Source organism: Cygnus atratus, chromosome 2 (genome assembly GCF_013377495.2).
Source record: "Cygnus atratus isolate AKBS03 ecotype Queensland, Australia chromosome 2, CAtr_DNAZoo_HiC_assembly, whole genome shotgun sequence".
In the NCBI taxonomy this organism is placed as follows: domain Eukaryota; kingdom Metazoa; phylum Chordata; class Aves; order Anseriformes; family Anatidae; genus Cygnus; species Cygnus atratus.
This window is the reverse complement of record NC_066363.1, coordinates 143,498,641-144,652,073: the sequence shown is the minus strand read 5'-3', so window position 1 is coordinate 144,652,073 and position 1,153,433 is coordinate 143,498,641. Positions and strand designations below refer to the sequence as shown.

General features: G+C 36.9%; 1 protein-coding gene across 3 annotated transcripts; it reads left to right on the top strand.

Moving 5' to 3' along the window:
* The first annotated feature begins 281,228 nt into the window (after nt 1-281,228).
* On the top strand, nt 281,229-991,446 carry CSMD3 (CUB and Sushi multiple domains 3). 3 transcript variants are annotated; one of them, XM_035546235.1, is made up of 71 exons: nt 281,229-281,406; nt 371,544-371,766; nt 398,755-398,867; nt 445,220-445,414; nt 487,891-488,098; nt 523,629-523,741; nt 545,215-545,511; nt 560,397-560,474; nt 565,469-565,556; nt 578,969-579,093; nt 603,745-603,866; nt 623,098-623,201; nt 627,844-627,956; nt 669,733-669,915; nt 670,936-671,262; nt 681,759-681,953; nt 687,887-688,025; nt 692,511-692,698; nt 695,048-695,236; nt 712,836-712,952; nt 722,536-722,751; nt 723,315-723,503; nt 744,016-744,185; nt 754,811-754,967; nt 759,552-759,743; nt 763,279-763,405; nt 764,030-764,232; nt 781,799-781,990; nt 785,530-785,668; nt 788,431-788,618; nt 795,230-795,424; nt 821,530-821,646; nt 860,239-860,352; nt 861,031-861,126; nt 862,022-862,225; nt 865,995-866,119; nt 874,820-874,916; nt 876,023-876,127; nt 879,191-879,309; nt 881,245-881,314; nt 883,033-883,149; nt 887,945-888,154; nt 894,933-895,121; nt 899,789-899,966; nt 902,044-902,189; nt 904,913-904,993; nt 906,351-906,464; nt 911,388-911,576; nt 912,052-912,198; nt 914,763-914,951; nt 921,254-921,439; nt 922,782-922,976; nt 923,364-923,537; nt 928,099-928,272; nt 931,300-931,473; nt 933,313-933,498; nt 936,213-936,386; nt 941,105-941,287; nt 943,113-943,289; nt 950,549-950,728; nt 957,910-958,083; nt 961,414-961,587; nt 962,449-962,522; nt 976,850-976,961; nt 978,354-978,533; nt 982,741-982,806; nt 985,101-985,259; nt 986,662-986,774; nt 987,931-988,018; nt 989,763-989,898; nt 991,287-991,446. In XM_035546235.1, the coding sequence occupies exons 1-71, from the start codon at nt 281,229-281,231 to the stop codon at nt 991,444-991,446; spliced, it is 11,109 nt and encodes a 3,702-aa protein (XP_035402128.1). The 3 variants fall into 3 exon arrangements, with proteins under 3 accessions (XP_035402128.1, XP_035402129.1, XP_035402130.1); XM_035546236.1 differs by lacking the exons at nt 545,215-545,511; nt 922,782-922,976; XM_035546237.1 differs by lacking the exons at nt 545,215-545,511; nt 560,397-560,474; nt 860,239-860,352; nt 861,031-861,126.
* Nucleotides 991,447-1,153,433: the final 161,987 nt, after the last annotated feature.

The following is a 1,153,433-nucleotide window of genomic DNA, read 5'->3' as shown; positions in this document are numbered from 1 at the left end:
GGATCCTTCAGAACACTATGAGGAAGGGATGTGACAAGACTGAGCTGCCCTTTTCGATTTATTCTTGAAATCAAATAAGAAACAGGAGTTGGAGTTTTGCAGGACATGCAGAGATAGATAATGATCCATAAACTAGCTGCAGTCCGAAGAGGCAGTGGAGATATCTTTGATTTTTTTTTTTTCCTTGAATGTATGCACAATGCTCTACAGGATTTGGCCAGAGGTAGGAAGGAGAATGGATCAACTATCTGTCCCTCTGAAGAGGTTTGAGAAGTGTATACTCCTTGAGCAGTTCCTACTGAAGGAACAGCCTGAAGGTGGGTGTCTCAGCCAAACTTTATAATTAATAAATCAAAAGGCACTGAAAATGCTATCAGTGGCCCTAGGGAATGTAACACAATACTTATTATTTATTTTTATTTTTTTTTCCTGTACCAAGCAGCAAACTCCCATTTACCAAGTAAAGGAAGAAGGCTGTAGTAACTCTCCAGATGCCTTTGCTTCAGCCAGACCTTCCTTGCTCAGTCACTTCCCCATGTCCCTTGCCTATTACCCATTCATCTTGTGCCTTAACTTTGCATTTTTACTTTGAATTTGAATCAGATTTTTCTTTTACTGTTTCCTGAAAGAATGTTTTCTTATCACTTTATTAGGGATATAGTATATAAACAAATGTTATATATAAGGGCTTCTTTTGTTTTGCAAAACAAGTTTTAATATATTTGTATTAGCAGAGGTTCAAAAACTAGATGTGGGTTCCTTTTGCATATTGCAGTAACTCTTCAGAAAGCTTGAGTGAAAATCCTCAATTATAAAATACAATAGATTACTAGTTACATTAAATGTTCATAAGTATTATAAACATAATTAAGCTGAGATATAAACATGCATTATATCCAATTCTTGATCATTCACAAAATTTATCAACAGTTTCTATAAATATGCAGGCTTCAGAGTGGTTTTGTAACAGACCCTTGATAGTGTGTTCACAGTATGAGGCAGAAAAAAACTTAGTTCTGTAATAAAAGTTGCAATATGTTATTGTAAAGTTATGAAGTAATATCTAGGTACTGTCTGGAATATTTTGTTACTTTTAATGTACTAACCTTACAGTCTCATACACAGTAGACTATATCCAGTGGTAACTGTAGAATATATTAATTAATTACTGTCAGCCCTCTCTTGGTCATCTTCTGGTGTCTTTACTTAAGTCAGAATTCATCATTGTAGGAAATTCAACCTTGTACTTTGATAGATTTATAATTAGATCAATTCAGTATCTTCATGTCAATTCTCTGCAAGAAGGTGATATATATGAGATATAGAATATATTGAGGCATGGTGTATTAATTATAGCAAGAAAAAAAAATATATATATTTAGGTCAGATCAAGTTTAGCAGGTGGTACCTTAAGCCTTTCCATCAAGCCTAGTTCAGGTAAAAGAGAAGTTGCAAACTGTAAAGTTAAACAGAATTAAGAAATAAAATTAATTTGGCAGGAAAGACTTGCTGTATACGTGTGGAGAAAACTAAGGGTGTGTGTGTGGGAACTCTACACACACTGATGTGACAATACAAAGTTCTGGAATGTACAGTCAGCTTGAAAGGGTGAGTTACAAGCCAGATTCAGCTTGGAAGAAACATACTTTTGCTACGCAACCATGCAGCAAAATAATAAATCTTTCCTCCCCAGACTGCAGTGGTTACGCAGCTATACTGGCTCTGATCTTTGAAAGCCTTGGAAGCTCTGTGGTATACATTTACCCTAAGTGTTTGACTATCAGACAATTATATGTACCTGCACTTTCAGTACAGTTCAAAGACAATTTATATGTATATTCTTTACTGCATCAGAGACGTTTCCTGATAAAGACAAAATAAGGCAAAAGTACTTTTCAGATTTGACTGTAATCATTTTGACTTCATTTATTTTCATAAACCTGAATTTTAATGAACTCAACTTTTGTGTCGCACCACAAGATACCACCTAGAAACTGTAAATCTGTATTAATGAAGGACTGGTACATTTCATTTCCAGTTAATTTCCTTAGGGATTTTTGTTTGACTTTTTATTGCATTGAGACTTTTATTTTTATTTATTTATTTATTTATTTATTGCTAGGCAATGATAGTTGTTTACATAGTTACCATTATTAGCTAGGCAGAAGCTGATATACAGCCACAGCAATATGATTTCTAAGCATTTTTCCTCTTACTTGAACACATTTGTATAAAAAAGAACATGTTAGGCTTATGATAGAAATCACTGCTTCTATTTCTGTTACTTACTGATGTAGTGCAAAGAGGAAAGGATCAGGGTTATATTCGTTATGACCTGTTATCTCTCCAAGACTTTATTTCTACATTGTATGTTTAGACACAATGGAGTTTGCACCAGGTGTTGTTTCTAGAAATGCATAGCACATGCAGAAAGCCAACTGCTGGAGGCCCTTGGGTCCATTTTGCCAGGGGTTGCTCTGGATAGTGCCCCGGTGAGTGACTTTCAGTCAGGATATTAAGTTCATTGCTGATGTTTCTGAGTGTGTACCACAGGACTCCCAAGGATAAACAAAAGGCATATTCACAATAAAAAGGACCCCTCCAGACCACCAAACTGATAATGCAGATCCACCTATGAAGTTTAATTTCTAGACCAAATTAATGGCAGTGGTTAGATAAATAATGCATATGTGTGGAGATATGTATGTATGTTTCTTTCTTCATTTCTCCATTCCTGCAAAATTGATGTTTGTCAACATTTTCAATTTATTCTAGATTTATTTATTTTGTTGACACAGGAGGTCAACAGCATTAAAAAAAATAATTAAAAAAAAAAAGTCTATGAATTGTTGCTCTTTGCTGCATTACACCCTCTGCTGCCCTAGAGTTTTATTACAGACAGGAGCATGCTACAAGACTGCATAGATCTTAGAATCATCTAGACTTCCCTTTATGAGTATAACCCATTTGGAGTCTCTGACTGCTTCAGCCAGACATTCTGAACCGAGCTTATTTACTCAGTCCCTCTGTTGATTTCTTACCCATTCCTCCACTTCTCAGAGGAATTACGTGTGCTTTAGCTTTGCATTTAACATTTAGATATTTCAAGTTTTTGATGACTTTGGACTGAGTTTGTGGCTTTTCAGAGGCACAGAGTACTTCAGAGCCTCTCTAAATGGTAGCCTTCTGCAAGCTTTACTTCCACAGTTTGAGAGGAGAGGAAAAGACGCTCTCTGGAACTCTCTAGAACCCACAAGTAAATCTCACTTGTGAGACATTAGGGAAAAGCAGTTTAGCTGTAGCCAGGGAGTCCATTTTATCCCTCACACAGATCTTTTGGTTTCTGCTTACCTAAACCATCTGAATCTTTCATTCTGTTTCATGTTAATAACAACAACAACAACAAAAATAAATGAATAAAGAGTGACCAAAACACACTGAGATAACTGTGCTGTGACAAGGATTTGTGGACCAGATGGTGACGTGGCCTGAATGGGCAAAATCAATCGCTTTTGATCTTCAGAAGTACTTTATTTCCAGAGTGCTGTTTTGGATAATTAATATTATATTATTCATGAAATATAGCAAATTTAAATGAATTCCAAATTTAAGAAATGGTTATTACTATAGTAGAGATTTTAACAAGATTTTCAGCTCAATTAAATCATCCCAGAGACATTAAGGCAGTTTGAAACCATAAGTCTGAGTAGTCTGACAACCTCTGTGCTCCTGGCATACTCTGAGTAGGTCCATTTGCTTCTTACACACACATACACACACACACACACACACAAAAAGAGAAAAGTTCAAATTCCTAACAAATTGGAAAGAAACCTCTTTTGCAAAGGGTTTATATACCTTCCAGTTTCCCTTGGTCTGCTGCATTCCTCACCCCCTATTCCTGACCCCAGAAGTCAGTTCTGGGAGAAGACTGTAGGAATAAGGCTTCCTTTGAATTCCTGGAAAAGGCTGGCTTTGCTTTACACTATGCACAGAGAAAGCAAAAGGAATACTGCATACTCCCTTAAGGTACCTAACATTTATTTACAAATGGTAGGATTTTTGATGTTTAAAATATAATTTCTCTGCAATTCAGTCTATCCATACACAATATAATCCACCTGGTCTGTAAGACTTACATGTGCACACAAGACAGTCTAGGTTTTTCAAGGCTATTATTTTAAAGTCCACTTTCTCAGAAAAAATAGTGGTGCTTTGTAAAAGCCACTGGGATCTGAAATCAAATAGATTTAGTCTATGGTTTAAAGAAGAATCTACTGACCTTTACAAAATTGCTTATTTTTCTCTTCCCAGATTCCTTTACTTCAATAAGCTTTTTCCTAGATTTACACTACTGAATCTGTGTACTCTAACTTTCAAAACAATCCAACCAAATGTCTATGCTTTTGAGCATTAGTCAACCTTGATGATGAAAGCACTGAGTCCTCACTGTAGGAGACTGATATGCTTCTGTCTCAGGGGGAGAGAGAGAGGGACATAGACAACACAAATATAGGAAGATTGAGACGGCTGAAGTGGTCGAAGAACAATCAGTACTAGATAAATTTCCTAATAATTCGACTTGCAAATGTACCCGACCGAAACGTGCAGAGAAGACCTCCAAAACTCCACTAGGTGGAGCTAAAAAACTAGCCCTAGCGTCGGTGACCTTCATGGGGTTCTGCTCTTGCCAGCTATAGGTCTACAAGAGCTTTGTCCTGCTGAACCCATTTCAAGGACTCCAAAGCAGCTTCTTGGCTAACCCAGCTCAGCTGCTTGAGACACGGCACATGCAGCTTGGGGATTTTTCATAGATCTAGTAACTGGTCAGAAAGCTTGAAACCTGTTTTGGTTTTGCTTGTTTTATTTTGATGTTTTTGTTTTTATTTCATTAAAAAAAAAAAAAAAACACAATTTACTTTGGTAAATAGCATGGACTGAACTTTTATACAAAATGGAGGATAATTTCTAGAGGAAATTCCCAGAAAAACTGTATCTAAAAATTCGTAAAGCTTAGGTCCACTGAGTTTGTCTATAGACAAAGTTATGTTGTCTGTTTTGAATATTGTAACATCTGCAGAATTACTTGCTGGGATTGGGGCCTCACTGTACAAACACTGTATAGACAAGAATTGATTGGTATTTGCTTTGGGAAAATAATTAATAATAATAATAATAATAATAACTTTTCTTTTTCAGGTTGCAAGCATTAGAAAAGACTAAGAAGAGAGTGATATGTTGTTTAAGGATGACAGCAGGTTTTGAATAACAACTATCATTGACATGGGACACATCACCTCTGAGAAGCCATTGGTGCTATTTTACCATCTACTGATTGTGCTGCTACTTCAGAAAACAATGCATGAAGGCTGGCTAAATTATTTTTGAAATATCATCTTAGAGGTAGTTTTCCTTTGTTAAGACCCCAAGTGGCAAAAGCAATTGAAGGAAAAATAACACAGTCAAATAGATGTAATTTAAAGGCAAATAGGCGGGAAAACTGATAGCTTTCTCTCTGAAACAACACCAGATGCTAAGAGATTACAGAAAAGGAAGAAAAGTAAGTGAAATAAGGGTGTAATAAAAAGTACTAAATCCAGTGACATAACATGTAATTGCAAATCATAGATCAGTGAGATAAAATCAGACATGAATTTTCTAGAAACTAAGTGCTGAAATTATTCTTTCTTTCACAAATATTTTGTCATTTTGCAATATCCTTTTGTAAAACTAAAACACGAAGTTAAAAAATGAAATGGGTGAAATTTTCAGAAGTTCATAACTCATTCATAACCACAATTTTTGCTGCAAATTACTGTGATATATGCTACCAAATTGTTACGAATGTTGAAAATTCAAATATTTTTAATGCTGAAGTCTATTTGTTATGTAAGAAATGTTAATTTTCCCACATATCTTCTTTTCCTTTTATGTATTTTTATCCTTTTTTTTTTTTTTTTTTGCCTTCTACCAGTCATCTTTTGGAGATTTTATCATTATTTCATTATTACTTCTTTGCAGACTTTATTTGAATGCATTTAGAAAATGCATTTTCTTTAGGAAAAAAAAAAAAAGAATATTTGGGGAGTTCTTAAAAGTTTCATGTCCTCTTAAGATGATTATAATGATGATGATGATGATAATAATAAGAAGATGTACAGTGCTGATTTTGACATCCTATGTGCCACTGTCTTACCAAAACACTGACTACAGCACATAGTGGGTAGAGGCTCAGTCCTTTGGAAAGAGTACAAGTTTTATATGCAACAGAATTTTAAAGAATTTAGTATAGCTGGACATAAAACTACTGCTCCAAAATCAGAAAGACCCACAAGTTTGATAGCCAGAGTGGGTCAACATTCTCTCTAGTTCTTCCTTCTGAAACATCTCTATAAAAATGTGGAATTTGATCATAAAAAGTAGCATTTTAAAAATTAATTTCCTTTTTCAGAAACACTACATGTAGCATTTCTATTAGTAAATTAGAGACCTGATCGGTTTTCTTTGAAATCAGTGGGAAGAATGATTTTAATGACAACAAAAATCTCTTGAGAATGAGATGCTCTTCCAGTGCTTGACTGAAGTCTTTAGGAAATGGGTGAACATCTGTAGAAATAAAAATTAAATCAGAAGAAAATTCACAGGACATTCTAAATAAATATAATAAAGTAAAATGCTTTTGTGGTATAGGTTAAAAGCTGCTTTTACTACCTTGTGTCAAGTCAAAAAAGAAAATATACTTGCATTAACAAGTGTTCTATACCATACTTATGATCCTTTGACTTGTAGAGGAAGGGATTATTTGGGATTCAACTTATTTATTTCACTTCTACCCAGATTCCCATAGCACAACAGAGATATCAGCTCATAATTACCTAATAACAGTCTAGATTAACAGTCTAGATTTCTTTTTTCTGATTGCTCAGATCCCATTGTGTTTTGCTGTGATAGTGTAAGTATAGAGCAATAGTATTCTTAGCTTGTAGTGATAAAGCTGCAGGCAGTGTAAGGGTGAAAAGTTAAAGAATACTAAGGTGAAAGCCAAACATTACTACTAGTGCCTTGCATTCTTGTGTTTTAATGACAAGAGGTATGGAGTTATTGACAATTTTGCTAAATGAAATAAGAAAGAAGAGAAAGCAGCCTGTGAAGTCAAGAATACTACAGACAACCTGTTGAGCTCTGGAAAATAATGTGACAAATACAAGGTCTGTGGAAAAATGACTTTGCCAGACACTGTGATCACAGCTTCTACCCAGGGAAGCTTGAAAGTTACATCGCTAACTAGGCAAGAAATTGTATTGACCTTTTCACTGTATTACAAGCAGACCGCTCTAATGTAAGTGATTGCTATTGAAATTGATTTTGGTAGCATCACAGAAGACTTGTTTTTGTTGTTCATTGTGCGTTTGTCTTTTTAACAGTTTGAACTCATCTTAGTGTTGTGTAACAATATACCTTTGCTAAAACTGATTAAACTATATTGATTAATCATGACCTTAAACCTATATACAGAAAAGCAAACCAAAATAATCCCTCCTGAAAAAATAGCACCAGGTTTATATGCTCACTTCTGCTTGCACTGTTTTCTCACTTCAGCACTCTTACATTCCACAACATGCTTTCAGAAAAAAAAAAAAAAGATGGGAAAATACCTCAGTGTAAAATTTATAACATCATGCTTTTAATATGATCATGAAGCAATTCTTTAAAAAAAAAAATAAATAAATAAAAAATAAAATAAAATAAAATAAAATAAATAAAATATAAAATAAAATAAAAATTAAATTAAATTAAATTAAATTAAAAATAAAGGTATTATGCCCTTAAAACTTTTAAAAGAAGGTCTAAAACTATTTTTTACTGCAAATTATGCACACAAGGCTAGCTTACCATAGTAGGAAGTAGCAGCAGAACTGGGAAACTTGGTTGATGTTAAATGTACTTATTGCACGTGGTTCTACTATATTAAGTAGTATGAGAGCCCAATGACATATTTATATGAATTGCATTTTCATTTAAAAAGAATGAATCAGAACAGTTTTATAATATATTTTTCTTGCTTTTAATATGGCAACAAAGTACAAATGATGATGAAATTTAATTGGACAACTGCCTTGCATCTATGCTTTCATATTTTATGTGTAACAGGATGAAAAAGAAAAATACAGCAGGGAAACCCTATGAAAGCTCTACAGTTTAGAGCCTTCTTGTGAGATTATTCATATCTCACAATTAAAAAATATCTCAGATGCAGATCTCCTGTATAGCACAGTTATTTAAGCTGCTTTTCTCAAGGGTACCTACAGCAGTTTGAGAACTAAAGGAAGGTTCTAACCTTTTTTTGCATTATTAAGACATGAGGTGTAACACGATATTGAATGAGTATTTCTAAGACTGTTGCTATTCAACTAGTGTAATTATGCCAGATTATGATGTGGAATCATCTATTATCATATATGTAATTCATAATGTTACATCCAGAAAGAAAAATAATTCAGCTTAAAAAAACCTACGGTGTGGCATAGCAGTGATAAAACCTGTATGTGGACTTTGCCATTAGCAGAAGAGAGAAATTCTTGTACTATGTTCTAGTAGTGACTTAGTGGTAGTACTTCACCAAATGAATAATATTATCTGATGGCTAGTAAGTTTTACTAAATGTTACAATGCTGTAGGATTTGTTAAGACAGTCTCATATCAGAGGATACTTGGTATACTTCCACAGTGAAATACATGCCTCTGCAAACACAGCTACGTGGCAAGAAAAGGCAATAGTATTGAGAGGAAAAAGAAAGGAAGTATTTTGTGTTGTGGTTTAGCCCGGCTGGCAGCCAAACACCACACAGCCGTTCGCTCACCCTCCCCCCTCCCTCTCTGGGATAGGGGAGAGAAACGGGAAAGTGAAGCCTGTGAGTTGAGATAAAGACAGTTTATTAAGACAGGGAAAATAATAATAATAATAATAATAATAATAATAATAATAATAATAATAGTATTATTAATAATAATGTGTACGAAATAAGTGATGCACAATGCAATTGCTCAACACCCGTTGACCAATGCCCAGCCTATCCCCGAGTAGGCGGCCCCCCCTCCACCCCGGACATTTTGTCATCTTGAAAAAAAAGTTATACAGCGATGTTAGTTTTTACTGTTGGTTTCCACTGAGATCTTGCCTGCTCCTGTCCCTAAAACTATTTGATTTGACAAGGAAAGTTATCATAGCCCTAAATTGCAATAACGGAATAGGCACATTGGGCATTAGTGACAGAATAATTTATAAATCTGCTGCAGTAAGAGCTTATAAACAACTACTGCCAACATTACTTAATTTTCAGTGATGGAAACTAAGAGATGATGACAACTGCTGCATCAGCTACAGGGTGAAATTCCCTACAGCATTCTTTTCAGAAGCACTGGAAGGAAAAAAAAAATCCATGTCAATGGCAAATAAAAAAGAGTTGATACTTCCCTCCACTGAAAAAAATAAATAATAATAATAATGTTCTCATTAATTGCAGCACAAATCATAAATGGGCTCTTCAAGTTTGCTTTTGCTGATATTTCAGCAGAAGATAGAGAATTCAAAATCAGTTTATAAATAGGCAAAAAGTGGGTGTAATACTGACTCTATTAAGTCAAATGACTCCATGGGGCTTACATTATATCTTATATATTTTATATATTTTTACCTGTACCAAGCAGTTGGCTTATGCTAAGCAAACTTAAAAAATATAATACAGAAATACAGAAATACAGAACACAGTATACAAATACAGTAATACAGAAAAAAAAATATATATATATTCTTTGTCTTGGCAAACTAGTAAAACTGTCAGATGAGATCAGGGTAATACTGAATATATTCTAGTAAAATGATTGTCTGCCTAAGGTAATACATAGATGAATTAGATAGTTACAGGAGTCAGAAATCTCAAATTGTCACCAAAACACAGGAGAACTGTGCCTTCCCTTGAAAACAACCTTTTATGAGTTATTGTGATTTCTTTTTAACTCTTTAAGCAAAACAAAACAAAACAAAACAAAACGTTTTTGTTTGGACACCAGGAAAAACATCCAAATCATTATAATTCATCTGTAGTAGGACAGAAGACTCAAATTCTATTAAGTTTCACATTGCAACAGTAAGTGAAGGCTAGAGTTCTTGCCATGTTCAACTAAGAATAGCAGCGCTTTCATAAATGACTCTAAAATAAATATTCAATTAGCTCTAATCTAGAAATGAGGTAGATATGGACAACTTTATGCAAGTTCACATTGGATTATATTTATTCTGATCTAGACACCAAAAAAAAATCCCATATTTTCTTGTTAAATATAACATGTTGAGCACTTGAGGATGTCATGTACAACACGAGAAGAATAAACGATTTGAAAAAAACATTGGTGTACATGAGTTAGCTTTCATATCCAAAGATTAAGCAGTAGCTAACAAAAATTGACGTTGCTTCGTTGTTTTGTTGTTCAGCTCTTGTTGTTGATCAGGATAGTAGGAAAGTAGTATAATTCATCTAAGAACAAAAGTAGTAAGAACACCATGGGCTTCTCTTGATTCATCAGCAAAATGGTTAGTATCCATATACAGAATGTGGAAAACTGATGCTTTTCTTTTATGTCCAAAGGGATTTAAAACAATGCATATCACTTCTCTGACGTGTGTTGTGCATCTGGCTAGTGTTCTTTTGAGATCTGATTCTCTCAGTTCCTCTTGACAGAGTGATTAATTTGGTTTGTAATATTTAAATATTCAGGTAGAAAACAAAAATAAAGAACCATAAGCCTGTAGTTTCAGGCAGTTACTTGATCCAATGGGAACTTTAAACTGAAAATCACTGATAGAAAGGTATATTTTCTGTGACTAGGCTAATGGACAACTCAATGACAAAAAAAATAATAATTAATTTTTAGTTAAACAAAATTTTGTTCAATAGCTTTTTCGTACTGTTTTCTTCTTTCTTCCTTTTTCTTTCTTTTTCTCTTTCTCTTTCTTTCTCTTTCCTTCCTTCCTTCCTTCCTTCCTTCCTTCTTCCTTCCTTCTTTAACCTTGCAATTAAAAATCAGAAGTATATTCAAAGATCCATCTCCTAGATAAAGAATATTTTTGTCTCATACATCTTTTTAAAAACAAAAACAAAAACAAAAACAAACAAAAATCTATTATTGCTTCTGAAAATGGGGTAGGACTCCTACCAATGGAAGGTAGGGAAGTAAGTCAGTTGTCAATTTCCTCTTTTTGTTCCTTGTTTTGAATAATTAAAAGGCATTCTATCAATTTCAATACTTAAAAAGAAAATAATTGATTGAAAGTCCTCTGCCTGAGAAAAAATTCCACTGAGTATGATAACATCATGATAAGAATTCCTGATGTCTACAACTGTCTGTGAATGACAGTTCAGCATAATACTTACATTCTTTGCTTGTTTCCAGTGAATTAGAAAGGTAACACTGTAGCTGAAATAGGACTCTTGACGGTTGAAACCTACAAGAGGTTTCCCTTGATCAGTATTGAGGATGGTATTTCTTAAATAAAATTTAAGATCATCTTAGCATGTAATAAATTCGGGTGTCTGAAAAAAAAAAAAAAAAAAAGTGAAATGAAAGATTTTGTTTCTGGTGTTCAATGGATGGAATGCACTGCTAGTAAAACCTTGGGAAGTGTTAGCACACTTTTAAACAAAGCATCCCAGTAGTAATATGCTCTGAAGCTCTGACACAGCATTACACACAGTTTGTTCCTGCTCTTTGCAGGGTGCATTCCTCTGGTATGCAGAAGAAATAACACTTCATGGTATGGGCCCAAAATGCGTTCCTGGTATACATTCCCCAGTACATGCTCCAATTACTTACTGACATTTCTCAGACTAAGAGAGTGACAGAAAAGTGATACAGTAATGAAACGAGGCTTTTATTGCTCTCATTCAAATACGCATCTACTGTCACTGATGTAAATGAGTTGAGTAAGCCCAAGTGGAAATATTCAGGCTCGGTGCAGTGTTAAATATGAACAATAAAAATTCCTCTTTGCACATCCCTCATTTTCAGACTAGTGCTGGCTCTTTTACTTTTTTCCTACCCTGTTCAGAAACACTTCATTAAGTTAGAGTTCAAATGGTAAACACATTTCAATTGAATCAAAACCAAAAGTATATAAAAGTACCTGAAAGCTAGGACATTTGACAATCCACATCACTTATTATTTTCCTGGTTTCTGCCAGACATCTTCACGGGGGAATTCAACCACCCCAGTACCAGCTGGAGGGAGTTCACAGCAGGGCATGATCTAGGAGATTCTGAAGATCATTGATAACTTCTTGACACAAGTGTTAGAGGAACAAATGAGGAGAGAGGCTCTCCTGGACCTCATACTCACAAACAAGACAAGACTCAATGGGGATGTAAAGGCTGAAGGCAGTCTTGGCTGCAGTGACCATTAGGGAGTGGAGTTCAGGATCCTTATAGGAGGGAAAAAAAAAAAAAAAAAGAAAAGAAAAGAAAAAAAGCAAGATGAGCACAGTTGTCTTCAGGAGAGCAGACTTCGGTCTCTTCAAAGATGTGTTTGGAGATGTCTGCTTGGGATAAGGCCACGGAGGGAAGCAGGGCCCAAGAAAGCTGGTTGATATTGAAGGGTCAGCTCCTCCAAGCTCAAGAGCTGTACATCCCACTGAGTTGGAAGTCAGGCAGAAGTGCCATGAGGCCTGCATGGATGAACAAAGAACTCCTGGACCAACTCAAACACAAAAAGGAAGCATACTGAAAGGTGAAAGCTGTGACAGGAAATGTGGCAAGAGCAAAGAGGCATTGTCCAAGCATGCAGGGATGAAGTTAAGGAAGCCAAAGATCAAATGGAATTGCATCTGGATGTGAATGGATGTGAAGGTCAGGAAGGGTTTCCATAGGGTGACAAAGGGAAGACCAGGAAAAATGTAGGCCAGCTGACAAATGGGATAAGGGATCTAGCAACACAGGAAATGAAAAAGGCTGAGGTACTGATGCATTCTTCACCTCAGTCTTTGCAAGCAAAACCATCCTTCAAGAATCCTGGGTCCAAGAGACCAGGCAGAAAGGCTGGAACAAGGATGGTAGATGAAGATTAGTTTAAGAATACTTAAGCAAACTGGACACAAGTAAGTCCTTGGGCCCTAATGTGATGCACCGTTGAGTGCTGAGGGAGCTGTCAGATGTCATTGTAAGGCCACTCTCAATAATCTTTGAATGATCATGATGATTGGGAGAGATGTTTGAAGACTGGAGGAAAGCAAATGTCACTCCTACCTTCAAAATGGCAGGAAGAAGGACCCAGGGAACAACAGGCTGGTCAGCCTCACCTTGATTACTGGGAAGGTGATGTAGCATGTTTATAGCTGTCACTTGTGTAATGCTTTGGTGCTGGAGAATCTAGTGGCGAACCAGAAACTTAGAGGCTAAAGAGAGCACTACGATTTATTTTATTTTATTTATTTTATTTTATTTTATTTTATTTTATTTTATTTTATTTTACTTACCCTGAGGCACAGAACATCTTTCAGTGACCTGTCACCACTTGTGCTCTGCCCGTGATGATATTCCCAGTTTTATCTACTAGCAATACAGAACAGGGTGTTTAGTTGGAGAACAGAGGTTGGTCTGCTAGCATAGAATAGCTGAGGATAGTAGATAGCTTTAGAGTTAGTAGACTCCAGCCCCTGCTCAAAGCACGAGCAACTAGAGTAGGTTACTCAGGGCTGTGTCCACATTGTTTTTGAATATCTTCAAGAATGGAGACTCCACAGCCTTTTTGGGCAAACTATTCCAGTGTTCAATCACCCTAACAGTAAAATATGTTTAAGTGTAATTTCCCTTATTTTAGAAATCTATGTAATTCGAGATGATGTATTTCAATTTACACACTTTGAATATCTCACCATAAGAAGAACTCAAGACATCCTGAATAATTTGAGCAACATTAGGAGAGAGAATTGAATAAAATGAATAATTAATAGGTTATAAAACCTGTTATTTGGAGTGTAAGCAAGACCATTTGAGGCATCAGGTACTTCTGATTTGGATCTATTTTCCCTCCAGTCATTCTTCCTACCCTGGAACCACCTTTCTTTTTACCAGTTTCTTCCAAGGACCAGCAAAAATAAATCCTCTTCTTGTTCAGAAGCTACACCAATGTCAGCAGTTCCACTGCTTACTGGACACATTCAGTGACCCTCTTCCCCTTACCCTCACTATATATCTGTTTTTAAACCTCTGAAACTCTGGTTTTCATTCACTGGATGTCTACCTCTTTTAGCCAAAGAAGAGGTTTTGGAAGACCATGTTCAGCCGATGATCTATCATTATCCCCACATCCTCTGAAAATCTTTCACCTTGTGAATGGTCCCATACAATTTGTTCTTATATAAGTGAACTATATGTGCCCACAATAAAATATGCATTAGCTGTTGTTTTTACAAAGCAATGCAAAACAGCTATGTTGGTGAATTGTAATGTTTACTGCTTATCAGTTCCCACACTTTGCAGCATCTGAATCACTAGAACCAAAAGTAATTCTGGGATACCACCAGAAATGACATTCAATAAGTGACAATTCTGTATTTATTTATTATATTATTTATTATTTTTGAGAATTTAACAAATCTTTCATATTGTTTTCTGTTCCTTTAATTTAATAACAATTTATGTATGTGTCTTGGAGTTTTGGTGAGAATTCCATTGTTGCATCAGTACTGGAATATAAAATCCTCTACATCCATTTAAATCTGGACAAATTATTTAATTGAGGAAACAAAGGTAGTTTCTTGTGTCCTTTGCATATACAGCAATTACTGAAAGAAATGTGAAACTGTGAAACTTGTTTTTTCTACTTTAAGAATGGATAAAGAGAAGAGAGTCAGTTCTACTTCTGTCTTTGGCACCCTTTCTTGTAAAAGAGCAATCTGGCTTTCATCCATATTTATAATACAGGTTGTTACAAAGTAAGACCTTGGCACCAGTTCTTTCTCTCATAAGTGCAGTCTGATTGCAGCACAACCTTTTAAAATAAATCCATTCCTTAATTAAACAAGCAAACAAACGAATCTTTCTCATTTTCCTTCTTGACATTATGTTCTGTACAACTCCCCCGCCCCCCCCATCTTTCCTCAATCAGGAAAGTAAAAGGTACTCTCACGGAAAAATCTAGGAGACAGAAAGCAACATGATTACAGAGCTTAATGTCATTCATCAGTGTTATTCACACTTCACAACTATTTTGTTGCTCTTTTAAAAGGTTCTTGAACTTCTATGTGTTAGTCAGTTGATATGTGAAAGCTTATTAGTGGGCACAGTTTGGATCTCTATACAAGATGCAGATGGTTGGCCAGATGCTATGGGCAGTCCTCAAGATATAAAAAGTACAAAGGTAGATTAAACAAAAGCAGGAGACAACATACAAACAGAAGTTAAATTGCAGTCACCTATTTTTTAGTCTGCTTTATCATGAATCCACATATGCTCTGAAGTATAAGCTGTGACCGAGGTTCTGCAGAGAACTTAACTATCTGCTTAACTTTCAGCACTCAAGTTGGCACACTGACTAAAAAAAATACTGAAGTTCTTACATTTAAAGAGATGTTTTAGTATTTTATGACTGAGCTCTACAGTGTTTTTCAGATGTCATAATCTCTGTGCTGTTGAAACTCTCTGTGCTGTTGAAACTTCAACTGGCTTTACGGTAGAAAATAGTTTTTGACATACATTATAGACCACAAAAGAAAAAAGGAAAAAAAAAAGAAAACATTTTTTTTTGGTATAATGTGTTCAGTCAGGCTGACACTGATTGACTGGGGAAATAATTATTCACCTTGCTGCGCTTATTTAGGTGTCTACATGTTTTATGAAGAACGATATACATAGCTTTTATTCAGATTTTGGCAGATTATTTAATTGCCAGAATTCAATGGAAGGCGTGTATAGATAGATGATCAGCTTCTAGATGGAAAAACTGTGATTCATGTACATACTAAAATACCTACAACAAGTGAGTACACATGTAGTGAATGTCTAAAATCCTGTTATTTTCTATTTATTTGGACAGTACATTCAGAAGAGCATGGAGATCAATTTAGCTGAACTTACAGGTTGGCCAGATGAGTAGACTTACAAGTGCTGTTGAATTCATTGTATAAAAACAGGATTTGGGGAATCTTAGCTTACTTATAGACACCTACATATGCACACATTAAATTTAAGGTTCCTCATCTCAAACTGAAAATTTTAAATTTTCACCTTTAAATTTAGGAGAGATGAATCCCACTCTAAATCTCTGTGTCAACAATACAATACTGACTCAACAAAACAATACTGACTCAACAATATGCTTTATCTGCCCCCGCCCCCCCCCCCCAAAATAAAATAAAAATAAAAATCACAATGCCTAGAAATCAAAGCTAAGCAAATTAATTCCAGTAACAAGATAATCATTATTTTTTAAATTATGAGATAATTATCTACTAGGATAGCTTACAGAAAATTCTGACTGTGCATCGAAGGCAATACTAAAACCTAGATTGATTGTTTCTCTAGTTCACCCTGTCAATTCAGAATGCAAATCCTAGTTTTTACTAGAGATCACATTTGATATCCCTTCTGGTATTATAATCTACGATATGTGATTTATCATTGGCTTCACAGGTTTGTCTCAGCAGAATTTAAGTAACAGCACTGACCCGTTTAAACCCAGTTTTTAAAATGGGGTTACTTGTTTTGCTTTACTTTTATATTTAAATACATTAGATGATACTGTGAGCTTAAAATGCAGATTTCTTATTGGCTTTAAGGAATAACCCATGATAACTATATCTATTTCAAGAAATCCACCAAGCACTTTCTCATAGTATATGGAACAACACAGCTTTAATTTTAAGTATAGATCAGAGCCATTAGTGCAGTTCCAAGATAGAACTTAACGTTAATTAAGCAATCAATTGCAAAAGCTTTTAGCAGTCATATAATAAATCCATTAAGTCAAAATCAACTCTGTATCTGTCCCTGAACTTTTTGTTCAGCTGGGTAGTGTTTTTTGTTTTTTGTTTTTTTGTTTTTTTTTTTGTTTTTTAATTCCCCTTTTTAGAGATGACTGATGCTCTGAAGGAGGAATTAGTAAAGGCTATCAAATTGTCTGTCAGGAAAATTAGAAAGGTCAAAGAGTTTATAGTTTGTACCAATCACTCCCAGACTATATGGAACATTATAACTGGACTACTGAACTCTCTCATTTTTATAATTAATGTGTCAAGCACAATGTAAATCACAGGCCTATGATAAGGAGCGCCAAAAATACACATGCATGAGAATTTTCATGAATTTTTCAAAATGTGTAGATTTTTTTCCGAGCTCTGTATGATTTCATAGTGTGTTTTTTCTTCTACACTTTCCACATAAATCTTTTTTTTCTATTTTCTTATGTAAATAAAGATCACTACAGACCATGACTGTCTTCTCTGACTTTGAGAAATATGGTCATTTTCTTGACTCTGTGCCCCCTAACTACAACAAGTAAGAAAGGACACGTTTTTTTTTGGGCAGTGATCTGTTACGAAGAATTCAATAGTCCCCCCCAGTGATACCACTGAAACCTGTTCCATCTCCTTGCCTTTTCATCTATTGAAGATCAATCCCCTGTCTCGCTCTAGCATATGCATTATGGTGATCATAGATATAGCAACAACTCACATAAAAAGATACTTAGGAGTGTCAGGTCAGCTCTGGACAATGGATTTAATTACCAAATCTAGTACCCAAAAGTTTGATTCTTTGGTAAAAGACTAAAAGAATCCAAACATAGAGCATTAGTTCAAATGCATTAATAATTTAGCTCACGTGCATACACTAGACATGGTTATTATTACTATCAAATCCTACTGCAATCTGACATCTGACAAGTAGACAGAATTATGTTTTATTTTAATAATGATGCTATTTTTACAAAAATTTTATTCAACGCTTTCCTTACACACTCATAGAATTCATACTGTATGAAATAGTGCAAAATGCTTTGTTCATGGTTTAGAGAAAGAGTCACATAACAGAATATTTAGTTTGGTTTGTATCTCCTTTTTACTACTGAAAACTCAGAGGAAAATGTTAACACTGACCACTGTTTTTTATATTTAATCAACACTATTATACATCCCCTTCTCTAGCTGCTGTAGAAAAGAAATGTATGGATATCTCTAATTTGAGTATGTTGCAAGGTTATTTTTTCTAAAACAGAGCAGAGGGAGAGATTTTTCTGATTTTTACTGAAACAGAAAATTTTAAGAAACTTTATTTTGCAGTAGAAACTACTACTATGTTGGCTACGCTTTGTATATGTATTAGCCATCTATCTTGCTGTAGTGAGCACTACCTGTAATAGAAGAAAATTAATTTTAAAATTATTCCTAAGACAAGAATGACTGTTAGTGTCAGTTTTAATGGTAATGAATGCATTAGCAATGCGAGAATAGCTTATAAAATTTGCAACTTCTTAGAATTTGTTGCTTTAGTTTAAAATGTAATTGCATTGTTATTGAAGTCATAAATTTAAAGGCTCTGGACCAATTTTCTCAAATCCATTGCACAAAACTTCACATTCCTTTAATGAAAATTATTCCAAAATTAGGCCAAATGCTGTTTTATTCTCCAACAAAATTTCTTTATATCCATCTTGAAAATACTAGTTCTAGTTCAGTGTTACCAATGATTTGAAGGGGGTTACACTGTCATAAATTTGGTTGATAGGAGAAAGAAACATGTTTTATTTATATTTTAAAATGTGTTATTTCCTATCAAAATTGTTTGTGACAGTAAAGAAAGACCAGATTGTACCATTAACATGCATACTACAGGAAAATGGTACAGATATACCGACAGCAGTTATCAATGTTTCAAATCTAAGCAAACACAGACTCCCATCACTGTAAGACACCCTTTGGGACTCACAACCATGAGTACTTCTTGCCAATTACAATGCCAGTAACGGCTGAAACAGAAACATACATTCCCCACTTAAAAACTGAATTTTACATAAATGTAGTGTGAAACTTTCAAGGAAAAAAAAAAAAATGGACCTAAGTCTCCTAATGGCTGCAACATAACATTAGACATGTGTGAAACGTCTGCATAAGCTGAAATTATGTGAATTCAAACACACTTCAGTGGAGCTAGGAATGATTCTCTGTTGGTTCCTGTATTTATCATATTTTGCTTACATGAATGATACTACCAAAATGTATTCACAGTACAGTGAGACACCAGATGAAAGATGATATTGTAGAATTGTACTTTCTGCAGTACTTGTAACAGGAAAGTAGACAAATAAATAAGGTTCAGGGAAAGCCTGAATATAATAATGCTTCTCTCTTTCTAAGAACATATTTTTCTAACACAAGGCATTTTATTCTGAAGAATTGTTTTCCATTATGGAAAAGTACTAGGTTTTGATATTTTTAACTCCTTAGGGTTCATACTCTCTACTTTGGCTTTTCTGGTAAAGTTTATCTTAATCTTTTTTTGTTACTGCTCTTTATTTGAATATTTTTCTAACTCTCTTTTTTTTTTGTTCATTTTGTTGTTTGTTGTTGTTTCATTTTTTGTTTTTAATATCATGGAGCATATCTTAACCTTACACTAACTGCTCCTAGCCTCTAAAACTGTTTCTTTACCACAGAAAAAGATGCCTACAGAGAAAGACAAAGCCAACCTTTCTGTTATTTTCCCAGTTATTCCCACTTATATGAGATGTGAAGAGGTAACAGAGACTAACTGTCCCATAAACGTAGAGCACAACATAGATGATCTAAGATAACTTAAGTACAAACTTATCCATTGCCTTACGTAGCCATTTTCAGTAAGGAAAAAGACAATAAAACCAACTGTTGGAGCTAGAATGTCAGTATGTGGCATTATTTGTGTGTGTGATAATTGAGATGCAAGCTGAAGAACAGTGGGTGGACTAAGCCCCAGCAATGGTAAAATTCTAATGAGCTTAAAGATTGATCTCACCAAGGGTGCGTTAGTCCTGAATGCTACTCTCCTGATTAGATGTTACTTTTTTATTCATCCAGGCATGTGCAAGTGGTTTTGAGCACTGAATTCACTCTGCCCTGAAGAGGTAACAAGAACATCAACTTAGAATTTTTTTAGAGCACACAGAAATTGACAGCAGGAAAATCATCTGATGTAGTTTTTCCTACTATTTAGATCTGTTCGTTTTTTCTCTCAAAATTTTGTTTCACATTTTTACTCCTGAGTATTGGAATTACTGTTCTGTCTCTAAACATAAGGATGCCTGGAATAGTGTTAAGTCTAAGAAGTTTTTTTCTTTCGATTTTTCTAACTAAAGAACTCCAAATATTAAAAGCCCAGATGTAATGAGAATGGTTTAACACACACACATTTATCATCCTCCTCATAAAAATCGTGGTCACAAAGCCTGATCCATCCTGTGCTGTTTCCTGTTCTCAGTTACAATCTTTGTCATTGAATGAGACATCAGAGATTTTAATACCATGTACAATCTCTTGAAAAGACAGTAATATACTGTATAACTAACTGACCTTTTCAGTGTTTCTATAATTTGATTGGCAGGAAGCCATTCTGGTTCTCTGTTACATTTCTGGCAATCTGAAATCTCAGGAAAAGAGAGGCTGTATGGCTAGCCAGTCAAAATGCTGAGTATGTCAGACATAATGAGTAAGTCCTCTGTAATATAATGCCTCAGATTATATAGGGGAGACACACCCACTGAGAAATGAAATTCCTGTGACCAGTGCCTTTGCTGCTTGTCCCTGTGTGTAATAACTGTATTGGATAAAAACAGCCAAATGAATAAAATAATTCACTTTATAAGAGCTAGGTAGGGGTCAAAAATGTTTTTTCTCCTTTGGATGCTGAATGACAAAGGTATTACTGGATCATGAGGAGAGTGGTAGTAATGCCCAAACAGAGAAAAGATATCATAGAATGCACCTATATAATCCTGCAATATTTTGATAAATACTTTCCCAAACCCTTTGGTTGCAATTTTGATCATTCTTTCCCCTGGAATAAAAAGTGAAAAGAGTTGTATGAAAGTGAGTATGCAATCAAACTAAGGAAAGTAACTATTTTCTTGGTCCTAACAATCTATTACAGGAAACAACAAGGCCTCAGTAACCTCTCTAAGAATGTAAGACTTTCATATATTCCCTGATCAGCATATCAAAGTTGGTATCCAGAACTCGTGCATCGCAGTCAGATGCATTTTATTCTAAAGTGAGCCTATTTCTACCCATTGATAACAAATGGGAAGCCCAGAGAAAGGGCTTTGGTCCTTCTCTAGGTCATGGTAAGTATCCTTCAAGAACTGCTCCAACATGGGTTTTCCAGGGTCTGTAGTTCTTATTATGACAGAAGATAAACCTGCTCTCAAAATTAATCCTTCACAGGTCACATCCTGTCAGGAGAACCTACTTCAGCATGAGCTCCACAGGCTGCATCTTCTTCTTTCAGGGAAATATCCACCTCCTCTGTCTTTGTCCTCTCCATGGTGGCTGCAGGCAAAAACCTGCTCCACCATGGTAACCTTCACAGACTTAGGGGACTTTCTGTGCTTGGGTGCCTGAAGCACTGCCTCCCGCTCCTTCTTCTCCTGACTTTGGTGGTCTGCAGGGCTTTCTTACATTTTTTTTTGCTTCATTTTCCTTCATTCTTGTCTCTTACACAGCTACTGCAAAGTATTTTTGACTTTTTTATTATTTCTGTTTTATGTGATGGAAGAATCACATTAAACTTTTATACATTGAGTTGTACCTACAGTAAAGATGAAGATCCTTCCAGACTTTCTAGATACAAAGAGCTGGAAGGCAGATTTGTTTTGCTTATGAAGAAATGTTAGAATACCTTAAATATTCCCCTTCTTCTTCTCTATACCTCCTTAAGCAGTATTAAGTGCATAGCCCCACTGCATTCATGTTACTTTTTATAGTATTAGAATCTGGCGATATTAATGCTGGAGAAAGCAATGCTAATGGTGGAGAAAGCTGAAAGCTGCCTTTACTAAATGGGCAAGGAGGGAGGGAGGGAGGGAGGGAGGGAGGGAAGGAAGGAAGGAAGGAAGGAAGGAAGGAAAGAAAGAAAAAGAAAGAAAGAAAGAAAGAAAAAGAAAGAAAGAAAGAAAGAAAGAAAGAAAGAAAGAAAGAAAAAGAGAGAGAGAAAGAGAGAAAGAAAGAGAGAAAGAAAGAAAGAGAAAAAAGAAAAAGAAAAAGAAAAAGAAAAAGAAAAAGAAAAAGAAAAAGAAAAAGAAAAAGAAAAAGAAGAAAAAGAAAAAGAAAAAGAAAAAGAAAAAGAAAAAGAAAAAGAAAAAGAAAAAGAAAAAGAAAAAGAAAAAGAAAAAGAAAAAGAAAAAGAGAAAGAAAAAGAGAAAGAAAGAGAAAGAGAAAGAAAGAAAAAGAAAAAAAAGAAAAAGAAAAAGAAAAAGAAAAAGAAAAAGAAAGAGAAAAAGAAAAAGAAAAAGAAAGAAAAAGAAAGAGAAAGAAAGAAAGAAAAAGAAAGAAAAGAGAGAAAGAAAAGAGGTTTTCTTTGCAAAACTTCTTTTCAATATGTGTTGTACAGATAAAAAGCTGTGCCCTTTCTTCAAAATGCTGCTTTCTCCATCAATAAAAATTCCATGCTGCTGCAATTACTGCTATATATACCTTTTCCTCACCTTCACCCTGAAAATCTGTCTGCTCTAATCCGGAAAAAAAAAAAAAAAAAAAAAAAAAAAAACTCTCCCAGAGGGGTTTCTTTTTCAAAGGGGTTTCTTTTTCAAAGAAAATTTGTCTTGCTAATAGTCTGGAAGGGGAAGAGGCTGTTTCTAAACAAAAATAGCTCAAAAATCTAAAATATTGGAATTAATCTGACTTTGAAATTAACATTATAATGAGAGTGGGTTAATCCTGATTTGCTTAAATTCATTTCGTCGTATCAATCGGCTAGGAAATACTTTCCAGTTCTTTCCAACACACAAAATAGGAATCATGAATATATCTGAAGCATTGAGAAATGCTAAAGAATCTGTAAAAACCTTCCTTTAAGTAATACCAACAGCATAGCTGTCATCCTTCTCACTCAAAGGGAGTCTTCTTCACCGTCTGAATTTATAAAATATTGTTAAGTTGTACTTAATGGGAGATGTTTAAAAGGCCACAATGCTGTTTCTGTGTTTCTTTCACTGCATTAAAAAAAAAAAAAAAAAAAAAAAAAAGGAATAGTAGCTTCTGAGATCAGTTTTTGACCATCTTTCCATTTTTTTTTCCTTTTTTTTTTTTTTTCTTCCCTTCCCTTTATTCTGTTACATTATTTGTTTTTCTCATCTGTTACAAAAAGACTATTCATGGGCTCTCCTCACCTTTGGCACTGTTGACTTCTTCACCTAGATAGTTTTCAATACGTCAGGTAGCAACTCTTACTCATGGTTTCTGCAACTTCTATGTTAATGAAACCACAGTGACAGTATGTGCCCGTGCTCAAAGGCTCTGTGGCCTCTTGAAATGAGGTAAGTGTTAGCAAACACCAAAGCATATAATTATTCATCAGGAATAAAAAATGTGGATAACATGGATTTGCCATTTTTAATATTATAAATATTCAAAAAGAAGAGATTTTAATGAAAGTATAAGGACTTAGGAAAGTAGACAGTTAGTAACAGCTCTCAACTTGCTTTATCAAAGGATCTGTCTTCTCTCCCAGAGTCAGGGTTTTAAGACTTTTTGTCTCCATTGATGATAACCCTTATTAAAAGTACAGGAAATATTTCTTTTCCTCCTTAGTCTTTTCCTCCTTTCTTTTCCTCCTTTTTGAGTACTGTATCCAGTTCTGGGCTCCCCAGTACAAAAACAAACAAACAAACAAATAAAAAACAAAAAACAGGGATCTCCTGGAAAGAGTGCAGCAGAGGGCCACAAAGATGATACGGGGCCTGGAGCATCTCCCCTATGAGGAAAGGTTGAGAGACCTGGGTCTGTTCAGCCTGGAGAAAAGAAGACTGGGAGGGGATCTCATCAATGTTTATAAATACCTGAAGTGTGGGAGACAGAGGGATCTGGCCAACCTCTTTTCAGTGGCTTGTGGGGACAGGACATGGGGTCATGGCCACAAAATGGAGAACAGGAAGTTCCGCACCAACATGCGAAAGAACTTCTTCATGGTGAGGGTGACGGAGCACTGGAACAGGCTGCCCAGGGAGGTTGTGGAGTCTCCTTCTCTGGAGATGTTCAAGACCCCTCTGGACACCTACCTATGCAACTTGCTGTAGGGAACCTGCCTTGGCAGGGGGGTTGGACCTGATGATTTCTTGAGGTCCATTCCAACCCCTACAATTCTGTGATTCTGTGATTTATCTGATATGTTCTTTTTATTACTATCACTGCTCTGGGCTGACAGGCAGAAAATTAGGAAAAAACCTCTCTCTCTCCCTCTCTATTTTTTTATTTTTATTTTTAATAATAAAGAACAATGTGTTTGAGGCTGAGTATGAGACTGAAAGATGGGAAATGCCGTGTCATATGGGGAGTCTGACAGCTGTTTGATTTATATTATTTACCTTTTAATTTTTATTTTCCTTATATTTATCCATTGTTCAGTAATCAAATGTTTTAGACTATTTTCTCTCCTTTACCTCTATTGTAATTACACAGAAAATGTTTATTATATTCCCAGTTACAAATACCTGTTGACTTTCACTTACAACCAGTGTGGTTACATTTACTTCAAAGTTCATTGTATTTTTGTACAATATCTATGTATTTCAATACTGAGAGTAAGAAACCATTTTTTTTTATTATTATTTTTTATTTTTATCAGTTTCTAGAGGGGAATGCCTGAAAGATCACACTGCTGGAGAATGCAATAAAAGAACCAGAAAAATCTCTTATAGTGGAGGCGTAGTGATACGTATGGAGTCATCATACATTTTCATGTCAGAATATTTGCACTCTTCACTGACACAAAGACCTCTCCATTAGCTAAGAGCCCCTTACTCACTGAATCCATTTGAAGTCATTCTTTCACCCTTGAAAAAACTCAGTATTTGACATATTAATGCTATCCTGGCTCCAGGAGAATATCATAAACAAAACCTTTTGTTTTGAGAAAAAAAATGGATTATGACACTATTCTAGAGACAAGAGCAAAATGACCTATTTTCTGTGATTTTCTACAGATGGAATTAGACAGTAAATATTATGAGAGAGAGAGAGAGAGAGAGAGAGAGGGAGGGAAGGAGGGAGGAAGAGGGAGAGAGAGATGCTGCTGGCAGTATAAAGAGATTAGGAAACAAATCTGTAGCCCAGCAGTAATCTCTTCAGAGGAGTTCAGCGAACCTTTTAAAGTCTGAGACATTTTGTAGGATAAAAAGCCCTTGATAGTTGCATATTCCACATAGATATCAACAACTTTCAAATCAACAGTTGATTTTTAAAAAGAAAAAAATATTCCAAGAGTTTCTGGGATACTTTAATACAGTGATCAGCTCTGGTCCTGCACCTAGGGAGGAATAACCCCAAGCACCAGTACAGGTTGAGGGCTGACCTGCTGGAGTGCAACTCTGCAGACAGGGACCTGGTAGTCCTGGTGGACAGCAGGATGACCATGAGTCAGCAATGTGCCCTTGTGGCCAAGAAGGCCTACTGTATCCTGCGCTGCATTCCGAAAAGTGTTGCTAGCAGGTTGAGGGATGTGATGCCCCCCCTCCCCCCCCCTCCCCCCCAGCCCTGGTGAGGCCACACCTGGAGTATTGTGTCTGGTTCTAGGCTCCCCAGTACAAGAGGGACATACAACTACTGGAGTGAGTCCAGAGGAGGGCTACGAATATGATTAGAGGACTGGAGCACCTGTTGTACAGGGACAGGCTGAGAGAGCTGGGTCTGTTTAGCCTGGAAAAGAGAAGACTGAGGGGAGACCTCATTAATGTATATAAATATCTGAGGGGAGGGTGTCAAGAGGATGGAGCTGGTCTCTTTTCACTTGTGCCTAGTGACAGGACGAGATGCAATGGGCACAAACTGAAGAACAGGAGGTTCCAGCTGCATATGACGGAAGACTTTACTGTGAGGGTGACAGAGCACTCAGACAGGTTGCTCAGAGAGGTCGTGGAGTCTCCTTCTCTGGAGATACTCAAAACCCAACTGGATGCCATCCTGTGCAATGTGCTCTAGGTGATCCTGTTTGGCACAGGGTTGGATTAGATGATCTTCAGGGGTCCTTTCCAACCTTGGCCATCTGTGATTCTGTGATTCAAGTTACAATATTTTGGAAAATTTATATAATTCATTTCGTGTCATCTCTGACTGTTTTAAGCTTATAGGTCCCACAGGTTCATTTAGGAATAAGAAAGCCCATAAGTATTAGGCTTTTATATGCCCTCTCAAAGATGGTACAGTAAGTAATATTAGTATTGAAATTTAGTGTTAATATGAAGGGTGGATAACCAAACTAAATTAAATTGAAGACAGATGAAAGATAGGTTGAGGAACTGAATTTAAGAAACACATCAAGAAGTTTATGGTTGAAACCATTTGTACCTGTGAAGGAGTACCTCCTTTTGAGATACTTTAACAAACACAGAAAATGGTTCAGGAAAACAGACTTCTACCTGAAATGAAGGGTCCCAACATCATACAAGAAACTATGGATCAAAGCCTTTTTGGGAGCTGAGTTATTTCATGCTTTTTCAAGGAACCGTATTCTCTGTTTCCATGCTACTTAATGGTTTTCTTTCCTAGCAAACACCTCTGCTTTGCCATTTTGTGATCTGATTTACTAATCAAATATACAGAGAAATCACTGTAATTAAAAAGTAAGTAAAAGCACCAAACAAGACAAAATATGAAACATGCTGGGTGCTCTGCAAGGTTGTTATCCTACAGAGAAACTATGTTCATTATGAAGGTCCTGTCAAATACCATAGTGAATTGAAAAATTTGTCATATAGTATGTAGTTACACTAGCTCTTTAGAATTGTTGGGCTAATATTCAGTTTTAAAATATTTAGATTGTTTTGTACTCTTTCCTACATAATGTTTTGATAACTTTAAATTATTTTTAATTGGGTAACTGGATGGGGGGAAGATATGAATACTAAAAGAAATAAAATAAAAAGGAGAGTGAGAGAGAGAGACAAAGGGAAAAAAAAAAAAGATCAAGCGCTGAATTTAAAACATTAAAGGTGAGAAATTCAGGAACAAGAAAAATGCTGAGTAGATTTTTGGGACTGATTCTAGTTTTCCTCATGTCTGTCACAAACCTGACAATGGATTTAGCAGGAATCAGATTGGACCCTAAATCAGGTAATTGACTGGTTCTGAGTTCACTGGGATTTTTTAAATTCTCTGTAGGCACTAACAACCTGGGGCTGTCAAATTGCTGTAGCTCCATATGTTTCAAAAACCTCAAAACTACTTACTATCCTCTGAGGAGTTGACCTATTGTTTTGAAATTCCACAGTAGCAGAATTAGATATGATGGAAAAACAAACAGAAAAACCTGAATCACTCTGAGTTTCCACTATGTCACAGAGGTGTCACTTTGAAAATCCCAGCCAGAGAGAGACAAACAAGCTTAGCAAGGGATCCCAGTGGAGTGCTCTCCCTAGCAACAACAGCCGTGTAAAATGAGCTTCTGAATCCTCTTCTTCGTGTAACTATCCCTGGTTTAGAAACATGCAAGTACTACAGCCAGAGTAATTTTTGAGACAATTGGTACATATAAAGATTCAAATGAGAAAAAAAAAAGTTGTGCAATACTGAGTTTTCTAATAAAGCAGACTTTGAAAGCTAGTTCACGTCACCCTATAAATTGGAATTGTCTCTGTTTTTGAATGATTCTGTCACAATAGCTTATGTTTTTATGTTCTCTTACAAGCCTTGAAGATTAGAAAACTGATGTCTATTGTTATGGCTGTTTAGGGGCAGTTTCAGGTCAAGCTTCTGACCAGCTGAGGTCCCACCTACATTTCTTACAAACACGTGTTTTCTTTAACACTGATATTTTTCAGTGTATTTGGTTCCCCTTATTTCTTATATATATAAAAAAATATATATAATTCTCTACTCATATGTACATATCATTCATGAATTTATATTGAGCAAATTTTTTTCAAATTTAAAATGTTATTTGATCTTCTATGCCTTTGATCTCTCATAGCCTACCCCTGAAAGTCTTCTGTTTCCACTATTGTTTCATCTTTTTGAAATGGTTTGACCTCAACTATGAAAAACATTCAAACAACACCATGGATTTATGTACTGGTATAATCACATTTTCTTGTTTGTTTTCATTTCCATTCCTGGTGTTTCCTAGCATATATATATATTTTTTTTTTAATTTGTTTGTTTGCTGTTTGGCACATTGGCAGACTTTATCTCCCTATCTCCTTTTCCACAGAGCTATGCCATTTCAGATATATTCAAGAAAGTATTCATTGCCCAGAATATCTAAAACACAAGCATCTTTATGGGGTAGGAGCTTATTTTCACATCATAACACTCAGGTCTCAGTAACATCTGCTGTACACACTTGGTTGCACTCAGCTGTGGCTTCTTTATGATGCTTTTTAATGAGTTGTGATCTGCCTGAACAGCTATCCTGCACCCAAATGTAATCAAAGTAGAACTGTTTCATTTTGTAGAATGCTGCCATGATATACTTTCCTGAACATTTCTGTCCTTGCTTGTGTCTAGAAAATGCTATCAGCTTTATTTTTTTTCCCAAATGCTGCCCTTCATAATCCTTAAAAAACAGCATAATACGATTACATTCTAGGCTACTGCATTGGATTATAGTACTTCAGGATCAGTGACTCAACTATGTATTTCATCGCTTTATGAAAGATTAGTTCCTGATTTACAATTATTTCTGTGCTGTATTCTTTTTGTGCTACTTGTCTGGAATACTCTCAGGCTTCTGATTGATTCTGTAAAGTAAATTGCTGTCCTTCCTTCATTTTCTACAGCCTAGTTATGCTTGTAATGTCTTTCTGGCTCTCAGTATCAGAGTTTGAGAGTCAAAAGATATCTGAAGAAGGAAGCAGTAGGTCTTTTTACCTTCTATTTGACCTACAATGTTTTCTGAAATGTTGCTTAATACAATTGCATCTCCATGCCATTTTTATGAATTGTCTCTTCTTTAATTTAAGTAAGAACATAGTCTATTATAATCAAGTTGCTTGTACTTCCCTTCAAATACTAGTTTACTTTACATCAGCAATGACTTGAAATCTCTGTTCATACTCACAGCTCTTGTTACCCAACAACACTTGCCAAGAGGCGTGTGAAACAGTGCCAGCCTGTTCCAATGGCAGTGATATTTTGCATTTAAAAATATATGTAGTAAAAGCAATTTAATCTGATAAATCATGTAGCAAGTCCTCAATAGCTGGCAAAGATGAGTGGTTCTTTCATTGCTTTGTTGAGTGGTTTTGTGTGAATTAATTTGAACATTTTCTCACATGGCTGGATTTCTAGTTTTCTCAATGCTAGCTGCATAAAGGATATTGAAGTATTATTTTTTTGCAATTTTCTCAGTTCATTTTGCATGATAAAAATCCTCATGCCGGGTATGCCATTAAACGTGTGAATGCTCTATATTTTCTGCAGTTTTGTCTACAATCCATATTGAGAGGATAGGTTTAACTTGACCTGTGGTCATATCTATGTATTGCACTGCTTTGTTGCCCAGGAACTATATAACTCAGAGTAAAACATTCTTATGTGTGCATAGTGGACATCATATATTTGTCCACTGTTCTCAAGATTAATTAGGAGATATAATATATATATATATATTTCATCCGTTAGGCTGAAAATAATATTGTTATTTTGCAATATTGCTTGGATTAGAAGTATAACTGAATTAACCTCCAGTCTGTTAGCCTAGTTGCAAATATGGGATTTGACTCGTCTTTGCAATATGTGTTCATTAAGAATATCTGGAAACACTGTACATAGGCTACACTCTTTTCACCACTGGAACTCTTAATCTATTCAGGCAATATCTGGACTGCAGGTGATATAGTGACAGTGGACATAGTTAAGGCTGAGGTAATTCAATGTCTTCTTTGCCTCAGTCATTACCAATAAGGTCTTCAAGGCCCCAGTGATCAGTGAAAGTGTTCAAGTCTGAGAACCACCAGCAGTGGATAAGTCAGGGACTGCATGAGAGAACTCAATTTATACAATTACCTGGTGCTCAACATTCAGTGGTATTGGGAGATCTGGCGCTGCTATTGTCTTTGACAGGTCACGAAGATAGAAGCAGAACTCTCAAGAAAGGCAAATATTGCACCCATCTTAAAAAAAACAAAATGCCAAAAGAACAATGTAGGAAATTACATGCCAACCTCACTATTCTCACCATGAATATTATGGAGCATGTCATCTTGGAACAAACTTATGACCCTAAGAAGAAGATAACTGGAAATGTCAGCATTGACTTCTAAAGGCTATATAACTATACAGCTATATGTAACTATATATAACAATATGTATGTATATATTTGACCAACCTGATTGCCTCCTATGATAAACAAGTGTACAAATGGAGGAAGAATAGTGGATATCAACTACTTTGACCAGTAAGGCTTTCAACATTGCCTTGCACAACATTCTCGTATCCAAATTGGGACATTCTGGTCTAGATTGTTAAATAACTAGTTGTATGTTCAGGTTCAGAATTTAATGGTTAGGGGGTCATATTCTGCCTCAAGTTGGGCAACAGGTAGAATAACAAAAGTATCTGTACTGGATCCTGTCTTGTTTGGCAGTGACCAGGAGAAGGCTATGTAGTGCACTCTCAAGTTTGCAAATGACACCAAGCTGGGGGAACCATTCAATACCACTCAAGGACAGGGCTGCCTTCCGGAGGGACCTGGAGGAACAGACCAGCAAGAATCTCATGACATTCAACAAAGACAGGGTCCCACACTTGGGAAATAACAAGCCTTTGCAACAAAGTATGAGCACTAACTGGCTGCTCTACTGAAATGGCCTGGGGTTCTTGGCAGACAGAAGGATCAACAGTAGCCAGCTGTGTGCTGTGGCAGCAAAGAATGCCAGTGCATCCTGAGCTGTATTAACAGGAGCATTCATAGTAGACTAGGCCCCTCTACTCAGCATCAGACCAAACCTGGACTACTGAGACCAGTTCGGGACGCCCAGTACAAGAGCGTTTGTAACAAGTTCAGCAGAGACACAGTGGGTTGACCGGGAGGCAGAGTTCTTGTCCTGTGAGGAAAGACTGAGGCAACAGGTCTTGTTCAACCTGAAGAAGATTTAGCTTTGGGACAACATTCCCATATTAATAAGGAAGTCATCAAGAAGATAGAGTTAGGCTTTTGAAGTCCCCTCCAACCTGCATTTTGCTATGATGAATCAGACTTTTGCTTTTTCCTAGTCTCTAAATCTGGTATCTACTCTTACAGTGTAGACACCGAATCAGAAATTTCTCATGTTCTTTGTCCTTTCTGTAGTGTTCTTTTGCCTGAGCCTGTATATGCTCTTACAATTGTAACTGTTTCCTTAAACACAACTGCTGACTTTACAGGTTGAATGACTTCCTATGTGGAATTGTTACATTAACATCAGAGTTCACATTCTGCTTCCAGAATTGCCCACAAACATACCTTTATCTTTAGTTCTTCAGTTGTATCTCTTTGCCCAGTCACCAGGTGTTCCTTTTATTCCCACCTTCTCAATATATATTTTTTCCTTTCTGTGGGTCCTGGTTGTCTAAGTGCTACCCCTACTTTTCATTAATCTTGTGAGATTCCATGAACACATCCACAAGTTACAAGCTGGCTCCAAATATTCAGCTATCTCTACATGAAATAAAGTAGTAGCTACAGAAGTACTAGTTCAGATTATCATTTATCCCAAGCCAGTTGCCTAGTTTCTCAGCAAGATTATGGTTTACTGAGCTGAAGCAGAACATTGCACTGACTCAGCTGTAGCATATATAGTTATGGAACTATATAGAACTCATTTAGATGTCTCTGAATACCACTGTACTACCTCGAGCAGATATATTTTGACTTGCTAAAAGTAGCAGCTTTTCTTCAAATAAATAAATAATTAAATAAATAAATCTTAAGGTGATAGTGTATGTCATGCAGTTAATGTCAAAGCCACAGTTGCATAAATAGTTCTAGAAAAGTAAAGTGAGAAGTGAAATAACCACACACTTTCACTACTTGTAAAGAAATATCAGCATATCACTTGGGGCTATGTTATGATCATAAAAATTCATCTCAAGCTATGATTTCTGGGAAATTGTTGATTTGTTATCACACTATCTAAAAAGAACTATAAGTCCTTATTTGAACATGAACTTTCATTAGATATATGACTAGGATTTTTGAAATCATATTATTTAAAGCAAATTAATTAAAATACCATGAAAGTAAACCACTATTCAGTGAGAAAAGCATTAAAAATTATGATCCATTCTGTCCCCTATTCCATGTCTTTATTCTCACGTTAGATCCATTTTACTGTTTTCCAGTGAATTCACAAGTCTTAATTTTTGTATTCTGGAAACAATGAGCAGAGTCTTGTATACAAAAAAAAAAAAAAATGTGTAAGTTGCAATATACAGTAATTTAGAAGAACAGAATAGCAAGAAAGTTTCAAAAATTTACAAAACCTTGCAACTCCTGCTGCACTTAGTCTGGGAGTTATGATGATTCCCTGCTCCAGTCACAGATGTGGCACTGACTGACTTTGGACAACTTTGCTGACTTTCTCTCCCTGTTCCTTATTCAGCTCAGCTGCACAGTTCAGTAAAAAGCAAGTCACAGTGACAGCCAGCTGCTAACCCATACTCTCCAGGGAAATAAATTGCAAAGGAATGGGGAGAGATCAGAACACATAACCACCTACCATTTCAAAATAGTCAATTGCAGGTAGCAAAGAAGTGTCTAAATAATGTGCACAGTCTGAAAGTTGTTAGTGGGTATCACCAAGATTTTTCTTGTTGAACATTATTAGTTGTTTTTTGTTTGTTTGTTTGTTTGTTTTTTAATCTTAAGAAAAAGTACTGTTGCTGATATTTTCTTGTGACAAAGCACTATTTATTACCCGGTACTTAGATTCTACCTTCTGCACATCCTGCTTTCCGCTTATGATAATAATCAGCTTTTATTTAAAATCTTTTCAAGGGCAACATTAAACACTGCTAGTCAAACACAGACTTGGCAGTCTGTTGTCAAAGAGCTATGGGCAGTAAAGAGTCTGTAACAATGTAAAACCTTGCTAAAGTTCCCATTGTCTTTCTGATTGCAATGGATTTAAACATTGTGAGGGACAGGAGTTCCAATGTTCCATCACTGGGCAATGTCAGGATTGAAACATAGTGGCACAGTGTGGAGAGCATGGCACTGCTGATACCCGTTATATAGTAGACACCACTTCAACTCTGGTAACATATTTATCATTAGATTGGCCTCTAGTACAGTGATAGGTGATGTGTTTGCAAAAGGGATTAATACTGCCAGTTCTAGTTTTTGTGCAGAATGAAGAGGAAGTGTAGCTTGGTGATAGAGATTTTGTAAATACATATGACTTCAAGAAAATAAATCATTTTAGAGCTAGGTCCCTAAAATCAGGTAACTGAGTTAGTTTGTGCCCGTTGCCTCTCGTCCTGTCACTGGGCACAACTGAAAAGAGACCAGCTCCATCCTCTTGACACTCTCCCCTCAGATATTTATATACATTAATGAGGTCTCCCCTCAGTCTTCTCTTTTCCAGGCTAAACAGACCCAGCTCTCTCAGCCTGTCCCTGTACAACAGGTGCTCCAGTCCTCTAATCATATTCGTAGCCCTCCTCTGGACTCACTCCAGTAGTTGTATGTCCCTCTTGTACTGGGGAGCCTAGAACCAGACACAATACTCCAGGTGTGGCCTCACCAGGGCAGAGGTGGGGGATCATCATTACTATGATGATCTCTCATCATAGTAATCATCACTTTTTTTGTTTTATTGGAAGTATTGTACCACATAGGTCTCACTTTACTGGTGATAGCAGTCTCATTAGACTTAACTGACTAATTTAACATTTAAATCACTTGAGCTATATTAATGTAAAACAGGCAGGAAAATATTAATTTTGATAGGGTAGTTATATGAACGAACAACAAAAGATTTTACCCATTCATAAATTCATAATAATAATATTCAAATGAATTTTAAAGGGACAACTGCAACAAGATAAATGTCCTTGGTATTAAACACAGATGTCCAACTACTTTATGAGAAAAACATTGTTAGGTTTAGATCCGTCTGAAAATGTAAATTTTATTGTCACTCTTTTTCACTATATTAATTTTTTATCACTCAAATATTTATCAAATATTTTCTTTGATAATAGGTAGCATATTCCACTGAAACAATACTCTGGTTCTCTTGTTCAAAATTAGTAGATATGTTCTCCATGCATAATTCATTTGCTTCCAGCTCATAATCTTGATGAGTAAGACACTATTCAACAAAGGATACCAGAGCATATCTCCAAGTATTCATGTCCTGGTAGTCCTGTGGACAGCAGGCTGACCAAGAGTCAGCAATGTGCCCTTGTGGCCAAGAAGGCCTACTGTGCCTTCAGCCTACTTGCCAGCAGGTTGAGGGAGGTGATCCCCCCGGCTCTACTCAGCTCTGGTGAGGCCACACCTGGAGTATTGTGTCTGGTTCTGGGTTCCCTAGTACAAGAGGGACATAGAACTACTGGAGCGAGTCCAGAGGAGGGCTATGAAAATGATTAGAGGACTGGAGCACCCCTCGTATGAGGACAGGCTGAGAGAGCTGAGAGCCTCATTTATATATATACATCTGAGGGGAGAGTGTCGAGAGGATGGAGCTGGTCTCTTTTCACTTGTGCCTAGTGACAGGACGAGAGGCAATGGGCAAAAACTGAAGAACAGGAGGTTCCAGCTGAATATGACGGGAGACTTCTTTACTGTGAGGGTGACAGAGCATTGGAACAGGTTACCCAGAGAGGTTGTGGAGTCTCCTTCTCTGGAGATACTCAGAACCTGCCTGGATGCCATCCTGCACAACGTGCTCTAGATGATTCTGCTCAGGGTGTTGGACTAGATGATCTTCAGAGGTCCCTTCCAACCTCGGCCATTCTGTGATTCTATGATTCTGTGATTCTGTAATTGGGCCTTTGGTTAGGTTTAGCAGAAAACACTTTAAAAAAGATACTAAATGGTCGTTACATTTTAAACTGTTTTAATTATCTCAGATGAAGAAAATTATTCTGAGAGTGGGGAATGAATAGCAGATGACTTTCATTATGGTAATGAAAAAAATCACCCACCTACAAAGATGAATATCATTAGGCTTAGAGTAATGAATAAACAATACCTGCCTTTTAATTCAACCTTTTTAATTCAACCTATAAATGTTTAATAGAGATTATCAGGAAGGTATGTAGAGGTAATGTGGTAACAAAATGAAGAGGAAATATAGGTGATGAACTGCATGGATGAGCAGAGAATATGTTTTTGATGGCAGTAGCATGTGAATGTTTGACTTTGTTTTGATTTTTTTCAGAGGAAAATAGATCCAAAACACTTTTATATGACTTTCTATATCAATATCATTAATACTTCTTTCTGAAGCTTGTTTCCAATTTTATATAAATCATAGATCAAGAATTATTCTAGTAAAATTGCTGAGGTTATATTGTTATCAATCAGATCAAATCAACATTATGGTCAGAATTAGTCTCATAAGTACAGTAAATGTTCAAGGTAATATAAGCACTCTTTTATACTTAGTGCAGTTAACATTACAGAATTGTCTGTTCTCATGTTCACATTTCTATTATACACTGAAGATGTTTTGGTAAGACCGTTATTAAACACAAGCATCATTTCTCAATGGCTCTGACAGAAATAAAATCAAGTAGTTTGTGGAAAAAAAATAATAAAACCCTTCCTTCTGCTGTCTCCAAAATACAGAAAATAACCTATATTTTCAGAAATATTGAAGATGTTAAAAAAAAAAAAAAACTCATGTAGGATGCCGTGTAAGGGGGACAATTAAATAAGGATGTTCAAAGAATATTGAGAAAACAATGAAAAAAGATTTGGGAATTGAATCAATATAGGAGAGTTGCTACAGAGAGGAAAACGTTAGGAAAAAAAATTTCAACAGGAAATTATTTGCACCAAGAAGTCAGACAAAATTCTGTGACAAAAATCTTAACTGCCTTTCTACCCTATATTCAGGATATTCATAGGGAAGGGAAAAAATCAAAATCCAGCAAACAAAATAAATTTTGAAAGCATATGCAAGAAAAATGATAAGCATTACATAATAATTTTAAATACACAAACTACAAAGTTCAAATTGAGCATATAACAGAAGTATAAGTGCATCTGGGAATCAATACATTATAATTACATAAGCATCATCTTACTTTCCACATTATTTACTTATTCATTTATTTATTTAAATATTCTCATATTTAGGACCTTAGCTGCTGTCATATATGCTGTAATCATAATGCTAGAGATACCCAAGTGATCAACATTAAAAGCTTGTTAAAATATGTGGGTTCTTTTCCCCCTCATCTTTTATATCTGTGTGCACCTTTTTAGAAATTACAAATCAGAATATAAAAGTAGAAATAACAAAGATTTATGAGAAAAATAAACATTAAATAGGTTTGGAAAGAGGTCAACTACATTCAAAATTAAAGACTGAAAGAGATGAAAGTGATAGCTGGATCCTCATGAGGCTCTTTTTGCTTTGACGAAAATATGATCCCTCAGTCCCTTGCAGCTTTAGCAGTTTTCAGTGAAGAATGATCATATTTTGTTCTGTACCCCACTGTAAGTTTTATAATCTCCTGGGTTTGTCTCTAACGTAACATCTATAATAAGATGCAAGTGGAATATTGTTGTGTTGATTGCCTAAATAAATACATATGAAAAGAGCATGGCTGATATCATGCTAGTGTATCACAACAAAATTATTATACCATGGATAAATGTGACCTATTGCATTCAGGAACCCCCATCATTTATGATGGAGCTTTCTGTTAAGTGATCATTCATCCAGAACAGCACATTCATGTTTTCATAGAATTGTAGAATCATAGAGTGGTTTGGATTGGAAGAAACCTTAAAGATCATCTAGTTCCACCCCGCCCCTGCCATGGGAAGTGACACCTTCCATGAGACTAGTTTGCTCAAAAACCCATTCACCAACACTGCCAGGGACGGGGATCCTCAGCTTCTCTGGGTAACCTGTTCCAGTGTCTCACCACCCTCTGAATAAAGAATTTCCTCCTTATATCTAATCTAAATCTCCCCTCTTTTAGTTAAAAACCTTTACTCCTTGTCTTATCACCACATTCCCTGACAGAGTCCTTCCCCAGCTTTTCTGTAGGCCCCTTTTAGGTATTGGAAGACTGTTATAAAGTCTCCCTGAAGCCTTCCTTTCTCCAGGCTGAACAATCCCAACTCTTTCAGCCCATCTTCATAAGAGAGGTGCTCCAGAACCTTGATCATCTTTGTGGCCCTCCTCTGGACTTGTTCTAATACTTGCATGTCCTTCTTGTGCTGGGGGCACCAGAGCTGAGTGCAGTACTCCAAGTGGCACCATATGGGAGCAGAGCAGTTGGAGAGAATCACCCCCCTTGACCTACTGGACACACTAATTTTGATGCAGCCCAGGATACATTTGGCTTTCTGGGCTGCAAGCGCACGTTGCTGGCTCATGCTGAGCTTGTTGTCAACCAACACCCCCAGGTCCTTCTCATCAGGGCTGCTCTCAATCCATTCTCCACCCAGCCTGTAGCTGTGCTTGGGATTTCCCTGGCCCAGGCACAGGACCTTGCGCTCAGCCTCGTTGAACCTCATGAAGTTCGTGCCTTGCTGTTAAAGAGAATGTTCAAATTTTGTATGTTCATCTGTGAAGACACATATTTAAACTGTTCCTTTTACTCCCATGCAGATATTATTAGTAGAAAATATTTTCTAAAGAGTCATCTCATCACTGTTCATCTTTGCCATTACAGTATGAACTTAGAAATAGTTCCCTTTATGCTATACAGAAAGGGAACATTTTTTGTACATGGAAACTGCCATTGAATCAAAGTTTCAAGGTTCATACTGTTTACACTGGGAAAGTATTAAAAAGAGATACACTGCACTGATTTGTTGTTCAACACAAACAACTATGAATCTATCAGACTTTCTTGATGGACAAATTGAGCAAAGGAATGAATGAGAAATCAGTGTTAATAGTGACATCTCTGATGTCATAGAATTATAGAATCACGGAATCATAGAATCATGGAATCACAGAATCATAGAATGGTTTGGGTTGGAAGAGACATCAAAGATCACCAAGTTCCAACCTCCCTGCCATGAGCAGGGATGCCACCCACTAGATCATGATGCTCAAAGCCCCGTCCAAACTGACCTTGAACACAGACAGGGATGGGGCATCTACAACATCTCTGGACAACCTGTTCCAGCACTTCACCACCCTCTGAGTGAAGAATTTCCTGCTATCATGTAATGTAAATCTCTCCTCTTTTAGCTTAAGATCATTGCCCTTGTCTTATCACTATCTGCCCAAGTAAAAAGTTGAATTCCATCTTTTTAATAAGCCCCTTTTAAATACTGAAAGTCCACAATGAGGTCTTCCCAGAGCCTTCTCTTCTCCAGTCTGGACATCCCCAGTTCTCTCAGCCTTTCTTCACATGAGAGGTGCTCCAGTCCTCTGAGCATCTTTGTGGTCCTCCTCTGCACCTGTTGTAGCAGTTCCACATCCTTCTTATGCTGGAGTGCTCCAGACCTGGATGCAGTACTCCAAGTAGGACCTCATGAGGGCAGAGCAAAGGGACGATGACCTCCCTTGACCTGCTGGGCACACTGCTTTTGATGGAGCCCAGGATACAGTTGGCCTTTAGACTGCAAGCACATGCTGCTAGCTTGTGTTGAGCTTTTCATCTACCAGAACCCCCAAGTTCTTCTCCGCAGGGCTGCTCTCAATGAGTTATTCTACCATTCTGTGCTCATGTCTGGGTGAGCTTTAAGGTCCCTTCCAACCCATGCCGTTCTATGATTGCCCCAATCCAGGTGCAGCACCTTGCACGTGGACTTGCTGAACCTTCTCAAGCTTGTCCAGGTCCCTTTGGATGGCATCCATTCCTTCTGCAGCATTAACTGCACAACTCAGTTTTGTGTCATCATTCCCACTGGTTATGTCATTGATAGAGGTATTAAACAGTATTGGTTGCAAGATGGACCCTTGAGACACCACTCATCAGTGGCCTCCACCTGGACATAGAGCCATTGACCACAACTCTCTGCAACCATCCAGCCAATATGAAAGGTTTGTCTGTTTTTTGGATCTCTTACTACTAATTTCCTCATCCTTCTTTTACTGGACAATATAGTGGCAAAAGTTTCAGGATTTAAGCTACAACTGTGGTCTAGTAGGGTATCAGGGCTGTGCTTTTGTGTATGTGCAGTAAAATTATTTATTAATTCTCTGGATGGTTTAGGAGTTCCCCACCTTGTCTACTTAGAAGAGCCAATGAACTGACCTGAGACAAAGGACTCAGCTACAACAAAGTGAGATTCAGTCATTTCCAAAAATATCTCAGGCAGATTCTGTTGCACCTGTTGCACCTGTTCAATGACTATTTGTGTGTTTGATGTGTTGATTCTCCACTCAGGGGAGTGGAGAATCTAACCATCCTGGGGACTCCCAAAGGCAGTTCCTTCTGTAAAACTGATGAAATTGCACATAAATAAAATCCCAATAAATAATCAGTAGAATGTCTTCTTCTTGCAGAATTGGTCACATAAGGCAATCTTTCTGAGCATAAATGAGATAGCTTAGATATGTTTTGTACCTAGGTTAACCCAATCCAGCTGAATGCCATTGCAAAGACACTTGCAACATACTCCTATCACCCTGTGGACTGTGACCAACCATCCTATTATCCTGTTACAGAGATTCAATTCCCTAAGCAAGCATTATCTTCTTCAAAAGATTTCAACAAATTAGATTTTTGTTTGATCATTTGTTTTTAAGAGATATTCTGTTCATAAGAACAACAGACTTCAACTGTGTATGTGTGGAAAATGCAAAACGAAACCAAAACAACAACAACAAAAATGTCAGAGATGCAATACACACAAACAGTAGAGACATGGAAATTCTTGTATGACCTTTTTTATGCCAGAACATTTTCCACTTCACTTCTCACCTGTGCTCAGCAGAGAAACTAGTGTTAAAGTAAATGGGAAACAGTCAACAACAGATGAAAAAAAGTGTGAAATTAGGCTCAGTCATCCTTAAAATATAAGATTTAAGAAAAAAGAGCTGCCCTTCTCTTTTATTTTTTATTTTTTAAATTATTATTATTATTTTAATGAAGGAAGAATTAGCGACCGTTTGTGGATTAGAATTAGCAGGTTTTTTTTGTTTGTTTGTTTGTTTTGTTTGTTTTTGTAGTGAAATATGTATAAATAGTTATCTTACAGTAGCTAATAGTTAGGTCTCTGTGATTATTCCTTTAGAAATATAATATGGATAAAAAAAATAAAATACAGCAGATGTCAAGGTAGGGTAATTGGCAGTCTCCTCTAAGAGCCATTTCAAACAAAATATAAGTAAGACAACAAGCAGAAATAATAAGCAGTAGTTGAGGAAAACTATCCATACATTTCTGGAATAAGCTATGATCTTTATTCAAGATCTCGTTACATTTTGATGTGAATACGAAAAATCACTCTGCAGTCTTATGCAGCAAGGATATCTTTCTTGCAGAAATAGTCTGATAAAATCACCCTGTCACAAAGTTATCCACTGGTAAATTCATTGCATCTTTTTCTCATTCTTTCTGTTTGTTTTTTGTTTGTTTGTTTGTTTGTTTCTTTATAAAACTCAGGGGTGTATATATGAATGAAAGTAATATCAAAACTGGCCCCCTCCCACTTTATTTAATATAATATTGTGAGGTAGATTGTACTTTTTTTCACTCAGAAAATTTCACTAAATCTAATTGATTTGAATGGATACAGTAAGCTCAGAACATGGTCTTGTCTACTATATGTTGCTGTTTTAGATAAGCAGTGCAAGAGCTGTAAAATTTCCCTTTTCCTCTAGGAAATTTTCAGTCTGGAGAGCTACCTGAAGCAAAACTTAGAATACATTCCTCTTGTAGGACATCTGGAATTTTTTGGTCCTGGTACAGTATAACCCACAGAAAAGGCTTCCAGATGTCAAAACTTTTTTTTCCTAAGATTTCTGTGTTGAATTTGAAAAGTACTTTCCGTTTTCCAAGTGCAGCTGTGGGCAAAGAGAATCAAAAACTTCTGTGATTTGTAAAAATTTTACCCTTACATCACAAAGAGAGAAAATGAAAGCTATTGAGACCCAAAGTGAATTACTGATAGAAAAAAAAAAAACGGCATTTTTTGTTTGTTTGTCTTTTCCCAGTACAATATGCTGATTTTAAAATGAATGGGAGTGCTTGAGGGATGAAAATGCTTGAACATGCACATAGGTGACAAATATGAATTTATGCTCACATTTTTACTTAAGTAAATTACTCACACTTGAAAGATTAATCTCTTTTGCTTTCTAAGTACCAATGAGAGACATGATAGGTTAGTCAAAGAAGCTTAAGATTACCATATATATGAAATTTCTTGTCCAGCTCTTGTTGGCATCTATGTGATCATTCTCATAACAGCTTGGTGTGCAACAGATAAGTGTATTTCTACATCACTGTATTACATCAACAGGGTATCTTTAATTTTTGGCTTTTCTGTATGTCCATTACTTCAGTGAATTGTTTTACTTTACTGAATGTGTGTAAGTATTTGGCACAAATACCAAGTATTTGGTACAACGTCTGGATCAATTTGCCATTTTCTGTCATTCAGGCCAGTTACTGTCTCCCCTCACCTCTCCCTCCCTCTGTTTCTTATTAACCACTTCGAGTATGTTAGTGTCAGTGTGTTTGTTTCTTTTGAAATCTTATTTCCCCATCTACAAGATCTTTGCTTAGACTTCTATTTTCTAAACTAACCAGGCAAATCTTTCTTTGTAATTCAGACCTGCAGAACCTGAATAATTTTGTTTGCCCTCTGCTGTAGCTTTTCAATGTCAACAATGTACATCTTATACTGAAAAGAATAAAACTGAATGCGATTAAAAAAAAATCTATTCAATTTTTAAACCATTATCTGGGGAGCAGTGTAAAGTACATTATTAGCACTGCATTTTTTTTTCTTTGAAACCAGAATCAGTTGTGAGCTGCATTCAGATCTCTCTGACTGCAATAAAAGTAAATGGAGTATAATGGGCCAAGGTTTTATATTGTACAGGGCTTTTCAAGCTAAATTTTGTCTCACAGTCAAGTGCACTTGCCATGTTACCATGAGAGTTAGTATATTTGAGATTTACAGTCAATGCAAGCTCTAATAAAACATCAGACATCAAGCCAAGTGCAAAACTGAAGTAATTCATTAGATATCTATTGTAGGCACCAGCTGGAGCCATATGTCATCATTAATAGTCGTCTTTAAAGGTGCCACATTTACAAAATCCACAGAACAAATTAAGTCTGGAAAGTTAAAATTCTAGGATTATCCCGTATCTTCAATTACATACATCCTTGCAGCTGAATTTAAGTTTGTGCTTAATACTAAACTCTTTGCTGCATTAAAGTCAACAACCAGAATTACTGTAAATGCTAATAACCCAAAAGAGAAGAGAAAAGGAGGATGAAAGAAAAGACACTGAGATTATCCTACCACTGTTCTTATTTCACTTTCATCCTTTCCTAAATATTGTGATCTAATTGTTTCACTAAAGTAGAATTTGTGTTGTTGACAAACAAACCCATGAGAAAATACTACAGAGATTGGATCACTACAGCTTGACCTGTTCTACTAGCTGAACAAATCAATGGCTGCATTCAAACACACAGTGATGTAATTTATTTGTATATTGAAATCTTCAATATAAACTTTTTTTTCTTTTTCTTTTTTTTTTTTTTTTTCCCTCCATTTGAGACAACAGTACCATTAGATGGCACTCTGGGTAAAGTTGAAAAATTACTTTGTAAGGCTATTGCAACTCAAGTATTTAATCAAAGCGCACTAAAAGAAAAACCATCAAATATGTCATCAAATAAAAATATTTTTGTATTTATTATACTTTTAACAGTCTATAATGAATGTTAAAAATATTAAGATACTGCATTTGAGAGCAACTTTTTAAACCACTTTTCACTTTATTTTGTTCAGATAATTTGAAATAATGCATGCTCCTTCTAAAGAAAATACACTATTATGTTGATTTTTAGTCTTTGATTCACTGTTTGAAATAAACAAGCCACCTCTTAGGCATGTGTAATCATCTCATACATATTTTATCTAAAAGTAAAAGCCTGAAACAATTCTGATGAATAGGAAGCTTGGCGCTTCTTTACTTTGTATGTGTAAGTATTAGGGTGCAAGAAAAAAGCTGTTTTTGAAAGAATGTTACAAATTATTATTATTTTTTTGTCTAGGCAGAGGAAATCACCATGTAAAAACAAACAAACAAACAAATAACAACAACAACAGCAAAGGCAAAAACAACTGAAACTTGAATAGTCAGTTATTTTAAGGAAAAAAACTGCTCCTAGAACTTCTAGGTCAGTATATCTTTCATTTATTTCTTCCTCTACACTATTCCTGCATCTTGATTAACACTTTTATGGAACAATTAAGTAAATATACACAAAAGAAGTCTTAAAAAAAATTGTCCTTTGAATCCAAAATTACCCTCAGTTAAATTCAGGCAACCATGAACACAGTGGAGCCTTGTGCAGTTGCAAGGTACACTTATGTAGAACTGGTTGACAGCCTTAACAGTTAAATTATTTTCTGACTTGTTTCATATGCAAATTTAGATTGCCACAGTAAGAAAACCCTACACTTTGGAGCCTTAGTTCTACTTTTGAGCTGTACTTAATAACTTGTTTTCACCCAGTATTCCAAAATGTTCCAACAGCTGTAGATTTAATCTCTAGACACCTCTATCCTGACTAAAGCATCAAACATATTGCAAGTTAATGCTGTGAATCCTAAATTAGGCTTTTTATCATGAACACTAGCTAATATGCTTCTCTCTGCTCTATGATGTGAAGAAGAGCAAATGAAAGTTAAAGGGATGGAAATGTCCTCTGGTATGCATTGGGGGAATAAAATATTCTCAGTATTCTCCTGCTACTTCAACTGTGTGAATCTAAGTTACTATAAAATCATATTTTGGCAGCTCTCCAAATTTCTAGGGTTGGATTGTCAAATAATTTGTGTCACATGGACTTTTCTGCATTTAGGAGATCCTTAGAAAACCTTTACTAAATCTCCTAAACATAAGATAAGGAAATATTTCCCGTGAATATAGTATTAGTATCCACTGGCAATATGACATACAAGTCAATGTATGACATACCAGTAAATAGTCAATATTTCAAAAGTGGTCTCTGCATTTTATACCATGTTTCTATCACCACTGCTGGTAAACATTCATTTCTTCTCTTTCCCACCCCCGGAACTTTGGACAAGAACTCTTGTTCTAAAGGATTGATGGTGTTATTCAGCCACAGGTTTTAAGCTGCCTTTCTTTCTGTGTGCAGCCTTCAGAAGTTATTCTTCACTCTGTTATCTGTGGTACTGGAAATTTCATGATTCTGTCACCACTAGGGCACTACAGGCTAGAACCAAGTCTTCAGTTATTCTGAGATGATCCAGCTGAGCTCTGGGAGCATTCCCTTTGTTAAAGGAAGGAACACATTCCCTTTGGTAAAGGAAGTCAGTTTTAAGCAAGTTAGGTAGCAAAGTAATTTAATTAATAAAAGGAAAAATATTTCTTCTTTTTTTTTAATTTAGAATTTTAATTTCATTGAATATTCATTCATCATTTTGAATTGTTTTATACCTAATAATTTAGTAAAAAGGATCTTCTCAGAGACTTTTTCTATTTGCACTAGTCCCTTTAATGTCATTTGTGCAAATCTCATCTTATCTTACCCTTGACTGTTATCAACACTAGAAGAATTGCTTAGAGGTAGTTCTTCTTCAACAATGGTTGTTTGTTTGCTTGTTTGTTTGTTTTTCTTTTTTTTCCCTGATCATTCAGTTAAACAAAATATTGTCAAATCAGTAGATATTTCAACAACCAGATCCATAAAGAACTTTTGACTTACTTTCTTTTATATGAAATTCCAGAGTTTCTTTTGCAATAGGAACCATAGTCTCCAAATATATTATGTTATATATTTGATGTTTCAGTATTTCATCAACAAGTGACTAACTAATTGAAATGTTATCCATCTAAAGCCCTCTGTCTATTGTTTGGCTGCAAAAGAAAACTCCACGAAATATCAGTATTTTTAAAGATTAAAAAAAAAAAAAAAAAAGAACATCACAACAGCTTTTGTTTCTTTGTTTTTCAAAACCACTTTTTGTGGTGTAGAAGAAATATGAATACAAAGAGAAAATGGAGAAAAATTTTTTATCTGTGCATCAGAACACAAAATGACAAATACCAACTTCAGATAGAAAATTCACAGTTGTTTTCCATTTCAATTCATCTCAGTGGGATAACACAGAAAGTTAGAATGCTACATTCACTACAGAAGATCCCAGTCCTGCTGATTATGTGAAGAAGGTGAGAAGAAGGAAGTCAGCTTACTTCCATGAAAGCATAATAGAAAACAACGCTGACTTTCCTTCTCTGAAGATATTCAAACCCCACCTGCATGTCATCCTGCGCAATGTGCTCTAGGTGATCCTGTTCAGCGGGGGGGGGTGGACTAGATGATCTTCAGAGGACCCTTCCAGCCTCAGCCATTCTGTGATTCTGTGATTCTGTGATAAGTAGTTGTTATTGAGTACCAAAAAAAAGTCCGCTTATCTGTGAAATCCTCCAAAGGTCTTTCACCTTTTCATGGATCTGATACAACTGCAGATCCAGATTTCTTGAGAGAATAATGATGAGGATTATTATATTTGTACCTTTCCCTTATCCAGCAGAATTAAATGGTCATGCAGGAAGAGCTGAAAGAGTTGTAACACCAAGGCTTCCAGTGCCCTTGGCATTTCTGTACCATCTCCCACAGCCCACTGAGCAAACCAGTGATGAGATCATGTATGCTTTTCTACAAAACCTGAGATATGTGTTGGTATAAAGACCAATTGGATGCTCCTAATACTTTGCATAAAATAAAATTCAGAGACACAGTACTTAACCCCAGACTAAAAGGAGTTTAAAATGACAAATAGGACTACCTGGGTACCCTGCCTTTGTGTTCAGAGTATGGAGCTCCATTATGTATTTAGTTTACTAGGCACAGCAAAGTATTTTTCAGTACATACACTTTTAACTACTGTTAGATGCTTCATTTTTTTTTTCTTCTTGTCTTCTTTCTTTAGTTTTAACCTCTTCACTGCTCTTTTTCCATGTTGATGGGTATATTAAAAGAGGTCATTAATATGTTAAACAATCTCTTCCACTGTCTTGGGAAAAAAAAAAAGAAAAAGAGGAAAAAAAACAATATTTTGTTATATCTAATCATATGAAGTAAACTGCAAACTGAAAAAAGTGTCTGGGGATGTCACAAATCTTTACATCTTCACTACACAGGAATTCAAATAGAGATTTTTGCTGTGTACTTTTAAAAACAGTGACTGTAGCAATGAGTTATCAGCACTTATTAAAGTAATTATATCTAATTTTCTTTGTCAGAATCCTCAATGGAACTATAAGACAATTGTCAAGATTTAATGGGTGTTTACTGCTTAAAAGTTCTCTCTTGGGCGGGTATTATTATTAACGATTGTTATTGTATTGGGTCTGGCTGGGATGGAGTTAACTTTCCCTGCAGCAGCCCATACAGTGCTGTGCTCTGCACTTGTAGCTGGAACAGCAGTGGTATCACACTAGTGTTGTGTCTACTGCTGAGCAGTGCTGGCACAACATCAGGACTCCCTCTGACATCACCAGGGCAGCTGACCTAAACCGATCAAAGGGATATTCCATATCATATGATGTCACACTCAGCAATAAAAGGTGGAAAAAGGAAGGGGGGGGGGGGGGGGGGGGGGCTTTCATTGTGAAAATGTCTGTCCTCTCCTTCTGAGCAATGGCTACGTGTCTGGAGGCCCCGCTTCAAGGATGTGGTCAAGCATTGCTCATTGGTGGGAAGCAGAGAGAAATTTCTTTCCTTTGCACTTCCACACGGTCTTTGTTTGTTTTTCGTTTGTTTGTTTGTTTGTTTTTCCCCTTTCCCCTTTCCCTTTTACCTTTAGTTAAATTATTTAATTACTAATAATTTTCCCTTAATAATTATTTTTCCTTTAATTAAATTATCCTTATCTCAACCCATGAGTTGTTTCTTTCCTTTTCTTCTTCCCCTCCTCTTCTGAGGAGGGGGACTGAAAGAGCAGTTGTGGTGGAGTTCAGCTGCCTAGCAAGGTAAAACCACTACATGTTATTATGTAATACTAGTTATTATTACATAACAATAGGTATATTAGATAATAAACAGCATTTCTGTAGTACCTGTGAATATATAATACCTGCGAATGCAAAAGCAAGAATTTCATTCCACGCCAAAAAATCAAGGTTTACATGTACTTTTGTTTTATATCAAACAAACAAACAAACAACAACAAAATCAACAGCAAAATAGACCCTCTACAAAACAAAACATGAGATAAATGAAGATAGAGTCCAGAATAACAAAAAGTCTGAGGAAAGAATATACACTCAAATGAGCAAACGGGATACTACTGGCCTTGCTTAGCATATCTGAAAACATCCCATTGAACTCCTAGTGCTCCATAGTACCCCTTTCTTTTTCTTATATTGCCACAGATAGGACAAGTTGTGGAAGTGGTAACAGTGGCATGAGTTTCATAACAACATTATTAGAAAAGAACACAGATGCTGCTTTCTTCTGCTGCTAATCCTCCTCAAAATAGCATCAGTGTATGCTGATTATCCAGCCATCTGTGAAGAACACGGTTTATATTTGGTTGGTGAACAAAGAGTTACACACGCTGGATGGACCAGCCAGTAGGACTACAGTGCATGGGTTGATGGACTAGCCAACTAACAGGTGCTTCAAAGCTGCTAAATACTGCGAGCAGCACATACAACCTCTTAGCCATCAGTGAGCCCAAAAATTTCTTTATGCATGGATACAGTTTAAAAATCATGTAACACAGAGACTGTACCTCTATCTAATACGTGGAATGATGAAACAGATGTTAAGGGACTGGGCCAAAGGAACAGAGGGAGAAGAAAACAAAAATCTTAGAATATGTCTATATTAAAATTTAGTCTGGCCCTGGAGAAAAAGTTCTACAGAGCAAGACAGATGGTGCTGAATATCCAGTGTTCAACATCTGCATTTTGGAGGGGGGGTCTGCAGATTAGCTCGTCTGATCCTAAGAGATGAATGTTCAGTAATGCCAACAGTGCATTAGGTGTCCTTCTGAGATGCATCATCTGGTTTAGTTTCATCTAAGAGGAACATACTTTGTGATCTCCAAGCCTTCTCCGTGATTCAATCTGAAGTCCAATAACTGAGAACAATCAGTAGACTGGTTTTGAACTACTAGTCTACACAAATTGCAGACATGGACTTAGACATCACTGTTTATTCATTTTTCTCTGTTTTGTCTAGTGCTCGTAGGCTGCATCGTGTATTGAATGCTGCTGCTCAGTGCATTAAATATCTGAGTATTTGGATATTAATAGGGACTAATGGAAATATTTTGTTTTGGATTAAATCCATTAAGAGTTAGGCTAGCCATAAGACAAAAAAATAAAAAAAAGAAAAAGAAAAAAGAAAGAAACACGTAGGTCATAAAATTCTATTTCTTGCTTTGTGCAGCTACTATAGATCAAGGTTGTGGAAAGAATGACTGAAATTTTTCATTTAGCATCACGACCGTTTGTCTTCTCATGATGCACAAAGTAATGTGAAGGATGTCTAGATATCCCCTAAACTTGCTGATTTTTTTTTTTTTTTTTTAATGTGGGCATTTATTCCCACATAGACTAAGAATGTGGTCAGCTTATTCAAGCTATCTGAAATGATCTGAAGAGAGTTCGACAGCAAACTCATTGAAATACTGTAACAGTTCAGAATAAAGCAGATGAGTATGGCATGAACTGGCAGTCAACCATGTTTTAAAATGGCAGAATCAAGATTTTATTTCATCTTATTAAAGAAAACAAATTTATATTAGCATGTTTAGAACTTAGACTGAATCACCTCTGTCATGAATGCCACAACCATTGTAAGTTAGTGTTGTGGAACTATACTTTGCAATATTTTGGAAGAGGAGTGATAGAAAGCTCCAAGAGAGTCTACAAGGCCACAAGCAAAGAATTCATAAAAAAGCCCAAAGATTTCAAAGATGAGCAGTGAGAACTTCTCAAATATTTGTGGTAAGAATGGTTTGCTTGTTTTTAATTTAACAACATAAAGTATACAGCTTCAGAATTTTTAAGTAGGCAATACTCAAAAACGTTTAATGCTTTTTTACAAAGAGACTTAAAAATATGTCATCTGATCTTTCTTGATATTCAACATTTCTTTTGACTTTGATAAAAATGAAGTTAACCAGCAAGAAGGAATATACTCCTATGAGCATTTTATTGCACAAAAAATTACCCCCCATGTTAAAAGTACATGAATATATACAGAGAACTTAACTTAGTCCTTTTTGTGTGAAATGAAAAGACAGATGAAGAAAGATCTTATTAAAATTCATTCTTACTCTGTCAACTATACTATGACTTTTGGTATTATAGTGCTAGGTTGAGTTGTACAAAATTAACAATTTTTTTTTGCTTCAGAAGGCACTAAATAGGACTGAAGCTTTGAGCCCTAAGAAACATAATGTATCATATTCAATATCTCCTTGCTGTAAAATTCTCTTTTCTCCCACACAAGAACTATTAGTAAAGGACAGCCGGTAACAAAATTCCAATCTGACATTTTTTAATGGTTCCCTTTTGGGGAGCATGGTCTAGGAATTGCATTTGATAAATGTGTTTTTAAAATATCAACCTAAACCATTTTGATCAATTCATCCCGTCATGTTCTTTGGATAGTCTTCTCCTTGTAAGGACAATATAATAACCAGATGAGAAAATATTCTGAATAGTTCATGAAAGAGTTGGGAGGAAAGGAAATAGTGCAAAAGAATGTGGAAAAAAGCAAAGGAGGTAAGGAGAGCGTATATCTCTCTTACCTGAAAAAAAAAGAAGAAAAAATAAAAGTTTTTACTCAATTATTGTTCAACATTTTCCTCTAGTACAGTTATTTACCTGAGACACACATGAGCAAAATATGACACCGACAGCAACTTGCAGCCCCTTGCAAGGTAAAATTATGCATTAAAGGATGATGGTCCTTCTTCTGTAACCACAATTAATTGTTCTTAAAATATCTCAATATATGCTAGAGTTTAGCAAGGAAAGAACACAGAACTAATATTTTCAAGCAAATGAATCAGGCAGAAAATAGATGACATAGGATGCCTGAGGTTGCAGATGAATTGTACATGAAGATCTTTGTTAGCCACATCCCCTATTGCCCTTCCCCCTAACTTTGTAAATCAGATTTTACTTTTGAGAGTTTCAGTTTCCAGCAGAAGCTCTGTACACTCTCTAGGCATTCTCCTCAACTAAAAATTCTCATTAAGAATCTTAACTTAAAGCTAATGGAATGAGCATATGCACACACTATACGTTCTAAGTTAAGCATACCTGAAATAACTCTAAGTAGTTAGCTCAGTGTAAGAATTATTCTAGATGTGTTAGTGTAGTAGGTATGAACTGAGATCACTCTCACAACTAAGCATAACTGTTATTTATTTTTTATTTTTTACCTATTTAGATTCATTTACATTGAATCCTAATATCTCTACAGTACATTGCATATTACCTTATGAACATAGCACTCAAGTCCTGGACACAGAGGCACAGACATTTTTTTCACAGAATCACAGAATCGTCTAGGTTGGAAGAGACCTCCAAGATCATCTAGTCCAACCTCTGTCCTAACACTAACAAGACCTTCACTAAACCATATCACTAAGGGCTACATCTAAACGTCTTTTAAAGACCTTCAGGGATGGCGACTCAACCACTTCCCTGGGCAGCCCATTCCAATGCCTAACAACCCTTTCAGTAAAGAAGTTCTTCCTAATATCCAACCTAAACCTCCCCTGGCACAACTTTAGCCCATTCCCCCTCGTCCTGTCACCAGGCACGTGGGAGAATAGACCAACCCCCACCTCTCTACAGCCTCCTTTATGGTACCTATAGAGAGTGATGAGGTCTCCCCTGAGCCTCCTCTTCTCCAGGCTAAACAACCCCAGCTCCCTCAGCCGCTCCTCGTAAGACTTGTTCTCCAGACCCCTCACCAGCTTCGTCGCCCTTCTCTGGACTCTCTCGAGCACCTCCATGTCCTTCTTGTAGCGAGGGGCCCAAAAATGAACACCGTACTCGAGGTGCGGCCTCACCAGAGCCGAGTACAGGGGGACAATCACTTCTCTAGACCTGCTGGCCACGCTGCTTCTTATACAAGCCAGGATGCTGTTGGCCTTCTTGGCCACCTGAGCACACTGCTGGCTCATATTCAGCCGACTATCAACCAGTATTCCCAGGTCCTTCTCGGCCAGACAGCTTTCCAACCACTCATCTCGCAGCCTGTAGCGCTGCTTGGGGTTGTTGCGCCCCAGGTGCAGGACCCGGCACTTGGCCTTGTTCAACTTCATACAGTTGACCTCAGCCTATCGGTCCAGCCTATCCAGATCCTCCTGCAGAGCCTTCCTTCCCTCGAGCAGATCAACACACGCACCTAACTTGGTGTCATCTGCAAACTTACTGAGGGTGCACTCGATTCCCTCATCCAGGTCATCGATAAAGATATTAAAGAGGACTTGCCCCAGCACTGAGCCCTGGGGGACTCCACTAGTAACCGGCCTCCAACTGGATTTGGCTCCATTCACCACAACTCTTTGGGCCCAGCCATCCAGCCAGTTTTTAACCCAACTGAAGCATACGCCAGTCCAAGCCACGAGCAGCCAGTTTCTTGAGGAGAATGTGTGGGAAACGGTGTCAAAAGCCTTACTGAAGTCAAGGTAGATCACATCCACAGCCTTCCCCTCATCCACCTAGGCGCGTCACTTGGTCGTAGAAGGAGATCAGGTTCGTCAAGCAGGACCTACCTTTCATAAACCCATGCTGACTGGGCCTGATCGCCTGGTTGCCCTTCAAGTGCCTGCGTGATGACACTCAAGATAATCTGCTCCATGAGCTTTCCCTGGCACTGAGGTCAAACTAACAGGCCTATAGTTCCCCGGGTCTACCCTCCGGCCCTTCTTGTAGATGGGCGTCACATTTGCTAGCCGCCAGTCGACTGGGACCTCTCCTGATAGCCAGGACTGCCAATAAATGATGGAAAGCGGCTTGGCCAGCTCCTCCGCCAGTTCGCTCAGTACCCTCGGGTGGATCCCATCCGGCCCCATCGACTTGCGTACATCCAAGTGCTGTAGCAGGTCGCCAACCATTTCCTCGTGGATAGTGAGGGCCACATCCTGCTCCCCATCCCCTTCCACCAGCTCAGGGTACCGGGTATCCAGAGAACAACTGGTCTTGCCGCTAAAGACTGAGGCAAAGAAGGCATTGAGCACCTCAGCCTTTTCCTCATCTTTTGTAACTAAGTTTCCCCCCGCATCCAGTAAAGGATGGAGATTCTCCTTAGTCCTCCTTTTGGTGTTGACATATTTGTAAAAACGTTTTTTGTTATCTTTAACGGCAGTAGCCAGATTGAGCTCCAGATGAGCTTTGGCCTTTCTAATTTTGTCCCTGCACAGCCTCGCAACATCCTTATAGTCCTCTTGAGTAGCCCGCCCTCTTTTCCAAAGATTATAAACCCTCCTTTTTCTCCTAAGCTCGAGCCACAACTCTCTGTTCAGCCAGGCCGGTCTAGTTCCGCGCCGGCTCGTCTTTGGGCACGTGGGGACAGACCACTCCTGAGCCATTAAGATTTCCTTCTTGAAGAGTGCCCAGCCTTCCTGGACTCCTTTGCCCTTCAGAACCTCCTCCCAAGGGACTCTGCCAACCAGTGTCCTGAACAGCTCAAAGTCAGCCCTCCGGAAGTCCAATACAGCAGGTTTTACTGGTCCCCTTCCTGGCTTCGCCAAGAATAGAGAACTGAACCATTTCGTGGTCACTCTGCCCAAGACAGCTCTCGACCACCACATCTCCCACCAGTCCGTCACTGTTTGTGAACAGAAGGTCTAGCTGGGGCACCTCCCCTGGTAGGCTCTCTAACCAGCTGCGTCAGGAAGCTATCTTCCACGCTCTCCCAGAAACCTCTTAGACTGCTTTCTCTGGGCTGTGTTGTGCTTCCAGGATACGTCTGGGAAGTTGAAGTCCCCCACGAGAACAAGTGCTGACGATTTTGCGGCTTCTGCCAGCTGCCTGTAGAACTCCTCATCCGTCTCCTCATCCTGGTTCGGCGGTCTATAACAGACCCCCACCAGGATGCTTGCCTTGTTGGCCTTCCCTCTGATCCTAACCCATAGAGCCTCAACGTTATCATTCCCAGCCTCAAGTTCCTCAACATCAAAACACTCTCTAATATAGAGAGCCACACCACCACCCCTTCTGTGATGCCTGTCCCTTCTGAAGAGCCTATACCCAGACATTGCAAGCACTCCAGTCATGAGAGTGGTCCCACCACGTTTCCGTGATGGCAACCAAGTCATAGCCCTCCTGCTGCACGATGGCTTCCAGCTCCTCTTGTTTGTTACCCACTGCTGCGTGCATTAGTGTAGATGCACTTCAGTTGGGCCATTGCCTTCATTGTTCCCCCTGGTACAGCTCCAACAAGCCTTATTTCAGCCCCGTCCCTCTCCTTTCCTAGTTTAAAAGCCCTCTCAACGAGCCCTGCCAGCTCCTGGGCTAGGATCCGTTTTCCCCTTGGAGATAGGGACCCGTCTGCGGTCACCAGGCCGGGTGCCGAGTAAAGCGCCCCATGGTCAAAAACCCCAAATTTTCTGTGTTGGCACCAGCCTCTGAGCCACGTGTTAATCAGGTGGGCTTTCCGTGTCCTCTCGGTACCCCTCCCTGCTACTGCAGGGATGGACGAAAACACCACCTGTACTCCCGCTCCATCCACTAACCGTCCCAGTCCCCTAAAGTCCCGTTTGATAGCCTTCAGGCTTCTCTCTTCAATATCATCACTGCCAGCCTGGACTATCAAAAGAGGGTAGTAGTCAGAGGGGCGAACCAGGTTGGGAAGCTTTTCTGGCAACATCCCTGACCCTGGCCCCAGGGAGGCAGCAGACTTCCCTATGGGTAGGGTCAGGTCGACAAATAGGGCCCTCTGTTCCCCTGAGAAGGGAGTCGCCTACAACGATCACCCTTCTGTCTTTCTTGGTGGAGGCAGTCTTGAGGCGTGGAGTCGGCTTCCTCGCCCTAGGCATCCTCCTGGGTAGACTTTCTACCTCGTCCTCACCCACCGGTCTCTCAAGCTCCAGGGCCGCAAATCTGTTATGTAAGGGCACCTGGGAAGGTGGGGCCGGTAGGGGGGGGCATTGCCTGCGAGGTCGAGCAGGGACCTGTCTCCATTCCTCCTCAAGCTCCTAGGTCGCCTCCCTCTGCCCTACAGCGGACAGGGCAGGGGGTCCACCCCCATTTGGGGTGTCTCAGCCCCGGTACCTCTCCTTCAGGCCCTGCAGGGAGTCGCTCCACCAGTCTATCTCCCGCTCACACTCCCTGATAGCCCTCAACCTATCCACCTCCTCCCTGAGCTCTGCCACCAGGCGGACCAGGTCATCCACCTGCTCGCACCTCACACACACAGTGCCTCTGCCTCCCTCAGATGGCAGCAACAGGCTCAGGCACTCCCTGCACCCAGAGACCTGAACTGCTGCATTGTTGAGCAGGCAGTCAGTCTGGGTGGTTACAGACTTTCTAGAGAGAGCGCTCTGCCTGGTGTAGACCATTGCAGCCTAGCTAGTGGTCGACAGCCGTTAAAGGTGTTGTTCATATGGGCGGGGGGGAAACTCTGCCCTCTCCGCCCTCACCTTGCGCGAACTGCTGTGCAAACTACTGCGCCCCCGCCCTTCTGATGCGCCACGCCCTGTTTGCCCGCCCTGGTCGCCACGCTCCTGGTCGCTTGCGCTCCCTAGGGGCTGCTTTTGAACGGCCGGGGAGGGGGCGCTGCTGGCTCCGCCTACGCCTCGTCAGCCTCCCTGGCGAGGGCTGCCGGGTCCTGGCGGCTCCCTCGAGCGGCCTCAGATGTCGGAAAAAAGGCCCTGCCTGTCCCGATCCCCCACTCCGCTGCAGAACGCGCTTGCCCCGGAGCCGATCGCCTCGGCAAGATGCGATTTCTTGGCAAGGATGTCCAAAATCAGTCACAGGCAGGAACTGATTATTGAAATAGTGCTTCTAAGACACACTTTCAATTCTGGTTATATAAAATTACCCATCTATGTTCATATTTTAGAGAGGATGAAATGTGATCTCATTTTCAATATCCCAACAAGGAACTTAAATTTCCAGTGATACAGTTATATTAAGTAATAATTTCTAGATAGACACACAGAGATACCTGGTGTTAAAACTTATTTCTACTATGTGTGATACTTTTCTTTTTTTTCTGAATAATTTTCATGCACAGAACTATACACACATTGTTATGACCATTCATATTCATACATGATGTTATAAATCAAACTTCATTCAAAATTAGAAAACTCTTGAATAAAAAAATAACAGATATACAAGAAACATTCTCACTTTTATTCATGAAAAGATAATTGGAAATGGAGATGACCTCTTCTGCTCTGTTCTAGCAAAGGCGTAGTCCCAAAGCTGGGGGAAAAAACAAAACAAAACAACAAAAAAAACAACAACAAAGAAACCTTGAAGAAATAAAGAGGTCTGTAGCTTGTGTAGTCTTTTAGCTGAGAAACTAAGGAAACAGAGAGATGGGTAGCCTTGAGCTAGCAGAAAGCAATGAAGATAAGGGATAAAAGATAAAAAAAAAAAAAAAAAAAACAAGGAGAAAAACAGCTCCAGACTGACCTATAGTAGTCTTTGCTCATTAAAGGTCATTAACATATTAAAAATCACACCCACCAAAATGCTAGTGTATGCTAATGTGGGATTTGACCCCCCCAAGCTGATCCTCTGTAATGAGCAAACTCAGGAGAGAGAAGTTAGGTGAGCTGTAATAGACAAAAGTAGCCAAAGAGATGTTTTTCACAAGCTTGCTATGTATAAATAACGGTGATTCAAGTCAGAGGTGTGCTTGCTTGTGAAAGATCACCAAGGACCTGACTCTGGAGAGTTATATAATTAATTATTTAATTAAAAGATGTGTGTGGATTCTGGGTCTGTGAGCTTATTGGCACAGCGTACTGGGCATGAACCTATGGACAACAAGGGGACAGATCTAATGACCCAACTGATCTTACTAACAGAGCAGAAATAATTCAGTGCTTTTAACAGAAAGGGAGGAACTTTATGAAAAACAAGACATCAGTTCCAGTTTTTTTACTTGTCTTCTTGATGTTTCCTATAGTGTCACTGAACAGAGTTGAGGAGGTTTGTATTTTACCAAATAAATGTTTTAGATTTAATATTTTTAAAAGGGCTTTAACAAAAAAACTCCACGTTTCACTTTTTTTTTTTTTTTCCCCCCCACAGAGAATGAAACTACAGTTATCCAATCTGGCTTTTTTTTTTTTTCTTTACAGTAATTTTAAACAAATATTTAAATGTCTAGACACTGCTAAAGATAATATATCCAGTCTTTTTATCCAGGATAACATTTGAAAGCCCAATACAATTAACTTAATCAAAGTTTAATCAAATTTCATTAGACTTTGGCACTTTAGTGCCTACAATAAGGATAGAACAAAACATACATATTTCAAAAGTGTTTGATAAAGAAGTCTAGAGAAGATATTAATATATCAGTATTCTATGATTCTATACCATATATAATATCACAAAATTCAATACAATAAAATCATAGAATGGATTAGGTTGGAAGAGACCTTAAAAATTATTCAGATCCACCCCCCCAGTTGCCCAGAAAAGTTGTGGATGCCCCATTCCTGGAAGTGCTCAAGGTCAGTTTAGATGGGGTTTTGAGCAACCTGAAGCTAGTGGGTGTCACCCTGTCTACGGCAGGGGGGTTGGAATGAGATGATCTTTAAAGGTCACTTCCAAACCAAGCCATTCCATGATTCTACAGCTACATATTGCCCTTCTATTTTTTGTTTTGTTTTTACCTCTTAACTATATCAGTGTTAAAAGACTTTAAAATATGTTAATTAAAATAACTAAGAAAATACACATTTACAGAGAGTCATTTATGACATCTAAAATATGACGCCTTTTTAATTATCTTTAAACTACTTAATGAAAAAGAAACTGGTAATTTCTGCTCTTTATCTGATGCATAGTACAATGGTTTTACTTTGACAGTGGGTGGCTTGCTGTGGGAAAATATATGATCCAGCATTTACCACACCACATTTAGAAAATCTGCCGATCGGTTCTGCTTTGGCATGAATTTCCACTATAACTAATTATGAACTGTCATAAAAATGTTTTTTTTTTTTTTTTTTTTAAATCTTGCTCATCTGACCTTCTCATAATTCAAATACGAATAAGTATCCTGCACAAACTCAAAAGGACTATGAAGAAGAAATAGAGTTCTTGCTTGAAGATTTCCAATTATTTGCATTTATCAGCACTTCACACCTCCCATTTTCTTGTTTATTCAACAGTTCCATTAGTTCAACATTGATAGAGCATTGTTATTCCATACTATACTGCTATGTGTGCTTAAAGTCCAGTCTGTTGTTATTGAGGTTGCTGACTTTAAAACAAATGACCAACCAACTGATGCATAGTACTAATATCTCTGCCTTAACAGAAGAAATCAGTCTATACTACTTCTGGTTTCAAAGGATACCAGCTGGTTTACAATAGGTGTTTCATGGGTTTTATGCCATGTGTTACACAATGTGCTTCTCATCACTCCATCATCTTAATTAGCTTTTCAGTTTGCAGTTTTGTTTGTACAAGATTAGAAGCAGCTGAATCAAATTCACTTTGCTCATTACTGCAACCTTTGCAATGACTTTTGCTACTAACTGACATAAATATAAACAGAGAAATAGGCTTTTGGAAACTAAAGTTCAGCTATCTTTTCATTCAAGTTTAAGTCAATGTCTTAAACATCTTTGTTGTTTTAATTAATTCTACATATGCTAAACAGAGGTAAACTTGACAAAAAAAAAAGAAAAAAACAAAAAACACCTCTATGTTCCTGTATGCATATGAAATATTTTTATGTTAATTAAAATTAAGACATAAAAAAAAATATCTAAATTTAAAAGTAGAATTTAAAGTAATCTGATTTGAAATCTGTGAATTCTTTAGTCTGTAGACTGGTAATATTATTTTCAATGTAGGTGTCATATCCAAAATTAAAATCTTTGCCAAGCAATGCTGAACATAAATTGTAATAATAACAAATAGTAAAAAAAAAAAAAAAAAAAAAAAAAGCTAATAGTTTTAATTAAGCTTTACTTTTCTTCTCCTGTGAATTTTACTTTTATTAGCTATCTACTGTCTAGAACCAAACATAAAAGTGTTTTAAATAGAAGTAGTATTTTATAGGATAAATCTAGTAATGAGAGCTTATCACATAGTCCAAATCTTCATCAGAATACATTTCAAGGGACCTTTAAAGAAGATCAAATCCAACTGCCTGATCACTTCAGGGCTAACCAAAAGTTAAAGTATATTAATGAAGGCATTATCCAAATGCCTCTTGAATACTGACAGGCATGGGGCAACAATCACTTCTCTAGGAAGCCTGTTCCAGTGTTTGACCACCCTCACAGTAAAGAAATTTTTCCTAATGTTCAACCTGAATCTCCCCTTGTATTGTCCCCACGTATCCTGATATCTGTTACCAGGGAGAATAAACTGGCACCTTCCTCTCCATTTGCCCTCGTCACCCGTGGTTGTAGAGAGCAATAAGGTTGCCTCTTTGTCTTCTTTACTCCAAACTAAACAGCCCAATTCTCCTCAACCTCTCCACATAGGACAAGCCTTCCAGGCCTTTTATCAGCTTTGATATCCTCCTCTGAAAGTATCTTAATTTCCTTTTTATATTGCAGAGCCCAGAACTGCATACAATATTCAAGGTGAGGCCACACCAATGTTAAATATAGTGTGAAAATCACCTCTTTTGGCTAGATGGCAACTTAAATTATTTAACAAATGAATGAATGTTGGGGTTTACTCGGTGAGCAGCTGAGCTCCTCCACAACTGCTCTCTCATTCCACGTCCTCAAAGGGAAAGGGGGAGAAAATACGATGCAAAGGGCTCAAGGGTTGAGATAAGGATGGAGAGAGATCGCTCAACAATTATCATGATTCACAAAACAGACTAAGAGTAGGGAGATTCATTGCCTATTACTAACAAGCTAAAGTGAGAAACAAAGGAAAGAAACAAAAACCACCTTCCTCCCATCCACCCTCTTCCACCCCCTCCCCCCTAGTGGTGCAAAGGAACAGGGAAATGGGGGTTGTGGTCAGTCTATATAGCACTTCGTCTCCACTGCTCCTTCACAGTCACTCTCTGCCCTGCTCCAATGTGGGGTTCCTCCCATGGGATGCCATCTTTCCTGAACTGATCCTGCGTGGGGTTCCCACAGGCAGCAACTCTTCAAGAACTGCTCCAGATATGGGTCCGTACCACGGGGTCCATCTATCAGGAGCAAACTGCTCCAACCTGGGCCCCCACAGGCAGCAGCTCCTGCCAGGTTACCTGCTCCACCATGGTCCCCTCTCCATGGGCTGCAGCTCCGGCCTGGAATCTGCCCCAGCATGGTTTCCCCACAGGTCACAGCCTCCATCAGGGCAGATCCACCTGCTCCACCGTGGTACACCATGGAGTGCAGGGGGGATAGCCTGCTTCACCATGGTCCTCACCACAGGCCACAGGGGAACTTCTGCTCCAGTGCCTGGAGCACCTCTTTCCCTTCTTCTTCCCTGACCTTGGTGTCTGCAGGGCTATTTTTCTCATATTTTCTCACTCCTCTCTCTCCCAGTTGCTGTTCTGCCCCTGTCTTTGTTTGTTTGTTTTGTTTTGTTTTGTTTTTCTCCCTTTCTTAAATATACTCTCACAGAGGCACAAACAACATCGCTTATTGGCTCAGCTCTGGCCAGCGGTGGGCCCCTTATCTAACATGGGGCATCTACTAGATTCTTCTCACAAAAGCCACCCCTATAGTTCCCTGCTACCCAAACCTTGCCGCGTAAACCCACTATAGTGAATTTTATCACAGGCTCATTTAATTGACCAGTAATTAATTGAAAGCCAGGCAAGTAATAAGTTACTGGGACAGTGGTGCCCGAAGCAAAAATATATGCAAACTGGCAGTGAATACCTTTAAGAAGAAAATGAAGAAAGGAGATTTCTAATCAGTGGCATTCTGAAACAGTCTGTCAATAATAGGACAAAATAAATATATACATACATACATACATGCACACATACATAAAAGAAAACCAAACAGCCAAAAACACCACACGGAGGACAAGGCTGTATAAAAACATACTGGAATTTCATCCAGAGCCATTCTTATTATAGTTTCCATGTCTTTATTTAATATAGTGTTTAGAAACAAAGGACTCAGACATATTCCCACAGTTAGTAAACAGATTTAAACTGTGCTCTGTCAGAGTCTGTTCCCCCCAAAAAGGAAGTTATTCTTGAATAACAGCAGCCCTAAAAGTATAAATTCTTCCCAAAATTGGAAAAAAAAATCTGAAAAGTGATTTAGAAGCTGACTCATGTTGTATTACCAGGATTACCATTTTTCAAATTTTATTTTTATTTTTATTTCCCAAAATATCCAGTTTATTACTGTTACCTGAAAATAATGACCTTGGATGAGTATGTAAGAGGTTGTAGTCAGCCAACTGCTAGTAACCAATTCAACAATAGTATTATAACATAACATCTAAATTAAAGCTGAGTGGTGGATGCCACATTAAGTTTCCTTTGGAAGATATCTTTCATAGGACAATTATTTATTTAATGTTTGTAACATTCTCCAACCCGGTTGTACTTCATTTCAGGGACTAGAAGTCCTCCAGCTAAGAAGGAGTTTGTGTCTGCTTCATCTCCAGAGCAGGTCAGTTATTGAATAAGGCAACAATTGAACTCGAGGTTTCCAATTGCCCTGTCACTTCTGAGGATGTATTTGCTGTAAGCAATTATGGTCATCACAGATTACAAATTTCCCTTTGTTTTTCATAAGTATGTACAATATTGCTGTTTTCCAAAGGTAGTTTCTGAATATTGAATGAGAAATTCTCAGTATTTACAATTTTGTTATTTGGCACTGGTAGTACATGGTAATCTCAAAGAAAAAAAGGTGAAAATTCAATTATAAATAAAACTATGAAATTGTATCTTACATTTTTTCTCAGATGTCAAGTGTTCATAATTGTTCTTTATCCCTCATTGCTTTTGCACATTACTAGATCGTATCATTTTGTAGGCCTTAAAAAGATATAGGTAGAAGCATTTCCTATTCTTGTATTTGGTGAAAGTAACAGAATTTTTGTGAAAAAAAAAAAAAGAGTTTTTATACTAATTGTCAATTACAGTGTGTAAGGAATGGGATAGAATACAACAATCAGTACGTCAGGCAAAGGTTTGTTGTGTAATTAATCCAAAGGAGAACTAATTATCTTCTAACATGAATAATTTTCCTGATGCTAGCAACACTAGCAAGAATCAGCTGAGGTTATGTACATGTTCCACTCTCTCATATTGATGTTTAATTCTACTTCTGGGACATATGAAGCCTACTGGCACATCATACTTTCCAGGAAAATATCACACCGTTGCAAGATCAGGTATAATTGACTGAGTAGCTCTTTACTGATCTCTAGCCTACCCAGGATTAAAGCTAGGGAAGAAGAAATAGCATTTTTGCAACATGTGTGTTATATTTTTGAAATGGCAGTGAAGTTCATGACAACTAGGATGGGTTGTGTGAATTAGCAGCGGTTTCTCTGAGGAAATCCCAGCATGTGCTATAGGGCAAAACTAGAGTCTGAGGAAGCCTGGTTTGATGCCAGTGCATGAAGCATGATCCTGGGCTTTGAAAAGCAATTAGAAAGAACTGAGTCAATAGAACTCATTTCTGAAACAACCTCATAGACACCTGGACCAAAGAGCTTGGTATTGAATGGATATATCACATTCCTTACCATGCATGAACCTCTGGGAAAAATGAATGATGTAATGGACTGTTAAAGACTACGCTGAGAGCAATAGATGCTGGGACAGGTAAACATTGGGATACATATTTAGCAAAAGCCAACTTGTTAGTCAACACTAGGGGATTTGAGCTGGCCCTGCCCAATCAAAACTCTTACATACTGTACAATGGGATAAAGTTCTGTAGTGCATATAAAGAACATGCTGAGGAAGACAGTTAGGGTTATTCTTGGCTCGGGCAAAGACAAATCCCTTTGTGGGATTACTTTTGCTTGAGGACCTGGCTGAACTTGCTGGATAATGAGAGAAATGGGGAAGTCCAATGTATACCACAAGGGGATTTGATTTTGGGAAAGAATAGCCAATGATTTGAATTACATTATGTTAATTATTATATAATCCTGTGTGCTATCACTAATGGTTGCTATATGCCATATAAATGGTATAACAGTAAGAGTCACCCAGATTAATGAAGAATGAATTTTGATGGAACTGAATAAAGTGCAGCAGTGATAGAACTGGACAAGTGCAGCGGTGATGAAACCATGATTCTGCTTGTGTACCATTGAGCACATCAACTTTGTCCTACCCAAATTTCTAATTAATATTAGAAATGTACAAGTCAGTCATTACTGACTGTGATTCACATTACTTTTAAGTATTTGCCCTGTTTTAATTTTACATATTTCATTTTGATTAAATCTCTGCAAAAATAATATGAAGCAATGAGTAACAGAAATGTTTCTAATTAACAAAAGCCAGCCACAGGAAGGACAAACACTAGGAGTTAATAGAGTTTTGATAATTTTAATTGATTGGAAATTTCTCCCAAGTAATGCTTTTACAGACTCAATCTGGGTGGTGAGAGCATACTTTCCGAACAATAGACACTGGTTTTGTGTTGTTCTGTCATTATGAACTCATTTTGTATTGGAAATTGTATTTGTATTTTATTAAACAAGGACAGACTTGGTAAGTGCAACATGTGCCTTCTTTCATTGCTAAAATGTTTTAAGTAGCAAGTGTAATGGAAGTCTAACAAAATAGACAGGTGTACAGACAAGAGTGTACAGACAAATTCATGGTATTGATGAAGAATGCTAATAAAATGAGGAGAGTCTGAAATACAGTTATGAAAATGCAATTACAAACAAATAATAATGTTTAAAGAAAATTCTATTCAAATCTGTTTCTGCTTTTTCATCATATGTTTCCTTGGACAAAAGCATCTCATATCTCCAATTTTACACATATATTACAGGATTTTACTTTCGTACTGCTAGTGTTAAAACAAAAAAACAAACAAAAAATCCTAAAATGACTCACTATCTGTAGAGACACTAGCTTAATTTCTAGATTATCAGGGAGATGCACATAGGCAGCTTACGTCTGTCTCAGCCACCAAGTCATCCAAAGTTCAAATCAGATCTGATGTTATCTATGGATCGCTATTCAGTTTATTTATAAAATAAACAATAAAAAAATATTGTCACATTATTCAAATAAATAGATTTGGGAATATTCAACTCCAGGAATAAAAATTAACCCTCACAACAACACTTGAAATTCAGTAGTCTCTTCCACATTTTCAGATTAAGATAATATGTTTGCTATTCATAGTGTAAAAAGGTTTAATTTTCCACTGGGCTCAGTCTAAGACTCTGTGTTTGGGTAAACGTTAACACAAAGCCAGAATTCAAGGACTGTGAAATGACATAAATCAAACACTAGTAAAGTCACAAAATTTCATATGTCTCACAGAATCACAGAATCGTCTAGGTTGGAAGAGACCTCCAAGATCACCTAGTCCAACCTCTGACCTAACACTAACAAGTCCTCCACTAAACCATATCACTAAGGGCTACATCTAAACGTCTTTTAAAGACCTCCAGGGATGGCGACTCAACCACTTCCCTGGGCAGCCCATTCCAATGCCTAACAACCCTTTCAAGTTCTTCCTAATATCCAACCTAAACCTCCCCTGGCGTAACTTTAGCCCATTCCCCCTTGTCCTGTCACCAGGCACATGGTAGAATAGACCAATCTCCACCCTGCTACAGCCTCCTTTAAGGTATCTATAGAGTGCGATAAGGTCGCCCGTGTGCCTCCTCTTCTCCAGGCTGAACAATCCCAGCTCCCTCAGCCGCTCCTTGTAAGACTTGTTCTCCAGGCCCCTCACCAGCTTCTCTCATGTGGTATTCAACATTTTAAACTATTATTGTCATTTGCAAAGGTGACCAATTATATTCATTGTAATTGGTGATCAGTAATAGTGGATCAGATGGTAATAATTAGGAAAGGGCCAAGATGAAAGAGACACTAAAACCATTTTGTTGTGCATTAAATCAGATGATGATTACAGTATAGCCACAAGGAAGTACTATGATAAAGGTGATAGATTCTGATCTCTCATGCTACACAGATCTAGAATCATTCCATTTTTGTTAATGCAGACCTTTATATTCTCATCAGAATGGAAGAAAGAAAGATGCTGGTGAAGAAAAAATAACTGAAAGAAGGAATATGAAGTAAATACGCTGCAGAGTGGGAGCCGACTATTATAAAAGACAGTGAAATACTAACTGGGCAATGAAATGAAAAATGGTTCATCTAACTCAAGGTTCAGAAGATAAAACAGAGAGTAGGAACTGACAAAGTGAAAAAAACAATTTAATAATCAGGTGCTTTAAAATTCTTAGCAGATGAAAAAGATTTGAGGTGGCAAAATCTGAAATGTTTCAAATATTAAGTAAAAAGTAATACAGATCATACACTGAATGCAAATTAGAGGAGATATAGCACTCAAATAATTTGCAAGGTGAAGTATGCCTTGAGAAAATCTGGTTATTTATTTTAGAAAGAGTATCATAGAAACAGGGAAGCCAAAAGAAAGGGCAGTGTGAAAAATACTGGAAATTAATTATATTCAGAAAGACTGGAGAAAGTAGGTTTTGTTCCCTACAACAGAAGCAGTTCAACAGAAGACCGCACTGAGAGAGACAGTATAGTGGAAAAGATGGATTCCATATGGCAATCTATGTAAGTACAGTACCCAAAACTAGAACAGAAGGGGAATAACATATGTCAACAATAAACAAATACTTTAGAATATGGGTGGATTATATATATATATTTTTTAATTAAAACCCCTATAATTTTGTATTTCTATAAATATAACTGGTGTCTATAACAGTGTTCATAAATTCACGAGTTTGTTGTTATTTATTCTTTCAGTCAAACTAGAATTATTAATAAGTAGCACTGTAAGAGAAAGTTCTTTACTGAAACACTCCTTATGGAGAAGGGAGAAAGATTCCTGGGAAGGAAGAGGATAATATAAATTATGAAAGAATAAAAAGAGCAGTAGAAGGTTTCACAAGAAAAGACCCAACTTTTTGCTTCAAGAAAGATATATATATTTGTTTGGAGTATAAGAATAGAATAACTTCCTTTATCATCCATCCATGAACTGGAAAGGAAAAGGAAACAAATAAATGTTGATTCTCCAGTGACTCACTCTTTGTGCACCTGATTAATCTATGCACAATCAGAGCACAGGGACAGTGAAATCATCCAAATAAAAATGACAGTTTTACACCTTTTCTGAACATCCTTTGCAGGTTTTGAATAAAATTGTTTTGATTTGTCCTTGTAAGTGATTTGGGTACCTCAACTTGGGTCATTACATCATTTGGGTACTTAATTCCAAGAATGAATAACTAATTCTATATTCAGCATTTAAATCTACTTTTTTATTATTATTTTTATTTTTGTGTGTGTGTGACAAAATGATGCAACAAATCATGAGCTGAGCAAAACAATGTGTTGTAAAGTTGGTCAAAGCCTGTAGCTGGTTGCCCAGTGAGGCAACCCATTCTTTGGAGATACTCAAAATTTGGTCAAAGCCTGTAGCTGGTTGCCCAGTGAGGCAACCCATTCTTTGGAGATACTCAAAATTTGACTGCCCAGGGCCCCAAACAACTTTTTCTGACTTGGTTCTGATGAGCAGACATTTGGACTACCTGACTTCGAGAGATACTTTTCAACCTGTGTTTTTCTATGACTTCGTGGAACTGAGAAAAGGGATCATGTGTTCAGTTTCTTGTAAAATGTAACATTTGTTTCAGATTTTTGAAAGATAGTGTGAGGGACTAAATAGACACAAACAAATGTGTCTGATGTTGGACAGTGATGTACAAGAGAAAAATTCTGGTGAAATTCTATATTTCTAATCACACCAAGCATAGACAAGAAAGTCAAGGCAGTTTATACTCATTCCAAGTACAGACTGGTAGCTTTTTGTAGTTAAAATACACAATAGATAACAGAGTACCATGACTGACAATGGATCTTACAGGTATTTGAGACACTCCAGGTCAAATTTTCAAAAAATGTGGTCCATTGTGTCCATAGGGTGTTTTGAGATGTTTAGAATTAGGGTTGCATGTCAGTTCTGAAAATTATGTCGGGCCAATTGAGTGAAACTTGTCTCTTAAGCATAACTCTTCTAATAACCTGCCAAAAGTGAGAGGAAAGCTGGTGGAGTCCAAAGTTTCAAAGCTCTAAACTCTGAAATCCAAGACTGCACCTCAAATTAGAAAACATGATTAAAGATCTTGTTGCATGTGTGGGAAATTGACAACATTAAATGTTTCTCGTGATGACTTGGAAATGTCTGGGTTAATTTTTGACTCTGAACACTCTTCTTAAAGAGACTTAAATGCTTAAATGAGGCTTAAATGAGCCAATACAACAATATTTTGTCAGTTAACTGAATTTTTCTATAGTAAAAAGAAAAACATTTTTCATATTTGAATAACTTAATAACAGTTGCTGTTTTCCTGATACAAAAGAAAATGCATTATTATTAACACTAGCTTGAACATAATGAAAGTTTACAGTTGCCCACATAACATCAATAATATTTGACCTGAAAACAAAAATAGAAAATGAGACAGAGTATGTTCCAGCAGACAGGGTTATATTTCTGGCTTTCTCATTATCCTGTTGTGTAAACGGTTTAGGTTTTTCTCTGAGAATTTGATTTTTTAACATTTTGTTCATCTTATCTTAATCAACTATACAGTGTTCTGAATAATGACACCACATCCTTTCTTGTTTGTGTTGTTCCTAGTATAATAAAGCTTCTTTAGTTGGAACATCTATATAGTGCTGTAATCCAAATTGACAAACAATAACATCAAAATCTCAGACTTTATAAGTATTTACACACACTCAAGTCCACAAGTAAATATAGCATATTAGAATTACATTCTGTGGTAAGAACCCCTGATTTATGTTGCTGTATTAACTGACAAATTCAGATAAATAAAATAAATAACTGAAAGAACTAACTTAAAATAACTTAAAATATTCTGAAAAAATTATTAAACCACCATTTTTCAGTAATAATGTTTCTAACTAATATACTTGATCAGCCCAGAAGGGCATCTGAATGGGTGGAAATATCTGTCTAAAAATTCTTGCCTTAAAAGAGCTCTTCTGTTAGGGTAAGATTACTCTGTGAGACTGTCTAAGAGTATGTAGTGATTCAAGGAAATCCTTAATGCTCTTTCTTCAGAAATGGTCACCTTCTTTTGTCTCTGAGCCCTGCCCAGCTAGATTTTTATTTTATTTTATTTTATTTTATTTTATTTATTTATTTTTATTTTACTTTCTTATTATTAATATTATTTTATTTTATTTTAAACCTTGTCACAGAAGAGACTGATGTGGTTTGTTTGGAACACCTTTAAGGTTTAGGTGTGGAAGCAGGAATGGAACAGGTGAAAAGCAGATAGCAATAAAAAAATTATACATTTTTTAAAGTTGTTTGGGTTAAGAATTATGTATGATGGGCCCTGGATTCTAACCAAAGAAATTCAGAGACCATATTTTCTGGTAAGTTTTTCATCCTCAGTCACTTTCAACCTATCAAGAGAAAGCTGGCAGTAGATAGTTTCTGAAAAGTAACTTTTTTTAGCTTGCTTATCAGTCTACACAAGCAAGTTTCTGTAACTAACTTATTTCAGTGACAGACAGTTACCATGTTAATTAGGAAACCTCTGTAACACTTAAGTGAAAAAATGAAAATAAAATATTTTTTCTTTGACTTGCGTATACATGTATTTGAAGAGGAGAAAACTGAACTGAATTACAGTCATTTCATGCTCAGTTGTGCAGTGTGATACACTACAGATTCACTCAATTTTAGACATGATGGACAGACAAGAAAGTTTTTTTCTTGAAACATGTCTTTCTTAATATAGTTTCTTAATAGGTTGTGGCAGATCCAGTTAACGAATCATAGAATCATACAATAAATAAATGTGACCTATTGCGTTCAGGAACCCCCATCAATTATGATGGAACTTTCTGTTAAGTGATCATTCATCCAGAACAGCACATTCATGTTTTCATAGAATTGTAGAATCATAGAGTGGTTTGGATTGGAAGAAACCTTAAAGATCATCTAGTTCCACCCTGCCCCTGCCATGGGAAGTGACACCTTCCATGAGACTAGTTTGCTCAAAAACCCATTCACCAACACTGCCAGGGACGGGGATCCTCAGCTTCTCTGGGTAACCTGTTCCAGTGTCTCACCACCCTCTGAATAAAGAATTTCCTCCTTATATCTAATCTAAATCTCCCCTCTTTTAGTTAAAAACCTTTACTCCTTGTCTTATCACCACATTCCCTGACAGAGTCCTTCCCCAGCTTTTCTGTAGGCCCCTTTTAGGTATTGGAAGACTGTTATAAAGTCTCCCTGAAGCCTTACTTTCTCCAGGCTGAACAATCCCAACTCTTTCAGCCCATCTTCATAAGAGAGGTGCTCCAGAACCTTGATCATCTTTGTGGCCCTCCTCTGGACTTGTTCTAATACTTGCATGTCCTTCTTGTGCTGGGGGCACCAGAGCTGAGTGCAGTACTCCAAGTGGCACCATATGGGAGCAGAGCAGTTGGAGAGAATCACCCCCCTTGACCTACTGGACACACTAATTTTGATGCAGCCCAGGATACATTTGGCTTTCTGGGCTGCAAGCGCACGTTGCTGGCTCATGCTGAGCTTGTTGTCAACCAACACCCCCAGGTCCTTCTCATCAGGGCTGCTCTCAATCCATTCTCCACCCAGCCTGTAGTTGTGTTTGGGATTGTCCCAATGCCATGCTTCTTCAATGCCATGTTTCTTTTGGTGCAGCCCAGGATATATTTGGATCTGTGTTTTTTATGAAATATATGATTTGAACAGTTGGTCTTCATGTTATTCCTTACTTACACGTATTCAAGTCAATCACACTATGTAGCTTCAATGACCAGGGTTTCTCTTCTCCAGACTGAATAGTCCCATCTCTCTCAGCATCTACTGAAAGGAAGAAGCATCAGATCCTTAATGATCTTTGTGACACTTCACTGTTTGCATTCCAGTATGTCCATGTCTCCCTTATACTGGGGAACCCAGTACTCACAACAGAACCTGGATGTGTCTCACAGTGGCTGAGACACTGGTAATCCTTTCTCACAGAGAGGAAGGATTACCTTCCTTGGCCTGTTGGCAACGTTCTGTCTAACGCATGCCAGGAGATTTTTGGTCGTCTTTGCTTCAAGGATACATTGATGGCTCATGGTCAGCTTGGTGTCCACCAGGACCCCAAGGTTGTTCTCTACTAAGCTGTTTTCCAAATGATTGTGTATGAGTGCATGCTGTTTTTCTTCCCTAGGTGCAGGATTTTACACTTCTCTTTGTTGAATTTCAAGAGGTCCCTAATAGCCCATTTCTCCAACCTGTCTAGATCTGTCTGAATGGCAGCACAACCTTCTGGTGTATCAGCCATTTTTAAATTTATTTTTGCTTTTGACTTTTTTTTTTTTTTTTCCATCCGCAAACCTGCTGAGGATGCACTTGGTCCCACTATCCAGGTCATTAATGATTTTAAACAGTACTGGCCCCAGTATGGTGTGATGTTGACTTGCCGAGGCGATCGGCTCCGGGGCAAGCACGTTCTGCAGCGGAGTGGGGGATCGGGACAGGCAGGGCCTTTTTTCCGACATCGAGGCCGCTCGAGGGAGCCGCCAGGACCCGGCAGCCCTCGCCAGGGAGGCTGACGAGGCGTAGGCGGAGCCAGCAGCGCCCCCTCCCCGGCCGTTCAAAAGCAGCCCCTAGGGAGCGCAAGCGACCAGGAGCGTGGCGACCAGGGCGGGCAAACAGGGCGTGGCGCATCAGAAGGGCGGGGCGCAGTAGTTTGCACAGCAGTTCGCGCAGGGAGGGCGGAGAGGGCAGAGTTTCCCCCCCGCCCATATGAACAACACCTTTAACGGCTGTCGACCACTAGCTAGGCTGCAATGGTCTACACCAGGCAGAGCGCTCTCTCTAGAAAGTCTGTAACCACCCAGACTGACTGCCTGCTCAACAATGCAGCAGTTCAGGTCTCTGGGTGCAGGGAGTGCCTGAGCCTGTTGCTGCCATCTGAGGGAGGCAGAGGCACTGTGTGTGTGAGGTGCGAGCAGGTGGATGACCTGGTCCGCCTGGTGGCAGAGCTCAGGGAGGAGGTGGATAGGTTGAGGGCTATCAGGGAGTGTGAGCGGGAGATAGACTGGTGGAGCGACTCCCTGCAGGGCCTGAAGGAGAGGTACCGGGGCGAGACACCCCAAATGGGGGTGGACCCCCTGCCCTGTCGCTGTAGGGCAGAGGGAGGCGACCTAGGAGTTGAGGAGGAATGGAGACAGGTCCCTGCTCGACCTCGCAGGCAATGCCCCCCCCTACCGGCCCCACCTTCCCAGGTGCCCTTACATAACAGATTTGCGGCCCTGGAGCTTGAGAGACCGGTGGGTGAGGACGAGGTAGAAAGTCTACCCAGGAGGATGCCTAGGGCGAGGAAGCCGACTCCACGCCTCAAGACTGCCTCCACCAAGAAAGACAGAAGGGTGATCGTTGTAGGCGACTCCCTTCTCAGGGGAACAGAGGGCCCTATTTGTCGACCTGACCCTACCCATAGGGAAGTCTGCTGCCTCCCTGGGGCCAGGGTCAGGGATGTTGCCAGAAAGCTTCCCAACCTGGTTCGCCCCTCTGACTACTACCCTCTTTTGATAGTCCAGGCTGGCAGTGATGATATTGAAGAGAGAAGCCTGAAGGCTATCAAACGGGACTTTAGGGGACTGGGACGGTTAGTGGATGGAGCGGGAGTACAGGTGGTGTTTTCGTCCATCCCTGCAGTAGCAGGGAGGGGTACCGAGAGGACACGGAAAGCCCACCTGATTAACACGTGGCTCAGAGGCTGGTGCCAACACAGAAAATTTGGGGTTTTTGACCATGGGGCGCTTTACTCGGCACCCGGCCTGGTGACCGCAGACGGGTCCCTATCTCCAAGGGGAAAACGGATCCTAGCCCAGGAGCTGGCAGGGCTCGTTGAGAGGGCTTTAAACTAGGAAAGGAGAGGGACGGGGCTGAAATAAGGCTTGTTGGAGCTGTACCAGGGGGAACAATGAAGGCAATGGCCCAACTGAAGTGCATCTACACTAATGCACGCAGCGTGGGTAACAAACAAGAGGAGCTGGAAGCCATCGTGCAGCAGGAGGGCTATGACTTGGTTGCCATCACGGAAACGTGGTGGGACCACTCTCATGACTGGAGTGCTGCAATGTCTGGGTATAGGCTCTTCAGAAGGGACAGGCATCACAGAAGGGGTGGTGGTGTGGCTCTCTATATTAGAGAGTGTTTTGATGTTGAGGAACTTGAGGCTGGGAATGATAACGTTGAGGCTCTATGGGTTAGGATCAGAGGGAAGGCCAACAAGGCAAGCATCCTGGTGGGGGTCTGTTATAGACCACCGAACCAGGATGAGGAGACGGATGAGGAGTTCTACAGGCAGCTGGCAGAAGCCGCAAAATCGTCAGCACTTGTTCTCGTGGGGGACTTCAACTTCCCAGACGTATCCTGGAAGCACAACACAGCCCAGAGAAAGCAGTCTAAGAGGTTTCTGGAGAGCGTGGAAGATAGCTTCCTGACGCAGCTGGTTAGAGAGCCTACCAGGGGAGGTGCCCCGCTAGACCTTCTGTTCACAAACAGTGACGGACTGGTGGGAGATGTGGTGGTCGAGAGCTGTCTTGGGCAGAGTGACCACGAAATGGTTCAGTTCTCTATTCTTGGCGAAGCCAGGAAGGGGACCAGTAAAACCGCTGTATTGGACTTCCGGAGGGCTGACTTTGAGCTGTTCAGGACACTGGTTGGCAGAGTCCCTTGGGAGGAGGTTCTGAAGGGCAAAGGAGTCCAGGAAGGCTGGGCACTCTTCAAGAAGGAAATCTTAATGGCTCAGGAGTGGTCTGTCCCCACGTGCCCAAAGACGAGCCGGCGCGGAACTAGACCGGCCTGGCTGAACAGAGAGTTGTGGCTCGAGCTTAGGAGAAAAAGGAGGGTTTATAATCTTTGGAAAAGAGGGCGGGCTACTCAAGAGGACTATAAGGATGTTGCGAGGCTGTGCAGGGACAAAATTAGAAAGGCCAAAGCTCATCTGGAGCTCAATCTGGCTACTGCCGTTAAAGATAACAAAAAACGTTTTTACAAATATGTCAACACCAAAAGGAGGACTAAGGAGAATCTCCATCCTTTACTGGATGCGGGGGGAAACTTAGTTACAAAAGATGAGGAAAAGGCTGAGGTGCTCAATGCCTTCTTTGCCTCAGTCTTTAGCGGCAAGACCAGTTGTTCTCTGGATACCCGGTACCCTGAGCTGGTGGAAGGGGATGGGGAGCAGGATGTGGCCCTCACTATCCACGAGGAAATGGTTGGCGACCTGCTACAGCACTTGGATGTACGCAAGTCGATGGGGCCGGATGGGATCCACCCGAGGGTACTGAGCGAACTGGCGGAGGAGCTGGCCAAGCCGCTTTCCATCATTTATTGGCAGTCCTGGCTATCAGGAGAGGTCCCAGTCGACTGGCGGCTAGCAAATGTGACGCCCATCTACAAGAAGGGCCGGAGGGTAGACCCGGGGAACTATAGGCCTGTTAGTTTGACCTCAGTGCCAGGAAAGCTCATGGAGCAGATTATCTTGAGTGTCATCACGCGGCACTTGAAGGGCAACCAGGCGATCAGGCCCAGTCAGCATGGGTTTATGAAAGGTAGGTCCTGCTTGACGAACCTGATCTCCTTCTACGACCAAGTGACGCGCCTGGTGGATGAGGGGAAGGCTGTGGATGTGATCTACCTTGACTTCAGTAAGGCTTTTGACACCGTTTCCCACAACATTCTCCTCAAGAAACTGGCTGCTCGTGGCTTGGACTGGCGTATGCTTCGTTGGGTTAAAAACTGGCTGGATGGCTGGGCCCAAAGAGTTGTGGTGAATGGAGCCAAATCCAGTTGGAGGCCGGTTACTAGTGGAGTCCCCCAGGGCTCAGTGCTGGGGCAAGTCCTCTTTAATATCTTTATCGATGACCTGGATGAGGGAATCGAGTGCACCCTCAGTAAGTTTGCAGATGACACCAAGTTAGGTGCGTGTGTTGATCTGCTCGAGGGAAGGAAGGCTCTGCAGGAGGATCTGGATAGGCTGGACCGATAGGCTGAGGTCAACTGTATGAAGTTGAACAAGGCCAAGTGCCGGGTCCTGCACCTGGGGCGCAACAACCCCAAGCAGCGCTACAGGCTGCGAGATGAGTGGTTGGAAAGCTGTCTGGCCGAGAAGGACCTGGGAATACTGGTTGATAGTCGGCTGAATATGAGCCAGCAGTGTGCTCAGGTGGCCAAGAAGGCCAACAGCATCCTGGCTTGTATAAGAAGCAGCGTGGCCAGCAGGTCTAGAGAAGTGATTGTCCCCCTGTACTCGGCTCTGGTGAGGCCGCACCTCGAGTACGGTGTTCATTTTTGGGCCCCTCGCTACAAGAAGGACATGGAGGTGCTCGAGAGAGTCCAGAGAAGGGCGACGAAGCTGGTGAGGGGTCTGGAGAACAAGTCTTACGAGGAGCGGCTGAGGGAGCTGGGGTTGTTTAGCCTGGAGAAGAGGAGGCTCAGGGGAGACCTCATCACTCTCTATAGGTACCATAAAGGAGGCTGTAGAGAGGTGGGGGTTGGTCTATTCTCCCACGTGCCTGGTGACAGGACGAGGGGGAATGGGCTCAAGTTGTGCCAGGGGAGGTTTAGGTTGGATATTAGGAAGAACTTCTTTACTGAAAGGGTTGTTAGGCATTGGAATGGGCTGCCCAGGGAAGTGGTTGAGTCGCCATCCCTGAAGGTCTTTAAGAGACGTTTAGATGTAGCCCTTAGTGATATGGTTTAGTGAAGGTCTTGTTAGTGTTAGGACAGAGGTTGGACTAGATGATCTTGGAGGTCTCTTCCAACCTAGACGATTCTGTGATTGTGTTGTGCTCCCCCTACAACACACCCACCCATCTTTGTTACCTTTATTTCCCATAACATTGCTTAAGTGGTAGCCACCAGTGGCGGTTAAGATGGCTGCATCTGACTTAATCAGATAACCATCAGTGGAGGTTGTGATGGATGTCTTCTGGTCACGGTGGTTGCATCCATCCCATCATGGACTTGAGAGCGACAGATAACAATACAATGGCCAAATTTGGGATTATCCAATTCAAGACAAATTTGAAAGAAACTAATAGCTTCATTTGGTTTGCAAACATGACTATAAGTCAATTATCGTACCCCACAAATAGTGAGCAGCCCAAGAGCCCTTTGAGCTCTCTTGTATTGCACTGGGCTGCATGACTGTATCTCTCCTTGAGTAGGGACACCTCTCAAGGTTACATCTGCTGCAGAGATCCCTTACACATTGAAGAGATTCCTTGACACTACAGATACTTGGTAAGTGACTAATAGCTTGCTAAACTTTGCAAGCTTCACTGAGATTATATCTTAGATTGATTGTGCACATGTAATCCTTTAGATATAAACCATTTACCAAATCATAGAATCATAGAGTGGTGTGGGTTGGAAGAAACCTAAAAAGATCAGCTAGTTCCAAACCCCCCTTACCATGGGCAGGGATGTCGCCCACTAGACCAGGCTGCACAGGGCCTTGTCCAACCTGGTCTTGAACACCTTCAGGGCTGAGATATCCACAAGTCTGAATTTAGGAGTGGATTCAGAGGCACCTAGGCTCCTTACCTTTTTGGTTCAAGGAGTTAAGAAAGCAAGGGGGTCCAGTCTGAACCTCATGACTTAATGAGGAGTGTCTCCTCAACCTTTAGACATAAACTGTTGACCAAGTGTCTGGTACTAAGTTTGGATCCAGCCACACCTAGGCTCTTCTCTCAGAAGGAGTTTAGAATGCAAGGGGTTCCACTCTGAACCTTATGACTCTAAGGGAGAATCTCCTGGATATGTGTGTTTAACCCTATCCTCTATGTGGTAAATAATCAAATGTACCTTTAAATCTTGTTAAGTCACCGACTAATTTACAATCAAACTTTATTAAATTACTCTATTATATCAATAAAACATACTGCTGTTTCTCTCTTATGAGTGAAGTGAATGACTCCTTCCATGGTATATTGATCTGGCATATCTGACTACTGTATGTCTTTTATCTGGAATTCATGCTGCTGTTCAGAACCCTTTGAACACAGCAGTAGTCAGTTTTAATTCCACCTTATTGTTCGTTTATAGTGCCTGTATTTCTTCAGTAGGTCTATGAGAATGTTATGGAACACAGTGTCAAAAACTTAAGGTCAAGATAAACAACATCCACTTAAGTTAACATAAAGTGATAAAAGAGATAAATATTTTTATTTTTAAATCATATCCTCAGCTGGGTTTGCTTGTTTTTCAGAAACTGATACTTTCAATATACTGTCACTGAAACTTCTAGATTTATAACAGATAAATTATCCATGTTGTTGGTTGAAGACATGAAGAAATTTAAAAATATATATAATAGCACATTTCCATAGTAAGGGAGATAAAATGTCAGTTATCTTTAAATATAGCTGTTCAAATCACGACAAATCATTCTGAGTGTCTAAGTAAATTCATTTATTAGTTTTAGGGCATTATTTTAATTATATGATAGCTACTAATGCCAATATGTCAGCATTTCCACAGAAGCAAATACATATCTCCTTTTAAAGACAGAAAAGGGTAGGTTTGAAGCATGCTTATTTCCCTTCTGTTATGTATCTAAATATAAAGATTTAGGAACAGACATAATATAGGAACTGAGATAACCTTACTCTCTAAAGCTAACAACGTTTAAAGTTTATCTTTTTAAATAATGATAGTGGCCCAACAGTGACAAAACTGTTCTTGTTAATACTTGGAACTAAAATCAAGCACTCCACAGAATGAGACCTTTTTAAAGTAAACAGCTGAAACCAAGAAGCTTCATTACTTTTAAATCCTGTTTTCTCATTAGGATTACAACTCCTTGCCAGTTGGAAGTGATAAGGGTCTAAGAAAGGAATTTTCTCTGCTGCTACTTTAATTTTTAGTTGTCAGGTTTCCAAAGTTTACCTCTTATTGCAGCCATGTATCTGAAAATGGATAGGACTTGTCACTGGTTACTGTACTAGAGAATGCCTTGTCAAGCCTTTTTGAAAAAAATGTAGTGCCAGACCAGTTTGCCAGGAAGCAGTCTTTGCCCTTTTCTTGTTTGTCTGTTTAGATTTCCTATTATTTTCATCCTAGGAAAAAAAAATGTAGAAAATAAATCTTTTCTTTGGATGAGAAATCCAAGAGGTTAGCAAATACAACAAACAACTTGAGAAAACTACCCAGTTGATTAGAGGATAAGAATCCTATTATATAGGCAACTCTGAAGTATTGACATTTGTTTTTATGTCACTTGGAATAAAGTAGATAAATTTATCCTTTTCTCCAAGTAATAGGAAAGAAAAATTAAGGATCATAGGGTGCACATCAACATAGCAGATCTCAAACCAGAATACCAAAAAGCCCGGTATTTCTCCAACTTTATTTTGAAATTTGGATCTCTTACTTCCCATCGAAGTACACAGATTTCAGAACCGTAAGAAGCTCTTGGTCTTCCTGGAGATATTTAACCCTATAAAACAATTAAATGGCTACTGGAGGAGAAAGACTGACTATTTATCCTCATTTTTTTCATCATGCATGTTGGCTACATTGTATGTTTTACCAGCTGCAATCTTGATGGTTACCCATAAAGACAAAAACAGATGAGGACTAAACCCAGAAAGGCTACTATTTTCATTTCTAGTATTACCACTTTCAGTCAGTTTGGGTTTTTTATTTTGGCCTTTTGTTGGAAATAATATTGAGCAATAGATGCACTGGCTTAACTGTCATAAGTTACCTTACACCTCTCCCTACAGAAAGAGAACTAAGCCACAATTAATGTGCTTAGTTCAGTTTCCCAATACAACTATTTGTCTCTTTCAGCTATAAAAACTACTAGGGCTGCTTTAGCTGCTTTACCAATTCTTTCTGCCAAGGCACAGGATGCATGGCAACAGATAAAGATGTGTGGAAAATACCCTGACAAATAAGGTTGTACTCCACTGTCAGAATAAGCATTTGGTTTAGAAACACATAGGATAATGCACCAGAATTCCAATATCCAGCTCTAAGACAGAAAATTCAGAAGCAAGAAAAAGGTAAACTAATTTTTGTGAACAGTTTGTCTGTCACATAGATTAGCTGGCCCTGAAAAACTAGCTTTTGTTTCCATTGCAAATATATTGCTCCCAGCTTCATTGTCAGTTTTTTCAATTCCCTTGGCAACAGCATTCTATTCATGATTTTTTTTTCATATCTTAATCAGGAACGTATAATTGTTGGTTTTGTTAGCTAACATGGTATATTATGACAGATAACATCTGAAGATTCCTAGTAGCTATAGTGAAGATCAGCTTGAGGTCTTCACATGCTCTTCACATGCAACTTGTTGTTAACCTATATATACATAGCACCTAATAAATAAGGAGTAGATATAAAATAATAAAAGTCCTTGGGTAAATTATATGCACAAAAGAAACATCCTTTGTTAGATCAGCTGACATAGGTGAAAAAAAAATGTCAAAATTTAAAGCACAAAAGACCTTCTACTTTAAATGCATTTGTAAAAATGTCAGTGTTGTTAGCACATACAAAAGTGATTATAGTGCATTTAGAAAAAGGGTAAGGTATCCTGAAAAACAAAACTTTCCAATTTTACTAGACTGACTGTCTGGGTACTTTAAGCCTTACCTGACATGCCCTTTATATTACAGATCCATCTCAGGGACAAGGTCTGACAGCTTTGATGGAAATATAACATACATCTTATTCCAAACATCTAGTATATCATATATCAAATCTCTCTAAAAATGGCAGTCAGCCAAACTACTATATAATGTCCAGCTTTATGAATTCTGTACTTGAAGGCAGAAGTTGCTGAAGGCACAACAAAATAGATAGGAAAAGAAATGTATCTACTAAGTACCTACTGAGAAGAGAACAGACTGTCCAGAAAATTTGGGAATGCACTTCTGAAATGCTGTTTGATCTTCACCATGGCTAGGACAGCTTGGTGAAAACTTTGCTTCTACAACGCAAAAATACCGAGTGAATTTCAGAGTGAATTGTTAACTTGAATAACTGGGACAACTAACTGAGAGATTTGAAACTTAATAAAGAATGAAACTTAATACAGAAAGAAAAATAATGTAAAAATGATAAAATATTTCAGATTGTATGTCTCAATAAAATTAGATAAATTATTTTCAAATTGTAATAATGGATAAGTCTAAGAAAAATTTGGAAGAAATTTTGGAAATATAGCAAAAGACTATTCTTGTTAAAAGATGAGCTGAATATACATCTCAATCACAAAAGAGAAAATATATCAAAGAGTTGAATAAAGATGTTTACTGAAAGCTCTGAGAGACAAAATCAAATGAGGCAGAAAGATTTATCAGTAGCCAGAAGCCAATTAGTATCAAGAGGGAAAACTAGGCTGATGTGCCACTCAGTGGAGGAAAGCTGCTGTTCCACAGGAGCAGAAAGCCACAAAGCTACAGGAAAATTGTTGCCAAAGATATGAACTCATTTTTTACTTTATTTTATTTTATTTTATTTTATTTTATTTATTTATTTATTTTTTAAGGTAAGTGAACTCAGACAGTCATGACAATTATTATCAGTGACAGAAGGACAAAATTTCAGTTTGGTACAAATAGAGCAGGTTAGAGGTTATCTAGATAAATTCAATGTATTAAAATTGACTAGGCTTTAAGGATTTCATTTTACAAGATTTAAGCATCTGGCTGATAAAAATTCCTTTTATCAGTAAATATCTTTGAAAACTTGTAGAGCTTTTCCAGAGGACTGGAAAACTAGCAAACATAATGAAATGTTTAAAAAATAATATTTGGGGAATTAATGCTGTAGTACTTTTTATTGTTAATGGAACTCATAGTTTCTTTCCCTCCCACTTCCCCCGCTCCCTCCCCCTGGAAATGATAAGTCTTTTTTTTTATCTGGACACAGTGTAAGAAAGGTTTCAAAATCTCCAGAGGCTTTGAAGGATTCCAAGGATTCCTCAAGTTATTCTTTTCCAGTATGAAAACTCTTTTTTTTTTTTTTTAGTGCTATAAATGCATCACTGTGGTTTTCCATTACATAATAATAGGAAATGGACTCCATGATACTTGATTCCCTTCCAAATCCTGTTATTCTGAGTATATCTAGGCTCTTTTGCTTTATTTTTGCAGTTTTACCTTCCTCCACTTTCTAACAATGATGGTTGTTTTTCATTCATAAACAATATGTAAGCAGATAATTCTTAATATAATATAGAAATCGAATTTCCTGCAAAGTGAACAAAATATTAGAGTTTAGCAAATTTTCATCTATAAGGCACTTAATAAGTTGTTTCTGGCTTGTGTATGATTAAATTGTTACTGTAAATCTGAAGTTACCATTACTGTCCTCCACCTTCAGATAAAGTGAAGACGTGGGAGCGTGGCCATGGGGGTCGACAAGCCCCATGGTTGGTGATAACATCAGACTCTTAACGATGAGGCCATCAGAAATGTAAAGAGTTTAGAGGGAACAAAGAATGGTGATTCAGGAGACGCCTTGCCGTCTCGGGTTGCTTGTTTTCCAGCCGGTAAGGTATGGAAGTTGCTGGGTGTTTGCGGTTGCCGGGCAAAGTTGTTGACCAATGAAGAGTTAGTGGAAAAGTACTGCTGCGGGGCGAATAGTATAAGAAGGGAGGCTGTCCTCATTATGGGGAGGCAACAAGGATAATGAAATTATGCCCTCAATATGAGAGATGAAGTTAGGCCCTCAATAAGATATATAATGAAGTTATGTCATCAATAAAGTAGCAGCAGTTACCGATCCTGCTAGAAGCCTGGTGTCCGTGTGGTCATTACGCCACAAAGACACAGGATAAACTGGAATTATTTAATATTAAAGGGGTGCATATAACAAAAGATTTTTCCCTCTTGTAGAAAGTGTTACCTAGCTAAAACATGTAATATGTTTTAACAGACTTGACTTTATCAAACTGGGTGAAAAGTAGTGATTACAAACATGCACATTTTTTTCAATCTGTTGTACTTTATATCCACTTTTTTTGTATGTCATCTGGATAATAATTGCTAATAATTGCGAAATCAAACTTGAAATTCATCTTAAATGTAAGAAGCAAACCTTTATTGAACTTTGCTTAGAAGAAGATACAAGATACTACATGAATCAATATAAAATTATGTTTTAGACTGTAACAAAAAAGATATTTCTCAAACATCTAAATATAAGATCATAACAGAGAAATATACATAAGACTTCCTTCCAGGAGTTTCTAAGTGCTTTCCACCTAAATTCAAGCAAGTGTGTGATGCACAATTCAATATTGTGCTTATCTTTATATACCAGTAGTGGTGGCATATAGTTAAAATAAAGTTTATGTTTATGTTCTTTACTGCACTAACCTAAACAACCAATATATCAATAGACCTTTTTTTTTTTTACTAAATTATTTCTCAGAGGGTGGGAGGTTGGAGGACAGGTGCTTATAATGATGGAAGTTTAATCAACAATTCATACCTTTGTCGATATTATTATTCTTAGTGGAGAAAAAAATAAAAAAATCAAAGTGTAACTTTAGTTTACAGAGACAAGTCCTAGGCCTTTTATAGTCTTTAGAGAGAGATTCCCTCAGAGAAGAATTCAAAGGACCCACAGTGGTTTTGGATTCTGAACCACTCAAATAACAGACTCTTTCTCTCTGTATTGTCTAATTCCTCAACTTTTTTAGGCTAAACTTAGTTTCATTGGACACACTAACCCCAGCCTATGTGTCTCTAGCTACTAGGATAAAATTACTACATTTTGCAACTGTTGAGGGTTAAAAAAAATAAAAAATAAGAAGTATTAGAAATTAGTAATATAAAATACTTCTCTTTTTGGATTAAGAACATTTAAGTGCTAGTTTCTTCTGAATACTGAAATTCAAGATCATCACAAGTACTGTTTTCTTGGTCTTTCTTAATACAGTTTGATCCCACTCTATTTCTCTGCATTAGTTAATCAATGTGTTTGTCTAACCTTTCAGTAGGTCGGTGGTTTACAATCTGATTTGCATTGTGCTTTTTCTTCCTTTTAAAAAGACAAAAAATTTTTTTTTTTTAAACATAGTTTTATATTTTATTCTCTGTGTTATACCATTGATTCTCTACAGGATCTTAAGAATTCTTTCTTTCATTCAATCCTTCTTAAAATTCTTTTAACTAGAATCCTGAGAAATTAGTAGGAAATATGCAGACTCTAGTCTGATGCTCTTCAGTTGAGCGTTGACCTTCAGTAAAAGATTGCTTAGCAGTTTTTGAAAAACAAGCAAACAAAAGAGAAAAAGAAAAAAAAAAAAAAAGATTAACCCCAGGTGCCCATCTAAGAGTAGAGGCATCCAAAATCATTAGTCACTTAAAAATCTTGGTAGGGGTATCTTATCTGAGTTATAGAGTAGATTGAGTCTACTACTATGTGAGAAACACTAAGCAAGATAAACATCTTCTATTCTAAAAACCTATTCTTTGGCAATCAGCAGAATCACCATCAGTTTGCAAGTCTGTCCTCAGAATGCACAAAAACCGTCTTGAAAGAATGTTTAGCTGTCAGGCAAGGACTATAGAGATAAAAATTGTATCTTCATGAAAAACAGATGGACACAGTGACATTATGATTTTAGTTCTGAAATTGGTGCAGCCATAGCATAATATAGATAAAGTGACAGATATATTAACAAATATTTTTAACTTCGTATGTTTGTCTTTAGGGTACTTGACATTGAGAAGACAACAAAATTTTAATCACAGTGCTATTTGATGGCTTTAGTTTGCAAATTGTTTTATCCAAGTCATTGGCTTTCAGAAGCCATTTAGAATCTTGCAGTATTTGTTAGGAATATTTCTACATTTTCCACTAACTTAGCAACACAATCTAAAAAATAAACTATCAAACAAAAACAACAGTAACAACAAACACTGAAAAGTCTTGAGGACAATTGTTGCAATTGTGAGGAACAGTTCCACTTCAGTTAGTTTATGTGTTCATCAAGAACACTTCAGACTGATCTCTTGCTAAATAAGACATTGGTTGCATAGGCCCCTTTATGAAACATAAGAAATTTCATCTAGTAGTTTGGTAGAAAAGCATTATTTTGAACAAAGATATTTTTACATTGGAAAAATAGCACTGAATTTTCACAACGTACAAGAAAAGGTGCAGGGAAGATCAGAAGGGCATTATATAACAAAGCAAATGACTAGCACCCTTGATTTTAATATTAGTTTCTATTACTCATTAGTACTTAATAATTCTTATGAAGGCATATTCACCTAAGTAAATTAATAATGCAGAGAGGAAATTACTATTTCTTATCAATTCTGACATTCTTAAACAAGCATAAAAATGATCTCATGTCTACATAGTGCTTTTCATTCAAAATATTCCTGAAGCTTTCATACAGACTTTTCAAAGAATAACTAAAAATTGAAATTTTCTACTGAACGCAAATTGAAAGCTCAAAACATTTCCTGAATCATAGTAATATAATGCAACTATTCATAGAGAAAGAAGAGATCAGAGCAACCTATATAATTTTGTCATATAAAGAACTGTTTGAATAGTAGACACATGATAGGATTTAGAGGACTGCATTTCCTTGAAAGTTTCCTTTACAGCAGTCCACTGAAAAACTGGCAGAGCCAGCCTATCAATAACTATCAAAATGTCTCTCCCTCCAGAAATGAAGGGTCTACAACACCTATCTATGTCTCTGCTACTAAATGCTACAGGGACTTGGGCAGCTGTCTGTCCCTAGTGCTGAGTGGCATATGAATGGCCCTGGGCCACCACCGAATCATCAGTGACACAGCTTTAACTCTTGTTACGTTTGTTAGGATAACGTTGGACACTAAATAGCCAAACCAAGAGCAGTCTTAACCCTATATCCTTCTGGAAATAGTTTATGATAGGATTTCCCAAACCCTTCCTGGATACCATCACTGAACATTCTTGTTAAAAGTAGTCAAGATTCTGCTGGAGAATGGACAACAATGTTTAACAACATGGAATTGCCATCAGTCCCAAAATTAAATGCATTCTCTAGATCACAATGTAATATTGTTTTTGTGGATAACAATTGCTGTTACTGATATACGTACAGTAATTATACTGGTGACAATGTTGATAGATGTTTATAGGCATTTTAAGAAGCCTCTAAACTTTCTGAGGTATTCTCAGTTAGAACATTATAGGGCTTGTAAGTTCTTTAGATAAAGTTAGACCAAATATGGAAAGATGACAAAAGGAGTCAAAGGAAATGTTCTTGGGTGAAAGTCTTACATTCCCCACCTGGGAGGATAATCAACACATCAAAAATACAGATAATGTCTGTTACTCACCTGCAAGAACAGGCAAAGGCTGTGCTGTGAGGATACCTGGCAGTTCAGGCAATTACTTTGTTTCAAGTGAGTCCTCTGTCTGAAATCGGTTCATTGTTGAATCTATTAGACACAAGGTGAGGAGCTCCTAGACAGTCCACAGAATCAATAACTGAGTGCAGTGTGTGTGCACTCAAATGATGGCCATGATGCCGTTATACTCAATGATATCATAATTATAGGACAAATTTAAATTTTTCCTTATATCACATTTATGACTTGCATATCATAGTTTTTTTTTGCCACATGAGAGCAAAGCGATTAATTAAGTACAGCAGTCTGATACAGTTGCAAGAATTCAAAAATATGTTAGTGATAAGAAAATAAAAGAAGGGCTCTGTCCCCAAATTTTCCTAACATTGAAGTCATGCTGAGATTCCCAATTGCAAGTTGAAGGTGACTCTGGCTGCCTTACTATGTGATACATTGCTCAGGAAACATTTATATTACAAATATTAGCTAAGAAAAAGAAGCCTTTCCTAGCAGTCTTTTTTTTTTTTTTTATGTTTATTTTTGGCAGTGCTTGGCAGTTGGACGTGATGATCTTAGAGGTCTTTTACAATCTAAATGATTCTATGCTTCCATGAAATCAGGATTAAGAATCTAATATTTCTCTGAAATTTATAAAAATATATTATTCATATAGTCTTTTCAGGTAATATCTTTGTTTTTTAAATTAATCTGAGAAGTTCTATCTATATGTTTTGGTAAAGTGTTTTTAGACTTAGTATTATGGATTCCTTTCTTTTTCTGCAGCAGGCTCCTCACATTGGGATTCACATTGGGGTTTCAGATAAATATCATTCTACCAGACTACAATACTACAATAGCTATCATAAAGGAATATTGCAGGAATACTCTCAAAAAAAAAAAAAAAAAAAAAAAAAAACTTAATTTCTTGTATTTTAAGAGAACCTTTACACCATAATGTACAATTTGATTTGATGTATGTAATGCGCATCATTTTCCTACCTTCAGATCCCCAAGACCTTATTTGCCTTCCCTAATGAGACAAGTGTTTAAGTGGAAGAGGAGAGCACAGTTGATGTTACTTATTCTGACTTTAGCAAGGGTTTTGACCGAGTATCACACAATATCCTTGCAGTCAACTATAGAGATATGATTTTGACAGGTAAACTAAAGATGGTGTGTGGAAAACTGACTGCATATCGTAGCTCAAAAGATTGTGATCAGCAGCAAGAAGATCAACCAATCTTCAGTTATAATTGGTACTGCTCGGAGTACTGACACTCTTAAGCCTTTTCAATAACATGGATGGTGGGACAGAAGGCACATTTTGAAAGTTGAAAAGGAGTAGGCTGTAAGCTCTTGTGATAATGGGTCAGTACAGTAAATTGAAATATTTTTCAGAGATATGCTATGCCACCAAGGAGAAATACATAATCAGAACTAGATGTGTATTAGTCCTCAAATAAGACTATTGTGCTTTCTGTGTTTAAGTGCATGTGAAGATACATGGAAAAGAGAATCTCCAGATATGCATTTGATTCTGGAACAAATGCTGTAGGAACTGCCTGAAAAAGGTGTGCCTAGGTGAAGGACCTCCTGCAGCAGGTGGCCAAGCTGAAGGAGGCAGTGAGAAGGCTGGGTAGCATCAGAGAGGCTGAGGAGAAGTTAAACAGTTGAATCCTAGGACAGTCTGTAGGGGACCCACAGCCCATGGCCAAACAGCTTGCAGCTCCCTCACTGACACTCACAGAAGGGAGGGGGGCCAACAAAACTGGAGGGTGGAAGCTGGTAATGACAAGGACCATCAGGGGAAGAGTTTTCCCCCAAAGCCTGAGGTGCTCTCACAGAACTGCTTCACCCCTCTGCAGACAGGAAAGGAAAGACCCATTGCAAGGAGGGTGGAGCTGAGTAAGACAGCCTGGTCTGCTCCCCACATGATTATTAGTCCAATTAATAAAAGGTGATCGGTTATTGTAGTAGGAGACTCTCTTCTGAGAGGTGCAGAGGCACCTATCTGTTGACCCAATCCACTCTTGAAGGATGTCTGCTGCTTACCAACCAGGGACTATATCAGGGATGTTACCAAGAGCCTTCTACAGTCTAAGTACTATTATCCACTGCTGCTGTTTCATGTGGGCACCAATCAAGTAGCCAGAGGCAGACTGAGGAATGTCAAGAGGGATTACAGAGCCCAGGGAGCAGCAGTAAAGGACTCATGAGTGCGGGTTGTTTTTCATCCGTACTCCCAGTAAGGGAAGGGGATTGAAAGGGCCCGTTGAATCTGGCAAATCAACAGATGGTTACAGGACTGGTGCCACAGAAAGGGGTGTGACTACCTAGATCATGGGACTCACTTTGTGAAACCCAGTCTGATGAGGGCTGATAGGGTCCACCCGTCAGAGAAGAGAAGGTCATCTTTGGTCATAGACTTGCCAAGCTGGTGAAGAGGACTTTAAACTGAAGTTGTTTGGGGAGGGGAACCTCAATCTATTCCGCTCTTCCTAGCTTGATGCTAATGTCAGTGACAGATGCCCAGAGACTGGAGAAAGGTCACAGGTCAACAATAGAACACCTGAAGAGCTGCACAAAGCAAGTCTAGCCACTCTAGCCAGTCAGTCAGCTTCATCAGGGGCCCAACTTAAATGTCTCTATTCTAATGCATGTAGCATGGGGAATAAACAAGAGGCGTTAGAGAACAGAGAGGGCAAACAGGGCGTGGTGCAGCAGTCAGGGAACAGTGCAGCAGTCAGGGCGTGGTGCAGCAGTTGGCGCAGCAGTGTGCACAGGGAGGGAACAGGGTCGGTCATTTTGTGTTCTGGGGTCAGCAGAGGAAGGGCCTTCTACTGCAACAGAAAGGGTGTCCACCTGCCAACCCTGCTAGTCTGAGGTTGAAACCCAGACAAGGGGACCACAAATTCCCCAGGCAGATTCCTACACCCAGACAGACCTCCTGAGGATTTCAGAGCTACCCAGACCCTCAGTTCCAGGGAACTCCAGTCTCTGGAAGTCCCCCTAGGTCCTGAAGGCAGACGTGGGTGTCATGGGTGCAAATGTGCCCAGCTGGATGAGCTTTTCAAAGAGGTGGCTCTGTTGTGTGAGGAGCTCACCAGACAGCATAACATTCAGGAATCTGAGTGGGAGATTGAAAAATGGTATTATACGTTGATGTGGTCCGAGCAACAGCCCTGCCTTAAGTCCAGGCAAGGGGCAGGTAAATAAGCTTGCAGCCCAGAACGACCACATTTGAAAGACTCACAGGACCAAGGAGAGTGGACTCTTGTCTCTGATCGTAGCTGGAGAAAGAGTCACCCCCTTGCCCCTGAAGTGCTCCTGCACAACAGATATGATGTTCTAGTGCAGGAGAGAGGAGACTCCGGGAGAAGTAGCAAAGGCCTCTGAAAGGCCACACACAGGGAACTCAGAAAGACCAAAACCTTGGCTCAAAAGTTGGCTCAGTCTCCCACCTGCATCAGAACCAGTGCCACAAAGAAGGCATGAAGGGTGTTAGTCATTGGAGACTCCTCTCGACTCCTCTCTGAGAGGCACTGAGGCTCCCATTTGCCCTTCAGACAACCTCTCCAGAGAGGTTTGCTGGCTGCCTGGTGCCCATATTTGTGATATTCAAAGAGGCCACCGAGTCTGGTGGGTCCCAAAGAGTACCACACCTTCCTACTTTTTCAAGTAGGATCAAAAAATGCTGCAACAAGGAAACTTCAAAGAATATCAAAAAGGATTTTATGTCCCTTGGAGAGATGTTGAAGGGATTGGGAGTGCAATTACTGTTCTTCTCTGTCCTTCCAGTTGGTGACTGGGACCCAGGAAAAGGAGATGAACGGACCATGTGGATTATTGGCTGCGAGGCTGGTGCCATGCCCAAGTTCTTACATTCTTGGACACACTTTTGAGAGACTGGTTATGCTGACGCTGGATGGGATGCAGCTGACCAGGTGGGACAAGAGTGTTACGCAGGTTCTGGTTCTGGAAATGTGATAGGACTGATGGCCCAGCTGAAATGCCTCCACACCAATGCATGCAGAGTGGGGAAAAAATCCGGACGAGTTGAAAACCATGGCACATAAGATAAATATGACCTGATTGCTATCACAGAAATGTGGTGGGATGGATCACATAACTGCAACACTGGAATAGAGGGCTACAAGCTCTTCAGGAGAGATAGGCAGGAAGGGAAGGGAGGGGGTATTGTCCTCTACATACGGGAAGGGATTAATTGTGAAGAGATGCCTCTGAGAAACAGTCATGGACAGGTTGGGAGCTTGTGGGTGAAAGTTAAGGACCACACCAATAAAGGACAGCTTGTGGTTGGGGTCTACTACAGGCCACATGACCAAGAGGAGACTGTGGATGAGGCCTTCTTGCTTCAACTACAAGAAGCATTGCACTCACATTCTCTCATCCTGATGGGGGGGCTTCAACCACCTGGATGTCTTCTAAGAAAACTTCACAGCAGGCTGTAAGCAATCCAGAAGATTCCTAGAGTATCATTATCTTCTGTTATCGTAGATCATAGAATGGAAAGATTGTAAGGGACCTCAGGGATCATCTAGTTCCAACCACCCCGCAGGGACGTCACCCACTAGATCAGGTCACTCAGGGCCTCATCTAACCTGGTCTTGAACACCTCCAGGGATGAAGCATCCACAACCTCTCTGGGCAACCTGTTTCAGTGCCTCACCACCCTCTGAATGAAGAATTTCCCTCAAACGTCTAATCTAAATCTCCTCTCTTTTGGCTTAAAACCATTCCCCCTTGTCCTGTCATTATCTACCCAAGTAAAAAGCCCTCCATCCTTTTTATAAGACCCTTTTAAGTACTGAAAGTCTGCCATGAGATCACCTGGGAGCCTTCTCTTCTTTAGGCTGAACAGCCCCAGCTCTCTCAGCCTTTCTTTGTAGGAGAGGTGCTCCAGCCCCTTGATCACCTTTGTAGCCCTCCTCTGGATCCACTCTAACAGCTCCACATCCTTCTTGGGCTGGGGATTCCAGACCTGGATGCAGTACTCCAAGTGAGGCCTCACCAGGGCTGAGTAGAGGGGGACAATCACCTCCCTCAACCTGCTGGCCACTCCTCTTTTGATGCAGCCCAGGATGCAGTTGACCTTCTGGGCTGCAGGCGTGCACTGTCAACTCATGTCATGCTTTTCATCCATCAGAACCCGAAGTCCTTCATTACAGGGCTGCTCTCAATGAGTTCCTACCCTAGTCTGTACTCCTGTCTGGGATTGCCCTGGCCCAGGTGCAGAACCCTGCATTTAGACTTGTTGAACCTACCTCATTAGGTTCACATGGGTCCACTTCTCAAGCCTGTCCCAGTCCTTTTGGATGGTATCCCTTCCTTCTATTGTATCAACCGCACCAGTTTGCTGTCATCTGCAAACTTGCTGAGGGTTACTCAATCCCACTGTCTATGTCGCTGATGATTTTAATCAGTACTGGACCAAGGACAGACCCCTGAGGTACACCACTTGTCACCGGCCTTCATTTGGACATAAATCCATTGATCACCACTCTCTGGGTGCGACCTTCAAGCCAACTCCTTATAGACAGAATGGTACACCCATCAAATCCATCTCTCTCCAGTTTGGAGACCAGGATGTCATGTGGGACCGTGTCAAAGGCCTTGCAGAAGTCCAAGTAGATGACATCAATTGGTCTTCCTTTGTCAACTGATGCAGTCACTCCATCGTAGAAGGCCACCAGATTGCTTAGGCACAATTTACCATTGGTGAACCCATGCTGTTTGTCTCGGATCACCTCTTTGTCTTGCATGTGCCTCAACACTACTTCCAGGAGGATTTGTTCCATGATCTTGCCAGGCACAGAGGTGAGGCTCACCGGTCTGTAGATCCTTGGGAACTCCTTTCTACCCTTTTTAAAAAGGGGAGTGATATTTCCCTTTTTCCAGTCACCAGGGACTTCACCTGACTGCCAGGACTTCTCAAATATGATAGAGAGAGGTTTGCCAACTACATAAGCCAATTCCTTCAGGACACTGGGATGCATGTTATTAGGCCCCATAGAAGTGTATTCATTTCCATTGAGGTGGTCTCAAACCTGCTCTTCACTTACAGTGGGTGGCACTTTGCTCCCCCAGCGTCCATACTGGTTCAAGGAAACAAAAGACTTGTGAAGCCTAACTGGCAGTGAAGACTGAGGCAAAGAATTTGTTGAGCACCTCAGCCTTATCCATGTCTGTCGTTACCAGTTCACCCTTCTCATCCATCAGTGGGGGTACACTCTCCTTGGTCTTTCTTTTTTGAGCAATGCATTTATAGAATCTCTTTCTGTTATTCTTTGCATCCCTTGCCAAGCTCAATTCCATCTGTGCCTTGGCTTTCCTTATCCCATCCCTGCACATCCGGACTGCATCCCTGTACTCTTCCCAGGCCATGTGTCCCTGCTTCCACTGCCTGTGCATTTCCTTCTTGCACCTGAGTTTGACCAGCAGGTCCTTGCTCATCCATCCCAGTTGTCTGCACTCCCTGCCTGCTTTATTACACAGGGGGATGGAGAACTATGTGCTCTAAGGAAAACATCCTTAAAGAGTCTGCAGCTCTGCTCAGCTCCTTTGTCCTTAAGGACAGTGTTCAAGGGGACCTCAGCTACTAGATCTTTAAATAGCTTGAAGTTTGCTCTTTGAAAGTTCAAGGTCCTGACTTTGCTCTTTGCCAGGCCCATATTCCTTGAGATCACAAACTCAACCAGGGCATGGTTGCTGCAGCCCAGACTGCCTCCAATCTTGTCCTCTTTAGCTGTGTTGGTGAGCGCCAGGTCCAGTAACACTTCTCCTCTGGTTGGTTTGTATAGTACCTGGACCAGGAAGAGGGTGGTGAGACACTGGAGCAGGTTGCCCAGAGAAGTTGTGGATGCCCCATCCCTGGAGGTGTATCCCTGAGTGACGTGATCTATTGGGTGGCATCCCTGCCTATGGCAGATGGGTTGGAACTAGATGATCTTTAAGGTCCTTTCCATTCTATGATTCTTTGATTCTATGATCCTTTGATTCTATAATTCTTTGATTCTAAAAAGAGAAAATAACAGAAAAATTAAAATGTTCTAGGTAATTTCTACATCAGTTCTTTTATCACCCTCTTGAGAGAAGGCAATCAAATTATTTAGTTGCATTGCTTTTCTGCACCAGAAATAATCTGTGTTGACTGACTTCTTTTCACAAAACAATAACCTCAAGTTTTCTACCGTCTAGGTACAAAATCTTATACTTTATCTGTTTCTCTTAAACAAGATGTGCCATGACTGAAAGTAGGGTTCAGCTCTTGGTATTTTTGGTGATATTAAAAAAATAAAATAAAAAAAATAGAGAAATAAATACGTAAAAATAAGAAAATAAAATTAATTGTTTTACTGTACATGGAATAGTTATCTTTAAGAATCATCAAGGTTTTTCCTTGATCCTTCACTTCAAAACCTCTTAATTAAAATATTGCTTCCTAATGGTGGATGGGATGATCTGAATAGTTTTATTCTAAAAGAAGTAACCAGTATTACCTGTTATGAATACATATGGACAAACCAATATCTTTTTCACCAACTTCTCCTGGAAACAGCTTAATTTTATTATTATTATTATTATTATTATTATTATTATTATTATTATTATTATTTTATCTGAAAGATCTCCAATAATATCCTGAGGGAAACATTCACCACATAAAACATTAGCCAAGTAGTTAGACAATGGCAAAACTACAAGTAATTAATGGGTTTTGTTGTAAAATGAACTGTTAAGAGTGATGGAATAGGAAAAAAAAAATCTGTTTTGGGGAGGATCTTTATAAAATAGGATTAGAGAGTCAACATATAGTTTCTTGCTAAAGCTAGGGCCGAAATTTGAAAATCCACTTAGATTTGGCCAGATATGAAGTCAGATCTCACAGTGTAGTTACTGAAAGTACTTGACAATCATAGACACAGATGACAATAACCAGCTCCTTTCTTAATTATAAAATACCAGTGTTCTCATATGAATATATGGGGTTATGAGGGAATACTTAAAGGAAATTAAAAGGTCTTTGAGGCTATCTTGTTATTTCAAATTTTGATGGCTGCCAAAACTAAAATCATGGCCTGTCATTTGTTTGTCAAAAAGCATTAAGCAACAGATGGAGAGCCTTGCTTGATTCCTATTGTTCCATACTCTTTGAAAGTCTTTGGTTTACATCTTTTAACTTCTTCAGTATTTTGAATTGTAAGAGACCTAGATACACCAGCAAAATCCCAGTTTATTTCTGAAACCAGTTGTTCATTGTATTTTACATTCTGAAATAATCCTAGCAACTATTAATAATTTTAATGAGGTCTTTCCTCAGAAAACATTGGAATATTAAGACTTTTTAAAGTGCTAGCTAAAGTAGTAGTATAATAATTTTCTTCCTAGGTCCTCTTTACCAAATTCTAAAGCATTTAAGAGATTCTATGACAGCAAAATATTCCATTCATCCTTTTGAATTTTCTACCTTTAGCCTGGTTCTGAGGCAAATAAATACAAAACTATAAAATCCAGCATATAACCATGGGAAAAAAAAAGAAAAAAGAAAAAAAAAAAGAGGAAAGGAAAGGAAAGGAAAGGAAAGGAAAGGAAAGGAAAGGAAAGGAAAGGAAAGGAAAGGAAAGGAAAGGAAAGGAAAGGAAAGGAAAGGAAAGGAAAGGAAAGGAAAGGAAAAAGGGAAGGGAAGGGAAGGGAAGGGAAGGGAAGGGAAGGGAAGGGAAGGGAAGGGAAGGGAAGGGAAGGGAAGGGAAGGGAAGGGAAGGGAAGGGAAGGGAAGGGAAGGGAAGGGAAGGGAAGGGAAGGGAAGGGAAGGGAAGGGAAGGGAAGGGAAGGGAAGGGAAGGGAAGGGAAGGGAAGGGAAGGGAAGGGAGAAGAGAAGAGAAGAGAAGAGAAGAGAAGAGAAGAGAAGAGAAGAGAAGAGAAGAGAAGAGAAGAGAAGAGAAGAGAAGAGAAGAGAAGAGAAGAGAAGAAAAAAAGAAGAGAAAAGAAAAGAAAAGAAAAAAAGAAGAGAAACGAAAAAAGAAATAAAATAAAATAAAAGAAAAGAAAAGAAAAGAAAAGAAAAGAAAAGAAAAGAAAAGAAAAGAAAAGAAAAGAAAAGAAAAAAGAAAAAAAGAAAAGAAAAGGAGAAAAGATGTATATATTTGAAGTTTTAAAGCAAGCCTGAATATATATTCAAATTACATTCTAATCTGAAAATGATGCAAAAATTTACAGTTTTTTTACTGCTCAAATGAATGAAATCTTTCAGCCTAATACTTAGGGATTGCTGCTAGATAGTATTGTCTACCTTTATTATTTCTTTTGGTTAAATGTGAGTACTGTGCATATTAACTTGAGACATAATTTAAGAGAGTAGCTGAAAACTTGGCACTGCTGATCTTGAAAAGAATACATATTAGCAATATTGTTACTATTCGCAATTAACACTATTGCCATTGCATATTGTCACAGCACTTTATATGTATTTCCTCACATTTTCCAGTATTTAAGAAGTTATTTGTACGTTGTTGTATAATAGCTTTTCCTTTTCCTCTTTGTCAACAGGTTACTATTCTTTAAGTTTATACCTGGGAAGAGAGTCCAACTACAATCTACAATGAGTTTGTACAACTCCAACTACATTGAGAAAGGGCTGGCTTACCTGATAACACTGCAGTTACTGACCTGTATACAGTCCTGACTAGCACAGCAGCAGCATCAGTGTAAGAATCCGGTAGTAATTATAGCTTGCTATTCTAGATCCAAATAAATAATTACGTTTCCTTGTCATTTTGAGATAATAATTTCATATATGTGATCTTATAAAAAATTGTTTACCGAGCAGGATTTGTTTAATAGAAATATAAAATGCCTTACTTCTTTTATATGTAAACTAGAACAACAGATTTGAAGTACTTAATAAACAAGTAAATTATTAAATTAACAAAAGCTGCATGCATTCTTTTAAATTTAGATGATGTTAAAGGCATGCTGTTTTCCATCCCTCTGCTGCCCCCGCTTCTTCCCTCCACAAAAAAGGAGACTTTCAGAAGTATTTCTGGCATCAAGCAAATACAATTTCTCCCCTCACAAACTTTAAAAGGGATCTAATATTTCCATATTGATATTTTCCTTTATCGTTCTTCCTGTGCCTTGTTATAATTTTTCCCTGCAATAGGTAATTCTCCTTGCAGTTGGTATTCTCCAGTAGTTCTGTCTGAAATTCTTGCCCTCCTACTTAATGATGTTTGTTTAGTATAACCAGCTATTAACCAGGACCATTAAATTGGTATATGTAAATGGTTGTGCGTTGTTCCTGTTTTGACCAGAATTTTGAACAGAAAAACTAAAGTTGGCATATTGGATTTCTCTATTATTTTAGAGACAAATAATAAGTCAAAGCTGTTATTCTGGAAAATGGTGCCTTAGACAATGGTAAAACTCTAGCTACTCCATGGTTTGGTTTCCAGTCGAATGAGTGGCAGTTCTGTCAGTGTAGTAATTAAAGCCCTGAAAAGTTCTTACGGTGAAATATATATATATATAATAATAATAATAAAAAAAAAATCTCAGGTTGGGACAAAAGACCCACTTGCCAACAAAGCTTTTTTAACAAACATGCTATGAATTGAAAGACTGATAAATTTCTCAGGTTAAGTTTACACCAAAATGTAGATCTACTTCATTAAAAGAATGCTAGTAGTGTAACTTGCCAAAAAAAAACCAAACTGAAACCATTGTATGTTTGATGCTACAGGGTACTGACATATTCATATAGGACCTGAATGACTTAAATTCAAGTGAACAGCTTGCAAAGGCAGTTCAGAAAACTGTAATTGGAGATACTTATGAAATAATCATCAGTTATCTAAATTTTTAGTCAGAATCAGATAGAAGTATACTCTGTATTCTGATCTAATCCATAAAACATACAAGATAATGATATTTATTCATTCTCACACTGTGACAGTAATTTCTTATATAACCATAATATGGGACTTAAGAAAACAACTAATTTTCAACCAGGATCAGTTTTAAATCAGTTTCACATAATGAAAAGTCCTCTAGATCCCTAGGTACATTTTCCAAAGGTCAGTAGTAATCTTTGTTATAACTATACACTGTATTTCAAGTGAATTTGGTTCTCTTCCATTGCTACTCATTCATCCTATTCTGCTGTTGTATATGTTCAAAGAGATTAATATTCATTCATTTTCTGTCAATTTTATGTTTGGCTTATATATATGTACTTATGACTATATTTGATGGCATCATATGAAATACCATCTTAAGAATATCTGGTTGGATACCACATCCAAAATGACACATTTTTAATTAAGAACTAGTCAACCATTTTTTTCTTTGTATACAGAAGGAAAAAAAATAAATTCTCACTATTCAGAAGGTAAGAATATAAGAAGATGACATTATTTCCTCACTCACACTTTTTTATATATCTGTTAAAATACTATGTGGTTATGTTATAGAAGTGTTTTCCCTCAGCTCTCCATGAGCATAACCAAATTTTATATACTTACTAAATAAAAAATATCTTGCAAGTTAGTGTATTCCCCTCAGCTTGTAAATTAAAACTGTGGATGTGGACTGTGTGATTACTTTTTCTGCATAAAGGACAGAAGGAAGATATTTTTTGCACATTTCATTTCCTTATATAATAATAGAAAAAAAATCTATAGAATTTTATTTCTCATTTTTTATGGAACCAAGTATCATTCCATTTTCAGGCATGCTAACATCCAACTAATCAGTAGAAAAAAAAGCTGCAACAAATTTGCTGCTTGATGCTAGGATTGCTAGCATTAGTCTGTAGTCCACTAGTTCCTTTCTCTTCCCATATCTTTTTTTTCCCCTTAAAAAAATAGAGTGATATATTTCCACGAATAAGGTAAGAGGCAGCTGAGAAAGCAGAAGACAAAGAATGAACTGGAGGAATTGGCTGGAAACAGCAATATGAGCTTGCTGTCCAGAGAAAGAAGGACAACTGTTCAATTGCCACTGCCAACTGAAAAATTGTAGTGAGTGAAGAACCAAATATTAGCACTACCAGTCAGATTCCTCCTGCGAAAGGTAGAGAAGGAAAATGGGGTATGTCTGAAAAATGAAGCCTATCTGTTAAGGTTTTTCTTCTCTTTAAAGGAAAATATTTATATATATATGTCTAAAAATAAACATCTCCAAATAAATTAGAGTACATCTCAATCTGAGCTTAGTCCAACTAACACCTAGCCTATCAAATTCATAACAGAAAAAAAAAAAAAGCAGATATGTAATCTCTCTTTTTTAAGCAAAACCTTCCCCCCCCCCAAAAAAAAAAAAAAAAAAAAAAAACTTTAACTGTTATTCCAAGAACACAGATAGGAAAAGAATGGCACATTTTATTCAGCAATATTTTTGCTAGTTTTAAATTGTTTAAAAGAAAGAGAAAAGGAGAGAGATATTTTTTTTCATTTTATAGAAAATGAATTTTCATTTAAATGTAACATTCTTACCTACTTCTACTGTCAATACTTAATTTCTTTTTAAATGCTAATGTTTTCCATTTCTGTTTAGCAGAAATATTTTAGTTGTACTTTTGCAATCTACTCATCAATCACATAGGATTTGCACTGTGACACTGAAGCGTACATTTCTGAAGTATAACATGTAAGTTTCAGCAAGTAAGACCTTGAAACTTAAAGACTTATTCAACTAATAAAAATTATTTTAAACAGCTTTACTGTATCTTAATAAATTAATTTCAATTTTCATACTAATGAGGCTTGACACAAACAATGACTGAAGATGTAATGTTTCTAATTACATGCTTCCAACAAATGCTTTCCTTTCCATATGCTAACTGTGCATTGGGAGTTTTCTCACAAACTCTCTCTCAAAAAAACAATGCTTTTATTTTAATCTTTTTTCCAGGTCTTTTCTCTGGAGTGTAATTCATAAATAGAAGCATAAAAAACAACACAACCCTTTTCCCTAGTGCACCATTAGATAGAGTGCTAGAAGGTTTCATCTTTACTTCACTGAGAAAGAGTTTACTACATGACATACCTTTCTCAGATCCCATTGCAAAAGTGCATCTTCTTTCTACGTCTTCTTTCCTGCTAATATCTAAACTGTTAATAGGAATCACCTAATTCCTTCCCAGCTTTCGGCAAGAAACCAGATGTGTTTCAAAGAGGGTAGACCGGTCACTGTCTTATTACATGTATTTCTAAAGTACATAATAATAATATGATCTAATGTATGTTCCTTCTTCACAGTTCCTTTTTATCTTCTTTATTTAAGCAAATTCTTGTGTTGTATTTTTCAGACTACTAAAAGAAATTCTAAGTCTACTGCAATGGGTATGTTTGGTTTAATGTTTCTGCCAATGAATGAGACTGAGACTATCTTTGGGAAGAAGATAAATGAAACTTACAGTTAAAATTAATTACCTTAATTATAATTAAAATAATAGATTTAAGTCATTATTAAAATAATTTATTTAAATGAATCTACCATAGGAAAAAAATAATTTTAGACTGGCAGTGAATAGGTCACCACATGACAACTATGGTCCACAGTGAGATCACTCTTTGATGACCTCAAAATTAAGTTAAAATTAATGGAACTAGAAAACTTGTCCTCAAAGACACATAAATCTAACCAACCAAACAAACAAAAAGCAAACTAACCAAACAAGCAAACAAACCAAACCAAGCAAAACAAACCAACCAACCAACCAACCAAAAAATAAATATAAGTAAATATAAATAAATATAAATAAAAAATCCCAACAAACATGGAATTATGAAAAAAGGAGCAAAGAAGAAAAAAAAAATTGTGGTGGGATATGGAAGGAAGAAGGCTTTGTGATCTCTTCACTAACCTCTTCTTCAGTCTTGCATCAAAAGAAGCTGTCTTCTCCTTTTAAATACAGAGGTGAAATTTATGAATGTTAGAGCTGAATGAAATCTCATTGCCTTTCATCACAGATATTTCAAACATAGAACACTGGTCAAAAAATATATCCAGTTGCTGAATGTAGTAGAGAGCTTGATGACATTATATCTTTGAATGTTTTTCAGCTTTGAAATGCGGAATATCTTTGAATTTTTGTGTCAATAAGCAACCTATAAGAAAATGTCAGGTTCTTTTAACCAGTTCCTGTTTATCAGTTTCATCTTTTGGGTAGTTGTTACTTTATAATTGGGTGAAGACTACCCAGAATCAGTACACAGATTGGTGTTACTTTGGCACTGTCTGCCCGTCCCTAACTTATTACATGGTTCAAGTATTTGCAGGGGAAAAAAACAAACCAAACCAACCAGCCAAATGAACAACAACAACAACAAAGCACAGATAATAGTTATAGGGAGGTTTGATCAAAACCATATCTGCTCTGATGTAGTGGTTTAGCTTTATGTGAGAAAGAACCAAAGGGGCAGAGATGGATGCTTAACAAGTTTACTGCTTTATAACACATTTATAGCAGGAAGCCAGAAGCTAGTAATAGAGTCATAGAACCATAGAATGCCCTGGGTTGAAAAGGGCCTTAAAAATCATCTAGTTTCAACCCCCCGCCCTGCTCTGGGCAGGATTGCCAACCACTAAAACAGGCTGCCCAGAGCAACAGATAATAATCCAGGCAAAACCAACTAGCTGGCCAAGGGAAACATTGGAAGGTCTATTACCCATTAAAATTAGAAAGAAAGAAATAGTGAAAACAATAACCCCTTTGCGGGGGAACACATTTAAAAAACAACCAACATTTAAAACCCAACATGCTGAAAGCTAAGCCTAACGTGGAACTACAACAGTTTACAATCTGTAACTCAGACATGTTGACCAACTGCAGTGAGTGCCTTCTTCCCTTGAGTCCGTGGTCACATGGTCACAGGTGGACCAAAAGCCTTGACTGATGTTTGTTCTGTACAGCGAGTGTAATTTTGTCTGAGTATGTGTGCACACATGCATGTGAAATCTCAAACCACTCAGGATACCCACATCCATTCAGGAAGCAAATTTTATATTTTTTGTCAATTGAAAAGTGCTTCTGTTACTGTGGTTACCTCACCCCTAACCTGCCCCATGGCAAATAACCTTTTTTTTTTTTTTTTTTTTTTTCCCCACTATGAAGGGAACAAACCAGCAGAATTTCTTTAGCAAAGCCCAGTATACTTCAAAGTGCACACCTTCTCATATCTCTTGATGGCACAGAAGGACACGTATAGCTCACTTTAATTAAACTGTCCCCTTCACTGCCCAGTTCAGATGTGTGGTAAAAGAAAAAAGTGCATATGTTATCTTAAACATGTATATAATTACTTTGGGATTTTTATCTATGTCCTTTTAAAAAATGTATGAGTTGGACTAGAATGTGTCAAATTTATGGTAGCAAGAACACAGCAGGATACTTCAAGAACATAGGAAAAAGAATTAAACAAAAATGCTTGAGACAGAATCAAAAGCTAAAATCTCCTTAACGAGAGGCTATAAAAGATTGTTTCTTATTTTAAAGGTCAGTCTGTTCATCAGGAAAATAAATATATATATATTTTTTTTTCATTGGTGGGTGATTGTCTAAATTATTAAATACTTGGTTAAATTGGTGGAATTTATGTTTCCTCTGAAATTAAATCAGTGTTCCTATAAATAGTCCTTACATTGATGCATAGCAATGTGACTCTTCTAAGGATGCTCTAGTACTTGAATGATTAATGTGCCTTTTACCTATTAAAAATGTAGTTATGCTTTGCATAAATTTTAACACCCTCATTTAAGTGCAAGTGTGCCAAGGAAATTTTGTATAGCTTAAGTTTTATTTTCAAATTATTGAATCTAAGTATACAACTAACGAAGTTCAAATATCTTTTTCAGCCTTACACAGACATTTGTTCTGAACTAGCAAAGCTGTTTGTGTCCTAAGCCTAACATTTTTTTTAATGGAATATATTCACCAAAATGATTCACTTCATACTTTATTCATTTGAATTTTAAAAATCTCATTACCTTCTAAATAATAAATTCAAATGTGTTCTTGGCCTTTCAAAGAAGCCTGGACTGACATATATTGTTTCTGTTACTCTCTTTATTTAGACTTGATTAAAGCCAATTTTGCATGCATAAGTTTAAAGACAAAGTAACAGGCACACTTTGAGGTCTCAGTACTCACATATATTTGTGACATTGGGATTATTGATACCTGATTGTAGAACTGTAGCAATAAAATACAAAATTATGATTAACTATCTTTACATTTCAGTCCGAATCACACCAAAATCAACACAAGTTTGAAGGTTCCTTTGAATATAGATGAGTACCTGAACAGTATGAGTTAAAGACTAAAACAAAACAAAATAAAAGCAAACAAGCAAATAAACAAAAACAGCCTATAATAATTTCTGGAAAACTGAAACATTTTTCTGTTTTACAGAATGTTACTTATTCCCTGTCTGGGATTTGTGGTGGTTAAATGGTCATCAGAGTAATTTGAGATAAGCTTTCATAATCATCTCATCATAAAAATGTATTTTAGTTCTGAACTCTTTTTGACTGAATTTCCAAGGGATGTCACTAAACCTCTCCATACAACTTGTCTTCCATTCTTTTCTTTTTCTTTCTTCTGACACAAAACATAGAAAAGTCTTCTTCCATGCTACATGTTGGATGAAAATGTAGGTTTTCTAACTACTAGTCACAAAACTCCATTTAAAAGGAATTAGATTGTATCTGAGAAGCAAGGATATATAAGATATATTGAAATGTAGTATGCTGAAAATGATGAGGGAGTTATCATAGAATGTGAATCATAAAAACAGCCAGAGTGGTAAAGAATCAAGAAATAACTATCATTGTTTGCATAATTTTAGCTCTGGTCCTGGACAATGGACTTCAGGTTATGGGGTTAGACAACAGATTGAATAATTTATCAATCTGACAAGAGAACATACTCTTCAGGAACAACCTGAACATAATGACCCTGCTCAATACAGAGCATTTTGATATAAGAAAAGAGATATGAAACTTCTATATCCAAGATCTTCCCACAGAGTAAGAAAGGACAGTTATATATTGTTGTTTGTTTAGAGAAGAGAAATAGATCCACAGTGACTGTGGCTTCAAAGGATATCTCAATAGATAAACTGCTGCACAATGGTATCACTGCTTCCTCTAATTTCTGTACTCCTTCTACCAAATGTAGCAGAAATTAACAAGTGAAAGACAATCAGTCTGGACAGCTACAAAAATAGAAGCCTCAAGAATCCACTTTCCCAGGAAGGACTACCCCTGTTCCTAATTCACCAAATCTGCAGCGGTACCTAGTGATGATCAAACTGGTTTTGCTTCTTTTTGAGCTCTGCTTGCCTTGTATTTTTGGCAGTAAGTATTTTTGTCATCCTACTCCCTCCTAGTTAAAAAATGAATTTTGGGATGAGATAAGATATGGTCAGTGTATGAACAGCTGTGATATCTACAAAATTTCACATCTGCTTACACACTAAGTCTACTGCCAGTATACCCAGCTGATATTGTCTCATTGTTTCCCTTTTCCTCAACATCAGCTGTTTCATTCCTTACACCTAGGTTATCAGATCTTTAGTGTCAAGTTTGCAAATTTTGTGTAGATGTTAATTTACTTCAATCATTTCTAAAGTGCTGTAATGCACAGCATTGCAGGTGCAGATGGCATTTAATTTTTAATAGTTTATTTGGTTTTACTGCTTGTAAATACAAATGCTTTTATCCCAGTGAATTTTAGAAACAAAATTACATCTTTCAAACTGTCTATAACAAATGTATCTGACTATATCACAATATAATTATCAGCCTAAAATATCTTCAGAGTCCAGAGAGAGACACAGACAATTCTTCTCATTTTAAAATAGTTGTCTAAAATATAGCACATAAATGTACTCTAAAAGTTCATATATTTCTCTCTGTTGATTGTAAAGGGACCCTAGAAAGAATACATTAGCTATAGACTTTGTCAAGGTCTGAGGGTAAGTGGAACAATGATCATAGAATCAGGTAATATTCCAAGTTGGAAGGGACCCACAAGGATCATTGAGTCCAACTCCTGGCACCACTCAGGTCTACCCAAAAATTCAGACCATATGACTAAGAGCAAAGTCCAAATGCTTCATAAACTCCAACAGGCTTGGTGCCATGACTATGTCCCTTGGGAGCCTGTTTCACTGCATGACCACTCTCTCAGTGAAGAACCTTTTCATGATATCCAGTCTGAACCTCCCCTGTTGCAGCTTGTCTCCATTCCTTTGAGTCCTTTATCTGGTTACTAAAGAGAATAGATTGACTCCCCTCCTGGGAGTCCAGGACTCCCCTCCACTGGTTAGTAAAGAGAATAAATTGACTCCCCGCCACTCCCCCTCGTGAGGAAGCTGTAGACTGTGATGAGGTCTCCCCTCAGCCTCCTCTTTTCCAGACTGAACAGGCCAAATGACCTCAGCCACTCCTTGTATGTCTTCCCCTCTAGGCCCTTCACCATCTTTGTAGCCCTTCTCTGGACACTCTCATGATGCTGAAGACTGTAGTATGGAATAGTATAGAATTTCTCCTTTGCTGTCATTAGCTTTTTTATAGGACACTGATCGTATTTAGTTATGAAAAGTAACATCACTTGTGTGTGTGTGTTGGGGGGGGAGTCAATTAAAGCTCATTACTGTGAAAGTTAATTTATTAATTTATTTATTTATTCTCCGTATTTTCTTAGTAATTTCTTTTCTAAATCCTATTTCTTGTCTCTTCTCCCTGTACATACACACACAAAGAATCTTCTTTTCAAAAAAGAAATAAAGAATGGAGTAGACTTGTTTTAGTAGAATTTTTTATTCAGAAGTATCTTACATTTTATTATTGAGCTTACTGTATGAAACCATTTCATGATAATAGATAATGCAAAGTCATATTGATTTCAGCATTTTATTTGTTTTCAGAAAGGGAGTTAATATTACACAATGCTGGATATTGAAGCATGTAGGTATATAACATACATGCTTCAAACAAACAAGAATAGTGTATATAACCATTTTAAACTCCCTAATAAATGGAGCATATGAGTTTATTTCTATTGTTGTTGATTCTATCAAGTTGATGATGCATAATTTATCAGAAAATTTGTTAAGAATTTTTTTTTCTATTTATGAGAGCATTTTAGACAGATCTCTTATTGACTTTTGTTCACATGAAGATGACCTAAATTTATTACACAAGCCTTAAGTGTCTATGTGTTCTCCAACTGAATTCATCGCTTCTACTTCATCCTTTTGGAAAATGGACAAAAGAAGATGAAAATAGACAGGATTGCTTAACTATTATTAACTATTAAATCTTATAATTTATCTCAGACACGTTCAAATCCTCTTACAGAGCAGCTCAAATGGGTCATACAAGGGAAACATTAGAAATTCGTGAAATTTCATTACGACTTTTCTTACTGGTTGACTTCAGCTACCAACTGTGAAATAAATCTAGTATAACTTTGAATTCAAAATCAGCTCAGTAATAACCGTAGCAACTGTAGAAATTTAATACAGTAATATTTGGAAACTTTATTTCAGACTAAATTTCAGAGTAGTCCAAAAAGTGATTAAAATATTTCAAATCTTGTTATATTTGGTTGCTCTTCAGAGCCAACACAGTCCATTTTAATTTGAACATGACTACAGTGCTTTTTCACTGGGATACTAAAATCAAGTCTATTCCTGAGATTAAAAATAATAAAATAAAATAAATTAATAAAAAAATAAAATAAAATAAATAAAATAAATAAAATAAAATAAAATAAAATAAAATAAAAATCAGAGACTGATGGTTAAAATGTTTCTTATCTAAATATCAGGAGATGGGCAGGTCATATGAAACACACAAAACCCTACACTGCAGTCCAAAATGTCCCATTCTGTAGTAGAGAAGTCTGATTTTTGTGGACTATTGAATCCAGCACACCCTTTTTCATCTGCATTACCGCTACTGTTCCTGGAAGCAAATGATGCAACTCCTCTTCCTAATAAATGATCACCTGAAGAAATTATATTTTTTATTACCTAATTACCTTAATTCAACAGGTCAGGCACATTCTGCAAGTAAGTTTTCTACTTTATATTACACTGGGAAATATCACCTTAAACATGGCATTATCTCAGCTCAGTGTTAATTTAGGCTGAATCAGCTCCTTCAGCATTCAAGACGCATGTATACTGATGTTTTAAATGTTACAAGATAATGGAAGAATTAAAACACAAACAGGATCCTATGATGGAAATTCTACTGCTTTTTGTTTTGTGTTACAACATTAAAAATATTATGTTGCAAAGAATGTTAATATCAATTCAACATATATGTTGTTGCATTCAATTTATTTAGCAAACAAATTCTGTTGCACAAATATTCAACCTATAACACCAGACAAAAGCATGTAAAATCCATAAAAAATAATCTTGTGTCTCCAATGTAATGTTTAGAAATTTTGCCCTCAAGGTCTGCTAGAGATGTTAATAGAAATGTTTTATTTGAGGTCTGTGAGGGACAAGACTTTAAAAAAGACAAATGTAAAACGTATTTCTTAACCACTGAAGGAATACTTTAAAAATATTTAATGTGTAACTGAGATCTCAAATATTCAAACATATTTTGTGTATGAATATGTATATGTGAAGATGCTTAACTGTTTTAACATTTATCACTTGAAATAGGAGTCTTAATAAGTATAGAATGTGAAAAATAATAACTAAATAATAAATAAATAACAGAAAGATATGCCATAAGAATAATTTTCTTCAGCCCAGGAATGATGCATTAGTCATCAAAACTGCTATGGGGCAAGTGAAATCTCGTAACTAAAATATTAATAATAGAAACTTGTTTAAAATGGCTTTGCTATTTTGAAAGCAGTAAGGCACAGACAGGATGTATGATCCACCCTGGGAACATGGCTCAGGAAGGGGATCTCCAGAACTGTCAGTTACTAAAAGTAAATTTTTAGTTCTTAAGAACTCTAGATCAAAAATTTGTCGTTGAGTCAGTGCATCTTGCATCCTAGTTAAATTATATATATATGTATCTAAAGGAAAATAGAAAAGAAACTATAAGAAAGAATCAATTTCTTATATTACATAGTGAAAAGCAGTACAGATTAGATCATTTCCTGAAAATAAAATGGACTGCAATAATAATTCTAAAAAAAATTTCCTCTTCCCAGGTGACAGTATGCAAGTTAAAATAAACACACAGAACATAATTACAGCTATAAACTACCTGAAGGAGATCTCACAATTTGATTCATGAGTCTTGTCACACATAATCAAGGCAGGGCCAGATGCAGTTGCAGTAACCATATTGAAAGTATACAACAACAATACCATTGGCCCAGGAAGTGAAAGCTGGTGCTCACTGAAGGACCCCATTGTCCATCCAGGTAAATAACTTCCTTTTGTACAAACACTGAACATCCCACAAACACAAATTTCATTTAATTAGGTGAAAAGCATACAAGTCCTATAATTGAAGGTACTGTAATTCAAGATCACTATGAGCAGTATGATGGTATAGGCAACACAGAAAAATTGATCTGAGATCTCCTTATTCCCCAGTGTGCTGTCTGATCCCAAGCAGATTGCTCCCTTTGTTTAGCAATTTTCCTTCCTTTCTTCCACCATAGGCTGCTCCTTTTATCCAAGTAGTTGAATAAACAATTAAGAAAAATGTTTACAATAGCACCAAGAAGTCATTTGCTGGTATTATCTTACCTGTATATCAGCTGGCCATCAGCTTCTTTCCTTCACTTTCTTTTTTCAGTTTTTCGTTTCTCTCCTCCTTCACTCCCAGCATCTCTTTCTTTGATTTTATGACAGTTTAGTGCAGGTTTCCTGAAGCTTCAGGTTTTCTGGTAATTTTTAAATTACCAGAATGATTGAAGTCCAATTTATGTATACAGTTGTCATTTCTCAAACAGACAGAAATTTTCATGTGACTAGTTAGTATTATCAACTGCTGACGCTTGATAAGGACCCATATTTCAGTACATCAGTAGGCTCAGCATAGTGTTATTCCCTCACGTTTCCCTTTTCTTCACCTTTGTTGTTCATGTGCTACAGGGATTAAAATTCCTAACTGGAAATTGTGAGACATGTGCAGGACACTGGTCTTTTTCATTTATTCCTTCCCTACTACAAACACAATTGAGGATTCATTATAAACAAGTGTAATAATTTTAAATTCCATTTTTTTGTTGTTGTTTATGTTGTTTGTTTCTTAACCCTCTTTTAACAGGGAGTAAACAGGTTATTATAAATAAAACACTATAAACAGAGGATATATAAACAAAATGCTGGGATGCTGGGAGGAGATAGTTACTGTGAGTTCATAAGGCCATAGCTGAGTCAAACACTAGCAAAGACAAGGCATTAAAAAAACAACAACAACAACAACAACAAAAAAAAAACACTTCCACAAATTGTAGGAAATGGAATTTCTTTCAGAAAAGGAAAAAAATGAATGCAATTAATTCTTTCAGCTCTGTTTTTGAAGCTCATTTACTTTCTATTTCCCTGTGTAACTTATGCATTTATAAAATGTACCAAATCGCTGACTTTATTATGAAATTATTATTTTCATTTTCTCAGAATGCAGGTTTCTTCCATTATCCTAATTTGCCTTGGATTTGTTGGTGTATTCTTAGCAGGACAAGCAACATGTGGTAGACATTGAACAAGTGGATTGACATTGGAAGAGTGGTGGGAAATGATGTCCAGAGCTCACTCCATAAGTATCCAAGTCTTTCCTACAGCAACTATGTGTATGCTCTTAAGTCTTAAAACTCTCACCTTAAAATTGTTGATACCTTAGCAATTCTCTCTGAATCTCTCATGTAACTTGGGCATTACTCTGCAAAGACTTGAAACTGTCAGCCAAATTCCTAGAGTGGTTTGTAAAAAGAACCACAGAGAATCTTGCATTACTGCAAACAAAGCACTAGAGAGAGAATTGTGCAAGGCCAAATTTGCAGAGTTTCCACATGACTGTGAGAATGAGCTACTCTGGAGCTGGTTGTTGCATTTCTCAGTCATCTAGTATGGAGCTAGAAAATGTTCCTTTAGCAAATGTTTTGTAATGCAAAATTCAAATTTCTCAAAAAACAGCTCCTGTGGAACAACAAGAAATCTTCTTGAAATATGGAGCGCTAAATAACTCTTTATTTCCAGACTGGGTGTTTTTGTTATTTTCTGATCTTTTATTTCCATCCAGTATACAATGAAATGTTTGCACTATGAGAGATGGTAAAAACAGAGATAAATACAATAAATACATATGTGACTGTTAGAATGCAGGAGATATTTGTGTACATGTGAGCCCAAGAGTATTTATGGAGAGCCCTCCATTTTAAAAGGAGCAAAAAAGATAGAAGAAAATTGATGTAGTGCATTATAAATCATATTCAATATTTTTAAAAAAAAAAAAAAAGAAAAAAAAAGAGAGAGTAGTTTCTAGCTATAATTTTTAGATTTACTTGTGGAAGTAAAAATCAGAAAAGATGAACTTTCTTAACCACATATTTCTAATGTTAGTGGTTAAATGTTCCTAATTATTATTTAATGTAGAAACTTTTTGTTCTGGGTTTACATGGCAAGAGTTTGTTAGTAGGGGTTACAGGAACAGCCCCTGCTACCAAAGCCCAGAAACTGCACCATGTCAGTAAAGAGCCAGCTCCAGTTAGCTCCAAAAGCACCACTATCCAGAGCTGTGCCCATGAGTGTACTGGGTTTACATGGCAAAGTTTGGTAGAGGGGGGCCCTAGGGGTGTCTTCTGTGAGAAGAATCCAGAAGCTGCCCCATGTTAGATAAGGGGCCCACCGCTGGCCAGAGCTGAGCCAATAAGCAATGTTGTTTGCACCTCTGTGAGAATATATTTAAGAAAGGGAGAGGGAAAAAAAAAAAAAACAAAAAAAAAAAAAAAAAAAAAACAGAGACAGAACAGCAACTGGGAGAGAGAGGAGTGAGAAAATGTGAGAGAAACAGCCCTGCAGACAGCCCTGTAGACACCGAGGTCAGGGAAGAAGGATGGGAAAGAGGTGCTCCAGGCAATGGAGCAGAAGTTCCCCTGCGGCCTGTGGTGAGGACCATGGTGAACCAGGCTGTCCCCCTGCAGGCTATGGTGTACCATGGTGGAGCAGGTTTCCACGCTGCAGCCCACAAGGAGACCATGGTAGAACAGGTGGAGGAGACCACGGTGGAGCAGGTGGGTCTGCACTGAAGGAGGATGTGGCCTCTGGAGAACCCCTGCTGGAGCACATTCCGGGCTGGAGCTGCAGCCCATGGAGAGGGGACCACAGTGGTGCAGGTAACCTAGCAGGAGCTGCTGCCTGTGGGGGCCCAGGTTGGAGCAGTTTGCTCCTGATAGATGGACCCAGTGGTACAGACCCATGTGGGAGTAGTTCTTGAAGAGCTGCTGCCTGTGGGAACCCCACGCAGGATCAGTTCAGGAAGGACGGCATCCTGTGGGAGGGACTCCACGTGGAGCAGGGGCAGAGAGTGACTGTGAAGGAGCAGCAGAGATGAAGTGCTATAGACTGACCGCAGCCCCCATTCCCCTGTTCCCCTGCACTGCTTGGGGGGAGGAGGTGGAAGAGGGCGAATGGGGGGGAAGGTGTTTTTGGTTTCTTTCCTTTCTTTGTTTCTCACTTCTCAAGCTTGTCAATAAATTTTACTGTCTCCTGTCCTGGTTTCAGCTAGGATAAAGTTAATTTTCCTCCTAATAGCTGGTAGGGTGCTATGTTTTGGATTAGGATGAGAAGAGCGCTGATAACATGCTGATGTTTTAATTGTTGTAGAGCAGTGCTTACACCAAGCCAAGGACTTTTCAGCTTCTCGCTCTGTCCTGCCAGCCTGCAGGCTAGGGGTACAGCAGGATCTGGGAAGGGACAGACCCAGGACAGCTGACCCAAACTGGCCAAAGGGGTATTCCATACCATCTGATGTCATGCTAAACAATATATAGGGGTGGCTAGCCAGGGTGGGGGGGCAGGCTGCTCGGGGATAGGCTGGGCATCAGTCAGCGGGTGGTGAGCAATTGCATTGTGCATCACTTGTTTCATTATTATTATTATTATTATTATTATTATTATCCTGTCTTAATAAACTGTCTTTATCTCAACCCACAGGCTTCATTTTCCTGTTTCTCTCCCCATCCCAGAGAGGGAGGGGGGAGGGTGAGCGAACGGCTGTGTGGTGCTTAGCTGCTGGCTGGGTTAAACCACAACACTCCCTATGCTGTTTTGCCCATCACAATAGTTGTTGAGAGATCTCCCCATCCTTATCTCAACCCTTGAGCCCTTTGCATCATATACTTTCCCCTTTTCCCTTTGAGGAGGATGATTAAGAGAATGACTGTGGTGAAGCTCGGCTGCCCACCTGAGTAAAACCACCACAATGTGTGATGCTGGTTGCACCTCTGTGAGAGCAGATTTAAGAGAGGGGGGAAAAAAAAAAAGCTGCTCTGCAACAAGAGCTGGCGGGAGAAAGGAGTGAGAAATGAGAGAGAGACAACCTTGCAGACACCAAGTTTAGTGCAGAAGGAGGGCAGGATTTGCTCCAGGTGCCAGAGCAGAAGCTCTCCTGTGGCCTGCGGTGAGGGTCATGGTGGAGCAAGCTGTCACCCTGCAGCTACAGCGGAGCAGATCTCAATGCTGCAGCCCATGGAGAAGCCCCTGGTGGAGCAGGTGGATATGGCCTGGAGTAGGCTGCAGCCCACGGACAGCCCCCGCAAGAGCAGGCCCTGGGCCAGAGCTGCAGTCCATGGAAAGGGGACCACGCAGGAGCAGGTGACCTAGCAGGAGCTGCTGCCCGTGGAGGACCCAGGTTGGAGCAGTTTGCTTCTGAAGGACAGACCCTGTGGTACAGTCCCATACTGAAGCAGTTCTTGAAGAACTGCTGCCTGTGGGAAGCCCACTCAGGATCAGTTCGGGAAGGATGACATCCCGTGGGAGGGACTCCACGTGGAGCAGGGGCAGAGTGACTGTGAAGGAGCAGTGCAGACAAGGCGTCATGGACTGACCACAACAACAACAACAACGACAACAAAACAGAAAAAAAAGACAGTCATTCCATTTCAAGGACAATGACAGAAGAAGGATATTTGAGTTTGCGGTGACTTTTGTCAACATATCTCTCCTGGCTTTAAACTTGGAGTCTGATTATCTAAAGTGATTTAATCAGAGCAGGTTACTACCACTATAGCTTATGTGAAAAGCTGAATAAACAACTATGACTTGACCTACTGCTACTACCATTATATTTTGCAGTTCTATAGATAAGTACTAAGTATACATATTCCCCATGTGGAGCAGGGGCAGAGAGTGACCGTGAAGGACCGTTGGAGACAAAGTATCAGGGATTGACCGCAGCCCCATTCCCCCGTTCCCCTGCGCTGCTCGAGGGGAGGAGGTGGAAGAGAGTGGGTGAGGGGAAGGTGTTTTTGGTTTCTTTTCTTTGTTCTCACTTCTCTAGCTTCTTAGTAATAGTCAATAAATCTTACTATCTTCCAACTCTGAATCTGTTTTGCCTGTCACGATAATTGTTGAGCGATCTCTCCCCATCCTTATCTCAACCCTTGAGCCCTTTGCATCATTTTTTCTCCCACTTCCCCTTTGATGAGGGGGAGTAAGAGAGTGGCTGTGGTGGACCTGAGCTGCCCACCTAAGTAAAACCACTACACTTGTATAGAAAATTGATTAGTTGACAGAATATATATATTTAAATGAAAAGAATGAAAGAGTGAGGTTTTAGGGAAGGATTCAGGAGAATAGATCTCTTCAAATCGAAGATGCTCAATTTTAAAAAATAGATACTAACTTTGATAAAGGAACATATAATATAAAGGACTTACTGGGCTCCTAAAGGGTTAACTGTCATTAAAATTACATGTTTTTTAGAGTTTTAAGATATTCTGTGTAACACATTACTTTTATATATATATTTATATATTTTTTGTGAGACTTCATTTTTAATTATTTTTTTCTTGTAATAATAAAATAGTAATTAAAATAAAATAAAATAATAGTGATATAAAGGCCATTCATGCAAATTTGCAGTCTGTTCCTCAAACATCACAAAAACTCATTCTTACCCTTGATGACAGATTTCCTGCAACATATTTTCTCATCAGAAATTTCTCATTTGGACAGACTTTGAACTAATAGTGTGAAAGCATTTGAATCTCACATTCTAACATTTTTTTTAAAGGAAAATTTCTTCCTTCTTGATTTACAAGTGGCATTCTATTTTGAAATTGCACTCATTTTTACTTCTCATGTTTGGGAACTTGTGGAAGTTTTACATTAAAAAAAAAAAAAGCTGAAAATATTTTCACCTTCTGTGCTTCTTTCACAGTATTGATTTATGGCTGAAATAAAAGAGATTTAGTCTTCCTTTTCAAGCTGAAGAAAAAAAAAGTAAAGCACAGAAAAATATTTATTCATACACAGTATAAGGAGTCAAAATGGTGCAAGTAGTACTATGAACTAAAAGTTTATCAAATGCACCATATAATGATGCATCCACACTCAGGATGTTTTCTAGTCTTTTGCTGGTAAAGCAAAAGTTGTTGGTAAGCTTTTCTCTGTTAAATTTTTCTCTGATAATTTTTTTCTCTTTATTTTTTTTTAAATCTTTTTGACATCTTTAATGCATTAGAATTCCTTTACTGTTTTTTAAGCCTTTTCACATTTCAGTAAGTCTTTTTATAAATTAGTACTTGTTCTGCTTGTTCCTGCTAGTCTTGCATACTACTTTGATCTATTTAACATATTTGTTTATTAAAAGCATTTTTACTTATCAAAGTCAATGAGTTTTCTTTTGTATTGTATCCTTATACTCTGTAAAGCTTTTTTTTTTGTATGTTATTGCTAATTCTCCTTTTCTTTTTCCTTATGCATTGCTTGTTTCATTCTTAAATAACTTTCCTTGACTACTGTTTTGTAAGAGGAATTTATACTCACCATGTTCTTCCTAATTGCTTAGTCATGCAGTTTAACCTGTTCAGTTTTTGGTTATTCACGTATACATCTATGGAGTACACACTGTCAGAATTCAAAGTACTTTGCAAGGTGACCGGTATCCATCAGAGAAGTTTGTTGCAAGCAGGCATAATATCACGACCACTTAATACACACTGACAATTTTCCTAAAGTGCTCTCTACAGTATGAGTTTGCTGGTGAAACTCATACAGAAAAGTCTGTAGCTGGCAGGAGATGTGATCTCTTAAATACCCCACAGACACCGGCTCTTAGACCAGGCACTGCTTAATAAAGTGAAAATGAATCACAGAAATTGCGTGGATATTAAATGTAAAAGGTTTTGTTGTTGTTGTTTGTTTGTTTGTTTCAGAGAAGTGTTTAAGAATGCAAACCAAAATGAATATGAATAGTGAACTGGCATCACTACATAAAGTATTTAATACATTTTCGGGGGGGGGGGGAAGGGAAAGGAGAGGGAGAGGGAAAAGAGGGGAAAGTAGAGGGGAAAGGAGGGGGGAAAGGAGAGGGGAAAGGAGAGGGGAAAGGAGAGGGAAACTGAGAGGGGAAAGGAGGGGGGAAAGGAGAGGGGAAAGGAGGGGGGAAAGGAGAGGGGGAAGGAGAGGGGGAAGGGAAGGGAAGGGAAGGGAAGGGAAGGGAAGGGAAGGAAAGGGAAGGGAAGGGAAGGGAAGACATATTTATGTCTGAAAGGAGCACATGAAATATGTCACTAACTCACTTCCTCTACTGTTAAATATAATAGATCATACCTTCATGGAAACACTGATGAATCACTGGACATGAAATTCAAACTTTTAGAACAAAATCAAAAGTGACTAATGTTCTGCAAAATAGTGTTTATACAGTTGTCAAAACAAAGTACAGTAAGAAAAAATAGTCCAGCAGACTGATTATCATTAATCAAGTAAAAGTTTGAAAATTTGTTTTTGCATGAAACAGAACAAACACGGTATGAAGTACTGTTCACGTGCCTTTTTGATTGCTGGCTGTGTGTTACCACATCTCTGGCAGTCCTCCTTCAAATTCAAATGCTGACAAGGCAGAAATCTGTTGCTCTGTCCAGCCAATTCAGTAAGCCGGAATCACTAATGGTGGATGAATGCATATGTTATGCTATTCTTAAGCCAAGATTTCCAAAGCTATCTGCCTATGGTTTTGCTTAGAGATCTCTTTTCAGGTGCTGTTTAACCCAATTCACATTAGCATTAGTGAGGATTTAGGAGATTGATTTTGTGCATTCTATTTGTAAAAATGTTGTCTCTCATTTTCAATCCTTTTTGTTGATGCTGGTATATGAAAACTGTATGCTTTTCGTTTAACAAACTTGCAAATTTGTTTCCTATGCAGCATAAGAATAGTTTGGAGCTTTGCAGATGTGTTTCTTCTATACTTTTCTAACATAAACTTAAGCTCTCTTCACAGTTAGTCAAAATCATCATGTTTTATCCAATAAAATAGCAAAACACATAAAAGAAAACATTAATGGGCACATATGTAATCACTATATGGGCAAGGTTAGGTAGGAATATTGAATGAATAACAATTCTGTTTTCACTGTTCTGAATCTAGAAGGGAACTGACTAATTTTCCTCTTTTGGTCCAGAGGCTTCAGATTTCCCTCTCCACCTTTGGGCTTGCCAAGACTCATTCGTCTGGCAGCTCTGCTGTGCATCCTTCTGCCCAGCCAAGGTATCACATGTCCTGCTGGCAAAGCAGTGATCACAGCTGCAGATTGTCAGGGCCTTCAGCACCTGCTGAACTGTCAGCACCTGCTGCACTGTCAGCACCTGCTCAACCTGCAGCCATCTGACCTCCTTTACCACCATCCCTCCTGACCTTCTCCTTCCACCCTCATGCAGGCTCAGAGTGGGTTTAAGATTGTGCAAACTCCTGCTCCCACCATTTCTGCCTTGTTCCCAGGCAGCAAGTTAGGTGTCAGCTAGCCAGCGTTACAGCAACGCTGTGAACCCCGCTTTTTCCTAGCAGTCCTTTTTTTTTGCCCACAGCTTTCAGTTTACCTGAACCAAAGAGCTGAAAAGAAAAAAAAAAACAATTTTTTTTGAAAAAAAACAAATGCTGAAAGAGCAGTGTATGCGTGAGGTGCCCAGACCTGTTTTCAGCCCAGTTTTAGTCTGGAAAGTCAGTTTTAGTGTGGAAAACAACCACATAACAGCTTCAGATCCTAGTTGTCAGTAGCAATTAAGCGTTTTTTGTTTGTTTGTTTGTTTGTTTTTGTTTCTTTGTTTGTTTTTTTAACACAGAGATTTTGTATTTATTTGATTTTGGCTTTCTAGATGTCCAATCCTGATTTCTTAGTTTGATCTTATTTTAACCAGAATTATCAGATAATGTCTAATCCAAACTCTTACCTACTTAATAGCAAGAGAATTCACTCTTTCAATATACTGTAGGAAAATAGAAGTACGTTTAAACTACTACCAATCATTTCTTCATGAAGACACAGAATTTAAAACAAAACAAAACAAAACAAAATAGAACAAAGCCTTCTTCCCTGTAAACAAATATGAAGTAGCTGACCAACACAGTATTTTTACAGGATTTTTTGTCTCCTTTCCTTTTTTTTTTTTTTTTCCCTAATCTTATGAAGGAGGGTTTTGATTACAAAAACAGAAATCTGTGTGGAAATACAGCCACATGCCTGCCACTAGTCATACAATGCAGAAGGAACATGTATTACCCTGGCTGAGGGATGGGGGCCCCCTTAGCAACTTAGTAAATCTGAGTCTGATTGATGGCATGTTGAGGCATTCTTCTGCATGTGATCTGAAGCCATTGTAAATGCACTGATCATTTCTACAGCTAGCTCCAGCTCCTTTTGTCATCAAACAGACATCACTAAAATCCTTCTACAGTACCTGCATTTACAGCTTTTCATTCACTTTTATAGTAAAGTAAATGAAGAATGAGAGAGGGTTAAGGACTGGTTTAAATTGCCTTAATATTTAACATGTAAATAATTGTCAATTAACCAAAACTCCATTAGGAAGCCAATAATGGACAATTATTTTTAATGGAAACATTCTCACTACTTTGTGGCTTTATCAAGTGGTTCAGTACAGGCAGCATGTCAAATCACCGTGTTTTTCCAATAAGCTATTTGAAATCTGTGGCAGACAGATTTGATTGATGCAGGGTACCAGAGAGCAGAAAATGCTATTTCAGAGTTCAAAGCAGTAGAAAAATTGCTGTTTAATAATTCAGCAGTGAAATGAAAATAATGTAAAGAAGATTAGCCATGCTCTTTTATTGGGTGATATTCATAGCAACATTCTCATTTCTAGACCACTTTTTGCAATTAATATTTTTACTCACATGCTTTGAATGCAAACTTTGAGGTTTTGTTTGTTTGTTGCTTCATTTTGTTTGCTTGTTTGTTTGTGTTTTTTGTTTGTTTGTTTTTTATTTTTGTTTGGGGATAGTGAGACCTGGAGGTGGATTTCTCCTGAAAAAAAATAAATTTTTTTTTTCAGCATTATGGCATATCTAAAATTTTTTCTGTGTATCATACTTTCCTTTTGTTCGTATCGCACTGATACACAAATAATTAAGCAGAAATCTAGGTCCCTCTGGAAGCTATTGTTTTCATTGTGTGAAATATTCAAAAGCAGTTGGAAACACATAGCTGCATCCCATTTTAATGCAGGTCAGATGAGAGTGGAGTAGTAGGATAATTGATTCTCATCCAGTTCATCCATCTCTTTTTCGTATTTCCAGAGCTTCCTTTATACTCAAGATGAGCTGCCTGGCCAGCATACACAGTGTATCTTTGTTGTACTCATTCCCACTCAGTTGCCCTTCACATTCCAGAAAACCAGAAGAGCGGGAATGCCTGGACAGTTGAAATCTGCTAAGCTGATGTTCTGAAGACCCCTTTATTGAACATCTGGAGTCATAGACACCTGCTTCAATAGCAATCCATGTCTCATTCTTCCAGGAAAATCTGAAAATTACTTAAATGCATGCCTTTGAAAAAGCAAAAAATGTTTTTCTCTGATGAAAATCGCTACAACCACATTCACCAAAATGAATATTCAAAGCCATTCAAGCATGTTTATCAGGCAGTTGGACAATCTGTTGAATTCTCATCTCTAAGAATTACATTTCCACAATTGTTCTGCAAAATGCAGTCTCATATGTTGATTGTCTGGTTTAATATCTTAGCTATTGGAAGTCCAGTTTACAATCAAGCTTATTAGCTAAATCATCTCTATGTTTGAGAATACAAACACAGGCTGTAAAGAATCTGGGGGAATTGACTCATCCCAGACACTTTCTAGTGTTCAGCATATGTGACCTGAGCCTTTTGCTTGCTATTAAAACATGAAAGAACAGTTACCATAAGAGTAATAATTCACATCAATCTGTTTCTAAATATCAGCTCATGAAAGCATACGGTAAATTAATTCAACCATTATTTTATTTGACAACATGTTTATTAATGAAACTGGTATGGATTGCTGGAATTCCAAACACAGTTTTAACAATGGAGATTTCCACTGCAGGGTACATTCCCTACTGTGCAAAACATCCCCTAAGCCATAATGAGATTAAACCAGTCTAGAGCTGTTATTTAAAGAAAAGCATCAAAAGCCACCATTCCGTTTATCAGTCTGGAACAACATTATTTAGCAGCTTCTATTCTAATACTTCAGAACTGCACAAAGATTCAAAGGCCCAATTCATTACATCAGTCATCATGAATACAACTTTCTTGTTCACTGCATTCTCTGATTCCAAGATATCACAATTTCAAACCAGTATTTTCTTTTAAAAAGAAAGGAAAGGGAAAAAAAAAAAAAAAGACATCCCCAAACGTGAAATATAATGAGAGACTTCTATTATCTGCTGTTTCAATGGTATTTGGAAGTGAGTTACGAGACCTTTTCCTGAGCATTTACATCCTTCTGAGACTTCTTATATTCTGCAGATCAAGGGTTCCCTTTCAGCCAATATATTTGTGTAAAAACAAAATTAAGAAAACAATTTTTTATATGGATGGTTTACGTATAGGATTGGATGATTCAACAAAACTGTTTTTCTTTTTTTATGTGGTAAAAACAGTTTTCTCAGTTCTGCAAAAAGCAATATATACAGGTAAAGCAGCACATGGACAAAGATCTGAAAATATCACACTGCAGACTACCTCATATTTTAATAAAACAAAGTCAAGCAGTGTACTGCAGATACTTGTTCTTATCACAGATGTACCATATCTTGCAGTTGTTAACAAATAACTTATATTATGGTGTAAAATAAATTACTAGAAATTTACTAGAAAAAACATGCTTCCTGTTTTAACAGGTAATCAGATCACTTTCTAGTGGGAATATTCGCACATTTGAACTTATCCAGTTGTTTAGCTGTTGTGCTGGAACCAAACCATAGTTTCCAATATCAGGCTCATCACAAACACTGCCATTGCAATTATATAAGACAGTGCTTTCAGCAGTTTGTGCCCTTAATAAATTTCAATAGAGATGGGGAGAAAAAAAAAAAAGGAAAAAAAGAAAGAAAAAAAAACTACTTAAGAAAATTTAAATGTGTTTTGCCAAATAGTATGTTACCTTCTTATTCTTAGTCATGTATGATAAACCATTGAGAGAAAAGACTGGTGACCACAGATCACGTGTTAAAAGAATTACTGATTTAGATTAACAAGAAAAAAAAAAAAAAAAAAAAAAAAAAGGAAAGTCCACAGTGTTATCCATCTGTGGTGGTTTTCCCATGCTAGGCAGCTGAACACCACAGCCGCTCTCTCACTCCCCCTCCTTAGATGAGGAGGGGAAGGAGTAAAGGATAGAACAACTCACGGGTTGAGATAAGGATGATTTAATTAAAGGGAAAAAAAAATAATTCTTAAGGAAAGATTATTATTAATTAAACAATTTAACTAAACAGTTTAACTAAACAATTAACAATTTAACTAAAGGGGAAAAAAAAGGAAAGGGGAAAAGGGAGGAGGAAAGGGAAAACTAAACAAAACAGGTAAAGGCTATGTGGAAGTGCAGAGGAAAGAAATTACTCTCTACTTCCCACAAATGAGCAATGCTTGACCACGTCCTTGAAGCAGGGCCTCAACACACGTAGCCGGTGTTCGGGAAGAGGACAGAAGTTTCCACAACGAGAGCCCACCCCTCCCCTCTTCCTCCTTTTTCCACCTTTTATTGCTGAGTGTGGCATCATATGGTATGGAATATCCCTTTGGTTGGTTTAGGTCAGCTGCCCTGGTGATGTTTCTTTTCTCACATCTTTGCCCAGCCCTAGGGGGGTTAGAGAGAGTCCTGATGCTGTGCCAGCAGTGCTCAGCAGCAGACACAACACTGGTGTGATACCGTTGCTGTTTTAGCTCCAAGTGCAGAGCACAGCACTGTATGGGCTGCTGCAGGGAAAGTTAACATCCCAGCCCGACCCAGTACACCATCAAAGAAAATTATTCAAGACTTTAATTAGGAATAAGCCTTAAAGGAAATGAAACAAAGGATAGAAACAGCTGTACGTAGATCATAGATTTTTTTCATTGAATTTGTTAAAGAATCACATATTTTATTTATTTATTTATTGTACCAACCCTTGGAATCCCACAGTAGTAATAAAGCTCATTTTCTAAAAAATCCATTTATTATTTTTCCTATATGAACTCTGCAAGGCATTTCTGTAATTCAGACTACTTAGTATTTAATGGATATCCATGTAAATCAAAAGGAATTGCTACCTGGGGAGTTGGGTAGAAATCTAAAAAAAATAATAAAAAAATGATTGTTTGAACAAATAGAGATAAATGCACTGTGTACAAAGCAGATTGCTTTTTTTTTTTTTTCTTTCTTATTTTTATTAAGGCAATATATAAGGATTTCATAAACCTATGCTTACTGAATGAACATTCCAAACTTGAGTTTAGTTAGAATCACCGTGCCAGGAATCAGAAAGTGTGAATTTAATCTCTGCTGTTGTATACACAGGAACATGCTCTTCATAACAATATTTTACATGCCTCAGTTTCTCCTTCTTTAGAAATCAGTGTTGATATTCTAAATTACTGATATTTACAGCATATTCAAATAATAGAAGATGCAGTGGAATTACAAAATAACTTTGGAATTACAGAATCATTTGGGTTGCAAAGAACTCCTCAGATTACTTAGTCCAATCTACTTGCTCATGCAGGAAAAACTAAAACAGGTTTCCTTGGTTTATGTCCAAACAGTTTTTTAATATTTCCACAGATGAAGACTGAATAACACCTCTGGGCAACCTGTTCCAATGTTTTGCAACCATCACACTATATAAAGTATTTTCTTGTATTTGGATTGAATTTTCTATGTTTTGATTTTTGCCTACTCCTTTTTCTATCTACGGAACTCCTGAGAATAGTCTGCCTGCCACATCTTTATCCCCCTCCCCATGCAATATATGCAGGACCATTGGGGAATCAGGCCCAGTCAGCATGGGTTCATGAAAGGCAAGTCCTGCCTGACCAACCTCTCTCCTTCCATGACCAGGTGACCCACCTGGTGGATGAGGGAAAGCCTTTTTACACAGTCTACCTAGACTTCATCAAGGCCTTTGACACGGTCTTCCATAATATTCTCCTGGAGGAACTGGCAGCACATGGCTTGGACAGGTACACTCTTTGCTGGGTTAAAAACTGTCTGGACGGCTGGGCCCAGAGAGTGGTGGTGAACAGAGTGAAATCCAGCTGGAGACCGGTTACCAGTGGTGTTCCCCAGGAGTCGGTGTTGGGTCTCATCGTCTTTAATATCTTTAATAATGACTTGGATGAGGGAATTGAGTGCACCCTCAGTAAGTCTGCAGATGACACCAAGTTGGGGGAAGTGTTGCTCTACCAGAGGGTAGGAAGGCCTTGCAGAGGGACCTGGACAGGATAGGTCGATGGGCAGAGGCCAATGGTTCAACATGACTAAGTGCCGGGTCCTGCACTTTGGCCACAACAACCCCATGCAGTGCTAAAGGCTTGGGAGAGAGTGCCTAGAAAGCTGAGCAGAGGAAAATGATATGGGGGTGCTGATTAATGCTTGCCTGAACATGAGCCGGCAGTGTGCCTGGGTGGCTAAGTAGGCCAACGGCATCCTGGTTTGTATCAGGAATAGTGTAGCCAGCAGGACCAGAGGGGTGATTGTCTCCCTGTACTCTGCTCTGGTGAGGCTGCACCTCGAGTACTGTGTTCAGCTTTGGGCCCCTCAGTACAAGAAGGACATTTAGGCCCTGGAACCTGTCCAGATAAGGGCTACGCAGCTGGTGAAGGACCTGGAACACAAGTGGTGGCTGAGTGTGGCCTATGAGGAGTGGCTGAGGGAACTGGGATTGTTTAGTCTGGAGAAGAGGAGGCTCAGGGGAGACCTTATTGCTCTCTACAACTACCTGAAAGAAAGTTGTGGGGAGTCAGGGATCAGCCTCTTTTCGCAGATAACTAGTGATAGGACTAGAGCGAATGGCCTCAATTTGCACAAGGGGAGGTTTAGGTTAGAAATTAGGAGACATTTCTTCTCAGAAGGACTAGTCAGGCATTGGAATGGATTGCCAAGGGAAGTGGTGGCATAACCGTCCCTGGGGGTGTTCAAGGAAAGGTTGGACTTGGTGCTTAGGGACATGGTTTAGTGGGTGACATTTCTAGTAGGGTGGTGGTTGGACCAGATGATCTTGAAGGTCTCTTCCAACCTTAATAATTCTGTGATTCTATGATTCTATGAGTAAGAATGGTCTTGAGCCTTCTCTTCTCCAAACTGAACAGTTCTGGCTCTCTTAGGCTCTTCTATACTGTAAGATACTACAGGTCATGATTCATCTTTATGGATCTTCACTGGATATCTTCTTGTACAGTCCCAGTACTGGACACAGCACCCAGTTGTGTCTCACAACTGAGCAGAGCAGAGGGGAAGGATCACCTCCCCTGACATGCTGACAATGTTGTGACTAACGCACCCCAAGAAGGTGTTGGCTTTCTTTGCTCAAAGAGGGTATTACTGGCTCATGGTCAGCTTGTCCACCAGGACCCACATCTCTCTAGTACCTGAACCTCTAGGTGGGGACTGTGGGAGCAGAGTCCCTCCCAGTGTAAGCAAAGATCAAATTCAAGACCTCCTGACGCTACTTAACAAGTACAAGTCTATGGGTCTATCGACCTTAATGACATGCATCCCAGGGTCCTGTGGGAATTGGCTGACATAGTCACCCAGACACTCTCTATCATATTTGAAAAATCATGGCAGTTAGGTGAAGTCCCCAGTGACTGGAAAAAGGGAAGCATCACTCCCATTTTTAAAAAGGGTAGAAAGGAAGACCCAGGAAACTACAGACCTGTGAGCCTCACTTCTGTGCCTGGCAAGATCATGGAATGGTTTCTCCTGGAAGCAGTGTTAAGGCACATGCAAGACAAGGGGTTGATCCAGGACAGCCCACATGGCTTCAGCAAGGGTCAGTCCTGCCTGACTAATCTGGTGGCCTTCTATGATGGAGTGACTGCATTAGTCGACAAGGGAAGACTGACTAATATTATCTGCTTGGACTTTGACACAGACCCACATAACATCCTAACCTCCAAATTGGAAAAAATATGGACTTGAAGGACGGGCCATTCAGTGGATAAGGAATTGGCTAGATGTCTGTACCCAGAGAGTAGTGGTCAATGGATCTATGTCCAAGTGGAGACGTGATGAGCGGTGTCCCTCAGGGGTCTGTCTTGGGACCAGTGCTTTTCAATATCTTCATCAATGACATAGATGATGGGATTGAGTGCACCCTTAGCAAGTTTGCAGATGACACTAAGCTGAGTGATACAGCTGATACCAAAGAAGGAAGGGACGCCATCCAAAGGGACCTGGACAGGCTGGAGAAGTGGGCCCGTGTGAACCGCATGAGGTTCAACAAGCCCAAGTGCAAGGTGCTGCACCTGGGCCTGGAGGCCCAGTGTCTCCTTACTATTCCAGTAAGGGGTACAGACTGGGAGAAGTCACTGAGAGCAGCTCTGCAGGGAAGGACTTGGGGGTTCTGGTGAATGAAAGGCTCACCATGAGACAGCAGTGCACACTTACAGCCCAAAAGGCCAACTGCATCCTGGGCTGCATCAAAAGAAGTATGACCAGCAGGTGAATGTAGGTGATTGTGCTCCTCTACTCTGCCCTCATGAGGTCCCACCTGGAGTACTGCATCCAGGTCTGTGCCCCCCCTGCAAAGGGAAGATGTTGACCTGTTAGAGTGAGTCCAGAGGAGGGCTACGAAGATGATCAGAGGGCTGGAGCACCTCTTCTATGAAGAAAGGCTGAGAAAGCTGGGTCTGTTCAGCATGGAGAAGAGAAGGCTCTGGGGAGACCTCATGGCAGCCTTTCAATACCTATAGGGGTCTTATAAAAAAGATGCAGAAGGACTTGTTACTCAGGTAGACAAAGATAGTACAAGGGACAATGGTCTTAAACTAAAAAGGCGGAGATTTAGATTAGACATTAGGAGGAAATTGTTCCTTGTAATAGTAGTAAGGCACGGGCACAGGTTGCCCAGAGAAGTTGTGGATGCTCCATCCCTTGAGATGTTCAAGGCCAGGCATAATGGGGCCTTGGCCAACCTGATCTATTGGATGGCATCCCTGTCTATGTCAGGGGGATTGAATTTAGGTGATCTCTATGGCCCTTTCCAACCTTTCCATTCTATGATTCCATGACTTCAGGATTCTTCTCTACAAAGCTGCTTTGTAGGTCTGTAAAGGTACGTGGCATTATTCCTTCCGAGATGCAGGATTTTACATTTCCTCTTGTTGAATTTTGTGAGATTCTTGTTGGCCAATTTCTCCAGCCTGTCCAGGTCCATCTGAATAGCAGCACAACCCTCTGGTCTATCAGCCACCATATATATTCATATGACCGTTTGAATATGGTCAGACTATTTGCCTAACCTGGGAGTTAGCCAAGTTTTAGGACACTTGAATCCAAGTTAATAAAGAAAATATATGTCCCAGAAATTAAAATTATATTATTTTCATGTTCTTCTATGTCCATGCCTGTGTGCAGAAGCACTGAGCCTAGCATAATGCTTAGCTTCACCTCTGTTGGAGGGTGGGAGGAGCAGGCAGAGGGGTGAGGTGAAGAGGGATGTAAGAACAATTTCAGACAAATAGGAAAACAGCTGAGTTTTGTATTAATGTATGAGGGTTACAGTAATCAACCAGGAAATTGAGAGATCTGATCTCTTGCCTTCTTCAACCCAAACTGATAACAGTATTTCTCCCTCTTCTGACAATCTCATGTTTTCTATTATAAACACTGGCTACACAAATCCAGAAACTTCAGAGCAGAACTCAGGTCACTCCTTATTTTTTTGAGTTTGAAAAAGATTTTAAAATATTTTTTAAAAGATATTTAAAAATATAACCTGCCTGGATATTTTTTTTCTGTCCCCATGAGAAATTCACTTTCAGTAGTTCAAATCACTCAGTAACCTGTTAGTTAGTGAATGCCCTGGGAAATGGTTTTATTCTTTTCAAACTGAGAGAGCCCAGAACCAAGTCTTTGTTAAATGACAAGTGGGTACTACAGAAGTGATACTTTCTGAAAACAACACCTTAGCTTTGCTCAGCATATGTATTTGCTGAGAATGTCTTAGGCAGTTTGTTCCAAGGGGATGAGTATATTCATTTTAAAGAACCATATGCTTTTGATGAAGCCAGCCTTTAAGTTCCAGAAGCAACAGTATTGATATAGATAGCCCTGCACTTGGCCTTTCATACTAATTAATGCTAGGTCAGCCCTTTCAAGGTACAGTCATGGTTTTGGGTTGTACTTTGGAAGCAACTGGTTCTTCTCACTGACTGTTGGAAGAGCCAGTTGGGATAACTCTGCTGGGATACTTACTCAGATAAGAATGTTATATTAGCTTCCGTGGATCTCACCTGAAGTTTGTATTTATCAGTTGTTTCTCTTTTCATTCCTGCCTCTGGAAAAATTCCACTGTCAATATTTAATATTAATTTTGAGTGGAAAAAAAAAATCAATATATGAACCACAGAACAAGCAGATGAGAAATGACCAGAATACCAAAACACTAATCTATTTTCTGATTCAGTATGTAGCCATGAAATACTTCATAATTTTGATCCTTATCAGGCTAATTTCATATCACTACATATATTTTTTTTCTAACCAAAACTTTCAGTGTCAATTTTTGTGTCTGTTTTTCTTCCATCATGGATTTATATTAATTTTATTAATTAATTTTATATTAAGTTTGCTATTAGGTTAAAGCAACCCATATGAAAATGCATATTAAAGAATAAAATGAGGGAAAGAAAGGAAATTGTAAAATGAATGTAAAATCAAGAAGTCTGTGATATAAGTATGTGTAAATAACCAGACCTTCCCTTCATAAACAAGCACACTCAGGAACAGTAATAGTCCTGCAGCAGTAACACTGCAAGTATATTATATACCTGAAGGGCTCCAGAATTATTTTGGATGTCTGTTTGATCACCGTGATAGGTTATATTTATACATCTTTACAATTGTGTTATCTGCCTTTAGAGGTACATGAAAACTGTGGGAAGGTATGTCTTTGCCTTGTGCAATCAACCAAGAGCTACCAAGAACTACGAAAGCTCTTGAGACAGCAGAGTGTAGTAGGCAAAGGAGAGTCCTAGCATACTGTTGAAGCAGATCTCTGAAATGATGGAAGATCTTCTATGTGCCTGTGGGACATTAACAGATTTTGCTGCTACTCAAGAAGATTACTAAAGCTGAACTGACTTGGAGATGAAATACCCACCTGGAAGGACATTTCAGTATGTTCTTTGTTGCCACACATTTCTGAGTTTTTGTTCCTGCAGACCCTGATGTATGGAATGAGCTGCCAGCTCATGGTTTGTCTACACCAAAAAATCTCACAGCTTGACCTGTGAGATAAGAGCTATCACCTTCTGGTAATAGTGGAGCTTATTCTTTTATTTCTTAATAATATATATTTAAAAAAAAATGCTTTAAATTATATGTAAATAAAAAGTAGACATAGTTAATCACTGGAAATATTAGTATTATTGTTAGTATTATTGTAACTGTCATCTGCCCTTTCCTTCCTGTCTGCTGTGTTCACTGGTCACATTTTAGATTAGATGGTAATTTTGCATGGTATCTTTGCTTCATACACACTTCTTGAGTACAGGATGACACTGCAGATAAGGAATTTCATAAAATTATTAAATACATTTATAAGAGGTCACTCACAGGTTTGCTGGTGAAGTAAATAGCTAATAGTCATTAACCTCCTAGTGCATCGAGACTTCACAGACCTTCTAGTTCTACAGAATTTAGCTCTATTCCCCCAGGATTAAGAAGGCAAGAAGAAAAGTGACATGGGATAAACCAGGAGATAGGGAGCAGAACATTAACATTAAGAACAGCCTAAAGAGTTCAGAATATCAGACAAGATATTCAAAGAATGGAACACTGGTGGAACAGTTCATTATAATGGAAAGATTTTGGAACTTTTGCATCATAATATTAATTCCCAGTACATGGCTGCAGTACATAAAACTTAAGTAGAACTCTTCATTTCCAGAAGGTTGATAGGTGCTTATAAATACAAGCTATTATTAAGAAATGGAGAAGATACTCCTGTGGAGTGCCAGAGCAAAAAAGAGCAAAGAAGACATTTATGAAAATATTTGTGTGTGTGTAATCCTCATTCCGTGGTGATTCTAGAATAATACAATATGTGCATATCTGGATATTATCTACTTTGCCCATTAGCAAAGGTTTTATTTTAGCATTGACATTTGAAATTATTGTAAATGTGATTTGGGCTCTATATATTTATGCTGTGGAAAAAAAATCTACATTGCTAAGATCATGGTCATAATTAACATTGATTACTAACTTCGATAACAGTCTCAAAAGTATATACAGAGAGCCTCAATGCATAGGAGCCTCACCTCTTTTTCCTTCTATCAATTACAGAAAGATGCTAAAGAGAAATATTTTTGCTTGTACCTTTTTTTCCTTTCCTCAAAGTGACTAATCTTTTTTTTTTTTTTTTTTTTTTTTTTTTTGTGACAAGGTCCTATTCACATTTATCTATCTTCAAACAGTCCTTCCCACCAGACAATTGTATTGTTTACTGCAACAGCAAAACAATGCATATGTAACTTATGGCAGTCTCTATTCCATATTTCCAGTAATTTAGTTTACCTATAAACACTCTTTCTAAAACCCCTTGGATTTTTATTACTGTAACAATAAATTCACATCCTAGCATCTATATAAGGAACTAAGCTCAGAATATATACTTAAGCTGTAACACAGTGGATTCAATATTTTCCGTGCCTAAAAGAAATCAAACTCATTTCTTTTCAATAAATACATTTGAAATAGGCGTTCTCCTAACTGACCAAAAAAACACCAGCACCTAAGACCCAAATAATAATACAAAATAGGCTATATAGAATTGTAGAATCATATAAAGGTTGGAAAAAAACACTAAGATCATCTAGTCCAACCTTTAGTCTGTGAGATTTACAACGTACCATATATGTTGATATAAATGAATCATAAAAAGCAGGAATAAAAGTTAAATAACAATAAAATAATTGAAAACGTCTTTCTTCCATTTTTAAGTCATTACTGAAAGAAGTAAATATATGCCACATAGAGGCAGCTGTCCCTGACACTACCATATGCAGAAAAATCCTTGGATCTTTGGTATTTAAAGACATCAGCCAGCCATGGGGTATTGATTCATTAAGGTGGATTGTTTTTAAAAAAATAAAAAAATAAAAAAGTAAAGTGATAATAAGAATCATGCTTTATGTCAAAAGCTTGGCTTGACTTCTCACTAATACACAGAGAAGAGAAATATGTTGAAATATGAGCATAGTTTGTAATGTTCATGATAGTTCATGACAGATGGAAGCCATTATTTTACTCTTTGTTATCTGATTCCTATATGCAGTTAAAAATGCACATACAAGTTTATGTGTTCATGTGCTTCATGCTGGAGGGAAGTGATGCCGTCCAGAGGGAACTCGACAGGCTTGTGAGGTAGGCATGTGCAAACCTCATGAAGTTCAACAAGACCAAGTGCAAGGTCCTGCATCTGGGCCAGGGCAATCCCAAGCACAAATATTGATTGGACAGAGAACGGATTGAGAGCAGCCCTAAGGAGAAAGACCTGGCAGTGTTTGTTGATTAAAAATTCAACATGAGCAGGCAATGTGCACTTGCAGTCCTGAAAGCCAACTGCATCCTGGGCTACACCAGAAGAAGCATGGCCAGCTGGCTGCGGGGGGTGATTCTCTCCCTCCACTTCACCCTCATGAGTCCCCAGCTGGACTACTATGTCCAGGATTGCCCTCCCCAGCACAAGAAGGATTTTGATCTATTAGAATGGGTCCAGAGGAGGGCCAAAAGATGGTCAGAGGGCTGGAGAACCTCTCCTACAAAGACAGTGTGAGGGAGCTGGAGTTTTTCAGCCTAAAGAAGAGAAGGCTCTGGGGAGACCTCACAGTGGCCTTCCAGTACCTAAAGAGGGCCTACAGGAAAGGTGGGGTGGTAGTCTTTGTCAGGCAGTGTAGTGATAGGACAAGGAGTAAAGGTTTTAAACTAAAAGTGGATAGGTTTAGATTAGATACAAGGAGGAAATTCTTTACTCAGTGGGTGGTGAGGGACTGGAATAGTTTTCTCAGAGCAGTTGGCTGAAGATGACCCATTCCTGGAAGTGTTCAAGGACGGGGCCTTGGCCAACCTGATCTAGTGGGTGACATCCCTGTCTATGGAAGAGGGGTTGGATTTAGATGATCTTTAAGATCCCTTCGAATCCAAACCGTTTTATGATTCTCTTTTTCCAAGAATCAAAATATTGTTATTCTTACAAGAGATGCAATTCTCTTCCTGGGTTATTCTGGTCTATTCTTGGCTATTTTTCCTTGATTGTTTTTAATTATTTTTTTTTTTTATAAAACTTCACAGCTCTTTTAGTGTGAAAAGTCAAGAATATGTGGCCTATTAGAACATTTTCAACTGAATATTATAATTTAACAAAATTAAACAAAAAATATTCAACATGATTTTTTTTTTTTAAATTAAAAGTTTGAAAAAAAAATTAACAAAGTAGTGATAATTTTTTTTGATATTGAGTTTGAGTTCTGTGTATTTCCAAGTAACACTGTGGGTTTCTTTAATGTCTTTTATAAGATTTGGATAGGAAAAGAAATTGTAGTTAAATCAAAAACAATTGTAGAAATATTGGTGCAATGTTATGTATCTCAAACTTGATTGACAAGGAAACCAAACTCATTAGCAACAACAGAGATTCCAGATTCAAACAGCTACCAAAAACCACAAGGGAAATCAGTTGCTGACTTATGAACAGAGGGTTTTCCAAAGGAGTTTTGAGTTGGAGTCTGTGGTGTCTTGATCCCTATGATTCCTACCAACAACAGATGCAGAGACTGAGAGTGAGTTAGCTCTTCCTGTCTGTGTCGGCATACCAAAAACACTAAAATGTAGACAAAGTAGTCAGAAAAATAACAAGAGAACTTGGCTTGGAGCATGGGTGCAAGCACTGAACTTGCCTAACACTATAACTGTAATCAGGCTCCTGTAAAAGAGGAATCCTGTAAGTCTTCTTATTCAGCTCTGGCCTTTTTGATTTCATCATCCTATTAATGGTCAAATATTCCTAACAAACATTTGTTTTTGTGCTATGTAAGGCAAGCAGACAGTACGATACTGGAGTGTCAGTGAAACAATTTGAATTAGAGTTCTCGTACTGGAGAGAATTTTTTTTTTGGTTGTGGTCTGAACTAACAAGGTTGGTGTAGTCACAGTAGACATCTGTGACACCTAGAAACAATAACTGTACGTAAGGACATAATTAATATTAATGTCTTGAACCCAAGTATAAGTGTATTTAAATATTATAATCAATGACATAACATATGTAACATACATATACACATACCAACATACCAACATACCAGCATACATATAACTAGTTTTAAGACTTCAATGGGATGAGTACATTTATGTATATGTATATTTATGTATACATATATGTATTTATGTTTTACATAAATATGCAAGTATTGTGACCACCAGAGTGATAAACAAAGATGTGTCATTCGATAGAGAATGCAGCCAAATAATGAAATTGCAAAGAAAAAGAACAAGATATAGACAAAATATTGCAAATAGCTGTTCTGTGTAATGAATGACTGCCTAAACCAAAAAAAAAAAAAAAAAAAAAAAAGGCAAGAAAAGAGAGTATCAGGAGGAGCTTTAGGAGAGGGGCAAAAGGCATAAAACATCAAGCATTAAGACAGAGAATGTGATCTGATTTAGTTCTACCTTTACTTATCAAAGACCTCCCACATGTGACCAACTTGACTTGCTTGACTAAGGGCCACCAATGACTGCAGTCATCAGTGCTCACTGTATGGCATCAGCTGTGGGATATTGTATATTCCCAACTAAAACAGCTTATGAATCCTAAAGAGTAACAGTTTTGTATAGGTAGAACAAGCTAATAACATGCAAGTACTAAACATTAGCTCAAAGTGTACCAGTTAATTTAGGAAAGTTCATTTGGAAACTGGCCTGGTTTGTCAGTCTTCTCAACATCATCATCACAGTAATCTCTAATTACTTAACTGGTGCATATAAATGTGTATACACGCACACACTTTGCAATACACTTGCAAAGTACCATAGTATCAGTACCATAGTGTTTGGTGAGAAATACATTGGTATAGTGTGTAATTTTATTTTTTTTTCCTTTTTCCATGCCACTTCATATTCTTGGAATAGTTCCTAAACTAATTCCTAACTCCCTTTTTAAATATTATTAAGAAATTATTAAAGAATATAAGCCTAATTCACCTGAACTAAATTCTATAATGTTTAATTCCTGTGTTCATAAAGACGATCAGAAGTGATATATGCAAGAAAAAACAACCAACAAACAGAAGTAGAATCTCCTGTGTAGATTCCCATTCAGTACAAGTGACTGTCTGCTAAAAGTTCAACTCATTCCCTCACATTCTGCACTGCATTTGTTGGTTACAAATCCTGTACAACTGTATAAGTGACTGTTGATTCTTGATCCTACTACAGTATCTATTCCACTGTGAGAAAATTTAACTCAATTCTGAATTATTTTCAAGCACTTTTCAACTGAGTTAGCTTTATGTGTTCTGTTCCAGATAGTTGTGTTCGTCTCTTTATAAGTGTGTTCCAACCCTAAATAAATAAATAAATAATCCTGAATCTAGATGAATGTCCTTCATTTGTTAGATTTATACTGTTATCAGATTTATATAGCACCATTAGCACCATTCTTTTTAAATCATTCTATAAAATTGTGAAGTTAAGAACTAAATACCTATATACTTTTTTTTTTACAGATCCTTAAGATTAACACACTCTTTTATATAAAGTTGGAAATATATAATTTTTTTTAAATGTATATTAAATTATCCCCTTATCACTTTTTCCTATGACTTCTCATTTTTTGTTCTCCAAAATTTTTGTCTCTTTTTAGTAGAAGTCTTGTCATCCAAAGACAACGTATGCACTGTCATATGGCCTTTGCAACCCCATTAAATATGGCCTCAGTAAATCTAAATTGAGACTGCTTCATATTTATTCTCTGCTTTTGAATTAAACTGTATTTTTTTTCTACTGAAAAACAAAAACAAAAACAAAAACAAAAACAGTATATATATCTTCTAGTATTTCATTGAAGGATGGTGTCAAAAGCTGACTAAATAATTGTGAATCCTAATTAACTTAAAAAGCACTACCATAATTTCCAATTGCAAACCCAGTAAACTAGTGAGGACTTCAGTTCTAACTTCAGTGCTGTTCAATGGAGAGAATTTCCAGTGTAGAAGTGAAAGCAGAGTTTACTATGACAAAGTCTTCTGGATTTTGGAAAGAAACTTAAATGCTTTTAACTTGTATTTTGCGACATGAAATTTGTAGGTATATGCTTCCTAAGTGGAATTCAGTACCTGAATTATACACACTAGGTCCACACGTAATGACCAGAATTAAGAAAAATAAATGTCCTATCAAAACAGAATTCCCAGAAAGGTACATGCTGAATGAGAGATCCCTGAAGTAGCCAGAAAAAAAATGTTAAGGACAGAGCTGTATCTTAAATTTTGTTTCTTCTCAGTGTGTGTGATAGAGAAATAGCCCTTTCCAGTTTTGTTTTTCATAATGCTTAACGCCTTTCTGGAAGCAGAGGATCTTATTTTACGGTGGACAGAAGGCAAAATTAGCACTATTTTCTTTGCTGTCCCTTTATATCCCATAAATTCAGTATCTGAACACTTACCTAAGACCTGGATTCATGTGCCAACAGCTGCTCAGTGAAAATCACATCCACTATCTCTCAGACACCTGACCTAACTACAATAGTGCAGGTTACTGCTTGGGAAGTGCAGAGTACTGCTTGGGAAGATGATCCATCTTCCATTACATAATTAATTAGAGAAGGGACAGAGGGAGAGTCTGTTAAAACATACATTACTCAATGACTTGATCCTCAAATGGGCTGCAGCATCACTAAGGGTTTTTTGGCTGAATTTTAGTCATGAGGGCCTAAATATACAAAGGTCAAATATCCCTTTTGAATAACGAAGAGCTTTTTATTGAGAAGATCCTTACTGTTTCGTATCTGACTTTTAGATGTTAAACAACCTTCCAAAACTCTAAAAGTTATTGTGCTGGTGAACTAAATGCATATATATATATATATATATATTTAACTAGCTTTTAAAATAAAGCTATTAAGTTTCGGAATATTTCAACAGTTGTTCATTTACAATAGAATCACAAAAGGCAAGGAAGTATCATTCTTAAATTTAAAATTTTTAAAGCCTAAACAAGCAGGCTGTGATGGATGGACATTCAGCGAAGTACACGTGTGCATTGACTTCTCTGTAGTATGCTTCATGTATATTAAAAGAACACAATTTCCCAGTGCAACAGATTAAAGGCAAGTCCATGCACTCGTATTTTTTGTCCATAGTTAGTTGCCACTGAACGGTGAAGATAATTCATTAGGTAAGATGTTCAAAGTTGTTAGGCCCCAAGTGGTGGATGACAGGTAAAATTTTGTAAAAGATAAGACATATATAAAACTATAGTTATGTTAGGTAAACTTGAGACAGTTTTGTGTAGATGGGTATGTTAATTTCTTTCACGAAAAAAAATGCAGAATGAAAATAATTGACTTTTTTTGATTTGCTAGGCCTGCCTAATGAACAAAAATGCAGAGAAAAAAAAGAAAAAATTAGTAAGACTTGTAGGATCTTATATCCCTCCTTTTTTTTAGCTTCTTTATTGTGATGATTGTGTGAGCAACAAACCATATGAACAGTGTTTACACGGATCTGTATTGATTAATGATTATATTCCACAGTTTCCAAATTAATAAAAGAAAATCAAAAACCACCAACAAAATAGAAAGCCTCTTGTACCTCCTTTTTTTTTTTTATATTTGTTCTTTGCTTTAAACTTTTCTAAAAAGTGTGTTTTCTGAATCATTCAGTCCCAAATGTAATGCAAAACTAATGAATACATTAAGAGCGAGTGGGCATTTAATCTGTCAGAAGCCTGGTACACTGGTTTGAAATTATGAAAGCTCACCTGGCAAATGAGTTCTCTTTTAAACAGTTAGAACAGCATAAGCTATCCAAAATATCAAGCCAATAGAGAGATTAACAATCTTTTTGGCTGTTCTTTTCTGCTATTCATTGAATATATTAAAAGCTTTTTATTCTTATTCACTATCAGTGTGTTGTTTTCCTCTAGATGATGCAAATGATGTCTTGCCATAGTACTTGAAAGAAAATAATATATTTGACATGCCACCTTTTATTGTAAAATTTTGAAGGTTCCTTCAGTACCAAAATTTTGATATGAAACACCTAATGCACATCTATCTATTAGGCCATTTGAAACAGACAAAGTGGTTGTCAATCTTTTAATTTTTTTTCCCCTTCTTAGAAATTTCAAATTATTCCCGGGAGGATAAAACAACAACAACAAAACACAAAAGCACACCAAACTCAGATCTTTAGCATCAGCAAGATTAAGGTTTTATTTTGCGCAAACATTTATAGGATGCTTTTGAAGAAGAAAAACTGAGTAGGAAAATTAATGGTAGAAAAAAATGACACTGTATTACAAGCATTGTGTGTGTGTGTGTGTGTGTGTAAAACAAACGAACAAACAAACCGGTAATTGCTATGCAGAAAATCATATCACAGTTATTTCTTAAACTGAGTAAAGAATTCAGTTCATTTTGACCAGTTTTGACCAAAGATGTGTGGGAAAAAATAGCCAGGATGAAGAAAACCACTACATAAACTTTTAAGGACAAATGGCTAAAGGATTGAAATTATAATGGCTGAAAGCAAGTAAAAGATTTGAACTGTAAATTTATGAACCAAAGAAATAGCTCACAGATCAGGACTGGAAATTAAAAACAACAACAACTACAACAACAACAACAACAAAGCAAACAAAAACAAAAACAAAACAAAACAAACTGTTGTGGTTTAACCTGGAAGACAGCTAAGCAACATGCAGTCATTCGTTCACTCCCCTGTGAGGGTGATGGGGGAAATAATCAGAAAAAATAAGGAAAAACTCATGGGCTCAGATAAGGACAGTTAGGAAAGAAAGGGGGGAAAAGGAGAAACACAAGGAAGAGGAAATGGGAAAGGGAAAGGGAAAGGGAAAGGGAAAGGGAAAGGGAAAGGGAAAGGGAAAGGGAAAGGGAAAGGGAAAGGGAAAGGGAAAGGGAAAGGGAAAGGGAAAGGGAAAAGGAAAGGGAAAGGAAAGGAAAGGAAGAGGGAAAGGGAAAGGGAAATAAGGAAAATGAAAATAAATAAGGAAAAGGAAAATAAGGAAAAATGAAAATAAGGAAAAAGGAAAAGGAAAAGAAAAATAAGGAAAATATATAAGGAAAAGGAAAATAAGGAAAATAAAGGAAAAGGAAAATATAAGGAAAAAGAAAATAAGGGAAAGGAAAGGGAAAGGGAAGAGGAAGAGGAAAAGGAAGAAGAAGAGGAAGAGGAAAAGGAAAAGGAGAAGGAAAAGGAAAAGGAAAAGGAAAAAAAGGAAAAAGGAAAAAAAAAGGAAAAGGAAAAGGATAGATACTTTGTACAGGTACTAAGGGAGCCAACTAGGAAAGATGCCCTCCTGGATTTGTTGCTTATAAACAGAGAAGGTCCTCTGGTTGAAGTGGCGGTTGGTGGCCATCTTGGCCATAGTGACCATGAAGTAGTTGAGCTTAAAATCTTTGGTGACAGAAGGAAACCTGCCACCAAAACTTCAACCCTGAATATGGGGACAAGACTTCAGGCTATTCAGGGAATTAGTGAGCAAGGTCCCCTGGGAAACTGCGTTTCAAGATATCAGGGTCCATCAATGCTCTTCACTTTTTAAGAGCCATCTCTTAAGAGCACAGGAACAGGTAATTCCAAAGTGTGAGAATTCAAGTAAGTGGGTCAGAAGGATAGTTTGGCTGAGCAGGGATCTTCTTCTAGAACTTGGGTGGAAAAGGAAAAGTGTATGAACACCGGAAACAAGGTCAAGAGGCATGGTAGGTCTACAGAGATGCTGTTTGCCTTTGTAGGGAGAAAATCTGTGCAGCCAAAGCTCAATTAAAATTGAAGCTGACCAGTACTGTGGGGGACAAAATAAATGTCTTTTTAAAATATGATAACAGCAAAAGGAAGACCAAAGAACATATTGTTTCATTACGTGATGATTTAGTCACCTCCTAAATAAAGATATAGATAAAGCAGAGACATTTAATTCCTTCTTCACCTCTGTCTTCAACACTGATGATGGGCACTGTAACCCCTGGAGCCCTGGGTTGGAGGACCATGGCTGTGAGAATGGTAAACTCTTTGCCAACTCTGAAGTTATGTTGGATTTGCTGCTTCAGCTGAAAGTCTGTTAGTGGGGCCCGATGGGATTCTTTCCATATCGAATGAACTGGCTGATGTTATTGCAAGATGTCTCTCAAATATTTTTCTGGATTTCAGCAAAGCTTTCAGTACTGTTTCTCACAGTATCCTTCTAGACAAAACATTCTGCATACAGCTAAACAAATAAAAAATATCATATCATATATGAAAAATTGGCTGACAGGGCAGGCTCAAAGGGTTATAGTAAATAGGATTTAACTACTGGGGTTTAATCAGGCTGGTGGTCAGTCACTAGCGGGGTTCCACAGGGCTCCACTTTAGGGCCAGTTCTCTTTAATGTTTTCATAAATAATCTGGATGCAGGATTCAAATGCATACTTAGTAAATTTGTGGACAATACTAAATTATGAGGAACTGTTGACTCCATCAAGCATGGTGAGGTTTGACAGAGAGATCTTGACAAATTAGAGTGCTGGGCAAACACCAACCATATGAAAGTTATCAAGAGGAAGTCCCAGATTCTCTACCTGGGACAGTGTAATCCTGGATATATGTACTGAGCAGAGAATGAGAGGCTGGAGAGCAGCCCCTCAGAAAGGGATCTGGAAGTGCTAGTTGAAGGAAAGTTGAATATGAGTCAACGGTGTTCCCTTGCAGCCAAAAGGACCAACTGTATCTTGGGGCTCATTAAGCACAGCATAGCTAGCTGCTTGAGGGAAGTGATTATCCTGTTCTACTTTGCACTAGCGTGGTCTCGAGTACTGTGAACAGTTTTGGGTACCACAATAAAAGAAGGACATTTTTAAAAAGGGTAGAAAGGAGGACCAAGGGAACTACAGACCGGTGAGCCTCACTTCTGTGCCTGGCAAGATCATGGAATGGATTCTCCTGGAAGCAATATTAAGGCACATGAAGGACAAGGAGGTGATCTGGGACTGTCAGCTTGGCTTCACCAAGGGTAAATCCTGCCTGACCAATGTGGTGGCCTTCTATGATGGAGTGACTGCATCAGTTGACAAGGGAAGACTGACCAATGTCATCTACTTGGACTACTGTAAGGCCTTTGACACAGTCCCACATGATTTCCTAATCTCTAAATTGGAAAAAATATGGATTTGAAGGGTGGACCATCTGGTGGATACGGAATTGGCTAGATGGCTGTACCCAGAGAGTAGTGGTCAATGGATCTATGTCCAAGTGGAGACTGGTGATGAGCAGTGTCCATCAGGGACTGTCCCTCAGGTGTCCCTCAGGGACTGGTCCCATCTTGGGACCAGTGCTTTTCAATATCTTCATCGATGACATAGAAGATGGGATTGAGTGCACCCTCAACAAGTTTGTAAATGGCACCAAGCTGAGTGGTACAGTTGTTACCAAAGAAGGAAGAGATGCCATCCAAAGGGACCTGGACAGGCTGGAGAAGTGGGCCCGTGTGAACCACATGAGGTTCAACAAGTCCAAGTGCAAGTCCAATTGCCCCCCTGGGTTGGGCAATCCCAGACAGGAGTACAGACTGAGTGAAGAAGTCATTAAGAGCAAGCCTGCAGGGAAGGACTTTGGGGTTCTGGTGGATCACCATGAGGCAGCTGTGTGCGCCTGCAGCCGAGAAGACCAACTGCATCCTGGGCTGCATCAAGAGAGGAGTTGCCATTAGGTCGATGGAGGTGATTGTGCTCCTCTACTCTGCCCTCATGAGGCTCCACCTGGAGTACTGTATCCAGGTCTGGGCCCCCCAGCACAAGAAAGATGTGGACCTGTTAGGGAGAGTCCAGAGTAGGGCTACCAAGATGATCAGAGGGCTGGAGCCCCTCTCCTATGAAGAAAGAGAGAGTTGGGGATGTTCAGACTGGAGAAGTCCCTGGGGAGACCTCATGGCAGCCTCTTAATACTTAAAGGGGACTTTCACAAAAAAAAAAAAAAAAAAAAAAAAAAAAAGATGAAGGACTCGTTACTCAGGTAGATAATGATTGGACAAGGGACAAACTAAAAGAGTAGAGATTTAGAGTAGACATTGGCATAGATTGCCCAGAGAAGTTTTGGATGTCCCATCCCTGGAGGTGTTCAAGGCCAGGCAGGATGGGGCCTTAGCCAACCTGATCTTTTGGGTGGCATCTCTGCCTATGGCAGAGGGGTTATAACTAGTTGATCATTAAGGTCCTTCCTAACCCGAGCCATTCTATGATTTTACGATTCCTCTTGAACTATTGTAGAAGGAATAATGTAAATAAACTAGATTTCTGTCACAAGTCAATGACACTTTTTTTCTAATTAAATGACTAAACAGAGATGTTTAGTTTTAGATTACCATATGTCCAATGTCAAAATGCTGTTCTATTCACTAATTTTTCTATTTATCAAATAATTAATGATGTTGGCACTGCTATAAGTCATATAGGTTCATATTGATGAATTTCTGAGAGCTACTAATAGTTCTTATATGCTTTGGCATTTTTACATGACTGTGACAGGCACTGTATACTTACTTTGATACATAGATTACATAATAGTTGGTTTACGCTGACTCGTCTGTGACTGAAAGGAAGGTTTATTCTGCACTTCGGTGCTATAAAAAAAAATCTATCCAAGGATCAGAAACCAAATGCTTAGAAACCATTTATTTTGAGTATAGATTGAAAAAGCATGTTGTGCTATTATATGACTCAGGTGTATCTCAATTTCCTTTTTATGGATCTCAGTTCTGTAATTAAATTGGAGGCTGAAGCACTTTCAGTGATAGTGGTATATTCTGTATTCCTCTTTCTAGACTAGAGTAAGGACAGCCCTTGGTTCCAGAGATGCACAAATGGGAGGACATAAAAAATAAGGACAGATAAAGAATATGAGTGAAACAATACTTGAAATACGGATGTATATGTGACCTTAGTAGTTGTCTAACAGGGGATGACACAGACAAGAAGATACAGTATTAAACTACATGAAATTACTATCGCTTTCCCACTCTCTTGTGTTCTGTTTGGGACAGTTAGAAATGAACATGATCTAATTGTAAGGCTTATGGAAAACAAAATAATTTAAAGAGCTTTCCTTGATTAGTTCTAGCCATTCCATACCCATGTAATTACAATGGGATCCATGGGACTTCTGAACTGTTAGGCAGAGACAATCTTGGTATTTCTCTTGATATTCTCGCAAATTCGTTAATTTGTATTGAGTTTCCTGGGGGGGGTGGGGGGTGGGGGTGGGAAGAGGAAGAGGAAGAGGAAGAGGAAGAGGAAGAAGAAGAAGAAGAAGAAGAAGAAGAAGAAGAAGAAGAAGAAGAAGAAGAAGAAGAAGAAGAAGAAGAAGAAGAGGAAGAAGAAGAAAGATTCGATATTTGCCTGAGCATTAGAAACATAGAGTGGCTTGGGTTGGAAGGGACCTTAAAGATCATCTAATTACATCCCCCCCCCCCCCCCACCATGGGCAGGGACACCTCCTACTAAACCAGGTTTCTCAAAGACCCATCCAACCTGGCCTTGAACACTTCCACAACTGCTCTGGGAAACCTGTTCCAGTGCCTCACCACCCTCTGAGTAAAGAATTTCCTCCTTGTATCCAATCTAAACCTACCCCTTTTAATTTAAAGACATAACCCCTTGTCCTATCACTACCCTCCCTGACAAAGAGTCCCTCCCCAGCTTTCCTGTAGGCCCCCTTTAGGTACTGGAAGGTCGCTAGAAGGTTACCCTGGAGCCTTATCTTCTCCAGGCTGAACAACCTCAGCTCCCTCAGACTGTCTTCATAGGGGAGGTGCTCCAGGCCCTTGATCAGCTTTGTAGCCCTCCTCTGGACTCGTTTTAATAGTTCCATGTTCTTCTTGTGCAGGGGTCCACAGAGCTGAACACAGCACTCCAGGTTGGGGCTCACAAAAGCATAGTAGATGGGGAGAATCACCTCCCTTGGACATGCTTCTTTTGTTGCAGCCCAGGATATGGGTGGCTTCCCTGGCTGCAAATACACATTTCTGGCTCATGTTGAGCTTGTCATCAACCAACACCCCCAGGCCCTTCCTATCAGTGCTGCTTTCAATCCATTCTCCACCCAGCCTGTAGTTGTGCTTGGGATTGCCCTAGGCCAGATGCAGGACCTTGCACTTGTTGAACTTCATGAGGTTCACATAGATCCACCTCTCAAGTTTGTCAAGGTCTCTCTGAATGGCATCCCTCCCCTCCAGCATGTTAACTGCACCACACAGCTTGGTGTCCTCAGTAAACTTCCTGAGGGTGGACTCAATGCCACTGTCCACGTCACCAACAAAGATGTTAAATAACACTGGTCCTGGTACTGAACCCTGAGAAACAGCACTTGTTATTGATCTCCACCTGGACATCAAGCCATTGACCACAACTTTTTGAGTGAATGTTTATGAATATGGTTACAGTTGATATAACACACATATATATATATATGTATATATGAGTATATAATGGTACCCTTTCTTCAAAAAAAAAAAACAAAAAACAAAAAAAAATAAACCCACAAATAGGACAAGTTAGTGCTCAACACAATGTCTACAGAATGAATCATGGAAATAATTTGGCATTTTTGCTTATACTTTTTCTTTTACTAGGAAATAGACTTTAAACAAAACCATTTTCCAGTGATTCCCATAAATTATTCATTTAAGAAAATCAATGAAGCTGTAACTTGTTTTGCCTATACAATAAAATATTAATCCTAAGCAACAGTTCAAATATGTCATTCCTAAATCTATCTACAGACAGTTATATTTCCTCAAAAACAGCTCTAAAAAATTGTTTCAGGAATGATCTGAGCACCTCAGTATTTCTTCTTGCAAAATCTGGGAAGAGCATTCAGACTTACCACAATACAGCAAATGATATTAGAGTAAGATACGTAGACATGCAGAAACTTGCTGAATGTCAAAATACTCAAGATTTCATGCTACAACGTGTAGGTTCAGTTGTTAACTGATGTAGAATAAAATGTTGCTGCTTGTCATGAAGCTGATAGAATAAAGTTTTTTAAGATCATGATCTGATCAGCCTTCTAGCAATACTAAAAAATTGTGAAAATGTGTGTGTTGCTCAGGTTTCTTAGAAACATGATAACTGATAAAAAGTTTCTATTCTCAGTATTTTCCGTGCAGGTTTAAATAGAAGAGAAGGGTATATATGAACATACCTTAGTAGAATAAAAGATAGTTCTTAATAATGTAACCATGCACACATACCGACTTCTTTGGTTATGGATTTATTATGTATTAAAATTCCAGTAAGCCGAACTATTGGCAGTTTGACCATAAAAACACATATCAGAATGGAACTGTGTGTATATATAATATATATGTAATAATACATATATATAATGGAAATAGACTGAAAAACATTTCTGTCATAGTTACATGTTGCACTTTGATGATCAGTGAAAATTTCAAAGAATTCATGAATTCAGCCAACGACCAAAACATTTGTTTAGAAAAGAAGGGGTGGTGGTGGTCGTGGTGGTGAAGGGATGGAAGAGTGATAATGAAATATAGGGAAATGAATTGACTCTTTCATTCTATGAAGTTACATTCATTCAAAAAAAACAATCACAGAAAAATATCAGCATCATTTAAGAGTCTGCATCCTAATGCACAGCTGTGATGACAAGCAAAAGTAGGAGCCAGGCACACCTATGCATAGTTTGACATTAGGATTCTCATACAAACATCAAGATTGTCTTTAGGACATTTAACAACCAAATATGCAGTCTTGCTTTCATTGTACTTTACCTAATTCTTTGGGTAAATACACAGTCTGTACTTTGATGAATACAGTTCTATGAATGAACAGAGAGGCAAAACTAAAGGTGTTAGAATACTTTGTGTCTCAGTGTGGCTGAGAATCATTTGACAGTGAAAAAGACACATGATAGCAAGAATGGGAATAAATTCCAAATATATTTGTTTATATTTGCTGGTTTAACAGGCCTTATAGTTTCCATTCTGTGCAGTGCATTCACATATATGTTAAATTCTTCAGTGTAAGTGTAGTGAGGCACTGGAACAGGTTGCCAAGAGATGTTGTGGATGCCTCTTCCCTGGGGGTGTTTAAGGCCAGGCTAGATGGGACCTTGGCCAACCCAATCTAGTGGATGTCATCCCTGTCTATGGCAGGGGGCGTGGAGTTAGATGATCTTTAAGGTCTTTTCCAACCCAAGCCATTCTATGATTCTATGATATGATTCTATGTATGTTTCTATGTATGTTTCTTCTTTCCAAAGCTGGCTTTTGATATTTTGGATATTTGGATATTTTTTATGAGACATAAGAATTATATATGTATATATATGTAAATATTTATAAATAAATGGTTGTTCCAACCAGTTCATCTGACAGAAAACTGTGAGCACAGCCATCCCTGACTGCCCTTACCCAGGCTCCCCCAGGCCTCCCCTGAACTGGGACCAGACCCAAGACCCCATTGCAGCCTCTGGGCTGTTAGCCCCTTCCCCAGGAAGGCCACAGCTGAGCTGGTCTCCAGCTCTCCACAGCCAGGCGAATGTACATGCCTGTCCTCATCCCTGTCCCCATCCCCAAGGAGGTGCCTGATGCCCAGGGCTGGAGCTGTCCCTAGTGCCCCTGGCTGCCCTGCTCCTGGGTGAGGCAATGGGAAGGGCCTGGCCCCTAGCAGCCGCCAGCAATCAGGGACCTCTGAGTCCATGGGAGCAATCATACATTGGCATCTGCTCAGAGTGAAGGCAGTATTTCACAGTTCAAATATTTAAACTTATATAAGTCAAGTATAAAATGTTTATTATTATTAATTTACATTGCTCCCATAAATGCCATGTAGGCTTTATAGGATAGATAAAAAGACATGGCCCATGAAATGAAGAGCTCACATCTAATTTCAGAGGAGAGAGAACAAGACTAATCAGATAAATCTTATCATGACTGGATGATTCGTCAGGAAATGTGTCCAATGGAGCACTGGTGTGCTGTTGTGAAGCACTAAGCTGGCGTCAGAGGAGGGAACACAGCCAGACAGAGATATCCAGCAGAGCTAGAAGGATGAAGGGAAATTGATTAAAAAACAGGGACACAGACATAGGCTGGGACAATGACAACACGAATTTTCTTGTGATAAAAAAGTATACTTGCTATGGCTCAATAGGAATAATATATATATATATATTATGGTGCTGGCATTGAGATCAAACAAATGACTGTCTGCATGTGAATAGCATCCATAAAAATAGGATTAAAAAAATATTTATTTTCTCACTATGACTTCATTAATGTGCAGATTGGATGATGAAAAATAACAATTTAATTTTACCAGAGAATACATATTGAGGCCAAGAGTTCATTTCAATCAAATTCATTGGAGGAAATATAAAAATCCTACACTAGTGGCTCTCACTAAGCACATACATAATACTGGATTTTTCATATCCCATGTTAAATACATTTTGGCAGCTCATACTAGGCAGTATTATTAATGAGAAGACCCTTTTAAATAATTGGCAGATTTTCTGTGAAAGTGAAACTAATCAAAATGCTATGATGTGGGAATTATTGCAAGGTTGGCAGATTTACATTTGCTTCATTAGCCGGGAATCATTTTAAAGGGGAAAATACACAATAAATATTTATTGAAATAAACTAATACAGTAGCTAATTAGATATGATAACAAAATCTTGTAAATTTGTATATTTATAGACACTTCATACTGACCAACATATAAGAATATGACTTGGATTAAACCAGTTGTCTGATTTCCAATTCCTATTCCAATTTTACAAACTTCTCTTTATGTGGACAGTCTCTTGTTCAGACTGTCTCAGATTTCATTTGGACATCATGTAATCATCAAGCTCAGTTTATCCTTCAGGATAGATACGTAAACTTCTAATTCTGCAAAAACTTATGTCCTTGCTTGTATTTATGTGATGAGAATAGTTCCTCTGTTGTCTATAGTTAGTACTTGTAGTGCATAGGAAGAGAAGAACTTACATTTACAATAGTGCAAAATACACTACCAAGGAGTGATGGGAGTTGAGATGTTCAAGATGAGAAGGGCCTTTTTTTGTCATCCATTCTATCACTTTGGCAGCAGACCTTCCCCACTCTTGCCATTTCCTTGAGATTTTTTCCAGTTGGTTTTTTAACAGACAATTGTGGTGTTTATGTCTTTCTTTGGAAGATCAGGTTCCAGTATAAGAAAATCCATTCTTCTAGAGCCTGTCCACATTGCACATGTTGAAAATAGTGCATTCCTCCTCTTCTTGTTAGGGGACTGTGTTGCAGTAGAATATCTTCTTCAGCCTTCTTCTAGGAGGGACCTAAATTTGATCATCCATGTGTGTTCTAATAAAACTTTCTGCATTCAATATTGTTCTGTTCTTTGTATGTTAACTATCACATTACTGTTACCATATTTCTGTCAGTATGTCAATAGCTGCAAGTGGAAGCAGTTTATTCTCATTGACAAGCAGTGAGGAGTGAGGAAAAAAAAAAAGTGTGAGAAACAAGCCTTCAAAGACCAAGGTCAGAGAAGGAGAAGGGTGAGGAGGTGCTCCAGGTATCAGGTTTCCCTCTGTGCTCCAGGGCAAAAAGAATCCCGTGCAGCCCATGGAGGACTCCATGCTGGAGCAAGTGGATATGTCCTGAAGGATGCTGCAGCCTGTGGAAAAGGCTCATGTTAGAGCAGGGAAAAAGTGGGAAGAGGAAGTAGGAGCAAAGTAGAGACAAAGTGTTATGAAGCAACAGTAACGCCCTATTCCCCATCCCTTGTGCCATGCAGGGTAGATAGAGGTAGAGAACCTGGGAATGCAGGACTGAAGTTGAGTGTGAGAAAAAGGGAATGGGTGGGGGCAGGTGCCTTAGCTTTCGTGTTTGTTTCACACCATGCTCTTTTAATTGGGAGAAAATTAATTGGAGAATTAATTAATTGGGAGAAAAAAAATTAATTATTCCCATGGTGATCTTTTCCTGTTTTGTCCAGGAAGTTAAGTGATGTACCATTCTTTCACCACTTGCTTTCTTTCTAGGTATTCTCATTTCCTTTAATATAATTATTTCTAATTATTTCAATATGTAAAAATTCATGCAAGAGACATTTATCACTATGAAGATATTTTTGGAATTATCATACATGGGGTAATGTTTCTTTATTTTAAGCTAATGAAGATTTAATGATATTTTATTAAAATATATATCTCTGCTAATTGAAGCAAAAGACAATATCTATTTGATGCTTATTGATGAATTATTGAGCAGATATATTATTGTGCTATCAATAGATCTAGACCATCACATGAAATGTGAAATTTTCCTTTCTTTTCTCAATGCTGCTACATAGGGTAATAACTGTGGTTTTCATGAACAGATCACTGATAACTTTCATAATTAACTTGTAACTTGTTTGTCCATAGTTAAGGGATTTGGCAGGGTTCAGTTAATGATTTTTAAGTTGCCTCTAACACCATTTTGATGGTGCTTCAGGCCAAATATTGTCCCAGTGAGATCCCAATGAGAGTTACAGCAAACAGAACAGTATATGGAGATAGAATACACACAGAAGTATTGACCACTGAAAGCAAGTTGAATTAATATAGTTTCTGTTTTATAGTGAGTGTTGTTTCTCATGTACGTGTTTAATACACATTTTTCATAGGGAACAAATCTTTCCCAAATCCAAGTATTACTATGATAATAAATGGATGGTATCTCTTTTGAAAACATGCTCCCTTGGGACAAAAATTTCAATTTAAATATACTTAACAGCTGCCTGTTGTCTTAGACTCAGAAAAGGTAAAACTGCATATTTTTTTTTATTTTTTTATTTTTTTTAAGAGTCTCTGTTTCTGCTAGGTCACAAGAAATCAAATCCACCCAGAATGTGATAGATGATTTAATGTTTCTGATGAAAACTAGACTCCTAAGGACCTTTAGCATCCTTATCAAACTACAATTAATTTAAATTGAACAAATATTTAATATTGCCAAAATGATCTTGTATATGGAACAGAGAATATGGTTCCCACATGTACATGTATACAGTAGCTTTTAAAATTGATTATTCAGAAATGTATCTGTCATCTAAATCAGAACTTCAATACGCTTCCTCATGTTACGGTGAAACCCACATTTACTCTGTGTAGTTCCAACTATATTGCCCTGAGATAAAGTTAAAACCTAATGGTTTTTAACATACAACAGAAGGACTCACTTCTTCCTTGTCTATTATCTATTTCATTATCTATTGCCCTGGGAGGGGTATCAGGGCGGGGAGGGGGGCAGAAATTCAACCCCCTGAATATTAAATAGAAAGAAGAAAGAAGAAAGAAGAAAGAAGAGAGAAGAGAGAAGAGAGAAGAGAGAAGAAAGAAGAAAAGAAAGAAGAAAGAAGAAAAGAAAGAAGAAAGAAGAAAGAAGAAGGAAGAAAGAAGAAAGAAGAAAGAAGAAAGAAGAAGGAAGAAGAAGAAAGAAGAAAGAAGAAAGAAGAAAGAAGAAAGAAGAAAGAAGAAAGAAGAAAGAAGAAAGAAGAAAGAAGAAAGAAGAAAGAAGAAAGAAGAAAGAAGAAAGAAGAAAGAAGAAGAAGAAAGAAGAAGAAGTGGTAATCAAGAGCCACTATGTCCTAAAAACCTAAAAGCTTGAGAAACTATTGTAAATCAAGGAATAAGAATCTGAAGCTCAAATTTAGTCGTGTCAAATATCATTTTACTTAAGATACTGCACACTGTTTTGGAACAGATTGGCTATTCCATGTAGAGAGTAATTCATGCTCCTGCAAATCCTTTAGCTTTCCAGTTGTTAAATAATATCAATTATTTGATATCGCAGTCTACAACTTCCTCGCGAAGGGGAGTGGAGAGGCAGGTGACCTATTCACTGTAAACACCAGTGATAGGACCCGCAGGAATGGTGTTAAGCTGAGGCAGGGGAAGTTTAGGCTGGACATCAGGAAGAGGTTCTTCACTGAGAGGGTGGTCGCACACTGGAACAGGCTCCCCAGGAACATACTCACTGCACCAAGCCTGTCTGAATTTAAAAAGCGATTGGACTGTGCACTTAGTCACATGGTCTAAACTTTGGGCAGACCTGTGCGGTGCCAAGAGTTGGACTTGATGATCCTTATGGGTCCCTTCCAACTCGGGATATTCTATGATTCTATGATTCTATGAATTAATTATTATCAATGTTACAAACATTTATGTATATTTAGTTTTGATTTTTCTATCTTTAACCTTGGGTTTTGTGCTAGATTAAACTGACACTTCACAACAAATTATCTCCTTTTTTATATGCATTAGATGATCAGGTTACTGCATAAATTTCTGTTTAATATAATAAATAGATTGATTTCTTATATTTGTATTAAAAATTATGTTTCCACAACTCAAATACTTGATGTTATAGTTTTTGTGACTTCACCAGTTTTAAAAATCTTATCAAATATGGACATCAGTATCAGATTGCTCTCACACAAGAATTGCTCTTCCTGTAATAATTTTTATCTATTTAAAAAACAAAATATGGAAAGTTTTCGTAAACCATCTATATTTCCTAAATTGGATATCAGTAGTAGAAATGACAAATTTTCCAGTTCATTTACAGGCTACGAGGTAGTTTTTATCTGCTACTTTTCAAATTATTACAAGGTTTCTTGTGTCACGCTTTTTTCTGAGAGAAAAATGGGTTTGCACATGTACAGTAACCTGATAGAAAAAAAAATACCCCTTGGAACTTTGCTTTGAACTAAAATAATAATAATAATAAAAATGTATATGTCAGTTCAATTTTTGTCATGAGTGTTTTTTTTTTTCAGATACTAAAATCATGTTCAATGCATTCTTGCTACTATAAATTGTAATTACGGTTGTGTAATGTCACATTCAGTTCTTATTTCTTTTTCCTTATTCTATATTTTAAATGCCATTCATTTAACTGGAAGTTTCACCATATATATATATATATATCAAAACTTATTCTTTACCAAATTATAGTGCACATTTCAGAAAAGGGATGAAGGAACATTCATCAGAAAGTTTAAAAATGAAAGGCAGGGTCTCCAATCTCTTCCAAACATGCGAAACAAAGATCTTAGAAAAAGAAAGTGTGTACACATCGATATTTTATTTGTATAATCTTACTTAAGTTTTCAATTATTTTGCAAAAAAAAAATTGACATTGTAGATAATATAATGTATTTTTTCCATCATTTTTAAAAATAAATCCTTTTTATTATTTTTTATTTAAAAATATACTTTATTATCCTTTTTATTATTATTATTTTTATTTTAAAAATAAAATACATTCATTCCCATATTTTGGACTGAAGAGGAAAGAAAAATATTGACAAAATGCAATTAAGTCAATTTGAAGGTGTGGTTTTACCCTGCTGGGCAGGTGAGCTCCAACACAACTGCTCTCTCACTCCCCCTCCTCAAAGGGAAAGGGGGAGAAATGATGATGAAAAGAGCTCACTCAAGGGTTGATATAAGTACAGGGAGGTCATTCAACACTTATAATCATGGGTAAAACCGACTCAGCATAAGGAGATTAATAAAATTTATTACTTATTGCTAGCAAGCTAGAGCAGTGAGAAACTAAAAACAAACTAAAAATACCTTCCCCCCATCCACCCTCTTCTACCTCCTCCCCCCAGGTAGTGCAGGGGAATGGGGGAATGGAACTTGTGGTTAGACCCTAACACTTCATCTCTTCCACTCCTTTACAGTCACTCTCTGCCCCGGCAGCAACTCTTCAAGCACTGCTCCAAATACGGGTCCATACCACAGGGTCCATCCATCAGGAGCAAACTGCTCCAAATGGGTCCCCAGTAGCATCTCCCACCAGATCACCTGCTCCTGCGTGTGCTCCTCTCTACAGGTTACGTCTCCGGCTCGGAGTGTGTTCCTGTGGGTGTCTCTCCACAGGCCGCAGCCTCCTTCAGGTCAGATCCACGTACTCCACCATGGGCTCCTCTCCACAGGCTGCATCATGGAGATCTGCTCTACCAGGGGACCCCATGGACTGCAGGGGGACATCCTGCTCTACTTGCCATGGGCCACTCTGCAGGCCACAGGGGAACTTCTGCTCTGTGTCTGGAGCACCTCCTGTCCTCCTGCACTAATCTTGGTGTCTGCAGGGCTGTTTCCTCACTCCCCGCTCTCCCAGCTGCTGTTACGCAGGAGGTGTTTTTGTTTGTTTGTTTGTTTGTTTTCCCTTTTCTTAAATATCCTCTCTCAGAGGCACGAACAACATCACTTAGTTGTTCAGCTCTGGCCAGCGGTTGGTCCCTTTGGAGCTGGCTGAAAGTGGCCCTTATTTAATATGGGGCAACTTCCGGATTCTTCTCACAGAAGCCACCCCTGCAGCCCCCCGCTACCAAAACCTTGCCACATAAACTGAATACAGGAGAAAAAGTTTAAAGCAGGTTTTAATATTAGTAAATATGAGAAACCACAAATATAGTGAACTCTCTTACCATATCTCTCCCACAATTCTGCCAGCATGAAACATTCATTTTAATTACGTTCAGAGTAAATATACAGCATAGTTTATTAGATTCACTTTTATCCTTCCTCATCTATATCTATAATCGTCATTGGCTGGTAAACTTGGCTATTTAATGATACTTTATTGTAAGTAAATTCAAATGAAACTAAACCCAGCACAGCAAACTTGGTATGGTACTCTCCTCCCAGGCCTTATCAGCTATAAACATCCAAATATGAAAAGTAACTCTACAAAGTAAAACAAAGGATGATTTATAGGATAGGAATAGAAGCACTAGCAAGGGAATTGAAATCATGTTTCTCTTACTGGTATTTTCATTTGATTTTTTTTTTCATTATTATCATTATTTTCAGTGTTGTTATTTTGAGGATTAGGATATGATTCAGTTACATGCTAAATGCATGACATAAGGAAATGGGAGACTGTAATAAAAGCTATGGAAAAGAAGAAGAAGAGTAAAGAAGATGTGCAAGTTTGGAAGTGTAAGGCTAAGGTGAAGAAACTGTATTGGGAAGAATGATCAGGGACTATATCCATTACATTCTTCATGTTATAAACTTTTTACCTTTGACTAAAAGGCAAACCTAATCAAAACTGTTGGAAACAATTATTTAAATAGGGAAGAGGAAATTTTTTATGAGCATAGGTCCAAGTAACTCTGTGCTTGTTCTAATTTGAACCTGGGACAGTCTCACCCCTTAATTTTATTTGGATTTTTAAGGAAAAAAAAAAAAAAAGACAAGAATTTACAACAGAAAATAATATAAAATCAGAAGATTGTGAGTCTGTCCCAGCTTTCAGGGGCTATTTAATTGTTGAAGCAGTGTATCAAAGAATTTAATGTGTTTACAAGATAAGTTTTGATCTATGGAAAAATAATGAAAAAATTATGCAGTTGTTGAAACTACATACAGAAATACTGAAAAATAGTTGATAATTTCAATGCTAAACAACTGAAATTATTTTCTTTTTCTTTAATATGCTTAAGGTTTCAATACGAGAATCATACAAATGTATGAAATTTAAGTGTTTTTTTTTTTTTTAACCATTTTGAAATCTAACACTGATTGTGCTAATAATGGAAAATCTCATAACAGTAGCTTCAGTAGCTTGCAACATTCTACAAAAAAAATAGATGTAAAGGTATTGAATGTCACTGAACCTCACTAATAAATCATTCAGGCTCCAAGTATAACTGTAGGTGTAGAATCCAAGCTCTTTGCCTGAATATTAAATACTTGTTAAACAGACATTTACAGACAATGGAAATTCACTATGTGTTTCAGAATTACCAAGCATGATATTAATATTCAATTGGTGAGCTGCTGTGTAAAAAGAAAGTTCTGCTAGAGGCTTAAAAAGCAAAATACATGTCTCCATTTACAGTAACTGCATACTAAAAGCATTGCTCTGTCATACATTAGAAAGAAACGTTCAAGAACCATTATAATGTAGGAAAAGACCAAATGCAAGCTACTTGGTTTGAGTTCTTAGAATTAATTGAAGTCATAAGCACATTCAAGTAAGGAGAAAAAATTATTTGCCTACATGAATCTATAGTACCTTGCTTAATAGAATTTTATCTCTCTTTGGCGTTTGTGTTAGTCAGTACTTGAAAGGTTTTCTGTCAGAGATAGCTAACCTGCTCTGGTTAAATTAAAAGCTCATTCAAACCTTTTGCCATCAGTTGCACTTTTTGTACCAAATTTAGCAGCATTCAGGGAAGTTTGGCTACAGTTTTCTTCTTACTCTAGCCCAGAAAAACAGAAGGAAATGATAGTCTTCCTACTATCCTGAATCCATTCAGCTGAGTTCATCAGCGATCACAGTACTACATTTTATAATTTCAGAAGAAGTTCAGAGCTCAGATGTCCCAGCTGAATACAAGCATAGACCATGAAAGTAATTCTTTATCTTATGTAGGTAGACAGTTTGGAGACAGGGCCAAAGATATATATCAGCCAACATAAAGACAGGCGGAATCTTCCAAAAGTACTGCACCTGTCTCTTCCCTGCTCTTTTCTCACAGAGTATGAAGTATACAAGGAAGTTCTATACTAAACAGTATATCAGTGTTGCAGTTTCTATCGTGAACTACCTATTACATCAAAGAACATCACAGTACTGCAGATTGCAAAGAAAAGCCTATCACTGAAGTCAGCTCAGGTAGTTGCTTGGAGTAGTCAACATAATGCCAGATTTAAGTAAGGATTAGTACAGATTAAGTACAGGTTAGGAGATGAGTGGCTGTAGAAAGGAATCTGGGGTTGCTGGTTGACACCAGGCTCAACATGAGCCATCAGTGCACCCTGGCAGTCAAGAGGGTAAACAATATTCTGACATGCATTAAACAAAACATAGCCAGTCAGTCAAAAGAGGTGATTATTGCACTGTATTTAACATCGGTGCAGCCTCACCTTCAATATTCTATGCAGTTCTGTTCTCTACAATTTTTTAAAGGATATTAGGATACTAGAATGCATACAGCAGAGGGCAACAAAGCTGATAAAGGGGCTGGAAGGCATTTCCTCAAGGCAGCTGAGGACACTGGGACTGTTAAAGTTGAAGAAAAGGATGTTGAGGGGTGATGCTCTCTACAGCTTCTTGAAGAGGGGAATTAGAGAGGGAGCAGTGTCAAGAGGGATTGCAGAGCTCTAGGAGCAGCAGTAAAGGACTCAGGAGTGCAAGTAGTTTTTTCATCAGTCCTCCCAATAAGGGAAGGGGATTGAAAGGGCCAATTGAATCGGGCAAATCAACAGATGGTTATGGACTGGTGCCACAGAAAAGGGTTCTGTTACTTAGACCATGTGACTCATTTTGATAAACCTGGTCTGCTGGGGACTGATGGAGTCCACCTGTCAGAGAAGGGGAAGAACATCTTCAGTAGTAGGCTTGCCAAGCTGGCAAAGAGGGCTTTAAACTAAAGTTTTGCTGGGGGAAGGGTACCTCAATCCATCCTAGTACTTCCAGTTTGATGACAGTATCAGTGATAGATACCCAGAGACTACAGAAGGCCATGGATCATCAGGAGAGCACCTAAAGAGCAGCACAAAGGAATTCCAGACAGCAAGTCACCTTCATTAGGGGCCCATCTTAAATGTCTCTTAAATGAACCTAAAATGTACCTTTAATGAAGACGGTAATTCAGAAGGTACTTCAGAAGGTAAATGGCACAGGTGACCAAAATGGAGTGAAGCATGGATCACATCCAAAGGTTCTGACTTGGCCTATGCACAATGGTAGACCTATCAGATGTCTTTCAAAAATCTGTCTATTTGTAGCCTGTAGTCAGTCAGTCAAGCTGAATTTCGTTCAGTGTATCTCCAAACACTAAATGTTCTATGCAGAATTTAGTCAACAATCGTGATGATGATATGGCCAGAATAGACTACAATTAACTTTTCTACAAATATTTTGATGCCACTGACACAACAAACAGAATGATGATTTGAAGTTGCTCACTAAGCTAGCAGCTATAAAGCTGAATACACAAAGGGATCAGACAAACCACAGGGAAGGCATTACCATTTTTATTTTTCCAATCATACTAGTTAATCTTCTTTGTTCTTAAATATGTTATTTGGGAACAAATCCAAATAGTTATCACACTAAGTATTTCTGAGTGTGACATCTCTGAAGTCAAACCTAACCTTCCTCTATCACAACAGAAGTGTACAAAATCATGAGACTATTCTCAGGATAGAAAAGTATAGGGCTGTACTTTAGACTTCATAAATATTTCAGTAGTACAGTGCTGTAAATTTATAGTATGGACTTCAGTAAGCAGTGATTGAGTTTTGAAAAAAATATATATCCTTCCAGCATTGCATGGAAACGTATTATTCTTTATGATTAATACTGTGAAGCATGTGCTGTTAAATGACTGATTCAGTTGTATCGCATTCAGTAAACTATCATTATTCCAATATATTAAAAGATCCAGGCTGCAATTGGATAATGGGTCTGACTTAGAGAGGCTCTGACTTAGAACTCTTGGAAGTCATTTATGCAAACAGGAGAACTAAACACTAGTTGTGAAAGATATTCCTCTGAACCATACTAAACATAAGTTTATGCATCATGGTATATCATGCAGAACTTCTACAGACAAGCAGCTGTGGCAGCAGACTTCAGAGGAATCCAGTTTCCTTTTTCAATGCAGCTGCAATGTCAATGAGCTTATCAACTTAAAAACTTTTCAAGTGCTACAAATGTTGTAATACCAATAATTAAAGAACACGTGGAGATTTTATTTTAGTCCATATGATATTCTTATACTCTCACCAGTATAAGTGAACCAACCCATCAGCCTCAAAACAGAATTGTTTTACAATAAGGAATTACAAATAATTTTAAGGTAGTTAGTATTTTAAAGACTTTGATATAAGTCAGAGTACTTAAATCTCACTCCCTTTGTTATAGAGGAAAAAAAATCACAAAAAAATCACACTTTCATACTGAAAGGACACAGCCTTTAAACAAGTTAATCTTATGTAACCCTCAAAGTATTGCTGAACTTCATGGTATGTAGGTCTCGAAACAGTCATAAATTGATCAATTTAATTTTCTAAGCTTAAACTTTTATTGAAAAGATTTACCATGGAAAAATAAAAATTCTGTATTTTCCATTAAATATCTGATGATGGGATCTGACCTCTAAGCTGGACCAAGATCAAGATCTTTTATTTTCTGTGAGGTCCTAAAAAGGATTGTTAGGGAGGTTGTTCATTCTTTTCCTTGCCCCCTCTATGGTGTCCCCTTATCAATGTATGGGAAAAACTCCAAGTGCCCTAACAGCAAAAATCAAGTCAGACACCTGTATTTTGATCAGAACATGTTTAATGTTCTGCTCCAGGCTGTGCTGGTCAGGCCAGGGCTCCTTGACAGGAACCTCCAAACAGCCCCAGTCAGATCCTTTGCTCTACCTTGTAGTCAGTACCCATTTTCTCCCTTTTTCCTCCTCCTGTATACATAATCCTTGGCCATTAAACATTTTCACCACTACAGTTTTACTGATTTGACACTTTTGCTCTTTAAACGTTTTAACTTAATTTTTAGAGAGCAACCCCTTGAAAAAAATGGTGTTACTTTTTTTTTTTTGGCATCTTTTGCTTAGACACAGATCTTGATATTCCCTTCCCACAACTTCTGTAGTTTTTGTCTTTCTTGTCATAGTAGCTTAGGCCCAGGTCATGTTGCCTCAGTTACTTCTCCACTTCCATTTTTTGCAGGGTCCAGAAATTTCTAATCTTGATAACTTGTTAGTTTGACCATGGGACAAGGCTAGCTCACCCTAGAATCATAGAATCATCTAGCTTAGAAAAGACCTTCAAGATCATCAAGTCTCCAAACATCAACTTGACGTACCAAGTCCCATCATGAAACCATGTGCCTTAGTTTCATGTCCACACGTTTCTTAAGTACCTCTGGGGATAGGGTCTCCACCATTTCCCTGGGAAGCCCAGAGCAACTAAACCTCCCTCTCTGTGAAGAAACCTCCCTCTCTCACCCTCTCTGTGAAGAAATGTTTCCTCATATCCATTCTAAACCTCTCTGGTGCAGCCTGAGATGATTTCCTCACATCCTATTATTTGTCACCTGAGAAAATAGACCATAAGACCTAAATTGGTTTTCAAGCTCTAAGGAAGGTTTGCAAATAGAAGCTGGGAAAAATAATGTTTACAAAACAGAGAAAATACAGTACAATTTGGTGGGACAAAATATAAATAATTACCCCACTGTCTGTTCTGCCTTTCAGGCTCTCTGAATGGTATGTATGTTTGTCTGCCTCTGCTTCACCTCACTGTTTGTAAACTCATCTTTCTTAAGTGTGATTCAAACTTCAGAAGTAACATCTCACTTTCTCCAAAAGGTACCTGTGATTCATGTAAATTTCAACCAACTGAGAATGGGTAAATTAAGCTCCCTTGATTATCAGTCTATTGCACATACATACTTTTTTTTTTTTTTTTTAACTTTCCCTGCAGCAGCCCATACAGTTCTGTGCTCTGCACTTCTAGCTTGAACAACGTTGATATCACACCAGTGTTTTGTCTATTGCTGAGCAGTCCTGGCACAGCATCAAGACTCTCTCTAAAGCCCCAGAGCCAGTGGGCTGGGTGTGGGCTAGAGAGGAGGAGACGTCACCAGGGCAGCTGACCAACCAAAGGGATATCCCTTACCATATGGTGTCACACTCAGCAATAAAAGGTGGGAAAGGAAAAGGAGAGGGCAGGATCTCATTATGAAGACGACTGTCCTCCCAAGCAACCCCTACACATACTGAAGCCCTGCTTCCCAGGATGTGGCCAAACTTTGCTCATTTATGGGAAGTAGAGAATTTTTCTTCCTCTCTCTGTGCTTCTATGCCAACTTTGATTGCTTTTTTTTTTTTTCCTTTTTTCCCCTCTTCATTTTCCCTTTAAGTAAATTATCCTTACCTCAACACATGAGCATATTATAAATTTTTTTTTTTTCCAACATATTTTCTTCTCCCCCTCTTCTTCTGAGGAAGGGGAGTAAGAGAGTTGTTGTGGTGGAGTTTGCCCAGCAAGGTAAAACCACCACACCTGCCCAACATATTTTGTTTAGGGCGTCTTATATTTAATTCACTCCTTATTGATGACCCCTTTAAGTAGTGAATGTCTATCTTTTAATATTTGTCTGTAAAGTCACATATATACCAGGGATATACTTATCAGCAAAAATACGGGGAATAGAAGACAAACAAACACCTACATCTTTAAATATAAGTTATGTTCAATTTTCACAGAAAAACAGGGTGGTTTAGGTTGGAAGGGAACTTTGGAAGCCATCTGGCCCAACCCCTTGTCAAGCAGGGCCACCTAGAGAAGGCTGCTCTGGACCATCTCCAGATGGCTTTTGAAGATCTCCAAGGAAGAAGAATCTACAACCATTAAACCTATTTAAGAGATTTTAAGTCATGAAATAATAAAAGGCTTTAAATTTAATTATACAATGTTTGTATGATGTATGTACAGGAAACCAATAAAAATGTTTATTATAATTAAGAGAAGCATGAATATTGAAAAAAAAAATCTATGGGTTTCATAGGCAATTATTTTATTTTTGGTGAAAAACTTTAAGCTAAGTTCTGCACTAAATAATATGAAAATAAAGTAATTTAAGAAAATTTTAGTAGGATATCTGCAAACCACTAGCATGTATTAGCTTAGCCAAGCTCCAGGCTTCATCTTCATTAATGGGAAAATAAATAAATAAATAAATCCATACATTATCAAAATATTGGCATACTTTACTTAAGCATTACATACAATGCCTAAATCTCACAAGAGTCTACTGATGATTTTCCCGCAATATTACTGTGATTTACTTATAAAGATCCCCAAAACGTTCCTATCTCCAGGTCCAGAAACGAGCTGTTAGACCCTGCATAACTGGTTCAGGTATCAGAAAATAGGATTCAATTACATGTTGATCTAGTAAATACGGAGATAAGACTTATTTGTACTGCTCTGTAACATTGAACACTCAGTTTTCGTAGTACACCATTGATAGCAGGAGGGAAATAACAAGAAGTACTGAAAACCTGACTCTAATTTCATCCATATGTAAAAAAATGTGAACAGTATCATGTACCTCCCTTCAAAGTATTGCAGTCTACAGACCAGGGAGTGTTACTGATTGCTAGTCTTTCTGTTGCACTAACATTTTTCTACTTTATGTAAAACAATGACATTGTTATTAACAATGGAAACCTACCTCTCCCTTTTTCTAGCTGAAATGACAAGATGAAGTTCACGTAGTGTCTTTCTCTCTCCCTCTAATCAGGTTAGAGTTTGTTTGTTTGTTTGTTTTGTCTGTTTTTGTTTGGCTTGGTTTGTGTGTGTGGCTTGTTTTGCTTTTTTTCCAGGCAAGTTTTGTGATCTTTATGATATATGTCTCTGAAAGTGCTGTAACCTGATAGCAGGGAACTCTCCAAGAAAGGAGAGATGACAATCAAATCTCACTACAAAAAGATTTTAACCTAGCTCTTGTACATTTTGTATGACTGGTTTTGTGTGAAGTAGAACAGTCAGCACATTGTAGTGCTTTGCTGGAAGATATCTCCAGATAACATTTCCCATAGTTGTAGTGTGTTCCCAGAATCTTCCAGGTCTGGCTCCCTACAGAGTGCATTGCCTTTTACGTGGATGTACTACAAATGAGGCTTGATAGAGATGAGCCTGGGGGAGCAGTCCCAGGGTTGAGGGTGAGTGCAATGGTGCAACTCAAGTGCAGCTACACCAATGCACGCAGCATGCACAACAAACAGGAGGAGCTGGAAGCCATTGTGTGGCAGGCAAACTATGATCATCACCGAAGCGTGGTAGGACCACTCCCATGACTGGAGTGCTGCAATGGATGGCGACAAGCTCTTCAGAAGGGACAGGCAACTAAGGAGTGGTGGTGGCATGGATCTCTATATTAGAGAATGCTTTGATGCTGTCGAGCTCAGGGTTGGGAATGATAAGGTAGAATCCCTGTGGATAAGGATCAGGGGGTTGCCCAACAAGGTGGACATCCTGGTGGTGGTCTGTTATAGACCGCCAAACCAGGATGAAGAGACGGATGAGGCGTTTCACAAGCAGCTGGTGAAAGTCTCTCAATCACCAGCACTTATCCTCATGGGGGACTTTAACTTCCTGGACAAGTGCTGGAAATACAATACAACCCTGAGGAAGCAGTCTAGAAGGTTCCTGGAGCGCATGGAAGACAGCTTCCTGACTCAGCTGCTTAGTGAGCCTACCAGAGGGGGTGCCCCACTAGACCTGCTGTTCATGAATAGAGAAGGACTGGTGGGAGATGTGGTGGTAGGGAGTTGTCTTGGGCAAAGTGACCATGACAAGGTGGAGTTCTCTATTCTTGGGGAAGTTAGGAGGGGTGTCAGTAAAACTGCTACCTTGGACTTCCGGAGAGCAGTCTTTGAATTGTTGAGGACACTGGTAGGGAGGGTCCCTTGGGAGTCAGTCCTGAAGGAAGAGGGATCCAGGAAGGCTGGATGCTCCTCAAGAAGGAAGTCTTAAAGGTGCAGGAGCAGGCTGTCCCCATGTACCATAAGATGAGCTGGCGGGGAAGAAGACCGGCATGGCTGAACAGGGAACTTTTGCTGAGCGTCCAGGAGAAAAAAAAGAGTTTATGTCTGGTGGAAGAAGGGGCAGGCAACTTGGGGAGAGAACAAGGATGTTGACAGTATATGCAGAGAAAAAAATCAGGAAGGCCAAAGCCCAGTAAAAGCTCAACCTGGCCACTAAGTTTAAGGATAACAAAAAATGTTTTTATAAACATATTAACAGCAAGAGGAGGGCCAAAGAGAACCTCCATTCTTTACTGGACAAAGAGGGGAACATGACTACTGAGGATAAGGAAAAGGCTGAGGTTCTTAATGTCTTCTTTGCATCTGTCTTTACTAGCCAGACCACTTATCCTCAGGGTACTAACCCTTCTGATATGGAAGTCTGGCACAAGGAGCAGAACACCCCCACACACACACAGTTCAGGTGGAAACAGTTAGACCTGTTGCTCCGCCTGGACTATCACAGGGCCATGGGGCCAGATGGGATCCACCTGAGGGTGCTGAGGGAGTTGGTAGGTGTGATTGCTGGGCCACTTTCCATCATCTATCAGCAATCATGGTCACCTGGAGAGGTCCCAGATGACTGGAGACTTGCTAACTTGATGCCCATCTATAAGAAGGGTTGCAAGGAGGACCCAAGGAACTATAGGCTTGTCAGCCTGACCTTGGTGCTGGAAAAGGTGATGGAACAGGTCATCTTGAATGCATTCACACATCACATGCCGGACAACCGTGGGATCAGGCCCAGTCAGTATGGGTTCATGAAAGGCAAGTCCTGCCTGACCAACCTCATCTCCTTCTATGACTGGGTGACAAGTCTGGTGGATGAGGAAAAGGCTGCTTATGTACTCTACCTAGATTTCAGAAAGGCCTTTGACATGGTCTTCCATAGTATTCTCCTGGAGAAGCTGGCAGCCCATGGCTTGGACAGGTGCACTCTTTGTTGTGTTAAAAACTGTCTGGACAGCTGGGCCCAGAGAGTAGTGGTGAACAGAATGAAATCCAGCCGGTGACCAGTCACCAGTGGTGTTCCCCAGGAGTCGGTGTTGGGGTTCATCCTCTTTAATATCTTTAATAATGACTTGGATGAGGGAATTGATTGAATCCTTAGTAAATTGCAGATGACACCAAGCTGGGGGGAAGTGTTAATCTGCCGGAGGGTAGGAATACCCTGCAGAGGGACCTGGACAGGTTGGGTTGATGGGCAGAGGCCAATGGGATGAGGTTCAACATTGACAATTGCTGAGTCCTGCACTTTGGCCACAACAACCCCATGCAGTGCTACAGACTTGCAGGAGAGTGCCTCAAGTTGCACCAGGGGAGGTTTAGGTTGGAAACTAGGAGACACTTCTTCTCAGAAAGAGTAGTCAGGCATTGGAATGGATTGCCCAGGGAAGTGGTGGAGTCACCATCTATGGGGATGTTTAAAGAAAAGTTTGATGTGGTGCTTAAGAACATGGTTTAGTGGGTGGCATTGGCAGTAGGGTGATGGTTGGACCAGATGATCTTGAAGGTCTGTGGGAGTGTGGCCATGGTGGTCAACAAGCCCCATGGTTGGTGATAGCATTGGACTCGTAATGATGGAGCCATGAGGAATGTAAAGAGTTTAGAAGGAACAAAGAAGGGTGATTCAGGAGAAGCCTTGCTGACTGGTTGTTCTCCAGCCATTAAGACATGGAAGTTGCTAGGTGTTTGCTGTTGCCGGGCAAAGTTGTTAACCAATGAATAGTTAGTGGAAAAGTACTGCTGTAGAGCGAATGGTATAAGAATCACAGAATTGTAGAGGTTGGAAGGGACCTCGAGAGATCATCGGGTCCAACCCCCCTGCCAAAGCAGGTTCCTTAGAGCAGGCTGCCCAGGTAGGCATCCAGACAGGCCTTGAATATCTCCAGAGAAGGAAACTCTGCAACCTCCCTGCGCAGCCTGTTCCAGTGCTCCATCACCCTCACCATGAAGAAGTTCTTTCGCATGTTGATGCAGAACTTCCTGTGCTCTATCTTGTGGCCATTACCCCTTGTCCTGTCCTCACAAACCACTGAAAAGAGGTTGGCAAATCCCTCTGTCTCCCACACTTCAGGTATTTATAAACATTGATAAGATCCCCTCTCAGTCTTCTTTTCTCCAGACTGAACAGACCCAGGTCTGTCAGCCTTTCCTCATAAAAGAAGAGCCTGTCCTCAGTAAAGTTAATTGAAGTTATTTTCCTCAGTAAGGAGAGTGGAAGTTATGCCCTCAATAAAGAACTAGAAGTTATCCATCCTTAAAGAACCCTGGTGTTCGTGTGATTGTTACGCCACAAAGGTCTTTTCCAACATTAATGATTCTATGATTAAACAAGAAGTACCTACTATCACTTTTAAATTGTGTAACATTGGTGTAAAACAGCCGTACAGACTATAAGGTACTAAAGAAAAAGTCCTGAAAGTCTTCTGTTGTAGAGGTTTAAATTTATTCCCTTTATTTGTATTGGTAGAAGTTCGTAATTTAAACTTCATTACAGAATTCTTCTGCTCACTGGTTACCATATAAATATATGTTTCTTTTTTTTTTTTTCCTGAGAACAGTGTTCACTTTTAGAAACAACAAAAGACATCTAGTATGTCATTCACATAAAGAAATACTGAGTTTGAATGAGGTTAGAATATTAAGACAGAGGTAGAATATTAAGACATGAGGTTAGAATATTAAGACAGAATAATAAGAAAGGAAAGGGCTGAGAAGCAGCCAAAGCTCTAGATAGAAGAGCAGAGATTTCCTTGTTTGAGGAAGCTGTTTATGTGGAACATTACAAACTCTCCGTGGAGGACAAATATGTGAGAAAATACAACTATAAGAAATATCTGAACTATTGCTCAAATTGAGCAGTGACAGTGATGCAAGTGTCCTTTTTTTTTTTTTTTCTTTTCCTAATTAAAGGAAAAATTAACTCTACAGCTGAGAGTTTATGTAAAATATAAATAGCAATTTTTCTCCTTAATGATTGAAATTACAAAGGTAGCCAAGGGAGAATGCTCATAAGGTAAGAAAGTGGTGTATGAGTTTTATGTTACGCAACTCGGTAGATGTCAAGGAGTTTATTAAAATATTACTCAAGAAGACATATTAATTAAAATAAGTATTAAGCCAAGGTCTTGGTGGGGCTGGATGAAACTGCTCATTTTTGCATCCTAGACTGGAACCAAAATATGAAATGTCAATATTTTTGTGAAACAACAATAACAACAACAAAGTATTACATTTTGACTTGTCAAACCTTTTTGTTTGATAAGGTCAAAACATTTTGTACAGAGAAGATGAAAAGAAAATAGTACTTCAGTACTATTATTTAGAATATATATATAATAGTTAAAATGAAAATGTCAGTATGAAGTGTTTTGTTACTTGTAAAGTTATGTTTCAATAAATTCTAAAAATTCTGTCGATTTGTTCTGTAGGCTTGGAGGTGTGGGAGAAAATCTGTCAGAGTACAATATAATAGGGAGAAAATAACTTTCGTGTTAACTAACAAATGCTTTTATCAAACACATCAAAGAGTGACAGTGATAACTTTATCAAAGTTACCAAAAAAGAAGTTCTAATTTTCAGCAAGATAAAATGATGATACTAAAAACTAGCAACAACCTTTTAAGGCATCAAATAAACACTTCTGTAGTAATTAAGGAGAGGAAACTTGGGCAAATTTGGGAAAGAAAAGGTGTATTGTATTTTAATAGTGAATGCTAGTTTTAACAGTCAAACATGAGTTCTTTATTGACTTGATCCAGACTGATTTGATCCAATTTACTAATGAAGCTTTAAATAAGGGAGCAAATAAATATGTCTGTCCTGCTTCAAAAATTATGTTATTGAAATGCATTGCACATGAACTAGGCATCATTTAATTTCCGTTTTTAAATTTAAATATGACAGTCAAGGTGATGGTAATGGAGAGTAAAAGGAAGCATTGCTTGTTTTAGTCATATCTGACCAGGCAAACCAAACCTTACAAATCTAGATCAGTGAAACCATTCAATCTAACTTTAAAAAAATTGAGTCACTAGTGCTCAGATGAGTCATCACTGTGCTGTATTCATAGATGTGTATAACACAGTATCCATCTAGAAAAATACCATTTCATTTGTAACATTTTGTTATTCAAAGACAATACTCTTAGGCTCACAACACCGAAAGTGTCTGCACTGCTGCAAACCTTTGCCCAGACACTTGTACAGACAAATTTATAGTATGATTCTCAGAAGTGTTTAGAAAACACTATTCTTCTTAGTTACAACAAAAACTTTGGTTGTTTGGTATATCTAATATTCAGGTTTTAGATTGCTATTAACAATCATTTATTACAAGCTTTTTTTCAAACTCACAGAAAAAGTAGTAGTATAAACATATATCACCAATATATTTCTGAAAAATTAAAAAAAATAAAGAAAGAAAAAAGAAAGGCAAAAATACAAAAAGAAAAACTTTGCAACCAAGGTACTTGATGTTATTCTAAGAGAAGAAAGAAAGAGTCTATTGTTGTCAGATGTGGCACTGTATACATCATTTTCATGTTTTTTTGTTTGTTTGTTTGTTTTCTCATAGTCAACAGTTCTTTGTGGATGAATTTCATGTTATCGAATTTCATGTTACTGAATTTCAGTTAAAGAAATTAAAGGAAAAAAATGAGAAGAACAATAATTTCAGTTAAAAAATGCAGATGAGAAAGTTGCAGATTTATACGGTTGAAAAAGTACCTTACATCCCAGATGAGAAGACAATAGGAAGCATTAAAAAAAAAAAAGTGTACCTATTATTAACACACTCTATAATAATAATAATAATTAAAAAAAACTACCTGACCTGTCTCTTTTTCAGGGACAGGTTACAAGATAACTAAGACTGCTGTTGGTTTGGTGGATAGCTAACATTCCTCTAAGTGGAACAGAATTAACTGCAATCTCAAAAAATGCTCTTAGTGGAAAATATTATACCAAACTGTATTTACACTAAATAAATAGATTTCTTAAAAAGTACCAGTGAAAAAAAACAGATTTCTTAAAAAGTACCACTGAAAAAATACAAAACTTCGATTACAATACTTACTGTGTTCATGGCTAAAGTAAAAATAAATAAATAAGTAGATAAATGAAAGTAACGTCTATGAGAACTTTATATGAAGTGTGTAATGATGTTCCTCAAAAGATACAAAATTGTGTACAAATGGACATGGATACTGAGAGCTGTCTCAGAGTGGTATCAAATCACTAGTAATAGCGATGACATGAGTGATTCTGTTGGTACTTTTATTAATTTTCTGGTACATGGAGTAAATAAAATGTTTATGAATTTCATGAAAGGAATAGGACAGGATAGGATAGTTCATTTGGAATGGACCTACAAAGATGATCAAATCCTACTGCCCAACCACTTAAGGGCTAACCAAATGTTAAAGCATATTATTGAGGGCATTATCCAAGTGCCTCTTGAATGCTGACAGGCATGCGTATTGGGTTTGCAAGGTTTTGGTAGAGAGGGGCTGCAAGGGTGGCCTCTGTGAGAAGAATCCAGAAGCTGCTCCATGTTAGATAAGGGTCAGTTTCAGCCAGCTCCAAAGGGACCAATCGTTGCTAGCCATAGCCGAGCCAATAAGCAATGTTGTTTGTGCCTCTGTGAGAGCATATTTAAGAAAAGGAGAAAAAAATGGGAGAGTGGGGAGTGAGGAAACAGCCCCGAAGACACCAAAGTTACTGAAGAAGGAGGTGCTCCAGGCATGGAGAAGTTCCTCTATGGCCTGTGGAGAGGCCCTTGGTGAAACAGGCTGTCCCCCTGCAGCCCATGGGATATTAAGGTGGAACAGATTTCCACGCTGCAGCCAGTGGAGAGAAACCCATGCAGGAGCAGGTTATCCGGCAGAAGTTGCCCCCAGGTGGGGGACCCATGTTGGAGAAATTTTCTCCTGAAGGATGGACCCCCTGGTATGGACCTATACGTGGATCAGTTTTTGAAGGGTGGCTACCTGTGGGAAGCCCACGTAAGATCAGTTTGGGAAGAACTGTATCCAGTGAATTAGAAAGGCCAAAGCTCATCTGGAGCTCAGTCTGGCTACTGCCGTTAAAGATAACAAAAAACGTTTTTACAAATATGTCAACACCAAAAGGAGGACTAAGGAGAATCTCCATCCTTTACTGGATGCGGGGGGAAACTTAGTTACAAAAGATGAGGAAAAGGCTGAGGTGCTCAGTGCCTTCTTTGCCTCAGTCTTTAGCGGCAAAACCAGTTGTTCTCTGGATACCCGGTACCCTGAGCTGGTGGAAGGGGATGGGGAGCAGGATGTGGCCCTCACTATCCACAAGGAAAAGGTTGGCGACCTGCTACAGCACTTGGATGTACGCAAGTCGATGGGGCCGGATGGGATCCACCCGAGGGTACTGAGCGAACTGGCGGAGGAGCTGGCCAAGCCGCTTTCCATCGTTTATTGGCAGTCCTGGCTATCAGGAGAGGTCCCAGTCGACTGGCGGCTAGCAAATGTGACGCCCATCTACAAGAAGGGCCGGAGGGTAGACCCAGGGAAATATAGGCCTGTTAGTTTGACCTCAGTGCCAGGGAAGCTCATGGAGCAGATTATCTTGAGTGTCATCACGCGGCACTTGAAGGGCAACCAGGCGATCAGGCCCAGTCAGCATGGGTTTATGAAAGGTAGGTCCTGCTTGATGAACCTGATCTCCTTCTATGACCAAGTGACATGCTTAGTGGATGAGGGAAAGGCTGTGGATGTGGTCTACCTTGACTTCAGTAAGGCTTTTGACACCGTTTCCCACAACATTCTCCTCAAGAAACTGGCTGCTCATGGCTTGGACTGGTGTACGCTTCGTTGGGTTAAAAACTGGCTGGATAGCCGGGCCCAAAGAGTTGTGGTGAATGGAGTCAAATCTGGTTGGAGGCCGGTTACTAGTGGAGTCCCCCAGGGCTCAGTACTGGGGCCAGTCCTCTTTAATATTTTTATCAGTGGTCTGGATGGGGGGATCGAGTGCACCCTCAGTAAGTTTGCAGATGACACCAAGTTAGGTGCGTGTGTTGATCTGCTCGAGGGTAGGAAGGCTCTGCAGGAGGATCTGGATAGGCTGGACCGATGGGCTGAGGTCAACTGTATGAAGTTGAACAAGGCCAAGTGCCGGGTCCTGCACCTGGGGCACAACAACCCCAAGCAGAGCTACAGGCTGCGAGATGAGTGGTTGGAAAGCTGTCTGGCCGAGAAGGACCTGGGAGTACTGGTTGATAGTTGGTTGAATATGAGCCAGCAGTGTGCTCAGGTGGCCAAGAAGGCCAACAGCATCCTGGCCTGTATAAGAAGCAGCGTGGCCAGCAGGGCTAGGGAAGTGATTGTCCCCCTGTACGCGGCTCTGGTGAGGCCGCACCTCGAGTACTGTGTTCAGTTTTGGGCCCCTCGCTACAAGAAGGACATGGAGGTGCTCGAGGGAGTCCAGAGAAGGGCAACGAAGCTGGTGAGGGGTCTGGAGAACAAGCCTGACGAGGAGCGGCTGAGGGAGCTGGGATTGTTCAGTCTGGAGAAGAGGAGGCACAGGGGCGACCTTATCGCTCTCTATAGGTACCTTAAGGGAGGTTGTAGCGAGGTAGGGGTTGGTCTATTCTCCCATGTGCCTGGTGACAGGACGAGGGGGAATGGGCTCAAGTTGCGCCAGGGGAGGTTTAGGTTGGATATTAGGAAGAACTTCTTTACTGAAAGGGTTGTTAGGCATTGGAATGGGCTGCCCAGGGAAGTGGTTGAGTCACCATCCCTGGAGGTCTTTAAGAGACATTTAGATGTAGAGCTTAGTGATATGGTTTAGTGGAGGGCTTGTTAGTTTTAGGTCAGAGGTTGGACTAGGGATCTTGGAGGTCTCTTCCAACCTAGACGATTCTGTGACTGATTCTGTGATTCAGTGGGAGGGACCCCACATGGAGCAGGGGAAGAGAGTGCCTCTGAAGGAGTGACAGAGGTGAAACATTACAGACTGACCACAGCTCCAATTCCGCTGTTTCCCTGCACCGCTCAGGGCAGGAGGTGGAAGAGGGTGGATGGGGGGAAGGTTTTTTTTAGTTTATTTTCTTTGTTTCTCACTTCTCTATCTTGTTAGTAATAGGTAAGAAATTTCTTTAATCTGCTGAGCCTGGTTTTCCTGTGACAATAATTGTTGCGTTATCTCCCTGTCCTTATCTCAACTCTTGAGCCCTTTTCATCGCATTTTCTCCCCCTTTCCCTTTGAGGAGGGGGAATAGGAGAGTGGTTGTGGTGGACCCCAGATGGGTAAAACCACCACAGCGTGGGGCATCAACCACCTCTTTAGGAATCTTATTCCAGTGTTTGACCACCCTCATGGTAAAGAAACTTTTCTTAATATATGGTCTGAACCTCTCCTGGTGTAGCTTTGTGTCATTCCCACATGTCCTGTCATTTCCCTTCCTCAGGAAGTTGCAGAGAGCAATGAGGTCACCTCTCAGACTTCTTTTGTCCAAACTGGACAGACCAAGTATCCTCAGTCTGTTCTCATAAGACATGCCTTCATGCATTTTTATTAACTTTGTTGCTCTACTCTGAATGCATTCAAGTACCTTAATATCTTCGTATAGTGTGGAGAATATTAGAAAATACTCTAATTTTTAATCCCATGTGGGAGTGTGGCCATGGGGATTGACAAACCCCATGGTTGGTGATAACATCAGACTCTTAACGATGAGGCCATGAGGAATGTAAAGAGTTTAGAAGGAAAAAAGAAGGGTGATTCAGGAGATGCCTTGCTGTCTCGGACTGCTTGTTCTCCAGCCGTTAAGACATGGAAGTTGCTGGGTGTTTGCATTTGCTGGGCAAAGTTGTCTGACCAATGAATAGTTAGTGGAAAAATACTGATGTAGAGCGAATGGTATAAGAAGGGAGCCTGTCCTCAATAAGAGAGTTGAGTTGAAGTTATGTCATCAGTAAAGTAGTAGCAGTTACTGATCCTGAAAGAACCCTGGTGTCCGTGTGGTCTTTACGCCAGAATCCCAGATTATGAAAAAGAAAGAATAAAGATGAGGTTATAGTAACACCAATATCAGTGCTCAATCGTTCTCTCAATAGTTATCACTCCAATCATATCTTTGCAATATCACTATCAATTTGACACTTTATGTACAATGAAAGCTCTCTGTGAGTATTGGCAAATATTGATATACTAATGAGATCTACAATAATGACATTATAAATATGGACAGGTAGGTGAAATTCCACTTAGAAATATGCAAGCTGATACATGTGATTGGAAAAAAAAAAAAAAAGGCAATAAATGTACCCTCTCTACATGCAACATGCAACATAAGATTTTCTTTTCCTTCAGAGATGCCTTAAATCACTCCAGTGTTCAGGAGGAGCTTTCCCACTAGCTGTATTCTTGGTTCTGCTGACTGATGCAAGTTTGACAGGACATTGATTCTGGTAATTTCTTCCAACCCCATAGGCAGCCATAGAGAGATGTCCCTGTACTCGAAAATTTGAGAGACTGAGGTTTCCATTTAAGAATTCAGTAAGATACCACTCTGACAGTGAGAGCTGAGGCACACACCTTGTGGAGAAGGAAGGGAGAGCCATTTAAAAACTAATTTATTCTCACTTCCTGACTGGGTTTCTCTATTTAGAAAACAAATTGTTCTACTTTATGTTCAAATAAAATATAGACTTTAAAACTTTAGACTTTTGTTGTTTTGGGAGACAGTGTTAAAGAAAATGCGAAGGAAGCTCCAGCTAAAAATCCTGACTGACTTGCAACCCAGTTCCAGAAGTGGGAATGGCAGATTGGATGTAAGCTTGAAAGTACTGTTGCAGCAAAGAAGGTTTACTACACAAACAAAAAACACAAAGTGTTTACTACACTATTTATCTATGAGAAAGTGAAAATAACTTTTTGTCTTTTTGCATGAAGATACTCTTCTGGGAAGAATTAAACTATTTGTACATCCTCACAACAAATGATGATAGCAGTACTGTAATGGAGATATATGGCCTCCCAGAAATATTCCTTTTCACTATTTTGAAGTGTACTATGCCATGTCTTAATTTCAAAATGAAGTCTTCATTGTCAAATTTACCTAAATTGAATTTACCTAATGAATTGAAATTTCCTAAACTTAAAAAAAAAGAAAAAGGAAGCATAGGGTTTTTTTTCGTTGTTTGTTTGTTTTTAATAACAAATGAAGTATTTAAATTGAATTAAGCTAATTTTAAGAGGACAGAAATATGAATATATATATATTTTTTTTTCCAAAGAAAGGAAATGGGAGTATCTGCTTCAAAATGCACCTTACTCATTTTATCTATTTTTTTTTCACCTATTATTTTGGCAAACAACCCATTATACACTTAGGTTTTAACAATGTTACAAGGTACAAGAAAACTAAAAGTAGGTACTAATGTGTTTGAGGTGTTGCTGTTTGTTTCACTGAAGTGCTTTTCATTCTGTTTAGAACTGGTGAAGCAGGTTGTCCCCCTGCAGCCCATGGTGTACCACGGTGGAGCAGGGTTCCACGCTGCAGCCTGTGGAGGAGACCACAGTGGAGCAGGTGGACCTGCACTGACGGAGGCTGCAGCCTGTGGAGAACCCCTGCTGGAGCAGATTCCAGGCTGGACCTGCAGCCCATGGAGAGAAGCCAATGCAGGAGCAGGTGACCTGGCAAGAGCTGCTGCCCATGGGGGACCCATGTTGGAGCAGTTTAATCCTGACGGATGGACCCCATGGTACGGACCCATATTTGGAGCTGTTCTTGAAAAGCTGCTGCCTGTGGGAAGCCCACGCAGGATCAGTTCAGGAAGGACAGCATCCTGTGGGAGGGACCCCACTTTGGAGCAGGGGAAGAGAGTGACCATGAAGGAGCGGCAGAGACAAAGTACTATAGACTGACTGAAACCCTCATTCCCCCGTTCCCCTGCGCCCCTCTGGAGGAGGAGGTGGAAGAGGGTGGATGGGGGGAAAGCATTCTGGTTTCTTTCCTTTGTTTCTCACTTCTCTAGCTTCTTAGTAATAGTCAATAAATCCTACTTATCTCCTTACTCTGAGTCTGTTTTGCCCATCACAATTTTGAGTGATCTCCCCATCCTTATCTCAACCCTTGAGCTCTTTGCATTGTGTTTCCTCCCCCTTTCCCTTTGAGGAGGGGGAGTGAGAGAGCAGCTGTGGTGGAGCTTTGCTGCCCACCTGAGTAAAACCACCACAATGAGGTGCAAAACTATTTTTCAACATACTAAAAAAATAAATCCTATGTTACATCAGGAAAACAGAACAGAACAAAACAAGAGTTTCTTTTCAAAACAAGAACTTCAAAGTCTTTTTCTTTCCTTTAATGAAAAACAAGAATTTCAGGCTGGATATCAGGAAAATCTTCTCCACTGAGAGGGTGGTTGGGCACTGGAACAGGCTCCCCAGGGCAGTGGTCATGGCCATGAACCTGCTGGAATTCAAGAAGCATTTGCACACCTCTTAGACAAGTGGTCTGATTGGGGACCCTGGAGTTGGACTCAGAAATATATATATTTTTTTGATTATAACAGATTAAATATATCTTAAGCAGAAATGAAGTGAGTGCACTAACTATACAAATAATTCAGATGTTTTCTGTTCTGACCATGTATTCTCCTCTGTGTCCATAACACATCTCAGAACAGCAAGTTACATCAGAACAGATATCTTCTGACTAAAATGTTAGATTTAGTTGGTCATGATTGTCAGAGATTGTCAAAGAGAAAATATCTTTATCTGGCTATAATTACAAGTATTCTCAGTGTTTATTGATTTTCTCTATTTTTATTTTTTTTTTACAAATCAGCTTACCTCTAAATCACTTTGCAGTCAGTATATCAAATCCATTCTAAAAAAAAAAAAAAAAAAAAGTAAAATTCACATATATATGTCTATATATATGTCTATTATTACTCAGTGCAGTTGTGCTATTCATTGTAAATTTTCCAATTTTAAGCTCAACCAATTTTCTGAAGACCTCATGGGTAACAAGTTAAGCAAAAGACTTCCTGTGATACAACATTTGAATCGCAGCCCATTTTGTGATTATATTATTCAGAGTCCAGAGATTTTGTGGTTCACAGACTATAGATTTCTTGCTCTTTTTGCTAACAATATGAACAAGGCTGTGAACCTGCTATTAAGGGCAGAAATATCTGACCACTAAGAATTTAATGAACTCATTTTCTGTTAGGCTAGAAATTGACCAGTCTGATGGGTTGTTTGCTATCTGACCTGATGCAGATGTGAATGAAAGGAAAAGACTCCAGACCACATTTGCAGGGTTCTGTCCCAAAAGAGTTTTCTTGTGATTCCCAGTGCGTCAGAAGTGTAACATATCACCAACCATTTTGTCCCTTTAAAACTGAGAAATAAAATATTATATTAATCATCTAATCTATATATAAAATAATTGAAATAAATTCCAGCTTTCAGAAAAAAATATTAATTAAAGAAAATTAGATGACATTGCTCATACTTCAGTTTAGTAAAGGTAAATCAATATTATTTCAGTATATTTTGGATGAAGAGGGAAGAGGAGGGAAGGGCAGGGAAGAGGAGAGGGGAGGAAAGGACAGGACAGGACAGGACAGGAAAGAGGGAATGGCATGAAGCTGTGACAGGAAAGGTTCAGGCTGGATGTGGAAAAGATTCTTCATTGCGAAGGTGATCTGGCACTTGAACAGGCTCCGCAGGGAAGTGGTCACAGCACTAAGCCTGCTGGAGTTCAAGAAGCATTTGGACAGTGCTTTCAGATATGTAGTTTGATTTTGGGGTGGTCCTGTGTGGAGCCGGGAATTAGACTCAATGATCCTTTTGGGTCCCTTCCAACTCAAGATATTCTATGATTCTATGATTCTAAGTTGTATTCAATAGCACCATTCAAATTCAATATTTTTAATGACAAATCATAGTGGGTAAGGTATTAAGCACATTATGTCATCAGCTAATATGTTTAATTTCAAATAGCTTCAGTTTGCAATCTGTCAATTGAGGCTTTAGATGGCTTCTCTGCAGAGCGAGAGTTTGACAGTGAGTAATACATTGCATAGGAATATAAAATCTTCAGAGTATTTTCATCCATTTCAGTCAACTGGCCATGATAGATCTATTGATACTCATGTTCTAATACAGCTCATTCCTGTCAGACTCATCCTATCTGTCTGGATTGAAATACCATTTAAGAAAAAATATTCATCTTTATGCTGACTCATGCTGCAATTATTATGAGGGTGAAGAACTATAACAATGTACTGCAGCTTAAGTGTTATGTGTTAGTCATCATCTCTGATCAATGTTTTTAAGCTTCACTGCTGATGGAAGGGATGGAAAGCAATTATATAGCATTACCATTGAGGTGTTATTCAAAGTCCATCATGTTTCTCATTCTTCTTCCTTTGTCCTAGAAAAAGGCCAAGTTTTATTATGTCTGATATCCTTTTAAGTTGTGAAAATTGCTTTTTACTTTTAATTAAAAAAATGGCTATCAACAAAAATGTCTTTGTTACTCATTGCACAATATAAGTTGCATGTATAATGTATACAAGGTTGTATGTTTTTGATACAGATAAATTATGCCCTCCCAAACCAACGCAATAAATTCAAGAGTGAGTGAAACATAGGCATGGCTTCTGTGATAAAAAACGATAAAAGAACTGCAAAGGAGAAATATTGTTAGGTGTCTGAGGCCAAAAATGACCATTACTGAAGACTCATCTGTCAATGTTCTGCGCCATTAGAAAGATATTTTAGTTCTGAGCACCAGATCTTCTTGCCATTACCTAAGCCAACATAATTCCTCAGACAGTTTGATAAATTTCTCCAATTTTTTTGACAGTAAGAACATATTTCTAAGAGCTTTGAGATTTAATTTTTGTTCAGAATTAGATGTGGGGCTTTTCCCAGTACTCTAGAGACTCTATATCTTCTCCATGCTATGTCCCTCAGAGCTGAGAGAAGTCTCATAAGACAGAGTCAGTCATAAAGAGAGTTTAGAAGAAATTACCACTTCCAATATTTAGGCAGTCTTACTAACTCAGCAGTATCATCACATGTTTTCCTCTTTGGACACTAAGGAAGAAGGAAGGTGATTGTATTGTGAGTAGAGAAACCTATTTACTACTTGTTGTAAAAGACAGTTATTCTGATAAAAAAAGAAGCATTGGACTTTTTTCCATTAAGGATCACATGCAGATTCACTTAATTTCCGTCTGATATAGTGACTACTTCTACATTTTTCCTGTTTTTTTTTTTTTTTTTTTTTTCCCCTTTAATATAGTGATATATAAAGTTACAAGGAATCCTTGTTGGAGAAATTGCAAAAGCTATTTTTGAAACCACTGTGAAATCTAATCTGGTAGTCCTACAAAATTATGAAAAAACTGTAAAAAATATATATTTCAAGAATATAGCACAGTCATCTAAGTACTATAACTAGAGGACAATAACTCTTAGTAAACTGTCGCCACTTGTTTTGCAAAGATAAGAATCTTGATTATTTGCCAACAGAGAAGAGTAAAACATTTCAGTCACTAGTGGGGTTCTGCAGGGCTCCGTTTTAGGGACAGATCTCTTTAAAATTTTCATCCTGAATTGGATGAAGGACTTGAAGATATACTAAGTTTGCAGATAACACTGAGTTGGGAGGAGTGGTTAACTTCCTTGAGGTTAGGGAGGCCTTGCAGAGAGATCTTGACAAATTAGAGTGCTGGGCAATCACCAACAACATGAATTCTAAGAGCAAGTCTAACAATTCTGCACCTGGGAAGGGGCAACCCTGTTTAAACTGGGGGATGAGAAGGACGAGAGCAGCCCCACAGAAAGGGATCTGGGGGTTCTGGTTGATGGCAAGTTGCATATGAGGTTCAGGCTGGATGTTAAGAAAAGGTTCTTCACTAAGAGGGTGGTCAGGCACTGGAACAGGCTCTACTCAGAAGTGGTCATGGAACCAGGCCTGCTGGAGTTCAGGAAGCATTTGGACAATGTTTTAAGAAAAATTGTTTGATTTTTGGGTGTCCCTGTCTGAAACCAGGAGCTGGACTCCATGATCTGTGTGGGTGCCTTCCACCTCAGGATATTCCATGATTCTATGATTCTATTTCCTGTCACTCTGCTCATACCACAAGATGACTTTGTTACAAATTTTTGTTTGTCTGAGTGTTCAAAACTGCATGCATTGATGTATAGGCACTTCAGCTGGGCCATGGGCCATGTCATCATTTTAGAGGAGTCCTTTCTAATTCCTATGGGATGATTCACTGATGTTTCCTTGCTTTTTTAAAAGTATTGGCATTCACTGGTTGAGTAATTTACTCCATGGTGGCAGACAAACTAACTTTAAAAATAAATAAATAAATGAAAGATACATACATTTTATGATAATTTCTATAAATGCTTGAAAAGGAAACAGTCAAATAAGGACAAAAAAAACTTTGAAATAAATTTAACAATTGCCATACTGTACAGATAGTTGAGTTAGCTTTAGTTGAGAAAGTCTGGGTAATAGAAAAAAAATAGTCTACCTGAAGCCCATATTTCTAGTGTTTCTTACCTCATTGTAAGATATTGATTCTCAGACTGGATCTATTCCTTTTGCCATTCCATCCCTGGGCAGGTGATAGCCTGCTCTTCATCGCATGCCCAGCCCTATCCCACTTCTCTCCTATTAGCGTCACGTCTGGCAACATTTCCATATCTGGGTTCACTGTGTGAGGCCTACCAGGTTAAGAATTTATTTCATAAAATATGAAGAAAAAAAAGAACATAATAGATGAGGGGAAATTTAATTAATTTAATCAATAATTATATATGTAACAACAAACAATTTTTCATATTAACTGAAAACTGATAAATGCCATTGTTTCCCAAACTGATGGCATATTTATGAAGAAAAATAATGCCTGTACAAAAATGGACAGAACTCAAGTTTTTTCTTACAGCAAAAATGTCAGACACATTTTGATTACTGTTTTCCTAGATGCCATTTCAACTTGCATCACTGAAAGCAACACTGTTCACCCTAAGAAAGAAATAAATCACTTTCGCTAAATGGAGTTCTGACCCATTCAAGAATAGCATAAATTTTCCGTCAGAACAAAATATGAGCATTAGGTAGGATAAATTTAGCATATGAAATCCCCTTGTTTGGCCAAAAATATTATGAGATGTCATCTTTTTTTAAGTAACCACACTAAGAGCTGATTCATGAATTTTAATTAATAGCTAATTGGTTTTCTCATCCCAATACTCTCTGTAGTTATATACATGAAAACATGCCAAATAAGACTATCATTGAACTAAAGATGATACATGATATTCAAATACTTTGACAAAAGTTAATTTTAAAAATTTCAGTAATCTTTATTAGGTTAAAAAAAAAAAAAGTTTTTCATATATTTTTAATTGATTAATTTACTTTCATCACTGTCAAATAGACGAGGAGTATGACTAGATTGTCTTCCAAATATTAACATTTTATACAACTTTCATTAAAACTCTAGATTTTGGATAACTTTTAATAATAATTTAAACTATATTTCATTATTGTTAAAATAATCATAGAATATCATAGAATCATAGAATATCCCGAGTTGGAAGGGACCCATAAGGATCATCAAGTCCAACTCCTGGCATCGCACAGGTCTGCCCAAAAGTTTAGAACATGTGACTAAGTGCACAGTCCAATCTCTTCTTAAATTCAGACAGGCTTGGTGCAGTGACTACTTCACTGGGGAGCCTGTTCCAGTGTGTGACCACCCTCTCGGTGAAGAACCTCCTCCTGATGTCCAGCCTAAACTTCCCCTGCCGCAGCTTGACACCGTTCCCACGGGTCCTGTCACTGGTAATAACAGAGAATAGGTCACCTGCCTCTCCACTCCCTCTCGTGAGGAAGTTGTCAACTGCGATGAGGTCCCCCCTCAGCCTCCTCTTCTCCAGGCTGAACAGGCCCAGTGACCTCAGCCGCTCCTCATATGTCTTCCCCTCTAGGCCCTTCACCATCTTCGTCGCCCTCCTCTGGACACTCTCCAACAGTTTAATGTCCTTTTTGTCCTGTGATGCCCAGAACTGCACACAGTACTCGAGGTGAGGCTGCACCAGCACAGAGTAGAGCGGGACAATTGCTTCCCTCGACCGACTAGCAATGCCGTGCTTGATGCATCCCAGGATACGGTTGGCCCTCCTGGCTGCCAGGGCACACTGCTGGCTCATATTCAACTTACTGTCAACCACAACCCCCAGATCCCTGCCTGCAGGGCTGCTCTCCAGCGTTTTGTCACCCAGTCTGTACATATAGCCAGGGTTGCCCCGTGCCAGGTGCAGGACCCGGCACTTGCTTTTGTTAAACTTCATATGGTTGGTGATCGCCCAGCCGTCTAGTCTGTCCAGATCTCTCTGCAAGGCCTTTCCACCCTCATCCAAGTCCGCAACTCCTCCAAGTTTGGTGTCGTCAGCAAATTTGCTCAAAACACCTTCTAGTCCTACATCCAAATCATTTATAAAAACATTGGAGAGGACTGGCCCTAAAATGGAGCCTTGAGGGACCCCACTAGTGACCATCCGCCAGCCAGATATGGCCCCATTTACCACAATCCTTTGAGCCCTGCCCGTCAGCCAATTGCTCACCCAAAATAAATAATGAACTTCCATTAAAATGTTTTGTAAATGCATCTTATCAATACATTTTTTTAACTTACCTTCTGGTAATTTATACATTTTCTAATTCTCAGTCAATTAAAATATCATTTTAAATGGTTTTGTTCAAAAGAAGAAAGGTAGCTAGTAACTGCTTTGTGAGATATCAGTTACTAACTTCAAAAATTGAGCTTTATCACTAAGTATATTAACGTCAACAGCATCTACATAGAGCCACCTGGAATAAACATCTTCATGACTGTTTGAAAACAAAATGGGTTAGTTTTTGTATGTGTGAAATGTCACTTCTTTTTAATTTGTGAAGATGCAAAACTTTTTTTTTTTTTTTTTTTTAAATCTCATCTCTTTTTAATACTTGTACCAGAATGTCTATGTAAGTTAAGATTAGCAGAGAAAGCACTTGGAAAAAAAGCACCTGGATGCCTCTCAGAGGGGAATGGCAAATGAAAGTAAATATGTCCAAGTTCTACCAGCTGCTGTTGGTGCATGGCTAGACTGCTGCTGTCCTAGGGAAGAGGTGTCATCAACTCTATCTGGAAAAGGCTAAAAGAGCTGAGAATATCCTCTCCAGCATTTTGCATTAAATATCTTTTACTAATCAATATATACTATTTCTATAACATCTACTTTTTAAATGTAAATAGTAAAATAAATAAATATGTCATCTGTTTATGCAAAGACCATTCATCAATGAAAACCTCCATTTTCTCTGCAGTACAGTTGAGAAAGTGCTGTCATACAAGACCAGCTACATAACCTCCTAAAAGTAAATTCCAGTTAGAATATAGCTGAGAAATGTTGTAGGTGACAAATTGCAGTCAACCCCACAAAGCAAACTGCAGTTCTGAATCTAAGGATAAATATCCAACCTTTGAGTTTATTGACCTTACATTGAATATAAGATTTTAGGGAAGCCAAACAATATCAATCCATTTTTAAAAGAAAGATTTCAGAGGAATGAAATGAGTTTTTTTTTTTTCATTTGTTTGTTTGTTTGTTTTTATGGGGAAACATTGTACTGGAAATCTATTAATTTCTTACTTTAATCATAGAATCATTAAGGTTAGAAAAGACCTCCAAGATCATATAGTCCAACCATCAAAGATGATGGTTGGAAACATCAAATGCTTTAAATCTCTAGTTTGTTGAATCTAACTCTCACTACTCCACAACTGCCAGAATTATAAACATATTAATGTCCTAGATGAACCAGAAAATTAATGAAGAGTTCTGGGCCCCCACAGAAAGTAAGTTTAATTTCCATGTTTTTATCTAAAGAAAGCTTTTTTAGACTCCAAAGGACTATTCCAACTCCTGCAGATTGTACAGTGAACATTAATAAGGCCGAATATATAAGTATTTTCCTACTGGAGATTTTATAAGTGGGTGTTGTGGCTTCTTTTTATTTTAGGCCAACATCTTTAAATAATAGCAGTTTTTTTATTAATTATTTGCATTTTGAGTGCTCAAACAGAATTTTTTGAGATAAATTTGTTGTTCTCTTATCTTCAAAAAAGATGATAAATAATTACTTAAACATAAGTGAGAAGTTCCAAAACAAGAGGTCATATAAAAGGAGCTATTATCAATTAATTAATCCACTCATTTATTATTTTTAAACCTTCTCATAAACATAGTTTTGATTCATACTGCTCTAATTTTTGAAATACGAAATAGCTTAACCCTTTCAAAACACTGGACATACGTTCTTTTCCTGAATTTTAGTTAAGAAAGCCTTATTCTGGGATGTGACATTAGTTTTTGGCCCAAATGCTTGATATGTCTTAATTCATCAGTTGTGCACCTTCTGACCTATGATAGGGTCCACAAGCTAAGGCAGGTATTATTGAGGGAAGTACAAGTTAACAAATAATCTTCCCAAGCAGCCTGAATTTTCTTTAAGGGACTTTTATGCAGACAAATATCTTCCACACACTTGTGAAATGTTGCTGTCTGGAATTTTGTGGATCAAGGTCCTTTAGATCACAATGGCTTTGAACCTGTGCTGGGCTGCATCACAGTAACTGTGTTCCTTAATGGTTCCTTGCAGCAGGATAGTTTGCATTTTCTGAGAAACTCTTCTTAGTAACAATCCTTTTTGCTGTACATAACTGTTGCAGTAGATTAGTCTGTTGATAAAATTTTCTAATGTCTTAAAAACAATTATAGAACTTAGGTTTTCTTTATACTATAAAAGACAAGCATCAAATCTTACAGACTTAGAGAAAGTGCTTTAATGAATATAATGAATACTCCTGTATAATCTAGTTTTTTACACATCAACTCTGAGTCAAGTTTAAAAAAAAAAAATGATTTGTTTATAATTTTTTGTTGCTTTTGTTTGTTTTTTAGTCTCCCTATATGTTCCTGCCAAACTGCAGCCTTGATTTACACCTCATTTTCCCTGATAAAGTCTTTTTAATATTCGAGGATGTGTGGTCCCACAGATTTTTTTAATTTTATTTAATTTTTATTTTTACATCATTGAAAGTTGCCAGTTGAAATTCTCATTTTTCATTGTATTCTGCCTTTAAACACTTGCTTCTTGGATACTTTTAAGCAAAATTCATCACATAAAAGAAATTTGTAGTAAAAAGAGTGACTTCTCTCAGCAGGAAATGCAATTTTCAAAGACATCAAGCAAAGGAGATGCCTATATTCAACGATGTATTATGACTACAAATTTGGTTTCTAGCAGCAGGAATATCTCTGAGCTATAAGCAATCATAAGGCTCTTTGAAACTGGAGAATATGCAATCTATCCTTTGCTGGAAATATATTTAAGAAGTGATTAGACTTCTTTGTAAAATAGGATAGATGAAACAATTGCTGTAATGACAAAAGGGAACAGAGTGCAAAGCTAGTCAAAAACTACATATAAAGAAAAAAAAGCTTTCAGCAGAATGTGGCATTATAAGTAACAGAGCCAGATATCTCTGAGCAATGCAATGCAAAAAGCAGGAAGAGAAATATGGAGAAAACTGAAAGAGAAAAGTAAGACAAGAAAGCCCACAGTGTTCTTCTGGGAAACAAAACAAAACAAAACAAAAGAAGAAGACGAAGAAGAAGAAAGAAGAAGAAGAAGGAGAAGGAGGAGGAGGACGAGGACGAGGAGGAGGAGGCGGCGGAGGAGGAGGATTTGGATTACAGTTCATTAAGATGATTCTGGCTTGCTTTATGCTACATGTTCTGAATAACTGAATACCAAATATTGTACTTAATTTCTTCCTTGATTCGAAGGGAGTTTCAAGGTGACATATATACTAATGAAACAAACAGAACCAGGTGCTGTACTACATCAAAGACTGGTGAAAAAACACTCATACCATTTAATTGTTAGATTTCTCAGTAACATGATTTATCTCATGCCAAATCTCAGTCTCCTAGACAATGCTTGACCCTGGTTCAGGAGAATGATGAACCAGAAAGTAGGCAGCTTGAATGAACCTACCTTGTTTTGAAGGTGGCTTAACCATATGGAGGTGAATGATGCAGAATCACTTGATTTCTAACAAGCAAAAAAGGCTTGACACCTTCTCCTCACTAGAATATAAAGTATATGAGTCTTTACAGGAAGCAACAGAAATTGGACATTATGTTAGGTAAATGGTTGATACTTCAGACTGCCAACCATCATCATCAACTTAGAAGCAGTTTTGTCCCATACTGTCGATTCTGATTATTTACCAAGTGGAAAACAACCTTAAGGCTTCAAATATAAGTTAGTTGACTAAGTAAAATTTTTAATGCACATTTCTGTAATTCACCTACTTTTTTAGCAAGCTCTATTAAACTGGTATTTTATTTAGAGATTTACAAAGATTTTAGACAAATGATTGGATACTGTAGTACAGGTAGTTCCAGAATTATTAAAAAAAAAAAAAAAGTTTGTTTTTTTTCCTCTTAATTCAGTTGTTCTGTACACATTGAGATCTTTAGTTTAAGGCTGTTTATGCTACATTATTCCTGAAACAAATCAATTCAATCTTCATTTATAGCAAGCAATGTGTATGGTCAAAAATGATATGCAGAATACAGCCATTTTTGTTCCAAAGTGACCTCAGATAAATGCGTGTCATTGTTATGTGCACGTCCTACAGGAAGTCTTTAATCCTACTTTACAGTATTAATCATTTTTCTTGTCTTTTCCCTGATGTGAGAGTCTAAAGACCATTTTCACATCTTATTCTAACCTGTTTTTACTAATATTTATCATGATATAAACATTAAATACTCTGACAACCAAAACATTTTGACTGGCCATTTTCCAGTCACAAAACGTATAGGTCCAGTCCTGAAGAATGTAGAGAAAAGAATTATATCACAGAAGAACCAACTTAAAAATGCAAGAAGCTGTTGCCTAACTAGATAAACAGCATTCTTAAATTTTCTCTAAATTTCTAACTTCATAATTTTTCTCTATATGTCCTTTCTTACATTCATCACTCTGCTATATATAGAGCTGTCTTACAATGAGATTTTCTTAGTTGGGTGACCAGAAGAGGTCACTTGTCCCTAATAAAACTGTGTATATCAAAAAATCTGGTGACAACTGCAGTAAAACTTGGAAATCTGGTTGAATACATTTTATGCGTATACCATGCTGTGAGAGCCAAAGCTCATAAAAGTGTTGATATAAATCCAGAGTTCTCAAAAGCATGGTTATCTAGTCTTTAAGCCAAACAGCCATTGCCTGTCCTCACAGTAAATCCATTGTTTACCAGAAATCCTCAATGGAATTTCCACATATGCATTGTCCATTGTTTTATGCACAGAATTAACTCTGAATTTTCTGAAGAAGATTGGATTTACTGATCACATGTAGAACACATGTAAAGCATATTCACATATATCCCCACAAGAAGCAGGGAATAGCGATATTTGTATCAACCTCTTGTCCATCCTGTTATCCTCGTTTCAAGTCCACTTTTACATACATCTCTCTCAATTTTATCATAGAATCACAGCATATCCCGAGTTGGAAGGGACACACAAGGATCATTGTGCTCAAACCATATTTTTAAGAGCATTGCCCAAATGCTTCTTGAGCTCTGTGAGCCTTGGTGCCATGACAACTTCGCAAGGGAATCTGTTCCAGTGCCAGACCACTCTCTCAGTGAAGAACCTGTTCTTAATATCCAATCTGACCCTCCCCTGACAGCTTCATGTTATTCCCTTGGGCTCTCTCTATATAATAATAATATATAATATAATTGATTGACATGATATGACATGCCATGACATGACATGACGTGATATATAATTGTGTGCATATATATATGTGATATATATATTATATCCTTCTATTCTTTATTGATGAATTATGGAAATAGTAAGTTAGCAAAAAGACACTAGCAAATGTCTAGAAGCCAAATAAAAACACACACACACACAAAAAAAAAAAAACTTAGAAAATGTCTAAAAGCCAAACAAGATATTAGAGATACTAATTTTTCATCCACATTCTTCATTAGATTACTAGGTAGCATTTAATCAGAAAGCACAGAATTATTATAGAGTTCAGTCCAAGCTTTCCAATTTTTATTTTTTTTCCCTCTGGCAATGAAGCACAAAAGTGCTTCACATTAAGTGACACATTCCTGACCATACAGTAAGATGGGAGGTGAGAGAAGCAACAGAAGGCAAACTATGACCTTAGCAAGATGAGCTTTTTCGACTGTAGAGCAGAAGCTCTGTTAAACTGGAACACAAGACTGTTACTTTTATGCATATTCTTAGTTTGCACATCTGTCCTTTAAATAATTGAAAAACAACCCTTAAATTTGTATAATAAGGGAATGCACAGAAGCAGGATGTACTGTGTTGGAAATTAATAGAAATATCATGCAGTTCAATGTCTTATGTGGAACAAGTGACAAGCTGAAAATTCTTGCAGCTTGGCACACAGGTCAGGCAATAAGATTTAAATTAATAACACTTATTTGACATCAAATATGATGTCACACTGTGTTTATTGTTTGATGGTTGAGGTCTCGAGTAACTGATTAAGGTGTCTAAAATAAGTCAATGGAATCTAAATACCTAGATCTCAGGATAAAAAAGAATTTCAACTTTACACTAATGTTTTAATCAAAAAGGTCTGTAATTCAGTCAGCATTACCAGTTGAGAACAGCAAGAGTTGTAGGCAGCTAGGATAATATATTTTTTTAAACATGAATAGATTCACTAAATGTTTAGATGTTTCTGTTCTGCTGCTACCTTCAGATACAGCTTAGAGAAAAATTTAAAATCCTGAGAGTTCTGAGCCTGCCAAAAATATATATTAACAAAAATTTAAAAAAGCATATTAGGTACGTCTATCTTCATCAACATTACAGTCTAGAGAAACTTTGCCTAAATGAGTATAAATCAAGCCCACCTTTCACTTCTTATATGTCTCTTAACTACATATTCCTTCCTATTCCCTCTCTTGCGCAAGAAACAATGAAGATGCAAGCAAAAGATAGACTAGCTCTATGACTGTTCCTGAATTAGTTTTGGTGTGGCTAAGCACATAATTGTTTTTGGCTCTGACAGTTTACTGTCTCAAATGTATGCTTAGTTCTGGACTTGGGACCAGAAGAGAAATATTTGGTGCTAGAAAAATACCCCAAATATTACTATATATCCATGCATTTCTATTTCTTTACTATTCACACCAGTAGGTATTTTAGCAAAACCACACTGCTCTCTTACTTTCCCTGCTCAACTGAACAGAGGAGAAAATACCATTTAAATAAATAAAATAATAATAATAATTAAAAAAAAAACCACCTTGTGCCTTGAGACAAGGACATGAAGGTCACTCACCGATGATCATCATAGGCAACATAGACTCAGTATAAGGGAGATTGTTATAATTTATTGCCTATTACTAATAGACTAGACTAGTGTAAACTAAAAGTGAACTAAAAACACCTTCCCTCCACCCTATCCACCCTCTTCTACATCCATGACCCTCTCACCTCCTGTGGGGGCTCTCCATGGGCTGCAGCCTCCTTCAGGCCACATCTAACTCTTCTGATGTGGGCTCCTCCGTGGGCTGCAGCATGGTTATCTGCTCCATCATAGTACACCAGCCTATTCCACCATGGGCCTCTCCAAGGTCCACGGAGGAACATCTCTGTGCCCAGAGCACCTCCTCCTCCTCCTTCTTCACTGAGTTTGGTGTCTGCAGTATTGTTGTTCTCTGCATTTCCTCATTCCTCTCTCCCAGTTGCTGTTGCACAACATTTTTTACCCTTTCTTAAATATGTTCTCACAGAGGTCACCCCTGCAGCTCTCTCACTACCAGAACCCTGCCATGTCAATGTAATACAGGTTTACTGCCTCTGACTATCACATCTTTAGGTATTTGCTATCCCAGGTGAAATCCAACAGACCTTTTTGTCCTTATTCTTTCATTTGCTATATCCTGTTGAGAAAAGGGATTCTTCTGGCAAAAACCTCAGGCAGAGTAAGCAATCAGACTCACAGCTACCATTTCTGATGGCTAACTGGGGCAAACTCCACTGATCAGTCTTGCTAGAACAATGAATCACTCTTCCAAGGTACCTCTCTCCACCCAACTGCTTTCATAATCTAAACACCTGACATAAACCCTCTGAATCACTCAGACATCGGTAAATATGCATTTTAGGATTATCTAAATTTGTGTTTCTTATGCAGCAATAGCATAATAGTAATAGTTTCATTTCAGAAACACAGTCATGACCAAATATATCAATGAGATTGCATGGATATAGCTGAATATAACATTTCAATAAAATCAAGATAGTAAGACCAAGACAGTATAAAATTAATCTGTATTTAAAGGCTAAGAGGAAACATGTCAGATAAACAAGACAAGTGACAGGGATCTTTACTAAGACTTCTGTTTAAGAATAAATTCTGATAATCATTTGGAAGAAGTCAAAATTTTTCCTGGTATAGTATACAGAGCAAGTAAAAACATAAGAGAGTAAAAATGCAAATGCAACTTTTTAACTGTATATTTAGGCACAAATCAGCCATATGTTTCTGTCATAAATTAGCATTTACTACCAAAAATATGCCTGTGGATACCTTAAAAGGAAAAAAGAAAAACAATGGAAGGAATATCTGAAATTCAAACATAGAGAATTAAAGGCATAGAGAATTAAAGGCATATGCAATATGAACTGTGCATGACCTGGATTATGATTAAATTTTGCTTAACATAAAATACAGACACTTTGTACTTGCACTACAAGGTGTAGAAGTATTCACTAAGAACTTCTCAACCATCGCCATTCTTTGTAATTATGCTAAGATCATTCGTTAGAAAAAAAAAAAAAAAGAAGAAAAAAAAAAAGGACATGGAACATCACTATGAATTGCAGACATTAATAGAGTGTCTTATCCAACAAATAATTGTGAATATGTATTATAAAGTCAGAGTATCATGATTACAATGGTACTGTGCCTTCTGGTGGTCTTGTGTATCTGTTTTACTTTTATGTTTTTCAAAGTCAAAAGAAACACATGAAATTTCTGTATTGTCTCACCTGAGTTGCTGAGGAATTTCACTTGGCTGAGAAAATTGTTATTCCAATTTAAAGGTTTCATTTTCACATTTCAGTGAAAGCTTTTGCATTTATCTATTGTGTGATCAATAAGATAGGGAAGAAGACATTACCATTTTTAAGCTAAATTGATTCCATACAATAGCATTTAAAAACTAGTTTAATTTTCATCTGAAAGTAGTGCAATGGTATACATTTGCAGTACAGTTAATGGTATAAAGGCTATGTATATGAAAAAAAAAAGAAGAAAAACAACAACAACAACCAAAACACTAAGTATCAGTGCCCATTCTGGTTGAGTTACAATACCAATATCATGCTAAGATATTGAAGTGGTGGAGAACCACTTCACACCTTGTCACAATCCTAAGGGACATTAACAGCCTCACCTATGATCCACCCCACACTCTTGACCATGGATGTATGACTTCATTTCATCTTAGCCTTATGTTTTCAGTCCCTGTCCCAGAGACACTGTAAAAGTGCCAGTATCCAGTCCTGTCCCTGCCCCTGAATGGACCTTTCAGCCATACATTTTGACTTGTCCCTGTCTCTGTCCCTGACCCCATTGTCCCCCTGTACTCTGCTCTGGTGAGGCTGCACCTTTAGTACTGTGTTCAGTTTTGGACCCCTCAGTACAAGAAGGACATTGAGGCCCTGGAACATGTCCAGAGAAGGTCTACGAAGCTGGTGAAGGACCTGGGACACAAGTCCTATGAGGAGCAGCTGAGGGAACTGGGATTGTTTAGTTTGGAGAAGACAAGACTCACGGGAGACCTTATTGCTCTCTACAGCAACCTGAAAGGAAGTTGTGTGGGGCTGGGGGTCAGCCTCTTCTCACAGATAACTAATGATATGACTATATGGAATGGCCTCACGTTGCACCAGGGGAGGTTTAGGTTGGAAACTAGGAGACATTTCTTCTCAGAAAGAGTAGTCAGTCATTGGAACGGGTTGCCCATGGAGGTGGTGGAGTCACCGTCCCTGGGGGTGTTTAAGGAAAGGTTGGAGGTGGTACTTAAGAACATGGTTTAGTGGGTGATAGTGGTGGTAGGGGGATGGTTGGACCAGATGATCTTGGAATTCTTTTCCAACCTTAATGATTCTATAATTCCATGCAGAATCTCTCACTTTTCAGGACAAATGAGATTAGGAATATGAAACAAATCTCCTTTTGCTCTCAGCTGCTCACTGGAGAGACCCTGGACCTGGTTCATGTGTTGTTATGTAGGTGGACCCTGTTACCAGTCCTCAGCTCTGCCCCTGTGTTCAGCCCCATGAGCAAGGGTACAGCCTGCACAGGGTTACCCTTGTCTCTTGGATCACTGTAGCTGTCCTTCATTGGCCTGGCTCTCTTCTCTTCTGTTATAAGCAAGTACAGACTGCTTATAATTTATAACTGCTCGAGTTACTGCTTAACTTCCTTCATATAAAATATTAGCAGGGTTCCTGGGACTTGAGTAACTTTTCTGTTTCTTGAAGACTTTTTATCATCCTGATATCATTCTACATAAACATACTGTAAAGTAATATTTTTTTAATTTTTACTTTTTTTTTTTGCCTATAAATCAACTCCCCTTTTTATATAAGATTATAATCTTAGACTGTTTTGAGCCTGTGCAAGCCCTAAATATAGGCTAAATAGACACAGAAATCTTTCAAATACGTGGGTTATGGCCACTGCACTGCTGAAGACTATCCCATCTAAGCACAATGAGCAGCATATACAGAGCTATTGTATGGTTCTTCTGTCTGCTTTCCACAGTACTGTTTCATGGCTTCCCAGAAAATTTCATAGATATGACTTTGTTCTCCTAGGTGAGGTCTGCTCCAATCAGGACATTAGGTCTTTTACCTGGCATTAATAACCACAAAAAGGAAGAAACTCATTTGCTGTCTCTCTTGTCTGGCTATAAAATATAGCATATATTTAAGTAATATGATGCATATAAAAATAATAGACACACTCTTAATCCTAGAACATAGAAGGAAATAAAGGAATATAAAAGTGATAGGGAAATATGATAGGATGTGACTGTATGACTAGTATTTCATACAGAAATGCCAACAGCTATAAAAAAAAACATAATGGAGGGAAAGGGTATACAATGGTCATATTATCTCAAACACTGATTGATGAGCTGGAAAAAAAAAAAATCATACCGCTTCTCTGGCTTGTTTAAAGGATGAATTATTGGTCACACACACTTAACAAAAACACCAAGGTGGGAAGGTGGGAAGGCAGCTCTGGAGATCAAGACCAAGTTGGATGGGAGTTTGAGCAATGTGTTTTAGTGGAAGTGGAAGCCCATTGGGGTGTGGGGGGGTGGGGGTTGGGGGGCAGGGGGCAGGGCTGCGATTCAATAATCTTTAAGGTCCCTTCTGTTCCAAACTGTTCTAAGATTCTCTGATTCCATGGTTGTCTAGTACATTCCTGTGCTCAGAGCAGGAAGAATCAGCTAAAGTGGGTTGCTCAAGGCTGTGTTGTCACATTTTGAGTATCTTCAAGGATGGAGATTCCACAGACTCTTTGGTAAACCAGCTCCAGTGTTTGTTACTACTGTTTGCTTTAAGCAATAAGGCAAAGGTAGGTAGAAAACAAAAGCTAGTTTTTTGTTTGTTTTTGTTCTGTTTTGTTTTGTTTTGTTTTGCTTTTGTTGTTCTTGTAGGCTGATACAACCTGATACAAAGTTTTAAGGATGTTCTTAAGGACTTAATTTTGTTTGTGGCTATAGATGTCTGAGCAAGATTGTTGGAGAACTTTGTTAGTAGTAATAATAATAATAATAATAATAATAATAATAATAATAATAATAATAATAATAATAATAATAACTTCTTATATCAGAAATATCCATTTTCATATTTTTGATGGGTTTCTGGAATACTGGAGTGTTCAGATGACATCACTTGTTAACTGAAATTATGAAACTCCAGCTATGCTGGAGTAATGTCTGTGGCTCAGACAGCACAGAAGGGTGACAGGATAAAGGAAAAAGCTGATGATAAATAATAGTTTCACATTACCTTAAAAAATGGAAAAGAAGAAAAATCATTGGTCTTCCCTGTCATTATCTGTAACTAGCATATCTATTATGTATAATTGCCACCATTGTGAACATAACTACTTAAAAAAGTCAAGAAAAAGGGAGCAGAGAACTGACAACGGCAAGGTATTATAACACACGCTAATCAGTCCAGTGATCACTATTGTGTGATGCCTGGTGTCTTTATGGTTTCTGATCATTCAAACAACTTAAATTGCATTATCAGTTTCATAAAAGAGAATCTGTGGATATCATTTAATGAAATAATTTCTAAAAATTTCTTTAATTTTCTCCAGTAAATACAGACCACTTCTCTGTTTGTAGCTACTAATGGCAGGAATGAAAGTGACGATCCATTCTAACTGGAGACATTAGTCTGATCCACAGCTCAGTAAAATCAATAGATAGAGTCTCATTAATTTAAATGAATAAATAATAATAATAATAATAATAATAATAAAGCAAATATGCACTGGCAGCATCTGTAAACTACAAGACAAAGGCCCAAGCTTACATGTGATATTATTTGGTATGTTTCCCCTGAAATGATCTGGTTTCTGAAGAGGCTGTTAGGCAGGCCCTTCTTGGTATATTTTCCAAAACATAAGTAATAATTCAACTGAAAGTTGGGGTTAGTTGACATAAAGCTGTTATTTGTTGCTCCACAATTTTCTCAATAAACTGAGAAATATAAAGAAATTTTCTTTTTTCCTCCCTCCCATTCTTAACATCCTCCTTTATTCTGTAAGTTCCAGTCACCTTTTTCTTTATCTTATCTAACTCATTAACATAATTCATTCAAATTTACAGTGATTTTTGGCAAGAAGTTTCTTCTCCTTGACTTTATACATTAGGAAAGACTTATTTGCTCAAGCTTTTTGTTTGTTTATTTTGTTTTGTTTTGTTTCTCCTAGCTTCTACAAAATCCGTCTTATGTTTATCCATAAAACTTAATGACTTTTACAAAAGCGGTGTCTAAAATTAGAGCATTGGCTGTAGATCAGGTGAAAAAATTCAGTGTACATGTGTCAATGACATTAGTACTATCCTGCTGATCAAACCATTATCCATTTTTGTCTGCATTTTTGCTCCCCATGTATCTTCCGTGCATGTCTTTAAAATACTAACAATGACAGAAATAAACTTTTTAAAATTTTGAACATAATGACAGAAATAAACTTTTTAAATTTTTGAAATTTAATTATGATTTCAGCATGATTTCACTTCGTTAATTATTTTTGTAGACAAAGAAAGTATATAATGTGGTGGAAAGCTAATCACCAAACTGTATTAAAAATGAATGTCAGAAACCCATTCTCCAATACATTCCTTATATTAATTCTGTAGGAATAATACTTATTTTCTTGCCAATATTGTGGATGTTATGCATTTCCTGTAAACAGTGAAATGATAAGTGAGAACTAATTAGATCTGCTACTATGTCTTCAACTTTTTTTTTTCATTTAAAGAATCACAGAATCACAGAATTGTCTAAGCTGGAAGAGACCTCCAAGATCACTGAGTCCAACCTCTGACCTAACACTAACAAGTCCTCCACTAAACCATATCACTAAGTTCAACACCTAAACGTCTTTTGAAGACCTCCAGGGATGGTGACTCAACCACTTCCCTGGGCAGTCCATTCCAATGTGTCCTGGTTTCAGGTAGGACAGAGTTAATTTTCCTCCTAGTAGCTGGCAGGGTGCTATGTTTTGGATTAGAATGAGAAGAGCGCTGATAACATGCTGATGTTTTAATTGTTGTAGAGCAATGCTTACACCAAGCCAAGGACTTTTCAGCTTCTCGCTCTGTCCTGCTAGCGAGCAGGCTGGGGGTGCAGCAGGAGCTGGGAGGGGACAGACCCAGGACAGCTGACCCAAACTGGCCAAAGGGGTATTCCATACCATCTGACGTCATGCTGAACAATATATAGGGGTGGCTAGCCGGGGTGGGGGGCCGGCTGCTTGGGGATAGGCTGGGCATCGGTCAACGGGTGGTGAGCAATTGCATTGTGCATCACTTATTTCGTACACATTATTACTATTAATACTATTATTATTATTATTATTATTATTATTATTGTTATTCTTTTCCCTGTCTTAATAAACTGTCTTTATCTCAACTCACAGGCTTCACTTTCCCGTTTCTCTCCCCCATCCCGGAGAGGGAGGGGGAAGGGTGAGCGAATGGCTGTGTGGTGTTTGACTGCCAGCCAGGCTAAACCACAACACAATGCCTAACAACCCTTTCAGTAAAGAAGTTCTTCCTAACATCCAACCTAAACCTCCCCTGGCGCAACTTTAGCCCATTCCCCCTTGTCCTGTCACCAGGCACGTGGGAGAATAGACCAACCCCTACCTCGCTACAGCCTCCTTTAAAGTACCTATAGAGAGCGATGAGGTCTCCCCTGAGCCTCCTCTTCTCCAGGCTAAACAACCCCAGCTCCCTCAGCCGCTCCTCGTAAGACTTGTTCTCCAGACCCCTCACCAGCTTCGTCGCCCTTCTCTGGACTCTCTCGAGCACCTCCATGTCCTTCTTGTAGCGAGGGGCCCAAAAATGAACACTGTACTTGAGGTGCGGCCTCACCAGAGCCGCATACAGGGGGACAATCACTTCCCTAGCCCTGCTGGCCACGCTGCTTCTTATACAGGCCAGGATGCTGTTGGCCTTCTTGGCCACCTGAGCACACTGCTGGCTCATATTCAACCAACTATCAACCAGTACTCCCAGGTCCTTCTCGGCCAGACAGCTTTCCAACCAGTCATCTCGCAGCCTGTAGCTCTGCTTGGGGTTGTTGCGCCCCAGGTGCAAGACCCGGCACTTGGCCTTGTTCAACTTCATACAGTTGACCTCAGCCCATAGGTCGAGCCTATCCAGATCCTCCTGCAGAGCCTTCCTACCCTCGAGCAGATCGACACACGCACCTAACTTGGTGTCATCTGCAAACTTACTGAGGGTGCACTCGATCCCCTCATCCAGATCATCGATAACGATATTAAAGAGGACTGGCCCCAGTACTGAGCCCTGGGGGACTCCACTAGTGACCGGCCTCCAACTGGATTTGACTCCATTCACCACAACTCTTTGGGCCCGGCTATCCAGCCAGTTTTTAACCCAACGAAGCGTACGCCAGTCCAAGCCATGAGCAGCCAGTTTCTTGAGGAGAATGTTGTGGGAAACGGTGTAAAAAACCTTACTGAAGTCAAGGTAGACCACATCCACAGTGGTTTATTTCATTACTGTCATGATTTGACTATAATTATAAAAGAAAAAAAAGAACCAAATTTAGCAGTGTAAATAAAAAGAGGAATTTACCTAATGCTTCAGGTAGATGAAATTTAAAAGACTGAAAAATAATGCAACAAAATTTCATGTATTGCAAAAAAAAAAAGAAAAGGAATATGTAAAAAATAGACAAAAATGTAAAAAAATAAATCACAATAACTTTGCAGATGTTTTCTTTAAACATATCAGAAATTATTTGATTTCTAACATAAAATGCACTGTTATTTAGATAAGAGTAATATAATCCTTTATTGCTCTCAGCATTGAGTGGAATTCATCAGGAAATAATTATTTCATTTAAGAAAATACATAAATATATAATATATTTTGATATAAAAGTATTCATTTTGATATTCATTATGATAAAAAATCATTCTGATAAGTTGTATCATAATGTACAGTTCTGTAAGGATAAATCTACATAAATAAAGACATTTATGTATGGACAACATTAATGTGAAGGGAAATTAAGGTATGGATGTCTCATATATTTTTTAAATATATATTTTAAATTCTTAATCTGAATCCTAAAACTGTTACTTGCAGTTTTTATTATGGAATTTCTTTTCCTTCCCTCCTTAAACATATAGCTTTTCGGGAGTGGATGCTTCACTGCTATCATAGTTACAGCTAAGCAATTACTATAAGAACCCTAGCTATTTCACTGAAAATTGAAGCCAAGATTTACATTCCAGAAGACCAAACAGACCTTTCAGAGATCAGTACTATGAACCCTGATGTCACAATTTACATTTAAAGATTTGGATTTGGTTTTGAGGGTTTTGACATTTCTGACATCCAGTGACATTCAGCACAGCTGTACTGAATTATAGCAGAAACTGATCTGGAACTGAAACTAAGAGCACATGTCAATCATTTTTACCTTTTTACCAGTCCACCTTTAAATGGACTTTGACACAAAAGCAGAAGTACTGATTGAATATGACCACTAATACGTATACGATGTATTAAAAAAATGTTATTTTTTGAGAAGTTAAACATGACAGTAACATCTGACTATCTCAGTAAAGACAAGATAAACTCAGTAAAAATGTTCAGCAACATTCGAATACCCTCAATAAAGACAATTTGGTTTAGTGAATTACTCCATGAAACTGGAGGGATTCTGTTATTGGTGAGAGTGCCTCTTCTTTCCTCTTGAATGCTCCATTTAATAAAAATATCCACTGGAACAGAAATGGTGCCTAGATTCCTCACTTACTTTTTCTCACCTTGCCTGAGATTGGAGACTCATTCTTACATAGTTTGTGCCAAAAAACATTCACAGTGGCTCTGTCTCAGCAGGAAGATGGAAGAACACGTATCATTTTTATAAAGGTGGCCATAATTCTTTGAACAGTAGGAAATAAAACAGTGGTAATACTGGGGTATAACTTGCATTTATTTATAGAGCTTCATTATAAATAGGTTTTGCTGGTTAGTGTAACACCTAGTCCAGTTCAAAGGACAAAATAATTACAATTCATTGTTTTACAGAAATCTGGTTCCAGGCTTATATTGTTGATTCTTACTATCCTCCATTATCCTTCACTTCCACATAAATGCAGAAGTTTTACACTTTGGAACTTAGTAGACAAATAATTCTTGTTAAAACTTGAGTCAGATACATATGGAAAATCGGTCTAATTTTCTATCAAAAATGCCTGGTTCAGAGTTTTTCACAATGGACCGAAGGTGGATGAAGCCAATGAAACAGAGATAAAACTGAGATTTTGTGGTTGTTGTTGTTTTACTGTTTTCAGGAGGAAATATGAGAGAAAAAGAACAAATGAACCAGAATGAAACAGAAATTGTCCATAGGCATGCAAGACCCATGTCACACAGAGAGAAGAAAATGTCTTCATCCTCACTCTTCATTTTAAGCTAGTAGAATTTATGGCTGATTCCCAAATAACATGTTTATAGAAATACTCTGCAAGGTCAGTCTCAAGAAGTCTGTTGGCCATATTTGTTTTACTTTAACAGAACAATCTTAGTCATAATATCCAAGAATCTGCTGATTTAGAAACTAATTATTTCAGGTCATATTAACCTGGAAAAAATAAGAAAAATAAACTTTATACATTGTTAGAAAATAACTTTATTATTAATAAGCTTACTAATCTGGAAAGCAAGTTCTTCCTTGCTTAGAAAGGAACATAACTCCATATGTGTGCATAAAATACACATACATACACACACACAAACACACGCACACATCTGGTTTTGTAAATTTGCATCACAGAAGCTCCTTCTAGGCAACTATTCTAATTCATTCTTTGTAAAAACTGAAATAGTTAGAAAAATGCTGATGAAATCAAAGAAATAGAAAAATTAAGTTAAACTCCTAAAGTTAAATTCCTTACAAGTTCTCTAATTGTAAGTATTTGGTTTAGGATTTCCAAGATGCTGACCTCCAAAAGAAATGTTTTGTATTCTGTCAGTAATAACACTAATAACAGAAATACAATATTTCAAAGAGAGTGTGCATATAAATATTAATTATTCAGTGCAAAACCTTTAACACTGGAAACAGAAGAGATTAGCATTTAGTGCAGCCATCTTTAATCCAAATGGTTAAAAAGTCAGTAAGCCTAGTATTACTTTATTCTGTCTGGAGAACATGTTGAAAATCACTCGCCAGATTATGATAAAAAATGTAAAAGCAGAAACAATTCAAACATGTTAAAAGATTTGCTGTGAAATTACACCAGTTTACCAGATAAATTTACTCATTTGTATTCCCTCTTTCAGTAATTTGGATGCTTTATTAATTCTAAATGATTTGTACAAGATTTTGACATTTATGATATTTAGTTTGAGATCTCTGATCCTGAAGGTACTCAGACTAATAGGTGTAACTCTTATGCCACTGAGGACATGAGTGGCACAGAGATGAATGGGGCTCCAGTCTACAAGAGACAGTCTTGTAGACAGTCACAGCTGCACCATTTCACAGTCTGTAGTGTTAGGTCTGACCTTCTTCCCAAGGTAGTTGTTGCTACTAATGGTAGTTGTTGTTACTAATGGTAGTTGTAGTTAATATAGTACAGCTGAAATGTGGACTGTCATTGTAGCTTTCCTGATGGTAGCTGCAACAGAAATTCAGGACGGACTCCTTGGACAATATTTTCAGGGGCCCGTCTTACAGGCACTAATTCTTTAGTCAGCTAGGGCAGGAAAGAATAAAAAAGAAAAATATAGTGCTTATGTGTTTAACTAAACAACAGAAGCAGTGGTATTGATCTTCTACAGATGTTATCAATATGGTTGATTAATATTCTTGTCTTGTCAGAGAATTATTATAAAAAAAAAAAAAAAAGAAAGAAAGAAAGCTGTACCTTGCTTCTGACTTACTTGTTAATGGAAATGATTTAAAATTTTGTGGAATAAGAATAAACAGTGTTACACAAACTAGAATTATGGACAAGGTTCTTGAAATAACTGTATTTGGGACTTCAAACAAAGATATATATATATATTTATATTGGAATCATTTGTTGTTTTCACTTTAATGTTTTTACATGTTTCTAGTCAGGCTGAATCAGATTTATGTGTATAAATTTTGGAGAAGACTCTTAAAATAACTTTTTTTACTGAAGATTTAGATAACAAATACATAATAAAAAAATCCAGTCCAAGATTCTTTAAAATGTACCAACAATTTACAATCTGTTTTGGAAGATAGAAATGAAATCGACTTGCAGGTGCTAATCACTGAAAAATAATGAACAGCAGAGGGAAAAAAATCAACTACAAAAATAATTAATTCCAAGATATCTTATTTTAAACATTATTTGAACGAACATTTTGAACACTGCTGATAGAATGATTGTTTTGTTTTACAAAAGTATGAACTTTATTAGTACAACCTAAACTATATAATACATATTTTTTAATATGCAGTTATTGCTTTTTATTTGGCATAATGACCAAACATTATCCAATTGGCAGAGGCAAGATTATCTATGCCTCAGAATACCTGAACAGTATTTTTATCTTCTTTTATCTTTTATCTTTTTGTCATATGTTTCTGGTAAGCAGTTTAAAAGTCTACTGAGTTTGATTAAATCCTTAAGTTCAGAGTCTTTGGGAAGTAGATTCTGGCAATTTTTTTCAAATATTTAAGAGAACAGTCTACCAAAATGTGAGCTACAAAATATACCAGTCACGATTTTTTCTACAGAAGAACTTGAAAGGAACTCTGCACATACCAAAACAGGAAGGGCTTAACAAGATCCCCTCTGTGAATTGCTTGGGTTCTTGTCAAAGGTACCTCAGAAAAAAGCTAAAGAAGTGCATGTCCTGGAGTTTTCAGTAACACTGCCTTTTCACTATATTTACACCGTATTTTTCAACACTATTATTTTTTAATATTAGAATAAATGAAACAATTTATTTTTGATGGTGTCCCCCACCTTCTACCTGTTTCTTAAAAAAGAAATGACAGAGGAACATTGAAAACCATATGAAATATATTCAAAGTTAACCAACAAATTCTTATAAGCAGAAATTTAAAAATGTTTTATAAGAAGCTCTGAAAAAGTTACACTTGTACAGACATCTTGCACATCAAATTGCTTGCATATTAATTTTTACCCTGAAGATACATTGAACAACAAGGATATCAAAACCCAGAGAAATAATCTATAATGTAAATTAAAGAATTGCAACTATAAAAGCATTAATGGTATTGCTGAAATAAATTAATTACTCAAAATATTTCTCAAAATATTTTATAAAGATATGACTATCTTCATTTTCTACATCCATCCATTTTTGACTTATATCTTATTATATGTTATTTTTTTGTCTGAGCTAAAAAATATTGAACTTAAAATCTTTGCAAAGATTGACAAGTGTTAAGTAGTAGCAATAAGCATTTCAGAGATGAATTGACCATTGTGTTCAATAGCCAGCTATCAAAACTACATTATACTTGATAGACCTGATTTGTCTTCTTACACTATTAAAAACCCACCTCATTTCCTTCAGCACAATGATTAATACATCTCCTTTCTAACAAAAGCATCTAAATAATGACACAGGCCTATAAATGAGGTACTGTGAGAAAAGTCAGAGTAAACCTTAAAGATGTCTTCTACCTTATATTCATGTTTGCCTGTTAGTTAACAGTGAACAGAAGACAGATTGCTCTTAAGGAAAAGTTGCTAGTGTGAGCTTACAAATAATAATGTATATCTGATATATATACTGTGTTTGTGCAAGTATGTGTTTGTGTTTTTATTAAGTCAGTTCAGAAGACATCTCCATATCAAGTATTCCTTTAAATAACAGTTTTTCTTAAGAGCTCTATGTTACTGTGTATTGGAAGTATGACTGTACAGGAAAAAAGAAAAACATAGATGGACGTTGAATTGAACTTTGGTAATGAAGACTCACAATCTAATCTGCCTTGCTCAAGTCATGCAACAAAGCAGTGGATACATTCCTTTCTTTTGTTTACCCATAGAATGTTTTAATCTATAGTTCATTACTTTCATACTCAGAAGCTCAGTTAAATTAATTAATTTAAATGCCATTTTAAGAGGCTATGTTCTTGTCTTATTCTTTTGTATTTATAGTGGTTCTCCTTTGTCTTATTCTTTTGTATTTATAGTGGTTCTCCTTTTTTAAATACGACATTCTGCCATCTCTTTCTCTCTCTTTCTCTCAAAAAAAAAAAAATAATAAAAAATAATAATATCAAATTCAGCATCCAAGTTGATAGATTTAAATATTAGATACATAATTTTAAATGACAAAAGATATTTTACTCATTAGAAGTCATCTCAGTGACCATGTAAAAATATTTCATTTAAACTATTTTGGAGAAACATATACATGTTCTCATACAGTCTATAAATGCTATCAAATATTTATAGATATTCTGCGAAATAAATGGAGCATTATAAATTTATTCATTTTGCAGATGTTAGCATTCCAACAAAGGACTAGTAATATTTAGGAAAAACAAACAAAGAAACAAAAAACACAACTTCTTGAGGAAGGATAAATAGCTAGAAATTTCCATTTTGTTTTTAAGAATTCATACGATGAAAAAAATTACAAGGCAGTTGTCTAGTCATACATTTAGATTAATACATCCACATCCACATAGATTTCATTATTTTATTTTTTTATAAAATTATCTGTATTTTTTGAAATGTTGCGATATCTGTCTGAATTCTCATCCTTATCAACAGTACATGACTCACTGCAAATTATGTAGTGCCAGGAATGCTTTTCATATGTTAGGTAGATTAAATTCTTAGCTTCTGAAAGCAGAATTACTTCCAAAGTACTAGAAAATATGAAATGAAAAGCTATCAGATCTACAACAAATTATAATAAATGGTGAGATCTTCTGCAGCTACAGGTGTTGCCTTAAAGGGGACTTATCAGAGTCAAATGTATGCTTGCTTCAGAGCCCTGCTAAGGACTTTCACTGAGACAGTTTCACAGAGTTAAAAGTATATAATAAGGTGACATATATGACAGATTTATAATTGTCATTGATAAATACGCTTACTACAATAGCACTAATATATGATAATAGTGCAAGCAAAATGCTTTCTTAGGTAAAGGTGCAGAGCTTACCAAAGAGGGGTCCCTGTCTTGATGGAGGAGAAAGGAGCACAGCCCATTGACTGCCTCTTCTAGGTATCCAGTTTCTTCTCTTTGTCTGCCCTCTCCTCTCTTCCTCTCCCCTGCTCTTCTCTTTCTCTTTTCTTTTTTTTTTTTTTCTCATAACACTAACTTAAAACTAACTCTTTTTTAATATTCTAACCTAGTCTGTTCCCCTTGGGGTAATGTTTAGCATGATTTGGGTGGAGAGTTGAGTACTATAGTCATATATGGCTAGCATGTACTTCATTAATCTCATTATCATATCCAGGGATGTTGACTTTCATTTCATGTTGACTATTCATTTCATAAATAATGAAGCAAAAGATTTCACTCTGGGCACTGTGGCCTTCAAGATTCTGTTCTGTCATCAAATCAAGGTTGTCCAGCCACTGCAAGACTCCCTCCTTTGGCGACCTCTCACAACAAGCTTGCGGACCTCCATTCACAAAATTCGTATAAATAATAAGCAGGAACAAGCTGCTTAACTGTTTTTCTCCCAAGTCTGGTGCTTATTAGTGACACTAACACGTCTGACTATTCTCCACAATAGGTTATCTTGGTTAGAAGACCATCATTTAAACACTTTTCACTTTTTTGCTACTCAGTTGAGTAGAACTCCACTGCATATTTCCCCAGGTTCAACCACCAAAGTTCATCTGCAAAGCACTTTGGCTGGAAAGAGTATTGTTCTGTTGGATAATTAGCTATCATGTAGAGATCTGTGTGTGTGTCAGCTGCTACTAGCATTACTATGCCTTTTATCTTATGCATTTCTTAATAAAGCTGTATGTCTATTTCTAGTGTCCTCACTGAGAAATAGTGGTTTGATACATAGTTTACAAACAGTTCTGCAATAATAGCCCTATATCTTGTCCTTGATCTGCCTGATATTATAAACCGTATCAACATGATATATATATACCTATGTTCCTTTGTAAGCACACAACAAACAAATTAAGAAGGCTTCTACAACAAACCTTTCATATAAGCCAAGTGACACAATGGTAGTCAGAAAAGGTTGACTGTAGTTTTTTGTGGACATAAATCTCAGACTTTTTTTTTTTTTTTCAAGATTATATTTAACATTTTACATAAAATATTAAACTCTCGTAATAGCTGGTGATAATACTGTTGTAATCACTAATCAATAATCTGTTGTAACAGAACTTCACTGAATAATTTACACCAGTTAACTGTACTGATTTTTTCCATATTTTTCCACCTTTATTCTCGTATTCTCTTCCCTCATTTTTTATCCTAAAATCACTGACTTGTGTTTTATGGTGTCTGTGAAAGTCATTCATCTTTATTTACTTTCCTCCCACCCTTTTCTTTCTCACCTTTATTTCTTTACCTTCCAAATTTTACCTCCCACTTTTCTATTCATGCTGTGTGTCGTTTATCAGCAGCAAAATAACAAAAGCATTATTGTACAGAGATTCATGTAGAAGTCCATGACTTGCTATTGTACAAGCTTATGTTTCCAGTTCTAGCATAAAATAATGTTTCTGAAGATTTATACAGTTTATACATCACAAGAGAAATCTGATTCAGCTGGCTGGTGATGTCAAGCTCAATTACAGATATCCTCTCATATAGATTGCTCTTCATAGACACTATATACGCCTAATGATGTCTACACTGTCATGAATAATATGCTTAATCTCAATTTAAAGGATGCTTGACCTCTGCTTTGCCCAAATTGCATTACATTACATTTTACAGGTTTATATAGCACTTAGAGATTGTTCTACCATCAAGCTACATTACTTCTTGCTTTGCTTGATTAGTGATACTTTCTACATGAGGTATGATCTTTTGTCTTCAGTTATTAAATACACTATTTTGAATAGGAACACAGGTATTACTTATAAATTACTTCTATAAGTAACATATATATATATATGGAAATATATGAATTCATGTGGAACTATATGAATACTTTTGTATTTAAAGTTTTATGGTAAAATCTTATTAACAACAAGTGGTAGCATATATGGACAAGCTTGGAAATAGGTTGGGGCACAATATAGAATGAAATAAGGGAGCATATACCATCCCCTCTAACTTTGAAAGTCCATTTACTTGTCTAATGCGTAATATTTTTTCCTGGATAGTTATCCAAACTCCAGACTACTTTGGACAGGGACATTTTTTACATTCAAACACTGATTAGCACAATGGCACTTTATGACATCCCTGTAATCCAATTAATTGGTAAAGACAAAAAGAGATTCCTAAAAATTTCCTCAATCTTTCAAAAACATATTATCATCATGAAGTTAATTACTTCTTGTAAAAAGAAATCATTGCAGTAAAAATTATTTATTTGCCTATTACTAGAAATAGTTTCACCATTTCACTAAAAATAAAGACTATAAATAATAAGAAAATGTGCATAATTTACATGCAACTGGAAAGCACGAGGTATTTGAAATCTGTAAGAACAGAGTAAATCAGCCAAATATTCTGTCAGAACTTTAAGGTATATTTCGAATCATATCCTCAGAAAAGGAGCTAGGATTCTCAATGCAAGAATCTGGCAAGAAATTAGATGTGAAATAGGGTGGACAATAAAGACATTACAAGCAAAAAAGAAGCAAAGGCAACGTTAAATATATTTAAAATCATAAGTTAATATAATTGTAATCACAATGAAAGTTAAATATAATAACAAGTTAAGAGAAAAAAGTGATGGAAGTCATATCAATCAGATCTGTACAACTTATAAATATTTATAGTAAAGGATTGTAATATTGCCTTCATAATGCAGTATTTGCTTTTCTTAGAAGAAACTCATCTTTCAGTAAAGAATATAAAAGACTGGAAAACACTGAGACAGACAAAAAAGGAATGGAAAAAGTATTATCAAATAGGAAATTTGGACATGAGTATAAAAGTAAAGTTATTAATGCAAGGAAGTATTATAATCTAGAAGTAGATTTTACTCTTTTGCTTATATTCCTGCAATTCTTAACTACGTATACAGACAAGGGAAGAAAACTCAGGCATGAAGCCTGAGAAGAAACCATGATGTGCTACAGCTGGTTTTCAGGCAACTCCTAAAAGACTGGTCTTCTGGAAAAAGTTACAGTGCAGGGAACCTGACACTGCCAATTTTAAGACAGCTTTTGAGACTGTGGTTGGCACTATTTTTGCTTTTCCTTTGAATAATGCTTTTTTTTCTTTTTTTTTTTTTCCTTATTTTTATGAGGAACTTATTTGGCCATGGGATAATAACACTTTCCGTTCAGTTTACCTCTTAAACAAATTTGGATAGGAAGGCATTTCCTGCAAAAAATATTTTTTACTAATATAGACCACAAAAATATTAATGGAACTAAGGTCTATTGTAAGATATATTTTTATCTATTTTGAAGTACAGTGCAAAAAAATATAAAAATTAAATTTGCTGACTCCAGAAAAAAATAAAATGTATGGAGAAAGAGTTTCCGTCATACTTACATAATAATTGTCTTGCTGAATCATATGAAATAATTGCTATGAGAAAACTTAACAAAAATTATAAATAATACTAAAGAGCTAGATTGCTCTTAAAGCATAAAGGGAAACAAGGCTATCCTGCAAAACTAATAAAAGTGAGATTATGGAATTGATCAGGTCAACATAAATTTATTTTGAATTTTTTAAATTCATTTATGTCATTTTTCTATAACCATCTGCTGATAACTCTGGATGAGATCTTCAAAGGTATTAAAATGTTGGAGGCAAACAGATCACTTCACTAATTTTCACAAACTAATTTTCACCAAAATAAAATCTCACTTGGCAACTCAATATCCTCTGCAAAACACTGCTCTTTTCCTTTCCTGAAAGCTATTACAAAACATAATACCAGAACTTCCCTTCCTTGAGCTGTCACATGGTGACTGAGATCCTATTTTGACAAAAATAATGGTACCTCATCTAAATTTTTACATGAAGCTTATAACAGAAATGATATATAGGGAAATATTTTCTTACCAGTTTTAAAAATGGAAAACAGAAAACTTGAAAACTGAGCCACAGTACCTCCAAGTCATACATACATCAAAGAGATGTGAGTCAATATCTAAATGGGGATTAAGATAAAATCAAACCTGTTCTATAAACAAAAATATTATGTGGGCTAATATATACAGTTTTATCCACTTTGTTTATATGGATAGCATAATGTGCATGTCATTATTTGCATAACTGGCATTTCTTTTTATTTAAATATTCTCAAACTTTAAAAATCTAGCAATTTTAAAAATAGGCAAGTCCCAGTTATATTACAACAAGTACACACCATAAACTTTCTATGGTGAGAAAAAATCTTAGTAGGCAGAATTCCTTCTTGTCTGTCTTATAAATGTCATTTTTTTCATTTCTGAAGAGAGTTCTGAATAGAGCTTGTTCTATTTAATTACAAGCAAGCCTTTCTGAAATGTTTATTTGTACAGTACATTTAATTGACTGGCTAGTTTGATACATACGTGCACACAGGGGGGAAAAAAAAAAAGTGAATTCTGAAAACAGTCTGGATCTCTTGACTATTAAGTTGACCTAATGTTACGATCTTTCACTGTTTCCAACTAAACTCCTTGAGTTCACACTGTCTTGTGATGACCAGAGGGGCTACTAACTTTTAGTCACCTTTAAACTTATTTAAGTCCCACTGTCATTGTTATTTTATGTTCATGACTAGTAAAACACCTGGACAATAAGACAGACAAATAAGACAACTAAACACTTGTTAGTAAGATTGAAAAGAAGCAGACTGCTAAATAAGCTACTGACATTAGTAGCTACATCTTCAGTATTTGGATATATAAGAACACATCTTTCCTCAGCACTTCCATATGACCTAAGCACCCCCACTTCATCACACATGAGTGTGTGAATAGCTTCACAAAATGAAATTGGATAGGAAGCTAACTTGAAAAATAACATAGCAAAATACAGTTTGACTCTGCAGAATTTTTCCTGCTTTTTGGTTTGTGCAATATAGTTAGATCTATGCTATAAAGCCTGAAAAACACCAAAATACCACACAGTCTGTGTATTAGAGAATATATGTGACATGAGGCCATGCTTCCTCAGAAAAAAAATAGATGATTTGAGCTTTTGTTCTCCATACTCCATGTAAGTACTCCTTTCTTTCTTCAAGTGGGTGATAACAGGTATGAATTTATCCCAGAAGCTTCTATGTTGTCTCTTATCTTTGTTCCGTTTAATGAAAACCTGATTCTTAACAGGAAGATCCTTCTCTACCTCTAAATGGGTAGTGTTGAAGGCTACCCCAAACTAAGCTACTAACAATAACAATAACCTAATAACAATAACAATAGCAACAGCATTTTCAAGCTAACAAACAAGCAAACAAGAAGCAACTATCCTATTTAGATCTCCTATAATCTTGTTGTCGGTGGTAGTGGTGTAATTAATTGCTATATGTAGTCACATTGAAGCAATTATGTTGAAATGATCTGGCCACCCAGATTTGCTCTCTGTGATAAATGTAAAGATGTACTGTACTTCTTTTCTGTACTGTACTTACTATTTTGTGATTCAGAGTATTTTAGTGTATTATAGGGAAGAAAAAAAAAAAGAAAAAAAAAAAGTTTGCTGAAATCTATATTCCTGTTCCCAGATCACAATGGAAAGTTAAACTTCACACATTCAAATGTTTATTCCGCTGAAGTGGTGTCTGTATAAAGTAAACAAGCTTTCAGTCCCACAGTATTTTAAATAGTTCTATCTCCATAGAAAGATAAGCCAGTCCAATCAGCTTTAAATAGATTACCTTGTCTTTAAGTAAATGAAAATAGCAGCAACACAAAAATGTAGACAGGGAAAATTATTATTATTATTATTATTATTATTATATATTATATATAATTATATAAAATATATAATATATAAATATATATATAATATATAAATATATAAATATATATATTTAATATAAATATATAAATATAAATATATATATATATAAATATATATAAATATATATAATATATAAATATATAATTATATATATTATATATTATTAAATAATAATAATAATAATAATAATAATAATAATAATAGACCAAAAATTCATTCCTCAATGACCAGATACACATCCACTCCCACTTCATGTTGGGTTCACCTGCAGTAGAAAATATGTCCTTTTCCTTACCAGTAATATGTATATAATCAATTTGAAGTTTCATATATCCCAAGTTAAAAGTTTCTAAATCAGGAGGTAAGGCAAGTAGTTCTTTATTTCCAGAATTCAGGCAGTAACCAAGCTAAGCATGTGCTCCTATATAGGAACGCACACACAACATACACACAGTAGGATGCATAGTTAACATGAACACAAAGCAGTGCTTTATCACACACCACTCACACAAACATGAGCAGCACAGATGGCCTGATCCTGTTCCTCCACCACAACTGAACAGAGTTGAAGTCTGCCAGAAACTTATACATATACTACAGATCTCCCACATAACTGTGTCTTTGTTCTTATAGCCAGCATTTAACAGCACAGCACGATAGACCAAACTGCTATTTCATTATTTCTAAACAAGTATCACTTTTCACTGAAGAGGCCTGTGATGATGGACAGGTAAGTTTTGTGGGGTGAACCACAGCTAATTCTAAATGGAAATCCCATAAGATGGTAGGGTAACACTTGAGAGATGCAGTTTCTATTGGAAGGGTGTATAAGGGGGGAACAAGTATTAAGACAATCCATCTGACTAGTGTTATACTCCAGTACAGAGTGCTTTCTTCTCTCTGAGAAGAGACAGAAGAAGGAATAAATGTTAATGCCAACTGGTCCTCTCAGCAACCTCTACTGACACAGCTAACATGGACAGAAAACAGTGCTTTATCACACACCACTGATACAAATACGAGCAGCACAGATGGCCTGATCCTGGACACCACAGTGAAGGCTCCCAGAGTCAAAAGAAAGCATCCTTTGATTTAGTGGTAATTCTTTCCCTTCTACTAATTGTGCTTGTGAAATACATTTTCAACCAGATGTTGATTTCAAATATCTTTTAATATGTCTGAACTGTGAATTTCCCAAATGTGGTACAGCTATTGAAATGTCTTATTAATGTCATGATTTTACTGAGATTATAGACTATATATACAGCAGAAGAACTAAGATTCAGTCTTATTACAATTATAATGCACACAGATCACCAGGTATATGAATTTTCCATATAAAATATCAAATTCTTACTGTATTGCTCTGCTACAAAAAATTAAATCTACCCACATAATTCAACGGTTAGCTTCTTTCAGCTATTACCGTCTGTACTCTGGGACAGAACTGCTGATGATGCATGTAAATTCTAGTCAACATCCATGTATTTTGTTCTCTATATTAACAGAAACTCATGTTTAAAACTTCACAAATATCAATAATAATGTACCCATTACTCATCCCACTATATCAACCACAATACATAATATTAAGGCAAGAAAGAATGTTGGATTTTGATCCAATTTCTGCAAGTTTGGTTCAACATTTTAGATAAGAGCTCACTGAAAGTGGCAAGAATACAGAATATTTGGAGATTACATTTTCTTTTTGAAAGATACAAATTTTACAATGCTCTCCAGAGCCCTAAATCTATTTCTCAAAATTACTTTATTGAACTGCTCTTTGCTAGCAATAATTTTATCAAAAATTTGAGTAAGGAATTTTCACGTACTGTTCTCAAAATTTTCAGTATCAAAATTCTTGAAAAAGCAATAGTAAAATATGTAAGAAACAGAAAACATTTACAATGGTAAAATTTCTGTATGAAAGTATATATCTTGAAAAAACTTTATATTGCTTGAAAGACTTTTAATCATATCAGAAAATTAATTATGTTTATTCAATGGTATATATCATATAACATTTAACTGTATTTTAATCTTGCTGTTTTTAATTATCATAGCTGCAAAAATGTATATATATTAAAACATTTTCAAATTTCTGAAGAAAAGAGTTGCTTACTAATTGGAATATAGCCCTCTGCTCTAATCAGCTTGAACGGTACCATATTATGATATCAATTTGATTTAAATATCATATCAACTTCTGACTGGAATTACTAAGTAAGCTCAAGATTCATGAGTTCTTGCTTTATGAAAAACTTTCTGAGAACTAACTGCGGAATAATTGCCCGAGGTGACTTGGAAAGTAAACTAATATTCACATTTTAAAGGAAAGGTACAGCAGTGAAGCTTCCAGGTTGGAGTGTACTACATAGAAGTTCCATAGGCCTCCAACCTTAGATGTTAATCACACTGGGGGAACCTGGTGTGCTGACTCTAAGAGGAACAGTATGGAGTATGGAGCAGAGTGGAGACACCGTGGCTAGGCTCTGTGATAAGATGGGAACTTGATTGTTCGTGTTCATACTGAGACCGATAAGCTGCACATTTGCTGCCCTGAGTCAACAGCCTGTCATGTTTTTGACAAAATACTGCACTTCAGTGAATTTTGCTCATTATAATATCATTATAATACTAAAATACATCTCCATCCCCAAAGCTACCCACCTCCAAGGTGCAACCATTTCTCACTGAGCATGCATTCTGAACTTCTCTGAGCCTTTACCTTCAAACAAAAACAAGAAAATTTTGCACCAATCATAACCAAGATATGCATGACTAGAGTCACTCAAATTCCACCTAAGGATAGAAAATAATATAAATTGGCTTAAGAGAGAGGGGTTGTTAGGAAAGACACCATTGCGACTTCTGGGATCAGTTGACAGGTTAAGCCTCTTTCCCCCCACCACTGGGACACCTTTGGGTAAGATTTGAACACTTGGTTATACCAGGTGTCTCCACGGAAAACTTAGAAATCTCTATAGAGTCTTTATACCCTTTAGTGCATTTATAGCCAGGCTATGTTACTCATTCTTTTGGTATTTGAATGTGCTTTGCAGACAGTGAATTTATTGCCAGCAAACCAAAGAACCTGTGTACCTGTTTCTTTAATAAATTGCACTAGATTTCAAGTCTAAACATGATAGTTCTCACTGAACACAACCAAACTCTTTAAGTGTGGCCCTGGTAGTTCATGGAACATGACTAGATTGAGGGTTTATTACGTTACGTGTGAATACGTGATCGTGATAGTTCAGTACCCTGGACATGATCAGACTTATAACGGCTAATTGGGATACCCTTAATGCAACACTAACAAAAACAACATAACTTTAATGTATTACAGAAATATGAGAATTTCTGCATCATCTTTCCAAGGGTTCATTTGTTGCTAATAAAAATTGAGGTGAATGAATCATAGAATCATAAAAAAGAATCAAAGAATCATTCCAGAGCTGGAAGGGATCCACAAGAATCAATGAGTCCAACTCTGACTCCACACAGAACCACCAAAAAATCAAACCATATGTCTGAGGGTGTTGTCCAAACTCCTCTTGAACTCTAGCAGGCTTGGTGCTGTGATCACTTTCCTGGGGAGTCTGTTCCAGTGCCTGGCCACAGTCTCAGTGAAGAACCTTTTCCTAACATCCAGCCTTAACCTCACCCATCACATCTTCAAGCCGTTAACCTGGGTTCTATCACTGGTCACCAGAGAGAAGAGATCAGCGCCTGCCCCTCTGCTCCCCTCATGAGGAAGCTGCAGGCACCATGAGGCCTCCCCTCAGTCTCCGCTTCTCTAGACTGAACAAACCAAGTGACTTCAGCCTCTCATACATCTTGCCCTCTAGATCCTTCACCATCGTAGTTGTCCTCCTTTAAATGTTCTCTAACAGTTTTATGTCCTTCTTATATTGTGGCATGCAGCACTGCATACAATACTCAAAGTGAGGCCACACCAGCACAGAGTAGGATGATCACTTCCCTTGACTGGCTACCAATGCTGTGCTTAACCCCAGGACATGATTGGCCATTTTGGCTGTCACGGCACACTGTTGACTCATATTCAACTCGCTGTCAACCAGGAACCCCAGATCCCTTCCTGCTGGGCTGCTCTCCAGCCTCTCATTCACCAGTCAGTACATATATCTAGGATCATCCTGTCCCAGGAGGTGGAAAAAGGTGGACTCGGGGAAGTTGTTTATAGTTTGTTCTTTTCTCTCACTTCTCTAGCTTCTTAGTAATAGGTAATAAATTATATTAATCTCCCTATGCTGAGTTTGTTTTGCCTGTGACAACAACTGTTGGGTGATCTCCCTGTCCTTATCTCAACCCTTGAGTCTTTTTCATCATATTTTCTCCCCCATTCCCTTTGAGAAGGTGGAGTGAGAGAGTGGTTGTGGTAGAGCTCAGCTGGGTAAAACAATCACACCTGCTTATCCCTTCTGTAAAGCTTATAACTATCTATCATAACACAGTACTCACTGAACTTTTTCCATCAAATTTAATTTATGACAATATATAATTATTTCCCATCTTTCTGAAGAACTTCTAGTGAAATTAAAATTGAAAGAAACCTGAGTCTTTGACATTCCCATACACATATTTGTCTGATGTTTTAGCCAGTGGATTGTTAGGACATGAAAGATCTAGAAATATACTTAATATGTGGAAAAATAATACAAAGCATTCAAAAAACAAAAGTATTTATTCTCATTAACCATTTAGTCTAAGTCTTACTCTGTAGGCACAGGAAGGAGCTGGGATCCTAGAGGTCAGCTTAGTATAGCTATCCAAATCTGTCTTGATAGTAGTTATTGTAAGCTTAACAGTTTTGTTGAATAGTGTTTGATTAATACCTCAGTGCTCCCTGTCCATGCTAGGTCAGTCTGGGTTGCCCTGAGCCTGAAAAAATGTATGTCTGGGTATGGTGACAGTAAAGGAGCCAGCACATCCCCTGAGGGGAGTGAAATGTAGGAAGTTCTGTCTGAATATCAGGAAATGCTTCTTTACTGTGCAGGTGATACAGCACTGGTATAGAGGGGCTCTCCCTCCTTGGAGAAGCCAAGCCCTCCCTCAGAAGCCATCTGGACACGGTCCTGGGCAACCTGTTCTACAGAGCCCTGCCTGAGCAACAGGGTTGGACCAGATGACCTACAGAGGTCCTTTCCAACCTAAACCATTGTGTGATGCCATCTTTATGCTAAAGCATTGCAAAACATTTAAAGACAAGCTTTCTTTAGAAGCTGAACTTTATACAGATGCATTCTTGAGATGCTTGGAGTCCTCTGCAGTTGATTGTCCCAAGTTTCTGGGTCTGCAGAGATCCATCAATATTAAATCATACCAGTGATATTCATCAAAAGACTAAGAGGCTCTGAGGAAAGAAATTATCATATTTACTATTTAACAGCTATTGCATATGTATTATGTAATATATAACTATTCTGGATTAATATACAACATTGCAGTAAGCTCAGCTACCCAGTGAGAAGCAATAACAACAGATGTAGAGAATGAATTTAGTCACTGAACTGCAGAACATGAGAATTTTAATTCAGCTTTAACTGAAAGATCTCAAAAAACCTTAAGGACCTATTAACTGGGGAGATAATATGTAGGCCTACATAATATATTTCTCTAAGTAGGACATTCTTTCCCTGTGTAAAGCATAACTTGATATTGACGGAACATTGTGGTTTTACTCAACATATGAAATTTTAATGATGAAAACATGATTCAAAAATCAGACATCATGCAGATGTACATGATTTATGCATTGAATTAATTCTGAGCAACGTGAAAAGGACAAGCAGGTCCTTTTGACCCAAATTTGACTTTGATTTTGCTGTTTTAGCCATGACCTACTTCAGAGCTGTCTGGGGCATATTTATAAAATACTCAGCATTTAGACCATATGGTGCAGTTAGAGGCACAGAACAACATATGAACCTTCCCTAGAATTAGACTTCAGAGTCTTGGTAGCCTTTAAATTTAAACCTAATTTTTTAACTTAATGAATATCATACAACATACGTGTGGTCCAGAAATCTCTTCTGCCTTTGAAATAGGAATTGCTTGCAAGGATTGAATCATAGATCTATATTGTCTTCAACAACAATTAGATGTATTTACAAAAATTTGACCTGTGTAATTCTGGATGTACCTAACTACAACTAATCCTGCTGATGCTAAAACTGTTAGCAACATAACAGAACAGACAAAACTTGGAAGTCAAAAAATGACCACATATTCTTACATAAATTTTTAATGCAGGAAGAAATAAAGAATTATGGGCTGGGCAGGAATATCAGGGAATTATTTATTCTATTCACCTGCCTAAATCATGATATTCTATAATATGTATATTATATATTAACTATATATATTTATAACTTGTGACACATTTTAATCCATTCTTGAAGACCCAGTGAGAAGAATCTAACTTTTTTCCTAAGCAGGACTTCTTAGTGCCTTGTTAAACTTACTGATACTTGCAAAACTCCATAATTTTAGCAGTGAAACATTAAGAACTTCTACACAGGTGCAATTTTCTTGTCAGATTTGCTGAAAATCTACCCTTAAGCCTTAAGCCTTTTCATTCAAACATTTTTTTCTCAGTTTTCTTATAGTACAGTACAAAGGCACAAAGTCAAAAATCTTTAAAAGTCAAGTTATAGGAATCTAATACTTCCATTTTGCCTAGAAGTCCTATTAGCCTATTGTAGTAGATCAGGTTGTTTTCAAGCTATTCGTCTTGACAAGTTCCTTTTGGCTATTACTCGCCTTTTTTTTTTTTTTTTAATCTTGAGATGCTTGAAGTTTGGCTGTTTGATTATTTATTTCAGTTATTATTTGGAAATAGAAGTAAAGCTGACATACATAATTCCCTGGACCCTCCTTTTCCTATTTTTTTAAAGTGTGGCACTGCAATTGCCCTTTTCATCTTTGCTCCACAAATTCTCAGAATAATTAACACTGATGCTTAAACTTAACCAGTGTATTCTTTAACTACATATGAAGAAATTCAGACTTAAAATATGAGAACTTTTAACTTACATAAGTACTCTCTAGCCTACTCTTTACTTATTCAAGGCTGAAATCTTCTGTTTTAGGTTTTAATTATGTTGACTTTTAGGTTTCCTTTGTCATTTTAGCCAAGCATTATACATAAAATTACTAAACATTTTGACTTTCTTAGCATTGTCTGCCAATGGTTTCCTACTTTGATAATGGCAGACCCATTATTAGCAAACTGAGTTATTCACTCTCTGTATATCTTCTTATTTTTGAGGTCCATAAAAATCATCCCAGTGATCCATTATTATATTTGGGGAGCTATTTATTCATTTGATCACATGTGAATATCTACTCTGTCTATACTAAGCTGTATAATTAATAGTGAATTGAATACTCCTGCTGCAGCGGACAGTAAATACGGGTTTATTTCTACTGCCAAGGAGAGAGTTTATGATATTATTTCCATGTACCATGCTATTATTACATTTTATGTGAATACATCAAATAAAAAGGGTAAAAAATATTGTCTCAAACAGAATGTGGTTTTGGAGAAGTAATCTGGTCCTTTATAAATTAATTGTTTCTGCAAACACTGATTACAACTGAATCTAAGACCTCCTCACTGCATTGGTGATTGCTCATCTCAGAGTGATTATTCCTGCAAGTACGTTCTTTGCCAGTATGCACAGGAGTGGCACAATAACCTTTACTGTTCCTATGTGAATAAGTTTTTCAAATAAAGATAGTGGTTGCAACCAGCAGTTAAGATCCTCAGCTTCATAAGTTATATTGCTTTGTATATCGTTTGTCAGGTGTCACTGGCAGCAAGAAAAGTCAGGTTTAAGTACAAGGTTACTCTTAAAATAAATTAATAATCATCACCAGCTCCAAATACAAACAAAAGTGTATTTTAAACTAAGAAAATCCTAACAGAAGAAGAAAGAAAGAATATTAATAAATAGCAAAAAAAAAAAAAGGAAGGAAGGAAAAAGAAAATAAAATTGATTAAAAATAGTAATAAACATAATAAAAAAAATCCCAATAACCTTAAAACAATAACGTTAACTAAATTATATATTGATTGGAATAGTAAGCAAATGATTTACAGTATCTTGTTTTTTCCCTTGGCCTCTCCTCTGTTACTGTAAGTGTTTTATAAGAAATATACCTTCCAAACTTTATTCTCCCCTACTATTTGCCCTCTCCTCCTTCATGAATTGCTGAATGGTTACTGTCAAAGTTGTGAATGGTTAGTTGTCATAGAAATAAGGAATACATTTAGGCAGAATTATCCTCAGACTCTACGGAAAACTGAAGCCAGGAAGAAAAAAAATCTTATTTTATTGCTTCATAAAAAGCAACCCATCTAAAGATTTTTCAGTGCCTGCACAAAATTTTACTAGTTTAATTCTTAAAGCTGTTTCGTAAAGTAAATTTTTATTTGAATTTATTCGGATATATTTCCATCACTTGTGACTTTTGTGAAAAGCTTCTGCATCACCTTATTTGGATAACAGATACATTATTTATTTATTTATTTTACTGGAAAAACAAACTGAGAAAATTGGTTTCTTGAGAAAAGTCTTGATATAAGTTAGTCTGTTGTCTCAAGAAAGTAAGAGTTCTAAACTCCTCCCAACAGTCCATATATGTACTTTCATATGCATTCAGGTAAGCAAAAGGTGCATAACTAATGTTTTGATTGTAAATAATTCCTTATCCATTGTATATTAAGTACCACATTTCTCTTTATTCATATCACACAAATTATTTTATAGTGTTCTATACCTTGAACCTAAGAATTCTGGTGCCAAGATTGTTTGCACTGGCACAAATGACTACTAATCATAGATCTTGTCTTTTTCCAGTTAACCTAAGTTTTCAGAGTTTCTGCCCTTCAAAATCATACTAGAGTTAAATAAAATAAATAAAATACTAAATTAAATGAAATAATAAAATGTTGACACATCTCAGTGGAAAGTAGTGGATGTAGAGTTCAAAATTCTTTGAAATAACAGAAAACTCCTATTTAGTTTGGTTTTACCCTGAACTCTCTTTAAAATGCAATTTAAAAAAACATTGCCAAGCACAGTTTTACCTTTTGAAATGATTTATTACTGTCAACTTCCAATAAACAAAATTTTGATCGTGTATATTGGTTCAATCAGTGTCAGATGTATGAATTTATACATTTCTTTCTTTTCTGTATTAAGCTTGGTACACTGTGTTGAGTTTCTACAGAGAGATAAATGTTCATTAATTTATTCCAAATATATTTTAACAAACTCTTTGAGACATCTGATAGTAAGTAAACCTAATATGGCACAAGAGACTGAAAAGACTGCTGAAAAGTTCCTTACACTTCACCCTAAAGTAATCATTAGGCAGACATTTGGTATGTTTATACAGGAAACTTATGTAAGAAATTTTATACAAGAATGTTTCAACTGTTGCAGCATGTTAATCTTTTTGTTCTTTGTATTGAGAGCCGAAATCTTTCACAGCATTTGATAACATTTTTGTATCATTTCACTTTCTCCTTAATAGAAATGTGTCATGTGAGCCAATGTAGCTAAGTATCTTTATGCACTACAAGTGTCACTCCTTATGAAATTATTTCAATAGATCTACTCTTCTCTGGTCTGTAAAACAGGTCTCCATGTACAGAAAACAAAGAGTATAAAAAGATTTAACTTGTACTGCAAAATTACCTACACATTCACATATTCTAATACTTAAAATTTCTAATTCATCCCGGCCCTCCTATTTTTCTGATCTTTCTTAGGAAAACATAGCGTGTATTTTGGTATTTTGACTGTGGTAGAGCAGGGAACCAAATGAAATGGTAATGTTTATTTTCTTGGAGAACAACAGAACAAGAGATGCCGAATAATATGAATGTCTATGTGATAGCAATGGAAGATGTTAAAAACAGTTTCTTCCCTGACTCCAAGCAGGCACTGCTAGATTGCTTCTGAAAGAAAGGTCTATCCAGGAACAAAAAGTAGAGTACTTTTCTTTGGTGTTTTTTAAATGTGTTAAAGTCAAAGACTGGAACAAATATCAATATCCTAATGCATCTTCTGGTTCTCCAATTAATTTTAGGCACCAACTTGCTACACTTTTCATTATCCCAATTGACATTTTATTCACTTAGTTAAAATTACACTGCAGGAAAATTGCAACTGTGTTAACATAACTTAGAATGAAAAGACATAGAACATCAAACATTTCCGTCTATTAGTGATCAACAGATATTTGTGTGGTTTTGTTTGTTTATTTGTTTGTTTTTCCCCATAAATGTTAAATGCAAAGTCTTTAATTCCTAAATTGCATAATATGCTTGGTCTTTGCAACATGGCATATTTGCATATTGAAATGGATGAAAAATAAGAATAATGAACCATGCTGTGAAATAAGAATATATAGATATATGTTTACATTTTTTGCTTTCTTACTCATTTCAGGATGTAATTTGTTAATAAAATCCAGTGAAAATCTATTTACATAGGTTTAAGTAGACATTGACATATTTCTAGATAATTTTCTACATTTTTTCCATTATTAATGTTAAGCCTCTCTCCTGATTTCAGCTGGGATGGAGTTAATTTACTTCCTAGTAGCTGATATAGTTCTGTGGTTTGGATTTAGGATGAGAATAATTTTGATAACAAACTGTTGTTTTAGTTGTTACACAGCAGTGCTTACACTATGCAAAGGACTTTTCAGCTCTGCAGTTTTTGTAGCAAAAACAAAAAAAAAAACAAAAGCAGACTTTTCTGCAGAAGATATACAAATATTTGAATAAAGACATAAAAATGCATCAGTATTTAGCACAGGCATGGAGGAAAATAATAAAAAAAAAAACAGTCTGATGTGGATATTTGGTGGCTTCCTTTAAGACATCACAGAAATACAGAAATTATCAAATATTACATTTAAATACAATCATCTTTATTACATTTTGTCCTGGTTTCTGCCAAGATGGAGTTAATTTTCTTCCTAGTAGCTGGCACGGTGCTGTGTCTTGAATTTAGGATGAGGATAACGTTGATAACATGCTAATGATGTTTTAATTGTTGCAGAGCAGTGCTTACACTAAGTCACAGACTTTTCAGCTTCTCATACCACCCTGCCAGCAAGCATGCTGGAGGTGCACAAGAAGCTGGGAGGGGACAGCCAGGACAGTTGACCCAAACTGGCCAAAGGGATATCCCATACCATATGACAACATGCTGAAAAATAAAACTGGGAGTTAGCCAGGGGAGTGGCCACTGCTCAGGGAGTGGCTGGGTGGTGAGCAACTGCATTGTGCATCTGTGCATCACCAGCTTTTTATTATTTTTACTATCGTTATTGTTATTATTATTATTATGCCTGCCTCCCTTCCTCCCTCCCTCCCTTCATTCCTTCCTTCCTTCCTTCCTTCCTTCCTTCCTTCCTTCCTTCCTTCCTTTTTCTGTCCTATTAAACTATCCGTATCTCAACACACAAGTTCTTGCATTTTTCAATTTTCCCTGCTGTGGGGGGGTGGGAGAGAATGACTGTGAGGTGCTTAGCTGTCTTCCAGGTTAAACAAGGGCATACTCTGTTCATGCTTTGATTGCTTTTTTTCTTGGCACTTTTGCACAGTTTTAGCCCTTTTCCGGCTGTTTCAGGGTACCTTTTCTCTGTGGGTTCCAAGATTGGGTTCCAGTTTAATTTCTAAAGTTTTCTGCATACCATTACCCATGTTCCAGAACTCAGAGGCAACAGAGTACTGTTTGTCTACTCTTGATCTAAAACTACATCTGAAGTAAAAGTACTGTTAGATTGGGAATAAATAAATAAATAAATAAAATAAATAAATAAATAAATAAACATGAAGAGGTTTTGTTCAGCTAAGATATCCAGACAGTTTTCCCTTCTTTATTTAGACCGCCACCACTTATGCCTTCTGACAGTTTGATAGTATGTCAAGTACCTTGTCGGTGCAAACCTTTAGATGACCTTTTCACAATCCATAAAATGATAGTGATGTTTAAGAACGAGGACTCTTTTCTCCTCCCCCATGCATCAGATATGTACTTAGTACCAAAACCATACTTTCAACACTTCAGTAAGTGACTTGGTTGCTGAGCTCCCACAGCTCCTATTGAAATCAGGATTAGTTACCTGTTACGCTGTCTTATTCGTTTATCTGATACATTTACATCACAAAGCTACAATTCTATGATCATTAATAGCAGTTACAACTATGCAAACTCAGACAATTACAACAAAAATTGTATGCTTCATGGCATAAATTGATAATCTGTGGGAGTCCAGAAAGAAGTTTTCTTCTCTGATTACAACATTAAACAACGGACAGGTGTTTTATGGTGCCTTCTGTTTTTATTCGAAGTATCAAGTACAGACAGCTGCTTGTGGAAGCAGAAAGCCATAGTAGGTTGAATAATGGCACTAATCCAACATTACCTCTTTTATATTCTCATAAGATCTCACCCGTTATGTCTTTTATTTTGACAAATATACTGATATTATGAAGAACACACAGGTCATTTTTCTTTATTAGTTCCTCTGATAGTGAAGTACTCCTTCATGTTTACACAAGTCTTTTGCAAATAACTTTCTGTTTTTATAAACAGAAGTCCTGTGATTAATGCTAGTAACAAAACTTAAAATGGAAAGTGAAAAGTTGCTACGAACTAATTAAAATAGGAGTGTTAACTAGCTGCACGTGATTTCAAACTGACCCCCAAAAATGTGCTCCAAAGCCATGTGTTCCTATATTCAATCTCCCTTAGTACAAAGAAGCAAGAAAGAAAATCCAATAAATCCAATAAAACAGTCCAATAAAAATATTATAAAATAAACTTCAGAAATCTTGACAAAATGAAAGACCAATACAATAAATCCCCCCCTAGATCAGGTTCTTCAGTACTCTGGATAATCTGTTTCCAATGAGGAATGGTTATTTATTCATTTTTATTATAATTATTTAAATAATAATAATAAATCAGACTAAACTATGGATACTGAAAAAAATGTTATCAAATTTTTATTGAGAAATTGATTGATTTGTATTCTTTCTAAATTCATTATTCTGCAATATTACTCCACAGTTTTACCAGTCTGTGAAATCAAGAACTAAGTTCAAATACATAGATTTAACTCTTAAAACTAATATTATTGAATCACATACCTAGCCAGAATTTTTTGAATCACTAATTACAGTCTCCTGGTATCCTTATATTTAAACCTCCCTGCTTCTCACCCCAGGATAAATGCCTAATTGTCTCCATCAATTACAGAGGGATCACAGGGAGATTTAAATCACTAGACTACAGTTAGCCTTTAGGAATATTCCTTTAGTTTTTTTAATTTTTATGTTACAGCTAGGTGAAGTGAATTCTGATTCTGTATATGAAACAAGGAAACGAGGAATACATCATTATTAAAAAAAAAAAAAAAAAAGCAACACCTCATTATTGCAAGTTACTCCAAAATAAATAAAACTGTTGTAGTATCTTGACAGGATACTCTTACCTTGGTTTCTCAGCAGGGGCATGAATAGTAGAGTCCAGCACCACATACTTTATCTCCCTTCCATCTAGAAAATTGTCCTAATATTGCAGTTTGGTTTTCAATTCCCAAATGAGAAGCGTATTCAGTCAACCTGTCTCAGGTCTCTTGGGAAATGTTACCTAGTACTATCCTCATTCTCTGTCATGAAATTGTTATAATTTCAGTTTCATGTAATGCTTGAAAGAAAAGATATAATGATAGTTTGCTTAATTTTACTGAGCTATTGAAGCATACAGATCCCAAATTTCTATGCTACATTAGCTATGTCATTTTTATCAAGGTTATCTGTAATAGTCCTTGCCACTCCTTTTCTTTCACATCATGCTTCTTCCATTGAAAAATCTAAGTTTGTAAAAAGTAATAGTGCTTGAAAAATTGGAACAGTTCTGGTCAAAAACCCACACAACCTCTTCATAACTATATTTTATGTTCGTCTTTCATGACAGAGGATAGGGGTTTCCTTCTCTCTGAATTACTGTCCATCTGCATTTTTTGCTAAATTAATTAGGCAAATAAAACCATCTGAGTGTCCACTGTTCCAGTGGACCCACAAATGGAAATAGAGTCCTTCTTATTCTTTAAAAATTAAGAATATAGATATAGTTAATTCAAAAGCTTGTACATTCAAATATCCATACCAGAAATTACCAGATTCATTAAGATGCTTACAGATTTGTTATTACATTCACATATTTTTTACAACATTTATTGGAATATAGGTATCTAATCTGTGTTGCAGTCCCAAGGAACACTGATAGCATCTTAGGTCTGGAGGGAAGGAAAGGGGAGGGAAGGGGAGGGGAGGGCAGGGAAGGGCAGGGAAGGGAAGGCAAGGCAAGGCAAGGCAAGGCAAGGCAAGGCAAGGCAACGGAATAAAGAAACATTTTTGTGCCAAAGACAATGAGAGCTAGAAAACAGTAATTGTTATAGAAGTTAAGATACATTTAAATGAAGATACAAGTAAAGGGTTTGGATATGACTACTCAAAGAACTGAAAATTGACTGAAAGGTAATCAAATCTTTGCAATGAGAAATCATATTAGAAGGAAGTTTCTAAGGAACAGACATTAAGTCTCTTTCATTCAGAGAAAGAAAAAAAAAGAGGGAAAAGAAAATTTAAGGACATGTAGAAAAAAATATAATGAGCTTGGAAAAGTGCAAATGAAAATGCATGCATAAAAACTATTCAGAAGAAAGATAACCCTATCCATCTGAAGTTAAAAAATGCAAATGTTACTTCCAAAATAACAGGGCTGCACTAAAGCATACAGCAAATATTCTAAAGAAACATATTTTAAATTCAAAACAGTTGTTCATATGTGTATTGCAATCTATTGCTAGTTGGAATGACCCATGCCAAGGTTGCCTGGGAGCTGATCCACTGAGTTTCCATGTATTAGTACTCTATCAACAGTAGAATGAAATACAATTTTCCGAATTTATCATACTAGACTAGGGAACACGGAGGGACCCATCTGTCAGTGTAATATTAATCATCTTTTCTTCTTGCTTTTACGCTGATGTATCTTATAAAAAATTACAATTTTGTAACTGTTCTTTCTATTTTGTAAGAGTCATATTGTCACGTAATAGACATAAAGCATACATTTAATAGGAAAGAGGCTAGATTGTTATTCAGTCGTTCTAATTTTATTGTTCTTGTTCTCTCTTTTCTGTATGTACTGCAGGGGGAAAGATTAGAAGAATAAATAGTTCTTCTTCTGTATAGATTCCTCTGGAATGGAAAAAGGTTCCTCAATGTTACAAATGAATATTATTATTCTTAAATGTAAATTTTACTTCTTCTCAGATCTCTTTTTGAACATATATCTTATGAAAACAAAACATAACAAAAACAGATTTTTTAGATCATTGAACTGCTATCATTCATACGTGTTGTGGTTTAACCCAGCAGGCAGCTAAATACAACATAGCCATTCACTCGCACCTGCACCACCACCTAAAGGGTTAGGGATTAAAATTGAAAAGTCCAAGAACTCATGGGTTGAGGAAAGGGTAGTGTAATAAGAAATAATAAAAAAAAAAAGAAAAAGAAAAAAAAAAGAGAGAGAGAGAGAGAGAGAAAGGGGAAAAAATAAAACAACAACAAAGTCAAACAAAAAAAACTAATGATAAAAAGAATTAAAAAAAAAAAAAAGTGATGCACAGTGCCTGCCAACTGATGCCCAACCACTCCCTGAGCAGTGGCCACTCCCCTGGCTAACTCCCAGTTTTATTTTTCAGCATGTTGTCATATGGTATGGGATATCCCTTTGGCCAGTTTGGGTCAACTGTCCTGGCTGTCCCCTCCCAGCTTCTTGTGCACCTCCAGCATGCTTGCTGGCAGGGTGGTATGAGAAGCTGAAAAGTCTGTGACTTAGTGTAAGCACTGCTCTGCAACAATTAAAACATCATTAGCATGTTATCAACGTTATCCTCATCCTAAATTCAAGACACAGCACCGTGCCAGCTACTAGGAAGAAAATTAACTCCATCTTGGCAGAAACCAGGACAAAATGTAATAAAGATGATTGTATTTAAATGTAATATTTGATAATTTCTGTATTTCTGTGATGTCTTAAAGGAAGCCACCAAATATCCACATCAGACTGTTTTTTTTTTTATTATTTTCCTCCATGCCTGTGCTAAATACTGATGCATTTTTATGTCTTTATTCAAATATTTGTATATCTTCTGCAGAAAAGTCTGCTTTTGTTTAACTACAGAAACTTTGTATCTTTTACTAAGGAAATTTAAAGTAGAGCTGGTATGCAGTTCAACAAGGTCAAGCGCAAGGTGCTTCACGTGGGTAAGGGCAATCCTAAACATGAATGCAGGAAGGGCATTAAATGGCTAGAGAGCAGCCCTGTGGAGAAGGACTTGGGGTACTGGTGGATGAAAAGCTCAAACTTGAGGGAGGCAACTCTCTCTCTTCCTACTCCACTCTTATGAGGCCACACCAGGAGTACTGTTTTTAGCTCTTGGGCCTCTAGCAAAAGACATAGACCTGTTAGAGCAGGTCTGAAGGAAGGCCACAAGGATGAACAGAGGGCGGGAGCACTTCTCCTATGAAGAAAGTCTGAAAGAGTTGTGTTTGTCTAGACTGGAGAAGAAAAGACTCCGGCGAGACCTTATAGGAGCCTTCCATTACCTAAAGGGGGTCTACAAGAAAGACGACTTTATCAAAGAGTGTAATGATAGTGTAGTGATAGGACAAGGGGTAATGGCTTTAAACTAAAAGAGGATAGGTTTAGATTAAATATAAGGAAGAAGTTATTCACTATGAAGTTCGTGAGGCACTGGAACATGTTGCTCAGAGAAGTTGTGGATGTTCCATCCTTGGAGGTGTTCAAAGTCAGGTTGGATGGGACTTTTGGCACACTGTTCTAGTGCCTGAGGTTGGAATTATGTGATCTTTAAGGCCCCTTCCAACCCAAGTCATTCTATGATTCTATGATTCTGTGATTCTGTACACATATTTTTGTCCTCTTAAAATTAGCTCTGTTTAATTTTAAATGCTTCATTTGTTATTAAAAAAAAAAAAAAAAAAGTGACTATGCTTTTTTTTTTTTTAAGTTTAGGAAATTTCAATTCATTAGGTAAATTCAGTTTAAGTAAATTTGTCAATGCAGACTTCAGTTTTAAATTAAGACATGGCATATCACACTTCAAAATAGTGAAAAGGAATTTTAAAGTAAAATATTCTACACTCTAGCATCACCTTTCTGTGAGTGGGTATCTATAACAGACATATTGAAATAACCTGAAGTCAATAAAGGACTCTCATTTTCTTTAGTGACTTTGGATCAAGCTCAAAAACATTTGTTTCTACCATTTCATTTTTTCTGCCTTTTTATATATCCAGTTTAACTTCAGAATATTATTGATTTTGCTTAATATTAGCCTTAAAATGTATTTAGGATACTTCCGTAGTCAATTAAAAATTTTGTCTGGAACAATAACAGGTGCTTGTCTTTCACACTAACTGTTGATGAAGCCTAGACAGGCATACACTGTAAGATCTGTGATAGGTAAAGTTGAATTAGGTGAATCCCAATCTACCTGTGACTTTTAAGGCTTTTTGTGTGAAAATGTAGAAATTACGTATTTGGATCCTCTAAACATGCACCCCACATTTTATATCTCCTTAGTAAATTGTACGTTGATGATAGCACTGACCTACTGAGTGGGTAATTTAGTGTACGTGTTAAAAAAGTACCCTATTATTTCCAAGGATGGTCTTTTGATTAACATGCTGGACAGACTCAAGCTATCCTTACATTCACAGTCAGCCCCGGTGAACAGTAAGTCTTTTATTGGTCTTCTGTTTTTAAAGCAGAGTGTTTTAAACGAATTTCCTGTACCTCTTTCCATTTATTTTTTAACACAAAGCTCCTTACACATCCAAATCCTGTTGCTTTCCACAATTTTATTAGTGCCTATTAAATTAGAGCTAATCACACTTGCACTTATGTTATCATGAATGGTTGTGTTGACATATTCTGTGCTCTTTCAGATACAATTTCAAAATTATGTTAAAATATCTACATATATTTATTAAAATTAAGATAAAGTCTTCCTTTATGCAATATATTTTCTGTTATTAAAGCACATATCTCATGTACCTCAATTCTGTAACAACGTCTTCTCTCTCTCTTTTTTTTTTCTTTTTTTCTCTTTTTTTCCCCAAAACCATTAACTTTTATTTTTTTTTCTGGAATCACAGCAGCAAATTACAAGTGATGTCTGAAATGAAAAAAATCCCAGTCCAATGTGTAGACAGAATATTGATAATGTTAGGCATTCTTAGAAAAGACACCCCCCATCCCCACCCCCACCCCCCCAAATTCAATAAGTTGAAACACTTAAGGGTACATCCAAAGCTGATTGTTATAATAAAAAAAATCTTACTGACATTTTAATCTAATGATTCTAGTGGGTTTCTTTAAATCTTCAAAGTTCCTTGTAACCATACAGCTCTAACACTGTTATTTCCTCAGACCATATATTTCAAATCCCCTGCATATACTTGAAATATATAAACAATACCATTTCATAGAAAATCACAGAATCATACAAAATTCCATGTTAGAAGGGAACTCTGGATATCACATGTGAATATTTCTATTGAAAACAGGCATTAAATTGGGTTATCTGTGGCTCTGTCAAAACAGTTTTGAATATTTCCAGTGGAGGAAATTCAACCACTCCTCTGGGCAAATTATTGTAAGGTTTCAGTATTTTCATAGGAATAATATAATATAATAATATATTAATATAATATAATATAAATATAAATATAAAAATATCATATATTGTATATTATATATTATATAACATATGTATATATAATATATATAAATATATAACATATAAAATATAATATATTATAATAATATAATAATATATTTCTTATGTCTAGATGAAAATTGCCCTGAAGAAATGTGTGTTTTCCCTCTTGGCCTGCTATCACGCATTCTTGTGAAGGAATTACCTCTATCTTCTCTGTAATGACTTTTTATGTACTAGAAGACTATGATTAGAGAAAAACACACACACAGTCTTCTCCTCTCCATGTCGGATGAACCTGATTTCTTCAATCTTTTTTCATTTATCACATTCTCCAGTCTTTTAGTTATCAGAATCGTGGCTCTCCACTGGACCCTTTCATTTTTTTCAGTTTTTCCCTCACTTGAACTCCGGAAACCACACGGTATTCCAGGTGTGGTTTAATGAGTAACAAATAGAGTAGAATAATTATACTCCTTTATCCACTTTATCCACAGATGAAGCCCAGGACATGATTTGTCTTCTTTGCTGCACTGAGACACCGCTAACTGGTGTTCATTTTCCTGCCCACCACAATCCCCAGAGGCATTTCAGAAGAGCTATATCTCAGCCTGTATTGCCACTGGGGATTATTCCATCCAGTGTAGTATTTTTTACTTATCTATGCTAATTTGATGGCAGAGGATGTGCAGTCCTGTAAACAAAATTGACCACAACAAATCAAATGTTTGTCCTTCCTTCTTTGCTTTGTCAATAATGTAGATGCATCCAGTAAAGATTGTGGTTGGATTCACTCTGATTTGAATGAGCTACAAACATATAGAGTAATCCTGAATAATAATCTGGAAATCTGGATTCACCCTCACAAAATATCTACTTTTTTGCACGGGTAGATGGAAGCCATTTGACGATGTTCTATTGCAGCCCAGTAAACATGGCATTGCTGGCCACAGTATGTATTAACTCTCCAGGGCCACAGGGGTCAAAATCATCTCTGCTGATCCTAACATGCCTAGAGCTTTGTTTTATCTTGTTTCACCCTAACAACTGTCTAAGAATCAGGTGAATACTACCTTACTGAATCTAGCTACAGCTGAGTTTTATGGAATTACTACACCTCTTTTTATGATAATTTTGAAAAAAATACTGTAATAAATGGAGCTTTCTAGCAAGGCTTTTGTTTGTTTGTTTGTTTTAATGATCCTAGAATAAAAAATGCCATGTAAAGAAGTACAAGTGTAGGATGGTGGCATAGGCCTTGAAAGTGTAGGCATAACAGGTTACATGAGGCTCCAAACTATAAACATCTAAAAATGATCCTGGGCATTAATGGAATATAGTCCTCTGAGCTGCATAAAACTAGTTTTATGCATAACAAAGTTATCAAAAAAAAAAAAAAGCCCAATAGAAGTAAAGCATATATATATATATAATTAAGATATAAAGGGAAATTGCATATGAATGATGAAAGACAAAATCATGATCCTTTGTAAAAAGAAAAGAAAACAAACAAACAAAAACTACAACAACAAAGTTGCACCAGGTAATTCTCAGAGACGGCAGTAAAAAACTCCCATTAAAAATGTCATACCCTTTTTGGAAAAAAAAAAAATCAGTCAGCTGCTGACTCACCTCAAACTCACCCATTCTTGTGGAAGACTAGTCCTGCTGACCTTAGGATTCCAGAGGCACTTCTAAGGCAAACATAAAAACATAAAAGGTAAAGAATACTAGGAAGTGTGTGTATAATGATTTTAACCATATTAGCACTGAAAGATTTCATTTTTTTTCTGTAAAGATTTAGACTGTAAATGTTAGTATCATTGTTAGACTCTAAACGCCAATATTGTAACTGAATTAATAATAACTCTTTGATTTGTCTATTGAAACTTTAATTAGACTAAATTTAAATTCGAGTTTTGCACATAAGGTATGTTTCTTACCACACATTAATTTAATAAAGTGCAACACTTAAAATTGTTTTAGTGTAGTAGAGAGAATGTAATTCTTTGGGCTAGATCTATAAGGAGAGATTTATTAAACAAATAGTTCCTCTAGGGTTTACCTGAATACACTGACATCTTTGCATTCACATAATTCCTACCTAGCTGTAATATAAACCTGTAGGAGCCCAAGGCCCTATGGTCATAAAAATAATCATGTTGAAATACTCTAGACATCGATAATTCTATTCCTGGGCAGTTACACACATATAGAAGTATCTAGGATTATAAATGCATGGATACAGAATCTTTAGGAAGAACATCCCAAGAAGTCAAGGAGGGAGAGTTGTTCTTGATGTGAGGGAGCAACAGCAATTGAGGCTGGAATGGATGATGAGCAAGCTGAGTGTTCATGGGTCAAAATTAGCAAACAGACCAACCTGAGTGCCATGCTGGTGGGTGTCTGCTACAGACTGTCTGTCCAGAAAGAAGCAGATGACAACTGGAAGAAGGTTGATGTTCACAGATTGTGATCCTCATGCAAGAAATTGAACCCCGCTGAAACTTGGTGGCACAATAACATAGTAAATAAATAATAAATAATAATAAATCCAGAAGGTTTTGGGGGTCCATTGATGGCAACTTCCTAAAGCAGGTAATCAAGAAGACAGTCAGGAGAGACACTCTTCTGGACCATATACTTATAAATAAGGAAGAACTAATTAGAGACGTGAAGACCAGGGGCAACCTTGGCTCCGGTGAATGTGAGATAGGGGAGTTCTGGATCCTAAGAGGTAGAAGCCAGAAAAAAAGTAGGATAATGTCTTTGGACTTCAGAAGAGAAAAATAGCCTGTTGGGAAAATCCCATGGTAAACAGTTCTGGAGAAAACAGAGATCCAGGAGAACTGGATGACTTTTAAGGATCACCTTCTCCAAACTAAAGAATGGTTCATCTTGATGAGAAGGAAGTCAAGAAAGGGTGACAGAAGACCTGCATGGATAAATAAGAAGCTCCTGGTAAAATTCATATATCAGAAGGAAGCATAAAAGAGGTGGAAGAAGGGACAGGTGGCATGGGAGCAATATAGAGATACTGAGCATGCATGGATGTATCTAGGAAAACCAAAGCCCATCTGGAGCTGAAGCTGGCAAAGAACTTGTAGAGGTCATTTCCAAACATATGAAGGACAAGAAGGAGACTGAGACTAGTTAGCATGGACTCATGAATGGAATATCATGCTGGACCAACCGGGTAGTTTTTACTGCTAGATGGCTGGCTCAGTAGATGAGAGAAGTTGTTTATGACTTCAGTAAGGCTTTCAGCACTGACTTCCATCATGTCTTCATAGACAAGCTAATGAAATAAAGACTAGATATTAGGTATTAGATATTAGATATTAGGTATTAGATGTTAGATATTTACCTATTAGTGAAGTGAATGGAAAATCAGAACATCCAGGCTCAAATAATGTGGACAGCAGCAAAAAGTTCAGCTGGGGGCCAGTCTCTAGTGTTGTACCCCAAGCGTCCAGGCTTGGGCCAATACAGTTTGACATCCCAATTTTCAATATGGGCAAGAAAGAAGATCCTGATCATTACAGACCTGTCAGTCTCACTTCAGTGCCTGGTAAAACTATGGAGATTATGCTGGGAGTTGCTGAAAAACACCTGAAGGACAATGCAGTCATTCGTAACAGCCAACATGAGTTCCAAAGGGGAAGGTCATGTTTAACAAACTTGATTTCATTTTACGCAATCACCCAGCTAGTTGACCAAAGGAAGACAGTTGATGTAATCTTTCTGGATTTCAGAGAAGCTTTTAATACTGTCTCTCACAGTATCCTTCTGGACAAAATGAACAGAATACAGTTAGATAAAAGCATAATAAGATGGGTGAACAATTGGCTGACTGGTTGGGCCCAGAGGGTTCTTGTAAATGAGGTTATATCAGGATGGTGACCTGTCACTAGCGGGGTTCCCCAGGGCTCCATTTTAGGACCAGTCCTCTTCAATGTTTTCATAAATAATTTGGATGTAGGACTTTAAGGTTTTCTGAGCAAGTTTGTGGATGATACCAAATTAGGTGGAGATGTTGACCCCATCAAGGGTGGTGAGGTCTTGCAGAGAGACCTAAACAGGTTAGAGAGTTGGGCAACAATATGAAGTTTAACAAGAGCAAGTGCTGTATTCTGTACCTGTGAAGGGGCAACCCTAGTTATACAAACAAACTGAGGAATGAGAGGCTGGAGGGTAGCCCTGCAAAAAGGGATCTGGGGGTTTTGATCGACAGCAAGCTGAACATGAGCCAGCAGTGTGCCTTGAAAGCCAGAAGGGCCAACCATTTCCTGGGGTACATCAAGAACAGCATTGCTAGCTGGTCAAGGGAAGTGACTGTCCCACTCTCCTCTGCACTGGTGTGGCTTCACCTTGAGTACTGTGTGCAGTTTTGGGCACCACAGTATAAGAAAGATATTACTTTCTTATTTAGTTAGATAATATTTAGTTAGATAGATATTTAGTTAGATAGATAGAGTTAGTAAGATATAACAAACTGTTAGAAAGTGTCCAAAGGAGGGCTATAAAGATGGTGAAGGGTCTGGAGGGGAAGACATATGAAGAGTGGCTGAAGTCACTTGGATTATTCAGCCCAGACAAGAGCAGACTGAGGGAGACTTCATCGCAGTCTACAGCTTCCTCACGAGGGGGAGTGGAGGGGCAGGCGCTGATCTCTTCTCTCTGGTGACCTGCGATAGGACCTGAGGAAATAGCTTGAAGCTGCTACAGGGGCGGTTCAGGCTGGATATGAGGAAAAGATTCTTCACTGAGAGTATGGTCGGGCACTGGAACAGGCTCTGCAGGGAAGTGGTCATGACACCAAGCCTGCTGGAGTTCAAGAAGCATTTGGATAATGCTCTTAGACACATGGTCTGATTTTTGGGGTGATCCTTTTGGGACCTAGGAGTTGGAATCAACGATCCTTGTGGGTCCCTTCCAACTCATCATATTCTATGATTCTGTGATTCTATGATCTTCATTAATGACCTGGATAATGGGACAGAGAACACCTTCAGCAAGTCTCTAGACGATACAAGACTGGTATAAGTGACTGACACAACAGATGGTCAAGCCAACTTTCTGAGGAAGCTTGACATGCTGCAGAAATAAGCTGACAAGAACTTCATGAAATTCAACAAAAAGGGAAGCCAAGTCCTGCTCCTAAGGAGGAATAAGCCCATACACTAGTACACACTGGGGTGCAGCTGTCTGGAAAGAAGCTTTGTAGAAAAGGAGCTGGTGGTTCTGGTGGACAACAGGCTGACCATGAGCCAACAGTTTGCCCTTGCAGCAAAAACAGTGTGATGTCATACTCCCCCCTCCCTCCCTCCCTTCCCAACCACCCCCCGCCCCACCCCCCAGTAGACAATCCAGCCTAAGCAGATAACCATCAAGGGCAGTTATGATGAATGTGTCTGATTGTGATTGATTCAGGGGAGACAGAAGACAAATAAATTAGGGCTAATTTGAGCAATGAACACCTTGCTACCTACCCCAACGAATCCCCTCCCAAACCACAGGGCTGGCCAAATTTGGAAAAAAAAAAAAGTAACATCTGTATGCAAACATGACCATAAATTAACCATCTTACACCATAAATAGTGAGTAGTCCAAGAGCTCTTTGAGCTTTCCCAACACAACAGTGGGATGCATGCCAGGACCTCTCCTTGGACAGGAAGACCTCCCAAATTTATTTCTGTAGGTTGAGAGGAACCTTATCACTACAGATAGTTAGTAAGTGGAATGGGAAATTAACAGTGTTCCAACACACTGTAATGGTGCTTTGTGATCGCACTTTATAATCTAAGCTAAGTAGCAAAAAGGATTTGCATAATGCATATAATCCTTTAGACATAAACTGTTGACCAAGTCCGGGCCTAGGAGTAGATTCAGCTGCACCTAGGATCCTTCTAGGCTACTTTCTTCCTCAGTACCAGGAATTTAGAAAGCAAGGGGATGCGCTTTGAACCTTGTGACCCAATGGGAGGGTTTCCTTAATGTAATGTTGCCTAAACCAGTTCCTTATGCAGTCCCTATGCAGTATATAATGTCTTTAATTTAGTGTCTTTGAGTAATATATAGGATCTTTTATACAGTGTGTAATTAAGTGTATCTTCCAATTATAACCAGCTGTACGTTGTCATCATCAAATCTTTTTTTAATTCACATAAGTTTTGTTTTCAATAAATCATAGTGCTGTTTCTCTCTTCTGAGTTAAGTGCATATCATTTTCTACCCATGATAAACAGTCAACAGCCTCCTGGGCTCCACTAGGCAGAACACTGCCAGCAGGCAGAGGGTCTTTTCCCTCTGCTTAACCCTGGTGAGACATATCTGGGTGTTGTGTCCAGTGCTGGGCTCCCCAGGATAAGAGAGACATGGACATATTGGACAGAGTCCAGAGAAGGGCCACAATGATGATTAGGGGACTGGGGTATATGAAATAAGGGAAAGACTAGGAGAACTGTCACCTTTCAATCTGGAGAAGAAAAGGCTCAGGGGGATCTTATCCATGTGTGTAAATATTTGATAGAGGGGACTAAAGAAGATGAAACCAGGCTCTTCTCATTGGCGCTAAATGACAGCACAAGAGGTAATGGGCAAAACTGAAAATATAGAAAATTTTGTTTAAACATAAGCAAATACATAGACACTGTTATTTACCAGGGTTATCAGAAGCTTAAGTTTAATTCTGTCTTCTTTTAAGCTTTTAAAACACACTCATTTATATTTCATGACAGTATCCTTGGACAGGATTACTGAATACTCTGATGTGCTGTTTCCTTTAAATCCTTTGCAGACACTCTTTAACTTCCACATGTAATTAAAACCTAGTAAGGGTTTCCCAGAAGGGATAGGTAAACTACCTCTAGTGCTAGTAACTATAGCATCCTCACAGACAAATTATACGCAAGATTAAATGCTATCAATGTACATTTATTACTTCCCTTGTAAGCCCATGTAGGATCAGTTCAGGAAGGACTGTATCCCATGGGAGGGACCCCATGTTGGAGCAGTGGAGACAAAGCGTTACAGGCTGTCCACAACCCCCGTTCCACTGCACTGCTTAGGGAGAGGAGGTAGAAGAAGGTGGATGGAGGGAAGGTGTTTATAGTTTGTTTTCTTTGTCTCTCACTTCTCTAGCTTCTTAGTAATAGGTAATAAACTATATTAATCTCCCTATGTTGAGTCTGTTTTGCCTGTGACAATAATTGTTGTGATCTCCCTGTCCTTATCTCAACCCTTGAGTCCTTTTCATCATATTTTCTCCCCCTTTCCCTTTGAGGAGGTGGAGTCAGAGAGTGGCTGTGGTGGAGCTCAGCTGCCCAGCTGGGTAAAACCACCACAGGAATTCAAGATCTAAACCAAAATAGTGGATCTTTGAAATAAAATCTGGCTAACAAAAGGACAGGACCAAATGAATTTTGGGGTGATCAGTTGTGAAAATATTAAAGAGATAGAAGGCTATATAGTTTCAGAGGGACATATTAAGGCTGTCCTTCATTTACTTAGAACACTGTCACTTTGATTTTATGTAGTATAATTTGAAACATTCTGAACAAAATCTCACAACATTTAGTAAAATAGGTAGAAAAAGAAAAAGAACAAAAAAAAAAGAGAAAAATAAAAAAGAAAAGAAAAAAAAAAGGAAGACAGTAATTTGATGCAACCCAAACCACAACAAGATAGTATTAAAGTAGAAAAGTGTACTGTAAGTTCTATTGTGTAAAATGAAAAAGATGAGTCTCATCCCTGAGGTTGTAATGCTGTGGATAGAAGCTTCATGTTCTTATCCTGCCTTCTTTCTTCTTATCAAGATACAGATTTTTATTTTTAGAAAAAAATGATTTTTTTTTCTGTATGTTTTATTGCAGTATGCATATATGATATAGTGCTCCCATAAGTGTTTTACTGATACCATTATTTCATGGCAGATTAAGTGAGATTCACTTCCAAATTTAAACATTTATATTTTTCTATCTAAATATAGGTGTCCCCATATGAGCTGAGTGTCTAAACTCCCATGACAGTCAATATAGAGCTAGCAACAGAATCTACAGAAATACTCATCTTAGAATAGACACCTATATTTGCTCAACCAAATTGCTCTCCAAGATCCATTGACTGTCCTGATTAGATTTCCGTTGACATAATGGAGACATATAGCTCACATGTGAATAACTAATTTAGCAGATTGGACGTAAAACATCCAAAAAACATGGGATGAATGCCTCCTGTGTGGATGCAAAAAGTGTTTTCATCATTTCTCCATTTCTGAATTTTTAGTAAGACTTTGTACTAGGCATAGAAAACTGTCAAATTGAAACTTCTTTTACTGAAAACTTCATTTTTTAATCTGAATTCTTTCTGAAGATAGTTTTTGCTTTGAAGCCAATATGTAAAAATGTGTGTGTTTGTTTTAAACTTACTCTCATACTCTGAATTTAGATAGCAATATTTCCTACTTAATGTTTTGTTTTGAACTTGGAGATTTGTATCTTTCTAAATACAGCCCAGGAAACATATTTTCTTGATATAGTTGTCTTCTTCAGTCCAGTTTATTTTTGTTGCACTTCCATTACAGAAGATTCACTATGCTCTTCCCCTGGAAAAAATAAACTCCTACTGTGTACATACCTAACTCTTGCCTGAAAGTAGAAGCAAATGATCTAGTCAGGTTAGGCGTGGGGAGTAGAAAGAAGGGGGGGAGAAGGAGGTTGGTGGGGAAGGAAGAATCTCTTTTATTTATCCATGAATCAAACTAAACTTTTATATAAAATCATTCTGTATCTTTAATACAAAAGACTGTTTTGCAACAATTCAGCTATGCGAATCTAAGAGCCAGCTGGGTGAAAAATAGGTTGGTATTTGTATTATTAAAGAGGTGGAGAAAGAAAAGTCTCTCTTAAAGTAAATGGATTTCAATTTGAGGGTGAGATTAGTTACTGGAAAGTCCTGGGCAGTGTTACAAACAGGAGTGGCAAATGGATATCATCATTAAAAGGCTGTAAAAAAAAGGTATGTAATTTCAATACTCAGCCACTCGCCAGGTGGTCGGCTCCAAGGCAGTCACGTTCTGCAGCGGAATGGGGGATCGTGGCGGGCAGGTAGTTATCTGCATCAAGGCCACTCGAGGCAGTTGAAGGAGCCGCCAGGATCCGGCAGCCTTCACGAGGGTGGCTGACGAGGCTTCAGCGGAGCCAGAAGCCCACCACCACCACCATACAAAGGCAGCCCCTAGGGAGTGCGGTGAACAGGGTGGGCAAACAGGGTGTGGTGTGTCAGTCAGGGGGTGGCATGGCACTTGGCACAGCAGCTGGCGCAGCAGTTTATGCAGGGAGGGTGGAGTATCCCTCCCCACTCTGGAGACCAGCTCACCTACCAGATACCTCCTGGACAGCAAACCCAGCCATGGTCATGACCAGGCAGCAAGCGCTCACCAAAGTGCTTGCCAAAAATACTGTGGCAACCCAGACCGAGTGCCTGCTCAAAGATGTGGCTGTTCAGGTCCCTGGCTTCAGGGAGTGCCTGAGCCTGTTGCTACCAATGGAGGGTGACAGAGATACTGCCTGCATGAGGTACAAGTGGGTGGAGGATCTGATCAGCCTGGTGGCAGAGCTCAAGGAACAGGTAGAGATTAAGGACTGTCAGGGAGAGTGAGCAGGAGTTAGACCAATGGAGTCACTCCTTGCCATGCCTGAGAGAAAGGCACCGGGGCGGCATACCCCAAATAGTGGTGGGCCCCCTGCCCTGTTGCTGTCAGGCAGAGGGAGGGAACCTGACAGATGGAGAGGAATGGAAACAGGTCCCTGCTTGGTATCACAGGTAAGCCCCCTCCCTACCCACCTTGCCTCCCCAGGTGCCCTTACACAATAGGTATGAGGCCCTGGAGCTCGAGGGACAGGGTGATGAGGATGTGGGGCAAAGTCCACCCAGGAGGCTGTCTAGAGCAAGGAAGTCGACTCCACACCTCCAGACTTCCTCCAAAAAGAAGGAAAGAAGGGTAATGGTCGTAGGTGACTCCCTTCTGAGGGGAACAGAGGACCCCATACATTGGCTGGAGCCTACCCATAGGGAAGTCTGCTTCCTACCTGGAGCCCAGGTCAGGGACATTACCGGGAAACTTCCTGACCTTGTTTTTCCCTCTGATTATTACCCCTCAGTGATAATTCAGGCTGGCAGCGATGAAATTACTGAGAGAAGCCTGAAGGCTATCAAAAGGGACTTCAGGGGATTGGGGCAGTTACTGGATGGAGTGGGTGCACATGTGGTCTCTTCCTCTAAACCTTCAGTGGTGGGGAGGGATACTGAGCAGACCTGGAAGGCCCAGCTGATTAATACATGGCTGAGACGCTGGTGTCATCACAGGAATTTTGTGGGTTTTTATCATGGGGAGGTTTACTCAGGACCTGCCCTGATGACTGCCGATGGGTCCCACCTGTCTCAAGGAGGGAAATGGATTCTAGACCAGGGGCTGGCAGGGCTCATGGAGAGGGCTTTAAACTAAGTATGAAGGGGGACCAGGAGGAAATGATGCTCGACAGAGTTGAGCCTGGGGGAGTAGTCTCAGGGTTGGGGGTGAGGGCAATGGCACAACTGAAGTGCATCTACACCATGTACATGCATAACAAACAGGAGGAGCTGGAAGCCATTGTGCAGCAGGCAAACTATGACCTAGTCACCATCACCGAGACATAGTGGGACCACTCCCATGACTGGAGTGCTGCAATGGATGGCTACAAGCTCTTCAGAAGGGACAGGCAACTGAGGGGTGGTGGCATGGATCTCTATATTAGAGAATGCTTTGATGCTGTTGAGCTCAGGGTTGGGAATGATAAGGTAGAATCCCTGTGGATAAGGATCAGGGGGTTGCCCAACAAGGTGGACATCCTGGTGGTGGTCTGTTATAGACCGCCAAACCAGGATGAAGAGACGGATGAGGCGTTTCACAAGCAGCTGGTGAAAGTCTCTCAATCACCAGCACTTATCCTCATGGGGGACTTTAACTTCCTGGACAAGTGCTGGAAATACAATACAACCCTGAGGAAGCAGTCTAGAAGGTTCCTGGAGCGCATGGAAGACAGCTTCCTGACTCAGCTGCTTAGTGAGCCTACCAGAGGGGGTGCCCCACTAGACCTGCTGTTCATGAATAGAGAAGGACTGGTGGGAGATGTGGTGGTAGGGAGTTGTCTTGGGCAAAGTGACCATGACATGGTAGAGTTCTCTATTCTTGGGGAAGTCAGGAGGGGTGTCAGTAAAACTGCTACCTTGGACTTCCAGAGGGCAGACTTTGAATTGTTGAGGACACTGGTAGGGAGGGTCCCTTGGGAGTCAGTCCTGAAGGAAGAGCGATCCAGAATGCTAGATGCTCCTCAAGAAGGAAGTCTTAAAGGTGCAGGAACAGGCTGTCCCCATGTACCATAAGATGAGCTGGCGGGGAAGAAGACCAGCATGGCTGAACAGGGAACTTTTGCTGAGCGTCCAGGAGAAAAAAAAGAGTTTATGTCTGGTGGAAGAAGGGTCAGGTAACTCGGGAAGAGCACAAGGAAGTTGACAGCATATGCAGAGAAGAAAACAGGAAGGCCAAAGCCCAGTACGAGTTCAACCTGGACACTACGGTGAAGGATAACAAAAAATGTTTCTATAAATATATTAACGGCAAGAGGAGGGCCAAGGAGAATCTGCATCCTTTACTGGACGCAGGGGGGAACATGACTACTGAGGTTAAGGAAAAGGCTGAGGTTCTTAATGCCTTCTTTACTAGATGTTTTTGTCCTTCTTCACTAGTGGTCTTTGTTAGCCAGACCACTTATCCTCAGGGTACTCACCCTCCTGACCTGGAAGTCTGGCACAAGGAGCAGAAGAACACCCCCCACACACACAGTTCAGGTGGAAACAGTTAGAGACCTGTTGCTCCGCCTGGACTGCCACAAGTCCATGGGGCCAGATGGGATCCACCCAAGGGTGCTTAGGGAGTTGGTGGATGTGATCGCTAGGCCGCTTTTCATCGTCTGTCAGCAGTCATGGTAATCCAGAGAGGTCCCAGATGACTGGAGACTTGCTAATATGACACCCATCTATAACAAGGGTCATAAGGAGGACCCAGGGAACTACAGGCCTGACCTCAGTGCCTGGAAAGGTGATGAAGCAGGTCACCTTTAATGCAATCACGTAGCATATGTGAGACAAATGGGGGATCAGGCCCAGTCAGCATGGGTGCATGAAAGGCCAGTCCTGCCTGATGAACCACATCTCCTTCTGTGATCAGGTGACCCACCTGGTGTATGAGGAAAAGGCTGTTGATGTAGTCTACTTAGACTTCAGCAAGGCCTTTGACATGGTCCCCCATAGTGTTCTCCTGGAGAAGCTGGCAGCCCATGGCTTGGACAGGTACGCTGTTTGCTCGCTTAAAAACTAGGTGGATGGCCAGGCCCAGAGAGTAGTGGTGAATGGAGAGCTGGTGACCAGTCACCAGTGGTGTTCCCCAGGGGTCAGTGTTCATGGAATCATAGAATCATTAAGGTTGGAAAAGACCTTCAAGATCATCTCGTCCAACCATCACCCTCCTACCAAAGTCACCCACTGAACCACGTCCCTAAGCACCAGGCACAACCTTTCCTTAAACATCCCCAAAAGAGCCATGCGAGACAGGCAGGAGTCAAACCTACAATCTTCTGATCTGTAGTCAGATGCGTTATCCATTGCGCCACTGGCCCCAGTGTTGGGGCCTATCCTCTGTAATATCTTTATTGATGATTTGGATGAGGGAATTGATTTTCAGTCAATTCCTCCTCAGTAAGTTTGCAGATGACACCAAGTTTGAAGGAAATGTCGATCTGCAGGAGGGTAGGATGGCCCTGCAGAGGGACCTGGACAGGATGGGACAATGGACAGAGGCCAATGGGATGAGGTTTAGCATTGATAAGTGACAGTTCCCATGTTTTGGTCACAACAACCCCATGCAACACTAAAGGTTTAGGGGAGAGTGGCTAGAAAGCTGTGCAGAGGAAAAGGATCTGGGGGAACTGATTGATGCTCGCCTAAACATGACCCAGTAGTGTGCCCAGGTGTTCAAGCAGGCCAATGGCATCCTAGCTTGTATCAGGAATAGTGTAGCCAGAAAAAACAGGGAGGTGATCATCCACCTGTACTTTGCTCTGGTGAGGCTGCACTTAAAGTATGTGTTCAGTTTTGGGCCCCTCAGTACAAGGACATTGAGGCCCTGGAGCATGTCCAGAGAAGGGTTATGAAGCTGGTGAAGGGTCCAGAATACAAGTTCTATGCGGAGCAGCTGAGAGAACTGGGGTTGTTTAGTCTGGAGAAGAGGAAGCTCAGGGGAGACCTTATTGCTCTCTACAGCTAACTGAAAGGAAGTTTGGGGGAGCAGGGGATTATCCTCTTCTCAAAGAAAACTAGCAATAGGACTAGAGGGAATGGCCTCAAGTTGTGCCAGGGGAGGTTTAGGTTGGAAATTAGGAGACATTTCTCCTCAGAAAGAGTAGTCAGGCATCGGAACGGGTTGCCCAGGAAAGTGGTGGAGTCACCGTCCCTGGGGGTGTTCAAGGAAAGGTTGGACTTGGTGCTTAGGGACATGGTTTAGTGGGTGACATTGGTAGTTAGGCGATGCTTGGACCAGATGATCTTGGAGGTCTTTTCCAACCATAATGATTCTATGATTCTATGATACTACTGTATTCTGGTGGTTTGCTAAAAAGATTCAGTAACACTCTTTAGGTTGAGTCAAAGTTTCTGATTCTAGCATCTGTGCATGGTTACTTATAAAATTTTGAGTTTTTGCTATTTTCCTATTAGGCACTTCATAACTCATGCATTTTATATTTATTGTTAAGCTACAATTCTTATGGACTTATGTACTTTGTGAATGCCTCCCTACTGAATAATAAGAGGCAAATGGATGTAAGTGTATTTTATTTTCTCGCTGACTATATTTTTGAAGCAAGCTGCCTCTGGACTCTCATCCATTTGTGCATAAACTGCTCAGTCAGATTAAACTTTTGGATTATAAATGCCTCTGGATCTCATGGCTTTCTTATGTTTTCACTTACCAAACACATTCAAATAGATACATCCGAGACAAACAAATTTAAAAGAAAATGTGAAAAAAACAGTGAGTCATTCACTTTACACTGTCAGCAGCACTGGAAATAATAAGCATTAGTATTAAAAGTCAATAACGCTAGGAGTCATCAAGATGTATATAGACATTTCCTTATTTTAAATAATACATTACCTTCAGAGTGCTCCACTCAAAAGGAAGGAGAATACTCATGTAGGGATTCTCCAGAATCATATAATAATAAGAAAAAACATGATAAACTTCATTTTGTTCATGAAATAACTTATAATTCTGAGTTATCTATCGCAGCAGATGACTGAAAGAGTAGGGGGTCTTTCCCATTTAAACATACTGATTTAATTAGTACACAAGAAAATATGCATGAACGAAATCTGAATGGAAAATCAAAGGTTCTATGACCAACTTTGAAACACGTACGTGTCTTATTATGCAAACAGTCGTATTGCACCAGATCTTCTGTAACTGTACAAACATGAAAATTATTAGACTAGATGAAAGAGAACATTGTCACTTCGTTTTCTTTCCTATATTAATGCAACTTAAATGATGAAAGAAAAAAAAAAAAAGTCAAATTACAGTTCAAGTTTTAACCGAAGAGAATATATATCTTTGAATAGGTTGTAAATAATTTTGGGAATCACAAAAGTTCAAAAGGAATAGGAGAAAAAATGCACTGAATTTAATATGTTTTTAGGAAGATTCTGAAAAATGTTAGATTATCACTTCTGGCACATTTACAGTAAGCTTTTATCATTTTATTTTACTACTATGTATAATATATTTTATTTTTCTTTTTAATTCATGCTGTTCTTTAAAGTAGCACAAATTTTTAGATAGTGGATAGAAGTCCGTATGTTCAAGAGATCAAAACTACTTGCTGTTTAAAGCCTGACTTCTTGAGTTTGGAGACAAAGATGTAACTCTTACACATAGCTGTCAGCAACCTCTCTGTCACATTTCCATAGATTCCTTTCCTTTCATTTCAATTTACAACCAGTTTGCTCTGAGAACTAGCTAAAAATTTTAATTTCATTTCAAACTAGGTTTAAAACTATTTAGAATTCAGTCTAATCAGAATAATTAAAATAAAATTAATTATTTGTTTATGACATCTAATAAAGGGAATTATGTGTCCTCTTTTTTTTCCACAGGAAATATCTATCAAGCTTTGAAAAACAAACAAACAAAAAATGCTATTGAACAGAAAGATTATATAAAGTCTTCAGAATGGAACATTTCTAAATTGTTCCAAGTTGTGGATTTTGTTTCCCAAATGCCCATTTTCCTCTCCGGGCTGACTCTCTTATTTGCACAATTTTTTCCATTATGTACTATTGCCACGGGCTTGCAGTGACATAAGATTTCTATGGTAAACACTGGAAATGTCTGGTGAACGATTTCTAAGTTGTTTTTTGTTTGTTTGCTTGTTTGTTTTTAAGTAGAAGATTTTTCATTTTATTTCTCCTCACTGAAAGATATATATATATTTTCATTTGCTTGCTTGTTTTAGGAAAAGTGTATCTGTCTGCTTCTGATATACACATAAATCATGTGTTTCTCATTAAAAGTATCAACAACAGAACATAAGATTCAACTGCTGCAGTCAATTCATTCCACCTGGAAAACAGCAGAATTTCTTTTGCTTTCTTCTAAGCATCAGGTGCCAGGACAAGTTGATTTTACTCAACTTTTTTAAGAGGATACTCACAGTTTCCATTTGTCCTGGGTCATAACAATCAGGCTGATTCTCTAACCTGAGTCTGATCCAGACCTTCCAAGGACTGTTACAGAACACAAAGGGACTTAAGCTAAACCAGAGAGATGAGGCACAAGTATGAGGGAAGCAGAAAAAGAAAACCAGGCTAGCTCTCAGATGTATTAGTTAATTAAGGAAGTGGTAAGATTTCACTGAGCCCCTGCATTTGTGCAGCCAGAGCAACCTAAGGCTCCAGCACAGAAATGCACTAGGACAGGCAGAAGGGAAGAGTTTTGCTGCTCTCTGGTCTCATTGCATGCACTGTATTGTCATTAGTGCCTCAGTAAGTCCTCTCAGCAGTGTTCCTACTAAGGATCACCTCACTAAGATGGGATCTCTACTAGTTCTTCTTCATAAGGATGCAAAGAACAGTGATCTATAATTCACCAATTTCCCTTTTGTCACCTATAGTTTTTTGATTCTTCAGGGAGCCTGCCATGGTACTGAGGAGACCAATTACTTCAAATTCAGTGTAGGTCTGTTATGTCTGCAGGTGTTATTTTGGATGAACACTGTTAACAACAATGAAATGTTTGCAAGAGTATTGTTACAATACTTTTTGCATTCAGAGAGAAAGTTAGGATTTGGCTCATTTTTAGCTCTTCAGAAATAAACTCAGCTGAACTAAAGAGAAATTTGAATTAAAAAAAAATAAAAAAAAGTATCAGTATGGAAAATATGGGAGACCTTTCTCTCTCTAAAGCATCATAGGAAAAAAATGACAGATGAAATTAAATAAGTTCCTATCAGCAGTCACTAGGGAAAGGAAGAGAAGGCTTCAGAAATGTAAACAATATGTTTCTAACAAACATAAATAAATTTCATTACAAAGTGATTAAAATAGAGAATCTAAGTGACTTCAAGATATTTTAGTTTGTTTATGTGTAGCATGTGAACAATTAGAAGAATATGATTCCCATATAATTGAAGAAGACAAGTGTGGTGAGACAGAGAGGCTTTTTAATCTTTTAATCTTTTCTCTGTTTAAATATACTGAAATATATAGTGAAATTATGAAACTGATAAGATAGGTTATCCAAATGACTCACCACTTTGTATCATTTTTCTTTCCATTATAAGACTGAAAATTTGGTAGAATTTATTGATAGATTTAATCTGATTAATTTATATAAATTTATTATCAAAGACCATATGGATTCATTAAAAAAAAAACTTTTTCAACATAGAAGTCCTCAGTGCTTGACATCAGCACGTCATGCCAGTGCTGGGAATAGGAGATATGAAGCTTCTGATAAACTACTCTGCAGTCATTGGTTGTACTTTTATAAAGTGAACACAATTTACCTGCAGTGCTAAGATTGTTGAATTATTTACTTAGTTCTTTTGATGATCAAAATTGCTTGCAGTTATTGTTGCTTATATACAAAGTTAAAACCTGTTTAAACCTGCTTAAACCAAAGTTTAAACCTGAAAAATTAAACACTATATTTCTGATCCAAAAAAATTTTACTATATTTGTGAGTTCCTCTGTACTGAATTTGTGCATGTGTCTCCTTGTTCGTTTATTTTTTAATGAATGAAGTTCAATTCTGAGGGAAGGCATTCAAAGATTCTAGATTAGAAAAGATGCTTCATTAGATTTTGAAATGGAACAATTGAGTAAATGAATAAGACTTTGATTCAGTATTAATCTTGATCATATATAAACAAGAAACGTACAACAATGTAGGTGTTGAGGACTTTTTTTTCTTTTTTTTTTTCTATTTGTATATGCCAGAATTATGCAGAGCCCACAGGAGTTTGGGGGTCTTAAAAATATTCAGTGGTTGTATAACATGTTAGTGCTGTGTTTTAGAAAATGACTAAGGTCCTGAATACAAAAAATAATGTCATTCAAGATCCACCAGAGAGAAAAGAACATAATTAGTCAAATTAAATGAAAAATTATGATATAGAAAATACTAGGCATCTTCCTCCCTATTCTCTTTCCTCTCCAAATACATAATTCCACATACTTTATTTCATTTAGATGGGACTTAATAACATGTTCCTACACCTTTCACAACATTCCCTGTATCATCACAGCCATACTACATAGTGGATGTACTATTCATCATATTCAGCTATATCCAGTTTGGAAACAAATAAATGAATAGACATAAATGATTAATGGAAGGTCAGAAAATATGTGAATGACAAATAGGGCTTTGAAATTCAGTCTCCCAAGTGCTATATTTTTATTAGTTGATACTGTATACATAGAAAGTAAAACTTTCATCCTGTTGTCTAATCATGTTTTTACAATTCAATGGTAGACTCAGAAACACAGAAATTATACTAAACATTATTTTGCTTATTTACCAATAAGCTAAATGCACCAAGACTAGTACTTTAAGTTTAAAGGTAAAACTATTTCTGTCTTTCATTCATTTTAAAAATAATATCTTTAATATTTTTTCTATTAATGATTGAAGATTTTTTTTAGGTTGCTTGAGGAATTAATAAAGATTCTTGAAATCTCTGTGGTTTGAGAAAGACATACAAACATTTTTGCTAGGAACTGGTAAATAAGTATTGCAACTACAGTACAAAAAAAAAAAGAGAGAGAGAGAAGAAATAAAAAGAAATGCTGCTATATGGGAAAAAGTAAAATGAAGAAAAACTGTTTAAATTATGAAATAGCCAATATACTTATCAAAAAGAGGAAAAATTATCAACAAAGATAGAACTGAGTATGTGGATGTTTTAAAAGGACTCCACTTGGTGGAATTTGCCATCACGAAAATCAATATAGGATACAAACCAAGTCTTTTTCAGTTGCATTTAACATTGAATAACCATTGAAAAGCAGATGTGAAAACACAATCTGGAAACAAAACCACCTGCCAAACACAAAATAACCTGTCATAGTACCATCATCAAAAATTATAACAACCTTACAGATAAAAAGAAAAGAAACATAAAGGTGTTAATAGATACAAACGTGGGATAAGGCAATCTGAAGATGTTATTAACAATCAGACACTGTAGTACGTAGAAAGTCAGTACACCACTCTGGAAGTAAGAGTCAAAGGCAAAATGAAGCATTTCCAAAATCATAGAATCATAGAACAGCTTAGGTTGGAATGGACTTTAACAATCGTCTAATTCCACACACCCCTGCTATGGGCAGAGGTACCACCCATTAGATCAAGTTGCCCAGGGCCTCATCCAACCTGGCCTTGAACACCACCAGGGATGGGGCATCCACAACTTCTCTGGGCAACATGTTCCAGTGCCTCAACATCCTCTGAGTGAGGTATTTCCTTCTAATCTCTCATTTAAATCTCCATTCTTTTAGTTTAAAATCATTTCTCCTTGTCCTATTACTATCTGGAATAAATAAATAAATAAATAAATAGATAGATAGATAAATAAATAAAATATAGTTCTTCTGTATAAGCGCCCTTTAAGTATCGAAAAGCTGCAATGAGGTCTCCCTGGAGCCTTCTCTTCTCCAGGCTGAACATCCCCAGCTCTCTCAGCCTTTCTTCATAGCAGAGGTACTCCAGCCATCTGATCAACTTTGTGGTCCTCCTCTGGACCTGCTCTAACAGGTCAAAATCTTTCTTGTTCTGGGGACCCCAGACCTGGACACAGTACTCCAAGTGGGGCATCATGAGTGCAGAGTAGAGGTGCACAATCATCTCCACTGACCTGCTGGCCACTCCTCTTTTAATGGAGGCCAGGATGCAGTTGGCTTTCTAGGCTGGAAGCATGCACTGCTGGCTCATGTCAAGCTTTTCATCCACCAGAAACCCCAGCTCCCTCTCTGCAGGGGTGCCTTCAATAAGTTCTTCTCCCAGTCTGTATTCGTGTCTGGGATTGCCCCAACCCAGGTTCAGCACCTTGTACTTAGGCTTTTTGAACTTCATTAAGTTCACTTGGGCCCACTTCTCAAGCTTGTCCAGGTCCCTTTGGATGGCTTCCCTTCCTTCTGCAGTATCAACTGCACCACTTAGCTTAGCATCATCTGCAAACTTGCTGAGGGCGCACTCGATCCCTATGTCTATATCGTTGATAAAGATATTAAACAGTATCGGTCCAAGGACAGACCCTTGAGGGACACCACTTATCACTGTCCTCCACCTGGACGTAGAGCCATTGACCATCACTGTCTAGCTGCGGCCTTCAAGAGAATTCCTTATCTACTGAATGGCCCACCCTTCAAATCCACATCTCCCTAATTTTGACCTCAGGATGTCATGTGGAACTGTGTCAAAGGCCTTGCAAAATTCTAGGTAGATGACATTGGTTGCTCCTCCCTTGTCAACTGATGCAGTCAGTCCATCATAGAAGGCCACGAGATTGGTCAGGCATGATTTGCTCTTGATGAAGCCATGTTGGCTGTCTCAGATCACCTCTTTATCTTGCATGTGCCTTGACATTGCTTCCAAAAGGATCTGTTCCATGACCTTTCCAAATGAAAAAGAGAAAGTTTTTATGTGTTACACATACAACATTGTTTATAAATAACAATGTCTGCAATACATAGTCATATCAACAAGGCTTAGTCCAGTTCAAGTCATTTCCTTTTCTCCTTTTTGCCCGTTAAAGCTTATAATTATTCAAAATCCAAGTTTTGAATGCTAGGCCATTTTAGATAGGGCATAGCTGAACTCAGATATGCAGGCAGACATACCTTAATCAGTGTTCCAACTGTTGTATATCGTGTAACCTCCTTGTAGATAAGAAAAGATGGTATATGAGAGCCATCTATCTGGCACTCAGCGTGAAAGCTGAACAAGAAAAAAATCACTAAAAAGTAACCACAGAGCAAGCGACCCCTGCAAAATAAACATTACAGAAAATAAAATCTTATGAAGCCATAAAACCATTATTTATCCTTTTCCTAGTAAAACTCCCTGGTTATGTATTTTTTTATAGTTTTGTCTTAGCATGATGTTGAACTTCTTTTTTGATTTTGATATACCTGACCTTTTAGAGACTTCACAGCTGCTATATTTTACTCATGTTCCTTAGGGTGCTCTGATTTGCTTAGTGAAGTAATTACTTCTTTCTTCATCCATAAAAGAAATAGGCTTTTAAGATGCTTGGATCTACACCTTACTTAAATGCCTCAACAAGAGATGTTATAAATCACTTAGCAGTCATTTAAGATCTGCTTAACAGTGTAAATTGTATTAACCATATTGCTTGTAACATTCCCTGCAGTTTAGACTCATGAAACTAGGAGATTTGCAAATACAAATAGCAACAGGCAGACACTCCAGGCTTCAAAGAGTCCACAGACTGAATTAATATATCAAGGACAGGCTAAAAGAGAGCCACCAAACATTAAGCAACTGGCTGTGTGGTGACACAGTGACTGCACCCAGTTCTCCCTTTGAGCCCATGAACCTCCAGCATCATTCCTACTAGGGCTGGAAGGGACCTGTGGAGGTCTCCAGCTCAACCTACTGCTGAGGGCAGGGCCAGCCACAAGGTCATATCAGACTGCCCAAGCCTGGCCCAGAAAATTTCCAAGGAGTAAAAATCTACCACCTGTGAGAAATAAAGTTGTGTTTTTGCAATAAAAGTTGTTTTTGCAGTGGAAAATCCACTAACCTTGCATATTCAAAAGTGATTGTGCAGGCATGACAGTAGCGTAGCAGTGGGGAGTATATTAAGCAGATAAGGGGAAGGTCCCACTGTCCAAAAATAAGGAGGATAGCCAAGAAAAACAGGATGAGCAGTATGAGATCAGTAAAAACAAAAATCACGGGCCCTCTAGTCATGAGAGAAGAAGGAAAGAAAAAAAAAAAAGAGGAAAAGGAGAAATTAATGGTTGGTCAAATAAAATTGTACATATATGGTATGGAAAGGTTGTGAACCTGCAGTACTCAGCCAGTGAGGAAACAGGTGTTGGGTAATAGGGAATATAAGATTATGATAAACTTTTTCTGTGTGCTCCTGCTTGCAGAATACACACCATCGCAACCATGAATAAAATAGCTTCACAGAAGACCCTGTCTGAAAAAAAAAATTTAATAATATTGAGATATTTTGAGATATTGAGATATTGGGCATATATTGAGATATGCTCCACAGGTTGTATTCTATCTTAATTTTTCATTCCTTTATGTTTCTCTTTTCCGTATGTAAGATAATTTTATAGAAAGAGAAGGAGAGTGATGATAAAAATTAAGGCAAATGTAACAACCAGTACTGTTTCTTCTTATTGTAATTGTGTCTTACTAGAGTTATTCTGTGTCCGCTAATACCCGCATTTCACCTTCCCTGCTTTAGTCTTTCAAGCCATAAGAACATTTGTTGCTTGATTGCACAACTAAAAAAAACTAACTTGCTGATTTTGCTTTTTCTTTTGAAGGCAAATATGACAAAACCAACTGACAAGAATTTCTTAAGAAGATGTCATTTCTGACTTTCAAGTCATACAGTAGGATACACATAAGACAATTTATTTATAATAAGGCAGAACATGAATGCAGAGCCAAAATCAGAGGTTAGTTTGGTTTTGTAGATGTTTGATTTCAAAGTTTCGAAAACTAAGTCCCAACAGCTGATGAATACTAATTTCTTCATTGGAAGTAGTAAATTCAGACTAAATATTGTTTATTATTTTAGACTTAGAAAGACATTGAGAAAGGTTTTCAATGCATTAAAAACTGAAAATAACAGAATAATCACTGAAAATTTCTAGTCAAATAAATGATCAATATTTTATTTTTCTTGTTTGAAAAAACTGCGTTGCATTCAAACTGTCATTAAGTGCATGAAAATAACACACTTTATGTGAGAAGCCAAGAATTTATTCTTAGTGCAATTATAATATCTAATCAGAATACAACAGTTATAAACAGTTATAAATATACAACATGGCATCACCACAAGTCATCAGGATCCCAAACTGTCTGCCAGCAGTTTGACTCTCTCTGTGGGGTTCTCCTAGGTTGGTTTATGTGTCCTTTTGCTCAATGTTTTTAGTTTTTCTATCCCCTTTATTAACTTTAGAGTTGATTTTACCTTGAATACTACCAGGTGTGTTTTGTGGTTTATGTTTGCAGACTATGACTTTTTAGCTCTGTAACCCAGTAACACACTGCAGACATACAATGACTTTGCAGATCCTTAGCTCTGGAGTTTGCAAGGTTTACTTCATCTCAACGTACTTCAACCTGCCTGAAAATTTGCTTTTGTTTTATTGTCTGTAACAGCCACTTTTACAGTGACTGTTGTTACGTTTACTCAATCTGACTCTCAGTTTTACTTTTGCTTACGCTTGTATAGTGTACCTGTGGTTACAAGCAGAAGTACAAGCATGGGAGACAGGGCACGTGGCCCAGGCTTCAGGGCTATAAATAGCTTAGAAATGCAGACATGAGAGCTGGACAAAGCTGTTTTTAACATTTGTCCCTAGAGAGAACAAAAAATATAATCAGTACACATAAAATGCACCATATGTATAACATGGTTGCAGACCAATAAAGAAAGATCAAATTGCAAAGTGAGTTCAGCAAAGACATGAAATAGTACTAGGTAAATCTTGGAGAGAGGAAAAGAAAGAAACCATCATCATTACCATCATACTCCTTATTATGTATTTACTATCATGTATTTACTATTCTGATGACTTGCCATACCCCCCTCCAGACTAAGGACATTTACCTCAGATCAGAGGAGCAGGGAAAAGATGCGAGTAACTCCAGAAAAAGGGGTAGGTACTAGGATGTGTGTACAACAATTTGAACTGTACTATAATTAATTTTTTAATGGTATGATGTAATGATTAAATGTGAAATAATGAAAATTCTTTAATTCAACTGCTAAGATTTTCAACGTATTAATAATATATATTTTTGGTTGCATATATGAGCTGTGCCAATAATAATATTAAATACTAGGAAATAGCTTCTGCTATCATTCTGTGTCCACTTGCCTGTATAAATTTTTATTTAGAATATTTAAGCTGAATAATTACACATTATCATTATAAACTGAAATGTAATTAAAAAAAAAAAAAAAAGTTACCTGATTGTTAGACTTGTGCTAACAACAGCTTAAATGTGATAAAATATCCAAGACCAATACAAGCACAAAGAAATTCTGTGTCTGCAGACCTGGGGCCCTCTACTAGTAACAGCAATTACTATATTTAAAATTACTTTATTGGGCTACAGAAGATGGTTGGATAAAGCATAAAGATGCAGAAGGGGAGATGTAATAGTAAAAGTAACTGATAAGGGGAAGAGAATAGACGGGATGAAAGCCACACCTGGGCTGAGCTCTTAGCCTTCCTGAGAAGAGGGGATGCTTTTGAGTAAACAAATTCAGCATTAAGGCAGAGAATAATACAGAGAACAAGCAAAAGCCTGATTGCTGTATAAGGCTTCTGCTGGGCATTGAGACCCTTCTTCATTTCTGGTCACATTCCCAACAGCAATCTTACATTTTATCTAATTAATTTTAAATGTAAAATGCATAAATAGTCCTTGACATGCAGTTCAGACACACAGTCCATCCCACCCCCACTCTCTCTCCAATTAAACATGACAAGGCACCCATTTTGTGAAGTGCAAAATTAAGTTTTCTGGTTTTAATTGGATATATAATTAATAACATGTAAATGTTAAATTCTAGATATAATAATTAAACAGAAAGAATAACACAATCAAGGGCAACTCCTACATAGCCAATTCCATGACTTGTTCCATCTTACACTATTCATTGGATTTGTCCTAAATTCACAAATAATATTAGTTAACACTGCTTTTTTTTTTTTTTTTCCTAATTGAGAACATTGTTTATCTTTTTTTTGGGGGGGAGGGGGGGTATTGGCTGTAATAATAATATATGTATATATAAATAAAAATTACAAGAATGACATATATATTTAAAATTTTGTTTGGATTTTAATATCATCTTTTTTACAATAATATTGTGAAATATCATACCAATTTGTTTTAAAATATAATACACAGTATTTTATATTTGGATGTATGTGAGTATATTTATAAAATGTCATATTTTTATAGAGAGATTTTAGATTAAAGAGTAGGCAACAATGTGAAAAGGGAAACTTCATTTTTTCAGTATACTTATTAATTAAATATGTTCTACTGATGAAGTGTATTGCACTTATGCAGGGGTGGCCTTTGTGAGAAAAGCCCATAAGCAACCCCATGTTAGCTAAGACCCAGCTCCAGCTGGCTCTAAAAGGGACCCGCCACTGGTTAGAGCTCAGCCAAGGAATGATACTGGTTGTGCCTCTGGAAGAGCAAATTTAAGAAAAGGGGAAAAAAATGCTGCACAACATCAGTTGGAAGAGAGGAGTGGGAAAATGTAGAGAAAACCAGCCCTGCAGAAACCAAGGTTAGTGAAGAAGGGCAGGAGATTTTCCAGGCACTGGAGCAGTAGTTCCTTTGTGGCCTGTGGAGAGGCCCCTGGTAGAGCAGGCTGTCCCCCTGCAGCCCACGGGTCCCACATGGAGCAGATCTCCACGCTGCAGCCCGTGGAGGAGCCCCCGGTGGAGCAGGTGGATGTGGCCTGGAGGAGGCTGCAGCCCATGGAGAGTCCCCACAGGAGCAGGCCCCGGGCCGGAGCTGCAGCCCGTGGAGAGGAGCCCACGCAGGAGCAGGGGGCCTGGGGGGAGCTGCCACCTGTGGGACCCATTCTGGAGCAGTCTGGTCCTGATGAATGCACCCTGTGATACAGATCCGTACTGGAACTGTTCTTGAGGAACTGCTGTCTGTAGCAAGCCCACATAGGATCATCTTGGTAAGGATGGCATCCCATAGGAGGGACCCCACGCTGGAGCAGGGGAATAGGGTGAAGATGAAGGAGCAGCAAGTGACAAAGTGTTCAGGACTGACCACAACCCCATTCCCTTCTGCCATTCGGGGTGAGCAGGTAGAAGTGTGGGTGGGGGGAAGGTGTTTTTAGTTTGCTTTTAGTTCTTACTGTTCAAATCTGTTAGCAACAGGCAATAAATTACATTAATACCTATTCTGCTGAGACTTTTTTGCCCATGATGGTAATTGGTCAGTGATCTCCTTGTCCTTATCTGTACCACTGAGCTCTTTCTCTACATATCATCTCCCCTTCTTCCACTGAGGACAGGGAGTGAGAGAGCAGTACTGTGGAGTTTAGCTAGCCATCAGTGTAAAACCACCACAGATGCTTATATTCCAATAGCCTTCTCTTAATTTAACATTTTAATAAACTTGTCCATGTTATGTCATGAAGTCAATGAACAGTAAGTGCATTATATATATTCAAAATATGTCTCCCTTTTCACAAAACTGGAACATGCATAATGCATTAAATTATTTTTTGTATTCCTTGAACTTCTTTAGTGCACAAGGCCATAAATTTAATTATCCTGTATTCCTGCTGTGGAAATTACACTGAACATCCCAAACACATTAGTTAGGGTAGAGGATTTTGCATTTTTGAGGTGGTTTCTTGGTGACCTCAAGACTATCTAGTTCTGTTCCTATTAGAACTGATTTATAGTTCTGAATCAGTACTATCTTACAAAGCTACAAGGAACCCTAGAAATAAATCTTTCTGGAAAGTGTATCACTGCATTAAAATCTTGATTGAAGAAAGTGTTTATTAGGTAGATAAGTACATCTGCAGGTGTGTATGTCTATGTGTATATATAAATATGTTTGTATATATACGTATGCATATATACATATATATGTATAAATATATGTTTGTATACATGTATATGTATGTGCATGTATAAAAACAGAGAAATAGTTTAACAATTTTACAGAGGAAAATAAATTGCATGTGTATGGTGAAGATGTACCATATATCTTAACACCATAAACTAGAGTAAAAGAAAATCTTTAAGTCATGACTCTATTGGGCCTGAACATTGAAAGACATATGCCACGTTTTTCCTTATCCCTTTGTGTTACTGGAGGAGGTAAAAGAATAATCTCAGTGCTGTTTCTGTGGAGCTTTTTCAATTAGTGGGAACTAAATCATCTAAGAGTAATGATTTGTTAGATTGGATTTTTCTCTCTCTTCATCAGCAGTTCACATTCGGAATGGCATGGGCAATGAAAGTGAGGTACACACTACTAGAAGTGGATTCCTCTGAACAGAAATAGACCTCTGAAAAGAGCATATGGGAGGGTTAATTGCTGTTGTCTATCTACACTGTGACTAAATGCTGGACTTCAGTCTCTCCGTCTGATAACACATGAACTTTTATCAACATTAACGTAGTTAGAATGTCCTGAGAAAAAGCCTTAGTGTGAAAATAAAGATGTGGATATATTACTGAAGCTTATTTTTATTTTACCCAATTCTTGGGCTGTGCGTGATCCAGATACTTAGCAAACGTTGGAATAATCTCATGCTTCTCTGTTACACAAGCTTGTAGCTATGGAGTTATTCATATCTCTGGTTTTCCTGATTAGAATAAGGAGCCTCAAATCTCAGCCTTTCACACCTTTGTGCTATATAGCAGGCATTATTTAAAATTCTTACTTTGCCCCATTCAGATCAGTAATATATATACCAGATATATAAAATATATATTCAGATCAGTAATATATATAAAAATGCCTTCCCAAATCCCATAGCTCAGGCTTTAACCAATGAACCAATATGAGTCTCTTTCCTCTGTCTAGTGATAAAGTTCTACAGAATGGTACACTGTTAGAAGTAGACAAAAGACAAACAAGTATCCAAAGGGTCAAAGCAATCAAAAGGTATTAATAAACTGATCATGTTGATTTTATTAATATGAGAAGGCAAAGTAATGGAAAGACTTGATCTAGAGGTTTTCAGTTATTCCAAGGTTTTCTTAAGCTTCTCTGTTTTACCAGCTTGAAATTTTTCATTCTGAAATGAAAAACGTCTCAATGACATTTTGCTAAAAGACAATCTGCTTCTCTGAAGAGCTCCAATATTCACAAATTTGTATAATCTAATAAAATATATGTTCTTATGATGCTTATGTCTACTAACTGATTCTATATGCAATACTGAAAGCTTTAGCAAGTTTTGGCTTGAAGCATCTTCTTTATCGGGATGATGTTATTCTTCAAGAAACAGGTTCTGAAATGAACAGAGCTAAAAGAAATAACCATATTTTAAGGATAAAAACAATAAAGAATCTTTAGTGTAAAATATTAATTACTTAGTCAACAAAGGAGACTCTTAAAGGAAAATAACAACCCCAAAAAAAGGCAAATTAAAACTGAATCTAAAATATTGTTTTATATACAATATGACAAAGTTAGTCTTGCAACCCTAGCATAATATACTTCAGCACTTCAACACCATTTTATTAGACTTTATGTTAGTATTCTGTGTGCAGAAAGACCATGTATCTAACATGAATTCCCCGTTCCAATGAAACTGCATTTAACACTTCAAAAGAAATCTAAAGATTCGCTTTTGCAAGGGCACCAACAGCAAAAGTTATTCTGATTTCAGCAGAAGCTCCATGGATTGAATATTTTAGGATTGTATCTTAAAAGCCAGGATTAAATATTCAATAACTTTTACTTACTCCAGTAGCTTTTTCAGGCTAACATTTTTATCAAACTGTATATAATGCTGAGCAGCTCTTTTCATGGTGGTCTGTAAAAACAGATTGTTTCCTCTTCTAATTAGATTTTCATTTGCATGAAGAGAGTATCTTTGATTAGTTGCATTTACAGCTTATTTTTTACCACAGCCTTCTGTGAAATCATAATCATTTTCATAGCAATAATTTGTGATATCACAAACAGAATATTATTAATTCAAGTAGAGATGATGAGCTGTTAAGATCCTGTTTTCATTCAAGATTCTTGGCCATATGGAAAATAAGAAAATGGGTTATATAAAACTGCACGGCATCAGTAGATACTGTCTTAAGAGCACTGAAAAATGACATTTGCCAGTGCTCTGTCAGAGCAGGTGTCATTACTTTTAGCTTCTCACAGACATACGAGGAGGTGTTTCAGCCTTGTTTTGGAAGAAGCATACCTGAGAAAGGGTGAGAAGGTTGTTGATTTTCTTTGTTCACCAAGTAAGGGTGACACAGAGGCCAGTTATTATGCAAGAATGACATAGCTTCTTCTAAAACTCATTTGATGAATCACTGATGAATCATTTTAGAAAAGAGAAGCTAATATAATGTATTGGGAGAGGGATATCAAAACACTTGTATTTAGAAATTCCAATTTGCTACAGTACAGGTGCATTTGAGCACTCTTTAGAGAATGCTTTGTTTGTAAACAGTATAAACATTTTATTTAATCTGTTCAAAAAAAAAAATAATCTTCTTTCACACACGAGTCACCTTAAATGTAAATGGGATTTTTATTTTTTAACAGCTCATCTCTTCAGCTCAAATTTGTAATCATGTCTGTGGTAATGTTTATTGCTGCTATGGCCTTTAATTTTGAAATAATATATACATTTTCTACTATTGAAAGGTATTTTCATTGTAGTATTTAGATTCTGGAATTTTGGCCCCTTTTTGGTCAAATATTTTGATTCATTTTGTTTACCCTTTATGGTCACCTTGTTAGACTTAAAGATGCTTCCAGCAGCCCTCAATGAGTAGAACAGTGGGTTTAAAGGAATTATGTTAGCCAAGGTCTCAAAGTCTATCATATTGTGTCAAATATCTAATATTATTATCAGTATGAAGCACATCATGCTTTTCACAAAAATAAATAACCAAACAAACAAATAAATAAATACATAAATAGATCCTGTAACTGATTAAATAAGGGTCAGCACTCTGCAGCTTGTTCATCTGTACCATGATTTTAAAAAGTACTTATTCCCATCAGAATTATAGATCCGCCACATTTCATGAAAGTGCTACTACCCATGTAGAGCCAAGCTATAAATGCACAAGTAGAGAATATTTCCTATTCATAGAAGTGTATGGGCACAAAATCAAAAGCAATCAGTTTATGACAGCTCTACAAGTTGCTGTTCATCAGGTTACTTACAAAGGACCATATGTGTACACTTAACTCACCCTAACTTTCGAGGTAGAATGCAACTAATTTTATGAGGATATAAATTTTATGGCAAGGTTAAGAAGATATAGTCCTTTGTAGTGATAAGGCAGCTGAATGGTATCTTGTTAGAAGGTGGTAATTCAGCCCAGATTGATTAAAAAAAAAAAAAAAAAAAGCTCCTCTCTTATACTATAAAGTTTGACTTTTGTTAAAGGTAATTTTTATTGATCCCAGTGATTGAATATGATAAATAATATCTTTCAAAAATTGATGTTATTCAGGAAATAAGAAAGTGGAAGCTTTACCACTTGCTATCTTCATTGATTTAATTGCATCCTTCCTTTATCAAAAGTGTGTTTGTTATTTCTAACTTCACTTGACTTTATAATTTCAAGCAATTATTCATTTTAAACATTTCTCTATCAGATTTAAAATCCCAAAAATTCACTGGAATTTTCTTCCCATTAAAATACTTATACATCTTTTTTAGTGTCTGAAGACTACATTGTAATACATGTAGTTTCTACAACAGTATCAGACTTAGAAAAGGAAATCTCTTTTAGAAATATTTTTTATTTTATCCTTCAAATATTAATTTGAGGTGCATGTCTTCAGCTCTATTTCACCATTAAGTATTTTTGATATGTTACTAGATATTGGCTATAAACTTCAACTTACTTCAAAAGTAAAGAAAATTGAAGATAATAAGAATGCACATAACACATATAAATTTGGTTCTAATTATAACCAAATTATGTTTGAGCACAAAGAGCTGCCTGCCTGAGGACTGTAACCAAAGAACAACTGTTATTCTCCGCCTTTATTACAATGACTGTGCCTTCCCTCAGAATGATAGTAACTAAGTGAGTACGCAAAAATGTCATGTTACTTCCTTTCCATTGTACATCATATAATTACATCCAGCTCAATAAATGTTCACATATTTAATAAAAGTGTACTTGGGCACATACCTAAGAAAAAGCACGCTACAAGAGAGACCTGTTCTTACCATAAAAGAGCATGCATGCACGATAAAAAGAACAACTTTTTCTTGCTTTATTGGGATATAATTAAGTCTAACATCCAATATTTCAATATAAGTTCACTAATTCACTGATTATAATATGTTAGGTTTTTATGCTGGACAATGACCAATAAACAAAACCGTGGCAGCAGAGTACAATTTTATTGATTTTTGAGCTTTTGGAGCTCTAGCAAGTATTGGAAATGTAGATTTTTTAATATACTTTAGATATTTCTTGTATTCTTGAATTGCTTTATAATAAAGTAAATTATTTAGCAGAGTGTCTAGAGTTTTGAAAACAAATTTTTGAAAACAGCCTTGCCTTCCAGTGTCAAGAGACTTACATACAGTGTCACTAGAGAGAGATTTGTAAACAGATGTTTTGTTGATTTTTTTTCTTTTTTTCTGGCATCACACTGCAAAAACGAACAACAACAACAAATCAATGTTAGCTCTTCCCCTTAACAAATCCTGTGGTATTCTCAGGAAATGTGAAAAAAATACCTAATTCTGTGATTATGTAAAACATCTGAAAGCCTAAATGTGAATGTCATCATACATCTTTCTATTATATACTAAAATAACAGACCTCTAAGTATTTTACAGAGATTGATGACTTACAAGTAGCTATGAGCTATATAATATTGTAGGGTGGTGGTGTTTATGTTTTTTTCAGAAAGTGAGAGTTATGTGTTGAATTTTTTTCTGAAACTGAACTTAAAAAGTAGTGAACGTCTGTTTCAGATGACATTCATGATATGCACTAGCTTTAGCTGAAAGGCAAATACAGAGAGAGTTCAACAAGACAACTCAGCACAACACATATAACAATTTACACATCACAGAATTTATCTTTCTGTAACAGAGAGGATAGCTACAATACCAGAGTGTTGGCAGTCATGTTAACTGAAAACAATTTACAGATATTCTCTGAGGAACAGATTATGGAAGTTACATAAGAGATCTTGTTTCAGGTTTCTGCAAACCACGTAAGCCTCAGAAAAAGGATCGTTAGGAATAAGAAAATAGAATCAATAGTACAGTAAGCCCTGCAACAAGGTCAAATTTTATATTTGTAAGAAATGACTCAGAAATCAAAAATAAAATGAAAACTCAAAGATAATATTTTCTAAACAAAAAATGAATGCCATCTCAAATATTTTATAAATATTTCTGTGTTTAGAGATCCTACCATTTTTTAGTATTCCAAAATTTTCCCAGTCTAGTGGGTCCTGATAAGAAAAAAATAAATAACTCCTTTTATTAATAACAATAAAAACATGGATTTTGGTTCCTTTACATTGAAACCTGTACCTTTTATTATTTGTATGAATTAATAACCTTTCGTAAAAGTTTCAGTCACTCATTTGCAGTCCCTGCACACATTACAAATTGATTAACCAAACTACCCACAAATGGAGTAATAACAATGAACAGAGAATAATTTATGACAGTATATGAAGTAGCAACTTGTTCATCTGAACTGTTCAGGGAGGGGAGGGGAGTGGAGGGGAGGAGAAAAGGAAAAAAAGGAAAAAAGGAAAAAATGAAAAGAAGAAAGGAGATTCAGTGACATTTGGCTATTTAAGCAAACAATCCACAAACACAGTTTACATGACACTTTATCTGTGCAATTAATAATTCATCCTGTCTTACTTAACAAATATATATATTTTATATTTTTTTAACAGAACTATTAAGTTTTAAAAAAAGAGCAAACAATAAACACACAGAAAGGTCTCTGGAGTGTATATTGATTCGATTCACAGAACATGCTGCTAGCAAACAGGCACTCCAAAGGCAGCTGATTCCATGCTTACATTTTTAATGTTCTTAGAGCTACTGGAGGTTACCAGCTGTGACCTTAGATTATGGTACTTCTGCTTTGATTTCTGAAAAAAAGCAGTTATTTATTTAAAAGGTTGTCCCTACAATTACACTGTCTTGCATCACACATTAGCTGTATGCAGCATTTCCTCATGCAATAGAAGGCCTCCTTTTAATTCAAACTTGCCAGTTAGTTTGAAACAAAATTATATTATTTTTTATGCGTGTTGGACTATTGATTTCATAAATTACTCTCTGAGGACTGGCTAGGCATTCCTTCAATGAAGCAGGAAGGGTGTCTATTTCTGTAGTCTTTTAGAGAGATGTTGAATTAAATGTGCTTCAGCAGTAAAGAAGTAGATAATATGATGGTTTTTCAAGAAAGAAAAGTTAATCTTCCTCTTGACTTTTATGAAGTCACTTTTTATTTTATTGGATTGCATGTATGCATATACTTGTATACAATTTAGTGTATCTGATAACAAACCACACTTGACCTATATGAATTATAGATGCAAGAAGAAAAATAAGCAATCAGTTGATTAATTTCATGTGTGATGCATGCAAAGAAATCAGATGTATCTCAGATCTCTGTTTCATCTAAAGACTGAAAATATTTATTTCAGTGAAATTTCTATCATATTCACTAAATGGGGGGAGGGGGGGGGGTGCAAGAATGTATTATATATACTTCTTCAGTTAAGCAAACCTTAATAAAAAGAGACGCCAATTTGATAAAAAGTCATCATATTAGTAGTTTTATTATTTATGTCTGGTACTATTAAAGACTGTAATCTATGCTTTTCTTACAATTATTGTGCCATGCTTCAGCTAACAGCATCGTGAGCTCAGAATATAACTTTATTATGTAACCATCTAGAATTATTTCCATCTAAAACTTATTGATCCATCAAAAATGTACTCCTGGAACATACACTGTTTACTGAGTTGGCCGTACTTAGTATGATAATTTTTTTCCACTACCTTTGTGAATCTCTGTGTTTGTACTCTCCAGATAAGGAAAAAAATAAGGGGAAAAGGTCAATTGACTTTAAATCCGAATCGGAAAAGTAAACCCAGTGGATGTCAGAAATATTCAAAAGGCGTCTTGAAACTACTCAAAAAGACCATTTCATATTCTAGATTTTTTATAAGTGTTTCATATTTTCAAGTTAAGCAACAGAAATTCATCATCTTTGCAACATGAAGTCTTTGAGCTCCTACTTCAAATTTCTCACTGAGAAAATATTTTGTTGTTAAAGAACTTGGGAATGTTAGATGTTACTCATTTCTAATACTTTCCAAAATGAAATTATGGGCTTTACTATCATCTACTTACAGGAAAATAAATTCACATGAGAAATGTATCATATCAAAGAAAGTACATTGGCTGCCCCACAAAAATCTTTTACATCTCCTGTATTTGATAAGACACAAGAAATTACTAAAGAGACAGATGATATTTATAGGACAAATACAATTGTTGAGTCTTCAAATAAAATCTGAAGAAATGTAGGTATTATTGAACATAATAATATAACCTATTAGCTCAGGACTGACAATGTACTTACATGGACCTGAAAATTAATTCACTTCATAGGCCTAACACAAGGTAAATCCATCTTAATAAGGAAAGTGAATGTGGAGATGATGGTTCTTGTTAAGCAATCTTTCTTATCTCTCCATTTTCTGCCTATTTTTCATGATCTTTCAAAGTTTTTACTTTCCTTTGTTTTTCTTTTCTGTCATGATTCTGGCTGGGATAGAGTTAATTTTCTTTGCAGAAGATCACACAATGCTGTGTTTTGGATTTTCTATGAAAATAACCATGAAAACACAATGTTTTTAGTTGTTGCAGAGCAGTGCTTACACAGGGCCAAGGACTTTCCTGCTTCTCATGCTGCCCTGCCAAGAAGGAGGCTAGGGGTCCACCAGGTGCTGGGAGGGGGCACAGCCGGTACAGCTGACCCAGAGTGACCAAAGGGATATTCTGTACTATATGGCATTATGCTCAGCAATCAAAGATGGAGTAAAGAATGAGGAAGAGTAGGTGGGGACGTTCAGAGTGATGTCATTTGTCTTCCAAAGGAACTGTTACAAATGATGAGCCCTGCTTTCCTGGAAGTGGCTGAACACCTGTATGCCAATGGGAAGCAGTGAATGAATTTGTTGTTTTGCTTTCCTTGCACATGCAGCTTTTGCTTTACCTACTAAACTGTCTGTTTTATCTCAACCCATGAGTTCTCGCACTTTTACCTTTCCAGTTCTGTCCCTCTTCCCAGCTGGGGAGAGTAAGTTGTGTGATGCTTAGCTGCCTGCCAGGGTTAAACTACAAGATTTTCTTTAACTAATCCTGAAGAGTATTATGTTGTTCTTACCTTCTTGTATTTTTAAAAGTTAAACCAACTAGGTATTCATCAGCCTACACCTTCATTACTTTTTGTGTATGCGGCACACATTTCTTTGAGTTACCTTCTCCAATTTCACACTAAATTTTGAAAAGAGAAACAGTATTTTTCCTGTATTGTTTTATGACAAAGAACGTTTGAATGATTTTGGCCTTTAAGTATAACCATAACATTAATATAATTTGCAATAAGAAAAAGATATTAAGAATATGACCATAGTTCCTCCTTAAACCTTTTCCTCTGCTTCCTGTTTGTAAGCTTCATATATTGTGTCAAGCAAAATTTATACTATATTCTGCAAGACAAAGATTTACTTACATGAGTAAGATGATGGCAAAGTAAACTACTTCAGTCATTAGAACAGTTGAAAAGAAAGGAGCTATTGCTCTGCATTTTAGATGGCATGGTATGATGTGTTTAAAAAAATGTAAATAGATGGCCTTCATTATTGCTAGCATACTAAAATGAAGTTGATGGAAATAAATAAATAAATAAAACCCTTGGGCTTAAATAGTAATTCATTATGAGTGACTAAATGTATCTTGAATAAATGTCTTCTAACAAGCATATGCATAACTACAGCTAGGTATTTACATATATACATACATAGAAACATTAACAGATAGACCAATACCTACACACTGCCTCGTAGTAGCAATCTTTTTGCTATTCAAGACTATAAAATTCTGTTGGCATATTTCAGTGAATGTAGGGAAAAAGCTGCTAAAATTTATGGAAAAGCCCATACATACTCTGAAAACTTCAGAACAGAATTCCAGTTCCATTCTAGAAATAACACTGGTCTGTTTAGTGAGTGATATTTTTAGGAAAGGAGGGAGGATGGTTCTTCCCTTGAGGAGTCATTGATGAAAAGAGCTGTAGAATGCCTAGGCATTATTATCACTTTAGATTCAGCAGGTAGAATGCATCCCACATAGATAAAATGTACAAAAGTATTAATTTACTTCTGTGGTTATCTGGGATGTACTGAAAGAGTTTTTCAACATTGCTCTGTTTCTGCATAGAAATTTGCACATTTCATTAGATTATTACTGTAAATATCCCACTAAAAACCTCAGCTATTGCAAAGGATAGAACAGCTTAAATAACAGATATTCTACCTTTAGCTCAGTATCCCCTGTATTATTTCTTATTTGCTTCAGCCTTAGCTCCCAGCAAGTAACACGCCTTTATTCTATTAATGTTACATTGGTCCCTAGTTTAATCTCATAAAGAAAATTATACAATCTATATACAATGGATTCAAGCATCTTCTGCATTTTAGGTATTGTTTCTTACTTTCTACAAAAGTTCACGCTTAGCTGACATTCATTACATGGTATAACATTATGTTTCTGTTTAATTACAAAGCAATAGTACTACAAACTGCTATTCACTCTGGAAAGTAGTAGCTTTATCTGAATTCTAAGTCCTGACTTCTGTGAATTCAAGACAAAAGAACATATCAAATTTCAAATTCTGTTCAAGAAGCAGAGTAAAGAGGTCTCATGAAATATACATTTAAAGAAAGCCCTGTTGAATGAAGAGGGGGGAGATAATATGTTGGAAAAAAGAAAAGTTTCACTGGTTGAGATAAGGTAATTTAATTAAGGGGAGAAGAAAAACAGTCGAACAGACAAACAAACAGAAAAAAAAAAAAAAAAAAAAAAAGAAGCAAGGGCCAAGTGGAAACAGAGAGAGAGAAAACTACTATTCTCTATTTCCCATCAGCAAGTAACATTTAGCCATGTCTTGGCAAACAGGGCTTCAATACACAGTGGATGTTCAGGAGGACAGATGTTCATATCGATAGCCACCCCCAACTCCCCCCAACCCCCAACCTTCTACCCCCTTCTCCTTCCACCTTCCCAGCTTTTATTGCTAAGTATTACATCACACAACCATAAAAGGGAATATCCCTTCGGTCAGTTTAGGTCAGCTGCCCTGGCAATGTCCCCTCCCCACCTCTAGCACAGTTCCAGGCTACTGGTTTTGGAGAGTGGTTGGAGAGAGTCTTGATGCTGTGTCAGCACTGCTCAGCAAAAGACAAAATATCAGTGTGTGTGATATCCACTCTGTTCTAGCCACAAGTGCAGAGTGCAATACTATATGGGTTACTGAAGGGAAAGTTAAATCTATCTCAACCCAGTACAACCTCCACCCCTTATTCCATATCATTTGTGTCACCCTCAGGTTCCACATACTTCAGTATATTTGTATCCTCTGATCACTGTCACATCCAACACATATATGCATACATTCTCATCACCACTATTCCCTGCCCCTTAACAGATATATAGATACTACCTTCCCATTCCATGAGCCTCTTCCAAAATGTCAATAAGAACTGGCAATGACTTAGGTCTTATCTGCCAAGGTGGTCGCACAGGTCAGGAAAAGCAGCATGTTGAATTTTTGGATGCCAACAACAGCTTATCCTGAGTCATTACTGCACTCACCTGGTTCCTTGAGAAGCTGACCTGTTGTTTGTTCTGCAGTGTCTTCCTACAACATACAACTCAGATTACAGGTTAGTTTCTCACAACGTTAAATCTCCTTGAGGCACACACCAAATATCCCCATCCTTTCGCATCACCCACCAAGTGCACACAGGTCCTGGGGAGAAGACAATCCCAGAAATGCATTCGCTTTTTCCCAAGGTACAAGCAACCCACAGTGCCTTCCCCAGCTACTTCCCTGCGTGCACTGCCAGGGACTTCATCTCCGCTGACACTGTGTAGCAGTTTTGTTTCAGCAGGACCAGGATGGTTGTCATATTCCCTGGCATTAACTAGCCAAGTGGCTTCAGCTAAATTTACATCCCAGTGTTTCCATGCCCCTATGGGCATGTACACAATGCCCATAGCATAGTCTTTAATAGTCCATTGTATCTCTCAGCCTTTCCAGAGGCTTGTGTGTGATAGGGGATGTGATACACCCAGTCAATGCCATGCCTATTGGCCAAGGAGGTCACAAGGTTATTTTAGAAGTGACTTGGATTGTTTGACTCGATTCTCTCTGGGGTACCATGATGACATAGAACTTGCCTTTCTAAGCCCAAGATGCTGTTTTGGGCAGTAGCATGGTTTACCAGGTATGTTTTCAGCCACCCAGTAGCTGCTTCTACCATGGTGAGTAACACATGCCCTGGTAGGTTTGTGGTAATGGTCCAGTATAGCCAATTTGCCAGGCCTCACCTTATGGAAATCCTAGCCACTACCCCCTGTTCCAGGGAGACTTTATTCGCATGGATCACATGATCACAGCATGTTTCACACTCATGGATGATCTGTGTTCTATCCTTATTGGTCAGGTCCCCTCTTTGACCAAAAGCCCATTTGCATATGGACTTTCTCCACAGATATCCCGATGTCTCATGGGCTCATTGAGCTACAAACAAATCACCCTTATGTTCCCAGTCCAGGTCCACCTGAGCCATTTCAATTTTTGAAGCCCAGTCCACCCACTAATTATTCTGATGTTCTTCAGTGGCACAATTCATGGGCACATGAGCACCTACATGACATACTTTTACATCAATGTTTTCCACTTGGGTAGAGAAGTCTTGCCACAATGCAGCAGTCCAGATGGTTTTTCCTCTGTGCTGCCAGTTGCTCTGCTTCCATTGCTGTGGTCACTGCCACAGGGTGTTTACCACCATCCATGAATCAGTACAATTATGAGTACTGGCCATTTTTCTCTTTCAGCCACTTTTAGGGCTAGTTGGATGGCTTTCAACTCTGCAAACTGATTCAACTCGCCTTCCTCTTCAGAGGTTCCATGACTCAAGTGGGACTCAATGCAGCAGCTTTACACTTTTGATGGTTTCCTACAACATGACAGGATTCATCAGTGAACAGAACATTATACTTTTCAGTTTCTGATAATTCATTATATGGTGGTGCCTCTTGGGTACAAGTTACCTCCTCACATACACCAAAATCTCTGCCTTCTGGCCTGTCTGTGATCTCTTCCAGGATTCCTGGGCTTCCCCGCTTGGATTGGAAACCCAACCCCAGTTGATTTTCCCCATTTGAGCTCATTGAGTAATTAATGCTACCCACTTACTCCATGGCTTTTCCATAAAGGTATGTGCTTTTAAAACACGTTTGCTTGTGCTAGATTAGTAACATTTCTCGTAGTTATCATTTCTATATAAGATGCCATCTGAATCCTGACCTACTGAAAGTAGTCTCTTGAGTAAATGCAATGTGTTACAGCATTTTAATAGGGATAACACAGAGGAGCAGAAAAACTTTAAAAAATATACAGATAAATACAGATTGTAGTACAAACACTCTTAGACCACATGCAATAACAGTAAACCTCTTTAGCCAATGCTGCTATGTAAAAATGTAGGAGCAATTTAAGGATATAAAACATGCCTGATTGAAAACTTTGATGGGGAATAAAATAGCTGCTTGTTAATTATATCCCCTTGAAAATATTACTATTTTTAATATCATTTTTATATTGTACTGAAAGAGTTCAGAAGACTTTCTCACTTGAATTACATTTCTACTAGCATTAACAATATCTATAGTAAGAACTTTATTTGAGAGACAAATCGTGTTTGTACTTGTGTCTTCCTTCATAAATTTTTCAGTGCTTTGTCAAGCCATTATAAATCATGCTGAAATTCTGTTTTCTGCTGCAGTCTCTGAGGACAAAACTAGTGAGAAACAGACCTATCATCAAGCCCAAGAAGCAGCAGGTGAAGACACATTTTTCACCATTTTATTTGAGTTCTAGAAACCTTCTTTGTGTTGTTGAAGGAAAAATGCACACTCATCCCCTCTAGAGCTTGATACACAGAAAACTTAATGATTCAGCAACAGTTGCTGCTTTTTGGCAAATGTTGTTTTTGTACTCAGTAGAGGTGTTAGACAGGAGATTTTTAAAACTACACTCCACAATGAAACAAAACCACATCATTCAAAAATGTGTGTGGCAATGAGAAACTCCAACATATATTGAACTCTGTGGCATCCAGTAGTTCAGCAATTAAAAAGCTGGTGGGTTACTCAGAGGTTCAAAAGCCAGCCCTGCTTTCATGCAGGAGCTGGGAGCAAAGACCCACGTATCACATCTTTTTTGATAATGATAAGAAAACATAATTATCCACCACTGGATTTTTTTTCTCTGATTTTCGTTTCATTTCTGACTTCCCATGAGTTCTTTCCCAAATACAATACAATTGAAAGCCTGTCATTATACATACATTTTTACTTACTGTTGACCATCATTTTCTGTTGGAAATGTTTCTCATTCATTCCTCTTCATGGTAAAAGAGAACTGAATGATCTTTCATTACAGATAAGTATGGCTGTTATCTAATACAAGTATACAACTATTACCTTACTCAGTATATACAGCATTGTTGCAGAAAGAAATTAAGAAAAATGGATTGTCATGGTCAAGCTGAGTCAGAGTAACATGACTGACAAAGGCTTTTCAATGCAGTGTTCATCTTTCTGATGTGCGAGATATGACTTTCTGATGTACTAGATATAGAACTTCAAATTGTTGTACCCTATCTGGCAAAATGAGTTTATGATTGATGTTTTGGTGCTTACTTCGGTAAACAGAAAAATGCATTAAAAGGTTCAATGAGTTTATAAACACTCTTCAGACTGAGATGATAGGTTGGAAGAGTCCTAAATTTTTCCTTAGATGAATATTTGGCCATAAGAATATACTGTCCACTCAAATGTAATAGTTAGGACTCTAACTAGCATCTATATGTTAGTGTTAAAACACTGTCGCACATGGTTGGTGCTTTATGCAACAATGTGTATATTTAAAACAGGAGGACTTTTATTTTTTTTTGTAATTTGATTTATTAATCACATACTACATATTTCCAATGTATTAATTTGTATTCTATTTAAGACAAGAATGCTATAACCGATTATAAATAAAAAAAAATTTTTGAACATTTTTAAAATACTTATTAAAGAACTTTTTATTTTATTTTTAAAAAAGGCTTATTTATATATAATATGGAAAATATCAGCCAGTTACAGCCTAGCTTCTTTGGCCACCTTGCAGGGATCATGTTGATTTATACTAGTTAACTTATCTAGCAAATTTAAATATTTAACTAGCATAAATCAGTATGACACCATTTTACCTTAAGGACCTATATTACTTTCTATCTTATGAAACTTTCCAGTAAGTAGTAATTAACAATCTACTACTGAAAAGATAGATTTTGATGCACTTGATATGATGATGCTACAGGCCGAACCTATGTACCTATGGTAAAATAAAACTTATTAGTGTCATTTTAGATGGCAAAGTCTGTCAATTAAGACAGAATAAAAACACGCTTACACAAAACAAACAAACAAAAACACAAATGAAAACAAGGTAATAGTATTTTCTTTTAGTTACTGCAGAATAACTTTGTATTGAACAAGTGAATTGTGAAATCCCATTTACACAGAGTAAACATTTATATGAAAAATACTCATCTGTACAACACATTGTAGAAATTCTATATTATCAAAGACAGCTTGAGCATAACTAGCTAGTTCTTTTTCTAGCACTTTTAATTTTCTACATATTCTGCTCCATTAAATTTTCATCTCATGTGTAATACATCTTCATTCTGACATTCTTGCATCGAAAGGTCATTCTCCTTTCATTTTTAGTCATAACTGGGTTATGGTACACAAAAATGTATGCAGTTCCCCTGTCATTTTTTTTTTCTTTTCCCCATTTTTGGAAGTAAAAAGATCACTGCTTATTTGGATTCCATTTACACATCTAGTGTTATCAGCTTCAAATTCATTGAGGAATTTATGGTCGCCTTGAATTTGGAACATCCTTTCAATTTTCTACTATCAACCATCATAAATGTTAGATTTGCACCAGTAGAACCTTCAGAAATACTAATATTCATAACAAAATATCCAAAACTTCATGAAAATGCATGCTTTTTTTTTTTTTTCCTAAACCAGGAAAAAAAAAAAAAAGGAGAGAGAGAATTCTGCATTTTTCTTGCAGTGGTCATTCTATCTCCTGCTGAGCCACACAATCAAATACAAAAGACTTTATATGGATTCAACAAGGTTCAGAAGAGATGTTCCAGTATCAAATTGGAGGGCAAGAAAGCATTGTGGAAGAATATAATAGAGGAGTCAATCGTTCTTCATTCTACAGAGTGATAACAGAGCTGGTCCATGACTACCATTTGTTGCCCTAAAGTTAAAACAGAAGCAACTTCTTTGCATCAGTCTTTATTAGTAAGACTAATTGTTCTTGGGGTACCCAGCCCATTGAGTTTTAAGAGAAAGACAGGGAGCAGAATGAAGCTAACTGGAAATGGTTAGTGACCTACTATACCACCTGAACACACACAAATCTATGGGACTGGATGGATCTTATCCAAGGGTACTAAAGGAGCTGGCAGAAATGGTCATCAAGACACTTTCAATAATTTACCAGCAGTCCTGGTTAACTGGGGAGGTCCCGGTAGACTGGAGGTTGTCAAATGTAACACCCATCTGTAAGAAGAGCAGGAAGGAGAATTCAGTGAATTACAGGCCTGACAGTCTGACCTTGGTGCCAGAGAAGGTCATGGAACAGATCATCTTGAGTACCATCACACAGCACCTCAGGACAACCAGGTGATCAGACCCAGTCAGCATGGGTTTATGAAAGGCAAGTCCTACTTGACTAACCCAATCTCCTTCTACGATAAGACAACCTGCTTAGTGGATGAGGGAAAGGCTGTGAATGTTGTTTACCCAGACTTCAGGAAAACATTTGATACTGTTGCCCAAATCATTCTCCTGGAGAAGCTAGCTGCTCATAGCTTGGATTAATGTACTGTTTGCTGCGTAAAAAAAAAAAAAAAAAAAAAAAAAAAAAAAGGCTGGATTGCTAACCCCAAAGGGTCACTGTGAATGGAGTTAAATCTGATTGGTGGCCAGCCATAAGTGATGTTTCCCAAGGATTAGTATTGGGGCCAGTTTTATTTAACATTTTTATCAGTGATCTTGATGAGGGGATTGAGTGCACCCTCAGTAAGCTTACAGATGGCACCACATTGGACAGGAGTGTTGATCTGCTTGGGGGTAGGAAGTCTGTGCAGAGGGATCTGGATAGGCTGGATCAATGGGCCTCATCCAACTGTATGGCATTCAACAAGGCTAAATGTCAGGTACTGCACTTGGGTCGTAACAACCCCATGCAGCAGTATAGGCTTGGGGAAAAATAGCTGGAAGGTTGCCCAGCAGAAAAGAACATGGGGATGCTCGTCAACAGCCAGATGAACTTGAGCCAGCAGTGTGCGCTGGTGGCCAGGAAGGCCAATGGCATCATGGACTGCATCAGAAATAGTGTGACCAGCAGGGCTCGGGAAGTGATTGTCCCTCTGTATTAAGCACTGGTGAGACTGCAGCTGGAGTACAGTGTTCAGTTTTGGACCTCTCAAACAAGAATTATATTGAGTTGCTGGAAGATGTTCAGAGAAGAGCAATGAGGCCAGTGAAAGAACTACTAAAGAAGACATTTCAGGAGAAGCTGATGGAACTGAGGTTGTTTAGTCTGGAGAAAAGAAAGCTAAGGGGAGACTTCATAGCTTTCTACAACCATCTGAAAGGAGGTTGTAGCAAGAAGGGTGTGACTCTCTTTTCTCAGCTGATAAGCAACAGGACAGGAGGAAACAGCCTCAAGTTGTGTCTGGGGAGGATTAGATTACATATCAGAAAGAATTTATTTCATGGACAGGGTTGTTAAGCATTGGATAGGTTGTCTAGGGAAGTGGTAGTGTCATCATCCCTGGAGGTATTTAAGAGATGTGTGGATGCAGTACTTAGGGACATGGTTACTGGTGGACTTGGCAGTGTTAGGTGATGGTTGGACTTGATGATCTTACGGGTCTTTGCCAACCAAAATGAGAATATGATTCTATGATATACCCTAAACTGCATCCCTAACATTACCTCTTCAACACTGTTCCTGTGATCATGGAAAAAGCCAATTAATTTCTTGCTCAAAGGCAAACAAGGATCAAATCAAAGAAAGAAAGCATTAACAAATCAAAACCTTCCTCTGTAATTTAATCTCATCTTCAGATTTTTTTTTCTGGAAAATAGTACAATTAGCCAGAAGCACATGTGCTGTTCAGTGAGGACTGTAACAAGTTACTTTAATTTTTCTGTGATTCAGATCTCTTATTTTCATCACATGAATTTATACGAGTAAAATCTTTGTCCTACTAGTGTCCCCCAATTAGTTAAATTAGTTATACATTAATACATCCAAACCAAATTTCAACTTTTTACACCAAACACAGAACTCTCTACTCCACTTTTCTTTATTTCTTCTTCTACCAGAATTTTACCTGAGGAGAGTAAAATAAAAATAAAAATCCCTAAACCTGGTTCTTTATAACAACTGATCTTACACCAACTCAGTTTGATAAACAAAACACTCAGGTGCTATGTTGTAAATACCTATAACATATATTCCTGAGCTCGCTCTTATTAAATGTTTTTATTACTATTTTTTTCTGTGCTGTCTCACTGTCTATTCTATTTATGAGTGCTGCACAGCATGTGCTAATATTTGAGGGATCATTGGCTGTGGAGGTATAAGATCAGTGTGAGATGAGTGTGCAAGTGCATGCATCTGTTTGGTAATAAACTTCAAACTGGACTGGCCAGCAAGTAGGGGGAGACTTGCACAGCAGGTAAGGTGCCTAGGGTCTGGCCATGGCTGGACTGAGAGGACAAACTGATGTGCAAGGGATTTGTGACTCTGTGTGTTTGTGAATCTACAGACTGTGTGACTTTTCACTTCAGTCTTGATCACCGAATTACAGAATGGTACAGGTTGGAAGGGACTTCTTGAGGTCATCTGATCCATTCCCCCCACTCAAGCAACTTTGAGTAGGTTGCCCAGGACCATGTCCAGGCAGCTTTTGAATATCTTTCAGGATGCGGACTCCATAGTCTCTCTGGGCAACCTCTTCCAGTGCTCGGTCACCCACACAGTAAAGTGCTTTCTGATGCTTAGACAGAATCTTGTGTTACAGTTTGTGCCCACTGCCTCTTGTCCTGGTACCAATGAAAAGACCCTAGCTCCATCCTCCTTGTGCCCTGCATTCAGGTACTTAAACACATTTATAAGACCCCCCCGAGCCTTCTCTAGGCCTGATCAGCCAGAAAAAAAGAACACGACTGGGCTATTTTATGTGAGTGCTGTTGGTGTTCATGAGGCTGCTGTTAAAGGCAGTATCCTGTCTGTGTTAGTCTGCATGGCTGTCTGTGTTAACGTTTTCTGTGTGTGTATGTGCTCAAAACATTTTCATTTTTACTACCTTTGAATTAGATATGTTAGTTTTGCTTTAATTTGCTTTGAATAGCTTTTGCATACATCCATTAAAAATACAACACAACATTATTTTCAGCTGTTTGACTCATTATGTTCAGCTCTTTGATTAATCTTTTTTCATGGGAACACAGTATCTGATGGATCAGAGACATATCTGATGGATCAGAGATCCATTTTATCTAATTTTCAAACACTGTTCAATGCTAGGTGTTTCAGTGGCATGCTATGAAAGCTGTCAGACTGAATAGCTTTGTTAACAAAATCATTTTTTTGAAAAGTATTTAGTTATGGATCTAGGATTCTCTAAGGACTGGTGAGAATAGAGATATCAGCTTTGAGCATAGGACAAGAAGAGCGCCCTTCTGAGAAAGCAAGTATGCACAAGCTGAACAGCTACTGCTTCAGTAAATGTTACCAGCAAGAAAGTGTTTCTAGGTTCTTGCTGACAGCACAGGGGAGAGGTGATAGCAGCAATGAGGAGTCCACTTGTCTGGAATAGAGGAAGAGAAGGGGACACCTTCACAACTGAAAGGATCCAGAGATGGAAGTAATATCTGTGGAAGAGGAAGTGGCTGAAGGGATAAAACACTGTTCCTTCTCTGATGGCCAGTGCTTTAAAATTCAACTTAAAGGCAAGTATGTGTGTGTGTGTGTGGATGTCTGGAAGGAATGGTTCTTAGTAAAAATCTCAGAAGCAGAGTGCTTGTCAGAATTTGAGCGAGTCATGTGAATGCTCAATACAAGAGACAAACTACATGAAAAGTATGGACACCAATCAAAGGAGATAAACATGCTTCTTTACCTTGAGAGAGCCTTATGAATGAATAACCATCCAATGATTTAACAGATTCTCTTAGGAGAATAGAAACCTGTGTCTAATCCTAGTCAGTAAAACATAAAAATATTACTAAACAGATATTAGAGAAAGAAACATTTAATATGTCCCAACTTTTTTGTTATATTCAGAAATATGTCCTCTTCTCTAATCATTTTTTTCTATTCTGTATTCAGAACCTGTTTCCACTAAATTGTATATGCAATGAGAAGAAATGGACATAAGCACCAATATAATCAGTTAATGTGAAATTGCATCATTCTACCTATGTCATTTAAGTAACATCTATATTCAGCAGCTGAGAAAAATTTTAAACAAGGTGTATTTGCCTTTATATGCACTTGATTTTGATAAATTTTTCAGGTTAAATAAATATTTATTATACTATGAATTAATTACATTGAAAAATTATATGGAGTTTATATAGCATTTTTTTTTAATTTATTTTCCATCTTATTCCAGACTTATTCCAACATTTTACTGTGATGAAAGCAAATGAACTATTTTGACTACCCTTTCAAATATTCTACCTAATTTCCAACATATTTTCTTGAAATAACTCTGAAATATCTACACTTAAATTGAACCTGCTCCATTTAACGATTGTACAGCTAGTAAAGGTTCTTTTATACTCAGGTGAGTTCCTTCTCATTTTCTCAACATAATCAATACTTAAAGATCTCATTTTTTTTTTGCTTGTAGCCCTTTAGTGTTTCTAGTGCAAATCTGGTTTCTCATTTACTACAAAATACTTTGATGGAACTTATTGTCTCTATATATACTTTTGCCATAGACTATTAGGATTCAGAGAAGAAACTGCTTGCTTATAAATGTAACAACTTTCTTTAAAAGGCAAATAGACAGAGATGTATCCACTCACACATTCAGTAAGACAATAAACTACTCATTTTTCCTTGTTTTTATAATAATGACAAAGACATACATGGATATACACTATGCCTGAAATTAAAAAAAAAAAATGTAACTGGTGACTGTTTAGGAAAGATAGCTTACACCTTTTTAGGAAACTGGAAATCTTAAAACTGTAAAAATACATCAGAAGAAAAATAAAACAACATAAGTTGATAATAAAGATTTTTTATACGTAAGAAATTGTTAGAGTATGGAAAATTTTAAAAATAGTGTCTATGGATATTAATACTATACTTATCTTTTTTTTTTAATTATTATTCTTAATAAGTGAAATTGGAGGAATCAAGACAACAGTTCATCTGGTGTATTCAACAGTTCATCTAGCGCATTCCTGAGAATGGGTAATGTTACACGTTTTACATTTTCAAAGAATCATAGAGTCATAGAATGGTTTGGGTCAGAAGGGACCTTAAAGATCATCTAGTTCCAACCCCCATGCCATGGGCGGGGGGGGGTCCACCACACCTTCCACTAAACCAGGTTTCTCACAGCTCCTTCCAACCTAGCCATGAACACTTCAAGGGATGGGGCATCCACAACTTCTCTGGGTAACCTGTTCCAGTGCCTCATCACCCTCTGAGTAAAGAATTTCTTCCTTATATCTCACCTAAATCTACCCTTTTTTAGTTTAAAGCCATTCTCCCTTGTCCTGACACTACATTCCCAGATAGAGAGTCCCTCTCTAGGTTTCTAACAGGCCCCATTTAGGTACTGGAATGCTGTTATAAGATCTCTCTAGAAAGAGATTAAAAAACTAGATTTAAAAAAAAATCATCAAAGAATAGTTCTACAATCAAATGTAGTGTACATACCATGCCAACAAATTCTGCTACTTTCGTGTTGCTAAAGTACCCATCAAAACAATAAATAAGAAGCAGCTTATCTGAGAGTATCACGCTAAGTAAACAATAGATGAATAGTGGTTCAAAACAGCCCACCATCTCGTCTTCATTCATCTTCATCACATTTACGAGTAAAAAAGGACCAAGACCAACAGCTTTTGGAGAAAAAGAATAAAAGCATATAGCACCAGCCACATGAACCTAATTCTCACCCTAGAAAATCTGCCTAATCTAGAAGCAGAAGAAAAACACTAGAAATCAGGGACTACCTCATAAATAGAGTGGAAAACACAAATTAGTAGTTCTAGTTTATGAAAAAATCTTAAGCACCAAAGTAACACCTGGAGGTAACAATGTTTGCCCATCACTATAGTTACACTAGGGCGAGTATTTTTACTGCAGATATTTGCACCGTTAGGACAATTAAATGTGACAGGTTTGCCACCCTCAGTTTCGTTGTGGTTTTATTCCATATGCTTCACAATCAAAACACTCCAACCCACTTAACTAAATGGCAAATGATATGACAGGTTGCTCCAACAGATTTGTTTTTTCCCCCATGCAGTATGGACATATACAGTATATGCAATGTGCATAACTGGAGGCCAAATCTTACTGTGATGGTGGTAAAGCTGCTGCAGCTGCATGCCCCCAGGTCCAACCAGTAGTGAAGCTAGACACAAACAAGCCTATATGTGTATGGTCAGTCACACACATTAGAGTCAGAATCAGAGCACTCTCATAAACACACAGAGCACCAGTGGCCTCTACCTGCTCCTCACTCTGGCTGAGCAGGATGGAGGTCCTCTAGTGAGAATATATATATGCTTAAGTACAAGGTGGATCCCTGGGCAGCTGTGTTCAGATGCTCAGTGTGCCTAGTTGCTGCCTCTGGATCCCAGTTTTCCCAAGTGCTGAAGTCTGGACATATAATCCCTGAGGCCACAGCCCCACTCCAGCTGCTGGAATAGACATGTTTCCCCCCTCCCCTCCTCTCCTCTCCCTATAAAGAGATGCAGCGACAGGGCACAGGGCATGGCCAGAAAAGTATACCAACCAGCAAACTGTTGACAAGTGAATGGCTCCTTTCTGGATGAACAAGGAGCTCCTGGCCAAACTCAAGCAGGGTTACAGAGGTTGTAAGCAAGGACAGATAGCCTGGGAGAAATATAGAGAAATCATCCAAGCAGCCAGGGATCAGGCTAGGAAAGACTAAGCCCTTTTAGAATTAAATTTGGCCAGGGACATCAACAGCAACAAGAAAGGCTTCTGTAGATACATCAGGGATAAAAGGAAGACTAGGGAAATTGTGGGCCCTCTCCAGAAGGTAACAGGAGACCTGGTCACCTGGGATACAGAGAAGGCTGAGGTACACCATGACTTTATTGCCCCAGTTTCCATCGGCAAGAGCCCTAGCCACATAGCTCAGGCCACAGAAGGCAATGTCAGGAACTGGGAGAATGAAGAACTGCCCACTGTAGGAGAAGATCAGGTTCAAGACCATCTAAGGAACCTGAAGGGGTGCAGAAGTCCATGGGACCTGATGAGATGCATCCATGCATCCTGAGGGAACTAGTAGATGTATTTGCTAAGCCACTGTCCATCTTATCTGAGAAGTCATGGAAGTCCAGTGAAGTTCCCACTGACTGGAAGAGGGGAAGCATAACCCCCATTTTTAAAAAGGGAATAAAGGAAGACCTGGTGAACTACAGAACAGTCAGCCTCTCCTCTGTTCCTGACAAGATCATGGAGCAGATCCTCCTGGAAACTATGCTAAGTCACATGGAAAGTAAGCAGGTGACTGGTGACAGCCATCATGGCTTCACTAAGGGCAGATCATGCTTCACAAATCTGGTGGCTTTCTATGACAGGGTTACAGCACTGATGGATAGGGGAAGAGCAACTGACATCATCTGACTTGTGCCTCTTGACGCTGTCCCCCATGATATCCTTGTCTCTAAGTTGGAGAGACATGGATTCATGGATGGACACTCAATGGGAGTTGGCTGGATGGTTGCACTCAAGGAGTTGTAGTCAACAGCTCAATGTCCAAGTGAAGAGTGGTGTTGGTGACAAGTGGTGTTCCTCATGGGTCAGTAGTAGGACTGGTGCTGTTTAATATCTGTGTCAGCAATGTGGAGAGTGGGATCGAGTGTACCCTCAGCAGGTTTGTCAATGACACCAAGCTGTGTGGTGCAGCCAACATGCTGGAGGGAAGGGATACCATCCAAAGGGACCTGGACAGGCTTGAGAGGTGGGCCTGTGAGAACCTCATGAAGTTCAAAAAGGCCAAGCGCAAGGTCCTGCACCGGGGCCAGGGCAATCCCAAGCACAAATACAGGCTGGGTGGAGAATGGATTGAGACCAGCTCTGAGGAGAAGGACCTGGGGGCGCTGGTGGATGAGAAGCTTAACATGAGCTGGCAATGTGCACTTGCAGCCCAGAAAGCCAAACGTATCTTGGGCTATATCAAAAGAAGTGTGGACATCAGGTCAAGGGAGGTGATTTTCCCCCTCTACAGTGCTCTCTTGAGACCCCACCTGAAGTACTGCATTCAGCTCTGGGGCCCCCAGCACAAGAAGGAAATGGACGTATTAAAACAAGTCCAGAGGATGTCCATGAAGATAACCAAAGGGCTGGAACACCTCTCCTATGAAGACAGGCTGAGGGAGTTGGATTTGTTCAGCCTAGAGAAAAAAAGGCTCTGGGGAGACCTTATAGCAGCCTTCCAGTACTTAAAGGGGGCCTGCAGGAAAGCCAGAGGGGGACTCTTTGTCAGTGAGTGTAGTGACAGGACAAGGAGTAATGGTTTTAAACTAAAAAAGGGTAGATTTAGATTAGATATAAGAAGGAAATTATTTACTCAGAGGCACTGGAATGGATTGGCCAGAAAAACTGTGGATGCCCCATCCATGGAAGTGTTCGAGGCCAGGTTGGTTGGGTCTTTGAGCAACCTGGTTTAGTGGAAGGTGTCCCTTCCTATGGCGTGGTGGTGCAATTAGTTGATCTTTAAGGTCCCTTCCAATGCAGCATTTTATGATTCTATGATTCTTTCCTTTTATATCTCCATTTTTGCACATTTTTTCCTCCCCAAACCACCTCAGCCCATCCCTTTCCCTATCATTGGTTTCCCCCTTAAACACCTCATACTAAATGTCTCACACAATCCCAGGATGCTTTTCAGCAGCATCCCATAATGTGCCACATCACTCAGGGCAGGGACCACTCAGTCTGTGCGGTACCCTGTAGAGCTCCCCACATGAACACATAGTGTTGAGTCTCACCTGGCCTGTATGGCTGATGCTCTCCTGTGACAGTGCTGGGGAGGCCAGGCAGGGACTCATGTCTCTGACTGGGGCACTGGGGATCCCCTTCTGCCTCTGTAATCTTCTCTGTGCGTGGGAGAGAAGGAGTGTTCAACATATACTCTAACACAGGTCAGCTCAGATCTCTTTTTCAGGCTGCACAAAAATTATAGCATCATCACGTCACTATTCATCACTTTTAGATCATCATTCTCCAAGTAATATGTGATGCCCCTACAGAAAAAGAAGTCAGGGACAGAGCTGGTTGTGAAATGCTCTTCAAAATCAGCACCGACATACTCTTTCTGTAATACTGCACTTGGCTAAACAGACAAAGGGATTCAAACACGATAAATCATTTGAAAATGGAGTACAGAGTGAAACAGATAGGAAAAGGGTCTAGCTATGTTCATGCATACCAAATATCTAGCTGAAACAAAATAGCCTGAAACTAGTTCAATAATATTTCCACCCACTTTCTTTAACCTCCCCCACTCACACCCTCCCTCAGCCTTTGATCAGTGTCTGACAGTAAATGCTATGACCAAAAGTCTGAAATATCTTATTAGGATACCTTGAACACTGATACACATTAATAATAGAGTCATGAATCAAAAATAAGTATCTGAGTTGTGATACCTGTTTATCAGATACATTTAAGTTCCATTTTTGCCTTTCTTTTCTTCACAATTAAAAAATGCAAACACTTGCCACCGAAATCTCCCAACCTATCTATGCCTTTATAACTTTAACATACAACATATAAAAGCCACCAGTATACTTCTTTAGTTTAGTATCCAGAAATATTTCTCCAAATCTGATTATCAAATCTTTCTGCAATGTGAACTGCTTCTGAACTCATAACTGTTTATTAAGGAATATATGACAGGTAGATAGAATGACAGTCTTTTTCCTAGGTATGAATGAGTTATAAAATATGTTAATTACATAATTTTCAATCTGAGATTGTAGCCAAGATTACTGATATTTTAGAGGTTTACTTTTTCTACAGCTTAGTGCATAGAATTCCTGCTCAAGCCAAGGAAAATCCTTCATAAAAAATAAGAACAAACAGAGGTCCTCGAGATTTGCCCTCATGGAGATGTTGGAGGATTTATGTATGTAACTCCTGTAAGTATCATCAAGAATAATTAATTATTAATTTTATCTTTGTAGTGCTTATCTTCCCTGCCATTCCAAGAACCACATGATGTCATTAACACATTAAACATTAAACAATGCAACATATAATACGGATTAAAAGTAATATAAATTGTTCATATTAAAAGGTCATATAAAACAAAATCTGATATGCAATAGAAACCTCATTCCCATAAAGTATTATTTTCATCTCCAGGCTGATAGGTAGATGTTTAAGATGATACGTAGATGTGAAAATCTGCATTCACCAGTGAGGATGCAGTTCAGATTTGCTCAGTGAAGAACCACAGTATATACATTGCATCTGATTATCACCGACTTACAGTTAAGTAACTGAAATGCTTAATGTACCTCTGCTATGTCTCAATCTAGTGCAAACAGGAAAACAAAGTTCAGAAGGATGTTTCAATCTTCCCTAAAGTTATCTTCCTCACCAGCTCACCAACTTTTCTACCCACACAATCCACTAAAAAACAAAACAACAACAAAAAACATTGTTTTTCTTCTTACTTTAGCACCTAACTACCCCTTCCTGATTTCTTTTCTTTGCATACTGCAGTAGTACTATTACGACTGAAGGATAATACTTTATGCATCTCTAGACAATTCTCTTTTGTTTATTACTTCAGTGACTTCAGCAGCAATTTCCTACCACACTTTTTTTTTTTCCCCATTATTTACCTCTTCTCTCTTTTATTCTACTGATACTATGCACTGCTATTTGCTGTTAGGGAATTTGGGACTTTAAGTCTATGGAGTCCTGAATGCCAGGTGGAAATCTCTCTTTAAGTATTAACTAAATAATTGTATTTGGTGCAACAATCACAATAAATATCTCTTCTAAACTTTAACCATTCTACAGTCTCTTGGTAAACTTTCACTGTACAATGTTGCACTGGATCACTTGCATGCACGAGCTTGTTTGGAGCTACTTATGTGTCTCAACAAAGCAGTGCACTGAACAGAATAAAAAATGTCATCTCTGGTCTTGTACCACAGGTCCTCAACTGCCAGATCTAAGGGGTAATACAACTAGCGTTCAGATTTTGAATGTACATTTGAATGTATACCACTGGATTTCTAAGGAGAGGGGAATTGAGATCTAAATTCGCCTTGACTGTACCACATCTTACTGAGCCTGGTCTCACTGAACTTACCATGTAAAAAGTCATTCCACTTGAGTAAACAAGTCGGACACTTCTGAATTTCACATACCTTATAGTATTTCCAAATCAACAAATTCAAACTCTGCTGACCAGACAGAAGAACAGTAAAGCAATGACAGCTTTTGCTGAGAATGTCAGTTATCTAAGTCCCAAACAAACACAACTACACACCAAGATCATCTTGACTGATCATGACTGACACAATAAAAATTAATTTAGTCAGTAAGATATGCAAAGTCTTATAGAGGTAGATCAAAGTTGATTCCTTGAATTTCACTTGAAAACTAAGTGTTACATAGCACTATATCTAAGTCAGGAAATGTTGCATAAAATAGAATTGCATTCTCTATCATGTCTACAAACAGATTTCAGATGTGGTCTCTAGTAAAATCTAAGGAATATTTAATAGAAAGACAAAATAACAGTTAATTGTGATAATGAAACATGATCTCTATCTCCCTGTGAACATTGTATCTGAGATTTTTTTTATTACTATTATTATTGTTATTATTAATTTATGAGTGTAAGTGGATATTCTTGAATATTGTTAGTATCCAGTTATCTTGAATAGAGCTATTTTGTTCCAGAGCCAGCTTAGAACCTGATTTATGAAAACTTAAGCTAAAAAGCAATCAGGAGGAGATAGGTATTATGACCCTTTTTTCTCTCCAGCTATTTCCATCAGTGTATGTGCTTTACTGCATCTTTGTTTGGGCTGCATTACACTTGATCTTTATCCTATGGCTATACCACATACTGTGAATGTGTCTGTAACATCAGTACACCACATTATCCCAACATTTGTGGAATGATCCTTGCCTCCCTCACTCCTATCCAAACCTCATTCTCAGTTTCACCTGTAAAACTTTTATCCTCTGATTAAGCAGAAGTAAGGAGTGAAGAAGTGCCACCTACCTGGTGACAGCACAATGTCCTCCTCCTCTTTGCGAATTCCTTTACAGGACTCCCAACATGTTGAAAAGCACATGTGAGAAAAAATGGAAGTTTGGGAGTATATTTATAATACCCTCCTACTATTTCAAGGTAAGAGAAGAATGTTAGGACTTACAGACAGACTAGCAGGCTGATCAGGGTCATAGTTAGGTCTAGCAGAATCATATCTGGATATACAACCACCTAACCTAAGGTATAGGAATTTAGAAAATTCTGTGTTCTGTGTTAGATCAGGATGTTAAAAATGCTTGTGTAATATGAGTGAATGAGATTTATATTCTAAATCAAATAAACACTTTTAAATATCACTGCCTATGTGCTTTAAACATGCATACATATGGTGTCTGTGCTTGCAAGCGTTTGTGTATCATATTATTCATAGTGTTATTTGTCACAGAAGACCCCAGTGCATTTCTAAAAGCAAAGCAATCAATCTACCTACAATTAGAGTGAAGTTACTTGGGAGTAAAATGTAGGAGTTATTTAACAAAATACAGCTACCTTACACAAAAGTATATGGCAGGGAATGAAGAAAAACAAATCCAGTTGAAAATGTGGGAGGAATTTGTAATGTAATTATCTAAACTTAAAATTCATCTGCTTTGGCAAAGTGAACAGGGAGCTGTAAAAGGGGGAAATGTGAATAACAATTGTAGTATACTCTTTCATGAAACTATTTTGGTGCATTTATTTCTTAGAGATTCTGAGATGAGTGCCTGCTTACAGATATCATAACTAAGGCATCACAGCATCGTTTAGCTTACTAAGCATCCAGCAATAACAGCACAAAGGAACACCAACACTGTAAGGACTCCAATGCACATTTTCCACTAGTGGTACTGATATTCATGTGCCTGACAGGTCAGAAATTTAAGTATCTGCCCATTTCTGATTTCAGCACATTTTATAATTCCTGGGAGTATTTAATCATAGTGATTGACTTAATGGTCTTTGCCAAGTCACTTTCATCCTTGACTGGTACCCAAATGATCAATAAACTTGACCATGCCAAAAGAGGGGGGGAAAAGAGGAGAGAGAAGAAAGAGAAAGAAAGCAGGAGAGAAAGGGAGAAGAGGGAGAAAGGAAGGAAAGGGAGGAAGGAGGAAGGGGATGGGGAAGGGGAAGGGCAGTAGGGTGAAGGAGAGGAACACTATACAAATGTGAAACATAGTATAATCCACAGCCTTAAACCAGAATCACTCAAGAGGTTATGGGAGGCTAGCATTTAAAAACAAAACAACCAAAATAAGAATGCAATGCTACAATGCTCAAAGGTTTTTTTGTTTGTTTGTTTGTTTGTTTCCTACAAAGAAATTCAAATCAATCCCTAGCATTATTATATCAAATATGACTTTGCCTTAGGAGCTTAACTCCTATTTTTTTAAATGCACCCAACTTACCTGGAAACCTAAGGGTCTTTCAAGTTAGTAGGAATTTAGCTACAAAAATCTCCTGGGAATCCTATTTTTAACTAGATGGGTTTCTTTGTTCATTCTTAACATGTAACTGACTAGCCAAAATTTCTTTTTCAGAAGTAATGAAGATATCTCAGAGCTTAAATCTTACTGGAAGTCAAATAGACATAAGCTCTAACAGTATGTCTCCTAAATAAGTTAGGTATTGAAATACTGAGCTATGCAATGCCTGCATTAAAAATATCAATATCTATTTATTCAATATCTATTCAATATCTATTTCTTATCCCCTACAACTGACAAAGCATTTACCTCAAACAGATTTGATCTGGAAAGTGTTCCTGGGGAAATAAAGACAGAATTTTATTGAAAGCATATACAAAAGCTCAATACTGGAAGTCAGCTTATCTGGGCTATTCTGAAAGCACAATTCTCTCTTCAGTTTTGAAACACTTGGAAAATGGCTTCCAGTTACATGTATACATACATACACAAATGTACATATATCTATATAGTAAAGAGTGATACACTGGAATTTCTTTAAAGAACACAGTGGTTTTTACCCATCCTACATTACCTAACGCACAAACTATTGAAATTTTGTCATGAAGTTGGAAGTGTTGTTGGGTCCTAATGTGGCGATGCCCCTAAGAGCAGCACAGGGCTTATACCATTTGTGAAATCACTTTTCTGAGCTGCTGCAGAGGAAGGAAACAGGCCCACCAAGTTTCAATTTCATTAGTCACTCTCCAAAACATAATGTGTCTACAAGAGCAAGCTGTAGATAGTACACAAGGTCAGAAAATACATATCTTTGCTTCTCCCTAGTAAACAAACCTGTATGGATCCAGTGGGGCTGATTAGTGTCAGCATTTGTAGCTAAAGGTATTCTTTCCTCATGCCAGCTACACACAGCCTTACAGTTACAGAGATGAGTTCAGCCAGCCATATGTAAGGCCAGACTCCATTAAATGCTGTTGGCCTCACTGAAACAGAGCATGGACCTGAGACACGAGAGGGTGGTCGCACACTGGAACAGGCTCCCCAGTGAAGTAGTCACTGCACCAAGCCTGTCTGAATTTAAGAAGAGATTGGACTGTACTTAGTCACATGGTCTAAACTTTTGGGCAGACCTGTGCAGTGCCAGGAGTTGGACTTGATGATCCTTATGTGTCCCTTCCAACTCGGTATATTCTATGATTCTATGATTCTATGACATAAATAAAGGTGGAAGATATGTACTGTTCCCCCCAATACCCAAAAGTGAACAGACACACTGCTATGCAAATTTCCTCTTTCACTTCTGTGCTTTGAGAGTAAGGGATGAATCATGACCCTTCCAGATTCCTCCAATCCTATTTTATGTGGTCCTGTTGCACTACTGCATATATATAAAATCCTTATACAGATATGTTCATACAAATTCACATCTGCACCTACCAATACATAAAGCCTCAAACAAGACCCATGTGCCTGTTGACAACTCCTAATCAGGGCATACCTTTCACACACACACACACAGTCCATGTACATACAAAAAATACACACTGTGCAATATGGGGAAATGCAAACCCCAGTATGGTCACACACAAATATCCACACTTCATGACTGTCTGCCAAACTTCCAAGTTCATACGTATGAGCTGGCACTTCACTTTAGGTATCTGTGCACTCATTTGCATGCATATGTACACATATGCACATACACACATAAATACTACACACATGCACACAGGTGCAAGACAAAGCATATGTGTACACAAAGGTACAAACATGTTGGCATGCATAAGACATGCACTCACACATAAACATACACAAAAAAATAAATGTATGCACAGATGCATGCACACATACACACGGATGTACGTAGACGCATACTGGCATGCACATGCACATACAAAACATGCTCGCACTCATGCATACAGAAACACACAAGGACACAAGTGCACATTCAAACGCAGTCATACATACACATGCGCACAAATACAGATGCACACAGGTGCACGCAGAAATACAAATGCACGCACTCACATACACACACGCACTGACAGGCACACGCGCACCCCCACACACACTCAGCACGACAGCACATACATCACACAAACACACCCACACAGGAACACATGCAAACACTCACAGGCGCATATGCAGGCACCCAAACACACACTCACCCCCACGAAAAAAAAAAAAAAAAGGCTTTCACAGAAGCACACGCAGACACACGACAATACACATGCACACACACACCATGTACGCCCACGCACCTGGAACACCTCCGCACAGCCACCCGCATGCACCCCCCCCGCACCGCGGGCTTGGCTTGCCCGCCCCCTCCGCCCGATCCCCACCGCGGAGGGCACCGCTGCCCCGCGCACTTTGCGTGGCATTTGCGCCCGGCAGCCGAGGGAAGCCGAACTCCCGCAGCCCCCCCGCCCTTCCCCGGGGCTCTACCCCCCCAAAACCCGCCGCGCATCGCCGCGGCCCCCCCACGCAGCGCCGCTAGGTGGCACCATCGCTCTTCCTGGCAGAGTCGCGGCCGCACCGCCCCCGGCCCCCCGCTCCCGCCCGGCCCGGCCTGGCTCGGCTCCGCTCGGCTCGGCCCCCGCAGAGCTGCCGCCCCGCCCGCTCCGCCTGCGGTGGCGAAGGGTGTCCCCCCCCTCCGGGCTGCAACCCCATCCTTCGGGGAGCGGGGCTGGGCCCGCCGCCTCCCCCCGGAGACCCGCCTGTAATTAATGCGGAGCAATTAGTCCGCAAATCCCCTCGGAGCAGCACATGCTCCCGGGCGAGGTGTGTGCCCAAAGGCGTGCGTGTGGCGGTGAGAGCGGGTGGGTGGCGGTCACAGCCCCGAGCACCGCACGGGTAATAATGGTAATAACGAGACGCTGATTGCTTTTCCGAGCCGCGGCGGAAGGGATGAGCCCCGCCGGTTCGGCTGCGGAGTCTGTAGAAACCTCGCCACTGTGTTATTTCCCGAGCCGTTTTCCTAGGCAGAATTGATCCTCTTGGGGGAACGGGGGAGCGGGGGAAAGAATCTCAATTGCAAATATTGTTTAGAGTTTATTCTAGAGAGCGTCTGTGCTTTAAGATGCCCTTCCGTGGCTCCTGGTGGATGCTGTAAGGAGCCAGGATTGTGGTGGGTTTCGGCTGTGCAGGGAGTTGGGTTAGCGGGGGGGTGGGGGGAAGGAAAAGACACGATCGAGAGTAGCTGAGACTTTGTGCCCCCGTTGGAGAGATGGTTGAGTCCTCGTCAAGGTTGCTGTGGTATCCCAGAAACACCATTCACTCCGAGCTGTGACCGCGCACCATCAACAGCAACAACTCCGCTGCGCCTGGCCAAGGAATAGGAATTAGGAGCTCTCAAGAATAATATGAAAGGGATCTGCAGAGGGGAAATCCGTGCAAAGGAATCGAAATTAGCAGACTTTTGGGAAAGGGGGTGTACTAAATGTGGCCGGCTGGACTTCATCCTGGTGAAGAAAATGGAGATTAAAAGTGGATTTACATTTTGGAACCTCGTCTTTTTATTGATGGTTTCGTGTGTGAAAGGTAGGGTAGAATTTGAGGGGTATATTTTTAGGGGTCCCTTTGCTTTTGGTCAGGGCGTTGCAAGCTCTCGCCTAATACAAACGTATATTTAAAAATGTGTTAATATGTTATTTTATATTTTTACCCTGGGTACTTTGCAATGGGAAGATATAAATGATCATGAAAGCGGGGAGGAAAGAAGGAGTTGAATCAGAGCTCTCTTCGGAGATAGGAAATGTATTTGCTTTGCCAGGCTTGGCGTTCAATGCAGTGACTGAGCTCGGGCTCAATAAATATTCTTGCAGTTTGCTCAAACGGAGACGTGAGTTGGTTCATATAGCCTCTAACTAGTGTATATTCACGCAAATCCCGTCGGGTGACTTTTTTAAGGTGATGATGTTGGTACTGTGGGGGGATTACCTACATTTCTCTTTTTTCTGTCGAGCAACTGGGCTCTTTGCGGGAATGCCTGTATCGATGCACTTATTAGTTTAACCCGTTGCGTGGGGAAAGTTACGGAGGACCCAGCGTGTGCGTAGCCCTCTCGCAGCCCGAAATGCGCTTCACGCTCAGCTGTTTGTATGCATGCAGGGCTCCCTGACTGTCGAAGAGGTATGTTAGCAATTCAGCCTTGAAGGCATGATCTGCCGCTGTGTGCAAAGATCGACACCTCTTCTCAGCCCTCCCTTGGTCCCCTTTCCCTGTTAAGGTCTCCTGTGGTCTTTTTTTTTTTTTTTTTTTTTTTTTCCGTCCCTTTTTCGGGCCGGGGATATTTTGCTTCATTCCTGATTCTGTCTTCATGAAAGGAGGGCAGAAAGGAAACCGCTAGTTAGCGGTATGAATACCTCGACTAAGTCTGTGCTTATCGACAGTTAAGGGAAATGATACGCACAGAGAAGAGAAGAAATACGTGGCTTGAATAACGTGCACCTCCAATATTACACAGGCATCGCTAAACGGTGAAGTGCTGATCCCATAACGCGTGCCTTCAGTAAAGGGATCTATTCTGCAACTCCCCACAGTCGGCTGCCTACCCGAAATAATCTTCTCTTGTTTGTGGCCAGTAATTAATATCTGATTAATCACCCTTTTATCCTACTCCTCATCCTCATCCCTCTTCCCCGCCACACTCGCATTCTCCCAGAATATTTGATAGATATTAACGATCATCTCCGAGTTTTTAGACTTGCTTATCGCCTACAGAGATTGCCTGCACGGGTGGGAGGGAGGTGTGCATGGGGCGGGTGGGGGGGCATTCAAAGGCGTGCCTTCCCAAGCTGGCTCTGCCTTGGATGAAACAGTTTATTGTACGGCTTTGCAGCTGCTTGTCCTCCCCATTTGCATCTCATGGAAAAGATAATTCGTTTTTCACGTTGGGTGGGGGGTGGGTGGGTGGGGGGGAGCTCGAGAGGTTTTACGTTATCCTGACACGAGAGCCGAGGCGAAGGGGCTTGCCTGCGATGTTAATGAACATTTTAATTACAGGTAGCTTTCGCCTGTTTGTGTCTATTGAAGCAGTATGCACTCTGCGCTTGCCCCGCTCTTGAGGTCTAGCGATCTAGCCCAGCCCTGGGTTGTGGGGGGCATTTCTCTTCCTGGCTCCCCCTTGCCTTTAAGGCTTTCTCCGCGCCGGGTGCGATCATTTGCAAGTCATGGACTCGGCGCCTGCGAGGCGCGCAGTGCCGCTCCGCGGCACACAGCGGGTGCGGTGCGGAGGCGCTGGGGTAATGGGTGGCTCCAGAGCTGCTGCCGAAGCAGCTGCTTTGTGAGCACGAGTCGCGGGGCGGCAGCATCCTACAGAATTAAAGGCTCGGGCGGTTCTCCTCGTGCTGCGATGGCCGCGGGAGCCGTGCAAGTTTCCACAGCACCTGTTGAGAAGCCGCTTCCCTTGCCCTTGGAGGAAAGGAAAAAACTGGGGGTACCGAGGACAAAAGCTGGAATGAAGCACCTAAAACAGCACACACACACACAAAAAAAAAAAAAAAAAAAAAAAAGGAATTTGCAAAAATGGCCTTTTTTCTTCCTGCCCATACACAGTCCCAGAGAGACGCTGTGAAGCAATCTCCTCCCTAGTGTCAGGACTTCAGTTTCCTAGTTGCTGAGCCTCACAGTTTCCAAAGGTTTCCCTCATACTGGGGGTCCTCTCAGCAACTGGGGGACTGCTAAGTAAGATTTTTCATCCTGGACATGAGCTCCGCTAAGCTGCCAGGCTTCATAGAGCTGGCTTAGATTCACTGCAGCACTGCATCTATTTTAGGCATTTATATTTAGTTCTCTCCCCACTCCAGTGAATGAATACATTTTACCTTGATTTACATTCCCATTGTGTCAGCACGCACACCAGCTCCCAGAAACCTTGGCAGAGGCACACAATGAATGAATACTTGCTTATTTAAAGCACTCCAGATGTGGGGAGCAAGGTGACTGCCTGGGTCCTACATCTGCCCTACCATTGTCTGGCAAGGCCCTTTCACCACACCCTACCAAAGCATGCTCTAGCACTTATCTTGGTTGCTTGATCACCTCTATTTCATAGTCCATCACCACACTGTAATACCTAAACTGTTGCTCTTCCAGGCTACTTGCACAGCTTTACTTGGTATTTGCATCTCAGGTCCTTCCTAATTCTATCATCTTCCTGTCACCATTTCTATAGTTTTGATCCACAGCTTTTCCACTGTTCTGTGTTCCAGATGTTAAACTATACCTGGGAGATTATGCAGCCACGTTCACATCTTCCTTGTGTGTGTTCATTTAGACACAGAATTTCTTCACATTTATCTGAAAATTCATGCCTTTCTGGAATACTGCAACAGCACTCGTGAGGGATTAGAAAAGGAAGAAGCAAGAAAGAGAAAATGGGAGGAAAGAAATCACCAGCTGCTGGAGAAGGGGCGATAATAAGAGATAATAAGGAATTATACCTCCTTAATTATACCTCTTTAATGAAAACCTTTAACTGCTTACACAATATCCCATTATGCCTTGGATCAACCTCCAACATAATCTTACTTGGAGAGACATGCAGTAAAAAAGCAAAGAAATGGCCCCTTTGAAAAATGAGAGAAGGCATGAAAACAACCAACCAAACAAACAAAACAACCCCTTAGCAAGTGCCAACCAGAGTCATTCGTGGCCAGTTGCAGGGAAAGATGGATGCTGCGCTCTTCCCAGCAGACACCTAGGAGAGCTCCTTCCCCTTCCCTTTCCCCTATCCCCCTTCCCCCAGAAGAAATAAAGAGTATTGTTTAGGCATAGGAGATACAAATCAAGCTTGGAGCAGCAGCAAACAAAAACCTTCACTGTCCAGGACAGTTCTTTTATTTGCAAAAATGAAACAAGCTGCTTTAGTGAGCTTTGCCTCTTGGGATTTAGGAGAGAAATCACTGATATCTGCACCCCTTCAGTTTGGCATCTCTCTTCACCAAATGAAATTTAAAAAATTCTTGTGACCTGTTTGCAGAAGCAAAACAGAAAGGAAACCAGGCAAAATGACCGCAAGACTCCTCAATCTCTTCTGTGTAGTTGTCACTCCAAGACAGAGCAGAGAGATCTGCTCTTTTGTCTGTCTGGCTAAAATGAAGCTTTGCTTCTGCTGTTGTTTTTCCGTTCCCCTGTTGCAGTTGTGACAAGTGAAACAAAGGCAGCTTTCAAAATAAAAGGGAGATGAAGCAGTGAAATTTTAAACGGCTCATTGACAGAAGACGTGATGAGAAAATGGACAGGATTTCCGAGTGATAGGTACCTGGCATGTGGGAATATTTAGCAAAGAGTATACCCTACTTGTTTCAACCACCTTTGCGGTCCCCCTTGTCCCCCATTCCCACCTCAACCCCGCTCTCTCAGAGATCATGTCAAGATCTGCCAACCACTCCCCACTGCTTCCTTGACAGCCGCTTGACTTCTGGGGTTATTGGTGGTTGGCCTTTCTCAGTGGGGCACGGGCGAGGTGCCTGCCGTGTCCCCGAGGCGAATAACAGTAGGTTAATGCTGTCTGCTTTCCAGATGGTCGCTGCTGCATCTCCGTGCGTGTGTGTCTGCGTGTGTGTACAAGCACGCAGGGGAGCTGGGAGTCGCTGACAGGAGAAGAGGCAACGTCCCCCTTCCTTTCAACTCCTCAGCACACCCTCATCTCCTCTGCGGTGCCTCTTTCCCACAAGCTCACGCACATCACACAGGTCTTCTGCTCAGAGGGCTGGGGGCAGCACCTCAGCGAGGATTTTTTTTTTCTATGCTGCACAGTTCCGCAGGGTTGCAGACAAAGTTAACCCCCCCCTCAGCCGCCGCCTTCCCCTTAATTCAGGGCTAAAACAAGGCACCGCTCTACCCTCCGCCTAGCGCACGGCTCCTCCTCCCCTTCCCCGCGGTGGCAGCGAGGCTCACGCAGCCCCCCGCAGCAGCAGGGACCGCCTGTCCCTCCCCTGCCCGCTGCCGTTAGGGACCGGCAAAGGCCACCGGAGGAACGTCGCCTGCAGTCGCCGCTTTTTCTCCGAGAGCAGCAGCAGTCGCAAGGCAGAGCAGGCAGCGAGCGGCGGCAGCTCCACCCGCGCCGCCACCGGCAGCAGCTCCGGCGGCGGCAGCAGCAGCGACACCGGCGGCGACAGCGACAGCGACACCGGCAGCGGCCTCCGTTGTCGCCCGGGGAGACCGTCCCTCCAGGGAGTCCGCTCCCTGACACTTCTCTGTCGGAAAATGCCGCTTGGCTTTGCTCTCTTTCGCTCGGTGACTGCCGCAAGCCTGTTGTTTGCAACTCTGAGACAGCATTAGGGTTTCGTTTCTTTTTGTTTGCTTTTGGTATTGACACACAAAAACAACCCCTCCCTCCCTGAGCTCAGTGAGCCCTTTTTTCGTGGGAGCAGGGTGGGAGCTCAATGCAATCAATCAGGCTGAAGAGTTACGTGCTGTACCTTCAACTCAGTTATGAGCATTCCAACTTGGAAGCACCAGCCCACAAGACCCAAGGAACCGAGTGAATGTGCTTTCAAATCCTTCCTTTTCCAAAACACAGCAGAAGCTTATAGTCTGTCTGGTTTTGTTTGCTTGTTTTAAGTAGGAACAAACCAAGAAGGATGAATTACCCACGTACCTTAGCGTTCTTTACCTCCGACAGTGAATATTAGCAGCAGTTCAGGGAAAGATGGGAAGTACAGAGAGACTGGTACATCATCCCAGATATCAGCAGTCTACAGTTTGGGGTCCACCCGAGCTACAGGGTGCTTTTGGAACGTGAGGAAGAGACGTGAATTAACCTGTGCTCCACTCATTTACCTATTCTCTCTCTCCTTCATCCACTTTTTTTTTTTTTTTTAAATTAGCATTTGTACTTTCGTCCTTCACAAAGTTCTGTAACATAGTTCCATACTATTGCATTCCTATGCATCCTCCATCTTATACACTGTGTATCTGACTGAAAGCACTTGATAGTATAGAAGGTTACATTAAACTTGGCTGTATTATACCTAGTGTTTTTTATGGGTTAGATAGATCAATACCCCAGATTTAAGATTTGTGATTATTGAATGCACATGGATCTAGTAAAAAGAGATAAAAGTGTAATGTTATTTAGAGATATTTTAAAAGATTTTGAAGCATCCTGTGAGGATGTTTCAGTTTGAGTGATTACAACACCCTTTCAGAGAAAAGGTTATGAAGAATAATGTAGCCTCGTATCCCTTACCCCCACCTTAAAAAAAAATAAAAAATAAATGCCTTCGACACAATCTATCTTATTTTCAGAGGTATTGAATATTTCCAACTCCACCTGGCTCCAGTAATAGCCTGGGGAGCTAGTTAGTACTTCTGAAGCAAGGCCAAGTGAGTCCGATGTTATAATGCTGTGACAGAGAGGCAGAATGAATCAAAGGAAAATGTCTATAAAAAAACCTTACTGTTATATGTAAAATGTTAAATCTATAGAACCTCATAAATGACATAGGAAAGGCTTTATGATTTGCTGCAAAAACTATTTTGACTTGTCTCCTAACAGAAAACTTCCATTCTAACTCTGCAGGGTTGTGAAGTCTCAAACAATTTCTTAATTATGAGTATCATTCTGCTTGTATTTCTAGATGTAATGATCAAGGTTGAAATGATAGAACAAAGTCTTTGTGAAAAATTAGTTTACCAGATCACTCTAACACAATTTCACAGGAAAGAAACATCAGGGAACAGACACTTTGGTACAAGGTGTTGTTTTTTCTTAGAACCCTGTAATTTAAGTCAGTTTTTACTACATGAGATATTTGAAGAAAGAATATTTAAGTAACAAATCAGACAGACATACATTAAAAGTTGTTATTGTAAGACTATAAAAATTATCATTATGACTGTATAATTTCATGCAAAGGTTTACTGCAAAATTCTCATTCTTTTATAAGCCTTTCAAACATTGCCTTTCAAACAACTTCTCTGAGGAGCATTTCCTTCCTGGTGAAATTGTACAGTTTTTGTACAGGATGTCATCTGTCTCTTTATATATATATATATATATATATATACATATATATGTATACTATTAGAAAATGTTGAATATGTGCTTCCTAACATCCAGTTTTCTTTTGGGCAATGGAATGGACAAGGATATTAGACTGTGAGGAAGACTATTTAAAATAAACATGCACTCATAGAGACATGTCCCATTTTTGTAGATGTTTACATTTAGTTGTTTACTTTTGGGGAGAAGAGCATATGTATACTCTCACTGCCTAGTTTTTACAGATCACATAAGATTTACTATATCTCCATAAGCCTGGCATTAGAACTGCTGAATAACATGTAAATGTCAAAGAAGGAAATAGTGGAAATTCAATCATCTCCTTCACAGGGTTTGAAATATTAGGATGGTTATGATTATATGTTTAGGCACATTGTTACTCATAGAGAGAGAGCCTCAAAATCTTGGGGAGAGTCATGCAAGGGATTCCAGCGCAACTGCTGCTCTCATAGAATTGTCAAAGAGAAAGGAGGCAACCAGCACAGATGTATAAAGACAGACATTCCATTTTCCCTCGTGTTCCACAAAATGCTTCATATCATCATGTGTCATATTCATATTGTATCATAGAAATAAGGTACAGAATAGTAAGGGTAGTTAACCAAAGAAAGATTTCACAGGGTGATGAATTCTCAGCTCCTGAAGCCTGTAAATAACACAGATTATTTTTGCTATAGGACTAAAGGAATCTGGATGCTTAAGGCAGAAATGACTAAGTAATTGCTTGGATTATACATATAATGAATCATCACTTCTGACCTTGAATTGTATTTTATGTTTCACATATCTTCATCTCTTCTTAGTTTTATACCTATATGTATTGTGGCTTGTTGGATTTAATTCTCATGTAATTGTGTATACATGCAGATGTTCACATATATGCACATATGGAAATTATACCCATATATTTGTTTATCTTATGAATCAATTCAACAAAAACTAAAACATTGTTAGTTTACAAAAGTGCAGGTAACAACTTGAAGTGTATGTGCTTCCTAAGTAATCCATTACCTCTTAGAACCACAGAATATTAAAGTATCCTGAGATGGAAGGGACCCACAAGGATCATTGAGTCCAGCTCCCGGCTCCACACAGGATCACCCAAATATCAGACCATATTCTGAGAGTGTTGTCCAAATGCTTCTTGAACTCCATTAGGCTTGGTTCTGTGCTCACTTCCCTGAGGAGCCTGTTCCAGTGCCCAACCACCCTCTCAGTTAAGAACCTTTTCCTGGTACCCTACCTGAACCTCCCCTGCCACAGATTCATGCCATTTCCTTGGGTCCTATCACTACCAGCAGAGAGCAGAGATCAGTGCCTGCCCCTCTGCTCCCCTTATGAGGAAGCTGTAGGCTGCGATGAGGTCACCCCTCAGTCTCTTCTTCTCTAGGCTGAACAAACCAAGTGACTTCGGCTGCTCCTCTACATCTTGCCCTCTAGATCCTTCACTGTCTTCCTAACCCTTCTTTGAGCACTAGTAAGTTTATGTCCTTTTTATACAGTGGTGCCCAAAACTTCACACAGTACTCAAGGTGAGGTTGCACCAGTGCAAAGTAGAGTGGGACAATAACCTTCCTCGACCAGCTAGCTATGCCATACCTGATGCACCTCAGGATATTGTTGGCCCTTTTGGCTGTCATGGCACACTGTGGACTCATATGCAACTTACTCTTCACCAGAAACCCCAGATCCATTTCTGGGAGGCTGCTCTCCAGACTCTCATTCCCCAGTCAGTACATATATCTAGGATTACCCTTTCCCAGGTGCAGAATTAAGGACTTGCTCTTGGTAACTTTCATATGGTTGGTGTTTGCCCAGCACTCTAATTTGTCAAGACCTCGCTGCAAAGCTTCTCAGTGTTTGAGGGAGTCAACAGCTTCTCCTAATTTAGTATCATCTGCAAATTTACTAGGTATGTATTTGAGTCTTGCATCCAGATTATTTATGAAAACATTAAAGAGAACTGGCCCTAAAAGGGAGCCCTGTGGAACTCAACTAGTGACTGGCCACCAGCCTGATGTAACCCCATTTACTATAACCTTTTTAGCCTGCCCCATCAGACAGTTGTTCTTCCATTATGTTATGTTTTTGTCTAGCTGTATGCTGTACATTTTGTCCAGAAGGATATTGTGAGAAACAGTATACTAAATCTTACTTTTTTGTGTATTCCCAGTCTCAGAAGTAAGTTATATCTGGTTGCACTAACAAAATGAAAGTGCAAGTAGTGATATCTAGCAAATGTTAGGAGAAAAGCTTGATTAAAAGATTATTAGTGCTTTTGGTAACACTAGTTGCCAACCCTAGCACTGACAATTGTAATTAACTGACAATTATATATGGAAACAGATTTAGGAATGTTTTACCAAAATATAGTTGTTGTTATTGTTGTTGTTTATAAAACCGTTTTTAGTAGAACCTTCAAAATCAACTTTCAAATATAGAAAAAAAAATCTTTGCTATTTTCTTTTATTTTAATACTGTTATTATCATTTAAAGAGACAGACATCACATCTCAAAGGTGGCTGTATTTCAGTAACTTAAAATGATACCTCTATGATCGTTATTTTCGTATTGAACTGTTGTCAAACACAGCTAGTGGATATGTGCAAGTGCAGTTTGGAGTCCTTGGTTAAAATGAACTACATAAATGCAGAGTACTTTTCTTGTTACAAGGTACTTTTGAGATATAACTCTCAAATTACAAGACCTTTCCTCCACTACTTCAATCTGACCTACGAGAAATTCATACTCTACTATATTTAGTTTCCTTGATTTCTGTGTAATTTTCTTTGAGAATTGAAGCTTGATCTAATTTAAACTATTTTTTTTTCAGAAGTGTAAACTGAAAGTTGCATTTTTGTTTATATATAGTAGTTTTGATGCAAAGGTGAATGAAAGTTATAAAATAGGTATAAAAGTAGTTTCTAAACTGCCTATTATTGAGCCCATTGAAACCATAGAATGGCTCAGGTTGGAAGGGACCTTAAAGATCATCTATTTTCAACCCCCCTGCCATGGGCAGGGACACCACCCACTAGATTAGGTTGCTCAAAGTCTCATCTAACCTGGTCTTGAACACCTCCAGGGAAATCAACAAGAGAGCCCAGAATATGAACTTTGAAAATAGATTTGCTTCTGCTTCTTTTCGTACTGTTTTGAATTACATTTTTCTGTACATATACTTCATTTGACTTAGAAATACAAATTATAGTGGAGGTCAGGTTCTTCACAATGCATTAGAAATTTACAATAGAAATGTACTTTGGAAAACTCACATTGCATTATAAATATAAAGTTGCAAAAGTAAATTGTTTATTATTCTGTTTAAAGGAAATAGGTTATATATATATGCATACTGTCAGAAAATGTTTTCTTTTTCTATATTTTATTGATCATCATGTCAGCACTTCTGGGGATCAGTTCACCAGATTCAATGTAATAGTACTGTGCTGACAAAGTGTCAGCTGTAGTCCTTGAAGCCACAAAATACTCATGGTTTTTTGTCACGAGACGAGCTGAATTACAGCCATTTTGCAACCTGTTTTCAGCATTCCTGACTACATTTTTGTTCTCCAGTAAAACATTTCTGAATCTGCAGAAGGCTGCTAATAGCTGCTGAGGAATAGGTAGGAACTGAAAAAAAATAGATTTTGGTTTAGAATGCTTTCAAATTTAATTATTAATGCAATTTGTTTTTACTTTTATTGGATTATCACATACACTAGATATGCAGTTACATTTGAAAATGCTAAATAAGCTAGCAAAATCAAGTAAGAAAACCAGGGAATAATTTCCTCATTTATTTTGTTGTATTTATCTACTGCTAGAATGTTCTTTTTAGTTTCCACCATCTCAGAGTCTAAAAACATGTAACATATTGAACTGAAATTACAAGAACTAAAATAGCCTGGGGAAGAAAAAAAAAAAAAAGTCCAAATCCTGACTGTTGCAAGGGCCACTTGATTAAACAAAGCTTGAGGAAAGAAAAAGGAGACTAGGTCTTCAGTCACCATACATACTCTGAAGTAAAAACTGCCTTTTTCATGGACCTCCAGATATGTGTGAATTAAACGGGAGCATGTGGGAGCACAGACACACACAAGCATACATGCAAATGTGTACACACCAGCAATTTTGATAGCCAGCATCTGTAGCTGTGTATGCTATGAAGAAGAACCTATGCTTAATTCATGACTATGTTCATCCTGTGTATTTTCCCTTAAGCACACCTGTGCTCACCAATATTTCTTTGATGAATTTAATCTACTTCAATCATATGACTACTGCTACCAATCTTAGCAATGCTTTGTGCATGACATGGGATTTTTAATGAGCACAGTAAAAGAAGTAAGTATAATTCATAATGTGGAACTGAAAGGACAGGATGAAGATATTTTCACCAAAATATTTACATCAGTATAGTGCATATCTAAATAGAGAATTTTCATCATTCTGTAGTGAAGTAGCACAATACAAGTTGTACTTTACCAAGTGAATGTTTTTGCAATACTCACAGCAATTATCCTTCCCTGTTATAGGAGGACTATTGCTAAAATTACTAAGATTTTTACAGCATTCACTTTATTTACAAAAAATATCTCTTTGGAAAATTGTCCTCTTACAACCAAAAGGAGTTCTCCAATAAGGAGAACTGACTGCTTATTGTTCAGTTTCTTGGAGTGATATTTCATTTGAAAACTAACAAAAACATCATCACTTTCCCCTTTCCACATCACTATTCAGTGTATCTGCCACTTTTATTCAGAATTCTTCTTCTTGAATGCTGCTCCTCTCTGTGACTGTGAGCTCTTTTAAAGGGGGGCAATCATTTCCCTCACACAATTCACATAGTTATTAGCTTCAGAGATTTTGATAATATCACCACTTTACCCTTTATTTCAATCTTGGCAACTCCTTCCTGGTAAAATGAAATATGTCTGACATTTGGGAGAACATTTCTTTAGAGGTTTTTATATATTCTATTTAATGAACTTTCATATATCATAAATTCAACCATGTTCTCCATACAGCAATTATAGACATCTTGTAAGAATGTGAATGTTATTATACTTCTTCAGAGGCCAAATATTCTACCCAAGTAGAGAAATTCTTGAGAAAGTTTAATTTTCAACCACTTTATGTGAAAAGAAAAATATAATTGACACTAGATTAAAGTAGCATTATTATGTTTTTCATAGATACAGTGCTAGCAGTCTCATAGCCTCTCATGCAAGGAAAAGTTTCCTGTGACAAATAGGTGAGATATATTTTATTAGTATTTTCATTGTTGGCAGTGGAAAGTTGCAACAATCAACCATATAAGACACAGTGATTTTTATAAACATCCTGACAACCTTATTCTTCTCCAAGCTATTTATCTGAAAGAGCAATGAGCATCAGAATCAATGTTTAATGTAGTACAAGTTCAACAACCTTAGTGACTCCTGCATTCCTGCCTAAATCATTTTCATAAGTATATACTTCTAAAATTCCTAAATCTCTTTACTACTACAACTGCAAATGTTTGAAATTTGTGTGAGTTTCTGAACTAATTTCAGCTAACTTTATATTGTTACCCACCAGAAAATATAAAAAAATCCCCAACCCCCACTCCCAATCCACCTAATCTCTATCTGTATATTTTCCACTACACTCATATTGTAGCTTATCAGTTAGCTCCTGGAATTTTTCCCAGTTTATCTATCTTCCCCTGCACTTCTGGGCTCCCTTTTCAAACTCTTCCCACTCCACAAGCATTACTGGAGAAGTTCCAAAAGATAAAGCCTGCAGTAGAATATATAAAGTTCCCTTCAGTTTATATGTCATTTGTTAAGTCCTTTTGTGGCCCAAAGTAATAACAATCTAAGGTCAATCTGTTAGGAAATTGAATATCCTCCCAGCCTTACAGTCATAGATTATTAACTTTTTTAGCATGTTCTTTGGAATTTAAATTGTCTGCAGGAAGGCAAGATTGGAAAAGTAGAGTATCGGTTTCATTTTTTTTCACATTCTTTAGTTTATTCTCTTTGTACATGACTATTTCTTCATAAACAAAATAATGTAAGGGGTAAACCCTTTTACCTCAAATTAAAGGACCTTTGTATAACATGAATACAGTCATCAAAACCTAACAGTAACTTAAAGATAAAAACCTTGCTTGCATTGAAATAAACACCATAAAATCAGATGGTTAAAACTTGGATAGTTCTTAGTAAATTTTGGAAATCTAGAATGCATCTTCTCTATTTTTCAAGCTCTAATGTATGTAATGAAACTGTTTCTGTAACATGATAAGGGAAATTTTTCATATCTAACATTGCTCTTACATTCTTTATTGATGTTATTGTTCTGGGATGATCAGACTCTAGAGTGTATCTTAGCTAAGTAAATATGTAAATAAATAGAAAAGGCAAAAAATCACATATTGTGACACAGGGCCAGAATTCTAGGGATTCTGTTACTTGCTTGTTTCAAGATTAATTCTGAACATTTCAGTGAAATCAGGAGAGTCTGCTATATATCTGACTTGTGGAAGTTACTCTTCCAAATTGCTCTCTTTGGGGCCTCTTGTACCCGTCATCTTAAAATGCATTGGCAGCTGAGTTAACACAAAAGTCTGATGTAAAGAGACAGAGAATCCCACTGATATCAGCTATGGAGAGAATCTTTTTAGTAGAAACTCTGTCATTATTAAGAAGTCATGCTTGTTAGAATTTCAGGTAAATTTAAGGTAACTATATGGAAATGGATCGTTTATTTTAAAATGTAGTGCACATCACAATTAACACTGGATCATCACTGAGGAATCTGCAGAGTTACTTCTGAATGTATAGCTGTACTTTAATGTTATCTGGGGTATGTTGTGTGAAGTACTTTTTCTTCATGGTAACGACTGAATATTCTTTGAGAAAACCTGTTTGGATATATTTAGCTGATCAATCTTTTTCTCCTTATCTGTTTCTTCCATGCTTCATTTGCACAAAGTTTATTTGCACCATGTCTTTTATACCACACATTCTTGTGCTTTTATTTCACAGGTTGCTTGGGGCTATGTTCCCATTCTTTGTCAGGCACATTTGGATCACTGCACGTTTTTTTAGGAGCTGTGTCATTTTTCGTGATTGCTCATCTCTTATCAGTATCTTAAATATGCCCATTATCATTCATATTTTGCAAACTTGGTTTGTTATTTCCTACTAAATTAATAATATTTTTCTACTTCATGTTTCTGTTAGTGGTTCAATTTCTCCTTTTAGCTGAACAGAGCTCATAGTTATAACACACAAACCCTCCTTTCAATACAGAGGAGTTTATTTAGGATATGACAACTACATAATTTCTGGTACCATACATGGGACTAAATTTATGAAACTGAAAATCTGTATCAGTTGATCTGTAACAGTAACTCCATCGGATTCTTTTCGGCCATACACTCATGGAACTAGAGTCAGTGGATTAAGCTACTGACCCTCTTCAAAACCTTACAGGCTTTGGTCCTTTCCTGCTCACTGTCATATGATGGGAGTTTAAGTGAATTCTAAAACAAATTGTTTCAGATTTTAAGATTACAATCAGGTTTTATTATGGTGTTGGAATACTATTGTAACTCCTTATTAATTTATAAAGATGGCAGGAGAAAGACCAGAGCTGCAAAATGAGCAGAAATTCTAAATTCCATTTTACAACCTAAAGTAAATAATTTCAAAACTTTAGAAGACGAGTCTACATTTTATTAAGAAATTCCTTTATTTATTTATTTATTTATTTATCTAACTATGATCTGTTCTAGAAGTTGGCAGAAACATAGGAGAAACCCTCAGAGTTTAAAGTTTCTGGCTGATCTCTAAATCAAAAGCAGCTGAGCAGATTTAAATATTTTGTATAAACAAATTTGCATCCAGGCAGCTAATCTGCATACCAGCTTTCAGTTTGACATTTTCTAAAATGATGGAAAAATGCTAAGCCCTTAATGCTAAGTGGATTTCATAATGGAAATGCTGACAGACCCGTAATTACCTGTATTGTGATTCTGCTGAAAGCTTCTTTATCTGTCTAATCTTTCACAGTGGAGTTAAATATACATATTCTTGAAAGGAGGAAAAAAGGAATTTTATGTTGGAAATGCTAAACTGTACCAATTCTGTATTCTCTTCTAGACATTCACTTATGGTGGCAGAAGTGACAAGAAATTATAAAAAAAAAAAAAAAAAAAAAAAAAGCAGCCCTCTCCGTAGCACTGTAAAATCAACTAGTTGTGTTTAAAAGTTTAACTTAACATCAAATTTTCAATCTTTTTGATTCACCTTTCTGATAAGGTATGGGTAAACAGATCCATGTAGATCATTTTTAATGTAGCAATAAAGAATTAATTATTGAATAAATTTCTTACTGACATGGAATGGCAAAGCAAAACAAAACAAAACAACAACAACAAAAAAGCAAAACCCACTCAACACCAAATATATAAAATAATATTTCTCTGCCAAAATACTAAATACTAGGTGTAAATACTAAATACAAAATACTAGGTGCTCCAGGCATGCAGCAGAAGTTCCCCTGAGGCCTGTGGAGAGGCCCCTGGTGGAGCAAGCTGTCCCCCTGCAGCCCATGGGTCCCACACAGAGCAGATCTCCACGCTGCAGCCTGTGGAGGAGCCCCCGGTGGAGCAGGTGGATGTGGCCTGGAAGAGGCTGCAGCCCATGGAGAGCCCCCGCAGGAGCAGGCCCTGGGCCAGAGCTGCAGCCCATGGAGAGGAGCCCACGCAGGAGCAGGGGGTCTGGGGGGAGCTGCCACCCATGGGGGACCCGTGCTGGAGCAGTGTGCTCCTGATGGATGGACCCCGTGGGACGGAGTCGTGTGGAGCAGTTCTCAAAGAGCTGCTGCCTGTGGGAAGCCCATGCAGGATCAGTTCAGGAAGGATGGCATCCTGTGGGAGGGACCCCATGTTGGAGCAGGAGAGTAATCTTGAAGGAGCGGCGGACACAAAGTATTACAGACTGACCACAATCACCATTGTGCCCTTATTCCCCTGCGCTGCCTGGGGGAAGTACATAGAAGAGTGTGGATAGGGGGAGAAGAAATTTTTAGTTTGCTTTTAGTTTCTCACTGTTCTAGTCACAGAATCACAGAATCAATCACAGAGTCATAGAAACATAGAATCATAGAATGGCTCGGGTTGGAAGGGACCTTAAAGATCATGTGGTTCCATTCTCCCTGCCATAGGTAGGGATGCCACCCACTAGATCAGGTTGCCCATTGCCTCATCCAACCTGGTCTTGAACACCTCCAGGGGTGGGTTATCCACTGTTTCTCTGGGCAACCTTTTCCAGTGCCTCACCACCCTCTGAGTGAAGAATTTCCTCCTAACCTCTAATCTAAATATCCTCTCTTTTAGTTTAAAACCATTCCCCCTTGTCTTATCTTTATCTAACTGAGCAAAAAGTTGCTCTCCATCTTTTTTGTAAGCCCCCTTTAAATACTGAAAAGCTGCAATATGATCACACCAGAGCCTTTTATTCTGTAGGCTGAACAGCCCCAGCTCTCTCAGGCTTTCTTCACAGGAGAGGTATTCCAGCCTTCTGATCATCTTCGTGGCCCTCCTCTGGACCCATTCTAACAGGTCAACATCCTTCTTGTGCTGGGGATCCTAGACCTGGATGTAGTACTCCAAATGAGGCCTCACAAGGGCGGAGTAGAGGGTGACAAACACCTCCCTTGACAGGCTGGCCACTCCTCTTTTGATGCAACCCAGAATGCAGTTGGCCTTGTAGGCTTCAAACACATACAGCTGGCTCATGTTAGGCTTTTCATCCACTAGAACTCCCAAGTCCTTCTCTGCAGGGCTGCTCTCAAATGAGTTCTTCTCCTGGTCTGTACTTGTGTCTGGGATTGCCCCAAACCAGTTGCATCACCTTGCACTTAGACTTGTTGAACCTCATTAGGTTTATGCGGACCCACTTATCAAGCTTGTCCAGGTCCCTTTGGATGGCTTCCCTTCCTTCTGCAGTATCAACTGCACCACTCAGCTTGGTGTCATCTGCAAACTTGCTGAGGGTGCACTAGTCTGCTAGTAATAGGCAATAAATTATATTAACCTCCCTATGTTGAGTCTATTTTGCCCATGATGATAATCATTGAGTGATCTTCCTGTCTTTACCTCAGCCTTTGAGCCCTTTCCATCATATTTGCTCCTCCTGTTCCTTTGAGCAAGTTGAGTGAGAGAGCAGTTGTAGTGCCTGCTGCCCATCAGGGTAAAACCACCACAACCATCCTTGGAGTAGAGGTTTGCAGATTCTTTGGAAGTGTTTTTGTTTGGTTGGTTGTTAGGTTGTTTTGTTTGTTTGTTTGTTTTCAGCATCTCTTTCCTTCCTCTGTGAAAATCTTCCAAAACTTGGCCAGGTTTTAACCACTAGATAACTTTTACTTTGCAGAGACTGATTAGATAGACAATCCTTGTCCCATAGCCAAACAATCTCTGTTTGCTGGTCAGGGCACACACCTGGCCCTGCAGAAAAAAAAAAAAAAAAATCACACAGCACAGTAGCCCCTCATGAAAACAGAATGTCCTCTAGGATTTTTGGCCTCTGTGGTTTGCTGTGAGGATTAAATCTGTATTCTCCAGAGCTTCCACATCAAGGACTGACAAAGCTCAAAAAAAGTATCCAGAGGCAAAACAGAGGAATATAATCCTCCAATACCTTCTTTCCAAATTGCCATGTTCTGCAAAAACACTCCTGGACTTTTACTTTCTCTTCATAAAGCAGTTGCTTCAGTTACAAGCTCAGCTACTTGCCTATCTCTGTATCTTCTTCAGTCTTTATCTCTGCATCTTCTCTTTGCCCTTCTTGAGATGTAGAGATTAGTACTCCAGGCAGTACTCAAGATATGGGTGCCTCAGGGTTTTCTGTAGGGGATAAATGACACCTTTTCACTACTCTTTCTGATCATGCCTAATATGCTGTGTGGGGGATGTAAGGGGATATCAGGTTCCATTGATGACATTAAGTTAGTGATTTCAGAGAAGTACAAATGGTGACTCTGGAACTGAAACTTTAAGTTCTAAATTCAGTGTTGTGCAGGTATTATTTAGATTTATATATATATATATGCATATTAATCTACTCTAAAACTGACTTACCCACTTACACATTTTCACACTCTTTTGCCCTTTTGTGAGGGCATTCTGGAGTTCCTCAACATTGATATGTCATTTGACTACTCAAAGGACCTTAGCTTCATCCCTAGTCTTGCAAATTTCATTTCTTACTCATTAATCTATTGCAGATGAAGATATGGAGAAAAACTTATCCCATCATTGATACTGGGACAACCCCCCCTTTGTCTTCATTGTCCAAGCAATTAAGCCCTACTCCCATTCTTATCCTTTAATCAACTTTAAGTACATAAAATCATCTTTCTGCCTATCCTGTGGTAACTCATTTTCTTCAATAACATTTGGTAGAGAGCTTTGTTAAAGGCTGTTGTATGCTTACAATGACGAAATTTTTTAAAAGATTAGTTATCCTGATTAGTGGTTTTGCAACCAGAATTTCCTTTTGCTGGATGAGAGCTTTAACCAGATATTTTGTGAGAGTAATACTCACACCTCCTTTCATAAAGTTTAATACAAAAACTATAGATCTATAAAAAGACACTGAGCAAGAGCTATAGTCACCATGCAATATGGAGAAGATTAGTTCAGTCACTTACAGTGCTTGGAAGAAACACGAAGGCCCAAGCATGACGGACCAGTACAAAGAGTTAGGCTTGTAATCAAAATTTCAGAGGTTCCTAATTGAAGTAATAGTGTAAGCCTATGGATCGAGTTTCCCATGTGTCTCTTTCCTGAGGGCTCTCTTTGGCAGCCCACAGAAATCCCAGCCCATAGCACATTAGCTGTAGTCAATGCTAGTGGAATTTAATTCTCTTCTGTATGAAGTATGTGGAACATGGGACCTAGCCTATATTTCTGAACTCCTGTTTTGGACCTGATATCTTATTATTTATCCCTTGAAAGAAGGGTCAGAGGAACAGCAATAAGTTCATCTCAGCTCTGCAACGTCTGACTTACAAGCACTCAACCTCACAAGGTCAAACACCTAAATCATGGGAGAAGAGGCCTGTATATGTTGCCTTCTCCATTACACAGAAGAGTCATAAATACTTTGTGGGATTAATCAGAACACTTTTTATGATGCTTCTGAAGTAGGAGAAGATTACTTAGTACATTAATAAGAGACTTCTAAAAAAAATCTGGAGTTGCAGGAAATAGAGCTGATTTATTTGGAAGCATTTATTTTTCTTAGAATTCGAACTGAACTACTATTGTAGATAAAGTGTTAAAGACATTGAACTGTTGAAGTTGCCATATTTCAGATGATATGTTGCTGGTCTCTCTGGTCCTGAAAGATTGCATGGTGTTTTTCACAGACTATTGTTATTAGCCTTCATCTCCTGGCTAAATTCCAATTTGGATAATTACAGTCTGCTATCTAAATTCTCTAAGCAGAGTATGTTAAATAACCTTCTACACCTCCCTTCCTAATCTTCTGAGGGACATTTCTGTGATTTATTAAATAATAGTTCTGCTTAATCTCAAAGGTAGCTGCTTCTAATGTTAGGGTAAAGTGACTCTTTTAGAAGGTGTGTTGACTACTCAGTGCTGAATGACAAATTACACAGCTGTGCTGGTGGTGCTTGCCATGTATAAAGACTTCCTTAGTGCTGTACAAAAGGAAACTACCTCCTTATCAAGATAGCTGCAATTTAATTTAGAGCTGATGGAAACATTTTAGATAAACAATATAACACTTTCGACAGAAGAATACAAATATGAGTCTGGAGAAATTTAAATGGAAAGTTTCATAAATGTTGCAAAATTTTGTAGTTTTAAATAAAGATTCTTTATTCAAGAGAAGAGATAAATACACAAAACTACAGTACGCAAGAGAACGTAGAGGTGTAAAGCTGTGCAAAAGCTTTGAATTTGTTTCTTGTATGAAAAAAAAAAATAAAATCAAAGGGACAAAAATTGGTCATTTGGATCTGTTATGAAATCGGATACTATCGGTACTGCAATAAATGGATGAAAAGGAAACATTTCAGATGCTGTTGAGTGGAAAATTTTCTTATGTATATGATTCATTCAGTACTTTGTTTTTATATAAAAAGAAAATAAGAAAATAAGAACATAATTTCATAATTAATCACATTATTGTTCAAAGTGCTTTTGAACAGTCCTAATTATTGGACTAGAAGGATTTAGAGATAATTTTTTGAGCTTCAACACATCATTCCATCAAAACCTGGTGTTTGTTCCTCCAGTAAGAGAGATACAAACTAAAGGGAGTCCACAGAAATGTTCTGCCTCAACAGACGTTCTAATGTTCTCTGTGCCTGGGGACACAATTGTGTTAAACCAGAAGAAACCCTCTCCTGTATAACTTCTTCCAATCTTATTTAACTCGCATACAATACCCTCTATGAAGCCAGAGAAGATTTTTGCTCTCCATGAAGAAAGGACGACAATGTTAACAATTTTGTTCATGATTATCCCACCACATATTTTGCAAACTCTGTATAGGTTCATGGGAAATTTTTATTTTTGTGGGTTTTATACAAAACAATTTAATGTGTTTAACACAAGTTCATAGCAATTCTAAGACTTCTGGTACTGTTTGGCATTAGTTTAGTTCAAGACAGATCTATCATAATAAAACTCACATATGTTCATCCTTAAACTGTATCTCTAAGTTTAGTCATATGTGTTAAAACAAACAAACAAACAAACAAAAAACAATCCCAAATGCATTTTACATAATGTTATGTGTAAATTAGGTATTCGTAAGTTCGATACATGCCTGGATTGAATGGAAGTAGGGTTTATATTTATCACTCTTTCATTTAGATCTGATTTAAGAAAAGAGTGTTCCTACAGTGCAGATAATGTTTTGATTGTAATCTCAAAGCTTGAGAATTTCTCTGATGTTACAGAAGCATAGAGACCTTTTTGACCTGGTTATTGTTGTAATTTACTGTTGCCAAAAGCTACATTAACAGCTATTCCAGTCTTCTCCATACAGAATTTTCATTAGTTTAGTGTCATCTTTGAATACAAAATTAATACATATTAGTATAACACAATATGCACAGTTCCAAACAAAAAATAACTGGCTTCTTACAGGGGAAAGAAAAAGAGAATTTATCTTTTAAACAACTTCATTATTGCTAAGTCAGCAAAACCTCAGCTACTTTGATTTGTAATTTACTTATAGATTGCTGAAAAATCAAGTTATACATTCTAGTTTGAAATGTACTTCAAAGTCTTCAGTTTTTTAGTTATATAAGACATTGGGTTCAAGGGAACTGCAGCTGTCCTTTGCTAAAGAAATTACAAAAATAATAACTTGCAGTCAAATATCATCTGCTTTAATTACTTTAAACAGATGGAAATCATGAATAATTATTCATAAAAAATATTTATATGCCCTTTCTAGGGTTATTATTGTAGGATTTATTTTTCTCAGTCACATAAGTAAAGTAAAAGAGACTATCATCTACTATCATCTAGCATCTGCACATTGAGAAATAGCAGTGGTTTTTATTATAACTGTTCTGAGAATCCAATTCCAGTGCAGACTGTGCAAAAAACCTGAAGTTTAAGATCAAACTATATTGAAGGATTTATTCCCATAGTTCCAACTATTTGTTCATTTTTATTTTTGTGTTTCACTAATACAAGTTGTAAAGCTAAATTTCTGGGAACTAGATTTTACACTAGGACAAAAAAAAAAAAAGAAAGAAAGAAAAAAAAAAGCTCTCTTTAGATAAACTGTTAGGAAACGCTTGGTTTCTCTCTACTTTGAGGGGATTTAAGCAGACATCTTACTGATTTTTCAGTAGTGGAGCTATTAATATGTTACTGTACTATTTGGGAACTGACAGAACAACATTGCCAAAATTGTCAGAACTAGAGTTTTTTCATACCTGAAAGAGCTACTTTTTCTGAGAATTATTCCACGTTCATATTTTCCTTATTTTTCCCTTTGCATGTATATACATTATTTCTAACTTTCAGCTCAATAATACATTTTGTATCTGAAACCAAACATTTCCCTGCTGTTTAGTGGAGTGAATAATCTTATTTAAAACACTGAAATACACACAATTAAAACCATAGATGAGTAGCCATATCAACTTCACCATTTAGACCCACGCATTCGCTCAATGTTTCATCCTTCTGAGCTTGATGAACATTTGTGTTAGCTTCTGAAACTCTCTGTGTCTATTCATGCAACCATGGAATATCATAATATGACCAAACTTACAGAGATACAAAAGCTAAAATAATTTAATTTACTTCCCACAACACATCATCGCATCTCAACTGAGAGACAGCATGTCCTTGAATTGCTGTTGTCCTTGAACAATCACAGAATAAGTCCATGAACGTTTCCTTTCCTCTTTCCCTTATTCCCTACTGTGAACTCAGTCCTTTGTAATGACATATTTTCTCTCTCTTTTTTTTTTTGTTATTTCTCTCAATTCCTAAAAAAAAAAAAAATTAAAAAAAAAAAGTTTCACATTTGAAAAATCATGTAGGAGCAAATGAAGAACCTCTATTCCTCTCACTCTATGAATTTCAAAGATTCAGGTACAAACTTGAGATAAAGTTCTATATTTGCAAAAAATAAGAAATGAAGAAAAAGTAATTGTGGCATATTTCTTTGTATGGAAAACAAAATAGTGTAAGTTTCTAATTATTTCTAACTAAGTTAAGGAGATTAGTTTTGCCTTTCATATATTACTTCTCCTCCTCAATACATTTCAAAAATCTATGTGTAGGAACAGCTTATGGAACCTCACCAGAACCAATTTCTGTTACTGTTTGCATTTTATTTTTTTATTTTTTTCTTGTTTGGTTGGTTTGTTCCTTCTTGAGAAGAGGGTTGGGGATTCTCTTCATCTGAGCATAGTTCTGAGCTTTCAAAAGCAATGGATGGCTATTGAGAGTGAGAAAGGAAGAAAAAGCCCAATTATCCTTGTTTATGTATTTAAGACAACATGTTCTTCCATGACTCCAGAGACACTGATTTGAAGACACATGTAAAGGACAGTTTGAATTTCAGTTTGCAGCATATTTGGTGATCCTTTGGGTGTTGTGTTGTAACCCTGGCAGACAGCTAAGTACCATGCAGCTGCCTACTCACTCTCCCTTGGTGGGACGGGGGAGAGAATCAGAAAAGTAATAGTGCAAGAACTCGTGGGTTGAGATAAAGACATTTAACTAGGTAAAGTAAAAAACAACGCATGCACAAGCAAAGCAAAGCAAGGAATTCATTCACTACTTCCCATTAGCAGGCAGATGTTCAGCCAAGCAGGGCTCATCATGTGCAACAGTTTCTTAGGAAGACAAATGTCATCACTTCAAATGTGCCTCCCTCCACCCCGTTTACCCCAGCCTTTATTGCTGAGCCTGACACCATATGGCATAGGACATCCCTTTGGTCAGTTTGGGTCAGTAGTCCCAGTTGCGTTCCCTCCCAGCTCGTGGTGCACCTGATGCACCCCCAGCCTCCTCACTGGCAAGGCAACATGGGAAGCAGAAAAGTCCTTGGTTCCGTGTAAGCACTGCTCTTCAAAAACTAAAAATGCTGGTGTGATATCACCACTATTTTCATCAAAAATCCAAAACACACCTTCATATGAACCTCTATGAAGAAAATTAACTTTATCCCAGCCAAAACCATGGTATTGGGTTAAAAGTCAATGCTTCCATGCTAAGGTTATTTCTATTACAAGTGATATAATTCTTTTGTGTCTCCCTGTCATTTTCTTCCCTCAGTTGGGAGGCTTATCTGATGGTGAGCCAGCCTAGCTGCTCACCTGCACAGGCAAGCAGACCTGCAGGGAACACCAACTGCTCCTCTGCAGAATACAAAGCAGCCATGCAGAGTGAAGTATCCTCTGTGCTAAGTAAGCCATTTCCCACCATATTATAACAATTTCACACTATGTTATATTGTGAGCCTTAAATGATTGAATGTCCCCTTTGAACATTCAAAGGTTTCCTACTCTGCTAGTTCACTGTTATTGCTTTCTACATTGCCTTGTGGCAAATTAGTGGAATATATTGTAAGAAACAGAAGATCATCAGCAACTCATTTCTATACAAACATCATATTATTTTCAAATTATCCTCTATGCTTCTCTTTTTTTTTGTGATGTTTTCCGCAGCCTGTATGAAGTCTGCCCATTCTATCTGCATTTTTCTATTAATGTTTTGTTGCATAACATAACAAATATTTTTGCTACTTTTATTCCCTCCTTGAATATAAGAACTAAATTACACTATGGTAAGAACATTAGCAACCATTCACTATTGTTTTACCAGCTTATACCAAGCTAGTCAGAAAAGTTAAGACAAAAGTGATAAAAACTATCAACAGAAATGCAACTCTTCACTTTCTTACCACATACAAAATATTTGAGGATGGCTTCAATATTCCTATACATGTCACTTCACCTAAAAAATTATAGCAAATTTCTGAGGCTCATAATGCTTTTGGCAACTGTTCTTGTGCATTCCCCTCTGCTAGAGAACAAGAAAATATAGTCATGATGAAGGCCAGTTTCCCTAGCAGCTGTTTTCTTTACTCTAGTATGTTCATGGGGTCTCCTTGGCTTATGCCCCTTACTCTATTCTGCTTGCATTGTATGAAGTCACTTGTACATCAAGCGGCTTGTGAATAAGTGATTTTTCTAAGATGAACTTCAAGATAGAAAGCTAAACTATGTACAGATACAAGTGTCTTCATTATTGACAATGTCTGAACTGCAGACATGCTGAGACATAATGGGGAATTGCAGCTTCAGGGAGCCATCTCTAGATCTCGATGCAAAATCATTCAACCCAGCAACGTTAAAGCAGAAGGAGGTCTCTTTTAACTTTTCCAGCTCGAAAAAAAAAATAGAATAAAAATTCTAAGGAAGTTTACAGTAGAAAAAATAGATTTCCATTGTACCTTAAATCTATCTTATCTTGGACAATTTTCTTTAGGCTTTCATGTCATGTATGATATTAATATTATACTTCTGATATGGAAAATGTTAACTTATATACTGAAGAGCATTTCACTCCAAAACCTAAAAATAGGAAAATATGCAATTATGGCACTTTTTATGTTTGTATTGTTGAGTTTACTGTCTGAAAAAATATCTCACGTAGTCTGTGATATTAGTATTTATAATGGGAAGTGTTGGAACCTTACTGTTAGCAGTGAGAAAAAGCTTAAGCCATCCTTGAAATAGACTGAATTGTCCATTGCTCCATATCAGCAAATGTAAGATTAGTGTGTGCAAGTAAAAGGGCCTAAAATATGCAAAGAAACAAAATCAAATTGGATATATATATATTTATGGAACTGGTAATTGTCTCATATATTCTTCAAAAATTAAGCATTCTAAAGGGTGTTGTTAAAGAAATTAGTAAAAAAATCATCTGTGTTAATGTAATTCAGTTGCCATTTGCTCAGCCATAGCAATAGGCAGGAAATAGAGAACAAAATATTTAAATAAAAAATGATCCCATAGCAAGTCTTTTAAACACAGAAAGTCACAGAGATTACCGTACTTACCACACTGTTTCAGGATTATATACCCTGCCTAATGCTGATACAAACATCACAATACTACTGATTCATGCTAAAATTCACAGGGTTTCAGGTTTTTGCAGTAGCTAAAATCAAGAAAAATAAATATCAAAGATATAAGTAGTGAAACATCCGTAAATACAGCACTAAGTGTTTAGAACTATAAAACACAGAAATATTTCTTTTTCATTGTTATAAAGAAATTACAATATTAAAAATAAATTTCAGTGGGAATAATCATAGTTTCACATTAAAAATAAGCTACAAATATCTAGTGTTTGAACTGGTGGAAAGGGACAGAGGTGTGTAGGGAAGAAGGTGACACCCAGGCAGATGATCTGCTCAGCGTTTTGGTTTATTTTTATTATAAAAGACAATTTTCACTTCTCTCTGTCACTGATCTGCACCAGCAGTTTCCTCAGGCATGTTTAAAAGCTGCATTTCATGTGGTGTCAACTAGTAAACATTGGCCCTGTTTCTAGGTGGAACTGTGTTAGACTGTAGAAACAGTATCTTTCGCAGAACAGTAGTTTCCTAATAATCTCTGGCACAGCTAACTTTTTCTTAAAGGATTTTCACAATGCTGCTTAGACAAAAAATGTGGTAGTTCTTTCTGGTTATTAAATGTGTGTATGTGAATGTATCAAAAGTACAAAGCTTGCATGTTTATTATGGTGATTTTAACTGCTCATCTTTTCAGTCATTGTCAATATGTTAGATCTCATATGCATTTACATTACTAGTGGAATGTGAAATGTTTTGTAGTAACTAAGAATCAGGCTCATTTTTCCTGGTGGTTTCTCTTCATCATATTATCTGTTTTAAAGTGATTTATTAGAAACATTATTTGGTAGATTCACTCTATTTCCTAATAATAGCTGCCTTACCTTACACATTTCTAATTGTACTGTTTTACAAACATTCAAAATGTGTTTTTCTCCACTTTGGGATAACAGCCTTACATTCAAATACAGAGAATGCAAGAATGACACAAACATGATATTGTAGAAAATCCTGGTCCAAAAATCCACTGGGAGAGTAGAGAGATATATCAGTTAAAAATTAGTATACATAAAGTAAAAATGGTATGAAGAAAAAATAAGAAAAATGTTCCTAGAAGAGGTTCTAGAAGCAGCTGGACAAGAACAGATAGACCAGACAAAATCTGTGATTCTGTGATTCTGAGTACTACCTATATATTTTTTTAACTCTATCATGCACTGCCATTTGGATTATCTTCTGTCACAAAATTTATTACCAGTTGTTATTTTGTCAGTATATTAAGTCCACAAAAATCTTCAGTTATTAGCAGTACTGCTTTTTAAATTCCTGCTACATGTCTCTCAGTGTCACATATAGACACACTGCGGTCTGCTAGTCCTCCCCCATAGACGTTTTGGGCAGCCTTTGTTAATTTATAGATATGCTATGAACATTCTGCTTAACAATCTGTAACCTATTGTTTAGCAGTATTGTACTTAAAACTCTTTATACCTCTGTAAACAATTATAATTTTTTATTATTACTATTTTTCAGTCATTCAAAGCATTGCTTTGATCTATCAGTTGCCAGAGAAAAAAGAGGATAGCCAATCCAGGACAAAACAGCAAAAGCAGACTCATTGAAATTATGCACATCCATATATTGGCTTTCTAATATAAAATATCTTTATTACTTACAAAATATCTGACATACGTAATTCATTAAAAAGAAGAAAATGAAAATATCAAGAGCTAAAAATATTAATTTTATACATGAATGCATACAGATTGATACAGGGGTTCTATTACAGTGAACAGACAGCTCATGTGACAGAAGTTCATGCTGACAAGTTTGGCTTCTTCTTCTTCTTCTTCTTCTTCTTCTTCTTCTTCTTCTTCTTCTTCTTCTTCTTCTTCTTCTTTTCTCTTTCTTCTCCTTCTCCTTTTTTTTTTTTTTAATTCTTTAAATTCTTTTCTGCCTCCGTCAAATCAGTTTTTCCATGTACTTAATCCTTTTTGTCGTAGTTTTTGAACCACCTTTAATTCTACAGTGTCTTCTCTGGTGTCTTATGCATTGACATACCACACCATGCTTTAATATTTATAGCAGTGTTATAATCTTTCGTGCATGCTTCCTTACATCAATGTCATCAGGCAATAGTATTGCCTGTTACCTTATCTGCAGATAGACAGTCTTCCTGCAAGTCAGTTGTGGACCAGTTTTTTTAAAGATAGTTAGGCACCTGATGACCCAGGCAAGTTCCAAGGGGAATTGATGAAAGCCTAAATGTATAAGTCCCGTTATTTTAATAGGTAGTAGGTACTTCTTCAGAATTGTACCATGGCCTATATGGATTTCCAGATCCTAAATACCTTTTAAAAACCCTAAAGAATTTTTAAAATGACCCAAGTGACTTCCCAAGGATACAGAAGTCCAAGAGTTTCTATTTTTTTTCTAGTAGGTTAGTATATTGCACACCACTTTTCAGTACTGATCTGCCCACTATCAGAAATAATCAGACAACTGCAATAATTCATAAAATAGAAGTGGAACAAACCTCTAATTTTTAGTTTAGTTTATTTTTTGTTTGTTTGTTTTTGTAAACTTAAAAATCATTCTTTTTACTATGTTAAAATATTAAATGAAGCTAATTATCAGTGATAGGTATGTATATTCAAAACCATTGGAAAAAATCTTTGATTGGAGAAAGGAATATATATGAGAGTCATTAGTATTGACTAAAATGTACAAATAATAATTACAAAACTTATGTGCAAGATCTGCTAAATGTGTCTAGTAAAAAGCAATTAATATTGCTCTTTTGTTTCTTTTTCTTTTTCTTTTTCTTTTTCTTTCTCTTTTTCTTTTCCTTTTTCTTTTTTTTTTCTTTCTTCTTTTTCTTTTTCTTTTTTTCTTTTTCTTTTTCTTTTTCTTTTTCTTTTTTCTTTTTCTTTTTCTTTTTCTTTTTCTTTTTCTTTTTCTTTTTCTTTTTCTTTTTCTTTTTCTTTTTCTTTCTTTTTTTTTTTTCTAACATTCTATCAGAATTCTATCAGCTATCAGAATTATTGCTTATCTTAGTCTACCCTGTCTCTGTGCAGTGCACGGCACAATTTACACCTTGTATATGTCAATGCTTCAGGAGTATAGTCATATAATAATGGTGGAAGCTATGCACATAGTTAATTTACAGGGTCTGAAAAGCACAGTTGCTATTAAGTGATACCAAATTATAATTTTGCATTTCCAATGACAACAGCAATTTATGTCCATTTCTTGTAGATATTCATGACAAAAGGAGATTCACAGAGAAGAATCAAACATCATATCTGTGGAGTTCTTGGCCTGGAAACAAACTGAACTTTAAATGTTTTAAATCTCATAAGCATATTTCAATAAACTGGCTAAAGATTAATCAAAGCACACACAACCATAGTTTACATAATTAACTTCAAAACTTTTTTTTTTTTAAGTCTGTAGTGGAAAATATTTCTCTTGAACATCACAAACAAAATGAGGAACTTTGTCATCTCTTAATCAGTTACAAATTCATAATGAAGAGAAATTTAGCATTTCTTGAAGGATATTTTTTCTAGCATGAAATAATGAACAACGAATTTTAATATTATATATAGGATATTCTGTAAAAATATGCCTACAAATCTGTAAATATACTGATCTTTTTCAAGTGTGCACTGGGAAGGTTTGTATTTCTGTCCACATTTCATTTAATACATGTGGAACATACATCTCTGGCAAACATTATTAATTTTGATATTTGCATCCAAAACTCCCTTCCTTGGGCTGCAGAAAAATACAACTACAGAATACACTGATTTCTACTCATGCAGAAATCCCAGAAAAAAATGGGCCAACCCTCCCACTCCACTCCCCCTGCTCTCCTTGGAATACATTCAAATCCATATATAAAGAAGCCAGCTGTAGCAAACAGCCAGTATGAAATGATCACCATCATAACAGAGAACAGTAAAACAGAGCTAAAGTACTTATAATTATTATGTTTTGCCATTACATTACTATCATTTAGTCATAAATAGGTGTGTAAGATACTATTTTTTAGCTCACTTTTTAAATTTTTCTTACAGTCATTTTGCAGTCATAAAAGGGACTGCAAAATAGAAGAAAATCAAACCAGATGCAGAGTAATGGAGTCTTAGGATTAATTATTTGTCTTGCACTTTCACATTACAGTGTCTTGGCTGTGTGCAGATATTCTGTCCTGATATGTAGTGGCTATCCCATTAGAAGTTCAAATTAATGTACACTTTACATTATTCCCCCCACACACACACACTTTTTTTTTTTTTCCTGAGGTTTGGAGGTTTTTGTCCTTATTTGCCATAGTTGTATTGGCTAACAACAATCATAATATTAAATGCAGGGAATTCTACTCATAGCATTACATCCATATTTTGTTTTGATGTATAAATCAAGAAACCAGGGGAGAAAAAACATTTAAGTGATTGTTGGTGACTGAACAAAAGATATTTTATGACTTGCATTCTTGATCTCCCTTTCTGTTCCAGTAAATATATTTTTCCCTCTTCTTTTTGCTAGACAGCAATAGAATGATTACAAATGGACAACTGGAAGATGTCCAAGAACCATACTTTGGTGTTTAGGGAAATCTAAAAGACAATTGAATTCCCTCAGGCAGAATTGAGAATTTCTGAAGCAGGAAGAATGTTATAATTATAAGCTTCATTGTAGTGTTTCTGCTTTCTGTTGTTGTTGTTATCTGGGAGAACAGAAAGAGGAACTGAGCATTATGTTCACTTGGTATATTTAGCATAAAGTTGTGACCTTCACAGAATTTTATAAGAGACCTAATCTATTAGATATATTTTGAGAATGCCTACTAGTTCATGAAGACATGAGCAAATGGATGGCCTTGATCCTCTCTAGGGTTCTCAATCACAGGAATATGGAAGCACAGCAAAGAATGTTCAGAGTGAATTTTAGGCAACTGAGGAACTTTTACGCAAAATAAAATATTGATAAAATCTAAATAAAATACCTTTGAGTGTATTCCCCCCCCGGCAATTTTTATAGAGGTCAAATTTAGCTATCCAAATATCCAAATCCCATATTATGTAGTGGTGAGGAACACACTGGATGAAGAAATATCTTACAACATAAAAATACACAATTTAGTGTGTACAGATAATTCAGATACCCAATCCATCTCTTCCTAACATTGCTGGGGTCCTATCTTAAAATGTTGTTTATATGACTTGTTCTGGTGTACATAAATAGCTCACTTGACAACTTCAAAAGTATTAAGCAAGAATAAAGAAACAAAAACCAAAAACACAGAACTGTGTCATGAATTATGCTGATTCACATCAGATGATAATTTGCCTATCCTGGAGCTCCATACAAATTTTTTATATCTAATCTTTATTCCTGTTGGCTAAAGGAGTCCAGGCATTTAAGGTTATGTCAGATGTCAGACCATGTTTTTTGTTTGTTTGTTTGTTTGTTTGTTTTTTGTTTTTTGTTTTGTTTTATGATGGCCAAGCAGACTTCATAGAATCATAGAATGCCTTGGATTGGAGAGGACCTTAAAAATCATGTATTTCCAACCCCCATGCCATGGGCATGAATGCCACCCACTAGATTAGGTTGCTCTCACCCACCTGTTCCAGTGTCTCACCACCCTCTGAATGAAGATTTTCCTCCTAAAATCTAATCTAAACCTCCCTTCTTTAGTTTAAAACCAGCCCTCTTTGTCTTATCTTTATCTGTCTCAGCAAAAAGTTATTCTCCATCCGTTTTACAAGCCACCTTTAAGTACTGAAATGCTGCAATGAAGTCTCTCTGGAGCCTTCTATTCTTCAGGCTGAACATCCCCAGCTCTCTCAGACCTTCTTAATAGGAAAGACTTAGGAGGTTATACCTCACAGTTAAGAGACTCAGTTCTTCAGAGGTATTTCAATTACAGTTGCAGCAGTGGTTTTACAAGTAATTTACTTCAACTCCAGCTTAGTCTAACATTTTTAATTCCCCAATTCTTTGTAAAAACAACTGTAGGTAAAAAGAATATTTGGATAATATCAACACTTGACACAAAGCACATCATGGGCATATCTAGATGCTACATATCTATTTTATCCACCACTGTAAGTTTTGGAGGTTTGTAGGTTGGAGAACTGGAAAAGAGTTAACTTTTTCTATAAGGGAATAGGTTTTTAATTAAGTCAAAAGAGTATCTTAACAACTACAAAAAATGTTTGAATTAAAATACCTTCTCTTAAAATTCTTACATAGTGAATTATTTGAGTAACAAGGATTAAATGATTATTGCTGAATAATGTATGGCTTGTTCCAGGAATTATATTTGCTTTGCTGGGTGGATATTTAATGGAGTGTGCAGATCTTATTTTCATGTTGGTGTCTATCCTTCCTCCCCCTGGCTCTGTAAATTCCCAAAGTATGAATGCATCAGCAGTAATTCATTGGCCCTGCATGAAACGGCTACATGCGAAAAACAGTAACTGCTCTGTTTCTCATAGCTGAGTTCAAGCCAAAGCAACTCTTTGTGCTATTAGGGATTAAACCTTCTCTATTCTGTGCTACAATGTCTACAGAAAAACTTGGCATACACATGGACTTTCTTTATCATCTATATTGCTGAGAGAGAGAGCTGCTTTCATTTACTGTATACAACTGCTGAAACTAAACCAGCTGGACCTTGTGTGTGTGTTTTGTTTTGTTTTGTTTGTTAAAAAAAGAAGAAATGTTCACAATAATAATAATAAACTGTAATATTTCAGTGCTCAAGAAAATAATTGTATGCAGTAACTTTATTTTTAGTGCATTTTGATAATTGGAAGTCAGTCACAACTTTTAGTCATTTACTCTTAGCAGACTTGTTATTTATTTATGTTATTATTTATCTTGTATTTGCTAATTCATTGTCATAAACCTGATGAGTCTAAAAATCTTTGTTTATGGGATGTATGAGATGAACAGAGGATGTGAATTCTGAATTGCATCATTTTCATCTTATATAAAATTCTTTTTACAAGTTACATATAGTTTTTCTAGTTGCATAATGGTTCTAATGCACAAAATAAAGCACAAAATAAATGTTCAGATGTTTATTTCAGATACAATAATTTCTTGCTACAGCTTCACCTTTACTGAAAAATATTTTGCAAGCAGAAAAACTCTTTTTCAATCCCCAAAGTTATATCCTAGAGACCAACTAATATTTGCAAGAGATTCTACAATCTTGAGCTGAAATACTAGGGAAAATTAAGTAGCTGTACTTTATGGTTCATAATACCTATCTATGAATTCTTGCTTCTGTGTTGGATCCTGCACACACAAGTTTAATTTCATTAAATAATAAATTAACTCATTCCTGTTCTTTTTCCATCAAACTGAATGGCAAAACTCCCCCAGGACTGGAAGGACAAGACAAAATTCTCAGCATGTAAGGTTAATTGGCTGGCTAGATCCAATTATGTGTGTAACAGAGAACAAACATCATTCACTTGCTTCCCTGGTAGTGTTGTCTTCCTCTCTTATTTCCAGAGGCCATCTAAAAAAAAACATCAGCTGGACCAGAGCTGTGTTTAGCTTAGGTAAAAGCTTAGGTTGCCCCCAGTGCCTCTTTTTTTTTTTTTTTTTTTAACAATTCTGAAGTCATTTCAGCCAGATTTTTTAGATGTCATTGAGATCAACTTGCAGCCTGTGCATCGCTTTTATTAAGCACTTATTTAAAAAAGCTAGAGAAATGTGCATGCAATGAATTTCTATGTAAGGAAGGATTGGTTTTGCATTCAGAAATTAACTAAGGAGATAATAAGAAAAAGTGCTGGTGAAATGAACAGGGAGCTATATTTTTCCATACATCCACCAATTATAGAATTTTACACTTGGATTGATGCTTCCATTATTATACCGAAGATCTATTCAGTGTTATATGCTATAACATATTTCCCAGAGAATACCTCCCAGAATATTTTAGAGCTAAAACAATTCCATCTGAAGAAGAAACACAGTTTCTTTTCTTGCTGATATTTTAGAAGATTATTTTTGAAGTTTGTTTGGTAAAGTAGAGATATTTGACTTGAAAGTACAAGAAAATGAACAGAAATGAGAAAAACAAAATTAATAAAAAAAAAGGAAATTAAAAGAAAACAAATATTAACTCTATCTATATTAATCCTATAATTTGTTCCTATGTGGCAGCAGAAAGTGTCTTTAGGAGTCTTATGCATAAAGTTGATGTTACATTAAAGTCAGTGATAGCTCAGCACATACTTTAAATTAGTCAATTAAATTTAAGTACTTTCGTGAATTAGAGTGTTTGTTGTGTTTGTTGTTTTATTTTGTTTCGTTTTTCCTAGATGTTTCTTGGATTTTAACATATGAAACTTCCCTGGGCAACAGATAGCTGTTATTCCTTTTTCTATTCATGCTGTAAAAACCAAACAACAACAACAAAAAGCAAAGAAATACAAGAATTTGGCCAGAGCTGGCATTTGTGTGATAGTTGATGTGAGTTGATGTTGAATTAATTTTCAGAATAGATAGTTACCTTCTGATTAAACTACTGGGCAAGAGATTTTTCCTGTATCATATATATATATTTGGTATATATATATATATATATGTATTTATTTAATTTGAAGGAGATAAACTTTTGAATCTCTTTAGACTAAAGTTGTTTGTTTCCTACATTTCTGGGAAATGAGTGTATATTTACAAGCCTATCTTGTGTGATTTGCAATCTGTCAATGACAAGGTTTTCCTATCCTAGTTCCATATCAATCCTCTTAAATATCCAACATATTATTTTTTACTGGGAAATTTGCAATGAATATATCAAGATTCCCAGCTTTTTCTCTAACATTTCAACACTTCACTTATTTCTCAAGAGATCCATTACCTTTTGGTTGTAAACAGCCTATAGGCCATAATGCATTTTTAATTCTCCAACACTGTTCATCACTACTCAGAACTGACCCATCAAAACTATTTTGAAAACCAGAGTGCACTTTCAGGCATAGCATATTGGATTTTTTTTTTTTCTCTCTCACTCATGACCTGTTCCTGTGTGACTCATACTTTATTTAAATATGCCTTTGGCTTTCATAGCATCTCAGTGTCTTCCATTGTTGGAAATCAAACTCAGTAATTATAGCAAAATCTAACCATTCATTTCACTGAAAACTGAGCTAGAAAAGATGACTGCAAAATGCAGGCTATTGCTTATTAGAACAAGCTATTTTATAAACTATAGAGTTTTAATTGCTTAATAATGGATGCAAAGTGAATAACTAGGTAGTGTGCTGAATTTTTAAAATATTTATATTTTCACTTGGCAAAATTTAGTATTGTAGGCCCGAAGTATTGACCTAGTCTTGTTCTTATGTCAGACATTTCTAGTGTATGCAAAAGAAAGGAACTCTGTCAGTGCTAGGTGCTGCTGAAGATCCTATCCATTCTGATTAGTAGTACTTATTCATTTCTATTATATTTTATGGATGGAAAGCCTCATATAAACAACTTAAGGGGAAAAGCCATGACTTCATAGTAATGTTAAGCATTTAATTAGTGCCAACAACGAGTGACAAATAAAACTGCAGCTTCAGACAAAGCCTTGTAGTCCCAAAAGCACTGCAATACATTTAAGTTAAAACTGAACTGAATGAGGATGAATAAATTAACATGTCTTTGAGAGGAAAAAACAACAGAAAAAACACTTGAGTGTCACAAATATGTATCTATTTTGATCACTGCTTTTATAATCAACAACTTTTTTTTTTTTTCAGTAAACACTCTATGCTTTAATTTCAACAAATTAAGTGAAAGGTATAAAATCAGACCTAGGCCGCCACATTTCCCTCATGTATTTTTGTGTTGTGCTCTATAATCTACATTTTGAATTAATTAATTAGAAAGTATGTTACACAGTTTGAATTTGAAAACCCTTTAACTGCACAAAAAATACACAGTGCTAATTTGAGATTGCCTGGATTTCTCTCTCTAGCTTAACTTTCATACCACTCTCCACTGGCCTGTCAGTCAGACTTACTTTCCTCTTACCCCTCCCAGTGAATGTACTTGAACAGCATGACTGACAGGTAACTTGGTCTTCTTTTGATAAAAAGATTGTTCTGATTTTATGAATTTTATTTTTTGGTTGGGGGAGGGGGGAGATAAATATCTTTAAATCAAGAAATCCAAAGAGCGCACCTGAAAGTAAGTCTTGGGACTTGAAGTGTGTGTCTTGGGACTATTTGTGTGTAGTTCTGTTTCTCATTGTTTCTGAAAAAAATTAAACAAGAATCTTTATGGGAACAAATAAACAAACAAAGACAAACCTTAGAATTAATTCCTACTTATCTTAGCGGATAAGATCCCGTGGGAAACTATATTTAGGGACAGAAGAACTGATTAGAGCTGACAACTCTTTAAGGACACTTAGAGCACGAGCTCTTCATCCCCATGTGTAAGAAATCAAGCAAGGAAAGCATGGCTGAGCAAGAACCTGTTGGTCAAACTGAGGTGTAAGAAGGAAATGTACAGGCAGTGGAAGCAGGGACACATAGCCTGGGAGGGGACGCTGTCTGGATGTGCAGGGATGGGATCAGGAAAGCCAAGGCGCAGGTGGAACTGAACTTGGCAAGAGATGCAAAGAATAACAAGAAGGGATTCTATAGGTATATTGCTCAGAAAAGGAAGGCCACAGAGAGTGTACATGCTCTGATGGATGAGAAGGGTGAACTGGCAACAACAGACATGGAGAAGGCCGATGTACTCAACAACTTCTTTGCCTCAGTCTTCACTGGCATTCGGGCTCCCCACATCTCTCGAGTGGGAACCTCTAGGCAGGGGTTAGACATGCCAGTATTGATTCTGCTGGCAGGTATGGCATAAAGAAAGAGAATGGTTTGAGAAGTGGCTACTCCAGGTCACACTGATGTGGATAAGATGGATAAATCTGAATTGCTTCTTTTGTGTGGAAAACCAGAGTCATGTAGTTTCCATAAAAGTCAGTGTCTTTAAAGCTGTGGCATTCACTTCAAAACTGTTCCTGTTTTTCTTTGTTTTTCTTCTTTCTTTTCTGTTTTTTTTTTTTTTTTTCTTTTCTCTTTGTGCTGTTCCTAACCCCCTCTTCCTCTGACTAATTTCAAAAGATAGCAAATGTATTTCTCAACTTTCTTCAACAAGTTTCAGCCACAGCAGCCCGATCTATTTCAGCATGTTTATACAGTCTTTCAGAAGTGAAGATAACTTAGCTTTGGCTTAAATCTCTATTGCAAATGTGACCCTGACAAAGAATGCTGTGGAGTAACTGCAAGCAGAGCTGCCTATATGTATGCCAGGGCAAACTGTCAAGGGAAGAAAAGGAAAGCTGCAGAAAATGGGGAGAGAAAGCTCAGTGTTGTCTAAAATGGAGATTTCAGATATACTCTGTGTGACAAAACCTTACCTCTTCTAATTTAGCACTGTTATCTATTATTTATTTATTCTTACTTGGAAATGAAGTAAATAAGAAAATGCATTCAAAAATGTCATTTGAGTAGTCCAATACATACCAAAATATTGTTACCAATATCAAGTTAGAAATCTAGGTAATATGATTGAAAAACTAGGATAATTTTATTCCTCTTTATTCCTTTTTATTATTATTATTCCTCTTCTTTTTCTGACATTTACAAAATAATCCCTTGGACAGAAATCAAAACCAAAATGATCTGCAAAGTCTGAGCCAGTTATAGTGCAAGAATAAGGAAAGAAAACCACAAGAAGGAGGAAATCAGGTAGAGTGGGCCCTGCATTAAATTCACACTTTCCACCTGTGGAACTGGTTATTAATCTTTCTGTCTCAGGAAAGAAAAAGGTTCTTCACATTCCAGTAATCCCCCAACTGTGCTTTATGAACCAGACATTTGTCCTGCTATTTTGTCATGTGTGCAACAGCACTGGAAGCAGCTCACAAATTACTTGCTAAGGTCAATGACATTGTTAATTTCTTCTTAGGGAATCCAACAGTGACCAGCTTAATTAAGTGCAAGTTGGATTCTACTTCTATGCAAATATTGCTGATAGTTATACAAACTGTAGCAACAGAAAGAAGAGAAATAGTCTGCTAAAAGCTATATGTGCTATTTTACACTCTTTGCCTCTGGTAATATAGTTGGAAGAGACATTTTGGTCATTAAAGATAGGACTTGTCCAAGGGCTATTCAGTATACATGAAGCATAACTTTAGTGGCCTATTTCCTTTTTTTTTTTTTAATATAGATTTTATTTTGGTTTGCTTGATTGCTATTTTTTTTTTTTCGGACAGGTGTAGCTAAGACTGAAGTTTGAGCCAAAGGGATTATTTATGAACATCTCTAAAATGTTGCACTTGGGATGGCATTGAATCCACTTTCCTCAATCTAAGTCTTCAGGGTGTGTTCAAGCATGCTGTAAGAAAATGAAATCCACCTGCTAAGCTAATTTCTATTATTTAGGTATTAGGAAGGCAGGTTTTTTCATTTATACCGATTTATAAATTTATAATTTATAATTTATAATATAAATTTATAATTTATATAAATTTATACCTATTTATAAATACAGATTCAATCCATATTTATTTCCAATAAATGGGATCTGCCAAAGAGACGGAAAGGAGGGTGCTCAAGCATGCCTACAGAAGTGGCTACATTCCTGCTAGAGTTGAGGTGGTGGATAGTCTATGTCCTGATTTGCCAGTGAGTTGTACAAAAGTTTCAGTGGGGAAATGTGACAGGTTCTTAGAACCATAGAATGGTTTGGGTTAGAAGGGACCTTAAAGATCACATAGTTCCAACCCCCATGCCATGGGCAGGGACACCTCCCACTAGAACAGGTTGCTCAAAGTTCCATCCAACCTGGCTTTGAACACTTGCAGGGACTAGGCATTCACAACTCCTCTGGGCAACCTGTACCAGTGCCTTACCACCCACTGAGTAAAGAATTTCTTCCTAGTATCATATCTAACCCTCTGTTAATTTAAAACTATTACTCCTTGTCCTATTACCACAATTCCTGATAAAGATTCTCTCTCCAGCTTTCTTGTAGGCCTCATTTAGGGAATACTGAAAGGCCCCTGTCAGTTCTCCCTGGAGCCTTCTTCTCCAAGCTGAACAAACCCAACTCCCTCACCTGTCTTCATAGGTTCCCTATGCTTTCTTACTCAGAAAGCAGGGTCTCACATTTGAATCCAGTTTTCAATGACAATGTCTGCACAGTTCTGTTGCTTGCTTTTGTCCCACTTCAATCAATTCTACTCTTCTTGTACCAAATGTCTTCTTGTACCAAATGTCAGCATATTACTGGAGGTTATAGAGCTTTCCATTTCTCTGTCTTATGTGAAAATAAATAAAAAATCCTAAACAGTGCTTCTCCCTCATGCCATAGAAAGGTTGAAGAGGAATCAGCTAGACAACCAGACAATAGAAAACCCACCTAAATGATTAAACAACTTGGCTTTAGAAGAAAACAAACAAACAAACAAACAAACAAATAAAAAAAACATGCAATCAATACTTAGAGTTTGCCAGATGATACAAAATACAAAATCCAGTAATGAAAGACCAGACTTTATGAATCTGCTGCTCATGCAATTGTTAGGTCTCATGTCATTCTTCACTGGTTACATTTTTTTTTCTGGTTTTGAAATATTTGCATTTGTAGTATAGAATTAGCATCTTTTACAGTACCTATTTCATTTGCCCTTAAAAAACAATAATGACATAAAACCTCTTAAATACCTGTGAGTTCTTGTACTTCTGAAAATTAGCGGTTGATTTATACACTTTTTCTGAGCCATCCTATTTGAAAATATTGCCTGTGTAGCTACTTTTAAGAGCAAAATTTCAATAGCTTAACTGAGTAATATAGTAAAATACTGAAATGACATTTTTTTAAATGGATGGAAAAATACTAAATTATACAATTTATATGCACTTATAATAATAAGTAATATTTGCTTAACAACAAAGTTTTATATAAACTAAAATAATCAGTTCTAATTTTTCCATCTTTTCTGATACTGATTCACTAATAACATAAATTATTTCCTTGAAATTTCTAATATTTTAAAATCATAATGGGATAAAAAGGTTCCTTTCAATGGCAGAATGGCTTCATATTCATGCAGGTAGTGTTTATGTTTCTGATTGCCAGTGTATACTGTATCAGCATCAAAGTGACTAGGATATATATTTAGAAAGATCATTGCTTATGCTTTTATATTAAAATTAATTTTGCCTCTATTATGGAAACTTAGTGCTCTTAAGCAGCCTTTAGCAGCTTTATAAGTAGCAGTATCCTTGACATCACTATAGAGCTGATATAAGTTAATGTAATTGTGTGCAAGACCCCTGGTACTGACCTCAGAGACATCAAATTCACACCTTAGTAACATTTGTATAAATCAGGAGTAGGTCTGTTGATTTCAACTACTCGGTGTTTACAGTGAGATGAAACTGAGAGTATAATTTGCTCTATATATCTAAGTTTAACTTTGACGCAAACACGAGTAGAACCTGCTTACTTGAACGAAGCTGTCAAGGAATTCAAAGATCATATTGGTAATGTATTTAAGAGTCCAGTTTCTTCTACTTGACTAAACAAAAACAGAAGAATTAGGCCTGTAGTCTCTTAGGACAGACTGAAAATTTATCTGAGCCAAAAAGCAGTTATTCTTATCATGGGATTTTGGTATTCAAGGTGAATTGTAGAATCCTAGAATCATTTAGGTCAGAAAAGACCTTTAAGTTCATCAAGTCCTACCACCTCATAACACTACAAGTATACTGCTAAACCATGTCCCTAAGCACCATATCCATACCTCTCATATACCTCCAAGGATGGTAACTCCACCACCTCTCTGTGCAGCCTGTTCCAATGCCTAACTATTTTTCCACAAAGAAATTCTTCCTGATGACCAATCTACACCTCTTCTGGTGCAACTTGAGGCTGTTACCTCATGTTCTATCACTTATTACATGAGAAATTACCTGAAATCACCCTCCTTGCTGCAACCTCCTTTCAGGTAGTTATAGAGAGTAATGAGGCTCAGCCTCCTTTTCTCCAGACTTAACAGCCTCAGTTCCTTCAGCCACTCCTCGTATGTCTTGTTTTCTAGTTCCTTCAAGAGTTTAGTTTCTCTTCTCTGCATACACTAGAGTAACTCAATATTATTCCTGTACTAAGGGGCCCCAAACTGAATGTAGTACTCAAGGTGTGATCTCACCAGTGCTGAGACAATCATTTCTCTTGTCCTGCTGGCCACACTATTTCTGACTCAAGCCAGGGTGTCATTGGCCTTCTTGGCCACCTGGATGCACTGCCGGCTCATGTTCATCTGGCTGTCAACCAGCTCCCCCAGGTCCTTCTTCCGCCAGGCAACTTTCCAGCCACTCTTCCCCAAGCCTATACTACAGTATGCAGTTGTTATGACCCAAGTGCAGCACTCAGCATTTAGCTTTCTTGAATCTCACGTGAGTGGATCCATCCCAACAGTGGTTAATCTAAACCTGAAATAATATCTAGCAAAAAAGGGTTATGAAGAGACGGTTAAAATGCAGCTTCAGATATATATGTGATGTATAGTGTGGTGGTACTGTGGACAACTGATGCTGTCACCCAGTTATGTGGATTGAAGAGAAATCTTTACTAGGTTTTTATAGTTTATGAAATTATGATAACTTGTGCTATAAAGCATTAATCTTCTTCCAGAAAAAGAATCCGTATCTTTGTTTATACTTGCAAAGCAGCATGTTTATAGTGCTTTATAAATGATGATACAGAATGTTCTTTCAGTCTCAACCTTGAATGTTCATCTGGCAAACACTGGAAGTTTATAATAAAGTCTACATCATTCTCCATAGATATGATTTTTTTGCCTCTTACTCTCCAAATACCTTTTATTCTCTGTTCCATAAATAACAATTCCTTGTGATTTGTATATAATGATGTTTGCTAAAATTTCCTATGGGTGGTAAATATTTTCCCATTTTCCGTAGCTGTCATTAAACTGTACTCCCTGTCCAGAAAATAACAAAAGATGATAACATGAAGTACCTATCTAGGTCATCACAATTAAATTGTATAGAAATAGATAAAAGAAAACTTAAAAGAAGATTGGTTCCTTTCCTCTGCAGAGACTTGTTCCTCCAGGGTTTCCTGAGGATGGGCATCTTTAATCTTTAAAAGCAGACAGTGCTGAAACAGTGTCCCAGAATAAAAATATTTTTGTACAGTAAATAAGTTTTTCAAAACTGAGTATTGCAGCTGCTGTATTCATCAGGAAAACCTCAGCATGGAAAGTTATTTTTTTTGGTATTGAGACTGTTTATAATATGCATTAGGCCACACTGGTATGCACACACATTTGTGTTTGGGAGATATGAACTTGTGCTTGGGTTGTGGGTTGTTTTTTTTTCTCCTCATTCATAATCTTTTCCTTATAGCCTTATATCACCCTGACACTGAATGAGTATTTCATAATCATTAATGTATCTAGCCTTGTAATAATCCTATTTAAATTAAAAACATCACAAACAGGAGGAATGGGCTCAAGTTGCGCCAGGGGAGGTTTAGGTTGGATATTAGGAAGAACTTCTTTACTGAAAGGGTTGTTAGGCATTGGAATGGACTGCCCAGGGAAGTGGTTGAGTCACCATCCCTGGAGGTCTTTAAGAGACTGTTGTGGTTTAGCCCGGCTGGCAGCCAAACACCACACAGCCGTTCGCTCACCCTCCCCCCTCCCTCTCCAGGATGGGGGAGAGAAACGGGAAAGTGAAGCCTGTGAGTTGAGATAACGACAGTTTATTAAGACAGGAAAAATAATAACAATAATAATAATGATAATAATAATAATAATAGTAATAATGTGTACAAAATAAGTGATGCACAATGCAATTGCTCACCACCCGTTGACCGATGCCCAGCCTATCCCCGAGCAGCCGCCCCCCCACCCCGGCTAGCCACCCCTATATATTGTTCAGCATGACGTCAGATGGTATGGAATACCCCTTTGGCCAGTTTGGGTCAGCTGTCCTGGGTCTGTCCCCTCCCAGCTCCTGCTGCACCCCCAGCCTGCTCGCTAGCAGGACAGAGCGAGAAGCTGAAAAGTCCTTGGCTTGGTGTAAGCATTGCTCTACAACAATTAAAACATCAGCATGTTATCAGCGCTCTTCTCATCCTAATCCAAAACATAACACCCTGCCAGCTACTAGGAGGAAAATTAACTCTGTCCTACCTGAAACCAGGACAGAGACATTTAGATGTTGAACTTAGTGATATGGTTTAGTGGAGGACTTGTTAGTGTTAGGTCAGAGGTTGGACTAGGTGATCTTGGAGGTCTCTTCCAACCTAGACGATTCTGTGATTCTGTGAACATTGTAAGCTTTTAAATGATAAAGAGGCATCAAAATATACAGTTATGCATCTATCGGTATTTTCAACAGTGCACAAAAAATTAATTTGCAGCTATATCTGCAGATGTAGATGCCTAGATCTTAATTCAAAAGTCTGCTAAATTTTAAGTAGGACATAAGAAACTAGTGGTAGAAAACTCCAATTTAATTCCCACTTTCAAGATGTATGTCCTGTTTTTTATTCAGGATATCAAAATCATTGAGGTATTTCTCTGAGTTTCATAAGGTTATGTTCTGATAAACATTTTCACTGGTATTAATGCTCCAGTCTGTATTGTATACCCATACAATGCAGAGAAGTGCTTCCAGTTTTAGAGCTTGTCATTTAATCTTGAAGAAATACATTCTGTACATCCCGATGTTGGGACCTATGGCCTTATAGAAGCATGCTAAATTAAGATTAATTACATTTGCATTTTTATATTTACCCAGTCCCTTAGAATTTTAAAATAATCCATTCTGCCTCCTTCAGATTTTACCATCTCTGCATGCCTGTGGAAAGCAAGATACAGTGAACAGAACTAATATTTTGCATGGCTTCTTGAATATGGAGGGGCTGAAAACCCAGAACAAGAAAATGATACAGCACATTAGATGACATTAGATTGATTTCTTGTACAAATAATTTTACTTGCAGAATATTGTTTTCAGGTATTGTAAAAATTAGAATATTAGAATATAATATTGTAAAGATTACAGGCAAGACTGTGTTTCTCTTCTAGTTCATAGGGGATATGTTGATAACAATTAGCCGATACCACATACATATATGTACTAACCTAATAATAACTTATTTTGTAAGTTATTTTATTGGTTTTTACCAGCTAACCTTGGGGATGAAATACAGAGCTGACTTAAAATGCATTGATTTCATCCTCTGTGTGAAGTAATGCAATATCAGAACTCTAATGACAGTCATGTCTCCTGGTGCAAATCATCAAGAAAATTAATTCAGGATATGCTCATTTCTCTTCCAAATTACTTGAATTTTAATGGCACAAGAAAAATGGCATATTAGAACAGAGTAGACTTTTGGCCCACCACTGAATCTGGGAAGTAACAAAACCCTGAGAGGCAACCTGAGAAACAATACTGGACACACATATAGTTGCTGTGGAAAAGATTTGTCTTCAGAGTTGCAGAGCAAGGTTATATACTAAACATAGTTTTCATTATTCATCCACAAGGCCAATGATTAGAGGTTAGTAGCCTTCACACCACTATTCAATCTGCAGGTACCATTACAAAGAGGTTTCCCATGAGGTTTCCCCATTTTTCGTCATTTATTTCCCCTACTAAATAAATGACGGATAGATCTATTGTACATAAAGTCTTGAAGCTACAATTTAGGCATTTAATTACTGGAGAGTTAAAAAAGAAGGAAGTCAGTGGAGAAGGAATACATTGTTCAAAGAACTACACCACAAGGTACCTATACATCTCTTTCATAACCATAGATTTTGCCAGTTAAGTTTTTCAGCTGCTGTAGTGATTTATTTCTCAGACTGATAAGAACTCAGAACAACTCTTGTGACATCACTTCTCCTTTGAGATCCTGCCTGAAGTACTGCATTCAGCTCTGGGGCCCCAAACATAAGGACATGGACCTATTAGAGCGAATCCAGAAGAGGGCCACAAAGTTGATCGAGGGGCTGGAACAGATCTCCTGTGAGGGCGATCCAGGCTGAGGGACTCCAGGCTGAGGGGGTTTGGGTTGTTCAGCCTTCTCTTGAAGGCTCCTGGAAGACTCAAGGCCTTCCAGTACTTAAAGGCAGCTTTCAGGAAAGCTGGAGAGGGACTTTTTATCAGGGACTGTAGTGATAGGACAAGTAATGGCTTTAAACTAAAAGAAGGGAGATATAGATTAGATGTTAGGAGGAAATTCTCAGAGGATGGTGAGACACTGGAACACGTTGTCCAGAGAATCTGTGGATGCCCCATCCCTGGAAGTGTTCAAGGCCAGATTGGTTGGGCCTTTGAGCAACCTGGTCTGGTGAGAGGTGTCCCTGCACATGGGGGGTTGGAACTACATGATCTTTAAGGCCCAAACAATTTTATGATTCTATGAACACTTCCCTGATGTTTCCCCCACTGATTTTAATGTCAACTCTCATTCAAGCACATACTGTAATCCCATGTAAAGAAGAACTTGTTTATAAACTAGTGATGAATGTAGCCAAGGACTGTAGGATACAGTGATGTTCCACTGTTTACACTAGTGTCCTAACAGCATGTTAGGTATAGGCAAGGAAAATTAATCTTAACTAGACAAAATATTTAAAAATAGTACTATGCTCTTATACCTACTGGTTTTAATTGGAAAATGTATGATTTTTTTTTTTTTTCAGAATGAAAATTACATGAGCAAAATACCGTATTAGGTCATCATCTATTAATGAAATAAAGGGGAAAATGTCTGTGTAATTCATGTAATGTTGAACCAACTTTGTGTTTTAGTGTTTCTACCTTAACTTGGACTCCATTACATTATTTTTGTATTTCTTCTTGACTGTTTTTAGTGCAGTAGATGTTTTTAACATAAAGCAATGCTTTCACTCCAACTAATTTGGACTATTAGATACAGAAGATCAGAGTCAATATGGAACAAATTTGAACTTTTAAATCATTTTAGTTTATTATGGTTCTACTTAAAAGATCTCAATTCAGCAGTACCTAGCAAAAGAATTGCTTATTAAGGACAGTAATTATAGTGATCTATAAAAAGAACATGATCATTTCATAAAAATAAATGATTTATACAAACATATAATTATTTTAGTCATACAGCTTCTTTAAGATTTTTTTTTCAAACAACACAAGGTCTTTATTTTGTTTTTCTTACAGATTTTCAAAACCAGCTTTTCATAATATTAAGGGAAGCAAGTTCATACATGGTATCTTCATTGAATGTCTCATTTAAATTGCCTCAGTCCCACCCCATACTTCCTTTCCTGACAAATAATGGAAATAATGGTAAATAAAAATCTTTGAGAAATGTTAGACACAAAGAGATATATCTTATTTTCATAAATTTACAAAGACTTTGACTGCAAGGAAGTTTTGTTGCATGATTACCTTGTTTCATATTTTTCTCCACTGATTTAATTTACTGACAAAGGTAGGAGGCAGGCAGTTGGCCAGTCTAACTGTTACTATGCTTCATTATTAAAGCTGCAATAAAGATGTGAAGAAAGTAGTATTTTTTAACAATGTGCATGATTTCCAAACAACAAAAATCGAATATATAATTTCATTCATACCCCAGACTGTGTTTATGATGGCAAGAAAAAAAAATTTCCCATGATAAAAACAAAAGCAAACACTAAAACATAAAAAATAAAAAACACTTAATATTCTAAATTACCATTTCTTAAGTAAATAATTACTCTAATATGTATTTTTGTAAAGTAACCCATGCAAGGCCTGTTAAAATAAATTAATGTAGATCACAGAATCATAGAATCATTAAGGTTGGAAAAGAATTCCGAGATCATCTGGTCCAACCATCACCCTCCTACCAACGTTACCCACTAAATCATGTCCCTAAGCACAATGTCCAACCTTTCCTTAAACACCGCCAGGGACGGTGACTCCACCACCTCCCTGGGCAACCCGTTCCAATGCCTGACTGCTCTTTCTGAGAAGAAATGTCTCCTAGTTTCCAACCTGAACCTCCCCTAGTGCAACTTGAGGCCATTCCCTCTAATTCTAGTTATCTGCGAGAAGAAGCCAACACCCAGCTCCCCACAACTTCCTTTCAGTTAGTTGTAGAGAGCAATAAGGTCTCCCCTGAACCTCCTCTTCTGTAGACTAAATAACCCCAGTTCCCTCAGCTGCGCCTCATAGGACTTGTGTTCCAGGCACTTCACGAGCTTCGTAGCTCTTCTCTGGTCAATGTCCTTCTTGTACTGAGGGGTCCAAAACTGAACACAGTATTCGAGGTGTGGCCTTACCAGAGATGAATTAAATTAGCATATTTATGCAAACTTATTATGCAAAATATTTGCTTTTGAACAATGTGTTGCTAAAGAGAATTCATAAATCTAGGAAATATATTTGGCAGCCATTTTGTCTTCTGTCCTGCAATTGGTGAAAGACTGATATTACAGGTTTTAGTTCTTTCTGATTTCTTTGTTGTTGTTGTTGTGGTGGTTGTTTTCAGAAAAGATTCTGATGTACAAGCATCCAGACATAATAAGTCTGTGTGTGTTTCCGTATGTTTCTGTGTGGACGATACGAATTTACATGAACTGATATGCAGACATTTCTTCTGCATTCTTTAGTACTTTAACTTGACAAAGATAATGAAGACAAATACTTTCACCCAGCAGCTCTGCATGTGTTGTTGTACTTTTACTTATTCATTTGGGCATCTTTATGGTCTTGTTTCACATTAGAATGCTGGCTGAAATACTATGTGCATAGTGTTATTTCCTTCATATTCTTTATTTTATGAAAAGCTTCCCATTTCTTCTTTGTCTTTCCTCTTCACAGTTTTATTGGGTTATGTAGGAAGGAAGACAAATAGTAACACTGCTACTGGCATGAATTTAAAAAAAAAAAAAAAAAAAAAGTACTCTTGATATCTGTGGAGTTATACATATTGCTATCTAATTCTTTGGTTTCACATTTAGTTTGTTTTGGTTCTATGTACTAGAAGTCTTGTAATTAAAAGAAAAAAAAAGACATTTAAAGTTAAAAAACAATAGTAAGATACATTGGATGCCATTTAAATGTTTAAAAGTCATGGCTTAGCCTTAATCAGTCAGATTTTTATACTCAGTATGTGGAAACAAATAGTAGCAGAGGACACAGCTCACATGACTCTCCTTAGATGTTAATCTGAAGACAAGATGAACAGGTATGTAGAGGTGCCCACGCTTAAAAGTACAGCTTTAGATGCTTAAACCAGGTAAGAAAAATTCCACCCAGCATATTCAGCAGAAAATATATTATTGCTATTTAGTCTAATTTTGCAGAGAAGAGATTTCAGTTCCTTTCTGAGGTGTTTATATTTTCTTCAAAATATAAATAAGAAAAGAATCAATAAGATAACAGTTCCTACTGAACAATGTAATTTAAAATATCAAATAGATTGAAGTTACTAAGACAAAAGAACTTTGAGAGCGGTATCCAAAATCCTTCTTGACCTCCAGCAATCTTGGTACCACGACTTGACTTGCCGAGGTAATCGTCTCTTGGGCAGTCACATGCTGCAGCTGAAGCGGGAATTGCAGTATTAAGGGGAGGGTTCTGCATTGAGGACCCTCGAGGCAGCACAGGGAGCTGCCAGGACCCGGCAGACCTCGAGATGGTGGCTGATGGGGCAGAGTCAAGAGTGTCCCTCCTCTGTTATACAAAGGCAGCCCCTAGGGAGTGCAAGCAACCAGGAGCATGGCGAACAGAGTGGACAAACAGTGCATGGGACGTCAGTCAGGTGTGGTGTGGCAGTTTGCACAGCAGTGCGCACAGGCAGGGTGCAAGGTGGGTCATTTTGTATTCTGGGAGCAGTAGAAGAAGAGCATTTTACTGCAACAGAAATGGTGTCCACCCGCTGAGCCTACTGGTCTGAGGCTGAAACCCAGATGTAGAGGCCACAACCTCTCCAGGCAGATGCCTACCCCCAGACAAACCTCCCAAGGATTGAAAGAGCTACCCAGACCCTCAGACCAAGCAATTCCGGTCTCTGGAAGTTCCCATAGGTCCTGAAGGCAGAGGTGGGTGTCATGGGTGTAAGTGTGCTCAGCTGGGTGAACTTTTCAAACAGGTGTCTCTGTTGTGAGAGGTGCTCATCCGGCAACGTAGCATACAGGAATCTGAGCAGGAGATTGACAAATGGTATTATGCACTGACATGGACTGAGCAACAGCCCTGCCTTAAGTCCTGGCAAGGAGAAGGTAAACAAGCTTCCAGCCCAGAACGAGAACATTTGAAAGACTCACAGGACAAGGGAGAGTGAACCCTTCTCTGCTCAGATCCAGAGGAGGAGTCTTCCCCTTACCCCTGAAGTGCCTCTGCATAACAGATAATGATGTTCTAGGGCAGGAGAGAGGAAACTCTGGGAGAACTAGTACAAACCTCAGAAAGGCCAACCATACAAAGCTGACTCAGTCTCTGACCTGCATCAGAACCAATGCCATAAAAAAGGCAGGAAGGGTGTTAGGCATTGGAGACTCTTCTCTGAGAGGCACTGAGGCATCCATTTGCCATCCAGATAATCTCTCTAATCTCTGCCTGGGGCCCACATTCACGATATAACAAAGAGGCTACCAAGTCTGGTGGGTCCCAAAGACTACCACCCTTTCCTACTTTTTCACATAGGATCAAACGAGGATGCAACAAGGAGCTCCAAAATATCAAAAGGGACTTTATGTCCTTTGGAAAGATATTAAAGGGATCAGTAGTGCCAGTAACGTTCTCCTCTGTTCTTCCAGCTGATGACTGGGACCCAAGAAGGAAGCAAAGGGACCAAATGAATGATTGGTTGTTAGGCTGGTGCCATGCTCAAGGTTTTGGGTTCTATGACCTTGGATAAACTTTTGATAAACTGGGTATGCTGAAACCAGATGGGGCACACCTGGCCAGGTGGGGCAAGAGTGTTCTGGGCAGTGAGCTGGCTGGGCTTATCATGAGGGCTTTAAACTAGATGTGGTAGGGGAAGGGGATGTACCTCTGAGTGAAGGAAGCAAACCTGAGAACATTGTCACTCTAAGAAACAATAGAGAAATACTTGTGAACTGTCCAAAAGCAATCAGGAAGGGTTCTTCTGGAAAAGTGATATGACCGATAGCCCAGCTGAAGTGCCTCTACAGGAATGCACACACGGAAAACAAGCAGGAGGAGTTGGAAACCATGGTGCAATTATACAAATAGGACCTGATTGCTATCATGGAAACATGGTGGGACATACAACTGGAACACTGGAATAGAGGCCCACAGGCTCTTCAGAAGAGAAGACAGGGAAGGAGGGGAGGGAGTGTTTACCTCTTCTCTAGGCTGAACACAACCACTGACCACAGCTCCTCATACATCTTCCCCTCTAGACCTTTCACCATCTTTGTTGCCCTCCTTTGAACAAATAGGATTAACTTTAGGCCACTTTGTAAAAGACATTTGCTGGAATGTATATGAACATCCATATACGATTAGACTACAACTATTATAAATTATTGTTAATGACCTCTCCTACAACTGCCTCAGCAGGGAGATGGAGGAATTAGCACAAAAGCAGCTGTATTCCTGGAAAATACTCTTTTCCTTCCCCCCACTCCATCCTTTAGAAACATTTATGTTTGCCCCAGTTTAAATTCTACAGACATTGAAATCTCTTTTCAGCAGTATGGAGAAAACTGGTTTTAGAAATATCATCACATTGCCTCACGGGAACTGTCGTGCATTCTCCTTCAGGAATTAAGTTTACTTGGTGAACTGAGATTTCTGTGTTTTATCCTCTTTATATTGCTTTTTGATCTATTACCACTGTGCTACCTCAGTCTTGTCCCACAGCTTCTGCAGTTATTTAATTTTGGAGAAAAACTACTACCTTTTTTGGTATACAAAAAGTTTTTTATTTCTGGAAGAAATAAGTCAAGAATTAAACATTTTTTATTTGAAATACTTTTAGAAGAAAATATTTTGTCCAGTCATGGAAGCCTTCAGTCCATCTAATGATTATATCAAACTCATTGAAATGAGCTGTTAGGACATGATATATGGATAAGAAAGTTTCTTGTGTAATATGTCAAAATGAAAAGTTTCCAAAACATTAATAAGATTAAAATATCGACCTATGCTGTGGTATTCAGCAGTGAAAGTAGAAGTAATGGATTAATTTAAAGTGGCTCCTGAATGGACTTACAATTATATTTTTTATCATAGCTAATGGGCAACAGTGCAGATGTCAGAGCTTTCATAGAAACAGTATACGCAATACATTTTCTTTTTGAAAAAGTAGAGCTGCTTATATAATTCAATTGCATATATTTCAAAGCAAAACTGCATATCAGCAAATATTTGAATTAAGTGCTTTAATATACTAAAGTCATCACTACACTTGGTAGCAAGATCAGGTAATAGTAATAGTTTTAACTGGAAAAAATATTTTGCGTTGGCTTTTCTCAGAACTGCTTAAAATTTTCACTGAAATTAGTAGACTTAATTCTGTCTGACACTCAAAATAGAAGTGAATTGTGGCATATCTGTATTTAATCATGGACATAGGCTGCAATATTTACTTATGAGCAAACTATCCAATTTATGCTAGACAGTAAGCTACTAAATTTTTCTTAGCCTGTTATGACTTTACGTAGCTTCAGGAAATGTTATATTTAGGCCAAGTAAATAAAAAAGGAATATTGAATATCAGTATCTGAAAAGCATATTTTTAGAGAATATATCAATAATGAAAAAGAAGTGACATTGTAGACCACAAGTTGATCACACTTTCATCCCTCTTAGAACAGTTTTTCTTCTTCCTATATCTCTATAGAAACAAAATGGTATGAAACATATATATATATATATATTTTGTCTGACAAATAGCTAGTTGGAGTGAGAGTCAAAGAAATATGTTTTCCCCAGAAAGCAAAGGATACTAGATAATAAACACACTTTCATTTTCATATATGTTCTGGGCATACATTTCTTAATTAGATTCTTAAATGTTCATTGCAACAACAAACCATCCATCGGTGTCTTAAAGGTAATCATTCAAACATGGGCACCATTTGCTTTAGGAGGAGAAAATGACTGTTTTTTTTTTTTTTTTTTTTGGGGGGGGGAGGGGTAAGATTTTTTGGTAAGATTTTTTGGTAAGATTTTTGGTAAGGTTTTGTCAACATTTGTAATCAATTATGTCTTTTAAACCCTAAATTCATGGAGAAGATTAATCATTCAACAGAAAAAAAAGGTATGCCTAATCCCAGTGTGAAATTCCAGGACAGGGGAGTGTTCTCAATCCAGGATAGGGGAGTGTTTTCCCAGTATGGGTTGAAAATGATTTTTGGAGGCTACTTCTAAACCATCTTGTTGAAGTTCAAAAAGGCTAAGTGCCAGGTCCTGCAGTTGGGGCACAACAACCCCATACAACAACCCTCCCTCAAAGGAGGTAGTTGTGTGGGAGTTGGTTTCTCAAGCAGCAAGCGATAGGACAAGAGAAAATGGCCTCAAGTTGTGCTAGGGGTGGTTTAGGTTGGATATTAGGAAAAAAATATTCACTGAAAGGGTTGTGAGGCACTAGAACAGGCTGCGCAGTGAAGTAGTTGAGTCACCATCCCTGGAGGTGTTCAAAAGATGTGTTGATGTGGTGCTTAGGGATATAGTTTAGTGGTAAACTCGGCAGTGCTAGGTTAATGGTTAGACTTGATCTTAAAGGTCTTTTCCAACCTAAGTGATTCTATGATTCTATTCTATGATTCTATTCATCTGCTTTAAATAGAATGAAAAGAAATATGTAGTCTCCTCTCTTCTTCTTGCTAACAAAAGGAGGGTTTGGGCTGAAATAGGTGGTCAGAAAGGCAGGACAATGAGGGAAAATTCAGATAGCTCCTTAACCTTATTAGCTCTGGAAAAAACAAAAAACAAAACGAAACAAAACAAAACAATATATATTTATATATATAAAGTGAAAAACAAACCCACAAAACCGTAGTTTTTAAAAGCCTAAACAGTGTCATCAAAACATAATATCAAATTAAGTGGTGGGAAATATTGTATTGTACACATTCTTTCTGAATTATTATTGTCTAGTATTAAATTTCACTGTAGTTTGTAATTACTTTTCCAATGAATAGAGGTATAGTGTTCCTACTGCAGTAAAAAGAGTCACATTCAGACTTTCTAGAGAGGCAAGACCATACAACCTGAGGCATCATTCTAATTTATGGTGCAGAAGCCCAGGCAATCTAATGATGTTAATAATTGCTTCTGGAACTACTAGGACAAGCAGCAGGTTCGATGTGTTTTTCAGTGAGTGAAAGGACTTTTGTCTGGATACCATTTGCCTTCCTTGAGTGAAATGCAACCATAAATGTTATCATTCAAAGCAATATGCTTTCTAATATTCAAGTTTCAAGTTTATGGCCCAAGACAACACGACCAGCTGGGAAAATCAGTCTTGGTGATCATCTCCTCACAGGAAGTTGGTTTTATGAATGTACATCTGCCATTGCCACAAAAATACAACTACCACGTGCCTCTTCCCCATACAATCACACCATGATTTCAATTACATAAAAAACTCTTTTCTAAAAAGATTGTCATGATTAAACTGAGAATTCCTTTGATTACATGAGACTTCGATTATCTGAATGCTTTGTTTCCCTTTGGACTTCAAAATGCTCAAGTGTACTGTAGTGTTATGCTGCAGTTGCTTGTATAAGGGAAATGATAGATATTATCTCTGTCTCCAGTATATGACTCTGTAGAGGCCATCTGGTCCTTAAGATTCTGGATGTCAGTCTGATGTTAGTACATTGTGTATTTATATTTGCACATATGCCACAGTAAGGGATGGCAGCATATTATAAAACCATGTGAGGTAGTGTTCACATCTGACCAGCCCATAGGGTTGTCATATGTTACTATAAATTTATATTTTAGAAAATTGATCTAAAGACACAAATGATAATGAAACCTTTTTTGATAAGTAGCTAATGCTTTCCTTATTTTTGAGAATGGGACAAGGACACTTCTGTCACTTGGACAAATATGGAGGTTTTTACAGTCTATAATTGAGAGTTTTGCTCAAAAATGGGTTATATGCATTTAAGTATGTAAATCTCATGCATCAATTATTTGTGATACTGCTGGAAGGACTGCCATATTAACATTTTATGTATTATATTCTGGAAAAATAAAATGTGAATGAAGATCCAGATACAGGTCTATTATATTAAATGGCAGACAACACTGTCTTAATCAAGTTCCATTTGCAAATGTGGTGGGACCCTTTTCTCAACCCTTTCCAGTATGTCCATGTCTCTCCTGTACTGGGAGGTCCAGAACTGGACACAGTACTCCAAGTGTGGACCTCGCCCAGCAAAGGGAGAGGATCACCTCTCTTGACCTGCTGGCAACACTTCGCCTAATGCAGCCCAGGATACCATTAGCTTTCTTTGTGGCAAGGGCACATTGTTGGTTTAGTGTTCACCAAGACCTCAGGGTCTTTTTGTCCAAGCTGCTTTGCAATTGAGTGGCTGTCAGCATGAACTGGTGCCTGGGGATGTTCCTCCACAGGTGCAAGGGTTTGTACTTCCCTTCATGAGGTTCCTGACTGTCCAATTCCTCAATGCCTCTCGGGATGGCAGCAGAACTCCCTGGTGTATCAGCCACTCTTCCTATCTTTTTTGTCATTAACAAACTTGCTGAGGGTATACTCTATCAACTAGATCACTAAATAAGCTGTTGAACAGGACTGAACCTGATATTTACCCCTGGGGTACACTGCTAGTTGCTGCCTCCAACTGGACTTTGTGCCACTGGTCACTACCCACAGGGCTCAGCCATTTATCCAGTTTTCTGTCCACCTCACTAACCCATATTTCATCATCTTCTTTATGAGGATCTTATGGAAGACAAGTATTTCAGGAATACACTACAAATGGAAGATTATACTGTAGAAAATAGTCACTACGTCGTCATTCCTTCCATATTGCACAAAGAAAAAAAATGATGGCTGCAACAATCCATCAACTATAAAATAAAACCAAATGGAAACTTTACTTTTCCTCTGCTGGAACTGCCTCTTTAAGAACTATAATAGGAACTTTCACTCTATCATTCATTTTCAGATCTACTCTTTCTTTTACTAGTTACTTCTTGAAACTTCTTAATAACTGTAGTCAAAAATTATCTGATTTGCATAGTCTTTAGAAAATCAAAATTTGCATAAAAATTTGCATAACATTTAGAAAATCAAAATCGGCTTTTCCATGTAGAGAAATTACAGAAGATAATCTATTACCGAAATATCAAAAATGTTAGTGATCATTTATTTGTCTGGTTACCTAAACACTGTAACCTAGCTAATGGCTTCTTCTTTTTCAAGGGAAATGTTTTCACAATCGTTTGTTTTTTCTTTGTATATTTCCTGCTAATGTTCCTGGAAGTTGTCAACAAATAGAAAGGTTATAGATGAGGTAAGAGTATTTTGGAGTTTAATAGAAAGATAGTAAACACTTATTGTAAATATGAACATCTTCTACAGAGTTGTGGATATCTCTTTGCATTATATCACGATCCAGAAAAGTATGTTCTGTACCCTTTAAAATCCCTCTGTTAGTTTTATACCAAGGAGCTAAACATGACAGATGCAAAATAGAGAAAAGATATCCAAGTCTGTATGAATACAGTTAAAAATACCCAGACTTCTTTAATTTATGGAATCCCAAGCAGATGGTAGAATATGTTTACTGAACTCTTGTCTCTTTTTCTCTAAAGAACTGGAAGCTTTAAATATCACAGCATGTTTCAGAATTTGACAATGTGGACTGGAGTTGTTTTCTGTGTCATTTTCTTCTTCTTCTTCTTCTTCTTCTTCTTCTTCTTCTTCTTCTTTTTCCTTTCTTCTGTAATATCTACAAATCTGACTCAAGTTATTGATTTGAGGTTTCTGTGGAAAAATATTTTTAACAAGACATAAGAAAATTTATTATTTTCAGTGTTTGTACTGTTTAATTTAGGAGTTATAATTAACACTGTCAGAATTAGGCTGCTTTGGAGGCCAAAGTTACAATTTAACAATGTAGTATATTTTCTTGTGTAATAAATATATATTTGTCCATAAAGACAATGTGGTGTTTGCCTAAAGCATATTTTCCAGATAGACACTCATTCCTACTTTGAGACAACAAAAAAATGGAATATGCATTAGAGTCACTGATCATTTGCTTCGGTCATTTATTAGGGGTCATCTTAGAACTTTCCACTCTTTATTATTTCCTCAATTCAGTCAAGATGGCTTTAGTTTTCCTTCATGTTATTATTGTTATTATTTCTCTACTCATATAAATTCACAATCATAGACCAGTTTCAGAAATGGAATAACGAAACGTTAAGTGATTTGGGAAAAGCAGCAGTAAAAATTGGACCTACCAGTATTACTTATCAATATGTGATATCACATATCAGATGAAATTGGACCTACATGAGGCTCCATATTCAAGTGGTTATTTTAGTAATGTTTAGTAATATTTCTGTTTGAGAATTTCAGAACAGCAGTGTTCTACATACCTAGATAGCTACTAATAATTATGTTGTGCTTTTGTGTCCTCCCATGTAATCTGACATTTGTTTGAAATTACACTGACAATTCGTTTGATGCTCAAAAAATCTGAATCATCTAAAATTTTGTATTGAGCATCAAGATAATGGAGAAAGTCTGTGTATACTGCCTGTGTAAATCTATCTCAAAAGATCAAAATACAGTCTAGATCTTCTGAATACTTCTTTACAAAAGTGCTTGGTAATGAGAGCTTCCTTAGAAGTCTGGCTAAATAAGATCAAAGCAGAGAACAAGCAATGGTTGGGGCAGCGTGCAGGGAGGCAGCAGCATGTGGTTTCTCAGGTGCCTGTTCTTCAGGATTATTTCTCTGAAGAAATTCCTGAAGCTCAGTCTTCAGATGAAAAAGGGAAAATGGGTTTTTGGTCACTAAATTTGTATGGACTTTTTAATGGATTCTGAAGGAACAGGAAAACTACACGTAAAGCAGAAGCAGAGTACTGCTGTTCATACCTACATATCCAGGACTCATAGTGATTGTCCATTTTTTAGACTCATCTTTAAAAACTGTACATTACTGACTTCAGATTTTTTCTTATTTCTCTGGAGAGAGAGAGTGTCATAAGAATGAATGATATGAGAAAGGATATTCATGCAAGCAACTCTGCATTCTGTGTGTTCTGAATGGTATTTATAGTAGCATTTCAATGGTAGCAAAGACTCAGAATTTGAGTACAGCATGTACATATGTGTATGTGTATGTGTATGTATGTATGTGGTGTTGTGTATGAGTATAATTCATATATGAAAAAAAAGAATATGGAAAGCTGTGTGAAAGTTGAATTTGACCTGCCTAAATCTGAGAGGCTTGCTTTCATCGGTCAGAATCCTAATGAAGGCGAATAACAGGGTTAAGAACATATCACTTGGCAGTCCAATCTGACAGCAGAGAAGAAAACTGGATGGTCTTGGGAAGCATATTACAAGAATAAGAATAAGTACAGATCTGTAATTGAGCATGAAGAGGTATTAACTTGAATATATATTTTCATATATGCATATGCATTACTGTGAACTGTTTAAAGACTTTCTTTTGTAAGTTTTCTCATACATTCATAAAATTTGAATTTCTTTTATATTTGATTTCACAATATATTTGATAATCATTTGTTTTATTTATTAATCATATCATATTGATACTTGAAAAAGTTTTCAAACCTTCTAACTGCCATGAGTAACATCAATTATGTATAAACATAGAGAGTTATAAATATAACACTTGACATTCTTGACATATATCATTTAATTTATTCCATAGAACTACAGAACCTCTTAAACACTGACATTCTAACCTTGTGAAACATGAGTGCCTCTCTGTGAAAACTTCTAAACTGTGGCTTTGAAGAAAGTGAAGGTGTGAAATGTATGTACATATTTAAGAGGAAATTTTGTAGAGAAGTATTTCAAGATTTCCAACTACTTATTTCAAGGTTTTTCCAACTACCCACCTGCCCTCTAGAATACATTCTCTTTTTTGTTTCAGAAGCTTCACAAGTATGGAAAGCAGTGCTTTAAAATGCTTTATTACTTAGTACTAATTCAGTGGGAGATTAAATAATGATAAGGGGTCACTGAGAAAGTGCAGTTGTGAAAAGAAATTATTCTCTTGAATAATCTCATTGTGAGTGTAGTGTTAATTGTCCCCTTGAATGCTTCATTAAGCATAAGGATGAAAATTCACATCTTTTATTTGCATTAAGAACTTGTGCTACTCTTTTGAGATTACTAGTTATACGCATTTGAATTGCACACACAATTAAATCTTTATTTTCTTAAATTAACTGTTCCAGAACTCCAGTCTCGATTCTCAAAAATGTATGAAGCTAAATGTCAACAATTGAATTCAAATAAAGGTAGGGTTAAAGAAAGTATGTTTTCAGTTATGACCACAAAGATATCTGAAACTCTTCATCCTCCATTTCTCCAATTCATCCACTGATTTACTGTTTTTTGTTTGTTTGTTTGTTTGTTTGTTTTGTTTGTTTTGTTTTGTTTTTTTAAGACAGTGGCTATATAAAAGAAAATTTCTTTACCGACCTGCAGGTACCTGCAGTGATTTCAGGATATTGAAATGTTTTGGATAAATTTCCTGTATCTTATTCTTTCTAGAGGAAACAAACCATTTTCCTGAGGTTATAGGTTACTTCATAGGAAGGCTTTGTTTTAGTAGAATTAAAGTGCAGAAGTAAGCTGACAATGGGTATTTAATGACTTGTCTCTAGTTTCATGTTAAGAACAGTTTACTTGCACAGTTGCATAAGTTTTGGATTATCTTATTTGCTTTTGAATGCATCAAACTGTAATTCTGACACATCTGTTTTATGCACATTCCCTTTCTGGTCCTGAGCATAAAAATAGGAGCTGTAATAGCTATCAGAATACATTTTCTAAAGCTTTTCTGTTCTTTTACCTTGTTCCTTAATGCATGTCTTCAACAAGATAAGAAAATGGATCTAGTCAACTACTTATCTTCCTTACTCAATATTACCAAGTTTTCCCTTTAGATTTTTATACAAGGAGAAAGGAAGGAAGCTTCCTATGCAAACTGATCACCTGGATGATTAAGAAATTTCACATAAGCCTTTTATGTTTTCACCATGTATTTTCAGAATGGGAACTAATATTACAGCACTTGAAGAAAAATAAAGTGCAATGCTAAAAATAGAACTCCAAATCACCTGTGAATATTATGTCTGCATGCATGTGTGGAAGATGATTTAAACTTGTACACTGCAGTTGTTAACCTTTAAACTTGTACAGTATACTTCAAAATCAAGACTGTAGATAGTCCAAATCTCATTTGTGTAGAACAAAGCTCCTCTCAAATGTTGACTTTATCTTTGAAACTCCATTTTTAATTACCATCATATCAATGCCTAATCATAATGAAGGTAATTGAACATGGTCCTCACTCTTTTCCTGAAGATTATAAGGAAAAAAAAAAAAAAAAAGAGGTCAAAGATGCAAAAAGCAATGTGCAAAAAGAGGCAAAGATGCAAAAAGCAATGTGCAGCTTAGCAGATATTCTGGCCCATGATTACCAGGGGTAAATCACATCTGAGCAAATCACATCTGAGCAATCTAATTTTCTTGTATGGTAGAATGACTGGGTCTGCAGATGAGGAGAGAGTAGTGGATGTCATTTACCTTAACAAGCAATACTTGTGACACTGTCAACCACAGTATTCTTGTGTCTAAAAAAGTGAGACATTATGATCTGGATGAGTAAAAAATCAGATGGGTAAAAACTGTTTGGAAGGTTGGGCTCAAAGCACAGTGGTTGATGGGTTGGACTCTGTCTGAATGCAGACAAAAAGTAGAGTATAGTAGAGTCTTACTTAACATCTTTATCAATTACTGGGAGAGGCTGTGAAGTGCACTTTCACCAAGACTTAGATGACAACAAATTGGAGGAAAAAAATAATAATAAAAAAATTATATTCAGTAAAATCTCCTTTGAAGTTCTGTAACTCACCACACAAGCTAAATGACTTAGGAAAGATACATGGGAAAGCATAGATGAATTAACCTGAATGTCAGGTTAATTCACTGATCTATTACAAAATACAGCAAAATGAGTGTTCAGTAAGATACTGTGTCTCCAAAAAGACTATCAAAGTACAGCTATATCTCATAGGTCATTCTTTGTTTTATTTCATTTAATCTAAATGTAGGAAACATATCTTTATAGAACTCAATTTCAAATGAATGAGTTTTGGGAATATATATAAGATCTAAATAAAACTGTCTTCCAAATAACTAGTTAGCCATCTGAATGCATGACTTAATTTTCCATGTTGAGAACATTCAGAGTTTTTCACTGAATTTGCAGATAGACTTGCAGATAAGCTTCTAAAAGTGTCTAGTTTTTCCTTATGTGTTTTTAAAAATGCAATAGGAGCTGCCTGATATTTCTTATTTCTGCAAATTAGCTCGTGTACAGAGGAAACCAGGTGGGTCATTTGGGAATAAATACTATATTAAGACAACATCTTTAATTCCATTCAGGGATGGTGAATGCATTTCCTTCAACTTCCATTTTGCTTGTTACTTATCATGTGAAATCTGTGTCTGTTTTACTCCTCCATCAGCACTGTTGTTTTTACAGTTCTTGTTTTAGGAACCTTACAAACTTTTATGAACCAAAACCTGGAGTGCATAGTATTTTATTGGAATATCTCAGTATGAAAGCTTTTTTAGGGGAGGAGAAAAACAAACCAAGGTGTGTTGGCAGATATTGCAAAATTAATGATTTTACAGGCTGTTAGGTTTGAATTTTAATCTATTATTCTGATATAAGTATAGAAACAAAAGAGAGAAATGGCTTTTTTTTTTTTTTTAATACCATTGTAATGCATCTGAGATTCATTTTGGATTACTATTGTTATTATTTGTAAGTTTTATGAATTTAATTAGGATGTAATAAAACTAGATTTCTCCACTACCATCTGAGTTATGGTACCATAAAAAATTCAGGTTTAACTATGCATGGAGTTACTAACTTGAGTGCAAGTTCTTGATAAAATTAGATGGTATCATATAATTTTCAATAAAATAGTTTGTGGCCAGGTAGATTATATTACAGTCAAGCCCTTATTTCATCATTATGAATGCAAGTGAACTAGAGGAACCCAGAAACTGCATTCATTAGTATAATTCAGAACTGCTTGTAAAATTGTCTGTAAAAACACCAAAAGCAGCAAGATAAAGGTTAGCACTACAATTAGACCAGACTGAGCACAATAGAAAGAAAATACTTTCAGTTCACAATTCAATATTTTTCTTAATGGAAATAGAATTTATTTATTTGTTTATTTAAATAGAAAAAGTGTGTTTCATTTCTATTTTAATCAGGAATATAGCAACCTATAAAATGAATATCAGAGTGCAGGAGATACAAGTAAAAGTTCCTGATTTACTTTTTCTTTCCTATCCTACTCTTGCTCTATTTCGATTATGTTCCTGTTTTCAGTTCAGGCTCTGAGTGGGAAAATTGTTGGAAATGTAGATTTTACAGGAAATTTTGTTTTTTTTTTCAGAAAAAAATCTTTCTGCACAAGTGTTGTTACAAATCAGTAAAACAAACAAAATCAAACAAAATGTAAGCATACAGGAGTATTCTGAAGAAAGTACTGTTTAGCTGTTCATAAAAGCTATTAATATACATTGTTTTTTAAGATCATGTTTGCCTGTTAAATTTTCTTTCAGCCCGTATTTTCACTTATTCTAGATCTGTCCATGCAAGTCCTCTGGATTAAATAGCAAGCTGAAAATACTCATATAACCCCCCACCATGACAGTACTTCTCCCCATTTTGTACATGAAGTATAGGACAGACATTTGAGGTCATGGGTTGCCACAGAGGTTGCATAGCAACGGATGCAAGAATCATCACATCTCTAACTGTCAGACTCCCAGGACAGCAGAGAAAGTATTTCAGGGTTTGCAACTCCAGATCTTTTAGGCTCTTTAACATTTTCTATTTAAAAGAAAATGTGTTTTTAAGCAGCATTGGGTGAGCATACATAGGTTTTCAGGTTCCACTAAGACAAGGAAAGTTGAACAGGAACATTAATATAACTTTTTATCAAAAAAAGTTTTTGTTTGTTTGTTTGTTTGTTTTTCCCACTTCTTCCTTGTATTATCAGAGAATAAAGCTGACATTTAACTCACTTTTACTGGGAAAATTATTTATTTTTTCATTACCTAGACTGATTTGTTGTCATTGTCTAAAAACTAGAAAAGGCAAGTATGTGAGAAAAATACAAAGGGAAAATATCATGTTATGCTTTCCATTGACAACATTATTCTGCAATTACTTTGTTGTCAGTGAAAGACAAATACCTTGTCATATTTTTCTGCAGCATTCTGTCCTTTGTTTTGCAATAAGGGTAGTAGTAGATGTGTAATACATAAAAAATACAGAAAGGGATGGTGGTCAGGAGAACTGGTAGTTGACAGTGAAAGAAACTGTAGTTTAGATAGGTGGCTGGCATCTTCCAGTAGCTGAAATTTCAGGATTATTTTAATTTCATGATTTTCGTACTTAAATCAACAAAGAAAACATATGAATCCCAATACTTCACATGTCTATAGCTGTTCCTTTAGAAGATTATAAAGGCCTTTAACAACACTAAGCAACAAAACTTTGTTACAAATTACTCTAGGATATAAACAAAAAACAAGTATGGCTCCACAGAGAAGTAATTTGGACAAACTGGCAGATTTGATGTCATCACAGAATAACTTTGTCTTTTTAAGCCTCTAAAGATCTTGAAGTGATAAATTAGTTTGTCAATGAAATGTCGGCACCTGCTGTGTTAAGCTGAGTGAGGATCATAAGTCTGGATTTAGGTGAGAATAATCCCCTTACATTCACTGTTATTTGGAATCCTTAATGATGTGGCTTAAAACATACTTGTTAGAGGACAGTTGTATGTTTGTTATTAACTAATATAAGGTTCTGGAGGCTGAATTTTCAGGAGTGCTCAGACTTCCAATTGCAATAGTGGTCAGCAGTAATGTGGTTTTGAGCTTGTAGGAACTTACAAACGGTTAAATGATGCTAAGGAGAGGGAGAAATTACATGACTCTAAATGTGAACCAAAAAAACTTTGGATTTGAAGACCTGTGTGCTTCAATTCCACTTGTATAAGCTGTATCCACCATGGATATTTTTTGATCAAACCATAGTTCCATTTCTGGTAACTGGATACTTGCAGAGGAGTTAGCATATCTGAAGAACACACATTATTTCAGTGGTAAAATCATCTGTCATTTCACAGTTGTTTGCTTTTTTTTTTTGTTTTCAATTGTTTTATCATAGTCTAAAATAAAATGCTAATTATAAATGTTTTATTTTTTGATCTTTGTTTAAGACTGACATGCAATTCAAGAGGTAGACAATTTGTTATGTTTTCTGTAAAATGGAGGCTTGTGCAATTGGGAATGGTGTTTCATTGGTTGAAATGACTGTTTTTGAACTGCTGCTGAGCAGACACTTAGGATCTTCGTATCACAAGATGAGAAAATTCATTTCTGTGTCTGTCAGCAAAAATAGTGCCAAATGCTAAAAGCACCCCAAGGCGCAAAGACTCAAAGGCATGCTTACACAGATAAACAAAGCCTGGGATTGCATTACATTAACTCCCTGAAAGTAATATGCTAAACAGATGAAGTGCAATACATTCTTGCCAACATAATGTTGTTATATATTTTTAAATAACTATATTAAATGTTATATGTGAAAAAAAAAAAACTAATTATGAGAGAGGCATTCTGCCAAATGCATGAGCATTGCCATTTGGAAAATATTTTGGAGTAAACACTGTGATTTCAGAACCTGCTTCCATTTGTGAAAGGAACACAAATTTGAAAACTCCAATTTTCAGAAAATGTATTGAATAAACTAAACTAAACAACATTATTAAATAATTTAACTTGTTTAAAAATTTTAAGGTACAATCCATATTCAAATTTGATAGTGAATATAAAAACAGATATATTGTTTTAAGTATAGAAATGTTCAATAAAGCTGAACAAATGGTCTTTGGTGAAACATTATTGCCAATGCTTTTTACTGCATCACAATAAAATATTTCAGGTTGGATCTTCCCATAAGAGACAATAGGTTGTTCCAAAATACCTGTTGTATATTAGCTTTACTGATGTCTCATCTCTTGAGACAAATATATATATATATAATCAGTATGTATCTGGTTGTAAACAAATTCACACCTTATTTCCCATTAAATAAAAGTCATGATTTCTTTTTTTTTTTTTTTGTCATTCTTGAAGCATACTAGATTTTCAATGTGAAATCTGAGACCACAAAAATTTATCCTTAAGTTACATGTATGTTTGTGAACTTGGATTTTTTTCAAGTTTCCAGTATTATATTTTCCAGCATAAGATGATTTAACAGCATCTGGCAGTGGTACATCTCTTCCAAATAACAGCAGGAAATGAAAGAGAAGAAAAATATTTAGCCTGTGCTTTATGGCATTAACAAGTTAAATATGTAAGCCTGAAGGAAAGGAAAATGATTATTATTCTATTTCTGTAGATGAGTACTGAGTCACAAAGAAATTTAATTAAGTTCATAATGTTGCATAAAGAGTGATTGAACCAAGAACTGAAAGTAAACCTTAAAGAATTCTCTGTGATTCCCATATTACTAAATACTTCCATACATACATATTTTTCCCATGCTTAGTGCTCTACCTTTCTAACCTTTCCTTTAGCGGTCCTTTGTGTCCATTTCTATAACTGCTTAAAATTCTTTAATTGCATAAAAACACACACACAACACTCAAGTATTGTATGTACTTGGCATATGATAAGTGTATATCGAGTATGTAGTTTATGACTATTCACATTTCCTAGTATTTCATGACTAGAATAATTGTGAAAATTATATAAATATTATAGATTTTTTGAGCTAGCCATCATTAAATGTTTTGGGTAGAATGAAGGACTAAAATACACTTTTTGGTTACTTTTGATTGTTTTAATTTAGATCTCAAATATATGTTAAAATACAACAACAAACAAACAAACAAACAAAACACATCACCACACACACACACAAAACATCATGAATTGTTCTTAAAAAGCCTTGAAAGCTTTACAATCTACATATTAAACCCAGATTAACAGGAACTACTCACTATGATTAGGAATAGGAGAATCTGAGGTCCCTTTCATCCGTTCTTCTTCTGTTCTAGCAGTTGCTATGGACAGATAAATAAGTATAACTTAGTTTATATTCATCTCTAAATTTGTAGTCTAAAATCACCTAGGTTATGGGAATAATTTGTAAGCATCTATATGCATTTTCAAACCAATTTCATTCTTTGGTTTAAAAAATATGCTAGAGAAAATACTATGTAACACAGGAAAGCTTTTGAGGTTTCTTAAGAGCTACATGCAATTTTTATGCACTTTTTTCAACAATCCTTGGAATTAAGCTCATGATACTTTCCTTCAAAGGAAAATCAGAAGAAAAACAATTATTTCGTTTCTATTATGAACTACTGAATTTCAAATTCATTATAGGATTCTAATTGAAATTACATGGGCATCTTCCCGAGAATCGTTCTTTTAAATTATGGCAAGAGTGCGGTATAGATAGGGACTTATACTTGCAAGTTTGCAACAACTCCATCTTTCTCTGGTATTTAACTGCTTCCTTTCTCTGAAGTTCTGATTCCCTGTTGTCCATTGCTATGACATGAGTGTCCTCTGCACTTACCTAGACCCCAAAAGTAGAATCTATATAGATAATTTTATGTCTGGAGACATCCTGACCTTTGATGTTATGATGGAACTTATTGTTTGGCTGACCAATGCAGCTCCTTTTGCTACCAAAATGATTTTTCCAGGGCTAGGTACAAGGTTATTCAGTAACATTTATTTTTCTTAGCAGATCTAACAGAGAAGGAATGATATGAGGACTGTCAATGGTAAAAGGTTCCAAGGATCTGTTCCCTAACATTTTGTATCACACAGTGGGGGTTGTTACAGTTTTAAAGCTGTAATAATTTGTTAGGTCCTGATCAGGAAAGACATCGTGACAGTGGCAGGGCAGAAGGGACACTAGAAATAACTCTGGAATTTTGGACACACGTAAATTTTCACAAGTGAGATTTGTTGCATTTCCATATTCCCGTAACCCAGAAGTCTGTAAAATTCTAATTTCTGTAACTCTTACAGATTAACCGATTAAGAATAACTAATTACAAATTATTTGGCTAATATGTGATCATGTGGATGATCAAAGTTACTGATGTCTTCTCAGAGAGTGTGCCTGTCAGCTGTGAAAAATATTACTGGTGCTATTGCTCAGTTTATGCTGGCTGAGGAAAATGTGAGAACATTTTACTGAGAATAAATACAGAACTGCATTATTGCAACGGATCTGGAAGCCAGCAGATGGAGCTTTTCAGTTACACTGATACATACAGTTATTCCAAATTTCTTCAGAAAGCTGATACGTAACCCTTGCCCCACAGTAGTTACACTTAGTCTTTTAAGCAACCAAATGTTTTGTGGTTTGAGCTTTGAGATATAAAGCAGCAGTGACACAACACATAATTACAGAAGTGATTTATATATTATCAATTGTGAATGCAGTTCTGTATTAAATATACTTCCTACGCTTTCACACAATCTAAGCTGGTTTACATAAACATGAGGTAGACAATCTCGTACCTTTCAAAAATGTTGCTTTACAATTCTACTGTAACCTTCTTGGAATTGACTGTCTTGTTTGTTTGTCATATGACATTTGTGTGAGAGTTTTTTTGTTCATTTTGGTGTTTTGTTTCATTTTGTTTTTCCAATTTGTATCATATTAATTTTGTTCTATTTATACACTTTTGTACTCTTGGTTATTTTAGGACAGATTTTCCATAAGTGTCATCTAACAGAAATTATGATTTATTTAATTTCTAGAGGTTTAAATGTTCTTTACCTTAAAACATAATGCATAGTTAAGTATAGAAATACAGTAAAACAGCACAATGAACATGGCTGAATATTTATGTTCCTATTTCTTCCACCTCCAGTTTCAAAAATACTTTCTAAGTCAAAGAATAATCACACTAGGGATCCCTGCCTAAGTATCTTTAAACATTCAGGCATCCCCTGGATCTAGCCTCAGAGGCCCCAGCATCCCTGTGCCTCAAACAAGTATATACATACACATGAACATACATACAAGTGATCATTTTGCATCTTGGTGCACCTCCAGATCCTATGGTCCCAGACCAGCAGCTAGCTGAGTCCTCCTGGCCCCTGTCGTAGCCAACCTATGGACCCTCTGGTCTGTCCAAGATCCAGCTTCCCTACCTGGATACCAAGCTCTTACTCTACTTACTGGATTAGTCTTGTGTGATATTCCCTACCTATCACATCGTGTATGTGCTGTACACTAGGCATACACTTCAATCTGTCTCCAGCTGCTGATCCATAGACACATGGGCCTCTCACAGTCTCACACCAGTTGCTGCACTCATACTCCAAACACATGCAGAAGAGAGAAACCCTAGCCCAAGAAAGAGTTAGAAAAGGAGTTTTTAATGACAAGACAGGACAGACCGGGCATGTGGCATGACCAGACAAGTGTACACAAACTGTTGACAGGTAACAAGTCACTTTTACCTTCTTATCTCCCCCCCCACCCCCCCCCAAAAAAAAAAAAAAAATTCCACCTGGATCTTTCCCCTTCCCCACATCATATTCTCTTAAATTTCCTATAATTAGACTTGTGCAATACCAGAATGCTTTCCTAGGAGCAGTGGCAGGGGTTTGAGTCTCCGTGGCATAGGGGTTCCTACTCCTTTGTGTATGTGGAGACAAGCCAGTTATCACAAAAACAATATGATTATTCTGTGCCTAGAAAAAAAAAAAATATATATATATATCACAGGTAAGCACATCTAGCCATAAAACACCTATTTTTAAAGAAGATGCAAAATTATGAAATTACATCTTATTCTTAAATGGAACATTATGAACCTTCCACAGTTTAAAGACTGATGTCAGAATAACACAGCTTTAGCATTTAGGGTGTTTACTTGACTACAGGAAGGCTCATTTGCATACCCTATATAAATCTGCACTGTGCTTTTCTGAGATGACTACTGTCTCCCAGACTGATGATCTTTTTAGAAATTCTCTACTGGACCTGAAAAGTGTCTTTGTTGAGATTGATTGCCTTGCATTAATTGTTTTACTTTCAATTACACAGTGTTTTCTTTAAACAGATAAAGATTTCATTAGGTAAACATGTAGCAGAAATCAATTTCTGAAGAACTCTTTGAGTCATAAGGTAACCCAGTACAGTAATCTCAATGTTTAGCTACTTTAATTTGTAATATACAAATACATGATGTATTCTACTATGTATTGTAATATTATATTAAAAAAAAAAGAGGAAAAAAAAGAAAAAAAGAAAAAAAGTGGTTTGTTTTTACAACTATTTAGAAATATGTTTTCTGTCTGAAAGTCGTAGAGTGTGAATATTGTTCTTTAGCTCCAGCTATTTCATTATGAAAATGTGCTGCTTCTGGATTGCACTATTTGCTTACATAGACAATAACCTATTGTGAGATATTGCCAAGTGCTGCAATACTTCTTGCATGCTTTCATGCTTATGGATTATCTCAGCTGAAATTCTCTTGGAGCCAACACCTGTGAAGAAATCACAAGTATGTCCATTATGCAACCCAAACTATTCGAAGAATAAGGGACAAACTAAGTGCAAATGGCAGATATCATTATTGGAGGTGTGATACAGTTTGCAGCAGTTTTCTCCTTGTTCTCCAATTCAGTGATACACTACAGCTATTTTGCAAGAAAGATTGATAAACAACCAATAAGATCATATTAACCATAACTTGAATTACTTTGCCCCATTAAGAGCAGGGCACACTTAAAAGGTAAAACCAGTTCTTTCTGGAGGATATTCAAAATAAGAATCGAGTTTGGATGGAAAGAGAAATAAAATTACAGGTTGAATAATAGCAGAAGCTCTAAGCACACCATAAAACACTTTATGAAGTTCAATATAGCTAGCCAATAGCAGAGTAGCTACATGGAAACCTACAGAGCCACATAAGATAGATATGAGTTTCCAAGGCAGACCTTTGTTTTAACAAAATGTTGCTTAAGAGAAAAGAAACGTGGAATGGTATTTTTAAAGAAATGTAATACAAATGGAAACTGTATCTAAATTAAAAAGGAGACTAGCTGAGTGAACAAAGGGACTCATACAAACCCATGTAAGTTAAATTTTTAGAACTGTTGAAGATAAAATGTTTCTCAAGTAACAGAAATTGGTAAAGAATTTGCATATTGTAACACCTAAATTATTCTTACGTTTTGAAAATATAGGATCATTTCCATTATCTTTTTAATAACTCTTTCCCATGAATGATAATCTAAGTTATTTGCATAATTCCTTTGGCTCAAATTTGATGAGCCACTATTATCATAAGCAGACATTTTTGAGATGAAACCAATGAATCCTAAATGTTCAAAGATGACCCTGACATTTTCTTTAGGAACATCATAATCACTGGAAATGTTTCAAATTTTTCTTCTGCTTATGAAGAAAAAAATACACCAATCAGCACCAAGGAATTAATACGTGAATTAAAAATCCTTTCACATACATTAGATTAGAGTGCTAATGCTAACCTAAATGATGGAAGGAAGTTTGGCTTTAGTAACTGGTTGATATTAATATTTGTTTGATAATATATTTTTTTTATCGTGCCTTTTATAAAGCAAAATTTCCTGTGTGTGGAATTTGTATCTCTTACTTACAGGTCATATGCCCGTATCAAACTAAATTTATGATGTTATTCCATCTTGATGTATCTGAATGTTTAGGGAAAAAAATATAAAAAAGTAGGAAAAAATCCTTCAGAAAAGCTGTATCTTCAAGTTGTAAGTGAAAAACTTATCCCAATGTTTGTTTGTTTGTTTGTTTGACTGTTTGCTTGTTCATTTTAAATAAAGTGAGATTTGAACCATTTGCCATGTAGAAAAACATAAAAAAGAGATGGTGGTTGGGAAGAAAATATGTGTTCTTCCAAACTGGAAGCTTGGTATTTTGGACTATATCAGACTATATCAGACTTCAGACATTTGAACTTCTCAGCAAAAACGCAAATGTCTAGTGTCATTAATCCTTCTCCTTCTTCACAAAAAAGAACAAACAAACAGAGACTAGATCTTTTTATAGAAGCCATTTTATAAAAGCAAAACGTCCCTTCCAGTATTGCAGTTCATAATGTTAGAGTTATGTTAATGTTTAATTTTACTTATCTAAGTAATATTAATTTTGTCTGGAGGAAAATTTCAGTGAATAAATAAGTAATCTTGTAAGCAGCATCAAGCAGAAATATTTTTGCAATACAGATATAACATGTATTTTTGCAATACAGATATAACGTGTCAGATATTTTTGTTTCTTTGCTAAATAATTCTCTGCTGACATTTCTTGTATAATTTACTGAGTTTAGTGCATTCACAATTTCAATTCATAAAGAAAAACACTTGTATCATTTCGATAAATATTTTGAAAATTAACAGTGATGACAAAATAACTTAAGCAACCTGTCAGGCTTAACGCCTTTATGCTGTCTGAAAAGATTTTCACACTTGGTTTTGAATTAAAATGTTCCATTTCCTTTTAAGATAAATAAATCAAAACAGAAATAGTATAAGAACAAAAAAGAAAAAAAAAACCATAATGATAATACAGTTGATGTCTATTGCTTTTTCAGTAAGAAGTTCTGAGCTGCATGGTTCATTGGTGGAATTATTACTATTGGAAAAAAAAAAAAAAAAGTCTTATTCTGTAGGGGTTTCAAGCCAGTTGTTTTTTTCTCTCTCTTTCAAAACAGAGAAAGTTGTAGAAGGGTAATACTGACAGTAGGTTCACAATACAGTTCAAAGTTATTCATATGGAAAAGGTCAAATCTTATCCATTTCTGGGAAAAAAAAAATGGTTTTGAAAACAGGATTCATATTGGACGTTGTCAATATGTTATAGGAAGGGAAAATGTTGTTATAGCATGACATTTTATTTTCTCACACATGGTTCTGTGAATCTGGATGCAGTACACATTTCCCTATTATTTCAGCCAATGACAGAAATTCTATCCTCCACTGTTTCTTTCTGTTCTTATGTGAGGGGCCATCAATGAGAACATGTACTGTTTAGGTGGGAGGCATTAAATGCAATAGTAAGGAAAGCAGAAGGCGTCTGTGTTCATATAGGAAAGCCAATGAGAATAATATAGATATGATGTTGCTTAACAACAACAAAAAACAAGCAATATTTACTAAATTTAAATTTGAAAGAAATAAATACTGAGGATCTTAAAAAGACCGTGACAGTCATCAAAGTGACTCTGTAATCAGGTGTATCGTTGTGGTATCACTTTAACATAGAGAAGAAGTAAAAGGGAAAAGTATATAAACTATTGGTTTGTTCCATCATTTTTCTCTAAATTGTTTAACAAGAAAGTGAGGAAATAGGAACACATACTGGGATTCAGAAACCTCATTACAGTTACAATAGGTATATTACATACATTATTTGGACTGTGTAATTTCATACCCTTATTATCATTGTGTAGTTTTAAAAGGAAAGAACATGGAAAGGTTTTCTCTAGAGCATTTTGAAATGGAGCTAAATTCTGACTGTTCAACTGCAGCTTCAGTTAGTGGTTCATCTGAAAAGTTTCTGTAGGATGGTGTAGGTTTAAACAAGGAGGATATTTCTGAATCTTTTTTTGATTTTAGAGATGCTAGAACTAGTGAAATTACAGGAGAGAAAATTCAGTAGCTGTATTTTCATAATCACATTATGTAGTTATAGGTATTAATATCTAGAAAGTGACTGTTTATATTCCTATGAAATGTAATTGTTGGAATTCTTTCCATCTTGCATTTTAAGTAAATTCACATGCTACATGTTTTCTTGTGTGAACAAATTCCACAGAACACACTGGTTAAATTAATTAAATTATATTTAAATTAATTAATTGTATTTATATAGTTAAATGGTTACATTTATATAGTTAAATTATTAAATTACATTTATATATACTGTATAATTCTTTTAATAAACAAGAATTAGGCAAAACAATAGTTCCAGAGCATCTTATCTGAAGTGTCCAACCTATGCATTCCATTCTTACTTATATCTATTAAATCGCCTCCTTTCAACCAGTCTCACATAGTCTCTGCACATATTTTTCTGGTTGTTCCTGTATTGTACGTGTTTATGAATGCAGTTGAACAGTTATCAGATGTTTTATACCATTGTAACTTGCTTGAATTCATTAGTTATTCCAATTTACACCAGATAAGGAAGTGAGTTATTACTTCAGGTGAAAACTTCCAGATGCATTGATTCAAAATAACAGCATTAAATTATCTTTGTGATATTACCTTTAAAAATAAATAAATAAAATAAAATAAAATAAAATAATAAAATAAAGACATTATTTGGATCATTGTCTCAGTACAGTTAAGATCAGATAAAAAGATGTCCAAGTTGCCTTCTGTAGCTGTTGTTGTTGTTTTTGATGTAATAAATATGATTAATAACGCATTTCTACTCACTTCCTCACTACCATCTGTACCAACATGCTATCTTTCAACCTGTTTTGCTGCTCAATTTACAGTCTTTAAAAGCTATTGTGAAGGACATTGTTCAAAGCTTTTTGGACATTCATATAAGTCATTCCCACTGTTTTTCCTCTGTGACTTATTTTGATGACTTTAGGTTTCAGAGCCTTTCTTTCTTTTTCTCATAGTCCAAGCCATGATAATTTGTTCCAGTGACCTGTGGATTATGGTCTTCCAAATGCTATAACTTTTGTGATTACTTTCATTAGTTTTCCAAAAACTGAAATATGAATAGCTCCTTAGTTATTAAACTGTCTGTCTGTCTGCAAAACAAACAGAATAATATATGTTTTTTTTTTTGTTTGCTTTCTGTTTCTGAAAATGGAAGTTTGAGGGTCATGGAAGTACCCAGTGAAGCTGTTTGGAATGAAGGCCTTCTAGATTTCTTGTAAAAGCTACTATTAAAGCTCTTGATCTACACCTAGATACAACAACACACTCTCCCCTCCTTGTTCTGTCTCACTGTAAACGTATTTTAATTGCAATAATAAAAATAACATTTTACATGGCATTTTGTACTCTAATAAAAGAGAAAACAGTACTAGTGACAGAAAGGAAAGATATTTCATTCATAAGTATTCTGATGATTTTGTAGGTAGGACCTGCCTGAACTTTATCTTAGGTAATAAATATACAAATATATATATATTAAATTTGAATGAGACATTAATAGATATTTGAAAGGCAATAAGCTTTATAGATATCATCATGTAGATCTGTATTGTTTTCTTTTCTCTTTTTTCCTAAGGCTCGATCTTCATGTGGTATGCCTATCTTAACTTAAAGTACATGTAGCTATGTCATTCTGTATTTGTTGAGGTCTGATCCTCATGAACTAATGCTATGGTGTACAAACTCTTTTCTCTAACTTTTTCAATAAATATTTTGCCACAGTGAAACCCAAGAAACATTAAGTTAGAGAAAGCTAAAGAGAAGACTGGCAAGGAATGTCATAATTTTTGAACCTAGTAACTGATCAGGAAGTGCTCTTTCATCTTTCTTGAGCTCATTAGCTGTAATAATCTTCCTGATTCTGGGTCACTTATTGAAGTATAAACTCACAGGGATATGATTATGTTTACCTGTTAAGATTTAAATTCTGTTGACAACTGATGAGAAGGGTAACTGTAACTAATGTTTCTACATTATTCTGTATGCATTTTGCAAATCTTGTAATTCAGCCAGGGTGAATATTCCAACATGTTTCTTAGCAATATCTCAATATCAGCTTCCCCCTTAGCAGGTAATACAAGCCACAGAAGGCTTATTTGCTTAAATAGATGGTAAACTTCGATATAGATAATATTTTTTCTCTGATTATGCTTTAAAAGTAGTTGTTGTTGACAATCAATTAATATTTTCTTTTCTCTTATTCCTAAAACTACATGCCTCCATATTTTTAATTAATTTATTTATTTATTTTGATTTTTCACAGTAATCTGAAGAAACATTGGGGAAATAGTATTTTTTTTAATTGTCAAAAATCAATGGGGAAAAAATTGAAGCTAAAAATAGCAGTATAAAATTTATGGCAATATAGACTTGAGTAGCATGCAGAAGCTAGAAGAAAATACTGAAAAAAAAATTTTTTTGAATAATAGTATGAACTTAGTATTTATTGAAAATAAAATAAAATAAAGTAGCAAAAATAAAAACAGATAGCTGACCAAGATATTAAAATGCTGTCAGTCATACAATGACACAAATACAGTAATACTTAGAGTTTTCACCTGGCATGGGAATTCTGATACTTGATGTCCTAAGTGGTATTAAATGTCAGAATATATAGAAGCTTTTAATAAATACTATAACTTTGTTTTATTTTTTTCTTGTATAGTAGCATACTGTAGTACATTAAGATAACATAAGGGTAATAACTGAACTTCTGAAAGGAATGCATTTGTAAATTTGGGACTGTGTTATTTGTAAAACAGAGATGTTTTAAGTACAGTGCTTTTCAATCAGCTGGAAAAATATATTAAGCAGGCTGGAGTTACCTGACATATTCTCCAAAGCATGGATTTAATATAGCGGTGGGGTCTTTGGTGTTTATGGGCTTTAAATGAAAATGAAATCAATAACTTATATCTTTAGAAAAACAGGAACTTTAATTGTTTTTAAGTAGCAAGAAGCAAATTGTTTTGATTTACTCCTATTTACAGGAAAAAATATATATATAATTTCATAGAGGCATGAACAATTCTTTAAACATATTATTTCAGTTATTCTTGCTGCTTATTACTCCACATGCAAAAATTAACCCTTTTAAAAGTGTTTAGGATTACAGATTTTCATAAGACAAGTATTGACCAAATGTACATGCAAAACAGGAAAGAATGCCTCAGGTGGAGAACATGGCTAACTGTTCTGCTGAATCTGTGAATTTTATGAAGATTTTATGAGGGATGAAAGTACAAAGAAAAGAAGAAAGTTAAACCTTCCGATTTTATTAATTCTGAATATTATATTGAAACATACCTCAATATTATTAAATTATTTATTGCATTTCCTTGGTTGGTGAGGGTTTTCTCTTTTTTCATTTGTTTTCAATTTCTGCTCGTCTATCACAATTTTATTTTGTTTTTTTTTGTTTTGTTAACAAGAGAACATTTTTTCTAAAGGTGTTTCATGAACTAAATTCTAAAGGGAAAAAAGTAATAAGAGAAAGTGGGCCACATCTAAATGAAATTTAACAATATATGAGTTACTTATATAAATGAACAGTCTGATTCTTATTAGGAGCTGCCTTATGTTCAGTATTTCTGAATGTTAGAACATATCTTTCAGTATCAAATTTCCTGTTTCAATGGATATTTAGTGCATGAGTTTCTATTGTTGTTAATACAATTAAGTCTAGCGTAGCTTAAAAAAATAAATTTGTATTTCCTCTTTAAGTACATGTAAACATTTTCCAGACAAGTACAAATGTAGTTGTATTCTTGAATGAATGTTTTCAAAGGTATCCTCTTGATTACATTATTTCCATAATTTGTTTAGTGTTTTTGAAGAGTTCTGTCCGCATTTTGCTCGTGCATGTATGCTGAACTTTCAGAGAGCACTATGAACTTTTAAGTAAGACAAGAAGTCACTGAATCTGGGCATAAATGTATTCAGCTTTTTTATATGGAGCATTGCTTTCTTTAAGCTTTCTGGTGAGTTCTACCAGTTACTGTGATTAACAATTATAGTTCAGCAATCTGGATTTCTGAATGCACTGAGCAGCAGTTGCATTCCCTCCCTTCACATAAATCATATGCATTTTGCCACAGTAATTCAACAAATTCAGTGCATCCTTAACATCCAAGAAGTGCTATTTCTAAAAAGTTGTTAGTTTCACTGTGCATAGATTTCAGCTTATTACACTGCATTAATAACTTAGTTACATACCTCAAATTACAGTGAATTAATTGAAAAAGAAAAATATAATTACCTTTTGTTTGAAAATTCTGGAGTTTCCATGCAGTCTGGGTAAATTATTCATACCGGGTGTGGATTCCATTTCCAATTCACTGCACTAATAGCATAATCACATACTCTTAATTATAGAGATAGTAAATAAGACATAAAAGAATATACCACTCCTCATTCCTGTAGAACATTCTATTGGCACACTAAGCAGCAATTAAAAATAATAAAAATATAATAAAAATAATATAATGTATATTATAATATATATATATAATATAATATAATATAATAAAAATATAATAAAAATAATAAAAGAAAAGAGAAGAGAAGAGAAGAGAAGAGAAGAGAAGAGAAGAGAAGAGAAGAGAAGAGAAGAGAAGAGAAGAGAAGAAAAAAGAAAAGAAAAGAAAAGAAAAGAAAAGAAAAGAAAAGAAAAGAAAAGAAAAGAAAAGAAAAGAAAAGAAAAGAAAAGAAAAAGAACTCCTTAATATTTATACGTTCCAAGGGGATCATTTTTTTTTTTTAGTGTTAAAATCAAAGTATGCAGTGCCTAAAGACCTATGAAAAGAGTGCCTCCCTCCTGAAAATTTTGTTGAGAGGTAAAAGAGGTTATGAAAGAAAAGAAAAGAGGATAAAAAGAAAAAAGAGGATAAAACAGGTAAAAGAGGATATGACTGATTCAACCTGAGAAAGACATGAAGGACTGTCTTTCCTTGTTCAGCACTGAACATGTTTTAATACTCTGCTGAGATCCTTTACTGCTGAGAATGTTTCAGTGCAATGGAATTTGTTTCAAAGTAATAGCTTGCCTGTTAGAGCTAGTTTGTCATGTCATAGGGGTTGATTATTCATAAGCCAGCAGCATTATTACCAGCGATTTGTATTTATTTATTTATTTATTTATTAGAAATGTGGGATACTGATTAATTTCAGAAATATTAGATACTGAAAGCAGACATAAGTACTGAAAAATGGATGAGACTCTTGGAGTAACAGTTGCCAAAAGATTAAATAAGCTAAAACCAGAGTGCATCAATTATTTGATGCAAAAATATCAAAGTTATGAAGTCACACAATGTAATAGAAAATTATGCTTGTTTCTAACTTTATAACAAGAGACACACGCTCCTGCTGAGTATTAATAGCTGGGAAGGAGGAACTGTACGTCCAAGGCTGTGCCTTGAGCCATTATACAACAACTAGTCATTAAGTATCAAGAAATAATTAACACAACTACTTATTTATTTATTTATTTATTGCTGATATATGATGAAACCCAAGAGAAAAAGACCTGGACCAGATATCTACATTTTTACTAGGCATGAAGTATTTATATGCTTTGTGTAACTGTATGTATGGAGCATTTATGAACTGTTAATATTTACTCTATTAGCCAAACTGTCCAAATTCCAATCAGCAGATACTGCAAAAAAAATAAGTCAAATTCCTTGTTTCATGCAAATGAACATGAAGACATCAAGTCAACAAAAAAAACCTCACTATTTACAAGAATAATTTCTTAATACAGAATTATATAACTTTTTTAAAAAAAGTTGTTTTACATGTCAAGTTATGCCATCCAAGATAAAAGTGCTGTAAAATTTTTTCTTGCCATTTTTGTGATTTCAGTGCTGCTTTCAAGGCCAGGTTGGATGTGGCCCTGGACAACCTGATGTAGTGGGTGGCATCCCTGTCCTTGGCAGGGGAGTTGGAACTAGGTGATCTTTAAGGTCTCTTCCAACATAAGCCATTCTATGATTCTATGTTTCCATAATTCTTTCATTCTTTGATTATTTTTACCTCGCTTTGTATAGCAAAATCATCTGGGATGGATGAATCATTTAATATGCCCTCCCTTGCCTCTCTCCAAGTGTCACTGTCAAGGATGGCTGCCCAGTGAATCTGCTCATCAACCGAAGTTTAAAACCTAGTTATTCTCATAAAATCCCAAAGTTTTATCATAATATGTTGGGCTCCTCTGGACATCTGGCTACCTCTACAACAAAGGAGTTTGTCTCTGGAAATGTACCAGAATAAAACTTTACAGTAATAGCAGCACCTCTTGTGGTTGTGGGGCCATAATTTGAAATAACTCCTGATCATATTGCTTGTCTCTATAATATTTTAACAGTTACCTCTGTTAAATATTCTAAAGAATGAGGTTAAGTCAAGAGCTATCAATGCCAGAAATTCAAACGCATTTGTACTCTTCCTGTTATAAAGTAGAATTACCATCAGTTTTATCACCATTCCTAGGAAAATTCCCATGACTATGCAGCATTTTCCAGTGAATAGATATGTAAACTTTCCTTGTTTTTCTTTCTACCGAATTATTTGTTTTATTTAGTACCACATATTTTAGAGTCAAACCCTTCCATGATATAGCTGTATATATATATATATACCGAAATATTTGGTAGGAATTAGCATAATATAAACACTAGTAGCAATAATAAAGTTATTGATTTAGTGATGTAAATTGACATCTCATTTTAAAATCTTGCAAACTGAGATATCTCAATGACTAAGGATACTAGTTTCTAACTTATTTTTGATCTTGCCTCAGTCTGTACTGACTCAATTGACTACTGAAATTTATATTCTGGGTTATGATTAAAAAACATTTATGACAGTTAGAAATACATAGTAAAGACTTTTAAATCTTTACCTATTGTAAATTCAGAAACGCACTGTGAGAGTTTATTCAAAATTTGAAAGTAGGCAGAACTGACTATATCTCAAAAGTTAACTCTGCATTTAGACACAAAAATGCTTTGAAAAAATAATACAAATCTGTAAATTTTTGGATGAGAAGAAGGAATTTTAATATATTAAAAGACTGCTTCAGTCTAAAACTACTTTTTTAGAAAGTTTGTGTGACAGAATTCATTTCTGCTTTTAAAAAAGATCTGTGCTAGTTCTTGAGGAAATCATATTACAACATATATTACTTTTAGAGGTGGACTGTTCTTCAAAGGATTTTTGCTAACTAAATTTTGTGGCTGGTCTAATGCTTTTAATGACTGGACATTTTGCGGTGTTTTTTTTTTTTTGGTGTGTTTTATTTTGTGGGGAAGAATCAGATATTGCTTATTTAATTCAAAATGGTTCCTATTTAATTGAAAAAGTGTTTTTTTTTTTTTTTTTTTTTACTGTTTGGAGTAGGTCAAAGACTATAGCTGTTTTTCCAACTGCTTCTTCCCTTAATTCTCAAAACATCTTTAATTCTGCAGCCCTAAGTGCATAGATTCTGCATTTGGTATAACAATCCAAACCTCATGGCAATGACATCACAAGGTGACTATTTGCATCATTAGTTTTATGGATGTTTCATTGAGAATGGTAATTTTTCAGAGGTGTGAAAGATCAGTTAGTTCTCTTGTTTTCTTCCTGAGTTTGTAGCACTTTCAAAGATCTGAATTTCCATGTGGTCTAAAGCAAGAGGCTTTTGATTCACTTTTAAGAAATTATATTTCTTCTGAAGGTAATCCCCGTGGGTATTCACAGAGAAGACTGATTTAAATAACCATGTTTCTGAGGTTGTTTACATCTGAAGCAGTCTCATCTGTCATAGAAGGTTGTCTGCTATTTTTTGAAAGAAGGTAACAGAATCTAAGAAAATTGTCTGCAGTAGCGTATAGTAAATACACTACTATATAGCCATTCTTATGTTCAATTTTTCTCGGCAGATACTTAAAAGAAAGTGTTAGTTTTGTCCTGATTCTTCAAGCATTGAGTCTTCAAACTCATTTCTAATCTTGCTAAAGTCACTTCAGACCAGCATCATATTTTGTTTGATAAAGTTTAGTTCCTATCATAATGCTTATTTGAATTTTTTTCACCATTCTGCTTTTTTTTTTTTTTTTTCCCTTTTTTTCTTTTTCCTCCTCTTCTGAGTTTAGCTAAATCTACAATGTTTTAGAAAGATTAGGGAAACTGTGTTTGTTTTCCTTTCTCTAACTGACTTCAACAGGTTACTCAGATTTGCAATAATCTGTCACTTATCTGAAACTGCTGCAGGATTTCAAACTACCATATTTAATGTACTGTAAATGTACGTTCTTTTTTTTTTTTCTTTGATATATTAAGTACCTGTGTAAATCTCATTAGTGGGGTCCATAATGCAGATCCAAGATTTTAATGAACCAGTTATATAATGACAGAGGTTTACTTTGCATGCCAATGGTCTTTAAATTTAAGTAAACACTGATTGTTTTGCTGTTACATTACAAGTAGCATGAAAACTGTAATTGTGGTTTCTGGGCATTTTAAGTTTATTTAAAAAGTATAATACTAAATGTATCTCAGTTTCTTCAGAAGTGAATTTTGTTATAACCTGTTTTTAAAGAGGGTATTTGCTTATTTTCAAACACTTAAAATATCTTGTACAACTGCTTTCCTTGATTTATTTAATAATTCTGATATTTACAAATTTCTTAGTATTGCTAATTAATTATTCTGTTGTAGACAATTTAATTTATTCTTTATTTTTTACATACAAAATTTTTTCAAGCTCTATAATCTACTTATAGTCCAGATGCCCACAGGCTTGCACTTTGCAGCAAAATTTTTTTTTTCTATCAATATTCCAAATTTAATAGGAAATAAATTCAATAGCAATGAAGCTTGAAAAGTAATATGTTGCATGGATTCAACTAAATGATAAACTACTTCAGAACTTTTAAGTTGACCTTCAGTAGTTGTATCTTGACAGTCTTTCATGCAGTTCACATGAAAAAGACTGACAACTTTTACCAGCACATTTTAACGAAAAGATATCTTTTTCTAAGATATGTTACGCTTCAAGTAGTCAGTCTATATGAATTAGAAGTTGTTATACCTAAAATAACAGAAATGCTCCAAACTGGTGTTAGCAGTTCATATTATTCTGGAAGTCATGCCATTTTGTCTTGTTAAGTAATGGTTCTAAACTAACTTTAAAAATATTCTGACTTAATTATGAAGATAACATTTTCTCAGATCACACATAAAAAAAAAGCAACAAATTACATACACTACATAATCTTTAGATGTGTTTAGCTTTGGAAAAAAATAAAAAAGTAAGAGTGTAAGGGAAGTACTAGTTAAATAAAATTATTTCAAAAACTGATCCTTACAGTGAAATCTCTGTTTATATCTTTTCCATTGATTATTTTCCATGTAATCAAAAATGAAACCTGTATGAATTTATTTCCAGGCATGACTTTGATAAGGTGTCCTCTTTAGGTATGCCAGGAAGCTGAGTCCCGAATCAATTTCTGCTTGCATGTTGGATACTTTTGACTTTTCAAGTGGAAGAATTACAGGGAGAGTGAATAGGAGAAAAAAAGCAGAGGGTCAGAGTACTGATGAAGGCACTTTCCATGATTAGTTCTCCTAAAATGAAGAAGTCATTGCTCAGAATGTATATCCTAAGACCCAGGAGAGAGAAGAAGGCTATAAAAATACCATTGAGACCAGAAATTTATTATTTGGATCCAAATTCTTAAACAAACAAACAAACACCTTTAGTATTTATCTGCAATCTCCCCAAACATAAGAAATCTGATTCCCATGCAGTTTGGCAGCAGTAAGCAGGTGCAAGGAGTATTAAATATGGAAGGCTTTCAATCCCAGGGAGGATTTTTAATTCATTCTGTGATGGGATTTCAAATGTCTGCTCGTTTTTATGTTTAGTTCAATTGCCCAGATGTTTGTTACATCTGAGAGATTACCCTTCTCTGGCTGCATGAGCAAGGAGGCAGTTACTTTGAAACAGCAGATCTCCTGTATAAAAGGCCTCAAAGATATTACATGAGGAATTAGAAAGAAGTATTAAATATCCTCAGAAAGAAAATTAATTTCGTACTGTGGATAAAATCTTGAGTGTATATCAGCTGACTTGCTGAAGCCAGACTTTCATCTTATGGCACTGGTAGCAATGCTTTTAAAATAGAAATACAAGGTTACCTCCTGTCAAGGAGTTATGAACAAACCAATGTATCTCAGTGCCTAAGGATAGGGAAAAATCTTGTGTTTTCTCAGGAAAGTGACCATCTTCATCTGTTGGATGATTTATAGGGTGGTAGATATATGTTACTTTTTAAAGTTCATCAAAGTTTGGTGGCACTATTGAAGTTAAAGCCTCTTCATTTTCAGTTATAGGAAATGGCTCACAATTCTCTGTTGTAGAATGTGAAACATATACTTAAAGTAAATTTTAATGACAATCATATATATGTACCAAAAATGTTATGGGTCCTTTAAATGGCCTCCAGTCATTTATTTTGACTACTTGCCATTTTAAGCCTTCTTCTCCTCAGGATGAGCATAAGCAGTCCTGATGTTTCCTAGACCTCATGTTTCTTGCTGAAAGAAGAAGCATGCTCAATGTTGACACAAGGGACAGAAACTGTTGTCCCTTTTCCAGCTTACACAGCTGAGACAAGTAGAGGACTTTGAGAAGTTTCTGAACCTCTTTCAGAAAAGATGCCTGTAACAGAGATAAGAAATTAGTCTTTGAAGGAAAAACAGTACTTCCTTAAAGTTCTTCAGATGCAGTGATAACTGGTTGACAGTGATAGCTTATTTTTTGGCTGGTATTTTGTACCAGTTTCACTGAGTTGGTTATAAGGTTTGTTATAAGCCAACACTATGAAATGACTGAAAAAGTCATTTTGGCTCTTTGTTATAAGCACGTGCTTATGCAAGGGCAAGACAATCTATTTTATCCAATTATTTGCAAAGGACTATAGCTCTCTCTTCTCACAGCCTTAAAATGATGTAAAACATAAAGAAAGAGTCTAAAAACAAGCTTCTACTGAACACTTTCTAGTGTCTACATATTGGCACCATTTCCATTGAACTGTGCAGAGAATAAGCCTTCAATTACCTCATTTGTGAAAGCAAATGCCCTTTTAAATAAATAGAAATGAAATGGCAATTTGGTTAACTTAGGAAGTCCTAAATTTCTTGTAACTCATAAAAGCTGGTTTTCAGAGGCACTATAATGTTGCTCTTACATTGTATACTTCAAAAACATAAGATTTTTGTGCTCTTTATCAGGCTTTTTTAGAAATGTCTGGAATTTCTCTAGATTGAGGAAAAGAGTATAAAACCAAGGAAATAAGAAAAAATGTATGTGCACCTACCAAACCTAAAATGGAAGAAAATGAAACTCAGAAAGTATTGGGAGGTTATAGCAGTCTGTTGGGAATGGGCACTAATGAGTGTCCTTAGAATAAAAGTCATCCCTTCTCTGAAAGCGCTGTAGAAAAAGTTGCAGAAAGCTGCAGGACATTTGAGGGAGGCAGAGAAGAAAGTGGAGTGCAGGAAGAACTTAAATCTAGAATATTAAAGAAGAGAAATGAATGTTTGTATTTATGTGGAAAAAAGGAATGACAGTCAGGCAAAGTTCCTGGTGACTGGAAAAAGGAAAACATCATTGACATTTTTTAAAAATGGTAGAAAGGAAAACCTGGGGAACTACAGACCAGTGAGTCTGTGCCTGGAAAGATCATGGGACAGATCCTTCTGGAGGCAACTCAAGGCACATGAAAGACAAGTAGCTGATCTGAGACAGCCACCATGGCTTTACTGAGGGCATATTGTGCCTGTCCAAAATGATTGGCTTTCAGTGTTGGAATGACTCCATCAGATGACAAGGGATGACTGACCAATGTCATCTACCTGGAATTTTGTAAGGCCTTTGACAAAGTTCCACACAACATCTTCGTCTTTGGAGAGGTGAACTTCGATTTGAAAGGTGAACTGTTTGGTGTATAAAGACTTGGCTGGGTGGCCACAGCCAGAGAGAGGTGGACAAAAGTTCTATGTCCAGGTGGAGGCTGGTGATGAGTGGTGTCCCTCAGGGGTGTGTCTTGGGACCAGTGCTATCTAAGGTCTTTATCAGCAACATAAACAGTGGGATCAAGTGCACTCTCAGAAAGTTTGCAGATGACACTAAGCAGAGTGGTGCAGTTGATATTGCAGAAGGAAGGAATGCCATCCAAAGGGACCTGGACAAGCTTGAGAAGGGGGCCCACGGGAACATAATGAGGTTCAACAATTTAAGGCGCAAGGTGCTGCACCTGATTTGGGACAAACTTGGACATGAGTACAGACTGGGAGAAGAACTCATTGAGAGCAGCCTTGCAGGGAAGGACTTGGGGGTTCTGATGGACAAAAAGCTCAACATGAGCCAGCAGTGCATGCTTGCAGCCCAGAAGACCAACTGCATCCTAGGCTGCATCAAAAGAGGAGTGGCCAGCAGGTCAAGGGAGGTGATTGTCCCTCTCTACTCTGCCCTTGTGAGGCCCCACTTGGAGTACTGCATTCAGGTCTAGGACCCCCAGCACAAGAAGGATGTTGACTTGTTAGAGTGGGTCCACAGGAGGGCCACGAAGTTGATTAGAGGGCTGAAGCACCTCTGCTATGAAGAAAGTCTGAGAGAGCTGGGAATGTTCAGCCTACAGAAGAGAAGTCTCCGGGGTCACCTTATTGCAGCTTTTTGGTACTTAGAGGGGGTTTATAAAAGAGATGGAGAGCGACTCTTTGCTCAGTCAGATGACAACAGAACAAGAGGGAAATGGTTTAAAACTAAAAGATGGGAGATTTAAATTAGATATTAGGAGGAAATTCTTCACTCAGAGGGTAGTGAGGCAATAGGTTGCCCAGAGAAGTTGTGGATGAAGGTGTTCAAAGCCAGGTTGGATGAGGCCCTGGGCAACCTCATCTAGTGGGTGGCATCCCTGCCTATGGCAGGGGGGTTGGAATTAGGTGGACCTTATCTTTAACGTCCCTTCCAATCCAAGCTATTCTATGGTTCTATGATACTTGCCTTGGTAGAAATAAATGAAAATTGAATACATACATGAGGTAAAAAATGATGTTACTGATGTTTATTGTGACTCCACCATCACCCAAAGCATGACTGAAATCAGGAAGAGGGGTGATGTTTTATGATTTCAATAAATATTTAGCCCATAAGACAGATGAGACAGATGAGAATTAAATAACTGAATTTTAACATCTTGTAAGAAATAATACAATGGAAACTTTGAATCATACCAGGTATTAAGAGGGCTTTATCAACGGAGTTGTGCATCTTTACGCTTAACTCAATAAGCATTTTTCTTTTCCATAGTAACTTCAGTCTTTTCAAAATTCTTTATCTTGTGCTTTGAACCAATCCTTCCCTTTAATGAAAAACAAGTTTGCAAGTAAATCATGTTCTAAATGTTAGCTATGAAATCTAGATGAAAAAGATCACAGTATGCATTAGCAGTTATTTCAGCATGAAATTTGCCTTTGCATTTGCTTTGAAAGTAGAGACTAAAGTGCATGTTGTATGGATTCTTTTGCCATGTTTTTTGTTTTACTGGCAAAAAGACTAAACCTATCAAAATCAAACTTCATTGTTTTTTCCATTTTTGGATTTGAATACTTATCTTCTGATACATGCATAGCTGTGTTACATTCTACTAGTCATCACTGAAAAATTTCCAAGTTTTTCATCTTGCCATGTATGAATAATTTTCTTTTGTTATAATTTGGATAAGCAACATAAGGAGCAAATGGAAGTTTTATATCTTATGGAAGTGTATATTTCACATGCATGTGTGGACAGGAATAATTATTGGATCCATTATGATATTCCTTAGTAGAAGGTATACCACCTTGCAAAGCACTGTTGTTTTTTTTTTTTTTTTCCTCCATCTAGACACTGTTCTTTTTCTGGATAAAAATATGATTATTTTTTTTTTGGTCACAGAAAATCTGTATTTGAGTTTTTTGTTATACCTCACATTGAATGAACACAGTAACATATGTGTAATTGATATTCCAACTTAGACACGACAGCAGTGACATAGGTTTGGAATTATGGAACTGCATTATAACACTGAGCCAAAGTTCACACTGTGCTTTCCATACTTGTTCTGGAGAGATGGACAGAAATTATCAGCACATGCTATATAATTTTCAAGTGTCTCTCTCTCTAAAGTTTATCTTAGATTTATTTGAAGTAGACCTCAGCAAGAGATTTCTAGAAAAAAAAAAAAAAAGATATATGTACAGACACTACTTAGCTATTTTAAATGTTTTATTCCAGTGACTGTGTTTGGGGGAAGGTACTAGATTTCTATGATGAGGGTCATATGATAAGTTTAATTTTGTAAAGTGACTTGTGCGCAAACTGTATTCCAAAAGATTTCTAAGGTGCTAAATAGAACAACTGAGCCTAAATAATAAATAATAACACATGAAGAAGAATTAAAATAGTATATGAGGGAGAGATTCAGAAAGAGATAAATAAATAAAACAGACTACTAGCAATGAAAATAACAAATGAGTCATCATAGGTACTGACATGAAAATGAATTCGCTAAGCTAATTTGCAGAAGAAGGTAAAATTTGTTATGCATGCCAGATGAGGCAAACAAAGCCCTAATTACTCTCTAAGAGGACTTTCCATTCCCTCTGTCCTACATACCTATGATATACTGACTGTAAAATAGTAATCATACTTCATAAGAGGAATCTTTTCTTACTGTTGGAGATAAATATGAAAAAGCTAAGATTTAAAAAATATAATTGTACATGTCCCTCTTCTGTTATCAAAAAAATGTACTTTACAGTGTTACAATACAAAGTGTATAATCTTAAGAGATTTCTACTTCACACTTCAGAATAAGGATCTCTGCACATTTCAATGCTTAACATGAAGACATGCTTGTGAATGTGCCATAATGAAGATGATTTAATGAGCTCAAATATATACATAAAGAGACGACATCTTGCTTGTATTTTGTTATGAAATGCATATTATCTTTCTCTGAAAAAGCATGCTGAGCAGCTGCCTCTCTCAATGAAATTCTCCTGTTAGTGGAAGGCACTTGCTCTGAATGCACTTAGGGAAGAGAATTTTCTGGGGCACAAAAGGCAAACCAGGAAAAATGATCTAATTTTTTAAGGGATCAAAGAGCAGAAAGCCTGGAGAAAGCAATTAGGAACTGCTATAACTGAAACTTAGAGCGAAAGTATAGAAAAACATGTCCTGCCAGGATACAGGGAGGGATTTTTCAAATAATTATTATTGATTTCTCTTTTTTCCTAAAAAATGATTTTCTCTCTATAATAATAATAATAATAATAATTTCCGTATCTTTTACCAATACTCCTACATTTTGTATGTGGAGGCTCTTTCAGGCATTTGGGGATAGTCATATTAAGGAGGATCTATTGGCAGATCCATCTTTCATTTTTGATCCACTTGGGTGTCAACATACAAGCTGTTCATCTTAATATTGTATTTAGATATATTAAAGCTTAATAAGTTCTTTCTGGTTTTACAAATACACAGTGGAGTTGTTTTTACATGAGAAAACATAGAGATGTAACAGATGACTATTTCATCTTGATCTTTTAAGCACACAGTTTAAAAAACAGAATTATTGTTTTGAAAAAGCTTGCTCAAAATAATAATAATGATAAAAAAACATAGAATATCCCATGTTGGAAGGGACCCATAAGGATCATCAAATCCAACTACTGGCACTGCATAGGTCTGCCCAAAAGTTTAAACCATGTGACTAAGTGCACAGTCCAATCCCTTCTTAAATACAGACAGGCTTGGTGCAGTGACTACTTCACGGGGGAGCCTGTTCCAGTGTGTGACCACCCTCTCGGTGAAGAACCTTTTCCTGATGTCTAGCCTAAACTTCCCCTGCCTCAGCTTAACACCGTTCCCGTAGGTCCTGTCACTGGTGATAACGGAGAATAGGTCACCTGCCTCTCCACTCCCCCTCGCGAGGAAGTTGTTGACTGCGATGAGGTCCCCCCTCAGCCTCCTCTTCTCCAGGCTGAACAGGCCCAGTGACCTCAGCTGCTCCTCATATGTCTTCCCCTCTAGGCCCTTCACCATCTTCGTTGCCCTCCTCTGGACACTCTCCAACAGTTTAATGTCCTTTTTGTACTGTGGTGCCCAGAACTGCACACAGTACTCGAGGTGAGGCTTTACCAGTGCAGAGTAGAGCAGGACAGTCTCTTCCCTTGACCAACTAGCAATGCCGTGCTTGATGTATCCCAGGATACAGTTGGCCCTCCTGGCTGCCAGGGCACACTGCTGGCTCATATTCAACTTACTGTCAACCACAACCCCCAGGTCCCTCTCTGCAGGGCTGCTCTCCAGCGTCTCGTTGCCCAGTCTGTACGTATAGCCAGGGTTGCCCTGTCCCAGGTGCAGGACCCAGCACTTGCTTTTGTTAAACTTCATGTGGTTGGTGATCTCCCAGCTCTCCAATCTGTCCAGATCTCTCTGCAAGGCCTTTCCACCCTCATCCGAGTCCACAACTCCTCCAAGTTTGGTGTCGTCGGCAAATTTGTTCAAAACACCTGCTAGTCCTATATCCAAATCATTTATAAAAACATTGAAGAGGACTGGCCCTAAAATGGAGCCTTGAGGGACCCCACTAGTGACCATCTGCCAGCCAGATGTGGCCCCATTTACCACAACCCTTTGAGCCCTGCCCATCAGCCAGTTGCTCACCCATCGTATGATGTTTTTGTTAAGTTGTATGCTGGACATTTTGTCCAGTAGGATCCTATGGGAAACCGCGTCAAAAGCTTTGTTGAAGTCCAAAGAGATCACATCAGCTGGTTTACCTTGGTCAACTAGGTGAGTGATCTTATCATAAAAAGAAATCAAATTTGTTAGGCAGGACCTACCCCTCATGAACCCATGTTGGCTGGGACCAATGACTGCCTTGTCCCCCAGCTGCGCTTCAATAACTTCAAGGATCATCCTCTCCATAATTTTACCAGGCACTGACGTGAGACTGACAGGCCTGTAATTGCTAGGGTCTTCTTTCTTACCCTTCCTGAAAATTGGCACAACATTTGCCAGCTTCCAGTCCAATGGGACCTCTCCAGATTCCCAAGATCATTGAAAAATAATTGAGAGAGGTCCCGCGATGACGTCAGCCAGCTCTTTAAGCACCCTGGGATGAATCCCATCCGGACCCATGGACTTGTATGGATCCAGGTGGAGCAGCAAATCCCGCACACGTTCAGGGTCGGTTGGGAATTTGTCATTCCCACCGTCATGGTCCTCCAGCTCAGGGTACCCTGGGTCCCGAAGCCCATCATCAGTGTTGAAGACAGAGGTGAAGAATGCAGTAAACATCTCTGCTTTGCCTGTGTCATTGTCTGTGAGGAGACCCTCCCCATCTAGGAGCGGACCTATGTTTTCTTTGGTTCTCCTTTTTCTGTTCACATATCTAAAAAAAACTTTTTTATTGTCTCCCACAGACACGGCCAGCTTCAACTCTAGTTGGGCTTTGGCCACACGAATTTTCTCCCTACAAACACGAACAGCATCCCTGTATTCCTTCCTCGTTGCCTGACCCTCCTTCCAGCAGCCGTATACTTTCTTTTTTCACCTAAGCTCCAGTAGAAGTTCCCTGGTCAGCCAGGCCGGCCTTCTGCCCCGCCTGCCTGACTTCCGATATTTTGGAATTGCCTGATCTTGTGCTTTTAGGAGGCAGTGCTTACAGATTGACCAGCACTGGTGGATGCCAATGCCTTCAAAAGCAGTTTCCCAGGGGACCTTGCTGACTAGTTCCCTGAGCAGCCTGAAGTCTGCTTTCCCCATATCCAGGGCTGAAGTTTTGGTGACAGTTTTCCTTCTGTCACCATAAATTCTAAACTCAACCACTTCATGGTCACTATGACCGAGACGGCCGCCAATTGCCATGTCTCCCACAAGACCCTCTCTGTTCTCCAGCAACAGATCTAGGAGGGCACCTTTCCTAGTTGGCTCTCTAGCACCTGCACCAAGAAGTTATCATCTAGGTGCTTTATGAACCTCCTGGACTTGCTCGTGTCAGCCGTGTGGTGATCCCAGTTGACATCTGGCAAGTTGAAATCCCCCAATAGGATAAGGGGAGTTGATCTCGAGGCATCTCTTAGTTCTGCAAAGAATAATTCATCGGCATTGTCATCCTGGCCAGGTGGCCTGTAATAGACTCCCACAATGACATCCCCTTTATTTGTTCGTCCCTTAATCCTTACCCAAAGGCTCTCAACTTTGCCATCGCCAAGTTGAAGTTCCACACAGTCCAGCCCATGCTTCACATTCATTGCCACCCTGTCAGCTCGCCTACACAGCCTGTCCCTCTTGAAGAGCCTGTAACTATCTATTGCAACGCACCAGCCACAGAATTCATAAATAGCCTTTCAGCCTCTTCCAGTCCCAAAATCTGGGGAGGAGCAGCAAAAGGTTTATGGATATAATCTGTAGCAGAACTGCACGAAAAGAATAGGACTCATTAACTGCTATGGAGTTTCTCTTCCTTTTTACAGAAAAAAAAAAAAAAAAGGAATTGATGCAAATAGTTTTTCTCACAGAAGAGCAAATATAGTCTTTTACATCTGTATATATTTACTTGCAAAGATGCTACCATATGTCTTTATATAAACAGTGTGGAAAACACATTTGTTGGGGTGGTTTTGAATTAAGTGGCCAGGATTCATATTAAATCATGGGCTCTACCTTTCTTAAGTCAGAGCTTGGTGAGAAGTATTTTGATAAATGTGAAATTGTGAATTGAAATGACATTTTATTGAAGATTGATATTAAAACAAAACATAACCAAACCCATTTTGCTAACTTCTGTTTCCTTGCTTGTTTGTTTTAGGATTTATTTATACCTGTGGTGGAACTTTAAAAGGACTGAATGGCACTATAGAAAGCCCTGGCTTCCCATATGGATATCCAAATGGTGCAAATTGTACATGGGTTATAATAGCAGAAGAAAGAAACAGAATACAGATTGTCTTTCAGTCTTTTGCTCTTGAAGAAGAATATGATTATTTGTCATTATATGATGGGCATCCTCATCCTGCAAACTTTAGGACAAGGTAAATAATAAACATTATTAAAATGTAACTTGTATTCATATGTTAAAAAAATATCTGAGAAAATAGTTAAAACTAATGCCTTTATATTATTAATTATTTGTTATTTAGATTTTAAGGTGCAACTTTTCTTTAATCAATGAAAAATGACTTTAAAGGTATATGTTGTGTTTTAATTAATGTTTTAAAATTTAAAATTATTAAAATAAAAAATGTTTAATTAATGTTTTAAAATAAGTGTTAAAAACATTAGCCCTCATAAAATCTCGTTTCAGTAATGCAATGAAATTAAAAACATACATGTATGAATGAACATAAATTGAGGATGAAACAGTGCATCTCAGGGTGCATGACCACCCTGAGTTGTAGAACTTTTGTATTTTTTGCAATAGAAGGCTTTCAAGAGGGATTTGAAAAACAAAATATCTTTTACAGTAGAAAGATATATTTTTTTGTTATCGTTTATAAGAAACTTCTAACACGAGGGGATCACAACAGTAAAAAAAATATTTGAAAAATCAAGAGCTTGATGGGTCACAGACTAACAGTCCAGCACCTGTACACTAGAAAGATAATGTAATAAATTACTAGAGGAGAATTAGAACTGTAAAATTCTTTGACTCATATCTGTGCAGGTTGCAAATTCTGTTTGTCAAATGAATAACACCCAGCAGATATGGGGAAATATATTTGTAATGAAGTTTGTTTTCTTTGTATTTCTATATTTCCCTTTGTACTTCCTGTTTCATGTGTTTGTGTGCAATTCTAATACCAGCTGCAGGAAAGAGGGTACCCATAACTTTGAGAGTTGTCTTCCACAAGAAGAAGACACGAGTACATGTGGTTTTCCTCCTTTATGCCCACTCCTCAAAAAATGAAGTTTACAGGGAGATTTGATCATGTGTAAGAGTCCAAAAAGTAAGACCCTCATTGTCAGTCAAGACTTCATCTGGTGAATATACTGTAAACTGTAATCCCAGGGAACACGTGAACAACATTCTGTACAAGTGCAATAGAATAAAACAGTCATTAATAGGAATTACAGTTCTTACTGAGTTATAGTCTTAATGAGCATTAGAGAAAACAGGTGAAGAAAGCTAGAAGGGTGTGAGGAAGAGGAAAGTAATACCTTGCAAAGGCAGAAAATTTTGTATAACTTGTTCAAACCACAAAGAAGGTATTTGTGTGGCTGCATATGTTCACCTCTATGTACACCTATCTGTAAAAAATACATATATATATATAAATATCTATCTACATATATTTATATATGTATTCAGGATTCCTTTTACATTAAACAGCCTTCAAATCTGAAGTTTCAGGATGCTTTTTATTTTTTTATTTTTTTATTTAATTTTATTTTTGATATATTGTGAGCAAAGTCAAGGAAGTCTGGCATGCTCAAAAGTTTTGGTATTGTGCACTTAGAATGCCACTACATTATGGCAAGGAAATAGATAAGAATTCTGTAGAAGTCAGTTGAATAAATCAGCACTTAAAAAGGAAAATGCAATTAAGTTTCCGTACAAGTCTTGAAATAGATTCTTTCACAAGACTTGCGAGATCTTGCCTGTGTGTGGGTGCAGGGAAAAAAAATGGTATACATTTGTGTGAGACTGGAGTATTGGGTTTTAATTTAAGAAAGTAATAGTGAAATTATGCAAGCTCTACTAAATCTTTCATGGTGATGTTTATTTTCTCAGATTACTGTAGGAAGGAGAAAGGTAATGTTTCATGAGCTTTTCTTTTTGCAAAAGGTTTTTACTTAAGTTGAGTTTCAATGGTATACAGATTCTCGTGGAAACTTTCTAGCATGACAGTCGATTTTATTTTTTTATCTATTGACATTCATAAAAATGTAATCAACTCACCATCACCTTAAAGACTAAAATATCCTCAGGGGATTATACACATCTATTTGCAAAGTACATAAGAGGACAGCTAAAAAATGGTGTCAGACATTGGTTTCTACTACAATTTGTTCATTGAAAATGGTTTCTGTATGACATAAAGAAGTTTCCCAGCTGGGCAGTTTGTGAAACTCATGACCTCTGACTCCATCTTCATCCAGCTTTGTATATCCTTTAATTTTTCTCCTCAAAATTGAATCTTGTTGAATTTTGCAGTTATTGACTGTCTTCAGAAATTGCTTAACAGCGTTATGTAGTTTAGATGGCACTTAATGGCAGCTAAACCATCCACAAATGGAAGAGAAGCATATCAGACATGGCCATTAAAGAAAGTGTACAGTCAATATTATAGTTTCATGTATTATTTTATTGTATATGCTTGATCAAGCATATTTAATGTGCTAGATATTTGCCTCAAACTATAAATACAGAAAATCTAGAACAAAGCTGTGAAGACAAATATGTATATATCGTTCTATAAATCATATTTCTGCAGCACCCACAAAAAAAGTCGGCTAGCAGAAAAAATAGTATTACTTCTTGTATTTGAAATAAACTCTCAGCAAATTTCATTCCTGTTAGTCTACTTGTAGCATGTCACTGTCTATATTCTTGTCTTGTCCTGTGCATCTTTGTGACATTTCCGAGTACTATATCTTTCATATTTATACATTTAGTTAAAAAAAAAAAAAAAAAAAAAAAAAAGCAGGGTTTGTTTTTATATGATTGATTTAAAATTGCCACTTTGGATACACCTTATTTTGGAAATTAGCTAATAGTTCTGACTTCTATTCTGAGTGAAAGTGTTGTATTTTCAGGTAGAAGTCCTGTTCCATTTTTATAAATGTTCTGCCTTTCAAAAAGTTTTTGTATGTTACTAGATGCTTTCAAACAAGTTTTTTGACGATGCATATCAATAACACTTTAAAAAAAATTCTGGGTGCTCAGCTTGAGAAATAAGCACTTATGATAAGAAATTTCACTTTTAAGTTAAATAAATGGAAAGTACGTTTCGAACTGATAAAACATCACATAAACCACCAGTTTTGAAAAAGCCAGATGGAGTCATCTGATACCCCTTGCATATTATGCAAACAAATTTCAGTAAAACTTGTAAATAATTCACTGTAGTAGCTAGTGCCATATATCAAGGACTAGCAGAAACAGGATTGCTCCTTGAGGGATACAAGCTGGGTGTCAAGGTTGACCTCACACAGGCTGTGCTCTCAGCAGGGCACAATCCTGCAAGTGCAGACCTGGGAACTGGTAACAGGGTCCTGGGAACTAGTCGCAGGAGTAACAGTCCCTGACATGACAAGTGATGAACCAGGTCTAGGGTCCCTCCAACGATCTCATCTGGGAGTAAAAAATTCATACATGAGGCAGGGACAAGGACAGAGCTAGGGAGGAGCACCTGTAGAGCATCGCTGAGACATGGGGTGAGCTGAAACAGAGTCTCAGGACCCTTGGGCAGGGGTGAGTGGGAATCCCAACTGAGGCTGGTCATGGCAAGGAGGGTCTGTTGGGTTCCTCCAGATTCCGATACCATATACAAAAATCTGGGACAAAACTATTAAATAATTACCTTCACAGCAATATTTAGATATTGTATAAAGTATGGGATTAACTGTATGATTTCTTTCATTGAGTACTCTTCATGTCAGTCCTTGAATACTCATATGTAAACAGTAATTAATTTTAAAACATGCAATTAGTGGCAGTGATATGATGTATTTGTAGGTGACTGAGAGAATGGCAACCCCAGTTCTGACATTTCCTAGTAACTGTTTTACTTTACAACCAATATACTTTTTGTATGTTTAGTTTTTAAGAAATTCCTGAGCATAACATATAATGTGCTATCAGGAAACACCAGAGTATGTATGTCCTTCTTTTTTTTTTTTTCCTTAAAATATCATTTTTTGATCTAGTTAGTTACCCCAATTTGTAGTGTGATATTGGAAATAGTTTTAAATAATTGAACAATAATTTGCGATTATCTACCCAAACTTTGTTCACAGTTCCAAGTAAATATATTTCCCAAAATTACCAGTATGTAACCAGTTAATTAATTTAATATTTAAATATTCATAATGAAATTAACATTGCATTGAATTCAATGAAACAAATTCATATCTATTTTAAGCAGAGAAAAAATACATACCTGCTGCAATTATATTGGAATTAATTGAATAATCCAGTATATTTGTGTCTCGTTTTGATGACTAAAATAATTTTGTATAGTTATATGTTCAGAAAGCAATCTTTCAGTGGCCAAATCTCTATATTTATATATATAAACATATATATATATATAAATTAAATAATATACATAATATATGAAATTATATATATAATTATATATATAATTATACATATATATAAAATAATATATATAAATAAAATAAATGTTGTTTGCGCCTCTAGGAGAGCAGATTTAAGACAGGGGGAAAACCTGCTGCACAACAGCAGCTGGGAGGGCAAGAGTGAGAACCAGCCATGCAGTCACCAAGGTCAGTGCAGAAGGAGGGCAGGAGGCGCTCCAGGCACAGAGCAGCGGTTCCCCTGCAGGCTGTGGAGAGGCCCCTGGTGGAGCAGGCTGTCCCCCTGCAAACCATGGGTCCCACACGGAGCAGATCTCCACGCTGCAGCCTGTGGAGGAGCCCCCAGTGGAGCAGGTGGATGTGGCCTGGAGGAGGCTGCGGGCCATGGAGAGCTGCTGCAGGAGCAGGCCCCGGGCTGGAGCTGCAGCCCAGGGAGAGGAGCCCACACAAGAGCAGGTGATCTGGGGGGAGCTGCTGGCAGGGGGGGTTATAATGTTGGAGCAGTTTGCTCCTGACGGATGGGCCCTGTGGTACAGACCCAAGTTGGAGCAGTTGTTGAAGAGCTTCTGCCTGTGGGCAGCCCCCGCAGGCTCAGTTCAGGAAGGACAGCATCCCGTGGGAGGGACCCCACGTGGAGCAGGGGCAGAGAGTGACTGTGAAGGAGCGGCAGAGATGAAGTGCTATAGACTGACTGCAGGCCCTGTTCCCCATTCCTCTGCACCACTCAGGGGAAGGAGGTGGTAGAGTGTGGATGGGGGATTGGGGGGGTGGGGGGGAGGTGTTTCTAATTTGTTTTCTTTGTTTCTCACTGCTCTAGCTTGTAAGTAGTAGGTTGAGTGATCTCCCTGTCCTAATCTCAACCCTTGAGCCCTTTCCATTTTATTTTCTTCCCCTTTCCCTTTGAGGAGGGCAAGTGAGAGAGTGGTTGTGGTGGAGCTCAGCTGCCCAGCTGGGTAAAACCACCATAATAAGGTTCTAGATTAAATCTGTCAGAGACAAAATCTCTTTGGTTATTCAGTTATTAAGCCTTTAAGACATACATCAGATTAGAATATTTGCAATAATTCAGGGTATATTCCCAAATAATCTTGACTACTAAAATGTGCAAAGCTTCCTTTTTCACTTTTTTTCCTTTTTCTGTTTAAGCATTTGGGGCTGTTGATGTAAAACAATAGCTGTTGACAGGGAGACAGTGGACATTTACTGAACCTCAAAAAGTTTCCTTTCTCATCAGAGGCAACCACAGCTCTTCATTGTTTTTCCACTCAACCTATTTTTATTATGCTCTAAGTACAGGCACTTTTCTTCTCTCATCACTGCGCACTTTCTGTCCAAATTAGCAACCAGAGCAGAAACCATGAGTTGATTAGGATCAAATTAAGGATTCAGCACTTTGGAAACACCTTCAAACCGCTGATGACTGAGTCATTGATTTTTCTTTCAGTTGAGCCACTATTCTCTAGCTTTCTCCACTGTTTGCATGGAAAGAGAAAACACCAAAGGAAGGAAAGAATTTCACTTGGGAATTTAGTGACTAATGAACAAAAACAAATAGGATGACAGTCTCCCTTTACAAAGAAAGAGAAAATAAAACAGTGTAAATTCCAGTCAAAGATCAATGAGGAGGTAAGAAAATAAGGAAAAAAAATCAAAGACCAATGCAGACTGAGGGAGGGAAGAATAGCAACTAAAAACAGGGAACAAAGGCACAGTGAACCAGCAAACAATGAGGAAAATGACGAGATAGATAAGGTGAATGAATCTAAGTAAGAAAAATTACACTATGTGAACAAAAAATAAGTAAAGCAAAAGCGTAAACAGAAAATATGTATAATGTTGGAAACTGTCTGAACATACAGCAATGAATACAAGAAGGCTTGTAGGTAAGAGAAAAAAGATAATTGAAACAAATATAGCAGAATGTAATGGTAAATAGACATTTGGGGTTTTAGCTCTGAATTATGGGTTTTGAGCAGGTAAGACATTTAAATGGAGATTTCTCTTGCAATCTGAGAGGACTGCTTCATGAAGAAAATGCATTGAAGCAATAAAATGTTTAGCATTGTGATTATAAACACAAAGCTAAGAGAATAGCAGCTCACACCAAATAAGCTATATTCTTGGACATATTTTTGTATGATGTTAAATTTCTAGATACCCATTGAAAGTGAAAGGCAAAAAAAAATATTAAAACTGATATAAGAAAGTGCTTGTTCAGAAAAGGCAAACTTGAAGAAGTTCAAACTCCTGAACTTCTACTCACATTACTACAAAGAGGCCAAAATTTTAACAAGTTAGGAAAAATGGATTAGACATTCACTTAGCTAGAAGGATGAACAAGGTTAAATGGTAAGGATCAAATAAAAATAAAAATAAAATTTTGTAGCCATTATTTAAGATGGAGTTAATTTTATTCCTAACTGAACTTAGGAAGAGACTTTTCCATTGCTGAACTTGAAAGGGATATCTTTCTCTGAAGTAACTGGTATGGTCAGTTTGAATACTTTGGAATAGCTGATGGATATTGGACTACCTTGCTTACTTAACCTTTTGTCTAATGGAAGAAAAATCTCTTTTAAAGCCTCTGAGAACTATTATCATTTTTGGAAAAGCTGATAACTGGTGTTATACAAATAAAGAATGCAAATAACAGACGATGAATGTGATCATCTTGAAAAAACACCTCTGCTAAATGTTATTCATTTTGTTTTGCTTTGCTAATTGTTTTATTGGACATGAAAAAGTGTAGGAAGCAAAGTTGATTATTGTTGAGACCACTTAATTTATGACATTATGCTACAGTGTACCAGCACAGGCAATCTGTGATCATTAGTCTTCCACCTCTTTCCATCTATGTAAGCAGAAAGAAGTGTAGTTCACAATAACCATCTTGTCCCAGAAAGTTATAGTCTACAGGAAGAATTCATTGTATTGTAGTGGTGTATAACTGTTTGACTTGCTTACATGGCAGAATGGTAACTGTTAAACCAGTTCTTAAATTCAGCTTGTATTTTTGTAGTTGAAATTATCAATATCTCATACCTTAAAAAGTTGATAATTGATCCAGAATGTACCTAGACCAGCTATGTAATATGCATATATGTTGTTATAAATTATTACTCCTGTCTTTGAGTGCTTGGTTCCTATATGAATAGTCTATCTCTATTTTTGAAGAAAGTCATGTTCATTCTATATTAACGGATATTCCAGCAGAAAGCCAAAAAAAAAAAAAACAAAAAAAAACCCACATGAGTTGGTGTGCAAATGCATGCATTTGTGTGTGTATATTTATATGTACACTGATTAGAATTAAGGGATGTTTGGAGAACAAGGCTTAAACTGGAGAACATTCCTCTATCTCTCTAATATTCGTCTTCAGTAGTGAATGTGATAGTTTATTACTGAAAAATGGCTCCTATAGATTAGATTATATTATACACTATATACATGGATTATGTTACAGAGTTTGGAATGAACATTTTATCATACAAATTGTTTATGTAAATATAAAATGTTATATTTTATTTTACTTAAGTACAGTTTAATATCAACAGTATACTATTGTCCTGGTTTCAGCTGGGATAGAGTTATTTTTCTTCCTAGTAGCTGGGATAGTGTTGTGTTTCAGATTTTGGAAGAGAATAATGCCAATATAATCGTAGACTCATAGAATGATTTGGGTAGGAAGAGATCTTAATTATCATCCATTTCCAACTCCCCTGCCTTGGGCAGGGACACCTCCCACTAGATCAGGTTGCTCAAGCACACTAATGTTTTAGTTGTTGCTGAACAGTGCTTGCACTAAGTCAAGGACTTTTCAGCTTCTCATGCTGCCTTGCCAGTGAGGTGGCAAGACCAGGTCAGTTGACCCAAACTGGCCAAAGGAATATTCCATACCATATCACATCATGCTGAACAATAACATTGGAGAGAGTTGGCCTGGGGGAGGAGCTGCCAGTGCTAGGGATGGGCTGGGCATTGGTTGGTGGGTGGTGAGCAATTGCATTGTGCATTACTTGCTTTGTATAATTCTCCTCTACTATTGTTACTATCATTATTTTTACTGCTATTATTTTCCCTTCCTGTTCCTATTCAACTGTCTTTACGTCAACCCATAAATTTTACCTTTTTTTCTGATTCTCTCCCCTGTCCCACTGTGTGTGTGGGGAGAGGGGGGGGTGGGGAGGAGGTAATCAAACGGCTGTGTGGTGCTTAGTTGCCTGCTGAGTTAAACCACAACAGCACTTTTGGCACCCAGCTTGGGGCACAAAATGTTGAGATAGTGATGGATTTGACCAGAGCACATTAAAATACATTTGTTATAAACACTATGTTAGTTTAAAGTTGCTGGTCTCAATGTTGATTTTTGTGTGCGTGTTTGTTGGTTCTCACAGTCATTTTATGTTATACCTTACTTGCTCTCTGCTCTCTGTCATGTTGATCACCCCTGGGGGCTGAATTAAGGTTACCCTTTTGCTGTATCATGTAACACTGGCTTATGACATAATAAAATTGCAGGTCATGAAACTAATCTGATATTTGTACTCAGCATTGTCATCATCTTTGCTCTTTGGGAACCATCTTTCCAAAACTATTAATAATTACACTCTATTTTTCTCCTTGGAGAACCAATCAATGGGGCCCACTTTCCCTAACTCCTTCACATACTCTTTCTGCTTCACCTCCTCCTTCTTCTCCAGGTTAATTACAATAGGTGTTGGGAATTTTGAATATCCTTAGGATGTTCAAACCAGCATGTTCCTATAGCTATGTCTACTGAATGTGCTTCAGGTTTTAAGGTTAAAAAACTCCTTAAGAATACCAACGAGAGATCTGCCCTAAGGCTGGATAGTTATGAGTAACAGGGTGCAGGGTATAGTATGGACAGGTACCTAAGACGCTCAACACCTCCAGTGTTTTGGAATTTCACCCCTGAAAAAGCTCAGAATCCTGAAAAACTGGTAAAATGTTTGGGAAAAAAATGCTGTCATCCTGGCAATTCCAGAGAGACAAAAATCACTGCAATGTGCTGGGGCCTGGCCCATGCTTACTGAATACTGTTCAACATTATTCAGCATCCCCAAAGGGAAAAGAAGGTCTCTGGATCTGACAGCAAAACAACAGGTGCTGAGGCCACTCCAACCCCTGCAACAGGCTCTACGGCTGCTCTGCGGCTACTGCAGCCCTGCAACAGGCATTGCAGCTGAACCAGGGAACCAACCCATACCAATATCAGTCATTTCTGATCATCCTCATACACGAGAAGAAACAATGGGTGTGAAAGTCAGCTCATTTAGTAAGGGAAGAAACTCCTACAAAGAACGGGAATGAGGAAGAATTTGATAAAGAAGGCTACTCCAAAGCAGGACCATCACAAGAACAGAAAAGAAAGAGGAAGAACTCATAAATGAGGCAGTAAGCACCTGATTCCTGTCCCTGGGTGAGCTGTGAGATATGCAAAAAGATTTCAGCCATTATCCAGGCAAGCACATTGTCACCTGGCAGTTCCAATTCTGGGATAATGGGGCTAGTAGAATGGAACTAGAGGGCAAGGAAGCCAAGCAGCTGGGATCCCTCTGCAGGTAAGGGAGCATTGACAACGTGATAGGAAAGGGGGCACAAGCCCTCAGCCTCTAGAGGTTACTCCTGTTAGGCATGAAGGAAAGGTATCCCTTTGAGGAAGATGTAAGTCACTCAAGCAAGTGAACCACCATGGAGAGAGGTATCCAGTACCTGAGGAAATGAGGCATGCTGGAGGTGATTTATGATGACCTGGACAATGAACAATTATCCAAATATCCAGATAAAGTCAAGTGCACATAACCGATGTGGTAGAAGTTCTTACGGAGCGCACCATCATCTTATGCTAAGTCATTGACAGTAATGACCTGTAAATATGGAGAGAGACAAACAGTGGATGAATCTGGCCAACTCCAGAAATATGAAGAAAGTCTCTCTTCCTCCCTACAGGCCTGCATCTGGCTGTGAAGAACCTGTCCTGGTAGTTCTGTCAATTCAAAGAGGATATGTCCTACTCCCCACCTCTACAGTCCAGTATCTCAGCTATTAGAAATAAGCATTCCTCTGCTCAGGAGAGAGGATATAGTGTGTACAAACCACGTGCTACTCTGTGATTCCACGTGTGACCATGGAGAGGAAATGAGGAAGTGGGATGGAAAATCTACCTCAACCTTAGAAGCATGGGTACATGAGTTGCAAGGAAAAACAATCACAAAAGGGTGTTCTTCCAGGAAAGTTGCAGCTCCAGTTTTGAGCGGGCAGTTCCCCTGATGGAGTAAAAGGGCTGATCTTACTTCTGATTTTAATAAAGGGACTTCTGACTTGCATTTGCAAGAAGTGAGTAATGAATACTGTGACCAGAACTAGAGGGGCCCTACCTCCAGCCGGGTGCAGGAAAGGGATAACTATTTTTATTGGACTGTGTGGATTCAATGTCTTGGTACATCAGACACTCAGGAGTATATGACTCTAGTGGACACTGGTGCACAGTGTATCCTAATGCCGTCAATCTATAGAGGGACAAAACGCTGGAGTGACAGGAGGATCCCAACACCTAACTGTATTGGAGGGTGAAGTGATCCTGGCTGGGAATGAATGGCAAAAGGACCCCATTGTAACTGACCTGGAGGCTCCGTGCATCCTTGGCATAGACTACCTCAAGGACTCAAAGGGTACTGGTGTACTTTTGGTATAGCTGCCTTGGAGACAGAGGAAATTAAGCAGCTGCCTACCTTACCCCATCTCTCAGAGGACCCTTCTGTTGTGGGATTGCTGAGCACTGAAGAACAGTAGGTGATGATTGCAGCAGCAGCAATACTGTACCAAGACTCCCTGATTCCCATCCATAAGCTCATTCATCAACTGGAGAGCCAAGGAGTCATCGCCAAGGCTCACTCACCCTTTAATAGTCCTATATGGCCAGTGTGAAAGTGTAATGGAGAGTGGAGGCTAACAGTGGACTGTCGTGGCGTGAATGAAGTCACACCACCTCTGAGTGCTGCCGTGCCAGACATGCTAGAACTTCAATAGGAACTAGAGTCAAAAGCAGCCAAGTGGTATGCCACAGCTGATATCTGTAATGCATTTTTCTCGATCCCTTTGGCAGCAGACTGCAGGCCACAGTTTGCTTCCACTTGTAGGGACAGCCAGTACACCTGTAATTGACTGCTCCTGGGATGACAACATGTCCCTGCCATTTGCTACAGACTGATCCAGTCTGCACTAGAACAGGGGGAAACTCCTGAACACCTGCAATACATTGATGACATTGTTGTGTGGGGCAACACAGCAGAAGTTTTTGAGAAAGGTAAGAAAATAGTCCAAATCCTTCCGAAAGCTGGTTTTGCCATAAAACAAAGTAGGGTCAAAGGGCCTGCGCAGGAGATCCATTTTAGGAATAAAAAGGTAAGATGGACATCATCAGATCACAATGAATGTGATCAAAAAAATAACCATGTCTCCACCAACTAGCAAAAAGGAAACACAGGCTTTCTTAGGTGTTGTGGGTTCTTGGAGAAGGCATATTCCAAATTAGTCTGATTGTAAGACCTCTCTATTGAGTGACCTGGAAGAAGAACAATTTCAAATGGGGCACTAAGCAACAACAAGCCTTTGAACAAATTAAACTGGAGATGAGATCGTGTGGTGTTTTCACCCTGCTGGGCAGCTGAGGTCCACCATAGCCACTCTCACACTCTTCCTCCTCAAAGGAAAAGGAGAAGAAAATAGGATGGAAAAGGATCAAGGGTTGAGATAAGGACAGGGAGATCGTCATATATTAAAATAATAAATCTGAAAACACAAACACAACTCGATTTATGATCAATTATGTTTATTTTTTTATTTTTATTTTTTATTTTAATGATAAAAAGTATGTTTGCTTAAACAAAGTACTTCTATCCAACTTGTATTTAAAGGCTATTCCTAGTATTGAATTCAAAGGTAAAATTCTAAGACAGATATGGAACTGGACTAACCTTCAGTGCTCTAAAACCCATATTTACTCTATACCTTGTCAAATGTGCAGTGTTCTGAGAATAATATTTGCATTACAGTCTTTGCAATAGTTATCTCAGTGGTTTGGAAAAGCTATACATACCACTTTTATTACACAGTCATACACCCAGACAATACAGAGTCAATGAAAACATTTGAAAGTTCCTGTAGAGATTAGTTTGTTTGATTATATTTATGAGTAGCAAAAAGTTACAACTGTGACAGCTTATGTTGTCATGAAATGTAGATAGCTAATGCATCTTTTTTTTTATTACTATTATTTGTTATTGTGTGTGTGTGTGTGCAGTATCCTGTCTGCAATAATGATTATTTCCTTTAAAAGTCTTGTTTAGTCCACCATCTGATACTGTTTACAAAGATTAATTTATTTTAAATGTCAAAATGTCGAAAATCAGTCATAAAATGGAATTAAGACAAGAAAGCCTAGCCTACTGTTTCAAAACAGCAAAATATATTAATAGCTAAGTGGACTCATATCTGTTTTATATATTTATTTTTATTTAAACCTACCCCACATTTAAGGTACATACTGGGTGCAGACCTGGCAGGTACAACTATTTGCAGATACATTTTATACAAGCATAGTTATTGTCCAATAGTATATACAGAGACAAACACTAGTTGCATCTTCTTACCTGTTTACAGCAAAAGTAACAGTATCTGAAAATTTCTTCCTTTAAATGATTGTGACACTCCAAGAATGGGATTAAATTTATCTTTGTGCTAAAATTCTGGATTATCAGAATATAATCAAAAAGACCTTTTCCTGATAAACTTTTCTTAGCAGTGTTTAGTAGAAGTGTTACTTTGTATAGAAAAGCAATATTTTATTTTGAAATGGCTGTCTCTTAACAGTGGAGCAGTACAGATATTCACATAACAGTGTGTTCTTAAAATTGTAAAAGTAATTACTCAGTTATTGCTGCAATAATAGTTCTAGTTATTCCTTAATATTTAAGAAAATTAGAGAAGCATTATGTTAATTTTTTTGAGCAATAGTACAATATTGTATGCTTTCATGCATAGCAGAATGACATGTAATAAACTACATTCTCAGGCTATATATGAAATTGAGAATAATATTCTAGTGCATTTATTGTTGTCAAGGGTAAGTTGCATTTTGTCCTCATGACTTTTGGAATGATTAACTATGTTTATTACCTATTAAGAATATATATAGTTGAAGAGCTCTGTACTTTTATATACTAACTAATTTGTTTCAGGCAGATGATGTTTTTCAGTGGTATTTTATGTATATCAAGATAAAAGCTTGGTTTTCAATTACTCAGAAAATGCAGATCTCTTTATTTAAATGGGAATGTTCAGAGCAGGGATGTAAAAGAACTAAAGGTGTGATTCAAAGCCCAGGGAAATCAGTGGGAAGATATCCAGTGATTATATTGGATTCTGAATCAAATTGAGTGAGCACTAAGGATCTCTGATATAAGGGATATGTATATATGTATGTATATATATATACAAGTTTTGATAAAAAGTATAATATAAATAATAGTTTAATATTATAATAGTATAATAGTTTTTATAAAAAGTGTATAAAAAGTTTTGATGGTAATGATGCACCCATTTTAAATTGATTTTACATCTTTGTTAATTTTGGAAAAATGCTCCTATTAGGTCAGTTAAAGGAAGATTTTCAAAAGTGCAGGTTAGAACTGGATACCTGATACCTTTCTGTTATTTTAAATGTTATTTTCTGTTATTAAAATGTTTCACTGTCCTTTGTAAACGGCAGTTCCTTTGATCATTACCATTTCTTTCTGTTCATTTCATATCATAGGAGTTCTCTGAAGACAGCAGTCTATTAATTTGAAAATTACCCTTAATTATTTTGTTTTGAAAAATCTGAAAATTAACTATGCTGAGATTATGTTTTTGTTTTTCCTATAAAAACTTATCCCTTTTGTTTGTGAGGATAGAAGAGCAAATACTTCACATGCATTGATTTTCAGGGGGTAAAGGAGAAGGTTAAAAAAAATGAAAATCTACATTTTCCAAGTCTGATTTTTTTAATTAGACTTTTTTTCCCCTCTGAAGAGGGACCTTACTTTCAATTTTAAACTCAGTATATATTTTCTTAGATATGCTTTTCATCTTCTTGATTGAAACTGCTGTCAAGCACAAATGTGTAAAATTTGCTGTGACATTTTAGATATAATGATCAATATGGAATTATGTACCTACCTGTTATGAGACTGAAAATGACTCATTTATATTCTATGTGCTCATGTAATACACCCATTAATTTACAGCCCTTTACTTATCTGTGTGTTTATTTATTTATTTATTTATTTTTATGTTGTTTCATTTATGGCATGATGCGGTAAATAATGTCTTCAATATCACAGCTTTTTTTGCCAGATCTGTTTCCCTTACAATTTTAGATCTGCAATTAAAAATCTTTTCCATTTTATCTTGGCTTTCTCCTCTACTTTGTTTTGGATGTGGTTGTCTCTGTTGCCCTGCATTTTTCTATTCTTTTCTGTGTTATGGATCACTTCCTCTCGTGCAACCAAAAAGTTTTGCTGTTCTTCTAACCTCACCTCAAGGGCATTTTAGAATGGATATGGGAAATGGAAAGATTAATTTCTCACTGCAGAAGTCTAAAATGAAATCTTTACACATACTTCATTCTCCACTGCAGTGGATTCAGGTTCTGCCTTGAAGTACCATATGCCTTTCTGTAGAAAGATAGCAATATCTGGTGTTGGAGGAGGAAGATCTTCCTCTAACATCTCCCGGGCTTCTGTCTTACTCTTTGCTTTATACTCAGGCTATATTTTCTCCTTTAAAGTGAACAGGAGACTGTGAGAAAAGTAGGTAGCTTTTGACTTGGAGTACAAGATTTCTGGAAGAAAATGGAATGAAATAAAATTCATGGATTATTATAAGTTTTTAACTACTGCAGTGCAAGCTTTGAAGTATGTTTTCCAGCTAATATAGATGATGAACTGATAGGATTTATTCTATTTTTTTGCTGTTACTCAACAATGACTTTATGTTCTAAGAAAGTGATTTATAGAATATATTTATATATTTATATATAAATATAAAATAATAGATATAATAGCAGATAGCTTTTCCTCCTTCACATGCCCTGCTACTCCAACTTTATCTATGTACCAGAACAGAAATAACATGTGCAGTGATAATGTCATTTTGCTCATGGATGAATTCCAAAACTCGGCAGAATATTTAATATAAGTTGAAGCTGCTCTGGAAGTTCCTGGCACCTACAGTGGTGATAAGCAAAATATGGCATCTCTCCTTTCAATATCATGCTATTTTCACACATTAAGGTAAAGTTACAGAAGATAGTTAAGATCATCAAAAAGCTTGTTGTCACTTAAAGAAGCAAATCTGGCTCTGACCTTGGTTATGTTTGATCCTTCCCTTCGCTTTCACTGGCTCTGGTCCTCATCAGGCTCATCACCCTGTGAACATGCTTCCCTTTGCAAACTGAATAGGCTTGTTTTTATTTTTAATGGATTAGTTCTTCAACATGGTGGTTAGATGAACCAATTCACAGAGGACTGTGTAAAGCCTTGTGAAATCAGTGGTAGAGCTGTGGGAAAGCTGGAAGGAGCAGGCTTCTGCTCTGGTGCTTAGAAAGCTCCAAAACCAGCTCAAAAGTACTGTGCTATTCATCCTAACCCAATTTTAAGAAGAGAAAAGTAAACTCTGTTATCATAGTGTTTTAGCTATTAGAGAGTAAAAATATGTACTGCTTGCTTCTTCTTCTTTTTTTTTCTTCTTTTTTTTTTTTAAATTCTTGTTACTTTAAGGACCTAAAAATGTTTTTGAGTACTTTAAAAGTAAGTGTTTGGTATATTTTATTCTGATCTATTTTTCTATCCAAGAAGCAGCCAAATCCAGACCCTAGAGATTTTTAAAGAATGTTTTTGTATGGTAGTGAGATATGCGGTTCTTCTTACTCCATTTTTTTTTTGCTTGATATTTTTGATGTATTAAGCTCAATTAACTGTTTTAGGAAAGGTAATTATGTTTAAAGTCTGTTTCATTGACGATACTAAAAATGAGTGGAGAGCTGTTTAATAAAAAATTCAGACTGATAATGGATAGTGACTGTTTTTAGAAACATTCTTTGTAAAGAAAATGATCATACCAGAAACTGATGAGTAATTTATTGTTTAGTTAAAAGCAACTGTTCAATTAAAAATGTTCAGCTTTGGCCTATGTTCATTATTTTAAATGATGAACAGTTTTGCATTTTGACAGGGAAAAAGTATCACTTGAACAAATAAATTAGTTAATAAATCATATGCTGTTTTGATAATAATTTTTTGAATAAAGTACAAGATTTTTTTATTAACAAATTACAGTGAGAGTAAGACTTGAACCCTGTCAGACACTTCTGCTCAATTTTGTTTGCTTTGTTCTATAGATTATTAAGACAAATTTTACTTATTTTAAACTGAGTAGATGTACAAAGGTGTAGGAGTTACTCCTATTCACATCTGAATTAAAATTATTTTTTAAAAACAATTTTTCATTTCTTAACTTTCTTTCTAACTTTACGGCTAAATATTTGGTGCCTGAGAAATCAAATAGGAAGACCCAACATCAGTTAAATTTTCTAAGAATGCTACAGGTTAAGCTTGCAATAGTAGCAGCTAAAATTCAACACATTTAATAAGTTCTCAATGTGCAAATGTGAGTGCGTTCATAGCCAAACTCTTAAAGACTGAGCAGATTCAGACTAAGTTGTCTACTACTGAGCAGGAGTGCTTTTGCTTCCCATTAAGTTTTTGAGATTTCAAAAATATTTTTTTTCTGAACTGGAATGTATGAATGACAATTAAAAGTTGTGGTGCACTGACCTTGGCTGGCTGTCAGATGCCCACCTAGCTGTTTTCTGTCTCCCTCATCAACAGGACAGAATGAGAAAATGAGATGAAAAAACTTGTGTTGAGATAAAGACAGGGAAACCACTTACCTATTACTATCACAGGCATAACAGACTCAATTTTGGGAAAATTAATTTATTGCTAATTAACATGCAGTTAGATGGTGAGAAACAAAGACAAAAACTAACACACTTTCTTCCCACTTTCCCCTTCTTCCTAGGCTCAACTTCACTCCTTCATTCCTATTTCCTCTGAGTGGTGCAGGAGAGATGGGGATAGTCCATAACAGTTCCTCTCTACTTCTCCTTCCTCCTCATACTTACCCTTACTCCAGTGTGGGCCTTCCATGGACCACAGTGTGGATATTTGTTCCACCATGCTTCACAGGCTGCAGGATAATCTCTGCTCCAGTGCATGGAGCACCTCCTCCCCCTCCTTCTCTTACATTGGTGTCTGCAGGGCTATTTCTCACTTTTTTCCCCTCATTCCTCACATTGCCAGGCAGCATATTGCCCTTATGAAGTCTGCTTTCCCAGAGGCACCACTTCCTTGGCTGCTGGGCTCAGCTGTGTCTTGCAGTTGGGCCGTTGGAAATGGCTGGAACTGACTGTATCTAACACGAGGTAGCCCTGGCCTTTTCTCACAGAGCCTCCCCTGCTACCAAAGGCTTGACACCTGTACCTAAAGCCCACATAAAATACACAAATTACAAAGCCTCAAATTAGCTACACTAAAAAATAAATAAGTTAGCTAGCTTCACTAATTAAAAGTTGATTTATTGAATTATGATATTTTTTGTATCCTTTCTAAAACCGGCAATTCTTTCAGTGATATACTGCAAAACTCTGAATTTACTTACTAGCTACATGTCCAATCAGCTTATGGATTCTTTTTAAACTTTTGGATTGACAAAAGAACTAGTTCAACATAGAATTTCTTATCATAAGAACCTCTTCTCAGTTCTAATTTGCCACTCTTAAATTTAAGAGAAATCTTTCTATTATTGTGAATTGATGAATAGATTTCTTTTAAATTAAAATAGTTATTTTCTAAAAGTATAGCAGAACACTAGCAAAGAATATGATCTTTGATTATTTGAGTACTATAGGAAATAAACAGTGGGTCAACGGTGGAAAATGTTTAGAGTAGGAAGGATTAGAAAGGGATATATTAAAATATTACAATTCTAGTTATTCTTACAATATTACAATGTTTAGTTGCTCTAGATTATTTTACATTATAATATAATGATGGAAAAACAGTTAGAGCATATCTACAAAAACAACAACAAAACCCTGAAGTTTAAGTCATTATTTCTCTGTCCAAAATGTATTAATATGTGTGAGCAGTGACTTAATTGCTATCATAATCAATTCTATGATCCATTGCTCACAGTTCATTTTTAGTATATCTGATCCTCTTTTGGACTAACTACTATTGCTCCTTGACATTTTAGCCTGTGATGTTCTCTGAACCCACTGTTTTGACATGGTTTGTTGTGCTCAAAATTCAGAAAGGCACGGATGCATGAATAGATCCATTGAATACGGATGTGAGAAAAGACCACAACATCGAACATGTAAAGGGAAACTAGTTTTGCTCTAACAGTTACTAGAGCAATCATGTCATCACGAAAACGTTGACTTGATCTTTCATTTTACAGATAGGAGTCTCAGATATTTAGATATTTAATTTCATATGTATAAAAAAAGCAGTAGTTTCTTACACTCCGAAATGTTCTGGTTTGATTTTAAGATAATCTTTTTATTATTTTCTTTTTTCGTTTTCATTTTTTAGTGTGAAACTTAATTTTTGGTTTTATCTAAACAAGAAATAAAAATAAATAAATAATACACTTGGAAAACCTACCCCAAACACCTATTAGAAAGTAAGAGAAGTAAGATGTCTTTATGCAAATATAGAAATATTCCTGTAAGGTCTGTACAAGAAATAAATAGCAGTATGTACTAACAAAGGCTTATAGCTGTTTTACATGTTAATCAGTTCATTTCTACTTGAGTTATGGTAAAGAATAAAATGCACTAATTTGTCCTAGTAGCTCTGTACTTCAATTTGTTTTCCACCATCAAACTGTTTTGTAGGTTGACATGTTAGACATTGTGTTTCTCTTTGGCAATCTGTATTTCCTTAGTATTTTCCCCTGAGCTTTGTTTTCTTCCTCTCTAGCCTCCACCCACTAACTAGAGTATTTTCTTTGGATCAAGGACTGTGAGGAAAAAATGACAGAAACTTGGGCTTTTACAATTCTAAATCGTGATTTCTTTTTCTTGGGACATATTCCTTCACTGGGGAGAAGAGTACTTTCCTACTTTGGTGTATATTGTGACAATAGGGATGTTAGAACTACAAGGTACTCTCTTCTGGTATTTGAGATCACTTAGATATGTTAGATCAGGTGAAAAAAAAGGCTACTAGGAGACTGAAGAACTTGCATATGACACAGTATATCTTATGGACTGTTAAGAATTGGATCAAACTTCCCACAGAGGGTGGGCCATCTTCATCCCTGTAGATTTTCAATATTCAGCGGAAAAAAGACCTGAACAAGTTGCTCTGACCTCAGATCTGACCCTTCTTTGAGCAAGAGGTTAAAACAGAAACCTCCTGAGGTCCCTTCCAACCCGAATTATCCTGTTTTCCTGTAATATGCAATAAATATTTGGAGATATACAGACAATTTTTGTTGTTGTTGTTTTTGTTTTGTTTTGGTAGGACAACTTTTCTATTTGGTAAGATTACTGTAATTTTTTTAAGAGGCATGGGAAAGCCAAAGCGAGCCTGGAACAAATCTACTTCTTTCATTTGTGGGCTTCATCCTAGTTTACAGTGCACACTGAGAGAGTAAAAGATGCTAAAAAGATTACAGTTCAATCTCAAGCATTAGGCTGTGGAATTTGATACAGAAATCCAATATTGAGAGATTGAAAGACCTGTACAACATTTTGTATGTAATGCAGACAATTCAGTTTTAGGGAAGTAAGAGAAACACTGAGGTAATACCTTTTGGGCTACTTAGAAGTTGCATGCTCTTATGCAAAAACAAGGATATATGTAAATGATAGTTGTAGATAACTATTTTTTTTAAAGTAATTTAATTTCTTAACTTCTTCATAAACATAAAATCACCACTGATGTTTAAATAATTTATTTAATGCCATAGGTATCTTCAAAGATCTTAGTAGTGTAATGCATACTTTAATTTTTAAATGCATATGCCCTTGACTGTCCTAGTTTTTGCCATTGGCTACCTCTTATGATTAACTACTACTGCTCTTTAACAATCTAGTTTTTAACTATTTAGTTTTTAGTTGCTTTTGCAACTTTCTACTAGTAAGTTTACTCAGTTTACTGTTCAGAGATCACAGATGCTTATTTATGATGAATTATGGGAGAAATAAGAAAGAAATGCCACAAAATAGAGTGAAACAGATGCTACATTTTGCATTGTCTTGAAAGAGGACAACCAGATATATGTTAGTGGAAATAATTAATTTTAATTTGGCAGTCAAAATCTGAATGTTAAACTGAATACACCAACATTTAAAAAAATCATACTTTCTTAAGTAGTCATATATTCTCTGTGATATCTCAGTATTCAAAATAAGAAAATTCAATAGCATATGCAACTCAGGGGATATGGTCACCGGAAACAAACATTTGTTGAGTATTAGCAGAGAAAAATGAAAGTGTGCCTTTTATTTCAATCAAACAGATGCAAACTTTATCTGACTACAACAAATGCAGAAGAAAACCGTGGGTAAGAAGAGCATGTTTTTATCTTTGAAAATGGAAATAAGCAACCTCTTCAATGGAGGATATCTATGCTGTTGTTTCAATTGCCTCCCTCCCCCCACTAACCAGAACTAGTGGGAAAATGTGAAGAGTTTGGCACATAAAAGACCTGATTTCACACAATTTGAAATTGAATGGCTGCAACATCAGGCAAGTCAGATATTAATTTTAATCATCTGCTACTTTCCAAATGAATAGAAGTGTATTTGAATATACTAACATACAGACACAACTTCACCAGCTAATAGTTAATTCATCAGCATGTAGTCCAAAAAGAGCAAGTCCTATCAGTACCTTCCTAAGTTATTATTTGGTAAGCACTAAATGGTAGTGTCCACATAAATAATATTTATGAAGTTACTGGACATAACATCAGACAATGCAATTGGCAGGAAGACTGTATTATTTTAATGGGAATAGACCACTGTTTTTGCATCTTTGTTTTTTTCATGTACTATGGTTTCTTAGAATAATACTCTCCAAAGATTACTGAATTACATACGTATCACAGGGACCAAAATTTAGTTTGCAAAATTTCATAGTATTAAAAAAAAAAGTTACATTAACATTACAAAGGCAAAACTTATAATTAGAAATATTATATTTGTGCTTTGAACATATCAGATAATTCAATGCCTCAAAATATCTAGTATGGAATAATGTTTCTACTGTCTTCAGAAAAATTGGCTTTATCTGTGGGGAAGATTCTCAGTGAAGAAATGAAAAGTGTTAATTTTACCTACTTTTATTTTATACTGAGAATCTTTTTAAGGATCTATCTTCTTTTTTTGATATGAAAAAATAAATGATAATTTGGAGACCAAACTAAAAGTGAGAATGGATTCTGACACTTTTTCTAATTTTGCAAAGCTATAATAAATTGACATGTTTTATGTTTCTGCATTATTTTATACAAATTAGAACCAGTAGAACCAGTAGTGAAAGGAAGATTAAATAACAAATGTTGTAAATAAGGAAGGAAAAAAAAAAAGAGAGCACTTCAGCTACTACAGAGAAATTTGAATTTTAGGTGTGTTTAATATGTGTTTGATACCAGGTTCAGGAGATGATTGCTTACTTGGCATGTGCCCCACCTAAAGGTTTTCTTTTTTGGGCAACCTAATCTAGTTGGTAGCATCCCTGTCCATGGTCTAAACACGTGATGGTCAGATCAATGTACCATATATTACCTTGCAGGCATTTTGCTGCTTATCTGGTATCTTTCTTCCTGAGTTATTATGGACTTGCTATGTTTCACTTTACATGGTCAAAGAAAATTATTTTAGCTAACATTTGTGGTTTTTTGTAGAATTTTACATACAAATGAGACTTAAGCCCAGGGGTCATGTACAGCGTTACACAATGAATAATACTCAAGTTGTTATATTACTAAATAACTTCAATCGTCTGAGCAAATTACATTCCATTTCCTTTTGAAAATTTGTAGTAGTTTACCAAATGATATTATAGAAGAATGTTGTTTTATACTTATTTAAAATTCTTTTTAATTTTGCACCCACTAATCCACAAATAATTTTTTTTTTTTTTAATACATACAAATTTCAGTGCAGAAACCTAATTAAAGAAACAATCGTTACCTTTCTGAGTAGCAGCATAATGATGGTGATAAATGTCACATCCTTGAAAGCTAAATGTTATAGAACAGTTCTAATAATAATCTCTTAGGAAAAGAAAATGTAGTGGATGACATGCTAGTAATGTCTTCATTTTAAAAATCCCTTACCCACCTAAGTTGTGCACACGTACCAGTCATAAAAAATAAATACTTTGGCATACTTAGGCTGGGAATAATAAGGTTGAGTCCCTATGGGTTAGGATCAGCGGGAAGGCCAACAAGGCAAGCATCCTGGTTGGGGTCTGTTATAGACCGCCAAACCAGGATGAGGAGACGGATGAGGAGTTTTACAGGCAGCTGGCAGAAGCCGTGAAATCGTCAGCGCTTGTTCTCGTGGGGGACTTCAACTTCCCAGACATATCCTGGAAGCACAACACAGCCCAGAGAAAGCAGTCTAAGAGGTTTCTGGAGGGTGTGGAAGATAGCTTCCTGACGCAGCTGGTTAGAGAGCCTACCAGGGGAGGTGCCCCGCTAGACCTGTTCACAAACAGTGACAGACTGGTGGGAGATGTGGTGGTTGGGAGCTGTCTTGGGCAGAGTGACCACGAAATGGTTCAGTTCTCTATTCTTGGTGAAGTCAGGAAGGGGACCGGTAAGACCGCTGTCTTGGACTTCCGGAGGGCTGACTTTGAGCTGTTCAGGACACTGGTTGGCAGAGTCTCTTGGGAGGCGGTTCTGAAGGGCAGAGGAGTCCAGGAAGGCTGGGCACTCTTCAAGAAGGAAATCTTAATGGCTCAGGAGCGGTCTGTCCCCACATGCCCAAAGATGAGCCGGTGTGGAAGAAGACCGACCTGACTGAACAGAGGTGTGGCTTGCGTTTAGGAGAAAAAAGAGGGTTTATAATCTTTGGAGAAGAGGGCGGGCCACTCAGGAGGACTATAAGGATGTTGCGAGGCTGTGCAGGGACAAAATTAGAAAGGCCAAAGCTCATCTGGAGCTCAATCTGGCTACTGCTGTTAAAGATAACAAAAAATATTTTTACAAATACATCAACACAAAAAGGAGGACTAAGGAGAATCTCCATCCTTTACTGGATGCGAGGGGAAACCCTGCATCTTTAGTTACTAAGGATGAGGAAAAGGCTGAGGTGCTTAATGCCGCCTTTGCCTCAGTCTTTAGCGGCAAAACCAGTTGTTCTCTGGATACCCGGTACCCTGAGCTGGTGGAAGGGGATGGGGAGCAGGATGTGGCCCTCACTATCCATGAGGAAATGGTTGGCGACCGGCTACAGCACTTGGATGTATGCAAGTCGATGGGGCTGGATGGGATCCACCCGAGGGTACTGAGCGAACTGGCGGAGGAGCTGGCCAAGCCGCTTTCCATCATTTATGGGCAGTCCTGGCTATCAGGGGAGGTCCCAGTCGACTGGCGGCTAGCAAATGTGATGCCCATCTACAAGAAGGGCCGGAGGGTAGACCCGGGGAACTATAGGCCTGTTAGTTTGACCTCAGTGCCAGGGAAGCTCATGGAGCAGATTATCTTGAGTGTCATCACGCGGCACTTGAAGGGCAACCAGGCGATCAGGCCCAGTCAACATGGGTTTATGAAAGGCAGGTCCTGCTTGACGAACCTGATCTCCTTCTATGACAAAGTGACACGCTTAGTGGATGAGGGAAAGGCTGTGGATGTGATCTACCTTGACTTCAGTAAGGCTTTTGACACCATTTCCCACAACATTCTCCTCAAGAAACTGGCTGCTTGTGGCTTGGACTGGTGAACTACACTTCGTTGGGTTAAAAACTGGCTGGATGGCCGGGCCCAAAGAGGTGTGGTGAATGGAGTCAAATCCAGTTGGAGGCCGGTCACTAGTGAAGTCCCCCAGGGCTCAGTACTGGGGCCAGTCCTCTTTGTTACCTTCATCGATGATCTGGATGAGGGGATTGAGTGCACCCTCAGTGAGTTTGCAGATGACACCAAGTCAGGTGCGTGTGTCAATCTGCTCGAGGGTAGGAAGGCTCTGCAGGGGGATCTGGATAGGCTGGAGCGATGGGCTGAGGTCATCTGTATGAAGTTCAACAAGGCCAAGTGCCGGGTCCTGCACCTGGGGCGCAACAACCCCAAGCAGAGCTACAGGCTGGGAGATCAGTTGTTAGAAAGCTGCCTGGCAGAGAAGGACCTGGGAGTACTGGTTGATAGTCTGCTGAATATGAGCCAGGAGTGTGCTCAGGTGGCCAAGAAGGCCAACAGCATCCTGGCTTGTATAAGAAGCAGTGTGGCCAGCAGCTCTAGGGAAGTGATTGTCCCCCTGTACTCAGCTCTGGTGAGGCCGCACCTCGAGTACTGTGTTCAGTTTTGGGCCCCTCGCTACAAGAAGGACATGGAGGTGCTCGAGAGAGTCCAGAGAAGGGCGACGAGGCTGATGAGGGGTCTGGAGAACAAGTCTTACGAGGAGCGGCTGAGGGAGCTGGGATTGTTCAGCCTGGAGAAGAGGAGGCTCAGGGGTGACCTTATCGCTCTCTATAGGTACCTTAAAGGAGGCTGTAGCGAGGTAGGGTTTGGTCTATTCTCCCACGTGCCTGGTGACAGGACAAGGGGGAATTGGCTAAAGTTGCGCCAGGGGAGTTTTAGGTTGGATGTTAGGAAGAACTTCTTTACTGAAAGGGTTGTTAGGCATTGGAATGGGCTGCCCAGGGAAGTGGTTGAGTCACCATCCCTGGAGGTCTTTAAGAGACGTTTAGATGTTGAGCTTAGTGATACGGTTTAGTGGAGGACTTGTTAGTGTTAGGTCAGAGGTTGGACTGGGTGATCTTGGAGGTCTCTTCCAACCTAGACGATTCTGTGATTCTGTGATTCTGTGATAAATTTGTACTTCTTCCTTGTGGGTATGTGTTACACAATTCCCTCAAATCATTGAGTAGGTAAATAGATAGGAGATGAGTGCTGCAAACTAAATTTTTATTCAAATTATTGGCTTGGTTTTATCTTGGTCAGTTTATTTTCTTGTGGTGATACTTACCAATGGATTAATGTATTTATTAGATTATGAAAAAGCTACTAGGAAAAGTGCACTTGACTTGTCAAAGAATTATGCTTATGCTCATTTGGGAGAGGTAAGAATCTTATTAATTTGTTTTATTCTTTGAAGAAAACTGTATTCTTGCAATCAAATTAAAAATGTGCGTACTAAATCCTAAATTTTCTGCAGCTAATACTCTGCCTCTGTGTATTAAACATAAGTTGTTTAATCTAGTCTTGGTTTAATTACATTATTCACGAAGATGCAAATGACAAAACCAACGATAGGTTTCTGGATACATGCATTGATGATTTCTCGCATATATATAGATCTGTATATACATCTCTTTAAGCATCATTACTACTTTTGTTCATCTATTTCCTGGTCTGTGCTGTGAGTAACAGTACCTTATCATTTGGTTGTCTTACGAGTTATGGCTGTAACCAAAAATAGTGCACAACAGTGCTCAGCTATGAACACATGAAAACAATTTAACATTAAACATTAATAAAGTAAGTCAACCTATGCTGCTACACAATTTGCCACAAAAGACAAACTGGGCTCTAATGGCATGTCCAGATTTGCTGGTGAGCATACACAGCCAAATTATTCAACTTGTTCTTTAGGTTTCTTTGACTGGTAGATAGCATGGAGTTTACTGGTCTGATACCCTGATGAGGTTATATTCTGAAGCCCAATGAGGTTGTATTCTGCTAGAATATTTCCAAGTCATTTAGAGAAAATAAATGCTGCCATATGTACATCAAACAAAAAGAATGCGTAGAGCTGGATATCTGTAGTGCATGTCACCAGTGCTATGAGTACACAAAAATTGTCCTTTCATATGCGTCTCACATATAGTGGGTTTAATTAAAAAACAAAAAAAAAAAACAAAAACCAACCAACCAACCAAACAAAAAAAACTCTCCACCAAACCCTCAACTCCCTAGCAACCCTGTAATTCACTTCAAGAGAGATTTCTTTATGAACCATGTTCCATTATATTGCAGCAGAAAATTCATCCACTATAACTTTTAAGACAAGTCCGTATAAAATAATGCAATAGAAATTTGAACATAACCCTAAATAGTGTAAATTGGCTGTTTTATTTTTTTTCTTCCGCTTATACTCTAGACACTTTTTAAAGTCCAGTTTCTGTATCATACAATCATCTCTGCTACACACATTTTCTCAAACCAGTGTACCTTACCTGACTCAGTGTCCATGAAAGCGCCTCAAATTTTATACTGATGTCTTAAACTATCATATAAAAATCATTTTCTCAAGTAATAGAAAACCTACACTTTTAAGTTGGCTGCCCTTTCAATGATGAAACAGCAATGTGTTCACAGCAAGGTATACAGCAAGCTGTAACACAGTTTTATTTTTAAGACAATTAACCGTGAGTTGTATTTTTTTTATTTTGTAGGTTAACAGGATTTCATCTTCCTCCACCTGTGACAAGTACAAAATCTGTATTTTCGCTGCGCTTGACAAGCGACTTTGCTGTTAGTGCTCATGGGTTCAAAGTTTACTATGAAGGTAAGACATGCTTAACAAAATAATTTGGATTTTTTCTCTGATGTCTATACATAATAAAATTAAATATCCTAGCTGTGCAAACACACATATAAACCTTATCCAAGTTACTTTTGCTTTTCTTGTAGTCATTCAAATTGTATGACTCCCATCTGAAACCAAAAAACTTAAAACTGTCTGCAGTCCCACCCAGAAAAAAAAAATCTTTTATAACATTTACTTTAATAATGCCAAATTTTTGAATTCTGAAAAGGAATTCATAATCTTTCTAGTCTTTCAAAGATGTGGTCATCCAAATTTATGTCAAGAAATTGCTTGTTACTCCTGAATTTCAATAGATAGTTAAATTTTTATCTGCAAGTTTCATGATTTTGCATAGAAGAAATGCTGACTCAGCTCTCTGAACTACTGTGAAGCTACCTCACTATTGCAGTTTTGGTAATTGTCTGCCAATTTCACACAGACTCTAGAGCAAGTGAGATGGCAGATGCATTCCTGAAGTCTAGAAGTTCATAATATTGTATGTATGTTCCAGGAAAGATCTTGTTTATAATCAAGCTCACTTAAGTCATATTTGAAGAGCTGGAATATATGATCCATCCATTTTTTATAATAATTTTATTGGCACTGAGATTATAAATTCTAATATATATCTACATGATATAAACAAAAACTATTGTTTTCTCTCTTTTTCCTTTTCCGTTTCCATTTCCGTTTCCGTTTCCGTTTCCGTTTCCATTTCTTTTTTTCCTTTCCCTTTCCCTTTCCCTTTCCTTTCCCTTTCCCTTTCCCTTTTCCTTTTCCTTTTCCTTTTCCTTTTCCTTTTCCTTTTCCTTTTCCTTTTCCTTTTCCTTTTCCTTTTCCTTTTCCTTTTCCTCTTCCTCTTCCTCTTCCTCTTCCTTTTTCTTTTCCTTTTTCTTTTCGTTTTCCTTTTCGTTTTCCTTTTTCTTTTTTTTATTGATGTAAGGACAGTTAATCTTTTTTGCTTCCTTTAAATGTATCTGTTGGCAAGCTAGGAGCTATAGTAAACATCCTGGAAAAGCTCTGAGGCTGTTGTTGTACCCTACTCAGTCCATCAGCAACAGAGAACTAATCTTTCAGAACATAAATAGCTGAATCACACTTTGATATCTAGGAAAATATCCAAAAACTGGTAATGCACATGAAGAGCTGCCATAGAAATAAAGCAGCCAATACTGACTGAAGTAAAACATCTTTAGTAATAGACATAGCTTACTTTCAGCTATAATGTATTAGAATGCTACTTCCCACCTATATACACTTATGTTAAGATATGAAATGGAAAATACAAAATAATTTTCAGACCTTTCTTATCCTTTGAATTATTTTAGAAAATAAATGAGGAAATTACTTTTTTGTTTTTTTGTTTTTTTTTTTTTTTTTTTCTGGCTTGCATACAAGGAAGGGGGTAATTTGCAAAATAGACATCGACTCTGTGTAACATCTGGTTTTGGCTGGATTATAGCTACTTTGTAGTTTGTTTATTTTTCAAGTGTTCAATAACTTTGCTCTCCAGCAGTGTGATTACAAAACTGCTGTAAAGTACCATGTAATTACTATGGAATTTTTACTTTGCAAAATGTGGTACATCCTTCTCTTATGCATACTAGGAAAATATGTAGCATTTTTTATGATTGATTTGGTTTCATAAATCGAGAAATTTAAATTTACTATATATAGTATCATCTGGTATCCTCACACATTGCATATGAAAGGGTCTTACACTACCAATGCTAGCAGAAAGGGTACTATGCATTTCAGTTATGACAGAGAATGATTAAACCTAAAATGCAAGATCAATGACTTCACAGATGACTAACTCCTCAGGTAGTTCCTTTCCAGGCTAAAATATCATGCTCATTAATAGGAATCTAGCTCCTAAAATCACTGAGAAGTGTGAGTAAATAGTACCTTCAATCACAGAAACCAGTATTTTAGAACAAAACATAAACATGTTACCTTTAATTTGATACTCATGTTTTTTTTTTTTGAATCTTGGGTTTATTCTGTAAAATGAGAAATATCAAAATCAATTAGGCTAGACTCCAAAGTTCTAGTTCAATGGAGTCTCCTATTTAGGAGACCAGAACTACTTCTTTGAGAGCTGCATTAAGGCAGCTACATTCAGTGAGAGATTTTTTTTTTCTTTCAATGCCTGTTTGTATGATTTCCTATGATACTACCTGTCTTTATACCCAACTAGCAAAGAAATGAAAACTCATTAGTTTATATTCATCTCATGCCTCATTCCTTAACATTAGAAAATAGATGTATTTAAATGATAATCACATCAGATCAGTCTCTATTTCTGTTCTTGTACTCTTTGTGAATGTGTATAACCCTGCAATCAACATTTTCAGATCTGGTTCTACCTAGTAGCCAATTTTCAATAATTTTGATTGCCCAGTAGCTCCTTGTTAGCTTCCCGATGAAACATCTGCATACTTAGTACCCCTAAATATCAGACCCATACTTAAGTGCTTCATTATGGATATGTAATTTGAAACCTAAGATAGAAATGATTAGCAACCCATCATTGCAATAAAGCAAAATTATAGACAGAGATAGCATGAGAGGACAGGGTGAGCTGTACAGACATATACCTGAACGGTTCAGATCCAGGTGTAAAGTGATTTGAAAAAGAAGGAACGTATGTTTCACAATCAGTGATTATTTAAAATACTTTTCTTTGAAATGTTTGGACATAGGCATATGATTAAATGGAGTGTATTATTTTTCATTATCTTAAAAATAAATAAAAGTAAAAAGGCCTGCCAACATCTCTTTCTCTGTCCCACTATCATCTTTGATATATTTTCAGTTGAGCTGAAACTCAGTAAAAATCTCCAGAGTATCTGACAGAGTCTGCGAGACATATATGTCTACTGTGGACTTTCTTGGCATAGGGAAACAATAAAAATATTTATGGAAACATTTAAAAATATATCATCGAGTAGATAGGAATGTACTGACCAATCATACATAAGCCCCTGGAATTGCATCAAGTCAAATTAAATACTCAACAGACCACAGAAATACCCACTCTGGCCTCTTCCTCTCAATACCGTAAGACTCAGTCTTTATCTTCCCTTCTTCTGCCTTTTCTTTCTCCATGTCAAATTTGGGTTAGCTTTGGTACCATTGTGCATATACTTCTTTATGTTCATTTTCTCTATTATTTGAGAAAGAATGCATATGAGAAATATACCTATATAGCATAACACCCCTATGGTGGGGAAAGGATTTAATGACACAGAAGACAGAACTGAAATAGATTACTAAAATGAAAAATACCTCCCTTACAGTGACAGTAGAAAATCATGAAATACAATGAAAAAATAAGGCGTTTTTAAGAAAAATACTTGATCTACAATAATTTCCAGCAGAGTGCTTTTTATTATTATTCATTTCATCACTGCCTGATGATATAGCTTTGCTGGCTGGAGTGAGGAATGAGGGAATTACAAGTCTGCTGATTCTCTGATTCTCTGCCTTTTTTTGTTTGTTTGTTTTGTTAGTTATTGTTGTTTTTTGTTTATTTGTTTATTGAAAAGTTTCTATCATCCCTTTTTTTCATAGTAGCTTCCAGGGTTTGTGTAACGTGTGGGCAGTGATATGTAGAGGAGAAATGCTATAATTAATCCCTTATTTGATCATTTAATCAAATGTAGTTCTTCCTTACTTATGTTATTTTCAGTAGCATTATTTTGTTTTTTGAACAGAAGAGTTTGAGATGCACTTTTCCATTTCCTGTTGTCCTGAGATATAAAGAAGCTTTATTCATTGTGACTGGGGAGGGGAAATACAGCTGCTAAGAAAGCAAGCAACACAGTAGCTTGGACCACACAGCAAGGGGATTCAGTGAACACAGTCCTGCTTTGAACAGTGATTCCTTTTGTACTTACTGGGTTATTTTACAGCTATTAAGCAGGTATCTAGCATAGTTAAAAATCATTGACTTCAATAACAATTTTACTGATAAAATTTATGGCAGTCTTTATTCAATGTAAATATGATAGGCGTTTTTGTGCTATTCTATTGATTATGAGCAAGAAAAAAGAACTTCATTTATGGATTATTCATATACTGAAAACTCTGAATGTCCTGGATGTAATAATTTATAATTATTTATAATAGTGTTATGAAATATCATTTGATTTTTTTGAATGTCTACACTTCTTATTTAAAGCTGAGTTATAACACTGGATTATTAGACACAATAATGAAATGGTCTTGATGTTTTCACTGGAGTGGCACTGTAGGAACACAGCAATCTTGCTGAAATGTTTTTTGGGGGTTTTGAGAGCAATGATCTCATCTTCATTGATGATGGGAAAGAGAGGCAGGAAAGTAGGAAGCAGATGGTGTTTATTAACAGAACAGAGTTTCTAGTTAGTGACTTTTAGGGACCAATCATGCATTCATTTCAGAAATACTCAGAAAAAAAAGGGTAGCTGATATACAGGATTATTGAAGTATGTATATCAGAAATACTATTAGGACTTAAACTGCCAGGATGTGGTGGATGCTAAAAATAGTTTTGGCACTTTGTACAGAGCTAGAAAATGTGAACAAATAGGATAATCTATTTTTAGCTCTTCTGCGTACCAGAATTCAGAAATGTGGCTACAGATAATCTAAATCTCAGATTTAGGTAATGTACACAAGGTATTAACTGTATTAAGCAAACAACATCACAACTAACTTCATATCAGAAAAAAAAAAAAAGGACTGCTAATGAATTATTGTTTAATGTTGGAGTGGTATCTGTAAAAGGTACACTCAGAAAGTGGTTGCTAGGTTAGTGTTGTAAAAGCCACAGACGTTAAGCTGTAAAGTTGTCACCAGACTTAGTATCTGACAGATACTATAGGATTATTTTTTTCCTTCTTTTTTCTTTTCTTGTTCAGATTTTGCCATAGCTATTTTGGGTGTTTCTGCTGTCTGTGAAAAGATTGTTTCAGCAAGCCCTTAATAAAAATGGAATTAAATTACTTTCCCCTACTGTTTCTTAAAGAAAAGTCCAAAAACATACACACATAAAATAGATGGTTTAAATTACCTAAACATATATATTCACCATGGAAACTCCTGTTTTCAAAAATGAAACATAATAAACATAAGAAGGAAATCTAAATTCTGGATATTTACTCCCATTCAACTTGATGAAAAGCAAGGGGAAAAAAAATAGTCCTAGAGCTTCTTCCTTTTGCCTGAGTATATGTCACGTTTTCTATGTAGTCACAGAAAGTTATCTAGTATATCCTTCTGGTCTTGGAATCTTCTGGTACAGTGAAGATAAAGAGAAAGTTACAATATTTTAACATTAATTTAGCAAATAAAGTTATCAAATCATAAGCAAAATTTATAGATAGAATAACTAGATAAATAGGTAAGCTATAAAATATGGTGTTAGGTCATGTCACAAAGGTTTTGTTTGTTTTATATTGATGTGATTTCAGTGTAACTACATCTAGAGAATTAAAGTTGCAGATTATCTACTTTTGATCATATGGTTGATAATCCAGACAAGAAAACAAACAAAACAAAGCAAAACAAACAAAACAAAACAAACAAAAAAGAAGTCCACCTTATTTAAAGGTCAAAAATACCTCAAATATTTTGTCTGGCAAAACTATAATTCAATATTCTTTCCCATGTATTATACACACATGTATAGCCATCACTTTTAGATTCGTAAATAACATTTCCAAAATGCGTTCTGTCAACTAACACTGTCGCTAAATAAAATATATATTGTCTGGAAAAATACTTCTTTCTTCCAGTATAGCCTGCATGTTGCAATACATCATTGCCTCAGTAATACCATGTTAATCCTAAATGCTAGAAGTACTTGTAATGCTCTTGCACAAAAGGGTTTCTCTCTTTTTGAAATTTCATTTCACCCAATTCTCTTCATACTGCAATCACTAATTAGGATTTGGCTAAAGAATAACTTCTGGAGACAAACTCAGCCATTAAAAACATCAAGGTCTTGGAGAAGCTGTCACTTTCTTTGATTTCACTGATTACTCTTCTACACTTAGAATTAAAACCTTGATTTTTAACTTCTAGTCACTGGCTCTTGTTTTGCTTTTATCTCCTAGATTACAGGACCTTAGCATCTGTTTTTTTTTTAATCAGATATTAGCATCTGTTTGTTCTTATATTAGGTTCTTAAGTACTGCAATAAAGTCACATACTTCAGAGTATTTTTTTTTCTTTAATATGAGCTTTTTAAGTCTTAACATAAAATATTTTGTTCCAGATTATAAATTATTTTGTGTTATTCTTTTGTGTTTTTATCGTTTTGTGAGGGTCATGAATCCTAAATGTTTTCTATGCTGTAAAGAGAAGTAATTATAAGTACTTGAATATTGCATTTGCCCCTTTTTGCAGTCATATCTCAGTCTGAGCCCATTTTATTTTGTTGTCTAGTGTATTCTTTTCATAGAATCATGGAAAAATTGACCAATATCTCGTGCAGTCATGTTGCCCAAATTGCTTGAAGCAAAAACATTTTGTTGCTGGTAAATCAGGTTAGCTGTGACTATCTTTAGTTGTATCTTGAAAGCCATTGAGGAAGATGTTTCCTTGGTGTCTTTGAGAAGTGTTCTTCTGTTGCACTGCTGTCCTGGTGAAAAAGCTTTTCTTGACATTCAGCCTGAAATTCTCAAGTTGCTATCTGTATCCACTGACTTCTTCTTTTTAACTGCCATTCAAGTTGCTGCAGGCTTCTTCTCTGAGCATTCTGCATCTGCACCTGCTGAATTTCAACCAGTCAGTTCCCTGTTTATATCAATCCATATATGAAGTTACTTCACTCCATGCCAGACTTCGTTCTTTTTCTTATTGAACTTTATGAGGTTTCTATTGGTTCAGTCCTCCAGTTCACTGAGGTTTAAACTGTCATTTGCTGTATCAGTATTTCTCCATGGTTGACTCTTATCTGCAAATTTGCTAACAGTGCACTGAGTCACCCAGACTGTTCATGAATATGTTGGACAGTATGGGCCCTAATGCTGACTGATGGGTTATTTCAGTTTCTTTTATGCTCATAATGATCAGTAATGTTCATCCTGCCTACGCTGCATCATCTGCCAAATGAGAATGCAATGGAAAATTATACCAAAAGCCTTACTAAAGTCAAGTTATGCTAAATCAACTGCTTTCACTTACCTTGTCCATGCAGCCAGTCATTTCTTCTTTGTAAGGAAATTTAAAAGGTGAGAGTGTCTGCACCTTTAAGATTATCCAGTCAAAGATCCTTTCAGTACAAAAGGGGATAATAAATAAGTAAAAGGAAAAACAAATGCACACAGAGACACAATCACAGAATCACAGAATTGCCGAGGTTGGAAGGGACCTCTGAGTCTCCTGATCACCATCTTATCCTCCACATGCTTGGAGATGACCTCCAGGATGAGCTGTTCCGTCACCTTTCCAGGGATGGAGGTGAAGCTGACTGGCCTGTGGTTGCCTGGGTCCTCCTTCTTTGCTCTTTTTCAAGACTGACATGACATTGGCTTTCTTCCCATCCTCAGGCACCTTTCCTTTTCTCCACGACCTTTCAAAGATGATGGAGAGTGGCCTAGCAATAACATCAGCCACATATGGGTGCATTCCATCAGGGCCCATGGATTTGTGAATGTCAAGTTTGCTTAAATGATCTCTGACCCGATCCTCTTCGACTAAGGGAATGTCCTCCGTTCTCTGGACTTGTCTTGTCTTCAGGGTCTGAGATTCCTGAGGGCTGACCACAGCAATAAAGACTGAAGCAAAAAAGGCATTGAGCAACTCTGTCTTCTCCATATCCTTTGTCACCAGGGCACCCACCCCATTCAGCAGTGGGCCAATATTTTCCCCAGTCTTCCTTTTTCCATTGATGTATTTGAAGAAGCTCTTCTTGTTGTCCTTGACATCCCTTGCCAGATTTAATTCCAAATGGGCCTTGGCCTTCCTTGTTGCATCCCTGCATACTATGACAAAATCCCTGTATTCCTCCCAAGTGGCCTGTCTCTTTACACATGCTGTAAACTTCCTTCTTCTTCCTTCTTCTGTCTGAGCTTCACCAGAAGCTTCCTGCTCATTCTGACCCCTTTGCTTGCCTTCTTACTCATAGGGATGCACCAATCTTGAGCTTGGAGGAAGTGAAGTCTTGGACTCCTCTTCCTTCTAGGGTCTTAACCCATGGATTCTTCCAAGTAGATCCCTGAAGAGTCCAAAGTTTGCTGCCCTGAAGTCCAGGGTTGCAATCCTATTTTCTTGCCCTACTTCCTCCTTGCCAGATCCTGAACTACACCACATCATAGTAACTGCAGCCAAGGTTGTCCTTGACCCTCACATCTCCTACTAGACTTTCCTCATTTGTTAATACAAGGTCCAGCAGCACACCTCTCCTTGTTGGCTTCTCCACCACCCATGTCAAAAAGTTGTCATCAATGCATTGCAGGAACCTCCTGGACTGTTTGCGCCTAGCTGTGTGGTCTTTCCAGCAGGTATCAGTGTGGTTGATGTCCCCCATGAGAACCAGGGCTTGTGACTGAGAGGTTACTTCCAACTGTCTGAAGAAGGCTTCATCTACCTCCTCTTCCTGATCAGGTGGTGTGTAGCAAACAGCCACAACAGTATCAGCCATGGTACTAGCTGATAATCCTTAAACCCTTTAATCCTTACCCATAAACTCTCTGCTCACTCTTCATCCACCCCTAGGCCAAGCTCCATGCATTCCAGTTGCTGTCTCACATAAAGAGCAACTCCACTACCTCACCTTCCAGCAGTCCTCTTTCATCTTTATATGAGGTACCATGATTAAGGCAGCCAGAACCTGGAAGATAACAACAACAATCTAAGCGTTGTTTGGCTTCATTTGCTTGGTCATAGCCAGAGCTCTTCTCCTAACCAGAAGGACTGAGATAATCGCCTTTGCTCTCACCCTCAGAATCCCTTAGAAATTTTAGATCTCCTTAAGGCTTCCCTTGGCCATGTTATTATCCATTGGTGAAAAGCATGAGGCAGCATTTGTGAAGCTGAACAAACAGCTCTTGCTCTGAGAAATTACTGTCTGGGCATCAAAAAAGAAGCAAACTTTACAGGACTGTAGGTCTGGCTTGTAAGAAGGGGGGATGTGCTATGCAGGAGTGTGTATCTAACCATTAGTACATATCAAAGGCTCCGTATGGCTTTTGTGTCACTTTAATAACAGTATGCAAAATTGTTGTTCCTGCAGCCGAGAGCTTACAGTTGTATTCTAGAAAGGTTATGGAAAAAAAAACAAAACAAAAAAAACCCAGCAAAATAGAACTTCTCTTCCTTTTCATATTTTATGTTTTTGTATTTACAAGATAACATATCATTTGTAGTTAAAAAGATCATATACATGCACTTGATTATTGATAGTATTTTATTCTACCATAACAATGCATTTGACCTTACTTGTTGCCAGTTAGGTACTACATTTTCTTTTCTAAATCCTAAAAATTAGATTAATAAATAAGAGCTTAATTGATTAAAGAGCCACATGGAGAACTGTGCATAGTTTTGTTCCAAGCTTAACGGATGGAGATAAATTTGTTTGTTATAACATCTGCAAAACCTCATTATTGGAATGTTAAAAAACAATGAGCAATCTATCATTTGTTCTGCCTTACGTAATACTTAATTATTGAAAAAAAAGAAAAAGAAAAACACAAAAAAACACCTCTCTCCCCTTGTTTGAAAAAAAACAACACAGTATTTCACTGTTTTGTTTATTTCTTTTAAGAATAATGTTGCTAAAAAAGCCATATTTGTCAACCTATTCATATCAAAATTTAATTGAGACAGTAATTAATTCGAAATCTTAATTATCTGTCAGCCTTACTTTATTCTTTTCATATATATTTAATGTCATTTTTCATGAACAACATACATATGTATATGTACACTGCAAGTCTTGAAAGACATTTACCAAGAGATTCTGATGTTTTCTTTGTGAACTTAAATTAATCAGCTACAGGATAAATACAATACACGGACAAAAACAAATCTGAAGACAAGCTAATTTAAGATTCACATTTTGATCCCATGTCTAGGGAAGTAGAGATAACTGTAATCCAATAAAGCTGAAACAGTATTCTTTAGGAACTAATGCAGTGTTCATTAAAGTATCAATGCACCTCCATGTTTATAAGCAGTTTCTTCATGCTTTTCTTAAATTATAGTTCAATGAAATTTTGAAGCAGTAATGCACAATAGCACACTTTGAAATATCCATAGTGTTTATAAAAATTAAACTACTGATAAGTGACACATATCTTAAAGGCTGTATGGCTGAATCTTTCAACCTGTATTTTTTCTTTGATAGAATTTTGGCTTCGATTTGTACTAGCTTTTATAGAACTTCTGTATCAATAATATCAAAATACATGGTTCTGCAAGAACAGGTTCAGTATGCTCAGTGTACAGTCTGACACAATGTCCAAAAGCCAGTAGGAAACTCTACAGATGGAGAGGTTTATTCACAATGAGAACATGCATCCTAATAATATAGAACTCTGGCCCAAGAACAGACCCATTTTTACATCTTAACAGATTTTCAAAGTTTGCTAGTTTTTCATATGAGTTAAATGTATAGTATGTAGATTTGAACACTTAGATACATAAAAAAATTGTCATACTGTTGAACATTCTGCAGCTCCCACTAAACTTAATAGAAATTATGGAAACTGTAACATGCCTGGAAATAAGTGAATTTTTTTTAGGTTTGTAATTAAGCACCTGGTTGTGTCAGTCACTGACGTTATCCAGAACAATACCATTATAGCATTATCATTTTGGACATTATCATTTTGGACATTATCATTGAGGACTTGTTAGTGTTAGGTCAGAGGTTGGACTAGGTGATCTTGGAGGTCTCTTCCAACCTAGATGATTCTGTGATTTTGCTGTGATTATAATGACACTTTTTTTAAGAAGAGAGAAGTAATTACTTACTAGATACTATCTAAATTGCTATCTAATAACACTAAATTACTTACTAATTAGTATCTCTGCCTGTTGAAATAGAATTTGCTGGAAGGTGTTTGGTAGGTTTGGAGTTTTGGTGGTTTGTTTTGTTTCCAATATGTATGCTTTTTTTTAAATCAGTTCTTAACAGAAGATTGCTCACTAGCCAATAATGTCATTCAAGCAAACTTCTTTGTAAATTTAGACAACTTTGAGAATGAGTTGAATAACTGTAAACTAGATTAGATGCCTTGTTCAAAGCATTGGATGCCTTGCAATTTCAAAAAAAAAAAAAAAAGAAAAATGTGAAAATGATTGAAAGCAAATATATCTACAAATGAATACAAGTCTTCTTGTTGGAAGAGACATTCTCATGTGGTAATTCTGTTTTTCTATTGATGAACCTCCCTACACGAACAGGAAGAAAAAGCAATACTCCTTTGTTGCACTGTTGACAGCAGGCCTCTAAAATCCCATGGACCATAAATTGCATGTCACAGCTAAAATGAATTAGCTAAGCTTCTTATCTAAGATTCATGCTTAGGTGTTACTGGAGAAGTTGTCCCAATATATTGACATGATTTTAAAACTTTTTTTTTTAAATGAGGCTCTATATTAAAAATGTTTCAAAGTCCAAAGCTTCCTTTTTTTTTTTTTTTTAATAAAGAACTTAATCCTAAAGAAAAATCATAATGAATTATTAATACATTTTTTGGACTAAAGAACTAGAAATTACATTAAAATAAATTAAATTAAAGTTAGTTAAAGAAGAAATTAAGAAATCAAAACATTAAGATCACAAAGATCTTCCTTCCTTCCTTCCTTTCTCTCTCTTTCTCTTTCTTTCTTTCTTTTTTCTTTTTCTCTTTCTCTTTCTCTTTCTCTTTTTCTTTTTTTCTCTTTCTTTCTTTCTTTCTTTCTCTTTCTTGCCTTCTTTCCTTCTTTCCTTCTTTCTTTCGTTCGTTCGTTTAATTTAGCACATATGCTACTTTTCCCTTACTGTCCTGTTAATGTGCCTCTGAGGCATGTGTGTTCTTAGTTCTTTCAGGACAAGATATTATTGTTACTTGCAACATTCAATTTCCAGTCTCACTAAAGAGATAATCAACACTGATGCACTTAGTGGCAGTAATGGAGCTGATTTTGTGATGAAGATATATATCATCTGAGAAATGATTTGAAACCACGGCATAAGAAAATGCTCCTTTCAACATGAGCATGACTCGGTCTGAACTGGTGATATAGAAATGAAAGCCTCTGCTGTATACTTATTCCTTTCAGTGTCCCGTCTCTCTGGTTTACTAGTTATTAGAAAGTAGACAGATGACAAGAGTAAGATGTTTATAGACAAGTAGTGTTGTAAAATAACAGCATGTTATGTCATCTTTATTTACAGTGGAACATTGCTCAATTTTGTGCTTGTCATGAGAGCTCTTAAAGCAAGCAATAAGACCGTGTTATTCTGGGCATGAAGTGTCTTAAGAAAATTTTTCTACTTTCATCCACAATTCTGCTAGTCACATCTAAAATGCATTCAAAATTTACATATTGTTGAGGTGTATTGAAATACAGGCTCCTTACGCCTTGACCTTTTCCAAGGCTTAGCATTCCCTTGAAAGGATCCTTTTTTTCTGAAACCTTCAATTAAATATATTTATCTATATGCTATTAAAAATCTTTTAAAGTACAGTATAAATACTAATAATGTTCATAAACCCAGGAAAAGTTGGGCAAAACCAAGGAGTTAATTGGGCAAAATAAATCCAAAGAGGAAGAAGCTCTTGGAAGACGATAACAGAAATTAAGAAAGAAACAAAGTTTTCTTGAAGCAGACTTGGTTTTAAGTGCAAACTGGCAGAAAAACACTAGCACATTGGTGTTTGGGGGCAATAAATTTCAGTTTTGACCAGTGGGTCAAGACAAATATGCACTGTTTTAGAGAAGTTTTTCAGAGAGGCAACCACCAGTTTGGTAAGATTAAACCAGAACTAGAGAGCAGGCTAAGGAATTGAATAAGCATTGCTTATGTGACTTTTAGGATAAAATACTATTGTTGCTTTTGAAATGCTACTGGCTTAGTCTGGTCCCCAGCCACATATCCATTTCTCCCTTCCTCTTTGGTTGCTGCAGCATTCACAAAGCAATGCAGATAGACAGATTAGGGAATTAGTATGGTTGAAAACATATTGCATTGCCTCCACTTGTACCCCCATCTTTTTCTCTGATCCAGCTTTCTGCATGGCTCAAAAATGCTAACAACCACCTAAGGCATGCATGAGAAACACAGAGCTGATAGCATGAAAAAAACATTGCTCTTTTGCCTTAATTTAAAACATTTACCAAACTGCATCTTGATGCAAAATGTGTAATGCAGAGTGACAATAAGAGATTATAACAGTCCTGTTTTACCACTTGTCTGTCCTTGCTATTGTGTAATGCCTGCAAGCAGATTTACTGAATGCACAAAACTGGCTCTCCCATTTTAGAAGAAAATGCATCATGATATCTTGGGTTCCCAAGCTTGTTTTGGGTTGCAAATAACAAGTTTGTCATATTTGGATTTGGGTTTTTGATGAAACTTATTATACAGTGTTGTTATACAATTATTTACTTGAAACCAGTTTGATCACTATACAGACTTGAAATGATAAATTAAAAAGGAAAAAATATCCCGAAGATTACATATACATTACAGATTGGAAATAGTTACAAAAGAGAAACTTAATTTAAGAAGTTGCAATCTTAACATATAATTTGTGCTTTTTTTTTTTTTTTTTTTTCCTCTAGGCTGCCACCATTTCCCATGAAATTTAGGTCTCCTTTCAGTCCCCAATCCTTCCTATTTTAAGGTTGGCTTTCCCTTGTAAATTATTTCAGATTATGTTTTCACTGCTCCCTTCTAAGAGATGGTGTGTTTTTTTTTTTGTTTTGTTTTGTTTTTCTCCTGTCTCTGTCTGCTAGAATTCCATGCTTAATTTATGCTGATCATTATATGAATCAGTCTTTTCCTCCTATACTACTTGTGTCATAAATGCAAATGAAAGAAATACTGCCTTATTCCCTGGAATTGGAATACTTTCATGCTAGATTATTTAAAATCACTTTTAATTGTTATTTTGTCAGCTCATTCCGTTCAGCCAAGTACACTATCTTGCAGGTAACATTTTTAAAGACTACTACATCAGTTTATAAATCCTCTTACATGACTCACAAAGCTTGCAGTACACAGTTACAGTGCTGATGTCAATATCTTTGTCCTTGTAGACTTCCTATATAGGAAAGAACAGAAATAAACATTTCTAGAGTACTATCTCTGGAATTTTAGACGTTGGACTAGATGATCTTAGAGGTCTTTTCCAACCTAAATGATTCTATGTTTCTATGATCTCACTCCTTTCCTCAATACTGTTTGTAAAGCAACCATAAGCAAATAGCACATGTAAGCATACAGGTAAGTCACACTTAGCCACACCTGTACCATTTCTTTTCTTTTTTTTTTTTTTTTGTCTTTGACAGAGTGTATGACGTGAAATGATAGTCTTAGCATTTTTTAATGCTTGCCACCACAGAAATTTCCATCAGTTTAAAGGGCTGTTTTGTCACATGAGTGCAGGTGACATGGTGGAAAAGATAGGTACACGTGGCATTATCGATGTTCCTGCCTTCAGGTCACATCTGTTGTTGCCTTACGAACAGATGAACACCACATTGACTCCACAGGGCACCTGGGACTTTTGACTGGTGGGACTGATAAAACACTACAACTGTTTCATGATGAGACCATTAGGACAAGTCAGAGACTCTTACATACTGCTACCTGCAGCTAATTTATCTGAATATTTCACATTATTTGCTTGTTGGTTTTTCTCATTACTTTGGCCTTTTTGCAATGAAGGCAAGACTAGATTTTGGCATATTTCTGAATTTTTCCAGTTCTTTGAACGTCTGAAGCTAGGAAGCTTATTATTTCCAGAATGTGCTTGTTTTTGTTGTAGACTTAGCTACAAATGTAGACTTGTCTACAAATCTGACCTAAGTATGTATTTCTCCATCCCTGATCAAAATTAGGATGTCATTACAGTTCATCTGATCCATTGCTTATTTTTTTGACTTGGAGAGTAAATTAATTATATAAAAAATTATATAAATCAGTTCTGTTCATAGCAAGAAGGAAAAAAAAAAAGGACAAATCCAATAAATTAAATATTATTCTTCTCTACGTCATTTAAGAAGTGCAAAGACCAAAGGACTTTCTAGTTAACATTGTTTTAATGAATATTGCTAATTGCAATCATACCATTTTAAGAATAAAAATTTTAAATTAACAATATAAATAAAAATGCAATGACCACTACTATAATTTCAAATAGTAGATTTGTAACTAAGTTATTATACTTAGTTGGCTACTATTAATTTCCAAAATATTTGTAATACTGAGTTCAAACAAGAAGTCCTTTTTCTTATGATTTGTATTATAAAAAGTAGAAAAAAATGGTGGTTAGAGCTAAAATTTGTTTTTTCTTTTTTTTATGCCAAGAATTCTTTTGTTTGTAGTATGCATAATCCTAAACACAAAAATGCATAGATGCTGTGTTGTATTCCACTCCATTAGAATATACTTGCACTATGGTATTTTTTTTTAGCCATTTTCTAAAGTTAATGCAGTAGATATTGAGTGCAAGCAAAACTCATAATATTGATTGTGACTTTCCTTTTTAAAAGTGTAAGTGTTCCACTTTATCATCTAGTGAAATGAAATTAAGTGAAATCTAATGAAATCTAATATTTTAGATATTTTTAAAGTGTCATTAATTTACATGTCATTTTACAAAGAAATGTAAAATATCTCCTGTTCCTAAAAGGTTTTCAAGTTGAATGTGCTGCACAGCCAAAGGGCTGAGAGTATATTTCTACTTTAAGTTTATAAAAACAGGTTAAATACCTAAACTACATTTCCACTACAGAATACCTGCTTGAAACTTCATTCCTCCTGGAGCAGCATTAGCAATTAAATTAATTAAATTATATTAATTCAAGCTGAGTAAACTTAATGCAGAGAACTATTAGCATATTGTCTGCTAATTTTTCTGGCCAACAAGCACCTCCAAAAAACATAAATATGCTTAAGTGATTATTGCTATGAGTAAAGGACTTGTGCCTTATTTTGCTTAAACAGCTTTATCTTTACCTTGTGGAATTTTAACTGCTTAAATAGATGGCACATTCTTTTCACTTTTCTGGTAAGTGTTTGTCTACTTACTCCAATGAATCATTGAGAGGTTATTAGCAGACCTTATTCATCTGCTAACAGTTGCTTGGTAAGCGGAAGCATTTAGAAAGAAACAAAGCAAATCAAAACAAACCTTCTAGTATATCGTATAAAGTAGCCATCATTTTAAAGATTCTATTTGTTCTTTAACTTTTTTTTTCTCTCCTTTTATTTAGTAATGGATCAGACATTCTGTTATTTACCTGGATCCAAACTTACATTGTCACTCGTATATTTCAAGTGAGATAGTCTCTGAAACTCATAGCACTGTCACTGTAAAATCTACTGTAATTATAAAGAGATCTAATTTCTAAGAGTGTGATTTCACAAGCTGAACAAGAATAATAAAAATGTTGTCAGAAAGACTGAAAAATGAAAAAAGGAAACAGCATCTTGTTCTGTCTAAGAGCCTCAGATGGTAAGACATTTGTCTTTTCACTGAGACCTCATGAAAATTTGAGAAATTAAAGAAAGAAAATTAAACTATTGTGAATTTTAAAAAGTGCTGAAAAGATAATGGGATTGAAAGAAATCGGTAGATTTTAGGAAAAAGAAATAAACTATTAAGTTGATATGTTTAAATTTTAAAATAGAAAAAAAGGAATCTAAATCTTAATTAGGTAACATATTTTCAATTAGGTTCAATCCTACAGTAAAGTATGGAAATATAAAAATAATTGCTCATATCTTGTAGAAGAACCCAATGTAGTAGCTTTGTAATCCAAAAAAGACACCTGTCATCTGGTTGGAAATTCCTTGTATTGGTTAGAAAACTCCTTCTTGAAGAAAAGATCAAAATTTAGATTGCCACCCTGATTGCAAATTTAGCTAAATTCAAGCTGGGCACTTACTCAAGGTGTAGACTATGTGAACCTATTAGTTAACTATCTACCAGATGTAGTGTGTATCTCTCAAACTAGATCGTTGCAACTGTTAAACTTGCATGGACAGTTAAGTATTTACTTCACATATTGCAATCTCTCTTTCTCTCTCTTTTTTTTTTTTTTTTCTCCAGGTAATAATTCAAACAAACTATAAATTTCACTTCCCTTCTCAGCATTTTTGTACCATCCAGTTAAATACTATTCTGTATAGTTGGTTGTGGGTTTGTTTGTTTGTTTTTCAGTTTTGCTTTTAAATGGATAATATTGTTCTCTCATTCACAAATTTGATACTAAAATATTAATTTTTGCAATAATATGATTTTGAGTCTGTTCTGAGTTTACTGTAATGGACTCAAGGTACTTTAAAAATAGGCAGGTAAAAGTCTGAGAGAAAAAGTTTAATTGACACAATCAGAGTAGCATTACAGCTAAAAAATTCAGTCGTCTATGTTTTAAACATTTAGATTGTATGAGCAAGAAAACTTAAGAAACTTTCTGGTTTATACATTTTTTTTTTTAATTACTGAGCTGTACAAAGTCCACTATATTGTAAATAACTATTTTTGACCGTCTTAAAAATATTTCCTTAAAATAGCAATGTTGAACAATTTTGACCTATTAGGAATAAAATCAACTAAGGAAAACAGAAACAGCAAATACAGTGTGACAATTCATAGTAAGAGAGATGGAGATAGTCATATAATTGAATTACTTGCATTTATAATTTGATTCTGCTGTATACTTTTATGATCTACAGGTTATATATATATATTTATTTTTTTTTGTATGGTTTAATTTACTGAAATCAAATTTCCTACTATTATCCAGCTCCTTGAAGAACCCTGGCTTCTCATAGCAGGATCAAGGGGAAGAGTGAGAATTTGTAGAGTCCCAGGCCCTATTAAAGAGATCTGATTACTGGCTGGGTCTTATTTCCCCCACAACATTACTGATATGACCTTTTGAAAAGGATCTCTGGAGGTGATTTCCAGTAAAGCTTTTTGCTGTTCATAGAATCATAGAATCATTAAGGTTGGAAAAGACCTTCAAGATCACCTGGTCCAAGCATCACCCTACTACCAATGTCACCCACTAAACCATGTCCCTAAGCACCAGGTCCAACTTCTCCTTGAAAACCCCCAGGGACGGTGACTCCACCACCTCCCTGGGCAACTCGTTGCAATGCCTGACTACTCTTTCTGAGAAGAAATGTCTCCTAATGTCCAACCTGAACCTCCCCTGGTGCAACTTGAGGCCAATCACTAATTATCTGCGAGAAGAGGCCAACCCCCAGCTCCCCACAACTTCCTTTCAGTTAGTTGTAGGGAACAATAAGGTCTCCCCTGAGCCTCCTCCAGACTAAACAATCCCAGTTCCCTCAACCACTCTTCATAGGACTTGTGTTCCAGGCCCTGCACCAGCTTAGTAGCCCTTCTCTGGACATGTTCCAGGACCTCAATGTCCTTCTTGTAGTTAGGAGCCCAAAACTGAACACAGTACTCAAGGTGCGGCCTCACCAGAGCAGAGTACATAGGAATGATCACATCCCTGGTCCCGCTGGCTACACTATTCCTGATACAAGCCAGGATGCCATTGGCCTTCTGGGCCACCTGGGCACACTGCTGGCTCATGTTTGGGCGAGCATCAATCAGCACCCCCAGATCCTTTTCCTCTGCACAGGTTTCCAGCCACTCTCCCCCGAGTCTGTAACGCTACATGGAGTCGTTGTGGCCAAAGTGCAGGACCTGGCACTTAGCCATGTTGAACCTCATCCCATTGACCTCTGCCCATCGACCCATCCTGTCCAGGGCCTTCCCACCCTCCAGCAGATCAACCCCAACTTGATTACAGTGACATGAAAAATTAAAACCAAGAAAATAAAATAGACATTAAAGCCTCTGTGAGAAAGTCACTGTTGAAGCCAAAAAAATTGCAAGACTGGACAGAGGACTCAGAAAGGACTCAAAAGGACACAGAATACATCAGTCAAGGTTTTAATTGTTAATCTGACAAAGATTTTGGAAGATTTTTTTTTTAATTTTCGTGGAAGAATAACTAAAAGACAAGTTTGAAGTTTTATAACTAACTCTATACAAAGTGTATTGTGAAGTTTCATGCATGCAGTAACAGTTTTTTTTGAGCCTGTCAGTCATTACTGAGATTTTACTTTTTATTCTCAAATCACGACAACTTCTCCTCTCTTTCCTCTTTCTACACCTCCTCTGCCCCCAGCCCATCTACACCCTAGTCTGTGTAGACAAGGTGGGACCCAGGTTGCTTCCTTTCAGAAAGGTATTTCCTTTCAGAAACAGTGATATTTTAAAAATAATCTCTCCAGGGTCTTTAAAAGACAGCTTGTCTGACATAGAAAATCTAGAGGATTCTAGGTCACTTCTCTGCTGTGAACTATTGAGCAGAAGCTTTGAATTAAAAATGCTTCTTGTCAGCATTTCTGCTGGGTACAACAGCATAACAACAGCAAAACTGATAAGACATTTTTTAAATTGTGAAGGAGGAACTGTGCAGGCCCTTTCAGTTTTCAAGCGCAAAGAGCCCCAGGCCTTTGACTCCAGGGCTGACAGGAACATTGTATTTTTATTTTCTATTATCTGTTTGTGTGAATGACAGAGGAGCTGTGATGTCCGGGGGTATCTGCTCAAGCCTATAGGCTCCCACAGAAATGGGCTTGTAAAAGAAAGAGGATAGTGAGCTAGGAGTAGTCTTTAAAATCTTTCTCATCTTACCTTTCGGCTTCCTTTCTCCTTACCATTTTACTTTACTGTTTTATCTCCAGCCTGCATTTGAACATACACACAGAAATGAAAGCAGAGATACTGACATAGAAAGTTAATGACAATGCACCTCTTACCAATTTATTCACAAGCATAGTTTTTGCTTATCTTCTGTTTGTGTGAAAAGCAGGCTTTGAGCTGGTATCCCCTTCTTCTCATTTCCACTAGCACAATATGGTTTAGATTGCGTGAAGAATTTTGGGTAGTAATTGAGATGTATCAAATAGGGGTTTTGAATACAGTAACGTGTGCAAAGCAATCTTCTTTTCAGAATAAGTGATTTATAGGATATGCCTAACTGGAATCTTTATAAAGGTAACTAGGGATGAATTCTATTCATGTTAGTAACAATGACAGATGGTTTGATAGGACAGTGTTAGTACAATGAACCTTCAGTGAGCTGGGATAGTGATATTTGATATTTTAGTGGAAAAATATGCCAGATAAAGCTGTAACAAAAGAAGACAAAATGAAGAGTAAGTAAAATCAAATGCTGTATGTGTTCTGTTTGCCCTGTTTCTGGATTACAGGATTTATGTTCATTTATTTATTTGCTATATCTGTTCAACAATCAAATTCTGCCTGTAGGTTCTGGCATAGCTGCCTATAAAGTGCACCTGAGGGCAGGAGTAAAATCTACCGTCTAATTTGGAATGACTGACCACATATTATGATAATCAAATGATACATTTTACTTGGAGAAGAAAAATGTGTTAGAATGTTTGGCATCCAATAATATGGAAACAAAACTTTGCTTGTATATCTCAAATTGTCGGTCCTTTTGCAGGATACCAAATGCAAGGAAATACCTTCTAATGCAAACTGACAGCCTTGCAGCACTCCAGAGGGCCACAGGACTTAGAGTAATTTCTTGCTTTTGGTTCATTTGTATATCGACCATTTACACTAATAAGAATTGTATGGGTGAATTGAAGGCATGATTACAGACTAAAAATCCTGACATTGGCACTGTATATAACTTCCGCTACAGAGAAACCAAGCTAACTATACAAAATATATGTTATATATAATAATAATAAATGTACACATAAAGTGGAAGTTGTTCTTTGCAGGTTATTTCATCCCTTTACAGAAAAGGGAAATAAAAGCACTCCAGCTCACATTTCCTGCATTTTCCTGATTTCAGCTTCAAATTTTCAAATAATATGATGGAAATGGGTGAATATTGTCCACCGATTTTTTACCTGTCTATGCATATGCTCTAATTATTAGTTTTATTGATAATATTTTTTCATTATTTTTTTACTTTATTATTTTTTCGTAGTGAATTTATCATTTCTAATTCTTGTACACGTTAAAAAACAGTGGTCATGCACTGAAAATTAAAGTTTTGTTTTGCCTTTATTAAATCCATCAAATATATTCTTCTTTCTGAATGTCCAGACTTCACCATCTGTCAAAATGAATTCTGATATGTGGCAAAGTAATAAAATCAACTTCCAACAGGCATATCTGATGAAGACTAAGATGGTATATCTAATTGTATAGGACACAGTACAGCCGCTTTCAGTTTAACGCAGATTAAATAGAAAATCCTATCTGAAGTACCTGTAGTAGTTATTTCCATAGATGGAATCATTGTGAATGAAATCTAATCTGTTCTGCTGCCTGTGTAGCTGGAGGACTTTCTTAGATTTCATCTCTGAACAATTCAAAACCTGCATTATTTACAGAAAAAAATAATAAAATAAACAACACAACAACAACAACAACAACAAACATGAGTTAATAAGAAGTGGAAATACTTGTGGAGATAAAAGACAGAAAATAACTCAGACAAGACTTACTTCTTATATATTAATTTTGGTAAACAATGGTTACCAAATTAATATTAAATAATTGATTAAATAATTGATATTAATATTAAATAATTGATTATGGGTCAGATTCATCTCCTTTAGTCACAATTGTTTAAAACATTGATGTCTGAAGGGGAGTTCTATTCCTTTTACCATAGGTGAAAGCATGAGCTTTCCTGACTTGATTTGGACAGCCTCATTCTAAAGCTGATGTCCTTCATTAAGCTCATTAATTGTTTTTTAAAGATGCCAGTTTCAACTAATTATCAACGGAATTTAGATGAACTGTTCAGAGATATCTCATAGATAGCTGGATTTATTATCTGCTGTCCTGGAAAATTTGATTATTGCTTTTTGGTGCTGTATTTGGTTTGCTATATTGTGTTTTGCTTTTACACATTGGCAATATCTAAGCACTTGATCTAGCAAAACAGCAATGAGTGATGCATATGACCTACTTCTGTGGAGCAGGAGTAGTTTCTTCAGCTTTTTTATCATGTCTGTCTGTTGAGCAACACTATCAGCTTTCTTAATCATGGCCTTGGAACGAACTTTAATTAAAGAGAATTATTGTGACATGTTCACCTTTGGCTATGATAAAAGAATTAGATTTAAGAAACCCAACCTTTCCAATGGTTTCTTTGGAGCTACTAATCTTCCCCAAGTGACTTGTTTTCTCTGTAACTCAGGTCATGATGACACAATCAAGATTGGGAAGTGTACCTAAACCAAAACTTTCACAGTGAAAAAAAGAAAAAAGAAAAAAAAGAACTCAGCAGAAATTTATCCTAAGAGTTCCTGAACATTTAAACTCTGGGTTGCAAGCATAATTGGTAATTGTGTTATAAATGGTTTAAACTTCTCCAGAGATTTGTGTATATTCTGTATTAATGTCTACTGTACTGTGCCTTTTCCAAACCCAAAACATTACTAAGTGCTTTTCTTCCCTCTAATACTTTTTGAGACTTCAAAAGTTTTGCAGTATGGTATATGGAGAAAAATAACATAATGAGCAGCTTAGTTAATTTTAATTCAAATGTTTATGAAACTGGTTGTAAAAAAGTGTGTTGATTAACAGACTTTTAAAAACTGATCCAGATGAAGCTGGTTCTGAAAGCATTCTGGATATTCTCAGGCCTTTAAAACACAGAATTTAAAAATGAAGGGGTACAAAACTAAGAAATTATAGTCTTACAGTTTTTATTTATACAACTGTTTGTTTGTTTGTTTGTAATGACTGTTTTGTTTTTAAATGGAGGACATGAATGTTAATGCAATTTAGAGAATTAAAATTCAGGCAAGTGGCTAGGAGTTTATATGTTAAATAAATAGTTGGAAAGATAGCAATACACTTATAATCACATTAAAAAATAAATGTGAATTCAGAAAATGTTTATTTAAGCTGAGGATGAATATGCCCAACCTCAGATTTTTCCTATTTCAATTGTCTATAAAGTAATGTAGAAACTTAAATAGTCTAGTCTAGACACATCTTCTGCAGTATATAAACACATAAAAGTCTAATTGTTTAAGCACATCTGTATGCAAGATTTATAATCCGTGACTCACGTTAGATAACATCAGGCACCTACAGCGTATATATTTATTGTGTGACCTCGACAGTCTGGGCTCCCTTTTTTATGTGTAGAAGAAAGGAATGCTTTCAGAATGCAATTTATGTGGTCTCTGTTAATCATTTGCACTAGGAATACAAAGTCTTATACCAGCATCTTTCATCAAGCCAAACAACAAACAGTCTTACTGGCATTCAGGTTTTATATTCTATCTGAAAGGTGTCAGTAAAAATAAATACAAGTATCTTTTCCTGCCGCATGAAGTGCTCAGAAAAAAATAATAAATAAAAGCAATCAATTTTTCTGGAAATTTAATTTCAAATGTTTACCGTGGGGGCCTGATTTTCTGCTTACACTGTTATTAACAGTGATTCCCAGAGAATCTTACGGAGTCTCCATTTCACAGATTGCCTTTTCTCCACTCACAACACATCTTCCTCTTGTGACTGCATCAAAATGAAAAATAAAACAGTGATCCCAGTTTGATCTCTATGAGAATAGTTCCAGGGGTTATAATTAACAAGATCTGTTTTGAGCAGATGGAAAAGCATTTTTGTAGCACTGACGTAATCACTTGAGTTCTTTGTATACTAGTAAACTGAACATGCCTGCAGTATGAGTACAGACCTTAGCAGTTGATTGTCTGTGCCATTTGTCAGAACATTTATTCCCTGGTGTGTTTTCCACTTGTATCAATTAGCACCTTGGCACAATTCCCAGGCATTATGTGGGAGACTGCATGGGCCTAAGCAGTAAGTATGAAGCCATCATGTTTTAGGAAAAAACCTTAGGCCATAAGGATTTTAGCCCTGTCTTGATATGAGCTCTCAGGGATAGATCACAGTTTGTGACGTATTTCTTCACTAGTTATTTATGTAGTCTCAAACTCCAAGGTAACAGCATACCTTGCGCTCAGTTTTTACCAGCTAGCCAGTACTATATGTTTCCATGCTCAACATTCAAACCTATGAACTGTATTTCCTTGAAATTTCTCATTGTAAAATATGTGGAATTAAGACCTGGAATATAGATTTTTAGATTCAGCTGTGGGAGATGGGTGTTTAAAATTTAGATAAGGCAACACAGCATTTAGCAGCTTTTTGACTCTCAGATCTTCATAAAATTTATCCCTCAAACCATTCTGAAATTAAATAGTTAACATTTTCCAAATAATGGCAGAAAAAAAAAATAAAAAAAATTTATGATGGTTTGTGGAAGAGATTATTTTCACTCACAACTATCTTGGTAGCATTGGAAAAATCAACCATTCCTAGGTTCAGTCTTGAACAGGAGATAAAAAATAATTAATCTTACAATGAAAGAGCTTTTAAGAATTAGTTTCATGATTGAGCAATTGTCCTTTCACAGTTAGGGAGGGTGCATCTTTATACTGGGAGTAGGTATACGTCCAACTGAGCAGAAGAGTCCTTAACATTAAAAATAAATAAATAAATAACGTGTTTGATGGATTGTCATATTTATAAGTGCTTTCTGATTCATAGTTTAATGTGTTCCTAGGTCATTGCAAAAGCTTTGCTTTGGCTGTTAAGTTTTGCATTATATCCATTAAACATAAGAGAACAAACTGGCGTAGTGTCACAGATCAATTGAACACTGCTAAATAATCTTCATTTCATGTAAATCAGCACTCTGAGATAACAATAATTGTCTATTAAAAAAATCCCTTTCATTACAAAATGTGTGTTGTTTTGTATGAAGATACCAGATGGCATCTTAAAATACATATTGATCTGAGGTTTAAAAAAACAAGGTTTAGGATTTTAATGACATGTCACTTCTAATCTTAGACTCTTTTTCCTCATCTAATTCAAGAGAAGACTGTTCAGGCAAACATATAAAAAGAAACAAAGTAAAAATACGAACACAGAATCGTAGAATGGTTTGGGTTGGAAGTGACCTTAAAGATCATCCCTGCCAAAGGCAAGGACACCTTCCACTTGAACAGATTGCTCAAAGCCCCATTCAACCTGCCTGTGAACAGAAGGAGGAAAATTAATGGGATGAGGGCAAATTAGATAATAACTGGAGACAAAATAATGTACATTATATTAAGTTACTGCTTCCTCTTAATATAGAAAGCATAGCAGGCAAAATCTGGCTTTATTTGAAATTGATAAAAATGTAAGTATTCCGTGTGTGTTACTGTCAATTTAACCTATTCCCATGAACAATTGTTCCAATTTGAAATCAAAATATCTGTATTACTTCAAACTTACTGCACCATTGATGAGATCTTCACATTGCTGTTTAACATTATGAATAATTAGAATATTATGCAGCATATTACAGTCAGTGTCTCAAAGTATAGAGAGATTTTCATGACTGATATTGGAAGTCTCTGGCATTGAAGAAGATGAAGGTAAAAAATTATGGGGAAAAAAAAAAAGATTCTATCTTAGGACACCATGGTACCAATATTTCTTCCATCGCCAACATTATTTTTCATCATGAAAACATCAAAGAAAACAGAAGAGTATAACCAACTTATCCTTCTTTGGCTTCTTGCAGGAAAGGGAACATTGTCACCCTTTTCACTCCCGCATTTACAAAAAGTTAAACCCTGACTGACAATTTCCTGCCTCTGAGAGTCATTTAGAAACTTTCTGCTTAGTAGAATAAACTGTTAATTAAAAACAAGGACTAGCAGCGAATAACATCAAAGAAAAAGATGCAAAGACAGGTAGACTATAGAAACTTACTGAGAGATACAGTTGTGCTGCTCCTGCAGCCAGACCATCCCTCTTCTGCTGTGATTCTATTTTATAATTTTATGTCCTATTAAACATGCTTAGAACATGTAAGTATTCACACAGATATGTAGAAAAAGACCATACAGCAGGAATATATTGTGTCCTCAAAGTCTGTTGAACAGCCTGTAGAAACTTTCATGCCTGTGACAGCAGGATGGATAGCCAATTGTAAATGAAGCCAAGTAAATGAAGTGGTATGATGTTAGCCAGAGAGTTAACATTTCCCTTTGTATGTTTCAGTTCATACAGAAAGTCTTTATAGTCTCCCAGACTGCTGCTAGAAATGTTTGATATAATTCTCCTTAGTAGTATTTTTTTTTCCTTAGAGATAGCACTGATTTATAATTTAGCAATGACAACTTTTTATGTGAAAATTAGAACTAAAAAACTAATTCTAATTAAACTTTTAAAAAATTCTTGACAGTTTCATTCTGATACCAAGATTAAATCCATTATCCTGGTCAATTACAGCATAAGTAATGCATTCTGCTGACCTGTTGAAATATCTGTTGAAATAGAATATATTAGTTTCCTAACTTAAGATGCAATGACCTGATAATGTACTTAATTTTAAATATTAAGATTTAACAGTGATTCAGAACACTAACTCTCATTTTAAGCATTATGGACAGACAGAAGTCTGGGGAAAAAAATATATGTATATTTATTTGATCCAAATTAATATATAAGTAGCACATCTTGCAGTATAAAGTGCTTTCAAAAGAACACTAAATTATATATCTGAAATGAAAAAGCAATTGATTTTAAACAAAATAAGTATTTTTGAAAGCAAGACTATTGAAAGCCAAAATGTAGAGTGAGACTAAACACCAAGTAAATTCTGAAATGAGTAAAAAGTAACTATGAGGAATGTAACTATAGGAATATGTAGTTATTGGTACAAATAACAAAACACTTAAAAAAATTAAAATACATTACACCAAATAAATATTCTTAAAACACAATCAGCTCATAGTAATTTGATATAATCAAAATATCAATCTACTTAAGAGAAGGTCAAAGTGAACCATAAGAAATATTTTATGTGCTGAAAAAGATTGATATAATCATTTAGAAATACACGAAGCATATATTGATAAAGTTAAGTTGTAATACAGACTCTATACAGACTGAATACATTTTATGCACAAGATATGATTTTAAAAAGATCTGAATCTGATCTGTAATGGTGTGCCATGATTTCATCACTACTTTTCACTTTATGGAATGCTTCTTCAGAGTTACTTTTGCTGGTGCCTCTTAAGAACAACAACAGCAATACCTTTCATGCAGCTTATTTGCAGTATTTGTGTAATTTTTTTATGAGAAAGTTTGTATAGAATCGCAGAATCATAGAATATCCCGAGTTGGAAGGGACCCATAAGGATCATCAAGTCCAACTCCTGGCACCGCACAGGTCTGCCCAAAAGTTTAGACCACGTGACTAAGTGCACAGTCCAATCCCTTCTTAAATACAGACAGGCTTGGTGCAGTGACTACTTCACGGGGGAGCTTGTTCCAGTGTGCGACCACCCTCTCGGCGAAGAACCTCTTCCTGATGTCCCCACCCTCTCGGCGAAGAACCTCTTCCTGATGTCCAGCCTAAACTTCCCCTGCCTCAGCTTAACACCATTCCCGTGGGTCCTATCACTGGTGATAACGGAGAATAGGTCACCTGCCTCTCCACTCCCCCTCGCGAGGAAGTTGTAGACCGTGATGAGGTCCCCCCTCAGCCTCCTCTTCTCCAGGCTGAACAGGCCAAGTGACCTCAGCTGCTCCTCATATGTCTTCCCCTCTAGGCCCTTCACCATCTTCGTTGCCCTCCTCTGGACACTCTCCAACAGTTTAATGTCCTTTTTGTACTGTGGTGCCCAGAACTGCACACAGTACTCGAGGTGAGGCTTTACCAGTGCAGAGTAGAGCAGGACAGTCTCTTCCCTCGACCAACTAGCAATGCCGTGCTTGATGTATCCCAGGATATGGGTGGCCCTCCTGGCTGCCAGGGCACACTGCTGGCTCATATTCAGCTTGCTGTCAACCACAACCCCCAGATCCCTCTCTGCAGGGCTGCTCTCCAGCGTCTCGTCGCCCAGTCTGTACGTATAGCCAGGGTTGCCCTGTCCCAGGTGCAGGACCCGGCACTTGCTTTTGTTAAACTTCATGTGGTTGGTGATCTCCCTTGGGAGGCGGTTCTGAAGGGCAGAGGAGTCCAGGAAGGCTGGGCGCTCCTCAAGAAGGAAATCTTAACGGCACAGGAGCGGTCCGTCCCCACGTTCCCAAAGACGAGCCAGCGTGGAAGAAGACCGGCCTGGCTCAACAGAGAGTTGCGGCTTGTGCTTAGCAGAAAAAAGAGGGTTTATAATCTTTGGAAAAAAGGGCGGGCCACTGAGGAGGACTACAAGGATGTAGCGAGGCTGTGCAGGGAGAAAATTAGAAAGGCCAAAGCTCATCTGGAGCTCAACCTGGCTACTGCCGTTAAAGACAACAAAAAATCCTTTTACAAATATATCAACGCGAAACGGAGGACTAAGGAGAATCTCCATCCTTTACTGGGTGCGAGGGGAAACCCTGCATCTTTAGTTACTAAGGATGAGGAAAAGGCTGAGGTGCTTAATGCCGCCTTTGCCTCAGTCTTTAGCGGCAATACCGGTTGTTCTCTGGATACCCAGTGCCCTGAGCTGGCGGAAGGGGATGGGGAGCAGGATGTGGCCTTCGCTATTCATGAGGAAATGGTTGGCGACCTGCTAAGGAGCTTGGATGTGCGCAAGTCGATGGGGCCGGATGGGATGCACCCGAGGGTACTGAAAGAACTGGCGGAGGAGCTGGCCGAGCCGCTTTCCATCATTTATGGGCAGTCCTGGCTATCAGGGGAGGTCCCAGTCGACTGGCGGCTAGCAAATGTGATGCCCATCTATAAGAAGGGCCGGAGGGCAGACCCGGGGAACTATAGGCCTGTCAGTTTGACCTCAGTGCCAGGAAAGCTCATGGAGCAGATTATCTTGAGGGTCATCACGCGGCACTTGCAGGGCAAGCAGGCGATCAGGCCCAGTCAGCATGGGTTTATGAAAGGCAGGTCCTGTTTGACGAACCTGATCTCCTTCTATGACAAAGTGACGCGCTTGGTGGATGAGGGAAGGGCTGTGGATGTGGTTTACCTTGACCTCAGTAAGGCTTTTGACACCGTTCCCCACAACATTCTCCTCAAGAAACTGGCTGCTCGGGGCTTGGACTGGCGTACGCTTTGCTGGGTTAGAAACTGGCTGGATAGCCGGGCCCAGAGAGTTGTGGTGAATGGAGTCAAATCTGGTTGGAGGCTGGTCACAAGTGGTGTCCCCCAGGGCTCGGTACTGGGGCCGGTCCTCTTTAATATCTTTATCGATGATCTGGATGAGGGCGTCCAGTGCACCCTCAGTAAGTTTGCAGATGACACCAAGTTAGGTGCGTGTGTCGATCTGCTTGAGGGCAGGAAGGCTCTGCAGGAGGATCTGAATAGGCTGGACCGATGGGCTGAGGTCAACTGTATGAAGTTCAACAAGGCCAAGTGCCGGGTCCTGCACCTGGGGCGCAACAACCCCAAGCAGAGCTACAGGCTGGGAGATGAGTGGTTGGAAAGCTGCCTGGCCGAGAAGGACCTGGGAGTATTGGTTGATAGTCGGCTGAATATGAGCCAGCAGTGTGCTCAGGTGGCCAAGAAGGCCAACAGCATCCTGGCCTGTATAAGAAGCAGTGTGGCCAGCAGGTCTAGGGAAGTGATTGTCCCCCTGTACTCGGCTCTGGTGAGGCCGCACCTTGAGTACTGTGTTCAGTTTTGGGCCCCTCGCTACAAGAAGGACATGGACGTGCTCGAGCGAGTCCAGAGAAGGGCGACCAAGCTGGTGAGGGGTCTGGAGAACAAGTCTTACGAGGAGTGGCTGAGGGAGCTGGGATTGTTCAGCCTGGAGAAGAGGAGGCTCAGGGGCGACCTTATCGCTCTCTACAGTTACCTTAAAGGAGGCTGTAGAGAGGTGGGGGTTGGTCTGTTCTCCCACGTGCCTGGTGACAGGACGAGGGGGAATGGGCGAAAGTTGCAACAGGGGAGTTTTAGGTTGGATGTTAGGAAGTACTTCTTTACCGAAAGGGTTATTAAGCATTGGAACGGGCTGCCCAGGGAGGTGGTGGAGTCACCATCCCTGGAGGTCTTTAAAAGACGTTTAGATGTAGAGCTTAGCGATATGGTTTAGCCCGAAAATGGAGCCTTGAGGGACCCCATTAGCGACCATCTGCCAGCCAGATGTGGCCCCATTTACCACAACCCTTTGAGCCCTGCCCATCAGCCAGTTGCTCACCCATTGTATGATGTTTTTGTTAAGTTGTATGCTGGACATTTTGTCCAGTAGGATCCTATGGGAAACCGCGTCAAAAGCTTTGCTGAAGTCCAAAGAGATCACATCAGCTGGTTTACCTTGGTCAACTAGGTGAGTGATCTTATCATAAAAAGAAATCAAATTTGTTAGGCAGGACCTACCCCTCATGAACCCATGTTGGCTGGGACCAATGACTGCCTTGTCCCCCAGCTGCGCTTCAATAACTTCAAGGATCATCCTCTCCATAATTTTACCAGGCACTGACGTGAGACTGACAGGCCTGTAATTGCTAGGGTCTTCTTTCTTACCCTTCCTGAAAATTGGCACAACATTTGCCAGCTTCCAGTCCAATGGGACCTCTCCAGATTCCCAAGATCATTGAAAAATAATTGAGAGAGGTCCCGCGATGACGTCAGCCAGCTCTATAAGCACCCTGGGATGAATCCCATCCGGACCCATGGACTTGTATGGATCCAGGTGGAGCAGCAAATCCCGCACACGTTCAGGGTCGGTTGGGAGTTTGTCATTCCCACCGTCATGGTCCTCCAGCTCAGGGTACCCTGGGTCCCGAAGCCCATCATCAGTGTTGAAGACAGAGGCGAAGAAGGCGTTAAACGTCTCTGCTTTGCCTGTGTCATTGTCTGTGAGGAGACGTTCCCCGTCAAGTAGCGGACCTATGTTTTCTTTGGTTCTCCTTTTTCTGTTCACATATCTAAAAAAAACTTTTTTATTGTCTCTCACAGACATGGGCAGCTTCAACTCTAGTTGGGCTTTGGCCACACGAAATTTTCGGTACAAACATGAACAGCATCCCTGTATTCCTTCATCGTCGCCTGACCCTCCTTCCAGCAGCCGTACACTTTCTTTTTTCACCTAAGCTCCAGTAGAAGATCTCTGGTCAGCCAGCCAGTTATCTTCCTGTCTCAAAGCTTTGAAATGCTTTATATACCTTCTACACTTCAAGATTATCAGAGAACATGAATTCCAATATTAACAGTGTCCAGAAGTGCCAATTATTATTACAAAGGATTTCAATGATAAAAATCAGAGATGATCTTGAAAATTTGATAAAGTAGTGTTTGTGCTTTTTATTACGTTGTCTAACTATGAAGACTTGAAGAGAGCTGTAGACAACTCTTGCTTAGTGAGACTTTTTAGGAAGCAAGAAAGTGCTTTAACCTCTTGGAGACTGTGGTTATGAAAAGGCTCATGTCATCTCTGGAATATCTCATAATGGTACCAGACAAGGCCTACATCTTTTCAAGCTATTTGAACTAAGCTTTTCGAATAAAAGCTTTTCAATTCTTCTTTGAGCTGAGTTAGACTAGACACTAGAACTGGAACGAGGGAAGTTGTCTCTCCTCTGATACCAGGGTTTCTGCTGCTGACATGAAGTGAAGGACACAGTATTTTTCCAGAGTAGCCACGATACAGTGCAAGGACTATACTTGCTCTGATTGTGAGGCAGAACTTCTGGAGTAAAGAAGGATTTAGTCTACAGAAGCTAATTTTTGTCTCTTACAAAAGCTGGAAAATGATTGGTGAAATGAGAAGGAATGGAATAATAAGTATCTTTTGAAGGGTTTTCTTGAGAATTATATTTTTTTCCCTATCACAACTTCTTTATGCTTCATGTAGCATGAAAATATTTTTTTCCTTTCATAATTCTATTTTATATTTCCTTGAAAATTATGAAATTCATGCCTAACATGAAATTGGGAATTAAATAAAACGTATTTTTCCTTCTGTAATTTCAGTTACCATCTATAAAATCATTAGATCCTAAAATATCTGCGTATCTTAAAGACAGGTGTGTAATGCATGTCATCTCTTCATTGTATGAATATCTTAAATAGTCATTATTTAAGCAGCATCCCCACTGAGAAATTAAGAACACTGTGGTGGTTTTACTTGGGTGAGCAGCTGAGGTCCACCACAACCGCTTTCTCACTCCCTCTCCACAAAGGAAAAGGGGGAGAAAATAAAATGCAAAAGGCTCAAGGTTCGATGTAAGGATGGAGAGATCGCTCAACGATTATTGTGATGGGCAAAGCAGACTCAGAGTAAGGAGACAGTAAGATTTTTTGCCTATTACTAACAAATTAGAGAAGTGAGAAACAAAGGAAAGAAACAAAAAACACCTTCCCCCCAGAACACCTTCTGCTCCAGCACCTGGAGTACCTCCTCCCCCTCCTTCTTCACTGACCTTGGTGTCTTCAGGGCTGGTTGTCACTCCTCTCTCTCTCTCCCAGCTGCTGTTCCCCAGCAGTTTTTTTTTTCCTCTCTTTCTTAAATATGCTCTTACAGAGGTGCAAACAACATTGCTTATAGGCTTGGCTCTGGCCAGCGGCAGGACCCTTATGTAACATGGGACAGCTTCTAGATTCTTCTTACAGAAGCCACCCATATGGACCCCCACTACCAAAACCTTGCCACATAAACCCAATACAAATATATGGGTGTATGGATTTATTTTACAAATTGGATTTTTTATTATTATTCCTTTTTACAGATAATATCTTGTTGAAAAAAAAAAAAAAAAAAGGTTTCCATTGGTTAATGTTCAAAAGGGAAGCATGTGTTGTCGTGGATGTTATATACTATATATAATATATATATACAGCAACATATATATAAAGCAAGTTAAAAATTTCAATATGCCAGAAGATCTCTTCCTGCAATATTAAAATGCAGTATGTTGAGAAGACCTGTGGTGGGGAAACTGTCTAATAAGTCAGACACAAGACGGTTGATTAGCCTTGCACATATATATGTATCATCAGACTATATACTGGTCTGTTCAGATGAACTTTGCCAACAGAAAGCTGGAAAAAATAGTGCATACTTTCTTTTTAAGAATAGCCAGTCTCTAGTTTATCATCATTTAAGCAATAAATATTTCAGATTGGCCTTTTTAACAGTTTAAAAGTCAATTCACTAGTTAGCAAAGACTGTCATTGCTCAAGTGTCCTTCCTAAATATCCTTAGGAATTCCCACTACTTTTCCACAAAAAATAAAAAAATAAAAATAAATTTTTATTTCATTCTGTTCCATGCTTTCAATATTCCTATAGTCTTGAGTAGAAGGTTATTCATTTCCCTAATATTTATGCTGTGCCTTGCAAAATAAAACCCTATTTTCAACAGGAGTCTAGATATAACAGTACATCAAATATATGAAAGTAATAAAACTTATTTAACGTATTTGTCTATTTGACATATGTATCTATTTTTTGCCCATGAAATTTGTGTGGAGACACTGTATATATGATTCCACACAACCTTTTTTCTGTTATGACATCTTCCTTCAATGGGTAAACTGCATTTTCCTAAATTCAGTTAGCTTTTCTTATCTTTGGTTACTGTAAATTCTCCAGGTAGGTGTTGTCAGTGAGGAACAATGCAAGATGTATATAGGAACTAGCATAAAAGGAAATATGATGAGGTATTGATGGAACAGGGGTATAAACATAAATAATGCTATGACATATTTCTTGCCATAACTATTCAGATTTCAGATGATATTCTTTCTCTACAAGGCATAGTAAGAAATACATATTACAGAAGCAATAGCAGTATGGTTTAAGTTTTAGGATGAATTTTGATTTCAGATTGTCCTGGGCTCTGAAGTAATCTTTGCTCTGTAATTACAACAGCCTCTTCCCAGCTGCCTACACAATACAGCAATGCCAAAAAAAAAAAAAAAAAAAAAAAAAGTACTTAAAAGTACTTAGAAACACTGCAGTCTAAATAGAACAATTGTGTTACGACTCATATATGGATTTATCTACACAGCTATTATTTGCAGGCAGGATGCATCTGTGTGGGCTTCATCAGCTTGGGAAACTGAAAAAAAAACTATATGTGGCAGATATCATACCTCAGTCTTGGCACTGTGCTGATTATGCTGCATATTTTCAGAACAAGGTGGATGGAGCAAGCTCTGTCACGTGCTATTATCACCAACCACTCTACTCCTGTTCCAAAACTTCCTGTAGTCTCCAATGGTTTTCCTCAGTCCGCTATGTGAACTTACCTGCCAGCCATAATTGGGGTTTAAATGGTGATTTCAGCAGCTATACAGGAATTTACTATAGATAATGCTTTAATATACCAAAGATAAATGGATCTTTATACAGGGAATCAGAGAATGACAAGGGTAGGAAGGGCCCTCTGAAGGTCTTCTGGTCCAACCCTTGTACTCAAGCAACCTAGAGTAGGTTGCTCAGGACCACGTCCAGACAGCTTTTGAAGATTTCCAAGGAGGGAGACTCTACAACCTCTTTGGGCAACCTTTGCCAGTGCTCCATCACCCGTACAATAAAATGCTAATCTTGATAATTGATAGCCTTCTGTTAGATTCTTTCCATGTCCATGTCTCTCTTGTACTGGGGGGCCCAGAACTGAATGCAGTACTCCAGGCACAGTCTCACCAATGCTGAAAAGAGATCACCTCTCTTGACCTGCTGGTGATACTTTTCCTAACACATTCAAGAATACCGTTAGCCTTATTAACAGAAAGGGCACATTGCTGGCTCACATTCAATTTGGTGTCCACCAGTACTTCTATGTCCTTTTCTTCAGAGCTGCTTTCCAGCTGGGTAGCCCTCAGCAAATAGTGGTTCCTGAGGCTGTTGCTCACCACGTACAGGACACTAAACTTCTTCTTCTTCTTCTTCTTGAACTTAATGAGATTTTTGTCAGCCCACCTCTCCAGATGGTCCAGATCCCTCTGAATGCCTGCACAGCCCTCCAGTGAGTCAGCCACTCCACCCAGAACCCAGGGACTTGCTAATGCCCTGTTTGCTCAACTATTCCCTGACCTGATCTTCTTCCACCAAAGGTACATCTTCTTTGCTCCAGCCTTTCAGCCTGCCCTAAGGGATCTGGGATTCCTGAAGGCTAGTATTGCTGGTAAAGAGACTGAGTCAAAGAAGGCATTCAGTACCTCGGCCTTTTCACTATTCCGGGTAATCAGATCTCCTGTTTCCTTCAGGAGCAGGCCCATATTTTCCCTAGTCTTCCTTTTGTCATTGAGGTATTTTTAGAAGTTGCCCTTGGTGTCCTTGACCAGATTCCGTTCTATCTGGGAAATATGGGTGGCTGATACTTTTAAAACTGTACATCTGTATGAGCTAAATATGCAGTATTTACTTGTTTGTCATTCTCTTAAGGTAACACCTCAGAAGTGTGTTTGCTGGAGAGATGCCAGATTTAATCCATATCTACTGAAATTTACAGTCATTATTTTCTGTTGATTTCACTTAGTGCAGGATTATGCCCTGATATGATACAATTATTGACTGCCATTGTCTGTCTCTGTGCTCTGTCAGCTCTCTAGTGCTGTTCTGTTTCTTCAATTGATTTAAACGTGTTCAGAACAGTGTATTGCATGCAAAGGGAATGTACAGCAAACCCTGGACCATTTCTTGCATTCCATTTGTCATGCTCACAGTTATCAATGTTACTACGGTACTGCAGTTATCACTTGTTTCCTGCACATATCCTGGAGTTTGTTGTTTGTTTGTTTGTTTGTTTGTTATTGCTGTTCTTGTTCTTTTACTTGTAGAAGCATTACATTATTGCAGTTCTAATTTACTTAATGCTTAAAGTGGCATGTTCTTATCAAAATAAAATATAGTTTTAATGTTATAAATAGAAACATTCATGTGTTGCTTGCGGAGAAGTCAAATGCAGTGATTGTTTCAATTTAGTTATCACCAAAATCAGACTCGGTATCAAAATCTACTTTTAAAGTTCCCTCAGGAGTTTTAAAAGACACTCATACTAATCAGTAGATTTATTTCAGGTAAATCGAGTTCCTCTGCCTTTTTTTTTTTTTTCCCCGGGAAGGTAATTTCTAAGAGAAGAAAAAAGTAAAATTATGCCATTCATTTAAAAATAAGTAAGGAACCATGCAATGTAAATCACTGTGTTATCTTCAGTGAACAGTAGAGACCCTCAGTGAGGTTACAATTTGCAAAGATATTTGCCTATCAATGAAGAGCAATTAAAAACAAGAGCAAAAAAAACAACCAACCAACCAAACAAACAAACAAAAAAAAACATATTTTGGCTTGTTTTCCTATAGGAAAAGAAGAAATCTTTCTCACACTTCCTGTTATCTACCTATTTATAGATAGATAGGAGAATGTGACAGTCGCTTCTCATTGACCAATATAAAAGACAAAAAAGAAAGAAATTCAGGGAAGTTTTGGTTGTTAGTCAAAATATTATTTCTATTACTGCTGTAAACAAAGGTGAATTTCAGAATGGTAACTACTTATTCTGAACTTGTATCTTCAGGTGAACAATCTGTTGAAATTAAGGAATAATCAGTTTTATTTTTTAATTACAACACAGAAGCAACTTGGTTTTTGGAGGAGGGGATTTTTTTCCCCATTTATTCTGTTTTTATACATCTTTATTGCTCATGTTAGATCTTACAGAGCATGATATAATGATATAATTTTCTTTGCTCTTTGATCCATGCATGTTTATATAGTTAAAGTACCACATAGGTATCTATTAATTGAAGAAAACAAAACCAAAACCCACCAAAACCACAAACCAAGCAAACAAACCTACACTAGCGTGCATGAAATCTTTGCTGTTGAATTAGTGAATGATTGTTGTCAATGGGTGCAAAAAGCACTAATGCCAATAGTAGCAGTAGGCTTCACATGTAGAAGCAGGCAGAGCAGACACCAAGACTGTTTTGTTATCCCTGAAGATCTGCACAGAAGCTCTGGAAGACTGCTTTTTTGTTTGTTCGTTTGTTTTGTTTTGTTTTACTACTACTAATAAAAAAGTACATCAAATACATATAGAAATCTGAATGGATTGTGAAAATCACAGTAGAGCACACAGGTTTCTACTAATGTTAAATTAATTTCAGTTGCCTAATCTATGCATCATCTTCGTTACTAATTTACTTAGTAGCCTATGGTATACAAGTGAGGCTTCTTTGAGATACAGGATGTAATTGGTGAAATACAAATGTGGGAATTCAAAAACTACACATGAAAATATGAAGAGCTTAGTTACTATAAAATTGAGAAGGGAGTGAAATGAGGGCACATTAAAATATCTGCCATATCCTTTCCATGAATGTTATAAGGAAAATGCTGTGTGTGATATGTGTAATGAACACTAGCATTTTATGTTCATAATGATATGTACTATTATTGACAGATTGAGTGCAATTTATCATTGCTTATATTCTGTTAATAATATGTTTGCGATCAGACAGATAGTTTTTTCAGCGCTATCTAATTATTGTGGTTTGTAGCATGCTTTAACTGAATCTCAAAAACAGATATATTATAGACCAGGCAGCATTTTTTATTTGAGGAAGAAAACCTCTCAAGCCTCTAGTGCAACATACCTTTCACTTTTTCCTGAGTGGTATCTCACTGACATAAACTGCTGCATCTCCTGTCACATTTCATGTGCACATTTTATATTCAGTACTTTTGTCAAATACAATATTATGATTCATCCTAAATTTTGGTGGGATGAAATAGTTATGGGAAAATAATACTATTGTAGGTCAAAAAACAAACTAAACCAAAAAGCTATAAATGAATGCAATCCATTAATTTATTCATGACTGCTCAGTCATCTGAAGAGTGTCATAAATTAATCTGTCATGGTTTTGTAGAAAGATGAAAGAGCATAAATGGATAGGTAATTCCTAGAAACTTACTTTGGTGGACTTGCACTTATTTTCAGAACATTTTAAGAATGCATCATGCTAATGAAGGGCTTTCTTAATATGCTTGCTGATCTCAAGAAGCAGCATATGACTGGCTGATATTGATCTTTTCTTTTTCATGTTTTCCTTCATTGTACTAACATTACCCGCTCCATTTTTTCTTTTCCTTGGGGTTTCCCTCAGTCTGTAAATTGTATATATGTATTATATGTAATCATGTATATGTATCTTTCAATTTATACATGGGAAGACAATATTAATTCTATATGGATCAGTGAATTCTTCTAGTCCCACCAAGATCTATAGCTAGAGGACAATTATTCATATGTTCAGACCAATGTGAATGAGAACTAACTAACTAACTAACTAAATAAATAAATAAAGCAAAATATATTTTTTTTGAGAAAGAAAATAATATATTATGGGGTAGAAACTATTAAGTTACTTTTTTAGTGTACATAATCTTTTGAAAACTATTTGCAAAAACAAACCGTTAGGAGGTCCGATATAATTGAATTTTGGACAACCAAATTTCAATCTACTTCATATTGCTATAAATGTGTCTTCTTTCCTAGTATTTGGGTATGTTGGGATATACAGTACTCATTATATCCACACACAAACTATATGTTGTACTTTTGAAATTGGTCTCGACACTTCCACTATACTACTGTATAGTAGTGTTCCCTCATGTAAGAAATTATATATGCATTGCTTTTTGAAAGGCTATCTGTGTACAGCAGTGTTCCAGTATTTCCAGCCCTGTCCCAAGCGACAGCTGGAGTGCTCCCTTGAACAGCATATTCCCTGAGTCATGCTCAGGTTTATCTAGCAGAGGAATTACTGTGTGCAGTGGTATATAGGAGTGAACCAGCAGTCAAGGACCAGTGCCACGCAGTGATACAGCGAGGCGAACAACCTAAAAATGTAGGGATATTCCATTTCAAAAGTAATAAATGAATATTAGTTTTTAATGGGGGTATTTCATAAGTTTTTTAGTGAGTGAGTACTCATGAAGATATGCATTTTATATTGATAGTGTTTCTCAGTTTAGGTTGGGAAAAGATATTTGTAATAGCTGTGAATAACATCTGTGATAAAGGGTTCATCCCCTTTAAAAAAAAAAAAAAACAACACCTTATTTTACTAAATTTATAGGATCAGACTTAATGTGTGAAGAGCATTAATCTTCAATAGAGAAAATAGAAAATAGAAAAAAGTTTCCACAGAGCTAAACACCATATTGTGATAAGACAAATGCATTTCTTGACTGGAGTATTTCCAAACATTTTTCTGTATATTTGGACATCAAATTACAAATTTTGTGCTTAAGCAGTTCAGGGATGACAAGCTAATCCTGATTTTATAAACAATATAAAATATTTCATTCTTGACTGAAAATCTGGGTAAGAAGAGAGTAATTTGAAATTTCAACACCTGTTTTTTGGACTTTTTCTGTTTGAGTGAATGCTGAGAAAGAAAGAGGCTGAGCTTCTGCCAACCATGTTTTTAAAAGTCTTGTCACATATATATATATATTTAACACGATTTAATTTGAATAGTTTATTAATTAGTATTTATAAGGGCCTGAATTTCTGCCAATTAAACTTATTAAATGGGTGTGCCCATTCCTACTAAACAGAACTCTCTGAGTCATGTTTTACCCACAGTCTTTGAACAGAATTTCCATTGACATTAATAGGAATTCTTCAATATAATGAAAACTGAATATGAAAAGGACGTGTTGAAAAGTATCAAAAGGTATTTTGATCTCAGTGTTTTATCATCACATATAAAATAGAGGACAAGTAAGTTCATATATACCTTGTTTCCAGGCAGAACACTAAATTCACAAAGCATTTTGTTTGTGCTCAGGCAAACAATTTTTAAACTCTGTACAAATTTATACTATGAAATATCAATAGAATAGATGAATACCTATGGATATGGCTGCACTGCTGTCATTACAAGTAATATGAGCTTGACTTCGTAAGCTTTAAACTGTCTAGTTCATGCAACCACAAGCAAGGTAAACCTTAAATCTGATGGAGAATAATTTCTCAAGTAGCTAGCTAACTTCTCAGGTTGTAGTCTGTAGTGAATTTTAGAGTACTGTTAAAGAAAAGATCGAACTGATTAAAGCTAGCTACTACCTACATACACTGCAGTTAGCTATAACCATGTTTCCTTTTTGTAGTGTAAATCATTTTACCTTCCATGCAAGTGTTCAGTTCCTTGTCTATTCTAAGCAGACATCACAACACTGAATTTAAAAACCAAAGATTTATAGTTCAGGCAGAATCACTGTTAAATTGTGGAGGACAAAATACAAAGTGTGGATTGTAGGCTGGGCTGGGCGTCTTATTTTTAATACACTGTGTAATTTTTTAATACACTGTGTTGTCTTAAATGAAAATGGAATCTTGAAAGGTGTAAATAAATCTGCATCCATATGTACTTTACAGTTGTAAAGTATCTACTAAAAATTGCAAACCTGATTCTTTTTTAGCTCAATGTAAATGAGATTTTGCTTGTCCCACAATGTCCAGATTTGTGATAAGGGACTTGAATTAAATTAAATGCAATGCCTAGTGAACATGGTTTCCTCTCAGTGTAATTGTATGTCCCTACAAAAAGAAAAGTTTTTTGGATTTCTAATATTTGCACGATGAAAGTGAATATTTGTATAATTTTCTAATAGATAAAATGTTTATTTTTAAATAAAAAGTAGATCGTAATTACTTTATTGATGTACACTGTTTTTTTATTCAATTAATGATAATTATATGAAGTAGTTTTGCATGAGTGTTTCTCTTTGGTATTTACTATTTATCATGCTAGTTCTTTTATATCTAATTAAACAAGATTCTAAGAGTAGTCTTTCAAAATTAGATTTCATTGTGAGTTAAATTTTAAAGAGCAATGATCATGAAGAGAGTATATTTATTTATTTATTTTGCCTTTATTCCTACTAATTCTTGAATAATGAAATAGAGGAAGTTAAGACTGGAGACAGTTGGAAATTCTTTATTCTTCTCAAAATGCCAGTTTTCTAAACTAAGAACTTTTGCGTTAATAATTCCGTTCTATTAAAAAAAAAAAAAAAAAAAAAAAGTAAATCCAAGACAGTATTCTTACATAAACTCTCCTTATTTCTTCCAAGCTTCTGGAAACCTGTTACTTTTAATGTTTAATAAGTCCCTGATGCTTATCTGGAAGCCTGGGGGAACTATGCTTTAGTAATGGCTATCCAACACTATCACTGGGGAAACTGAATGGGTTTCAAGGTTTTGGTTCTCTAGGCAAGTCTCTCAGTCTAGGGTCTAGAGTTTATACGTAATTCCAGGATTCCTGGCAAATGAATTGTTCAGCCTTATAGATCACTTAAACTAAGAAATCTGTGGCTTCCAGTTCCAGTGAAAAAAATGTGACTTTGCAAGAAATGTATTTCAGTTCATGAAAGAAACACTGATGCTTTGAAACAAGTTTTGTCCTTCTTGTTAGGCTATTAATATGAAAACAAGCAAATATAGGCTTTTGTCCTAATTTGATCTGCAATTACATATTACCTGTCTTTACAAACTATATTTCTTGAAGTTTGGTCTGTTGGAAGGATTGAAAGGCTTTCAGAGATATGGAAATTAAAATAGATTCTACTTATCAAAAAAGACAAGACTAATACAGTTATTTGTTGAAAACCAATGCATTTGTATATGTTCAAAATTCATGTACTTGTAGTTGTTCAAAGTGAAAATACTCACAGAAGCAATATATTTTAAATTGTATAGTTTATTATCTACTTTATTATTTAGAATCAGGAACAAAATGACTTGAAGGGTTAGAAGTAGTGACGTACTCACTAAATTACTTTCATAATATTAAAAGTTAATGGAAAAGGTCAATTATTCTTTTTTAATAAGTCATATAGTAATGTAACAGGAAAATGAGTTTAATTTTAGAAGAACGTTGATTTTAAATCTGCGCTTTAAGATATAATATCATTTCATAATAATCGTGCTGTTTTCACCCTGATGGACAACTAAACTCTACCACAACCACTGTCTTATTTCCCCTCCTCAAAGGAAAAGAGTAAGAAAATAAGATGGAAAACAGCTCAAGGGTTGAAATAAAGACAGGGAGATCGCTTACCAGTTACCATAATGGACAAAGTAGACTCAGCATAACAGATATTCATAGAATTTATTGCCTATTACTAACTATAGCAGCAGGAAACTAAATGCAAACTAAAAACACCTTCCCACCCCCTTCCCACCCCCTTTCTGTCTCCTCTGCCTGAGTTGGACTGGAAGCAGGGAATAGGGGTTGAGGTCACTCTGTAACACTTGTCACCTGTTGCTCATTCATCTTCACCTCCAGCATGCAGTCCCCCTCATGGAATGTATCTGAACTGATCCTATGTGAACTTGCCACAGACAGCAGTTCTTCAAGAACTGCTCCAATATGGGTCCATACCACAGGGTTCATCCACAGGTGGCAGCTCCTGCTAGATCACCTGCACCTGCTTGGGCTTCTCTTCATGGGCTGCAGCTCTGGCCTAGAGTCTGCTCCTGCGGGGGCTCTCCATGGGCCAGAGCCTCCTCTAGGACACATGCACCTGCTCCACTGGGGGCTCCTCCATGGGCTGCAGCGTGGAGATCTGCTCCGTGTGGGACCCATGGGCTGCAGGGGGACAGCCTGCTCCACCAGGGGCCTCTCCACAGTCTGCAGGGGAACCGCTGCTCTGTGCCTAGAGCACCTCCTGCCCTTCTTCTGCACTGACCTTGGTGTCTCTTTCTCTCTGCATTTTCTCATTCCTCTCTCCCAGCTGCTGCTGCTGCACAGCAGTTTTTTCCCTTTCTTAAATATGCCCTCATAGAGGTGCAACCAAACATCACTCATGGGCTCAGCTTTGCCTAGCAGGGGTTGCCTTTTGGAGATGGCTGGAACTGGCTCTTAAGGGGCAGCTTCTGTACTCTTCTTACAGAGGCCGCTGCTGCAGTTCCCGAATGTGGAATAATTGCCTGAGGTGACTTGGAAATTAAACTGATATTCACATTTTAAAGAAAAGGTACAGCATTGAAGAAGCTTCCAGGGTAGAACAAGCTGCACTACACAGAAGTTCCCTAGGCCTCCAACCTTAGATGTTAATCACACTGGGGGACCTTGGTGTTCTGACTCTAAGGGGAAAAGGATAGAGTGTGGAGCAGAGTGGGGACACCATGTCTAGGATCTATGGTAAGATGGGAACTTGATTGTTCTTGTTCACACCGAGACCAATAAGGTGCACATTTGCTCCCCTGAGTCAACAGCCTGTCATGTTTTTGACAAAATGCTGTATATTTTAGTGAACTTTACTCATTATAATATCATTATAATACCAAAATACATCTCCACCCCAAAAGCTATTCGCCTCCAAGGTGTGATCACCCCTCACTGAGCATGCACTCTGAATTTCTCTGAGCTTATACCTTTAAAGAAAAGTGAGAAAACTTTGCACCAATTGCAACCAAGATATGCATGACTAGAGTCACTCAAGCTCCACCTAAAGATAGAAAATAATATAAATTTGACTTAATAGAGGGGAGATATTAGGCCTTCTGGGATGAGTTGACGAGCTAAGCCTCTCTCCCCCCCACCCCCCTCCCCGGGACACCTTTGGATCAGATTTGAACACTTGGTTATAACAGGTGTCTCCATGGAAACTTAGAAATCTCTGTAGAGTCTTTATACCCTTTAACACGTTTATAACCAGGCTGTGTTACTCATACTTATGTTATTTGAATGTGCTTTGGAGACAGTGAATTTATCACCGGCAATCCAACAAACCTGTGTACCTGTTGCTTTAATAAATTGCACTACTCATTAAATCTGTCTGTGATAGTTCTCACTGAACGCAACCAAACTCTTTAAGTGTGGCTATGGCAGTTCATGGAACGCGATTAGAGTGAGAATGTGCTATGTTATTTGTGAATCTATAATCGTGATAGTTCAGTACCCTGAATGCAACCAGACTTATAATGGCTAATTGGGTATACCCTTAATGCAACACCAAAACCTTGTTGCATAAACCCAATACAATAATACATTGCCTTCTTTAGGTAATTTCTGATGAGACAACAGTAAGAGTAAAGCAAGCAATTTTAGGCAGTGACTGTTAAAGACAACACTAGTCTTTATATTCTTAATTTTGAAGGACTGGGTATCTTTTTGTGGCCTTTTCTCATAATACTAGGGAATACAGACATCTGAAAGATTTCATCTTTCTGGAGAAGAAAAAAAACAAAAAACAAACAAACAAAAAAACAAACCACTGTGTACAGGTGGAGTTTTCAAGTTAATTTGATACAACTTTATAAGATAACCAAAAATCACCAGATGATATTCTAACCATTATTTTGAAATTGTGTGATGACACTGAATAACTTGAATGGCCTTGGAAACACTTTTTAAGGATTTAAGAGATATCTTAAGGACAGAACACACAGCTTGATAAAGCAATAGTAAGAACATTTCGGTGAGCCTTGAAGTGACCGTGATGAGACATGTCACTATCTTCTTACTTCTGTGTTGTGTCTTTGTGCAAGGTAATAAGAATCAAATCCATCTCTATACAGTTTATTATATTATTATGTAAGAGAAAGAAAGTAATGACAATAATAGCAGCACCATCAGTAGCTAATCTGCATATTTAAGTATTCTTATGTTCATATTCACATCAAAACATGATTGCTACTGCAAGTCTTGGTATTTGTATACACATATATACATATATAGCAATTGTATAGAGACATTTATAGCATACAGAGAGAGACATAATATGGTTGTACTGGGTTCCTCCTTTTAACAACTGTTTAATAGTTATTTTCATGGCTGGTATCAGAAATATAATATATCATATTTCTTGGTAGTTCTTGGCATAGAAATTGGACAATGTAATATATCTCATGAGCCATATTGCTTATTTTGATAAACATTTCTGCTTTTTTTCTTTAATCAAAATGTACTGTCACAGTTCTATTTTTTTGTTCTTTTTTTTTTTTGTTTTCCATACTATATTTAAATCCATATATATACGTATGTGCATTTACGCACACTCATGAGCACATTGGGGATGCAGAGGAATAGTTTAGTTACACAGAACACAGGAAAGGAAGTAAGATAATACATATATAACCACCTGCTATTGTCTTGTTTCCTTTCTTTGGTGGATTAGGGAAATTTACTATGCATCCAAGTACAGGTTTACCTGATTTGCCTCTTCCCTTTCAGCGTTAGGATTTTAAATAAAAGTATTTACAACTTGGTACAAATTTTGAAGAACACAGGCCAGGTAATTATTTCACTCACACTTTTTGCAAAGTCTGTCTTTTTACATCTATTCACTAAAGGTCTTCAGTAACAATAGGCATGTGCAATGTTGTAGTTAAGCAGTTGATAATGATGACACAACATCCAAAAGAATATACAGTTAAGTGCGAGTACCACCTGAACTCTAAGAAATCTGCTCAGAGACCAAACTGTGACTCATTTTTGATTCTCAGTGGTTTAAATCCCTGACTCAGAATCCCAGAAGTCACACAGATCTATGGTATTACATACATTTAAATTAATCAATACTTTGCTCAGATATCAGTTACCAACAGTATTTCATCACTTTTGTCTCGTTATCTAAAACCTAATAAATCATTTAACATCTTTCTGATCATGCTGATTTGTTAGAAACTCGCAGTGTTTGTCCTTGAATACTTTTTTTTCTTTCTTTCAAAATTGCTTGATTTAGATTTGATGTTCTCCAAATCTGTATTACAGCTTTGTTTACTATTTTGCATTTGTACAACTTAAGAGTCATGAATATATCAAGTTCCTTTCTTTGTTCTTCCTATGTAAGCAATTCTTTGCTAATGATTAAGAAAAATATATGAATGTGTCTATAGGTGGGGTTTAAGGAAAACTTTGTGCTTATTTTCATGTAAGCACATTCTGCTTCATATTTGTGGACACATATGCAAATGCTCAATAGACTGAGACAAGCTTTTTCAATGTTAAGAGTTGAAAAATATTCATTAAAACACATTATCTACCCAAAGTTGTGCTAATTTACATTTTCTTTATTTTTCAGCACAACACAGTATTGATTTATAAAAATATTGTAAGTAATAATAAATATTTATTCTCTAGAATTACAGAGTAGCTCCTGTGGCAATCCAGGAATTCCACCAAAGGGTATCTTGTACGGTACAAGGTTTGATGTTGGGGACAAAATCCGATACAGCTGTGTAACTGGATATATTTTGGATGGCCATCCTCAGCTTACTTGCATAGCTAACTCTGTGAATACAGCATCATGGGACTTCCCTGTTCCTATCTGTAGAGGTAAGAGAAATGCTACAATGATATTCTCAAATATATATTACAATAATACTATGTTTATTAGCTTGAATTACCTAAAATGTCTGTTTAAATTGCTAACTTTTAGATTGTCATCAAAGAAAAAAAATATTTTAGAATATTTTTCTCTTGCTCATATATATCTCAGAATACACACCTGCTAATTTTTCAATAAGTATCCTAGTAAAATTACATTTTTCATTTATTTTAAAATGTATGCAATGACATTTCAGAACTAGAAACATAATAAGTAGAATATGAATGCACATGTTCAACATATTTACAATTAATACAATGTAAATTTGGGATCTATTCATACTCCCTAAGAAGTATTAACAGGATATTGAGTAAATAGAAGTTTGTTACTACCACAACACTTGAGTTAGAGGGACTTGCCCTCATTTACAGTTAGTTTTCATATCTTAAAAATTCTATATAGAATATTCTGTATTATAATGGAAGGAAAGCATACTAATATTTAAGAATAGATAATATTTATACAGAATGTTGTGTGCTGTATCAAAAATTTGTATTGTAAAGGTATTTATGTATTCTGGATATATTCTATAAAAAATCACATATTTCATAGAATATTCACTTAATGATCTAACAATTATTATATGTCCAATCATTTCCGTTTGTTCAAGTTAGAAATATAACAGAACTAGGGAATCATGTTTTATAGGTAAATCTTATTTTCTGAGACTTTGAGAGAGAACTAATATTTGCACATTAGTGAAAGAAGCTAAACTGATAAAATGGAGGAACTATATCTACACCAGAAATGCAACCAGATATGACAGAGAAAGTATTTTGAGGAAGCACTGTTATGTCTGGAAAACTTGAGATCCTTTTCTGGATTCACAGGTTAACCTTACAGAATGTAACATTTAGATTTCTCTGAAACATTTGACTCTGTCTTACAGAGTTGACAAAAATATTCCATCTGAAATTAGCATTCTGATTTAATAAATAACAACAACAACCTGTTGAATTAAAACCTGATTAATAAGTACCACAACAATTTAACTAGATATGGGAAGTGCATATCATATATGGAAATACCATTCTATTCTTTCTTATTCTTGGTGTAAAGCTATGCTTATCCATGATCTCGAAGAAAATGCAAAGTTATTACAGATAATGCTATTTTCTAGTAAAATCACTAATAACTCCTAATTCTTCCATTCCTACATGCCAGAAAATGCTGGCACATAATGACAAAAATATACAATCAAGGCACAACTACAAATTTTGTTTAAGGAGATGATTATAAAAGATTTGATAGAAAAGTGAATTTGGACAAAACTTAGATTTGTAAGAAAGTAGAAGGTTAAGGGACTTCAGCTTAGACCATTGTCCAAATTCTTGATCTGCCAATTTTGAAATGAGTTGACATTCAAACTTCATCCTGAAATGAAATGACAGACTTGAACTTGATGATTCCACTTGTCAATCAATCATCTCAGTCACAGTGTTACATAAAATTTCTTTTGATATATCTCATTCAGGAGAACTTTTTTTTTGTTTTTATTCCAAGGGAAGTGAAAATGCACAGTGCAACTTCGGAATAATATGCTCCCAAAGTAGTCTTGTGCTTAAATATAACTCCAACATGTAAGCAGAAGACTATTATATATGAATATAGAAAGTACACATTCTTCTTGATCATGATTAAAATCTATAGGGAGAAACAGAGTTGATAAATTGGAAAGGATTCAGAAAAAAAGGAAGTAAGTTACATTAGGTTTCAAAATTATAATGTTATCTAGAGACTGAAGGAGATCAAACTTTTCACAGTACGTGAAAGAAGATGTGACTTGATTTACTGTAGAAACTCATGCAGAAGGGCAACATTTCTTCAGACCAAACAGCTCCCTAGTCTAGACCAACAGCACTGAAGAATCTAAGGAGTAAAACCCTGACGATAATAATAATAGTAATAACAATAACAACAATAATAACAATAATAATAAACACTGTTCACATGTTATTAGTGGTGGTTATTAATTACTGAAATTACATTAGCAATGTGAAATTCTTGATTTAAGTTTTAACATCAGGCTTAATGGCTTAAAGGCTTATTGCACCTGGATACTGTTAGGGTATTTTTGGTCTAATTTCAATGAAAAATGTCACTAATTACTGTAACTCTATGTTTGATATCGAAAACATCTAGCTTTACATTTAATATGGAAACCTTTGTGATTCCATTCTAATAGATTTGTCCTAATTTTGTCTAATGCAATTATCCAAACACAGAATTCTGCAGGAGGTTGCTAAAGGTGATTATGCAGTAATGAGCTTCTTATCTCTTTCTCTCTGTTTGCCACAGAGAGTTTCTTTGATTAAACACTTATCTGTAAAGAGTTCCTCTGATAAATGTCTTACTGTTCTCTACCAATGATCATTACATTTAAAGCAGAGAATCCTGAGACAAATGAGTGAAGTTATATGTATTTTTGAGAGTATGCATATATATATAATAATTGCTTTTTCTTAACCTGAAACAACTTGACTATTGTTTCTGTTAGATGGCCAGGTCTCTTCCAGTCATGCATACACTAATATTCTGTTTTTATATAATTAGTTGGATTGAGAAAATACAGAATACTTCAGTGCCACTACCTGGCATTTTCTGATTTGTTATGACAATAGCATACAGAATAAAAAGACCCACAAATAGCGCAATAGTATACTTTGTTCATTATTAACTTTGTATCAATAAAAAATCATATTTTTTATTTGTCTTTATATATTGGAAACAAAGCAAAGCTCTGAATTTATGGCATGCTTAGATATCAGCTCACAGATGTCTTTAGATCATGTGTGTGTAAATATCACTGTTATTTGCCTCTTGTCATTCAGAACAAGTAAATTTTGAGAGTAGTATTTTTTTAGATCATTCTTTTACATTGCCTTCACTTTGAATGAAGAGAGTGGAAGGAGGAGGAAGAAGTTGTGCTTGTGTTTTAATGATCTAATTCTTACAGACTGACATTTAAATCAGTAATAAAAATACACTTCTTTGGAATCAACAGTGCCTCATATTGCCACATGTCCATACATGTGCCCATTTACGAGTTTGTGGTTTAAATCTGATCCATAACACTGATATTTGTATTCTTTAAGTTCTACATTTTGGGCCTAATTTTCTTCAAAGAGAAGAATGTTCTTCATCAAATGCCTTCTTTTTTCCTTACTAGTCTCTGTGGTACTATATTGGAAAATTAGTGCACATGGCTAACAGTTGCTTTATTTCACACCCTGTTTCTCAGTGAACATAGTTCAAATGCACAGATTTTTTCACCTGCCATATATGTGTTCTGACATACATACATATATTTTATTTTCTATTAGAATTAATAGAAATGCAAAAATACCTTAATTAAAAGAAAACCAAATTGGTCAATTATACTGTGCATAACCTGTGACTAGTTTTAAAGTCTTCTTCCTTGACAAATTAATTTTGATAAGGTTATTTTCAACAGTGAAGCATGACAAAAGATTTAACATATTACTTTCCATTCCTGAGATAATGTTGCAGCTTGTAATTTCTCCATAATGCAGCAAGGTATGAATAATTCACTGAAGCTAATAAATAAGGTTACACTTATGTGTATTATTGTAATTTTATAAAGATTATAATACTTACAAAAACAAATGGGTATTCTGACTTTTATATTTTTAAAACTTTTCCTGTTCCAGGGTAAAAATAATTATCGTCTTATAAGAATTTTCATTCTAAAACTGTTTCTTTAGAATTCAAAATTTTTGAAAAAAATACAGAAAAAAATTAGAGTTTTATGTATATTTTAGTTATAGTTCTATTAAAATATTTTCACTGGTGCTTGTATGTGTAGCTGCAAATTATTTATCACTATTAAAGTACTGTTCAGTTGCTCATAACTTTGTTGCTCTAGTAATAACTCTCCATAAATGTTAAATTAATATTGAACTTTTTTCCAAGAATCATTACACTAGTTTTGGGGGTATTTTTAGAGCAGGATCAAGAAAAGGTATTAATTTACCCCTACAAAGTTACTGAGCACTTAATAAAAATGTAGTAGGCATATAGACCTATCATACTGAGATAAAGTACCAGCTGGACAATGCAAGGAAAAAATAAGATTTATATAAAATTTACTGTGTTTCACTTAATGAAACAAAATAATGTATTCTGTCATATTCAAGTAATTTCAACTGTCTAATGGGAAAAAAATAATATTTTTGAATTTTTGTCAGGATGTCAGATAAAAATATTGGAACATTGCTCATGGTTAGAATTTTCAATTTCATATAACAAGATGTATAGACGATATACAAGGCCTGTTTACATGATTGCTGCTCAGTGTTTGGAATTCCTGGAAGCCGTCTTTCTCAAGGATACAGGACAGGTTGTTACCATGGTGGAGGATTAAAGCATCATTGCACTTTTCTCAATGAAAGAGCATAGCAATTAGAAGAGAAGGGGAGGTTCTTCCTTCATATTTAAGAAGCTATCTTGTTCTTGTGAGAACAATCTTTTGAATTGGAAAAAGTTAGTGTATTAGTATAAAAACACACGGAAACAAACACACAAGCAAATGCAAGCATGACAATAGTTAGGTAAGTTGTAAATTGAGTTTTCCAAAATTCCTATTGCCACTTCACAATGTTTTCCAGATATATGTGTCTATTCATTTATTTTGCTGACGATTGACAGTATTCATGCTATCTGACTTTAGATTCCATTATTTAGGTAGTTATGTCAAATCTGATTGTTTAAGATAGCCTTCATTATCAATGGACATAAATAGATCCATGCCATTTTAAAATAAAAATTATCATCTCATAGAACTTTAGACTTCTGCTTAAGGATGGCATAAATTATGCCTGTCACCATACACAGAAATTTTCATTTCTTTCCATTGGCTATAAATATAGATTAAAATTATTAGTTCAGAATATTCTTAATCATTATGAATACGTGTACTATTCAGGAAAAAAAAAAAAAGAAATACAAAAGAAAAATCATTCAGGTTACAAGAATTAGTCTTTTCACTTTCACTTACTCTGCTCTGAGTGTTGTAGAGCATATTTTAACAAGAGACTCTGTGTATCCAGTAGTTTGAATTCTTTTTTTTTTTTCTTTGTATTTTATCAAGACAGGTTAAAGTGCTTGTTACTACATTACAAGTCTCAGAATTCTATAATTCCAATTTCACATATGTATATATGTACATATAAAGATATGTTTTTATTTCTACTTAACTTTACAGATGTAATCTTCATTTCTTCTTCTTCAATGGATTTGTTCCCAATAAACTGTTTTTTATATATTTATATATTTTCAAGTTATCTAACATAATATTCACATTTGGATGTGAATATTAGTATACTCAGCTCACTATTGAAATAATTTGCCGTTTCTTGTGTGAAGAACCCACCGGAGAGGAAAAATTGTTAATTGCAAATCACTGATGTATTTCTGTAACTACATATATTCATGAGTATATATATATATATATGTATATATATGTATATATATATTTTATACATGAGGTAGGTTTTAGGTCACACAGAGCATCTTCAAGTGACATAAAAGTTTACTTATATATCTTGTATACTCTCCAAAATATTTTTCCTGGAGGGATATATGTGTTTATTATGGCCAATAATAGGAATTTTGGGGAAAAAAAATGATTTAAACTTCACTAACCTACCAAGAAGTATTCATATAACAATATAGATACTTCACAGACAGATAAATTTGGTTGCATTTTGGTAAATGATTTTATGACAGTGTGGCAAATAGAAACGAGTAATATAGACAGTAAACATGCTGCCTCTGCCTCTGCATGTTTGCTGCATGCTGGCTTTGTATAGTGTGTAAAGAACAAAACAGGAGGCAAAGGCAAGTACTGTACTTGATGTCATACTGTACATAAACTAGTGGAACTGAGAATATATACAGGAGAAAATAAGGTGTGCTAACTTAAAGGCAGGAATAAATTACAACTCACAGGGAACAAGCAGTTTTATCTGAAGTCATTTCCTGTATACAAACAGTTGTCACCACTTATTCTTGGAAAAAGCCCCCATATAGCCAGGTGAGATGGATTAAAAATGTGTTTATTTAAAGAAAGTAAAAAAGAAAACCTATGTGCTTCATTTGTAGAATTATATATTTGTATATAAGATATGGACATAACATGAACACTGACTGAGCTGTTTTTCAGAGATAGTTCCACAGGTCCCTTTCAAGACATTGCACATCGATGGCTTATTACTGCCAATGCTCTTATCATTGCTTCATTAAAAATGTCAAATGTCTACAGATAGCAATGATGCTCCCTTAAAATTAGAGAATTTGATTTTTTTTTTTTTTTGGTGGGGGCTGTAATGAAATAAGTCTACCATTACCTTGATATAGCAGTATAATATAAATTCAGTGTGTTTTCAGGTTTGTGCTTTCCAAAAGAGCCCAGAAGTTCTGCAAAATAATATCTCGAATCACCTTTTCTTAATGGGGACGTTACATTGAGTTTAGCTGCTTCAAATTTTTGTGATAAAAAATTATGTGGGTTCTTTATTTATTTTCTTTATTTTAATTATCTTTAAAATGTGCAATTTTTAAGACCGATAGAATTAAACTTTTGGCTTAAGGAAAAAAGTATTAAAATTGTGCTCTACTATACCCTACCATACTTTCTCATATACCCTATCATACATCTCATGTTATCAGTGTTTTTCTCAGGATAGTATCTGGTTCTCATTATCAGGGTCATTTCACTTTAACACACGGTATACTTGTGTGAACAAATATATCTGAGCCCGAAGAAGAAGAATTCCATATATGAATTTTAATTTGAAATTGTATTCATGATTCTATTATTATTCAAGTTGAGAAACTTCACTGAATTATTAGAAGCTACTCTAAGTCATTGTTGTTGTTCTATGAATCAGGAAACTGGTACAGTCCTATTTTATTATGTTAATATTATCATATATTCCTAACAAATATACACTAGTTTTACTGCACTATTAATGAAAATATTCTCATTACTTATATATATATCCTAAATCGAAATCATTAAAAATCTAGAAGTAATAAAAATGATGTAACACAGTACGCTTGTTTTAACCAAGAAACATTACTAGGGGCTTTTCTGATTTGTTTTAGTACATTAGATTCAAGGTCAAAACCTCTTGTGTTTGTTCATTTATGACAATGATGACCACTTAACTAAGTTCATATGATGGATAAGAACTTTAACAACTCATTCTACTCACCTGTGAAAACTTGCGTTCAATGAAGTACTAATATATTAGTGATGGTAACCTAAAATAAATAATTGCTAATTTTTAGAAAGCAAATTCAGTACATGTATTTTTTAAAAGAAAATATTTTTATTTTAATAGCATTTCTCTTCCTCAGCATTTAAATGTTCGAAGGGTGATTAAGAGATGCAAAAGATCAGGATATTGTTTAACAGTTTAAGAAGCAATAAAAAATATCTGAAAATGCTTTCCCGATTCATCCTTTCATTAGAAATGTATACATCCAGGTCAGAATATTCATCAGAACATCAGAATCACACTTTCATTTGGTTTGCATAGCTGGGTTTTGAAGTCCTTACGAGATTAAACAGATTTTAGGAAGTGATCCTTCCACTCAACTCAGAATTGGTGAGGCTGCACATGGAGTATTGTGTCCAGTTCTGGGACCCCAGTACTAGAGAGACGTGAACATCCTGGAGAGAGATCTATGGAGGGCTACCAAGATGCTCAATGGACTGGAGCACTTCTCTTATGAGGAAAGACTGAGAGCAGAGACTGTTTAGCCTGAAGAAGAGGAGGCTTAGGAGGAAAATTATCAGCATCTATAAATACTTGAAGGGAGGGTGCAAAGCTGAAGAAGCCAGGCTCTTTTCAGTTGTGCCCAGTGCCAGGACAAGAGGAAATAGGCACAGACTGTAAAAGAATAGGTTTCACCTGAACTTCAGGAAGCACTTTTATTGCATGGGTGACGCACTGGCATAGGTTACCCAGGGAGGCTGTGAAGTCTTCCTCCCTGGAGATCTTCAAAAGCTGTCTGGACATGGTCTTGGGCAAATGACTCTGAATGATCCTGCATAGACTAGATGACCTCCAGCTGTCCTTTCCAAAATCAACCATTCTGTGATCTTGTAAATTTGTATCAGTACTAAGGTCAGCAGCCCTAAAATCAGCTAGAAACTGACACTAGTGGTGGGCAAATCCTGAACAGGTATTATACAGTCCAGAATAAAAAATTATAATTATATTCCTGATATATATATATATATATAAATTATACAGTCCAGAATAAAAATGACTTTATTTATGACTTTATTAATCAGTGCAGTAACCTTCATTTGGAAAATAGGCCTCTTAAGTTACATCTCCAAACAGTAAGACTGGAATGCAGCAGAACTGAATTGTTTCTAAATAAATTAAATTATGTTTAGAAGAAAGTATTTGTAACTATTTCAGAAAGGGGGCATTCATAGACATAGCTCTCACAAAAGTAAGGAAAGGGCAGAACTAAGAACGCATTATGTTGCTACCTTTTGTGGAAAAAGTACCAATATGATCAAATTTGAGAACAAAAGTTTATTAAAAAACAAAACAAACAAACAAAAAACTGCTACAGGCAATTAAGAGGAAAAAAAAAAAGACCAGATTTTAAATTCAAGAATTCTATCCCGGCACTGAACAAAATAAAATTTATTGAATATCAAAATGCTTGAGCCCATTGCTGTGTTCAAAACTAGCAATTAGGACTACTTACAGTGAGTGGGTGGAAGTTAGTGAAAATGGTTAATGAAAAGCTTGAAACACTGTTTTTAACTCATGTTTTCAAAAAAAAATTCTTAAACAAAGACAAAGGATATGGAAGTAAACAATGCATTGACCATATTCATGTACGAATTTTGAAATTGTTTTGCAAAATTATCACAGAAAACAACACAACAGTGAGAATTATACAATCAATTGAAAGGGAAAGACTACTTTGAAGGATCAAGATGATTGAGTGGGAAGGAGTAACTTGGAAAAGTAAAATACCATTTTAGGCTGATAATTGACAACAATTTAAATGGTTTGTTTTGGGTAATATGTACAGTGCAGTCATCAAAACATAATACTAGAGCGTTAATTCAAGCAAAACCCAGTCTTTCATGTGAGATTTAAAGCTAAATTATAGTCAAGTCTATTTGTTGGAAACCTTTACAGACTATTTTAAGAGGAGAAGTGTTAAACATATAGCTCTATCTCAATTCCAGTTGGGCTAGTAAATTCTGCTTATGCTACCTAATTACTTCACTCTTATATTCTGTTTGGGTTCATTTACTATGTGGTATTTATGGATAAATCCTTTCTAATGGTTAATTAGCATAAATAACATTTGTAAAATAATTTGAGATACTTTGAAAGTAATTACTGGTAAATTCCAGGTTCATTAACACAGTTTACTAAGCTGCTTAATCCAAAAACTGGCAGAAATGGGTTTTTAAATAGACTAGTATACTTTTTTTTTTTCAGAATATTAAAATTATAATTTGATAAAACTTTTCATATCTCTTGATCTCTGCCTAAAATTAGAATTTACCTAGGTATAAATGAAAATTGTGAGAATATAAGTATTTAAATAACACTTTGCAAACACTAATATATACCTCAGTGTTACTTACATCTAGAAGGCAGAAGTCTCTAAGAAGTCTTAAGCCCCTCAAATATTACTCCAAGAATACAACTGATTACCAGTAGTTGTTTGTTGCTGTTTTGTTGGTTTTTGAAAGCAAAAGATTTAATTTCTGAAATTCTAATATGACATTTTAACATTCTTCAAGGCTACATTCATTAACCTAAAGAAGGGTTATTGATGCTCTTATGGAACATGAATCATGTTCTTCAGCTTTAATTTATCTTCATGTTTTCATCACTGGCAAGAGTGTTGCTGCTTTATTTAGATATTAAGACAGCATTTTCCCTATTCATTAAGATGGATTTCAGATCTATAGCCTGTCTTTAAAGTGATATTTACAAATATACACTAATGACACATCCTCATAGTGAACAATTTCTTCTTTATATATAAATTAAATCTACCTTCTTTTAATTTAAAACCAGTACTCCTTGTTCTATTGCTACAATCCCTGATAAAGAGTCCCTTCCCACCTTTCCTGTAGGCCCCCTTTAGGTATTGGAAAGTTGCTATGAGGTCTTCCAGAGCCTTCTTTCCTCCAGGCTAAACAACCTCAACTCCCTCAGCTGTCTTCGCAGGACAGCTCCAGCCCTCTGACCATCTTAATAGCTCTCCTCTTGTTCTAACAGGTCCATGCCTTTTTTATGCTCTGGGCCAAAAGCTGAATGCAGTACTCTAGGTGGCATCTCACAAGAGCAGAGTAGAGGAGGACAATCACCTCTCTTGACTTCCTGGCCGAACTTCTTTGGATGCCCAGGCTACAGTTGGATGCAGCTTCTTTGGATGTAGCCCAGGCTACAGTTGGACTGCAAACACACATTGCTGTCTCATGTTCAGCTTTTCATCCATCAACACCCTCAAGTCCTTCTCATTAGGGCTGCTCTCAATCCACTCATCCCCCTATACTGATATTTGGGATTGCTCTGCCCCAGGTGCAGGACCTTGCACTTGACCCTGTGGAAATTCATGTGATTCACATGGACCCACTTCTCAGGCCTGTCAATGTCCTTCTGTATGGCATCTCTTCCCTCCAGCATGTCGAACCAACCACACAGCTTGGTGTCACTGACAAACTTGCCGAGGATGCACTTAATCTCACTGTCCATGTTACCAACAAAGATGTTAAACAGCGCTAGTCCCAGTACTGACCCCTGAGGAAAACTATTTGTCACTGGTTTCCACTTGGAATTGAGCCACTGACCACAACTCTTTCAGTACAACCATCCAACCAACTCCTTATCAATTGAGGGACTCATCTATCAAATCCATGTCTCTCCATTTTAGACACAAGGATGTTGTGCAGGATAGTGTCAAATACTTCACACAATATGGATAGATGATGTCAGTTGCTCATCTTTTCTCCACCAATGCGGTAACCCCATCCTAGAAGGCCACCAAATTTGTCAGACACAACTTGTCCTTAATGAAGCCACATTGGCTGTCACCAACCACCTCACTGTTTTCCACATGCCTTAGCATAGGTTTCGTCAGGATCTGATCTACATTCTTGAATTATGGAATCATAGAATGTCTTGGGTTGGAAGCAACCTTAAAGACATCTAGTTCCAACCCCCCTGCCATGGGCTGGGACACCTTCCACTACACCAGGTTGCTCAAAGCCCCATCCAACCTGTCCTTGAACACTTCCAGGGATGGGGCATCCACAGCTTCTCTGAGCAACCTGTTCCAGTGCCTCACCACCCTCTGAGTGAAGAATTTCCTCCTAACATCTAATCTAAATCTTCCCTCTGTTTAAAACCATTCCCTCTTGTCCTGTCATTATCTAACCGAGCAAAAAGTTGTTCTGCATCTTTTTTATAAGACCCCTTTAAGTACTGAAAAGCTGCAATGAGGTCTCCCCGCAGCCTTCTTTTCTTCAGGCTGAACATCCACAGCTCTCTCAGCCTCTCTTCATAGAAGAGGTGCTCCAGCCCCCTGATCATCTTTGTGGCACAGAGGTGTAACTTGCTGGCCTGTAGCTCCCCAGCTATTCCTGTTTTCCCTTTTTAAAAATGGGGGTTGTGTTTCACCTTTTTCTAGTCACTGGGAACTTCACTAGACTACCATGATGTTTCAAATATAATGGATGGTGGCTTAGCACCTTCTTCTGCCAGTTCCCTCAAACCCTTGGCTGCATCTCATCATGTCCTGTGGACGTGCATATATTCATGTTCCTTAGACTGCATCCCGTGGGAGGGAGCCCATGTTGGAGCAGGGGAAGAGAGTGACCATGAAGAAGCAGCAGAGATGAAGTGTTAGGGACTGACCACAGCCCCCATTTTCCGTTCCCCTGTGCCACTCGGGTAGAGGACATAGAAGAAGGTGTATGGGGGGGGAGGAGAGACATGTTTAGTCTGTTTTTAGTTTCTCACTGCTCTGGCTTGTTAATAGTAGATACTAAATTTTATTAATCTCCCTATGCTGAGTCTGTTTTGCCCATGATTATAATTGTTGAGTGATCTCCCTGTCCTTATCTCAACCCTTGAGCCCTTTCCGTCATATTTTCTCCCCCTTTCCTTTTGAGGAGGGGGAGTGAGAGAGTGGTTGTGGTAAAGCTCAGCTGCCCAGCTGAGTAAAACCAGCACACCACAAGACATAGTGAGGCAGCTCATAGAGATGGAGTTTGGTTATGGGTGGATACAAATTACTCAGGAGAGACAGGCAGAGACGATGGAGTGGTGGCATCTGTGTGAAGGTGCAGCTTGGAGGTATGGAGCTGCTGTTGGGGATACAGGATGGGCTGGCTTGTGGCTCAGAAACAGAGAATAATATGGGTCACACTGGAAGGGTTACCCAGGGTCAGGGTGAGGATAAAATGAAGTGAAGTGAGTGTGGGTGAAGTGTTCTTTAACAGCTTAGGGAAGTCTCTGATTGACTCTCATGGGGGACTGTATCCTTCCTGATAACATCAACATGGCAGGATGCAAACAATAAAGATTTCAGAAGATATTAAGGAATCCATACCCACGTCTCACAGCAAGATTTATTCCCAGCAGGTATGGAATGTTGGAAACCAATTAAGCAAATAGAAAATAAGAATTTCTGTGAGTCATTGATCAGAGTTTACAGTTACAGCATATTCTATTCTGCTCTCTCAGGGGCGAGTGTGTCCAGTTAGTCACCTAATTGTTTTATGAGGGCTGTTTTAATTTTTTCCCACTTGTAAAATAATGTCCTGGGTTTTAAATAACACTTTAACCTGAAGAATGCTAGAATGCTGTCTTGATTATTGTTTTTGTTTGTTTGTTTGTTTGTTTGTTTCAGAATTAATATGAATTAATTGCTGAATTACAGGTAAATGAGCAGGCTTTTATGTTTCTGTATTGCCCATGAAATAAAAGCCCTGTGGTAAGTCACAAATCAAAGGTCTCCAGGATCTAGCCAAACTCCAGGATTACTACTAATCCAGCCAAACTCCTAGACTACTACTGTGTTTATTGACTGCAATCTATAAATCTCCAATATAATACAGGTTGGCCAGAAATACTGTACCAGATTCCAATTTTCTAACTCTATGCAGTAAAAAACTTCAGCTATTTCCCAGCTGGGCTAGAACATAGGAAGGCCAATCGAGAGGCTTTCTAAATTTGCACAAATAATTACACTAAAAGCTCTCCTTCCTGTCATCCATGGTATTTCAGTCTTTCAATTTTTCTAAAGATCTGTCTTCCTTCTTAGTTGTTGTTCCAACTTTGCATAATGGTCAGAAAGATCCACAATCTACATAGCAAAGTTGCTGGTAATGAACTTTGTCATCACTATTTAGATACATTCTGAACAAGAGCTTGAAACTTGTCAGCAAATCCCAGAATATTAACAGAACGAGCTCATTTCTGGACAGTGTTCGGGTATCTCTGTTAGATAAGGGCTTTCAGTTAATGCATCAATATAACACACATAGAAAAATATGTAAAAAATGAAGATATATTTATTCATTAAAAACAAACAAACAAATTTATTTAAGTTAATGATGCTGGTCATACAACTTATAAATTGAGGAAAGAAGATGGAACTCTGGAACAAAAATACATTTTTCTTTTGAGCTGTGTTTCCCTTCCCCCAGCTATTTATTTAGGGAGTTCTGAAGACAAACTGTTCACATCTAAGTTTAACATTTGTCATAGCTACCTCCAAAGATTTCATGTTGTTAAACTACCATTTCAGCTTCATATGAAAAACTAAAGCAAACCAAAATAGCAAATGAAGATAAATGAACTGATTAAGTCACAGACGCTTCTAGCAGGTTGGTAAACAGTCAACACATAATTTTCGTGGTCTCTTAACAGCTCCCCCCAGCAGCAACAAATCTTGGTGCAATACATTTTGTAATACTATAGATGAAAATTTTCAGAAAATAGTTGCTAGTATTTATTATGAACAAGTGAAGTAGAACTGTGCAAATTGAAGCCTTTTGTAGAATCAGAAAACAAAACAAAACAAACAAAAAGAGCATTTTGCAGAGCTCGCTACTGAGAAGTAGTATGAAAGTCCATCAAACAATAACACTGAAGTAAAGGCTGCCCCAAAGAAAACAAGGCAATCCTGTGTTAAGGCATAGGTGTCTGGAAACAATTTGCAAGTGCCTGAAGAGTTGGTATATGCTGTGATTCAGTTCTCAGCTCCATTGTTAGCAATTCTAGGTCCACTGTGTATAATGGGGAGTTTTTCATACATGGAAAAAAGTCTGACATTTTGGCTACACCTATGTGCATATACAGATGATCACTCCTACTAAATATGTAGATAAATGCAATAAAATGAGAGTATTCTTGTGGAGTTTCTATATAAAAAGAAATGTTACAATGTTTGTACAGAGTTTCTTGACATAAGATGTGTTAGGTGGCTGGGTTCAACTCAGCTCAAGTAGATTTAGTTTTCTGGTGTTTTTATTTTTTACAGGTTTATTTGGAATATCATGCACTGCATTGCTTCTCTGAATTTGTATTACTTTCTATCTGTATTATTTATTTATTTATTTATCATGGAAATTAATTATAAACTAGGTGCAACTGCAGAAATGCTGTAAGTCAACATTACTTTGTCCTTCTCTGTAATAGATTTGCAAGTTATTTTATTTTCCTTTTCTTTATGAAAAGTATTCTGTGTACTTTGACAATATAACTGCAATTTTAAATGAAGAGTTGTACTTAAAAACATAAAATAAGTTGTTGTTAGATGATGAGGAAGTTCTGCTGTATACAATCACCTGTTCCCCAGAGAATTCCTTTCAGCACAAGGGTAATGTTTTCATGAAACAATGCTATTAAAGCTTCCAAGATGTCTTGTCTTCCTCCAGTTTCCACCCTCTCCATCCGCATCCCCACTCCATCCTTATTTTAGCTAGTTTTTATTGTGCATACAGTGTAGGACGTAGATTCACTTTACTCAGTTAAATTCTTAACAAGTCAAGTCATTATTCCATGGACCAAAATTCAAAATCCAGTGATGATTTATTTTTCATTATTGTTATTTAAAACATAGTTGTCATCTTCATTGTTCTGGAAGGTTTTTTATTATTATTATTTTATTTTTTATTTCTCCCCTGCCCCCTCTATTTATTTATTTTTATTATTGTTTTCCAATAAGCCAATGTGTTTTCAAAAAGTTCAGATTTTTGGTTCCTAGATACAATTTCATTCTGGACACATGAACTAAATGTTTATTAAATTTTTTTAGTACTATTTCAATACTGTTCAGTAAATTTCCAAGCTTACATTTAGATTTGTAAATTCTGAGCCAGGTTATGAATTAATATTGAATTAAAGTTTAGAACACTTTCTAGAAAAGTTTTAAAAATTTGTCAGAGTGTTAAATGTATTTCCTTGTGGGTTGATGTCAAAGTAGTCATTTCAAAGTTCTTATCACTACCATGCTCATTAGCCTCGTCAGATCCAGCATTTGCAAAGAAATTCTTGAAAATTGAGAGAATGGAGTCAAATTTATAAATGATGTAAAGATAAGTAAAAGTTTTATGAGTTTAAAAGCATGCCAAAATATATTGTGTGGATTATTTCTTTGTGGCATGGTATTGCTCCCACTAAAAACCATGGCAGTGATTGAAAGGAAAATTAAGCTAAATGAAAAAAAAAAATGTGGTTGAAGGAGGAAAAGCGACTGCTATGTTTCTATCATATTTACTTTTTTGTGTGACTTTAAAAGAGAAACAGAAAATAAAAAAAAAAAAAAGAAATATATGATCACTTTCATGGCATGTGACTTAGATCAGCTTACTAACTTGTTTATGCCATCTCTGAATTTTCATAGTTATTAAAGAGTACTTTGAGTCAAAGTAAGTGTTTCTTTCCATTGACTGAAGTGTTTGCATGTAAACATCTCTTCTGGGCTCTGAACTATGCATACGCAATTAAGATGTTTGATGGCAACTGTAGAGAAATCATATTTGCAAAAAATATTATTTATCTGGGAAAGCATTTTAATGAAAGATTCATTCATCAAGATAGCAGTATATAAATCATTAAATCTACCTTTTTAATGAAAATCAAACTGTGTTATCTTAGTAATGGAAACATCATACTCTATTACAGTACTTATGGAAAAAAAAAAAAGAGTTTAAGGAAGTGTGTGTTTTTTGTTTTTTGTTTGTTTTTGTATGTCTGGCTTTTTGCATTTCTAAAGCATGACTTCTTATCATGATAATTTATGATCATATTATGTGACTAATTCACATCACCACCACAATGTTTTTAATTCATTTTATGATAGTTCTGAAATTGTTTAGAAGTTAGGAGGTCTGCTTAATGACCAAGGAGTTACGAAGCTTCCTGTGAGATCAACTTAAATTAAGCTATACATCAGAGTGGTGTTTAATTGGATTTGTAATACGCAGGATATGGAGGATTTCTTTAACAAATATAAATACCTTAAGTATAGAAGTCCGTATGTTGATTAGCTGTCTGGACTACTTTTAAGGCCACAACGGAGAATAAAGCACTTCTAGTCTGTCTAATGTTCACTGCTAAAATAAATTATAAAGTCATGACATCTTGTAGGTTAGAAGAGACTTCTGGAGGTTTTTAGTCCAACCTTCAGCTCAGAACAAGATCAACTACAGAAGGTTGCTTAGGACCACGTCCAGTTATGTTTTGAATATCCCCAAGGATGGAGACTCCAGAGCATCTCTGGACCTCTGACCTGCATCATGGATTATTTTTTTTTCCTTATATTGAATCTGAATTTCCCATGTTCCAGGTTGTGTTCATTGTTTCTTTCACTTATATTCGTTTTCACTCTGCACCTATTAGAATAAAGTGGCTCCATTTTCTCTGTACCTTCCTCTTAGGTAGTTGAAGACAACAATATGATCTCACACCAAAACTTCCCTTCTCCAGCCTGGACAGACAGACACAGTTCTTTCAGCTTCTCCTCATACGGCATGTGCCCCAGCCCCCAAATCATCTTGACAGCACTCTGCTTGAGTCAGTCCAGTATGCCCATGTCTTTCCAATACTTGACCTGTAAATCAGATATGGTTCACCTTAAAAGTGCTTATTTCTCATAATTGATTATGAAGAGAGCACTACCTGAAATACAGACATCTAATGTGTAGATAGAGAGATGTCAATCAAAAGCTAGCTGAGATGTCTAGTTTGACATGTTAAGAGTATTCTGCAAACACAAAGAGAAAGGAAATGCTGGAAAATCTGTCTCAAAGTGCCAGTCCATGAATAAGGAGCAGCATGAGGGAAGACAAGAGACAGTAAGCAAGAAGATTATGAGAAATTGAACAATTTTGACCTGTTAATAGAAAAAAAAAAAAAAAAAAAAACAAAGCCCGCAAAGATGGACATAAAATAAAATAGTATATAAAAAAATATACTGATTATTGATAGAAGGACCAAAGGAGAAGGGACCAAAGGAGAAAGGACTAAAGCTGAGGCACAGATAAGGAAATGGAGAAGGTTTGTAAAAGGATATATATATCTACAACTGGAAATAATATTAAAAAATAAAAATCCTGAGTGACAGATAGTTGTGTTTTTCTTTGTGTGTATATGAATCTATTTTAAAAAAAATACTTTTGGTTAGGAGCTATGTATCTAGATTTTCTTTCTCTTCTTTTTGCTGTCAAACAACATATGATCATGTCGAGAGACTGCTTTTTTTCATTTGCTATAACTACTTTAGTATGTTCTGACAAAAATGGCACATTCCACTTTGCCAAATTCAGTTAAAGATTTTCAGTGTGGCATGAGAAAAAAAGCTAAAATTCAGTTTGTCCATATACTAATTTATTAAATGGAAATTAGTCTAATGCCATCAGAGAGCCCTGTAAGGATTTATTTATTACAGCATACTCTGTTCATAAAAAGTATACTTAAAAGAATCCAGCAAGAAAAAACTCATAAACCTGCCTCAATTTAATGAGCAAATGTTACAAATTTTGAAATGGTAGAAAAGCCTAACAATGTTCTTATATTTTTTTTAATCTGTGTCCTTCAAATAATATTCCTGAAGATAAAATAAAAGTACCAAATATCATATAGATATATTGGAAAAAGACATTTTTTTTCAGGCACTTGTTCTATCAGTGACTTCCTATTTGTGTGTGTGTTTTGCTGAGATTGTAATTCCATTTCTGAGGTTATTTAGTGGTGTGCCATAGGCTGAGAACTGCACTTATGATTTTTCACAAGCTCTAACATTTTAAAAGTGGAACATTTTAATATGTTTTTAATAATTTCTGCAGAAGCATATGAAATTCCTAAATCAGAGAATGGGTAGGAATAAATTAGAATATGGTTGCAAAATAATAATCATTTAGTTGAAATTATTGTAGACTGAGAAATATAACCACTTACAAAAACAAAGTAGTTTTAGAATATGAGGGGAAAAAAAGTTATTAACAGAGTTGTAAGTATCAAGGATTTTTCAAAATTTAGACTGTAGAGTTAGAAAATTACTTATTCAGCCACAGCATTAATCCTCTAAAAAGTTTTTTTTTTTTTTTTAAAAAAAAAGTTAAAAAAAGACTTTTTTTCTATGGTGGTTTCAAAATGTCACATCCTGTCTTTAGGAAGGGCAAGAAGGAGGACCTAGGGAACTACAAGCCAGGCAGCCTCACCTCGAGGCACCAAAAAACATAATAAAAATATTGAGCAACAGAACATAGAAATCTTGGCGTGATGGGGCTTCTGCAATGGGAAAATGTTCTCTCGATTTTCAGTGCCTAATGATATGATTGTATTCACACTACAGTACTATACAGTACTACACTACAGTACTATTGTATACACACTACAGTATTTTCTGCAATGGAAGCAGTTATTTAACTCTATCCAGCTGCCTATTTTCATGAAAATTTTAGCAGTGTTTTTCAAAATATGTCTTTACTGTAAAATCTGATTAAATAAAGTGGGAAGAAGCCAAACTGAAACTTATATTTATATTTGTATAATCAATTCAGCATCAAGTTTCAGTAATGTAGTCCTTGGCTTCTCTTGGGTTATGTTATACAAGTAATCATACGTGCTCTGTTCTCCTAAGTATAATGTTTAATTTATACGACAATAATTTATGCTGTTGTTGAATTATTTAACTTTCAGGTAGTCTGTGTTGGAATGTGTTTTTCTGTAAGGAATGTGTTTTTCTTTGATTCTAACTGTTACACTGACATCACGATGGAAATAGCATGTTATGCATTTTATTACTGCATTATTACATTGTGTGCTTTGGGAATTGTCACTTAATGCAAATATTCCAACAGCCAATGGCCAATGAATTGTATGATTTCTTTTCTCAGCCAGTCTGTTCCTTATTTTTTATTTTCTTTGCTGTTTCTGCACTGAAGATATCCAGATAAGGACATGGTATTCACATTGTGTCAGCACTGATATTAAAACACATTTTATTTTACATTTTATCTTTTAAAATTCTTTTGATAAAAAGTTTAGCATGCTGACCTAGGTTATTTTCCTCATGTACCTCTAAATTAATCTACTGAGTAAAAATCTTTCTTTAATAAATCCTGTATAATGCCATTGGTCCAGATGGAATTGCAAAATCAGTCCATCAATACACACACCATCCCATAATCTTTTTAAGCATTATGATATGGCAAGTATTGGATGAGGAGTATTGAGATGGAATGTATAAATATGTCCACATGTTGATATTAGGGAGTTAGAGGCTATTGTCAGAGGAATGTTTGGAAAACTGACTAATGAAACCAGTTTTAAACTTTTAAACTATTTTTTACTAAACCCATAGATTAACAACGTACTTTGTGCAAACAGTTCTTACATATTATTAATTAGTGTCATTACGTATACAAAGTTGTTAGTCTTGAAGTGATACCTTTGCCAGTCATTCTTGTGTAATAGCTGGGACATCAGTTTGTAGTTCCTTGTGCTTATCTTGCAGTTGTTTTTCTTGGGTGCTTCCTATGTGCAATTTTAAGCATCTTTGCCCCTGTGGTGATCAGATTGCTGACAGACTTCTGTAAAATGCTTATGTATTGTCTTTCTGTGGCATCATAACATTGTGAAACACTTAAGTACTATTGGTTACACTGTTAAACTAGTTACGTTGCTTTAGGGAACTTATATAGGAGTTCAAAATAAGCTAATATTAATTAAATCCTGATTACCTTATTAAAGCAGTTTTAATGTACAGGTGTCATAGACCTCTGCTTTAGCTACAGGAGTGGGAGATAAAAAAAAAGAAGAAAAAAAAAAAGTGGGGGGAATCCTAGCTCCAGCACTGACTTCCTATCTGGTGTGAAGTTACTGGCATTGAATTAAGATGTTAATACTCAATCCCTTTTGATATTTATTTAATCCAGACACTTCAATAGCATGATTCTATTGTATTTTTGTATTTCATTTTCAACATGCTACAAATAAATAGTGATGGATTATCACATAAGATAGCCAGATACTGTAAATTCTGATTTTAATTATGCTTATCAGGAGAGCACTTTAGCAGCAACAATATGTATTCATACTTTTGAATGCAACAATAGGTGTTCAGCTTTTTGAATGCTCTGAAGAGGTTTTAAACTTAATGGAAAACAGGACAGTTCACAAGGATTTATAAAATGGGATAGTGTCTTGTATTTTGAAACATTTTATTTTTTCAATAGAGTACTTTATGCCTTCAATTCATACTAAACTCAATGTGATCTGGAAATACAAAACTTCTTACCCAATATAGTGCATTTAGCTGCATTTTCCTTACAGCTGTATGTGCAGTGCTGTTTCAGATTTGTGATCAAAACAGAGTTGATAACTTATCAAATTTTAGCTGAACAGTGCTTGCAGTGTCAAGGACTCTGTCTCTGTTTCTCACTCTGTCCCCACCGCAAGTAGGCTATGAGTGGGCAAAAGACTAGGAGGAGACACAGCTGGGACAGGTGACTCCAAGAGACCAAACAGATACCCCCTTCCATATAATGTCATGCAGAGCATTAAAACTGGGGAAGTTTTTCCAAAGTAGCTATTGTTCAGGGAATGACTGAACATATGTCTGCTGGTAGTGAGTGTTTGCTTTTGCATTGCTTGTTTTTATTGTTTTATTTTTTTTTCCCTTCACTTCTTAACTTGTCTTTATCTCGACCCAGAAGTTTCCTTGCTACCTCCCTTCCAATCCTTTCCCCCATCCCACTGGGAAGTGAGTGAGTGGGCAACTGAATGGAGGCTGACCTGACAGCAGGGATTAACCCACCACACCTGTGGTAGGTCAGTGAAAGTTTGGAATTTGACATTTTTATGGAAGCAATCTCTCAAGCTCATTTTTATTTAATAGGTGCAAAACAAAGCCTGAGATATGTCTACCCATCAATGCTTAAAGGAACAAGTATTACCAGCATTTGTAGCACATACCCTATTCAAGGATGAGTAGGGGAATAAAATGAATATTGTAATCAAGAGAGGCGTTTTCAGAATTCCTTTCCATATTCTCACAGGAATGGCATTTAGTATAAGGTCTGACATCAGGGATTTCAGAGTTTTAATTACAAGACCTCTCTAGACAGTTACTTGCTCTTCAGCTCACCTCTATTTCAGTCTGAGAAGTACACATATCAAATGTAGTCATACAGTTACATATAGAGTGCTGTGAACCATAATATCAATAAAAGTACTGAGGCATCCTTAATGGAAAACAGCATTGTATGTTATTTTTATAGCTCAGTTCTGCTATCCTAGCTTTTTGTCACAAGAGCATTATTCCATGTTTTGCCATGTATTTGAGTCCTGGTGTCCTGGTTTCAGGTAGGACAGAGTTAATTTTCCTCCTAGTAGCTGGCAGGGTGCTATGTTTTGGATTTGAATGAGAAGAGCGCTGATAACATGCTGATGTTTTAATTGTTGTAGAGCAGTGCTTACACCAAGCCAAGGACTTTTCAGCTTCTCCCTCTGTCCTGCTAGCGAGCAGGCTAGGGATGCAGCAGGAGATGGGAGGAGACAGACCCAGGACAGCTGACCCAAACTGGCCAAAGGGGTATTCCATACCATCTGACATCACACTGAACAATATATAGGGGTGGCTAGCTGGGGTGGAGGGGGGGGGCCAGCTGCTCGGGGATAGGCTGGGCATCGGTCAACGGGTGGTGAGCAATTGCATTTTGCATCACTTATTTCGTACACATTATTACTATTAATACTATTCTTCTTCTTCTTATTATTATTATTGTTATTATTTTTCCTGTCTTAATAAACTGTCTTTATCTCAACTCACAGACTTCACTTTCCCGTTTCTCTCCCCCATCCCGGAGAGGGAGGGGGAAGGGTGAGCGAACGGCTGTGTGGTGTTTGGCTGCCAGCCGGGCTAAACCACAACAGTCCATTTGGCGCCCAACGTGGGGCTCGAAGGGTTGAGATATCGACAGATTTGACCAGAGTGTGTTAAACTAAAATTGGTATAAGTATTCGACCTGCTTAATAGTTGCTAGTCACAATGTTGATTGCCTTAATCTCAAGTCTGCTGTGCCTGTTTCCCAAATTGAGTTTTCTAGCACGTTACTTTCTGTATGTGCTCCCTGTCATGCTGTTTATCCTTTCCGGGCCCTGGTTTAAGATTGTTATGGTACTGTGTGGTGTAACGATGGCTTATGAAATGATGAGATATCTGGTCATGACTCTAACCTGGTATTTGTACTCAGTACTGTCGTCGACTCTATACTTCGGAAACCATATCTCAGAAACTATTAGCAATTACACCTATTGCCTTTTTTCATCAGGGAGTCAATCTGTGGAGGGGACAGGGGAAGATATTTTTTCCTACCTCTTCACTCTCCCTTCCTCCTTCACCACCCTCTTATCCCCCGAGCTAGTTACGGTAGCTCTCCAAGATGTTGAATATCCTTGGGATACTCAGACCAGCATGTTCTTGTTGTTATGTCTCCTGAATGCGCTTCAGGTTTTGTTTAAGGTTAAACAACTACTTAGGAATCTCATCCGGAGATCTGTCTTGAGGCGGGATATTTGCGAGTGGCAGGGAGTGTGGGAGGATATGGGCAGGTTTCTAAAGCAGTGGGCACCTCCAGTGTTTTGGACATTCACCCCTGAACAACTGCAAAATCCTAAAAAACTGGTAGAATGCTTGAAAAAAAGGTGTCATGACTCTGGCAGTTCCAAAGTGACACAAATCACTGTGGCGTGCTGGGGTCTGGCTTGTGCCTATCGAGCTGCAATTGATGCTACTATCAACCTAGTGACAGACCCTGCGGCCGTTCCAGTCCTGGCTCCTGCAGCCATTCCAGCTCCAGCTCCCGCAGCCGTTCCAGCTCCAGCTCCCACAGCCGTTCCAGTTCCAGCTCCCGCAGCCATTCCAGCTCCAGCTCCCGCAGCCGTCCCGGCTCCAGCTCCCGCAGCCGTTCCAGCTCCCGCAGCCATTCCAGCTCCAGCTCCTGCAGCCGTTCCAGCCCCTGCAGCTGCTCCAGCTCCTGCAGCCGCTCCCACTCCTGTGGCTGGGTCAGAGAAACGAACTGTAGCAGTGCAAGTTGCCCGTGCAGAGGGTACTCCAACCCCTGTGGCAGACCCTGTGGCTGGGTTGGAGAAATGAACTGTAGCAGTGCAAGTTGCCCCTGCAGAGGGTACTCCAACCCCTGTGGCAGACCCTGTGGCTGGGTCGGAGAAACGAACTGTAGCAGTGCAAGTTGCCCCTGTAGAAAAGGTGAAAAAATGGTATAGAAACTCAGGTCGTTTAGAACGCAGAAAGTCTTCTGCTAAGTCTGGGTGTGGAAAAGACGAGGCTGGGCCATCAAGTGTGCAGGAGGATGAAGATGAGGATGAGGATGTCAGAAAATCAACAGTAACTACCCGAACCCTATACCAGCGTGAGCTACGAGATGTGCGAAAAGATTTTGGTCGCTGTATAGGTGAACAGCTTGTCACCTGGCTGCTCCGGTGCTGGGACACTGGAGCCAATGGTGTGGAATTAGAGGGCAGGGAAGCCAGGCGGTTGGGATCCCTTGCTAGAGATGCAAACATTGACAAAGCAATTGGAGATGGAGCACGATCTCACAGCCTCTGGAGGCGTCTCCTGTTAGCTGTGAAGGGAAGGTATCCCTACAAGGAAGAACTTGTATGTCTACTAGTCAAGTGGACCACCATGGAGAAGGGAATTCAGTACCTGAGGGAATTAGCCGTACGGGAAGTAATTTATAAGGACCTAGACGACGCACAAACATCCACAGATCCAGATGAAGTCCAGTGTACTCGACCCATGTGGCGGAAGTTTGTACGGAATGCACCATCATCATGGGCCAGCACATTGACAATAATAACCTGGAAAGACGGTGAAGATCCCACAGTGGGTGACATGGCTAAACAACTCCAGGAGTACGAAGGAAATCTCTCCTCTTCCCTACAGGCCTGCGTCTTGGCTGTGGAGAAACTTTTTGAAGAGTTCCACCAACTTAAAGAGAGTGTATTTTCTTCCCCACCTGTACAAACCAGCGTCTCGGCTATTAGGGGTAAACGTGCATCCGTGCAAAGAAGACAATATGGTGGGTACACACCCCGCGCCATCCTGTGGTTTTACCTACGTGACGATGGAGAGGACATGAGAAAATGGGATGGAAAATCTACTGAGACCCTAGAGGCACGGGTACATAAGTTGCAAAAGAAAACAATCGGGAGAAAGGGGTTCTCTGAAAAGTTTGCTGCTCCAACTTCTAGCAGGCAGTCTTTTAAACACAGAAACGAAGATTCTGACCAGGACTAGAGGGGCCCTGCCTCCAGCCAGGGGGAGGAAAGGGACAACCGAGTTTATTGGACTCTGTGGATTCGATGGCCTGGCACGTCTGACGCACAGAAGTATAAGGCTCTAGTAGACACCGGTGCACAATGTACTCTAATGCCATCAAGCTGTAAAGGGCCAGAGCCCATCTGTATTTATGGTGTGACAGGGGGATCCCAGCAGTTAACTGTATTGGAAGCTGAAGTGAGTCTAACCGGAAATGTGTGGCAAAAGCACCGTATTGTGACTGGCCCGGATGCTCCGTGCATCCTTGGCATAGACTATCTTAGAAGAGGATATTTCAAGGACCCAAAAGGGTTCCGCTGGGCTTTTGGCATAGCTGCCTTAGAGACAGAGGACGTTAAACAGTTGTCTACCTTGCCCGGTCTCTCAGAGGACCCTTCTGTTGTGGGGTTGCTGAGGGTTGAAGAACAGCAAGCGCCAATCGCTACCACAACTGTGCACCGGCGGCAATATCGCACCAACCGAGACTCCCTGATTCCCATCCACGAGCTAATTCGTCAACTGGAGAGCCAAGGAGTGATCAGCAAGACCCATTCACCTTTTAATAGTCCCATATGGCCAGTGCGAAAGTCTAATGGGGAGTGGAGACTAACAGTGGACTATCGTGGCCTGAACGAAGCCATGCCACCACTGAGTGCTGCAGTGCCAGACATGCTAGAACTCCAGTACGAACTGGAATCAAAGGCAGCCAAGTGGTATGCTACAACTGATATTGCTAATGCATTTTTCTCCATCCCTCTAGCAGCAGAGTGCAGGCCACAGTTTGCTTTCACTTGGAGGGGAGTCCAATATACTTGGAATTGGCTGCCCCAGGGGTGGAAACATAGCCCTACCATTTGCCATGGACTGATCCAGTCTGCGCTGGAGCAGGGGGAGGCTCCTGAACACCTGCAGTACATCGATGACATCATTGTGTGGGGTGACACTGCAGAGGAAGTTTTCAAGAAAGGGAAGAAAATAGTCCAAATCCTTCTGAAGGCCGGTTTTGCCATAAAACAAAATAAAGTTAAAGGACCTGCACGAGAGATCCAGTTTTTAGGAATAAAATGGCAAGATGGACGTCGTCAAATCCCAATGGATGTGATCAACGAAATAACAGCTATGTCTCCACCAACTAGCAAAAAGTAAACACAAACTTTCCTAGGTGTCGTGGGGTTTTGGAGAATGCATATTCCAAATTACAGTCTGATTGTAAACCCGCTCTACCAAGTAACTCATAAGAAGAATGCTTTTGAATGGGGCCCTGAGCAACGACAAGCCTTTGAACAAATTAAACAGGAAATAGTTCATGCAGTAGCCCTTGGGCCAGTCCGAACAGGACCAGATGTAAAGAATGTGCTCTACACCGCAGCCGGGGAGAATGGTCCCACCTGGAGCCTCTGGCAGAAAGAACCTGGGGAAACTCGAGGTCGACCCCTGGGGTTTTGGAGTCGGGGATACAGAGGATCTGAGGCCCGCTATACTCCAACCGAAAAGGAGATATTGGCAGCATATGAAGGAGTTTGATCTGCTTCGGAAGCGGTCGGTACTGAAGCGCAGCTCCTCCTGGCACCCCGACTGCCGGTACTGGGTTGGATGTTCAAAGGAAGGGTCCCCTCTACACATCATGCAACTGATGCTACATGGAGCAAGTGGGTTGCACTGATTACTCAGCGGGCTCGAATAGGAAACCCCAGTCGCCCAGGAATCCTGGAAGTGATTATGGACTGGCCAGAAGGCAAGTACTTTGGGATATCAGCAGAGGAGGAGGTGGTCCGTGCTGAAGAAGCCCCACTGTACAACAAGCTACCAGAAAATGAGAAGAAATATGCCCTGTTCACTGATGGGTCCTGTCGTATTGTGGGAAAGCATCGGAGATGGAAAGCTGCTGTATGGAGTCCTACACGACGAGTTGCAGAAGCTGCTGAGGGAGAAGGTGAATCGAGTCAGTTTGCAGAAGTGAAAGCCGTTCAGCTGGCCTTAGGTATCGCTGAACGAGAAAAGTGGCCAGTTCTCTATCTCTATACTGATTCATGGATGGTAGCAAATGCCCTGTGGGGGTGGCTACAGCAATGGAAGCAGAACAACTGGGAACGCCGGGGCAAACCCATCTGGGCTGCTGCATTCTGGCAAGATATTGCTGCCCGGGTAGAGAACCTGGTTGTAAAGGTACGCCATGTAGATGCTCATGTGCCCAGGAATCAGGCTACTGAAGAACATCAAAACAACCAGCAGGTGGATCAGGCTGCTAAGATGGAAGTGGCTCAGGTGGACCTGGACTGGCAACATAAAGGTGAATTATTTATAGCCCGATGGGCCCATGACACCTCAGGCCATCAAGGTAGAGATGCAACATACAGATGGGCTCGTGACCGAGGGGTGGACCTGACCATGGACACTATAGCACAGGTTATTCATGATTGTGAAACATGTGCTGCAATTAAACAAGCCAAACGGTCAAAGCCTCTCTGGTATGGAGGACGATGGCTGAAATACAAATATGGAGAGGCCTGGCAGATTGATTACATCACACTCCCCCAAACCCACAACGGCAAGCGCCACGTACTTACAATGGTGGAAGCAACCACCGGATGGCTGGAAACATATCCTGTGCCCCATGCCACCACCCGGAACACTATCCTGGGCCTTGAAAAGCAAGTCCTATGGCGACATGGCACCCCAGAAAGAATTGAGTCAGACAATGGGACTCATTTCCGAAACAACCTTATAGACACTTGGGCCAAAGAACATGGTATTGAGTGGGTGTACCACATCCCCTATCATGCACCAGCCTCCGGGAAAGTTGAACCATACAATGGACTGTTAAAGACTACACTGAAAGCGATGGGTGCTGGGACATTCAAAAATTGGGAAACACATTTGGCAAAGGCCACCTGGTTAGTCAATACTAGAGGATCTGCCAACCGAGCTGGACCTGCCCAATCAAACCTGTTACGCACTGTAGAAGGGGATAAAGTTCCTGTAGTGCACGTAAGAAACATGCTGGGTAAGACAGTCTGGGCTACTCCTGCCTCAGGAAAAGGCAAACCCATTCGTGGGATTGCTTTTGCCCAGGGACCTGGATGCACTTGGTGGGTAATGCAAAAGAATGGGGAGGTCCGGTGTGTACCTCAAGGGGACCTAATACTGGGTGAGAATAGCCCATGAGTTGAATTGTAGTATGTTAATTATCATATAACACTGTATGTCATCACTACCATGGTTGCTATATATAATAGATGAAAATTGTGATTAATTAGAAGGTATTGGAAAGAGCGTAACCTGAGCATGGCATAAATGGTATGGAATAAGGGGTGGATATCTGTCGTGGTTTCAGGTAGGACAGAGTTAATTTTCCTCCTAGTAGCTGGCAGGGTGCTACGTTTTGGATTTGAATGAGAAGAGCGCTGATAACATGCTGATGTTTTAATTGTTGTAGAGCAGTGTTTACACCAAGCCAAGGACTTTTCTGCTTCTCGCTCTGTCCTGCTAGCGAGCAGGCTAGGGATGCAGCAGGAGCTGGGAGGGGACAGACCCAGGACAGCTGACCCAAACTGGCCAAAGGGGTATTCCATACCATCTGACATCACACTGAACAATATATAGGGGTGGCTAGCTGGGGTGGAGGGGGGGGGCCGGCTGCTCGGGGATAGGCTGGGCATCGGTCAACGGGTGGTGAGCAATTGCATTGTGCATCACTTATTTCGTACACATTATTACTATTAATACTATTCTTCTTATTATTATTGTTATTATTTTTCCTGTCTTAATAAACTGTCTTTATCTCAACTCACAGACTTCACTTTCCCGTTTCTCTCCCCCATCCCGGAGAGGGAGGGGGAAGGGTGAGCGAACGGCTGTGTGGTGTTTGGCTGACAGCCGGGCTAAACCACAACACCTGGTAATAGACATTTCTGTAACTTTTAGTAACTGATAAGAAGCAAGTGAAAATAAAAGATAAATTCCTGGACCACGATTCAAGTACTTCTTAAATTTGAAGTTAAACAGCAAAATGGACACCAAGCTGGGATTTTAGATTGACTATTATGCATGCACTGTAATTTTCCAGCAAAAATTCTGTAAAGATTTTGGGCACAGATCTTTCATGCTTTGGATTCATATAATGAATCCCAAACTCAGAACCATAGAATGGATCTGAATATGGCATTACTACCTGTTGAGTAAATGATGCATGAAATAAAAATGATATATATAAGAGGCCCTAATGGCTCTAAAGGAATGGCTCTTTAAGATAACCTGAAGTGGCTTACATATGAGAACATACATATAACATTTTTTATTACAATCGACAAAATGCACAGATTTTAATATAAAGAGATGGTATGATAGTTGTAGGCAGGGGTGGAAGTGGGGGGGGTGAGTGGGCAGGCACATACGTTTGCAAGGAATACCAAACAGTGCAACTTGGAAAGATTTTATTTATTTATTTATTTATTTATTTATTTATTTTTTAAGCAGAAGGGAGGAATATGATATGTCAGGGTAAAGCTCTTATCTTGTGCACACTGACAGAAATTGTGATTACTGCTCCAGTGCAGATGTCAGTACAGCCTAGGGAAGGTAATGTTTACTCCAATCACTCTCAGTGTTGGTAGAGCAGCTTGACTTCAACACATAGTAGTTCCACTGAGGGTACTTTGCTTTTCTATGATTTTGTATGCCTCTGTTCAAATGTTCCTATCAGACCTCTGCACTGAAGGTTCTTTGTAGCCAATCAGACCAGTCCACAATGACAGTATATATTTTTCCACAAGTTTCTGATATTGTTCTTCTGACAGCTGTTGATCTGTGGCCAGTGCCAAGGCTTGTTACACTCAATTCTTGTTCACGTTATCCTATTTGCCATGGTTTGATACAGTCTGTTTGCACTGTACTAAGCTCTTGATCAAGTTTAGGGCATGATACTTCCATGTCACGGAATCACAGAAGCAGACTTACTGAAGGCATCTCCGGGTAAAAACTTGTCCAACCCCCTGCTCAAAGCAGGACTACCTACAGCAGGGTGCTCAGGACCATTTCCAATAGGATTTTGAGTATCTGAAAGGACAGAGATGCCACAGTGTCCCTGTACAACCTTTTCATGTGTTCAAACATACAGTCAAAGAATACCAAAAATAATCAAACAAACAAAAACTCTTTAAACTGAATTTCTTGTATTTCAACTTGTGCCCCATTTCCTCTTGTCCTTTCACTTAATATCAATGAGAAGAGCCTAGCTCCATCTTTACTCACTCCACCATCAAATATTTATCCAAATGTTGATAAGATCCCTTTGAACCATCTCTTCTCTGGGATGAACAGCCCTGTCTCTCAATTCTCCTGGTATGTCCCTTAATCATCTTTGCAGCCTTTCGTTGGAGTCTTTCCAGTATGTTCATATGTCTCTTTTACCAGGGAACCCAAAAATGGATGCAGTACTCTAGATGCAAGGTAACTGGCCTCCAGCTGAATATTATAGCACTTCATACACTTCACCACCCTTTGAGCCCAGGAGTTCAGCCAGTTTTAAATACACCTTGCTGTCACTTTATCTAGTTCGTATTTTACCAGTTTGTTTATGAAGGTGTTATGAAAGACATTGTTGAAAGCCTTGCTGAAGAGAAGATAATATCCATGGCTCTACCCACATCCACCAAGCCAGTAATATAATTGTAAATGGCTAATTGTCTCAGCATTTCTCCTTAACAAATCAAGGCAGACTACTTCCAGTCACATTTTTTTGTGCTTCATGCATATCAAAATGGTTTCCAAAAGGGTTGGTTCTGTTGCCTTTCCAGTGATCAAGGTGAGGCTGACCAGCTTGTCGCACTTCATATCCCCCTTCTTTCCTTTCTTGAAGATGGGAAATGCATTTGCTTTTTTCCAGTCCTCAGGAACTTCCTCCAGTCACCCCCACATTTCAAGTATAATTGACAGTGCCTCACGGTGACATTTACCAGCTCGTGGGTGCATTCCATCAGGTCCTGAGAAATTATGTATGTCCAGTTTATTTACATGTTCCCTAGTCTGTTCCTCCACCACTAAGGTTAATTCTTGCTTGCTTTGGATTTTCTCTCTGGTCTGGAATTCCTGAAGGCAAGTCTCACCAAGGGGAAAAAAAAAAAAAAAAAAAAAAAAAAGTGAAAGTACTTTGGCCTTTTCCATGTCCTTTTTTCACAAGGGCCCCTGCACCATTAACAGAATGCCTGCATTTTCCCTTGTCTCCTTTTGCTGCTAGAAGATATATCTGTAGAAGGTATAACACATCTGTGTTTGGAATTTGTCATCAATGCACTGTAGAAAATTTGTGGATTGCTTGTGATTTGCTGTGTTGTCCCTCCAGGAGATCTCAGGGCAGTTCAAGACCCCAAGCGGACCACAGCCTGCAAATATGAGCTACTTCCAGTTGTGTGAAGAAGGCAGACAATTGCCTTCTGCACTTCTGCATCTACTTCTACCTTCTTATCTGGCAATCTGTAGTACTCACCTACCACCTCATCACCCACGTTGTTCTAGCCTCTAATCCTGATCCACAAGCTTTCAGCTGTCTCATTGTCTGTTTCCTAGGCAGTGCTCCATGTACTACTGCTGTTCGTTCATATCAAGTTCAGGTCTGTCCTGGTCTGTCCTTCATAAAAATATATCCAGTATTCTATTTCAGTTCTCCAGTTGTGTGAGCTACTCACAACATCTCTGTGACTCCCTTGAGATCATATAGCTCTATAAGGGCATGCAGACCTGTACTTAGTCCTGTTTGTTTGCCATGCTGCATGCACCACTGTACAGGCATTATAGTAATAAAACAGTAATGTACAACAACTTTAACAGTATGTTTAACAAAGTTTCTCTGCATTCATTAGGTAATTTGGACTATTTTCTCATTAAATCATTAGTAAGACAAAAAAAAAAAAAAAACACAAACGTGTCTGCATATATGTATAATATTCCTTTTTGTCCATAGGAATACTTTGAGTGTAACAGGAAACCATCTGGAGGCAGGATGCAACATAAGTAGCAGAGGCATTTAGACAACAGGAAGGAGATGTAATTAACTTCTACTTCAAAAACTTCTTCATATATCCCTCAAGCAAATTATTGAAACTCTTATTTCTAAATACTTCTGTGGTGTAAAAATCTTTCTCTTCATGTTCTGATTTTAGTTTTCCAAATTTGAATGTGTCTGTGAACTTTTCAGATGCAAGCAGACTTAAATTAAGTTTGATAAATTTTGGCAAACAAGATAAAAGAGCTGTCAGATCAGTCATCATAAATTGGCTGAGAAAATATCTTCTGAAGAGGTTAAGTCCTGTTTCTTTCTTTTGGTGAAGCACTAGTCACAGATCACATTCAGGAGTGCTGAATTTTAAGGTCTCTACATAATTAAGCAAGTACAGAAATCTTGACTCTGAAATCCTGAAAACATTTTGTCATGCTTAGCCATTTTAAGCTGTGATAAAAGGCAGGTTTTTTTAGATACCTAAAAAACTTTAGAAGTAAAGAGAACACAAATGTGCAACAAAAATCATGTTTCCTGCTTTGTATGGGGCTCACCAAGGATATATCCTGTTGTTTAGGTGTTTGCAGACCTTAGCATATGTAATTGTCTATTTTAGAAAGATATTTTGATCAATACTTGCATTTTTCTTCAGTTTATAAAGTACATTATCTCAAGTTGCATGCTCCTTATAATTTGGTTGTCATGAGGTTAGAAGGGTCAAAGGACTAGACAATGAAAAGTATTATAGATTCTTTTCCCACTAAGCTACTATATTGAATACCAAGTTACTAATGCAGGAAATTAATAAGGGTTGATTGTATGGTGCTGTATGTAAAAAGAGATTCAAGTGGTCTCATTCCACAATGTTTATAGCAAAGATAAAAATTATTTAATATGTTTACATTGCAATACTTTCTCCATTAGATGGTGTGAAATTTAAAGTCAATGCACTTGTTCTGAGAAAACAAACAAAAACTTTAAATGTCAGGTCCAGAGAACTGAAATAAAACAAAGGGAAGTATTTTTTTTTCCTTCCTGCACTAAACAGTGCAGTATATATGCAGTATTATAAATAATAATAATAATAATAACGGTAATAATAATAATAAGATAATTCAGACAACACACATTTTTTGTTTGCTTATTTTTTCAATTTTGTTGTTGTTGTTGTTGTTTCCTTAAGCTATGATTGTTGATCTGTAAGCTGTTGTTGTTGATCTGTAAACTATCATAAAAATGGTATGACAACTTATTTTGGGACCCTGGATGTTACCAAATCCAACACACCTCTCAAAGCTAAAGACAGAAATGTTTGACTGGGGCTTTGTGCAGTTCAGTTTTGAAAATCTCCAAGGATGAAAGTTCCACATGTCTCTAAGGGTAACCCAGTACTATGGTTAGCCTCTGTAATAGTGATATTTTTTTCCTCATATCTAAATGGAATATCCCGTTGCAATTTGTCTCTTGTCCTTTTCCTGCGCACCATGGAAAAATCTAACCCTATCTTTTCCATAGCTTTCTTCTATGTAGTCAAAGATTGGATGTTCCACCCAACCAATGCAAAATTTTTGAAACTATAAATATATATTTTCTTTACTATACATATAAACATATTTTCTGTTTGATTCAGCTCCTCAAATAGAGATCTTTAAAATTTTATATTATTGTAAGTATAATAAACATCATTTACAGTAGTATCTTAAAGGTATAAACACTTTGGAAACTTGAAATATTGTTTACGGGTAAAGAAGAAGCACGCCTTGCATCTAACTAAAGCCAAGAATTTTCTGTTAGCTTGATAGAAATCCTAATAGTCTAAACATTATTAGTCTGGATCTTGGTGTTTCAGAAAAAGAAAGAATAGTAATGTGTTTGGAATTGTTATTCAATTGCTTGAGCATGCTATGTCAGTGTCTACAAAGAAATAAGTCTGCAAATAAATCTTCCAACTCACAAATTTCAGTGTCATGGAATTAAGTAAGAATTTGGTCCCACCTTAAGGATTTGATCCCACATTAAGGATTTGATTGTAGATTAGAATTAAAAAAAAAAAAAAAAGGAAAGAAAAAAAAGATGCTGTACCAACTACTCAGGTCTTGACACATCCAAATTTTGGATGTGAATAAGACATTATTCTTAAATGTCTTAGGACTGGCAAGTTACCATATACAAAAAGAAGATACATTCTACCATCTTTTCAGAGTCTTGGACTCAGTTCTGCAAAATGTATGCAGGTATGAACATAGTTGTACTAGGTTTCTCCAGTAAGCCAATACAGAAAAGGAGATACTTTCTGTGAACAGATCCTCATATTAACTTTAAGGAGAGATTTCAGATTTTATTATTTTCTCTAAATCCAAAGGAAGTAGAAAGTGATTGTTGCCAGTTTACGTGTCTCTTAGGGAAAGGCATGATCTGGACCCAAGATAACAATATTTTCTAAAGGTGTGTGTCTTTCTTTGTCTAAGTATATATATATATATATATTTTTTATTTTGTATATCTCTCAGGTATGTGCTATTGATGCTTTAAGATTTGCTCCCTTTTTGAGGGAAGTTGTACAAGAACAGCTCTTGAGATTTAAGAGTTGTTTGTCAGGTGACAACTTATTCAAGGTTAAAATGTGTCCATCATACAGTTTTGTCAAATAATTCTATTATGTATCCAGAGATTTTTGAGAAATGAGATTATTTTCTAAGAGGTACCTGTCAACTTAATTTTAAATTGATTTTTTTAGGTAACTATAAATTTTGCAAAATTCTAATAAGTACTATTAATAAATTAGTTTAAAACCATAGTGCCAGCAACTTGATGTACATGATAATAAAATAGATTTTAGTGATGTTTATGTTACAAATCAAGAGAAATATAGAAGTCCATTATTCTATTGAAATTCCCATTTTGATTTTATGTTACTATTTCATTAAAACATTCACAAAATATCTATATTTTGTTAGGTTTTATCAAAAAAATATTTCTTTTTTTCCTAATGTAGCCAACTTGGTAATATTTGTCCAAATGGAATTCAGAAGTTGGAATATTTAAATATTTATTTAAATATATGTTTCTTTTTGGAAGTATAGTTTTTGAGATGGCAAGAAGGAACTTCAGATGAAGATGAATCAATAATACATTTTGAATCAGTCTTTAAAAGTAGAAGGATTTTGTAGAAAAATAAAATTCAAGGAGGGAGCTTGGGCAACATTTGAATTTCAGAAATTGTATGGACAGAATTTTCTGTTCAACTTCTTAATTGTTTTTATCATAACAAGTTTTTACATTTACCTAGTGTGAACCCCTCTTCAGTTTACACCCATTGCTTCTTGGTCTCTGTGCACCACTGCGAAGAGAGCACCTCTGTTTTTTCCTTGTAGACACTGGGAGCTGCTGTTAGCATCCCCTGAAGCTACCTCTTCTCTGGACTATACCAGACCTGTTACCTCAGCCTCACCAGTGCTCCAGTCCTGACAGTCCCGGTGATCCTTTGCTGAATTCACTTTAGTTTATCAATGTCTTTTTGGGAGGGGAGGTGGGGTGGCCAGAGCAGGAATTGTTATGCAGTGCTCTAGAAACCAACAGAGCCAAACCCATAAGAGGAGGATTGGAGGATAGACCTCCCCCTTCCAGGATGACTAGGAAACTCTCAACCTTCCCTTCATCTTGCTCTGATTTCAGCAATGTTCTGCATTTTCTTAGATTGCAGCAAACATCTCAGAACACAGGAAAGTTTCTATTTTCCATGCTGTGGTGTGGATGTGTGCTGCTCATTCCTAGATCACTATCTTCATCTGCTTTCATGAAGGCTCCTTTCTAGGTGTGTCTTTCACATCCTGCCCACCGCACTCCTCATCCAAGAGGGATGCCAGTGGGTGCCAAGGGGAGAGCCATCTCTTCCTCCCCTCAGCTGATGTTAATGGCACTAGATGCTGAAACCAGGATGAGTCCAACAGCCTTCCTCCCCACCTCATTTTATCAGAACAGAAACAAATATGTTTTGCACAGTACATTGCCATCAGATAAATAAAACAAGTACTGCTTTACATTTTTAGGTAATGGTCACATTCCTATTTTACACATTAGCATAATCATCTTTGTCACTGTGATCATTCTGCCATGTTACTAGAAAATGTATGCTTGTCCAATTGGAAACTCTTCAGCACAGTGTTACTCAGATGAAGAACACTCACAACAGGATGTACTGCTGTAGGCAAACAGCCCTGATTCTGATAATCTCACTGAAATGCAATCTATTAACCATTAACATAATTCTTTAATTATTTATTCAGGTGTTGCAAAACAAAAGGAAACAAAACCTTAATCCCTTACGGAGAACACCTTTCCTCCCCCTTTGCCTGCTTCAACATCACTACAGATTCCTCCTGTCCCTTTCCAGTCTCCACTCTTGCCTTGCTACTGCCCCATCTCACACTCAGAACCTCTGGTGAGGAGGATGGGGGTGTGCATGAGGTGTTAGCGTCTGCTGGTTTCCTTTTTTCCCTGATCCTTGTTTCCCAATCTTCTCCTTTGCTCCAGCATGGGTTCTTCCAGGGGCCACCCAAAGGGATGTAGCTTATTATCTGTCCTTTTCATTGTGTCAGCTGTTCCCCCTTATGGCTCTCCAGTGCTGTCACTCATCTAAAGCGGCTGCCGCCCTTGCCCAGCTGTGTCTGAGCAGAGGCTGCTCAGACAATTGTGCTGGTATTGGTAGTGTTTTCTCAATAGCATCACTCATTTTTGTGGTTTTGTCTCAGAAGAGGCAAGTTAGGAGGCAATTTATTACATTTAACTTCTGCAAGAGCACAGTTTAAGCTCCTGAGCTTCCTCACCTTTTTAGCTACAGAAGCAATTATTTGATTTTTTTTTTTATTATTTTATTCTTTTTCTGGCTGTCAAATCTGTATAAATTTTTACAGTTATACTGAACATAGAAGTGCAAAATGAAGGATTTGAGGATGTGAATCATGTCATTTTATAATCATTCCTGGGTTTATTTGGGATCTAAAATCCCTGTGAGTTTTACAAGTCACAGCACTAAGCCAAAGCAAACGAATCTTCCATGTCCTTAAGAGATGTTTTATGTCCCTTTCTCAAAAGAAGGATCAATTTTATGGAAGTCATTAATGACAAATCTTCATCAAAACTATCCTTAAAGATTTTCAGTTGAAGGATGTTTAGTAATTATTTTCATTTACATTTCTGAACACCGTTAAGACTATTCTGAAGATAATTTACAGGGAAAGGTAGTGTGTGCAAAGTAGTATTCTTTAACAGAGAGAAATCTGCTAGAAAATGACAGTGCCTATGGAGCTCCTTACAAATATTTTTGTGTCGATCTATGTAATTTATTACTGAATTTATTTGCAAATTTCATAGATAACTATATAGCAGACTAAAACTGACTAAGTTTTTCATGTAGCAGGTTACTGTATCCTCAGGTTTCTCTTTCTTCATTCTGACAATTTTCCTTTAAAAGATCAGAAATATTTTGTGCTAATAACCCTGTGAATAGTAGCTGTGGTGAGTTTTAATATTACAGTAGAATTTGACATATTAATCTTAGTTGATCGTACAATAATAATAATAATAATAATAACATATTTGTAAACACAGAATTACAGAATGGTTAAGGTTGGAAAGGACTTCTAGAGACCATCTCACATCTAGAGAGGGTCTAGAGACCCCCTGCTTAAGCAGGAACACCTAGAACAAGCTGCCCATGACTGTGTCCAGGTGGCTTTTGTAGGTCTCCAAGGAGGGAGACCACAATGTCTCTGGGCAATCTATTTCAGTCCTCCCTCCATCATGTACTGTGGAGAAGTGCTTCCAGAACCTCGTGTGTTCTAGTTTGTTCCCATTACCTCTTGTCCTGGCACTGGGCACCACTGAAAAGAGCCTGGCTCCGTTGTCTTTGCAGCCTCCTTTAAGGTACTTACACATATTGATAAGATACATAGTTAGTGTTACCTGTCCGCCTATACTAATTATTTGCAAAATCATTGGAGTTTCTAAAAGAATTGATTGCTTTTAATGTAAAGATATTTTGTGATCTTCAGACAAGGTAATTATTAACGTGTATATCTAAAAGAACTAATTAATATGACTGTTACGTGATTAAAAGGGGACAGTAGAATGCTGATTGCTTTAGGCTGCTCATCCAATTTGCCTGACATAAGACTTTCTAAAATTTAGACGAGCAGACCACACTACATCTGGAGTTGTACCTGAACTACACTAAGTGAGTAGTGAATTCCATAGATCACAGTAAGGCTAAGATCACAGTACAGAATAGTTGCTACAGGTCATCTCAGCTTTTCTTGATGGATTCCTTCTGAAGTGTCTCTGCTCATAATTTTTATTAGCTGCTATAAAATCATTGTTTTAGCTAGGCAAGCTGCTACACTGTTTCTTACATTATTCTTAAGACTAGATAACAGATGTCAATTACTCCGTGAAGTTGAGTTATACACTTAAGTTCAACTGCTCAATGCACTATAAATATCTAGATAGATCAGATGACAGAATGCATTGTGTGCCAAATTAAAATTTGATTAAAAATGCAATCTCATTGAACTCTCACTGAAATCAGTGAATTTGCATGGTCTATAAATCACACATAGTGTTGCCTGTCTTTGATCATCTGTCTTCTTGAAAATTACAGTTCAATGTTCATGTAATTTTATTGTGAATAGCACCAAAACCTACATGAATAAGCAGAAAATAAAGTTTAAATAAGAGAGGACTAACTAGAGGAATATATTTTCAAAATTCAATATGAAAAAAGGAACAATGAACAGCAAACAAGGAAGATGGTCATTTGTTTAGAAAACAAAATTTTATGAAATTAATTTTTACCAGAAATTACACAAATCTTTCTTCTTTTTCATGGCATTTAATAAGAAAATAAAAAATAGCATGTACTTTTGTATAAAATTAGAAACCTGTGTATGCCCAGAAAAAGCTGAAGAAAACCCTTCTAAACCTTTATACTCTCATAATCATCACTCACATCATAATAGCAGAGATACTCCCTCTCCTTGTGAACCCTCATGCATATTCAAATACAGATCTTCATTTGAATTCTTAATACCTCAAAAAGCTTTTCTAAGCCAACTCCCCACTTGCATATCACTTTGAAAAATCTTCCCCTTCCAGCATATGGTTAAGATCAGAGAAGTATGTTTGCAAAAAGGACATCTTGGCAGTGTGCATACTTTTTGCATTTATGCCTTTGTATTACATTTGCAAGTTTGACAGTTAGATAATTTTTCTGAATATGTGATAAAATAAATTTAATTTGCTTTTTGAAAATAGATAGTAGGTATTTTAAAAGAGTACTTTTTCTTTAAATGCCATCTATATTTGCTATGTATTTGGAACTGCATAATTTCAGATTGTACCAAGTCTTACCCAAGTATTGTCTTTTCATCACTCTTTTAAATCACTCCTATTCTCCTCCATGTTTGGTAACTGGAAATTAAAAGAACTAATATGCAGTTCTTTTAAGGCATTTAGGTGCTTAACTGCTGTTTAGATATTACATTTTGATTGCAGTGATTGTAATGGTAGATACTTACGTATCTTTGAGGATTTGCACCTCAGTGGTTTGACAGTGGTAGTTCAGAAAGTTGTGGCAAGGTTGAGAAATAGAGAAATATGGATTCTGAGTACAGAAATTACTGCAAAGATTATCTTTCCCCTCTTTCTCCCTTGTTCATATGTTGTTATTAAACTTGTCACCTAGTGATACAGGTTAGTCTTCATAAATATTTTCTCTCTTACTAGTTATTCTTTTATTTGTTATGTCAGAGCTGACATCTAAACAATTATGCTGTTTGAATGTGATAGAAATATAGAATATCGAGTATAGAGATACAGCTGCTAAAAGAAGACTCTACAGAAACAGTTATTAAATTTATTTGTGTTTTATGCACTCTGAAGTCAACTCCTGTTGACTTCAGTGTTTCTCAGCCTTCTTGAAGGCCTATTACCTTTTCCAGTGACTTCACAGTCTAAGGTACCAAATATTTTCATGGGGATTGATGTTATTTAGCCCTTTCCCAGACATGATGCCTTTGAGGATCTGACTACAAACTACAGCCAAAACAAAATAAAATAAAACAAAAACAAACAAACAAACAAAAAACAACCAGCTAGCCAACTAACCAACCAATCAGCCAAAAATATATATAAATTATACTGCAGGTGAAGTGATAAAGGAACACAGCAAAATAATTCTGTTGGTTATTGGGCTAATACTTGCATTACAAAGGCTAAGAAGATATATGGTATGCTTTTGGTTACATTAAGAACATTTAAATATTCGTATCACTTTAGTCACTTTGCTACACGAATCAGACCAAAATATGTGATGTTTTCTCAAGGCCATTTTGTTGATGGTGACAAAATTACATTTTGGCAAAAATCTCTAAGCAGAGATTTCTGAGCTCAGAAATAGCAGACTTGCTCATTGACACAGCCTCTATTTTTAAACACACTCACTCTATTTATTCTCTTAACTATTAGTATAGTATAGCAACATTTTTAATGAACAGCTTTTATATTACTGGGAACTAGGCTAGGTTTCTCCATAACTCATTTGTGAAAAGCAAAAATAATGAGTTCTGTAGTACAGCATTTTTCAAAAGCACTTATCTTTTTGAGTCTGAGGGAAAGCTATTCCAAAGTCTCTAGTGTTGCATGATACTCCTAATCTTCTGCTTTGAACTTGTTATATGTATTGAAAAATTATTCCACATATTACTATTTGTCTTCCCAGATTACATAAGTTTAATTCATTTAGCTATGAAAATTTATCTTTAAGAACTTTTTCAAACCAGCAGATGATAAAACATTTAAATCAATATTTAATGTAACCATAAAGGTCCTTCAAAGTCATTTAGCAAGTATTTTCCACATTGTTTTAATGGAAATTTTCCTTTTGAGAACTAATAATTAAAAATTATTCTCCTGATGCTCCTCAGTGCATAAAACCCAAACTTCATTATTACCTTTCATATACTGTTTTATTCCTTTCACAGTGAAGGACCTGATCATGTAATGTGATGAGGTTCCTCAGTTTTGTTTACTTATTTCATGCCTAATGCACTGGTTAATTCATAAGATTAAACCCAAGAAGTGTTTTTACTTTAGGTGGTCTATGCATTTACATAATAATCTAGCAAAACTTTTAAGGGACAAAGCCTGTTGTTTTAAACTCCTAAAAATTACTATAATTTAGAGGTCTGTTACATTTATTTAGAATTTTCTTCCTCTTAGGATCGAGCCACTATATCAGTTAGAATTCTTTATAGCTTTTGTTGTGTGATGCTATACTCTTTGAAAAAAAAAAATCCTTATCATTAATTTTTCAGCAATATTGGCTGTTTGTTTCAGGTTTTAGGGCACATTTAATTCATGGTAACATTCTAATTAAGCAGAAGCAAGAATTCCTTTTCAGATATGCTTCAGACATTTGGCTAATAAACTGTATAAGCGAGATAAAAAATGGGATATGGTATTTCCATCTCATAAAAAGGTTTTTCCATATAAGTTATCTAAAAGCACCACATTCGTGATCAATTTTATTAACTCACATAAATGTTTTTGACATGATATCCTCAAAAACAATTTTTGAATTATTAGGCATATTATACCTGTAAACTAGAAGATACACAACAATTCAGTCATTTTCTCTTACCTTAGTAAAGAATGAAATCTGTGAGTCACTGTGTGAGAATTGTTTTTTCGTGGAATTAGTTCTGTTGATGTCAGATATTTATTGTCAGATATTCTGTTGATGAACTGATATTGTAAATCTCCAATATTTACCTATTTTTTTCAGCATAAGATTGTACATTAGAAAATGGAAACTTATTTTGAAAAGAAAAAATAAAAAAGTATTTCAAAGGTTGCATTTGAAAGAAATGATCGATTAAAAAAATGAAATTACTCTGATGTAAACATTTTTATCATGAAATTATGAAATTGTCTTGCATCTGACATTTGGGATATCTTCCAGGAGTGGCTTTGTTTTGAAAACTGATCAGCTGTTTGAGAGTTGGAAAAGATTATTGAAGAAAAATACTTAATCATCTCTAAAGAGTCACAAAAATACAATTATGATCATACAAGTAGCATAAATTGGATAGAATTCTCATGCTTCTTTAAGTATGATGTGGCTGCTGCATGTCATGTGTCAGACTGTGTGTAATAGGGGCTAAACTCAATTTGTTTTGTGACAACATTTTTGGTTAAAGCAAAAGAACTCATTAAATTTTTGCATGATATTGTAAAATGAGTGGAACAATGCTAATAAAAATAATAAGGTTTTAAAAATATGTGCTGACTAAAATAATTTTGAAGTAATTAAAATCTGAAGGAATTACTTGTTAACACTAACTTTGAAGTTTCAAGTATAACTTGTATTTCAAGTATAACTTGTTAAAAAAAATGAAATAATTGGTCATCTAAAAGATAGCAACATTCTTTTCTCAACAAGAAGGGTGATTTTAATGACATTTAAGTTTTTGTTTGTTTGTTCATTTTTCACAGCTGAGGACGCTTGTGGAGGAACTATGAGAGGATCCAGTGGTATCATCTCGAGCCCCAACTTTCCTAATGAGTATCATAATAATGCAGATTGCACGTGGACAGTTGTGGCAGAGCCTGGGGATACTATCTCACTCATATTTACAGATTTCCAAATGGAAGAAAAATATGATTATTTGGAAGTAGAAGGTTCTGAACCACCTACAATATGGTAAGCTACACACTACAATTTTAATTTGGTAAAAAACAAGAGAGGGAAAATGTGGAAGGATAACTTTTGTGACTTTTGCCTTTCTCAATACATCAGGCTTTCTTAAAGCTAAAAAAGGGGGAGAGGGGAGACAGTTGTTACTGTTGCACATACTGATATATATGATGTATACTGATATGCTAACTGCATCTGTAAAATAATTTCAAAATATATTCCAAGAGTGGAATGTCAATATAAAAGGCACTGTAAACTTGTTCACCTCATTGTTTGCTGGTCTATCCATTCTAACCATTATTGTATTAAAAATGTATATTTTAAGACAGATTGGAAAGGGCTGTTGTGATGGTAAGGATTGGTGGAACCTTCAGGGAATTACAGGATGTCAGAAGGTGAATGGTGTATTTTCAGCACAGAGCTGGGGAAAGTCACTAGGTTTACACCTGTTGGTCACAGTTCTCTCTGGAGGAGTTTCTGCATGGAGAACTATATACGTAGTCTCATTTTATAATACGGTGGGGATATTGTCAGTATTGCACTCATGAAAATGAGTGTACAAATGTCTACATTTTCATCCTGATCTGAGATACAACACCCTGGATAGCCAGACCACCTTTTGTTTTTATTTTAGTTGTATATATGCTATCTTCTATTTGTAGCTAATTTCTATTTGTTTGTTGACTTTGAAGTAGTAAGAATATTTTTGCTAGGCTGGCTTCTGCAATTCCTGATCTCAGTGTAACTGCATTGCATAATACAAGGAGAAGAAATAGCAGTATACAAACTCTTTCAAGACCAGACTCACTTCACTGGAAAATAAATAAATAAATAAATAATGCAGTAACTGATGCATTCTGTGGTTTTCTGGCCTGGTAGTTTTACGGCACCAACATCATACTCCTCTGAAGAGATGTGAATATCAAAAATCCTTGTGTGTTGTATTGGTTTAAATATATCATCAGTTCACAAAGAAGGGGAGGTAAACAAAACCATAAATAACATTGATGCTCTCCGGGGAAATCTTAAGTTCCTAACTGGTTTACAAAGCATTATGAGAGATATGCAAAATAGGTAGATGCATTTGATAACAAGCAATTGGCTAGCCCTATTAAAGTCAGTAGAGCCTTGTTTTCTCATTTTTTAATTAAAATAAAAAATCAACCAAAACATAAACTCAATAAACTACATTATTTCAATTTTTTTAAAGAAAATATGGCAAATTAGGTCTACACTGTTTTGAACACAAATCTCAATTTCTACAAGTGATGCGTATAAAATATATTCTTTATTATTTCAATGCATAGTAGAATTCTATACACCGAATTTCAGCTTTACTGAATAGTCTTTCATAATTTGAGTTAATTCATACTGCCACCTACATAGTTAATTACCTGTATTAGAATATTACTGAATTGCCATTGTTTTCTGTCTGTTAAACTGAAATCTTTTGAACTAACTGTCAGCTAAAAAAAATTAAAACAATAAATTGTAATAATAATTAGTAACACCAATGACATATCGACAATATGAACGATCTGAATACCTAAATGTGCATTTGATTATATTTGAATGCATTTTATGTATTCAGTCATGAGCTTCAAACAACGACTTTTTTTTTTTTTTGAAAAAGGCTTTGGCTATACTGAAATGATATAATAAGATTACTTTATAAATGGAAATTCTCATATTATCTATTTACAAAACAAAAAATTACAATGCTAGTTTAATAATTTCTCATGTAGAGAAGCAGACTGAGAGTACATTCTTTTTTTCTTTAGCTTGTCATTTATATTCCTCAAATTAGATTGACGTATCCAGCTATGTAAAATTATCCCCCCCCCTATGCTGGGAAAAGTAGATTTGGAAACCTTAATTAACAACAATTTGTTAATTAGATTTATAGTGGTTATATTTTATATCCCCTTAGAATATAGCTTTTTTTTTTTTTTTTTTTAGAATATAGCTTTTAAAATATAGGTTTAGTTCATGACATCTTAATTTATAAACTGTACAAAGGAGTATAGTTCTAAAACTAAAACCAGACTCCTGATTTTTTTTTTTATTCTGTAAAGCAAATAGCGCATGATTGGTAAAATTACTAAAAACATATTGGTTGATCTGGATAGTAGCTTTATAGAATCATTTCTTAAACATTTTGTTGCTTTACATGACTATTATACCTACTGCTTTAAAACAACAACAACAAAACTATTCTCCTTCTGCACATCTAATTGTATAACAAAATAATTTCTCTTTCTAGGAAAAACAATGAACAAGAATATATTTAAAATTGATAGTCCAGGGTTATCCACAAGAAATGGCTAGGAATTCTTCATGAAGTGCTAACTTTCCATAATCTTCCAATCAGTCATTATGCTATTTCAGTTATTCCAAGTACTTTAACTAAGAAAATCCTGACAGGACATTTTCATTAAATACTGGGAAAAACTGCATAGATACCTTTCAGTCTTTTTCTGTCTGGTGTCAAGGCCTGACTCTGACATTTCATAATTTGAAGGAAGATGATTATTTATTTTTTTAATCATTTTGGAAGTGAAACTGACAGAAAATTAATAGTTTAAGGAAACTTTTCTCAACTTTTTTTTTTTTTTCTCAACAGAACAAAAAACTGAAATGAGATCTAATGAAACATTCCTTTTTATCTAAATTAAAAGTTAGGGTTTGAGATACTCATTGGTGAAAGAAGTAGCAATTTCATTATTAGATAATTTTTCCAGCATATGGAAGTTCAGAGTTAAACATTCAGAGAGTTTCTGAACAAATAGGAGTTTTCTAACATTGGTGTTTAGGACACTTACAATTTTTCAGTCTCTTATTTTGCTATTGTTCATTTTAAATCGAATAGTTTATACTCAGTGTGTAAAAAACTGGAATGATTCTCTAGGCTGCTTTGATGTTGTTGTCCTCAATTCCAGCACATATTCTAATATAAATTGTTAAAACAGCTGTAAAGACTAGTTAAACTGTATAGAAAAAGTGGTAGAACCTCCCTCCCAGAACTGGTGCTGCAGGACACAGCACTGTATGGGCTGCTGCAGGGAAAGTTAACTCCATCCCAAGTAGACCCAGTACAAATATATATTTCACACTGTCCTAGGAATACATTAAATCTATATCTTCTATTCTCAGTTATGGTTTAATTTAGCTATTTTTGAAAACCAAATTGACAATTTCTCTTCCTACATGTTTAGAGCTTGCTTATTAAGATTATGCAAGTGTATTAGACTAATTGAATTTGAAATGATTATTAGTTTTGAATGAACCCATACATTTTGGTGAGTATACTGGAAAGTGATTACTATTTGGTATTTCTAATAGAAGGCAGTAGTTGTCATAAAGTGTGGGCTTAGTGCTCTCATTCAGAGAGCTATTGCAGTAGTCTGAATTAGGATCACATTTTTTTTTCAAAGAGCATATAATTACGCAACTACCTTATTATTTGTTAACATGAAGATGTGCATTAATGTTCAGGTGTTTGAGAGCATAGCAGGGAGTCTCAACTATTGTAGAGAAAATGTACTTCACTTCTGCCTTGACAAAAGGAAAAAAATCTAAAGTTTTCAGATCTGTTCTCTCTGGGTAGGAATGCATTTCTAAGAAAATCTGTGCAGTTTTAACATTTGACCCACCACTGGCATGTCCATAAAAAATATTTTCTCAGTTCACACAGAGAAATTTCAAATAAGATGCAATTACTCTTTCTAAAGCAAAATAACTCACGTCTCTCTTACCGACAGTGTATTCTTGGGAATTTCAAAATATATGCTATTTGACTTTGCTAAGATGTAAGGGACACTTAGAATTTTTCATAGTAAATTGAAGTATTGGATTGTCTAGACCATTACTCTGTATCTGGTTTTAGTTAAATTATCATGTTTTCCTGTAGAAATCTAGATACAACCAATGTAAAATGGCATATATCAAATAATTATGGACTCATAGAATGGCTCAGGTGGGAAAGGACTTTAAAGAATCACCTAGATCAACACCCCCCTCCCTCCACCCCGCTGCCACAGGCAGCGACGCCACCCGGTGGCGTCAGTGGATCAGTTTTCCAGGGCCTCATCTAACCTGATCTTGAACACCTCCATGGATGGGGCATCCACAGCTTCTCTGGGCAACCTGTTCCAGTGCCTCACCACACTCTGAATGAAGAATTTCCTCCTAATCTCTAATATAAATCTCCCCTCATTTAGTTTAAAACCATTCCTCTCTTGTCCTGTCATTATCTGATTGAGCAAAGATTCTCCATTTCTTTTGTAAGTCCCCTTTAAGTACTGAAAAGCTGCAATGAGGTCACCCCAGACCACATCCATGCAGCACAAGTTCCCCTGTGGCCTGTGGAGAGGACCATGATGGAGCAGATCTCCACGCTGCAGCTCATGGAGGAGCCCCCGGTGGAGCAGGTGGATGTGGCCTGGAGGAGGCTGTGGCCCATGGAGAAACCCTGCAAGAGCAGACTCTGGGCTGGACCTGCAGCCTGTGAACCTGCATGCTGAATCAGTCTGTTCATGAAGGATGGACCATATAATACAAATCCATATTGGAGCAATTATTGAAAAACTGCTGTCTGTGAGAAGCCCATCTTGAATCAGTTCAGGAAGGATGGCATCCCATGGGAGAGACCCCACATTGAAGTAGGGAAAGTGAAGATCAAGGAGTAGCAGAGATGAAGCATTATGCACTGACTGAAACCCCCTATTCCCTATTCCCCTGTGCTGATCAAAGGAGGTAGAGAGGATGAAAGAGGAAGAAGGTGTTTTTAGTTAAATTTTAGTTTCTCACTGCTTTAGTCTGTTAGTAATAGGCAGTAAATTATATTAATCTCCCTATGCTGAATCTGTTTTGCCCGTGAAGGTAATTGGTGAGCAACCTCCCTGGCCTTAGCCCTTGAACCTTTTTTCATCACATTTTCTCCCCAAACTTTTTTTTTTTTTTTTTTCTTGAGGAGGAGGAGGGGAAGTGAGAGAGTGGTGATTGACGGGCAGCTATGCTCTTTGTGAAACCACCACAGTGAGACAGCTGCTTGTTAGATTACAGTGTGTACATAGTTCACGTATGGAGTCAAACCTGGTCACAGAGTTAGGTAGGTTCATTATGCTACAAATGAACACTTTACATGGACACGAAGTGATCCTGCTTTTGAAAATTAAGTTCCCACTCCTATTTCCAGTTCATCCCCACCTGTTGGCCCAGGCATTTGTACACTAACAAAGGAATTGCACCAGGAAGTGATGAAAATTAACCTTTTTTTTTTTTTTTTTTTTTTTTGTTCCTATGTTACTGAGAAGGTAGCACAAGAGTTGAGAAGAACATTGAGGCACATTGGGTGTGGAAGACTGGTTCTTGAAGAAATAGGACCACTTTATTTTAAAAGCAAAGCCTGAACTGTTTTGGTCTCAGGTACTGTAAACTGAGTCACAGTATCCATAAAGGGATGCAAATTTTTAACCTTGTAGGCATGGACTTCACACAGTTGATTTCCTTTATATTTAGAAATTTATTGTGTTCTCATGATGGTGTGCAGTATTTGATTCCAATTAAGGTAAACAATGTTAAGAAGGCAGCATTTTCTGCTGTTGTTGTTTTTGAAAAAATAAAAAATAAAATAGCATCTCCTGGTAGTAAAATGCACATTTCTTGAAGTGAGTAAGATTTCTGAAATCACTCCTAATTTCTTACCTTTCCTATGTTCATGAATAGTGCAAAAATGAACAAGCCTTATCTGAATATGCATGGTTTTATGACGATGATGGTGCTAATTAATATGTATGAAGTTATTTTCATCTGAAGTCAAAGAGCTATCCAAAAGCAGTTTGCAAATGAGCAGTTATACACCTGACAGACTTTCTTGGTACATTCTACTCAATAGGATCCATTTGGATCCATTTCCCAAAGTCTTACCAACACTGAGAAACAAATTGAAAGAACTGTCAAGACTCCTTACCCAGCAGGAAAGTATTCAGGTTTTTCTACCGTCCCACTTGTGCAAAGATTTACTCACTGCTGTCTCTGCACTTCCATGGCCCCTTTAAACCCTCCTTGGATGAAGCAGCCCTGAGTGCTTCTGGAATTGCTTATCTGTAACTTTTTTATTATTTTTTTTTTTTGTAGGAACCAGATAAATGATAGTCTAGATCTAGGGTGTTTTACTAATGAATTCTTAAGAACCATGATCTGTAATAAAAGCAAGCACAAAAAATATTTTGGAGTCTCTAACTCAGTGGTTTCTGGAGAAAAATGTATAGAGAGATAGGAAGATTGCTTGATAATTTAACAGGGACCGCTTTCACTTTGCTTACTCAGGCAGAATACTGCACTTGTTTTGGTATGGTCATTTACTATTGTCTAAGGATGACAATTAACGGGAGTAGCGAGGGAGACTGCTGCTCTCTTGACATCAGTGACTGAACTGGCATATCTCACAAGTAAGGCTGAAACAAGCCCCATTTCAGGATTCATGAGCTATATAGTCGGGGAAGGAGTATTACACATAAAGCAAAGGAGAACATAAAGCTTTAAAAAGGCAGAAAAATTAAACAAACAAAAACAAAAAAACCATGTAATTATCAAATTTGTTTAATCTGTCATTCATATAGGTTTCACACTTCCCTCCCATGTGTTCTGTGTCCCCATCATGATCTCTATTTGCCTTGTTCTGCAAAGTAAGCAAAAGGCCTCAGGACAAAAGATCCAAATCACTCTGGCTCATAGATTCCAGGTAAAAATCAGTACATTGCGTAAACTGTATGCATTCGTCATTTCAACTTTTATGTCTCAGGCCACAACGGTCAAAAGTGGAATTCAGATATGTAAATGAAACCCTGTGCCTCCATGAATAAATCCGGACAATAAGATAAAGCGTTGCTTATACGGGGCTTATGGGCTACTCAGAGCTTCAGATGTTGCTTCCTTTTTTTATGCTTGTCTATTGTTTTGCCTATGAAAATCATTTTAGGAATGGGTGCAAATAAAGTAAACCATTAAACAGCCTATAGCTTATGAACCTAAGATAACAATTTCTTTCTCTTAAGGATCAACACAGTGTCAGAGCAGATTTAGTAATTACATGCTATCTAATGCACAGGTAACCAGTCACACAGCTTCCTGGTCATAACATAACAGTCAGTAAAAAAGAAAATAAGTCACTCATGTCGGTTTACTTTTTCTGCATACAGTAGGTCATGCAAGTGAAACAAACAAACAAACAAACAAACAAAAACCCCACCAAAATGCAGTAAACTAGAGCTTTGAAAAGAAAACAAACAAACAAACAAAAAGGCCCTTTTTTTTTTCTTTTTTTTTTAAGCCTGTTCAAATAATTGTGTCAATTTCTATAAATGTTTTTATCCCAGCAACTTTAAACTATTTTTAAGGTTAAAAGTTTGTAGGTGTTTCAAAATGGAATAGTTAAATTTTCATTATTTCGAAACCTGAGGGTAAATTCATCTAAGAATAACTTTAAAATGTCAACATTTGAGAGATAAATGTAATTTCCTTTTGACCTACTTCCTGAACAATGTTAATGCTCTGATATCCTTTGTGAAGAAAGGTATAATAAAAATGGAAACTACAGAAATCGGAAAAAAGATGAAAATGGATATGAAAAACAATCTATATAAAGAGGGATAAAATAAGCTAAAGCTTTTAAAACTTGAATGAGAAAGGATAAGAAAGCCATTCGTGAAATATTTAATATTATATATCAGGAAATAAGGAATGTTTATTTATCTTTTCTGACACTAGAATAAATAAGGATTCTCAATGATTTATAAGACAGAAGTTTTAAAACAAAAGGTAGCACTTTTCTGTAGCATACATAATTGAGTTGTGGAAGTCATTGACATGATGTAGATAGCAAAATTATAAATAGATTGAAAAATGGATAAAAAAATTATATAAGGAGAATCTATCAAAGGCTGTATAACATAAAGGCTTGCTTGAGGGGTTCCATTTGAGAAGCTAACAGTCCATACTTACTGGAAGCTATATGAAGGGATGAATTTCTTTCTGGATAATCACATTTTCTGACACTCCTTGTGAATTATCTGTTATTGCTTATTATCAGACATAAAATATTAGTCTTGGTGTATTACTGATCTGACACAGCAGTACATATATTTTTACACACCTTCAAGGATATGATGGATATTATAAAAGACATTACAATTCCAGACCTGTCAGTAAGAGATTTTTGCATGGCATGCAAAACAAAGAAATTATCATAACTGAGATATACCAGGATTAAGAGTCAAAGTTTTGCATCTGTAAGACATTTTGTGGGCTGAACTTCAGAACTTCTCAGTTTATGTTATAAAAATATTCTGCCTTCATCTAAAGCTTGTGATAAGACTAGCCAAAGCTGCCAAGTCATTATTTAAGACTTCAGCAAATACAGAATCTACTATTTCACCTGGCAGCAGCTACCTAATGCTTACATAGGTGTTAATCATTCTTAAGATGTGAGCCATAATTTAATGTAATTTTTGCCTGGTTTCATTTTCCAGCCAATCAGGATTCTTATTGGACTTTTTATTCCCTTTATTAAAGAGCTCATTAATGAAGATATTTATATATCTTGGTTAAACCCACTCTTCTTTCTGGGCTAAGTAAACTTCTGGGATATTTCTATGTAAGTCACTGTATTGAGTTTAGTAGCAAGGTTTTGGTAGCGGGGAGCTGCAGGGGTGGGTCTCTGTGAGAAAGGCCCAGAAACTGCCCCATGTTAGATAAGGGCCAATTTCATCCAGATCCAAAGGGACGTGCCACTGGCTAGAGTCAAGCCAATAAGCGATGTTTTTTGTGCCTCTGTGAAAGCAGATTTACAGAATCACAGAATCGTCTAGGTTGGAAGAGACCTCCAAGATCACCCAGTCCAACCTCTGACCTAACACTAACAAGTCCTCCACTAAACCATATCACTAAGGGCTACATCTAAATGTCTTTTAAAGACCTCCAGGGATGGCAACTCAACCACTTCCCTGGGCAGCCTGTTCCAATGCCTAACAACCCTTTCAGTAAAGAAGTTCTTCCTAATATCCAACCTAAACCTCGCCTGGCACAACTTTAGCCCATTCCCCCTTGTCCTGTCACCAGGCACGTAGGAGAATAGACCAACCCCCCCCTCTCTACAGCCTCCTTTAAGGTACCTGTAGAGAGCGATAAGGTCACCCCTGAGCCTCCTCTTCTCCAGGTTGAACAACCCCAGCTCCCTCAGCCGTTCCTCGTAAGACTTGTTCTCCAGACCTCTCACCAGCCTCGTCGCCCTTCTCTGGACTCTCTCGAGCACCTCCATGTCCTTCTTGTAGCAAGGGGCCCAAAACTGAACACAGTACTTGAGGTGCGGCCTCACCAGAGCCGCATACAGGGGGACAATCACTTCCCTAGACCTGCTGGCCATGCTGCTTCTTATACAAGCCAGGATGCTGTTGGCCTTCTTGGCCACCTGAGCACACTGCTGGCTCATATTCAGCCGACTATCAACCAGTACTCCCAGGTCCTTCTCTGCCAGGCAGCTTTCCAACCACTCATCTCCCAGCCTGTAGCGCTGCTTGGGGTTGTTACGCCCCAGGTGCAGGACCCGGCACTTGGCCTTGTTGAACTTCATACAGTTGACCTCCTACAGTTGACCTTTAAGAGAAGGAACAAAAAAAATCTGCTGCACAACAGCAGCTGGGACAGCAAGGAGTGAGAAACAGACACCAAGGTCAGTGCAGAAGAAGGGCAGGAGGTGCTCCAGGCATGGAGCAAAAGTTCCCCTGTGGCCTGTGGAGAGGCCCCTGGTGGAGCAGGCTGTCCCCCTGCAGCCCATGGGTCCCACACGGAGCAGATCTCCACGCTGCAGCCCGTGGAAGAGCCCCCAGTGGAGCAGGTGGATGTGGCCTGGAGGAGGCTGCGGCCCATGGAGAGCCCCCGCAGGAGCAGGCCCCGGGCCAGAGCTGCAGCCCGTGGAGAGGAGCCCGTGCAGGAGCAGGGGGTCTGGGGGGAGCTGCTGCCCATGCAGGACCCATGCTGGAGCAGTTTGCTTCTGACGGATGGACCCCGTGGTATGGAACCATACTGGAGCAGTTCTTGAAGAGCTGCTGCCTGTGGGAAGCCCACACAGGATCAGTTCAGGAAGGACAGCATCCCATGGGAGGGACCCCACGGGGAGCAGGGGCAGAAAGTGACTGTGAAGGAGCAGCCAAGATGAAGCGTCAGGGACTGACCGCAGCCCCATTCCCCGCTCCCTTGTGCCACTCGGTGTGGAGGTAGAAGACGGTGAGTGGGGAAGGTGTTTTTAGTTTGTTTGTAGTTTCTCACTTCTCTAGATTGTTAGTCATAGTGTAATAAATTACATTAATCTCCCTATTTTGAGGTGTTTTTTTTGGCCGTGATGATAATTGTTGAATGATCTCCTTTGTCCTTATCTCAACCCTTATTTTCTCTCCCTTTCTCTTTGAGGAGGGGAAGTGAAAGAGTGGGTCTGGTGGATGGAGCACAGCTCTCCAGCAGGGTAAAATCACTGCAACTGTAACCTTAATATCTCTCAATCTGCCTTTTCCGTACTCATACTTTTACTGTTGGGTGGTATATTTGAATCAGCAGAAAAATACCTACCCCATAATACATTTTCTCTCATCTGTGAAGCATATAACATAGGTTCTAGCATCTTTGTGTGGATATATTTCACTGCTCCACTGCTGCTTTTCCCCATTATCTTTTATATCAGAGGATAAACTTTTACCATCAACCATGTTTGCTGAGCAAGAACTGCCCTGTATGTCCTAAATGAAGTTAGGGGCAAGGTGACTAATGGACTGTTGCAGTATGGCTTAATTTGTTTGGTAGCTGACACCATGTCTTTCAAAAAAAAAAGTCCTTCAACTGAAGCTAACAACTTTGTAACAAAACTTTCCAACTCTATATAATTTAGCGGATTTTGAGATTCTAAAATGCAGGAATATTTCTGTTTTTGTTGTTTTGTCTTGTTTTTCCCAAGAAGGAGTAATTATAATAAAGAGGAATTTCCTTAATAAAATGGAATTAAGGAAGTATTACAATGTTGAGGGAATTGCACATGTAAAGCAGAGTTCAGCACCTGTGGGAGAAAAATGAGACATGATTATTACAGCAGCAAAGGCTAACCCTGCATAGAGTATTATTTTATTTATTTTGAACTACAAATGAATCTGCTACCAACTTCCTCAAACCTGTTACTGAATTTAAACTGGCTAGCTGAACGATACTGAAAATTCTGATAAACATTGAACTATAGCTTTGGTAAGTGTTCTTGAAATTATTTTTTTACTATATTCTGTGCATTAGGCATTTATAGACATACATTGGAATGCCACAGTTCTATCTCTGCAGAGTCCTCAAAACTGTGAAGTAGAACAGCACACTTTGCTATCCTGTTCTACAAAGATTCAATACACAGAAATAAGGCTTGTGATTTCAATGAGGTGCTAGTTTAAAAATTAATGCAACTCTAAATTAAAGCAGTATACCTATTACTCTTACCTTTTTTTTTTATACCTTGCTGCAGGAAAAGGTAGAAATGTACCTGGTTGTTTCAGTTGCTTAGTTCAGTTTACACAGTGGGCTATGCAATACTTAGCAATATATCCTGTATTTCTGGTCTCTAATTTTTCTTTAGCTGCATGCTGAAATATGACAGATTTAAATTTTAATGACTCATAATTCATGACAAGAATAGTGTCCAGACTGGAAACCAATTGATTTTTATATCTGGGTAGATCAAGAGAATATATATTTTCCATTAAAAAGATCCAGAGACAAACAAATGAAGTCTGAGACTAACCCTCACAGAAATCAGAGTTAGAAGTAGTGTGCCTATAGAGAGAATAATATGTCAATCAGCTAAAAATCTAAGATGTCTGCAGACAGGAGAGGAGATTCTAGGGAAGTACCTGATGCCCTAGCATACCAAAAAAATAGGTGTCATAATTACTAACAAAAAAATTTGGTTGGATAAATTACATGACTGGATAAGTATTGAATCAAATAGACAAAAAAGGAAGGTGTACTGTAAAAAAAAAGGAAGGTGTACAGATGTACTGTATCAAATATATGGCCTATATATATTTATTTACATTAAATCAATTAAGAAAATATGAAAGATGGATTTTTTACTATATATCTATTAGTTTTATATTTATATAACTGGTATTCTTAAAAGAAGAAAATAAAAGAGAAGTGATGTCATTAATATTTATTACTGACTGTTAAACTAGAAAAGCAAGGCATTCTACACTTCCTTCCTTCCTCCCTTCCTCCCTTCCTCCCTTCCTCCCTTCCTCCCATCTGTCAGGACTTAATTTATCTGGAAATCACGTGAAAGAGCAGAATAGCAAGACATAGAATCATAGAATCATGGAAGTCTGGAAAAGTCTTTCCATTCAGTCTGGAAAAGACCTCTCAGATCCTTTAGTCCAACCTTTAACCTAATACTGACAAGTCCACCACTAAACCGTGCTTCTGAGTTCTGCACATACCATCTAACAATCAAGGAAGGTTAGTTTTTCATTGAAGAAATTATTAAGGCATTAATTATTAAGGCATTAATATGAAGGATTAAGGCAATTTGGGTGAATATTATTATTATGGATGGGTAAAGAAAGGGGACATCAGTGGTGAATATGAAGACAAAAGACAACAAAAAAAACACAACACTAAACTTCCAAAAAGAAGGGTTACGATGACTTGCAGGAGATCTGGCAGTAATTGAAAGAGGTTATATTAAGTACATAATAACAGACAATCCTAACACAAAAGAAAAATATAAATCATTCCAAGAGACTATTAAAGCTCCTGGTACATTCATAAAGATATCCAGAGAGAAATTTTACAAGAAGTAAATGAATAAAAACATAAAATAATAGGAAGCTGTGAGGATACAATAAGAAAGCCTATCACACTTGGTGAATTACAACTATGAAAGGATATAAAAGACGTTGATGGAAAGTACGTATACATACATACACAAGAAGTAAAAAGAAAACAACAGAAAACAAGTCCCCAGTGTAAAGCAAGTGATGTGGAAAAGAACAGGGACATCTGGGAAGTTGTAACAGAGCCAGTTACCTTTAAACTCTGAAGAAAAGAAAAAAGAAAAAAGAAAAGAAAAAAGAAAAAAAAAAAAGGAAAAAGAAAAAAGAAAAAAGAAAAAAAAAGAAAAAAAAAGAAAAAAGGATAAGGAAAGTAAAAGAAAGGAAAGGGGAAGGGAAAAGGGGAAGGGAAAAGGGGAAGGGAAAGGGGAAGGGGAAGGGGAAGGGGGAAGGGAAAAGGGGAAGGGGAAGGGGAAGGGGAAGGGGAAGGGGAAGGGGAAGGGGAAGGGGAAGGGGAAGGGGAAGGGGAAGGGGAAGGGGAAGGGGAAGGGGAAGGGGAAGGGGAAGGGGAAGGGGAAGGGGAAGGGGAAGGGGAAGGGGAAGGGGAAGGGGAAGGGGAAGGGGAAGGGGAAGGGGAAGGGGAAGGGAAGGGGAAGGGAAGGGAAGGGAAGGGAAGGGAAGGGAAGGGAAGGGAAGGGAAGGGAAGGGAAGGGAAGGGAAGGGAAGGGAAGGGAAGGGAAGGGAAGGAAGGGAAGGGAAGGGAAGGGAAGGGAAGGGAAAAAATTAATGCAAAATGGATTTTGCTTTATGAAGGCTTTCACTTGCTATTACAAACTAGGGTAAAAATGACTCACTGTGTTTTCTAAATGTATGGTGTATTTAGTTGGGAAAAGAACAGTTACCAGCCTCTGTAAGCCATTTCAGATTACATCCTAGAGGGTTTTTTTCTAGGCCTGGTAATGTTAAATATTTTTGCTGTATCTTAAGACAGTGAAATAGGAACTATGCATAAATATTTTTAATGACACAGGCCTGTGGGAGGACTGCAAGCTCTTTAGAGGACAGAAGTATATTTCAAGATGATGCTGATAAATTAAAATGAAAGTGCAAACATCATTAAGGTGAAATTTACTGCAGTCAACTACCAAATGCTGTACACTAACAGGAGAAAATAAAGGCATACATGCAAAATGAGGAATAAACCCCAACAGAGAAATAATAACCAATACATGAGGAAAAAACCAAAAAGTTAATAGTTATAACAAACATTAGTGAACTGTATGTGCCTGTAAATTCTTAATATAGAATTTACCCTGTATTTATGCAGGCACACAACCTTATTAAGTTACAAACAGGGTTAATGGAGATGCTGAATAGCCTTGAATTCCTAAGTAACTGAAAAAAATGTAAATTGAATTTAATTTGCAAATGAAAATTATATTTGATATTTACACAGACTTTAAAACTGCATTAGCAGTTATACAAATATTTTCATGTTTCCTAATCAGCTATTTCCCAGTATGCCTTTCTGGAAAAAAAAAAAATTGTCATTAGCTGATGTTGTAGCCCAGTAAGCCTAATATTTGTTTTCTGTGTCATGCTAGGATTGGCATTACAGGTTGGGACTGAAGAACAATGACACAACTGTGGAGCCTAAGCTTTCTTTCATCTCCCCATGTTCATACTCAGTCTGTGCTCATTACCTTTCTACTTGTTACATTATCATTTTAAACACAATACTTTATCAATCTTTATTTATAAGTGAATCAATGATCTTTTGTCTTTTATCAATTTTTAGATCTGAATAATTGCAAACTTTACAACTCAGATTATGTCCAGAATAGCAAAGTCTCTCAGGGTGCTCACATATTAGTATCATCATTACCACTAGTATCAGTAATAGGCATCTTACAAGAAGTTAACAGGTACTAAATTCAGATGCAAGAAATGTTAAAGTTTTTATAGTTGGCTTCAACTCAAGGTAGACTACACTATATAACTTTCCAGCCAAATGCATTGTACCAAAAAATTCTTTTTGTGAAATGAAACTATTTTTTGGAAATAATAATAAATTTATATGGTAAAGTAAGTAAAAATTATTGTTCTAAGGAATCTTTGCTTACAATATGCTCTAGTTTGGAAAATCTGCAGAATGAGCTGGCCTCAGGCACCAGATTTTCCCAGAGTATAAAATACGTCATTCTCACAATACAGATAATCAGTGAATCTTCTAAACTTTGTTTTTATTCCCTAGCATAACTTGTGTATATATTAGTCAATATGTTAAACACTAAATATGAATTTTATATCAAATAAATATTTTCACAAACATTTTGTTTCTGTCCCATATAGGACACAAACATTCTTCCGTAGGTCTACCTTGCTCACAGTTTTGGGGGGAGAGTAGAAGGCAAGAATAAATTTGCTTACATCACAATGAAAATGTTACATTTCTATTTTAAGACACAAACATTTACTTTAAATATGTGCCTTTTTAACAGCTGTAAATTGAAGACTTTTGAATACAGGGAATATCATAAATAGCACAGATTGCTCTAGTAAAATCATTTTGAAATAGTTACAATTACTAATGACCTTCTATTATTTATAACAGTATTAATTATCCACAATTAAAAAATATAGTATGAGATTTGATAGTACTCAGGAGAATCTTATGCCTTCTTCTTAGCTCATAATTTCTTGTTGTATTGGTCTTTTAGACATTTATTGCTCTTTAAATCTTCAGTATGGCCTCTGTTAACAAGTAGTATGATGTCTTCTGTTGGACAAATAAAACTACAAATGTTCATCTGAGAGGCATGGTTCCAAAGCATGGAGAGGGCAAAATGCTGTGACATGGATCGCTAGTTCACAATTTGATTTACTGGAAACATCAGGTAGCTAGCAGCGAGTACCATGCAATGATGTCCCTGCTGTGTATGCTTATTTTTGAGAGTAGAGTCTAGTTTTTTAAAGAAAACAGTTATATTAATTATGATTTTGCACGTGTGCATGAAGACTTTTCATGAATAAAATAGTAATTTTTTCAAGTATGTATATATACAATTAAAATAAAAACTTAAGAAACAAAAATCCCTCATGTCAAATTTCTCATAAGATTTGTCACAAATGTTATATTTTTAAAAGGCTCATATAATATTTATTATTCGAAAAATATAAAACACATTAAAAATGTATCTATGATATTCCAGATATATTAGCATACATAAACTCAGTAATCACTCAATATCACATCTGTTTTGGTGCATCATTTTCAACACGACTTATTGAAGGTCAATAGAATTTGGCCTAGATTCTTGCTTTTTTTGTGTGTGCACATACCACTTCATGTATACCTGCACGGTTTAAGTCAGTGCCTTACCAACCTAGGTTCTAGTACTGGAAGCACTACAGATGCATCAGTGGGAATCCTTGCTCAGGGCAATTACTTTTGCTTCGCAGTGTACCTGAGTATCTCTGTGCATTGTTTCACTTTGAAACACAGAAGAGCCAGTCATGTGGCACAAAGGAGAAGAAAGACTGTTGTGCTCTGTGGTGTGAACGTCTTTCATGGCATCATAGAATAATAGAACGGTTTAGGTTAGAAGGGACCTTAAAGATCATCTATTTCCAACCCCCCTGCCATGGGCAGGGACACTTTCCACTACATCAGGTTGCTCAAAACTACATCCAGCCTGGCCTTAAACACTTCCAGGGATGGGGCATCCACAGCTTCTCTGGACAATCAGGTCCAGTGTCTCACCACCCTCTGAGTAAATAATTTCTTCCTAATATCTAATCTAAATCTCCCCTCTTTTAGTTTAAAACCATTACTCCTTGTCCTATCACTACACTTCCTGACAAGGAGTCCCTACCCAGCTTTCCTGTAGGCCCCCCTTTAGGTATTGGAAAGGTGCTAAAAGGTCTACCCAGAGCTTTCTCTTCTGCAGGCTAAACAACCCCAGCTCTCTCAGCCAGTCTTCATAGGAGAGGTGTTCCAGCACCTTGGTCATCTTTGTGGCCCTCCTCTGGACTCGTCTGAATAAGTCCATGTCCTTCTTGTGCTGGGAGCCCCAGAGCTGAACACAATACTCTAGGTAGGGTCTCGCAAGAGCAGAGTAGAGGGGGAGAATCACCTCCCTTGACCTGCTGGCCTCTCTTGATGCAGCCCAAGGTACGATTGGCTTTCTGGGATGCAAGTACACATTGCTGGTTCATGTTGAGCTTCTCATCTGCCGACGCCCCCAGGTCCTTCTCATCAGGGATGCCCTCAATCAGTTCTCCGCTCAGTCTGTATTTGTACTTAGGATTGCCCCGACCCAGATGCAGGACCTTGTACTTGGCCTTGTTGAACTTCATAAGGTTCTCACAGGCCCACCTGTCAAGCCTGTCCATGTCCCTCTGGATAGCATCCCTTCCCTTCAGTGTGTTGACCACACCACACAGCTTGGTGTCCTCAGGAAATTTGCTGAGGGTGCACACTCAATCCCACTGTCCATGTCACCAACAAAGATGTTAAACAGCACTTGTCCCAGTACTGACTCCTGAGGAACATCACTCGTTACTGATCTCCACTTGGACATTGAGCTGTTGACCACAACTCTTTGAGTGCAATCACCCAGCCAATTCCTTACCCAGCGAGTGGTCCACCCATCAAATCCATGTCTCTCCAATTTAGAGACAAGGATATTATGTGGGACAATGTCAAACGCTTTACACAAGTCCAGGTAGATGATGTCAGTTGCTCTTCCCCTATCCACCAGTGCTGTAACCCCATCCTAGAAGGCCACAATGTTTTTCAGGCACAAATTGCCATTAGTGAAGCCAAGTTGGCTGTCACCAATCACCTCCCTATTTTCCATGTGACTTAGCATAGTTTCCAGGAGGATCTGCTCCATGATCTTGCTGGGCACAGAGGTGAGACTGACTGGCCTGCAGTTTCTTGGGTCTTCCTTTTTTCCCTTTTCAAATATGGGGCTTATGTTTCCCTATTCCAATCAGTGGGAACTTCACCAGACTGCCACGACTTCTCATATATAGTGGATAGTGGCTTAGCAACTATATCTGCCAGTTCCTTCAGGACCCATGGATGTATCTCATCAGGTCCCATGGACTTGTGTATCTTCAGGTTCCTTAAATGGTCTTGAATATGATCTTCTCCTACAGTAGGCAGTTCATCACTGTTCCAGTCCCTGGATTTTCTTTTTCCCAAGGAAGACAAAACCAAAAACAACAAACAAAACCAAAACAAAAAGCAAACACTGCTTAGCTAACTAAGTCATTCAGGTCATCTGATATGATGGCCATATTCTTTTCACCATTTTATAGTCAATCTCTGCATCAACTGTACATCAAATCAACTGTGGATTTATATTTACTTGCAAAATATAGAGTAGCATGTTTTTTGTTTGCTTGTCTGTTTGTTTTTCCACCTGAAATCTGTTCTAACAAACATAGTGAACTCTCTCCTTGTTGCCACTCTTTCTTTTGCTAGGGTCTAAGTAGCACAATGTTATTTATATTTTGAATCTTCTTTGATAATCCACCATTACAGAAATTAAAGGAGAAACAGAGATTTAGTGAGTAAGCTCTTTTAGGTACCTCAGTTCCAAATAATCTCTTTTCTGATTTAAATATTTAATCTCTATAGATGTCACTTAATATGTTCCTTCAAGTAGGAAGTACTTCATCATCTGCTTATGTCATAATCAAATCTTTCTACTCTTTTGCTAAATAAGAGGGATTACATTTATTAAATCAATCAATCATATTACTTCATCAGTTATTTTCACATTTGTATCTGGGATTCCTCTGTCTGATGTCTTTTAATCCTAATATATAATAAAAGAATTTCTCTTAAAGGAAGAGTGTAGTCTTGCTGTCCTATCTTACAGGGATAGTACTAGGGAAGTCAAGGTCCACTTGATTGGAACAAAGTACACCTTTGGCAAGTTCACAGATGATAAAAAACTGGAAGCAGCTTCTGATACACCAAATGGTTGTGCTGCCATTCATAGGGACCTAAATAAGCTAGAGAAATAGTCTGAGAGGAACCTCATGGAATGAACAAAGGGAAATGCACAGTCCTGCATCTGGGGAGGAAAAACCCTAGGCACCAGTACACACTGGGGGCCAGCAATGCAGTCTTGTGGCAAATAAAGCCAATGGTCACTTGGGCTTCATTAGCCAGAGCACTGCCAGCAGATCAAGCAAAGTGATCCTTCCCCTCTGTTCAGTACTGGTGAGACTGAATCTGCAGCACTGTATCCAGTTCTGGGCTTCCCAGTACAAAGAAGTTATGGACCTACTGCAGGGAGACCAGCACAGGGCCAAAAAGATGATGGATCATCTTTCCTATAGAGGCTGAGAGAAGTGGGACTGTTCACTATAGAGAAGAGAAGGCTCAAGCGGGATCTTATCCATATGTATAAATATCTGAAGGGTGGGAAAGAAGATGAGAGAACCAGAGTTTTATTGAAAACAAGTTGAAATACATGAAATTCTGTCTGTACAGAATAAAATCATTATTGTTGTCCAAAGAAGTTATGGAGTTTCTGTCTATGGAGATATTCAAAACCCAACCGGACATGGCCATAGGCAACCTGCTTTGGCATGCAGTTTAAACTGAATGATTTCAAAAGGTTCCTTACATAGCAGGGTCCATTGACAGTCCCTGCCATGGCAAGTTATGAATGAGGTCCAGCATCTCTCCAGGAGTTCAATCAGGAGCAAAAGCAGACAGGGCCAGGGGCAGAGATGGGGCTGTTTTAGGTTGAGCTGAAATAGCATTCCTGGGCCCCAGAGCAGGGGATCCACTCGGTCCCCATCAGGGAACCCAGGCAGGGCTAGTAAAATGTCCTCAAGGCACTAACAGTTTCAAGTTTTGCTTTAGATTTTTCTGGTAGAGAACAATATATTACTTTATGCTTTGTATTATTAATTTATATATTTTTAATTATTTATTTTGATAAAATAAAGGGTGAGGAGGCTTGATATTTGTGAGATATCTCTGAGATGAAAGTTCTATAAAATTATCAAGTACAAAATTTATTAGTTTATAGATATATTACAGAAGAGGGGAAGGTCACTGAAGATAAATGTACGCAATTTTAAAATGTTAATTTCTTATATAATAAATTCAGTACACTCATGAGACTTGAGATTGAGATATAGAAGTTGTTACAAAAAATGTAACCAAGCAAAATATAAATTCCCTGAAAATAAAGTGGAATCTAGCTGAGGTGAATGTTTCTGCAAGTAATCTGCATAGATTGCTAGACAGCAATTATGTTTAGAGTAGTCTTCTCTGACAGAAGATTTTATCTCATTTTCAGAGACAGAAAACAGGAAATTGGAAAGAATGAACTCTCAGAAAAAGATCACTTGTAGTTTGAATCCAGCTGCTTAAATGTTATCCTCTTACTTTGTATTGAGGAGTTGTCCTTTAAAGGTGCTTTAGGACTTGCACTGTCTTTTTATCATCCTCAAAACAGATGAAATAACATAACTGACTCAGGCCTAACATGACAGCATTTTGGGGTTTTATTCTAATATTAGGTAACAATGCTTTTAAGATACATTTGCATTTGGATTTAACGTCTAACGATGAGTAACAAAAGTGTCAGATACTCAGAAAAACTTTCAGATTCTAAAAGTACTTCTAATAAGACCCATGGGGTCCCTAATTTTGCTACAGAGTGGGAATAATTTGACTTATATTTTAAACTTTATCTCTAGTCAGAGTTGCATGCCAATTTTCCTTTTGCTGTAAGGAAAATATAATTAGAAGTCTTTTACCAGTTTGAATATTGCATGCCTGTATGTGCTTTTCATTTTAACTACTGTAGCTACATGAAGTGCTAAGGATTAGGGAGAGAAGTTAAATGAGAATTAACTGCAGGGAGAAATACTTCTTCCTTCCTGTTTCCTACATGTTCCAGTTTCTGTAGTGTGAATTCAGCAGTACAGATCTCAAGTAGTAGCCTAGTAAATAAGACTTTTACCGAATTACTAGTAAATGGCCGCAGGCCATTTATCTGACAGGAGACTGTCTTAGAACTCTTCTGGGGTGTCTTGACCTGAGCTGTTCTTAGCTTCTTGAACTCTGACAGTTGCTCACTAGTCAAGATTCTATGTGACTATCATGTAAAGTTCTGAATCAGAGGCACCTGGCATGTAACAAACATTGGCCCTCTATGTTAACTGGGGCTGGGGAAGGCTGGGAACCAATAAAGAGGAGAAGAAAAAAAAAAAAAAGTGGGCAGCTGAACTCCACCACAACCGCTCTCTCACTCCCCCTCTTCAAAGGGAAAGGGGGAAAAAATAAGTTGGAAAGAGCTCAAGGGTTGAGATAAGGACGGGGAGATCACTCAACAATTATCACCATGGGCAAAACAGACTCAGCATAGGGAGATTAACGGAATTTATTACCTATTTCTAACAATCTAGACAAGTGACAAACAAACAAAAAACAAACAAAAACTACCTTCCTCCCCATCCACGCTTTTCATTCTACCTCCGAGCAGTGCCGGGGAACAGGAATGGGGACTGCGGTCAGTCCCTGACGCTTGGTCTCTGCCACTCCTTCACAGTCCCTCTCTGCCCCTGCTCCACGTGGGGTCCCTCCCACGGGATGCCGTCCTTCCCAAACTGAGCCTGCGGGGGCTACCCACATGCAGCAGCTCTTCAAGAACTGCTCCCACACGGCTCTGTATCACGGGGTTCATCGCCCAGGAGCAAACTGCTCCAGCACCGGTCTCCCATGGGCAGCAGCTCCCCCCAGACCCCTGGCTCCTGCGTGGGCTCCACTCCACGGGCTGCAGCTCCGGCCCAGGGCCTGCTCCTGCGGGGGCTCTCCATGGGCCGCAGCCTCCTCCAGGCCACATGCACCTGCTCCACCAGGGGCTCGTCCATGGGCTGCAGCGTGGAGATCTGCTCCGTGTGGGACCCATGGGCTGCAGGGGGACAGCCTGCTCCACCAGGGGCCTTTCCACAGGCCACAGGGGAACTTTTGCTCCACGCCTGGAGCACCTCCTGCCCTTCTTCTGCACTGACCTTGGTGTCTGTTTCTCACTCCTTGCTGTCCCAGCTGCTATTGTGCAGCAGGTTTTGTTGTTGTTGTTGTTTTCCTTCTCTTAAATCTGCTCTCACAGAGGCACAAACAACATCACTTATTGGCTTGACTCTGGCCAGCAGCAGGTCCCTTTGGAGCCTGCTGAAACCGGCCCTTATCTAACATGGGGCAGCTTCTGAAATCTCCACCCCTACAGCCCCCCAGTACCAAAACCTTGCCACATAAAACCACTACAAGAATACATAAAGTATCACTAAGGTGATTCAAAGTTGAGGAAGGGGAGTTTCATCATGAATATCTTCGCATGGATGACATCCTGACACTGACGCTCAAACATACCTTTCTCTTCTGCTGGGGATCAACTGAAGTGCTGATCTCAGGACACAGTAACTAAAAGGAGGAGCATAACAGTAGTAAAAAGGGATAGAGACTAAGAAGGTGTTTTTAATTGACAAAGTTACTATTATTAATGAAACTTTTCTGTATTTAAAATTGTCTGTTAAAGCATTAATTGGACTAAGAGTAAATTTGGGCCCCATCTATGGGGTGTTCCCTTCTGTCCAAACAAGATTCTGTGTGTAATAAGCTATAACACCTTATTGCATCTATGGCTTATTGAACATTTAGTTGTAGAACCAGGAACAACATCTTTATTTTACTATTTTATTTTATTTTATTTTATTTATTTCATTTTATTTTATTTATTTCTATTTTATTTTATTTTATTTATTTTATTTTATTTTATTTTAATTTCATTTTATTTTAATTTTTTATTCAGTAGTCGAGGTTGGCCGCCTCTGAGCTGGCACAGGTCCAGCCGCAGCGCCCGACCACGAGTTACAGGGGGCTTTCGAGCCCTTGCTTCGCCAGGGGTGGCCCGGGACAGCAGTGCGACCAGATCGCACTTGTGAGAAAGGCTGACAGGGAGTGGGCGTTGCTAGGGCAATGGCGACTGCGCCCCCGCCCTCTGCCTAGGAAAAGGCTCCGGGAGGGTGGTGAAACGTTGCTGCCAGCCACGAGCAGGGAGGGGCCAGCAGCGTGTGTGCACTGGTGTGGCAGGGTGCGGGGCCTCTGCACCAACTATTCATAGACTCATATCGCCCTCAGCCTTAAAGGTAGCCTCAGGAAGGCTCCTCGCTGCCCACCAGGCACAGGGAGGGGCAACCAGCATGTGAGTACCACCCACAGCGTGCTGCAGTGTGGGAGCTCGTGTGGCAAGGCACAGGAGTTCTGCCCCTAGAGTGTGTGGTAGATAGATTCATGATACAGCTGGTATGAGAGCCTACCAAGGAGGTGCCCCACTAGGCCTGCTCTTCAGCAACAGGAAGTACTGGTGGGATATATGAAGGCTGGGGACTGTCTTGGGTAGAGTGACCATGAAATTGTAGAGTGATCTATTCTTGGTGATGTCAGAAGGGTAACTAGCAAAACTGCTATCTTGAAGTTCCGGAGAGTGGACTTTGACCTGTTCAGGACACTTGTTGCACGGGTCCCTTGCGAGTAACTCCTGAAGGGCAAAGGGGTCCAGGAAGCCTTGGACGCTCCTAAAGACAGATCTTAAAGGCACAGGCTGTTCCTGAGTCCCATAAGGTGGGCTGGAGGGGAATAAGACTGGCGTGGATGAACAGGGAACTTTTGTTCAAACTCTGGGAGAAAAAGAGTCTATGCCCACTGGAAGAAGGGACAGGCTACTTGGGGTGACTACAAGAAAGTTGCTAAGATATGCAGAGAGGAAGTTAGAAAGGCAAAAGTCGGGCTTGAACTCAGATTGGCCACTGTAGTAAAAGAGAACAAGAAATCCTTTTACAATTATATTAACAGTAAGAGAAGAACCAAGGAGAATTTCTGTCCTTTACTTGATGCAGCAGGAAATGTGATCGCTGAGGTTCTCAACGCCTTCTTTACATCTGTCTTTAATAGTCAGATCAGTTAGCCTCAGGGTACTTTATGCCCTGACCTGGAAGTCCCCTGTGATTCAGGTAGAGAATCACACCCTGTGATTGAGGAAGAGACAGTTAGAGACCTGTTCTTCCATCTGGAATGTCACAAGTCCATGGGACCAGACAGGCTCCACCCTAGGGTGCTGAGGGAGCTGGTGAAGGTGATTGCCAAGCCACTTTCCACCATCTGTCAGTGTTCCTGTTATTTGGAGAGGTCCCAGATGATTGGAGGCTTGCCAATGTGAATCCCATGTACAAGAACGGCTGTAAGAAGGATCCGGGGAACTACAGGCCTGTCAGCTTGACCTTGGTTCCAGGGAAGGTTATGGAGTAAATCATCTTGGGTGAGATCATGCGGCATGTGCATGGCATCCAGGGGATCAGGCCCAGCCAGTATGGGTTCATGGAAGGCAGGTCGTGCTTGTCCAACCTCATTTCCTTCTATGACTGTGTGACCAGATTGGTAGATGAGCGAAAGGCTGTTGATGTAGTCTATCTAGACTTCAGCAAAGCCTTTGACGTGGTCTCCCACGGTATTCTTCTGGGGAAACTGGCTGCCTGTGGCTTGGACAGGTTTATTCTTCTCTGGTTAAAGAACTGGCTGGAGGGCCGTGCCCAGCGGGTAGTGGTTAATGGAGTTAAGTCTAGCTGGTGTCCCATTACAAGTGCTGTCCCCCAGGGGTCAGTACTGGGGTCTATCTTGTTTAATATCTTTATTGATGACCTAGAGGGGATTAAGTGTACCCTCAGTAAGTTTGGAGATGACACCAAGTTGGGAGGTAGTGTCGATCTGCCTGAGGGTACGGTGGCCCTTCAGAGGGATCTGGATAGGCTGGGTTGCTGGGTTGAGGTAAGTGGGATGAGGTTGAACAAGGCCAAGTGCTGGGTTCTGCAGTTTGGCCACAACAACCCCATGCAGCGCTATAGGCTTGGGGCAGAGTGGCTAGAAGACTGTGAAGAGGAAAAGGACTTGGGATTGTTGATCGATGCTTGCCTGAACATGAGCCAGCAGTGTGCCCAGGTGGCCAAGAAGGCCAATGACATCCTGGCCTGTATTAGAAATATTGTAGCCAGCAGAACCAGGGAGGTGATCATCCCCCTGTACTGAGCTCTAGTGAGGCTGCACCTTGAGTACTGTGTTGAGTTTTGGGCCCTCACTACAAGAAGGACGTTGAGGCCCTGGAACATGTCCAGAGAAGGGTAACAAAACTGGTGAGGGGTCTGGAGCACAAGTCTTATGAGGAGAGGCTGAGGGAATTGGGATTGTTTAGTCTGGAGAAGAGGAGGCTCAGGGGAGACTTCACTGTACTCTACAACTTCCTGAAGGGAGGTTCTGATGGGGAGGGGGTTGGCCTCTTCTCCCAGATAACTATTGATAGAACTCGAGGAAGTGGCAAGTTGTGCCAGGGGAGATTTAGATTAGATATCAGGAAAAACTTTATCTCTTAGAGTGGTCAGGCACTGGAACGGGCTGCCCAGGGAGGTGGTGGAGTCACCATCCCTGGCGGTGTTCAAGAAGTGCTTGGATGAGGTGCTACGAGCTATGTTTTAATAGCTTAGTGGGTAGTATTGCTGATAGGAGGATGGTTGGATTAGATGATCTTGTAGGTCCTTTCCAACCTTGTGATTCTATGATTTTATTTTGCTTGGTTCACTCATTAATACTTGCCAGAAAGTCTTAAGAACAATGTCCCTTTCCCTATTCAGGGAGTAGACATGGAAATATAGTAATTCTCCATTCTTCCTAAAAAGGAAGTGGAGAAAATAACCAAATATGAAATAATAAGATGTTGGCAACACTTTAAGACAGGAAAACTATGTAAACATCTCACTGATGTTTACATCATTCAGTTACTCAGTTTGATTTACTCATAGAAGTAATCAGATACAAGTTATATTCACGGAATCACAGAATGGTTGAGATTGGAAGGCACCTCTGGAGATCATCTAGTCCAACTGCCCTGCCAAGCAGGGTCACCTAGTGCACGCTGCACAGAATTGCATCCAGGCAGGTTTTGATTATCTCCAAAGAAGGAGACTTCACAATATCTCTGGGCAACCTGTTCCAGTGCTCTGTCACCCTTATAGTTAAGAAATGTTTTCTCATATTCAGCTGGAACTTCCTGTGGTTCAGTTTGTGGCCCTTAGAGGTTTAATGTTCTTGAAACAGACAGCATCCCACTGCTTTGCCATAGTGCATTCAGGAAAACAAATGCTGTGGCAACTTTTGGTGTCCACCTTAACATAATTTCTGGGCCACCGAGCTGTGTCCCTTTCGTGGAAGCCTCACTTTCAAGCCAGCTCAGTCTTCTCAATGGCACATTCAGTTGATTGTTGGCTGCCCTGACCTTGGCTCGGTCTCCCCAGTTACACCAAGGAACTATTCAACTTGATGCAGCTTTAACATCGTGTGCAGCCAAGGTGAAGTTAGTATGTATTTAGATTCTTTGATCTGCTCAGAAAAAAAAGGAGTTCTGATCTCGATGTCACTTTGTGTATGAAGTATTTAGTAGATATATTATAGTGGGCAATATTGGTGGTAGAGGGACAGTTGGACTAGATGATCTTGAAGGTCTTTTCCAACCTTAATGATTCTATGATTCTACGATTCTATTTGCATTGCATTTATGAATACTGACACCTTCAGAGTCCCTAACATCTATATGAAAATCTGCAACTTAATACACTAGTCCTTCAGATGGTTGGGATAGCAACATTATCCAGCATTATTGTGTTTATTATTTGTGTCATAAGCAACACATTACTTGTATGATAGACTAACAATTCAACGTATGTATGTTTGGAAGTCTTAGTGTTCATCTTACTTCCTTCTTCACCAATTCAACAGATTAATTGGAAAATCTTTGTCATATGAACATTTAGATTTATAAACTGTAATCTACTTCTGAAGTTTAAAAAATATTTCTTAATCTAGGCACTTTTCAACATTTAATATCCATAGTACTACAAAATGTAATTTATCGTTAGACCTTTTTCAGTCCTTAATGACTGTGTAGTGGTTTCTCATAGACTTGCTTTATATGACAGTAACATTACTTTGAAATTGAACTCTTTCCAACATTGCAAAGGCATGACAGGGCTTTCATATATTTCACCATTGACATTTTTAAAACAAAGTCTTTTTTTTTTTTTTAAAGTTTTCCAGGCATCATAATGAACTTGATGAAGTCTTAGCATGAATTATTTTTATCCCTGTAGCTGAATAAAATTAATTAATAGATTGTTAAAGGACTTTCCAGAACACTTTTTTTTTTTCAAGGTGACAAAATGTAAAACTTTCTTTTCTTCCTCCCAAACATTGGCTTAAGTTTTCTTTGTTGTTTTGTTTTATAATTCAGAAATAGGTGTTCATGGTGTTGTTTCTACCTAAAAAGCTTAATTTAGCTCTAAATAGCTCATGAGGTTAAATTTGAAGAGTGGTAATTTACTACTCTTTTTGAGAAACAGCTTTTCGTCACTCACTTGGCTTCAGTTCTGAGATCTGTAAACAACAGTCAAGTCTGCATCCAGCTTCAAGCTTGTCAGTGTTCTGATTCTTGATTAAATAAAATGTTTAGTCCTATTATAGACGGTTTTACAGGTGACTGTTAGGAAAGAGGTTTTTCACTGACTTGTGCCTTTGTAACTACTTAAATACTTTTCTGCTGCATTTGTAACTTTTAAGCTGTTTTTTTGGAGAAAAGTCTCTGTCTTCTCTCCTTAAAGACTGAATTGTTACTGGTTACTTTCTCCTCTGAAAGAGTTTTGTCATCCCCTATTCCTGGACATTGAATTATGGCAGTGCAGAAGATTAACTCAATTTCCTTCCTCTTGTTTTCCTTCTTTATATGCATGCTCTATCTCTAAGGTAATCTTTATCTTCCTATATTGTTTCTTGCTTGCTTTTTTCAAAGACTTAACAGTGAAACTTTGCATATTTCAATAAAATAACCCTGTAATTACCTCTCCATTTGGTCTGTTTTCTCAAGCCAGTCTGTCTGTGTAAATGGATAGTAAATTCCTGAATCATCTGGGGAATTAATGACTTGAGCGTACAGGAGGCACACAAAAGAGAAGCCCTGGTACCCACCTACAGTTTGAGTTTCATGCATACAATTCAAAGAAAATTTCTACTCACTTAAAAATTCTGCAGCTCCTACATCTTTTTCTGTAATGCAGATATACCAGTGTTAAATATATTGATGATGCATAAACGTAAGCTGCAATTAAATTTCTAGGAAATCCACAGTTCTGAAAATACTTGCTTTCATGTTACTTGAATATTTAAATTGGAAGTACTTTCACAAAAGCCCAATTTATAGACAATTATCCATCTTGTTGACCTATCCTGTTATCCATTCAAAGATAGCTGGAAATATCTATTAGCATATAACATTTATTTGATATCTTTGACAAAATTAAACTACTGAGTTCTTGGTTTAAACAGAAAGATTTCGTAAGAGATAGGAGGGGTGGTTTTCTGTTTGACAATATACGTCACAGTGTCCTTGCTCCAAATTGATTTAGTATAATTTAGATGGAACATTTCCGGGAGTGGGGAAGTGAGGATAAAGAAGCCAGTACTCCAAGCAACCATGCAAGAGACATTCACAATTATAATGACTGCCATTAAGACCTATAATTGGAAACATAAAGGACATTGATGGCCTTGCCATATAAAATCTTACTTGTATAGTGTGTGACTAAAAGATTAATGGTTAAGTTAGTGTCTTAATCACGAAATCATTCAGGATCTTTCAAAACAAGCAATGTGTTATATATTCAATCAATTTCAGCTTTGCTTCTTTGATATTAATATAGTTCTTTCTAAACAGAGCTGAAATAGAATTGTTTTCTGCCCACAGAACTGTAAGACTGAAATCCTTTCTCCACTCTTCCAAAAGAATGGAAGCCTTCCAAGGTTTCTGCAAAAGGCCAACGCTTTTTCTGAAGTTCTGCATCTGAATTTAAATCAGAGACCCAAATCTTGGTCTTGTATCCACAAGTTAGTGTTCTTACATCTACATTGTTATGGTTTCTTTTATAGAAATGTTCATTATGAAGCTTTTCATAGCAAGAGTTACCATTGTATGGGATCAAGTCAATCATGGAGGGCAAAGGAAAGGACACTAGAAATATTTGCAAGTAATTATAAGTCATATACAAGTACAGCTAACTGTGCTGGATATGGTACTTTTCTTTGAAATTCAGGAAAATATTGTTGGTGATGTAGTGTAGCTATGCTTGAAATAGTATTTGTCACAGAAGTAGGCTGGACTCCCAGTGAATTATGGTAATGGTTAACAGCTTTACAGTTTGCTAAGAAAATAAACTGACATGAGTAAAGGGACGTTACATGAGCAGAACAAGCAACCATTTTCTGCCAGTTGTCATTAAAAATTCTGTCAGCTTGCAAACCTGTCTTCTGGGAACAATCTCATAAAAATCACAAATTATAAAGATCAGATTTTAGGAATTGTGAATTTAGTTAGAACAGCCAATGTAAGTACATGCTTACTTAGAATCATCTTAAGCATAACCCATAGCTGTCAGGGATAAATGTATTAATGAATAATCGACTTCATAGACAAATTATAGACAACTATATATTAGATATTTTAAAATTAAAACTACTGTTTTTCCATGAGCATATTCAGTTAGGGTATAATTTTCTCGTGCCTTGGACTATAAACTTGCAGTTTATTTTTACATGTTTTTTCGATTACTAGGACAGAAACCTTGTTATAGGCAGAATATATACTAGCCAAGTAGATGCTAAGATGTGATGTACAACTTTATTTTTGTTTCAATTGTTTAGTAAGACTTCTTTCAGTAATAATTTTATTCTCATATATGTAAGCAGTGAAATGTTGTTGCTTCTATACTGCATAGAAGTTAGTTACAGGGGTGAGAATTTAAATGAAAGTGCTGTTTTGTCTTGTATCATTAGGTAACTATTGTACAGAGAAATAGCTGTACCAAAAAGGACAGCTAATTAAACCTCTACCTTCCAAAAACCAAGCATCATATTAAAGTATATGTCTTACATTTATAACAATATATTTGTAACAACTTAGGTCATTTTATGGCTTTTAGAAAGTGTTTCATGCTCACATATACAGTGATAATGCAGAATGATTTCCTGTTTCCTAATCTGAATGTGTAGGCTTCTGGCTTCTATGCTGAATACATGGTATAGTACTGTTCTAACTTTAATCAGTACAAAGAAGTGTTCAAATGCATTTTAATAACTAGCTAGAACAACACACCATATAATAAAGCTAACCAGAAAAGGAAATTCATCTGTTTTTGTTTGTTTTCATGAAATTCTGGATACCAGTGCCGAATATAACTTCATGGAATTTCAAGTGGTTCAGAACAAACAAATAAATAAATAAATAAAATGGTACTTACTGGGCAACAAATAAGAAAAAAAAAAAAAAGAGCCAAAAGAGCTACGCTGTTGACTGGCCAATAAACAATATAAGCAGACTGCTTCTTTGGCTTTAGTTAAAGGTTTCAAAATACTACATTTCAGTAGAGCGTACTGACTGTCACAATTTAATATCACAAATACTAATTCGATACTAGAATTTTTAAAAAATAAAATGATGAAGGTAGAATTCATTAATGCAAAAATGAGTCTTTCACCATTAACACAAGCCAAGAAGAATGCTCTGCTTACACAAATGATTGGTGTAGGACTTTGGAGTTGGAATCTGTCTGCCAGAGTCTGCATGTACCATTATGATCTGGATTCTTTGGGGAACTTGGGTGTCAAAAGTCATAAACAATTTTGAAAGAGGGTTCAAAGTTCAAAAGTGGAAGTTTGCTCTCTTTGTCATCTGCCTGCAGTCTAATCTTTACAGGCTAGAGTAAGTTTCATTTTCCTTCTTGCTTGATGAATACCTTGATCCTTTCTGCAGAATGATCATTTTAGTAATACAAATGGTAGAAAGTGCACATAAATTATACATGTATTTGTATAGAAAGTGCCTCTTCCTATACATGCTATCTTGTGTCGAGGATAATGAACTTAGATGACATTTTGGATTTCCCATCCCTTATCCCTTTGCCTGAAACAAGGATTAAACTGACATCCTCAGTTTCCTGAAGAAGGGATGTAACTTCTTAATTGGCAATATATATTAAAAAACAAACAAACAAAAGCCAAAAATCAAAATAAATAACTAAATTACACAAACCAAGAGGCATCATAACTGGTGTTTCTGATCATGTTTTGCATACTTTGTTCTAGGAATAGTATTACTGGCTTAAACCTGCCAGAGGAGTACACAGAATATCTAGATCTTACATACCAACTGGTATAAAACAATTGTTCCTTGGTTTTCTTCAGGTTCATGCAGAAATGACTGGAAGTTCTATGGGGCAGAGGCGAGGGGGGGGAACACCAGAAAGAGGTATAAATACTTCTATAAAAACTTGCTTATGCACTCACCATGGATTTATCCACTAAACATATCCTTTTGCAATTTTATAGCACTATTTTTTTCTTAAATTCTGTTTTTAAACAATCATCCATTTTTATTTTTTATTTTTTTAAACAGACATCCAAATCCCTTGGATCTAGGATTTTAAGTAAATTGATTAAGCTGGAAAAAAGTTAGATTCCATATGTTCCGCATCTGAAATGAGTAAGATCACTTAGTGGGTTTCCATAGTATAAAAACATTCTAAAGCAAGCATTTGCAGGCCCTTAAATAATAAGTTGTGGCAGTCAGGCATTTTGTCAGATATGATAGTCCCTGAGGGAAAGAAATTCAGAAAAAAAAATCAGAAAAAGAAATTCAAAAAAAAAGGAAAAAAAGAATTCAGAAAAGAAATTCAGAAAATTCAGAAAAGAAATTCAGAAAAAAAAAACAGTTTCAGAAATTTGGGAAATGGTCTTAAAATAACTTCCATTTTCAGATAGCTTGGTTGTAAAAAGATGTAAGGAACACCACCACCTCCAAGTTGTTTTTCTTTAAAAGTCTTCCTTACAAAACAATATCACCTACACAAGCTTATTAGACATTTTTAAGGGGTACTTTTTATTTTTCTTCAGTTCTAAATTACTTGTTTCACTGTGAATACAGTTGACTTCAAATGTACCTTGATCATTGTCCATAACAATAACTAAACCAATTCAAAATCTGGAATTGAATAATGGTAGAGCTAAGCAAATTCCTTAAGGCTGACCCCCAAAAGAAGTTGGTTTTATCATGAGAATGCAAGCAATTTCTTTCAGTGCTGTGAAGGTCACTTTCCTATCCACCCCAGCACAGTTTTCAGCCAAGGATGTAATAATATAGAGAAATCAGAACCACTTCCTCATGAAGAAACCATGTACACACTAATGAAATAATGAGAAAAATGAGTGTTGAGAACAGATCTAGGCTTCTGTCTTATCTGTAATATGTAGGATAAGAAGAAAAACCTACTTTGTTTGCCATAATTTTTTGAGGACCATTGTTGAGTACAAGAGAAAATGCTATTTTGTTCAATCCTACATAGTAGGGAGAAAAAAAGTTTGAAGAAAATGTCCTGGGTTTTCTCTTTGAAGGAATGGTTCAATTAGTTTTAGAATAATCAACATTAGTTTTAGAATAATCAACACCTTTCAACTTTTGCAAATGTGCTTGTATTACTCATCCACAGATAATTCTAAAGTAATAAAACCATGGAAAAATGGATTTTATAGCAAGAGGATCATGACCCAAGGTTAAGAATGTAGTTTCCAATTTAAACCAAATCTCTAGCTAAATTTTTAATTGGATTTTCTTTTTAATCTATAAAATAGATAAATTTTCTTGGCTGTGTTTTTCAAAGCTATCACATATCTTACAATGTATCATTTTTAATAAAGCAGACTACTAATGGAAAGAATTAATGAAAGCTCTAACATGTTTTCTATGAAACAAGTTTCTTCTGTAGAAGCTATTTATTGATATTTCCAGTTTGTTTTCTTGGCTCTTAGCCACCTCTCCCCTAGCCCTTAAGCACATTGGGGAAGGGGAGATTTGTATAAAAGCTTACTTACTTGGGTTTACCTCAAGTCATAAAATGAAAGGAACACTTTCCCTTTGAGGAAGCTAGGAAGTCATTTAGCAAATAAGTAATATTGCCCTTTAGAGTGAAGTATGCGTTACATTAAAATAATGTGTTAGAGGAGAGACTACTATCAAATTAACCCAGTTTCCCTGTGTTGGTTGTCACAAGCAGAAATCAAATCCAGTCTTCTGCATCTAAAAAGTATTAGTTTTCAGAGCCTAAGCTGATCAGCTAAAGCTTAACAACCCCAAGTCAGAGCTAAAATTAAAGTTAGGTTTAGGAATTGTATAAGGACAAAGAAGCCAAAAGCAAAAATTTGGTCCTCAGAGATTTGCCTTTACTTTCTTGATTTTACTGTTAATTTTCTTCACTATTTCAGCTAGCTGTGTTGTTGCATAATGCTATTACAATATGATTCCAAAGTTTAAAACAAATATTAATGCACAAAATGACTCTGGGGTTGGAAATACAGATGGGCAAATACTATTGTGAGTCAAAAATATACACTGACATTAGTGATGAAAAGAATGGAAGTTTAGAGGAGGCCAGTGTTCTGTGAGGTCAAAGTTTTGCTCTATTACTGGTGATAGTCCAGACTATTAATGTAATCTTTATTTTCTGAAATACTGTTTAAAGAAACTGAGATATCTAAGGAAAATACATTGACACAGATTGATGTGGAGTATTTTATTTAGTTGGTTAGATGTTTTGTTATGACAAAAGAAGTTTTCCCTGTTAGTATTGAGTGTATTGCTCATATTTGTTAAAATTATCATTGTAGTCATCTAACTTTACCACAAAGTTGTAAGAGCCAGAGCTCAGAACTTGCAGATTCTTTCTTACAGTTTTCTTTTAGTTGCTGGCTTGCTAGGTGACTGAAGTAGTTTCCTCCCTGTGCATGATTTTTTCTGTATGTAAAATGGAGATAAAAATACTGATAATGACATTATTGTACTTTGCAAAGCCACTTTAAAGGTTAGATGAAAAGTTCTCTGTAAAAGCAAGAAATTACTAAAACTGAATCTCACTAGTAGATTGCCTGAATAGCTTTGTGACCTGTTTCATTATAGATTTTTTTTTAAACATGGAAGGGGAATCCACAATGTCTGAACATAAAATGTCCAGCATTTCTTTCTAACTACAGCAAGAGCTCTGTTTAGAAATAAAATGGAAGGACCTAGGTGGGACCTAGATATTGAAATCCTGAAGATGTAATTTTTCTTTCTGCTTTAGTAAGAAAAATATCTTGGATTACTGATTTGATGGACTTTTTTTATCAAAAGCTTATTCACCTTTTGACATTCACCTCATCTAATAAAAACAAAACAAGAAAACAAAACAATAAACAACAACAAAACACAAAACCCCATTACCTCTAATTCAGACCTTCATAATGAGCAAGTCAAGATGAAAGACTACAGTAATTGGAATAATGTCCTAACATTAAAAACAGAAAAGCAAGAAAAACGACAACAAAAAGTAGTTTCTATGCAGGGCCTGGCTTCTTTTGAGTTAATTTTCTTCATAACAGCCTATATGGTTCTGTAGCTTGGGTTTGTGACGAAAACAGAGCTGCTAACACCCCAGTGTTCTGGCTGTTACTGAGCAGTGCTTGCACAACGTCAAGGCTTTCTCTTTTTATCTGTCTGCCCCCACAGTGAGTAGGCTGTGGCAAGGGCAAGATGCTGGAAGGGTACAAAAGCTGAAGAGGGGACCCAGACTGATCTTAGGGATATTCCATCCATACAACATTGTGGTCAGCAATAAAAATTGAGGAGAGGGGGCTTTGAGGGCAGGTAGATATTTCTGGAAGACTGGCTAGGTCTTGACACTGGAATGTGGAGAGTGATTGCTTTTGTATCATTGGATTTTTCCTCCCTTTCTCCTTGAGTTATTAAGCTGGTTTTTAAGCTGTGTTTCTCTCAACTGATAGTTTTCTTGATTTCGTTCTTCCTGTTCTCTCCCCTGTCCTGCTGTGAGGGGAAGGGGAACAAGTGAACAGGAGGTCTGTGGTGTTTGGCTGATGGATGGGGTCAGTACACTACAATTCCCTTCTTTTACTTCTAGTAAGTGGTTTGCATATTCACTGAAGCCACAGAGTGACAGTTACTTCTGTTGTTCCCTGAATTTAGAGAAATATTAAACTTTGAAAAATGTGTCTGTTTTACAGTTTTCAGTGGTCTGCATGATTTAAGCTCTCCTGTGCCATATCTTGAACGTGAAAGTCACAGGGTGCAATACCTTTCCTGCTGCCCAGAGCAGTGTTCTGACTAACTTGTCCACTGACCTAGATAGACGCAAAATCTTTCTAGCCTGAGTGTCATGATAATGCTGTGCCTGATCAGTAGCGTGACTGTACGGTTTCCAGATTAGCGCTGATTTGTATCCCATCACTTTGTCATGCAGAGTGGACGATGTTGTCTGTTCACACTTGTCATAACATATTATTCAAAGATATATAAAGTCCCACTCACCAGTACTATGAATTGCATGTGTATTTTAAAAAGAAAAAAAATTTCCATACAAGACCTTTATCACAGCTTTATAAAAATGTACTGATCTTCAGCCTTGATATTTTTTATTTTATCTTTTATTAATATTTATTTATTTTGATTTAGGCTCTCTGGCATGAATATACCTCCTCCAGTTATCAGCAACAAAAATTGGCTCAGACTACATTTTGTAACAGACAGCAATCATCGATACCGTGGATTTAGTGCTCACTACCAAGGTACGTTTATATAAATACATTTTTTTGTGTTGTTGTTTTTACTTAAAAAAAAGCTTGAAGTCATGGAGGAAATGGGAAGGTCTATTTTACATTAAGAAAAAAAAATCCTTATAAAGATGTAGTTTGTATTTACATAAATGATAAAATCAGCTGTGTGATTTACCAAATTACAGTGTATTAGAGTATGAGTAATGTGTATATATATAGTGTATAAATATAACATTACAGCAGATATCTATTTCACTCTCCCTTGTGCAGTACTTAGCTTTTAAAATGGTCCTGGTTTCTGAACGAGATTGCAAAACACATGCAGAAATGATGTTTTTCATTATTAAAATACGTGTTTGCCTCTATGATCTTGTAAATCATGTTTGTAAAACAGTAAGTTTCCATTTACAAATGTGGCATTTCATCACTATTATCTCTTACTACCTATTTATGATTGCATTGTGCTATTAAGGGTTCAATTAACCTGTAAGATTCTTATCCACTGTTTTTATGAACAAGCATTATTTAGGATAAGAGTGAAAACATTTGAAGCATTAACTTGGGAGTATCACCATTTGGAGTAAGATCATTATCATGATGAAGTGCTGATAAAAACTGTGCTTCATTAATGTATTGTAATACTGTCTGCTTTTTCACAAACATTACTGTAAATAATATCTTTCAGTATCTATGGTCTATCAATGGATCTTCAGGGAACAACAGCTCTTTTTGGGCTCTTTTGCTTTTCCGTTTATGTGTTGAAAAAATAAATCACAGCGCTCCTATTTATGAGACTTAGTTCAGGAATTTCTTTTACATTTCTCCATTCTAATTCAGCATAGGAAATATTAGCTACATAAATGTTTGCAGAATCTTGTAAAATTAACCAACTAATGTGGTAAAAATTGCAGCTAACAAAATATTAAACTTTTTTTTCATATAACTTATCCTAACTTTTTAGTACTGTGATTGCCTCAAATAATACATTCTATACAAGTACACAGTAGAATTTGATTACTAATTAAGCAAATATGTTTACCTGTATTTAGACTCTGAGATATTTTTATGTGTACTGTAAGTGACTTCAGTCAAAACGAGCCTTCTTACTGTAGGCAAAGCTTCTGTAACTATTATGAAAAGGCACTGACATCTTTTTCATGGCACCCAATACAATAAACCACATACTTTACTGGAAGATACCTAGCTTATGGGACTGTTGAAAACAAGTAGAAATTTTGTGTTAGATCCTACTCAACAACTGAGAAACAATGTGATAACTATTTTGGCAGATTGTAATTTGGATTGAGCAGATGTTTAGTTTTGAGTTATGGAGAACAAACTACATCTAAGATGACATGCTCACTTACATTCCTGCCAGAAGTGTGAAGTGCTAGCTTATGAAGGAAAATAGACTTTTGTTTAGTTTCAGAATGTTTTCGGCAAGTCACATAAAATACTTTAATGGGCAGGTTTCAGAAATTTGAATATGCTGTGTAACTGAAGTTTCTCTTCACCACCTAAATAATATGCCTAAGTTTGTAGTGATTATGTTATAGAATTCTTATTATTGTTTTGCTCATTTAATTTTTAATGATGTACTTCTGAATGTATATTAAAGTGTACTCTATACTTAGTTGTGAAAGGCTGCAGTATGAAGAAATTAAGAAAATATCTTTTACAGCTTTTTGAAAGAAACTGATACGTGGACAGTAATTTCAGCATGCAAAAGCACTAAACGTTCATACTCAAGCAGATATGATCATTACAAATTGAACTTGACAGTAGAAAATGAAATACGTAAGGTGAGGTAATAGGGATGAGTGGTTTCTGAGATGATGTAGACTGTAGGAGAGAGTGTAAGGAAAGGAAGTAAACATACTAAAAATATTTCATAAGTTTAGAAATCAAAACGTATATACACAATTCATTTATTTTTAAGAAGCAAAACTTTTATTTTATCAGAGGCAACTTTAAGCCCTTTTGTAAAGACAATTTTCAATCACTAATTTCACTGGTATATTGACATAAGTTGCCACAAAGGAAGATGATTAATAAAATCAAAAACAATTATTCCAAAGGTCAGTGTGATACAGATAGATGAGAAAGTTTTTCTTGTCAGGAGTTTATTTCCACTTCGCTTTTGAGAGCATGTCTGATAATACTCTCAATATATTAAATCATTACCTTATTCTTTTTTTAATGCTGTAATAACTTCATTGCAAAAGCACACTCTTTCACCTGCTTAGTTAAGATGAATATTAATTTAATTTTTTTTTTCTGGCTTCCTTCGGTAACTAGAACTAGTAATTTCTTATCACTTCATCTACTTTAGCTTTCTTTATTCCATTGTTGCCTCTTTCTAAAGAAAGATTTCAAATTGTGAACTTCAAAACACTACATAGTTGTCTTATTTCATCGCTGCTTGGCACTTCAACACTCCTTTCACTTCCTTGGCTTGCTGTTGTTTGCACAACTGCATATTTTGTGTTAATATATTTGTGAGGTGGGTTGACCCTGACTGGCGGCAAAGCACCCACAAAGCCACTTGCTCACTTCTGTCTTGCCCTGCTTTAGAATAAGGCAGAAAATAGGGAGAATAGGAGCCAGAAAATGTGTGGGTTGAAACAAAGATACGGAATATCATTTGTCAACTATCATCATGGTCAAAACAGACTTAACTTGAGGAATTTGACTTTAGAACATTTAGTTACTGGCTTGGGTGTTAGGAAACAAAGATGCATTTAAATAGCTAGAGAAAACACTTCTCTTCCTCCTTTTGCAGGCTTACCTTCGCTCCAGACACCTCTCATTCCTCCTCCTCTTATCTACACATTACATACATATAAGTCTCTTCTGTGAGTTCATGGGCACTGTTGAAGGTTGGAGCCAGAGCATAGCAGTTTGTTTCTCATGCTCCTCCTTTCTCACTTTTTTCTTCTGACATGCATTCCTTCTTACTCATTTCCTCTCTCTGGGCGAACATCTGGCTACAGTCTCTTTAGGGAAGTACATGCTCCAGCATAGATTATCCATGGGATACAGTCCCTTTGGGGTATTACTGTTCTGCCATAGAGCACTTCCTCTTTCTCTAGTCTTGTTCCTTTATATCAGTGCTTACTCCCTTTTCTTCAATATGTTTTTGCACAGGTACAACAAACTCCCCCTGAAGGGCTCAGCTGTGTCTTGTTGCGGGTCTAATGCAGAGCCAGCTGGAACTGGCTGTGACCTACAAAAACTTGTTAGTTGTTCTATTCAAATGAAACAAAATAAACCAGGTTATATGTTCACTGTTAGGCAAAATATGAAATACCTGAATCTTATTTCATTCCATTCTCATAAATTTATTTATTTTTTTAAATGTTGTTTTGTTGGTGGTGGGTTTTTTCAGTTTCTTTTTCACAAGGCAGCCTCATGCAGTGTAGCTTCAGTGTAACATCTCAAGCTACTGTGACCTAACCATTTCAAAAGAAGAATAAAAGTGTTGTTATATAAATCCTTAAAAATGAGGTGCATATCCGAAAATCTAGGGAAATTACATAATATGTCCTAAACAACCTTTTAATTTCATTAATTGTTGTAATTTTCTTAATTTTCTGTTTAAGGCTTCAGTCTTGCAAGCACCTGTGAAAATGTATAAATTGGCTTATCCAGAACAAATGAAATTTACTGAGGTATAAGAAACTAAGGGAAACTGTCAGCTTTATGCGAGTACATGATCATGCATGTTATGTGCATTAATTCCTTTTAATAGGCATTTTCATTCATGAAAGATAGTGAATTATACATTTCTTAACAGATATTTGTAAATGATAAAGTGATATATGTTAATCAGAAAAGAAAATGATTTCTCCCTCCACCCTACCCAGGTTGTAGTGTCATAACCAAGACACACTTGTTTTTTTTGATCACATGTTTCAGCATTTCTTTCTATTCATTGAAGGTTTTTGATCTTGGTGTTTTCTATCCTTACTGCTTTGTTAAAACTCCTTTTGAGTTAGAAATTGTTTACTGAACTACAGGCAAAGCCTTTTGGATCTTCCTGAAGCTGCCGCTGCAATGTTTCTCAGCACTGGTAATCCTCTTTTGCTGTTTATAAAATTAGTTGTTCTTTTTTACTCTGTCCATTCACTGTTCCTATAAAATTTCCTTGTGCTTGCTATTTTCTGTTGGCTACTTTTGCACCCCATCACTTACGTATGAATCCATAATGCTATCCAAGTAGACAGAAGGGATTAAGGTAGCTTCACAGCTTCTAGTCTTATAGATGGGAGTACACAAACTTCAGTATTCTTTATGTCAAGCATACCTTGATTCTGAAAGGGCTTTTGGAAAAGAATTCTCCATTTTCTGATAGCTAAACATTACTTTAAGACTCTGTAACTTTGCTTTCTTTTGAGATCCAGCATCCTCTCTTTCTTTCTAATCCTTTAAAGCTTTGCAAGGTTCCAGTGGTAGCCCTGTACTTGCTGTTCATCTCACTCGTGAAATCAACTTCCTAACTACTTAGACTTTCTTCCCCCTTTCTTATGTGTAGTAATTCAGTTGCAATGTTTAGGCCATATACAAAATAATACTCAAGAACAAAATAGTATCAAATCTGTCAATTGAGTATACAATCATGTCTGCATTCTATTAAGGATCTTTGCTTATAGGAAAATACAGATAAAGGGATGAAACATATCCATGAGCTTTTCAGAATAGGATAAAATTTAGCTGTCATTCTCATGTGTGAAAAGCATCCAAATGGTTACTCTGCCTAAAACTTGACAGTGAGCTAAGTGGAGCTGAATAAGGTGAATGCCAGCACTTTCAATGTGTCCAATATGGAGAAAACTGACACCCAACCTTTCACTGTTTGATATTATGTTGTTCTTTTTCCTTTGTGTTATTATGCATATGAATAGAAATCTGTCTTCATTCAGAAATGATTTATGGAGCTAGACTTTTTGTTTGTTTTGCTTTGAGAGAGAATTTGAAGCAATTGGCAGCCGACTAAAGAACTTCTTACTCCAAAGTAAATAGTACTAATCTGCCTCAGAACATTTTGGCTAGAGTTGCCAGAAGGGGAAAACCATCTTTATCATTTTTTTTCAGAACATCTAACAACTTAAATGCAATTTGTCTTTACTTATCTCAAAACCTGTTGCAACTAACAGTACACAATACTTCTGCTGGAAGACTCAGCAGTTATGACAAGGTTGTAGGTGAGAACCAGCTCCAAGCTACATCAAAATGTAGATACCTCTGTTTTATCATCTATAGGTTTTCTCTAAATACCTACTAAATCTGGACACAATTCATCTGTCCACAGATATATGTGCACTGACATATGAGATAGGGTATATAAGGTATCCTTATGGTGCTGACAGAAGTGCACGTGCTTTTCTGGCATTTGGAGATGAAGCAAGTTATTATAAAAGCAGTGTGTTATGAAGTATCAAAATTGGACCAACATTTGGACCAAACCAAATTACATATAGGCAACTTAGGGAAGATTAACCCCCACGCTTTGGGAAGGTCAACCTACTGCCAGTACAGGTTACAGAGTTACACAGACGACCATATGGGAGGGGCTAGGTAGAGATGCTCTAGAGATGCTCTAGAGTAAATGACACATCTGCATAGCATTAGCAAATTAGAATTTACAGGAGACCATACCCTTCTGGCACAGGAACTGGAAGACATCAAAGAACATGTAAAATGGCAACTAACAGCATTTAGGCAGGTGTTATATCCTGTCCAAGGGTTGTTCTTTGAGATGGATTAAAACACTGTATTTTACTGACTACACTGATTAATTTCCATTGATTATAATATGAGTTTATACACCTAGGGCAAGTATAGACCTGCAAATGTAGTTGTCTTAATCTCAGATGGGACTTCACATGAAGTGAAGTTTAATATCAGCACATTCATGGGATCTTGAGATTCCCTGAGAGAAATTGAAGTGCTGCATCACTTGAGTTACAGCCAGTGAAGAGGTTGTAATATAAAATAGAAGGTCATATAAAGAAGTTGCTAGTTGCATTGTTAATTTATTTGGCAGAGTACAAGCTTTTTGTTTGGTGATTGCTTTTTTTGTTGTGGTGTTGGGGTTTTTTGTTTGTTTGTTTGTTTTTAATGACAGACATGTAATTCTCAGTGTTGTAAATTCATGGCCTTTTTTAGACCCTGAAGTCCTATTGTCAAAATACAGCCCAGATAGCTACCTGATTTAGCAGTGGATAGAGAAAAAAGGAATCTTTTCATAGAAAGAAACTTTTCATCAGATTTTTTCACCTAGGCATAACAAGAACTTAAATTTCTTATATTGTCCCAAAAGTAAATGTTTGTAGCAGAGTTTCTTACTCATGGGTCTGTTAGCTGTGCTTCATCTTGTACTGAGCTTTACTTTCTGAGCAGGTGATTTTTCACCTTTGCACTCTTGAGATTTCTTTTATGTACAGCTATACATCCACACAATGACAGTGCATAGAATGACATTGTTTTTTCTGTAATCAAGTCAGAGGAGAAATATTGCTCTATTTCATTTCCCTCCCCTTCTAAAATGTATTTTTAGAATTCTCTCATTTATAGGTTTTAATAAAACTAGTGTTGAATGTTAATTTAGTTCTGTTACTGTACATAGAACTGGAAAGGTCCATTTCTAAAGTTTCATTGTTTTCTACCTCAAATAAGAGCATAATTCTTTAAAAAAAAAAGTCAGAGCTAAGGTTAAAATTGAACATATGGTAACCCATGCTAATGTTTAAATTGATGGACTGTATTTTCATTCTGGAATTAATGTCGTGATCTAGTATAGAGTACCTAATTTTTTGATGATTTAATAGTTGTGTCTTCCTTACTTATTCTTAAGAAAAACACAAGTATTTTAGTTGCATTCAATCATTTTAATGTGTTTAATATTCTACACATGCTCATTGTTTACAAAAGAGAGAGAGTATGTTTTATGTACCACTGGCTGTAAGTAATTTCAACTCCTTTGTAGAAGAGGAAAAAATGTACTGAATTATTCCTGACTTCAATTTAGCTAAGATACTTCATTTTGATAAGGTCAAATAAGAAATACATTAATCTGCATATCTGTTTCATGACCACCAACCAGTGTTACATACTGCACTGATGATCTGTTCATGTCAGGATAAAACAACTGAGGGAAAAAGGTGGGATAAAGCACTGCTGTACAGTCAGAATACTTAATGGTATTGAAACTGTGTTGGAACACTCTGTTTCCCCTTTGAGAATGGTGATATTCAAATGTTCCCATAATATGCTTGGGCTTTTTAAGGAAGTGACTTAATTTTCTTGTGGATTTTTTTTTTTTCCCTCACATAATCAAAAGCGATAAGCCATTTCAATTAGTTTTTGAATACTTTTGACCATTATGTAGTTTAGTGGGAACATAAACCTGAAGTGGTCTAATTTTGGAAAACGGATTTTAAGGATTAGAATGAATACTGTCAGTTACATCAGATGTAGTAGGTAGAAGTATTTCTGCTGGATGATTCCTCCCTCCCCCACACTGCATTCCTTTTTTTTTTTTTTTCCTGCCTGGCATTCTCTACTTATTTAATTTTAGGAGGTCATTTTTCATTTTCAGAGTCTTTTCTGTACTGTTAGGGGACACCCAAGCACAGAGTGAGATAATTTTGATAATAGCCAGACGTAGAGAACTAGAAATGAAGTAAATGAACGTGGGATTTTTTGGTGTCTTGCCTCATATTTCAGTTTGCCATGTACTTTCTAATCAGACTGCATACCCTATTGTACAGAACTACCCTTTCTCTCTGTTTCGTTTCTTCAGACTAATGACAGCTTGTTTGTTGCTTAGTTGCTTGAGAGCACTTGAACTTTTGTTGTACTTTTGTACCTTAAAAATAGATGCAGTAGTTTTTATAGTTTATTGTATGAACAGAATAGAACTGTGTTGAAACATAAAATATGTGAAATATAGTTGCTTTGTTCTTTTGAATGTTTCCCCCTGTATTATTTTTGAAGACTCTAATCACATCATATGCATGAGGACTGAGTATTAGCCAAAATTAGTATTAGTCTCCTGCCTAAACATAAGAAAACTACTATTTTTCCAGTGGAGAAATTAGATTCAAAATTCTGTTCTCCAGTATGAAAATGGAAATGACCCATGCAATATGGTATGTCAGAAGTTATTTCTTACTGTTAAATAAGATACTACTTTTTTTTTACTTATTCACAGTATAGGTAAGGGTGATGATGTTTGGCTTTACTCTTCAAAGCTAAGATTATTTCATTACAGAAGTAAAAACATGTTGTGCAAAGTATCCTCCAAATACCTTGGTAAATAAGATTTTGTATCCTCAAATCTATTCAATGATAAGTTTAGCTTCTGCTCTAAATAAGGAAAGTGAGAATATTCTGAACAACCTTTTCAGTTTCCAGCTACACTTCCTCCACCTTGGTTCCACTCAATGGATCTTTTTATATTTTAATAATGGGTACTCTATTTGTGTACTGTATTAGTAGCATTACCAGAAAGATGAACATTTAACTTTTTTCCCCCCATTCACAAACAACTGGAATTTAATAAACACGTATGCTGTCACAGATTGTGTACACAAGAAATGTGTCCCTTTGCCTTGTTTTATCGTTTCTAAAGTCTCTCATATTCCTCTAAATCCTTTGCACTCTTTTCCATTGCTATCTCACGTAGATGTGACTCATCATCTCCCTTTTCATCATTCTTAGTTTTAATCTCTTCTTAGCAGTTTGGCCAGAGAGTTGGCAAACATACTGTTGCCATGCTTTGTGAGGGGCACCTTCATTGTCTCAAGTAACAGCAAACTACCATCACTATATCTAGGCAGAGGTTTATTTTAACAAGCAGCACATGAGACACTTGTACCACAGTTTGCTAAATCATCATGACATCAATCGTCTTCGTGTGACTGGGATCTCACAGTTACAGTAACATAACCTTCCTGTTGCACTTCTGAGGAATTCAAAGACCTTAGCTTGTGCTGGTTCTTTGTAACTTTCTTAGCATAGCAAGCACTGAAAAATAGTCTTAACTTGCAAATAAAATGGTGGGCTCTGTTGATCATTACTATTTTCAGTAATATCAGCAAGCTCGTCTATTCTAAGATAGTCTAAGTGCACCACACAATTATAAGGTTAGAGTGCCTGAAAATGCTAGCTAAATGTTGGAAAGGAATAGAGGACAAAACAGAAAATACACCACTGTATAAATCAACCTGTACTTTGACTCCTGTTGGTGCTCTGGTCTATGCATTTCAGAAAAAAATTCAGATTTGAGGAAAGTTCAGGGAAAGATAACAAAGGTCATCTACCACATAGATTAGACTTTGATTGAAAAGTGACTGACTAGTATGGGACCCTATAGCCTGGAAAATAAATAGAGTTGTGCAAGGAAGATACTCAGATTGGAAAGCGATGAATCATAATAATAGTATTTCTTGTATTGCCTGTTCATTTCCTCCTGTAAGAACTGTGTAGTGTTAGTTGAATTTAGTAATAGAGAGGATTAAAACTATATAATTAAAACTAAAACAAAAGGAGGTGGTTCTTAACACCCGTAGTTAGGTTATGAAAATCCTTTCAATGGAATGGAATGGATTGTAAAATTTAACCTGGGTTTGAAGATAAGTTAGACAAATTAATGAAAGATAAATCTATTGAGGGTTATTGCACAGGTATTGAACTATACTTGGCCTAGTAACTCATTACAGATCGTTGGAGGCAAGGTGCTTGCTTTTGTTTCTATATCTTTCTTGGATATACACTTTTGATCAAGCTTTGACATAAGATAATCTTAGATGAATGTTTGGTCTTAACCAATGCATTCCAAGAAAACAGATTCAAAGGAAGCAACAAACACAAGCCGTACAATTTATTATTTTACATATCACAGGACAAAAAAAGAAAAAAAAAAGCTTTGATAACCATCCACTTTTTTTTTTTTTTAATAAAAGTTCAGAAACAAAACCAAACATTTATGTTAAAGAAACAACATTTAAACCTATGATGTCTGGTTAAAAAGAGTATCAGTTAAAAGTTGCCATGGAAAATTGGATTCAGTAAATACTTAAAAAGGGACTAAAATCACAGAACAAATGCTTGCCTAGCTTCTTACTGTTGTTTCTTTATTCAGTGAGGTAGAAATGGAAAATTTCTCCCAGTACCCTTACATTTTAATCACTTGATTATAAAATTAGGCTAAGTGAGTAATTTTTTGCCTTTGTTTCATCCAATGAATATTTAAATTCTCAGTATCAAGGGGAATAACTTAGGAGAAATTGAAAGAGAATTATACTTTTCTGATAGTTTAGAAATTCAGCTGGAATGTGAGAAATGTATATCCTGATTTCCTCAAAAAGGAAGAAACTTAAACTGTACTTTCTATATCCGAGTAAAACAAACAAAGAAAAAAAAAACCAAACAGGTACCTTGTAAAAAGAGTTATTTTCAATGCAGTCTAGTGCCTTAGACTTAGGCACTTGGGTCTGGCAGATACTTTATGCAGTAAACTGTTCTTCATACTGTCTTTTTAATAACAGGAATCATAGCAGAAATCAAAGTAAGCCATAGAATAGTAGAAATGGAAATACTGGAACAAACAAAAGGGAGATATCTAGTATGACCAGAACAGAATTAAAGAGTTAGGAAACTGTGTATATTATTTAAAACTGAATTATATTAGCTTAAAGCAGTATTGACTTTTCAAATGTGCCAATATGGAAGAGAAGAGTAGTAATAGCTGATTTTTATGTAACATTTTCTATACGTATTTCTAAATAATTTCACTATGGAAATAGTTATTCTGTCTGTTCTGGATGACAAAACTGAAGCACATGCTAATGAAGGGACTTGCCGAGAGTTGCCTCGAAAGTTCCTAGAAGAGTAAGGCACCTGAGTCTTTTGAGCCTCAATCCAGGGCACCTGAAAACTAGGTAACGCTAACACTTTTCACAAAGCTGACAATTTCTTAGGTAGTAATGTTTTCTTTTTGCTTACAGTTCATCTTGATGCCCCCTGATCTGTACAAATACATTGCGAAGAGAATCTTGAAGGACATATATTCAAATCAAATAAAGCTTACACAAAAGCAAATAGGAACAGGCGCTTTCACCTGGCACTCCCCTTCCTTCTCTCACTTAATAGTAAACTTGGGATTAAAGTCAAAACCTTTTAATTCCTAATATATACATGTGTTAGTGTAACAAATAAGCATAGAGTGTATGTAGTTTTATAACTGGAGATATAAGAAGTAAGAATTTCTTTTCATTTGTATGCAGCTTGGTGCTGCATAGTTGTTTTTTTCAGAAAAGAGGTATAAAAACCACAGGTTTAAATCATATTTTGCTCTGGAAAGTTCAAAAACCTCTATGGCTTAAGTAAATCAACAGTCAAAACAAATTTGTAATTGCAGTCTTGAAGGAAATTTCAGTTTTAGGAAATTGACTTGTGGCTGGTTTTCTGAACCCGTCTGAGCACACTGTTTTGACGCTTACGGAAAACCAGTCAGTAGTATTTATGCTAATAATCATTCATCTTCCCAATGACCTCAATGGAAATTTATGAATATTAACCAACCTGGACGAAATTCACCATTTTACCTCTTGTGGAGGCTAACATAATGTCCTTTTTGAGGGTTTACTTGATATTCAAGTATCCCACAGGCACATAAGCTTTTTGTACAGAGGAAAAATTCTCCTTTTTTTTTGCACTCATTTTGTATTTGAATGAATGTTTATTGTTTTTTGTTTTTTGTTTTTTTTTTTAATTTTCTGGTTGAACAAATTTAATATGTAATACTTGCTGGAAATTCTCATTTACTTCTCATACAGTAACTTTTTCTTACACATAAAAGAACTTACTGTGGGAACTCTGTGGAATCTTTCAGAAATCCTTGCCTCAGCCAACATGATCACAGTGCCATTTAATTTATGTGAAGTAAATACCTAGCAATGATGGTAAAACTGTTAGCAGTTCTATTAACAGCCAAATTCTAGGTATATATAACCATAACCTAATGAAAGAAAGAGAAACATAATATGCTATAAGCATGTAGAACTTCAGAATAAAGAATGACCATTTCAATACAAGACCAAAATCATAGAACCATAGAATCAAGACCCATTCAAAAGGTTTCAGTTGTCTTTCATAATTACATTTCTGAGAAGGGAAAGGTTTTTAATTTTCAAACCCCACTTGGATGTGATCCTGTGTAATGTGCTCTAGGTGACCCTGCTTGAGCAGGGGGGTTGGACTAGATGATCTCTGGAGGTCCCAGAGATCAACCGGAGGTCCAACCTCAACCGTTCTGTGATTATGTGATTCTGTGTAATTGAATTTTTGTCCCTCAAAACCACACAAAAAGGCTTTCTGATGGTCAGAAATGCACACATAATTCCAGGAAAGGCATGCTTAATACGAATTAATTACCATCAGTGTAAGTTTACATAAATTACTTTTGAAATGACAACACTATGTGAAATAGGTTGTGCAGAGGAAGATATGAAACTGCTGATATTAATCCAAGTAATATTTAAGTAATAGTTATTAAAAATTGTTTTTTATTAAGGACTTTAAATTCTAAGAAATGGTATATACTGCAGAGAATTCCCTGTGAGGAAAAAAATGAAATCCTTTGCAGGGAAATGCAAACAAACAAACAAAAAACAGATAATCCGTTCTTAAAAACTATTATATTTAGGATTTTATCATTCCCCAAGGGTATTAAGAATGGAATATTGCTCATTTAACAGTTATAAAAATAATTTAATGGAAATAAATAAAAATACAAACAGAAGTTTGCAACACTAGTTGAGACACTAGTTTCCACAGTTTAGTCTCCTGATTCTGCAGTCTGTCTTTTGTGCTTTTTTTCCAAGTAACCTAGAATAATATTAATCCTCATTTCTGTCTTTTGTTCCTTTTTATCATCTGCAACATGAATACTACTTCCACTTACCACTACTTCTTTCTTTATCTTCATGGTCTGATGATACGTATGAGCCTCCTAAAGTAGTTAGCTCTTTTTTACAGATGTAAAGAAATTGCTGAAAGCAGGGTCCCATGGAACAGAAAGCCACAAAGCCATGTTTGGTTATTGACTCTAGAAAATTGGAAAAATCTGTGAAAAATATTGAATTTCCATCTTTGGATGGAGGAATAGATTTTGTGATTGAGTCTAGGAATCTGTATGTCCTTGATTTGGACAAAGGAGATATTTTATATAATCTGAGGAAGCTGAACAGCTTGAAAGGGTATTTTACTATCTCAACATATATAAGAAATATTGATAATTTCATAGAAATCTTTTTGTTTGTTTTTGAGAATATTCTTTAGAATGATTCATACCCATTATTTGTTTGTTTACTCAGGATACATCTCTCAGATAGGGAGGTTTTTTTTCCAGTGTCAGCTTTGAGTTTTTCTGGAAAATAAATTGTTGTGCTGACCTACAAAATTATATCTGAGAATTTGATTGTTGAAGTAGGTAGTTAGACTTGAGGGTAGGATATTTTTCTAAGAAAAAGAAAAAGTGGAAAGAATGTGTAGCATGTATATTATTCTAAACTTCTAGTTCAGATATGCGTTTCTTTAAATACGTGATTCCATTTTAGAAAATACAGCTGTTTAAGACCCTTCTCTCTAACAGAAAAATGTTTTTGTTTTAAAAACCAAACCAAAATGGTTATGTTGGTGCATACATGTGTAAAGAGGGTGATGAACCATATTCATCTCATCGGTGCCAAGTAAAAGTATAAATGATAGTGGGCACAAACTGAAATTCAGGAAATGCCATTTAAACAGAAGAAACCTTTTTATTGCAAAGGTGATTAAAAACTGGAACAACTTGCTCAGAAAAGCTGTAGAGTCTCTATCCCTGTCTCCTCTCTATCCCTCTCTATCTCCTCTCTCTATCCCTATCTCTATCCAAAACATGACACTATCATGAGTAACATGCTCTAGTTGACCCAGCTTTAGGAAGGTCAGTGGACTAGACAATCTCCAGAGGTGCCTTCCAACCCCAAAGCATTCTTCAAAAATCTGCTGTGACCAGATATTCTGAGCAACCACTCTCCTCAGAACTCCTTAAGTACTATCAGCTAAGAAATATAAGAAGTATTCAGAACCATCTGACATCTCTGAAAATCAAATTGGTGTACTTTTAGACAGGGCACTCTACAGTAGAAAGAATACATTTGAAAACTGTAAGATGTTAGCATTTAGCTTTAGATACCTTCCAGTTGTTGGCTAATGGATCACTGGGGACATCTCCCAGGGAAGCTTTTCCTGAGGCAAAGTTCATGTTTTGTACTGGATGCCCATTTCATTACTGAAAAGTTTGCTTATTGCCCACCTGATGCTGAGAGCACATAATGTTCTGTAGGAATAGCTTTCTCTCTTTAAGTGGATTTTGGATCAGTTTGTGCACTGAAAGAACTTTCCTTTCTAGAGACTTGTTTTTGTCGCACTTGACCTTTCTTAAAAAGTATTACTAAAAATATTCCTTGTTTATTCAGTGTATCCTGACCTTTTAATGAGACAACAACAACAACAAAAATCATAGAATCATGGAATCATTTAGGTTGAAAAGACCAGATGGTACATTTTCATTTATAAGTAGTTAATCTTTATATTACCTTATAAGCAACATTTACTCTGTTTAGAAAAGAACCTCGTTTATTTATTCTGAGTGAGAAATAAGAGAGAATTACTTACCTCTTATTAAATGTAATGCTTTTAGTTGTATGTAGGCATTATATTTTTCACAGTGATTAAGAGACAGTTACAGTCAAGATGCAGCTGCTGGCTCCCTGAGGGCTGGTGAACTGTGGACCACAGGGGATCTGCATGCAGACCAGTAGGGCAGGATGCATCCCACCACCCCGGCCAGGAGCAAGGCAGCCAGGGCACTGGGGACAGCCCCAGCCCTGAGCATCTGGCATCTCCCCGAGGATGGGTTTAGAAACAAACTGAGACTCTGACATGGGTTCATGGGTCTGGCTGGGTCTGTGCTCATGGCTGCGCAAGGTAGTGCTGCAGAGAGCTGGAGACTGGCCCTGCTGTGGTGTCACCGGGGCAGGGACTGACAGCCCCAGGGGCTGAAAAGGGGTCCTGGGCCATGGGCAGGGATGGGGGAGACCTATGGGATGGAGGGCAGAGCTGTTTATGCCCATCAGGGCCCTCAGAGTCCTGATAATCATTTATTATATACCTCAGTGGTATAAAATATGACTACATTGCACAGAAATATAATTCCATTACACAGAAATGCCGTTACATAGAAGAGTAATTTACTACTGATATGTAAAAATTCAGATCTGAAGTTAGTTGGATTGTAATGCACTCATACTATGTAATGTGGCCAAAGGGAACACAATTTATATGGAGTTAAAAATCTATTGTTACTTCAACTGATGTTTTTACAGTCTGATAGTCTAAATTTTCCCATTTATTTCGTCTTTTTCAAGCATATACTATAGTTTTTTTGTGAACTACTTTATGAATAATCTACCAATTTTCATTTATTCTTCCACTGCTGAAGTTAATAACTTGTAAATTTAGAGGATAGACGTTAACAGGCCATACTTTACCTGGAATCCAAGTGGAGTACTGCAAGTAACAAGTGGAGTACTGCAAGGGTCTGTCCTGGTACAAGTTCTGTTCAATGTGTTTACCAATGATCTAAAATCAGTGACAGTGCAATCTCAGCAGATTTGCACATGATGCCAAAATGTCAGTCAACAGTCAATATAGTCACAGATAGAGTTGCCATCCAGAGAGATGTAGACAAGATAAAGGAATGGGCCAACAGGAACTTTATGGAACTTAACAAAGACAAATGCAAAGTGTTGCACCCAGGAAGACAGAAACCCTGGCATAGGAATGGCAGGTAACAAGCAGCTCTGCTGAAATGGCACTGTGGGTCCTGGCAGACAGCAATCAGAGTGTAAACCTGCAGTGTGCCCTGGCAGCAATATCCTGGACTATATTAACAGGAATATGTGATCAAAGGAAAGAATTATTGTCCTTTACTCAATACTCATGTGATCACAGCTGGAATAATGCATCCAGTTTTGGACCCCAACACAGGAAAGACAAGTTCTTTGCTAGAGCAAGTTCAGTGGAGTGCCACTGAGGCAGCTGGAGGCTGGAGCCCTTGCTCTGTGAAGAGAGGCTGATGGAGCTGGATTTGTTCATCCTGGAGAAGCCAGGAAAGCTAACAGCTTCCTGGTGTCTGCAGGAGGATTATTGAAAAGTCAAAGCCAAGCTTTTCACGGTGGAGTAGGGTTAGAGAAAGAGAGAAAAATGGAAGAGTTGGAAACAAGATCTTCAGGCCATATATAAAAATAAACTTGCTGTGAATCCTGCTTTTGAACAAGTTGACTCAGGGCAATTGGGCAGTCTCCATCCTGTGAGGTTTTCTCAAGATTTGACCATATAAGATCCTGAATGACTTGGTCTGACCTCAGGGCTGACACTGCTTTATGCAGAAGCATGGCCAAGAGGCTTCCTGCAGTACATTTTGCCCTGAGTTATTCTATGCTCCTATGGATAACATTTGTTTTAATCCATGCATGATACAAAACAAATTCACTTTATAGAATATTAACCTTTTTGGATTTTTTTTTGACTCCTAATCAGCATGGTGTTATTAACTAGTGGACAAATAAGTAGTATTAAAACACTAGTTTAGTGCTAGTATTTGTTTATCAGTTGTCTCTGAAGAAAGAGCAAATTTAGAAAATCTTTAACACATTTTTTGAATACTTCTTGATGAATCATACTTATTTGGTTGCATTTCAAATGTTTAGTGGTGGGCTTTCAAGTTAGTTATATTGTACTGGCTGAAAACATGCCTTTAATCTATGGAATAGTAACAGTTGGCTTGTAATAATAGAAGTTATGGTAATATAATCTGTATCGAAGCTTTATTTTAAACTGGCATTGTGATGAGAATAGTTTAAGTCCAGTTGGTGGTTGGTATTTGAAAGCATGGTAATATTGTAATTTCACACTGTCAATTTAATTTAGAGAATTAATTCATTTTCCTTAAAATCCTGTCTTTTTGAATCCTGCCAAAACATTTTTCTTAATCATATCTTGTAAGAAAGAATGATAATTAAATATTGGCAGGTAATTATGTTAATTTTATTTTAAAAATTGAGTCTTAAATCATGTGCTAATGTATATTGACTAATCCCTAGTAGTTCTTGCTTATGCTAACCGCTCTAGGAGAGAAAAACAGTTCTGGTTTAATAGGAGATAGCAGCTACAGGTGAAAACTACAGCTTAATCTGGAATTGAACACAATATTGTGAGTGGTGCAGCTGATACAACAGAAAGAAGAGATGCTATCCAAAGGGACCTGGACAAGCTTGAAAAGTGGACCCATGTGAACCTAATGAAGTTCAACAAGTCCAAGTTCAAAGTGCTGCATCTGGGTTGGGGCAGTCCCAGACATGAGCACAGATTGGGAGAAGAACTCATTGAGAGCAGCCGTGCAGAGAAGGACCTGGGTGTTCTGGTGGACAAAAAGCTTAACAAGAGCCAGCAGCCTAGAAGGCTTGCAGCCTGGAAGGCCAACTGCATCCTGGGCTGCATCACCAGAGGGGTGGCCAGCCTGTCAAGGGAGGGATTGTCCCCCTCTGCTCTGCTCTGTGCTTGTGAGACCCTGCTTTGAGAGCTGTATTCAGGTCTGGGGCTCCGTGCATGAGAAGGATATTGGCCTGTTACAGTGAGTCCAAGGGAAGACCACGAAGTTGATCAGAGGGCTGGAGCACCTCTTCTATGAAGAGAGGCTGAGGGAGCTGGGGATGTTAAGTCTGGAGAAAAAAAAGTTCTGGAGAGACATCCTTGCAGCCTTTCATTACTTAAAAGAGGCTTATAAAAAGATGGAGAGTAACTTTTTACCTAGAGAGTGATAAGATAAGGAAAGATAGCTTTAAACTAAAGGAGGGTAGGTTTAGGTTAGATGTTAGTAGGAAATCCTTCACACAGAGGGAGGTGAGGCACAGGAACATATTTCCCAGAGAAGCTGTGAATGCCTCATCCCTGGAGGTGTTCAGGACCAGGTTGGATGAGGCCCTGGGCAACCTGAATCTAGTGGGTGGCATTCATGCCCATGGCAGGGGGTTGGAATTAGATGATCTTTAAGGTCGCTTTCAACTCAAGCCATTCTATGATTCTATGATTGTAATAAGCCTAGAACTCAAGCTTCTATAATGAGCATAAAACTCAGGTCATCTTGTTTGAGATTAATTTATTTTGGTTAAGAAAATAAATTGTTTCTAAAATATAGAAATTTGAATTAAGATCTACCTCAAGAATTGCATTTGTCCGATCCTTCTTTCCAACACATGAACTTTCCTTGTGGTAAACACTGTGTGGTCACTACCTTTTTTCAGGCCTACAGTTTCTAAACATTGCTAAATTCTAATTCACTACTGACACATTCTTTACAACTTAAAATGAGTAAATTTTAAATATATGTACTAATTAAAAAGGGATGATACATTCCTCTAGCATTCCCACAATTTAAGGTGAGCTTTCCCAAGTTGTGGTATTCTAAAAGGGAAGAAAAAAATATTTTCAATAGAAGCATTTTCATTGTATTAGCTATTATTTTCTGCCTTACATTTTTTTTTTTTTTGCTGGTGAATGCTTCTGCAGAGTGGGCAAAGATATTCATACTCTCCCTAGATTATTTTATTCCCTCAGTGATTACTTGCATGAAGTCAGACCATGAGATTAATTTAAATCAGAATTTCCACCGGGATTTTATCTGTGGTAAATTTCCTTTGCTATATGTTTACAAGAGGAACCCTGTGTATAGTTATAGCATATTGCATATGCAAATTGTGTGCATCTAGCACAGATTCATAATCTATTTCTGGAGCTTTGTCTCAGGGAAATGTCAAAGGCACTTGCCTCTCTTCTTTACTAGAAATGATGCTGGAATCAAGAGCAATCTCCACCCCTATATAAATAGAAAGGCTTATGCGTCTTCCATATGTTTCCATTATCCAAAGTTGTAGCAGTTAACAACACTTTTGAGTAGTGGTTCGTTCAGACTAGTTTTCTGAACTAAGTTGCCCTGTGCTTTATCAGCTTGATCTCCTTCCACTTGCCTAACAAGAATAACAAGTTAGGTGTCTTTGCTTGAAAGTTGCCTCTGTAGCACAGTGGTACAGTACTTTTCAATGTATGCAGTTGGAAGCTTTAACTTGCTTTTTTTTTTTTTTTAATTTTTATTTTTAAATGGACTTTCTCTTAATTTGTTATTATTTTCCACTAAAGTGCTGTGCGTCTTTAAAACACTAGGACATAACATTCCATTTGACTGAGATTCTGAATATAATTTTGTTTTGAGCTTGATATTGAGAGCTGACTACTGCTTATTTTTGTACATTTTCTTGCATGATAAAGATACATCCACATATATTTTACTTTAAACGTAGTGGTAATGTGACATGCAGTAAGTTTTCTTTCTTTGTTTTAAGCAGCATTATCCTGTTCCAAAATATCTCTTGGTCATGCACTTGTATTTTCTATGTTTTAATCTTGATAGCAATCTATAAAAATTCATTGTAACCTGAATCATAACTAGTCTAGTGTTGTAATATTATTCATTGTTGTGAATTTTTTCTTCTTTTATTCCAAAATAAAATAAAACATGCCTAGGCCCATTTTAGTCACAGTGCTGCCATCATAGGACAGTAAGGAGTTTGTTTGTTTAGTTGTTTTGTTGTTATTAGTTTGTTTTGTTATTATTGTTTGTTTTTTTACCCTCTACTAGAAGACTTATGATTGTTTCCCACACATAAACCTGGAGTTTTATCTGGTGCTTTTAAGGTTGTTTAGTTGTGCAGGGAGAACTCCCACCGTATGATTTAGAACTGCTGTACTGAGAAACAGGTATTAAGATATTATGTGTAAGATAGTGAAAACAATTTATTCCATGCATACAGAAGCTCTGTTTGTTACCTTATAATACTTAGATACTCTGTTATATTTGAATAACAAAATAAAACATTTCCCACCTAAAATTTCTGCATAAACAAAACCAAAAACAACACAGACTTTATTATCAAGACTGAGAATTTTTAACACTTAAGATCTGTTTCATTTGTTTATACAGTATATTTGATAATTTTGTAAATAGGTTTGATATAGCACGCACATGAAAGGTGCTATATACTGCCCAGTTCCACTGTAAATTCTATTTCCATTTTCTAGTGTTTCTTCTAACAGTGCAAATACAGTTTTGATTTAATCCTGTCATCGTGCACTACACTTCAAAGTCTCAAAATGTGTGTGAGAGGACAGCTCAGGAGTAAATATAGAAGCATGGAATGTTTGAATGAGTTTTGAAGAGTTCCTTATTCAGTATTATGTATTAAATATACTAATAGAGCATAGTATAGTTCATGCTACATCAACTTTGTTAATGTTTTTTTATTATTATTATTATGAATTTTATTATGCATTACCCAGTTATTTGTCTGTTCCAGTCAAGATGGAGTTGCTACTGCATTAGATGTTCTAAATATTCAAAGGTGGGAGAGTTGACCTCCAAACATTTGCAAACAACTCTGGGGGATAGGGAAAGATGAAAAAGTTAATAAAATATTTTAAAAAAATTAATCGCCATTGGTTTACGTATTTTTAGCTACTACACAACTTAGAAGCGTTAAACAAATGTTTTCCTAAGCAGTGCATAGACAAATTTTTAATGAATCAAACTTTTTTTTTTCTTAGTTAAATAATCTGGTGGTTTGTTGTTGTTGTTGCTATTTTTTTTTTCAGAAATCTGAGAGTAAAAAGAAAATTACAGATGCAGCCTTTGTCCAATATCAAATATAGATAATTATGCTTAGATGTTGTTTTGTTTAAATGTGTACCTTTTACTTTCCATCTGCCCTTGGCCTTGTAACAACTGTAAATGCTTTAATGAGCTTTTAGAACCCTGTCAAGATCTGATGAAAGAATTGGGTATGTGAACATATTTGACAGCCTTATTAGCAGGTGAACTACCAAAGCTTCACCTACTACCTAGATTACCACATAATGCTATTGTATCACTTCTCAAGAAGGCGGTTATCACTTTTCTACTCATGGGGTACCCTTTATTTTACAGCTTTATTTTCTGCTCCAGCCAAGGTATTTTTTTGGCTGAATTTCTAGGTGTAGAAATTATGTGCTCTCATTCTGACTGGTACAAAAGTTAATACTACAAACGTTTGCAGCACATTTAAAACTAAATGTATAAAATCACTATAATTACCAAAATGTTCACTACCATTAAAAAATGTTCTGATTACTTCCAAAACTTAAATAAACCATATTGACCTTCTTCTTTTCATGTCAGTTGTCTTTACTATGTCAAACAGAGGGAAATTTAATCTCTTAGGTTTAACAGGAAAACACAATTCAAAAGAAAAAGTTAGCATCCAGTGCTACTGTGTGTCCCACAGGTTCTTCCACTTTGATCAAAACTGCCTCCACTGGTGAGTTAGAGGAGCCTATTGCGGTCACTACTGGTGCTATTACTGTTGCTAGCACATCTGCAGATGTTACTGTATCCACCCATAGACAACCTTCTGAAGAGCAACAAGTGCAAGCCATGAATATAAGAAAATCAATTCTGGAATCGGCCTCTTCCAAGGAAGAACTCTCCCTTCATCAAGCAGACATACAAAGCACAAGAAGACGACCAAGAAAAGCTGAGCAGATAGAAAGGACTAAAGAACTTGCAGTTGTTACTCATAGAGGTATTGGATATTATTTTACTTGTGACCATGTAGTTATGGAAAAAATATTCTGTATAAATCAAAAATGAAAGGTCAGGTATATATTCCAGAAGTGTGATTAAACCAAATGGGAAAGGAATTAAATTTACTAAAAAGTGAGTTCTAATGGGGCAGACAGATGAAAAAATGTAATTAATATGGTCATTGTAATTTAAATTAATTTGAATTATAGGAAAAAAAAAGGAGGGGGGAAGAACAAGGAATTTTCACTTTATAATTTATATCATTATGGTTTGTTGTCAAGGCTAGTGTGAGATAAAAGTTGAGATAAAAACATTATTCTATGCTACATATATGTTTAGAAATAAGCAATTAAACAACAAAACTGTACTTTATAAATAGTTGTTTTGTTCTAAACTAACCAGTGATGCAGTTGTATCCATCTCCCTTCTGTTAAAATCTTCAGCAAAGGTTTGGCTTTTCTAAAAGTGTGTACATTTTTATTCTATCAAACATGAAATAAGTGAATGAAGCACAGTGAATGAAAAGTTTAGAACACTAAGGAATTCAGTGGAGAGTATTAAGTTATTATTAAAGCTAAAGTTTTGATATATTCCTATATTCAGATGATTTAATCCACATGCAAAAGTACTAATAGTGAAGACTTGGAGCCTTAACAAAGCAAGATTTATTTTGCTAAAAGGTAAACGGCAATATGAAAATTACGTCTGAGTAACAGCAGTTCTTGAATGTCTTAATTTAACCAGCAGAGACATTCAGAAACAAATTGGATTGTCATATGTTGTTGTTTTTTTTTTTCATATACAGATGTTGCAGGTTAATGTTATTGAATAATATTTATTACATATTATTATTTATTATTTTGTGGTAGTCTGTTTCATGTAAAGCTATTGTACCTGAAGAACTTACAAACACAAAAATATCGAAAAGCAAGAGCTTTTATAGCACAAGCAATTTGTAGATGTCTCTTTATATGGTTGATATTTTGTAAAGACAACCTTAGACTGGAATCTGTTATCCTACTGGATCAGATAGTCACCTTGCATAAATGACTGTAGGTTCATTTACTAAGACCTATGGACAGAGCTGCAGTTCTACAGAATTTTAAAACATTATGTAAATTAAGTAGGTTATAAAAAACAAGAACTGTATTTGATTTGGTTTGCATGTGAAACAAATCATTAAATAGCTTTGTCTTTTAATTGTTTTAATTTCTATCAATACAAATATTTTTTTTTTTTTGTGGTTATCAGTTGGTATAAATTAAGAGTTTGGTTTCTACAGGTTGAATGGCTAGGCATTCTGTTTAGAATATCTTTGGTCAGGTTTAAAAAGTAGAAAACAGGCTTATTTTCAGTTATGAAGGAGTATCTGAAGGTCTGTAATAATCTCTTCTAATTTACGGATATGAGAGTATAGTAATTTGGCAGTTAGGTTTGGCAGTAACTGTGATATACATACAGTTTCTTCTAGCACCTGTTTGTAGTCATTGCACTACAATGTCCTCTCCACTGTTGTTTCACTGTCCTTTTCTCCTCTGACCTGTCCTTTAATCTAACACATATATAAGGCTCTTCTGAATTACATTGCCATATTAAAGTACAAAACTTTACACTGTGGGTGGTCGCAGGGGGGACGGACAACAAGATTTTGCTAAGCTAATGTTATGGGTTTTTTTTTGTTTGTTTGTTTGTTTGTTTGTTTGTTTTTTTCCATATATTAAACTGCAGCACATGTACAGATGAGATCAATACTGTATACACTCTCCTAGAGAACAAAGTCCATACCTAGCTATGTCTGCAGTTTATTCCCTCATGGCGTGTTTATAGTCTTGATTTTGTTAGAATTTGCTGGACATTTTCTAAACATAATTTTATTGTATTATACCCACATCACAGTATACATCTGATAGTAGAGTGGATATTCATATACTGAGAAAAAAAATGGTTTCACTTGGTAATCATCAATTTTTGATAGTACGCTTACAGTAGCCATGAAAATGTATCAGATTGACTAACTAAGTAACCTGTTATGGTCCACTATACAAAATTTCTCATTACACAGACGTGTTTTGAAGGAATGGTTGTGAATGTATGACTACAGTTTATTCACAGGAATTAATTTCCATAATGGGGAGATATTCCACAGGTGTTTCTATAGAGTTTCATGTGAATTTCTACTGAATCATTTTAGCTTCTCTTTGACAATGAAAACATTATGAAAATATCCAACCAATTTTCTTGCCCTGCATATTTAAATTTCCTATGGAACTATTTGTTAGACCTGCTTAGGAAGTTTATGTAAATTCCTTTTCTAATTCTTTCTCTACTTAACAGATATTAAAAATTAGGTTTTGTTCTGGAAATCTATTTTTTCCTGTTTTCTTGAACATAACTCAAAAATTTTGCTTCCAAACCTATGCAAGGTAATTTGTGCTTAAAAAGATAAACATTTAATATGCTAAATACAATTTACTAAAACTTACCATTTTAAACATGCACATATATGATTTATTAAAAATTTACTGTATGTGCAGTTTTTACCATAGACTGTTTTGAGAATGTTGCTAGTTAGATCAAAATAGTGCTATGATTTATTATACATTGTCATCGATGCAAAATATTAACTATAGAATGAATCCTAATGCTGGATTCTGTAGTATAGTTCTGTGAATAAGCTCTTCCAGAAACGGTAAACAACATTATTTTTGTTATTAAACTGACTTTTTTTTGTGTGTGTGTTATTTTTATGCAAGGGAGATCTAGAGGTCTCCATCTGTCTAAAGTTAATCTACTAGATGAAAGTTAGTCTACCACACTTACTATCTGGACTTCAAAAATAATTGTAGTTTGTGTCAAAGGATGGTTGAAGAATTTCTTCTCTGTGATTGTAAGCTGGAAATGACAGAAGAAGAGAGGTTTTTTATTATGACTATTTAAAAGACAAAAAAAGGAAACCCAGTAGCTTTCCCTGAAATATTTCCATAAGTGATAGGGCAGTGCAAATATAAATGATAAGGTGGCAGTGAGATCTCATGAGGAATATTAGACATGATTACAGTTCCTTCGTCAAAAAAGAATTCAGACTGAATCAGATAAATAAAAGTACTATACTGGTATTATATTGTTCTGAGCATCCCACCTTACAAAATAAAATGTAAGATGGAATGAAGGGATAAGTGTTTCAGGAAGTGAATGCCAATATGTAGGGAACATAAAGACAAATAAGTATATAAGATATAAATAGATACATTAGGGAGAAGTGTGAGAACAATTCTTCTTATTGGAGTGATGAACCCTTCTGGAAGGAGGAGGGACTAGATGAAGGGTGAAAATCTTGCTTTCAAGGTACAGGTTGATTAGCCAATGAAGAATATATTTAGATGCTACAGCTACAAGAGAAACATAGCATCTTTTGGATCTTAAGTTCTCATGGAACCAAGAATTCAAGCTCAAGAAAGCATATTGCTTCCTCTATTTCAAAATGGGGTGGGAGGAAGCACATAGGGTTATTACATCACAGTTTCTTGTATGATCTGTCTTATTCAGGTGTGAAGTCAGGAAGGAAATTAAATGTGATTTTTACCTTGTTTATCTTCTGTTGAAGTATTTAAGTACTGTGAGCTTGGTCATAACTACATTAATAGAGGATAATCTGACATATTGTTCTTTTATATAATCTGTCTCATTAAACTAAGAATTCAGTTCAGTAATGTAGTTGGTGCTACTGAATTGTTTTAGAATTCATATTAGGTTGATCTTCTCTTTCTTAGCACTGTAGAATTTTTTTTCCAGTGTATGCAAACATAATGAGCAATATTTTAGAACTTTTCTTAGTGAGTGAGTGCTTTCATAGCATGTTCAGACTGTCTAAAGATGCATGCTCATTTTAAATACAGAAGTACACATTCATCTTCATTAAATACCTCTGAGAATAACTGAAATTTTAGCCATATTATGAATGAAAACTGAGCATGAATAGTTGCTCAGTTTTGGGATTAACATTTTTTGTTTTGATTATTTAGTTAGCTTTTTGTTTTCAAAGTCTATTTTATTCATTTTACTGATGTGTCCTTTCTCTTTTATTTCCCTACCTTTTCAGCTTTTTTTTTTTTTTAACCAAGGCTTTCTCATTTCTATCCTTTCCCCTTTCTTCTTTTAGAACTCTTAACTATCACACCTTGCCTTAAGCTTTTTGATATCTGACTTCGTAGTATCATAGTAATAACCAGAAAGAAATGATTCAGCGAGGGGAAAACAAAAAACAAAACAAAAAAAACACACCTTTGCTGCTGGATGTTCCCCATTAATCCTGGATTTCTTTTTGTGCTGTGTTGCAGGAGAGTGTCTGAAGGTAGGAGACAAGATTAGTTTAAAACTTGTTCTAAAGTAAAAGAGAATCATAAAAGTGAGAACACAAAATGTAAGAGAAAATGAAAGAGGAATTAAATCGGGTGCTAATGAAACTCTCTTCAATCAGTTTGTTTTCCAAAGAGGGAGTTATTTGATTGTCTTGATTTTTTTTGAAAGATTCAGTAAAATAATAGAGCACTGCTCTGTGATTATTTGATGTAAGCTTTTTAAAGATTTGATAGAAAATATATTCCTACGTCCTACATTTTATGAGATTTTCTTCTTTAGAAGAAGAAAAAGAAAGGAAGGAGCAGGGAAGCAGAGATTTTATGAAGAGCTGTTAAAGATTTTTAATAGAGTCAAGTAAGAAACCAGTGCATGTTTGCAGGTTTTTTTCTTTGGGGTGTGTGTGTGATGAGTGAAACCCACAACTATAATAATGTGAGTGTGAAGAAAATCAATATATTTTGCAGTAAGATTTTTGTATTCATGTATTTGTATAAGAATACTCATACGTAAGATTTGTGTACTCTTTGTGTCTTAGAAGTGACAGTAGTCTATAAAGTCCCAAGAAATTCTCATTAGCGTAATGCAGATATAACTTCAGAGCTCAAGCATTTAATCACTGAACTATATTTGTTTAACTTTTCTTAAAACACTTGGAAATACCTCTTTAATGTGTGCATTGAGATAAATAGGCATCTTCTGTTTGCTGGATGAAATCTATAATCCATGGTTTGTTAATTTAAAGATTTTTCTTAGATTAAAAACTGATAATGGTGATTTAAGCTTCTTTACATCTTCCAACTTCAAAAAGTCTTTGGAAAGGAGATCAGTTTTCATCCAATAGTCAAGTCCAGTGTGATTAGAAGGAAAAAAAAGGAGAAAAACAATCTTCTGAATCATGCATGCATTTTTATAGCTGCCCCTATTTATTATCCATCTGAAATAACTACAAAGGACTAAAATTGAAGATGTAACATTTTTTAACACACACTTATTCGAAGCAGCCACTAACAACCTTCACTTACAGAGCAGTCTGTGCTAGTGTAGTTCAATGGCTGTCAAGAAAGGCTATGAAGCACAAAATTGTGGTAGCCAGATGCACATCTATGAGGAGACATGCAAAATATACAAAAGACATGGTGCCCTGGTTTTGTTGTTAATTTTATTCACTGTAACTGATTTTGGATTTAGGATCAAATTACAAAAGTTTCAGATATGCGTAATGTATAAAAACCTATGACCTTAAGCATTTTAAAGACCATGTGTGTAAACAAGTTATAACTCCTCATCATTCTTAGCACAGTACTAATATATAGAATAACCTATATTATAACATATATCACACTCATTTTATTTTTATCAGTACTTGTTCTATCACAGTTTATATAGTCCAGATCATAATTACATTACATTATTGTACAAAGATGTTCTTTATATTAGTTGGAAGTTACCTGAAGAAGTAAAATATTTTCATAATTTTTAGTGGAAGTACAGTGAGAGCATTCCTATTTTGCAAAAATTTTCAATAACTCTATTGTTCCAGCAGCTCTTCAACAATTATACTTTTAAGTCAAGAGAAGAGATTTTTTTCCTTTCAGTGTAGTTTTTCCTTTCAGTGTATTTTTTCTGCGATAAGAACCCAATGAGATTTTTTCAAGTACATATTAAATTGTACATGGATTATATTATATACAGTACTATTCTCTGTAAATTGTCATAGGTTTTCATCTGTAGATTAAGAACGACCTGAGAACTTGCACTATTAAAATGAAAATGTATCATATTAAAGTAAAATCAAAATACATTATATTTTAATATAAACATGAAATGCACACATTAGGTTAGAATCATATGTCTATGGCAAGCTTCATTAAAGTATATAACTATGTTTGCTGAACCATCATTTTATGGGAAAAAAATCACATTCAGTTTCATTTATATTTTCTTCTATTCTGGATAAAACATTTTGACTGTGGGAAGGGGTAATGCTAAAACAGATCTTCAGCCAGCAAAATTTATATACCTGGAAGAGACTGAAAATCTCATTTTATCCATTTAATATATAGTAATGAACAGTAACTTTGTTTAATCATCTCTCCTTTCTGCAAGGAGTCAAAAAGTAATCTACATTATTTTAGTCATTTTATTTATTGTGCACAAAGGTATTGTGTTTAAATTATTGCAGGATCTTGAAACAAATAATCTCAATTAAATGAAAGAAAATAGTGTGAAAAGTGGATGGTTCACTTTACATTCTGTTTGCTCATCTTGAATCATGAATACTTCTTCATATTAAAAAAAATCATTATCTACTTATCTGATTCTGTATTTATGTCCTCTAATGCCAACCTTCAAGCTGCAAAAAGACTCTAGAAAATTGTGCTACGGCATTAGTGTGTTGCTGCATGGTTTATTATGCAATCCTTTGGTTCAGATTTTTTTAAATAAAGATTTCTGGAGCCTGAAGTGCTATCACCTGAAATCTAATCTTTTTTTCTGCTTTTTGCAGTCCCTTGAAGTGGTGAAGTTGTAATCCCAATGACATTTTCATATTTAGGACTTGTGTAGTCAGAGTTTGGAAATTCTGGATAACTAGATACATTACATGCCTAGTAAACATGCAGTGTATGAAAAAACAAACAAACAAACAAAAACAAACAAACAAAAATACCCTTCCCCCCCCCCCCCCCCCCCCCCCCCCCAAATGACCTGTGCATGAATAGTAAGTTCAAGTTCAAGGCTGCTGTGGATCTGCTATGCATGTAGACCAACTTTTTTGGAACGCATAATTCCAAGCATATGTCTAATTCAGTGTATCATGTATGATTTATTTGGTGTATCTGCATATAAGCACTAAATGTGGGAAATCCAGAGTATACTGGACTCCTGTTTCCATCATTAGAAATACTAGATGCAGCAAGTAAAATCTGTTATAATCTAATATTTTCAGTTCTGGAGCACTCAGTGAATTACTGGTTCTGCATCAATTGGTTCTAAACTGTATTAAAAACAACCATTTTTCTCTCTTTTTTGGAAAGCAGTTAGTTATTTGTTATTTCTTGAATAACGTAAATGCAGAGAATATGCTTACTGTTAAAGATTATGTAGTAGTCTTCATCTTGCTCCCTGTCATCATCTTTCAACTCAGGTGGCTGTGCATCCTGAGAATAATTAGTCTTACTACAAAGACTGAGTGAAAAAAGACATTAAGTACCCCATCTTTCATCACTACATTTCACCTCATATCCAATAAACGACGGAGATTCTCCTCGAACTTTCTTTTTCAGTTGATCTATTTATAAAAGTATTTTTTTATTGTCTTATAATACACTAGGCAAATTTAGTTCCAGCTGGCCTTTGGGATTTCCTCCCTTCACAGCTTGAGAACAGCCCTATATTTCTCCTGAGTTGCCATTCCCTTTCTTCATATATAGGCACAGCCAAATGAGCAATCAATTGCCTTTTTTTTATATATATATTATTATATCTCAGCAGATGCCATTTAAAGAGGGCATTAATTTAAGTGCAGTCATGAAATATGGCTTTGATAATATGATATTGTTCCCCTCAATTATCTGGGGTACAGTGAATATAATGTGAGAGAGTTTCAGGAGAGAGGCTGTGTCAGTGTTTGAACTACTATGAGCAACTATTTTGAGAGGAAAATAGTATACATGGTCATAAGAGTCCTCAGTTTCCAATAATTTATACTGTGTGTAGTCTCTTGTAGTAATACAACCTGAGTGCCAGTTATGTGCATAACTTTTGGTTTTGGTGAATTTTAGTCTTCAACATTTTAAATGTACTTTATAGTTGGTAGGAAAGTAAGAAAGTGTGGACAAGACAAGCTAGGCAATTTCTCTACACAAATGCTATTGCATAGCTAAAACAAATACACGAATTTGTGAGTTGTCTGTATTTTAAATGGAATACTTTGCATGGTTACCCCTGATGCTTTCATATTACAGAAGGAAATTTTCCATCTGGAAATTTTTGTCTTGCACGTGTCTCACAGGATATATACTTTTTCATCAGAGACAGAATTCTATAAACTGAGAAACTGTTCTTAGTTTATAAGCTTCATTTCTAGTGTCTGAGAGATTATTATATTCAAGGTTGCTACAGAAATTATATTTCTGTCTTTATTGTATAATAGGCAGCTAAAATATATGTACATATATTCTTATTTGGCTGAGGTGCTTTTTAATATAGGAACTGGCAAAAAGAGTAAACGTGCTAAAATGCAGTAATTATCAAGATTAGTCCTCTCTTACAAAGGTTTGTATCTCCTTACATATCATAAATAGCAGATATTATCTTAAATATTAATATAATTTAAAACGTTTCCACATTTTGAAAATATAAAATATATATATATTGTTACTCTGCCTTTTTTGTTCTGTTCAGAGTTAAATTATTGTACTGAGAAACCTACAAACCTCCATCTTCTACTGTTATTTATATCAGAATGACATGAATCTAAAGTAAGTATAAATCATTATCAGTCTGACGGTGCTCATGGGTTATGTCATCCCTCTCAAAAGAGACTAGGTTTTACCACAGGCTAAAAGCTAAGTAGATAAACCTCTGAAGAAAGTTGGTAGTAGAAAGTGTCGCTGATAATTTGAAGGAGAGTTCAAACTCTGTGTTCTTTGTTTTCCTCTTTTTTCCTGCCTAGCAATTCTGAGATTGCTACTCACTTTCTAATTCCAGTAATCCACTCGAATATTATATGGAAGTTACATTTTGTTCAGAATAGCTTGTACCACTGTGTAATCATGGGTAAAAATCTTGGCTTGATTTTTGATCTCTGTGATAAATAACAAGGAATTCCAAAAGCTGTTGACCTACTAAGACAAATATCTACATCAAAGAGAAAATTGAGACCAATCTAGTGGTCAACCTTTTGCCTATTTTTCTGCATATGTATTCATCAAAAGTATAATCAACAAATGTGTAAAATGGCAGTATTAAGGTATTGTTTCCTTTTTTTATTTTTTTTTTTAAATTATGAATACAGAATTAAGACCTATGTCTTAGAATATTTTGAAAGACTGTGTACCTTCATAACACAGCGATTCTTTCAGATATACTTGAAAATATATCTGCCTTTGAAGTAAAAATTTGGATGCAGATATTAAGGGAAAAAAACATGGAGTCAGCTGGTAGCTGGGTCTCAAAACATTACTTGAATCCTTTCTTGTCTGTTTTGCTTTATGTTTAACTCAACACTTACATTTAAGTTGCCATTTTGACATCTGGAACTTAATTTATTGAAGCTTAAATGGAAACCTAATGTATCAGTAGTTTTTTCCCTGTTTTCTACATCCTGATTCCCATTAGTCATTTCATTCAACCTGTATTAAGAAATAACAAATACTTTGCAATTCTTGATTCTCGTACTGATTAACTAAAATAAATATAAAACAGCTTCCTCAGAAGCATGTTGTTTTTTGTTGTTTCTCTGTCAAGAGCAACATGTTCTGTTAAATCATGGAGAGTGTTCTTAAGCATATGGAACATTTTGTTTGTTTTGGATGTTTAGGCAGTATTCCAAATATCTCCATCCTTTTCAACACATCCATACTGCAGTTAGGAAAAATATGGTATAGAAAGACAAAAATAAACTGGGAAATCAGTGTTTTTGTTGTTGTTGTTTGTTTGTTTTCATTTTCTGAGACAGTGTTTGTAGAAAATAGGCATGTGGTTTCTATTCTAAAATCTCAAGGATCTAATCAAAATGTGTAGCTCATAAGTTCTGAGGAGTTTTCATCCTTTGAGTTGCTTACCGTAGAAAAATGTAAAAACCAGCAAGCCATGGAATATGAATAAATATACAGTTATATATAACTTTTCTACAAAAGGAAAAAAAAAAAAAGACTTTTGTTTTTTTCAGTGTGTCTAAAACACTGCCTAAAAGTACCTGAAACTTCCTTATCTTGCATAAGAGGCTATTTAGGACAAAGACTTCAACAAAATTATTCTGAACCTCTTTCAGTTTATATATCAATTGACTGCTACGTACATGTGACTGCTCTATTACCAGAATCTCATATCACCCATCTGGCATGCAAAACTTCATCTCCCATGCAGACGTCTTTCATTTTAGAACTGTTTATATCCTTCCTTCCTCAATAAAGTCTTCAGTTTGATCTTTTGTATTTGCAGAAACAGCTGGATCCTGTAGCTTTAGATAAAATTACATAGTCTATAGATTGTATGTATGTTTCTAGGTTGTATGTATGGATATGCATATGCAGCCTGACACATATTTTAGTCACTGTGCATGTTTGTACAAGATAAATTCTTATAGCTGCTCCTTCACACTGTATTACTAAAGTACTGTTCAATAAATCAGCATTAAATAAATAAATAGATAAATAAAATAAAAGTATGTTTCACCTCTTTTACTGTAAAGAACATTCAGAGTTCTTGAGTTGCTTGCTTTCCTTGTAGTATTTAATAGCCATAGCAAGGTGTTGCAAATAGTTATAAAATCATAGAATGGTTTGTGTTGGAAGGAACCTCAAAGATCACCTAATTCCAACCCCCCTAACGTAGGCAGGGACACCTTCCACTAAATCAGGTTGCTCAAAGCCCCAGCCAACCTGATCTTGAACACTTCCAGGGATGGGGCGCCCTCAGCATCTCTAGGCAACTAGTTCCAGTGCCTCACCACTCTCATGGTGAATGATTTCTTCCTTATATCTAATCTAAACCTGCTCTCTTTTAGTTTAAAGCCATTACCCCTTGCCCCATCACTAAAGTCCCTGATAAAGAGTCTCTCCCCGTCTTTCTTGTAGGTCCCATATAAGTACTGGAAAGCCACTATAAGGTCTCCCCGGAGTTTTTCTTCTCCAGGCTGAACAATCCCAGCTCCCTCAGCCTCCATACCCTACGAGAGGTATTCCAGCCCTCTGATCATTTTCATGGTCTCTGGAACCCCTCCAAAAGGCTCATGTATCTCTTGTGCTAGGGGCCTCACAGCTGAATGCAGTACTCCAGGTAGGGCCTCATTAGAGCAGAGCAGAGGCAGGGAATCACCTCCCTTGACATGCCGGCCACACTTCTTTTGATGCAGCCTAGGGTATGGTTGGCTTTATGTGCTTCAAGCACACATTGCCAGCTCATGATGAGTTTTTCATCCAGCACTGCTCCTAAGTTCCTCTCCATAGGGCTGCTCTCCCTTCATTCATCCCTCAGTCTTTATTGATGTTTGGGTTGCCTTGACAGCACCTTCTGCTTGGTCTTGTTGAACCTCATGTCTATTTTACAGTTCCATCTTAAATATTGTAAACGCTGTTTCTCATGTACATAAACTGTGGATATGCCATTTGAGGACTGAGGTTAAAAAGAAGCAAAGAAAAGGTCTTATGTCTTTGTCATGTTGGTATGATGATTTCTGAAAATAAAAGACACACATCTCCCTAGTACTAGAACTAAAACCCATCCCAGCATCTGAGATCATACATTCAAGCCCACTCCCATTTTACTTTAGTGTTACAAGAATACCAGGCATGTTGTCTGATCCATGAGTTATTTTACATTGATGCTCAAAGGCCTAAAGAAGCTTACAGCTATACTCCTAGATTCATATTTATGTACAAAGAGCATCTTAAAAAACTCTCAGCATTATGTGAGAGCATGCAGAGAACGACCTGGGGATCCTGGTGGACAACAAGTTGCCCATAAGCCAGCAATGTGCCCTTGTGGCCATGAAGGCCAATGCTATTCTGGGGTGCTTTAGGAAAAGCATTGCCAGCAGGTAATCCTCCCTCTGTACTCAGCCCTGATGTGTTGTGTCCTGTTCTGGGCTCCCCAGTATACAAAAATCCAGCAAAAGGCTACTAAAATGATAAAGGGCCTGGGGCATATCCCATATGAGCAAAAGCTGAGGGAGTTGGAACTGTTCAGCCTGGAAAAGAGAAGGCTCGGGGAATCTTATCAATGAGTATAAGTATCTGAACGCAGGGTGTCAGGAGGATGGGGCCAGACTCTTCTCTGTTGTGCCCAGCAATAAGATGACAGGCACAAAATGAGACACAGGAAGATCTGCTTGAACATGAGGAAGAAAGTCTTTACTGTGAAGTTGACTGAGTACTGGAACAGTTTGCCCAGAGAGGCTGTGGAGTCTCCTTCCCTGGAGATGTTCAAAAGTCACCTGGACACAATCTTGGGTAGTGTGCTCTAGGTGTCCCGGCTTGAATACGGATGTTGGACTAGATGATCTCCAGAGTTCCCTTCCAACCTCAACTTCTGTGTGATTCTGTGATTCCCTGATTCTGTGATTGTTGTTATTTCAGTATGGCTTTGCTGTCTGAAGGTACAGTTGTGTCCGTGACTTCCACTGACTATAGCATTGCTTAAGGCTTCAATTATTTAAAATAATAATAGTCGCATTTTCTGATAACAGATACATTCTACTCCTGCAAATAACATACTTCCCAGAACCATTGGGAATGTGTATAGGTTACATTATGATGATGCACAAATAAATTTGCGTTTTACATCTTGAAATAAAAACCTTCATTTACTTAGAAGAAAGTATAGTTTCTTCTACTGGAAGTGTAAAAATATTTATCATGACTTCTCAACTATGCTATAAAGTATTTTTTTGTTTGTTTGTTCTTTTTTCGTTTTGTTTTCTACTCTTGTGCATGGTAATGATTACTGTTACTTAATAATATTAATAGTATTTTGCTACTTTGGTATTTTTGCTTCATGTAAGGAGTTTTATTACTATTCGCTTATTTCCTATAATAATTTGACAGGTGCAGAATAATTCTTTGATAGAATACTGTCCATCTTCTGGGGTTAACTTCCCTCAGACCTAATTCCTTTTATCTCTGTATTCCACAGCATTATTTCCTGGTAGTCAACATAAAACTTCCTCTTCCATATAGTTTGTAAATATATGTAGTCTATGAAGGCACTTGATTATAATGTACCTAATATTAACCTGTACATTAAATTTAAATTATTCTTATTATTTTTAATTAGGTCCACTTTTATATAGGGTTCATTATGCACTGGCAAAGTGTATTGGAGAAAACAGCACTTGAGTGAAAGAATCAAGTTTAAGTCTCTGGTTTTGTTTTACTCTCTCTTAAATTTTTATATCTGTTTCAGTTTTACTCTCTTTTTATTAGCTTTTTTTTTTGTTGTTTCAAAAATACATTAAGGCCACATGTTTTGCCTCGATTAACTGCCTTTATCACAAAGACAGTCCAAAACATAGGCTTTTACACATATAGTTCAGCTGGTGGCGAGTCGGGGTGAGGTGAGAGAAAGCTACCTTCCATATCACACTTTGAAAATAAGGATTTTCAAGTGGAGAAAGAAGCAGCTGCAGAACCAACATTAGAACAGCAAACTCTATTTCAGTTTTTATATCCAATTCTCTTTAGTTAAAAAAGTACCTTAGCCTGGTATGTTTAAATATTTTTTTCTATTAATAAAAGGTTTCTGTTTTTATGTGAAAAATAATTTAACACAGATAATAAAATTATATATTTCCTGAATAAAAATTATTTTTGGTACTAAAGCTAGGGACATAGTTAAGGTAGATTTGAAGAGAACTAGTGGAGACACTTTAGCATGGGGTGTTGATCTGAGTGTCTGTAGATCTTGAGAATGTGTGCTACTTTTAGAAGGATTTTTTTGTGAGCTGTAACAGTGTTTCTTTGTCTTGTCTTTTTTTACCAAATGTAAATTTGATTTTTAATGTATTTTTTGAACTGTGAGGTAACAGGCAAATATGTTGACAAAAATATGTTATTTCCACTGCTAGCTAAACCTTTTCAGAATATATGCAGAAAGTAGTATAAATCCTGTATTGCTTGGACACTGATAGAATTCAGATTTGGGAAAATATTTTGATTCTAGTGTGCCTTCAATAAGATGTTGTGGATGACACTGTTTCCTCTTAAATAGTCGGTTACTGGAAAAAAAAGAAAGAAAGAAAAAAAAATTCAAAACCTACAAAAAAACAAATTCAGCTATTTCAAAAATTTCAGTTTCTTTATTTTTAAAGGTTGCTGACTTCTTTTGGCAGATATGATAGTATTCTTTATTTTATTTGTTTATTTTATTTTATTTTTGATGTCAAGGAGATAAGTACTAGTGTTTCTTCATACAGCAGAAACACCAGATAAGAGTCGAGTTTTCAAGCAACATATCTACCATTTTTTTATTTCCCAGGTTCCATAAATGTGTGACAATGTTTTACACTGATTATGGTGCATGGAAGTAAATACTTTTGGCCATCATTTTATTCTCAGTTATGCAGAAGAAATAATTAGTTACAAATTTTACTTATGTCCTTTGTCAGGCACACAAATTGTTCTCCAACTTGTTTTAGTAAATTGTTTTCCACAATAGGTACAAAATATGAGCTTGCTAGGTAGCTGGTACTCTAATTTGTATATAGTTTCATGATTAAATTTGTCAAATGAAATGAAATATTTTAGACTGTATTGCCTGATACGTGTTTTTGTTTGTTTGTTTGTTTGTTTTTTTTTTAACTAGTGAAAAAGGCCATAGATTTTAAATCTAGAGGATTTAAATTGTTTCCAGGGAAAGACAACAGCAACAAGTTTTCTATCTGTGAGTGTACTCCTTTTTTGTTACTTTTTTCTAGTGCAAGAGTGAACTTTGTGCTGTGTTTGTGTGTTTTTGAAATTGTTTATGTATTTCTAAAAGTATAACTAACTTAAATCTGTTCCTCCAGTCTGCATGGTGAAGTTTTAAATATGGTTCTACTCTAAAGGCAGACTTTCTATAAATCTGGCATTGTGGAATGATGTTATTTTCTCAGTAATTTCACATTAAAATTAAAGTTTTTATAAAGAAATAAATATTCAGCCTCCCAGGTGTCAGCTGAAATCTTAGCTGGGAACAGGAGATATGTTATTTTAATTGAAAACTTGTGCTAGTAGGAAAAGGCTATGCAAGCCCATCCTCATTTACAAACATAACCAAATATTTTTTTCAAGCAATACCCATGAGTTCACTTCCTGAAATCTCTTTTTCTTCATTAACTTTGACATTTTGAACTGATTAACTACCTGTAAGTTTAAAAATTCTGGAGATGCTTAGTGCCTTCAATTGTAATTAAAGAAAGTAGAAACTGAAAGTGCTCAGCATCTTATAGGACTGAGTCCTGATTAACTCATAAGGAGTAGGAAAACATTTCTGACATAAATTAAACAGCTAAGATTTTACATGCAATTACTTGAAAGTGGATACATTTTTTTTTCAAAAGAAGGTGCCATTTTTGTAGAACTCCTTTTTGGACTAGAACCATGTTTTAAATTAAGTAATCGGTTAAAGTAAGGATGGACTAAATGCTTTAGCATATGTCTGCTTATACTATATGTCATTATTCTTCACAGGAGTGGAAGGACTTACTTTTGAGGCTCCTTACGTTGGGCACATTTTTCCAAGGTGTTCGTGATTGATTCAGAGTCCAAGATTTAGTAGGGACACATTGGCATATTTTTAAAGCATTTTTCAGTTTTGCATTTTAAACTGTCAATATGTTAGACTTTTTTTTATATATAAAGGTGTCTTCAAGCAGCAAGAGCTTTTCTTAAGTTAGAAGAATAAAAATAAAGCAAAATATACTTCTGTTCAGTTTTATAATGTAGCTTATTGCCACATTCAGCTTTTCTGTAAACTGCATCATCTAAATAGTTCTGAAAGACATTTCTGTTTTATTTAAAACTAATGTATTGAGATATTTAAAAATGTGTTCTTTTTACATATATTGTGTGACTGCAAAGTAGTGTGATTACACAACAAGAAATAACAGCAAAATAAATAGTGTTTATATCATTAAGGTCTCTTCCTGACAGAGTCCATTTGTGCTTTCATAGTTACAAATTAGAAAAGTAGTAAAATGGCTGATAAAACAGATTGTTTCTCTATATATTTGTTTTATACAAATCATTAACTATTCCATTATATCAGAATTAATAAGGATTGCATATTTATAGTAAAGTACCAGACACTTGTGATTTTTAAGTCATCGTTATGAAATTAATTATTAAAGTTATCTATAAATATTTTAAATAGCCTTTATATCATTTAATATGTTACGATAGTCTATGTAAAACTGAAAACTTCTGTATCTTGGTTTATTTGTTACAGAGTAGATTACCTACATGAATCAATAATAAGCAAAGGTGAAAACCTTGTTGATTTGTACCGGTCATAATCTGGTCATAAAAAGATAACTTAGATTTTATATTGTAATCTATCATTTGGTTAGCTAGTCACTGTAGTTGGTGAAACTGAAGAGAAAGCACTTCATGAAAAGCCTATGTATTTAGCTGTTGATTTAAACAAAATTCCCAGTGTGACCTCAGCTGGATCTCTATTTGCATTACAGTGAAAGGTAGGGTCTTTTAAAAAAAAAGGATGATGGTCATTCAGCTGTTAGTGGAAATAAGATACATATAATTGAATACCTATTTTACAATAGGCCTTGTATTATAAAAGTCTTTAGAAATCATCTAACATTTCGCATGTGTATGTCTTTTCCTATTTTTTTAATGTACCAGTTATCTAACATACAATGTAATTCTCTTCATTTAGAAATTATTTTTAAAAGATAGTCCCTAATCCTGCAAACATTTATGCACATGCTTAGTTGAAATGCTTATTGTTTTCAGGTTTACTCTGTGAGAACAAAAGCATGACATCAACATAGTTGATTTGCACATATTAAAGCCAGAATAGTAATTTCTGATATAATGATATATTATGCATCAATTTCATTTTGCAAGTGTTGATATATATATGTTAAAAACATAGAAAAGTTCCATCTAATTCAATCTACATTAGAACTCTGAGATTTCTTGCTCTCAGTTTCATGATCAGACCACGAATGAATGCTTTTCTGCCTTTAACTTACGAAAAGAAACCCTATCACTGCTAACTCTCACATGAATATCTGGAGTGTAAATACATAGATAGATAGGTAGATATATAGACAGATAGATAGAGATGTAGAGAGATGGGGAACTATATGAGAAGTGGATTCCAGTAGACTGAAAAATCAAGCATTATGTCTGGAAACATTAACTTGAATACAAACTTTCAAAATTTAAGTTGTACATATTTTTGGTAAAGTACTGAACAGAAATCAGAATGGATTTGCATTTGGGCTTAAATGCATTACTGATTTGGGACCAAATGTGGTGGATAAATCATTTTTATAACTTCTACATAGAAATCTCTTCTGGATTACTACTGTCATATATGTTGTTTTATTTTTTTTACCTTAAGTATTTTATTGATTTTCTTTAAATAACCCTTCAGGTTTTTAAGAATATTAATAAATAGATAAGTTATATTTTTAAAATCAATTTCATAGAGTATTTTAAAAAATAGACCTTTATATTAAAGATGTCAGAAAACAGTATGATTTCTCAAGTTGCCATTTTTGGTAGAAATTGTAGAATATAATAATTCTTGTGCTGTAAAATCCAATAGATTTTTTTTTTTTAACATTTATATTCACTGTGTTACCAGAGAAAGGGAAATGCGGTGTATAAAAATAAAACTACTTTAAATATTAGAACCTGAATAATGATAAACATAAATAGTTGTTTAATATGGTAGTTTTATTTTGTTAATAGTAAAAAAATATTCTGTGTGCTATGATATAGTCCCAAAACAGCAATTAAAAAGTAATAAAATCTTTATTATTATTATCCAACATCATGAGTAAGTTTCTGGCTATATATTTAACATATGTTTAATGTTAGAATAGTTGACTGACAGTCACAAAACCAAGAATGTATCTTTTTCCCTATTTATTGTCAGGCATAATTCCTCTACCTTGCTGCATTGTGGAAAATTGCTCAGTGAATTCTGTCTACCTCGAGTTTTAAGGTTCTGTCTATATTTACTGGCTAATTGTGATGTTTCTGAATTTCTCAGGCTTTGAAACTGTTTAAATGAATGCAGATATTTCAAAGATAATTCATTTGAAATATTTGTCCAGCAAGTTCCTCCTAGATGAATTTGTGGAATGCAGTTTATTGAATCATTAGATTACATACAATTTTTATATATACAATATACAATTGCTAGAAATATATGCATTCCAACAGTAGCGAGGACTTGTTTTTATGTACATGCTTTTATTTACAATACTGGGGGAGGGAAACGATGGAAAGCAATATGGCTCTGAGGAAGAGCCCTCCTAGTCCAAAGTTCCCTGAGCGTAGTGATGCAGATGAACAGGGGTTGCATTTGTTTGCTATTAGAACCAATTTGGTAGAGCTCTGCTGGGGCAGAGGTCTGTGATCCCAGCTGATGAGGACTGAGCTTGATAGTTTTTATGACTAAAGAAGTGTGCTAACTTGACACATTTTCCTTTCAATCCTCTACAACATTTTTATTTGGCCTTTGCCTTCCTCTGAGGTGTTGAGCCAATTCTTCCATTTGTGTATATGTAAGACAACAAATTTCAGGGAAGGGAAGGCCCCCAGATATTTCTGAACGTTACTGGCCATCATGAAAAGCTGTGGTTTAATGCACAGCCTTTAGAAGTATAGTTAGAAACTACATTTTTTTACAATATAAAATGTGATAAGCCTAGTTATGCAAACCTTTTCTTATAAGGAAAGTTATGATACCTACAAACTAATATTGCAAATCCATTGGAGTAATTCCCCAGAAACAGAGATGAAAGCAACAGGCAATCTCTTAGTATAAATCCCTTGGTTTCTTGTCAACTTGAATTTTTGAAAAGAATACTCTTCTATTGGGTCATGATTTTACCAAATAACAACAGACTAATCTATGCTACTTTTTGAAGAATAGAATTATTTTGGCCTGAAAATTATTTTTGCAATATATACTTTACAAATCTATAGAAATTATGGGATAGTGCATGATGTGTTAAACCAAAACCAAAACAAAAAAAGCAAAAAGCAAAACACAAAACAAAAACAAATGAAGAGGGAGTTGAGTGAAGAGGGGGTAAATTGGTACATACAAATTTCTGGAAAAACATACCGAAAGATTCACAGGAAATTTCTCACTGAAGATCCGTTTTAGTTTATTGTAAGATAAATGTATGCAAATCAAACTGGCATTCTGGGGGTATCTGCATTTTTAATACTGATTAAGGATGATTCTGTCAGCATGAGCCTACCCATTCAAGTTCAAGGAGAAAAGGTCAGCTCTCAGTGGAGATGACATTTATTAGACTATGTTCAGAGTAAAATCTTACAGCCTTGATTCACTCTTTTAAATGTGAATGTTTGTAAAGGAATAGCAGTAATATTTACATATGGGTTCAGTAATATTACAAGCAAACAAAATAGCTGATTAGTACAACTTATAGAAAACCCATGTTATTATTATTTTTAAACATACAGAAATACGTGCGTTGCTTAATATAGAGAGGAATGTTATGTACGGAAACTAGATATTATGTACATGTTCATATTCTGTAGAAAATCTGTTTTAAATGATAAAAGGTATAGATATACTTTTTCATGTTTGTTAATTGCTTAAATATGCATTTCCTAAAACCAGTATTATTTTGTTTGTTTGTTTTTTTGTTTTGTTTTGTTTTGCAGTAAATGAGGGAGGTATTAAACAGGCATCCAATTTGTGTCCAGATCCCGGAGAACCTGAGAATGGAAAACGGATAGGCTCAGACTTTAGGTAAAATATAAACCCCACCATTGTATCATTTTTCTAATACTTAACTTCCTGAAAATCACTTGGAAAATTCATTTTTGTTGTTGAGCTGTTCTTTCAAAACTAAACTTTTCAGTAAAAACTGAAATGGAATTCTACATGAAATTACGTGGTGCAATATAAACTTTGTATGCAAAGAACATAAAATACATAATGTACTTGTACATATGTGTACAAGTGATACTGCATATCATCTCATGATCTGGGAAAAAAACTATTGAAGGTAATTTAAAATAATTTTCTCATGTAAATACTGTGTTCTACAAATACTGACCATACACATGTAACTGGAGGTCTTTGTGAAGGACATGCGGGGATGCTGAAAAAAAAAAAAAAGAATGCAACACACACACATAACCACAATAAAGACTCGCAAAAGATGTTTCAGATATTATTATACAAATATTTCTAAGAATCTAATGGACAATATTGTATTTTCTGCAATATATTTTTTCATGAACCCAAAAGTTTGATACATGCAGGTGTATTAAATTCCATAGTAGTCCTCAGAATGGTGTAGCATTTCTAATACAGACTAGGTCTTTTAATAATTTTGTTGCATGCCAAATCAATAGTGAATAATAGTACTATAAAAATAAAATCAGAACTGTGTCATAGAACTGTATTTTGTTTCTAGCAAATGCTTTAAATTTCATTCCTCACTGGCTTTATAGAACATTTCTAAAAAGTCTCCAAAGAATCAAAGAATCATACACTGCCAGTGATCTATTTTATGTTTTGAATTAATTTTAATCTCTTAGCTATCTAAGTTTCCAAATAGTTTTCTTTTATATTTGGCTTTGTTTCAATTTGATTGTTGAACATTGTAGTGGGTTTACGTGGCAGGGTTTTGGTCTCATCATACACTAAAAAGGATTAAACATACATATTCTATACTTAATAATAAACAAATTTTGTACTGTATTACGAGAATGAATTTTGGCCTATGTTCTTGCTTTATGTTATGTATTAATTTGACATTTCTCTCATTTTTATAAATCCCAAACAGCTAAGTGGGGAAAAAGAAAAGAAATAAATAACGAGGAAGGAGATTTATCATTTTAAAATTAATTGGTTTTATTACATTCAGTTTTGTTCTAAAGATGTATTTTCCATGTAACACAGGACAGTTCCTAACGCTTGAAGTGTTAGAGGAATCTGGTAGATGACCAAAAATTTTAAAAAATTTGTGTTACTTCATTCTTTTACGTAACTTGTACTTTTTTTTTTTTTTAATCTGTTTTGTTTTTACTTTTCTCCCTGCAATCAAGCTGAATATAGAGTTGACAATGACATCCCAAGTGAATGTGCTAGCTGGCAGTCAGTTATTATGGTCCCTCTTGTTCTCTAGTTTTGAGAACAGAAAAAGCTCAGCATGCATCAGAGAAAGCTTTATAAGTAATTTTACATGAAATGTCATTTCTGGCATTACCTGACAAAAAATGATTTCTCAATATTTTCAAAGAAATAAAAATAAATGAACTGTATTTCTTAACTGCCATGCTTTCTAGAATCATTACTTTGGTCAGTATTTCTTATTTTAACATCAGAGATATGGCTTGGGAGAGAAAGTCTTTGACAAAGAATCTGGAAGTCTTTTCCTATTTTGTTTCTACAATTGACCACTTAAAGGCCTACCTGCATGAAATTCTTTTTTTTTTTTTTTTTTGTGAAGTACTTTTTGTGTACCTCAAAGGAGAGATGGTGATCATCTTGCCCTCATTTTTCTCTTTAGGCCAAACTGTTAGGAGATAATTTAACTTTTTTTTTTTTTTTTTTCCCCCACTACACACTGTGTTGATGTGACTGTCAAATTTTCCTGTTTCAAACGAATTTATAAGAAAAGTGAAAGGAGAAGGTGTTCAAACTATCTAACAACAGAATACAAGGTATATAACATAAAAAATAAAAACATCATTTTTTTCTAATTTCTCACTATGTTTGTTTGTTTGTTTTTTTGTTTGTTTTTCATTTTGAGAAAAAGTTCCCAAGTTATCTGTGAGGAATCAGCTTTACTATCAACTCCAATGGATGTGCTACTTAATGTTTATATGCATAACAGAAGGATAAATCCAATGCCATCATAGTAGAAAAAATTAATAACCAGGACATTTCAAATGTATGTAACTGAAAGAAATTGGCTTACACATACGATGTCCACTGGAAGTGAAAAAAAAAAAAAGTGAAAAGAATGTGTTCAATTTAATTACATTTTGGGGGAACAGAAAAGGTAAATAAGTTCATTTATTTATTTATTTATTTATTTATTTTTTAATGAAAGAAACAGAAGGTGTAATGGATGCATTATTATACTCTTGGTCTTATGATACTGGTGAGCAGGGATATTCACTTTACTGAAGGTATTTCCCAACTTCAACCAAATAATATGTTTTCATCATATTTCAGGCCAAACTTTTTTATTTTTTGTAAGAAAAAAAAAAGTAAATGATTATCTTCTGTTTAGGGAAGATTATAGGAACAGTCCAAAATGCTGTTGATTTTAAAGGTAGACTTGATGCTTCCTGATTTCTCTAACTTGCTAAATCTAAAAGAGCAGTGATAGTTTCTGAAAGTACAATCTCCCAGTGGCTTCACTGACACACCAAACTAATGCTCTAAAGTTGTCCTGGAATTGATTCTTTTCACCCAGAAATTTGAATTTCCTTAGTTCAGTCTGGTCTGGATAGTCCTCTCAAAACAAATTCAATCTAGTGAAGCATCTTCTTAATAAACAGGTCTATTCTGAGTGTAGCTCTTAGAAACAACCCAGAAAGGACTAGTTTTCTTTCAAAATTTTATTTCAAAAGAAAAGTAGTTGACAAGCCCTGAAAAAGCGAACAATTAACTCCCTTAGTTGTATTCATATTAGTTAGGCATTGGAATGGGTTCCCAGGGAGGAGGTGGAGTCACAGTCCCTGGGGATGTTTAAAGAAAGGTTGGATGTGGTGCTTAGGGACATGGTTTAGTGGGTGATATTGGTGGTAGGGGGTTGATCAGACCAGATAATCTTGGAGGTCTTTTCCAACCTTAATGATTCCATGATTCTATGATCTTACATGTATTAGAGATAAATATAGTTATTTCTTATCTAAGGCTTGTTAAACGTCTTATGAATGTGAATGGTGACATTTGTACTTGTAAAGAACAGGACTAGTGAATGTTAGAAATATGTCACTTATCTCACTTCTCTTTAGCTTTCTTCAAATGTGAAGGTATAGATTTGGAAGGATTTTAGTGCAATTTCACGCTTATTCTGATTAAAAACACTGTTTGCCTTCTCAGCACATTCACATGTTCTTACAGACTTGGAAATGTAATGCAAGCTCGAAGACAAAGCTGCAACATTTTATGACGTCCTTTGGGACCTAACGTTCCATGTTCACCCTTTTGATTTTTTTTTTCTTCTAACGTGAAAATCCCCATGGCTATATTTTAGTAAAGTTTTAAATTTAAAAAGTTTGTTTCTGATACTAGATGGCTCTTTGAGCATCTACAGGACTTCTAAAATAAAATAAAATAAAATAAAAAAAGAAGACAACGAGACTTGCTAATAGCTACCAGTATTTCCTGTACTGAAAAAAAATATATTTTGCCTCAAAAAGAAAATTTAATTTTTTTCCCTCTCTTCCTTGTCCTAGACATTGCTTAGAAATGTAGTTGTAGAAGTGTTCATTCTGCTGGAATTTCCAGTCACTGCTTTTATGTTACCTGTCATTCAGTAAAATAAACATTTTTCCCATGAGTAACGAATTTTAGAATCAATGCCACTATTGGAAAATCTAAAAAAGATATAATAGATTAAGATGTAATACATTTCACTTGGTCTTATTTTTGTTTGTTTTTAATTTGTTTGGGTGTTTTTTTGTTTTCTTCTCTATAGTGGAATAAACATAGCCAAAGTGAATTGTAGTTGGGCAGGTATTTTATTATAGAGCAAACATGTACCTCTATAACATCCCAAAGTTCTGGCTGCATGAAATGAATCAATGAACCTACCTACTACCTCTGTAGTATAGTCCAGTTAGGTATTTAAAGATGAGATTCAAATCAAATGTGTATCACAACAGCCCAGTGAATGCTGTTAGCCACTAAGATGCTAGTGTGGTCTTAAAAATACAGATTCTGTTGATAGAAGGAAGTAAATGAAGTTTATATTCAAGACAGTTCTTGTCTGTGCCAATTAGTTTCTTCTTAGTGCATTTGGTAAGTCAAAAGATTATTACAAACAGGCTGCTCTTACCAGGTAGAGCACCTTGGAGGCCTGTAAGCAGCCACACACTCAGGATTGTAGGGTTTCTGCCACGATACAGCCTACAACTTCTGCTGAATAAGATCTGACTTTGCAAGATATTTGGTCTTCATTACACCTTGCTCAACACCATGTTCTACAATGTCTGTTATAAATCACCCAGATAATAAAACCAAACAAAATTTACATGAAAAATCTAAATTCAAAACCCAGAATATATATCATTTCTTGCTACAGCTGAGCTTGAGGTTTTGAATCCTCGCATAATTGTTTTTTGTTCAATAATAAAGAATATACCAAATAATGGAAAAATAATCTAAAATTAGTAGTTTTTCTACACAAATGCCAGCTTTGCCAATAATAACATTCAATGGGAACTTCATATGCAGTTCAAAATTTTAAAGATTCTCTTTCACATGCTTCCTTTACAGCTTCTATACCTTCAATTTAGGCTTTTCCTTACTGCATTTAGTTTGTCTTCTCTAAGGAGTCTTCAAAAAATAGATATGAAATGGGAGTGTTTTTTTCAAATTCATATGGCTTTCTATTTTTTTAATTTTTTTTTGCTATGTGCAAAACTTTTTTTGCTATACTATTTTGCTATACTTTTATAGTATGCTATAGTATTTTGCTATACCTTTTCCTCATGAAAATTATTATTTTTTAATATCAATCTTCTTTTGTTCTGTTATAAATATAAATTTTCAGATAAGGTTGCTGAGAGACACAGGTCAAGTATGCATTTTTTAAGCTAGGAACAGTATCTCATAGATGCCAAAGGTTTATGAGGGTTCAAACTAAATTGAACAGCTTGAATGAAATATTGATTGTATGTGTCCTCGAGAGGGCATCTACTCCAACCTCCTGCCTAAAGCAGGACTGATGCCAACACATCAGATCATCTGTGGCTTTGTTTAACCAGTCCTGAAAACTTCCAAGAATGGAGATTTCACAACAGTCTGGGCAAACTGTTCCAGTTCTGACCTGCTTTCCTGGTTTCCTGTAATTTAGCACCTGAATCTCCAAAACTGACTATTCTCTGCCACATTAAAATAAGTTTGGCTTCATCATCTTTGTAAATGTTGTTGAAGTAATTATGGTCTGCTGTTAGCAGACAGCTTAGCTTCCTCTTTTTCAGACTAATTAAGCCAAGTTGCCTAAACTTTTCACTGTAGGTGCTCTAGACCTACAGTTAACTCCTCTGACACCTTTGGAGTTTTTATCAATAACCCTTCTGAAATGGAAGGCAAGATACCTGGCTTAATATTGCAGAGGCAGTCTCACCACCTAAGTAATAATTTCACTTGATCTGCTGCCACCACTTTGTCTAATGTAGTTGAGTATGTAGTTTGTTTTATTCAGGATGAAAACACATTACTGATAAACAGCGCAGACATTTTTACCGCTCCTTGTTCATTTCATGAGTTTTCTGCTGGTCCAATACTCACATTTGTCAAAGTGTCTCTTGTTTGAATCTCTGCATCTCTACCATTCAGTGTCAGCTTCTTTTCCTAGTTTAGTACCATCCATAAATTTGCTGTGGGTTAATTCTGACTCACCATCAAGGTTGAAGATGAAAATAGTGAACAGTGTAAGACCCCATATTGAATTCCCACTAAGCTTATGCTTACTGTAATCACCAGTAATAAGCTGGTGGTGGCCCGTAATGGTGGCCAACTGAATGTGAAGCCATTTATTCCCATCCTTGGAGCACAGTTGCCAGCCCAATTTTCAGTCTATCTATTCAGTGCAGACTTCCTCAGCTTCCAAAAGATAATGCTGTGAGAGACAGTGTTAAAAGCCTTGCTGTGGCTGAGCACTATTACATCTATCACTTTTCTCCAGTCTATGTAGCCAGTCATTTTGCCATAGAAGACAATCAAGTTGATCAAGTATGATTAACCTCTGGTAATTCTGTGTAACTGCTCCTGATTGCCTGCTTTCCTAGAAAATACACACTTTCCAGGGATTGAGATGAAGTTCCTAGCTTCTCCTTGCCTTTGTTAAAAATTCATGTGGTGTTAGCCTTTCTGCAGCCAACAAGAACTTGTCTTCATCACCATGAGTTTTCATAGATGATACCAGCCTTTCATAGCATCAACCAGCTTTTTTAGCATCCTGTGGTGAAAACTATCTGGCCCTATGTTTTTGAATATATCCATCTTCTTTTACCTGACATTCCCCATTATTGTATGTCTCTCCTCTTTCCAAATTGTGACAGTGCTTCAAAAAAGGCATTGAGTACTTCTGCCATTTCCACATTATATTCCAACATCACAGGGTTTCCTCACCAATTTGTTAAAGGATCCACACGGTACATGAACTTCCTTTTGTGACTAATATACCAACAGAAGCTCATATGGTAGTGATCAGAAGATGAACTATATATGTTTGTGTTTTTCTCTAAGCATGCACTTCACTTATCATCCCTGTCAGAGTCAGCAATACTGGACTAGATCAACAAAGTTTGGCCAGTATCGTTGATTTGTGTTCATAATTTCTGAATATAATTTCTAATTACATTTAAACCTCTTAGTTCATTGGCTGCATCTAGAGGCAGGTCATTTTTTTTTTTTTTTTGGCCAGATAGATATAATCTACTTTTGAAACTTGTTGAAGATTTTTCTGCTATTTTTGATATTTTTTCTTATTTTAGCAGTGCACGTCTGTATTGTATAATGATGAACAACTCCATAGCTTTATCACACTTCAGTTCTCTTCAGATTTACAAGCTTTACACACACTTTAAAGAGGTTTGGTCTGGCAAGCAATTTGGATCAAATGTAAGCCAGGGCACGAAACTGCCCTTAATTGTGCCCACTATTTTTGGTTATTTGTTCTCTCTCTCTGTTTTAGACTACTAAGAAGCTTTCTCTAAAACAATACCTGTATGCAGTTAAGGGGTAATACCTGTACCTGTAAAACAATACCTGCATGCAGCCAAGGGACAAGTCTCCAAAAAAGAGCTTGCACGATCTGTTTTTTTTTTTCTCTCTCAGTAATTTGTAGTTCTCTAACATTCCAGCAGGCTCTCACATGTCTTCATGCAATACTTCCAGACATGCAATAGACACATCAGATAGATACATCAGTTTCATCCTGCCAGGAATCCCTTTTTGGTCTACAACAAATTCCTCAAATTATTTCAGGTTCCTTTTAAAAAACAAAACAATTCTGTGATTCTGTGGAAAAAAAAAAAAAAAAAAAAAAAACAACCAACCAACCCCCCACAAGTATACAAAAAAAAATGAAATTACTGCTATGTCTTTAGAGTTTTAAGTCACCACACCAGACCCCAGATCAAACCAATGACCATCTGTTCTTGAGAGAGCTAAATCAAAGGAATGTAGATGTAAGCCTATCTACTTAATTTTGCCTTAGAACTAATAATTTCTTCATGGTAATCTGGATGTCCTTTTTTGAATCTGCATTGTATTTACCTCATGTACCGAACCCTGGGGCTTGACACTGTCCTCCTGTACTGTCAAACTCAATTATCAAACTTTTTTTTAGATAAAGATGGATTTTGAACTGAATTCTTGCATGCCAGGAATGAAAGCTATTGGAGAAAAATATAATTTACAGAAACAACAAGAAGGATCTCTTCTACCAGACAACTTTTAAGGGATTAATGTTTTGTTGTTGTTGTTTGTTTTTTCTTTGTGTATAGGTAAATAAGGCCAGAAAAACATTCATAAATGTTAATCTTGTCTAGGCTTTTAATGCTTCCCTGGAGACCCATTTTTTTGGCATTTTCTTAACAAGCTCACAACAGTCCATGTGCTGGCCTTTATGGATGCCATCTTTAGACTCCTGCAAGTCCAGAAGAATTATACACTGAGCATAAATTTACTGCAGGATTTTTTTTCCTGTCCTTTTTTTTTTTTTTTGACTTTTCGGAAAGCAAGTGTTTATTTGATTATTAATATTCTCATCTTTTTAAGTTGATCTGCTATAGAAACCAGTCTCTGGCACTTCCATTTTCTTTCCTAGATCAGTGTTTTATCATATGCCCATCTATCTGCCATTATTAGTTCTCACTCACATAACACACACATTACTGGGTTTGTAAATTTTCTGTTTTAAATGGGTTTATGTGTCTAGCATGCTTACAGTCATATACTATCAAGTATCAGTTTAATATCAAAACTGATTTGGACAAGTGAAGGGAACTGTAATGTGTTGTTTATATTTGGGGAGGTGATAAAAATACCTCTTAGGTTTGTAAAATCTTCATAATCATTTCAACTTGCTGGAATTTTTAACCTGGCTTGCTAGTTACAGTTTTGGTATCTTCAGTTCAATTTGTTCTGGAAATGTAATACTTCCTGCTCAGTGTTTCTTCTTTAAATCAGTCCACAGTTATTTAAAGACTATATATATATATATATTTTTTTTTTCCCCAGATGCTCCTTTTTGCATCATCAAAGGGGATCAGATTATGTCAACACGATTTTCCATAGCAGATACCTTCTTGTGAAAATCTGAACTTGAGAAACTCATTTTTGTCTTCCCAATTTCTACTTTAAAAGACTTTCTAACTATATAGAACCTGGAGTAGCTGAGTACAATTCTTAACATTAGTAATAAGATCATCTTTCTATATCATAATTTTGAAATTTTCTCCAGCTCTTGATCTGATTTGTGGCTCTTTTTACTCATTAGTACCATATATTTTTTCAGCCTTATCTTGCAAGGGACTTTACATTATATTGACTTATATCCTTCTCATTTTTCCACTTTTACATCTTTCTCCAGTTTTTACTTCAGCTCTTCTTTAACCTGTTCTTTCACAAACAGCTTCATGTATTTTATCCTGATTCTTATACAAAGAAGGTTGTTGTGTTTTTTTAATTTATAGAGCTGTTATCTGCTATCAAAACTTCCATTTACCCATCTATGTCTCTGTAAATCTCAAGTGCTCCCCAAACTTCATCAGCACAAGAGATTGTGCTAGTCACCATTCCTTTTCAAACAAAGTAAGAAAACTATTGTAATTCCCTTAAATTTAATTCTTATTCATTTTAGTATCAATCTTCTTTAACTATTTTAATCAAAGATGTATTTGAGTTGGTTGTCTAAGAAAAGTTAATCTCTGGAATGTGTGCTCAGTCTTTTTCACTTTTTGTCTAACTTTGTCCACTGAACTGAAACTGAAATTACTATTGCAGCACTAAAATCTTCATGTACAAGGAAAGAAAAAACAAACAGCAACAACAGGGATCTTCCTTTGCAAGCCAGACCCTGCATAGACTAATACATTTTAGTATGTGTTTCAGCAAAAATGAACTCTGTACCTTATGGTATCAAGCTAGATTTGAGTGATATCTTCAGACCTCTTCCAACCTCAAAGGCACCTTTGCAAAGGTGCCAGTTTCAGAGTTATAAAACAACTTCAAACCATTTATTTAGGTAAATGAAGAACTATGCCACCACAGAATTAAGAGTTTTACAAAACAAGAATTTTCAAAATAGATAGCATGTCAAAGACTGGAAAATAGGATATTATCCATCAGAGGAGGGTAAGATGATTCCATGATTTATGATAGGAAAGCTGCTATAACATAGACTAGAACATGTAATACTTTGGGAAGCTACTCCATCTTGAAGCTTAAAGTATCTAGAAAGCTACATGTGTACTGTGGCAAGTCTTGTAAGCCATGTTTAGATAGGAAATCATTTATCTAGGCAAATGCAGTTAGGACTCTAAGATCCTTGGATGGGGTATGCATTAGGAAAGTTTAAAGAAAGACCTGATGCTCAGATCTGTTAGCTAACATTCTCTAAAATAATGTATTTTGAAGCAACAGTCATCCTGTAATTCAAGTAGAATAAACCACAATTGGAAAGCACATACTGTGAGCATTATCTCAGAAAATGTGTTACGTCATGTAACAAGTAATGCAAATACAAATTTAGGCAAACCTCTTTGAAATCAATGATTCTGTCATCTGATATTTTGATATGTTTGAATTAGAATGAAATGCCCTACTAGTATTTGGTATTTGTGTTACAATAATTTCCATATGAACAAATTTGGAGGAAAGATTTTTCAAGGTATAATATCAAAATAAAATAATTCATTTTCTGCAGAAGTTATTATATAAGTAATCTATCTTCTTCTGCTCAGTTATAGCAGAATTAATAGAGAAAATCAAAACTTGTGTAATTTTTAGGTATTCAGATTTCTAAATTAATGTTAAATCCTCCTATACATATATATACACAAAATCACTGGGAAATGATAAAAAAGTGCAGTGAAAAATACCATTAAAAATAGTTTACTTCTCCCTGCTGTGTTCTTAATAAGGACTGTACTTTGTTAGTTTTCACAGAATATCAACACACCTATGTTTAGTTATATTAAAAGTGTTTGTTCTGTATTACTACATACATGGAGTCAAAGAATCATAGAATATTCTGAGTTAGAAGGGACCCACAAGGATCATTGAGTCCATCTCCTGGCTCCACACAGGACCACCCAAAAATCAGACCACATGTCTGAAGCATTACCCAAATGCTTCTTGAACTCTGGCAGGCTCGGTGCCGTGACCACTTCCCTGGGGAACCTGTTCCAGTGCCTGACCACCCTCTGGGTGAAGAACCTTTTGCTAACATCCAGCCTGGACCTCCCCTGTTGCAGCTTCATGCCATTCCCTCAGGTCCAATCTGAGGTCACCAGTGAGAAGAGATCAGCAACTGTTCCTCCCCATCATGAGGAAGCTGTAGACTACAGTGAGGTCATCCCTCAGTCTCCTCCTCTCTAGGCTGGGCAAAACAAGTGACCTCAGCTTCTCCTCATATGTCTTTCCCTCTAGACCTTTCATCATCTTTGTAGCCCATCTCTGGACACTCTCCAATAATTTCACATCCCTTTTGTACTGTGGTGCCCAAAACTGCACACAGTACTTGAGGAGAGGCTGCACCACTGCAGAGCAGAGTGGGACAATCACTTCTCTCGACCAGCTATCAATGCTGTGCTTGATGCACCCCATGATATGGTTGGCCCTTTTGGCTGCCAGGGCACATTGTTGACTTCAACTTGACATTGACCAGAACTCCCAGATCCCCTTCTGCGAGGCTGTTCATTGACCTCTTGTCCCCCAGTAGCTGTGCACAGACTAGGGAATGCCATTAGTTATGTAATTTGTGATAGCTGTTACATACAAAGTGTTAATATTAGGCCACCTAAAAATAAGGATAATTAAGAAAAATGAATTTGCTCATTTCCAGTTTTATGACATAGTCCTTTTGTAAGCCTTTTCTAAATAATTGTATTCTGTTATATTTCTTATTGTAAAATGTTAGTCTTGGTCACTTGCTTATGCAAGTGATTGTCTACACAGCTACTGTTGAATTGACCCTTTTCAGAATTTTTTCACTAATGTCTTTGGGTTTGTATTTTGGGTTTATCCCTTCTTATTGGAGAGCAAAAGAAGGGTATTTGACAAATGTCATTCATTTTTGGCACAAGCATGAGGTAACACATCTGCAGATCTATGTCTCTTCCTCATCAGGCTTACATAAGAAATAGGATAAATAATACCACCAACATTTAATTCAAATACATAATAATGATAATTTAGCAACTACTAAAATGGAATGTGCTTTGTGAAGACCTGTGTGATGATCTAAGTTATCCACAGTCACGGGTTTTAGACATAATTTACAACTGTCACAGACAAGCCTTTAAAAACAGCAAGCTGAATATAAGATTCTGATGCCAGAGAAAGGTGTCATACATTTACTATTTTCAGCTGTAATCAGGAATTGAAATGATGATATTTAAGGACAAGAATTATCTCAATAATACATGCTTACATATTGAGTTTTTTAACTATTCGGAAGTGAAAAACAAACAAACAAACAAACAAACAAAAAAACCAACAACCCAGTCCTCCCCTCAGAAAATAGAAGCAAAAACCAACCAACCCACCAAACAAGCAAAACAAGCTTTTTGGGCTTATTTCCTGTTCTGTGAAAAGTTTGCAACACCAAATGTTAGCTCCATATGGAAACGTTCGAAATCTTTTGAACCCTGCATTATCACTTCATAAACAATCACAGCTCAATACCTAGAAAGATGTTTTTAGAATTCTTTTATTTTCTTCTATTACTTTGAGAAACATATGCCAGTTAAAGGAGCAAATGTACGTATTCACCTTGTAACTTCCATTTTCTAGTAATTGTTACATTCAGAATCTTGTTACTGGAAAGAGAAAACACACCACGTACATGAAACCAAGATTTTATTGTTAGCCTAACAAAAATCTTAACCTACTAGTCAAAGAATAAAAACTGTGACTATTTACAGTCCATTTAAACTATTTATGATAATAGTAAATAGTTTAAATACAGATGATTCTGTGATTCTGTGATTCTATTTACTACAGTAATAGTAAATAGTTTAAATGTAATTTATTATTTACAGTAATGCATTCCTTGTTCAAATTAATCCAGGAAAGCCTTATTAATGATATACCATTTTTTAATACAAGAAACTTTGTTAATATCTAATTATTTTCTCTGGTGTTATACATCTTCCAATGTCCCTCTGGGTTCTGAAGTCAAAAGCACCAGTCTTCATCAAAAAGAAGACGGGGTGAGAGACATTTACAACAGGTCACCTATATCCTGAGGCTTTCACCAGAAAGAGTATAATATATATAGTACTGAGTCATGTGGTTAAAGTTGCAGCTCATCTTCTTGTTGATTAGTTTATCAATCTCTTTCTCCTGGGTTTCTAGATTTAATCAACAAAAATTATTGCTGTTTCATAGAATCATTGTAACATAGAATAGCCCAAGTTGGAAGGAATCTTCATGAGGATCATCAAGTCCATCTCCTGACTCCAGTTTGTTGCGCAGTGCTCAAATTTGTCAGATCTTTACTATATGGAAGTCAGAAGATAGGTCAGAGAATAGTCACTTGACCTCCAGACAAATGTTAAAACAAGGTGAAGCATCTCTGGCCAAGGCAACCCCAGAGAAGGCTTTTGCTACTAAGAACAAAAGTTGTATTTAATGGGTTACATGCCTTGTTTTTCAAATTTTTTATATGTAAAATGATGCAAAAATTGGTAACTATTAAAAATGAATCTTCTTTTTATGCCATTCCTTGATTTCAGCTTGGGAGCAACAGTACAATTCTCTTGTGATGAAGATTATGTGTTACAAGGCTCAAAAAGCATCACGTGTCAGAGGATAGCTGAAGTTTTTGCTGCATGGAGTGATCATAGACCTGTGTGCAAAGGTAAAGAGGAATTCTTATCCTTTAGTGATTTTTTCATTCCAGGTCTGTCTACTGCTTGATAGCCAAACCTATTAATATTTTTTTAAATACCTGAAATTTTAATCTTAGTGTCCCCACTAATGAGAAAAATACCACCTATACCGTTTTGTATAATATGAACATTGTCTGTATTTCCATGCGTTTTAATTTACTTTGGAACTTACATAATGAAGTTCACTTCATAAAGAACTGGTAAGTATTAAGACTCCACACTTAGTTACAGTTTAATATGAGATGGATTTCAAAGTTGCAATGATTCAGTATACAATTAGTAGTTCATAAAGCATCTTCATTGCAGATTTACTAAGCAAATGAGAAAGATTTGAATCTAATATTGATACTGTAGAAGTAAGTCTACACCTGGTTTCAACCCTGACCAGTGGATTAAGGGTAAAAAATACTGAAAAATGTGAAAGAATAAAAAGACAGTCATCCTGGTGAATGTAATTGATGTCTGAACACTATGGCAAGAAGTATGATGAATACCTGAATCAAGGAATAAAAATATTAATATATATTTTTATAATTATATATTAGCATATGTTATGATAATGCTAGTGTGTACATATACATGTACATGTATTCATGGGTGTAAACACCTAGTATTGAAGAGTACAGTTTATTCAGAAAGAATTCTTGGGTATGGGAAGCAAAAGGGACATTTGTATTTCAGGGCTTTAAATACTTATTGTGAAGTCCTGAAAATGAATTTGAGTAGAAGTTTTCAAGAACGTGAAATATAAATATGTCCAGGAGAGTTTAAGTACATTTAGTCTAATCTAGAGCTGGGGTAATGGACTAAGTAGCTTTTCAAAGTTTTTCCAATCCTTATTTTCTGTGTTTCATAAATGAATGAACACATTCAAAACTAATTCCTGAAAAGAAAATCATCATTAAGCTCATATGTAAGTGAGGCTGCATGACAGGATTTCTTGTGTGATAACCATGACAAAATGACATTCTAAAAATTTTAGGCTTTCACATCCCAGGTAAATGGGAACATAAATGGTAATCATACCATGAAACTTACTGTCCTCTGTGTGTTATGCGTTTAATAATACAATCTAGTAATGTCATTGAAAAGATACTTAAAAAAGAAAGCATATTGCAAATAGCATTTAATTTAACAATACCAAAATACAGTTACACACTGTCACTTCTTTCAAAAACAAATCTCTTCTAACATACAATAAAGAGTGATCAGCAGCAATTTGATAAGACTGAGATGTATACATAGCTACTTGAAAGTTTAGAAAGATAGTTCAGTAGCTTTTGGGGACTATGGCCTTCAAGCATAAATCATTGTTAAATATATTGCTTTTAACTTTTGTATAAGTTCTTAATTCTCTATTACCAGCAGGTATTGAAGTACTTCCATATAAGGGGGTGAAAGTCTTCAGTCCATTTTTTACTTCTTTACCTTCTGTAACTATACTGAGAACTACACTGTACAATGATTTACAAATCAGATTTGTAAACATGTAACTAATGGTAAAGTAAGATTTAACACCAAACTAGAAAGAAAGAAAAAAAAAAAGTAATAATTTTGTTGGAAACTAGCAGTTTCTGAAACACTTGTATCTATACGTGAAACTAAAGAGCGCCTATCAACTAAATCTGTAAAACCATTATTCATAGGTAGAACACATAATTCATAACAAAAAGGACAGTGATTCACTTCTTAATGCTCATTCTTCAGACTTCAAAGCTAGCTGATTCCACCTTAAAAAGCAGAGAACCAATGTTAACAAAGTTATTAGGAACTGATATAATGCCATATGGTGAAAAAACAAACAGATGGTATAGATATTATAGTTTGTCAAATATAAAGTTCTTTAGTGTGTCATTAATTGCTGATTTAACTACCCTTGGTTCGCTGTAATTTTGTTCTTTTGATTAACAACAGGTTTTAATTAGATTCTTAGATACACTAAAGTATATACTTTTTTTTTCTAGACTAATAATTGTGTTCTTTAAGTTCCATGCACAGAGCATACAGTAAACATTTTGAAGGATTTTTTGCTTAAGTAGAATTAATATTAAGTAGTAACATGAAGAAAGTACCTGCAAAACTATGTGTGCTTGTTGAACTTGCATGTCTGTGCACAAACCATTTGGGCAAACTAATCAATCGTGCATAAATGTTATGTTATGCAAGAAATTAATATTGTCTTGAGAACTGATGCAGCTTTGCAGATAATGAGGGCACAGGTGGTATTAAAACTTTATCTGTTATTCTTTAAAATGTCTCTTAAAGTGCTACTCTTTATAATGTTTTGTTTCCTATTTGAACAGTACAGCTAGCACTTGTTTTCATTCACTTATATAAATGTTACTGTGCGCACACCAAAAAACCCACAGTAATGATACATTTTTCAAAAATGGCACATGAATATCAATTATTCAGTACATTAATATGCTGCTATAAACAGGAAGTTTCCAGTTCTATGAGATGCATTTGATTTGACAGCATAAATCCTCATAATTTGTTCTCACAGGGCATATGAGTGACAGAGTGTAACTGCCTGCCAAAAATGAAAGATTAACTCTCTTTAGGAGTTATCATATAATACCAGCTGGAACTGGCACAGTATCATGTTAATGAAAGTGAAAGCTGGAATGATTCTGCAGTATTTCTGCAGAAGAAATACAAGACTTTGAGAAGGAAAACGGATGCATCACTTCTAAAATATAAGCAAATATGCTTATTATCAACATCTTTTAGACCTTAAGACTAGTTTCCAGGACAATGCTACTCTTGAGTTCTAGCTGATTTCTGAACATTTTGATTTCTCCAAGTGACTATGAGAAACCTGTAAGATTATACTATGTATATATATATATATATATATACACACACATACACTATATATAATGACTAGATATATACTATATATCCTGACTAGATTTAATTACAGATGGATTACTTTGTGGTAATGTGACAACGATTCTTTTGCTTTCACCTTTTATTTTAATATATTTTATCATTTTCCTTTGCTATCACCTTAGTAAAGTAGTAGTCACTAGGATGGATGGACCTGGTTATGAAATATGGCAAAAAATCAAAATATTTGCCCCACTGTGATTTACAAACAAAACATTTGGAAAAGAAATTAGAATTCAGAGCTGAAAGGAAAGTATGGCTCTGTGCTATAAGCAAGCAGATAAATTAATATAAGCAGCAGCTGAAAAGTAACTGGTCACTTTCTGCATTTAGTGAAATATTAAAGGGCTTTCATCCTCTCAGACACTTGTTTTTTAGCTGGAATTTTTGAAGATCATACAAACCTGAAGTTCTGCTGGGGTGTTTTTAATTTGTCGCAAGATAATTCACCTTGTGCTCCAAATCATCAACCCACCAAGATGTCAACTAATAACTAATGAATTCTTTTTCTTGTATTAATTGCCTTTATAGTTTATCTACATTTCTTAAAATGGAATATCACATATTGGATTAGAATAAGGAAGCAGCCACAGAAACAAAAGACAGAATAACATGTCATGAAAGGCCTTTCTTACTCTACCTATTCAGGTCACTTCTACCACATATAGAATTCCTTTTTCCAAATAGGTTACCATCTCACATCAGAATTTTATCCTCTTGTACCATACTTTTACAAAAAGACAAACTGTAATATATACTTCCTTGATGATGTTTTTGATCCAGTATTTTTCCTAAAAATGCCAGTCTAGGATAACTTACAGTTTTATACTGTTAATGTATGTGAAGTGTTATTTGCTTAACTGATGAAGAAAACATTATTTTTCACTTGAATTAGGAAAGAATTCTAGTAGAACTACAATTTTCTCTTGCATACTGTACTTCATATGATAGGTACTTAATTTCTCTAGGGTGCAGGAATGCTTTAAACATTCAGTCTCAAATAAAATAATAATAATAATAAATATATACCTTTTTATTTCTGTTTAATCTGTTTCTGTAAAATACAAGACCATGTAAGATCATGTCTCATTTTAATGAGAGACACAAAATCACCTTGTCCTAGCCAAGACCAGTTGCATTCTATATCCTACCACCTCCAAAATAATTATAATAATGAGTAAAAAAAAAAAAAAGAAAAAAGAAAAAAGAAAACCTCTCAGATAGTATTTTGTGTACAGACTCATAAACCTTTTTATACTCCATGAGATTAAACAGAAATTGTGATGGGATTTCTGGGAAAAAAAAAAAAAAGAAAAAAAAAACATTTATGGACTGTTGTACTGAAGTATTCTCAAATGGTAAAACGGGAGAGAGCAACAAGAACACCTAAAGACGTTTTCATACAGATCATTGCTGGTAGACATGTCACTGCATTTTTACGCTGGAATGTCCCAGCCTTTTCAATGAGTTTTTCACTATGACAGAAATTTGTTTTCCTATGATTTTTGCCAGGTATTATTCAATCATTTTTAGCTCGTGATTCCTAACAATGATTAAGAAATGTGATATATCAGTATTGTGCAGAAAAAAATATATATATATTTTAAACCTCAGGAATGAAAACATTTATTTTTTTCTACTTTATGGTTTGCTGTCACTAATACCTTCAACAAATAAAATAATTCATGGAATCACAGAATCATAGAATCATAAATGTTGGAAAAAACCTTCAAGATCATCTGATCCAACCATACCCCCCACCACCAATATCACCCACTAAACCATGTCCCTAGGCACCACATCCAACCTTTCCTTAAACACCCCCAGGGACAGTGACTCCACCACCTCCCTGGGAATTCTAGTGAGTGAAAATATTATACATATGAGGTTCAAATAAATTTCGTAGCATAGTGATGTCAAATGGCAACAGAAAAAAAAAAAAAGTACCCTTCCATCCTTCCTGAGAACGATAAAAAATGTTCAAAAGATGACATGAGAATCTTTGAACAAGTATTTACTTCACACAGAATTACAGCTGAACTGTGTTATTTGAAAGAAGAAAATTTCTGCAGTTGTTAGTTATTTCCTGTCCCAATAAATACTTAATATATATAGTTGTTGTAACTTGATTGCTTACATTGATTTATCTGTAACTTTCTTCATGAGAGGAAGTTTAAGCACTTCAGGATTGACACCCTACTTATTTATGCCATGGGATTCAGTATTCCCCTGTAGGGTAATACTTTGGAGCTAATTTGCAGCTAAGAGGATTACAAAGCCAATTTGCTTAAGCAGAGATAATTATCTACTTTATGAAACTATTTGCTAGTTGATAAATCTCTTCCTCTCATTTACGTTTCAGGAAATGAAACAGATAGATCTATTCACAGTTGGTCGATTAGCCTTTTTATTTTCATGCCTGCCGCTCCTGTTTTCTGCTTGCTTGTTTCTCAGTCTCTGTGAAGCATTTATGAATGCTGCCTTTCATAAGCCTGCTGGCAAGTCAGCAACAAGTTCTGCAACAAGTACAGTATTTTAAGAAAGCTCATCTAATCTGTAGAATGAAAAAGTGTTTTTGAAATAATTCTTTGTATTGGAGAAAACTAAAGGATTATTTATCATTTCATTTATCATTCACATTGTGATCACCCAATTAATAAGCAGGATACAAAATAATTTGGATTAATAGTAGAACAAGAAACAAACAGTATTATGTATTTCAGTTGGGCTCTGGAAATTTTAGAACACTTTTTTTCTTCATATACCATTTTGGTCATTTCATTTCACTGACTAAAGGCATTTTTGTAACAAAAAAGAATTTGTGAACTCATTAGGTAGTATCTTTTATTTGATAGACAAAAGCATGTTGTAAACCTCACTTTGATTAATATGGATATACGATCAGAATGTATGTCACAAATATTATGCCTTGCCTTATAAATACACTAGTAAGGGCAGCAATGACAGTGGCGTCAGTAGTTGCCAGGTACTGAGATGAGTGAAAGGCTTGTGAGGTCACAGGGAGTGTCTGAGGGGGTTTCTGGGCCCCAACACCCTCAGGCCATGTGTACTGTGTGAGCTGTGTGTGGGGAAGCATCAGCTGGCAGGTGAGGAGTCAGCCGGCAGGTAACCAGTCAGGCAAGAGGGCTGGGTGAGAGCTGGGCAACGGTGGCTGAGTGTGGACAGTTCAGACCATGTGAAGCCTCATAAAACCCACTCCTAGGGAGCACCCGCAACCAGGGCTACGAACACAGGTTGCTGCCTGCTCTGCTCACCTTCTCTGCTCCCTAGAAAGTTTGGGCTGCAGCCCTGGCAGCATCCTCGACATGGAGCAATGTATTAAACACTGTTGTCAGGCATGTGGCAGCTAGTAGGTGCAGACATGGCAACCACCTGGCAGAATGCCCTGCACTCTGCTTCTCTTCCTGTGGCATCTGTGGTGAAGGACACCGAGGAGTGGAAGCTCCAATAGAGCTGTAAGAGGAGCGCCCATTTGCTCACTCAGCTTCCACTACAGAATAGGTATAAGACTCCGGGTGTGGTAGATAAGGAATGAAAGGGTAGAAAAGGTGATGCCAGGCTTGGAGCTAGGTATCGATCTTCTGACTCTTCCTGTTTCTCCTCTCATCATTCCCTGCAACTGAATGGATAAAGGATAACACTACTTGTTTTCCTGATCCTTTAACCTGTTGTCCCAACGTGCTGAAGTCTCTCTTGATTGCCCTTGGACTTCTGATTGAAACTTCACCTCTGCCTACTTGAAAAATTACTAATGGGTAATAATCTGAGGGTTGCACAAGGGAAATAAGCTTTTTCTTCACATCTCTTAACACAGTTCCCAGGGAGGCAGCAGACTTCCCCATGAAGTGGGCCTTCTGTTCCCTTCAGAAAGGAGTCTCCTATGACAACTACCCATCTTTTTTTTTTCTTTTTTTTTTTCTTTTTTTTTTTTTTTCTTGGTGGCAGCTGTTTTGATGCAGGCCATGGGCTGACTTGACCTTGGTGACACCTCTAAGCCAGATGAACTGTATTCCTTAATTTTGTTTGGTTCCACTTGCAGAGCTTCATACCTATGGACATATTCCATGGAATATGTCCTATTCCATGGACACCTGGAAAGGTCAGGTAGTCACTGAGGAGATGCTCCTGCTGTACCGGGCAGCAGGAGCACCATTGCTTCCTATCCATCAGGTCATTGAGTGCAGCCAGGTGGAGAGAGGACAGGGAATCCTCCATACTGTGTGTCCTTTCTGCCTGTTGGGCTTACCTCAGGGAAGGTAGGGAGCAATTCCAGTAGTCTGTGTCCATCTCCAATTCGCTGATAGTCCCCAGCCTACTCACCTCCTCCCGGAGTTGTGTCACTGAGCAAAGGAGTGCCACCCCCTAGGCACACTTCCCGCAGGTGTGCTCACTATTGTCAACCTGTGCTGGCGTATGAGTAGGGCACACTGTATAGCCTGGCACTTGGGTAGCAGCACGTTCCCCCTGGAGCTCTGTCTAAGAAGTTGCAGTGGGTGCTGAGCTCAGAAAGACTGTAGCCTTCTGCTGGGTGGATACCATTGCTCCCTGGTTGAGCCGACCAGGCTTCAGCGCCCTCCCTTGGTGAACTGCTGGTGCCATGCCGATGGGATCACCATGCTCCTAGTGCTCGTGTTCCCTGGGGGCCTACCTTGGTATGTGTGTGGGGTGCGGCTGCTCTCGGCTCTGCCCGAGCCTCTCTGGCCACTCTCACAAGAGCTGCTGGCTCCTGGCAGCTCCCTCCAGCTTCCTCTGTGCAAGAACCCCCCCTGCATGCCACGATCCTCCACTTTGCTGCAGAACACATCTGCCCTGGAGCTGATCACCTCAGTGATGAGGTGGTTAATGAAGAACAGGTACATGCAACACTGACTGATGAACTGGCTCAACAGTGGAGCTCAATGGGTTACAGCGAATGGGACTACATCTGGCTGTTGGACAGTCACTAGCAGTGAACCCAAGGGCTCAATTCTGGGGCTAGTTCTGTTCAATATTTTAACCAATGATCTGGATGCAGGAGTGGAATGCAACCTCAGCAAGCTAAACTGGGAGGTGCTATAGGCTCCCTGGAGGGATGAGAGGCCTTGCAGAGGGACCTAGATATACTGAAGCATTGAAAAAACCAGTGTCATGAAATTCAACAAAGGTAAATGCTAGGTGCTGCACCTGTGATGGAGTAATGCCAGACACAAGTACAGACAGAGAGCTACTGAGCAGCTCAGAAGAAAGGGATCTGGGTGTGCTGGTCGACAGCACGCTCAGCAGGAGTCAGCAGCGTGCCCTGTCAGCCAAGAGGACAAACTGAATTGTAGAGTGCATTTAACAGAATAGCCAGCCAGCTAGAGATGATTCTCTGGCAGTATTTAGCATTGGTGTGGCCTCACCATGAATACTGTGTGCAGTTCTGGGCTCCACAATATAAAAAGGATGTTAAGATACTTGAACACATCCAGAGGAGGGCAACAAAGCTGGTAAAAGGGCTGGAAGGTATCTCCTCAGAGTAAAGACACCAACAAACAATCAAATAAACTGTACTGCAGTACAGATAAATTTTATTTTTCTTAGACAAGGAATGAAGGATAAAGTGTGTTCTTAAATCTTCACTGATAAAAGGTACTTCCTGATCATCTATGATTTTGAATTTGATAAATGAAACTGCAGTGCATATTATGTGGGAAAATTTATTAATTCAGAACTAACATAACTGAAATACCATCAGCAAGCTAAACGTGCTACTGTTTACATTGGCAGTGAAATTAAACTCTTCAAGCATACTTTCATTTAAAATTGACTCACCAAAAATCACTGTCTTCAAGAGCTTAAATATGGATGTGATTGTTGCCCTTGGATATTCCTGCTGTTATGCACTACAGATTTCTGAAGTTAAGGAAATCAACACCATACTGCTAAAGAATTTCAAATAAAAGCTTACATTCAAGCATCTTAAATATCATGCAGTGTCTTAAGTAATGGAGTACAATATGTAAAAATGTTTCCATTATTAATTGGAGTTCTAAGTAGTTGTGAATAGATACAATAGCTGCTTTCAGTGAAACTTCAGGAAGACTGCTCACAATCTCCATATTTTGGATTTACTTTAAAGCAAAGTAACCAAAGACTCATTACTGTTAGTTTCTGATTTGTATGCTGTGAGTAACTAGCTTAAACAAGAGTGGAGAAAACTATCTTGCCGAGGCGATCGGCTCCGGGGGAGACGCGTTCTGCAGCGGAGCAGGAAATCGGGACAGGCAGAGCTTTTTTCCCGGCATCGAGGCTACTCAAGGGAGCCGCCAGAACCCGGCAGCCCTCGCGAGAGAGGCTGACGAGGCGTAGGCGGAGCCAGCAGCGCCCCCTCCCCGGCCGTTCAAAAGCAGCCCCTACGGAGCTTGAGCGACCCGGAGCTCGGCGACCAGGGCGGGCAAACAGGGCGTGGTGCGTCAGAAGGGCGGGGCGCGGCAGTTTGTGTGGCAGTTCGCGCAGGCAGGGCGAGCAGGGAGGGCAGAACGCTCCCCCCCCCCCCCCCCCCCCCCCCGCCCATATGAACAACTCCTCTAACGGCTGTCGACAGCTGACTGGGCTGCAATGGTCTACACCAGGCAGACTGCTCTCTCTAGAAAGTCTGTAACCACCCAGACTGACCGCCTGCTCAACAATGCAGCAGTTCAGGTCTCTGGGTGCAGGGAGTGCCTGAGCCTGTTGCTGCCATCTGAGGGAGGCAGAGGCACTGTGTGTGTGAGGTGCGAGCAGGTGGATGACCTGGTCCGCCTGGTGGCAGAACTCAAAGAGGAGGTGGATAGGTTGAGGGCTATCAGGGAGTGTGAGCGGGAGATAGACTGGTGGAGCAACTCCCTGCAGGGCCTGAAGGAGAGGTACCAGGGTGAGACACCCCAAATGGGGGTGGACCCCCTGCCCTGTCACTGTAGGGCAGAGGGAGGCGACCTAGGAGTTAAGGAGGAATGGAGACAGGTCCCTGCTCGACCTCGCAGGTGATGCCCCCCCCCTCTACTGCCCCCACCTTCCCAGGTGCACATACACAACAGGTTTGAGGCTGGAGCTTGAGAGCTTGAGAGACTGGTGGGTGAAGATGAGGCAGAAAACCTACCCAGGAGGGTACCTAGGGCGAGGAGGTCGACTCCACGCCTCAAGACTGCCTCCACCAAGAAAGACAGAAGGGTGATTGTTGTAGGCGACTCCCTTCTCAGGGGGACAGAGGGCCCTATTTGTCAACCTGACCCTACCCATAGGGAAGTCTGCTGCCTCCCTGGGGCCAGGGTCAGGGATGTTGCCAGAAAGCTTCCCAACCTGGTTCGCCCTTCTGACTAGTATCCTCTTTTGATAGTCCAGGCTGGCAGTGATAATATTGAAGAAAGAAGCCTGAAGGCTATTGTTGTGGTTTAGCCCGGCTGGCAGCCAAACACCACACAGCCGTTCGCTCACCCTCCCCCCTCCCTCTCCGGGATGGGAGAGAGAAACGGGAAAGTGAAGCCTGTGAGTTGAGATAACGACAGTTTATTAAGACAGGAAAAATAATAACAATAATAATAATAATAATAATAGTAATAATGTGTACAAAATAAGTGATGCACAATGCAATTGCTCACCACCTGCTGACCGATGCCCAGCCTATCCCCGAGCAGCCGGCCCCCCCACCCCGGCTAGCCACCCCTATATATTGTTCAGCATGACGTCAGATGGTATGGAATACCCCTTTGGCCAGTTTGGGTCAGCTGTCCTGGGTCTGTCCCCTCCCAGCTCCTGCTGCACCCCCAGCCTGCTCGCTAGCAGGACAGAACGAGAAGCTGAAAAGTCCTTGGCTTGGTGTAAGCATTGCTCTACAACAATTAAAACATCAGCATGTTATCAGTGCTCTTCTCATCCTAATCCAAAACATAACACCCTGCCAGCTACTAGGAGGAAAATTAACTCTGTCCTAACTGAAACCAGGACAGATATCCACCCCTTATTCCATACCATTTATGTCATGCTCAGGTTACACTCTTTCCAATACCTTCTAATTAGTCACCATTTTCATCTATGATATATAGCAACCATGGTAGTGATGACATACAGTGTTATATGATAATTAACATACTACAATTCAACTCATGGGCTATTCTCACCCAGTATTAGGTCCCCTTGAGGTACACACCGAACCTCCCCATTCTTTTGCATTACCCACCAAGTGCATCCAGGTCCCTGGGCAAAAGCAATCCCACGAATGGGCTTGCCTTTTCCTGAGGCAGGAGTAGCCCAGACTGTCTTACCCAGCATGTTTCTTACGTGCACTACAGGAACTTTATCCCCTTCTACAGTGCGTAACAGGTTTGATTGGGCTGATAAGGTTGAGTCTCTTTGGGTTAGGATCAGCGGGAAGGCCAACAAGGCAACCATCCTGGTGGGGGTCTGTTATAGACAGCCAAACCAGGATGAGGAGATGGATGAGGAGTTCTATAGGCAGCTGGCAGAAGCCGCGAAATCGTCAGCGCTTGTTCTCGTGGGGGACTTCAACTTCCCAGACATATCCTGGAAGCACAACACAGCCCAGAGAAAGCAGTCTAGGAGGTTTCTGGAGAGGGTGGAAGATAGCTTCCTGATGCAGCTGGTTAGAGAGCCTACCAGGGGAGGTGCCCTGCTAGACCTTCTGTTCACAAACAGTGACGGACTGGTGGGAGATGTGGTGGTCGAGAGCTGTCTTGGGCAGAGTGACCATGAAATAGTAGAATTCTCTATTCTTGGCAAAGCCAGGAAGGGGACCAGTAAGACTGCTGTCTTGGACTTCCGGAGGGCTGACTTTGAGCTGTTCAGGACACTGGTTGGCTGAATCCCTTGGGAGGTGGTTCTGAAGGACAGAAGAGTCCAGGAAGGGTGGGCACTCTTCAAGAAGGAAAATTTTAATGGCTCAGGAGCGGTCTGTCCCCACGTGCCCAAAGACAAGCCGGCGCGGAACTAGACCGGCCTGGCTGAACAGAGAGTTGTGGTTTGAGCTTAGGAGAAAAAAGAGGGTTTATAATCTTTGGAAAAAAGGGCGGGCCAGTCAGGAGGACTATAAGGCTGTTGCGAGGCTGTGCAGGGACAAAATTAGAAGGGCCAAAGCTCATCTGGAGCTCAATCTGGCTACTGCCGTTAAAGATAACAAAAAATATTTTTACAAATACATCAACACCAAAAGGAGGACTAAGGAGAATCTCCATCCTTTACTGGATGCGGGGGGAACTTAGTTACAAGGGATGAGGAAAAAGCTGAGGTGCTTAATGCCTTCTTTGCCTCAGTCTTTAGCGGCAAAACCAGTTGTTCTCTGGATACCCGGTACCCTGAGCTGGTGGAAGGGGATGGGGAGCAGGATGTGGCCCTCACTATCCACGAGGAAATGGTTGGCGACCTGCTACAGCACTTGGATGTATGCAAGTCGATGGGGCCGGATGGGATCCACCCGAGGGTACTGAGAAAACTGGCAGAGGAGCTGGCCAAGCCGCTTTCCATCATTTATCGGCAGTCGTGGCTATCAGGGGAGGTCTCAGTCGACTGGCGGCTAGCAAATGTGATGCCCATCTACAAGAAGGGCCGGAGGGTAGACCCGGGGAGCTATAGGCATGTTAGTTTGACCTCAGTGCCAGGAAAGCTCATGGAGCAGATTATCTTGAGTGTCATCACGCGGCACTTGCAGGGCAACCAGGCGATCATGCCCAGTCAGCATGGGTTTATGAAGAGCAGGTCCTGCTTGACGAACCTGATCTCCCTCTATGACCAAGTGACGCGCCTGGTGGATGAGGGGAAGGCTGTGGATGTGATCTACCTTGACTTCAGTAAGGCTTTTGACACTGTTTCCCACAACATTCTCCTCAAGAAACTGGCTGCTCGTGGCTTGGACTGGTGTACTTTGTTGGGTTAAAAACTGGCTGGATAGCCGGACCCAAAGAGGTGTGGTGAATGGAGTCAAATCCAGTTGGAGGCCGGTCACTAGTGGAGTCCCCCAGGGCTCAGTACTGGGGCCAGTCCTCTTCAATATCTTTATTGATGATCTGGATGAGGGGATTGAGTGCACCCTCAGTAAGTTTGCAGACGACACCAAGTTAGGTGCGTGTGGGTCTGCTCGAGGGTAGGAAGGCTCTGCAGGAGGATCTGAATAGGCTGGAGCGATGGGCTGAGGTCAACTGTATGAAGTTCAACAAGGCCAAGTGCCGGGTCCTGCACCTGGGGCGCAACAACCCCGAGCAGCGCTACAGGCTGGGAGATGAGTGGTTGGAAAGCTGCCTGGCCGAGAAGGACCTGGGAGTACTGGTTGATAGTCGGCTGAATATGAGCCAGCAGTGTGCTCAGGTGGCCAAGAAGGCCAACAGCATCCTGGCTTGTATAAGAAGCAGTGTGGCCAGCAGGTCTAGGGAAGTGATTGTCCCCCTGTACTCGGCTCTGGTGAGGCCACACCTCGAGTACTGTGTTCAGTTTTGGGCCCCTTGCTACAAGAAGGACATGGAGGTGCTCGAGAGAGTCCAGAGAAGGGCGACGAGGCTGGTGAGGGGTCTGGAGAACAAGTCTTATGAGGAGCGGCTGAGGGAGCTGGGATTGTTCAGCCTGGAGAAGAGGAGGCTCAGGGGAGACCTCATCGCTCTCTACAGGTACCTTAAAGGAGGCTGTAGCGAGGTAGGGGTTGGTCTATTCTCCCACGTGCCTGGTGACAGGACAAGGAGGAATGGGCTAAAGTTGTGCCAGGCGAGGTTTAGGTTGGATATTAGGAAGAACTTCTTTACTGAAAGGGTTGTTAGGCATTGGAATGGACTGCCCAGGGAAGTGGTTGAGTCACCATCCCTGGAGGTCTTTAAGAGACATTTAGATGTTGAGCTTAGTGATACGGTTTAGTGGAGGACTTGTTAGTGTTAGGTCAGAGGTTGGACTGGGTGATCTTGGAGGTCTCTTTCAACCTAGACGATTCTGTGATTCTGTGATTCTATCTGAAACAAATCTGTCTGCTGCTTCCTAAATATTGACAGAAATGACATACCTCAGTGTAATGTTAGACAAACATAGATTTAAGTAATAGCTCAGAGAGGTGAAACATATACGGGATGTCCTAAATTAAAAGATTAAAACATTCTCATGTTGTATCATCAGTTAAAGAATGTATTTTAAATGAGAATGTATAAAATTCAATTTGAAAGATTTTGTTATACATCTGTAAAGATATAGGCATAAAAGTAAAAGCCCACGAGTCAGTGAGAATATATCAAATACACTTGTAGAACTTTTTAAAAAAATATGTCCAATTAAGTTTAATGGCTTCTGCAGCCAGACGGGAACACATATTTTACTAAACAATATAGATCGTGCTTACTATCTAGATGCCTGATTTATATCTTCAACTTACCTTTGCATAGCTTGCCAATAAGAAAAATGAGAATTGAGTTAAAAATCTTTGCAAATGCCTATAAATCTAAAGGGTGTCATGTAATAACTAGTTATTAACAGAGCTAGTTTAATTTTTAAATTAATTACTGAAGTCGTACATATTTTTTAATTTAGATAGAGGGCGTTAATGCTTTGTAGGAGTCAAGCATGGCTAACAAATAGATTTTCTTTAGTCCTCTGAAGAAATAAGAAAGTGTTATCATCGCCATTTAAGGTATAGGCAACAATGGCAGAGAGGGGTTAAATGGAGATACAGGAAATTTGTTCTAAAATTAGAAAGCATGCCTGGTTCTGAGGGGGACATGACTGTTTCAAACAGATTTGTCTTTCCAAGTGTATACATATGGCAACACATGCAAGCGATGTAGAGTTTGTAACTGAAATTAATTTTTTAGGACTAAGATTATAATTGGATGGCCACAGAAAATAACTGAATTCAGAAATTCAGAATTTGGAGACTGGATGTCCCATAAAGGGAAATTAATATATTCCACTCGTCAGGGAGACTCGATTCATGAGACACTGTCACTATAAAATCCAGTGCAAAAATGAAAATGAATATTTAAATTTTTGCATGGTGTCAGTATTTATTTTTCCCCATCTCATCATTGATTCTTTGTTGTTGAGCTCCAAAATATTTTAACAAGCTATTTCAGAAAGTGCATCCCATTATATTCTGCGCCTGGGTATGGCAATGTTATATCTGCGTAAGTGGAGAGAAGGATACTTTCTCCTTGAAGGAAAGCTAAAATAATTATAATTAAAGACTTAAAGTAGTCTGGGCAAAATAGAAGTGATATATTGTAGGAAATAATCTGGGTTTGGATAAGGGTTAGGATATATGCTTGATATTTAATTTATAATTTCTTTATATCTTTAGACATCATTTAAATAGAGACATAGAGATGTTTTTAAACAGAGATCCTCCTGTTGGCACTCCCAAACAGAGACAAAAGATGGGTGACCTAATAATTAAAGCAAAAGCCTTGAATGAGGAATTCTGAGCTTGTAATTGAATTATTGTGTAACTTAGGCCATCATCAGATGTCTTGAAGTACACCTGTCATGGTGTTTTCTACTGTCTGCTGCTGAGCTTCCAGAGGTTTTCTTTGAAGAACAAGCAAGGATTAAGGATTTCAACCAAAATTTAGACCATCTGAAAACAGTCCATAATTTTTAAGTGGGGATATTCTTTCTGCAAAAGTTATGAGCCTTTTCACCTCACACAGGTATTGTGAAACTGAAATAATTAGTGCTTATAAATGATTTTTAAATCTTTAAGTAGAAGTCTTACTGGATGTGAAAAACATGTTTTACTCAAATGTAGTACAGTTCTGTGATTTCACCAGAAATTAGTGATATATAAAATGTGCATTAACTGTCAGTCTTCATATATGCAACATAATATACTCCTGATTGCTCTGTCAGGCTTGTAAATATATTAAAATCTTGCTTTCTGACTGTCATGTAACTTTTTAGGCCTAATGAGGTATGTTAAGATTTATCTGCATGTACAGTCTCCTATGTGAAGATTTGGAACTTTCTTGTCATTATTATTTTAGTCCTACTTGTTAATAGTTATTTTCAGAACATCATCTGAAGATACATTATCTAAAAGCTTACAGAAAATTGCAGGATTAGAATTATTTTTTTTTCTATTCTTTGTAGATAGGATTAAAAAACAGCAAACAGTATCAGCTTCTGTATTATTACATTAAAAATATAAATATTTTAATCTGGGAGGATAGATGTAACAAACTATTCTGTATATAGAATCTCAGAATCATAGAGTATCCCGAGTTGGAAGGGACCCACAAGGATCATCAAGTGCAACTCCTGGCTCTGCATGGGACTACCCAAAAATCAGACCACATGTCTGAGAGTGTTGTCTAAATGCTTCTTAACTCTGACAGGCTCGGTGCTGTGACCACTTCCATGGGGAGCCTGTTCCAGTGCCTGACCACCCACTCAACCTTTTTCCTTACATCCAGCCTGACCCTCCCCTGTCCCAGCTTCATGCCATTCCCTCAGGTCCTGTCACTGTTCACCAGAGAGGGAAGATCAGCATTTGCCTCTCTGCTCCCCTCATGAGGAAGCTGTAGGTGACCATGAGGCGTCCCCTCAGTCTTCTCTTTTGTAGGCTGAACAAACCAAGTGACCTCAGCCACTGCTGGTATGTTGTCCTTCACCATCTTTGTTCCCGTCCTTTGGACACTTTCCAGTAGTTTATGTCCTTACATTGTGGTGCCTGAAACTGCACACAGTGCTTGAGGTGAGGCCATACCAGCACAGAGTGGGACAACCCTCAACCAGCTTGCACTGCTGTGCTTGAGGCACTCCAGGGTAAGGTTGACCGTTTTGGCTGTAAAGACCCACTGTTGACTCATACTCAGCTTGCTGTCAACATGGCAAATATCACACAATCTCAAGTCCAAAAGAAGCGAGCACCTGTGATTACCACATTAAATTCTATTCTAATAATAGATGCCAAACACCTCAATAGATTTTCTTGCACAGCTCCTGGGATGCATGCACCGCACTGTAGAGACCACTGGTTTAGTTCACCTTTTGAAAATTTTAGCAATACATCTACTGTGTCTACATCTGAAAGCGCATGTTCTACACTCCTAGAAAGTGTCCTTCGCCATAAGTGATGCTATTCTGAGCCAGGTCATCAGTGTTATTTAGCTTCATATTCTTATATACCTGACTAAAGTGGCAAAGCCGGGGAGGAAAAAAAAACACAGATAGGCTTTGTTCATTTTGCTTAGTCAGATCATTAAAAGAAATCCTTTCCTTCTCTAATTACCACATTGAAAGATGTTCTGGGTAGGCCGTGACAAATAGGTGACTTGCTCAAAACCAATGTGGTTATAGCAGCAAGCAGATTTTCTCAGGACTCCTAGAGCACTGACCGCCCTTTCTACTGCACCCAGCCCCACCTGAGGCTTCCCCCTGCCCTGCCCAGGACCCCATTTCAGCCCCTGGAGCTGCTCCATTTTTCTGGCTACTTAGCCAGTTACATGCATGAATATATATATATATATAGGTATTGTATATGTATATACACCCACACATGCATACATAAATGTGATATATATATATGAAAAGGTTGTTAATGAAAGGCTTTTTTTTTTTTTTCTTCTCTCCAAAGGAAGTTGATGGGAATTTTAGCCATGCTTTCAATTATACTGAGTTTTCGCCTTGTCATTGTAAACTAGTATTCTCACAGTTCTGTTCTTCTGTGTCAGATTTCCTCATATACTTTGTTTCTTTTATGCATTTTTTTTCCTTGTATACTGTACAAGCTAGATCAGCAACAAACAAACAAACAAACAAGAACATTTATTTTAAATGCAATAATGAAAGGTCCTCTCATTCTGGAAAATTTCATTGAAGGGTTTTTTTGTTTGTTTGTTTCAATAGTAGGATTTGTTTACTGTTCCATACACTCTTAAAATACTACTTAGATTTGTTTTTTTAAATTCTATACTAGATTTTTATTAATCTGAAATGTGTTGTTGGTATACAGCATGAGATATAACAATGACAAATTTACTGTCTGAATAATTAAATTCACACAGTATCCAGAAATAATTTCAGAATAGCAATGGCTGTCAGATGTAAACAGAACTTTAAAAAGTCAACTAAATAGTAATAATAATAAATCTTGGTTTCTGTTTTTCAAATTAGAATGCATAAGACAAAACTATTGAAATACCTCCTTTTACTGTTTTAAAGTCAGGTATAGCCAAAACGTACTTATTACTTTGCAAACAGTGAGGTTCTGTTTTTCACAACCTAGTATACTATATATACTTAATATATATATACTTATATACTTATATATACTTAACCTAATTAAGTATAAAAAAGCTGAAATTTTATTAAAAAAAAGAAAAAAAGCAACACTATTATTTGCTATTTTCGCATATGTACTATTAATCAAGAATAGGGAGACTTTTATGGAAGCTTCCAAAGACTAAATTGTCTAAAGGTTGGTGACTAGTGATTTATTTTTTTTAAGTTAGAATGACCTTTTTTTTTTTTTTTCATTCCTTGAATCTTAAAAAATGGACAAAATTTGGCCTAGCTACTAGCTGGTAAGACCTTAGTGTATTATGTGGTATGCTAAAATGTCTAAAATGTTTGTTCTTTTCTGCATTTAATATATAAATTCATTCTCTACATCTATACATACATATATACACATTTATGTTCTTTATAAGAACTGTGATGGAAATATCTGTAAGTTCATTATTTTATCTTTTTTCTAGTTGGTTAACTGCTTTTCACTTTTTCCTATTTAGGCTCTTCTCAGTGATTGGCCTTGCTAATAGCTCTTTGAAAAACCAAATAAAGTCTGTCTATCCAGTTAACGTTATCTTGTAATTTGGCAAATTTTCCATGGAAGTCTGATAAGCTGAAATTTCCTCCTTTACACATTGTTCTGAGCTTTTTATTGCACTCAGGCAAATCATCAGTTACATTTTTTAATAGACTGCATATCTTTAATCAGTTTTCCTGTACTGAAGGTGTCCCTTGTTTTTTTTTTTGCTCTCAGGATAATGTATTGCTGCTTATATGTTTTACTGGTGATGTTAGATTTTTTAAACGGAAGTTTCTACATGACTTGTACAACAAATATAATCTCTGATTATTTAACTGTTTTACTAGGTTCAGTAAAAACTCCAAAAAAGATTTATTTTCTTTAATATTAATTTATCCATGTTGATTTTTAAATCGTTGTTCATTGTTTTCTCTAAATTTTATTTCCCTTTAGAGTTTATACATACGTGCGTATACGTCCATATGTATAATTATCATTCATGATTTCTCAGTGTGGTCTTAAATTAACTATGTAGCTTTCACATCTCTGGCAGTTAGAAGTCACATATATGCATTGTTAGAGTGAGTTTCAATCTTTTAAAACAACTTTGAAAACAGATAAGGAAATACATAAGTAAACACCTCAGGAAGTTAGACATTTAGGAAACCTCTTAAGTGACACCAATGACTTCGTAATTTAAAAAATGATACTTCCTTTTAAACAGATATATCGGATTTTTATCTCCTATGGATATATATATAACTCCATTAACTACAGTGGTTATCTATTTATTTTAAATAAATTGAAAATAAATAAGCATTAATTTTCATCTTTTCAAAATATATAGGTCAGAGAAAAAAACCTTATTCCACCAGAAATATTCTTCCTTCATACCTCTGATCATATTAATTTTCTGATGCTCACAAGCTGTGACAACAGGCTGGATATCCTACAAATTTTTGTGCAAGTTTCATAACTACGTCTTTGTACGTATCATATTTGATTAGCTAAATGAATTGCCATGCTGACCATGTTGTTTTCTTACTCCATAATAATCTCAAATACAAAATTCATGTGCTTATCTGTGCATATGAGTAAAACTCATAATAACTTCTGAAGAGCAGACTGGTATTTTGAAATGGCAAAAGCTGTCACATATTTCTGTCTCCCACCAAGAACTGCTTCCATGCTTAGAAGACAATGAGGTCTTATGAGTCTTCTTTTATTTGTAACGTAAAATGAATTAATGATCTTTTTGTGTGTGTTTACAGTACGTCTGCAATCAGATGTGGTACTGTAAGAAAATGGCAGTTTCCACAATTATATAGTGACTTAGAAGTGTAAAAGCCTTATTAATTCTAAATGGCAGATCATACATATCGGTGTGTAATAATTTGCTTGTAGATGAGTGCAGTAAAAATCCCTTTTTTATGAAAAATATTAAAGGTCAAAATTGATCAGTCTCATATTTGTATTTTACTGAGCTACTACTGCTGTCACTGAGTCAGTGAAGTAACTGCTTATGTTATGTTTAAAGGCAGTGAGTTCAATATACATCTATGACCACAAGCTGTTAGTATAAATTTAAAAATGTTTTTTTTTAAAGATGTTAGACATCCATGTCTCTATGCTTATGTATTTCCAAATTCTGTATTAGATATTCAGAAGCACAGTCAGAACTAATCTTCAAATGCATGTATTATCTCTATAGGAATGGTAATCTACGTCATGCCATTAAATCAGTTCCAAAAAATAAAGAGATTTCTAGCTGGTTAATAGTGAACCAAAGCCAGTACAGAAACCTCAGAAGACACAGGTGTAAACTAGGAAGGAACTAATCAGTTTCTCAGTAGTGATAGTGATTCATTTCTTGATATTCACACTAGTAATATTTCAATTACTGGAAAATGCAACAGCTCAGATTTTGACTAGTGTTATGAGGCTAGCTTGTACTGTGATCTTAACTTGAAGTAGTAAATAATGAATTTTGACAGACTTTTAAAATTCTTCAAAAATAGACATCAAATATGTCTATATTAAGGAATCTTCTTATGTCAAAAGAACCTACTCATAATGAATCTGAATGCCTGTGAAACTTCCGTTCTGCATTGTATTTTGGAAACAGGTACCCAATCACCCATACAAGTGACTAGACTATATTAAGATTGTAAAGTAGGGTTCTCAAAACTCTAAAATGTGACAGATTCAACAAAATCAGGAAAAGGTGTTGTGTTGTTAACTTACCGCTATACATTTTTTAATATGTAATATAACACTCTCAACGTATGCAAAAAGCTTATAGAATGTTCAAAAAGCTGAAAGTCTTTCTTTTTGAATAAGCCTTTTTGCAGCTGCTGGTCTAAAATGTAATACCAGACAGCTATATTGCTATCAAAGTTGTAGTTCTTACCAGTGTTTACACAAAACAACACCACCACTACAATCTACAGTTCTTAGCATTATTTCTATTCAAATTTGTATTTCCTAATTTTAAAATTTTGTTTACATTCTAAATGAATGCAGAATCTTTTTGCTTGTCATGTATTGCTAACTTGTTCTAAGATTTATTAGGACAGAAGAATAGCACTTAGGTTGTTCCCTCATTTTCTCTCTCAAAAAAAATCATGTTCATAATATCTGTTATACAGATAATCAGTTTTCTTGCACAACAGATACTGTCCTGTGTCCCATCTTTTAACGGTCATCCATTTCATTTGAAAAAAAGGCAGGTAAAATTGGGATAACCTAAATTCCTCTGTGCCTAACTCCATACAGTCCCTAATGGACAACTATCTACATGAGATGAAAAAATAAGTGTTATAGATCTTGTTACCATTTTAAATAAAGAAGAAGTAACATCTGACATATTTTACTTCAAGTATCCCAACAATATTATTTCTAACAGAGGGGGTTGCTAGAGAACGTGGTGTAAAAATTCACCAAAATTAGTAGTTTCCTCTGTTAAGTGCTGACAAATTCCAGAAAAGTGGGTAAGTAACACAATAATTCTTAAGGTGATGTATGTGATTTTTCTCTTTTTCTACATATTGTTTGTTTTTTAACTTCAGCATTTCAACTTGAAAATAAATTGTGACACTTTCTTCTGGAAGAAAATAAAAACAACATAATTTTGTTGGAAATTACTGATGCACTCACTGAAAAAGAAAGTAACAAATCTGTCATTAGCAATCTTTTCTCACAAATATAAAAATATCATTTCTATGCTCCCATATTTAGACATGTCTGCAGAATTAGAAGTAATTAAGCTCCTAGTACATTTATTTCTTTGCATTTTACAAAACAATTCAGCAGCCTTCAGGAAATCAGTTTTTTACTGTTATTACAGTTTGTTTTCCTTTTAATTAACTTTTTTTTTCCATGTTTCTAAAACCTTGTGATTTCAGAAAAACTTCATGTTTATGAAGTTTTATGAAAGTCCCTGCTTATTAAACTTTATGGAGGAAATGTGTATGTGTGCTTTACATAATTGAGCTGCCAAACTGCATATAATGTATAATCTTCTTTTAAAAGAGTAACTTAATATATTTCTCAGGTCATGTTTGCTTCCATTTATCAGCCCTATATTCTCATTTTTTGGCATGGGTAAATAACATGACAGCATTTGGAAATTGTTAATCTGTTTTGCATGTTTACCAGTTGAAAATATAGAGAGCTGAACTGAAGTTGACTCAAACTATTCATCTGACATATTCTTTATTTGGTTAGCAGATGATAAGTAGAATTGTCTATTTCAACAGTAGTTACTTTTGCAACTTTCAGCTTCTCTGTAAGCTTTGCTCATGTTAAATGGACTTACTCATGTGAAGAACTGCATAAATCTTCTCAGTCAGTACTTCCAAAATTCAGTGAGAACAGTTTATTTTTTCATCAACTTTGCTTAAGCCTTGCAGTGCTGCAAGAACCGTCACAGAACCATAATGGCAGTTCACAGATAGGCGAATTATCTTGTGAGCAACTGCGAGAATTCAGAAGGGTGGTCAGGGAATGTCTTGAAACAAAGACATAGGAAGTCTTTAAAATTTTCAAAAAATAAATCAGAGAATTTATGTAGACCAAGTGGACTACAATAGTCCAGGAGTGGTTTTCAAATGATCACTGAAAGCTAAACACTTACACTACATTTCCTGTGCTCTGCAGCCCTTCAAAGGTTGCAGTGGTTGATAATGAATCTCATGTGATCAGAGGCAGGTAACTTGGGATGCCTGTTGAAATAAAGACAACCAGTAAAAGGATAAAAGAAGCAATGATGATGTTGAACAAGAAAATGCAGTGTTGACATGCAGAGTAGCAGACAAATTACTGGGAAAATAAATCTATTTATTTACTTACTTATTTTTTAATTTGCAAACTATGGGTTATAGACTAGAAGATAAAACATAAGCATATTATAATATGATATAACTGTAATATAGCAGAACATTGGTTTCAGTGCAGTTATACTGATACTTGTCAAAAAACACAGATGTGATTTGTTCATCAGTTGCCTGAAAAATGCAATGAAATCAATCAAATAATCATGTAGCCATTAACACCTTAAAGGGATTATTTTTTTATATATCTGTTGTATTACAGACTATAGTATTGATGATGATCTTGAAGGTCTTTTCTAACATACATAATTTGATGATTTTCTGAGGGGTAAAGGTGGTGCAAATTGTGTGGAAGTAGTGAAGAAACAATGTGCTTGTCACATTTGATTGTCTTTTCTAGTAACCTTATTTTTTTCTTCCTCTCTGAAGTATTTAAAATTGCGTAGTATATGAAGAAAAAATGTCACAGTAATCAATCACCAGCATTGTTTTCCTGAGAATTTAGGAAGTTTTTAATGTTCTAGGTATTGCTTGTGAATTTGTATGGTGAAAAAAAATGGTGCATAAATAATTCACACTGGAGATTCACATAATCGTTCTATGAATGAGCTCTTTTAACGGGGTCATATTTACCAGGTGATTTTCATACAGCTGCAGAAGTTACCACCAGAAGTGTAATAACTGTCTACTAGCAGAAATGCAGTGAAGGCTAGAACCAGAAATGAGCCAAAATGCCTAAGGAGGTTTTTTAGTTTTATTTATTTATTTATTTATTTTTTTAAGGAGTGGTTAGCTGTGTGCTTCCATTTTGAATTACATTATTTCTGGTGACTAATGGGGAAAAAGGATAAACTAGTCTGCATCCAGGAAAAAACAACTGTGCATTCAGCAAAGATCTAAGTATTAAGGAGCCGACAATGAAGGCCTTTCATTGGCTTCAGCAGGCTGAAGTTAGTGCCTAAAAAGTGTTATTCTCCAGCAGAAATGTCCCTGTTTCTGTCCTTCCGGTTATTTGTGATGTTAGATGCAACCTAAAGTAAATAATTATATCAGGTGGGTTGTGGGTTTCTTGTTTTGTTTTGTTTTTATGGTATACTACTGTAAACAACTATACTGACTTTAATTTGTAACTAAATGTTATTTACAATCCTTAAAAACAGATAGCACTATTTTGTATAAGATTTTTACATATTTCCTTTAAAGTTTCTAGGAAAAATGTTGACATAGTCATACACTAATAAATAAACAAACAAAAATATACAATGATAAGAGAGTGATCTTTGTGTTCTACTTCATAAATTCTTATCTTTCAAGAAGGTAATAGCATAAACTTACTAAATTCTTCTTAACCATTCAAATTAAAGTGTTCTTTTAAAATAAATAGAGCAATTTCTCTTAGTACAGCTTCTCTTTTCACTCCAATTACGTTAGTTTTTTGAAAGAAAAGCTTGGACACAAGAGAAAGTATATTTTATTTTGTTAGAATAACTAAACATGAGTCATTCCATTGTCTCATATTAGGTAGTTCTATTTTTTACTCAATGGTATTTTAATCCTTTATATCTCGATTAACTTAAATTAGAGCTTGTGTTATGATACTGCTACATGCATTTCATATTTGAATTAAAAGGTGAACTTTCTTTTTGCAGTTAAGACTTGTGGATCCAATCTTCAGGGTCCTGGCGGCACTTTCACATCACCCAATTTTCCATTCCAGTATGACAGCAATGCTCAATGTGTGTGGGTCATCACAGCTATCAATACTAATAAGGTAAGTTTAACATTCTGGCTTTGCTTTAAAAATAAATGCCACAAAAGCATAAGTAGGCCATGACATTTGTTACTAATATGATTTGTTTCCACAGTTCAGCAGCTGTATGTGGTACATTGCAGAAATTTCTATGAAGTGGCTGATATTAGATGGGTATGGACAGATGTTAAAACATGTTGTTTTTCCTAAGAGTGTTTTACTTTTTGTATGCCAAGTAGTAGCCATCATGTTTTTATATGGTTCTTGAAATGAATTCCCAGAAGAAATTACCCATGGTATGAAACAATATCATGGGTCCACAAACATTGTGTTACAGTTAGTAGAGCTGCACTGTGTGTAAAAGTGCTTGCATTGTATTTGGCCTCAGACTATGTGAGAAATCACTGAAATTCATGAATTCACTTTTACTTCTTGAAGGACTATTATAAAGTTGTATAACTTATTTCACTGTCTGAACTGTTTTATTGAAATCTCACACACTTTATACCTACAGTTTATAACAAAGCACTAGGAGTTCTGATAATGCCAGATGAGTCAAAAGCAATAAAGCTAACTTATGATACCAGTTGTCCTTAATTTCAACAGCTAGGCACCTGGCAGCAATGACTATTTCTAGGTGTATCACTTCATCTGAACTGAGAGTAATGGACTTGTTTAGAAGTAATACAAAAGAAATTAACTGTATAGTTCAGGAATGTTTTATCAACATCTGTGTTTGCTGCTATCGGGAGTATGTTCTACCTCCTCATTTCTTTTCTGTGTTGCCATCTGCATCACACTCCATGAATTGATCACAGAGGCTTTGAAGGCCTACCCATCCACACTGAATTTATTAATCATGAAGCAGTGAAAACCTGATTCCATTTCAGAAGCCGTTTGGCTACATTGTTAGATTTCTCTTTCTACTCCTCTTACAATGTCCTGTGTGGAAGAATCTGTCTCCAGCCACCTTTGTGTTCCACTTTGGAAGAAGAAAAAAGAATATTTAATCAAGTGACTGGAATATTCATAATGAAAAGGGTAGATGTTTTTGGTGGGAGTTTGGTGATATTGAGGGGGTTGTTTGTTTGTTTTATACTTGTTCCAAGGACTTTTAATCCAGTTTATCCAATTTATAGATCTTTAAAAATCTGTCAAGAGGTCCTGAAAGATGATGCAGAGAGCAATAGTTGTCTGTCCTTCAGGTGACATTGTATTTGCAGTTTCAGAAATGTTTCCAAAGTTCAAAATAATAAAGCTCCATTTCTCTAGCCAAAAGAAGCTTCATATTTTTATAAATTTTTATTTTTATTAACCAAAATCCTTAGGGAACAAGATTAAATTGATGCATGTCTAGAATTTCTGAGAGCAAATTCTGTCAAATTTGGCAGTGTATAGAATTTAATATCCTGTTCTTTGAGGAAGCTAAGTGCAGTTCCTACAATTTGAACACGTGATCTAAATATTTGGTTTGAAAACCATCATTGAGCTAATGTATAGAATTAAATGAAGACCCTTTAGGACATATTTTTACTTAAAATATATTACTTTCTTAAATCCAGCAAGAGCATGCCTACATAAAAAAGTCACGTGGGAATGACTTTAAGCTCACAATTAGTATGTACCATCTGGCAAATCTCAAGTGGCTCCAGAGTTAAGATATTAATGACTTGAAGAGGTTTAAGAATTACACTTTTGGACAGAAATATTTATGTCTTGATACTGCCATCCTTCATCTTCCTCACCAATTCATAACATGATGATGCAGTGTTATCTTCAAAACTCCAGAACTTTGTTGCGATCAAAAGTATTCACTGGAGCATTCAAAAGCATTATTCATCAGTATTGTTTTCCTTACACATTTCCACTTTTTTTTTTAAAGGAATTTTGGATTTAAAGCTGAGTGCAGGAAAGTAAGAAGTGAGCATGTTTTGTCTCTGGTTGTTATGGAATCCTAGAATCATTAAATGGTTTGAATTGGAAGGGACCCTTAAAGATCATCTAAGTCCAACCCTCCTGCCATGGGCAGAGACATTTTTCACCAGATCAGGTTGCCTAAAGCCCCATCCAGCCTGGCCTTGAACACTTCAGGGAGGGGGCATCCAGAACTCCTCTGGGCAACCTGTTCCAGTGTTTCACTGCCCTCAAGTGGTGAAGTAAGCATGGTTCACAGAGTCACAGAATAAATGAGGTTAGAAGGGACCTTTGGAGGTCATCTTTTCCAACCCCCCTGCTCAAGCAGAGACATGTAAGAGCTGGTTGTCTAGGACCATGTCCAGATGGCTTCGAATATCTCCAAGAAGTGAAACTCCATAGCCTCCTTGGGCAACCTGTTCCAGTGCTTATGTCACTTTCACAATGAAAAAGAGTTTTCCTCAGTTCAGACAGAACCTCCCATGTTTGTGTTTCAGTTTGTTCTATTTCTTCTTATCCTGTCACTGAACACCACTGAAAAAGAGTTTGGCTCCATCTTTGATACATCCTCCCTTCAGATATTTATATGCGTTAAGATCCCACTGAGCCTTCTTCAGGCAAACTAGACCCAGCTCTCTCAGCGTTTCCTGAGATGCTGCAGTGCTTTAATCATCTTAGTATTCCCTTTGCAGGACTCTCTATGGTAGCTCTATATCTATGGAGGTGCCTGTTAGGCTTGTCTTTCTCTCAAAACTCTTAAGAGATCAAATGCTTTGCTTTGGAAGCAGATCAGGTTAGTCAAGCAGGATCTGCCTTTCATAAACCCATGCTGACTGGGTCTGATCACCTGGTTTTCCGGTAGGTGCTGTGCAATGGCAGTCAAGATGATCTGCTCCATGACTTTCCCTGGTACTGAGGTCAGATGGACAGGCCTTTAATTCTATGTTTCCTTCTTCTTGCCCTTCTTGTAGATAGGTGTCACAGTTACTAATCTTCAGTCAACTAAGACGTCCCCTGATCGTCAGGACTGCTGATAAATTGTTGAAAGTAATTTGGCAATCACTTCTGCCAGCTCCTTTAGTACCCTTGGACGAATCCCATCTGGCCCTGTAGATTTGTATGTGTTCAAGGAGTGTAGTAGGTTGCTAACCATTTCATCTTGGATTATAATGGCTTTATTCTGCTCCCTGTCTCTGTCTTCCAGCTCAGCAGGATAGGTACCCTGAGAAGGATTAGTCTTACTAATAAAGACTGACATAAAGAGCACATTAAGTTACTCCCCTTTTGCTCATCTGCTGTCTTTTTCTCTCTCTCTCTTCTCTCCCCTCCCCCCTCCCCCCCATCCAATAAAGGATGGAGATTCTCCTTAGCCCTCCTTTTGTTGTTTATGCATTTATAAAAACTTTTTAAATTGTCTTTTACTGCCATAGTCAAGTTAAATTCTATCTGGGCTTGGGCTCTTCTAGTTTCGTCCCCGCATAACCTTGCAACATGTTTGCAGTCCTCCAGAGTTGCTGGCTCCTTCTTCCAAAGGTCATAAACTCTTTTTTTCTTCCTGAGTTCCAGAAGAAGCTCTGTTCAGCCATGCTGGTCTTTTTTTGCTCTGTCTTGTTTTTCGGCACCTAGGGGCAGCCTGCTCTTATGCCTTCAAGATTTCTTTATTGAAGAATGCCCAGCCTCCCTTCACTCCTTCACCCTTCAGAACTGCCTCCCAAGGGACTCTTTCAAACAGTTCCCTAAATAGGCCAAAATCTGCCCTCTGAAAATCTAAAGTAGCAGTTCTGGTAACCACCCTTCTTGCTTCTGCAAGGATTGAGAATTCTGTCATCTCATTATCACCATGCCCAAGACAGCCTCCAACCATCACCCATGAGACCTTCCCTGTTAAGAAACAATGGGTCAGGTGGTGCACCTTCCCTCATCAGTTCCCTCACCACCTTTGTATATCCAATTAGTTTAAATTTTCACTAAATTGATCTTCTTCTTCTGAAAGTCTTCCTTTCTCCACACTTTCCGTCTGATCTCAGGGTTCTGTAATTCCTGAATTCAGTGAGACAGAAGTGCAAAAAGCATCCAGTATATCAGTCTTTTCCGTGTCCTTTGTCACCATGTGACCTGCTCCATTAGTGCAGAGACCTTAGCTCCCTTCATTTTCTTTTTATTGCTGACATACATATAGAACCTCTTGTTCCACTCATGTCCCTTGCTAGAGAAAACAAAGAAGGGATGCCTCCTCTCTGAAGCTCTTAAAAGTAAATATATTTTCATTACATATTTTTAAACAAAACTTTTTTTGTGTCTTTTTTTTTTTTAATGTTACTATACCTTTTACTGTCTGGTTAGAAAGAGTATCTTGGCTTTAAAACTGTATGTGAATGTATACAAAAGTGTAGCATGCTAGTAGCAGACCTATTTGCTATGAGCTGTCCAACATGATTAATTTAAACTGGAGGTCATATGTATGTATGTATGGGAAATGTATGGCAAAATACAGCACAATGGATTATTTTGTTTGGTGTGAAAATCTGTTCTACGTATTTAATTATTATTATTATTGCTTTTAAAAATTGGCAAATATTAAAATGAGATAAACTGTCTTGACAACATATAAGGAACAATGCACTGCATGCCACAATGTGGTCAAATCATCATTAAAAAATGTATATAAAATGTGACGAGCATCAAACAGAATATTTTAAACATATTTTTCTCAAATTTTTATATCAGTCTATGGGTTTCTACCTATCTGTGTATGTTTTACTTAACTGTTTATGAGTTTTGTCATTAAGTTGATAAATATTGCATTCTTTCCTTAATTTTGAATATATGTAGTTGTCAGTCTATCTAAAAATATATACCTCATGTAGGGAATGTAATGTCAAATGGAGACCTCCTTATAAATCTTTCATTATTACTCTCAAAAAATGGATCTAAAATGCCAAAGCTAGGGTTACAGAGATTTGCCTGAAAGAACATTCAACATGTGCCTCTCTGTGGTACATTAAATACAGAACAGAATTGAAAATTTGATGCTTTGGCCTGAACTGTGATTCTCATATTGTTAATCCCTTGAGTCCATAGGAAATATAACTGCACAGAAACGAGAATAAGGTTTTCTCAGTTTGGATTCAACCTCATTACATCTCTCACATCTAGTTAGGGAAATGATACTTGGATATCTCATGGGATGTTGTACAAACTCGTCATGTAGTTTCATCATTCATTTTGAACTCTTAACGACAGACACGGAGAAGGCTGAAGTACTCAACAACTTCTTTGACTCAGTCTTTACTGCCAGTCAGGCTTCCTAAGTCTTTCATTTCCCTAAACCTGTAGATGGAGGCTGGGGGAGCAAAATCCCACCCAGTGTAAGCAACGAGCAGGTTCGAGACCACCTGATGAATCTAAATAAGTACAAATCTATGGGGCCTGATGACATGCATCCCAGGGTCCCGAGGGAATTGGCTGATGTAGTTTCCAGGCCTCTCTCCATCACACATGAAAAGTTCTGGCAGTCAGGTGAAGTCCCTGGTGACTGGAAAAAGGAAAGAACACTTCTATTTTGTCCTGGTTTCATCTAGGTTAGAGTTATAGTTCTTATCAAGAAATAGCTGGAAATATTGGTTATAATTTTCTATGGTATCACATTTCATTTAGTCTGTCTCAGATATGAACTGTATGCACAGAAAGCAGTTTACAGGCTGAATTTTACAGTTACTTACACTTGCTCCAGGGCTGTCTTTCTCTCAGGTCCTGTTTGGCCCTGTTCTCCATGTGACTAGTAACAAAGTTTTGCTTTATTCATGGACTAACAGCCTTTGTTAAAGGGAAATAGCAGTTTGCAACCTCTGAAGAGAGAAGCATAGATCAGACTTGTTTTATTTAGAGCTTTGTATGGGAAAGCTATAGGTAGAAGAATCTAATGATTTGAAGAAAGTGTCTTTAAAATTTCATGCAGTAAATAGCACCTCATTTTACAAAAGAAAATGCTGGGTGGATTGAGCTCATGCAAAGGCTTTTTTTTTCTTCCTTTTTTTTTTTTTTTCTTTTTCTTTTTTTCCCTGAACTTACAGAATAGAATCATGGAAAAAGTTTCATTTTGTTAGGAGCATTGCAAGATTTTCTGTATTGGGCTGTCTGGTGACACAGCCTTAGTTCCTATGTTTCTTTGGTTCTGTAAATCAAAGTATCAACTCTTGCTTCTAGTGAGACAAATTCACAGCTGTGAATTGTTATCACAGCTTAAGCATGCTAAAACCAGCTTTGGCCAAGAGAAAACCAAATAATGCAGAGATGCTTCTTGTCAGGTCAGTACAAATCCTGAAGGCTTTTACTAGTAATGGAAAAAATCATACTTGCTGGGCTGCAGTAAAACCTAGTTCATGCTGTTTAGCTTAAATAGCATGTGGGATGAGAGTGTCAGTTTTGATTCTTGATTTTGTTCTTCATAAGGATGGGCTATAAAATGCTTAGTCTAGATTTAATAACAGGCTAAAACTTAAGTGAGATCAGAACTAGGGCTAAAGTTAACCAGACTTCAAATCTTACAAATTATACTTGTTGATTTTTTTGTAATCCACAGTGATAGAAATGCTGTGGAAAGCATCAGTGCTAGAATGACAGCCTTTCTGACAGATCTCAGACGTATTCACACCACATAAAATTCACCACAAGGAAGCAGAAAAATAAGCAAAAGAGATTCTTTAAAAACATATCAAGCTGTTTTCCAAAAATTTTAAGGAGAAATTAAACATACAACATCAAATTTAAAAATAGGTTCTTCTGTTAATTGTACTTGACAGGAATTTATATAAAAAGAAATTTGACATGATCATATCCTATGTTACTGTTCATTTGTCACCATCATATTTTATATTTTATATTCAGTGTATTTAATGCATAAAAGTATTCTTACTATCTGAATAAATAGGTAAATGTATCCTGAATGTTTCAACAGTTTGCCAGTGTTCACCTTTTATCTATTCCACGTCAAAATAATTTTGAAATCAATAATGATTTGCTTCTGAGAGTTGGGAGTTGGTTGTTCATTTTTTGTTTCTCTTATATATATATATATATATATGTATATTTGCTAGGTCTTTCTGTGGCTGTCAAATATTTTATATTCCATTCTTTCCCTACTCCTTCCTTATGTCACGATGTTGCTGTTTCCCTCCTGTAAAAATTTCATCTTTGCATTTCTGTTTGTGTGCTTTTTAGGCAAAGCCAAAATATGTGAAATAAACTCAGCAAAAAAAGCTGAATGTTTACATTTAATTTACCACAGCTGTGTTATCTCATTAACTATTGTCGGTGGAACATTTCCTAAGCTTCTCATCAAGCTTAAACCCAGTTGCCATGCATATTTATTCATGTTGACAGTATAAATCTCAGGCAGGCTGGGTAGTTTACCATGAAATCAAACACTCATTTCATGATGTCTGTTTTAGTCAGACCTGTTTGAACAAACAACACGATAGCTCTTTTTAAAATCAAATGTCTCAAACTTGGCTTTTCCTAAGCCTGTTGTCAAGATATACTGCAGGTGTTTCAGTCAATGAAATGATCAGAAAATATGATAATATTTAAGCTCACTCTTAACTATATATTTTAACCATAATCCAGTTTTTCTTCCATGTTATTTGTGGATAAAGAAAATCTGGTGCTGTATTTATCAAAAGAAGATAATTTATTATATATGGAACTAGGAGATGTAAAATACTTCACTCCTGTTCATAAGCTATTGAATTGCTTTTTAGTTTTATTGCTGCTATTCTTCCATATCATTCAAAATCATTTGCTGTTTAATGTCTTTATCAATGACTTAATGAAATTGAGTGAACTCTCAGCAAATTTGCAGATGACACCAAGCTGAGTAGTGCAGCTGATGCAACAGAAGAAAGCCATGCCATCCAAGGTGATCTGGACAAGCTTGAGAAGTGTGCCCACATAAACCTAATGAGGTTCAACAAGTCCAAGTGCAAAGTGCCGCACCTGGGTTGGGGAAATCCCAGACATGGGTACAGACAGGGAGAAAAATGCAATGAGAGTAGCTCCCTAGAGAAGGACCTTGGGGTTTTGGTATGAGCCAGCATGTGTGTACTTGCAGCCCAGAAGGCCAACTACAGGCTGGGCTGCATCAACAGAGGAGTGGCCAGCAGGTTGTGGAAAGGGGACCTCTATTCTGCCTTTGTGAGGTCCCACTCGCAGTGCTGCTTCCAGGCCTGGAGCACCCAGAAGGATGTCAGTCAATTAGAGAGAGTCCAGAGGAGGGCTGCCATGAAGATGATCAAAGGACTGGAGCACCTCTCCTATGAAAAAAGACTAAGAGAGCTGGGGTTGTTCAGCCTGGAGAAGAGAAGGCTCCTGGAAGACTTCATTTTGTCCTTTCAGCACTTAAAGGGGCTTATAAAGAAGATGGAGAGTGACTTTTTACATGGGTATGTAGTGATAGGACAAGGGGGGATGGTTTTAAACTAAAAGAGGGGAGATCAAGATTAGTTATTAAGAGGAAATACTTTACTCACAGGGTGGTATAGCACTGGAACAGGTTGCCCAGAGAAGTTGTGGATGCCCCATCAGTGGAGTTGTTTAAGGCTATGTTGGATGGGGCCCTGAGCAACCTCATCTATTGGGTGGCATCTCTGCCCATGGCAGTGGGATTGGAACTGGATGATCTTTAAGGTCCCTTCCAACCCAAGCCATTCTATGTTTCTATGATTTTGATCCAGTTAAAAATGACAGTAATATGCATAAAGCAGTTTAATATATATACATATATATATATATATATATTAGAAACACATTTGGAGAGAAAGGAGATTGTCTTATTGGAATAAAAGCATAGAAAACAATCCAATATTTCTGAGACAGGAGTTTAGCAGATTTGGTAGTGAGGGAATGGAATCAATTGATGAAGGAGGAGTTGGAGTCAGGAGGTATATGGATGTGCTGTGGTTTAAGCGTTGGAGAGAAATTGTGAAATAAATAGTCAGATTTGGAGGGGAAAAAAAAAAAGATAACGTAATCACAAACGGATTAATGACTTGTCCTCCAATCCTTCAATTTTACTATGTCTCTGTTTTCATTATGAGAGGAAGACAGATGCATTTCCTTAGTTATTGTGGATGTTATCTAACTAAACTTTTTGTTTGTTTGTTTTCCTTCCTGCAATTTCTGTGAGTGTATGAGCCCTGTTGTCCTGGTTTCAGCTGAGGTAGTTAATGTTCTTCCTAGTAGCTGGTATGGTACTTACTGTGGTTTATGGTACTTTGGTTTTTGGGTTTAAGATGAGAGTAATGATGATAACACACTGATGATTTAGCTGTTGCAGAGCTGTGCTTACACAAAGTCAAGGACGTTTCAGCTTTCACACACTGTCCTGCCAGTGAAAATGCTGGGGGTGCACAAGGAGCTGGGAGGGGACACAGCCAGGACAGCTGAGCCAGGCTGGCCAAAGGGACATTCCATACTATACGACAATATACTGAACAATGAAACTTGGAGGAGTTGGCCAGGGGTGGGGTCTGCCACTGTTTGGGGACTGGCTGGGCATTGGTCAGTGGGTGGTGAACAATTGCATTGTCCATCGCTTGTTTTGTGTATTCTTTTGTCATTATTGTTGTTATTATTTTCCATTTCTTTTCTGTCCTATTAAAATGTCTTTATCTCTAACCACAAATTCAACCTTTTTTTTATTATTAATATTATAATTTTTTTATTCTCTCCTCCATCCCACTTTGGGAGAGTGAGCGAATGGTTGTGTGGTGCTGGTAGCATCTCTTTTACGTTGTGAAAATATCTCCCCATAAGGGATAGATGAGAGATCACACCTATTGCAATAACTGGAACAGGAATAACTGTTTCTCTTTTGGCCAACAGCAATTTTAAGGTCTAGCCATAACTTGACTTTGAAGAATTAACACTGCCTTTATTTAAATCTTTAGGTAGAATTAAAGGCTGAACCTGAATTTTAGTTCAGTTTAGTTCTATAGGTTCCTAAAAGTGGTCCAAGTTATTTCTACTGTACACTCTGAATACAAACATAGCTAGAACTTTTAAAAAGACATTAATGTCTATGGCCCAGATAATTCTTTAGAAAGTTTCTAATTCATGCACTACAAACAGTTGGTATGTTTAGTCTATTTTGTTTGATGACTTTCTGGCACAAAGACTTATATCTTTCCTCCACACTTGAATTCACTTGGTTGCTCTTGTGAGTGATCTTTATATTGTAAAGTGTTCTGCTCTGTATACACCTTTTGCTGATATCTTATGGGAAAATTGAGCTACCCATAGTTTGATAGGCCTATTTATTTTCTGTGAAGTGGCTTCTGTAAAGGCTAATGGCACCATTCACATTGTGAACTGAAGGGAATGCTTGAAGGGGAGCCACATCCACTGAGACATAAGTCACTAATATCACTCCTGCATTTGTCCCCTTGAGAATGTTTAGCACGTGCTGTAGGTTAGGCTGGCATCAGTCACTGACGTCTCTGTTTTGTTTTGGATCAGACTGCTTACTCTCAGAGGGATGATAAAGGGCAGATTTTATGCTGCTTACAGGGATGTTGATTTTAATAAACTACTGAATGAGAGAACAGGAGGGACAAGTTAATTAGAAGCCTTCAGCCTTCTTATGATTGCAGTACTCTTACAGAACAATTATTTTTATTTTATTTTTCAACTCTGACATTGAACTTAGTTTTATGACGGAAGGATGTTCATGAATTCTTTTTATTGTTGCTTTATATATATATATATATATATATATATATATATATATATATATATTTAGCTGCTTGTGCCTATTACCATAATCTATAAAGGTCTTCTCTAATTATACTTTTTAGGCTACCTGGGCCATCCCTGTCTCCCTTTCTTGTGTTGAAATCATTGGCTCCAAATATAATGTCTTGGCTTTTGTAAACTTCAAATTCTTGGCCTTTTGATCTCCGGCATATATTTTTTTTTTTTTGTTGTATAGTAATGTTTAGAGATATTTCAAAACTGTTTTCTCCTTTTAGTTTACAGCTGACCTCGTTACTATTCTGATCTTGTCCTCTTAAGAAAACAATTGTTATCTTAGGTTAGCTGTGTCCAACTTGGGATGTACATTTCTTTTTAAGAATATAGACATGTTTCTGTACCTCATAAGTAACAAGCAATTTTATCTTTACTTACCTTTCTCTAAAATCTACAGTTTCTTTCATTTCTTTGTTATGCTAAAGTATCAAATGCTACCCGGATAGGGAGTCATATTCAGCTAGATGCAATATGAAATAATTAACACATCATTCTACATACAATCATCCTCATCTTTTTCACAACTGCAGTGAAGAAGATGTGGAGGGATGATTTTATGGGAGAGAAAGACTTGGTGCATATCAATGTCATCTAACTTGTCAACAAAAAGTTAAGTGCCATAGCTGGTAGACCTTTTATTTTAGGCTCTCTTTAAAGTTAATGAAGAGATATTAGTTTCACTGGAGACATGAATTCTAACATCCTGATTAATTACGTATCCTAAGAGAAATGTCCAAAATAAGCAAGATGAATTCCTCTCCAAATAGCTTATCTGTGCAAAAGCACTATCTGTGAAGGTAGTGAAAGTGATCATTTTTTATTAGACGCCTAATTTTAGTTGATTACATTTTGGTAATATTAATGTTAAATAAAACTATACCTCATTTTTATAATAAATGATACATTTCTTACTGAAATTATTCTTCCATAATGAAAGATACAATAATATGGTTATATTGTTGACGGACCTATGATTCTATGGAAAATTATGGAGGTAAAATGATCAATCAGATGGCATAATTTCATTACCTCATACCATCTGGTATAAATGTACATCATTTACTAAATGAGAAGTAGTCCGACATCCTCAGCACAAAAGCAATTAACCACACTGAGGGCATTCAAGGACATACAGATACAAACAACATGTATTTTCATCTTGTTGTTTGGTTTTGCTTTTTCCAGTGAAGAAGGTAAACAGAGAATTTGTTTTGACTGTTGAGCAAAGGATGGGCATCAATCTATAGTTTTGTTTGTTTGGTTGATGCTGTTATTCTGGAGTAACAGTGGAAAGTGATGAAAGTAAGTATCTTGCACATGTTTGACTGGGGTGGAGTTCTTGCTGTTGCTAGTATATTTTGATCATACCTTTTTTGTTCGTTTTTTCGTTTCGAAAGATAATGCTTGCAGAAATTGATTTCTTTATGGATCAACGTTAGATGTTTTGGCACTAGAAAAACAGCTGGAATTTCCAAATCTAACTTCTCTTACTGTCTTCTAGGTACAAATTTGATTCCCATACCAGCCTAAAGTTAGTTACTAGTCATTTCCTCCAGGGTCCAGATCAAAAAATGTATCTATCTTATTTTCTAGTGGCTCAATAAAAGCAAGTGGAAATAACTTACTTTTACTTAAACACACTAGTAATTTTTTAGAGGTATGATTAAATAGTATTTGCAAAGGTTAAGATGTTTAAAGTGAGAAAATATGGCAATATCCAATCTGAAAGATTTGCTTAGAGGAAAAAAAATACATATATATTCTATTTTATAATATTAAAGTTCTATAATTTATGTGATGGGGAACACATTAAATGCACTGACTTAAGTTTAAACCAGAGTGTCTCCTTAATGATTTGTTTGCCATCCTTTATTTCCCTTTGTGGGTGCTATATTGATAGCTGAATTAAGTTGTGTAATTCATTACTATTATTTCTTCGTTGAAGGCCTTATTTACAAGATTATTTCTGTTTTGTAGAATTCTTCTTTGTATTGGGACTACATTAAATGTTGAGGCTGTATTCCTCTGGTTAATCAGTCCCTGAAACACTGTTGTGAATGTGCACAGGCACAATAGAAGTTATAGTTTTGTGCAAACAGAAAACTATACAATTAAAAAATGAGAGTATAGTCTTTTCATGCTGTTGTTTTAATGTACTATTCTTCCCTTGTAAGACTATCTAATAGTATTTGGTCTCAAATGAGAAAGGACTACACATTTGTTTTCAAAGATTGTAGCTCCAAAGCAAATATAACTAAAGGATTTTTATAAATAACTGATTGCAGGATTAGCCTCCATGGAAAATTAATTTAATTAAATTTATCATTAATATTGGAGTTAAAACCAAAAACCAAGAAACCAAACCAACTCAAAACAAAATGTCTTTTTAAAGAACCATAAGAAATAAATGACATTATGTATCATTCTGCAAACAGAACTCATCTGCTGTCTGGAGGGTTGAAATTCCTGGCAACCAATAACATAAAATACTCCGGGATAAACCTATCTGGTCTCCATCAGCCTGCCCGAAAGAGTTCTGGTATCTGCCAGTTTTGTGTTTCTTTTGGCTTCTTCACTGCATCTTAGATGGTACTACATTAATATATTTATGCAAGTTAATTCCATTTTAGATGTCCACAGTGTAGGTACACATTCAAAAATGCCTAGTCTCACTTTATATTCAAGAAAGAGAAATAGGTACTTCTAGACTATGCTCGATCTAGTGTGTGTTACCTGCCTTCTGGTGAAATAGATTACACTCTACACATATTTTCACTGGTTATGAATAAACCTACACCAAATACTGATGTTTGCACTGTAGATGCCTGCAGTTGAGTCCTATTGCTAACAAATTGACTCAGCAATGTGGTAGGATGAGCTAGTGAGTATTTGTCTTCTGGAAGGAGTAACCTTTTCCTGTAATGTTTTATAAATCTCCAAATTTTCTGTCTCCTTTTTTCCCCCTTTTCTCTTCCCCTCTGATGTTGAAAATAAATAAATAAAAGGACAGAAGTGCTTAATATTTAGACTTTCATTTTGGGTTACGTTTTGCTCATGTAGTAGGTAGCTACCGAAGAGCAAATGAAATTATTATGCTACACAGCTGCTAGCAGCTCCTGGATATTTTCAGTCATTCAATTATGTGCAGTATGCAGCAAAATTGTGTGTAATTATATTGTATTCTTGGCAGGATATTTTATTTCAAATTCATTTCTTAATATTGTCTTAAGATACAGCTTATTTAAGCTATATCTTAGCTTAATTTTTAAGTACTCTTCTGAGGAGAAGAGATTTGTACCATTTTTAGAAATATCTTCATACTTATTTTACTGGTAAAAATGACAGATTTTATGGAGTGAAAATATTACTACATATCCAAAAATATTTTTAGAGTTACATTTGCATTGGAAGCTTTAGGATAACAGATGCACATATGGAAATACATACAACTTTAAATCTTTACACTTCCCCTTCAGAAGCAGTTCTGATGCACATAAACTTCTGTTACACACCATTTTGCTTCATATGTTTTAAAATTTAAAAACATTTATATATATATATGTATTTTTTTTTTCCATCTGAAATACTAATTTTCTTGAAAAAATCTTTGAGGAACTAGTTCCATTAGGAACTAGACAATATCGAACAATTGTCTGGAAAGATTGCTGTCTGGAACACATCCATGTAAGCATGTTCTCCTTCAGAAGAACTGTGGGAAGGTCTAAATTTAGACATTAACTTTCAAGAAAAGTCTTCTGATGTGTTACTTCTGAGTCTGAGTAGCAAACTAGTTTTTGCCCAATGAGTGGGTTCCAAAGGATGTTGTATTCCAAGGCAAAAAATGTGATAGGTCTACTGAAGTGTTTTAGACATTAGATCTGTGCATTTTTCCTTTGGAGGAGTGCTTACAAAGTTATTGGAGAATAAAGTTTAACATCATAATTTTATGATAATTTTTTTTTCTTTATATTTTTGATAGTTATCATTAGTATTACCATCTTTTTGTTATTTGTTTTGGGGTTTATAAATTTAATTCAACAATTAATGCCAGTTGGGGTCAGATTTGAACTCTTTTCCCAAGCAACAAATGATAGGCTAAGAAGAAATGGCATCAAATTGTGCCAGGGGTGATTTAGGTTGGATATTAGGAAAAATTTATTCACTGAAAGGTTTGTGAGACATTGGAACAGGGTGCCCAGAGAAGTAGTTGAGTCACCATCCCTGGAGGTATTCAAAAGACATGTGGATGTAGTGCTTAAGGACATGGTTTAGTGATTGACTTGGAAGTGCTAGGTTAACAGTTGGACTTGATGATCGTGAAGGTCTTTTCAAACCGAAATGATTCTGTGAATCTATGAATTATAAATTGTTTATTGCTGCTGGGTTTGTAAACAGCAAAAGCAGTCCAGCATGGAGAAAGAATATTGCCTTCCATTTAGCTACTTTTCTCTTTATTTTAGTGAATAAGGAGTGCACAGCTCAGTATATGCATTTTTATACAAATTTGTTGGTTTTATATATTTGGAGGAACGTAAAATAATTCATTTTTTCCATGGTAGTAGTCTCTAGAAACATGGTTAATAATATCCTGGAATAAACTAATCTGACATAAAATTCAAAATATAATTAGTCTGTATCAGGATAGTGTGGTGCTTTTCAATGGATAACTAAGGTCCACCATGCCACTCTCTCAACTCCCCTTCCTCAACAGAATGGGAGAAAATACGATGAAAGGAAAGCTCACAGGTTGAGATAAGGACAGGGAGTTCACCTCCCAGTTACTGTCATGAACAAAACAGACTCAGTGTAAGGGAGATTAATGTAATTCATGTATACATATAATTCAATATCATTCATTGATAACAGACTAGAGCAGTGAGAACAAAAAGAAAACTCTAAACACCTTCCCCCCGCATCCATGCACTTCCACCTCCTCCCCTGAGTGGCACAGGAGAACTGTGAATGGGTGTTACAGTCTGCCCATAATGCTTCATCTCTTTGTGGCTGTCCTCTTCCCCTGCTCCAGTGTCTAGACTTCCCAGAGACAGCAGTTACTCAAGAACTGCTCCCACATGGCTCCGTACCACGGGGTCCATCCCCCAGGAACAATCTGCTCCAGCACAGGTCCCCCACAGGCGGCAGCTCCCCCCAGATCCCCTGCTCCTGTGTGGGCTCCTCTCCACAGGCTGCAGCTCCGGCCCGGGGCCTGCTCCTGCAGGGGCCTGCAACCTTTTTCAGGCCATATCTCATTTCCATTAATACTGCTTCCACATTGCTCTGAAAAATTGGAAAAAAATACTTTACTTGAATTTATATATGAAGAACATCAGTCCCTGTGCCTCTGATTGCTGTCTATGTAGTACCTAGATCAAAGGCACAATTTAGTAATGCTGATCTTGTTTAAAAATATGGAGAATATAGTAATAAATCAGCACAGTTTTTTCTGAAGTATTTATTTATCCTCATAAATAATAGCAGACTAAAATCTAGAATTACCTTGTATTACTCTCATGTTAATTCAAGGATGCCACCTAACTTCGGTCTGCCATTTACAGAACTATCACCTTTTCAGGTGTGTTTACTACAAAGATTTATGTTATTCAGTTATTTTACCTAAACCTCAGTTCTTATTTTGAAAGGATTCACCATCCTCAACTCTATATGCTATCATCAAAATACCTGCTCAGTATTCTGAAGGGAATAATCAGTACAATGCCAGCTCTGATCATCTCGGGGTCTGATCAAACTAAATCATACATTGTAAAACAAGGACTCTGAGGATATGTCTTATTGCTCAGAGTATTTATTTTCTTGCCGTTCAGACACACTTGCAAAGATTTCAAGTACATTTTATATTGTATATTGTGTACTTGGCATGTCAAAAAGGAACAGCACAGCATGAAATCCCAGAAATGCATGTATGGCTCTATACAGGTACACTTTTCAAATTTGTACCTTTCCTGTTATGGCAGTTTTAGGTGAGTTACAAATAGAGTGGGTTACAAATCTTCTAATAAAACAGGCTCTTCTGAAAGAATTTAATGCAAGAAAAGCAAGAAATAAACTTTTTTTTTCCTGTATATCCATTTTGAGTGAAAATAAAAGCATTCTTTGTCTCAGAAAAGAGTGTCAGATTGCAAAAGAATGAGAGATTACATGAGAACAGCCAATAATCTAGTAAGTAAATAACTCAGGGATTCACCGGAGACATGTAGACTCAAGCTGAAACCTGTTATTTGGAAACAAACAAACAAACAAACAAAAACCACAGTTATTTTTTCATATTCCATCATAATTCCTTACCAGCTAGAAAATTTTCATGGAGTTTCTCTTACTTCTTTATTTCTGAGCAACGTTATTAAATAATGGGAGAAATCATACTTTTTTCCAGTGAAATAAATAAAATATTTTGAACTGTAATGTCATCGATAAAGAAATATATTTGTTTCAGCCCTAAGTAAACCCATGAAACTCTTGCAAAGGAACATCTTATATTTTTCCTCATCCTCAGTCCTCTCCTTTCCAGTGAAGTATGGCAAGTATTAAGTATTGTTAATTCTTCTAATGAAAAGCTGTTTTAGCATTCTGACACTTAAAGTCAAGTAATTCAGTTACAGAAAGACGGAGGCTTTCCATAAATGTGGCTGTATCCAATGAATATGAATTATCTGTTAGGATATTAAATTTTTAAAAATCAGTTACTGTTTACTGTTGCATTTACCTAGAAATACATGATAGTGAGATTAGGTCTTTTTATCTTTAGTGGAACACAGGATGAGGATTTAGCTGGATGAACCGATTATACATTTTTTTCTTTATATCTTAGATTTCTTGTTCCCTTATGGCATAGGGAACACATATAGCATGTCTTGATATTGATAGGCAAATCTATTTGACTATTAATAAGCAAAATATATATGTTCAAATTGATTTCAATACTAACATTATTTGTCCCAAAACTCCCATGTTGTCGTTTAGCTTTTGTCCTCTTCTGATGTAACAGTACATATAATTGAACATAATTTAAAGATGGGCTAGAAATTAAGACTTTTTTTTTTAAAATAAAAAAAATAAATGAGATATGTATCGACCTTAAATCTAGTTATGGATTTCAGTTTAAATTCTTATGGCAAGCTTTAAATTCTTAGAAAAATACAAGCTATCCAGAATATTGTTTTTATGTTAGGAAGATTTTGTCTACTTTACTCAATCAGAATAAAGCAGCTAAATGTCTACTCAATTTTCCTTTTCCCCTCCATCTGGTGCTTAACTATCTGTAGCTGACTATATTTCATGGGGTATAACACACATGCATACACATAAACATGCATGTTTGCATATATGAATACGTTGAGTAAACTGTGTACACTTCCTCACTGTACATATGCTCCTATTTACACATGTAAGGAAAAGAGTTCCTCCTTCCTTTGGAACATGTTACATTCCTTGCAACATACATCAGTTTCTCCAACTTGCCTGTACTGGCTTTTGTCTTCCACTTCCATATATTCTTTCCCAATTCTATTGTTATTTCTCATAATATTTTGGGGCCAAGAAAAGTAACAGGTGATTTAAAATATATTTTCAGAAAGATCATAAAAATATGTCCTTTTTCAAACACTTATTAGAACCCCAGTGTAACATAGCAGTAGCATGAGCTGTCAATGACTCAATAGTTATCCATCAAAATTACTTCCACACCTCAAGCACATTCTTAGTTCACACTTATAACAATAATTAAAGACCATTTATTATAGACATGAGTATTAAAAATTATTGTACATAGGCCTTCTGTCATTTTTGTATATATGAATATTTGCGGAACTTTTGTTATTTTCATAAAGAAAGAGTATGTATGCTTAATAGATAGGTGTAGAAATATGTTTCTTTTCTAACAATATGGTTGAATTTTGCTCTAATTGAAATACTCATTGTATTCTTTAAATAGAGCTGAAATTTTCATCCTTCAAGCATTAAATATGCATATTGAAGTTTAGATTACAGGATATAAAATAAAATTGTGCTCCTGAAGGTTGCATTTTTCATTAAAAATTGGTTTATACCTTGGATCCAGCATTATGCCGCTTGAGCCAGATGTCAGGTATAAATTATGTTCTGCACCTTTACTGCATTTATTCAACAAAGTGCAATTATTCAGTTGCTGTTTGAAGACAACTGTATTGCACGAAATACAATTAATTATGTTGCCCTTTGACTACATCTTAATCAAAATGTAATGCAATTATTCAGTATTGTATTAAATATGTAACAACTGCATAAATAAGTGAAATGACAGTACTTTGAGGAGGTCAGCAGAGTGATACCAGAGATGATACCTTAAAATTATTATAATTTTGCATTTCATGAAGTAAGCCTGGGTTAATTGCAATAATTTATTGTAAGATATTCTAAAGTTAAATAAAATTACTAATTTGAAATCGTCTTTTTCTTATAGTGCTGAAAAGTTTATTTACAGGCATTTCTCAGGTCATTTCTGTATTTTTAAAATACATTTGCTTATTTTATTTCCTAGGTCATACAGATAAATTTTGAAGAATTTGATCTGGAGATCGGCTATGACACACTGACAATTGGTGATGGAGGAGAAGTGGGTGATCCTAAAACTGTGCTTCAAGTGTAAGTCTTTTGTATTTACAGTTTATATACATTACAGAATATCATTAATGTGAATTTTGATGAGAGTTAATAGTGATTACAGTCAGTTGAATCCCAATAAAAAATAATTTTACTGAGATTCTGAAAAGTGATTGAAGGTGGCGTGGTGGTGAAGTACATTTGGTGGTTTCACCTTGATTGACAGCTAAACTCTACCACAGCTGTTTTCTCACTGGCTGTCCTGGAACTAAGAGGGGGAGAAAATATCATAAAAAAGGGCATAAGGGTTGAGATATGGACAGGGAGATTGCTCACCAATTACCATCATGGGCAAAGCAAGCTCAATGCAGGGAGATTAATATCATTGATTGCCTATTACTAACAGACAAGAACAGTGAGAAACTAATACAAACCAAAAACACCTTCCCTACCATCCACCCTCTTCTGTGTCTTCCACCTGAGCGGCCCAGGGGAACAGGGGTTGTGTTCAGTCCAGAACACTCACTCGACCAACCTCGTTGCCTTCTATGATGGCATCACCAGCTGGGTAGATGGGGGGGAGAGCAGTAGATGTCATCTACCTTGACTTTAGCAAGGCTTTTGATACTGTCTCCCATGACATCCTGATAGCAAAGCTGAGAAAGTGTGGGATAGAGGAGTGGACAGTAAGGTGGGTTGAGAACTGGCTGACTGACCGGGCTCAGAGGGTGGTGATCAGTGGCGCAGAGTCCGGCTGGAGACCTGTGACTAGCGGTGTTCCCCAGGGGTCGGTGCTGGGTCTGGTCTTGTTCAACATCTTCATCGACAACCTTGATGAGGGAATAGTGTCTGCCCTCAGCAAGTACGCCGATGACACAAAGCTGGGAGGAGTGGCTGACAAGCCAGAAGGCTGTGCTGCCATTCAGGGAGACCTGGACAGGTTGGAAAGATGGGCAGGAAGAAACCAAATGAGGTTTAATAAGAGCAAGTGTAGAGTCCTGCACCTGGGAAGGAACAACCCAACATATCAGTACAGGCTGGGGGACGACCTGCTGGAGAGGAGCTCTGAGGAGAGGGACTCGGGGGTCCTGGTGGACGACAGGTTGCTCATGAGCCAGCAGTGTGCCCTCGTGGCCAAGAGGGCCAATGGGATCCTGGCGTGCATTAAAAGGAGCGTGGCCAGCAGGTCAAAGGGGGTGATCCTCCCCCTCTACTCTGCCCTGGTCAACTGTGTCCAGTTCTGGGCTCCCCGGTACAAAAAAGACAGGGATCTCCTGGAAAGAGTCCAGTGGAGGGCCACAAAGATGATACGGGGCCTGGAGCATCTTCCCTATGGGGAAAGGCTGAGAGACCTGGGTCTGTTCAGCCTGGAGAAAAGAAGACTGAGGGGGGATCTCTTCAATGTGTATAAATACCTGAGGTGTGGGAGACAGAGGGATTTGGCCAACCTCTTTTCAGTGGTTTGTGTGGACAGGACAAGGGGTAATGGCCACAAGATAGAGCACAGGAAGTTCCGCACCAACATGAGGAAGAACTTCTTCATGGTGAGGGTGACGGAGCACTGGAACAGGCTGCCCAGGGAGGTTGTGGAGTCTCCTTCTCTGGAGATATTCAAGGCCCACCTGGGCAGCCTGCTCTAAGGAACCTGCTTTGGCAGGGGGGTTGGACCCGATGATCTTTCGAGGTCCCTTCCAACCCCTTGAATTCTGTGATTCTAAATAATATTTATTTCTTATTTTTCAATAAACTGACCTCTCAGTCAGTACCTTATGTTCATCAGTTCTATAGATGAATTTCAAACAAGTTAAAAGCTGAAACAGCAGGTCACGTAACAGAAGCAGGTGTGCTAAATGTTTACTACAAAATGTATTTAGTAATAATAATAATAATAATAAAAGAATGATAACTGTAGGATTCCTTAGAGTGACAGCCCTTGCAGTATATCTAATGGAAATTTATTCAAACTATTTGTGTATATTGTAGCTTTACACAACAAAAAATTGTTTTGAATATTCAGGAGCCAGTTTACCTTCATTTTTTCTTTCCTAATTTCATCTAATTAATATTGTTCATCACAAAACTTTGAGGAGAAAATACATTTGTTTCAGGATTTACAGATTTTCATCATGAATTCCCTTTTATCCTTCAGAAAATAAACCATCTGACCTTCCATTTTTTATTGATTTCTGTACTTTTTCTGTTCCTTCAATGTCATGAGGAGACCAGTATTTGGACAGGCATTTCAGGAGCAAATTCTTTAGGATAGTGTAAAGTTTCTTCATAGGATTTTAGATGTGCTAATTGTTATTAACAATAATTTTGAGAAGTGGGGAACTACTGTAATTTCTATTTTATAAACAGGGTAACAGAACCAAGCCATCAAAATATATTTCTTAAAGTGCTATAATTCAATTTGACATAGTCTTAGGCTACTAAACTCTATTCTTAGATGCCTAAACAATATTGACTATCATCTCAGGTGGAAAGCATTTTTACTAAGCAGCAATTCACCAAATCTTACTAGCATTTAACTGAAGTATTGATATTTAAATTAAATTAACACAATGAGTCACAGTACAAAAATATTTTAAATTTTGATGAATGTAGTAAATTTTATTTAATTAAAGGTCCAATTTTATTTCATTAATGATATTTTATAGAAGTATGTCTGATGATGAGACCCATGTTGGGGAAAAATGATGGAGTTGCAGAATTAAACTTGTAATCCATACAAAGGAATTCTAAATAATTTTATTTTATTAAAGAGTTATTTAGAATCGGCAAGTATTAACATGTAAGTGAGTCTGTTCTGTAGATAACTAGAGAAATATTTTTTTAAGAATAATTACTATGAGGATCCTGTAGAAGGCAGAAAGCCCCCCAGTTAGTTAGATATATATATATATATATTAATATTAAATAGCAGTGTAAAATCAGTCATTCAGTCACATGTATTGTTTTCATTTGCTAGTGGATTGCTCACTGGTTATTCTGTGATCAGAACTATCACAGTTGAGCTTATTGATCTTACCGATGGCCCCCAAAATCTTCCCAAATATTGTACAGGGATCACTAAGCACTTAAAACAGAACTCTATAGGATATTTCACAGGTCTTGCAGGTGCAGAAATAACAGATAACCTATGTCTCTCTGGAATCAGAGATGAAGGGCAGGAGACATCCTATGTATAAAATGCCATTAAAACTCTACATCTGCCCCACCCCACCCCCCCCAAAAAAAAAAAGGAAAGTCCAAGTTGTATCCTTTTACTAAAAAGAGATCGTTACTTGAATGTTTATTACTGTAATGCTTTTCTGAACGCACCTTTTCTGTTCAAGCTGTGTTTACTTAGATGCCTGTCTCAGACACTCACACCTGTCTTGCAGAAAGTCGTTCCCTCGTTGAGAAGTTTCTCTGCTTATTAGCAACTCAGTTGATGATGAAGAGCTATAGGAATTTATAGCCGTTAAGAATTTGACAACTATTTTTCAAAATGTGTAACTTAAAATACTGATGTAAAAGAGCAAGGACAAGTGATTTCTGTGTTCTCTTTTTTGATTATTTTCAGAAAATGCATTTACAAATTGTATTTTTACCCCATGTACTATTTCATTGAAAAATATGATTTCTAAAATAAATGTATATTAAAAAATATGCATTTATAATTTACTTCAGAAAATAGAAATAATAGTGTTTGTTTTTTTTTTTTTTTGTAATAGGAATTCTGTCTGACACAACAAAGAGATTAATATGCCCAATGGTCTTAATATTCACCAAGTCTGCTGTCAGTCACCATTGACAGTTACAAAACTCTGCTAGCTGTTACAACAGTGTTGTTTCTGAGTAACATCCTGTTAATCTTTCAATTTGGCAAAGTCTGAAACCACTTTCCCTTAGTGTGGGAATGAGCAGTTAGTACATCATTTTGGCCGTCTAGTTACTTGTTTGATTCTGGCAAGTCTTTGTAGTAGCTCCATCTGTGAACACAGATGTGGGATTTGACAGGAGTTCCTCCCACAGCAGAGCATTTTATAAAGAAGCAAACTAAAAAAGATCAGAGGGGAGAAGTAAAATTAACTGCAAGATATATTTTAAATAGTCCATTTTAAGTTTCAGCTAGTTTTAAAAATGATTAGAACTGGGGAAAAAAAAGAAACAGTTTTCACTCTTATACAGTCTTGTACTTGTGATTCGTTTTACAGGAATGGAAAATGTATTGCTACTTTTCAACATTTTGTTTTAGCTGATAAACTTTTACCAAATTTCAGGCAAAATTTTGTGAAAACATCAAACTGCAAGTTTCAGAATATGTCCTTTTTACTATTACACTATGCCATTCAGCAAAGAGGATACACATTTAGAATTGCATTGAAATTCGAACTTTGAAACTATCAAATCTGTAGTCATTGGATCATTGAGGATTGTATTGGCTCACTTGGTGTGAACTGACCATGATGAATTAAAAAAAAAAAAAGTCCATAAAAATTAGTTACTTAAATTCCTTCTATCTTGGGTCTAAACTTACAAAAAGCAAAAAATAATCTGGTTATTTAATACTTAACATATTTTTTATTGTAATCGTTACTCGATTGCTACTGGTATGGTGGAAGTCCTTTGAGACTGTTATTAAGGTTTCCTTCTTGGCTTTTACATCTGTTTTTGTTTGTTTGTTTTCTGTCTGTAGGTTAACTGGGAGCTTTGTACCAGACCTAATTGTGAGCATGAGTAATCAGATGTGGTTGCATCTTCAAACGGATGAAAGTGTGGGCTCAATCGGTTTCAAGGTTAATTACAAAGGTAACAATGTATTATTAGATGCAGTTTTAAGTGTATACCAAAATTAATATTTTGAAATGTTTTTATTTCATATTTTTCTTTTTTATCTTCATTCTGTTCCCAGTTCTGTTGGTTTTCAAAACAAGAAAATGCAAATTAAGTGGACAAATATACAAAAAACAATACTGTTTCTCTCTTTAAAAGTCTTATGTCACATGAAATTGCTTTTTATTTACTTTTTATTAAATGTGTTATAACAGCAACTGAAGTTTTGGCATATAGATTAACATTTTTGTGTTATTTCATGTTGAAAAGATAAAAATGAAATGATGATATGACTATTTAATGCTAAATGCACAAATAAAGCACATAATACCTATGTGTTTTTGAAACATTCATTATGCCTACTACAGTAGGGGAAAAAAAAAAACAAAAACAAAACAGAAGCCAGAAATTGGAATTACTTAAGAGTTTTGGGACAAGACAAAGAAAAAATGACCTAATAGTGTTGTTCCATATTGTTTTAAAGAAGTGAGGGATCTTTAACACAAAACATTAAACAGCTGTTGCTATTTAATTCTTCTGGGAAAATGAATAATTTTCATATATCATGAACAGCAGAATAAGCCAAAAACATAAGAATAACATACCTGAACACTTCTGAATTATTATAGAATAGTTACGTTTATTATTTTAATATCAAATTTGACCTAGTTGCATGTGTTTCTTGAAACAAATTTTAAAGTTACATGGTCCTTTCCTGCTGCCAAAAAGCAATAGAGTGTGTGATAATTATTCTCCATAAGGGAAGACAGAAAAGCCAGAAGCTGAACCAAATAAACAACAATAATTTATGAATAATTTGGAGAACAGGGAGAAGGACTGAGGTTCATCATTCTGTGACAGGAATGGAATTATGAGAAGCAGGAGGTTAAGGAACAGGGGGGAAGCTAGGTACATCAAAAGAATGAGAATGACAGATGGAATGGATAGGCATATTGGGAGTCAACCTGTAAAATATGAGTTGCTCTTTCTTTATGTCCCCAAGCTTCTTTTGGCTGTTGGCATGTATTGTTGTTAACATGAAAAAACCTTGAACCATAACAAAATGGAAATGGAATCTTTATGTATCGGAGCTTGAAATATTTTGCAGAGCTCCAGTACTTCTCGACTTTATTTACTTGATTTTTTTTTTAATAAAATTAGTTTTACTTGTAGCAATTTTAGTTTTCAGGGGGCAAAGGATTATTGTTTAGTGTCTTAAAATGTGTACTATATCTTGTTTTATTCATGAGCTATTTTTAATTCTTATAAACACTCATTTTACAAAAATAAAATTAATTGAATATGAGTATGTAGAGGGGGACAGTAATGGTGACTATTCTCAATTTCATCTCCATATAATCAATTTTAATTGCATGTACACTTAAACACTGAGTCTGTATTTATCTATTTTCTTATGCTGATACTTTATACTAGGTAACTAAATAGCATGTGAATGCACCAAGCTTTCACCAAATAGATGTTGTTTTTTCTTTGTTTTTGTTGTTGTTGTTTTTTAATCTACAGGGTAAGATTTTTGTATCAGTTTCCTTTGCATTTATTGTTGAGAAGGTGTTTCATTAAAGATGCCAAGAAACAGCCAATGTTCCCTTTCATAAAATATTTTTGAAGTCCTTTCTGATAGTGATGGTAGACTCTGAATAGAGAAATTGAAACAGATAATATAACATGTAACAGACAAGAAGCAGTTTTGCAATTACAGAAATTTTTGAAGTTATGAATTGAAAGCCAAATCAGAGATTCATTCAAGCATATGACGTATCACTGCCTTCTGTACTAATAAATAAATAAATAAAATTGCAAAGACTTTCAAAAATGTTTGCAACTACTTAACAAAACTTTTTTTTCTAAGTTTCAGGGTTGAAGGATGTTTTAGTTTAAATGACTATATAAATTATTAAGAACGCATGCCCAATTTGCTTGTATTTCTCTTTAATGGACTAGATGAAATAACGTTCCTAGAGCTTGGCTCCTTCTGTCTCACAATTTCCACTACACACACAGACACCTTAACTATAGCTAATACTGTATCTATTTTTATATATTATATATTTAGATCTTGTAAGATTCTGCTTACATAAGAGGTACAAATACATTAGCATTTTAGATTAGATCCAGCAATTTGTTTTGAAGTGAATCTTCTAATCACTCCCCTTGCTTAACTTTCCACGATGGAGCAATCTTGAAAGGCACCAGGTAGATTTCTTTGAGGCAGTTCACAGAATGCACTTGAATAACATTCATGATATATAATAGCTGCATTTAGTCTGCAGGTCCTAATAAAGCTTGTCCAAAGTAAAAACACAAAAACAGAGTGAAATTTTATAGATTATATTGACACTATATCTTCTGTTACTTCACTCTACAATCTTGTTTCTGTTGGAGCTAATTACTTGATAATGTACTCACTAATAGCCAGAATAATTTCCCACTTAAATGTCTTGATGCCTAAATATCTGCTTCTGTGAATCTTGAAACTCAACTAACTTCAGAGGTAGCAGAGATGTGCCTGCCTCATGCCATCAAAATTCATTTTGATATTTGAGTCATTTTTCCATCCAGTTGATATTTATGTCTGAGTCTGGGAGGATTTTCAAGAATATAAATTGTTCCAAGTCCTGTGTAGAATATGAGAGGAGGAACAAAGAGTTGTGGAATGTCATTACCCAGTGCTTTTTACTCACTGTCCTCCAAAATGGTCCTTTCGCACTTACCTAGGATGCGAAATAGAAGGTCAAATCCTTTCTGACTGTAATAATATGGAATGTATGATACTGTTTTTAATGATGAAAAATAGAAAAGTAAGTTCTTGAGTACTTCTGCATTCTCTAATACAGATTTTCAGCTGAAGAATTCTTTGAAATTCATGTTATTACAGAAAGACAGTTTGTTCTCGTTTGCCTATCTGCCATTTGAGAGAATCCAGAAAGTATTCATGAAATAATAATATTTGACCTTTTCTAGATTAAGACGTGTATGTAGTCATTTTATGCTTTTAATACCTAGATCTCATTAGAATCTTTGAAAAATGAAATAGAGATTAAAACATTTAAGAAAGAGTAATGTTTTAAAGTAAATGTGTGTTGGTGGTTTCTTTTGGCTTTTTTTTTTTTAATTCATATTCAAGTATCCCACTAAAAAACAATCACCACCAACAACTACAAAAAACACCTCCTTAGGTAAATAATAAATATCAGAAATGGGCAGGAGAGAAACACAAGCCCAGATTCATTATAGAGATATTTTTTTTCTATTTTTCTGTTCTCTTGCTGTTGTGTAATGTGTTTTTGTGTTTAAAATGCTGGCGTTGATTTTGTGGTTTATGTGAAAGTATGGAATATTTAGCATTCTGAAATTGTAAGTTCATTATTTCAAAGTCATAATTTTCACGATTCCATGACAATCATAGTCCTTCCATTATATATGAGTTTTGACTATTATGCTAATACTATTACCGAATAAAACAAGTAAATATTTTTAGGCTTTCCAAATCACTGTTATGAAAGAAAACTACAAATTAATGATTATTATTGGCAAGTTAAATGAATAGTTTACATCATTCAATATTTCAGGAAATTATGCAATTTCAGGAAAAGGGCAGCAAGCTGGCCAGACTCGTTAAGAGGGCTTTAAACTAGATTCTGTGGGGGAAGGGGATGCACCTGTAAGTGACTCAAAAGAACCCCTGAATGGAAATATTTTAAACAGCAGGGGAACACCTGTGAATTGCCCCATAGGAATTAGGAAGGACACCTCTAAAAAGACGGCGCGGCCCACAGCATGGGAAACAAGCAGGAGGACTTGGAAGCCACAGTGCAATTAAAAAACTTTGATCTAATTGCTATCACGGAAACATGGTGGGACGAATCACACAGCTGGAATATTGGAATGGAGGGCTACGATCTTTACAGGAGAGACAGGCAGGAAGGAAGGGTGGGGGGGGTTCCCCTCTATGTTAAGAAATTGAAAGATTATGAAGAATTCCCTCTGAGAAACAGACAAGAGCAGGTTGAGAGCCTGTGGCTAAAAATTAAGGACCAGACCAACAAAGGAGATTGTGTGGTTGGGGTCTACTACAAGTCACCTGATCAAGAGGAGCCTGTTGATGAGGCCTTCTTGCTCCAACTACAGGTAGCATTGTGCTCACAGGCTCTCATCCTCCTGGGGGATTTCAACCACACAGATGTTTGCTGGGAAGGCTACACAGCACACAATAAGCAATCAAGGAGACTCCCAGAGTCCGTTGAGGACTACTTCCTCTTCCAGGTATTAGACAAACCAACCAGAGGAGAAGCGTTACCGGACCTGGTGCTCACCAATGCAGAAGAGCTCTTTAAGAGTTTAAGACTGGAGGAAGCCTGGGTTGCAGTGACCATGCTGTGGCTGAGTTTGTGATCTCGAGGGAAATGGGCCTGGCTAAGAGCAAATTCAGGACCCTGCACTTCAGAAGAGCCAGCTTCCACCTGTTCGAAGAATTAGTGGGTGAGATCCCATGGGACATGGTCCTTAGGGACTGAGGATCTGATCAGAGCTGCCAACTCTTTAAATATATTTTCCGTGGAGCGCAAGAGCTCTCTATTCCCATATGTAATAAATGATTCAGGGAAGGTAGGAAACATGCATGGTTGAATAAGGATCTGCTGGTCAAACTTAGGCAAAAGACGGAAATGCACAGATGGTGGAAACAGGGACACATGCTCTGGGAAGAGTACAGAAACACTGTTCGGATGTGCACGGATGGGATCGGGAAAGCCAAGGCACTGACAGAAGTAAACTTTATGAGGGATGTGAAGAATAACAAGAAGGGGTTCTACAGGTACATTGGCTGCAAAAGAAAGACTAGGGAGAGTGTATCGCCTCTAACAAATGAAGATGGAGGACTGGTAACAACAGACATGGAGAAGGCAGAGGTACTTAACAACATTGTTTTTTTGGTCTTCACTAGTGGTAAAGCTTCCCACACTTCTTAAGTCTCCAAACCTCTAGGTGGGGCTGGGGGAACAGATTCCCTCCCACTGTAAGCAAAGAGCAACTTTGGAAACTTTTGATGCAATTTAACAACTACAAGTCTATGGGGCCTGATGACATGCATCCCAGGGTCCTGAGGGAATTGGCTGATGTAGTTGCCAAGCCTCTCTCCATCATTCTTGAAAAGTCCTGGCAGTCAGGTGAAGTCCCCGGTGACTGGAAAAAGGGAAACATCACTCCAGTTTTTAAAAAGGGTAGAAAGGAAGACCTGGGGAACAACAGACTGGTGAGCCTCACCTCTACACATGGCAAGATCATGGAACGAATCCTCCTGGAAGCAATGTTAAGGCACATGCAGGACAAGTAGGTGATCTGGGACAGCTAGCTTGGCTTCACTGAGGGTAAATCGTGCCTGACCAATCTGGTGGCCTTCTATGATGGAGTGACTGCATCAGTCAACAAGGGAAGACTGACTGATGTTGTCTTCTGTAGGGCCTTTGACATGATACCACACTACATCCTGATTTCCAAATTGGAAAGTTATGGAATTGAAGGGTGGACAATCTGGTTGAATTGGCTCAATGGCCACACCCAGAGAGTAGTGGTCAATGGTTGTGTGTCCAGGTAGAGACTGGTGATGAGCGGTGTCCCTCAGGGGTCTGTCTTGGGACCGGTGCTTTTCAGTATCTTCATCAATGACATAGACGGTGGGATTGAGTGCAAGTTTGCGGATGACACCAAGCTGAGTGGTACATTTGGTACCAAACAAGGAAGAGATGTTGTTCAAAGGGACTTGGACAGGCTGGAGAAGTAGGCCCATGTGAACTGCATGAGGTTCAACAAGTCCAAGGGCAAGGTGCTGCAACTAGGCTGGGGCAATCCCAGACAGGAGTACAGACTGGGAGAAGAACTCATTGAGAGCAGAAAAGGACTTGGGGGTTCTGATGGATGAAAGGCTTGACATGAGCCAGCAGTGCATGCTTGCAGCCCAAAAGTCCAGTTGCATCATGGGCTGCATCAAAAGAGGTGTGACCAGCAGGTTGAGGGAAGTGATTGTGCCCATCTACTCTGCCCTTGTGAGGCCCCACCTGGAGTACTGCATCCAGGTTTCAGGCCCCCAGCACAAGAAAGATGTGGACCTGTTAGAAGGAATCCAGAGGAGGGCTACAAAGATGATTAGATGGCTAGAGCACCTCTCCTATGAAGAAAGGCTTGAGAGAGCTGGGGATGTTCAGCCTGGAGAAGAGAAGGCTCCAGGGAGACCTCATTGCAGCCTTTCAGTACTTAAAGGGATTTTGTAAAAAAGATGGAGAAGGACTCTACTTGGTTAGACAGTGATAGGACAAGAGGGAATTGTCTTAAACTAAAAGAGGATAGATTTAGACTAGACATTAGGAGGAAGTTCTTCACTGTAAGGGTAGTGAGGCACTGGCACTGGTTGCCCAGAGAAGTTGTGGATTCCCCATCCCTGGAGGTGTTCTAGGCCAGGCTGGATGGAGCCTTGGTCAACCTGATCTATTGGGTGGCATCCCTGTCTATGGCAGGGGTGTTGGAGTTAGATGATCTTAAGGTCCCTTCCAACCCAAGTGATTCTATGATTCTGCAATTCTATGATGCCATTTAATCACAGTAGCTCTTCCTAAAGCCACGTTGAAGAGGAAAGAAGTTTCCATCAGAATAAAAATGGAGAAACAGGCAGTTTCCAACATATTTAACACTGGAACTAAAAGTTGTACATCTAGAATTGAGGAAAAAGTATCTATACAAAAACAGACATACTCATAAAACTGTGGCATAGCTTTCAAAGACTAGAAAATAGTCCAATTTTTTGTAAGATCATGTGATTTTTGAAGAAACATGACTTTATTTCATTTCTGAAAAACTGAATGAAAATATAGCAATAGAGTACTAATAGATCTTGGAAAATTTTGTGTAACAACTCTTTAACTGCAGTATCTTTCATTCAAAACAGCTTCCTTTTATAACTTTGGGTATATCTGATTTTATTTTTTATTTTTTAACTAGTTATATGTTTTATCCACTTTTTCCAAAGACACTTTTAACCATAGAATTTGTGGAAGTTCAGAATAAAATAAATAATCACAGTGATAGTTCATAGGAAAAAATATTTTAAGGAATGAAATCAAAGTTATGTGAACATATTCAAAACCATCCTGCATTAGCATAGTGTGCATAAGCTGAGCTTCTGTTATTCCTCTCATGCATAGGACACTATCCTCTTAGGGCTGAAATAAAAAAATGCGTATTTAACCCTCAGGGTAGTCTAGTTCTATCAGGTCCTTATACCACACCCTCAGGTTCTGAGCAGTGGTCAGATGTGAGGGATTTTTAAATTTTTATTTATTTATGTATTTGTTTGTTTTATTTTTCTCAAGGTAACTGACCTCACACTAATAAAAACTCTTGAATCAAGTAGGATCTTTTCATATCTCTGCCTTTTATCTTTTATCTGCACAAATTCTTTTTTGTTTTTTTTTGTTTGTTTGTTTGTTTTTTGTTTTGAGATATATCAGAGATACTATAAATTTAATTGTATAAGAAAATAAAGGTTACTTAGACTGGAGTGTAATGATAAGGTTTACAATAGGCTTGTCTAAGATGTCAAGCTAGATAAGACTGAGGTAAAAAAGTGAATTTAAAGTGAAGTAGATTTCCTTATTCATTTTTCTGCATAGATGATCTAATTCTAGGGTTGGGATTTACACTCTGACACTCAGTATTTAAGAAGATTTCTTTCTTTTTGAAGCATAACTTTCATTCTGCTTGCCTGCATGGCTTCTGTGCCTCAGTGCTTGGGGTACTGTTGTAGCCTGGGGTAGCCTTCTGGAATTTGTCATCCACATTTCATCTTGTTTTCATAGTAGTAAACACCAAGTTGCAGACATCTGCGTATGGGTTTTCTTTTGTTTTTGTCACAGATGTTTTTCCAGGATTAACTGCCCAACAGCACTTGCTTTTCTGTTCATGACAGAACACTGAATAGTCTGCATTAGGTAGACAGCTTAATACAGTGTTAGTCCTCTAACTATGTTTGCAAACACATATTTCAGACGTGAAAAGCAAGATACATTTACAATAATATGGGCTTTAGAAATGTCTCATCTGATTTCTACAAGTTATGAGAGTAGCCTGTCTCTTCATGTCTGTTCTACAAAAAATACAGCTTTAATTATTTTTGTTCATATTATTTTAGACTATTTTCTAAATGTAAGTTACTAAACTCAGTGAGATTGCGTGGTCAGTTTCATTTTGTAGTTTTGTGTTTTACAAAACTTTGTTAAATACTACCTCATCCTTGTTTAATGATGAAGTAGGAAGTGAAACATTTGTACTTTCTGCACTTCAAAATCAGGAATTAAATCCATGCTAAACCTCTTGTTTCCGAACTGTTCAGTCTTACTCGTTTCAGTTTTTGTTCTCTTGTGTAGTTTCCACTCTTTAGATAATTTCTATTGCCTTTGTATCCACTCTCCCCTGTTTGTTGTCATGTGATTGTATGTGTTTTGTGGTGTGTTAACTAGATGGAGTTGTACCAATGATGTATTTAATCAAATTCTAATACCCTCCATTCTATTCCTTGTGCATCCTAACTGTATTCTGCAGAACGAATGACAAGCAGAGTTTCACATTAATGGCTAAAATCTCTGTGCTAATTGAATACAATTGATTTTAAACTTTCTAAGTCTCATGAATAGTTTAAATACTCAAATACAGATACTGCAATATAGTCACAAAAAATTAGTACTTTACACTTTTAGTGTAACTCTACTAACCCATAGATACTTCACAAATATAACACAACTTTTTTTGTACCTGATTCAATTTTTGCTGAAAGTGTGTTATTCACAAGTGTTGCAATTCAATCTCATTCCTGTTTCACATCTCTCTTGAATATATTAAGCAAAATGATATCCAGTACAGAAAACTGGGACATCTTCCTGGCTAACTTTTTGCCAGCATGCGTTACTTTACTCTGCTCTTCCTGCTTGGTAGCTCACAAGTCTCACAGCAAGTTTTTTCAGTGGAGACCTACTCTGTCGGTATTATCCAAATGTTTTATTAATCTATTTATCTCAGTGTATTGGACATAAAGTATCAGAGCTCCTGTTTGTAATCCCTACATTATAAAATACGTAAGAACAGTTGTACAAAGTCATACTAAATATCCTTTTATCCAAGTACTGCTTATGGAAAAGAGAACAAGTAATGATATAATGTTGCTTCTTTGGAATTACTTCCTAGGCTCCAACAGTTTGTGGTACAGAGGCTTCCTAAGTCTAGTCAATTTATAATAAGTAGCTCTTGAATGCTTTTTCATCCAGGAGTTGTCTATTTTTCATCTTAAGCCCATGCACACTCTTAGTATTCCAGATTTTTTATGCTGGAGAGGTTACAGTGCAGTAGTACCTTTTTGTTCATGTTGGTTTTACTAGCTTCATCTGATGCCTTTTGATTCTTTTTGTAGAATAGACGGTACTTAATCTACCATATCACTGCTTACTCAGTTTCACAGGACCATTATTTCTTCACAGGTGGTTGTCAACAGTGCTACTCTGCATAAGCTAATACTATCATCAAACTGGTCATCTCATTAATCATCTTCTTTCCAGAATATTTATGGATAACATAAATAACGTCATATATGGATAATAATATGGATAACGTCAAACAGTATGCATAATACAGAAGTCCATTATTTGACTTCTTTACTCCAGAGGAAGCAACCATTTTACTGCTACCATCTGTTAAATATATTTTAAACAAGCATTCATCAAGCCTGCTCCTAAGACAGAAATTCTAGTCTCTGTAAGAACCTGTCATAAGGTACTTCTGCAAATGCCCTTTGAAAGTGCAAATATTTTACTTAAACTGGATTTCTCTCATCTCTGTGCCTTCTAATCTCTCTGAAAGCCTTTGGAGGCTTGTAACGCAGGACCTTCCTTTAGAAAAGCCATGCTACTTTGTGGATATCTTTTTTATCCATATGTTAGTTCACAAGGGAAGACTGGCTGATGTCATCTATCTGGACTTCTCTAAACCCTGGAACTGTCTCACACAACATCCTGAACACTGTAGTGGAGAGAGATGGATTTGAAGGGAGACAGAGAGTTGTGGTCAATGGTTCTATCTTCAAGTGGAGGCCCATGACAAATAGTGTTCTTCAGGGGACTGTCTTGGGACCAGTGTTGTTTAATGTCTTTAACAGTGACATAGACAGTGGGATTGAGTGAACCCACAGCAAGTATGCAGGCAACACCAAGCTAACTGGTGCAGCTGGTACTGCAGAAGGAAGGGATACCATCCAAAGGGACCTGGACAAGCTTGAGAAGGGGGCCCACAGAAACCTAATGAGGTTCAACAAATCCAAGTGCAAGGTGTTGCACCTGGGGCAGGGCAATCCCAGACATGAGTACAGAGTGGGTGAAGAGCTCATTGTGAGCAGCCCTGCAGAAAAGGACTTGGGAGTTCAATGGATGAAAAGTTTGACATGAGCCAGTGGTTATGTGCTTGCGGACCAGAAGGCCAACTGCATCCTGGGCTGCATCAACAGAGGCATGATCAGCAGGCTGAGGGAGGTGATTTTCCCCTTCTACTCTGCCCTTGTGAGGCCCCATCTGGAGTGCTGCATTCAGGTCTGGGGCCCCCAGCACAAGAAAGATATGGACCTGTTACAGCTAGTCCAGAGGAGGGCCACAAAGGATGATCAGAATGCTGAAGCACTTCTCCTCTCTCATTCCCCCTCCTCAAAGGGAAAGGGGATGAAAATACGATGGAAAGGGCTCAAGGTTTGAGATAAGGACAGGGAGATCACTCAACCATTATCGTCACAGGCAAAACAGACTCACTGTAGGAAGATTAGAGAATTTTATTGCCTATTACTAACAAGCTAGAGAAGTAAGAAACAAAGAAAACAAAACAAAAACACCTTCCCCCGTCCACACTCTACTACCTCGTTCCCCTGAGCGGTGCAGGGGAAAAGGGGAATGGGAGCTGCGGTCAGTCTGTAGCACTTTGTCTCTGCCACTCCTTCATGGTCCCTCTCTGCCCCTGCTCCACGTGGGGTCCCTCCCATGGGATGCCGTCCTTCCTGAACTGATCCTGTGTGGGCTGCCCACAGGCAGCAGCTCTTCAAGAACTGCTCCACCATGGGTTCGTACCGCAGGATCCATTCATCAGGAGCAAACTGCTCCAGCATGGGTCCCCCACGGGCAGCAACTCCCCCCAGACCCCCTGCTCCTGTGTGGGCTCCTCTCCACGGGCTGCAGCTCCGGCCCGGGGCCTGCTCCTGCGGGGGCTCTCCATGGGCCGCAGCCTCCTCCAGGACACATCCACCTTCTCCACCAGGGGCTCCTCCATGGGCTGCAGCGTGGAGATCTGCTCCATGTGGGACCCATGGGCTGCAGGGGGACAGCCTGCTCCACCAGGGACCTTTCCACAGGCCGCAGGGGAACTTTTGCTCCATGTCTGGAGCACCTCCTGTCCTCTTTCTACACTGACTTTGGTGTCTGCAGGGCTGTTTCTCACTCTTCTCTCCCAGCTACTATTGTGCAGCTGTTTTTTTTTGTTGTTTGTTTATGGTGGTGGTGGTCGTGTTTTTTTCCCTGCTCTCACAGAGGCACAAACAACATCACTTATTGGCTTGGCTCTGGCCAGCAGCGGGTCCTTTTGGAGCCTGCTGAAACTGGCCCTTATCTAACATGGGGCAGCTTCTGGATTTTTCTCACAGAAGCCACCCCTGCAGCCTCATGCTACCAAAACCTTGCCACATAAACCCACTACAATTTATTATTAGAAAAGTTTCTGTGTTCTGCTGATAGGAAATTTACTGTCTGAAAATGTTTTGCATTTGGGTTTCAATGAAAAGATTGATGTTGTTCTGACAACATGCTGTCCACTCTTAGTCAGGACTATGAAGCTACTTGACTATGTGCATGTGTATTTAAACACATTTGTATATTATAATCCAAGGAAAACTCAAATATTAGTATATAATCTATAATTTATAAATGTTTAAAACCATATACTTTACTATTTTATGCTTTATATAGAGACAGATTATAAATTGCATGAGATTTGATCAGGAGACAATTTATGATCCTTTTCTACAACTTTCCTCGTGTCATTGGAGAGCTGGGCAGAGAAATTATTATTTGAAGACAACTCCCATGACATTTTAATTTTGTTCAGTATAACTGTAGGTTACTCTAACTGCTTTACAATATATAATGAAAAACATTCACAAAGGTTTGATTTCTAATACTACTTATAAGGAAGAGGGGGAGGACTTTGTCTGTCCTGACATTAGTCTGCTGAGCATTAATGAGTACATTCTATTTGGAAAGGTCATCTTTTGCTATGTTGTTTAGTATTAGTTACTGCTTGAGCCAGGACACCAAGCTAAATGACAATTAGTCTGACTTATCCCGCTCAGCAATTCAATGTGTATTCAATTACGTTCAGTTCAATTGCTTTATGTATAAAACATATATGTTACAAGATAGAAATATTTACCTTTTTTGGGGTGAAATTATATTTAAAGATGCTTGTTCATTTGTGGAAATTTATTTATTTTTTTCTTGTGAACATTTCTGGACTTTGTAGCTGGTAGTGTGACCCCACAGACAGGTAGTAAAACAATTCATGCGTTTGGAAAAATCCTGCTGGGCACAGGGTAGAATCTGAAACCCCAGCATAATAGAGCAGCAATTAGAAGCTGAAGAACTTTAAGAAGTTCCATTAATTCCAGTTTCCGTGCCTATATTTAGTAAGTCTTATTTATGTCTGTATGAATTCACCTCAGTACTGTCTGCTGCTAGCACAGAACTCTTAGTTCAGTCCTGGTGCTTTCCTTTTCATATTTTGCAACAGTGAGAATGTAATATACCTGATTAGTCTCCTTTTATTACACTTATTCAAATCAAGTGGTTGAATGTCTCCCTTATGGTTGTGGTGTGTTTCTTGAAATGGTGAAGGGACTGCATGTGACAGCCTCTGGAGATGTCTCCTTTCAAAATGTTCACATGCATTTCCTGCTAAGGCAGCCTATGAAAGGGTGACAGAAGCAAGGCTTCCAGCTATCAACTGAGGTAACATCATGATATAGTTATTGATAAATTTCTTCAGCTCTTGGCATTTCATGGAACAGAGAGCTAGAAATGTATTTTACTTGCTTGGATGGAGAGTAAAGAAACATGTTTAATTTTGCATACTTTAGTATGTATGATGGCTACAAGCAGTTAGGTACTATGTGTAAAACAGAATTTAAATTTAAAATGTGTGTATGAATGGAGTTTCTCAAAATATTTCCAAATGAAGAATCAGTATAACCAGAGTCCTGCAGTTCTCTTTCTTAGACTTATGAGTTTGCCATACTGCCAAGTGTTATGCCATGAGAGTGTTCTTTTTTAATAACCCAATCCATCAATAATTAATTTATGTAAGTGCTGTTATGCTGTAAAACTACTACATCAGCAGTGCCCATTCACCATGTATTTTCATGTTCTGAGAAACATCTGTTAATTGTGTTGTATTAGAATAGACTGTAATTTATATTTCTTGGCATTTTATTTTGGTTTGCTCTTGGCTGGCATTTTCTGTAACATATTTCCAGACACATCTCTTGTGAGCTATAAAACTCTAGGTTCTTCAGGTTTGCCCAGTTATTGTGGTTTAACCCTGGTAGGCAGCTAAGCCCCACACAGCCATTCACCCAATTCCCACACAGTGGGATGGGGGAGAGAGTCAGAAGAGTAAAAGGGAGAAAACTCATGGGCTGAGAAAATGAGAGGTCAATAAGCGAAGCAAACGCTGTGTGTGCAAGCAAAGCGAAACAAGGAACTACTTCCCATTGGCAGGCAGATGTTCAGCCATTTCCAGGAAAGCAGTGCTTCAGCACACTTAACAGTTACTTGGGAAGAGAAACACCATTACTCTAAGGCCCCACTGCCTCCTCCTTTCTTCCTCCCCTGCTTTTATTACAGAGCACCATGTCTTATGGTTTGGAATATCCCTGTGGTTAGTTTGTATCAGATGTCTTGGCTGTGTCCCCTCGCAGCTTTTTGCCTACCCTAGCCTACTTGCTGATGGGGCAGTGTGAGAAACAGAGAAGGCCTTGATGCTGTGCAAGCACTGCTCAGCAATAGATCACACATTTCAGTGCGTTATCAACACTGTTTTTTCATCACAAATCCAAAACCATAGGACCATACAAGATACCATGAAGAAAATAAACTCTATCCCAGCCAAAATCAGGACAGTGAACTTCAGTAGGCATATAATAATCTATGGAAATTAGTAGGTCATCTACTGGTAAAATTTTCTGAAACTGAACTGAAGTTCTTGGAAATAATCAGCACTACAAAGTAAGCCTATTCCAAATTTAAAGAAGTTTTTACATTGATACTAGGTGGATTTTTAGACATCTAGTACCTAACAGGAGCTTCAAATCCAGAAAGTGTATTCCAGAATTCTCTATGTGGGAAGGTAAGCTGACAAAAAAAAGGATGTTGAGTGCTGTGCCATCCAAGCCTAGCCAAAGGATGTGATAGAAGAGTAACTTGCACTTCAGTGGAGCCTGTTACCGCAATCAATCTAGTTACGAGCACAAGGGAACATAATATAAGGAGAGCTAAGAATTCATGTTTTAACAGTCTAATATTAAGACTATCTAATTAGCACAGAGAAGTGTTATTAACAATGCAGATATTGATGTACATGACCTTCCTAAATATCTAATCCTTTTCCCAGAAATTGCTCTCACCCTCCCAGTGTCTCTTTGGGTCCTAATGTTAACATCTTTTGCCTTTCTCATGCAGAGTGGAGTAGGGAGGAGCGTTCTATCATTTGACAGCATCCCAAGGTCATTGCTTGGAGAAGTATAATGTTCATAGTGTAGCTGCTATCATTGAGTCTGCTTGGGCTACTATTCTTGCATACTTTCTTCAAACAGCCATCTTTTTCTTGATTCCCAGCTCCTGTTTTGAGTTTTCATAGTAGTCTTCCCCCATTCAGATGAACACAAGGGCTGTTGAATGCTTTGTAGCGTCTACCGGCTTAGTCAGGGTTTAACTGTATATGTTGCAGAACTTCAGCTCAGACAGGGTAAGAAATAGCCACTCTGTTAACAAACAATCATAATCTCAGCACAAACCAGTTAAATGCAGTACTGCCCAAGGCAAACCCAGCCAAACACCCAAGTCCTGCCCTGGCAGGTCAAAGAGATGCCCGTGGTCATTTAATGGTAATGGGGCAGTTAATCGTATTTACTGGGCTACATAATATGCCTAAAATAAGATGAAATATTTTCATAGATTGGGGTCCACAACCAAGAATTCTCTCCAGGTGAATGCTTAGGTGATGTTAAGAAACAGACTACATAAGTACATATATTTTGTTATGTAATGTCAAAGTGTCTGAATTAATTATGTGGAAAACAAATTATGTGGAAATGCTTCTAACACTACAGGGATGAAAAGCGGTATTTCCCATGTCACAAGTGAAAGTGCTAAGGGAAAGATCAGACAGGTGGCAAAGGTAACTATAATTAAAGAGAAATTAATATTTTTGTAGATTAATTTACAGTAGGTGATACAAAAAATGAAAGCATTAACAGTGAGAAATTTCAAAAGGGGAAAGACTTCACTTGACTATCTGAGAAACAGTATTAAAAAAAAAACCTTTTGATAGTAGCATAGTATCAGTAGTGACGAAGAAAATGAAAGACAGCTTAGGAAATGCATTTTAAAATTTTAGGTGATTTTTAAGACAACATTTTTGTCTATATTTTTTCATTTTCAGTGGTAAAAATAGCGTGCATAGTTCAGACTGAATATAGTCCCTTTCTTGTTGGCAAATCCTAGTTACTATCACAAATTACCTATTTTGGAGTTTATTTATTTCAGGGAACAGTAATGTGCTTTTATGTTGGAGATCTGTCCTCAAATCTAACATGTAAATGCTTGCTTTTTACTCTTTGAGCTTGTATTTCATGATGTAAAATGATCTTGTTCTCTAACATTCAAAGTCATGAAAGATCAGAATAGATAATACTTAGTTTTGGTAATATTTGATTTTAATTTTTAATGTCTGGAACTATTTTCGTTGTTGTCAAGTAAAAGCTATATTTCTTTGTTCATGTTGTTGGAGGCTTGTATTTATAAGTTGGACTATCTCACATCATTTTAATATTTTGTAGATGAATATAAGGTGCAGTTATTGTGGCATCTTGATAACTTAGAGGATAAAAGACATAGACACCCTGAACTTTCAGAGATATTCTTCTAAACAAACACTGTAATAAATACACATTTAGTTACAAAACAATACTTCATTGAGGAAATAAAATGTGTTCTTTAAGTCAGTATATAGTCAATATAAATTGACAATGAGTAGTGGGACTGTAGAAAGTGATATTGTTCAGTGCAGTTTAGAGTTACTTAACCTCTGCAATTTCTAGCATTAATTTCACAAAATATATTGACAAAGAATAACATTTAAGACAATGGCAAAGTTAAGTTTCCTCAGGATTGGGCAAAAAAATGTGAATTACAGCTGTTCTTCCTATTTTAATTGATGAAAATGGTAGCAGAATATTTCAAAATATAAAAGCACATATCATCTTCAGCTATTAGCTTTTGAACTTGTCAATAATATAACCTAAAACCATGCATTAGTTTTGGACAATTATCTTGAGGTTGCTTAAAATAGATACAAACATAATTGCTATAGGTTGCATACATTGCAATGGTTTTGAAGACCTGTTTTTAAATCCTCTAAGCTCATGTTGGCAGTGTGATGCTGAAAAAAATAATAAATCTAATTAAAAATAAATCTGAATTTTTACTATAAGAAGTATAAAATTGCTCTAGAATAACTGTTATGGCTGCTTTCCATGTGACATTTTTAGATGATATTTAAGTTCTAAAAGGTCATATACATTGGTCAAAACCATTGAGCACTGTGGCTGTCTAAAGACATTGTTTTGCAGTGCCAGCTTGTTTATTGAAACTTAAATTGCTAATGCTATTTTCACAACAAATTGCTAACTTTTCACCTGCACTCCAAATATCTATAGGCTTGTAAATATGCATGTTCAAATATGTACTTAAATATATAGGATAAATAGAGAAATTAAATGAAAAATAATCCTGAAAATGTGTGTTGTGTCAGTGTGTCTGTAAGCTGGGAGAATGACTAATACTTGGACAGTAGGCAGTTGCTATCTGTTTTATTAACAAGTCCATCTCTATAGCTAACTTTTTATATCAACTTAAAGGACACATGAAACCTGACAGCCCAGCCACAGGCTTCATAAAATGAAAGCATGAACACAATGTAATAAATAATAACTTACATTTGGTATAATGGTGTGGTGCATTGTTTTCTACTTTAGTACTGCATGAAAATGAGTAAAAGCTGCACATGGGAGAATTTAGGCCCTTGGCATAGACTTTGTCAAAATAAAAAATGTCTGTAAAATAGAACCACCAGAAATGAGTTACCTGAAAGCTTCAAAGCATCTTTTCTAAAACTTCGTACTAACCAAATCACTTGATCTAGTGTGACATATGTAGAGTGATGTATAGTGTGCCAAGTCAATTAAATCAATAATTATCTGGTTTTGAGAAAGGTGGATGGCGGGTCAAATTTTATTCCATTTTCAACAATTTTAGTCCCCACACCTATTAGTGATATATTACCCAGTCGGGATTTAAAGAAAGATTTCCAATGTCTTTTTCAAAATGTATTTATTTATTTATTTATTCCTTCTATATTATTTATTTATTCCTTCTATATTATTTATTTATTCCTTCTATATTTATTTATTTATTCCTTCTATTACTTTTAGGAGTATTTAGCAATGTAGGGTTTTGGTGTGTCTTATTTATTTATTTATTTAATTATTTATTTTGGTGTTTTGTTTTCCTGTATTTCCTGCATTTTTTTTTCTATTATCTGGGACACTAGATCATGAAAATACACTGCCATTAAAATAAGATTTATTAAGTCCTGAAGTCATCTGCTCTTCATGGCCTTCTTATCTATTAGGTTATCTGTGATTGTGAACAACTGTATGTTGACTCTTCTTTCTTTGTCACCATGTTCATCATAGAAAAAACTCTAAAGCATTATACTGCCCATTGTAGACTTGTAGTTTTATGTTATCCAGAAATATTATATTTGCTTTGACAAACCTGACTCTCTCTTTGAGGAAATACTACATCATTTCTTGGATTTTAGAAGAAATGTTTAGCCATTGGTTTAATTCTGTGCAAGTTACAGTTAAAACAAACAAATAATAAAAAAAACAAACAAACATAGAATATGTATCTTATATGGTAGAGGGAGAGAGAGGTAATGTATTTCTGCACAAACATTCTGTAAGTTAACCCATTGTCTTTGTTTTTTGTTGTAGCGTCCTTAACACTTTACCACTTGAAGGACATGCAGCTTCTCCTGAGTGGTACAGTTATTAATATATGCAAATAGGAAGAATAGGCTTTATTTGTAAATGGTATAAACATGAGGTTTTTACGTTCAAAAATAATTGAAAAAAAATACCAGAGTCTTGAGAATCTGTGTCTTCGGATCTGGACACTGCTAATATTTCTCTGATGTTATGATGTTTCTTTTTTTTTCTTCTTTTTTTTTTTTTTCATATTTAGGAACTGCTGGTTTAGTGTAGTTTAATTATATAAAACTGAGATAAGAGTCAGTATCAACTAATCTGTTCAGAAGTTGCTAAATTCAGAAAAGGATTTGCTGGACACTGAGGTAGGTCAGTGCCAACATACAAACTTGCTGCAATTAATTAGTTTTTAAATTTGGGGGATCTTTTTTCCTTATATGTCAAAGTTTGGTGTACGATTGGAATTAACATTTTTTCCAACTTACAATTACTGTTCAAGATTTATATTTTTGTATATTTTTTGTATATTTTTTGTATTTTTATGTTTGTTTTACTTGTGTTTTTGTTGTTGTTGTTGTTTGTTTGTTTGTTCTTCCTTGTAATTAGCCTGGTGTGTTGGTCTTTGCATCCTGTATCTTTTCTATAGGAATAATACTTACAAAAATATGCTTTCAGTATGTGTGTAGTTTGGGTGTTTTGTTTGTTTGTTTGTTAGTTAGTTTGTTTTTAAGGTTCGTAAGGAGACAATCATAGAATGGCTTGAGTTGGAAGGGTCCTGAAAAATCATCCAGTTCCAACACACTGCCATGGGCAGGGATGCCACCCCCTAGATCAGGTTCTCCAGGGCCCCATCCAACCTGACCTTGAACACCTTCAGGGATGGGGCATCCACAACTTCTCTGGGCAACCTGTGCCAGTGCCTTACCATGCTCTGAGTAAAGGACTTCTTCCTAATATGTAATCTAAATCTCCCCTCTTTTAGTTTAAAACCATTCCCCCTTGTCCTGTCATTATCTGCCTGTGGAAAAAAAAAAAAAAAAAAGTCACTCTCCTCTCTTTTATAAGCCCCCTTTAGGTACTGAAAGGCCTCAATGAAGTCTCCCCAGAGTTTTCTCTTTTCCAGGCTGAACAACCCCAGCTTTCTCAGTCTTCATAGGAGAGATGCTTCAGCACTCTGATTGGCCTTTGTGGCTCTCCTCTGGACTATCTGTAACAGGTCCACATCCTCTTATGCTGGGGGCCCCAGACCTGGATGCACTACTCCTAATGGGGCCTCACAACAACTTGTAGTTACACAACATGTAATTTGAAGAATATAGGTAAAAAGGAAATGAAAACTACAAATATTTTTAAATATCAGGAGCAAAGTTTGCCAGATAAAGGCAAATGTAAAGGCCATTTGATTCTCAGTCTTAAGAAACACCCAAACCTCCTCAGGGCCCAGTTCATCACTCTCCTGCTCAATATGTTTGAGGCAAAACAGATCAAGTTTCTTGTTGGTCTTAGTGTAGTAATTAGATTTTTTTTTTTTTATCGTAAAGTCATTAATAGAGCAGTGGATATGGTGCCCTATGATATGTTAATCTGTTGCAATAGTGTAAACTTCCATGGACTATGGAGAAATTTTTAAATAGGTTATGAGGATGTATTAATAAGACATCTGAGTTAGGCAGTTCTGTTGCTTGGGGTTCTGATGAGAATCTTTGAAGGCTACTATGATCTTGATAATACTGTTCAGGTAGATATGATGCACATGTAGAAAAAATAATGTTTAATCATTGGAATATAATTCAATGAAAAAACTGGGAACAGTCTTATTTTGATAACATTAAAGGAAAATAGAAATTCGATGAAAAAGTATAAAGAAGTTGCATTTAAAAAAAGCTGGTTAGTACTTCATGAGCTGCCGCCTTTACCTCCTTTTTCTGCTGTTGTAAACCCACAATTAAAAAAACAATGTTGGAATAATCAAAACAACTGTTAACAGAGTCTAACCATATGTTTCGGGATGCTTTTAGTATTTTTGTTTGTTTGTTTTGGTTGAGTGTTTGCTTTTTTCCTTCTAAAACCCAATGTACTAAAGCAGTTTTGGGAGAAACTAGCTTTAGTTGCTTATCACATTCTTGAGAAAAGAGAAGATGACAAGCTCTGGCTAAAAGAAGTTATGAGGAGATCAGAAGAGTTTTAAGTTAATGGTATTTTCAATATCTGGTTTCAGCTGAATCTGTTATTTCTTTTGCACTGTCCTGAGACAAGCCGGAATAATCTCATAGTTTTTTGTTGTACATACTATGAAAACCCGCTTAATTTAGTTTGCCTCCAGATGAATAACACAGAATTGTAGTATGACAGGACATACGCCAAACTCTTTCAGAGTTTGTCAGTGTTCCAGTCTGTTTTTTGTTTGTTTTTTTTGTTTTTAATAGTCCTAAACTTGTTTTTTTCTCCCTTAATTGTGGAGCTGAGATAGACAGAGAATAGAGAATAGGATAGCCAGAAAAAAAGATGATGGCAAATCTTTTAGCTGCCTACAAAGAGGTGCATGAGATGGAGAGAAAAAAGCAAAAACAAGCAAGTGAAAACAAAGTTTTAATTTCTACTAAAAGTGATAGAGGTTTAGAAGTAGCAGATTTGAGAGGCAATAGTGAGGTACATGCCCTTGTACCTTAAGGTCACACAAAGAAAAGGTGTAGGGAGAACTGCATGAATGTCTAGACATGTTTTAATTCCAGCTATACCTTTTTACATAACAAGAAAAAAATAAGCTCTTTACCAATACCAAAGTGTGAAGGAAGCAATCTGTTCAACACATACATGTTGCTACATAAGGGATGTATAACCTGCAATATAAGAGATGGCATAAAGAAGCTGGTCTGACATATGAGATAGAGGCAAAGAGAAATATGAAATATTTATTTATTTATTTATTTTACCACATATTCCTTTTACTAAGTCCATTTGCTATCAATTTAATTACCAGCTTATGTTTGTATGTTTAAACTATTTAGCCTGTGGGTCTCAGGAGCACTGATTCCTACTATTCTTTGAATACTGTGTCCTGATGAACATTGAAAAGGACACTGATAAAGTGATTCATAAATGACTTTACAATACATTATTTTCTCCCATAAAACTGATACATGTAGACATAACTTGGCAGTGTTCATTGTAAAGACCTACCAGCCCACCTCACTGCAGTACTTGTAAATAAAAAATACAAGTAGCAGATAAAACCATGGCATAGTTGCATGAATGATGCTTATGGATGTTTATTCTTAAACCTAATCAGTTGCTTGGGTTGATTTTGAATCAGATGTCCTGATTTTAAATAAAACTGTAGGGATTTTTTATTTATTTTTTAATTAAACAAGATATTTTTTTTAAAGACAGGAATAGAAATGTTGGATTCCTTACCAAATTCTTTATAAAATCCAGTATTGTCTAAGAACATAAATTTTCTGTTTTCTTTAATAAATTCCCATTGCAATGACTGGATGGAGTTAAAAAATATATATATATATATATATTATTATTGTTGTCTTGACTAACTTGTAGAAGAATGTTATAATTTAAGTTCTTTCATTGGGTTAGACTAGTCTCCTTGTCCATAAACTCCAGTGCATAATTTAGCTTCAGCGTTGATACATAACTTCATGAGGTAGTTGAGGCCCTACCTTTTGGGTATTTGGTACATTTTCACCTAACTTGTAGCATATATCAACAATATTTTTGGCACATTTTTTTGTGATCTAATAGAAGATTTCTTGAGTATTGTACTTATCTAAGAAACTAGACAATCAGTTCATAAAGTAATTTGCTCTGAATTTGCTCTTATATGGGTTTCTGGTTATTTCTAAGGTATTATAAAGATACACTGCCTGTGGTCTGGATCTACTGAAAGTAGATCCAATTTATCAAAATTATGTTTAATGCTGTTTCTTGTTTGTTTGTTTTATTCATTTGTCTGTCATTAAGCAAGCTTTAGGACAACTATAACAAACTTTTCTGAAGTGTGAACTCTGCACTTTATATCTGACAGATCGATCTGGATGGGATTGACCAGGTGATTGATCAAGACAATGCGTGAATATAATAATGGCAGGCAATTTATCCAGATCAGTATATAAAATAAGGTACTCTTTAAGTAAGTCAGCTATTCTGCAATGCAAACACAACGCATTATAGTCAATGCAACTGCAAACTTTGAATAGTGTAATAAAAAGAGTTGTCACAAGAAAGGAAAATAGCCTGTAAATCCAGTACCTCTTTACTGAAGGCTATTGTGAGTCTTTTGATTCCAGTGTTTTTTTCCTCCAAAAAAGTTTATGTGTAATAAAGACTGTATTCAAACTGAATATGGCCTACCCATTTCCATTCCTTTCCAGGCTGAGACATGTTTTTGCAACCTCTCAGCTGAAATTGATGCTTTCCATCAATCATACATGTATATTTGTACCCTAATTCAGGTACAAAGACAGTGATTTGAAGTCTCTGGACTAAACCTTCCTGGAGTAGCGCACTGGGTTCAGGCCTAAGCTAAAAATACAGCTCTAACACTTAAAGGAAACCTCCTTTGTTATGAAGTACTTAGTCTGGTCTCAAACACACTTAGTTCTTGCTGCTTTCCCACTGTGGGAAATACATGCTTGGATTTCTACCCTGTATTCACAAGACATGAGAGTAAGTTTAACAGGATATGCTTCATCATAGTAAGGTATGCTAGCTAGGATGAAATACTGGTAAGGTCAGGAACACTGGCACTGGAATGTTAATCACAGACAAAAGTTTTACCTCTGATTTTTGGATGATACCCTATAACCCCTGTCCAGAATCGCTTTGAAGCCCAAGAATATTTTAAGTCCCAGAACCTTTATATGAAAGTTTAATTATTTAAGGACTTTTAATAAATTTCTAACGCATCAAATATCAATTTGTTGCAACAACAAGATCTATATATCATGCAGAAGTGTATAAAATTTGCACAAGATGAGGCAGAATATTTACCTAGCCTCAAAACTATTATATCACTTATTATTTAATATATTATTTATGACAATCTGTGCAGATAGGCCTAATCAATGAATGCTGTACGTCCAGAATTGCTGCATGAGGCAGCTACCTGGTTTGTTCACTGGACAAATCATAATTTTCACCAATATTTTTGTTTCTTATTTCTTTTAGACCACTCTTTACTTAGCCAAGTCTCTTCACGTTTTTCTTGGCTACAGTGTCTATTGTTTGTCTAGAGTGTTTGTCTTATGCTGTTTTCTCCTGTGATTTTTCATACAAAATGGGGAGTAGTTTATTCTGCTGCATCAGAAAATAGAACTTGTCTCCAAGTTACAGTCCTAAACAATTCTGTTTGGAGTATGTGGATCAAAGCGATAGATAAGAGAGGATTAAATTTCTTCCTGAAAGAGAGATGTACAGGCAAAATTTTCTTCACTCTGAGAAGTGCATACTTATTAGGGAAGCAAATAATTTTCTGATGCCCGTCTTACAGAAGAGAAAAACTGGTAAAGTTCCTCTTTTCTTTTTTTTTTTTTTTTCTTTCTTCTGCTGGTTAATAACCAGCTGCAGGTGAAATCATGTCATATGACATTTTAGGGAAAAAAAGTAAAGACTTTAAAAATGTCCTTTATCAGAGCAGCCCATCCTAAAACCTGCTTGATAGACATCCTTTGTATTACTTCAGGATAGCATTTGACTATTCTTATTTTAAATTGTGCTGCAGCTAGCTGTATAATGCTTTTGTTCTGTAGTACACACCTTTAATTTTAGCTCAGTGTTAGTAACTTCTTTTACTGCTTTACCTAAAATGGATCTGGTGGCCTTCAGCAGCCAAACTCCATTGTTGCTGAACTTGTCAGGTTGGAAAGAAATATGATCCACCTTTACTAAATATTTAGTGCATTTTTAAAATACTCTCTCATAACTTAGATGCATTTCTTGACTTACTGTTTTTTACTAGTGGTAGGAGAAAGTACTAGGTATAATTTAAAAAGAAGCCTCTACCAATGTAGAATGCTGAAGAAAATCTAAAGTGAATGCCCTTTCAAGCTTTTCTATCTGAGTTTTGTTTTCTGAACTTCCTTTCAAATTTCTTGTGAAGTTTTCAATATCTATGTTAGCTTGGAAGTAGTGTACTGGTGATCTTCTGGAACAACTTGTCTTCAGAAAGCTTTCCAGTTCTAAGAAGATCTTTGAATCATTGTTGGCTAACTTTCAGATTTTGATCTCTTCTGAAAACAATTATCAGAAGTGTGGAACTAGGCAATAGAATCACTGGGTCTTGTCGTGAGACTGGAAAATAACCAGAGCTTTTTATCAGCTTTTGTTTCAACATCCAGCTCTGACAGTAAACATAATTGCTGCGTAAGTGCTGTTCTGTTCTAAGAGTTTGTTGTGGCCCTGGTATATTATATGTGCTGGCAAACCAGTTGAAATAATGACTCTGTAATAATCTCCAGCTACTTTGCTGGGAAAATTTGTGCTGTAGTCTCAGTGTTCTAGAAGAATTGGTGTAAGGTATTTGAGATTGTTGGGCCATTGTGGTGGTTTCATGCTGATGGGCAGCTATGAGCCACAACTTCATTCTCACTCCCCGTTCTCAAGAGAACGGGGAGAAAATATGGTGAAAAAAGGCTCAAGGGTTGAGCTAAGGACATGGAGATTGCTCACCAATTACTATAACAGGCAAAGCAGACTCAGCATAGGGAGATAAATATAATTTATTGCCTATTACTGACTAGAGCCGTGAGAAACTAAAAGCAAGCTAAAACCACCTCCTCCCTCTTCTCCCCCATCCCCCCTTTCTACCTCCTTCCCCCAAGTGGCACAGGGGAACGGGTAATAGGTGCATGAAAATAGTAATAGGTAGATTAAAGTAATTTTTCTGCCCATCAGTCTATTCATAGTCATTTGCTTGAATCCTTTTAACTGGGCTGTCATATGATGCGCACACAATTTGAATAAAAGTTATTGCATCTTCAAGCACTTTGATGGTAATTCTTCTAGGTGCGAGTCTTTCTCAGTGTTTTTCTTATGGAGTCGAGAAAGTACTGGCCCAGGTGCATAATCAGAGATACCACTATTCACATTGTGGTGACACATGGTCTAGATACGTTTGGCTGTTCATGATCAGTCCTTTACATTGCTTCAAAAATAATATGTAGTTCATCTGATCAGGAGAGGCTTGCGGTGCTATTTCACGCTACTGAAGCTCATCTCTGAATAATCTGCACAGTCTATTTACAAAGTAATCTTGTATTGCTGTCAGGGATTTATCTAACTCCATACAATGGTGAATATTATTTTTGTTCTTCTGCTTTGTCCGTTGTATAGATGAGTTCAATGCTAAGAAGATTCAGGGTTTTTAACAATGCATTCTCTAATGCTTTTTAAAGGCATGTGACATCTGTCAAGTCAATGGTGTAGCAACAGTGTCATAAATATCCCAGTAGGTGGCATGTTGATTTTTCTGAACGTGTTTTTTGTTAGTGACTTCTGTAATAGCAAAACTGAAGTTTCCTGTAGCACTTCTTGGTAAACTTGTAACAATACTCTTATTACCCGTTTACATGTTTAAAGTGGAAAACACCTCTGCTTAATATAAAGTTATCCAATATGCATAGCGTGGACAAATTAGGTATGGACAGGTAAGCTGCAAATTGAAAGGTTAATGAGCAGTTATGTAACAAAATTTAAAATGTTTTCAGTTAGTCTGTTCCTGCATTGTTATTCTAATGCACCTCCTGTTTCATTCCAAGATTTAATTCCTCAGTCATTCATGCTGTGTACATGTTAGCTTTCATTTATGCTGTTTCTTAGTTGTTTCTCAAATCATTTGATATATTCTTTGGTCAATAAATTCATCATTGATTATAAACTGTAGAAGCCTTGTGTTCTGCTTTTTAATTCAGTATGGAATGGTCAGAAAATGTCAAAAGTTACTTTTACGTGAAGTTAGTTAAACAGGTAAAGGACATTAGTTCTTCAGGTAGCTCATAAGAGGTAATCTAGACAGACTCCCACAATATATTCAGGTAGTCTAAAATGTCCTTCTGATATAGCAAAACCATTACCAGGTTGTATGCAGCCTTATTATTTGAGAGACATTCTGTATATATAAAAGCAATAAAAGGTTCCCATCTATATTTCTTAGATGAGGTGTTATGTCATACTTAATCAATGTCTGCTTTTCTTCAGTACTCATACTAAACATTCTTAAAAGTAATTGTAGAAATGTATAGTTCATTTAATAGATGTGCATGGCAGCACAGAATTCTCTGTTTACAGTTATCTCCGTTTCTCTAATCTAACTGTAGTTTAGTGTTTTTCTTGCTGTAAGGTTCTATGCCTAGCTTTTTGAACCCTGTTTATGATGGTTTCCTGAATGTAGTTTAGTTCTTGTTAATAAATCGGGATTATAAATTCTACTTCTGCTTTTACCAGTTCAGCCTTACTAACAATGCACATGGCCTTTCATAATGTGATGCCTGTAGTAAGTATTCTTCAGTCCAAGATATAATTGTGTGGGTTTCTTCTGAGAGGTCTATGTATTAAAATCCAGACAAATGCATTGTACCATGGATCAATGCAAACCGAAAGGTTAATGAATGGTTATAAAAAGCTCTTTACAATGTTTTGAGTCAGTTGTAAAAGTCAGTCTGTTTTTAGACAGTCTGGAAGGCTGAAACATTGATCTTATTTTGTGATGTTATTTTCTATTCTATTATAATAATATAATGAATTATTTATGTTTACCTGCTGTAGAAATTGTCAGTAAGGTTCAGGATATTTCGTGGGAGGAAAGTGGGGAGAATCACAGAATCACACAATGGTTGAAGTTGGAAGGGACCTCTGGAGATCATCTAGTCCAAACCACCCCATGCTCAAGCAGGGTCACCTCTGGGACCACTGAGAAGGGTCTGGCCCCATTATCTTGGCATCCTCCCTTAAGATATTTATATACATTGATAAGATCCACTCTCAGCCATCTCTTCTCCAGGCTAAATAAGCCCAGCTTGCTCAGCCTTTCCTCACAACAGAGATATTCCTGTCCCCTAATCATTTTCATAGCCCGTTGCTGGACTCTCTCCAGGATCTCCAGGTCTCTCTTGCACTGGGGAGCCCAGAACTGGACACAATACTCCAGATGTGACCTCACCAGGGCTGAGTACAGGGGAAATATCACCTCTCTTGACCTGCTGGCAACACTCTTCCTAATGCACCCCAGGATACCATTGGCCTTTTTGGACACAAGGGCACATTGCTGACTCATGGATAACTTGTCCACAGGGACTCCTGGGTTGTTCCCTGCAGAGCTGCTTTGCAGCAGGTCAGCCCCAAGCCTTGGTGCTTGGGGTTATTCCTCCATAGTTGCAGGACCCTTCTCTTGCCTTTGTTGAACTTCATGAGGTTCCTCTCCACCCAACTCTCCAGCCTGTCCAGGTCCTTCTGAATGACAGCACAGCATTTTGGTGTATCAGCCATACCTCCCAGTTTTGTGCCGTCAGCAAACTTGCTGAGGGTGCACTCTGTCCCTTCATCCAGATGAGTAAGTTGAACAAGCTAGCTACAGGTCTCCATCTAGACTGTGCTGCTTATCACAACACTCTGAGCTCTGCCATCCAGCCAGTTCTCATCAACTGTCAACTCATCTTATCTACACTTTCTGAGCTTACCCTTGAGGATGTTGTGTGAGACAGTGCCAAAAGCCTTGCTGAAGTCAAAGTAGGCAACATCCACTGCTCACCCTCATTTACCCAGCCAATCATTCCATCATAGAGGGCTACCAGTTTGGTTAAACATGATTTACCCTTGGTGAATCAATGCTGAGTACTCCCGATCACCTTAACCTCCACATGCTTGTAGATGACTTCCAGGATGAGCTGCTCCATCACCTTTCCAGGGATGGAGGTAGGTCTGACTGGTCTGTAGATACCTGGCTCCTCCTTCTTGCCCTTTCTGAAGGCTGGATGACATTGGCTTTCTTCCCGTCCTCAGGCACCTCACCTGTTCTCCATGACCTTTCAAAGACATCTTCCAGCTCCCTCAGCACTCATGGGTGCATCCCATCCAGGCCCATTACTTTGTATCAAATTTGCCTAAATGATCTCTAACTGGATCCTCCTCAGCCTAAGGAGGAGAACATTAGAGGGGAAAAAGGAAGAATAGCTGATGTGCTTCAGTACGTTGTTGGATGGATATGCTCAATGGCCTGCAGAAGATCTGGAACATATAGTTTAAAAAAGCATTAAATTGCTAAATTTACAATTTAGAAGCTAAGCCTTTGATTTCTGTCATTAATTAATTGTTTTAATCTTTAAAATATTTGCTATTAAATTGCACGTGCATAGAGTTTGGAATTTTTTACCTTTGTTTCACATTCTTTAGATATTTCTGAGACTTTCTCATGTTCAAATGTGCATTAAAAGTAAATAATACATTTTTTTGACTGAGATTTACATCTCTCTAGTATTTCAATATCTTTTCAAAAGTCTTGGGAACACAATCATAGTCATGTCTTTGCCATTATTTTATACAGTGGGAAAGTATTTTTTCTTAACTTTACATAATTTTCTCCCACACACATACAAATAATATTTTCTCTTTAACATGTATTTTAACCATAATAAAGAGTGAAATAAGACATATTATGGGTGAGGCTGATGCATTAGTTTGGGGTTGAATCATCCTTTCCTAAGTAAGATAAAACCCAGTTTGTTTAATCTGTGTTTTACCATTTTAGAAATTCTGAAGTTTAACTGTTTGGGCTGAAATTATCTGTACTTGATGTCTGTCTCATTTGTAGTGCTTAAGGGCAGATTGAAGCAAAACATGTTAGTAGCTTTGAAGAACATGGCTTCAGGAAAATACATTCTTTTGTAGCTGTTAAATATAATCTGGCACCCCTCTTGATAAGTTCTAGCATTTTTGCACATAAAATCATCTCCCTGAAATTTGGCAAGTAGAAGAATATCTAACCAGATTCAGTCTGTAAAATTCTAATTTACATATGCTTACTCATTTTTTTAAGAGGATTTAGGTTATAGATACTAAAATCCCCGAGAGCTTCATCCTTATCCAAGCTGTAATGTAATTAGAGCTTCCAGCAATCTCTCTTTCTCTCTTTATTTTTGGGGCTGGTGGTGGTGAATGTACTGCATTTCTAACCTGAAAAAATCTACATTGAACAACGACCTTTAGGTGCAACGTTTTGGTGGGATACTGTCTGGTTGCCAGGTGCCCACAAGCCCCCTTCTCAGCAAGATAAGGGGAGAAAATAAGGTGAAAAAACAAATGGGTTGAGGCAAGTACAGGGAGATCACTCACCAGTTGCCATCATGGTCAAAATAGACTCATCTCAGGGAAGTTTAATTTAATTTATTGCTAATTAATAGCAGAGTAGTGCAGTGAGGAACAAGGATAAAACTAAAAACAACTTTCTGCCCCGTACACTCTTTTCTTCCCAGATTCAACTTCTCTCCTTCATTCCTGATTTCTCTTTGCTCCACCATCTCCTCCTCGGGCACGCTATAGAAAATGAGGGTTGTGGTCATTTCATAATGCTTGTCTGCTGCTCCTTCTTTACACTTCTCCTTTGCTCCACTCCATCACAAGTTGTTCCAGTGTGGGTCCTTCGTGTGGGTTGCAGTTCTTCAAGAATTATTCCAGCAAGGGTCTGTACCATGGAGTGCAATCCTGCAGGAATGGACAGCGCTAGCATGGGTATCCCATAGGCTGCAGCTCTTGCTAGACCACCTGCTCCACCATGGTCTTGTCTCTATGGGCTGCAGTTCTGGCTGAGTCTGCTCCTGCGGTTCTCCATGTGCCGCAGATTCCTTCAGGCCATATCCACCTGTTGTGGTGTGAGGTCCTCCAATGGTTGCAGTGTTGATACCTTCTCTGACATGGTACAGCATGAGCTGCAATGGGACAGCTTGCTCCAGCATGGTCCTTTCCATTGGCTGCAGGGGAACTTCTGCTCTCACATCTGGAGCACCTCCTCCCCCTCCATCTTCACTGACTGCAGGGTTGTTTCTCTCCCATTTTCTCATTCCCTCACAGCTGCTGTGCAGTATTTTTTAACCCTTTATTAAATATGTTGTCACAGAGGTGATGCAAGTATAGCTGATGGGCTCAGCTTTTGCCAGTGGTGGATCCCTTGGAGCCATCCAGAGTTGGCTCTGACCAATGCAGGGGCAGCTCCTGGTCTCTTCTTACAGAGGCCATCACTGTAGTATGACATGCTATTGATGCCTCACCACTTAGACCCAATAAAAACTTACTATATAATTCTTATAGGAGTAAACCCAGCTCTGACTTTTTAGAGTGAATGTGGTAATTACCTTTTTTTCTTGATTTTAGGCTTCTCTGTGTTTTGTTTGTTTGTTTGTTTGTTCGTTCGTTCATTCGTTCGTTTGTTTTTACTCTGCCTTAGTTTTCTTTTCAAAATGTCCGGGTGCCTTGTGCCAGAAGAGACTAACTGATCAAGCTAGAAAGGTGCAGGATAAGGGATCATGGGAACACAATACTGGGTAGGAAAGCAATCAAGTCACTTTGACATTCTAAGTGCATCTGAAGCCTATGCTCTGTGTAGGAAGCAAGAGACTTGGAATGAAAGAGTTTTTCCACTTAGAGAAGTGAGATCATGAGTTAAACTCCATATAAATAATATTAGATGAATTAATAATTTTGTCATGCGTAATAATGGTAATACATCATATGATAATATCATTTGGCATAACAGTGTAATAGTGGCTAGGGTGAATAACATGAGTCACAAACAGGATAATTTTACTGATATAGACCTGCCACAGGCAGGCATTTTGCAGTAGTGTGCTTACGTTCCAAGAAAAAGTCAACAGACAATAGACAGATACAACCAAAAGTGAAGCTGATAGAGGAACAACTATAAATAATAATTGTTTTTTGCTGTATAATTTATATTGTCTAATTATAGCTGTGAACTACTACTGTGAACTACTGTTTTTTTTTTCAGTGTTGTGCAGGAATTTACTTGTAGTGTTCATGTTGTTACACCCATGTGAGTAGATCAGCACACAAGAAAAAACTGTGGTTACAGGTCCAGCATGTATTTTTTTTATTTTATATAATATATTTTTTATTTTATATATATAGTCATTGGTAGCTGTTTCTCTACAGGCTTTTTATTTTATTCTGTTTTATGACCTTGATCTTGGCTTGGTGCTTCATCCAAAATGTGATGCCTTCATCACAGATTTGTCGCTAACTTCTCTTTTTCCTCTTCCTATTGGCACTGGTCGACAAGACCCAAGGGAAGTTTTAGAGTGTCCTTAAAATTCTGCAGTGTTCGAATGTTCTTACAGAAAAGCAAGCTGGAACTAATAGTCTCACATCCTGACTAGATGTTTAGGTCAGCAAAACTGGAAACTTTTAACGATGATAGGGATGCTACCAAATTAAAACCTTGATGGTATTGTATAGTCATGCATATATTCAGAATCTGATGCAGATAACCATCATGAGTTTTTCAAGGCAATGGAAGACAAGATTCATTGAATTCCACTAAAGAAGAGTTGCAGAGCTGATGCAACTTGAAAACATGGTCTGTCTTCATATTACTAGTAAGAAAAACAGCAACAGATTTGGAAGTTCTACAGATGATATACTGATTGAAAATAAATTCACAGTTGTCAACAGGTAATTTCTGGATGTGTGAAGAGCTGAATTCTGGATGATAGCTTCAGTAGTCTTGCATTTGGACATCTATCTGCAAACACCATATTAAGAAGAAAAAGAGCAGTACTATGCAGAACAAAAGGGTGAACACAGTATATACAGGTCTGCTTGACTTGTATAATAGCAGAAAAATCCCTTGAAACCATCTGCTTTCATTTATATGATCTTCATAAGCATCCTGGCAGATGGAGATGAAGCTACTGAATCTATTAAAACATTCTTTTTTTCCCCAAAGATTTTCTAAAGCTGACAGTGGAATGCCTTAGTCAAATCAGCAGTGACAGAGATGAGTTTCCTGCTGCTTCTCGTATTAGTAAAATAGTATACTGCATGCTTTTATCAAGTCTCAGAATACTTTGCAAGCATTGGAGGACCACATTCTCTTCACCTTCGTTCTCTTTATGGTTTTTAACAATGTGCTTATACTTTTCTCATTGAAATCAAGGGATGTAGTCTGTGGAACAAAACCCTTCTTATTTTAAAATGAAGAAAAAGAATCACCATATTATACCCCATCAACTTACAGAAAGAAGATTCAAAGACAGAAATTACTGAGTTTATGTAACTGTTAATAAATGGGTTTCAGGCTTAATGCAACCTTGTAAACAATCTCAGTCATTTCTGCATATGGTGAATATTGCCACGTCCAAAGTATATAGTTTGCAAATGCGATTATAGCTGTTGCTTCCAGTCACTTTTTGTTGTTGTTGTTGTTTTCCTTAAAAAAGACCTGCAAAGTCAAGAATTAGGAAAATATATTCAGAAGGTATTGCTCAATTTTTGTTAGCATCTTTCTTCCTGGAATATTTCTGTGGCTTTGGCACTTCTCTTGCAAATATTTTATTAATTGAGAATACTTGTTCAGCTTCTACTTGCATTGTGATTTCTTTTTGACAGACCAAGTAATAATCTGTGGACTGTGGAATATTCTGTGTCTTCTTATTGGAACTGTTATCATAAAGGATAGCAGATCTCGATAAGATTCCTTGGTATTACTTTTTCAGTCATTCTTTTTTGCTATTGCCTAGTTTCTGTAGTTCCATAAGTAAAATTCACAACATAGTTGTCTGCTATTAAAAGTTACATTTTAGGGAGAGGTGCGGAAAAAAATATAGGTGTTTGCTGTGCTTATCAAAGCTTTTTTTTTTTTTTTTTTTTTTTTTTTTCTGTAACTGTGTGATAAAGCACTCCTGAATACGGGATTGTATTTCAACCTTTAATAAAAATGTCAATAGTTGGATGAAACTTTATTTAAATTACCCAGTAATCCATCTTTAGTCCAGCTAAAGACAAGGAACAATCAGGAAAACGAGAATTAAGTTGGTTAATAACACTCAAATGCAGTTCCTCCAGGCTGAAGTGACTGTATTAATGAGAGCAAACATAACACACTATGAAGACAGTATTGTGCTAAAAGAATTTTTAAAACATCCTGAAGACTGGTGTCTGTAAATTTCAATGTGTATTTCAAAGAGCTGTGGAGAAAATATCCTCCTGAATTAAGTTCCAGAGACTATTCCAAAATCACAGAATGGGTGAGGTTGGAAGGGACCTCTGAAGACCATTTAGTCCAACCTCCCTGCCAAGCAGGATCACCTAGAGCACATTGTGCAGGACAGCATCCAGGCAGGTTTTGAATATCTCTAGAGGAGACTCCACAACCTCTCTGGGCAACCTGTTCCAGTTCTCTGTCACTCTCATAGTAAAGAAGTGCCCCCTGATACTGAGTCGGAACCTCCTGTGCTTTAGTTTGTGCCCATTGCCTCTCATCCTGTCACTGGGCACGACTGAAAAGAGTCTGGTTCCATCCTTTTGAAACCCTCCCTTCAGATATTTCTATACATTGATGAGGTCGCACCCCTCAGTCTTCTCTTTTCCAAGAGAGGAATACTCTTCTTCCATAAGAAAAATAAAGATACTACTTAGAGTTGAAGGCATTTGAACTTTTTTTTTTTTTTTTTTGGGGGGGGGTAGAGGTGGGAGAGATGGACCAATGCTATTTGTGTTATTTTAATACTTATATATCCAACCATCTTTTCATTTTTCTCCAAAATATGTGCACTTCAACCCCAGCATTTGTGAACAGTTATACAAATGATAAGGCCCATGGTACTATTAAACTATCAGTGTGGATTGAGTTCTAAAGAGAGCACTTCATTTGCTAAATCTAAATTACAAGAGTAACTTATTTCATTGGAAGTACAGTTATTCCGTAAAGCCCCACAGGGCCCATTCATTACCTGGGCAGCTTATCATTAGCTGACGGGTAAATAACTCAATTTGAAAAGACAGAACATAGCACTGAATAGAAAAAGAAAGAAGTATGTATATCCATGAAGTCTATAGGTACCTACAATATATAATAGAACATAATTATTAAATACTCCCTGCTTATAGCAAAACTTAGATACAATACAATAAAAATCATACAGATATAACTTGTCCGTCTGAAAAATCTATTGTCATGGAGAATGTCTGTAACAAGTTTTTACTTATGCTATAAATGTTGGGCGCTTGTGATACACATGAAGTATTACTTAGAATGATATCTGCTATTGTTTTCTCACTGCATTCTCAGAGGAACTTCACCTTATTTTTCCTTAAGTAATCCTAGTCTCATTACCCTCTCTCAGTCGATTACAGTTTTTCTTTTGCAAAATGATCATGTTCTGGCCTCTTGCTTTACATGATCAGGAAACAAGAAGCACCCTGACATTTGATGCAGTTCAGCAAGTGTGCAGAAGGTTACCACCAACAACATACCAAGGAAAGAATAGCTGTTTCATTTGCATAACTTTGTTTTCCTTTTTTTTTTTTTTTTTTTTCATAGAATTTCATTGGCTGTCTGTATACCCTTACAGGTGTTCTACCTAAAACACTGTACAGTTATCATGTTGTGAATCCATTCAGACGGAGACGACCTGGCTGCATGCATAAAGCCCCTCCTCTCTCCCTTCCTCACTTTGCATACCTGTTTCTTTTATAAGGGCACCCAGGAGCACAGACAAAGAAGGTGCTACAACACGCTCACTCTGTCAGCTGGGGCAGTGAGGTACAGCTGGAGGCACTGTGGAGTGTACCGTCTCTTGATTTTGATACGGACATTGTTCTAGCCCATAAGTATTTGCATGCAGTTCAGGATTCATTCCTCGTACTTATATTTGCTATTTCCTAGAAAAGTTGCCACTACACACGTCAGAGCAAATCTTTCTTTCAAACTAACCAAAATGAAACCCAAAAACATAAAACCTACTGTAATCAGAATTGAGGCTAAATACATTGCAATAGGTGTTCTGGATAGGAAAGTGTGGCAACTCTTTTATGTATTAGAAATACCCAAGACATGGAATCTGTAGAAAAATTCTGATGGCTAGAGTGCAGCAAGGGTATTGATAACCTTTAAAATATAACTGAAAAGTCACACTGCACTGGAGTCTTTTGTAAATGGCTTCCATCCTTTGCTTATAAAAGTACTTATGCTTTAACAGTAATAGTTAACAGCCAAAACAGTTTCCTTTACCTGAAGTAGCATATGGACATAGTAATATTTAGGTGTAATCGTTAACATCATTCAAATTGTTTTCTGTTTTGTTTGCTGATCATAGCAATAACTAGACTCTATTTCATGCAAATATGACTGTCTCACCTAATCTTTTCCCATGTAAATTGGAAAGCAAAATCTAAAATCTTGCTGAAATAGCTTCAAAATTGTTTGTCTGTTGTGTATCTTTAAGATTATTCTTCTTGAAGATAGATACTGTGAAGAGATATGGCATGATTTATCATTTGCCTGCATCATCCCAAATGACACTATTTTCTGGCTTGCTGCTTTTTGAGTGTTTTTCCTCTGTATGATTTAAGTTCTAATGGTCAAGACAAGATAGATGATTATACTATTACTAGTACATTTGTGCTTTTTGATCAGAAGTTGTGCAAATATATAATAATGTCTTTTCCTAGGATTTCGAGTACGCAAGTCCCATAGTGGAAACACTAGCATGCCTATTTCACAACCAAATTTAGATACATAAGGTGTACTCGGTTTTGTATATATAAAAATTGTATATACCTTTGTGCTTGAAAGTGTGATAATTTAGATTTTGCTCCATTGTCTTGCAAAATGCCAGACGTCAACATGCGATGGTGAATGTTTGCAGCTTTTGCTGTAGAAAATTCAAATATCTAACAGACAGCTTTATTCTTTTTGAATTAAACACCAAAGCTGTTTCTTTTCATATCCCATTATTTATTTAATCCAGTATGCTTTGTTGCAACAAATAGTATGTAATTAATTCAAATTCAATTTTAATAATAAAAAAAATAAATTAATTTTGTCATACTTCCATTCATGTGGTCAGTGAAGCAACAACTGGACATTACGCTCAAATGTTGTTAAAGACTAATTGGTCTTTGACTAATACTTCCATGAAGTGCTATAGATTTCTTTGCATCTCTGCTGAAGTCATTTCACATCTTTAGTATGTACTTTTTCACTGTGCAGCAGTAATCTTTTCCTTCAGAATTGTTTTCCCCCATAAGAAACATTCTCCTCTTTTATTTACCCTTGAATTCCAGGAAGGTAAGATAGAGAAGTCCGAACTCCAGTGTCCTCTGTCAAAATGCATTTGTGTAGTAAGTGACTATTTCTTTTCCCTGAGGACCATTTAGTCACCTCCAGAATATGCCTGTCCTTCACAAAGACAGAGAATAAGAGAAAAAGAGCATTCCTTAATTGATATCCCTGTACTGATAGGTACTGTAGCTTTGGGCTCTCCCTTTCAGTACATCACTGACTGGAAATGTATGGAACCCTTCAGTAAGATACACAACAAAAAATATAGTTTTAAACAAAATGACATGATTACCTTGTGTTTCTTCTTTCCTTTTTTTTTTTTTTTTTTTTTTTGTTAGGAAATATGTTGGCAATTATAAGCTTGATTTGGTGCACTGGGATCACAGACTTATCAGTTTTCTTTGATCAAGTTTCCAAAATAAAGGGTATCCCAAACAGTCCCAACAAGAGTTAGTCTTTAACAAAAAAAGAGCTCATGCCTCTTTTAATTCCCTTCCATGTCATTATGTTCCACATGGTACAGTGGACTTTGAAGGAATATGTGAAAAATCACAAAACATTTTGGTTCCAGCTGACTCCCTTCCCTCTTTTCCTCTCCCTAGATAAGACACTGGCCTTCAGAAACGGGGTGGGAGTAGTGGGGAAAGAAATATTTATGCTGAAAGCATTAGCACATCTCTATATTATAATGTTAACAGAATTTTTAATAGGTCATGCCCTTTGATTTTTATTTTTCCTGTGGAGTTTTGAAATAATTTCTGAAAACAAGCTGATTGCATTTTTTGTTGCTCCTATCAATAGCTTTAAACCTGAGATTCCTGAGTAATTATTAACACATTTAGCAAACTCTAATTTCGCATAGAGGTACTTTTTAATTTAATTTTGTTTTAAGTAGACTACAAAGAAAGAAAGGATGATCTAATGGAAATAATATTAGGATAAGTCATTTTTTCTCAGGCACAAATAGCAATACTGGTGTTTTGGATCATAAAGCTTTAACTTGGTGGTAGTGACCACAGAAAAAAAGACAAATCCATCCTAGCCATCTCTTACTGTATCTAGTGTGAACTGCAAATCTCAAAAGCAGAATAAATCATAAAAAATAACATAAAGCAAAATATAAAAATATAAAGTAACCAAAATATAAAATAAACTGCAAAAATGTGCTTGAGCAGTAAGATTACTTTTGACTTTTCAAAGGTAGTCATTACACGTAACAGACTTCTTTCAAACAGTTATACTATCCAGTATCCTGTAATAGCAAAACACAAAAGTACTAAAACACTAAAATATAAGTAAAATTAATAATAATAAAAAACACTAAAATGTACTCTATAACAACTTCTGCTGTAAATTGCAACTTTGTTATATGTTGTATATATTGTATGAAAACCTGTATTATAATTTGTGATGTTTTTCGTCAAAAAGTTACAGAGGTAGGTTCTTTAAATGCAGCTATATTCTAGGATATTAGCCCATAATGCCATCTATTTCTCTTGGCTATTTGCTGAATCATACCGAAGTTTTCTTTCTCTCTCTCTCTCTCTCTCTCTCCCCCCTCCCCTCTGTATCTGTATCTATCTATATCTATATCTAATATACATCTATATCTAACCTATGTCTATATCTATATCTATATCTATATCTATATCTATATCTATATCTATATCTATGTCTATGTCTATATCTATATCTATGTCCATATCTATATCCATCTATATCTATATCTATACCTATATCATCTATATCTGTATCTATATATATCTATATAATATATATCTATATATATCTATATCTAATCTCTCTATCTCTATCTCTATCTATGTCACATATATCTACCTGTATTTATATATTGTTTAAAAATGAAATTTTATTGATGGCATTACTCAATGAACTGTATTAAAATCTACTGTTTATTGTGATAATCTTAAACAACCATGAAGTATATTTTTTATTACAAATTTATTATTTTCAATAAGGAACCTGTTCATAACAAGAAATGAGACTTTGTCAGGCTCTGAAACTAACTTTGTAGGAGTTACTGAAACATATTCGGTGCAGGGAAGCTGAAACAGATTTGTAGAGCTAGCAGCAAAATTTCTAAATCTGAATATCATTTATCCCTTGTAGGGATTTCAAACAAAGCTGTAATAGTACTCTATCCTAAAATCGTATTACTTAAAATGTGATTATCTGACAAAAGCCCAGTAAGCAGTGTAAGCAGTTGTTTTTTTTGTGTGTGTTTTTTTTTGTTTTTTCTTTTCAAAGAAAGATCATTGCCATTCTCTAAACAAATCCAAAAGCTGTTTGCACTTAAATCCAACAAATAGCTATCATTTCTACTCCTAGGAAGAACTAAGTAATGACACAAAAGTGTTCTGTTTAAAATTCAGAAATGAACTGATGCTAACGTGAAATTTAGAGTGCAGCGTATAAGCAAGGTGTACAGGAAAGGTTAAAGTAAAGTAATACAGGAAATATTGCTGTAAATGTAAACGGATACAAATGGAGATTATGGATGGTTTATTTCATTTAAAACTGTCATTTAAATAACATCTCGTTGAACTTAATGCCATTTATAAAAGTAAAAGGAATATGATCCTATGGATGCTTTCTCACACATACATAACATAAATAAGATAAATACATAACATATGTATATTTTTTTTTCCAACTTACTCCTGTCAATAATTATATGCCATCTAAGATTTTTTGAAATGCAGAATCAATTCCTTTAAGTCTTCTTAATAGGGATGTCTGGTAGGAGACAAGATGAGCAAGCTCACTGTATCAGCTTCACTCCACTATGTTTTTATTAAAAGTGACAAAAAGACATGGAAACTCTTGCTACTTACTATAAAATAGTAATTAGAGAAAACCATTGGTGTAGCTATTTCAGAACAGTAGCCCCAGAAGATAATACATAGAAGTAGATATAAAGACATTTACTGTCTATCATATATTCTGTAAGAAAACTACATAATGTTACCTGATGTAATTACTTGTTGGAGAACTAATATTCATACAATATATTTGTTTTCCCAAACAAAATATGAAGTGACTGAGGTACTTAGATATTATTAATCTCCCAGGATAGCCTAGATTTTTTTTTTCTTTGGCAATTAACAATTGTATATTCTGTAGGTTTGACGTTCACAGTCTCATCAACATTGCACGTAGGAGGACTGAGTTTTTGTCTTCTTTAGGATATTTTAAGATATTTTCTTCAGACCAGCTCTAACTTTTATTATGTATTATTAGTATATTCTGGGGGGAGAGTCTGAACCTGGTTTTTGTCTTTCTTTAATTATGAATCATATTCTCCTCTTCCTAGGAGTGTTTGAACAAATACAAATGATAAGTATTGATATTTATTGTGCTTTGTTAGATTTTTGGTTGGGTTTGATTTTTCTTTAATCAAATGGAATAATAAAACCTTTCAAACCTCTAGAAGAAGAGTCAGTCTTTTCTTCAAATCTTCAACTCCTTTTAATTGCCTTGTTGAAATTAACATTGTAAATTTGATTTTGTCATGTTTCAGTTGTATTCAGAGGAATAATAGAAGGATTTCAGAAATGAGGCTTCCATTGATGACAATATGACTCTAGAAAACTTGGTTGAGTGAAAATTGAAACAATTGCTGGTTGTTGTGGTGTTTTGTTTTGTTTTGTTTTGCTATTCCCTCACTGTTAAACTACCAAATGTGGAAACCTGGAATAACTGACAACAAGACCCTTAAAGTGAAATGTTCAAAGTATAGTTTAGGGATACTTATTGCTACAGTTAATACACATTATGCATTAAATTTATTTTAAAATTTATGTCCTTTTTATAGTTAGGACCCCTTGTGAAAAAAGTTTGTGATTATTGGGTTAGACAGAGAAAATAATTTTGTACTGAATGTCCATTACCTATGTACAATTTTTCTGTGTTTATAGATGATGAATCTATATGATGATGAACCAAAGTTTCATACCTTGAGCATAACAATTTCCCTACAAGTTTCTGAGACATGACAGACTGCATTCAAGGGTGCTGAGATAGCTGTGGGATCTTCTTGCAAGGGATTATTCTTGTTTACCTGGCACTCATTAGACTGCATCTAGAATAGTCTATCCACGTTTGAGGGAGAGATCGATTGAGTGGAGTGAGTTCAGTGGAGGGCTGTCAAGGTGCTCAGGGGACTGGAACTGGGCTGCTGAGGTGCTTAGGGGACTGGAACTCCTGCCCTGTGAGAAGGGCCTGTGGGAGCTCGGCTTGCCTAACCTGGAGAAGTCAGGCCTAATGTCAGCCTGACAGTACTTATGAGGAGGTTATCAAGAAGACAGGACGTTATCAAGAAGACAGAGGCTCTTAACGTTGGTACATGATGGGAAGATGGGAGACAATGGCCATTAAAATTAGATCACACTGCACATAAAGAAAAGTGTTTTTCCCATGTGGGCAGTCAAGCAGTGGAAGAGATTGCCCACAACTGTCTCTCCATCTTGGGAGATTTTCAAGACCTGACTGGAAAAAAAGCCCTGAGCAACCTGGTCAGACCTCAGAGCTGGGCCTGCTTTGAGCAGGAGCTTGGCCTAGAGACCTCCTGAGGACACTTCCTACTCTCTCTCTTTTTTTCCCCCCTCTATTTCATTGGTTCATTAATTTAAGGTGTATTGGAATGTGGACGGTGTTTGACAGAGTGGGATACTGGTCTCAGTCGGTAATTTTAAACACTTGCATAATGCAAATAGTATTTTGCTTGATACTGTTATTGCCTTTTTTTTTAAGTAAGTAGAAATATTTTTTGCTCGTTTGCTTTTAATTTGAAGTGCCCTGTTAACACAAAGAGCTCTGATTTTTCTAAAATCCTTACACAGAATTTCCTCAATAAGAAGTTAGAGCATAGAACCAGACTCAGTGGTGAATTTCAGCAGTTGTTATGTAAATAGTCTTCATTTGCTTATACTATGTAGTTTTGTTCTACATGTGAGCATATGTTTTATTCTTCTAGAAATATTTTTTTTTATTTTTTTTATTTTTTATTTCAACAGAAATTGAAAAGGAAAGCTGTGGGGATCCTGGAACACCACTGTATGGTATCAGAGAAGGGGATGGATTTTCCAACCGGGATGTTTTAAGATTTGAGTGTCAGTTTGGATTTGAATTAATCGGAGAGAAATCTATCATTTGCCAAGAAAATAACCAGTGGTCTGCAAACATACCAATTTGTATTTGTATGTAACAAAACTTTTGTTATTATTATTTTACAATACATAGCATTATAATGCATTTTCACTTATAATTTGTATGATTGATTAAAAAGCATAGTGTAATTAATTCTGCTGACAGAATGAATTTGCTTTTGTTCAGTGGTGGGTTTCCCTAAAGGCTATGCATAATAAAAATTCTAGAACTGCTAAAATATTTTTTTTCTTTTATTATTAAAGGAATTGCCTTTATGTGATTTGATGTAAGATTTTATTATTGGCTTTTTTATAGGAAGCTGTAGATTTTCTAAGAAGTTAATATATTTCCCTAGATTACCAATTGCTGAACTGTAATCAAGGGTTTCAATTATTTAAAGATTTTTCCCCATGTCTTATACCTGAACACAATTTAGAATTTAGAGCTATACATGTCTATAATCATTTATCATTTACATTACGCAACATAAGTAAAAATAATGTTGAGATAAGTGTCTGTGGCAACACATTTCTTCCTTAACATTTCCACTAAAGTATTACAGATCAAATATATTCAGAGTGCAATCAGTTGCTTTCATCCTTGCAATTTAATATGGCTTAACTGAAATGGTTGAATATAAAATATTATCCTGGTAAAAGCAAAACAACTCTTTCGTCTCTTTGAGGCTGGTTAATATCTTGAGCTTCTGTGTAAACAACAAATGATAAGGGTACCCTTGACCTTTTGAATCTTAGTGGGCTTTGTGAGAGGTCTGTTCATCTAAACAGTTCCCTAAAGGAGAAAATAAGTGGTGCCAACTGATTAAGGACTGTTGAACATGAGAACATTATAAGGGCTGCTGTAGGTTTCCAATGCAACCAGGTTATTCATTATTACCTGGAGGCTCAACAACCTTCCTTTCTGGCTTCACACCTGATTGTAACAAATGCTCAATTATTCAGTTGTGATAACAACCAAGTTTTAAGATCTCTTATAATAAAATAAATCATTCTTAAATTGTTTTCTTCTATTGTCTAATGTCTTTGTCTCTTTTTTTTTTTTTTTGGCAGTTCCTTGCCTTTCCAATTTCACTGCACCAATGGGAACTGTTCTTTCACCTGATTATCCAGAAGGATATGGAAATAACTTAAATTGTATCTGGACAATAATTTCAGACCCTGGGAGCCGAATCCATCTCTCATTTAATGACTTTGACTTGGAATCTCAGTTTGACTTCCTTGCAGTTAAAGATGGTGACTCTCCAGATTCTCCTATAATAGGAACATTTACTGGTGCTGAAGTTCCTTCTCATCTTACCAGTAATGGTCATATTTTACGGCTGGAGTTTCAAGCTGACCATTCCATGTCAGGACGTGGATTTAACATCACTTACAACAGTGAGTAATAGTTTTTTGCTTTGTTTTGTTTTGTTTTTTAATGAAAGTGTATGTTTTGTTTTCAACGTAGTTTGAGAGAAATATATAAGCATGTAAAAAGGATGTTACACTAATACAAGACACCTTCACACAAATCCTATATACCTAAAAAATACTTGATTTAGGTTTTCAGATTGCCTTTCAGATGCAATGTTGCAGCTGAAAACGTGCATATTTATCACTTACTGCATTAGAGATCACTGTGATGGGAGTGTTTAGAAGACTGAAAATTAGGTCATTTTCAAATTGTAAAATTATAATAAATTTGTTAAAAGCACTTTAAGTTTGTGCTACTGGTTAAATGTTACATAATTATCATTACACATACAAAACTGACTGAGAACTCATATACTAATTTAGCTGTGAATATATAATACCCTGGAGCTGATGGCTGCAATCTTTGCTGGTTCCTAGTCATTGAGGTCAAGGTGAGGAGCCATGAGAACTATTTGATATGTTGAACTGCACTAAGCTTATCTTCTTTTTGTCTGATCTTCCTTCCATATGCCTGATGATTTTAAGCTATTTTCTCCACTCCCTGACAAACAGATATCTTGTTCTCATTGGTAGTATTACATCTTTTAACGTTTTTGTCTTACCAGTCATCTTTGTGTATTCAGGATGATATGCTGGCTATTTGCAGCTCCTTGTGCTTATCTTGCCCTTTGGCAATGTTTTGCTACTTGGGTACCTTTTGTGTGCAACTATACTCATTTTTCTTTGCCTTTAGAATAAAACAGAATAGAATAGTTCAGTTGGATGTCAATAGTTCAGATGACCTTCAAAGATCATCTAGTCCAACTGCCTGACTTCTTCAGAGGTAACTAAATGTTAAAGGTTATTATTGAGGGCATTGTCCAAATGTCTCTTGAACAATGACACACATGGGGCATCAACTACCTCTCTAGGAAGTCTGTTCCAGTGTTTGATCACCTTCACCACAAAGAAATTTTCCTTATATATAGTATGAACCTCCCCTGGCACAGCTTTGTGCTATTCCTGTGTGTCCTGTCAAAAGCTAGCAGTGAGAAGAGACTGGCACCTCCCTCTTCACTTCACCTCCTCAGGAAGTTGCAGAGAACTGAGGTCACCTCTTAGCCTCTTCTCAAGACTAGACAACCCAAGTGTTCTCAGCCTCTCCTCACAGGACATGACTTCCATCCTTTTTACCAGCTTTGTTGCCCTCCTCTGGATGCTTTCAAGTACTTTAACATCCTTTTTATATTCTGAAGACCAGCACCGTACACATTATTCAAGATGAGTCTACACCAGTGCTAACCATAGTGGGAAAATCACCTCTTTTGGCTGGCTGGCTGTGCTGTGTTAAATGCACCCTATAATGCAGTTTGCTTTCTTGGCTTGCCAGGGCACACTCCTGACTCACGTTGAGCCTGTTGTCAACCAGCACATCCAGATCCCTTTTTGCTGAGCTGTTCTCTAGCCACTTGTCTCCTAGTCTGTAATTGTGTCTGTCATTACTCCTTCCCAGGAGCAGAACTCAGCATTTTCCTTTGTTGAACTTCATGCCATTCCTAATCGCCCAGTGCTCTAATCTATCTAGATCCCTCTGCAAGGCTTCTTGTCCCTCCAGGGAGTGAACAGCACCTCACAGTTTAGTATCAACAGCAAACTTGCTGAGTTTCAATCCTGCATCCACATCATTGATAAAAATGTTGAACAGAACTCGCTCCAGAATTGAGCCTTGAGGAATACCACTGGTGACCATCTGTCAGTCAGATGTAACTCCATTTACTGTAACACATTGAGCTCTACCATTGGTCCAGTTCATCACCCAGCATAGAATGAACATGTTTATTTCACAGCCGAACAATTTGTCCAGAGGGTACTGTGAAGGACAGTATCAAAGGCCTTACTGAAATCCAGAAAGATTACGTCAGCTGCCTTCCCTTCATTCACCAAGTGGGTGGCCTTATTATAAAAGGAGAACAAATCACTAAGGCAGGACTTTCTCTTCATAAACCCATGTTGACTATGCCTGATAACAGCTTTGTTCTTTAAGTGCCTTTCAATATCCCCCAGGACAATCTTCTCCGTAACTTTTCCAGGGACTGAAGTTAGACTTACAAGTATGTAGTTTCTTGTCTCATGCCCTTTTTGTAGATGGATATAATGCTAGCTAGCTTTCAGTCAGCAGGGACCTCTCCAGACTCCCATGACCTTTGGTAAATTGTTGAGAGGGGTCCACCTATAACATCTGCTAATTTCTTCATCACTCTGAGGTGAATGCCATCAGGCCCCATGAACTTAGGAACATTAAGTTGATACAGCTGTTTCCTTACAATTTCAGTGACCACAGATGGAAAGTCATGGTCCTCCAACACTTAGGTCTGGGCAGCCCAGAAGCCCTTGTAACTGTAAGTTACTGAGGTAAAAAAGGCATTAAATGCCTTGACCTTTTCCTCCTTACATTTCAAGTGACCGTCTGCTCCAAGCATCAGTCTAATGTTTTCCTTTGACCTCCTCTTGCTGTTAACATACTTCAAAAAGTCTTTTTTGTTGTCTGACACCACACTGGCCAGTGTCAACTCAAGCTGGGTATTGGTTTTCTTGTTTTCTACTTTTCAATGCAAACTGCAGCTCTGCAATCTCCCTGTGAAGCCAGACCTTGCCTCCACAGGTCATATACTGTCTCTTTCTGCCCTAGTTCCAGGAGGGATTCCATGTTCAGCCAGGCTAGTCTTCTGCCCCACTTGCTTGACTTGCAGCACAATGAGATTGTCTGCTTCTGGGATTTTAAAAGATGTTTTTTGACAAGCAAACAGCTCATGGACCCTTAATTCCTCTAGAGCAGATTCCCAGGGGACACTGCTAACTAGCTCCCTCAGAAGCTTAAAGTCTGTTCTCTTAAAGTCCATGGACGCAATTCTGCTGACCTTTTTTCTCCTTACACCAAAAATGTTGAAGTCAACTAATTCATGATCACTGCAGCCAAGACAGTCACTTTTGTGTTTTAACCCAGCAGGCAGCTAAGCACTACACAAACTCACTCCCCTCCCCACCAAGTGGGATGGGGGAGAGAATTGGAAGGGAAAAAAGTAAACTCATGATTTGAGATAAAGAGAGTTTAGTAGGATAGAAAAGGAATTGAAAAAGAATATTAATAATAATAAACATATATTTTAAAAAAAAAGTAATACACTATGCAGTTGCACGCCACCCACTGACCAATGCCCTGCCAGTTGCCAAGCAGAGGTCCTCCCCGCCGCGCCAACCTTCCCAGTTTTTATTGTCCTGAATGATGTGATATGATCTACATGTCATATGGAATTTTCCTTTTGACCAGTTCAGGTCAGCTGTCCTGTTTCTGTCCCCCCCCAGCTTCTTGTGCACCCTCAGCCTCCTCACTGGCAGGACGGTATGAGAGGTTGAAAATCCCTTGACCTAGTGTAAACACTGCTCTGCAACAACTAAAACATCAGTGTGTTAACAGCATTATTCTCTTCCTAAATCCAAAACATGAAACATAAGAGCCACTAGGAATAAAATTATCCCTGCCAAAACCAGGACAGCCGTCTACCATGACATCTCCCACAATGCCTTCCCTATTCTCAAACAACAGATCTAGGAGGGCACCTTTCCTAGTTGGCTCACTCAATACTTTAGACAGAAAGTTGTCTTCAGCATGCTTTAGGAATTTCCCATACTTGTTGTGGCAGTATGATTTTCCAAGTTTATGTCTGTGATGCTGGAGTCTCCCATCAGGACAGGGACAACTGGTCCCAAGATTTCCCTCAGTTGCCTGTAGAATAGTTAAACTGTGCCATTGTTCTGGGTTGGTGGTTGATAGTAGACCTTCATGATGACATCTGCTTTGCTGTCCATTCCCCTTAATCTTCACCCAGAAGCTTTCTACCACAGCATCCCTAATGGCAAGGGATCGAGTGCACCCTCAGTAAGTTTGCAGACGACACCAAGTTAGGTGCATGTGCTGATCTGCTCGAGGGTAGGAAGGCTCTGCAGGAGGATCTGAATAGGCTGGACCGATGGGCTGAGGTCAACTGTATGAGGTTCAACAAGGCCAAGTGCCGGGTCCTGCACCTGGGGCGCAACAACCCCAAGCAGCGCTACAGGCTGCGAGATGAGTGGTTGGAAAGCTGCCTGGCCGAGAAGGACCTGGGAGTACTGGTTGATAGGCAGCTGAATATGAGCCAGCAGTGTGCTTAGGTGGCCAAGAAGGCCAACAGCATCCTGGCTTGTATAAGAAGCAGCGTGGCCAACAGGTCTAGGGAGGTGATTGTCCCCCTGTACTTGGCTCTGGTGAGGCCGCACCTCGAGTACTGTGTTCAGTTTTGGGCCCCTCGCTACAAGAAGGACATGGAGGTGCTCGAGAGAGTCCAGAGAAGGGCAACGAAGCTGGTGAGGGGTCTGGAGAACAAGTCTTACGAGGAGTGGCTGAGGGAGCTGGGATTGTTCAGCCTGGAGAAGAGGAGGCTCAGGGGTGACCTTATCGCTCTCTACAGTTACCTTAAAGGAGGCTGTAGCGAGGTAGGGTTTGGTCTATTCTCCCACGTGCCTGGTGACAGGACGAGGGGGAATGGGCTAAAGTTGTGCCAGGCGAGGTTTAGGTTGGATATTAGGAAGAACTTCTTTACTGAAAGGGTTGTTAGGCATTGGAACAGGCTGCCCAGGGAAGTGGTTGAGTCACCATCCCTGGAGGTCTTTAAGAGACATTTAGATGTTGAACTTAGTGATATGGTTTAGTGGAGGACTTGTTAGTGTTAGGTCAGAGGTTGGACTGGGTGATCTTGAAGGTCTCTTCCAACCTAGATGGTTCTGTGATTTTGTGAAGCTCTCTTTTACGTACAGCATAACACCTCTACCTCACCTGCCCTGCCTATCCCTCCTTTTTGGTAATGAAATTGCTCACATGCTTATGTCAAATGATTATATGTTGAGTCTGGCAACACCGTTACAAGGTTAAAAAGAATTCTTAAATACTCTTGTTAATCACACTGTTTTGGTTTGCTTATATATAGGCTGAAGGTAAATTAATATTATTTATATCCTGATTAATATATTTCTAACTTAAAGCTGTAACAGACAGAGGGAGAGAAATTTCTAGACTGCCATTCAGAGCTGCAGCAGTAAATAGTAGCTGGGCTTCTGTCTTTAGTGCTCTGAATTGTGCCTAGCCTTTGGAAGAGAAGCCAGTTATCTCCTGTCACCTTTTATATTTTGTTTAGCTATTTTACATGGTAGACTAATTATGATATCACTCAATTAGCAATCACATCAAATAATGTCTTGATAATGCCAAATGGTGCAATTTTATTTTAATGAAGAAGTAACAATACAATATTAATTTTTACTAGTTGTATCATGAAACTCACTCACTCTAAAAAGATCTATTTTAAAGAATTATTTTATATATATGAGCAGTTTAACATATATATGTTTTTATTGGGGGGAGGGTATGCTTAAGCTAGAATGGAAGTGTGTGTGCATTTCTTAACTGTAGTTAATATCTACTTACAAAAGAGAAAATAATTGCAGAAAATGTGTCCAATCTTACTTCAGTGAAGACAGCTGCAGTCTGATAAATTACAGAAGTAATCTTTCCACAATAAATAGTTGAACACCAAGACAGAATAAAAATGGAATTAATATAATTTTCTCTTTGTCTTGGCAAATAAAGTTAATTAAAAATATCCATTTTCTGCTAATACTTCCCCTGTGTATATATCCAAACCTTTTCAAAGCTATCAGTCTCTTTTTTCACCTTCAAGAGTAGAAACAGTGTATCACAGAAAAGGTACAACATAATTAGTCTTTTCAAAAAATAATGTAAGCTATTAGCATAAATAACTTCATTGATAAGTTTTTTAGTTATAGGATAAAGAAGAGTAAAATTGATCTGCTAATACATGATCTGATTTTTTAATAGCATTTCTCACAAACTGTTTTTATCCCATATTTGTTTTTATTACAGTGACATATATGGTTTCAGATAATTATTTTTGTTTCAGTAAAATTAAACCTAAATTCAACTTCTCTTGGAAGTAAACAAAAATTGCTTTGTTTTTCAAATATCTCATCTTAGAATTACTCCAAGTCTTCAACAAATCTAGTAACTCATTAGAAATCTTTTAACTGATTTTAAATTTTGGAACAAGCCCACAGAACTGTGTGACATGAAAATGGATGATGCAGAAAATGTTAAGTAACCAAAGACCTAGCAACTCCAAAAGCTGTGAGTTTCAGTGAGGTCAGATCTGTGTATGGGTTTACTTATATCTAGCCTATGCAATGCTGTTGATGTCAAAGAGATGATGAGGCTGGAAGGTGCTTTCTTGGGTAGCAGAGAAAATAGGAACATAGCTGCCTGAAATTACATTGGTTTAAGTTGCTTTGAACTGCATACTTACTCCTGGCTCATTACTTCCAGTTTATATCCCAAACCTAGGAGACCTTAATGACATTTCTGTTCTCTTTGAAGTTATTTATAAACTCAGTCATCCCTTAATCTTCCCTCTGATAAGCTAAATGCATTAGACTCGTCAATTTAAGGGAAGAAATCTGAACCTTTTATCACATTTGTGACTCTTTTATGAATGCTTCCCACTTTATCTACATCTCTGTTGAATTATGGAGATCAGAACTAGACACACTATCTGAATATAGTCGCATAAATTACATCAGTACAGCTATATAGTTGCTTTGCTTCAGTCTAGATTTCCTAGTTTAGGTCAGGACAGGCAAAATGTGTACATTAATTTCTCTGCAACAGTTGGACCCATGTGAAGGTGTATGGATATTTATTGCTTCTCTGACAAAGGACTTAATGCAAAGAAGACCAAAAAGTCAGAAAAATTATCTCTACCTCTCCTTTCCTCACTGGCAGAGGAATGAGTTGTCAGAGGCTGGGGGAAGTGTCTGGTCATTTGACATCAGCCAAATTACTTGGGTGATTTTATCTCAGTAGTCCACGACATTGACATTCCCAGGCACTGTATTTATATCCAAAGTCCATTTTATTGCTGTGATAGGGTATATCCATCACAAGGCATTTTTTCTGGCACTCCATCCTGCTAGACTTTTTAGCCTCAGTACTTCCCAGGATAGAATTCCTCACACTGTGTTGTTTGCTACATAGAAGTATGAGTTTACAAGTAACAGTACCAAGTAGCCTATTAGTTCTTTACATTACTTTTAACAACTTTTCACTTTTTTTTTGTTGTTGTTTGTTTGTTTGTTTTTTAATGAAATATCAGTTCTTTATTACTTGATATTCTCTTAACTTGGTTGCTCTTTGATATTTTTCCTCTGAAAGAGTTACTTATTCCAAATCCATTGCTAGACTTCTCAGCTAAAACTCTTCACAGGACAGTCTACCAAAGCAATTAATCATGCCAGTGGACTACTCCTTTCTGGCCCTGTTTCCAAGGACCTTTCAGAGCAGGTTTCAAACCAGGTGTTATGGTTACAGTTAGCTTCATTTCTACCTTCCTGTCTTTTCAGATCTTTGCCATTCCTCCTCTTCACATTTTTTGATGCAAAATGAAGGTTTTAAAATCCTTCTGAGTTAATATCAGAGCTGAGAGTACTTAACCATCACCCTATACTACGTTTATGCTGCATAGCTTTTTTGGGATTCTGCTTAAAATATCAGTGCAAACACGATAGTGGATAAGTAAAAGTCAAGAAAGCTGTATCTCCTCTTTACATGTAATATTGCATGAGGAACTTTTCTATTGTTTCTTGATCTATAGATGATGGCTCACATATTAATATTAAGAATATACAAATTCGTGCTTTTTCTTTTCAGTTTCAGGCATATCTACTATTACATTTCCACCATAAATCTTTTCAGAAGTATAGGCAGGCTGAATACTGAATCGAGTACCGTAACTGCAGCCAGGACAGACTGAGAGAGCGACTGTTTTGGGGAAGGCTTATCTGTCACTCTCCTGCCTCCCAGAGCCATCCCATGCAGTGCAGTCAGTTCCATAGGAGCAACAGTAGCAGCATAACTCTCAATTCCTGAGCTGAAATATAGAGCAATAAACCAAAGTTATAACCTTAATAAGCTGGTGTCATACATAAGCAAGCTATACCTGGAGTTGACTTTTATCTAAATTTGCAGATATCTATTAAAAATCTATCTCTGTGTGGTTGGTCTGAAGCTAGTAAGAAAAAAACATGCAATCAGTCCTTCACTAAAAGTGAGAAATATGTTTAATGTATTGACAAAAATTTTGTGACCCCAGTGGAAAAAGTATACGATTGCATCATTTTTGAAAGCCATCCTCCAATAGTAGATAACTATTGAAGCACTATTTTTATTCCCAATACGTGTTCTTACTATAATTAATAATTAATAATGTCATTATAATTAATAATATTTAATTATAGTCTTGCTTCATACAAAGTGATTTAACAATTTTAGTAAAAAATATGCTATCTTTGTATAAGAGTTTCTTGAAAAGGAAGAAGGCTGTTTATTCATTTTAAAAGTATTTTGATTTAAAAATCATGTTATGATCTGTATCCTTGCCAGAGCAGTGTAACATTTGCATTCCTTTAATGTACAATAAATATTCTTTAAAAGGTAGATATTATTTATAGTAACAATAAGAATAATTAAACATTTCCATTTTATTTTGTATACTAACATTTGGAAGTTCTTCGTATCTTTTATTTTTCTGTAAAGATTATTTTACTAACATAATTATTGCCTGAGTGTCTGTTGAACCTTCTTGAATATTTGCACATTGCAGGAAGCAATCAAAGCATGAAGGCAAACTAATATGATTACCTTGTTTGATTTCAGTTAACAGTAAATTGAATAGTCTCCTGGAAATAAAGTGGAACAATCCATTTTTCTTAAATATGTTTTAAGAAATTAATATTTCTTTTTGAATAATGTTTACATTTGGGAAATTTCATGAGGTAGCTTGGATACATTTTGTCTAACAGATGTATAAGTAAAACTGCAGAAAAATATTGCGAAAAATCATCTTTTTAGCATTATAGTCCTATCTTCTGCCTGATGTCTCCTTCATATACAGGCATTCTTATGAAGAAATAAGTTTAAATCATCACACCTGAGGAAGGTGGATATTGTGCTTGTGATATCTGTTCCTGCTGAAAAAAACATCATTTTTTAAAATCCAAAATTTATATGCAGCATTCTTTTTACATAAAACAGCAGAATATAATAGAGAATGAATGCATATCTTTTCTTTGAACAATATTGCTATAAATATGATTTTGTTCACTTCTGGTATGAAGATAAATTTGTCTGTTCCCATATAATCATAGAATGGTTTGGATTTGAAAGGACCTTAAAGATTCCAACCCCCCTCCAATGGGCAGGGACACCTTCCACTAGACCATGTTGCTCAAAGCCCAACCTTCCCAGAGATGGGGCATCCACAACTTTTCTGGGCAACCTGTTCCAGTGTCTCACCACTCTCTGAGTAAAGAATATCTTTCTAATATCTAATCTAAATCTACCCTTATTTAGTTTAAAATCATTACTCCTATCACCACACTCCTGACAAAGAGTCCCTCCCCAGCTTTCCTCTAGTCTCCCTTTATTTACTGGAAAACCACTATAAGGTCTCCCTGGAGCCTTCTCTTCTCCAGGTTGATCAACCCCAGCTCTCTCAGCCTGTCTTCATATGAGAGGTGCTCCAGCCCCTTGATCATCTTCATGGCCCTCCTCTGGACTTGTTCTGATATGTCCATGATCTCCCAATATAAGGTGAATCCTATAGTAATAAACATGGACTATGTTTGTTACTGTATCTCCAGATATATACATGGACTTTTTTTACTTTTTTTTTTTTTTTAATCTGTTCATAGATGAACTTGAAATTTTGAAGGATTTGTACAAAACTTTGAATTTACTATTTATTTGACCTCAAATATAACCATATGGTGAAAATTTCAGATTTTCTTTCTTTCTCCAACATCACCCCTATCACAAGCTCTTAGTTTGGGGAAAACAAAACAAAACAAAAAAACATACTATAGAAATATCAGGCACACTGAAGTCAGTGCAGCTCTAATGAATATGACAGTAAATTAAAAAACAAACAAACAAATAAATCAATTGTATCACATACGCCTGCCCTACTGTTCTGATGTAAAGTTCTCACCCATTCTTTCACTGGATATGATGGGCCGCTGGGAAGAACTTAGCCATCACAGTCTGCCAGCACTATGGCTGTCCAAATTGAGATTTATGCTGACAGAACTTTATCATATTTTAAGACAATTTTTGTACCAGTGTATATTTTCTGCTGTTGGCCAAGCTTTACTTTCCCATTGTTTGGTTTTACTAACAGAGTAAAATTTACTTACATAGTTTGGTTTTACTGACAGAGTAAAATTCTGACAAATTGCTTGCAAAAATTATCACACTATTTACCCTCTCTCCTTCCTTCCCCTGACTTTTCTTTTTTTTTTTTTTTTTTTTACCTTTTACACAGCATTTGGACATAACGAGTGCCCTGATCCTGGAGTACCAATCAATGCCCGGCGTTTTGGTGACAACTTTCAGTTGGGGAGTTCAATTTCTGTTATCTGTGAGGAAGGATTTATCAAAACACAGGGAACTGAAACAATTACTTGCATGTTAGTGGATGGAAAAGTAATGTGGAGTGGACCTATTCCTAAGTGTGGAGGTATGTATAATATTTCTTTCTGATTTATGAAGACTCAGTGTAATGTCTTTTAAGTTGTCACTAAAGGGAATTCAAACTTTTGATAATGTATAGCAGAAGGCTCCTGTAATACCAACTCCATAATAAGGAGTCTAGTGAGGCATGAGCAATGAGATTCAGTGCTAACAGTACACCAACAATATTGATGTCTTCATTTTTAAATTCCAGTCCAATCAGTATCCTGATCAGCTTTGTCAATATATAGGAGAAAGAAATAGCAGGAAAGAAAATCACTGTTTCCACTGAATCTGACTGAAATATATTGAAGTTTTCTGTTCCTCAGTTTCCAAATAGAAACATCTAAGTTCAATTTGCCACGCTGTATTTAGTATTTAGTAGTCAAGAAGTTTGTCCTTCAAATTCTTTTTTTCTTTTTTTTTCAGTTATTTTCACCCAGTTTCATTTAGAAAGTTTTCTTCAAAATACAACTATTAACTTCTGACTTCAGACAGATAAATGATTTTAAATAGTGAGCACTCAGCGCCATATTAGATTAGAATGGAGAAGTTGATCTCTTTTCAGATCTTGATATTTTAAACCATTAGAGAGGTCTTAGTTGTCTGTTGCACCCCTTATGTTTCTTCTATCCACAGCGACACATAGCCTCTGAAAGATTCTCTTGACAATTGATCTTTCTCATTAAAGAAATTAAGTACTTCCCATACATCACAACCTCTAAAACAATGTTAAGAATATTTCTGTGTACTTGTTTATACTAAGAGGTATAAAAATATACTAAGAGGTATAAAAATATAAACTTTGCTTCATTACATTTCCTGTATTTTAAGATCTTTTCACCTCTTAAAAAATACGATTTGATCAATGATGATATGTGATTTATAAACAGTCTGTTACGTTTTATATTAAATAAAAGCTTAGTTCAGATTTTCACTATTGAACTGTCTTCCTAACAAAATTTGCTTAATTTTAATATATGAATGTGATTCCTTATAATATTCATATCCAGTTAACTTTAAGTTCAAAATTCTAATGGTTTCACAGATACAAGATGGGTCAGTTTCCCTAGATGATACACAGTCGTGGACCTTACTTTATTATGGTGTTTATGGAGCTGTTTAACACTGCTAATAAGATATTTAAAATAATGGGAATATTTTTAAATGTCTGTCTCTATACATTCTAAATGGTTCAGATGGCTCAAATGGTCTGAGACTCTAGATGGAACACAGACTGGGATCCTTAGGGTTGGGAAGCTGGTATATTTGAATTAAGTGTATTTATCTATTGCAGAATTAAGTATATTTTTAAGATTGAAGATACAATTTGAAGATGAATCTAATTTTAAGCTATTATTGTAATTAATTTGGTCTGATGGGATGTTTTGAATTTTTATTGACTTCATAACACAATGCCATTTCATATAAGCTCAAGTCTGCTTGCCTTTCACACACCTCATCATTTCATTGTCATACATACCAAGTCAAAGACATGAACTCCTCATGCTGACCAGGAAATACTGAATGTGACTACTGTGAAGTTTTTTCTTCACTGCAGAAATGTCTTCTGTTACAGTATATAGGAAAGAACCATATAATAATCAATGTGGTACAGGTGGGTAGGAGCAGCATACTCATTTGTCAGGGCAATATGCCTGACGCACCAACAGGCAGGCTTTGCCGCAGCCTCTGTTGGGGCCTCCGCCCAGCTCTGTCCATGGCCCAGGACCCCATTTCAGCTCAGCGTGGGGCTGTCAGTCCCTGCCCCTTCAACTCCTGGTTCATCATACATCTGATAGTCACTTGAATGTCACCAGACCCTTTTTCTGTCACCAATCTAGCCCTTCTCACCTTGCTCACCTCCCCTGCTGTCACAGCTTGACTCTGTTCCCTCGGGTCCTATCACTGGTCATCAGCGAGAACAGATCGGCGCCTGCCCCTCCACTCCCCCTCATGAGGAAGCTGTAGACTGCGATGAGGTCTCCTCTCAGCCTCTTCTTTTCCAGGCTGAACAGGCCAAGTGACCTCAGCCACTCCTCATATGTCTTCCCCTCTAGGCCCTTCACCATCTTAGTAGCTCTTCTCTGGACACTCTCCAATAGTTTCACATCCTTTTTGTACTGTGGTGCCCAGAACTGCACACAGTACTCGAGGTGAGGCCGCACCAGTGCAGAGTAGAGTGGGACAATCACTTCCCTTGACCTACTAGCAATGTCATGCATTAGATGCACTAGATGGTGTGCAATGATACTGTGTTGGTGAGGGCACTAACTGCCCCTGTGTGTGCTGTCACCCTTGGCTCCTATCTTCATTTACCTAGCAGAGGAGTCCTGATTTTGTGATTCCACTATGCATTTACATGTGGGATTCATGTCCCTGTGTCTTTCATCCTCCTTGTGTGAGGGTCATATGAAGAATTTTCGCGTAATCTCTTGTAATATAGTCCAGCTACACATGGACTGCAGCTCTACTCTTGGTCTACCTGCATAACTCCTGTAACGCTTACAATGAGTAATAAGCTTTTGGAAAAAAAAATGTCTAGAACTGTGAACCTACGAAGTGTTCTGTTCACTGATTAGCCTGTCATCCTAAAAGTTTTCCTCATACTCATGCATAGAAATTTCCTGACTCAACTGCCGTAACTTAGTATGCAAGGAAATAGAAATAAATAGAAATGGATTTGTGGGAATTCATAGATCAGGCTAAGACTGTTTTTTGGTAATTGGCATTAGCTCATGTTTGACAAAGATATTCTGTTTGATGACAAACACTGGTTATGGTATATTTCTAGTATTTTATTTTTAACCCACTGACAGTGGGTATAAATCTGCCAGCCAACCACCAAATAGAACTGGAAGAAAGAACAGGGACTAAAACTCAATGCAAAAAAAAAAAAAAAAAAAAAAGGGGTGAAAAGCAAAGCTCTTGAAGATAAGCCCAGTCACCCAGCTATTCTGAAGGGAAGGATTCTTGGATCTGGGAAATCAGCATGTGATATCAGGAAGAACCATAATCATGGGAAGGACAAGAAAGATTTTCTTTAAACAATAGAAAAACAACAAAAACATCAAAGCAAAACTATTATGTTAGATCCCACATACAAAGAGAAATCATAGTGAATTTACACAATCTAATAAAGAGATATGTATTATTTCAAATGTAACATTCATAGAAGCATTTTTTGTAAGAGAGTTCTGTTTTCCAAATATAATCTTTAACAGTTTAATGTAAATTTAGTGATAAAGTGGAGCTTTGCACAAATTTAGCAATACTAAGTGCCAACTATGGTAGTACACTGGCTCAGGATAAGACCATCTGGTATTACTCTTGTTAGTATATTTTGTAGTATATCAACTCCATATGTATTTTGGATATGCATAAGTAGTTATATACAATAAAATGTAGGGATGATTAATGTTTTAATGTTAACCTTACAGTTGTTGATGTAATTCTTAGTTTAAATACTATGCTGTTTGACTGATAGTGTTTGATGAAGGTAGTTTGACAAAAGGACCGTAAGGTATAAGTTGAGAATTGATATTTTAAGACAAGCAGGGAGGGGTTTGGATTGGGGAGACTAAAACTCTAAAATTGCATATTTAGAGATGTTCGCAATATAGTTAGTTCTGAACTTTACATTTTATATAGCTTTTAGAATATATATATATTTTTTTCCACACAGTAGGACAAAGAAGAGATTAAAAATATAAAATGTCCTTAAGAATATAAAATGCTTCATTACAACAGTTCATCATTTCAATACAGGACCCTGGTAATTTCCTGAGAAAAATAGGGATCAGATAAATATATGATAATTCATGATCTTCAATTTGAAGGTGTGTCAAATGGAACAAAATTAAAACATTTATGTAATGGAGAAGTCCAGAATAATTTAGACAGTAGCGTGTACAGTGCTGCTTCATCAAAATGATCAGAAAAAATGCTTTGCAGACAGTATGAGGTGTCTAAGCAAAAAAATATGTATAAATAAATAAAAAATTATGAAATGTAAGAAATTGTTTTTGTTTTTTTTTAATGTACTGTTTAGTAAAGAGACTTGCCAACAATACAGTAAGACATATAAAATGTAGCACATTTCTTTTCATCATTGTGTAGCCCTGTATGCATAAAGAGTGAATTGAAAGAGTGCTGAAACTTTATAGTGCAGCTTTCTTTTCCCCAAAAGTTTCTGCCCTCTAACTGGATACTTACATGATACTAGTAATAATAAACAAGATAAATAAATAAATGAATGAATGAATGAATGTGTCTTCTGATAATTAAATACATAAATAGCTTTATGGATGATGGGCCAGAGTCTACCCTCAGCAAGTTTACCGATGACATGAAACTGGGAGTGGCTGATAGTTTGTGCTGCCATCCAGAGGGACCTCGCCAGGCTGGAGAAATGGGCATACAAGAATCTCAAGAAGTTCAACAAGGAGAAGTGCAAAGTCCTGTCCTCAGGGAGGAACAACATCAGGCACTAGTACATGCTGAAGGCCATCCAGCTGGATAGTAGCCTGGCAGAAAAGAACCTGGATACCAGGTTGAACATGAGTCAGCTATGTACACTCACCACAAAGAAGGTTAATGGTATCCTAGGCTGCATTAGGCAACATTTTGCCAGCATGTCGAAGGGGGTGATCCTTCTCCTCTATTCATCACCAGTGAGGCCACATCTGGAGTGCTGCATCCAGTTCTGTGCTCCCCTGTGTACAGGAGAGACATGGACATGCTGGAAGGGGTCTAACAAAGGACCACTGACGGAGATGATGAAGGATGCATCATTTGATGACTGAAGCATCTCTCCTATAAGGAAAGTCTGAAAGAGCTGGGACTCTTCAGCCTGGAGAAGAGGAAAATCAGGGTGGATCTGATCAATATCTATAAATACCTGAAGGGAGAGTGCAAAAAGGATGGAGCCAGGTTCTTTTTGGTAGTGCCCAGTGACAGAACAAGAGGCAATGGGTACAAACTGAAACACAGGAGGTTCTGTCTGAACATCAGGAAGCACTTTACTGCCAACGTAGAACACTGGCACAGGTTTCCCAGAGAAGTTTTGGATCTCCTCCTGGGAGATCTTCAGAAACCATCTGGACCTGCTCATGGGCAACCTGCTCTAGGTGACACCTCGAGCAGGAATGCAGACATCTCTGGAAGACCTACAGCTGTGGAGATTATTCCTGTAATTAATGCATCATTAAGCCATTAAAAAGCTTTGAATATGATTATCAGATACTTTATTTTTAGTTGTGTTTTAATAGCTCATCTTTGCTTACTATTGCAGAGAGAAATAGTACATATTGTTTCTAATAGTTCTGTTTGACTATGGATATTTTACAACATTTAAAATGTATTTGCCAAGTGCTTCAAAAATATTAGCTAATCTTGTAAAAATGGTAAGTATATCTGTTTCATGAATACGGAATTTGAACTGCCAACCTCACAAATAAAATGTATGTGATCTCACAGTGGATCCATGTCAAAGCTGAAATGACATTTTACTAATTTCAAGCTTAATATTCAACTGAAACTTCTGCATAGTTTTTTTTTGTTGTTGTTGTTGTTTTGTTTTGTTTTATTTTTTCAAGTCTCTCTGCTCATAATTAAGAGCAGAAACAATCCCAGGTTTTAAACACTTTTGTGTCCTTTATTACAGTAAACTGTATTGTATCTGTAAAATACAGTATAAAAGGTTATGTCAGCACTTTCTGAATAATGTTAATTTTATCTTAATTCAGTTCTTTATCTATAATTCAGTCCTCTCCATCTAATTCCAAGCCCTGCAGAGTTTGTCAGCTTCAAGTCTTGTTGCATCTTCCTGCAGCTGGATTTTTTTAATTTAAGTATAGATATGCTATAATGAAATTGATAATGATGAATTACTTATCATAAGTTTGTGTTATTATACCTTTGTCTTTGTTTTATTTTTAGCTCCATGTGGTGGGCATTTTTCATCTCCCAGTGGAGTAATCCTCTCTCCAGGCTGGCCTGGGTATTATAAAGACTCCTTGAATTGCGAGTGGGTGATAGAAGCTGAACCAGGACACTCTATCAAAATTACATTTGAAAGGTCTTGGCTAATATTTTTCTTATTTAATATTTACTGTTTTTTTTTTTTTTTTTTTTTTTTTTATCAGAAGCAATAGTTTATTAGCTCTATCATAAACTTAATTTTCACTTTTTCTGAAATCAAGTAATTGTATTGTTGGGTAGAATTTTCCAAAACATGTTAGTGCCTGCAGAGCATGAATTTTATCTTCAGTGTAAATTCCACTTCAATGAACTGAAAAGCTTTTGAAATTCCTACCTTTTGCATATATTTAAGTCTGTCTGCCCTAGTTAATAGCTTGGTCTCTTTATGAAGATTAACATGTTTAATTTGCTTGTAACTGTGTTACTGTGATGAATTATACTTACGAAGCCATTTTCTTTTTCCAAAATGTGTGAAATCTTCAACTCTGAGAATCTGAATTAACAGTCAAAACTGAATTAAATACTTTTTTTTTTTTTAATCCATCGTGAATATTTACAAGGTCATCTGATCTGATCTGTTTTTCTGAAAGGAGTGGTGCTTGCAGGATGGAATTATAGTTTCCCCAAATTACTGCAGCAGTTCACTTTTCCTTTGTTTTTCCTGTTACATCCCTTCCTGGTTCAAAGGAATGAAACATGTTAGGGGCCTTAAGTTTCTTATGGTAGCAAGCTGTGGATGTTGAATTTAAACTCACTATGAAAAAGCAAAATATGAAATGTAATTAAAAAATTCCATATGTTCTACATATTTTAAGCATGTTCTAGATTATTCTTACTTGTAAATATTAAGAAATTAGATGATGATCCAGGAAAAAAGAGAAGAAGAAAAAAAAAGTCTTGAAAAGTTATAATGCACAAATATCATACAAGTACTTCTCAGTTGCTATATATACTGCATCTTCTGACTGGTCCTGGTCACATTCAATCTGAAGAGAAGATACTGCTTCATTTTAATACATTTTCAAATTTATTTTAAGCAGGATATGGAAATAAAGATCTTCTGTAAGAAAAAAAATCTCATTGTGATAGGTTTAAAAGCTTTTTTAGTGTTAAAGTTTACACTGTAATAATATGTTTACATGATGTTATATGCAGTTAGAGGACAGGTAATATAAATCCTTCAGAAGTATTTCCTATCCTTAGTATGAAAAGAAAGCTAATCTTCCAAACACACAGGTGTTGTGAATCAGCTTAAAATATAAATTTTTGCTAATTAAAGTAGAAAAGAGAAGTTAGCAAATTTTGCACAAATTCATCAGACTTATTTCAGTGATTCTGTAAATCAAAGTGATAATAAAAATGTTGGAACTTTCAATAACTCATATTTCTGAAAAGAAAAAGATATTAGATCATTTGAAAAAATCTATTTTTAATTCTGTATTTCATTTTCAACAAATTATGTTGTGGACAGTCATTTCAAAATGAAAAGCATTTGCCTTTTTATTTTTGAAAATTCTATGTCAGCTGGATTTTCTTTCTTTACACCTGGGTTTTATTAAATCTGTCAGTCTCGAGTGTATACTTTTGGTTTATAATGTATTAAAACCCTGTCATAAAATTGCACAAATTCTATTACTCTTGTGGGTAAGAGCAATAAGAACAAGATGTGATCTTTTCATATCACAGAGGGAGCTCTTGTTCTCTTTATAACCTGATCACATTGTAACACTTCCTCATTTTCCATTGATGCTCATTCTAGACAGTCTTGTCACTTGCCATAAATAGGAATGCTTTCTATATTGGTGAGATACAACAGAGTGAATTCAGATAGACCCTATTTACATATAGGGGTCTGTGTTTCTGTGTTTCTTTGCAGGATTGCATGTAAAAATACATCTATGTATGTTCGCACACATGCATTTAGAAATATAATTATATGTTTGGATGTAAATTAAAAAAATACTATGTAAACCTCATAATGAAATAAATGATCATAGTGTAATATATACATATATACATATATATATTACTTAGACATTTTTTCCTTATAATTTAAATTGATATTCTGAGAAATTGATACATTATCTTCTTTTGCAAAATCATTCTAGTCTGTCCTTATTCTGTTCCTTCTACTTGCAAACCTTCAGCAGGATTTTCCTAAAGACTGGAGGTTAATTTTGTTAAAATATCCACCTTTAAAGCTATATTCAAGTGGCTTTCCCATGTGATTTAAAAGTAAAGAAATCAAACAAACAAAACCTCATATTTTGTCCAGTTCTTAACATTTCATCTTTGCCCTGAAAAACAGAGGAATATTATTTTTAGCCTTTCTTGGTGCAAATACTCAGAATTCTATGGTCCAGTAGTATTTTGATTTTGATTTTTTTTATATATATATATATGTATCAGTAAATATGTGTTATACATGTTTAGCATCTTTACATCCTTTCTTTTTAGATTTTCCAAGAGAATGGGGACAATTCTTATGCATGTTTCCTGCAGAGTGACACCTTAACATTACTTTCAGTTTATCACTTGTACAGCAGCTTTTATTCCCTTTTTTATCTCTCATCTTCCCATGGTTTCTCTCTTGAGACATTGCATGGTACTGCATTTGATGCCTGTATGTACTATTGTGTTCCTATGCCATGAAGCCTGACACACAGGTAAAAAGGAAAGAGAACTACAGACAGAGAATAATAGCTATTTCTTTTAGTGCTTCCAGGGAGTTCATAAGGACTTTTTCATATTTTGCTTTAGGACTGTTAATAAATAGTCTGACAAGTATACTCCTTTTACACAGTCATAGCTATGATAATCTGTTGGATTTCTGTTGTAAGTCAGTAGCTATGCAGGCTGAGTTGAAATGATGAAAGTGAGAAATTGTGAGTTCCATTCTTCATTGTAATGAAGTGTTTATCATGAAGCCTAATTATGAGCCTTTAAATGCTAGGGATGTTAATCAGCAAACTACTGATTGGAGCATAGTCACATTTGACTAATGAGAATACACTGTGTGTTGGGGTATTCTGCTTATATCCTGACACCACATAGAGTTGACAGGTTGTCTCAAAAACAAAGATACATGTTATAAATATTAGAGCAGCTTTAGCTGTTCAAATAAGGTAAAAAGTGTGCATCTCCTTCTGTATTAAAGTTTGTTTCACTCCTGTCTGTTTGACTGAACGTTGGAAAGTCCTCCATAAGAATAGACTTAACACAGCAATGAAGGCATCCAGGTTAATTTAAGATTAGTGGCTTGTTAAGGAGGAAAGAACACTGTAGTCTGAAGAAGCAAAGAAAATTTTTGATTTAGAAACATATCATTCTGAGCTCATGTGGGAACTAGCCAAAAAAAAACCAACATTCATTTCCCCTAAATTTTCAGCTGTCTGGCTTCTAGGCTTATCCTGCTTTATTTTTTTAACTCCCTATTTTATTTCTTTGCACTCTTTTTATGTTATTTCATATGATCAGAACAGAAATAAAAGAAAACATGTTCCAGAGGTTTAATTTGGCTTCTCTTCTTTTGCCAGACTCCTTTAGATTTTAGGTTAAGATGCCTGGGACATAAATATCGAAACACAGAGTTCTTCAGTACATTGTTGTTAGTCATGCAGTTCATTGAATGGATTTCACAAAGCTGAATTAGGCATCTAAGTGAATCAGAGAGAGAGTTAGGAATATCTGAAGGATCCTGTTGTTAATGTTTTTCTTTCTAATGCTGGAAGGGTTTTTCAGTAATTCATCAGAGAGTCTATTAAAGCAATATGATTAATGTAAGATCTACCACTGCAAGAGAGAAACTGATGTCAAAATAACAAACAGGGGTTTGGGACTGGTGTTACCATCAAAACCAAGAACAAGGAGGTATCTAGCAGCATTGTCATACTCTGTTTTTTCTTGACAAAGACAGCACACATGCAGATTGCAAAGGGACATTTCACTTTGTAGTGCTTTCTAAATGAGATTTATTTATTTATTTATTTTTAACCTAACTTCTGCTGCTACTTTGCGCTGAGCCTTGACTGGCACAAAGTGACAGGAGTATCAAAGAGGATTAAAGTGATTCTATCCCTGCTTATAGGCAATTTTGAGGGTAGGTGGTCAGAGTATGATTTTTGGTAATATAAAGTACTTTGATGATATTTGTGCCAAATGGAATAGATACAATAAAGGAACACATAAACCAAACCTCTATATCATTTACTTTATTTTTGCATAAATGAAAATCATTATGTGATATAAAATAGTGTATGGAAGTAATATTAATCCCTGCTAACAAGCCAGGATTTTTTTATTATTCTTTTAAAAGTTTCTTACTTTTTTTTACTTTTCTGCAACACAAACCTGCTCAAGGAGTTAAAACTTATTTCTCATCTTACCAGGACACTAACCTGAAATGTGGTTATTGTATTAATTATGTAATAATATAATTGATATTGTAAAGCAGATATGTGAAGAAATAATTAAAATATTATAGTCAGGAAAGAAGAATAGTTTTAAAAATGTGACATACTTGCTGTGTGTTTGGTTTACCTGCTTCTTATATTTGTACCTGTGGATGTTTCCTCAATTCCAGATTTCAGACAGAACTCAATTATGATGTTTTGGAAGTTCATGATGGACCAAATTTATTATCTCCACTTCTGGGATCCTACAATGGTACTCAGGTCCCACAGTTCCTATTTAGCAGTAGCAATTTCATTTATCTTCTCTTTACAACTGACAACAGCCGTTCTAACAATGGATTCAAGATTCATTATGAAAGTAAGTCATTGTGAACTGTGTGGTTTGATTTACTCATCTCTGCTTATCATGGTCATAAAAATATAAATGTCTAAATGCTCTGCCTTTGGTAGATTGCTGAGTCAGGCCTCCTATTTTTTTCAAATTGAGTAAGGTTTGGTGATATGAAACTGCAGAGTAATGCCTAATAATTTCACTTAATGTCATTACTATAGTACTCAGTGCTTTAAGAATCAGAAAATAAGAACGGCATGCAAATACCTTTCTTCTGGATGTTGCTATTATGTCTTCTTATTCTTACCTTTTATATAATGTATTTTTGTATGTATAAGACTGCATAAAATCAGGAAAATTACGAAATTCTAAAGCAAGTGTCTGAATTACTGTCCTGATTGATGGATCTGAAATTCTAAAGCTAATAGGAAATGTGATTTACATTAATGAGCGGAAAAAAACAATTACTGAATTGCACGATTATGGATTTTTAAGGATCTAAAAACCCGTATGTGATTTGTTGATTATAAATCTTATGTAGAAGTATTCTTTTTCCCTTATTACAGTCATATAAACTACACTGTAGAAAGTATCAGTAAGATTTTGTATTTTTATGAATGCGTAAAATTAATGTAACTTGCTGTATTATCATGTCATTTACTTTTTGTTGTTCTAAATATGTGTTTGTTTTACCAAATCATATTTTCATGTGAAAAATAGTTTTTGTAATTACTGTCATCAAGAACATATTGTTATCTATTTCTATTTCATACTTGTTGGGACTACCACCAAGGAATTTTCAGATGTTCTTAATTTTTTACCATATTTTTGACCATTTACATTATTTCTGATCACTAATGATAAGGATATTAAATATAATATGTGGACTTTGCCACTTAAAATTTTGGCTGCTTTGAACTCCATTAAATGTTAAGTTCTTGCATTTTATCCCAGCAAATCTACTACTAGATACAAAATTCTTTACTGTCTCAGCCTTCACCCACGTACTTCCATGTTTATCATCTACATTGTGGAGAACTAATGATTTTGTTAAGTTCTCATCCTCTATGAAATTTGAGGTATAGCTATCCTTACACATTAGGAAAACTAGATTAATGCTCCCAGCAAAGACCGTTTAATTCTTAAAATAATTGGCTAAATGTATAATGCTTAATGGTAGAAATTACATTTCAGGAATGTGAACAGCAAAAAGAGGAAAGCTGCACTTACTAGAAGTACCTTTATATCTATTCTTTTAATTAACTAAATTTTGAAAGGGAACCTGAATATTCTTTTCAAATGTATGAATTCTTCAATTTCATTATAAAATGCATTTTCATTAAAATTGATCCCCATTCCAGAGTTCTGCTTTAAACTTGTGAAGAATGAAAGTTCAGTTTGTACTATACTATAAGAGAATTCTAAAAATATGCATCTTTAATAATTTTTACACTAAATAAATTATTTCCAGAAGCTTTTCTGCTTAGCATACTCTGTTTATGTACAGACATTCAGTATACATGTTATTTTTGTTTAATTTTTATTGCTTCTCTGTGTTATATTATCCAGTACAGTGCAATTCTGTTTTCCTCTTTCTGGATGATAATAATGCTAAATGATTCAGTGTTTTTCTCTTCAGCCATCCTATTGAAAGCTGATGTCTTTTTTATGTTTTTATTTTTTTATGCTATTTTTTTCTTTCCACGCTGTATTTTGTAAGGAAGGATATCCTATGGCTTTTGTGTAGGAATTTTTGTAGAAGGAAAAAAACACCCAGAAGATCCTACACCAACTGTTTCTTCTAATTTGTTAACTCTCAGTAATATTCCTAGAGTTTTTTGTTCTTTGTTTTGCCCTAATTCTTTCATAATGAAGTTAATATTCTCAATCGAAAATAATGTAGAAGGTTTAATTTTTTAGCACATACAAACATTGTCTGTATCAAGTCAGCTCATCTTTACTTCTTTTTCTGCATTTTTGTTTGTCTCCCCAATATCTCATAGATCAAAGAACGTTAGGCTTGAAAATAATTTATGGAAAAATAATTTCTGTAAATCATAGCATAACATTACTGAGATAGGATCAACATAAATTTACACTAAATTATGCAATGTTTTTTGTCTGCAATATCAGCAGAATACAATTCATTGGCTATAATGACCTACAGTGGTAACTCAGAGAAACAAATGTCAAGGATAAATCAATGAAAATGCTTTTAATTGCTTTATAAATCACTGAAAATGCTTTATAATAGAACCTTGCCCCACACCACCCCAGTACAGGGAATTACTTAGACAAACAAACAAACAAGCAAACAAGCAAACAAATAGGTTTAAATGTATTTATTTATTTATTTATTCATTTATTATAATCTAGGTGTAACCGTTAATACGTACTCCTGCTTGGATCCTGGCATACCAGTGCATGGACGCCGCTATGGACATGACTTCTCTATAGGATCCACTGTCTCATTTAGTTGTGATCCAGGTTATAGGCTAAGTCATGAGGAGCCTTTGCTGTGTGAGAAAAATCACTGGTGGAGTCACCCACTCCCAACTTGTGATGGTAAGAATGAATGGTTAAAATACATAGTACCTTAAAATTTACACATTTTGCCAAAATATTAGTCAAATGACTTAAATGGAGCTTATAAAACCTTTAATTTTAAGAAATAATAGTTTGACGAAATGAAGGTTATATATGTCTATGTGATGAGATATTTAGTAATAAAAGGAGAGAATGATATATAAATGGTTGGACCAGATGATCTTGGAGGCCTTTTCCAACCTTAATGATTCTATGATTCTATAATTCTTTAAATCGGAAGATTATTGAAGATATGTATATCTGAATACATGTTACCATGAGCTAGCTGATTACCGGTTAGTTCAAGACATGTAACGTTAACGTGCATCTTCTTGTAAAGAAGTTGTTACAAACTACAAATATTTGTGGTTGGTTATCTCTTTGGTGTTGATATACAAAACATGAGATGAGGTTTATTTTTACCTTACTCAAAAACTGCGTTTTCTCCAGTTTCCTGTTGTGTTCCTAATTTGTTAACAAAACCTGTCACCCTTAAATTACTGTAAGAACTGATTAGTGCCATATGATAGTGGCATATGATGCCACTTGCCGAGGCGATCGGCTCCGGGGCAGACGCGTTCTGCAGCGGAGCGGGGGATCGGGACAGGCAGGGCTTTTTTTCCGACATCGACGCCGCTCGAGGGAGCCGCCAGGACCCGGCAGCCCTCGCAAGGGAGGCTGACGAGGTGTAGGCGGAGCCAGCAGCGTCCCCTCCCCGGCCGTTCAAAAGGAGCCCCTAGGGAGCGCGAGCGACCAGGAGCGCGGCGAACAGGGCGGGCAAACAGGGCGTGGCGCGTCAGAAGGGTGGGGTGCGGCAGTTTGTGCAGGGAGGGCGGAGAGTGCAGAGTTTCCCCCCCGCCCATAAGAACAACACCTTTAACGGCTGTCGACTGCTAACTAGGCTGCAATGGTCTACACCAGGCAGACTGCTCTCTCTAGAAAGTCTGTATCCACCCAGACTGACCGCCTGCTCAACAATGCGGCAGTTCAGGTCTCTGGGTGCAGGGAGTGTCTGAGCCTGTTGCTGCCATCTGAGGGAGGCAGAGGCTCCGTGTGCGTGAGGTGCGAGCAGGTGGATGAGCTGGTCCGCCTGGTGGCAGAACTCAAAGAGGAGGTGGATAGGTTGAGGGCTATCAGGGAGTGTGAGCAGGAGACAGACTGGTGGAGCGACTCCCTGCAGGGCTTGAAGGAGAGGTACCGGGGCGAGACACCCCAAATGGGGGTGGACCCCCTGCCCTGTCGCTGTAGGGCAGAGGGAGGCGACCTAGGAGTTGAGGAGGAATGGAGACAGGTCCCTGCTCGACCTCGCAGGCAACGCACCCCCCCCACCGGCCCCTCCTTCCCAGGTGCCCTTACATAACAGATTTGAGGCCCTGGAGCTTAAGAGGCCGGTGGGTGAGGACGAGGTAGAAAGTCTACCCAGGAGGATGCCTAGGGCGAGGAAGCCGACTCCACGCCTCAAGACTGCCTCCACCAAGAAAGACAGAAGGGTGATTGTTGTAGGTGACTCCCTTCTCAGGGGAACAGAGGGCCCTATTTGTCGACCTGACCCTACCCGTAGGGAAGTCTGCTGCCTCCCTGGGGCCAGGGTCAGGGATGTTGCCAGAAAGCTTCCCAACCTGGTTCGCCCCTCTGACTACTACCCTCTTTTGATAGTCCAGGCTGGCAGTGATAATACTGAAGAGAGAAGCCTGAAGGCTATCAAACGGGACTTTAGGGGACTGGGACGGTTAGTGGATGGAGCGGGAGTACAGGTGGTGTTTTCGTCCATCCCTGCAGTGGCAGGGAGGGGTACCGAGAGGACACGGAAAGCCCACCTGATTAACACGTGGCTCAGAGGCTGGTGCCAACACAGATATTTTGTTTTTTTTGACCATGGGGCGCTTTACTCGGCACCCGGCCTGGTGACCGCAGACGGGTCCCTATCTCCAAGGGGAAAACGGATCCTAGCCCAGGAGCTGGCAGGGCTCGTTGAGAGGGCTTTAAACTAGGAAAGGAGAGGGACAGGGCTGAAATAAGGCTTGTTGGAGCTGGGCCAGGGGGAACAATGGCAAGGCCGGGGGAGAAGGCAATGGCCCAACTGAAGTGCATCTACACTAATGCACGCAGCATGGGTAACAAACAAGAGGAGCTGGAAGCCATCGTGCAGCAGGAAGGCTATGACTTGGTTGCCATCACGGAAACGTGGTGGGACCACTCTCATGACTGGAGTGCTGCAATGCCTGGCTATAGGCTCTTCAGAAGGGGCAGGCAGCACAAAAGGGGTGGTGGTGTGGCTCTCTATATTAGAGAGTGTTTTGATGTTGAGGAACTTGAGGCTGGGAATGATAAGGTTGAGTATCTTTGGGTTAGGATCAGAGGGAAGGCCAACAAGGAAGCATCCTGGTGGGGGTCTGTTATAGACCACCGAACCAGGATGAGGAGACAGATGAGGAGTTCTACAGGCAGCTGGCAGAAGCCGCGAAATCGTCAGCGCTTGTTCTCGTGGGGGACTTCAACTTCCCAGACATATCCTGGAAGCACAACACAGCCCAGAGAAAGCAGTCTAAGAGGTTTCTGGAGAGGGTGGAAGATAGCTTCCTGATGCAGCTGGTTAGAGAGCCTACCAGGGGAGGTGCCCCGCTAGACCTTCTGTTCACAAACAGTGACAGACTGGTGGGAGATGTGGTGGTCGAGAGCTGTCTTGGGCAGAGTGACCACGAAATGGTTCAGTTCTCTATTCTTGGCGAAGTCAGGAAGGGGACCAGTAAAACCGCTGTATTGGACTTCCGGAGGGCTGACTTTGAGCTGTTCAGGACACTGGTTGGCAGAGTCCCTTGGGAGGAGGTTCTGAAGGGCAAAGGAGTCCAGGAAGGCTGGGCACTCTTCAAGAAGGAAATCTTAATGGCTCAGGAGCGGTCTGTTCCCACATGCCGAAAGACGAGCCGGCGCAGAAGACCCGCCTGGCTGAACAGAGAGTTGTGGCTCGAGCTTAGGAGAAAAAAGAGGGTTTATAATCTTTGGAAAAGAGGGCGGGCTACTCAAGAGGACTATAAGGATGTTGCGAGGCTGTGCAGGGATAAAATTAGAAAGGCCAAAGCTCACCTGGAGCTCAATCTGGCTACTGCTGTTAAAGATAACAAAAATTTTTTTTACAAATACATCAACACAAAAAGGAGGACTAAGGAGAATCTCCATCCTTTACTGGATGCGGGGGAAACTAGTTACAAAAGATGAGGAAAAGGCTGAGGTGCTTAATGCCTTCTTTGCCTCAGTCTTTAGCGGCAAGACCAGTTGTTCTCTGGATACCCGGTACCCTGAGCTGGTGGAAGGGGATGGGGAGCAGGATGTGGCCCTCACTATCCACTAGGAAATGGTTGGCTACCTGCTACAGCACTTGGATGTACGCAAGTCGATGGGGCCGGATGGGATCCACCCGAGGGTACTGAGCGAACTGGCGGAGGAGCTGGCCAAGCCGCTTTCCATCATTTATTGGCAGTCCTGGCTATCAGGAGAGGTCCCAGTCGACTGGCGGCTAGCAAATGTGATGCCCATCTACAAGAAGGGCCGGAGGGTAGACCCGGGGAACTATAGGCCTGTTAGTTTGACATCAGTGCCAGGGAAGCTCATGGAGCAGATTATCTTGAATGTCGTCACGCGGCACTTGAAGGGCAACCAGGCGATCAGGCCCAGTCAGCATGGGTTTATGAAATGTAGGTCCTGTTTGACGAACCTGATCTCCTTCTATGACCAAGTGACGCGCCTGGTGGATGAGGGGAAGGCTGTGGATGTGATCTACCTTGACTTCAGTAAGGCTTTTGACACCGTTTCCCACAACATTCTCCTCAAGAAACTGGCTGCTTGTGGCTTGGACTGGCGTACGTTTCGTTGGGTTAAAAACTGGCTGGATGGCCGGGCCCAAAGAGGTGTGGTGAATGGAGTCAAATCCAGTTGGAGGCCGGTTACTAGTGGAGTCCCCCAGGGCTCAGTGCTGGGGCCGGTCCTCTTCAATATCTTTATCGATGACCTGGACGAGGGGATCGAGTGCACCCTCAGTAAGTTTGCAGATGACACCAAGTTAGGTGCGTGTGTCAATCTGCTCGAGGGAAGGAAGGCTCTGCAGGAAGATCTGAATAGGCTGGACCGATGGGCTGAGGTCAACTGTATGAAGTTCAACAAGGCCAAGTGCCGGGTCCTGCACCTGGGGCGCAACAACCCCAAGCAGCGCTACAGGCTGGGAGATGAGTGGTTGGAAAGCTGCCTGGCCGAGAAGGACCTGGGAGTACTGGTTGATAGGCAGCTGAATATGAGCCAGCAGTGTGCTCAGGTGGCCAAGAAGGCCAACAGCATCCTGGCTTGTATAAGAAGCAGTGTGGCCAGCAGGTCTAGGGAGGTGATTGTCCCCCTGTACTTGGCTCTGGTGAGGCCGCACCACGAGTACAGTGTTCAGTTTTGGGCCCCTCGCTACAAGAAGGACATGGAGGTGCTCGAGCGAGTCCAGAGAAGGGCAACGAAGCTGGTGAGGGGTCTGGAGAACAAGTCTTACGAGGAGCAGCTGAGGGAACTGGGGTTGTTTAGCCTGGAGAAGAGGAGGCTCAGGGGAGACCTCATCGCTCTCTACAGTTACCTTAAAGGAGGCTGTAGCGAGGTGGGGGTTGGTCTATTTTCCCACGTGCCTGCTGGCAGGACGAGGGGGAATGGGCTAAAGTTGTGCCAGGGGAGGTTTAGGTTGGATATTAGGAAGAATTTCTTTACTGAAAGGGTTGTTAGGCATTGGAATGGACTGCCCAGGGAAGTGGTTGAATCGCCATCCCTGGAGGTCTTTAAGAGACATTTAGATGTAGTCCTTAGTGATATGGTTTAGTGGAGGTCTTGTTAGTGTTAGGTCAGAGGTTGGACTAGATGATCTTGGAGGTCTCTTCCAACCTAGACGATTCTGTGATTCTGTGATATTTGATGTTTGTGCTTATGATTGTTAAATGAGACAAAAATGGTATCAAGTAACATTTTTTTTCATATATTTCGGAGTTCCACAATGTCATTACAGAATCTGCTTGAAAAATTAATAATTTCTGAGAATTATTCATTTTTATGACATTTTTCCTCTTAGGGTAATATCATTTATATTTAATATTAAGAAAGTATATTGTAATTTTTATTAGGGTGTATATTTGAGTTGTTTTCCTCTCAAAATAAATATTTTCCTTTGAATATGGAACATGCTTTTCTGATGATAAAAATGTTATCAGGAATAATTCATTCAATTAATTCTAAGGTAGTATTTATTAAAAAAAAATCTACTGAATACATAAATTCTATGTAAAGCATGTGATAGTATATTTTTCTGAAACAACTCTTAGTGTCTCATAACACTCAGAAGGTAAAAGCTGAACTTGAAAGAAGACTAAAAAACGCTTATTGAATCATGGATGTGTGACTTGCCATATGTAAATATAATAGTTTTCACTGTATTTCATTCTTTAGATTATGGAGTCTTTGAACAGTAGGGTCTTTCTTAAGCCTTTAGCTTAATTAATTAGCAAATGCTTCATATTTTATATATGACTATGTTGAACATGGAAGGGTATGATGATACCAGAAATTTGTGGTGGTAGAAAAGAGAGTGAATAATCACTGTCCTGAAAATGGCACTCTGTTCAGCAAACCTAAATGATTCTGTTTCTTAGTCTAATTCTTGGGATGAGAAATTGCAGAGTTCCCATAGCTCACAGGCAGGGGGGCTATATTTGGGTGGATAGGCTGTAAATAGAAGATGTGGCTTCTTATGTTGATAGGCACTAGATGCTAACCATCTAAAACAAACAGTATTAACACACGCCCTATGAATACTGTGCTCTGCTGTGAAATGAACGTACGTATTGTGATGAATTTCTTCCTCAAGATGCTGCACTAGCATACATTCATTAAGTAAATGAGTTTTTTTTTTCTCTAGAGCACATCACTAAATGGCAATTGTCCATTGAATAGATATCCTCTAAAGGCAGGATTGAGTACATTTATTCTAGTAAATTTAATCAATTCATGGTTGAACTCATTTTAATTTTATTGCTGAATTTCTTCTCTAATGAAATGTTTTTAAATAGGATCCAGAGTCGTTGCACCTCCAGGGAAAAAAGGGCATTTGCTCAATAGGCTGTTGGTTTCATAAACTACGAGGATAGCTTTATATTAACCATGCCACTAATAAATACATTAGTAACTGTTCCTGCTCATTTGTTATATTGCTGTATCAGTTTTTGGGGAGTTGGGTTATTTCTAGATAGTTAAAAGCATTTCTTTTTGATAATTACATCATGTAGCAACAATTGTGCAAACAAAACATGACAACTCACGAATGCAAGTGCTTTCAAGGAGAAAGGTATAGGAAAAAAATTAGATTTTTCAGACCCAGTTCTTCCTCAGAGTTGAAGACTGCATTGATTGTGATTGTATTCTTTGAAGGAGTGTAAGCTAGTTTTTTCATTAGGTGTTTGGATATTACAGATAAGCATCACAAAAAACTTATCCACTAAGTCACACTTCATTGTCTATAGGAACATTTAGAGGATACTGAGAATAATGGTTTAAAAATGAACAAACAAAACAGCTGTCTCCATCTGTAAAGACTAGCCTGAGGGGTGTATCATTATGACAGGTTGTATAATTCATTCAAATCTGAATGATTGATACACATGAAGGATTTTATTGGTCATTTCCTTAGTTTTGCTTTTTACATGTATCTGTGTGGACAAGGGATGCACAGTCAGTGTATTGCACATTGCTCTGTGTGTGTATACATATATACACATGCAATCACACATTTATTTATGTAGAATACCAAAGCATTTCTGAAATATTAATTTTAGAGGTCTCTGAATATAAAATTTTGAGGGTAATATTATCTATTGCTGTTCATGCTTTGCAAAGATTAATAATAAAGAAAAATATTTTCAAATTCTCTCATACAAGACCATAAAAGAGTTATAGCTGGAAGGGACATCAGCATATGATTTAGTCCAAACTTTTATTCCAGTAGTAGAATTGCTTTCAGTTTTCAAGACAGCAACTCCACTGTTTTAAAATATGTTACACAACCATAAAACTAAGAGTAAAGCTTATGATCTTTCTCCAGCCATCAGTCTCTTCAAAAAATGAAGTACTCTGTAGACTATTAGGAAGATTCTTTAACAGTCCTTCAGGGGAATTGTGACCAATTTCTGGACAGCTGTATTGACAAAATATATATATATTATTTCTTTTCAAAAGAAGTGGCAGTGATGAAGGCCTCAACTTTTGAACTTCTGCTATATTTTTCCTTCGTCTTGTGGGTAAAATGCTCTTACCTTTTGTGGTGGTTTTCCCGTGCTAGGCAGCTGAACACCACAACCGCTCTCTCACTCCCCCTCCTTAGATGAGGAGGGGAAGAAGTAAAGGAAAGAAAAACTCACGGGTTGAGATAAGGATGATTTAATTAAAGGGAAGAAAAGAAAAAAATAATAATTATTAAGGAAAGATTATTATTAATTAAACAATTTAACTAAACAATTTAACTAAACAATTAACAATTTAACTAAAGGGGAAAAAAGGAAAGGGGGAAAGGGAGGGGGAAAGGGAAAACTAAACAAAACAAGTAAAGGCTATGTGGAAGTGCAGAGGAAAGAAATTACTCTCTACTTCCCACAAATGAGCGATGCTTGACCACATCCTTGAAGCAGGGCCTCAACGCACGTAGCCGGTGTTTGGGAGGAGGACAGAAGTTTTCACGATGAGAGCCCACCCCTCCCCTCTTCCTCCTTTTTCCACCTTTTATTGCTGAGTGTGGCATCATATGGTATGGAATATCCCTTTGGTTGGTTTAGGTCAGCTGCCCTGGTGATGTTTCTTTTCTCACATCTTTGCCCAGCCCTAGGGGGGTTAGAGAGAGTCCTGATGCTGTGCCAGCAGTGCTCAGCAGCAGACAACACTGGTGTGATACCATTGCTGCTTAACTACAAGTGCAGAGCACAGCACTGTATGGGCTGCTGCAGGGAAAGTTAACATCCCAGCCCGACCCAGTACACCTTTTTGTTTGTTTATTTTTATCCACACAGAACAGAGAAAACCTATTTTTATTACTCTATAATTATTTATTCTTAAATAGTACATCTGCAGATGCAGTTTGGTTTATATGCTCTAAATACATGGCACAATACCTAGGAAAACAAACAGGCAAATAAATAACAAATGTTATTTTCTAATAAGAATATGAATAGGTCTTCAGAAAATAGTTGCACTAGAAAATAGATGTTTTTGAGCTTTGTTTAGAAAAATGTTACTTGTTGTACATTTATACCATTCCTATCTAACATCCATGCCTGATTTACTCGGTATGTATCTATCAGTACTCCCTTGAATTTAACTGTAACTCTTCCCAGTGCTTAAGTGGCAAATTTTGTCTCATCGTGTACTTTCTGTTTGAATATTATAATAGAAATTTGCTTTTAAACTGTGAATATTTGTGAGAAAACCTATATTAACAATATACAAAGTATTATATTAATCCCATTAAATATGACAGGAAAAATTATAGTAAAAGTTTAGATACTTAATTAAGAGTATAACGTCCTTTTTCTTTTCTTCATCATAACATGAAATTGATTACTTAATAATTCTTATTAGGTATTTGGATTAGGAATAAATATTGTCATCCCACTTGATCTTTATTTGCTTAAGAAAATGAATAAATAGAGAACATCAAGTAAAAACATTCAAATTAGATGGAAGACATTCAATGATTATACTGAAAACACCTAGATGTTCTAATGAATTAGCAAATCTGACTTGTGCAGTGTCATGAGGAATCTATCAGGGACATCTGGCAAAGGTGTTATATTATTTTGTAAAGGCATCTCTAAGCTAAAAAAAATAATCTTATTAAAATTGCAACTATTAAAAATATATATTCAACTGCAAATATTCAGTGTGGTAGAATCTACAATTGGAAAGAGGTGGCATGTCCTGATCTGTTTCAGATTTAAATAAGGAGATAAAGATATAACAGCTTTCATTATGAATAATCTAGATTTTATTATGCTATTTTCTTGTGTAATATAACTCAAGTCCAAAGTTTCTTTCAGGAAGCTGTTAGTAAGCGTTGGACATCTATATTGTTATTTTATTTTTACTCCTTGCATCCATCCCATTTTAAGACACATTACATCTACTGTAGATAGGGAAGCCAGATGCTGAAATTTCTTGATCTATGAAACAAAGTATATGATTCAAATTGTAATTCACTGTTTCATTTTTTTTAGCTATCTTTATATTTCTGTTCTATAATCAAATTACAATCAAATTACATATTAGAATCATAGAATATCCAGAGTTGGAAGGGACCCATAAGGATCATCAAGTCCAACTCCTGGCACCGCACAGGTCTGCCCAAAAGCTTAGACCATGTGACTAAGTGCACAGTCCAATCTCTTCTTAAATTCAGACAGGCTTGGTGCAGTGACTACTTCACGGGGGAGCCTGTTCCAGTGTGCAACCACCCTCTCGGTGAAGAACCTCTTCCTGATGTCTAGCCTAAACTTCCTGTGCCTCAGCTTGACACCATTCCCACAGGTCCTGTCACTGGTGATAACGGAGAATAGGTCACCTGCCTCCCCAGTCCCCCTCGCGAGGAAGTTGTCGACTGCGATGAGGTCCCCCCTCAGCCTCCTCTTCTCCAGGCTGAACAGGCCAAGTGACCTCAGCCACTCCTCATATGTCTTCCCCTCTAGGCCCTTCACCATCTTTGTCGCCCTCCTCTGGACACTCTCCCAACAGTTTAATGTCCTTTTTGTACTGTGGTGCCCAGAACTGCACACAGTACTCGAGGTGAGGCCGCACCAGCGCAGAGTAGAGCGGGAAAATCGCTTCCCTCGACCGACTAGCAATTCCGTGCTTGATGCATCCCAGGATACGGTTGGCCCTCCTGGCTGCCAGGGCACACTGCTGGCTCATATTCAACTTGCTGTCAACCACAACCCCCAGATCCCTCTCTGCGGGAGTCTCGTCGCCTAGTCTGTATGTATAGCCAGGGTTGCCCCGTCCCAGGTGCAGGACCCGGCACTTGCTTTTGTTAAACTTCATGTGGTTGGTGATCTCCCAGCTCTCCAATCTGTCCAGATCTCTCTCTCTGCAAGGCCTTTCCACCCTCCTCTGAGTCCACAACTCCTCCAAGTTTGGTGTAGTTGGCAAATTTGCTCAAAACACCTTCTAGTCCTACATCCAAATCATTTATATAGACATTGAAGAGGACTGGCCCGAAAACGGAGCCTTGAGGGACCCCACTAGTGACCAGCCACCAGCCAGATGTGGCCCCATTTACCACAACCCTTTGAGCCCTGCCCGTCAGCCAATTGCTCACCCATCGTATGATGTTTTTGTTTAGCTGTATGCTGGACATTTTGTCCAGTAGGATCCTATGGGAAACCGTGTCAAAAGCTTTGCTGAAGTCCAAAAAGATCACATCAGCTGGTTTCCCTTGATCGACTAGATGGGTGATCTTATCATAAAAAGTAATCAAATTTGTTAGGCAGGACCTACCCCTCATGAATCCATGTTGGCTGGGACCAGTGATTGCCTTGTCCCCCAGGTGTGCTTCAATAACTTCAAGGATCAGCCAGCTGATCAGCCAGCTCTTTAAGCACCCTGGGATGAATCCCATCCGGACCCATGGACTTGTATGGATCCAGGTGGAGCAGCAAATCCCGCACACGTTCAGGGTCGGTTGGGAGTTTGTCATTCCCACCGTCATGGTCCTCCAGCTCAGGGTACCCTGGGTCCCGAAGCCCATCATCAGTGTTGAAGACAGAGGCGAAGAATGCAGTAAACATCTCTGCTTTGCCTATGTCATTGTCTGTGAGGAGACCTTCCCCGTCAAGTAGCGGACCTATGTTTTTTTTGGTTCTCCTTTTTCTGCTCACATATCTAAAAAAAACTTTTTTATTGTCTCCCACAGACATGGCCAGTTTCAACTCTAGTTGGGCTTTGGCCACACGAATTTTCTCCCTACAAACACGAACAGCATCCCTGTATTCCTTCCTCGTTGCCTGACCCTCCTTCCAGCAGCCGTATACTTTCTTTTTTCACCTAAGCTCCAGTAGAAGTTCCCTGGTCAGCCAGGCCAGCCTTCTGCCCCGCCTGCCTGACTTCCGATATTTTGGAATTGCCTGATCTTGTGCTTTTAGGAGGCAGTGCTTAAAGATTGACCAGCACTGATGGATGCCAATGCCTTCAAAAGCAGTTTCCCAGGGGACCTTGCTGACTAGTTCCCTGAGCAGCCTGAAGTCTGCTTTCCCCATATCCAGGGCTGAAGTTTTGGTGACAGTTTTCCTTCTGTCACCATAAATTCTAAACTCAACCACTTCATGGTCACTATGACGGAGACGGCCGCCAATTGCCATGTCTCCCACAAGACCCTCTCTGTTCTCCAGCAACAGATCTAGGAGGGCACCTTTCCTAGTTGGCTCCCTTAGCACCTGCACCAAGAAGTTATCATCTAGGTGCTTTATGAACCTCCTGGACTTGCTCATGTCAGCCGTGTGGTGATCCCAGTTGATGTCTGGCAAGTTGAAATCCCCCAATAGGATAAGGGGAGTTGATCTTGAGGCATCTCTTAGTTCTGCAAAGAATAATTCATCGGCATTGTTGTCCTGGCCAGGTGGTCTGTAATAGACTCCCACAACGACATCCCCTTTATTTGTTCGTCCCTTAATCCTTACCCAGAGGCTCTCAACTTTGCCATCGCCAACTTGAAGTTCCACACAGTCCAACCCATGCTTCACATACATTGCCACTCCGCCACCTCGCCTACCCTGCCTATCCCTCTTGAAGAGCCTGTAACCACCTATTGCAACACACCAGCCACAGGACTCATCCCACCAGGTTTCACTTATGCCGATGATGTCGTGGCTGTGGGACTGGGCCAAGACTTCCAGCTCATCCATTTTATTCCTCATACTGCGTGCGTTTGTGTAGAAGCACTTCAAATGCGCCTCCCTACACGCAGCACCTTGTGTAGCCGACCGAAGGGCCTCACTAGCACACAGTCCCTCTGATTCTAGCACACCATCCCTTAGCTCATCACCAGCGTGCCTGGTTTTATCCCCTTCCCCCTTCGACTCTGGTTTAAAGCCCTATCTACCAGCCCTGCCAACTCCTGAGCAAAAATCCTCACCCCTCTCTGAGAGAGGCGCATCCCATCTGGTGCCAGCAGGCCAGGTGTCGTGTAGACCTTCCCGTGATCGAAAAACCCGAAATTCTGCTGGTTGCACCAGTCCCGAAGCCACGTGTTAATGTGATGAGTCTGTTTGTCAGCATCGATCCCCCCTATCGGAAGGATAGAGGCAAACACAACCTGTGCCCCTGATCCTTCAAGTAGTCGCCCCAAAGCCCTAAAGTCCCTTTTGATCACTCTCGGACTTCTCATTGCTACCTCGTCATTACCAGCCTGAAAGACCAGTGGCGGGTAGTAGTCGGTGGGCCATACCAGGTGCTTGACTTTCTTAGCGAAGTCTCTCACCTGAGCCTCAGGGAGGCAACAGACTTCCCTGTGGGTTGGGTCCAGTCGGCATATTGGGCCCTGTATCCCTTTCAAAAGGGAGTCCCCCATGACAATAACCCTTCTTTCTTTTTTGACAGTTGATGTAGCAATGCAGGGGATAGGTTGCCTTGCCTTAGGCATCCTCTCCAACTGGGACAGGCTTTAGTCTACTTCGTTGTTCTGACTGTCGTGTTCTAGACCCTCATACCTGTTATATAAGGGTAGATGGGAAGGTGAGGTGGGCAGGGACAGGGCTCGCCTACCACCCTGAAAAGGAACGTGCCTCCATTCCCCCCCTTGGCTTAGGTCTCCTCCTACTGCCTGGTGGGATGAGGGAACTTTTGTCTTCTGCATAGCAGGAGAAATTTGTGCTATGGCAGGCTCGTGAGTTTGTCTCAGAGAGGGTAGAGTACACCTCCACCAATCAATTTCCCTCTCTGACTCCCTGATGCTCTGGAGCCTGCTCACCTCCTCCCGAAGCTCCTCTACCTGGCTGAGCAGCTCTTCAATATTCTTCAGTATTACTAATCAATTATAAATTTATGCTTTCTCTTCCATCACTGTGGAAAACAAATAGATTTCATCTATTTGTATTTACAGTAAGTTCATCTTACTGAAAAAAGTCTTTTTTTTTTTTTCTTTCAGAAACTTCTATTCTTCTTATGTATATTTTCTCTCTCTTTTTTTTTTTTTTTTTAGAAAATTGTGATAAAGCATTGCATGTTAGTTTTCATGTTGTGGTTGGTGACTTAGAGCTAGTCTTTTGAAAAAAACTTTAAGTAAATTTATCCATGAAAATGGTGGGTTATATCAGTTTAAAAGGTGGAAAATATTACTAATTCACAAATATCACGATCTTCAGTCAGGTAAAACGGGTCAGTGATTTTTTTTTCTATATTGTTGTTGAACACCATATGTTGAAATACATCAATACATGTATCTATGTAGAATGTGTATTATTTTCTTTTGCTTTACTTAAATAACAAGTATGTTCTCTTGACAGTTTTCTGTCCTTGGATGTGGTCAACCCCTTTTTTCTCACATTTAGTCTTCTTGATATCTTCATATTATTGCTATACCCTTCATGACTCTGAAGTAGACTTCGGTTACATCAAAATAAATTTAATTTTAAATTAATAAATAGTTATATAAAAATAAATAAATCATTTTTAAATAGGTCATAAACCTTTTTCAAAGACCTCAGATGATGGAGAACATAGTTAGTGGATGCTGAGTTTTATTCATGGTATAAAATAAAATGAAATGAAATGAAATGAAATAAAATAAAATAAAATAAAATAAAATAAAATAAAGAGGTAAAAGGTTCTTCTACAAAGAAGTGGTAAAGTGTTATATACAGACTGACCTCTGCAGGAAGAGATTATACAGGCTTATTTCTGCAGCAAAACATAAACATTTAAAAAATAGAACTGAGGACACATGCAAAAAATGGGAAAAAACTTCTATGAACAGAAATGTTACCTTCCTTGCTTATTAACTGCTGCCACATTTTATTGTAAAGTGTCCTAGCAATAGGTCTGTGTAGCACAGAGGCTGTGACAAGAAAGATAGGTAAGTACTTGGAATAGGTAATACAGTGGTCATAGAGACCAAAAATGTGTCTTTCAAGAGTAGGTTAAGGAAGCTTGTCTCATGTAAGTGAATCAAACAAGGCCAGAGACTGGCATGCTTTGCCAGCTCTCCAAAGTCAGTCTCCAAGATGGAAAATAACATAATGACAGTTTATAATAAGAATAAATGGGTGAAAATGAACCATGAATAAATTTAGGCTAGAAATTACAAGTCTATTTCTAGTATGGAACAGTGATTTTTTATAATAGTAGGATGGATGAAATATAACCTGAAATGGAGCTTGATGATTTTATGAATGACATAAGTCAGGTGTTTTCATTGCAACTAGTTATGTATTTCAGGGATTAAGCATGGCCTCCCACTGAGACACTTATACGTAGCCTGAGTAAAGGTTCTAAACTTGTTTGGGGGAAAAAAAAAATATATATATATATATATATATATATATATATAGGGCAATTTTCTAAGCTAGCCTTGCTTAGTGCCACTCTTCCTTGTGACTGGTTAGTTACTGAGCAAAAGGAATGAAGTTATGATCCATTACAACGAAAGTCTTCAAGCAACCCAGTGCTGTAAGAATTTTATTTCACTTGAACAGCTGGCTTAGTCACTGAATTCCCCTACTAAATTTTATCTTCAATCACATTTAACCAAGACTTACTTCATAAGCTGTTACATCATTTCCCATTATCACGTTGCTGTAGAGGTACTTTGTACTATACATCCAAATATCTATCTGTATTACATGCAGATATTTTTTTTTGTGTGTGTCTTGCCCTTCTTACAAAACACAGTAATAAATAAATAAATAAAAGGATTAAGGCATGTCTTGATTGAGCTGTTTTTCTTGCATAACAAAGAAATTAATTGCCGTGTTAGCAACACAATAAATGATGATAAAAAAAGAACACATTTCATGTACCCCATTTTCCACATTAGAACACCAAGCTAGTGCTTCAGTTATTTGCTTATTTATTCATTATAATTTTAGTCTGTCCTGTTTTAGTCTGTCTCCATATATCAGATAATGTGAAAAGAAGGTTTCCTATAGAGTCTAGAAAAATGTGTAGAGTATCTTTTGCTGTTTTCATTTTAACGTGTTCCTGTTTTCCTTTGCATTCCAAAAAAGAGTCAGATACTAGTTGTGATATTATACGCTCTGGCTGTTTGCCATCTTATCAGGACCATTGCACATTTTATATTTCAGATCTGTCAACTTGGCTTTGTTTGGTAACATGCTGGTCCCTTGATGCCTTTGTTTGCCATCTGCTACCCTTCATACAGTTACAGTGAATGCCATAGACATTTTGTCATGACTTGCATTCTTTGAAGATTTTCCAAACACCCACTGTAAAATACGTTGTTTGCGCTGTTTCCTGTGGTTATAAAAACTGATTGCATTTTCTATTGCAGCCCTTTTTAATAGGGTTGACCTAAAGTGTGGACAAAGTAGGTAGTTACCATCAGAATCTGCAGTAACATGCTGTTATAACATGCCCTGATTCTATTTTGCTAACATCTAAATATAACAAGGTCGGATGATAACTGACCTCATTGGATCTTCATCAGAGAAGTGAGGAGGAAAATGAATGTGTTGGGGCATCATTTCCCTTTGGCAAATATGATGAGATTGGGCAGTAGTCGTCCTAAAATGTTCTATTTCAGCCTGTGGTATTGGATCTCCAACTTTCTAGCTTACAATCTGGACAAAAAGGCTAGAAAGCTGGCAGGAAAAATAGCGCACACACAAATAAATAAATGATGAGGCTACCCAGATAAAAATACCTTTCAAACAGAAAGTGGTTAGCTACAACAATCAAACCAATTTAGCTAGGCAAAATAGGGTGTTATTTATTTTAATTGAATGTGTATACAAGTAGGGAAAAGACTAAAGGTTACAAGTAATAGCAACCTTTAATTGTCATAAACTTTTTCTCATAAATGGAGTAGGGTTCTCATCAGTCTTAGAGTGTGGGTGACATTGAGTTTGTTTCTCTGTCTTCTCTCTCCAGCTAAGACAGCAAAGATCAGGAATATATACTCAGTGTTTCCACAGTCTTACTGTATCCTAGCATATAGGATGAAGTGTATAGTAACAATATCCAAGTTTCATTTATTTTCTATAAGAAAACTGTAATTATATGTATACTTCTTTATGTTCAGTACCCTAAAGGGGGTAATATATAACGTGCTAATATAGCATGATATAACATATAATAGGGAGTAATATATAACGTTAATATACATATATAAACAACCAAAAAAAACCATAGTTATGCATTTCATAATTTACCCTGTCAATGTTTAGCAGAAATCATCACAAATATAAAACTGAATGTATGAGGATGTTGTTTGAGTACTGTTATTATATTGGAAGTGCAAACTTCTCCTGCCTTCATGATCTGTACTATGTTTGAGTGCTATGTTTTTAGCTGCTAATGATGTTTAAAGAGGGGCAGAAGCATGTTATACCAGTTAGTGCTGGTGGGGCAGCCTATCTGAGAAAAAAAATATATTGCTCCTCCAGCCTGTGACAACCTCCTTCCCTCTTCCTTGCTCATGTGGCAGCACACCACCGGGAAGCACAGAGATGAGCTATAGGTGAGCAACAGCTTGGAGAGCAATGAAGTGAACCGGAATTGATAGTTGTATCAACTGGAATTGCAGACATGCAACTGCCATCTACCTGTCTCCCAAATTGCCTTTCAACAGTTTTTCAAAAGTTTCTGCTAAAGAGAAAACCTTATGGTTTACAGTGGAAATGTTGAATACTGGCTTATGTTAATGGTGAATTTTGAAGATATTTATGCCAGTTTTGTGATGATTTTACTTCTGTATTTTGTATTAATTCAAGCAGTAATTTAATTTTTATATCGTTCAATTGCAGATTACAAAGTCACTATTGATACTATAGAATGGCTTATTCTTATATTGGCAGTTGTCAATTATAGATGAAGATGCATGATACGCTAAAGGATGTCATGCTTCCCTGCATTAATATTACCAGGCAGTAATTCTTCAATACTAAGGTCTACTCTACTCCATTTTAACTCTCCAGCCTTAGCACCTGGCTAAAGTTAAAGTGCTGTTGTTTGGTTCTATATTTTCTGCCTTCATCCTCCTGCTGGACTTTTGAGTTTCACAGAATCACAAGAAAATGTGGAAAAAACAGCTAAGGAAACTCACTTTTTGTTTTATTAATAACTAGCAAAAAGCATGTTAACTATTCTTTGATTTTATTTCCTTTCATATTGTGTTAATGGACTATTGTCCATAAGTAGGATTGGTGAATGATTTGATCAACTAGTTTTCAGTAGTTTTAAAATCAGAAGTTTTTAAAAGATAGTTTTGTTCTTTTTTTTTTTTCTAAGCTGTATGTTCTATATTGTTTTATTAATATACTATTTGTCTGTTTATTTGTTTGTTTGATAATTCTAGCTTTGTGTGGTGGAGATGTTAGAGGACCTAGTGGGACAATTTTATCCCCTGGTTATCCAGAACTCTATCCAAATTCACTGAATTGTACATGGACTGTGGATGTTACCCATGGGAAAGGTAAATACATTGTTTTCTCTTTTCTCCTCCTTTTTTTCAATTTTCTTTTCTCTTCTCTTCTCTTCTCTTCTCTTCTCTTCTCTTCTCTTCTCTTCTCTTCTCTTCTCTTCTCTTTTCTCTTCTCTTCTCTTTTCTCTTCTCTTCCCCTCCCTTCCCCTTCCCCTTCCCCTTCCCCTTCCCCTTCCCCTTCCCCTTCCCCTTCCCCTTCCCCTTCCCCTTCCCCTTCCCCTTCCCCTTCCCCTTCCCCTTCCCCTTCCCCTTCCCCTTCCCCTTCCCTTTTCCCTTTTCCTTTTTCCCTTCCCTTCCCTTCCCTTCCCTTCCCTTCCCTTCCCTTCCCTTCCCTTCCCTTCCCTTCCCTTCCCTTCCCTTCCCTTCCCATTTTCCTTTATTTCTTTGTTTCGTTGTGTTTTTTTTTTCTTAAATGTATACATAAAAGTCCAGTGGTCTGTGCTACACATATAGATTGCAGATCTAGGTTAGCCACACTGAATTAGGAATTGTATTGCTGATTTTTGTTTGAATTTATATTTATTGTATTAATTCCTAGAATTCCAGATGTAGACTAGGCCCAATGGAAAGCCAAATGTTTTTTTACGGAACAAAAAGTCACTGAAAGTCTGTAGTCCAAGTAACAGCCAGTTGGATGAGGGTACATTAATCCGTACAGATGAAAGAAGGTGGATGTTTTTTCTGTGTTCATGAAAAAATGCCTTCTCTTAGAGAGAGACATTAGACAGAAATAGTCCTTGATATTTAGATTTTGTATCAATAGAAGAATCTGAAGCGAAGACTTATGTGAGGATGTTATTCATATTATGTCATAAAAAGAAGTGAAGGTAATGAGAAGAGAATTGTTTAAAATATAGTTTTCATTATGTGAAATTTTACATTATGAATAGCTGTTGACAAGGAAATGTCAGAAAGAAAAGTCCCTTTATTTTGAAGGAAAGAAATTGTTTCAGCTTACTGAGATACTTTTTCAGGGTGGCAGCATATAAATGGTAGCTTATTGTACATCTAGAGGTTCAATAAATAATATGGTTTAGAAATAAATGTAGATGGAGAAAAAAGATAAATAATACAACCCCTTCAGGGGACATTTAGAATGGTAAGAAAGAACTAATGACTAAAAAACTAATGAGAGACAGGAGACTCAAGAAAAGGTTATTTGTTGAAGTCAGATATCAAGATAAATATGTAATACGGGATTTAACTTTGCTTTGAGAAATGATCTTATTTCAGAGGAATATAAGAGTTACAGGAGAGGTTAGAAAGTGCTTTGGATACAATGGAAGTTGGGAATTCCAGGTAATGAAATTTCCTTGAAACAGTGTGTCCCAGATGCTTTCAGGCTTTGGGAGTAGATAAGAAGTAGATCAAGGTATTAGATTTATTTATTTATTTATTTGCTGTTTTATTTTAAATATAGGTGTGACTGCCAGTTAAATTTAAGGGAAGGTAACAAGTAAAGATAAATATTGTAAGATACATTAAATATAAATAGGGTGAGGTGATAAGAACAAAAGTAGCATTGTGTCTGTAATGCTGGAAAGAATAGAGGAAAAAGAGAATAGAGAAAAAGAAATGGGAGAAGGAAGGCAAATTCACTTCTGAATTCTGTCAGTTTTGTCTGTGAGAGAACGGAAGATGTGGCAAAGTATACTAATGATGTATTTCTTTAAGAGAGATATTGATAACATAGTTACCTCACAGAAAAGTGTGCTTATCTGTGATTCCCTTGTTCTGTCTTGTACAAGTAGTGCAATAGATGTTAAACCACCATGACTGGATGTCCCATTTAAAATTTGATAAAATAGCAAAGTGTCTCTCTCAAAATCATTACTCTAGCTGTTCTGCAAGTCAACTACCAAACCTCATTGTGGCAACGTAATTTGCTTGTAAGTTTCAACAGTGAGAAAACATTACAAAATTACTGAACCTACTCTGGATGCTGTATTTGCCCTTGTTACCTCTATGGATGATGCTTGGCTCTTAGAGTTGCAGGAAAATAAGGTACTGGGATTCTTTTGCAGTGGAGAAAGGATGTGGGATGAATATCACAGTTTGTATGAATAGACTTAAATAAAGTGTAAGTCCTGCAGCCATTTAGCTTGCACCCTGTTTGAAAAGCCATTGGGTAACTATCTCAAGCTTCGTAATTTGGGCATTAAAGAGAAGGAGCAGACATGTAAGAGTGGTTAGTTTCATGGAGTAATACCTGAGTGAAAATTATGTAAGTTTTGCAGCAAGCAGAAGCCCAAATTCAAGGTACATTTGTTAGGATTCTTGAAAGATTTGTTATTAACAATTTTGTTTTTCTTACATTTAAAATGGGATTTCTGAGGGCAAGTAGTTGGAAAAAAAATGCTTTTTTTTTCTTTTGAGAAAATTAAGTAGGTTTTTTGTGTGTGTCTGTGTGAAATCTTTTTCTGAAACCCTCAGCTAGAAATGTATTTAAAAGTTGTAATAAGTAAAGCTGAAGTTCTCAAATGTGATAATGTTTTATGTGAATTCATTGAAAAAGACACCACATATAATGAGACTCCGAAGAAAACAAATATGTAGAAATAATATACACATAGAGAAATATTATAAACATACACATTTATAAACACATACACACAGATACACATATATATATATATAATGTAAGCACATTCTTGTAGTATAACAGGTATCACAGAATCACAGAATGGCTGAGGTTGGAAAGGACCTCTGAAGGTCATCTAGTCCAACCCCCTGCCAAGCAGCATCACCTAGAGCACATTGTGCAGGATGGCATCCAGGCAGGTTTTGAATATCTCCAGAGAAGGAGACTCCACAACCCCTCTGGGCAACTTGTTCCAGTGCTCTGTCACCCTCACAGTAAAGTGCCCCCTCATATTGAGCCAGAACCTCCTGTGCTTCAGTTTGTGCCCATTGCCTCTTGTCTTATCACTGGGTACAACTAAAAAGAGACCGGCTCCATCCTGTTGACACGCACGCCTCAGATATTTATATACATGAATGATGTCTCCCCTAAGTCTTCTCTTTTCCAGGCTAAACAGGCCAGTTCTTTCATCCTGTCCTTGTATGACAAGTGCTCCAGTCCTCTGATCATCTTCATAGAAACATAGAATCATTAAGGTTGGAAAAGACCTCCAAGATCATCTGGTCCAACTATCACCCTACTACCAATGTCACCCACTAAACCGTGTCTCTAAGCTCCAGGTCCAACCTTTCCTTGAACAGCCCCAGGGACAGTGATGCCGCCACTTCCCTGTACAACCCATTCCAATGCCTGACTACTCTTTCTGAGAAGAAATTTCTCCTAATTTTCAACCTAAACCTCCCCTGGTGCAACTTGAGGCCAACCCCTCTAGTCCTATTACTAGTTACCTGTGAGAAGAGGCTGACTCCCAGGTCCTCACAACTTCCTTTCAGGTAATTGTAGAGAACAATAAGGTCTCCCCTTAGCCTCCGCTTCTCCAGACTAAACAACCCCAGTTCCCTCAGATGCTCCTCATAGGACCTGTGTTCCAGGCGCTTCACCAGCTTTGTACTGAGGGGCCCAAAACTGAACAGATCACTCGAGGTGCAGCCTCACCAGAGTAGAGTACAGGGGGATGATCACTTCCCTCGTCCTGCTGGCTACACTATCCCTGATATAAGCCAGTATGCCGTTGGCCTTCTTGGCCACCTGGGCACACTGCCGGCTCATGTTCAGGCAAGCATCAATCAGCACCCCCAGATCCTTTTCCGCTGCACAGCTTGTAGCCGCTCTCCCCCAAGCCTGTAGTGCTGCATGGGATTGTTGTGGTCAAACTGCAGAACCTGGCACTTAGCCATGTTGAACCTCATCCCATTGGCCTCTGCCCATTGATCCATCCTGTCCAGGTCCCTCTGTAGGGCCTTCCTATCCTCTAGCAGATCAGCACTTCCCCCCAACTTGGTGTCACCTGCAAACTTACTGAGGGTGCAATGAATTCCCTCAACCAAATCATTAACAAAGATATTAAAGAGGATGGGCCCCAACACCAACCCCTGGGGAACACCACTTGTGACTGGTTGCCAGCTGGATTTCACTCCATTCACAACTACTCTCCAGGCCTGGCCATCCAGACAGTTTTTAACCCAGCAAAGAGTGTACCTGTCTAAGCCATGGGCTTCCAGCTTCTCCAGGAGAGTGTCAAAGGCCTTGTTGAAGTCTAGGTAGACCATGTCAACAGCCTTTCCCTCATGCACCAGGCGGATCACCCGGTCATAGAAGTTGGTCAGGCAGGACCTGCCTTTCACTAACCCATGCTAACTGGGCCTGATCCTCCGGTCGTCCCGCATACATTGCGTGTTTGCATCCCAAATGACCTGTTCCATCGCCTTTCCTGGCACTGAGGTGAGGCTTACAGGCCTGTAGTTCCCTGGGCCCTCCTTACAACCGTTCTTATAGATGGGTGTCACATTAGCAAGTCTCCAGTCATCCAGGATCTCTCCAGATGACTGATAAATGATGGAAAGCGGCCTAGCAATCACATCCACCAACTCCCTCAGCACCGTCGGGTGGATCCCATCTGGCCCCATGGACTTGTGACAGTCTTCATAATATCATCATCCTCTGATCTTCCTCTGAACTCACTCCAGTAGTTCTATGTCTCTCTTGTACTGGGGAGCCCAGGCCCAGACACAATACTCCAGGTGTGGCCTCACCAGGGCTGAGTAGATGGGTAGGATCACTTCCCTTGACCTGCTGGCAACACTCTTCTGAATTCACCCCAGGATACAGTCAGCCTTTTTGTCCACAAGGGCACATTTCCTGCTTATGGTCAGCCTGCTGTCCACTAGGACTCCCACATCCTTCTCTGCAGAGCTATTCTCCAGCAGGTCACCCCCCAGCCTGTACTGGTGCTTGGGGTAATTTCTCTGTAGGTGCAGGACCTCCCTAGGTGCACTTGCCCTTGTTGAACTTCATGAGGTCCCTCTCGGCCCAACCCTCCAGCCTGTCGAGGTCCCTCTGAATGGCAGCACAGCCCTCTGGAGTATAAGACACTCCTCCAAGCTTTGTGTCATCAGCAAACTTGCTGAGGGTGCACTCCATTTCATCATCAAGGTTGTTGATGAATAAGTTAAACAACACAGTACTGACCCCTGGGGGACACTGCTAGCTACAGGCCTCCAACTATACTCTGTACTGCTGAGCACAACCCTCTGAGCTCTGCCATCTAGTCAATTGTCAATCCACCTCACCATCCACTTATCTAGGCTGCACTTCCTGAGTTTGTCTAGGATAAGCTCACCTCCTGAGTTTGAACAGGTCGTGGAGAAGCCAACCAGGAGAGGTGTGCTGCTGGACCTTGTATGACTGAATGAGGAAGGACTAGTTGGAGATGTGAGGGTTGGGGGCAGCCTTGATTGACCATGATATAGCGGAGTTCAGTTTCTGGCAAGGAGGAAGCAGGGCAAAAAGTAGGATTGTGACCCTGGACTTCAGGATAGCAAACTTTGGCATCTTCAGGGATCTACTTGGAAGAAATCCATGGGTTAGGGCTCTGGAAGGAAGGTGGGTCCAAGACAACAGGTTGGTATTCAAGTATCACTTCCTCCAAGCTCAAGATCGTTGCATCCCTATGAGTAAGAAGGCAAGCAAGGGGTGGAGACCTGCATTGATGAGCAGGGAGCTCCTGGCAAAGCTCAGACAGAAGAAGGAAGTTTGTGGAAAAAGGATCCGGCCACTTGGGAGGAATACAGGGACTCTGTCAGAGTATGCAGGGATGTGACAAGGAAGGCCAAGGCCCATTTGGAATTAAATCTGGCAAGGCATGTCAAGGACAACAAGAAGGGCTTCTTCAAATACACCAGTAGAAAAAGGAAGACTGAGGAAAATGTCAGCCCGCTGCTGAATGGAGCAGCTGAGAAAGGAGGACTTTCCCTTTGTCAAAGAAACAGGAAGATTAAGTTTACCTGGTTTAACTTTAAACTTCCAACAGTACAGCGCTATGTTTGGTGGGCTAGTCCACTAGGCCACTTCTTATATTTAATGGAAACACTCGTTTATCTTCAGGACATGGGTTATCTCAATGTAAATGTATCTAAAATAGATGGAATGAATTGTCCTCTGAAAGTGCCTATTTACCTCTATTATCTGATGTCCAGGAGCTTTATCTGATGGATGAATTGTCCAAGGGGAGACTCAGAGACTTTTTTAAGTGTTAGATGGTAACCATTAGAGAAAATTAATCCCAGACATATGCATAGATTATTTTAAAATGGAGGAGATAAATTTTATTCTGGAAATCTCATTTTCTGCTCTAGTTCATGTCTAATATAATTAGTACTTCAGAATGTCAAGGAGTATCTTGTACTGCCTATTAACTAGTGATACTTTTTGTAGAATATAATTAATATTTTTCTTTAAGCTTTTTTTTTTTTTTTTTGATAAAATTTGGCAGTCTGATGTCAGACTACCAAGCAAATGTATGTAACATGTAGCCACAGAATGCTGGGGGGTACTTTAAAACATGTCTCTTTGTGTTGCAGCTTCATAATGCTATTACTTAAGGGCAGGTGATTAAATGCATATATTTAGTTAAGATTTATATGTTATATCTGCCTATGTTGTATTGCTAAGAAAAGCTCTATTTCTGTATTCATATATATTGTCTGAAATAATAGCATCTGCAATATATATTTTTATATTTTAATTTTACTATTCAGTTGCATTAAACAGGGAATTCTGGATTGATTTCTCATTCATATTCATGTGGACCAGTATTAAGATCCTTGAATGTCCACTAAAAACTTTGCTATGATTTTTTGTATTATTATTTTTATTTTTAATTTTGATAATTAGAATATTGGAACATGCACTTTACGTGTAGTTAATAAGTCTAGTAATTTATATTATACCTGAAGAGGAAATGAATCATCTATATTGTATCTGTTGTTAGCATATAGTTCAATATATAGTGAAGTGAAATTTGTGGACTGTCAATGGTATAGTTTAAACAACTAACTAGTAGAACAATTCATTTACTCACTCCCCCCACCCTCTTCCCACTCCCCAGCATTCTGGATTATAATATTTAGAAATGACATTACAGTGTTATGCCTTCTTGTTTTTAGTCAAAAAAATATTTATATATATATATATATATATATATATATATATATATTTGCCTTATAAAAAAGGGGCATGTGCAAAATAAGAAGGAATCTACCTGAACCTATCTTTTTAAAATTCTTCTCTGTGACACAGTATGTCACATAACATGTATTAATAAGATTAGAGCATTTTCTACAGAAAACCAAATTGTACAACTAGGATATACCTTGGTGTTATGCTTAGAAATGCCATGGCTATCTGTAAAATTGTCTGAAACACTCCCTGTAGTTAAAATTTGAGTTTATGTTTGAACAAAATTCAGTGAACCTCAGTGAATTCATAGCAATTCCAGTGTTTTGAGTTGCTACCAAAAAACTTTCTTTGGAGAGAATAAATACAATGCTCAAAGCAGATGAGTGATTTTGCTTATATAATTATTAGATTAAGATATTTTAAATCCTAAAGATATTTTGGGGATTATTTGGTTTTATCTTATACATAAAATGCAACCTGATCCAGTAATTTCTTTACCAGTGCTACTAAGTAAGGGCATGTTTATCTGGATCTGCAAGCTACAATAAGTCTTGGCTGGGGAGCTCTAAGAAGAAAAGAGGGTATCTACTTTAAAAGGCTGAACAATTTTCCCATTTCTGAAAAGCGAAGACGTAACTAGAGGTCTCTAAGACCCAAGGGATTGCTCTTGCTGTTTCCATTCCTATGTCCAGCTGATAGAAAGACTAAGTATGAATCCCAAAGATCATAGAATCGTAGAATGGCTTGTGTTGAAAGGGACCTTAAAGATCATCTAGTTCCAATCCCCCTGCCATGGACAGAGATGCCACCCACTAGATCAGGTTTCCAAGAGCCCCATCCAGCCTGACCTTGAACACCTCCAGGAATGGAGCATACATAACTTTTCTGGGCAACCTGTTCCAGCGCCTTATCACACTCTGAGTAAAGGATTTCCTCCTAACGTCTAATCTAAATCTCCCCTCTTTTAGTCTAAAACCATTTCCGCTTGTCGTATCACTATTTGCCCATGGGAAAAAAAAGAAGAAAAAAAAAAAAGGCACTCTCCAACTCTCCATCTTTTCTATGAGCCCCCTTTAAGTACTGAAAGTCTTCAGCACTGGAGTCTTTTCTTCTCCAGGCTGAACATCCCCAGCTCTCTCAAGCCTTTCTTCATAGGAGAGGTATATCAGCCCTTTGATCTTTGTGTCCATCCTCAGGACCCACTCTAACAGATCAACAGATCTTCTGTTATTTACCTTTGGCTCTACATATCCCATAAAAAGTTTTGCACAGTCTCCAAATACCATTTAAAAATCTGATGGTTTAACGTAATCTCATAAATTCCCTCCAATACTCTACAATAAATTTGTAATTTCAGTTAAACCAAAGATAATCTTTTTTCCCCATTCATCAGTTACGAAGTTCTGTTTGAACTGCTACAACATTATAGTGGTACATTTAATGGCCCATGTTGTGGTTTAACCCGGCCAGCAGCTAAACACCACACAGCCGTTCGCTCACCCTCCCCCCTCCCTCTCTGGGATGGGGGAGAGAAATGGGAAAGTGAAGCCTGTGAGTTGAGATAAAGACAGTTTATTAAGACAGGAAAAATAATAACAATAATAATAATAATAATAATTAATAATGTGTACGAAACAAGTGATGCACAATGCAATTGCTCACCACCCGTTGACCGATGCCCAGCCTATCCCCGAGCAGCCGGCCCCCCCACCCCAGCTAGCCACCCCTATATATTGTTCAGCACGACGTCAGATGGTATGGAATACCCCTTTGGCCAGTTTGGGTCAGCTGTCCTGGGTCTGTCCCCTCCCAGCTCCTGCTGCATCCCTAGCCTGCTCGCTAGCAGGACAGAGTGAGAAGCTGAAAAGTCCTTGGCTTGGTGTAAGCACTGCTCTACAACAGTTAAAACATCAGCATGTTATCAGCGCTCTTCTCATTCTAATCCAAAACATAGCACCCTGCCAGCTACTAGGAGGAAAATTAACTCTGTCCTAACTGAAACCAGGACACATATCTTCTAAAGAGACCTCCCTTTGGGGAGAGGAGGTTCTCCTGCTAGTGTGTGTTCCATGAGTATATGATGTCATATATTTTATGACCTTTTCTTTCACTTGCTATACAAGGATACTGTTGACTGCTGGGGATAAAGCTTACTTTTCCCATTCTTCCTTATGCAGCTTGTAATTTTGAACAAATTCATCATTGGATTTTGCATCAAAATACAAGCATGTCCTTGAATTCTGTAAATCAGTCATCCATATTTAACAGCTAAAGGGAAAAGTGACTAGTAGCATCAAAAGACCTGATGTAAAGATATTGAGATGAAAATCAAGAAAGATACTCAATTTTAGAAATGTTGGATTATCTTTCTTTTCTGAACCATGATTCATAATGAAATGTATTAGTTTAATCATTGTCTTAGTTACATTTATGTTAACTGTGTGATACATAAATTAATTCTACGTTTTCTAATAGGAGTGCAGTTCACCTTCTACACCTTTCATTTGGAGGATCATCACGACTACTTACTAATAACAGAGAATGGCAGTTTCACACAACCGTTAGCACGTCTGACTGGCTCAGAGCTTCCTTCACCAATCAATGCAGGTCTCTATGGAAATTTCAGAGCCCAGTTACGCTTTATATCAGATTTTTCGATATCATATGAAGGATTTAACATTTCTTTCTCTGGTAAGGAAACACCATCAGGAATAATTTGTTTTATGATATACTGAATCATAAGATTATTTAAGTTTGTTTGTTTGTTTGTTTGTTTGTTTTAAGCACAGCAATTTTAAAGCGAGAAAATCTCTCTGAAATCTCTGCTACATGATAAGTAAGATGACAATAAACTGTAAGCAACATTCAAGTGAGGGGAGGAAACAGAACTGGTCTAATTTCAGTTAGTGAAATTCCAGATGAGCCCGTGAGTCAGTCAGTCAGACTCTTACGCTGTACCATTGTTTTTATTTGTTTTATGTGTCTGGGGCATTTATGGCTCTAATAAGTGTGATAAAGCATGTTGTGTTATGCATCTTAAAAATGTTATGAATGTATTCATTAGTCTAGCTTTTGAAGGTAGTCTAATTGCCAACTTAACATTCATGCATTCATTTTGTTTTTAAAACTGAAATCTTTATTCAAGGTCAGTTGGAAATGCACAGAACTTATTAGACTGCAAGATTAGAAAAAAGGCTGATAGAAAACACAAGTTGTTCTCGCTTGTACAAGCTGACTTGTTCTCTTGCTTTCAGAATATAATCTAGAACCTTGTGAAGATCCTGGGATCCCAGAGTTTGGTAACAGAATAGGATTTAATTTTGGAGTGGGAGATACTCTGACATTCTCCTGTTCATCTGGATATCGTTTGGAAGGAGCTTCAGAGATTATTTGTCTAGGTGGTGGCCGACGAGTATGGAGTGCACCTCTGCCAAGGTGTGTGGGTACGTGGTCAGCTGCTTTCATTTGCTTGTATGTGTAGTCATTGTCCATGGATTTGCAGATATACAGCATGGAAATGCATGGTAATACACCTCTTAATTTGTAAGGTACTTTCATATCCTCCATATCTCCTTAGTCAAATTTCTTTTTTTTTTTTTAATTTTATTTTTAATATAATTAATATTAGAATTATTCATAGACTTCATAACATTTCAAATTGAGGACAAAATCCTTACTGTTCTTATTTTGATAAATAGATTAGGAAAACTGGGTATAAACTTGTCAACATTTACCAGTTCAGTTATCTAATAATTGGCTTTTGTTTGTCAGTGCAAATTTCCAGGTGATACCTGTATTACAAAAATGCATAAATATAATTAAATCACTTAAACCAGATTTATTTCATACAAGTAGGTCCATGTGTAGAAGAACAGACAACATGGGCTTCCTAGGTAAGTTAGAGAAGGGTATCTTCAGAGAACAGTTGTTCTGGCTTGAAAACAATACCTATGATAACTGAAGCAACCTCTAATGGTTCCTAAAACTTTCCACTCACTGTAGAGGTAACCTACGTAAGTAGGAAACTTAACTTTTAATGGCTAAAGTTGTCTGAGATGAATTCTCCCTAAAGGTCTTTTGTTTCACTTCTATGGAGAACTGTTGAAAGAAAGAAAAAGAAAAAGAAAAAGAAAAAGAAAAAGAAAAAGAAAAAGAAAAAGAAAAAGAAAAAAAAAAGAAAAAGAAAAAGAAAAAGAAAAAGAAAAAGAAAAAGAAAAAGAAAAAGAAAAAGAAAAAGAGAAAAAGAAAAAGAGAAAAAGAAAAAGAAAAAAAAGAAAAAAGATAAAGATAAAGATAAAAAGATAAAAAGAAAAATGTGTAGTATTTCTAAAAAGTAAGATAGTTACTTAAGTGTCTGTAATTTTTTTACTTATGTAAGGGTATTTCCTCTATGGAAATGTCTATATATGAAAATATCTATATCAATGTGTGTTTGGAATCTTTTTTTCTTTTCTTCAAACTAAATTGCATCATAGTGAAACCCATTTCTTTCAGGATCTGATTGTATAATAATTGATTTACTGGATGCTTGCTTATACTCTGTGTTAGTTACTGTATCAAAAATTTCATGCCCTAATTTCATGCTTACTCTTTAGTATAGCAAAAGTTCTGAATTCCCCATATGCATAAACAACATTTATGTGTGCATTTATAGAAAAGATGGTTTAGAGGCTAGGTCAGTGTAGGTCAGAGCAGTGTATGAATAAAAGTTATTGTTGTGTAGGAGATGGTGATTTTGTAACCAGAAGAAAAATAATGAATGCATGCAAAGCTGTGAAAATGGATGAAATTTTAGTAATAAATACCTGGAAATGTTAGTATACTGAAAATTAATCAGTAAATTATCAGTAAAGATCTTGTGCAGGAACAAAAATGAAAAGAATTGCTATTTAGTCTTCATGATATAGAAAATAAATATTTATGTTTGCATGTTTGGAAAAAAGGAAAGAGAAAGAGAGAGAGAGGGAAAAGCTGGTATACAAGGGTTGAATTATGTTTCAGTCAAAGTTTTCTCCTTGTCTTTGAAAATGAAATATGGTCTCCACTAGAACAACTTACTGTACTGTTTTCTCCCCATAAATAATCCTCCTTCCATTGACCACATATACTGAATTCAGAAATCTACATATTGCTTATGTTGCTCGTGTTTGGCATTTTCTACAGAAGCGATTCACAAGTTTTAATACTTCTGATATATACATTTTCACATACTCAAAAGCCCACTTGGGAATGAACCACTGTTCATACTATTTGTGCTCAGATTGTCAGTACAATACAAGAGAGACACAAATAAATGATGGTTAGAAGCTGGACCACTGATCCTGCAACAAAAGGTGAGACAATTGGTCCTTTCCAGACTGAAGCTTCAATAGAACCTAATAGCAGCCCTCAGTACCTGTGAGGAGACCATTAAGGCTCTTCACAGTGTTTTATGATAGGAGGATGAAAGGAAAAGGCATAAGATAAAACAAGAAAGTTTCAGACTGGAAATAAACAGAAACCTTTTTATGAAAAAAATAAATAGTAGAACAGGTTGCCCAGAGAGGTTGTGGTGCCCACCCTCAGAGGTTTTCAAGTCCCAACTGGTTAAAGCCCTGAGCAACCTGGTCTAACATCAGGGCTGAGCCTTCTTTGAGCATGAGGATGAACTAGATACATCCTAAGGTCCCTTCCAACTTGAATCTTCCCATGTTCTTGATTCTGTATCCTCTTGATAGGGATAGTTAGTTGAGTCCTGTGGGTCATACTATTATTTCTGTTGTTTTATTAGTAAATGCTCATAATGAACATCTGTACATTGTTACATATCTTAGTTCTCTACTTCCACCTGTGTCTTGGTCCTTTGATAGTACAAATTGCGTAGTTCTTAATTCCTTCTGTGGTCTCTTCAGGTGCTAGCCATTTAGTTTCCCTTTATATCCACAACAAGATTTTATTTTAAGGATAGTTCACCACAGAATACCCTTCCAGTAGGTGATATGAGTCGGACTTCACTAGACTTGGTCCCATTGCCTTGTGGAGACCTCCTAACAGCTTTTTCATTTACATGTACAATCAAAGCCTGTTTTGTATAGTCAGTCACAATTGTGCCAATCTTCATGTCATATTGCAAATTTGCTTAATTCTGTACAACAAATAGCCACTATTATTCTGGGTGTAGCATAGTTCTCAAATAATTTTGGATATTCTGAACACAGAGAAAATTACAGTTATGCATTTGGACCACAGAAGCACCACATAGAAGCTAGAGGACTCCCAAACCATGTAGTGTTATAGACATGACTGGGCTTCTCCAGATGGGTTTAGCTCTGAGTGGTGTAGATGGACACCATGCTTCACCACTTATCTCTTCCAGGAGTGGATGCATTTAGTAGTGTAGACACACTTAACATGACCAGAGTGCTTCTTTAGCATATAACAAAAGTGCTTTCATTCACAAAATAAGAAATTCCAGCTATGTGATGGAAGATAGTGTTTGGGGCCTTCAGAAAGATTCTAGGAATAAATAGAATGCCAGAACAATTGATGTTATCTGTGACTGGTTCTTTGTTCACATGCTCTTGATGTTTAAGGCTCTAGGAAGCACAGAGTTTAGGACCAATCAGAATGAATTGTTCTGGTGATGTTCAGATGTTGTTCATTGGCTGTGAAAGGACCGTACAGTATCTTGCACTATTAGTAATCCTGACCTTGACTAAATTCAAAATTTGAAAAATGAGTGGAATCAATATCTTGTGAAGAATCCTTCAACAGTAGAGTCTGAATTAGTATAATAGATTGATTGATTGTACATGACTAAGTTGGTTCCTTTTATTAGCAATACGTATGAGGGTGTTTGCCTTTACAAAGTGACATTTATTTTGCTTTAATCCAAAACCACTTCTGTTCCTAATTTCCCACATCCTCTTGGTACATCAGCATACTATGAACTTTTTTTTTTTTAAATAAAAATCAAAAGAATTGTAATGCCCCTTATTATACGAGTATTTTACTTTTTATTCCACTACAACATATGCATATTTCTGTTTCATTGCCAAGCAGATGGTTGATAAAGATACTTATATATTTTATTTTATTTTGTATTTTGGAGGATCATAAATTTTTTCTTCTGATTTAGAGATGGATGTTTTTATTTTTAACTATTTTTATTTTTTATTTTCCTGTTGAAGCTTGTGAGGGTAAATATTATATATGAAAGAGAAATATGTCAGTTTCACAGAATCACAGCATGGCTGAAATTGGAAGAGACCTCTGGAGGTCATCTGGTCCAACCCCTGCTCAAGCAGGGACACCTAGAACAGGATGCCCAACACCAGTTCCAGGCAGCTTTTGAAGATCTCCAAGGATGGACACTCCATGACACGTGGGCAACTTGTACCACTGCTCACTCACTCTCCCTTCGTGTACTTACATACATTTATAAGATAACCCAAGCCTCCTCTTCTCTAGGCTGAATAGTCCCAACTCTCTCAGCCTCTCCTTACAGTAGTGGTGCTCCTGCCCCTTGAACTTCTTGATGGCCCTTCGCTGGATTCTCTTTCATGTGTCCATGTCTCTCTTGTAGTGCATAGCCCAGAACTGGACACAATACTCCAGGTGCAGCTTCACCAGTGCTGAATAGAGGGGAAAGATCACCTCTCTTGACCTGCTGGTGATACTTTGCCTAATGCAGTCAGGAATACTGTTAGCCTTCTTTGTAAAGGCACGTTGCTGATTCATGTTCAATGTGGTGCCCACCAGAACCCCAAGACCTTTTCTACAAAGCTACTTTCCTTTCTGTGTGGTCCCCAGCATGTACTGGTGCCTAGGGCTGTTCCTCCCAGGTGTAGAGCTTTGCATGTCTTGTTGAACTTCATGAGATTCTTGTCAGCCCATTTCTCCAGCCTGTTGAGGTCCCTCTGGACGACTGCATGGCCCTCTGATGAATCAGCCATTCCCCCAATTTATGAGTCATCTGCAAATTTACTGAGGATGCACTCTACCCCATTTTCTAGTTCATTAATGAAGATCTTAAACAGGATTGGACCCAGTATTGACCCCTGGGTTATTCCACTTGGTACTGGTCTCCAACTAGACTTTGTGCCACTGACCACTACCGTTTAGGTCCAGCTGTTCAGCCAGTTTTTGATCCATCTCACTGTGTTCGTCCAGTCCATACTTCAACAGCTTCTCTAAGACGATCTTCTTCTCCTTCCTGCACCTGGAAATGGTTTCCAGGATTAGCTGTTCCATCACCTTCTCAGGGATCAAGGTGAAGCTGACCAGCCTGTAGTTCCCTGGGTCCTTCTTCTTGCCCTTCTTGAAGATAGGAGTAACATTTGCTTTCTTCCAGACTTTGGGTGCACTTCTCCCAGTTGCTACAATCAACCAAAGATTATAGAAAGTGGTCTTGCACTTACGTCTGCAAGCTCCCTCAGGATTCATAGGTGCATACCTCAGAACCCAGGAATGCCCAGTTTGCTGAAGTATTCCCTGACCTGATCCTCTTCCACCAAAGGAAAACATTCCTTATTCCAGCCTTTCAGCCTGGCCTCTAGGACCTGGGATTCCTGAAGGCCAGTCTTGCTAGTAAAGACTCAAGCAAAGTAGACATTCAGTTCCTTGGCCTTTTCACTGTCCTCTATAACCAGGTCACCTGTTTCCTTCAGAAGAGGGTGCACATTTTCCCTAGTCTTCCTTTTGTCACTGATATATAAAAGCCCTTCTTATTGTCCTTGGCATCCCTGGCCAGTTTCAATTCCATTTGGGCTTCAGCTTTCCTAACTGCATACCTGGATGCTCTGACAGTGTCTCTGTATTCCTCTCACGTTACCTGTCCTTGCTTCCAGCCTCTGTAGGCTTCCTTTTTGAGTTTGCATTTGGTCAGGTGCTCCTTGTTCATCCATGCAGGCCTTCTGGCATTTTTGCCTGACTTCCTCTTTGTTGGGATGCACTGCTCCTGAGCATGGAGGCAGAGATGCTTGAATATTAACAAACTTTCTTCCTTCCCCTCTTCCTCCAGGGCATGTTCCTCCAGGGCACCTATCCCATGAATGTCTACCAAGTAGATCCTTGAAAAGCACAGCCTGCTCTCCTGAAATCCAGGTTTGTGAGTTTGCTGTGTGCCTTTCGCACTGTCCTAAGGATCTTGAACTCCACCGTTTCATAGTGCTTTCTTTGGTTGCATTCACTGCAGCCAAAACTGAGCTTTGACATTCATATTTTCCACAAGCCCCTCCTTGTTAGTGAGAACAAGGTCCAGCATAGATCTTCTACTCATTGGCTTCTCTGTCACTTAGAGAAGGAGATTATTTCAACAGATTCCAGGGAAACTCTTGGATTGCTTATGCCCAGCTGTGTTGTCCCTCAAACAGATGTTGGGGTGGTTGAAGTCCTCCACGAGGACCAAGGCTTATAAACATGAGGTTGCTTCTATCTCTATTTATAGTGTATTGTAACAGTTCTTAAAAGAAAAATAAAAAATATGAATTGTAGGAAATGAAAATATAATTATGTCCATTAGCATAATTTATGTTAGCTGTATACTTTATTCTAATTTAGATGAGAAAGATACGTGATTGTTAACAGTGGTTGTATGTACACAAAGCAGTATTTCCTGTCAGAAAATATGAAGATATTCTAAGTTCCAAAAGTAATTATGAAGTCTGTTTTTTCTAACTTTGATTTTTTCTTCTCTGTGCTCTAATAGTAATCTTCTATGTGCTGTTTCATTCTTTCAAATTATTGATTATCTACTATGATAATGTAATACTATGGAATTCGATTCTGATGATGTTGCCTTTTTTTTTTTCTTGTTTTATGTATTTACATATACTTAGCACTTGCAGAAGATAGCTTGTTGTCTCAACCCATTTTATATTTGCCTATATATTGCCCATTGTGTATATTAAATGTCTTTGACATTAGTGCCATAGAAATTATTATTATTATTTTTTTGGGCGGGGATGATCAACAGCATGATAAGGTGTTGTTTTAGATCAACAGCTTTGTTTTCAAAATACTTGCCTTTTCTACATCTAATGGATCGGCATGAACTCTTGGTCATTTTATTGGGCAGGTGGGATAAAGAACAGAATAGAAGATATGCTTTAATTATATCCTCATTTTATTAATTTTGTTAGCTTGGAAGCTACCACCAGAAGCCCAGATAGTATAGGTCTTTAACTGCTGGTTTTTGTTTGTTTGTTTGTTTCATGCAAGCTGTTTTTGGTGACTCCACTGTTCCCAACCCTAAAACACATCTTATCTGTGGCCAAGCTGTGTAGGTTTTCTGTATAAAATCATCAAGACACTAGAGGGTAGTTCTTGCCTTGCTGTACCTTGCAGTAATAGTCTTGGTGCCCTTCCTCAGATCTCAGATGGGATCTGTATGGCCTTTCCACTTAACGTCTTTCACCAGTATTTGAATCAGCTACAACTGTTGAAATTCATCTTGCTGAGGACTTAAGCCTTCTAAGCCCTGTTGAGAAGGAAGCCCTATTTACAAATATTGCTGCTCTGATATGTATCATTGATAGCTTCTTAGTGCCTAGAAATTTGAGTGGATACCATCCATGTGTCAGTTTCCAAATCCTTTGTGCTTGTACTGATTCCTTTTTATCCCCTCTTTATCTTCCTATGAAGCAATTGCTTAAAGTTTATGATTCCTTTGCATTCTAATGAGCTACTTTTCCAGTACAGCCAAAGGCAAATACAAGGTGGAAGGAAGAAGTATTTTGCTTTGTATTCCACAACTATTATTGCTGCCTCCTAGACTGTTTTTGGCCTACTACAGCATGTGATCTTCCCGCAACCTATTTTGTACTGTTACAAAATTAATTTCATTACGAAGTTTTATTTTATTTATTTTTATTTTTATTTTATTTATTTTTATTTTTTTATTTTTATTTTTATTTAGAAACACATCTGTAGACAAAATTACTTTATACTAGATTATTTTGTTTCCAGTGCTTAAAATTCAGTGCAATTTGGGCTATCAGCTCCCCTAGGTTGCTTGAAGTTGGATACTTAAATAAGTAAAATAATCTTCATTTTGTGATACATTTGTAGGCTTATGTACTTATTTTCTATTTTGTTTATTTGTATTTCTATATCTCTTATTTTCTTTTCCTGAGAATTTAGGAAGATTCATAGCTCATATATTAATATATTTTAAAATATATTAATTAATATATTTTAGAATTATACTTAACAGATTTTATCAGAAGTTTAATGCGAAGTTAATTTAATGTACTATAACCTTTAATTTACAGACAGAAAATAAACAAAAATGCAGTAGCTATATACTATATACCTAGTCTAGGAACGTAGCTGTCTCAGATTCTCAGTGAATCATCACAAGATAGTCTTTGCTGGTCTTACTGGATTTCTGGTGCCACATACTGAGTCAAAAGAACAAGAGAAGCAGCAGAAGGCATATTTGCCAAATGTCAGATAAGTCTGGTTGATATGGTGCAGAGATTCCTGGAAGTGTATACCTACACACCTAGATATCCAGGAGAGTGAGGATATTTAAGCCTTAGTAATTCTTCTCAGTCTGTAATCTTTAAGTACAGATAAAAGCAGGCATACCGTCTGTATTTCTGAAGCCATACTCCCAAATTTTGAAAATTCTCATTTTTTATTATCACTCTTCGGTTTAGTCCCAGTATAGTTTTCTTTCTTTTGCAACCTGAGGAAATAATAAATTGTAATCTTCTCTATAATTATCTGTATATTAGGAAAGCATCTCATGTACATAGCTGAGACATTTTTTAACTGGTCAAAATTCTAGGTAAATTATCCATCTTCTCACCCACCCCCTCTTTTACCTTGGGCAGACGTAGCAACAATTAGACCATCAGTTATAACAGTCTTCTTTACAGGTCAGAATTTCATGTCAGCATTCACCCATTGCTCTTGGTCCTGTACAGAGAAATAATTATTCAAATTTTCATGAAGATTACAGAGTGGATAAAGAGCAACTCATTAACTTTTTTTTCCCCCCCCACTAAATCTTAAGAAACTTTCATGTGAGATTCTATGAATTTATCATTAGTTTAAAATAATCTTTAAGAAGCAAAAATTTGGTAGCAATGAAAATGAAGAGAATGCATGGTAGAAATGATCAATTAAAATTATTTCAGATTTTGTATTTGTTCTAATGTTGCTTTACAACATTCATTAGTGATCTGAAAGTAAAGTGAACTCCATGATAGCAAGATTGATTAGAATAGTTAAAACCAGAAGAGAACTTTGAAGAACCTGATAGACATAATAAACTAAATGAATGGACAGATAAGCTGTATGGTAAAATAAATGTAAGGTTGATAAATTACATGAGGGAGAAGAAAAAAAAAAAAGATAGTCATTCTTCTAAATTAATGGGATTAACCAAAGAAATTGACTTAAGAGTCACTGAGAACAATTAATTGGTGGCTGGGTTCAGGATAAAAATCATAAGTCGTATAGAAGTCTTTGGACAGAGACTGCTTGCAGTAACTTTCATTTTTAGTGTCCCCTGAGATGAACTGGTAGGAGTTCAGAGAAGGGCCAGGAAAAGAGATCATGGGTTTGTATACACATTTTAATAAAAAAAATTAAAAAGAGAGATGATGAAGCCTCTGTGTTTGTTATAAGTGGCGAAAGAAAACAAACTGAAGAGATTCATTTCTTTTTTTCCTTTAATGTAAGAACCATTTAGCTGAAATTAAAAAAAAAAAAAAAAAAAAAAAGCAGAACTAACAATTCAATAATTTTCAACATTGCTATGGAAATAGTTCTGATCAACAATACAAAGAAATTGTTGTAGATATAGGTGGATAACAATCCTATTCAGTGTTTCTTGCCAGAATATTTATCAAACATTCATTTCTGGATGCACAGAATGCCAATGCAGTGAGTCCTGAAACAAAAATAACAAATCATAATAAATGATCATTTGTGGAAATTAAATGAAATAATATGCCAGAGAAGCAAAAGCTATTTTTCCTCTCTTTACTCAGATGTTTGTATAAATAAATAGTACATGTTAAATAACGTTCTTATTATTCATTTTCTAAGGATATGCTATTTCAAAATGGAATTTAAAATTAAGACTTCATATTGCTTACATTTAAAAGTAATGTTCAAACAACATATACTGAATTTTCAAAGTTCATCTTTTCAAATGATAGAATTCCCTGAATTCCATTGAACATAATGTTGTGCGGGAACAATTTTAATAATAGGCTTTTCTACAAATGTAGAAATATTTTTAATAATTCTTTTTATTTAGCTGGTTCTATTAAGTGACTTACCATTTCAATGTTGAAAACCTGTGACAGAGTTAATACTACTTGTAAATCCTGATGAACATGGTAATTAGAAATAATCACATGCAAGCCCATTAAATTCAATATGTTTTTCCACTTCTCTCTTCAGTTGCTTCTGCATGTTGAAGACTCATGTCTTTTTTCTTACCAAAACATAACAATCTTCAGTCTTTTCAGATTTGTGATCATTCTTGTCTCTTGCTTCTGGAATACCTATACTTATCCAGTTACTCATTCTTTGAAATGAACTTCCTCAAGTTCAATACGGTACTCAAATCTGAGGCCTTACTACCACCAAACAGAAGAGACATAGTCAGTATTCACATTTATGTATCTTAATCTAATATGGTGAGAAAGCCAGTCACACTGGTGAGCTAGTCAGAGCTCACCATAAAAATGCTCACTCATAAAAATGCATTTATTTTTATTGAATTTTCTTCCTGGTTATTGAAGCAAATTCCCCATTTTTTCAAGAACATTCAGAATGGCATGTCATGCGAAAAGACAAAAGAAAAAAAAAAAGAAAAATAGTATCAGGAAATTTGCACTAGAATAGGTTTTTGAGGCTGCTTTGTTTAGTGCTACATATTTTTAATATTTTGTGAAATGACTATAAAATAGTCTGCATATTATAGGATCTTAACCTACGTGGTGGGTTGACTCCAGCTGGCAGCAGAGTCCCCACCTAGTTGAATTGGAAGGGTAAAAGCAAGAAGGAAAAAAAAAAAATGAGTTCACAGAATCACAGAATCACAGAATCATCTGGATTGGAAGTGACCTCCAAGATCACCTAGTCCAACCTCTGACCTAACACTAACAAATCCTCCACTAAACCATATCACTAAGCTCAACATCTAAATGTCTCTTAAAGACCTCCAGGGATGGTGACTCAACCACTTCCCTGGGCAGCCCATTCCAGTGCCTAACAACCCTTTCAGTAAAGAAGTTCTTCCTAACATCCAACCTAAAACTCCCCTGGCGCAACTTGAGCTCATTCCCCCTCATCCTGTCACCAGGCACGTGGGAGAATAGACCAACCCCTACCTCGCTACAGCCTCCTTTAAGGTACCTATAGAGAGCGATGAGGTCTCCCCTGAGCCTCCTCTTCTCCAGGCTAAACAACCCCAGTTCCCTCAGCCGCTCCTCGTAAGACTTGTTCTCCAGACCCCTCACCAGCTTCGTTGCCCTTCTCTGGACTCGCTCGAGCACCTCCATGTCCTTGTAGCGAGGGGCCCAAAACTGAACACAGTACTCAAGGTGCGGCCTCACCAGAGCCGAGTACAGGGAGACAATCACTTCCCTAGCCATGCTGGCCACACTGCTTCTTATACAAGCCAGGATGCTGTTGGCCTTCTTGGCCACCTGAGCACACTGCTGGCTCATATTCAGCTGCCTATCAACCAGTACTCCCAGGTCCTTCTCGGCCAGGCAGCTTTCCAACCACTTTACGTAAAGGCAGTCACTCTCCAACAGCAAAGAAATGCCCAGTCAATCTCCAAGAAACAACGGTTTAGTAGAAACTCCTTTAGTTTTATTGCATGACATTATATGACATAGAATAACAACTCTGGTCATTTGGGGTTAGCTGTCCCAGCTTTCTCTCTTCCCAGATGCTTGCCCACACTCAGCTTACTTGCTGGTGGGGCAGAGTGAGAAACAGAAATGGCTTTGTTGCTGTGCAAGCACTGTTCAGCAATAGCTAAAATGATGTATTGCCAGTACTGTTTTGGTCATAAATCTAAAGCACAGCACAGTATGGTCTGATATGAATTGTCTTCATCCCAGTCAAATCTGGTGCAATCTATTAATAAGATGAGTGTATATAATCACATAGTAATAATAATAATAATAATAATAATAATAAAAGTTAAGAAACTGTTTGCTCTGAATGTAAACATAGTGAAAAAAAATTAAAAATCTTTCTGCTTCTGAGTAATAGATTAACAAAATCCTTAAAGAAAGTATTGAATACTTGTTCATTTAGATTTATCTAGGATAAAAAATCTAAGCTCTGTTTAGTCCTGAGTAGGCAACCTTTTCAACAGTAGTGTAGGGATATGTTTCCAGCTTGTGATACAGAAAGTTAGTAAATATACAATTCAGGTACATTTGTAGGGTTGTAACGTCTCTGAATTGATTCTAGTGCATTTAGACTTGATTCAGATGACTCTGCCTAGTGCTCCTTAAAATTTTGAATGTCACAGTTAGCTTTTAAGAAGCCAGTTTAAATTTCCCTGTAACTACATTGCAGACAAGAAAAAATGAGCAATTGCTGCTTAAAAGAAAAAAAAATAGATAAAATTAAACTTTTCTGGTGAACAATAATGAAGATGCTTGAAGATCTGTGAGAGTACAGTCCTTCCTTAGTTTTATGCTTTCTTTTTATGCTTGAATTTAATAATAATCACCGAAAACAGTGTTTAGATTCAACACACACTGTGCTCTCTTGGAATTACCTTTATTTCTATTGAAATGTAAAAAGTCTTCTTATGCCAATATTTCTTCTTTTTTTTTTTCTTCGTGTGGTGTTTCTACCCTGCTGATAAACTGAATTCCACCACAACCACTCTTTCACTCCTCCTCCTCCAGGGGAGAGGGGGAGAAAATATAATGCAAAAGAGCTCAAGGGTTGAGATAAGGATGGGGAAATCGTTCACCAATTACCATCACAGGCAAAACAGACTCAACGTAGGGAGATTAATATAATTTATTGGCTATTACTAGGAGACAAGGACAGTGAGAAACTAAAAAGCAAACTGAAAACACCTTCCCCCTCACCCACCCTCTTCTATGTCCTCCCCCCGAGCAGCGCAGGGGAATGGGGAATGAGGGTTGTGGACAGTCCCTAATGCTTTGTCTCTGCCGCTCCTTCACAGTCACTCTTTGCCCCTGCTCCAACGTGGGGTCCCTCCCACGGGATGCTGTCCTTTCCAAACTGATCCTGCATGGGCTTCCCACAGGCAGCAGCTCTTCAAGAACTGCTCCAACATGGGTCTGTACCACAGGGACTGTCCATCAAGAGCAAACTGCTCCAACATGGATTCCCAATGGGCAGCAGCTCCTGCCAGATCACCTGCTCCTGTGGGCTCTCCATAGCTGCAGTTGTGGCCTGGAGTCTATTCCTGTGGGCCGCAGTGTGGAGATCTGCTCCGCTGTGGGACCCATGGGCTGCAGGGTGACAGCCTGCTCCACCAGGGGCCTCTCCACAGGTCACAGGGGAACTTCTGCTGCATGCCTGGAGCACCTCCTGCCCTCCTTCTTCACTGGTCGTGGAGTCTGCAGGGCTGTTTCTTCCTACATTTTCTTACTCCTCTCGCCCAGCTGCTGTGGCACAGCAGTTATTTCCCTTTCTTAAATCTGCTCTCACAGACGCACAGCCAACTTCACTCATTGGCTCAGCTCTGGCCAGCAGCAGGTCGCTTTGGAGCCAGCTGGAGCTGGCTCTTATCTGACATTGGACAGCTTCTGGGCACTTCTCACAGAGGCCACATCTGCAGTCCCCCTTACCATGTAAACCCAGTACACTCAGGCCTCCTCTCTTGCCACTTTTTTTTTTTTTTCTTCCCTCCCTTATAAGGCTGCCTAGTAGCTAAATTACGTTAATTTTCACTGTAGCAGTCATGTCAGAATTTATAATCCATAGTAGTTCCAATATATTTTCTTTGTAAAGAAAATAATCTAGTCAGCTTCCCAGCTGTGTAGAACTTTTTCCAACATTGGCTTTCTCAAGGCCATGCTTTATTATCATTATTATTATTATTATTGCTATTATTATTGCTATTATTATTGTTATTGTTAATAATAATAATAATAATAATAATAATAATTTTCTCTCAACCTTAGCTGGAAGATGCTGACTTTAAAATAGTTTTCTTTTGCTTAGCTGATACATCTAGTTACTTTTCTCCATATAGCATTTTATGTCCTTTTTTTTTTTTTTTTTTCAGTATGTCCTAAACTGCAAAGGTCAGAGTCTCTGATGTTTAGATCATACACATTTCCAAGAAACTGTTATCTCTTACAATTATGTAAAGCAGACAAAGAAGCTTGTAAAATCTGCAGGCAAATCCATTCATTTATATCATGTGTTCAGTTTTGGGCCCCTCACTACAAGAAAGACACCGAGGCCCTGGAACATGTCCAGAGAAGGACTACGAAGCCCTTCTAGCCCTTCAGAGAAGGGCTACGAAGCCTATAGAACACAAGTCCTATGAGAAGCGGCTGAGGGAGCTGGGATTGTTTAGTCTGGAGAAGAGGAGGCTCAGGAGAGACCTTATTGCTCTCTACAACTACCTGAATGGAAGTTGTGGGGAGCTGGAGGTCAGCCTCTTCTCACAGATAACTAGTGATAGAACTGGAGGGAATGGCCTCAAGTTGTGCCAGGGAAGATTTAGGATGGAAATTAGGAGACATTTCTCAGTAAGAGTAGTCAGGCATTGGGACGGGTTGCCCAGGGAGGTGATGGCATCACCGTCCCTGGGAGTGTTCAAGGACCTGATGCTTAGGGACATGGTTTAGTGGGTGACATTGGTAGTAGGGTGATGCTTGGACTAGATGATCTTGGAGGTCTTCTCCAACCTTAATGATTCTATGATTCTATGTATATGACATGAGTGAATGTGCTTTTCAGGGAATACCTGGGGAGTGAAAAAGGTTATATTCTATGTGAGAAAAAATAAATTCAGTGTTGAACTAAAGCACAGTTAGGTAACTAATGAAGTGAAGGTTCTACAACTGATACGTGTGCAGTAATTTCAAGGTCCGTTAGCAGGAGAGCCATTAGATACACTCTGTTCATCTTATACCATATTTCCAGCAGTGTTTTATCCGTTACTGTGCATATATAAAACTTAAGGCAAAATGTTGCTTTTGATGTTTTGGAATTGAAAAGGCCTCTGTTAGTTTTAATTGAGTTATTTGTGGTTGTGTTTTGTTGTTGTTTTAAGATACGGAATGTTTTGGCGACAGGAATGATGTTTAGCTTAAGATTTGTAATATTACTAGTAAATGCATCTTTGATTCCTTTCAAAACAAATTAATCCGAATCTTTCTTTTGTCAATCAGAAGTCAGTTTATTCCCTTAAATACCTCTCATGTCATTTTTCACGAATATCTCATATTTCTGTTATTTACTTCAGGGATAAGAAGACCTGAACGATGCAAAATCCAGCCATTTAAGGCTCACCAACTGTTAATATAATGGCATCATAATATGATAAGCACTTAGTACATTTCTTATGTAGCCCAATATTTTGCAAAATGTTTCAATTGCTCCTATTTACTGAGTTAAAAATTTCACTAAGTTCCAACAGTTCTTGAGTCTGTTTTTGTGGTGCTTTTCATGGTTATCATTAATTTAAGCCAAATTGTGTACATTGTTTGTTAAAATTCTCCTGATAGAGAACATATGTTTGTTAATATATTTTACCTTTCTAATACTAACAAAGAAGCTCATTTGTCATGTTATTCTCTGTCCTCTTATTGTTGGTTGTGGTACAGAAGCATATTTTGTAAAATACGTGGGACTCCTCCAAGTCTTTGTGAACTGGAACTATTACTTATGGAAAATAATAATGTAAATATTGTTTCTACAAATTAACTCTTTCTTATTTGGCCATTTTAGTGGAAAAAATAATTCTGTTGTAATATTATGTGCGTGTCCTGAATACAGTACTTACCTGACTATTGTGTCTTTTCATCAGAATATTCTAAAGAAATCGCTGTGACATTTTTTATATAGTGGCCACCAACTAGACTGAATATCATAATTTTCCACTCTCCTTTATATTTTTCTTGCCTTTGCAATTATTTTTGTTATCAAGAGCAGAATCCATCTTAACTTTAGGGACCTTTTGTCAGGGAGCATAGTGATAGGACAAGGAGTAATGGTTTTAAACTAAAAGAAGGTAGGTTTATATTGGGAAGAAATTCTTTACTCAGAGGGTGGTGAGGAACTGGCACAAGTTGCCAAGAGAAGCTGTGGATGCCCCATCCCTGGAAGTTTTCAAGGCCAGGTTGGATGGGACTTTGAGCAACCTGGTCTAGTGGGAGTTGTCCCTGCCCGTGGAAGGGGGCTTGGAATTAGATGATTTTTAAGGTCCCTTCCAACTCAAACCATCCTATGATTCTATAATGCAGTGTAGTTTTGTGTAGTTTTGAGCTAGCTGTCCGAGTTCCTGTTTAAAGACCATGAAGCATAGGGTGCAAGATATCTACTTCATAAGGAAAAGAATTTTGACTTTAATTCTATTGAAAGTCATGATGAGCTCTCTAATCTAATCTCAGTTGAAGGAAACTGAGATGTTCAGATCAGCTCAGATATAGATGCATGTACTGCATTTTATCAGAAAATGCAGTTATTCATTTCTAGGACTACAAAAGGAAATACAGTCTTTTGGAACAATGTAAAATAAAAGTAGAAAGCACTATTGTTCCTGCTGATTAAAGAAGACAATGTTATTTTCATTTTCTTCAACATAAGGTTCCCTGAAAATAATGCTGCTTAACTTTGTCAGGATACCAAAACCACCTGGAAAACTCTTGATGACATCATAACTCAGGTTATTCAAGGAAAGAATGCTTCAGTCAAAATTTAACCCTTTCAAGATTGTCTTGTTACCATCTGTTTTGTTGTCTTGTTTTGACAAGACTACTGTCTTGCTTACATCTGCCATCAGATGAAGAGGTATAAATTCCAGAGATTAAGAGTTTTCTGAAAAAATAATTCATTTATCTCTGAATGTAGACACATTTGCTGTAGTAGCTTCTGATCTGCAGTCTACTATCACTAAGATAAAATCCTTTTGAGAACGCTGCATTTACTGTCCCATCATGCTTTTGCAATGTATTTAGTCTCCTAACAAAGATAACTTATTTTCAAAATACAGAACTGTTATTTGGAGGCTTTATCTTCTGATTTCAAGGGATTGTCTTGAAGAAAACAAAGGCCAAATTTCAGTCTGTAGCCTCAGATTATATTTTGGTATTTGATAATTTATGGTAAATATATCATCAGCTGAATTTGAGAAATCTTGCAAAATTCCCCTGAAAGAGCATATTTAAAAAAATAAAATTAAATTTAAAAAAATATCTCATTCATTGAAGAATTATTTTCAAATGGTTGCATTACCAGAACAGATGCATTTAATTCCTCAGTTACAATAACAATTTTACATAATTACAGAATTTATATACATTAATAACTGGTAGTTAAACTCATCCATTCTGTTATGAAAATGTGCAGTGTGTGTACATTCATAAGAAAAAGTATAACAGTTCTTTCCTGTAATGCATAATAGCTCATTATATCAGTATTTTTAATTACTTGTCTTTGATGTTTTTGTTGTTTTGTTTTTATTTTCCTTTCTAATACTGAACTGATTCTGTATTTCTGGTAAAGTTCAGAAACAGTGATTTATTTCCGCCTTAATGTTCATCCTTATGCTTTACGTAAGGCTAAATTAAAGTCTTTTGGAAACATAAATGTTGGAGTATTTTCCTTTTTAAAAATATATATATATATATTATATTTTTTTTTCTACAAGTAAACTATGTAGGGCAGTTGCTAAATTTATTTCATCTGAAATATGCAGATTTTTTTTAACCTTTGTCTTTAAAACAACTTGACCTTCATCTCTATTGAGTACTGCTAAAGAATACTATGACAGTGAAACATTAAGTCGACGTAGAAATGTTTGGCAATAGATACAGCTCTAAGTATACTTTAAAGAATGGTCATAGTCTTCTTGTTCCTGTGTGATTTTTCCTTTACTTCTGAAAAAAAAAAAAAAAGAAAAAAAAAAGAAAAAAAGAAAAAAAAAGGTTTCTGAAAAAACTTCCTTTTTCCTTTTCTGCCTTCTACATTTCCTTCTTTTTCCTTCTGCCCAGAGAGGTCAGGTAGTCTCCTTCTCTGGAAATATTTAAAATTTGCCTGGATGCCATGCTGCACCATGCATTCTAGGTGATTCTGCTTGGCAGGGGGGTTGGACTAGATGATCTTCAGAGATCCCTTCCAACCTCAGCCATTCTGTGATTCTGTGATTATACATTTTCCCTACATTTTATCACAGTTTGCCTCTTTTGTCTTTTTTTCGACATTCTCTCTGTAGCACCTGTTAAGATTCTTTTCCAAACTCTTTAAACAAACTACATTTGTTTAATTTTTGTATTCATTTTAAGCTTAAGATTTCACTTAATATTTTTTCCCCAATCCTTTCTTTACTCAGTGCTTAACTACATGTGGAGGCATTATGGTCTGTGTTGCTTTATGCTATAGTATTAACATCAAAGAATAGAACATAGCCATGTCTTACTTGAAGTTGCGTATAGTTTTGAACAAAACAACTGTTCAGCTTTACAAGTCAAAGCGTAAACTGGCAGATAGAAGCAACTAGTTTGGAAAATCTTATATTAGATACATATCTTCTCTTTTTGATTCTGTGCTTATTTAGAGTTATACTTTTGCTTTTTTGTTTTGAGTCATAATTTGCACTGACAGAAGGCAAGTAGAGAAACAAGGGAATAACTGATTTTGTAAGAATGCGTCTCGGAAGTGTACAAAAGAAGGTACTGTTATAGGCCATTGTACGTGCTTCCTGGATAATACAGTGATTTTATTGAATACTATGGGAGAAATTCTTTTATACTTCAGTTTTCAAAATTACTGTTACTACACTTCCTTTCTTTTCTGCTGCCATGAGGATTGAGGCCACATATGATGTGTTCCAAGCATCTTAGGGTGTTTATTCTTCCTCTGTGTTAAGAAAAGTACAATCAGATTGATAAATTTAATGATATGAGCAATTTCCTTATTTTAGCAGAAAATATTGCGTGGTTCTCAAATATCAGTTAAAAATGAGCAAACATTTGGTTCACTGTTGCATTCGGATTTTTGAAAAAAATGCTTTGAATTACAGTTCTGACAGAAACAGAATTGTTTGATCAACTTAATAGTACAAATCTTGTGCCTTTTGACATTTCTCTCTCATAACTGGGAAAGGATATACCTCAAATGGAATTATAGTCATTTCATTCCTACATGCTGTAATTCAAACTGACCTATGCATCTTCAGAGCAGAAAATACCCATTTATTTGACAGTAAAAGGAAAGAAATTATCACATGGGCTAGAACACTTCCCACTTGTACCTAGATTATGTGAATCCAAGTTTTTGAAGACAAAATGATGACACCTGGATCATTTGAGTACTTGTTACATAACCCTATTGAAGTATACACAGTCATCAAGAATTTCTTCCGTGTTCAATATATCTTTATGCAAGTTGTTTCTTTTAGCTGCATATTGAAGAACTAATCAATGGTCATTTAATATACAAGTTCAATATACAAAACATATATTTCAATATACTGGATATCACTCTCATGAAGAAATTCTAATTGCTAATAAAAATAAAAGCTCTTAAAATAGATATCGTAGATTGTTTAGATAATTTTTCAACCCATTAAAAGTATCACATAGTTTTACATAATACATTTTCCTATTCTGTGAAGTTATAAATTAATGATTTCCCCAAGTTAAAACAACTGGGGATGCATTCTTATATTATTGGCTAAAACTAGTGACCGGAATATTGAAGTAATGCCGAAAACAAATCCAGAAAAGTCAATGCTACAGTTAAATTTAAAATGAATCTAAATCCATTCAAAAGAGAGGAACTGCTTTTGTCCGTGCAGTATATGGACTATTTATAAGGACTAAATAAAAAGGGAAGGAACAAATTGTAGTAATTTGTCAGTCATCATTTAATACGCCTAGTACTTCAATGCTCAAAATAATTTAATTAAAATTATGCAAGTACTCCGAAATCTTATAGTAAATGAAAGCTAGCTATTAATGCCTAATGTGGATTTCTCAGAACTTTTCATGTTTGTGTTTTCCGTGATAAAATCAATCACCAAAGTCCTCCATTAAAGTTTTCATGTTTGGAATTATTACAGTATTACTTCAAAACACCTTCCCATTTTTATTTTTGACTTTTATACACATTTCATACCTTTTTCTTTACTTTTTTTGTTTATTTCTGCGAGTTACTGTTTTTCTACTTATTAATGACTTTGGTTTAGCTGGTAAATTTAGAATAACTCTTTTTCTACTCTATGCATTAAATGATATTAATGTTAGTAAGTTGATATTAGGGATTTTTTTATCATTAATCTGTGTGTGAATATGTCTATATCTGCATGTATGTGTGTGTATATCTGCATGTATATATATATATACCTGTGTGTGTATAAATAAATATATGCATATATAAACTTCTAGGCTACTTTCACTTTAATTTATATGTCTTTATGAATTTCTATATTGGAGAAATAAGCTTTAATAAATACAAAATATATTTCCTCCAAAACAAAATTCAAGAAAGATCCTTTAAAACATTAGTATTATAGAATGTGCCATTAACATAATTATAACTATTCATATTACTAACACACATTTATTAAAGTACTATAAGATGTTAGAAATGTAGTCTTGTAGTCTTCAGTCACTACCATGAATGTATGTTAACAGCTAGATTTATGATATCAATAAGCATTACTAATGTGAATTAGGTTACATTAACATTCCCATTATCACCATTACTCAAGATATTTATTTATTTATTATTATTAAAATATACCTTAACATTTCCTTTTACTTGCAGCTGAATGTGGAGCCTCCACGACAAATAATGAAGGAATCTTACTGTCCCCCAATTATCCTCTTAACTATGAAAACAACCATGAATGTATTTATAGCATTCAGGTACAAGCAGGAAAAGGAATCAATATTTCTGCCAGAACATTTCATTTAGCCCAAGGAGATGTTCTTAAGGTAGGTAGCCTTCGTGTAGCTTTTTGTTGTTGTTTCAAAGCTTTTAGTGCCTCATACCATTGAATTTTATCTGTCTGTACAGTATCAGGTAAGGTTATATTAAACACTTATAAAATACTTGTCTAAACCATTTCTATCTCTAAAGATTTAAAAATGAGGCAACCTCAGATGTTTCCATAATCTATTCTTTAAAACATGCATTTTTCAGACCATACATATTTAAAAAAAGGAAATTGAAACTGTAAACCAAGAAATTGAAACTGTAAACCAAGTATTGCCTTAACTTGTATTTGTATTCTATTCTTAGTATTAAATATTAATCTTTGAACGGAATTACATTTTTTTTGTAAATTCTGTTTTTCTTCCTCAGTATCTTCATTAGTTATTCTGTGATATAATCATAATATTTTTTCCCTAGCTGTTGCACACAGAAACTTAATTTAATACAATGTCACATACTGCAGTACATGAGGTTTACACTTCAAATGGCTCTGATCTTCTTTGATATGTAGCATCTCCTGCAAAATGACAATCACTAGCAATTTTATGTGAAGGCAGTTTATTTTTTGTTTGTTGTTTGTTTGTTTTGTTTTTGAACAAAGAAAAACAACCAAAGGGGAAAAAAAGGATATTAGAACTTCCCAAATTTTATAGACTTACTGCCCTTCATAAATTCAGTAACATTAATTTCATTTTGATGTTATTATTGTATTTGTCAAGTACATATTTCCAAATTAATATATTGCTTAGTCAACTATATATTTAAAGTTGATGATGATCAAGGTGTCTTTTAGCACATGCGATCTAAATGCAATAAGAAGGGATGAACTAATTGTCTAATTTTTCAGAATACTCAATTTAATTAAATATGCCCCCCAGAAATCAAAGGAGTAAGAGTACCATGCCAATCATGTTTGATTAATAAAAACTGTTTTTCTGCCAGATTCTGCTATTTAATTATCAAAATAAAAAGGGTTATGGTAAGATTTATCTCTAAGAATCGGTGCTGGGATTTATTAACTTCAGTCATCTAAGCGTTAGGTTAGGATTTCTGTCATAAGTTGCCAGACATAAGCACTTCAAAAAGAAGTTAATTATGGCTAAGGCATAAGCACACCTAAGCAAACTAATGAAAATGAAATCAGCAGCAAGAAAAAGCTATATACAAAATTAAATGGGGTTTTAAATAAAAATAAGTATTTTGTATTGAAACAAAACAAAGGCAAAACAAAGCAAATATTAACAGAATAAAATGCACATTAATTAGTTAACTTTTAGTTTAATTAGTTTATTTTACTAGTTAATAAAATGCACAAGTATATTTATTTTAGTTTAGTTTTATTGCTTGCATCATAACTGAGTAGATGTCTTTCAATGTTTCAATTGATAAAGGAAAAAATAATTTGAAAGTCTTAGTATTCGTTAGCATATAAATAACATAGCAAAAAAAAGCTTTTTTTTTTTTTTAGTTAACAGTAAAACATCCAAATCATGTATGCTGATATGTAATTTTTCAGTCTGAGACTTTTTCAGTGAAGCAGAAAAAATAGTGAAGTTACAGAAAGTTCTTTAAGTTACCCAACGTTAGCATAAGACTTGAAGTCCACTCTTATATTTGAACTGGACTCCTTGTGTCCGGAAATCACTATTCTAGTATCTCTGTTCACATTTTTATCCTTGTCCATTAAAAGTTTATGGATACATTTTCCTCAAGACTTTTTCACATGTAAATACAAACTTTCAAGCAGTTCAAAGATTTTTTCTTCTTTTTTTTTTTTTTAATCTTCATTAACCGTTTAATACACATGCAGTCTTTATAATATCTATTCACTTAAGTTTTCTTAAGTGCCATTCCAACCATATGCACTACAGATGTTTAACTAGAAAACATTAACTTATAGGTTTATAAAATAAATTTCATTTTAATATTGCTACTCGATTAATGAGAACTTAGGAGAGGTATCGACTTAATCATAAAAGAGGTGATGCCATTACACTCTGATGTAAATGGCTGAAATATTTGCTGTGTTTTGTGGCTGTGTCTGTTAGATGAATGTAGTATCTTTGAAAGATGAAAGTAATTAGAGTATTTTGTATTTCAGATCAGCAGCCTTGAATTATAATGAGCCAAAGTTCCTCCTAATCTATTTAAAAAATAAACAATAAATAAAAATGCAAGAGGTACTCTTTATTATAATTATCTTTTTTTTTCAGTCTGTGTGACATTGTAGCAAGAGGCCCTCCACCCCTGGGAAAGAATATCTGTTGAACCCTTTCTTGCCTAATCTCTCAGATGAAGCTTTTACAAATTGCCTTAATCCCATCAGACTCTTTTTCCAGGTGCCTGTTTCAGGAAGTACAAAGCATCAGTTACACATTCCAGAACTTTTTTCATGGTATTAGTTCTGAATTTTTCTTTTGATCTTTATCATCTTATGAATTACTGCTCATATCCAGGTTCTGAAAAAGAATCACTGTAAGGTTTGGTGTATGTTTGACTTGGGAATATGACTAGTATTTTCTGTTAATATGTTCAAGATCAGGAATGCAGGCTTGATTATCCACATATGTGCTTTTATTCTCTTAGACTGATTCACGTTAATCTCAGTAAAACATCTTTAAAGATGTTCACAAGAAGTTCCTCTTATTTTTATGGAGCTGGTATCTCAAATGAAAAAAAGAGAAAATGCTTCCTAATTTGCCTATTTTTCTGTCTGTGAAGAATATACTGTTCACTACTGGAATAGGGCATTAGGGTTTTACTGTAATTTTAGTTTTATGTGAATAAGTAATAGTGAAGAAATACTGTACACCTATTTAATATTTGTATCACTACTTTGTAAATGTATATAAATATGAATGCCTTGGCCAAACCCTCAGAAATCTTTGAGGCAAGTCAAGAATAAAAAAGTAAGGCAAACAATGATGTGATGCAAGTAATTCACCATTTGGAAGATATTTAACAATGATATTTAACATCAGGACATGGCTTTCTTTCCCTGAAGGAAATGAATGCTTCAAAAATAAAGCAATCCAATAATATTTCCCAATACAATGTCAGTCTTTTAGCTAAAAACTGGTGAAAAAAATGGATAATGCATTAATCTCCATTCTTCAGACTTAATACATGAAAAAATTGGCAAAGATACTATTTCTATGAGCTAATATTTTAGATTACTAGAGCCAGGCAGATAGATTCCATTTAGTCTGAATTAACTGAATATTCTCCTAAATTTTTGGTACTCATGTTTAATCAAGTCACGGGGTCAGTTGGTTACCATGTAAATTAACTGACTGTGGAACAAATTTATGCCTGATGAGCACCATGAATGAAACAATAAAACAGTTGGACTGGGGAATACCACATTAGAGGGAAACATATTTGACACAAATAAATCATCACCCTTGCTGTTACTTGCCCGATGAAGAAGGAGGAGCTATCGTTTATCAATTCTGAACTGGTATAGAACAAAGGATTCAGAAGATATCATTGTTTTTCATTTGCTTCATTTAGTATGAAATTCTCTTATGGCTGTAACAGCTCTAGCTCTCTAGCGACTTTTTTTCTTTTTTTTTTTTTTAAGCTACAGGAAATACAAAGTTCCTTTTATTGTTGTTGTTGTTTATAGGGCTATCACCTGCTTTTGATACTGTCATATATTAATTTACTATTGATGAAAGTTTCATGAAAGGATATGAGAATTTAAGATGTGTATAGTCACTACATGCCAACCCATTAAATATTAATATTAGAAACTGTAAAACAGTTGTTTCCTTCTTTGTAATTGTTATGATAACTGAGTTTGTGCACTAAAATATTACCACAATTTCCTGCCTGTGTAGGAGGCAGGAAAAAGAATATTTGTTTTCCAAAGTATGAGGTCTGTATCTGCTTTTCTTCCTGCATTTAGCTCCATTCGCTGCTTTTGCCATTAAGCTCTGTAGTCTGTTAGGTGTAATCAATTTCTTCAGATTTGTACAGAAAGAAACAGAATTGGCATTATCCTATTTGTCTGAATAGTTTATTGTTGTAGGTGAAAGCTTTATTTGTGTTGAAATGAGTTGAAAGTAGAAAGAATTATTTTATGTCAAAGATCCGCTAATATGATTTTCTAATTTAGCAGGAGAAAGACAACTCATTAAAATTGAATTCTGAACACAGATATGATTGTTTTCTTTATTTTCAGTAGATTTTAACATAAATTAAAAAAAAAAAAAGCGTGGTACTGATTAATGAGGAGAGTAGTTTTCTGTTAATGTTTTAAAAAACAAACGAAACACAAAAATGCAGGCAGGTTCCATAAATTAACCTAAAGAAAGGAACACTATGTATGAATGACAGAATTGTAGAGGTTGAAAGGGACCTTGAGAGACCATTGGGTCCAACCCACCTGTCAAAGCAGATTCCCTAGAGCAAGTTGCCCAGGTAGGCGTCCAGACGGGTCTTGAATATATCCAGAGAAGGAAGAGGACTTAAATGGAAAGAAAATATTTATTATTATTATTATTATTATTATTATTATTATTATTATTATTATATTGTTGGTGATGTTTATTGTTGTTGCTTTGTAGTAGATATATTGACCAAGAATGTCTTATAATAAAGTTTTGGTTTTTTTTTAAGAATTAGATAAAAAATTTGGCTTTGAGAAATTCAGAGTTCTTTTGCTCTCACCTTGAAGACTATAGTTAAGTGCAATATTGAAAAAGGAAAAACTTGTCCATTTTGAAGATAAATAGCATACATTTCATTCAAAGTTTCTGAAGACCATTCAAAATTTGGGTGATTCTACCCACTCATCCACTTTTTGAAACAAAATCAGCACACGCTGATTCAGGAGTTTCATTTTTGCCAGAAATGGAAAATCATCTTGTGTGCAATGACACTAAGAAATAAGATCTTAAGGAGTGAGGCAGAAAAATATAGTGTCAAGAATCAACATTTTAGGTGTTGAAAAATGATGAAACATTTTAGATGAAAAATGTTTCATGGTAAGTCTAGATTTTTGTCTAATTGGGTGTTATATCTATTGGAGAAAAAGAACCAGTCCACAGTTAAACATGAAGAACACTATATAAAAATCATAATGAAAGCATAATAATAATTATTATTATTGTAATGCTACAATGCCCTTGTTTTTGAATATAATTTTGTTCTTCTGAAAATTTGTATAACAGCATGTCATTACATTTCATAGATGGCAGATGACACGCAGGAGCGAGAGAAAGGTTAAGCACACACACAGACCTCTGCGGTGAATGACAACTTTCACTGTCCTTGATCATGTGATGTGCTTTTGCTTGGCAAAATGTAGAGTGAGAGCTGATGTGCCAGATGGGATTGTACCTAAGAGGAAAAAATAACTTCAAGAATTATTTTTGATACTGCAATGAAAGAGTCTGTCTTTTAACTTCTTTCAAAACACTGTGCAGCAACAGGCAGGGAACAGTGTCAGTAAACCACATAGAGGAACTGGCATTATTATTTATATATTTGTTTTAATTTCCCCAGTGTTTGGCTCAGCACTCTTATTTTGTGTGCCTGCACAATTTGTATAATTCAGTTTTACTGCATTTGTTTGCTCTCTAGCCTGTGGGATAGCTTGGAAATGTGTGCACCATTCAGTTTTTGAAGGATTTTATGCAAAGACTTTAAAGGGAGGTAATGTTTGTATATTTTTTCTAATTTGTTTTTTAAGAATTTCCACGCATGCTATCATAATCCTTTTAGCAATATCATACTGAAAACATGAGTATGAAATAGGTAATAAATGCAGAAGAGGAAGGTCGAAACATATGGGCCCTATTCTGTCTTTATATTAGTGCTTCCATTTGCATGTGATATAAATGATATATTTGACAAGGTGTTGACAGCCTCAGCTCTGAGATGCTGATTTTATGTTGTTTCTTCTCTTTATAAATGCACAGATCTTCATATCCATATGCCTTTTATGTTTCAATGGCAAGCCTCAAAAAAGTTGATTAAAATGCGCAAATGTAATAAATTCACTCTATACTATTCCCTTGGTAAAATTTTACACAGTAAGGTCAAATAAGTTGGTAGAAAAAAAAATGGAAAAAAAACAAACAAACATTAATTTCCATTTTAAATTTATTTATAATGGAGTCCCTGGAAAGCATAACAAAATGCCCTCCTTCCTCCTCCCCCCAAATAAACTGTACATCTCTCAGTTAAAATTACATTTATATAGACATAGTTCCCTGCTAGCATCCTCCTCTGTAATATTTCAAAGTAGCATTATGATATTAGGAATAATAATGCATTTTTTTCTGTGCTTTTGCTCATCTGTATGAATTAATCATTTAACAAATCAGGCCTTTAAATACCTGATAAATTTGGATCCTGTTTTCTGAAAGGCTTGTTATTGGATTATTCATACATTATACAGTCATGGATCAATTATCTTTGCATTAGTGCTACAGGATGACATTGGAAAATACAACCAATGAACTCATATTTTGTAATGATTATCCTGGGCCATACATTACCCAAGTGATGCAAACCCCAAAGTGCTGGTAAGGCCAATGAAAATGAATGTTCCTATATTAAAAATAAGATAATAATGCTATCTTAATCCCCAGATAATCAGATTTTCCTCTGGATCAAATTCTGATGCTGAATTACTAACTCATTCAAAATCTTAAACAAAATGACCATCTGTGTTAGGAAGGTTGGAAAGACAATGCTGGGTCTGCAAATCTCAGAAGAATGCAGGCTGCTATGACTTTCTTTGCAACTTAAATACGTTATTAAAAATGGTAGATTTGGAATATAATGCATAAATGATATCATTTAAATTAGATCTAGAAATCTGTATTTAGTTCAGAGTAATTGAATGAATTGTAAGAAAGACAATGTGACTTAAATAAAGAATTATACTGCAAAAATGCATCCATTTATTGCACTAAGGGAGCTCCTACTGTCACAAGAAGAGGCATATATGTTCTTTGGCTATTTAAAAGTCAGAAAAAAAAAAGGCTAAATTTCATATTCACATGAATCACATCTCTCCCTCACCTAAAAGTATTTCTCCTATACAAAGAATGAGAGTTTCAGAAGTGTTAGAGCACTTTAATTTTTGTTCCTTCGTTGAAGTGACATAGGCTTGGAGATATTTTAGAGTGAGGCATCTAGTTAGTCCATAAAGTAGAATTACTGTTAACATTGAAGAAATTCCACTGTTCACAATAAGCAGTGTCAAAGGGAAAGGTTTAATATGGTAGTACAGCTAACAAAATTGGCAATAGAGTATGTGTGGGGAAACTAATGTGAAGAAAATTTGTATCATGAAGTGTCTTCTGGGAAGTTCTGGCAAGCCTTTAAGAATAGTTCGTGTAAGTTTGGCCTCATCTTGAATAGTGTGTGCAGTTTTGGGAGCCACGATATAAGAATGATATAAAACTATTAGATTGTGTCCAAAGGAGGGCAACAAAGATGACGAAAATTCTACACGGCAAGATTTATGAGTAGCAGCTGAGGTCACATGGTTTGTTCAGCTTAGAGAAGAGAATATAGAGGCGACCTCACTGCAGCCTACAGCTTCATCACCAGGGAGAGCAGAGAGGCAGGCGCTGATCTCTGCTCTCTGGTGACCAGTGGTAGGACCTGAGGGAATGGCATGGAGCTGGGACAGGGGAGGTTCAGGTTGGGTATTAGGGAAAGGTGAGAGGGTGGTCGGGCACTGGAACAGGCTCCCCAGAGAAGTGGTCATAGCACTGAGCCTGCTGGAATTCAAGAAGCATTTGGACAACACTCTCAGACATGTGGGGCTGATTTTTGGGTGGTCCTGTGTGGAGCCAGAAGTTAGGCTCGATTACCTTTGTGGGACCCTTCTAACTTGGAATATTTTATGATTCTATGATACTATGAACTTATTAATAGCTTCTTTTGATTAATTTATTGATTCACACACATGGCCAAAAATGGATTACTGTTATGCAGCGTTTAAAAATAAAATAAATCCTGAATCCTTGGGTGTTATTAGTTAATAAGTAGCTTGGAGTGATTAGGAGAAAGAGCATCAAATACAAGCTGGGTTTTCTTTAAGTCTGTCATAAAGTAAATATCACTGCAGGATAGCAGTAATTCTCCTGGAATTGACCTTCTTTCAGTTTCTGAAACAGAACAAAGTCCATTTCAGAAGTAATTTTCTGTTGCTTTTTTCTGGTCCTGTTTGACTACTTATCTCACTTTAGTTTTAAAGAAGCTTTAAATAAAATTATGCAAGATATCCATATTAATGTTATTATATATTTTTAAGGTACTTTCTACTTGATAACCATTAATTGTACCTTGTTTTGCTTTAATTTCTTATTTTTTTCTCCATGTAAAGACATTAGCATTTAAGTGTGATATTTCTTTGGAATTTATTTGCTTCTTTCAGTAAAACCAAGGAATGATGCCAAGTCATTTGGCAGTGCTTCTTAAACTGCTGTACAATTAGTTATTGATTAGAGGTGGCTAAAAATGACTTGATTTGTTTTATTTTAGCATATCATTAAATAAAAAGTCTTTCTTTTTGCTAGACATGAGAATTTCTGCAAGATAGAACTTAAGTATACAAGTCTGACAGATGGGGAACAGAAATCATAGTTTATATTCACTTTGTTGCCTTACTACTGTTGCTGGTGTATTTGTTTTGGTTTTATTCTGGTATAAATTCCTGTTTACAAATGCAAGCTTTGATTACATTTCAAATTAATACAATTAGATCTTATTTAGAACTGGAGACAATTCCATGTTTATTTAGAAAAGCTTTATAACCTCCCTGTATTGCAACTTGAAATTTATTTAGAGTTCAGATTTTAGATTTGCAAGAGTTTTTCTTAATGCCCATTTTTCAAAGTTTTAGTGATTATAGAAGTCAATAAACAAATCCTACAAGATATAGTGCTTGGGTTAGCAACCACTGTTAAATTATAGCTTAACTATTATAAAGAATTACAGGAATGCAATGACCAGTGATGTTTTAGAGCAACAAAACTTGTGAGGAAATTTACTAAGTATTATTAAAAGATTGTTTTATATATTTAGTAGTCTGATAGAACTTTCCATTTCAACTCTTGAAGAAAAATATCACAGAATCACAGAATCGTCTAGGTTGGAAGAGACCTCCAAGATCATCTAGTCCAACCTCTGCCCTAACACTAACAAGTCCTCCACTAAACCATATCACTAAGGGCTACATCTAAACGTCTTTTAAAGACCTCCAGGGATGGTGACTCAACCACTTCCCTGGGCAGCCCATTCCAATGCCTAACAACCCTTTCGGTAAAGAAGTTCTTCCTAATATCCAACCTAAACCTCCCCTGGCGCAACTTTAGCCCATTCCCCCTCGTCCTGTCACCAGGCACATGGGAGAATAGACCAACCCCCACCTCTCTACAGCCTCCTTTAAGGTACCTATAGAGAGCGATGAGGTCTCCCCGAGCCTCCTCTTCTCCAGGCTAAACAACCCCAGCTCCCTCAGCCGCTCCTCGTAAGACTTGTTCTCCAGACCCCTCACCAGCTTCGTTGCCCTTCTCTGGACTCTCTCGAGCACCTCCATGTGCTTCTTGTAGCGAGGGGCCCAAAACTGAACACAGTACTCGAGGTGCGGCCTCACCAGAGCCGAGTACAGGGGGACAATCACCTCCCTAGACCTGCTGGCCACACTGCTTCTTATGCAAGCCAGGATGCTGTTGGCCTTCTTGGCCACCTAAGCACACTGCTGGCTCATATTCAGCCGACTATCAACCAGTACTCCCAGGTCCTTCTCGGCCAGGCAGCTTTCCAACCACTCATCTCCCAGCCTGTAGCGCTGCTTGGGGTTGTTGCGCCCCAGGTAAATAAATAAAATAATAAATAAAATTATATATATATATATATATATATATATATATGATATATATAATATATAATATTATATGTATATATTATATATATAATATATAATATAATATATAATATAATATATATATAATATATATAATAATAAGTAAAATAAAATAAATAATAAATATTCTGTATTCCAATTTACATATATATTACATTACTCTTTAAAATTACAGAAGCAGTTATTCTATTTATTTTATTCTTATTTCCTAGTCTCATTTTACTTTCTAGCTATATTTAAACCTCTTTCTTTACACAGGGGAAAAAAAAAAAGAAGTTTATTTTGTAAGTCAAAACTGGGGAGATGTTAGCTTTTCTGTTGTGCCACCTCAGTGACTTGAGGCATACACAAAAAAACACAAAACAGTTGTTTGCTGATAGTCTCTGACCAGCACTACAGTATTGGCAGCGTAAGAGAAAACACAGATGTTCAAAAACATTGAGCTGATATGGCAACTCTGCCCACTTTTATTTTTAACCAAAAAACAAAACAACAACAACAAAAAACCTGACATATTTCAAATTGTGCATTTGAAAAATAACCACAATTAAATCAACTTAATTGAACAGAGGCAAACAGCATATCTGAAGAGTACTCTGGATTGACTAGCAATATATCTCCCTTGGCAGAGCTATCCTCCCACTTAATTGAAATGTACTAAGTTATTCTGGAAATCAAATATAAGCATTTATTTTTTTAGTAACTGTAAATGTCGTATTTGTTTTACAGATCTATGATGGCAAAGACAACACTGCTCACCTGCTGGGTGCATATACTGGCGCATCATTAAGAGGACTGACACTAAGTAGTACTTCAAATCATTTATGGTTGGAATTTAACTCAGACGTGGAGGGCACTGATGAAGGTTTTCAACTTGTGTATACCAGTAAGTATTTGAGAAAATAATAATAATAGATTTACGATTCTGAAGGAATGAAAATTCATAAGATAAAAATGCAGTCCAAAGTCAAACAATAAAATCAACAGCAAATCACTCTCCACTCATCAAAATAAACTACTTTTATAATTTTGTCTCAAAAACTCCTGTAAACAACATACTAAAATCTTGCTTTGAGGGTATCACAGAATTATAGAATCATAAAATGGTTTGTATTGAAAGAGACCTTAAAGATCATCTAATTCCAACCCTCTGCCGTGGACAGGGTTACCTAGATGAGGTTGCTCGAAGACCCATCCAACCTGGCCTTGGACACTTCCAGGGATGGGGCACCCACAGCTTCTCTTGGCAACTTGTGCCAGTGCCTCACCACCCTCTGAGTGAATAATTTCTTCATAATATCTAATCTAAATCCATCCTCTTTCAGTTTAAAAATGTTACCCTATCTCCTCCACTCCTTGACAAAGAGTCCCTCTCCTGCTTTCCTGTAGGCCCCCTTAAGGTACTGGAAGACTGCTATAAGGTCTCCACAGATCCTTCTCTTCTGCAGGCTTAAAAACCCTGACTACCCCAGTTATAGGAGAGGTACTCCGGCCCCTTGATCATCTTTGTAGCCCTGCTCTGGACTCCTTGTAATATGTCTAAGTCATTCATGTGCTGGGAGCCCCAGAGCTCAGATTGGGTCTTACCAGAGCAAGGCAGAGGTGGAGAATCACCTTCCTTAACCTGCTGTCCCTGCTTCTTTTGTTGCAGCCTAGGATACAGTTGCCATCTGGGCTGCAAGCACACATTGTTGGCTCATGTTGAGCTTCTCATCCACCAACACCCCCAGGTTCTTCTCCTCAGAGCTGCTCTCAATCCATTCTCTGTCCAGCCTGTATATGTGCTTGGGATTGCCCCAGCCCAGGTGCAGGACTTCACGTTTGGCCTTGTTGAACTTCATGAGCTTTGTACAGGCCCACCTCTCAAGCCTGTCCAGGTCCCTCTGGATGGCATTGCTTCCCTCTACCACATCAACCGCACCACACAGCTTGGTGTTATCAGCAAACTTGCTGAGGGTGCACTCGATCTCTCTGTCCACGTCATCGACAAAGATGTTAAACAGAGTGCTTTGTCTAGTATGATACTTAAATCTCTGTGTTTTTCTGGAGGGCTATTTTGAAATTTTTTTCAGTCTTGGAAATGATAAGGAAACAGTAGGATAATTTTCAAGTAAGGGTACGAGCACATAAAAGTATTTAAGCAGGTGAGTAGTTTTAAATTTGAAACCTAATGTTTCATAAAGACTTTTTATATGTAAAATAAATTCTTTATTTTAAGTCTCACATACAATACAAACTTTGCATTAGACTAGGAATTTCTGAGTTTGGATTATTGTTTAAAACAGTCCAGTTTGGAATCCAAATGATTAAGAAACTTTCCAAACAAATCTTTTTTATCTCTATGTCAATTGACAAAACTAAACTATAGAGAGTAGAAGAGGTTAAATCTTTTCAGATCTGTGGCTTAGAGTGTATACAGGAAACAGCTATATTCATCTTGTTTATCACATGGCAACTTCTGAAAATGTATATAGTTACGTGTCTATTGGCACATGGTGTATGTGACTTCTTTTATGTATAATTTTGTCATTGCTGAATTATCCTTCACCTATATAAAACAGGTTTTAGCATGCGGAACAGTTTTATGAGGCAATTCTATGTCATCATCCTTCTTTCTTCCTCTGTCATTCATTTTCACCTGTTCAAAATACTTTCTTTCAAAAACATCTCTGTCATTCTTTTAAAACTAATTCTCATAAAACTATTTTAAGTCTAGCAGAGTGAAAGTAAAATATTTCAAGATACTGCAAAAGTATGTAATTATTTTTGAGGTCAAAGATGTTCAAATATGCCATGTAATATGCCATGTAAATATGCCTGTGATGTTATAGAACTGTACTGTATGATTAAAAAGAGGTCTCTTCAGTGTTGTGTCACTATGCAAGTGTCACAGTATTTCATTTTATCTTATTTATATAGGTAAATTCAATGTTATAATTAACATTTCCTGACTTTTGAGTACTTACTAATGCATTCTTAGTGTTTTTGTAGAATATACTTTCCTAGCCTGAATGAATAGTTGTTAGTCTGAACTGTGCTGAACCTTCGTTTGTAAATATGTACTTCACTGGGAAACTGCATGGGATACATGCTAGTTTCTTAGATATCCTAAATTAAATAGGATGAATAACTTACTTCACAAATACTCCCCTTAACAGAAGAGATCAGATAGCACGGAATTGATTATCACAGTTGCACTCCCTTCATTAATTGTAATATTGCCCACCTAATATTGGTACAAAAGTATTACAGAATGGTTGACATAGGACAGAACTGGAGGAGCAAAAGTGAGCAAAACTTTTGGAGTGAGTTGTATAGGAAAAAGAAAAACAAAAAGCAGTGTAAAGGTAGTTCACTCATCACCTCCCACAAACAGACCAGTTCCCAGCCAGTCTCTGAACAGTGACCTCTTTTGGAAAGATTATAAAAAATAGCTTTATTGCTCAGTATTACACTATGTGGAATGGAATATGTCTTTGGTCGGTTGGGTTCAGCTGTCCTGGCTGTACCCCTCCCAACTTCTTGCCCACCCTCAGCCTACTCCATGGTGGGGCGGAGTGAGGAACAGAGAAGGCCTCCATGCTTAGCAATTGCAGAAAGATTTGGTATACTATCAACACCGGTTTGGTAAACCTAAACCACAGCACCATATGGGCTACAATGAAAAAAAACTTAATCCCATACGTATAAAGTATACTCCAATTCTTTTATATTCCTTCTCTTTAGATTTATACACATGGCTAAAGACCCCCTGGGCCTGCTCTCCTCCAGGATGAATAGCCCCAGCTATCTCAACCTTTCCTCATCTGAGATATGCTCTAGTCCATTAATCATCTCAGGGGTCCTTCACTGGACTCTCTCCAGTAGTTCCTACACTTGGGGCACCTGAAACACTGCTAGTACCTATGCTTAGGCAATGGAATTACATGTGTTTTTTTTTGTTGTTGTCATTGTTTGTTTGTTTGTTTGTTTGTTTTCTCCTCATCCTTAAGAAGGAAGTGATCAATCAAAAGGACTACTTTTGTGCTTTATCTATAAGTAGGCTGTCCAGATATGAGGACATCTCAGGGATCAAGACATTTTAACTTCTTTTCACACACTATGATCAACATTTTCTCTTAGAAAACAGGAAATTCTAACTGGTCAATAAGTATATAGTTTGGCAATATAGAAAAGGTTCTTCAAATGGGCTTCACATTAGCCTCTTCTAGAGATTCTGCAGTGTGGTCTATACTGGGAAACAATATCTCAGCTAGGACTGATGAAAGTTCAGCTCAGAGGTTGTGGAGGCTCTTCAGGAGGTAAGCGATTTTCAGCGAGACATGAAATGAGCTGAAGGAAGAACTGTGAAGATATAGCATTTGACCTACTTTTTTCCTCATGTGAGCAAACAGACGTATCCAACCTGAGCCATTTTGTCTATAAAATAAAATACTGAACTTTTTTTCAGTCAATCAGTACTAATGATTCAGTACCTGAGGAGAGATGATGAAAGGCTACCAACTGTACCAACTGTTGGCCAGCTGGACAAATACTGTGTAAATGATTTCAATGAACAATGCAGATATGAAAAGCCCTTCATTTGCTCCCATGCTACATAAAGGAATGTCAAACTGACACAAAGTGTCTTTTTTAGCTACACTCAGTTTGAGCTGCATGATATTGTTAAAATATTTTTGTTTTTGAACAAAGAGGTTTTGAACAAAGAGGTTTTGAACTGCTTCCCAGTTAATAACAGGAAACTTATTTGGAGTAGAGAGTCTTTTGCCCAAATTATAGGTTATGTTTCCCCATATGTTTCCCCATAATGTTATATTTATGTATAATGTTTTGGTCATTCTAGGTCTTGCTCCACAGCTTTAATTCTCTAAAGTGTCCGAAGTGTCTTTGGCTTGAATTCACTCTATCATCATCATCATCGTTATCTCCTGCATTTAGTGATTAAATTTACAAACTATTGAAAGCAGGATTAGGGTAGGGATTTATGAATGCAACTATTTCTTTGGTGCCATAGGTGCTATTCTGCCACTGGTGTTAATGTGCACAATAACAAATCTCCTCTGAAGGCTTGTTTATGAGCATATAAATGTCCATTCACAAACTAGAATGTCATCAAAATAAACAGGCAGTCATTTTAACTACCATTTTATAAATTATAATATCATTTCAGAACTGATTGATAATTATCATGAATTCCCTCCTCAGTCTTTAACTGAGCTTTTAGAAAAAAACGTTACAACAGTTTGGTTGGCAGGCTCAACTTGAGGGTAATAGTTATACTCTCAAGTATGACAGAGGGGTACAGACAATTATCCTACTTAGACTATTTAGAAACAGAAAAGAAACCTTAAATATATTGCTGCCTGAATTCTAAAATACTTAATTTCTGCTAGAAAACAGAAAATCATATTTTTCATCAATGTATTTATGTGTTTGATTTTTTAACTACAATTTGTTATTCCTACGGCAGGTTTTGAGCTTTCACATTGTGAAGACCCTGGTGTGCCACAGTTTGGATATAAAATCAGTGACCAAGGTCATTTTGCTGGAAGCACTATAATTTATGGATGTAATCCAGGTTACACACTCCATGGAAGTAGCCTTCTAAAGTGTATGACTGGAGAAAGAAGGGCATGGGACTACCCTCTGCCATCATGTATTGGTAGTATACTTTTTAATTTTTTAATTTTTTACTTTTTTTCTTTACTTAAACTGCTATCTGAATATAAAAAAAGGAAAAAAAATACTCATGTTTTGCAAAGACATGAATATACATGCACCTTGGCAGATCTATTTAACTAGACCTTACCTAAGTCTATGTGAGTGGTGTTACCTTTTTTGGGGGTTAAAAAAGGAAAGAAAGAAAAAAACAGTAATTATTAAATATGCATAATGAAATTTCTAATATGTAAATGTCTTGTTAAAGTCAGCAAATAGACAACATAAAAAGCTTAATCAGGACCATATAATTTTAATGATGGGTTATAAAATTAGTTTTCCCTAACTGTATCTAAATAACATTACACTAGAAAAAGCTTTTCATATATTTACATATAAATACTACAAAATAAATTAAAATAAAAACATAAAGATACTAAGATCTATGGAGGCATATTGTATTTTTATCACTTCTGTAATGTTGCTGTAATGAATAACAACACATTATTATACACTTTATTACAGTATTGCAGTAACTATAAGTTGTGCGGGTACCTACGATTCCTTTCTTGAGAAAGCAAAAATAACACAATACTAAACTACTCTAGGAATTCTCTTCCTTTTTTTTTTTTTTTTTTTTTTTCTTCATCGTCTTTTAGAGGAAATGAGGAATGAGTGAATAGGGGAAGCAAGGGATGAGATGCATTTTGTTCTCAGATTTAAGTTTGACAGAAAACAATGTATTTTGGCATATCTTTATCAAGAGATAAAGCTCATAAAACAACATATATATACAACAAACAAGAACCGAACAGTTCTCTGAAAGTAGTTATTAAAGAATAAATGTTTAAGTCCCACATTTGTGATAAGCCTTTGAATATTCCCAGTGATAACTAATTTCTACATTATTTGGAATATTTGAAACAGTAGAATTAGGAGGAAAGCATGGCACTGAAAAGTGCAAGCAGCAACTAGGAGACATAGAGAGAACATATGATGGAAGTTAAATATATATATATATATATATATATAAAAGATAAAATGTGATGGTCCAAGAAAGTTGAAAATGAAAGTTTCAACAATAAATAATATTTTCAATTCTATTACTAAACATTAAAAATCATAGGATATATCACCTTAGTAACACAAATAAATGGGTTCTCGCTTAATTTTAAAACAGATCAAGGTAAATCTGCCTAAAGCTATTCCTTCACGTTTCTAATGATTAATGATCTATTTGTGTACTGTGCACTATTTTCACCAACTGTGGGAGATTCAGCATCCTTATATTCTAAGCAAATATTCGAAACATCATATATATTTACATCCAGAAGGGCTACAGGAAGGGGAACTCTACAACAGCTCATGGTTAGGAGATAAATACTGTTGTCCCCTTGGAAGAAGGAAGTTTGGAAGAAGGTCCGAAAATTACTAATACAAATTGTCTTGGGATTTAATTATTCAGCTGTCCCTCTCCAACATAGATGCATATAACTGAAAAGTTGGCCACCTTTGGATTACGAAGTGAATCAGATTCAGAATTGGTATAAACTAACAAAAAAATTCAGTAAACTGAAATCCACAGGTGAGGCTGGTCCTCTGTTAAAAATGATGATATGCTGCATATCCTGATGGTCTTCATATTCTTTTTCATTTTAATACTGATTCACTGTCCAACTCAGATCACCGTCTTTTAAAAAATTAAAGAAATTAAGCAACCATCTTTTGCGCTGTCACCAGACTCTTTGTGAAAACTACATTATAATTAGTCCTAAATGTTTTGTGTAGATGAACCTGTTTAGAACGTGAACCACTCTATAGTGTAAATTTGTTCAGTTTTAAATTAATGTTATTCTGAACACATCTATGTAGTCTGATATTAAAAGAAGTTACTTATCCATCCAGTTCACAGTACCATGTGTGATGCAAAATCACAAAACATGAGGCACAAATACACTTAAAAAAAAAAAAAAAAAAAAAGCAGTTCTAGTAATGACAAATCTTAAACATAGTAAACATAGTACAGAGTACTATCCACTGAATTTGCAAGAAGATATAAAGATTACAAAATATTTCCTTTAACTTGAAATCCTTGAATCTCTAAAATTGACATTCTGAGAGAATTAAGATTCTTAATTAGGATTGACTTCACAGTGAGCAAACTGGAGAAGGAAGATAAAAGGTGTTTTGCTCTGTTACTTCTCACTGCCACTTATGAGGATTCTGCTTTCTGAGAAGTCACTACTGTCATGGCTGAGTCAGCAACCAGCAAAACTAGGGAGCTGTAACTTGCTGAAGAGGAGGAAATAAACCACTGGGGAGAGAGGGACCTTCTAAAATCCCAATAAAAAACAAACCAGTAATCCTCTGTGAAAATTAGAATTCATAAATTTACCATTGTTCAATGGTCCTGGACAAAATGTAATTATTTTTTTATTTCATTTTTTGCCAATGAACACTTTTTTCTTTATTGTGTAATTTATTTATACCCTTACTCCACTGGAAGAATAATAGACTATCCTATCATATGAGTTGAATAACTACTATTTTATTTTTAATTATTTTTAAAAGATTTTAGGAATTAACAGATTGGCAGAATGTTTAAAAAGATATGAAAAGCCACCTGTCTCTAAAAAAATGTTTTTATTATTTCAGGAAATTCCTTCAAGAGTATGATTTCAATTACATTTTATCAGGAAATTCACAGATCATAATAAATCTGTCAACTAAATATTTTAGGTGATATTAAATCAAAATAAAACTGCAGTTGAACTATCCAAAGAGATTTAATCAAAACAGTATTTTGGCTTTGGACTTCACAAGAGAGAAAGCATTAGAGGAACTTTTAAAAGGAAGGAAGGGGGAATAAGAAAACTTTAAAGGCCTAAGGGATTAAAAAATAAAATAAAAATTTCATAGATTAGGTATCTAGATTATGATAAAATTTTGCCTAGTGATTGGCTGGCTGATGCCAACTAACAGGGATCTACTTACCATCTATTATCCTCTAAGAAATATTATAGCTTCACTATGAGGACAAGTCTCAGGTAAGAAGTCTTACTTTTTTTCTTTTTTTTCTAAACTGAAAGTCTGATTTTCTCTCTGAATAGCCTGCTTTAATTTAGTATGTTTTCTCTCTTCTTTTTTCCTTTTTTTTTTTTATTTCCTACTTATTCCTTTGCAGTTTTATTAATTTTATCTGACTGTTTTAGAGTGACATTGCATTCTTGTGGTTTTGTTTGTTTCTCTTTTTAAGTAACAATCCTTGTTTCTTTCATTAAACGTGGTATACTTTTTAATTATTGTGTGTCCAAAATTATTAGAAAGAACATAGGTATGAAAGGAAAATACAAAAATACTCAAGTAGAAACACATTTACAGGTACTTGAAGATCTTATATGTTGTCATACAATCTTAGGCCATACAGTCAGGTGTGTTGTGTTTCAGCTGTGTTACTTATTTAGCAAGGGAGTAGATCTCATCATTGATTGCTCACATGGAAAGCTATCTGTAACATTATGTAATGGTGTTTTCATCAGCTGAATGTGGAGGGCGTTTTAAAGGAGAATCATCAGGAAGAATCTTATCTCCTGGCTATCCTTTTCCCTATGATAATAATCTGCGTTGCATGTGGGTGATTGAAGTAGACCCAGGAAATATTGTCAGGTACTGAAAATGAATCTTACAATTATAACAAATCTTTTTGATTATATAATAAGCAATCTTGCCTGTATAGTTGAGGAAGAAAGGGATTTAGGACTTAAGATGCAGCTTAGGAACAGTATTTTTCTCATTCTAAGCTTCGATACATAGTCTTGTGTTGAAACTATTTTTCAATAAATGTTGTCTGATGAAGATCAGCCCTTAAAATTACTTGCCTTTTTTTTTTTGTTAATATTTGCAAAGATATATACAAAATATTAATTGGAAATCTGGTTTAAAAACAATAATAATAATGAGAATGAAATTATGCAGTTCATAATACTGTTTTAAGAAAAAAAAAATTTTCTGAAAAGTCTGTGGATGCTTATATATTATTTGAATGGCTAAAGCAATATGTATTCATTTCATGGTTCACAAAATTCAAATACTAGTTGCCAAAGAATTTAGCTTTCAAATATATTTCTGTTTTTCTCTTTTATGCATCCAATGATAAAGGTATAAAAATATTGTGAAAAAAAATTAGACTTGGAAATCAAAGTTTATTTGCTTTCTTAGTTGTTTTTGTTTTGCTAAAGATACATTGTTAAATAATGTGAAAATGACAATAAAATATTGGTGTTCTTACAGCCTTCAGTTTCTTGCATTTGATACTGAGGCATCACATGATATTCTACGAGTTTGGGATGGACCACCTGAGAACGAGATGTTACTCAAGGAAATTAGTGGATCTCTTGTTCCTGAAGGCATTCACAGTACACTCAACATAGTAACTATCCAATTTGACACAGATTTTTATATCAGCAAATCTGGGTTTGCCATACAGTTTTCAAGTAAGTTGATGGATTTATTTATTATTATGCTGAAATTGGTGACACCATTTCTAACTTCAGTAGGGAAAGAGCTGGTCCAAACTATCAGATTTGTTCTAAAGCTATGTTTTTATTTAAAATGAATAAATAAAAATCCATGTCATTTACTAATTTGGCTTTATTTCAAGACCAGCTGGGAAAGCATAGGAATACTTATAATTATGACTAGCGTTTTTCACAAAGGAGGTGTTGTAAGCGTGTTAATGACTTCGTCCTTTTCTAATCAATAAGAGTTTCTGCTTTCAGAGACATATGTACAGAATTTTAATTCCTGTTGCACTTGTATAGGATGAAACAGGAAATAGCACTGCAGGAACAGTAGCGTCATTCTTTTCGTCTTCTAGCACTATTTCTTTCATCTTATTGGATTAATCAAACTGGCAGCATGGTGACAAACCTAAACACTTATTTAACTGTTATTAAATCCTTTTAGACACTTTTCATGTTGAAATGGAAGAAATCATTAAATAAGGTCCATTTTGACCTCACTGCTGATCAATGAAGTATATATATTTTTCAAGTATAGCAAGATCTCATCTCATAATATCATTTTGTCTAGCAGAAGCAATGTTTCTAACATAGGTTGATACAGAGACTCATACTTTTAATGGTAACATTATTAACATTGTTGTGCTTTCTGTTTTTGATATTTGTATAAGTCCTTTTTCCCCCTAATGTCATTCTTTCTATGTGTATGAAGAATGCATGTGGACACACACACAGTGATTTGAAGGAAGAATCAAGTGTGTGACTGAGAGGACAAAGTAAAATATAGTTAACTTGTAGTGAAAGAGTGCTTCTGCTCTCTTTTATTGGAGCCATGAATAAAGTTTTTAATTCACAGAATCACAGGATGGTTGAGGTTGGAAGGGACCTCCAGAGATCATCTAGTCCAACCCCCCCGCCAAGCAGGATCACCTAGAGCATATTACACAGGATCGCATCCAGGCGGGTTTTGAATATCTCCAAAGAAGGAGATTCCACAACCCCTCTGGGCAGCCTGTTTCAGTGCTCTGTCACCTGAACTGTAATGAAGTTCTTCCTCAGATGGCAATGAAACCTCCTGCAGTTCAATTTATACCCATCACCCCTTGCCCTATCACTGGCCACCACTGAGAAGAGTTTGGCCCCATCCTGTTTAGATTGTCCCCCCAAGTATTTAAAGAGGTTGATAAGATCCCCTCTCAACCTCCTCTTCTCTAGGCTAAATAGGCCCATCTCACTTAGTCTTTCCTCATAAAACAGATACTCCAATCCCTTAATCGTCTTTGTGGCTCTATGCTGGACCCTCTCTAGAAGTTCTACATTCCTCTTGTACTGGGAAGCCCAGAACTGGACACGATATTCCAGGTGTGGCCTCCCCAGAGCTGAGTAGAAGGGGAGGAGCACCTCTCTCAACCTGCGGTCCACACTCCTCTTGATGCAGGCCAGGATGCCGTTGGCTTTCTTGTCCACAAGGGCACACTGCTAGCTCATGGTTAATTTGTTGTCCGCAACAACCCCTAGGCCCCTTTCTGCAGAGCGGCACTCCAGCAGGTCACCCCCTAGCCTGTACTAGTGCATGCGGTTATTCTTCCCTAGGTGCAGGACCTCCCCAGGTGCACTTGCCCTTGTTGAACTTCATGAGGTTCTTCTCGGCCCAACCCTCCAGACTGTCCAGGTCCCTCTCAATGCCTGCACAGGCCTCTGGCCATACTATTTTACTAACCAGGAAAGAATTATATTTGAGGAGAGGGAGGAAAAAGAAATTCTATGTAATTTTGTTTTAATCTTCCATGTACTTTCTTTGAATCTATAATGTTGTCTGAGTGAAACAGATGGTGTCTGCGTACTTTAGCTGCAGTGTAATTAAAAAACATAAAGCTCACACAGGGGAGGTATGTGCTTTTACTTTCCTCTTGCCATTTTGTGAAAGAGAGTATGAGTATTTAACTGGATTATTGGTGCTTTTACAATATCTGTTGTAGTTTAGTAGCATTCCTTTTGAAGGAATTCAAACCCTTTGAAGACCCTGAATGCTTGACTTTTTATATTATTTCCTTAATTGCTAATTCACTTTGTAGAAAGAGATTTTGAGTTCATATTTCCTTAAAATTTTATATTTATTTTTTTATCAACTGTTCCTACACAATTCAGCATCTATAATTCATTTAATAACTGAAAATATTCACCATTGATATTGTAATATAACATATATCTTCTTTCTAATTCACCCAACAAATACAAAAAAAAATATTTCTATCTGGTAGCAATTAACATCTGAGAGCATTCTTCACCAAATAAAATGGGGGAGGGGGACAAGCCTAGACAAGCTGATATGTTATACAAACAGTATAAAGATAATTATAATTTAAGTAGTATCTTGTAATTACAGCTGGTGCTATTAGAATTGTCTCTATCCAGACCTGTCCAACACAGTCCTTTACAAGGCATCAAAGTTAATAATTTTGTAAAATTTAGGGGAAGGGAGGGAGTTCCAATGCCTAACCAGCCTTCCTGTGAATAAATTCTTCCTCATAGCTAATCTAAACCTATTCTGGTGCAGTTTGAGGATGTTCTTGTCCTATCACTTGTCACCTGAGAAAAGAGACTGACACTGTCCTCTATACAACCTCCTTTCAGATAGTTTGTAGAGTGCAATGAGGTCTACCTTTAGCCTTCTTTACTCGAGACTAAACAACCGCAGTACCCTCAGACACTCCTCATATGCCTTGTTTTCTAGTTCCTTCACCAGCTTTGTTGCTTTTCTCTGAACATATTCCAGCAACTAAATACCTTTCTTGTAACAGGAGACTGAAAACTGAACATGCTACTCAAGGTGCAGTCTCACCAGTGACGATTACAGAGGGATGATCACTTCCCTAGTCCTGCTGGCCACTCTATTTCTGATACAAGCCAGGATGATAATGGCCTTGGCCACCTGGCCACAGTGCTGGTTCATGTGGATGATGGAAAAAAGCATAGATAACTTGCATCAGATACTAACCTGGATGGCTTAAATTTGACAATAATAGTTCCCAGTCTAGAATTATAATGAATCATATTGCTTGCTTTGATTACTTGCAATGGATAGAAGCTTAAACAGTCACAAGTCAGTTTTCTGAAATTATGTTTAGTGCCTTCTTATAGCCATGTGGTTTGGTAAATGTTTCTTCATTCACTTTTTAATTTTGGTTCAAAGAAAGACACATTCACCACAGTCATTTAGGAAGATTTTTTGACACTGAACATCATATTTTATTTTTTATTTTATTTCTTTTATTTTATTTTCTCCAGTTTTCCAGTAACAGATCACTCCCTAACATAACTCTTTCACTTTTATGAAGTCAGGAAATAGGATTTATTCTTCTTGTGTCTACTCCATAGCAGAACAACTTTCCATGTCTTAATGCTTCCTTGTTTGCTGATTTCTTTCAACCATGACAGGAGGCCTTTATATTTAATGATGTAAAATGTAAAATTTGAGGATGACTGTTTTCCTACAACTTTTTTTTTTTCCTGAAGTTTTTTTTTTTTTCTTGTTGTTTGTTTTAATGGCATTGACAGGCTTAACAGAATGAAGCTGTTAAAGCTGTTAAGTAGATCTGTTTCCCTCCATCAGCAACTGCCTTCCTTCAAAATAGTTAACAATACTAAAAGGAATAACCATTTATGGGATTTCAATGGCAAAAATGTCACAGGTTTGTAAATGATATTAACTATTCAGTAGCTATTATCACTTAGTATATATAGGATATTTGTCTTTTATTCAGGCAAATACTGTGAGTTACTGATTCCATGTAAATGCCATGGTAATAGCTTGTAGCTAGAGAGACCTGAAGCTACTGTATGAATAGCAGAAAGTGGAAAGGAATTATTGAAAGAAACAGGCTAATTGTAAGTAATTTTGAAATTATGAATAAATAAAGTCTTTTTGGTCATGTAACTATAAAAGCAGCTTATTTTATTTATACTGAAGATTGAACGTCCTTGACTTAAACCTATTCAACAGTTTTGATGCATTACGGTGGTTTATAGATAAAAGGCAAAATAAAATTGGAAGTGCGAAGTATCTTTATATGGAATCATAATGTTATAAATGAAACTACTTTTATATTTCTAAAAGGTTTTCTTTAACTTTCTTACCAATCTTTTTCTCTTTGGTTAATCCATTATCTTTCATTAAATTATTTGAAGATGACTTTTGATCCAAATAATACACAAAACAGTCAAATGTTCTATAATAGTATTTTCTAGACTTATAGTTTATATATAAGCTTAATAGTTTGTACAATTCTTCAAAATGATTTCAGCTAAAATACCTTGAAAATTTAGTTAATAGCATGGATTTTATTTTCCATTTTATATTAGTCAGTAAAAATGTAGTCAAAAGTTTTTGAGTTCAGCTATTTTTCATGTAACAGTTTTCTTTCTAACAGATCACTGTGACATCACTAGTAGAGTATTACAATTTGATCTGTATCCACATATGCAACTGTAAGTTTTTAGTCACAGAAGAAAATCAGAGAATGCGAGGAAAAGGAGGCAGCAGCAATAGTTTGTCTCTTCATGCACCTTTGGCACCATAATTATGTTTCTTACTTGACTGGATAAAGAGTAAAATCTCAATTAAGCATTCTCTTCCCCGCATTTCCTTTGCTACAAATATGTGAGCAAAATAGCATAAGAGCAGGACTTAGTACTTTTTGTTTTCTTTGTGCAAAGAAACATCTCCCTAACCATTTTCCGTGTGGAGATTTCACCCTGAAAAAGAGCCTGTGAATTCATACACTACATTGATTATTCAGCAGTCTTTTTTGGCACTCTTACAGAGAACTACAGTCAAACTGCTGTGTGACTGGCAAATTCATCAGCTGAGGTATACAGGAATTACTTTAGTGGAAACATTTAGGTGTGACATTTGTATCTTTAGATACATATAAAGTTCATCCTGCTGCAGTGGAATATCTTTTATGTTTTACGTATAGGACAGAACCAACCTACTTTTGTAGTATTGTCCAACAGTTATTTTGGAGAATACTGTTATATTTATTATATCTTATTTATATTTGGCACAAAACAGAATAGAACAGACTTGACATTTTGTCATGTGACTGCAAAAATTATTACCTCATGGTAAATACATTAGATGCCATAGGTATTCTGTGCTCTGTTTCCTGTGACAAACTCTGGTATTGAGTTAATGCAAATTGGGGGTGGATTTTCCACTGCTCTTCATTTTCAGTATCAGTAGTTTCCATTGAGTAATTTGTGAGCCACCCTTTATAGATGTACATAGGTACACGCTTACATATACAAACACACATACACGATGGGATTTTTTCTGTAGGTACAGGTTAGGACTTCAGGACTGTTACTTTTTTTCTACACTTAGATTACGGTATAATGCACAAATACAAGTGTGAAGTTATTTTTGGATGTATCATCCATTTTTCCAAGGTCTTGGCTTCCTGTCACTTATGCATCTCATATTTTCAGTTAATGAGTGTTATTGAAGTTATTTTTTATGCTAGGTAATCTGTACCATAGGAAAGAAAGATATTTTGGAAGTTCTGTATGCTACTTTGTAATGGAATGAATACATCACAAAAACGTATCTAGAAAGAAGTGATATTTTGGGAGAATGGCCAAAATACACTTATGTAAGTGAAATTCCTTGAAGGCATATCAAACTAGTTTTACACTTGATCACTGATATTTTTTCATGTTCTGTAACTAACCTAGAAATCTTTCACTACTGGAATCCAGAGCCTCTTTCTCAAGCTGTAATTTTTCAAATTGAATATATGGGTTTTTGCATCCCACACACATAAAGGACAGATCTAGCAAAGAGATTTGACTGAAACAATGTTCATCCTTCAGTCTTCTGTATATGATTGTGAAAAAAGTATTTATCAAATAGAACTTCAGTTATTGACTGGACATATTCAGATGTGCAGTCTCAGGTGTAGTTTCACTTTCATAAAGACAATTAAAAAAAATGCAAAAGAAAATGAAAATAACAATTGGATCCTCATTTTTCTCTGTATTCCCATCGTGCTTTGGGAAGGTGTAATGTGTATCATGAAACAGAAGCTGTTTTCTGACAAAGGTTCTGTAACTTTTTGCAAGTGACCAATAGTATAATGCTTTCTGAACTCATAAATTTTGATAGTCTTAACAAAGATTAGAGTAACAGCTTATGTGTAAAGTCAGAATATTATCAATACTAAGGTCAGTTCTGTATCAATGCCAAGCTATTCAATTATAGTACAAAAGAACTGAAGAAGCAACAGATCAACAAAGAATGAATGCTTCAAACAGATTAAGCACCTTCTTACTTAACCATTTGTCGGGAGTTCCAAATTTTGCCCTGTGTTTAAGAACTCCCAGAACATTTTTAGGGATTTGAAATGGTAAGGCTGCAATGCAAACATACAAATGTATACAAACTGTGACAATTGTTAAAGACAGGGAAAGAAAATAAAAAAGAATGGGAGCAATACCTCCTTTCTTCAGAGGATTCCAATTCACCCAGCATGCAAAATCAAGGCAAACCAGCAGTGCTGTTCAATACTGCACAACTGTATCATTAGCAGAACAGTTTGTGAGTATTCTGTATAGAATCTACTTAAACAAATGTATTTTCATTCAGGTCCTCTTAGTGATCTTTTCAGTAGAAATGGTATTAAAATCTGCATCATCAGGATCATCATCATTAGGATTTTCAACGCACGAGTAGCCCTTGTTTGTGGTCCAAGATCCTAATGATTGTTTTTTTCTGAAAAGCTATTTCTTTCTCCCTGCTTTCATGTATAGACAAAGAAATATGCCATCTGAAATAGGGATAGGTCCAGTACAAAAAGCTTAAAGAACTCTATAGTTCCAAAAGAGGAAAATAAATAAATAATAATTTAGTAATTAAAAAAAATAAAAATCTAAATGAAATTAAGGTTTAATAAATAAATAAGTAAATAAATAAAACTTCCTCCCCAGCTGTAATGCATTGCCAGCATGATCATGTACTGTCACAGTGTCTATTTTATGTTGTTTTCCAGAAATTATCTGAAAATATATGTTAATTTATTTGGGGCTGGATTTCATACTCAGTGCCAGAGCTATAAGCAAGTGCTTAAGAGATAATAGATATTCAGAGCTGAAGACTTCAATTTTGTGGAAAAAGATGTCTGCTTATGAACTGGGAAAAAGTAGCTCTTAAGGTTGCCCAAGAAGTCATAATAAAAACTATGTAGTAGTTTAGTCATCGCAATCCATTTTCTTAAAAACATCTGAAGTAAATTGACAACAAAAAAGTCAAGCAAGTTAGATCATATGATTAAACCTACATATGCTAAGATATAAAATGTATCTGACAGTAAAACCGGAAAAAGTCCCTCAGAAGAGAACTTTACCTCCACACTTCCCCGCACAAAAATTCATCAGACTATACCAGATTACAGCGTAAAACATATTTTTAAAATAGTTTCAGTTAACAATTACCACTAAATACTGTTATACATTCTACTGATTTTCAATCAGAATAATCTGGATTCAAATTCTGAATAAAATATCAATGAATTAATTTTTTAGTATGCAGTTAGCCAAGTAGTCCGTGTTTTCCAACTTGCGTTGTGAGAAAAGCACTCTAAAACTTGTCATTACCAGTCATACAAACCATTGCTGTTGAAACACAGAAGTATAAAATTTCCAGATACCATAAAGAATTATATACAATACAAAATAAAAAGAATGTGATGACTATATAATAACGTTAGACTTGGCATCTCTGGCAACCAAGACTTTGAGATTGCTTTCAAAACTCCATCTGTTGTTTGGTCATGAAAATTCTGTACAGGGAACAGGTGAACCTACACTGAATAGACTATCTACGGAGTGAAATTGTTAATAAACTCTAAAATACATCAAATATGGATAAGGGTATAACTAAAAACTATGAATATGTGGCATGAGATGCAAACACAAACCAGACAGCATTATCTTTTTTTTCTTTTTCTTTTTTTTCAAGGCACTGGCCATATTTTTTTTTTTTCTTTTCCCACTTCCTCCTCCTCTCTCCACTCCCCTCCTTCCCTCCCTCCCCAAGGTGACTACTAACTCTCCTACATGTTAAATGAAATTAAAATAAACTATAGCTAAGTATACCTGTCTCTGATAGCTAAGAATAAGGTCCTTGAAGTCAACTCTGTGCAGAGAGAAATTTAAGTAATTATTTCAGTCTTTCCAAGAGCAGCAAATTCAGTAAAACATTTTTAAAAAAACTCAGCTTTTTCCAGCTTCTTAAAACTTAATCTGCTTCTGTTATCTTTCAAAGTTTCTGTAAGAAATCTTTCCCTATATCAGGATCCTGAGTACACTAAAGTAGGCCTTGCAGGCCCTGACCAGCTTCACACCCTCACCTATGGGCCCATGTGCCCCTTTCAGTTGAGCACAAGGCTCCTAAGTAGTGCTTTGCTGGTCTCCAGTCACCTGGCTGGACCCCTTGGACATTTTCTGTAGGTGACTTTGTACCTGGGTAGATCCCTCAGCCCTGCACTGGCTTCTGGATGGACACACAGCTGTGGGCAGCTTGTCTCCTGGATGAACCCCTTGAACTGTGGGCAGCTTGGATCCTGTACAGGCCCTTCTTCCCTATGCTGTGGGAAGCTTGTTTCCTGGGTGGACTGCAAACCAGCCATATCCATGATTACACTGCATTTCAGAGTCATTTCAAAATAGTCATTTTCAGAGGGTAAAGGCCTTTCCCCCAAATCCCTACCATTTCCCACTTGGATTTCCCACTTGTCAAATATATACTTAGAGAATAGTATGTTATGGAGATTACCAGGCATGGCTTTGCTTTCTGTAGTTTTTGGTAGTAATTGTCATCAAAAGATTGCTAGTCAGGGTCAGGTCTAATGCTTTTTTGCTGGTGACGCTTTCACAGAAAAAAATGTTTTTGATTTATGTGTGGATATGGATGTATAAACCTGTGCATGTGTCCTTGAATAATGCAACAGAGGTTTAAGAGAACAGTACCACACAAAAACCTTCCTGGTTATTTATTATTGAGATGATAATACCAAAATGGAAATGTACCTTTGCTTTACCTTGACAAATTGGGGTTGTACCTTGTAAAGGACTTTGCAGCAGTTTCCTGCATGCACTTTTCCATGCTCAATACAAGTTGTTGCTTGTCTGTTTCTGTGAGCCTTGGGACAGGTGGTGAAATCCCTGTTGAAGGACTAGACAGGTTCACAAATGCATAAGACATCTGTAACTCATTGAACATGGTTTTCAACACAGAACAATTCTTGACTTAACCTTTCATTTGACAACAGTCAAAGTACAGAAAATGATATGACAGTTGATGTGTCATCAAGACCTTCAAACTTTGTGTTGCATGCCTGTTTTTTTTTTATTTTTTTTATTTTTATTTTTTTTAACTCCACCCAAGTTGGAGTCCCTGTGACATCAGGGAGGGCTGCTGCGCAGGAGTGTTACCCTTCCTGCTCCAGTACACACCTCCTCTTCAATCCATTTCCTGTCCTGGTGTGTGTTAGTGAGCTTGGTACTAGGATGCATTTGGTCAATGCTTAACATTAGAGGAAAATAAGACTCAGAAAAGTTCAATGAAGGTTATAAAGATCTGTTGGATCAGCTGCCCCAGCTGCCTGCAAGATAAGTACTTGTGGTTTTGGACAGTGGAATGACCTGTTGGCTATGCCAACACCTTAGATTGTCAATCTGGTTGCTTCTGCTGCTCTAAGAAGGTTTGGAGCATGTCACCTGGAGTCTGCTATTGACAGTGCTTTACACAGCACATGTTGCTCTATCATCTCTCACAATCCATACAGCAACAAGAGAAACAAGACAATCCTCTGTCCCAGCTCTAGACATTCAACATTGACCTTCTTTTCTTCCAGAAATTCATTTCAGAATTCCATCTGTTTCCAGATCTTCTTGGAAGACCTGCAACAGGAGTTTATACTGATGATATGGCAATTTTCTTTCTAAGCACTTTTATTTATAATACTTGAAAATTATTTGAAACAGAAGCTGAAACTAAGACATATATTGCATTCTTTAAGTTATTGACTCTTAACTACTCAGAAATTTCTATGTGATAAGCTGTATAAGTATGTATTCTATCTTCTTCTTCAAGTTGAACAAGAGATTTGAACTATGGTCTGCCTCAATTTACTAATTGTGTGCCCTAATTTCTGTTTGTTTATTTGTTTCCCTCATATAAAAACAAACAAACAAAAAAACCTCTCACCTATCTTACACTTCCTAATTTAATTACTGTTTCAGGACACTGAGAGGAATGAAACCTCAAGTTAAGTGCCTATGATGCAGCTAAGAGTTAAGCAAACAGAGAACTTGCCTGGGCAACCTTAATAACCCTGATTGGGCAAAATGTTGTACTCCTTTTGTTGGGGATGGTTCCTGATGAAATTCTGACTCAATGCTTTATTTTTAACACTTTTCATTTTAATCTTCAAATAATAACTGACAAACATAGAATCTACAAAGTCATGCAAAATCAACAAACTGACTCTATGGCTAGAATTTACTTAAGAATTATATTGGCTATTCTCCTAAATCTCTGATAGATCTAGCAGATACTAAAGCTTAAAATAGACAAAAACTTTTCGGTGTTTCTGTTGGTAGAAGACTGAGTGAAAACACAGTGGCCATTTTATTCTTTCTTTTTCAGGAAAAGTTGTATAGCAGGTTGGTTTTGAGATAGAAAATATCAAGGTGACCTGATTCTGAAACAGACAGTATTAGAGATGCAGGGAGACTGCAGTGTCTATTTGGTAAAGGTATTACATGGAGTCCGGGAAAGCTTGAATTTTGAAGGTGCAGTCTGTCAGGGTTGGTGCAGGCAGAGGCACATCTGAAATGCCAACAGTTATAGGAAGCCTTATTTAAGGTGATAGGAGTTTAGAGGAATATGTTGATTTAAATAAGTTTTTGTTTTGTTTTGACATGCTGTGGGCTCAGAAAAGCTAGAAACTTAGAAAACTTACAGCTTCTGCCCTGGTCTTGTGCTCTGGAGTTATAAATAAATTAATTAATAATCAGATAAACAAAATTTACCCTTTCTTTTCTGTCCGGAAGACATTTGCAAATTAATCAAAATGAAGAAGTAATTTTGTCTCAGGGTTGGTATTCAGAGTCTTTACTGCTATTAGACTTGGCATGAATTATAAGACTAAATTTAGAAATCACTGTAAGAAATCCAGAGGTTTATTATATTGATCCCAGCATCAGTGGAATCTGTTACTGCCTTATCACTGTTTTGCTGCTGTGTTTCACAGTATTCCTGCATATAGTATAGAGCTGTCATGTTGGGACATTAGTCACATATCAAACTGCTTGGGCTCATGAATTATCAGAAACCTTTGGACCTTGGCATTAATTTGATCTTTTCTGCAGCAGGAATGATCAATTTATAATACTTTATTTTATCGTTTAAATGTACATTGGTGCCTTATTAATAAACAGATGTATCAAAATGCTTTTATACTCCACATCAACAAAATCTGTAGACAGATCTGCGTTTGTAAGTCTTTCTGGATACAACTGAATGTTGTTTTAATGGCTTCGCAGCTCTATAAGAGGATTCCAAAACACACTCAGTTCTGAAAAATGAAATGCTATTGTTGAAACACTTTTGCCATCCCGACCATGTAGATATGCAAACTCTGTATGTCTAATGTGTCCCCTAATTGGTAATCTACTGAGCATCAAGTTTCATTCAACCCCACCATGAATCTGGAGTTCTTGATCAGGAACTATCTCTTTGAGCTCTGAATCTAGCACTTGATCTATTGACTTAATTACAGTGTAATTATTCCAACTGTCTAAAAATAGAATAAATTATTTTTGAACATTTCTGTATTTTTATTAGGAAACAAGGCTCTCAAGTGACCCCACACAAGTTTATGCTAAACCCTGTTGTTCTTGCACCTGTTGTGCTGTGTACTAGGTAATAGAGAGCTTTTGAAGTATGTATTTTTCCCAGCTAAGATGTAGTTTATTGCACTTTAATCTGTTACATTTACAAATCATACGTCATGAGGTATTCAAGACGATGTGACATTAAGAGATTTTTTGTAATGCTGAGTTTACAATGATAACAATGACAATTCTACAATGACAAAATGAAAAATCAATCTATTATTTTCTTAAATTAGCTATCTATTTCATATATCACAAAGTACTTTAGATCCTACATATGAATAATAATGAAATTGTGATAGCTGGTTCCATTTATTTTGCAGAAAGCTTTCAAGACTGCATTGCAGGTATGATAGCAGAGTTATACAGGACTTCATTGTTCCTGCTTACTCGACAAATATTCATGAGAAATGGTGATGGTAGTGATTGAACATCTAATGGGGGTGGAGATCAGCTCTTCTACTGGAATATCTATTTCAAAAGTAAAGGAGTTGATACACTTCAAAAGAGAGAAAAATAAGCTGAAGAAAGATTATGAAAAATAAATAAATTAATTAATAAAAAAGCAGAATGAAGAGGCAAAGAGAGAGTAGAGAATACGATACAGAAAATAACCTATCAAGACTGATAATACAGACCCTCTCTCAAACAAATGAACAAATCACAGTTTTAAACAGTAGTAATGATGGGCTAGAGTCAGGCACATGAAATAGAAACCAAAGACTAGAGCAGACATTACAGAAAGATGGAATTAAGAAATTCCATTTGAATTGAATATTAGTATATGTTAGCTCTCAAGAAATGTGGTGGTGTTATAACTATATACAGTACTGAGATTTTCCTTTTCTGTTTTTTTCTTGTAGCACAATTTTTTACCTTTGTCTACCCAAAAAGATATTTCTGTATTTGAAAATTATTTTTCTGACAATTTGATTTGTTTTAAAACAAACAAACAGAACCACCAAAAAAAACCCACATCACTTCCATCTCCTTTTAAGGCAAATATATGATGTAATGTGGATCAAAGTAAAACATTGTAACAAATATATTCTTGGGGTAAAGGTTAGATTTCTAATGTAAACCGTTCATATAGGATTTTTCTCTGAGTGGAAAAAGATTGACCTTATATTCCCTTCCATTCTGTCGCATTAGAATTTAAATGTCTGCGACAGAAATAGATGTTTCTCCCTTGTTATAGTGTCTGTATAGGGAATCTGAAAAACAAGACACTTCATTGTTGCATGGCCAAAATGAAGTTAAATGAATCCCACTCCTAATGAAGTAAGTTGAATTTAAACATACTCTCACAAAGAAACATATGTGGTTGTCAGAAATACCCTAAGAGAATAATTAATTTACACTTCAATCTCACTGCAAAAGTGTGGAAAGGTTTTTGGATACCTTTTCCTACTATATTCTTTTTTAACGTGATTTAAAGGGAAGGAACTTTAAAGACTTAAAGAACTGTAGATGAAAATGTCCTTTTTAGGATTTTTATAATCCTGAGTTACTTCTACTAAAAAATATAAACCTCTGCTACTATCACGACTTTGTGTATTATCAAATCAAAATGACAGCTGAAATTTTGTATCCAGATCTGTGACTTACATTTGTAGAAATGCTATGTATAGGTGTATATATTTTGAAATGGATGTGCCGTATTTAAAACTGATTGGAGTGCTTGCTCTTAACAAAAACGTCTAGATGACTTTATATAGAGTAAACATTTAGAGCAGCAAGAGATGTGTCAAAACCTTATCTTTACTAGACTTGTCCAATGTTAATACCTATCCACGGATTTTATCCAATTTTGCCCAATCACATTCCCAGACTGAGACAGTTATTCTAACTATTCAAGTTAGTAGCTTTGTAACTCAACAATATAGTTGCACTAAGAAGTCCTCACTGCCATTATTATCCTGCAGATAATATTGAACATAATGTCATACAACTATATGAATAAGTAAATCACAAATCATGTAATGAAATATGGAGATTTTTTCCTCTCTTAAGTGGACTCTTTAAAGAATGACTTTAACAGAGAAAGTGAGTAATATTTTCCACAGATTTTAGACAAATTAAGACTAATTATTTATGAGAAAGTAAAAACGAATATGTAGCTTCATGAATCCTATGATATTTAATGTCATGCTGGGTTCTTTCCCTCTCTCACTTTTTTTTTTTCTTTTGCATTGAAAATATATTAACTTATTCTATGCAACCTATTGAGAATCTGTGTATGACATTAATGGTTGATTCTAAAATAAGAGCTCACCTTGTCTGTCAGATTACTTCATAAATCCTTCAATTAGAATTGATACCATTAATAAAGCCTTGCAAATTACCTAACAAACTCTGAAAAATGAGGATTTGATTTTCAGAGATGGAGTACTTAAAAGCCTAAAATCCAGACTTAATAGCAATTTATCTGCTTCTGCTGTGGATGCAGGGCATCTGTCTTTTGCATTCTAATACTGTAATGCAGAAATCAGTTTTAAAGCAGTCTTTTTTATTTTTAAATGAAGTCTCTGTATTTAATATGAATTCTCAATGTTTTAAAGGACCTCTGGAGACCTCTAGTCCAACTGCTTGATCACAGCAGAGTCAAATAGATCATACTGCTTAGGGCCTTGAATATCTCCAGGGTTGGACGTAACATGCTGTAATTTAACCCCAGCAGGCAACTGAGGACCACACAGCCACTCACTCCCTCTCCCCAGGTGGGATGAGGGAGAGAATCAGAAAGGTAGAAGTTTGAGAACTCATGGGGTGAGACAGGGACAGTTTTCTAGCTCAAGCAGAAGCTGCACATGCAAGCACAACAAAACGAGGGATTAATTCCATACTTCCCATTGGCAGGAAGGCATCCAGCCACTCCCAGGAAAGCAGGGCTCATCACACATAATGGTTTCTTGGGAAGACAAATGCCATCACTCCAAACTTCCTCTCCACACCCGTTTCCTCCTTCTTTCACCATCTTTTATTGCTGAGCATGATGGTGTGGGGCATACCTTTGGCCAGTCTGGGCCAGCTGTCCTGGCTGTGTCCCCTCCCAGCTCCTGGTGCACCCCCAGTGTCCTCGCTGGCAAGGCAGCACGAGAAGATGGAAAGTCTTTGGCTTTGTGTAATAAGCACAGCTCTGCAACAACTAAAAACAACAGTGTGTTATCATCAAAAATCCCAAACACAGTATTTTATGAAGTTTCTTTCAGGCCGTTTCTCCAACTAGCTGAGGTCTCTCTGCATAGCAGCCCTGCATATCAACTGATCCCTTAGTGTCTGGAAACTTGGCAAGAGATCAGTCTGTCCCATTGTCCATGTAGTTAGCGAAGGTGTTGAACAATATTGAAGTGATATTGTGATTTAGCTCCAGTATCTTATTCTGTTGCATGCTGCATTTGCAAGATCTACTAGTATAACACAGTGAAATCTAGTAATTCCATATTTTACTAATATAGTTTAAATTAGAAATCAGTAGCTCATTTAAAGATATAAACAGGAGTCCTGGTGTACTTGGTCTGGCTGGGATGGAGTTAACTTTTCCTGCAACAGCCCATGCAGTGCTGTGCTCACACCAGGGCTGTGCCTACTGCTGAGCAGTGCTGGCACTGCATCAGGACTCCCTCTAACACCCCTAGCGCCAGCAGGCTGGGGGGTGGGCAAGGGGTGAGGAAGGAACATCACCGGGCAGCTGACCTAAACCAACCAAAGGGATATTCCATACCATGTGGTGTCACACTCAGCAATAAAAGGTGGGAAAAGGAAGAAGAGGGGAGGGGTGGGCTCTCGTTGTGAAAATGTCTGTCCTCCCGAACCATGCCTACCATGTGTTGAGGCCCTGCTTCAAGGACATGGTCAAGTATTGCTCGTTTGTGGGAAGTAGAGAGTAATGTATTTCCCCTGCACTTCCACATGTTCCACATGGCCTTTGCTTTTTATTTATTTATTTATTTATTTTTCCTTTTCCACTTTCCCTTTTCCCTTTAGTTAAATTATTTAATTAATAATAATTTTCCCTTAATAATTATTTTTCCTTTAATTAAATTATCCTTATCTCAACCTATGAGTTGTTTCTTTCCTTTTCTTCTTCCCCTTCTCTTCTGAGGAGGGGGAGTTAGAGAGTGGTTGTGGTGGAGTTCGGCTGCCTAGCAAGGTAAAACCACCACACCTGGTCATTGTGTCTGAGGCAAAACTTTTAAAAACTGTCATGATTATATTAAAAAAATAAAAAATAAAAATAAATCTTTCATTTGTTATCACCAGTTTGCATTTCAAAGAAATGTTTATTTAATCTTTGAGAAATATGGAGGAAATTTTTCCCTAATTTCTGTTGAGAGTAGATTTTATTATTTTATTTTATTTTATTATTTTATTTTATTTTAATTTTATTTATTTTTATTTACTCAGGACTTCTTACATGGAAAACAACACCACAAGAAAGCCCATAACATTTTGTTTATTTATTTATTTTTGAGTATAGATTTATTTTTTTTCTTTAAGGGAAGTAATAAATTTAGACCAACATATCTTCTTCAGGAATATGGTAAATGTATAAACCCCCCACATTTCAGAAGAATATATTGCTGTCTGCTCATATTAGCTCCCCAGAAAGAGGGTATCAGAACTGATTCCTAGTCCTGCTACCTTGTATTTATGTTATGGAGATTGCTGAGGTCAGTGGGTTTGCTTCCACATGCCACCCTGACATTTGTTATTTATTCATAGTGCATATAGCATGTTGCAGTTCTATAATGTAAGTAGGAAATATTTACTTTAAAAAACATCAATGTGCTTACTTTTCACTTAAACTTTCATATTTAGCTGCATAACATTAAATAGTATGTTGATCGTAATATGTTAAAACTTGGGAGAATATCTATAAATCTATAAATAACTTCTCATTGTGATTCTGTTTGGGCCACAGGAATAATCTGTATTTATGTATCAGGTATAAATATCTTCTCTCAGACTATGTCCATGTATACTTATGTGTAAGTGATTTCTTTAATAGTGTTGCAAAAGCCTAGCACAGTAGATATTTCATGTGCAAGGGTGTAAGTATAAAATGAATGAGATTCACTTACAAATTTGCAACTAGGTGTTACACAGTACATAGATTTAAGAAGTAAAGGATTATGGAGAATTTAAGATGTATGTAAGCATGGCTTGTTTGGATAATCTGAGGGTCTTAGTCTACTTTCTGTTATTTCTATTAAAAATTCCTCTTAGTTAGTAGTGCTGAGTGTCCAGGGTGCTACTAAGTCTTCTACTTTCCTTTTTACAAATTTCAATGTTTCACAGAATCTGTCCAAAAAAAAAGATTAAATAAACATTAGACACCTTAAATAATTAAAACATGGCAAAAAAAAATAGTTTTATAAAAGCTGCATACTGTTGCCCATATATTTTTGGATGATTTCTCAAATTTTTAGAAGTCAGTAGGAAAAATTTGAATTTGCAGAGCTACCTGATTAGAAAAATGTGATGTGACAAACACGGATTGAAAAGCTGACTATTTTATTTTATTTTATTTTATTTTATTTTATTTTATTTTATTTTATTTTTTCCTCTTCTCTGATAGGCTCTGTAGCTACTGCCTGCCGTGATCCTGGTGTCCCTATGAATGGAACTAGAAATGGGGATGGAAGAGAACCTGGAGACACTGTGATTTTTCAGTGTGACCCTGGATATGAGTTGCAAGGAGATGAGAGAATAACCTGCATTCAGGTAGAAAATCGGTACTTCTGGCAGCCCAACCCACCAGTCTGTATAGGTATGCAGAAAACAATCAAAGAATGCTTTCCAAAATTTTGAAATTCTGGTGTAATTAATCTTACTGCTCTAGAAATTTTATTGGAGGAAACAAATGCATATTTGTTATTTATTCTGTGTAAAACTTTGACGGGAATTAACAGAATCTTTCCTCTTTAGTTGTTAGTGTGATAGTTGTTATCCTTTCCCTTTCAAGGCCGTATTATTTATAGTTTGATGATCTGTGAGAAAGAAAGAAAATCAGTGTCAATTTCACTGTTAGCTTTGCTTTAAAAATTAAAGAATGGTGATAACTGTTGAGGATATGGTTAAAATTCACACGCCCATATGTAAGGGCACATCACCGAGAACTTTTATAGATAAGGTAAAATTATGCAAGGGCTAAAGTAATATGCTACAGGAAATAATTAGAAGATGGTACATTACCATTACTGTGTCAGTCTTAATTAATTTACAAAGAAATATTATACCATTTATTTCTGGAAATACTGTCTCAGTCTCTAATACTATTCTGATTAACATAGTTCATATTAAATGGATTTTGAAAGCATTTAACTTGGTTAGCTGAATCATGATGAAAAATAAGAAATTACAACAGTATATAAATAGATAATAACCTTCCAATAACTTCTTCTGGGGCAAATCCTAATCACTATTACTGATCTCAGAAAAAATATATACTTCCAACTGATATGGGGCAAGTAAACTTCAAGGACATACATGCTTTTTTGAAGATCTGGCAGCAGTTATATATATTTGAGGTGATATAAATATATTTAATATCTCATTAAATAAAATGAAAGCAACTAATAACAATATGTATTTAATTTCTTTTGCTAATATGTATTTTTATATATGTTTAATATCTTTATTGATGATTTGGATGAGGGAATTGAGTGCACCCTCAGTAAATTTGCAGATGACACCAAGTTGGAGGGAAGTGTCAATCTGCCAGAGGATAGTAAGGCCCTGCAGAGGGACCTGGACAGGCTGGATCAATGGGCCAATGGGATGAGGTTCAACATGGCTAAGTGCCAGGTCATGCACTCTGGCCACAACAAACTCATGCAATGCTACAGGCTTGGGTGAGTGTGGCTCGAAAACTGTGCAGAGGAGAAAGATCTTGGGGTATTGGTTGATTCTCAGCTGAACATGAGCCAGCAATGTGCCCAGGTGGCCAGGGAGGCCAACGGCATCCTGGTTTGTATCAGAAATAGTGTAGCCAGCAGGACCAGGGACGTGATTGTTCCCCTGTACTCAGGTCTGGTGAGGCTGCACCTTGAGTACTGTGTTCAGTTTTAGGCACCTCAGTACAAGAATGACATTAAGGCCCTGAAATGTGTCGAGAGAAGGGCTATGAACACAAGTCCTGTGAGGAGCGGCTGAGGGAACTGGGGTTGTTTAGTCTGGAGAAGAGGAGGCTCAGGGAAGACCTCATTGCTCTCTACAACTATGAAAGGAGACTGTGTCGAGGTGGAGAGCCGTGGCTTCTTTTCCCAGGTAACTAGCGATAGGACAAGAGGGAATGGCCTCAAATTGCAGCAGGGGAGGTTCAGGTTGGAAATTAGGAAAAAATTCTTCTCAGAAAGAGTAGTTAAGCATTGGAACAGGTTGCCCAGGGAAGTGGTAGAGACATTGTCCCTGGGGGTGTTTAAGGAAAGGGTAGATGTGGTATTTAGATACATGATTTAGTGGGTAATATTGCTTGGTAGGTGGACGGTTGGACTAGAGGATCTTGAAGGTCTTTTCCAACCTTAATGATTCTCTGATTTCAGTGGAAAAAGCTGGAACATTCTGGAGTAGTACTTTGTTGCCTTCCATAAAGATTACTTAGGTTTTAGATTAAAAAAAAAAAAAAAAAAAGTACTTCCCATAACAACAGTGAATACTAAGATCATACAGACTGTCTGGTACAGTGCTGGCTTACCACTATGTCTACAGAGAGGTTTGTGAAGAAAGGATGACATAATCTACATCTAGTTTTCTTTGTGTAATACATTTAAAAATATATTATTTTTTTTCTAGTAGATTGTCATTTGCCTTTCTTTCTGGATGGGTTATTATAGTATTCAGTATTTGTCTTGCGTCTAATACTATAAATGATAGGTGCCTTTTAAGCTTAGTATTAAGAGCTGGTCTCCTCTCAGTTAAAAACAAAGTTATTACACTTAACAAAAATGTTTTACACATCTAATTTAGAGAGTGATAGATTCTGAAACACATATGAATTTTATTCAATCATACATAGAAAGAAAGTCTTCAAACAGCTTTAGAGTACATGGTAAACTGAAAGAGGCAACATTGTCTAATGACATTTTTCATTAGGTGATGTTGACTTTCTCAACTTACTATCTAATGAGTTTAAAAGCAAAACAAAATCTGAAACTGCTGCATCTGGGAAAATTCTACCCAGGAGATATTTTGAAGTTGAAGATTAATGTTTCACAGAATCATAGAATCATACAATGGAAAGGTTGGAAGGGGCCTCAAAGATCATCTAGTTTCAACCCCTCTGCCACAGGCAGGGGCACCACCCACTAGATCAGGTTGCTCAAAGCCCTATCCCACCTGACTTTGGACACTTCCAGGGATGGGGCATCCACAGTTTCTCTGGGCAACCTGTTCCAGTGCCTCACCACCCTCTGAGTGAAAAATTTCCTTCTAACCTCTAATCAAAATCTCTCCTCTTTTAGTTTAAAATCATTCCCCCTTGTCCAATCACTATCTACCTGAGTAAAGAGTCCTTCTCCATCCTTTTTATAAGAACCCTTTAGGTATTGATAGCCTAACTTCATAGGAGAGGGTCCAGAGGAGGACCACAAATATGATCAAGGGGCTGGAGTACCTCTCCTATGAAGACAGGCTGAGCGAGCTGGGGCTGTTCAGCCTGCAGAAGAAAAGGCTCCGGGGTGACCTCATTGTAACTTTTCTCTACTTAAAGGGGACTTATAAAAAAAGACGGAGAGCGATTCTTTGCTTAATCAGATAATGACAGGATGAGGGGGTTAATTTCATTATCATTGAATGTGCAAGTTGCAATTACTAGATTTTTTTTGTTGTTGATTTTTATATTTATTGAATTTTTATATTATCGGTCTTGATCTGAATTACTAATCGGTTCTGTATGGTGAAAATGCAGGTAGTTGCATTATCAGTGTACGTAAATCATATTTCATAACCTTAAAATCTTCTTTTAGAATGCCTGTAACAAGAAGTGAAAAGCTTATCCAGTCATGTTTTTTATGTCTGCAGTTAGAACATGTCTGAAGTTCACAGTGTTTTCAGAAAAGCCTCCACGTAGTGTTACAGAAACAAAGTAAAGGACACCGAGTTCAAAACCAAGTGCTTTACTTAGTGTTATTAGTATTTGTCTAAGGAGAAATGTGAATTCAGCTTTTGTTTCTGTTAAAGCCCTGTAGATACTTCGGTTGTTTCTTGTTTAACTTTTAGGGGACATTAAATGTTGGTGAACAGATTGCTGATAGTTGCTTCTTTTTCTCTTACGTTCTTTCCTCAATTCCAATTTGTTTTTATTCACAGCTCCCTGTGGAGGAAACTTGACTGGCTCATCAGGTTTTATACTTTCACCGAACTTCCCTCATCCTTATCCCCACAGCAGAGACTGTGACTGGACTATCACTGTTAATAATGACTATGTTATATCATTAGCATTTATCAGGTAAAGTGCTACTTGCTCATAATTTTAAAAATCATGTCTGTAACTTTACTAGTGGCAGATGTTCAGAGCGCTGTAGTATAACATCGGGTATATTTAATTTAACTATCAGTGTGATTAGTGATTGTTATCTATGTTAGCAGTCTCATCAAAGGTATTAAGATATTCACTGCACACAGAGATGTAGCTTGGCAGCTCATTGCTCCTCTTCAGTTAAAGAACCCTCAGTTCCTCAGTTTACCCTGACTAATGTGGAAGGGGATAGTGATGAATTTACTGAGATTCTGTTCCTGAGAAGGTGATGTGGAGTTACTCTGAATACTCCCCAGTCCATCAGGAAAGTCTTCAATGATTGACACATTGCATTATGTGTGAGACATTCATCTGATATTAAAGAAAAAATATCAAAAGTGGTGTTTAAATGTAGTTTTTTTTATATTATGTATTTATCAGTGTAACCTCTATCATTTCATGAACAATAGGATATTTCACATTGTTCTGGTTATTAAACGGAACAGCTTTAGCATTTCATAGAATCATAGAATCATAAAGGTTGGAAAAGACCTCCAAGATCATCTGGTCCAACCATCCCCCTACCACCAATATCAGCCACTAAACCATGTCCATAAATAGAATCATAGACTCATAAAGGCTGGAAAAGACCTCCAAGATCAATTTCCCTTTATTACAATGCAACATTAAATTGAGCTAATAGAATTCGCAGGAACTTCTCATCTGTGCATTGTGTGTAACCCATAAAGTAAGTTAATATGCATGTTTACTGTGTGTGAAAAATATGCATCCCAATAGTGACATATGGTAATGTCACACAAAATTTGTATTTGTAATGTCCCATCAAATTTAAGCTCTACTTATGCTGAATGTTGTATAACACTGGCTTTGTTGTTCTGATCAGTGATAATGTGATGACTCTTTAGTGATGTTGGTCATATAGCTGTTTATTTGCTGCTGTATTTGCTGCTATAGTATGTGCTTTGCTGATAAATATATTTGATATTTACTTTTATAATATTACATGCCAACTATGTTGCACCATGGAAACCTTTTATTCCATTATGTTTGACTAGTCTAGACAAAGTCATTTCATTTACAAAAGCATTTACAAAAGCATTCGGTGAGCTATGTTTCATGTTCAGGTAAATGATTCAGACATCAGAATGCAAACTAAATTATTCATTGTGAAGACAGTAATTTCTGATATTATTCAATATAATACATTTAAAAATTGCATTTCACTATTGCAATGATGATGCATTGACAAAATATGACAAAGTATTCCTTCCTAGAAAATTAATCGCTCAAAAATATGTATTTAATTAATAAGTTAACTATTTGCTTAGAGATTTCAGAATGCTTTAACTTGCTAAACATTTTTTATATTGGACTTTAGCACTTGTAAATATATATATATATTTATTTTACCTTTGTGAAATATCATGAGCTCAAAGTACCTAAGAAGGTACCTAAGTACCATTTGCTCTTTCTATTCTACATTTATTTATAGGAGACCCTAAGGTTTAGGATAAAAACAGTATTTTACAGTGCAATCCAGTATTGTATGTGAAGACTCTATATAGATCCCAGTTACTGACAGGTCATTCTTAAAATCTGGACAATTACTGTGATTCCTGACAGAAACTGACAAGTTCAGTCTTGGTCAAAGTAGATCATATGCTTACTGAGACTTGCCTCACTAATGACACGCAGACTGTTCCAGAGTGAGTGAAAAGCAAAACAACAACAACAACAAAATTTCTATATGAGCAAAACTTTGGATTAAAAAAAAAATATCTGTTTAGTATTGTTAAATGTGACTCTTGAGTGGAACTTATTCCAGCTACTTCTTCTAAACTCAGACACCAACTACTGTACTTTAAAAATCAAAGCTATTGAATTTGGTATTTCTTTTGTAAGGAAATATTTTGGAAATAGTCCAAAAGTTAGAAAAAGTATTTTCACTGAAGAGGCTGGATCAGGTCTTTAATTTCTACATTTATTTTATCAGGACCTGCTAGCAACTAGAGACAAAATATTTCTAGCGGTTATCTTCATTCTTTTACTACAAATCTTTTGCTTTACCTTCTTTCTACACAGACAATCTTACAAGCAAATGTGGTTAACCCTCTGCCCTTGGTTAAAATTAAGTTCAAAACTGTCAAAATTAAGTGAATTAATTATAATAACTTAATTAACTAAATTAATTAAATTAAACAAAAAACAACAACAACAAAACTTAAGTCCAAAAGAAAGGTTTCAATACTAGACCTTTTCAGCTACACTGATGATGGGCAAAATATTTCTCACCATTTCTTAACAGGGTTAATGGAGGATCATCCCTTGGGTATATGAAAGTATTCAGTCTGACTGAACTGCATACTATCTGGGCTGTGTACTATCTACTCTAATGCTGACTACATTATATTGTAAAGCATTTCTGCCAAGGGTTCCTGTTATTTATTGTTTTTTGATTTGTTCCTGATCCAAGTTGTTTATTTGTCTTAAGGTTCAGAAATATTGTCAATAATCATTTTTTTTCTATTTTGAAATTTTACATTCTTTTTCCTGACTAGCAGAAAAACAATGGTTCAGAGAGACCAATATAGTGTTTCTGTTTTTTTTTTTTTTCCCAATTAAAACACAGCTAATAAGAATACTTATACAAACCATTATTCTGACAAGCTGATTAGAGTGAAAATGTTATACAAAGCATATTTTATCTAATATTTCTCTTTTTTCTTCTACAGTTTCAGTATAGAACCAAATTATGATTTTCTTTATATCTATGATGGGCCAGATAGTAATAGCCCACTAATTGGAAGCTTTCAAGATAGCAAGCTTCCAGAGAGGATAGAAAGCAGTTCAAATACCATGCATTTGGCTTTTCGGAGTGATGGGTCTGTTAGTTTCACTGGATTCCACCTGGAATACAAAGGTAAATAAAATCACTTTTGTTTTCTATTTAAAATGTTTGAACTATTAGTGTAAAGTTTAATCTGCTTTAATTTTTCATAGATGTCTTCCTAGAAATATATTGGTTTTGTCTATAGCTATGATAATGTGTATATGTACACATATCTATATGTATATGTACATAAATTTATATATGTACATGTATTCATATCTATATGTACAAAACATAACATAAACATACTAATTTAAGTCAGAACCTCTGATATATGATTTAATTTAGCTGATACCCAATAATGTTAAATGCATGACTCGAAAAAAAAAAAAAAGACATTGGTTTAAATGTTTCAAAAATATTGATACAGTGAAAAAACTTTAGAGCACTTTTTTTTTTTTTCCAGAATATAATTAGTTTTTATTTTTCCTTTATAGTAGGGCATATTGAAATATTTGAATTTATGATTCCTGTCAAATGAAATTGTGTCCTAGAAGCTAGAAGACCAATAGTGAAAATTTAGAGGTAGACTTTTGTATGATACATCCATCTACATATCTCAGACAGAAATCTCTGAGGTCATAACACAATAAACAGGAAAATACAGGCTTGTAAAAGTCATAATCAGTACAACCTTTCAAAATTCTCTGTGTGACTCAAGAAACAGAAATATTCATTATAAAGTGAATAGAAAAAATATCCAATAATCTGTAAAGACAACCAGAGGGAAAACACGGATATTGCTAGAACAGTGGCAATACAGACTAACCTCTTTTGACTGATTTTCTTTTTGATTTATTCTGAAAGAAATTAGTAAAGGTGAAGGTATACAAGGTGAAAATATGTTACTTTGGTGAATTTTTTTACTTTGGCAAACCCACAAAGTGTCCTTTTACTTTGCTAAAGCCTTTGGATTCTATGTAGCTAAAGAAAATTGTCTTCACAATATGATCTGGTCCTAGTATGTTAAAAGTAGCTCTTCAACATGTTGATGGTAAACCCAGGTGTATGCACTGTTCCACATCACTTTAAAATATTTCTTCTTGCTTCTCAATTACATTGAAGAATGATAAATGATAAATGAAGATGGGAGTGATATAGAAAGTAGTATAGGGATGAAGAACTTTTTAAGAACAAGCAACTCTATTGATTTTTCAAAAGGACCAATCTTTTTTCTGTTGTGCTGTTGAATACATTCTTGTCTCATGGAATTAAAGGGTTTCTCTCATACAACAATCAAAGCTGGGAAGATACTAGGGACACAGTCTCTTCTCATTCTTGATCTAGGTTTAAACAAAGAAATGAATCACTTTAGTTTGGAATAGAGGATGAATTCTATTTCTAACATTACTATTAGTCTGTGTCTGTGCCACTAAAATCACTCATTTCTTTCTGTGCTTCTAAGAATCTCTAATCTCAAAGAAAATGTATAGATCTTCCTGTTCTGTAAAGGGACTGGAAATCTAAGTAATAAGAGGATGTAGATAATAGATTATATGTGGTTTTTTATTATTATTTTATTTTATTTTATTTTATTTTATTTTATTTTATTTATTTTTATCTGTATGCAAGTAAGGGATAGTTTGAGAGAGTAATCAACCTAATTCTAATTTTTCCTGTTTACCTGATATGTTGTCTTTCCTGCTTTTGTCAGAATATCTGGACTATGCATTTCAACATCTGCCTTTGAAGACTGAGACATAAACCAAAGGAGCTATTTTAAAACTGCCAATAAAAATAACTTCAAGAATTAGTAAATTTGGACAGATCAAACTCTGATAAGCAGAGGGACACCTTGTTCAGTGAATTATTCAGTTTTAATTGGGACTGTCTGCTAAATTTGACCTTGCACTGCTTAATTTATTTTTAGGGGCATCATAAGAGTAATAAATGTCAAGACTTAAAATTTGAAAGGGATCTAACTGTTATGAGATATTCGATAACAAAAGAACATTTGTAACATTTCATAATAATTATTTAAATTGTTCTTAGTGTCTTACATGTTTATTTCCAGTCTGTGTCTACATGTTTAAGAGTCTGGAATAGTTTAGTAAACATCCTCAGATTCAAAGCAAAAAGTCAAGCAGCAATGAATGAATGTTTGAAAACGAAAACAAAAATTCAGACTATGGTTTGAATAGGACAGCTTTTACATTTAAAAAGAAAGGAAATATTTTCACCTACATGATTCTGGTTTTTTCTATATTCTCTATTCTATATATTTTATAATATTCTGATCTGTTTTATTCTAATATTGCCATTAGTGGATTGTAAATTATTAAAGCATTGTAAGCATGACATCTGCAATAGAAAAATGACATGCAGTTAACTTAGCCAAAAATAATAACTACATTAATAAGGAAAAAACTCTTAACAGAATGTTTTATGAACCTAGTGTCTTTTGAACTCCTAATGCGTGACTGGGCAGGCAATGTACTAAGCAGTTATTAATGGTGTGACATACAATAAATGAGGCAGAGGAAGGGAAAGAATTTATTTAAGGTGTACACTTACAAGTTTTAAACTACTTTGAGTAAGAGCTGTTGTTTTGTGAAGGGTTAACATTTTCAAGAGCAGAGAATGATTGGATTATTGAGGAAAGTAACTAGAGATAGTATTGTTGTAGATGACTGACACAGACCACTTGGCCAAGAAAAAAACACATTATATCTGGAAGAAACGTAGCCTTGGTAATCTTGGGGGATTTTAATTACTCCAATAGCTTCTGCAGGGCATCTCTTGACTGTGTTTGTTACAATTTCTTGATGCAGGTTACACCCTAGCTGACCAGAGCAAATTCCGAAATTCTGCTGGAATGGTTACTCACTTAACAGAGAAATGATCAGTGCTGTGATGGTCAAGGGCAGCCTTATAGAAAATTGAAAACAATAAGAAACCTTTAATTGTTGGACCAGATGATCTTGGAGGTCTTTTCCAACCTTAATGAGTATATGATTCTGTGAATATGGTGGTCCATTGCTCAGTGGGCTAGGGACTCAATGAATAGGAACGAGAAAAGTTTGTGGTACTTAATACCTTTTTACCTCAGGTATGTTTTGTCCCCAGTCCTGCCTGAGCATACTAGCAGGGTTTGTTGGAGTGTAGCTTTATCCACAGTGGAGTAAGAAAGAGTTAGGAAGCACTTAAGTCAATCAGGTGTATGTAAATTAATTGGAAATGCTGTGGTTTCATCCGGCAGGGAGCTAGGCACCACAGAGCCATTCACTCACTCCTCCTCCCTGTTGATAAATACAGGTTAATACGTATATATGCACAAAACAAGTGATACACAATGCAATTGCTCTACACCAGCCAAATGATGCTCAGATGCTCAGACAATCCCTGATCAGTAGCTGCCCTCCTGGCCAACCCTCCCAGTATTATTGGTCTACATGTTGTCATATAGTATGGAATATCGATTCGGACAGTTTGAGTCAACTGTCCTGGTACTGTCCCCTCCCAACTTCTTTTGATCTTTTGCACACCCAGCCTTCTCTCTGGCAGGTCAGTATGAGAAACTGAAGACAATGACTTCGTGTAAGCACCGCTCAGCAACAACTAAAACATCAGGGTAGAGGGATAGAGAGATATTGTCCAAGCAGCCAGGGATCAGGTTAGGAAAACCAAAGCCCTTTTAGAATTAAATTTGGCCATGGACATCAAGGACAATAAGAAAGGGTTTTGTAGGTACATTGGTGATAAAAGGAAGACTAGGGAAATTGTGGGCCCTCTCCAGAAGGAAACGGGAGACATGATCACCTGGGACATGGAGAAGGCTGAGTTACATAATGACTATTTTGTCTCAGTCTTCACGGACAATAGCTCCAGACACATGGCCCAGGCCCCAGAAGGCAAAGGGAGGGACTGGAAGAATAATGGACTTCCCCGTGTAGAAGCAGATCTGGATCAAGACCATCTAAGGAACCTGAAGGTCCACACGTCCATGGGACCTTATAAGATACACCTGTGGGTCCTGATGTTAGCGTTCATGAAGACACATAATCCACAAAGTGATTATATGAAGGTGTTTTATTAGGCGCCGGAAGTTAGGGGCATGCCTGCCCAAATCTAACTTCGTCCGATTTGTTCACTTAGTTCTCTTTTATCTCCTAAAATATTACATATGCATTAGGTTTCACAAATCATCTATGCATATTCATTTCCTAGCTCTGCCTAGCCTCGCTTCGTATGCTAATTATCTTATCAGTCCTTCTGCGCTTGCGTATTACTCTCTGGTGGTCGTCCGGGTGGTCGTCGGGATGAGGTAAGATGTCTTCATCAGAGTTGAACTTTTTAACCTTTTCTTCTTACGCATGCTCTCTGAGCCCTCAATCTCAGTCCAAACCGCAAGGTTGGTTTGATCCAGTTCCCAGGGTCCAAGAGGCCCCAGTTATCTAGATGTCTTGCAAATTGAGCATTCTTTTAGTCCTCCTTACTCCTCATCATGAATCAGTGCATTCTCTCATGCTATCCTTGCACATATATTTTGTATCTTCCAAGCGCAGCCCCGGAACAGTACATCGCAAATGTAACACATATTAAGCAATATTGTATTACTTCATTTTCTATTACCAACACTGATGGTGCTCCAGTCCTCCAAACTTATTCATAGCCCTCCTCTGGACTCACTCCAGAAATTCTATGTCCTTCTTGTACTGGGGAGCCCAGAGCACTGCAGGTAAGATCTCACCAGGGCTGAGTAGATAGGGAGGATCACCTCCCTTGTTCTGAATGCACCCCAGGATACCATTGGCCTTCTTGGCCACAAGGGCACATTGCTGGCTCATGGTCAGCCTGCTGTCCACCAGGATTCCCAGGTCCCTCTCTGCAGAGCTGTTCTCCAGCAGGTCAGCTCCCAACCTGTACTGGTGCTTGGGGTTATTCCTTTCTAGATACAGGACCCTGCACTTGCCCTTGCTCAACTTCATGAGGTTCCTCTCAGCCCAACCTTCCAGCCTGTTAAGGTCCCTCTGAATGGCAGCACAGCCCTCTGGGGTATAAGCCACTTCTCCAAGCTTTTTATTGTCAGCAAACTTGCTGAGGGTGCTCTCCATTTCACTGTCAAGATTGCTGATGAATTAGTTGAACAAAACTGGACCCAGTCTGGGGGACACCGCCTCCAACAGGCCTACAGGCCTCCAACTAGACTCCACACCACAAGGCACAGCACTCTGAGCTCTGCCATCCGTTGAATTATCAATCCACCTCATTGTCAGATCATCTGGGCCACACTTCCTGAGCTTGTCTATGAGGATGTTATGGGAAACAGTGTCAAGGGCCTTGTTGAAGTCAAGGTAGACCACATCCACCACTCTCCCCTCATCTTCCCAGCTAGTCATCTCATCGTAGAAGGCTGTTGTATTGGTTAAGCATGATTTTCCCATGGTGAATCCATGCTGACTACTCCTGATCACCTTCTTATCCTCCACATGCTCGGAGATGACCTCCAGGATGAGCTGCTCCATCACCTTTTCAGGGATGGAGGTGAGGCTGACTGGCCTGTAGATTTCTGGCTCCTCCTTGCCCTTTTTGAAGACTGGATGACATTGGCTTTCTTCCCATCCTCAGGAACCTCTCCTGTTGCCCACAACCTTTCCAAGATGATGGAGAGTGGCCTAGCAATAACATTGGCCAGCTCCCTCAGCACACGTGGGTGCATTCCATCAGGGCCCGTGGATTTGTTTGTCAGGTTTGCTTAAATGATCTCTGACCCAATCCTCTTCAACCAAGGGAAAGTATTCCTTTCTCTGGACTTCCTCTCTTCTCTCCAGGGTCTGAGATTCCTGAGGGCTGATCTTACAGTAAAAACTGAAGGAAAAAAAAAGCAACTCTGCCTTCTCTGTATCCTTTGTCACCAGGGCAGCCACCCCATTCAGCAGCAGGCTGACATTTTCCTCAGTCTTCCTTCTTCTACTGATGTATTTGAAAAAGCCCTTCTTGTTGTCCTTGACAACCCTTGCCAGATTAAATTCTAAAATAAAATTCCAAAATTAAATTCCAAATACCTGTAAATAACAAGAAAAGGAGATAAATTTCATGAATATTTTGATACTGTAATCTCCAGTAACAAAGGAATAACTAAATGAAAATACACGGTCTATTATATACAGTCTGTCATATACAGAGGTATAGTCATTCATTTGGGATTTATTATTTTTGAAAAAAAAAATCTTTTTTGCATGCTTTTTATTTTGTCACAAGCTACTTATATTGCTTTCCCCCATTTATCTGTTTTCAGACTATAGATCTTAAAAATAGAATGTTTCTAGTCTACTGAGGCAGTGACCATAAGATCTGACTTCATGCGACTGGATAACTACATCATTGTTCAGAGTGAACTCTGGATAAATAGTTCTTATGATGGCAATCTGGGAATAATCTGGGAAAAATATAAGAGATATGGTTTGGTTCACTATATAGCAATGTACTCAGTTTTTAAAATAAAGGAAAGATGACTACAGTCACAGGAAATTGATGTAAAAGGGAGGGATTCTTTAAAAAATAAATAAATAAATAAATAAAAGTGAAGAGTGCATTATGTGACTACAGGGTGCTCAAAGAAGACCTTGAGAGAATTCTAGAAAAACATGCGATGTTTTAGATTATATTCAGAATTTTCTTTACATGTTTTTCTTTTATAGCAAAACTACGTGAGTCTTGCTTTGATCCTGGAAACATAATGAATGGAACGAGACTTGGAATGGATTATAAACTGGGCTCAACTGTCACTTATTACTGCGATGCAGGTTATGTTCTTCAAGGATATTCTACACTAACTTGTATCATGGGAGATGATGGAAGACCTGGATGGAACAGGGCCCTGCCCAGTTGTCATGGTAAGAACAATTTTTCATTTATTAGATTTGCTACTTTTATTCTTGCTTTGTTGCATGGAAGAAACAGTACAAAATTAGAAGAAACAATTTTAATAAATTTCTTGTTTAGAACAAAAGCTCTTTTCAGTTATATGTTTATTAACTCTAGATAAATATTTCTGCAAATTTTTAATGCCGTTGGACAAGTATTGCTAAAAGTTGTTATTGAGTATAGAGGTGAATAGTAATGCTGTTCTCTATGTCTACGTGAATTCTTGAATTAGCAAATTTACAGCAGAGTATACAGATATCACGCCATAGACATTTATTTAAATACAGTATTAAGTATACTCTGAATGCCACAATGTATTTTTGTTTCTTTTTGTTATTATTGCTTTTTCAACCATATAAATAAAATATTTTGTTTATTCAAAATCACATCATTTGCAGTAAATAAGGCTAATGGTATCCTGGGATGCATTAGATAAAGGTATTGCCAGAAGATGATCCTTTTCCTGTACCTTCAGCACTAGTAAGGTCACATCTGGAGTACAGTGTCCTGTTCTGGACTCCTCAGTATAGGAGGGGCGTGGAGCTAATGGAGGTAGTCCAACAAAGGGTGATCATGAAGGCACTGGAGCATCACTTGTATGAGGAAAGGTTGAAACTCTCTAGCCTAGAAAAGGGTCTTGGGCAGGATCCTGCTTGGGCAGGATCTCATCTATGTGTACAAATATTCTAAATGAGTTTGGAAAGAGGATGGAGCGAGGCTCTTATCAGTGATGCCCAGTGACAATGGGCACAAACTGAAACATAGGAGGTTCTGTCTGATTATCAAGAAACACTTGATTACCATGTGGGTGAGAATACTGGCACAGGTTGTCCAGAAAAGCCGTGGAGTCTTCATTCTTGGAGGTAATTCAAAAGGTGCCTGGACATGGTCCTGGGCAACCTGTCCCCCTGTTTGAGCAGGGAGGTTGGACAAGGTGACCTGTGGAGGTCCCTTCCAACCTCAGTCTTTCTGTGATTTTGTGATTAAACCTGTTGGACATGTGGTCCCTATAAAAATTCAGCCTTGAATTGCACCAAACATCCAATCCTTCAAACTTTTATGGATATGAATAATTTTATTAATACATGAAATATTCCATGAATAATACTGATTTCAGTAACCTCTTGACTTTTAGTAATATTACCACTATCTCAAGCACAAGAATTTTCAGAATTAGATACTAAGAAAAGATTTGATCACAATTTTCCTGATATTATTTTAACTCTTTTCAGCAATTAATAACCAGTACAGAAAAAAAACAAAACACCACCACCAACAACAAAAACAACCAAAAGAAAAAACTCCTATTTTCACATATTCTATATTTATCACAAAACATGTATCAAATAAATAACCAGTAAAGAACATGAAAATGCCAAATTACAAAACCAACATTTGCTTTAAAAGTTAAAATGAGATTTCTTCAATATCATCTTAATTTCAGCTCCTTTAAATAATTTGAAGACAAAACGTAGTGAACACATTTCCAATTTAAATATATTTATTTTAAATAAATTTGTTGTTGTTGTGTACTTAAATTTATATTGCAAATTGAATGTGGTATTATGAACAAAACAGAACAAAAAAGAGTAAATATAAATTCACAACTAACAGAATAACCAAGCTCTGAATTATAAAAGTATGAGGACTTGAAGAACTTTATTATATTCATTATACACCAAAGCCATTATAGGAATGAACACCAAACTTTTGAAATTGTCTACAAGCTTGTACACATGCAGTGGAAGTCAGGTGTTTCTTCCTCATTTTAAAATGAGATATGAATATTGTTTAGGTGTTTTCTAGGGAGGAGTCAGGAAGGCTGTTATGTCTTAAAAAAGGTTTCCTTCTTTTGGGAGGTCTTTTTAATAGATAAAGAAAGATAAAGAATGTATTTATTAATTATTCAATAATTGTGACTACTAAGGACATTTATACGTAGCAGTATATACTTCCAGTACTGTCTATTTTGACAGTCACTGAAGGGAGAGTGTTTTTGCTTGGAAGGACTGCCATACTGGGGGATAATACCATACCTACCTCAGAGGGGTTTTGTGAGGCTTAAACAACTGTTAGCAAAGAATTTTGTGGCCCTCAGAAGTCAGCACTACACAGTCTATAGATGTATGAAACGTTGTCATGTACATGCAAATGGGGGGCTCACATGGATGCAGCCCCTAAAACTAAGGTGCTTTGCATGGCAGAGTGAGGGGTTGAGTGAGATTGATCTCATGAAGTAACATGTTTCAAGAATGAGAAACCAAACTGCAAATTACCTGTTCTTTGTGTTTTGTTGTTTTTTTTTTTTCAAGTATTTTGTAAAAGTGAAAACATTTAAATTAATGACCTGCAAAAATCAAGTTGTTGCAGTAAGTGTGAACAATAATGCAAAGAATTATTTACTTCAGCTAATGCAGATTGAGTGTCTAGAAGAAAAACAACTTTGGATGCACCTGTCTGACATAATATGCTTTAAAATGTGCTAATTATAAAAATAGTTATAGGGTTCTGAATGTATGTTTACTTGTTTTGTAGTAAAGTTACCTGTTTTGTGTAATGAAGGTGCTTATATTAAATAATTAAATAATTATTAATAACAGGGGAAAAATATACTAAAATGGGTAGTGGAAAGCTGTCAACGATTCTAACGGGACTGTTTGTGGTTTTTTGAGGGGGTTGGTTTGTTTGCTGTTTTTGTTTGTTTGTTTGTTTCTGGATGAACAAGGCCTTATTTCAAAGATGGTGGGTCCCCTACTTTCTTAGGATAGGATGTCACAACTTAAGATCCATTAAAAAACCCTTGGCTTTGTAGTTTTCACTTACACTTCTTTTATTGATTTTTATCCAGTTCAGAGTTGATGAAGATTCGTAAATACATTGCTGTGATGTATTATATGTGTATTTTACCAAATAATCAATGCTTTCCATTTGGGGGGAATTTAACTCAAGAAAAACGGAACATTTATTTACCTGTTAGAAAGACAATAACAGTAGATTAGCTTTCAATTGCATGGAGCTGGCTGAAGCAATTTGTGAGCTGAGTTTTTGAGCCTGGTAACTGTCCAGTCTCACCTAAATAAAAAAAAAAAAAAAAGCGTAGTAGAGAATTGACATTCTTCCATGTTGCCAACAATATTTTTGAAACTCCATAAAACTGAGTGTTGTAATAAAATTGGTATACAATACACGTCAGTTTATGTTGTGTGTATTTTTTTTCCACTTCTCTATTTGTTTTGAGAACCTGAATATACTTTTTTTTTTTTTTTTTTCTGAGAACCTGATCACCCTTTATTATTGAAATTTTTTGATCTAAAGCTTTAGGTATAAAGGCAGTAAAGAAGTTTGTTTAAAAATTACCTATCATTGTCTAAACCTTTACACTTTTAATATTTATTTAGAATTGAGGATCTTCTATCCTGTGAGTCGTATTTAGTTGTATGGCTTTATAGGGGGGAGTGAGGCACCTCAGAATGTGAAAAAGAAAAATATTACTAAAGAGTATTTTCATTTTGCCTATGTTTGGAGCTAAGGAGGACAGATGAGAGATACAAATAACGTTCAACACTCCAGATGTCTCTCAGGGTTCAAGGGACATGCTTTCTAACATGCAGAATTGGTCTCATAAAGATAGTTCAAAGAGCATAGATGAGCTTTTTTTCTTTTTAAAGAGAATTTTGTTGCCAGTAATATTTGATCATTTACATTAAGAAAATAATTAGATAAATAACATGGAAAAACTTGGTATCAGGGTGAAACTGATATACAGCAGTCCAAAGTCAGACTTCCTCGTTGCAATAAATACTGATACTTACTCTGAATATTAAAAATAAATAAATAAATATTCTCCTCAAGAGGAGAATGGAGTACCATCTCTTTACCTATTCTCAAAAACTTCTAATAGTTTAATACATATTCCTGGGAGACTGTAGGTGAGTTTGAGGGATCCATTTAGATAGAGTGGTTAAGGGTCTTGTTCTAAGGTATAGCTTCTGAGATAAAATATGGGGAAAAAATTTCCCACTCATAATTAAAAAGAAAATGTAGGCCAGGGTTCTGTGATATTGAAAGGGCAATTGTTTGGGATGGCTTTAAGCATGCTCTGAAAATGTCTGCTACATCAAGTGCCGTAGGAAATATTTACTGAGGAACACTGGTGTTCTGGGTCTGGTCAGGCTTCAGCATGAGCTAGCTAATGAATTACTCAGTCTGTCAAAACATGCTTTCCTGGGAATGTGCAAAACTAGAAAATATGAGTGTCTACAGACACTGAAAGTTAATAACTTGATTCTGGAGCTAGATAAAAGCTGAATAAAGGCTTTCATGATCATAGAGGACTAGTTTTCCAAAATCTATTCAGCGCAGAGAGCTAATATTTCTGCAGGTGTACCTTTATGCACCAAATATTTTTTACGGCGTAGTCCTATAAGATTAGTCATTAGGCATGACTTGCATTTGGTTGAAGTCATTATTCAAGATGACCTTGGGTGTCTCTAATAAGTGTAATAAGTGTGGGAAGCGAACCAAATCATTGGCTTTTTTTTTTATTATTATTATTATTTTTATTTTAATGAACACATGCAAAGATTATTCAGGCTAATATGCTAAGCTATTTGGCATTTCGTGGTGGATGTTAAGAACAGGATGTAATTAACACATGCAGATGCAATGTTCCCATGACAGAGATGATGATAAATAATTTCTCTTAACTGCACCAACTCTAGGTGTTGTTTTTTTTCTTGTTTGTTTGTTTTTTACAACTGTTCACAAAATTGCAAAAGGCCTGTAGTGGAAAATCACATTTATGACTGAGTGTTATACCTTGTTCCTAACAGAAGAAATAATTTCTTGACCACTAAAAAATATTGCTACATTTCTTTATAGTCAGTTGTTTAGTCCTCGGAAATATGTGAGTACAGACTTCAAATGATCTCCATCTGAAGGACATAGCTAACAGTCTCACATATTGTCATAAACTGTCTATGCCATGATTTCTCTCCCTCTTTTTTTTTTTTATAAGACATCAGTACTTAATATATTCATATGTGCTATTTTTTGTAAGATGTGTTTAAAAGAAAATCAAAAACCAATTCCACACCATAACATTTTAAAACAACAGAAACATTCTTAATTATGTTTGCAACAAGAAATATTAATTTCTAATCTTAGGGGCATCAGTACACAATTACATACCATATCAGTTTGTTGATTACAGAACATGCTAAAGACTGGATGCATATGAAGAAGGAAGTGAGAACCTTGAATTACATGTCCACTCCTTTGTCATATGACCTGAAGGATTATTTGCATTATTAGGAGTTTGGAAAAGGGGTGCCTGCAACCATATCATCTCCCAAAGTAATGTTTCCCTAAAAACTGAAATGTCAGAGGAAATACCTTTGTTTTGGCCCTGAGATTGGCTCTTGGTTTAATTTGCTCTGACTTGTGCTTTTCTGAAACCTTTTAGGATGTTAAACCTTTTAGGATGGAAGGCTGCACAGAAAAGCTTAATATTGCTATTTATTATTCTACAATACAATACAAGTTGACAGCTTTTTCATCAGTTATGCAATATTGATCACTTAATCAGGAACTTTATAGGAGGATTTTTAAGGCACTTTTTACACAGTAAAGCTATGATTCTAATGTGGTGATTGCATACCAATGTGGCCTTTTTGAAACCATGACTTTAGTCAGCCAATTATTTGGCTGGCTCAGCATGGTCAGACTGAGTACTATTACAAATCAAAAAAAAAAAAAAGACAAATACATATTAACCATTATTGACTATATTCTTACAGATTTGAATCCATAAGAATATAAGAGACTAAAGCACATATATTCCTGGATTACTTTTATTTAGAAAAGATAGGTTAAAATAAGGTTGAATTTCTAGGTATTCTAATTTATATCATTTAATATTGCTCAAGTACATTAAACACATTTAGTTAGAACGAGCATTTGCTTATCTATTTGATGTAAGTTAGAAGTATTTTTGTGTTTATAGTATTTTGTATTTCAAGATTTTGATTAAAGCAGTTGGAACATTCATTAGCATATTTGTTCCATTCTGCACATTTGCAGTACAAATCTAGAATTATTGGTTATATTCTCAATTCTTCAACTATCACACATAAGCAAATAAAAAGAAGATTTTGAAAAGCACAAAAAAGTTGTTAGAAGCCTAATATTCATTAATGTCTATCTTTCCACCTGTGGTATTTAACATTTTTACCTTTATCAAAAAACAAATAAATGTTTCTAGGAAAAAACAACAACAACAAACAAAAAAACTTGTTTTCAATAGAAAGAACAGATCAAATTCATGTCTAATTGTACTTCAGGTCAGGACTTTTTTACAATGATACTATAGATGTATAGTAATAGCTGCATTTTGAGTTGACTGCAGTTACTGCACATTAATTTATTTTCCATTGTAGTTTTGTTCCTAAGAGCACTCATATCTAAATCCTTCCAATATTTCATAAATTTTATGTGCCAGGCTGATACTTGATTTTGCATTTCTTTGCAAGAGGCTTGCAGAGCCTCAGTATGGTTAATTTTCTTTAATATAATGTATCTGCAACAGAGAATTAAGTTTACAGTTAATACATTGTCTTCATGCTTTGAAGATGGCAAAGGATTTAGTGAGATGGTGGAAAAGAAGCAGAGATACAATGAAGATACAAACCCAGGATGACTTATAATCACTAAAGAAGAATTTGTTGCAGAATTAAGCCTCTGAAATCTGATCTTTATCCTTCTCATCTTAAGAAATGGCTTCAGTCAGAAACTTTGAGAATGACATGATTTTAAATGGTTGGCATTTATGATATAAAGAAAGCAACAAAGCCCTTCAGAGAGTTGTTTGCAGGAATGCAAAGACCAACGTTATTCAGCATTCCATTAAGGGAGAAAAGTTCTAAAGGTATTATTCTAAAGGTTAAAACACATGGAAGAGGTGGCATAAGTGATGAATTTATAGATGTTCATTTATCTGCTTTGCAAGCCTGACATTTTGATGTAAAAGAAATTTATCCCTACTAATTTTAAATTTGAATTATGCCTTATGCCTAAGTCAATAATATGAATTATTGACTGGCTAAATGATATTATTATGGAAGAGATGTCATTCAAAGGGACCTGGACAGGTTCATCAAGTCCAAGTGCAAGGTGCTACACCTGGGTTGGGGCAATCCCAGACAAGAGTACAGACTGGGAGAAGAGCTCACTGAGAGCAGCCCTGCGGAGAGAGGCTTGGTGGTTCTCATGGAAGAAAGGCTCGACATGAGCCAGCAGTGTGCACCTGCAACCCAGAAGGCCAACTCTGTCCTCAGCTGCATCAAAGGAGGTGTGACCACCAGGATGAGGGAGGTGATTGTCCCACTCTGTCCTCATGAGGCCCCACCTAGAGTACTGCATCCAGGTTTGGGGCCCCCAGCACAAGAAAGATATGGACCTGTGGTCCAGAGGAGGGCTACAAAGATGATCAGAGGGCTGGAGCACCTCTCCTCTGAGGAAAGGCTGAGAGATCTGGGCATGTTCAGCCTGGAGAAGAGAAGTCTCCGGGAAACTTCACTGAGGCCTTTCAGTACCTACAGGGGTCATAAAATCATTAAGGTTGGAAAAGACCTTCAAGATCATCTGGTCTAACCATCACCCTACTACAAATGTCACCCACTAAACTATGTCCCTAAGCACCAGGTCCAACCTTCCCTTAAAGACCCTCAGGGACGGTGACTTCACCTCATTCCTGGGCAACCCATTGCAATGCCTGAATACTGTTTCTGAGAAGAAATCTCTCCTAAAAGAAATTTCCTCGTACAAAAAAAAGACAAAGATCTCCTGGAAAGAGTCCAGTGGAGGGCCACAAAGATGACACAGGGCATCTTCTGGAGCATCTTCTCTATGAAGAAAGGCTGAGAGACCTGGGTCTGTTTAGCCTTGAGAAAAGAAGACTGAGAGGGGATATTATTGATATTTACAAATACCTTAAGCGTGAGAGACAGAGGGATTTGGCCAACTTCTTTTCAGTGGTTTGTGGGGGCAGGAAAAGTGTCAATGGCCAAAAATTGGATCACAGGAAGTTCTGCACCAGCATGTGAAAGAACTTCTTCACAGTAAGGGTGACAGAACACTGGAACAGGCTGCCCAGGGAGGCTGTGGAGTCTCCTTCTCTGGAGATATTCAAGGCCCATCTGGACGCCTACCTGGGCAAGCTGCTCTAGGGAACCTGCTTTGGCAGGGGGGTTGGACCCAATGATCTCCTGAGGTCCCTTCCAACCCCTAGAATTCTGTGATTCTTTAATTTCTGTCCTAAACCTCCCCTGGCACAGCTTGAGGCCATTCCCTCTAGTCCAATCACTAGTTATTTGCGAGAAGAGGCCGACCCCCAGCTCCCCACAACTTTCTTCAGGTATATGTAGAGAGCAATAAGGTCTCCCCTGAGCCTCCTCTTCCCCAGACTAAACAACCCCAGTTCCCTCAGCCACTCTTCACAGGACTTGTGTTCCAGGCCCTTCACCAGCTTTGTAGCCCTTCTCTGTACATCTTCCAGGGCCTCGATGTCCTTCTTGTAGTGAGGGTCCCAAAACTGAACACAGTACTCGAGGTGTGTACCAGAGCAGAGAACGGGGACAATCACCTCCCTCGTCCTGCTGGCTACATTATTCCTTATACAAGCCAGGATGCTTGGCACACACATGAGCCTGGGCACACTGCTGACTCATGTTCAGGCAAGCATTGACAAACACCCCTGGGTCTTTTTCTTCTGCACAATTTACGAGCCACTCTGCCCCAAGCCTGTAGTGTTGCATGGGATTTAAAGATGGATAACTACTTTTTTACAAAGACAGATAATGACAGGACGAAGGGTGGTGGTTTTAAACTGAAAGAGGGGAGATTTAGATTAGATGTTAGAAGGAAATTCTTCACTCAGAGGGTGGTGAGGCACTGGAACAGGTTGCCAAGAGAAGTTGTGGATGCCCAATTCTGGAGGTGTTCAAGGCCAGGCTGGAAGGGGACTTGGCCAACCTGATCTAGTGGGTGGCCTGTGGCAGGGGGATTGGAGTTTGATGATCTTTAATGTCCCTTCCAACCCAAGCCATTCTATGATTACAGAATGAAATTCATGAATTGCTAAGGACATGGGAGCAAGTTGTCCTACTTGTTCTTTGATTTTCTCTGTAAAGGGACTGTTCTGCTGTTCTGGCTAGACTTCTTCACTATCTGTGTAAGAAACCTTTCTTAAATGATCATTCAGATAAGATATAGCAGGGTTCTTTGTTTGTTTGTTTGTTTTCAGTACACTTTTTTCATGAACTATCATGCTTACACAACTCCTACCTGAGTAGGTAAAGAAAAAGTTCATGGAGGTATACTTATATTTACACCATAAACAAAGAGACAAGACTTATGCTTTTATTTTAAAACTAATCAGTTCCCTTAAATCTTTGTAATCAAAACCTATAAAACCAGTACTAGGAAAAAAAAAAATCCCCCCTGTAGTAAACATGTTTATGATATTGTGCAGTGGCACCAAATACTCTGTAATTACCCTGTTAATTTGCATAAGATTGTGTTTAAAATTGTGAAGAGTTAAGTGACACAAGAAATAGGAAAATTAAGTGTGTAGAGATAAAACATTTTTTCTTTAAAATAATAAATATATTTAAAATATTACAGTGTAGTATAGTGTGTTTCTAAAAGTATTAAACTATTGTTAATAATTAACTTATATGTATGATCAGCTGACTTTGGCTGGCTGCCAGATGTCCACAGCACCACTCTCTCACTCCCCCTCCTCATCAGGACAGGGGGAGAAAGTACGATGAAAAACACTTGGGGGTTGGGATAAGGACATATAGATTGCTTATCAGTTACCAGCTTGGGGTAGATTAATTTCTTGTCAATTAATAACAGAGCGGGATAGTGAGAACTATAAACAAACTAAAAGCACCTTTCCCTCACCTGCATTCTTTCCAGAGTCAGCTTCACTCTTGATCGTTCTACCTTCTTCTCCCCTGAACAGTGCAGGCAGGTGGGGAACGGGAAGGTTGCGGTCAGTTCATAACACTGTCTCTGGTGCTCCTTCCTCCTCACACTTTTCCTCCACTCCAATGTGGGGTTCCTTCCACAGGTTGCAGTTCTTCAACAATTGTTCCAGTATGGATCCATACCATGGGGTGCAGTTCTTCAGGAACAGACTGCTCCAGCATGGATATACCATGGGCAGCATTCCTGCCAGAAAACCTGCTCCACCTTAGGCTCCTCTCCATGGTCTGTAGCCTCCTTAAGGCTAGATCCACCTTTCCGTGTGTGGAGGATTCCATGGGCTGTAGCACAGATATCTGCTCCCCTTTTGGAGCTGCTTGGAACTTGCCCTTATTTATCATGGGGCAGTTTCTGGGCTCTGCTCACAGAGGTCACCCCTGCAGCACTCTGTCTACCAAAACCTTGCCACATAAACCCAATACAATGTTGCTGCAGAATAGATTTTTACACAACTTTAATGTAGCAGCAATTGAGGATTTATTTTATAAATAACAAGGGTGAAATGTATGATTTTAACAGCACTTCATCAGCATTTGATCATCAGCCAATTTAATACAATGATTTTAACAGAATTTGCTACAAAGAAACAGTGACTTATTTAAAAATTTGAGAATGACAAGTTTCACCTGAAACTTGTTGCAGGGTCCTGGTAGGTAGTTGCATGCTTCCAAACCACCCCCTAGAATAAATTACTCACCCTACTCCCTTGTCAGCGTTTGTCTGCAGATGAGCTTGTTCCTCGAAGGGTCAGCCCTGAGATGCACATCCCCTCGGGTATCCCTGCTTCCTTGTTGGTGTTTGCCTGTGGACAAGCTTGTTCTTCAGATGGTCAACCCTGAGATGTGCATCCTCTTAGTGGTATCCCTGAGATGCGTCCCAACTTAGGGCGAGATCAAATATGTCATGTGCTGCAGTTCATGGAGAGCTCAAGGGGCTCTTTGCTTGGGACTACTATTTATAGGACTCTGAGACAGTCTACTCTTAGTTAGTACTTTTCCATCCTGGTTATGGTTCAGATAAGGCAATTTTGGTATTTTCCACCAACCTGCTATTCTGGTACCTCCCAGAATGCACAGTTCTGGTATTCCCCAGAGCCCAAACTGCAGGGTCTGAGATACAATCAGGAAGTGCCTGTTCATACTCACCTGGTATGCCTGTTTCCCACTGACAATAGAGGACTGAAGTAACATTAGGTAATCATGAGCCATAGCTGAGTTGCAGAAAGGCTTCTCCACCGTGTTTTCCTTCAGCCGCTACATTTATAAGATAAAGCGATTGACCCATAGGCATACTCAGATTCCTTAGCATACTGTTCTTGGATTCTGATGTGATCCATCATTTCCCCAGGAGGGATTTCAGTGGGTACCTGCTTTGTGCCAGCACCCTCCTATGTTAATTGTCATGGCCGAGCAACAGTCACATTGAGGACTACTGTGGCTCATAAACCTGAGAAAGACTTATGTCAAGTGCAGGAGTAGAGCATACACGCAGAAGCATAGTGTAGAAGCATTATACCATGTAAGAAATTAACTGATATGGTATTTATGTTACAATACAAATGTAATTTAAGGATGAAAAATCCAACACTGAAAAGTTAGTCAGTGGTCAGTGACAGAATTAAGGCTGCCATGCCTGTGAGGTTATGTTTGGAACATCTCAAATCTGGTTTTATATACTACTGTGGTTGAGAAAAGGCAGAGGTTTTTTGTTTTGACCCGGTAATGATAGTTGCTTATGTCTGAACTCACTGTATGAAGGGCCTATTAATCTATTTCAAGCTTTTAAAGTGTGTAAGGAATGAATTAAGCAATTGCAGAAGGGACAGAGTATTCTTGTAGTTACTTATGCTGAATGGTCCTGTAGAGGACACTTGGTATTTGTGTTTCATAGTTTCAAAATAATGTTCAATTTAACCACTTAAGCAGCGCACTTTACTTAAAGTTTTCAAATGTTGGCTATTTGCAATGCATTTCTGATTTTCTTTTTTTCTCAGGGTAAGATATCTACTTTATAGAATCATTTAAACTGTGACCTGAGCAGTCAGAAGCAGAATTAAGGTCAATTAGGATTACATTTTGAATATGTAGAATGCTATCAAATGCTACACACTCTGAAAAATTGGTTCCTGACAGTCAGACTTGAAAAGGAGGTTGAAGGACTTCTGGAAAAAAAAATAAAATAAGGATTTTATTTTAGTGTGACTGAAATATCTTCTAAATACTAGATTATTGTTTCCAAGCATCTACTGTCCATTTTTTACAAGTGTATGTCCATTCCTTTACCATTAGATACAGTGAAATATCTAAATACACTGTGGAATCTATACTGCTTGAGATTAAAACATAAAGCAGACACTATTTTGTATGGATTATAAGGTTACTTAATGAGTGTGTGTGTGTGTGTGAAAATATATCCATTAGAAGATTCCTGAGAAAGTAAGAATTTACATCTGAGTTTACCTTAACCTATAATCCTCACTCTGAAACCACCTTTTCTTTAGGAACTCACTCATCATTACTCAGTAGAAAAGAAACTACTGTACACCAATAACTATCAAGTCAAAATGCCCAAATGAGGAAACCTAACTTTTGCCTACTGGATTTGGCAGTGAGAAGAGATTTGGTTATCAAATATATTTATATTTTATAAATTTTATACTATTTTATATGCTATATCTTATATTTTTATTTTATATTTATAGTTTATGTTACATTTATATATTTCTTCTTTGAGATATTTCCTATGACAGGCCACTGACTCTGTATTGTAAAATGCATAAATATTTTGGGGAATAGAGAACAGAAATAAAGTCTTTCTATATGGCTATGCAGGTAGCTGGTATTTTGCCAAAAAACATGCAGCTTTTGGAAAATGTCATTATATTAAACTTTCATCTTTTCTTAAAGCTGTTCATCTCTTCATATCAGAGAAGATGTTACTGGAATGAACTAAAAAGGTTAATAATTCTAGAAGGCTTACAAAACAATTAAAATAAATGCAGACATACCCACACCAAGCATTATTTTGAGTACACACCCATTGCATACATTTTTGAATTCATAATATTGCTTTACAGTGCTCTTTGAATAATGAAGTCTGTGTGTAATTATTCCAAGCTTTCATTTAAGAAGATCTTATGTAATATAATGGTAAATAAAGCATAAGAAATGAAGAATAGTAGTTAATTACAATAACGTCATTAAAACTGGCTGCCAGGGAATCCTAATTTCCAAGGTATTTAAGGGATTAGTTAAATAGAGTACACTGTGAAACCAGGTATTTCATCTTCTGTTGAACTAAATCTGCTTCCAATTTTTAGAAGCAAAATTTAATGAAGGAAACTTAGAAACATGAAAAAAATAGTTTAAACTATGTAAACTTCGGGGTTTTTAGTCTTTTTTTTTATACTCCTTACTACAAAAAGAGAAAAAAAAAAGTATCTGAAATCAAGCTTGTATAGCCAAGCCATAATTTTAAATATGCCTACTTAGGTGCAACTGCTATGTTGATAAAAGGGGATGAATAAACAAGGAAAATGTAACAGGTACTTGTGTATTATTGAGAATAGCACTTAAATGATAAAATATGTAAATTAATTGACAATTAGCAATAAAATCATATAGAAAATAGATGAAAATGCAGAATGAAGTATGTACTTTTGGGGGGCTTTAGAATACTGCACCTTAATTTTTTGTTTGTTTGTTTGTTTGCTTTGAATATATACATTTTTTTTCAGTAGAAGGTTGAAAAGCATTATTATTCCCTTAAGAAAAGTTTATATCATCATACATTTTGGGATGAAGAGAAGAACAACTAGTATATATAATTGTTTCTGTTCTAAGTGTTGTCATCACAGCTGCATCTTTTTCATTGAAGGTTTTTCTGAGCAAACAAGATGACTAGAGTATTCTATTCTTGGAATGAATAAAATAAAATAAAATAAAATCCCCATTTTTTATTCACACAGATAAGCAAATATTTATTTTCCAAAGACTGCAAAGCACTGAAGTAGGATAGGATTATGTAGTATCAGTCAGTAATCAAGGTAAGTCAATTAATTAATAAGTGGAATTAAAGAAACTGATCCAGTCATCTGTGCTGGCTGTACTTGATAAACATGTGTATTTCTTAATCTTGGGCAGCAGTCTGAAGGTCCTCACTCTTGTCTAAGACTTCAGTAACCCACTCAATTAGAAGAAGATTTATTAGGTGGAGAATGTTGGTGGTTAATTCTTAAAAGACTCATGTTTCGTTCTTTGCACCAAGTTGTATAATTTTTGCATTGACTGTCACAATGGGGACCTGAAGAACGTTCTGTAGAATGGGAAAAACTGAAATTAAGAAACCTCATCAGTTTAAATGGAATTCAGTTTTCTTTTCCTTCTTGACTGGGCCACATATAGTAGTTACTAGTAGTTAATTAATTAAGTAGTTATTAATTAAGTAGTTGTAGTAGTTAATCAATCAACTCTAAGAATGGTAAACAAGATTCCAGCTTAAAATTCCAGCTTAAAATGGATAGCCTCTTCTTTTAAGATCTCATGTTTCTTGATATTTTACTCATAAACTGTATACAGTAAGTTTTTTTTTTCCTTCTGATTTCATACTCTCTTGAAGAAACAGCATAATCCCTAAAAAACTTTACTTATTTTTTTTTAGATATTCATTGGAGCCTTTATATTACATATTCCTTTATTATAGCCTGAAGTACGGTTGAGTTTTAACATAATATAATTCATTATTTACAACTCTATCTAATACATAGCTATGTATTCCAACTACTGCACATGTTCAGTTTTCTTGTTATGAATTAAGAGGATCACATTTCCTTCCCTATTGTATTGGACTTCATTTTATATTTTTATATTGCTTTGATAAAGAGTTACTGATTAATTTGGTATTTTAGAACAGTACTTATGTATTGTGCCAAGAAAAACATTGGTTTGGTTCGTGGGTGCATTTTATTAAAAGTTAGATATTAAGTTATATTTAGATAGAGTTACAGTTGAGAGTACATGTATGTAAACGAAGGTCAGAGAACATTACAGTGATATTTTAATTATCCCCAGTTCAAATATTAGTGGTCCAGTTAACATCTTTTTATTTCAGCATTGAGATAAAAGTATCAAATGAATACAGAAACAGCTGCCCTAAAGCAGAACAGATTTTCTCAATGAGAGTAAATGTGAAAATAATGTATTAAAAATTTATCCAAAGTGTCCATAATGCACTCAAATTGGACACCGTGGGAGGAAGGGAAGAGAAAAAACAAAGTAATTTTTTTACTTAGTATGAGGTACTATATCAAACTGTGGCAGTTCATTCAAATGAAATTGAAGAAAACAGCAGAAGTATTTACTGGTGACATGGAAATCATTTAAAAAAGCAGTTTTAGAGCCTCACCAATCAGAAGCAAAGCCTGAAAGGATAACCAAAGTACACGGAAGCAACAAAGTCAAGGAATCTAACAAAAATTAAAATATCTAATCCAGGAAAAATAAATCATGTTTAAATGAGGGAAGTAGAATAATGTATCAAGCATGGTTTTGAGAAACAACTTCTAAAGAAGTGAACCTAATATAACCACTGAAGTACTTGTTAAAGCATGAGAAAAGCAGGAAACTTATTAAAGTATCTATACTTTATCAAGATCAATAGCAACATTGTGTTCAAGGACAATGTCATTGCAGAAAGCTAAGTAAATTAGTTATGTTGTGCTATGTTATGTTATGTTACTGAGGAGACCAGAGAGGTCCTTCATTGGATCCGTACCTTTCAGTTTAAAGAACTGTGTCAAAATGGATGCAGTTATAGAAGATATCTTGAAGAAAATCAGTAAAATGAACCATAGGAGGTTGCTAGGATTAAACAATGTTGTCTGTGGAGCTCTGAAAGAGCCTAGGTATGAAGTGTTTGAAGTACAAATGTTGACCTTAATGTTAAGTTAGCCTGTCTATCAAAGCAGTGGAAGGTGGTGAATATGTCAAAAGTCTTCCTTGATGAAGGATTGGCTAATATCTATATTAGAAAATTGGTATAGATTATAATAAAGAACAGAACAAGGAGATTGCATGATTAAACATGATACTGAATACTTTCTTCAACTCAGCAATCTGAAATGGAGCTAATAAGACTTTCCGAGTCTGTACTGATGCCAATGAAGCACATGTGAAGGTCTTCCACACACAAAGTTGGGCAACCTTGCTTTATTTTCACCTTATGGCACTGCTAGGGATTGAGACCAATTAACTTAATGAATTCAAAGAGTATTAAAATCTTAGTAGAAAAATAGCTGCTATGTTCTCTCTTCTTCAGAGAGTAGATACTTGTTCTTTGTGTATCAGTTCACTCCTTGATTTAAAATATATGTATATTGAAGATAGTTCATCTTCTTCAGTTTAGTAGCTAAGAACTAAGCTCTCCTGAGTGGGAATAAGTATATCACCGCCCCTGACCCCTTTGTTCACAGCAACTGCTTAGATGACTAGGCAGTTATGTATTAGAAACCTGGAATTAAGCAATATGAATCTGTGGCCTCATCTACAGAATAATCTTCAAAGGTGTTTCTTGTACTGTTTGAGAGACAGGTGCTGTCACATTTCTATCCTAGGGTGAGATGAATCATCCTCTGGGGGAAATCTGTTTCTTTTCAACTTTACTGCTTTATACATACATATCTAAAAGGAGCAAAGCTTTGTTGTTATTGTTTTCGTGGATGATTTGTGTTCCATGATTTTTCTTTTTTTCTCAGATGTATTACTGAATTGTCATATTTAATTTGCTACTGTTTTCAGAATGACCCTGTTAGCCTTTAAGTAACTCAAGAATTTAAGTACTGAATTGAGAAGGTTGTTTTTACTTTTTGCATTTTAATTTATTTCTTCCCTATTAACTACAGAACTATATTTATTATGGTTACTATTGGTTTGAGTGAATAATGGCATTTTATTCTTTAGTCAACTTGCTACTTTGACTTTTGACAGTTTATTATCTGATACTATTGTCTGATATTTATTGTCTAGATATGAATCCACTGGTAAGTTTAGTTACCCATGAATCCAGTTGAAAAATGAAAGGGGAGATCATTTAAAGAAGACTTTTAAAAGTGCAGAATTCTATCTGTTTAAAATTAATTTAAAATCTGTGTTGCAAACATAAACAGCAGTGTTAGCAAAGAAAGCTGAGATGGAACAGATTACAGTGACTTTAGTTAATTTATCACTAGTTGTCAGATCTCAAATTTAGAATTAAATCCCGTTAAAACTGTTAATGTAATTTCTTTTCAAACTGCCAATATGCACACGTACTCAATATATTGCACAGTAAATGCCTTTGAGACAGTTTATAGTCTTGCTTAACACTGTTGCTCTTGAAAACCTTAGGAGTTACAGGTTTTCATTCTAATATTGTGATAATATTCTCAGATAACTCAAGAAAAAGCTAATTATTTGTAGCTGTGATTCACTGCCAATGCTAGAAAATTCATTTAGGTAAAGGGACACCTTAGGGATTTGCAGTTTGGTAGCAAACAGAACACCAATCGTATTTGGATGCATAATGCGGTACTTAGAGGCAGATTATCCCCTCTTCCCTCCTCACCCTCTTCTACCCACCTTTGAAAATAATGAGAGTTTTATTTTCAAATAAAGTTTCAGGAAATTATATCATTTACCATCTGCCTAGTAATAAATAGATTGCTGGGTTTCTGCACTCATGAAATTAGTGAGTTTTAAAAAAACTCAGATAATTTTAACTTTTGTCATCATAGTTTTGTTTGTTTGTTTGTTTGTTACTACTTAATGAAAATATGTTTTTCATATGCTCTTGTCTACTAGGGTTATGTAACAAAAAATATTCTCGATGAGAACCCAGCTGAATTGTCAGTCAAACACCTTGGCTGTTCAAACCAGAAATGGCACTCTTCATAACATAATAGGAATGATTCGTCCTTAAACCAATAAGAGTCCAGAGGTGAATAAACAAATAATACAAAAGTTATAAGGCCTCCAAAAAAAAAAAAAAGAATATATATAATATATATATATATATCTTATTGGAAGAAATGCTTATTTCATATAAAGAGATCTGTAGATCTCTACATGTCTTTCATTTATACTTTCTCAAGAGATGTTTCCAGTCTTGCTAATGTAGCTAAAAATGTGTTAACTTTGTTAATCTCTGACTTATTTTTATTTTTGCACATCCATCATGTAATGTTTTCCTCCTGCTTTGTCAATAAACTTGAAAGAAGAGGGTCTTTCCTCAGAAGACCCTGTTACCGACAATTTTATTTTCTCATATTTTTTATTCATTTTGTTGTTGATAGATAAATTGTTTTAAAGAGATTGTTTTCCTTCAGTTCTAAATATCATGTCAAAATATTGTTGCAGATAGTAGACTTGAAAAGCATTTTAAATTTTTTAACAGTTACTGTTTTTCAGCTGTTGGAAGCTATAGCTTTAGTGTACTCTTTCAGGAGAATTAAACTGTTGTCAGGCACAAGGTAACTGCAAAGACCTATTCCACCTCCATTTGTTATGAGCAGAAGCAGTTTCACTGCAAGGGCGTTAGCACAAAATATTAGACTTTTTTTTTTTTTTCTCCTGTTAGAAGGCTCCATTTTCAAAGTTTGCTATGTTAACTCGATTGTGAAGTAACAATAAAATATCACTTAAAGAATACAATTCAAAAAAAAAACTTAAAAGCTTTTTATTTTTTTTTTAACTTTTAAGCTTAAAAAAAAAAAGTTTAAGAGACAATAACATTTCAGTTAAATGAAGGAAACACCTCATTATTCATTATTCCTGAAGTGAGCTAGACTCCCGGAATTCTCTCTCATGGAGTTCCTATCATCAACTGAAGCTAGAGATCTCTGGTGTACTGGGAAACATTAATGAATTTATGTGGAAGCTCCTCACCACCCTCCAGCTTTCATGAGCCAGACAGAGTCTGTATCTCATCTCTTGTTCCAGAGGCAAGGAACATAAAGGCAATGTAATCACTTAATGAGGCCTTCATGAGCCACATATACTTCCTCCAAAAGTAAGAAAGAAAAAATAAATAAAATAAAATATATAAAATATATATAAATATACATATATATAAATATAAAATATATAAAATATATAAAAATAATAAAATATAAAAATAAAATAATAGCATTAAACATCACTTAAAAGTCTAGAAGACCATACCACACATGACATTAATTTATACCACTGCTACACGGTGATTTTTTTTTTTCTTACAAAAAGCTATTTGGTGCTTTTTAATAGGAGAAAAAAAAAAAGAATTAAAATTCATAATTATCTGCAATTAAGGTATTTTAGATTTTTAGATTCAGGATTTGGTAGTGCATCTGTTAAACAGTGATTGTCAAGATCCCAAATTTCAGCCTAATTTTGACCAGGTTAATTTTTAGTTTAACTGCTAAATTATTCATGGCTGAAGCATATATTTATTTAATATCTGATTATCCTTAACTACTAGACATTTTGACATCTACATGTCACAGACTTTGGTAATAAATAATTCCTGATTTGTACCTCTAGCCTGACATTTAGAAATGGAAACACTGTATGGGAAAGGATTTTGATTTATAAAAAGTGGCACTCTCACTTTTCAAGTTTTCTTATTTTTCTCTCTAGTACTTTGACAGTTTAAATAGGAGCACAAGATTTTTCTCATATGTTTCTGCACTCCACTGACCATATAAAATAGACATTGATTAACTCAGCCAGGACAGAAAGAGTGACATTTTTAATTTTTAGCTAATTACATTTTTTCAGGGAAAAAAAAAAAAAGGACAAAGAAATGAAGTAGCTGAAAATTTGCTAATAGGTAGTATTTTGTCTATTTGGATAACAGAGTATTATGAAGGAACCATCAGCTGTGATCACATTCTTAAGAGGAAAATTTTAGGATATGACCCTTCTGCTACATCTCAGTTCACATCAGAAAATTCATTTCAGGCTTTCCATACACTTGGCAACAACAAGTAACTTCAGTAATCTAATTTTAAGGAACAAGTCATTTCATTATTTAAGAAAACTCTTTAGAAATTCTTTAAATTGAGTGTGCCAAAATTTGTAAGTAAAAAAATAATGTAGTTAAATTTAATAGACAGTAATCATTTAATTGAGAACATATATTGTATCTAAATTTAGGCTAGAACAATTTTCCATTATATTTCATATCTCATATTCAGCTATGTAAAATCTGCTTCTCATACCTTTAGAAAAACATTTATTATTCATTTAAAGACTTCAAGGAGTGGAAGCTGAAGCACATTCAGATGCAAAGTTATTTGAATGTGTTTTTTTTTTATTGTTGAGGTTAGTTTGAAAAGTAATCGTTGATGAATTGTTAAATAAAACAGTATAGGAATAATTCAATTATGTGATTAATTGAATTTTATATATTTATATACACTTTTTAAAATAACGAAAAAACACAAGCTGAAAGTTAGGTTTTTTTTTGTTTTGTTTTGTTTTTTTAGGAGGTACTTTCGGTCCTTCTTGAAATGTATTAATTTTTCTTTCTCCTTACTAAGCTACACAGGTTCTGAGTTCCTTGATTCTTTCCTTATAAGCCATGTTTTCTTGACTATATATGTTTCAGCACTCTTCCAAATTGTTTATCATTCAGATTCATGAAAGTTTTTGAATTTTGAAAATACTGCCTTTTGCGGGTTTTCCCATTTTGCTCTTACTTATCCATGAATCTTTTTGCATGACGAGTTTTATCTTTCAACATGAAATACTATCCTTCCTCTTCTAGAGAAAATAAAATAAAACAACCCATCAAACTATAACAGGAAAGTCTGTGGTTTTAACATTGCCAGCACTGAAGAAATATATCCTTTTCTCATGCTACAATTAATTAATCAGGAGTGATATATCTACGTAACCAATAGTAAAAAAGTGAAGTACGCTCTCTTCTCTGCTTGGATATACTTAATCCATTATGACACATATTTATATCTTTTATTCTTCCAGGAATCACCAAAAAAATCAATAACTTCCCCAAAGTAGTTATGAGAATATCTAAGCTTAATTGGTTTTATTAAAACTGTTGGCAATTATTCCATCTCCTATTGTTGGTGGTAGAAGAGAACAATTTGTTTCCTTGATCTTAATCTCCACCACATCTTGGAAAAGTGATCAGTCTGCCCATGATCTAATTATTTTCTTTTGGAGACTAAACGTCCAATTCTTTAGATCACAACAGATCTAACAGATTTTTTTTTTTTTAATGCCAAAACAAGACAAGATGTTCCTATTTATTTTTTTCTGCAATATGCAGACATCTGCTTTTGGTTTGCCATTTGTACATTTGCTAATATTCCTCTTCACATTCGATACTCAGAATTTCTCTGTATTTAATTTGTTATGTTTATTTTCAACTTTTATAATCTCTCCAATTTATTTTACTCAGTCAGTCTGTGCTTTTGTAAGTTTCTGAATTCCTGAGGGCATTTCACCATGTCCTGTTTGTCTCTGTTTTAAATAATAATTTTAAATACTATTAACATATATTGGCCTGAAATACTTTCTCATATTTTAAATCAATTTTAATTGCCATAATTAAATTGTGTTATGAAAATTAAAAGAGATGACAACATGGAATGTTTCCATTTTCTTTCTGCTATCATTTTCTTTGGTGCTGCTTCCTGCTATGTAATGCTACTCTCTCTGTCTCTCTCTTGTTTTTCTTCTCTCTCTGTATTTTTTGGTGCTTGTTGGTGTGTTATTTGTTGTTGTTGTTTGTTTGTTTGTTTTAATTATTCCTAATGTATTTCTGTATTTCCAAACAGTGGTTAAAATACATATTCCTATGTCAAATTGTCTTCTCCACATTGATTGTATTGTCAAAACAATTTCATATGCTTCAGCACATTCACATTCACATTTGCAGAATTGCAGAATGATCTCCACAAATAAGGTATCTATAATTTGGAAGTTCAGAAGAATTTTGCCTACCCTTTTTATCTGTTAAGATTTCCTTTGCATGATTTTTATTTATTTTATTGTGGTGTCGTATTGGTAGTTATATTTATTTTCTTGTTATCTGTATATTAGTCTTAACCATTACAACTGAAATCAATAGAACTAATCTTTTGGGTTAAAAAGGGTAAACAGAACGTCATTTTACTGTAACTGACTAGAAAAAGAATAATTAACTATTTAATGTATTCAGTTATTTAAAAAGTACATCATGTCACCGATGAAGTATTTTACTTAAGCTAATCATTTAGGCCAACTAAATATTAGGTATCCTAGTCTAGATTTTGAAGCAGTGACCCTCTAGATAAAAACTCAGTATCCTATTATCAGTTCTTCAAGTTACATTTTTCTTTCTTTTTTGCAGAGCTTATATACTGTTATTCTCCATTTTTTATCATACTTGTAGTTCTGTAATCAAGTTTATCTGCAAGACATAAAGCCATATCGCACCATTCAGTTTTAAGTGGTATTCCCTGTTGATTCCACTGAGGAATGCAGCTTAAAAATGAATGGTGCAGTATGACACTTAAATCTGAAAATAAAATTAAATTGTCTCAGATCCTATCTGCAGGAGCTAGCAACTAGGTAATCTGAAAGCAGTAGTAGGAATTAAAAGCTTCCAGCAGCAGAAAAAATATTTCGTAGAAAACACGTGAACTTCTCCAAAAGATTAAGACATCTGTGCTTTATTCTCATACTTAGGCCATTCTTCACTGTTCTTTTACTGAAGTTTTTCTTTGTGAGTTCTTTCTTTGTTTAAACTGTGAAGGCATGATAGAAAACATGAGCAGTAAGCACACGGCAGGGGCTTTTAACCCTGCAATGTGTTCGTGGAGCTGTAGAGAACTGTTTTTCATAGCAGTAGTTAGGCATAGACTGCAGGGATTTGTGTTTCTGCTGTTATTTTGGCTCTCTGCTGTGATCATCTAAATTCCTTTTCCAACTAGTGTGTGCTGAAATGTAAGGAAAGGTGTCACTGCTGATGGTAATGCATTTTATATTGTACTATTTACTAATGCATTGCCACAAAAAGGTAGAATTTAGTTCTTTGACATACAAAGGGAACTGAATACTAATGATCAAGATGGGCAATCTTCTAGATAAAAATACTTATCAATTTAAGATAGGGTGTGGGTGATACTTCACTGTTGTTATGATAGGATGTTTTCAAGGGCTGCAGGAGTGCTATTTTATAAGAAACATAACATTACAGTAAATTCAGCACACATACAAAAGGACTTTTTGCCATTAATTCTTAATAATGTTTAAAGAAAATAGTGAGAAATGCATCAACACACTCTTATCACATTCTTATCACAATCAACTGCTTTTCTCTCTCATTAGTGTTCCATTGATGATCCTGGAAAGCACAACAAGGACAGCATACTGAGTATTATGGCATAAATTAAACTTGGTGGGAAGAGCCTGGTGACTGGTGTTTTTATGATGGATGATTACAGGCTCTTCAGAAGGTATAGACAGGGCAGGCGAGACTGGGGGGTGGTGCTGTAGGTAACAGAGAGTCTGGACTGTATGGAGCTTGCAGGTGGCAATGACACAGTTGAGAGGCTCTGGGTAAAGTTTAGGGGAAAAGCAGGTAAAACAGATGCTATCGTGGGAATCTGTTATAGGCCACTCAATCAGGATGATGACACCAATGAATTATTCTTTAAGGAACTAAGGGATATCTCTAGATCAGCTGCCCTTGTCCTTATGGGTGACTTCAACTGGGAATACCATACAGCTAATGCAAACAGGTCCAGGAAATTCTTAAAGCACAATGGTGATAACTTCGTGGTAAAGGTACTAAGGAAGCTGACAAGGAAATTAAGCTGAAATTAATAAAATTGTGGAAAACTTGCAATAATTTTGATTTTTATGCCTTTGAAAAATAATGTATTTAAAATTTATTTATGGAAAAAAATGCATGCTTATTTAAAAGAAGATTTTTTGTTTGTTTCTTTAAATTCTGATACTTTTGATTTCAATGGCATTGACTTCAGTGGGATCATAATTTTACCCCAAATTTGCACATTGTTTTATATCTGCTAATGAATGAAGTATAATAATGATATGAGTGCTGGAGTAGGGCAGTATTATTAGTATTTGTTGCAGTACCTTCTTTATTCAACTGATGGACAGTAGAGAAGGAAGTGGTGTAAGGGGAAGTAATTAGCTTTTTGGCAATCTTATTTCTCTAGCTTTAGTCTTTGTTGCTTATATTCTTCCATAATCTCTTCTGTTTCATCCAAAATCTGGAACAGAAAATTTTGGATATTTACAAGCTAATAAGCAGGTCGTTTTTCATAAAAAAGTATATTTGCCAGATTCAGCTCATGAAAAATTTCTATTTTGTGTTTTTCAAATAACTCAAGGTAAATAGTTCCTTGGATGTGAAGCTCAGTGAAGACTGTAATGCCTCTTGGCAAAAAGTACCAATAATTCTGTTTGCTAAGCATGTTTTCATGAGGAAGCATGAATTTCTGATATTTCATATGTGTGGATTGAGTGAAGACACTGAGATTATTATTTTTTAGCCATAAAAAACAATATTACATGAAAGTTTTATAGTGTTAGTGCTTACTCTGTAACTCAGAGTAGGTGTCTTGCATATTAGTGCAAATTACAGAAACCCATGCTAACCATGACAGAGCCTTAAAATTCATAGAATCGTAGAATCATTAAGGTTGGAAAAGACCTCCAAGATCATCTGGTCCAAGCATCCCCTTACTACCAATATCACCCACTAAACCATGTTCCTTAGCACCAAGTCAAACCTTTAAATTATAGCAATTAAAGATTTGTTCTTTCCGCAGTATACTCTACTGTATATATTTTGTGTGAATTAGCTAAAAGTAGTCCTAAAATACATAATTCATAGCTACACTAATCCATAGCTTGTGTTTAGTATGACAAGTAAAGAGATAAAATCTTCTGAAATAATAGTAAAAAAAAATGTCTTTTTCTTCAATAAAATTCATAAGGTTATATTTTGAGAGCATACCACAAAAAAATAGATTTCTGTATGTTTAACATAGGAAACATTGAGTAGTACTTATTTTAGGATCTCACTTAAGTCTTAATGGAAGAAATTTATGTATTTAAATGCATACGTTACCATTAAACTCAAAAAATGTTTTATAGTCTGAAATGGTTAGGAGAAATATTCTGAATAAATGTCTTTATTCCTTACAATAGATTCAATTACTAAATTACAAAGTGTATATTAGAAGCAAGTCATATCCATAGGAAAACCCTGACACTTAATACTATTTCACATAAACGCCCCTGAACATCTGATGAAGAAAGAGAAGAAAAAGCCCTGTTTCTTGCTTGATAATTTTGACTAAAGCCAAATGCTAACTTCTGTCGGTCTTAGAAAAATACATTGTTGTAGTAAATTGTATTGTTATTTTTCTCCCATTTTATCAATTACTATAGCTATTAGTGGCAGAATAAACATGATATTTGTATGATAAATAAAATTGTTTGCTCATAACCATATATATATCATTTTATAAATAAATGAGATATAAATAATTGGTACATCATGTTCAGTCAAGGAATTCTGACGTTCTTATTTGTGTAGTTCTATACATTACTTTGAATTATGAGCCTATTGGCAGGAGTAAACATTTACTAGTGTGCTGATGGGATGCATAATCTATGCCTTTATCAGAATATAAAGCATTGTACAAATGAATAATAGTTTTGTATGCTATGAATAATAGCACACTGTGTCTAAAGCACATCATTATTTTATTAAGACGGTTGATAAATCTTAAAGAGAAACAATAACTGATCTGGCAAATAGCAGAGTGTCATCAGTTCTCTTTTGATATATGAGAAAGTCGAGCATACTCAGTACTTCAAATGATACATAATTTTATCTAGTGTAGAAGAGGAATACATTTTACTGTTATACCATATACCAACATACAGCACATCACTTTAGCTGTTATTTTTTTTTTTTTTCTGATTTTATATTATATTAAAAACTGCTTATCTTCAATTTCTAGCACCCTGTGGAAGCCGGTCAACAGGCTCTGAAGGCACTGTATTATCACCGAACTACCCTAAGAATTACAGTGTGGGTCACAACTGTGTTTACTCTATCACTGTTCCTAAGGAATTCGGTAAGTAGATTTGGTCTCATTCAGATCTTTTTACCACTTGGATGTTTTCAACACTTACGGATGAATTTTGTGATTGCTTTAATATTAAACATACTAATGTGAAAAAGTTATTTTAAAATAATATTTCTGTTTATACTTTTTGTCTAACATTTTTATAGTGCACTGTTTTCTCATAATAGTTGCATTTATCCTTATCTTTTGAAATAATTGCCATTCATTTATTTTTATCTCACTTTGACAACCAAACTGTAATTTAGAATATTGCTTTGATTATAGCCAAATGCATTAATGTTGTTTTTCACCCAAGACCATGTCCCAAAGATCTAGATAGTCATGTAGCTCCAGTAAGTCCAAATAAGCAGGGGAAGGACCATTTATCTGAAATGGATGATAATATTGCTTTCATAATCTTGGCTTCTCTGAATCATGAGGCAATGTCAGTCTTTCCTATCCTGAAGAACAAAATTCAAGCAGCGTGCCTCTGTCTGTTTTTTTTGTAGATTTCCAGATCCTCAATCAAAACTTCACTCCTAACCCTAACATTTTTTATTTCTGGTGATAGTATGAATATTTTAAAGACAACTTCAAAAAGACCAGCCTTTTAAATCACTGTTTTATCTGTCCTTATGAATGATTTTATCTCACTTTATTGTTCAGTAGTGCCTTTGATGACTACTGTGAGCATGTTGTTCACTTAGACTCCTTGGTAAGCAGTGTGCCACGTATTGAATATCATTTATTCCTTAAATATCTGTACTTCAGATTTATGCTTGATTATGTAGGACTTAATTTTAATCCACTGCTTCTATTGCTGTTCACTAAATAACAGGTGCCTGCAGATGGGAATGGGCATTTATTAATCTTCCTTCATGTTATTAATCTTCCTTCATAATAAAATAAAAGAAGCATACACTTTTGACCTAGCTAATCTGATTTAGATAAACTGGAGAGATTATATCTTGCCATTTCTATCAGTCTAATACTTCTTAGTTAGTTAATGCCACAGATGAGGACACTCAAAGAGCTACAATTTCAGTAATAAAGGATTCATTTGAAATGTTATTGCTCTGTACTTTGTATCTTTGACATTCTGGATGGAAATGTAATTTTGTAACTTCCGCAATCAGAGGATAAAAAACTTGAAGACAGAATTCCCAAAATAAGTTATGGAAATGGGGGGAAGGAAACCACACACATTACTTAGTATAGAACTTTCTACATAGTTACTTGGAATAATTTGACAAATACTGTTTTCTTTCCACAGTAAGCATGTTAGGAACAGTATTAAGAAATTCTTCTTGAGCTGTTCACAGTGCTGATATAAAAAAAATGCTATTATGAAATTGAGAAATCACAATTTAGATAACTAACCCTGTTATAAAGGAATCAGTGAGTTATTGGGACTATGATATGATAGCTCTTTTGCTGTCCTGTCTCAGGATGGAACTTCTCTTTTTCCTGTGCTTAAAGAGCATACTGTGACAAGAACACCAAGCATGTGTAAAATATATCATGAGAATTTTTAACCTGCTTTTGTGAAGACAGAAAATATAAATACTTGTGTGTTTAAAGAGAAAGGTAACAAATATACCTGGCAGCAGACATTCAAAAATGAGGGTGATATCGTACATTGAATAGGCCAAAAGAAGTGTTTCAATTTTAGCTGCTTTTCTTCCGTGATACTCCTACATTAATAGGGAGCAGAACTCCTTTCAACCAAAAGCTCAACTTTTAAAATGTGAGTCTTTGGTTGAACTATATAGTGCTCTGTGTTCTTTTTTTCTTTTTCTTTTTTATATATTGTTCCTTTATTTTTTTTCCTAGTAACAACCATTACAAACAATTCTAATAGACACATCACACCTAAGAATATGACTTTATTTAACACAAAAATTTTGACCACCATTTAATCTTAACACATTTTCCAAACTCAAGATAATTACTTGTCTCAGACTGAAATTTTAAAGAATTGAGTGTAATGAATATGCTTGATCTAATGGCTTTTATCTTTATCTCATTGCAAATTATTCAAATATAGTTGCAGAGAAGGACATCCATACATTTTTAATGCTGAGCTCTTTAGGATCAGTTTTAGGAATTGTATTACCCATAATTCTATTATTTTGGGTTCTGATAGAGAACATTGCATTAACAAAATAGTTTGCATTAAATTATATTGCTTTGATATATATGGTGTAGGGATCACTCACTGACAGGATGGTCCCCAAGAAATGCTATGTGGATGTTTTGTGAATGAAGCCTTTAGATTTCATCTTGAATCCATTTGTGCTTTATGACATGTAGATTTGTCATTAATGATGGCACAGCAGCTCTTAATTGAAAGAAACTTTTGTGAGAATGAATGGGTATTCCAGCAAAGCTGCTGACATAAAATAATTTTCAGTAATTTACATAAAGAAACTAGCAAAAACTAATCTTCCATAATCTTCCCTATCATTCTGGCTTTCAATGTGAAATACAGAATTCAAATATTTGCTTAATGGAACTTCTCCAGGAACTATTTTTGCATCCAATACACTCCGTGATATCTTAGAATAGATCACAATTCAAAAATCATTAGACAAGGTCAATATAGGAAAACACACAAACAATGGAACTATATATTAAATATGCAGGAGGAAACTCATTGGCCTGGATTAGTTTTTGATGGAGTGAAAGGAAAAGCTATTTCATGTACAGCTTTTCGAGTTCTCATGCCCAAAATTCTGTGGAAAAGTCATTGCAGTGTGGACTTTTTTTTCGCTGTTTCATTATTCTGTCATGCAAAATCATAGTTGCAATATTTCATACTGTGACAGTTTAAGCTAGAAGATAAATTATTCACAAAAACACACAGTATGCCACAGGCAGTCTTTTGTAAACATGGAAGACTCATCTTCTTCGATGCCCTCCCACTGATACTTTAAAATAGTGTAATGATTGTTAATTGTTCAACACTGAAATCCAGCACTGGTTACAATTAAAATGCAGTTATTTAAGATTTTATTTTGTTTTCCTGATGCACATGAACTACTGTGTATGTTCTTCTCTGCATAACAGTGTGGTCTATACTCCTGTTTTAAAATTAATATTACTAACAGTAAAATAAATTTTATATCATCTTGCCTCAGGAAATGGATTTCCTTTCTGCTAGAGTAAAAAGATAAATTGAACATAAACAGTAAGGTATGGAAATGTGGTTTAGAAGTCATGCTATCAGAAAATTAAGTAAGTGCTCTTGGTAACCGAGATAACCAAGATAAGCAAGGTAACCAAGTGGTGGTAACCACTGATAAATTTGAAATTTATGTCACAGCTTTTTTTTTTTCTTTCCCTAAAAAGAAGCTTAAAAACATGCATATGATTGGGAAATTTTCTAGTTTCTATGGAGACTATATTTGCTTTACACTTCCAGCAAGATCTAATATTAAAGGAATGGCAAGCACTGTATTGACAAACACAACATCATTTCGGGACTACATTTTTTAGAATTTTGGCACTGAAGGTAGACCTAGTTTACTGCCTTAGTGTAAACAGGGAATTTAAAATCAGCTATTCTCTTCAGATCCTGAATAACAGTATAAAGCCATATATACTTGCTTGTGTTCACAGACATCTTTTCCTTGTGTCTTTTCTGGATTTTTTGTGCTATGAGACATCAATAAATTATTGTTAATAAGCAATTGAGAGAAAGAAAACAAACAAACAAACATAACCGTATTTATTTATTTATTTTTTGTTTTATGAAAAGATCCTTGAAAGAGTAATTTTTTTTTTCTTTTTTTTTTTTTTTTTTAAATTCTGGAAAGTACATTTACATTCTGCCAGTAAAAACACACGAAGAGCAAATAATGCTGTCAACATGTGATTTCCAGTAGACAGTTCACTGTATCTAGAATCATCAAACAACTTAAAAGCCATGTCACACTAGAGTTATTTCAGTACTCATTGGATTTTGAACTCAGTTTACATTTGCAAAGAAAAAAAGATAGTCAAGGGCAGATCATAAGTAACAGCATGTCTCAAGTGACAACCCCACATCAAGAGGGAATAAGAAGCAAATGGTATTTATGAAAATACTTAGCTGAGTAAAGATTTGCTTTTAATAACTTGAATCCATCATCACTGCTGTGTGCATCTTACTTTCATTTTAGAAACGTTACAGACATGTATAGAATGACATTTTTAAAATGTGGAGGATTTAACTCTCCATCTTAAATTAAAGTGGATGGAAACGTCTAGCTTTAATATTTTCCACCAAGCAATACTCTGCTGAATGGGAGTTACAGATCATAGAAGGCAATATGAAAAATCAAAAAAAACAAACAAACAAAAAAAAAGCTGCCATAGGTATGAAATTTATTCTATGAACCTTACTCTATTTTTACCCTCTTTTCATACAAGTAACCACTTCAAAGTCAGTAGGACTTTTGGTAGGAATGCATTGTCCAAACAATGGTCACTTGTCAGTAAAATGGAGTAAAACCACGAAGACTGCTCCAAATGCTTATATGCCCAACTCCATAAAGTCTCAAGATGGACAAAGGAAAGATTATTTACTGATTGACTAAAATCAAAAATGACAGACAGCTTGAGCCCCCCCTCCCTTTTTTTTTCCCTTAGCATTCTTTCAACTCTATCACCCTATTGCCTTTTTTTTTTTTTTAACACCATTCTGTTTCTGCGAGACTTTCAAAGGATCTTGTACTAGTATCCATAAACGTAATGTTTAGTATATTCTTAAAACTGAGCTTCAAGAGCTCAGCATTAAAATGTGTGGAAGTCCTTTTCTGTAATTTTCTGTGGACAATTAACTGATCTTCATTCATAAGTGGTAGTGTCATCTGTGACAGAATTTAGGAGTCCTGGCCAGAACTAAGACATCATCATCCAAAAGGTATCAGAGAGACACAGAAGAGTTTTTTTTCTTTCCAAAGATAGTAAACCTAATTAAAGTAATATGCAATCAGACATGCAATTGGTAAAGTGTTTTTTTGTTTGTTGATTGGTTAGTTTTTCTATGATGTAGTATCAACATGGACACATATTATACCAGAAAGGAAACATTTGCAGTACTAGTGTAAATGCTGCATTAAGTTGATTTAGCTTGTTGCCAGAAAATTTTATTTGAAAATTCTCTGAGTAGACTGACCTGTGGCTGGTACTTGACTTTTCATGTGACTGTTTTGTCAAGTTAACTTTGAGAGATAGTGAAGAATGCTGAAGGGGGCAATACTGAATGGCATCAGGTTGCCTAGAGCCAGAAAAATATGTAAATTTTGTGCATTTACTAGAAGCATATAGTACACCCTTCTCTCCCCCAAGTGGAAATTCAATATTTGTATTGTGTGTTCAGTATACATTTAATGACTGAATATACATTTATTGTACAGTATTTTGAATAAAAATACAGAATAAACTACCTGTTTGAAACACACAAAATATTTTTAAGGCTTGGTTAACTTTTTACTTAAAATTATTATATAGCTATATAATAAATACTATGAAAATGCATAGGATGTAGCTGATTATACTCTGTATGTGAAAAATATTTTCACAATTTGATATAAAATTAATTGTAATGCAAGAATCTATATTAGGAAATTATTTTCCTATTGATGTAAAAAAATATATATTTGAAGATTTGGCATGTTTTAATGTGAAAGTGTCAAAGGTATATAATTTTTCATTTTATCTCAAACACAGAGCTATTTTTTTTTTTTTTTATTTTCAGTCTATATGAATAAGTTAATAAAAATATATTGTATGAAGATACCTGGTAGGTAGTGAATATATATTTTTGTCACACTTTTAATATTTTCACACAAATTAGTATGTTACCTGCTCTCTTTAAAATAGCTTAATGTTGCAGTCTACAATTTTGGAATAACAAAGATGAGTGTAAGTTATATAACTCTTAACTTCTGTTTTGCTTTTCTAATTCAAAGCCAAATCTGTGTCATTTAGATGCTGACTATATAATTTAAGGAGGTGCCAGAAGGTCATTTCACATCACTTTCCACTTATGAGTCTCCTAGGTTTATTAGAGCAGGGACTGGCAGGTTTTATATACGCAAACACACAGCTGGGGAGTATTTCATTCATTGGTTCAATGCTTAACATGTTTGCCAAGTGAGCAGATGCCAGTAAGGCAGTCATCATAGGGTGACTTTTAAAGGAGATCAAACAAGTCAGCGTGTTTTTGAAGTAAAATTTGAAGAGCTATTCTATTTTAGTTGCTTAATATGATTTGAAATAATTTTTTTCCAGAACTGCTTTTAGATTTTTTTTCAATAAAAATGATTAATTTTGGCTCAAACCTTAATGGTGTTTTTAATATAATAATATCCAATTTAAAACAGACCACTAACGTTTAAGTTATTGAGTTTGATTATAAAGATATGTCAACAGTATAGCTGCCTCACTAATAGCCTATAACAAAGTGCAATGATGATAAGACCACATCTGTGGTATTCAAAGAAATTAATTTCTTCAAAATAAGTAAACTAATGTGAGTATAATGCCAATGAATTGATAAAAGATTTCTAGAAAAAACTGGGGTGGGGGAGGGAGGCAGTGTGACTCCAGCTGCTCCAAATATTTAATTATTAAAACTTGTTCACAGCCTTGTAAAAGGTTGTTATTAAAACAGCTGAAATTCATCTGGGTTCCTGACTCCAAATGACAGAAGACAGACTACATTACGTTTGTCACTTATATGCTTTCTAATGCGTGTTGCTGCCCTGAAGGGGAGACTGAGTTGTGGCTGATATTCTAAACAGTTCCGATTTTTGTTAAGTTCACTTCTCGGGTCAGGAATGAAGTACTTTAATAACACAATACCAGAAGCCTTACCTGCCATTGACTAAATCATTTTAACCTGTAGTTATGTTTATAAAGAAGGTGTCATTTTTATTCTTAATTTCTGTATGAGTGAGAAGACTGCTTTCTCATTCCACAATACTGGACAGCATGGGGTTGATTAGGAGGTGCAAAATTACATGCTTTTGATCCACAAACTTCAGAAGCATTCCCCCCTGCTCCCATACAAATGTCTGCACTAGAAGAGAGCCTTTCTCATTCCTTCATTTGGAACAAGGCCACAGTCCACCCCAGAATACATCAAACTGCACACAAAGCCAGTGGAAGAGAAAATAACCTTACTCTACAGAAACCTATGATTCAAGGGTCAATTTTCTCAGCTAAACTGTGGAAATCTGTAGTTCTTCTCTTAATTCCTAGGAATTACAGATTTTTAATAAAGGAGGGGGAGGGGGAGGGGGGCAAAGGAGGAGGGAAAGGGGTTACATCAATCTTTCCTGATGTAAAAAGACCTTGTGATTCTTCTAGAACCATTAATTTTGCTTATTTGACTGCATAAAATCCTAGACATCTGGAAAGGTCATTAGTGCTCCTATTTATAAGAAGATATATTTTGGTTGATAGGGTACACTTCTCAAATGATAGAAATGAGGTTTCAATTTCCCTTAGCCTAAAGAAAGTTTAAAATTCTATTCAACTACTCTGACAGAAAGCTCTTTAACTAGTAGGCTATGTAATCTTGTAAAAAAATGCAGATCATAGCCCCACAAACCTGTCTGGAGTTCATGTAAGCAAATAGCATTCTACTAGCAAGATTGCTAGATTTTGCCCTGTACCTCAGTTATTAAGTTTTGGAAATAACTCTTCCTGGTTTCATAAAAGGAATGACTAATCATCATTACTTAGCTGCTCATAAATGTCACCAGATGTGATTTAAATAATCTGAAAACTTTAAAGTGAAATGTATTTTCAGTTGCCAGAAGATATAAGCCATTTTATCAGACCTTTTCTTCTTCTTTTTTTTTTTTTTTCCCTTTCTTTCTGTATTTTTTCATCTTTGTAGCTGCAAAAAATCATTAGGAAAATCAGTCTAGAAGAACAGCTGAGGAATCTCCAAGTGCCTGTTCCATGATATAGAAGTTTCACTGAGAGGTATTAAGGGACAGAGAAACATAGCCAGGAAATCAGTGAGGAGTCATTGTGCAATCCAGGTTTCCATGTTGAAGTATGCTATATTTAAGGGAAGGAGTTAGTTGGATCAGGCTAGGATCAAGGAACTGCAAAAAGATCCTTTTGCAAAAGTCCTCTACTTATAAATCTTTCTAGTATTAGGCCCTGCTCATGTAGTTATAGCCCATGTTTGTCACCTTTCCTCTTCATTGTATTCGTTTGGATATAAATCATTACTCTCACAGGTAAACTTATCTGCATTGACTCAGGTGTCTGTGTTCACCACTCTGTGTATATAAATACAATCTTCAAAATTTCAGTATTTATCTGAGTGATTTTCCTGCAATTGCCTTTGTTTAGGAAAGAAATAAAAAAGTATTTGCAGTTCTCGCTAAACTTTGCATAGTGTTTCTTCCATTTGCAGTCCCGACTGCAGAAGTGGGTGATTATTCTGAAGTCTTACAACCAAATCTCTGAGCACTGTTTATTTTACTGAAGCAAGTAGGTTGCTTTCCTGTCTGTATCCAATTATTTATTTATAGTCATTTAAAAAGAAGTGTTCAAGTGAATTTTGGGATAGAACTGAATTGCATCTACTCTATTAGCATAAGTAAATTTCAGGAAAATGTGGTTAAAGCCTCCAAGGAAAAAAAAAAATGAAACCAGACACTTGCATACATTTTGTAGTAAAAATAAACTTTTGTAAGAATTTAGAATTGGAAATATATTTTGAGAAACCATTTTAAAATGCCAAAATGCAGCTATTTGCTTTGAGTTGCTACGTAGAGAACACTTTGGGTTTCTTCTTTGGGACAGGTGCGCAAAGCCAGTGCATGTGAAGAATAGTAGTCCCAGTGTTTCTAGGTTCTGCCTGAGGTGTGTCAGTTAGACCAGAGTATGGAAGTGGACTTCTGAATAGGAGAAGTAGTATGTATGCATATATATTGATGCATATACATATGCATGTATGTTGTTGAAGGGTGAAGCCTCTCTGAAAGCAACACTCAACTAGATGAGACTTACTAAGCTATAACTGATTATATTATTCTATTATGCACTGGTAAGACAATGAGATACACTGTTATCATGGGATGAGACCTACCAATGAACAAGGCTCAGATTAAAGATACCTAGACTACATCTTTCCAGGTATGTTCAGAAAAGAAGAAGGAGGAAAAAAAAATGATGATAAAAATATGTTATATATATATAAACATTATGAAAGAGTTAGCCTAAGGTATAATGCTGTGAGTACACATCAGGATTCCAAGCAAGACTCAGACACATCAAGCATTCGGTCCAAGTATCGTATTTCTCTTTATGGTGCCAGTCATTGCTTGACTAGAGGAGCTGGTGTTGTGACCAGTATGAGTGTGAAGTTATATAAAGGGCAGAGAACAGCAGCCTCGAACAAGAAATCACTATCCACCTGCTAATCAGCAAATAAAGGTGTTATCCATCTACGAATAGAATAAGAATATGACAAAGATGCTATCCACTATCCATCACATTTCAAAATTCATGCCAGTCTGATGAAGTACCTAGCGACAGGAAAAGGGGAAACATAACCCCCATTTTTAAAAAGGGAAAAAAGGAAGATCCAGGGAACTACAGGCCATTCAGTCTCACCTCTGTGCCAGGCAAGATCATGGAGTAGATCCTCCTGGAAACTATGCTAAGTGGATAGACCACTTGGTGGATAAGAAATTGGCTGGATAGTCAAATTCAAAGAGTTGAGGTCAATGGAGACCTGAACATCTGACAAGTGATCAGACCCACAGGGGTCTGTACTGGAACCGGTATTATTTAACATCTTGGTGACATGGACAGTGGGACTGAGTGCACCCTCAGCAAGTTTTTGAACAACACTAAGCTGAGTGGTGCAGTCAAGATGTTGGAGGGAAGGGATGCCATCCAGAGGGACGTAAAAGGGTAGAGGTGGACCTGTGAGAACCTCATCAACAAGGCCAAGTGCAAGGTCCTGCACCTTGGTCAGGGCAATCCCAAGCATGAATGTAAATACCAAGCTAGGTAATGAGTGGATTGAAAGCAGCCCTGCAGAGAAGAACTGGTGGATGTAAAACTAAATATGATCTACAATGTGTGCTTGCAGTCCAGAAAGCCAGCCATACCCTGGGCTGCTTGAAAAAGACTATATCTAGCAGGTTGAGGGGGGTGATTCTTCACCTCTACTCCACTGTCATGAGACACCACCTGGAATACTGTGTTAAGCTCTTGGGCCCACAGTAGAAGAGAGACATGGACCTGTTGTAGCGAGTCCAGAGGAGGGCCACGGGGATGATCAGAGGGCTGGAACAACACTTTTCTATGAAGAAAGGCTGAGTGTGCTGGGCAAGTTCAGCCTGGAGAATAGAAAGTTCAGGGGGCCTTAAAAGGTCCCTACAGCAAAGACGGGGAAAAACTCTATCAGGGAGTGTAGAGATAGGACAAAGTGTAACACTTTTAAACTGAAAGAGGGTAGATTTAGATTAGAAATTGGGAAGAAGTCTTTACTCAGAGGGTGGAGAGGCACTGGAACAGGTTGCCCAGAGAAAGTTGTGGATGTCCCTGGATGTGTTCAAGACCAGATTAGCTGTGGCTTTGAGCATCCTAGTATAGTGGAAGGTGTCCCTGCCCGTGGCAGGGGGGTTGGAACTAGATGGTCTTTAAGGTCTCTTCCAACCCAAACCATTCCATGATTCTGTGATTTTACTACATCCACCCTTCTTTGTAAATATATTTTGAATTATGTCATTGAGTGCTGTGGTTCTCTTGTGACTACCACACCACAATTTCCACTGTAACAATATTATATGCAACACTGAATGAACCTCTGCTTTTTGCTTTAATACTTGAGGCCTGCTTAGATCTGTCATTTTTAAATATGTGTGATGCTGGACATCTACTTGCACTTTTTAGAAATTATCAATCAATGAGAAATGGGTTTCTACAAAAACTGTTTTTGTTTGTTTGTTTGTTTTCGGTTGTTTTGTTTTGTGATTTTTTTATTATTTAGTCACCAGGCCAAACTGTTATTTCTCCAAGCCACCTGTCCCTCCAGATATCTTCCTGACTCTTCCCTGGCCCTTGTAAAATACCATGCATCTTTAACCAACTTCTGTGCTTAGAGAATAGTAAAAGACCTCAAAATATTAACAAATAGTAGTGAGATTTATTAAAAATATTGATATAGCACATTATGTTGCATAGATAATTCTTGCCATAATACCACTTTGGGGGTTATTTAATTTTAATCAAATAGACCAATTATTTTAATCAATTAGACCAGTATGTCTGGTAATTTATAAGAAACTGTTATTTTTCCTCTTTCAATTTAAGTATTAAAGTAAAAACTTAAGTATTAAAGTAAGTTTATGTCTTCCTTTTGTATGTCATGTCAAATATTCAATTTCAATTTAATTTTAAGATAGAAGTACAGAAAAAAAAAAAAAAAAAACTTGAAATTAGTTTAATTTTCCCCTAAGATAAACATTCTTATTTTATTTACATTACGGATCCACCTTATTGTTCTTTTTCCTCTTGGGTTTATTTATACCATTAGCTGTTATTTATATCATTAGCTGTTAAAATCAGATTGTTTAGAATTAGTAGACTAATGTGGAAGAGGAATGCAAGTGTCTGTATTGCTGTAGGATGGCTATTTTGTTGTTGTTGTTACTCTTTTTTTTTTTTTTGGTAGAATGTTCTTTTCTTCTCCCCTTCTTGGCAAAAAAATTCTCAAAGGTGGTCTCAAAGTAGTTACAAACTTCACAGGTAGTTAGACGTCTTTAGGGTTTTGTTTATTTATTGCTAACATACAAATACAGTAAATATTTTTTTTATTTTTATTTTTTAATTTGGCTGTGCATCATGAATATCCTGCATGTATGTATGCATAGCATCATATAGCATCATATTATTAGATGATTTGGATGCTTCCCTTTAGACCATTTAGAATTTTACAAGCTCAAAATACTTGTTTTGAAACCCTTTATTTATTTATTTATTTATTTGGGGGGGGGGGGGGGTGCAGCGTGGGAGCGATACAGGGGGAAATGTTATAATTGAAAGCATTGGCATAATGCCAACCTAACATTGTGTCATAATATCAGTGAGATATTAAATCTGATTTCTCTGGTGGTTTAATTTCCTGTCATAGTGTCCAAAACCAGATCTGAGAAGTCTTAACAGGAGCTAAGTTTTAGCATGTTTATGTTATATCCAAGGAGAATAAATTTTCATTTCAGCTCATAAGTGAAGTTGTTCAAATTTTAGCATTTAATGATTTTGGTGATTGTTTAAGAGATCAGACTGTGAACAGTCTGACTGAAATAATAAGTACACTAGAAAATACAGAGCAAAGGAATAATTGTACTTCTGGTGATATCGAACCTCAAAAATGAATGTCAGTTTTGTTCAGACTTGTAGCTTTTAGTATTGTAAATTTGAATAATTGATACTCATACTGAGATGTGTGATAAAATCCTCAGCAGAAATGAAAGACAAGGTATTTTAACATACTGGCTGTAGATGAAGTCAATTTCCACTAGTCACTCAGGTCTATAAAGTAGTTTTACTCATACTATTGTGATAAATGCAGAGCAACTAACATGAATTAGAAAAAAGATTTGTGAAAATTTTCAACTTTATAATATTATTACAATTACTAGCATTATTAATTATAATAATGAAAATCTGATATTTTCAATTAGAAAAACAACAACAACAACAAACATTTATAATAACATACTTCTCATGTTTAGAATACATTCTCAACTATTTCTGTGCTGATTTACCTCTAGTAGTGAAATGACAAACTTATGGTTAAGCAAGGTTAGTTTTTTTCCACAAACAAACGAAACAAAATTCTCATCTAGGTCTTGAAACATTTTTTGAGTTCACATTTCACAAGTTTTGAGTTCGCATTTCAGTTACAGAGTTATGGAATTAACACATTTGTTTCCAGACTGGAAGCTCTGATGAATGGTTTTAGAGATTGTAGGTATGAAGTTCTTTTTCTTTTATTCACAGCTATCAAATGACTGTAATATTTTTTTGTTTGTTTGTTTCACAGTTTTTTGTTGTTGTTTTACAGCAGTTTTTTTTATTTATTTTATTTTAGATGACAAATATGAAGGAATTTTTCAATGTCTCCTAGTTTTATTTTCTAATCTTCTGCTGGGATTTGTTTTGGTTTTGCGTACTGATGAACAGAAAAAAAAAATTATTCAAGTGTTAATTTCATCCACACCATTCAGTAAACTGAAGCGATAATTTGTTTCAGATGAATGAGCTGATGAATCATCTGAGTTAAACAATAACATTTACTAGTAGGATAATAAAAGATAATTATTAGACTCCGAAAGCAGTTGTATTTTTAATTAGTAGCTCTAAATTAGCTGCGAGATGATTGAAGAACCAAACAGCTTTTTCAAAGTGACTTTGCCATTAAATCTAGAACCCAGAAGTCTAGAATGTATATAGATACATAATTAATAAGATGGCTTGAATTAAAACTGATATCTTCATAAGATTTTTTCTTAGTAGTAAGCCAATTTAAATAGCATTGCTTTATTATTATTATTTATTAGAGTTAATATTTTTTTACTCCTTATATTTGTGACGTCACGTCATAATGCCTTTTGTCAAATAATGACTTAAAAAAAAAAGTTATCTTCTCCATCTATTAACTAAATATTGAAAGTAAATTAAAATTCACAGAAGATGAGATAAAATGCTGTACTGAAAATTACATTGATTTTTCTGAAATGTAATCTTCTTTCATATTAAATGTATAATTTTATATGTTATACATAATAATTTTATAATAATTTTAATAATAATTAATAAATAATAATTTTAATAATTTTATAATAATTTTATATGTTATACATATGGTAATTCACATACAATTATTACAGTAGTTATACATTCTAACTTAAGGAATCAAAATTATGTCTAGTACTTAAGAGTTTAGTGTCTCTGTCATACCTTCATAAGGAGTGGTGAGAGAGTCTTAGCCACAAATTTATTAAGGGGAGACTAGCCTTCAAATTTACGCAACTTATTTAAATACCTCATTAGCCAATTATATGTTCCCTTTACATATATATATTTTTTATGATTTTCTTACATTGAAAAATAATTTCTTGCCAGAACTACAATGAACGGGCTTGTAGAATGCAATTAAGTTGACCTTCAGGTTGTTTGTGTCTTTGGAGATAGTAGTTTTATGAATGGTTTTGTGGTTATAGTCCCAATAACCACCAATTAACATATTTTTTTCTTGATCTGTCATTTATAGGCATATTCTTTCTGTCGTATGTTGGCTATTGTTATTGGGCAGGGACACATTCCACTAGATCAGGTTGCTCAAAACCCCAACCAACCTGGCCTTGAATACTTCCAGGGATGAGGCATCCACAATTTCTCTGGGCAACCTGTTCCTGTGCCTTACCACCCTCTGAGTAAAGAATTTATTACCAATATCTAAGCTAAACCTACCTTCTTTTAGTTTAAAGCCATTGCTCCTTGTCCTATCACTATACTTCCTGATAAAGTGTCCCTCTCCAGCCTTCTTTTAGTCCCTTTTATGTATGGGAAGACTGCTTGCTATAAGGTCTCTCCAGAGCCTTCTCTTCATGGACGCTTCTCATCAGGTCCCATGGACTTGTGCACCTTTAGGTTCCTTAGATGGTGACAAGCCTGATCTTCTACAGTGGTTCTTTCATTCTTCCAGTCCCTGCCTTTGCCTTCTGGGACTTGATCAGTGTGGCTAGAGTATATGCCAGTGAAGACCAAGGCAAAAAACTCATTTGGGTACCTCCGCCTTCTCCGTGTCCCGGGTAACCAGGTCTGCTGTTTTCTTCCTTCCTCCCACAATTTCCATAGTCTTCCTTTTATCACTGACATTCCTTCCAGTTGCCCTTGATGTCCCTGGACAAATTTAATTCTAAAAGAGCTTTAGCTTTCTACCCCTAACCCTAGCTGCTTGTGTGATTTCTCTGTATTTCTCCCAGGCTATCTGTCTTGTTTCTACCCTCTGCAGGCTTCCTTTTTCTGTTTGAGTTTGGCCAGGAGCTCCTTGTTCAGCCATGCAGGCCTCCTGGTCTTTTTGCCTGACTTCGTTTTTATTGGGATGCATCACTCTTGAGCTTGGAGGAGATCCTTGAATTAACCAGATTGCTTTGCTTTGCCCCATGGTACTCTACCAGGCAGATACATGAAGAGGCCAAAGTCTGCTCTCCCAAAGTCCAGGGTAGTGAACGTGCTGTTCTCCCTCCTCACTTCCTTCAGTATCCTAAATTCCATAATTTCGTGGTCACTGCAGCCAGAGCTGTCCTCGACCTTCACATTCCCCACCAGTCCCTTCTAATTGGTGAGAATGAGGTCCAACATAGCACATCTCCTCATTGGCTCTTCTGTCACTTGGAGAGGGAATTTATCATCAATGAATTCCAGGAACCTCCTGGATTGCTTATGCCCTGCTGTGCTGTCCCTCCAATGGATATCGGGGTGATTGAAATCCCCCATGAGGACCAAGGCTTAAGAACGTGAGGCTGCTTCTCTGTCTATAGGGGACATCATCATCTTGGTCTTCCTGATCAGGAGGCCTGTAGCAGTGTCCCACTGTAACGTCACCTGTCCCTGCCCTCCCTTTAATCCTGACCCTTAATCTCCCTGTCAGTTTCTCATCCATTCCCTGCCAGAACTCCATGCAATCCAGCTGCTCATTGAGATAGAAGGCAATTTCTGCTCCTCATCTCTCCTGTCTGTCTTTCCTAAAGACCCTGTATCCTTCCATTGTATCCTTCCTTTCCTACACTCCAGTCATGGGAGCCATCCCATCGTGTCTCTGTAAAGCCCCTGCAGGCATGCATACATCTCTAACTTCTCTTGTTTATTGCCTATCTATGTGCATTAGCACATTTAAGTTGGGTCCCTGATGAGGCTGACACTGGCTAGAGTGGCCGGACTTCCTTTGTACTGCTCTTTGGGTGCTCTCCTGCTGACCCATCACCCTCCTCCAGGCTCTGGGTTTCTGTCACTGACAATGGCATCAAGCTGGGAGGAGCGGGATGGAGTAAGGTCCCCCCTGTCCCCCATCCCCCCCCAGCTTTAACTTAAAGCGCTCTTCACCATCTTGGCAAGTTTATGACCAAAGATGCTCTTCCCCTTCTCTGAAGGGGGGTGGACCCCATCAGCCCCCAGAAGACCAGGTTTTTCAAAGTGAATCACATGGTCTAAGTAGTCAAACACCTTTCTGTAGTACCAGTCCCATAACTATCTGTTGGCTTGCCAGATTCAACTGGCCTTTTCAATCCCCTTTCTCTTAACTGGGAGAACCAATGAAAAAACCTACGTGTGCTCCTTAGTCCCTTACTGCTACTTCCAGGGATCATATAAATGATCATATAAATATATATATGATCATGTAAATATATATATATGATCACATAAATATAAATATAAATGCTTAAAGTTTTAGAAACCAAATTTTTGTGGAAGAATGATCTCCTTAGGAAAAGGCTATATTCAACTTCTGTACCTTGTTTAGAAAGGCTTTTAATAATTAGTTTTATGTCCTTAATGTATGAAAAAAGATACTGTCATATTATTATATAACTTATTTCTGATCATTAGTACTTTTATAGTTTATCTTGGCTCCTATACTTATGACTAGTATTATATAGTTTCATCCATCCTATTGTAAATTAAACTGGACTAAATATGCTGGACTATGTATTTTAATAACAAAAACTAGCTAGGATTCCCTACAATTTTGATTTTTAAATTTAGGCATAACTCATATTCATAACTTATTTTATAGATATTCCTCCAAATATGATTGTATAAGATAAATGAGACCTAATAATTAAAATGAGAGCATCTTTCTAGCATCATTAAATAAAATTCTCTATTTACTTTTCAAAATAGTGCCCCCTAAGTGTTGGACTAAAATTTAATGAACCCTATTCAAAGTGGCAAATTTTATACTTAGTGCATCTATAATCCAGGTTTACTTTGTTCCTTCAGAATGTAACTCACTGGAAACAAATTAGAAATATTTTTGATAAAGGAAGCAAAGAAACCAAGTACCACGCTTTTCCTCAACTATGCTACTATGAATTCTCTATAGCTCCTTAAAAATAATAACTACCAGAAACAAATACAAATACACATTGCATTTTTTTTTTAACAAAAAAGCTTTACACTATTAATGCTAGCAAGTATAACCTTTATGGAAGAATATTTTTATTAAAACAAAGTCACAAATTATTCTTAATATTTCTTATAGTTAGTTTATGGGTGGTAACAGTTCAGGTAGTGACTAAATTAGAGAACGGCTTTCTTTTGCCATTTATCAGGTGGAAGCAGTCCAAATCTAATTGAAGAAATGCCTCATTTGATGCACTAGTTAGTATTTCTGGGGATGTTGAAGACCCATCAGCACTAATCTATACCTGTACTTTTGTGTAGGTATTTACACCTTCCCCATCAGCAATTCTGTGTTTGTAAATGCATTTGTATTTATAAGATAATAATAATAATAATAATATAAAAAAAAAATCATGTAGTCTCTTACATTAATGGTTCATTCAATGAAAAAATACAAAGATAGGAAAAAAAAAGTCTTGAAATTTTTATTTTACGTTGTGTCAATTACAGAACTTCTGGTATACAGAGAAAGGCAGATCCAGCATTGGCAAGTATGGAATTTAGCTAGTCCAGAGGAGCTATATCACTGTATATTAGCTATGAATATAGGCCAAGATTGAGTTTTAAAAATCAAATAGGTTGAAAGAAGTATCCCAGAAAAGGATCCTTTTCTTTCAAGGATATACTGACCCATTTTGCTCCATGAATGGGATTCCAAATGAGAAAAAAAAATGGCACTTAAGGACATGGTTTAGTGATGGGGGTCAGTAGGACAGGTTTATGGTTGGACTTGATGATCCTAAAGGTCTTTTCCAACCTAGATTAAACATAGACAAAGAAACAAACATACCTTGCTGAGTAAAAAGTGTATAGCTTCAGAGGCAGAGATCATGTTGCTTAAGTGAATTCATAATATTCATTAAAGTGTGTCATGCAACACTATTCCAGATGAGAAAGATGATTATGGCAGCAATTTGCTTTTTAAACAGAAGTACAATTTCATCTAGCTGTAAATAGTTTAACGTCAAATAACTCCAATATCAAGTTCATACTGTGATGTGAATATATATTCAAGAGTTGAAGAAATTAATGAAAGAACGTTCTGTAGATACAGAGTCCAAACATAGTTACACAGATAATGAGTTAGGTGGAGTCCAGATTATTGTTTTGAATTCTGTTTTTAAAAAATTCTATGAGTATCAAGGTACTCCTGGTCCCTTTAAGACCAAAAAAATAAAAATCCTTAGTAAATATGAAAACACCTCTTCTATGGGATATTTGACTGCCTGTCTCACTGTAACAAAGAAGGAGGAACTAAGTATCATTCTATAAAAAACAATGGTTAAATACAGAAGGAGAATACATGTTTGCATGCATATATTAGTTGTGGAAAACACTTAACCTCTCTGTATGTCTGTGTAAAAGTCTGTAAGACAGTATAATAACATTTACCTTAAGGAAGTCCTGTGAAAATTAATCAGATTAATACTTAAAGTTAAGTACAAAAAAGTTCTCTGTTAAATCTGAAGTGAAATATAATTTCTATGTTTTATATTACACCAAGAAAACAAACAAAACTTGATGGTAAGATTTTTTTTTCTTTTTATAAGCTCATATATTCCTTCACAAGTTGTGCCATTTTCTTGTAAATGACATAGAATTAATTTGCTAATCATGATGTATCACAATTTGATACAGGGTTTGCAGGCTAATGAAAACCAATATTTCATTAACAAAAACTATTTGGAGATGGACGCTTTTCTATTATTTGGCAACAATTTTTTTTTTAAGTTAGAAAAAAAAATATATATATATATATTTTAATCCTATAGAAAATTTGAGTTATAAAAATGGTTTTGCAGATGCTTTTATAAACTTATTTAAACTTATTTGCTCACTTACTAAATTCAGTTTGCTTACTGATGGACTGTTGGAGATGTTTCTCCCTTGCTGTTCCCTTCAAGGTAGATTTGAAGATGTTAGAAGTCTAAGGAGAAAGCTGTAATAATTGAGGAAAAATGGCTGAAAGCAGGCTTCTGAAAAAAAAAATAATAAAAGATATTTTCTTTGGTATATAGAAAGAAATAGGTAATTTGAAACAAACAGTAAAGAACAGTTTGTACTTCTTTATAAAGTCTCACAGTTCTAACTAGTAGTTCTGAAATGTATATAATCAGCTGATCTTCCAGCAATGAAGGTTAATGTCTTCCTGAGAGTAAAATAGTTGAAGGAGATTCAACCTTCTGGTTGAGAAAACAGTTCAAAGCATAATTATATGTATTATATATAAAATATATTAATGTATTCAAACATGTCTCCATTTTTAATTTTTGTAAATTACTAAGATCAAAGGATTCTAGATTTTTATTACCACTTGAGAAAATTAAGACTGTCAATAATATAGTCAAATATGGAATGATTTATTCAACCTTGCGACATGTTCAATTGTAATGTGCATATATAATTAGCTGATATAAAATGGAGAATAAACTGTTTCTGTCCTTTTAGTGCATACTCCTTTATGCTTATAGAAGATAATATCCTATGCTGTGTATAATAGAATTGAAATAGTATCAGATTTTGAAACTTAGTACCTTTATAAAATAAAACTTTATTTAAAATATGCATATACATACCTCCATTAGAAATCACCATTTGTAAGTATTATTTCTGTCACTATCACTGTTTCTATTCTTAAACATTATCAATATTAAGTGATATACACAGACTTCACCCGGATGGTTGAGTCACCATCCCTGGAGGTCTTTAAAAGACGTTTAGATGTAGAGCTTAGTGATGTGGTTTAGTGGAGGACTTGTTAGTGTTAGGTCAGACGTCGTACTAGGTGATCTTGGAGGTCTCTTCCAACCTAGATGATTCTGTGATTCTGTGATTCCGTTATAGTCAGGTATCAGACAGTATATCAGTTACCATATTAAAATGATGAAGACTGCAGACTTAGTTTCATATTCATTAAAATTTAGACCTAAATAAATTTGAAATACTCAGAGGAATACACACTGCTATTAAAACAACTGAAGTACTGGACAATAGCATAATTTGCTTAAATACATTCTGCAATCCCATCACTTATTTATATCAACATAAGTATTTATATCAAGACTTTACAGTCTTAATAGCTATAAATTCTGATGACATAGACCTGGATCTTAAGAATTACCATCACTCCAGGTCACAAAACAAGGGTAGGGAGCTGCCTACCACAGTGCCCTTTTAACAGCAATAAATCTGGAAAACCAGGTAAAAGTGTAACCTCAGGAAAATACTCACTGATTGTTCTCAGAAGATCCTTCTCAATCACCATTAATCTGTACTTAAAGGATTTCCCAATCTGTAGGAAGCACATTTGTTTTTAGTAGCTCCTTATGAGTCTTTCTGCCATTAATTTATGTCACTGCTTTTTAGCCCATATAGGTTTAGTCTTTGTGATATAATTTAGCAAGCAGTTCCACACCTTAAACATGTATTGTATAAAGAAACATCTTCCCAGTTTAAAATGTGTTATAGACATTTGTACTCGCTGGTCTCCAGTTCTTATACTTGAAAGGACAGTAAAAATAATTCCATGTTCAATTTCTCTATTCACCTCACAATTTTATAGATTCCTATCATATTTGCCCCTTAATCACCTCATTTCTAGAAAGAAGAATTTATATCTGTTCATGATGCAGTAGGGACAATTGCATATTTTCTTGTTATCCTGTTCATCCTTCTCTATACTTTTCCTAATTTCACTCGCGCTTTTTTGCAGAGGGCAGACCAGAAAGTCTATCCCCTGCACTCTAGATTTTCACATTTGTCTTATAATTGCTTGTTGTTCTCTGCTCTTTTCCTAATAACTGCTAGTATTTTATTTCCTTTCTGGCACTACTGAATACAGATCTGATGTTTCATAGGAATTATCTTTTATAACCTCAAGATCTTAGTCCAAGATAGTTAATAGCTAAGTCAAAGTCTGTCATTGTGAATATAAAGTAGGATTATTTTTTAATTCATGTGCACTAGTTTACACTTATCTACTATGAATTTTATCTAATATTTTATCACATCATTCATTAGCATAATGTGTTTCTGTAACTTTTCAGTTAGTTCTTGCTTTTACGTCTTTAATAACATAACACCATCAACATATTTTGTAACTGTTTTTTACATCTTTCTAAATAATTGAAGGATATATTGAAAATCACAATTCCTGACAGACATTCTCTGCATCAAGAAAACTATTTATACCAGTTGTTGTTTCCTAAATTTGAACCATGTAATTTTTTTTTTCTTTTAAAGAGTATTTACAGAAATAGCTTATGGATTGCTTTTTGGAAACTGTGAAATGAGATTCTCTTTATAGTTAACATATGCATAATTTCCTTAAGATAAAAAATCTAACCCATATCCTAAGTGATTGTACAGAAATGCTATGTAATGTAACTCAATGGGAATATAGGATAAAAGCTTTCTAATTGATAATGCATGTTACTATGCAATTTTGGCTGATATAGTCACAAAGTTAAATCCATGCTGGATAAGGACCTGATTTGTTAATCTTGCAGGATCATTGGGTGTGACCAGCACTAATTTATCTGGTGTCATAGACATTAAAGTTCTCAAGCTTTGCCTTCTTACTTGGTAAAACAACCTTGTAAAACACAGCATGTTTAAAGTACATATGTTCATATGTGTACATTGTGTTCATATGTACACAATTCTCTCATTATTCTGGTTTTAGGTAGGATTATAACATTAATCACTAATAGATCTGGGAAGCAGTGTCATAGATAGATACTGTGTTGGATGACAGAAAAATACATAATTAAAAACTGTTACTACCAAAGAACTAACTTAGTTGTGAAGAAGGCTATAAGTAGGACTGAAACAATATAGGAAAATTTCTGCAGATTTATTGACAGAAGTGTTTTGATGGGATATTTTGAAACTATAATGTGCTTTTACCTCAAACACTATAATACTTAACACCTGCGTTATTTTACAGGTATCATCAGTTGGCTTTCCACACAACTCTTCTCCACGTTAAATCAATTCTAAATTTCTTATTCTTACTCTAGTCAGTACTCTGTGTCTGTTTACTTACTCTCAGTCCATTAAATAAAATGTGGTTATTGCTTATAGCCATCTATTTATTTTCGTGACAAACTATTCTACTTGGGCTTTATTATCATCTTTAACCTCCTTTCCCTGGTTTAGAAATACCATTGGCAATATTTCAGAGAAAATGGTATGATTTTTAACTCAAAGTTTTGAGCCTAATATTCTTTAAAAAAAAAAAAAAAAGTGTTTTAAATATAGTGTTATGCTGTAAGTGGAAAACAGATAATCCATGAAGAATTCAAAAGTTTGCAGGCATGCCACAGTTATTAGAAAAATGTTAACATGTAGTAGTGTTTGTTTGTTTGCTTCCTGGTTAGTTTATATGCTTGTATTTTGCTTTGTGATCTATTTTTTCCTTTTTGCATCTATTTTTCTGCAATGCTTTCCACTAGCTTTCCCAAGTGCTTTGTTTTATCTCTTATGCTTATTATTATTATCCCCTCTATTTTTATAAGGAACTAAATGAAAGTAACTCAAAGAACATGCATGTTGGCATTGAACAGTCAAATCTATGATGCTTGATTTTTTTTCATATTGAGCAAATCACCATTTCGGAATCAGTATAAATACCTTAGTTTTCTGGCTAAAATAAAGTCAATGACTAAACAGCCACACTAAACAGAATACCAAAATGGAAATACCAAAATGGATAATATTTCTGAAGTGTTTTTTTTTTTTCATTAACTGTTACTGTTATATACATTGTACACTATAACATTGGATAAAAATGTATTTAACAACATTTCCTTAAAGTGGCAGTTGAACATGATTTTTGTGATAAAAACAACATACATAAATTAAAATAATAATAATAATAATAAAGAACACAAACAAGAAAGGATTAGTAAACAATTTATGTTTTTTTTTTTTTCTGTCTACAAGTACCCCTGTTTCATGCCAAGTCTCTCTCTACAGGGCTGCTCTCAATGTGTTCTCCCAGTCTGTACTCATCCGGAATTACCCTGACCCAGGTGCAGCACCTTGCACTTGGACTTGTTGAACCTCATGCAGTTCACATTGATCCACTTCTCCAGCCTGTCCAGGTCCCTTTGAATGTCATCTCTTCCTTCTTTGGTATCAACTGCACCACTCAGCTTGGTGTTGTCTGCAAGCTGGCTGAGAGTACACTCAATCCCATTGTCTATATCATTGATGAAGGTATTGAATAGCACTGGTCCCAAGACAGACCCCTGAGGGACATCGCTTGTCACCAGCCTCCACCTGGACATAGAACCATTGACCACAACTCTCTGGGTATGGCCACCGAGCCAATTCCTTACCAAATGGATGGTCCACCCATTGAATCCATATCTTTCCAATTTAAAGATTAGGATGTCATGTGGGACCATGTTGAAGGCCTCACAGAAGTCCAAGTAAATGACATCAGTCAGTCTTCCCTCGTTGACTGATGTGGTTACTCCATCACAGAAGGCCACCAGATTGGTCAGGCATGATTTGCCCTTGGTGAAGCCATGCTGGCTGTCTCGGATCACCTCCTTGTCCTGCATGTGCCTCAATATTGACTCCAGGAGGATTCGTTCCATGATCTTGCCAGGCACAGAGGTGAGGCTTACCAGTCTGTAGTTCCCTGGGTCTTCCTTTCTACCCTTTTTAAAAATGGGAGTGATATTTCCCCTTTTCCAGTCACTGGGGACTTCACCTTAATTGCCATGATTTTTCAAATATGATGGAGAGTCTTGGTGACTACATCAGCCAATTCCCTCAGAACCCTGGGATGCATGTCATCAGGTCCCATAGACTTGTAGTTGTTAAGTTGCATCAGGAGGTCCTGAACTTGCTCTTTGCTTACAGGGGGAGGGACTCTGTTCCTGCAGCCAAAATGTTCAGGGCTTTGAGAGATGTAAGAATCCTGACCACTAGTGAAGTCTGAGACAAAGACTTTTTTAAGTACCTCTGCCTTCTCCGCATCTGTTGTTACCAGTTCTCTGTTTTCATTTGTCAGAGGCAGTACACTCTTCTTAGTCATTCCTTTGTGGCCAATATACCTGTAGAATTCCTTCTTGTTATTCTTTGCATCCCTTGACATAAATTTGTCAAGGTTCTGTCAAAATTTGTCAAAGTTCTGTCAGTGCCTTGGCTTTACTGATCCCATACATGCACATCCGAACAGCATTTCTGTACTCTTCCCAGGGCATGTGTCCCTGTTTCCACCCTCTGTGCATTTCCTTCTTTTGCCTAAGTTTGATCAGCAGATCCTTATTCAACCATGCATGTTTCCTACCTTCCCTGCTTGATTTATTGCACATGGGAATAGAGAGCTCCTGCCCTCTAAGAAAAACAGCTTTAAAGAGTTGACAGCTCTGATCAGATCCTCTGTCCCCAAGGATCGTGTCCCATGGGATCTCACCCACTAATTCTTTGAACAGCTGGAAGTTGGCTCTTCTGAAGTTCAGGGTCCTGACTATGCTCTTAGCCAGGCCCATTTCCCTCAGGATCATCAACTTAACCAGGGCATGGTCACTGCAACCCAGGCTTCCTCCAATCTTAACCTCTTTAATGAGTTCATCTGCATTGGTGAGCACCAGGTCCGGTAACGCTTCTCCTCTGGTTGGTTTGTCTAATACCTGGACGAGGAAGTTGTCTTCAATGCACTCCAGGAGTCTCCTGGATTGCTCACTGCCTGCCACATAGCTTTCCCAGCAAACGTCTGTGTGGTTGAAATCCCCCAGGAGGATGAGAGCCTGTAAGTGCGATGCTTCTTGTATCTGGAGCAAGAAGGCCTCATCAACAGGCTTGTCTTGATCAGGCGGCCTGTAGTAGACCCCAGCCACAAGGTGTCCTTTGTTGGTCCAGTCCTTAATTTTTACTGACACACTCTCAGCCCATCCCTCTCTAGACATACGCAAACCTATGGGGCAAGATGGGATCCACTCAAAGGTACTGAAGGAGGTGGCAGAAGTATTCACCAAGCCTCTTTCCATCACTTATCAACAGTCCTGACTATCAGGGGAGGTCACAGTCGACTAGCGGCTAGCAGATGTGATGATCATCTACAAGAAGGGCTGGAAGGAGGATCCAGGAAACTAGAGGCTTGTCAGTCAGACCTCACTGCTGGGGAAGGTTATGGAGCAGATAATCTTGAGTGCCATCTCACAGCACAATCAGCACAACCAGGTAATGTAGGTAATCAGGTCCAGTCAGTGTGAGTTTATGAAAGACAGGTCCTGCTTGATGAATCTGATCTCCTTCTACAAGGTGACCCACTCAGTGGATGAGGGAAAGACTGTGGATGTAAGTAAGGCCTTTGACTCTGTTTCCCACCGCCTTCTTCTGGAGAAACTCTGTTCATGGCTTGGACAGCTATATGCTTCATTGGTTTAAAACAGCCTGGATGGACAGGACAGGACTCCATGGCAAAAGGAGTTAAATCCAGTTGGAGGCCTGTCACTAGTGGTGTCCCCCAGGGTTCAGTACTGGGGCCACTTCTCTTCAATATCTTTATCAATGATCTGGATGAGGAGATCGAGTTCACCATCAGGAATTTTGCAGATGACATCAAGGTAGGCACGAGTATTGATCTGCTCAAGGGTAAGAAGACTGTACAGAGGGATCTGGATAGGCTGAGGCAAACTGTACAAGGTTCAACAAGATTAAATCCTGGGTCCTGTACTTGGGGCACAACAACCCCATGCAACACTACAAGCTGGGGGAAGAGTGGCTGGAAAGCTGCCTAGCAGAAAGGGACTTGGAGGTATTGTTCAGTAGCTGGTTGAATATGAGCCAGCAGCATGCTCAGATGGCCCTGAAGGCCTACAGCATCCTGGTTTGTATTAGAAACAATGCTGCCAGCAGGATCAGGGAAGTGATTGTCCCCCGTTACTCAGCTCTGGTGAGGCTGCACCTCAAATACTGTGTTCAGTTTCATGGAGGTGCTGGAGCACATCCAAAGAATAGCAACAAAACTGATTAAGGGTCTAGAGAACAAGTCTTATGAAGAGCAGCTGAGGGAGCTGAGGTTGTTTAGCCTACAGAAAAGGAGGTTTATAGGAGACCTTATTGCACTGTACAATTACCTTAAAGGAGGCTATAATGAGGTGGGGATTGGTCTCTTCTCCCAAACACCAAGTGATCAGATGAGGAAATGGCCTTCAGTTGTGCCAGGGAAGGTTTAGGTTGGATATTAGGAAAAAAATTCCTCACTGAAAGGGTTGTGAAGTTTTGGAACAGACTGACCAGGGAAGTAGTTGAGTCACCATCCCCAGAGGTCTTCAAAAAACATGTAAATGTAGAGCTTAGTGACATGGTTTAGTGGTGGACTTGGCAGTGCTAGGTTAACGGTTGGATTAGGTGATCTTAGAGGTCTTTTCCAACCTAAATGATTCAATGATTCTATGAAATTCAACATTTTAGGAAGACAATCAATTTTAAGAACTATAAACCTAGTCAGAAAGGTGAGATAGAGTTTTTGTGTGCAGGGATAAATAAACCAGCACTGTCTATTTAAAGAAATAACAATAATAGACTCTTGAATTTCAGGTTAGTCAAATTAAAACAAACCAAAATAAAGAAAATAAGATTGTGTGGTGTTTCTTTCAGGGCTCTGTGTTACAAAGCAGATATAAGACGTAATAATATTACTTGTTATTATCACATATATTCAATATAATACAATATAATAAGCATATGTAGTATTTAAACTTAAATTTACAGCTTTTTAGTTTTTAGGGTTGTTTTGTCTTTTTGTGTGTTTGTTTTCCATGCTATTGTGCTGCTGCAGATTCAGGAAGGGTTTCACATATATTCATAATGAGTCAAGCCAGGAAAGAGGGATGTGAGCTGCAGAAAGGGGAAGCAGAAAGGGAAATCGAATTCTGAGGCTTGGAGTAGAATGATAATTTATGAAATCTAATCGACATAGCTGATTTTAGGAGGAAACAAGAAACATGTGTATTACAAGAATTCACTCCTCTTCCAAATTCAGGATAAGACCTGAGTGCCATTTCTCTCCCATTCCATTTTGTATGGAATTATGTCTCTTTGTGGGGAAATACGTGTGTATATTTTTTCTCTACAATTTCACTTGTCTCTTTTGCATGCTGAGCTTCTAGTGTTTCTAACTGCCCCATCCTGTGTCCCTAAACACACTCTTGTTGTCTCTTCATACCTTTATATAAAATTTATTTTCTTAAAAATGAGAAAATATAGCACTTCCCATCTTTTTTTTTCCCCTCCTGCTCTGGAAATGCAGGAATACAGTAATGCGAAAAAGGACGAGCCAGCATGCTTTCACTCAACACTTTCTTTACAAAAAATAAAAAAAAATAATAAAAAAAATAAAAATAAAAGGAGAAACAGAGTATGGGCTTCAGCTCAGACCTTTTGGGGTATTTTCTTCCCCTTGATGGAAGGAGGAAAGCAGCACCTGAAATAAGAACCAGAATTCTTTATGCACTCCCTTACCTATCCCTTGTTTGCAGAAAGAATGCTTTATTCTTTTTTTTAATCCTCCCTCATCTTCTGTATGTTCTGCAAGGAGATGAAGGACTCCACCTGAGAGCATAATCGCTAAGACTACCAATGGAGCACATAGCGCATGATCAAAGGCTGACAGTTCAGTTAAGGCTTTTTCCACAGACAGAGGGATTAAAACTAGACAGTGGTGCATGTCACATACACTATGAAGAAACAGTATAAATTTACACTAATTTTCCCTGGCCCAGTACAGTCAACTAGCACACCTATGCATGGCTTGGAAATCTCTACTATATTTATGTTGACCGTTATTGTTAAATGTGACCTCATTCAGTTATATTTATTTTTTTCTAATAATATTACACTAATATTATACATATGATAATATCAAAATATAATTACATTATATTTGAGGGCTTCTGTAGATTTGTGATGCCTTTTTGAAGTTGGTATATACATTAGGAAATGTGAAAGAGTAATCTAGCTTCAGTAGCTATAGAAAAATGTATATAGCTATATATTCATGTGTATTGTTCCTGTTCCTTCTATCTCTCCATATCTTTTACATATTTTAATTTTCAGTTATTTAATGTTTTCTCTTTATTGTTGCATCTGATTATTTTTGTATCATTATATCAATTCCATTCATCTGCAATTGCTCAAGTCACTTGCCCTTGTTCATAATTATCTATTGAGGGTAAGCAGTTCTCTACCCTTACTTATAACAGTAAGAACATCACTTCTAGTGGTGTACACCTAAGCCCATCACTAGCTTTATTTTGACATCTAGTCTGCAGTTCACCCTAGAAGCTTATACTATTCAAATTAATTTTTGCTGTTTCCAAGTTCAGGAACACTAGACAGCTGTTTTATAAATGCTATTTGCATTGAAATTTTTTGAGATTTGCCCAACAGGATACTACTAGTAGGGACTCTACATTTTATTCACAAACAATTATTTTTCCTGTTATACTACAGCATATGCTAATAATTATCAACCACTACATCTAACATATCACTATCGATTACCGCTACAGGAACAAAGTAGATTGAATATATTAACAGTAGCTGGTAGACAACCAAATGTTTGGAAATGTAAGAGGAGAAATATTTCACTACTATTTTTATTTAAAAACTAAATAATAGCAAAACTACTACCACAAAGATACTCTACTATTGTTATGTCAAACACGTATGCTACTGCATAGTAAAAGATCAGGTCTTCCAATTTGTTTATGTGAGCTGGTGAAAATTAATTTAAGTTAACTCAGTGAACACAATATTTCTATATGCATGAATTCTATAAGATCACCTCTTTTTTTGTTGCGACCTTTCAGTCTTTCCCTTCAAAAACCTTCTCTGTGTTTACTAAATAATTCCTTTTTGAAGAGTCCAACATACACTCAAGTTATATTGCAGTTTTACTGGACATTTTTTCTCAGGTAGAAGGGTTTGAATATCAATTTATTTGTTTATTGTCAACACGAGTAAAATTTAATTTAAAAATATTGAGTAAGTCCATCATTGCAGTGTGTTCCTAGGTCATCAAAAAAACAAAAGTAAATTTCGTATATTTTTTTCTTGTTGCTTTTTATGAAGCTAAATACTTAAAGGGATTACTCACTGGGAACACTATGTTCCAGCAGGAGAGGCTTGCATTTCTTGTTTCTTACTGATTACCTGTTACCTTTAATCATCACAAAGACGCTAGTGAGAGATTTCTCTTTTTCAGTCCTTTAATGACTTTCTAAACAATGCTTCTTTTCTTTTTATTTTTTCCCAGAAAAAAAAAAAAAGTTTAAATATTCCTTTAAAAAGCCTGATAGGGAAAACATCACACCTAAATCATAAGCAAAGAGAAGATGTCAACAATGGAGCTGGTGAAGAATTAGATTTATTTTTTTTACAGATTCACTGAACTCAAAAATTTGTGTTGCTGTCAGCAAGGCTCTATTTTTGAAAGATTGCTTAGTCTGATGACAAAAATTCTGTTTGAAATGATGAGAAGCTAGCTTCTGTGAAGTAACTTCAAATTCTGAGGAAGTCCTCTAGCTCTGTAATAGGGCTTCTGTCTATACCACAACACCTCGACTTTTCAGTCGCCATCAGAAGAAACCTATTGAGACTCCCTGCTTTCATTTTCATTTTTTAAAGAGTATAAAAGATTTATGTAAAACACCATGCTCAAGCACAACTTAAAATTATCATTCATAGCAAATGGATGGCTTTAGCTAGCTGTTTATGTCTTTCACACACAGAAACATACTTTTTACTCCTGCTCTTTAATAGTTCCTGGCTGCAGATGTATATATATAGAGAGAGAATAGTAGAGGTAATTTGGGCCCTATTTGGGACATTTGGTAATATCATAAAGGCAAATGATTTACATCACTAATAGATTTCATCTTAGAGCTTTCTGAGTTTGATACATCATAAGCCACAAAATATATCCCATTGATGTCAATGGGAAACCTCGGGTAAGGAAAGACAGCTCATCTTACTCCACTGAAACTATATGGACCACTGTATTAGTTGAATGTTCATAAGTCTGACAGGATTTACCCCAGAGTACTAAAGGAATTAGCAGATGCTACAGCTGAACCCCTCTCAACAATTTACCAAAGGTCTTGGCAGCCTGGGGAGGTCCCTTCTGACTGGAAGCTAGTCAATGTTATACCTATCTACAAGAAGGGCGCAAGAGAAGACCTGGGAGACTACAGACCTGTAACCCCCTGAAAAAGTTACGGAGAAGGTTGTCCTGGGGCATATTGAAAGGCATTTAAAGAACAAAGCTATTATCAAACATAATCAACATGGGTTCACCAAGGAAAGCCCTGTCTTAGTAATTTGATCTCCTTCTATTATAAGATCACCTGCTTAGTGGATGAAGGAAAGATGGTGGAAGTAATCTTTCTGGATTTTAGTAAGACCTTTAATACTATCCCTCATAGTATCCTTCTGGACAAATTATCCAACTGTGAGTTGAACAAGTACATTCTACACTGGGTGATGAACTGGCTTAACTGTAGAGCTCAATGGATTGTAGTGAATTGGGCTACATCTGGCTGGTGGACAGTCGCTAGTGGTGTTCTCAAGGGCTCAATTCTAGAGACAGTTCTGTTCAATATTTTTATCAATGATCTAGATACAATAGTCGAATGCAACCTCAGCAAGTTTGCTGATGATTCTAAACTGAGAGGTGCTGTTGGCTCCCTGGAGGGACAAGAAGCCTTGCAGAGGAATCTAGATAGATTAGAGCATTGGACAACCATCAACGGCATGAAATTCAACAAAGGTAAATGCTAGGTGCTATACATGAGATGAAGTAATGTCAGACACAAATCAGACTGGGAGACAAATGGCTAGAGAGCAGCTCAGCAGAAAGGGATTTGAGGGTGCTGATTGACTGTAGGCTCAACATGAGTCAACAGTGTGCCCAGGCAGCCAAGAGGGCAAACGGCATTGTGGGGTGCATTTAACACAGCATAGTCAGCCAGCCAAAATAGGTGATTCTCCCACTATATTTAGGCTTGGTGCAGCCTCATCTTGAATATCATGTGCAGTTCTGGTCTCCAAAATATAAAAAGGATATTAGGATGCTTGAATGCATTCAGAGGAACAACAAAGCTGGTAAAAGGGCTGGAAGGTATCTCCTATGAGGAGAGGCTGAGGACACTTAGTTTGTCTAGTTTAGAGAAACGGAAGCTAAGAGGTGACCTTATTGCTTTATACAGCTTGCTGAGGAAAGGAAATGGAGAGGGAGGTGCTGATCACTTCTCCCTGGTAAGCAATGATAGGATGCAAGATAATGGCACAAAGCTGTGCTAGGGGAGATTCAGACTAGATATTAGGAAGAAATTCTTTACCATGAAGGTAGTCAAACACTGGAAGAGGCTTCTTCGTGAGGTGGTTGATACCCCATGCCTGTCAATGTTCAAGAGACATTTGAATAATGCCCTTAATCATACAATCGTAGAATCACAGAATCACAGAATCACAGAAAGATTTGTTGAAAAGGACCCTAGAGATCATCTAGTTACAACAACCCTGCCATGGGCAGGGATACCTCCCACTAGATCTGGTTGCCCAAAGTCCCATCCAACCCGGCCTTGGATACTTTCAGCCTTAACTTATCACTACACTCCTTGATAAAAAACTATTTCCACATCTTTTCTATAGGCCTCCTTTAAGTACTGGAAGGTCTCCACAGGCTGAACAATCCCAATTCTCTCAACTTGTATTCATAGGAGAGGTGTTCCAGCCCTCAGATCATCCTCAGGGTCCTCCTCTGGACTTGCTACAACAGGTCTATCTTCTTATGTTGGGGACCCAAGGGCTGAAGCCACCTTACTCTAAGTGGGGTCTCACAAGAACAGAGTAGAGGGGGAGAGCCACCTGCCTGACCTGCTGTCCACACTTCTTTTGATGCAGCCCAGGATATGGTTGGCTTTCTGGGCTGCAAGCACACATTGACAAGCTCATGTTGAGCTTTTTATCAACCAACCCCCCTAAGTCCTTCTCCTCAGAGTTGATTTCAATCCATTCTCCACTCAGCCTGTATTTGTTCTTGGAATTGCCCTGACCCAGCTGCAGGGCCTTGCACTTGGCCTTGTTGAACATGAGGTTCACACAGGCCCACCCCTCAAGTCGGCCAATGTCCCTCTGGATGGCATCCATTCCCTCCAGTGTGTTGACCGCATCAAACAGCTTGTTATCATCAGCAAGCATGCAGAGGGTGCGCACAATCCCAATGTTCATGTCACTGGCATAAATCTTAAATATTGTCAGTCCCAATACCAGTCACTGAGGAATGCCACCTGTCATTTGTCTCTACCTGGACATCAAGCCATTGACCGTAACTCTTTGCGTGCGACCATTCAGCCAGTTCCTTATCCACTGAGTGGTCCATCTGTCAAATCCATGTCTCTCCAATTTAGAGATAATAATATTATCTGGTTTCTGGAGAGGGTGGAAGATAGCTTCCTGATGCAGCTGGTTAGAGAGCCTACCAGGGGAGGTGCCCCGCTAGACCTTCTGTTCACGAACAGTGACGGTCTGGTGGGAGATGTGGTAGTTGGGAGCTGTCTTGGGCAGAGTGACCACGAAATGGTTCAGTTCTCTATTCTTGGCGAAGTCAGGAAGGGGACCAGTAAAACCGCTGTCTTGGACTTCCGGAGGGCTGACTTTAAGCTGTTCAGGTCACTGGTTGGCAGAGTCCCTTGGGAGGAGGTTCTGAAGGGCAAAGGAGTCCAGGAAGGCTGGGCGCTCCTCAAGAAGGAAATCTTAACGGCTCAGGAGCGGTCTGTCCCCATGTGCCCAAAGACGAGCCGACGCGGAACTAGACCGGCCTGGCTGAACAGAGAGTTGTGGCTTGAGCTTAGGAGAAAAAGGAGGGTTTATAATCTTTGGAAAAGAGGGCGGGCTACTCAGGAGGACTAGACCCGGGATAGACCCGGGTCTACCGGAGGGGAGGTAGGACCGGTAGGTACCGGACGACTAGACCCGGGGAACTATAGGCCTGTTAGTTTGACCTCGGTGCCAGGGAAGCTCATGGAGCAGATTATCTGAGTGTCGTCACGCGGCACTTGCAGGGCAACCAGGCGATCATGCCCAGTCAGCATGGGTTTATGAAAGGTAGGTCCTGCTTGACGAACCTGATCTCCTTCTATGACCAAGTGACGCGCTTGGTGGATGAGGGAAAGGCTGTGGATGTGGTCTACCTTGACTTCAGTAAGGCTTTTGACACCGTTTCCCACAACATTCTCCTCGAGAAACTGGCTGCTCGTGGCTTGGACTGGCGTACGCTTTGTTGGGTTAAAAACTGGCTGGATGGCCGGGCCCAAAGAGTTGTGGTGAATGGAGCCAAATCCAGTTGGAGGCCGGTTACTAGTGGAGTCCCCCAGGGCTCAGTGCTGGGGCCGGTCCTCTTTAATATCTTTATCGATGACCTGGATGAGGGGATCGAGTGCACCCTCAGTAAGTTTGCAGATGACACCAAGTTAGGTGCGTGTGTCGATCTGCTCGAGGGAAAGAAGGCTCTGCAGGAAGATCTGGATAGGCTGGACCGATGGGCTGAGGTCAACTGCATGAAGTTCAACAAGGCCAAGTGCCGGGTCCTGCACCTGGGGCGCAACAACCCCAAGCAGCGCTACAGGCTGGGAGATGAGTGGCTGGAAAACTGCCTGGCGGAGAAGGACCTGGGAGTACTGGTTGATAGTCGGCTGAATATGAGCCAGCAGTGTGCTTAGGTGGCCAAGAAGGCCAACAGCATCCTGGCTTGCATAAGAAGCAGTGTGGCCAGCAGGTCTAAGGAGGTGATTGTCCCCCTGTACTCGGCTCTGGTGAGGCCGCACCTCGAGTACTGTGCTCAGTTTTGGGCCCCTCGCTACAAGAAGCACATGGAGGTGCTCGAGCGAGTCCAGAGAAGGGCAACGAAGCTGGTGAGGGGTCCGGAGAACAAGTCTTACGAGGAGTGGCTGAGGGAGCTGGGATTGTTCAGCCTGGAGAAGAGGAGGCTCAGGGGAGACCTCATCACTCTCTATAGGTACCTTAAAGGAGGCTGTAGAGAGGTGGGGGTTGGTCTATTCTCCCATGTGCCTGGTGACAGGACGAGGGGGAATGGGCTAAAGTTGCGCCAGGGGAGGTTTAGGTTGGATATTAGGAAGAACTTCTTTACCGAAAGGGTTGTTAGGCATTGGAATGGGCTGCCCAGGGAGGTGGTTGAGTCGCCATCCCTGGAGGTCTTTAAAAGACATTTAGATGTAGCCCTTAGTGATATGGTTTAGTGGAGGACTTGTTAGTGTTAGGGCAGAGGTTGGACTAGATGATCTTGGAGGTCTCTTCCAACCTAGACGATTCTGTGATTCTGTGATTCTGTGATATGCTTTCACTTTTGGTTATCCCTGAAGTGGTAAGACAGTTGGACTTGATGAACTTCGTAGGTGTATTACACATGAATTTTACTTTCTTTTTTCCTTTTTTTCTTTTTTATTTTTTTTCTTTCTTTTTTTTTTTCTTTTTTCTTTTTTCTTTTTTCTTTTTTCTTTTTTCTTTTTTCTTTTTTCTTTTTTCTTTTTTCTTTTTTCTTTTTTCTTTTTTCTTTTTTCTTTTTTCTTTTTTCTTTTTCCCCTCTCCTCTCCTCTCCTCTCCTCTCCTCTCCTCTCCTCTCCTCTCCTCTCCTCTCCTCTCCTCTCCTCTCCTCTCGAATCTGGCAAGAGACATGAAAGGCTTCTACAGAACCAACAAAAAGAAGAGTAGGGAAAATGTGGTCCACTTTTCAATGGTGCAGGGGCCCTGGTGATTTGCATGAATCTCTACTGGTAGGACAGACTTCAGCAATCCTTTGCCCCTGAGACCATTAGAAGTCTGGAACGAGGAAGGACAAGGTGAGGGAACACAAACATCTTGCATGTACACAAGCCCATGGGACTTGATGGGATGTATGCAAGAGTACTGAGGGAGATTAGTTACCTCTGAAAGATCATGGCAATCAAGGGAGGTTCCTGAGAAAAACAAATGTCACTCCTATCTTCAAGAAGGCCAAGGAGACAGATCTAGGGAAATATAGGCCAGTCAGCGTTACCTACCTAAATGCCTGGGAAGGTGGGACATATAATCTTGGTCACTTTCTCCAAACATAGTAAGGAAAAGAAGGTTATTTTAAGTAGTCAGCATGGATTTATGAATGGGAAATTATGCCTTACAGACCTGATAGACTTCTACAATGAGTTGACTGGCTTGGTGGTTGAATGGAGAGCACTGGATGTTGTTTATCCTGACTTTAGCAAGGCTTTCTACACTATCTTGCATAACATTCTCATTTACAATTTAATGATGTACTGACTAGATAAGAAGTCATTGAGGTGGACTGAAAACTGGCTGAACTGCCAAGCTCAAAGGATTGTGATCAACAGCATGAATGATAGCTGGCACCCAGTCAGTAATGGCATACCCCAGGGATTGATGCTGCATCCACTATTATTTAATATCTTCATGATATGTATGATGGGACAGAGTGCACTCCCAGTGGGTTTACAGACGACACAAAACTGAATGTGTTTGATATACCATATAGATGTGCTGCCATTCAGGTAGCTCATGAGGTTCAACAAAATATTCAACAAGAGTCTGCAGCTGAGGAATAGCTCTGTGCACTAGTACAGACTGGCAGATAGCTGGCTGGAAAGCAACTTTGCAGAAAAGGTCCTGGGGGTACAGATGGACACCATGCTGAACATGACCCAGCAATGTGCACTTGCCATAAAGAATGCCATCAGCCACTTGGACTACATTAGGCAGAGCATTGCCAGCAAATTGAGTGAGAAGATCCAACCCCTCCATTCAGCACTGGTGAGACACGTTAGGGGTGGTATGTCCAGTGCTGGTATCCCCAGTACAAGAGAGACATGGATGTACTGGAGCAAGTCTAATGAAGTGTGACAAAGATGGTTAAGCAACTGGACATGTAATAGAGCTGGAATTGTTCAGCCTAGAGAAGAGAAGCTTCAGGGGTATCTTATCATTGTGTATAAATACCTAGGGAGTAAAGGAGACAGAGCCAGACTTCTTAGTAGTGCCCTGTGACAGGACAAGAGGCAAGGGGCACAAACTGAAACACGGTAAATTCCGTTTAAACAAAAGAGAAAACCTTTTTCCTGTAAGGGTGATTGGACCTGACAACAGCTTGCCCAGAGAGGTTGTAGACTCTCCATTCCTGGAAGTATTCAAATTCCTACAAGACACAGCCCTTAGAATTGTGCTTGAGATGACTCTCCAAGCAAGCAGGTTGGACTAGATGAGCTCTGGAGGCTTCCAGTCTCAGCTATAAATTCAATTTATTTGATCTTTATTTGTATAGAAATTGACCTTTGAACTTGGCCCACTCTATGTTATAATTGCTATGTAATATCTTACAATAGCCCATTAAAACACAAATATAGTTCATCAATTCTGTTTTTACAGTTTTCCCACGATACAGCTCGTGCTAATAGTTACGCCTCAGAACTTGCCTGAAATTTCTGTACATAGCTTGTAACTTTTCATGATATGGAAAATAGCAGTGGAAGTCACAAGGAACTTTACTTGGCTCAATGGCAAAGTGGACTTTATTGAGTGTGAAAATTTGAGGAAAATACAAATGTGTATGGACAACATGACAGAAGTAATTAGATGGATTATGTTTGTTAGTTATTTTCAGTAACACCACAGTGAAGATGTATGCAGCTAAATATTTTAAAAATAAGCAGAGCTAGTAAAAATAAAATTTAAAAAATAATAATTTTCTGAAGATTGGAGGAAAAATAAAGATATTTTTTAAATCTTACTTATGATTCATCCTAAAGATAGACAAAATACTTTGTAAATGCCTCATGGAATTGTTCTTTTAATTACTTTTTTTTGAACATTTTATAAACTCCACATCCATGCTTTCACTTCAAAAAGAGATTCTTGTTTCAAAAATGGACTTCATTTCTTCTTGAAAAGAGTTTATGATAAAATCCCAAGTTAGCAGAGTACAACTGCCATTTTTTACATCAATGAGTGCATAGAAAAGGAAATAGGACAAGGAGAAAGAAAAGGAGAAGGAAGAAAGGAAAAGGGAAAAAAGGAAAAAGGAAAAAGGAAAAGGCAGAGGGAAAGGCAGAGGGAACAGAAAAGGAAAAGGAAAAGGAAAAGGAAAAGGAAAAGGAAAAGGAAAAGGAAAAGGAAAAGGAAAAGGAAAAGGAAAAGGAAAAGGAAAAGGAAAAGAAATGGAAACAGAAAAGGAAAAGGAAAAGGAAAAAGACAATTTGAAGACTTCACATTTTTTATGTACTGATTTTAAAGCTTTATTAGAATGTATACTTTGGAAGAACTGTAAGTGCCTAGCTTCATCTATTGCAATAAAATATAGCAGATAAAGATATTACTGACCATATGGCAAAGAAATATATTATGTCTCCAGTAGCAACACATCAGAATATTTATCACTAAATGCCTAACCTGGATAATGAACCAGAACCAGAAACTGGTTCTGTTTAGGTTCTGTTCTTAGTACGTTTTACTATTCTTACAAATATATATCTTCTTCCATCTTTTTTACCCCTTTATACTCCTTAAGCCTCTTTTCTGGCAAATTGCTAGTAACAGTGATAAAATTAGGATGTAAATATTTTGTAGATATTTAGGTCAGAATTAATCCAAACATTTTTTTTTTCTACTTTAATTATTTGCATATATTGAAAGGGCAAATACCTGTGATGTGAAAGTGCTGAACTTAAGTGCAAAAGTAACATTGTTGAATTAAGTTGTTCATCTAGCATGACTAAAAAATAAATATATTTGTGACTAAAAATAAATAAATAAATTTGTGATTCAGCATATGAATTCCCAAATGTTTGTCACTTTGAGTTAGTTGCTCATTTATTTTGCAAATATAAAAGATGTACTGAATGTTAATGTTCTTAAGAAGAATTCCAAGGTCTATGAAATTTACAGAGGCTTATCAACAAATTGAATGGATAAAACAACATATATAAGAATATGCCGAGATTATAAAGGAGGATATTGAACTGAGAAATTTGGTGGGGAGGGAAAAGTAGAGAATTTGAAGATATAAAAACAGACTTTTTTTCCCCCTAATTACTAAAATTTTCTAACAATTACATGTATGATTGTGTACCTTCATTGCCTATTCTCTATGCTGTTATGTTACGAAAAATAACATTATACACAGGGAAATTTAATTAACTGGTCAGGGAAATCAACCAATAAATATATTTTCAATTACAATATTTTAATGCAGTGTATTAATGTATGTTCTGTAATTTTTTTTTTTTCTTCTCATTTTATCCCCCATTTTTGGCTGTTGGTGCTTCTTGCTTTTTCTCCTTCCTGTTTGATCAGTGGTTTTTGGCCAGTTTGTATTTTTCCAGACATCACTCCACGATGTGGTTGAAGTATATGATGGCCCATCTCTGCAGTCATCATTGTTATCTTCTCTCTCAGGATCTCATTCAGGTATCTGTTAACAGAACTGTCATTAAACCATCATTTATTTTATATAAACTATAAGGATAGTGTAGTTGAAAAAAAAAAGAAAAAAAGAAAAGACAACTGTCATATTTTCTTATATACTGTTCAGGGAAATATATGAAATCAGGATTTTCAAATAAAAACCTAATCACTCAAAACTGTGTTCATTAATGAAGAAATAAAAGCCAAGTGGATTTTTTTTTTTTTTTGATATTTAGTCGTTACAGTGTGCATTTGGGGCTTCTTACTTTATGCCTCTATTACTTTTATCTAGTGAGCAATCTGAAATGGATATTATACATTTAAAAGGGAAGCCAGCATATTTTTTATAACAAAGTGAAATTGTATAGATTATGTGCATGTTGACTTGATTTACAGAGGCATGGTGTGTATATACATAAATATATATATATATATATACTTTTTGTAAGGGAAAAATATATATTCATAATAACTGTGATGAGTTTTAGTCCCCCTTTTCTAGAACAATGTGATACTGCCAACTTAAGATGTTGAATCTATCCTGCCAAGTTAAAGAAACAGAACAGGACTGGGAGGGGGGAGGTGGGGGTCGCATTAGCTGTAGAGCTGTTTATAGGCATTTTGTATGCTTCTTTAGTAAAAACTGATTATGATAGCTTTGTATTTGCTTTGTCTGAGTAGGTGAATCCCTTCCATTGAGCTCAGGTAACCAGATCACGGTTAGATTTACTTCAGTTGGACCAGTAACAGCTAAAGGATTTCATTTTGTTTATCAAGGTGAGAGAGCCTGGAAAAATTTGTAAATTTATTAATTTCTTCACAAGTTGTAAATGATCAGAGAGGAACAGACTAAAAATGAAAAGGAAAATAATAGCTTGTTAACGATGTAACAAGTTTCACGATTTCTGCCTGTTTTTAAAAATAATGTTAGTACCATTCTTTCATTTGTATTTTAAATGTTAAATCAAATAATTAAGAAGCATAAGGGAGGTTCCAAATTTAAGAAGGCGGTTATAGAATACAACTGTTTTTATGTTTGCTAATATGTCTGACTAATGCTAGATATATCTTGCTGCTCAAACTGGTTTATCTCTCAATTTAAATATGAATAACTGCAAATGGTATTACCTGTGGATGAATCAGTGATCTTTCTATTACTAAACTGCTTCCCTTCATTTACATTATTTGCCTTTTTATGGGTAAAACACAGAAATGGTTATACATCAGTACCTGCAACTGCAATCCATTCTGCTATGGATTCTAAATCCTGATCTGGCAGGCATAATACACATTTAGAAATCCACATGAATAAATGTAAATACCTATCTGACACAGAATTTTTTTTGGTTTTGTTTTTCTTTTTTTAACTATTAGATGAACATTTCATAGCGATATTTCTTTTCAGTGCCATTTTAGAAAGGTTTCATTATGGATTTTATGCATTGCTTTTCGTCTTGGCAAGGATATCACTGCTATGCACTTCTAAATAGTAACTCAGTCATCAGAAGTATGTAATCCACATTGTGACGATCAAGTTGGGGATTAAGCAGATGTTCTTAAATGGCAAATAACTGAATGTTACTTCCAGTCATTCCAAATATTTGTGGTTCAAAATCTGTATTCCTCCACCAAATCTAAAATTAAGAATCCACAATTCTTTGTATGTTTGCAGCTGTTCCAAGAACAAGTGCAACACAGTGCAGCTCTGTGCCTGAACCAAGATTTGGAAAAAGGATTGGAAATGAATTTGCAGTTGGGTCATTGGTTCTTTTTGAATGCAATCCGGGATATATCCTTCATGGATCAACAGCAATTAGATGTGATACAGTACCAAATGCATTGGCACAGTGGAATGATTCACTCCCTACATGTGTTGGTGAGTTCTTTAGGCTTTTTAATAGAATTAATTGCTGCCTAAAGTGTTGACCATTATCTCTAGCTGAATGTGTTCCTTCGTTGTCATCCACACAATATTTTATTCCTGCTTACTTTTATTCACTTTCTTCTCCATTCAAGGTTAAGATTTTATTACCCTTTCAATTCTAACTTTGCTGCGATATTTCATTAGTTTCATGAACATACCCTTCTATTATAAATTATATGTTACCTTCTTTTACATTAATATCAGTGACATCCCTCGTTATCCGTTAATCAAGTTTCAGAAATAACAGTTTATCCTCTGACTCCTTCAAGACTAAGATGCTCTCACCTTTTGGATCTCTAATAAGATATTGTACGCTCTTATGAAGAAGACTACTATATTAAAGATTTAAAAATAGTGAAGTTAATATTTCAATGCTTGTCAAAAAAAAAAACAGTAATTTTCTAGAGCAGAAAATATATCTCATCTGGTTCTGGTCATACAAGATTAAATTCTCAACTTTTAAGTCTTAAATTGATGTGCATCTATTGACATTAATAAAGCTGATCTGTACTAACTGGAAATCTGGTGATACCTCTGAAAAGTCTCAGAGTAAGGAAATAAAATTATATTGGTATATTTTTCCATAGGTTTACATCAAGGGCAAATACAACACATTGGCTGCTGTACATGTTATTTTTTAATAGAGTTGTGTTTTTTTTTAATATAAAAAAAATCAGTTGTTTATAAATGAATCAAAATTGGTTGTCATTTACACGGATTTTTTTTTGCAATGCCATCAAACTTTTCCACCTGTAGCATCTGTTGCAGTACCAACTGTGCCATACATTAATTCTGTGCAAATTGAATATATTAAAAAACATTCATTTTGAGGATGAAAGCATCTGAAGAACACAGTTTCAACCCAAACAGTAAATGTACGTATGAGTTAAAGTTACTTTACTATTCTTGAAAGAGAATAGATTTTTTAGAAAAATCATTCTAACCTACTGCAAAACCATACTATGGAACTGACCCCAGCATTAAGAAGTACATAAGCAGAGTTTTAGATGAGTGGAGGAGGAAGGGAAAAAGGAAAAAAAACATTTTTAATTAGGTTGGTTTTGAATCCTCTTTGTTTAATCATATGATGCTGCATGGCAGAGACTGAGTGGTTTTCAATAAAAACAAAATGTTTCCTCCATAATATTAAAATCTTGACAGAGATCACAACTAAGTACCACTGGGGTAATATTAGTAAAATAGGATTAACAATATATTATACATGAATAATGTTTATTTGGACTCTTTCAGTCAAAATGAATAGAGCCATGATTTATATATCAGTAAGAAACTGAAGTATTTATCTATACTTCATTTATCCTCGATTACTACAGTAGAATCAATATAATTGCACTGTTTATACCCTTGAAATGTATTCACTTTTTTTTTCTTTTTTTTTTTTCAGACATAACAATTCAGCAAAGTGTTGTAATAATTATTTTGGTCATTGATCACAATATATTATATACATATACATATACATATACATATAGACTTATTCTGTGAAAGACAAACTGTCTCTAGGCAAGCTGAACTGTGAAAGGGTTACAGGCCACTTTACGTGTGAAAATTACTGTGCCAATAACAGTGATAAAATATATATGAGGATAAAATTCCATTGAACTTAATCAGTTTAATAATTGAAGTGGTAGACCTGACCACATTAAATTGCCTTAACTCTAGTGAATGTTTGAGTGTTTTCTTACAGTTAGCAGACATCAATCATTGTGTCCATCCTTTTACAAGTAATTATTTAAATGTTTTGAGTTATACTGACCTTTAGTTTATCCATGTAATTTGAAGAGATTCTATCAATTATATGCCATACAAAATGTAGCTACAGTATTTGTTATTAAGTGGTATTCTTCTACGTATTTTATAAATCCTCATACTTTTATCTAATGAAATCAATTCAGAACTTATCGAAGTTGCATAGAAATGATACATTAGCTTCTGTTTAATATCTTTGTTGGCAACATGGACAGCTGGATTGAGTGCACCCTCAGCAAGTTCGTCAACGACAACAAGCTGTGTGGTGCAGTTGGTACTCTGGAGGGAACAGATACCATCCAGAGGGACATAGACAGACTTGAGAGGTGGGCCTGTGTGAACCTCATGTTCAACAAGGCCAAGTGCAAGGTCCTGGCAATTCCAAGAAAAGGGCAATTCCAAGGGTCAGGGCAATTCCAAGAACAAATACAGGCTGAGTGGAGAATAGCTTGAGATTAACTCTGAGGAGAAGGACTTAGAGGGGGGTTGGTTGATGAAAAACTCATCATAGGCATGGCAATGTGTGCTTGCAGCCCAGAAAGCCAACCATATCCTGGGCTGCATCAAAAGAAGTAGGGACAGCAAGCAGGTCAAGAGAGGGTGATTCTCCCCCTTTACTCTGTTCTCATGAGACCCCACCTAGATTACTGCCTTCAGCTCTGGGATCCCCAATATAATAAGAACATGGACCTGTGAGAGCAAACACAGAGGAGAGCCACAATCAAAGAGCTGGAACACTTCTCCTGTGAAGACAGGTTGAGGGAGTTGCTTTCTTCAACCTGGAGAGAGAAGGCTCCCGGGAGACCTCATTGCAGACTTCCAGTACCTAAAGGGGAGCCTACAAGAAAGCTGGAGAGGGACTCTTTATCAGGAAGTGTACCATTACAAGGAGTAATGGCTTTAAACTAAAAGAAGGGAGTTTTAGATTAGATAGAAGGAAGAAATTCTTTACTCAGGGGGTGGTGAGGTACTGGAACAGGTTGCCCAGAGAAGCTGTGGCTGCCCCATACCTGGCAGTGTTCAAGACCAGGTTGGCTGGGGCTTTGAGCAACCCAGTCTAGTGTCTAGCACCCCTGTCCATGGCAGGGGGTTTGGAATTAGATGATCTTTATGGTCCATTCCAACCCAAAGCATTCCATGATTCTAACAGTTTGTTAAACTATCTCATCAATCTTTTACTTCAACTTCTTAAATACCAACAGAATATCTGTATCTAGATTAAGCTTTAATTTTATTTGTCCCTGTCAGAGCATCTAATGATCTAGACAAGATACATTCAAGTTGATCATTCAGAAGGGAAATGGTGTTGATGTATGCCTCTGTCTTATTCCATGTGTAACACTTCTATTAATTCATGCACACAGATATGATGAGTGAAGTAAGCCTTTAGCAATATCTTTACTAATACGATATAGTCTGTAATTGCATAATTCATACAAGCAAAGAAGAGTTGCCAAGGAGTTGAGACTGGTGATATTGATTATTTAGACAATAAAAATAGCAATATTAATATAGAATTTTTCTGTTTTAATCCTTTATACTAATAAAATACATAACTGTTCAAACTTCATTCTTAAGCACTAACAATTAAGCTTTATATTTGTGAGGTTGCTAGGACATATTGGAATGAATTTTGTTTGTTAAAGGTCAAATAAATAAGACAGGAGAATATGAATGAATCACGGAATCGTAGAACGACATGGGTTGGAAGGGACCTTGAAAAATTGTGTAGTTCTATGGACAGTGATGCCACTTTGTTGTTGTTGGTGGTGGTGGTGGCGGGTTTTGTTGTTGTTGTTGTTCCTGAGGCAAATATAATTTTTTAAAGTGTAACATAAATTTACAAAAGTTTTCAGCCATGGTATGATGAATGTTGTGTAAGCTTTAATAATAGCTCTTCTCACTTCTGAGGCTTTGCACTTCCTTTTTTGACTTGTGGATTTCCTTTCAGTGCCCTGTGGTGGAATTTTAACAAAGCGCAAAGGGACCATTTTGTCTCCGGGTTACCCTGAACCTTATGACAACAATCTGAATTGTGTGTGGAAGATCACAGTACCAGAGGGAGCTGGGATTCAGGTAAGTATACTTGTTATTTTCATGTTATCATCATGTTTAAAATTGTTTTTTCCTGGTGCAAGAGCATGAAAAGAGTATTCATACATTCTTTCTCTCACTAATGATGGTCACAGTGGAACTCATTGCACATCTTTTCATTCACACAGTTCTTAAAAGATATAAGATTTAAAGAAATTTTAAAAGATATACCTGTAACATTTAACGTGAAAAAAAAAAAACTGCTAAAAGTTTAACATATATTATTTCAGTATGTCAATGATTCATTGTAAGCAAGAGGGAATAAAGATGCTTCCCCATGTGTTTTTTTTTGTTGTTTGTTTGTTTTGTTTTGTTTTCCTCCCTCCATCAAATTACATAAATCTTGTTCTTGCAGTGTTCTTGCAGAGATGGGTTCTTTCCATGGAGAGATTATGTATGTTTTCCTAGAAGTTCTGTTATTTTACATATAGTTACAAAACTTCATTGTTACATAAATATGCTTCAACTGCAGTTGGGAATGAGTCTTTTAAAATATTGATGTAATTCTATTTTACAAAAACTTAGATTAAGACCTTCATGGAACATATAGCAGAAAAATATCTATAAAGCTAGGTTATATATATCTCACTTTTTAGTGAGAAATTTAGTGAGGCAGTTATGTCTAATATAATAGAACTTTCAAACTTCATCTCATTAAATTTCTACCATAACACTTATCAAGAAACCATGGTAGCAAGTTTTCTATGCCCTCGCTTCAAAAGCAAAATAAAATAAAATAAAATAATAATAATAATTTTAAAAGAATAAAGAACTTAGTTTCTGTATATAAAGATGTAATAAAGGTCCAATTGCCTGTTGGAGTCTATTTAAAATTGAAAAGATTATTTCTAAATTTACGTTTAAAAGTTTTGGAAAGGAAACAGGATAACCATTATTATATCTGTTTTTTAATAAATTATATTACAGAGATTTTAACGTATTCTAATGTGTCAAGAGTTTTCAAAATCACAGAATGACAGAATCACAGTATTGTAGGGGTTGGAAGGGACCTCGAAAGATCATCGAGTCCAACCCCCCTGCCAAAGCAGGTTCCCTGGAGCAGGTTGCTCAGGTAGGCATCCAGATGGGCCTTGAATATCTCCAGAGGAGACTCCACAACCTCCCTGGGCAGCCTGTTCCAGGGCTCCGTCACCCTTACTGTGAAGAAGTTCTTTCACATGTTGGTGTGGAACTTCCTGTGATCCATTTTTTGGCCATTGCCCCTTGTCCTGTCCCCACAAGCCACTGAAAAGAGGTTGGCCAAATCCCTCTGTCTCCCATGCTTAAGGTATTTGTAAACATTGATAATATCCTCTCTCAGTCTTCTTTTCTCCAGGCTGAACAGACCCAGGTCTCTCAGCCTTTCCTCATAGGGAAGATGCTCCAGGCCCCGTATCATCTTTGTGGCCCTCCGCTGGACTCTTTCCAGGAGATCCCTGTCTTTTTTGTACCAGGTAGCCCAGAACTGGACACAGTACTCCAGGTGAGGCCTGACCAGGGCAGAGTAGAGGGGGAGGATCACCTCCCTTGACCTGCTGGCCACACTTCTTTTAATGCACACCAGGAACCCATCAGCCTTCTTGGCCACGAGGACACACTGCTGGCTCATGGTCAACCCGTCATCCACCAGGACCCCCAGGTCCTTCTCCTCAGAGCTCCTCTCCAGCAGGTCATCCCCCAGCCTGGACTGATACATGCGGTTGTTCCTTCCCAGGTGCAGGACTCTACACTTGCTCTTGTTAAACTTCATTTGGTTTCTTCCTGCCCAGCTCTCCAGCCTGTCCAGGTCTCGCTGAATGGCAGCACAGCCTTCTGGTGTGTCAGCCACTCCACCCAGCTTTGTATGATCGGCGCACTTGCTAAGGGTGGACACTATTTCCTCATCAAGGTCGTTGATGAAGATGTTGAACAAGACAGTATAGGGTTGAACAAAATAGTATTTTATACTTTACTGCTACTTATAGTATATATATACTATTTTATAGTTTACTGCTATATAATCATTTTGAAAATTCTGTTTCTGTTTGAAATAACTAAAATATTTAATAAAAATGTAAAAAGTTTACAGAAAACAGAAACATCACAAATGCAACCTAATTTCATACATGGTAACATTAAAAAAATTATGAGTTCTATTTTCAAAGAGCCATCACTGCCCATCAGCAATAGTATTTATAAACTAAATCAAATTTGAGACTGGTTTTGAAGAACACTACTTGATTAAAACAGTTGATTAAGTTAGGATCCTGCATCCTCTGTATTTTCTATACAATCAGTAATGAAAGCTAAAGACTGTGAAGCTATTTCAGAGCATTTAAATTAGACATTGACTGCGGTCCTGAGTTAGGCACTCACTGCTGATTCCTGGAAGAGTTTATATATCATCACAGACCACATTAGGTGACTAAATCAGTGGTCCTGCTCAAATGGAGAGGTCCCAGATGACTGGAGACTTGCTAATGTGACACCCATCTATAAGAAGGGTCATAAAGAGAATTTTGGAAACTACAGGCCTGTCAGCCTGACCTTGGTGCCAGGAAAGGTTATAGAACAGATCATCTTCAGTGCAATCACACAGCATGTGCAGGGCAACCAAAAGATCAGACCCGGCCAGCATGGGTTCATGAAAGGCAGGTCCTCCCTGACCAACCTCATCTCCTTCTATGACCAAGTAACCCACCTGGTGGATGAGGGAAAGGCTGTTGACATAGTCTACCTAGACTTCACAAAGGCCTTTGACATGGTCTCCATCAGTATTCTCCTAGAGAAGGGGGAAGCCCGTAGCTTGGACAGGTACACTCTTAAAAACTGGGTTAAAAACACTCTGGATGGCTGGGCCCAGAGAGTGGTGGTGAATGGAGTGAAATCCAGCTGTCGACTGGTCACCAGTGATGTTCCCCAGGGGTCGGTGTTGGGGCCCATCCTCTTTAATATCTTTATTTATGATTTGGATGAAGGAATTGAATGCACCCTCAGTAAGTCTGCAGATGACACCAAGTTGGGGGGAAGTGTCGATCTGCCAGAGGATAGGAAGGCCTTGCAGAGGGACCTGAACAGGCTGGATTGATGGGCCAAGGCCAATGGGATGAAGTTTGACAAAACCAAGTGCCGGGTCCTGCACTTCGGTCACAACAAACTCAGGCAGCACTGCAGGCTTGGGGCAGAGTGTTTGTAAAACTGCGTGACAGAAGAGGATCTGGGAGTATTGGTCAATGGTCGGCTGAATGTGAGCCAGCAGTGTTTCCAGCTGGCCAAGGAGGCCAACAGCACCCTGGCTTGTAACAGGAATAGCATAGCCATCAGAACCAAGGAGGTGATTGTCCCCCTGTACTCTGCTCTGGTTAGGCCGCACCTCGAATACTGTGTTCAGTTTTGGGACCCTAACAACAAGAAGGACATTGAGGCCCTGGATTGTGTCCAGAGAAGCTGGTGAAGGGTCTAGAAAACAAGGTCTATGAGGAGCGGCTGAGAGAACTGGGATCATTACTTTTCATTATCAGTCTCTGAATAAGTTATTCATTATACTTGTGCAAATGTAATGGCAGAAATGCAATTTCATGGACATGCCTATGATTGTAATTAGGTTTGTAGAACCTTTAATCATAGAATCATAGAATCAGAATGACCTGGGTTGAAAAGGACCTTAAAGATCATCTAGTTTCAACTCCCCTGCTCTGGGCAGGGTTGCCAACCACTACAGCAGGCTGCCCAGAGCTGCATCCAGCCCAGCCTTGAATGCCTCCAGGGATGGGGTATCCACAACCTATCTGGGCAACCTGTTCCAGTACCTTACCAGCCTCTGAGTGAAAAACTTTCTCCTAATTTCTAACCTAAATCTCCCCTGTCTTAGTTTAAAACCATTCCTCCTTGTCCTATCGCTATCAACACACGTAAACAGGCATTCCCCCTCCTGTTTATAAGATCCCTTCAAGTACTGGAAGGCCACAATGAGGTCTCCCCGGAGCCTTCTCTTCTCCAAGCTAAACAAGACCAGTTCCCTCAACCTTTTTTTTCATAGGGGAGGTGCTCCAGCCCTCTGATCATCTTAGTGGCCCTCCTCTGGACCTGTTGCAAGAGCTCCATATCCTTCTTGTGCTGGGGGCCCCAGGCCTGCACGCAGTATTCTAGGTGGGGTCTCACAAGAGCAGAGTAGGGGGGGACAATCACCTCCCTCTCCCTGCTGGCCACCCCTTTTTTAATGCAGGCCAGGACATAGATGGCCTTCTGGGCTGCAAGCGCGTACTGCTGGCTCATGTCCAGCTTCTCATCCATCAGGACCCCCAAGTCCTTCTCCACAGGGCTGCTCTCAAGTTCTTCTCCTCCCAGTCCATATAAATACCTGGGATTGCCCCAGACCAAGTGCAACACCTTGCACTTGGCCTTGTTGTACCTCATTAGGTTCTCATGGGCCCACTTCTCCAGCCTGTCCGGGTCCCTCTGGATGGCATCGCTTCCCTCTATTGTATCGACTACACCACTCAGCTTGGTGTTATCTGCAAACTTGCTGAGGGTGCACTCGATTCCATCTTCTATGTCATTGATAAAGATGTTGAAGAGCACCAGTCCCAATACCAACCCCTGAGGGACACCACTTGTGTCCAGCCTCCACCCAGACATAGAACCATTGACCACAACCCTTTGGCTGCGACCAGCCAACCAATTCTTTATCCACCTAACAGTCCATCCTTCAAATCCATACCTCTCCAATTTAGAGAGAAGAATGTGGTGAGCGACCATATCAAAGGCTTTTCTCAAGTCCAGATAGATGATATCCATCGCCCTTCCTTTGTCCACCGATGCTGTCACTCCATCATAGAAGGCCACCAGATTGGTTAGGCAAGATCTGCCTTTGCTGAAGCCATGCTGGCTGTCTAATATTATCACTGAAGTAAGATAGTCATGAAGCATGATATTCAGTCTTGATCCTTTAATCCTGTTTGATTTTCAGGGCTAGCTCTGAGAAAGCTCAAGTCCCTGATATAATTAACTGATGATACTGGGTCAGTAAAATGGAGTATATATCGGAATTCCTATCACTATTTTTACTGAGATATGTTTGAGAATTTAACTTACGTTTATATCCACTAATGACATCAGAAATGGACTGAAACAGTTTAGCCTTTTTTTTTTTTTCACTTCAGAAGGAAAGAAAAAACATGATATACATATATAAATAATTATTACTCTGCAATTCAGCTACTTGAGGCAACATTTTAAAACTTGGTTGACTGATTATTTCCAACCTGTGAATGCATGCAAATGTGGATATTTGAGATACTGTGGTAGACAATGCTCTTGTGTGTATGTAACTGCTTGAAATAGCTGGACATTTTATATGATCAATATATATTCCCCCAAAGTAACAAATATACTTTCCCAGATTTAAAGGACAAAAAAATTAATATATCACGAATGTCTATTCCTCTGTGAAATGTGTAGGATGGAATTTAAACTATTTAGGTGTGTATGACTAGCTGGGTATATGAGGGGAGAGCAGTGGATGTGGTCTACCTTGACTTCAGCAAGGCTTTTGACACTGTCTCCCATAATATTCTCATAGACAAACTCAGGAAGTGCGACCTAGATGATCTGACAATGAGGTGGATTGATAATTGGGTGGATGGCAGAGCTCAGAGGGTAGTTGTCCTGGTTTCAGTTAGGACAGAGTTAATTTTCCTCCTAGTAGCTGGCAGGGTGCTATGTTTTGGATTAGAATGAGAAGAGCGCTGATAACATGCTGATGTTTTAATTGTTGTAGAGCAGTGCTTACACAAAGCCAAGGACTTTTCAGCCTCTCTCTGTCCTGCTAGCGAGCAGGCTAGGGATGCAGCAGGAGCTGGGAGGGGACAGACCCAGGACAGCTGACCCAAACTGGCCAAAGGGGTATTCCATACCATCTGACGTCCTGCTGAACAATATATAGGGGTGGCTAGCCGGGGTGGAGGGGGGGGCCGGCTGCTCGAGTATAGGCTGGGCATCGGTCAACGGGTGGTGAGCAATTGCATTGTGCATCACTTATTTCGTACACATTATTACTATTAATACTATTATTATTATTATTATTGTTGTTATTATTTTCCCTGTCTTAATAAACTGTCTTTATCTGAACTCACAGACTTCACTTTCCCGTTTCTCTCCCCCATCCCGGAGAGGGAGGGGGGAGGGTGAGCGAACGGCTGTGTGGTGTTTGACTGCCAGCAGGGCTAAACAACAACAGTAGTGCTTAGTGGTGCAGAGTCTAGTTGGAGGCTGGTAGCTAGCGGTGTTCCCCAGGTGCTGGGTCCCATCTTGTTCAACTTATTCATCAGTGACCTGGAAAATGGAACAGGATGCACCCTCAGCAAGTTTGCTAACGACACAAAGCTCGGAGGAGTGGCTGACACCCCAGAGGGCTGTGCTGCCATTTGGAGGGACCTCAACAGGCTGGAGGGTTGGGTCATAAGGAACCTCATGAAGTTCAACAAGGGCAAATGCAGGGTCCTGCACCTCAGGAGGAATAACCCCCAGCACCAGTACAGGCTGGGGGGCGAGCTGCTGGAGAGCAGCTCTGCAGAGAGAGACCTGGGAGTCCTGGTGAACATTGGGCTGACCATGAGCCAGCAATGTGCCCTTCTGGCCAGGAAGGCCAACAGTATCTGGGGCTGCATTCGGAAGAGCGTTGCCAGCAGGTCAAGGGAGGTGATCCTCCCCATCTAGTCAGCTCTGGTGAGGCCACACCTGGAGTATTGTGTTTAGTTCTGGGCTCCCCAGTACAAGAGGGACGTAGAACTACTGGAGCGAGTCCAAAGGAGGGCTACTAAGATGATTAGAGGACTGGAGCACCTGTCATACGAGGACAGGCTGAGAGAGCTGGGTCTGTTTAGCCTGGAAAAGAGAAGACTGAGGGGAGACCTCATTAATGTATATAAATATCTGAAGGAAGGTGTCAAGAGGATGGAGCCAGTCTCTTTTCACTTGTGGCCAGTGAGAGGACGAGAGGCAACAGGCACAAACTGAAGCACAGGAAATTCCATCTGAATCTGAGGGGGCACTTCTTCACTGTGAGGGTGACAGAGCAATGGAACAGGTTGCCCAGAGAGGTTGTGGAGTCTCCTTCTCTGGAGATATTCAAAACCTGCCTGGATGGCATCCTGCACAACGTGCTCTAGGTAATCCTGCTTGGCAGGACTTGGGTGGACTAGATGATCTCCAGAGGTCCCTTCCAACCTCGGCCATTCCATGATTCTGTATGACTACATTACTGAATTCGTTCAAGCAGTGGTACCAGATGTAAATGCTGAACTATTTAATATCAATTAAAAAAGCAGAGATTTAAAAGTAGATTTAGGTAAATAGAAAGAGTGTGCACTAAAAAACTATCTTCAGGCACATTTAAATACCTTAAAATGGGAATTTAGTGTACTATAATTTTCTTGTAAGTTAAGGCAGAAAATCATCTCAAGTAGGTAATTCAAAACATGTAGTACAGACTCTTACTTCACTGCCTGTCTTTATTGACTACATGGAAAGATTAGGGCCACTAATGTAACTTGCACTAAAATAGATATTTTAAATTAGGTGTTTTATGGCTAATGTAAAAATTGCAGTCAGCAGCAATCTGGCCCTGAAAACACATTAAAAAAATAATAAAAAATAAATAAAAAAAAAGGAAATTCAATCTGCAGGTTTCCTAGGTCCAATTCTGTATCTTTTCAGAAATTACTTGCACTGCAGTGGTGCTTATTTCTGTTGTTGAAGCTAGTCCATTTTGGAGAAAAGTAAGGGAAGAATAAGTGAGACGGAAGAACAGCAAAAGCAAGCATAATTCTTTAATTCGTCTTAGAGGGTGGTTTGGGTTTCATCCCTGCTTCTGTCACTCTTTAAATGGTTTTCATTAAACAATTATTTTTCTTAAAACAAAAGAAAAAATCCACACCCTATTCCCTCCAAAACAGGAATGGGAACCTAGCAGTTCTCTACTTTGCAGTGAGTGTTTTCACTTCATGAGAACATATTTATGCTCCCTCTTGCAGTCTATTTGCTTCCATTTTTGCATGATGTTATCTCTAGAAGGAATGAAGTGAATGTTCTGCCTTTTGCTTGCAGCATGCTTGTGACTGCTCCTCCCCAGATGATAAGTTACTGATGAAAGTAACCAAACACAGGAGGCTGCTCTTACCTGGTGACAGAATTGAACATGCAGCTGGCATTGCAGGACTGTTATTAATGCTGGATAAACTAGAAAGAATCACAAAGAAACTGCAGTAATTGGCAATACTGTATTTTGTCTTCCCCTCAATGTCCTCCAAATAATCTGGGTATTAGAATAGTGTTCTGTGCATCCATGATTTTCATGGCTGTGTAGCTCTTGTCAGAGGTAATATATGGTTGTCACTAAGGGTCACAGAATTTGTACGTCTGAACTGGTAATTAAATCCAAACAAAATTGTTAGAATGCAATTTTATTCGCTTAATGTTGATTTCCCATTGACTTTGGCAATGACAGCAAAAAACAACTTTTCATGATTGAAAGCAACAGAGTTCCTGAAGTGGTCAGGCAGTTGGACTTGATGACCTTCCAACTGAACTATTCTATTCTGTTCTGTTCTGTTCCATTCTGTTCTGTTCTACATTTTACAGTATTTTTACATTAATGCAGAGGGGATTACGTTTATGTTCTTTACCTCACATTTTTCTTCATAGGTGCAAGTGGTGAGTTTTGCTACAGAACACAACTGGGATTCCTTAGACTTTTATGATGGTGCAGACAACAATGCTCCAAGGCTCGGAAGTTATTCAGGTGACTGAAAATATTTTATAAGTATTTCACAGAGCCAACGTAGATTTTAAACACACGTCTTTTCGTAGTTCTTTTTTTCTGTGTTTATTTCACCCATAATTAACAACGGGTAGTATTCTTTTTATTTTAGTAATCAGTCATCTTCTGTCATCATCTTTTAGTAATCAGTCATTTTCACAAATTTGAAAAATTGAAAATTTTAGGAATGAAATAATATTCAGAGACTCCCAAACTATAGGCATGAACTTCATGAATGCTGTCTTCTATTAATCTCATGATTTGCCCACTCTTATAGCAGGGGACAGAAATACAGACCTCTACACTAGATGCCTCATGAAATAGTACAGTACTAAAGAATGCATTCTTTACCCCTGTTTTAGATAAATGAGATCTGTTTGTTCATTTGTTTTCCTTATTTTCCTTTATTCTACTTCTTGTGTATGACATGAGAGCACTAATAATGAGTTTGTTGCCTTGTCATTCTAAGATTCTCGTTACAGACTTATGCTGAAACGCAAATAAGTAATCAATCACATTTCTAAGAACAACCCTACCAAATATCTTTGGTGTTGTTTTATATATTTGATTGTAATGCTTAAAGTTATTCCAGTTACAGGATTTGCTCTTGTTTTTATGAAAACCCTAGTGAATATTTCTCCTTTTGTTGATAAAAGTGTGATATGACCTTATATTAGACCCTGTTTCCCTGAATGTCCACAGTTCTTGTCTCCAATACTGACGTGCACTGAAAATGTAATAAAAGTTTTAATAGGGGAAGATATTTGACAAGCATGCATGCTGACAGGATTTTGAGCAACCTGATCTAATGAAAGACATCTCTGCCCATGGCAGGGTGTGTGTGTGTGTGTGGGGGGGGGCTGATCTAGATAATCTTTAAGGATCCCTTGCAACCCAAACTGTTCTATGATTTGATGATTTTATGACAAAATATGTAAGAATTGATTTAATGATCTTTGCCTCTCTCTCATCCTCTCTTCCCCTTTCTCTTTCTCTTTTTCTCTGTCTTTTTGTACAAACACCCGTGTTACATATGTACTTAGTTCAGTTTCTGTGCATTTCAATAATATTTTGATTTCTCTTTTCAGGAACAACCATACCTCCACTTCTAAACAGCACATCAAATAATCTGTACCTAAACTTTCAGTCTGATATCAGTGTTTCAGCTGCTGGATTTCATCTTGAGTATACAGGTAATGCAGAGATGTTCAATTAATTAAGACCATTTTCTGGTTCTAGACATCAAGTGTACCTAAACGATATGAAAGAGGAATATTCAGTCCTATTGAACATAATGAGCTACATACTGTTACTTCTGTAATTGTTAGAATTACATTTAATTCCAAGGTAGCAAGATCAGGCCTTAAATCTGTACTGCATGTATTGGGAAGTTTGATTTGTCTTGTTTTCACCTTCGTTTTTTGCTCTTTCAAAATCTTTTCAGAACATGCAACAGCCAGGAGTAAATGCATGGCCTACAAACTCCTGTGGTGGGCTCAGCTGTGCCCTACATTTGGAACCAGCTGGAAATGGTTTTGTCCAGCACAGGGCAGCCCTTGATCTCTCTTCACAGTGGCCCCTGCAGCTCCCGCTGTTACCAAAATCTGCATATTATGCCCAATGCAATAATATATGCACTACATAATGGCCTTTAAGTACATAAGAGAACAGCAGATTTTTTTTTTTTTTAAATTATTGCTGAATATCTCACCAGCAGAAAAGGCTGTAATTAAAAACATACATTCCATCTGAATGAGATTGCCTTTAGCTGACTGACAGGAATTCCGACAGTCACTAACATTTTGTTACAATTTTACTTTTCCCCAGCTGTGCAATTCCCTCTGCTCATATTGGTTATGGTGTCCAATCTGCATAATTGTTTCGTGGTTATTTCTTGTCATTTTTACAGTATGCAAATCTCATGCTCTGGTTGTCTAATTAGCCAGAGTACATAGCCTTGCAAAAGTGCCATATGATAGCTTCTCTGTATCTAAACATTTATTATAGGTTAGAATTATCCTTCTATTTTCTTGAAATACAGGTACTGTCTCATCTTATCACAACTTTAGAGGGAAAAAACCTGTAAAAAGTTATGAAAACAAACTAACATGAGACTGAATCCAGTGAAAATGAAAATGCATCTGTGTATTCATACATGTTCAAATAATTGAAATACGTAATGTACTGCTGGTATATAGCTTTCATCTCTAAATAAAGAAACTGAAATTTCAGAATAAATTCAGAGCAAAATTCACTGATTTGAACACCCATTCTTCTTAATTGTTCTGATCATCTCTGACCCTCTGTCACGGAATTCGATTAACACAGCTCTAACGTAGCAGCAGTTAAGGATTTATTATATACCTCTATAGCAGATAACAAAGTAAGATTATATGATTTTAATGACACCTAATCAGTATTTAAGTATTAGTCAATTAGCACAATGATCTAAAGAAATTTGTCACAATATAAACAGTGACTTAGTTAAAGATTTGTGAATTGTAAGGTTCATCTGAGACTTATTGCAGGGTTCTGTGCAGTCAGGCATTGGAATGGGTTGCTCAGGGAAATGGTGGAGTCACCGTCCCTGGAGGTGTTCAAGGAGAGATTGGACCTGGTGCTTAGGGACATGGTTTACTGGGTGACATTTGTAGTAGGGTGATGGTTAGACCAGATAATCTTGAAGGTCTTTTCCAACCTTAATGATTCTATTCTAAATCCAGTTACATGCTTACAAAATACGCCCTAGAGCAAATTACTCTTCCTATGTCCTTGTTGGTGTTTGTCTATGGATGAGCTTGTTCCTCGAGGACTGAGCCCTGAAACGAACTTCTCAGGGGTACCCTGGGAGGTGTCCTAATGCAAGCGGAGATCAAGGGTGCAGCCCACTGTGATCCCTGGAGGGCTCCAAGAGTTCTTGTTTGGGATCGCTATTTATAGGATTGTGAGGCTGTTGGTTTTTGGTCAGTAATATTCCAGAATTCAGGTCTTTGCCAATTTGTTTAGTAAGCAGGTTGTGCAGTCCCTTTCCCCTTAGAACTTAATTGTGTCCCTGTCAATTAGCCACATCACAGGGTCCAGATGTGATCAGAGGGGAGGCCTGATCATCTGAGACATGTATTGTATGAACAGGTGTTAAAGGGAAAAGTCAAGCTTCACTGCACTCTATATGTTATAGAGAATATTTATGTGTGTACTTCATAAATTTCTTAGAATTTGTCTTAGCTTGCACCATTCATATATTATAAATAATTGTAAAATATTCTTTAAATAGTAATTTTTATTTAACTCAGTTCTTACAGGAAGAGATCAGTTACATTACCAAGTTTTCAAGTATGTAGAAGACAATAATATAGTGAAGTGCTGCCATTATTGAATTCCACAATATTTCCCTATTGCCCTATGTACTGATGTTTAGTTGCTTATCAGTCCTGGCTTCACAATTAACTAGGGTGGAGTACTTGCACTAGGCAAAGAGAGTAACAGAACTACTTGCACTTCATGTTAGACATATTCTTATCTCACTGGGTAGCTGCAATGAAAAATTTATTCATTTCTCTTTTTGACAACCATGAAAAAGCATACATACAATTTATGGTGTTTACTGCAATCAGGAATTCGAGATATTTCTGTTATAATACTAAAGATACTGGGTTAAAAATAACAGATTAGGGGAAATTTGAGGTGATTATTGCACAAATATTTTACTCTGTGCATGTGTGAAAAATGGATGAAAAAATATCATCAGACCTGTGGAGAAACAAGTGCAAATACATACAAATTTATGGTTTGCACTATTTTTCCTGTATTTTGTACCTGTTGTAGTATTGGCTAGCATTCCCCAGAACAGAGGCTCGGAAAGTAAAGTGCATATGCTCCCAATTTCAGTTAGGTAGGCTATGGTGAGACTGTGAGTAGGAATGAGTTGATATGAACCATTTCTTCTGAACATAGGAAATATAGGGGAGACTTTGCATTGAGACTGCAGATTGTTGTGAAATGTTTGTTATCACCCTGCTTATTTCTTTCCCTTTCCTTTGCTTTTGAAAGGAAGTTTTCCTCCCTTTATAACTTTTTTTTTTCATTTTTTCTCAGAATATTATGCTACTTGTTTGTCCACAGACAAACTGCTGATACCCAATAGCTTCCTAAAACATTGGTACAGTGTGCCTATATACAATGTACACAGAAATTGTGTGAATTTAGGATCGGATTCTGTATTACTTAGAATGTCTGAACTTCTCAATTTTTCACAGCTATTGGTTTGGACTCTTGTCCTGAACCACAGACCCCAAGCAATGGGATCAAAATTGGAGACAGATACATGGTTGGAGATGTGGTATCTTTCCAGTGTGACCAGGGTTACTCCCTTCAGGTGAGCCAAGTTTCCAGTTTCATATTGTGCCTTTTACATGGCTATGTTACTAATTATTGTTTCCACTTGAGACGCTTCCTGAAAGTACTACGGTTTCCATTGATAGGTTACTGTTTTCAACCACTGTTTTTGTTTGTTTGTTTGTTTGTTTGTTTTCTCCCGTGTGACTCTGCAGTCAATAGTCTCCACTTTATCTAGCTCTTTGAGAGCATAAGAGAGAAAACAATCATTACCTATTCATAGTATGTCCCTATTTTGGCAAATAAAAATAAAAATCTTAAAGGGAGAAAACATTCTATTTTTGTTATATAACAATGCATGATTAACTGGGGTTGTTGATACCTGGAGCAAAATAGTAAAAAGACAACTTACTTGCCTTTGTTTTTTCATTAACTAGTCTGGCCTGTAATATATGTTGATGGTTGTCAGATTCTAACCCACTGAAGTGAAGTTTAACAGCACTAATCATTTCAAATATACATTTTATATAATTCTGTGAAGACCTTAATACTGACAAAATATACATTATATTATGTATCATCAAAAAAAAAAAAAAGAAATTGATATACCTTTTTTGGACTAAAATTAATTTTATAAAGCTAAAGTTTGTATGTTGTATAATTGAAACTGTATCCGAGTTTCCCCTTCAATATAGAGTTCCTAGCCCGTCCCACAGCCTCCCAGCATTCCAAGGAATGTTCTGAAATGTTCTATGATTACAGCTGTGAAAATGACTATTGAAATCTAATTCTTATGTTGCTTGCTTGTAGCAGGTCATTCTTGGGAGAAACTGGTCATTTTTTTTGTCGGTTTGTTTCTTTGTTTTTTTCTGTTTTCATACTTAAATACAAATGTGTGCGCAGGCAAGCCACAGTACCTGCCTGAAATAAAGGAAATACAAAGAACGCTGGAACGTAAACCATGAAAATACACACAAAAAATCTCTTCCCTCCATAATGTTTTTCTGGCACATGCAGCATGACTTTGCCTCTTAAATTTAATTAATTAATTAATTTATTTATTTATTTATTTATAGCAAGGGGTAGATATGCCTACATGCACCAGTGGAGGCAGCATGTTTATTTTTCTTCTAGGACAGAAAATGAATGGTTCGCACATTAATAAATAAATTATTTACAATTACCATGGATGCTTTACAGATATTTGGTTCCATAAAATGCTACAGGCTATGAAAAACAACTTTTCTTTTCATATGAAGGTTGAACAAACAGGCTAAAAAGCTACTGATTGTTTTCTACTGGGTCATCTTAATGTGTACACTACATGGTTTTGCAAGATATCCCAAGTACAGTTTTCTCTTAAGAATTTTCATTTTCCTTTTCTGTTCCTGGGATGAATGTAGTGGCTCACTCTGGTGGATCTTGGAACTAACCGGTAACAGGTTGCCTGGAAATCATAATACCTAATTTGTTGTAAAGTGACAGTGTTGTAAAGAGTTTCCTTAAATAGCTCAGCTTTTCACTACTTAAGCTATTTCAGGGTTGAGCATAAAGACTCAATTTTGAATAGGTATTATGAATTTTAGATGTAAAGCTAGTAGTATATAATGTATATAGGTGGTTATCTTTTTCCATGTTTCACAAATGTTGCAAATAAATTCTATGTAAACATCACTTCAATGAGACCTTTAGTTTCTAGATACTTGGTTTATACTAAGCTGGTGTTATGAAATTTGTCTGGCGACCATTAGAAATAATATTAAGGAAATAAACATATTTTTTCTAGTAGGCTGTCTCATAGTTGCAGTCTTCTCTGAAGGTATGATACAAATCACAGGGTATACAATCTATATTTTATACCTTATTTTTTATATACTTATTTTTAATTATTTAAATATTGTTTTTGGGATACTAATGATGTATCATATATTGTATACTTTTTATCATATAAGTTAGCAATGTTGTGCCATTTTAGGGACATTCACATATCACCTGTATGCCTGGACCAGTAAGAAGATGGAATTACCCGATTCCAATATGTTTAGGTATGTTCATCACACATAAACTTTTTTAAACAAACCAGAATGAGAAATCCAGAGAACTCAGAAATAAGAGATATGTGTAGGGGAAGAAATAGGGAGAAGTGAAAGAACTGAATTAAAAGAGAAAAGATCAGATTAAGCTGAAGATTTTCAAAGTATACTGCACATATTATAGCAAAGCTTTTTTGAAATGTACAGTCAGAAGAAGAATGGCATATGTTCCAGTCAGAATCTTCTGTATTAGTGATGAGACCTCCAGAGACCCTTACGCACATACTTTATTTATGAATCATTTCCACAGTAGAGTGGTGAGTACTACAGAAAATACTAAAATAAAAATAGCATTACATTATCATCTCTGATGAATTCAACATAAGGCATGTCTGCCCTATTTAACAAGATGTATTATCTTTCAAATTAAGCTATATAGATGACTATATTAATACTATTGGAAGAAGCACTGGGAGCCTGCCAGAAGCCTAAATGAAATATCTGAAATGAATTAAAATATGTTCTGTTTAGATGATGAATAAATATGAGTAATGAAAAACTGTTCTTGCATTCTTTTTCACTGAATATAAATGGCTTTTTGTTTGGGTTCCCTAATAATAAAAGTTATCTCTATTTGTAATGACTAATGTACAGATAGCAAGATCCTGCGGATCTCATTAAAAATTTATATTTGCTTTTCTTCAGAACAGATTATTTATCCTCTTGACCTGTCCCACATAATCTTGTTCTTAATCCTTTGAGGTGTTATACAGTTCCTATGAGATACTGGGTTCCCACAGTTTAGTGGTTGGTGACAGCTGGTGATGTTATAATCACCAAGATTCATATATTAATCATTAATATTCACAAAGATTCAGATATTAATAATAATTTGGGGAAGTTAGTCTTCAGTTTTCATTTTTTAACATTAACATATATCTAGGAAGTCTGATACAAGAGTTGTGCTACTGTATGGAAAATTCTGAAGAAAAAGATCAATTCTCTTTAATGATAATTTGTTTTCTATTATTTTTCCTTTTTTGCAAATAATAATTTCTAATTGTGTTTCAAAGGATGTAGCAACTGTTAATTGGACAAAACTGTTACTTAAAAATAATTGTATTTAACATAATTAATCTCTTAAAAAAGCTTACATTGAACTGTAAGTTACATTACTTACTGATGTCATGAAAAAATATAAAATTAAGCCCTAAAATGGGTTTAGTTGAATTTCTAGAAATATTTAATAGAAATATTTAATAGAAATATTTAATGCATTAACATTTCCAAAGTATTAATTTTATCTCATTTCTAGAACAGCAGGGTTTAAACAGAGTTTTTGAAAGGTCTCTTGAAAAATAAAAATTTTAAAATACATTTTTTCTCTTACCCAGATGCATACAAACCAAAGCAGAATTGTGTTTATGTGGCTGATGTGTGCCACTTGCATGTTCACAAAGGTGGTTCACACAGACAGTGCATCCTCTTTGAGGTGCATTTGTTGCCTAAATTTAAACCTAGCCAATTCAGAGTAGAAAAATATTTTTAAGGTACCCACTTGTAAATTACTTTGTTACATATATTTAATGATAAAAGTATGTTTATTTATTTATTTTTTTAAATATAAACCTTGATATTACTATATTATTTACCTTGAAAAGATCCTTAATATTCTGGAATAATTGTTAGCTCATTCTACTCTTCTGAGAAATGTCTGGTTTTTTTTGCAGCACAATGTGGTGGTGCCATGTCAGACTTCAGTGGGGTGATCCTTAGTCCTGGGTTTCCTGGTAACTATCCTAGCAGTTTGGATTGCACATGGACAATAAAACTGCCGATTGGTTTTGGTACGTGTCCTTTCATGGATAAAAATTGTTTTGTTTTGTTTTATGAATTCAAAAAAATGATTCAAAAAAATGACATATTTTAAAATATTCTGAATATTTATCCTGGTAAGAAAGGATTTTGGATTCATTTAAACAAGTAATCAGACCCTGAAAAGAAAGATTTAAAATAAAAAAGCAAAAATTTATTTGCCTTTCATTTAAAATATACTGCAATTTTATGATTAAAATAAAATTGCTTAATAAGAATAAAGCACAATTTTCTAACTAAAAAGGGTTGGTTTCTCTTTGCGAGACCATAAACCCAACAAAAATATCAGTTAAGAAGAGGTAAAAGCTACATTTGAGTTCATTATTTAATCATTAATCTTTTTTTTGCATGTCCAGACTGAATATTGCAGCAGCATAGAAAATGTTCTTGGAAGGGACCGCTAGAGACCTCCCACTTAAAGTGAAATCATTGGTAATGTTAGATCAAGTCTTCTATGACTGGCAGAACCTTCTCAGCAGGGCTGCTGCTCTCCCAGTCAGTTCCCAGCCTGCACAAACAGATAAAGCTCTTCCACCACAGATCACAGATGCAGAAATTTGCACTTCTTATGCAAACTTTTAAGGATTGTAATGACTTTTGACACAATCTTCAAGGGTGTCATTTTTAATAATTTTTATTTTAATTATTTTTATTTTTTTATTTTAGGTTTCTCAGGATAAAAATAAACAAACAAACAACAAAGCAACGCAGAAGCTCTGTTATATGGTTTAGCAACTACATTTCCTTGTTTAGTATCCTCCACAAATTTGTTGTGGATGCATTCTCATTATCTAGGTCTCTTGTGAAGATATTTCATAGTATAAGCTCCCATATCAACACATAGAACATTGTGATTGTTACTGGCTACCAACTGGATATTGAACAACTGATTACTAGAGCCTCAAAGTTCAGTTAATTGTAACCCACGTACTGTCTATTCATCAAGCTGATATATCTTCTGCTTGTAGATGAGAATGCTATAGAAGACAAAATCCAAACCCACAGAAGAATGAAAGTATATTATATCCACTTTTCTCCCTTTGTCAATATAGCCAGTAAATTACAGAAGGAAATCAGTACTCATCAAGTGTAATTTTCTCTTTTTAAATCCAGGTTGACTGGTTCTGTGTACATTTTTATCCTTTATGTGTTTGGAAATTACTTCCAATTAGACAAGTTCCATAACCTTTATGTGGGTTGCAGTGAACCTGCAGTTGCCATCGCCTAGGTCTTTTTTTGTGCCTTAAATATATATGTATCTTTTGCCTTTTTATGGTCACCATTGACTTCTCTCATTCACCATGATTTTGCACGGAGAATACCATCATTTCAATTACATTGGCCAACTCACTGAACACCTTTGAATGGATCCTATATCACAGAATCATGGAATGGCCGAGGTTGGAAGGGACCTCTGGAGATCATCTAGTCCACCCAAGTCCTGCCAAGCAGGATTACCTAGAGCACGTTGTGCAGGATGCCATCCAGGCAGGTTTTGAATATCTCCAGAGAAGGAGACTCCACAACCTCTCTGGGCAACCTGTTCCATTGCTCTGTCACCCTCACAGTGAAGAAGTGCCCCCTCAGATTCAGATGGAATTTCCTGTGCTTCAGTTTGTGCCTGTTGCCTCTCGTCCTCTCACTGGCCACAAGTGAAAAGAGACTGGCTCCATCCTCTTGACACCTTCCTTCAGATATTTATATACATTAATGAGGTCTCCCCTCAGTCTTCTCTTTTCCAGGCTAAACAGACCCAGCTCTCTCAGCCTGTCCTCGTACGACAGGTGCTCCAGTCCTCTAATCATCTTAGTAGCCCTCCTTTGGACTCGCTCCAGTAGTTCTACGTCCCTCTTGTACTGGGGAGCCCAGAACTAAACACAATACTCCAGGTGTGGCCTCACCAGAGCTGACTAGATGGGGAGGATCACCTCCCTTGACCTGCTGGCAACGCTCTTCCGAATGCAGCCCCAGATACTGTTGGCCTTCCTGGCCAGAAGGGCACATTGCTGGCTCATGGTCAGCCCAATGTTCACCAGGACTCCCAGGTCTCTCTCTGCAGAGCTGCTCTCCAGCAGCTCGCCCCCCAGCCTGTACTGGTGCTGGGGGTTATTCCTCCTGAGGTGCAGGACCCTGCATTTGCCCTTGTTGAACTTCATGAGGTTCCTTATGACCCAACCCTCCAGCCTGTTGAGGTCCCTCCAAATGGCAGCACAGCCCTCTGGGGTGTCAGCCACTCCTCCGAGCTTTGTGTCGTTAGCAAACTTGCTGAGGGTGCATCCTGTTCCATTTTCCAGGTCACTGATGAATAAGTTGAACAAGATGGGACCCAGCACCTGGGGAACACCGCTAGCTACCAGCCTCCAACTAGACTCTGCACCACTAAGCACTACCCTCTGAGCTCTGCCATCCACCCAATTATCAATCCACTTACACTGTCCACTCATCTAGGCTGCAATAAATCTACTATGGCAAAATTTTGATTCAAAGCTGGCCAATACCTTTGTCCCTTCTAATTTTTTACACTTCTGGCAGTTTTATAGGGTCACATGCACTTCTTGGAGTTCTTTATATGTCGGTTGAATTGCATTCTTTTTTTTTTTTTTTTTTTTTTCCAGATCTGCCTGTTTTCAATTTGATAATTACCATCTTCTGTCATATTGTTTATTTAATAATACAGAATTTCTGGGTCTACTTCAGTAAGTGTATTTGTTATCCCAAATAGTTTTCCCTTCTACATCTGCTCAGATTATTCTTCCGTTCTTTTTAAATCACTTGTGTGATCTTTTTAATTTTAAGACCTGTAAGCATGGTTCACTCATGATTTACAAGAAAGCCATTCATTCTGCATGGGTTGTTTAAACAGAATATTAAACCTCCAGTAACACTGACTGAACAGAATCTATCCTTGTGGGAAACACATTATCTTGGGATAAGAATTTCCAGATACAACCCTATTAGTATGTGTGTATTTTGTTCAAAAGTCACAAGATTCAAGTGAATTGTTGATTTTTTGTATTAGCATTTTATTCAAATAGCATTGGCACATTAATTCTGCCATTACCTGACTCGAGAGCTTGACCTTATAGTGTCTAGTGTTTCTTTATGAGTCATAATGCTGTCTAGAATCTTCAGGTCCCGTGAAGATCTCTGCTTGTTGAATTATTGAAAATAAAATAAATAAAATAAAATAAAATAAATAATAGCAGTAGTAGATTTATCATCCTAAATCAAAGCAACAGAGAAAGCTATTCATGAGCTATAAGGGAACAGGATTATTTTCCAGAGATTTTCAAAGACATTTTCTATAATAAAGAAGAAATAATAAAATTCTGGAATATTGACTGATTCCATTTCAAATTCCATAAGGTGTTACATTCAAATGCATATGAAACCTGCTGTCTTTTTATCCCAGATATATTCCCTTCTACCTCTTGCCTTAGTTTATTGCTATCCTACTTCTTTTGCAGTCCTGACTCCTTCCTTCAATCCTTTTGTTTGCTTGCATTCTCCAGATTAATGCTTCCATTTCACACCCCACATCCAACAATTCCAATATGACTCTTCAAACTCCCATTTAGACTCTACATTGCTGACATACTATTTAATTTCACTGCCACTAGGAAGGAAATTTAACTATTCAAGTTTTGCCTTAGCTGAAAAAAATCAGTTTAGCTCCACCAAAAACAGTTTTTCTACACTGCATTTTAATCACTGTATTTATTTTATACATTTATTTAACACTCACTGTTTTCCAGTTCATGCACAGGAAATCTGAAAGCTCCCTTTACTAGAAGAAAACTAAAAGTGCAAAGATTGAAATGGGCTTGACGTTTTCAACATTTCTATATGTTAAATAGGAGGTGAATAAAACTGAATTTAAAATTTAAGTTGTTACATTTCATTGTAATCAATGGATTTCATTGTAATCATCATAGGAACTTTCTATAGGATTTCACTTGTTTAAATGTTTCTAATGAGAGGTCTTCAAAGTTAGAAGTCATGGATCATAAGTTTTTCCCTTTTCCCCTTCATGTTAACCAATATTGTAATCTAAACCAATGTCTCTGTGCTGACAGTCTTAGAGCTAACAATCTTAGAGCTGGTTTTATATCAAAGTGAGTTTAAAAAAAAAAAAAAAAAGAGAGAGAGAGAGACAGTAAGATAGCATGAGTTAGCAGTTATTAAGCAATGGCAACTTAAACTTAGCACAAGTTTTGGATACGAACTGAATTCTCTGTGTAGGAAAGGAAGTGTATAGGGTTTTGGAAGGCTGGCAAAATCTGTTGGTACGCTGGACATTTTGTCTGTAAGGACACTGTGAGAAACAGTATCAACAATGTTTGCTGAAATCCGAAAAGATCACATCAACTGGCTTCCCTTGGTCAACTAGGTGGGTAATCTCATCAAAAAGGAAATTAAGGTAGTTAAACAGGACTTTCCCCTCTTAAATCCATGTTGCCTGTGACCAATGACTGTGTTCTTTCAGGTGTTCTTCATTAATAAATACCTGAACATCCCCAAAATAGCATACAGTTATAAATAACTTACAGTTCAATGACTTAGATAAGGTTTGTATTGCCTTGTTAACATTTCAGGATTAGTAATGTATGAGAAGAAAGAATGTTTCACACCGAGACCCTGGGAGCATATAACGCATTTCCATTGGTTATATTATTTTCTGATATTATCAGTGTAAAATTTACATACTTTATTGCCCCCCCCTAGTATTGATATCAATGGCTTTTATTTGCTGACAATGTTTTTCAGGTGTCCATCTGCAATTTGTGAATTTCTCAACTGAGACCATACATGATTACTTAGAAGTTAGGAGTGGATCTACAGAAACTAGCACTGTTATTGGGAGACTAAGTGGCCCTCAGCTACCAGCTTCTCTGTTCAGCACAACTCATGAAACTACCTTATACTTTCACAGTGATTATTCACAGAACAAACAAGGATTTCATATTGTGTATCAAGGTGAGAGTTTCATATTCTTATATGAAAACAAGGTGGTTGTTGAAGACTATTTCTTGTCTTGCCATTCCTAAAAGATAAATACGAAATAAAAGATTTTTTTGTTTCAAACTCATTACACATTGTGATCAATCCAGAGAATTACAATTAAAAAAAAAAAAAAGCATGTTCTCTTAAAAAAAAAAGTTAAAATGTAGGCAGACAGATAATTTTTTTTATGTTTGAATTTGGTTGGCATATTAATTTACATTGCATGGGCTTATAAAATAAGCATCTCCATTGTTTGATCTTTATAATCATATGGGAATCTCAATTATATGTCTTGCGTTCGAGAAAGGAAAGTTCTAAATATTGTTTTAGAGCACTTGATCCATATAGGCTGGTTTAGAGTAATGCTAACCTAGAAATCTCCAATTCCATTTTGTTTCCTAGTTGGTAATTTCCCTGGAAGGTTCTTGTTCTCTTGTACTCAAATAGGCCATGCTGAGCTGGTGAAGACTGAAAGTTCATAATTGCATATGCATTTTAAAAGAAATCAGATCACTGTTCACAGAAAAAATGTCAAATGTTTATTTTAAACTATACCTGTTTCATGATGTGAATAATTTCAAAGGATGATTTCAAGAGATTTTACTTTATAGCATTCCCTTATTTCTCCTTCAAGAATAACAAACCCAAATTGACTTGAACTCTATGTAACATTCTGGAATTGAGCTACTGCAAAAAGTATTAGCTTTTAAAGCAAAAATCAATTTGTGACCTAAACTGCTTGGTATGATTTTCTTCACTTGAATATGTAATATGATATAATTTGTAGCCACAAGGGAACTCTAAAATCTACCACTAAGAAGGACAGTAATATTAAATGTGTGTACTGTTACTGCTAGTAACAGTAATCATTTTGGAGATGCTGTTACTTGTGAGCAAAGAATTCCAATAAAGTTATTCTCAGTTTTTAACCACACAAGAGAAAATTGTTTATATCAAACATATACAATCTGAAACATTCTGATTTCACAGATTTTACATAGCATATATGTTCCCAGTTCTATAATAAGAAGTCAATGTTTCAAATCCTGGAAAAGATCACTAAGATGTGTGAAAGAGGCTTATTTTCAAATCTTGAAAATCTTTGATGTTCATAATTCATTATAAAGACTTTAAATTCTTCTGAGAAAACCCAGAAAAATTACAGACAGATTGATCTTTTCTCTTCCTTTAACATAAGAATGTATAAACAAAAAAAGCATATTGTATTGAGCGCACCAGTTCTCCAGCTGGTTTCCTGCTTGTGATGTTGTTAAATATATATATATATATATATGTATATGTATATGTATATTATTATCAGCTATCTTCTGGAAGACATTTTTCAAATATCTTGCTTTTTTTTTTTTTTCTCTTTATTTTCTATTTAAATTTGACCTTGTATGTTTTTACACTTTGTGAAAAGAATCATAGAGTGGGTCACATTGGAAGGGACCTTAAAGATCATCTAGTTCCAACCCCCCTGCCATAGGCAGGGATGCCACCCAATAGATCAGGTTGGCCAAGGCTCCATCCAGCCTGGCCTAGAACACCTCCAGGGATGAGGCATCCACAACTTCTCTGGGCAACCTGTGCCAGTGCCTCACTACCCATCCAATGAAGAATTTTCTCCTAATGTCTAGTCTAAATCTTTCTCTTTTAGTTTAAAATCATTCCCTCTTGCCCTATCATTAACTAGCCTAATAAAGAGTCCTTCTGCATCTTTTTTGTAAGACCCCTTTAAGTATTGAAATGTCTTAATGAAGTCTCCCTGGAGTCTTCTCTTCTCCATGAGTTCATCTTCATTGGTGAGCACCAGGTCCAGTAACACTTCTCCTCTGGTTGGTTTGTCTAATACCTGGACGAGGAAGTTGTCTTCAATGCACTCCAGGAGTCTCCTGGATTGCTTACTGCCTGCCACATAGCTTTCCCAGCAAACATCTGTGTGGTTGAAATCCCCCAGGAGGATGAGAGCCTGTGAGTGTGATGCTTCTTGTAGCCCTCCGTTCCAGTGTTCCAGCTGTGTAATTCATACCACCGTGTTTCTGTGATAGCAATTAGATCATAGTTTTCTAAATGCACTGTGGCTTACAACTCCTCCGGCTTGTTTCCCGTGCTGTGTGTATTGGTGTAGAGGCACTTCAGTTGGGCTGTGGGCTGTGCCATCTTTTTAGAGGAGTCCTTCCTAATTCATATGGGATGATTCACAGCTGTTTCCCTGCTGTTTAAAGTACTGGCGTTCAGGGGTTCATTTGAGTCACTTACAGGTGCATCCCCTTCCCCCACCAAATCTAGTTTAAAGCCCTGCTACTGAGTCCATCCAGCTTGCTGCCCAAAACACTTGCCCCAGTGGTCAGGTGCATCCCATCCTATGTCAGCATGCCTGGTCTTTCAAAAGTGCACCTGAAAACATAGAACCCAAAACCCTGATCATGCCACCAGCTATGCAGCCAATCATTCACCTGACCTGTATGCTGCCTCCTCCACAGGTCTCAGTCTTTGACTGAGAGGATTGAGGAGAACACTACTTGTGTTCCTGATCCCTTCAACATCTTTTCCAAGGGATATAAAGTTCCTTTTGATGTTTCTGAGTCTCCTTGTCACAGCCTTCACATAGGAAGTTCTTCCTATGTGAAAGACCAGGAACGGGTGATAGTTCTCTGGCTTGACCAAGCTTGGTAGCCTCTTTGTGATGTCACAAATACAGGCCCCACGTAGGCAGCAAACCTCTCTCTCTCGATTGTCTAGGTGCCTCAGTGCCTCTCAGAGAGGAATCTCCAATTACCAACACCCTCCGTGCTTTTTTTTTTTCTTTTTTTTTTCTTTTTTTTTCTTTTTTTTTTGTGTAAGTAACTGGTTCTTAGACAAGTGGTATGCTGATCTACCTTTTTACAGTTGCCCTTTCCTGGGTTTTGACCATGGCCATTGTTGTTGCTGGCACACTTTTCTTATTTTTTGAGTCCCAGTTGCACGAGGGCCCTTCAGGGGCAAGAGGAAGATTCCTCACTCTGCTTTGAGCAGAGACAAGGGTCCAGCCATCCTTGTCTTGTGAGTCCATCAATTCCACTGGTTTCAGGTTGGAAACTATTTCGCCACCCCCTTGCAAGGATTTAAGGCAGGGGTGTTGCTCAGCCTGCGCCACTGCATGATATCGTGCATCAATCTCTTGCTTGGATTCCTGAATGCATTGCAGCCTGCCGAGCTCCTCTCTCAACCTGGCAACTTGCTCAGAGAGTGTGTCTATCCATTCAAACTTGCACCCACGACACCCAGCTCTGCCTTCAGGCCCTAGGGGCACTCCCAGATATTGGAGGTCCCTGCAACGGGTGGTCTGGGTGACTCTTTCAGTCCTTGGGAGGTCTGTCTGGGTGGAGGTGTCTACTAGGGGGTCGTGGCCCCTCTGTCTGGGTTTCAGTCTCAGCCTAGCAGGTGCGGTGGGTAGACACCATTTTTGCCTCACTGGAAGCTGTGAAAAGGCAGAATTTCATTATAGAAATGCAGACCTTTTCCCTATTGTAAGTTCTTTAACTTTCCTACTGAATCATATGGGCATTCTTCTGAACCACTACACTTGTTGTTTCATTGTTGTTGTTTGTTTGTTTGTTTTATTTTGAATTGTAGAACATGTTTTACCAGTTCTTCTAAAGCAATAACAATTAGAAGAGTCTTATCTGAATTACCTCCTTTTGGACATTTCCTTTCTGGAAAATTGGATATCCCTCTGCTTGGTTATTTGATATTCAAACTGCATTATGACTGCTGTTATGGACCATCTCTCCCATGAATACTGCTCAAACTAAGGCTTGAGTACCAAGTTGGTTCAAATCTTTAAAAAAATATCTTTTCTTGTGGACTCTCAAACTGCTTGTTCTAGGGAAAATTATTTCTTGCATTCAAAATTGTATTCTTTGGGTCATTACAGTTGTGTATTGATCCAATTCATTCATGTATATTTGAATATTCCGTTACTGCTATCTGTCATTTGCGGCTTTTCTAATCTTACGTAAAATTTCCTGTTCACTGTCACTTTTGTGTGTATAAGTTTTGTAGAAGCAATTCAGCACTATATTTATGTTTATGGTGTTTTATTTCCACCTATGAGGGTTCTGTAGGGCTTTCTTTCTTTCTTTCTTTCTTTCTTTCTTTCTTTCTTTCTTTCTTCTTTCTTTCTTTCTTTCTTTCTTTCTTTCTTTCTTTCTTTCTTCTTTTTCTTTCTTTTTCTTTTCTTTCTTTCTTCTTTTTCTTTCTTTCTTTCTTTCTTTCTCTTTCCTTTCTCTTCCCTTTTCTTTTCTTTTTTCTTTTCTTTTCTTTTCTCTTTTCTTTTCTTTTCTTTTCTTTTCTTTTCTTTTCTTTTCTTTTCTTTTCTTTTCTTTCTTTCTCTTTCTCTTTTTCTTTCTTCCTTTATTTCTCTTTCTTTCTTTTTCTTTCTTTCTTTCTTTCTTTCTTTCTCTTTTTCTTTCTTTCTTTTTCTTTCTTTCTTTCTTTCTTTCTTTCTTTCTCTTTCCTTTGTCTTTCCTTTCTCTTTTCTTTTCCTTTCTTTTTCTTTTCTTTTCTTTTCTTTTCTTTTCTTTTCTTTTCTTTTCTTTTCTTTTCTTTTCTTTTCTTTTTCTTTCTCTCTCTCTCTCTCTCTTTCTCTCTTTCTTCCTGATAATATTTTTCTGCTATTAGGCACTTACAATTCTTAAACAACAGTGCCACTCTCCCACCTGAAAGAAAGCTTCTTCTTCTCAGTGTTGGGAAGGTGGTCACCTGGCAACGTTGCATCTTGCTGCTCTATGCAATGCTTTTCACATCAAAGTACTTGGTTTGTTTAAGCATTCTAGCTTGCACATCTAGTTAGTGCTTTAGGCTTCTATATTGGTGTGACAGTACTTCTCATTTTGGCCTTCATTCTGTTCCTTAATACTGTATGCATCAACGATGTGGAGTATAAACTACCTGATTTCCCTTTCCTATTTATTGCAATTCTGCTGTTCACCTTTCTTCTGCTCTTTTTAGAGGTGCATTGACTGTTAGCCTCATTCCTCATGCCTCCAATGGCATCTGTGGTGGTTTTACTCCACCACAACCTCTCTCTCACTCAAAGGAAAGGAGGAGAAAATAAGATGCAAAGGGCTCAAGGGTTGAGATAAGGACAGGGAGATCACTCAACAATTATTGTGACAGGCAAAACAGACTCAGCATAGGGAGATTATTTGTCAAACTTATTACCTGTTACTAACAAGCTAGAGCAGTGAGAAACAAATAATGAACTAAAAACTGCTTCCCCCCATCCATCCTCATCTACCTCCTCCCCCTGAGCGGTGCAGGGGAATGGGGAATGGGAGCTGAGGTCAGTCCCTGATGCTTTGTCTCCACCGCTCCTTCACTCTCTGCTCCTGCTCCACACGGGGGTCCCGCCCACGGGATGCCGTCCTTCCAGAACTGATCCTGTGGGGGCTTCCCACAGGCAGCAGCTCTTCAAGAACTGCCCCAGTATGGATCTGTAACATTGGTTCCATCTGTCAGGAGCAACAGCTCCTGCCAGGTCACCTGCTCCTGTGTGGACTCCTCTCCACAGACTACAACTCCAGCCCGGAGTCTGCTCTGGTGGGGGTTCTCTACAGGCTGCAGCCTCCTTCAAGTCAGATCCACCTGCTCCACTGGGGGCTCCTCCATGGGCTGCAGCACGGAGATCTGCTCCACTTTGGGACACATGGGCTGCAGGGGGACAGCCTGCTCCACCAGGGACCTCTCCACAGGCTGCAGGGGAACTTCTGCTGTGTGCCTGGAGCACCTCCTGCCCTCCTGCTGCACTGACCTTGGTGTCTACAAGGCTGTTTCTCAATCCTCACTCTGCCAGCTGTTGCTGTGCATCAGTTGTACTTTTTTTTGCTTTTCTTAAATCTGCTCTCCCAGAGGCACAAGCAACGTCACTTATTAGCTTGGCTCTGGGCAGCAGCAGGTCCCTTTTGGAGCCGGCTGAAACTGGCCCTTATATAACATGGGGCACCTTCTGGATTCTTCTCACAGAAGTCACCCCTGCAGCTTCCCGCTACGAAAACCTTGCCACGTAAACCCACTGCAGCATCACATCCGTCTTCTATACCTGTTAGCTTTTCCCATACTTCTAGTTTAAAGATTCTTCTGCCACCTTCTTAATTTTCATTTTCAGCAAATTAGATCCATTTTGAATATGGCGTACTTAAAGGTACACTTTGAAAGCATTTTTTTTTTTGCCAGTGGCCTATGTGTTTGGAGATCTAAGTGGTGAAGACACAAAGTCTATTTTTTTTTCCTACTCTCTTCTTTTCTAGTGCATTACTCCTGTACTTAGTAAAATCAAAAGATAATGTGGCTTGTCTCATTTTTGCCTTCACAGGCATTTTTTTTCTTTCCATTCCAAAAAACCTGTACAGTAGGTTGCTGGTTTTTGTTGTTGTTTATATTCTCAACGTTTTAAAGAACAGAAGATCATTTAAACTTTTTTTGTATGAGTATGTTTTCCATCTGAGGTCGGGAATTGTAAATAAATTTTTATGTGTATTTCCAGAATTGCTGTGGGAACGTTTCACTGTGCTTCTGTTGGTTTAAAACCAATGATTTTAATTGTCACTCTGATGGAATCTAAGATATATTGGATGCCCACGATTTTTTAATTTTATTCTAGTGAAAAGCTTTTAAGCTTTTTTTTTTTCTTTATTTTTTGAAAGTCTAAAGTGAGCACAATTAATATTTCATTTGCTTTCCCCACATTATTTTTTATTTATTTCAGCATATCAACTGCAAAGCTGTCCTGACCCTCGACCATTCCGGAACGGTTTTGTTATTGGGACAGATTTTACTGTGGGACAAACTATTTCATTTGAGTGTTTTCCTGGCTACACATTAATTGGAAATTCTGCTCTGACTTGTCTTCACGGTGTTAGCCGTAACTGGAATCACCCTCTCCCCAGATGTGAAGGTATGACCTGAATAGGCTAAGAACCTTTCATTATTTGTAACTCCTCCTAAGGACTGATAACTGAAATTGTTTCAGCTTTTAGAGACCTGTATTTTTATATTGTAGTCTCTACAGTGGAATTATTCAATTCACTATGTGATTTTATTATTATTATTATTATTATTATTATTACTAATGCTGAAGAGGTGAAATGTTTTATGAAAGCATGAAATCTCTGAAAAAATATCTGATAAAATAAGTTTATTTTCAGCTGGTTAGGCTGTAGGTCATGAATGTGGAGACCTGTGCTTCTTTTTTAACTAGCTGATGTAAAAGCTCTGCACCAAATCAAGTGAAAATGGAGTAACAAATTGAATTTCCCAACTTTGGCTACTTATATTCTGTCTTGTAAGTTGGATAGAAATGTCAAAGAAGTTATGAAGTGCAGAAGTGCGGTTGTCTTCCAGTCAGTGCTTTTTGAAATCCTTTCTACATATATTTATTGTGAATGGTGTTTGTTGTTGTTGTTGTTGTTGTTCTTGTGGTTGTTTTTTGTTTTTTTTTTTTTTGTATTACACTTTTTAACTTCTTACATTTTCCTTTTGCGTTGATATCTTTGCAATAGGTAAGCAGGTTCAAAGAACTGTTACTTGCACATAGCTGAAATTTTAAGGAGATAGAATGAGTGTATATGTAAATTATGATTTTGTAGAGGTGTATTTAATTCCTGGCTATGGTGGAAGGAGCCTATACCTAAGGCCCTGCAGTGGGACCTGGACAGTATGGGTTGATGGGCCAATGGGTTCAACATGGCTAAGTGCTGGGTTGTGCGCTTTGGCCACAACAACCCCATGCAACAATACCGGCTTGGGGCAGAGTGGCTTGCAAGCTGTGCAGAGGAAAAGGACCTGGGAATGCTGATTGATGCTTGCCTAAACATGAGCCGCCTATGTGCCCATGTGGCCAAGGCCAATGTATCAGGAATGGTGTAGCCAGCAGGACCCCAGGGAAGTGATTGTTCCTATGTACTCAGCTCTGGTGAGGCTGCACCTTGAGTACTGTGTTCAGTTTTGGGCCCCTCACTACGAGAAAGACATTGAGGCCCTGGAGCATGTCCAGAGAAGGGCTACAAAGCTGGTGAAGGGCCTGGAACACAAGTCCTGTGAGGAGCGGCTGAGGGAACTGGGGTTGTTTAGTCTGGAGAAGAGGAGGCTCAGGGGAGACCTTTTTGCTCCCTACAACTACCTGAAAGGAAGTTGTGGGGAGCTGAGGGTCAGCGTCTTCTCGCAGGTAACTAGCGATAGGACTAAAGGGAGTGGCCTCAAGTTGTGCCAGGGAAGGTTTAGGTTGGAAATTAGGAGACATTTCTTCTCAGAAAGAGCAGTCAGGCATTGGAACGGGTTGTCCAGGGAGGTGGTGGAGTCACCGTCCCTGGGGGTGTTCAAGGAAAGGTTGGATGTGGTACTTAGAGACATGGTTTAGTGGGTGACCTTGGTAGTAGGGTGATGGTTGGAACAGATGATCTTGAAAGTCTCTTCCAATCTTAATGATTCTATGATTTTATGATTCCTCACAGTTTCAGGAGGGTTACTCAGATTAAAGGCCTAACTTCCTTCTGTATTAAATGGAAAAACTCAGCATGAAGAATCAGATGTTCAGTATTGAGCATGTTGAAAAGGAACGCCTGAAAAATAATAGTAATAATAATAAAAATAATTATTTTCTGCATTTCTACATTGTATTCTAAATCATCAACCTAAATTTAAGCATTTAAATTTAGGCTTCATTACTCAAAAATCCTTCTGGATTCAGTGAGCCATAGGCATTTCTGGGAGATACAGTAGCTAAATTAAGACCTATCTAATACTAAATTCAGAGAGAGAAACCTTATCATATAGAAAGAGATGACACCTACACAGCCTGTCTTTTGAAAGGGTAAGAAGTTAATTCATCACAAATGAGTTTGAACCTTTATTTTATGGATCCTCAGGGAATAGTAATGGTTTATGTCTTAACTGCTAAACAGCTTAGTTTTTCCCTTTTAGTTAGTTCTGGCTGTATTTTCTGTGTGTTGGAATCAAGCCAAATTACTTACTGAATTGAGTGACTCTGTTTCTTTGAATTACCTTACCAGAACCACCAATTCTAAGATAACCCAAAGCGTATTGCTGTTCTGTGACACCTCTGATCAACTTTCTGGGCAATGGCTGCAAGTTCTCTGTTTCTGTTTAATGTGATATGACACATTAATGTGACACATTAATGTGACAAGAAGATGTAGACAAAAGATCAACCCAATTGATAATGGGGTTCTAATGTGTGCTGCATAGTTACAGATTGCCAACCTTTGTATCTCCTAGAGAAATTTCTAAAGTTACATGTGATTTTTTTTGTGTGTGTGCAAGTATTTACTGCAGTATTTTTAGTAAAGTTTTTGATAGTTTTATATGCTATGCTTTTTATTATTTTATTTTATTTTATTTTATTTTATTAATTAGTGAAGGAAAAATGTAATTAGGTATCTTCTAGTTGTTTCGATTTGAGGTAAAGTTCTTCTGTCCAAAAGCATATAAATGTGGGCTTTTTTGTATATGACAGATAGCACAGATGACCAGTTTGTTTTAAATTTGTGTTTGCATTAGTATATTTATTGTAAGGCTGCACAGGTTAAGTATATAATATATAATGCCTCAGACTTATTGAAGCAGACCATCTGAATCAACTGTCACTAAACATGCTTCCTGTTTGAACAGTTTTGTTCTCTTCATTTTGCATCCTTGTTCCCCCCAAATTCTTGAAGCCTGCGTTCAGCACCAGCTAACCCCCTTTGACCGTTCATAACATGTCTCTGTCTTTCAACCTTTTGGAATCTCTTCCCTCTCCTCTTCCAAGAAATCTTATTGCTGACAGTCATCAGTCCATGTCTTCACTCCGCTAAGACCCAGCCGCAAAATCAATTTGATCAGCACTGCTCAAAAAACCTTGTGACTTTGAAGCTAAATGCCAAATAAGATTAAGTATACCAGCTGTTAACTCTGAATAGCTGAGGTGTAACTCTGAAAGTCTTCTTACCTTACAGTATAGCATCAAAGGGGATATATGTAAGACATAACTCATGCTTCACCTAAACACAAACAGGTGTGCCCAGAAGAGTCCAGAAGTTGCCCTATGTTAGATAAGAGCCAGTTTCAGCCAGCTCAAAAAGGAACCTGCCACTGGCCAAAGCTGAGACAATGAGCGATGCTGGTTGCACCTCTGTGCAACAGCAGTTGAGAGAGATGGTTGAGAAAATGTAGAGAGAAACATACCTGCAGCCCCCAAGGTCAGTGCAGCAGGAGGGCAAGAGGTGCTCTAGGCACACAGCAGAAGTTCCCCTGCGGCCTGTGGAGAGGCCCCTGGTGGAGCAGGCTGTCCCCCTGCAGCCCATGTGTCCCAAAGAGGAGCAGATCTCCATGAGGCAGCCCGTGGAGGAGTCCCTGGTGGAGCAGGTGGATGTGTCCTGGAGGAGGCTGCAGCCCATGGAGAGCCCCCGCAGGAGCAGGCCCCGGGCCGGAGCTTTTAGTTCTCACTGCTGTAGTCTGTTATCAGTAGGCAACAAATTACATCAATCTCCCCTAGGCTGTCTGTTTTTCCCACGATGGTAATTGGTGTGTAATCTCTCTGTCCTTACCTCAAGCCATGGACTTTTATTCATTTTATTTTCTCCATATTCTGAAGACGGGGAGTGAGAGAGTGGTATGGTGGAGCTTCACTGCCTACCGCTCTGGAACCACCAGAGGCAAATCTTCATTTCCAAACACCTGTTCTTTGGTTAGAGGTTCTTAAGCATATTTTAGGGAATCTGGTTTGCCATTCCATGCCTTTTTACGATGGGGAGGGATGGATGTAAATTAAAGCAAATTACATAGGTTTAGGCTTTGCTCAGTTTTCCAGAACTGGGTTTCTATAACATATTTTCTCATCTGTTACTTGGATGGTGTCACATTCAACATGTATCTGAAACCTCTTTGGAGAAAATCATATAGTTAGGACTAAGAGTGTTCCTGAAATGCATAGTTAGGAAAGTCCAAAAACTGTATGGTTAGTCTTATACTGTGTGATGTCTAAAATTAGTAAGTAACACGTCAGGAAGAATTTCAGAAAGGATTTATTTTGTCCACCAAAATTTATCTTAGGAGGTGCAAAATTGTTTTTCATACTGTGGCACACAAAATTTTCATTTTCAAATTCCCCTCTATGTTTTTTCCACACATTCTCAGTCAACTTAGCATATCTCTTCTTTCATCTAATAATTGTGTTTGGCTACCTTCTTGTGACAATAAAGAAAATAATTCATGTGTTTTCCTGCTAATTTGTAATTAGCATTTACACAAAGCTGGAACAATGTTGTTCATTGCTTTCACTTGTGTGGGGAATGGTTTAACCCAATGTCTAAATATTACTTTGTTTTCAGATCAGACAATATTTATAATTTTGGAATTACTTATATTTTTCTTTCTGATTTGACTAACAATGTGAAAAGTAAGGAGCAAGGAGCTCAGTAAAATCTATTTGCTATAGGTAAAACAGTGGTGTTTTAGATAATCTAGTTACAGTGTACCAAATGAGTTTAAAGGTATGAATTTCACGTGATCTAAGAAGAATACAAAAAGTGTCTAATGTTTTTGAAACAAATACCCTTTCTATAGCTCTCTGTGGAGGAAATATAACTGCAATGAATGGCACCATATACTCTCCAGGATACCCTGATGAGTATCCAAATTTTCAAGACTGCTTTTGGCTTGTAAGAGTACCACCTGGGAATGGAATCTATGTCAATTTCACAGTTCTCCAAACAGAGCCAATATATGATTTCATAACTGTCTGGTAAGAAAACACTTTATTATTATTATTATTTTTCTTTATTTAATCTTCATGTAACACTGTGCAACAAAGTATGAATTAAAGTGAGTATATTTGTAATTTCTCTCTTGACACTGGTGTTCTGTCTACTGAAAATGAGTGATTTGCACTTATCCATGTTTTCCAGTGTATCATTTTCTCTAGATAACAGTGCAACATAAAGTTGCATAGCCCTTTATAGTAAGAATACAAAAAATAATAGCGTAGCAATAATAGTAGTTCTCATCAGTTTATTGATCAAGCAAAGTTAACAGAAGTATGCCATCTCAAGAAGTCATAATTAAGAAAAAAGCGATAATAAGCAGTTGCAGCCATGTGTATTATGATGTTTTAATGCCAATACAAGAAACTACAGCAAGACTGTCTTCATGTCTTCCAAGTTGGCTTCTTTCAAACTATTTAAGAGTACATAAAAGTTGAGACTTTATTCGTATTTGGCTGTGACAAAAAGTTGAGCTAACTATAGCTGTAAATAAATTACATTCTCTGTATACCTGAATCCATGTCTATCATGAATCTTTTCAGATATCGAAGCCGCCATTGTTCTTAGTTGCAAAGTAAAGGCAGGAGGCTGTAACCAAGAGGAACATCTCCTGTAGTAATCATGGAACTGTTACCAGGAGCACCTTAGATGTTTCAACAATAGTTAAGACTTTGGAAGCTTGCCTAAAACAGTAATTCACAGATTATTGAATCTGCAGGTGGAGAGAGTAGTCTTGTAGTCTAACTAGTGCAAAACAGTGAGAGGAAATTTGGAATATTCATTATTAGTTTTGTTTCTGTTGCACAGAAATATTAATTTATTATTTTATATTATATTTATATTTATATTATATTTATTATATATATTAATATAAATTCCTATATAAATCAGGATTTCATTCCCATTTTCCTAAATAGTTCTCTGTACATTGTTGTGATGATTTCTATAGGATCTAGTTATCTTTCACCTTGCATGCTACAAACTGTCTTGTCCTGTATCCCAGATATTTGATTGCTTTGCCTTTTGCTTAACCAAAATTTCGTTTGAATTATGTACCCAGACTATCATCCTGACAGATATTTTTGAATCCTGTTTTACTCTTCCCCACTTGTTTTGCGTATCAAACTTAGTCTGACCTTCAGAATCTTTCCTGAATTTAGTTATATCTTTATATGCATACAGACATCCTTTCTGTACTTCGCCCACACAAATCAGAACACTACTATCCATTTCCAGTACTCCTTCCATTTGGCTCTTCCTTTCCCCCAAATGATTTCATGTGCTTTCAGTTATATTCCCGTCTGTGTTATAAGCTTAGTTCTAACAATAAATGTGATTGTGTATATCCTATGACAAAGTTAAAACCTCAGTTTTATTTCATTATATGTTCTTTGATGCTTTTTTTTAGACATTTTCTATCCTGTTTCAATTAACGTAAATTTTAGGATTATGTTCTGAAATTAAAGCATGTATTATGCTATTTGTGTGTGTATCACACATGCTGTTACTTATATATGATTTATATGCTTGTATAAGCAGTATTCAGTACATAATGGATATATAATCAAATAGTTTATGCCACTTCTGTGATATTATTTGTTTACAAAACTGATCAGAAATTTTTATAGCAGTGTTTCCAGTGGAAAAAAATACAATTTATTCACAATTCAAATGCTTCTCCAAATCATATTATTTCCCTAGAGACTACAAGGGGAAGGGAAAGGAGCAGTGTACAAGAATTTGGACAAAAGTGCCACTGCAAAATTTTCAAAACAGAAATATATTCATAATTTTATTTTGAAATTGTTTTCAGTTAATATTGTATTATCAATATAACAATTACAAAATGTAAACTTGTATTATTTAATGTTCATCAGTTATTATCTGGAAGGAAGCTAATACTAAAATGTAATGCCCTTGCATTACAATTCTGTCCTCTGTACAATTCTAGTCCTTAGTACTAGTTTTGATTTAATTTTTCTATTACTACATTGTATTTAATTGTGGAGAAACTAAATTATTTAGGCAAACAAGTTTTATTTTATCTGTTTTTCTTAGGGATGGACCAGACCAAATTTCTCCTCAAATCGGACAATTTAGTGGCAATACTGCATTAGAATCAGTCTACAGCACTTCCAATCAGATTCTGATCAAGTTTCACAGTGACTTTACTACCAGTGGCTTCTTTGTACTTAGTTATCATGGTAAGCATGACAAACTGTACTTTTTACTGTCTGTACTGATTACTGCATTAATAGAATTATTTTTCTAAGAAGAGTAACTATTATTAATGTGAGTGACCATTAGGGTAATGCAAATTTGTGAAAGACTAATATGAATAATGAAAATAGAGCATTTTCTCAACCAATATATTAAGTATAGTAATAGTCAAGAAAAAACAGAATACATTGTGAGGAGACATAAACAAAGAAGACAGAATCAAGACCCTGCAAGTTCGAGGTGCTTATCTTCTCACTGCTGACAGTGCTTCTAAAATACCACACAATGTAAATGTTTGTGGGGAACTTGCAATTTCTCTTAGATATTTAAGTATTTTAATGGCAGTACTCTTGTTATAGAGATATCAAGATAGTGAACTATACTGTGTATTTAACATTTAGCTGTCACTGAATTAAAAACTGACTGTATGACTAAAGTTGTAAGTATTAATGCACTGAATTACATTTTTGTAGTCATTCACTTCTTCTGTAGCCACGTGTCTCTTGCAGTCCTGTCATTACAAGGGTACTTTTATGTACATTGTGAATCCCTGTTGGATTTACTATTCCAGGCAACACGGACAGACAACAGTCTGTTTTCTGGATCCTGAACAGATTTGGAGTCTAGAGGACTTTCTTTTTGACATAATAAAGTCCAAGGTGCATACAGATAAAAAGAACCAGGTGAATTAGAGGAAATTTAATGTAAACAAACCAAACCAATCAAACAAGCAACAGTAACAACAACAAAAAGCCTATGTCCCACAATGTAAACAAACAAACAAACAAAAACCCGCAACATCAGTTGATTTTTCTTATGGAATATTGAGCATATCCTACTTTAGTAGGACTGGGCAATATGGTTCACAATTTTGATTCCTAATCTGAGCATTTACATTGCATCTTGCAGTTTGTAGAGGGCAAACTGACAGTTTACCTTAATGAATATGTGAATTTATATATATTCTTGTATATGAATATATCAATATATGAGCAAACACATGGAAAAATGTTCATACTTGATCATAAAGTCTCAAAAGAATTTGATCTCCTTTACTTATTTCTCTTTGTTATTATGCAAATTGTCATTCCACAAGTGTGGGAGCTAATGTGTAATATATATGCAAACTGAGCAGCACAAAGGATTATTCATGAAGAAGCTTAAAACACTTTATGAATTGATGTTGTCAAGATAAATAAATTTCTCTGTATCCTTGAGTCTGTGCTTCTTCATGTCATCTCCTTACAATTTACAGCAATAAAACTGAGGTAGTGTGTGGAACCAGATTTATTTAAAACAGATAATTTGGGGATTAAAATGAATGATATTCTTAAATGAGAAACATTTAAGATAAATGATGTGAATTGTTTATTGAATTATTTTTTTTTCTAATTTAATTAGTGATTTCTTATTTTTATTTTTGATTTTTAAGAATGGAAATATGACAGCCGTTCCATGTTTGCTTGGTGTGTTTTCTTTTAAGTATGTTTATCCCAAGGCAGGATGTTAGCTTTCTGATTCACTGATTTAATCAGCTCTTAATCATACAATGGACAAAAGCTTGTCAAATATGGGTGACTCAGTAGCAACAAAAGATATAAGTCTTTTGGTTAAACTGGGAAAAATATAAGTAAGTATGATTGACCTAAGTTTGACCCATTCAATTACTAAAGGATCCAAGAATAGGATTTAACAAAAATATGGATAAATGAAGATGAATCTGCCATAAATGGATGATGATTCCTGGCTGTGAGAGATGCTGTAAAACAGTGTTATCTGAAAATGTGATATCACTGAAAACCAGGAAAATATACTGTCATTGAGCAGCCTGACTGTTCACCTTTAAACATGGAAAACTAGATTGTCAGTGTAAACCTTTCATCATGATTTCTTTGGTTGTATTTCTGTACTATTTGCATTCAAATTGAATACATTCAATTGAAATGTTAGGTTTGGACATTTCATCCATGTCCAAATCCAAGTCTGTCCTCCTGGGTTCTCTGTAAAAAAAAACTATATAGCTTCTTTATATTCTTCTTATTTGTTGTTGTTATTGCTTTTGTTGTTATTTTTTTTTAATAATTAGTTTCACCCAATTATTTTACCTGTCAGTTGCATACATGTTAAAACTCAGAAAATTATTTAAAGAGAGGCTTCAAATTACAAATTTTAAAGCAAAATCAGTATTCCCTGACTCTATCTGCAGGTGAGATAATCTGTCTCTTCTCCAGAGGTATTTATTTCCTGTGAAATTCCACATTCAGAATGTTTCTGAACATCAGTTATGTCTGGATAGAATATTTTGGATTCTAAAACTTGTCATCATTACAGATAGCTTGCACAGGAAGTGATCAGCAGTAGAAATGTATTGAGGATAACTTTAGTAAATAAATAAATAAATAAGTGATTGAACAATACAGCAAATCTGCTTTTCAGATGCATTTACTTACATGAGAAAATTTGTAACTACTTCTTAGCTTCTTAGATTATTTATAAAGAGAGTTTTGCTAATAAAATTAAGAATACAACTTCCAATTTTTCATTAATTCTGAAAATTATGTTTCTTTTGATTCTGTTGAAAGTTTCACGGTAGATGACTAGATGTTTATTTTTATCCTGTTAATGTGGGTATTATCTCGGTTATGTTTAATGGCTAGGTTAACTGTGTAAGTCTGGGAATGTCAACTGTGTTGTATTTCTGTTATAGCCTATCAGCTTCGGGTCTGCCAGCCTCCAACAAACATCCCAAATGCTGAAATTCTGACTGAGGATGATGAATTCGAAATAGGTAACGTGAGAGAAAATAAATAAATTAAAAAAAAAAAGTTAAAAAAAAAGACTACTTGCACAGACCAGATCTTTTTTTGCCAGGATGCAAATCATGCCTCAAATATGTTATATTTGAAAATAAAATGTTTAATAAGTAATTCTTCTTCCCTATACATCCTGAATCATGTCCATGTTTCAGAGATCACATCTGAGTATCACAGTAACACTTTTCCAAACAACTTAATGCATTTTTCATAAAGTTTGCTATAACACATTTTCTTATACTGAAATTTAAGAACATTTTAGTCATGTGTGCATAAGTATATCTCTGTATATATCCATATAGTTCATAGAACTGTAGAATATGCTGAGTTGGAAGGGACCCACCAGGATCATCAAATACGACTTATGGCTCCACACAGGACCACCCAAAACACCAGACCATATGTCTGAAAGCCTTGTCCAAATGCTTCTTGAACTCAATGCCATGACCACTTCTCTGGGTTTCAGTGCCCAACCACCCTTCCAGTGAAGAACTTTTTCCTAACATCTAGTCTGCAACACCCTGTCACAGCTTCTTGCCATTCCCTTGGGTCCTATCACTCATCACCAAAGAGAAGAAATCGGTATCTCCCTCTCTGTTCCCCCTCAATGATGCTGCAATGAGGTCTCCCCTCAGTCTCCTCTTCCCTAGACTGAACAAAGGCACTTCAGCCAATCCTCTGGTCCCTTCATACATACATACAATACATCCCTCTGCACCCTTCACCATCTTTGTAGCCATCCTTTGGACACTCTGATAGTTTTATAGTTTATATTGTGGTGCCCAAAACTGCACTCAGTACTTCAGGTGAGGCTGCACCACCGCAGAGCAGAGCAGGACAACCATCTCCCTTGACCAGCTAGCAATTCCATGCTTAATGCACCCCAGGATACGTTTGGCCCTTTTGGCTGCCTGGGCACGCTGTTGACTCATATTCAACATACAATCAGCCAGAATCCTCAGATCCCTTTCCACAGAGCTGCTCTACAGCCTCTCATTCCCTGTTCCCAGGTGGGTTATCCCTTCCCAGGTGCAGAATGTGGCACTTGCTCTTGTGAAATTTCATATGGTTGGTGATTGCCTGGTTCTCTGATTTGTCACAATCCCTCTGCAATGTCTCTCTACCCTTAGTGGAGTCAACATTCATTTACCACAGTGCTTCGTAGATTAGTCAAAGTTGTTTATGCCAGAGGTCATTTAGCTCATTAAACATGGGAGCAAGAAATTTCATTAATCAATGATGTTTTCAAAGCTAAAAGTTCCAATTAATTGATGTTTAATGGTATTTTGTTTGCCTTTGGTTTTGTTTGTTTATTTTGTTTTTATCAAACAGGAGACATAATAAGGTACCAGTGTCAACCAGGCTTTACATTGGTTGGTAATGAGATTCTGACATGCCGACTAGGTGAAAGGCTTCAGATGGATGGAGCACCACCTACTTGCCAAGGTGTTTTATCCCTTTTCTTTCCTTCTACCAGACCAGCTCAATGGTGATTCTTTAACTACCCTCCACTTTCTCTTTACATAAGATGCAATATTTAAAATATTTCAAACCTTTAAAACTACTCCCAATATTATCACTGTTATGGTAAATATATGTCAAATATTAATGACAAATCATTAGTAATATTTTAATACATTTGATGAGTATTAAGAGTTACTACTCTATTTTGTGAAAATAATTTCACAGATTATTCTTTGGAGGGAGCCTACATTTAAAAAAATAGAAATTAGAATATTTCGTTTTCTCTAGGACACAATGTTATGAAAACTTAAATTGGAATTAAAAAAAAATGCTAAATTAACATAGCATGGATTTGGATTGGCAAAATCAAAATATTATCAGTTTTTCAATGCAGCATTTTTATTCAGTGTATACTAAAGATAGTTTTTATGCTGTTAAGGGGTGTGTGTGTCTGTTCATTTTCTGCCTTTTACTCAAAACTTTGGGGAAACAACACTACCTTAATGTTAAGGTTGAAACAAGCTTACAGTCGTGACAACCACTAACATCACAGTTTAAACCAATCTTTATTAAACTGACATTTAATGTATTACAATAGTATAGAAATTGTCATGAAAAATGGGAAGGGTCAGCTAACCCTAACTATTTTCCCCTGCTTTATGCACAAAACTATGTAAAAGTCAAAGTCATTCCTATGATTAAGTCTAGTTCTTAAAAATAAAAAGTGCTTTTGAGTTGTGAATTTTAAAAAGAGCTTCAATAATGCTCATAATTTCTTAAAATCCATGCATTTATTTAGGTAAAGTTGTGTCTAGGAATTGCTTTCAACACCCCAATTTAAATTAAAACACTTACTGAGCAGGTGCTCACATAGCTTTTAATGAGTGGAAAACAACAGGAACCTCCAGGCGCTGCTTAAATGTTAAAATATTGTAATAATAGATGAAACAATCAGAGACATATGTGCTGAACCTGAGGCATTCTCTCAGCATGCGTTGCTGAAGTTAACTGTATATTCATTGCAAGACCCAAGTCAAAAAATCAGGAGTGGTCAGTTACTGTAGTTAATCTTTTCCTTGTCACATATAAATGCTAAATATTGGATCAAATACTAAATGCTAAATCAGTACTCTTATTGTTTCAGTCTAAAGCTGAATGAAATTAACATAATCTTCAGAATTAGTGGGCTCATAAAATGTAATAAAAAATCAAAGTAATTAATTAAAAATGTTTAAAACGTCCATTCAAACTGGTCACTTAGGGTAAGAAGCAACATAATTTTCCCTTGTATTTATTTAATGTGTGCATTTGAAGTTAGCAATATATAAGCTAAATTTCAACATTCAAACCTGGATCTACAGATAACTAGTGTCTAAAGGTAGCAAAATTATATGCCTAAAAGGTATGTTTTTTATGATTTTAGCATACTATACTGGTTTATTTATAAGCTTGCATACTTTAATTGTGTAGGCTGTAACTCATTACACAAAAATTATTCTCAATAATTAAATTTAGCTCTTCTGTTGGTAATGTTCATCCTATTTTTCTTACTGATTATTTATTTATTTATTTTTTACCAGTTAGAACATATATTTTAATATTAGACTTTATAGTGTTGACTTCTTCTGCCTTAACCTGGTATATATGCTAGACACTTTAGACAGTGTGAAGTGAGTTTAGGTTGAATTTTGCTTCAATTTTTAACTTGATTTACAGTGTTGTAAATACCTACATTCAGCTTTCATTTATTTGTTTAAACTGAAGAGTGCTGTTGAACAGAGTTTAAATAAAAATATTTTCGTTTTGAATTAAATGTATTGCAGTAAAGGTGTACTTGTCCACTAGAAGAAAATTTTGAAGCAAAGTCTATTTCTGATTTTGTATGCCGATTATAATTGCTACAAGTTAGTTTACGCCAGATATTAAAAACTATATTGACTTAATTTTTTCACTTATGTGTATCAGTTGCATGAGCATTTCTTAAAATACATGCAGATTGCCTTCTTTCCATCAGAAAATAATCACATACTTCCACAAGCTTATGTAATTGCCTATCATCTTGCTTTGTTAAATAGAGTATTTCTCATGCCCAGCATCTAACTTTGCCCTCAGTTTCCTTGAAATTAGCTTCTACTTTCAGGATCAAATGAAAGCTTCAGAATAAGAAGATTCAGATTATGTTTTGTATCATAATTAGAGGACCATGCCAAAATTATTGAATGAAAACTCTCAACTATATCTCAGCTACATTAGCTCAGATTCATAAAACAACTTAACTATTTGATTCCCGGGGGAAGCCTTTGTATGGAATTAGGTCTTTAAGATCTCTACAAAATTCATGAGCAATATTTAGAAGGGGATTCTGAAACTGAAGCGAGTATGCAAAGCAGAACCATGCAAAGATAGCAAAACTAGTGGTAAATAAGCTAGTTCAGCCAGATGACTGTGTTGCCTTTCTGGTTATTTTTCTCTCTCTCCCTCTGCATGTGTGTGTATGTACATTTAAAGCTTGACGGGATCAATTCTTCCATTTGCTTCAGATAAAGTCTAAATTACCACTGGCCCAGCACTGTGGTTTGAGAGCCAGATTCTAGGCATGAGAGTTTTGGTTATTCCTATGTGGAATGAAGGTCTTATTCAATCTCTTCTTGATTAACTGAGGCAAACACAGAAACATGAGAAACATTTTATTTATTTATTTATTTATTTTAATTTAGCAATTGATTGGTAATTTTGAAAGTAATAGATTGATATTTAAAATATATGGACATATTAATTTCTCTTAACATGAGTTTTATCTATGAAAGAAGATCATTCTCTCACTCTGTTTTTTTTTCTGCTTTCCTATGACTTACATTTTTCGCCACAGTCCAATTACTTTTTTCCATAAAAAAACTATTTTCATATTTAATAAGCCAATCTAAGATCCTATTATGCTGTTGTTAACTACAGGAGCTCAGTACTAACTCACTTTCATGTAAGTGTTAGTTGTGAATATTAAAGCCAGATTTTAAAGATCCTGTTAAACCGTCAGTGTTCAGTTCTGAATAACCTGTAGGTCACTTGTTCATATATCCTAAAGCAAAACTGGTTCTTGAAAAAAAGTTCCAATGGTAATATCAAATATTTTTCTTTAATGAGATTGTTATTCTATGTAGACCTAATGAATCTGGATTAATTCAAAATCTGTACATCATGCTTTTAAACCCCATTTTTCTCAATTTCAATAGATCCTTTAAATAATGATGTTAATTAATTTAAACACTAGCATTTACTATGCTCACATCCTCTCTCCCTTCTGAAACTGTGACAGTTAAGAATACCCAGAGCTGCAATGCATTTTCAAGCAAATCTATACCTGGAAGATGAATAAATTCAGAATATGATGTGGAAACTAAGAAAAAATAATTATTTAGAGTAAGGTGAAGTTTAGGTAGGCAATACCCACTGAAGAAGTCATCAGGGATGGAGCAAGTGTTATTTTTCATCCCTGTAGGGTACATTTTCATTTTGTGGGGTCCAGCCTCTCCCATCAAGAGACCAGGGTAAATCACATTCCTTTTTGTTGTTGTTGTTTCTCAGAGTTGAATTTGAGATAAGAGCTGTCAGAAATTAAAAACTTTATATTTTGGAATTTCTTCATCAGCTGACTTACCTACTTATCAGGGAGATGGTCTGTCTCTGGGTTAAAAGAAAGTTTCAGGTTGTCTGAACTTCAGAGTTCACTGTACTAGAGATATGAATGTGTAACCAAAGATTTCTCGTACAAAGATCTAATAGAAAAGGAAGTGGTCTGCAGATATAGATTCAATATGAACATAACAAAAATGACACAGTTACACATTGGTTATCAAAGAGCTGAAGGATAATAAGTTATATGGAGCTAAAAGAAATATATATGTCAGGGTTATTTTTTTTCCCCTTTGATATTTATTTTCTCATCATTCATTTTATGGTGCACTGTTGTACCAGTTTTAAAAAGGAGAGTTAGCATGAGATTCCGTAACTCATTCAGGAATATAACATCAACATCTTAGTCTGTGATTATAATAACCCTTCCTTGCTGTTTTATTTGGTAAGAGGTAGGAAAGAAATGGGACTACAGCATGGAGAATGAAAAATAGAACTTCAAGTAATTTTTGTTGCATGTAAAGGCAATAATTTAGCATTTTCTGGGATTTCTATGAACCTTAAAGCTAAGTAGCTGGATTAGCACAGATTTTTGTCTAGTGCTAGATTTTTGTCTAGTGCTAGTGAGTAACAAAATGTCAATCTGAAATGTCTTTTATTTTCTACATGAAAGGCAGAATGTCTGAATAGTGCTACATTGTGCGGTTTATATACATCAGCATTCTTGGAGCTTGACTGAGGATCTCAAAATTTAGGTGCTGCTTTCTTTTATACAGACAGATTGTGGGAGGAATTGATTAAACTTTCTTCAGAATTTGACAACCAAAAATCACAATGTCTTCAAGTTTTATTTGAAGTGCAAGACTTTACATGGAATTATTGCTGACAGTAATAGTAATCTGATGAAGAAAAATCTATATTTCTTTTTTTTTTTTTTTTTTAACAATGAAACAATTTAGTACTTAAACATATATCTTCTAGAAACTGAAAGAAGAAAGATACCATGAATTAATAACTACTGAAGGTTGCAGAGGTTATTTTCAGGATATATATTACTTCTGTTGTTTTCTTGTTTTGTCTGTGTGTATGTGTTTTTTTTTGTTGTTGTTGTTGTTTTGTTTTCTACTAACTAGCTGTGTGTTTGAAATGTTTTCAGTCTTTCCAGATTTGGGAAAATAAAATAAATAATGCAGATCTTTTAAACTAAGGAAAATCTTGCAATTAACATGAAACAAAAATAGAGTGCTTTAGATTTTTTATCAATCTGTTTCACAGTGCTCTGTCCAGCCAATGAAATACGTCTGGATTCAACAGGAGTAATACTGAGCCCTGGCTATCCTGACAGCTACCCAAATCTCCAGATGTGTGCATGGACCATTTCTGTGGAAAAGGGTTATAATATCAGCATGTTCTTCGAATTCTTCCAAACAGAAAAGGAATTTGATATTCTCGAGGTGTTTGATGGTAACTATAGGATACACAATTTTGTATGATACATTTTCTGTATAATGTATTTTTATTTTACATGTGTGCTGCAACTCACAAATCACTGTTTATTAACTATAAATTTATTAATTTATTAATGAATTTAATTTATTCATTGTTTATTATTATCTATAAATTAGTTAAGTATAAAAAAAAAACTTAAGCAATTATTTGGATTTGTTTTTCTAAAAGGAATTGTTGGATTATGTTGTGTTTAAAAACAATGCTGCATTAGTTATGTTTAGAAATACTTTTTTTTTTCACAACAAATAGGTACCATGTAGTATATAATACATATATACAACATGTAAATTTCCATTCCTAAATCAGATTAATTTACCATTTGCATGGAGGATATTTTATTTGTATATTAATTATATTAACACAATTTATTGTATGTGATTTAAAACTTCGCAACTCCTTTGTTTGTTTATTTTTTCTTCCTTGTATCAAGGACCAAATAGTCATAGCCCATTGCTCATTTCTCTCAGTGGGGACTATTCATCTTCTCTCAACATAACCAGCAATGGCCATGAGGTATTTCTCCGGTGGTCAGCAGATCATGGCACCAATAAAAAAGGATTCAGAATAAGATATATAGGTATGTAAATCATATTTTTAATAATGTGTATAAATTTTCATTATAGACCATATTTATTTATGTGAAAAGAGTAATATAAGCTGTATTTTGTGACATTAATTGCCAAGACTAAAAAGAAATCCAATCTGTTTTATATGTGAACCTGGTGATACTGATTTCATGAGGGGAAAAAACAAAACAACAACAAAAAACCCATATACCCTAAATAGGATGTATGCATCACATGCGCTCTATAGAGATTTAAGCAAATGTTTCACAGAACTTTTACATGGTTTAAGGCAGTACTAAAGCTGAAAGAATCAGCTTCCTCCTTCTTACATGTCATTTATTGGCACTTGTCTGCCTTTGTCCTTCATCCTGGATCTTTATGCAATTCAACATTAATGCATTTGGTGGGACAGAGGAAAAGGTGGCAACAAGGCAGTAGTGAACAGCTGTAATCTGGGAAAATATGGGACTCGGATGGGTTATACCCTTTAATTCAAGGTTCAACAGAAGCAGCATACAGATATAAAAAGCCAACATTGTATGCATTATTAATTCAAATTAACATGAAGATGGTACTTAACAAAGAGTGATTTTTATATAATTGATTTTATAGAACTATTATATAATACCATTTTTACAGGTTAATAATTTTCATCAATCAAGCTAGAGGAGGTTTTTTTACTATTTGCAATAATTATACAAAATCTGTATTATTTATTTATTTATTGACCAAAGATGTGAAATACACAGAATTAAAAGACCTGGGGATAGTACCTTTAGAACAGTTTCATTGCCAATACTAAAGAAGTTGGTGCCGTGATGTCATGATACAATTTCACTTTACAAAGTGAAGAAATAGAAAATAAATATGAAATTCTTCTGATTTTTTTTTTGTTTGTTTTTCCTCACTCAATTTTTGACTACTTCACTAATGCAGGAAAATAATTAGACAGCACAATAGTCTGTAAAACAATATTAGTGTCATCTCTCCCTTTAGAGAGGACAGTTTTCTCAGAGGTAAAATGTTTGCTGTGTAATTAGATAAAATTCACTGTTGGCTAGACAGAAAATATTACACTGTACTTATTTTCATTGTCTATAGTACCCGTTGGATCCAATAAAAGAGTATGAGGAGAAAGATCTTAAAACTTTAGTGGCAGTAAGAAAACTATTGACAGGAAGTATTTAGTAATATTTACCATAACACTCAGAAAATACCAGTGTATTTTCTTATATACTAAAAGAGTAGATGTGTTTGTATCTCTGCTTCTTCTAAGAGTATAAGGCAGGAGCAGTGTAGTGTAAGAAGAAAATGTTTTCGTAGTATGTGCTCTGAAAGATACGATTCATGTTCTACTGCTAGCTTTAATAAAGAGTAAGTGAACAGCCATATGACTCCATCCTGATCAAAGGATGCCTTTGCCTGAGAAAACCATTGCCCTGAAGTAAGTCATAGGACGTGGAAAGGCTTAAAGAGAAAGTGAAGCATCAACTCTGTATTTGCCTGAGGAATGGAACGGTTTCTTTCTAGTTACCAGTATTTCTTCAAAGCATGAAGGGAGCACTTGGAAACCAACTTCCAACTTTTCCGTGCTACAAAATGGGGACATACCATCTTAGATAACATCTTGGCTCCTCCTTGATGAAAAAGATTGGAGACTAAGTTAAATGCTTAAACAAACAGCATTTATGTTAAACTGGCTACCAGGCTGTAAGTTTCTTCTGTTGGAGTTTTTTGGCAAGGTAGCCAAAACCAGGTGACTTTGTTCTCATGAACTTAATGGACAAGGGATTTAAAAGAAATGCAAGCATAATGACATCATGATAATTAAGCAATCCTTAATGTCATGCAGATTTAATGTACAAAAATCCTTTTGCATTAAAACAACTGTATTTCTCAAAGATATTTTTGTTCTTATAAATGCTTCTGGATTTTTATTTTATTTGTATAACATCCAAATAAGGCTTCTCTAAGTTTTTTTTTTTTTCCCCGTGGATTTATAGTGGCACTCATAAATATGATTAAAATCTGTTTTAGCTTTCACTAGTTCACTTCATTTCATTGTATCACAGAACTTGAAAGTAACTTATTTAGGACCAAAAGGAAAAAATAATTTGTAAATAATTATGTGTAGTATGCACTTGATATTTTCTTCTTCCAAAAATTTTGTATACTACAGACACATATATAATTGCAATAAATTTCATCATAAATAAATTTCTATGGTTTACTTGATTTAAAAAGAAGATGGTAAGTAAAAGAGGAGTTATAGAAGTGAGCTATCTTTATATATCAGTGTGTGTGTGTGATCAGTATCTCAGGCTACTAAACCCTGAAGCCCTTACAAGGCCCTATTCTTCAGTAACATTGTGATATTCGTGCAATATGTAATATTCTTTTACCTTTACACTTAGTGAAATTGCTTGATGCATGTGTGATTAGGACACAAAATACAACTTCTACTGATATTTTCTCGTATTGTTATCAGATGTCCACCGAATTCAATAAGAATTTGTCAAGATTGCAACCTGGATCCTAAATGTATTTTTTATTTATTTAATATTTATGTTTAAAGCTCTCTACTGTAGTACTCCAGAGTCCCCTCCACATGGTTTCATTGTCAGTCAGACAGGTGGACAGCTCAACAGTATGGTTCGCTGGGCTTGTGATCGAGGTTTTCGGCTCGTTGGGAAAAGTACTGCTGTATGCAGGAAGTCTCCATATGGTTATTACTCATGGGATGTTCCAGTCCCAGCTTGTCAAGGTAAACTATTTAATTATGAAATAATATACCCTAATTAACTTTATTTTATTTTTTCTAACATAAATAATCAATTTTCTGACTTAAAATGAATAGGAGGTAATTGTTTAATGGTCATGCCTCTGCAACAAAATGCTTCTATCTAATAAACTGTTCAAAAACAAATGCATTTTTAGGAAACGGTATTTTAACAGAATTCATTAAGGTGGGCAGATACTAAAAATAGTGTATATAATTATGAGGACAAAAAAAACCTATAAAGTTGAAGTTGAAATTATTCAAAAGTTCATGAATGCTTAGTAAAGTTCATTTATTTATTTATTTTTGTTTAGGTTCTACTTTAAATTTATAATTTTAAATTTTACTTTAATTGCCACTTTATCATGATCCAAGCACTATTTAAAAAGAAAAAAAAAAAGGGGGGGGGGGGGGGGGGGGAAGAAAGAAACTTGCTACATTTCCAAGAACAGGAAACTGGAGAAAAAGAAATCATTACCTTTAATGGCATTCTAATCTTTCAGGATTTACACTGAAATTTAAAACAGAATTAATCAGATTAACTGATGTTTTATGTTTCAAGCTATCTACTGTTGTACTCCAGGCCCCTCCTCACAGTTTTGTATTTAGTCCCTTATGCATTATAAAAGCAAAACATGTTTTCCTTAACAAGAAAAAGAAAATGGTTATTTGATGTCCATCACAATTGTATTCTAATTATTCCTTTCCTGAAGAATGCTATTGTTCTGATAACTTACATATCTCACTCTTCAGTGAAGTATTAGAATGATTTTTTTCCATGAAAAAATGCAGCTGTGTTTTATAACTTTTGTTCAGAACTTCGTATATCAAGGAATTTGCATTATACTCTTACATAAGCTGGTGAAAACACCAGTTTATATTCAGTTAGATTTCACGAATTATGTGTTCATGGTAGTAACAGATCCTTCATTAGGACATCCCAGCTTAGTGTTTTGATTAGATGCTTGCATACATTTTGTTCCTGTTGAGCAGTGGAGATAAATTCTGTATGAATGTTCCAAGCTAATTTCCCACAAGTGTTTTTTGACAATAAGTCTTTGAACTGCAAGTATGCCTGTATTTTTTCAAAACTGTGGTACATGTGGTGCATTTGCTGCATATCATTCTTTATCTTTTTCTGCTCATAAGTTGACATAAGGACTGCTTTTGTGACAGTTATTTGTAGAACCTGATCAGATTGTTAGCTAGATATCTCAAATAATTTGGAAAGTTCTACTGTTTTTTGTTGTTGTTGTTTGTGTGTGTTTTGTTTTAAAACATATCAGATGTCATGCTGTCTGATCAAACGGAAAGATTGTTGGTGCCGACTGTTTGAACTGATAATTATTTAATATATGTATTAATTGAATAACAGCTAATTATAATTATGCATATGATGAAAGTTAATTTGATAAATTATATGGATGTCATTCAAGTCTTCCAACAAGTCCCTGCGTGCTAAATATGGTTGTGGCCATGATATGTGGCTTGCAATTCACAACAGCAAACTTCAGAATCAACCTTACTACTGTGAAAACCCTCAGAAGTAAGATGATTCCATGCATCACTCATGCATCTAAACTTCCCCTTGCTTTGTTGAGGTGAAAATTATCCCCATACCTGGATGATACAATTTTATGATATGAACCCTTTCATTAAAATTTTGAGAACACCGTATGTAAATACGGTGTTACATAATACTGTAATACATAATGTTCTTTAACAGAGGATATTTACTGTACAGAAGGGATTAGCCATTTGCCATTCCACATTTGCCTCCACTACTGAGGAATACAACTTGAGCAAAAGTAGTTCTCTTTTAAGCATGAGCTAGTGCTTTTTACATCATCTTGTTATAGAGGATGATCATTGTTTTACTACCCATAATAACTGTCAGTCAGCTTTTGTCTGCTGTCGGGTTTTTTTCTCCACAATTTACCACCTATTTTGCCAGGTAATATCAGATGACAAAGTCAGAGCCCTGCCTTCTACTTCACATTTACATTTACAGTGTGTGTGAGTCAGCACAGGTAAGCAACAGGAACAACCACAGACTCACAGTTAAAATGTAAAGAGTAGATTTATTCTTGTTACCTCACTAATCAGGGGATCCCTGAAAAAACACCTAAGCAGAGGGACATGAGCACAGGCACACAAGCAGGAATGCAGCAACAACTAAACAGGGTCAATGATAGGAGATCACCGGCCTGCTGATTTCACTTGTTTTTATCAAAAGTTTGCACAGGTGCAGTTTTTACCACCATGCTGTGATTCTCACTGTGCTTTGATTTTCTCTGTACCAAGGCCGGGAGCTCAAGCACAGCAGAGAGGGCACCTCGAAGTCCACCAAACACCTATGTTATCTATGCACAGATGTACTACTTGTCAAACACACAAAGAGCAGCAGACATAATTTGTATGTTTTTCTACATTGCCGCTCCCCAGACTTTATGTATTTCCAGCTGCAAGGTCACTTAAGCGTATTTACAATCCTCCTCTCCAGTTGTCCATTCTGATCCCATCCTCCTTGCCAATCTTCTACTTTTAACCCATTTCTCCCAACACAGTCTAGCTAGCAAAGCCAGTTTAATCAGTTCTTCACCTAAGTTGGGATTGCCACAAGTGACCATTTAGCACAGCATAAAATGTTTCAGGCATTCTTTTTTACATAGTAGTGCAAAGACAAAAAACAACAAGAACAACAACAAAAAGTTATTTGCAATTTCTTTGTTACCAATGCATCACATTTTAATCTATTTATTTTCTGTCTCCTAAATGAAGATTACCAGTCAAATCACAGTAGAAGTTACTGGCATCATTCTATAGGAAAGGAGAAATCTAAACTTTGTGAATTCTTTACCTCTGCAATCAGCACAATTATTTATTTATTTTTTTTATTTTTTAAACTAAGACCATTCCTTGACCAACATTTTTTGCTGCCTGCAGAATATTTCTTGACTGTATTTAAATTAATGTTTTCTTTATATTTTTCATTTTTCATCTGTACAATTAGTCACTACTGAACTCTTTCCTGTCACTAATGAATGCCAGCAGCCTTTTCCATTACTGCTTTTTATTCTTTTTAAATTCATAAATAATGTTAAAGCATTTTCTTATGTTCTCATTTTTATACCTATATGAACAGAAATCTTGATCTCTGAACCTCTAAATAGATAATACCAACCATTCTTGAAATCTTGCCCTATAGAACTTTCCAGATACAGATTTTCGTGGGTGAAAACTTTTTTACATTATGTACAAAACCAAATATATGTCAGTAGAAAACATTCAAAGCAGAAGTGAGGAATCAAAAAGAAAAGCCTCAAGCAAAACTTCAGCAATTACCTGAAAGATTTCAAAGAAATTTCAAAGTTAATACAAAAGCACCATTCTTCTGCCATAGAAAGAGGTAAAAGGAAACTGCTTCGAACTCTAAATTGTATAATAGGAACAATACAAATTAAGTAAAAACATTTACTGTTCTAACTTTTAGATATTAAACGTTCAAGCTGTATCTGTTAAGTGTAGTTCTTAAACGTCACAGAGCAAACGAACAATCAAAGGTCTTTTATAGGGTGAAAAGTCAGATTTGTGTTTGGGAAATTATCATTACAGAAACTTTTAATTGTGACTTGACATTTAATAAAGGATATTTAAGAGTTTTATCCAAGTCCAAAAATAATTTCTGAATTTCTTATTTCAGATAAGTCTTTAGAATTGTGGTGATCTTCAAGAACTCATAAACTTGAGGACTTCCATGCGTTGCATATGTAGATCTTTGCAGTTGGAACAGTGTTCAGAAGTTCACGAAAAAGAATAGGTGTTAGCGTTTCAGATGTGATTACAATTATAATGTTGATCTGCAAAAATGTAGCTTTACTGCCCAAGCCGACGTATAATCATGAAACATTTCAGTGATAGATCTGTGATTTGGGCATTTTGGATATTCCATAATTGTATTTTTTAATCCTGTTTTCAGTTTAATTCTGTTTTCAGATGTGTCAGTAACTTGTGTTGATTTTTTCAAGTTTTTTACCTTAACTAAAAGCCAGTTTCTGTGCAAGTTCCACACAAGTAAAATGCACCTCATAACTGCTGAAAACTGAAAAATGTTGCTGAATGATTCCTTGGTAGTTCTATTTTTATTTATTTATTTATTTGTATAAACGGCTGTTATCAAAGATTCAGTGTGCTGACATGAAACCTGTTTCTTAAAACTTTAAGGTTAAGGGAAGGATATATTTTTCTTACGCCACAAGATTGATTCTGTTAATATGGATGATAGGACTCAAAATTTATCAAGTAAGATACTAATGGAGATCTTTGAATACTGAAGGAGTTATTAATCTCTATGGTAGATATAAAACATCTCAGATAGATACAAAAAATATATATTTTTCTGATTGCAGGAAGAAAAAAATCTATAGTACGTGAACAAGCAGTGCTATGACATGTTTTAGATGTCAGGATCATAAGAAGCAGCTGTTGTGTTGTTGTTGTTGTTTTTTTGGGGGAGGATGTTGGATATTAGTTTTTATACCCTACTGAAAGCTGTCCTTGATGCAACTGGCAATGGACTTGTTTCTGGCAACTCCAACTCTGAATCTTCTGTTTATCATTACATGTGGTTTTGAAGGACAGGGCTAGCTTGGTCAGTGAAAATCTCCATCAACTGATTTTAAAGAGATGAGCTATATTGGAAACAATTGCTTATACCAGCTTGTTTGTTTGTTTTTATACCAGCTTTTGGCTATCTTCCTCTTTGCATAGATGGGTCTACCTAATGTTTGGTGCTGCAATCCAAGCTGTTGAGGAATTTGATATGTATGTACATTTGCATTTTAGTGTTATGAGGGCTCTGTTTCTTTCTTTGGTGGAATCAGGTGAAATAATAGAGCTCTGTCAGATGTTTTGTAAGAAGTGGAAGATGGACCATATATTTAATTAACTTGTCAGTTTTGATTCTTCCGGGTCATGTCTTCATACCCGCTTGTAGATTGAATTCAGTGACTCTCGGGGCCTTGACTATCTCCTAATCTTGGTTTTCTTATTTTCTTCTAAAGATGTATGTTTCTAGTTGCCAGTAGATAGCCATAAAGTATATGTTTTTATGGTTGCCTAGACAAGGTAATGAGCAAATTAATTGTAGTTTTCTGACAACTTTTCCGTACGGCATGTCCTGTAGTTTAACTTTACACAGAATTCACAGTTTCTTTTCATGGAAATTCAAGCACATTTTTTTCACTGATCTTATCATGTATGTTCTGCAAACTGTAATAGCATTAATGCTTTACCTGTGTCTCAGCTGTGATTATTAGCTTTGGTACAGAGCCATACTGTTACATTGCTTATGAAGCAGATTTGTCTTATACCAGACCAGCTCACAAAAGGGACAACAACTGATCACTTTTTTTTTTTTTTCTACATACTATTTATGCATTGAGAGGCTTAATTCTTCATAGCTCTGCATGGGAGGGATAGGTGGTCTCTTACTGTTCAAGATTCCACTTTAAAGTAAAGTACTTAAGAATTAAATGCCAAAGCTCTGTTTTAGGGATCTGACTTGCATTATATGTGTAGTGTTAAAATGTGGAAAAGACTGAGTTTTTGTTATTATTTAGGGCTATTTCTAGGGCTACTTCTTTTGCTTTACCTCAATAAGGGAAATAAAAAAATAATTTTGCTTTCCCAATAGTAGTAGTAGTAGTAGTAGTAGTAAAGTTGCTTATACTTTCATTTGTAAATTTAAAAATATTTTTAAAGGGTATTTTATTTCTCCTTTACAGGAGGAAGAATAGAATGTTGAATGTTAATGTTACTGTTGCCAGAGGTCACACAGGTCATGTGATGGAAGAAACCCAAAGTACAAACTAGGTTTCCAATGTCTCAATCTGGTGCTTTATTCTTTCAGCCATGATGGTCATGCCTTTTCCAGATATTTTTTATTTCATCTTCTTTTATTGTCTTCTGCATTTTGAATGAGTAACTGCAGGGTTACGAACCATGTATTTTTTTTTTTCTTTTTCATAGAAACCTAGGATCATAGAATGGTTTGGGTTGGAAGGGACTTTTTTGTTTATCTAGTCCATCAAAAGACAAAAACTTTCTGAGATTTAATTCCCTAAAATTTTAACAGAATTTATTTGTAGCCTTAAAACAAACATTAATGAGTTAAAAAGCCATTTGTATGAATTTACGACTGTTGATGTTACAGTACATAATCCCGCTGAGAAAGGGTGTTTATAGTGAAGAACAGATACAATTACTATGGCTTTCTCTTTAATCAGCAATATCTTGTGGAATTCCTAAATCTCCAGTGAATGGTGGGATATTAACTACAGATTACTTGGTTGGCACCCGTGTTACTTACTTTTGCAACGATGGGTATAGACTATCATCCAAGGAACTTACTACAGCATCCTGCCAGCCAGATGGTACCTGGAGCAATCACAATAAAACACCTCGCTGTGTAGGTAGGTAACATGTAAAAAATCTCTAGTGAGTAAGAATGTGACTATACATTTTGTTTATTTATCCAAAGTAGAAAACTTTATATTATTTAAACTTTCAGCTTCAGGAAACTTTAAGTTGTGTGTAATTGTTGATATTAAATTACTGCGAAGTATATATTTGAAGTATATATATCTGAGATATATTCCAAAACATTCAATGATAGCAGAAGAAATACACTACAGATTACAGAATACATTCAAGCTGAAAATTAATTTTCAGCTAAATCAAAGGTAATGGTTGCAAAGGTTTATGCAAAAGTCAATCTGCAATGAGGTCTGCACAGTTCATATAATGTTAACAATTAACAGTTCAGAATTCCAAAGTCTCTCTGGTATTATTTGAAATTATTGCTGATTATTATATCCAGCCTATCATTATAACCCAACACTATCTAAACTCTGGGAAACATCACTGAAGAGAAAATGCCTGCTCAGTTCCAAAGAGAAGCAGATAACTTCAAATTTATAAATGGGGTATGATAACCCAGGTGACTGTAAGGCTGATACAGAAATGTCACAGTGCCAGATGCATATTAAAATTTGGATTATTTCACCAATTGAACTGGAAAGGAAAGAAAACATACCCAAGATAATTTTCAAGGATTTTCCTTTTTTTTTTTTTTTTCTTGTTCTTGTAGGCATTCCTACTGTGCCTTGTAGGTATTCCCTTATGCCTTTTCCTTTGTTTAAAAAAGTAATGTGAATTGAGAGGAAGAAAGCAATATCCAGTAAAGATTTTCTTCTGTGACATTTTCATTTGATCACAGGGAAAATATTATGCTTACTAACATTCTTCAGTTAGATCAGGGTTGTAGAAGGATGTTTGTTTCCAAAGGAAGTACATTTTGAATTAGGGCATGAGATAAAGATGTGTTGCTGCTGAAAACCCGTTCTGGATATATTATTTTACCTGCCACCATTGTGCAGCCTCTCCAAGTCTTTAAGGTCTCATATAATGTATCTGGGTAGAAAATCAGTCCTGTATTTACATTTAGCTAGCATTTTAGTAAAGATTCTGATATCTGACTATGAATCTACAGCGAATTACTTCAATGTATGGAGCTATATTATCTACACCAATTACGTAGCTCTGCCTACACCAGTCACTGATCTGTCTGGGCCATTGATTGTTGTTAATTAAATGAGTGTTACCTGCTTAAATGCATGCAATTTCAAATACAGTCTTATTCTTCAAACATCATATCACTGGGTTTAAAATATGTTTCTAAATTAATAGTTCTACAGGTTTTTGAAATTTGTCTGTACTAAACCACAAATAACTGTGTTTTTGATATTTTGGAAGTTGTTACATGTCCAAGCATCAACTCTTTTACACTGGAACATGGAAGATGGAAAATAGTGAATGGTTCACATTATGAGTATAAAACAAAAGTAGTTTTCAACTGTGACCCAGGGTATTATGGTTTGGGACCAGCATCTATTGAGTGTCTTGCTAACGGAACCTGGAGCTGGAGAAATGAGCGACCTTACTGCCAAAGTGAGTACATGCTTCATCTATATTTGCTGTGTAGATTGCAGATAAAAATATTTTATTTGGCTTAATTAACAATTAACTAATTTGAAATTGAGATCACTTAATCAGAAAAATTTGTCACTAACCCTAACCTTTAACCAAGGTAGTTAAATAGCAATTATTAATAATGTTCCAAACAGTGTTTGTTTTTAACTTTACAATTGTATTGTTTTTTAATTATTATTTTCAAGTTTTGAGTATTTTTGTGAGGAAATAGTAATCTTTGTATACAGACAGAATACTTCATATTGCAGTATTTATTTAGCTGGTTGATAAATATTGCATATTATTGGATGTGCGTTTGTGATACTCAGATACACATTTCTGTTCTGTTCTGTTTTTACCATAAAGTTATTTCTTGTGGGGAACTTCCTACACCTCCAAATGGAAATAAGATTGGAACTCAAATCACATATGGATCTACAGCTATATTTACTTGTGACTCAGGATACATGTTAGTTGGCTCTGCTGTAAGGGAATGTCTGTCTTCTGGACTCTGGAGTGGAATTGAGACCAGATGTTTAGGTATGGATACAACTGTCAAAACATGCCTATTTTCTTTATATCTATCAGATAAAAGTAAGCAAGGTTAGTTAACGTGTCTCTTTCTCTTAGCCTTTCAAACATTGAAGAGAGTTCTAAATTAAAAAAAAAAAAAAGTGTTGCTGTTTTTCTTATCAAAAGATTAACTGTGCTAACCTTTCCACAGTTTGAATCCCATTTGAATCCCTTTGCCTGTGTCATTGGACTGCTGCATATGGCTCCATAGACCTGTACATACACAGCAAGACATATGGATTACAGATCTGTTGGCTTTAATACTTATCCTTAGTAAAATAACTGCATAGTGGACCTGAACTCAGTGGATATGTTATAGAATTAATCTGTATACTTGCAAAAGATGGGGAAAAAAAAAAAAAAAAAAAAAAAGCATAAGCATGTGGAAACATGGACAAGAGCACTGCATCCTTATTTCTGAGAGAAAATCACTTTCCCAATGTTATGTATAGATTTTGAAAACCCCTTAGTGGTGCATATTTAGACATCTTCATTTTTTTTTAAATGCTCAGATGCCAGTCCATGAATTGTTCATGAATAAAGTGAACATGTGATCGTAATGAAACAATTACAGGCCTTCTTTTTAATTCATTATCACCAACTGTACCTTGAGCTTACAGTGTTAATTGTAAAGACATTGATTTTTACTCTATATACAATTAATATTTTAGTTTCTGTTGAAATCAAAGTGATGACAGTATTCTGATTTTAGAAGGCAATATGAAAGACATATTGGCCCTTGTCATTTGTGTGGGCATGAACATATAAAAGAGTATCTGTGAACATAGATTTTCTATTTAATTTAGTGTTTCTAATTCAACTAATATGTATGTTAAATGTTTGTGTTTATTGCTGTTCAAGTTTTCAGAAATTTAAAATTTTTCACTTGAGAAAAATAAATCTAAACAAAAAGCCAAATTATATTCTATTTATAAATAGCATCTTGGAAATTTTCATGTTTTACACATTTACCTAAATAACTTCATACCTTAACTTTAAAATCAATATATATAATCAAGTTCATATATGCTAGTATCCAGTAACAATAAGTACAGAAAATGCATTTTAATTTATTATTTTTTTTTTTACTAGAAGGGAAAAAAAAAGAATCTAAAAGATTCATTGAAATTATTGCATCAATTTAATGTCACTACAGTAAATCTTCAAAGGTATATCTTCAAAGCTTTGATGATGGCAAATTGAAGATAGGATGGATGAAAGTTTTGATTGCAGAAATAGAATATAGCATACAGCATATATAGCATGCAAAAAAAAAAAAAAAAGAAAGCATTTTGTAAAAATAAATGCCAGTGACAGATTGTTTATAAAAGGGAGATGGTAATGACTAAAATAATTGCTGTTGCAGCAACACTGCCTGTTGTGGTACATTATTTTGCAAGAATGAGATTTCTGGAAAGAAAACTTCAGTTCAATTCTTGTTCCCTCAATAATTAATTCAAATTAAGAATGGGACATAAGTGATGAGTTCAGATAATGACAAGTCAGAAGACATATTTGTTTAAGAAGGCTGAAAAATAAAATGTTGGAAGGTGCAGAGAATGAAAGACAAACAGCAAAGCAGCTATAGAATTCTTAGGCAGGCATCAAGCAAGAAGGAAAGAAAATTGGCCCGAGGGAACCCTGTGAGGGAGGATATAGGGGCAAGGAGATAAAATACAGCAAGAAGATCTACAGAGCAGGTATTGTTATGATCTGAGAAATACATTTCTGTACAACTTATGAATAAATTATGGTATTTGTTTTCAGTTACTGAAAAAAAAAGTAATAAAAAATAGATTTTTTTCGTACTTCTATTTTTTTCTTTCTCCTCATAGCCATAAACCTTATTTTTTTTTTTAGCATTTACCTCAAAGCTTTTCTACTTTTACTTGCTGAAAAATGTAGTCATGCTTAGACTCACTAGATTAAAAAAATAAAATATATATATATATATATATAAAAAAAAAACAGGAGGCAACACTGTTTTTCACTTTTTAAACCTTTTTTCTCCCAGCAGTACTCTTGGTTTTCTCTCAGCAGTCCCTTACTTTCTACTTCCTTACCTTTTTGCATTTTTTTTCAGTTTTCTGCTGTAGGTGTTCTTTTTGTTTTGTTTTGTTTTGTTTTGTTTTGTTTTTCCTGGCAGATTTAAATATCAGTTTGTGGTATTTGCATTCAGTCCCCAGTGAAAATAATCTACCTTAGCTCCTGAACAGTTTTAGATCTGAATTGCATTTGGGAGAAATAATTTAGCTATCTCACTGCAAAAGACAGTTAGCCACACTGTATGATCGTTTCAAGTGAATGCTAGTTATTACAACAATGAATTTTGTGATTTTATTCAGTTTCATCATACAAAATTTCACAACTAAACCATTGCTCTTCCATAATGATTCCCATATATATTTCCCAAATGAGAACAGATTTAAAACAATGTACCTTTCTGGTTTTGCACTGTTTTTTTTCAGTAGTCAAATCATATGGCGTTACTCCTTTTTCATAGCAGTGTGACAAAACTGACATTAGTTATATGGAAGATCATATATATAATACAAACAAGTAAGTGGGAAAAGGTTTGGGGGATTCAGCTGTGAGATGAAATGAAAGAATAGAATTGATCTTTGATGCCATTGCACAGTAAGTATGTCTCATTCAGAAACAAAAGCAGTTTCTCAGAAAACTGTACATGTGCAGAAAATTATACATGTGCAGTATTAGTTTTTTCCAGGGTACCAAAGATCCAACAGTAGTCTGAGACCTTTGGAAACTTTCCACAATCACTGAAATCAATCAATCAATCAAACAAACAAACAAAAAACACTCCAAATCCCCAATTTTGTCTTTTTTATATGTATCTGTATAGATGTAAACTTGCAGACACCAACGGAAGCATCAAAAGATACTGTATGGCACTTCAAAAATCATTTCAAAATGTTAATGAGGTGAAACAAAAATTATTTGACGTAACTCCATTAAAATGAGTTTAAAATGGAAGTCTTGTAAAGCAATTAACAGGAGAGGGTGAAAATAAAGCAAACGAATAAAAATACTTATTTCATATATTAGTATATATTAATATTAAGATTTAAATATTATTTAAATCTTAATAAATATTAATGAGCTTCTGACTTTATTACAACCGTGAGAACTTATTCAGCTGCATAAATTTGTGCAAATTTCATCTATGTTCTCAAAGGTTCTCTCATCAGGAGCTCTGTATACCATTACAGACACTTTCTGTGGCAAACATACTCAACAGCTTACCATATGCACCAACATGACAAGATGGTGATTTGAAATGAAACAAATATTTCAAATAGTCAAACAAATAGTTTCCTATTTGTTGGGGACTTCCTTATCCAGAAGTCACATTTCACCCATCAAATTTAATCAGTATGAAGGTTCAGACACTACCTGTATTCCTGTATTGCAAATTCTGATTACTTTGGCATGATTCATACAATGGAGTACTATGTGAGCTTTAAGTTCTTGAGGCAAGAAAATCTCAGAGTTTTTTTTTTTCCTATAAGAAGTTTCTAGCCCTCAAAGAAAGTGAGAAAACCCTGCAAGTCTACATCAGAGTTTACATTATAAAGACTGCAAAGTTCAAAGGAAAGAACAATCCAAACTGCATTCCCTCTAAATGGATTTTCTTACTAGCAACTCCATTGTTTTGAGTGTTTTATTTGTGTACTTATTTATTTGTTTATGAGAACTAGATGACAAAAGGGAAACAGGAGTTTGGGTAGCTGGTAATATTTTTCCACTTAAACTAAACTAATAGTTGTAACACTGCTTGCTTTCCTTGTTTGTCTTAGTTGAGTTCTTTGTCCTGTGTCATTTTCTCTATGAGGTCTCCATTTTCACATGATTTGGTGAATCGTGGTGCCCATTTTCCAGAGTTCATTAAGAAAAATTGTAACAAAAGGCACATGGTTCATTCTTTCCCTGATTCCTTTAGGTTAAAAGCATGTTTGTGATATTCATATAAAATATTTCTCATTTTTGGGGAATAGAGGCTAGGCCAAGAAAGTTACGTTTATAATGTATGCAGTTTTACATTTGTGATGGAGATTACATATATATTTATATTTTTGTATTTATGTGGACTTCTATATCTGTGTATTTTTATATTTATTTCTTTAAATTTCTAATGCCCTAATGTTAATTTCAATTTAATCTTAGCCAAAATAAAACTAGTAGAAATAATTTAGAAATCTACAGGTTTTAATAAAAGGAATCACTTTAGAAAGGAGGTTTGATAATATAAATGGAATTTAGTATCTTTGCTTCACTGTCTTTTTCAAATTTCTTAAATGTGTAAAGTGCAATACTGTAGTTTTCCCCAAGTTAATAAATATAAAACTTTGAGTGAAGTTATACAAAAATTTGAAGATTTTCTTGCTTTAATTAAAGAAAAAAATAAAATAATTTTTACTTTAAACTTCTCTGACATATTTACTGATCTTTTTGTTTGCTTATTTGTTTTTATTTATTTATTTTTTATTATTTATTTTGAAAATTCTAGCTGGTCACTGTGGTAGTCCAGATCTTATAGTCAACGGTCAAGTAATTGGAGAAAATTATGGGTATAGAGACACAGTTGTATACCAGTGCAGTCCTGGTTTTCGGTTGATTGGTTCTTCTGTACGAATATGTCAACAGGATCACAACTGGTCTGGTCAGCTTCCATCCTGTGTGCGTAAGTAAGAGTGGCAATACATACTGATTTCTGCTACAGGAATGTCTATGTCAGAAAAGATGAAGAGTATCTTTGAATTTAGTAAAAGAGAATGATTTGAAGTAGATCCTCAGAAGTACATGGCTACATAAAATGTGTGATTCATCCATCAGATGAAGTTTAATGTTGTCTCTTAAAATTTCCACTAGATTACTGCATCTTTTGGCAAGTAAATACCTGTTATTTAAAAGTAAATATGAATTTCAAAAAGTGATGGGATTTAGGCACTCAGATACTCTAATTTGAAAGTGGCTTTATATGCCTTAGTGGCTTTTAGAAATGTCTAATGTAAATTTACTTTGACTGTAGTATTTAGTGAAGTAGATCCTCTTGAATTACACTGTCAGCGTTGGTGATTAAAATTATTGCTTATTGCTTCATCAAGTTTATACTATTTTTTTTCTTCTTCTTCTTCAAAATATACTGTTATTAGTTGTAGGTTTTTTTTTTTTTTACATGAATTTTCTATTTTGTTAATGAGATTCGTTTTATGTGACAAGTTTGTCAACCTACCTGTCAACGTGTTTGTCAACGTCTGAACTTCTTCAGGGTGAGGGTGACAGCACTGGAACAGGCTGCCCAGGGAGATTGTGGAGTCTCCTTCTCTGGAGATATTTCAAGACCCGTCTGGACACCTACCTGGGCAACCTGCTCTAGGGAACCTGCTTTGGCATGGGGATTGAACCCAATGATCTCTTGAGGTCCCTTCCAACCCCTACAATTCTGTGATTCTGTGATACCACACAAAAGACTGTTATATAATAAGAAAATATGGTATTTCATTTAGAATTTGAGAGTACTTAAAGGGTTCTCAAGTGAATTATAATGACTCAATAATTCAGTTTCGATGATATTAGAATATTGAATACACTTTTATTTAATATATGTATTGAATACTTTTTTGTCCAACTGCAAATATTCTGTTTTTATGCCTTCATTCTTGTTGCAGAACACCTTGTTGTAATACAAGCTGTTAATTCACTACCCTTACTGCTCACTCTCCTTACTGTTTTACATAGAATGAGATATACTTAACACTACTATAATAATTTTATTAATTTTGTTTCCACTTCATTTTCTAGTAATAAAACATTACTTTTATGCACATGGAAGTGTGCATAATTTATTTCTTTGACAACTGGAAACAGTTTCACAGAATTACAGAATGGTTAAGGTTGGAAAGGACCTTTGCAGGTCATCTGGTCCAACCCCCCTACTCAACTGGGGACACCTGGAGTATGACCATGATCGTGTCCAGGCAGATTTTCCAGGCAGTCCTCCAAAGAGGACTCTATAACCTCTTTGGGCAACCTATTCCAGTGCTCTATTTGTCTGAATAGAGGGGAATGTGTAGTAAAGCATTTCAGAAGAACACACAAGACTTGGGAAAAAGATTAGTTTTGCCAATGACTGTTATAAACAGGAGCTGCCTCTAACATTGTGATAGATGCTTAGAAGCAGATTTACTTTTGATCAAAGGCTCAAATGAAGTGTATAGTGAAGTGAATAGCTTCACATTTCTGGATTTACTTAACCTCCACAAGTCTTAACTGAATTTTTGAGATTAAATGTTTAAAATTAATGGTTCTGACCTTTTTACTTTTGAATTCAAAATTCCGTCTTGCTTGTACAATGGACAGACATTGATATCGTTGTTTATTGTTACTGCTTATGCATGTGTAGTATACTTCAAAACTTTAAGCAAATTTCATACTCCTGTTTTCACAACAGTATCTTTTATTGTTTTAGGTACAATGAAAAATATTTCTGTGTGGCTGAATACCACAATACTGACAGCTTTATAAATGTTCGTAGTTTAGTGCACTATTCTAATTTCTCTTGTGGGGAAAAATGCAATGCCTTATGTTAAAAGTTTCTGATACCAGTAATACAAAGATAATCATAGAATCATATTAATAGAACATACTAATTTAATTTTCATTCTGTATTCGTAGAATATTCTGTGACTCGTCTATATGCTGTAATAGTTTTTAAAGATCATTTCCACTTTTTTTGTTATTGCTAAAATTTATTTAATTTATATTCTATGAATAGGTTTATTTTAGTATTATCATGTCTGATCTAAAAGGAGAAAAAGAGAAAGTATGTTTGTCAGACCTAATTAATTATTTAGAAAAAATATAGAAATATTTAGAAAAACTCTTAAAAGATAAAAAAGGCATTTTATTCAGCGATATTTTATTTATTTTATTTTTTCATTGTAAAATAGTGATGATTATATTCTTTATCAATTATTAGATTTTGTTAAAATATAGAAAAATATGTATACATTTAAAAATTATTTTTATGCAAATTAATTTGTGATTGATTTTTCTTACATCTGGTCTTGTGGGCAGAGAAAAAGGAAGCTCTTCTGTAGTTAGTTTATGTAAAAATACAAGAAAATATTCACTCACTATGTCCATAACGTTTCATATACCCAGTCATAAGTTTATAACTTCACTAAGTACTTAAGCCTGAAAGATAAAAGAATGACTAGTTAAGGCATATTTACAAGAAATAATTTCTGCGGAATTATATATTTCCTTTCAGTTCCAGTCTACATGTAATGAAAATCAAGTGCTTCCTTTTCTGCTGAATATTCAGAAGAATTGTCTTCATTTGCTCTGATTACTATATGGCAAATTTTATTTAGTTTATGTAAATATTTTATTAAATTGTATGAAATAACTTCTTTTTTTTTTTTATAATCCTTAATAAAGAGCCATTCCAAAAAAAAAAAAAGGAAAAAATATAAAAATATTTTTGTCATACAAGTATGATTAGAAAAGAAACACGTGAATACTTACTAAAATATGTCAATTCTTATTCAGTTCAGAGGTGTAAACCTTTCATGGAAAGCACTCACTGTCTTATAAAATCTTTAAAATGCTCTTATGTGATGATTATAACGATAATTATAAATCATGAAAAGTTATAACAGCATGCTCTGTCTGCTTTTTCTTTCTTTGTTTTGTGTTATGCTAGCTGTTAGCTGTGGTCACCCTGGTAGTCCGATTTATGGAAGAACAAGTGGAAATGGTTTTAACTTCAATGACATTGTGACGTTCTCGTGTAATACTGGGTATGTTATGCAAGGACCAACCAAAGCACAGTGTCAGGCTAATAGGCAGTGGAGCCACCCACCTCCAATATGCAAAGGTATGAAGCATGCATTTGCAGATTTCAAACTTGGAAAATTAAGATGGGAAAATAAATTGAAGGTAAAGGGGCACTGTCAAGACAAAATATGTATTAAAAATCATGAGTCTTACTAACAGGCATTTAGTTGTTAATATTACATTTATAACTATGTTCATTAAGCATGTTTTATTTTTCAGTTAGGTCTGTTCAACGTTCAAAAAATTGCCGTGATAACTCTTGCAGAGAAATATTCTTATATGTCTGTAGTTTTTATTGATTTTGTAAAGTAATTATACAAGTTTCTTAAGTAAAATTATGTATAGAAGGTTTTTTGTTTGGTTGGCTTTTTAATTCAGAAATAACACTGCATTTTTAGCCAACATAGTTCGAAAATGGCATAGGAAAATGTATTTTTTCCCTTATTTCGTTTCTATTGATCTGACTGCTTATCATTGTTTTCCATTTGTGTTCTTTCTCAACACTTCTGTCATATTTGGACCAGAAAGCCAACCGTATCTTGGCCTGCATCAAAAGAAGTGTGACGAGCAGGTTGAGGGAGGTGATTGTCCCCCTCTACTCTGCCGTCATGGGACACAACCTGGAGTAGTGCCCCCAGAACGAGATATGGACCTGTCTTTCCAGGTCCAGAGGAAGGCCATGGAGATGATCAAAGGGCTGGAGTACCTATGCAGACAGGCTGAGAGAGTTAGGGTTGTTTTGTCTGGAAAAGAGAAGTCTCCATGGGAATCTTATTGCAGCCTTTCAATATATAAAAGAAAGACAGAGAAAATTTTTACAAGGGCTTGTAGGGGCAGGGCAAGGGGTAACAGTTTTAAACTGAAAGAGAATAGATTTAGATTGTACATAGGGAAGACATGTTTATGATGAAGATGATGAAACACTGGAACAGGTTGCTTAGAGAAGTTGCGGATGCCCCATCCCTGGAAGTGTTCAACGTGGAATTGAATGGGGCTTTGAACCACTTGTCCTTCACCAAAGCAGGGTGTTTGGACTAGATGATTTTTAAGGTCCCTTCCAAATTTAACCATTCTGTGATTCTATAATTCCAAGTTATGTATTTATAGTAATTTATCCTATATTGTACTTCCAGTAATGTTCTCCACTTTCTTTTGATCACTTTGCCTTAAGTGATAACAGCAAATAGTTTACAGAAGTTTAAGTTCCAAAGGCCTATTTGTTGTTGAGAAGTTACTATTTAAACAAAAAAACAACAAAAAAAAAGGTACCTAATAAATATCATTTTCAGTCTAACTGCTATAAATCACCTTGGTGTTCTGAAACTGCAGAGTAACATGCAAAACTGTCTGATATGGTACTGACTTGCAGGGATCAGAGACTCAGGAAATAAGCTGATTAGGCTATTTTTTGATATTTTACGCAGCATCAAATCTATTCGTTTTAAAACAGAATTTAAAAATAAAAAGAACCCACTTTTTGTAGAACATTATTACTGGTGTCTGTAATGTGCAATGTCTCACCAGAAACCTGTAAGTTGACAAAATAAAAATAAAAAATAAAAAATAGTCTTCTATTATTTTTAAATGTATGAAACCTAAAGTAATTAAGGACTCAAAAATCCTTCTGTATTCTTAATCATCAAAATCTTAGTACAGGAAGAAAATAAATTTGCATTGTTGTAAGGGTTGGACCAAAGGCACATTTAGTCCCATTTAGCCCAACGAATTTCCAGCTGTTGGCAATAGTTTTTGTCAAAAAAAAGTAACACGTTGAAAACATTGAAAGTTCCTTATTTGATGGATAGGAAGCCATGTACCAACTATTTTAGTAAACTGCATTTGTATAAGTCTCAAGTTTATGCTTTTTCTCTTTTTTTAGTGGTGAATTGTTCTGATCCTGGAATTCCTGCAAATTCCATAAGAGAGAGTAAAATAGAACATGGAAATTTCACATATGGCACAGTGGTATTTTATGACTGTAATCCTGGATATTATTTATTTGGCTCTTCAGTTTTAATTTGTCAGCCAAACGGCCAATGGGACAAACCTCTTCCTGAATGCATTAGTAAGTAGATAACACGTTTTTATTTGTTTCTTTTATTCTATTGCTTTTTAATTTGCTTTTATTAAGTATGTGAACCGGAATAGGTATTATTTTACAAAACATTTACATCAGTCTTATGACAGCAATTAGAATAACTATATTTATATGCATTTTCATGTGTGATAATGATGGAAGGTCTCAAGGGCATCTGAAGTAGCAGAGTTATATTATTATTGTATGCAGCAAATAACGTGGAAACCTTGAGAAGTGCAATAACCGAACTACAAAAATCTTTGAATGCTTCAGCACAATGATTAGTAGCAGGGACAGAAGGTAAAAACATATCTATTGAATTTACCAATATATCTCCTCCATTGGCCACAAAACTAGAATCACACTGAAACTTAAAAACTACAGTGTCCAACTGTTGGGTTATGTTACTATAATATCCTCTGGATTTCTCTTTGGACAACAGCAAAATCTGTGAAGACAGTAAGCAAGTATGACTCTGTAGAGCACCAAAAGTATCCTCTGGATCTTATCCTCAGCTTACCACACTATCAGATGTACCTGAACAGCAGTCATATGCAATTTAATACTAGGAAGGCAAAAGCATCAACACAAGGATGCTGTGTTTGTTCCGTCTTGTTGTGAACAACTTTCTAACTGTGATGTTAGAAACAAATGTAGTTATAACCACAGACATTTCATAGATGTTTAATTTACGGGAATCATGGACAGGCGTTTACAGTGTTGCAGGTATACATTCTCAATTTTGCTTTTGTTAGTTTTAATTAATTGAGATTTTTCCAGTTTTGCTATTCACACTAAAAAAAAATATATATATGTGATTTTTATTTCTTCTTACTGCTAAAACCTTTAGTTATGGAATTTTTCATTTAACAGGATAAGTAGCTTGATAAGTAGCAATTCACAGTTAAACTTATAACAGAGTCAACAGAGTCTAACTGTTAATAACATTAATTTTTAAGATACCACTACTGTTTCAGAAAGACAAATGTTACCTAGTAGTGACAAAGCTCCAAAGGGAAATAAATCCGAGAGGTAAAGGTGCAAAGATTTTTTTTTTTCTTTCTACTTTTGTGTTTTTCTCCCTTAGTCTTCATTCAGAATTGTCAGAAGTAATTTAATAATGCACATTTTACTCTTTTTTAAGTTGACTTTTGTCAGTGAAAGTTCTATGTGGAATTTTAAAATGACATCCTCAGCTTTATTTGCGTCATTTGTATAGAGGGGTTAATGCATAGTAACCCAGGCAAGTTATTTTATAATAATAAGCTTACTGAAATTTATTCTGATGCAGCTACTGTATATTTTTATAGGACCCCATCAGCTTCAGGTGTATTTTGCAAATTGGTTCCATTTCTGGACTTATGTAAGTCAGTCATTCAATAGCCAGAACATTTTTTTTCCCACTGTAAGAGCAATGGAAAAGAAGTTGAAAACTGGCTGTATGTTTTTCTTCGACCTATGTTGGATTATTATTTTGACCTAGCTGGATTTCAATCTCTCTTTAACTAGTCTCAAAGAATCTACTTTCTTTTGAAGTACCGGTAGAGTAGACGCACTGTGACAAAGGAAATGTTATTCACCTGTAAAGTAACTTAATTCCTTTGAAACGTGATGTCCTACAACACGTTCTCTTCTTCTAGCTAACATAAATACAGTAAGAAATAGATTTCAGTGGAGACCTGGACCAAAATGCTCTTTCAATTCTTCCTTTTAATTACAGTTTTTAAGGGGCTTATGCTATTTAGCATATCTATGCACATGTTGCTAGAAAAAATAAATGTGAAGTGTACTCTGAATGAACGATACATATCGACAATATATCTTACAGAATTTCTGTGACCATATTCATTTCCTGGACTGTAGCATATTCTCATTTTAGTTCCAAGAGACATGCTATGTCTGAGTTTACATATTTCATGACATTTAAGCAAGGTAGTAGAATTAGGTGTGTATAAGCTAACTTTGTATATGGTGTTGTGCAATCTGTAAGTGGAAATAACAAAAATGGCAAGGTTACTAAAAAATAACCACAGTATGAAAATAACTTACAATTATTGATAAAAATTTACACAAAGAAAAACTAATAGGGAGTTTATCCATGATCATGTCTAAGATTGTGATCTTATCCCGTACAATCTCTGTGCAGTTAACATCAATAGATAGTATGTAGGAACAGTTTAAAACAATAAATTGTTAAAAATATGTAGAAGAATATCCGCACAATATAATATTTTAAGTAAACCAAACTCCTGTGAATTGGTACATTAGAACATTATCTTGTTTCTAAGCCTAATAGATGTCATGACCAATGATTTGGTACCAATGGATGAGAGATTCATATTTGCATATTCTCTACTTCAGCAGTGACTTTGGCAGATATTGTCTTCCTGTATTTGTTTGAAGAGTAAATGCATAATTTTGTGTGTATGTGTGTTCATGCCATAAGGCTCAACTTATTCACTGAGTGCCTTTGGACATCAATATCTGTATCTACCTTTCTGACATCTACAAACATTCGTTTCACAGCTTTTGATCCTTAATATACTTTCTGTTTCTTATCACATAATGTGGTCACCTCCCCCAAACCCTAAAAAGGTCTACTTCTTCACAAAATTTCTGTATGGAGTTATGAAAGTGATAACCACAAACTGTTTGATCAGTGATAATAACCTTTTTTTATCTCCAATAATTATGCATTGTAGTGATTGACTGTGGCCATCCTGGCATTCCTCCTAATGCGGTCCTGTCTGGAGATAAATATACATTTGGATCTACTGTTCATTATACTTGCACAGGTAGACGTTCTCTGTTAGGGCAGTCATCTCGTACGTGTCAGTTAAATGGACACTGGAGTGGATCTCTTCCTCATTGCTCAGGTAATGCTTTCAAATTAATGTGTGCTCTGAAGTTATTTTGAATTTCTGTTGATTTTATCAGAAGGCCATTTTTTAATCTGGAAAATCATATATAAAATTGAAATACTACCTCAACAGAAGTAAAAAGAAGTAAAACCCCCCAAAAGTGAAAACTCCGTTAACAAGAAAATCATATCTTTAAGATGATGTTTTTGGGTTTTTGTTTTGTTTTGTTTTAATTTCCAAAGTAACTATTTACCTGATAGACACTTCTGGTATATTTTAATTTTATGATACATACATCTTTATAATAAAGCCCAATACACTCCACGTAATTTCAGGATAGGGTACTTGGTTTTGAGAGAAGACTGTCTAGTCCTTTTGATAGATTATCCCTCACTGAAGTCAAGATATGTTTACTGGACACCTTTACTGAATATTCTGTTTCACAAATTCAGTTTGATTCAGTTTAATAGCAGTGATCAAATGATAAACATAAATTTAAGTCACTAAAAAATGTTCTGCTTTGCCTTAATTCCATTTATTATTTACTATCTATGTAAACATAGATTGTGATAGAGGTTAATCATGTTATCTGTTTTAATTGTTAGTAAATATTGGTTGAGGGGGAGTCTTTCTTGTCATCAATATGTTTCCAGTGTATAGCTTAAAGGAATCATTTTTTTAAAATCTTTTTCTGACCTATGTAATTTGGATTACTTGGATATCTTCAGAGACAGAACATACGAAGAAGACAATGTACACATTTTGTCTTGGGTTACAACTATGCTGAAACAAGTTGAAAAATAAATTATATCCAAATGTGGTAGTTTCTATACTAGTTTCACACAAAAAACGCCAGGGTTCTTTATAGTATTAGTAAATATGAAACTTTTTTTTCTCTCATCTACATCTCTTTTGTGTATTCAGACATATACTGTTCATGTTAGTTACACCTTCAGAATACACACGTTTACAGCACACATAACAGAAATGTTTAAAAACTAATAACAAAATAGGACTCAGTTGTCCCCTTGTACTCGGCTCTGGTGAGGCCGCACCTCGAGTACTGTGTTCAGTTTTGGGCCCCTCGCTACAGGAAGGACATGGAGGTGCTCGAGCGAGTCCAGAGAAGGGCGACCAAGCTGGTGAGGGGTCTGGAGAACAAGTCTTATGAGGAGCGGCTGAGGGAGCTGGGCTTGTTCAGCCTGGAGAAGAGGAGGCTCAGGGGCGACCTTATCGCTCTCTACAGTTACCTTAAAGGAGGCTGTAGAGAGGTGGGGGTTGGTCTGTTCTCCCACGTGCCTGGTGACAGGACGAGGGGGAATGGGCTCAAGTTGCGACAGGGGAGTTTTAGGTTGGATGTTAGGAAGTACTTCTTTACCGAAAGGGTTATTAAGCATTGGAACGGGCTACCCAGGGAGGTGGTGGAGTCACCATCCCTGGAGGTCTTTAAAAGACGTTTAGATGTAGAGCTTAGCGATATGGTTTAGTGGAGTACTTAGTGTTAGGTCGGAGGTTGGACTCGATGATCTTGAGGTCTCTTCCAACCTAGAAATCTGTGTCTGTGTCTGTGTGTCTGTGTCAGTTAAAAAATTGTACTAAATTCCAAAGAGTTCAAAGAATTGCTCAGTATCTGAACCTTTGACTGAAAACTTTGCAGATGAGCTTGCAGATGAGGACAATCTAAATGTTATTAATTATCTTGCTCTATAAATCCCTCTTTCTTCTAATCTGCCATCTCAACATAAAATGTGACTAAGAAACTAGAAAATGTGAACATCTAATTTAATCCCTTAACCTTCTGTCACTAAAATCAGAGTGAAATTTGCCACAACAAGAGCAGAGATCAAGTCCTTATAACCTGTGATGTTTAGAGCTATGCACCAGAAAGCAAAGCTTAATGAGAAATAATATTACCTAATATCATTCAGATTCAATTTCAGAATACGTTCATCAAAAATGTTTTTACAAATGTGAATACATAGTATTATATTTGGGAAAACTCCTCTTTAGATAAAATCTAAGGCTCATTCTTATAGATTTCCATATAGTTTTCCATATAGTTTTTTGTCTTTATAAGGAAAAAAAAATTTAGTCATTTAAGTCTTTAATTTATGAATTCAAAAGAAATAAAGAAGCAGACAAAAATATCAAGAAATACAAATACAAAGCCTGAAAATGTAAGGAAAATGGCAAATAAACCTTATTGAAAGTAAAACTTTTCTGTAATTACCCTGATATTAAATAAGTATATTTTTTAGTGTATTGGGATAAGCATTCATAACTGATGCACATGAAAATATTTTTAATACTGATTTTTGTACCCATGTGTAGGAAATTCTAACCTGATATAATCAATTTCTCTCAGTACATGAAGAAACACTGTTTTGACCTAGATTCAAATGTGTGTTGTAGTCAATCAAATTCTACTGACCACTGCGTACACTTATTTTCTTTAGCTTTCTGTACCGAGCTACAATTTTATCTTAGGACAACTTTAGGGTTTCTTATCAGAGTTTATCTGAAGTGCTTTCTCATTTTAAAATAATTTTCAGATTACCACACAGAATTACAATACTTTATATCTTAAAATGTGTGAATCCATTGAACTTATATGCCTTGATAACTTGATTTCAATGTTTGTAATGTATATTAAAGCCTTGGATATTGTATTTTGTTGGTGGTGATATTTATAATAAGTAATAGAGAATTCTAAACTGACAGGAGATATACCATTATTATTGTTTTCATATATGGAGAAGAATTCAAATAGAAAACGCTAGTTCAGCAAACGTTAAGGTGACCAAATTTTGTCACATCATCCCTAAAACAGTTTCCTGTCTGTTACATGGCACTTTATTTCTAGCCAGAGCTAAAAGGGAAGGAATTGCGGTGTCCCATTGATATCCACTGGCATTCATAGACAGTTATCAGTCATCGCAAGCATGTCAGCTGAAGTCAGAAATTTGCAGCAATGTAGAATACCTCATAAATAATTAATTACTGAGTTGTATCTCTGCATGAGGTAATAAAAATATGTTCTGTTATGATATCATATCATCGTCACTTCCTGAAGTGATTAGTTATTGAGAAAAGCTACTTCTGTAACCTTCAATCAAAAAAGTTGGCAGTTAACATCCCTAACATTAAAGGAGTAACAATTCCTGGTAATAATTAGGCTTTAGAAAAGAACACATGATTTAATTTACAAGAGGAATATTTAATTTATACTTGGCACAGCAAAAAGTCTTTTTTCATTTTTTCATCATAAAATTATTTTAGGCATAATGCCAAGTAACTTGCTGAAAACAGAGCTGTTATTGTAGAGACTTTAGAAATATAGAATAATTGGTCCCTGTCCCAAATTCTTCATAGTCTCAAAAAATAGGAATAAAAAATATAATATAAGGATCCATAAAATAACAATAAAAGTATCTTGGACTAGGACATTTTGAAATTTTAGTAAAAATGTAGCAGACCTTTTTTAAACTAAGAGATGTCAGTTCATCTAAGTAGCTTGGACATGAGATAATCTGAAAGTTTATAATATTATTTGACTTGATATCATTTGGGTTGTAACTTTACCATTTATTTTTAAACAATGGCAAGCTGCTTTACTGATCTGTATAACATAATAGGTAAACAGAAAAGAGCCTAAACTTTTGAGTATGTGATTTTGAACCAGTCAGCTAGCTGTTATAATTGCTTGAATTAATATGCTATTAATATGTAAATGCTTTAAACTACATAGGAATGTGCACTTTTTTGCACATACATACTATAAAAAAAATCACAATGTAATAGGCATGACAACATTAATTAATTAACTAAACATTAGTTTGTTTGATCGTTCTTAAATTAAAAGGGTCAGTTTAAGCTTGGTTAACTTAATTCATGACAAAATTGGTTCGTAAGATACTGTGAGTAGTTCACAAGTAGCTTATTTTGTCAGCTGCTTCATCAAGGGTTTGGATAGGTAGAAGGAACTGCCAGGTTTGTTCTCTTCTGCATTTCCAAGCAAAGTTCTTCCCTTTTCTGTGACCCTCCAGATGTACCTTTGGACTGAGGCCTAATAGCTGCATTCTCTCTTCCCACATCTGGAGCTTCCTAACAGTTCACATCATTTTTTTTATTTTTTATATCAGGTATTTTAGTTTGTCTCAAAAATATAAATATAGATACATAATCTTAGATATTGCTACTACTATTATTACTATGCTGGTTATTTAAGCTTTGATGTATAACAAATAGTAGAAAGCATTAATCCTCATTCTTAGTATTTTCTTAAACACTTATAGCTGAGGGATACATTAGCTATCTGGCAGTCTTGAAGTGAACATTCAACATCTCTGTAAATCAGGGAAATACTTCATATCAGATGTACATGAAATTGTTGGTTAGAACTTTCATTCAGTGGTAAAACTGTTACAATTCTAATGACATCATAAAAGTAGGAAGTATTTTATGAACAGTTCTAATAGGCAAACAAGAAAATTACTTTTATGATCAAGACATTGTTTTTCCTCATAAATCCTTACTGTAGATGAAAAATGAGCAAGGTTTTGGCTTTCTTACTTGTTTCCTTATTCTTGTTTGATGATTCTGTTAACTCATTCAGGTATATCTTTATTTCTAAAAATATAGGTTTATTTATAAATACATATAAACATCTATTTTAAATGCAATAGCAAAATAATATTTCATATTTATTCCAGTCTTTACATTTCAAATTCTAGGTGATACAGCTGGTTCTTGTGGTGATCCAGGTATCCCAGGTCATGGGTCTAGGGAAGAAAACAATTTTAAAATTAAAAGCACAGTACATTTCAGCTGTGATGTTGGATATATTCTCCATGGCTCAGAAGAAAGAACATGTATGGCAGACGGAAGTTGGACAGGAAGACAACCTGAATGCAAAGGTAAATCACAGAAGACATACTCTTTTTTTCAAACTATGTTGTTAAACATTCTTATCAGAAAAACAATTTTATATTGCCAGTTTTGTGATGTGAATGATATAAAGTTGGTTTTGTACAGACCATTATAAATTTTTTTAAAAGATTTTGCAGTATATCAGTGGCTTGGCCGTAAGTGGCAAATTTGAAATTAGTTACAAGCAGGAAACTTCTTATTTTTTTCAAAGTTTTGAGGGGAAAAAAAAAAGTATACTGGACTGTTGTTTCTTTTTCTTGAGCCAGCATCAACTCTATGTGTTATCTAGTAGAAAAAATAAACAGAAAAGAGAAGTAGATAAGGCCCCTAGAACTCAATTTTTACTGAAAGATTTTTCCCAAAAATCTCACTATAATCTGATGTTCAATTAGAACCTTTATACATTTGAATTTCAGAGAAAAAAAGCTGAGTTTTAGTGAAATGACAACGTCAAGATTTCATTAGATACATCTATGTAGTAAATGATTGGGAAAAGGAAGCGTTAACATTTTTAAACACAGTTAACAATTTTGTTAACTATTGACATTTTTATTTTTCAATAGAAAATGAAAGCAAGTTAATTTGGAGTAAATCATTCTAGAAATTTCAAGCTATATGTATTTTCATAAAAGAGCTCTAACAGGATATTTATGGAGAATCATTTATTATTTATTCATCTTGATTCAAAATTAGGAAATAATTCCCAACAGATTTCTCGTGAAAGAAAAGCTTCCTGAATAGCAGAAAATACTTTGAGAACCTGTGCTTTTATTATCCACTTTAACTCTGTGGATTATTTGTTCACAAGAGTCATCGTGTTTTAAAAATTTATTTCATAAGCTGGTTTTGTAATATGAACAATTCCTACTGAATGATTGTCACCCTGATGCAAAGTAAATATTTATATACACTGGTGTGTTGGTCTTTGAAGGAATATGCCTAACCAAACTGAACTTCCTGCTTTTCTACTTGGATCTTACCTATTGTATAAATTAATGACCAATTGCTGTCTTACATTTTAAGATACTTTCTGTATTATTTTTTACCCAAAAATCTCTGGAAACAACAATTCTGGTTATATATATATATAAACAGAACTACTGTTCTAGTTTAAGTCATATAGATTAGATGTATATATGTGATTACATAAGAAAGATGCATTCAGTTTCCAAAGCTGAGCACTGAAGAACTGGGAAATACCAAGTTTAAATCTGTCTATGAAAGAATAGTTTGACTCCATCTGGTGCTTTGAATTAGAAAAGAAATGTACTTTGATGATACTATAGCACATGCATACCAGGGTGTCAAGTCCACAATGACAATTGTAGGTCAGGCATTTTCTTGGTTGGGAGTCTGTCTTTGAAGCTAAAGTAGCTTTCCTTTAATGCAGGGTTGATGACTGACTTTCTTTTTCTTTCTCTCTTTCTTTCTTTCTTTCTTTCTTTCTCTCTCTCTCTCTTTCTTTCTCTCTCTTTCTCTCTCTTTCTCACTTTCTCTCTTTCTCTCTCTTTCTCTCTCTCTTTCTCTTCCTTCCTTCCTTCCTTCCTTCCTTTTTTTTTTTTTTCTTTCAGATTAAATTCTTACACTGTGTTTTCTTATATATGAAAGGATAAAAACAAATAATTCATGGAAGCAGCTATTTACTATACAACATGCATTATCAGTAGGTGGTGAAACCTACATTTTTCAGCACAACAGCACAGGTTTCTGCAACATAACACTGCTGGCAGCATTATTGTCCTTTGACAGTACTATTTCACAAATTATCTTAACAAACTAAATTTTGAACATATTTAACATTTTACTTTACAGCTGTACAGTGTGGTAATCCAGGCACAACCGCTAATGGAAAAGTATTTCGTATTGATGGAACTACATTCTCTAATTCAGTAATTTATTCATGCATGGAAGGATACATGCTTTCTGGGTCATCTGTAAGACAATGCACTGCCAATGGAACATGGTCTGGATCCTTGCCAAACTGCACAAGTAAGACACATGTCTAATGGATAGTCTTGTTTTTCTCTTTCTCTTTATTGAAAGACAATAAAGTAAAATGTAAAGGATTTATAAAGTCTTCAGCTTTTTTTTTTTCCACTACTTCATAAATTTTGTATAAGGAATACTTTAAAAATATAGTGCTGTAGAAAGATGGATGTGTTTATTGAAAGACAGACACAGTATAGTAAAATACATTACTATTTCACTGTTATAAAATTTTACTGATACAGCTTAAGGTACTTGTATGGTTATATGATCTACCTACTTTATTTCATCGCTAGCATATATTTTTAACCTTGTTTATAATTTATCGTATGTTGTCTTTAGACATTATTCATTTAATTACTTTTCTTCATCATGGAAACTTAGTGGTATAATATTCTGGTTATCCAGGGGGCAGACAAGAAAAAAACGTGAAATAAATTCTTGAGAAATATTTTTGTAATGACTCCAAGGTCAAAACTCAGATAAAGCTTGTCCATCTCTCAGATAACACCTCTTTGGCCTTTTCACTAACATTATACTTGTTTTGGTTAGTCAGCTAGCAGAAGCAGTTTCAGGTTCTCTCACATTCATAGCAATTGTTTCTAAGCAGTTTATTTCCAAGGCTTTATTACATGTCCTAGTTCGTCTTTTAAAAGCATGGAGTAGAATTTGCTACTTTACACACTCAGTGCAACCCAAATAGAGGCCAAAAGATAAAGAAAGCTTGTGTTGTGTTGTATTGTCTTTAAATCCATCATAATTGGCAATCATGAGAACAGCTGCTTTTGCAGTCTGCAAACCTATGACAGAGTCCAGTGGTTATTATTTTTATTTTTATTTTCCAAATTATAACAAAAATCAGATTCATTGTACCAAAGATAAAGGCATTTTGTGATTTTATCCATATCCATATTTTCTCTTGTATTTTAGAGTGAACATTTAGACACTTAGCTGAAGTACATGCTAGAGCTCAGTCTTCTCAAAGAAAAAATGCAGGTGGAAATTTGAAATTTTTGCTTAAAAATAGAAAGATGTCTAGGTTGTGAGAAAGATATCTAGATGTAAGAGAGAATGTATCTAATAAAACAGAAGCATCATAAAGATAATATGCAATAGAAATAAAGTATTTTAATTAATACCTAAACATTATTTAAACTGTGTTAGGCAATAGATCTATTAACATTTTTAATACACAGTTCTCTCTTTGTTATGATTGCACATCTAAAAAATATATACCCTTATAATTTTATAAGTACTAATGCTTTTTAGGATCTTTAGTTTTGTCATATTGTGTATCCCCTAGAATGGCCCGAATCTGAAAAGAATGATTGAGTGAAAATCTTACCAAAAAAGGTACAACCTCTGAGAATCTCAGTCTCTCTCATTTCTGACTTTTTCATCATTGCTGACTATTAACTAGTTCCTAAAGGGATGTGATAGCACTACTAGTGATACAACTTGTATCTAAGCGGACACAGCTACTAGCACAGGCTCTAAAATATAGAGAAGTGGAGAGGCATTTTACAGAATAGCAGAATGGATGAGGTTGGCAGTCAACTCTGGAAATTGTCTAGTCCAATCAAAACTGGGGTGGGATCAGCTACAGCAGTTTTCTCAGAACTGTGTTCAGTCCTTGTCCCTTTACAGAGGTCTTTAATTCTACAGATTCCGAACTCATATAATACATGCAAAAATATATTAAACTTCATTGTACTTATTTGCTATGTTCTTATCATGAAAATAGAATTATGGAATGAATCATAGAATTATAAACTGGTTTGGGTTGGAAGGGACCTTACAGATCATCTAGTTCCAAACCCCCTGCTATTGGCAGGGACACCTTCCACTAGACTAGGTTACTCAAAGCCCCAGCCAACCTGGCACAGCTTCTCTGAACAAGATGTTCCAGTGGCAATAGATCAATTTTAAACTTCTAACAGATAATAAATAAGAGTTAATGGACAATGTTTGCTAAATGGCTAATTAATAGGTCATGAAATAACAATCAACTCTCTGTGTCCTGCCAGTTTTATCTCCAGGTGTATAAAATAGGCCTGAAGAAGATTGTAAGGGAACAATTTAGTCATCATAGTTTCAAACTGTGTCAAAAGCAGTAGAAATAGCAATGACAACAGACTTTGTTGACAGGACAGTTATTTCCTTTTTTATCCTAGCTGTCCCCACCATGCTGTGCATTTTTTGTTATGACCAGATTTCCCAAAAGTTCCTTATTTTTTGTTCAAGTCATATAACCTCATGGAACCATTACAGGATTTTGGAACAGCTTAAACAAGCAGCGGCTGTCACGAGTGAGACAAAGCAAACAGCAACAAACAGTGGATCTGGATATCGGTGTCCATTTAATAACTATGGGGTTCCAAGCTTTTACCTCACTGATTATCTCACACTCACTTGCTCCTGGCCTGGATTACCAGGAAGGCTCTGTTGGACTGGGAAGGATGGGTTTAAAGTTATGTTGGTTCATGCTGTGTAACTGCTCTTAAACTCAGGTGTAACCAACCATGGTCTAGGGCCATCACCTGACATTCATCTCCTTACATCTCCCCCATTTTAAAGATCTTCCCCACTTCTAGGATCTTTTCTCCAGCCAGGATCTTCACCTTTTTTTCCAGGCCCCCCAAACCACTCTAAGCAGATGCATAAAATGTATCAGACTCCTAACTGGTATTTCTGTACCATGTCTCTCCCAGAGGGGACATCATCTCTCATGTTCCCTCTATTACTAGGGGGATTTGGGATGTACCACTTTTGTTTAAGCCAGGTGTTATCAAAATTTACAGCCAGACAATACTCATTGCAATTGTCCAGTAACAGGCTTCATCCTGAGAATTCAGAAGTTTTGGTATTGGGCATTACCACCCCCTTACCTCCCCCCCCCCCCGCATATATGCTGCTATTTTCTACCTGCCAAGGTTCACAATTGTTTGGCACCTAGGAGTGCTTGTTCATTATAATCCCAGTAAGAAAGTCACTTAGACTCTGTTAGGTATCATTAAAAAACAATTTATTAGAGCTAACACTGTAAGGAGAGAATAGCATAGATAATTTTTAGGGCCCCTTTAGATGCTGGGAGCCCCCCAGGGGTGTAGCATTGAACAGGACTCCAACCCCTGTGCAGCATTACAGGCAAACCTCATCAATAGCAGGGACTTTCTCCTTTTGGTCATCCAAGCTGTTATAGCATTTTCTTACAAGGAAACAAATCTATTTATCATTTCTACAGTCAAACAGAAATGATGTTCTCATGACAACTTCTTGCTGCACTGCTAGATAAAAACAAGGACATGCTCCTGGTGTAATCACTGGTATTGAGTGGGAGCTGCCTCCAGCTGCTCTGTTACAAGGAGCTGGCTTGGCCTCCATGGACAAAGGATCTGTGCAGCACAACACAGCCTGAAGGCCATGATGGACATGCAGCACAGCACAGCACAGGCCTGTACCTCCTCAGGCTAACTGTTATGTGGATCACTGACACTTCTGTACATCATTAACTCTGATCTACAATGGTCCTTCAGTGAAGATCACTAAAACACTTCAAACTATTTTTTTTAAATTTTTTTTTTTACATGATGACTTCAGTGGAAGTGATCCAACTTTGGTTCATTGGATGGACTGCTTAAGCAGGGTATGGATCAAGATGACCTCCAGAGGTCGCTTCCAACCTCACCATTCTGTAATTCTGTTAATGCCTGACCTCTCAAGGACTCTTCCAGTCCTATTTATGAATCTGTGAACTTTTAAAACTACCACTGAGCCTGCTAAGTAGGTGGTACGTTTCTTTTCATAAAGATTCTAATCCTATGTTTATGAGCAAACACAGTATCTCGGTAAAATCAGGTCACCTTCTGTTGCGTTAAAGGTTAAAGTAATTGGGAGTGATGCCCAATTAGCCATTATAAGTCTGATCATGTCCAGGGTACTGAACTATCTTGATTACAGATTCACAAATAACGTAATAACGCCCTCAAAATCGTCACATTCCATGAACTACCACAGCCACACTTAAACAGTTCAGTCGCATTCAGTGAGAACTATCACAGACAGATTAAATGAGTAGTGCAATTTATTAAAGCAACAGGTACACAGGTTCTTTGGATTGCTGGTGATAAATTCGCTGTCTGCAAAACACGTGCAAATACCAAAAGTTCAATACAGCCTGGCTACAAACATGTTAAAAGATATGAAGTGACTACATAGAGATTCCTGGCATAACCAAGTGTTCAAATCTTACCCAAAGTTGTCCCAATGGGGGGGGGGGGGGGGGAGGGGGGGGGGAGGAAAGAGAGGATCAACCTGTCAACTGGTCCCAGAAGTCAGAATGTATCTTTCGAGATAATAACTTTTCTTTCGCAATGATATCTTCCCTAACATTCTCTCTCCCTTAAGCTAATTTATATCATTTCTTATCAATCAGGTGGAAGCTTGAGTGACTCTAGTCATATAATACCTTTGTTAGGATTGGTGCTAAATTTTCTCACTTTTGTTTAAAGGTATAGGCTCAGAGAAATTCAGAGTGCATGCTCAGTGAGGGGTGGTCGCACCTTGGAGGCGGGTAGCCTTTGGGATGGAGGTGTGTTTTGGTATTATAATGATATTATAATTCACCAAAAGGACAACATTTTGTCAAAAACATTGGCCCAGGGTAGCAAATATGCAGCTTATTGGTTCTGATGTACCTTTGAGTTCCCATCTTCTCACAGAGCCGGGCTGCGGTGTCTCCACTCTGCTCCACCCTCCATACAGTTCCTCTTAGAGTCAGCACACCAAATTCCCCTGCTGTGGCCAACATCTAAAGTTGGAGGCCTAGGGAACTTCTATGGAATGCAGCTACACTCCACCCTGGAAGCTTCTTCAGTGCTGTACCTTTTCTTAGAAATGTGAATATAAGCTTAATTTCTAAGTCACCTCAGGCAATTATTCCACACCTTCTTACATCCACTTTTGCTTTCTTTGAAAGTTAAATGTTACAGTATAAGACAAAAGAATGAAAGGTTCTTTTTCTTACCTCTCCTTCTGTACCTCTACAAATGGTTCTAACTTTACAACACAGTAATATTAAGAATGACACTTTTTTCCCTTGACCTTTTTTTTTATTAAACTCTTTTTTTCTATAGTAAGATAACAACTAGTGAGTACAGAAGAATAAAAGCAGACAAGACAATCATATTGTTTTTTGTATGTTTGATTGTTTGTTTTTGAGATATGGTTTGAAATGTTAATGATAGGAAAGTAGGAATTTTTAGAAGGTAGTGGAATCTAGAGATCTACCAAAGCCATGATGACTCTTTCTGTATGAAGGATCAAAGTGTCAATAGCAGGAAATAATGCAATCACTACAGTAACATTAACAGTGGAAGAAACACAAATTTGGTATTAATGACAAAAAGTAAAAACATGGAGATTGTAATGAAGATGAGTGAAAAAGCTGAGAACACGGTTTTAGTTAGATTTAAATAAACAAAGAAAATAATTTACAGGCCTGAACTAAATGGATAATTTTGTGAAGCTGTTTGAGCATATATTGCGTATGGTGTTTGTGTTCTTAAATTTGTAAGGAAATTATTTGCAATATTCTTCACAATGTAATTAATGAAGTTTAGGGAAAAAAGATGGGCATTATAGGCATGGACATTATGTTGTAATACAGTCAAAACAAAACTGTATGTGGAAAAATATCAAGGATGATTTTAGTTGAATTTACACCATTAAGGTCACTAAATGGAATGTGTCAACTAAAGAAAGGTAGAACATTTACAGTATTTGAATATACTCATGTAACTAAGAGAAACAGTTCTGTCTTTGACAGTTCTATATTTGTTGAAGAATGACATATAAAAATATATATATTTTTAAGTTTTCAAAAAATGTACTATGTTGCCAGGTAAAACAAAATACATTGATCTTCTGTTTTCTTTATCTAAACAGCTCTACCAAGGTAACCTTGTGGTATGTTCTACAATCTATTCTGCACCCATAGGCAGCTATTTTGTGGGACATTTTTACTTTTTGAAGTTTTGAATCATGCAGTTTAATTAATATCTGCTTACTTAGACTGTGGTAAACTATGGAGCTATACTATACTAATTCTGGAATACTATACCTCTGCTTTTGAACAGGTGTATAGAAATACTATATTTCTTGGAGCTTACCAACTGTTTGGATCAAGAATACAGAACACACTGCAGGTTTTCTCATTCCAGAAACCAGGATACAGAGAGGGTGCTGTTCACATTGGTCATGCTTTGGCGTGGAGTTAGAAGTAGCCGAGATGTGCTTTCTTCCCAGGAGACTGCCCCCAGAATTAACCAGCAGTAATAAAGATGCTGTGGGGAGACTGCAAAATTTACTGTAAAATGAACTGTCAAACACACGGGTGCTGTACTTTGTTCAAACTACATATAATTTTAGTGGCTTTTTTATTATTATTTTTTTTATTTTTTCCTGGAAAAAACAGCTTTTGATCATTGCCACTATGGTTCTAAATTCTCCAGATTTCTAGACTTCTTACTCTGAAAACTGTTCCAGAAACTGATAGATCAAATTAACCACATCTGAGAGAAAAATAAAAATAAAAATCTTTGATTATAGTTATTTATCTCCTTATTAACCTAAATTATCTCCTTACATTAGAAATCACAAGATGTTTTATACCCACTCTCCCTCATTAAAGGCTATATGCCTAATTTTGGTATAAACCATGGGCCATATTTTTAGACTGCCTGAACATTCTCTTCTGTTTATGTACATAGTTGTAATGTGAGCATTTACAAAGTGCTAGTTTTTCTCCATACATACAATTTAAATTTTCCAGGCTATGTTTGCTTTGAGGTTGTTCAAACGGAAAAGTAAACTAAACAACAGATACCTGCATCTTTAATAATGAGGCTCTATAGTGACATGAAAATTAAAGGGTATCAAAACACAGGGGCTTATTTCTTACTTTTGTTCCTTTTAAGATCTTAAAATTTTACTGATTAAAATTCTACAGTCCATTACTTCTGCTTTTGAACAGATGTATAGATTTTCTCCAAAATGTAACAGCTGCACAAATTGTGTTTGGCAGCTTATCTGGATGACATACATGTTTATCTTATGTTGATAGAGATGAGGTTTATGATATTTTTCCTCCTATTTTTCCCTAAGAAGTTCCTAATTTGCCCTGTTTTTCCCCTCGTATATATATATATATATTAATTGCATTCATTTTTTTTTAAATCTGTTTTTCATTAATCTCCTTTCAGTTATCAACTGTGGAGATCCAGGAGTCCCAGCAAATGGCATGAGATATGGTGATGATTATGTTGTTGGACAAAATGTTACTTATATTTGCCAACCTGGATATACAATGGAATCAAATAGCTCCTCCATTCGAACTTGTACTAGCAACGGCACATGGAGTGGAGTAATCCCAACGTGCAAAGGTACAACATTAATTTTGATTGTCCAGTATTTCTTCTAGGTCATTTACATCCGCTGTTTATTATAATGAGTCAGTCAAGTACTTCTTTAGAAATCACAACTTACTATCATTATTAACATGTTGTGCGATGTCATGACCACACAGACACCAGGGTTCTTTTAGGATCAGTAACTGCTACTACTTTATTGATGACATAACTTCAACTCAACTCCTATTGAGGACAGGCTCCCTTATACCATTCACTCTACAGCAGTACTTTTCCACTAACTATTCATTGGTCAAACAACTTTGCCCAGCAACAGCAAACACACAGCAACTTCCATGTCTTAACAACTGGAGAACAAGCAGTCTGAGACCGCGAGGGGTTTCGTGAATCAGCCTTCTTTGTTTCTTCTAAACACTTTACATTCCTCCTGGCCTCATCGTTAAGAGTCCGATATTATCGCCAACCACGCGGCTTGTCGACCCCCATGGTCACACTCCTACAATGTTTAATTGATTGTTTGGCTGCAGGAAAAGTGAGTTCATCATTTGGTTCTTTCCCTCCAAAAGATTAAGATGCCAGCATAGCATGTTCACATTTTTTGTTGTTGTTGTTGTTTGTTTGTTTGTTTGTTTTTAGCTTTATAGAACACTTTGTTACTTTGCTGCTAGAGTAAATTAGCCACTATGATGTTTTACATTTATTTTTTGTTTGTTTGTTAAGGTTAAGATGTAATTACCAAAGATGACCTATATACATATGTCTCTGTCTTTACTAAAACACCAGTCAGGCACATGATGAGAGCCTTTGCGAAAGGTCTGCATATACTTTCTCAAAGGCAAATTACTCTGGGTTACCCTATCCATAATACCAAGATTTTTCTCTGATACTTCCCTCATTAGATGTGTACCTTTGAGTATCACTGTGATGTCTCAACATACTCAGCAAAAGTCTAAATCCTTCTAGCAAATTCCCTAATAAACATTCTTCTGATTTGTTATATTTTCTCTAATGAAAACCAGAATGATGAATCTCCAGGTCCTAATTTTCTCTCTTTTACTAATTGAATTCTTGATTTTCCTTATTTATGGGATTTATTTTAATAATCTTTGTTGAAATTTAAATAGAAAACAAAACAAAACAACAACAGAAAAAGAACTTTACTGAAAGACAACCCTATCTATGTAATCAAAACAATTTTCTCAGAAAGCCCCTCAGGATCTTTCATGCTAAACCTCAAAATACCTTCTTTCTACAGAGTCATTTTTCTCACTCTTCCTGCTATCACAGCTGTAGAGAAGCAGTATTAAATTTTCAGTGTTCTTTCTTTCTGGGCTCACACTAAGTGTGTCTAATCCCTATTACTTTAAAACTTAATTGGCTAAGCATGTACTTTGTTCGCATTCATCTTCCTTCTGTTTTCTTTTCTGGAAGTATGATTACATACTTCATTTTCTCCCCTGAGGTCATTAATCAAAACATATCAAATCAGTTTTAAATCTCCACCACCACCACCACCCCCACCACCACCCCCCCATTTGCAATTATTTTCCTTACAAACTACAATTTTCCCCATATGTTACCAAGTCTAATTTAATTCTATTTCACCTTTGATAATGTCTTTTTTTTAGTTATTTTTCCAGCATTTTGATTTTTTTCTATTCTAAAGAATGTCAGACTTCAAGATCCTCTTAAAAAAAAAACTCTTAAAAAAAACCTCATTTCTGTTTTTATTGTGCTCTTAACCAGCTTCAATTACAAATCTAATTTTAAGAATATAAGAATAGCCATACTGCTCCGATTGGCCAGGGGTCGGTCTGTCTCCAAGAGTGTCTGTGAGTGAACAGCTAGAAGATTATCAGACAGAACAAGTATTTATGGTACAGTCTCCCCAACAGACTGAAATTCTTAAGGACTATATGGTACCTAACTGGGAACAGGAGAGCTAGCTCTAATTTGATTCAAACAACTATACAAAAAAAAAAGAGTTAAACTGTCACTTATGGCCTTGAGTCCTTCTGTTTCTAGTCCATATATATTTATATCTTGTATAAATACTAGACAATAATCATATGCAAATCTTTAGGATTCTCAGGGTTTCCCTCTGCTCCGCACAGGTTTGTGTGTATGCACTAGGTAAGTTAATAATCCCTGCCCCCCCGCCCTTTTTTTTTTTAACTGTGTAATTAAAAGGAATACATAATATCCATTAGTATGTTTGAAATGTGTTTGAATTAGCTCTTACTGTCAGGAGGAAGTGGTCCTCTGGCACCATTTAGTTAAAATAATTGGAAAATTAACTGGCTAGAAAGTGGATACTGTATTGTCACAGTGTTATTGAAACAGAAGATATAAATGATTCTTTGGCTTTGCCTAGCTGGAAAAGGATGCTTATTCAAACTTTTTTTTTTTTTTTTTTGCAGACTTGCATTTGTAATATACTTCTATCTGAAAATATGATAGCTGTTGCTATATCACAGAATCACAAAATCATTGAACGATTAAGGTTGGAAGGCACCTCTGGAGGTCGTCTGGTCCAACCCCTCTGCTCAAGCAGGGCTACCTAGAATAGGTTGCCCAGAACCATGTCCAGGCAACTTTTGAAGGTCTCCAAGCTTGCAGGCTCCACAAGCTCTCTGGGCAACCTCTACTAGTGCTCACTTATCCAGACAGTAAAGAAGTACTTCCTGACATTTAGATGGAACAATTTTGTGCCCATTGCCTCTTGTCCTGGCCCTGGGCATCACTGAAAAGAGCCATCCACTTTGCACCCTCCCTTCAAGTATTTACATGCACTGATAAGATCCCCCCTGAGCCTCCTGTTCTCCAGGTTGAACAGTCACAACTCTGTCAGCCTTTCCTTAGAGCACTGGTGCTCCAGTCCCTTGATCATCTTGGTGGCCCTCCACTTGACTCTCTACAGTATGTCCATTTCTCTCTTGTTTTTGGTGGTCCAGAACTGGACATGGTACTCTAGGTGCAGCCTCACCAATGCTTAATAGAGGGGAACAATCACCTCTCTTGACCTGCTGGTGATACTTTGCCTAATGCAGCCAAGAATACCATTAGCCTTCTTAGCAGCAAGGACACGTTGCTAACTTATGTTCAACTTGGTGTCTACCAGGACTCCCAGGTCATTTTCTGCCAGGCTGCCTTCCAGCTGTGTTGTCCCCAGCAGGTACTGGTGCCTGTGGCTGATCCTTTCTGTGTGCAGGACTCCACACTTCTTGTTGAACTTTGTGAGATTCTTTTCTCTCCAGCCTGTCAAAGTCCTTCTGGATGGCGGCATGACCTTCTGTTGAATCAGCCTCTTCTCCCAGTTTCCTGTCCTCTGCAAACATACTGAGGATGCACTCTACTCCATTGTCCAGATCATTAAAGAAGATGAAACATGACTTAAAGTTAAGTTAACTTTAATTCAAGTTAAACAGGCCTGGACCCAGTATTGACCCCTGGGGTATTCCAGTCATTATTGGCCTCCAACTAGACTTTGCACCACTGACCTTTACCCTCTGGTCCTGGCCATTCAAAGGGTTTTCAATTCACCTCACTGTATGCTCATCCAGCTCATATTTCAATGGCTTCTCTGTCTTATGGGAGGCAGTGCCAAAGACCTTACTAAAGTCCAAAAAGACAATATCCACTGCTCCTCCATCATCCATCAGGCTGGTGTTTTCATTATAGAAGTGTATGAGATTGTTTCTGCATAACTTCCTCTTGGTGAATCTATGCGTACTACTACTGATGATTTTCTTCTCCTTCGTGTACCTGGAAATGGTTTCCAGGATTAGCTGTTCCATCACCTTCCCAGGGACTGAGGTGAGGCTGACAGGCCTGTAATTGCTCAGGTCCTCCTTCTTGCCCTTCTTGAAGATAGGAGTGACATTTTCCTTCCTTCAGTCTTCAGGCACTTCTCCCATTTGTCACAACTGAGCAAAGATTATCAAGAGTCACCTCACAATCACATCCACAAGCTCCCTCAGCATTCATGAATGGATCCCATCATGGCTCATGGACTGATGAATGTCCAGTTTACTTGAGTATTCCCTGACCTGACCCTCTTCCACCAAGGGTACATCTTCCTTGTTCCAGCCATTCAGCCTGGCCTTTGGGACCTGTGATTCCTGAAGGCTAGTCTTGCTGGTAAAGGCTGAGTCAAAGAAGACATTCAGTACCTTGGCCTTCTAACCGTCCTGGTAACCAGGTTTTGTGTTTTAATCCAGCCAGCAGTGGAGCTCCACACAGCCATTTGCTCACCCTCACTCCCCCGGTGGGATGGGAAAGAGAATCAGAAAGAAAAAAAAAAAGTATAAGCTTTTGGGTTGAGATACAGACAGTTTATTAGGATGGAAAAGAAGGAAAAAAATAGTGATAATTATAATGTGTACAAAACAAGTGATGCACAATGCAATTGCTCAGCACCCACTGACCAACTCCCAGCCTATCCCTCAGCTGTGGCTCCCCCCCACCCCGAGAAGCCACCCCATATTAATTGTTCAGCATGATGTCATTTGGTATGGAATCTCCTTTTGGCCAGTTTGAGTCAGCTGTCCTGGTTTTGTCCCCTCCTAGCTCCTTGTGCACCCCCAGCCTCCTTACTGGCAGGGTGGTGTAAGAAGCTGAAAAGTCCTTAACTTAGTGTAAGCACTGCTCTGCAACAATTAAAACATCAGTGTGTTATCAACATTATTCTCATTCTAAATCCAAAATGCAGCACCATACCTAGGAGAAAAATTAACTCTATCCTAGCCAAAAACAGGACACCAGGTCTCCTTTTTCCTTCAGGAGAGGGCCCACATATTCCCTAGTCTTTTTATCACTGATGTGCTTGTAGAAGCCCTTCTTGTTGCCCTTGACATCCCTGGCCAATTTCAATTCCATTTGGGCTTCAGCTTTCCTAACTTGATCCCTGGCTGCTCATACAACATTTACATATTTCTCCCAGGTTACTTGTCCGTGCTTCCAGCCTCTGTAGACTTCTCTTTTGAGTTTTCATTTGGCCAGGTGCCCGGTGTTCATACATGCAGCCCTCCTGGTGTTTTTGTCTGACTTCCTCTTTGTTGGGATGCATTGCTCTTGAGCTTGGAGGCAGTGATACTTGAATATTAACCAACTTTCTTTCCTCCCCTCTTCCCTAAAAGGGCCTTATCCCAAGGTACTCTACCAAGCAAAACCTTGAAGAGGCCGAAGTCTGATGTCCTGAAATCCAGGGCTGTGAGATTGTCACCGAGCCCTGTCTTTCCTTTAATCCTAGCCTATAAATTCTCAGTCACCTCCTCATCCATCCCTAGGCAGAGCTCCGTGCACTCCAGCTGCTCATTGACGTAGAGGACAACAACACCTCCTTGTCTCCCCAGCCTGTCCTTCCTACAGAGCCTGTATTCTTCCATTAGATGACTCCAGTCATGGGAGCCATCCCAACACATCTCCATGATGCCAATAAGATCATAGCCCTTCAAGCATACACACATATCTAAATCATCTTGTTTAGTCCCCATACTGCATGCATTAGTGTATAGAAGAGGGGCACCCCAGCGTGTTGTAGACCTAGAAAGTGTCTGGGAGATTTCTCCATAATGCTGCCTCACAGACATTTCCTTGCTAACCTGCAAGTGCTGGAGGTGACCTTGCTTAAGCCCCTTTTTTGATGATTTTTTGATCCTTCTCTATCACATTAACCCCCATCCCTTTGTTCAGATGCACTGTGTGTCACTCTTTCACAGAGCTGCTGGTTACTCTCTCCCTCCCCCATCCTTCCTAGTTTAAAGTCCTCCTGATAAGGTCAGCCATCCTATTGGTAAAAATATCTTTGCCCCACTTAGAGAGGTGCATCACTTCTCTCCCAAGAAGACATTAATCCTCAAGCAGGGTCCCATGATCATAGAACCCAAAACCCCATCACCAACACCAGTTCTTCAGAAATTATTGACCCCTCTTATCAGTGCCATTCTTCTCACATCCTTTCTCCTGATCAATGGGATTGAGTAAAAATACTACATGGGACCCCATGCTCTTGAACACTGCCCCAAAACTCTGTAGACTGTCCCCAGAGCTCTGGTTGAATCTCTGACCAAAACATTTAGAGTGGTGTTCTGCCCTGTTGCTGGGTTTTGCTTGTTTGTTTTGAATATATATATATGTTTACATATATATTTATTTTATATTTTTTCTCCACAGATTTCTGATAGTACTCCTGCTTTCACGCTAATTCTTCTGTTTGCTTTCCTAATTGTTAATAAATATTTCTTTCTTTATTATTCAGATCAGAAGTTAAAATATACGGATCTTTTTGAAAAGACTAGTAATGAAGCTCTTGAAGAATGCAGACAGACTTTAGCCACTTGATGTAGTGTCTGTAGAGTACTTATTTCAACCCTTTTTATTCAAACAACATGAAAGTGATTGACTGTACCATCAGCAAGTTTGACAATGAATTCAAGCTCAGTGGTGTGGCTGGCATGCTGGAGGGAAGGGATACGATCCAGAGGGACCTGGACAGGCTTGAGAGGTGGGCCTGTGTGAACCTCATGAGGTTCAACAAGGCCAAGTGCAAAATTCTGCACCAGGGTCATGGCAATCCCAAGCACAACTACAGGCTGGGGACCCCACCTGGAGTACTGCATTCAGCTCTGGGGCCCTCAATAAAAGAAAGACGTGGACCCATTACAGCAAGTCCAGAGGAGGGCCACAAGGATGATCAAAGTTCTGGAACACCTCTCCTATGAAGATAGGCTGATAGAGTTGGGGTTATTCAGCCTGGAGAAGAGAAGGCTTCTGGGGTGACCTTATTGGAGCTTTCCTACCTAAAGGGGTATTACAAGAAAACTGGGGAGGGACTCTTTGTTGGGGACTGTAGTGATAGGACAAGGAGTAATAGACTTTTTTTTTTTTTTTTTTTAATTCTGTAGACTTCATAGTCTCTACACTGATTTTTGGGTAGGCTCACTGCATTGTTTGAAACAACATCCTGTTTTATGTAAGACACTTCATCAATCAGCCATTAAAGTATGTCTCTGAAATGAAACAAACTAGAAGTACTAACATCAGGAAATGTGGCAACAACACAGTGAGGAGATACTATGTTCTCACTCTATTGTCCTTTAAAAGAGGTGAAATTAGCACATATGGTTCTTCTAGTAACTATATACACTAGGGATATTTACAGCAGCTGGACCTAATTATTTTGAATGTTATTGCAGCTGTTACCTGCCCAACTCCTCCGCAGATCTCTAATGGAAGGTTGGAAGGAACAAACTTGGACTGGGGATTTAGCATTAGTTACGTCTGTTCTCCAGGCTACGAACTCTCTTTTCCTGCTGTTTTGACTTGTGTTGGGAATGGAACATGGAGTGGTGAAGTACCTCAGTGCTTGCGTAAGTATTTTCTCTGTGATCCACTATTTCTTTATATAACTGTTGAGCTTTTTTATATTTTTGATATATTTTCCAAAATTATAACATAATTTATAGATTGAGGAAGAGAGAGGAATATCTGTAAATCTTTTGTGAAAACATAGGAAGCCTTAAACATAAAAACTAAAAGATATATTACAGGCAATGCACATAAAATAAACCAAGGGAGAATCAGCATTAGGAAATTCTGTTTTGTTTTTAGATCCTGCTACATATAGCGTAGGGGAAATTTTATTATAAACTCCTTTATATGGTCATTACTCATGCTAAACTTTCACTGATATCATAGAAATCTGTATATGTCAGTAGTGTTGACTAGATCCCAGGGTAATTCCTTGACAATTTTATATTTTCCCAGTAGACTAAATTAAGTTATACGTTCTGTGCAGTAAATTTTATTAACTTTAAGGTTGTAACATTGATGAATTTTTAAATTTCTATGAAGTTCATTATAATAGCAAATGCACCTTTTTCTTTAGGTTGGTGTCATTCCACTCATTATTTAAAAAAACCTTCCTAAAGAAGTTATTGTGATACTTTTGATAGATAGTCAATTGTTTGCACTGAAGAATGAGGTTCTGTAGTTATTTGTAAAACAGCTGTACACTGAAACTATAATATTCTTGATCTAGACGTCTATCTGGAAGAGGATAATTTCATCTAGGTGGCTCTACAGTTTCTAAAGCTTCATTTGAACTTACCAGATACCTTTCCAAATGTTGAAAAAAAATTATTCTCCATTATGTCACTATTTTTATTTGTTTATTTATTTATTTGCATTTTTCATCTTTCCCTTTCAAAAATATCCTCTGTTTTGGCTAGGTCCTACTATTATGGCATCATATCATAATGATGCCCCCCTCTCCCCTCTCTCTCTGGTATTCTCATACCGTCAAAAATATTTTATTAGTGTTGCTGAAACTATAGGTACCAGAACTGGAACATGGTGAAAGGCAGTTTCTGGAAGCTACTATTTGCTGTTTAAGTTCACTAGATGGAGCTCTTCTAGAATCTGGTATATTAAGAACTGCAAAGGCCATGAGAAATGCTTTTCATCATTTGATCTTGATTGAAATAGTGTCCTTAAATTCCCTTTTTTTTGATATCATAAACTGTTTTGTCATCTTTGAGGTTGGAATATTGCAATATACTCTGAAAAGGGGACTCTGCCTTTAAACTATTTAAAAGGTATAGTTAGTACAGAGTACAGCTGTCTGAGGATTAAAGGCTGTTTCATGCTGAGATTGCATTAACTGAGTGTTGTTGATGTGCAAAGGTTACCCACTGGCTTTTAGTAGAAATCAATTGGCATTCAGTGCTTGTCAAAGAGCTTAAACTAGCTGCCATCTGGCTGAAGTGAGAAGGAGCTGTTGAAAGTCATTCCCAATGAGCAATCTTTAAGCAGCTCTTGACATCAGAAATTTAGATCCCAGCTTGGTTCCATAAAGTTGTAGACTGTCTGAAGATATGCAAGGTATAGGGGGATAATTATTTGGAACGGAATATATTCTTTTTTTTTTTGGCTGACTATTTGTCATCTATGACCTACTAGATTTGTCTAATTTAATTAATCATAGAGTACCTTGAGGAAAACTGTCAGGATATACCACTATACTACTTCCATGGCTTCCAAATCAAAGGTAGATACTCACTAGATATTCAGTGACTGGTTAAAGGTAATTGACAGATGAGTGATGAAGTTTACTTATTTTTAGTTTAAAAATAACAAACTTAACAAAACACCATTTTTTAATGTGAGGATTTTTCTTTTCCCTTGGGAGTGGTTTCTACTTTGTTAATGCAAAGAACTGATAAGGAAACAATTTTGAGCCTTTGTGTTAAAAATCTATACACATTTAATATATTCTCAAATTAAGACTTGCACATAATTTTAATAATTAAAACATAAATTACAACTGTGATTTGTCAATCAACCAGTGAGATTCGTTATGTGGCACTATCTCTAACTCATAGATCTTTCAGAATTGGGGATACAATTCTGCAGACAGTCCCATTCTACTTGAAGCTGTAAAATAGTATATATTTCGTATATGCTGTAGATTAAGCCATTTTTCTTCAACAGCATGAGTGTGCCTAGATTTTCTGTACAGTCAGTGTCCTTGGAAATAGGTAGAGGGCAGGAGCATTTCATGTGAGCTGGTTGTATGGAAGCATTAAGACCTAAGTGACAAAGAGATATTAGAAATGTATTTTGAAAGTGGTCAAGAGATATAATAATTTAAATTATGTTTTTAGAAAAGAAAGATGGAGCAGAAAATTCCGCTACCTATACTAGATGCCTCTTTAAAAATGTCATTATGTGTATTCAGGTTAATGTGGTGGGTTTTGTGTGTTCATTTGTTTTGGGAGTTTTTTGTTGTTGTTTTTGTTTTTGCCTTTTTTATTATTATTATTTATTTTTGTGTGTGTGTGCATAGGGTTTATCTTAGCTGATTGCATTTCCTGAATCAAGTTTTCAAAATCCAACTTCTAACAACTATCGGAACTTTATATTGCAGAAGAAGGCCAGTAATTTGACAGCAGTGAATTCATTTAGTTATGCTATGCAACAGTCATAAGGAAACATTCAGGAGAGCGGTGGAAAAGAACAAGATCAGTTTAAGAACATGTTCTTATTAGATGGATTTATCCTGACTAAGAACAGCATATTAATGTTTAACATTTAAATTGCTGCCAAAACTTATTTACTATATATTTTATTAGCCATACTAATTTTCCAATGTTATATTTCTGTGCGTACCAAATCTTATTTTTTAGTGAAGAATGAGGAAGTAAGAATTTACAGTTCCTAAAACATATCTGACAAGTCCTTCAATTGTACAAAAATGTAGAACACTAGGTAGGTGGCAAAAAGCAGGAGAGGATGGAAGACTAACATGAAGGTTTGTTTCACTCTCTAATTGCTCTCCACAGGAGGGTTTGGAGATTGATGTGTTTGGAAGGTGTGAACTGTGAATATTTGGGACTTAATAAAACAACTCTTGTAACCTTGAGCATCAACTGCAAGCTACTGACCAAATCCCATTACATAAGAATTTTGAACGGTTAGCCTTTCTTTAGTGCAAACTGAAGCAAAACTAACAATTGGCTATTTAATTTCTCTTTGAATTCCAGTAAATATTTCTGTATTTAACCTCTGTTTAATTAAAAATAACAATAATAAAAAGTAACATGTGGAGTAACAACTTGACTGAGTTCAGATAAATTTTATTTTCACACATTTTAATAAATAAATAATAAATTTATTTTCTATCATGTCTTTTCTTACAGCAAAGTTTTGTGGTGACCCCGGAGTACCCTCTCAAGGGAAAAGAGAAGGCAAGAGTTTCATCTACCAGTCAGAAGTCTCTTTCAGCTGCAATTCTCCTTTTATTTTGGTTGGCTCCAGCACCAGGATTTGCCAAGCAGATGGCACATGGAGTGGTTCTTCGCCCCGATGTATAGGTAAGGTGACACCCATATTACTGAAATTACCTGAATGCTCATTATTCCTTTTTCTGTTAAGTCAGTTTAGGAATTTCCAGCTATTTTTGCATTATCCTCTTGCTATTCGATACTTTAAGAATCACTAACAAATCTAAGAATTAAATAAATAAATAAATAAATGGCCAGAAAGTGGGGAAGGAGGTGATTCTCCCCCTCTGCTTTTCTCCTGTGAGACCTCACCTGGAATACTGTGTTCAGCTCTGGGGCCCTCAATATAAGAAAGACATGGACCTATTACAGCAAGTCCAGAGGAGGGCCACAAGGATGATCAAAGGGCTGGAACACCCCTCCTATGAAGATAGGCTGATAGAGTTGGCATTGTTCAGCCTGGAGAAGGCTCTGAGGAGACCTCATTGCAGCCTTCCAGTACCTGAAGGGGGACTACAGGAAAACTGGGGAGGGACTCTTTGTTAGGGACTGTAGTGATAGGACAAGGAGTAATGGTTTTAAACTAACAGAGGGTAGATTTAGATTAGATAGTAGGAAGATATTCTTTACTCAGAGGGAGGTGAGGCAGTGAAATAGGTTCTCCAGAGAAGTTGTGGATGCCCCATCCCTGGCAGTGTTTAAGGCCAGGTTGGCTGGGATTTTTGAGCAACCTGGTCTGCTGCAAGGTGTTCCTGCCCATGGCAGGGGGTTTGGACTAGATCATCTTAAAGGACTCTTCCAAATTAAACCATTCTATGAAACAAATCACTCTATTTTTGTTTCTCTCGTTGGCATATTGCATGTTTTTGAACAAACATAGCTTTGTTATACATGCATATATGTCATTAAAATATTGTACTTTGATTTGTTTTTCATTTATTATTTTTTAAGAACCTACTCGCACAGCATGTGAAAATCCAGGAGTCCCAAGGCATGGATCACAAAACAACACATTTGGCTATCAGGTAGAGTATGCTATTTTTTACTAACTTCCATATTAAAGTCTTTTTGTACTGGCTCAAAGTTTACAAACTCATGAATAGAGATCAAGAAATTGCTTGTGCCTTAAAAAAGTTGGTTGCTGGAATGTTGTGCTTTCCGTATTTCTGCTTGCTGGTTTAAACTGACCTTCTGTCCCTATTAGCAACGAATGCACTACATGAAAGTCTGGTGATCAAGTTCTTAGTTTTACCTTGAAGTAGTTCAGGAACTCCAAAGCAATATGTAAGTGTTCCCTACTGTTTGTGAATGCTTCTATAAATACATTAGCAAAAGAAGAAGGACTAAGGAGAATGTCCATCTTTTATTGCGTGTGGGGGGGGTGGAACGTAGTGATGAAGAATGAGGAAAAGGCTGGGGTACTTAATGCCTTTGCCCCAGTCTTTAGTAGTAAGACCAGTTATTCTCTGGGTACCCAGCCCCCTGAGCTGGAGGACAGGGACAGGTAGCAGAACAAAACCCTCATAATCCATGAGGAAATGGTTAGCAATCTGCTAAACCACTTACACATGCACAAGTCTTTGAGACCAGATGGGATCCACCTGAGGGTACTGAGGGAAGTGGCAGAAGTGCTCATCAAGCCCCTTTCCATCATTTATCAACTGTCCTAGCTATCAGGGGAGGTCCCAGTTGACTAACAGCTAGCAAATATGATACCCATCTACAAGAAGGGCTGGAAGGAGGATTCAGAAAACTACAGGCCTGTCTGTCTGAGCTCAGTGCCAGGTTATGGAACAGATCATCTTGAGTGCCATCTCGCAGCACAATACAGGGCAACCAGGAGATCAGGCTCAGTCACTAAGGGTTTATGAAAGGCATGTCCTGATTGTCTAGCCTGATCTCCTTCTACAACAAGGTGACCCACTTTGTGGGTGAAGGAAAGGCTGTGGATGTTGTCTACCTAGACTTTAGTAAAGCTGTTGATACTGTTTCCCACAGCATTCTTCTGGAGAAAATGGCTGCTCATGGCTTGGACAGGCATATGCTTCTGTGGATAAAATACTGAGAGTTGTGGTGAATGGAGTTAGATCCAGTTGGCGGCCAGTAACAAATAGTGTCCCCCAGGGCTCAGTATTGAGGCCAGTTCTCTTTAATGTCTTTATCGATGATCTTGACAAAGGGATCGAGTGCACTCTCAGAAAGTTTGCAGATGACACCAAGTTGGGCATGAGTATTGATCTGCTTCAGGGAGAAAAGTTCTACACAAGGATCTGGATAGACTGGATTGGTGGACCAAGACCATCTGTATGTGGTTCAGTAAGGTGCCAGGTCCTGCACTTGGGGCACAACAACCCCATGCAACACTACAGGCTGGGGGAAGTGCCAGGTCCTGCACTTGGGGCACAACAACCCCATGCAACACTACAGGCTGGGGGAAAGAGTAGCAGGAAGAGACCTGGTGGTATTGGTTGATAACCAGCTGAATATGAGTCAGCAGTGTGCTCAGGTGGCCCTGAAGGCCAATAGCATCCTGGTTTGTATCAGAAATTGTGTGGCCACCAGGTATAGAAAAGTGATTGTCCCCCTGTACTCAACTCTGGTGAGATGAGACCACACCATGAATACTGTTTAGTTTTGTTTTGGGCCCCTCTCTACAAGGAAGATACTGAGGTGCTAAAGCATGTCCAAAGAAGGGCAGTGAAGATGGTGAAGGATCTAGAGAACAAGTTTTATGAGGAGCAGTTGAAGGACCAGGGGTTATTTAGCCTAGAGAAAAGAAGGCTCAGGGGAGACTTTACTGTCCTCTACAACTACGTGAAAGGAGGTTGTAGCAAGGTGGGGGGCAGTCTCTTTGCCCAGGCAACAAGTGATAAGATGAGGAAATGGCCTTAAGTTGTGCCCGGGGAAGTTTAGGTTGGATATTAGGAAAAACGTCTTTGCTGAAAGGGTTGTGAAGCATTGGAAAAGGCTGCCCGGGGAAGTGGTTGAGTCACCATCCCTGGAGGTATTCAAAAGGCATGTAGATGTGGTGCTTTGGGATATGCTTTAGTGGTAGACTTGACAGTGCTAGGTTAACAGTTAGGCTTGATGATCTTAGAGGAGTTTTCCAACCTAAATAATTCTATGATTCTATGATTCAAATAAGACTTTTCACCTTAAAAGTGTGTATACTGTATGCCAAACTGCTAACATAGACACACTTTAAAAAAATAGTGCGTCGGTTTTTGTTTGTTTGTTTGTTTGAGGCGTGGGTTTTTGTTGCTTTCTTTATGTTTGTGTATTTTTGTTTTTCTCTGAGAGAAATTCTGTTGTTACATATGGAAATTATATAACCAAAAATGAATGACCGAGTCACTGAGGCTGGCAGGTGCCTCTGGAAAGCTTCTAGTCCAACCCCCACCTTCTCAAAGATCAGCTAGGGCTGGTTGCTCAGGGCTATGTCCAGGTGAGTTTTGAATATTTCCAGGGACAGATACTCCACACACCCTTACAACCTTACAGTAATCTTTTTTTTATGTTTATTTTTTTTAATGTCTAAACAGAATTTCCTGTATTTCACTTAGTGCCTGGGTTGCCTCTTGTCTGGTCACTGGGCACCACTGAGAAAAGTCTGCCTGTTTCCTTTCCTGCCCCCATCAGCTGCTAATATACACTGATAACATTCCTCCTGAGCCTTTTCTTTTGCTAGCTGAACAGTCCCAGCTCTCTAAGCCTCTCCTTGTCTGCTCCTGTCTTTGAATCACCTTTGTGGTCTTTCATTGGACTCAGTGCAGTATGTCCCTGTCTCTCTTGTACTGCGAAGCTGAGCATCTCCCTTAACCTGATGGCAATGTTCTACCTGATGCAGCAAAGTGGACCAACAGCCACTTGGGCTGCAAGGCTTTGTTGTAGCAAATGATGTTTACATTAGCTCCTTTTGGAATAATATATGAGGCATTTACCATGCTAGAATGTGGTATATGCAGAAAAAAACTTACAGACATCATGCTATTTTGACACTGCAGTGCTAAAAGGGCACTGTTCTTGTGTTCAGTGTTTGAAAACATTCTTCAAAATGTAGTGAAAGATCTTTACTTTTATTATATTGCTTAAAGAGTAACAATACAAAAATGTAAAATTGAAAATGCTTCTAAATTTCTGAATCACACAAAATGGCAGTGTTAGTGAGAGGTTTTCATGGATGAATGCAGAATCACAGATGTAAAAATGTGACATATAGTTTGCTAGGAATACTATAAGGCAGCTCCAGTCATGTGAACAGGCATACATAGAAAAGCAAGCTAGAAGCTCCCAGGTTGTGTGTTGTACCTGTCCAGTAGTAGGAGTTAAGTAAAAACTGCAGATTGCCAGAAATGCAAGAAAGGCCTAATTGAAATTGGAGTAGATTTACAACATGAAATTATTATTTTTTTAAGCATGGATCGAATCTAAAGGCTCTTCAGAGTCTTTACCACAGATTTCTTTGGTTTGTCATTTTGGTGGCCTTTATGCAGTACTCTTCCTGCTTAGTGTTTTTTTTTTTCTTTTTTTTTAGCAATATTTGGAATTTTCAGATTTTGCTAGATCACAGTCATTGATAAGTGGTAATATAATTGTCTCAATTTTCTCCAGGGAATGAAGTAGAGTTTTGTTTTGTGCTAAGATCGAATGTGCAGGGGCAGTCCTTGGGCTAACTTCCTTTGGGAGTAATACTGTGTTATGCTAGAGAGCAACTCTTTATTCAGCTGTGTAAGAAATGAATTATTGTAATGACCATTTTCTACAATTTTATTGTCACACTTTCTGTGGCATATTAATGAGCTTTCTATCACTGAAGAAGCTAATATGGCCTTTCTCATTTGAGATGTAGTTGTGGTTGTATATGAAAGCATCACTCACAGCTCACATCAAACTGTTAAAATACCAGGCAAAATGTCAACTGATAAATAATTTCTAAAAGAAGTGTAGCTGCTGGCAGGATTTACAACCTGGATCCCACAGTTGTAAGGTTAGTGCCTTGCAGACAAGTGGGGCAAATCACCAAGTTTAATTTGATGACGATTATTTTGCAAATTGTTTTGAGATATAGTCTCCTTCCCTGGTCAGAAATGTATCCTTAAGCTCCTGTATAATGAATTTGGTTTTGTATAGGAACTAAATGTCTGCACATGATTTCTGGTTACTATAAATATGACATCTTAGTTAATACAGAGCAGAGGAGGAGCGTTATTCTTACACAAGAAGCAAAGTTTACCTCTTTATTGGGTAGAAACGACAATGAAAATGATCAGTTTTAGACAAGTTATTGTCTGTAGTCCCTGAAAAGAAATATTACGTTACAATATATTCAATAATATTGTGACTCATTTAAGCCACAAACAGAGCATAATATGAATTAAATTATACCTAACTTCCTTTATGAATGGGATAATAATATAATGACTTTTTCTTCCATCCACAGCAGAAAGTTAAATAACTCTAAAATTCTGAAGTTGAGATGGCTTTGTTTTTCTTTTGTCTGATAGATTTCTTAAGTTCTCTGCAATTTTAAACAATAGATCAAAAGAGATTATGCAGAATTAAGCAAAATGGTTTGCTGTTGGCAAATGCACTGTGGTGGTTTTACTTGGGTGGGCAGCCAAGCTCCACCTCAGCTGCTCTCTCACTCCCCCTCCTCAAATGGAAAGGAGGAGAAAATACGATGTAGAGGTCTCAAGGGATGAGATAAGGACAGGGAGATCACTCAACAATTATCGTGATGGGCAAAACAGATTCAGAGTAGGGAGACAGTAAGATTTATTGTCCGTTACTAACAAGCTAGAGAAGTGAGAAACAAAGGAAATTAACCAAAAACACCTTCCCCCTTCATCCCCCCTCTTCCACCCCCTCCCCCCGAGCAGCACAGGAAATGGGGGAATGGGGGTTGTGGTCAGTCTATAGCACTTCGTCTCCACCGCTCCTTCTAGGTCACTCTCTTCCCCTGCTCCAAGGTGGGGTCCCCTCCCACAGGATGCCGTCCTTCCCAAACTGATCCTGCGTGGGCTTCCCACAGGCAGCAGCTCTTCAAGAACTGCTCCAAATAGGGGTCCATACCACGCGGTCCATCCGGTGGCCTGTCGACTCAGGTGCAAACTGCCCCAGCATGGGTCCTCCACGGGCACCAGCTCCTGCCAGGTCACCTGCTCCTGCATGGTCTCCTCTCCATGGGCTACAGGTGCAGTCCGGAATCTGCTCTGGTGGGGGTCCTCGACAAGCTGCAGCCTCCTTCAGTGCAGGTCTACCTGCTCCACTGTGGTCTCCTTCACAGGCTGCAGCGTGGAACCCTGCTCCACCGTGGTATTCCATGGGCTGCAGAGAGACAGCCTGCTTCACCATGGTCCTCACCACAGGCCGCAGGAGAACTGCTCTGGCACCTGGAGCACCTCCTGCCCTCCTTCTTCACTGACCTTGGTATCTGCAAGGCTATTTCTCACTCCTCTGTCTCTCAGCTGCAGTTCCCCACCAGTGTTGTTGTTGCTGTTGTTTGGTTGTTTTGTTTTGTTTGTTTGTTTATTTGTTTTTCCCTCTCTTAAATATGCTCTTACAGAGACACAAACAACATCACGTACTGGCTCAGCTCTGGCCAGCGGTGGGGCCCTTATTTAACATGGGGCAGCTTCTGGATTGTTCTCGCAGAAGCCACCCATTGTGCACCCCCTGCTACCAAAACCTTGCCACGTAAACCCACTACATGCATATCAAAGAGTTGTTACTGTTGAAAAACTACAGTATGGTTTTCTGACTCTTAACCCCAAGTAGTTTTTTTTTCTCATTTTGGGGTTTTGTACTTTTGTTATGTATGTTTGTAAGAGAAAGGGGGTTGGAGCTCTCAAATTTGGAACTCTCAAATGCTTCACATTTAAACTAATAGTAGCAAGGTCACTGAATTGACTTAATTAAGTTTTAAATTTATGTCTCTCTCTCTCATTAAAAAAAAAAAAAAGGGGGGGGGGGCCTCTAAGCTTACAGTAGAATTCAAGTCTTCATATGTGGAGTCCTGTGTTGTTGTTTTTTGTTTGTTTGTTTGTTTTTGTGCTTTTTAACAACTGACAGAACTGCCTTGTTTACATGACTATATCACTGACTGTCACTTGCTTTTCACAATACTAATACCAAGTATTGAATTTCCACAGCAATGGTTTTTATTTTTGTTGCTCCTCCTGTCTTGAATATTTGTTTTCCTATGATATTGCTTGAATTGAAAATTCAGACATATATGATGTAAGTCAAGACTTGACAGAAAGGAGTCTCAAAACTTCAGTGATGATGGAACTGTCAGATTACATTCCAAAAGAAGTTCTGTAACAGCTCACAATAGCTGTGAGCATAAGCATAGTTGGCATCATCACTGCATCATTTTAATTTAAGCTTTATCAGACACCATACAATTTCTAAAAAGGATGACACTTGTGTTGTGATTTTTATTATGCAAATGTGTATACAACTACAAACAATAATTACACAGAGCTCTTTTTGTGTGTGTGTGTGTGTGTGTGTGTGCATTATCCTAGGTAAAAAGAATGAGTGATTAACTACAACTTAGAATCATGTATATTACATTATCAAACTATGGTAAAAAAAAAAAAAAAATCTGCTATGATCTCTTATGCCCAAATGTTAGTTACATAAGCTATCCAGTGTTCTGCAAACTGTATCTCTGTCTATAAAGGTTTTGAACTAGGATGTACTACACATCTTGCTATGGGCCAGAAGGGAACATACCTCTTAAAAAATAAAGTCACGAATTTGTGGTATAACTGAACTCTTAGCAGTCAAATCCAAAAATCATTAGTCCTTATCTAATTACTGCAGAAAAAGAAAGGGGGTGGGGATGGTGAGGGGATTAAAAAGTAAATGCTTCTTTACAAAATGTCTCTAGTTATAATTCACTTACACTATAATAGACACATATACTGGCTTCTAGACATTTTCCTGGTTCTTTACACTTCTCTGGATCATCAGGTCTTTGGCTTCAGCCCTGTGTCGGTTGTTGCTGTTAGTTTCAGTTTCACCAGGAAATGCTTGTGTGAGAGGAATCTAATTTTGACTTTTATTTTCTTTTTTCTTTTTTGCTCTTTTTTGTATTCTTGATTCACTTGGGGTTACTTGTAATGTTTCTAACATGCTTTTACACACACTCACACATATTGAAATCTACTCTACATGCTCCATTTTATCTATCATAGATAATTCTTTGTTACTCCTGAAACCTGATTTTGTCCAGGACTGAATTTCTTTAAATGATCATGGATGAGTTGTTCATATCACAGAATCAAAGAATCATTTAGGTTGGAAGAGACCTCCAAAATCACCCAGTCCAACCTATGACCTAACACTAACAAGTCCTCCACTAAACCATATCACTAAGCTCTACATTTAAATGTCTTTTAAAGACCTCCAGGGATGGCGACTCAACCACTTCCCTGGGCGGCCTAATCCAATGCCTAACAACCCTTTCAGTAAAGAAGTTCTTCCTAATATCCAACCTAAACCTCCCCTGGCGCAACTTTAGCCCATTCCCCCTCGTCCTGTCACCAGGCATGTGGGAGAATAGACCAATCCCCACCTCTCTACAGCCTCCTTTAAGGTACCTATAGAGAGCGATGAGGTCTCCCCTGAGCCTCCTCTTCTCCAGGCTAAACAACCCCAGTTCCCTCAGCCACTCCTCGTAAGACTTGTTCTCCAGACCCCTCACCAGCTTTGTTGCCCTTCTCTGAACACACTTGAGCACCTCCATGTCCTTCTTGTAGCGAGGGGCCCAAAACTGAGCACAGTACTCGAGGTGCGGCCTCACCAGAGCCAAGTACAGGGGGACAATCACCTCCTTAGACCTGCTGGCCACGCTGTTTCTGATACAAGCCAGGATGCTGTTGGCCTTCCTGGCCACCTGAGCACACTGCTGGCTCATATTCAGCCAACTATCAACCAACACTCCCAGGTCCTTCTCTGCCAGACAGCTTTCTAACCATTCATCTCCCGCCTGTAGCGCTGCTTGGGGTTGTTGTGCCCCAAGTGCAGGACCTGGCACTTGGCCTTGTTGAACCTCATACAGTTGGCCTCAGCCCATCGGTCCAGCCTATCCAGATCCTCCTGCAGAGCCTTCCTACCCTTGAGCAGATCAGCACATGCACCTAACTTGGTGTCGTCTGCAAACTTACTGAGGGTGCACTTGATCCCCTCATCCAGATCATTGATAAAGATATTGAAGAGAACTGGCCCTAATACTGAGCTCTGGGGGACACCACTAGTGACCGGTCTCCAACTGGATTTAACTCCACTCACGACAACTCTTTGGGCCTGGCTACCCAGCCAATTTTTAACCCAATGAAGTGTATGCCAGTCCAAGCCAAGAGCAGACAGTTTCTTCAGGAGAATGTTGTGGGAAACGGTGTCAAAAGCCTTACTGAAGACAAGGTAGACCACATCCACAGCCTTTCCCTCTTTCACTAAGCACGCCACTTTGTCATAGGAGATCAGGTTCGTCAAGCAGGACCTACCTTTCAAAAGCCTATGCCGACTGGGCCTGATCGCCTGGTTGCCCTGCAAGTGCCGTGTGATGCCATGAGGTCCCCAGTGCCAAGCCTGTGTCCCATTACTTATCGCATCCACACCTGCAGTCTTCTTCACAGCAACCTGTGTTCCCGTTTCTCATGGCTATCATATCAGTGCCAGGCTTATATTTCTCTATACTGCCACACATTAGTGGTAAATATCTCATTTCGCATGATAGCTACCTGTTACTACTATGGATATAAAGCTGTGGTTGTACCATACAAAGAGAAAGAAAGGGATACAAATTAGTCACAGACAGTGATTAGAGGAAAAAAATGTTTCAGTTCATCCAAGTTAAAAAAATAACCAAAAAATGTTCCAAGGATATCAAGACAAGTTCTGAGAAAGGAAGCCTGTTAAGCTTCCCAGAGGTCTTGCAAACTCAATAGCCTGGTGCTAGTAATACAGCAATACCGTAGTACTGGGATACCAATGATTTAACAAGTTATGTTTCCATTCATTTAAGTATGATGCTAAAAGCTACTGAAGAGAAAGGACAGACATTGCCTTAGTACTTTGACATGGATTGCAGGGGATGGAGAAGCTTGTTAGAGTATCTTCATGTTCTTTGATAAATTAAAGACCAAGAAAATCTGATTCTGGGGTAACACGTGACAGCTAGAAATACCTTGTATTCTTATACAGAATATAAGAAAGAAAAAAGAAAATAATTATATATTATTATATGTTACTATAATATTTTGGTTAAAATATATATCTAAAGTACTATCCTATTTTTAATAAGTGGTGGTTGCAGATTGTGTTTATGCATTTTCTTTCCTAATTACTATATCTTCTCTGTTAGGATATAGCAAACACATGGTCTTTGGTTCTCAGCAAAGGAGAAGTTAGTGATATTGAATAGTTGAATATCAAAACTATAACCGATACAATGGAAGAAGCAGCTATGGAACAGAGACAATCCAACAGCATGCAAAAAAATATTTTTCATTTTTGCTCTCTCCCATCACCCCAGAATTGAGTACAAACACTTTTACACATAGAATCGTTCCTCCCTAAAAACAGAGATTACAGATATAGATACTTAGGCTGTTTCTTCAGCTCTTCCCACCAATACTTTTATACAATGTTTATAATGAATTGAACAATACAGAACATCTCAACACAGAATTTTTAAGTCCATGGAACACAGTATTGTAGCGCCACCTGGTGCCTCTGCCATGACAGTATTGCAAAGCGGACTTCCCAAAAGGTAGTTCTACACTAGAAAACAATTACTTGTAATTCTCTTCCTCTTCTTCTTCCTCTTCCTCTTCTTCTTCTTCTTTTTTTTTTTTTTTTTCCTTTTCCTTTTCTTTTTCTCTTCTATCAGGGAGACTCATTCATTAATTTATTCATTAACCTGCTATTAAATATCATGATAGCAATTCTAATGTCTTCATCATAAGGTCAACTGTTGTATCTTTGGTGCTACTTTGTGGACCTACATAAAATGGTCATATAGTAGACTATAAACTGACATCTAGTTTAATGGGTGGTTTGTCGCTTTTTTTTGTTGACTTGTTTATTTAAAACAGAAAGAGGAAATGAGGTAAAGGGCTTCATTAGTAGTTACTCTTTTGGATAGAAAAGGTGCTATTAGTTTTTAGTTATTATTATTATCATTTTTAGAAAATGAAGAATGCTAGCGACTCAGTCTTTCCTAGGCTCTGGTTGGCAGCTAGAGCCATAGAATCACAGAATCATAGAATATCTTGAGTTGGATGGGACCCACAAGGATCAATGAGTCCAACCCCTGTATACTGCAAATTAAAACATATATCTGAGAGCATTGTCTAAATGCTTCTTGAACTCTGGCAGTCTTGGGGCCATGACCCCTTCCCTGGGTAACCTGTTCCAGTGCCTGACTACCCTCTTGATGAAAAAACATTTCCTAATACCCAATCTGAACCTCCCCTGACACAGCTTAATGATGTTACCTCATTTCCTATCACTGGTCACCAGAGAGAAAAATCAGCACCTCCTCCTCCACAGCTCCTCATGAGGAAGCTGTAGATCAGGCTGAGGTCACCCCTCAGTCTCCTCTTCTCTAAGTTGAACAAACCAAGCGATCTGAGCCACTCCATATGTCTTGCCCTCTAGACCTTTCACTACATTTGTTGCCCTCCTTTGGCTGCTCTCTAATAGATTTTTGATCTTCCTTACATTGTAGCATCCAAAACTGCACATAGTAGTTGAGGTGAGGCCACACCAGCACAGAGTAGAGCAGGACAATCATAGAATAATAGAATCATAGACTGGTTTGGGTTAGAAGAGACCTTAAAGATCATCTAGTTCCAGCCACCCAGCTATGGGCAGGGACACCTTGCAGCAGACCAGGTTGCTCAAAAATCCCAGCCAACCTGGCCTTAAACACTGCCAGGGATGGGGCATCCACAACTTCTCTGGAGAACCTATTTCACTGCCTCACCTCCCTCTGAGTAAAGAATATCTTCCTACTATCTAATCTAAATCTACCCTCTGTTAGTTTAAAACCATTACTCCTTGTCCTATCACTACAGTCCCTAACAAAGAGTCCCTCCCCAGTTTTCCTGTAGTCCCCCTTCAGGTACTGGAAGGCTGCAATGAGGTCTCCTCAGAGCCTTCTCCAGGCTGAACAATGCCAACTCTATCAGCCTATCTTCATAGGAGGGGTGTTCCAGCCCTCTGATCATCCTTGTGGCTCTTCTGTGAGACTCACTATTAGACTCACTCGAAAAGGTCCATGTCCTTTTTAGATTGTGTGCCCCAGAGCTGAATGCAATACTCCATGTGGGGGTCTTGTGAGAGCAGAGTAGAGGGGGATTATCACCTCCCTCGACCTGCTGGCCTCAACTTCTTTTGATGCAGCCCTGGGTATGGTTTGCTTCCTGAGCTGCAAGTGCACATTGCCAGCTCGTGTTGAGCTTCTCATTAACCATGTTCAGCTTTTCACCAACCAGCATCATCTCATCAATTGCTTCCCTTGACTGTCTAGCAATGCTGTGTCTGATGCACCTCAGGATGATTACATCATCTGGCTTTCTTTGGTTAACAACATGGATAACCTTGTCATAAAAGGAAAATAAGATCGTTAAACAAGGTTGACAGTTGAACAGCCATTTCCTTATCTCACTGATGTATTTCTAGTACTGGGCTAACAAACTGGTCAAGTGAAGCTATATATTAGACAGAGCTGCAGTGAAGATGAGTTATATACTCATCTTTTTTTTGTGGAAAAATTTGTGTGTATTTCTTGGTTCTCTTCAGGTGGAATGGTTTATCTTCAGTGTATCTGTCCAGCCAAGGAGTCAGTTCATAAAGAACTAATCCAAAGTCATGAATATGACAGCTAAAGAAGAGAGAGAAGTCACGGAAAATTGGAAGAATACAACTTCTCCATTTTTCACTATTGCACTGTGTCCTGTAGGTCTAAAGACTTTATGGACATAATTTTCCAGCCCTTTCAACTCAAAAAGTATCAACTTTTTGATGCAATTCTAGATGAGTAGAATTGTAATATGCTGAATTTTACTGAGTATACTCAATACAGTTTTTAATCTATTGAGTTCTTATTTCTCTGAAGAGATTTTATACAATGAAAAAAATATATTTTACATAATACCCTACTTAAAAAGTGCTAAATGATTGTCTCCAAAAGTAGCTGAAAGTTTCAGGATTGATGTTATCTGATTGGTTTAATATTGCCCATATTTAAATGATGTTGAGCTAATCTATGAAAGATAATCCTAAAAACTGTTGAACACTAAAAAGATTATTATTTTTATTTTTTTAAGAGCATATAGCACATAAAATGTTAATCGGAATAAATTATGTAGTTTGACTAAGGAGTTAAACCCATAGAGCAACTATTCCTGGAGTTGCTATTGACTACCAGAGCTTGAATCTCTAACTTACACTTTAGAATTATGTATCTGGAAATGAGAAGTCAGATATCTTTTTCTCATTGGCTTCCATGATGTATAGCTTCTCCATTTCACAAAACATTCAAGTTTTGTTGTTGTTGTTTTTTTTCTCAAATACTTTTTTATTCAGGAAGATCACAAAGTCATTTTGGAAAGAATAAAGTGGAAAGAAAATTAAATTAGTATTCATATTAAGCAACTACATTTAACAGTTGCACTAGAATTGCTGTTATTTTGGTGGGAGGGGGAGGCAACTGTGGGGAGGAGGAGTAGGAGAGTCCTGATTTAAAAAAACAGTGTCAAAGTATTGTCTTCCTTGATAGGTAAAGATTAAATAGGGTAGGTGTTCATTGTATAGTTGCAAATGCAGATTGCTTTGTTAGATGACTAAACTGAACAAATCTTTTATAAGACTAGTACTTCTTGTAAAGTAATATGTTGATGGTGGTTGTTTTAACTAAGGTCTTTATCACAAACAAATAAGTAAATAAATAAGTTAAAGAGTACTTCTGTTTCTGTTTGGTGCAACTTAAATTGTTAGTGTTTTCTCACTATGTGCTTAATCATGAAAGTAATTTAGTATATTTTCTTCAAAATCTTTTAAAAGTAATTACATAGTCCAGTGAGCACTGTAAATAAATAAATAGAGATGAATTTTAAATCATACACTGTATTGATTAGCTGCTATCTGTATTTCATGCATTTTTATTAAATTTCATTCTGATGAGAAGCTTGAGCTGGAAAGAGATGGTACTATAAAGTTTCAAATGACTATGAGTAGTAGTGAAATGCTGTTTCCCAGGATTAAGCTGTTGTGAAAGCATCTATATTTTACCTTTGGGCATCAAATTGAATCAAACATTTTACATTTAAACAAAATTTTAAATAAATAAATAAATAACCACATACAATTCAAACTTTTCAACTTCTTGTTTGAATATAAGTGGATAAATATAGTAATACAGGTGACTACAGAATAGTACATATGATCTACACACCTTAATATTTGAGTCCTCCACTCACAGCATGTAACAGACTACTCCCCAAATGATATCCTTAAAATCTAATTTCCCTGCATTTGATCAAAATTGGAAATTGTTTGCATTTTGATTTATATCGTAATGACTGGACATGTTGAACAAGTTATTCCAGGTTATGTTTATGCCCAAACCATTACTGACTAAAAAATTATATTTTATATTTTATAAAACACAAACCTATAATAAGAATAATAATAGTAATATCAGATGTATTACTATTATAAACCATATTGTATTTACATTCTGGTTTCTATTATGTGTGTGTAAAGAAAGATTCTTTTTTTTATCTCTGGTGATTGAAAAGGAAAATTAAAATATTGTAGGAATCTTGTAGTTTCTGAAGCATGAGATAGCATTGTGGACAAGCCCTTGTATGTTCTAATGAAAGATTTCTCATTATAACTTGTGAATTCATATGGCATTCCACAAAGGTGGCTCTAGTTCAGCAAAGGTCCAGTAGAATCTATTGCCCGTTACAGCTCTGTGACTGTCCTGGTTTGCTGCCAGATTTCCTAGCTCGGTCATTTTTTTATTTTTTTTTTTACCTGGCAGAGGAAGTCCAGACCTGGAAAGTCATCTCATGCCAGAGAGATCACAGGACACAAGGATTTGATTCTTATCCACAGAGGATTTTGGTTTGTGGAGAGAGTAATTTTAACAAGAATGAAGCAATTCTTTTATCTCATATCAGTATCCTATGTGGATTGAATTTACTTTTTACAGAAAGGGTACCACAATTTATCGAGCCTGTATTATGTGAGGGAGTTTGCTGTCAGATATGGAAAAAAAAAAATATTTCCTCATAGCAATATAACTGTGCTTTCTGCTTTTCAACAGGTGGGAAATGTTGTTCAATTTCAGTGCAAGAAAGGACATCTTCTCCATGGATCAACAACACGAACTTGCCTTCCTGATCTTACATGGAGTGGAATTCAGCCAGAATGTATACGTAAGTATTTGATAGGTGGACTACATTTTTATGCTAATCCTAAAATTATTTGTTAATTTCTTTCTCTCTTGGCTACTTAGTTACAGTAACATTTCTATAAAGTTACCATATTTTAAAATATAGCTATTTTAAACTAAATTTATTATGAAGTTGCATTATTAGTTTACAGCAGCTAGAAATGAAAAAAGAAATTTTGTAAAAAAAATTTTCTATAATAGCCTGTAGATTTGTAAAAAAGAAAAAAAATGAGAATATCACTGTATTGAGTCATATTAAATCTGATCCCTTTTGAAGCACAGACAGCCCATTGACCAGAGAAATAGTGAAAATAATAAGTTTCTATCTAAGAGAGTGCAACCCTTCCAATGAAGAGTGGGCAGAGTCAGGAAGAGGTGGCGAGAACAGGCCATGCAGGAAAGCCATGGACAATCCTACCTTGTACTGGACTAGAAATTTACAATCAGGTCTAGCAAAGAGTTTGCACTGTTTCCCAACTAGGTACTCAGGGTATTTTAAGAAGGAAAAAAAAAAAAATTTAATTGGAATTTGTTAAATCTGAAATGGAGAGAATCTTCTTACTTGCATAGGGCAGGCAACATGTCATTTCTTACATCTTTTACACTTCATAGGTAATCTTTCTTGTTCTTCAACAAGTCAGCTGTATTTTTTCTGGAAACAGTCTTACCTTATAAGGTCTGACCTTACAGAAAAACTTCAAAAAGCAGTGTATGGTGAGCATATCCACAGAGGAAAACAGTATTGGTGTTTCATTTAGTTCTAATGTTTCCCCTAAACAAACACCAAATCAGTAGCTCAGTGTGTTGAAAGCCAAGGTCTGCTCATACTCTGGAACTATGCTGTTTTTGAGATAACACAAGGCTCTCAGACTCCGGTGGTTGTTAAAGATGTAAAACACTTTTCATGAGATTAGGGTTGGTAATTAATTTTTGTGTATGATAGTTAAAACTTGCCTCACTTACCATTCCACTTTGACCTTTCATAGTATTTTCTGAAGTGACCCATTTATTTACTATTATTCTATGTCACAAGTCACATAAGTCACAAATCAGGATTGCTTTTTACTATGATAAAATGTGTGTTGTTTGTGTTCATGTATGCAGATGAGCAATTTTAGATGTGCAAGGGTGCATTTAAACTGGTTCTTTGTCTCTTGAAGGTGGAAAAAACACTTTCAAGAATGTATTTATAGTCTCAGGACAATAAATCATAGACTATACAATAACTTCTAACACTTTTTTTAAAACATATTAATATGTTATTTTTATTGAAGCTTTTTTCTTCATTAGTTACCTTTCAGAATGGATATAGATTTTTTTTTCCAGAAATATTTTGACCATTTTGACTAAAGGATATTTTATCTTTTCTTTGTAGCTCACAGCTGTAAACAACCAGAAACACCATCTCATGCAAATGTTGCAGGAATGGATCTTCCCTCACTTGGCTATACATTGATTTACACTTGTCAGCCAGGCTTCTTTCTGGCGGGAGGATCAGAGCATAGAGCCTGTAGGTCTGATGGTACATGGACTGGCAAAGTTCCAGTTTGTGAAGGTAAGCTCTTCTGTTTCCCACTGCATCTCTCATCTCTCACATTTCAACAGTTTTCTTTACTTGCAGTCTAATAAGATGAGGCAGAATGGTAAGGAGAACTAGGAGGGTGAACATGTAAGAAGATAACTCTAATCCTTTGTCAGTTGTGTTTAATGGGACAAATGCTTTCATGTACTTGTGTTTCATTTGCATGCACAGAGGTGTCAATTCCAGATATAATTCTGGGGACCAGGTTGACACCTGCTTTTAAAGTTCTGACTGAGTCAGGTGTGGTCTACATTCTGATAAGCTCAGTGGAGTAAGGATCTCAATGTTTTTGCACATACCTATTAAGCCTAGACAAGGATAAGTTTATTTAAAGAGACTATGTCAGCTGCAAGACAGCTATGACAGTTGCAATATTAGAGAAGGATGCATACTAAGTCCAAGCAGGTGTCTAAATTACTGCATGGGATTAATCCATAGGGTTTATAATTATTTTATATTCATATGTGAGCAACAATATACTAGTCACAAACAAAACTAATTTATTTACTTTGTCTTTGCTTTTCCAACATTCACTTTTTTTAGGTTTTAGATTTATTTATTTTTTCTGTGTACTTTGTCTTGTGGTGGCATGGCATGAAAAACCTCATGGCAAAATCATGATGAGAATGGTATTTTTCATGTGAGATAAGAAACATCCTCAAGTATAGAAACTGTCTGGAATTCCATTTCCTAAATAATTAAACTACCTTTCAGATTACTGATACGTAATGTTCCAGATGTAGTTATCACCAGAGCTTTTACGGAGCCATTCAGAGGCTATATAACCAAATGCTGCCACTTGGAAGGGCAATTTACTTCACAGGAAGTTAATATTTTGTATTACTAAAAAAAACACAAACAGGTGTCCTGGCATTAAATGCCAGGCAAGTGCTGGGGGAAAACAGACCAGAGTGTTGGGAAAGAGTGCTAGAAAGTAATCTGCCAAGAAACTCATGACTTGATTAGTACTCTGGAAGTGTTATAGCAGGCCAAATGTATTTCATGGGTTGTATTTCAATCCAAGAATTTTCTGCTGATGATGTTGAAACGAGTCATATTAACTGTCTATCTGATAGTGAGAAACCTTTATGAGAATTAAAAAGAAAACAAAACAAAACAAAAGAAACAAACAAAAAACGGGTAACTACGAGTGTATCTACCTTGTCATGTAATGTAGTTTCCCAATGTCCTGAGGAAACATTATTGAAATGAATAATTTTTAGGCTCAGTGGTCTTGCTTCTTCTTCATGTTGAAAGGTAAGAATGAGCAACAAATTGTAATGAATTAACTAATGAGATAATGGAAAATGTCTCTTAAATATTTTCAATCTCACCTATTACACAGATGGGTAAATCATCCCTCCTACAGAAAAGAGAAGAGCACTACATTAGGTTGTTCACCTGTGATGGTGAACTTCTCAAAAATAAATTGGAAAGGGATGAAAAGGAATGAAGGACTTGGAGCTGAGATCTATAAAAGGATCTGTAGTGGAAACGAAGCAGGATTTTGAATCTTAAATACAAAACTGATCTTTTGAAAGATTTGTTTAGCGAATGCTTGTATCTAGAAACTTGAACACCATAGATAACATGCTTTAGTTTTCATCTTGTCTTTAAAATTTCAGTTCTGAACTTGACTAGAAATGTATCCACTTTGACAAGGCCGATTAACTTGAAGATGATTGTAATAAAGCTCTTTGGAAACTATGATCCAGATATTTCTAACATGAGCTTGATGCAGACAAAAAGCATATGCTGTTGAAACACACCCTCCAAATCAAACATGTTCAATGGTTCAGCAAGCTTCTTTCAAAAGAGAGAGGAAGTAGAGATCAATCAGTAGTAACAGCAATCAGCAAGCCATGAGAAATTTAGGTTGAATTCTGCCCTCCTGTCCTTCCTGTTTGCCAATTTTAATCTATATACCAAGAACAAGCCTTTTGTAATAAGCTAAAAGTTATTCTCAGTGCTCTCAAGAAAAATGTTCTCAGTGCTTCCTGATGAAACTTCCTGCTATGCAGAACATTCCACTCAGGGAAAGAAAAGTTGCTTTTCTTGTCTAGTTTTTTAGAGTATTGACCAGAGAGAGAGAATAACTGGTTTCCAAGCCAAGATCCAAAAGCAAAATGTTTAAATAACCACTGGAGCAAGGAATGGAGCCTAGTGCTGAGAGTATCTTACAATGGAAGACAGAAATGTGTGACTTTATACCCCAGTGAATACAAATTACTGTCTGGAAAATAAAAGTTTCATTTGAAGGAAATGTCACTTCCCTATTGCATTTACTGCATCATGACATGTGCCTTTGGCATGGTCTCCCACAGTATTCTCCTGGAGAAGCTGGCAGCCCATGGCTTGGACAGGTACACTCTTTGCTGGGTTAGAAACTGGCGGAATGGCTGGGCCCAAAGAGTAGTGGTGAATGGAGTGAAATCCAGCTGGTGACCGGTCACCAGTGGTGTTCCCCAGGGACCGGTGTTGGGGCCCATCCTCTTTAATATCTTTATTGATGATTTGGAAGAGAGAACTGAGTGCACCCTCAGTAAGTTTGCAGATGACACCAAATTGGGGGGACGTGTCAATCTGCCAGAGGGTAGGAAGGCCCTGCAGAGGGACCTGGACAGGTTGGATCAATGGGCAGAGGACAATGGGATGAGGTTAAACATAGCTAAGTGCCAGGTCCTGCACTCTGGCCACAACAAACTCATGCAATGCTAAAGTCTTGGGACAGAGTGGCTTGAAAGCTGTGCAGAGGAAAAAGATCTGGGTGTGTTGGTTGATGCTCACCTGAACATGAGCCAGCAGTGTGCCCGGGTGGCCAAGAAGGCCAACGGCATCCTGGCTTATATCAGGAATAGTGTAGCCAGCAGGACCTGAGAGCTAATTGTCCCCCTGTACTCTGCTCTGGTGAGGCTGCACCTCAAGTGCTGTGTTCAGTTTTGGGCCCCTCACTACAAGACACTGAGGCCCTGGAACATGTCCAGAGAAGGGCTATGAAGCTGGTGAAGGGTCTGGAACACAAGTCCTGTGAGGTGCAGCTGAGGGAACTGGGGCTGTTTAGTCTGGAGAAGAAGAGGCTCAGGGGAGACCTCAGTGCTCTCTACAACTACCTGAAAGAAAGTTGTGGGGAGCTGGGGTTGGCCTCTTTTCACAGATAAGCAATTGAACTAGAGGGAATGGCCTTAAGTTGCGCCAGGGGAGGTTTAGGTTGGAAATTAGGAGATGTTTCTTCTCAGAAAGAGTAGTCAGACATTGGAATGGTTTGCCCAGGGAAGTGGTGGAGTCACCGTCCCTGTGGGTATTTAAGGAAAGGTTGGACGTGGTGCTTAGGGACATGAGCTAGTGGGTGATATTGGTGGTAGGGGGATGGTTGAACCAGATGATCTTGGAGGTCTTTTCCAACCTTAATATTCTATTATTCTATGATCATCTTCAGACTTTCTGCTTTAGGCAGAAAAAAATGAAATTCAGGTCTCCGACTTCTAGCGCTCAAATCACCTGAGCAGTTGTGGACAGCCTCATTTGTTTCTTTCTTTCTGCTGTTATTGGTTAAAGAAACAGTGATCTTCTCAATTTTTAAGAGATTGAGCATGCATCTTTGGGTTTTCATTCCTCAACACAAGTTGTTTCTCTCAGTACTGCTGAAGATAATTAAGTCCTGAAGAGGAACATGATTTAAAATGCATTTGTCTCTTCACTGTTTGGTGTTACATTGCTTGTACAGTCGAAGTACTGTCCACAGTGCTTTTTTATATGAATCTCTATATATATACATATTATAAATATAAATACTAAATATACATATGTAAATTGTAAAGCTTGCCTTAGATCAAATATTAGAAGACATCTCACATATTAGATGCCTAGTCCAAGACTGTGAATTCTGAAATGTGGATTCTGAAGTGAATGCCTACAGTGTTGGGTATTAACAAATGACTTGGTAGCATCTGGGTAACTTCGAAAATTTGGCAAAAATGTGGCAACAAAAGAAATCAATGTATATGTGCTCCTGTGATACTAAGGCTCAATATTGACTGAAATATCATTTGTGTTTGGAGTTTGAAACATCATCTTCAATCCTGTGTAACAAGTAAATTCCATTATGGAAATTATTTTTCCTAGTTTTTGAGTAACCAATTTGCTCATGCTTTGTCTTTTTGTCATTCATTCTTTCTAACAGCTGGTTCCAAAATATTGGTGAAGGATCCCAGACCAGCTTTGGGAACACCAAGTCCCAAATTAAGTGGTAAATACTTTCACATGTTTATAGTTTTAAACAATATTTCTGTAGAAAAGACAAACAGAATCAATTTGTGAGACTGCACTGAGTGGCTCAGAATGAATAAAGTTTTTTAAGAGAGAATAAAGTATTTTTAAGAGAGAAATTTCCTTAACTAAAATTAGCCTTTGAATTTATCCCTATTATATGCCTACTGATATGAATAAAGATTTAAAAAGTATTTTTTTAGGATAGGTTTTTGTAATTTCTTTTTTATTATGTTTTACTTACCTTCATAACTGTGTTAATGATATATTGCTTGGTATGCATATTACTAGTTTTTTCATTTGGAAAATTTTTGTACAATCCCAAGTAATTGCAAATAAAGTACATAAAGATCCATTTTCCTGAAACTGGGAAAATAAATTGCAGGCATAACAGCTAGCAGTATCAGATTGTTTTCACCATGCAAAGTTTCCTTGCTTGTAGCTTACAGGCCCAGTATGCAGGTGTTATGTTTTTATGGGTTTACTTTTCAAAAAAATGCCTGTATATATACACAGATAAAACTCCAGGAAAGCTATATAGGGAAGACACCTTATGTCTGTGGCCCATAAAATAAACAGTGAAGGAAAACTATCAGGTATTCCAGTGTGCCTCACTCTTGAATTTTGGGACATCCTGAGAGAGAAAGGAGCAAGTATTCCTGTGTGCTTATTTGACGTGAGATGCCCATGTACACGCTAACACAGAACGTTAAATTAAATAAGAGTAACTCCAAATGATGTGAATATGCTGATTATTGATGATTTGTTATAAGGCTAATTTTGATATATTGTCTTTGGAAAGTGTAGTAAAGACATTCTAAGGAACCTTCAATTTCGTTGTTTAAATGGTATCTCATATCTCATGTCAAGACTTTGAAGATTTGCATTTATCTGTATTGATGTATAGGTAACATATTACTTTTGAACAATACTGTTACTTAAATGAATCATTTTACAGTCGGCTAATGACAAATTTTAAATGTAAATGCATAAAGCCAGCATATTTATTCTCCCTGCAGCCTGTGATCTTTTATTCATTTTTAAATTAGAGGAATTTTATTTTTCTCCTGGTGAAGCTCATAAAGTTTTAAAGCATTTGAAGACAAGACAAAAATTCTTATACATATTCTTAATTAAATAAAATATGACTACATAATAAAGAAGTTGGTTATAATCTTATAGTGTCATACAAATATGTTTAGAAAGATTGTAATATCTAAATATATGTTAATTTCTGCAAAATTTAATCCTAGCTGTATGTCCCTCCCTGTCAGTGCTAGCGTATTCTGCAGAGAAAGAAATCTGGTCTTTTGGTTACAGCCATTAAATTAGATTTTTTGAAGTTAGTTTTATTTTAAAAGATGCTCATATTTAAGGAAAGGAGCAAATGAAGGTACAGCTGTGGTTGTGTTCTTCAGTACAAATACTTTTTCTTCATAAATGTTAATACCAGGTTTTTATGTTTTATATGTGAAGATAAGGCTTAACAGACTGAAGGTTCTGGTGAATGAGAAGCTTGACATGAGCTGGCATTGTGTGCTTGTAGCCCAGAAAGCCAACTGTATTCTGGGCTGCATCAAAAGAAGCAGGGCCAGTAGGTCAAGGGAGGTGATTCTCCCCCTCAGTTCTTGTGAGAGCCCACCTGGAGTCCTGTGTTCAGCTCTGGGGTCCCCAGGAAAAGAAAAACATGGACCTGTTAATGCAGGTCCAGAGGAGTGCCACGAATGATCAAAGGCCTGGAGCACCTCTCCTATGAGAACAGGCTGAGAAAATTGGAGTTATTTAGCCTAGAGAAGAGAAGGTTCCAGAGAGACCTTATAGAGTCCTTCCAACATTAAAAGGGAGATTTTAAGAAAGGTAGGGAGGGACTCTCCATTAGAGAGTAGTGACATGATAAGGGTTAACAGTTTTAAACTTTGAAAGAAAGGTTTAGATTAGGTATAAGGAAGAAATTCTTCACTATGAGGGTGGTGAGGCACTGGTTGCCTGGAGAGCCTGTAGATGTCCTGTCCCTAAAGTGTTTAAGGCCAGTCTGAATGGAGCTTTGAGCAACCTGTTCTACTGGAAGGTGTCCCAGCCTGTGGCAGGGAGGTTGGAACTAGATGGTCTTTAAGGTCCCTTCCAACCCAAACTATTTTATGATTCTATGATTCTAAAAGGAGAGAGGGTAAAGTAGAGAAAATGCTAATATTTATTGTATATTTTGTTGGATGATCGACTTCATAAGTGCGAAATATTGAAATATGTATTGAAATATGTTTGATGTCTGTATAGTTCCTGATGATGTATTTGCCCAAAATTATATATGGAAAGGCTCTTACAACTACAAAAGCAAGAAACAGCCCATGACTTTGACAGTCACCAGTTTCAATGCAACTTCAGGAAGAGTAAATGCAACACTTACAAACAGCAATATGGAATTGCTGCTTTCAGGTATGGGATGAGAAATATTAATTTCAGTTGATGTTTTCTGTCTTATATGCATTGGTTCCCTCTAACTGTATTCATAACACTTAATTTTTTAACATCTGCTGGAAACTGTCTTGTGTTATCAAAGAAATTTTAATTCTAGTTCAGTTCTCTTTCAGAAGAAGGGATTATTCTACCTTTTCCTTCTCTTTTCCCAGCTTTGTATCATATTTGTAGTTAATAAGGAATGAGGAGTAGAAGAATTCTAATCCACTAATTCATCCTAATTCACATTATTCTTCCTTAATTGTTATAAGTAAACTTAAATTACTATTCATTAAATTTTATTAATTCTTAAATGGCTTAAATGAATTTTTCATACAACAGCCTATTATTGACTTATAAGCAACATGTTGACTTGGCAAGGCAGAGATAATTAAAGAACGTAGAGAACAAAGAGAGATGATAGTTTTTGTTAGACTGGCTGATATAGTTGAAAAAAAGTTGCTACCCATCTTGCAGTGGTTTCAGAAGAAGCCCTTGACCGCAATAGTTGTTTATGGTATGATATGGCACTTGTGCTGTGGTTAGGTTGGCATAACAATATGTGCAGCTCTCTGCATTGTGAACCATCATCAGAAACCACAGATATGGCTTGACAAGCAAGCAAACATGAAGACTGTAAAAATGTTTGGGTTTATAGGTTTGGATTTGTTTTGTTTTTCTAACTGTCAGTTCCTTGATTGAGACATCTCAGCCACACAGACAACAGACCTGTCACATCACAGGAGTAGCAGGCTACAGAACAGGGATGTGAATGAGCATAACAGAATATTGATATTAAAAATATATTTTTAAAAGTGTCATAAAATAATTTCTGATTAACCATGTTTATCTTTACTGTCTTTGTGAATTTAATCTTTCATATGATGACTGTTTAGTTTCTACAATGTAATTTCCATAAGGGCATTAGTTGCAGCAAATATAGTGTTTCACATTATTAGAATTTGTAAACCTTAAAGCTCTGTGTGTTTTTTTTTTGTTGTTGTTGTTTTTTGGTTGGTTGGTTGTTTTTTTTTTTTTTTTTTTACCCAAGCAACCTCCTCTGAATCAAAAGGTTTTCTCAGATGAACACAAACGTAATTATTGCAAATGCCCATTTGTACTCTACATACAAGCAATGCACAGTTCATTGGGTAATGTCTTTTAGTCTAAAGACTAAAACCAGTTCCTATTGAAATTCTAAGGTAATAATTAAAACAAAAAGTCACAAAATAATATATCTTGCTAAAATAAAATGTTGGTGAAAATGCTACCTGTTCTTCCTGTTTTCCTATTTAAGGCAAGAAATTAAATGCTTATTCTTAAAGATGAAATAATTTCTCTACTCAACACAAACACGAATTTTAAAACCTCTATTCTACAGGAGTCTATAAAAGCCAGGAAGCTCGGCTGATGCTCCACATATATCTCATTAAAGCACCCTCCCATACATCCGTGAGCAAGCTGAAAGAGGAAAAATGGGCTATGGATGGTTTTGTGAGTATATTTCTGCTACAAAAGAGAGAGAAAGCAAGTTTTTTTATTTGAAATCACACTGACGTTCTGCACCAAAAAAATGCTGAGGCATGCCAATTGGAATCTTGTTAGAGATACTGATTCACTAAATGAAATGAAAAATTCATTTGAAGTTCTGGGAAAATATTTAAGTTTAAACAAAATATACAAAAGTACACAATAGAGTTCTGTGTGTTATCTATATACCATATGCTATTTACATATTGTCCTTATTTGAATGATTGTTTTGTTTGTTTTTGTTTTTATTTTGATCTTGGAAAAGCTCAAACAGATCGCTTTACCCCGAAGTTAGAAATTCACCTGAGAAATTCATTCTTTTCTTCAGTGAAAACATAGCTTCGGATCATTGGTGAAGACACACTTGTTGCCTTGAGAAAGGGAAACTTAAGGGAAAATCTTGAAGGAAATTGTCTTGGGACCACTGAATTTAAACATAGTAACTATCCTGGGAAGGAAGTACCTATAAATTAGAATAAAATGCATTATTTTAGAATGTATTTAACTGTAATAAGGTTAATAATTCATAGGATCATAACTCTTTCCTCCCTTCCCCAAGTCATTATACTAGCATATTTTGGTTTTGTTCCAGAGCCTCCTTCAATATTCTTCTGGTCTACAAGTGTATAATTATGTAGTTATTGGGATGAGCACTGAGTAATAACAAAGCAACTAACTGTCAATTGAAGGCAAAGTCTTTTGTATGTACTTTTAAAGTGATTATTATTGAGTACTTGCATCCTTAGGGATTACCTGTGATACAATTTTTGCTGTGTACTTCCTAAGAAATCAGATAATTTTAAAGTATGTAAGATACCTAGAACTACCAACATCTTGAATTGCCAGAAATATATTATTTTTTGGTTGGTTGGTTGGCAAACAAAAGTTAGAGGTAATACAAAGTAGTAGAGATCACCATAAGCCAGCATGCTTTAAGTTGTGCCCATAACAGCTCTGTCTTTCCTTTTGAACTTCATTAATTTCCTAGAAAAAAAAAAAAAAAAGTGTGTTTTAATGGGGAATAACAGCTACCGGTCAAACACATTAAGATATTTCTTTTCCACACAGACTCTTGTAACATTTTTTTCCACATTTAGTTCAGAGTACTTTTCGTTTGCAGGTTTCTGCTGAACCTGATGGAGCTACATATGTTTTTCAAGGATTCATCCAGGGTAAAGACTATGGGCAATTTGGACTTCAAAGATTAGGTATTCAGACAATTTTGTCATTGTCATTTCACTGTTCAATATTCAATATTCTGTTTTATTACATCCAGTAGCATAAGGGCATCTGCAGGATGTTAACATTATTGACATTATATAGAATGTTTAGATATTCATATCTTAAAATCACATTTAAGTAGAACTTACAAAGAGTGTTATGTCAGAAGTTACAGGGAGTTATAGGTTTCTTGCAATGTACTGCTTAATTTGGCTATACCTTTGTAATTCCTTGAGCAACGTTTTTCTAAGAATGTATATAAAATGCATTCAGTTTCACATATAACTAACTATTTTGAAAGCCCAAGTTATAGAATGCTCTGATAAACAGTCCTCTTATTCATGGTGCTGAAGTGGCATTACACCTAAATATTACACCTAAATATTAGAGTGAAAGTGCTAAATATTTTTAAAGTAAATGTTTATGTTGCTTGTAAGAAGACCAAAATCTTACTGATTTATTTCCTAAAAATCAACTTCTTGATTCTGCAGGGTCACTTCTACACGAAACATAGTCTTTATTTTATTTATTTATTTATTTGAAGATGACAGCTCTGATAACTGGAAATATTTTAAGATGAAGAATTTCATTTACTTTTCTGATACTGTAAACAACTATGATATTTCTCCTTCAATCCCCAATTTTCATTTTGTTAATGCTGAATTCTTGAATGACAAAATACTAGCATTGACAGTGGTTAATCAAGTCAATAACCAACTAAATGAGAGTCAACAGTCTCCCTTTGAAGTTAGTCTCTCTTTTGATTTACAATCATTGAACAGATTTTGTTTATCATGTTTACCACTTCATTATTTCATGCAAAGAAACACGCAAAGAAACATGATTTTTCTATAACAAAATACTTTGATCACTGTTCCCAGACAATTTTCCTCACAATGTGTAATTCATTTTTCTGTATTTAGCATATTGGTAATCTGTTGGGCTTTTTGTTTGTTTTGTTTTGATAATTTCTAGATATTGCCTTGTGAGATCTAGAAAGAAAATACTAACTTAACAATGCAATTCTTACAATGTCTAATTCAAAGCTTAAAGCTTAATGTTGAAGCTGCATTGGTATTCCCTTTTTCATATTAAAAAAGTGTGTATTTTGGCTTTGTAGACAATCTAGTAGTTTATGTGTTCCTCAACCATGCAGCAGATCATATTCTTATTTTTTTCATCAATATGTGGCTTTAGCTCTTCACAGTTTTTTCTACCTCTTTCACTTTGTGTATCAAGAGCAACAGCTAATGAAATCAATATGATGAATTTTCATTTTGCCTCTTCAGGTGATTTACCCTTTCCTCTAAATCATGTTTGCTATTTATATATGCAGTACTTATTCTTCCTAATATACACAAATGTAATCAATAATATAATCAATCTAATGTATGGGTTACTCTACATTTGACTTTTTGTAGCACAGTACATTAATATGTAGTAATAACACCAAAAACTTGACTGTCATACAGAATTATGTAGTAAGATAATTAATATCCCAGAGTACTTGTATTGTTCTCTTAACATTTTGCATGTCATTATTAATTGTATATGGTATTGTCCACTATATTTACTTTCCAGGTGGTCTCAGCATACAGCTGTATGTATAGAGCTGAACATATTATGACGACACAATCACAAGATGTTATTTGAATTATGAAGTTTATGAAGTAGTAGGTGTCAGGAAAAAAAATCACAGATATATTACTTGTTTTTTCTTATTCCTGTTAGGTCTTAATGTGTCTGAGGGTTCAAATTCTTCTAATCAACCACATGGTACAAACAGTAGTTCAGTGGCCATTGCTATCCTTGTGCCTTTCTTTGCCCTCATATTTGCTGGATTTGGCTTTTATCTTTATAAACAAAGGTAAGTATGAGCTATGTATATAGAATTTCTGTATTACCTTGTTTTTTTATCACCTTTGATCTTTTAAGTGTAAAGAGTTGAGCAAAACCACAGACTGTTTGCAAAATATGCACGTAGACATTCCTTCCTACCACATTTTAGATCTGATGTGACAGAGAGATCAGGTTATTGTACCATGCAGTAACTTCATTCATACTTATTTAAATTAGAAAATCATAGATACTCTTAATTATTGGCATATGGGAAATAATATAAGGAATAGGCTTTGTGTGTATTTACAGTAGATTGCCTGTATTTTGTTTTGACATGTGACAGAATTGTGAATCATAGTCTGAATAATTTATTTTAATGCCTACACTGTTTAATGGCTTATGAGTATATGCAGGTACTATGCTAGTGAGAAGTTTCATTATGGAACTGTTTCTGCATCTAAAATTATTAGTTCATATGTAATTATGTTATATAGCCACAATAGTCTTCTCAGTTTCATTAGTCTACATTCAAATTTTGTTTATGGTATTGAGAGCAGTTCCAATCCAATCCAACACAATGCAATCCAATTATTTGGACTTAGTTTCAATTACTCTTTTCCTATAGCAATACAGCATTAGATGACTAAAGAGAATTTCTTCACTTTAATAACAAGTCAATTTGTTGCCTATTAATTGAGAAAAATAGTTATTTACTACTGTTTGTCTGACAATAATCTTTGTAATATATACTGCATTATTTTAAAATGTGTACCATAATTTTCACATGGTGCCATTTGATTTTGAACTGCTTCAGAATGTGAAGGAATGTAGATGCCTAAGAATTTTTTTATACATTTGCTATTAAGAACATGCTATAATCACTTGTCTTTCCAATTTATATCAATGGTTTACAATAGTGTGCATTTTGCATAACAATATAGATCAAATTTTCAGAGGATTAAACTTTGATATTTTGAGAGTTTTAGTAAGAAATAAAATGTTTCAGCTATAAATTGGTTTTCAATAAACTTGTTGAGTCTCCAGAAGGAAAAAAAGAACATCTCAGTCATCTGGATCATGAATTAGTGCATATTTACAAGACTTTGTTGTACTCTTAATGATTTATCATATGATCATCCAAGGAGAAATATCTACCTCTTCTTGGGTTGTTAACTTAGCTTTCAAATGAGCACAATTTCAAATGAATCATAAATACCTTATACTTTGATTAAAGAGTGTACTAGTTCTTAGGAAACATACTGTAAAAAAATAATAAATTGTAATACATTATATCTATCTCCCCTAATTGAAGGGATTTATCTCCTAATTGGAGATAAATTCGGTACAAATTTTTAAGTCATGTCATGTCAGTACAGAATACTGCAGTTGACTGAATAGTCTGTCTTTCTTCAACAGGACTGCACCTAAAACACAGTATACAGGATGCTCTGTACATGAAAATAATAATGGACAAGCTGCTTTTGAAAACCCTATGTATGACACAAATGCAAAATCTGTGGAAGGAAAAGCGGTACGATTTGACCCCAACTTGAACACTGTTTGCACAATGGTATAATGTGGTAATGATATGTTTTCAAAGTTTGGAATTTGAAACACAAGACAGTGCACACACAGTTCACTGATTTAAAAAAAAAAAATTAAATTAAAGCACACTTTTCAGGATATAGTGGGTCACCTTTTCCTGAGGATGATAGAAAAGAATTGGTTGTGGTTATTTTGTTTTGATTTTGTTTTTCATAAACTAGATCAGAAATCTTCATGTTTACCATGGAGAGTTTTACAAAAAAAAAAACAAACCTGCTGCACTCCATGAGTGCTAACTCACAGTTTATTTGCTTTTTTAAAAAAGGAGGTTATTCTAAAACATAAAATGTATTTGCATATATTGGAGGAGCATCCACTATCAGTACTTCTGTGCTTTATAAAAATTATAATAGAGGGACTGGGTTAAAAAAAGATATAGGTAGAAAATAAGAGCTATACTTACAGGAGACAATAGGTCACTGATCTCTCTTTAACAGTCATATGCTACATGTTTCTCATGAGTTTGTACCATTTTTTTTCATTTATTCAGTCCGTTTAGCAATTTATTTCTCTCAGAACAGTTGGTTTTTTTTTTAACTCCAGGAGGTAGCATTTGGAAATCAACAAGTACAACTTACTCTTTTTACATCAAGGAAGAAAAACAAAAATGTCAGATTCTTATTTAATGAATTTCTTTCTGTGCTTCACATCATTCCTTTTCATGTTCCAAGTCAAACTCCTTTTCTGTTTCCACTGACAACACCCAGAAATGGTAATGGATGTAAATCTGTTTCTACATTTCTTTTGTCAATCATACAATTAATTAGACATAATTTCCAATCAAGTAGCTAAGATGAACTGAGCTTTGTCATGTGTCGCTGTTGATCATTGAAAAGAGTGACCATTTTACCATATTTTCAATGTCAAAACATAATTTAATGATGTTTCCAGTTCAAAAGTGCAGTTTACAGTAACATTAGGAATCAAATCCATATATCAAAATTGCAGGAGTTCATTTGTCAGTTAAACTAGACTGTATCACATCAGTTTATTCTTTCAGCATTCTGTCAGAATGCATACACAGAGCATGGTAAAATTCCACTGAAGTTGATGGGATTCTAACATACTTCAGTGAACTTTGGATCAAACCTACAAGGCAAGAGGCAATTATAATTTGGAAATACTGTGTTTTCATATCTATTTTATGTCCATATTTTATGGAAACAAATCTTTACAGTTAATGGTTTAAAATTGAATATATTACCATAGTGCAATGAAAATAAAAGTATTAAATATATATACATATATATAAAGCCATGACTTTATTGGGGACAATCCATTCATTTTAGGGACAATTCAGACTCTACAGCCCTCAAATTCAAGTTTTAGACATTCCAAACCCACTTCCAAGGAAATCTAGTTTTTAGTTTTACAGTTACTTCATAAAAGAATTATTCAGTGGCACTTCGATAATTTATTTGATGTAGGTCATTGTCTTCCGTTTATAGCATGACTCACAAATGCTGTGTGTTAGCCAGTGTAAATTATCTGTTATTGTCCCTTTCAGACATCAATAATTCTGTGAAAATCTAAACTTTTTATTACTGTAATAGAGAGTGCCTACCAAAAATCATTGTACCCAGGATTGCTGCTTGGATTTCTACAATGTTTGATGAATTTCTTATAAACCATTTTACAACATTTTATTTGAATATTCATACAACTCTGTCAAACTGTATTCTACTAAAAGGATGCTGTTTTATATTTTATACCATTGGTTGTTATTTATTCTTGTTTATTCAAATGACTGCAATAACTATAATTCATTCATTAATGTTAAGGTTAATACATTTGAGATTGTTTAAAATGTTTCTTCTGCAACTGGCTACTCCTCTTATATTAATGCATACACTTTTGTAAAGAAGTATATTTTTATGAAAAAAAAGGATTTGTAAAAGTATGATGTAAATTTTCAGTGCAATGTAAACAAAATAAAAATGGACAATTGCTTTTTTTAACCATGTTTCTTCTTTGGAAGATGAACTTTAAACTCATTTCAGGTGTGAAGACTAGAAAATAACAAAATTAATAATTTGGTATTTTTGTAGGTCTTAAAATAATCTTAAACTCTTTTTTTTTTTTTTTCTAAATCTTCATGTGAATTTTAGATGAAGTGGCAAGCCCTAGATTACCTTCACAAAAAATAATGAGTGTAATGAATAAATTTATTTACTAAAATGAATTTTCTATTTGACTTGAAGGAGATTCCAGAAAATAATATAAAATTACTTAAGACTGTGTTATTAAATGCGTTGGAAAAGAAAGCAAGGAGTCACTGTAAAAATTGATATTACAAGGGCCATGAACTAATGTTTTATTTTCAGAAGGGTTCTAGAGCAAATTCGTTAATTCCAAAAAGGGAAAAATCTGTTACATTGTGGCCAAATTTTCATATGCTATGAAATAACCTATGGAGTTAAGCCCTTCCTTTTATGTTTTATACATTATATGTTCTAACATATAAAAGTAAATAAAACTTGGATTGAACTCATTTAACAATTCTGTTAATGCTCAAACTAAAATCCTGCTTTCACTTTTCAAGGATTATACCAACTTCAAATGAACCATTCATACTAGATAAGAGGTTTATTTGTTTTTGCTTTAAATGTAGTTTCCAGGCCTGTTTGACTCTCATAAATTGTTTGTGTGTGAATTGTACACCTTTCTAGTACCAGAGTGGCTATTTCTCACTGTGGCATACGGAATTCCAAGGTTAGGTTGCTTGATTGAAGTTGGTTTACAGTCTACTCACTATTTCTCGTTTTTCTTAGGAAGACAGCAGAAACTAATTGGACTGTTTTGTTCTCCAAGCATTTTGGCTACCATATTCAAGAAAACACACCACACACAGAAAATGTGAGGGAATACAGAGATGGTTATGCAGCTCTGAGAGTCCTTTCATAGAGGTAAATTCTGCAGTACGAAAGGCTTTGAGATTTAAAATTACATTTAAGTTTCCAATAATTTCCTTTAAGTTAACCAATAGCCACTTAACAGGGATCCCCGGAAGCACTGAGACTAGCTTTCTCTGAAATTCATTGAGCTCTTTTAATTCTACATTATCTACATGCCAAGAGCTACCTGGTCCGCTAGTTCTCTTTAAAGTCCTACTAGAATCTGCTTCTTTACTAAAATCCCCAAACCACATGGTATCACCTAAGCTCACTAAGTTCTACTCAGCATAAGTAGACCATCACAAAATTAGCTAAAAACATCTGATTTTACTTTCATTTCTGAAATACAGCTGGCAGTAATATCTAGACATCCTATCAAGTAAGAATTCCATGGCAATACAAGAAGTTGTTCTAGTCAGGGAAATAATTTAATAGCTACAAATTTTATGTCTTCTTATAGAGAGTCAGTGGGAAGTAAAGTAAGCCAAGTCATTAAGCTATTAATTTAGGTAAAAGTCAGTTTTTCTATCCCAGGTCTTAAAAGCGTATGCTATATCTCAACACACTAGTACAGCAGGATGAAATGTTCATGAAGAAGTATTCATCATATTTTTCCAATGTTAGTAATATGCAGGGAATTTAAAAATCTTGGATATTACTGTACAAGTAGATTTGCAGACCTATATCCTAGTATTTAGATTCAGCTATAAATTCCAGGTCTTACCTAGCTCCTACAATATTTAAGTAAGGCATAGATCTCTAATGCTGGTACATTGCATTCTTTTTACCTTGTATGCTTCTGCCCATGCTTTTCTATAAAAGGCGGTATGTTTCACAATGAAAGAGGCAATATGTATTGCCGTATTGCAGCATGCTTCTTTATAGGATGATCAGAGTTGGAGAAACATATGGCTTGCATCATTTGTTATATTAAATTTTTGTTAGGCTAAATTTTAAACTTATTTTCAGAATTCAGATTTTCAGTAGGGATTGGTATATGTACATGAAGTTTCTGTGACTTCAGGAAGTCCACACAATTAATGGTAAACTCAGCAACTGAGTTCTATAGCTACTCTCATAAGCATTTTGTTACTAGTTTTACATGCTACTACAAATGATTCTCTGTTCTATGATTCTATTTAACATCTCTCAAAATTGGTAGTACGGTGATGGTTGGACCAGATGATCTTGAAGGTCTCTTCCAACCTTAATGATTCTATGATTCTATGACTCTGTGATTCTATTTCATTTTGATGTGATAGCCAAAAGTTCAATCAAATATGATGGAGAAGGGTGCACTGATTTGGCATTCTTGTAAATCTTGACGTTAATAAAATCTTTACTACTGGTTAGTAATTAAACATTATTCTTCAGCTCCTTTTATATCTTCCTCAATGAAATAATTCTTACAGAAGATAGCATTCATGTAAGGGAAGCATGATATAAAGTTTGGAAATTAATTTAAATTTAAGATTCCTGTACCATATATCGATTTATTCTCTAAAATATTTGTGTGATCCCAGCCAGGATTTTTTAAATAAGTGAAGGCTTGTTATTTCTTCACTGAGTTGGCTTTATCTTTATTTCCAGAATAAATCTCCCTATCTTCAACCATCTTGTTCATCGTCTACTCTGTCCTGCTATCTTAAGTGACAGCTAGGACAACAGGAAATTATTCATAATTTGGTTACCTAGTATAGTAAAAAAAAAAAAAAAGAACGAGTAATACCTCAGAAAAAATAGTTTAAAGTATGATTTTGTAGTGTCAAAGATTAGGCAGAACCCATATTAAATTAAATTTTTTTTACATTAAAAAATATTCCAATGATGTAGATTAGATGTAGCTGTGTTCCCCTCCCCCGCCCCCTTTTTTTTTTTTAATCTTCTCTGGGTGCTGAAACTATGGCAACGTAATATCCTGACTTGCTCAACCAGGAGTAAATGTAGTAGTAGTTCTGAAAGTTTGGTCCTTGGAGTGTTAATATGTCCATCATTTTGTAAAAATTTGTGAATGTTGAATGACATATGACATTCCCTAGCAATTATTCAAGTGAATATTTGTCAGTGCTCCATACTTTGCTGCTTGCAAAATCAGCAGGATTAGGCTGACTAGTCCAAAAAACTTGTCTGAAGTATATTGAGAAAACAACTGAAGAAAGTGCCATAGCTATTAAACAGACAGTTACCTACCAGTAACTTCCATCAGAGAAGCTGCACATCTATCTTAAGGTAAGATCTTAAACCATGTTAACTAGTGTCCAGGATTTTCTGCTCTAGCTGCATTGCCACATATATATAATGTTTATCAAAGTGATCTTTGATGCCACTAATTTATGTTCCTAAAACAAAAAATGCTGTGTAAGGCCAAATTAATTATATAGTCATCTTTTCTTTCAGTACTTAAATGACAAGAGATCTGAGAGTATCTGAACACTTCAGCTCTCCTGTGGTGATTCTTGTGAGCAATTCTGCTTGGTGTTTTTTCACATTCAGCAGTGAGAAGTGTTTATTAAGTTAAGTGCTATAATTAAGAAGGAAAAATCGGGCAATAAGAAATAAAGACAACCCTCTCAAATTGTCAAGAGTAGGTTCTTGTCTAAGAGGAGTATAACACAGAAGGCTTCTGCTCCCATATATCAATTAAAAAATTTGCAAATCCGTGGGCAATAAGCACACTTACTGTTAGCCCACCAAGAGAATGCTCAGTAGTGCAATTTGAATAACACTTCTCTAAGATTATTTCTTTTCTTTTCACTTCTTGTGAACTCAGAAAATGTTTAATCGTAGAAAAGTGGTCAGAAAACTCCACCCCACTGAAGGAAAAAAAAAATCTGGGACAACATAAAGAAATAAATATATTGATGTTCTATGTTAACAGACTGAACAGTATTATATTTGATCAGTGATTCTAAAACCAGATAAGTAGTATCAGTTTAATGTGACTGTCTTCCAAGCCCTCTGAGCAGGTTATCCTGTTCATTTCACCTATACACCATTTTTCTCAAAAATTTTGTTACTCCATCTCTTATCCACTGATTATTTCTTACCTGGTTTACAAAATTTCTTGATCCAAAATGAAGTTTTAAAGATAAACAATTAGAGAAAGGAAATCAGGGTGAACAGGTCCACCTTATTTTAATGGCCTGCTAAAAACTATGATTTACATGTTTGCTGATAGCATTTATGGGCTTTATTTTTTATCACATTTGAATTAATATACTTTACATCTTAAACCAAAATCAAAGTGTAAAAATATTTTGAGTTGTGTAAAATTATACTTCATATGTAGCATATATATATATATAAAATACATACTATATTTTATTTGAAAAATACATTTCAAATGACAAATCACCCTTGTCAGGTTATTTAATTTTCTTAAAAATTAAATTAAGGAATTATGTAGAACATACCAATGAAGTCACGAAATGACCAATATATCTATACCAATATATATACCAATAAAGTCACGAAAATTATACTTTTGTCAATGCAGTGCAGAATCAAAAGAATTATCTCTAATGTGACTAGCAAAGAGAAAATGAAAGAAAAGTGCTCACCTGTACTTACTAAAGTTACTTTTTCATTGCCTATATATAAGCCTAAGATTGCCAAAAAAATGAAGCAGGACCTGTATTAGATTTAAGACTGATTAAGTAAAACATATTTCCAATAAAGTGGTTATGCTTTCCCCCTTTTATTATCTTCTCTGAATGCTGACAATGTGTCAACTTGATAAAGATTGTCTCAAATCATATCTGAAAATGGTCAGTTGCACAATATCAGTTGTGTCTGTGATTCTAAAATAAGATGATGAGGTACAATGTTTTCAGTGAAAAGCAAAAATAACCTGTTTGGTGTGGAATATGGAGCTTTCCTGTAAATGGAAAAAAAAAATGGGGAAAAAAGAAGTTAAAAAAAGATGTTAAGAAGCAAAGATGAGCAGCCAATTAGCCAACTGCTCTTTGAAAAAGAGGTTATATAGCACAAGAAAAAATCAGAACAGACAAGTCTCTTCATCACAGCAGTGGGTTCTAATTTAATACAAAGTGACAAAAGCAGTTAAGGCAGCTAAGAGGTTTACAGTTGTGGAACCAGTTAAGGTATATATCTCAGTTGTTCCTAAACATGTGAGCTGTGCTTGCAGACCAAGTTGAATGACTGTAGGATTTGTCTGTAGGAGTCTGTCCTGATTTTGTTTGGGATATAGCTAATTTTCTTCATGGCTTACCTACTGCCAGGGAAGCCGAAACCAAGACAGAGTCCACCCAGAAGATCCTGAGGATTATGTATGTACTATATAATATATACAGTATATAATATATATACTGTATAATAAATATTAAACAATATATAGATATATGTAAAATCAAACCAGTGGTTGTGAAGTTTCCCTTATTTTGTTTGAACAGAAAAACAATATATATATATATACTATATACACTGTCTATAATTACTATACTACTACCATAGATAATATTGTGTATATAATTGTTGTGGTTTAGCCCGGCTGGCAGCCAAACACCACACAGCCGTTCGCTCACCCTCCCCCCTCCCTCTCCGGGATGGGGGAGAGAAACGGGAAAGTGAAGCCTGTGAGTTGAGATAATGACAGTTTATTAAGACAGGAAAAACAATAATAATAATAATAATAATAATAATAATAATAGTATTAATAGTAATAATGTGTACGAAATAAGTGATGCACAATGCAATTGCTCACCACCCGTTGACCGATGCCCAGCCTATCCCCGAGCAGCCGCCCCCCCACCCCGGCTAGCCACCCCTATATATTGTTCAGCATGACGTCAGATGGTATGGAATACCCCTTTGGACAGTTTGGGTCAGCTGTCCTGGGTCTGTTCCCTCCCAGCTCCTGCTGCACCCCCAGCCTGCTCGCTAGCAGGACAGAGCGAGAAGCTGAAAAGTCCTTGGCTTGGTGTAAGCATTGCTCTACAACAATTAAAACATCAGCGTGTTATCAGCGCTCTTCTCATCCTAATCCAAAACATAACACCCTGCCAGCTACTAGGAGGAAAATTAACTCTGTCCTACCTGAAACCAGGACAATAATAGATTGTATCCTTATTGCATATAATATAATCAATCTATTTATAGTATGTAGAGGTATATATGTAAACATATATTCTTTTATTTATGTGGTAAAGTCAATTTTGCATGAAATGGATCATCATGAAGCATTTATTGCTTCAAATTGCAATGCATTTACCACATACTGAGCCATAACTGCAGAAGGACCTTTTTTGTAGATAACTGCTAAGTGCAAATGTTTCCAGTAATAAGAGTATTCGATACATGTAGTAAAATACTATTTTTAGTGTTAAAAGATTGAAAGGCTGAAATATGACTTTTAAGTGCCTTTATGTTCATAGAACATGCAGTATAGTTGTCTATAAAAGAGTGTTTCTATTACCTTAAGACTAAATCAATCTTAAAAATCCAGGGATTATAAAAGTCAGTATAAAAATATGGCACTTTTTTTTTTTAAGCAACATTAGAAAATACAATACCTTTCCCCCCTTTATGTGAAAGAACTATGGATGAGTAAAATGTAAGCAACACTTTAAGCCATCTGAGCAGGGATTGATAAATGTTAAAGCTGGAAGCTAAAGTTGTGATCCCAAACAATGTTCAAAGACACAGATACACCATAAACTATAGAGAAAGGTACTGTATCAAATGTCATAGCATTAATAGACACCTATAATGAACTTAGTCATTAGTAGCCTCATATCTTGAAAGACCTTTTTAATGCTTTTCAGTCTAGTAACAGAGTTCTGTGCTTCATGCCTTCATTCTATGCCGTCATTCTCAAAAAAAAAAAAAACCACTTTCAATATACCACAATAAAAACAATCGCCTACATATAACTCTGTCCTTCAACATGGTTGTTGTTACTTCTGTTGATAAGATATGGAAACCTGCCATGACTCTGATAGTAAGCTTTATTTTCTTAACTCACCATAGATTTCAGAAAGAGATGCTTACACTTGTGCAGCACAGAATTATAATGCAACAGCAACTGATGTGCTTCATGCCTGCTTTTACCTGTCCTTTACCATCCTTCATCATCAGACCAGGACCTGATTATCAGAAAGCAAAACTAAATGTTTTTCCTTTGCATGTGCAAAACTGGAAGTATATGATACTTAATGACAAAGCGTTAGCCTCTTTACGGTGTTTTAACTGCTGGTTCCTCAGCAAACACAAACATTGAAAAACAAACAGGATTTAAAAAAAAAAAAAAAGTTAACATCCACCAAAATCTTCCTGAGATGAGAGTGTTTACTTAAGGAGTGAACAGATAACGCATCTGCTGTTGCACAACATAATCAAGAATTCTGGGAGGTCCATATAGCAATTTTAAATGATACAGCAATATGAATCCCAAAGGGGATCTGCTTGTCAGTTCAAAGAAAGATCCATGAAAGTCTCTAAGAAAACAGTTAATTCCATTTTATGGAAAATGTTGAAAGTTCAGGGGGTTATTTCATTATTCATGAGGGGAAATGTGTCCAGCTAGAATCTTGTTCTGCATGTTACTGTCCTGTGAACACCTGCTGTCCACAAATTCCTCCAACCCATGACTTCTAAAGCTTAGCTGACGCAGGTAGCTGAGACTGTCTAACCACTAAATAAAACTGAAGTGTTTCTGGTGGAACTGTTGACATTAAACTGTCTTTATGAAATATTACTATTTTGACAGAACAACAAATTCTGGGAAAAAAAAAAAAAATATATATATATATATATATCTGGAAATGTTTTCACTGTCTCTACCAGTCACTAGTCTGTTGAGCAGATAAGGCTATATAACTCATGTTAGATATGGAAGCAAAATCATAAATTTCAGAACTAAAATGTAAGTATGAAATTCATTCTCTTTATTTCTAGTACATTTTTTTTTTTTTTGCAACTTCAAGCTCAGACTCTTCAGGACTGTTCTGCAGTAAATAAAAGTTAAAGTTATCATGGCCAGGAATATGACAATGGGGTAGGAAAAGATTTCCAAAAGACCTAATTAGTTCATTCTTAATCATACAGTCACAGAATTATATGATCAGAGAGTAATTCTAGTTAAAAGATACCTCAGGAGCTTTCTATCCTAATCTCTTGTACAAAGCAGGGTCAACTCTGAGGTCAGAACAGGTTGCTCAGGATTTTATCCAATTGGGTCTTTAAATTAATCTCTGGTAATGGAAACTACAGAACCTTCCTGGGCAATCACTTTCACTGCCTCATGGGAAAGGGGTTTCTCAGTGTGTTATGCTGGAGCCCTTCCCTTATCAATTTTGACTGTTGTTTCTCATCCTCATATCATGTATTGCCACAAAGATTTTGACTGTTTTCTTGAGATCCTGTTCTCTGTGTGCACTTTTGGGTACCACAATATAAGGAGGATTTAAAACTGCTAGAAAGTGTCCAAGGGAGATCAACAGAGATGGTGAAAGGTCTACAGGGTGAGACTAATGAGGAGCAGCTGAGGTCACTTGCATTGTTCAGTCTAGAGAAGAGGAGACTGAGTGGTGACCTCATTGCAGCCTACAGCTTCCTCACAATGGGGAACAGAGAGGGAGATACTGATTTCTTCTCTCTGGTGAACAGTGATAGAACCTAAGGGAGTGGCATGAAGCTGCATCCAGTCAACTCCATCCCAGCCAGACCCAGTACAATATTAGGAAAAACTTTTTCACTGAGAGGATAAACAAAAAGCCAAACATTAAAGCAACATTAGTTTTAACTTTACCTCTATTAATACATATATATATATATACATGAATTAGGAAAGACCGTTGGGGATATATATTTGGATAATGGTATTTACCAGAAGGAGTAACTCCAAATCAAATTAGAAACAAAATAGATACAGTTAAACTGTCTCACAAAGTACTCATTTACAGGTCTAAATGGTCAAACACCACATATTATCTGCTCCAGATGTAGCTTTTCCCTGATTTCTGTTTGTGTTGTTTTGCAGTTCAGTTCTTTGTGTAGCTGACATTAATAGAAGAGTATTAGCAGAGACATCACTAATTGCACTTTGACTAGTAGCCTATGTATACATAGCTCTAGGAAATGCACAGGCTAGGTTTAGGTGGCTTTTTGAATGCTTGATTGTACTCCAACCCAAACGCACATCTTGGCACATCTCCACACTGAAGAACAGATGAAGAGTCAGCATGTAGAAACTGTGCGCTCCTGATATCCCTCAGTGAGAAAAGCCCATACACACCTTACCTTACTGGTGGGGACACATCTATCTGTCCTTGCAGTCAAATCCCATGGCCCAGTGGACAGATGGCATGGTAACAAAGGCCTTCCTGGAAAGGTTCCATATGTGTGCCACAAAGGCTGGTGTAATACACGTAATTTTGAAATTATTTTGCATTGTACTTGCTGGTGCAAGTGCACCAGACAAAACACAGGCCAAAGAATACACCATCTTTTTTTCATCTTCTATCTTAATTTTTTTTTTTATTTGATACAGAGAGAAATGCAACATCGCAACTACTTCTAAAAAAGGAGAAAAACGATGGTATTATGCATTGCTTTTGTATAGAAGAGATTTATGGTAAACACTTGCTACAGGTTTTGTTTCAAAAAACATGACAGAGGAAATTTAGGTGTGGAAATTTTTGGTTTGGTTTGGTCTTTTATTTTAAATCTTCCCTTGCTGAGTCACTTTTTTTTTTTTTCTCCCTGGGAAAGCGTTTCTTCTTTCATTTTGCATTACATATGTGTGACCCTGGAGTATCTGCTCTTGAGAGATAGTATGTCAGCTCCTCTTGACTTTTTCCTCAGTGAGAAGTGAGGGAGAGTGCTGACCACTCAGTGTTTCTGAAATTAGAAGAAAAACTAAAATTCAGAGTATAGACAGATACAGTTTTTGACTGTACAAATAAAGAGATAAGTGAACCAAATGGAAAGTCTGTTGCAGAAAACCACAAAGAAAAATACTCTGATTACATGAATAAATGTCCCACCCTGGTTAACAGAATTGTAATTGTGTGTATTTGGCACATACTGCATTCATTTCTGGCACACACCTGAAACAGTAACAAGCTGGGGAAAATAGAGAGAATGATGAAGTGATTAAGTGGTGAGGGAGGGAATTGAGGCAGAAAAATTAAAAGCTTATGGGATGATAAAGGTATAGCTGCTGTGAGTGTTCTATTTTGAAATGGAGGAATAATTAGTGTGATGAATGAGTTATATTTCTGAGTTCAAATTGTACATCCACTAAACTCTGTCCAAGAGTGAGATTAATTTAATGATGAGGGAACATTATTATTTGCAATCTTTTGAAACATCTTTACTAACAAGTTCCATGAAGAAGAACTGCACTGGTAGGTCACTTCTTCCCTTTCTAATTATCCATTTGTTGCATTGGAAAAGGTCCTTGACCAGATATCCTTAAAGGAGCGGGCTCTTTCCTACATATTCTTACAATTATTATTGTCATTAATATCATTAGTATCATTATTACTAACATCATTTTCATTTTTAATTTCATTTTTCAATTTCTTTTTTTCTGGCCTTCCTTAAACATGTCAGAGGCATATACTCTTTTAAGTAGTATCATACTCTATAAGTAATCTCAGTGTGACCTGTTCAGTGAATGAATTGATCTATATTACTGAAGGCATCAAAACAGTATCTCAGAAAAGTTTGTCAAGATATTACATTATACAGTAAAACAAAAACAAAACAACAAACAAACCCTCTGCCATAACAAAATGATACTATATTTACCAAAAGCAGATGAATATGCTTCTGTTGGGTATACTGACTACTGCATGTTTTATTATAAAACATTCCTTGAGTATTCTAAAAGATAATTTCAGAGAAAACACTTTACTTTGCAGCAAATGGCCGGTAATTATCCTCCTGTTATTTTGCATACTAATGTGCCATGCTCTTGGAAACTTACAATTCTCTTCTCACACATAATGAATGAGTCAACTAATAATAGCTCAATTAATTACTAAAGACATAACTTGAAACACACATTTGTAATCTAAACAGTATATTAACAACTAAATAAAGCAAACTACTTCTAAAAGAACTTTGCATTTAGAAGGCTGCTAATTAAATTCAGAACAAAATGATGATCCAAATAAGTGAAATGAGTAAAAGAAATTTACAAAGACGGATATCAATCTCAAAACATTTAGGTAAGTTTTATCCAATTACAGCAATAAAAGCTAAATCCCCACTTTTTTTTTTTTTTTTTTTTAATGAAAGAGGAACACACTGTTACATGGGGAAAATGAAAGAGAGCTTTTTAATATGAAGTTTCTGATCATCTTTTGGAGAGGGTTAATGGGGAATGGACATAAAGACTGTATAGATTATATCATGATATATATCAACCACAGGAACTGTAATGCAGATTAATTAAAAACTTGCATACAGAAAACTCTGTATTTAAAACTCTAAAAATTCTGTAGTCAGAATTGTCATTCATTCACTTCTATAACCTCAGTTAACTTTTAATGAAACTTTTTCAGAGAGTATTTTTAGAACATTTTTTTTTTCACCCTATACTAGATTTTGCTATATTCAGAGGTCCACAGGTATGCTATGAACGTCTAAGTTGGTGCCCCATATGTGAATAACAGGAATAAACAGATTACCTATTAGTAAATATTTGATTCAAGTGGTAAATAAATATACAAGGTCTGATGAATCTCTTAGGGATTCACTCTTCTTCAACATGTTGGCGAACTGCCTTTCTATTAGTTAATCTTTATTTTATATACAGGAAAAACTGTTTCTGAGTATAAATACCTCTTGATTAAAATATATATAATTGTCTTGACTCCAGTGAACTTATTTCGGTGGGGACCTATACCGTTGTGTGCAAGAGGTTAAACCTATGTACCTAAAAACAATAAGACAGCTTGAGTTATTGTTGATATACACAGAGAAGTGCAGGATGTTATACGTTCCCATCAAGACTATTATTATGGTCTTTGATTTACTGTTTCATTTCAGAAAAGTCCTGTAAAATTATAATCACGGTAAACACACACACACACAAAACACTCTCTGTCCATAAAGATAAACAATTAATCCTTATACTACACCAATATTCTGTTCTGACCCTTCTGAAGACTGTAACTGTAAGTGGCAGACAGTATTCAAAGGTCTGAAAATCTATGCAATATTTTTGTAATGAAAATACATTATTGGGATTTTCCACAAATGTGTCATATTTCTCTTTATCAAGATCTTTAAGAAAGTGAACCATAATTGCAAAAGTATAGGAAGAAAAAGAGAAAGAAAAAAAGGACAGAAAATAAGAAACAGAATTTGTCATTACTATTGCAAATCAGACACCTTGTATTTTTGTCAATATGAAAAAGGTTTTTTTTCTTTTCTTTTGTGTGTATTTTAATACAGACTTCCTGTTGTGTGGCTGAGATACTAATGTTTTATATAGAAAATTATACAGACACTGTTAAAATTAGCACAGTATTTCTAATACTGTGTATTTCTAATTCAATTGGTATTTGATAAGGCCCAGTGTAAAACAGAAACTCTAAAAGAAATGAAACATCAAAATATTGATTTAACATTTTCTCTTAACTCACTTTATGGAAATGTAATTAAGTAAGTTAAATGTTTTAACAAAAGTTCATGCACAGTGTTAATAAAAATATTTAAATTCAGATTTTACTTTTTTTTTCATTTGTGGATACTCAGTTATGTTTATTTTCAGCAGAGCTTGTAGCAAGTATGCAAGGTTACATGAAATTGAAGAGCATTTGTTTCATTAAGTTATCTGGTTAAGGACTATACAGAAATAACAAGTTAGAGGTAAACTGATAAATTAAGCACATGGGCACACAGACATTAAGGACTGTGTAGCAATGGAAACAACAGAGAGGACCAGAACCTTTCAGCATCTGAGGGATGATCCTTAGAGAAGGAGCTCAGGTACTGCTTTTAAGTGTTAGCCTCAATTTGTCACTGATAAAAAGAGGGAAACAAGACTAGCATGAGTATTATGGGATATTTGAGAGGGCTTGTGGGACTGTGATAACTTATTACTGTCTGTTCAGAAGGGCCAAAGGCAGGTAAAAGGAATGACTCAGGTGTATCAGAGCGAAGAAGCATGGGAAAATGGGGGAGGGTGGGTAAAAGGGTTCATCATGTAAGCAGGCATCCAGTTACAGTGCTTGTCTGACTGCACCTATATCTGATCCATGCAGTCTATCCTTTTGTTACATCCCTAACTATTCTGTTGTGTGAAATCTCACTCTCTGTCCTATGTAAATGCTGTAATATGTGAGTATTACCAAATGAAAAAAAGCTACAAGTTTCAAGGGCTATAGCTCTGTGTGTCAGCAACTGTGTTATCTTCCCAAGGGAATTTAAAACTCAATGTGTGTACATGTGTCATTCACCAGCAAACATCAAGTTGGACTAGCCAGCAAGCAAGAGACCTACAACTGGAACGGCAAAAGTTCTAAGCCAGTGTCTGGGTGTGAACTTTAGGTAGATTTGGGGTCTGTTCACGGGATCTATGACTGCAATGGTGCAACATCAACATGAGGTGAGTATGCAAGAACACGGCTATGTGGTAAGGAACATCAAGATGAAATAGCCTGTGAATATCGGAAACCTGCATGCACAGCCCAATGTTTGGCCATGGGTATTTGTATACTGATATGCAATATGTGATTCTGTGAGCATGTGTGTGATTCACGTCAGTCCTAATCAGCTGGAGAGGAGGAGCAGGACTGGGCTATTTTATGTGAGTGCTGTTGGTGTTTGTGGGGCTGCTGCTAAGGCAAGACTGTCTTTGGTAGTCTATGGTAGTCTGCTATGTTAGTGTCATGCACGTGTGTGTGTGTGTGTATGTACAACTCTAAGACATGGGCCCAGCCTCACTACCAGCCAAACCTATAAGTGGGAACAGCAGCAGCATCTGTGGTAATGGGAACCCCTGGCTTCACAGGCTACACCCAGCTGGGCTTCAGCAGCTGCAGAGGAGGAGCCCTGAGTCCTGGAGTCCACTGAGTTTGGTGAATCCCCTCATATCCTTAACAAATGCCAAACTTGTCTTCATCAAATTTACAAATGCTGCAAATTACATTATCATAGATAAACTGGATGGAAATGAGGTGAAAACATCAGGAACACATGAAAGGACAAGATAATTTCAACATTTCATTTTATCTTTTTATATTTTGCAATAGCATTTCTTGTCTTTTATCTAGAAGGAAAAAAAAATAAATAAAACACACCTCAAATATGGAAGCACTGAACTCCCATAAAAGAGAAAGAGGAAAGAAAAATTGCATTCTAAGTGGATGGAGAAGGTCAAGCTGCTTATATATTAAAAAAAAAAAAAAAAAAAAAAAAAGAGGACGAGGACTCACAGTAGAAGAATTAACATTTTGTGCAAGACAGTATGGTTGCTTTTATGTGCTCCGGAGAGACCATGCAAGAGTTTTGTTCTGTATATATCTTAACATGCACTCAGGAAAGTTGACTTTAATCATATCTTTGATTCTTTCAGTACTTGTTATAGAATTTCTTCAATTGAGATTATTCCATTTTTCTTCCATATACATTTCATGATGAAGACAGCAAGTAACTGCCTCTGAAAATAGGTTCTAGGAATCACTGTAGCAAATGCAATGTTGTTTCTACCCCAGGCAATAGACACTGAGTATAAGAAGCAGTTATATAAAGAGCATGAAGAATGATGAAGAGCATGAAGAGCATGAAGAAAGAGCTTGGAAAAAAAAATAAATTAAGCCCTTGATCTGGCTGAAAGTAAAGGAAAAAAGTCTGTATATATGAGAAAGTAATACTAAAAACTGTAGGATGATGCCTTTCTTTGAAAGCACCATTTAACCCTCATTCCAAGCTTACGTTATCCTTTCTTTTTCTCTCAGCCCTAAGTATTTTTGTTGACCCTTGGAAGAGACCCAACTATTGCCTGAAGTAAGCATTTCTCACAGCCCAGTTCTCTTCTACTGCACCAAGGATGCTGCAAGTCTTTCATGATGTAGATCTCTGTTAGTAGAGGGCCCAGCTGATGGTATTCATCAACTCCCCAGTGAAATCTACTCCAGCAGAAAAATTATAAAAGAAGACAGAGAGATGGAGAGAGATAGAGAGAGGCACTGACAGTGGAAATAAAAGAAGGAAAATTCTCCCTAGGTGTCCTACCTGGAAGAGGAGCAAAATAGTCCTGGATGAGCATTCATTGCTGGGAGCTCTCACCAGTGCAGCAGGTGTCAGCAATAAAGAAGATGAAGATGATGATGTTTTAATGTTATGTTAAAGAGCATTTTATGTTATAAAGAGGAGCACCAAGTCTCTATTGGATGTGACTCTTCACAACGTTATTAGTACCGACTGAGGTATGTTAATCAGAAGTAAAATTGCACATTAATTGGCTGTTAAATTCCTGTTCACAATATTATTAGATAATATTTATCACATATTCAAATGACTATTAGCACTCAGTTAAGAATTATGCTTTGTTGTCTTTAATATAAACCAAAGTTCACAAAACAAGTCCAGGAAAGGAAGCCAGACAACAGTCAACTCTAAGTTGATAGAGTCAGCTCTGAGATTAGTGATACATACTTTCATGCAAACACACCACAACCACAAAATCTGCTTGTATGGGTGCATAAGAATAAGAAAAGCAACCATACAATATGGGAACTACAGCATGAGCACTCAAAACCAAACACATTAACTCAGAGAAAATGGAAAATACTGCCTAAATAATAATAAGAAAGGTTATAGAGCTGCAGATAGTAGAGCACTAAGATTGATAAAGACAAGGCACCAAGTTACCAAAGAAAAATTGCTTCCCTCTCCACAGGTGGGATGGGGAAGAGAACTGGGAAAGTAAAAGTGTGAGAACTCAGGTTGAGATAAGGACAGTTTACTAGGTAAAGCAAAAGCTGTGCACGCAAGCCGAGCAAAACTAGGAATTCATTCACTACTTCCCATTGTCAGGCAGGTGTTCAGCCACTCCCAGGAAAGCAAGGCTCACCATGTGTAGCAACTTCTTGGGAAGACAAATGTCATGACTCCCAAAGTCCCTCCTTCCTCCTTTTTTGTCCCAGCTTTTATTGCTGAGCATGAGACCATATGGCATGGGACATCCCTTTGGTCAGCCTGGATCAGCTATCCTGGCTGTGTCCCCTCCCAGCTCCTGGTTCACCCCCAAGCCTTCTCCCTGGCCAGGCAGCACGAGAAGCAGAAAATTCCTTGACTCTGTGTGAGCAATGCTCTGCAACAACTGAAAACGTCAGTGTGTTATTGCTACTATTTTCATCAAAAATCCCAAACACAGCATTGTGTGAGCCTCTACAAAGAAAACTAACCCTGTTCCAGACAAAACCACGACACTTTCTCTAAGATTTGTGCTGTATGTCTTTTAGAACCATACTTTATTTTTTTAAACACTCTACATGCAATGTATTTTTTTTCCCTCAAGATAGTTCACATCATTAAATGTTTATATTACTGTTTACATTTTTGAAATCCATGAACCTGAAGAGGCAGATGGCTAAATGGTTTGCAGATGGTTGAAAATGATAAATAGCTGTGACAAGGTTAGTAATAGTACTTTTGTTCACTGTATTAGTGCAAACTGTTTCTGCTTAGGAAGAAACCTGAACTATTAAGTGAACTTAAATTAACAAAATATTTTCCTCTACTTTTTGCTGTCATATTTCACAGTTTTGTTTTCAACATAATTTATGTTTACCTGTATTGAGTGCTATATTTTTATACACTATGTAGCTTTACAGCTATTAGCTGTCTCTAGGATGACACCTCCCATTTTATCTGTGTATATCATTGAAACTTTTTTCAGGCACATTTACAGGTTTTTCTATGTCCTTGAGTTTATAGTGTATAATCAGTAAAAAAAAAAAAAAAAAAAAAAAAAAAAAAAAAGAGATCCATCCATATGCTTCCCAGATGCATAGTGCAAGTGCCCTGCAAAACTAACAGAAGGAAGTGCTTGTACTTGATTCACTTTAATATGTTCTACTCCCTTGATATGTCAGCTGGGATAATTGGGAACAGCAAGACCACAAGCTAAAAGAAGACTTATGTAATCATATTTTTAATTGTTTATTGGTCTTTTTCCCTTTCCCATCTTACTATGGGAAAGAAAGAAATAGCAGGTAACAAAATCACAGAAAGGTTAAGGTTGGAGGAGATCACTGGAGGTCATCTGCCTCTTCTCATGTTACTGCACACCACTGAAAAGAGCGTGGCTCCATCCTCTTTGCACCCTCCCTTCAGGTGTGATAAGATCCCTCCTGAACCTCCTCTTGCCTAGGCTGAATAGTCCCAGCTCTCTCATACTCAGATAACAAAGTATAATTAAGGAGGCAGAAAACTGTGGTGGTGGGCAGCTGAGCTCCACCATAACCACTCTCTCACTCCCAATCCTCAAAGGGAAAGGAGGAGAAAATACAATGAAAAGGGCTCAAGGGTTGAGACAAGGACAGGGAGATCACTCAACAATTACCGTCATAGGCAAAACAGACTCATCATAGGGAGATTAATCAAATTTATTACCTATTACTAACAAGCTTGTTAGTAATAGGTAATAAATTTTAGTAAACTAAAAACAAAACAAACAAACAAACAAAAACAAACAAACAAACAAACCCACCTTACCCCCATCCACCCTCTTCTATGTCCTCCCCCAAGCTGCGCAGAGGAATGGGAAATGGGGGCATGGGGGCTGTGGTCAGTCCCTGATGCTTTGTCTCTGCCGTTCCTTCATGGTCACTCTCTGCCCCTGCTCCACACGGGGTCCCTCCCACGGGATGCCATCCTTCCCGAACTGAGCCTGCGGGGGCTGCCCACAGGCAGCAGCTCTTCAACAACTGCTCCCACATGGCTCCGTCCCACAGGGTCCATCCCCCAGGAGCAAACTGCTCCAGCACGGGTCCCCCACGGGCAGCAGCTCCCGCCAGACCCCCTGCTCCTGCGTGGGCTCCTCTCCACGGGCTGCAGCTCCGGCCCGGGGCCTGCTCCTGCGGGGGCTCTCCATGGGCCGCAGCCTCCTCCAGGCCACATCCACCTGCTCCACTGGGGGCTCCTCCATGGGCTGCAGGGGGACAGCCTGCTCCACCACGGGCCTCTGCACAGGCCGCAGGGGAACTGCTGCTGCATGCCTGGAGCACCTCCTGCCCTCCTGCACTGACCTGGGTGTCTGCAGGGCTGGTTCTAACTCCTCTCTGTCCCAGCTGCTGTTGTGCGTCATTTTTTTTCCCTTTCTTAAATGTGCCCCCACAGAGGCGCAAACAACATTGCTTATTGGCTCAGCACTGGCCAGCTGCGGTCCCTTTGGAGCCGGCTGAAACTGGCCCTTATCTAACATCGGGCAGCTTCTGGATTCTTCTCCCATGCAGCCCCCTGCTACCAAAACCTTGCCACGTAAACCCAGTACAAACACAGATACAAGGTAAGGAAAAATTTGCCACAGAAATAAAAGAATGGGGAATCACTCTGATTTAGACCAATGGTTTGCCTGGTTCAGCCTCCTTCATTTAGCAGTAGCCAGTACCATTTATTTTCAGAATAAGATGGAAGAAAAACAAATGCTGCAGCCACTGACCTTCTCACCAATTCAGTGTGGCCTTAATTTCAATTATTATCCCCATTCCATTTCTGGGCAATTGATTTATTTTATTTTATTTTTCCTGGAATAATTTCTGAACAATCTGCTCATTTTTAAAAGGGAAAAATCCAGCCAATAATCAACATACAATGAATAGATTTTGTCCAGACACTGCTTGTTTTTTTTTTTTTTTTTTTTTTTTCCTCCAATCTTTTATTTTAGCACAGTAATAGCCTTATCATTTTCAACATGGAATCTTATCTACTGTTATAGTCCATGCCAGAAGCTTTTTAAAACTCTGCAGAGGTCTTCACTACCTTCTTAGATTTTACAAAGTGTTTTTACATGCAGATTGGTGATAAATATTTCTAACATCAGTTCTATTTAGGACCTGTCATTATAAACGCATTCCAGTGGTGCAATTTAAGCAACGATTTCTATTACATTTATTTGTCTTACCTAGTTCCAGTCAACTAATGTAGCTCTCATGTACTTTACAATAACAGATTTCCATGGGAGATTGTGGGTACTGTTTTAGCCTTCTCACACGTTCAGCTCTTATATGTTCATATGCTTTCTTCAGACATATTTAACATTTACAATTTACTTTTCAACACCTTCCTTTTTTATGCCTCAGTTGCTGTTAACCCCTCAAAAAGAATGATGGAATATCTTGTGCCCTTGTAGAAATAATTTAGTTTCTTCTCAATATTCTTATCCTTAATAAGAGTTATAATTTATCTATATAAAGCTATTTTCAGGAAATGTTGGTCAGGAATGAATTTCGCTGCACTAAGCCAGGGTGTTAAACCAATCTTCACCAAATGTTTCTAATTTTTAAATTGAGTATCCCATATCACTTGCTTCTCCAGTTAGCATCTTTGCATATCAAATATCCACTTTGTATTTCTAACTTCCACTATCCATTTTCTCTTCTAATATATTTGATGTTTTCTACTGGATTCAATAAGGTTGAACTTTCATTTTATGAAAATATATTTCAGCATGACAAGAATAGAATTTTTCTTTGAGAATACGTATTTTATTCGCCCATCCTTCTGTCCTCCTTTCTGCTCACTCTCTTACTGTCTCTCAGCACTTCAGAGATATTCATCTGTTATTTGATGCTATTATTTGTCAGAGAGAAAGGAGTAACTTTCAGGACAAATCTAAGTGGTTTGGGGTTTGTTTCATTAATTTAATCACTTTCATTTTTTTACTAGATTGTAATTCTTTTAAAAAATAACCCATTTTCAAAGTTTATTTTTCAGGACTAAAAGGTTCTAGCTGCACTACACATTTTTATCTTAACAGTAATCTTTCCCAAAATTCCTGCCCGTTGCTGCACTTGGTAGTTTTGTACACTGTGCTGACTCATAATGACTGTGCCTTTTAGTGGGTTTGTGGTAAGACTGGCCCTTGCCTTGGCCTTCTGGTGAATTCCTTGTTACGTGCATGATGTGCTTGAAAGAATCAAGCACTGCTAATAATCATTATGTCTATCTCCTAAGTTATAGTTCTCTTTTCCACATTCTCCTCAGCATTCTTTATGCTGAGTGCTGCAGCATTAATCATTGCTTACCAAGTTTGCCTCAAGCTTTTTGCATTTGTGTTTCCTGTTGTCAGATTTAGATTACAAACCACAAAGTAAATGATAGTGGTTTTCAGCTGTTGACATATCCTGGTCTGCCATTCCTCTCAATACACAAATGTTAAGCAGTATGTTGCAGGCATAAACCTTTTGCAGTAAACGTGCTCAAGTCAGTTGTTTATATCTGTTCTTGTACCCACTACCAAAGTAACTAGCATCATGCATTTCTTGTCTACAATGCTATTGTGAGAAGAAGAAACTAATTGATAAAAACCAAGTTAAAGGATGAAATAATACATGAGTTGTTTAAACACTGAAAAAAATAAAGGACTTTCTGAACCTCAGTCCTAACTAGATTATCCTCAGTCCATAAACTAGATTGCCCTCTTTTCAGGATCCACATAAGAAATATAAGGAAATAAAATATAAGCCACAATACTTATTTCATTTAAAATATTGTGCTTCATAATTCTTCATTTATAAATCTCTACTGCTTGCCTTCTCTACTATTTTATTTCTCCTTAAAGTCCAGATCTTAAAAGATGTGAGAAACTGAGTAATGAGCTTTGTCGTATTGGTCCTATCCCAATTATTATTGTGCTATGAGTGGTCTTTCTTGTGTTTCAGATTACACATGGTATTAAGGAGCTATGAAAAGAAAACATGAACAAAACAAAGCAAGCAAACAAACAACAACAACAACAAAAACAATGTGAGTCAAGGTTTTGAAAAAATGAGAAGAGATGATGATAACTTTTCTAGATAGGAAACCAACATAGTTAAAGAGACCATGTAAACCCTACATAACCCTGAGCTGTGTTTTACTTACATTCTGAAGACATGCTGATTAAAGCAGCTAATAAAATTTATTTTCTCAAACTAATTAGCCAGAGGAAAGGTAAACTAAAGGAATTATTTTGAGGATTAATTTCAAATTATAAGGGCGATGCCTGCAGGGTCCAGCATCGAAGATAATACCTAAAGTGAGATATGGTTTGCTGGTTATTTTCTAGCATATCTGAGGGATATTTGGGAAAATTATAAACCAGGTAAAATATAAGAAATTATTTTTAGTCATATTTGAAGCTTCTTATTTGAAAGGGGAGAGGGTGACAGGGATGGGAATGTTAGTAACTGTATAGCTGTGTGAAAGAGAGCATAACCCACTATTTTGCCAGAAGGCAGCTTATTTTTATTTTAAGACTGCTTAAATATTTAAAGTGATCTCAAGAACATTTCAAAAATATAGTTACAAATCCAGCCAATCCTACTGAGCTTATAAACCCAAAGAGATACCTCTGGCCAATCTGCAAAGGCATATGTGGGAATCTTAGAAAATGTTGCCTGCTTCTCATTAAGGTGAAACTTTTACTCTGGCATCAAATACAGTAGGGCAGGATGCAAGTATTTTTGGACAAGTGGTGTTTAGTGCAGCTCTAATACCTCTTTTCCATAGAATCGCAGAATGATTTAGGTAGGAAGGGACTTCTGGAGGTCATTTGGTCCAACTCCCTGCTCAAGCAGGGACCTCAGGTTGCCCAAGAGCATGTCCAAATGGTTTCTGAAGATCTCCAATGAGGGAGACTCCACAGCCTCTCTGGGCAACCTATGCCAGTGCTCTGTCACCTGCACAGTAAAGAAGTGCTTCCTGATGTTCAGGCGGAACCTGCTGCATTCCAGTTTTTGCCCACTGCCTCTTATCCTGTCACAGGACACCACTGAAAAGAGCCTCGCTTTGTCTTCTTTACACCCTCCTTTCAGCTATTTATATACCTTGGTAAGATTCCTCCTGAGACCTCTCTTCTCCAGGCTAAATAGTCCCGGGTCTCTTGGTCTTTCCTCATAGGAGAGATGCTCCAGTCCCTTCATCATCTCAGTGGTCCTTCCTCTACCTAAACCATGCGAAGGAGACATACACAAAAACATCCAAGAAGTGGATATCTTACTGTTTGCATCTGACTCTGTTTTGTGAGTCTGCTGAATACCCAGTTTATTACATTAGACAGAGTTTAAAATTTGCTGTGAGACAATTAAAAGTGCTGATAGAGAATTCACTGTGAATTCAAGGAAAAGTAAGCGTGGTTATGATTAGTATTTACATGCGAGGTAGCAGGGTGAGACTTTGCTGTTTCTAGGCACCTTATATCTCTGCAATATTTTCCATATTTAAATGCTAAAAATTCTACAGGCTATTATTATACATTCCATTCGCTGAAAAGTCTTCCACAGATGTACAGTTTAAGTAATGAGCTTTCAGAGAGCGTGATATCTTACCTAAATTCTCATCAATGACATGTAAACAAACAACATATAAATGGGAATTGAGAGTTTAAGCAGCTATAAATCACAGTATCTTTTAGTTTACTGATACAGCTGAAGCCCTAAAAAAAACTTGATCATGCCTTTCCAAAGTCAAAACATATACCATATAATAACTGTGTTTATTATTATTATTATTTTATTATTTTGCTAAAAACTTTTACTGAAAAATGGAATCTGAAATTTTCTTTTAATGACATAACACTTAGAATGGAGTTTAGTAAACTCACCAACTCTTCTTAGATTGACGAAACTAAAACAGTTAGAAACGATATATGTTAAGGAAGCTTAGAAACAATGATGTATGTTAAGGAAGCTTATCTCCAGTAACATGTATATAAACTAGTAATCTTTTAACTACTTTAGCAAATTAAGAAATCTTAAGAATCATGGAATCATAGAATCATTAAGGTTGGAAAAGACCTCCAAGATCATCTGGGCCAACCATACCCCTACCATCAATATCACCCACTAGACCATGTCCCTAAGCACCACATCCAACTTTTCCTTGAACACCCCCAAGGACGGTGACTCCACCACCTCCCTGGGCAACTTGTTCCAATGCCTGACTACTCTTTCTGAGAAGAAATGTCTTCTAATTTCCAACCTAAACCTCGCCAGGTGCAAACATCTAAGCTAAAATTTTCTTCCAGCCTTCTATTACAGTTAATGTAAAAATATAAGTAATTCTGAGGAGAAATTAATCTGACCTATTTTAGATTTCTTCTTCATATTAAAATGAATCACAACATAAAGGTAACAGTTTATTTCTATGTATTAGGGAAATCTAGGTGCCTAACTGCTGTGATACTAACCAGACTACTGAACATGATTTCCATAACAGTTGACCTGAGTAGGTGTAGATGTGTGCTGTGAGGTACATATAACTTGTCCACAAGACAAACTTAGCTGGCTGGTAGGAATAGGCAGCTCCCAGTAGGCAGAAGTGACTGCACCACTGGTAAATCCTCTTATCTATCCTATTATCTGTCCTCTTTTTCTTTCTAGTGCTTGTTCCAGTAAGTGGCATTTAAATTAATATGGAGTCTGAGTGTCTTTCTTACTGAGGTCATAATGAACAATAACTCTGTTGCATTATGGTAGTTCTGACCCTGAGCACTGTAGTTGGTCAGCTGAATCCTTGACTTCTCTGCAGCAATACATATGTCCATCCTAATGTGGTAGAGAGATGCAAGATTATGGATGAAAGCTAATGAAGAAGATATTGTTAGATAGGTCTACATCAAATATCTGTGTGGGCTGATGTTATATTTTTTTCAATTCTATGTTAAAAGAATTGATAATTAGATCTTCATATTCTTTAGTGACTGTACTGCAGTTAAATGACTTAATTTGACCAACAAAGCCTACTATATGATGATTATTTATAGATTTCAGTGGCTATTAATAATTCATTTATAAGTTGTGAGTAGTAACAGCCTTGTGAGAATTATCCTGCAATATTGCTCTGTGAATATGTATGCATTATTGTAATGTTCACCTTTCAGAAAACCTGAGAGGGAGGATTGTACAAATAAAGCACACAGTAAGTGCTGTATTCATATAAGGTTATTTTTGCAATTTCTATGTAAATACACTGCTCTCTGTGGAGAAAATATGTGGAATGAGCAAAGAGGTAATGCAAACTATCTGTTCATGACTAGAGTCCTGGGGTCAAAGGCTTTTAAAAGTAATTACCTCCACAATTTCAGGGCAGCATTCAGCTCCTTGTGATGTTAATGGTAATAGTCTCATTGAATGGGAACCTGAAGGTAGGATCTGCTTAAAATAGAGGAGAATTTTACATTAATAAATAAAATTTTCAGTAAATTTCACAGATTCAATGTAGGTTTTTATTTTGGGGGGCTTTTTTGGAGAACAAGGTGGGCAGTGCAAGATCAAATTCAAATTTACGTATGATTAAGTGGTCCTGAGTTTACTTTGTGTGTGCATGAGGGGAGTGTAGCTCTACAAGTGAAAAACTGTCCTGGAAGGACAGTTAATTCTTTTTGTATTAGCTATCATCAGGTGATGTGATCATCTAAACCTCTTCTCTCAAATAACAAGTGGTTGATGAAACTACTGCATTTATGAACAAAGCCCTGTTTGTTTGCTTCTGTGTCTGTCATTCAGCATTAAAACTTTAGTGATTCTTGTGTTGAAGCTGTAATATTATTGCTCTTTATTGCTACATACTAAATGTCTTAGATCTACTGCTTCTCAGCTTTTGACACTGACATTGCAACTTGAATTATATCTCCTCATTTTTCAAAGTGAAATCACGGTTATATATTATTTTGTGATTAAATAATCCACTGGTAGATCATTGCTCAGTGGAAATGTCAGTTCTTCAACAGGGCAGACCTGTCTAGCTTTTGTCTTCACAAACAAGTGCCATTTTAGCTGGCTTGTTATTCAGTCAGTTCTTCCTGGGCTGTCCTTCCATGTAGCTGTCATTTGAGACTGCCTGTCTTTAAGGGGATGCACTGAGCTTTACCAGTGCTGTGGGAGACATGTAAAAGTCTGAGACTCTCAAATTCAGCATGTGAATATATCTGTCCTTAATGTACATTAGGTTTCCTATCTAACTGGGTAAAAGAAACAACATTCAAAGATGTCCTCACACTGCTTTCTGTCCATTCCCTAAAGATAGAACCTTGTCAACAGAAACCTAACATATTTTAAAAAGAATTAATTATACAAGTTAAAGGTGGGCCGTATTATTTACCTTCCCTGAACTAAATTCGTTTTTAGTAGGAATACTAATTCAGCTTCAGTACTTGCTGTTACAAAGCCAAAAATGAAAAGATGCTTAAATATTGTACCTTAAAACTGAAAAATACTGCAAGCAATTGCAATGGTCTTCTTGTAGAAGAGAGTAAAAGACATTCCAAACTGAACTGAAATACAACTTCTACAACATTCAACAGGCAAAATATTTACAAATAACATCTATAATCTGATTTCAAAAGATCCAGTTTGTTGCAGATAAGAAATTACTAACATATGCTGCTGTATTTAATATAATGAAATTCCTCTGTAAATGTGTCTAGTATGGGTTAGGCCTCAAGAGGTGTGTCTTGCCTATTTTCTAGATCAGGAAAAAAAAAAGTTTAAATTTTTATTAGAGATCATATTGCTAAGAAAATTTTCAACTTGAACTACGTTTGTTAATCAATGTTTTTGAAAAATTCATTTTTCTTTCCAATTTTGAAGTCAGTAGAACCGAGCAAGGACGATGAAGTTAGGTCAAAGGTCATCTGTTTTGTAGCAGGATCTAGCTGAGTATATTTCACCATTTCAAGAACAACACTATTTCTATGTAACTAAAAAATAGTATGAGAAATATAAACTTGAAGCATTTCCATTCCTGGGATATATGCTGAACATCCTATACCACCAAATATAAAACATTTTAACAACAACAAAAAAAACATAAATTGTAGTTGTGCCCATATCAAAGTACTGTGTAAGACTTTTACTATGGATAGAAATGAAGTCAGGAATTAGCTACCAATTTCTAGATGTCTTGGTTTCATCTGGGATAGAGTTAATTTTCTTCCTAGGAGCTGGTATGGTGCTGTGTCTTGGATGTAGGATCAGACTAATGTTGATAACACACTGATGTTTTAATTGTTGCAGAGCAGTGCTTACAGTAAGTCAAGGAATTTTCAGCTTCTCATACCATCCTACCAGCAAGGAGGCTGGGGGTGCACAAGAAGGGAGGGGATGCAGCAAGGACAGCTGACGCAAACTAGCCAAAGGGATATTCCATACCATACGATGTCATGCTGAACAATAAAACTGAGGAGAGAGGTGCTAGGGGAAGGTTGGATGGGCAGGTGGGTGGCCACTGCTTGGGAACTGGTTGGGAATTAGTCAGTAAGCAATTGAGCAATTGCATTGTGCATCACTTGCTTTGTATATTCTTTTATCATTATGATTATTTTCCCTTGCTTTTCTGTTCTATTGAACTGTCTTTATCTCAATCCATGAGTTTTTACTTTTTTTTTTTTTTTCTCCCCAATCCCACTGGGGAACAGCTGTGTGGTGCTTAGCTGCCTGCAGGGTTAAAACACAACAGTAGGTCTGAGTCTAGCCAACTACAATAAGGTTGCTCAAGTGAACCTCAGATGAATCTAGTTGAGACTCAGCTATTTCTTTTCTGTATACAGAGTAAAGAAGGATTAAGTGTGCATAGTTTAGAGAGGCTGTTCTATTTTCAGTGATTATGAGAGTATGTTTAATAAATCCAGGAGAAACACTTAAAATCTAAAGACCTTGAAAAGTCATATGCAGGATTTAAGCTATGTGGCAATATTTTTTAATCATTGGAAATGATTGCTAAAAAAATATGTAATTCTGGAAAAGCACCAGACAACTGAAAGATGAAAGAGGTGATATTCAAAAGGAGTAGAGGAAATTATCTTGATAACCAAATAGAGTGAGTAGGTCATCACTGATCAGAGGTAAATGAGAAAGCTATATAATAATAATAATAGAAACTACAAAAATGCATATTATGAATTGATTTTGACATTGTTTTTGATGAAAACTTTGGTTAAAATAACTAACTTGATGTAATATACATAAACTTCTATGCAATGTTTAAATAGTCTGAATAGAAAATAAATAAATAAAACGATGACACAAAATCAATGTCACTCTTGCCAGATCAATTAAAAATGATGAATTCATATCCTCACATCTACAGCTATGCTATGAGGCTTGTAAACCACTACAACAAATATTTATTGTGGTCTATTAGAGATCTGTTGTCAGCCAATATATTTCAGTAACTTTATCAATTTTCTGGAATAAAATGTAGAATCATTGTTTGATCTTGTCAATACCCTTACACTGAAGAAATGACAGATATATTGGAAAACAGATTAACAGTAACCAGGAATTGTATCTATTGCATTAACTTTGGTATAACCAAATATGATGCCCATTGCAAAATTAATATTCTACAGTGATGAGAAGCTATATCCTGTAATTCTGAAAATAACTGTCTTACTATATAAAACCATTTGAACACATTCCTATTGCAGTCATGTAGCTCTATAAATTTGCATTATATTTACATTTTTAGCAGAAGACTATAAACAGACCAGATATTTTCTACACAAATAATTAGATTGACTACCATTGGAAAAATGCATCCAGTTCTAATGCCTGGGTCTTCAACAAAGATTTGAAATCTGTAAAAGAGAACATTAAAGCTTAAAGGTAGAGTTGATTTAGGAAAATCAATTTCTTAGAAAAGTAAAACAAATCCATAAGTTTAGTTCTTTAAGAAATAATGATAATGATTTACAAGTGTCTTCACAAGACTCTTTTTGCAGAATAAACAATTCCAAAAAAAGACATAATAAACCCTGTAATAAAACACTGAAATAAAGGTTATTCATACTATAAAATTCAAGTTTTTGACTAAGAGTAATAACAGTGAACTAAGTTATTTTGGTAAATTATATATTCTCCATTGCTTTGATTGTATAACTCAAGACAATAAGGATGTCTCTTAAAGTATGTATGGATCAAACTGATGCAGAAATTACTCAACATATTTCTTCCATCTTATCTCTTAAAGTAAGGTAATTATCTGATATAACAATTGCTGTTGTTCCTCATGGATTGCCTATCTGTTAAAATCTGTATTAAGTTTTTATTTCTTTATTTATCTCAGAAAGATTAAACCATATAGGAAACTGTAAAAATCAGTTACATGAAAAGAATTGAGAGAGTTGGAGAACTCCAGGAATCTGTTTTCACTGCCTTTCTTCACGACTCTCCTACAGTTCCCAACTTAAAATCTTTTGAGATGAATGGTGAGACTCACTTATTATATATACTTATATATACTTATAGTATTGAATTATCCTTGTTACAGCAATACAGTGTGCGATAGATTGGTTGAATACTTAAATTCTGTGAAGATGTTCTGTATCAAACTATAGGTTAAAGTCATATGCTGAAACTTCTTTTGCCGGTAGGGAAGTATGAAAATCTTTAGGAAAGGAGAAATAAACCTTTCAGTGAAACTACACCTATATACCAACTTCAGTAGTTGCTGTGAGGCTGCAGTGCTTTCACTCTGTAACCTCAAGATCCTGTACATTCTGGTTCTCGTCCTATGACAAAGTCCTAGTTATATGACCTAAATATATCTAGGCTATCTAAGTGCTATTAACTTCTGTTATAAGGCACTTGACATAGCTTCTGTTGCTGTCAGTGTGCACATCAGAATCCAATATTCTCTGACCAAATTCTTCCAGCTTTTCTGCACGTGGAGTTCCTAATATTTAATTAGTAAATTTAAGATATGATGTTGCACTTTTTGATGGTGGAGTGATAGATCAATGTACCTAAATTATAATAGGTGTACAAACATGCTTTGCAGAGTGTACCAAATTCAATATACAACTGAATCACAGTACAAATGTGAATTTCATTACTGGTCTATATAATGTGCTCACTGTCACAGCGCTAGGCATCCCCATTTACTGGGAAGAAATACCTGGGTTGAAACCAGCTCAAGCCTGTTGTTCTGTTTGAAGTTCTTTCTGTTTGCTATTTGTTTTCTTATACTCTGTTGGGCTGAGCTGCACATAGATAACCCATGAGGATATGGGTAAGTTAGAAATAAGTATGTTGGCAGTCTTCTGATTAACTCATTGACTAACTTGATTGATTCACTCAGTTAATATAAGCAGTTGATTCACTCAGCTGATACAACTATTTATCTAGAACAAAGGCTACCTCTTGATCTCCTTTGTGGTGAGATAAATTCAGCTTTCTTTGCAACACTGGTCAGTCATTCCTAAGTCTTCATGAGCCTTTGACTATCTCCTCCGAGCCTTCTTCCAATGCAGAGGATTCAGTATGGGTCACTGCAGGATGAGTGTGTTAAAACAAAGAGGCAATATACTTAGTAAGTTAGAGCAACAGAAGGATCTTCAGCCTGGAGAAAATAAATTGGAGAACATTAAATAGCTTGGAAAGAGATTATAGCGTGCCAAAGCCAAGACAGTGAAGAAAACATAACAGAAGAGTTTCTTTACTTGAATCACTGAAGTGAAAATCTTATTTTTTCTGTTTTCAGTACTATAATAGTTTGTCATTCAGATTTTTTTTCCTGTAAGTTTTGAAGAATTTACTAATTTTGTATAATAAAATTGAGAGCAACAAAAATGATACCACTCTGACTCTATTACCCCAGCTTATGTAAAGTCACTCTATTGTGTGTATGATTGGATATGCAATTATAAAAAAGAAGAGCCAGGGCAAGGAAAGGTGTGCTGACTTGTCACTTTACATATTTAGGCTTGATATTTGCACCAGGTGTATTATATACTAGCAGTTAGCAGGCATTTCAAATATACAGTTCTGTGAGAACATTTGCTACGTTAAACTAATAATGGTTTTCCTATTGGAAATCACTCTGAATCTTTTTATATTGTCACTAAATGGTACTTCACGATGTGTCAAAGCACAATATAATAACATGTTTCAGCAAAATTAAGTGCTAACTTCCTACTGGAAATTTCAAACATGCACATCTGTTTTCCATTGGAAAAAAATGCACATATTTCACTTAGTAGCTTTTCAAATAGCCCTTGAAAAAGACTTATTTGGGCAAAATGTTGAAGCAATTCCATTACAGTTCAGGGTAAAATAATGTAAATTTCTTTCCAGAGTTTAGTCTTAAAGCTTTACTTACACAGAAAGTAACAACTTCAACTGGCAAAATTCTGTGGAGTTTACTTGCAACTTTCAAACTGTAACATCAACTATTCGTGTATAATTGTATGATCAAATACTTCATTTTTCTCTGTATTCTGTGTTTTAAAATATGAGAAAATGTTCTTAAAATTATAATAAATTTCTTCTAAGAAACATGCTTACAGGTATATAATTAAGCTAAATGTGGTCTCTTGGAATTTCCCACTGCTTGAGCAAAGCACTTCTTGTGTTTATGAGACAATGTCTTCTTAAATAATTATTTTTGAATAGCATGTTTTATAAATAACCTCTCTGTTAGCTCACTGATCTGCGTAGAAAACCAATGAAATACTTACCCAAGTAGCTTCACTTACTAAAATAAAATAAAATAAAATAAAATAAAATGAAACAAAACCATACTATACCAAACCAAAATTATCTATGGGAGATCTACCTGGTGGAAACATTTCTCCACCCTGATCTTACCGTCAAACTAAAAATTGTAGTCTCCGCTCCCTTGGTTCACGATCTCCTTTGTATCTCTGATAATTTTACTTTCTAGTAGACTTTGAAAAGGACATGAGAAAAAGAGCCCTCCTATCTGTCTATGAAAAGTATTGGGGTCTAGAGAGCGAAGTCACTATATGTTCCATAACAGCAAACATATATATCCATAAAATAATTCAAAATTAGCATCTCCAAAAAGAACAGGGTTATTTAAATTCCAATTTAGGTTTACTTGGCAAGGTTTGGGAGCAAGCCCTCCCCATGTTAGATAAGAGCCAGTTCTAGCCATCTCCAAAAGGGACCCGTTGATGGACAGAGTTGAGCGATGCCAGTTGTGCTTCTGTGAAAGCAGATTTAAGAAAGGGAAAAAACAAAACAAAACAACAACAACAACAACAAAAAGCACTGCTGCTTGGAAAGAGGTGCAAGAATATGTAGAGGGAGCCAGCCCTACAGACACCAAGGCCAGTGCAGGAGGGTAGGAGGTGCTCCAGACACCAGAGCTGAAGTTCCCCTGCAGCCAGTGGAGAGGCCTCTGGTGGAGCAGGCCCCCTGCAGCCCATGATGTACCATGGTGCAGCAGATCTTCGTGCTGCAGCCCATGGAGGAACCCACGGTTGAGCAGGTGGATGTGGCCTGGAGGAGGCTTCAGCCTGTTGGAAGATAGAAGTCCCCTTGAGCAGACTCCAGGCCAGAACTGCAGCCCATGGAAAGATACCCACACAGGAGCAGGTGATCTGGTGAGTCTTCCGCTTGTGGGGGGCCCATGCTGGAGCAGTCTGTTGCTGTACCTCATGTTACTGACCCATATGGGACCAGTTCTTGAAGATCTGCTGTCTGTGGGAAGCATACATAAGTACAGTTTGAGAAGGATCGTGTCCTGTGAGAAGGAATCCAAGCTGGAGCAGGGGAAGAAAGTGACCATGAAGGAGCGGCAGATGGCACTGTTATGGACTGACTGCAACCCCCATTTCCCATTCCTCTGAGCTGCTCATGGCGGGTAGAAGAGGTTGGGAAGGTGTTTTTAGTTTGCTTTTAGTTTCTCACTGCTCTAGTCTGTTACTAACTGAAAATAAATCACATTAGTCTCCCTACGCCGAGTCTGTTTTGCCTATGACAGTAATTGTTGAGTGATCTCCCTGTCTCAACCCTTGAGCCCTTTTTCATCATATTTTCTCCACCTTTTCCTTTGAGGTGGAGGGAAGAGCTGTGTGGTATGAAGTTCAGCTGCACATGTGTGTGAAAACACCACAGTTCCGTAAACAGCAAATGTTCTTAGTAATCAGAAAACTGTCTAGTAACACTAGTTAATGTGGCTGTATATCGTACAGATACATGGGGGAAAAAAAAAATAAAAACACTATATAGGTAACTTCTACTTGTAGTTTGAGTCTATGTACCTTCTTTTGTTTGTGCATAGAGATGTGACAGACAGCATGGATTTTTTTTATCAAGTGAATTTCAAAACCCCTATTGGACTGCTGGGTTCAGTGACCCCTAACAACTGCAAATAGTATCTAGCCAAATATCCAAGTATCCAGTATTTAGCCAAAATAAGCTAAAAACTAGTAATACATGCTGAGTATACCACGGAAAAAGTACAGGATACTTTCTTCTGCTTTTCCTAGTGATCATGTTTACAAAATTTCTAGCACTATCAATATATCTCATTGTTTCCCATTGTTCCTAACTTTGCCAATTTAGCCAGTTCAATTGCTCTATATGGCTTCACTTTATTGTCTGTTATTAATAACAAATCCTTTTTATTTTTTTCTGCCTAGTGATGACTTCTTGTTACCGGTACCATTTACTCTTATCCAATGCCAATAAATTTGATAATAATATTACTATTCTGAGAATTCAGGTGAACAGTCTTTGTCAAGTTACTGGCTAAGATAGATTTTACGCATGTAGGAGAATAGACATGCAGTTAAAATGTTACGTAGTGCATCCATCTCATGTTAAAAGGCATTTATATCCTATGTGATTTATTTTAGGCTTTGGCTTTTCTGGTTCCGTTTGGAGTGATCAAAGACAGCTTTCCCAGCTGCTTGGCTACGACTGTATACTGAAAGTGAAACAATCTTTCGTTCTGCCAGAATAAAAGAACATAAAAGAACTTAATCTATTTCAGGAGAAATAGCCAGTTTGGCTTAAAATGTCCTTTTAAGCTTCCATAGTTGGAAGGAGCATGCTACCACTGCAACACCTGTTACACGTGTCTTTTCCTTCACTGCTATGCAGTTTATTAATTTAGCTAGTCATATAGGGTAAGGTACATAAAGTAAGGTGATTTTGTAAATTTAAACATGGTAAACAGTAATAATGAAAACAGATAATTTGAGAAAATTGTTTTATCTCTAGGAACTTTAAAGCTTTCTTGAGGCAAAGATGTAAGCAGTTAAAAAATCAGTAAAAATGTGCTTAGGAGGCAAGATCAGCTTTTCTTCTGTAAGGTACTATGTGATCTTCATGCAAAGACTTGTGTGCAAAGTAGAAAAAGGGGGGGGGGAAATGTTTCTAATCACTATTTTTAAAATAAAGCATCTGTGATGTTAACTTAGAAACAAGTACGTGATGGTTTTACCCAGCTGGGCAGCTGAGCTCCACTGCAACTGCTATCTCCCTCCTCAAAGGGAAAGAGGGATAAAATTAGATGAAAAGGGCTCAAGGACTGAGGTAAGGACAGGGAGATCAATCAACAATTGTTGTTATGGGCAAAACAGATTCAGCATAGGGAGATTAATATAATTTATTGCCTATTACTAACAAGCTAGAGCAGTGAGAAACTAAAAACACCTTCCCCCCATTCACCCTCTTCCACCTCCTCCCCCTGAGCAGCACAGGGGAATAAGGAATGAGGGTTGCGGTCAGTCTGTAACACTTTGTCTCTGATGCTCCTTCACAGTCACTCTCTGCCCCTGCTCCACATGGGGTCCCTCCCATGGGATGCTGTCCTTCCTGAACTAAGCCTGCGGGGGCTGCCCACAGGCAGCAGCTCTTCAAGAACTGCTCCAAACAAGGGTCTGTAGCATGGGGTCCATCCATCAGGAGCAAACTGCTCCAACATGGGTCCCCAACGGGTGGCAGCTCCTGTGATCCTGCATGGGCTCCTCTCCACAGGCTGCAATTCTAGACTGGAGTCTGCTCTGGACTCCTTCACATCAGATCCACCTGCTCCACCATGGGCTTCTCCACGGGCTGCAGCGTGGAAGCCTGCTCCATGATGGTATACCATGGACTGCAGGAGGACAACTTGCTCCATCATAGTCCTCTCCACAGGCCACGGGGGAACTTCTGGTCTGGCACCTGGAACACATCCCCCCCCTCCTCCCCCCCCCCTTCACTGACCTTGGTGTCTGCAAGGCTATTTCTCACTCCTCCTCACTCTCCCAGCTGCTGTTGTGCAGCAGTTGTTTGTTTGTTTGTTTTCCCCCCCTTTCTTAAATCTGCTCTCACAGAGGCACAAACAACATCACTTATTGGCTCGGCTCGGAACAGCAGCTGGTCACTGTGGAGCCGGCTGAAACTGGCCCTTAGCTACCATGGGGCAGCTTCTGGATTCTTCTCACAGAGGCCACCCTTGTTGCCCCCTGCTACCAAAACCTTGTCACTTAAACTCAATGCAGTACAATAAGAGTCAGATTGTCATCTACTGACCAGGCTGAAATAGTCCTTGCACTTATGGTCAAGGAGTGTGTCTGTATATGCTGTCCAACTTTAAATAGTATGTTAATTCTCCCCAGGCAGAATCACTACAAAGCCAGCTAAAATGAAAGTGCCTTGCTAGCTTTAAGCACAGTAGGAAATTTACTTAGCCTTTGTCAGCTAGAAGTCACTGTTCTGTACATCATACACATTACATTTGGCAGCCTTTATTCTCAAATGAAAACCACAATACCAATAATTTTATGATTACTTTTAAATGCACATAATACAACGGTGTAGTATGTTCTATATAGCTTTTTTATTTCTTCCCACCAATTGATGTGACATTACCAGAGAATAACAATTTATCTCAGGCTTGTCCGATAGGCATACTTTAAATAGAATAAGCAAAGGAGAGTCCAGAGCAACTTTACAGGAATTTTCAGAAAGATGGCTATCTCTAGTCTGAGTCCTCTCTGCTCCTCTTCCAAACACTGCTGCTCAGGTTTAAAAGGATTTCAGATGATTTAACATTATGGGTATTGGAACATAGTCATAAAAAACTGCCGTTTTTTTTTCTCATTTGCCCTTCATTTATTGAACAGGGGGGAATGACAATGGAGATTGATTAAGCTAATATATACAGACTTTGTCCTCTATTTCTTTTCACGTATCTTCCAGACTGACTTTCACAGCTCTCACTATTTCCTTCCTTATATCAGTGAATGAAAGACCCATTTTCCTGAAAATGTGTAGTACTCATTGGGTCTATTACTGCCCCCATGAGCTTGAAAACTTGAAACACCAAAAACTTGAATGTTTTGGAAAAAAAAATACATGTAAAATGTGTGGAAGAATTATAAATTTATTATCCTCATGTACACTATTGTTTTCTAGGTGGAACCTCTAAATGATTTGTCTTGTTGAAAGTTTAATTTTTCTGAGGACAGTGTAGTCAAAGCCAATCTCAAATTATCATCTTCTGTACACCCAAATGTGGCAGTTATGGGGCAGGACCATGCTGTCACAGACACAGAACAGACAAGCCTATGTGGTACATTATACTGTGCCATTTTCTTGTATTCTACTCACTATTCGGACACCTATGTGGTTACCTTATACTAGCTTCTTTAGTGCCACTGAATTTGAATCTGTTTTTATCAGTTATTGTCCTGTGGTGTTCTTCTAACTGAAATACAAGTAGTTCTATGATCAGAATGTGCTTTGACTTCATTAAGGAACATTTTATCAAAGAGGTAGCTGTTAAGTATGATAAATCAAGACAGATAATACAGTTTAAACATTGAATTTTATATGAGGTCATTAGAAAAGTATAATGCACATTTGACATATGACTTTTTAACATGCAAAGGAGTGATCTCATTAATTTTGCAATTGTCATTTTATACCTGATTGCCAGTGTAGCACAGGTAATTAGGAGAAGTGGAGGTATCCATCCATACCATATTAATCTATTTGAATAAAGCTAAACATTATTTCTGTTCTACGCTATTTATGAAGCTTCTCTGAGTTTGGAATGTCAGATCTTCATGTCCACTGAAGAACACAGTTACCACTATAGAGAATTTAAAATTATATTTAGCTACCGCTGTTCCATATCTCATAGAATTCATGTTAAAAGGCAATATATGAGGAACCTGTAAATATCACCTACAGAATAGTTCAGGCAGGGACTAAGTCCCAGGTCTGTACTTACACAGTCCCATGTGAGGTTGTTCTGGGCAGTTAAAGGCTATTGTTGCACTCCCAGCTATAAGAATACTTTTGTGTGGTACTATAAACAAAGGACAGTTTTTCATTCCTGACAGTAAAGTCAGCATTACTTAGAGCATTTTTCTGTAATGCTTTCTATGGAAATTCATAGAATCATGCAATAATGCAGGGTGAGATGGACCTCAGAAGGCCTCTAGTCCTACCTTCTGGTCAAAGCAAGGTCAGCCATGAAGTCAGACTGGGTTGCTCAGGGCTGAAGACTGCACAGCCTCTTTGGGCAAGCTGTGCCAATACTTGTGCTAAGCAAGTGCTAATACTTGACTATGCTTATCATTAATAGGGTTTTATAGCCAGTCTGAAACTTTCTTATTTTAACTCATGCCTGTTGTCTCCCTTTCTCCCACCAGGCATCCCTGCAAAGATCCTGACCCTGTCTTGGTGACCTCCCCACGGATACTTACTGGTTTCTATGAGGTTTCCCCAAAGCCGTCCCTTCTCTGGGCTGAACCAGCCTCTCCTCACAGTGTAGGTGCTACAGCCTTGACCAGCTTAATGGCTCTTCATTGTACTTACTCCAGATTACTGCTTTTAATCTGTATTGGGTACCCAAAATTAGATGCTGTGTTCTAGATTCGGTGTAATGCGTGCTGACTAAAGAAGAGTAATAATTTATCTTGATCTACTAACTGACTGTGGTTCTGTTAGTAGAGTCCAGAATGCTCTTGGCTTTCTTTGCTACCAGGGCACACTTCTGGGTCGTAATGAACTTCCTGTCTAGCAAGTCCTCCAGGGCCAGAGCAGAGCAGAGCTGCTCTCCAGGCTGTCAATCCCTACCATGTACTGCTGTCATTGATTCTTTTTGCCAGGTACGGGACTTCCCGTCAAGGACCTCCTCTTTGATCCATTTGTCCAACCTGTCTAGATCCTTCTCAATGGCAGCTTTGTCCATAAATGTATTGACTGGTCCACAAGCTATCTGCAAACATGATGAGAGCACACTATCACTCCTCCAGGTCTTTTACAAAACTTTTAAATGACACTGGTTTTAGGACAGAACTCTGTAGCACTCAACTTGTTACCAGCATCTAGGTACAGGATGGACCGTTAACCCCTGCCCCCTGAGCCTAATAGTCCAACCAATTGTTTTTATTTTTTTCTGCTTTTCCCAGCTAGTTATCCATGTATCCAGACCACAACATCCCAACTTGGATACAGGAATACTATTGGACAGTGTCAAAAGCCTTGCTAAAGTCAAAGAAAATGGCAGACAGCTCTCTCCTTTTATCTAGAAATCAAGGCCTACAACAGAGAGCGATTTGTCAGACATGATTTATCTTGATAAACTAATGCCGTCAATTCCCAGTCATGGGATCATAGAATCACAGAATGGCTTGGGTTGGAAAAGACCTTAAAAATCATCTAGTTCCAAACCCCCTGCCACGGGCAGGGGTACCACCCACTAGGTCAGGTTGCCTAGGGCCTCATCCAGTGTGACCTCCAGGGATGGGGCATCAACAGCTGCTCTGGGCAACCTGTTTCAGTGTCTCATTTCCCTCTGAGTGAAGAATTTCCTCCTAATATCTAATCTAAAATTCCACTCTTTCAGTTTGAAACCATTCCCCCTTGTCTTATCATTATCTGCCTGAGCAAAAATTTGCTTTTCATATTTTTTATAAACTCCCTTTAGGTAGTGAAAAACTGCAATGAGGTCTCCTTAGAACCAGAGACTTGTCTCCAGGCTGAACTTCTCCAGCTCTCTCAGCCTTTCTTCACACGAGAGGTGCTCCAGTCCTCTTATCAACTTTGTGCCCCACCTCCCAACCTGCTGTAACTGATCCACATCCTTTTTGTGCTCGGGGCCCCAGACCTGGACACGCACTCCAGGTGGAGCCTCACAAGGGCAGAGCAGAGGGGGACAATCACCTTTCTTGACCTGCTGGCCAGTTCTCTCTTAATGCAGCCCAGGATGCAGTTGGCCTTCTAGGCTGCAATTGCACATTGCTGGTTCATGTAGAGCCTTTCATCCACCAGAACCCCCAAGTCCTTCTCCACAGGACTGCTCTCAATGAGTTCTTCACCCAGTCTGTGCTCATGTCTGGGATTGCCCTGACACAGGGGCACCTTGCTCTTGGACTTTTTGAACCTCATTGGGTTTGTGTCAGCCCACTTCTCAAGCTTGTCCAGGTCCCTTTGGATGGCATTCCTTCTTTCTATTCTATTGGCTGCACCACTCACCTTGGTGTCATCTACAAACTTGCTGAGGATGTGCATTCAGTCCCATTTTCTATATCATTGATAAAGATATTAAACAGTACCAGTCCCAAGACAGACCCCCTCAGGGACAATACTCATCACCAGCTTCCACCTGGGCATAGCGCCATTGACCGCCAGACATAGTTAGCCCATCCCAGGGCTTATGTAGCTTAAATTTTCTGAAGTCCTCATTCACTGCTGGTAGGTCTCCTCCCTGAGCCCTGCCTTTCAGCAAAGAGACCAGGGATGCCTTCTAGGTGGAAAGTCTCCCTTTGCCTCTCTTTGTTGAGGTTAATAACACATTTAGTACCTTAGCCTTATCTGCCCCACTTATCACCAAAGTGAGGCATTATGCAGTTGTTATTAACATAAAACTGCAATTTATGGAATAATAAACTGTGTTATCAAACTATGGAAGTGGGGAAGCTTTCCTAAAAGTTTTGGTGTTCATAAAGCATACTTGAAGTAAAACATCACTTTGTGTCTGGGAAGCGACACTTAATAAATCATTGGTCAGCAGAAAGATTTTTCTCCCTGTGTGATGAGGATTGTACTGGGTCTGGCTGGGATGTTAACTTTCCCTGCAGCAGTCCATGCAGTGCTGTGCTCTGCACTTGTAGCTAGAACAGCAGTGGTATCACACCAGTGTTGTGTCTGCTGCTGAGTAGTGCTGGCACAGCATCAGGACCCTCTCTAACCCTCCCAGAGTCAGCAGGCTCGGGATGGGCAAAAAGTGAGAAAGGAACATCACCAGGCCTAAACCAACCAAAGGGATATTCCATACCATATGATGTCACACTCAGCAATAAAATGTGGAAAAAGGAAGAAGAAGGGAGGGGTGGGCTCTCATTGCAAAAATGTCTGTCCTCCCGAACACCGGCTACATGCGTTGAGGCCCTGCTTCAAGGACGTGGTCAAGCATTGCTCATTTGTGGGAAGTAGAGAGTAATTTCTTTCCTCTGCACTTCCACACAGCCTTTACTTGTTCTGTTGTGTTTTTTGTTGTTGTTGTTGTTTTTTCTCCCTTTTTCCCCTCCCTTTTCCCCTTTCCCTTTTTCCCTTTAGTTAAATTGTTTAATTAATAATAATATTTCCTTAATAATTATTTTCCCCTTTAATTAAATTATCCTTATCTCAACCCATGAGTTGTTCTTTCCTTTACTTCTTCCCCTCCTTTTCTGAGGAGGGGGAGTGAGAGAGCGGTTGTGGTGGAATTCAGCTGCCTAGCAAGGTAAAACCACCACAAGGATAATGGGTATGAATGACATATAATTATCATTTTTTCTTTAGAGGGAAGAAGAAAGTAGAGGAGTTGGAAACTGGTCCCCTTTTTAAATTAAATATGTCTTAAATATTACAGAATGTAATGGACTGTCCTGGTTTCAGGTAGGACAGAGTTAATTTTCCTCCTAGTAGCTGGCAGGGTGCTATGATTTGGATTAGAATGAGAAGAGCGCTGATAACATGCTGATGTTTTAATTGTTGTAGAGCAGTGCTTACACCAAGCCAAGGACTTTTCAGCTTCTCGTTCTGTCCTGCTAGCGAGCAGGCTAGGGATGCAGCAGGAGCTGGGAGGGGAGAGACCCAGGACAGCTGACCCAAACTGGCCAAAGGGGTATTCCATACCATCTGACGTCCTGCTGAACAATATATAGGGGTGGCTAGCCGGGGTGGGGTGGCGGCTGCTCGGGGATAGGCTGGGCATCGGTCAACGGGTGGTGAGCAATTGCATTGTGCATCACTTATTTCGTACACATTATTACTATTAATACTATTATTATTATTATTATTATTATTATTATTGTTGTTGTTGTTGTTATTCTTTTCCCTGTCTTAATAAACTGTCATTATCTCAACTCACAGGCTTCACTTTCCCGTTTCTCTCCCCCATCCCGGAGAGGGAGGGGGGAGGGTGAGCGAACGGCTGTGTGGTGTTTAGCTGCCAGCCGGGCTAAACCACAACATGGACCTATGTCATGATGATTAGACCAAGGTACTCCACTGTGGAAATTTGTCATTTACTATTGCTGTTGGGAAAAAAATATATAGTGAATACCTTAATTTAATAGAGTCGCTTCTACACTGATCATTTTTTTCAGTTCTTTGAAGTTTAGAGGCATGTGTATTTGCATGGAAAGTATGTGACTGGATCCTAACTTGTGCATGTATGCATTTGTTTTTTCTCTAAGCAAATTTCTGTCCTGCTATTTTGTAAATATAATCAACTAAAAATCTTTGTCTATAGATTCACTAAATGGGTAGGAGTAGAGAAATTCTCACACCCATCATGAAAATTAAGACTAGAAAATGATTTATTGTGGCAGTTGCAATTTATTAACTATGTGGTCATATCACAAAAGGTGATTTCTTTCATCCTAGTGAACTATTGCCAAATGATTCAACATAATGGTATAGAATATAGATATTCATAGGATATAGAAAATTATTCAGAACTGAAGTGGTGTAATAGAGCACATAGCAAGCAGCTATTAGGGCTCAGCTAATGCATGATAATTTGTTAAGCCATAGTAACTCAATAGCTTTGGCTCATTCAATAATAAAGTATGTATAACTCTCTGTAGTGCTTATGCAAGTGAGAAGCAATGTTTTGTTTTGTTTTGTTTGTTTGTTTGTTTTATATAGAAGCAGTCTAAATCTTAGTATTCTTAGTATTGAGAATGAATTTCTAGGAATCAGTACAAATCAGAGAAAACTTGCTTCATTTTGGTAAAAAACACCCACATTCTTGCCTCTTTAATAATCCTATGGATGGCAATGGAAATGTTGCCATTATATTTCTATAGATTAATTATTTTCTCAAGATTATGGTGCCATACATCTTAGGACAACTCTTTTCCACCACCACTTGGTTTCATTAGCAGCAGAGTGAAAAGAAGACATTTGTAATGCTGGATCTCTCTATTCTCTCTTTCATTAGAAAAGCAATAATTGATCTTGGCAGAATAAATGCCTCATATCCATAGACAGTAGCAATAAATGTTATTCAGGGCTGCTTGACATATGTTTGGTGCTTTATTAATGTGATGTCTCAGAGGAAAGAAATTGGGATCAAATATTATGTTTTCTAACACTTGTTTCAAAAAAAAATCCTTGTAAGAAACCCTTATGATTTCAATGTGCCTTAAAGCTGGAATAATGAGTAATTTAACGTAAATTCATGAATAAAATGTCATAGAAGGATAGAAGTTTTTTCTCAATTTTTATATCTTCAAGAGCAAAGTATCAAAGATATAAACACAGTAATATAATGTCCTTACTTTCTTTTTCCATTGTGGAATGATTCTACAAGGGCAAAGACAACCTACTTTGCCCTTGTATTTTGTATTTGACCCCTTATCAGCACCCCCCTAGTCAATTACAGTAAGAGTGTAGCTTGCTGCTTCAAAGCATACATACAGAATTTCTGGGGAAAAAAAAAAAAAGCAAAACCTACATCCTAACAATATTATCTCACCTTTTCAATATACTTCCTTTTCATGTATTTGCTTAATCCATCTGTTGTGTTATTTCTTAATTAAGAAACCCCTACTGCTAGTAAGGACAGTTTAAATTCTGTTTAAGTATATTAACACAAATAAATAGCAGAGTATCACTTTGTAAGACAGTGTTCAGAGTAGGTAGATTACAATAGGTCTGCATCTCCCACAGTTATCTGAAAGAACACTAAGTGTATACCTGAGCCTCAGAATTTGGTTCCAGATGTTGCTGAGTTAGGAAGTCTTTGAACAACCACTTGGAAAAACAAATACAGAAAAAATAAATATAAGAAACTAGTAAAAAGTAACCATCAGTTTGAAGAGTGCTTTGAGGAAAACATTAGCTGATAAATACTCAGGAGAAAGGATAAGGACATATAGTAGTAACAGTAGTAGTAAGAATAAAGAATGCAATATAGGTATATAGGTAAAGTTCTAAGAAGTGGAGAATTTTGCATTTGCTTCTTTACAGCTAGTATGAAGTACCCCAGAAGAAAGCAACATGCTTAATGAGCTGATAGACCAAGTTCTATGAAATAATGGAAGGTTTCCTTTAAATCTTAACTGTCCCATTTTTTATCTTTTAATATTTTTATATTACTTTTTTTTATATTTTATAAAGTTGCAGACAGTATTCGTTCTAAGATTCAGCCACAGAGTATCTGTATATCTGCAGTATCATTTTACAAAAAAACAACCTTTACTTCAGTTGCTTTACATTACTACCATTGTCTTTAAAACCCTCCAGTTCAGCAGCATGATGGTACTGCTACCAGAACCCAAATATCAGTCTCTGTGTGATGTTCTCCATACTGGCCACAAGGCATTGAAAGGAGAGGAAGTAAAGGCAAAGTTGATATATCATCTCTAATAGGGAATCAATGCCAGATATTGTGCAAAAAAAATAATAATAATAATAATTAGGAAATGTGGTAGTGTATGGCACTGCATGGTGCTTATGAACACATTTGTGGGCCCAGTCTTTAAACTTTTAGTTGCTCATAACTACTATTATCTTTTATGTGAATTTTGCATCCTTAAGGTTTACAAATTCATGTGCTGCTTTCTAAATTTACGAAAAAGAAGAAGAATGTCCTCAGGAATAGTAGAAAAGTCACATTTTAGGTAGTGTATAATGTTTACTGTTTACACAATGCAGAAGTAATAACTTAAAGATTAAATGACATATAAGACCATTTTTCATCTGTAACCAGATAATATATGAGGAAACATTAGAGATGAAAGTTATAAGAAAAATGGTGGCTCTAACAAAAAAGAAGCTGTTAGGTTGCTGGTTAAGAGAAGTTTGTGAAGGAAGAACCAATAGGATAGTGACAAATAATAGGAGAGGAGAACATAGTGAGAGTAGGTTATGTAATACTGATATGGCTGTTTATATAACAGTGTATTCTTATAACAGTGTTACTGTTTATATAACAAAAATTGAAAGATAGAGCCCGTCGTTGGCTCTTTTTTATTACTTCTTACAGCTAAATATTTTAATTGCTCATATATTCCAAAGCATGATTATCTTCATCTGTTACTTATTTTTATTTAGATAAGAATAAAATAGAAGTCCTAAAATCAGTGTAGTTATGGCATGTTAATTTTTTTTTTTTTGCATGTAAACGATGATCTTTGTAGTATATCATCAACAGATTGCTACAGTTAGATTGTTACAGTTAGACTGCAAGTTATTTTCATTACATCTCTAACGTCAGAAATGCCCACACGTTTGAGAAACTATTATTTTCTCACTTTTTTTTTTTCCCCCCCGTCATGGTGTACATTTTCCTGAACAGAAATAATTTTGAAGACTGAATATTTTCCATCCTGCTGAGGTTCAAGTACATTCTAGGTTATTTAGGTACACAAACCAGAGTTTTAATAATTAATGCTGACAATCAAAAATATTGATATACATCTTCTTTAGAGAGCAGGCCTCAGACTTGCTTGTGAAGCTAAGGCAAGGCTGTTAGCTTCTTGGAAATATTGGACAAAATCTATTGTGGTAGCAGTTACTGAAAAGGTAGTCTGGCTTTCTCATTTTAACCATGAGGTTAAACCAAGGTTCTTCCTTTTTAACCACAACGTGGTCTTCGTTTACACTAAAACAGACAATATATTAAAGTTGCTCACAGGACAGGCCATGCTAATATAAAGTAAATAAAACTACTAAAACTACTAGCTGGCAACATAAAAAAAAAAAAATCATTATGCATTTCTATGAAGTTAAAGGTAATAGACTATAAAGAAAAAGACATCTAATCTACTTACAATATATGCACATTTCCGCCTCTACAACCTGCTTTGAACTCTAGCTGCAATTTGGGGCCCCAATCCTAGAAGCAGCCAATACTTTGGGGATAAGTTTAGTAAGACAGTACCATCTTCCATTGACTGGGAAGAGTTTATTCTGGGTTAAAGGAAAGTGAAGATTGTATCCACATTTCTCCAGTTTCCTCCGAGTCATTGATAACTACCTCACTTAGCAGTTTGTCAGAAGACTGTATTATGCAGAAAGCCTGCACCCACAAGAAAATTATCTAAAGGATATCTAAGCAAGCGTTAAATCTTTACCTGGCAAGAAAATAAATCTCTAAATCCTCTAAACGCATCTGCCTACATTCTAGCATCAGAAGGTGTAGCAAGAGGAGAACCACAGATAACATTGCTCTGTTACTTGATGCGGATGGTCACCTCACAAATGGAGAGGTAGACAAAGGAGAGATGTTTAATGCCTTTTTTGCCTCTTTCTTCAACACTGATGATGGGCCCTAGGACCCCCGAAGCCCTTAGTTGGAGGACCATGACTACAGGAACAATAAACACTCATCCAACCCTAAACTTGTACAGGATTTTCTGTTCCAGTTGGATGCAAATATCTGTGGGGCTCAATAGGATTCATCCCAAGGTACTCAAAGAGCTGGCTGATGTCATTGTGTGACGTTTCAATTATTTTTCGATGGTCTTGAGAATTTGGAGAGGTCCCAGTCAACTGGGAGCTGGCAAAGATTATAATTTTCAAGAAAGAGAAGAAGATCCTGATCACTGCAGGCCTGTGAGTCACACTTCAATGACTGGTAAAATTATGGAGAAGATTATACTGGGAGTTATTCAAAAACACTTAAAAGACAATGCAATCATTGGTCATAGTCAACACAGGTTCACAAGGGGAATGTCCTGCTTAACAAAATTTATTTCCTTTTATGACCAGGTTACCCACCTAATTGACCAAGGGAAGACAGTTGATGTGATATTTTTGGATTTCAGCAAAGCTTTCAATACTGTTTCTCACAATATCCTTCTGGACAAAGTGTCCAGCATACAGCTACACAAATACATGGTATGATGGGTGAACACTTGGCTGATGGGTCAGGGTCAAAGGGTTATAGTAAATGGGATTACAACAGGCTGGCAGCCTGTCTGTTTTCAGAAATGACTTGGATGCGGGACTCAAATGCATACTAAGAAAGTTTTCAGATGGCAATAAATTAGAAGGAGTTGTTGACTCCCTTGTGGGCAGAGAGGCCTTGCAGGGATATCTTGACACACTAGAGGCCTGGGCAGTCACCAACCATATGTAGTTTAAGAAGAGCAAATGCAGGATTCTGCACCTGGGATGGGTGTGCACACTGGGGAGCAGCCCTGAGGAAAGGCATCTGGGGGTTCCACTTGACAGCAAGTTGAAGATGAGTCATCAGCGTGCACTGGCAGCCAGGAGGGCCAACTGTATCCTGGAGTGCATTAAGCACAGCATTGCTAGCCAGTCAAGGGAAGTGATTGTTCTGCTATACTCAGAGCTGGTAATGCCTCACCTTGACAGCTGTGTTCAGTTTGGGGCACCACAATATAAAAAGGACATAAAGCTATTAGAGTGTCCAAAGGAGGGCTACAAAGATGGTGAAAGAGGTAGAGAGCAAGATGCATGAGGAGCGGCTGAGGTCACTTGGTTTGTTTATCCTAAAGAAGAGGAAGCTGAAGGGAGGCCTTATAGTGGCCTACAGTTTCCTCGCAAGGGGAGCGGAGGGGCAGGTGCTGATCTCTTCTCTCTAGTGAACAGTGATAGGATCTGAGGGAATGGCATGAAGCTGAGACAGGGGAGGTTCAGGCTGGATGTTAGGAAAAGGTTATTCACTGAGAGGGCGGTTGGACACTGTAACAGGCTCCCAGGGAAGTTACCAAGCACTAAGAAGCATTTGGACAATGCTCTCAGACATATGGTTTGGTTTTTGGGTGGTCTTGTGGAAGCCAGGAACTGGACTCTGTGATTCTTTTGGGTTCCTTCCAATGTTTTAAAACAAAATGTTCTTGTGTCATCTGGTAAAATGAAGAATTGCCAGTGTCTTCCTAAAAGAAATATCAGTATTGTGGATGACATTCAGGAAATGTGTAATACAGTCCTTGATTCAACTGCTATAAATGGTGTGAAATGGCTCCTATTTGAAAAACATTGATGCCCAAGAACAGAGAGATACAGTGATATCCTGCCACTGTGTTCTCCCATCCATTAGGACTTTCCTGCCAGCAATGGCTCTTTGCCCTTGGTCGTAACAGGAACAGCCAGCTTAGTACAAAGCCCAGTACTTGACATAAGGTTAATACCACTCATATCTCATAGCTGATTAGATCAAGATTGGGTGAGAATTTACACATGAATAAAAAAGCTGTTTTCTACCACCAACATCACCCCATCCCCCTGTAGAACTCAGTATTTTGGCACTGTATTGGAAAGATCAAAATAATAAAGTTATGGAATAATATTGTACTGACACATTTTACTCATTCAAGATTAATTTTCCTTGTATTTTTAAATTATGCAAGGAATACAAACGTTCATCTTTATCTGGAACCAGTGACTTCTGAAATATATATATATATATATATATATACACATATATTTCTGTTAGCCTTTCATTGAGATCAGCTAATACTTCAGCAAAAATGGAAACATGGATCTTATTTAGCAGCTGGAGTTACATTGGCATCATTCTGTGGAATTGTGATGTCTTATACTAAGCTTCACAAAGAACTATATATGAACATTGCTCATAAAAATGATGATTGGTCACAAGAAAGATACAAAAATTATTTCTCTGTCACATCTCACCTTTTTTTTTTTTTAATAGTATCAAATCTTTTCTGTAGTGATCATTTTATGGAAGAGTCAAAATGACATAGAAGAGGAGAAGAAACAAATGAATAGTGCTTTTGTTTGCCTGCTTTCTCACTTAAATTTTTCTTTCTCTTGTTATTCCTGCCCTGCCCCGAAACTCCGAAACTTTCTCTTTCTGTATTAAAGACTAACTGAGTATAAGGTTTTATTTCCAGATAAATGTTCTAGGAAATTCATCAACTCATACAAATTGATGTGAGATCCACTAGTATTTATATGCTTTGTTTTATTCCTTATCAAGTGAAAGTGGATGAAAAATCCCATCTGTGTTTTTGAAGGTTTCTGCACTGGAAATATATTAGATAAAATTCAAATGGACAGATGGGCAGATAGTTTTGCCTTCTTACACAGTCATAACCACAATGCACACACTGTTATGGAATAAAGATGTTCACTTTCCACTTGTTGCCCATCCACAGCAGGCAGTGTGCTCAAACAGAAAAGGACCAACTGTTTCTTTGGCTGTCTGATATGGCTCTTGATCTTTAAAGTCCTGTGGTTTCACAATTCATCATTTAGATCCTTTTATATGAGTTTTTACAAATATCTCAAAAGAGACAGGTGTATAACAGGAAAATCCAAATGTGTAACTGGAGTGACACAGACTTTATGAAAATACTGAAAAACAAACAATATACAGCATTTATGGATATCATTAATTCTGTAAATTTCAAAAAAAAAAATCATAGAAAATACTTTTCCTATATTTCTACCACCATTTTTGTTTACGGAGTGCCTTAATTTAGAACCAATGTATGAAATATCTGTATTTTTGCTTACTGGATTTTCTTAACAAACAAAAACAAGTATTTTCCCACAATTGTAGGGTGAATGAGTGGCATTGCTCAAAGAAGAAACGAAGTCTGCATACATTATACTACATCCAAGTAGACATGGATCAATTATATTCTCTCAAATTCTGAATAACTTCAGTAAGGAATTGTTGCATTAAAGGTTAAAGTAATTGGGAGTGATTCAGCATTATAAGTCTGACTGTGTTCAGTGTACCGAACTATCACTTCTCAGGACTTCTCCTTTACAAGTTCATGTGACCAGGCTGAATGTATTTGAGAGAGCAGATGGAGCACCAAGATACAATTGTGTGGCAAGTCTCTATGATGTTTGAAAAACTCTGGTGATCAAGGGATGTCCCTGAAGACTAGAAGTCTCTCACATGATCTTGGTAGTTAAACTGGAGAGATATGGACTGGAGAAGAGGGCTACACGGGAAGTAAAAAATGGACTTTTGGATTACAGGGGAGTAGTTCGAAGTGAAACAGGTGACTGGTTTTGAAAGTATTTTTAAGGAATTAATACTAGGAACAATTCTGTTTTTAACATCATTAGAAACAATCTGCATGATGGGACAGAAAGTACCTCTAGCAAATTCACAGATGACACATTAGTTATATTGGGCTGTATTAGCAAGAGCAAAGTCAGTGATTGAGGGAAGCAGTTATACGTCTTCATGACTGTCCTATACTTGGCCTTCATGAAGATGTATATGACGTTTTGCATCCAATTTTGGGATTCCCCATTTAAAGAGAAATATCAACACAGATGAGAGACTGGAGGCCAAGATATAGTGAGAGTGCACTGGAAAAAAAGAAGGAAAAGGAGGCTAGAGGCAGAACTAATTATTATACAAAAATGAAAAGCTTGTTCTCTTGCAATTTTTCTCAAGAAATTATAGAACTGTCATGCATGTTGCACTTATTTAAGGAAACAAACAAATCATACGAAAATGCTCTATGCAGGCAAAAAAAGAAAATGGTTTGGGTTTCAATAATAATACTCATATTTGGTCATACTTTATGTAACAACAAATTTATATACAACTTTCTGTTGTGTATAATGTGCATAATGTGAAGTGATACAGTATTCAATACTGCAGAACCATTCTTTTACCAAATTCTGCATGAAGTAAAAATTGAAAATATGAATTTTGTTGAGAACAGACAATGCCTTACTGAAATCACATGGCACATCTGAAGAAAGTTTCAGATGAGTAGTCTTATCATCTACAGCTTTGCTTGTAGAAGTCTTTTTTTAAGTAAATGTTCAAACTGCCACAAATAAGACAGGATATTTTCTTGGTTTCATGTTTTATGTGTTGAATGGATAACAGGGTAATTTATACATAATTTGTTTTTGAAGTAATCTCCAAATTGTCTAGATGGGACCAGTAATCAATTATCTATTTCCTGATTCAGATAGTTGTAACTGATATAAACAGCTACCTGGAAAGTTTTGTGCTTGAGCCAAAAAATAAAAATAAAAATAAAAATAAAAATAAATAAAAATAAATAAAATATCGGCAACTTTGTATGTTCCTGCATTGATTGTGTAGCAAGGATGGTTGAATATTTGATCACACCTTTATTTTAATTCTTTCAGTGTTCTGCTGTGTTTAGCTATTCTTGCAAGACCTCATCTTTTCATGAGCAAGAATTGTTTCTCTATATATTAGGAATCTTGTGTCCACCTATTGTAATAACTTACATTTTTTACAGTAGTTACAAATATTGACAATGCCTGTGTTATGACCATGTTATGTCATTTTCTGATAAATTAAATGACTGTATAGCATACCTGTTACCACAGGCACCAAAGGATCTCAAGGATAAAACAAGTTAATCCCAGTTCATCCATGTCATGATTTAATAAAGTTAAAATAATTTCACTGAGCTTTGTTTTTCATTGAACATTGTTTTTTCCAGTGTGATGAGGGAAGTACTGCACTTAGAGAACAGTTTTTGCATAAAATGACTTGGAAAGGAATTCTTTGGTTGCCTAGTAAATTATGGCTTCAATAAGAATTATCCAGCTGACAGGGATTCTGTAGATAAAAAACAAACCATACCAAACCAAAACAACAACAACAAAAATAGCATTTGTTTGTAGGGCAATGCCATTAAAACATTCTATTGCTCTAGTGTGTCAGGAACAAACACACCGGACATTTCTAGAGCAGACTGCTTGGAGTAACAGAAGGCCAAAAACAATTTAAGTTCTAAATAATTTGTGACTATTAACCGATTGTCCATCCAGTATTTCCAAAAATATAATTTCCTGCTACATAGCATCACTAATCCACTGACTTGCTACTAATTTCTGCTTTAAAAAATATTTTTAGAAACTTTTTAAATTTTAGATTGTTTACATTATACTAAATGAAAAATAAATCACATTCATTAAAATTAATATTGATAAATGTCCTTGTTTTCATGAAATGGAAGTGCATAATCAGAGAAAATTAAAGTCATACAAATTAATTAGCTCACCAAATCAGAAAATGGTGGGGATGCCAAACAGATGCAAATGGTTGAATGAATAGTACATTATCAATTTGTATGGAGGCTGTTCTGCAGTAGGCACAACTGTCTATTTCAGTTCCACAGGGAATAATTGAAAAGTTAAACCAAGTAGCAAATTAATGCATTTTTTTTTTTTAAGAGAAAAAAAATCAGATACCCCACAGAGTGTCTGATATGGCAAAATCAAATTGAGCCTTAACTTTTCAATTTTATTTACTAAAAACTTGAGAAAATAAATGAAAATGAGAAAATTGTTGATCACTTGTAAGCATATTTTGTTTATAGACTGTAATAAATTTTACAAAATCTCATGAGCTTGTGAAATACTTACCTTACATGATTAGTTCACAAAAAAAAAAAAAAGTTATTGTTATTCAAACTTTGATATGCATGCTGTGTGTTTCCATGTATTTTTTTCCGTTCTCTGATGAACTTATTTTGTAACTAATGAACTCAGTGGGAAATCTGATTACTATAATCAAAATATATCATTCCAAATTGGCTTTCTACCAATACAGGGCAAAAGAGCTTAAAATCCCCATAAACACTCATTCTAACAATGGCTGATATACTTAACAAGATGTAATTTGTCACCAATACAATATAAACTTTTTTTTTCACTACATAACCTCATTATAGTATTGCTTTATGCATCTTTTTCCACTTATTTTAAATGCCCAAAAATATTTCTCATGTCCATCATTACACATTATTTGTATAGCCCTCATCACCTCGGGGTTTTGCTACATGATGTATACTCCTTGCTGCTGCCATAATACAAGCAATAAATAATATTTTTAAAATTATTTTCAATTGCTAGGAGTACTGGAGGCAGATATGTACATGTGTAAGAGTATAACCATATCTACTTCTGGCTGGCATAGAGTTAATTTTCTTCATAGTAGTTCATATGGTGTTATTTTATGGATTTGTGGCCAAAAAAATGTGTTGGTAACACAATGATGTTTTAATTGTTGCAGGGTAGTGCTTATGCAGAATCGACTTCTGTTTGTCATGCTGCCCTGGCAATGAAAAGGCTGCAGGTGGGCGGGATGTTCAGAGTTATAGTGTTTGTCTTTCCAATTAACCATTATTAATTAATTAATAATGAGAATTAATATTCCCAGTTAACCATTGTGCATGATGGAGCCCTGCTTTCCTTGAAATGGCTGAACATCTATCTGCCAAAGGGAAATAGTGAATGATTTCCTTATTTTGCTTTGCTTGCACATGCAACTTTTGCTCTATTTAGTAAAGTGTCTCTATCTTAACCCATGAGATTTCTCACTTTTACGTTTCCAATTCTCTCCCACATCCCAGTGTGGGGCAAGTGAGTGAGCAGATGAGTGGTGCCTAGCTCCCTACTAGGATTATCCCACAACATTGTTTATTGACATGTGACTGAGGTGCAACTGAAAGTGGAGTTCCACTGCACTAGGCACTGCGCAAATAAATGAAGTCTGGATGAAGAAATGGGCTGGGTGGAGGTGCCTGTCCCCCTTTCTGTCTCATGGACAAACGGAAATGCTGTGCCAGCCAATGAGAGCAAGCAAAAACTGGACTGATGGCATCTCTATCTAAGAATGTAGTGCAACAGCAAAGAAGAATCTTAATCATGACTGGAGTCAGTAGTAGAGACTGCCATATGTGAGCTTCTTTGCCATTAGTTACACTAGGTTGTGACTTTCCCACCTTCCCAGCTGTATTTTATCACATTACCTCTAATATGAGCAATCTTGAAGCACACTTGTAGCTACTGACCCTGTGAGCAAATTTTTCTTTTTAAAAACTATTGCCTAAAAAATACTTTTTATTCTGAATAAAAGTTCATTTTAATACAAACAAATTAAATGTTAGAGTTATAAGAGCTAGGGAAATCTTAAAAAAGAAACGTCGTAACACCTTCTGTGGCCTATTTCTTCTAAAGCAATATTTATTTATTAAGGTTTATCCATGAATTCTACTTACTCACTTAAGTTTTAGTGTTTTGATTTGGTGCATCTTTATGGATTTTCAAAACAGAGATAATGAGTCACATTGTTCAGATACTGAATTTAATTTATTTAAAGAACATGTTTTTCACTTAGACATAAATCACAAGGAAAATCTCTGATTTTTGAACTTGATTTTATATATATATATGTATATTTATATATTCTTTTGTTATTTGATTCCTGTTTCATGGTGGTTACTATTAGTGAAAGTAGGGAAAATTACTTAAGCAATATTTTTTTCTTGGGTAGAAGGTATTTAATTGTGATCAATAGTAGCCCAATAGAGTCAACACAATGTGACTGAGTAGCTGTCTAAGTTGGAATTGTTTGCTACACCATGAAGGATAACAAAACAAAACAAAACAACAGAGAGGGAGATGTTTATAGCCCTAGCAAGCAAGTGCAATAGCCCCAGAGCATGAATATATATTACAATAATGTAATCATTTATATGAGAAAAAATGTCCTAGAAAATATATTGTATTTACTTAATCCTGTCACCCTAGGCTTGTAAAGAAAGTGACTTACTGCTAAGTGATTTCTGTTATTCAATGCTGTACTGTAGTTGAGTGGCTGATACTTTAAGACAGACTTTAAAAGACAGCAGGATTAAACTTGTCCCTTCATCCTACATCATGCAAGATAATTAGTCTTTCTGCTTTATTAGGTGCCTAAATCCACTACTCAGACACCTGTGACATCTTTCACAATATATGTTATTTATCACTGTTTCAATAGATGGCTGTCTGGTTCATGAATATGAAACAAGCTCTTTAAGGTAACTAGATAAAAGAAATTTCAGCTGAAACCTCTGGAGAGAAAATCTCAAGATAAGTGTTCCCCAGGTGCTAGCCTCAGAAGAGGCCCTTTCATGTGCACCTATTTAATGCGTGCTTCAGCTGTGTGAGGAGATATCAGAAATATGTAGGTCTGTGTGAGCTGAAGCTGGACGCAGATGTCCAGGGTGACTATCAGAGTTCTGTCTGTTCTGAAATATTTCAGTATATACTTCTGACAGACATGTTCTGCTCTATAATCAAAGGAAAAACAGAATTTAGGGATGATTTTTTTTTTTCCAAAAAAAAATAGTTTTCTATTCTTGGTCTTTCACATCCTTTTGGGAGGTGGCTATCTCAAGGTAGAGGGTATTCAGGGGTAAACTGTTGAGTATACTTTCACAGTTATGAGAGAGAGAAATACAAGGGAGTTTGCATAATAATGCCTTTTGAGTTGAGGACGGTTATCATCCTTGGCCTTGTCGGAAGCAATTTCCCAGGCAACCTGATCTAGTGGGTGACATCCCTGTTCATTGCAAGGGAGCTGGAACTAGATGATCTTTAAGGTCTCTTCCAACCAGAGCCAATTCTATGATATAGTCAGGGATTTTGTACAGCCCAGGATCCATTATCAAAAAACAACTTTGTTACATTCTAAATTTTGTTATGAGCAAAGAGGAAACACCTTATAAATGTTTCTCTTCCTCTTCTAGGATCCACTTGAGGTAATTTTTACGTTTGCTAACATAGTTTTACACCTTGCTTTTATACCTTCATTGGTCTGTAGCTCCACATAAGAGCCGACATTGTCATGGTTTTGACTGCAACAGAGTTAATTTTCTTTTTAGAGGTTCACACAATTCTGTATTTTGGATTTTTGATGCAAATAAAGGTGATAACACACTGATGGTTTTGATTGTTGTAAAGTCTTGCTTACACAGAGCTAAGAACTTCTGCTTCTTGTGCTGCCCTGCCAGTGAGGAGGCTGGGGGTGCACCAGGAACTGGGAGGGGACACAGACAGGACAGCTGATCCAAACAGGCCAAAGGGTCAGTCCCATGCCATATGGCATCATATTCAGCAATAAAAGCTGGGGTAAAGCAGGAGGGAACGTTCAGAGTGAAGGCATTTGTCTTCCCAAGAAAGCATTACCCGTGATGAGCCCTGCTTTCCTGGGAGTGGCTGAACATCTGTCTAAAAAAAGTGGCCTAAAAAAGCTGACATGGGACTGCAACCTGCTGATGAGTTATATATTTCGCTCATTTCTTCAGGATTTCTTCTTGTAAGAACAAGGTCTCCCCTTTTCCCCTTTGGACTCTGCCTTTTGCTGGGGCAGCCTCGTTATTACTGGGACATGGGCAAAAATTATACTTGTCAGCCCTCAAAAGTTAAATTAGTGCTTGGGTTCCTAATGTGTTACATATTTGTCAGGGACCCATGTGTACCACTTAGGTCTGAAAACTCTGCCCCTTTGGTGTGACAGTCCTTTGGCTGTCTGTGTTCAAGGCCTGCTCTGATATGGCACAGGTGTGTAACCTTGGAACAGACTGAAAACCTGTCCTGTGACTTCTGCACATTGGCACAGAAGCTTCATTTAAGCTCAAGCCCTTGCCCTTTGTTCTTGCTTCAGTGGTACTGTAGCTATGCCTGTGTACCCTGCTTATCCCAACCTTGCCGTGCTGACTTGACTTCCTGGCTTGACCTGTCTTTTTTAGCACTGACTTTACAGTTGAGCTGGACTGTTGGCTGACCCTGGTTTCTGTCCTAATTTTCTGTCCTTGTTTTTACTCTGGGACCACAGAGGACTGGAGGACTTCATCCTGCTGAGACAGGTCCCTCATACCTTACTATCACCCTCAGCTCTGCAGCTTGCCTTATTCTGAGGAGCAGCCTGCTTTTGTTGCTCCATAACAGTAGTAGCTGGATGATACTGTTGTTTGTATTTACTGGCTGATTTAAGAACCTAAAGAAACAGATTAGCATTTAAGTATTTCTGTTATCTAAGCCTGCAAACAGCTGCTGCAGACGCTGTGCCTGTTGGTTGACTTCTTTTAAAACTTGGCATGGAGGTCTTTGTCATCTCAGGCCTTTTTAAATAATTTAGTCTGGTACAAGTTTAGTTAACACTTGTGTTATGTTATAGTTGCCCAGTCAGAACTGGAGCTCTGTGGATGCAAGCCAGGGAGACAGAAACTGCATGGAGAATCTGTTGCCTTGATCTCTGAAGTTTGGCTCTAGCCATTGTAACACTTGCAAGTTACACAGCATGGAAATGATGTGACGCCCGGATATCATCACCATGAACTCAACCCAAAGGCTATAAAGAAGGAAAGGCAGGGAGGTATTATCCAATGCAACGCAAAAACACCAGCTACAGCAGTGGCAGATGCAGTAGCCAAGCTCACAGTGAGCTGCATATGTTTTCAGACCTTCCATATGAAGTGTTTGTTGCTATTGTTGTTGTTCATTTTTTTTGTTTGTTTTTGTTTTTATTTTTCATTTCCATATTCATGGGTAAATAGTTGATATTTTATAGTATCACTACACATGTACATCATTTTAAATTACTTTTGACCTCATTGTTGATCACTCTGATGCTGGAATAAAACATTTACAATATATATACAAATTACTCTGTATACCACATTACTTTATATCACACAGATGTGAGTGTGATGACAGTAAATATCATAGTACATGTGTTCTGAGAATCTGAATGTGTAATTTTAAGCTTCAGCAAAGAACTTAAAGAATTGCCAAGAGTTGCTGAGAAAAGCTGCAAAGTTTAATTTCTGTTACACTGCATTACGATCATTTATATGGATTTGATGAGCCTTCTGCTCTGTGCATGGGCCTTGCTCAGCTGTCATTTCCTGTACGTTGGTGATGCCTACATTTACAGCTTTTTATTCCACTTCAGTAACTGACGGTGGGATTATGTGCTAGAAGTACTGTGCTACTGCTGAGATTATATTTGCTAAAGGAATTTTGCTTTCTTGACAGGCGCTGTTATTACCTGGAACGAACACTTGTGGTGGTGTATTGGCCACAGGGTGCCCTTCTACACAAATCATGTGACCAGATATAACCTTCTTTCAGATGAGAGATATGCCCTTGTGAAGACCTTGCATAGATTTTCTTGTATGGATCACTGGACTGGTGAATCTGGGTGATAGATTTCCCTCACTGTAGACAGAGAAAGTAAACAAGCATCATCCTTTGCACTTTCCAAAATAAAGGGAAAGATGTTTCTTAAAATTCTGCAAAAGGAGAAGAGTTTGTACAATTCTACTTATTCTACCCACAGCTTTCCTACACAAATGACAGAGAAAATTTAGTCTCATAAGAAGGATGACAATTGATTTTGACATATTAGTGTATGTTTAGGATGAAATCTTTCAAGATACTGCAGGTCTTTTACTCTCAGTAGTGGATTCCCGATAATCTTTAACAATCCAAAGATCAAGTTCTTGTGAAAAATGTGATAGTCATAAGTATTAATACAACTGTAACTGTATTCTTATTTGGAAATAATAATGTAGCATGGAGGAATGAGGAGTTAAGAATAAGTCTCACAATAGATCAAGAACAAAAGAGGAAATTATTCAGGTTCAGCTGTACTGGAAACATAAAGCACAAGAATGCAGGTAGGAAAGTAGTGAGTGAATTCCTTCCTCCAGCTTACAAATTTACCTTCTGTCTTCATCAATTTTTCCAGATATTAGAAAAAAAAATATGAATATGAGAATAGTATTACTCTGTGTTAGAACAGATTATAAGATATATCAGGAGAGCTGTCAAAATACCACATTTTGTCAGTCATTGAACCTGTGAATTGACTACATGTAGAAATGGGCTGACATATGCATGCAAGTATAATTATGGAGTTTTGTACACATATTTTATTTAACTCACAGTTGATGTGTCCATACAACAGAACCTTAAAGAATCAGCTTTGACCTTCTTGTGTGGGAAAGATCTAAAATTTTTGCATGTATGCTTCTGTAGCACTTCAGACACAAATGAGCTAACTGGACTGAATGGCACTATCACCTTCTGATATTTTTCTGATCAGTGGACAATAATAATGTTGTAAAGAATGTGTGATACTTCAGACACCAAGAAGTATAAAATATTGATTAGGTCTTTATCAGTATAAAATAATGATCCAGTAAGCCACCACTGGAGGAACTAGTTTTCTTTTCCCCTACAGTTTTTCCCGCACCTGACTTTTAGCAATAGGCTTCATGTGATATACAGCAATTATCTCTGAAAAATTAAAAATTCCCTGAGATCTGGAGTGGAAAGCTAACTTTCTGGAGTCTTTTCACAGTCACAAATATTGTATATGCTTTTCACTGACTGTTTTACAGAACTATTTAAAAAAAAAAAAAAAGAATTCAGCAACTTTAAGCTGCAACTTCCGATCCAATTATCATTTTAAATGTTAATTATCATGCACGAAGATGATTATACAATCAGAGAATGCTTTGGGCTGGGAGGGACCTTAAAGATATCTAATTTTGATTGCTAAATATTTTGGGGGGGAAGATACACTCCTGTATTTCTGACAATAATAGCTTCAGATTAGGGCAAGTCCTAAAATATTGTACCCAAGGAGCTTGACTCTTGTCTCCATTTTTCACATATTGATGGCAAAGCAGTTCCAAATTTAAAATGGGTCTCAAGAGAAGTACAAGTTTTGGAATGCAACTGAAACAGAGTCTATTTTACATCAAGGAAATTGAAATATCATTAGCACACATGAAACATCTCTCCTAGGTATAATCATCTGTTCTGCATGTCAGCCTGGTCCCTACAATGACTGAAAATTGTCCTATTTATCACTTGCTGTATTATTTAGGATCTTGGAATCAAATGAAAGTAAATTTTTTACTCTTCCCTTGATTTCTCAGTAAAGTAATTGAAGTGTTATGTTAATAAATCAATCAATAAATAAATAAATCACACAGATAATTGGTTCTTAGTGGACTTCATTAATTCCTTAAAGAAAAAGTTCTAGAAATTACATGTGTATATGTGAAACTGGAAATCCATTTTGATCACACAGAAGCAGTTGGTCATTCTCACCTGTGTAGCCAGGCTGGTATTGGATTAGGACCAAGAGAAGGCAGGGACAAAGCCAAAGTGCTTTTAGCACCAAGAGTCACACATTTACAAATAAACTTCTCTGGCCTTTTAAAAGCTTAGCCAATTCGCATCACGGGTACAGTGAATCAATCAAGTAGTAGGAAGTCCTGAAAGCAGAAGATGTCTGGCTGTACCTCATTCTCAAGAAAAATCCTCACAATTCCGTTCAACTGCATTCTGCCTTGTTTGAGCTTCTGAATATGCCAGAGATTGTCAGACCTAAACTGTCATCATCTCCCAGATTGATAATATATGCTTCTTTATATATGGAACTATTGTAATGAGGTAATATATATTGTGACTCTAAAAGGCGCATTATTTCCCACTCATAAAATGACTATAGACTATTTTTAGATGGGGAGGAAGAGAAATGAATTTATAATGACATCAGAAACCAGAAATTAACGGACATATATAAAAGCTGGTTAGAATTTAGATAATAAATTTAAATTTGGATGAAAATTATTAATTACTTTTATTCATATGCAAAGTAGTTTTTCCTTTTGCAATCTGCTGGCTGAATAACTAGTTCTAGTATGTCCATTAATCTGAAATACAAATAAATCACTAATTTTATAGAGTAATGTTTGAATAAGAGAAAATAAGCATACAAAACATTTTTAAATGTAGTACCTCTTTCCAGAAAATATTCATCTGATGTGTTTGAGGCTTTTAATGTTAAAAAAATTCAGATTCATACAACCTCAGTGTAAACTCTTGTTCCAGATTTTTAGGCAAGAAAGATGGCAGAATCCTATTTATCATATATATATATTTATATATATGCAAGTGGATATTAAAAAACAGGAAAAATAATTGTATCTGAACATTTCAGATATGACCAAGAGCAGCTCAGCTATTGCAGAAAATCAGACTGGATTTTTAATTGTCCTAATGCTTCAAAAAAAGAATGGTTGGACCAGATGATCTTGGAGGTCTTTTCCAACCTTAATGATTCTATGATTCTTAACATTAATTATATAAGTTTACCTATAATCTGCTTTCTGTGGTGTATGAAGCAATGAATATGCCAAGCATTTGAGAAACTCTGCAGTGCTAAATTGGAGATGGAGTCAGTCTTTTTGGAGATACAGGGCTGTACTGTTTTGTTTTGGTTTGGTTTCATTTTGTTTTGTTTTTAAATCAAGTAGGGTGGATTTCTACTAAGCTTGTAATTGAATTTACAATAAATAGGGAAATAGTCGGCTTTAATAAATTTCTGCATTCCTTATAGAGACAATGGAGAGAGGTAAGTTAAAAAAGTTGGATATCCTCTGGAAACTGTCATAAATACCAGTCTTATCCATTGAGTATACATAGAGAACTACAAAGAACAGTTCAAGTACTTCTAGACATGTATTAAAATCATTGTACCTTTACAGGTAGTGAATAGAATGGATTAAAATTTACATTGTGCTTGAAATTCAGAAGAGCGTTTTATATTTGGCTTTGCTACACATGGTTTATCTGGTGATTTTCTTCTTTTAACAGAGGAACACAGTTCCCAGTTTTTGACTGCAGTGTTGATTAAAATATTTCAGATGAAGTTTAAATAGTTCCACAATTTCTGATTGCAATATTTAATTATAATTTCAATGGCTTTTCCCCTGCTTTTAATAAACATATAAGTTTTTCTACAGCTGACTTGTTGATTTAAAGATTCCATTTTCTGTGTCTAAACATTCAAACTAATGATTTTCTTTCTGGATGTATGTTTGAAAAATTATTAAACTTTCATGCTAAGTATTTCAGTTTGAATAGCTGCAGCATATCTGTAACTGGGCCTAGAAACTTGATCTGAAATGTGCTTTTTGAAGTCCTCCTGAAAACCTGCCTTCATCTGATTGTGCTCACAAGCTTTTAAAATTGACCTTTTTTTTTTTTTTTTTTTTTTTTTTTCCCTCAGCAGAACTTCTCAGGGTTTTGCTTCACTTTATAAGCATGTCAAGGCTTTTTGTGAACTTTCATATTCCCCAAAGATCTTTAAATGCCACTACCTATTCTAGCATCACACAGATCCTTCAGAAATGCCTGTCTGACCAAGAATGGGCCAACAGAGACAGTGACCAAATATGGAAGCTGGATGCTGAGCTGAAAGCAACCACAGGAGTTCCCACCTGAGTTAAAACTAAAAACGTGACAGTAAGAGATGAGATCTTGTGGCTCCCTGTGTCAGGTCTTTCACTGGATACTACCGTACTTGTACATGTCAATTTTACCTTGGTGTACTCCTAAGAAAAGCAAGTTCCCATGAACTTATCTTGAGGGATATGATTTTTTTTTTCCTCTTACAAAGAGAAGCAGACTCCTCAAGGAGTTTCAGGCTGGCAGGCTGTTGGAAGGAGGTGAGCAATGGTGCAGTTTACCTTTCTAGATTTTTTTTTTCTCTCTGCTTGTTCCCCTTTTTGCACTTGAAAAGGCGGTGTTAATTTATGTGTGATACCTCTGGGATATTTGTTTATAAAGGATTTCCCAGATACATGCTCAGACAATCTGCATATATACAATCTGCTTATATAAAGCCAAGAAATGGTTGTTATAATAGTTATTGAAATCTGGAGAGTCATTGTTAGTGCAGACTGAATTGTTATTGAAAAAAAAAAAAAGAATAATAACATAGTACAAATTGTTATATATATATACTTTGTTTCTACCTCTTCCATGGCCTTATGCTCACCCTTGCCCTGCTCCCCTAAGATTAGTGGTTTCATTCTGGTCATGGTGCTAATGGAGTATCACAGTCAGTTGTCAGCTCCTAAAGACCTTCAACACCAGGAGTAATATATCGAGTGTCGGTAGTTTCTAATTCCTTACCCTAGGATCCACTGGAGGTCTTTTTTTTTTTTTTTTTTTCTGTGAATATGCTAATACACTTTTACACCTTTGCTTTTCCTTCATTGGTTTGTAGTTCCACATTGCATCCAAATTTACTATGTGTGATGGCTTTCCTGTATGTTGAATACTACTTCACTGTTCTGCTTGTTTCCCCTAAAATGAATGTTATCGGATTTTCAGTCTGACTTCATATCAATCAGGTCACACAACTCAGTTTCATTTCTGCTGTTTATATTCGAAGTTACTTGCAATTACTTCCATTTTGGAAGAACCATGCACATTCACTAGCATGGAATATACAGTGTATTAGCATAAAAATGTTTGGTGGCTTTTGGCCCACTGAGGAAATCTGTTTCAGTGTTGCTTTCAATATCAGAGCAATTGTAGCAATACTTAATGACAAACACTTATTTTAAGCCTGGATGATACAAAATGGCTGTCAGGAATCTACTGACCCACTCACATCCTTTCATTGGATGAAAATGGAGTACTGTTCTATGAAGAAGAAAAACTTCTACTTTATTATTCTGTTTCCTGTGTTTTCCCATGCCCACAAGTTTTTGTATATATTTCAATTTGTATTTACAGGCTTAAATATTTTAGAAATTACTTTTAACCTCTTCTGTTTAAAATCATTTCCCCCCCCCCCAAAATAACATAGTTTATTTCCACTGAAATTTCCAAAATTATTAAATTAAAATTGTGTAAGGGCATGACTTTTTACATGTTTTTTTACTTATAGGACAGCTTTTGTTTGTTTGTTTGTTTGTTTAATATTACTCTTCTTGGAAATATAAACATGAAATTTCTCTCTCTCTCTTTTAAAAAATATTCTTATTCTTAATAAAAGCTGAGATCTACTTACTAAGGAAGTAAGTGTTTACAGGATATTGATTCATTTGTGTAAAAACAGAATTCAAAATATCTGAAGAAAAGACAATGCCATACTGGGTACTGGCAATGTGGCAGCCAAGTATCCTCTGGGCAAGCAATTTTGATGTGTTAGAAGGAAAAAAGGAAAAAAAAAAAAAGTGACATGTTTGAAGTTCCCTTTTCCTCAGAGCTCCAGCTACCATTTTATCACTTTAATCTCCCTGATGGTGAGAAAGTCAGGTTTGGAAGCAGCTCCACCTGTACAGCTGCATGCAAAAGAGCTCCCCGTGGAAGCACTGAATACAAAACTGTCAACACACAGTTTATCAACAGAAAACCTGCAAGTATCCACTCTCACTTAAGCAAAATAAAATTCTTGTTCATTTTACTCTTCGTTTCTTTTTTTAATTTTTTATTTAATTTCAACATCTCTGTGCATTCCCATGAAAATGTACTAAGTTGCGATAAATATTATGTTAAAAATTATTTTAATGTGTGTGCTAGTTTCCTTCTGAAAAATTAGGAGGGAAATACATATATTCCAAGGAAATAATCATCTGAGGATAAATAAAAGTAAAGATGTGGTGTGAAAAAGAGACAGAGAGAGAGCAAGAACAGGAAATTCCCAGAGGAAAAAGAGTAATAGAAAAAGGGAATGATAGCTGAAAGTACACAGAAATTTAAAGTATTATAGAAAGTCAGTAATGTGTTGAAAAAACTCATGCATTATTACAGCAAAAAAAGAAATATCTCAAAAACATTGAACTCTGTATATTTTCATTTTGAAAATTCAAATCTTTATAAAATAAATAAATCAAAAATCATAATAATGCATTGCACATCTCCCATAAGCATTAGCTATAAAAAGCCTGGAAGGAAAAAAAAAAAAAAAAAAAAAAGGAAAAAAAACAAGTCTGGCACCAATACATAGTCAGGATTGACAGAAAATGAACAAGTTAAAACATAGCCTGTACATTGAAGAAAGTGATTATCCTTCTTTAGTCAGCACTTATCAGACCACATCTGGTATACAGTCTGGGACTCTCAATGTAGAAAATGCTTCAGTAAAGTGTAGTGAGTTCTCTGAAGGGCCACCAAGCTGGTCAGTGCTGGAGCACTTGTCCTTGTGAGGAGATGCTGATGGAGCAGGGTTTGATGCTATCCCTGGAGAAGGGCTAGCACTGGGGTGGTGAGGACAAGTGAAAGACGGGACCTGACAGGGAGTGAAAGATGAATTTTTCCTCACAATAACAAACAAGCATTGAAACAGACTACCCAGGGAGGCTGTGTAGTCTTGGAGTATTTCCAGACCCAAGTGCATAAAGCCCTGAGCAACTGCAGCTGATCTTGCTGGACTAGAGAACTCCAGAGGTCCCTTACAGGCAGAATTATCCTACCTATTCTGTCTTTAACTGATGCATAAGTTAAAAGTAACACTGTGAAACACCAAACGTTTTTTTTTTTTTTCTAAGTCCAACATAACCTTGTGTTTTTTTGTTACACATCCAGAACTTTTCCATTTTAATATGTATTAATTGGCATGAAGTCAGCATCATCATTTCCATAGCTGATATATTCTCTTATGAAGCAAGAAATCTCTGGCTTCCAGCAGTCTGCTTCAATGAGCAACTAAAAGGCAAAAAGGTATATTACTAAATCATGACTTTCAACTTCTTCCCCACCATATTTCTTAAAAATACATAAAAGACAGGGCTAAAGGCCTCACCATTAGAATACCGTCTCATCCTCAGTGTATCTCCTCTACTGTACATATTAATTTAGGCTATATGTTGTAAATATTATCTTATTTTTTGTAATTTTTATGAGATAGAATAATATATACTGTTGATCTTCTGTAAAACAGTAATTCATGAAGATAGATACCATTTTAAAATGATGCAACACTGAAGGTCGGAAAATATATAGCAATGTAAACTATCTTTTTTGTTTGCAATAGTAGAGATTTTTTTTTTAGATTCATAAAATAAATGGAATGAAAATTTCTTTTACTCTCCACGGAACTCCATAATTTCTTAACTTCTTCAAGCATTTTTCAAGTGATGTTAGCCTTCTGAGATAAAAATTGATAGAAAAGCAAAGCGTTGCTACATTAGAAGTTTAAAAAAAATGCCTGTAAAAAACATTAAGCTGTTATAAATAAAACTGTGTATTGAGTGGGTAATATTACAAATGTTAGAAGTTGTCATCTTAAAAAATAAAAAAACTAACTGAAAATCTAAGAAAAAGAGTGCTATACGAAATTTGAAAAAAATCTGTCATGTAAAGCGAATATAATTAGCACTTCTCTGCCTATCATTGTTCAGTCTTTTTGTCTGTCTGGTTGATTAGGTATCATATTTCCAAGCCAGCTTGCATGTTGGTCTCTAATGGCCTCAGTACTAAGCAGGGGTTAAAATTCTAACTGCTCTATATTTGTTTTCATTTTAATATTGTATAAATTTTGTTTTCTCTGTCTTTCAGATTTATCAGTGAAATTTTCCTTTGAACTGCTCAAATCCTTGCATGCTCCACTTTTTTTTTTAGAAAGGTTTATTCCTGGTGTTACTGATCTCAGTTTGTGATAGAGTTGTTACATCCAAAAAAGCAGATCCAACTTCTTCTATGTTAAGTTTCTTAGAGTAGAGTTTCATTTTTGACTCTGTTGAATTTTCCTTTCCCATATACCAAATAGATGATCTATCTTTTCTGGACAGACTGAAAGTTTTGGTCCTCAATCACATTTTCAGAGTCAGACTACAGATGAAAGTAGAGAACATGATTATCTGTTTTCTGACAAAATGTCTTATTCTCAAAGTACAGGCCAATTGTTGTTGTTATCACATTGAATTTCATGATCCTTTCTCTGAGTTGTTGTTGCTAAACTGTACTTGTTCATATTTGGTAGTCACCCAATCAATGACCTTATTCACAGTCACCCCATCTTTGTGCATGCCTGTAAGATGGGAAGATTTCTAATTACATTCATATCACTAGTTAATTTTTAGGAAGCTGTTACTCCTTCATAAATGTCACGTTGCCATGTACTCTGCTAACGAGTACTGAATAGGTAATGAATGTCCAATCCACAGCCTGAAAGGATGACTATCACCTAAAACTCTGGACTTCAGGTCTGTGCTTGAATGGTGACAAACATTCTATAGTGAATAAGAACCCATTCAATTTGGCATTATCATCTTATACGGTTACAGGAAAAAACATGAGTTGAAACTTATTCTTCAGATGGAATAATGTGTGAGTCTGAGTTTGATCATAGAACAAGCTGTGTTGAGAACTTCTTTTGACCTCTTTGAACTCTCCAGAACATCTGTTCTCTATTGTAAAAGCATCATATTTGATAGCAGTTTTATCTTCCAATGCAAACTGCAGCATATTCTATATCGGTATTGACAGCAGTGTCTGCCTGTCTTTAGGAAAAGTATTTTCTTACACATTGCAAAAGATAAAACATACTGTCTGTTTGGAACACATTTTAAAAATGCCCCATTACCAGAGATTTCATTTAATATAAAAAGCATTCCACTATTCCCAGAAACAGTGCTAGTGACTTTCCATTTTATTGATTCTAATTATCATGCTAGAGCATTTTTACCCCCCAAATCAATTTTCTTGAAAATGAATGCATAGCCCCTTCTAGATTTTTGATATAAGAAGATTCCATTTCTGGATTCATTTTCATCTTTATTTATTTATTTATTTAAGTTTTTATTTTTTTATAGTTGTCTATTTTTATATAATTTTCAATCAGTTGTGGGTATGGTAAGCACTAATTAATGTTAAGGAATAATTTCATATGGTTTAGAAGTAATCAAATTTATACAGGAAATACTATAATTGGTCAACTGTCTTAGCATTTATCTAAACATTTATTTTATCAACACATGCATGATATTGCCATTGTGCATGCCATTTTTAGTACTTGTGTATAATTTTCTCATTTCTGTTTCTCATAATGTTGTAACGTTTCTGAAAGACCTAGATGTTGCCAGTATCAGGCTCATTTATGACTCTGTTTCAGCTTTAGAGTGAAGATCACTCTATGACTAGGTGAACAGGGAAATATCAGCCCAGCAAGCAATTGAAGTGTTCATATATACAGAAATTTTCACCATATTCAAGTAAAAAGAGGGTCATTACAGCTTGTCTATGTTTATACCTAGTTTTGAAGACTCAAGTGTTTCTGAGAAAAATAAATGCAACTATTATGTGAGGAGAGTACCCTGATGCCCGGGGCAAAATTTATGATAAGAGTATATGTGTAAATTGAACAGTTTCATAGGGTGTTTGCTGGCACTATTTAATTTAATACTGTAGGAATAACCTTAGTGTTTGCTGGTTGGGCCTGAGATTTCCAAAGATTATCCCCTGACATAACTGCATATACTTGACATGCAATTGTGCACATACACATTTCAGACTGAGCATGTTTGTGAGGTAAGTAATGAAGATACAAAGGATGAAAAAACACTCATTGTACAGACAGTACAGAAAGTGTCCATGGATGAAGAAAAATAAAACAGAGACAGTTCCTTTTGGATGTTAAACTTGGCATCTCCTATTTCACATTGTTTTGAAGGGCAAAATGAGACATTATTTTTGAAAATTAATGTGGGTATTTAAGGAGATAAAAACAATTTTATTTTGCTTCTACCTAGTTTTTATGTACTGTGATAGCTTAAGTTCAGCTTTTCTGTCTTCAAGCATCTCACTACTCACTTTTTCAAAGGACTTTTTTTTCTTCTTTTTTCTTTTTTCTTTTTTTTCTCTTTTTTCTTTTTTCTTTTTTTTTTTCTTTTTTCTTTTTTTTTCTTTTTTCTTTTTTTCTTTTTTTTTTTTCTTTTTTCTTTTTTCTTTCTTTGGGTGATGTAAGGTATCCTGGAGAATAATTATGTATATTATGCATAATTCCTGAAGCTATTTAATGGGTCCCACTGAAGTGCCAAAGCTTTGGAAATGCATCTTAAAAATGCCAATTTTCAAAAGAGATCATTTTTCTGATATGAATTACTACATTATGAAACTACTCAATGAAATCAAAAAGAGGATAATGAGACAAACACTGAGGGCATATTTGTTTCTACCTAAGAGAAATCAAACAAAAATGAAATAATGTGATTTTCTACCCTTACTAAGCTATATATCACCTACCTCTAGGTATAAGAAAATAATAAAATACATAATCATCTTTTGAACAGCTAGTATAAGAGAAAAACGTTCCTATTAGCTCCGTGGGCTGATTTTATTTGCTGAAATTTTTTCACATACTGTGTTACAGAAATTTGTACTTTACAGTTGGACACTGTTTATTTTCTACAACTATTTCACAGAGCTTTTACAACAATATTACTCTGTTTCCATTGATTTTAATACTTTTGAATTTATTGTCTTAATCTCTGTATGCACAAATTATTAATGGTTGCAGTATTTAAATATAACAAAGTTTCATAATTGAAGCTCTGTATTTGTCAATGGTCAAATACATTGTAAAGAATTTGACATCTACAGTGTCAATTTAATGGGAAGACTTCAATGTGTAAATGAAGTATTTGGAAGAGGAGGTCATAACACTGAATGATTGAAGCTGCAGCCCATTACCTCTGATTTTCCAAAGGCTTTGTGTGTCTCTCACAATCTTCAGATAATCACAGCTCTACAGTTATGTCACTATCATATAATGTCAGTGTCATCATCTGCTTTACCATTCAAATGGGAAAGCACACATACATTCACACCCACCCACAGAATACCGGTTTTAATTTTTCTTTCCTCACCCTCCCCCCCCAGATTAATAGGAGTTGCAAAACACCAGCTGGTGCTAATTTCTACTCTGACTAATGAAATAATGCAGCACCAAGAAAAAAATATATCAGCAGTACAAACAGACCAACACAGAGTATACTGACATAACATAATGTGCATACCAGAACTCCAAATGTGTTTTTTTTTTGTTGTGTGTTTTTTTTTTTTTACATATAAAATAAAAATGTATGAAAGGCATATGTTCTTTGACCTAAAGTTAATTAGATTTTTATGCAATTCTTAGAAACAAACTCTCCTTAAAGTGCCATGAAAGTCACTCAAGAGTGATTGAACAGATTACAACAGAAACAGTATCACTGTTTGGCCTTAAGGAAAGCCTTATGGTCCTGTGGTTCAGCAAGATGCTGAACTGGGAAAAAAGAATTATTTTCTAAATCTGCTTCTGCATCTGATCTCTATTGCAGTGCTACTTCTTTATTGGTATAATCTAAAACAGAATCATCACAGAATCGTAGAATGGTTTGGGTTGGAAGGGACCTTGAAGATCATCTAATTCCAAGCCACCTGCCATGGTCAGGGATGCCTCCCACTAGATCAGGTTGCTCGAAGTCCCATCCAACCTGGCCTTGAACACTTCCAGGAGTGGGGCAACCTGTCCCAGGTAAACAGGTGTTCTCTAGGTAAAGAATTTCTACCAAACATCTAATATAAATCTATCCTGTTGTAGTTTAACTCCATTACTCCTTGTCTTATCACTACACTCCCTGACAAAGTCCCTCCCCAGCTTTTCTGTAGGCCTGCTTTAGATACTAGAAGGCTGCTATAAGGTCTCCCCAGAGCTTTCTCTTCTCCAGGCTAAACAAACCCAACTGTCTCAACCTGTGAGAGGTGTTTCAACCCTTTGATCATCTTTGTGGCCCTCCTCTCTACATGCTCTAACAGGGCCACATCCTTCTTATGCTTGGGGCCCCAGAGCTGAACACAGTATTTGAGGTGGGGTTTCACAAAAGTGGAATAGAGGGACAGAATTTCCTTTGACCTGTTAGCTACACTTCTTTTGATGCAGCCCAGGATATGATTGGCTTTCTTGCCTGCAAGTGCACATTGCCAGATCATGTGAAGTTTTGCATCCACCAATACCCCCAAGTACTTCTCTGCAGGGCTGCTCCCTATCCATTCATCTCCCAGCCTGCATTTGCACTTGGAATTACCTCAGCCTAGGTGCAGGACATTTTAAACTTCATGAGTTTAGCATGGGCATATCTCTCAATCCTGTCAAGGTCCCTCTGGATGGGATCCCTTCATACCAGCATGTTGACCAAACCACACAGCTTATGTTGAGGGTGCACTCAATTCCACTGTCTATATCACTATCAAAGATGTTAAATAAATCAGCGAATCAATAAACAATTGCTAGATTAAGCTTTTCTGCAGTTAAAAGAGAATTCACAACTCATAAAGAGAATAAAAGAGAACAAAAGAGAATTCACATAGAGAAGAGAATAAAAGAGAATTCACAATTCATAAAGTATATTTCCATCTATACTTAGTGTTTCTGCTGGTGCAACCAGCAGAATTTTGGGTTTTTCGATCACGGGAAGGTCTACGCGACACCCGGCCTGCTGGCACCAGATGGGATGCGCCTCTCTCAGAGAGGGGTGAGGATTTTTGCTCAGGAGTTGGCTGGGCTGATAGATAGGGCTTTAAACTAGAGTCGAAGGGGGAAGGGGATAAAACCAGGCACGCTGGTGATGAGCTAAGGGATGGTGTGCTAGAATCAGAGGGACTGTGTCCTAGTGAGGCCCTTCGGTCGGCTACACAAGGTGCTGCGTGTAGGGAGGCGCATTTGAAGTGCTTTACACAAATGCACGCAGTATGAGGAATAATATGGATGAGCTGGAAGTCTTGGCCCAGTCCCACAGCTACAACATCATCGGCATAAGCAAAACCTGGTGGGATGAGTTCTGTGACTGGTGTGTTGCAATAGATGGTTACAGGCTCTTCAAGAGGGATAGGCAGGGTAGGCGAGGTGGCGGGGTGGCGATGTATGTGAAGCATGGGCTGGACTGTGTGGAACTTCAAGTTGGCGATGGCAAAGCTGAGAGCCTCTGGGTAAGGATTAAGGGACGAACAAATAAAGGCGATGTTGTTGTGGGAGTCTATTACAGACCACCTGGCCAGGACGACAATGCCGATGAATTATTCTTTGCAGAACTAAGAGATGCCTCGAGATCAACTCCCCTTGTCCTATTGGGGGATTTCAGCTTGCCAGACATCAACTGGGATCACCACACGGCTGACACAAGCAAGTCCAGGAGGTTCATAAAGCACCTAGATGATAACTTCTTGGTGCAGGTGCTAAGGGAGCCAGCTAGGAAAGGTGCCCTCCTAGATCTGTTGCTGGAGAACAGAGAGGGTCTTGTGGGAGACGTGGCAATTGGCAGCCGTCTCGGTCATAGTGACCATGAAGTGGTTGAGTTTAGAATTTATTGTGACAGAAGGAAAACTGTCACCGAAACTTCAGCCCTGGATATGGGGAAAGCAGACTTCAGGCTGCTCAGGGAACTAGTCAGCAAGGTCCCCTGGGAAACTGCTTTTGAAGGCATTGGCATCCATCAGTGCTGGTCAATCTTTAAGCACTGCCTCCTAAAAGCACAAGATCAGGCGATTCCAAAATATTGGAAGTCAGGCAAGTGGGGCAGAAGGCTTGCCTGGCTGACCAGGGATCTTCTACTGGAGCTTAGGTGAAAAAAGAAAGTGTACGGCTGCTGGAAGGAGGGCCAGGCAACGAGGAAGGAATACAGGGATGCTGTTCATGCTTGTAGGGAGAAAATTCGTGTGGCCAAAGCCCAACTAGAGTTGAAGCTGGCCATGTCTGTGGGAGACAATAAAAAAGGTTTTTTTAGATATGTGAACAGAAAAAGGAGAACCAAAGAAAACATAGGTCCGCTCCTAGATGGGGAAGGTCTTCTCACAGACAATGACATAGGCAAAGCAGACACATGTAACACCTTCTTCGCCTCTGTCTTCAATGCTGATGATGGGCTTCAGGACCCTGGGTGCCCTGAGCTGGAGGACCATGACGGTGGGAATGACAAACTCCCAACCGACCCTGAACGTGTGCGGGATTTGCTGCTCCACCTGGATCCATACAAGTCCATGGGTCCGGATGGGATTCATCCCAGGGTGCTTAAAGAGCTGGCTGACATCATCGTGGGACCTCTCTCAATTATTTTTCAACGATCTTGGGAATCTGGAGAGATCCAGTTGGACTGGAAGCTGGCAAATGTTGTGCCAATTTTCAGGAAGGGTAAGAAAGAAGACCCTAGCAATTACAGGCCTGTCAGTCTCACGTCAGTGCCTGGTAAAATTATGGAGAGGATGATCCTTGAAGTTATTGAAGCGCACCTGGGGGACAAGGCAGTCATTGGTCCCAGCCAACATGAGTTCATGAGGGGTAGGTCCTGCCTAACAAATTTGATTTCTTTTTATGATAAGATCACCCATCTAGTCGATCAAGGGAAACCAGCTGATGTGATCTTTTTGGACTTCAGCAAAGCTTTTGACACGGTTTCCCATAGGATCCTACTGGACAAAATGTCCAGCATACAACTAAACAGAAACATCATACGATGGGTGAGCAATTGGCTGACGGGCAGGGCTCAAAGGGTTGTGGTAAATGGGGCCACATCCGGCTGGAGGATGGTCACTAGTGGGGTCCCTCAAGGCTCCATTTTAGGGCCAGTCCTCTTCAATGTCTTTATAAATGATTTGGATGTAGGACTAGAAGGTGTTTTGAGCAAATTTGCCGACGACACCAAACTTGGAGGAGTTGTGGACTCTGATGAGGGTGGAAAGGCCTTGCAGAGAGAGAGATCTGGACAGACTAGACAGCTGGGCGAAAACCAACCACATGAAGTTTAACAAAAGCAAGTGCCGGGTCCTGCACCTGGGACGGGGCAACCCTGGCTATACGTACAGACTGAGCGACGAGACGCTGGAGAGCAGCCCCGCAGAGAGGGATCTGGGGGTTGTGGTTGACAGCAAGTTGAATATGAGCCAGCAGTGTGCCCTGGCAGCCAGGAAGGCCAACCATATCCTGGGATGCATCAAGCACGGCATTGCTAGTCGGTCGAGGGAAGTGACTGTCCCGCTCTACTCTGTGCTGGTGCGGCCTCACCTCGAGTACTGTGTGCAGTTCTGGGCACCACAGTAAAAAAAGGACATTAAACTGTTGGAGAGTGTCCAGAGGAGGGCGATGAAGATGGTGAAGGGCCTAGAGGGGAAGACATATGAGGAGTGGCTGAGGTCACTTGTTCTGTTCAGCCTGGAGAAGAGGAGGCTGAGGGGGGACGGGACCTCATCGCAGTCGACAACTTCCTCGCGAGGGGGAGAGGAGAGGCAGGTGACCTATTCTCCGTTATCACCAGTGACAGGACCTGTGGGAACGGTGCTAAGCTGAGGCAGGGGAAGTTTAGGCTAGACATCAGGAAGAGGTTCTTCACTGGGAGGGCGGTTGCACACTGGAACAGGCTCCCCAGGGACGTAGTCACTGCACCAAGCCTGTCTGAATTTAAGAAGTGATTGGACTGTGCACTTAGTCACATGGTCTAAACTTTTGGGCAGACCTGTGCAATGCCAGGAGTTGGACTTCATGATCCATATAGGTCCCTTCCAACTCCGGATATTCTATGATTCTATGATTATATTTTCTCTTAATAGCAAAAACTTTCACAAGATTTTCTGTACTAAATTGCTTTATTAAACAGCAATTTTATGGTAATAACAGTAATTTTAAGAAAAAAAATATAATTGTCATTCTGATGGGTTAAAATTGATTAATTAACTCTACACATCAAAAACATGAGATTAGAAGCCAACATAACATATTTTATCTTGATTTTTAAAGTAAATCAAAGTGTGGGGGTCTTGTCTATTTGGTGTTTATTTGGTTGTTTTTTTCCTTTTGATTTGAGCTGTCAGGATGAAAATATGTCATAGTTTCAGAACTGTAAAATGTGTATGCATTCAGCAAATATTTTTCTAATATTTATAATTTGCACTGAAAGTGAAATAATGGGAACAGGTTATTTATTCAGAAGAAAACATACTCAAGGAAATACACAGGAGATAAAAGTGTGAAATTTTACTTTTTTTTTTTTTTTCACTTACATGAATATAATGAAAACTATTAATATAGTGAAAACTTAGGTACAGATTTCACTTTAAAATTACCAGTTTATGAAAAATTAGATTAGATATCCACTACGCTAATGAGCTAGGTTACTTATTTTTTTCTTTATTCTGCCTCCCAGAATTTTTTTATTCTTTAATTTTCTTAAAGTAATGAAAAATATAGGACTTTTACTAAATACACTTTTTTTTATATATTTTTATTTTTTTTTTTTTTTTTTATCGGGATATTGATAATAAGATCCATCAGTTTGATGCCAACTGGAATGATAATACTTTAACTCACACAGTCTGAATTAGCCTGTAGATCCATCTTTATTCATCTAATATTAACACATGCATAAGTCCAATTGAGTTTGATGAAACTGAAGTATATGCTTAATATTAGGCATATGATTGAGTGTCTTTCTGAATTGTTACATAAAGAGGAACATCTGTTGCTTTGCTCTGTCTTAATTATTTCATCACTCACCTCTTTATTTCAATTTTATCCATTTGGGCAGGAGGGAATCATTTATTATCCATTGTTGACGATAGATTCGTCTTAGAGAACTATGTAATCAGGTGAATTTGAGGACTGTAAAAGTTCAAGGGTTGATATGAAGTCTGAGGATAGGAGAGTAATTCTGCTTTCTCTTCTGTACTGTTCCTGGAGTCTTGCCCAGACTTCTTCAAAGAGTGTGTATTTTGCCTGAAAATATTCGCAACATCTGGAAAATCACTAAGAGATAGCTCTGGAAAAAGCAAAGTACATGGTGCTCAGGAAGACAGTATGCTGGAATCCAAAATACTTAGATAGATATTACTGTCTCTTCTAGAAAATAAAAATGGCCTTTGATCATTCCCTGGACTTGAGGGCAAGAACTGCAACATAGCTTGTAGTCAATTAGCTAACCTCTCACCTTGCGGCAAATAGGGAGATGTCACCCGTGCTGCCTGGGAGGAATAAGTCCTGGTGTACACAGTCCTCCAAACGGCCTGAATATCATCTGGAAGAGCACTAGCTGGTAAAAGCCAAAAACCACCTCTGGAAGCATGCTAACAATTAAATAGAATGAATGGTTTTGAAACAGTGTTTAAATTGTCTTCTAGCCTCACCTTCTTTATTAGGATAGAGTTAGACTTCTTATATAGCATATGCTGAAAAAGGATCTACACAAGCCATCTGGTAAATGAGGGTTGCTTAAACTAATCAAGAGGAAACATCAAAGAAAAGGGCACCCTAGACACAGTTGCCTCAATACCTGCCTCACTCTGAACTGTTGACAAGTGTCTTAGAGTGAGAAGCAGGAGCTCTTTCTGCTCTCTGACAGGGTCATGGAACTTGTTACACCAAAGTCAAAGTGTTAGCACAGTTATTCAGGAGGTGAAAAGTCTAAATATTTATTTATTTATTTACTTATTTGTGTGTGTGTGTGAGAGTTAATTTAACCCATATTCAGAAACCAGAAGGCATAAATGTATATTTATTATTGTCTTACTTGAACTATTCTGATTTGGATTTTTTTTTTTTTTTGAGAAGGGGAAAAAAATGTTTATTATAATTTACAATGGGATGGTTAGGGTAATCTCTAATGAAATAGTAAATGAGAGTTCAAGTTAGCCTTATAAACCAGGAGATTTTACATTATATCTCACATTATATATTAATGTCCTAAGTACTAGCTAAATGTGATGAAGAGTTGCAATACCCCAATTTCTGTATTTTTTCAGTAATGTTTAAATTACTGTTGTAAATTTATCCTGAAAAACTGAAATTTTTGAAAGGAAATAGCCCCCCCCCCTTTTTTTTTTTTGGGGGGGGGGGGGGAGCGGAATATTGACATCTATTCCTTAATGTATGAATAGTATCATGCTATGTAAAACTGCATCTTTGGTGAATATCTGTTCCACCAAATATTTCAGGTCACTCTGTAATCGTAATAGTTCAGTAACATAAAGCAGGTGAGCAATCATAACCTGTTTTAAGTCAAACTCAACAGAACAAATAAATCACATAATTTTTTTTTTTTCTGCTAATAATACAAGAATGTTTCGTCATAGGTTTATGTTAGTTTTTTTTTCTTTTTTTCCCATTTTGTCTTTAATATTATGTATTTATTCCTGTAGGAAAAAAACATGTTATTATGAAAGAACAAAGCACTGATACATAGAAGAATAAAAATTATAGTCTTTCCAGCACTCTTGGTTCATCTTGGTTCAAACCAATTTCATTTTCTTGTTTGTATATTTTTTTTTTTTTACTTTAAAAAATAATAATAAGACTAAGGGGATGAAGAAATAATTTAAATGGTTGTACTTAATTTTAAATATTTTGAAAAATTATATAAATATTCAGATTCCTAAGTGTACAGATAAAGTTGATAGAACTATATTATTTAGTTTTTCAAGAACTGTAAGAATAACAAATTATTGTTCAGAAAAATATTGGAAAAAAATTACTATCACAATTGATTGTGATATTAATGGAAAGTTACACACATATTCTGGTAGATAGGAAAAGAAGGATTTATCAATATTATTTTTTAAATAGCAACAAGTTATTTCTGTGTTTCTGTATTTCTGTAGGGAGCATTTATAAACAATTGTAGGGTAACTGTAGTGGCCAGGGAGCTGTCTTAATATATAATATTAATACTAAATATATATATATATTTATATGGCTAAAATTAGCTTTCTTCTTAATGTTTAGAAGAAGTTGTCACATAAATGAGGGACAATTAAAAGAGAGATGAGCAGAGCACATCAATAAATAAAATTACTTCAGATCTCATTTAATATATTTTTTTCAGACTAAGAACTTCCCAGATAGAGTAATAAGATCCAGCATTGTGAGGTGAAAAAGAAAGAAGGAAAGAAGGAAAGAAAAAGAAGGAAAGAAGGGAAAGAAAGAGAGAAAGAAGGAAGGAATGAACGAAAGAAGGAAGGAAGGAAGGAAAGAAGGAAGGAAAGAAGGAAGGAAGGAAGGAAGGAAGGAAGGAAGGAGAAAAAGAAAGAAAGAAAGAGAAAGAAAAAGAAAGAAAGAGAGAAAGAAAGAGAGAAAGAAATAGAAAAAGGAAAAAAAGAAAAGGAAAGAAAGAAAAGGAAAGAAGGAAAGAAAGCAAGAAGGAAAGAAGGAAAGAAGGAAAAGAAAGAGGGAAAGAGAGGGAAAGAAAGACGTAAAGAAGTAAGAAGTTTTGAGAAATCTGTGTTTTAATTTTCTTTTTTTTTTTTTTTATGGAAGAAAAGACTTCATAAGAAATTTGTGTTTTGCAGACACAAAACCTCCATTGAAATCCTAAGTATGAAACTTCAGGCTGGTGATGCATTTTATTAGGACACCTAAAATATGTGAAATTTGAGAAAGCCAAAGATCATGGTCTTTCTTTGTAATCCCTTGTTTTAACTTTCTTCAAGATATTAAATTTTGAAGTCTTAGACAGCTCTCTGCTGCTCTGAAACTCAAGGTAATTTTATCCTTGAATATTCTGTTTCAAGGGTTGATGGCTACATTCCTACTGTTCTTTAGCCATGCTTCATCTGAGCTATTAGGTTACTCCATCCACACTCAGTGGAAATCCATTGTGTTCTTCTTCTACCCTGACAACAGTGCTGTTCTCCTGAATACACTGTAAAAGATACTCTGCCTTCCAGTACTGTCTATTCTGCCCCCTGGTAATCACTCCCCTCCCTTGCTATTCACAAGAAAGACTCAGTGTGTTTCCATTCTGTTTTTAATCACTATCCTGGCCTATTCCTCTGCTCCAAATTATTGCATTTTACTCCCCTGGTATTCCCCTCACCTCTGTTTTTCATCTTTAACTGCTCTGCTGAGCTCTTATGTTCACAGTTCATTTCCCTTTGACTTGGCATGGATAAAAGTTCCACCTGTCGGCCAGTAGTGAGCTGGGATTACAGCATGAGGTTAGCATCTCTGCTGGCCTGCCGTTGAAGTGTATATCAGATCTTTTTATGGAAGACCTTGGCAATTACACTCATATTAAAATGACATATAGCTTCCAGCAGGTGTTTGAGTTTGTTTGTTTGTTTGTTTGTTTGTTTTAATTTAGAGTTTTTAAATGTTTTCCTCTTTTAAAAGCAGGCTGGTGTCTGCTTTAAGTTACTGGTCAACAGTTTTGTAAGACATTGCATATATGTCTATAAAGGCTGTTACTTAGATTAAATTCTGCTTTTTGTTGTAAAAACATCACACAAATATTTAGCATATTTGAGAGAATAATATTTGCAAGTCAACATATTAAATTGTTTGGGGAGTTTAGTAACAACAGTTATTTGTTTGGGGAGAAGTGATTAGCCAAGAGAGACATTGTGCAGGCATTGTGGTCATCTCAGGCATTTTGAGGTCAGAAGAATCACACTAGTCTTAAAGGGCTGTTATATTGACTCTGCTATTTACTTTTGCTTACAACTTCAACAATGATTAAAAGTGCGAATTGCACCAGTTCTCCTGGCCTCCTTCCTTTCTCCCTTCCCTCCTTTCTTCCTTCCTTTCTTTCTCCCTTCCTTTCTCCCTTTCTTCCCTTCCCAGAAAGCTATTCATGATTAACTATTTTTAGCTATTCGTGATTAACATTTAGTATTAAAAATCTGAAGCTTATTTCAAGTCAGAATTTCCTAATTCCTAGTAATTGGATCTTGTTATGCTTTTGTCTACCAAATAAATAACTATTATAGAATAGCGTCTCATGGGGTTGTGATCAAGTTGCTTCTTAATCTTCTTTGCAACAGACTATATAGTGATTTCCTTGCATTTCTTATTAGAAAGTGTATTAATCAGTCCTCAAAATACTCTAGAGGCACTTTTCTGAGGCTTTTAAAAGTTTTTCTTATCCCTTTTATAATGTTGCCTTTGATGTCTCCTACTCCCTCTCCAGTGCTTTACAATATTTGTGTTTCAAGTAGTAGAGGTCTTAGTGTTGTGACAGAGGTCTGGGGAACATTTTGTGTTTTGTAGTGTGTGAATGTATGCAGACTGGGTTATTCTTCCTTCTCTTCAGGATTAAATTCCAATTATATAGCACACTGAATAGCAAAATTCTGAATTCAATGACCTTGGTAGTCACTTCTGTTTCTGTATGCCTAACTGTATGCATCTTTCAAGTATTTCTCTTGTCAATGTCATGTAGGTAGAATACATTACCTTTCTCCACAGGTAAATATTGTATTGTATTTTATTTTATTTTATTTAATCACATCTTCACTCAGGAAGATGTAGTTCTGGAGCCAAATTCACAGTGATACATTTCTCACAATGAACTTCATCCTGCAGTTGTTGCTGTAGTATTACAGCAGCTTATCAATTCTTTTCCAGTTGTGTGAAGGATGGTAGCTGGACAGCCAGAAGAAATGAGACCAAGTGATTGTAGAAAGTGTCTGTTGATTTCTCACTCTTTAATTTCCTTCTAAATTTACTGTTCTCGTGCATTTTGGCCAATTCACAGAGAAATAGGAACAAGATTTTTCTCACCTGAATTCAAAGGGAAGCTTTCCTTGCCATACACAGGCAGGCTTATTTCAATCAAGAAAAATATTCTAATGTAAATCAGATTATCTGTCAAAAAATGTTTCTAATAGAAAGAAGACCAGGCTTTAATGTTTGAGGTTTTAATCAAGTTTTAATCTGTGAATATCTTTGGATGGAAGGATTTTGAAAAATATTTCATTCTTCTTTCTCAGATCTTCTAAATACTTTTATTTCCTTCTCTGATTAGCCCACCTAGCCAACTTTTTTTTTTGCTTTTTTTTATTTCCCCACCAACTACAAAGATCCTCAAGTATAGTGCAGCTCATGTACATCTTACTCTACATTTAGTTGATCCCTCTCTCTGAATTACAGAAGGAAAAATAATAATAATTAAAAAAAAAATCTTCCTTAAAGCAAATAAATGTGGTTGCACATGGACTTTAGGTTGAACAATTTATTTTTCTCCTAGATACAAAGCTGTTTTTATTATGCCTTTTAACTCATGCATATATTTGACTTTCATTGATTGTGAGAAATTAAATCATATTTTGGCAGTGAAATACACTATATTGTGCTTTTATGTTAAAATTCTGTTATTTTTTTAACATCTTTCTTATCCAGAAAATGTTTATACACAAAACCTAGGAGTGACTTGTTAATAGCAGATTTATCCTCTGAATTATTTAGCATGAATGAAAAGTTGTATGTTTTTGTTGTTGTTGTTGTTGTTGTTTTATTATTATTATTTTTCTAACATGCACATTTGGCTAGAAAACTCATTTTGTTAATGACACTGGTAACTGCTTCAATAAGGGATAATTGGGATAATTCTTCAGTAAAAATCAGTACTAAGGAAAAAAATGCATCAAATTTTTGTAGGTCATTTACTCCCTCACATACCAATGAAGGATGGCAACATACTTTATATTCTCAAGCATTTTGATAAATCCAATTTTAAATGATTCATTGACTGGCTATCCTTGTTCTCTTAGATAGCATATTTAGCTGGATTATCAATAAAGAGTATTTCTAGGCATGGCTATATTTCTTTATCCCATCTTTTTCTCATTATTCTTTGCTATACTGCTATGAAACACTGAACTGACTTGTGTGTTCTGTCTACAATTATTTCATGTTCATTCAATTTTTGCATGCGATTCTCATCATCCTGCCTTTTCACTCATCAGGTAAGTAGAATTGTTGTGGAAAGAATAATGTACTTCACTCAAAAGAGAGAAGCAGTGATATGTTTTATTCATATACTATAGCAATTTAACAAAGTTTGATTCTAAATAAGAAGCAACTTAAGATTTGATGGCAAGGTACACTCAGTTATTTATGACATAGAGTACAGGGTTAAACATACTCATCCAGGAGACCCTCCTGTTGAGTCACACGGTTCAGAATGGAGCCTCTTGCATTCTAAACTCCTTCTTAGAGAGGAGTCTAGGTGTGACTCTAACTTTCACTGGGAATTCTGTATGAGTAAGAACTGCAGGCACCTACCAAAGAATGTATGGTAGAAGGAAGTGTTAACATTCATCAGTGGAAGGTGGCTGGTGAAAAACAACAACAACAACAACAACAAACAAAAAAGCACATGGTGCTAGGGCCGCAAAGAATGTAACAGAATAAAACTTACATTAGAAAGGCAACACAAGAAAGAAAACACAAAAGCATGAAAATAGTGAGTTTACAAGGGATAAAAATTTGCTTGTTAAAGTCATAAACAGAAGTCATAAACACATTGCTTGTTAAAGTCATAAACAAAAGAGGATGAAAAGACAGAAAGAGAATATCAAATTGTACTCATCAAAAAAGTTCAGGGAAATACACAGAAAATGTCTAATAACAAAGACAGAAAATACAATGCCATAGATATGACCATAGAGGGACCCAATCTTTGTACACATAATGCTCTTCAAGCCTGGTGAAACACTTTGAAATCAGGTCACTAGGTATGATTTGACTCTTGGTTTGGGGGATATATAATACCATAAAAGTAAAGTAACTGGAGTGAGTGTCACTTGGGGAACTGTCAGTATCAAATTAAACAAAAATCTGCTAAAGAATGTTTGGATAAATCAGGTTTAAATGGATTTGGTGTACTTGGGACACTGAAGTTCATTTAAGAGTACTGTATTGACTCATGGGGTAAAATAGAAAATGTACAATAACTTTAACAGAAATTTTGCTTTTTCTTAATTCCATGTGCTTTCATTCTTTGTAAAAATTATATGACAACTCTGCTATATCCTCAAGAACAGAACTTGGCATATTATCAAAATACGGAAAAGTCTGTTTCTCTGAGCACTTTCCCTTTTTCTGACACAATATAAAGATTTCACATTGCGTCTTCCATGTTAAATTCTGCCTGCCTTAGTTTCTTTTTCTTCTTTTTGTTTTGATTCTTGCTGACAGAATTTATTCGTTAATTCAGCTACTTTGCAGATGTCATTTTCCACAAAACAGTATAATCATAATGCTCAATTATTATACTATAATGAGTCTCAGTTTGAAAATATTGGAAGAAGACGTCTGAATTAACCATGGACAAGAACTGTCCTTCACCATGGCTGATTAGGATATTACTTTGATTTACTATGTTTGGCAGTAGGATTTACATGCCAACCTGCCATTAAAATCTTATGATGAGATCTCAGGAGTCAGCACATTAGTCTTACTACTATTATATCTTCAATAAGCATAACTTGAAGACAAGGTCTTGAAGTTCAAGTAAAAGTTTTTTAAAGGGTACTTAAAACTGAAACTTCAAGGAAAAAAAAAAAAGATACAGACTAATCATTTCTGAAAGACTGATTTTTCCTTAGCACTAGATAAAATCTGACGGTCTTATATACATAACATTTCGGTTTTGATATTTTTAAATGAAGTACAGATTAATTAAAAATTAATCTACAATGTATTTCTGCCTTTTTGTTTCTGAAAAGCTCCACATAAATACAAACTCATAGAATCTTAGAATCATGGAATCATAGAAACATAGAATGGTTTGGGTTGGAAGGGTTCTTAAAGATCATCTAGTCCCTACCCTCCTTACCATGGGCAGTAAAACATTCCACTAGAGCAGGTTGCTCAAAGTCTCATCCAACTTGGCCTTAAACACTTCCAGGTATGGGGAATCCACAGCTTCTCTGGCCAAGCTGTTTCAGTGTCTCACCACACTCTGAGTAAAGATTTTTTTTTTCCTTTTATCTAATCTAAATCTACCATTTTTACTTTAGCACCATTAGCCCTTGTCCTATCACTACACTTCCTGACAAAGAGTCCTCTCCCGTTTTCTTGCAGGCCACCTTTTGTCATTGGCAAACCTGCAGAGTTTGTCATTGGCAAACTTGCAGGGACTTGCTCAGTCCCACTGTCCATGTCACCAACAAAGATGTTAAACAGCACCAGTCCAATACTGAACCTTGAAGAACACCACCAATCTCCACTTGGACATTAAGCCATTGACCACAAATCTTTGAATGTGACCATCCAGCCAATTCCTTACCCACTGAATGGCCTACCCATCAAATCCATGTCTTTCCAATTTAGAGACAAGGATATCATGCGTAACAGTGTCAGATGCTTTGCACAAGTCCAGGTAGATGATGTCAGTTGCTCTTCCCCTATCCACCAATGCTGTAACCCCATCATAGAAGGCCACCAGATTTGTCAGGCCCCATCTGTCCTTAGTGAAGCCATGTTGGCTGTTACCAATCACCTCCTTATTTTCCATGTGCCTTAGCATAGTTTCCAGGAGCATCTGGTCCAAGATCTTTCTGAGCACAGAGGTGAGATTGACTGGCCTGTAGTTCCCCAGGTCTTCCTTTTTTCACTTTTTAAAAATGGGTGTTTTGTTTCCCCTCTTCCAATCAGTGGGAACTTCACTGAGCTGCCATTTCTTCTCAAATATGATGGATTTCATCTGCCAGTTCCTTCAGAACACATGGATACATCTCATCAGGTCCCATGGACTTGTGCATTTTCAGGTTCCTTAGATGGACTTGAACCTGATCTTCCCCGACAGTGGGTGGTTCTTCATTCTCCCAGCCCGTCTTTCTCTTCTGGCACTTGAGCTGTTTGGCTAGAGCACTAGCTGTTGAAGACTGAGGCAAAAAAGTCATTGAGGACCTCAACCTTCTCCATGTCCCAGGTAGCCCGTATCCTTCGAGAGAGGGCTCACATTTTCTTTAGTCTTCCTTTTATCACTGATGTACCTATATAAACCTTTCTTGTTGCCCTTGACGTCCATGGCCAAATTTAATTCTAGGGCTTTAGCTTTCCTAGATTGATCCCTGACTGCTCATGCAATTTCTCTGTATTCCTCCCAGGCTAGCTGTCCTAACTTCTACCTTCTGTAGGCCTTATTTTCCTGAATTATTTTAGCTAGAATCTCATTTTTCATCCATGTAGTCCTCCTGGCATTTTTGCCTGACTTCTTTGTTGAGATGCATCACTCTTGAGCTTGGAGGAGACGATCCTTGAACGTTAACAAGCTTTTCTGGGCCCCTCTTTCCTCCAGGGCTTTATCCCACATTACTCTACCAAACAGATCCTTGAAGAGGCTAAAGTCTGCTCTCCTGAAGTCCAGGGCTGTGAAGTTGCTGTGTGCTCAACTCCTCAGTGCCTTCAGGATCCTAATCTCCACCATTTGACACTGTAAATGGACTCCACAAATTAAATGCTAGTGTACCTTCCTTCTGACCAAAAAAGAAAACATTTTTTGCTGCTAGAGACAAAGCTAACTGACATGGTAGCTGAAAATATTTTGAATGAATAAAGCTCAAAATTCAGTCACCTTAACATGACTTAGAGAGAACAGCAGCAGCACAGAAACAAAATCTCATTGTGGTATATCTCCTTTGCTTGCCCAGAAGGATTCTTGTGCCTGGAATAAATGTATATGTGTTTAAAAACACATATATTTCTTTTAAAAGGATTGGCACATCTCTGAGAAGAATTCTTGTTTATACATTTTCAATGAAACTTTACACCCAGCTATTCGGCTACTGCATATAGCCATTTTCAAGTCCTTGCTCATATTTGCTTGCAGCTAGCTCATACCAAAGAATAGAAAGGCAGAGACAAAGAAAGAGCTTTGAAAAGATCATGAGGTATCAAACAAAATCAGTATTAGCCTCTGTCCTTAAAAAAATGTTGAGATATTAAAAGATTTCAAATGATCTGTGAACCTTCCAAGGAAATTCCAGGTTTTGGTAAATGTATGCCTGATAGATATCTATATGTGTAACTGAACAGTGAAAATGAAACTGTAGGATCTGAAGGAGGTTCAGAAATCTAAAAATTGTAGTTAAAATACAGTTCACAAGGTGATTGCACTGAATTATTGAATGGATAACATAATCTTCCAGGCCTATTTAGCACAGATTCAATGCAGGAGCTGTTCTGCATTTAAACAGTGCAATAGCCTCAATAACCAACATCATCATAAATAATCTTACAATGATTTATAAATCCAGTCCCAAATTGTAAATGACTTTTATGTCATAATCATTAATCAGCATTAGGGTATTTATCCATAATGCATTTGGTCCAACTAAAATATCAAGAAACAGAGAGGCATTGGGCAAGAGATGGGTCTTGGGTCTTCAAAAAGCTCAATAAATTAGCTCTAATGAAGTTGAGACATTGACTAACAACATATACCTCTGCATTTCAGTTATGTGTGAGTAACATTTCTTTCTAAACTTTAAATATTACAAAGTGTTTAACTGGTATTATTTGAGACTTTCGTAATATTTTTTTTTCTTTTTTTTTTTTTTTTTCCTCATGTTTTATAGGTTCTAACAGATAGTCACTGCCACAATGCAAGCAACCTTTTCCCCAATTATTATTTCTGATTATTTTCTGTACTGCCTGTGTTACATTTTCAAATTAAAGAATTTCTGCTCATTTTCACATTTCTAGTTCCCATTCTTTTTATTATTATTATTTTTAATATTTTAATGTATTCTCTACTCATGTATATAGCTTACGTATTAGTTTAGTGATATGGTTTAGTGGAGGACCTGTTAGTGCTAGGTCAGAGGTTGGACTACGTGATCTTGGAGGTCTCTTCCAACCTGGATGATTCTGTGATATGTTATACTTATCTGAAGAATCACACATATTAGGATTCATATTTAAATGTTAGCAATTCAAAGGATTTTCTGAATTGCTTGTTTGCCAGATTTATGGCATGTCCTTTTCCCTTGCTGCTTTCCAAAGGGACCTAACAGACAATTTGGTAGAACATCATCTGCCTTTGGCCTCTAGAACAAGAGGCTCAGTCAGGATCTCTGAAAATTTCAGAACATGCATCTGTTCAGTGATGGACAAGGTAGAATCCTTTTCTCTATCAGCATCTGGTGCTCTAATTTCACTGTCACTAACAGAGGAATCATCCAACTACAGATGAAAATAATTAAATGGGCCATAAAAGCATATACTAAAGATCTGTTGATGCCTTCCTACAGAGCAAATAATCAAGCTTGTAAGGCACCTCCAAAGATATTTGTATGCTTCAATGGCAAATGAGTAGATGGGCATCTTTGGAAAGTCCAAAGATGTCAAATGTTATTTAAATTGTAAGATGAGAAAAGACATGTTATGATGCAGAAGGTGCTCATCTTTAACCAAAAGGATTCATTGACTTAGACATGTAACTTCATTGTCACACTGCATCATTTAGAAGTTTACATGTGCTTTTTTTTGTTCGTTTGTTTTGTTTTGCTTTACTTAATCATTGATTTATTTTTCTTGTGGGAGTTTTTAAATACCCACTTTTGGTGTCAGGAAATTTTCATGATTACATATGTTGAAGAGTCCAAAAATAAGCAGTGATTATGTCTGGGGAGATTGGAGCTCCATTAAGAATAAGAATAATTTCTATAAAATAAAGAATTGTCTAAAGAACTCAGTTCATATGTGTGTTACTTCAATATTTCTCTGCATTACTGTTCATCCTATGCCTCAGCATTATATGATGTGCTGTTTTATTTGCTATCTCATATTCTTCATGAGAACTAGATATAACACACAGTTGTAATATGATGCTTTATTTGGTATGAAAAACATAAAGGTCGAGGTGTGTTTCAGACCCATGTTTTTCACTGCATGATGGAAAATGTTACTTTTGCTTGTTTAATTTAAAATTACGTACATTATACCCTTATAGCCTGTACTACATATATTAGTGGGGAAAAGCAAAACAAAACGAAATAAAACAAAACAAAACAAAACAAAAAGGAGTAGTAAAAAAAAATGGTTTTTACCTGTTTCATGTGAGAAGCATGCTTGCTACATGCAATTTTGCTTTAATTAAATGGTGTCCAGCTACTGGCTGTGAGAGATGTCAAATGGATGTCAAATGCCATGGTCAGCCTCTAGATGACTTCCACCAAAGTATGTCTTCAAACTACCTGAAATAGATTGCAGAGCTGAACTAAACCAGTCAAATTCAAATGACAAATTAAGTATACATTTCAACACAAGGGACTGCCATTAAGATGAGCTAGCAGACAGAGGATGCATTCTTAAATATTCACTCATCAGAAAAAATATTTTCGTTAATGATTTATTATAGTTTCCAATACAGAGGTAGCAGGATTATAACTTTTGGCCTGTTTCATGTAGAAAGCTGAACCTAGCAGTCCTCTGTGACCTGAAGAGTTCACAAGTATGATTTTTTAGCAGAAGATAGGCAGCTTGTGTTCAAATGGACACAACTATGGTGTATTCGTCAGTGAGTTGTATTCATACCTTTTTTCCAGTTAAAAATATACTGTAGATCAACAATATGAAGGATGCCTATTCTACACAAAATTCCCTGTCCTGGTTTTAGTTAGGATAGAGTTAATTTTCCTCCTAGTAGCCGGTAGGGTGCTATGTTTTGGATTAGGATGAGAAGAGTGCTGATAACATGCTGATGTTTTAATTGTACAGAGCAGTGCTTACACTAAGCCAAGGACTTTTCAGCTTCTCGCTCTGTCCTGCCAGTGGGCAGGCTAGGGGTGCAGCAGGATCTGGGAGGGGACAGACCCAGGACAGCTGACCCAAACTGGCCAAAGGGGTATTCCATACCATCTGACATCATGCTAAACAACTGCCGACTGGGTTAAACCACAACATTCCCATAGAAACATTAGTATAGTACCATATCAAGGTTTTCTTCAGGGTGAATCTCCAAACATTTATTTAAAAAACAAAAAACAAAAAACAAACAAACAAAAAAGTAAAGAAGTGATAGTAAAGAAGTGTTATTAGCAACAGTAATATGGTAATTTTCTTTCAAAGAGTGCCAGTCAGACAGAGCAAAGATAGATCTATGTAATGGAAAATTATTATTATTAATAATAATAATAAATAGACTGAGTAGTAAGATTGAACTCCCTATGTTTTATGACCATTTATTGATGGATACTGTTATTTTCACTAACCATATTGACTTTGAGTTAACATTAAATAAGGCTTTTAGAATAAACTTGCAATGTCAGTTATATATTTATACTGTATTATTGGTTACATTTTCCTTCTTCTTTTCTCTGCTACAAGAGTTGCTCCAAGAAAGAGTGGTTGAAAGACAACAATGAATAATATCAAATGAAGCAGTGATGGGAACCAAGTATGAACAGTCACACTAATTTATGAGCATGTGACGAATTCTTATGCCAGCAGGGTTATCTGATTGAGGACTTCTAAGGCGAGAGACAATCACAAGAAATAAACCTCCCAGTCACACTAATTTGTGGCCTAACAAGCTACAGGTGTCACTTCCAGGAAGGATGAACCTTGGCAACTGATAAGATTGTGAACCAAGGGGGTCCAGGCTGGGAGGGTACAGAAACTGCAGAGTTTGACAAACCCATGGGGGGGGGGGTGTGCAGGGGGAAGGTAGCAGGAGGAACAAAGAAGGGGGGATAGGTAGAAAAGGGTATAAAAGGGCTGGTTGCATGTAAAGCAGGTCCAGTCAGAATGCTCGTCTGGCTGAGCCTTGTGCCTGATCACTGCTGTCTGTCTTATCTTCTATCTCTTCTCATTAAATCTTTTAACTCTCTCTCTACATATTCACACTCTGTCCTGTGTGTATGTGTACTGCAAGGACTACTTGCCAGCTATGAGTCAGACCTGGGTGTGGTTGTGTGGCAGTTACCCCCGGCCTGTGGTCCCAGCTACTGGAACAAGTAGTGTTCTACCTACTAAGGCATGTCTTCTACTTCCAGCAGCTGGAGTGGGAGTGGTGTGTGTTTCCAAACCAGCTACTTGGGGGAACTGGGACAACTGAAGTGAGTGTGGGTTCTGCACCAGGAGATGGAGGGTGGCCAAGGGTCAGAGCCCATGTGCCTGGTGCCAGCTGCTGGCAGCAGTGGGCATGAGTGTCTGCATCTTACCCAAACCTGGTGTACATGGGGTGTGTATGTGTATTAACAAGCAAACTTCAACCTGGACCAACTGGTAAGTAGCGGGGGCCTCAGCTCCAGGCTAGGATATTAGGTGGGCAGTGAGTCCATACTGGTAAACCCAGGGGAACTTGCAAATGTGGTGTGCGTGAGAGGAGTGTGTGTGTTTACAGCAAGCGTCAAGCTGGACTAGCTAGTGAGTAGGCACCCCATGAAGAGGGCTTGGGGTCTGGGCAGAGGTACTGGGTGGACTGAGGGGCTGTGCATCATGCTGGAATGATCTCTAAATTTGTGGGTGCTTGTGAACCTATAGAATGCTCTGTGTGTGCCTTCATTAATGAACTTCCATCTCTACAAATCAGAGAGGAAGAAGGAGTCTCAGCTGTGTGTCTCTACACTTCTGTGAGTCCTGTGTGTAAATGCTGTCCAAGTCCATGCCTAGGGCAGCCTTTGTGTTTCGTTGTGTTTGTATTCTGTCTCTGTGTGTCTCAGATATGTGCTCAGCTTTGCTACCAGTTGGACCTGCCAAATGGAAAGCAGCAGCCACGTCCTCCAGCCCAGGCACAATCCCCGGGTCCCTGGGCATTGGGCTGGGTCCCAGTGGCTGGGCAGGAGCAGTCCTGGGTTGAAGCAGCTGACAGAACCCTCTTCACTCTCCTTGCTTCACAACACTCCCTACTTGTCCACCTCTGCTGGCCATATGGGTAATATGCTAGAATTCAAAATGTTTAATCATCACATTGGTGACATTCCACGTATTTTCTAAAATAAGCATTTTTGCTCATGGTATCTTTTTAGTCACCCAAGCACCATCACTTCTTGAATCAGATATTGCCCTGAACATGGGTGAGGGCAATGTGAGCAAATAGGGTGCTGCATGAGCCAGCAGCTACCCTTGGGGCTCGGGACCTGCAGCCAAGGACTGCAAGGGTCCCCATGGGTACTGGCAGGGCATCACAGCCAGTACCAGTCACACCACCCCAGCCAGGGAGCAGCCACAGTCTGCGTTGTCAGGCACCTCCACAGGGCAGGCTAAGGCCAGGCAAAGATGTTGGCTTGGGGAGGTCACAAGCAGGCCCAGTGAGGAAAACTGGATCACTGGGCAGGGCTGTGGAGATGGGCCGAGACTGAACTGGGATGTCAGCATATAGGTGTGGGTCAAGATCAGCAAGTCCCATGGCTGGGCAGGGCAGGGCTGCAATGTGGCAGGAGTTGTAGCTTGTGAAGAACCTCAGCTTAATAGAAGCTCCTGTGAGAAGGAGGAACAGGCAGTTGCTGAGGCTCTTTCTTCACAACAGATCTTACCACCTGCCCTTGAACCCAGCTGGACAAATACTTTGCCTTGAGTGCAGTAGCCAAATCCCCAGAAGCAGAGGGACATGCCTAGGACCCTGTCAGAGTATACCGTGGAAGGCAATTCTTTCCACCTTTTACAACCAAGCTAGTGACAAGTGTCTTCCATTTTCACAAGGCTTTGTTAAACAAGTACTGAATGTTTCTTCTAATGCCTGAAGCATGGCCCACACCTGGTCATGCTGTGACCTGGACTACAGTGACCTAAGAGAAATATCTGAGGAAAACAGATCCCCAAATCAGGACACAAAATTATCTTCTTACCAAGTTAGCATGGGGTGATACTACATGAATCTTTTTAATGACTGCATTTGCCATCTGCTATTCACTTGCAAAGCATTGTGCTTCTGCTTAGGATTCCTCAATGCATGCAAGCAGTAGCCAGCTACCTTCAACCACAAGCAAGAAGGGCATGAGCTATTCCTCTATAGAAGCAGCTCTATTTTGTAATATGGCACCACCATGTGATTGTAATGAGCATTTAATGTTGAAACTAGTAAAAACAGTTTCCCAGTGTACATAAATGTTTTTAATCCACCTGGAGCTTGCTTGTCAGTAAGAGATCCTTGTTTGTGCAGTTAAGCTGATGAGAGAAGTTATATTAATCAATGGTCATTATTTTATTAGCTATTATTTGGAATATTATTTATAGCAGTATTCAAATAGTTGCTAGTCTAATTAAAGTTTCTGTTCAGTCAGCCTTTATGAATGTAGAACCCTAAAGTTTGCAGTATCTGTGATGATCTGAAGACTGAATACAGCAATGGAAGTCACTCTGTTCCCTTAACAAGACATACAGTTGGATGGGGTTGGTTTATTGAAGCACAGATCAGCATTCTGACTTTTCAGAATATATTAGAAAGGAACCAAACCTCAAGGCATTGTAAGCATGCAAATATTACTTCCCTATTTCTTTTCAGAGTATAATTTCCTTGTAAAAACAAAAAAAAAATGCAGAAAATATTTTAGTACATTTAAATGTTTTGTATCATACAGAATAATGTGAATAACTTCAAAAAATATTTGATGGTAAGTCTGTTAGCATGCCTGTTATATACTACCCAGACTTTCAATATAAAGTTTATATCTGAAAACATAGAAAATGTGTAATTTATACTACTACTCCCCCCTCTCCCCCCCCCCAACTGATTTCTTAATCTCTTAATCTCTTAATCTATTATTTCTTCTCCCAGAAATGTTGCTTACATATTCAAATGTTAAAAATATCTCATAGCAACTGAATTCCCTTCACATCCTGTGCAAGACCACTCTGGAATCCATTGCTGTCAGCATTCCAGCTTCCTTGTCAAGAACTGAATGCTCTCAGTTACTGACAAAAGTATATAAAGTGTTCAGTTATTAGGGTCTGCATGTATAATGTTAATACTATAGATTTTTATAAATAGAAATAGAAAACTACCAGGTAGAAGCAAAATCACATTTAAAACAAGTACATTTGATGTAGAAGAGAAAAAGCCAGATCTAAAATGCTAACTTGAAAAAGGTGTTTTTCTGAGTAGAAAGATACTGTAAGTGATTATCAAATTTTGAAATATAATAAATAAATCTTTGGAACTAGAAGAAGCAAAACTTCCATGACAGCTTGCTCAGCAAAAATTAAAATCTATATGTCATGAAATTTTTTGTAATGAAATTATTTTGTGAACATAAATATATTATTAATAATAATAAAAGAGTAGATATAGCTCAGTATATGAGTAGAAATAATTTTGCATTAAGTTCTTTGTGTTCATAATGGAAGATTACGTTTGTGATATGGCTTCAGTAATTTGTCACTTCAGTTTAGAATCCTCACTTTATGAAATTAAAATATTAAAAAATCTTTTTAAGATGAATTGCCTTCATGAATGAAGATGTAAATTTAACAGCAAAAAACATATAATGACATACATAAATCAAACATACTATTAATTACAACAAAATTGAATGAACATTATTCTCAACTGCTGATAGTTCATTTCAACAGTATTTTGTTGGCTTTGTAAATTTGTGATATTTAAATAAAGGGGTCATCTTCTATCACATAGGTTGCAAATCACCTTGAGACAAATTCTTGTTTTACTTTTCTTTCTGATGACTGCACTGGGAGAAATAAGAATATTTGCATGTGTGGTGTCCCAACTAAATATAATTGCCTTCAAAACTAGATGTCAAGTTTTGGAGGAAATATAATTCCATGAGAAGGAATGATAATTTTTTAAATGCTGGTGGTATGGCTTAATAAAATTACCCTTTGTGATTCTAGGAATGAATTGTAAACTCCTTCTGCCTTTACTATTGCAAAATGATTGCACTGCTTATACTTTTTTCATATTAAAAAGAAAACAAAAGAAAACCTTTTTTTTTTCCCTGCTAATTACATTTTAAGATGATTGAGCTAGTTAACTACATTGTTTTCAGAGAGAGATAATTAACCAAAATATGGTTATATTTATAATAATGCTTTAGGATAAAGCTTCATATTAACCTGAGCTAAAATGAATTCATGCTAGAAAATTGGGTGTATATTAATAATACAATTTGGTAGACTGATTTAAATAAATATAGTTGCTCAGGGGTTCAAGAAGCCAAATCCAGCAACTGATCTATTGACCTCTGTCTGTTATGGCAATTGGGTTAATTTATAGAAGGCACAGGATAGTTTCTCTATGCTAACAATCAGGTACTTCTGTATTTTGCCTGCCTGCTATACTAAACTTTTTGACATAATACTGGATCTATTCCTAACTGAATATTTTGAAGTAATTCCCTGAAAACAACTCATTAATGAGGATGCAGTCCTTGTACTATGAAAACCCATCATCATCTCTTTTTAAAGTTTCCACACCTTGTTTGACCAAACCGAGCTAAGGGGTGGATGAAGTATTAAGCTTGTTCTGGGCAAAAGAAATCAGAGCTTGTATGTGGAGGTAATATTACTAGTCTAGTTCAAGTGTTAACAATCCAATCAAAATAAAACTGTTAATAATATTATAAATGCAAGTGGCTTCTGGTGACAACACTCCTAGTTCTGTAAGAAACTGTAAGAAAAATCTAAAACGAACAAAGAAAAAAGCTTAGTTTCATTCCCTTTACTCAGGTCTTACTTTTGCCTATACAGTGTTCTTCTGAATCTTTATGTCAACAATATTTGTTAAGGAGAAAGATGAGGGATGTAATCTGATTCATCAGTGCCTGAAGTCATTTAGCAGGAAAAGAATGCAGTTTATGGTGGATGCCTTCATCCTCAGCCTTGAGTCTGCTTAGGACTCCTTTTTTAGCTGATGATACTAAACTGGGAGGTGCTGTTGACTGGGGGGTGTTGTTGACTGGGGGTTGCTCTGGAGGGACTTGTAGAGAGGGATCTAGACATATTAGAGCACTGGGCAATCATCAAGAATGTGAAGTTCAACAAAGGTCAGTTATGGGTTCTGCACTTGGGATGGAGTAATGCAGGAAAAAAGTACAGACTGGGAGATGAGTGGCTGGAGAGATGCTCAGAAGAAAGGGATCTGTGGGTGCTTGTTGACAGTAGGCTTAACATGAGTCAGCAGTGTGCCCTGGCAGCCAAGTGCGCAAATCACATTTTGGGGTGCATTAAACACAGCATATCCAGTTGGTCAAAAGAGGTGATTCTTGTATTATATTTAGCACTGGTGTGGCCTCACCTAGAATATGGTGTACAGTTCTGGGCTCCACAATGTAAAAAGGATGTTAAGGTACTTGAAAGTGTCCAGAGGAGGGCAACAAGGCTGGTAAAAAGGACAGGAAGGCATGTCCTATGAAGAGAGGCTGAGAGTGCTTGGTTTGTCTAGTCTGAAGAAGAGAAAGCTTAGAGCTGACCTCATAGCTCTGTACAACTTCTTGAGGAGGGGAAGGGGAGAGGGAGGTGCCATCCTCTTTTCCTCTGTACCTGTTGACAGGGAAAAGCACAAAGAAGTGCCAGGTGAGGATCAGACTGGATATTAGGGAAAAATTATTTTCTGTGAGGGTGGTCAAGCACTGGAACAGGCTTTCTAGAGATACGGTTGATGGCCCATGCCTGTCAGTGTTCACAAGGCATTTGGATAATGCCCTCAATAATATTTTTTAACTTTTAGTTAGCCCTGAAGTGGTCAAGTTGGACTAGATGATCTTTGAAGGTCCCTTCCAACTGAACTATTGTATTGTATTGTGTTGTATTGTATTGTATTGTGTTGTATTGTATTGTATTCTATGCTACGCTATGCTATGCTATGCTATTCATTGTCTTTCTTATTGCAGCCTCCTTTCTTTAATGTTACAGTGTGAAAGTTGTACCATAGCCTCTCCCAGCCCCAATTCACATAAAGGGCTGCTGTGCATGCAGTGGGTACCCAGCATTGCTAGTCCTTTAACGTATATAGCAGTCTCAGAGTCAGGTGCAGACAAGGTAGACAACAGTAGTTTCACCATGAAACAATTGTCACAGTTTAAACCTGGTTAAAATAGCTCAGTCTGTACTGGGGCATTTTTTTTTAAGGATGAGACAAAAATAACAGTGTTGGTTATGCTGGGAAAGACCTGTGGAGTCGAATCTCTCCCATATAACAAACTAAACTGAAGATGAAGAGATAACTCAGGTGAGTTTGGAAGAAGGATCAGGGAAGTGTAAAAGTCTATGGTTAGGGTTGAGGAATGCAAGTATTTTTTTCACGCTGTAGTTAAAATTTGTATATACTGTAAGTAGTCTGAACTAAGGATTCAGCTGATTCTTTTATACAGTGTTCTTCAGGAGTTGCCAACTGTATATGCTTATTTCAAACCACACAACATTCATTCATGCAAATTGTCTCCTGGAGTCTGAAGATCCACATCCTTCACACTAAAAATTGCATTTGAAAAATAAAATTTAAAGAACCTATAATGTATTTTTAATGTTTTTAAACCCATATCACCCATGTCAAATAAATGTATGTATATGCGTGTTCTGGTTTCTGTATTCTTCTGTATCAGTTTCCATTGATATCACTGTTTGCCAGTTGCAAACTTCAAGTGAAATGTCTGACTGCACTCTTGAGTTGCATTTATTTTGACATCACAACTGTTCTTAATGGGTTTTCCGTGTGCCCAGTGGAATATATTCTGCCTTGCTGGCAGCCACATGCATCTATAGATTTATTTTTTTTTTTCCTCTGCTCTATTCAGGTAATTTTTTGGCACATGCAAATCAAATGCTGTCCAACAGAGATGCACTTGAAATAGTGGGGCAGTGAAGTCTCAGAGGAGGGAGCTTCTGAAGCATGAGGAGGAGGTTTAGAACTAATCTGCACACTGGCAATCTAAATGCACATTGTCTTGGCAAATAACATGCACTGACATGGAAAAAAAATCTCTCTTACAGGCACAGTGTGACTGAAAGATGGATAACAGTGTAGATAGACCAAAGATGAACTATGAGTGTGCTATAGGTTTACTGAAGGTAAGAGCCAGATCTTCAGCGTCCTCCCTGAGGGTATTACCTTTATGAAGGACAATATGCTGTATAAGAGCTCTAATCAAGCTCTTGACTACATCATAGTTGTTACCTCCAAATAAGAAAATTGCCACCAGAGTTGCATATGGTCTTCCTGACCCTGCAAATGTATTTATTTTTGAGTCATGTTTGTGTGCTGTGGTGTAAAAATAAAATTTAGTATATTTTAACCTTACTATGCCTCATGGCTCAAGTATTCATTCAGTTGCCTGACCACATTTTGCTAATCTGTCTGACAGACAGTCTCTACTGACAAAGGTGGTAGGAATGGTTTGTATGAAGTGTTTTTATCAAATCCTTGGAAAGGTCACAGTGTTCAGTCAAGCCATATTATGTGGATATTTAATTTAGATGAAGAAGTTATTATAGGCTGCCTACACATAGAGTAAAGAGAAAGGTTCAGTAGAGGGCAATTCAAAACAGAATTCTAACTTTGGTGTTTCTAACACCTGCCTCTCTCTGTTAACTGTAAAAGGAACCTGAAGACCTGACAATCTCCTATTCAGGTAACAACTTTTCATTAAATCTACTCCTAATTGACACTTTTTTTTTTTTAAATGCATTTATTCATTTATTCACAGAGTTTTCTTAAATATTTTTTTTCCAAGATGTATAATTTTTGACACAGAGAAAACGGACTTGTGGAAAAGAAGACCACAATAAGTTGCAGTACAAAAATGTTATATATATAAAACTGTGGAGTTCACTCAGGAGTTACAGCTCCATCTCACATATATTTTGATGAGGGTTGTAAAAGCTGAGAAACTTTGCATCTGATAGCCTGATTCACAATGAGGACCTAAGCACTAAGTATATTGCAGAAGTCAGCTAATGATAATCCCTCTCCCTAAACAGCTTAATGTGTAAGCATAGTTAATGGAAGAAAGTTAAATAGTTTGAAAGAATATAAAAGTAATGGTGTGAAAAGAAATGTGGTAAATGGCATAACCACAGCCTAGCTTCAGAAGAACAGAAGAGTTTCCCTGGGATTTGCCATGTGATTTTTAAGAAGTAATTGAAAGCTGATGAAGACTGCTTTCTGTACAGGAAAAGAGCTAAAATGGTTGTATTAAATTCATCTCACCCATAAAATCCATTTCAGTGTCTGCAGGTGCCCTTGTTTAATGGGTTGTCATGGTCCATTTTATTATTTTTGTATTATATTGAATATGGTGCTGAACAGATGCCTGGAAGCTTTTTATTATGCTTATTTGCATCAGTGTGCATATTCATGCATGTGTGTGTATGTGTATCAGTGCATGTGGTACATAAAGGAGGGGTGTGCATTTCCATGTCAAGATTGCATGAAAGGGCTTCAGCATTTAGGACTAGAGATAGTCATAAGGGAAGATATTAAGTTTATGGAAAAAAATCATTTTTCACAATATGCCTCTGATCAAAATTAGATCCAATTCATTAAAAAACAATTTGTGAACAAGAAGCTTCCCAGTAGCTACTTAGTGAAACTGGCCTTCTTGTCAGTGTTGTTGCTGTTAACAACATTAATGGATCTGATGAGAATGTTGATTTTGTTTAGCTTTGTAGCAGGTCCCCACATTAATTTTGGCAATGTTAACTTCAGATGGGTTTTCCTCAGGGACTTAGGGATGAGCCAAACTCCAAATAGAACATGAATTCTCAGAACTTTCAGATGCCAAACATGAAGGGAAACAGCTTAGGCTATGGATACTAAGCTCTCCAGGCTTAGAAATTAGTGATGCAGAAGGTTAAGAAGGTTCTTGTAAACATTATGAAATCTGAAAAATAAGAATTGTTTGCACACAGTAAAAGCCAGGACATAATAGCTTATAAATATGTATATATTCAAAACAGAACAAAACAAATAACAGCATCAATAAAACAAAACAAAACAGAACAACCAAACAACCAAATGCCTCCTCCCCAACACCCTTAAAAAACAAACAAACAAACAAACAAACAAAAAAACCACATTGAACTTTGATGACTTTGGTGCATACATTTTTTTACTACAGACCTGGTCTATGGATCATCACTGTAGTGCACTTTAAAATTTGAAAAAGGATTCTGGGACTTTGCTGATGCTAGAAGTACTTAGGGACCAAAGCAGTTTTTTTCCATCCAAACTTATGAGATTTAGGTCTAATGAGTGCTGTAAAAATCTTAACTAGAAAGCAAAGTTCTCAGATGTTCCAGAAGTGAAATACTCACTGACTTTCACGTTTAATCTAAGAGTTTTCTAAGCAGTTGAAAGTAAGCCTGGCTGCAGAAATTCCTGAGAAGATTGGTACATATAGCTCTTCATTATGATATGAACAAAGTTTTATGTATATCTACTCTTTTTATTCATTTATTTCTTCTTATTCCTGAGATGTATCTAATCCACTAAGCTTATTCAAGGCACACCTGAAAAGAGTTAAGCCTCTTTCATTTTGTCTCCAAATATTTATTTCATGCAATTACTGACAGATAAAGACATTGAACAATCCTTGCAATCAACGGCCATGAAAAACTCCTTCACTATCCTCTGTGGTGGCACACAGTCTACTAGAAAGGTATCTACTAGAAGAATATGTATAAGGACAGAGTAAGGCCACAGGAGTCTGGCAACATACTTGAAGTCTGGAGTTAAATATCTCACTTTTAGAGAGTGAAGGAGGTTAATGTTTCTGTTGTCCTCCCAGGCTCCCTGTTATTGCTTCCACCTACCTATTTGTGTTTGATTTTGGCCAGGAGCATCTTGTGCATCCATGCAGGCCTCCTGGCATTTTGCTTGACTCTCTTGTTGAGATGCATCGCTCTTGAGCTTGGAGGAGATGATCCGTAAATGTAACCAGCTTTCCTGGGCCCTGGGCTCCAGGGCTTTATCCCACATTACTCTACAAAACAGATCCTTGAAGAGGCTAAAGTCTGCTCTCCTGAAGTCCAGGGCTGTGAGCTTGGTGTGCGCCCTCCTCACTGTCCTAACAATCTTGAATTCCATCATTTCATGATCATTGCAGCCAAGACTGCCTTTGACCTTCACAATTCCCAGCAAGCACCAACTTGGAGAGAACAAGGTCCAGAATAGTATCTCTGCTCATTGGCTCCTCTGTCACTTGGAGAAGGAAGTTATCATCAATGCATTCCAGGAACCTCCTGAATTGCCTATGCCCTGCTGTGCTGTCCCTCCACAGACAGTGGGGTGGTTGAAATCCCCCATGAGGACCAAGGCTTGCAAACCTGAGGCTGCTCCTATCAGTCTTGTAGAGGGCCTCACCTTCTCAGTCTTCCTGGTCAAATGGCCTGTAGCAGACCCCACTGTAATGTGACTGAGCTCTGTCATTTAATCTTAACCCATAAAGGTTTGGTCACCTCCTCATCCATTCCCGGGCAGAGCTCCATGCAATCCAGCTGCTCATCGACACAGGGTGCAATGCCTCTTCCTCATCTCCCCTGCCTGTCCTTCCTAAAATGCCTGTATCCTACCATTCCAACAGTCCAGTCATGGGAGCCATCCCACCGTGTCTCCATGATGCCAATAAGATCATAGCCCTTCAAATATTCAAATATCCCTAATTTGTCTTATTTCCCATACTGTGTGCGTTAGTGTACAGACACTTGTGAGGTGCACCCCAGCATGTTGTGGTCCTAAAAAGTGTTTGCTGTCAGTGGGCACCACTGAAAAAACTCTGTCTCCATCCTATTTGCACCCTCCATTCAAGTATTTCTATACCTTGATAATCCCCTCTGAGACTTCTCTTTTCTAGGCTGAACAGTTCCATCTCTCTTGGCCTTTCCTCCTATGAGATCTGCTCTAGTTCCATAATCATCTTCATGGTGCTTTGTTGGATTCTCTCCATATGTTTGTATCTCTTTTGTACTGAGTAGCCCCAAACTGGACCCAATACTCCAGGTGTGTCTTAATGCTGAGTAGAAGAGAAGGATCACCTTCGATATGATGGCAACAGTCCTCTTAATGCAGCCTAGAATACCTGCACACATGCATGTATACATACATGCACAAACACATATATGCACATATGCAAATCTACTACACAACTTTCATATTGAGATATTCCCCATGTAAAATCAATGAAGTTTCAATTTTTTATTCATCTAAGTGCATAGTTTAGATCTTGATCCTAGTCTGAGAAGTAAATCATAAAAAAAAAAAAAAAAATCACTGGAAAGCAATCAAATTCATGTGAGTGCTTGAAGACCATAGATAGCAGAGTATATTTCAGAGAATGTTCAGCTGTCTAAATTGCGCCACCGAGCAGAAGATAGATATTTAATAGTGCTGAAGGACTGGCAAGGTTCACAATCTAAGCAATATTCCAGATGTTTATATTGAGTTCTATACAAAGTGCATGTGGAAAATGTTTTAATTCCTCTTTTACTCATCAGTTAGACAATTTGACCATTATTAAAAAAGAAATATGTTTACTATATATGCTATATACTGTGTGGAAGTTTAAAGTTAAATAGGGAAGTTTAATCACAACTTCATCAGTATTGAGTAGATAGCCTTGCAGGAGGTGACATTCTGCCCAGGTAATATATATACAAAAAAAGAAAACACAAAGTAAGAGACAGGTATAGAAAATTTATGTATAAATAAACAACATGTAAAAATGACATTAGTTACTGTCATTCACTTCTTGTTTACATAAACTCATGTATGTTCCATTCAACAGTTAGACGTATTCAGAAGTGAAAACTACTTTCTAATCCCAACACAGATAATTTCAGATAATAAATAAATAAATAAATAAATAAAGCACTTTTTTTTTTCTTTAATTTTATTTATTTATTTTGATGTTCATGAGTTTCTTCAGACTTAGGATTGACCATTTCCAGAATACTTTGGAGATCTTTATAGGACTCATACATAGACTTAGCAGTTGCAATCACAAATATGTAATTTATGCGGTTTGGAGTGATGCTCACTTTTGACATACAAACCTTGCAGTGGAAACTTAAGTCTGTGTTTTCCTAGGCTGTATGAGAGTATACATATGGTTACTAGTGGGGTCCCTCAAGGCTCCATTTTCGGGCCAGTCCTCTTCAATGTCTTTATAAATGATTTGGATGTAGGACTAGAAGGTGTTTTGAGCAAATTTGCCGACGACACCAAACTTGGAGGAGTTGTGGACTCTGATGAAGGTGGAAAGGCTTTGCAGAGAGATCTGGACAGATTGGAGAGCTGGGTGATCACCAACCACATGAAGTTTAACAAAAGCAAGTGTCGGGTCCTGCACCTGGGACGGGGCAACCCTGGCTATACGTACAGACTGAGCGACGAGACGCTGGAGAGCAGCCCCGCAGGGAGGGATCTGGGGGTTGTGGTTGACAGCAAGTTGAATATGAGCCAGCAGTGTGCCCTGGCAGCCAGGAAGGCCAACCATATCCTGGGATGCATCAAGCACGGCATTGCTGGTCAGTCGAGGGAAGTGACTGTCCCGCTCTACTCTGTGCTGGTGCGGCCTCACCTCGAGTACTGTGTGCAGTTCTGGGCACCACAGTAAAAAAAGGACATTAAACTGTTGGAGAGTGTCCAGAGGAGGGCGATGAAGATGGTGAAGGGCCTAGAGGGGAAGACATATGAGGAGTGGCTGAGGTCACTTGTTCTGTTCAGCCTGGAGAAGAGGAGGCTGAGGGGGGACGGGACCTCATCGCAGTCGACAACTTCCTCGCGAGGGGGAGAGGAGAGGCAGGTGACCTATTCTCCGTTATCACCAGTGACAGGACCTGTGGGAACGGTGTTAAGCTGAGGCAGGGGAAGTTTAGGCTAGACATCAGGAAGAGGTTCTTCACTGGGAGGGCGGTTGCACACTGGAACAGGCTCCCCAGGGACGTAGTCACTGCGCCAACCCTGTCTGAATTTAAAAAGCGATTGGACTGTGCAATTAGTCATACGGTCTAAACTTTTGGGCAGACCTGTGCAGTGCCAGGAGTTGGACTAGATGATCCTTATGGGTCCCTTCCAACTCGGGATATTCTATGATTCTATGATCTCAAAAAAAAAAAAAGTATTTCTCCTCTCTAAGCAGATTTCTCATGCTTTTGTTATGAGTAGAGATGCATTTTTAATCTAATAGAAATAAATGGAAAAGATAAAAAACAGGAGTGTATAAAACATGTGTTCATGACAAGAAGTCATCCACTTTTATAATATCTAATATAAATATTAAACTATTTTCTTTTCATGTTCTGAAATCTTGCTTCCTCTTAGCATCATGCAAGTCCTTCTCTTCTGAGACTACTTGTAGAAGAACAATGAAACCCTCTCTTTTTACATTAAATAACTTGTTCTGATTGAAGAGGGTAGAAGGTAATTCCATAATTCTCCTTTGGCTAAAGAAAATAAGTCATTTTATTTTAAAGGAGAATATTCTGAACTTTTTCTGTAGAAAGTTAGCTTTCCACTTGTCATGTCTTTAGCAATTTGTCTTCACTGTGCAAGTTCCTAATGTACTGAATGACTTAAATAATTTTATTTTGTCAGAATGTTTCAGTTAAACACATATGATGGCCATATGGGCTTAGAAGGAGTACCTACCAAGCTTCAAATTTACTCTCCAGCTACAGTGATTTTCCACCATCATAATGAAGCTTATAAGTTTATAGATTTTCCTGGGTCTAGGGATAGCAAAGATACATTTTTCAGTAAATACTCTATGCATGCAGTTTAAACAAGTACTTAATTATCCTTAGGACAGAAGAAATCCTCGATGCATTAGTGCATATTAGCTAGCAAGGTTTATTCCAAATAAGAATTTCTGTCCAGAAATGAATTACCTAGAGAATGGTAGAAATAATTCAAATTGATTCAAAAGATAAATGTTTATTATCGTCTTTTTATTTATTTTCATTCTGCCTCATCTTGATGCAGACCTCCATTTTAAATGTTGCAAAACATTGCTTCCCTTTTTGAGTCACATGAAAATTCACTACCTAAAACTACGTCATCTGTATTCATTGGTAGATGAAAGATATGGTGCTATAAATTCCTAGATCAGCTGTGCACTGTGTGATAACTGCAAGTCTATTGGTCTGAGATTCTTTAATGATATCTTCTTCTAGTCTTATTTTTCTTGAAAAAAAAAAAAAAAAGGCAAGGAAATGTGAAACACTTACACAATGCTTTCCTATCCATGATTTCTGTCCATTCATTAATTATGGGATCACATCTTGCAAGAATAGCTAACTAGCTAACTTCCTCTCTTACATAGTATATTCAGAATGAACAAAAATAGCAGCATCTGACTGCTGCTCAGTAATTTCAGCTAATATATAATCTTCATAGCTATTCATGACATTAAATGTTTTCAACAATTTAATGTAACCAAAAAAAAAATTTAAAACACATTAAATTTTAAACACATAAAACATTTATGTATCCCTTTTATTTATCTTAACTCTAAGTAAATACCTAAAAAGATTAATTTCATTATATGACTATTGAGTGGGTTCTTATTTGTGCCTCCTTTTTATTATTATTTTATTGTTTTTATTTTTATTTTTGTCATTAGAACAGACCATATAGAAATGGAAAAAAAAATGCTTGGATTAATATTTCCTTAGGTGGCATACGAAGTTCCACTTGGGACTTCTATTGTAATGTCAGTGCTTATACAGCTGTCTATCAGAAGGCATGACTTATTTTTAGTGCCTGACTGAAAATACCTGAGTAACAGACTTAAAACCTGTTATTTATTTATTTATTCATTCATTTATTTTTATTTTTTAGTCTTTAATCCATGAAACAAAAATAGTAAGGGAAAATAGTAGGTCAGGGAGATAGCCATCAGTATTAATTTCAGGGTTTTATTTGGAAGCAAAATATTGACAGTTTTTAGAAATCCAAATCAACTCACAAAATGTGTGTGTCCAACGTGAGGCAGAGGGGATCTATACTGTGCTAGACTTCTGTGGAATTTCTGATCTCATGTAGCAGATGTGAATTCAGGAAGGAGAGTTGACCAATTTCCTCACTTAATACGCTAGTCAGTTTTGATGTTGTTTTCATATTTTTGTGCTTCATTTATTTTCTTACTTCTTTTATTTCTTAGAGGCAACCTCTAATTTATCTATGGTCAGTTTATATGACTTTGTTGTCTTCATTTTCATTTAGCTTAAATAATTCCTTTTCCTTTATGCTTGCATTTCTGGTTTACTCATAGAAAATAACTACTTTCCTTTCTAACTTTACATTTAAGAGCAGAAATAAGTCCCAAACTCTTTTCTTTCTAATAGGCTTTTTCTACATTTATTTCAGCTTTAATTCATTCTTCTTGAATATTGTTTAAACAATTGTCCATACTATGCAGGCATGTTTTAATCAATGCTTTGTATGTTGACAGTAATATTACCTTTTGTCTATGTTTGCTGCATGCTAAGATCACATTTGTTTATTTTCATATCTTCACCAACCATAGGTCGTTTACAACCGCCCTATTATCAGCTAATATATTCTGGTCTTTTTTCTCTTTGGCTTCTGTCCAATGAGTCATGAGTCCCCAGTTTCCTTATTAGTATTAAGTGAATGACTAGGCATGGTCCATTGAATTTCATCTCATTCTTCCTTTCAATCCCTAAGGATTATGCACACCTCCATGAATAATATTCCAATTCTCTCATGTCTTGCTCATGCCTTCTAGTTTCATGTTACAAATTAAGTACATTATCATAACCTGTTGCATCAAGAAGGTTAACAAAATTTTTAATGTTAATATGATCAGTCCCAAGACAGATTCTTTAGCAGTTCACCACACTGTTAATTCTCCAATGTGATAACAATATAAATCAATAGATTTATTATTATTTCCTGCTAAAAAAAACAAAAACTTGGAAATTTTAAATAAATGTATTTTATTGTTATGAGAAAGAGATAAAGCAGAAATCTCTGAACTACAGTCAAATGCAGTACACTCCATAAGTATACTTCCATTTCCATTAGCCATACTTCTTTTGCTGTGTTCAAAGTTATCATTCTTGGTGATAACTGAGGCAAGGAATTTATGTAGTTTTTAAGAAATACCTAATTTATTTTCAATGCTATCTCTACTGCATAAGGGCATATATCTCCCATTACTTTTGAGGTTTCAAAAATCTTATTTCTATTGTTTTCAATAATCATTGTAAGATCTATTTTGAAATCATTTATTAAACTCTTAATGGTATTATCATTTACTCCTTGGTTTGATAAAATATGAAATTGTTTACTTTGGCAGGTAAAGAAAGATGTACTTCTCACAAAGCAATTTTTTGCTCATGTTGACACTATTATGTCAGTTTCCTTGGTTCCTCTTGTTGTGTAAATAGCTAAAGACATCTGTATACCTTCTATGGACATGAATATGAAAAAGACTTTTCATTTGTCTGTAGAACACAGAAATCATATGTCTTGTGCATGGTGCTCTGACTTTTAAAGTGGAAGATAGGAAATCTTATTCTGAACTAGTAATCTTATAACTTTCCTCCATGAAAGAAAGGAATGAAAAGAAAGAGAGAGAGAGACAGACAGAAAGAAAGAAAGAAAGAGAAGAAAGAAAGAAAGAAAGAAAGAAAGTTTAGTCTCCAAGACTTTAAACAGTTCGTAAATGACTTTTTGTACTCATTCCTAAACCAGAACAAAGAGGAACAATACAGTGATTGATATCCATCCCTCCCGTCCCCTCCCGTCCCCTCCCCGTCCCTCCCGTCCCCTCTCCTCTCCTCTCCTCTCCTCTCTCTCCTCTCCTCTCCTCTCCTCTCCTCTCCTCTCTCTCCTCTCCTCTCCTCTCCTCTCCTCTCCTCTCCTCTCCTCTCCTCTCCTCTCCTCTCCTCTCCTCTCCTCTCCTCTCTCTCTCCTCTCCTCTCCTCTCCTCTCCTCTCCTCTCCTCTCCTCTCCTCTCCTCTCCCCTCCCCTCCCCTCCCCTCCCCTCCCCCTCCCCTCCCCCTCCCCTCCCCTCCCCTCCCCTCCCCTCCTCTCCTCTCCTCTCCTCTCCTCTCCTCTCCTCTCCTCTCCTCTCCTCTCCTCTCCTCTCCTCTCCTCTCCTCTCCTCTCCTCTCCTCTCCTCTCCTCTCCTCTCTCTCCTCTCCTCTCCTCCCCTTCCCTTCCCTTCCCTTCCCTTCCCTTCCCTTCCCTTCCCTTCCCTTCCCTTCCCTTCCCTCCTTCCCTTCCCTTCCCTTCCCTTTCCCTTCCCTTCCCTTCCCTCCCTTCCCTTCCCTTCCCTTCCCTTCCCTTCCCTTCCCTTCCCTTCCCTTCCCTTCCCTTCCCTTCCCTTCCCTTCCCTTCCCTTCCCTTCCCTTCCCTTCCCTTCCCTTCCCTTCCCTTCCCTTCCCTTCCTTCCCTTCCCTTCCCTTCCCTTCCCTTCCCTTCCCTTCCCTTCCCTTCCCTTCCCTTCCCTTCCCTTCCCTTCCCTTCCCTTCCCTTCCCTTTCCCTTCCCTTCCCTTCCCTTCCCTTCCCTTCCTCTTCTTTTTTCTTTCTTTTCCTTTCTTTTCCTTTCTTTTCCTTCTTTTCTTTTTCTTCTTTTCTTTTCTTTCTTTGCTTTTCTTTTTCTTTTCTTTCTTTTCCTTTTCTTTTCTTTTCTTTTCTTTTCTTTTTTCTTTTCTTTTCTTTTCTTTCTAAATATTTAGTTTTTCTGTTCTATTAGCAATAAAATATATTTTTACATGAGTCATAAAATTGCATTGCTGCAATGACCAGAAATTGACCACAGTGATTTGTGGGACTCTGGGAACTGTGGTATCATCCCATTTCTCTGTTGATCCATACCACATTTTATTTACTGTCACAGATAGTTCATTCCACAGCAAATAACTACTGTTTGTATAAACTAAACAAACTGAAACCAACTAAGGTAAACTGAAACCAACTGTGGTTATTGACTACTTCAATAGACAATAGACAATTTATAACACAGCTAAATAAGTTCAAATCAGCTCAGAACAAGGCAATATCAGACATGCCCTCAAGCCCTTTGCTCTCAGGTCAATATAAAATCTGTGGCCTTCTACTAGCAGATCATATTTCTGGCTGTAACTGTTTTATTTTGTTTTATTTATTTATTTATTTATTTTTAATGTATTTATTTTGTGGCAATTTGAAGAGCAGAAAGTCCTGTTCTAATAACCAACGTCAAAACTTTTTGTCAGTTGGCTGGAAACATCAACAAAATAAACTTCTGCTGGAGGGATGTGACAGCAGAACACTTGGACTAGGGACACACTGAGCTGCATAAGCTGCCTCTTCATACAAATCTTGGTGAAATGCACATAAACAGAGTGTAAAAAACAACAAAAGTCTTGATAGAAACCCGAAAGCCTGAATCTTCAGCTAGATGAAAACATGAAAAACTGCATTGAACAATTGTCCTTTCTGAGTAGTCATGTTTCTGATTTTATAGCACTATTAATTTAAGAAATCCTGTTCTCCTGTCACTATTGCTTTTTCTTACCTTGTTAACACAGTCTAGCTTGCAAATAATTTTTCCCAGGATTTGAAAAAGCAACTAAGGATAATAAAAAATTTTCCTAATCAGATTTTGAAGCCAGAGTTCCCATACTAAAATTACATCTCATTTACACGTATTTATATTGCTTCTATTATTATTTATCTATATTAAAATACACTGCAGTTATACATGTAAAATATATGCATATATATGTATTATTCAAATTCACAGAATATGATGAAAGACAAAAACACATATACACAGGAGAAAAGCACAAAAGAAAAGAAGTATGATGATAAGAGAACAAGTATTTGAAAGCATTAATAATTATATTTGTGTTTCCTTATTTGAATTTGCTATAGCTTCCTGAACTAGTTAAGTAGACATTGTATCCTTTATCAAGCATTTTAGGAGATATAACTTTTCTTTACAGGACTGAAGTAACTCAAGATGTTTTATATTGACTTCTGGTGCACAGAGGCTAGGATTGCTAATAAAGGTATTGTTAAGAGCTAAACCTTAGCTCTGGGCAGTTAGTGAGATGTCTCAAGCTCTTTCCTTACAGAAAACATAGTTGCCTGAATGTTCAAAGGGAGCCAAGCTAGTTCACCCCTAAGTAAGAGATATTCTTACCTAGAGGTTAAATGGGGATGTCAAGAAAAACACATGACATGGGAAGAAAAAATGTGGTAACCTTGTTTGAAGGAGCATTTAACTAACTACTTTGGTATTAACAGCATGAGAAGGAAAGCTGAGTTTGGCTACTTGTGGTTTTGGTTATTTTCTTTCTGCTGTGCAGATGATTACGAATTCATCTTTCTATCAGGCAGTTTTCATGATTTGGATTTCTTATGAAAATTTCACTCACTACCTTCACTCAGTTCTAAATTTTGATGTGCTGTCACTTCTCTGAGATTGAAATAATTAAGTAGATAATAGTATTTTTCTGTGACAGATTTATAATTTAAAATGAGTAGAAGTATGTAGAATGAACCATGTATAACAACATTTTTTGCTTGTCATATCCTAAATAAAATTTTTGTCTTTTAAATAATCTTCCACCTTGGCATTAATTTCCAGCTGGCACCAGCTAATAACTCTTACTAAGAATATTTCCACTTTCCTCTATTTGCCCTTTGGTTTTACTGGAAACTTGTCTAGTGCTTTATTACTCAAGTTCAAAAAATTTTACCAGCAACTTAATGGAAAATTCAGAATTAATAGTTTATTACTGTTATTTAGTTTAACACAAGACATATTTGTTTTATGTTAGTTAAGCATTAGTAAAGGTTTGGAGATTTGCCTGCTTATTCATTTTTGCCAGTTTTCCTGTGACTCTTTAGCCCATACAAATTTTAGCGAGTGAAGTGCTAAGTGGTTTTGATGGTTCTAATTGGAGATTGGGACTTTCACATAATTTTATTGGGAATACAGGATTAGTCACTTTACTGACATGATATTGTTTCTGCTGCATTACTTAATGCTTATGGAAATGACTGAAAACAACATTGTAATCTGAGAGAAAAGTAATGAACTCAAGGGATGTATACTGTCAAATAAGGACAATTAGAGTATTCAAGATGGACATTTGCAGGGAGAGTACAGTCTTCTGTTTTAATTCTATTATATTCAATCACAGTACGAAATTTTCATTGTTGGATATACCATTCTGGGAATTATGGTTACTGAAAGAAAGAAAAAAAAAAGAAGAAGAAAGAAAAATCTTCTGTGTAGACTGAAGAAGTGGGTGATCTGACTTGTACATTTTTTTTTTAATAGACAGTGTTTATTTACTATTTATTTATTTTTATCCTACCGTAAATAACGTCTTTCACTTATTTGAATTTTTTCAGTAGCTGTGACTAATGTTGAGAACTGCATTTCTGGTGGTTTAACAGGCAGGTCCTGCCTCTACAGAAGTGATTAAAATGTGCAAGACAGAAAAGAAATTATGAAAAGTAATGTAGAAACATAAGAGTCAGAAAGATGAAATTTAAGGCAGTGATTAGGAGTCAGGAGACTGGACTAGGTGATACTGAATCTTCTTTTATGAAAAAAAAAACCACAAAGATAATAAAAATTATGTTCAATGCTGTTGTTACAAATGTTTTATTCACTTTTACTGTCATTTTAATCACTACATATACTGAACTAAACAAAGTGTGTTGTACTCAGTGAACCAGTGACTGAGGGATTCTTACAAGTGCTGAGGTGAATACAGACAATTTACTCTATTTCCTGAAGCAGTAGATACTTCACTTTGGCTTTTGATGCCTCTTTCTGCCTGAGGAATAAGGAAGAGAGGGATGGTTTCTCCTTCCTTCTACCCATGTGCTGACAGAGGGGGCAGCGCACAAGCAGCCTCTGTGGTCATTCCACAAGAATGTTAAAGCAGCCCTTACTGGAGAAGCAATTGAATGATGCTGCTTGGGAAACAGTTAATCTAGTTAATATATTTCAGTGGGAGATTTCCAACATTATTGACATTCCATCATTCCTCAGGAGCCTCACACCTTATTGCATAACATACTGAAAAGGGCAAAAAGGCTCATATACTTTCTGCAGTGTTAATTGTGCTTGAGGCTGTAGATGCATGTTGAGATCTGTTTGAGCATTCTTTTTCAAAAACTCCAAGAAACAACTCCTCTTCAAATGACACCATAAGGAGTAGAATCAGTGTAATGTCAGGGACATTAAAAAAATGAGAGAAAATATTTGCTGTATATTGAGATGATATATTGAGCTATAATGGTTCAGGAAGGATACTTTCGCAATGACTATTTTTTGAAAAATTCCAGTAATGAAATAGGTCATTCCTGAGAAGATGCTAATTCGTTCTTATAAATGAGAGTAGGACCAAATGTGCCCCTTGCAGTTGTTCATCACAAATTCTTGAGGGTATATCCATTTTAATAAAACATTTAAAATATAATAATATACTTATAAAAGACTGATCCATATGGCCTGGGGTGAAAAGACCAAAATTTAATCTGTTGTAAACAAGCATATCACATTGAAATCAAAATTATTTGTCTAATTTGTGTTTACACCCAACTTAAATTTGTGTTGCAAGACTGAAAAGAGTGAGAGATTTCTCACTGTGGTGGACAGAGGACCCTGGTGGTTGAACCTGACCTATTGTCTAGGGAGGTTTGGTGCTTGCCAGAGCTCAGATCTAGGATGATCTAGACTGCCAAGACTTGTCTGTCCCTCAGACTAGTAGCCCCACTGCTCTTCCACGTGTGAATCTGCAAGGGGAAATCAAAAGAATATCAATCTTGACTACTTGTCTCTGGAGGTGGGAGCCAAAGGCATGGGAGCCCAGATGGTTTTCTCTTTGATCCTGTCAATGAGAGGGAAAAGCTTGAGGCTGTATGGATCCTATAGGTCAAGACCTGGTGCCACCAGAGGGTGTAAGGGTATGTGGAATGTCAGAGCATCAGTTTCATTGACTTATCTGGTTAAGGACTATTCGGTGTAAAAGAAATAACAGGTAAGAATGAAATTAGTTAACATGCAGACCCACAAACATTAAGTGTGGCAATGAAGGCAAAAAGACCAGAACCCACTAGCCACCTCAGATTGATGGGTCCTTAGAGGAGCAGCTCAGGCACTGCCTTGAAGAGCGTTGACCTGAATTTGCCATTGATACAAATTGGGAAACAAGACTGTCATGAGCATTATGCAATATTTGAGTGGACTTGCAGGATTGTGTAAAACTTATTATAGGATGTTCAGATGTAAGGTCAAAGGTAAGGAAAGGGAGGAATCAGGACAGTTTGATGAGGAACAAGCAAAGGAAAAGGGGGACAAGGGGTATAAAAGGGTCTGTGGTATGTAAGCAGGCAGCCAGTCAAAAACCCATCTAATTGAGTCCTACACCTGATGATGAGCCTATCCTATTTTATTAACTATTATTAACTATTTCTTTTTTCTTTTCTTTTCTTTTTTTTTTTTTTTTCTTTGCAATCTCCCTCTACCCAGTGTGTGAGTGCTGCAAGATGTATAAGTGGTAAGAAGGTAAGAACGGGAGGAGGGACCTTCGTTTAAAAGTCCTAAACATCTGTGTAGTATTGTATGAGAAATTAGTGATCCCCATAATAGCTAATCCACCGTCATATCTCTATGATGGATACTTTGTGACTGCTACTTAATCAAGGCATATTTAATCAGTATTTTAACTGATGTATACATAATACATAATTAGTCCATGTACATAGAATGTGCATATAATCTAAGTATACGTACAGGGTATTGTTTTGTGCACTTGAAATATTATATGCACTTTTTCATCACCTTTGACTTTTTACTGAGACAAGAATGTTAGAGAGTATTGCCCAGAGGACTGTTCAAAGTTATGCACACATTCCAGATTTGGTTGCTGTCTGCAATTGATGAATCTGTATTATGAACAAGACCCTACCGGAATGCTAGTGAATTTAGAGCTGGCTAATCTCACTACAGATGTGCTTTGTACAGCATGCTGTGACCTCACCAGAGGTTCATTCTATGCTGTATTGTTTTGCATTTCTAGCATCAGAAGGGATGTAAGATTCTAAAACTAGCTATCACATTTTCAAGGTTATTAATAAATAGTTATCCATCCTGCAAGCTTTTTTTGCCTTTCTTATTGGCATCCAGAAAGAACCAACACTTCTCCAGTGCAAAACAGCCAAGAGCCAGCAACTGGAGGGATTGATGCATCAATACATATGTGTGTTGAAAGTGCCAGGAACTGGGGGGACCATGAGCCACAGGACTTGAAGGTCTGGATGGGACCTGGGAGAGGGCACGATGTAAATGAAAGGTCTAAATGCCAGCTACTGGGATTACCTGGGAGTGATTATTGTTCCCCAGTGAATTCAATCCTGTGTGCACATTTTTGTATGTTTAATTTGCTAGGAAACTTCAGAGATGATTAACTGAAAAGTAGGAGAAGACTTGCACCTGGAGAGATGCAGTGTCTGAGCCAGGGATGGGTGAGAAGCTCAATGTGCCTACGCATGGATATTAGGCAGACTGAGAGCCTGTACTAACATTTCAGGGACCTGTGATTAAATGGGTGCTTTCTGATATGTGTATTAGTGCATGCATCATGCATCAAGCTGGAGTAGTTTGAAAGAAGACCTCTATACTCTGTAGGGAAGCCCACAGTTGGGGTATGGACATTTGATAAAATTAAAGGCTGTGTGTGATCTGCAGATTTGTGTGTGCATATGCCCCTCTGGGATACACACTCAACCTCACCACTGGCTGAACCTAGAAGCAGAAACAGTGTCAGCCATATCCATGGGACTGGGATGGAGAGACTTCGGGGGACCTTCCTGGGGACCCAGACAGCACTTGCCCAGGCTTCAGCAGCCAGGAAAGGGGAATGCTCAATACATGGAGTCTGCTGGACTCAGCAGATCCCATACCGTACCTAACAGAGGCATTTGTTTTTTACAACCATGGAACAGTCTTTTAGAATTGAGGACTACTAGGAAGAGACTAAATCCACTTGATCAAATGAGGCAAAAATATCTTTGCCAACAGGGTAGCCAACCTGGACAGGAGAGATTTAAACTGTGAATGGTGTTGGGGGGTGATGACAACTCATACTGGAAGACAGCAAACTTGACCCCTATCTGCAAAAAGGGCAAGAATAAGGATTCAGGGAACTACAGGCTAATCACCCTGTGAAGTCCACCTCACATCCTGCATGATGGAGCACATCTGTCTTGACACTATTCCCAAAGATACAAAGGACAAGAAGCTAACTGAAAGTAGGCAACATGGATTTACACAGGGGAAATCATGCCTGAGCAACTTGATAGCCTTCTATTATGAGATGAATGGCTTGGTGATAAGATGAAAACAGTGCATATTGCTTATTTTCAATTTGGCAAGGCTTTCAACACGGTTTCCCATAATATTCTCATAGATAAATGGACAGCAAGGTGAAACTGGCTGAACTGCCAGGAAGTGTAGCTGAAGGTCACTCAATACTGGTACTACTGGATACTGAGAGAGTAGGGACTGTTCAGCCTGGAGAAGAGAAAGCATTGGGGAATCTTGTGTATGGAATCTATCTTTTGAAAGGAATGGAAGGGAGTAAAAGAAAAAAAAAAAAAAAGAAAAAAAAAGACAGGCTAAGTAGAATCCAAGTCATGAAGCAATGGGCTCAAACAGTAATACAGGAAATCCTACTTAAACATAAAGAGGGGTTTTGTTTGTTGGTTTGTATACTTTATCAACCCCTCCCCATTTTTAATTATTTATTTATTTATTTTTACCTGTGTCAATGGTCATACCCTGGAACAGGTTTCCTAAAGAGGCTGTGGACTGTCCATTCTTGGACACTAAAGTCTATTGGAAACAGGCCAGAGCACTCTGCTGTACTAGATGCACTAGATGATCCACAAGTACCTGCGGTTCTGATATTTATTTATTTCATTCTGGAACTAATACTATGTTCACTAATGCTGTGAGATGAGCAAAATCCTTCCCCTCTGCTACAGCTGCCGTGAAAGTCATTTGATGTTTAAAGTACAGATTGGTGATGATACTAAGTCCACTAACATGACAAAAAGACATTATAGGTAAATCAGAGAAGTAACTGATAATTTTAAAAAAATGTTTTCTAAAACATCTTTTAAAAGAATTTCCTTTAAAAAGGAAAGCAGATAGAGTAATGTTCTTCCCTGTATTTATTGTGATGTACATTTCAAGGGCTAAGCCTGAGCAGTTCTTAAACTGTTTATTAGAATTAGAGGAAATATTTGATGTGCACTATTTTTAAGCTTGATAGAGCTATCAACACCAAGAACATGCAGCTTTTTCCGGGCCACATATGCAACAACAAATATGCCAATGATTTTAAAATAAGGTATTAATGTCAGATTATTAACCAAAATATTGCCAAACAAAGTTACTGAATTCTAAATGAATTATGCAGAGTTGAAACTGTTCAGTTTATTTGTATGTCTGCATTTGGAAACAGGGTTTAAAAGAAATCTCTACTATTAGTCTGAGTCAGCAAAAATAAAATTGTCATGTTCTTCATATGATTTATCTGATTTTTGAATATACAGTGGATTATACCTTGTGTATTGGATTTAAAAGACTGGATTTAGTAGAAATTCAAATTTATACTTTCTAACATAGATTTTACTTAATAAGAGCTACTAGACTTGATATTCTTCAACTAAAAAAAGTGGGAATGAAAGATTCATTGTATACTTGCGTCATTATATGCTTTTAGTGAGGCCTGACTAACAGATTAACATAAAGTCAGTTGTTGTGGGTGATGCAAAACTGAGGAGATGTAAGAAGAATTGTTACGTTTTACAAGATAAAAACCAGAATTTTGCATGGCCACCCATATATTAAAAGCTAAAAGATCAGAAGATTCCTGTAGTCATTCGTGTGCTCAGAAATAGAGCAATGTTGCCTCTAGCAAACCATTTCTTTTTTTTTTCTTTTTTGGTTTGTTTTTGTTGTTTTTGAAACAAGTTTCCACCTCTGCTCATACTGCCTATAAATGGAAACAGTTTCTGTAAAGATTTGAATATACAGTATGCACTTCTGGTTATTCCACACTAATTTATATAAGCCAACAATCTAGCCTGTTAAATATTTAAGGTAGGAACTATAGTATCTCTCAAACATCACAGATATTATTTAAAGGATCATTTATGTTAAGTCCTTTCTTATGTGCAAGAACAACTGCTGGGCTATTCTTGAAATTTTAATGAAAATCTTACTCTGTTCTTCTTACGAATGATACTGTCTTTTATCCTGACTATAATTATCTGGAATATCAAGTTCCAAAGACATTCATTTAAAAACTTAATTTTTGAAAAGTTGAACTACTTGTTCCACCCTTTTCTATTGGTTACATTTGAAACACATGTTAACCCATTAGATTTTTATTGTAATATTTTTAGTGCTAAGTAGTACTAATTGCAAAGGCTTCAGATAGCCAGCAAGAAAATGAGTTCTGAGGTCAGAAACTGAATAGGCCATTTTGTTCGCTTAAGATACAATGTACTACATTGCTACACAATACATTGCTACAGTTTATTCCAAGTCTAATTAGAGCTTCTACAGTTTAACCAGAACTGTTTAATCAGTTATGGTGATGTTAAAACTCAGTCTAATATACTTATTAATAAAAACAGACCACTCAAACACTCTGGATGTTTTCAAGAACCTTAACACCCTTTTGACATTGTGGAACCAAGAACTGTACACAATATTCAAGGTGATGCCACACCAATGCTAAGTATAGTGGGAGAATCACCACTGCTGATTATTCAATGCTCCATACTATTTATATCCCTCTGCAAGTCCTTTGTTCCTCCAGAGAGTCAACAGCACATCCCAGTTTAGTAACATCAGCAAACCTGCAAGGTTGCATCCCACTCCTGTATCCAGATAATTGATAAAATTGTTGAAAAGGACTGGCCCTATAATCGAGCCTTTGAGAACATCCCTAGTGACTGTCCACCAGCGAGATGTAGCCCCGTTCTTTATGCCCACTGAGATCCACTGTTGAGCCAGTTCATCACCCACCATAGTGTGAACCTGTTTATCTCACAATAGACAATTTGTCCTGAAGGACGTCATGAGAGATAGTATCAAAGGCCTTACTAGAATCCAGAAAGATTACATCCACTGCCTTCCCTTCATCTACCAAGCAGGTGACCTTATCACAGAAGGAGTTCAAAATTGCTAAGATAAGGCTTTCCCTTGATGAACCCATATTGACTATGCCTGGTAACCGCTTTGTTCTTTAAGTACTTTTCAATGTCCCCCAAGACAATCTTCTCCATAACTTTTCCAGAGACTGAGGTTAGATTTACAAGTCTGTAGTTTCCTAGGTCTTCTCTCATGCCCTTTCAGTAGACAGGTGTAACACTGGCTAGCTTCCAGTCAGCAGGGACCTTCCTACACTCTCACGTCTTTTGGTAAATTGTTTAGACTGGTCCAACTATAACATCCACTAATTCCTTCAGCATTTAGGAGTGAATCCCTTCAGGCCCCATGGACTTCTGAGTGTTGAGCTGGTACAATTTTGGTACCACAGATGGAAAGTCACTGCTCCTTCAGTCACAGCCCTCCAACTCTGAGGTCTGGGCAGCCCAAGATCTGTCATTAATGTTAAACAGTGGGACAAAAAATGGCATTAAATGGCATTTCTTTCTTTTCAAATTAACCTTAGTTAAATTGTCCCTTCTTAAGAAAAAGGGATATAAATGCCTTGGCTAAAATTAAAAGAAATACATATTTTATTTTATTTTATTTTAGGGGTAAAATCTACCCTTATCTATCATGTTTCATGTATCAGTAGGAAGTGAAGCTATGCATAAATTTAATCTTACAGATGGAGTCTCACTGGCATTAGGGGCACACAGACAGGAAGTACAGAAGCTCACACTAATCTCTTACTATCAGATAGGTTTTGCTACTTCCATGACCTTTTGCAGTCTTACAGGTTAATAATGTTGATTACCTGTACTCTACCATATCAACAAGGTCTGCGCTGTCTCCTTTCATTACAGAAAATAATGACAAACATAGATATTACTCTAGAGGAATCATGTAGATGTCTGAAATGGATATAAAATACTTAACACATCCAAACAAATAACAGTTTACTAAATGCAAAGCAAAACAAAACAAAACAAAACAAAAAACCAGCCTGAAGTGTAGCTACACACACACACACACAAAACATTAGATGCAAAATAAATATAGTCAGTTATTGATACTTTACAAATTTCTTTCCCATACATGCAAAAAGATGCTTCAAATGTTTTAATCCAGTGATTTATTTATTTATTTATTTACTTTCAGGACTTTAGGGAAGTAGGAAACAGTTGCGTATACTTTCATTTATAGAAAATGTACTTCATCTTAAATTTAAAGGGAAAGTGTAGTCATGGTACTCTGAGTAAGCATGAAGACGAATTTATTTTTTTTTGCTTCTATTTGTTATTATTCTTTTTAACTTAGAAGATGCATGTATTATCCATTTAATCAACATGGATCCTCACATTCATATTATAAAAATAACAGGGAAAAAAAAAAAAAAAACAAGCCTTTATTTTTCACATAATTTCACTGCAAAGGAAGGTTAACATAGCAGTGTAAGACCAACTGCTTTTCATTAGAGAAATCAATGTGTAAGCATTTTCTCACTGACATCAGTGAGGCTGACTCACATGGGGGGCAATCTAGCCAGAGAACATTCATTTCTGAATTACAATATTTTCAAAATGCTTCTGATCTGGAGCAAGTCCAGCCCATTCAGCACAAATCTTAGACTCTTGTGGAATTTCACTCCCTGTAGAAGATCAATAAAAGTTTAATGTAATTCAACATCAATATCATTGCATACTGGGAGCCATCTAGAAGATGGGAGTAGGAAAAATATGTTTCTACGCAGTTCTTTTTGACTGGAACTTCTGATACAACTAACTGTTCAATTCCCAACATCCTAGCCAACCCCATGTGAAACATGAGCTACATTCCAGCCCAGAATCAGTTTTTCCACAATGCAGAGGTCCTCCTCATATTTAGCAGAAGTAAACAGCAAAATTTCAAAGATCACAGAAGCAGTGTGTAGCTAGAGACTAATGCAGTCAGTGGTAGATTTTCTGACACCAAATTGTTCGCCTCACTTGAAAAATGATTCTATGTTTGTTGCAAATATGCTGCTATGCCATTTGGGAATTATAAAGAGATGACATTATTTTTATCAGCTCAGCAACTTCAAGGTGAGCAGGAATTTCCTTCTTCTTTGTTGTTTTCCATCTTGGAAATTATGGCTTAAAGCAAGACTACTGTCCTTCATGTTTTGTCTAAGATTCAGTGTTGGGACATATGACAGAACCAATTGCATATTGATTGGCTGTTTCTTGGAGAAAAGTGCCACTGCAGTAAATAAAATGGATTTCTATTGGTAAGGTATTTATTACATTAAAAAGACAATTTTTCAACAGAGCTATTTTAAAAGGACATCATACATAAATTCTTTTTGGAAAACTTCAAGGCGACAAAGTACAAAACCTTCTGTTACAGGGATTAATATGAAGCTTTAGAGCACATAACCCTGATGAAACATTTTTCATCCTCTATATATGTTTCTTGCTGCTTATATAACTCTTATGAAATAGCTTTTAGAGTTTGAAAACTCAATTAAAAATAATAACAGGAAAGTTCTACTGACTTCACATTAAACTTTGCACATATAAATATAAAATTTGTTTTTTCTAGTTAGGCTGCAAAAACATTTTGCCAGAGGTATAGTTTAGTGAATAAAGTGAACAAGGAACTCCAGAGTCCAGATGGTGGCTACTAACAGTGTACCTCAGGGATCAGCCTGGGAAACAATACTTTTTAATTTCTAACATCTAATGTTTACAAATATAGATGACAAGTTGGAGCACACTCTGCAAGTTTGTGGAGGACATCAGACTGAGGGGAGTGGTCAGCAGATTGGAAGGGGGCACTGCCATCACAGGTACTTTAACAAACTGGATAAATGGGCCAAACATGAAGTTCAACAGAGGCATTGTTGAAGTCTGCACCTGGGGAAGAACAACAGAATGCACCAGTACAGGCTACAATCCAAACATGATGGAAAGCAGCTATGTAGAAAATACACCGTGGATCGTAATAGAGATATTGAACAAAAGCCAAAAACGTGCCTTGTAACAAAGAAGGACAGCAGTCTCCTGGGCTGCATTAGGCAGAACAATGCAAGCAGTTCAAGAGATATAATCCTTCCCCTTTCAAATTAGGACTTTCCCTTGATGAACCCATATTGACTATGCCTGGTAACCGCTTTGTTCTTTAAGTACCTTTCAGTATCCCCCAGGAAAATCTTCTCCATAACTTTTCCAGGGACTGAGGTTAGACTTAACGGGTGTATAGTTTCCTAGGTCTTCTCTCATGCTCTTTCCATGGACAGGTATAACACTGGCTAGCTTCCAGTCAGCAGGGACCTTCCTACACTCTCACAACCTTTGGTAAACTGTTAAGAGGGGTCCAGCTATAACATCCACTAATTCCTTCAGCACTTAGGAGTGAATCCCTTCAGGCCCCATGGACTTCTGAGTGTTGAGCTGGTACAACAGTTCCCTTACAATTTTGGTAACCACAGATGCTCCTCCAGTCACAGCCCTCCAACTCTGAGGTCTGAGCAGCCCAAGATCTGTCATTAATGTTAAATACTGGGACAAAAAGGCATTAAGTACCTCCACATTTTCTTCCTCCTTATTTGTTAAGTTACCATCCACTCTGAGTACCAGTCCAATGTTTTTCTTTGACTTCCTCTTGCTGTTGACATACTTAAAAAAGCTCTTTTGTTGTTGACTGACATCACAGTAGCCAGTGCCAACCCAAGCTGGGCTTTGGCTTTCTTTGTTTTCTACCTGCAAATGTGAACTGCAGCTCTGTACTCTCCCGGTGAAGACAGACCTTGCTTCCAGAAATAATGTATTTTCTTTTCTGAGCATTGCTCCAGGAGGAACTACAGTTCCTTTTCAGCTAGGCAAGTCTTCTGCCCTGCTTGATTGACTTGTGATACAGTGGGATTGCCTGCTTTTGGGCTTTTAGAAGGTGGTTTTTGAAAAGCGATCAGTTCATGGAACCTAAAACACTCTAGAGCAGATTCCCAGGGGACACTGCTAACTATCTTCCTGAGTTTATTAAAGTTTACTCTCTTAAAGTCCAGGGTGACAACTCTGCTGACCTCTTTTCTCTTTACACCAAAAATTTCGAACTCAACTAATTCATGATCATTGTGGACAAGACAGCCACCTACTGTCACCTCTCCCACCAGGCTTTCCCTATTCTCAAACAACAGATCTAGGAGGGCACCTTTTCTAGTTGGCTCACTCAGTGCTTGTGACAGCAAGTTATCTTCAACATACTTAGAGAATTTCCCAGTCTTACTTTTCATGGCAGTATGACATTCCCAGTTTACGTCTTGAAAGTTGAAGTCTCTCGTAAGTTTGGGGGCAACCGATCCCAAGATTAGTCCATAGCTATAGTCAACTTATTGTCTCACCAGCAACTTATAGTTATACTGGTTACAGTTTTGTGTATGCACAATCTGCTAGTATCATTTGGATTCTTTGTAATGAAAGGCTATATCGGAATGGGAAACAAAAGTAAAGATGTATCTTATGGTACTCATTGACATTCTGACTGAAGGAAATTGTATGATAAGGTAAATATATGTATTAGGGATGTCTGGTGCTATTTAATTAAACTTGCAAAGAGGTATTTGTGAAAGTAAATTCATTTCCATTACAGTCTTTATTGATTTTTCATGCAAAGAGAGTGATTTTCTTTCCTGATGTATTTGGAAAGTGACAATCTTCAGGAACATCAGAAGAATTTGAGAGAAAAAAACAAACAAACAAACAAAAAGGTTTGGCTTTTGAATATTTACTGGGCCATATGAGAGGAAAGGAAGGTATTTGTTTTCTTTCTTAATCTTAGGAAAGTTTCAAAATCTATCCAACAATACAAATAATGGAACTAGTCAAAACTAAGATAATTAAGATCAGATGAGTTAAAGACCGTGCCAGCATGGTGAATGAGTCACAAAATAAGAACCCTTGTACTCAGACTAATGAACAGGTAATGCACAATGATTCTGTACAGTGAATGTTTCCAGTGAATGACTATCTTAAGGTTTAAAGACAACAGTTCTTCAGACAGAGGAAATATGCTTTCCTTATATATATATATATATATTTATATTTATATTTATTTATTATTATTCGTAGTAAAGTTTTAGAAAACTTAAAATAATTGTTATTAATTTCTTTAAAGGTGTTATTGTTTCCATTTTAATATATATATATGTGCACATGTACATCCATATCCATATCCATATCAATACCCATATCCATATATAAGGTTGCTAGTAAAAATACAGGTCATTGTATACTGGAATTTTTCACTAATAAATTAAATAGAAGATTCGTATCTGAAAAGGCTTTTTATATATATATATATAATAGTTGTTGCTTTCTTCAGTATTAACATGCACCTTTATTTTCCTTTGAAATGAATTTGCAAATATGAGTTAAATTACAGCCATGTGTTGAAAGTACACAATTTGTTAGCTGTAAAGGAAAATAGAGATCCAAACTGTAATTATGCTGAATAGATGAGAAAATACCAACAGCATTTTAAAAATCCTGAAAAGCAGAGATGTGAACAGTACAATATTCATAATGTCAGGTCGGTTTTAGAGCAAGTGATAAATGAACAGAAAGGAAAGTGAAAATTTCTTATGGCGAGCGTGTTAGAGGATCAAGCTTAAATTAAATAAATAAACCTTTCAAGACAACAAATTCAAGTCATGAGCTACTACTAGACTTCAGAAGATAAAAAAGTGGCTTCTAGATCATGCAACAGAAGAGCCCTGATAGGTGAGGAATGGTCAACAGCAAAGTAAAGAGATACAGATGAGCAAGGAAATGCAAAAGATGCACCAGCAGGGAAAATTCGCAAGAATAATAACTAGACCTGTGATGACACTTGAGGGCTATAAGACTACAACTGACTGCAAGAGGCTAGCTGTTGTTAATAAATTAGCATCAAGAGCACAGTTAAAATTGTGAAAGGATCTAACAAAAATGTCACATTTGAAAAATAACAAAAAAGCAAACCCCTCAAAATATATATATATATTTTTAAAAAAAGAAGCAAAATAAAATTTAAAAGATCTGGGTGTTGTATTGGGATTACATGGTAAGGTTTTGGTAGTGGGGCAGGAGGCCACAGGGGTGGCCTCTGTGAAAAGCATTCAGAAGCTGCCTCATGTTAGATAAGATCCAGTTCCAGCCTGGGGGATCTGCTGCTGGTCAAAACTGAGCCAATGAGCAATGCTAGTTGCGCCTCTGTGAAAGCAGATTTAAGAAAGTGTAAAAAATGCTGCACAACAGCATCTGGGAGAGGAGAGTGTCATGATTTTGGCTGGGACTGGATTAATTGTCTGCATAGAGGCTCATATGATGCTGTGTTTTAGATTTGTGATGAAAATGATGGTGATAACACACCAGTATTTTTAGTTGTTGCAGAATATCGCTTACACAGAGCTAAGGACTTTTCTACTTCTTGTAGAAAGTATAAGAGGTACTTTCTCATACTTGCCAGTGAGGAGACTGGGAATGCACAAGAAGCTGAGAGGGGACACAGCTGGGAAAGGTGACTGAGACTGACCAAAGACATATTCCACACCATACGGAATCATGTTCAGCAATAAAAGTTGGGTAAAGAAGGCGGAAGGGGAGCGACATTTGGAGTGATGGCATTTGTTTTCCCAAGAAACCGTTATGGGTGGTGATCCCTCCTTTCCTGGGAGTCGCTGAACACCTGCCAGGCAATGGGAAGTAGTGAATGAATTCCTGGTTTTGCTTTGCTTGTGAACATGGCTTTTGCTTTACCTAGTAAACTGTCTTTGTCTCATCTCATGAGTTCTCTCATTTTTACCTTTCCAGTTCTCTTCCTCATCCCACCTGGGGAGAGTGATCAAGCAGCTCTATGGTGCTTAGCTGCCTTTTGGTATAAACCGTAACAGGGAATGAGAAAACATAAGAGAAAAAAAACTGCAGACACCAAGGTCAGTGAAGAAGTGGGAAGAGGTGCTCCAGGCACCAGAGCAGAAGTTCCCCTGCAGCCTGTGGAAAGGGCCGTGGTGGAGCACGGTGTCCCCCTGCAGTCTGTGGTGTACCACAATGGATCATATAACCATGCTGCAGCCCATGCTGGAACACACTGCTCCTGCAGGATGGACCCTGTGGTATAGATGCATGTTGGAGCAGTTCTTGAAGGTCTGCTGTCTGTGGGAAGCTCACACAAGATTAGTTTGGGAAGAATGGCATCCTGTGGGAAGGACCCAAAGCTGGAGCAAAGAAAATGAGTGAGGATGAAGGAGAGGCAGACACAAAGTGTTATGGACTGATCTCAACCCCCATTCTCCATTGCCCTGCGCTGTTTGAAGGGAGGGGATGGGGGGGATGTAGAAGATTGCGGGGGAGGAGGAGGGGAGGTGTTTTTAGTTTGCTTTTAGTTTCTCACCGTTCTAGTCTTTTACTAATAGGCAATAAATCACTTTAATCTCCCTACGCTGAGTCTGTTTTGCCCAGGAGAGTAATTGGTGAGTTATCTCCCTGTTCTTATCTCAACCCTTGAGTGCTTTTTTATTGTATTTTCTCCCTTTGTTATCTCTAGCAGGTGGAGTGAGAGAGTGGTGTGGTGCAGTTTGGCTAGGTGTCAGTATGAAGCCACCACAGTCTTTATGGAAATTATAAGCAGCAGCAGAACATCTTTAATGTTTCAGTGTTGGACTTGCATCACAATGGATCATCATAAAAAAAAAAAAAAAAAAAAAGGGGGGGGGGGGGCCTGGTTAATAAGATGTTACCCAAAACTGTAGATGAACAAATCCTAGAAAAGCATGAAGCAGAGTTGTGCTAAAATGAAGGCAAGTTAATTGACCACAGAGCTAAAGAAGTCTCCATCAACAGACAAGAGCTAAAGAAGTCACCATCAACAGTGGTGAAACTGAGGTCACAGGTACCACTGTTAAAGACAATTGCAACAATATGTGATGGCAACAGTGAAAACTCATGACTGTACCAGGTGTTCCTTTCTCATCCTTCTGTTGGAAAGCCATACTTTTTTTTTTTTCCAATCATCTGCAGCTTCAGTGCTATACCTTCCACATCTTTGATCCCTAAAATGTAAAATTTGGTAATCTACTTATTACCAGAGATTTATATCCCTTTCACCCCAAATCAGAGTACTGATCACTAGCCCAATACTGGTCTAGACCAACACATTATTTACATCTGCCCTGAAGCCTAAAAGAGCAGGATCTTTAAGTCCAGAGTGTTCTTGGAAGCTTTTAGAATATTACTTATTAGGGATATTGCCTCCTATCCATACATGCCCTGCATACCCTGACCTTTTCTCTTACTATTCATTCAGATGCTGCATTGATAGACCCTTGGAATTCAAAAAGAACCACCCCAATTTACCATCTGCTTTGTGACAAGAAAAAAGAATCTTGGAGTAGTACCCAAAAGAAGCATTACGTTGAAGTCAGCTGTTGACACCTAGATAATAGACAATGATTAACAAAGATTTGACACTGAAATTGCTTTTCTCCCCTTGAATGGGAAACTGCAAGAAAGACTATTTACATTGGACCTGTGGTAAAAAACAACAGTGCTGGCAGTCAAAGCTTCTACCCTATTGTTCATGATGGCAAACTGTAGGTGCTTCAATTTCGCAATAATGATGGTAATCTTCATTGGTTTGTTTTCTAGGATAATTAAGGAGTAGGAATAGTTGTTCGAGAAACAGAAGAAATCTACTGATTTTCTTTTTCTGTCTGTAAGGATTCAGCTCCACGTTTTTCATTCTAATAGATAATGAATGCCTTAAGCACTTGCCGTAGGATGTGTTGGCCTGAATGTGGGGAGCAATACACAGCCATGCCTACAAAGACGTGCTGTATTTGATATTAATTGTACTTGGAAGAGTAGGAAAAGTTAATGCCTTAGCCACAGTTTCAGGTTTGAGGGGATTTTTAATGACTGAGATTTTTAAACTGGGTGCTGGTCATTTCTGCAGATGTTTTAAGAGAAAATAAGTTACAGTTTCACTATTTTGGTGTATAAATGTATTCCTTGAGTCTCTACCAAATGAAGATTTCTTGCTTTCTGATAATTTGAGAAAAAGCCAACCATCTGGGCATGAAAACAGACCAGTTCAGGATAAAAACTTTCCATCTGTTTTCAGTACCTCTGGATTAAGTGACAGCTGTAAAGTTTTAAGGTTTGCAGTTTTAAGCTTAAGAAGTAACTGAGGAAGATGAGCATCCAAGCTAGTTATGGAAAAAAACAAACAAACAAAAAACACCTTATCTAATGGAATGTACAACGTGAATTTTCTATGGTCTAGTGGAAGGAAGAGATTTTGCCCTTCTTCATAACTGGCCAGGAACAGTCACAGCTTGGTTATTTACACATTGTAAACACTCAAAATAATTTTATTTTTTCCATTTTTTTTTTCTGAGAATCTCAACATTTCCAAGCTGTTGCAACATAAGGACCATGAGAAATCTACAACAGGAAAAAAATAACCTGAGGAGGCTACTAAAAGAGGAGGAATATACCAAGATTTCACCCATCCAGATCTCATTGACAAGAAAGCAAAGTATGATCAATAAAGAGAATTCTTTACAATTCATTTTCTATAGTGGCTAATCATTAATGTGGCAGGCAGGTTTTGTATTTATTTTAATGGCACATTTGGAGATGTAGGACAACATGAATGGTAGGAAGTTTAGGGAACAATCCAGCTATCCTTTGACACTTTAATGAAATACAAATATGGCCTGATAATCAAGCTTAATAATTTTTCTGTTGACAATAGCATACAAAAAAAAAAAAAAAAAAGAAAATCCCCTACTAAAGGTGTCCATCTGCTGTATAACAGGAGCTCTAACACAGGCAGTGCACTATAAGTAACAAGCACTGTTAGAAACACTATTGTGAACTAAAGAAATAACAGAGACTTGGGAAAATATTTTATAGAGTTGTTATAGTGATTTTCCCAAAAGTAAAATAGAAAGTACAGATACAGAAAAACATTAATGAACTAATAATCCCAGAGAGGAAATTAATCAATGCTCTGAAGAGAAATTAATTATGCCCAAACCACGGTTTTCAAGGCCAGAGGAATTTGGCCTGTAAAGATACTCATTCCAAAATAAATCCTGCAGTGCTAAAACAAAAGATAAAATAGCTGAATCATTAAGTCAAAATCCTGATAGAAGATGCTAACGTTCTTTGCAAGAGCTGGACAAAACTATTTTCAGAAGCTGTGGTTTAACCCCAGCAGGCAGCTAAGCACCACACAGCCATTCACTCACTCCCCAAGTGGAATGGGGGAGAGAATCAGAAAATAGTGAAAACTCATTGGTTGAGATAAAGACAATTTAAGAGGATGTATTGGGTTTATGTGGCAAGGTTTTGGCAGCAGGGGGCTGCAAGGGTGGCCTCTGTCAGAAGAATCCAGAAGCTGCCCCATGGTAGTTAAGGGCCAGTTTCAGTTGGCTCCAAAGGGACCCACTGCTGCCCAGAGCCAGGCCAATAAGCAATGTTGTTTGTGCCTCTGAGAGCAAATTTAAGAAAAAAAAAAAAAAAAAAAACCACTGATGCACAGCAGCTGCTGTCAGAGTGAGGAGTGAGAAAAAGCCGTGCAGGCACCAAGGTCTTTGCAGAAGGAGGGCAGGAGGTGCTCCAGGCATGCAGCAGCAGTTCCCCTGCAGCCTGTGGAGAGGCCCCTGGTGGAGCAGGCTGTCCCCCTGCAGCCCACGGGTCCCACATGGAGCAGATCTCCATGCTGCAGCCCGTGGAGGAGCCCCCAGTGGAGCAGGGGGTCTGAGTGGAGCTGCCACCCGTAGGGTGGTTTGCTCCTGACAGATGGAGCGATTTGCTCCTGACAGATGGACCCACATTGGAACAGTTCTTGAAGAGCTGCTGCCTGTGGGAAGCCCCTGCAGGATCAGTTCAGGAAGGATGGCAACCCTTCAGCCCTTCTCACTGTATTTTTTTCGCCTTTCCCTTTGAGGAGGGGGAGTGGTTTTGGTGGAGCTCAGCTGCCCAGCTGGGTAAAACCACCACATAGGACAAAAAAGGAAGCGAAAATAATGATGATACAAATATATATGTATGCACACTTATCTATATACACATGTATCTATATACACATGTATCTATATACACATGTATACATGTGCATACAAAACAATGTGTACATACATATATTCACACCAAATAAGGGATGCACAATGCAGCTGTTCACCACCTGCCAGCTGATGCCCAGCTAGTCCCCATGCAGCAGCCACTGCCCCGGCCAATCCCTCTTCTTGTGCATGCCCAGCTTCTTTGCTGGCAGGGCAGTATGAGAACCTGAAAAGTCCTTGACTCTGTCTGAATACTGCTCTGCAACAACTAAAATTTCAGTGTGTTATCAACACTAATTTTATGTTAAATCTAAAACACAGAACATACCAGCAAATACAAAGAAAATTAACTCCATCTCAGCCAAAACTGGGACAGATGTATTTAGAACATCTCCATACAGTAAAAAGACAATGTTGTAGCTTCAAAGACTAATTATAAATTACTCTAGGAAACCCAAAGTAACACGGTAAATATTTCTATTCCCTTGCCTCTCCTCTCACGGTTGATAAAAAATTCCTGTGTGGAAAAGGGAAAAAGAGAAAAGAGAAAAGTAATTTAGAATAACTGGTTGTGTCTTGGGTCCTGCCTTGTGTGTTACATTGTGTTTTTCTTTCATCTGTTTATAAACTTTAAATAAGCTATATTTATATGAGATCCTAATCCTATACATTTAGGATGACATTTTGCTCTTTATGTTGTTCTCAGTCTGGCTGGGATGGAGTTAACTTTCCCTGCATCAGCCCGTTGCGGCACAACACTGGCACCACATCAGGACTCCCTCCAAACCCCAAGAGCCACCAGTCTGGGGGTGGGCAAGAGGTGGGGAGGGGATATCACTAGGGCAGCTGACCTAAACCTACCAAAGGGATATTCCATACCATGTGGTGTCACACTCAGCAATAAAAGGTGGGAAAGGCAAACGGGGAGGGGAGGCGGAAAGACTCTCATTTTGAAAACATCTGTCCTCCCAAACAACCACTATGTGTGTTGGCCCTGCTTTCTAGGATGTGGCTGAACATTGCTTGCTGATGGGAAGTAGAGAATAACTGCTTTTCTCTCTCTGTGCTTCCGTGCGGCCTTTGTGGTTTTTTTTGTTTGTTTTGTTTTGTTTTTCCCTTTTCCTTTTCCCTTTAATTAAATTATCCTCATCTCAAACCTTGCGCCCTTTGTGTCATATTGTCTCCCCCTTCCCCTTTGAGGAGGGGGAGTGAGAGAACAGCTGTGGTGGAGCTTGGCTGCCCACCCAAGTAAAACCACCACATATGTCCAATACGGATATACATCAATGGATTGTAACTGCAAGTTATATTTGGCTCCAAGATGGAAAGTAATTTCCATTAGAATGTTTATCTTTTACAGATACCTAAAAACAGTTGTGTTCATGAATTATATGATTAATATTAATAAATGCATAACTCAGCATTTTAAATGTCAATAACTTTTTTATACTATGATAATGTGTCCTGCAGCTATACTGTTACTGTATTCTAATGGGTCAATTGAAGATGCTAATGCAAAGTTTGCTCTAAGCACAATTTCCAGTCTTATACATTATCCTTATTGAAAAGAAAAGTAGTTTGAGAAGATCTGGTAAATTGTTCATCAGCATGTTACATAGGCAGAAAGAATGTCAGTAATGTTTGCACAAAGCCTCAGCAAATTGCTTTCCTTTTTTACCCCACTTATGTGTCACAGACGCACCGGAATATATAAGCAATCTCTCACTGCAAGAATAAACGCTTTGAACAATTTGATCTACATATTGGTCGATTATTGCTTTCTTCCATAGTATTCTTTCTGGCCAATTCAATGCAGAAGGCCTCCTTGGAAGAACCTTGATCTGTTCAATTTTTACCCATAATGACATGGTTATCAATACAATAATTTCTGAATGAAACTATCAATGAAGATTTATGTCCTGTTTTCCCTGGTTTAAAATATAAGTTTTGGGAGGATGGTGGCATTGTTCACTGATGCATTTGAAACCTTATAATGACATTTTTATTTCTATGTATAACGGTGGGATGTATAACAGCAGCTGATGAGGATATATGAAGATTTACACGCTGAACCTGTTATCATTAAGCATCAATTGATGCATGCATCCAGACTGCAAGAATGCTTTGGACTTTATTCTTTCTCAAACATATTTTTTTTCATTGGAAATGTGTAGGACTCTTTTTCAACATAAATTGAAATTTGAGATTCTTTTATTTTTTTCTTTTTTTTAAATATATTTTTCTCGCATAGAGAAAAAAATATTTTCGGTTTAGTCATAATTCCATTGTGTTGTTAAAATGAGTATTTTCACAGAACTAGAACCATGAAAATCCTGTATTATTAGGTGCCTTAAATTAAGTTAAGAAACTATAGAGAAACCCAGCAGCATTTTAAAATCAGTCATCTAATGGGATAATACAGTTGAAGAAGGCTTTGTACGTTATTCATCTCTTATATTACCGAGCATTATGGAATTAAATGCAGTTTGTGCTTTGTGTACAATGACTCAGAGTCCTATCTAAATTACTCTACTGTGCTGTGTATTGTCAAAGGGAAGAAAACCATCAGTGAGCCTGCAGGTGCTTTTAAAGGTGCTTGTTCATAGTGAAACGCAGTGTTTACAGTGCTGCTTTTATATGTTTGTGTTTTGGAAAAGATAGACAATATCCAATTATAGCTTAGCTATGATGTTCATCTTCAGACAAGACATCAAAATTTGTACCTGCAGTGGATTCAATGACAGAGTGAGTAGTTTAACCTTTGCACACTAATGTTCCCTTATACCCACATCTCAGAACAACTTGGTGCTTATCAGGTAGGTATCTTAACCAGCTGCTGCTATGCAAAAGTATCAGAAGTGGTACTGAAGAGCTTGCCAAGGCATAATTTTTAGTGACAAAAGCTCTCAGGATTTTCCACACCTACCTTTTTAAAGCATGGAGTTACCAGGAGACTTGAGACTTAGAAGACATAGAACTTAGAAGACATAGAACTTTTTTTTTATTATTTTTTTTTTCTCTTCACTAATAAGGCTCTAATAAAGTGCCTCACAGTTGAGCCTCACAACTGAGCAAACATTTCTCCTCCTCCCATCTCTTACATCCATCTTGTGATTACATCTCTCTCTGCACTGAAAAGAATCATAGAATGGTTTGGTTTGGAAGGGACCTTAAAGATCATCTAATTCCAAGCCCTCTCTCAATGGGCAAAGATACCTTCCACTAGACCAGGTTGCTCAAAACTCCATCTAACCTGACCTTGAACACCTCCAGTAATGGGGCATCCACAGCTTCTCTGGGCAAGCTGTTCCAGTGCTTTACCTCATAGTGAAGAAATTCTTCCCAACATCTAACCTAAATCTATACTTTTTTAGTTTAAAACCATTAGCCCTTGTCCTATCAGTACAATCCCTGAAAAAGAGTCCCCCTCCAGCTTTCTTGTAGGCCCCTTTAGGAAGGCTGCTATAAGGTCTCCCCAGAGCCTTCTCTTCTCCAGGCTGAATAACCCCAGCTCCCTCAGCCTGTCTTTGTAGGAGAGGTGTTCCAGCCCTTTGATCATCTTTGTGGCCCTCCTATGTACCTATGGAAGCCTTTCTTGTTGCCCTTTATGTCCCTGGACAAATTTGATTCTAATAGCTTTAAAAAAAGCTTTAGCTTTCCTAACCTGATCTTTGACTGCTTGCTGTTCTCTGTAAAAAGTATTATAAAAGTATTATGTTTAAAAAAAAAAAAAATCTAAGAGATTGTTCTACTATCTACTAGAATTATCCATATAATTTGCTTGGACATTTTTGGCATGGAAAATAAATAGTTAGAATCAGATTTTAAAATTAATAGTCAATATTTTCAAGTTTTAGTTTTAAATCTATGTGTGACACTGGTTTGGATCAGAATCCAAATCTGAGGTTAGTATTTATTACCACTTCCCTTTTTTATGTCATAATGACATTTCAGGTTTGAGACATTACATAAACTTAGAATTTTTCAGATTTTTTTTCTTGGTCTGCAGCTTATTAGTATTTCCTCAGAAAGAGAATTTCATGCAAAGCAATTTTCCTTTACAACTAGATTAAGACATTAAAGACAAGCCCCTTTTCTCTGTTTTTAGAAACAATAAAGTCACAACTCCTATTCTGGAGGAAGGGCTTGTTCCTAGAGTATGATACTATAAAGGAAGATCCTAAGCATAACTATATGATTGGATGCCTATGGCTATTTCTATATTTTCCCTGTAGATCCAACACAGGGAAAGCATTCTTAGAGAATGAGCTGGCTGTGTGGACAGCTCTGGATGCTTGTTTATATTCATTCCCCTCTTAGTTCAGTCAGGAGTGAACTGGTGGCTAATTCAGAGCAATTGGCATTTGAATGGAGATATGCTTTTCAACAGTTTTTTTTGTTTGTTTTTGTTGTTTTTTTTTTTTAATAGTTCAAAACACCTAAAATATTGAAAGAGCAATGCCTTTGATCAGAGGGCATCAGCAACATGTGTTGACATGGGGCACAGCATGAGGGCATGTTGACATATTTGGAAGTGCAAGTCCTGTTCAAACAGTGGTAGAGGTCTGTGCCAGGTGGAAGAAGTCATGCATGACACATTTATATCCTCTGTTTGACACAGACTGTGGAGCAGCTATTCTGTCAAATCTAACAGGATTTTATTTTGGAAGGAACTAGCTGGAGTTACCAGCTCATTGCTTTCATGGGCCTTATTTCTTCTAGGTGCTGCCAAAGGAAAAAAATATATATATATATATGTATATATATACACACATATATATGAATTTATCAAGTACTGCAACACTTAAATCCCACTGAAGTCAGTGGGTAAGGTTGAACGTGTAAATATGTATTAAAAATATTTCAGTGATTTGGGACAAACTGACATTGTTATATCATATTTAAACCAAACAACCAAATAAACAACCAAAAAACTGAGAACAGCAAAAATAATTTTGCTACCACTCCCACAAAGTACCTCCTCCCCAAATCCTACAGCATTCTCAATAATGAATGAGGAATAAGTTCAATAGTTGGTTCATTATTAATCTATGATGACAAAATGTACTTTGGATATGATTCTCATCTAACTATTTTTGAATTAAGTGTTTCTCCTCTACGGGCAAGAAATTATGATTTCTCTTTGAATGTGATTATTGTGCATCTTAAGTAAGTAAAATTATCCATTTTGATGCTTCTAGCAAACCTATTAATCACTAATCCTGCCTGACCGGAAGGCCAAAGCCCAGCACAAGCTCAGCCTGGCCACTATGGTCAAGGATAACAAAAAAATGTTTTTATAAATATATTAACAGCAAGAGGAGAGCCAAAGAGAATTTCCATTCTTTACTGGATGGAGGGGGGGGGGGGAACATGACTACAGAGGATAAGAAAAAGGCTGAGGTTCTTAATGCCTTCTTTGCATGTCTCTTTACTAGCCAGACCACTTATCCTCAGGGTACTCAGCCTCCTGACATGGAAGTCTGGCACAAGGAGCAGAAGAACTCCCCCACAGTTCAGGTGGAAACAGTTAGAGAATTCCTGCTCCACCTGGACTGTCACAAGTCCATGGGGCCAGATAGGATCCACCCAAGGGTGCTGAGGGAGTTGGTGGATGTGATCGCTGGACCACTTTCCATCATCTATCAGTGGTCTTGGTCATCCGGAGAGATCCTGGATGACTGTAGACTTGCTAACATGACATCCATCTATAAGCAGGGTCGTAAGGAGGACCCAGGGAATTAAAGACCTGTCAGCCTGACCTCGGTGCCAGAAAAGTTGATGGAACAGGTCTAGAATCGAGAATGTAATCACACAGCATATGCGGAACCACTGGGGGATCAGGCCCAGTCAGCATGGGTTCGTGAAAGGCAAGTCCTGCCTGACCAGCCTCATCTTCTTCTATGAAACCAGGTGGCCTGCCTAGTGAATGAGGGGAAAGCCCATTGATATTGTCTACCTAGACTTCAGCAAAGCCTTTGACATGGTCTCCCACAGTATTCTCCTGGAGAAGCTGCCAGCCCATGGCTTGAAGAAGTACACTCTTTGCTGGGTTAAAAATTGGCTGGACAGCTGGGCCCAGAGAGTAGTGGTGAACAGAGTGAAATCCAGCTGATGACTGGATATAAATAAGAAGCATAACCTACGAAACCTGTAATAATTGCTAGAAAAAGATTCTTTTTATAATTTCAGTAAGAAGTTTGTATACTTTATATACATTTGTAATTTATTATAATTACTTTAACATCCTTCTGTTCAGTGCATAATTAGACTAGACATTCTACTCGTCATGAGAATATTCATTCTCATTAAAGAGTTTATTTTCCCTTTCAGAAAACTCTTCATTTTTGTGTATATTCCCCTCTTTCTTTATCTTCACTGTGAATTAAATAGTAGAAGAATATGTATCAATCCCAAAACTTCAAATTCTAGTTCCAAATTAGAAATATTCCCAACTCTGTCAATCATTCTAATGAATTTTGTCATGTCATGATTAAGTGAATTTACACTGCTGTGAAAATGGTTTGGATTATGGAAGTATCATTTTTCCATCTGGTCCTTTCAAGCTCACTTTCATTTTCTGAGTTCTGTTAGTCTTTCTTTTTTGAATCTTTATTAATTTTTTGTTTGTTTTACAAACTACTCCTGATCTGTCCTTCTATTTCTTTCCAATTTGGCAGTTACTGCTAGATCTGGTCAAACAATAATATAGCTGATGATCCTTAAATCACACTGTTAATGTAAGATTATATTGGATTATTTTGTAGAGAATTTTAATAGAGCTTTACAGTTCTATGAATTTAGAATGACAGAAGAATGAATGGGAACATCTGAATGTGAAAACAGCAGGTGGAATGAGAGAAAATGTATATAATAATGTTATATATTGATACAAAATAGTCTAACAAGTCAATAAGTTCACAACACATCTATTTGCAGCTTCTCAGGACACACAATCAGGAGACAAAGGATAGTGGTAACTGGGATGAGACGTACAGACATTTTCAGGCACTAAAGTATGAATATACATATATATATATATAAACCCACACATTATCATCAAATTAAAAAGAGTCAAGAAAATGTGGTGAGGACTTGATAGATGTCATCATTTGCGCTTAATTTTATTGCAAGATGCCTGAGCAGACCAACCAGATACATATATCACAGTACCTGATATCCAGAGAGAGCTTGGATGTATATACCTTGGAGGATGACTACTGAACAAGCTATCACAAAATCACAGAATCACAGAATCATTTAGGTTGGAAGAGACCTCCAAGATCATCTAGTCCAACCTCTGACCTAACACTAACAAGTCCTCCACTAAACCACATCACTAAGCTCAACATCTAAACGTCTCTTAAAGACCTCCAGGGATGGTGACTGAACCACTTCCCTGGGCAGCCCATTCCAATGCCTAACAACCCTTTCAGTAAAGAAGTTCTTCCTAATATCCAACCTAAACCTCCCCTGGCGCAACTTGAGCCCATTCCCCCTCATCCTGTCACCAGGCACGTGGGAGAATAGACCAATCCCCACTTCACTACAGCCTCCTTTAAAGTATCTATAGAGTATGATAATGTCGCCCCCCAGTCTCCTCTTCTCCAGGCTAAACAACCCCAGCTCCCTCAGCTGTTCCTTGTAAGACTTGTTCTCCAGACCCCTCACCAGCTTTGTTGCCCTTCTCTGGACTGTCTCGAGCACCTCGATGTCCTTCCTGTAGTGAGGGGCCCAAAACTGAACACAGTACTCGAGGTGCGGCCTCACCAGAGCCAAGTACAGGGGGACAATCACTTCCCTAGTCCTGCTGTCCTATATATACACTTATTTCTTGCTGCTTAGGAGAATAAGTGTATGAAAGTGTGAACAAGTGAAATCACTTCAAATAAATAGATAAATAAGTAAAATCTATAATTATGTTAAATCTATGTTGTTTTCTAAGATATAAACAGTCTTATCCATTACAACATCATAGACTCATAAGAAAGTTGAGGTTGGAAGGGACCTCAGAAGAGGTCTAGTCCAACCTGTTGGTCAAGGAAGGATCAGTCATGAGGTCAGACCACGTTTCTAAGGTTGGTCATTTGAGTCTTAATCACCTCCAACAATGAAGAGTGTACAATGTCTCTGGACAATCTGTTCCAGAGCTTGACTGGCCTTATGGTGAAAAAGTTTCTCTTTATATTAAGTCTGAACCTCTCATTTCAAATTAAGACCGTTAGCAAAATCTATTTATATGGATAACAGAAGCTAGAACCAATACATTTATCTTGGAGGTACAATGTAGAGGGGCTTCTATTTGGTCCTTAGATTAGAACAATAATTTGCTCTCTGGTTCTGTACTCCTTTGAATAGGTTTATTGCTCAGTAAATAATATTATATCTCATATTTGGATCCATTCATTATTTACCCTAATGAACTATAAAGTAGACATGATTCTTCTGAGTCCAAGTTCAGACATCACTGTATAAACTCAGCATAAATAATTAATAATAATAATAATAATAAATTAATTAATTTTCCCTAAGCCTTTTGTTTCACAAAAAGTCTGTTCTTTAAGGAATCTGTTTTTAAAATATGATGTCAAGATAGAGGTGTATAGTAAGTATCAAAATATATACATATTCCTATTTCATTAGCAATTCTTAAGTATGAGTGCTTTATAGAATTGTCATATCTATATTATTAGATAGGCTAGACTGGTACATGGAACAGGATTGGACCATACTACTGTTTGAGTGTTAGAACAGGGAAGAAAAAAAATCCCAGTAGGCAGTTTGAGTGTGGCCAGTGTGTAAAAGAGCTACATAGTATGAATATGGGCAATTTTGTGCCATCCATTTCAATTTTACAGAATGATCCTGGCATGTTTAGTTTATTAGAATAAATATAGCCTGTGGGTCTAGTCATTTGCCATCTGCTTATGCTAAAACCAAACCAAACCAAACCAAAACAGAGACCACCAGCATTCCAGAGAACATGCTGAAGTGAAAGATAGACATCATGAGAGAAAACATGTCCATAATCATAGTATTTTTTATTTTGGTCCAGAACAGACATTGGCATTTTGTTTTGCTCTGGGTGCAACAAGAGGACCAAGAGTTTGATTGATTCTCCACTCAGAAACCTTCATGTATTGACTTCATTGATGTAGTCTTTTTTGCTGGTGAATTGGCTAATAGGTTGCTCTTTATCCATATTTCCATCAGAAAAGTTATTTCGTTTTTTTCTTCTTCTCTTTCACCTTGTCTTTTAACAAGAATTGAGTAATCAGATGCTCATAAAAATGTCAAGACTGAGATAAATAATTGCTTGTGGGTAGAAAAGTTTTCATCACTATGCCTCTTTTGCTCAGGAGTGGAGACATAAGGTATAACTTATTGGTCTGAAGTTTATTCAGTTGATGCTGTGTTGGATGTTTGCACGTCTATGAATTTTTATTGTCTCCTAAATGAACTTCTAGTTTTGGAAGCTGAACTAAACTTTAATTTACTATGGACCTTCAAAAATCTTTGGATAACAGGAAAGGAAGGAGAGGGAGAGAGATGGATGAAAGTTGTTTGTACCTGAATAGAAAATGCCTAGTATTATGTGCTTTTATAGTACTACATGCTTTTATGGTATTACTTTTATCTTAATATTCTGATTTTCTAAAACCAAAGAAAATTTTGCCAATGTGTTCTACTTTCTTTTCTTTCAGATTTTTCTCTGGCTGTCTATTTGTTCTACTCCTCAAGTCTCCAGCATCTCACACTGAAGCCTGTGGCAACTTATCTGAGAACCAGAAGGACCTAAGAAAAAACTTTTACAATTCTTGGTTTATCAGAGGGGTCTTATGATCCTTTTAGGCACACTATATCATATATGTATGGCAGTAGCATGAAATTGGCCACTAGATGTAGAAAAGGCAGATGAAGATTTGTTTATGGATATTTTAAACAAAACCTTTGGGGATATAAATTGGGGTGAATCCTGTCAAGGGTGAACTGAAGGAATTTACATAACATTCTCCGGCATGCTTTGGTAGCTAAAATAATTCACGCCTAGAGAAAAATAAATTAATTAATTAATTGAGTTTGTGATTTGAATATTGTTAGAAAAGCAGTTTGGGTATTGTTAAGAGGAATGAGGGAAGAAGTCTGTGTCCATTCCCTTTCATTTATGTCAGAGCTACTTTCATTCCATGGGTGATTTTTTACTGGAGAAGTATAGCAGTTTCCTGGGCTTTTCTCAAATGTGGTGAGCTTTGATTAGCCTGACCTTCAAGGAGAGCAGAGTTCAAACACTACCCCCCCCCCTTTTTTTTTTTTTTTTCCCTAAGCCCGTTTGCAATAAAATATCTGTGCCTGGAAGTCTGTTAATATACACTGCACTGGAAATTGCTGTAACTGCACACTGCATGTATTGACAGGGATGCCAGCAGTTATTTCCATGTCAAGACCCTTAAACCAAAACATCAGGTAAGTTACACATAAAAATCAAAACTAAATTAATAAATATGTCAGGAAACATTTTTTTAACCCAGCTCCATTGTCTTATTATTCTTGTCAGAGGTTGGTTCCATGTTTTTTTGTTTGTTTGTTTGTTTTTGGTTTTTTTGTTTGTTTGTTTGATTGATTGATTGATTGTTTTCTGCTAAAAATTGAGGTTGGAAGGGTGATAGTTCCAGGTTCCTGCTCAGGAATTTCTGTTTGGCCTCCAAAAAGCAGTAAGGCTTAAAGTCTGTGAAGAAGGCATTTCATTACTACAGTTATGTTCTATTTCTTCTGCTGATGCTTGCCATCATTAGGATCAGGTCTGTACAGTTATGTGCTTTCAGTTTTTCAGTATATATAAAAGATAATAAGAATGAAAAATAAACAAATTACATCTAGGGGAAACACTATATATTACCTGCCATTAGTAGAAAAGAGCATTACCATGAATAAATATAGCTATCTCTGTCTTTTTACTTCTTTATCCCTTAACCTAACAGTAGATGGTTTCAGCCCCTTGTTCTTACAGTCTATTAAGTGACTGTAAATTTCTATTAAAATGACCTCTGATTTTCAGAAAATTTATAAAGAAGATTTTGTACTAACAGTGCAGATTCAAAAGAACATTATTTTTTACTGGCTTTTCCTATCACAAGAATACCTGAAAACACTATGACTCTAAGTAACAGAAGGGAAATACTTGTGAACTGTCCCAATGCAATCAGGAAGGGTTCTAGAAATGCGATGCAACCGATTGCCCAGCTGAAGTGCCTCTGCACCAACGCACGCAGCATGGTTAACAAGCAAAAAGAATTGGAAACAATGGTGCAATTAAACAAATATGACCTGATTGCTATCACAGAAATGTGGTGGGATGGATCACACAACTGGAATATTGGTATAGAGGGCTACAAACTCTTCAGAAGGGATAGACAGGGAAGGAAGGGAGGAGGTGTTGTCCTCTTCATTAGGGAAGGGATTGATTGTGAAGAGTTGCCTTTGAGAAACAGCCACAGAGAAGCTGAGAGCTTATGGGTGAGAGTTAAAGACCACACCAATAGACAACAGCTTGTGGTTGGGGTCTGCTACAGGCCACCTGATTAAGGAACCCTGTGGATGAGGCATTCTTGCTTCAACTAAAAGAAGCATTGTGCTCACACACTCTCATCCTGATGGGGGAATTCAACCACCCAGATGTCTGCTGGGAAAACTACACAGCAGGCTGTAAGCAATCCAGCAGATTCCTAGAGTGCATTGGGGATAACTTCCTGGTCCAGGTATTAAACAAGCCAACCAGAGAAGTGTTACTTGACCTGGTGCTCACCAACATGGAAGAGCTCATTAAAGAGGTCAAAACTGGAGGCAGTCTGGGCTGCAGTGACCACACTCTTTTTGAGTTTGTGATATTGAGGAATACGGGCCTGACAAAGAGCAAAATCAGGACCCTGAACCCAGTTGACTGGGTAAATAACTCATTGAGACCAGCCCTGCAGAGAAGGACTTGGGCGTTCTGACGGATCAAAAGCTTGATATGAGGCATCAGCGCATGCTTGCAGCCCAGAAGGCCAACTGCATCCTGCACTAAAAGAGGAGTGGCCAGCGTGTCAAGGGAGGTGATTGTCCCGCTCTACTCTGCTCTTGTGAGCCCCGTTTTGAAGTATTGCATTGTTGTGGTTTAGCCCGGCTGGCAGCCAAACACGACACAGCCGTTCGCTCACCCTCCCCCCTCCCTCTCCGGGATGGGGGAGAGAAACGGGAAAGTGAAGCCTGTGAGTTGAGATAACGACAGTTTATTAAGACAGGAAAAATAATAACAATAACAATAATAATAATAATAATAATAATAATAATAGTATTAATAGTAATAATGTGTACGAAATAAGTGATGCACAATGCAACTGCTCACCACCCGTTGACCGATGCCCAGCCTATCCCCGAGCAGCCGCCCCCCCACCCCGGCTAGCCACCCCTATATATTGTTCAGCATGACGTCAGATGGTATGGAATACCCCTTTGGCCAGTTTGGGTCAGCTGTCCTGGGTCTGTCCCCTCCCAGCTCCTGCTGCACCCCCAACCTGCTCGCTAGCAGGATAGAGCGAGAAGCTGAAAAGTCCTTGGCTTGGTGTAAGCACTGCTCTACAACAATTAAAACATCAGCATGTTATCAGCGCTCTTCTCATCCTAATCCAAAACATAACACCCTGCCAGCTACTAGGAGGAAAATTAACTCTGTCCTACCTGAAACCAGGACAGATATCCACCCCTTATTCCATACCATTTATGTCATGCTCAGGTTACACTCTTTCCAATACCTTCTAATTAGTCACCATTTTCATCTATGATATATAGCAACCATGGTAGTGATGACATACAGTGTTATATGATAATTAACATACTACAATTCAACTCATGGGCTATTCTCACCCAGTATTAGGTCCCCTTGAGGTACACACCGAACCTCCCCATTCTTTTGCATTACCCACCAAGTGCATCCAGGTCCCTGGGCAAAAGCAATCCCACGAATGGGCTTGCCTTTTCCTGAGGCAGGAGTAGCCCAGACTGTCTTACCCAGCATGTTTCTTACGTGCACTACAGGAACTTTATCCCCTTCTACAGTGCGTAACAGGTTTGATTGGGCAGGTCCAGCTCGGTTGGCAGATCCTCTAGTATTGACTAACCAGGTGGCCTTTGCCAAATGTGTTTCCCAATTTTTGAATGTCCCAGCACCCATCGCTTTCAGTGTAGTCTTTAACAGTCCATTGTATCGTTCAACTTTCCCGGAGGCTGGTGCATGATAAGGGATGTGATACACCCACTCAATACCATGTTCTTTGGCCCAAGTGTCTATAAGGTTGTTTCGGAAATGAGTCCCATTGTCTGACTCAATTCTTTCTGGGGTGCCATGTCGCCATAGGACTTGCTTTTCAAGGCCCAGGATAGTGTTCCGGGCGGTGGCATGGGGCACAGGATATGTTTCCAGCCATCCGGTGGTTGCTTCCACCATTGTAAGTACGTGGCGCTTGCCGTTGCGGGTTTGGGGGAGTGTGATGTAATCAATCTGCCAGGCCTCTCCATACTTGTATTTCAGCCATCGTCCTCCATACCAGAGAGGCTTTGACCGTTTGGCTTGTTTAATTGCAGCACATGTTTCACAATCATGAATAACCTGTGCTATAGTGTCCATGGTCAGGTCCACCCCTCGGTCACGAGCCCATCTGTATGTTGCATCTCTACCTTGATGGCCTGAGGTGTCATGGGCCCATCGGGCTATAAATAATTCACCTTTATGTTGCCAGTCCAGGTCCACCTGAGCCACTTCAATCTTAGCAGCCTGATCCACCTGCTGGTTGTTTTGATGTTCTTCAGTAGCCCGATTCTTGGGCACATGAGCATCTACATGGCGTACCTTTACAACCAGGTTCTCTACCCGGGCAGCAATATCTTGCCACAATGCAGCAGCCCAGATGGGTTTGCCCCGGCGTTCCCAGTTGTTCTGCTTCCATTGCTGTAGCCACCCCCACAGGGCATTTGCTACCATCCATGAATCAGTGTAGAGATAGAGAACTGGCCACTTTTCTCGTTCAGCAATATCTAAGGCCAGCTGAACGGCTTTCACTTCTGCAAACTGACTCGATTCACCTTCTCCCTCAGCAGCTTCTGCAACTTGTCGTGTAGGACTCCATACAGCAGCTTTCCATCTCCGATGCTTTCCCACCATACGACAGGACCCATCAGTGAACAGGGCATATTTCTTCTCATTTTCTGGTAGCTTGTTGTACAGTGGGGCTTCTTCAGCACGGACCACCTCCTCCTCTGCTGATATCCCAAAGTACTTGCCTTCTGGCCAGTCCATAATCACTTCCAGGATTCCTGGGCGACTGGGGTTTCCTATTCGAGCCCGCTGAGTAATCAGTGCAACCCACTTGCTCCATGTAGCATCAGTTGCATGATGTGTAGAGGGGACCCTTCCTTTGAACATCCAACCCAGTACCGGCAGTCGGGGTGCCAGAAGGAGCTGCGCTTCAGTACCGACCGCTTCCGAAGCAGATCGAACTCCCTCATATGCTGCCAATATCTCCTTTTCGGTTGGAGTACAGCGGGCCTCAGATCCTCTGTATCCCCGACTCCAAAACCCCAGGGGTCGACCTCGAGTTTCCCCAGGTTCTTTCTGCCAGAGGCTCCAGGTGGGACCATTCTCCCCGGCTGCGGTGTAGAGCACATTCTTTACATCTGGTCCTGTTCGGACTGGCCCAAGGACTACTGCATGAACTATTTCCTGTTTAATTTGTTCAAAGGCTTGTCGTTGCTCAGGGCCCCATTCAAAAGCATTCTTCTTACGAGTTACTTGGTAGAGCGGGTTTACAATCAGACTGTAATTTGGAATATGCATTCTCCAAAACCCCACGACACCTAGGAAAGTTTGTGTTTCCTTTTTGCTAGTTGGTGGAGACATAGCTGTTATTTTGTTGATCACATCCATTGGGATTTGACGACGTCCATCTTGCCATTTTATTCCTAAAAACTGGATCTCTCGTGCAGGTCCTTTAACTTTATTTTGTTTTATGGCAAAACCGGCCTTCAGAAGGATTTGGACTATTTTCTTCCCTTTCTCGAAAACTTCCTCTGCTGTGTCACCCCACACAATGATGTCATCGATGTACTGCAGGTGTTCAGGAGCCTCCCCCTGCTCCAGCGCAGACTGGATCAGTCCATGGCAAATGGTAGGGCTATGTTTCCACCCCTGGGGCAGCCGATTCCAAGTATATTGGACTCCCCTCCAAGTGAAAGCAAACTGTGGCCTGCACTCTGCTGCTAGAGGGATGGAGAAAAATGCATTAGCAATATCAATTGTGGCATACCACTTGGCTGCCTTTGATTCCAGTTCGTACTGGAGTTCTAGCATGTCCGGCACTGCAGCACTCAGTGGTGGCGTGGCTTCGTTCAGGCCACGATAGTCCACTGTTAGTCTCCACTCACCATTAGACTTTTGCACTGGCCATATGGGACTATTAAAAGGTGAATGGGTCTTGCTGATCACTCCTTGGCTCTCCAGTTGACGAATTAGCTCGTGGATGGGAATCAGGGAGTCTCGGTTGGTGCGATATTGCCGCCGGTGCACAGTTGTGGTAGCGATTGGCACTTGCTGTTCTTCAACCCGCAGCAGCCCCACAACAGAAGGGTCCTCTGAGAGACCGGGCAAGGTAGACAACTGTTTAATGTCCTATGTCTCTAAGGCAGCTATGCCAAAAGCCCAGCGGAACACTTTTGGGTCCTTGAAATATCCTCTTCTAAGATAGTCTATGCCAAGGATGCACGGAGCATCCAGGCCAGTCACAATACGGTGCTTTTGCCACTCATTTCCAGTTAGACTCACTTCAGCTTCCAATACAGTTAACTGCTGGGATCCCCCTGTCACGCCATAAATACAGATGGGCTCTGGCCCTTTACAGCTTGATGGCATTAGAGTACATTTTGCACCGGTGTCTACTAAAGCCTTATACTTCTGTGCGTCAGACGTGCCAGGCCATCGAATCCACAGAGTCCAATAAACTCGGTTGTCCCTTTCCTCCCCCTGGCTGGAGGCAGGGCCCCTCTAGTCCTGGTCAGAATCTTCGTTTCTGTGTTTAAAAGACTGTCTGCTAGAAGTTGGAGCAGCAAACTTTTCAGAGAACCCCTTTCTCCCGATTGTTTTCTTTTGCAACTCACGTACCCGTGCCTCTAGGGTCTCAGTAGATTTTCCATCCCATTTTCTCATGTCCTCTCCATGGTCACGTAGGTAGAACCACAGGGTGGCGCGGGGTGTGTACCCACCATATTGTCTTCTTTGCACGGATGTGCGTTTACCCCTAATAGCCGAGACGCTGGTTCGTACAGGTGGGGAAGAAAATACACTCTCTTTAAGTTGGTGGACCTCTTCAAAAAGTTTCTCCAAAGTATTCTCTTTTAGTTGGTGGCCACTGGTTCGTTCAGGTGGGGGGGAATATAAATTCTCTTTAAGTTGGTGGACCTCTTCAAAAAGTTTCTCCAAAGTATTCTCTTTTAGTTGGTGGCCACTGGTTTGTTCAGGTGGGGGGGGAAGATAAATTCTCTTTAAGTTGGTGGAACTCTTCAGAGAGTTTCTCCACAGCCGAGACGCAGGCCTGTAGGGAAGAGGAGAGATTTCCTTCGTACTCCCGGAGTTGTTTAGCCATGTCACCCACTGTGGGATCTTCACCGTCTTTCCAGGTTATTATTGACAATGTGCTGGCCCATGTTGATGGTGCATTCTGTACAAACTTCCGCCATATGGGTCGAGTACACTGGACTTCATCTGGATCTATGGATGTTTGTGCGTCGTCTAGGTCCTTATAAATTACTTCCCGTACGGCTAATTCCCTCAGGTACTGGATTCCCTTCTCCATGGTGGTCCACTTGACTGGTAGACATACAAGTTCTTCCTTGTAGGGATACCTTCCCTTCACAGCTAACAGGAGACGCCTCCAGAGGCTGTGAGATCGTGCTCCATCTCCAATTGCTTTGTCAATGCTTGCATCTCTAGCAAGGGATCCCAACCGCTTGGCTTCCCTGCCCTCTAATTCCACACCATTGGCTCCAGTGTCCCAGCACCGGAGCAGCCAGGTGACAAGCTGTTCACCTATACAGCGACCAAAATCTTTTCGCACATCTCGTAGCTCACGCTGGTATAGGGTTCGGGTAGTTACTGTTGATTTTTCAACATCCTCATCCTCATCTTCATCCTCCTGCACACTTGATGGCCCAGCCTCGTCTTCTCCACGCCCAGACTTAGCAGAAGACTTTCTGCGTTCTAAACGACCTGAGTCTCTATACCATTTTTTCACCTTTTCTACAGGGGCAACTTGCACTGCTACAGCTCGCCTCTCCGACCCAGCCACAGAGTCTGCCACAGGGGTTGGAATACCCTCTGCAGGGGCAACTTGCACTGCTACAGTTCGTTTCTCCGACCCAGCCACAGGGTCTGCCACAGGGGTTGGAGTACCCTCTGCAGGGGCAACTTGCACTGCTACAGTTCGTTTCTCTGACCCAGACACAGGAGTGGGAACGGCTGCGGGAGCTGGAACGGCTGTGGGTGCCGGGACGGCTGCGGGAGCTGGAGCTGGAACGGCTATTGGAGCTGGAACGGCTGTGGGAGCTGGAACGGCTGCGGGAGCTGGAGCTGGAACGGCTGCAGGAGCTGGAGCTGGAACAGCTGCGGGAGCTGGAGCTGGAACGGCTGTGGGAGCTGGAGCTGGAACGGCTGCGGGAGCTGGAATGGCTGCAGGAGCCGAAACCGGGATGGCTGCGGGAGCTGGAGCTGGAACGGCTGCGGGAGCTGGAACGGCTGCAGGAGCCGAAACCGGGACGGCTGCGGGAGCTGGAGCTGGAACGGCTGCGGGAGCTGGAACGGCTGTGGGAGCCGGAACCGGGACGGCTGCGGGAGCTGGAGCTGGAACGGCTGCGGGAGCTGGAGCTGGAACGGCCGCAGGGTCTGTCACTAGGTTGATAGTAGCATCAATTGCAGCTCGATAGGCACAGGCCAGACCCCAGCACGCCACAGTGATTTGTGTCACTTCGGAACTGCCAGAGTCATGACACCTTTTTTTCAAGCATTCTACCAGTTTTTTAGGATTTTGCAGTTGTTCAGGGGTGAACGTCCAAAACACTGGAGGTGCCCACTGCCCTAGAAACCTGCCCATATCCTCCCACACTCCCTGCCACTCGCAAATATCCCGCCTCAAGACAGATCTCCGGATGAGATTCCTAAGTAGTTGTTTAACCTTAAACAAAACCTGAAGCACATTCAGGAGACATAACAACAAGAACATGCTGGTCTGAGTATCCCAAGGATATTCAACATCTTGGAGAGCTACCGTAACTAGCTCGGGGGATAAGAGGGTGGTGAAGGAGGAAGGGAGAGTGAACAGGTAGGAAAAAATATCTTCCCCTGTCCCCTCCAGAGATTGACTCCCTGATGAAAAAAGGCAATAGGTGTAATTGCTAATAGTTTCTGAGATACGGTTTCCGAAGTATAGAGTCGACGACAGTGCTGAGTACAAATACCAGGTTAGAGTCATGACCAGATATCTCATCATTTCATAAGCCATCGTTACACCACACAGTACCATAACAATCTTAAACCAGGGCCCAGAAAGGATAAACAGCATGACAGGGAGCACATACAGAAAGTAACGTGCTAGAAAACTCAATTTGGGAAACAGGCACAGCAGACTTGAGATGAAAGCAATCAACATTATGACTAGCAACTATTAAGCAGGTCGAATACTTATACCAATTTTAGTTTAACACACTCGGGTCAAATCTGTCGATATCTCAACCCTTCGAGCCCCACGTGGGGCGCCAAATGGACTGTTGTGGTTTAGCCCGGCTGGCAGCCAAACACCACACAGCCGTTCGCTCACCCTCCCCCCTCCCTCTCCGGGATGGGGGAGAGAAACGGGAAAGTGAAGCCTGTGAGTTGAGATAACGACAGTTTATTAAGACAGGAAAAATAACAACAACAATAATAATAATAATAATAATAATAATAATAGTATTAATAGTAATAATATGTACAAAATAAGTGATGCACAATGCAATTGCTCACCACCCGTTGACCGATGCCCAGCCTATCCCCGAGCAGCCGCCCCCCCACCCCGGCTAGCCACCCCTATATATTGTTCAGCATGACGTCAGATGGTATGGAATACCCCTTTGGCCAGTTTGGGTCAGCTGTCCTGGGTCTGTCCCCTCCCAGCTCCTGCTGCACCCCCAACCTGCTCGCTAGCAGGATAGAGCGAGAAGCTGAAAAGTCCTTGGCTTGGTGTAAGCATTGCTCTACAACAATTAAAACATCAGCATGTTATCAGCGCTCTTCTCATCCTAATCCAAAACATAACACCCTGCCAGCTACTAGGAGGAAAATTAACTCTGTCCTACCTGAAACCAGGACATGCATCCAGTTCTGGAGCCCTCTGCACAAGAAGGATGTGGAGCTGTTAGAGTGGGTCCAGAGGAGGGCCACAAAGATGATCAAGGGGTTATAGCACCTCTCGTATGAAGAAAGGCTGACGGAGATTGGGCTGTTCAGCCTACAGAAGAGAAGGTTCTGGGGTGACCTCATTGCAACCTTTCAGTACTTGAAGGGGACTTATAAAAAAAAGATGGAGAGCAACTGGAGAAGAGGAGGCTCAGGGTCGACCTTATCATACTCTATAGATACCTTAAAGGAGGCCGTAGTGAAGTGGGGATTGGTCTATTCTCCCACGTGCCTGGTGACAGGATGAGGGGGAATGGGCTAAAGTTGCACCAGGGGAGGTTTAGGTTGGATGTTGGGAAAAACTTCTTTACCAAAAGGGTTGTTAGGCATTGGAATGGGCTGCCCAGGGAAGTGGTTCAGTCACCATCCCTGGAGGTCTTTAAAAGACGTTTAGATGTAGAGCTTAGTTATATGGTTTAGTGGAGGTTAGTGTTAGGTCAGAGTTAGTGTCAGTGTATGGTTAGTGTTAGGTCAGAGGTTGGACTAGGTGATCTTGGAGGTCTCTTCCAACCTAAATGATTCTGTGATTCTGTGATTCTTTGCTAAATCAGATATTGACAGGACGAGGGAGAATTGTTTTAAACTAAAAGAGAGGAAATTTAGATTAGAGGTTAGGAGGAAATTCTTCACTCAGAGGGTGGTGAGGCACTGGAACAGGTTGCTCAGAGAGGTTGTGTTTGCCCCATCCCTGAAGGTGTTCAAGAACAGGTTAGATGAGATGCTGAGCAACCTGATCTAGTGGGTGGCGTCCCTGTCTATGGCCTCCCCACAGGTCGCAGGGGAACTTCTGTTCTGACACATAGAGCACCTCCTGCCCTCCTTCTTCACTGACCTTGGTGTCTGCAAGGCTATTTTTCACTCCTCACTCTCCCAGCTGATTTTGCACAACATTTGTTTTTTTCCTGTCTTATATCTGCTCTCACAGAAGTGCAAACAACATTGTTTATTGGCTCTGCTCTGGCCAGTATTGGGTCTCTTTGGAGCCAGCTGAAACTAGCCTTTATCTACCATTGGGCAGCTTCTGGATTCTTCTCACAGAGGCCACTCCTGCAGCCCCCCACTACCAAAATCTTGCCACATCCACCTAATTAAAAATCTGTTTTCTGATAGTCTACCTAACTTTTACTTACTTATTTAGCTAAATACAGTGATACAAATACAATGGAATACTTAACATTGTAAGGAGTGAGTGAGGTTCAAAAGTGGAAAAATCCTCATGTCAGGATTAATTAAGTTTATTCATATTAATTTTATGGTAGTTTTTGTTTCCATTTAATGAAAAAACTTTCATATTACTTTTGAAAGACAGCAAAAACAAAGCAGATTCAGTAGTTGTAGGCATGTAGAAATATGCACACACAAAATATTGATATAAGGTTTGAAGAGTCACATCACTGAAAAAGCTGTTCACCAAGAGGTAAATCTTGGACTATATTTACTTCTTGGCCCAATAAATCTTCATTTTCATCTCAGAATATATCAGAACCTGTTTATTATTTAATTAAAATTCTCAGGAAATGGCTTTTGTTCAAATAAGGAAAAAACAGAACATATCTTGTAAAATAATAAAATGAAAATAGCAGAGCTTTCAATTTCCTAAAATTTAATGCAAGTGAAAATGAAGAGTTGAATTTAGCGTGCAATTACTCATCTTCAACAACTGCAGCAAAGGAGGACCTTGCTAAAATAAACAGAAATTCAGTATTCTCATTGCTCAGTAAGAACAACTGTGCATTTGGATTATAGGACAGAATTATATTTAAAGAAATCATAAGGGAAACATCCTTGGGATTTCAGTGTACTGAGCTGAGAACAGAGCCTTGTCTGCTTACTATGGTCTCGTGGGCACACAGACCTTAATGTTATGTCTGTTAGACACCAATCCTGTAATTAAATCATCTGGTAGAACATTATATACTATTGAAATTCCTCTCAGATGCATGAAACTGCATGCATCTTTATGTGAAGATTAGATGTAAGGATCAAAGCGAATGTATATATCGAAGAAGATATGTAAAAGTTGCAAAGGACCTCCTCTTGTCCTCCTTACAGCTATATATACCATGACAACTTTTTATTGTTAAAAGGTCCTGCTCAGTCTCATAACTCTCTGACTCCACTCATTAAATGGCTGAAAAGAAAGGGTTAATAATAGACCAAAAAAAAAAAAAAAAGCAAGAACTAAGTTTTTTTTTTTTTTTTGACTGTTCTTAAGGAATAACTCATGTTGAGATAGATAGAGCCAAATTTAACGTCTTATTTACTATTTATTCTTTTTTTTTTCCAAGATTAGTGCTAACTACTGAAATTTTTTCTTTCATGTTAATAAAAACACTTCATCTTACATGCAAATATATGTATATTTTAATTAAGGATTTTAGTTTTGTAAAAATGTATTTCAGAGTTCAGCACATTGCAGTCATTTGTAACTAATATAGAAAATTCTTATTGTGCACAGACAAACTGAATTTTGGTTGAATAGCTATGCACTCTGGGAGAGAGTTAGATAAACAAATGATAAATGTAGTACATGGCCCCTTCTGAGCAGGAAACTGGACTTTCCTTTTTCAAAGATGTTGTACAGATTGTCTTTTGTTTAGTAGTAGTTTTCTAACATGAGCCTCAAAAGATATGTGAAAGTGACTGCTGAATAGTCCTTTATTCAGATATAAGAACAATCAGAAGTTTGAGAAGAAAGATATAAATTACATTTTGGTATACTATTCAACAGTTTGGAAAGAATTAGGTCACTATCCAATCTCAGGAATGCTCCGTTGATTAGAAAGTTGTTAACCAATGTCAGTAATTATAAAAGACTTAGAGAATAGTCACTCTCAGAAATGAAGCTTCTCATAAAATGTGCAGTAGTGATTTTCAAGAAAAAAAATAATCTTATTTACTACAGGAATTTGGATTGTGCGTTTAACTTTATATTCCTTAATAAATATACATTTGTTATTGAGACCTTCTCATGATGTCTTTTTCACTAACGCTCTTGAAAACATATTCTCAAATATAAACTTTGTGTCTGATAGATAGCTTAATATTTTAAATCACATTTGGCATTTTCAGGTATTTAAATTCCTCTGAACATTTCCATTAAGTAGTAACAGCTGACCTGGAAAGTACTTCTTTCTTCTGCTTTTGGTTATTTTTACACTGAGTAGATTTCTAACAATCTATGGAAAATTACACGTGAGTAAAAATGTACGAGCTATGGTGAAACAAGTAGCAGCAGGTAAGGGCTGAGCTGACTAAAGTTCAAGTCTGGGGTACAGAGAATAAGCATTTATAATGATAACAGGGCTGTTATAACCTTTTGTCTCTACTTATCTGTTGCCATTCTTAATAGAGAGGGTGATGTCCTCATTCTTCAGTTCTCAATGCAAGAAGGGCCAGAAGAGTCATACTAAATACTAAATAAAAACATACTGTTCAGTAAGGGCCATTATCTTTAATAAACATTTATAAGATTTCAATCAAAAAGAGTAGGCCAATATAAGCTCCTTCTTACTTTTAGTCTCTGAGGGTGTGTCAGAAGACAGGCATATCAACAGATACCTTCTCAAAATATACAGTTTCATCAGTCTCTGAATGTTCTTTCATATTCCTTTCTTTATCTTTTTGACTGCCCTCGGAACCTGGTTGTGTGTTGTCTGAAGGCATAATTTGGAATATATGACATACAAATATATGAGTATTTATAGTATGAGGTCTTACATATGTATAATGATATCTCCAAAGGGTGCAGGACCTGAAATATGTTGCGTTAAATGTTAAAGGAATTGGGACTGATGTCTAATTAGCTGTTATAAGTCCAGTCACGTTCAGGGTACTGAACTATCACAATTACAGATTCCCAAAAAATATAATACACCCTCAATATAGTTGCTTTCTATGAACTACCACAGCCACAATTAAAGAGTTTGGTCACGTTCAATTAGAACTATCATGGCTAGATTTAACGAGTAGTGCAATTTATTAAAGCAACAGGTACACAGGTTCTTTGGATTGCTGGTGATAAATTCACTTCACCAAATGTCCTGGTTTCGGCTAGGATAGAGTTAATTTTCCTCCTAGTAGCTGGTACTGTGCTATGTTTTGGATTAGGATGAAAAGAGTGTTGATAACACGCTGATGTTTTAATTGTTGCAGAGCAGTGCTTACACCAAGCCAAGGACTTTTCAGCTTCTCACTCTGTCCTGCCAGCGGGCAGGTTAGGGGTGCAGCAGGAGCTGGGAGGGGACAGACCCAGGACAGCTGACCCAAACTGGCCAAAGGGGTATTCCATACCATCTGACGTCATGCTAAACAATATATAGGGGTGGCTAGCCGGGGTGGGGGGGCCGGCTGCTCGGGGATAGGCTGGGCATCGGTCAGCAGGTGGTGAGAATTGCATTGTGCATCACTTGTTTCATACACATTATATTACTATTATTATTATTATTATTGTTGTTGTTGTTGTTGTTATTATTATTATCAGTCGTAATAAACTGTCTCTATCTCAACCCACAGGGTTCATTTTCCTGTTTCTCTCCCCCATCCCAGAGAGGGAGGGGGGATGGTGAGCGAAGGGCTGTGTGGTGCTTAGCTGCCGGCCGGGTTAAACCACAACACCAAAGCACAGAATTTTGTCAAAAACATGACAGACCATTGGCTCAGGGTAGCAAATGTTCAGCTTATTGGTCTCGGTATGCACAAGAACAATCAAGTTCCCATCTTATCACAGTGCCTCGCCACAGTATATCCACTCGACTACACACTCGGCACTGTTCCTCTTAGAATCAACACACCAAGTGCCCTGGTGTGGCCAACATCTAAGGTTGGAGGCCTAGGGAACTTTTATTGAGCTACACTCCACCTTGGAGGCTACTTCAATGCTGTACCTTTTCTTAAAAATGTGAATATAAGCTTAATTATTAAGTCACCTCAGGCAATTATTCCACAGAATAACAGGAAAAATAGAAGTCTGTCTTTTCATACAGCCTGTATATATATATTTATTTATTTTTAATATTTTGTCTACTATATTTTGGTAGTGCTTTCTATGCCAGTCTTCATGTTTTTTGTGAAAAAATGAATTTGGTCTCAGGAACTCTCTCTGGAGTCTGTGGAGACTTCATTGGAAGAAATACAGAGATTTTTCTCTCTACAGAGGAGGCAGGTTAGACCTCATGGTGGTAGTTTCATATAGCCCCAGTCAGTTAGTTGTCCTAACTAGCAGACTGTTTCAGCATGTGTGCAAACAGAAGTGTTATAAGAACACTTGATTTTATGCTTTTCTTCGTTTTCTTTATGGACAATAGGTTTTCATTGCCTTTCCATCTTCCTTTCCACAAACCATTCATTTAATCTACTTTTTCTTTGTTGATTGTTTTCTGATATGGTTCTGTTGCTTAGGATATTTTTGCACAAGTTGTCCTCACTTTGATGGGTGTGATTTGGTGGAATGGTGGAAAGGTATGAGAACATATCTCAACTTTCTAGATTATTATTAAGCCTGGAAAATTTACACGTTGCTATCAATGGCTTGTTCGTACTTGTATATAGTGGAAATACATACTGCAGTGAAAACCATTCCATAGTTCTGCAGTTCTTCCTCCACATTTTTGGTTCAGTCTCAGAACTATTATTGTTAATAGTAATAATAGTAAATCAGCATTATAATTATGATTTACATTCCTAAAATAAAATAGAGATGTTGGGCTCTTTTTTTTAAATATCCTCCATTCTCTGGGAGATGAAATGGGCCAAAAGGAAAAGCTAATTAAAATAATTATAAAAGTTCAAATATGAGATTTGTGTTAAATACCACAGAAAATCCCAGTCTGCAGTAGGATGGTGATATCTTAATTACCTTTTACTTTTACTTGTTACTGAAGAACACGTTAAATAAGATCTCCATAGACTTTATAAGTAGAACATCTTGAATAATGCTTAACCTTAATCCAAGAAATCCCTTCATGAAATAATTCTTTGGGATTTATTACACTCACTTTTGTAGCAATATATTCTTATCTTCTAGAAAGGTAAGTAACATTATTATTAATTTTAATTTTTCATTAAAGATATTTCTTTCTAGTTTTCTAAAGAGTATTCATCATAGTACTTTGGCTGAAACAAAGAGGCAAGTATTCAGAAATAATTTAACTGTGATGTTGGGAATGTCATACCTTTGCATATTGAACTTAAGTATAAATCAAAATTCAGGGGTGACCCTTTAACCTGCCACTTTGATCTGCACTGGAATATTGTCAATCATTTTGGGTGAGAGTTAATTTTTTTTATGATTTTTTTTTTAAATGATTTCATTTAAATGAACTTATTTCTGCATTTTCAGCAGGAGACAGTGCTAACGGCAATGCCCTCAGTTCTTCTTCCAGTCAGAAAAGACTTCCGAAATTCTCTCACCCTGTTGTCTTCGTATTTCTCATATTTACATCGTCTTTAATTTCTTTGCTTCTGCTTATTCTTCCCTTTTTACTTAGTCCTCTGTCTCTTTAATAAATATGTAAATTTTAACAAATAATAGCAAATAAAATGTCTATGATCAAGTATGTTTTATAAATTACTTTGGTTGATTGACTCAAGCTATATGAAGACTTTCTTATGCTGTTTCAGTCATGATCCACTTTATTACCAGCAGACTCTCCAGCAGGTTGTAGCTATCTGGCGTATAAGAGTCAAATATGTTTTTTATAATTACTTTAACAGAAGAGTGGTTGATTGTCCCAAACCCACACCAGTACACATTTCTAGTATTATTACAAAATGTGGTCTGCCTGTGCACTGTGTATGTCGGGGATGGAGTTAACTTTCCTTGCAGTGGCCCATACAGTGCTGTGCTCTGCACTTGTAGCTAGAACAGCATTAGCATCACACCAGTGTTTTGTCTATTGCTGAGCAATACTGGCACAACATCAGGACTCCCTCCAACCCACCCGAGTAGCCAACAGGCTGGGGGTGGGCAAGAGGTAGAGAGGGGACATCAGCAGGGCAACTTTTTTTTTTTTTTTTTCCCTCTTCCTTTTCCCTTTAATTAAATTATCCTTATCTCAACCCATGCATGAGTGTTTTCTTTCTTTCTTTCTTTCTTTCTTTCTTTCTTTCTTTCTTTCTTTCTTTCTTTCTTTCTTTCTTTCTTTCTTTCCAGCATACTATCTTCTCCCCCTCTTCTTCTGAGGAGGGGGAGTGAGAGAGTGGTTGTGTTGGAGTCCCAGCAAGGTAAAACCACCACAGTCTGTTGGATTGAACAGGGCCATGTGATCAGAACATAACAGCCCTGGAAAGCACCACCTTTGCAGCAGCTGCTATCTTCATATCATGGTCAGCATGTTCACAGCATTGAACATAGGGTATGCCTTTACCCTATGACTGTGCCATTTTGTTGTAGGAAATTGCATAATATGTATCTGAATATCTCTTCCATGTATATTAAAGATAGTGGAGAGTAACAAAACAAAACAGATTCCAACAGTTCTGACTTAGGTCATATTTTATATGTATAAATAATCCAGTGAGAAGTGCAATATCTGTGGACTCATGTACCTCCGAAGCAAAGTGGCAGCTGCCCTTGATTCTAGGAATAAACAAATTTTGAAATGTTTCCAAAAAGATATTTCAAATGTTTAATTAATCATAAAATACTTTTGTCTAAAAGAAAACTGGACCTAACTGGCAGTTGGACTAGATGATCTTTGAAGGTCCCTTCCAATTCAACTATTCTATTCTATACTATTCTATTCTATTCTATTCTATTCTATTCTATTCTATTCTATTCTATTCTATTCATTACCCTTTTTCTTTTAGCATGGTTGTCACCATGTCTTTTTCAGAAGATAGCAGCAGGTCTTCTGTGACTGAGTTTCTTTGGGCATAACAGGTATATGGCTTATACAAAAAAGATGCCTTGAACAGGTCAGTATTCAGAAAAAGGACAGAGCACATACAGAATTTCTCTTTTGTTGTCATTTCAGTAACATATAACTCCACACTTCTTGACTTTTAAAATAGAAATGCTTTTTCAAGTTGAGATAAAGACCCTCATTCTTCCTTTTCAAAAAAATCTACAACTCAATTAATATTGAGTATGCTTATTACCTTATCTAGCCCAAGTAATGATTATTAGATTGTAACCTGGGATTTTCACATGCTACCTGCACACACATCCTCCATCCTTTTCATTTTCAATGTCTGGGACAGTTTTTGCCTGATTTGATGATTTTGTCAGAAATTAGAATATTTATTTATCTTTACTTTCTCAAGTCACAGTTATTTTATAGCCTAAAACACTCAAAAAAGATAACAGAAGCAAGTGCGATTCAGTTCAAGATTAATAGATTGCTTTACAGAAACTGTACAGAGTACTAGATGGTGAAACAGAGGCACCCCAAAATAAAAGCACAACATGATAACAACTTTCTTGAAGGTGCTGGTATGGAATGATAACAGAGGGTCCAAGGTGATAAACACTTCTGGTCAGTTACTGATCTCTAAAAGAATACAGCTATGGAAGCTGGACAAATGTGTTTTTGGTAAGAGCAACAAGGAATAAGTATCCAATACATATAAAACATTGTGTGTGATAAAGCCAAGATATAATATAGAATTAATTTTCAGTGTTACTTACAGTGATAACTGTAAGTAGAGTGTGAAACAAACACATAAAATCACATAAAAATAGCCTTTAAATAATGTTATGCATTTCTCAGCTATCTTTGAATTCAGTGAAAACCTTGTCTACTCACAAATTATTTTTGCTGAAATAAGGTCCTTGTCAACACATTTCCAATCTGCTGTGGAGACTTTCAGAAATGTTCAGGCACATGAACTAAAATGTGCAGTTTTTGAGAGACAATAGTGGCTTCAGATGTCTCTAACAGTTCAGACCTTTTCAGAAATGCAGAAATTTCGAAGACAATTTTCTGTGAGTCTCAGAAAAATGTTTTGGCAGAACATTCACATGGCTGAACTTGCTTTTATAAATCATGTGAACCACCAAACTGCAAACTACTGGTTTGGAGGAAATATGAACTGTTTGTTTGTTTTTTGAGGGAGGTGGGCGTGGGAGGAGGGAGGGGGGAAAAAAAAGAAAAAAAGAAGTGTAACTCTGTCCATGTCTCTGTCCTTTGTGGAACAATACAATAATTTGCTGTTTGGTCTTACATAAGAGAGGTCATCTTACCTTCCAGTTGCTCACAGGTTACAATAAAAATCCATGATTGCAAGCTGAATATGAGCCATCAGTGTGCCCTTGCAGCCAGGAGGGCCAACCGTATCCTGGAGTGCATCAAGCATGGCATTGCTAGTCGGTCGAGGGAAGTGATCGTCCCACTCTACTCTGCGCTGATCCGGCCTCACCTCAAGTACTGTGTGCAGTTCTGGGCGCCACAGTACAAAAAGGATGTGAAACTATTGGAGAGTGTACAGAGGAGGGCTATGGAGATGGTGTAGGGCCTAGAGGGGAAGATGTATGAGGAGCAGTTGAGGTCACTTGGTCTGTTCAGCCTGGAAAAGAGGAGGCTGAGGGGAGACCACATTGCGGTCTACAGCTTCCTCATGAGGGACAGTGGAGGGGCAGGCATCAATCTCTTCTCTTTAGTGACTAGTGATAGGACCCACGGGAATGGTGTCAAGCTGCAACAGGGGAGGTTCAGGCTGGATATCAGGAAGAGGTTCTTCACTGAGAGGGTTGTCGCGCACTGGAACAGGCTCCCCAGGGATGCAGTCACGGCACCAAGCCTGTCGGAGTTTAAGAAGCGTTTGGACTGTGCACTTAGCCATATGGTCTGAATTTTTTGGTAGACCTGTGTGGAGCCAGGAGTTGTACTCGATGATCCTTATGGGTCCCTTCCAACTCGGGATATTCTATGATTCTATGATTATCTAACCAGTGCATTATGAATTACTTGTGTCAGCACTTCATGAGACTATGAACCATTTCTCACCATTTTCATACATTTAAAGAGCTGCAAGACAAGAAGATGAGTCTTGGTGACAGTTCACAGGCAGAAAAGAACAAGAACTGTCATACAGTCTTATATGTCTTTTATAGGAGCTGGGTACACAACTAACTAGCCAGGTGAATGTGACCTTTAATCACCTCTGCTGACTCATTTTCTTTTATAGTGGGAGTTCAGATTAGCTGCCCATCACTTACCTGCCACTTCAGCCTCGTTGCATAATGTATCCCAACCAGAAACTGACATCTTTGTCTTTACAAATCTTTTAAGCAGTTTCAGTCATATGTGATGAAATAAAATGGAAAATAAATTCAGATGAAAATACCCTTAGAAATGTGGGAGAATTTGAAACGGTAATGCCTGTATAATATATCTCCAGATATCTTCTCATGTCCCTGTAGTTATGAATCCTACTGCACTATTTCCCCTATTGTTTTAAATTTTAATTAATTAGCCTGTGTGTGCTTCTATTATGATTTTCAGACAAGTATCTAAAAATGATACTTATTTATGCCGGTAATTTTACATTGACTTGGTTATTGATGGCTCAGTTTTGCAGTGAATTTAGTGCCCACACTGTAAGCCAGAAAAAGAGTAATAATAATTGAAACATCAATTTATTTTCTGAAAGAGATACAGTATAAATAATGTCTCTGAAACGTTCCCCATGGTGCATATGTCTAGTGTCAGAAATGTGTGCACCTCATAACATGACTGTTATGAAGTGAAGGGTGTCAAAGCTTTATCTACTTGCTTGCTCATGGCAAGATAGATATTTATATCTCTGTATGAACTCACTCCTCAACTGTTTGGAAAAGCTTGTCTGGATTTTTTTTTCTGTCCTCTTCTCTGGTGCTAACACTTATTGTTGCTATAGATCATGAATATCAGTAAATTGAAAGTAAAGATTTTTCCCTCAAAAGCTGTCTGAAAATTTCTGAGGCCATTAGCAATATTATCTGCTATCATAAAGTCCAACTCCCCAACGTGTAAAATTATGAGAAACAGATGGCTTGGTCCTTTGACTTGGAAAAGGAACAGGGAAAGCCAGTCCTGCATATTTATATTGCATTGGGGCTAAAGTCCTGTTCAAATGGAATTAAAGGGATGCCAACCAAAGGGACCTGGACAAGTTTGAGAATTAGGCCCAGGTGAACCTAATGAGGTTCAACAAGTCTAAATGCAAGGTGGAGAACCTGGGTCAGGAAAATCCCAGACATGAATACAGACTGCGAGAACTCATTGAGAGCAGCCCTGCAGAGAAAGACTTGGGAGTTCTAGTGGACAAAAAGCTTGACGAGGCTCTGGGCAATCTGGTCTAGTGGGTGGCATCACTGCCCATGGCAGGGGGGTTGGAACTAAATGATCTTTAAAGTCTCCTCCAACCTGAGCCGTTCTATGGTTCTTTGATTCTGTGATTGATTTGCTGTTGCCTATAATAAAGCAAGCCCTACAAAGACGTGTCTTCAACATATGTTAACCTCAGGGGAAGAATACCTTGCAGACTGGTGTGTCTTCTTGCAAATACAGAGATAACTACTGTCTTTGTTCTCTTTTCCGGAAACTATGCTGTCTCTAGGACCTAGCATCTTCTGCTAGAATTTTGTGTGTTGGTCTTAATGCCTCTGTCTTTTGTAAAAAAACAGCCTATTTCCATCTTTGTAATTCCCAAAGTGAAGCTGAAAGATATTGGAAAAAGGACAAACTGATCAATGAAAACAAGTGGACGTACATAGGCATCATGTTCTGGATCATACTAGATAATGGTTTCTGTGGGACCCTTGTTAGATCACTTCTATGAACATAAAAGTCTGGCATTGCGTTACAAGGACACTGGTAAACTGGAAGAAACATAGATTAAGTGGAGAAAAAAAATTTCTATGGAGGCACAAGTGGAGGTGGATTTTTTATTGCTGCTGAAAAAGACATAATGTGTTGTATAATAGAATAAAATGGAAAGACAAATTTTAGGGTAAGTGTAACAGTATGTCAAACAAATGGAGGTCTTAAACTGAATTGTTTCAGTAGGACTGATTAAAAACTGTCCGTAATTTGGTGTAAATTATGTTTTCTGTCTAGAAAACTTACCGGTTGAGGAGGTTATGTGTAGAGAGTTATATTATTACTTTACAATTATATGTTTAGAAGAAATTTTGAAGTATATTTCTATAATGCATTTTTGGCCCCAAAATATAAATAGGTTACTGTTGTCCCAAATTATGACTGAAAAGAAAAATTTAGTTGAAAATTTTACTAAAATATTTACTTTAAAATCCAAGCATATATTGTTGGTGGCATGCATTATTGTAATTTTAGCATGTGATGATTTAATAACAAAGACAGCAAATAGACTTTCCCATTATAAGCAAATAACCTATGAAAAAATGCAGAAATCTAACCTAACTTTTCAGTCATATTGTAATTAAATCAATTAATTTCTCCTTCTCCTTCTCCTTCTTTTATTTTCAAAGTCTTTCATGGTTTTATACATTAATTATATTTTTTTATGGGTGGGTCCACAGCTAATATCAATATATTGTGCTGCAAATAGTTTCTTTAAACATTTACGTGCCAAGTGGATGATGATTAGCTTCCCTGAAGGCAGACCAAAGAGCCCAAAAGCACTCTGGGGCTGTTAAGGGCTTCTAATTATTCTAATTATTAGGATGTGAATCAAATAAAATTTTCCCTTTGAACATAAAAGATATCTGCAATATTCGGGTTTAGTATTTTTGGCATTGCTTATTTTTAGACCTGGAGTAATACTGTATTAAAGTCTGGAATGGGAGTCAATTGTGTAAGTGTTTGTAGACCCCATGGAGGGTAAACAGATTGGTGACTCTGTAGCTCTATTGGAGGTGTGAAACAACAAGACTTTTCTGTAGAGTATGTGACATCAATTTACCAGCACTCTAAATTGATCTACAAAACATAGTATTGGTTCAAATAAAGTGAAATGCTGAGCTGTGACTACAGAGGACTTGTTAATAATTTGCATTTTTGACACTCGCTTAATATCAACCCGATAAAGTTTTGATTGTTCGTTTGTTTTAAGTGGGAAAAAGAATCCTGCAGTTTCCATAAATCCTTCTGATAGTCCAAGCTTTCAATCAGCTTCAAGACACTTTCAGTTACAATAACTCTCATGAAGTTATTCTTATTAGTCATATTAAAGTTCTAGTGGATGACAGGGACACCATTTTGGGGATTCATGTGATGCTTCTTTATGTGCTACCACTGAAATTACAATAACATTAAAGAAAACAAAATTGAAAAATAAGTTAAAGGTAACTGAATGATAAATAGATAAATAAATAAATAAATAAAAGGGGGAAGAATTTCTAATTCATATTTCCTTGACATGTTCCACAGAGAATTCTTGAATACTGAGGCTCCCATTCTTTAGCAGTCTTTAAATATAGCATTTATATGTAGTGCATTGGCAGGACTATCTGCATACAGTTCACAATTAGAAAAGAATAAAAATACAATGCATAACAATGTGTAAACTTTTTATTATATAAATGTCATAACTATTCCAGTATCTGTCTCTAAGAATGGCCATATGAGGCCAATTATCAAGGAAAGTTATCATGTATCATACTTAGCAATCTCATACTACCAATTATTTTCTGCTCAGAATTTCTCATCAGATTCAGAGGTACTGACAGACACCCCATAATTTATTATACTTTTACGATCTAGAATCTCTAATCCATTTTTATTATATGTAAAATTGCTTAAATTAGTGTATTAATTTGATTCAATGCTCTGCTGAAGATATACTACGGTTCTTGACTAGCATAGTCTGCTTTCTTATTTTCATATGATAATATTGCAGTGTTCTGTTAGCTGTCTTCTGCTTTGTTCACAGTATGTTTAATATATTAATGTCTTCATGAAGACCAAGGTGCCTTATGTCCTGTATTATTTCTTAGAATTCATGTTCAACTCTTGTTCCTCTAGAATCCTGTGTAAATGACAGTTTGTTTACAATTTCTTATTTGATCATTCCATTCTTTGAATTTTCCTTTGCATGAGGATACTGTTCGGTTATTTGATAAAAGCTTATCTGTATACTCACAAAGGGGCACAGTAGTATCCTGCTTGGCTATTCTCAGGCCCATTGCAGAAGAAATCAGCCTATCCCGGGCCCATCTTCATGAGCCCTGAGGATCACAGGGACACAGTGGCAGGTAGGAATACATATTAAGGACTCAGAGGAAGGACACTGTCAGTCGACCCTCTCATGGCAGTACCAGAAGAACCTCAGGCCCAGTGTCCAGGTGTGAAGCCTATCCAGATGAGTCATCAGGAGCTCTGTAATCACCTTTCAGACTAAATAAGTGTAATGGTTTTACCAATCAGGGCAGATGAACAGCACCACAATTCTCTCATTCCCTCTCCTCCCCCTGCAGCCCATGGGGTATCATGGCAAAGCAGATCACCATGCTGCAGCCCATGGCAGAGCTCACGGTAGAGCAGGTGGATGTGGCCTGAAGGAGACGGTGGCCCATGGAGCACCCCCACAGGAGCAGGCTCTGGGCCAAAAGTTCAGCCTGTGGAGAGGAGCCCACAGTAGAGCAGGTGATCTGGTAGGAGCTGCTATGCACAGGGGAACTATGCTGGAGCAGTCCATTCCTGAAGGACTGCATCCTGTGGTACAGACTGATTCTGGAGCAGTTC

Coding starts and splice junctions, on each gene's coding strand:
- CSMD3 (XM_035546235.1), top strand. CDS start 281,229: ATGAAAGGGATCTGCAGAGGGGAAATCCGTGCAAAGGAATCGAAATTA. Junction 723,504..744,015: donor ACCTCTGCCAAGGTGTGTGG/GTACGTGGTCAG, acceptor TTTTACTTGCAG/CTGAATGTGGAGCCTCCACG. Junction 744,186..754,810: donor CCCAAGGAGATGTTCTTAAG/GTAGGTAGCCTT, acceptor TTTGTTTTACAG/ATCTATGATGGCAAAGACAA.